Source organism: Orcinus orca, chromosome 7 (assembly GCF_937001465.1).
Source record: "Orcinus orca chromosome 7, mOrcOrc1.1, whole genome shotgun sequence".
Taxonomy (NCBI): domain Eukaryota; kingdom Metazoa; phylum Chordata; class Mammalia; order Artiodactyla; family Delphinidae; genus Orcinus; species Orcinus orca.
The window spans coordinates 115,339,003-116,371,459 of NC_064565.1; the positions used below are offsets into that span (position 1 = coordinate 115,339,003).

Genomic DNA, 1,032,457 nt, shown 5'->3' on the forward strand with positions numbered 1-1,032,457 from the left:
GGCGACAGTGATCATTTTTCAAATATTAGCTTTGTGGAAAATGCATAGAGATGTCCTGATGGCTGGTGCCACGATGCCATGCACAATGTATCTAAAACTGTCAAAACAAAAATAAATTGGTTTTGCATTCCGAAATTCATATCCAAGTAAAAGCGACTCCATTTTCTGTTTGTGACGTGATATATTCCAAAATTCTGCTGGAAGCATGATTGGATACCTTGGATGTATCAGGCCGCACTCTGTCCCTGAAAGAAAGAACTTTGCACAGTACTCATATATTTCACTTCAAACAACGTGGTTTATTAGTATAATTATTCTCAAAATGCCTTCAAAATATATACATTATTCAAAGGTTTATAATATTTACTCTTATTTGGGTATTTTGCAAGTCAATCAGATCAGAACAGAGCTCTAGCTAAAATATCCTTATTATTTGGGATTCCCATAGGTTGGATCCACAACTCTGGGAGGAAGTGAAGTGGGTACCAGCTTGGTAACCTTGAGAAAATGAAATAACTCCACTATTTAAGGACATTTTTAAAAACGTAATTGCTGTGACCACTGACCTGATTTTTTTTTTTTTTTTTTTCCCGCGGTACGCGGGCCTCTCACTGCTGTGGCCTCTCCCGTTGCGGAGCACAGGCTCCGGACGCGCAGGCTCAGCGGCCATGGCTCACGGGCCCAGCCGCTCCGCGGCATGTGGGATCTTCCCGGACCGGGGCACGAACCCGTGTCTCCTGCATCGGCAGGCGGACCTTCAACCACTGCGCCACCAGGGAAGCTCTGGCCTGATTTTTTATGTGTGATCCACGGACCACCTGAATAGGCCTCTCCAGCAGGCATTTTCATCTGTATTAAAAATGCAGATTCCAAGATTTCCCAGGGCTTTTGAGTCAGATGCTGTGGGACCTGTGCAGGAAATCTGTATTTACCAAGCTTTCCATCTGATTCTTGGGTGCTCTGAAGCATGAGGACAAGCTCAGTTTTTCATTTGATGGTAAAACAGTAGACAGAAAAGAAATGTAAATGATATCTGAGTAGGAGGGGATGGGTATGGATTTCGCTTTGTGATTTCTAAATATTTCCCAGCTTTGGCTCCAGACTCCTCTCCTGGGCATCCTGGCTTCTCCTCACTGGCCCACTTTTCAGTCACCTCCTGCTGAACCTTAATTAAAATCCAGGCAGTTATTTTCAGGGAGGCTTCTCTGATATGAACGATGTCTCTAGGGCTTGTTGGACTGTCCCCGATGGGAGGAATAAATGGGGCAGTGCTCAGCTATGGGCCTTCTCAGACCTCCTATTCATCAGGGGTAGTGATGTTTATCCCTGCTGGTCACTGTGCCCCCCAGGCCAGGCCCCGTGTTCTGCATTCAGGGGCTAATGTCCAGGGCTGTAGGGATTTCCCGTCCCCATGGGAGGCACCGTGCAGGCAGACGCACAGTCTCTCATTTGGTTAATGCTGGTCCCCAGGAGGACTTTGCAGAAGTCCCTCCCTCCTGCACACCATCCCTGGCTCAATAGACCTCGGATGGGCCTGGGCGGTGTGTGTGGGGTGTACTTGTGTGTGCACAAGTGTGCAAGCACACATGTGGGCCTCTGCGCCAGAGGTCAAGGAGGCTTCTGAGACAGCCTCCAGGCATTCCTTACCGTGGGCAACACCACCACTGCAGAAGCCACTGACCCCTCAGTTTTATTCCACGGCCACCTAGACAAGTAACAGCCAACACTTAGCGCTTTCTCTGTGTGTCACAGTCCTAAGAACTTCAGAGATTTCAACTCATTTGATCCTCTTGACACCCCTGTGCAACCGGTAAAATTATTATCCACATTTACAGATGAGAAAGTAAGGCACAGAGAGGTTAAGTAACTTTCCCAAGGTCACATAGCTACAAAGTGTGGAGCTGAGATTCAAACCCAGGCAGTCTGGCTCCAAGGTCTTTGCTGAACCCCATTCCTACCAACCCAGGTGATGTTTTCCTATGAGACAAAAACCCCAGCAAGAGGAGGAAACGGGGACTTGCATAACTGGAAGTGGTAAAGAGCAAAAATTGTATTTCTGACTTCAGAATGTTCTACATGGACGTGATGAAAAGTGGGGAGGGGTTTGTAACAGGCTTTTTGTTTTTAATTTCCTTCGGTTAAGCAGATGTAATTAGTTTGTATTCTCTCCACATATTTCAATGGCTGGCATGGAGACAGCACAGAGCCTGCTGAACCAAGAGTGAGTTTAAAATCTGCCTCAACAGAAATGTCCATTAGTACCAAGGTGGTTAAATAGATCACAGTACGCTTACACAATGGAACACTGTTCGACCATTAAAAGGAATAGGCGATCTACAATAGTTGGTGTGAAAGGATCTCCAAGATATACTAAGTGGAAAACAAAATAGAACAGTGACTATAAAATCTCCCATTTATGGAAGTTACACACAAAACATTCCTGGAATGACACCCAAGGAGCTCCGTCATGGGGTTGCTAGGGCCTGCAGTCCTGCCTTTGGGGGAAGAACTCAGTTTTCATTGTATATGTTTTTGTGCCATTTGATTTCCTACGCTGTACCAGTGATTTTTTTTTTTTTTTGCTATAGATAATGATTTATGAAATGAGAATAATTTAGAATTAGTAAATTGCAAGGAATAAAACGAATACCCCAATTTGCAAAATTAAAAATCAGACAAGTACCTAATTAGCATCCTGTTAATTAGCACGGTCAGCCTTTAGAGAGGAATCATCAAAACTGATTGAACAGAACAGAACGCTTGCAGCCAGCACCCCTCGATGGGTTTTAGGAAGTTCTCTGAAACCCTCAAATGGTGCGCTTACTTTTTCTTTACTTTGGTCTGTGTGTCCTCCGAGGAGGATGTCCGGAGGTTTTCTTTTTTAGATTCTCACACAGGTTCATGACCTCCAAAGTTCAACAACCACTAGCCTAGAGGCTGTGAAAAAAAGGCGATGTCCGTTTAAAAGACTCTCGTATGCAGAGCATTAATGAGTAAGAGAGGGACTCATAGGTACTGGCCTTGGTCACATGAAGCCCACCCACGCCCAGGGCACGCCCTTCCCGGATGTTTCTAGCAACTGCGTCTTGTGCATATCACACATATGACATGCATCATTCTGTCAGTCTGCCGGGACCACTTTCGGCTGAATGCAGCTGAAACCTGGCGGAAAGCGGCTATGCCGAAGAAGGGGTTTATTTTTCTAACCTGACCAGTTCCCAGGCTGAGTGCACGGTCCAGGGCTGATGCACAAGCTCAGGGAACTAGACTTTCATCTCCCTTCACAGCCATCCTCAGGCTGTGGCTTCATGCTGCATCTCTGGGTACCAGGTCCATTTTCCAGTCAGCAAGAGGGGGAGAGGGCAAAGGGTATGGGATCTGCCAGTTGTCTTTTTCTCACAAGGGAAACAAGAACCTTCCTGGCACTGCACTCAGTAGAATTCCTTTGTGTTTCATTATCGCACACTCAAACAGCCCCCCGCCCAGCTATAAGGGAGCCTGGTGCGGGGAGCATTCTGTTCAATAATTGGTTGTCGTGTAACCATAAACCAACTAGAAATCCTGTTATAGGATGGAGGAATAGGGACCAGTGCCATTGCACGACCCCAAGTGGAGCCCGTACATATGCACGGGAGCGTGTGTGTCTGGACCTATTCCTGCACCGTGAAGTAGCAAGCATGCATTATTCGGTCAGTTGGGCCTGAAAACTGGCCTAATACTTTCATTGTGAAAGTACAGCCTGGGACTGTAACTTACAGACCTGCGTCCATTAATGCCATTAGAGTCAAAGCTGAATATCATATGATTTTAAACTATTCCAATGTAACTCCAACAAAAGTGCATGACACAGCTTGGGACGTGGTGAAAAATTCCTGATGGAAGCAAACTGCATTTCTTTTTCAGTTTTATTGAGATATAATCGACGTACAGCACCGTCTAAGTTAAAGGTTTATGAGTTTAGCGAATTAAGCTTATAAGTTTAATGGAAAATACATTTTAATAAAAATGACCTACAGGGCTTCCCTGGTGGCGCAGTGGTTGAGAGTCCGCCTGCCGATGCAGGGGACGCGGGTTCGTGCCCCGGTCCGGGAAGATCCCACGTGCCACGGAGCGGCTGGGCCCGTGAGCCATGGCCGCTGAGCCTGCGCGTCCAAAGCCTGTGCTCCACAACGGGAGAGGCCACAACAGTGAGAGGCCCGCGTAGCAAAAAAAAAAAAAAAAGACCTACAAGAATAAATGAAGCAACCACCTGTGCCTGATTCAGCCAAAGTTCCAATTCTGCGCAGACTCTCCAGGGCACCTCTGTTATCCACAAAAAATGCCATGAGCCTCCGAACTAGGACCCTACGCCTGGGGCTGGGCCGGCAATGATGTGGATCACCCGCGAAGAATTTTGATGGAAGAAAAGTGGGTGCCAGAAGTCATGAGAGGTAGGTCTTGGACCAAATGACCAAACGGGTGTATAAATGCACAGAAAGTGACTGTTCAGACAGTGATATAGAATTTGAGTTGAAGGAAATAATACTGACATTATTATTGTGATGATGCCTCGAATTCTAACTAAAAGCATTCTCCGCACAGGATAACAGCCAGCCTCCTGGGATCACACCTACCATTGCCCGTCTCTCTCTCTGTTTTGGGGGACGTTTTGTTAAGAAACTTTTGCAATGTGGTGTTTCTCCAAAGGCCAAGCACCCACTAATTAATGGTAGCATTTCACCAGAAACTAAGTATGAATATAAACTTGAAAGCATTCTCTCCCTTGGGAAACTTCCATTTTCTTTACATTTGAAAACCTTGTATTTTAAAGAGATGCTACTGGAAAATATAGTGTTCAAATTTTCCCTCCTGTTTATGACTATATAATAGTTGTCCTGAACATGGTAGATGTGTCTGGATCAAAATATAATACATGAGGGAAAAAATACCGAGTGTAATATCCTTACAGAAGTACCCACAGCTTAAGAAAAAAGAGTAAGATTTTCTTTGTTTCCAGAAGAGAAAACTCAAAATACATGGATACTTGCTCAGCCTTTTAGAGAGATTATTGGAGAACGAATTCAGATCATAGCTTCTCTTTCATGGTGACACATGCTGGTATGTTTTAAGTCTTCCGAAGTACCTTTGATTTATGTTTTCTCTACACCCAAAGGAATAACTGTAAGGTAATTCAAAAGCTGTAATTTTGGGAAATGTCAGGCCTTTCATTTAGTTTCTGAGGATAAATTTAAATCCCTGTTTCTTTAACATAAATATTCTTTGTTTATCACGGCTCTAAAATATTTTTGTAGAGGTAGATTTCACGTAGTCTGATTCTTTAAGAGTATTTCGAAGCATTCTACGACAGCTTGTGAATCTTTAAAATGTCCGGGTGGGAGCTGCACACAAAACTAAAGAGATACCCGGGAAAAAATGTAGGCGTCGTGAGTGCCTTGGGCGAAGTCAGCCCACGAACATGTGCTGGGTGTCTGGTACAGCTTCTCCTCAAGGTGCTCCGGTCTCTCCGATGAGAGACAGCCAGAATTTCCTTATCTGGACAGACTCAGGAGGACCAAAATAACGCATTGTCAGGCCATAGAGTGCTATACCTTAACAGAGAACTCTTTGGGGACAGGATGAACAGAGGGTCACATTTGAGACCTGAAAAATCACATCTGGGAGCTGCTCTCGGTTCCCTGACGCCTCCTTGGCATGCGTGGGGTCCCCTCCTTGAAGACAGGTCTCTCTCCATCGTCTCCTTCCTGCCCCGCCCCCAGGGAGCTTCTTCCCCAGCGTGTCCTAGAGATGCTCTTCCATCCCTGGCCTTGGTTGCTTCCGTTGTTAGACCCATGACCCTTTCCTCCAGAGAACTGATCTCACTTTGTAATTACACCTTCTCTAATATGATTGTTTCCGTGACGTCTGCACCCCCGTGAGACTCGGGGCTCTGCTCCCCACTGCAGCCCTGGCTGCACAGTAAACACTTGTGGAGGAAGAAAGGAAGGGAAGGGGAGAGGGCTGCTGGGGACGGGACAGGGTGGGGCGGTGGTCGGGGGTGGGGTCACATTGCTGAGCCACCCGAATTCCCGCACGGATGGTCTGGTCTGACAGCCCCTACGGAGCTCAAAATTGGAACTGAACACAGAATTAATTTGGCTGCGTGCTTTGATTATATCCAAAGGCAGACAGCCAGCCGCTGCCAGCCGGAGAGCAAGAATTTCCCTCGTTTGGAGAACTCGGCCAACCTCCTTGCGGCTCCTGCACCATTTTTAATGTCGCTTTCAAGCAGCATCGTCTGTCGTGCCTAGAGTTGCTTAAAGGAACAAAACCGCCATCACGTTTTATAAAAATAACTTTACACCCAGAGATCTGAATGTATGGCACGTTTCTGAAAATTGCCTACAGGCGTCTGGTTTGAATACCATTGCCTGTGACTTTACAGCTCAACTTCACCAAAATAGAGGGGCTGCCATAGACCAACAGGAGCTCAGCTGAAGTTCCTTTTAGTCTTCTGGAAAAACTTAGGAACTTTAACTGCTCTTACCAGCCTTTGGCTGTGCAAAACAAATATTTTCCACTGCTACTTTTTCCTCCTGAGTTATCCATACACATCCAGTGTTAAATGAAGAAAGACAAAATGTTGCCTGAGTGCTGCAAAGTCAACCTGAACCTCACATCAGGGAAAACACTTGATTCTTTGTGTTACAAGTGGAAGTCCATGAGGAGGTCAGCTCAGAATGTTGGAGATACAGCTGCAGCTGCGAACATGGGTGGCTGTGGCTAGCTCGTATCCCCCTGGCTGGCCTGAACCACATTCTAGAAAACCCACTTCCACCCTGGAAGATCAGATGTGATCTCCACCAGGCCAACCACTCTCCCAGCACTTAGAGAAGCCTGCTTTGCCCTGCACCTGAGCGCTTGAGAGAGAGAGAGAGAGAGAGAGAGAGAGAGAGAGAGAGGAGAGTGGGGAGTTTCCTAAAGAGAAAATGAGTGGGCATTTCACTGTTCATCCTCCCTTCTTGTTGACTGCTCTCGAACAGGTTCATTGGTTTTGAATTCACACTCTTAGTAAAAGTGGTTTTGTACCAATGCCTCTCCACTCAAGCACTGTTGTTGGGAATTCAAAGCCCTCTGTGCCTGCCGTGGAGATCAATGCAAGTTTGCAATGTATTGAATCCAGATACTATTATATGTGGGTAGTAGACCGAGTCTTCCGGACTTGCTCTTGGTCAGTGGCTGGGGAGCAAAGGATACGTCTATTTCTATTTTTGGTTTTGTTTTTAACCAGTGAGCTTGTTGATTATTCATTCTAAGGATGGAATTCTTGAAAAGTCTTTCAGGCATATAGGAACTGATTCCCTCTCCTATTCTGGTTGATTGTTGTTTCGTTTCGTCCACTTTTTTTTTTTCTTCCTCTAAAGACAACACATGAAGAAATAATGAGTCATGGTCACTTCTTCCCTTCAGTGTCCCTCATATTGGACATAAAACACTGATTCTATTTTTGACTAGATCTCATTTCTGTCTTGGTTCATTTTGTAGAAGAAGCTTCTAGACTGGTTATATGACTTTTCTAAAAGAAATGATAAAGTTGGACTCTTGTTTCTAGCCAGGAGGTGTAACCAGCTCTGAACTTGCCTACCTACCATAAACAACGAGAAAATTGGACAAAATACAGGAAACGGCAGCTTTCAGACACTGGACCAAAGTCGGTGTGTCAGTGCAGGATATTGAGAGAAGGAAAACAAAGGAGGTGAGTGCCACCATGGCCCCAGATTGCCACCGGGAGGCACTTTCTGGACCACAGCACAGGGAGAGGGAATCCAAGCAGGTCGTAGAGATCTCGCTGACTTGAGCATCAGGGATTGGAGTTCAGAGAGGCCGAGGAGGCCAGAATTTGTGGAGCAGAGTACTGGAGTGGAATGAGCTACACAGAAAAAAACGCTCTTTGCGAAGCCTCCTTCCGTGCCCCTGAGTCTCTGGGTGAAAATCATAATGTGCCTGCATAGGACCAACTCTCCAAGGTCAGGGAAACAACCATTAGGGGGTTGGTAAGGTTAACCATTTCCAGACCTCACACAGTTCCAACCAGTCAAGTGGAGAGAACTCACAGAATGTACAAGGCATTCAGAAAAGAGCTCGGGAAGGTCATGCATTAGTCATAGATAAAACTAGCCCAACAGTAAAGGCTACTCTAAACCTGGCATTAAAAACTTAACAGCAAGACTCAAAAATATCAATCTGATTCAAAAATAACTTAACAGACTGCCGAAAAACCCTGCAATACTATTTAAAGGAAGACCAAAGAAAGCCCCAAAAAACTGGACATTCAATAATGCAATAGTCACAATGTCCAATATCCAGTCAAAATTCACTACATGCAAAGGTGTGAAAAAATGTGACACATCACCGTGATAAAGATCAGTCATGGAGACAGACCCAGAAATGATGTAGATGATGAAGAAATGATGGAATTAGCAGAGAAGGACTTTAAAACAGTTGTTATAAATATGCTTAAGAATTTTAAGGAAAATAATGAAGAGAGAAATAGAAGATAAAACCAAAGGAAACTGATAAGCTGGATAATGCAGATCTGAAATAGGGCTTCCCTGGTGGCGCAGTGGTTGAGAGTCCGCCTGCCGATGCAGGGGACACGGGTTCGTGCCCCGGTCCGGGAAGATCCCACATGCCGCGGAGCGGCTGGGCCCGTGAGCCATGGCCGCTGAGCCTGTGCGTCCGGAGCCTGTGCTCCGCAACGGGAGAGGCCACAACAGTGAGAGGTCCGCGTACCGCAAAAAAAAAGAAAAAAAAAATTCTCCACGCCTTTGCCAATCCAGAGGAACTAATTTCTTTTTATCTTTTAATATGAAAATATCTCAAACATACACAAAAGTATAGAAAAGAGTATGATGAACTCCCTGAGCTCATCACTCACGTCAACGTTTCACCCAAATTCTACTCTTTGTGTTTCATTTGACCTCTTAAAGCTTCTTAAAAAACTCTGGAGTATTGAAAACAAATCTCAGATAGCATATCATTCCACTCATAAATACTCCAGTGTTCATCTCTACCAAATAGTTGATCAAGGCTAAACACACACACATAATACCCAAAAGATTACACACACATTACACCCAAAAGATTAGCAATAATTTCTTTATATTGCCTGATAACCAATCTACCTTTAATTTTCCTGATTGTCTCAGAAGTGCCTTTATGGTTCATTTGCCCTACTCTTTGCTTTCAGATAATATGACTCTTAATTCTTTTGTAATCTTAACAGTTTACATCCTCTTCTGGTTTTTCCATGCCAGTTATTTCTTAGAAACAATCTGATCATTTTCCGGGTCACTTGTCCAACAGAATGTCTCACTTCTGGCTTTGGCTGGCTGACGCATTGGGGCATCATTTAAATCTCTTCTCAACTTCCCATTTGCTGAGAATGGGCAGTTAGGTCTAAAGGCTCGACTGGGTTCAGGTTCAATCTATCAGCAATAGTACTTCTCAGGTGGGTCTGAGACCTTCCTATTGCAGAGCTTCAGGGGGTACACGATGTCTAGCTTCCCCACTTTTGGCAACATTAAGGTAGATGAAAGGCATCAGCTCTTGTCAGCCTGTCAACTCTTCCCCTAATGGTTTTAGCTGCCCCTTGGAATGATCATTTTAAATTATCTTTGCCACTTCGACAGCTGAGAAATGAGAGCCATCTGTTTTAGTTGGTTGATGTTATTTGTTGCTTAGTTTTCAAGTCAAGGGAGTCCTCCATGATTCATCTCCCTGCCTCCTTGCCAGGTCTCCTTGCTGGGCCTTGATCATCTCTGGTCTATTCCTTGGCTTGCCCTTCTCCTCAAGCCCTTTGAACTGCCTGATGCAGAAACCATTCCATGCACAGCTCCTAGGAATGGTCTCCACATTCTGAGCCACAGGTAGGTATGAGATGTCAGCCCCTGATTCCAGCTCACTGATAGACAGGCTACAAAGCCACCCATTCTACATCCTGTCCCTGTCATGGTCCACACTGCAGAATGGGAGAAGTTTAGTGGAACATTAAGTCTGTTCATTCCTAGCTCACTTCTTAATTTCCAGATCCTATTTCTAAGACACAGGCATGAGTCTGTATGGGCTGGGCCATGAGCAGTTTGTGGAATAGACACTGTCCTGGATCACAGTGGCCCTTCCCCTCCCGAGTTGGCTTTGGGTCGCCCTGTGCTCTTCCCCTTTAGATGACTTACCTCCCAGAAGCTCCAAGGCTCTCAACAAACATGACCTTGGTGACATCAGCCCAGAGGCCACAGAGACATGCCCAAATCTGTCTGACTCTTGGGATGAGCACAAGTTAGTCTGCGCCTCGGGAACCCTGTCCCCACTGAACAGTGACATAGAGCAACGTGGTTGGTATTCTCAGAGCTATGAGGCACTGCTACCGAAAGATTTTTTAAAAGGAAAACAATGTAAAAAATCTTCTTAGTAATCCAGGTATCTTTGTGAAAAATGTTGAAAATCCCCCGCGGGACTTTGTAGGAAAGAAAGACTTGAGAAACACTGTTGTGACTGCTGCCACACCCACCCCTCCCCCACGGGGAGCATGTAGAACAACTACAAGGCAGGCATTTCCGTTCCCTGCCACGAGAAACTCTCCTGAGCTACAGGTCCTGATCAAGGACATGTTTTGGAATTTGGTGTATTTTGTTTTTTTACCAGTTTCTGGCATCTACTGGTTTGAGGGGATTCCAATACAGAGTCCCTGTTGGAATGGTGAGGGGCACAGGGATGGACTCCAGCTAGTGACCATGGCAGCAGTAACATTTACACATCCACGGAGCACAGAGGGGGATAACGGTTGAGTTTGGAGTGCTGTGAAGGCAGGGTTTTGTCACTGAGTGGCCCTGTGTCCCAGACCCCTCTCTCAAAAAGGCCCCCAGGGGGAAATTATTCGCACCTTAGAAACAGCGAAATGAAGGACACGGGATTCTCTTACTAATCATTCACATAGATGCTTATTTTATCTTTGGAAAAGTGACGTAGAGGTGTTGGTTCCCATTTTCACAATTAAGAAACTATCAGTTCCCACTCAGCTCCCGACCCCACGGCCCCGTTGAGGCCACTGGCCGCCCCCGTCCTCAGTCTGTTTCCCCTCTGCCAGCTCCAGCCTGCTTCCTTCTCTCCAGCCAAACAGCCAACGGATCCCAAACACTCTTACTGGAGGTGTCCGATTCTCTTCTTTCTCGTTAGAATGGACTTGTTCCAGGTAAACCTCAACTCATTTTATCTTACTCAGGGAGCTGCTGCCCCAGCGACGTGGGGAAGACACTTGAAGAGCACGAGGCGTGGACCCCTCAGCAATTTTGAGTCTGGACAGTCGGTCCTTCTCCCTGTGTGGCTGGATTAAGGGCACTGTGGAGCTGCCCAGCTCTCAGGTTCTGGGAGAATGTGACCAAGGCACCAAGTCTTCAGAGTTTCCCAGCCTGGGCTCCCACCACCCCACCTCCAGCCCACCGTGCTCTCTCCTGGAACTCTCAGCACAGCAGAGATGCCCTTTCTTTCAGACTAAGCTTCCTTCCCTTGCTGTCTGTGGTTTAAAAATGACACCAACCCACCCCTCCCATCCAGATGTGTATTCTCTGCACCCTCCCCTCAAAGCTACAAGAACTGTAACTGCTTCACCCAGCAGAGTGTGGCCAAGTGATGCTGTGTGATGTCTGAAGCGGGACAGAAGGGACCACCTACTTTCTGCCGTTTCTCCGGAACATTTGCTCTTGAAATCCTGACCGCCATGTACGGGGTCCTGTGGGGCTGCCATGCTTGCAGGAAGCCCAAGCCACATGGGGGGCCATGAGAAGAGCTCTGGTCAAGCATCAACCTTCAAATCACCCCAGCCCAAGTACCAGACGTATGCGTGAAGAAGCTTCCAGAAGATCCTAGATTCAAAGATTCTGAGTTCAGAGGAAGTTACGCCATCAGTACGCTCATGGTGGAATCATTTGCATCAACCGTGAGTCATCCCATAAGGAAGGTGGCAGGTAAAGGGCCACATCCTTGCAGTGGACTTTGTGACAACTTTACATGAGGACAGTAGAAACAGGACATGCTGTTGTGTGCATTTCCTGAGGGAGACAGATATGTGCACACTGAAAATAGTTCTGGATAAAGTAATTTAAAAAGAAGAGAGACAAACCCTGGAGACGGTGCTCACATACAACAGGAAGCTTTCACAGGAATGTTCATTGCGGCCCTAGGGCCTTAGCAAAGACGTGGGAATGGGAGCAAAGACCTCTTCATTAGTACCCAGCAAGGTGATAAAACTATACAGAAAGGAAAGCCGGGGAAGGACGCACCCAGGGTCAGGGTGATGATCAGCTTCCGGTGGCAGAAGCCAGGAGGATGGGCAGGTGTAGAAAGACCATGTGGTGACATGTAGGTCATTGTCAGTGTGCCAGCTTTCATTTTGGGTGGTGAGTTCAAAGGTGCTTAACATTAACTAGTAAGTAAATAAACAAATGTGGGGCAGCCACGGATCGACCACGAGGGTAGACCAAGAATCGAGGACTGTGGTGAATCCGATTCTGTGTCCACGAGGCCCAACAGAGCACAGAAGGAGACTATGGATATGGGAGGAGAGAAGGTGTAAAAAGCAGCTCTTTCAAGAGGCTGGGCAGTGAAGGGGAGAAGAAAACAAGGGAGCAGCCAGAGGAGCAGGTAAGGTCCCCAGGTGGTTTTGTGTGTGTTTGTTTTTAGTTTATTTGCTGATGGGAATCACCCAGTAGCTGGAAACACGGAGGATGCAGGATCAAGGGAGATTCAGGACTGACATCCCTGAGGAGGTGAGAGGGAGTGTGACCTGGAGCTAGGGGAGCAGACCCACTCTCCTTCCCAAGCAGCAGAGCCGCCTGCGAAGGAGCCCATCCCCACCTGACAAGGTGTGGTCCTCCATCAGGGGAGCGTGGTGCCAGGTGTGAACTGAGACCTCGCGGCTCCCTTACACACCGGCCTGCGGGCGCACGGCAGGCTTGGCCGCACCTGCAGGGATGTGAAAAGCCCCAGACGCAAGCTATGCCCTCCACCTGCCTGCGGTTCCTCTGAATCCAGCCTGTACCCCCATTCTCCTGGGGAAAGGAAGATCTCCCACTTTTCCAAGGGGGGCACATTCAGCCGCCTTTAAGCCACCGCCAGGCTTGTGGGCTCCCTCAGTTGTCTGCAGACGGACCCCAAGGCTCGCTGTACCTGCTGGGACCCACCTGTATCTCCCCCTTCAGAACCCTGAGCTCCAGACACTGGGCCTTCAACTCTTCCATCACGCTGCTCCGGGGGTGTCTTCCTTCCTTCTCGAGGGTAAGAAACAGTTCATACGACCTCAGGCTTCCTGCAGATGCTGCGTCCCACACGCAGGGTCCCCAGGTCCCCACCCACGTCTCCCAAGGACTCAGTGGTGTCCGGTCACCTTGTGTGCCCGGGGGCAGCCAGGCTCCCAAAACCCTCCTCTGCCCTCCCAGGCACCGGGGGCCTGGTTCTCCCTCCGACAGGGCTGGGCGGCCGGGAATCAGGCCTCACCCTGAGTCAAACTCATCACTCAGAATTGAGCCTGAGGGACTTCCCTGGCGGTCCAGTGGTTGGGACTTCACCTTCCAATGCAGGGGGTGCGGGTTCGATCCCTGGTTGGGGAGCTGAGATCCCACCTGCCTCGTGGTCAAAAAGCCAAGACATAAAACAGAAGCAATACTGCAACAAATTCAGTAAAGACTTTAAAAATGGTCCACATCAAAAAGAAAAAAAAAAAATCTTAAAAAAAACCCAAAAACACAAAAAACAAAATTGAGCCTGAGTGACACAGTTTTACTTTCCTGAAAATCATTGTGCTTTCTCTAAAAAGGGGATTTATGTGTTTGTAAGGAGGCTCTTCACCCTGTGGCTGGAAACTGATGCTTCCAACTCCTTCTGGAACATTCCTTTTGGGCTTCCCCTCCCTCCCCTCCCCCACAGAGCCTCCCACCAGTGGCGGCTGGACTCCTCTCCTTCTGGTCTCAGCCCATCCTGGCCCACTGCCCAGTCACGCCCACTCCTGGACACACACGGCCAGTCAGGTCTCCACACAGTTCCCTCCACTTGCCTCCCTGCCTTCATCCCCACGGGACACTCGCCACACACCCCCCCCAGCCCCCTGGAACCCTGAGGCACCTTCTGATGAGACCAGGGGGAGAGGCTGACCTTGACCTCGGTGCTGCACTCCCTCTGCTCCCTGGGGAGCTGGGAGCATGGACCAGACCTTGGCTGGAAGGGACAGGGAAGGCTCTGATAGACACCCCCCTCCCCCAGACGTTTGCCTACCACCACAGCTTCTGGGCTGGAGGAGAAGGAGAGGGTGGGATGTGCTTTTCCAGGCTTGGTTTCTATGAATTATCTAGGTAACAGCAAGAAACCTAGAAGAGGGACCCACGATACTACACACTGCATCACCTCCATGTTTCCCAAAAGTTGACACCTCCAGCTGTGCGGGAGGATGGTGAGGAATGAGGGCTGTGGCCTTCGGGGCAGAGATCTCCCACAGCCCTGTCATCCTGGACGTGAGGGCCCCTAACAGGAGGGCGGTGGACTAAATCCAGTGGGTGGAGAGATGGAAACATCTGTGGACCCTCATGCTCGGGGCTGACCCTCCTCTCAGGAATTTTCAGAAACCGTCTTGCTCCTGGCATAAGAATTTCCATTCCGTCCACTCCCGAGTCAAAATAAGAGACAGGTTTCCTAGGCAAGCAAGGAAACATCTCAAGAGAAGGGTTATACTGTTTTGAAGTGTTTTGAAATCTTATCAATGGTTTCCAGGGAAACCCGGGATGATGAATCACCGTCTTGCTAGGTAACTTGAAGAGGAGGCACAGGGAAATTTATTTGAATTCACAGTATGCATGTATTCAGTTATTTATTAAGGCAGAAAAGCATATTTCACTCACATCTGACATTTTAATTTTATTGTTGTATGTGCAGTAGCTCCTTGGGGAGGTCGGAGTTATTTGTATCACAAAGTTTAAAAATTATGGAATTTGAATCCCATGAGAATCGAAATCTTAATTAATATTACGTATCACACTTTGGGAAAATAAAGATGTAAGGTAGCCACTGAGCTGCCAAATTTTGGTCAAAACAATTTGTAAATCGAAAGGCAGCAGCGTCTCCAGCAGAAACAATGCAACAGCGTATTACATCAGTGGAAAAATGACCCAAAACATCGATGTTTCATACGGACCGTCCTCACTGTGACCCTATCTTGTCAGTTACTTCTATACCTTATTTACCAGTCCAAAAAAAAAAAAAAAGTCTGGCAAGTCTTAATATCCAGTGCATCCTAGGGTTTATTTTATTTTATTTTATTTTGCATCCATTGAAATTACTAGGCGCTTGTGTATTCCTTCCGCAGACACTATTTTTCCTTTCTTGGTTGGTCCATGATCATCTTTTAGGGTTTACTCCTGCATCTCAAATTCATCTTTGCCCTTGTTTATTGTGTGACTATTTAGGAAGTGTCCCTACACCTCCAAAGATAGCTCAAAAGAACAGTGATGGAAAAATACATCCTCTACGTCTGGTCAACCTTATGTTACCAAATCTCTTGAGAAATATCTTCTGTTTACTTGAAATTAATTTTGAATTCCTGAATAACATCTTTCATTGTCATGGTGCTGTATGCATGTTTCATATAAAGTGACTCTATTTTTCTGGGCTTTTGTTATTGGGATCAAATACAATTGACTACAAGCAGAAATAGATGAGTTTAACTATAGATCAAATTGATATCATAACCACATTAAAAAAAACAGTGAATTCAAGTAACTTTTGAAAAGTTTTCTCTTACTATGGACCCTCCAGTGGGATATATTTTAAGGACAAAAGAACCACAAAAAAGTTGGAATTTACTTAATAAGTTTGTTTTCAGTAGTGATATTGGGGTAGTAATTACAAAACTATTTTGCATGTATTCTAGGACTGGGCAAATGAGTTAATATATAAATGTTGGAAACAAGGATTCTTTTTTTTAAAAATAAATTTATTTATATATTTTTGGCTGCACTGGGTCTTCAGTGCTGTGTGCGGGCTTTCTCTAGTTGCGGCAAGCGGGGGCTACTGTTCGTTATGGTGCACGGGCTTCTCACTGCAGTGGCTTCTCCTGTTGTGGAGCACGGGCTCTAGGCGCGCGGGCTTCAGTAGTTGTGGCACATGGGCTCAGTAGTTGTGGCTCTCGGTCTCCAGAGTGCAGGCTCAGTAGTCGTGGCGCACGGGCTTAGTTGCTCCGCAGCATGTGGGATCTTCCTGGACCAGGGCTCAAACCTGTGTCCCCTGCATTGACAGGCGGATTCTTAACCACTGCACCACCAGGGAAGTCGGGAAACAAGGATTCTTGAAACAAGGATTCTTGCTGTGATGGGAGATAAACTAATATGAGATGTGGGAATGTGAGGACAAACCCTCTGACGTTGCACTGGAGGTAAAGGCACCATCAGTATGAGCTCATGATTTTTAAAAATATATATATTTTGGGGCTTCCCTGGTGGCACAGTGGTTGAGAGTCCGCCTGCCGATGCAGGGGACACGGGTTCGTGCCCCGGTCCGGGATGATGCCACATGCCACGGAACGGCTGCGCCCGTGAGCCATGGCCGCTGAGCCTGCGAGTCCGGAGCCTGTTGCTCCGCAACAGGAGAGGCCACAACAGTGAGAGGCCCGCGTACCACACACACACACACACACACACACACTATATATATATATATATATAGAGAGAGAGAGAGAGAGAGAGAGAGAGAGAGAGTCCTTTTCCATTGAAGAGATAAGGAAACAATGACACCGCTGCAGGGAGCACACCTAGTACCCAGATCTTGGTTTCTAAACACTTTTCTCCACCAAAGGGAAAAATGAGACTCCAGGCCTGGAGCAGGGAAAGTACAAGGTCAGTCCGAAATGTCTTACAATGTCAGAAAGAAGGAAGTGTCCAAAGACGCATGAGGGCACATGAAAATAGCAGACGTGGAGGGCCTCTCACTGTACAAATTTGGAATGATTTGGGTGTAAAAAGATGTTTGATTGTAACACATTGAATTTTTTAGAAAAGTACTCATGAATCCAAAATAATATCTTTAAAAAGTGGTGAAGGGGGCTTCTCTGGTGGCGCAGTGGTTGAGAGTCCGCCTGCCAATGCAGGGGACACGGGTTCGTGCCCCGGTCCGGGAGGATCCCACATGCCGCGGAGTGGCTGGGCCCGTGAGCCATGGCTGCTGAGCCTGCACGTCCGGAGCCTGTGCTCTGCAACGGGAGAGGCCACAGCAGTGAGAGGCCCGCGTACCACAAAAAAAAAAAAAAGAAAAAAAAGCGGTGAAGGGACAGGTCTTCTTTAAGGAATAAAGCCAGCTAATTAATAGAGAAGAAACAATAGAATTAGAAAAAGCGCCGTTTTAGAGCCACTGATGTAATAACCTGTTCAAGTGCGGATCACAATTGATGCTTAAACCATTAGGTAGAAGGCTTTTGAGGAACAGGATATTCACATCATCTCAAAATGTCACTTCACAGATTACTTACTAAAGGATAAGGTATATTTTTAAATGGTAATTTAACATCTCCAACAACGGGACAAACGCATGTCATCGCATGTGTCTCCTGATGGGGTGCACTTGTCCACACACCTCATCCGTGCGGTATTTCTGCCGAAAACGTCCATCCTCAAATCTATCAAGAGAAAACAATGTCCCAAATTATGGGACACTAGGGAAAAAACAGAGCCCAGCCTGGACTCTTTGAAAATATCATTCATGAAAGACAAGAGAACAGTGGGCTGCTTAGGTTAGAGAAGATGAAAGAGCCGTGACAACTGAATATAATTCATGATTCTTGATTGAATCGTGGATTTTAAAACAATCTATAAAGGACATAATTGGGGCAATTTGAATATGGATTGAATACTAGATAGTATTATTATATTAAAGTTAAACTTCTTGCGTGCAACAGTAGTATAAATGGTGATGACAGATAATGTCTTTATTTTTAGTTTGGGTTGGCCAAAAAGTTCATTAGGGTTTTCGTAACATCGTACCAAAAACCCGAACGAACTTTTTGGCCAACCCAATATTTAAGAGTGGAGCATCAGGATACCTGCAACTTCTAAATATCAAATAATTCAAGTTCATACAGATATAGGTACAGACATACGTACGTGTACATATACATACATAAGATATATGCAAAATAATGTCTATATATACACACATACAGGGAGAGAACAAATGAGGCCAAACGTTAAGTGATGAATCAATGTCAAGATTATTCTTTCAACTTTGCCGTAAGTTAGAAAATTTTCAATACAAAAAGTTGGGAAAGTTGAAAGCTATCTTATCTTTCATATCCCTGACGCAGCGTCCTACAGGTCACAGAAGAGGTGCTTTCTCTGTAACTCAGATTTGCGGGAGCTGGTGCCCACCCTCAGGCCGGCCGAGAAAGGACAAGGACGGCAGGGCCCAGGGATAAGAAGCTTCTGAGCATGAACTGAACTGGCCTCCGGCACCTCCTGGTGACACCCTGCTCCCCCCACCCCACCCCCACATACACGGGCAAGTGTGATTCGTCACGTGCACAAGAGCTTTGTGTGTGGGAGGGCTCAGGCATGCGGCTCAGAGGTGGGAGGATCGCATCACTGATTTCCCCATCCTAAGAGTCCTTGAAAATGGGCACAGGGGCAGATGGCAGCCCTCCCCACACAACACCAGGAAAGCCACGCGGCAAAGAAGCCCAGAGCTCAAATGCACAGAAAACTGGGTCTGCGGGTGCCACTGAGGGCTTGGAGTCAACTCTAAACCCTCCACTCAAGGCCCAAGAAGGGTAAGGGAGCGGCCACAGGCCCCTGGCCCATTTGCCCAGAAGGAGGACGTGAAGACTCCACCCTGAGGATCCTCGGCTGACTTTCTCCAGGCCCGTTTAGAATCCCCATTCCCATTTTTTAGGTTTTCTTAGGACCCTGTGTTGGCAGAAGAGGGCCCAATCTCAATATATATCTGCTGGACACTGTGCAAATTTCACAGGTTTAATAACTTTGCAAAGACACAGACTTTTTTTTTTTAATTTATTTGGTTGCACTGGGTCTCAATTGCAGCAGGCGGGCCCCTTAGTTGTGGCATGCGAACTCTTAGTTGCAGCATGATGTGGGATCTAGTTCCCTGACCAGGGATCGAACCCAGGCTCCCTGCATTGGGAGCACAGAGTCTGAACCACTGTCCCACCAGGGAAGTCCCAAGACACAGACTTTTGATGGTGTCCACCAGCACCCTACCCCATCCCCAGCTCCTGTTCACACCCACCAGCAAACACCTTCCAACCAGCAGGAAGGCCATGTAGACAAGGCAAATTACATTGCTTCTGCTGTTGCCCTGCACGTCAGGTCAAGGTCAGGCAGACTGAGAACGTGCAGGGCTTTCCCCGGGTCACCCCGAGGAGAGTGGGCCCCGATGCTCAGGTTCTAGTCCCAGCTGCAGAGTGACCTTGGGCAATCTTTTATTTAGTCACAGTGCCCTACTTTCTCGCATGTGATGGATACTTCTGTCTGCCCTTTGGGGCGCTTATAAACTGAGTGAAATGTTTGTGAAAGAGCATTTGAAAATGCCTCCTTCTCTGCACACACAGCTGCAGCCGGGCTGGAGGGGATGCCTGTCTCTGGCAGAAAGTGATCGTTAATCAGATGTGAGTTTCCTTGCAGTGTGAAGCCTTCCTAGGAGCCATCCTATCCGGATTTGGGGTTAACGGCCGGAATTCTTCAGCTGCCCGGCGCCAGAGTGACTCGACATAAACAAGGAAAAGTGTTCGCCAGGTAACGTATTGGCACCTCCAGAGCGGGCCGGCCCTCCTGTCTGTCTGCACCCCTGTGCTTCTTCCTTCTCAGCCCGTGTACCTCTTCTTGCTGATGAGCTGCTGCTTTGGAACAAGGCATACGGATGAATCCCTAGAGGTCCACACATGGCAGTGAAAAAGAGAAGAGAAAGTGCTGTTATAAAGCTCACAGCTTCTCCAAAGTCTCAATTTTTCAGTTTGAAAAGTCTATCCCAATGTAATAGAAACCCTGTGTGTCAATCTGTAGCTAGAACTCAGGGCTGCGCTGACACGGTTTCCTAAAAACCAGGGGTCGAGCTGGTCAATTCCGTACACTGGACATCACCAGCCACTGAGGCAGCCAACCTGGAGGATCGCCCAAATCGGAAGGAGGATGAGCTGGGAGACACTGGCGGTGATGCTGGGGAAGCGAGGCAGACCAGATTTTAAGTTAAGCAACAAAAACCTGATGAATTGTATCAGGCCGTGTCAGAGGAAGAAAGCTGATCAGGCATAGAAATCTGGTCTCAAACATGGGCAGGGCCACGCCAGCCCCGCCGGGGGTGAGGGGAGCTTGGCAAGCGTTCTCGGTTCACTTCCCAGGAGTCGGTGAGAGACCTTCCACACCCCCAGACCGGCCTGGCTTCAGTTCTATCTGGACAGAGCAGCGTGTGTCATCCAGCTGCCCTGGGACCAGCCTGCAGAAGAATGAGCCTTGTAAGTTGAGACGTGCCACCCCTTCAACAATCCCATCTCCCATGATTGACGGAGAAAGCAGTTTCAGGTTTATACATCAGTCCCTGTGAGTCTAGTTAACTTGTGTCTGTCCTTGCGAGATAGAACCACTCTCAGGGCAGCAACAGAATCAGGTTTCTGGAAACTAGAACTGGAAACCAAGTACAGAGAATTCACCAGAGTCAGAGCCCCCCAGGGGCACCTGCTTGTGTGGCCAACTCTGCAGCCCCGGAGGCTTGCTCACTCGCCCTTGAAACTCAATGTCTGATCACTGAAGAATCATTTTTTTTTAACATTTTCAATTCTCTTTGTAAATATCTGTCCTTTTACTTTGCTTCCTGTGTCTATTTTCCCTCTTATTTCACTGTGAGCACAAATAAAATGTTCAATACATGCTCATTTAATAAATGGATGGGTGAGTAATAGTCTCAATGTTTTTGACTGAAAATGAATAAATATCTATGAGAGCAAAGGCAGATAGTGTATGAAAGCACTTTAGAAGTGTGCTTTATAAATACGGGAGGATTGTAAGTGACCCGGTGGGATTCCATTATAACACTGACTGACCACATACAGGACTCACAACAAAAAGAACTCCAGGTCTGCTAAGGGCTGTATGGTTATAAGTTAGTTTCTCATACATGCCCTCAATTTATCCTCACAGCACCATAAGTGGGCAGGGCAGTGGCAGGCAGGAATTAGGGTTAGAATGTTGTGTCATTTGATTCAAGAATGCCTGAACCATGACCAGAGAGTCACCCCTTTTTTCCGCTCCTCTTTTCCCCTTCCCACCCCTTCATCCCACCTTCCACCCTCCTGACCCTCCACACCACACGCAGAGCAAGGGGTTTTTATGGGAGTGAAATACAAAAGGAACACTAACAGGACAGGGACCAGTTATTAAAAGTTAGCACAGAGCAACTGTGGACATGAAAACCAAAAGCCCAAACAAACCTCTCCCTAAACCTAACATCTTATATAATTAACTCAAAGTGGACCATGGACTTACATGTAAAATTTAAAACATTTTAGCAACATGGATGGACCTAGAGATTATCACATTAAGTGAAGTAAGTCAGTCAGAGAAAGACAAATATACTATGATATTGCTTATATGCAGAATCTAAAATAAATAATACAAATGAACTTATTTACAAAACAGATAGACTCACAGACATAGAAAACAAACTTATGGTTACCAAAGGGGAAGCGGGGAGATAAATTAGGGGTTTGGGATTAACATATACACACTACTATATATAAAATAGATAAGCCACAGGACCTACAGTATAGTACAGGGATCTATACTCAATATCTTATAATAACCTGTAAGGGAAAAGAATCAGAAAAAGAATATATATATGACTGAATCACTTTGCTGTACGCTTGAAACTAACACAACATTGTAAATTAACTATACTTCAATGAAAAAATAATCTAAGGGGCTTCCCTGGTGGCGCAGTGGTTGAGAGTCCGCCTGCCGATGCAGGGGACGCGGGTTCGTGCCCTGGTCCAGGAGGATCCCTCATGCCGCGAAGCGGCTGGGCCCGTGAGCCATGGCCGCTGAGCCTGTGCGTCCGGAGCCTGTGCTCCGCAACGGGAGAGGCCACAACAGTGAGAGGCCCGCGTACTGCAAAAAAAAAAAAAAAAAAAAAAAAAAAATCTAAGAATGAAAGAAAGAAAAATTTTTAGAAAAAACCTAGGTGAAAGTCTTCAGGATCTAGAGATGGGCAGAGATCTTAGCCTTGACATGAACAATCTATAAAAGGAAAAAGTGATAAGTTGGACCTCATCAAAATTTAAAACTTTTGCTTTGCAGAAGACCCTGTTAAGAGATTGAAAAGACAAGCTACGGACTGGGAGAAAAGATTTGCAAACCACATATCTGACAAAGGACTTGCACCTAGAATAAATTAAGAACTCTCAAAACTCATTAGTAACAAGATAAACAATCCAACTGGAAAATGGGCAAAAGACACGAACAGACATTTCACAGTCGAGGACATACAGGTGGCAAATAAACACATAAAAAGACACTCAACACCATTAGTCAGAAAGATGCAGACTGAAACCACAATGAGTTAGGAGACTAAACACCTACCAGAATGGCTAAAACAAAAAATAATGACAGCACCAAATGCTGATGAGGATGAGAGGAAACCAGGTCGCTCACACGTGGCTGGTGGGAATGTAAAATGATACGCGGCCACCCTGGGAAAGAGCGTGGGCAGCTGTTTACAGAACTCAACATGCACTCACCGTATGACCCGGCCGTTGCACTCTTGGGCATTTATCCCAGAGAAACGAAAACTTCTTTCCACACTCATGATTACATAAATGTTCATTGTCGATTTATTCATAATATCCACAAACTGGGAACAACAAGAAGGTCCCTCACAGGTGAATATGGTTAAAAAGCGGAGACACGTCCATACCCTGGAATCCTACCCAGCAATAAAGAGGACCCAACCATTGGTACCCACACAACTGGGAAAGATCCCAAGGGAACCACGTTGAGTGGAAGAAGCCAGTCTCAAAGGTTATATGCTATGTGAGTCCATTTATATTGCATTCCTTACAGCACACAGTTATGGAGATGAGAACAGATGCGTGATTGCCAGGGACCGGGGTGGGTGAAGGGAGGGAAGTGGCTTTGGCTATGACAGGGCAGCACAAGGGATCCTTGGGATGGAATTTTTCTTTGATTTTTCTTTGTCTTGTCGTGGTGGTCACACGAATCTACACACGAAATAAAATTGCACAAAAACAAGCACACACACAGCGCATTTCACAAATGAGGAACCCTGAGTGAGGTTAGCATCAGTTTCCTAGGACTGCTGTGACAAACCAGCACAATCAGGTGGCTTAAGGCAGCAGACACTTGTTCTCTCCTGGTTCTGGTGGGCAGAAGTCTGCAATCGGGGTGTCAGCAGGGCCGTGCTCCTGCTGAAAGGTCTCGGGGAGAACCTTGTCTCTTCCAGCTTCAGGTGGCCACAGCTTCCTTGGCTTCTGGAAGCATCATGCCAACCTCTGCCTGGTCTTCCCATGGTCTTCTCTGTGTCTCTGTATCAGCGCCATATTATATTATAGTTATGCAAGGCGCTACCTTTGGGGAAATGGGTAAAACGTTTACAAGATCTCTCTGTCTTATTTCTTGCAACTGCATATGAGTATGCAATTATCTCAAACTAAAAAAAAAATTTTAAGTCAGCACAGGGAGAGATGGAGAGAGGAGGAATCCATGGGTCCTGGCATCTGATTGGCTCTGGGACAGAGGGAGACGTTGAAGGCAACATCCCAGTTTCATGCCAGGATGGTGGGAGATGGTGGAACCAGAAAACAGAGGACGGGGAAGAGGAGCTAAACCCAGCCCCCCAGGGGACTAGCGGTCAGCATGACGGCCTCAGGGACTGGGTTCTCTTCCTTTGGGATGCTGGTAACATCCGTAACATCAGGTAACAGGAATGAGCTTCAGTGGAAATGGGCAATTTCCTGGAAGGCTAGAAGGGGGGCCATGGAAGGTAGAGGCAGAAATTCAGTTGGGCCTCAGGAAGAGCTGGAGCTGGGACCAGGGTGAACACACTCTCCAACTTTCACCTTTATTTCAATCCTCTTCCCTAACAGACCGGCTTTCTCTGTTCCTTAGCTCACACGGTGGACTTTCTATAGAAAATGGCTGTGTCAGCTCCCAAGTTCACGGGCTATCACTGCTGCTGGGAGAAGCTGACCTCTTGCTATTGGTCCTAGTCCCGAATTCCCAGGGAAAATGTTCTGCCTGGGTCTCCTGGGCAGATGCTTGCTCCGCGCGACCAGTGGCCAAGGTCATTTCCGCAAGCAGGGCCAGAGCTCAGCAGGGTAGGACAGTGTAAAGCGGTCCTTCTGAGCTGGGCAGACATCCTAAAACGTAGCTATCACAAGAGTCCTTAAAGGGCTCCTATTCAGTCCAGTAAACTTGGGAGGCAAGAGAATTAACCACCTTTTCTTTTCCAAAAGGGGAGTGTCTACGTTTTCCAACCGTCACATTTTAGGAACGGTTTCCACATCAGCACTGAAACAAGTATTTAGACTGGCTTTTATGTCACCTGAAAACTAAATTAACCAGAGCATCAAATCAGAAAGCGTTCTGAGAATCAGAGTTTGATTTTATTATCAATCCAGAGCTGCGCAATAAAAATCATTCTTTTTTTTTTTTCTTTTTTTTTTGCGGTACGCAGGCCTCTCACTGTTGTGGCCTCTCCCGTTGCAGAGCACAGGCTCCGGGCGCGCAGGCTCAGCGGCCATGGCTCACGGGCCCAGCCACTCCGCGGCATGTGGGATCCTCCCGGACCGGGGCACGAACCCGTGTCCCCTGCATCGGCAGGCAGACTCTCAACCACTGCGCCACCAGGGAAGCCCTAAAAATCATTCTTTTACGGATTTATAATGGCTTCTCCCCACAATTCCTTAAACTTTCTAAAATCATTGCTTAATACTCTGTTAAAATAATTTTAGCTGGAGATAGTTTATGGTAGAATAACCACTTTCATAGAGAAATACAGTTTCTTCTTAGAGACAAACACAAACAGAAGCCACTGTAGTTGTTTATAAGCTGTGTTATTCTCGGGGGCATTTGCTGTGACAAGCTGGGTCATCAGCTGAAGGTAGGGATCCAGAGCCAGGGAGTTTGCATCAAAGGAACATCTGGGAAGCCAGGAGGGACAGGAGAACAGACTCTTCTTTCCCTCTCTTGTATGAAACCCTCTTGGTGGAGGATTTCCCCCTCTTGTAAGAGCGTTTATGGAGCTCAGTCACAAACAGCACAAAGGCTGAATAAATAAATAGGTTGCCCCGGCATCTGCTCCCTAGATTTGGTATTTGTTGGTTTAATCCCTCAGTTCTGCCCCTTGGTGCTTCTTCATTAATTAAGTGCCCTAGAGACAAAAGAACTTTGTATTCCTTCCTCATGGAATTTCCAAAACATCAAAGCGAACAAAGAAGTTTTCAGAAGCTCTTTCATTCTCCCCATCTTCCTCTCCGGACGAGGCCTCCACCAGGGAAGGAGGCTAGAGGTCAACCTGGGGCGGAGGGGCTCCCAGAAGTGGGCAGGACAGCTCACAGGCTCACAGAGGGGCGAGGGCTCTGGCAAATGTGGTAGAAATGGGTTTTGAAAGTTAAAGCTTTGAGCAGCCCTGAGAGATACCTGTGCTGGTGCAGCAGCTGGGTATATGGATGATATAAAACAAAATCGCATTCCAAACATGCCATTTCTGGTGGGGAGTCAATGTACTGAGGTTCAAAGAGAGGTCAGCATTAACATCCGCATGAAATGTTGTTAAATTGTTACATTCTTACAAAGGTCGACTTGGAGGTTTTCTTCAATTTGCCCCCAGAAGTTTTTCTCAGAAATCAGGTAGGAAATGAACTCAAAAGAATCCTGATGAAATGTCACAGAAGGAGAGCAGTTTCACCAGTTGTGTTATAGCAGGATTTTAGGGTGCCTGCAAGATTCCAGCCCCCTGGGGTACTCCTGGGTGTAACCCCTGTCTACTGAAACAAAATGCACAACATGAAAGCTGAGAATTACGTTTTATTTGGCAGACAAAACTGAGGACTTAAGCCCAGGACACGGCCTCTCATAGCTCTGAGGGACTGCTCCAAAGAGGGAAGGGAGAAGCCAGGAGCTAGAGTTTTTGCAACAAAGACCAGGTGTAGGAACATCAAAAGATTACTGTTAATTAAAGAAAACTAGGGACTTCCCTGGTGGCACAGTGGTTGGGAGTCCACCTGCCAGTGCAGGGGTCACGGGTTCGAGCCCTGGTCCGGGAGGATCCCACATGCTACTGGGCCCGTGCGCCACAGCTACTGGGCCTGTGCTCTGGAGCCGCAAGCCACAGCTACTGAAGCCCGTGTGCCTGGAGCCCGTGCTCCGCAACAAGAGAGGCCACCACAATGAGAGGCCCGCGAAACGCAGGGAAGAGTGGCCCCCACTCGAAGCAACTAGAGAAAAGCCCGCGTGCAGCAACGGAGACCCAACACAGCCAAAAGTTTAAAAATAAATTAAATAAATAAATTTTTAAAAAAAACAAAAAAAACACAGATATCTTAAGTTAAGGAGTTTAGCGCTTTTCTTTGTATGGGAGGATGCAAAACTCTGAGCTCCTGGAAATCATTCCTTTGATATGCAGCTCAGCTCCCTGGGGCCAGTCTCCTGAGCTTTCTCATCCTGAGTCTCCCCAGGGTGCGCTGGATAGGGGTGGCTGCAGTGGCCGATGCCTTGAGAGCAGGCATCCTGTTTCCATCCTGAGCTCCCTTGGGGCTCGCCGTTGGGATGGCTGCAATGTGATGGCTTGACGGCTGCAGCATCCTTTGTTTATTGATATGGCAGGCAACGTTGTTTTTCACTGACACCCCCTCCCGGTGGACGCGTGAGGATGGGGGAGAGGATGGATGCTTGGTTACATTACATGACAAGGTGATTGCGTGACCTTCTCTAAGGCTCCCCACCTCCTGGAAGACGCAAAGCACTGTGAGAAGCAAACAGCTGTGAGCCACATGGCAAGGACCTGGGGGAGGTTCCAGGAGCTGACAGTCAGCGAGAAAACCGGGGCCTCGGGGCTATAGGCGGCTGGTACTGGGCTCTCCCAACACCCAGGAGAGCTTGGAAGAGCACCCTGAGACTTTGTCAGCCCCTGTGGCCATACCCTGAGTTCAGCCTGGTGAGACCTTGAACAGAGAACCCAGCCAACCGTCATCACGGAAACTACGAGATAAGAAAGGGGCTGCTTTGAGTCGCCGAGGGCGGGCCGGTTTCTTACATGACAGTAGAAAAAGAACACAGACCACATCAGAAAGCCAGCACAGTTTATCTCAGTAAGAGTTCTTAAAAAGAGCTATATGCATCTATTATAGGACAGAGGATCGCTGGCGCTCGATTAAAAGCTTGAACAATCTCAATGCATCTATACAACAAACAGCACCGTGTTGAGAGTTTTTAAAAAACCTCGGTTCTGGCCCTTTCTTTACTGGCAGGCTAACTTGGACCAGTAAGTTTATTACTTCTGGTGCCAATTTTACACCTTATTAAATGAGGAAATGAGGCTAATTGCTCCCTAAGTTTTCTTCTTGTTTTAAAACACTGTCAATAATCCCCTAGCCTGTCTCTTTCAATTGTAAAAGTTATTCCTGTGAACATTCACTCAGCTGCTTAAACCCTGGCGGCAGCCAGCTCCTCTGGTTGATTTAAAAGTCCAAATTACGTGGCCTCGTCAGAGTTTCCAGCCTGTCTTTTGTCCGTCCGTTCCCACCATGCGTGTGCCCCTTTCCACACCTGTGCATCCACCGCCTGGCCCTGACAGGTGACCAAGTAGGGGCCTCGGACAAGCTGCATAACCTCTTTGGGTCTCATTTTTCTCGTCTATAAAATGTGCAATAAGGCTGCCTTGTCTTCCTGATAGGACGGTTCATCCACCCAGCGATCGCGTATTAAGCACCTCCACTGGGCAGCTCATGCATGGGATGCTGGGGTTACAGCAGTGAACAAACAACACCCAATCCCCTGACCTCTTAAGCTTGTGTCCTAGAAAGGGTGGTCCAGGAAGGCCTCTCTCATGAGATGGAATTGGGACAAAGCCTGAGAGAAGTGAGGTCGCAGCCACGCAGACCCCTGGGGAGGGCGTCCAGGTACAGGAGCGGCGTGGACCGAGGCCCAGCTGTGCATGTGGCGGTGCAGCAGCAGGAGGCCGGGTGGGGGGGATGGGCGGGAAGCTCCCGTGATTTTGTAGGAACCGAGATCGTTCTGTGCTGAACAGCTTAAAGCAGCTTGGCCTGGGTCCTGGGGACTGTCCCTGGGAGGAGTACTTATCATTGAAAAGGAACGAAGTCCCCGAGTAACCCCCTCTGTTGAGCGATGGTAAGAAGTTGTTACTCTTCAAAGGGGATCAGAGAGCTTTGCCAAATCATGGGATGTAGTTCAGGGGGTGACAGTCCCAACCCATTACTGATAAGCTATCTTCATTGCCACTGGCTTGCTGTGCAACCCCAAGAAAATTGCTGTGCCTCTCTGAGCCTTCTTTCTCCCATTTGTCCAAGGAAGGCATGGGGCTCAAGCAGTGATTTCCAACCTGGGGACGCGGGCTCCACAATCAAAATAGTGTTGGAAAGAGACCAGTTGTCAGTGCTGTGAAGAGCTGTTGGGGTCCCCAAGCATTGACTCAGCCCCATGTAAAGCGAAGCCCATCCTGCCAAAGTTTCCACTGAGGTTTGTGTATTTGAGAGGGTCAGTAGGGAAAAGGGGCTGCTGTTGAAAGGCAATGACGCTCGTGCAAGGTGGGTCTTCCCACGTGGTCAGAGGCTGAGGAAGAGAAAAGGCTGGGCAAGACCGTGTGCGGGGGTGCAGACCACTGCCTCTGTGGGGAGAGACCTGTAGTGCATGCTGCCTCCAGAAACATATTCTCTTCCTTCAAAGAACATTAGACTGTACTATCTCTGAGAGTTACTGTTCTTCTGAGGGGTGTGTGTGTGTGTGTGTGTGTGTGTGTGTGTGTGTACATGTGTGAGTGTGCACATGTATATGTGTACATGGATGTGTACATCTGTGTGGTTATGTGTGTATACATACGTGGGGTGTGTGTATAGTTATGTGTGTGCATATATGTGGGGTATGTATGTAGTTATGTGTGCGTGCTATGTGTGTTGTGTGCATATGTATATGTGGTCTGTGTATGTAGCTGTGTGTGTACACGCGTGGTCTCTGTGTGTAGTTGTGTGTGTACACATGTCAGGTAGCTATGTAGTTATATGTGGGGCATGTATGTAGTTATGTGTGTATATGTGTGTGGTCTGTGTGTGAAGTTGTGTGTGTACATATGTGTGGTCTCTGTGTAGTTGTGTGTGTATATATGTGTGGTGTGTGTAGTTGTGTGTGCACATATGTGTGGTCTGTGTGTAGTTGTGTGTGTATATATGTGTGGTGTGTGTAGTTGTGTGTGTACATATGTCAGCTATGTATGTAGTTATATGTGTGTGCATATGTGGGGTAGGTATGTAGTTATGTGTGTATGTATGTGTGGTACAGGTGGTGATGTGTGTGTACATATGTGTAGTTTCTGTGCGTAACCTATGTGTGGTCTGTGTGTGTAGTTGTGTCCATATGTGGTGTATGTGTACATATGTGAGGAATGCGTGTGGTTATGTGTGTACATACTTGGGGTGTGTAGTTATATGTGTACATATGTAGGATAGGTATACAGTTGTGTGCATACATATGTGTGGTTTGTGTGTATATATGTGTGGTCTGTGTGGGTAGTTGTGTGTGTGTACATGTGTGGTGTGGGTAGTTGTGTGTATACACATGTGGGGCATGTATGTAGTTATGTGCATGTGTATGTGTGGTGCAGGTGGTGATGTGTGTACATATGTGTGGTCTCTGTGCGTAACCTATGTGTGGTCTGTGTGTAGTTGTGTCCATATGTGGTGTATGTGGTTATGTGTGTGTACATACGTGGGGTGTGTGGTTATGTGTGGGTACATATGTAGGGTAGGTATGTAGCTGTGTGTACATATGTGTGGTCTCTGTGTATATACATATGTGGGGAGTGTGTGTGTATTTCTAGCTGCCCACAGAAGACAAGGAAAGCAGAGGGAGATTGAGGGGCTGGTAAACCCCCAGGAGACTAGGGTGGGAGGCCCCCAGCCAGCCGAGGGGCTCCGCAGTGCAAAAATGCCACATGGCTTCCTAGGTCAGGTACTCAAAGACTCTGGAAATGGCCTGTCCTGGGCGATCACGATCGTGTCCAGACGCACAGCCGAAGGGAGGGGAACTGATCTAGGCGGATTCCAGCCCCAGAGGCAGGGGCGATGTGCCCTAGGGAAGGGAAAAGCATTGACGGCCTCGGAAGAGGTGTGTCTTAGAGGCGGAAGAAAGGAGGAGGTTCCTTAGACAACTCCGTCACGGCGAATCTCATTTTTCCTGGACGCTGGGAAGAGTGATCCTTAGAATCACAGGTTGGAGCGTCTCCCCGTAGTAGAGTCATGACCAGCGCCCCGTCTGTTATCAGGCACAGCCCAGGGGCAGTGGTGGGACAGTTAGAGAACAAGGGGTCCGTGGCGAGCCCGGCGCCAGGCTCGCGTTCATCCCAGCCACTCGCTCCTTCCACGCACCGCACGCCGCGCCCTGTCCTTGCCGGGAAGTGTGGGCGTGTCGCCCTCAAGGGGGCCACCCTGGACTTCCGGGCAACGAGCAGGTGTGACACAGGCAGGGTCCAAGGTGGGGCAGGCAGGAAGCTTGAGGGCAGCTGCAAGTGGGAGACGTTTCTTGCCCCTCCTGACCCTCCATACGGAGGTGAGGGGCAGTGGGGCAGCACGTGGGGCTCACATGAGAGAAGCAAAGACATTCCAGTTTAAACCTGACGTTTGTTGTTTGGGGCTGGATCCACAGCAGCTCTGATCTAATGCTGGTTATCTTATTATGCCCTTCATCTGTGTAACTGAGTCATTGAAAACAGACACATAATTATTACTTAATAAGAACGTTTGTCCAGCAGAGGTTCTTTGTAAAAGAAGGACCAAGACCAAAGGATCCTTGGGGACAATGAGCTAAAGAGTTTCCAAGGTCCCTCCAGCATCATCCGGGCCCTTCCTTGTCCAACATGCAGGAATGCTTTGTTCCCTCCCCCTGCAGCACAGCAGACTCACAACTCTTACCCACCTGAGACTGTCTGTCCATAAATGCTATTTATGGGGTAAAGGTACCACTTTTGAATCAATGGACTTAGTTCCCGGCGTCCTGTGAAACATCAGTCCACCATAAAGAGTAACACTGCCCAGAGATGCAGGGCAAGAGCTCCCAGCACGCTACTAAGAAACTGCCCTCCGCCGCGGAGCACAGGCTCCGGACGCGCAGGCTCAGCGGCCACGGCTCACGGGCCCAGCCGCTCCGCGGCATGTGGGATCTTCCCGGACCGGGGTACGAACCCGTGTCCCCTGCATCGGCAGGCAGACTCTCAACCACTGCGCCACCAGGGAAGCCCTGCCCTCCACCTCTTAAATGCTGATTTCTGCATTTAAAGAAATGGAGTCTGCGAAGGAAAAAAGGAGGGAAATTGCTTCTAAAACTCCTACCAATCTGCCCTCCGGCCTCATCTGATGAGAAAGAGACCGAGGGTCCTAGAGAGAAAGGCCAGGATAATCAGGGAAGTGGGAGCTCCCGTCAGAAGGCAGCGCTCTGACAGCAGAGCCTTCTCCGGGTGTGAGGAATTGGGGGACACACATCTGTCCTTGGAGGAATTGACGCCTGGATTCATGTTTTTCCGAGGATGCCAAGGGCTGAGTCCTTCGGCCTGGTAACATGTGTTTCATCTGGCAGTTTTCAGGCAGGCATGTCTCTTGAAGAGGAAATTATTGTGCAGAGAAGTGTCTCAAGCTGGCCTTCTCTTGGGGGTTGTTTTTTTTCCCTTCTTTATTTTGTTTTACACTAGACCGATAAACAGGGAGAAGATCTAATCAGGGCATTTCAAGTTACTTTAAACCGAGTCACATAAATATGGGACCTAGTCCAGCTCTCTCCTTGGCCCTCAGAGACGGGGGATCATGTTTGAGTCAACAGAGCTGAAGTTTGGACTTTGTTGATCAGTGTTTCTATTTAAGGCATGGGACAGGGAGGATGTAAATGCTTATCTATGGAAGAGAAAGATGGCATCCTGGGAAAACTCACTTCAAAGGGAACAGTCTATGTGCGTGGCTTCCAGGGATGCTTCGGGATTCTGGGCATAGGATGTGGCCCCAGAGGAGCGCTCACCAGCTGACCAGCTTCTCCCAGCTCGCTGGCTGATGCCCAACAACACACTGACGCCCAAGGACACTGCACAGAGGAGCAAAGCCCTGGCTCTTACGGTTTCTGTACTTGAATCATCACAATCCAGTGTGGTTGCTTTTCTTTCTCCCTCTCTTCCTTTCTTACTAATTGCTTTTCCAAAGACAGTTTTCTACAATGAACCGCTGCCTGATAATTCTGCTGCTGAACTTGTGAGTCACTTACTAATTTGTTCTTTCTTGAACCTGTGAAGGATCCCTATCCTGGGTGTCTTAGCTCCCCCAGACAGCATATGTTGTGTGGACTAACCACAGACTGGTAGTGCCGGGACCCTGTGCCCTGCATCTGGAGCCCATCCCCCTGTTCACAGGCAGCAACTGTATTTTAACCCCAATATTTCAGGTGAGGCAACAGTCCTGGAGATGCAAAGACATGAAGACTTTGTCCAGTCTCACAGCGAGTTGGGATGAGGGGTGAAAAGCTCATCCAAGTAACATTTCTAAAAGTGGGGTCCAGGGACCACCTGCATCAGAACCTCCAGGGCTCCTAAATGAAGTCTAGGAATTTGCGCTTTCAACGAATTCCCTAAGTGATTTTTTATATAAATGTAAGAGTCAGTATCCTAATAGTTATGAAAGAATTAAACAGTTCCTCCTCCTACACAAGAGGCTGCAATTTTTATGAAAGCCAACAACTTTGGACTCCAAATAGCAGTCACATTTGGGGGGTGTATCCTCTGGGGGAGGGCATCATTGATAATGAGAAATGAATCATAGCCATGCCGAAGGTGGAATTAAAAAAAAGAAAATTCTGGGGTCATTTGTAGTGATGCGCGTGGACCTCGAGTCTGTCATACAGAGTGAAGTAAGCCAGACAGAGAACAACAAATGTCATATATTAATGCATAGATGTGGGACCTAGAAAACTGGTAGAGATGAACCAGTTTGCAGGGCGGGAATAGAGACGCAGACATAGAGAATGGACGTGTGGCCACAGGGCGGGAAGGGGAGGGTGGGACGGACTGGGAGATGAGGATTGACATGTATACACTACCACGCGTAGAGCAGATAGCTAGCGGGAACCTGCTATAAAGCATAGGACACTCACAGCTCGGTGCTCTGTGACGACCCAGATGGGTGGAATGGGAGTGGGTGGGAGGGAGGTCCCCGTGGGAGGGGATATTGGTATACAGACAGCTGATTCACTTACTGTACAGCAGAAACGAATGCAACGTTGTAAAGCAATTATGCTCCAACAAAAAAAATTTAAAAACAAACAATTTTTAAACAGGTGATAAAGTGCTGTGGAATACGTCAAAAAATACAAAAGAGAAAACAGAGAAAGGAGGTCGCCTGCCTTGCTTCTCTCTGACCACCCCATCCTCCCTCCCTGGAGGCAACCACGAATACTAGAATCTGTTTGAAGAAAAGACTTGAGAAGTGGGGGAGTCTTACAGGCCATGTTCAACCTGGAAAAATATTTTTATCATCTCAAATCAGTGCGGTCCATAAAATCTTGCTCCAAACCCACTGGGGGCGGATTCCACTCTCCCCCCAAAGATGTCCACACTCTAACCCCTAGTATCAGTGACTATATTACATGACATGGCAAAGGGGACTTTGCAGAAGTGATTAGAGAGATGCCCGTTAAAATAGGGAGGTTATCCTCGATTATACGGGCAGGTCCAATCTAATCACACGAGTCCTTAAGAGCAGAGAATTTTCTCCGAGGCAGAAGATGCCACAGAAGAGGAAGCAGGGCCAGGTGGAGTGTGATGGGAGGTCCATCCCTGTTACTGGCAGGGAAGCCGCATGGAAAGCATGAGAAGGAATGTAGGCAGCCTCTGAGGGACAGACTGGCGCCTGGCTGACAGCCAGCAAGGAAGCAGGGACCTCCACCCAGCAAGGAACTGCGTTCGTCCAAACCCGGAGCCTCCAGAAAGGCATCTGGCCCTACTGCCACCTGCTTCCGACCTTGGGAGACTCTCACCCGGGCTGGATTCTGATTTCTGGATGATAGAATCAATGGTGGTATCTCAGCCTGTGGGTTTGTGAGAATTTGTTGTCAGTGTTCCTGGAAATTTGCTGTGAGGACGCACGTGTGTGCATCACACGTGAGCGGAGGCTTATACTTATATCCGTGTGGGGTGAGCAGTAGGGAGTGTGACTTTACAGTGTCACACGGCCACCTGTCACTCCAGGGGCAGGTCCAGCCCCACTGCCGCCCAGTGGTGACCGCAGAACTTCCACGAGGTTTCTGGGGGAGGACTGGGGTTCCAGGGGTGGACTTGGTTGGCAGGGTGACTTGCCTGATGCTGGATCTGCAGCCTGTCTCTAGCTATTTCTAGTTGTTTCTAGTTCAGACTGGAATTTATTTGGTGAGAGGAAGCGGGTGGAGACTGATTATGGGTGGCTTCCCATCAGCATTTTCTAGCCCGAGCTGAGTTCTCCTTTTCTTGTTCCTGTGGGCTTGCTGCCGCTATTGGCTTTGCCCGTGTCGTGGTTCTCTCCACATGGAGAACATTGTTAAGAGGATGGGCTTGGATTCCACCCGGGCCATCTAACCAGGTCCTTAAGCTTCTTGAAGCCTGGTGACCTCGCCTGTAAATTGGGGTGATAGTAGCAGGAGGCTGTGGGAGACCCCCCAGGAGACACTCTCTGGGTGCAGCGCGGGGCGTGTAGAGCCGTTGACGCGTGGTGGCTTACCATCACTCCTATGGCCCCCACTGCCTGTCTGCCCGTGGGGGACCCTCTGCAGACCCCAGTCCATGCCCGGGCCCTTTCACATCACTTGAGGGGGCCTTCTGGTGTGACGCTCTCTTGGATCATCTGCCTAGAAAGGGGTACCCTTTGGGTCTAGCCTTGGAACCCCACATCGAACACTAGCCCTAGAGGCAGCCAGCCCTGCCTTCCAATTAAAATGGAGTTCTTTAAAGTTCTGTCTTCTGCAAAGCTTTCAAGGGACCTGGGCAGGGGGCTCCCACTGGTGATCTCTGGCTGATCTCTGTCTCTGGAGCAGCCGATGTTTGGGTGCAGAGGAGAGACAGGTCTGGTGAGGCCCCCGCCTTAAAATATGCTGCTGGGAGTTTCCTGGATGGTTGAGCAGCCTCTTGGGGGGGAAGTGCAGCAAGGATTTTGACAAGTTAATAATGTGGAAGGTGACCCCCTCCCCCGCTTTCTCCCCATTTCACTCATCAATGCTCCCCACTTCCGGGCTGGGAAGGGTTCTCCTGGACCGAGGTGGTCAGCCGCCTGGAAGGAGCCTCTGGCTGGAGAGTGAGCGCCACCTGCCGGCCCTGGAAGCCCACCTTTTTCAGTTGGTCTTTTAAAAGCCCACCTTTTTCAGTTGGTCCCTTTAAAAGTCAAGGGTACAAAGATCCCACCCGTCTCATTCTCGGGTAAAGATGCTGCTTGATTCTGCCTTTGGTCTGGGCAAGTGGTGCTTGGTCCTTGGGCCTCAGGCTTCCTATCCTGGACCAAGAACCTGGTTCCTACCATGAAGGACTCTTGAGGTCTAGCTTTGCAGGGAAACACCCATTTATGAAATACTTTTCGTTCAAAACCACTTGCTAGAAAACAGTATGGCAGTTCCTCAAAAAAATTCAAAATAGAATTACCATACGCTCCCGCAATTCCACGTCCGGGCATATACCCAAAAGAATTGAAAGCAGGGTCTCAAAGAGATAGTTGTACAGCCAGCCATGTTCATCGCAGCGTTACTCACGACAGCCAAAAGGTGGAAACCGTGGAATATCATGCAGCCTTAAAAAGAAAGAAATCCTAACACATGCTACAACGTGGGTGACCCTTGAGGACATGACAAGTGAAATAAGCCTTCCCCAAAGAACAACACTGTATGATCCCACGTCTGTGAAGCCCCTAGAGGGGTCAAATTCATAGAGACAGAAAGTAGAGCAGTGGTTGCAGGGGGTGGAGTTCAGAGCCTCAGTTCTGCAAGACGAAGAGAGCTCTGGAGATGGATGGCGGTGACGGCTGCACAACAGTGGGAATGTGCTTAATCCCACTGAATTGCGCATTTAAAAATGGTTAGGTTGGTAAATTCCACAGTATTTTTCGAATTGAAGTATAGTTACAATGTTGTGTTAGTTTCAAGTATACAGCAAAGTGATTCAGTTTGTATATATATATATACATATTCTTTTTTAGATTCTTTTCTCTTATAGATTATTACAAGATATTGAGTAGAGTTTCTTGCGCTGTACAGTAGGGCCTTATCGTTTACTTATTTTCTATATCGTGTCTATAGTATTTTTAAAACTTACTTGTTGCTAATTCACACATTTGTTCGTTCCTTCATTCATCAAAAGGTATTTTTTTATGAGGCTCAGCAGTGGTGCTGGGCTAGAGCACTGAAGGGAAGAGACCACGGCCCCTGATGCTATGATCCCTCTACTGCTTCTGTAGTTGAGCCCTTTCCAGAATGTCATCGACTTGGAATCACACGGCGTCTGGAGCCTTTCCAGATTGGCTTCCTTCACTTAGTGACGTGCATTTACGTTTCCTCTGTGTCTTTTCATGTCTCGATAGCTCGTAGTAGGTTTTTATATTTTCTTATAAAGCTTTCCTTCCTTCACGGTGGTCAATATACTTTTTTTTTTTTTTGCGGTACGCGGGCCTCTCACCGTTGTGGCCTCTCCCGTTGCGGAGCACAGGCTCCGGACGCGCAGGCTCAGCGGCCATGGCTCACGGGCCCAGCCGCTCCGCGGCATGTGGGATCCTCCCGGACCGGGGCACGAACCCGTGTCCCCTGCATCGGCAGGCGGACTCTCAACCACCGCACCAGCAGGGAAGCCCGGTCAATGTAGTTTTAAGTGGAGAACTAAGTGTCATCCAATGGACTCTCCAGTGAAATGAGGTCCTCAGGTTTCCAGGGAAGAATTCTAGCCAGCAGGAGTGACACAGATGTGAAATGATAACCCAAGCCTTACAGAACATGTGGTTTCTTGGACACAAGAGCCCCAAAGTGAACGCTCAGATGCTGAAACTCTTTGTTAATCACAGGGCAGCCTCTGTCCCAGAAGTCATAGTCCCAGCTTCTTAACAGAAAGGCATTTCAGGGTAAAGCTAACATTTCAGCTTAGGCTGCCAGCATAGATTTGCAATCTTAATAAAACCAAGACCGGCCTTTCATTCCCTGGAAGTGGCAGAGTTTTTATGGTGAGCAGGATAAAAATGCAAATGGATACTGTGCACTCTCTCGAAATAGAAATCTGAGAAACATACCAGGAGGCTGCAGCTGGGAGCAAGCTCACCCCACTACTCTGCCTGGTCATTTCCAAATCCTTGACTCATTTTCCCCCAGATCTGAAAATTGTGAAAACTCAGACACCAGATAGGTGACGTGAAATTTAAAAGTATCAAAAACTGGGCTTCCCTGGTGGCGCAGTGGTTGACAGTCCGCCTGCTGATGCAGGGGACGCGGGTTCGTGCCCCGGTCTGGGAAGATCCCACATGCCGCGGAGCGGCTGGGCCCGTGAGCCATGGCCGCTGAGCCTGCGCGTCCGGAGCCTGTGCTCCGCAACGGGAGAGGCCACAGCAGTGAGAGGCCCGCATACCGCAAAAAAAAAAATAAAAAAAATAAAATAGAAAACTGATACGCTTGGCATGATGGTTGATTTTGTGTGTGTCAGCTTGGCTTGGCCATGGTGCCCAGATGTTTGCTCAAACACTGATCTAGATGTTTCCGTGAAGGTATTTTTTTAGATGTGATTAGTCTTTTAATCGGTGGACTTTGAGTAAAGCAGATCGCCCTCCATAATGTGGACGGGCCTGTCCAATCAGTTGAGGCCTTAAGAGAAAACCCTAAGGTTCCCTGACAAAGAAGGAATTCTGTCTCCAGACTGTCTGGACTCGAGCTGCAACATCTACCCTTGCGAGGGTTTCTAGCCGGCCGGCCTGTCCTGAGGACTGCAGACCTGCCGGCCCTCACAACTGTGTGAGCCAATTCCCTGTATTTTCTCAATGTCTCTCTGTCTTCACGTCAGTGAGCTCTGTTTCCTCCACAGGAAGATGCCTGCCCCCAGCTTGATCCTAGTGACTCTCGAGTCCTCACCTCCCCAGGCACCTCCCCACGGGGGAGGAAGGTAGGCTCCCATGCTACGGGTCCTGTCAGAGCACAGCACAGCGCTCCCTCTCTGGACTCCTGGCTGGTGAGACTGCGCCTGAGCGAAGAGGCTCAGAGCTCTCCAGCGTGCTCGGTTTATTCCCACCCACTCCCTCTGTTGGGGCGGCAGTAATCCTGGCTGGTGTGAATTGCAGACATCCTTGCTGGAGGTCAGCCACCGACAAGGCAATAACCCGTGGTAGAGCCGGGTCCCTCTCGCTGGGCAGGGAGGTGATGGAGAGATGGCCCCCAGCATCCCCCCAGACCATCCACTGGCCCACCTGCCGGCGTGGGACGATGGCAGGAGGCCAGGATGCTGCCTCTGCTCCTCTGCGCCCCCTGCTGGTCTTCTCTGTGTTCCATCACTGCACTACTTGGGCAGAGCCCAAGCCTCCCTGCCCCTACCCGTTGTGGGGCACTGCTGGGACAGGTTTCCGGGCTTCTTTAGGCTTCATGCAGCGCACTCCCACCTGCTTCCACCACCTCCTTCATGCTGCAAAGGAAAAGCCCTTCCATGCGGTGTTGTTTTAGGTGTTTGGATTATGTGAAGCAAAAATCATGGATATAGAAAAGATGTATCAAATCTCACTCCAAATGAGATGGATCCTCCCCAAACTTAAATTTTAAAAAAATCACTGAGAATTGCATACTGTAATGCCAAAACTGGCAAACAGAGTGAATTCTAAATTGTCTCCAGGCAATTATCATATGATGGGGGCATTGTAACTGTCAACAGAAATTTCTATCCATCGTTTTAAAAAAATTACGTGGACCACGTTGCTGTTCATTTGCATCTGAACGTCTGTGAGCCATCACCGTGTCAGAGCTTTAATGCTGTTATTATCTCCTGTTGGAACGTCGTGTGAGCCATCGAGCCGTGGTGGTCCCAGTCTCGTGTGATCTGATAAACACACGAGAAAATGCATGTCCTTGAAACAGAAGTTGGTGGTGATCAAGGGCTATGAAGAAAGCCAAAGCCGTGCTATTGTCTGCTTTGCTGTCGTTTCAGCAGAGGCCACCGCAAAATATGAGGGATGAGGGTGGAAAAAGTAGAGATGGTATTGAGGTAGGTGAAGCCTTATATTTAAAATATCATATCATCAGGCAAAGGCGATGCAAAATATAAATAGCGCTGGCAACATGGCAGGTGATAAACTTGCCTTGAGTCAGATTCAAGATCTTGGCTGTGGGCAATCTGGTAATGGTTATAGAGGAAAGAAACTTGAAAGAAAGTAGAAAGGCTAAGATGACTCATATAATAAGGGGCTGAAAGATGGGGATGGAAGGAGAGATGAAAAGGCAAAGGGGGTGGTATTGGAGACGTTTGGGGCTCTGAAGAGATGGAAAGCAAAGAGAAAGGAAGAAAAGGAATGTTTGCAACCGTTGCTGGAGTGTGTGAAACATTTTCCCTCTAAATTCTTTCCTTAGAGCTACTTTGTATCACCCTGGGAGGTGGGAAGGCCCCTGTGGGTCACTGACACATCTGCCTATTTCACCAGGCAGAGAAAACCAGCTGAAGAATCATTCATGACCTGTTTTTGAGAATTCCTTTATGTGAGATCTTGGTTTGGTTTTGTTTTTCATTGAAGTATCGTTGATTTACAATGTTGTGTTAGTTTCAGGTGAACAGCACAGTGATTCAGTTACATATATATGTACACACACACACACACACATATGTATATTTCAGATTCTTTTCCGTGATAGGTTATTACAACATATTGAGTATAGTTCCCTGTGCTGTACAGTGGTCCTTGTTGGTTATCTATCTTATAGATAGCAGTGTGTGAGATTTTCTTTCTATTTGATCAGAGATGTGAGCTTGAGAAAGTGTTGCCTGAACCTGGCTCTCTTGTATGAGATTCAGAAACACTGTACACAGTCCTCCCACCTGCCCTAATGCCACTGTCCCCAGGCCACATCTGGCCACATCTTCATCCTTGGCCTGGCACTCAGACCCCCCTCTCCAGGCCTCTCAGGCCACGGTCCTGCCTGGAGCTCGCCTTCCCCCAGGCCTGCGGCTCTCGACCCCCCGCCTTCAGCCGTCCTCTGCCCATCCTCCTGGACGACCAGCACAGGCTCTGGCGCCTTCCTGAATCTGTCTCAAACACTCTGCAGTTCTCCCTCTCCCTCCTTTGCTCGCCTGCAGTACTATAGCCTTTAGCTGTTGGGGGCCTCCTGCACAGATACCCTTTTCACAGTTTCCCTCAAGGACCCGTGCTTAATAAATCCTAAATTATTTAAACTCATTTTTAAAATCCACAGTTATTATCATCCAAGTCTTCTACCAGGTCAGTTAGCCTTGATAAAAGTTGAAGTTGCTATTACTTGGAAAAGATGTGTATACATTAGACAGAGGTAATACAAAGGTGAGGTTTATAGCCATACTTTTTTTTTTTTCAAAGTTATAGAACACTATGATTTTTTTCTGAGGAAGCAGGACAAAGTTTATTGAATCTCTCCACGAGAGTTTCTCTAATCCTTCCCGCATGGTACAAGAATTCAGCAAGAAAGGTCCATTCTCTTAGTCTTAGAATTACTGCTTCCCTACCTTCTTTGGGCGCCTTGGGGCATAGCTATCGCATTACCCCACTTGTTAAAATATTTCACTTTATATGCAATACTATACTTCCCCCTGGTGGAAATAAACAGGTTGTAATAATTGTAATCTTTTCCTGAATCCACTGTAGCATAATGGGAAAGGGTTAGGAAGGAAAATCTGGCCTGTTTATTTCCAGAACTTTCACCCCCCCAAAGAATCATTTCATCTCCATTGGTTCCATGTTTAAAATAGGACCTCGGTCTTCATTTTCCTCCCTGCTCATGATGTTGTAGGCGGCTTTGCAATCTAAATGCTTTCGTGATGTTATACAAATAAAAAGACGTCTTTTGAAAGATACTTTATGTCCCCAAATTTCATGTATTAATAAATTATGCTTTTACCTTTAGGAGCCAATTTTACACATATAACCCATCCATCTGAGCTGATCAGCATAAATTAAATAGCGCTTTAGTTTGATGTAATTTCAGCCAAAGCTAAAAAATCTGCTGTTTTAGCCATATTGTAGGTAAATATTTTAATTAGGGAAACAAAATAAATAAACAGAAAATCTAGTGAAACACTATTTTTTACCATTACACTCCTAGTGAATGAATCATTTTGTCTGATGGATTTGTTTTAGAGGGGACAAACTGAAGCCTCATGAAATGTCTCCTGGTAACTGACTACACTGCTGAACTGAATCAATAAGCATTTTCAGAACTCTAACGGAAAAACGATGAATTCATAACAGTGCTAACAAAAGATCAAGATGAAAAAAATAAATGAATCACACGGGACTGAGTGAACTGATGAGGAGGATTATAATTTTTGTGACTTTCTGTTTGAATTAAAAAAAAAATCCCACAAGGATTCAGAGGCAAACAATATACAAATCAATTTTCACTGCAAAGTAAAGGAGCTGTTACAGTGGAGGATTGCTGGACTGAATGTCAATATTATGACCTAGTGTGAGTGTGTTTCGTGTTTGGTAATTGCAGTCATGGTTGCTTTTGTTGTGGTCACCCATTTACAATGCTTGGTGTCAGTTTATTTATCTCTTGTAAAAATAAAATACAGTGTGCGTGTGTGAAAAAAAAAAGAAATGTCTTACCTTTGACGAAAAAGGTAGTTAATGGTGGGGCTGTGGTTAAAATGTGTTAGTTGATTGAAAAGCCCAGAGCTGTCCCTAAACTACCTCTCTCAAAAACGAGAAGGTAACAGCCAGCAGACTGAAAAATAAATCACGTGCCTTGCAAAAGGTTTTAGACGTGCAGATGAATCACAGCTTCCTAGAGCAAGTAGGAGAACAGTAAATACATAGGTTACAAAAAAAGGCATAAAACCTGACAAATAGGGCTTCCCTGGTGGCAGAGCGGTTGAGAGTCCGCCTGCCGATGCAGGGGACGCGGGTTCGTGCCCCGGTCCGGGAGGATCCCACATGCCGCAGGGCAGCTGGGCCCATGAGCCATGGCCACTGAGCCTGTGCGTCCAGAGCCTGTGCTCCGCAACGGGAGAGGCCACAGCAGTGAGAGGCCCGCGTACCGCAAAAAAAAAAAAAAAAAACCCTGACAAATAATGAGTACTATATTATTAAAAGACACAAGCTCTCGCTTTTGATTAAAATGAGGTGGGATGGAGGGTTAATTTACACGAATTATAAATTATGTGGTTTCTTACTACAAATTCAATTCTTTCTTACCGTTTTACTCTATTTGTAAAACGTCTCTAAGTTGCTGTATGAATATCTAGTGCGTTGCTCCTGGAAGCTATTCCTTGGTACACCTCCATCCCGTTTTCTCATCTGTTATGACCCCTTAGATTTCCTCCAATATCCAATTGCCCCCAAATATGGCAAAGCACATCGTTCCACATGTCCCCACAAGGACCTACGTGAGAACCGCTTAGGGATGCACGCTGTGAGTGGGATTGTGAGGCAACAGGACGTGTGTGTGGTCTGGCTGAGTTCTAAATATGCTCTTCAGAAGGGTTGTAGCCATCTACAGCTCCATCACCAGTCCACGCGTGGCCCTCTTTCTACACATCCTCGGCAAATATAGATATTATTCTACAAGGGGCATCTCGTTGTGGTTTTATCTTGATTTCTCTGGTTCATAACAAGTTTGAGGTTATCTTCATATTCTTGTTAACTGTTAGGATTCCCTCTTCTATGAATTGCTTGTTCACATTTATGCCCATTTTTCCATTGGGCTTCTTGTCTTCTTGTTTATTCACAGAATCAGCAAGATTGTAATTTCATGATATTGCTTCCTTATCATTATAGATGTTGCCAATATCCTTAACTAATCTCTCATCTGTCTGTTGACATTTCCTATATGGTATGTTAGTGAACATAGACTTTTAATTCTGATATAATCAAATCTTACTTTTCTTCCTTACAGTTTGGCTTTCTTTAAAAAGTACTTTCATTTGCATTGGTCCAGAGCCCCCCTTGTTTCCTTGCTTTTTTAAAAAATCGGTTGATTAAGGTATGATTGATTATAATAAGCTGTACATATTTAAAGTGTATAATCTGATAAATTTAGAAATATATGCACCTATTTAGTGATCACATTGAAGATAATGAACCTGTTAACTACTCTCAGAAGTTTTCTCACGACCCTGGGTAATACATCCCTTCGCATCCCTCATCCCTTCGCGTCCCTCATCCCTTCGCGTCCCTCATCCCCAGAAATCACTGATTTGTTTTCTGTCACTATAGATTATTTTGAATTTTCCAGAATTTTAAGCATGAACCGTTAGTATGTACTCCTTTTTTTGTCTGGCTTCTTCCATTCAGTGTAATTATGTTGCAGTTCATCCGTGTTGTATGTTAGTTTGTTCCTTTTTCAATTAGTGAGTGGTAGTCCATGCTATAGATATACTACAATTTTGGTTATCTATTTACTTAATATTTGACATTTCGGTTGCTTCAAGTTTCAGATTATTATAATCATAATTTGTAGCATTTGTGTGTGTGTGTGTGTGTGTGTGTGTGTGTGTGTGTGTGTGGTACGCGGGCCTCTCACTGTTGTGGCCTCTCCCGTTGCGGAGCACAGGCTCCGGACGTGCAGGCTCAGCCGCCATGGTTCACGGGCCCGGCCGCTCCGCGGCACGTGAGATCTTCCCGGACCTGGGCATGAACCTGCGTCCCCTGCATCGGCAGGCGGACTCTCAACCACTGCGCCACCAGGGAAGCCCTGTAGCATTTTTATAGTTTAAAATTTATGCTATTATAAATAATACTTATACTTTGTGTAAGTCTTGTACATAAGTGTGTGTGTGGATACGTATGTATTTTTCTTGGGTAAATACCAGGAGTGGGATGGGGGGAGGTGCCGCTCCATCCCCTCAACTTAGGGGTCAAACTCTGGGCCCAGCCTGAGTTTCTCAGCTCTGCTCTGCTGTCTGCACGCTCTCGCCAGGCAGCACGCTGGGGTCATCATAAGGGTCCCTCGTTTTTTCCCTGTTCTCAGGGCTTGTTGTTCTCTGTCGTGTGTGGTCCAGTGTTTGAACCATGGTTTCCTATATTTTGTTCTTTTTTTAGTTCTTTAAAATGGGAAGGTAACTCTGATTCCCATTGTTCTACCTTGGCTGAAATCGTATGTTTTCCCATATACTTCCGCTTGACTTTATAATCTCTCCTACGTTTGGGTCTTTAATCCATCTGGGATGTTTCTTTATCGAGGCTATTATGTAAGATCCAGTGTTGTTTTTCTCTCCATAATAAGCCAGTTCACCCAACACTATCTACTAAACAATCTGTTTTTCCCCTTGATACCATCTTTATCCTGCATCGTGTTCTCAAGTTAAGGGAAACTATGATACCTCCATGTCCCATTAGCCACCATCTGACCAGAAACAGCATCCTATCCCACTGTTGTATTACGTACAATGTCTTTGTGCTAATTTGGTAAGATATGTCTGTCAAGTTTTCCTTAGCTATTGTGAATCTTTATTCTTCCATATATTATGAAATGTATTGTAAATGAATAAGAGGAATCAAATTTTTTAAAATCTATCTGAAAATTTTAATGTAATTGCTTAGAATTTATAGAAGAATTTGGGGAGAATTGATATCTTTATAATGTTAAGTAATCTCATATAAAGAACAGTTTTACATTTTTGGTTTCAATTTTCTTATATATTCTTTCAAAACATTTTTTTCTTTCATAGAGTTTTTATGTACAAGGAAATTCTTTAATATGGTATAGTTTTGTTACTATTGTGACTTGTATTTTATTTTCAATGATATTTTCTAGTTGTATTTTATCCATGTAGGAAAACACCATTGAATTTTTATAATTTGCTCTGGCATCTAGAAATATTTCTAAACTCTCTCATTATTTCTAAATAGTCAGTTATGTTTGGTTGTTTAAATATAGAGAGTCAAATTACTCCCCAGACTCATTAAAAATAGCAAATTAGATTTTACTTAGACTACTGCCCTAGGGGAGAGAGCCTTCAGAACAGGGCTGAGCTCAACTCTGACCTGTGCAGAGGCGACTGGGCATTTTAAAGGGAGAACAAAGGAGAAGGGAGGAGGAATCAGTGGGGGTGTGAGAAGAGAAGGGAAGCAGAAAATTATAAAAAGTGGGCAGGGAAGTTGGTCAGTGAGATTAGGCCATCTCTCTGCTAACTGTTGATTGCCGAAGTTAAGCTCCTGTGCTCCCCTAGAGGCTGGTAGGCAGAGTTAAAATCATTTTGATGAGAGTTTGCCCTTCTTCTAGGCCCAGGGTGAGGTCTAGTCCAGGAGAGGGCTCAGAGGAGCCTGACTAGTGTCTGGTCAAGGAGACCGTCTCTGTCAGAAAAATCACATCATCTGCAGATGATGCAGGTTTGTCCATGGAGTAAGATATTTGCTGTAGGCTGCAGAATTCTCTATATTTCCTGGTTTGCTAAGAAGATTAATTATAGGGCTTCCCTGGTGGCGCAGTGGTTGAGAATCCGCCTGCTGATGCAGGGGACACGGGTTCGTGCCCCGGTCCGGGAGGATCCCACATGCCGCGGAGCAGCTGGGCCCGTGAGCCATGGCCGCTAGGCCTGCGCGTCCGGAGCCTGTGCTCCGCAACAGGAGAGGCCACAACCATGAGAGGCCCGCGTACCACAAAAAAAAAAAAAAAGAAAAAGAAGATTAATCATAAATAAGTGTTGGGTTTTACAAAAAAGAGTTTTCTGACTTTTTTTGAGATAATCCTCAGGATGCTTATATTTAATCCAACTCTTTATTTATTTACAAACGTATTGTTTAGTTTCCGATCACATGGGATTTTTTTTTTTTTTTTTTTTTTTTTTAGGTTTTGTTACTTATTTCAAAATGTATTCCATTATGGAATTTACTAGGACTTTTTTTTTTTTCATTTTCTTTTCTTTTCTTTCTTTTTTTTTTTTTGTCGAAAGCACGATCAATGTTTTTGCAGGTATTTTATAGGCACTTGAAAATAACGTGTTTTCTCTAGCGTTGGGGGTAGATTTCCAGCTTAGTAATTGTGTTGTTTAGGTCTTCTAATTAAATTTGACCAATGCATTTTATTCGTTCCCAAATCTGTTTTTGTCTATTGTACTTGTTACTGTAATTAAGCATTTAAAGGTGCTTAATTACAATAAACAAATGAAATATGACTACTGAAATAATGTTTCTATGAACTTGAAGATGAATCCTTTCGAAAGACAAAAAAAAAATGATTTATTTAAAAATAACAGGCAGGCTTCCCTGGTGGCGCAGTGGTTGAGAGTCCGCCTGCTGATGCAGGGCACACGGGTTCGTGCCCCGGTCTGGGAAGATCCCACATGCCGCGGAGCGGCTGGGCCCGTGAGCCATGGCCGCTGGGCCTGCGTGTCCGGAGCCTGTGCTCCACAATGGAAGAGGCCACAACAGTGAGAGGCCCGCGTACTGCAAAAAATAAATAAATAAATAAATAACAGGCATACCATGGAGATATTGCAGGTTCAGTTCAAGACCACCATGATAAAGCGAATACGGCAATAAAGTAAGTCACACCATTTTTTTTGGTTTTTTAGTTCATATAAAAGTTACATTTTCACTACAGTGTAGTCTATTAAGTGTGCAATAGCATTATGTCTAGAAAATCAATGCACATATCTTAATTTAAAAATTATACTGTTGGAAAAATGGTGCAAATAGACTTGCTTGACACAGGGTTGCCACAAACCTTCAACCTGTAAAAGATTCAGCATCTGTGGAGCACAATAAATTGAAGAGCAATAAAATGAGGTCTGCCTGTACGTGGAATTCAGTGAAGAGGTACTAGTGAGATCATTTTAAAGTCTGGGGAAAAAAGAGTAAAAGTGTTCTGCACTTAGATTTCTTTTTTAAACATCTTTATTGGAGTATAATTGCTTTACAATGGTGTGTTAGTTTCTGCTTTATAACAAAGTGAATCAGCTATACATACACATATATCCCCATATCTCCTCCCTCTTGTGTCTCCCTCCCACCCTCCCTATCCCACCCCTCCAGGTGGTCACAAAGCACCGAGCTGATCTCCCTGTGCTATGTGGCTGCTTCCCACTAGCTATCTATTTTACATTTGGTAGTGTATATAAGTCCATGCCACTGGTTCAATGATAGAATTCTCGTCTCCCATGCACTTAGATTTTTTATGGGCATCCTTAAGGACTTATTTGACTTTACAGGAAACAAAATGAACCATCATAATGAAAGCATCACTGGTATGGTTTATGTAGAAAAGTGACTCAAACTTCCAGTCAGAGCCAAGGCATCACTTTAAAATATTTTCTTTTTTTATTTGTTATAGGTTTTATTTTACTTTTTAAAATTTTTATTTATTTTTGGCTGTGTTGGGTCTTCATTGCTGCGCACGGGCTTTCTCTAGTTGCAGCAAGTGGGGGCTACTCTCCGTTGCAGTGCGCAGGCTTCTCATTGCGGTGGCTTCTCGTTGTGGAGCACGGGGTCTAGGCAAGCGGGCTTCAGTAGTTGTGGCGCACGACTGGCTTTGTTGCTCTGTGGCATGTGGGATCTTCCTGGACCAGGGATCAAACCTGTGTCCCCCGCATTGGCAGGTGGATTCTTAACCACTGTGCCACCAGGGAAGTCCCCATTATAAGTTTTAAATAACAACAAAATAAAGTAATATGTATTTTAAAGTGATTTTCTACTTTTAGCTTTTTGATTAACCAACTAATTAATCATTGTAACTATTAGAACAGAGGGCTTCTATTGCATGGTATTCGTGGGAATATTAGTATACCTATAGAAAAGATTGTTGGTATATTCTAAAATGTCAACAGTAGTTCTAGCTCTGTGAAAGGATCATTGGTAATTATAATATTTTCCTACAGCTTTTGCTTACCTGACCAATTTTTATGGTAAACTTGTATTATTCTTGTAATCAGAGCAGGGATTTTTTAAATAGAAAAATTAAGCAATACGAATAAAATTAAAAGTAATAAGAGGAAGAAGCGATAGAGAGACAGAAGCAGTAAGAAAGTACTTTAAAGATCTTAAAACACGGGGTTTTTTGATCGTCACAAAAGCCTTAAGTATCTGCCAGTCCAGAAGAGCACTTTCTTTCTTTTTTTAACAGATGCAGAAACAAATCTGAAAAGTTGAGGGAGTTGCCCCAAATTGCTATTCCCATTATCTATTCCCCCATAGCAACCCACTTCGAAACGCAGTGGCTTAAAACAAGGGTTTATTATTACTTCTCATGGCTCTGTGAGTTGGCTGAGGTCGCAGTCACATGTCAGGTGGGGCTGCGGCCACCTGAAGGCCCACTGGGCTGGCCGTCAAGATGGTGCACTCCTGCAGCTGTGTCCTGGGAGCGTGTCTGGGCCCTGACCAGAGCGCTGACGTGGCCCCTCCGGCAGCTTGGAGGCTGGGTTCTTAGAGGGAGACTCCAAGAGTGAGCCTGCCTGCAGCTCCTACTCTTCTAGACCTGGCCTCAGAGGTTCCAGAGCATCTTTCCACCACATTCTACTGGCCAACCAGTCACGAAGACCAGCCCAGATTTCAGGAGAGGGGACTTAGCCCTTCTTCTTGCTGGGGTGAGACAAAGTCACACCGCAGACCCCGTGGAATGAGAGACACTGTTGGGGCCATTTTCGAACAACAGAATCTGCCAGGGTCATCCAGCTGAAGATCTAGGAACAAGATGACGTGGGCGTTCTTTTTACTGCAACCCACCCCCCAGTAAGATCCACAGGTACGAATTTTACCACAGTGTGTGAGATGATGTGGGCCTAGTAATGCTTTCCTTAAAATTAAGGATGGGGCTTCCCTGGTGGTGCAGTGGTTGAGAGTCCGCCTGCCGATGCAGGGGACACGGGTTCGTGTCCCGGTCCGGGAAGATCTCACATGCCGTGGAGAAAAAAAAAAAAAAAAAGGATGATTTGAGGACAGGTCCGTTTTTTAATGTAAGACTGGGGTTTTTTTTGTTTTTTTTTTTTGCGGTACGCGGGCCTCTCACTGCTGTGGCTTCTCCCGTTGCGGAGCACAGGCTCCGGACGTGCAGGCTCAGCGGCCATGGCTCACGGGCCCACCCGCTCCGCGGCATGTGGGATCCTCCCGGACCGGGGCACGAACCAGCATCCCCTGCATCGGCAGGCGGACTCTCAACCACTGCGCCACCAGGGAAGCCCAGGACTGGTATTTTTAAAGGTCTAAAGCCAACTGGAGTTTTCTGACTCCTTCCAATATGCCTGTTACTTAACAAGGGCTCAGGTGGGACTATTCGCAGCTCATCTGTTTTCTTAGAGCAGTAGTTATATGTCTGGGGTGCTGATTGGTTATTGGTAATAAAGCAATTTCCCTAGGCATAAAAATAAAATTTAGTGACTGCTTTCCATATTTAAGTCGTGAAATGCTCAAAACAGCTTCCTGCCCCCAGGAAATCTAAAACAAAGCACTGAGTGATTAGAGAGCCTCCTTCATTTCCCCGGAGCCCACATGAGTCATTTTCTTCCCTTCTATCTCTTCTCTTTTCCTCAGACTATAATTTCCCTTGGGAGCGGGGGTGTATCTGGGGAGCCCAGTTCATTGGAGATTCCAGGGCTGGGATGACTAGTGTCCACACAACGTCAGAGATCATTGCAGGCCCTCAGATATTCTGTGCCTTGGGGACAGGGCAATTTTTTCTTTAATGGGTCGTATTTTTTTGGTTTTGTTCCTCCCAGGTCTGAACATGATTAAAGAGCACAGAGAACTATATTCAATACCCTATGATAAACCCTAATGGAAAAGAATATTTTAAAAAAAGAATGTATATATATACACACACACACGTATATGTATAACTGAATCACTTTGCTGTACAGCAGAAACGAACACAACATCGTAAATCAACTGTACTTCAATAAAGAAAATCGATCTGAGAAAAAGAGCGTATTTAGTGAGCAAAACCAGAATCTTTACAGATTATGTCAGTGACAAATATCACTAGTTATTTGTCATATTCGTCAGGACTTTAAATTAGGTTCAGCATTTATTTCCTTCATGACTGATTGTGTTGATTACTGGACACTCGTTTTGCTAATAACTTTCATTAACTGTCCCTGCTGCTGTGGCTTAAATTCAAAGCATGCTCTACAGTTTGTTGGGGACTTCCGTTTCCCTCTGCCAGGACTGCTTTAAAGGTCCCCTCGGCGCCCCTCCAAGGGCAGCCTCCTTCCTACGGCAGATCAGCTCGGTCCCCCTGTTGCCCAGGGACACGTGGACAGGCCAGAGATTAAGGACTGAGCAGGAAGGGTTGGGAAGCCGTTGGCCCTGACCGCCAGAAGATGGATGAAGAGGTTGAACGGAGACAATTTCCTCTTTTGGTGAGGGAGGGGGTCACTGTTGGGAGGACGAGAGGCTGAGACTGCAGCAGGGGCAGTGGGGAACCAGAGAGATCATAGAGGGAGGTCCGGACGCTGCTGGGAACCACTGACACCACAGCAGACAGGGATGCCCTGGGGTCCCAGGGATGCAGCTGTGCCTCCAAAGCCCTGTCCTAACAACCTGGGGTCCAGCCCAGGCTGCGGTCTAGAGGCGCCTTTCAGTGGCTCTTCCCTCTTTCTTTCATCCCCAAACCCTGCAGCCACGTTTCCATGTTTGCTTATTTGATCGTCAGCCTTCTCTCTCCCTGGCTTTGACTCACTCTTTTTTTGTCTCTTCTCCCTCTTGTACCGCCTCTACTTCTGATCTCTCAAAAACCTGTCACCAGAGAGTGATCTTCCTGCTGACATTTTTTGAGGATGCAGCTGTATCTATTGACTCTATTGAAAAAGGAAGCATGTTTACAGCTTCAATATAGCCCAGGGTCTGGACACATAACAATTTCTCTAGAAGTTGAGTGCGAACGGCTGAATTAATTAGTTCCCGTGAGCCGCTGGGCCCCGTGGTGGGGAAGGTTACTGAGATTCCATTGCTTCGTGGGTTTGGCTTCACAATTTGTGACTTGTGGGTTGCTGCAGGCTTTGCCAGCCTGGAATACAAATGAGGTCACATTGACATTTATGCCCAGACTAGAATGGCTCCAACTAGCACTTCTGAAATGGATCCAAACTTTTCTGAATATTTCCCTGCTCAAATATTCCCAAATAAGCCTACAAGTGCACGAATCAGTTCATCTGAGCAGTCCCGTAGCTGCCTGCTCCCCTCACGGTGGAGAAGACCATCCCCTTTGTATCCAGAGCGTGATGGTGCCTCGAAAGGAGAATACGGAATTGGGGTGTCCCACAAAAAAGCTGCCTGGGCCCCAAGTGTAACAACTCCTTCCAGTTCACAGGTGGGCAAAGCCTCTTCCACCAGGCTCCATGGCAGCAGGTGGGTGCTGCCTCAGAGTGGTGGCCCTTATCCACCAGCCAGAGCGCTCAGAACCAGCTTCCGCTCCATCAGCCAAAACCTTCAATGCTCACAGTTCCAGCTCCTCCCCTTTTTTGTGGTGGATTGTCTCCCAGGAACCCTGGGGTCCTTTCCTTCAATCCATCCCGTGAGGGCCAATCCAGCCTCTCAGGCATTCTTCCATATTTTTGAGCCTGAATGAAAGGTGAGTGGGGTCTCAGGCCCCCTTTTCCATGGGAGTAATTCCACCCTTATGAGGATAATTGGAGCAGCCCTGCAGCTCCTGAGCCCCAAGTTCATATATTAGCGGGAGACAGGATGCCTGACTCTATAAAGTAGTAAGGCAACCACACTGAGTCCATCAAATGCTTTGTTACTTGAGAGGACAGCTGATGAGCTAGCGTTTTCAGACCTGTTTCTCTCCCACCCACAGAGGGTGTAAGCGTTCTAACCCCAAAGGTTGTGGACACATGGGGACATTGACGTAGGGCAGTCACATGGTGTACCCACCAGGTCTGACCCCCAGAGTGGCTTGTGTTTCAACACACCCCTTTTTATACAACAAAATTCTTTTTCATAAAATTACAAAATGGAACAAACAATAATAATGGCCAGAAAAGAAACCTAACCAGTGACGATTTTCTCTTATTGAATTTCTTAGATAAAATTGTACCAGTAAAAAATAAAAACAGAGATTTCTCTGGTGGTCCAGTGGTTAAGAATCCGCCTTCCAATGCAGTGGACATGGGTTCGATCCCCGGTAGGGGAGCTAAGATCCCACATGCCGTGGGGCAACTAAGCCCATGCGCCGCAACTACTGAGACCATGTGCTCTGGAGCCCATGCACCACAACTAGAGAGAAGCCCACGTGCTGCAACGAAAGATCCCACATGACGCAACTGAGACCCAGTGCAGCCAAATAAATAAATATTAAAAATAAATAAAACCAAAAGAAATGTTATGGTACAGAAAAGGAAATAAGCATGGCTTTTTTCAACAGTTTTAAATGTATGTGACAGTTTAAACTTTTGATTCTGTAAAAACAAATTAGTAAACAGAAACCTCAATTAAATAGATCCAGGATACCAGTAGGGGGCGCTCACATGCCCTGTGATGACAGCAGAGCCCAACAGGAAGCAGAAAGCCTCCTCTTATTCCCTGGCAAGGGCTCAGCCAATGAAAAGCCAGGACTCTTTGTTTACAACACCCTTCCCCACTTCCTTTTTCCCTCTATAAAAGTGGTCTTCTTCCCTTGCCATATGGGGACTTGCCTGTGGCTTGCAATCCTCAAACCCAAATTGCAATTCTCTGCAGATCCCAAGTAAACCCATCCTTGCTGGAGAAACACCTGGCAGTCTATTTGTTTCAGGTCAACAATCTTTTGGTTACTGTCTCATATAACATTTTATGTAAACCATTGTCCAATAACCAATATGTGGATTTTTTAAACATCTTTATTGGAGTATAATTGCTTTACAATGGTGTGTTAGTTTCTGCTTTACAACAAAATGAATCAGTTATACATATACATATGTTCCCATATCTCTTCCCTCTTGCGTCTCCCTCCCTCCCACACTCCCTATCCCACCCCTCCAGGCGGTCACAAAGCACCAAGCTTGGATTTTTAATATAACTGAAACATCTACAAAAGCAACAATTGGGACAACTACTAAACCACAACGTTTTGGTAAAGTTTATTTTCTTGATGTACTCTAGTTTTGAAACAATTAACAGTGGCAAAAGGATACATTTCATTTTCAGATTCGAGTAAATAGTCAATGGTACGAACTAAAATAAGCAAGAGAGAAGTGAAGGAACTGGAGCCTGGCTCTTCATCGCTGTTTTTCTCTGCTGCCAGGATTTGTTTCAAACTTCCTGGTAAAGACAGAATGTGTAGCCCCAGAGTCGGAGACCCAAATGACACCCAGAGTGAGCTTGTGAAATTCTGTCTGCATAACCAGGATTTCTTTGAATTAACGCCTGACTAATTAACTCCTCCTAGAATACAGTATCTATTAAGGTATGAGTCATCATAAATGTGCTCATTTGGAGGGCTTCCCTGGTGGCACAGTGGTTGAGAGTCCGCCTGCCGATGCAGGGGACACGGGTTCGTGCCCCGGTCCGGGAAGATCCCACATGCCACGGAGCGGCTGGGCCCGTGAGCCATGGCCGCTGAGCCTGCGCGTCCGGAGCCTGTGCTCCGCAACGGGAGAGGCCACAGCAGTGAGAGTCCCGCGTTCCGCAAAAAAAAAAAAAAAAAAAAAAAAGCACTCATTTGAAGCTTACCCAGATGTTATTGAAACAGTGACTGCTGCATTTGTCCAGAACTTGGACCAAAAAAAGATTCACATAGGCGTATTTTTATCACCGACATTGCTCAGAACTGATGGCAAGTGGTGACAATATAAACAAGACTGACTTTTAGTTTTATTATTCTTTTCAACATACTTCAGATGCCCTGTCTTACTGCCTGCTCTCAACCCACCCACTACCTGGGGAATGTGCCACCCACTTGGTAGAAATAAACAAATCAACGAACAGGAGCCCCACCTGCAGGATGAGATCCGGTACCAGAGAAGGAATGCTGGCAAGGAGGCCTGCTTTTTCCAAAAACCAGTCTGGTAAACTCTTCCTGAAGCTTCCAGGCAAGTGCATATCCCTCCCCGGAGACCCCAAGCCAGGCGTCCACACCTACCAAAAGCCCAGCTTTGTTCAAGCCTCCCCAAAGTCCTTCTAACTCCCCGAAAATCCAAATAAACAATTACCCTAATAACTAGTAATTATTTGCATATCGAATTTCTTTGGGATTAAATCTAAATGTACACTGGAATAAATTGTTCTATTTTGGGAGACAGGGAAACAGAACATTTTTTTAAGCAAATCAAAGTTATTCTTCTTCAAAGATGGCACTAGAACCCCGTGACAGACAGATTAAAACTCCCCAAAGATGTCTCGACGGAATCCCCAGAACCTGCGAATGTGCGGAGGGCCAGCAGGCAGAGCTGGGAGCAAAGACCCGTGTGCAGTGGGCAGGGTCAGAGTGGCCTGGCCAGACCACGGACACAGCTGGACGCCCAGGGCCCCAGTCACAGATGGGTGGGTCTCCGTGGGCCCTGGGTCCTGCTGACCGCGCAGCACAGCAAGCGAGCTGGACTGCAGGCCTCCCATTTAAGCCACCATTTGCCTTCACTAAGGCTGTGACCACTTTCAAGAGTCTGGAATATTCTTGTTGGCTTGGAGTCTGGATAAGGCACTAGTAGTGGACCCGAAAGAAAACTCGATCTACCTTAAGTCTGAGTTCAGGATACATTCAGAGACCCTTTACTTTTCGGGTGTAATATTTTGTAATGATACACGGGCCTGTGTCAGTTTCCTATTGCTCTCCTAACACGTGGTCATAAATTTAGTGGCTGAAAACAACTCAGGTGTGTTATCTTATAGCTCAGGGGGCCGGAAGTCTGACGTGGACTTCACTGAGCTAAGATCATGATGTCAGCTGAGCTACGCTCCTTCTGGAAGCTGCAGGGCAAATCCGTTCCTTGCCTTTACCAGCTTCTAGAGGCCGCCTGCTTTCCTTGGCTCACAGCCCTCCCTCTACCTTCAAAGTCCTCTGTCGTCACATCTCTGACACTGACTCCTACCTTCCTCTTATAAAAACTGTCATTGCATTGGACCCACCAGATAATCTAGAAAAAAAATCTCCCTCTCTCGAGATCCTTAAGATCAGAGATTTAGTTTGAGAAATTAAGGTGTGGATATTTTGGGGGGGGGAAGGAGACAAGTTGCTATTCTGCCAGTTACAGGGCCCTCTTTTTTGAAAAACAATTGAAAAAATCAGCTCCGGTTTGATCATTTCTCTGCCTCCTAAATTAAAACAATTTTTTCCAGTTTACGTTTAGTCCCAAAGAAATTCAATACGCAAGTAATAATGACTAGTTATTAAGCTAAACTGAACTGGCTGTACTTATTCATTGAAACTAAAGGGCAGTGATGAATTCGTTTGTTATTTTGATTTAGGCTACGTATAGGTCTTTAAAAAAGACTTGAGGCAGTTTACAAACTTAGAATGAATAAAATCAAAACCAAAATAATACTCAATATGAGAGACAAGCAGATTCCACCAGGCACCTTCAGAGAATGATGATGGACACGGCTTCCGGGTGGTTGGGCAGGTTGTCTGTTGCAGTCTGGGTTAGAGGCTAAGCCCGTGTTTCCTGGTCTTGTGGTCTGACAAATTAAAGTATACACGTGTGCTAGGAAAGGAAACCTACGCCCAGGCCTGGATTCTAGGTGGTGGCTCTGTGAGCGGAAACACTGACTGAAACCGCCCGCCCTGGCCAGGCAAGACAGTAGCCACTGGCATGAGTTATCTTACAACAGGAGGTCCTGGTAAGGAACTAACTATCAAGCTACCACCAACCGGAAGAATTCGGGAAAGGTCAAAAGGAGAGAGGAGACGCCAGCCCACGTGTCCTACCGAGCTTCTGGAACCTTCTCTCTGGAATCCACCTTGGCTGAGCAATGCGTGTGCCACCAGGAAGGACCCTGAGTCAGAATGGTTGGCCAGAGACAACCCAGACACCAGCCCCATCACCCTCAAACCTGAGACTGCGAGCCATGTGACAGAGGAGTCCTCCTGCGGTCCCTTACCCTCCTGTTCTCCACCAGGGCGCCCCTTCCCAACAAAGTCTCTTGCTTTGCCAGCACGTGTGTCTCCTCTGATAATTCATTTCCGAGTGTTAGACAAGAGCCCACTCTCGGGCCCTGGCAGGGGTCCCCCTTCCTGCAACATCTCTGTACCTTCAGGTACAAAGACCCAGGCTCCCTCTGGGGCATCTTCCACACCAGGGTCTGCCTTCTCAAAACCTCCCTCCGGATCATCCCACCGTGCCTGGTCCCATCTTCCTCCCCGCCGTCCCCATCGCAGCCCCCTCTCCTCTCCTGAACACCACCCCCTGCAAGCTGCCCCAGCTGTCTCTTCAGCGCTCAGCCTCCCTCCGCTGCTTGGGGCCACGTCCAGCGCAATGAACACCCCCCCCAGAGGCTCCCCACCTCCCCGCCTGGACTCACACTCCCGGGGTCCAGCACCTCCCTCTGCTCTCTCTAGGAGAGGTGCTCTCTTCTTCCAACGCCCGCCAAGGGCACTAGAGGTGGGGATGTGGGAGATGGGCATCCTCCTGGCTACACGCAGATTCCAGACTCTTGCCCGTGAGCCCGTCCAGCCCCAGGGCTCACCATCCCTCTACCGCAGGGACCCGGCTCTGCAGCCTCCCTGCCCTTGGCCAGCTCACATCACAGGCTGGTGCTCTCTGTCAACCCCGTTTCTCACGTTGATGCTGCGACCCCTGAGTGAGCTGCAGGAATTCACACCAGCACAGCGAGCGATCCGTGTTCTCTGAGCCCTGGGAGCAGTCGGGGCCTCTCGCGGTCACACACTCACATCCGCCCCTCTCCCCCGCTGTCGTGCTGCTCCACACCTTTACAGCTCTCCCCAGATGCCACCCCCCAGCCCCCGCTGTGCCTACTTCCCACTTCTCTCTGAAGTCCCTGCATCCAAAGTCACGGAGAAAACCAGATGGTGAGCTTCACCTCCTGCACCCCTGGAGGCTTGAGGTCTTTTGCACACATCACGTCGAAGCAGGACCTTGGGGGGCCCTCCCAAGTACAAGAGCCTTTCCTTGTCCCGCATTTCTTGCTTGTAGGGAACAAGTTTCAGCCTCCTAGACCTTCCTGAGTTCCAAAGGGCAGATTGAAATAGTTACTGATGAGAGGAGTGAGGGGACGCAGAAACAAAGGGAAGGCAGTCCAGAAACCATAGTGCAGCGATGGGGCAGCGTCCGGGTTCCTCCCGAAGGGATATATGGAACAATCTAGTACAGACCTCTGAGTTCTTCTATGGGAACTAAGGCTCCCGCCCAGGTGGAGGATGCCCGCCAAACGGAGGGGTCGTGCCAGGGCCCCACTGCTCGCGGCTCAGAGAGAATGGGAAATAAAAGGAGACACGTAGGTGGGATGCCCGGTCATCATACAGGGAGGTCCTGCTCTTTCTTATCAAAGCAGGGCCTCACGGGGAGCCCTTGGAGTGCACACACACAGAGGCGCATCTCAAGGCCTTTAGCGTCTGCTAGGAGGCTCAGCCTTCTCACCCTGAGCGATTAGGACTCCCCCGGGCACGGCTCAGAGTTGGTGTGTTGGGGGGTGTGCCTGGAGGTGTGAGCCTGGGCCGTGCCTGCCGCATCCACCCTACGGGGCACACCGAGAGCTCAGCACGCCTGCAAATCACTCTCAACAGCGAAACGCAGAGAAGGTTAACTCATGCTCGGATCTCGAGGAACTGGGGCAAGGGCCTAGGTCACCTGTCATGGGTAATTTTTTTTTTTTTTTTTTTTTGCGGTACGCGGGCCTCTCACTGTTGTGGCCTCTCCCGTTGCGGAGCACAGGCTCCGGACGCGCAGGCTCAGCGGCCATGGCTCACGGGCCCAGCCGCTCCGCGGCATGTGGGATCTTCCCGGACCGGGGCACAAACCCGTGTCCCCTGCATCGGCAGGGGGACTCTCAACCACTGTGCCACCAGGGAAGCCCTCATGGGTAATTTTTTCCATTTAGTTCATTTTCTTTCATTTAACATTTCACTGTTATGTTATCAAAGTCTCTCGCGCCCCCAGTTTGAAAGGTGCACCTGCCCTACGAGGCTCGTTACATACAACGGAGGCCCTCCCCCCTGTTCCCCCCCATTTCCTGTTTCCCAGGGACGGCCACCTTCGCCAGCGTCACCTGATTCTTTCAGTAGCTGCCTCCACATCTGAGATCACTGTGGGCTCGGGATCTACCGCCCGGCGGTTAATAGGGACCCTCCTCCACGGTGGTTGAGGACTCGGGTCCATTCCACACCTTTGACTCCACAGCACACACGTGCCGCGTCCTGCACTCCGCCTTCCCAATTAGGTGATGCAGTAACTTCAGTGAGATCCGGTGGCTGGTGTGTACATCGGTATCAATTTGTAAATGCAGTTCCCAGCTGTGATGGCGAGTTTTGTGTCAACTTGGCCGGGTGGTAGTACCCAGTTATCTCATCAAACACGAACCTAGGCAATGCAGTGAAGGTATTTTGTATTTGGTAACGCAGGTGTTGCTACAGAGGTAAACACCGTCTACAATCAGTTGCCTTTAAGTAAAGGAGATTATGTTCAATGATGTGGGTGGGTCTGGTCTAATCAGGTGAAAGGCCTTAGGAGCAACACCGAGGTTATCCTGCAGAAGAAGACCTTCTACCTCAGGGCTGCAGCATGAGCTCCCAGAGTTTCCAGACTTCTCCTCTGCCCTTCAGAGTTGCCTTCCCAACCCCACAATTACATAAGCAAATTTCTGTAAATAAACAAATAAGATTTGTTTGTTTGTTTATGTACCCATAAAGGACAACTCTTGTCCTACTAGCTCTGCTTCTCTGGAGACCCTTGACCGATGCCCCAGCTAAGTCTGTGGCATGCAAGGCCGGCCTCTCCTTTTCTACGTCTCTCGGATTCTCTTGGAGTCAGTGATGGCTTTGGTTTTTCTTTGCCTGGTTTCTGATGCTGTTGGCACGAATTTACCCCAAACTTCCCAGGCTGCACAGCTGTCCTCTCCCTCCACTCCCTTGCTGGTGCTGGGGAACCTCCACTTGCCTCCATGGGTTTTCCTCTGAACCCCGCAGAGCTGCCCCCAGGACCTCCCTCCATCGTGGCTCACGCTGTCCCACTCTCCCGGGGGACCCCCCTGGATTCTGCACCCCTCTTGCTTTCTCTCCTCCCTCAGGTCCATGGAGCACATCTTAGTCAGTGTCCTGAGAAAAGATGACTAGAAAACAATTTTTCTGAGACCTTCACTATCTGAAAATATCTTTTTCTCTCCTCAGACTGATGGCTATGGAATTCTAGGCTGGAAATCACCTTCCCTCAGTTGCGGGAAGGGCATCGTCCTGTTGTCTGCCAGCTCCCAGTGTGGCCTTGGACGTGTCCGGAAAGTGTTCTGATTCTGGACCCTCTGTCAGAAAACTATCTGCCTTCTGAAAACCGTACGGGGTTGTTTTGGCCCAGGGTGTTCTGAAATTTTGTGACCATCTACCATGGAGGGAGTTTTCCGTTTCCATCACGCTGGGCGCTGGCCCCTCCTCCCATCTAGAAACTCAGACCCTTCCTCTCTGGACCTCGATGATCCCTCCTGCCGTCCTCTGGTCTCTCTGCTGGACTCCCAGTATCTGGGTGTTGCACCTTTGGGGTCAGTTTTCTAATTTTATCTTATTTCCTCTTGACTTCCACCTCTTTTCTTTCTGCTTTGCTTTCTGGGAATTGTTTTCAACTTTAGCTTCAAATTTTTTATGCAGTGTTAAATTTCTACTATCTTTTTTTTTTTTTTTAATTCTAAGAACTCTGTTCTCTTACATTACTTTTCTAAAATTATTTTTGAAACGTCATCTTTTTGCTTCATGGTAGAAATACCTCTTTAATGCTCTTGAAAATTTTGATAGCTTTGTTTTTTTAAACTTTCTTCCTCTCTGCATATTCTAAAAAGCTGGCTGGATCTTCTGCGTAGGTGGACAGAGCTTGGGAAACGTGGATTTGCTATGGGCGTGGAGGGTGTGTCTTTGCGAGCTGTTCAGTTTGGGGAACTGTTTTCTTTGTTGGTTCATATTCTGACTCCAACAATCTTGCTCCTGGAGGCTGAAAGCCGGAGGTTCCGGAAGCCTCGTGGGAGAAGTGGGGTGGGTGTCCACTGAGTCTCCTGGTGCCTTCAGACGGTGCCCCAAACCCGAGAGATGCTGCCTCTCCCGGCATCTGTTCTGCCCTCCAGAGACCCGCCTTCTGCCAGGAGGGAGGAGGGTCACCCAGCTGTGGAGACAAGGGAAGGAGATCGGGGCATCTTTCTACCCACCCCCTCGCCCTTCCCAGAGCCCCGGGTGCCATGGTCCTGAGCGCCCCCGCCCTGCGTTCCAGCCCAGCTCTGCTTGCTTTTCTCAGCTGCCGATTCAGGATCCCCATTCTTTTTTGCCTGGTTCAGTGTGTTTTTTTGCCTGGTTCAGTGTGCTCTCGTCTTCTGTTCTATTTGCCCTTGGAGGCTGATGGTTAAAGAACAAATGAAACAAAAGACAGAAATAAAGAACCTTCCTATCATTTCAGTGAGGTTTCAGTGGGGGACGGGGGGAAGGGGTGAACGCATATGTTCAACTCTTCCACTCTTACTGGACACTTTCCTCCTTCCCTTTCTATACCCTGAGAAGCCCCTGTGACCCCAAACTTCTACCCGGAGTGTGGCTTCTGTGAAGACACTGCCTGGCAGGTTAGAAAGTAACTGTGGGTGTGAGGAGTGCTCATTCCACTGGCATGCTGCTGCTGGGGGCTGGGGTTAGCAACCTGCTTGTGCCCAGTGAGGGGCGGCTCAGAGCAAGGCTCCTGGGAGCGCTTGGTTCCCCGTAATCCTCACAGCTGACATCCGGCACCTTTAGTGCACCCTCAGCTAAGGATGTGCCTTGCAGCAGTCTGGTGCATTCAACCCCATCCCCCAAAGTGAGGTCCTTCCTGTTAATGAAAACCGGTCCTCTCTGACTGTGGGATGCTGGGTGCTGTGAGCATTCCAAGCCAAGCAGGTGCATCCCTGCCCTGGGGAAGCTCTAGCTCATGGGCCGGTCTCTGCCTTGTGGTCCAGCCCAGGGGTGGCAGTTTCCCGGAGGGCGCTTCCTGTGGCCCCGGTGTTGGGTCTACCCTGAGCGTCAAGCGTTCCAATTCAAAGAGTACAAAGGCAGCTGGTGAAGCCGTCGTGCCTGGTGTTAGCCGGACTTCATTGTCACATTCACGTGGCACACTGTGGTTTCCAGTGTGTGCTCGAAAATCATTCATATTCTCTCACATCATGGGCTGGAGACAGCCAGGAGCCTGTAAATTCACCAGTGGGCTTGAAGTAGCCTCTGGTGTGTTCTGCCATCTAAGTAGATAAATAAGCAAGCAACCAGTAGGGAATAAATTTCATAATTTTCCTTTAAAAAGCTACATGGGGTTTTTAAAAACCAGCTTTCTGGGCATATCATTTATGTAAAATACAACACCAATTTTAAGTGCACAGTTCAGTGAGTTTTGTGACAACTGTATAGGGTCATGGTACCACAGCTACTGTCATGACATAGAATGTTTCCATCCCTGGAAGAACCCCTGGTGCCTCCTGGCAGCCCCTCTCACCCCACGTCTCCCAGCCTCCACCTCCAAGCAGCCGCTGACCTGCTCTATGTTACTGAAGTTTTGTAATGTAATGTTGCTGTGTATCAGAAATGTGTTCCTTTTTACCTCTGGCTGGTATCCACTCTGTGGCCAGACCACAATTGATTTTCCACTCATCACTTGATAGATACTGAGTGTTTAGCTATTACGAATAAAGCTGCTACAAACATTTGAATAAAATTCTCCGTGTGTTCATATGCTTTCATTTCTCTGGGATAAATACTTTTGAGTAGAATTGCTGGGTCATATGTTAAGTGTCTGTTAAACTTTATAAGGAGCTGCAGGACTGTAAAACCGTAGAGAGGACACAGGCGGCCATTCACGTTTAAACTAATTAAAATTAAATAAAATTTTCAAGTCAGGTCCTCAGTTGCAGTAGCCACTTTACAACGCTCAATGGCCACACGTGACTAGTGACTACCATATGGGATAGCCCAGACATGGAATGTTTCCATTAGCCCAGAAAATTCTACCAGACAGCATGGGTATAGAATTCAAAACCTGGAGTTTCAGATTCGAAACTTCTTCATCGATTTGGACGAAAGGTGTTTTTTAAAGCCATGGGTAGGTTTTCTCACCGTTGTTGATGGAAACGTTAACATCCTTGCCAGGTCTAGCTAAAAGAGGACCATCCCATCTTGTACGCACTTTGCAGAACTAAGGTTTGAAGCTGCCCAAGGACCAGATTGCCCGACAGCCTGGAGAAGTTACTGTCGGAGCAGCTGGCTGTCCATGTGGGGAAGCCACCCACGGGGACCCACTGCCCTCCCAGCCTTGGCAAATTCCTGTAAACAGCTGCAAGACCCTAGGACCCCGTTGGAATTGAGGGGGAACTCTGCTCATAGCTGGGGAAATGCCAGGGGCTCCATGACAGGTAACATATAATAAGCAGGTTGGAATCACTATCTCAGAAATAAGCTTATACGTTGCTTTTCAGATGGTCTCTTCATTCATCGCTTTTTGAAAACAGAGCATGAAGTCCAGCTGATACGGTGTGGGTTGCGGTCAGCCTTGACCCTCTAAGTTTCAAGTTCCAGCATCCGTAAAGAGCCCTGGATATGACAAATTGAATTTTTTTCTGACCGTGGTCCAAATGGGTTTGTTTCACCTTGGCTTTTCCATATGAGGTTCTGCTTTCCCGGCAGCTGGGGCTAATGGTGAGGCATCTGGACCTGGGACAATCAGGGACATGGCTCAGTGCCCTGTGTGCGGTCTTTCTCAGGGAAGGGAAGTCGCATCACTTAAGAAGGGGCTTTTGTTATCTCTGGGGCAATGTTGCATTTTGTGAAAGAAAGTATTTTAACTGCAGATTTGGACAACGCTGGCAAAACAATAGTCCCTCTTGTGGTTTTAGCCATTAATCTTCTTTTATGTAGGGGGAAAATCAGATGCCTCAATGACGTCATCGTTTGGCTCAGAAAAGAACCAATGGAACCGAAGGGCACCATTGTTTCCCTGACACAGTGGTTGAAGGGGAAGATGCACTTGCCTTTTCTTTTCCAGGAGAAGGAGGCACATCTGCAGCTGACCACCCGTAAACATGGCCAGATTCTTAACACTGGGAGAATTTGCTGGAATGGCTTTGTGGAAGTGGTTCAACCCTTCCAAAGGGGCTCCTCCATCTGTCATCTGCTTTCTTTTCATTCTTAAATAAAAAGAGCTCTTTTTCTTTATGTTCAGTCGGTGCAATGGGTCTCCTCCTCCCCCTTCACGCCACCGTTCCTTTCTCTCCTCACCTTTGGTGGAAAAAGTCATTTACGGCAATAAAGCAATGAAGTTGTCTTATGAGAGGTGAAAGGTGATCGGTGAAACTGAGGGGAAATGTGTGTGTGTCCAGACGCTCTGCAGGAAGAATCAGCATGGCGTGACAAGCCCGTCCTTGGGGAGGACCCTGTGGGCTCACTCTGGGAAACGACGGTCTCCATGGCCTTGTGAGAGGCTCCCCGGGGAGAGGGCTGGAGGAAGAAGACAGATGGGATAGAAAACGGGAGCAACACCAGACGGGACAGAAAGGGGATCTCGGACACCCATCACGATTTAACTCTATTATACCAAAACTACCTGAACGGCAAAATGCAATTCGCAAAAGGCCCAATGGTGTGAGTATGTATGCTCTGTGCTATACCCTTTTGCAGACAGTGTGGGCCACACCAGCAGGGTTACCTAATTGACTTTCATGGATTGAATGCAAAAATGGCGCCAGTTTTCCACCCTTTCCCATAATCATGGGATTTTGCACTCTTTCCATCAAGAGCTGGAGTATATTTTCTGCCTCCCTTGAACGCAGATTGGCCTCTGACTTGCTTTAGCCAGTGAACGTGGTGGAAGCATCTGAACCAAGGCTTCAAGACGTTTTGTGCTCTTGTGCTCTCTCACTTGGACCCCTGCCTCCACCACGAGAACAGGCCAGGCTAACCAGCTAGAGGACGACCCGCCACATGGAACAGAGCTGCATTTTCTTAGCTGAGACCATCCTAGACCACCTAGCCTCCAGCCAGCTCGCAGACGCACGCACAAGCCCAGCTGAGCCTGAGCACGCAGACTATGGGTTTGTAAGCAGTAATGCATGACTGCTTTTCTGAGCCACTAATCTTGGGGGTCGTTTGTGACAAAGCAATGATGTAACTGGTAATTCTTTAGAAACTGAAGGTCATTGAGGGCAAAGAGATTACACATGGCATAAAATCATAATAAAACCCAAGCGATAATCAGCATTGAGCTGTGCATGAGCTGTGGTTATGAGGAAGCAGAGTCCTGCAGGGTGTTCATCTCTCAACTGCCAAGGGCCTCGAGGCATCCCTCTCAAGCTTCCATTAGAGCGCCTTCTCCAGACCCCTTGGCCCAATCAACTCCCAACTCAAAAGCCGGCACAGCATTCACTCGCAAGCCTGTCTTCCAGTTCCTGATGCCATGTGGCCAGTCATCTGTAAACCAGATAATCTTCACTGGATGGGTTTCAGTTTACTGTAAGAATCGTACATATTTATCGAAGCAGACACAAACTATGAAATCCCACCACTTAGAGAAAAGAGCTGTGAATGTTTTGGTGACCATCCTTTAAACATGGTTTTGCGCAAACACACACGTACAACTTTCATAAATGGGTTGCTACAATTCAAATGTATGCTTATTGCTTTTCTGAAAATGCTCACTGTAGACAATTCAAACAACAGGGCGTATCTAAAGTCAAATAGGAAAGTCCTCCTTTGGCCTCTAACTGCAGAGCTGGCAAATTTCTTCCAGAACATTGTTCTCTGTGTAACTGCTTTATGTGCTGAATTCTAAAACACGAATTTGTTTTTCAGCTACATCCATTTCATAATCCAATTCTTCCACTGAGGTTCTTGTTTCCATGTTATTACCTTTTGTTGTTTTATTATTTTTAATTCTTAGGAACTGTCTTTTACGTCTAATTGATCATTTTCATAGCAGCCTGTTCTTGTTTAATGAATGTACGGTTGATTCCCAAAACTCTCTGAGGTTATTAATTAGGCTTTTAAAGGACTTCTTTCTCTTTCTTGTCTTAACCATGTTTCTCGCAAGCCGTAGGCTATGCTTGCCACTTTCAGGCACTTGATTTTCCTCCACAGTCTTATGATCCTTTTATGTGGCTTTGTATTTATCGATGAAGCTCTAGATTTATCAGTATCGATAGCTATCGTGAGCATCTTTCGTAAAAATGAAGTCAGTTTCAATTCTCTAGTAGTGTATGTTCCCGGAGGGCCATGCTTGGCTGCATGATTTGGGGGTGGCTTGTCCATGGCTGTAGGAGGTGAATATTAGCCAGTAGGGGGGGCCTTTCTGTAGTTTGTGTGGATGGGGAATTGGCTAGTGGACTGCAGATTCTCTTTGGTGGAGAAAGAAAGATAGAAGTTAGCCCGGGAGCAGCGTATGTGAGCGTGTATCGGAATCACTTGGAGGATGGGTTGAAGCACAGCTTTTGCTGGGCCTCACCTGCTGAGTCTCTGATTCAGAGGATTTGGGGTGGAGCCTGGGAATTTGCATTTCTAACAGGTTCCCAGAGGCTGTTGATACTGCTGGTACAAGGATGACACTTTAAGAGACAGGGAATGAGGGGGATCTCACTGCTGTGTGAAGACTCTTGGCTTTTTACCCCTACTTGCTGATATGGACTGAAGCTGCCGGAGACAGGGCCTCAGCTGATGCTGTGAGGGGGGCACAGTCTTACAGCAGAGGCCTGGGGCTCCTCTGGAACCTGGCCGCCGAGGCCCAGGCCCAGCCTGCCCCTGACTTTGGGAAGTTTCTGAAAAAGTAGTCCCTTTACTTTTTCTGCACCTCCATTGGGCTGTGAGCTGTTTCAGTTCTGACTAAGCTTCTCTCACTTCCATCCTGTCTACTGTATAAGATTCATAGATTTTCAATCATTTCTCATGTGTTTTCCAGCATTGCTGAGAGCTCCTCCCCCTACTTCTTTTTACCTTTTAGTGTGTAATTTCTCAACATACATGAAAGAAGAGAAAATAATATAGTAAACCCCTTTGTACTCACCACTACATTTTAAATGCTTCTGCTCTTTAAATATCTCTTCTGTCATTAAATGAATTTGGGGAGGAAGATGGGTAAACCAAGTGTTCAATCCACCATCTGGATCTGGAACTCCCTATTGAAACCGTAAATAAAATATTATCCAAATTTTTTGTGAGTTTCCATTCTCAGCAGTCTCACCTTTCTAGTTCTTTTAGATATACTGTGTTTTCCAAAACATTTTGCCCGTGTGACACATTCAACCTCATTTCATGAATTCATCCACAAATAAGCCAAACGTATCATAACAATAGGGAACGGAATGATATTACACAATCTCCATCGTTAAACCCACAAAACTTTAAATCTTGAAGACTGAAGTGAGGCCAATAATGGATAATAATAGCTGCCTCTTGGGAGGATAGGGTTTTGTTCACTTACAGGAGAAGCTTTGTCTTGAGTTTAGTTCACGTCTCCAACCTTAGATCCTTGCTACTTTTCTTGTATCTGCGTCTTCTTCCATCTGTCCCGAGGTGACAAGCCTGGGCCATATTTGGATAAGCTTCTAGATGCAAGGGGTTTGCAGAGGTGGAGATCAGCTATGTTGATTTTCTTGAGTTAATATTCTACTATTTATCTGAGAAATGTATGTGGAAATGGAGAATAGGGATTTAGGACAAATGTTTTTGTACTTCCTAGTATGTGTTCTTGGGCTTAACCTCCCTAATTCTTGATTTCTTCATCTGCTAAAGAGAACAATAACGTCCACCTCACAGAACTATCGGGAGGACCAAATATGATAACATACACGAAATACCGTGGGTTCTGCCTGGCACATAATAGGTGTTCAACAAAAGACAATACAAGGTAATTCCCTTTTGCTTGGTCTTCCCAAGTGCAGTCAGGTGTGATTTTAATTGACATTTCTTTAATTACTAGGGCTGTTGAACATTTTCCATGTGAACACTTCCTGGTGTTTGAATTTTCTATTAATTCCTCTACCCTCTCTGTTCATTTAAGTGTACTGTAATTGTATATATGGGCATATAAATTAATCCATTTGCCTCCACGGTTCTGGAGAATAACGATTCTATTGTTTTTCTCTTTATGCTTGTTTATTTAGCTAGCTGGATGGTTAACTTTGTTGTACTGGATAAATAATATTCAAGGCCGGAATGCTCTTGGTGACCTGTTTTAATTTATAATTGAATTCATAGATAATTTCTAAGTTATAAAATGGCAGTCTGGAAGATCTATAGTCTCTGAGCAGGCCCGAACCAGGTAAAACGATAGGGCAGTGGTTCTCTTTAGTTCTCTCCAGGTTCTACTCTCTCCCTGACTCCTTCCAGTCTGATTGTAAGTGTTTTGGTTTGAAGCCACTGAGAGCTGACCTACAGACTGGGCTTTATTTCCTAGAACCCGGAGCCCTGGTTAAAGAAGCAGCAAGTTAGCTGAACGTTGGTTAGCGAGAGAGGCCATGGGCCGAGCACAGGGTGCAGCCTTGACCCCTCCCAGGCCAGCCCTTGGAAGAAACTATGATGGGTGTGTGAACACCAGGCATCATTTCTCACTCTAATTATTTTTTTTTAAAAAAGCAAAGACAATACACATACCATACAAAAGTGTATGAAACAGACATGAAAATCATCTCCCCAGCCCTACATCCTAAAACTTTCCACTGATACCAGTTGGGTATTTTTCATTCCTGGCATCTTCTATGCATATATACCTGCTCTCTCTCCACTAATTTCTCTTTCTCTAGCTTATTAAATCCACATTGTAGACATTTCTCCAAGCTTAGAGTTACAACTCTAGAATGTTCTTTCCACAATTGCTGAGTTTTCCCTTCCATGGATATATGGGGTCCTGACTGTTGGGCTCTGTCTCACCTTTGCAAACATCCGTGTGAGCGAGCCTGTCTGAGGAGCTGCTGGGTCACAGATGCTAAACTTTAGATCGAGTGGCCATTGCCGAGTGCCCCCAGCTTCTGCTCTTTCTAATCTTGGCACTGTAGGTGTCTCCCTTTCTGACTCAATTCTACACTCACTAGCAGGTCCAAGGGCATATCTCTCCAAGAGCACTTGCTGCTTCCTCCAGTTGGATTCTGTTCTGGGTTTCTGCCTCCCTGTGCTCTTTCCACGTCAGGATTTGAAGTCAAAGCTCCACCCACTTCATTCCAGAACATTGCTTCTGCCGCTGTTTCTTCCCAGCCTCGTGCATCTCTGTTGTCCTCGGCTCAGCATGCAGGTTTATTTCTAGACCCAGGTCTCAGGTGGAGATCCGTTCTCTGGGGCACAGACAGGCAGGCACACACACCGCCTCTTTGGATACTGTTCCCGCCATCCTAGGTCCCCACTACCTGGTGGAGCATCTGCCAGGCAGAGCTCACTGCAGATGGAGGGCTTGGGCTTCTCGGGAGAGAGAACCTGTGATGGCTACTCCCCAGGATGGTGTCATCTGGGCCCCATCATGTGCCCAGTAATGACTTCTCCACTGCAGCCAGGAAGGGCAGGCGCTGAGGTCACCCAGTGAGAACCTGGTGCAAGCCATCTATTTCAAAGGGCTTCCTCCAGCCAGTAGCATGTGTGTGTGCGTGTGTATGTGTGCGTGCGTGTGTGTGCGTGCGTGTGTGCACGTGTGTGTGTGCGCGCGTGTGTGTGCATGTGTGCGCACATGTGTGTGTGTGTGTGCATGTGTGTGTGTGTTTCTCTTCTGCATCTTTCCCCTGCCTGGACTACAGGGATCACGTCATCCCATCCATTTTCTCATGCCCCTCTGTGGAGCAAGGAATACAAGCAGTGGTGTGCTGGTAGATGTTAACCAACCAGCTCCCGGAGGAAAAAAAAGCCCTGATCAGAACCTACTGATTTCCAGGGTGTAAATATTTCCACCTTGGCCAATTTCAAACTACCAACAGGACATCACTAAATTCAGAGCTGGGAAGAAATGCACGGTAACCATGATCGTTCTGTGGGATTTCTGCCGTGTGGCACAGTGGATGTAAATAGCCTCAAAGCCATCGAGAATAGTAAAGTGAGCAGGAAGTGACGAGTTTTGAGTATGTATTACTTCTTTTTAAATATACCTTATTTCTAAGTTTATCTACTTTGATTTTTATTACCAGCTGTGTTTAACAACTGGCTCTCAAATTTCCTCAGACTTTAGCAGTCAGCGCCTGTGACCTGGTAAGCCACTGATGGCTTATTGCACCACTGACTGGCTCTCAGAGGGAAGGAAAGGCTGAGGTTCTGGCATGTTCTTAAACATTTATGCTACAGAGTGCCCCTTTCCCGTACAGTCCTTTGGTCACGTGTCTGACACCCACATCTCCTATCTCACTCTTCTGGTGGAGAAAATCAGGTGGACTCCTGATCTGGGTGGGTCATTTTTTTGGAGTCCTCTGGAATGTTTTGGAAAGAATGATTCTGGGGAAATACTTGTTCTCAGTATCTCCCACAGAGGTTAAGGTGGGCCTTGATTCTAACGTACAGGTCTGCGCATCTTCTGAGTTTCTGCATCTCTTGGGTACCTGAGTAGAGAGCTATTTGTGTGAGTTTTCACAAAGGAAGCTGAGGACACTGGTCTCCCTGACTCCTGGGGATGAGCTTATCTGAGACCAAGATAGAGACACAGGCAGAGAGCAGCTGGTGAAAAGATTCCAAATGCATTTGCAAAAGGTTTCCTTTTCTTACAGAAACTCTCCGTTCTAGCTTTCAATAAAAGAGCTTGAAGATTTTTTCCCACTGATTAGAAATCCAAATCCAGTTTATGGACTAAATCCAATTAACTAACGTAAATCTTTGAATTGATATAATGTGTAAATTCATCAACAATAAAAATAGAAGGGGATGCGGGGGGGTTGGAGGGAGTGGGAGTTTGGGATTAGCAGATGTAAACTATTTTACATAGGATGAATAAACAACAAGGTCCTACTGTATATAGCACAGGGAACTATTAAAGAAAAGATAAAAGTCAATAGTTGCGTGAATAGTGCAAATCCTCCTTGAGCTTGGGGGCTGATGGTCACAGGCGTAGGAGCTTCATTGCCCCCAAACCCACCTCTGTCTTTTGCTCCAGGACGTGGGGCTGGCTCGCTGGCATTTCTCACCCCATGCCCACCACATTCCCTTCTCCTGGGTGCTGTTTCGGGATCCTTTTCAACACAGCGATCTAAGGACAAATTATCTACCAGGTGAGGCACAAGGGAGGAAACAGATGTTTTACCCCGAGATCACTGAAGCACACACACATACACCAATACCTACGCACAAACACACACACACACACACACACCCCATAAACACAAACACGCACACATACACAGAGAGTTCATCAGCTGTCTTGCGGGAAACCTTTCAGCTGCACAATTTCTTGCCTTTCCCTTACCTACTTTTCTTTACTGATGTCAGCCAGTTTAACCAGCAAGGGCTTCCTGTAGCAAGTGACCCTATTCCTTGTGAAGATGTTGACATTTCTTGCATGGTGTCTGGCTTGGGGCATTCATCAAGCCAAGGATTCCACACCCCATTAGCATGTGCGGGTCAGGTTCTACACCACCGGGCAATTCTCAGACCCCAGCAGGGTGTCATACAGGTCAGTTCGATTCTGACCCTCTCATACCTGGAGATGATGTCAGATCCCACAAGGTAAGGGCTCCGTCCCCACCCTCTACTTCAGATGCCAATCGTCCAGGTTGTTACCTGTGCTTTTGACCAACCGGCTACAGATTAGGGGTTCCAAGGACTCTGTCACTGGGTTCATTCAACTTCCTGCAGGGGCTCTGAACTCAGGGAAACATTTCACTTACTAGATTAGCCGTTTATTATAACGGGATACAACTCGGGAACAGCCAGATCGAAGAGCTGCATAGGATGAGGCATGGGAAAGGGACACAGAGCTTCCATGCCCTCTCTGGGTCCCCACTCTCCCCAGATCTCCACGTGTTCACCAACCTGGAAGCTCTCTGAACCCTGTCTCTTTGGGTTTTTACGGAGACTTCACTATACAGGCATGACTAACGAAATCATCCGCTACTGGCAACTGGTTCAACCTCTAGCCTCTCTCCTCTTGCGGGGGATGGGAGCAAACGTTCCAACCCTCTAATCACATGGTTGGTTCCCCTGGCAACCAGCCCCCATTTTAGGTGCCCCCCCAAATCACCTCATCAACATAATAAAAGACACTCATCACTTAGGAAATCCCAAGGGTCTTAGGTGCTCTGCACTAGAAAAGGCTTAGGGACCAAACACATATTTCTTATCATAAATCACAACATCACAGTCCCCTAGCGGAGAGTGGAGGGCAGGTGGGAGGCGATGGGATGTCAGAAGGCTACATGGTGCGTCACCTGCTGGCCCCTACCTCCTTGCGTCTTCGGTGAGGTCACTAAGTTCACACCCTGCGGAGGTGATGGGTCATCACGGAGGGAGGTGGGGAGGGCTTTGCCTGGAGCTTCAGCAGCACATGCCTGCAGGCCGGTATTTTTTTTTAAATTAATTTTTATTGGAGTATAGTTGCTTTACAGTGTCGTGTTAGTTTCTCCTGTACAGCAAAGTGAATCAGCCATGCCTATACCTATATCCCCTCTTATCTGGATTTCCTTCCCATTGAGGTCACCACAGAGCAGTGAGTAGAGTTCCCTGTGCTACACGGTAGGTTCTATTTTACACGTAGTCGTGTATATATGTCAATCCCAACCTCCCAGTTCATCCCACCCACCCGTACCCCCCTTGGTGTCCACACCTTTGTTCTCTACATCTGTGTCTCTATTTCTGCTTTGCAAATAAGTCCATCTGTATCATTTTTCTAGATTCCACATAAAAGTGATATCATGTGATACTTGAGTGAGGGAAAGCTGTGATGTGGCCAAAGGGTCACAAGGACACGCGAACATTCAGGCGAAGTTGCGCTGTTTCACGTCTCTTGGCGGCACTCTATTAATTCTATGAAATTTCATAAAAACAAATAACTACCTTTTCTAATAAAAAACTGGACTGATATTTTCCAGTTATCTCAGAATAAAATCTGCCGTAGAAATGCTTCACATCTCTAGGAAGTTTTCTTATCGTGCCCTTTACCATGTACCAGCCAGTCGCCACCATCCCTCCCCCCACGCTTGGCCGGAGCTGGATTGCTCCCTTCGGCCTCCCTCCCGTCTCCCAGGTCCCCTCCTCCCATCTCCCCCTGCCTTGGGCTCCAGGAGGCTGCCTTATTATTTCCCCACATGGGGTCCAAACCTGTGTAAATAATTCCTCCACTGTATTAGTTTCCTATTGCTGCAGAGACAAATTACCACAAACTTAGGAGCTTAAAACAAGACCTTCACAATTCCAGAGGTCAGAAGTCCAAAGTCAGTATCGCTTCAGGGAAGAATGTGTCCCTTGCCACTTCCAGCTTCTGGTGGCCGCTGGCATTCCCAGGCTTGCGGCCACGCAAATCCAATCTCTCCCTCCGGGATCACGTTCCTTCTCCTTTGTCTGTAGTCAAAGCTCCCTCCACCTCTCTCTTGTAAGGACACTTGTGATTGCATTCAGGGACCACCGGCACAATCTAAGAGAATCTCCCTGTCTCACGACCCCTCATCACATCTGCGAGTCTTTGCCATCTAAGGGAACGTTTACAGGTTCCAGGCATGAGGATCTGATATTTTTAGGGGCCATTATACAGCCCACCACATTCATTAAATCTTTATCAAATTGTCCTAATTTGAGGATGCTGTCTGCCTGCTAGGACCTGATGGACACAACCTGGGTCATAATATTCAAAAGAGTACAAATGCAAGCGACATGAATATGTTAATTTGATAACTTGCACTCAGGCTTTCTAAACCATTTATATGTTAATGACCCCTGAATTTACATCTCCGGTCCACGGCTTCCCTCTGAGTTCCAAGATCATAGATCCAATTGCGTATCTGATACGACTCTCTGGATATTTCCATTTCCGTTTCATTTCAGGGGCACCTCCAGCTTTGTGCGGCAAAACCCACCTCTTCTCTTCCTACTTCCCACCTGCTCCTTCCCTGGCCTTCCCCATCCCAGCAAGTCGCACCACCACCCACTTGTGCACTCCAGCTGTCACCTAGCATCTCAACAACCTCCTGCACACCCACCAGACCATTCAGTGCTGCATCCCTGCAGGTTCTACCTCCAGTTCATTACCGTGGGATGCTGTTCATGCAGTTCACTACCTGGGATGCAGGTTCCACTTCACAGCAGATCTGGAATCTCTTTTGTTCTCCCCGTCTCTGCCGACACTCACCTAGTCCAAGCACCACCTCTCTCGTCTGGACGTCAGCGACGAAGTCCTCTCTCCTCTCTAGTCTGCTCCGTACACGTATCCAGAGGGATATTTTACAAACCTAGGTTGGATCACATCACTCTGCGCATCTAAAGTCTGTCAGCACTTTCAGTGGCATCCTTGCCCTCATCCACCACCTTTTGCTGAGCCCTTTCCCACCTCCATCCTTCTCATCAACGAACATCCCTCGAGTCTGGAATGATCTTTCCCCCAGCTCTTCACATGTCTGAGTTGTTTTGTCTTGTTTACCCAGTGCTCAGCAGTTTTCAACTCAGTGGGAAGTTAGCTGACCCCACCTCTTGATGGGACAAGCAGCAGTCATCCTGCCAAGGGTGAGGATACCAGGAGGTGTGAAGAACTGTGGCCATTGGTGGAACCTCCCACGTGGCAGACAATGGTAGAAACAGGCTGACCCAGGGAAACGGTCTCCCGGAAACAGAAGGACCTTCCAGGTCCTGAGTTCCTTCTGGGCTGGTGACCACGCCTCCTGGGTTCCCATGAGAAATGATTGGGCTGTTCCTCCTGAGATGGGAGGCACCTGGCCTGTGGGAAGATTCTATCGGTGTTGTGTCCCCACATGTCCTTGCTCAAGGTCACTGGCGGGGTCTGACTAATGAAGCGTTGCATTACCATCATCAGTTACATGTCACGTGACCACATATGCCAGCATCCTTTGCTTGATGGTCAGGTCTGTCTGCATCCCTCTAGCAGCAGGTGATTTGACACCTGAAAGAGGTCCTGCTAGACGTAGAAAAAGGCACCCTCAGATCTGGAATAAGTCACAAAATAGAAATACGTGCATGGCCATGCCAAGGTTACCATACACCAGCTAAAGAAGTGAAGAAGTACATTTTAAATGCTATCATGCTGAGAACCCATTGCCTGAAGCAGCTACTGAACTCATGTTGAAATGTCAGATGCGTGTGCCCTTAGGTCTCAGGACAGAGGCTCCCAGGGAGGTGAGGGGCTGGAGGAGCCCCGTGCCGGGCAGGGCGGGGGTGTCAGCGCCTGGAGGGTCACCTGCGCTCTCCTGCTCTATAGCCACCAAGGCCAGGCATAAATCATGGGGGGTTTTCCCTGCCGTCACTAGATGTCACTGCAGGAAAAAACCTGACCAGAAAATAGATGCAAGGGAGAGAGGTATTAATGTTTTGGATCCTAAGGAAGTGGTTGCCTTGGCAACAGGGAGCACGTGAAATAACTTCCTTCTTCATGAACAGCGTGCGGCTCGTGAGTGATGGTCCAGGCAGCTCCCCAGGCGGAAGATGCTGTCCCCAAGCCGAAGCCCATATATGGGGACCGGATGAAACAACATTGCGGCCCAGGGAGGGGGAGGGGGAGGGGAGAGGGAGGGGAGGGCAATGGGGGGAGACACAAAAGCTGGAGAGAGAAGGGGGAGGGGGGAGGGGAGGCAGGAGGGAGGAGGAAGCTGAGGGGGGAGAGGGAGGGAGGGGGGAGGGGAGGGGGAGGAGAGAGAGACGGAGGGAGGGCATCTAGCAGTGGGAGTACTCAGCAACCCTTGCTGATTCTAAGCCTGACTTCCAAAGACGCACAACCAGAATATGATGGTTTTTTCCCTCCAAGTGTTGATTATCCTAAGAAAGGTGTCCTTTCTTGGCAAATTCAACCACCACTACAGAAATACTGAGAGGAGAGCCCAGGACCAAGCCTGCACCCACAGATGACTTCTCCTCTGGCACTGAACCACGAACGAGCAAAGAGGAAGTGGAGGGGGGCACGGAGGCGGGAGGGCCAGAGGCGTCCAGCTCACCTGTGGCCACCTGTCTCTCTGCTTTCCCACTTTCTGTCCACACCTCTTTGTGAGGAGGGGATTCTACCTCAAGACATGGAGATGGGAGAACGGGAGAGAAGATGGGAGGGTGGAGGCTGAATGTTTTCATTTTCCTGAGATTTTAAGCACCAACCAGCTGGCTGATGGGAGGGAGGAAAGATGCAGACAGAAAGGCACTGCCCCGTGGCCTGCACAGCCCTGAGCAAAGTGGTAACGGGGTGAGATCTTTGCCCTGCCCCCCCTCGAGGTGCCAGTGCCCTTGAACTGCCCTCCGGATTTTCAAAACGTCTACTGTACACCAAGCTTCCTGCCTCCATCAGAGCTGGTTTCCGGAGCCCTGCTGAACTTTGGGATTGGAATAAATTCTCTCACCAGAGCCCCGAGGTGTAGCCCCTTTAGGGGATATTACTGGTTTAAAGGGCAGTTTCTCATCCAAATGCACCCTATCTAATGTGCGCAATGAGAGAATGGAGAATTCTAGACTGGATTCCACCCAGAGCTTCAAAACCAAGCATCTTCACTCCGGCAAGGCCCTGGGCAGGGTCTTCCCGGAAGCCCCGAGCGAAGTGGGGTTGGCCAGGCCAGGCGAAGGAGGAAGAGATCCCTGACCTCCGATCTGGGAGGTGACAGAAACAACAGGAGAGGCTGGTGTTTCCTGGATGACACTCAGGGAGGACGGCCAGAAGAATACTAGCCCTGGGATATCAGGACAAATTACAAAAGACAAGAGATATATGTTCTGAAGGCCAAGGTCCACATAAAATCGCAATCCAGACAGTCCAGCCATGCGGGGGGTGCCGTGTCTTGATCACATCACAGCTCCTCGGGAGCAGGAATGATGAACGTAGTGGTCCAGGAGAGGCTGGAGGGGTCAGCATCAGAGAGCGGCTCCTCATGGGGGGAGGGGGCAGAGCAGCTGGGCCAGCCTCCGGAGAGGGGCCTTAGGACAAGCTGCCCGACCCCCGGAGGCCTGAGCCCTTTTTCAGCTTATTTTTATCCTTCTGCAGAAAACATTTGTTACTGGTATTATTTAAAAAGCACAAAAGCATTATCTGAGCATGTTTTGCAGATTGACAAGCTGGTTTGCACAATATTCCGAGTATTTGCTTTATCTCGTGCTTGAATTATTACTAAATGTCTGTTAAGTAAATTGAGCCAATTGTGCACATTTTGTTGTAACACCCAGAGCTTCAAAGACGTTTCAGGCTTTATTTCAGACACACACAGGCACATAGGGTGTGCTCCCAGGAAAGGCCTCCAGCCTGGCCGTCAGGGGATGTAATGGACAGCATGGTGACTACTGTTAACAATACTGTACTGTGTGTTTGAAAACGTAAAGGTTCTCATCACAAGAAAAAAAATCGTAATTATGTGAGGTGATAGATGTTACCTAAATTTATTGTGGTGATCATTTTACAATATATAAATGTATCAAATCATTATATTGTGCACCTTAAACTAATACAAAATTTATATGTCAATTATATCTCAATAAAATTGGGAGGAAAAAAAAGAGAGCCATGTTACAGGGAGAAGACAGCCGTCCATGAACCAGGAGGCAGTGTCTCACCTGTTACAGGGAGAAGACAGCCGTCCATGAACCAGGAAGCAGTGTCTCACCAGACACTGAATCTGCAGGCACCTTGACCTTGGGCTTCCAGCCTCCAGAACTGTGAGAAATAAATTGCTGTTGTCTGTAAGTCTCCCAGTCTATGGTATTCTGTTGTCCCGGCCCAAATGGACTAAAACAGTTGGGGAAAAAAGTCAAAAGAACGATAATATTTCATGACGTGAGAATTATAAGAAAATCAAATCTCAACACCCATCAATAAAGTTTTATTGGAACACATCCACACTCATTCCTCTGTGTATTTCTACAGCTGTTTTCACACCACAACAGCACAGTTGAATCGTTTTGACAGAGACCACGTGTGGCTCACAGAACCTGAAATTTTTACTATCTGGTTCTTACGGGAAAACCTGGCAGATCCTTGATCTATAGGAGTAGACCCCGTACACTGATCTTACTTCCCATGATTTTCCAACACTTGTTTCCAGAAAAATAAACTATGGCCCCACTCTTTGACCTTGTCACCCCATCCCACAGCTGAAACTGTGCCCAACAGGGTTAACAGAAACTGGTGACTAGAAGAAATTCCTAAGCTCTTCTTACAGCTTGTTAAAAACCCCGCCGCTTGTAACCTGCCTTCACTGACCAAGCTCGCCTTATTTATGTTTTTGCAAATTGCATACCTGCCATGTGACTTTATCTGGAAATACGGTCCTTGCCAACGGAATTAGTTAAGATGAGGTCATACTAGAGCAAGGTGGGCCTAAGCCAATATGACTGGTGTCCTTATAAAAAGGGAGGATTTGAACTCAGAGACGGACTTGCACAGAAGGAAGGCGGTGTGAAAATGCACAGGGAGAAGACTGCAGTTCACAAGCCAAGGTGAGGCAGGAACAGTTCCTTCCTCACATCCCCAGGAAGGAACCAACCCTGGTGACCCTGTGATCTTGGACTGGCAGACTGCAGGCTGTGAGATGAGACGTTTCTGTTGTTTCAGCCTCCAGCGTGAGGTACCATGTCAGGGCAGCTCCGGTGGTGAGAGCAGGGACACAGCCCTCCAGTGTCACTTGCTGCCTCCTCCTCCAGGGAGAGACAGTCATGGTTGGTCCACATCCAGGATGCTGTTCTCAGAATCCCTGTCCCGCTGACAGCCTCGATTTGGTTACTGGGTCCTGCTCCCCCACTTCCGAGGGAGTCTCTCCCCACTGGCCCTTCTCGCCTCCTTCTGCCCACAGGTCCCTGAACAGAAGCCTGGCCCTTTGCCCCATCAGTGGACATGAGTCTGACCCCAGCAGAGGGAACAACGTGAGGCTTTCCCAGGATGGCCCTCAGCCCCCATGCAAAGGTCGCCACTACTGACCGGCTGGCCCCCACGTGCCCGGCCTTGGGAACCTGGCAGCAGGGGAGGCTCAGGCCGAGGGGCTCGGGACAGAACCGGCACCAGCTGTGGCCGGGCTCAGGGCAGGGACTGAGGCCGTGCCCCGTGGAGGAGGACACCCAGCAGCAGGCAGGCTAGAGGAAGCAGGAGGTGACATTCACAGAGAGGCCTGCCCGTGCAGGGTTTAGAGCGGCTCAGGGAGCAGGCGTTACAGAGGCTTTAAAGGAGGAGGGGTGCAGGCTGGGTGGGCCCAGACTCTGCCCTGCCTGGAAGCAGGGACTGCAACAGGGCGCGATGAGGATGTGACACTGTCAGATGACACTTCAGAAAGAGCAGCTGGCAGGAACGGAAGTCATCCGGGAGCTTCGCTTCAGGCCTTCCCCTCTTCCCTTTGCTTGGGACACACACACACACACACACACACACTCACACACTTCCACGCACATGCTACGTACACTGAACGCTCTCACGCGCTCATTCTCATACACACACACCACACACACTCACAGACCGTCACACACATACACATCACACACATCACACACCATACACCACACACTCTTTTCCCACCTTCTGCCTGACAAACACTTCCTAATGTCAGCTCAAGAGTCACACCCTGGGTAAGGTTCTTTGAGGTTTAGAGTGAGAAAGACAAATATGTTCATCACTCTGAGTTTTAGCCCCCTCTCCTGGGAAATGCCATAACTGTCTCTGCTGTTTTCACCTACAGGGTGTTACAAAGATGAAATAATTAGATTTTGATATTGGACAACGCTCTCTACATCGGCATGAAAGTAAGGGGTGCCAGTGAGGGCGATGACTGTAACTATGATGGACCACGATGGTGGTGAGGGTGATGGTGATGCTGGTGATAGCGGTGGTCATGATGGTGATGATAACGGTGTTGATGATGTTGATGATGGTGATGTAGAAAGCCAGTGACTCCTACCTTCCAGGCTATTGGACCTCTTGGCTGGGCAACTATCTTATGCTGCCCTTGATACCACAGCCAAGAGAGGACTGGTAGGCAAATGTGGAAAGAGCAGCTCATTCCCAAGATATTCATGTTCATCAGGGCACAGGCCCACTGCTCACGGGCCCTCTGTCTTTCATTCGTAAGCTTATGCCTGGTACTTGAAGGGAGAGTGAGGACTGCCTTGCCACCGCGAGCCTGCTCGGCCCCTGTGTTTCTGCAGGAAGTCCTGGGCTTGGTGGACTCGAGGGCTGAGCACTGCAGGCCGCCTACCCTGGTGGGCCAGGCCAAGCTCTGCTACTTCTTGCAGCCCCATGCAACCAATTCGTGGTGTGCTCCCCAGTGGGAAAACTCAATTTAGCTAAAGGAAGTGGAAATTCGGTGTTCATTTTTATGAATTAAAAAGTGATCCGCAGTCATCTGTCTTAGTCACATCCTTTGCCTCTGTCCTAGAAATCTGAGACTTGAGATGAGAAAAATGCTGTCACTGGATCCCCAAAGGCCTCGGAAGGCAAATTCTCAAGCCTTCAGAGCCTCATTCAGCACCTTCAGTTTCCCAAGGGTATTGGATCTTTTAAAGGTTATCACTTTAGATTTAATACTTTGGTTTATTGGAACAAAAGTGAACTTCTGCAATATTGCACATAATCTGTTTTCTAAAACAGGTTCAATCCGAGGAGGAGAATTAGAAACAAATACCCAGGACCCAAGGTGAGCCATTAGTCAGGGCAAACAAACATTTTGCACATGACAGATGGAAAGGGCAGGTGCTTCTTTCCTTCTGAACTGGCTCTCCCACATGGGGCAGGATATTCAAGCAATTGATCGAAACTGGCCCCCAAGACAAGCCCTCAGGGCTCGGTGTCAGAAATCCCACCAGTCACTTCCCAGTCTCTATGTAGCTGGAGCCTGGTCAACAGCATGGACTGCTAAGGATGTGGTTAAAATTCACATCAAGCGATTCTTGTCAAACCCCAGCGGGAAAGTTACCGTGGATGAATAATTCTAAAAAGATCCTGGAGATCTGTGTGCGTGAACCACAAATGGCCATTGAAGTCAGAGGAGCAAGAGGAGTAGAGGCATCAGAACCAGCTCTCTCCCCGCAGCCTTCTTGGAGGAGCCAATGCCTGGGCCCCCATCCACAATCTCAGCCAGGGGGCTGCCTTCTCCACTTTTTTTTTTTGCTACGCGGGCCTCTCACTGTTGTGGCCTCTCCCGTTGCGGAGCACAGGCTCCGGACGCGCAGGCTCAGCGGCCATGGCTCACGGGCCCAGCCGCTCCGCGGCACGTGGGATCTTCCCGGACCGGGGCACGAACCCGCGTCCCCTGCAGCGGCAGGCAGACTCTCAACCACTGCGCCACCAGGGAAGCCCTGCCTTCTCCACTTTTGATCACTAGAGAGCAACAAGCAAATTCCTCCTCAGCAGCTGTAGCACCAGATGGCCGCTGTCATTGCCGGGGGCTACGCAGAAGGCCCCTCCAACGCCCCCACGAGGCTGTGGTGGGCACTGCAGGCAGGAAGCAGCTTGAGAGGAGAAGCCCCCTTATCAGAGCAGACCTCAGTCCAGCCAGGGTGGTGGGGAGTTCAGGCACTGACCCTCCTGCTGGTCTCGGGTCGGGAATACGATTTACCAAGGAAGTTCAGCAGCCTCTGCTCTACTCTCCCCTTTGTCCTCCCCGCCAGTGGTCACCATTCTGCGTGTTGCTGTCTTCAGGGTGGCAGTCCCCGCTGAACTTTGGAATCAGCCTATGCTTATGACGTTAGGCCCGTCACTCAACCAGCCTGAACATCAGCTTTCTCATCTGTCAAAAGGGAAAGATCTCCTGGTGGCAGAGACTCATTTAGGTTACATCAGAAGAAGTAAGGAAAACCTTGGAAATAAGAATGGCAAGGATCTTGAACATGGGGCCATTTTGCCAAGAGGCTGAACTGTGTTAAGCTCCGAATGAGAGTTTTAAGGGTCCAGCAGCTGAACTGCTAATTGACCAAGAGCTCGGGGGGAGGGTTCCTCACAAGGCCGTATCCGCTCATCCCAACCACACTGCATTAACATGACTCAGCTGATTTCTCTCCTGTGCATTCCTGGAAAAAGGCATTCTGAATGCACAGGGTAACAACCTGTTTTCCCAGTTGGGCCCTTTCTGTGTGAAGCTACGCGGTAGGGTGCTGGACTGATGCAGGTTTCTTGTCCTTTGGCCACATGCCTGTCCATGGTCTAATGGGACTGCAGAGGTCAGGGTCACTAAAAATAGGCAGAGGAAGTATTTCATGCTATGCCTTCAGCAGGGGAACCGTGCTTCCCAAATAGGCCCTGTGTCATAAGGATTGTGACGCAGTGTCCAAACCCCCACCACCCCCATCACTACCACGGAGGTTCTGGTTAGGTCTGAGGTGGTCAGAAAAATCTGAAGGTTGAGAACTAGGTGATGTCTGATGGGAGGATGGAGCATGGGCCAGGGGCTTGGCTTCCACACCTCCCTGGTTGCCTCCAGCCCTCCCCCACCCCCTCCCCACAGAGACCACTGCAGCCTCTGCCTGGGATGGGAAGCGAGGTGCCTCTGTGGAGCGGCCTCCGTTCTGCTGTCACCCTCCAGCCCTGGCCAGGACCTGGGCGTGAGCACAGGGAGGTCAGGGTCGGGCACTGTGTCCAGCAGTGTCTCAGGACAGCGTCTCTGGGAGCAGCGTCTCCTCCCCAGACCACCAGGGCCACATCGTGGCAGGCGAGTGACTTGGTGGGGGCCCCTGTCCCCGGTCCCCACATCTGGATCTCAGCTTTGTGAGCGTCTGAGCCGCGGACCCAGCTACAACATGCTGGACTCCTGACCCCGGGAAGTTGTGAGGTCACGCGTCTGTGTTAAGTCCTTAAGTTTGTGGCAATTTGCTATGCGGCAATGAAAAACACAGAGCCCACGAGAGTGTAAGTCCCAAAGAAATGTGTAGATATCCTAGTGAGGGTTTGGGACATTTATCAGCTGTGCAGCTTGGAGAGTCCAGGCCCCTGTTTGCTAGGTTCTAAGGAGTATAGGGGACCTTCGGACACCTGGTCCCCACCAGACACTGCTATGCCTTCTTCTGCACTTTCCTGCTTCATAACGAGGCAGACTGTGGAGCATCCTCCTGCGTTGTGATGCCAGCCAGCTCGGGGCCCAGGTCCCCCTGAGCAGGTGGGGCAATGGTCAGCTCTCCCTCCAAGTGCCGTGAAGGTCACCCAGGGAGCTTGCTCAAAACCTCACCTTCTCAGGGTGTACATCCCTCTAGGAGAAAACAAAGCAAGACTGAAATCACGAGTGGAGAACCACCAGGTAGGGCTGGAGGTAAAGGTGGTGCTGGGGCAGGAGGAGATTTTATGCACAGAGACCGAGGACCACTGTGCAGTGAATAGGCATCCACGGGGAGGCCCCTAGTGGGAGCTCTGTGCATAGAGTCTGGGGAGGGGACATGCAGCCTGAGACAAGGGCAGGTGCAACGGCCCTGAGGAGGAGGGACATGGAGACCAGGAGCTGGAGAGGAAAGGGCAGGAGCTGGGAAGGGGGAGGGGATGGAAGGGTACGGGGGTGGGGTGGGGGTGGGGGGGTCACCTGTGGCCTTTAGATCCAATGGAAGACTTGGGCTTTTACTCTGAGCAAGGTGGGGCCATATGTCTACACAATGTCTGGTGTAAAACGTGCTCCCTGTTAGCGATTGTTACTAATGTCAGCCCATTTTACTCATTTAAGAGAAAATGTCTTGGCTAATTTAATTTGACAGGCAATTTAAGGAGGGAGTCTGAGAAGAAAACACTTAAAAATCCCCTCTACCAACAAGCACCTACTGTGTAGCATAAGGAACTCTGCTCAGTACTCTGTAATAACCTAGATGGGAAAAGAATTTGAAAAAGAATATATACATGCATATGTATAACTGAATCACTTTGCTGTACACCTGAAACTAACACAGCATTGTTAATGAACTATACTCCAAGATAAAATAAACATTTTTTCTAATTAAAAAAATACTAAAAGTCCCCTCTCCTGTCTGGGAGCAGCCAGAGCTCCCTGAATGGCTCCCTAGTCCTTTCCGATGCTGACCAGGATTTTGTTCCGCACCCTTTGGCTGCTTCTAGGGTATTCCTGGATGCTTGGTTCCTTCCTGGAATTCCTTAAACTCTTAAGAGATTCTAGAGGCCTGGTAATTGTCATGGAGGAAAACATTCCGGCAGGTGGAAAAGAAAGATTGCACACAGTCTTCATGAGTCTATTGAATGCTTCAGCTTCTGAATAAACACAGCCTTAGGAACTCAGCTTGAGCCTGTGTCTTAAGCAAAAACCTTTGAATGTTTCCATGTCTTCAAAATAGTGCAGACAGGTTGCTGTTCTCTGCACCACAGTGGTGACATCCGCTGTCGGAGGGATCCTGTGCAGGTCAGCTTGGGCCCGCTGCAAGGATGGGGCCTTTCCACAGGAGAGAGCATCGTTCTTTCTTAAGAAATGAATCATTCCGCAGAGCAGAAGCTCCAACCAGCCTCCCTGACCACTGCGGCAGCTGTTTCCATGGCATCCGTTGGCACTGGGCACAGTGAAAGAGAGAGCAAGTCTGGAACTGGAGAGATGCTTCAGGCATTGGGGAAGGGAAGCGGAAGGGGAAGAGTCTGTACACAGGGGCAGAGCCTTCCTAGATCTTCTTTTCTGGCCAGCCCTGCGCTGAGAGGGCTCCCTCTTTTCACTGAGAGCAGGCAGGGTCCTTAGCACGGTTCCTTGGCATCATACATACAGAAGCTTTTGCTGCAGGCAAAGCACAGGAACGTGTATTGGGGGGGCGCCTCAGGCTCTGAGATCGAACAGGAAGGCCCTTTGCCGTCTCCGTTCTCAGCAAGTTGAGGCTACAGAGCAAGGCCGGTGAGGGTAGGTCTGTACTTGGTGTTACCGGCATCGTTAGTGAGGAGTGGGGCGCAGAGTGCTGTGTAGATTCTGCAGGGGATGGAAGGCTATGTGGAACAAGGTCTCGTCTCTGGAGTTAGAATCTGAAGGGGAGAAGGGCTAGGTGGACCGTTATAAAAAGAACCAATTTGCATTATAAAAAGAACAAACCAAACCATCTCCTGGACCTCCTTGCTTCAATCAAGCAGGGTGAAAAAAGCCACTAACCCACCACATATTCAGATTCATTTTAGAAACTTCTACTTAAAAGATCATTACAGGGAAACACTTCAACTCAGGAGAGACAGTATGTCTTCCCACTTGAAAATTTTTATTCTCCAAATATATCATATTAGTCATAATTTTTAAAATATTTTGTTATTAAAATAATGCATGCATGTCAGAGAAAATTTAGAACATACAAAAGAGTATAAAAAAAAAGGTTGAAATTGCCCATAATGCACCACTCAGAGACTGTCACTGTTTTTTCTGTTTTTCCCTTTATTTTCACATTTCTTTTTATAAATATATGTTTACAACATAAAATATAATTAGGCTAAACTGTATATAGAGCTATAACCTGATTTTTTTGGTGTAACATTATACCACGCACATTTTCCCATGTCTTTAAAGTTTTTTAAACAGCACTTTAAATGACCACATAATGTTCCACCCTATGGATACACTATCCCTGATTTGACTCTTCCTCGCCTGTTGGGCATTTATGTATTGTTAAATGTGTTACCATGATAAATAATGCTGTAATGAATATCTTTGTACAGAAATGTTTGTCTATTTTATGCATGTATCCAACAAACATGTACTGAGCTTCTGCTAAGCATCCCTCACATTAGGTGCTGATAGTTCAACAGGACAAAATCCTCACCTTCATGGAATTTACATAATAGTAGGGGAGATAAGCCATATATAAGTGAACAAACAAACTGATTTCAAATGATAAGTGCTTTTAAAAAATTAAGCAGAGTAATGGGCAGAAAGTGACCATGGAATAGATGTTATGTCAGGTGAACCCTTCAGAGAAGGCCTTTAAGAAAGTGATGCTTGGACAGAGACCTGCGTGATGCGAAGGAGCCATTCATGGCATTCCAGGCAGAGGAAACAGGCAGGAGAAAGGCACTTAGGTGGAAAGTAGCATGGTGGATTGGAAGAACTTTGGAAAGACCGGTGTGACTGCAGGAAAGGGAGCAAGGGAAAAGGTGGCAGGAGATAAAGGTCAAGGAGCACGCAGGGGTCTAGGCATTGGGGGCCCTGGCAAGTGGTCAGGATGGTAAACAGGATGGGCAGCCATTGGAGGTGGGAGTCAGACATGATGTGACTTGGTTTACATTTAAAACATTACTCTTGCTGCTGAATTAAAATTGGCTGTGGGAGCAAGAGTCAAAGCAGATCTCAACTCAGCCTCTAAGGATGGCATTACCCTGATCTCAAAACCAGAAGAAGACATCACAAGTGGAAAACTACAGGCCAATATTCCTTGTGAATATAGATACAAAAATCCTCAACACAATACTAGCAAACTAAGTTCAGCAACATGTAAAATGGATCATTCGCCATGACCTAGTGAGCTGGATCTCAGGAATGCAAGGTTGGTTTAATATCCAAAAATCAAAGAACAGTCCTAGAGTTCTGGACATACCCACTTCTCCTTGGTTAAAATGAATCGCAAGATGTAGTATTCCTGAATGAAAAGATAGAAAAAACGTCTGCTTTGTAAAGGTTTTAGATTAGTGTTTCATAACTCATTGGGGTCACAGGGTAATTAGAGTGACAAATCACCCCCTAGTCCTGGTATTACTCAGGATATGTGTATGATAGACCCAGGTGGGAGAAAGGGTCTAGGTCTAATTTTAGGGACCTTGTCCTGTAAGCCGTCTACTCTCCTGCCCCCTAAAAATGATCACAGCTAAATTGTCCACACTGTCTGGACAAGCTGTGCCTTCGTTCCCTACAAAGAATTGCAAGCTACTTAACAGAAATGTGGCTTTAAACGTTTAGCTGATGTTTGGAAGGACGGACTGTCATCAGTTCCCAGAGGAGAGCTTACAGTGTTAATAAGTGTAACAAGTAGTAACTTGTGACCTGAAGGAAAAGGAAAGGACAGAATGACCTTTAGGAGGAGGGGTGCTGAGATGAGACCAAGAGCCCTGGGTGGAGGGCGTGGGGAGAGAAGCCAAAGTCCAGTGGGAGCCTACTCTTCCCCCCTGAGCTGAGAGGGTTGACCAGTGGAGCCCGCAGAGAGCCAGGATCAAAGGATTGGAGGCTGCTGGGGGAAGGGCAAGGTGAGTCGGGACCCACCCAGCTGTGCACCATGCAGGATTAGGGGAAAGCAGTTCATGCATAAAGTGAAAGACTTTCTGGACTCCATGGGTGCGTTTGATCGCCTTTAAAAAACATGGACATGGACATATACACACACTACCAAATGTAAAATGGATAGCTAGTGGGAAGCAGCCGCATAGCACAGGGAGATCAGCTCAGTGCTTTGTGACCACCTAGAGGGGTGGGATAGGGAGGGTGGGAGGGAGACATAAGAGGGAGGGGATATGGGGATATATGTATATGTATAGCTGATTCACTTTGTTATACAGCAGCAACTAACCATTGTAAAGCAATTATACTCCAATAAAGATGTTAAGAAAATAAAAAACATGGAAAAACCATAACAAGAAAAGCCAAACACAAATCTTTGCAACGTCTCACCTCTGTCTTTTAAGGGGCCGGCAGTGGCACTCGCCTGCTCAGAGGTGACTTTGGATGAAAAGACTGCAGCTGTTGGTCTTGGAAAAGAAGCTGAAATTGTGAAACAGTCCCTGACATTTGGTGTCAGTGTCTGGTTTTGAAGCCAATGAGCTGAAAACCATGAATTTAAAAGTATCTGTAAACAATAGATTTGAAGTTTCCATGAGTTCACTTTGCTAGTTGAGGTTTCCATTCGGTCAAAGAATTCCAGAATGTTCCAAAGCTCTTTGAGTCAAATCCACATTGCATCATTTCCTTTGTCCACAAGGCAGTGAGGTCACCTCTGACAAGCCTTGCATCCTTCCCTTATCTGTCCTGGCAAAGAAAGAATTATACATCTACTTTTCCATGTGATGGTCATCTGAGGTCAGAAATCATCCAAAGAGCTCTGCAGGGCTTCCAGGTGCCTGCAGATTTCTTCCTGCAGAAGTGAGAATGGGCCTTGTCACCCTGACTCCGGCCCGGGCTGTGCTTACTCCAGGATTGGAAAAGTCATCCACTTCCAATCTTGACCAAAACATCTTGTAGTTTTCTAGCAACATCTGTATCTATTGCAGACTCTTGATGTAAAGATTTATCTTCCTCATATGGTCACACTTCTATATCCACAGGTTCTGCATCTGTGTATTCACCGATGATCAAAAATATTTTTTTAAATTCCAGAAAGTTCCAAAAAGCAACACTTGAATTTGTCGTACACCAGCAGCTATTCACATAGCATGTACATTGTATTAGGTATTATAAGTAATCTAGAGATGATGAAGTATATGGGAGGATGTGCATAGGTTATATGCAAATACTATGCCATTTTATAAAAGGTGTTTGAGCACCCGTGGATTTTGGTATCCAAGGGGATCCTGGAGCCAATCCCCACGGATATCGAGTGAGGGTTGACTATTTGTCCAGAAGTATTCCCCCAGGAATCCCAAAGGTGAATGAATGTCATGTGGTCAAACAGGTTTTCCTGTTCTCTCTCTCGAGAAAGGATAAACTGCCTAAACCTGCACTATGGGTCAGTTAACTCAGTTCTTCTCCGTGTCCTTAGGAGATGATGTAAGTAGATAGAAAAGGCGAGCTTTGAGTAGAAATCATTATTGCTGAAGAGAAGGAGACGAAGGAGGAGGAAAAGGGCAGCAAAACAAAACAAAATCTCAAACTAACAAAAACCAGCTCTGCTAGGACACGGATGAATAATTGGAAGATAACGATATCAAGAGTTGATGCCTTTGGCCACGAGTAAATCAGAAAGGCTCACTCAGGCTGCACCATTCATAGTCTCTGGGAAAAGAGAGGACACAGCTTGAAGAGCTTAAAGTTTTATTGATAGACACTGCTCGGCATGGAAATATTTCTAACCACAGGATAATTTGCAATAGGCATTCTTCCTAGTGGCCCCGTGACTGTCTCCCATGGTTGCTACGGAGACTGAGTGAGGCAAAGCTTGAGAAAGCCCCGTTAAACTGGAGTGTGTTATTCAATTTTAGGGATTATTTGCAGAGTCATGATATAAAATCCGATTGGCATAAAAAGTACCTATCGAGATGCTACTGACATGCCAGACACTTTAAATTCATGATTTCTTTTCATCTTTACAATGACCCTGCAAGGCACGTATTGGTCCCATTGATTTTTTGTTTCTTAAGTGAAGATAACTTACAGCTCGTCTGTGAGCGATGTTTCTAAGTGTTTAGCATTTAGGAGAAATTTTCTGCGCATGCAAAGTTGCTCTAAATGTAATTCCTGAATTCCACGAGAAGAACAAGAACGCAGCATTTGGATTTAGCTGAATTTAGAAGCACTAAATTTAGGAGCTGAGTATTAAACACATTTGAACTTGGATATTTACTGCAGTGGGGGAGTGGCTGGCAGGTAGACGTTTATTCTCTGAGAAGAAAAACGCAGAGATAAGAGTGCACAGTGAAAAGAGAAAAAGGGCATGCTCCTCAGGTTACCTTCGCTGCTGGATTCCACCTTCCTAATTGGTGTTAATGAGAGGAAACTAGCTAGGTCCTCCCGTGGTTTTTCTTTCTGCTGGTCTGGGAGTGAGGACCAGAGTGCAGGTGGAGACAGCGGAAGGTTTTGAGTGAAGATGCCACGCAAACAAAGGTGTGGTATGACTCTTCAAAGGAGCCACAGAGAAAACTGTTTCTTCCAACATCACGGACTCAGAACATCCCCGACTGAAAAGAAGATGCAGGAAGAAGAGACAGAAACCTAGGCTGGAAAGTGACGTGGTATAGAGTCACAGGATAAAGATGCAGAAAACGGAGCTTCTGTCTAATTTGGAAGTCAGGTTGGTAAGCAGAGGGTATGAAGCTGAGGATCAAAACCGCAGGGGCGGGCTTCCCTCGTGGCGCAGTGGTTGAGAGTCCGCCTGCCGATGCAGGGAACACGGGTTCGTGCCCTGGTCCGGGAAGATCCCACGTGCCGCGGAGCGCCTGGGCCCGTGAGTCATGGCCGCTGAGCCTGCGCGTCCGGAGCCTGTGCTCCGCAACGGGAGAGGCCACAACAGTGAGAGGCCCGCGTATCAAAAAAAAAAAAAAAAAAAACCGAAAGCATGGACTTAAAGGGGTATTTGTACCCCCACGTTCACAGCAGCATTATTCACAATGCGCAGAAGTAGAAGGTCCGTTAATGGATGAATGGGTACACAAATTGTGGTATATAGGTACAGCGGACTATTTTTTATCTTTCAAAGGATGGAAATTCTGACGTGCTACAACACGGATGAGCCTGGAGGACATTATGCTAAGTGAAATGGGACGAATACTGTAGGATTTTACATAAGTGAGGTATTTAAAGTAGGCAAATTCCTAGAGACAGAAGCAGAATGGTGGCGGCCAGGAACTGGGGGGAGGAAGGAACGGGGATTTAGTGTTTCATGGGGACAGAGCTTCACTTTTGGAAGATGAAAAGGGCTCTGTGTACGGATGAGGGTGACGCTGGCACAACAACGTGAAGGTACTTAATGACCCTGAACCGTGCCCTTAAAAATGGTTAGGGTGGTAAATTTTATGTTACGTTTATTTCACTACAATTTTTTAAAAGTGGGGGAGACAGGCAGACGCAGGAAACTCAGAAGTGGAGGATGCGGGACACCAGTGTTCCTGCCATGGCCTCACTCCCCATCTCCAAGGAGGAGCCCCCTCACTTGTGGGTCTGGGACCTTCTTGACGTCTGTGGACCACTTTACGGTGACTACTGTTGAGGTTCCCACTAAACTTGTCTTCATGGGGATAAAAATGGTCCCTTAAAGAGAGGCAGGGTGCACAGATGGCTTGTCGGGCCTCAGCCCCCTCAGACTCAATGTATAGCAAAGACAGTTCTATACCAGTAGCTCCTTTCGCTGACTGAGGTGGAAGCTTGGTGATGTCATGGATTAGGGTCTGACAGCGGGCGACCCTTCCCATCACCTCCTCATTCCCGCCCTTCCAAATTACTGGAGAACCGGGGCTTTCATTACTCAGAGGGAGAAATGCACCTGCCATGACTATATTCTGGTCATAACATGCCATACTGCAGAAAAAGCTCTTGCTGGACGCTTCCACATCACACACGCCGTTACTATATGCGAAGAAAGACCATTCCACTTCCCCTGGGAATGGATGTACTCATTAACTTCTGGAGGCCCTTAACATGAACAAATGATCATGGTACCCTCCTCCCACCCTCCAAATGAAATCAAGCCACAAAACTGGAAGAAAAAGGCAAACAAGTATAAGGAAATTCACTAACATTCTCATTTTCCCCATGATCACGACTGAGACGAGATTGAAAATTTTGAAAAATTTTTAAATTAGTGTACTTTACTTTTTAGACAAGTTTTAGGTTGATAGAGAAATTGAGCCAAAAGTATAGAGTTCCCATATAACCCTCACCCCTACACATGTGCACACACACACACACACACACACACACACACTCACAGAGTTTCCCCTATTAGTAACATCTCACATTAGTGAGGTACGTTTGTTACAATTGATGAACCAGTATTAGTACATTATGATTATTAACTAAATAAAGCCCATAGTTTACCGTAGGTTCATTCCTGGTATTGTGCATCTATTTGGGTTTTGCCAAATGGAAAATGTCACGTATCCACCATCACAGTATCATCCGGAATCATTTCACTGCCCTGAAAGTCCTCTGTGCTCCACCTATGTATCCCTCATCCTACTCCAGCCCCTGCAGCCACTGAGCTTTTCACAGTCTCTGCAGTCTTGCCCTTTCCAGAATGTCATATGGAATCACATGGGAATCACACAGTATGGAGACTTTTAAAACTGGCTTATTCCATTTAGCAACGTGCATTTGTCTCCTCCATGTCTTTCCACGGCTTGCTAGCTCATTTACTTTTCACTGAATTTCCACTGTGTTGATGTATTGTGTATCCATTCATCTATTGAAGGACATCAAGGCTGCTTCCACATTGAGGCAATTATGAATAGAGCTACTATAAACATCCATGGGCAGGTTTTCACGGGGGTGTAAAATTTCAGCTCATTTGAGTAAAGATCTTGGGGACCAATTGCTGGATTGTAGGGTGAGACTATGTTTAGCTTTGGGAATACCCCTCCACAAGCTGTCTTCCACAGTGTCTGCTCCGGAGCCCCAGGGGGTGGGGGGTGGTCCCCTCTGCCAGGACATCTGTATAAATTTAAAGTGCGTCTGTGCGAGACTCCTCATTCAGCCCTGAGTGGCGCCCTTTACCGGCATCTGGATCAATCAACCCGGTTGTCACCACGGTTCCCACCCCTTGCCTCTGGGTCTGACCCTCTTCTGGGCCAGGGAGAGCCCAAAGCTGTCAGTGAATTCCCAATCCACTTCTTCCTGCTTCTCTGCCTCTCCCTCGAGTCTGCTACCACCATCCTTGTTCCATCCTGCAGCCTTTGAAGCCAACCGTCGCAGGAACATAGGGAATTCCACTGGGGCTGCAGGTAGACACCTGCAGGGGAGGTGTCCCTTGATGGGCAGGGCAGCATCCTCCCCTCCATCACCCTGCCAGCCCTGTGCTCCTGGATATCATGGGACCCCAGCCCCCTTGAGCCCAGTCTCCCGCCTCTCTCATCTGGACAGTCGGCCCTCCCTGCCCTCCTAATCTGGTCATGGAATTGTTCACCATCTTGTCCTCAAGCATATCGGTAATTAATTTGTGCGTCTTCTTTTGTTAATCATATTCACATCCTGTTATTTTTATTTGCATCTTTTAAGAACTCTGTGAAGTGGGCCAGATGAGAGGGGGGTTCCTGTTTCTCTTTCGGACACGAGCAAAGGAAACACCGAGCCTTCAGTCATTAGGCGAGTGGTTTAGGGAAGTGGCCCAGGGGGACAAGATTCAGGTGTTCTGACACCTGGGCCAACCCCCTTTTCCAGAAGTGCCCAAAGCCTCCTCTCTGCTACCCCAAGATTAGTTTTTTATTCCCTCTTATCTTCCCAGTTTATTACCAATCTCCTAATGTTTGTTATGGGTCTTGTCTTATAATTCTTTCATCAAATTGGCTTGAAACTGGCCTGAAATTGAGAGCTCAGAGCTGGGAATTGAAGTTTTGGAAGGTCCCGACCACTCTCAATAAAGCCTTCCCTTCGAGCCAAGTCTGGCATTAGTTTCTGGGGTGTGAATTCCTGTGCTCCACAGATAGCAGACTTGATGACTTAGCTAGGTTTTCCTAAAATAAAAAATGAAAAAGGATAATGAAGGTGTTAGTTTTCTTTACATTAACATAGAACTTTCACTTTTCCAGCCACTTTCTAACGATTAAGAATCCTTTCTCACACCATGAATGGCAGCCCTAACAGGGAGGCTGCGCCTACAGGGACGCCAGCAAACGAATCCCCCAACCTGCCTGTGAGCCACATCAGAGGGTCTGCTTCCCATGACACTCCCACCTAAACGTCTGCATCAAAGTGCAGAGGACAGAACACGATTCAGAGGCACGGCAAATCATTAAAAAATATAGCATCCTTTCATGCGCATTTTTAATGAGAGGAGAGCTGCGTATCATCACCACTGTGAGAGTCATTGCTGAGACCTCACGAAGGGTTTTGAAAAATATTTCATTAATATTTCAAATAATCCTTTCAAAACTCTCCCCAAGAGCTAAAATCAATTCATAACTGCACATCAACCCATTCCTAAGAAGGGTACCCATCAGAATATGGTGTTTTATTTATTTATTTTTTGCGGTACGCGGGCCTCTCACTGTTGTGGCCTTTCCCGTTGCGGAGCACAGGCTCCAGACGCACAGGTTCAGCGGCCATGGCTCACGGGCCCAGCCGCTCCGCAGCATGTGGGATCTTCCCGGACTGGGGCACGAACCCGTGTCCCCCGCATCGGCAGGCGGACTCTCAACCCCTGCTCCACCAGGGAAGCGCCTGGTGTTTTCTTAAGAGGAGAAGCACAGGAGATGGTGAGGGCCACGTTGTCACACAGGTGTCACATGCTTCGCCTCTGCTGTCTGCCATGGATTCACCCAAGGTACAGCGTACAGGTCGCTTACATGCCCAGGGTCAACTTTGTTTTCGTTGACGGTATGGTGCCCGTGATGAACTGTTCTTCCGGGATATTCATCATCTCCTGGTCTGTGAGGGGCTTTGAACTCACTGCAGGAAATCATAGGCTAACACGGAGTCCTTTTTATCTGAGATCTGGGAATTGAAGTGAGAATCCCTCCTTGAACTCTGCCCAGGGAGAAGGGGGGTGGGCGTGCGTTTGGTGGGGGTGCTTCCTCCTGGATTCCATTCCACCGATTGAGATACAAAGAACAACGGGGGAATCGGGCGGCGTGTTTCAACTCCGTGAATGAAACCGACTGCAGCGCAACGTCGTACCTTCTTCCCATTAGCGGGTCTCATCCTATCAGGATGAAGTGAGATATCATCCTGAGAACGCTCCGCCCTTGTCTGAAGTGAAGCTGGGCTCACGAATCCTCCTGCTTTTTCCGTTTGCCTCCTTCCCCTCCCCTTCGTTTCTTGGAGAATCTGGCAGCCCCCCAGCTGCTCCTGTCCCAACCTTTCCACCCCAGTCACCGATGCCCTAGGCGCCCATCCCTCCATGTCTCTGCCCCCCACGGAGACTGTCCCCCCAGATCTGAGCCCTCCCCCAGCCATGTCCACCGAATGTAGGGCCCCCGCCCCTCAGTGGGGGGCTGCAACCTCTTTCTTCCCCCCTGCCCCATGCCTACAGCAGGATTCCCACAAGCACCATTTTGCTACACAAAGGCTGTACTATTTCCCACCGCACACAGAACAGGACAGACCCCCCGTCATGGCCCCGGGGCCTCTGGACGCCACCCCACCCTCTGCTGCTTCCCTGCTTTGGCCACACGTGCCCATTCTCCGTCCAAACCTCCTCCCGCATCAGGGCTGCCTTTCTGCCCCTCCCCTGAGGGGTGCCCCCCGCAGAGCCACTGCGAGACCCTTTCCTGCTTTTCCCCGATCTGGTCAGCTGTCGCCTTCCCTGATAGCCTGCCTCAAACGGCCCCCAGCAGGTCACTCTGTCCTCCCCTGCAGGGTTTCCCTCTTCACCGCCGGGAATGGTGCTTTACACGTGTCCCTACTGGGTTGCTGTTCCCCACACCAGTGGAGCACGAGCTCCCCCAGGGCTACTGCTGGCCTGGCTCCTGGGCAAGGGGAGAAGGACGCTCTGGGTCAAGTCACCTGAGCTTCCGGCTCGTTCCCAGGACCACGTTCTTCCCTTGTCCTCCAGGTGCATCCGTGACCCTGCTCCCCTGCGCTGAGCTTCCTGACTTGTTTCCCCAGAAGTATTTACCTGTGTGCACTTGTATGAGTCAAGGTTCTCCAGAGGTGTATATAAAGGATGGCTAGAGAGAAACTTATTTTAAGGAATTGGCTACATGATTGTCAGGCTGGCAAGTCTGAAATCCACGGGGCAGGTGGACAGGCGGGAGACTCTAGCAGGGTTTCTATCCTTGAGTTTTCTCTTAAAGATCTTCACTTGATGGGATGAGGCCCACCATCTCGTTTGCTTAAACCTTACTGATTGTAAGTGTTACTCACGTCTACAAAATACCCTCATGGCAACTTCTAGATTAGAGTTTAACCAAACAGCTGGGCCCTCTAGCCAAGTCAAGCTGACACACAGTTAATCACCTCAGGACCTCAATGGCTCCCTTTGTCCAGACGCCTGCTGCCACCTACCCTTGTGCTTGACCGCTTCTGGGCTTTGCAGCAGGACACCTCCTGATCACCCGGTCACCCAGCCCTGGGTGGTGTACCTGACCTTCTCATTTCTGACCCATCAAGTCCATTGATTACAGAGCCCCACCCTCAGATACCCTGAATCTAATGGTCATTTCCAGAACTTCTTGTGCAAGGGCTCTCGGCAACATCCCTCTTTCTTTGTGATAGTATATATGTGTTGAGATCTCGCTCTTATTTTTATTTATTTATTTATTTTTTGGCTGCGTTGGTTGTTTGTTGCTGTGCACGTACTTTCTCTAGTTGCGGTGAGCGGGGGCTACTCTTCGTCGTGGTGCGCGGGCTTCTCATTGCGGTGGCTTCTCTTGTTGCAGAGCACGGGCTCTAGGATCACAGGCTTCAGTAGTTGTGGCTCGTGGGCTCAGTAGTTGTGGCTCACGGCCTCTAGAGCACAGGCTCAGTAGTTGTGACGCACGGGCTTTGTTGCTCTGCAGCACGTGGGATCTTCCTGGACCAGGGCTCACACCCGTGTCCCCTGCATTAGCAGGCAGGTTCTTAACCACTGCGCCACCAGGGAAGTCCTCTCTCTCTTATTTAGTGGGATTACCACTAAATAAATGATCTATGACTAGGCAAACAGGGGGACTGATTTCCTGTCTCTAAAACACAGAAAGATGTGGACAATAGAGTAACCAGGTTCAGCTCATCAAATTCACTGATTAAATCTCGTGATAGTAATCTCTCATAGCATTTTTAAAAACAAATATTTCTTTCATTAACAGATGGACCAATAAGCAAAATGTTGTATATACATACCATGGAATATTATGCATCGATGAAAAGGTGTGAAGTACTGATACGTGCTACAACGTGGATGAACCTTGAAAACATCATGCTAAGTGAAAGAAACCAGCCACAAAGGACCACCTATTGTATGATTCCATTATATGCAGTATCTAGAATAGGCAAATTCAAAGAGACAGAAAGTAGATTAAATGTTGCCAGGGACTGGGGGAGAAGGGAATGGAGAGTTATTGCTTAATGGATATAGAGTTCCTGTTTTGGATGATGAAAAGTTTTAGAACTAGATAGTGATGATAGTCACATAGCATTGTAAGTGTACTTAATACTACCAAACTATACGCTTTAATCAGTTAAAGTGATGAAAATGACAAATTTTATGATATATGTATGATATGATATATGTATAAAAACTTGATAATGCAATATACCCCAAAGCATTGAATTGTATACTTTACATGGGTGGACTATATGGTATGTGAATTATATCTCAATAAAGCTGTTTAAAAAACAAACAAGCATTTGTACTGTATTATCAGCTCCGTGAGAATGTTACTGTAATTGGTTTTAGTCCTTTTAAAGGGAAAAGAAAGGACTTCCCTCGTGGTCCAGTGGGTAAGACTCTGAGCTCCCAATGCAGGGGGCCCAGGTTTGATCCCTGGTCAGGGAGCTAGACTCCGCATGCATGCCGCAACTGAGTCTGTATGCCACAGCAAAGAATCTTAAATAAATAAATAAATATCTTTTTTAAAAAGGGAAAAGAAAACAATGAACTTGAAAAGTGGGCTCTTTGCAGCTCTAGAGGATCTCTGGGTGGCCCGTCTCCACCCCACCAAGCCACAGATCGTGCGGTCAAGCTGCCTAGCTTCTTTGGGCCAGTCCCAACAGTAAGCCCCAGACAACGTACACTGCACATCGAACAAGAGCAGCCCAAGAGGCCAAGGCTCTTTTAGTCATACTATTTCCTTTCCAAGTTAATACTGTGGATTGGGTGCTGCTGTGTTCATTCTTCCTGATTTTTTCAAATCTGCTCCATGCACTTTGATCTAGAAAAGTCCAGTCCATTAGTGTGGAAGTTGTTGGTTTTAATTAACGATTTGCTACTTCATTCTAACTTGTTCTGGGTTTGTTCACATTCAAGATGCCACTTGGGCATCTTGTCTATTTGAGACGGTGATGAAGGAATAATGTGTGTTGCATAGCGTGGCTTCGAGGCTCAGTTGAACAGTTGCTCTCTCAGACTCTCAACTTTTGTTCCTTTTCACCTTTTGTCTCTTTGCAAAGCTACCCAGGAGGTCCATGGAGACATGTGTGCGACGGAAGGGAAGCAGAAGTATGCTCTGAGGACAGGAGAGCAATTTACTGGGTACCCATGCGTTAGTCAAGTCCAATATGGTCTTTGGGAAAAATCGGCTTCCAAAGATCAGGTTTAGAGCAGGAATGACCTTCAACAATTCACTCATCTCCCCCTCCTCCAAAAAGCTACTAAATCAGCTGTCACTTTTTATTGAGATATTTGTACTCGCCCTGAGACACTCATTCCAGGGACAAGCATCCTTTTCTGAAGAACCTACAATTGTTGAGACCTTAATACATTTCTAACACAACACTCATGAAGACACACACACACACAAACTATCTTCCAATTTCCTCTTTAGTTCATCCAACATTGCCCCGATCCATAAACCACCCGTCAATCATGATGAGACCACCAGAAGTGGAAGAGTCTCTACCATCCAACTGAGTATCCAATCCTTAAAACAAACTATAAACTGACGGCATGAGGCCCATTTGCCAGATGAAGATGCTGATACTCAAAGAAGATGAGGAACTTGCTCAGAGCCACCAGGCCACTGGGGCCTGGAGTGTAGATCTATGTACAGGTGTGTCTGGATTGAAAGCTCATGTTCTTTCCATGCAGCCAAATGTTTTTCCAGTGGTCCAACGAGGGATGGGAAACCACACACGACAAAGTGCCTACCTGCATAGGATTTACAGTAGGATCACAAGCATGGAACATCTAACCCCTGTGCATAGAAATTGAAGTTCTGTTACTAGGGACCCGTGTGCCATCTCATGTGTGCAAAGAAAAAACACACACTAGATCACTGGGGAAAATTAGTAATGCTGCGGCATCATACCCTTATCATTATGGAACATTGTTTTATCCTGGGAACAGAGCCACAAACACAAACCCCAGTAATCAGAGAAGAAGCATTGCTTTCTGTGCCCTTGCAGTCAACCTCGGCAACTGGACATGCTGCGTCTGGTTGTCACATAGGTTTTTATACACAGCAGAGTGTGTGTGTACACATGTGTGTGCTATGTTGCTACCTACTGTAACACCTGAATGCCTGTTCCCACCATGCGTCTGGGACTCGGTATGTGCTGATTGTTTGACTATCGAGAACCTATGCCAAGAGATAAACCAGTTATTGAAAGCAAGCACCTGTTGATACCGTTTACATCTCCAGCAGAGGACGCCTTCTCTCATAAAGACATGGATAGTGTGTGAAACCCACCCTCCTCCACACTGAAATGTTGGTTGGGGAACTTGGCAAACGTGAGTCCCCATCTCTGATGGCCACAGAGTGGTGGATAAAGCTCTTGACCATTTGGGTTCGGACTGAGCACCAGGAAAGCTCCCCTCAAGCCTTTCACGGACATTGCGATGTTCTACTGTCTCCTTCACCTGTACCCTTTCATGCTTAACCCAATACAGTCTCCCTCCACACTCTACAACCCAAGTGATCTTTGGGAAACACAGCTACGCTTGCGTGACCTCGGCTTGAATTGCTTCTGAAGCGCTGCACCTTTAGGCTGAAAACGCACACCTTGGACGTTGGCGTCTGGTTCCACGTGGTTTGATCCACGGGCCCAACCGGCCTCACCCACTGGGCTGCTGCACCTCGGCACCCCTACCCACTGCTCCTTCAGTCCCATGTTTCACCTGGTGCTTTCCCACCACAGGGCCTCTGCATAGTCTCTCCCTCCTGCCAGGACCTCCTCCCTTCCCTTGTTCCTCAGGGAACTTCCGCTCACCTCTCAGGTCTCGGGACACCTGTCATCTCCCCAGGAAGTCTCCCCCACCTCCCTAAGTCAACTCCCGTCTCACCCTGGAGTGTGACTCCACGCCGGTCCTATGGGGTAGCGAGACCGCTGCCATGTTCCATCCACTTGTAGATTCGTGGTGGGTGTCTGTCTCCCTCTGGGCTCTACCTGCTCCATGGAGACAGAGCCACGACCACACTTGTCTCACCACGGTGTCCCCAACACCTACCAAGTGCCAGGAAGTGGCAATAATTTGATAGATCCTTGTTGGCTGAAGGAAGGAATCCAGGCTGCGTGTTGATTATCTCAGTGGCTAAAGCAGCAGTGAGAAGTCAGTGGTGCCAGGACACCCTCTGGTGATCAATCTGCTCGTTGACATTTAGAAGTTTGACTTTGCCTGTTTCCAAGCAGCCACACACCTGTCAGGGATGCAGCTGTTAAGTTTCTCTGGAAGGTTTATATTTTCAACCAAGATATACATCAGGCACAAATCTCCTTTCATCTGATAAAGCCTTTCCCAGCTCCAGCCTCAGGTCACCAGGCAGGGCAACCGCTCACATCAGTGAGATGGTAGAGCAGTGGAAGCGACCGCCATTCAAAGCGTAAGGTGCACAACTGGGGAACAAAGGATGCTTCCGGGTGGTCCCAAATGTGTTTATATTAATAGGCATGTATTCATTTGCGTGTGTATTAAAAACATATATGACAGCATATCCAACCTGGGACTTCACAGATATTACTGTTTAGGATGAGGTTAAATAAGTAAGTAAATAAATAAATAAAATTCATTTACAAAGTCTGATTATTTAAAAAATAAGCTACACACCAATGTTCGTAGCAGCACTATTCATAGATGAATGGTCAAAGAAGATATTATACACACACACACACAAACACACACACACACAATGGAATATTACTCAGCCATAAAAAATAATGAAATATTGCCATTTGCAGCAACATGCATAGACCTAGAGATTATCATACTAAGTGAAGTAAGTCAGTCAGAGAAAGACAAATATTATATGATATCACTTACATGTGGAATCTAAAAAAATAATACAAATCAACTTATTTACATAACAGAAACAGACTCACAGACACAGAAAACAAACTTATAGTTACCAAAGGGGAAAGAGGGGGAGGGATAAATTAGGAATATGGGATTAACATATACACACCACTATATATAAAATAGATAAACAACAAGGATTTACTCTATAGCGTGTGGAACTATATTCAATATCTTGTAATAACCTATGATGGAAAAGAATCTGAAGCTGTACAGCTGAAACTGACACAATATTGTAAATCAACTATGCTTAATAAATAAAGATTTAAAAAATAAGCGAAATCAGAGGTTGGCCAACTATGGACCATGGACCAAATCTGGCCCCAACTTGCTTTCGCACAGCCCCAAAGCTACGAATGTTTATTTGTTTTTAAATGTTTTTTTAAGTGTGTTAAAAAAAAAAAAAGGAAGACTAGATGACAGAGACCATACGTGGCCCACAAAACCTAAAATGCTCACTACCCAGCAACAGGAAGATGTGTCACTAATGATGGAGGGGCAGGTGTGATGGACATTCATGGAACATGGAGCTCGGGAAAGTAAGTCAGAAGTCACGCACACAGGCGTCCAAATCTCTACTACTTTCCAGGTCTGTGGCCTTGGATAAGTTATTGAACCTTCCTAAACCTTTGTTTTCCAATCTGTAAAATGGGAATAATAATAGTACCTGCTTCATAAGGATGATGTGAAAATTAAATGGGATAATACGTATGAAGCATCTGGTATAATGCCTGATACATAGTAGAGACTCAATAAATGTTAGCTATTATTATTTAAAAATAAAGTTTACTGGGCTTCCCTGGTGGTGCAGTGGTTGAGAGTCCACCTGCCGATGCAGGGGACATGGGTTCGTGCCCCGGTCCGGGAGGATCCCACATGCCGCGGAGTGGCTAGGCCCTTGAGCCACTGAGCCTGTGCATCTGGAGCCTGTGCTCCACAACAGGAGAGGCCACATCAGTGAGAGGCCCCCATACCGCAAAAAAAAATTTTTTTAAATAATAAATAAAGTTTACTGTTTGTTTTCTCCATGAAAAATTTGACAAATATCTTATTTGCTTCAAAAGAATCTCTCAAAGACAAATACTATTTCTATTTTGGTGGTTGTCTTTGGTTTGCTAATTTATTATTTATTTATTTATTTAGGCTGCGTTGGGTCTTCGTTGCTGTGCACGGGCTTTCTCTAGTTGCAGCGAGCGGGGGCTGCTCTGCGTTGCAGTGTGCAGTCTTCTCATTGCGGTGGCTTCTCTTGTTGCGGAACGTGGGCTTCAGTAGTTGGGCCTGTGGGCTGTACAGCGCAGGCTCTGTAGTGGCGGCGCACGGGCTTAGGTGCTCCGTGGTATGTGGGATCTTCCCAGACCAGGGCTCGAACCTGTGTCCCCTGCATTGGCAGGTGGATTCTTTAACCACTGTGCCACCAGGGAAGTCCTGGTTTGCTAATTTAATTCATGCATCTATTTATTCAAACTTTATTTTATTTAAAGTGTGGGTTAGGTCCGCTAAAGGGCAGTTGCTGACATGGAGTTAGTCATACAAGAGGATTATTGGGAATTAACACCCTTGAAAGATGAAGGAAGGAAGAAGTGGAACTAGGCAGGGAGAGCCTTCAGACCACAAGGCAGCTCTGACAAGGTCTCAGCCGCCAAGCAGGAGACGTCCCCACAGTGGGCAGAAGCATCCCAGTCTCAGTATCTGCTGTGCTCGGTCACTGTCTAGGGCAGCCTAGGAAGAATGTGGCCTCTTCCAGAAGCTAAGGTGGGGTCTGAAGTTGCTTCAGGCTGGAGGGTGGCAGCCCCCTGCACCCTTGCAGTGGTCTGGCAAGTCCTATTTTGCAGGGAGATCCAGCAGTGCTTTTCCAAGACCACCACTATCCACCCCTTACTCCCCGGTCATCCAGCTCTCCATACATCACCAGGAGCTGCATTGCTAGGAGTCCAGTGGGCCTCTCCTTCTCAGGGAGACTGCAAGTGGTCCCTCTGGCCCCTCTTGAAGACTGAAATGGATTACCCCTGCCAAGATGATGACTCCTCTCTTACCTGCTGATGCCTGTGTTCAGAGTTCACAGAGCTCTGGAGGCAGCTGTTGCTGGTACTTTACATCACGGAGCCCCAGCAGCGCAGCATCCCCTGGGGAAACCAGAAACCCTGTAGAGCCCTGACTTGCAGGGAAGGGAAGTAAAAGTCTCCCAGTTGAGTTGTTTGGAAGGATGGTGTGCTCACGCAGGTCCTTTGAGGAGCAGATGCCGAGATGGGGTTGGACATGCAGGAGAGTTCAGAGGAAGCACCATGAGGATGAAGGGGCATGAACAGGAGGTGCAGGGAGAGCCTTCTGCTCCTGAATGTCTGACACCTGAGATGGAGAGAGAAAAGCACGCAGGGCTGGGCAGGAAGGGTCTCAGACACAGTGCAGCTCCACCAGAGATCTGGCCAGCAGATGGAGAGCTGTCAAACCAAAGGTACCCATCAGAAGTGTCCAGTGAAAGACCAAGGGGGAAGAGACAGGATTGAGGACCATGACAGAGGTGTGACAACTATGAAGGAGGGCAGGGACGACGCGGATTGGGCAAGGAGGGACTCCATGAGCAAGGCCGTCCCGAGAAAATCTTGGGCGACTCAGAAGGGACCAGAGGAAAGACTTCCAGGTAGGGGATCTCTGCGTGGGCAGACGTGCCCGGGCCCCAGAGCCTGGGAAGGGCTGGTCTCAGCTCCAAGGCTGGAGCTGACCCTGTGTTTGTGAAGAGCTGGAGGCTGCCCACTCGCTGCATCCTCAAGCCCCAGGGCATGTTCCTTCTTGACAGGAGATTGAAGCAACTCACCTCCATCACTGCCGCACTGAGCGTCATTCTAGAATCAGTTTCCGTTTTATTGCCAGCATTAAGTTGAATGACTGCTTATTTCCTTTAAGATGAATGAAACAATGTTGAATATTGTTAGTGCCTATGTACAAATGTTGATATTGCTTAAGAGAGTTTCCTCAAAATAAAATTCCAGGGTCGAAAGTATAATCATTTTTAAGATTCTTGCTACACAGGGCTCATTTTTTCTGCAACAACGGAATCATTTTGTGCTTCACCCAGCACTATAAGCTTGGCTCCTTGAAAAAGGCCTACTTAGGGCAGTATAGCTAAATGGAAAAAAAATCATCTTGATGTTTATTTATTACAACTTGAATGAGGTCTTTGAATACTATGGAGGCTGGACATATTTTCTAGATGTTGTTAAGTCAGTAATCATTCTTATATATTTGTTAATCTGCATCTTCTGAGAGGTGGAAGCCAACACAGGATTAACCTTGCCAGAGAGTCAGCAAGGCACTGTCCTGTGAGGAGAACTGGGAGGGAGATGGGGAGCTGGAGGACGTGATGGTGACCGTGCGTGGAGGAGAAGGGGGAGGGAGGGAGGAAGGGAGAGAGGGAGGAGGAAGAGACGGAGGGAGGGAGGGAAGGAAGGAAGGAGGGAGGAGAAAAGGAGGGAGAGAGGGAGGGAGGGAGGGAGGAAGGGAGGGAAGGAAGGAAGGAAGGAAGGAAGGGAGGAGAAAAGGAGGGAGAGAGGGAGGGAGGGAGGAATGGAGGGAAGGAAGGAAGGAGGGAGGAGGGAAGGAGGGAGGAGGGAAGGAGGGAGGGAAGGAGGGAAGGAGGGAGGGAGGGAGGGAGGAAGGTAGGTAGGTTTGGGGGAGATGTCCTCCACTGCAGCGTGGTCTGGAGGAGTACGAGGGTCAACATTGCCTTAGAGGAGCCCCACATCCCCCAAGAGTAGCCTGCTGCCCTAGTGCCTGGTTGGGAGCGTCCCTCGGGAAGTGTGGCCTCAGTGCGACTGTAGTGATGGATTTCAGAGCCAGTCCTGGTCAATTACTCTCCCTGCGGTTGGAGATCTGAGAGGTACATTTCTATGATCACCATGAAATTCTTCATGTGTTTTACCCGCAGTAGGTACCTTCATGTTATTTCATTGATTTATATGAAACTTTAATATAATTACTAGCTATTTGCTTGTCAACACTGTCCAAGATATATTCTTCAATTTAGGATTTTCTTTTCAGTTTTTTATACAGATATTTTTATGTAGTCAAGTTTATCTACTTTTCTTCCTTTTTTTTAACACTTTAATCTCAAGAGATAAGGATTTCTTTGAGTTTTCATATTCAACTTTTGAATCATTCTAGAATCTATTTTAACATAGAGTTGGAAGTATAAATTGTTTCAAAATTCCAAATCATTGATTTTCCCCAAGCAGTTTTTGAACAACTCTCCCCTTCTTTATTGATTTAAAATGCCACTTTTATCAAATATTATATTCTTATATGTTTCCTTGATATAAATTGTGTGCCCATGTCTATTATTTTCCCAGCACCACAGTTAATACCTGATGATAATTCAGCAAAAATAGTTACATGAATTGCACGCTTACTATGTGCTGGACACAGTGCTAAGAACTTTATCTGAGTATCTCATTAATTCACACGGCCAACTTTCCCTACAGATATTCTTATAACTTCCATCCTATAGAAGAAGAATCTGAAGATACAGGCATTAAGTGACTTGCAAACACATCAAGCCAACAAGTGAAGCAGCAGGAGGCTCATCTAGCCGCAGCCACTGTCCAGCCTGGGACAGCTGTGACCTCCTTTCACACCCTCAGTGTCTAAATATGCACGTGTGTGTGTGTGTGTGCGTGTGTGTGTGTGTGTGAGAGAGAGAGAGAGAGAGAGAGAGAGAGAGAGAGAGAGAGAGAACTCTCCACCCTGTTCCTAGAGCAATGTAATCTTCTTCTAGTGACTGCTTTGGGGCACATACGAATGTCCCATTGGACAAGTCCCATCTTCCCTCCTCCCCCTCCACTTTCTCCTTCTCCTCTTCATTCTCTTCTTTCCTTTTCAATGTCTTCCTGAATGGGCATGAACTAAACTACAGTTAAATGGGTTTAAACCATTGAAGTATTGAGATACGTGTCTTAGTTTCCCAGGGCTGCTGTAACAACCATCAAAAACCATGTGGTTTAAAACAACAAAACTTTATTCTCTCACAGATCTGGAGACCAGAAGTCTGAAATCAAAATGTTGGCAGGACGGTGCTCCCTGTGAAGGCTCTAGGGGAGAACCGTTCCATGCCTTTCTCTTAGTTTCTGGTGTTGCCCACCATCCTTAGGGTTGTTGGCTTGTAGACTCATCACTCCCATCTCTGCCTCTGTCATCACCAGGTGTTCTCCCTGTGTTCCTCTCTGCCTCTTCTTATGAGGACATAGCCACGTTGGATGAAGGGCCAACCTTACTCCAGGGTGACCTCATCTTAGCTAATTGCATCAAGCAATGCTCTTCCCTCCAGGTGATACGAGAGGAGGGGGTGGCCTGCAGGGGAAGCCCAGCCTTGCCAGGCATTCTCCTCTCCTTGCCTTTTCGGTGCCTGTAAATTCATCTCCCCCTGTGTTCCTGCCTCACCGTGCTCAGCACACTGGTCTCAGGCCCCATCTTGCATTCTGGGGGTCCTGGGTAAGTTGGTCTGCTCAGCAGAGCCAAACCCTTCCTTGCACTGTTATCCTGAGATGCTGATGGAGGGCTGAGGGCGTAGGAAGCTGCACTGTGGCCCCAGATCCCAGCTCAGGTCTCCAGTCCAGCTTTTCCAGCACAAAAGCTGATTTATTACCTTCAGATTCCGAATCCTGTGTCTGACCTTGAAATGGTTTGGGATTTGGGAGTGAGATATATTGGAGAGATGGCTGGCATGGACTGGTCTCTGGGGGTGAGAATTCTCACATGGAGAGAGGGAAGCTCGGGCTGGGGCAGAGCAGGGGCTGTACACCTTTATGCCCTAGGAAGCTCCGGGTGCAGAGGGGCAGAGCTGAGGCTGGTGAGGAATCAGCACGGACTTGAGGATGAGCCCTGCCTGCATCTCTGTAGTCACCTTGACCTGACTCACCCGGGCCCCACAGGGCCGAAGCAGGAACTAGAAAGGGTGCTTGGGGCCCCAGCCAGGCAGAGCTGCCAGCATGGGCTGTGCAGACAGCAGCAGGCAGGTGCTTTTATTGGTTTTCTCCGGTTTCATAGCCAGCCCAGTGTTTATACTCAGAGCAGTTTCGTATTTTCCTCTCCATCTTCTCTGACTTTCACCTGAGGTCAAAGCAGCTTTTTCCAGTAGTTTTGTGACTTCTTCACATCCACTCTGATCCACAAATGTACTAATTATGATTTTGGATTTTGGAAGTCAGATGACTTTTACCCACAAGGCACAGTAGGCCTTTTTAAACAAACAATTGGAACTGCGTAAAGACCCATATGGGAAAAGGAAGAGGAAGTAAAGTTGAATGACATTAACATAAACCTAAAGGGCAAAATCATCCTCCCATGAGATTTTATCTGGAGCGTCTGAGTGTGGGAAGGGATGACACAGACACAGCGAGGCCTAAAGTGGCAGCGAGAGACGTTTCAGCATGCGATGGAACGAAAAGGGAGAGAAGTCCAGACCCCGCCCACTCCCACCCCGGCCTCGGGTCTGCAGAGTTAGTGTTGAGCAAAGCTAGGTTTGGGGGAGAGCAGACAGCAGAAGCGTTGGTCCCACCAGGCCATGAGGGCACTCCAAAAGCAACGACAGCTGCTATTCAGGAATCTGCTGAGGGCAACTCTGCTGCAGAAGTAGATGCTGAGAAGGAGAGAGGATGAACCTCTAGGAGTTAGATTTCACTGGCTGGAGCAATTCCACAGCAAGAGGCAGTGGTAACAGCCAGGGTCTCCAAGACACTATCACTAAACAGCCCACGCATAAGGCAACACCCAAGTGCTAGGAGCTCAGGGCTCAAAGGGAAGTAGATATTGAAAATCTTTCTGTACTTAGAATGTGCAAAAAGGAACCCAAATCTAAGACCTGGCGATTGGAGTGTCATCATTAAACTCCCTAAATTTTGCAAGAAGACAGGATATCTCAAGATATTACTCTTTGACCAAGGAAACACGGGTGCTTGGCTTTTTGCCTTTATATCAGACAGCTATTGCTGGTTAACAAACAAGCCCAGAATCTCAATTTTTATTTCTTGTCCATGGGTTCATGTGCACTGTGGCTCTGCTGGACTTGGCTCAGGTCTGCTCAATGCACCTTCTCATTCTCCTCAGAACAGTGGCTGGCAAGGCACGTCCCTCTTTTGGCAGAAGCACAAGAAGCCAAGCTAAACCACACTGGCACTCTTGAGGCCCCTGTTAGCATCTTGTTTGCTAACATTCCATCGGCCAACAAAAGCAAGTCATGAGGCAAAGCTCTAAATCCACAGGGGACATAGATTATCTTCCATGTGTTCCACCAGTTGGCACTGCAAAGTCACATGGCAAAGTCTGGATGTGGAATCCTTTACAGAGGGCGGTAAAGGACTGAGATCCACAGTCCAACTTACCATATTCATGCTGGGAGGTTTTTCTCAAAGGAGTGCAGAACTGTTAAGTTATGGTTATGGACACGTGACACAAATTCTTCTGGCAAGAGCAAAAACAAGAAGAGCTTTCTTTCACATTCCCTCTATCTGCCTTCTTTCTTTCAGACACACAAATCTCTAGATGGCCTTTGGAGACGTTGCCAGCTCTGCATTTCTGCAGTATCTCGATGCAGTCCTGGTGCTGTCTTCTAATCACATTGCGAAGCCCCTGGTGAGCTGTAGAGTACATCTTGCTGGACATAATTTAAGACAGTTATTGGAATAGAGAGTATATTTTCAGCCTTGGGCACAATATGTCATGAGACAAATTTGATAATGTGCTGTTCTGTACCATATCAGAACCATCCTGGGGAAGAGCTGAAAGGCTCACAGGAACTCCCTGGGTCCCCTGGAGGATACACACAGGAGCAGTGGTTGAAATTAGGGAGGGACCTCCTGAAGATGAAAGGGCCCTGAGAGATTAGGCTCTTCTCCTCTGAAGGGTCCAGCCACAAAGCCCTGGTAGACCATAGCCTGATTGTACAGTCCAATGGCTGAGAGTACAAAATTCAGGGTAAATGTTGTTCCTTCACCCCTCACATCTGCACAGAAGGGAGATGCATTGGTCAGTATGGGTTGGGTTACACTGCAATAACACACAAAATCTCAGGGGCTTGAGACAACAAAGGTTTGTGTCTGGCTTACTCTCCATGACCCTCAAAGGTCACCGGCTGCTCTGTTGTGCCTTGCTCTGTTGTCGGGGCCCATGAGAATGGAGGGGACCCCACTGAGTGAGATATTGTCTGTCACCTGGTGATCCATTCACTCTTTTCTTTTTAAAATTTATTTTATTGAAGTATAGTTGATTTACAATGTGTTAATTTCTGCTGTACAGCAAAGTGATTCAGATATATATATATATATATATATATATATATACTTTTTCATATTCTTTTCCATTATCATTTATCACAGGGTATTGAATATTGTTTCCTGTGCTAAACAGTAGGACCTTGCTGTTTATCCATTCTCTATATAATAGTTTGTATCTGCTAACCCCAAACTCCCAGTTCATCCCTCCCCCACCCCTCCTCCCTTGGCAGCCACAAGTCTGTTCTCTATGTCTGTGAGTCTGTTTCTGCTTCATAGATAAGTTCATTTGTGTCATATTTTAGATTCCGCATATAAGTGATATCATATGATATTTGCCTTTCTCTGACCTACTTCACTTAGTATGATAATCTCCAGGTCCATCCATGTTGCTGCAAATGGCATTATTTCATTAATTTTTATGGCTGAGTAGTATTCCGTTGTATATGTGTACCACATCTTTTTTTTCCATTCATCTGTCGATGGACACTTAGTTTCCTTCCATGTCTTGGCTACTGTAAATAGTGCTGCTAGTGATTCATTCACTCTTAAAGGCATCCCTCGGGATTCATGCCCAAACCACTCATGTCTCCTCGTCCTGAGATAGTCACTTGGCCACACTAACCTTGAACGTGCTGGGGAAGTGCAATCCCACCTCATGCCCACGGGGTAGAATGTTGGGAATAGCGCAGTCAGCCACTGTGGGAAGGAACTCCCAGTTCTGTCCACAGGAAGAGAAAATCTGGGAGAACCTCTACTGTCCTCCTTCCTCATCCCAATTCACTCCCATCTCCCAAGACTTCTCTGTGGTCAGACTGGGGAGAGGCCAAGCCCAGTGGCCAATCAGAGGCTGTTCAGCTCCCCTCTCCTGAAGTAAGCACACTGGGGTCAGGTATAGGTCAGGATGCCCCTCTCTATCCCCAGGCAGGGGACCCAATGTCCATATGGTAGTGTCTTCCTGCTCGGCAGACCCCAAAACTCCTCCGTGTGAGTCAGCCCATGGGCTGGCTTGAGAAAGAAGTGGACAAGAAGCCATAATTTGGGGCCATAAATCCACACTGAACCCTTCAATATAAGTTTACCTCCTAAACAAACAAACATAATCTCTTTTGCTGGTTTTAAAACTCAATCTCCTATGGCTCTTCTGTCTTATTTCTCAGTAAGTTCTTAACTCATAGGGAATTTAGGGCTTGTAACTAGTTAGCACCCTAAATCCCAACAAGCTCTCTGCAATATTCCATTATTTTCATTTTTAGTAAACTTTTCATTAAAGTTTCATTACAGCATAACTCACATACAGAAAGATGCACAAACAGTAAGTGAACAGATGAATGCATTTCATACACACACATATAGCCAACATGTAGGTCATCAACAGAACACCCTTCAGATCAAGAAACAGAAAATCCCCAGCACCTCAAAATTCCCCTTTATGTCCACTTGCATCAACTAGCCCCCTCTGCCTATTCTTCTGACATTGAACATCATAGATTAGCTTTGCTGGTTTTCGAACTTCACATAAATAGAATCATACAGTTTATATCGTTGGTGACCAGGTTCTCCCTTTGTGTTGCTGCTGTGAATAGTTTTCATTTGTCCGTTTCCATTGCTGTAGGAGATTCTCCTGCGTTCATCTCTTCCTCTCCTCATGAGCTTTTGGGTTGATTCTAGTTTGTTACTATCATGAATACTGCTTCTATGAACATTCCAGGGTGTATGTCTTTTGGTGAACATACATGTGCGCTTCTGTTGGGTATCCACCTGAAAGTGAAGTTTCTGGGTAACAGGGTATAACCAGGCGTGTGTATATTTTGCCTCCAAAGTGGTTGTGCCCATTCATGCTCCCATGGGCGGTGTATGAGAGTTTAACATCCTCGCTAACTATTGGTCTTACCTGTCTTTAGTTTCGGCCATTCTGGTGGGAATGTAGTCACATCTTTTGGTGGTTTTATGTTGTGTTTCCCTGACGACTGATGAGGTTGAGCCTCTTGTCATATACGCTTTGGCCATTTGAAGAACCTCTTTTGTGAAATACTTCGTCATGTCTTTTGCCCATTTTCTACTGGGTTTTCTCATCAACATGGGAGAGAGCTTTATATTTTCTACATATGAGTCTTTGGTCAGATATATATCGAAAACACTTCTCCCATTCCATGGTTTATCTTTTCCTTATCATCCTGTGCTTTCCCATTTTAGCTAATAATACCTCAAACAGAGCTCTCTCCTCACTGCATGGGAACGACCACACCCCACAACGATGCATCAGGTAGAGTATGATATTCCGGTCCTAACTTTTCAGGTCATAATCCAGAACCTACAGACGTTTATAGACAGGTGGGTCAGCACAGCATCCTTCCTCCTGTGTAAATTAAGGCCCAAGGTCCACTAAAGTGTGTGACTTCTTAAATGGGACCTTAATGGGAAATAGACTTTACTCAGAGGTATCAGCCATAATTCCTATCCATCTGCCATAAATCCAGCTGTCTTCAAAGATACGTCCACTGAAATGACCTCTATTTCAACCAGGAGGGTCTGTGAATCAATCTGGGTCCAGGGAAAAAAGAAAAAACTTAAAACATTTCGCCCTGTATTGGATCTCCGTTGAGGCTCTCCAAAATAAGACACCATTCTGTCTCTAGGGGGAACGGACAAAGGGACAAAAAAATTTCTCTGGTTTAAACATAAAGGGGGAGTCACATAGACTCTGAATGTCGGGCGGACATTTGGAAGAAGCACATAGTTTACGTTGAGGGTGAGACAGGGACCAATCCTGGTGTCTTTTCAGTGAAGATCTGCCCAGGCGGGACACAGACTGAGAAGGTGGTGATCAGTGGGGACACGCAGCATCTGGTGAGGTCAGAGGGGAAGGTGGCTGGACACACGGCCCTAGGTGGGCACGGCTGGTGACGAGAGCATTCAGGGGGTCATCGGCAGAGACCCCATTAAGCACATTCTGGAGTCTCTTTCCCAAGACAGTTTCAGAAAATCAGAGTCAGCGAACAGGGTCTACAAAACTCTCTTTCCTGGGAATTCCGTTTGAAGGGAATGAATGCCAAACAGATGTGACATCTTGGCTTTGGAAAACTTCTGAGGCTCTTCTTTCCTTCGCAGGAAGCTGGTGATGGCCTGCCTGGGCCGTGGGTGGACAGGCATTCCTCCCCACCAGGGGAGCTCCATGGGGACCAGACGAAGGGTGCATTAAAAACAGGTGGCTATCGACCAAACCCTGCTTGGTATAAAACACAAAACAGATTGAAAATCTTAACGTAGCAATTCTTTAAGTCCGCATATGATTTTCGAGACGAGGGATTTTCACTTCCTGTAAAAACTCAGAGTAAATAAATACACTCATTAAATGGCCAAATGTGAGAACATTTCTTTCCAAGGGTTCTCAAAGCAAGTCAACGAGCCCTGGATGGTAAATGCCTCCTTGGTCCCAGGAAGCTCAGGCCTTTCCCTGCCCCCTGAGCAGGCAGCCCAGGAGTGACGTGAGCTTTCCCTGGGGTGGAAGCAGGAACCGAGCCATGGTTTGGTGGTCCTAAGACCCCGACGTACCTTGAAGAGAGTGGAAATCTAAAACTCTTCCCTGGGTTTGGGACCTGAAGCTACCATGGAAATGAAAGGAGAGAGAAGGAAGTTTCTAGATAATCAGCTAAGGGGCTCCTCAACGGCCCCCCTCAGAAACACAGCGGGGAGACAGATGAACTTCACTGAGTGTTTGCAGCCAGCATTGGTCAACCCACAGACGTGGCCCCAGGGATGCCGGTTCGTGTTCTGAATCCCTCCAGTGGGACCTAGCTGACTGTCGCCCACCCCATGTGCACAGGCCCTACTGTCACCAGCCCGGAGTTGGGTGGGTCTGTGTCCCCCAGAACTGGGAGCCTCTGGAGGGCAGGGAAGCCGAGCTGTCAGTGCCGTGCAAGCTCACACCCTCCTCAGACCCAGCCCCTCTGCACTCCTGACTCCCCAGGCTCCCCACCTGAAACCCTCACCAGAAATCCTTCCAGAACGATCGGCTGTTTAATCCAAATGCAGCTGTAAATGGATACTGGATTGGTTTTTAGATAGCATTTCCAAGCCCCCAATAAAGATTCTACCATGGGGTTACAAATTTACATTTACTAGAGTGAGAAAATAGGGAAACCAGATTTCCTTTGTCGATTTGGAACTCTCTGGCAACTGAGAAGCAGGGAAAAAATGATACTTCTGTCTAATCTAATAAACATCTTTTGATCCAATAATCTAGCCGGTCTCCTGAGACAGCTGAGTCTCTGTCGTGTCACTTGGTCCTCAGATAACCTCTCTCCTGGATCCCCTGCAAGAAGGTCTGCGGAGAAGGGGAGGCAAATGATACTGGGGCCTTGGGGGGAAGGGCAGCCCAGGCCCTGCCGCCCCTTGGTGTGCGTTCGCCGGGATCCTCAGGTGTGCCGGGTCTGCCTTTGTGCCACCTGCTGCTGCCCATGTCTCAGGTGGCACACCCGGTGGTCCTCTCTCACCCTGCTCATGGCCCAGCGGCTCTCTACTGACCCGGGGCCATCTCAGCCCTCCCCGGTGTCTCCCCTGTGGTCTGACGGTGATCCCCACTCAGCCCTCAGCCCAGGTGTTTGGCCCCCTGTCTATCTGCCTACAGGGTCATTTCACCCCACCCCGATCCCTCCTCTGGGAGACCTCCCCAGCAAACTTCAGGGATGGCCAAGTGCCCCCTACAGGTGTGAACAGAAATTTCTAACTGTCCTCACACAAAGGGGGGCGGTCAAGGGTGTCTTGGGAGGGCTGGTCTGGAGTTTATCCCTTCCTGACTGTGAGCTTCCTTCCCAAGTCCTTAATGGGGGGGGGGGTAGCATAAAAACCCCTCTGCTTTTTGCTTTGTCCTCTCTCTCTATTAACACGCATCTCCCATACCCCTGGGACCCCAGCCTCAATCACGGCACGTGTCGGACTCCTGTTTTCTCCCTCTCGGGCCATTCTGTGGGGCTGGCTGCGGCAGAAGGGTGCTGTGCTGGTGCCAAGGGTCTCAGTGCTTTCAAGCTTGTACTGGCTAGAAAGAGTCGATTGTTAAAATTTTAGGGATTCTGGAAGCTGGTTGTTAAACATGGGCATGATTAAAAATTAAATTATATAAACCCACAATTAGGTAAATTTGATTAAACGCAGAGGGAATGAAAACTTAAAGCATATCGCTGGGTTAACTTTCTGAAATGCCATTTAAAAACATATTTTTTCCAGCAATGATGGGTTTGGTTTATTATATGCCTTATTCTCCTTTTCCAGCCTCATATTTTTATTTAAAAGATAACTTATTTTTTCGTCTCTTTAAAAATAGAAAACTACCCCTTTATAAACTTTTCCTTTGTTCAATGAAATTAATGTATTTCAGGGCACAGATTTTCCTCTTGGCTGTTATAGGAACGATCTTTGATGTTTTAAATGTTTATCCTAAGTCCCTATTTCTTGTTACTCTCTGCTCACCTCATTCTTAATGCTGATATATCTTGTCGTTAAAGTTTAGGGGTATTGAAAGCCTGTTTGTACCATGAAAATGATCAAACATCTCCAATTTATGTCCACAAAGGTCCCATATACCCATCACCTGCATTCAAATATTATCAAGAAATTGCCACATCATGTATCCGTCTTCCTTCCTTCCTTTTTTCCTTCCTTCCTTCTTCCTAAGATATTTTTAAGCGAATTCCAGATATCATATCACTTCTCTCTTACCCTCTTCAGTGTGCATTTCTTTAAAAATATGGGCATTTTCTTACATAATCATAAAACTATTAACACCTAAAATAATAAATAATTTCTTGATATCATCCAATACCATTTCATATTCCAATGTCCCGATTGCCTCAAAATGAAAAGTTCTGCTTTTAAAATCAATCCTCCTTGGCCTATTTGAATAGAATGGGGTCTGTGCTAGGCTGAGCCAGGACCAGAGGAGAAACTAGATAGAGGGCCCGCTCTCCCCCTCCCGCCTCCTGAAATTCCAGCTAACTCAGCTGTCCCATCCTTCTTCCTGCTGAGTAAATTGCAGGTCTGGAAGAATACCACTAAGTACTCACGGACGGTCTGGAGGATGAATATCTGATTTCGCAGCCCCATTTATTACCAGACCCATTAAGCCTCGGCTCTCACAGCTGCCCCTCAGCCCCCGTGGAAACCCTGGCGTGCGCAAGCCCAGCCACTTAGGCTGGAGATGAGAAAGGACGGCTTGTTTTTTCAAGTGTATATTATATCCACTTCAAACATTTCTGAAGCTCGGAGAACACTTTCATTTTGTAAAAGGTTAAGAATAAAGAACTTAGGCAGAGTGGCCTATTTCGAAGGAGAGGATAATTCAGAAGATCAAAGGGCACACCATGGAAATTGGAGTCACGGATTTGGTATTTTTCCCCAGGACATCACAGAAGCCTGGGTACAGAGGAAGGTGAATATGCCTCTGAAAATATCCCAGTTAAGGACACCGTGCGCGGAGAAAAGCATTCTCTCTTGGAAGGCGTCCGGGTCCTTTGAAGACGCGACTGCTACCAAAACAGTCTTGTTATGGGAAAGAGTCCAGGGGTTTGGGGCGGTGCCTCGGGATTTTTAGATGCACTGGACAGACTCCAGGTAAGAACTAACTGCTGAAACCAACTCCACTGCAGACCGACCTCCAGATGGAGAGCTGAGAACTCAAGGTCCATTCTAGGCTCTGCCCAGGTCCCCACTGGGTCTGGAGCACGCCATTCTGCTTCTCCCTGCGAGGGCATTCTTTGTGACTCTGCTTCCCATTTGCGCTTCTGTTTGTCATGGAGCAGGTATGACATCATCATACTTGCACAAAATAGAAACTCTTTGACCACGGTTATACATTTTTCTACAGGAAAAAAGTATGTCTTGTCATCTGGGTTATTTCGATGCTTCTCTCTCTTTTCCTGCATCTCTGCCTGATTTGGGCAGACCCAGTGGGAAAGAGGAAGAACAAGGTTTTCTTGGGCGCGTAATAGAATTTCTCCAGCGCCCCTTTTCTGAACAACAGAGATAACAGCGCCTCCCTTTCAGATTGTTCTGGTACTTGATGCCTATAATTCCTGGCTTCTCCACTGATTCATTCTTTCTCATTTCACCAGTAGTGCTGGTAGCTCTTCGTGCTACAAACGATCTCCCGAAGGATGGAACTGCCTCCCAAGTGCCCTGCGGCTCTTCATCTCTGTGTACCTACAGCAATGGGAAGCGGGACCGCCAGGATTCACCGCTGGCTCTGCTGTCCTGGAAGAGACTCTCTCCATACCCCCCTCCCACTTTAGCAGCCTTGAAACACCAGGGCCTTTTCCAACATCCGCTTCCTCTGACTCAGACGTTTCAGAGAACCTCCGCCTCAGATCTGCTCACAGCCTCGTCCTGTTCACGTGGTAAGAACTGTCCCTTCCTGGACCTCTCTCCTCCTGGAGGTTCAGGCAGGGCTGGGCCCACAAGCCAAGCTGGAGGCAGTGAGCAGACATCCCTCGAAGGCTGGAGCGAGGGTGGATCGTGGTGGTGGCTCACAGCTATTTCTCTCCCTCCCTGTCTGGCTCTCCTTGGATGCAGGGTGCCCCCCCACCCCGAGCTGAGTGGGCTTGAGCAAGTGTCCTGCTGTGACTAAGGACACGTGGGCAGAGGCCTGGTTGGCAACGTTTGTCCTCCTGTACCCCTGCAGCACCCCTGTAGGTCATTATCCAAAATTCTCATGTTGCAGAGCTGTTCACCTTCGTTCAGGTGACAGATCCCACTTGCACAATCACTGGACCCAAGGTCACCACCAGCCCTCCGTTTCCTCTGCCCCCTCGGCATGGGTAGACCCCACAACTTCGCTCCGAGTGCCATCCACTGCTCAGATGGAGGACTTGTGCCCAGAGCAGGAGCCAGAGGCCACCTCCCAAATCCCTTTCCCTCCCATCAGCTCTCTGGAGCCACGAGTGACCCACAGGCCTTGGGTACGATGGTTGTTCCAAAGTCCCAGGACATTTCAGCACCCACTGCTTTCCCTTGAAATTTCCTTAGAGTAAGTTTGCAAATCTCCCCACCAAGGAGAGAGGGCTGCTGCTCCTTCTTCTACTTGCTATTGTGAAGCCCTTTAACTATTTTCCACATAGACTCTAAGCTAGGGAATTTTAATTGGGTCTGCGCTTGGAGGTAAGTGGTCAGGAGAGGGATGGATTGCTTGGGGCATGAGAAGGCAGGTGTGAGGGGGGTTGGCGGTTGGGCATCTTGAGTGAACAGAGGGAGCAGGGGATAGGAGACAGGAGGTGAGCAGGTCAAAGGACACACGTGGCCTCTTCCCCAATTTTGTTGGAAATGCCATTGGCAACCAAAGCAATGAAAGAGGAATTGAAAACCACCCAAGTCTGTTCTAGAACATCACTGCTTTTGTGTGTAAAACTTTGGTAATAATTGCCTGGAAGGAGATTGTATCTAAATTAGTACCCAGTCCCCAGCCATGAGGTAGGACTCAACAGATGACGTCCACCTCAGCCCCGCCCACCACGGCCAGCAAGTTCCCCGAGGGACAGCAGAGATGTCCAGGACCACGAAGTGGTTTCATCCTGATGAGCTGACCAAGCATGGGCTTAGGGACTTTGGGAAGTAAAACCCTGTCATTGGGCTGACAATTCAAAGACACAGATGCATCTTTGCTCCCTAAAAGGGTTGGATTCAGTTTAAAGAGAAGCACCAACTCAAGAAGTGGGATTTATGTTCTATTAATAACGTTGTCCACTTGGGTAACACATAATGAAGAGAGAAAACCACTTGATCAGGGTCGAACAAGGGGGTCCAGACTCCTTATTATCAATGACCAACTAATATATTTTTAAATTTTATATTGGAGTATAGTTGATTAACAATGTTGTGTTAGTTTCAGGTGTACAGCAAAGTAATTCAGTTATACATATACATGTATCTATTCTTTTACAAATTCTTTTCCTATTTAGGTTGTTACAGAATATTGAGCAGAGTTCCCTGTGCTACATAATAGGTCCCTCTTGATTATTTATTTTGTATATAATAGTGTGTATACGTCAATCCCAAACTCCCAATTTATCCCTCCCCCCCCTTTCCCTTTTGGTAACCATAAGTTTGTTTTCTGAGTCCGTGAGTCTGTTTCTGTTTTGTAAATAAGTTCATTTGTATCATTTTTTTAAGATTCTGCACATAAGAGATATCATATGATATTTGTCTTTCTCTGTTTGACTTACTTCACTTAATATGATAATCTCCAGGTCAATCCACGTTGCTGCAAATGGCATTATTTCATTCTTTTTAATGGCTGAGTAGTATTCCATTGTATATATGTACCACATCTTCTTTATCCATTCATCTGTTGCTGAACACTTAGGTCATTTCCATGTCTTGGCTATTGTAAACAGTGCTGCAATGAACATTGGGGTGCATGTATCCTTTCAAACCATGGTTTTCTCTGGATATATGCCCAGGAGTAGGATTGCTGGATCATATGGTAGCTCTATTTTTAGTTTTTTAAGGAACCTCCATACTGTTCTCCATAGTGGCTGTACCAGTTTACATTCCCACCAACAGTGCAGGAGGGTTCCCTCTTCTCCACACCCTCTCCAGCATTTATTGTTTGTAGATTTTTTGATGATGGCCATTCTGACTGGTGTGAGGTGATACCTCATTGTAGCTTTGATTAGCATTTCTCTAATGATTGGTGGTGTTGAGCATCCTTTCATGTGCCTTCTTATTTACCAGTTATATTGACAGAGCTCTCGTGGGGGTGTAGCCACAGCCTGAAGGGACAGAGGAGTTTGAATACGTTTCAAAACAATCTGTAGGTAATAACAACAACAACATTATTTTAACCTTTTGATAGAAAGATTAACTGTCATATAAGGATGAGGAAATTGGGGGAATACAAAAGGAAAATGTTACAAAAGTAAAGGGAACAGAAATGTGAAAGTCTGGCTCATCAGCCAACATGTGGCAGAGGCCCTCGATTATTATTCTCTTCTCTCCTAAAATGTTTTCATGTTTGCATTACAATGACAGCAGGATGAGAGCCGGCACCAAAGTGACCTTGAGGTCACCTTTATGTTCCTTAGGAGGAAAGGCACAAGTCCCCAGAGTAGGTGGAGGGCTCTGTCTGCCGGCCCCCAGGGCTGAATCCTAGCCCTGTGGTCGGGCAAATCGGGAAGTTTGACTTCCTGGTTTTGAGCAAACATCAGGAAGATGCCTTGCAGGGGTGTCCTGAAGATGACCCCACAGGGAGCTGAGGCAGAGAGAGGCTCCTAAACGCTTGTCCCCTGGTCTCCCCTGTTTTCTGTGTAGAAAAGAAAATCTACAGGGGAAGGGATAGTCCAAGACCCAGACTCACAGTCTCAATGACTTTCGGGAAAAATCCCCTAAGAATTTCCCGAAACATATTTAGAACAGGAATTTAGAACATACATATTCCAGATACATCTATTGTTGACTATTTATTAAACAATACAAATGTATACTAAGCATTAAAAAAACAGCTGTATCTTTGATTCTAACTCACGGATAACATTTTTCAATATCCAAGAAATCCTCCTTTTTGATTTTTGTATTTCAACATCGTCCATGTAATTGCTTCCTATTCTGATAGACAAGGTCAATGGACATTGATTTTAACATAGCGCTTTGTTGCTGTTCTTCTGACTGCTCTCTATGTGGAATTAAAAATTATCTCTGGTCTTGTCCTTACATGAGACCATGAAGGAAATGTAAACCATAAACATGCCGCTCAGGGCACTGCCAAGTTGTTCCCTGTGGAAAAGACCCTCCTACCTCAGCCCCGGCAGAAATTTTTGCTGCTGCTAATTACGTGACTAATTTGTAGATTTTGTTAAGGAGTGACTTTTTTTTCACACAGAAGAACTGATCACTACAATGACCTTCCAGTTTTCCCTTTGACACCAGCACCCCCACCCCACCCCTAACCCCTGCTTTTCTTGTGTTTATTAAAATAGTCAACATTTCTTGAAGTTGATTTGGGAGCCAGAGCCTGAAAAGCCTTACAACTTGCCCAACAGATGGGGGAAAGGTGTGCGCCTTCCAGGGAGAAGTCCTACATCACAAAGTTATTATATCATGTAGCTTGCTTAATTCAGGTGTAACTATAGCAACTACCTAGAATCGGAGATCAGTGAGGAGTGATTCCCCTGAAAATGAACTTTGCCTTAGGCCATTTTAATTAAAGCATAAATATTTTGAGGAAGGAACAAGTTAGATGTTTTTAAAAGAGAGGGCAGAGGGCTTCCCTGGTGGTGCAGTGGTTGAGAGTCCGCCTACCGATGCAGGGGACACGGGTTCGTGCCCCGGTCCGGGAGGATCCCACATACCGCGGAGCGGCAGAAAGGAGGGCAATCACATACGTGCTTAGGGTATATGGATCTTCTTTACTTCTGTTTTCCTTCCTGGCCCATAAAACTAGTGAAACTATTCATGTAAAAGGAAAATACATTTAGAAAAAGATACATTGAGTAACACTCATTTTTAAAAAATGCATTATTTAGAGACGTAATACGTTTGTTCTTATTTTTATGTGTAAACTCAACTACTGCACAAATGATACCTGTCTGGAAAATGAAATACACTTCCCATAAGTGCTGAGGACTGAGGGTGGTATAGATTCTCCCAGGTAGAAGCCTGATTGGGTAATGGCCACGGACAGCATTCTGGGTGGTACCGCTGGATCCCCATCTTTCATCACTACTTACTAGCTGCATAGGCGTGGGCAAGTTTCCAAACTCTCTGAGCCTAGGTTTCCTCATCTATAAAAGGGTGATAATAGTACCAGCTTCGTAGGGTTGTTGGTGGAATTAATTAGGATAATGAATGGAAAGTGTTTGGCATGGGGTAGTCCGTAAGCACCAGCTATGATAATTATCACTCCAAGTTTCATTGATGAGGCAGAGTGATGGGAGGCTAAGGAATAAATAGAAGTTTGGAGACAGGAGTCCTAAGACTTACTCTTCCAAAAACTAGCTAGGAAATCTCTTCCCCTCTCTGGGCTTCAGTCTCCTCACCTACAGTCTCAGGAGACTGGGCTACCCAATGTTTAATATCCATCCAGTTCTCGAATCTTGTGCGTCTAATCCACCCTTTCCACCTTTAATGCCATTGTCTCATCCATGACTCTCTGAAGAACCCAGGAAAGGGGTGTCAGTGCATCTCCTTGTCCTAGGAGAGAATACTGGCACACGCAGGGGGGACCCCAATAATCTCACACCTTTCTCACCCTCCTTTGAGTCCAGAGGTCTGTGTAAAGAGAGCTGATCAAAGGGAACCCATAAATCACCCAGCTAAAGTCATGCCCCAGAGCTCAGATTGATTTCTGCATTCAGACTTTATCATCTGATCCTCCCTCAGAGGTTCACACTCCGGTGACCCAAGCGTCCTCCCAGCATTTGGCTGTGTTAATCAGCCTGGAAGTGGCAGCCTGGACACAGGTGTGAGGTGAGGATTCCCACCCTTCCCCTTGAGCTGTGTATGATGACTTTGTGAACATAATTACTAAGATTTATACAAGGGAATTAGATGCATTTCAGATTTCTAAAAAATCACAACCCTATGTGAAAATGCACATGGCCCACCTGCCCTAGCACAAGTGAGCGTTTCAGGGACCTGGGGCGTTGCATTTCTTAAGAATCACATGAGTAAATATATTGAGTGTTAAATTTATGATTCTATTCAGTGGATAATTCTATTAAAAGAAGAGGAGAAAAATCTATCTCATGAAACTTCTTATTTATTTAAATTTATTTTATTGAAGTATAGTTGATTTACAATGCTGTGTTTATTTTTGATGTACAGCAAAGTGATTCAGTTATACATATATATAATATATGGTATCTGCTAATCCCAAACTCCCAATCCATCCTTCCCCCATACCCACTTTTTCTTGGCAACCACAAGTCTGTTCTCTATGTCTGTGAGTCTGTTTCTATTTCATAGATAAGTTCATTTGTGTCATATTTTAGATTCCACATATAAGTGATATCATATGGTATCTTTCTTTTTCTTTATGACTTATTTCGCTTAGTAAGATAATCTCTAGGTCCAACCATGTTGCTGCAAATGGCATTATTTCATTCTTTTTCATGACTGAGTAGTATTCCATTGTATAGATGTACCACACCTTTATCCATTCATCTGCTGATGGACACTTAAGTTGCTTCCACGTCTTGGCTGTTGTGAATAGTGTTGCTATGAACGTAGTGGCGCATGTACCTTTTCAAATTATAGTTTTGTCCAGATACCTGCCCAGGAGTGGGATTGCTGGATCATATGGTCACACTCTTTTTAGTTTTTTGAGGAACATCCGTATATGGCCACTCTGCCCAGTGTGAGCTGATACCTCATTCTAGTTTTGATTTGCATATGAAACTTCTAATTTAAAGTCAACAATCCCATCCTTGTTACTGAGGATGTAGACAACACCAGGGAAATTAAGGCAAATTACTGCTGTCGTGTTTACCCCAGAGTGATGGGTTAGGGGTCCCTTTGCCCATGTCAGTTCCAGGTTTTGCCTGTCACCACAGGCGAGCCTACAAAGGATGGGGAGAACTGAGGGCTTGGAGGGGACGTGGCTGTCTGGATACCACAGGGAAGACTTAGTAAGAAATATTTCTCCAGAAGGATGTGTAGAACTTGCAGGACGAAGAAATGAGGGAACAGCCTTTGAGGCACAGAGACCAAAGCTGTGAGTTTGGACTTTATCTTTTAGCTGCAAGGGGTCTGGTAGACTGAACTGACAAGCCTGCAGGTTGGGTTCTTCCAGAAGCAGACGCTGAGGCAGAGTGAGCAGAACAAGGGAAGTATTGGGGAGAGACATCTGTGAAAGGAAAAGAGAGGGCAGGGGAGCTGTCGGGCTGGGGGACAGAACCGACAAAGCCCCTGCCCACCCTCAGGACTGCCCACAAAATGAGGCTTTGCTGGCGGGCACGGCCATGCCCTCGCTGTGCGCAATCACTGTCTGGGACCTCCCTGAGAAGAATGACTTTGACTCGACAGCCGAGGTGAGCACCGAAGGAGCCACAGGTGGAGGCCACTGGGAGAACAAACTCTTCTAGAAGGCAGGGCTGAGCGGTGCAGCTCCGTGCCGGCCATGAGAAGAGTCAAGTGTGTTAACAGGAAGAATTAACATTTATTGGGTGCAGGATACACTCTCTGCGAAGCGCATCACCCTTGTTTTTTCATCTGACCTTCAGAGTAGTCCTGTAATGGAGATGCTCTAATAATTATTCCCAATTTCCAGATGACGAATGGGGGCTCAGGAAGGTAACATAAACTCAGAATCGTGAGGCCTGCTAAGTGACAGAGGCCAGGTGGCAACTCCCCCCCACCCCTTTTCACTGTCTAAGCTGGTGGTCTTAGCAGTTTTGCCAGACAACAACGGGGTGAGCGGCCGAGGCAGGAAGCCCAGAGCTGTGGAAGGAGGTAAAGAAAGATGAAGGGACAGCTTTGAAAAAGTCTTCCAAGAGAGATCTTCCATGACTTTGTCTGTAAGGTGAAGGCAGTGGGTAAGAAAGATGTCACTAGACGAGGTTGAGATGTCCGGCCTGTTTAGGTTTGATATCTTTCTTTGATCAATTTTGGCAACTTAGAATATATTGGAAAAACATTAACCACATCCAGATTCCTAAATTTATTAGTTTAAATTATGTTCACGGTATTATCTTATTTAGTTAATTTGCTGAAAGTGCAGTACAGTCACAAGTTTTGAAGATCAGAAAGTATAAAAGTGTACATGGTAAAAATCTCCATCCTTCCTCTGTTCCCCGTCTGATCAGTTCCTGCCATGTGGGATACCCAAGTGTATATCCAATGTTATCAATGTCTGATACATTCTTCTAGAGATTTATAATGTAGATAGAAGCAAAGACAAAAATTATGCTTCCTTTTTTACACAAATTAACGCATTCTCTATACACAGTTCTGATTTTTCCATGTTAGTACATAAAACCTGTCTCCTTATTTTTCATGGCAGCATAATATTCCATAGGACGGATGTAGCACATTTGCTTTATCCTGTTGATGAACATTTACTTATATGTCAGTATCAAGAACACTTCTTCTATGGAAAAAAATGTTCTTTATCTTAAAAGTTTTAGTTGTTTTATCTCTGTAATTATATTCTCTTTTTAATTCCAAATACTATAGGTCTTAATTTCTTTCTTTTTTTTCCTTTGACTGTACTTCCTGAAAGCTTCTCTGTTTTTTTAAATCTTTTCAAGGAACAGCATCTTGACTTTATTATGTCTACAATTTTACTTCTAATTTATCATGTTTTTATCATGATCAGTACCTGCATTTTTGCTTATTTTTATTGTTAGGTAAGTTCTTGAGTTGAATACTTAGTTAAATCTTTAAAGATCTTTCTTCTCCAATAGTAAAGGTTTGTAAAGTTACGAATTTGAATTGACAACATTCTACAGGTTTGATTGTATTTTATCATTAATACTAATTTCTAAATCATTTGTAAATTACCATGACAATAATTGATTTGCTCTTTTTTTAAAACATCTTTATTGGAGTATAACTGCTTTACAATGGTGTGTTAGTTGCTGCTGTATAACAAAGTGAATCAGCTATACATATACATATATCCCTGTATCTCCTCCCTCTTGCGTCTCCCTCCCACCCTCCCTATCCCACCCCTCTAGGTGGTCACAAAGCACCAAGCTATGCGGCTGATCTCCCTGTGCTATGTGGCTGCTTCCCACCAGCTATCTATTTTACATTTGGTAGTGTATATATGTCCATGCCACTCTCTCACTTCATCCCAGCTTACCCTGCCCCCTCCCTGTGTCCTCAAGTCCATTCTCTACATCTGTGTCTTTATTCCTGTCCTGCCCCTAGGTTCTTCAGAACCACTTTTTAAAAAATATTCCATATATATTTGTTAGCATATGGTATTTGTTTTTCTCTTTCTGACTTACTTCACTCTGTATGACAGACTCTAGGTCCATCCACCTCACTACAAGATTTGCACTTTGACCCAAAACTATTTGAAAGAATGCTTTCAAAATGTCCCAGTACTTAAAATTTATTTTTTCTTATTCATCTGTGGACTGTTTCTGGATTTAAAACATTTTGGTTAAATAGTGTAACCTCTGTAATTTCTACTTTGGAGTATGTAATCAAGTTTTTCTTTAGCCTACGTATAACCAAATTTTGCAGATATTCCATGTTTTTTTTAAAAACCTTGTCTCTCTTTGTAGGGTACACAGTTCAATGTGTGTCTATTAAACATGTTAACTGCATGTTAACTTTCCTTATTTCTTGTTTCCTTCTGGCATGTTCTGAGTTGGTCATTAATGTCTTCCATAATTATTGTTTTGATCATTTCTCCTGGCAATTCCAATGCTTTGCCCTTTTACATATTCCAGCACTATGCTGTTTGGGCATCAAACTCGTCCATGACTTTACACATTCTGAAGCATTTTTATGGAATACGTAGATAAGGACAAGAGAGCTGTGTTACTTTTCTTTATTTACAGAGCATTTTGTGGAGTGAAGTTGCCTCTAGTGGCATCTCTTTAACCACTAAGTTTGACCAAACCACACATAGTGCACAGAAATTCATTGGCTCAGTAATTTCACTGTTGTTCTCAGAAATTCAGCCAATATCTTTTCTCTGAATGTAGTCCAGCCATTTCATGGAGCTCGTGAACTCTTCCAAGGTATTAGTTTACAATTTCTTAAATGATGGGGTCACTATAGCAAAATGAGCAAGGTCTAATTTGTACCCAGACACGAATTTCTACTCTTGGCAAGACTTGCTCTATTTCATCCCCCAAAATTTACTGTAAAGATTAAAAATGCAACCTCAGTTGGGTATTTTCAAAGTGACTTCAAGTGAAGCTATAATTCACATTTTGCCTTGCTGAATAAAGTTTAGCCTATCTCAATAGGGAAGAAATTTCAACACAGTTCCTGGTCCTGAGTTCCTAGGCAACCATATTTGGAGTTTGATATTTCACAGGATTCGGTGAGAGATAATCACAGGGGTTATTTTCCCCTCCTGACATCATCTTTTAAAAATATGCTTATCTATAATTTTAGGCACTTATGCTAGCATTCCTTAACCTTAAATTCCTAGAAGTGAAATTCTCATATCAAAGGATGAGCAACTTAAAATTTTGGTATGTAATTTGAAATTGCTCTTCGAAAATCTTACCCCAATCCACACAATCACACTGGGTGTAGAGCTTCCTGTTTCCCATGCTCTCACTGAACTAGGTGTTATCACTTTCTTACGTGTCCAAATACGGCAGAAAAAAATACTTCATTGCTTTAATTTGCATTTCTTTCATTGCTAGTAAGTTTGAACATTTTCCTAAATTTAATGGCCATTTGTATTTCTCATGTTAATTGCTTGTTCATATTCATAGCCCATTCTTCTATTGGGTTATTTGTATTTTTCTTATTTGTCTTTAAGAGCTATGCGTAGGGGTATAAATCTTTTGTCGTATTGATGAGGTCCTTAAAGCTTTCTGTATTCCAGCCATTTACATATCTGGCCCAGCTGAGTTTTTCTTACCGATCATTTCTCAGTATCAAAATACACTGCAGGGCTTCCCTGGTGGCGCAGTGCTTAAGAATCCACCTGCCAATGCAGGGGACACGGGTTTGAGCCCTGGTCCAGGAAGATCCCACATGTCACAGAGCAACTAAACCCATGTGCCACAATTAATGAGCCTGTGCCCTAGAGCCCGTGAGCCGCAACTACTGAGCCTGTGTGCCACAACTACTGAAGCCTGCGTGCCTAGAGCCCGTGCTCTGCAACAAGAGAAGCCACCGCAATGAGAAGCCTGCGCACCGCAACGAAGAGTAGCCCCTGCTCGCCACAACTAGAGAAAGCCCGCGCGCAGCACCACAGCTAAAAATAAATTAATTTAAAAAAATTTTTAAATACACTGTAAAGTGGGTAGGTATTGTTATTCCCATTTTAGAGATAAGAACAGAATTCAGAGAGGTTAAGTGGACAGAAATTGACAAAAAACCAGGATCAGGTTCTGAAGTTCAATGCATTTTGTCCTCAATCCCTGGAAGTCTTGCACAACTTTGTTACTGGAGCTGCGGTCACTGCCACTTCTACTGATGCTCTTTTGGCTTCAGACAGTGCAGTCAATTTCCATTTGACCCAGAAACATCTACTGCCCCTAAAAGCCTGAATAACCCCTAAAATCTTTACCTAGGACCAACTTGGCTTAAAGTCCTGCCTCCTTAAATTCATGGAGTTTCCGTTTGCAAGAATATCTACGTTCCACCTTAAGGGAAAAATACATTATTCTGTTTGGGTTTGTTTCGTGTTCAAGAAGCCAGAGAACAATTCTGTGGGTTGAGGCAAAGCCATGCTGCGAGGCTGCCTCCCATTTGATGTTTGCCACGAACCCTGGACAGCTCTGATCCCCATCACAGGGCCTTCGCTGCAGATTTCCTTCCAGAGTCTGAGGTTGACTAGATGGACGCACCGTGTTATTAACAACCTTTAGTTGATGCCAGCCTGCTGAACTGCTTCGATGCAGAAACAGGCAAAAGCTAAAACTCACAAGGTATTTTGTTTCACTGTTGCAGCACCAAACCAGCAATCTTTTTTTTAGAAGCACCACATCTCTTTGGTGAGTGGACATGGGTAGACAAGAGGCAAGCTGGCCAGCCCAGTGATAAAAGCCAGTGCCAATAAGCTAGTCAAATGACAGGGTGGCAGAACCGGTCTAACACAGCAGCGTGTCCAGACCATGCAGTCTTTGTTCAAGCGTCTGATCCAGGCCACCCCGGTCTGGTCTCCAGCTGTAGGTGGTTTTGGCTGTTCACCCCCCAGAGCAATTTCTAGACCAGTGACGTTCTCGCTTACGTTGCCTGCAGGGTCTTGTTTGTTTGGTCTCCTCTGGGCTTTAGGGACTCTAGAAAGTGGCCACAGTAAAGGTCAACCTTGGGCAATTTGAAGTTTATATAGTGAATGCCTTGAGTACAGGAGGAATTCTTCCTAAGATGGTGGGTGCCCCAGAAAGTTTTGTTGAGTTCTGGGGACTCTGTATACAGATTTACTTGAATTAACCACTTAAATGCACAAATCGGAGAGGAACCGAGAGGACGGGCAGGGACGGAGAGGTGATGCCTGCGAACGCTAGGGTCAGACCACCGGATGGAAACATTGACTCTGTACTCACCTTGGGCAAGACACCTCGGCTTTCTTGGTGTCTTCCTCATGGGTAATGGTACCTACGCTGCAGGGTTATCTGAGGATTAAATTGGATAACACACTTGCCTAGCAAACATGGGAGCATTAGCTAAAGTCATCAAAGTCATTGCAGTGCCACACCTGCTGCTGCCTTTCCTGACGCTCTGAGGGCCCAGTTCCCTTCAGCACCCATTTTAGGGGTTCTCAGACCCACCTCTGCGTTTTGCTTAAAATTCAATCATAACACTACGTTTTTGAATTTAAATTACACGCACAAATTTGAAATAGTATGGTATGAACATACGCACCTCGTGAAATGATGACCACAAGAAGTTTAGTGGACATCCATCATCTTGTATAAATACAACATTAAAGAAATGGGAAAAAAAGTATTTTCCTTGTGATGAGAACTCTCTTGACAACTTTCATATATAACATACGATACAGTGTTGTTAAATTATTCAATGGAGACTTTTTTTTTTAACATCTTTATTGGAGTATAATTGCTTCACAATGGTGTGCTAGTTTCTGCTTTATAACAAAGTGAATCAGTTATACGTATACATATGTTCCCATCTCTCCTCCCTCTTGCGTCTCCCTCCCTCCCACCCCTCCAGGCGGTCACAAAGCACCGAGCTGATAAATGGAGACTTTTTAAATAGCACTTTGGTGATAAGGAGTATTGAAGACTGTAACAAATAGATCGGACGAAGTCAATTCCATCAACGCAAATAACTCATCACAGCAAAGAACTTCAAAACCAATCATTCTCTTTTCCCTATAGCACAAAAATACAGATACCTAACCCTTAAGAAATGCTAATTATGAAAGAAAAAGTAGGTGCTCAGATGGTACTGCCGTTGCCTTATGCAACTTAGTAAACCAAACTCCCTCCCCCCCGATTTGTGATATGAGTGAAGCAAAGTTTCAATTACACATAACTAAACATACAGCGCTGAGTGTTCTAGAATGATGATTTCAAATACCCTAGGCAGAGACCTGAAGCTGAGCCTGGCTGGAGCCGCAGGTCTGGGGTGGAGGTTGGGGAGTGAGTGTGTGTGAGGCCATCATGGAGGCAATATCTACCCGGGATGTGGAGAACTAGCAGGCCTGCAGGGCTCTCCCTGTTTGCTTCCTTGACTTTTTGTTTGTTTTTCACTTGTACCGAATGCACAACCAGAACACAAGAATGTCAATTCTGTTTGAATGATTATCTAAGTCGTTATTATTGTTGTTTAATTTTCTGGGATGCCACACTTTATTTCAAAACAACGACACCAGACCGTGGAAATACAGTCACTGCGCCCTTACGTGGCTCTTCTTTCAGTCCTCACTCTGGGTCAGGGTCGCAGGTGACAGAGAAGCAAGACCTGACCTCCAGGAGGGCCAGCTTTGCCCAGACACTGGGCAGCATGAGCACACTCAGACTTTGTGTGCCACAGCAGACCCCTTGCTGTCTGCACTGGACAGCAACTTTTCCCAAGATGTCAGCATCACAGGACGCTAATAATGAGAAGCCTTCTGTGTTCCGAGGCATTACTAGGCACCCAGAAACATGAGGCGGCTACCAACTTAGCCCAGCATCTCCCCTGCCCCATCAGGGTTAATAGGAGGCAAAGATGGAAGGAAGGGAGAGATGTACAATAAAGGAAAAAAGGGAGGAGACTGAAGGCTGGAATGGGGAGAGGGGAGGCAGGGAGGACAGGACGGGGGCAAAGAGAGAAGGCGACGTTCCCCCCGCGAGGATCTCAACCTGAGCCTGGAGCCTGCAGAGCCAAGATCTTTCCCTCCTTCCCTCCCTCCTTCCTGCCTCCCTTCCTTCCTTCCTTCTAAGTGCTTTTCTTTCTTCCTAGTTTTTCTTTCTTCAGAGCCTCAAGGGAGAGTTGGTAATTCTTCATCCTTAAGGAACTATGACAAGGTTTAGATCTCTTGGAATGTGCAATGTCTCAGAAGCACTAGGAATTTATTATCTATTTCCAAACAGAGCGATAATTAGATCACTCCAGATAACTAATATCATGTTTTCAGAAGCCCTAAGTAGATGATAAGCTAATATTTGGACAGTTGACCTTAAACATGTGACAGCTCAGAAGCTTCTGGAGTGATGCCCAGAAAGGCACCAATTACGAAAGGGTTCAGCAAGCCGTGTGGAGAGGAACTTTCGGAATTCTTTTAAAAATATGTTTTCCGTTGTGTAAATCACTATGTTAGAAACTGTGGAATTATTCTTTGACAGTATAATTACATTTTAATTGTAGAGCAATTAAGCGTTCACTAGTCATGAAGGGGAAATCCAGTAGCCAGTCAGCTGCCTCCGCTATGAAATCTAGACTGTGGTTCGTACGGTAGAAGACTTCGGTTCCCTGGTGACCATTGGCATCTTTCAGTTGGCTTCAAGCATTTGCAAAGACGGTGAGGACTCTCTCAAAGGCAGCTGGACACTCAAATACCCCCAAAGAAACTGCCAGTGTCTGTCAAAACCCAGCTAGAGGCTATTTTGCAAAATGTTCTGAAGACATATTTAGGAAAATATTCCCTGTTGTGCAATCAGCTCCCATGAGACAATGAAGTCTCCATAGAAAAAAGGAAGCCTTTTGCGGGGGCCCGGGTGGGTACAGGCGCCTCACCCAAGATTCTCGCTGGAGGTCCATTCAGAACGGTCCTCTTTCCTTTCCACTCTAAAAGTGAAGCGATTCAGGCTAGAAACCACAGCTAGCACGAATGAGCAATGAAATGGTCCTTAATCCAAAAGATCCGAGCGGTATTTTCTCCCCCATTTTGACACTTATTCAGTGGAGACTTTTTAAATGGTACTTTGGTGGGACACAGAGAGGACCACCCCTGCAAGGAATTAGCCACGCCCGGACAGGCTCACTGCAACCAGACTTACCTTAAATCTCCCTTCCATCTACATTTTTTGCCTGATGGTTAAAGTGCTTATCATGAGAACGAAGCTCTCAGCCTCCGAAAGGTTACGGGACTTGCAGATTTTAGGCAGCAGAGGAAGAGTTGCTCCTGGACCTTGGGCCTCCCTGGTGTGGACATCTGTGCCATTTCCTCGACGGCAGCAGACAATTAGCAAGATGTTTCAGACACTGTGTGTAGTGGTTGGTGCAGGAGGGGACAATTGAGGGGAAGGTGCTTTCTCGCGCACAGAGCATGCAATTATAAACTGATGTTTTTTTTTTTTTAATGAAAAGTGATTAGGTTAAGATGCTACAAGAGCCTTGAGAATATTCGCCATCTTTGTCTAATTCCGCTTCCAGGAATCTGTCAAGGGAACTCAATCAGAGATGAAGTCGAAGCTTTTTTTTTTGTTTGTTTCCACATAGAATATATTAACACAACTCTGTGAAGTATTGGTATCAAGCATATAAATTTAATCCATGTACAGACAGATTGAATGACACAATGAACACATTTGGTCTAATGTATATTTACAAAATCCCTCATCCAACAATTACAGATCATTTTTCAAACACTCACGAATTCATACAAAAATTGACCACATATCAGGCTACAGAGTCAATCACAACAAATATCAGTGAATCAGTTGCTATAGAGATACGGTCAAAGCTTTGAACTCAAGGTCATTTCAGCTTTATTTATAAAAGCAGAAACCGGCAACAATGGAAATGAAGGGGGAAATGATTGAAAAATGGTAATGCATCCCCTTAAGCAGGCATCAGCAAAGTGCACGTTTTCAATGGCACAAGAAACTGCTCATGAGGTAATGGTAAGTGAAAAAAAGACAACTATATCCAGCATATCAATTTCATATGTAAACCTGAAACAAAAAGTGGTAAGAATGATTCTCCCGAGCCAGAGGGGTCACTGGTGATTCACAGTATTTGCCGAAATCTCTACAATGAGATTTTGTGAAAGAACGAACAGAATCCTCTAGTACACATTTTATTTTGTTTTCTAAATTTATTTTCCCCAGCTTTATTGATATATCTTTGACCTATAAATTGTGTACATTGAAGGTGGACAATGTGATGATTTGATACACATATTTCCAAATGATTACCACAGAAGGTTAGGTAACACGTCCATCACATTACATAACTCCTTTTTTTTTTTTTTTTTTTTTTTTACTTTTCAGGGAAGCATTTATTACACCCATATATAATTCCAGCCTGGACATACTATATATGATATCAGAAGCTTAGAGTCTTTGCAATGAGTAGGTGCATAACAGCAATTTTTTTTTGTACTGAGAATGTTTAAGATCTGTTCTCGTTATCAACTTTCAAGTTTCTAATACAGTATTTTTAACTATAGCCACCATGCTGTACTTTAGATCCCAGAACTTATTCATCTTCCAACTGGAAGTTTATACCCTATGACCAGCATCTCCCCATTTCCCCACCCTAAGACCTCAGCACCACCATCTTACCCTTTGTTTTCATGCACATTAATGTATTAAAATAAAAATGAACATGTATAGCAATGAATCTAGATAATCTGGATCCCAATATAAAAAAGAAAGTGTTCTAATGAGATTATGTTAAAAGAAGCAAAAAAAAACTGATGGCCTCACAACAAAATGACGACACAGGTGATGGAAAAGAGGCAGCATGGAAGCAAAGAGACGGCAGACATTGAAAATTGACACAAGACAAAGTTGAGGTCTATTAAGAAAATGCACTGTGAGAAACCTGTCATTTTGGAGGAATGAATTATAGAATTCATCAGGAAAGGCTGTCCTCAGACTTTCTGCCACTGACCTGTCGGCCAGAGGAGTTGGGGACACTAGTCTCTTTCTATGCCGTTTGCTTCATCCCTAACAGCAGAAATACCATGAGTGACCTGGCAGCGTTGCCGTGGAATTGAACGACCTGTATGTGGAAGCACTCTTGCACAAGAACCTGGATAATAGCTGCTCAATAAATTTCCTTTTCATTTCATGTGTCAAACAACACGGCAACAAAATATGCAAAGGAAAATTTATTAGACGTACAAGGGAAGTGGACAGAAATACAATTGTTATATGAGATTGTAACTCACTGTTGTCCAAATTCACACAATAGCAACCACCTGACATTGTTTGTCACGAGACAAACAAAAGGGTTTTGTAAGCCAGAAAGTAGCATGACAGTGTTAGTTATTTTCATAATGCTAAGTGATATTTATGGGAGTCATTATATTTTTCTCAAGGTCATAAAGAAATTCTCAATAAATTTTAACGCAGTCGAAATCTTGCAATCCATATTTATGAACCCAATATAATATCTAATATTAGTCATTTATATTTAAACCAGAGAAACTCCATCCCCTCCAACATTTTCAAGTGTTCTCCTGAATAACACTTATGTATAACAAATGAAATGATTTAATAGTAATTGATTTGGAAAATAAAACACTATATATTGAAATAAAATTATAATAATCAAAGCATGCCTTAAAAATGTTATTGAATATTAACTTTTCGATGAAGAATTGATTAATAGGCTCTGATTTCACTGAAGGAGTCACAAGAGACATTCGAAAGATTTGGTAATAAAAAATGTTTAAAATATATAAATGAGGACAGGCTGAGATAAAACATTCCAGCAAATGTCCAGATTCCATAAAGAGCTCACAGAAGTTGATTAGAAAAGAGTTAAAGCTCCAACAGATAAGTGGACAAAGGATTTCAACGCACAGAGCATACTTCATTGTTTACTTGTGTATAATAGATGGAAAGGTAAACGAGGATACTTAATTAAATACCCATAAACTCCTCCTATGTGCTGGGCATCATTCTAAGTGTTGACATAGTAACTCCTTCCACCCTCCCAGCATCCCTGTAAGGTAGATAACGTTGTTGTACTCATTTTACAGATGAGGAAAAGAACCCCAGGAAGGAGGAATGACTCACCCACGGTCACCCAACCAGGAAGTGGCAAAGCCGGGATTCAAGCCCAGGGTGTATTGTCTCAGTCACGTGGGGACAGCATCCCCAAAGGATGAAGAAGCAGAAGGTATGTACATGAAGATGTGGCCACAGCATGGTTTATAGAGGTTAAAACACAGCCACAACCAACAACGTGGGAAAGCTGAAATCAGTAACTGACATCAACTGAAGAACTTTGACATTGTCATTAAATCTGCAATGAAGCCAACTTGGAGCAACTTGAAAAATATGATGTTAAGTGAAAAGAACATACATTGCATGCACGCTATGTTTGCAATGATGAAAGCATGCATGCATATAGACTACGATGGGAAGGCTGTGTGGAAAGTGAAAACAGTTGATGTGGCTATAAAACTGTATGTGCATAATATCAAAGAGAGGAGTGGTTGGAGAGGAAATGGAACACAGTGTTTGAGAACTCTCTGCGTTTCCTCCAGTAGAGTACCCTCTCCCACTGAAGGGCTTCCCAAGGCACAGCAGCTCCCTGCCCACCCACCCCATCAAAGCTGCCTGTTCTTCATCCTTCAGTCTCATCACCTCCTTTGGGAGGACTTCCCTGTGCCCCGCCCTTCCCTGGCATCCTCTGTGTTTCCGCAGTAGCCTGCTTCTCCTCATTCTGCAAGTCTGGCTCCTTTTCTTGTCTGCAGCTCCCAGAAGATCCTTGAGGGTACGGCTACATCTTCTCCACCACGTAGCCCTAACTCCCAGACTGGGATGTATTTGTTGAAGCACTCACACATCTAGGTACTGCGGATGAAGTTCTCAAAGCTTCATAACATTTGTCGGAAAATGCACATTTCCCCCTCCCCCGAGAATACCGTAAATTTTAACCCAGAATTTCATATTAAAAGTGAGGCATCCCAGAGTATCGTCAATGAGACGATTGCTAGGTAGTCTTTCTTATGGAAAGGGAATGTAAGACAGTATATACCTATTAAACTGAGATGTCAAATAATTTTAATCTTAATTCCAAGAGCCATTGTAATAACAATACTTTTAGAACTTGCACATTTTTCTAACTAGCATACTTCAACTTACAACACTTTGATGTGAATTGGTGTGGTTCTTAAAATGGCCCCGAAAAGTAAGGTTTTTATTTATCCTGTTTGACCTACGTGGGGTGCATGTGACGTTGCAGGTGGTACAGCTTGCCCGAGGGCATCCAGCTGAGAAAGCCCACCTCTTTAGGAGATACCAAATGACACCTGGGAGAAACATTCAAAAGCGGATAAGTGGGGCTTCCCTGGTGGCGCAGCGGTTGAGAGTCCGCCTGCCGATGCAGGGGACACGGGTTCGTGCCCCGGTCCGGGAAGATCCCACATGCCGCGGAGCGGCTGGGCCCGTGAGCCATGGCCGCTGAGCCTGCGTGTCCGGAGCCTGTGCTCCGCGGCGGGAGGGGCCACAACAGTGAAAGGCCCACGTACCGAAAAAAAAAAAAAAAAAAAAAAGCGGATAAGTGCAATCCTGAGATCGCTCCAGCTCTTTGGTGACAGTAACAAAGTGGCTCACAATTCGTCCTTTTCAAAGCAGTGTCACGTGTCAGTTTGGTTTCCGTACCCGCCCTCCCTCTGAAGTTTCCAGTACTGGGTAACCCTCTCACCTCAGGACAGCACCTTGAGAGGGGTATGAGCATTAAGATGTCAATTTTATAGATTCAGGAACTGAAGAGGAGGGAAGTGAAGTAATATTCCTAAGACCGCACAGCTAGTGAACGGGAAAGCCAGGGATTGAATTCAGCAGTTCTGGGTCTGAACTCACAACCAGCCCACTAGACCCTAACCCAGCAGTTCCCGAAGGGTGGTCTCTGGACCAGCATGATCAGTATCATTTGAAAATTTGTTAAAGGTGCTGACTCTTTGCCCCACCTCTCCCTTCTACATCTTCACCTCTGGGAGTGCAGCCCAGGATTCTGTGTTTCTGCAAACCCTCTGGTGATTTTGATGTCCTCATCCACGTGTGTGTATACATACCCAGGCATATACGTGTATACACGCACATATACAAACATGTACGCACATGTGTACCCCTGCACACATGTACACGTACCTGTGGGCGTGCATGTACACACACATATATATCTACACGGCTGTTAACTGGTGGGATGAGAGCTCAAATCCAGGTGTTCCAAGTCCTAATTCTACTCTTTCAAAGAACTCTACCAGCCGTTCTCCATCCCACCTGAACATTGAATCACTTGGAAATTTTGAAAGCAACCCGTCCACAGCAATAGCAAAAAGCACAAAGAAACGAACAGCAAACGTTGTCTAGACCCCGTCCCAGGACAAGCAAGTTAAACTTTCTGAGGGTGGTGCCAGGCGCTGCCTTTGTTTAAAGTTCCCCAGATGCCAAACAGCTGTTTCCCCGGGCTGTTTGATAATCCCTGGCTATCTGTTTCTATCTGAGAGCCAGGCCCTAAAAACTGGACTGGAAGATGCGGGGCAGAGAGGGTGTCAGCTGTGGTTCACTATAGGGGTCACTGTCAGGGAGCTCACCTGGACCACATCTTTGGGGAACCTTAGCATTTGTTCTCTAAGAGGTTGGACGCGGGCTTCCCTGGTGGCACAGTGGTTGAGAGTCCGCCTGCCGATGCAGGGGACACGGGTTCGTGCCCCGGTCCGGGAAGATCCCACATGCCGCGGAGAGGCTGGGCCCGTGAGCCATGGCCGCTGAGCCTGCGCGTCCGGAGCTCCACAACGGGAGAGGCCACAATAGTGAGAGGCCTGCGTACCACAAAAAAAAAAAAAAAAAAAAGAGGTTGGACGCTAAGATGAAGAGGAAGTGTTCACCGCTGGTGGGCAGTGTCCCTAGAGTAGGTTCTCCCGGTCTCCTTCCACAGGGAGGTGTCAGGATTCAAGTGGGGAAGAAGCCTGGGGTCTGAGCATCCTTATGAAAACCTTGCCCTGAGCCTTTGGGGACCACGGTGTGAGTCAGATTTCTCCCTTGCTTCCTTGGTACAGTTCTCTCTTCTTTCATGCTATCTGTGTAGGCTGATAGCCCCTTTTTTTAAACCCCTTTGTTATTGTTTCAGGGGTATTTCAGGAAGAAGGGCTACTCAATGCATGTGTTAAGCCTGCTGCTTCCAACCAGAGAGCTGTACAAAACTTCCTAACAGGGCCCTCCTTCATCCCAGCTTTGTGTCCAGACACACCCCCTTTACTCTCTAGGAAAACAGCCCCCTCTCATCCTCACATGCTTACTCTGTCCTTCCTTCCACAGGGCCTTTGCACATGCTCCTCCCTCTGCCAGGACCACTCTTCCCTTTGCAGTCTGCCTACCTAACTCCTTCTCACCTGTCATGGTCCAGTCCAAGCATCAGTCCCTGAGTGGGGCCTTCCCTGCAGGACACTGTAGTGTGGTTTGATTACTTTATTAACGTCTGTCTTCCCAACTCAACCGCAAGTTCATGAGGCCAGAAAGCTTGTCTGACTGTGTGCACCATTGCATCTATCTTCTCTACTCAGTAGATAGTTTTTGAATGAACAAATGACTGAATGGGAAGGTGGGGCTTGAAGGCATTTTCATTTCGGCAATTGTGCGGGGTGGTACGAACTGGCTTCCCAGGCTGGAGAAGTTTCCGCGTCTCAAGACTCTTTCAACAATATGAGAACTGTTCAGAGCTTCCCTGGTCTACAGTCAAAAAACCAAAGGTGAACTAAACTGGGCTTTTACTGATAAGATCTCTCAGCCCAAAGTACACAGGTATTGCAAGCTTATTTAACATTTAATATTCAGTTTCTAATACTAGCATCCTAGATTAAGGAGAGAGTTAGGCCACCTGCATTCAGTCCTTTCTTGCACGTCTCACCAAACATCTGTCCATCTGATATGTTAGGATCTCAGTAAAAAGGACGCAAAATCCATGTCGAGTTGAGTTTTGTGGCAAACCTTAGGAGCATTCAATAAAAGCCATAAAGCAAATGAAGCTGAAGATGGTAGATGGAAAAAATGCTGCCACTTGCAGCGATGAGTCTTTGGGTGGTTGAACGCGATTCTCTGAGCTCCATTCCCTTGACCAAGCAGCCTGTCAAGGAAATGTGGATGCAAGTGATGGCCTCATTCTTTGATACGGTTGTTAAGTGTCCCTCCATCGAATAGAACGTTAGGCAAGCAGAGTCCAGGACAAGTTCTCTACTATGAGCCTTGGTCCAGATTGCCACCCCTGCCTAATCCACGCCCCCCCGCCCTGCCCACATAAGGATTCTAAATCTGGCCCTTGCTCTGACAAAGGCTTCTTAGTTTCCTACGTAGCAACTAAAAGCAGACTGGTCGAGAATCCAGAAAGCTGACGCTGTACACCAGCACTGCTCCCGGCTAGCTTGGACATGGGAAAAGTCCATTTTCCCTGTTTTTGTGTCTCTTTACTCAGCGATCAAGTGGGACTAGAGGGGCTTTAATTCCTTCTCGTTCTAATATTTTGTGCTTCTTTTATGAGCTCTGGCCCTCAGTGTCTTTTACTTGCACGGGACGCCACCGTGTCTTGCTTTATTAGGACTGGCAAGGAGGGGAGGTACCCAGGAGTGGAGAGAGAGGTTTGAGATCCAGGCAGGCTCCTAGATGAGAGTGACAGATTGGTGGGAATTAGAGAGCCCTGTAGATTTTAGGGATGGAAAATTGGTCTAAAGCATACTCAGAGGAAAATCAATAAGCTATCAGGATTGCGTATTCAATCTCTATTGCTGTGTAACAAATTACCTCAAAACTTAGTGGTTTAAATACTCCATCTCATGGTTTCTGTAGATCAGAAGTCCGAACACAGCTTTCCTGCAGCCTCTGCTCAGGGTTTCCAACAGGCTGAAATCAAGGTGTCACGGAGGAGTTAGCAGCTGAGAGTGGACAGGGGAGCGATCAGCTCCCAAGCACACGTGGCTGTAGGGAGGATGCAGTTCCTCACTGGTTCTCCAACAGGATGGCAGGTTCCATCCCACTGTGCGAGCAGGAAGGGGGATACTCTGCCGGCAGAACAGAAGTCACCATTTTATGTAACTTAATTATGAAAATGACCTCCATCACCTTCTACATCGTACTGGCCAGAAGCAGGTCCCTACATGCAGCCCACAACAGGGTGGGAAGATCTCACATCTCTCCATCCTCCTGGAAGTGGAATCGGTTGGGAGCATCAGGTCTTGCATGGTGGCCAACATAGGCATTGAGAGAGCACCCGAATGGAATATTACTCAGTCACTAAAAAGAATGAAAAAATGCCATTTGCAGCAACATGGATGGACCTAGAGACTATCATACAAAGCGAAATAAATCAGAAAGAGAAAGACAAATACCACATGATATCATTTATATGTGGAATTTAAAATACGACAAAGAAACATGTCTATGAAACAAAAACAGACTCACAGATATAGAGAACAGACTTGTAGTTGCCAAGAAATAGGGGGTATGGGGGAGGGAGGGATTGGGAGTTTGGGGTTAGCGGATGCAAACTGTTATATATAGGATAGATAAACAACAAGGTCCTACTGTATAGCACAGGGAACTGGATTCAATATCCTGTGATAAACCATAATAGAAAAGAATCTGAAAAAGAATATGTATAACTGAGTCACTTTGTTGTACAGCAGAAACTAAACACAACATTGTAAATCAACTATACTTCAATAAAGTTTTAAAAAAAGACAAGGGGCACCAGTGCTGTGTCAGTGTCCTGGGGCCACCCTGACAAATCACCTCAGCTTGACAACAGAAATGTGTTGTCTCACAGCCCGGAGGCCAGAGTCCAAGTGTCGGCAGGGCTGGCTCCTTCTGAGAGCTGTGGGGAACAGTGTGCTCCAGGCCTCTCTCGTAGCTTCTCGTGACCTCAGGTGTCCTAGGCTTGTAGACGTCTTTTTCCCGTGTCTTCACATCGTCTTCCTTTTGAGTACGTCTCTCCCTGAGTCCCCATGTCCCCATTTTATAAGGACACCAGACATCATTCGGGCCATCTAATGGCCTCAACTTGATCATCCACAAAGACTTTACTTCCACATAAGGTCACATTCACAGGTACTGGGACTTAAGCGTCTTTCGGGAAGACACAATTCAACCATGACAAGTGTTAACACACAAATAGGTTTTTTCTGACATAAACCGTACTTGGCTAGGGTTTTGACTTTTTTAAAGTAGGCCATTGTTTGGTTTTGTTTTTCCTGAAACATTGAATATTTTTTATTTATGTTGGGGTGCAATTCACATAACATACAGCTAACCACTTAGAAGTGAATTATTCAGTGACATTTAGTCCATTCCCAATGTTGTGAAACCACGACCTCTATCTAGTTCCAAAACATTTTCATCACCCCGAAAGGAAACTCTGTACCCATGAAACAATGGCTCCCCAGCCCCTGGCAACCCCCAACCTATGCCTTTGCTTTTTAAGGGATTATTTTGAGTCTAATGAGCTTACTCTGGTCTATCCCCCTACCCTTCACCTGGGCATCCCCAGAGAGAGCTCACAATACCCTAGGGGTGAGTAACACCACCATGTTAGGCAGGGTTCTCCAGATAAACAGAGCCAACAGGATGTGTGTGTGTATATAGAGAGAGATTTATTTTAAGTAATTGGCTCACACGATTGTGGAGGCTTAGTGAGCCTGTACTCTGAGGGGGTAGTCCCAGCAGGCCAACTCAGGGAAGAGCTGCAATTCAAGTCTGAAGGCCGTCTGCTGGCAGAGCTCCCTACTGCTTGGGGGACATCAGTCTTGGAGACCTTCAGCTGATGGAGTGTGGCCCACCCACATGATGGGGGGCATCTGCTTTCCTCAAAGCCCACCAACTGAAACGTAAGCCTCACCAAAAGAAAACACACACCCCCCAGAAACACCTAGAATAACGTTTGACCAAATATCTGGGCACCGTGAACCAGCCAGGTTGACAAACACAGTGAACCGTCATGACCGTGAATCATCGCCCCCTTTCAAGAAGTGAGAAAACTGGGCTCCAGGGAAGTGAGCAGCCCCTGGTGAGATGGAGAAGCTGTTTGGTCCCAGACAGGCTGGCTTCAGTGTCCACACTCTATCCCCCACGCACAGCCTTCTGTCCACACACCAGCCTCAAATAAACTGCATCCGAGACCACGGACCCCTTCTCACGCAGGGGTTTCTCCACCCTCCTGGTCTTGCGCATGTTGAGAGTTTCTTCCAGGCCCTTGGGCAGCAAGGAACTTGCAGCAGCTCCTCTGAAAGCAGCTTGTGTCTCCTATTAGGACACCTTTGGGTTCTACTGTCCTAACCCACCTTCTACAAGAGCACTGGATTTCCCCTCTTCTCCTACCTTCCTGGGTGTCTCCCTCCTCCTCCCTGGTCCCCTTGTCCCCCGGGCTTCACTGCAGTCCCTGTGGCTCACACGCTCCCCTGACTACCCCTGCACTTACTGGCCTCAGAACTTTCCACAGTCTTCACTAAAATAAACATGTGAAAAGTACTTCAGGCTGCTGGAAATTACTGTGGGAGGAATGAATTGCAGGCCGCACATTCAGGTGTGCAGGAAAAAACACTTTTAAGCCAGACAGAGAAAGACAAATATCATATGATATCACTTATATGTGGAATCTAAAAAAAAAAAAAAAGATACAAATGAACTTGTGTATGAAACAGAAGCAGACTCACAGACATAGAAAACAAACTTACGGTTACCGAAGGGGAAAAGCGGGGAGGGATAAATTAGGAGGCTGGAATTTACATATACACACTATTATATATAAAATAGATAAATAAGGACCTACTGTGTAGCACAGGGAACTCTACTCAATACTCTGTAATGACCTATATGGGAAAAGGATCTAAAAAAGAGTGGATACATGTATATGTATAACTGATTCACTTTACTGTACAGCAGAAACTAACACAACATTGTAAATCAACTCTACTTCAATTAAATAAATAAATAAGAAAAAACACTTTTATTTCCTAAAAATAACAGCATAGGGGCCACACAAAGGGGAGGGTGGGAGACGGCAACGGGGGTCAAGGGCAGGTCCTATCCATCATCCTCTGTATGTCCAGTAACTGCCCCAGGCCTGCGGTGCCTTCCCTGCACCCTCGAGCCCAGCATCCCCTACCCACCCTCCCTCTGAAGTCAGCCGCGTGTGGGCCGCTGACGTGGAGCCCAGCCTGCCCCTCCTGGCCGACAGAGCCTAGGGACCTCGGTCCCTCCTCCAGCTCTTAGAATCACCCCCAGACAATCCTGTCTCTGCTTTTCCCTAGAGGTAAACGGTGTCACTTCATGTCCTTTACGACACCTACCCTCAACTTCCATCACTACCAAGGGCATTGGAAACAGGTGTCCGGAAATCCAGCCCAAGCCTGGTCAGAGGCCTGGCCACTCCACAGCTGCCTTCAGCCTGAATGCGCAGAGGGACTAAAGAAAGGCAGGGGAGGAGAAACCACCCTCTATACCTGGAAAAGTTATTCCGCCAAACTGAAGAACGCGCTCAGAGAATTTTCTTGGGACCTCGTCAAAATGGCATCTGGAGAGAAGGGTTTAGATGGGACGCACTGCTGTGACTTGGACTCCACTTCCCAAAGCCCTGGTGTCTCACTTTGGAAATGACACGACGTGCCTGTTTGTCACAGAGACTCAGTAAAGAGAACACGCTTCGTCAACGGTTCAGTGCATCCCCCAAGAAATAAAAGCAATGGTGGTGAGAAGAAATGAAATTAAAAATTGAGAGCTGAGAGCAGCCTTAGAGATCATCTAGTCCAATATCCTGCTATGAATGGAGTCAAGGGCCTGAAAAGTGAAATTATGTGTCCAGGCCTTCAGTGAATTAGGAAGGGAGGCAGCCAGTACCCCACTGTTGTCCCTCGTAGGGGGGTTTCTCAACAGGCCCACAGCCCAGGTCCCGGGCAGGACCCCCTCAGTCAACCGCCGAGGCTGTCTGGACCCCCACGGGTGATGAGAAGCAGCAGAGAAGTCGCGCCAACAGACCAACAGCAACTTTTCCTGGTGTTTGGCAGCAGACGTTACAGAAGGATATTTCCAGATGTGTACATAGACATTTTACAACACAGAATGCTTTTCAGAGGCACATTTTACAAAATGCCAGTCCACAAGGAGATAATAGGGGGCCTTCAGAAGAAGAGGAAACCAGGATGGCCGAACATTTCTGCTCTCTTTGAATAAAGCCACAAAAACCGCAGCAGGAACAAATGTGACAGAAGAAGGCTTCCTGCCAAACGTGGGAACGGGGGAGAGGAGATTCTTTCCTTTATAACTGAGACAGAGACTGATTCCTCACCGGAAGTGGAAGATGTCTCTCCAGAGAACAGGCTGTTCCCACGGTCACAAAACACGCTCATTTCCGAGAGACAAATGGGGTGACCCGTCAGCCCTGAGTTTATGTAATAATGAATCTCAGTATTTATGAGACTTTGCAACAAAGGTAACTAAAAGTGGGAGCAGGGTTCAATATAATGACACCCCGAGAGCTATACACTTGGCTTTGAAAACAGACAAATGACAAAAAGAAATGACATTTATTTACTAAAAACTAAACAGAGAGCTTAAGTGTTTCTTTTTCTTACTATGCCGTAGATTAAATTTAGTCTTGTAGAAGATTTAAAACATCTCAGAAGCCACAAACTTACTTCTAGCTTCTACTGGGATGGTCTCCGGCTACAGCCAAGTTGTCCCAGCCACCATCTCAGCCGTGCTTTGTGCTGCTGTGAAGACAGGATGCCGTGTGATGGTCCTCATGGACGAGTAGTGCCAGCATCTTCCGTCCCTACAGCTGATGAGCTTAATCTATGATCTGATTACAATGCCCAAGGAGACCCAAAGGCCTTTTGGAGAAGTGGCTCATAAAACAGGTTCAGATAAACTAGAAATGAACACAAAAGCTAACTCCAGGGGTTTATCTTTGGAAGCACCAGCATGAGAAAGGAAAGCGGAGCGGACATTTCACGGCACTAATTATGCCTCACATTTTTTTTTCTCTGCACCCCCTTTCTTCCATATCAAGAGCGAGTACAATTGCTAAAATATCCTGGAATATGGAGACATGATGCAGCTTTTCAAAAATGACTAGAGTTAAGAGGATTTCAAGAGCATTTTATCTTTTTTTTTTGAACTTTCATTGACTTTTTTATTTTTTTAATTAATTTTTATGGGAGTATGGTTGCTTTACAGTGCTGTGTTAGCCTCCACTGCACAACGAAATGAATCAGCCATGCACATACAGAGATCCCCTCCTTTTTAGGCTTCCCTCCCATTTAGGTCAAGAGCATTTTACCTTGGTTGGACCTTAATCCTAAAGAACCCACTTCTACACACAAGCTTAATGTTACAATCTTGGAAAAGAATAAAATAAAAACAGTTTGGGCCACTTAATCAAATCACACAGCTACATCTTTATTGAAGAAAAAGGGACTTCCCTGGTGGCACAGTGGTTAAGAATCTGCCTGCCAATGCAGGGGGCACCGGTTCGATCCCTAGTCCAGGAAGATCCCACATGCCACGGAACAGCCAAGACCGTGCGCCACAGCTACAGGACCTGTGCTCTAGAGCCCGCGAGCCACAACTACTGAGCCCCCGCGCCGCAACGACTGAAGCCCTTGCGCCTAGAGCCCGTGCTCCGCAACAAAGAGAAACCACCACAATGAGAAGCCAGCACACCACAAAGAAGAGTGGCCCCTGCTCGCCACAACTAGAGAAAGCCCGCATGCAGCCACAAAGACCCAATGCAGCCAAAAATTAATTAGTTAATTAATTTTTAAAAAGATAGAAAGCTGCCATACTCAGTCATGCAATATAGTCGCAGAATTAGTTTCAGATAGTAACGTAGAACAATAATAGATTAAAGAAGAGAAAAAGCCTGGGATATCTCAACTGATAGAGAAAAAGTATTTAGTAATGCTCGATACCTATTCAATAAAAAAAAGAAGTTCTCAGCAAACTGGAAGAAGAAATGAACTTCCATAACTTGATAACTTGCAGTCAGTCTTTTTTTGCGGTATGCGGGCCTCTCACTGTTGTGGCCTCTCCCGTTGCGGAGCACAGGCTCCGGACGCGCAGGCTCAGCGGCCATGGCTCACGGGCCCAGCCGCTCCGCGGCATGTGGGATCTTCCCGGACCGGGGCACGAACCCGTGTCCCCTGCCTCGGCAGGCGGACTCTCAACCACTGCGCCACCAGGGAAGCCCTGCAGTCAGTCTTATCATCCTGTTGGAGAAACTTTAGACACGTTGCTTTCAAGATTAGTAACAAGACAAGAATGCCCATTATTACAGGTACTGTTGAAGACACTGACAGAGGTCTGACCAATAATGAAGGGGAAAAAACAAAGATAAGAATTAAGGTGAAAGAGATTAAAAAAATCATCATTTACAGACTGAACATTTCCTACCCAGAGAAACTAATGGACTCCACAGACAAAGTATTAAGAGTAAAAAAAAAGATTATTCTCCAAGCTTTTGGGTACAAGATCCACCTTCCATAGCAATTCTCTATATCACATACACAGAACACAGGTGCATAATCATGTGATCATCTCAGTAGGTACAGCAGAAGCATCTGACAAAATTCAACATTCATTCATGTTAGAAGTTGGCATCAACCTGACAGTAAAGGGACCCTCCTTAATTTGATACATTAAGAAAAAAGAAAAGAAAAGAAATACAAGAAACCCTTCTAAACTTGGTGGTTAAATGTGAATTGTTGAATTGTTTTCTCTAGACCAGAAACAAGACAAAGATGCCCACTGGCACCTCTTCTAAACATCACACTGGAGGCTCTAACAGTGGGATAAACCAAGGGGACAAAAAGATGTAAGGGTTGGAAAGGAAGGTATAAAACTATCATTACTTGCTGACAACATGATGTTAATAAGAAAAGCTAGATTAAATATTAGAATTAATAAGCAAATTTATCAAAGTCACTGGATAAAAGGTCAATATTAAAACCCAATTTTATCTCTTCATACCAACAATAATCAACTAGAAAATTAAATTTTAAAACATTTTAGTAACATCAAAAATCATCAAATACCTAGGAATGGATCTTATCAAAGACATGCAAGCCCTTTATAAGGAAAACTACTGAATATTAATGAGAAAATTTAATAAAAAACTAAATAAATGGAGAGATAGACCATGTTCATATATTGAAAGGCTCCATATTATAATGATGTTGGTTTATTTCAAATTATCTATAAATTCAATGCCATCTCACCCACTGCAAAGTCTAACAGAGTGTGTGTGTGTGTGTGTGTGTGTAAATTGGCAAGTGTATTCTTAAATATATATGTAAATATAAAGGGCAAAAAATAGGCAAAGTCATCCTTAGAATTAAGGACAAAGTTGGAGGATAAACTCTGCTTACTCGTATTGGGACAAATAGAGAGAATATAGATGGAACAATGGAACCAAACAGAAGATCCAAAAGCAGACTCCCACATAAAAAGATACTTGATTGATGGCAAAGATAGTACTGCAGGTAAATAGGAAGACTGTGGTCTTTTCACTAAATGTGCTGGATCAGCTAGATATCCATATGGAGCGTAATGAATCTCCATTCCTACACCCTAACTTCAGTCTCAAGGATTGTAACTCTAAATGTGAAAGATAAGAAATAAAACTTCTAGAAGAAAACACAGAATATCTTCATGATCTTGAGATTGCAAAAATTTATTAAACAGAACCTAAAAAGCAATAATCATAAAGGAAAAGACTGATAAATTATACTGTGTTATAATTAGGAACCTCTGTTCAACAAAATACATCATTATGAGATTTAAAAAGCAAACCACAGGGCTTCCCTGGTGGCACAGTGGTTGAGAATCTGCCTGCCAATGCAGGGGACACGGGTTCGAGCCCTGGTCCAGGAAGGTCCTTCATGCCACGGAGCAACTAAGCCCATGCACCACAACTACTGAGCCTGTGCTCTAGAGCCCTAGAGCCACAACTACTGAGCCTGCGAGCCACAAGTACTGAAGCCCACGTGCCTAGAGCCCATGCTCTGCAACAAGGGAAGCCACTGCAATGAGAAGCCCACACACCGCAAAGAAGGGTAGACCCCGCTTGCCACAACTAGAGAAAAGCCCATGCACAGCAAAGAAGACCCAACGCGGCCAAAAATAAATAAATAAATAAATTTAAAAATTAAAAAAAAAAGCAAACCACAGAATGAGATAAAATATTTGCAACATGTATAACTGACAAAGAGCTTAAATCCAGAAAATATACAATATTCTTAAAAATTAATAAGAAATGACAAGAATTTCAACAAGCACTTCACAAAAGAAATTATCCAAGTGACCAATAAACACAAATAGGTTTTCATCCTCATTAGTCAGGGAAGTGTAATTAAAACCACAGTGAGATATCACTGGATACCTACCAGAATGGGTAAAGTTAAAGACACTGGCTAAACTAGACATGGCAAGATGTAAAGTGATAGGAACTTTCATTTGTTGCTGGCAAGAAATATCAATTCTATGACCACTTTGGAAATCTATTTGGCTGTATTAAGAATACTAAACATATCCAGCACTTTTACTTCTAGATATATACCCAACAAAATGCATAAATATGAACACAAACAGACCTGCTCAAGAATCTCCACAGCAGTGTTATCTGTAATTGTCACAGACTGGTAACAACCCAAATTGTAATATAACAATACAATGAACTAGTATACAGCAACAAAAACAAACTAATCTACATGCATCAAGGAGAATGATTCTCAGACACATAATTGTTGACTAAAAGGAGCCAGACACACAAAAAGTCATAGTGTATGATTTCATTTATATGAAATGCAAAAATAGCTACACTAATCAATTGACACTGGAAATCAGGATAGCAGTTACCTTTGGGGAAAAAGAAGAGAATAGCAATTGAGGGGATCCACAGAGGGGGCCAGGAAACCTTCTACTTCCTGAACTGGTGCTTATCATGTGACTGTGTTTACTTCATAAAAATTCATTGGCATGATGTCGCCTGTATGTAGAATCTAATAATAAAAGTTGAACTCATGAGGCAGAGAGTAGCATGGCGGTTGCTTGGGCTTGGGGGTTGGGGAGTGGAGGATGTTGGTCAAGGGGTACAAAGTTTTAGTCACACAAAATAAGCTTCAGAGACCTAATGTGCAGCCTGGTGACCACAGTTAACAATAATGTATTGTATTCTTGAAATTTACCAAGAGAATAGATCTTAAGTGCTCTTACCACAAACACATGCAAAACTGGTAAATATGTGAGGTGATGGATTTGTTAATCAGCTGTATTGTGGTAATCATTTCATCATGTATCTGTATATCAAAACATCAAGTCACACCCTTTGACTGTATACAATTTTTATTTCTCAGTTATACCTCAATAAAGATGGGGAAATTTTCATTCAGCTACACACTTATGATGTTTGCAACAGACTGGAGGAAGATATTTGCAATCAACATGCAGACAATGCAGTACATAGAATACATGTTTAAAATAGCTCCAACAAATCAACAACAGATCGATTTGAAAAAAGATCAACGACTCAAGAGCAGAAGGGAATAAAGGTAGAAAGACATTTCATGGGAGAGAAAATGCAATAAAATACAGGACTATAAAAACATGAACAGATGTTCAACTTTACTTAAAAAAAAAAAAAAGCACCAAAAACAAAAATACAAATTTTCCAGGAATTCATATTGTTATGGCTTAAATTGTGTCCTCCTAGAATCTGTATGTTGAAGCCCTAACCCCTAGTACCTCAAAATCTGATTGTTTATAGAGATAAGGTCTTTAAGGAAGTAATTATGTTAAAAATGAAGTCATTAGTGTGGGCCCTAATTTAACTGACTGTTGTCCTTATAAGAAGAAGAGGTTAGGTCACAGATATACACAGAGGAAAGACCGTGTGACCATAAAGCAAGCAGACAGACATCTCCAAGCCCAGGAGAGGAGGCCTCAGAAGACACCAACTCTGCCAACATCTTGATCTTGGACTTCCAGCCTCAAGAACTGAGAGAAAATAAATTCTATTGCTTAAGCCACCCAATCTGTGGTGCTTTGTCACAGGGGCCCTATCAAACTAATACACATATGAACAAGAAGATAGACATTAAATACATTAAAATAGTTGCTGCAAGGAAGATGGAAATGAGGAATTCAGAATGGGGACAAAAGGGCTTCCCTGGTGGCACAGTGGTTGAGAGTCCGCCTGCCGATGCAGGGGACGCGGGTTCGTGCCCCAGTCCGGTAAGATCCCACATGCCATGGAGCGGCTGGGCCCGTGAGCCATGGCCGCTGAGCCTGCGTGTCCGGAGCCTGTGCTCCGTGACGGGAGAGGTCACAGCAGTGAGAGGCCCGTGTACCGCAAAAAAATAAAACCAGAATGGGGACAAAAGGATAATGGAAGAGGCACCTTGCACGGATCAGTAGCAGAAAAGTGTCCTGAACTGAGAAGTGTGATTAACTTGGCTGTGTTTCCGTGAGGTTAAAAACCAAAAAGAAATGAAGTGAGAAACCAAAGCCCTCACAGTATCAACACAATCTGAGCTTGTAGCTGGATTCCTCAAATGTCAAAAACCATAAGCTTCCACTTCCATCATGTCCCGTGGTCAGGGTCTTTTATTCTTCCTTCACAGTTCCCAACACCATAGTCATATCTTACCTTAGTAGTGCACTTTTTCATTTATTCCCAGTATTCATCTTCCTAAAACTTGAGGCAATTTTTGTTTCCTCTTTGATTTCACCGTTGACTACTTCTGATACAAATGATAAGAATAAATACGCAGGCACAGACATAGAAAACAAACATGGTTACCAAAGGGGATAGCGGGAAGGGGGGGTGATAAATTAGGAGTTTAGGGTTAATGTATACACACTACTATATATAAAATAGGTAAACAACAAGGACCTACTGAATAGCACAAAGAACTATACTCAATATCTTGTAATAACCTACAATGGAAAAGAATCTGAAAGAGAATATATTTATATGTAATAACTGAATCACTTTGCTGTCCACTTGAAACTAACACAACATTGTAAATTAACTATATTTAATTTTTTTAAAATTTAATAAATAAAAAATAAATTTTTTTAAGATTTTTAAATGGAAAAGTACTTATTTAACTATTGAAATCATTGTTTATATCTATTTGTTTGGGGGAAAGAAAAGCACAATTGAATTATTAAGTTTTAGAACAAAAATAAGAGATTTTGATTCTTCTGGGAAAAAAAAGAATAAATAATTGAGGAAGTGAGAGCCATTGGAAAATATGTACAGGAAGATAATACAGATTATTGCATTAAAGAAATACCATCACTTCCTTTGAGTTGGCAAAGGTGGTCACTGATTTGGCTCTGAGATTTTAGCAAAGAAAAGAGGAGAATGTGTCACTGCACATAAAATAAAATTAAAATTTATTCAGGACAAGTCTAGCCAGGTTCTTCAGTGATCAGTTGTAACTCTTTGAGATAGAAATATGGATTTTTTTTCTTTCATCAGCATCTTGAACTGTATATTGTTGGATCTTCCTTTTCATTCCTTAATAATGCATTAAACAGAATCCAGAGCTTTCCAGTTACTTTTGGGTTTTAAAACTTAGTCAAGTCTAAAACCTCAACAAATTTAATAGGATAGGAATTATTTCAAGCATCTTTTCTGACCACAATGGCATGAAACTAGAAGTCAACCACAGAAAGAGAAAGGAGAAAAAACCAATTACGTGGAGACTAAACAGCATGCTACTAAAAAACCAATGGGTCAACGATGAAATCAAAGAGGAAACAAAAAAATACCTCGAGACAAATGACAATGAAAACACAACCTTACAAAAGCTATGGGATGCAGCAAAGGAGTCCTAAGAGGGAAGTTCATAGCGATAGACACTTTCCTCAAAAAACAAGAAAAATCTCAAGTAAACAAACTAATTTACCACCTAAAAGAATTAGAAAAAGAAGAACAAACAAAACCTAAAGCCAGCAGAAGGAAGGAAATAATAAAGATCAGAGAAGAAATAAAGAGATTTTTAAAAAATAGAAAAAAATCAATAAAACCAAAACCTGGTTTTGAAAGATAGACAAAATCAACAAACCTTTGGTCAGGCTCACCAAGAAGAAAAGACAGAGGACCCAAACAAACAAACAAACAAACAAAACTCAGTCCAGTCTAAAGCCTCCATCTCTGGTGTGATTTATATCTCCTCCCTTCCCTTGAGCAAACGTTTGCACCCAGGCACTATGTGTCTGGATCTGAGGAGGGGAACGCAACACCACCTCACTCCCTCCATGGTGCTGGTATGTGGGGGAGGAAGACGGATCCTTACCCAGTTGTTGAGTTGACATCCCCTCTTGGCTGGTTGGCTGTCCCTGCTGCTCCATCACCCATGGTCGTCAGTACCGTCTGGGGCGGGAATGTGAATCCCACTATCTCAGGGGATTCGTGGACTCTTGGCTGCATCATCCTCTCCTGCAGGAGAAGCAGCTCCCGCTCAGCCTCGTCTGCTCTTTCTGGATACCTACGCCGCAGCTCCCTCCTGTGCTCCCCTCACCCATGAGCTGTCCTATGGGAGGGGCAAGACTATGTGGGTGCTGGCAAAGGTTTATCAATGGGCTTCCCACCCTCAAAAAAGAGAATATGTGTATACACACGTATATATGGTTATTATAAGTGTTACTGATATAAAGGATGTGTAACATACAATTTACAAATTCTAACATATACTGTACTCTTTGCTGTAAATTCTGTGTAGCCAGTTGACTCTGACACAATGATTTTTTTGATTTTTGGTAGACTCTTGTATCCACAGCCAACCTATGGTTGCCACTGACAAATAAGTGTAGTGGTGAGACAAATGTTGTTTGATATTTTCCTTGATGTGGTGTGTATATATGTACACACACACACATACATACACACATACATACATACACACACACAGACAATGGAATACTACTCAACCATAAAAAAGAACGACATTTTGCCATTTGCAGCAACAAGGATGGATTTGGAGGGCATTATGCTAAGTGAAATAAGTCACAGAAAGACAACTACTATACGATATCACTTACATACGGAATCTAAAAAATACAACAAACTAGTGAATATACAAAAAAGAAGCAGACTCACAGATGTCGAGAAGAAACTAGTGGTTACCAGTGGGGAGGAGGGGCAATATAGGGGTTGGGGGATGGAAGGTACAAACTAGTGGGTGTAAGGTGGGCTACAAGGATGTACTCTACAACACGGGGAATATAGCCAATATTTTATAATAACTGTAAATGGAGTATAACCTGTAAAAATTGTATAAAAATAAAAAAATAATTTAAAAAGACAAAAATGAAACACTGAAGTTGTGTGTTGAAACTTGTTTATCAATGGTGTGAGTCACTTTTGCTGAATCAGACAATACGTTTAAACACTGGAAGAAATTTCCTCAATTTTTTTGTGCTATTCATAATATGGTGGCTATAGACATTCCCAGTTTCAAATCTAATTTGCGTTATTAACATTTCTCTATCAATTTCTTAAGTCTAGACAATTAACACCACAGTAAATTAAGCCCTAGTATGTCGCACTTGACAATTTCCACGGTGTAAATACTCCTGATGACCAACCTGACATCACTAAATGTGCAGTTGGGTAGAGACGCATCATGGTAACACACCATTAGACAGTACCTATCACTGAGATAGATAATATCTATTATTAGGCATAGATAATAGCAAAATGTAGTAAAGTAATTAGTATTTATATTTTGTTTTATTGAAAATTTGTACAATTTAATTTTTAATCATGACTGTGTTTAACTGGCTCACACAATTCCTGGAAGTTTCAGTCAGTTCTCACCATCCAGTACGAGTTGGCTCCAGCACACTTGGATTAAGCAATTAAAAAAGATTGTGTTGGCAGGTCAGCCCTGCCCATGGCCCTTCTACTGGAACTGGTCCTGTCCACAGCCCCGTCATAATCGAGGCTGGGGAACCATCTTGGTGCCATGGGACTCCCCTGGGCCAGAGATGGCTGTACGAGACTGAACACACATAACCTTAAGAAGACCGGTTCGTGTTTAGACTGAGTCAGATCCTCTATTTCTCAGGATTAGAACCAAGATTCAGAGAAAGTAGCCAGAGGGTAGCTGGGTAGAAGACACACAAAGAGTGGAACTGAGTTGGTCCATATGTTGAAATACGGGCACTAGAGTGAATCGTCGCAAACTCTCTATGTTGAGGTCATAAATTCTGAACCTTCCTGAGCCCTGGTTATTCAGATTTCCCCTTTTTATTTATTTATTTTCATCTTTGCGCTTCCGCCGCCGAACCCACCCATCTCTGAGCTAGAACCAAGCAATTTAAGACAGCTGTCACATCATTCACTGTAACCTGATGTTGCCTGGACACCAACACGGGGGTGGCCAGGTGTTACCTCCGCATCTGAGGAATGCCTTACGGTCACTGTCCTTGTTGAAACAATGATCCGTTTGGCTGATGTCTGAGTCACACAGCCCATTCTAAGGGTCGTACACAGAGCGCAACCGTGTGTTCTCAGGGGAGACTCAGATAGAGCTCAGGGAGAAGGTGAAGGATGAGTCAGCGACAGGACCACAGAGCCTTCCATGAGAAGCTAATGAAATATCAGGAAAAACAGGCTGGCAAAGTTTCATTTAGATGCTGAAACCCTGGCCAGATTGACGCAGCTCGCCCACTTGTTCTTTTGTTCTATGGCAGAAGGCGTACAGCACCCTATGACAAGCCTCTCAACTCCTAGAAAACATTTGATCTTGGCATCTTTTCACTGAAAAGATAAATCTGGAGTAAATTTTGTGCAAACTAAAAATAGGTGAAGGTTTTGTCTATTTGTTTCCTGAAACTTCTTGCTTGGTACTAAATAAGCTAAAAGCAACTATACCATCCCAGATCAAAGAAATTAACTCTGTTGGAAGAGAAGGTAAATGCTGGCAACGTATGCGTTTATAAAACATATGTGTGATGTGTCAACTTGACTGGGCCACAGGGTACCCAGACATTTAGTCAAACATTATGCAGGATGTGTCTGTGAAGATGTGTTTCTGGATGAAATTAATACTTTGCATCAGTAGACTGAGTAAAGCAGATGGCCCTCCCCAATGTGGGTGGGTCTCACCCAACCCACCGATGGCCTGAATGGAACAGAAAGGCAGCCACGTCCAGGAGTAAGAGGAAACGCCTCCTGCCTCACTGCCCTGAGCTGGGACATCAGTTCCTTCCTGCCTTCAGACTGGAATGTACGCCATCACCTCTCCTGGTTCTCAGGCCTTTGGGCTTGGACTGGAGCTATATCATTGGGTGTCCTGGGTTCCTCAGCTTGCCAACGACAGATCTGGGGACTTCTCAGACTCCATAATTGTGGGAGCCATCTACACACACACACGCACACACACACACACACACACACACGCACACACACACACACATACACCCGTTGGTTCTGTTTCTCTGGAGAACCTTGAATAATACAACAAGTATCACAGGGGTTTGTCCAGTCTCACATAGGATAATGCGTTCACTCATTCATTCGTTCATTCATTCAACATTCAGTGGGTACCAGTGTAGCATCCAGAGGCCCTTGTGAGGTACCCAGATCCTGGCTGGAGGATGTGAACAAGCTCTGAAGACTATAAAGCTTGGTGCTCATGCAAGTTGTTGTTTCTTATCTTTGCTCTACACGGGAGTGGGCAGTTTAAAAAGATCGTGATTAGAAAGGGAAGACCATTTAGAATTTAACTGTACAAAATTTCACGAACCCATAAATCAGGGCCTAAAGAAAATATGCTTGGTTGGAAGGCAGCTCAGTCCAAGTTTGAGGGCCTCCTTGAGCCCCACCCTGAAGGACTCCAGTCCTGCCCTGAAGACCTGAGCCGGCTGCCGCTTCCCAGACTCTGAACCTCTGGAACATGGGGAAGTCGCATTTTAGGCAAAAGGTGGATTTTTGGAAGGTTTTGCGTTATTTAAGACTAATTTTCTCGTAAGAATAATTTAAAGAAGGGGTCTTTATACCAAATTTTGTGCATAAGGTGAAGTGAGTTTCAAAATTTTAGATTGTATTATCTCAAAAGCTTCCATAATCAAGTTTTTATAAAATGCAACTGGACTGTGCATTGTCTCGCTGACACTGACCCCTGCAGTGGGCTCCTTAGGTCCCGCGCTCCACCAACCAGAAGGCCCTCTCCTCCGGGGCGCTGGGCTGCCCGATGCCCTACCTCACCCCCCTCCAGCCTCTCCTGGGCTGAGTACTCCTTCCACCAGTGGGATCCAAGCCGGTGATAAGGGAAATCTCCCGGCCTGTCCCCAGGATACGCTTCCTGGCCTCTGATCCCCCTGTACTCTTCCTCACTCTCTCCTGCAGGTGTCTGTGGCTCGGAGTCTGTGTGCTTTGGGCTCTCTGTCCTATCTGTTCAAAAGTGCACCCCCTGGGCAGCCTCTGAGGGTGTTTGACCCCAGTGTTCTTCCCCCTTCCACGTGGCCTGGTCCCCACATCGTGCCCATCGTGAAGCATAGCCTCCTCCCCAGAGGGCCAGGCCAGCAGCATCGTGATACAGTCCGATGGGCAGCGGTGTGACCCGAGGGGAAGACCACCTTTGCCTGAAGCTGCCAGCGTCATGCATGTCTCTTCTGAGGGTGACACACTCTCCCCTCTTTCTTCCAAAGTCCCCTTCCCGCCACCGTGTAAGCCCTGCTTCGTCTCCAAGGGGTCAGCTCAGCCAGGTGATGGGCAGAAATGATGATGTAATTAGAGGTCAGGGATCCGGCCTTTGCAACCCATGGGATTGTTTTCCACTTCTTCCAGGAAGGAGGACAGACACTTTGACCTAAGAGAAGGACTTGCCCTGGGAGAAAACACAGGACACTCCAGACAGTAAGGAGGAGAAATGAAGAACCAGAGATGCCATTTAAATCACTTATTTATAGCTAGGGATTACGTGGTCTTCTATGATAAGCTGTATTTTTCCTGTTTATATTCTGAATCTGTTTTGGGTGATAGTCACTCTCGCTGCCTGAACTAGCAGGAATGTTGTGTGGAGAGCGATTTCTTCACACCCACAGCATGTAACAGCCAATGCCGGGCACCCTTCTCTGTGCTTTGGACCCTACACTTGCACGATGAAGCGGAGATAGCCACCCCGCTTCACAGATGTGGACCCAGACTCTGAAAGTCTGTGATGTGTATGAGGAAACCCAGCCAGGAGCTGGGTGACCCCGGATATGAACTCAAACTGCTGGACTTCAAAGTCAATGCCCTCTTTTCAACATTAAAAGAAAGGCCCAGCTATTTTCCCACGGACTAAAATCATCTTTCAAGTCTGAAGCTGACTTGAAAAGGCACCAGTTCCGGTAAATTGATAGCACTGTATGGGCCCAGTTCTTCACCCACCCTGCCTTTTGCAGGTACCTTTGCCGTGTTCTCACTCCTACCAAGAGGGGGGGTCACCAGCCCTGCCTTCTGACGTCGGTCTTGGGCCTGTGACTTGTCTTCGCCAACAGAATGGGTAGAAGCGGCAGAATCCCAGTTCCAAACTGGACCTCAGGAGGCTGTGCCCAGCCCCCTCGCTCTCTGCCCTTGTGTCATTGTTATGAGAACCTGTCCGGGACATTTTGCTGGAGGATGAAATGTACGTGCATCGCAGCCAAACTGCCTCAACGTCCCGAACCACGGCCACCCCCGCTCATTGGCGGCCAGCCCCACTCACTGGCGGCCGGCCCGCCCCTTTCTGTGAGTGAGCATCACCAGGGTCACCAGGTCCCCCTTGCTGACCCCAAGGTGACCCCGCACACATGGGAAAAAGATGCCACTGAGCCTGCGTGTGTGCTAGGGAGTTGTCACACAGCATTCATGTGGTCTTCAATAACCAAATCAACATTCGTTTTATTTTGTATCGCTAGCAAGTTGGTAATTTTCACTTTTATTTGTTCAATTCTGCCCCCACATTAGTATTCATACCGCAAACTAGATGAGAAACAGCTGGTGGCAGAGGGACCCATTGCCAGTTCGGAAGGTAATCCTCAGGTAATGACTTGGATTCACATCAGTGAACTTTCTTTTCTCCCCAGTTTTTGCAGTGGAATTTCTTCAGTGTTTATTCCTTAATAACTAGCTCATGCTCCTAAGACAGGATCTGAAAGCTGATCATTAATTAGCCTTTGGTTTTCTTTAGAAAGAACCCTGCAAATTGTAGTTTCTGTTAAAACAGCCCCGATAGTGAGGCCAGACAGACACATTGCTGGGACCAACACTGCTGTTTCCCTCACAGGGAATCTTTGGGATTAGACAAGGCTGGTAAGGGAGTGCTGGACACTTACCCTTAGAAACCCCTCCAATGAGGTGATTCAGTGGGGCATCCGGACGGGCCCGCGGGGGCAGATTTCTGAGACGTCCCGCAGGCCAGGCGTGGCACACTGGGACAGCAGAGGTCAAGACGGGACCCTGGGAGCGTCCACAGAGACAGATCCTAAACCGAAAAGCCCATGGTTGACTATTTAAATTGAGTCCAGAAAAACAATGCTGGACACAAAACAAGTTCGGCAAAACGGTGATAATTGTTGAAGCTACGTGACAGGTACGTGGTGATTATTACATTCTTCTCTTTATATTTGCGTATTTTTGAAAATGTCCAGACCAAGATGATTTTTTTTAAAAAAATCAATTAACTAAAGCTGGAGCCAGGGCTCCAGGGCTGCTTCTTCAGGGAAGCCATCCTTGCCATCACAGGAGAGGCCAGGGCCTCCATCAGCAGCTCTCATTTCACACCGTTCTCACCCTTTTGGGCAAAGACCTGAAGAAGGATCAGTTAGGAAGAATAAGGCCAGAGTTCTGAGTGTTCTGGAATGCTCTGAGAGGAGATGGGGCCACTGCAGGGGTGCACCCGTGTGGGCGTGGCATCTGGCTGGGAAGCGAGTGGGTGATGCTCAAAATCAAGGCAGAGCTGCAGCAGCCTTGGGAGAGCTGAGCCTGCTGGTGTCAGGGTGCCGGCCCCAAGGAGAGGGAAAGCCACCAGTAAGACAGGCGGGCCCACCCCTCTCAGGGCTCCACTTATGGTGTGGACAGAAGCCCAAGCAGAAGCCCACGAGAGGGGAAGACAGAGGCCAGAAGAAGAGGCAGGGGTTACTGACAATGCCGAAAAAAAGTAGAGAGGGAAAAACCATCCCCCAAGTCATCAGCAGGCAATGCTGGCAAGAATGCTCCCCCCAGGCTTACACACGCATGCATGGGCTGCCGGTGATGCCAGAAGCAATTCTGTAACCCTGCCCTTAACACTTAAACCAGCAACATAAGCATTTTTCCAAGTGCTCGTCACTCTAAGGCCAACATACAAGAACACCAAGATTTGCTTTGGAAGAGGGGGCTCATGAATTGGACTAGAGGCTATTTCCAGATATAACCCAAAGGCAGGCATGAAATCACCAAAGATGAACCCAACAGCAACCATGGTTAAGATGTGAACAATCTGTGGACGCAAATAGGGAACTGCAAATACATCCAATTACTAGATAATGCTAAGGCTGTAGGACAGTTGTTAAAATCCTAAATTTTTCATTCATACGTGTTCAAATCTTTCAGAGCTGCTTGGGAAAGTGAAATGAATGAAATTTTATCTTTAAAACAAACTTTGTGAAGTTTGAAAATAAAAGCACACAATGTTCTTGGGGTCAAGAAAGAACACTTTCTGGGACTTCCCTGGCGGTCCAGTGGTTAAGACTTAGCCCTCGAATGCAAGGGGTGAGGGTTCAATCCCTGGCGGGGGAGCTAAGATGCCACGTGCCTCGCCGATTAAAAAACAAAACATGAAACAGAAGCAATATTGTAACAAATTCAATAAAGACTTTTAAAAAATGGTCCACATCAAAAATAATCTTTAAAAAAGAAAAAAAGAAAGGACACTTTCTAAGATACTGAAATTCAAACTTTGGAATCAAAGTTTCAAAGAGCAGAGAGTTGGATGAAATATGTGGGAAAGAAAAGTGCCTTGAAAATGTAAATTATATTTCGGTATTAATCTGTTTGTATCACTCACTTGTTTACTTGTCAAAATGACTTTCACAAGGAGGAGGCTTTCCTGCAAGGTTGGATGCATTGGTGGGTTAAATGTGACAGAATCGGGGAAGGTAAAGTCGGTGATTTAATCACGCCACAGCCTGGTGAGTAAATTCACCCTCCTGTGACACATGTAATTTACAACTGGAAGTTACTAGGAGCAGTTTTTCCCATCAAGCATTGTAACAGATGCAGTTTCTATGATATTCCTACACGGCTCAGCTTACTAACCCCCTCTCCCTGGAAGATAAGTATTAATGCAAACCTCAACATCATATAGGAAAATTCCTTGTCCCTTTTGTTAAACAGACTCAGAATTTTTTTTTAAAAGATAGACACCAAGTACCTATTTCGTTAAATTTTGTGTTTTATTATTACCTTTTCTCACCTCCCTTATTTCCTAAACCAGGTGATGTTGCCCACCAAAGTCTTCACATGCTCAAAGCATTTGTGTAAATCATGGGAAGTTTCTCATTAAGTTCAAGCCTCTGTTGAAATTTGTGGCCTGTGTTTATACACTTGTAGACGAGGCTTAGTTACAGTATCTGGAGCTGATGAAAATCTCATCACATACACAAACCCTGTGCTCATGTCCAAAGCCTTTGTACCTGTCTGGTGCGACACACCCAGTGTAGCTGTGGAGAGACTTTGAACCTACAGATGTTCACTTCTCTTCTTTCCCTTCGGTCCTTCTCATGTATTTGCTGTTTTCTCTTCCTTGTCGCCCCATCATGGTTTCTCTGCCTCCTTCCCCTCTGCATCTCTGCCCCCTCATTACATATTGTGGAGCGGGGAAGCGGTGGGCTGGCTTCCTCGGTGGCCCTCTTCCGGCTTAGAGGGATGGTGATGGACTAGAACATCGCCGCGGACACGCAACCAGTGACACTGAACCACTGCTTGTAGGGAAGATACAGAGTTAGGTTCACGCACACTTCTGGTCCACCCATCAATGTATGACCTTGTTTTCTGTGTGTTAAAGACATCTTCTTTAATATACTGCTGATCCATTCATTAACATTAAACTCACGGCCAACAGCTCTATAACTCAGGCCTGAACAAAGCTTACCTAACGCTTGTATTTTCTTCGTAAGGCACATCACAGCATTCTTGAGCTGAGGACACGAGACAGCTCTTCGGCCGTATGCACAGGGGGCCACTTTAAACAGCAAAATCACTAAGGAAAAGCCCCCAGTGGGAACCGCATGACACTAAAGAGAATGTAGAAGGGAACCCTGTTTCCAGTGTGAGCAGGAGACAGAAGGCGGAGCTGCTGGTGCCACCTGGTACGGGAACAGGGCAGCTGGGGGACTCACATTTTCCAAGGCTCTGTGCATGTCTGCAAAGGACCCCGAAAACACCCCGAGCATTGACCTGGGGGTTACAAACAAATGTTAACAAGTAGGCCAATCCCCAAATACGAATCCACAAATAATGATTGGCTGTGTTTTGTATCTCCTTCTTTGGCCTCAGTTCATTATTGCAAAATTTATGGGGGGAGGAGTTAGGAGGGAAGGTGTAGGATGGTTTTTTCCAACTGAACTCGGGGGACCCTAAGGGATTGGGGGAGGGGCATCAGAGCTGCGGGCTGGGAGAGAAGCCCCGCCCCCATCTTCCCTCTCTTTCGGTGGCCGCCCCTCCTTCTCCCTTAGTCCAACCACCGGTTTCCAAGGACGTAGATTTGCCAGCCTGGAGACCGGCGTCTGACCACAGGGGCTCATCAGAGGACCCCCGGCTCCCCTCCTGCCCCAGTCATCAGCCCAGCTGGCAGCAAGGTCACTTAACCCTTAGACTCCCCAGTAAATACATTCAAAAGAATGTTTCTTAATTTATACCCCTTTCCCCTCTGGTAACCATACAAACTACTATATATAAAATAAATAAACAACAAGGTCCTACTGTATAGCACAGGGAACTGTTGGGCTGGCCAAAAAGTTCGATCGGGTTTTTTCTGTGAGATACTACGGAAAAACCCGAACGAGCTTTTTGGCCAACCCAATATACTCGATATCTTGTAATAAACCATAATGAAAAAGAATATGTGTATGTATAACTGAACACTTTGCTGTACGGCAGAAACTAACACAACATTGTAAATTAATTACGCTTCAATAAATTAATTAATGTTAAAAAATATGTCTCTTAAGTCAGTTTCAGCTGGATTTCTGTCACTTGGATTAAAAGCAAGAAAAACACCCTTATTTGCGCCTGAAGGCTGGACAAATTGGAATTCACTGGATTAGATTAGATGGTCTTTGTGATTTTTTCTCTTCATATTTTTACATTTTTCCTCTTTTTTTCCCACAGTCCCCCCTCTCTCCTTTACCCGTTCATAACATCAGGCTGTAAAATTTAGTTCACTATACGTCATGCTTTTCCAACCAAGTTGCATGTCTGCTTTTCTTATTTTGAAAAGCAGGAGGATAAATGGCTTCTTTACCTCTGTCATTAAAATCATATGAAAGAGGTTTCTCCTTATAAGTGATGATTGATTTCCACCCCCAGAGGTGATTGTCCTTTAATTTTTAAACAACAGGCATATGGCATAATCTACCCAAGTGATTAAAAAAGAAAATCGATACCCTGACTCTCCAGTGCAGTCAGGGTGGGCTCAGGAAGGCAGCGGGTGTTTCCTGATTTCAGGGCCCACAAGCCTGAAGAGCAGACGGCGGTCTACCCTGCTTCGCTCTGACTCATATTCCCTGCAACTTTCTCGCCCGGTTTCCGCTGTGACATCCTCAGGGCTTGTCTCTCTGATACAGGAGCCTCTAGATCCGGCACCTCAGAACTTAGCAGCCCCTGTTTCTAACTGCTACCCCACCCCCGAGAGCTGTCATGAGACAGGCCATCTATCAGAGCTGAGAGCCGTCTCTCCCAAATGGCCCCATCACTTTTAAACCGAAGACTTTTTCTCATCTGCAGAGGCCATCTGACATCATTGTTTTGACCTGAAGGATCCGTGCTCCTCAGAAGATGCAAGCAGCGGGTCTAATCTACACGTTTCCTTTTTTATTCTCTACACGCTTCTCAACAATGTAGAGCAATACCCACCCCTTGCTGAGTTCAAACTACGTGGTGGCGTTTTAGATACATTAACTCAGTTAAATATCACAAAACCCATAAAGAATAGGTATGTTTTGTGTACTTTACAGACTAAGACACTGAAACACAGAGAGGTTAAGTGACCTGCCCAGGATCACACAGCTCAGAGATGACAGAACCAGGATTAGAATCCAACCCTGTTGGACTCCAAAAGCATACAAGTTTACAACAGTTTTAATGTGGCTACCAATAAATTTTGAATTACATATGTGGCCCCCATTTGAGGTTCACGTTGCATTTCTTTTTTCTTTTTGCGGTACGCGGGCCTCTCACTGTTGTGGCCTCTCCCGTTGCGGAGCACAGGCTCCGGACATGCAGGCCCAGCGGCCATGGCTCACGGGCCCAGCCGCTCTGCGGCATGTGGGATCTTCCCGGACCGGGGCACGAACCCCATCGGCAGGCGGACTCTCAACCACTGCGCCACCAGGGAAGCCCTCACGTTGCATTTCTATTGAACAGACTGGACAAGACAGGTAACGTACCAAAGCAAGTTAGTGTAACTACCACCAGAACCTTCCAAAGCTCAGAGGGTTACACGCCGTAGGAAGATAAAATTTCAGGAGGAACCCTCAGGATATAATAGGGTGCTTTTATGAAATCCTTAAATATCCAGAAAGAGTATTAAATGTATAATGCTCCTAAGGCTGTGATTAAGAATCTGTAGCAAGTTAGAATGAAATGCATGATTAACTTTGGAACCTAATTAAAGCTATAAAATAACTGGCTGGATGGTGTGGCCTTGGAGCTGGTGCTCTCAGGCCTGCGGGTCCAGCCCCACTGTCTCCAGTGGACCCTGCGCTCCAGCAGGGAGCACGGGCTGGACCTCCACGGGCTGGTGGGTTTGGCCAGTGGGAGGTGCTGGCAGGAGCTCAAAGGGCAGGAGGGGAGGAAGGCCAGGGAGTCAGTCCCCTCGGCTCCGCCTTGCTGGGCTGTGGGATGGTGTGGCTGCCACCCCCTTTCACCACCTGTGACACCAGGTGGTGTCCCCCTTTGCTGATAGACGGTCTCTCCTAACGCCACAGCCAGTTCTCAGGACCAGTCCATGCCCCCAGCCCAGGAAGCTCCCCAGCCTCATGGCTTTCCCGGAACCCTGTCCACTCCTTGTGGACTGAGCCCTTCCAAGTGTACCAACCTGTCTCCAACACCACCCCCAGCCCAGGTGCTGCAGAGCATAGAACAGAAAGACACATTTTAACTGGGGGTGAATTCACCAGCTCTAAGGAGCTGGGATGGACACCAGGTAAAGGAAACCAAGACACCAACAAGCAGAGCTTTGGGACCCCTGTGCAGAGGCAGGAGATGGACACAGAATGGGCTGGCAAAGGAGAGGGCATGGGAAAACACACTGCAGCCCAGCAGACCCCAGTCTCGGCTGCACTCTGTTCTGGCCACCTGTGTGAGTGTTTGCAACTGCCCTGGCCCCCTTTTCCTGACTTGTAAGATGGGCCATGTCCACCTGACAAGCTGTTGGGAGGATTAGCCTAGTGCCTGCCTGGCACGAGGAAGGGAGTGCCAACTTCCAGTTCCTGGATTATCAGTGCCCATAGGCAGGTAAGATAAGCCCAGGGAACATCAGTCCTGACGCCAGCCCTCAGAGTCAGGAGAGGCAGGTAGGACCTCCCTCCACACCCAGCCATCCACTCAGGAGCTGTCGGGAATCTCCTGGGGCCACTGGTGAAAGAGAACCATAGTCTAGAGTATAAACCACGCACATCGACCACCTGAGCAGAGGGAGGCTGCAGCTGCGGGGACAGGGGTCCCACTGGCGCCTTCCCCACCCCAACTGTGGGGCAGGAGACTGGGGGACCAATTCCTCCCACTGCAGCCTCTCAAACACCCTGGAGCTCCCCGTGTCCCGCCCCCATCTGCCTAATTCCACCCTTCATCCTACAATGTCCTGTCATTTCTTTCCCCTCACTCGACACCTATGTCTTTCATCCTCCTAACCTTCCCCTGTACCCTGCTTACCACCATCTGCAAGCTTCCTCTGTCCCCACCTTCCCACCAGCATGTTCCCAGCACCACGTCTCTTCCCTGAGGTCACCATGCCACTCTAGCTATGCCAGCATGTTCCCAGCACCACGTCTCTTCCCTGAGGTCACCATGCCACTCTAGCTATGCCAGGTGGTGGCTTTAATGTCTCAGAAACCCCTTCTCTCCAGGTTGAGATGGGGTTTGTGCCCTCTTGTAATATCCAAAATGGCTCAAGTCCCAGTCCTTCCCAAAGGACCCCATGAAGAGTCACTTGACTGAAGGATATCTGGGCTGAGCAGGAGACTTCCACGTGCCACCTGAGTCCATGTAGACGGTCCTCGTCACATTACTGGTCACCTGACATTCTGTGACTCTTCACCACCCTCACCTCTGTCCCCCCAAAGCACCACCAACACAAGACTTGGGGAGCTAGAAACATTTGAGACGGGCAGAAAGTCTTCAGATGGGAGACTATATCCGACCACACCCCAGATCCTTCCGTCTTCACCAGACCAGGTCCTGCTGTGGTACTGGGGCGACCTCCCCTTCCCGGGTCCTCCTTTTCTCTCCTTCCTGGTACCACTCCTCCTGCCTGTGAACCCCAGTCTCCCCAAATGCAAGAGGTTTCCACCCTTTCCCATCTAAACCTCTCCCAGCGAGGCTAAGCAGGGGAGGCTAAGCAGGGGACCATCACCTTTCACGGCTGTTTTGGTTCTTTGCCTAAACAAAGAGCAGTTTTCTCCCAAAAAAGGAATTCTGTGTTCTCATCCTACTACAAACAGATTTCACAATTGCAAGCGTCCCTTCACATCCCATGTTACTCTCTCCCTTGCTGTCTTGCTCTCTGCTGAAGCCCCAGCATGTACCACAGTGACTCACAGTAAACAATCAATTACCATTTGCTTAACAAGTGAAGGGATGCTTTAGGATGACTCAGGGCAGCCCACCACCCACCATCATTATTGAAACCATATTCCACGCCTATGCCTATGGGGTAACAGACCTTCATCCACATGGGCACCAAGGCAGGGAAACACAGACCTGGCTGGTCGCTGGCTGAATCCTACCAGCATCAATCAGTGTCATCAGCTCACGTTTCTTATGAGACTCAGGAGCTCTACACAGTCTCACTTCATCTCATTTTAAGTCAGGGTACACAGTCTTAGTACAAACAGAGACCTACAATTCATTAAATGCATAATTGTTCTGGGGTCTTGCTGTAAGGCTTCAAAACGGAGGCTAACCTCCAACGCTGACATTCACATCTGCCAGCCCCCATCTTGACTCTCTCTGAGGGGACTCATCCCTCTTCACTGACGGCAAGGAGAGACAGCTGTCAAGATTGCCCAGGTTTCTCTAAACTCCATGTCCTTCGAGGTCTGGGGGTCCTTCCATGCAGCAAAGGCAAGCAGGACAGGTGTGTTCATTCTGGTTCCATCCCGTTGGCAGGAAGGCGTGGTGGCCAGAGCTCTCTCACGCCAGCAGATTGATGCATCCCTCTTACTCCCAGCTGACTCCCTGCTCCCTGCTCCCAGCTACTGTTCTCATAGAAACTCCTCCCTTCCCCACCCCAGGCTCTCCCTCCCTCTCTACATCAAGACTGTGCAGTCTCTTCCCCTTTATCATCTCTGTGTCCAAATAATGACAAAGACACGTGTTTGCTAATCCAGGTAGATTTGTCTTATTCTGTGGAATCCACATTTTTTATTTCAATTTAACATTAAAAATATTCTCAATTATGCAAGAACACATTCCAAATCTCAGAGCTTCAATGTAACCAAACAGTTCAGAGGCTGTTAGTCCAAGCTTAAGGTGTCAGCAGGTTTGGCTTCTGTTGAGGCCTCTCTCCTTGGCTTGCAGATGGCCACCTTCTTGCTGTGTCCTTACATGGCCTTTCCTCTGTGCATGCATCCCTGGCGTCTCTCTGTGTGTCCAAATTTCCTCATCTTATAAAGACACCAGTCAGATTAATCAGCATCTGAAAGACCCTATCTCCAAATACAGTCACATTCTGAGGTCCTGGGGGTTAGAACTTCAACATATGAATTTGTGGGGGGTTGGGGAGGAAGGGCCACTACTCAGCCCATAACAGATATGGTGTCGTTCTCGACCACGCCTTCAAATACTGGTTATGTTGCTTTCTAATTGCATATCCGTAGACAAAGTTAGTCTCCCTGAACCCTAAATCCTACATCTTCCAAATGTAGGTAATAATCACAGTCCCTCAGGGCACAGGGAAGGATTAAATGACATAATGTGGCTGAAGTGTCCAGCACAGTGAGGTACATAGTAGGAGCTCAGGTCATGGAAGTTCCCTTCCCTTTGAGCCTTTCTCTGCATCCGCAGATGGGAGCCTCAGCCTTGAACTTCCACCAAGAGATGCGAGTGCTCATTGCAACAATACCAGGTTGCTATGGCACTGTCTCTCCTCCAGACCTCCTGGTAACCAAGGACCACATCAGCTTCATTGAGGTTTCTAGTCCAGAATTGTGGAGCTCAGAGGGAAGTTGCTATACTTTATTATGGGAGGAAACCTACTTTTATATTCTCAGTCTAAAGAGGAAAATTCAGGCATTATTTGTCTTGTTACAAAACGCTTGATACTAAAATTTCTTGCCTACTCAGAAGGCACTGAAGGGTTACAGTGATATTTCCTGGTGTTTTCCCACATTTCCATTCCTCAGCTACTATTTTTAAGGTGACTTTTCTAGGTTTTCAGCTTTTTCTTCTTCTCTTGGCTAAATATATTCCCATCATTAACATATTTTTACTTAGCAGGTTTATATTTACCATCATTATTTATGTCCATCCACTCGTTTGCTTTTATAAATTGAGAAAAGAGATTTTTTTTTACCAACTGGCTAAAATTGCTTTAAAATTTCATTTCAACTGTAATTATTTTTCACTTTTACCTTATTTTCTCCATCCTCCTGCTTTGTTTTCCATTTATTTAAGTGGACAGAAGACTTTGAGAAAAATCCAATTATCATTTTATAAATAGCACAGTTTCTCCTCTGCCCTTGACCAATGAGATGAACTGTACATGAAGGTTTGCCCACCCTCAGACTCTCATTACTCCTTGTGATGCATTCCACCTTATTGCCACCTTTTAATAGGTCCATTCTGCCTGGATGCATAAGAGCTTCATTACTTCAATGCATTTCTTTTTAAGTGTTCCACCTCGAAGGGCTGCAGCCTTCTTGTTCTCACAAATATGAATTCAATTTTGGTAATTGCTAAATGGAGGTACCAGCTGAATGACCACCTGCTCTTTCCAATGGCATTTACAAAAAACTCACGGCTACGATCTAGTAAAGGGGATGATGATTCATGCATCCAGTGGAATTCTGCTCTAGAGGACAGCAGAGGACCTCTTCAATCCTGGGGTCCTCATAATCTGCAAAGTGTCTCACTCTCCCAATTAAAGTGATGTTTTACTTCACCACAGAGCCCTTCAAAAATCCATGCTGCATTCACGGTCAACTTTCAAAAGAACACATCTTGCTTCTCCTTCAGAAAGAGTGAGAAAAAAATATTAAACTAAAAAAAAGCTCAGCTTGGAAGTGAAAATCTCTTTGTAGGGACAGGTATTGGGAGTTTTGCTTATGATTTGAATAATTCTGTATCTGCTAAAGTAGAATCTGGAGGATGTGGTACCAAGTGCATAGGTAGTTTATCTCATGCTACTGGGCCTGATGGAAGTGCACCTTCACAACATCCAGTATGGGTCTACACAACCATGCCATTGACTTGAAATCCAGTTTTGACTGTCAATATTTATTGAATGAATGAATGAATAGTATGGTAGAATAAAAATGATTATATTCCCCTGTATATGTGAGCCTGGGACCCCATTTGATAGAATCCTAGAATCTGTATCTTCTCCTTCTTTGAAAAATAAAGTGAGGCTTTGTGACAGCCTGGAGGGGTGGGATAGGGAGGGGGGGGGGGGGGAGACTCAAGAGGGAGGACATATGGGAACATATGTTTATGTGTGACTGATTCGCTTTGTTATGAAGCAGAAACTAACACACCATTGTAAAGCAATTATACCCCAATAAAGATGTTAATAAAAAAAAAAAAAGAATGAAATAATGCCTTTTGCAGCAACATGGATGGACCTGGTGATTATCATACTAAGTGAAGTAAGTCAGAGAAAGACAAATATTGCATAATATCGCTTATAAGCAGAATCTTAAAAAATGATATAAATGAACATATTTACAAAACAGAAACAGATTTAGACTTAGAGAACAAACTTATGGTTACCAAGGGGGAAGGGTGAGGAGGAGGGTTAGACTGGGAGTTTGGGATTGACATGTACACACTGCTATATTTAAAACAGATGACCAACAAGGACCTACTGTATAGCACAGGGAACTCAGCTCAATATTCTGTAACAATCTAAATCGGAAAAAAATTTGAAACAGAATAGAAACATGTATATATATAACTGAATCACTTTGCAGTACACCTGAAACACAACACTGTTATTCAACTATATCCAACATAAAATAAAAATTAATAAAATAAAAAAAAATAAAATAAAATAAAGTGAGACCCAAAGAGGTTCTATGGCTTGGCTGACATCCCACTGAGAGAAGACTCTGTGTGTGACCCCTGGTTTTCTTTTGTAACTAAACTCCATCCCCTGCCGAGTTGCCTTGCATGGTATGGTGGAGGAAGGGCTAGGAGAGCATGTCTCCCTGGCTCTCTTGTTGACTGAGTTACCTGGGTCAGAGACTCCTACTCCAGCTGTACCAGCTCTTCCCCAACCATATAGTGGGGAAAATAGTGCCTGCCGTTCCACCTACCTCACTAAAGGTAGACAAAACGATCCTCAGATGAGACTGTGGGCATGATTTGAAAAAGTAAACTGACATTAAATACCAGTGGTAGACATTATTTTATAGCATTTTCTTCTTCTGTGACAACAGTAAGCTAATTAAAATGATATTTCTTTCATGATTTTTATACAATTGGATATGTACTAGGAAAACTTCTTCCTGGTACCTCTGGCTTCTTCGCTTCATGTTAAAAATCCTGGGTGATGGAAAGGATGTGGGTTGACCAGCGAGTACTGAATTCTACAGGGCACTGTACCATAACCTGGCATGCCAGAGAAGTCACAGAACAAAAAGCACGTGTGGCCATGACACCGCCAGAACCTCAGTGGGCAGGCACAGAAACAAAGCATCTTGGAGGAAGTTAGATTTGGGTTACAGGCAACCGCAAGTAACGTGCTATCACAAGTTGCCACATGGTTGTAGTACATTTACTAAGAGGCAGTTTTTCTCTGGGCCTGTGAGTCATTGTTCAAAATCTTTGTTTTCCTTTGTGTACATGCAACATGAGATTATTTATGCATTATTCTTAAAACTTCAGAAGAATGGAACCCATGAGAGGCCTTTTCTGTACCCTATTCCCTAGCCTTTGGGTTCCTTTGTCATAGATCATTGCTGTCAGCTTGTTAGTCTAGAAAGCCTAAATTCTTCCATGGGAATTTAGTGGCCATCAGACTGGCAAAAATTCACAAGTTTGACAATATACTCTGTTGGCAAGGTTGTAGGAAACAGACATTCTCGTACATTGCTGATGGGAACGCAAACATGGTGTGACCCTTATGAAAAGGAATTTGGCAATATTCAAAAAATCTACCTATTCATTTACCCTTAGACCCAGCAATCCCTAGGAATTTATCCTAAAGATATTAGGAAAATTACGCTAATTTACCTCCAACAATATGAAAACACAAATGCACAAGGTTGTTCATTGAAATATTGCTTATAATTGTAAGATATTGGAAACTACCAAAACACCCAAGCAAGGAAATCGACTGAATCAAGGAAGTTGGTTTAATGAACTCTGGCACATCCATACAATGGAATACAATGCAGCTGTGAAAAGGAAGAGGTACATGCATATATTTCCTTGCTTGTCAGCTGAGAGAGCTTAGAAGCATGACACTCCAGTAGAATGATTACAGTTATTCCCCAAATCTTGGCTTCTAATACCATTCTCCAATAAAAGCACCAGCACTCCTTGGAGAAATGGCTGATTCTAGTACTAAAGCAGGAAATATACAAAACAAACCTGGAACATCTTATATTGCCAGAAAGTAATGAAATACTTAAAAAACAAAACATAAAAAACCCACAATGTTTTGGATATATCAAAGAAACATAGGGGGGCTTCCCTGGTGGCGCAGTGGTTGGGAGTCTGCCTGCCGATGCAGGGGACGCGGGTTCGTGCCCTGGTCTGGGAAGATCCCACATGCCGCGGAGCGGCTGGGCCCGTGAGCCATGGCCGCTGAGCCTGCGCGTCCGGAGCCTGTGCTCCGCAACGGGAGAGGCCACAACGGTGAGAGGCCCGCGTACCGCAAAAAAAAAAAAAAGTAAGCCTTAATGCAAACTATGGACATTAATTAATAATTGTGTATCAATAGTGATTCATTAATTGTAACAAAAATACACACTAATGCAAGATGTTACTTAATAGAGGAAACTCCGAGGGGGAGAAGGAGGATGTGGGATCTCTCCACACATCTGTTTGATTTTTATGTAAATCTAAATTTGTTCTAAAGTATGAAATCTATTAATTTTTTAAAGATTTTGAAAATCAGTCAGGCTCACAGTAGGTAATCTGTGCAGTCATAATGTCAATTTATTAATTTACAATGATGGTGAGTTATTAAATTGAACAATATAATGAATCATGTAATAAATATCAGAGCATTTTTTCTCTCTAGGCGGACCTGCATAATAAATGAATGAGAAAGCAGGTTGGCAGGCAGGCAGGGAGGGAGTGTGGGAGGCGGGGTAGTACCTGGGAAAACCTGGGGCCTGTCCTCTCACACTCTTTTTTTTTTTTTAACGTCTTTATTGGAGTATAATTGCTTTACAATGGTGTGTTAGTTTCTGCTTTATAACAAAGTGAATCAGTTATACATATACATATGTTCCCATATCTCTTCCCTCTTGCGTCTCCCTCCCTCCCACCCTCCCTATCCCACCCCTCTAGTTGGTCACAAAGCACCGAGCTGATCTCCCTGTGCTATGCGGCTGCTTCCCACTAGCTATCTATTTCACGTTTGGTAGTGTATATATGTCCATGCCTCTCTCTCACTTTGTCACAGCTTACCATTCCCCCTCCCCGTACCTCTCACACTCTTGACAAACCACGCCCAGGCCAGTCTGTGGTCGTTCAGCCCGGAAGCTACTCCACAAAATAAAACCTAACAAAATGTTCCTGGGGTCTTCATGGACCTCTGTGAAAAGCCCAAGGGCCCTAAAGGACCACCCTAGAAAGTGGGCATGAGCCAGAGGCAAGACTTTCCCTAACTGGGGGTTTTCCTGTCCTTGAGGTCCATAGACCCTGAAGTTCACTGACACCAAGAACACGTTATCAAAATTCATTGCAAAATGTGTGCCTGCGTGGGTGTGCCTTTGTCTGGGAAGAGTGCCTACAGCTCCCTTTAGATTTTCACAGGGGATCTGAAACACTCCACATCTGCCTCTGCTTCACTCTTGGACTTGTAGACAAGGACCCAGTTCCTTACAGACCTCTTGCGTAACGAAGAGCACCCATAGAGCATGTGCGGATAAGCAAGAGCGTTCAATGCAAGCACAGGAAAGGATCACAGTCACTCCTGAGTCTTTCTCTACATGCAAGAAACAAACATGGGGCTACTTAAAAAATTCTTTAGAAAAGAAAGCGTAGTGGGTTTTTCTCCAGATATTTATTTATTTATTCACCTGGCTGCCCCAGGTCCTGGTTGCGGCATGCGGGATCCTCGTTGCAGCATGCGGGATCTTTTTTTTTTTCAGTTGCTGCAGGCGGGATCCAGTTCCCTGACCAGGGATCGAACCCGGGCCCCTGCATTGGGAGCGTGGAGTCTTGACCACTGGACCACCAGGGAAGTCCCGAGAGTGTAGTTTTTTGTGGATGTCTCTGCCGTGAGGTGCCAGGGCATTACACAACACTCATAATTCCACTTGCGTGCAACTTTTACCACATACACATTCAACACTGGCACCTTTTTCTAGAACCAAAATTTGGCGTTCTGAACTCACTTTTTTTTTTTTTTTTGCCCTTTTTTAGCCCTGCTAAGGATGAAAACTTTTGAGATGACAGTTATGATGTTGATATCAAGTTATTTTTAGAAATTGGGTTACAGGTTTTTTTTATCTGGGATGTTTCATGAAAATTGTAGTGTTTTCATCTCTAAAAGATCTTTGGGAAGCCACCTTTTTCTGAGGAATGTATACATTTCAGAAAAGGGATGAATCATTTTCTAGACAGAAATATCCTTGGGATAAAGCCATGGCAAAGAATTGTCTAGACACTGTGAGCCTCTTTGCTTTTGCTCAGAGATCTCTAAGTGTCTAGCTGGCTTTATTCAGCTTTGCTGACAAACATTGCCTTTGCTGCTTCTCTGCACGCTTGCCATGTGGAGGGGGCTCTCTTCCTTAGGTGAACATGTGCCAAGCATGACTGATTAACAGAGTCTTAGCAGGATTTACTCCTGATTGAATTTTGCATTGGTTCCTGGAACTCCAGCATGATAACTGGGGCATGTGTTTTGCATACTTACTTGTACAGCCAATGATTAACCCAATTTTGTAAAATAAAAAACCCTTGTTAGAATCAGGGCTGGGCCTCGCACTTTTAACCTGGAAGGGATCTGATAACTTCCCCCAACATATCCAGGGAATTCAGGGTTTAGATGCTCTTGGTCAAAGATGGGCTAAGCCCCTCTCTTTGTTATCCATACCGTGTAACAAACTGTCATAAATTTAGCAGCTCAAAACAACATATATTTATTATCTCAGAGCATCTCTGGGCCAGGAGTCTGGGCACAGCTCAGCTGGGTCCTCTGATCAGGGTCTTACAAGGCTGCAGTCAAGGTGTTGGCCAAGACTGGGGTCTCGTCTGAAGGCTCAACTGGGGAAGGATCCCCTTCCATGCTCACATAGTTGCTGTCAGGAATTAGTTCCCTGCAGGTTGTTGGACTGAGGGTCTCAGTATCTTGGTGACAGTTGGATAGAGGTAGCCCTGAGATCCTCACCACATAGGTCTCTCCTATGCATCTTCGTCGAAGCCAGCAAGGAAGAGTATAATAGAGTAAGTCTGTTAGCAAGACAGAAGTTACAGTCTCTTGTAAGCTAATCAGCTAATCACAGAAGTGACACCCCATCCTTTTAGCCATATTCTATTGGTTATATGTAAGTCACTAGGTCCAGCCCACACTCAAGGGGATGGAATTAAACAAGGGTGTGAATATGAGGAGGTAGAAATCACCATGGGTCATCTGAATCACAGCCACCAAAATTGTATCTATTTACAAAGAACCTGTAAGTTTCCAAGTTCTTAAAACTTGCCCTTTGGACTAGGATGGTTCTGTCCTAGGATGCAAGACAAGGATGCAAGAAAGAGCAATGAGAGCTGTGGCAGCCATAGAAATAAGCTGCTAAGATCTCCAGTCACAGGGAGAGTGTTTGACTGAAGGCCCCAGATGGATCCATCATCATGTCCCCAAAGAGGCCACACTGGCTGCAGGCTGCTCCCAGTCAAGGCCTGAGCACTGGGGAAAGGTGTTAGCTCAAGCCCATACCTGGGCAGATATTCAACTCTTTACAGCTGGTGACTTTGGGCTCAAAGACTCCCCATCAGCCTGGCCAAACCATTCTTGGAATGGCACTGCAATCTGAGACTCTTCCCACCCTACCCTCCTTCCTTCCTTCTCTCCTTCCAGGGGTCAGATCTTCATAATGGTCCACAGAGTCTCCCTGCTTCCTCCTGACCCCTTCACAAGCGTTTCGCCACGATGAATCCTTTGCACGTCTAATCCTACCTTGGCATTTGCCTCTTGGAGGATCCCATCTACACAAGAATATGAGAGGGAGAGAAAGATGAGTTTTAATATTTAGGGCCAGATCATTTAAGGCTTGATGCAATCTTATCTGGGCATAGTGCTGAGAGAAGACAAATTTGCCTACCCACCTGGTCTAGAAGATTCCCTGCAATCTAAGGAAATCCACAGGGACCCATGACAGCAGAGGCTGGAGCAGTGGTCACAGCCCAGAACATGACTCTGCTGACATCCTGAATTTCTGGAGGAAGTGACTCCTGGACTTTGCCTTCATTGACCACAGCAAGGGGTTCCAGGAAGAGCCGAGGGGCTGACATTCCTCTCTGTGGGGTGATGTGCACATGTTTCCTGGCTAGCCAAGGTGGGAAGGACAAGGACTTTACCCCGGGCTCCAACACTTTTTGGTATCAGAGCCATCTTGCCTCAGGACCCTTTCCAGTCTCTTGAGCTCCCTTGTCCCCCTGTCAACATAGTCTTTTTTTTTTTTTTTTAACATCTTTATTGGGGTATAATTGCTTTACAATGGTGTGTTAGTTTCTGCTTTATAACAAAGTGAATCAGTTATACATATACATATGTTCCCATATCTCTTCCCTCTTGCGTCTCCCTCCCTCCCACCCTCCCTATCCCACCCCTCCAGGCTGTCACAAAGCACCGAGTCAATATCCCTGTGCCATGCGGCTGCTTCCCACTAGCTATCTACCTTACTACGTTTGTTAGTGTGTATATGTCCATGACTCTCTCTCGCCCCGTCACAGCTCACCCTTCCCCCTCCCCATAACCTCAAGTCCGTTCTCTAGGAGGTCTGCGTCTTTATTCCTGCCTTACCCCTAGGTTCTTCATGACATTTTTTTTTCTTAAATTCCATATATATGTGTTAGCATACGGTATTTGTCTTTTTCTTTCTGACTTACTTCACTCTGTATGACAGACTCTAGGTCTATCCACCTCATTACAAATAGCTCCATTTCGTTTCTTTTTATGGCTGAATAATATTCCATTGTATATATGTGCCACATCTTCTTTATCCATTCATCCGATGATGGGCACTTAGGTTGTTTCCATCTCCGGGCTATTGTAAATAGAGCTGCAATGAACATTTTGGTACATGACTCTTTTTGAATTTCGGTTTTCTCAGGGTATATGCCCAGTAGTGGGATTGCTGGGTCATTCAACATAGTCTTGACCAGAGAGCACCCAATGGAGCCCTGTCCTCCTCACTCTGTGGTAACCATGGGTGTCTCTCCGTCCCAGGTGCAATGACTCCATTCCAGGCTCACTCATCTTCAAGTGCATGACCTCCAAGGGACATGAAGAGATATAGGGCCCGTCTGGGATAACTGGCATCCTGGTCAGGAGTCAGGGAGGACTCGAATCCCTGTTCCATTGATGCAGGTCCAGAAGCACTAGACCTGACCTCAGGATGAAAGATCCCTTTCTTAGCCACACCAGGGACAGGAGAGCCTTGGCATGGTATTAGGGGTTTCACTATAAGGAGGACTTTGTACCCCAAGCTTGTGCAAACTGGACATACTGGTTACAGTGGCATTCTTTGCCTTTTGCCTAGTAGATAGACCTCTAGGTTTAACAACAGAGCTCATTCTCTTATTCGTATTTATCTCTGACCACATGGTTGAAGGGCAAAGGGCCAGAGTTCTTCCGTGCTAGCCACTGCCCCAAAGAAGGGCAGTTTGGGCGCTGGAGTAGAGGTACATGGGTTATAGACTCTGGTTCCAACCTCTAGCTCTCAGCTTTAATCCAAACCAGGGCTTTCAGACCAAGTGTCTCAGATGCCTAACTTGACCTCTTTTCATAATTCTACTGCTAAAAGTAATTTTTTCATCCCAATCCAGAATTGAAATAAATAAGAAGTCCTAATAAATTCCATGTTTAAACAGATTGAAAAATAAATTATTTCCATTTATTACAAAACCACAGGGGGAAGAAAAACCCTTTTAAGAATTTTGAATAAATTGACTAAAATCTATTTTGATTTTACTTTTAAGGAACGTAAGTTACCTTATAAAACCTGACTAATAATTCTGAACAAATTTATGCAGTCATTCAACAAATATTTGTCAACACTATGTTCCAGACTCTGTTCCAGGTACTGAGGATACAGTGATAGGAAAAGAAAAATGAAAAACAAAACATCCTAGAATCCTAGAATCACAAGAATCACGGGAACAAAGACTTGTTGTGGACTGAATTAGAAAGCTCAAGTGACATTTGGGGACTTCAAAAAGACTTAATAACATACATTCATATTACCTTAAAAATACTTTTCAGATTGGCAGTAACGCATTTTTGATGATGCAAAAGACTTCCAAATACGGCGTAGAATAGGAAGGGTCAACTCTGCTGATATTCACATTTCCTGTTAAATATTTGAGGCAAAACTACCCTTCAGTTTTATTTCCAAATGAAACACGTAAGCCCGAAAATATCAGGATGACGTTAAGGCATTGCTCGCACTGTCTTTTCAGATGTTGCCCACATGGCTTGGGTCACTAAGGTTTGAGTTAGTACCAGTCACTAACTCAGCAGTTTGCCTGGCTGGTAAAATTTCAGAGAGATGGAGGACACCTCACACATGACGAGGTGGCAGTGACCACGGGTCTGCCCTCCTGCCTTCCATTCCTGTCCCCTTCTCCCCTGCCTGCCTCTACTATAGAGACTACAGCAGTGCTGCCTTCATGGCCATGGAATCACACAGAGACGTGCCCTCGGAAGGGGGCCTCGCCTGGGCTTTAATTCTCTGTGGTCATTGAGTTAAAATTCTTAATAATTTTATCTTTGAATTTGTGTTTTATGAGTGCAGTCCACTGAGACAATGAAGTGAGCGCCACTCACCTCCCTACCTTACCCCCCAAAAGGTTCTCAGCACCTCCTCCTTTCACCCCTGCAGACACTCCTGGAGACGTGGGCATGGGCACGGGAAGGGTAGCTGGTACATCCCAGGCACTGAGTCGGGGGCAGGGCCCAGGCACTGGGGAGTGTCTGCACTTACTTCCTCAGCCTCCCCTTTCCGACATTAAATAGCAAATAAAAAACACCACAGCAGGTAGAGAGAACACAGGAGAAAGGAAAAGCTTTGCCCATGCTTTGTGAGCAACAGGGCCCTGGTTTTTCATTTGCATGAGATCCTGAATATTAGGTAGCGAGCTCTGGCCATTAGCACCCCAAACTCTATTTCCTTGTGCCCTCACCTCTTAGAGGCGCCGGCCCTGGGAAGCAGATCTGACCCGCACAGCCAGCTTACTGAATGGAGCCCCTTGAGAACCAGAAATGTTTGTCTTATTCATTGTTAATTTCCTGGTATAGACCAAAAAGCAGGTGTTCAGTAACATTTGATAGAATTAACATTAAAGTACACATGTATCCGTGTGCTTGGTAACTGTATCATTCAAATGCCCGCATTATTTTTTTTTCTATTCGATCTGTCGAGTCATGAGAGTGATGTGCTATCTTCCAGTATAGTTTGATCAGGTCCTCTTTTGCATTCTCATGCACTTTCTATATTAGGTAGCTGTGTTCGGTACATAAAAGTTTCTACGACAAATGTGTTTGGACTGTATCTTTTCTTAATATAAAAATCCCTTCCTACAGTGGAAAATTAAATATCAGCCTTAAAAAAGAAGGAAATCCTTGGTGAAAGGGCTCAAAGGCGCAGTCGTGAAGGATGAATATATCCAGAGCCCTCGTGTACAGCATAATGACTAGTTAGGAATACGGTCTTGAGTACTGGAAATTTGCTAAGACAGCAGATTTCAGGTGCCCTCATGACACACACTAATGTGATGAGAGGATGTGTTCATTACCTTGACCCTAGTAATTGTCAATACTCTATGTGTACCAATCACCATGTTGTATACTGTAAACATATACAAGTTTTATTAAAAACACAAAATAAAAAGAAGAAAGTCCTGGCATTCGCAACAACATAGATGAACCCATAATTATGCGAAGTAAAATAAGCCAAATCCTTTTCAAACTGCACTCCAGGAGGTCCTGCAAAATTGATTGACGCCGACACTTGAAATAAATCTATCGGACACATTTGCAATATATAGATGGGTATGTTCAACGAATCAGCACCCTCCACTCAGCATGAATTTGCAGATGCCAATTCTCCCTGGAGTCAATTGTAAAAAGATTGACACTAGCAGGAAAGAAGATGGTTATTAAATGGCCCTTGCGGCCGGCACGGTGTCTTCCAGCGTTACGTCTGAGCCTGCTTGATGGTTGCCACCCCAGCTGGGAGCATGTGATTCCCACAGTGCCAGCCGCAGCTGCCCAGCTCCAATGACACCGTTTGACTTCAAGCCTTTAGCGGTTCTGAGACCACAGGTACGTGACATCAAAATAGCCCATCAGCTTCAAAAATAATAAGCAAAACAATTAAGGGGAAAACAGCTGTCGGAAAAACTGGGGTTTGTTTCTTTCCTCCCTTTAACCGGTTGTTTTGTCCATTGACAACTCTAGGAAGAGCCGCCACAAATAAAAGATGCTAGTTAAATAATGGCTTTTTTGTGCTGGGGATGACTTCATAGTTAAGCGTGATTGACACCTCCATGGGTCTTGGATCGGCAAGGGTGTAATTAAGAAGCCAGCTGATGTGGGCTGACAAATCCCCCTCTCACTTCAGAACACTGATGCGTGGAATAAATTTTATTCCTGGCATTTCAACCAGCTTCCGAATTAACCGTCTCCTTCGTTCGCCTCAGTTCTCAGCGCTTGCTTTTTCCTTGCGTCTTTAGACGTCAGCTCCAGCCATGCTACCGCTGAGCCCTTAAGGAGTTAACTATTAAGGGCTTATTGTTTACCTTTTTTTTTTTTTTTTTTTTTTTTTTTTTGCGGTACGCGGGCCTCTCACTGTTGCGGTCTCTCCCGTTGCGGAGCACAGGCTCCGGACGCGCAGGCTCAGTGGCCATGGCTCACGGGCCCAGCCGCTCCGCGGCATGTGGGATCTTCCCGGACCGGGGCATGAACCCGTGTCCCCTGCATCGGCAGGCGGACTCTCAACCACTGCGCCACCAGGGAAGCCCTGTTTACCATTTTTGATCTGTGTAGAAATTTGTATCTTTAACTGGTTTGTTGTTTAACAAGATAAACCCTGCTCATGGTTTAAACAAATCAAAATATTCAAAAAGATTAGAGCAAAAGGCAATGAATTCCTGCTCCACTTTTTCTCTCCAACTCGCGCCAAAGGCAACACCGTTTAACTTTTTGTTCTTTTTTTCTGATTATATCCTGTATGTCTAAATGCTCTCTGTATACCATTCAGTTCTGATTTACCAACTTTTCATTTTCTGTTGGCTGTCTGTGATGACGTATCTCATTCTATCAACACCCCCGCTTCCCTGCACCCAATATACTCATATCACTATTTTTAGTTACTTTCACAAACATTACCGCCCAGTAAACCTCTCCCACTCCTAATTCCGTGGCAGCATCTGCTTCCCAAGGACCCAATGAACACGGTGGCACCCAGAGTACCCGAGGAAGCAGGCGGTAAGATGGGATCCGAATAGGATGATTCAATGTCATTAAGATCTCAGTTCTCCCCACATTAATTTATAAATCAATCGAAATTTCAATAAAATATCAACAAGCAGTTTTATGAAGCTGGAAAAGTTGACTCTGATGTCCATGTGGGAAATTAAACACGTAAGAATAGCTAGGAAAACACAAGGACAAAAATCCACGACAAGGTCTTGCTCTCCAGATGTGGGAACATCCTATGAGGCCTCTGTAAGTAAAACACTGTAGCACTAGGTCACAAATAGAGAGACAACAGGTGGAACTGAATACAAAGTCCAGAAATAGACCCAAGTATGTATGGAAGTTTAGTATAGGGTAAAGTTAATATTTCAAACTGCCTGAGCAGAGGTGAACTTTTTAATAAATGGTGCTAGGACAACTAAGTAACTATTGGGAAACGATCAAATCAGATACAAACCTTACACCACATGCCAGACTAGACTCCAAGTGGATCTAAATGTAAAAACGTGAAGCCATGTACATACTATATGCAAACATAGATTAAGTCTCTTTAACCTTAGCGAAGGAAAAGGCTTTGTAGCTATGACACAAAATGGAAAAGCAATAAAACTAAAGAGTGATAAACTTGACTCCATAATTTTTTTTTTTTTTTTTTTTGCGGTATGTGGGCCTCTCCCTGTTGTGGCCTCTCCCATCGCGGAGCACAGGCTCCAGATGCGCAGGCTCAACGGCCATGGCTCACGGGCCCAGCCGCTCCGCGGCATGCGGGATTCTCCCAGACCGGGGCACGAACCCGTGTCCTCTGCGTCGGCAGGCGGACTCTCAACCACCGCGCCACCAGGGAAGCCCAACTCCATAAATATTTTTGAAAACTTTTGTACAGGACTTCCCTGGTGGCGCAGTAGTTAAGAATCCACCTGCCAATGCAGGGGACACGGTTTTGATCCCTGGTGTGGGAAGATCCCACATGCGGCAGAGCAACTAAGCCCATGCACCACAACTACTGAGCCTGCGCTCTAGAGCCTGCGAGCCACAGCTACTGAAGCCCGCGCACCTAGAGCCTGTGCTCCACAACAAGAGAAGCCACCGCAATGAGAAGTCCACGCACTGCAACGAAGACCCAACTCAGCCAAAAAATGTTTTTAATCTTTTGTATAGAAAAAAATCATCATAAATAAAACTAAAAGACAAATGACAGTTGGGGATAGACTCACAACATACAGCAGGGACAAAGGGTAATATCTCTAATATAAAGAATTCTTAAAAATTGAGAGGAAAGCAATCGAAAACCTGATAGAAAAAGGGACAAAAGAAACGGGCAGACAATTTACACAAAGCTACATAAATGGGCAAAAACACGAAAATGTTTTCAACCTCACTCATCAGAGAAATGTAAATTAAAACTACACTGAGATTTCATTTCTCACCCAGCAGACTGACAAAAATTCAAAAGACTAACAACACATTCAGTTGGTGAAACAATGAGGAAACTACCTCTCTCCTATGTGGCTGGTGAGAATGTAAGTTAATATTGATAGAATCCTTATGGAGGAGAATTTGGCAGCCTCTAACAGAACGACATACAGGTGTTTACCTTGTAATCGAGCAACCTGCTCTGTGAAGACAAGGTTATTCATTGCAGCACTGTTCGTAATTAGAAACAATCCAGACACCCTCACCTAAGAGAGTAGATGTAAACTGTGATACGTCCACATGGTAGCGTACTACACAGCTATACAAAAGAATGACAAAGGTCTCCATAAAACCATGTGGAGGGATTTCCAGGAGACATTAAGTTAAAAAAAGAAAAGAAAAAGTGCAAAAGAGGACTAAAGTATGCTACCTTCCGTGTAGGAAAAAAGGAAGAATCAGAAAATGTACATGTTTCTGCTCATCTGTGGAAAAAGAGACACAAGAAGGAAAACCCAGAAATTAATGGCGTTGGTTACCTCCAAAGAACAGGGTGAAAGGATGAGTGTATACCTATGAGTTAGTTCTGACTTTTGGGACCTCGTTAATGTTCCATATACTTAAAATCAATAAGAATGAGAACAAGAAAAGTAACAGTCAAGTACAGACAGAACTTAAGTTACAAATGAACTCAATTATTTTATGATTTCAGGTGAATAACACAACCATATTGAAGGGTGAAGAAGGGGAACAAACCTGAATAACATTTCAATACTCCACATCCTTGGGCCAGAGACAGAAAGAACAGTCAACAAACATTGAACTCTAGCTGTAAGATGTGTTTTTCTCAGTCGTACGTGGTAGCACTTTTGAAACTACTTTGTATATTCTAGCACTGAAGAAATACGAACACGTATAATGGATCATGGGAGCCAGATTTCTCATTATCTGAGAAGGAAATTAAAAATATGGAAAGAAGGAAAGTTAGAGTAAACCCTGAAGTGACATACTGGAGGTATCAGTGTGAACACTTGATGATAGATAGATAGATACAGATAGATAGATAGATGACAGATGATAGATATAGATGGATGGGTGTGTAGCTGGGTAGGTAGATAGATGATAGATAGATAATACTTAGATATAGATGGATGGGTGTGTAGGTGGGTAGATAGATAGATGATAGATAGATAGACAGATAGATAGATAATAGTTAGATATAGATGGATGGGTGTGTAGGTGGGTAGATGATAGGTAGATAGATAGATAGATAGATAGATGATAGATAGATGATGGCTGGATAAGTAGATAAATACTGATATATTTATTTTGCTTTGTCTGCTAAAGAGGGCCCAAAAGCAAAGATACCAAGTGGTAATGAGCAAACCTATCACTCAGATCTTGGTACAAAGAACCAGTGCTTCTTAGAATAACAGCTGGTTTGGGGTCTGAAGATGGAAAAGACTCAAAACCAGGTCTTGTAAAGATCTTGTAAAACAACCTGGAACATCTTGTTGTGTCTGAAGATAAGGACGGCTTTAAGAAGGATGAAAACAAATCAAAGGATGTGGGACCATCTTGAAGGCACTCCCGTAGCCAAATCTGCAACCGTCTAAGCACCGAAACAAATAGTAATAAAATACTGACAGACACAAACAAAGGGGGGAAGAAAAAAAAATCTCCTCCTTAGAGTAAAATGCCAGCTAATACATGTAAAAGGAATCATGAAATTGGGAAAAATCACCATTTGGTGACCATGATAAAAAATACTTATTTAGGATGTGACCAGTGACTTGATAACAGTTTATCATTGTAGGGATGATACAGGAACACTGGCTAACCTCACGAGAGAGAAGATGACTCACAGAGCAGCTGACAGACCAAGAGGGCTCGTCCGCTGTGAAAACCCAAATTGGGATAGAGCTTAGGTCTCATGGCTGATGGGAGAACAAGAGATTTATTTGATCCCTGGGCAGTCCAATTCCCTTCAGCCTCACCACTGTTAGCCATATCAAATCGGATACCCAGTACACATCTCAGGGAGCTGCAGGGATGTGCTTAGCCAGGAGCTACCACACTAGTAGAACTGCTTTACTGCCTTAAAGGACAACCTGACACAGAGAAAAGCGCCTCTCCTGCAAGTTAGTGGGTCGGTGGTGCTTTAAGCTGTCCCCAGACTATTCCCCTCCTTGGAAATAGCCGCTGGGATTCATTAGCACCAACGGCCTTGCCTCTACAAAAAGCAAGCAATCCTAATTCCCAAAGAGCAGGCTTTGAGTCCCTGCGCACAAGGGGTCTCCTGTGAATTGCAGTATGTTTATTACATTGGATGTTCCTTGTTCCTGTTCAAATGAAACATATCGAGACAGTCCTGGGCTGGGCACCGGATGGAGAGCCTTCCTGCCTCTGAGTGACACTAAGGAGAGCAATAACATTCTTCCAGGTCTGACTCCATCATTTTAATCACGGCAACTGTAAGCACCCCCACTGCTAATCCCAGCGCTGGGCTTCCCGGGTCCTGAAGTCAGCCTAGTAGGGAATTCAATTAATGAGCTGCGTTTGCAGAATGACTTAACTCAGTTGTTACCACTGGGAAAACAGATATATATACAATGGAATATTACTCAGCCATAAAAAGAAACAAAATTGAGCTATTTGTAATGAGGTGGATAGACCTAGAGTCTGTCATACAGAGTGAAGTAAGTCAGAAAGAGAAAGACAAATACCGTATGCTAACACATATATATGGAATTTAAGAAAAAAAATGTCATGAAGAACCTAGGGGTAAGACAGGAATAAAGACACAGACCTACTGGAGAACGGACTTGAGGATATGGGGAGGGGGAAGGGTAAGCTGTGACAAAGCGAGAGAGAGGCATGGACATATATACACTACCAAACGTAAGGGAGATAGCTAGTGGGAAGCAGCCGCATAGCACAGGGAGATCAGCTCGGTGCTTTGTGACCGCCTAGAGGGGTGGGATAGGGAGGGTGGGAGGGAGGGAGACGCAAGAGGGAAGAGATATGGGAACATATGTATATGTATAACTGATTCACTTTGATATAAAACAGAAACTAACACACCATTGTAAAGCAATTATACTCCAATAAAGATGTTAAAAAAAAAAAAAGAGAAATGGAAAGTGTAGGTTCCCTCTCTATCGCTTTGTGTCCCAAAACCAGACGCACCGTCCTTGTGACGAGGAATGGGGGTTTTGTTTTGGTTCAATTGTCAAACCAAAATTCCCACTTTCTTGTCTAGTCACTGGTTACCATCTGTTTAGCTAAAAGGCTATGAGGATTCTAATCCCGTGTTTAGTTTCCTAAAATGTTTGTGTGCCCGCTTCTCCATCCAGAGTTTTCTTCACATGCTTTTCAGAGGGGAAGGGAACCGTACACGTGTTTTCCATCTGCACTGTAGAAAGTAAAGTAATTCAGAACTGGAAATTTGTGTTTTAATTCAGTATTAATATTGTTTGGATGTAGTGTCCAAACAGATTTTTCAATTTAATGTTCTGCAGAGTTTTCTTTACCTCAATACTTACTTAAACTGCCAGTTTGACAGTTCTGTTTGTTTCAGAAAAAGCAAAAACGCTGTGGTTTTCTTCCTCTCTTTTTAAAATGAATATATATACTTCGTGGAAGAGGGGCAGCCGGGGCCAGTCCAGGGTGAGAACAAGCAGAAACCTCACTTCCCATCCCCTGTCCTCCCCTGCATCCCATCACGCTTCCTTTGACACCTTCTCCCCAAGCCCACACCTGCCAGCCTGCTCCAGACAGGACAGGGAGAGAGAGAAGGAGGGAGGGAGGGAGGGAGGGAGAGAGAGAGAGAGAGAGGGAGAGGGAGAGGGAGGGAGAGGGAGAGGGAGAGGGAGGGGGAGGGAGAGGGAGAGGGAGAGGGAGAGGGAGGGAGAGGGAGGGGAAGGGGAGGGGGAGAAGGAGAGGGAGGGAGAGGGAGAGGGAGAGGGAGGGAGAGGGAGAGGGAGAGGGAGGGGGAGGGAGAGGGAGAGGGAGAGGGAGGGAGAGGGAGGGGAAGGGGGGAGGGAGAGGGAGGGGAAGGGGAGGGGGAGGGGGAGAGGGAGGGAGAGGGAGAGGGAGAGGGGGAGAGAGAGAGAGAGGCCAATAAACATTTATTTGAGGGCAAATTGGAGAGCTTTCAAAGAGCAGATTTTAATTGTGTCTAATCATCGCTGGCAGGTGTCATTTGTTAGCGATAATTGACAAAGCGGGATACGTGTGCAAGAGAGACTGTTTTCAAAAGATATTTTATGCATTAAAAATCAACTTTAAAATAGATCAATTTAAGGTAGTTCTCCCAGGCGATATTTACATACAGTATCTTTTATCCATGAGTCATTTGATATCAACAGCATCACTGTCATCACCAGGGATTTTGTAGAAGTGAGGAGGATTTCTTTCCTTCTCTTTAATAGTTTTGTTCCAGCCTGAAGCACTGAGATATTATATCGCAGACAAAAAATGAACAGAACTATGTGCTCATTCCTAGTGTGGAAACCTGCTAATAAAAGAGGAATCTCTGGGACTTCCCTCGTGGCGCAGTGGTTAAGAATCCGCCTGCCAATGCAGGGGACACGGTTTTGATCCCTGGTCCGGGAAGATCTCACATGCCACGGAGCAACTAAGCCTGTGCGCCACAACTACTGAGCCTACGCCCTAGAGCCCATGAGGCGCAACTACTGAAGCCCGCACACCTAGAGCCTGTGCTCCACAGCAAGAGAAGCCACCGCAATGAGAAGCCCGTGCACCGCAACGAAGAGTAGCTCCTGCTTGCTGCAACTAGAGAAAGCCCGCGCGCAGCAACAAAGACCCAACGCAGCCAAAAATTAATTAATTAATTAATTATTTTTAAAAAAGAGGCAGCTCTCAGCTCTGCAGTAGGAAACAACAGAAGGAAACAGCAGATTTGTGAGCCGAGGCCATCTTTCCTCGGTCCAGAACTATGAAGCTTTAAAAGATTTTACATCCAATGGAAACTTCTTTTAGCTTTCAAAAGAAACACGTAATCCTCTGACCTGTCAATTTAGCACGATGGATAAATACTGTCTTGTAGTGCAAGTACTGTATGTTCATTTCATCAAAAACTTAGGCTCAAACAAAATGCCACGCTCTTTAATTACAAAATTTTTCTGGAGACGCTCCAAAAATAATTTCTCAAATTATCCTAAATTTAGGTATTTTTAAAATACTATCTCCTAACCCAGTTTTCCCCCTCACTGCACATTTTCCTGGAGTTCTAGCAAAACACCATTTTAGAAAATTAGTCAACTAATTTAAATATAATTTGCCAACTAAGTTAACTGTAACCCTATAGTAAACTAGGTTGAACTGAAGTTTTCCAGAGTTTGTACTTCCTGTCTTCTTGGGTACAAAAGTCCACTCTCACGTGCAAATGGGCATTTCTCTTTAACTCTGTTAGATGTCCTGCCAAACACTGGGCTCTGTCTATTACTCAAAAATTAACTTTGGGCCTTCCCTGGTGGTGCAGTTGTTGAGAGTCTGCCTGCCGATGCAGGGGGCGCGGGTTCACGCCCCGGTCCTGGAAGATCCCACATGCCGCGGAGTGGCTGGGCCCGTGAGCCATGGCCACTGAGCCTGTGCGTCCGGAGCCTGTGCTCTGCAACGGGAGAGGCCACAACAGTGAGAGGCACGCGTACTGCAAAAAAAAAAAAAAAAAAAAAAATTAACTTTGGCTTCTATTAAAGAAAGCAGAAGGAATTCATGAAGAGTGACTATATGATTACGAAACTCAAGTGAAGTTTATGTTAGCAAAGCAAAGCTCCATCACTTCTGTCAGGGTGTGCTGACCAAGACAGAGACGGCTGGGACTCTGTAAACTCCAAGAGCACATGCAGAGCAATCTCCATGATAACCTCTCCCTTTAGCCTGGGGAAGGCTGTCCCTACAGCTGTGGACTTCTGCATTGTTGCCTTTGCTGGTCAGTAACAGCCATCTTTCCAAGGATCAACATCTATCTTCCCTTGGTTTTCAGAACTGCCAAAGGTCTGTGCAGGACTGCTGTGAGGTCTTGCTACCAAACTCAGGTTCAGCTGCTCACCACTTGAAAGCCAGTATTCGAGAGACAAGTATTAGAAGGAAAGGAAAGATTGCTTTATCCAGGAGGCCAGCAACCTGGGGAGAAGGCAGACACAGGTCCAAAAGCCAATTCCCCACTGCCAATCAGGGGGCAAGAGCTTTTAAAGGGGAGTTTCAGGTGTATATAGGGAGGGGGCTATGCGCAGAACAGCCCAGTTAGCTCAGACAGTCATCTTGAAGTTGGCCATGTGGTGGTCTGATCAGAGTCATCGTGATTGTTTTAAGTACAGTTAAGCGTCAGTTCCAGAGCTGGTTTGAGGCCAGTTTTCAGAACTGTGTGAGATGGAGCAGCTAGGTCATGGCCACAGTCTGGTCATCATGTAGTTAACTTCTACCTGGTGGAGGTTTCAGTATCTGCAAAACAGCTCAAAAGATATGGTTCAGAATATTATCTATAGCCCTTGAGGAGGAAATCAATGCCCTTGGATTTGTTTAATGGCTAAACTATTACTATTTTGTCTTGTTTGACTATTTTACTTTGCCGTTTCATTTTTCATTTCTCTGATTAAATTTATCCTTTGGCTGAAGTTTTCCTACAGACAAGAGGCAGGCTGAGGACATTGCCGGGGGGCGGGGAGGGGTGGTGTCTGTCCTGGGAAGGCCCCATAGGGTCCTGCTCCGTTTCAGTCTGGTTCCCTTAGCAGAGGGGTGTGGGTCAGCCACTTCTTTCCTATTGGTCCCATCAGGGCTGGTACCATTCATGCTGTTGAAGCTGCTGGCAAGGTTCGCCAAGGCTGGCTTGAAGCACAGGGGTCCGGGAGAGGAGTATTCCTCTGTGGCCGTGGTGTGCTGGAGCCAGTCGGTAACAGCTCACAAAAGCCAATTAGTAAACCTTCAGGAATTTTGCAAGCCAGTTGTTAAACCCTTGGTAGCTTGAAATGAGCCACGGTGGGAACATTTACACCACGGAAATGGGCAAATGTTTAAAAACTCAGGCTTCGGGGGTTTTTTCCCATAGAGCTAGTTGTTAAATATTTATCCACATACCACGGGGCTGGGTCATCTCTTGGCTGCCAGGAGAACCAGATACATGGTTCCTAATTGCTTTCTGAGGCTGCTGGAGAGCCCAAGATGATGGAGGTGTGGGAGATCCAATTTCCCAGCAGGTAGTATGGCTGAAGCCAGAGGTTGTATCAGAGACATTCTTCCACTTAGCCTTGAAAACGTGAGTCATTACTGTTGCCTTTCGCTGACTCAAATTGCATAATAAATGTCTGAGACAGCTCAGACAGCTCAGCTCAGAGATGCAGAGAACTGCATCTCAGTTTTCTTTCATTTTCAATATCACTTCTCTGGGAATCTATGGGATGACCTTGAATGAAAAGGTGAGGTTGAATTACGTGGCTAATAAGACGACTCTGTAGTCCATTTCCTGGGAAAGAGGTGGATTTCTGGGTGAATGCTTAAGTGACATCCAAGGTTAATTGCAGGACAGAACAATGGTGAAAGCACATGGAAGGTAAATATACCGTCAGGTAGAAATTTCACTGTGGCAGGTGCCATCACTGCCCACCCCCCTCCACCACCCTGCCCACCATGCCCTTGAGCCTCATCATTGTAGTGAAGGTCTGCCCACCCGACTTTCAACCCCAGCAGCTGCATCTCCTTGTCGGAGGGCTTTATGCTGGAAAATTAAAGATCCCAGGGAGCAACTCTCAACAAAAGGCAGAGCCAGTGTGAAAATTCCCCAGCGCCTAGTTTGGGAGGAGTCTGACGCCTGTTCTGTGTTTTCACCTAAAGTTCCTTAGCAGTTTAAGGTCCAGTGTCACAGGTGGTAATTGGCTTCATAAGGCGTTCTTTGTTGGGTTTCCTCCCTTCCCCATCTCTCTTCTCCATTTTCCACTAGGTTTCCTAGGATTACCACCCAAGTAACTACTGAGGCTGGAAACTTTGCCCCACCCAGAGCCGGCATCCAGGGAAAATGACTAAGACGGTCCCTTTCACTGACGCTTCACTCATCCAGGGCCCAATCATACATGCACCCTGGTCTCCAAAAGAAGCCAGACCGTGCTGATACACAGTGACAGCATATTCTAGCCAAAGATGTTCTTCCTGCATCTGACCTAGAGCTGGACACGTGTTACATCATGTTGCTTGTAATTAAACCCAACTGAGGCTCTATCCCATCCTAGAGCCCTCAACCAACGATCTACAGGGATCTGAGGACTGAGTAAAAATGAGGACTTTTTTTAAAGTTTTATTATGTAAATTTTCAAGCACACACAAGATTAGAGCTGACAATATAATGAACCCTTTTGTTCTCATCACCTAGCGTCAATAATTATCAACATATGTCTATTCCCCTTTAAAAACATTTATACCCTCCATTCTTTTTTTGCTGGATTATTTTATAGTAAATCCAAAGTATCACCTCACTTCATCTGTAAATATTTCAAAGTCTCATAAAAAATAACATAAGAGCATTTTCTAAAATATATTACTAACATCACACTAAATAATGAAGGAAAGAAAACTTCCTCCCTAACATCAGGAACAAGACAAGGATGACCCTCTCACAACTTCTATTCAGCATTGTACTGGAGGTTCTAGCCAGGGCAACTAGGCAAGAAAAAGAAATAAAATTTATACTGATTGAAAAAGAAGAAGTAACATTATCTTTTTTTTGTAGATGACATGATCTTATATACAGAAAATCCTAAGGAACTTTGAGAACTAATAAATGAGCTCACAAAGTTTCAGGATACAAGATTGATATTTAAAAAATCAATTATTTTTCTCTACATTAACAATTCCAAAATGATGTTATGGAAGCAATCCCCTTTACAGCATCAAAAAAATAATAAAATGCTCAGGAAAAGAAGAGCAAGACTTGAGTACTGAAAACTATAAAACATCACTCAAGAAATTAAATAGAAAGACATCTTGTCTTCATGGATTGGAAGACTTAATGCTGTTTAGATGGCAATACGCCCCCAAACGACCTACAGATTCAGTGCAATCCTTATCAAAATCCCAACTTTATTTCTCACAGAAATAAACAAACGGATCCTAAAATTCATAAGGAAATGTAAGGATCCAGAAGAGCCAAAACAATTTTTTAAAATAAGGACAAAGTTGGAGGACTCACACATCCCACTTTCAAAACTTACTGCAAAGTGATAGTAGTCAAGCTAGTATTGGCATATAGATAGACATAAAGATCAATGGATTAGAAATGAGAATCCAGAAAAGTTTCATACATCTATGGTCCATTGATTTTTGACAAGGGTGCCAAGACAACGCAACAGGTAAAGAGTGATCTTTTCTACAAATGGTGCTAGGACCACTGGATATCTACATGCAAAGAATGAATTCAGACTCCTATCTCATAACACATACAAAAATGAACTCAAAATGAATCACAGACTTAAAGATAAGAGCTAAAACTATAAAACTCATAGAAGAAAGTATTAGAGTAAATCTGTGTGACTTTCAGTTAGGCTGAGTCTTCTTAGATAGAACACCAAAAGCAAAAGAAACCAAAGGAAAGTAAAAACAGATAAATTGGACTTCATCAAAATTTAAAATTTGCATGCTTCAAAGGACACTCTCAAGAAAGAGAAAAGACAGCCCACAGACTCGGAGAAAATATCTGCAAATCAAATACCTGATAAGGGTCTAGTATCCAAAACATATAAAGAACTCTTACAGCTCAATAAAAAGAAAACTCAATTTTTTAAGTGGACAAAGAATTTGAATAGACAATTCTCTGCAGAAGATACACAAATGACCAATAAGCACATGAAAAATACCATTAATCATTAAGAAAAAGCATATCAAAAATGAGATACCACTTCACATCCACTAAAGGCTATAATCAAAAAACAGATAATAACAACTGTTGGTAAAGACGTGGAGAAATTGAAACCCTCGTACATTGTTGAAAAGAATATAAAATGGTGCAACTGCCGTGAAAATAGTTGGCAATTTCTCATAAAGTTCAACATAGAGTTATCATTTGATCATCAATTCCATTCCTAAGTGTATACCTAAGAGAAATGCAAACATATGTCCACACAAAAACTTGTACACAGATGTTCATAGCAGCATTACTTATAATAACCACAAAGTAGAAACAACGCAAATGTCCGTCAACTAATGAATGGATTAACAAAATGTGGTATATCCATACAATGGAATATTATTCAGTCACAAAAAGGAATGAAGTACTGACACATGCTACAGTGTGAGTGAACCTTGTTATGCTAACTGAAAGAAACCAATCACAAAAGGCCACATCTTGAATAATTCCATTTGTATGAAAAGTCCAGAATGGGCAAATCTGTAGAAACAGAGAGTTGATTAGTTGGAACTGAGGCGAAATGGGGAGTGACTGATAATGAGGTATGGGGTTTCTTTCATGAGAGAGATTTGTGGCTGGCTTTGAAGATAGAGAGGAGACATCTGAGGAGGGATGGAGGCAGCTTCCAGGAGCAGAAATCGAACATCAAGGAAATGGGAACCTCAGTCCTACAACCACAAGGAGCTAAATTCAGCCAACAACCTGCGTGATCCTAGAGGTGGATTCTTCTCCAGGACGTCCAGAGAGGAACACAGCCCCAGGGGCATCTTGATTCCAGCCTTACAAGACCCTGAGCTGTGGACCCAGCCATGCCTCTCCCAGACCTCTGATCTACAGAACTAGGAGCTGATAACTGAGTGCTGTTTTAAGCTGTTAGGTCTGTGGTAAGTTCATTGCCATGCAGCAAAAGTCAGCACAGCCTGCTGTTTATGGCGTGGCTTTTCTCTCACTCTTCAACACACGTCCCTGCTCTTTTGTAGCAACACACGTGCCTGCAAACTTGTAGACCAGGAATTTTTACAAAGGATGAAGCCGGTCTGCTCAAAAACGTGACATTTTTGAGGGTTATCTACAACATCTAATACTTTGAAAAGATGTAAAAGGACACTAAAAAGAACAAAAATAAAAACTGATTTAAAAAGTAAAAGTATAAAAGAAGATGAAAAGTTTTGTCATTAAGTATTAAAGGGCAAGGGAGTAAAATGCAATGTAAATATTTTACTGGCCAATGTAAAAATAGTAAATCTACCATGTGATAAGAATCAAAAGGAAACCTTCTAAAGGTTAATGTAACAAACTAAAAGGCAATTTTTGTCTTCTAGGTTTCTTGAGATATAATGGGCATGCAACACTGTGTAAGTTTAAGGTGTACAGCATAATGATTTGATTTATGTAGATCATGAAATGATTACTAAAAGGCAAGTTAAAAGTTAAAAATTATTTTTAAACATTTTAGAAATTAATTTTTAAAACAAAAATTGATGTTAAAAATTATAAAACAAAAGAAATTATTAAAAATTAAAAGTAGAACCATTTTACAGAAAAGAACAGAAATTCTAAAACTTTTTTTTAACATCTTTACTGGAGTATAACTGCTTTACAGTGGTGTGTTAGTTTCTGCCGTATAACAAAGTGAATCAGCTCTGCGCATACACATGTCCCCGTATCTCTTCCCTCTTGCGTCTCCCTCCCTCTAAAACTTCTTAATTAAAAACAAATAGAAGTTAAGTGACATAAGCAGGACCATATAATGAAAATCATTAAATTTCAATGAAATAACACAACACACCCCAGAGGCAATTTAAGACTCAGGCCATTGAAACCTGAGATTCCAAGAAAGTAAGGGAAACAGATGAAGCTTCCAGGAAAGGTGGGCGCCTTACAGCGTGCGCCGGCCCTCAGCCTCAGGGGCTAGTGGCTAGTGAGGACCAGAAGGACACTGTCTCCCGAATCGCTGGCCCTTCACTTTCAGGTAGATCACTACCCACAGGTGCAGACTTATGTGTATAACACAAATGTTATAACAAATGAATGATTTAAGAGTGATGAATGAAGAGCTGTGGGCAGGGTAAGCAGACACACAGAGGATGCTGAGGCTCCCAGAGCCCAGCAGGGGTGGGCATTGCCACTGCCATCACCACCCAAGGTCAAAGGTGTGGAAATGACCCAACAAGATCCCAGTAAGGGTGACAGCCATGGAGACGGCTGCCTGCAAGGAAGAGGAATCACGCAGGGATACAGCCGCTGACAGAGAAAGGCAGCCCAGAGTAGGGCAGGAGTGGCAAAGATCTACCCACGTCCCTCTCTCTGCTCCAACTGTCAGCTGCTGCTTCCCAAACGCCAAAGCCAGTGGGAAGCCAGCGGACAAGGGAGACAGACAGTGCAGACTCGAGGAGCAAGCTTCCTGGTCACAGAGCAGAGAAGGTTGTAGAATGGGCAGGGAGGGATGGAGCAGAGAATAACCACGCAGTGATCACTGATATTTAATTAAGAAAGCGCCGTCCCTGTAGGACAGGGGTTCTGCACCACGACGCTGTTAGCATTTGGGGCCAGAGCCCTCTTTGTTATGAGAGCAGTCCTGTGCATCATACGATGTTTAGCAGCATTCCTGGACTCTACTCACTAGATGTCAGGAGTAGCCTCCAGTCATGGTACGAAAAAGGTCTGCAGACATTGCCAATTGTCCCCTGCAGGAGGGGGGCAAAAGAAGCCCCAGCTGAGGATCACTACTGTAGGAAAGAGTATGTGACCACAAGACAAGAAGCTCAAGGCTTCAGACACTACACCAGCATCAACAATAAGAAAAAAGATTCTGTTAAGACCCACACCTCACCTTACCTGGTTTTACTGCGTTCAGAGAGAGAGGTGGTGGTGGGAAGTAAACTAAAGGGATTTTAGTTTCTTGTAAGACTGATGACAAAACGAATGTGAAAAGCCTTCCACTAGAGATGTGAGGAAATATAACTAAAATGAAAAATGATGATGCATAAGCTAGAAGCCATGTAGGCGTGTGGGCTGCCCCACACAGGAGCCAGAGTGTGGGGTAACACAAACCAGGAAGCAAAGGACAAGTTTTGCAGGAGTAAAATCTCAGGAGACTGAGATCCACGTATAAGGTCACAGCTCTTAATGTGACGGCTGGAAAAAAATGTGCCAGGCAGCCCAAGGAAAAGACGAGAAGTAGATGACTCGCTGGACTCTGGGTGGGGAAAAACACCTTCCTTTGCCTCCTGCGGGTTTGCCATTTGATTCCCTAGTTAGAGGAACCTCCAAGCTGAGAAGATAGTGGGAAAAAACGAAAAATATCCTACAGGGGCAATAACGCAGCTGAGGCACTGGTAGAGTTAAACAGAAAATCCCACGGATTCAACTGAGAGGAAAAAAAAAAGAAAAAACACTGGAAGTGAACTTGAAATCAAAAAAATAATAAAGCACTAGACTTTGATGGAAGCTCAGGAGATGAGCATTAAATATCCCACATCAGACAACAAAACCTACAAACAGCAAGAGGAGTCGAAATCATAGGAAAAGAGCAAAAGACTCTAGAAATAAAAAAGGATAGGTTTGAACAGAGAAATCAACTAGTAGAATTTTAAAATATTGTTACTGAAAGTCAAAACTCCACGGAAGAGTTAAGATTAGATCCAGCAGAAGAGTTTCACTTCTGAGCCCATTATAAGAAGTCAAAGTTAGGTGCTGTCTGATTTTATCATTGAAATAATATTACAGTCACTAAAGGATTCTTCCTATGAGAACAATGATAACTCTGTAGAAATGAGCCCTAATGCCAAATTTGAGGAACTATAGATTGCATATTGCCCACGGCACAGTACAAGACCTTCTTTATAAGAAGACGGATCAGTTAATCCATGCAATAGAGTAACTAATTGTACAAAGTTGTGTTTGATGTAATTTCTTAATAAGGGCTCCTCTGCAGATTTATTTCCTTGTATTCCTGTCTCACTTCTTTCTGGGACAAACCACACCTTTATAGGATCAGAAAGGCAGTAAGGGCTTCATTGCCTTTGAATCAATGTCACGTGATGGTTTCTGAGAAACTCACCCACCAACATTTATTCATTCCATAAATATTTACTGAGTATCCGCCATATACCATCTACTCTTCTAAGTGCTTGGGTAAATCCTTGAGGGAAAAATCCCTGGCTTTAGGGAGCTTGCATTTATGATAATAGAAGAAGAAGGAGAGGAAGGGGAAGGGGAAGGGGGGGGAGGGGGAGGGGAGGAGGGGAAGAAGAAAAAGAAGTAGATTACATTGGATGTTGAAAGTGGTAAAGGTTATGAAGAAAAGAAATAGAAATATTGGCCCTTCAACCCGCTGTACTTGGCAAGGCAACCATTACCAACTCTTTGTTATTGTAAATTTTCCATAAACAAGCACATTTTTCTACTGCTTTTCTTGTTGGGCTTCATGTCCTCAAAGCTATCAATGATATATTTTGTCATCTGTGACATAAACTGTAACCTAGGCATATGGTAATCTTTCTTTCTTGTTGCTGTTTAAATCATGCACATAGAGATGGGCAGCTCAGCCTGGGACAGCCCTCCTGAGTTAAGGTAGTGGAGAAGAAGGAACTCCATCAGCCTGGCCAGGTAACCCCACTGCTTAGCCTTCCCCTGGGGTTCCCATTGATCAACAATCCCAGGCAAGTAGCAGCATCAACGAAGCCTGAAAACTGACTGAAAGCCCAGATGGCTGCTCCACTGCTGAGAGGACCCCTGGATCTCTGGAAAGGAAAATCCACAGCTAGCTGGCTTCCAGGGAAAATGTATTTGGCATTGTGGGAAGTCAGCAGAGAATAGTCGCTGGGGACAGCGGGGACTTAATAGAGAGCACTGACATTTCTGCACAATAACCCAGCCTCTCCCCGCTCCCCACAGAAGGAAAAGCCTGATTAGGATGAGAGGTGGGGAAAGAAGTGCAATAGACGTGAAAGAACCATATTGTGGATTTCATGTTAGGGTGACAACAGACGCAGGTCCAGTGATGCCCCTGCTGGAAGCGGGCCATGAGCTGGAAAAGGAGAGGATTCTATCCTTCGGCCCCCAGACGGAACACAACTCTGCCATAAGACCCGTTTTCAGACTTCTGATCTCCAGCGCTATAGAATAATAAATTTATGTTGTTTGAAGCCGCGCCGTTTGCTGTAACTTGTTACAGCAGCGATAGGAAACTAGCATAGGCATCTTTACAGCACCATATTCCACAGCAACTCACCTGTACACATCCATTCACTCCATCAATGCTCATTGCCATGGGAGACAGCCATGAAAAAGACAGACGCATCCCTGCCATTGTGAGCCTACAACCTATTGGAGAAGATGACATAAACAAGATAGTTTCAGATTATTTCCTACATATACTTTATGAGAAGCAGAGTGACCCCACAGGGGCTGTGGAGGGGCTGCTATAGGGGGTAGTCAGGGAGGGCCTCACTGAAGAGGTGACATTTGGGCTGAACCCAGAAAGATGAGAATGAGCTGAGTATGGAAGAACTAGAGAGCCCATTCCAGGCAGAGAAAATAGCGAATGAAAAGGTCATGAGGAGGACTTCCTTGGTGGCACAGTGGTTAAGAATCCGCCTGCCAATGCAGGGGACACAGGTTCGAGCCCTGGTCCAGGAAGATCCCACATGTCATGGAACTGGGCCCATGCGCCACAACTACTGAGCCCGTGTGCCACAACTACTGAAGCCCATACACCCTAGAGCCCATGCTCCACAACAAGAGAAGCCACCGCAATGAGAAGCCCGCACGCTGCAATGAAGAGTAGCCCCCTCTCGTCACAACTAGAGAGAGCCCACACGCAGCAACGAAGACCCTACGCAGCCAAAAAATAAAAAGTAAAACAATTAATTCTTTAAAAAAGGCCATGAGGAGGAGAGATCTCCAGGTAGAGAAAGGAAATCCTTATAGATGGATAAAGAGGCAAGTGCTATTGCTTTAGGTGGGAGGAGATCACGTAAGGGGCCAGACTACTTCCGGGGCCAGATCATGGAAACTGCTCAACAAATGTGAAGTCAAGGAGATCTGTGTGAAATCTTACACACGCTGATTATGTAGGATGTCGTAGGGACTGATTCTGTGAAGAACATGTACTCTTCTCCCATTTATAACTGATACAAACAGCTCTTCTTTCCCATCAGAATGAAAAATTTGTTACATACAAAGACCATTTAAAAATACTAACATTGTATTCGGTTGATCAATCAATTAATTTGGTGTAATTTCAAGGCCAGGCTACGTTGTGGATGAATGGAGTAAAGGGCTGCTTGGAAAAGGAACTGAATACAGAAAAAAAAAAAACTTATTTTGGAAAATAGGAAGTGAGAAAGTCTGATGATTCCCTGCAGAGTTAGAGGGGCCGTGGGTGTCCAGGGCGGATCTGGGTATCACTGGGAATCACAGTACGGTTCTGTTTTGTTGATAGTGATGAATATATTGTTCTGCGAACACTGAGATGCCAATCCTATAGAACTCAAACACCCACTCACTTGACTATTTGAACTTTATTTAGCTGCATTATGCAGTTAAAAAAAAAATGTGTTCCAAAAATTCCACTTCTAGGAATGTTGTCTAAGTGGTAGGCACAAAGATTTACCCATAAAGATATTCATAATGTCATTTTTACAGTGGCAAAGAAACAAACACAAAATTCATAGATGGGTAAAATAATTTATGGAACATTCGTAAAGTGGATTATTATGCAGTCATTAAATTTTGTGATAAAAGAAAAATTCCAATAGTTAGAATTTATTGAGCCCTGCCTTGTAAAGTCTTAAAGGAGAGCCCAGCATGTTGTATCAGCTCATTTAATCCCCACGACGACCCTACGAAGTATACACTAGTATTAGTCTTTTCTTTTCAGATGACAGAATAAGGCACAGAGATGTCAAGTAACTTGCCTAAGGACTCATTGCTAATAATTCTGAGGGGAGGTAAGAAAGCAAGAGAAATTGACCAGCAATTTCTAAAATGGGTCCAATATCTAAAAATGAATCATAAACAGAAGCATTGAAAGCCCATTGTTACACTTTACCAAATCAGTGTCAGTGTTCACACAACGCATCCACACCTCTCTGAGGTATTACAGTCCCCAAGACAGGTGTTGTGTTGCTTAGAGCACTGCTCCTGGCCTCCAGTTCCAGACGCACAGCTCTAGACGAAAGTGCTTAGCTGGTGTGAAGTGAGAAAGGAGGAAGTGAGTAATTCTTAGTGGCAGACCTCAATTTCTTTCCCTCCGTGAAACCCACAACCCTCTGAGGTTTAACTGAATCACGATGACTTCCCCCTGGTCTGTCACTGAGGTCTCCATCCAAGAATGTTGGCACTGGAAAAGGGTCTCGGGGGATATCTCATCCAACCCACACATGCTGCAGAGATTCCAGGACAGGACTCTTTTCTTTCCATGATGGAATTTTCCTTCCCTGGGAAGAGAGATGCCTCAGACTCAGCAAATCGTATCTGCCAGGTCCTGCCATCAGTAGAGATGGAACAGTTTCCCTCATTTGAAGGTCTGTGGTAGATTACAGATGACCACAAAATTTTGGACACTTCTCCCATTGACAAGGGGAATGAAAAGGAGATCTACGTCCCCACCTTTACATCTAAGTGGGCTCCATGACTGTTTGCCCAATAGATTGTGACAAAGTGGCACTGTGTCATTCTCTGGGCTCAGGCCTTAAGAGACTGGCATCTTCCACTTCCCGTCTCTTACAACACTTGCTGATGGATTCCAGCCACCTGGCTGTGAGAAGCCCAAGCCACATGAAGAGGCCATACATGGAGGCTCTGGTCAACAGCCCCCACTGAACTCCCAGCTGACAACCTGCGTCAACCACCAGGCATGCAAGTGCACCATCTTGGACGTCTGATATAAGTTGAGCCTTTAAATAATTCCATCCCCAGCCATGCAGACCACAGCTGCGTGAAAGAGCCCATACAAGAACTGCTCAGGTGGGCTTCCCTGGTGGTGCAGTGGTTGAGAGTCCGCCTGCCGATGCGGAGGACACGGGTTCGTGCCCCAGTCCGGGAAGATTCCACACGCTGCGGAGCGGCTGGGCCCGTGAGCTGTGGCCGCTGAGCCTGTGCGTCCGGAGCATGTGCTCCGCAACGGGAGAGGCCACAGCAGGGAGAGGCCACAGCAGTGAGAGGCCCGTGTACCACACACAAAAAAAGAACTGCCCAGGTAAGCCCAGCCAATCCACAGAACCACGGTAGATAATAAGTTGGTGTTTTAAGCCACTAAGTGTTGAGGTAGTTTGGTTGCAGCAATAGCTAACCAGACAGAACAAAGGCCAGTTCACATGCCCTCCATCCTGGAATGTCAGTACTTGAAAGAGAAAAAGAGAAAGTCTTTGGAGTCATTATTTCATTCGACAAATCTGTATTGAGTATTTTCCGTGGTCCAAGAAATGTTCAAGATGCAATGAACAGAATAAACACGGTCCCTGTTCTCATGGAATTTACAGTCTAGCCTGGAGTAGAGCGGGGAAGAAAATATCAGGTAATGATAAGGGCCATAAAGAGAATTTAAATAGAGAAGTAAATGTAACCTTGAACTGTATATATTTGTTTATATTAATATTGCTACTTTCTAGCTGCAAGCAACTAGCTTTCTTTCCGTTAATTTTATCTGGTGTATCTTTTTCTACCTCTTTAATTTCAAACTTTTTGTGTCAGCTTATGTTGTACTCCTGTAAACAAGATACAGTTTGGATTATACATCTTCTAATGGTTGCACTCACGCATTCATGTTTGCTGTAATTATTGACGTATTTGGATTTATTTTGTCCACATTGTTTTCTATTTTTTAACTATGCCTTTGCTTTTATTCTCAATAATTGAATCTCTTCTACCACATCTCTTCCAAGTTTCTCTCCAAGCCCAGCTTCTGCTTAAACATCTCCAAGCTCTGATGTATCTGTTAGATACTATACTGGTAAATAACAAAATTCCCCATGAATTTCTACCCAGTGGTCTTCATGTTGAATCCACACAGAGTGAGTCCCATCTATCTTGGATCTGGCCGCATTGCAAATACTCTAATCTGCCCAGCATGCTCGTCCTGCCCCAAGTCCTCTCTCCTTAACACCCTCTGTCTCCTCACCTTTTCCCCAGGACTCAGTTTCAAGAACCATCATTCTATTTTGCTGTCACCCCTTTAAAACGTGGTGGCCACATCTGAAAGAATGGACCATGGAGTAATCTGACCTCTTCCAAGAAAGATGAGACTATTTCCTCCCTCATTGCAACAAAACACAATCGTCACAGGGGCTAAGCTCACACTGGCTCTGGGAGCTGAGGCACAGAGCAAGCTCACTGCCAGCCAAAGTCTCTGCATCATGTCCCTGCTGTGATGCTACCTCTCCTCCACCTTACGTGCTCCAGCTGAATTGTCTTAATGCAAGTACCAGACCGCACAATTATCCCAACTGAGACTTCATCTCGTTAGAGTCAGTGCATTGCTCCAGGCTGTCAAGATATGTCTGGATTTCTTCCAACATTGTGTCATCCACAGAAGGAGATGTTTTCTTTGTTCAGACTTCTCTCCCTGTGGTTTCCATGGCCCTAGTCCAATCATTCTTTACATTTTTTGTCTTATTTACTGGTAATACAGTCACACCTGTTAGCAGTGTGTGGCAGGTGGCTACGGGAGGCGACAGAAAGGTACCCCCAGAGAACCTGCGCTTAAAGCCTCTCTCCCAGCTTGAGGAGTAAAGCTCTCACCTAATGGGTGTGAGTAGCCATCTGTGGGAACCAACTGCCAGGTGGCTAATGTGGGACAGCAAAGTCTGAGGACATCCAAAAGACCAACCAAGAGAAACCCCAGGAGGGCAGGGAGGCGTTGTAATTGACATGTCATGAGCAGAAATATGCTCAAGTGTATCATAGCCTGTGACGGTGGGTCGGTCGTGGCCATCAACATTTTTTTAACAATAGAGACTCTTAGAAGCCAACTTTGTTGGTGTCCTAGCTTTGACCATGTCACGGGCTAAATTTTGTCCCCTCAAAATTCTTATGTTGAAGTCCTAACCCCCAGTATCTCAGAATGAGTATATGGAGATGGGGTCTTTAAGGAGGAAATTAAGTTAAAAATGAGGTCATTAGGGTGGGACCTAGTCCAAGATGACTGGCGCCCTTCTAAGAAGAGGAGATTAGGACACAGACACGCACAAAAGAAAGGCCATGTGAAAACGCAGGGAGAAGACGGCCATCTACAAGCCAAGGAGAGAGACCTCAGAAGAAACCAACCCTGCTGATACCTTTACCTTGGACTTCCAGCCTCCAGAATCGTGAGAAAATACATGTTGGTTGTGTGATCCCCTGGATCTGTAGTACATTTTTTTACAGCAGACTGAGCAGAACACTATCACTGCAGAGGCTAAGCTTGCGCTAGCTCAGACCGTAACAACTCATCTGGCAAGGCCACCTCTGAGTGGCAGTGACTCAGGCCACCTTCCTGAGATCAAACAGCTTCCTTTGTACTGACTCTGGGCTCCCAGGAAACTACATTTTCCGGGACTTTTCTTGAGGTCAAGCTGGCTCCAGCATTTACCTCACAGGCACATTTCTCTGAAATCCGGCAGACATGTTCCATGCGTGTGTACATCACATCAGCGAGCACACCTACAAGCATCTGTGCCCAGTGACTACAGCTCCAGGTAGACCTGGGCACCAGCCTTGCGGAGACGGGCAGATCTGCAGCCTAAGGGAAACTTCAGCCTCGGGACACTGACAAAATAGAGTTTGTGACGATGCAAAATTGAAAGCCAGACCCAGGATGTTAGTGAATGAGCCAAGATTGGGCCGTTTATGGGGCCGTCCAGGTGGCCAGACGGCGACGCTCAAGTACTCTGCTATCTTATCGCCTATGTTCTTGGAAAGGCAACAAAACTAATGCAATCTAGAGATGTTGACCGTTTGCTTTTCAAAAGCAGAAACAATTTAAAAATTCTGTCGGGCCTGAAGGAAGCTGATGGGGAGGGGCTATGCCTGTGGACCGGGAGGAATTAGGTCCGTCTGGACACCTGGGCCCCTACTCGAGTCCTGCCTAGCGCTGCACATAACTGGTCCAGCCTGAGAGTCTCCTAGTCAAAGGAGTTCTGGGGATGGGGATGGCGGGGAGGGGCGGGGGTGTGTCTCAGACATTTGGTACTTGTTTGTTTTACCCATTTGGGACCAGAATGGAGGCTCAATACTTTCCCAGCGGCTTCTCTGGCCCTGGGTGCTGGCGAGAAAGGTCACGTGACCAGGGAGGTGCCTCCCCTGCCACACACCTGGTCTCAGGGTCTTCGAGAATCTAAGTGTTCTCTCCGAAACATCGGGGTCCTATCTGGGCTCCTTCCTACCTCTGGCCCTTCCTGGAGAAAGGCAAATTGAATCCTATCATTCTCCCTGCCCACCATCCCCATTGAGACTCACCCCAAGACCATTCAAGGGTTTCCAACTCCCCTCCACGGTCTACAGGGCCCCCCCTCACCTCCTGGGGCTCTCACTGCAGTCCCAGCCATGCGGCCGGCCGCCACGCCCTCTCCCCCTCAGGGCCTCGCAGGTGTCTCCCCAGGTCGACCCCAGCCCCCTCCTCTGGGCACTTCCTCCTTCCCCACGGAAGCCTTCCTGGTGAGGTCAGGCGCCCCAGTCACGTGCTCAGGTAGGACCCGGGCCCCGCTCTGTCAGAGCCTGCTCCGGAGTCTGCAGGCAAACGCTCTTCTGGGGGACAGGTAAGTGACAAGCTCCCCCACTAGACAGTGAGAACAGAGACAAAAGCAGAGTCTCCCTCCATCAATACCGGCCAGTGAGAGAACTGGCAGATCAGCCCTCCCTGGGGACCCCGGAATAAATGAAGTAGAAGCAGCCACTTCCCACTTACTTTGGACACGGTTCCCATAGGCTCATTTTCTTTATTTTTTTCAACCTCTGTGGTCAGAAGCATCAGATTAACCGCCCAACAGAAAGGTTAGGACATTTAGAGGCAGGTGTAAATGACAGCTACGAGAATCAATGCTCATAGCTGACAGTAAGAAAAAAAATATTAAAACAAGGCAAAAAAGGCAAAATCATTCTCTCGTGGGCTTGAGATTATCATTGGAAACAGCACACAATGATATCCTCTGGACTCCAGGTGGGGTGAAGATGCTTCCCTACACTGAATGGCCAGTGGCTGCCATTTTATTGCAAAGTCAAATTATTGTCCTTGTATTCTCATCTTAAAGACAAAGGTAACATATGCAGTGCATTCTGGGTGGACCTCCACCTCAAAGCTTCACCATGTTTTGGCACTTCAGTGACGGAGGACAGGAACTGGCAGACTTTCTCTTTGCAGGCTGTACAGTCTCTATCATGATAACTCAACTCTGCCATCACAGCATGAAAGTAGCCGTAAACAACACTAAGCAAATGGGCATAGCTGTGTTCCAATAAAACTTTATTTATAAAATCTGGTGGTGGGCCAGATTTGGCCCCTGGCTATAGTTTTCCAACCTATACCTAAGACATTCATACTGTGAGCTCCTCACTTACCACTAATGTCAGATGAGGGAGTGAAGGGACATTGCAGTCTGGGGACTTCCAAGTCTTAATTGGCTTAGCTGTCATCTATCAACTCCTCAGGCTGGCTTCTTTCCCTCTGCACCCTGCTAGAGCTGGAGGTGAGATCTGCAGATTCCCCTCTGTGCCCTGGACCGCATCCCAGGTCTAGAACTACCAGGCCATTGTGGGGTCTTCACGAGTCAGCCATTCCAATGAGAATTCTCATACGGCAAAGCCCACCACCACCCTCCGGGAGGAAACCCTAGGATAATGAATGGTGTTATTAATGAGTCTCCCTCCCTGATGAAGAGCTCTGCTTGGCTCTTAAAAAACTGCTAATTAAAGCCGATACCCTTAGTCAAACAAAAGAAGCTTGTTTCGCCACTTTATTCTAACTGTGGGCATTAATCTAAATGAAGCATCCTCACGAAGAAGCCGTGAGACAAAATACACCTGCATCAATTCTTCTTATTTACCTTTGTGAGTTCTCCAGCTCTGTTATTGTTATTGGCCCGAGTTGGCCCTCCTTCTCTCCCTTTCTTTCCCTCTTTAAACTTCAAGCATCGTTGCCAAGACTAAGCTTAACACCAAAGTTAATTAACCATAGATTAATTGCCACCCTAAAGAGTCAGTTCTGGAAATGACTCCTGTGGCCATTCAGCTGAGACTTTATTGAGGCGCATAGAAGGTTCTGTTAATGAGAGGATCAGAGGATGTGAGCCTGCCGTGAGCACACCAGAGCAGCCGGGCACTGTTCCCCTCTTGACAGCCAGCTTGAAGATGCAGTGAAGTAACCTGTGCTGTAACAACAGAGAAAACATCACACAGAGAAAATTGCAAGGAGGAGCAATTTCCTCTTAAAGAACGTGAGCCGTAGCTTTGGAATTCAGGAACAGCTAGGTCGACGAGGCCTCACTGGATGAAGATTTCTGGGCAGTTCATTTTGGTCTAGGTTTCCCTGAATATCTGTATTTCCGGAACATATTTAGAAAAGAAAAGAAGGGCTGTTCTGGATGATAATGGGGAATGGCCCGGAGGAGGACAATTTCAGATGCTTGTTAAACAGACCTCATCACAACGAGGCAATAAAATAGGTCGAGTCGATGGGCTTCAGAGAAATTTAGGATCATTCTAAAGCCTTTAATTACAAGGTTGAATGTGCTATAAATTTAAAAAGTAAAATTAAATCCAATTACTAAGCCTTCTCTTCAGCACAGAGGCTCAGAGGACCTGCAAAACAGAAGCTGCTTCTGGCAGCTCCATAAATGCCAGCATCAAATTTGGGAAGAAATCAAGACTTTTTTTTCTCAGAAATGTTTAGAAGAAAATCCCAAAGGAAGACTAAAGTTGAACCAGGGGGAAAAGTGGTGTTCCGCTTTCATCTGGGATGTAGAAAGCTGGAATAAACATTATTCCTACCGAAATGATGAGAGAAAGTGGATAAATTACAAAATCATAACATATTTTGATCTATCAGCGATCTGAGGTTGCAGGGCAACGAGGTATCCTGAAGTCCAAAGAAATGAAGGTAGCTCCGAGGCAATGTGCAGACATCTGCTCACCTGTAGCACAGCATGAGAGGAGGAGATGCTGAGACCATATAAGTAGGCAAGAAGAATTCAGCTACAATTCTAAGGAACTACAAAATGTTGGAAAATGGGCTTGCACAAGAGCGTAGAACCTCAGCAGACACCAGGGGAGTTTGCACCCACTTGCAGGCTCTTTTCCACAGACTTCTGCAAATGCTTACAAGAATGGTCAAGGGTTGGGGAGGAGACAGAAAATAGCTTCCTCAGTGGTACAGGCCTGGAGGAAGGGAGCAGGTACAGATGCAGGAAAGATGCGTAGCCCCACTTGGACCCTTTGCCACTGGGAACAAAAGTCTTGAATCTCTAGGAGAAGGACAGTAAGCCCTATCTCCTACAGAGCACAAGCGAAGAACCACTGAGAGCTAGAAGAGGGTCAAAATAAAAACCCTCTACTCCTGAGGTACGGAAGTGAATGGTACAAGTGCATAAAACTTTGCATGCTTCTTCCCTTTATTTACCCTGATCCCCCTTTGCCATTATTAACCACAACTACAGCCAACCCAACAATCTCACTCTTAGATAGCTGGCTATTGAGAAGAACAAATATTAAATATGTAAAAATATTGACAGTAAACCCAGTTTCTAGGCAATTTTGCCTCTCTAAACCTATCATTCAATTGGTTTTGCATTTCTTTACTGTTAAATAAAACACATCAACTGACAGTTAATATTTACATCACTGCCACTAAATCATTTGTGAGAATGCACAAGTGCCAGGTAGCTGCCTGTTGAGTAAAACTCATCCAGGCGGTGCCTACAGGATGCCAAGCGAGTAGCTGTACATTGAAAACCTCAGTCTATTTGCTTTGCTGGACTTCACTATGCAAATGCTTTGACTGCTTCCTTAGAATCAATTGTATGTTCTGTCAGGATCAGTTAATCAGAAAACCCACCCAGGCCAGTGGTACCCAGCACCACCTTCATGGCTCCCACAAAACAAGCAGGAAAACGGAGCTCTCCACTTGGAATCACAAATCTAGTTTTTATCTAGATCTGTCATTTACGAGCCATATGTCCTGGGCAAGTTACTTCCCCTCCCTCAGGCTCCAATTCCTCGTCTGTAAAACGAGGAGGTTGGAATAAACATCCTGGTACCTGCCATCTGTCACATCCTACGTTCTTGGTAATTGGCCACCAGTTGTTTTGAAAATATGCATGTTAATTCTGGGTTAGCTCAAGACCAGGTAATGAAACGGGGAGAGCTTGGCTTTGGCTTTGAGCTTTGTCTGTGCTTCTGCAACTCCCCCAGCTTCCACCTCAGAACCTCTTTCTCCATCTTTCCCTCCATAATCTCGCTTAGATTATTTGCACCAAGGTTAAAGCACTGGCAACAAATTAAACATTTACCCAAACTCAGGTTTGAAAATGAAAGAGGAGGAAGAGTCAAGTAGTGTCATGAGTTGGGCACCAGAAGTGCCTATAGTTCATACCCTGCTCCTTCCAGCTGTGTGATTCAGGCAGGTCGCACACACATTGTACGTACCACGTGGGATTTTTATGGGCATTAAATGAGAAAATGTCTACAGAGTCTACAGAACTATGGCTGACATTTAATAAGGATTCAAAACATGTTAAATATTGTTATCCCTCCTTAGCAAGAAATGATCAAAATCTGAAGATAGTAGAATTAAGTTATTTGATAGTTTGAATTGTTGTTCAGAAAATGTTCATTCTTTCCCTTCATGCTGTGGATAGAATATACGGCCCTGCCTCATTGATATTGAGCTTGGTCATGTGATTTCCTTTGGCCAGTGAAATTTTAGTGGATGTGATGCAAGCAGAAGTTGTGAACATCCTTCCATAGTCTGGCTTGGTCTCTGGAATCTTCTGATCTCTGCCAGGAGAAGAACGTGCCCCATGACCTGAGTTCAGCTTGAAAAGAAGCCCAGCCGCATTGCAGTGAACCCTTGAGAGTGAGGGTAAATGGTTATTGCTCTAAGCCTGTGGGTTCTGGATGGTTATTACACAGCATTATTATGGAAATAGCTGACTGATACAGGTTGCAAGGATGCTGTTGTGGGTCAAAGCCTGGAAATGAGGGAAGCCTTTCAGGTGTCAATCATGTTTCCTGTCCTGCCTTGTGTCTATGCATCCACCTCCTTTCTAGTGCTCTGTGTTTGGAAATTTACCCCCCAAGAAAATCTTCATTGAGCACCTCTCTGCCAGGTCTGGGCAAATAATGCAAACAAAACATTATCCTTACCCTCTTATTGTCTGATGAGAGCCATGGACAACTTAACAAGAAATAACAATTCAGAGGGTTAGGAACTATGATAAAAAAAAAAAATGTCAGACTGCCATGGGACCAAACAGAAGGGACACCTGATGCCGGTTGTGGGATGAGAGAAGGTGACAAAGTAAAAACTGAGACCTAAAGAATGGGTAAGAGTGACTAGACAAAGAGTGGAAGGAAGCATCTCACACCAAAAACGATGTAACAAGGCATAAGCAGGCAAAACCCATCTTTCAAGATGGAGTTCCTGCTCCCAAACCCCTGCTTTCCTTTCCTGGTAAGCTGGGTTAGACCACAGAGAACACTCAAGAGAGATTGGTGTTTGTCTCGCTCTCCCTTGGGGAGCTGTTTGGAAATAACCTTGCTGGGGACCACTCTGGAAATTCTGAGTTAGCACATCTTGGAAGTGGCTCAGGCAATGTGCTTTGTAAATAAGCTCTCAGATGATGCTAAAGCTAACCCAGTTTGGGAATCACTGATAAGATGCCTCCTCTATGTTTCTCCTGGGTACCACCCTGCTCCTATGAGCCAGGATGCCTGGAGGAGCCATCTCTTAAGCCCATCACACCAGGGGAAGAAAGAGCCTCCTGGGGGGCCGTGGGGGGGAGTGAAGAGTAACCCCCCTGCTCTTCCCACTGAAAGTTCCCAGCCTCAGTGCCTGGAAGTTTCCAGAGTTGCCAGATACCCGTATCTACCAGACGATTTATAGCTGGGGTTTTGTGGCTCCCACTCGCAGGATACAGCAACGAAGAGTCTGTACAGGAAAGAGCTTGGTTTGGGCTGGAGGGTGCAGGGAGATTCTAAATCTGGAAATTTGATATCACAGTGCTTCTGAGCTTTTAAACCCAGACTGTCAAAGGGAAAGTGGATTGCGGCAATCGACTCAATCATATTCCTGGAAACCAGAGTTTACCTAAATCATTCATGAAGCTGACTGTACTCAGCTGTGTTCCCACACATGATTCCTGTCTCTGCCACCCCCTTCATCCCGCCACACACTCACACAAACACACACGCTCACACAAGCAGGCGTGCACACCCTCTCATGCCCACACATTCACACCCTTTCGCTCACAAACTCACACTCACACGCCGACACACACTCAGCTGCTGAACCCGAGGAAGACGTGAAGGTCAGAGGCACCCCTGAACTTCAGCATATGCAGGACTGATTCATACGTGAGCCGTCAAAACAGAGCGTCTCGTTAGGGCAGCACAAAGCGACTGTGAGTTTATGATCTGTGGCAGCTCAGACGGCGTCCTCTGCCATCATCTTTTCTCTAGAAGAGAAAATCATTCGACTCTCTGTTGAAAATCTAATTTCCTGTCAGGCAGCCTGATTTCAGGGAGAAGAGGGAGGCGGGGGGAGGTGGTGGTTGTACGTGCTATGCTGTGCGCTGTGCGATGTGTGTGTGTGACATGGATGTATGCGTTGTGGGTTGTGTGTGAGGTAGATGGTATGTACGTATGTGGTGTACTGTGGGTGTGTTGTACGTGGAGTGCTAGTGGTGGGGTGTGTGTGTGTGTGGTTGTGTGTTCGTGTTGTGTGTGTTACACACGAAGACAAAAGCATCCAGGGAAGCAGAGCAATGGCTGAGAAGGAAGTGTCTCCCTAACACCACGTCGGCCAGGTTTTCCCATTTTTATCAAGTATTCCTTCTGAATGTCATTTTCACAGCTCAGACCTAACTCAAAGGTGAGTTTTTCTTTTCTGGAAAAAATAGAAATTATCCAATCAATACCCTTCTGAGCGATATCAGCGAATGCGATTAAGGGCAGATTAAAGTTCAAAATTTCCCATCAATTTCTACAAATGCACGAGCTTTTGAAATGTCAGAAGAGCTCTCTTCCCAGTGAGAAGCTCCTCTCCCTTCCAGGAAGGAATCTCCCAACTGGGCCACGTCGAGGCAGCTGAGAACATCAGACCTTCTCTTCCCACGGACCTTCCTGTGGGTCAAAGAGCAGGTGCGGAATTTCTCTTTTCCAAACAAGCTTTGGTTTTCCTGTCGGGTGTGTCTCCTGAGGCCCACGTTCAGAGTACCTTTGTGAGGGAAAGTCCAGGAATGGAGAAATGGATGTGCTCCATATCCTGGGCGCAGCAGGCCCTTTGCTAACTCTACTGACAGCAGAGGGTGGAAGACGGCGCCATGGGACGGGGGGGCGGGCATCACGCTTCACTTTGAGTGTCATGTCACGCCAGCTTCCCCGCCGGGCAGAGCGATGGAGGGGACGCAAGTGTAAGCGGGGTTGATGGCCGCCTGTCTATCTGGGGCTCCTCCAAGAAAGAAAAAGCAGAGCTGTCCCTGGGCAAAATATCCAAGGAAGTGGCCCAGGATGGTCCGTGATGGTCACCCCAAAATAGCCCAGCATCTACTTCCACCACCTCAGCCCCAGTTTGCTCCCCGCGATCCATTCTCCACCTTTCCTTGAGCCACCCTCTGCCCCGGGAGGCTGGCCAGTGTGGACCCCCTCAACCAGGGCCACTGGCTTCTGGACTCTGGTGGGCTGGGCCAGGGGGAGCCCAGGCAGGAAGTGGGAGGAGGAACAGAGTGAGGTTAGGGCATTGCCCCTGCTCCCTTGGATGGAATCACCATTGGCGGGCTGCCTACCTTCAATGACCCAAGACTGGAGCTTAGAGAAGCAGTCCAGGCCCACTGCTGTCCTCTGTCCCTCAGGCGTGGGAGAGAGAACACCCGACTGGCACTAGCGCCAGGATGGTGCACTGCCCCTGGCATTTTCCCTACATCTTCTCTCACCTTTGCAAATAGCCCCTCATCAAAGTCTCCTCGAATGACCCAACCTGCATGCACCATCTCTGTCTTGTCAGGACCAACGGATACACCCAGGTCGTACAACACCGCCTCTTTCATTTCCCCACCTTTAAATTTTCAATTCATCCAAGCTTCAGGAAAAACATGCTCAATGAACCAATTCATGCCTGTACCCTGTTAATCCTCAAGGCAACTTGTCACACAACACCTCTCACATTGGCTGCTCCCATCCCAATGCCAGCATCTCCAGCCGGCTCTGCCCCAGAGGCCCCACTCCCTTTCTTCTCTGCTATCGCTCCCCCAGCCATCCTCCTCCTGCGGGACCTTTCTGCTCTGTCTTCTGGAACCTTCATTCTTTTGAAAACCTATACCCCAACCTCTCCATACCCTCTCAGAATACTCCTCCCACCTCCTGGCTCCCCATCAAGGACATGGTTTTACTGGTAACCCTCTCCAGGGTGTTTGTCATCCCCAGGGCCACCGGCTGGACCAGGAACAGTGATATTTCTGCATCTGCACTGCAGCTTCCCAACCACAGCACTTCCACGCTCACACAGAACTCTTCACAAGTAACCTACAGGACGGTGACCAACATTGAAATGTCCCCTCGGAACTTAAGGCCAGCCCCCAACCTTCTAGCAGTCTCCCTAACCCTAGATTTTGTCGCCAAGTTTCAGTCTCTCTCCAACAAATCCTCACCCTTCCACTGGTTTTTCAAAAACCTGATACACGTTGTGTCCTTGAGGGTAACGAGTCCCCTCTCCTTCCTACCTGACCAGGTTCTGTGGCTCAGAGACCCCAGCCAGGGAGCTCCACGGTGACTGTCATTCAGCTTCCAAAGGACCAGCTAAAACACCGTGTGACATACAAATAAGAAAACAATCGATCTCATCAACGGACTCTGCATGGCTTGCCCAAGAACAAGAAAGGAGATGCGTTAGGGTTTGAGAAAGAGATTGGTCATTTCAGCTAACCGTGTTTTACTGATTCTGAACAGTCATTATGAACTCGATTTAAAGGAACCGCCTCTCTTTTTATTAGGGATGGAGCTGCATTTATGAGCATCTAAAAATAAGATAAAAGAGAGCACGTTTCTTCCTTTAGTGCCATGACTGAAGCCTCCTCTGATTTATTGTGATATTATTGATAAAACAATGCCTCGTCCTAGGAGAGCAATGTTTCTCCTTTTTCTTAGAAGGGTGACACCTACGAAGAGACTGTTGTACGGTAGATAAATGCAGAAGAGAAAGAAGTCTACAGAGCTGGCCTCGGCCCCCAGTGATCTAGTGTAGGTCATCAGAAGACCGCTAAATCAAACAAGTTAGACGTGAGCTTGAGGTCACGTGGCATGTGTTAGCAGCTCCAGCCTGGCAGGGCTCTCAGGGAGGTCAGCGTGGGTGCTAAGAACATGGATGGACCTAGAGATGATCACACTAAGTGAAGTAAGTCAGAAGGAGAAAGACAAATACCATATGATACCACTCATAGGTGGAGTCTAAAATATGAAACAAATGAACCTATCTACAAAAGAGCAATAGACCCACAGACATAGAGAACAGACTTGTGGTTGCCAAGGAGGTGGGGAGGGATGGAGTGGGAGGTTGGGGTTAGCAGATGCAAACTATTATATATAGAATGAATAAACCAGGTGTTACTGTATAGCACAGGGAACTATATCCAATATCCTGGGATAAACCATAATGGAAAAGAATATATATATATATATATATATATATATATATATATATATATATAAAACTGAGTCACTTTGCTATAAGCAGAAATTAACACAAAATTGTCAATCAACTATACTTCAATAAAAGTTTTTTAAAAAAAGAAGAATGGGTGCTGAGTTGGTTTGCTCCCCAGGGAGACACTTCCATTCATGCACAGCCTGGACCTAATTTCTACCCAATTTCAGATACTCCTGTGGGGCTCCAAAAGTCCAGGGCCTGTGAATAATTGGTCATACAGGGGAGGACAGGGACACCCTGAAGAGCATGTGTGGAAACTTGGCCACCTGCCCAGCACTGACCTCTCAACTCCACCTCTTTCTCTGCCCATCACTGGAGGCAGGTCTGAAGGGTCACCTGCCTTTTACTGGTGCTGTGTTTGGATAGAAGCAAAAGACAGTAATATTGACAGTTAGCATTTATGGAGCACTTGTTACATGCCAAATGCTGGGCTGAGGGCCTGCACACCTCATCTCTCAAAAGGTCTTTGTGGGTTTTATTTTTAGGGAGCTGACTCTGAGAGATTAAGTAACTCTTGCAGCATCACAGAGCTAGTGACACAGCTGGTACCTAAACCCAAACCTGTCTCACTATAAACTCCGTGCTCTTAACTACAGCTCTTAACCACTCGAAGGTCTCAAGACACAATCCCCACGCATGTCAAGGGGGACACTCCACAGCAGTTATTTGACCAGTGTTCATCGGATAAATATTTCTTTGCGTCCTGCACTGTGTAATGCACTTTGTACATAAACACAACCAGTGGAGAAGCAGGCTTTGGGGCAGAAAGGCGTGTATATAAATACCTGGAACAAAGGAAGTGTGGGGTAAGTGTTAAGAAGCCGTAGGTGAATTGAGAAGTGGTAGAGACCACTGCAGCTGGGCCACTCGGGTACAGGTATGGGGAGACAGGACGGAGACATGCAAAGTTAGGGCATCAGGCATCCCAGACGGAGGGGATGCTGAGAAGTGTGGGGATGTGCAGAGCACAGCCATGAACCGCTAACTCCCAGTTTGTCAGGAGACAACGTGTATGGAGCAGGACACCCTGAGTGAGCGTGGAAGGACAAACCCTCAGGGGATCCCTACTGAGCTAGGAAACGTGAATTTCATTTTCCCAGCAAGAAATTTTTAAGCAGAGAAAGTGACATGATCTGAGCTGTGATTTAGGGAGATCAAACTGAAGCCTTGGTGTGTAGGTTACAGTGGAGGGTGGCCAGAGCAGGGGCAGTTAGGGGGGTTAAAAGAAGATGCAACTGCCCAGGAGAGAAGCACTGAGAATCTAAACCACAGCCACAGCAGGAGATCAAAAAGGAGGGAAGGATGTACCAGTGGAAAGGGATTTGAGAGGACATGGAACTAAAGGGAAATGGAAGAGAGGTAGAAGGGGGATGAGCTGAGCCCATTAGGTTTTAAAGGTTTGGGGGGGAAGGGCACCACGCAGAGGGAATTGTAGAATAGAAGATAGAACAACCGTTCCCCTCCACACGGAATCCAGTGATGGACGTGGACTCCAGTGATGGTAGAAACACAGAGGTGAACGAAAGGTCCAGGGAAGGGAATAAAGAGAGAACACAGAGGATTAAGGATGGGACTATGGGGACACAAATGCTTAGGAAGCATGCGATAGTCCAAGAAGTTGGAGATGACAAGGCTACACATTGTCACAGGGGCAACGGGAAGGGATGATGTGAAGAAGAGCGGCCAGGAAACTCAGTGAAGTGCTAGGGAAGGAGCTGAGAGGATGGGACCTGACCACGGCTGACAGCTGCAGTGAGACCTACCTTCTGTGCCAACCAGATCGAGGTTTCCGAGCGTAGGACAGTGTCACTCTTCTAGCCACCCTGCAATGCATGTCACGCAACTTACGCGCGGTAGTCACTGAGCAACGTGAGATGCAGGATCAAGAAGTCATCACCCTCTCACTTATATTCTCCCACCACCAGCATAACAGAAGACAAACCAACACACTGCTGGAAATGGAAAGGGCTCGCAAATGCTTCCCTGGAAAGTCGAGAAGATCCTGCGGCTCACAGCACACCTGAGAGTGAATGAGGAAGGGCGAGGGGGGTGGGGGATGGGTGGGGGAGGGGGAGGGCACTCACCTGCCTTTGTGCAAAACGTGGAGTGAGGGAGCCTGCAGGAAATCTCACACACACACACACACACACACACACACACACACACACACACGGTTATCCTAGAAAACCACACAAATCGGGCTTCCCTGGTGGCGCAGTGGTTGAGAGTCCGCCTGCCGATGCAGGGGACGCGGGTTCGTGCCCCGGTCCGGGAAGATCCCACATGCCGCGGAGCGGCTGGGCCCGTGAGCCATGGCCGCTGAGCCTGCGCGTCCGGAGCCTGTGCTCCGCAACGGGAGAGGCCACAGCAGTGAGAGGCCCGCGTACCGCAAAAAAAATAAAACCACACAAATCATTTGGACCTGAGTAGGAAGGAATAAGGATGGATGGACGGTTGAAGGTGAAAAGATGGCAAACGGAGGACACATTGATTCAGCCCCATAGCTAACCCGAGAGCCTGCTCCCCGGGCTGCAGGAGGTAGGGATGACCCTCGGAAGAGAGCAGAGACACGGCAGAGGGGACCCCACCAAGCGCTGCTGGGTGAGGCAAGCCTCAGCCGGCTGGGAGGGCAGACTCCCAGCAGTCGGGCTGCCGTGCTCTGCTGCAGCTCTGCCCTTTCCTTAGAAAAAATGATGGGTTGCTTAAACAGTCAAGGTGAAATACAACTTGGTCTAAAGGTTTCCCTTTCCCTCTTGACAGTGGCTAAAAGAGGAGAGCAGTGACCTGAACAATTTCTGATGGAGCCCGTCTCAGCCAGTAATCCCCAAAAAGTGTCAATAGAGAGAAAACAATCACTGAGCATATTAAGAGACTGGCCAGTTCCAAAGGGACGATCAAGTCAATCAAAGTTAAGTCCAGTAAAAGACTTGCTGCAAGTAGAACAAATTTTTTAAAACTCTACTATATTCTCAGTGTGATTTGAAAAGACTTTACACCCTTAAAATCAAAGCTGTCTTGAAAAATGAGCCACCTCGAATCAAAAGGAGACCTTCACGGTCAGAAGATTTTCACTTACCAGTGACAGTAAACAGTAGATTGTAAATTGCAAAAAGCAAACAGTAGCCCAATAGAGCAGATGGGAGACTGCTTCCAAAACTATAAAGAAAAAGATAACATGGGAACTGAAGAAATGAGAGATTCATTCCATCATGTACACTCATGTAACCAGTACTCTTTGAGAGCCTGTTGGGTACCAGACCCTGTGCCGGGTGCTGTAATATGCATCAGGGAGCAAAAGAGAGAAAGATCACATTCCAGCTGGAGCAGCAGACCGTGAACCGAGGCTACGGCGGGTGAGGAGATGGGGGATGAGTTCTATAGAAAAAGGGAAAGTGAGGCAGGTAAGGGATTGGAGGTCTCGGGATGAGGGGGGAAGGTTCAGGTGTCAATAGGGTGGCCAGAGCGGACCAAACTGAAAAGATGCTATTAGAGCAAAGAATGGCAGGGAGGGTCCTAGCATGAGGTTATTTGGGTGTGAGCATCCCAGGCAGAGGGAACAAGCACAGAGTCCTGGGATGAAAGGACCTGGCATGGCTGAGGAATGGTAAGGCACCCCAGGTGGCCATGAGTGGTCGGGACAATGGTGGCTGATGAGGCCAGGGGGTAATGGAAAGCAGGAGGGGGGCACATATGTTGGTCTTAGAGGCCACTGTGAGAGTTATGGCTTCTATTATAATGAGAAGGGAAAACATCTCTGTGAGATTATTTTTGAGCAGAGGAGTGACCTGATTTAATTTAATTTTAAAAGGATCACTCTGTGTTGAGAAAAGATTGGGGTCAGAGAGGAGGCAGGGCACAGGAATGGGAACAGGGAGGCCAGTTCAGTAACAGGAGAAAGATAACAGTAATGTAAAACAGGGCTGTAGCGAAGGGGTGCTGGTAGGTGATCAGTCTCTGGATAAATTCCAAAGCCAGTCCAGTGCTAATAAGACTTCTTTGTGGTTTTGATGTGGGGAGAGACAGAAAGAGAGGAATGAAGGTTTCCAAATTTTCTGGCAGGAGTTACTGGAAGTCTGAAGTTGCCATCACCAGAGACGGAAGGATGCTGGCAGGCAGGTCAGGGGACTGTATGCATCAGGAAGTCAGTTTTAAACATAATAGGTTGGAAACTCTGTTGGGCATCCAAGTGGGAAAGTCAAGTTGGAAGTCTGGAATTCCAGAGAGAGGTCAGAACTGAAGATGTAAATTCAAGACTCTCAGCTTCAGCATAAACCTCAACACACTCACAGCTGGCCTAGATCAGGAAGCTGCATTCTGAGCCCTGTTATGTGGATATAGTCTATTTAATCACAACATAGTACATTCAAACATGTTGTGCTCTGGGAATTTCATCCTCTTTGAATCGGGTATTGCCACATACGTACAAAAAACAATTATGCACTATGTCAAATGTTTTAAATGCTCAGAGCATCACCTCACTACAGAAGTGGTCGCTACAATCTACTCACCTAAATTTTCATGTCCAATCGATATCCAGAGCTGTGGTACCACGAGGAAAAGTGCCCAGTCTGTACTCAATAAGGCCCTGGGGACGGACAAACAAGTTCTTTGTTTTGTTACAGAATCCAAGCTCGTGCTGCTCACCGCATGACAGGCCAATAAATCCAGAGACGAGTTGCTGGGGCAAGAAATAGCGACTTTATTCAGAAAGCCAGCAAACAGAGAAGATGGTGGACCACTGTCCCAAAGAAACTCTCACCCAAGTTAGAATTCAGGCTTCTTTTATACTAAAAGGGGAGGAGTCTGGTTGGTTATTGCAAACTTCTTGGTGTCGGAATCCTTTGTTCTTACAGCTGTCCACATATGTCAGGTCATGATGTTCCTATAAACCTCCAACAAGACAAGTGTTATTCTCTGTTCTGCTGTTTATCTCTATATGAATGGAAAAGTGTTATACCCTTAAAGGTCAGAGCCTTAAGAATGGACTGTTCTGTATATTTCTGTCTCTAGGCAACATTCTTAACTTGTAGAAAAAGCAATAGAATACGAAGGTTAAAGTAAAAGAAACAGATCCAATATGAAGTCAGATTTGTTCTTTCTTATTACAATTTTAGCCAGCCAGCCAATTATTGACACCACAAAAGATAACTTCAGAAGAAATCTATCGGCCAGTTAGTGATTAATACTAAAAAGAATTACAAAAATGTCAGTAGTGGGAAGGAATGTGGTAAAAATGGAACATACCTATCAAGTTATACAAAAAGACATGATACTCGCTGGGTGGTTTTTGCCCAGGCCTGGAAACTCTTGAGTCTCTCTGCTTGTGAATGAGGATGGACAACACTATGAGCGGTCAGGACAGACACCACTGCTGCTGAGTGTGAAGAGCTCAGGATGGAATTTATGCTCAGGCTCTGTGGATGGACCAATCTCTGTGTACCCACCGAGTGCCAGGCACTGTGTGAGGGCTACAGACATGAGATAAAACACAGCCTCCTTTTTCTTCTTCCCTCCAACTCCCTCTCCACCCCCGGCTTCACTCTGACCTTTTAGCCCAGGAAGATTGAGGACAGCTTCTCCGAGAAGAGTTCCACCAATCCCATATTACCCCTTCCAATGCAGGAGAAAGGGGAATTATGCACACCCTCCTTTTGTCCTTGTTCCTTCTTCCCCGCACTTCTCTGTTGTAAATCCTGCAAAAATGGAACTATTGGGTTGGCCTAATTGACCTCGAAACCTACTCACTCTCAGGGAAAAGTAAGGGAGGGTGTCCTCCAAGAGCACTGCAAGCCTTACAGACAAAGTATGAGGTCTGAATTCCCCTGGCCCCGCTAAGAACATTTGACACATGTGGCAATGTCTGGAGACATTTTCTATTATCTCCACTGGGCCTAGGCAGTGCTACTAGTGGGTGCATCTAGTGGGTGGGTAGTGGCCAGGGATGTCGTTAAACCTCCCACAATGCATGGGACAGCCCTCCAGCAAAGAAGCAAAATGTCAATAGTGCTGAAGGTGAGAAACTTTGGTCCAAAGAGATGAAGCCAGATGTACGGAGAGATCAAGGAAATCTTTCGCTATCCCTGGGGAAAAATTCAAACAAATACTATATTTGCTGAAGGTGTAGTCAGCAGCATTACTTACATGTATTTTCTTCCCTTCTATCCTGATGCTATGACATTGGAAAAGCAGAGGTTACTGTGAGGGAATATGAGAGGCTGGCCAACCTTAGGCAGGTTTTTTTTAACCTAGCCTCACGACTGCACTAAATTTTTATACAGAACTTCTACTTCATCAACTTCCTCATCATCTCATCTAGTGTTGGAACTAGAAATGATCCTGCTACCAGAACACAAACACTTTCTGAGATTGGTACCTGGAGGGTATTAAAAGGAAAAAGGTAATGAAAGCTGGCCAATGAAATTCTTTAAAGGATTCCTAAAAATTTAGACTCACATCTTACACAGACTAATGGGCAAAGAAATTGGTTGGACATTTTAATCAGATGTCAAGCTTCATTTTTGGAGTGTGTTATTTCTTCCTTAATAAATGGAAATCTAAATTAAAACAGATATAAAGTCAGAGTTGATGTTTACATTAAAACTGCCTTATATGGTCAAAGGGTAGCTCTTTGTGAAGGCTCCTGTCTTCCCAAGCTGTAAATAATGTAGTAAAATATTAAAAGAGCCTTTGATTGTGGAAATTACTTCTGCTCTGTTCCTCTTGCTGCCCTTTCAGCAGCTCGGGCCCATGGTTCAGACACTAAGGGTTACACCGCAGGCTGGCGGTTTGAGGACTTTTTTAAAGGTTTGTGGGTTGTGTGTTAGGTTTTTGTCTCTTGCTTTTGCCAGCCATAGAAAATCACATGAGTAGAGACACAAAAGGAAATGATTTCCTTTGGTGTTTTTGGTAGAGTGCCACGTCTCCAGTAAGCTTTATATAATGAATTTGTTACCGAATACAAGTTTGTATGCCCGACTCACAGTGAGGCCAAACAAACAGAAATGCTGGAGTTTGGAGCAGAGAAAGGTTTATTGCAGGGCCATGCAAGGAGAAAGGGTGGCTCATGCCCCAAAATACCCCGAACTCCCCAAAGGGTTTCAGCAAAGTGTTTTTAAATTCAAGGTGAGGGATGGGCGTTGTTGGTTGCTGCGAACCGCTTGGTGTCGGCATCCTTTGTTCTTGCAGCTGTCCACGTAGGTCAGGTCACATTGTTCCTGTAAACCTCCAAGACAAATGTTACTCTCTGTTCTGCAACTTTTATGTCTCTATGAATGGAAGAGTGTTATACCCTTAAAGGTCAGAGCCTTGCAAATGGGCTGTCCTGTATATTTCAGGCTATAGGCAACACAGAACACAAAGGTTAAAGTAAAAGAAACTTATCTTCCATGACAGTTGTTTTCCAAAAGTTAGGATCTCTCTTACAGAGAAGCTGTAGCAAGGTCCTACACGTAGTCCCCTTCAACATCATTCAGGTGTTTGCAACACCACCCGAGATGAAAAGTGGGAGAGTATATGCTGGAGAGATCCAGCCCACTGAGATCATGCAGTCAGCTACCAGAAGCTTCTTCATTCAGACTTGTATCTCTGACTCAGTGAGTCATTGACCCCTTTCCACTTCACCTTATATGAGGCAGGTCTGATGCAGACCCAGGAAAACAGCAGGACATCAAGATGGTAAAAAGATTGACCAGGGCTCTCTCACTGGTCACAGGTGGTACAGAGGGGTGTTTAAAAGACTGAAACTTTGCTAATATGAGTCCTAATTCCAGATACATGGGACACATTTATTTTAATGTAATATTTTTCTGTGGTATTGCCTTAAAGAGCTAATAATATATCAGCAAGGGAAGTGACAAGGGGACTCAACATTTCCTGTTTGGTAGACTGGGGGATTCCTGAGGGAAAAGAAAAAGAATCGCGTTTGTGCCCATATGTGCAGACCTTGTAAGCCTCCCAGATGGTCCCCTCTACCACCCTGTGGGGTGGCACCGTCAGGAAATTACAGTCATGAGACTCAGAGGGGTCAGGCAATCTGCACAGAGTCAAAGCAAGGATGCAGTGGGGAAGGGAGCTGACCCCAGGCTGCCTCAGGCCAAGGCCTTGCCCAAGTTCATTCCGTGTGGTTTGAGGCTTTCCCAAAACAACGCCTGTCCAGGTTGGGGATGAGAAGACAGCGTCTCTACTGACCCCACCTCCCATGGAGGGATTTGCCCGGGGCAGCCCCTCCCCCGCACATCCCGTTGCACACGTGTGGGGTTGAGTGGCCTGTGGCATGGTGCACGTGGCCACAACGCGGGAGAAGGAGAAGAGGCCACTGATGTAGGGAAAAGGCAAGCGCTGTGGAGTCTTACCTGCCAGGGACACGATGGACCGAAACGGCCACCACAGCAGGCCCCTCGGCCAGGCTGGCAGCGACCTCCCCCCAGGACTGCAGCTGGCCCACGCTGCAGGGGCACATCAGCTGACTCCCGGCTGCTTCCCCGAGACCCCTTCTCCTGCCATGACTTTTACTCCACGTCTAGGAACTGGGCGTGAGGTCTGCCGGCTCCAAAGCCCTGGTATACATCAGGGATGGGGAAACAACACCAGGGTGGGCTCGCCATGAGCTCACCCAGATTTGGAAGCTACACAAGGGGCACACTTTTCCTCCGTGGCTGCAGACAGCAGCCTACTGCTCACTGGTTCCGTTTCACATCAGCTCCCAGGTCTGCTGGGACCATCCCCACAAGCCGGGTGGCTCAAAACAACAGAAACGTGTTCTCTCAAAGCTATGAAGTTCAAAATCAAGGTATCAGCGGGGCCACGGTCCCTCCGCAGGCCCTAAGGGAGAGCCCTTCCTGCTTCGGCCCAGCTTCTGGGAGTCGTTGGTGGGCCTTGACCTGTGGCTGCATCCCTCCAACCTCTGGCTCTGCTGTGAGATGGGCTTCTTCTCCGTGAGCATGTCTCCCCTGTGTCTAAATCTCCTCTTCTTATAAGGACACCAGTCATTGCATTTAGGGTCCACCCTGATCTAGTACAGATTCATCTTAACTTGATTATCTGTGCAAAGACCCTATTTCCAAGAAGATCCCTTTCAAAGATGACCACACAGGGATCTCCGCGTAGCTTTCTGGGGGACACATGTCGACCCACAGCTCTTGATCATAGAAATCAAGCAACGCCCTAGTTGGCCGTCCATCTCATTCTCCCCCGAGAAAACCATCATCTGTCTAGTCATCGTCAACAGATCCCCGAGGCTCAGCGCCTCCCACTGACCACAAAAGCCATCACTGAGTTTACCTTCACTCATCTCTGCTGGTTAAGTGCCCAGGCCTCCGTTCCTGCTAGAAGCCAGCTCTGAAGGATTCTCTCTGAGTCACCTCCATGCTCAGATCCTAGGTGGCAAATCCATCCTAATACCCCCAGCTCCGGCAAATTTCTGCCCCATTCCTCGGCTCTAGGCCTTTGCCAGGTCGTGCCGGCCTGGGCATATCTCAAGTCCTGTGGGGTCTTGCACCTCAGTGGCCACAGGAGAGCCCAGGGCTGGGAGGCCAGCAGCGGGTGGCATGGACACAAGGAGAGGAGTGTCAGGTCCTGCCTGCCACAGCACGAGGAACCAGCATGAGTGGTCGCTGCAGGAGCTTCTTATCACCGGGCTCCCAACCGTTAGCCAGTGCGGGCCCCCAGGCCAGAAAGCAAGGCAGGTGTGGACGTGGATGGGACCCAGACCGAGCTGGGAACATGCAGAGTGAGGCACAGACTCTTCCCGACAGCCCTCTGAAGGGGGGATTTTTCGGGATTAGGAGAATGAGGTACTTGCCCAGGAGGCAGTGGACGGGGGTTCTGTCCAGCTCCAGCAGAGGAGGCTTACTGGTTCCATCTGCTGCCGTGGCAGGCTCACTTCTGTGGGATGGGAAGCCCATTAGCGCCCATTAGCACCCACCCACGGAAAAGCAGAGGCGGGCGCCAAGCTTTAACTAACCTAACGTGTAAAAAGGCTACAGCTGGAAAAGCACGCTCCATTGACGTCATGCTTTCTGAAAAGGGGGAGAAGAGTCCCAGGAGTTTCCTTCTGCAGTGCAAGCCCTCAGCTCTGCTCAGGAGCAAAGCTGGGAACCTCCTCCACAGACGTGCCACATCTGCCAGGAGAACTGGGGTAGGCACGAGAGGCCACCGCCCCAGGTGGAGAGGGCACTGGCCTTGGGGGGTCCAGGCTGAGGGCACTTGGGCAAATGACTTAGATGTTCCAAGATTCCCTTTCCTCAAACATAAAGGGATTAAATAAGACATTGTGTGAAAAGCCCCTCTTGTGACAGATCAGGTTATATGATGTGACGGTTGATTCTACGTGTCAACTTGGCTGGGCCGTGGGGTGCCCAGATAGGTGGATGTTTCTATAAGGGGTTTGGGGGTGATATTTACATTTAAACTGGTGGATTTTGAGTAGCACAAATTGCTGTCCCCATGTGGGTGGGCCTCGTCCAATCAGTTGAAGGCCTGAATAGAACACAAAGACCAATCTCTCTGGAGCAAGAGAGAATTCTGCAGCAGACGACCTCTGAACTTGAACGACAGCATCAGCTCTCTGCTGGGTCTTTAGCCTGATGGCCTGCCCTGTAGATTTTGGACTTCGCCTCCATAATCCATGAGTCAGTTCCTTAAAATAATTCTCTCTGTGTGTACACAGCCTATGGGTTCTGCTCTTCTGGAAAACCCTGACTAATACATATGGTTTTGGACAACACAAATATAGAAGACCCTTCAGTATTACAGGCTCAGCTTAGCTGTCCCACTACCAGGCTTAAGTGAGACAAAACCTCAAACCTAAAAGGATCTGACTTACCGTTACTGTTTCAGCCCATCTGCTTTTCCTTTTTATTTTAACATCTTTATTGGAGTATAATTGCTTTACAATGTTGTGTTAGTGTTAGTTGCTCTTCTTTGAAAACATAATATTGCCGTAGGTTTTTTAAAAATGAATTCTAAAAGGGAGCAGTCAAGAGAAAAACAGGCTGTCCCTGGGCTGGGTGGTCTTTAGCATCTCCATTCAGAACTTGGGTGGATGTGTACACCAAGCACGTTCCCGGATATGAAAGGTCTGGATTTTTTCCTTCCAAAGCTTAAAGGGCTTGCTCTTGAAATCTGTGGCTCTGAAAGAGAAAATCAGCTAGAGGTGGAAAGACCACCTCAGTTATGTACTGCTTCCTCCTGCATCAGGATCCCACCCATTTCCTTATTCCCAAATCGTGCCTGACAGTACTTTCTGCCCTTAAGGGTGCATGCACTCAGTTAACCTTCCTTCTCATTCACTTCAAGCAAAACTGCAAAAAAGTTTAAAAGCACAAAACAATAAAAACTTCTTTTAAGCTTTGTAACAGAGAGCTCCTTCCTGTGACCCTCCCGTTCCTACGATCTCAACCTCCTTTGTTGACCACGGACCCTGGAGATGCAGGGACAGCACAAGACCTTCACCACATGCTCTGCCATCAACACAGTCAACCAGGCCGCTCAGCTCTGCCACGGCTTTTCATTTAATAGTCATCCCCTGGCGTGAGCTCAGCTGAAATGACAACCGAATGCCACGAGTCTGCAGCCCGAAAACCTACCAGACCCTTCCTCTCCTACTCATCCTAACTTCTGCTCCCTGAGGAAGCCGTTTTATAAGATCCTGCAATGAAGATGCTCAGGTCTACTGTGCTTGAAAGGAAGGATCAGACCATCCAAAGTTGCCTTGTTTTCATGTAGGGACCAAAGACGTTTATTTTAAGAAATAGGACCAATTTGCGTAGCTGAGCCTGGTATTTGCATCTGCAGGTATGTGTGTCTGTGGAATCTATAGCATCCGCCCTTTGCATCAGCGGTGATAAGTCTAGGTTTCTTTCCCTCCTCCCCGCTTTCAATAAAATACTGCAAATCCCCGTCCCCACATCTCCAATCCTTTGCCTCAATTCTTCTTGGGTTTTTTGTTGACTAGGTTTTGGGGGCATTTTGTTTGTTTGTTTGTCTATTTGGTGTTGAGGAGGTGGGTATTTGTTTAGTTTGGGTTAGTTTTGTTTCGTTTTATAAGAGTATAAAAACAAAAAGCAAATACCAAAGGATATAAAGTCAAAGTTCAGGTTCCCGGGCTTCCCTGGTGGTGCAGTGGTTGAGATTCCGCCTGCCGATGCAGGGGACACGGGTTTGTGCCCTAGTCCGGGAAGATCCCACATGCTGCATAGTGGCTGGGCCCGTGAGCCATGGCCACTGAGCCTGCGCGTCCGGAGCCTGTGCTCCGCAACGGGAGGGGCCACAGCAGTGAGAGGCCTGTGTACGGCAAAAACAAACAAACAAAAAAGTTCAGGTTCTCAACCCATCTACCACTATTCCTAATAGGTAACAGAGTCCATTTCATTTCCCTGGCCTGTGGCACGTGTCTGTCCTCTGCTATGAACGATGTCTGGTATCTCTAAAGTTCCTCTAAGCCCTAAGCTTGAGGATGACCGTTCTCCTACTTCAATGTGCATCAGAGCCACCCACTTAGGTGATTTTAAATTTTTTAGGATGACACTAAAAAAAAGGAAAAGGAAGCAGGTGAGATTAATTTCCATAATGTATTTTAGTTAACTCATATCCAAAATATTATAATTTCAATAAGCCATTAATATAAAAAAATTAATGCAGTATTTGGCATACTGCTTTTCTCATACCAGGTTGCAAAATCAAAGTGCACCTTACCAGCCACATCTGAAGTGTTCGATGGACGCTGTGACACAAGAGGCTGCCACATGGGACAGTGCCATTGTTGAAGGCTCATTCAGACACGGTCACTGGTCCCACCCCCAGGGTTTCTGGTTTGGTGGGTCTGGGGTGGGGCCTGAGAACCTGAATATCTATCCAGTTCCCAGGCGATGCTGATGGTACCGGTCCAGGGACATATTCAGAACTGCTGCTTTAGGGACATGTCAAAGGTAATGATGAGGAAAAATCATTATGTAAAACCAGGTGCATTTGCTACCATTGTTTTAAGTGAGATGAGATTCCTGTTCTCCCAAAGCCTCAGCTGCTTGGACAAAGGGGTCAGAAGGACAGGTCTGCTGACGCAGCTGCCTGACCCAGGACCCCGTGGCTGGGAACACAGGCGACCCCTTCTGCTGCCCTTTGGGAGTTGTTCTTGGCCAGCACAGGAGTTATTTGGAGAACTCTTGACTCTAGCTCCAGTACAAGACTCTTCGTGGAGACAAGATGGCTATTCCCCTGCATCTTGGGTCAAGACATTTGTGCCCTTGAGAGTAATGAGTCCCCAGTCACCTCGATCAGAGAATCAGTGTACAGCGCCAGCCGCTTGCCTGGGCACCTGCTCAAGACCACACACTTCCATCCAGGGGACACCACGGCTGCCTTGGGGCCAGAAGCGAGGGAAGTGCTCACCGCAGCATGGAAAGGAAAGGGCTTCTGTGTAGAACGAGATTCTAGACACTGTGGCTATAGTGGTCAGTTTTAAAGAAATTATGGGCAGGGGAAATCGGTTGTCCACAGTCTGCTCTTTGTGTTACTTTCCTCTCTCCAAATAAAGAGGTGAAAACTACTGTGCAGGAGAGGAAAAGCCTGTTGGTGGGTTTCAAACACTCGAACGCTTGCCTTTTGCAAGAGGCCTGAGCCCCAGCCCATGTGCCCCTGAGGCTGAGATAAGATAAAGAGATGCTGGGAGCAGTTAGAGGGGAGAGTGGATTCAGCCCGGCATCTGGAGTCAGACAACGGGACGGCACCCCTCCCCCACTGCCCAGCTGGCGGCCTGGCCCACGTCCTCGGCCTCCCTCTAAGCCTTAGTGACTTTATCCGCAACTCGAGAAGAGCAGAAGTATTTACCTCCAAACTTTGTGGTGGACTAAATTAACTTAATTCCTGTTGGGCGCTTAGCATGCTATCGGGCACCTGAGACACGGTGAAGAGAGGCAAGGTATCCACCAAGAGGCAACTTGGGTTCAGTAAGCTCTGAAAGGTAGAAGGAGGTGTCCTACAAGTAACACACGGGGACCCCAAGTTCTGTTCCAACCTCCTCAGAGAGGCTCGTCTGGCACTGAGAACATCAAAAGCAGACACGGAAGTGGAAGGTTCAGGTGACGTCAGAGGGAGACACACTTCCAGGATCACAGAACCAGGCTAAGGCCTCCTGGTAGCTGAAGGGCATGGGTCATGACGACCTTACCCTTCTCTCATGATGGACTCAACAGGTGAGGAGGGAGGGGCTGAGACTCTGGGGGCCTTGTCTCTCGAGGGAGATGCAGGGAACGAGCGGCTAAGGGGGAATGTCACCGAGGGTTGGAAGCCCCAGACCCCAATGTCAAGGGGACATTTGTACTGAGGTTTGCTTCTGGCTTATCTGATCGCCCTCCCCAGCTGGGGCAGGAGATCAGACTCTGAGCAGAAACCTGCTCTAAAAAACGAAAAAGAAAAATGTTTCTTCATGGCAGATTTCCCAGATCCTAGTGGGGCATTAGGCAGACGTGTGAGGAACGTGCTGAAAACAACAGAACATAAGCCCCTACTGGCAACGAATCCCCATCCCTGTACCTCTGAAGGGGTCTCACCAAGTCTGCATGGCCTTTGATAGGCTGTTGAATGGGGTGCACAGGGCAAGGGTTGGGCTGGAGATGCTCTGTCCAGTATGGCAGCCACTAACCCTGTGGGTGGCTACTCTGAGCCGTGCTGCAAAAGTCTAATACATACCAGATTTCAATGACTTGGTAGGAAAAAAAGAACGTAAGTATTTATACTCTTATATTGATCACCTTTGAAATAATCATATTTTTGATACAAGTTACATATGTAACATATAATTGTATGTGTATTACATATATTTTATAATACTTAATAGAATATACTACTTAATATAATTTATGTAATACAGTATTAAAATTAATTTCCCCTGTTTAATCTCCCTGAAAAAGAATTCAGATTAATGATAGTCAAGAGGATCCAAGATCTCAGAAAAAGAAATAGAGGCACAGATGGAGAAGATACAAGAAATGTTTAACAAAGACCTAGAAACACTAAAGAACAAACAAACAGAGATGAACAACACCGTAACCGAAATGAAAAATACACTGGAAGGAATCACTAGCAGAATGTCGCCTGTTTACTTTTTTTAAAATATACATTTATTTATTTTATTTTGGCTGCGTTGGGTCTCCGTTGCTGCACGGGGGCTTTCTCTAGTTGTGGCGAGCGGGGGCTACTCTTCATTGAGGTGTGTGGGCTTCTCATTGCGGTGGCTTCTCTTGTTGTGGAGCACGGGCTCTAAGCATGTGGGCTTCAGTAGTTGTGGCGCATGGGCTCAGTAGTTGTGGCACATGGGCTTAGTTGCTCTGCGGCGTGTGGGATCTTCCTGGACCAGGGCTCGAACCCGTGTCCCCTGCATTGGCAGGCGGATTCTTAACTACTGTACCACAAGGGAAGTCCCTGCCTGTTTACTTTTAGTTTTTAATGTGGCTACTGGAAAATTAAAATGACAAACGTGGCTCATATTCCGGGCCATTGGACAACACTGGTCTGGAGGATTAGCTAAGTGTCAATAACTCCTTTTATGGCACAATTTCCCCAAATGTGTTCCTAAGCATATGAGTCCCGGGGGGTGTTCTCCACCAAAAGAGTTCCTTAGTCAAATAAGCGTCCTCCCTCCTTCGAAGACACACATTTACACATAGTTAAGGACCCTGGTCATGTAATGAGAAGACCTATCTAACCCAGCATTTCCCAAATAATAGTATTTTTCCATTCTGTTCATGAACACCTACAGAACCAGTGTTCCACAAGACCTACGTTGAGAAGTGCTTTGCCAACATACAGAGAACACAATCACTTAGCAGCCAAGATGCAGCGTGAAAGCCACGTGCAGAATTTCCAAGGCGTGGGAAGCAGTGGGGGAGAAGGCCGCCTCCCTTTCCGGGTCAGTAACCCTCAAGATCGGAGTTAATGTCTGGGGAAGGGTAGACGAGAGCAGGGCGGGGAGCGATCTCATCAGTCACTGACCGAATCACCTTCGTATCTTAATCACAGACTGTTTTTCACGGGCAAGAAAATTCCCTTGGGAGCGAGAAAGTATGCTAAGCATTGAATACTACACATTGAAAACACCCACCTATGTGGTCACGGAGCTTGCAATTGTATTTCCATTATTTAGTAAAAAACTATTTGTCTTCAGAGGCCAAGGATCTGCCATTTGAATGGTTTGTCTCTGCCACATCGTCAGCCAGCTGCAGGATCTAAGAGTATTCCGCTCTCCACTGTCTTTCTTTTTTGGGGGGTGGGGGGCTGGTTGGGGGAGGGGATGTTACAATGATCGGCAAGTGGTCTGCCGTTAGCACCACCAGCTGCTTCTCTGACTTGGGGACAGCAGCCGCCTGGGCCACCCAGGAGTGACTTCATTGTCTTGGGAAGAATCACTTATACCATGGAAATAATGTCATTAACTAGCCAGGGCCTTGGGCAAGGGGCGGCAGGACCCTCTCTGGTGGTTTGAAAGGTCCTGAGACCTGAGCCTTTTCTCCCTGACACATTGGACAGTCACCTATCACAGCAGCTGCCCAACCAGGAGCTGCCCCCTCTCTGGAGCCCCAGTCACATTGACGGTGCTAATTTCAGTGAAACGGACCTTTTGGACACCACAGACAGAAGCCACGTAAAGGATTTTCTTCGCCCGCCGTCTCCTGTCAAGTGCAACTTCACGCTCTGTCCAGAAGCTGCCACACCACCCCGACCTCTCCCTGAAGATGGAGACCTTCAACGCTGGAGTAGCCTGAGACCCAGAGGATGTCCCAGAGAGACGCAGGGGTCACCACTCAGGGAGGCCTGCGGGGATCACGAGGGTCCCTTCCAGCCCACGGGCGGAGGAGGTTCTGAAGTTCTCTATCCACATCCTGGAACAGGAGTCACAAAACCATAGTAAAAGTCGAGTTTTCGGGGCCTTCCCTGGTGGCGCAGTGGTTGAGAGTCCGCCTGCCGATGCAGGGGACGCGGGTCCGTGCCCCAGTCCGGGAAGATCCCACATGCCTCGGAGCGGCTGGGCCCGTGAGCCATGGCCGCTGAGCCTGCGCGTCCGGAGCCTGTGTTCCGCAATGGGAGAGGCCACAACAGTGAGAGGTCCGCGTACCACAAAAAAAAAAGTCCAGTTTTCACTTCCGTCTTCCCTCTTTGGGATGCAAAAGATAAGTTTCTTCATAACCTGTGCATGGAGACATCCATATAAAAAGAAAAAAAGAAAGGCAGTGGGGGAGGGGAGGCGGAGAGGGAGGAAAGCAGGATGTCTAAATAAATTTAGCACCTAAATAGGTCCTTGAAGCACCTATTTCTGGGATGTACTTATCTGACCTCGGTTAGGATCTACAGCATATAGTCTGAAAAAGCGCAGCAGGCTTGACATTACTTTGCTCAAGAACAGTGTTCCTGATCTGTTAGGCTCGTCTGTCCCACCGGAAGGTGAAATCGTACACTCCAGGGGTCTCCTAAGGGCCTCCGTTAGTACCACCTGAGGCTCACGGGCGGGAAAAGGATCCAAGGGACTGGCAAGGGGGGTGTCACTGTGGGGAAGGGGTCCAGGAGGGAAGGTCGCCTGGCAGGGAAGAGCGATGCTGGGAGATGCCCCACCCCAGCCCGAGTCAGAGACCCGGAGGGTAAAGTAAAGCACGCTGGACCTACGAACTGGGCAGGGGTCTGTGACACCAGGTCCAGCGCCGGCAGCCAAACCCAGGGTCGGCTCGGAGAGCTGAGATTCGCCCACTTCCCTCCCCAAGGAGCTTTCAAAGCAGAGCTGGCTGCTCAGCAAAGGAACCCCAAGACTCTTGAACAACACAAGGAGAGGCAGAGGTCCGTCTTCCCTTGCAACAGGAGGATTTCTCAACTTTATCTTCAAGGCCAGTAGGACTCTAATTATTTAGTGTTAATTCCCTACCTGGGCAGATAATAATAGTGAAGTTCCCTCTAACTCAGGGAAGAGTTCCTGCAGAAGGGTGGGACCATGGCCACTTTCTTCCACAAATGTCCTCTTTTCTTGCTGTCCATCGGCCATCGACCTGTCCGGTGAGAGCAGTAGGGTCTTGACTAAACGGAAGCAGCAGCATTTTCCTCTTAAATCACAGCCCCGTGGGCCGAGCTACCAGGGAGGATGAAGTCGGGTGGGACTTGGTGGTCGGGGAATTGGCCAGGCTGCTCCAGCGGAGGTTGACCCTGAGCACTTGGGGTCACCACCACCTCCCCTCTGGTGTACCCAGCATTCACAGCTGCCCCCTTCCCAGCCCGGTACTGGAGGATCCACCCAAAACGTCCTTCAGAACACCTTGTTTTGGAACAGGATGGAAGAGACACTGAAGGCACGAATGTGGGAGACCGTTTGGTCTCACTGGAGAGTGATGGCTGGCGTGGGGAAGGACCAGGGGCGGGGCTGGGGGAGGCACGCACGCTCCCACGCAGACATCCGCCTGGCCTCCCCCGAGCCGGCCTTCCGCACGCCTCCTCTGCTCCAGCTACACCCTCGCTCCTGTCCGGGCACCTTCTTTCTCCCCCTGTAAGGGCAGCTTCCCGACCACCCAGCCAGGAACAGAACAGGGATAGCAGGTAGGGGGCGGAGGGCTGGACCTGGCTCCGCAGACCCAGGGCTCTGCAGGCCCTGTGCACTTCAGCAGCATCCCAGCGTTTCCTCACCTGGGATCTTGCCTCGCTGAGGGAGGAGATACATAAATCAAACGGTAAGGGGCGCGGATGAGCTCATTAGCCGGCAAAGTGCTGGGTAAGGACTCGCAGCGTTATTTTTAGTCAGGGGTTTTGAATCGTGACACGAGGCATCATTACCGCCGCTGTGTCCGCTTTAACGAGGCACTCATTTAAGTCCAAGGATGCACATTAACACCTGCCCTAGGTCGGGTTTCCGTGGGCCTGCGCCATATGGGTCACCGGAGGAAACGGGCAGCCGGCCAGGCAGGGGCGGAAACCAAGATCTCGAAAATTGTCCAAACGCGCCCAATTACCTCATTGCTCTTGGTAGCAAAGCTCTTGAAAAGACTTGTCCGTACAGGCACCTTCAGGCCCTCATCCTCCATCCACCCCTCACTCCATTCCATCAAATCCACCCAGTCATGGTCGCCACCTCAGACGGAAGCATGCGAGCGGCACTTTTCTTTGGGCTCTGTTCCCACAGAGCCCATTCCCCCATCAGCACAGCCCCGAGCAGTGAGGGGCAAACCCATCCAGCACAGACCAGGCCAAAGCAATGACCTCCTTCTTGACTCGCCTCCCTTCTCTCACTCCTCTCATTCAATCCATCGGCAAATCATGCTGGTTCCACCTTCAGAATACATCCTCGTATTCTGGACGTATCCTCGTCCCTACCGCCAGCATACCAGCCCACAGCTCCGTTACCTCCCCCAGGCCAGCACACGCCCAGCGGAGCTCTCTCTCTGCTCTGTCCCCTGCAGTCTCTTTCCAACCTAAACTAGATCATGTACTTTGATGCTCAAAAGCATCCCATTTGAGTCTCCTCACCTATAAAAAGGCTTTGGCCTATGTTAGCTCTGAAAACGCTGAAGTTTAGCATCCCATGCCTACGTTCTGCTCCTCCCACAGTGTGGGGGGGAAGCGGGCAGAGGAGAAGATTACAGAGGGACCTAAAGACGTCTGCGTCTCAGCTTGAAGTGCTGGTAACAGGACCACAACGAGCGTGGAGGCACGTGGGTGCTGGCTGTTGTCATAAAAGCCACCGAGGTGTCTCAGCAAGGATGTGGTCAGAGAGGAAAGAAGCAGGTCCCCTGGGGACCACTCTCCTCTTTGTACCTCTGCCGGAAAGTGAGGTGGGCCAAGGGGGCTGTTGTGTTGATAATGGGCTGGAGTTCTTATGCATTTACCGTTTATGAAGTGACTTGGAGTAAGGAGAGTCAATGAGGAAATCATGCTTATCGCACGTCAGAGACAACACCTCGGGAAAAAGCTAGCTAGCACCGCGAGGAAGAACATCTGTCAATAGCCACGGGTAAATCGGCAAGTACTGTATCAATTTTCGAAGCTCTGTAGTCGGTTTATTTTTAAGGCTTCATCATCAGCTGTAGGTTTCAGTTTTTGCAAAGAAAAGGAGCAGCAAACTCAATCTGTAAGCATTTGCATTGAAGCAAGAGAAAACGAATTTCACCAACATAAGTCCTTGCTCATTTCCCCAGCAAGGAAGACAGTGTTACCGTGAAGGGCACCAAAATCATGGTTCAAACACACCCCAAGCTCAAAATGTGGGCTCCAAGCAAAACAAATTATCACATTTGCAAGAGTCATCAGCATTGGGAAGCAGAGGGAGGCTGATATAAGTGTGAATCGTTTAAAATGAATTACTTGCCTTTGTACTAAAGTTTAAATTAAAAAGGGAAATAAAATCTAGCTCCTTTCACAAGTAGGCAGTGCTCAAGGGCGGGAGACCTGAAACCAAGTCCATGAGGGCTCGTAATTAGCCTGGTAAAAATAGGAAGCTTTCCCAAACTTTCCTTTAGAGAAGACAGTCTTCCCCAAGGCCACATCTCCTCCTTCCTCTTCATTGCCCTATGCTGGCATCTTGCAATGGCAGTTTGTTTTCCCATCAGGTCTTGGGCAAACACCCACAGGCCCCTACTGTATGCACCAGCCACTGTAGAAGAGGTGCTGCCCCCACAGAGGAAGGTAACGTCCCTATGGCAGGAGAGGTCACCCCAAACCAGGAGTGAAGGCAGGGCAGCCCCACTACTCCTGGCAGAATGGGGTGAGATGTGAAAGAGGAACAGACAGGATGCAATGGGGCTCGGAGGAAGGGAAGCAAAGGTTCCGTTCAGTGACTGGGACGCAGGAAGGTGACTTGAAGGAGATGATGACATCTGGCTTGGGCGGTGAAGGACCGTGAATGTCGGAAATAAGGAGGAGCTGGGTGGGCAGGATAGAGTCAGGGGAGGAAGAGCACGGTCAGGGAGCAGCGGTTGTCCAGCCTGGCTCCTGCGTAGGGCAAGGAGCAGAACAAGGAGGAAAGGAGGGCGTCTAGAGCAAACTCGCACCAGAGCAGAGAAAATCTTAATGGCGCACTGTAGAACTTGAACTTGCTTCAGAGTGAGAAGACCTTGTCCTGCTGGAGACTGCTGTCTGAGTGTCACAGTGCTGGTCTCCCCTGAGAGGGAGACCCCAGAACGCCAGAAAAACCCACCTTCTGGCATGGTGTCCTTGCCACACTCTGGGCTCAGCCTGACGCCAGCTCGGGGCACAGGGCTGTTTCTTTGACATGAGTCAAAATGAACAGAAATGGCCTCTCTTCTCCCAAGACTGTAAACACACCATATTTCAAGAGTTCAACAAATCCCTCAGACTCAGTGAAAGCTACGGGCCCTCACCCTCCCCAGTCACTGCACTTCCGCAAAAGCGGGTGCCCCAGCCACCGATGTCCTGCAAGGCGGCACCGCCCCTGGAACGGGGACCGATACCGCCGTAAGTGACTCACCTTCCACAACAGCAAATTGTTAGATTCTATTCGACGTGCCTGTGGTACTCGATCAACATGATCAAGTAAAGTAAAAATAATTATTCAGAGATTCTGTTGCAACGGCAGTAAGTATGCAATTGCTATCCTTATAATTGGCACTTACGTGAAACCCAGAGGCAAAAAACAGCCTCAGATCATGGCACGGTAGGGACAGCTGGTCTCCGGGAGGTATGAGACGTGGGTGTGATGTCAGTGCCACCAGGCAGGTCCTCCTGGCCCTGCACACCCCGTCTGTGGCCCCGACTCTGTGTCCTGTCGCTTCCAAACTTGTTGACGAAGCAGTTTCCTCTGTCTCACCCACACTTCTCCACCAGGATGGATGGATGCCCCCTCAACTTCTCGGCTCTAGCAGAAATCCAATCTGGCTTCCACACTCCTGCTTCTCTCAAATCCCTCTTCCCAGAGTCACAGGGATCAAGCAGCTCACCTGCACCCCCTCCTGCACCCAACACACCTGCACATCCTTCCTTTGGCCTCCTCCATCTCCAGCCAGCTCCACGCAGCCCCTGCTCCGCCCAGGGCTTCCCAGAGGCAGCTCTGGACCCTGAACTGGTACAGCAGCGGCGTTCTCACCTGCGAAGGAGTTTAAAATGCTGATTTCCAAACTCATACGTTGCACGACTTGAAACCAGGGAATCATTTCTGTTGGAAGCATCCCAGCTGATGCTGACCTCAGTCAAGTCTGAACACTGGCCCTCCTACGGATCCTGGCTTCCCTGCTCTGTGCCCTCTGGCCTTGCTAGAAAACTGCAGTATCACCTCTGTCCTCATTTCTTCAGCATGTCCTGAGTACTTTCCGTGGGCAGGGTGCTGTGCTCGGCGCTGTGGGAGTGAGGGAGGGAATTAATGAGAAATTGCTAAGACCCAATCCTTGCAATGGAAGAGTTCATTGTCAATTACAAATGACAGAAATATGCATAAATCATTGCCGTACACAGTGAACAGGTCTCCATTGAAATGATCATCAAAGTTCCATCAGAGCTCAGCAAAGGAGAGGCTGCCTGCCTGGAAGTCCAAGGGGGCTGCCACACGTCCTGCAGAGCTGCGTCCTGGACAAACTAAACCAATACATAAAGAGCGGGGTCACTTACCAAGCCAAGTGATTTTCTCCTATAGCATCATTTTTCAGGGTTACGGTCTACTCCATAAGTTATAAAATCCACCTCCTATTATTACACATTTCGGTTGTGCCTGAGTTTTTCCTGTTCTAAACATATTGCAATCTTGCAGAATTAAAAATAATATTCTGCTCAGGAAAATTCCACAACATACAACTGCCCAGTGAGAATACTGGGTTTTAACATTTTCTTTTCTTAACCTGTGTCCTTTTGAAAGGTGAAAATTTGATTATTGCTTTCGTTTCTATTCCTAAGAATATTAATGAAGAGGTCCTTTTTAAAATATTTATTGGCAATTTTTCATTCTTCATTTGAAAATTTTTCCTGTCTTTTGATCATTTGTCTATTGCAGTGTTTGTAAAAGAAACTGATTTCAAATAATTTTAATATTACAAAGATACTGACTTTTCATTACATATATGCAATACATATTTTAAATTCTTTTAAGTGTTGTTCAGCTTTTATTTTTCAGGGTGACGTGTTTGGGGATTCTAACGTCTTCTTTTGCAAAGTAAAAGCTACCAATATTTTGCTTTACGATTTCTGCTTTGGATGACAGTATCTCATGACTAAATTATATTTTAAACTGATGTGTATCTAACAGCTTCTGCTATGTTGTCCTATATTTTATGTTCTATCAGTTTATATCGTAATTAAATACTGATTGAATCTACTCTTGAAGAGCCATTCTTAGTGCAGTAAATTTTTTGTCACTATGTAAGAAGCAATAGTTGCGCACAGGAATCATCCTACAAGTATGAGAAACTTTCTCCTACTTGACGGATAGGATCAAATCAAATGTCCCCTGTAACAGCTACAACAATTACCGTTAAAGAACACATGCTTACATCAATCAGCGTGCAGCAGACATCTTTTTTTCCTTCTGTAATGACGTCTTGCAAAAGTTTAGTCACCATTCAGGTCAAAGCAGTAACCAAGAAAATATAACGAAATATAGAAAGAGTTCTCGTTTCATATCTAACCTCATGCCCTCATGCCCCCGGTTATGAGAGCAGCCTCTCCTTCACTTCTTTTTTTTTTTTTTTTTTTTTTGCGGTACGCAGGCCTCTCACTGTTGTGGCCTCTCCCGTTGCGGGCTCCGGACGCGCAGGCTCAGCGGCCATGGCTCACGGGCCCAGGCGCTCCGCGGCATGTAGGATCTTCCCGGACCGGGGCACGAACCCGCGTCCCCTGCATCGGCAGGCGGACTCTCAACCACTGCGCCGCCAGGGAAGCCCAAAACAGCATTTCTTTAGAACTCAAATATTGAACTGTTAGGGTCAGTATCACCACTTGGTGCATACCAGTCACGCATGGATTCCTACCTGTCAGACCCAGATGGAATGTTCAGTTGTTTCCAGGATCTCAGCTGCTTGGCCTTTTTGCCTCCTTGTGGGAACTCTGCACACTCTTGATTTCTGTGGCATCTTCTTCCTTGGTCCTCTTCCTTCATCCCTGGTGTTTCCTCCTTTGCTTCACTCTCCCTCTCCCCGACCTCGCCCTCATCACTGGCCCACTCACCTACAGCTGCCTCAGATTCTAGTTTTCCTGGGTCCTCAACCCATTCCATATGCCCTTCCTGGAAAAGCCCATCCACTCTCTCCAGGGAAAGGCCAGGCGCCCTCCTGGTTTTATCCTACCCATACAGGTCATCGGGGACTTCCGGGCTCAGCCTTGCATATCAAACTCCCAGCTGCACATGTCTACCTGGCTTCTCAAATCCACAGACACTTAAGAAAAAGATCACTAAGATGAAAATAGTCATGCGCAGGGTTTTCTTAACTAGTTTTGCTTGATTGTTCTTCCCAATGAGCTTTATAATCAACTAGTCTAATTCCAGGTGGGAAATGTGCGGATGTTTTTATTAGGATTACATTACATATGTAAATTAATATGTAAAATCTTCGTCTTTAAGTTGTTGAGTTTTCTATCCAAACACATATACGTCTTTCCATGTATTTAAGTTCTACTTCTGTGTTTCTCAAGAGGGTTTCATAGCTTTCTTTAAGCAGGTGTAAGACATTTCTTGAGTTTATTCTAGCTATTTTATTATTTCCCTTTCTTTTATACATTAACTTCATAACTGGAAACTTCTCTAAGTTCTATTTTTTAATAGCTTTTTCATCATTTACTTGGGTTTTCCAGATACATGAGCATATCATTGACAAATTAAGATAGTTTTAGTTTTTCCTTCCAGTACTAATGCCTTTTATTGCGTTCCCTTGTCAAAGGCAGGGGTTCATAATTCCAACACGTTGTTAAATCATAGTGAAAATAGTGGGCATACTTGCTCCATTTAATGGGAAATCCTCAAGTGTTTTCTGATTAAGTAAAGTGCTAGTTTGGAGGCATAAAATATATATGTCTGTATATAGATGTGTATATATATATATAAATTAGCATAATAAGAAAGTATTCATCAAATCTTATTTTATTGAGTGAGTATTGCCTTTTGTTTGTTTGTTTGTTTGTTTGTTTTGCGGTACACGGGCCTCTCACTGTTGTGGCCTCTCCCGTTGCGGAGCACAGGCTCCGGACGTGCAGGCTCAGCAGCCATGGCTCACGGGCTCAGCCACTCCGCGGTATGTGGGATCCTCCCAGACCGGGGCACGAACCCGTGTCCCCTGCATCGGCAGGCGGACTCTCAACCACTGCGCCACCAGGGAAGCCCAGTATTGCCTTTTGACAAATGCTTTCTTTCTGGTTTTTTTGTATCTTTGGAGATGACTTTTTTAGTCTTTATCCTTATCTCTATTCGTATGATGAATTATATTAATGGATCTCCTAATATTGACCCAACATTTCTGTATTTGTTTTCTGTCGCTGCATAACAAATCCTCCGAAGACTGAATGGCTTAGAATAACAACGAACATGTATGTTCTTACATAGTTTCAGAGGGTCAGGAATTTGGGAGCAGGTTGTCTGGGTTAACTAGACATTGATCAGTAACAGCTATTAACATGACACACACACACACACATGCACACTCACACAAAGGCAATTGCGGCATTATATGTCTCCTGATGGAAGACCACACCATCACCTATAAAGTATTCTTGCCAAAAAAATTGAACTCAGATTTGATAAAATCTTGACCCAACTACCAATTAATTTATGGGAAATACAGAGGATAGAAGAACATGTGAAAGATACCATAAGGAAGAGTCAGCACAGTCCAGACCACAGGAGACTATGTGACAAAACCTAAGTTTCCAACATGCAAATTAGAAAGGACAGAGAGAGAATATATAAACAAAAACAGATCTGAGAGACACAGTATTCAATCATAATAATTGGATCTTATGTGGATCCTGATTCTAAGAAACAAGAAGAAAAAATTAGGAGACAATTAGAAATTTGATCACTGGCTGTCTGATCACATTAAGAAATCCTTGTTAATTTTTTTGTTGTACTAATGGTATGTTGAATTTTTTAAATTCTTTATCTTATAGAGAGGCATCCTGAACTACTAATGGATAATGGGATATGATGCCTGGGATTTATTTCAAAATAATATGGGAGTGGGAGGTGGATGGGGTTACAGATGATGCTATATGGGCCATAACTGGTCATTGTTGTAGCTGGGTAATGGGTACATTGGGGTTCATTACCCTACACTGTGACTTTTGTATATATTTGATATTTTACCATATAAATAGCTCTCTAAAAATCTGAACACATCATTTTCTCCCATTCTGAGCTGTTCCTTTCCTTGAAAACCTTATTTCAGTTAAGGGTATCACCTTCCACCCAGGTGCCTGAACCAGAAATCTGAAAGACAGCCAGTTCTCCCTCTTCCCCGCCACTTCACAATGTCCATTGAATCCTGTGTCCTGAAGATTTTTTACCTCCTATTTTTTTTAATTGAGATGAAATTCACATAACATACAGTTAACCATTTTGAGGTGTGCAATTCAGTGGCATTCAGTGCATCCACAACGTTGTGCGACCACCACCTCTCTCTAGCTTCTAAGTTTCTTCATCACACCAGAAAAACTCCCTCTACTGATTTCCCCCTCCTCCCATCCCCTGGTAACCACTAATCAGCTTTCCGTCTCCTTGGAGTTGCCTATTCTGGAGGTATCATATTAAAAGGATCATGCAGGGTATTCCTTGGTTGCCCAGTGGTTAGGGCTCCACGCTTCCATGGCAGGGGACAGGGGTTCCATCCCTGGTCAGGGAACTAAGATCCCACGAGCTGTGTGGTGTGGTCAAAGGAAAAAAATAGAATTATGCAACCTGGGGACTTGAGTGACTGGCTTCTTTCACTGAGGGCAGGGTTTTCAAGGTTCATCCTAGTTGCAGTGTGTGTCAGTACATCTAAAATTAATTGTTCTCTTCCTTTCCATCTGCTTACCAACACTGCTCAACTTCAGGCTTTTCTTCTCTCTTCCTCCGGCTATTTGAACAGACTCTGAAGTTATCACCCTGCCCCTCCAACACATCCTCTCTCTCCTGCAGCCAAAGTGATCTTGTCTTTTACCATCACATCCTGCTCCCTACATGAGCCAAACCATCCTTCCTTCAAGCTTCACACCTAGATTTACTCAAATTAAAACACCGTCCTCTTCTCCACACCCTCTCCGGCATTTATTGTTTCTAGATATTTTAATGATGGCCATTCTGACTGGTGTGAGATGATACCTCATTGTAGTTTTGATTTGCATTTCTCTAATGATTAATGATGTTGAGCATTAAAAAACTACAAATAGAACTACCATATGACCCAGCAATCCCGCTACTGGGCATATATCCTGAGAAAACCATAATTCAAAAAGAGTCATGTACCAAAATGTTTACTGCAGCTCTATTTACAATAGCCAGGAGATGGAAACAACCTAAGTGTCCATCATTGGATGAATGGATAAAGAAGATGTGGCACATATATACAATGGAATATTACTCAGCCATAAAAAGAAACGAAATTGAGCTATTTGTAATGAGGTGGATGGACCTAGAGTCTGTCATAGAGAGTGAAGTAAGTCAGAAAGAGAAAGACAAATACCGTATGCTAACACGTATATATGGAATTTAAGGAAAAAAATGTCATGAAGAACCTGGGGTAAGACAGGAATAAAGACACAGACCTACTAGAGAATGGACTTGAGGATATGGGGAGGGGAAAGGGTAAACTGTGACAAAGTGAGAGAGAGATATGGACATATATACACTACCAAATGTAAGGTAGATAGCTAGTGGGAAGAAGCCGCATAGCACAGGGAGATCAGCTAGGTGCTTTGTGACCGGCTGGAGGGGTGGGATAAGGAGGGTGGGAGGGAGACGCAAAAGGGAGGAGATATGGGAACATATGTATATGTATAACTGATTCACTTTGTTATAAAGCAGAAACTAGCACACCATTGTAGAGCAATTATACTCCAATAAAGATGTAAAAAAAGAAAGAAAAAAAACCACCATCCTCCATTGTTCTTTCTTCTCTCTCTTATCTTCTTGATCACATTCACTCTAATTATTCTAACATTTAAAACACTCCTTGTCACATTCTTTGCAGCATTCCTTTCATTAGCCAAACACCAGAACAAACTAAAAGCTCATCCGTAGAGGCAGGGTTGGAGTAATTACATTCCATCCACAGGATGGAATGTAATTATCGTGCAGTCGTTAAAAGGAATGAGGCTGAAAGAAGCTAACATAAGGAGCTTCCTAGTGGGTTGCACAGAGTAGAACACAGCATCACTTTCCCAGTGTTTCTTCCAAAGTGAATGACCTGACCGTAATAATGAGGGAACGATCAGACAAACTCAAATTGAGGGACATTCTACAAAACAACCGGCCTATATGTTTCATCTCAGTGTCATGAAACACAGAGAAGGATGAGCTACAGTCGCAGGTTTAAAAATTTAGAGACGTGACAAGCAAACGAAATGTGTGACCCTCTGTAGGATCCTGGATCAGAAAAAAATAAACTGCAATTAAGGACATGATGAGGGCAACTGGTGGAATTTGAATATGGACTGTATATTAGACAGTGGTATCATATGGATGCTAAATTCCCTGAGAATGATGTGTACATTACATGGGTAAGGGAATGTCCTTGTTCTCCAGAGATACACCTGAAGAATTTAGTGGTAAAGATGATGATGACCCCTGCTCACTCCCAAATGTCTCTGCAATAATACCAATCATTACATACATAGGGAGAGATACAGAGACAGAGCAACTATGGCAAAATGTTAACAAAATATTGGCAAACTGTGTATTGGGAATATAGAAATGCATTGCCTTATTTTTATCATTTTTCTGTAAGCTTGAAATTTTTCGAAGTATAAAATAATGAAGAAAAAGTGAAGTAAATCATTGTATGCTGGCATGGAAAGATGTCCTTAATACGTTGTTAAGTTTCAGAACACAGTTATGAAATCGACACAGAAGAAGCCTGGGATAATGCACATATCCCACACTCTATTCCCAGCAGCTGCCCCGGGGCAGTGGCTCCTAGCTCTTATCCCGAGATACGATGCTTTCCCTCTCTTGAGTGTCCCTTTATAGATGATAAAACACATGGTCCATGAGCTGTAGGAATGGGTTGAAGAGCATGGAGGTTTTTACTTCATCCCAATCTGTAGAGTTTTAATATTTTTACTGCTGAGGATCCATCACTTTATACCGAAATACTCCCTTAACAAGTCTAAACTATTCATCTTATAAATTGTCTCTAATCTATAGGCATGGGCTTTGAGTTACTCATCAAAAAGTATTATAAAAACCTAAAAGGGCTTCCCTGGTGGCGCAGTGGTTGAGAGTCTGCCTGCCGAGGCAGGGAACATGGGTTCGTGCCCCGGTCCGGGAGGATTCTACATGCCGCGGAGCGGCTGGACCCGTGAGCCATGGCCGCTGAGCCTACGCGTCCGGAGCCTGTGCCCCACAACGGGAGAGGCCCGTGTACCGCAAAAAAAAAAAAAAATCTAAAAGATAGGGACTTCCCTGATGGTGCAGTGGTTAAGAATCCGCCTGCCAATGCAAGGGACACAGGTTTGAGCCCTGGTCCGGGAAGATCCCACATGCTGCAGAGCAACTAGGCCCGGGAGCCTCAACTACTGAGCCCACGTGCCACAACTACTGAAGCCTGCACACCTGGGACCTGTGCTCCACAAGAAGAGAAGCCACCACCATGAGAAGCATGCACACCACAACGAGGACTAGCCCCCGCTCTCTGCAACTGGGAAAGCCCTTGTGCAGCAATGAAGACCCAACACAGCCAAAAATAAATAAATAAATAAAATAAATTTATTTTTTTAAAAAACCTAAAAGATATGCTCAGCCTCAATAATTATTAGTGCAACCTAAAAGTTTAAAGAGCATGGTATCATTTTTATCAATCAGACTGGCTAAAATTAGGTAAATTTATACATAGCATTAGTGAAAATGGGAGAAGCGCGGTTGGCCATCTCACACACTGCTGGTGGGAAAAATAAATGAGCTCAGCCTTTTGGAGAGTATTTTGTAACACCTATTATAATGGAGAATGTGCACTCCCCACAATGCAGCAGTTTAGCTTTTATATCCGTATCCTGGGGAAACTGTACACGAAGAGACACGTCAAAGTGTTCACTGTAGCATTATCTGCAACAGAAGAAACTGGAAGCCAACACCCACCAGTAGGGGAATTGGGCAAATAAAATAAATGTAGCCCTATAAGTTTCAGCTGTTAAAAGAGATGCACTGAACTCATATATGGCAATGTGCATAGATTCAAAAACTTAAAATCGAGTGAAAAAGACAAGATACAGAATGATTAGCTGTACCATTTATGTGTAAAGTGTTTTAAACACACAAACATATACACACATATGTATTTACATTATTTATATGCACATATGTATTTACATTATTCTTAAATGGAACACAGGAATATGTACCAAGCTCATGAGAGGAGTTGGCTTTGGGGAAAATGAGAAGGATATGGAATTAAAGTGGCAAGAGGACCAACCTGACAGGTTCAAGGACACTAGCTACATCTGTAATGGTTTCATTTTTAAATTAAAAATCAGGGGAAAAGTTGTGTCAAAATATTAACAGTTGTCAATTCTAGGTGGTACAAAAATGAGTGAATATTTTTAAATTTTTCAAATTTTTTTCAAAATAAATATGAAGATTTTAAAGTATGTGAAAGAATAAGTATTTTCATAATATTCTTCCATCACCCAGGGGTTGGGGTCCTTGACAACATAAAATAAAGCTTATGCCCCCCAAATACCCACATCAATATCTTGACAGCATCTTGATTCTAAGGAATAAAATATAACCAGAATGTTGAAGAGTCTAAATAGAGCAGCACTCAGACATGTAGTTAATCAAAACTAGCCAGAGATACAACCCACATGTAGGATTGATTCATTCTGGAATTTTACACCTGCCAACATGTTCTTGGGAGAAATCATGGCAGCCACTCAAATGCATCTATTTTTGTCCCAGTTTCCTCTTTGAGTTAGTGAATAATGAAGTGGGAAGGGAGGACTAAGTCTTTTCTTTGTGATATAAAAGTGAATCTACTAATTTCAAAATGTGAAGGTCAAGATCCAAAACAAATCTCCTCATACCTGTAGTACATCAAAGCTCTAGGTATACTCAGCATACACTAGGCAAGAGTTCTCAAGCTAGCATTCATCAGAATCACTTGGGAAACTTACTAAAAATCCAAATTCCTAGGCACCACACTCAGCAATTTTGATTCAACAAGGATGAGGTGGGGCTGAGCATTCTTTGTCTTTAGCAAACTTCCCAAATGCTTGAGATTTATATAGTCTGTAGAACACAATCTGAAAAAGAATTTAAAAAATTACTGATTAGGGGATCAAGCAACAGCTTTGGTTATGCTGGTTTGTTGGTTGGTTGGTTGATTGGTTGGCCAGTGCTTGGTTGATTGGTGGTGGTTGATAGGTGGTATGTTGGTTGGTTGGTGGTTGGTTGGTAGGTGGCTGGTTGATTGGTTAGTGGTTGGTGGGTGGTTGGTTGGTTGGCAGTTGGTTGGTTGGTTGGCCAGTGGTTGGTTGATTGGTGGTGGTTGATATGTGGTAAGTTGGTTGGTTGGTGGTTGGTTGGTAGGTGACTGGTTGATTGGTTAGTGGTTGGTGGTTGGTTGGTTGGTTGGCAGTTGATTGGTTGGTTGGTTGGTTGGCCAGTGTTTGGTTGATTGGTGGTGGTTGATAGGTGGTTAGTTGGTTGGTTGGTGGTTGGTTGGTAGGTGGCTTGTTGATTGGTTAGTGGTTGGCGGGTGGTTGGTTGGTTGGCAGTTGGTTGGTTGGTTGGTTGGCCAGTGGTTGGTTGATTGGTGGTGGTTGATAGGTGGTAAGTTGGTTGGTTGGTGGTTGGTTGGTAGGTGGCTGGTTGATTGGTTAGTGGTTGGTGGATGGTTGGTTGGTTGGCAGTTGGTTGGTTGGTTGGTTGGTTGGCCAGTGGTTGGTTGATCAGTGGTGGTTGATAGGTGGTTAGTTGGTTGGTTGGTGGTTGGTTGGTAGGTGGCTGGTTGATTGGTTAGTGGTTGGTGGGTGGTTGGTTGGTTGGCAGTTGGTTAGTTGGTTGGCCAGTGGTTGGTTGATTGGTGGTGGTTGATATGTGGTAAGTTGGTTGGTTGGTGGTTGGTTGGTAGGTGACTGGTTGATTGGTTAGTGGTTGGTGGGTGGTTGGTTGGTTGGCAGTTGATTGGTTGGTTGGTTGGTTGGTTGGCCAGTGTTTGGTTGATCAGTGGTGGTTGATAGGTGGTTAGTTGGTTGGTTGGTGGTTGGTTGGTAGGTGGCTGGTTGATTGGTTGGTGGTTGGTAGGTGGTTGGTTGGTTGGCATGTTGTTTGGTTGACTACAATGTTTGTTTTCTCATAACTATGGGCAGAATTTCTCCCCATTTTCTCCCATTTGGCTCCTGCTCTCCACAGTAGAAACTTGGAGTTTTCAGTATCCGTCCCACCCTTAACTTTCACATCATAATAAGGTCTTGGATGGTTAACACAGGAGAAGCACTCTGGAGTCAAATATTTTCTCAAATCCATCTCTTCTAGAAACCTGTACTGAGTTACCTTAGGACCAAAAACAAACCTAGTGTTTCAGTCTTTGGCTTCTGTGTGACATTCATCATAACTTGCTAGAAAGCTGATGAGTGTAATTGCAGCATACAGCACATTTCTTAGGTAAAGTCACTGTGATGTGCCAAAGGGCCCAGACATCTGGTCAAGCATTCTGAGTGTGTCTGTGTTTCTGGATGAGATTAACATTTGAATCAGTAAACTGAGTAAAGCAATTGCCGTCTTTAATGTGGGTGAATCCCATGCAATCAGTTACTGGTCTGAACAGAGTGAAAAGTCTGACCCCTCCATGAGTGAGGGGAGATTCCTGCTGCCTGACTGCCTTTGAGATGGGACACTGGGTTTTCTTCCTGCCTTTGAACTCAAACTGAAACACTGGCTTTTCATGGGTCTCAGGAATGCCAGGCTTGGGAGTAGAACCATACTATCGGCTCTGGGTCTCTAGCCTACCCACGGCAGATGTGGGGACTTGTCAGCCTCCTCAATCATGTGAGCCGATTTCTTATGATAAATCTCTTTGCATATGTTTATACATACAATACATGCATGCACACGTGCATACACACACACACGCACGCATACACATACACAACATACACCTCTTGATCTGTGTATCTGGAGAACCCTGACTGATACAAGGAGCAATAGGAAGTAAATACACTCATTCACAAAAAAGAGATCTGTTGTCTAGAGAAACAAAGTGAACTGGACAAAGTTCACACCAGATGTTTCAGGACCAGGATTCACCAGATCTCCTCTGATACATCATGGACTCCACCTCCGTGCTTGGTTACCACGCCATGCTGCTGTCACTCCCTCGTCCCCTGATTTACCTTGCTGTAATGACTGATGTAATGGCCAATGACTGATGTAAGATGATGACTGAAGATGATGGGCTAAAGGTGCCAACAGACCCAGGGAGAGAATGTAAAGTTCTTTAATGGCAAAAGCTACCCCACACGTGGAATTGCTCTGATGTGCTCCAGGTGCCGGTGGCTTCTCACACCTGGCAGAACCCTCACTCCTCGTGGGTGGGGTCAGCCCCGTGCCCAGCCCAGTGCATGCAACTCTGGGCTTCTGGAAAACACATACCAGGTTATCTCCTGTCTTATGTCAATACCTGGCTCCTGTGTCCTCTATTGACTGTGTCTGTGATGTCCTTCTGTCGGTCAATCCCTGTTCCACAGTGACCAACATACACACTCAGCTATTTAGTTAATAAAGAAAAGGTCCCCAACTCTTGATGAGGGGCTGGAACTCTACCAATTGGATCTCTGCAAGACACATCCTGTTAAAGTCAGAAAGAAGGCCAGCAGCCCAGAGTTGCTGTCCCGAAACCCACATCCTGCCACGTGCCAGGGAAAGTCCCTGAGGCGCCCCCAGGGTGAGGACAGGCTAGCATTTGTCCTCTGAGGATGCAGGCTGCACGAAGGCACAGCTGCTGGTTGAATCCCACAGCCAGGGTTGGACACCTGCTGAACATGGGCGGGCTGGCGCTGGGTCTACAGCATAGGACATTCACACCATTTCAAATCAGGCCCTCTGCGGAGTGACAGGTCACAAAGAGGAGCCACAGCCGGGAAGAAAGGTGACTGTCTGCCCCGGAGAGAGGGAGGGAGGAGGAGGCCAGGCCAGGCTGAGGGCTGGGCTGTCACCAGACAGTGATCTGAGAAGGAATTGCTTTCATGTTGGGGCCGGGGCTAGATGGAGTTCTCCGGAAGGGGCAGAATTTCCAGCTGGGTAAACAGGTGGGACATAGAACAGAGGAGGGTCATTGTTGACGCAGGGGAAGAATCATTAAATTTGGAGATAAAGGATCTGCCAAGTAATGCGACTTTGTGAACACGTTACCTGAACTATACAGGTTTCGATTTCTTCATCTGTAAAATGGGCTGATGGTACCCACATCATGGTTGTCAGAATGAAATCTGAACCCTTGCTGTGTAAACTGTTGTGGCACTGTATTCACCGATGTTAGGATCTAATTGTCTGTCCCAGGCATAGAGAAGAGACCTGTGGTTGCCAGGGGAGGGGGAGCGGGCAGGAAAGGAAGCACTGGGAGTTTGGGATTAGCGCATGCAAACTCTTATATACAGGATGGATAAACAACAAAATCCTACTGTAGAGCACAGGGAACTATATTCACTATCCTGTGATAAACCACAATAGAAAAGAATATGAAAAAGGATATATATGCATAACTGAATCACTTTGCTGTACGGCAGAAATTAACACAACATTGTAAATCAACTCTACTTGAATAAAATTTTTTTTTAAAAGATCTAATTGCCTGACCCATGGTAGAGTGTTCTGGAAGAGTTTGCTGACTCCTAGCTTTTACTTTATAATTGGATCCTATAGTCGTCCTAGGAGGTGAACATCGCGGTCTCCAGTTACAGTAGAAGCGTCCCCGGGAGCTTCGGGAACGCATCCAGGTACACCCCAGCCCCCACCAGGGCACACCCAGCGCTGCGGACTCCTGGGCCCCTGCTCTGCTCTCACCCCGCACTACCTGCCCTTTGCTGGCTCCACCCCCTCCCTACGGAGGTGTGAGAGGAAACCAACCCCCGCTCTGCTGATACCCACACACAGAGGGGGTTTTGTGTGGCCATCAGGGCTCTGGACGCGGGCTTACCCTCTCCCACCCGCTCTTCTTGTCTCATCTCAGCCGGAGCCAGCCCCGTGCGCCTTCCCCTGCTTTCCCAGCCTTTGTCCCAGGCCTGGCGGAAGAGAGCCTTCCCGTGCCCCGCGCAGTCCTGGAATGTGTAATGAAGTCACCAGCCTGTGAAAGAAAAGGCCTCTGTTTCTGTGGGTGATGGGGCTGGGTTCCGGGACGTGATGATGCAGCTCTGATCCTTAAAAAGGAAGTGGTGACTGTTAAGGGCACGTCATCTGGCCTGGCAGCTCTGAGAAGGAACATTTCATTTCTGCTCTGTGAGTTCCCTTCTGCCCTCTTAATGGCTCTGTGGCTGTCCGACCACATGATGGTCGTTGCTTTTCTGCCAGGATGGTATGTGCCACCCGGACGGAAGAGCCCCCATCTGTACTTTCCCCCACTGGCCATGCAAACCGCACAGTGTCCGCTGTGGGCAGAGGGGCTCCTGGAGCTGTCTGGGCCCGTGGTGGCTCTCACGCCAGGCCCAGATGACGTGCCCTCACCTGCAGTGGAGACCAGAAGTGTCACCCTGTCTTGGCTCCTGGGGATGGGGCCACAGGAGCTGTGGCTACTAAGCTGGGGTGATAGCCATCATGAAAGTCCAGGAGGCAATCAGTCGGGGGCCAGAACCACATCCACTGGGCAAAGCCAGAGCGAGGGCCAGGCCAGCTGTATGATCAGCACAGAGCAGATGACAGATGCCAGTGGGGCACGGGTGACTGAGAATCCACAGGCCAAACGGAGGCCAAGCCCCACAGCACTTGGCAAGGAGAGGAATCATCGGAGCCAGGGAAGGTGAGATCTATCCTGCTCGGTTCCTCAAGCGGACACAGGCCACCTCTGTCAGAAGCACAGAGTGAGGCTGTTCGTTCAGAATCCTGGTTCCCACCCCAAACCAATCAAAAAAGAAGCCCTGAAGCTCTGGCCCGGGAACCTGCACTGTGAAGAGTTCCAGAGGGGCCGCTTGAGTCCATTAAAATTAGAGTCTCAACAGGGTCGGAACAAGTTCGCAGGCTGCTTCTTCTGGGAAGTGGGGAGAACAGAATCTCATAAATTATTTTTAAGCTTATCTCCCTCCTCTCATTTATTGATTTTGGCGCATTTTACACTCCTGTTTCAACCACCCCCATAAGGCTCCCATGCCAATGGGTAGGTGTAGACATTGTTTAATGTAGATGGATCCTTTAAAAAACAGCCTATTTCTTGGTGTGTGCCTGTATTTTTGACTTCTGTAAATAAGGTTGCCTTGCATAGCTGCTTCTTACATTTTTCACTGTACTTAAGATGCATCCACGCTGCTGAGCGAGCATCTCCTCCATCATTTTTAAGTCCTGCACAGACCTCCATGGCGTGTGTGGGCCACATTCTGCCTCTCCACCCCCAGTGATGCGCACTGCAGTTGGCTTCATCTCCCCCTGCCCCACACGCACTGCCACCGATCTCCTGCTTGTCCATAAGGGCATAGCCAAGGGGTGTGGGGAGTGGTACCCAGAAGCAGTGATTGATGAAGACCGTAGTGTTCATCAGTTGAGCTCTGCCAGATGGCTCCCCCAATGGACGTACCCATCTCCACTCCCTCCACCAGTGCACAAGAGTTCCCACATCCCCTATCCCTCCCAGCACTAGCAATGGCCAGCTTCTAATATTCTGATTGTTGCCTAATAGACTTAAAGCAAGGTCTCGCTGTGGTTTTAATTTGCATTTCTCTCTCTCTTTTTTTTTTTTTTGCGTTACGCAAGCTTCTCACTGTTGTGGCCTCTCCCGTTGCGGAGCACAGGCTCCAGACGCTCAGGCTCAGCGGCCATGGCTCACGGGCCCAGCCACTCCGTGGCATGTGGGATCTTCCCGGACTGGGGCACGAACCCGCGTCCCCTGCATCGGCAGGCGGACTCAACCACTGTGCCACCAGTGAAACCCTGAATTTCTCTTTTTACGAAAGAGTCCGAGTGTCTCTTCATATGATAGTTACTCTTTGAGTTTCCTCTTCTGTAAATTGCCCATTCATATCTTCTTCTTATAGATTTGCAGTATTTCCTCATTTATCCCAAATATCATTTCCTATTCAGTTTTAGTTATTACAGATGTGTCTTCTTTCACATTTATATATTTTTATTAACTTGATGGTATACTTTTAAAACAACTTTATTGAGCTATAAATCATAGACGGTGCAATTCACCAATTAAGGTGTACAGTTCACTGGTTTTCAGGACATTCACACAGTTGAGCACCCATCACCACAGTCTATTTTTTTTTAATAATTTATTTTATTTTTGGCTGCGTTGGGTCTTCATTGCTGCATGTGGGCTTTCTCTAGTTGTGTTGAGCCGGGGCTACTCTTCGTTGTGGTACGTGGGCTTCTCATTGCGGTGGCTTCTCTTGTTGCAGAGCACGGGCTCTAGGTGCGTGGGCTTCAGTAGTTGTGACACTTGGCCCAGTAGTTGTGGCTCATGGGCTCTAGAGAGCAGGCTCAGTAGCTGTGGCTCATGGGCTTAGTTGCTCCGCGGCATGTGGAATCTTCCTGGACCAGGGCTCAAACCCATGTCCCCTGAATTGGCAGGTGGATTTTTAACCACTGCGCCACCGGGGAAGTCCCACCACAGTCAATTTAATAACATTTCTGTTGTCCCCCAAAGAAGCCACATACCCACCTGCAGGCAGTCACTCCTCACTACCTACCCCTCCAAGCACACCAGCTCTAAACAAGAACTGATCTCTTCTGTCTGAGTAGATCTGCTTCTTCTGGACATGTCATGTAAGTGGAGTCATACACTACGTGGTCTTCAGGGACTGGCTTCTTCCACTTGGCCTAATGTTTTCAAGGTTCATTTGTGTTGCAGTACGTATTCGTGATTCACCCTTTACTACAGAGTAGCATTTCGTTTATCCATTCATTGGGTGATGGACATTTGGGTTGTTTTTACTTATTGGCTACTACAAACATTGATGTATACCAATTTTTGAGTGGACGTGTATTTTTATTTCTCTTGGGAATATACCTAAGAGTGGGGTCATATGGTAATTCTATGTTTCACATTTTCAGGAAAACATTTAACTGTTTTCCACAGGGGCTGCACCATTTTGCATTCCCACCAGCAACACATGATGATTCCAGTTTCCCCACATTCTCACCCGCACTTGTTACAACCATCTTGATTACAGCCATCCTCAGGGGGATGGAGTGGTAGCTCATTGTGATTTGATTTGCATTTCCTTAATGGCTAATGATGTTGGGCATCTTTTCATGTGCTTATCAGTCACTTGTATATCTTCTCTGAAGAAATGTCTACTCAGATCCTTTGTCCATTTTTCAATTAGGCTAATTATCTTTTTATTATTGAGTGGTAAGAGCTCAATGTACTTTCTGAACAATGAAAGATAAAATCCTTAGTTTGATATAATCACATCAAGTTTGCTTTGTTTTGTTTTGCCTTATGGTTTGTGATATAGAAGAAGTTTGTTTAAGAAGTCCTTCCCCTCCCTGAGTCACAAGGATGGACACACACACACACACACCACTCAATTAACATCTTAATTTGCCTTTCACATTTAGGTCCAAGTGGTTTCCACCTTTGTGTGTGATGCTGCTGGGTGGTAATCTGATTTCATTTTTCTCCATTTAGTTGGCCAGTTTTCCCAACATCATTTACAAAGCAGCCCGTCCTTCCCCAGTGATTTATGATGCCACCTTTATCATATATTAGGTTTGCACATATACCTACACCTGCCTCTGAGCTCTTTCTTTCTTTCCTTCAGTCCATTCTGTTCCTTTAGTCTATTTGTCTGTTTTCACAGCAATTCCACACTGTTTTAACCAGCCAGGCCTCTTGTGAAGGTCCTAGGGCCCCATCCTCATAGAAGACTCTCTCAACCTTAAAGGTACAATCCCCTGGAAAGCTTCTTCTCTTCTTGACCTGTGCCTCTATCATTACCTGCTTTGGAGCTCCTGTAGGACTTTGACCATTGTGTTGCCCTCCAATTTTCTAGTTACCCCATAAGCCAAGGAAAACTACTGTGATTTATGCTTAATGCTCTCCTAATCAGGGTCCTTTGACTGCACTAATTGTCTTAAAAAGCCAAATCTCCCTTCAGATAGCCAGGTTCCAAAGTCATTTTTTAGGGACTTCTGTAAAGTATGACTTTAAGGATCGGTGTCTAGAGACGGCAGCTCTGGTTTCATCATCACAAACATCCATGCCCTCCATCCACCTGGGGTCCTGGGTGTCCCCATGTTCAGTATAACACACCACCTCTCAAGCCTCTAGCTTATAAAAATATTGCCCTCTACAGCTATCTAACACTGTACAATTTTAAAAGGGTGCTTACTTATTGCATTAGAACCTTAGAACTTTCTGATGAAGTGTTCACGTCTCCATACTGTTGACTCCATTTTAAAGGTGGAGAAGGAATTCCCTGGTGGCCCAGTGGTTAGGACTCCATGCTCTCACTGCCGAGGGTGCAGGTTCAATCCCTGGTCGGGGAACTAAGATCCTGTAAGCCGCACGGTGCGGCCAAAAAAAATTTTTTTTAATTAAAAACACACACGCGCGCACACACACACACACACACACACACCTAAAAGTGAACAAGCTGAGGTGCAGAGGGGACTTGTGCTCACCCATGATCCCACAGCCCATGAGTGACCCACAGAACTTGGGAAAGACCTCAGCTTTTCTGACCTATACTGTATACCTGCATTAGTTTGCTAGGGTTGCTGTAACAAAATACAACAGGTTGGGTGGCTTAAATAACAGAAATATATTTCTTGTAGTTCTAGAGGCTGGAAATCCCAGATTAAGGTCCAGCAGGGTTGGGTTCCTGGTGAGAGCCCTCTTCCTGATTTGCACATGGCCATGTTCTTCAAAAAGCCTTTCTTCTGAGGGTGCAAGGAGAGAGAGAAAGCGTGCACAGTCTGGTGTCTTTTCTCATAATGGCACATCCTACTGGACAAGGGCCCCACCCTTGTGACCTCATTTAACCTAAATTACCTCCCAAAGATTCTGTCTCCAAATACAGTCACACTGGGGGTTAGGGCTTCAAGATGTGAATTTGGGTGGGGATGCCATTTGGTCCACAGCACTGCTGTAACAAGTTACTACAAACTTGGTGGCTTTAGGCAACACACATTTACTATCTCGCAGTTCTGGAGGGCAAAGGCTAAAATCAAGGGCTCAGCGGGGCGGCGATCCTTCTGGAGTCTTTACGAAAGAATCTGCTTCCTTGCGTTTTCCAGTTCTGGGATCTGCCTGAGAAGATCTGTAAAACCCTCATGGACTACCCCCCGCTGTGGCTTATGGGAAGCCCTGCTCAGACAGCAGTTTCTGATCTGCTTCACGTATACACATCACCTGCCGGCCGTGCTTCCCTAACTTAGTGCCCCAATCAGGTTACGTCTCTCTTAAGTCATAGTGTTTTTCCTTGGACGATATTTGTGCTTTCTTGGCTCACGCATGTGTCAACGCTTTTGCTCATCAACATTAGTTTCCAGTTTTAGGGAAACTTCAAAATGAATACATTTTGCTCAAATATTAGACAACATTCCATCTGTCAGAATTTCTAATTTTTTCGCAGGCATTGATTAGAGTGTGTGCGTGCATCTGTTCAGCCATCCCACAGATGTTTGCTAACATTAGTGTGCCAAGCACTGTAATAGGGGTTTATTGCAGAGATGCCCACACAAGTCGACATGGGGAAGTAAGAAAAACCTGGATGGGGGTCCAGGACACTGGTGTGTCCATCAGGGACCTGGCAGGAAACACAGTTCAAATGGAAAGACTCTGGTGTGGGCAGGGCTGGGGGACCACACAAGCGATGCTGGGGAAGCCAGAGACTTGCCACAGAGGACAGTGTGCCATCCCTGGGGCCAAAGGGGTGACTGCACACAGGTGACAGCTGGAACCGTACAGGAGGGAGCTGTCATTGTGATGGGTCAGAGCTACAACCAGAGACAAGATGTCAAACAGGGAGCGGGTGGGAGGAATACCCCAGCTTCTCTCTCTTTCTGTCCCCTCATCTAATGCCAATGCCGCCCAATGGTCAAATCCAAAGAGAAGCCAGCTGGGAAGGGAGCTCAGGAAATGCAACTACGGGGGTTAGTCTCCAGGGACAAAGAGAGAAGAGAAAAGCAGAGAATGGACCCTGCTAGGGTGGGGGCAGGGCAGGGAACCAAGGCTAACCAGCCTTCCTGTTTCTGGCCTGGCTCTGTCACCAAATAGTTCTGCTTCTTTGAGCAAGACATTTACTTTCTCCATGTCTTTGTTTTTCTCACCTTAAAATGAACCGTAGAACTGAAATCTATGAGTTAAAGGATGATCTCTATCATCTATTTCAACTTTAATCAGCTATGGTTTGAGATATAGACATAAAAAAATAGAAATATATATATATATATATATAATTTATATCCAACACACCACCAGGCCACATGTTTGTTTTCTGTAAATATATGAAGTATTGTGAAGATGAGGCTTTCTAGGCACCCCTAAGTATAAATACATCAACTGGGTTTCCCTTGGTACACATAATTCAAAGTGGATATCCACAGAGTTAAGAGGAGAATCAACAGATCAGAGCACACTGTAGCATTTGGTCTGGGCTGATTTCTTTGATGGGTTGGTGATGGGGTACGACTGTTCAAACGTCTTCAGGATTTTCATCTTTCCATGGACAGCTGCCATAAAAATAGCGAAGCTTCGTGAAGTAAACTGTGCCCTCACAAAAGCCTTCTCTCCTTACAATCTACAAATTCACTGATGAGACAGTTACCAGTGTGCACTCGAGGAGGAGGTTTGCAAAGAATAAGGACGGGGTTAGTATTTCCCCCGTGCCTCGCAGGCGGAAGGTTATGAAACGAAGCCTCCCTGGTCGTGTCCCAGAGATGGCAGTGGCAGAATCCGACAGTCCCCAGCATAACACTATTTCAATCTGGAGGATAATCTAATAATACCTTTGAACAGAAAGACACAGCCATCGGCAACAAAGGCAAATACACTGATGTGTTTGGAGAGCGTCACCGAAGCCAGCTTTCCACTGTTGGATGACGTTCTCAGTTGTGAACCCCTGGGCCCTTGGCTCAGAGCTGCCGCCCTGGCTAGTGGTCACTTTCTGGACTCATGCCACTGGGACATTTCCTCCCTTGTCACTGAGCAGGGAGGTCTTCACCCCTCCCCTGGTGCCACGGCCAGGTTCCGAGGTCGAGTCACTGGAGAAAAATAATAATAACTGATTGAAAAATGTTGGCCGTTGAACCTAACCGTCCATCAACAGATGAATGGATAAAGAAGATGTGGCACATATATACGATGGAATATTACTCAGCCATAAAAAGAAACGAAATTGAGTTATTTGTAGCAAGGTGGATGGACCTAGATTATGTCATACAGAGTGAAGTAAGTGAGAAAGAGAAAAACAAATACCATATGCTAACACATATATATGGAATCTAAAAAAAAAAAAAATGGTTCTGAAGAACCTAGGGGCAGGACAGGAATAAAGATGCAGATGTAGAGAATGGACTTGAGGACACGGGGAGGGGGAAGGGTAAGCTGGGACCAAGTCAGAGAGTGGCATGGACTTATATATACTACCAAATGTAAAATAGATAGCTAGTGGGAAGCAGCTGCATTGCACAGGGAGATCAGCTCTGTGCTTTGTGACCACCTAGAGAGGTGGAATAGGGAGGGTGGGAGGGAGACGCAAGAGGGAGGAGATATGGGGCTATATGTATATGTATAACTGATTCACTTTGTTATAAAGCAGAAACTAACACACCATTGCAAAGCAATTATACTCCAATAAAGATGTTAAAAAAAACAGTTGGCCATTGATTCAAAAGTGGGTACATGCATGGAAATTTCTGGAATGCAATGGTGTATCCCCCTGGGAAATGACAGGAGCCCTGCTGGGAAGGAAAATTTAACTCCTGGGGTAGGATGAAGAATTTTATCTTTGTTATCTATCCTTTAGCGCTGTCTACATTTGTGATGTGTGTGTATTACTTTTTTAATTAAAAAACACTCTTGTGGGCTTCCCTGGTGGCTCAGTGGTTAAGAATCTGCCTGCCAATGCAGGGTACATGGGTTCAAGCCCTGGTCCGGGAAGATCCCACACGCCACAGAGCAACTAAGCCTGCGTGCCACAACTATTGAGCCCATGTGCCACAACTACTGAAGCTCATGTGCCTAGAGCCCGTGCTCCACAACAAGAGAAGCCACCGCAATGAGAAGCCCATGCACCACAACGAAGAGTAGCCACCGCTCACCGCGACTAGAGAAAGCCCGCATGCAGCAACAAAGACCCAACACAGCCAAAAAAAAAAAAAAAAAACACTCTTGTGAGACATTCAACTATTCTACAAGCTCTGGTCCTCAGGTTTCAATGAGAAGGTATTTGCAGAGGATCTGTGATGTGCTTGCACAGATCACAAAACCCAGGGAAGGTGTGATGAATGAGTTTACTTAGAATTCATAGAATCATATTAAATAAAATCAAAAGGCTATAAAACAGCTGAAGAAGGGCCGTCTCCAAGTGCGCCGACAGGCTCTCAGTGGCTTAGGCTATAGCAGTAGCTGACCTCCAGAGTGGAAGGTCCTGCAAGCCGTTAGTTAAGCAGGAGGATGGATGTTTCTCTTGCAGGAGAGGATGTCATTATGGGCAGCGTGGCCACTGCCAGCTCCTCCTATCTGCATGACATTTCTGCTGGTAGATTCCCTTTGGTTTAAGGCCTCCCATCAGCCCCTGACTTTCTTCCAAGAAGTGGAAAGAGGGCAGACGCCACCTCTGGGAGCCTGCACCAGCCCAGGATTTAGATATTGTCAGGCACTCTCTCCACCATCTTATTACTCAGGGACACCCCCGTGGGAAGGAATTTATGGCCTCCAAAAGCCATGGTTTTGGAAATATTCCACCATGACCCTATAACCTTTGGACCAAGTCTGTGATGGCCTCTGCTCTGAGGTTTCCCTTGGTTATTAGTTTCAGGTTCTGATGACCCCCTCTGTGTCTACTCCGTTCCAACATCCTCACTCCATCCTCTTTTTCTAGCTCTCAGACTCCAACTCCTGTCCTAACTCTGGAATTTGACCACATCCTCTCCCTGGTTTCAGAAGCGACCACTCCTTGGAGCAAAAGGTCTAGGGTACCTGTGTTCCTCAACTCCAGTTAACCTGGTTAAGAAAAATCTTCTGGAAGTAAATTCGAAATGTTAAGTCAACAGAATGGTGAAAGAAATCTGGGGAAAAAATTGACCAAAAACCTGCAAAACCATCTTTGTGGTGCCCCAAAACTACCAACACTCAAACTATTGTGGACTTGCATTTGACAAAACTGTTGTCTCAACCCAGTGGTCATGTTGATCGATTTGTTCTCTGCCAGACTGCTTTCAGGCAAGTTGTTTGTGGCTATATGGTTTGCTACCCTGTCCCTCAGCCAGATCTTCACACCACTTTGTCCTGTCACACTGTCACCTAGAACACTGCCTCACCCACCAACCCAACCTCCACTCCCACCCCTTCCCACCACAAAGCACCCTTGTGAGGTCAGACACTAACCAGTAATTAGGGAAAGTCCATTCTTTGCAGGGGAACAGGAAGGCCACTTGATAAGGTGTTGAAGACTTCCACAAAGTCTTGGCCAATGAACTCCACTAGCTAGAGGACCAAGTGAATGCAAAACCTGGAAGGGATCCCCTCCTACCCCATCTCTACCAGCCCTGCTTCAAGCTGGGGTAAAACACCTGAGTCCATCCTTCCTGTGGTCACCAGCCTCCTCTCCTCTCTTCCAGCCCCTGTAATAAAAACTCTGAGCCTCCACTGAGCTCGCCTACACCCAACCCCCATCTTACCCTGCTGTTCAATGAATCACTTGATTTCTCTCCTTTGGGGACTTCAACTCTCTCCTCTCCAGCTGTACGATTCTGAAGACGGCCGTTGAGATACCAAAACTCTTGGTATCTACTCTCACATGAGACAGCTTCATCTTCCAAAAACCTTTCTCAATTTGGGGGACAGGTCCCAGAATAAGGATTTTCTGAAGTCATCTAGGTTTGGAATCCATCTAACATAAATTGCAAGCTGGAGGGTGAAAGTCGCAGTAGAGACAGAAAACTACATTATTGGAGTATCTTTGTCAGAATCTCAGATACACAAATGACCTGAAACATCATACTCCCACTTTGCCAGGGGTACAAATGGTCTCTCCCTGAGCCTCTGCTCAAAGACCAGGAAAGGCAGGCACTCACTTCCCCATCAAGCACTGCCTCTGCTTGGATTCTTCATGTCTTCCTTATTCTTTTGTTTTTTCACACACGAAAAATGTCTTTTCCATTGCAGTTTTCTTCCTCCTCCCTTTAACAGACATCTTATTTATCAACTATAGTTCTTTTTACACACTTAGTCTTTATTTTTACATATAAATGGTATTACTGAAGATTATTTTACTTGTTAGCTACAAAAACCTACTAGCTTAGGCAAAAGGGAGAAATACAGGAAGACTGATAGCTCGTGTAATGGCAGGAGGGGTTGGCCAACCCAAGCCTGGAAAAGTCGGGGTGCAGCTGAAACCACGGAAACAGGACTCAGACGCTGCCTGTCTTTCCCACTCTTCTCTCATCTCAGCCCCTCTCTGCCTCCCAGCCTCATTCCCACCCCTCAGGCTGCTTTCCCCACATGGTTGGAAAGGTGGTGGCCAGCACCTATCGGGTTTGACATCTTGGGTCTCCCACTATCAGAGACAGATTTCCTTGGGTGTGGAGAGAAGAGTCTAGGGAGGGATGCTGAATGACCTGGCTTGGGTCAGGCTCTTATACGAGACTCAGCCTTCAGGTCAGTGCTCATTAGCTCTTGGCCCTGACCTCTGGCTCTAGAGACTGAGCCCCACCCAACGCTGGAAGGGAAGTGCTGTCACCCGGAGAGAGGTAGATGGACAAAGTGATAGGTGTCCCCTACAAGCGCACATGTTATGTAATAATAGCAGGAACAGCTATGACCATAACAGGGAACATTGGCTGAGTAAGGGGAGACCAAATTCCTAGTGTAGACAATAGGGCATTCCACCTGAATTACTTGCATCTAGACTTGTGCAGAATAACAGCTCCCTAGGAATCTGGGAATACTGTGTGCTACCTGGCAAAGGTGAGTTAAGATTGTTCTTCAGCTGACCTTCGAGTAGGGAGATTATCCTGGGTTGTCTGAGTAGGTCCAATGTAATCACGAGGACCCTTAACTGTGAAAGAGGGAGGCCGGAGAGTCAGGGTCAGAGTGATGTGATGTGAAGTGATGCGAAGTGAGAAGTATGCAATTGGACGTCACTGGCTTTGAGTATGGAAGAGGACACAAGGCAAGAAAACAGATTTCCCCCTAGAACCTTCAGAAGGAACGCAGTCCTGCCAACACTTTGATTTTAGCCCGTGAGACCCATTTTGAGAGTTTGGGGGGTTTTCTGGGTTTTGTTTTTGGATGTGGACCCTTTTTAAAGTCTTTATTGAATTTGTTACAATATTGCTTCTGTTTTGTGTTTTGGTTTTTTAGCTACAAGGCATGTGGGATCTTAGCTCCCTGACCAGGTATGGAAGCCACACCCCCTGCATTGGAAGGCAAAGTCTTAACCAATGGACCACCAGGGAAGTCCCCCAGTGAAACCCACTCTGGACCTCTGACCTCTAGAACTGTAAGATAAAAAATTGTATGTTGCTTTAAGGCACTGAGTTTGTGATCATTTGTTACAGCAGCAATAGGAAACTAATCCACAGCGTTATCTCTATATGGTAATTGGGAAGACATTGGTTTGGGGAGAAGGGTCAACAGAGCGGATAAAAGAGAAGGAAGAATAACAGTGCTCTGTTCCCTTCTGCAACCCCTGTGCCTTGAACTAGGTTGGAGGCTCTATATTTAGAGAGCTTGGGCTGGGAGCTAGTGGAATTGCTTTTATAAAAGAAACACATGAGCCTCTGGACACAATAGAGCATTGAGGGACCACGTGACAAAGTGTGGCACTGAACTGGGGGAAAGGCCCTTCTTCTCACCTTTGTCTTGAACGCAGTTCCACTCTTGACACACGAAGAAACTTAGCTTTGAGGCATCTGGAGGCTACTGCCTTGGCATGTACAAGATCTCATGGGAGTAGCAGCCAGGACGTGGAGGCCAGAGGAGAACAGGAAAAAAATACGATGGATACATACACAAAATATTGCAAACAATTTTAGGAGGTTCCCATGGAGTCTTTCCATGAAGCCAGTCGAAGAGTCCAGATTAAGAACAACTGGAAGCATGTCCTGCTTGTACTTTCCCATTAAATCTGCTCATCTCAACAGGCAGTAGGCACCAGTCAAAAGAGAAAAGCTGTGGGCACGCTAAGATGACCGTGGCACTCACCCTGACTTTCTTATGACCCTGATCTCATGCTGAAGTCTACACTCTTGATGTCACTATCCTGATTTCAGTGCTGTCCCTCACCATTTACGCCTGGAGTTTAAGTCCTTGACCACCCAATCCCGTGAATCTCGGCTTTCCCCAGAGTTGCCTCGAGTGAGAATCTTCCCCCTACCCAATACAATACCCTGTCCTCAGACACTTGATGGGTACCCCCAGTCATGCAAGCCCAGCTCTCCCATAAAACGGGCATTTGGATTCACCAGTGGGCTTTGACCCAGGTACTAGCCACTACCTCATTTCCTGAGCCATCAGAAGTAAAGGAGAAAAATTTCCCCAAATTCCAAACAGTCCACTCCTTTTCTCCTTCTCCAGTAATGGTTACAATTATAAAAATGTCTGATTATAATTTGGTCCATTCATCAGTATTTCTAAGCTGCTGTGAACCAATTCCAACTGTATCATGCAGAGACATGGATCACAATCTATCTCTGTAGTTTACAACAGTTAATCCTTTCTTGAATTCGATGCTCCAAGGCTAAACCTGGCTTTGTGACATCAGAACTGATTAACGACAATAAGCTAGTTCTTGCTGAGTATGAAAATTTCAGTTCATTTCTGCAACTGTTCTCCTTTGCCAATTTTTTTTTTCGGTACGCGGGCCTCTCACTGCTGTGGTCCCTCCCGTTGCGGAGCACAGGCTCCGGACGCGCAGGCTCAGCGGCCATGGCTCACAGGCCCAGCCACTCCGTGGTACGTGGGATCTTCCCAGACCGGGGCACGAACCCGTGTCCCCTGCATCGGCAGGCGGACTCTTAACCACTGCACCACCAGGGAAGCCCTCCTTTGCCATTTTTATCAAAAGTCATTGCCCAACAGTTTTTCCATTTTGGTGGTGAGACTTAATACCTGAGTGTCTGTATCGGGCCAAGTTCTGCGTCACAGGTGTCCCCATGTGGCTCCTGGCTTACTTCCCATCTCCATCAGCACTAACCCCTCTCACTGGCTCTCCAGAAGGCAAAGTAGACATTCTCTCCTGGTACGGTGACAATGAACCGAGCCTGGATCTCTTCTAATCAGCAGAAAAGAATGCTCTCCTACCCATCAGAGGAATATGGCATTTCCTTTCTCCCATTCATCACTGCTAGTAGATTTCCATTAGAGTCTTGACGTTCCTTAGCAACTCCCTAGCAACAGAAGCTTACCTGAAATTGTATAAGGCTTTCCAGAAATTGTTTTTTAAAGGCCTCATTCCTTCCCAACATTTCTACCCTCAAGGAAATAATTTCTCTTTATTGCTTTTTCTGATCACAAAAGTAATACAAACTTGCTTTAGAAAACTCAAGCAATATACAGATATGAAAATAAAAATTCCCAGCTGGTACGACTCCCCAGGCCCCAACCCACCCCCTCCCAGGAAAATCTCCCAACAAACGTTATTAAACAAGGTTGGCCTGTTGTTGTTGTTCTTGCTGGGGTTTTTTGTTTTGGGGTTTTTTTTTGCGGTACGCGGGCCTCTCACGGTTGTGGCCTCTCCTGTTATGGAGCACAGGCTCCGGACGCGCAGGCTCAGTGGCCATGGCTCACGGGCCCAGCCGCTTCGCGGCATGTGGGATCTTCCCGGACCGGGGCACGAACCCGTGTCCCCTGCATTGGCAGGCGGACTCTCAACCACTGCGCCACCAGGGAAGCCCCCTGCTGTTTTTAAATGGAGTTTAAGTTACTTTCAGAAACTATAAGTAACAAAAGTATTTTTCGGTGTCAAAACTAGAAAATGACTTCCCTTATTTTTAAGTAAGGTACTTACTAACAGAATGCCTGCACTCTAGGTTGGTTTGTAGCTGTTCTCCTTTCTTTCCTATGCAATAAACATTCCCTTTCCCCTGAATTTCAACTTTCTATCCACTAGAAATTTTATTCAGTGAGAATAGGTCAGAATGAGACTCAGGAAAGCATAGACTAGGTTGAAAGAATCTGAAGAAGTTTGCCCGATCCAGTGTGACAGTGTGTGTGACACTGTGACACTGTGTGACAGTGTCAGGGATAAAGGCTGAAATGAATTAATGTAAAGGACAAAGATAATGTGGTTACTCTCACAAAAGAAGATGAGCTGGAATCTTCTATACCTGAACACAGCAAAGCTGCTTTTCAAACCTGAGTGAGGGTCTAACCATACGTAATTAAAGTTGGAAAGAAAAATAAGTTATATCGACCCCATGTACACCCTAAAACACTCCAGAGCTGTTCTCTTTCTAACTGGGAGAGGTCTGAGCTGGCAGAATCTCATATTAATTAGCTCTGGGGAAGTGTATATGTTTTGGGGTCTGGCCTCTATCTTTAGAAAAGCTAAGCGTCCTAACTGCCATTCTCCATATCTGAAGTTAGTCAATATTAGAGGTTATTTATCCTATATTGATATAGACATGATTGACATAATGCATAAATTATCAGAGATTTCTCACAAGAAAGAAAAAGGCTGCATTCCTATATTCATTCATTCATTCACTCATTCAAGAAATGTTATTAAGAATGAATTCTTGTCAAACTTGTCACCCAGACGTGTGAGAGTAATGTGTTCATAACGCATGGATCTTGCTAAAAGAAAAAAAAAGAAAAAAGAAAAAATTCTTGATCAGACTCTTTGCTAGACTTTGAAGATTCCAAGATTAAGAAGAAGGGACAAGTAAGCAAATAATATTACACAAAATGAAATGCATGCTGTGGTCCCTGAGAGCATTGGCAAGGGTGGTGGGTATATATATAAATATAAAATATTTATATATATAAATATATATAAATATTTATATATATAAATATAAAATATTTATATATAAATATAATATATAAATATGAAATATATATAATATATATAAGTATATACATTATATATATAAGTATATATAAATATAATATATATATAAATATAAAATATACTAAATATATATAAATATTAAAATATATATATATAAATATATAAATATAAAATATACTAAAAGAATGTACCAATCTCAAAAACATCAAGGAGCATTTTGTCATTAGGAACAGCTACAAGTCCCACTTCAAATTACCCACTTAGCAATTTTTCATTAAAAGAAAAAAGACAGTTTGTAAATTAGTTTCCTGTGCCTGCTGTAACAAATTACCACAAACCAAGTGACTTAACAACAACAGAAATGTATTCACTCGCAGCTCTGGAGGATGGAAGTCCAAGATCAAGGTGCCAGCAGGGCCGGGCTCTCTCCAAAGGCTCTTGGGGAGAATCCTTCCTTGCCTCTTCTGCTTGTTGGCCTGCAGCTGTGTCACTCCAGTCTCTGTCTTTACGTGGCTTTCTCTCCTATTTGTCTCTGTGTCCAAATTTTCCTCTTCTTATAAGGATAACAGTCATAGTGGATTTGGGGTCTGCCCTGATCCAAGATAACCTCATTTTAGCTTGATCACATCTACAAGACCCTACTTCCAAGTAAGGTCACATTCACAGGTTCCAGTGGACATTAATTGTGGGGGAGGGGACACTATTATTATTAGTGTTATTCGTTATTATTAGACACTTAGCATAAGATCTACCCCCTTAGACAATTTTAAATATACGATAGGGTATATTATTAACTATATCGAAACTCTCCTCAGTGCAAATGCCCTGCGGGAGAGGCAGTCCTGTGATTGTAAACTGCACATTCGGGCTTCCCTGGTGACGTAGTGGTTAGCAACCCACCTGCCAATGCAGGAGACACAGGTTCGAGCCCTGGTCCGGGAAGATCCCACATGCCGCAGAGCAACTAAGCCCGTGCGCCACAACTACTGAGCCCACGTGCCACAACTACTGAAGCCCACATGCCTAGAGCCCGTGCTCCACAATGAGAAACCCGTGCACCGGAACAAAGAGTAGCCCCTGCTCACTGCAACTAGAGAAAGCCTGTGCGCAGCAACAAAGACCCAATGCAGCCTAAAATAAAATAAAATAAAAAAAACTTTGCCTTTAAAATAAAAATAAACTGCACACTTAGGGTACCATTTGCCCAGAGTTCAATACTATGAAGGGCCCCAAGGGAAGAGCAGAGGCAAAGAAGCGGCCTGAGAAACAAAATGTTTAGACAAAGTACAGATTCTAATATACAAAGTTAATAAAAGTAGGCCTGCTCTTGCTGGAGCAGGTGGAAGAGTTTGCCAATCCCTGGAATGGAAGGGGATAAATAGCATTTTTAAATCCCAGCTCCTGACTCTGGCATCCACTTTATATCTTGGGGCTCGCAAGTCACTCGATCTCTTTGGACCTCAGTTTCCTCACCTATAAAATGAGGGGAAGAAATCTGTTCCTCCCGAAGTCACAGGGTTCGTTTGAAATATATTAAGTCCGGTGAGTCTCGAAAGCACAGTTTAAATATAATGTATTATTATGAGAAGAGCAGAGAGGAAACAGTATTTACTCTGCAGCCTGCCCCCAGCACAGCCAGAACGGGTTATCAACTCATGACTTAAGACATTCAATTTCACTGCTTCCAACGTGCATTACAGTCCTGAAATTGTAGATTCCTTCTCTAGATGAAAATAATCTTTCTAATACCTGTATCTTGTTTAAGCTTTTATTCACACGCGGTTTCATATTAAAAAAGAAATACGCTGTATATGCTTATTATAAAAATTTCAGGTAGTAAAGAATACAGATAGATATTAACCAAAAATAGAAATCTTTTCCAGTTCTCACCTTTACCCGCCCCCAAATTGTCTTATGACTCTTAATAACCAGATGTTTATTACCAACTCTAAAACTTTTTAAGTAATATGCAGAATTCCTTATCTGAGGGGCCTGCTAAAAGGTCTCTTCTAACTGCCCTCATGTTCGAGGGGGCTGACGTGTGGATATGAAATCACACACAACTTCGCACAAACTCTCTGGGTTTTGTTGCCTTTTATGCAAGTCATGGAAGCGTGAGACGGAGCCACGGTCCGCCATGCACATGGGGGGGTTCATGTGACCAGTAGCAGGATGGGCTGGTGACTCATTACTCTCTGGGGGGGCAGAGCTGGGGCGGCTAGTGTATCCTCCCTGGGCCCTAAACGCAACAGTGTGTTTCTGCTGAAACTCTGTGGACACCAGTGTTGGACTCCTAAACACGCAGAGCTCATCACTCCCAAGAAGGAAGAGCCTAGATGAGAGACTTGAAACCTTGCACAAATAATTTATCCCAGTCTCCAGAAGGAAAAAACAGTGCTCCCAAATGCAGCAAGCACTAGCCCCCCCCCCCACAAGTGCTCCTGAGTCACCACTCTCCTAGGGGGACCCCTGATACTGACCTAGAGGGATGGTTTTCAAACATCACTTCTTATTGTGTCTGTCCTTCCCTCCCTTTCTTCCTCTTTCGCTCTCTTTCTTTCTATTCCTTCCTTCCTTTTTGAAACCAGTGGAGCTCTTCCTTTAAATGAAATCTTATGTGGGAGGTCCTATGCCTTCTTCCGTCCCAACCCGCCTTCCTGGTATGAAAGAGAAAAAGCACAGGCTTAAAATGGCATCCCTTGTGCTAAAGCCCATGATATCAAACATAGATTTAATACCTAATCTATTCCAGTGATTAAAAAAAAAATGTCCAACCAAGTAAATTGGAAGGTCATCAGAAATGGGATCTTAATCAACCAGCCTGGAGTTTTCTGCTCAGCACCAAAGAAGCCACCTGTCACTTGGGCCCTCTCTTTCGCTCTCCACACCCCACCCCAACCCCGCCCTCACCCCCAGGAAGAAGAGGCAATCTGCATGATAAAACCCTTGCGTTCCTTTCCCCTCAAAAAGAAGACATCCTGGCCTAAAACCAGTCCTTTCTTTTCTTTGCTAATGCTCCCTTGTCCCATCCTTCTTCCTAGAAAAACCTTCCATTTTATACCACCCCTGGAAGTGCCCTTCTACAACAGTTGCTAGATGGGAGGCTGGCTGATTCATGAATCGCCCAATAAGGCCGATTAGACCTTCAAAGTTACTCAGCTGGATTTGGCTTTTTAACACTGCAAAGACCACTTTCTTAACAACAGAAACCTTGTTGGCCTCTAACTCACTGACTTGAAGTTATGCTCTGACAGTCGACCAACATCTATATGAAGAAGGGTTGTCTGCCTTGCAAATATTTCAGTCTATAGGATCTGAAGGACCTGAAGTCTCCTCCAAGGACCCACGAGGACAAAACACAGCTGTGGAGGGACGGAGGGGAAGAAAAACAGGAAAGGGAATGTGGAGAAGAGTAGGTGCAGGTCAAGGTCCATCAGAGGCCGCCAGGTGACCTGGGAGCCAGGTTGTGAGGGGCTCTGTTGAGACCCAAGATTGGAGAGCATTTTGTCAGGAGTCCCCTCCCCACCAGGAAGAGACAGCGCAGGATGTACCATCCATATAGTTCTTGGAGAAACACGATGCCCTTTTGGCCTAAGGCCAGTGCTCTGCAAACAACTCTGTGGGCGTTGAACTCCTGGAACTTTGAAGAGAAGAAATGGCTGTTGTTAGTTTGAGAATGTTGCCCGGGGCCAGGAGTTGAGACTATCATTTCAGAATAAAAGCTTCAAAGGCATCTTTCAAAAGTCACCTTACTCGGGCTTCCCTGGTGGCACAGTGGTTGAGAGTCCGCCTGGCGATGCAGGGGACACGGGTTCGCGCCCCGGTCCGGGAAGGTCCCACATGCTGCCGAGTGGATGGGCCCGTGAGCCATGGCCGCTGAGCCTGCGTGTCCGGAGCAACGGGAGAGGCCACAACAGTGAGAGGCCCACATACTGAAAAAACAAAACAAAAACAAAAACAAAAACAAAAAAAAAGTCACCTTACTCACTTTTGCATGTTCTTATGTACGTAAAATGGAAGAAAAACAAAAGACAACCCAGTTTCTTAAATGGATAAAAGTCTTGAATAGACCTTTCTCCAAAGAAGGTATACTAATGGCCAAGAAACACGTGAAAAGAGGCCGAACATCACCAGTCAGTAGGGAAATGCAAATCAAAGCCACAGTGAGCTACCGGCTCACACCCATTAGGATGGCTACTATCAAAGAAAAACAGAAAAGAGCAATTGCTGGTGAGGTTGTGGTGAAATTGGAACCCTTGTGCTCTGTTGGTGGGAATGTAAAATGGTGCAGCCACTGTGGAAAAGAGTATGGTGTTTCCTCAAAAAATTAACAGAATTTACTGTATGATCCAGCAAACCCAATTCTGGGTATACACCCAAAAGAACTGAAAGCAGGGTCTCTGAGTGATATTTGTACACCCATGTTCACAACAGCATTATTCACAATAGCCAGAAGGTAGAAACAACCAGGGTCCACTAACAATGAATAGGTAAACAAGATGTAGTATATCAATACAACGGAATATTATGCAGCCTTGAAGAGTACGGAAACCCTGTCACAGGCTACAACATGGATGAACCTTGAGTACCTTATGCTAAGTGGTATAAGACAGTCACAAAAATCAAATACTGTATGATTCCACTTACATGAGGCACATAGAGGAGTTAAATTCAAAGACAGAACGTAGAACGGCCCGTGCCAGGGGCTGGGGGAAAGGGAGTGGAATGTTGTTGTTTAACGGGTACAGAGTTTCAGTTTGGGAAGATGAAAGGGTTCTGGAAATCTATGTGAGTATATTTAACGTTACTGAACTGTATACTTAAAAATGTTTCAGATGGTACATTTAATATTCTGTACGTTTTACTACTATTAAAATCTGTTAAATCTTTTGAAAAAAAGCCAAAGTCTAAACATTACACAAAGATAAAGGCACAATGATTTACAACAAAAGGGAATACAATTTATCAACAGTTAGGCCTATTTAATAAAAGATATATAGAAAAATGGAAGGCTGAATTTTGCCTAGTGATACAGAACAGAGGGAAATAATACGAACCACAGCAAAAAAGGAAGAAACACAGACCACAGAGAGGTTTTTCGTTAGCTTTTGAGAGGTTTAAATATCACACGCCAGATGGTCATTCTTGCAAGCAGTGGAGGTTGACGCCCACAAAATAGAGGTTACCAGCTTCTCTGTGCTTTCACAGTCCCCACACCTTATTCTTATCACATTTATCAAAGCAAATAAAATAATTTACTTCTATCTCCCCATGACACTGTCACCCCCATTAGAGCAGGGGTCGCCTCTGTTTCCCTCAACATGGTACCCACAGACCACCTGACACGTAAAAGACAACTCAATAAATATTTTGTTGACTGAGTGATTGATTAATTGGTTGATTCATTGAGTGCATGCAGGCATGAATGAATACAAAAATTGCATTGATGTACCCTTCTTGGGAGTGTAAATTGGTGTTGCATTGGAGAAGCACAATTCAGCAAAATCTCTTAGCATTTCTAAAGCACATACCCTTTGACTCAGAAATTCTCCTTCCAGAAATTTATCCTGCAGAGAAACTCCCACAAACGTGCAAGAATGTAAACATGGATGCATGATTTGTAACTGAAATATTCTGGAAACCATATCAATGTTCAAATAAATTACAGTATATTCACATGATGGAATATTATGTTGTCATTTATTAAAATAGAGCTTCATGTAAAGATGTTCAAAATCTACTTTCAAACTTAAAAGGCAAATTGTTGAAGAATATATATAGGAGAATTCTGATTGTGATTGTTTTTAAGTGCTTATACTTAAAGAGAAGTCCTGTGAGAAAAACTAGCTCCGGGACAGGACTGTGTTTAAGAGGGGAAAGTAACTTCTACTTTTCAGGTGATGCCTGTCTGTGCTCTGAATTTCTTTTTTTACTATAAGCAGGTATTAATTTTATAATATAAAGAGTAGTATAAAGCAACTCTCTAGCCTGGAACATTAAATTGTAGAAAACATACCCACTGAAAGTTAAGATGCTGCACAGGTGTACATGACATGTTTACTCTGAAAGCAAGAAGCCACTTCAGCATTGTCTGAAGGCCAAGCTGACCGTACAATGAAAACTGACCCTTTTGATATTGGCCACCAGCCCTTCAAGGTCATGTCAATGAAATGTTATATGAAGGGTTTAAAGTCTTCATTTTTTTGTAGATCATGTCTTATTTGGGGGGAAGGGGGTTGGGTGGGGGGTAGCGGTAGATAAAACTTGAGGAATTCCACAGTGCCTGAATTTGTCAGGATAATCTCAGCTATGCTGCAAGAACAAAGAAGCCCTCCATCAAGGTTGATTTCTCACAGTGTAGATTGGGGAGCCCACTTACTTCTCTGGCTTCCAAGGTCATTGTGGCAGGGGAAGAGAGAACTGGAGAATCTGGAAGGATATTCTTACAGTCAGGCTTGGAAGCGGCTTACACAACTTCCATCCACGTGCTGTGAGCTGGAACCCAGTCACAACCTAACTTCAAGGGGGACCGGGAATGGTAGAGAAGAGGAATGTTGGATAATCACTAACAGTCACAGCCCGGGGACCCGAATGTGTACCGGCTACTGTCCCGGTGAAGCAAAAGGGAAGACGTTGTCATCCCCTTTTATGAGACAAGGAGATGGGTAGTTTGCTCAGCATCACAAAGAAGCCAAAGGGCAGGGCATCCATGCTGATTAAGCTTGTACCACATGCCAAGTGCTATGTGCCAGGGGCTCGAGGTATGTGACCTTATGGAAGTCTCACAGGGAGTTGCCATTCTTCCCATTTTAAAGGCGAGGACGCCTGCTCAGAGGCAGGTAACTCCTCGAGATCAGCGGCTGCTGAGGAAAGAGCTCTCGTGAGACCCCAGGTCTTCAGACCCTGGATCTGAGTGTTCCTGCCACTCCAAGTGGGACCCCGTCCCCCAATCACCTTGTCACTGCCAGCCCAGCCCCACCGCACACCCCCAGCTCCGAGCCAATCCTGGTAGGGAAAAAAAGAGCCTCAGCTCTACCAGTGCGAAGGGACCAGGGCTGTTCTTTACTCTCTCAGGGTACCCCTGCCCACCCGCTTCAGCCATGACTAAGCAGAAACTCACCCAGCTGTCCTGATTCAGAGGCAAGTTCTCTGCTCAGTCCCAGGCCGATCTCGGGATCCCATTGGCTTCGGGGCCTAAAAGGCTGTAAAGATTTGTCAGTCGGCTCCTCTCCTGCAACCCCCACCATCCAGCCCCCCCATCCCGCCATGACTGTCATTTCTGGACCGGCTGAAGGCCGGGGCGCTGGAGTCCCTGGCCCATCAGTCTTCCATCCTCAATCTCTAGGTAGCAAAGTCTTACCTCCCTCAGGCTCAGCCCAGCAGGATAGCAGGGCTCGTGATCCCTCACGGATGTGGTCTGTGTCTCATCACCGCTTAAGCCCCAGGTTGCAGGGAACCAGCCCTAGACACGCATGGAAGCAGTCAAAGCTCTTCCGTCTCCTCCTGTCTTGTTGACCAGATATCCCACCAGACTTCGGATTCCAACCTCAATCCACCGCGCGGAATGCAGGCCGACTTTGGATGCTGTCAGGAGGTCTGAGGTCTAACACCCCTGCCTCATTCCCTGAGCCTGCCCACTGTTTCCCACCACTAGGAAGAGCCCCGTGCCTCCAAATTACCTTCATGGAAACAACTTTTCCAAGGGTTGCCTATAAAATAATCCATATTGCAATGCAAAAGATTTAAAGTGCTAGGGAAACTAAATGGCATTTTTAAGGAAACAGAACTGAGTGGAAAAGGGCAAAATTTAGGCAAATTCCAGTGTGGTTGTGGGCTGTGCTGAGGACCCTACTGTTTGCTCAGCAGCCCCTTCCTCTGCTGGGACCAGCTTCCCCCGACTTTGCCCACCTGCATGGCCCCCCGGGAGCATCCAGGTTCATACCTCAGGACGCTGGGAAGCTGACCCGAGCCAAGAAAGAGCTCTTTGTGTGGGGAGAAGACTCCGAGAGCCCATTAGCGTACTGTGGGGAGAAGACTCTGAGAACCCCTTAGCGTACTGTGGGGAGAAGACTCTGAGAACCCATTAGCGTACTGAACTCCTGGTATGAAAGGGGATGCTTTTAATCTGAAATTTACCGAGATTACATCTAATGTATATGTAATTTGGAAAGGGAGACTTTCCAGGTCAGCCTGACTCTTGTCTTGAGGGGAGTCAAGGCCAACATGGGGCTGTTGGGGGCGTCATTTCGACCTGTGTTGAATAGGACGCTGAGATGACCCTTCAAAGAAACCAAGGGACAAAGAAAACAGAGCCCCTGGGAGTGGTCTCCCTGAGGGTCCCAACGAGCTCTCAGGCCTGGTTCCATTCCATCCTGAAACTCAGTAGCCTCCAGGCTTTGGGTTCACAGAGGCTCCCTGTGCCTTTAAGATGAATTTCCCTTCTTATTTAAGCAGCTCACATGACTTTCTGGGCTTTGCAACCAAAATTCCTAAGTAATACAAGCTGTGATTGAGGAAGACCAGCATTGATCAGTTAGGAATCAGAGCTTCCCATCAATATTGTCAAGAACCTATAAAGAATTCATCTAAATTTTGAACAGATTCATCTGACAGCTAAGCGGCAATTATTCACCTTCCTTGAAATTATTTACTATTCTGACCAAGCTTTCTCAGAATTGGCAAACACATTATTAGATTAAATCAATTTGGTTTCTTGTATACACGGCAAAATATGTTGGTAGCACAAAGTAAGTTGCTATTTTTAAGGTAATTGCCTTTGACTTTTTGGCCTTTGACTCTGAAATTCTAGAGAATCTGCCGACCTTTCTCAGCCCTAAGTAGCCTAGCCTCCAGTTTCCTAAATTTCAAACCTGGCTTGTTGTTTTTTTAACCACAGTGAGAACGGGGTATACCTGATCACTTGCCTGAAATTTAACAGGAAGGAGGAAATTGGCTGAAGAGAAATTCAGTGAACTTTGCCTTGGCTTTTCCCCAGGGATGCGTGTTTCTGGAAGGTGTTTGTGTGGGCATGTGCCCTTCACTCTGCAAGCAGCCACCTCACCCCTGCTGTCTGCCAGGCCCTGTGCCATCTGCTGGGTACTCATAGAGGGATAGGACAGTGTCTTGGCCCCCCAGGAGGGTCATCAGGGTCACCAGGAAGATGGATGGGTAGCCAGGAACCACGATACCACGTGACATGCCCAAAAGGAGCACAGTCTTTGGGCACAGAGAAAAGGGTAAGGCAAGCTGCCAGCTGATCTGCAAAAACCCCAGGGAAGAGTGCGTGTGGGGAAGAGGGCCCTGATGGTGGAATAGTAGCTCTGCCCAGCAGACAGGAGAGGAAGGGGCATTCCAGGAAGGGGAGAAGGAGGAATAAAGGCATGCTGTTAGGAAGGCCCTTGAAGGACTCAAAACACTTCGAGGAGGCAGGGTCCCTGAACAAACCAGACCCCACGTCCTATAAGGACAGGAAGTAAATACCTTTCTCTCTCTCTCTTTCTTTCTTTCTTTCTTTCTCTTTCTTTCTTTCTTCCTTCCTTCCATCCTTCTTGTTTGTTTAATAACATATTTATTGAAATATAATCCACATACCATATAATTCACCTATTTAAGTGTACAATTCAATGGTTTTTAGTACATTCACAATGTTGACAACCATCTCCATTATGTAATTTTTAAATATTCCGTCACCTCAAGAAGAAATTCTGTATTCACTAGCAGTCTCTCCCTCTCCTCCCCAGTCCCTAAAACCACTAATCTACTGCCTGCCTGTTTGCAGTCCCTGGAAACCACTAATCTACTGCCTGCCTGTTTGCCTATGTTGGACTTTTCGTATAAATAATATTATACAATATGTGGTCTCTTATGACTAGCTTGTTCCACTTAGCATAATGTTTTCCAAGTTCACCCATGTTGTAGCCTGAAGCTGTACTTCATTCCTCCTTATGTTAAATGATATTCCACTGTATGAATAAACCACACTTGTTTATCCATTCATCCATTGATGGACATTTAGGTTATTTTCACTTTGGGGCTATTATGAATAGTATTTCTATGAACACTCACATACAAGTGTTGCTGTGGACATACGTTTTTATTTCTCTTGGGTATATAGCTATGAATTGCTGGGTCATACAGTTCCTCTTGTTTAACATTTTCAGAAACTGCCTGACTACTTTCCAGAGTGGATGCACTATTTGACATTCCCACCAGCCATAGAATATATGGTTCTAATTTCTCCATGTATTTGCCCGCACTATTTCCTGTCTTTGATTATAGCTATTCTACCGAGTATGAAGTGCTATCTCATTGTGGGGTTTTTTTACTTCCCTGATGGTTTATGACAGTGAGCATCGTTTCATGTGCTCTTTCTTTCTTTTTTAAAATTCCTCCTCACAGCTCAATAAATGCCTGACTTCCTGACCTAAGAAGGGACATGAAGGAGGTGAGGGACATCACTTCAGATTCAGGTAAACAGATAAAATATTGCCAGACTCAGAAAGGACATAGGTGTTGGTCACAGCTGTCGAGCTGGGCAAAGACCCCCCACATTGTCAAAGGGAGAAGCTCTGAGGACCCATGAATGTATTTAACCCCTGATTTTTTTTTTTTTTTTTTTTTTTTTTGGCCGCACAGTGCAGCATGCAGGGAACTAAGGTTCCCCTACCAGGGATAGAACCCATGACCCCTGCAGTGGAAGCACGGAGTCATAACCACTGGACTGCCAGGGAAGTCCCTAATCCCTGATATTAAAGAGCATATTTTCATCTGAAATTTACCATGACCAATATACTTATATATGCACAATGCTTTGGAAGGTTCCTTGATATAGGAAAAAGCATAGACTTAGCAATCAGACAAACCCAAATTTTATTCCCTATGCTATCACTTGTTAATTGTGTGGCTTTGGGCAGATTACATAATCTCCACAAGGCTCAGCTTCCTCATCTGTACTACTGGAACACAAATACCTAATTCATAGGCTCATTGTGAAAATTAAATTAAATAATGTGAAAAGAATCTGGGACTTCCCTGGTGGTGCAGTGGATAAGCGTCTACCCGCCAATGCAGGGGACACAGGTTCAATCCCTGGTCCAGGAAGATCCCACACGCCACAGAGCAACTGGGCCCGTGTGCCACAACTACTGAGCCCGCTAGCCACAGCTATTGAAGCCCGCACGCCTAGAGCCCATGCTCCACAACAAGAGAAGCCACTGCAATGAGAGGCCCGTGTACCACAATGCAGAGTAGCCCCCACTCGCCACAACTAGAGAAAGCCTGCGCACAGCAGCAGAGACCCAATGCAGCCAAAAAAAAAAAAAAAGAATCTGCTGTCACTCAGTGGTCACTTAATAAATTTTGGTTCCTTTCTCTTTCTCCTGATACTTAACTGGGGACAGTTTCGCAGTTGCACATCGTCATGAATTTCATAACTGATAATGTTTCATAACAATGACAGAATGCCCCCTAGGTCTAGGGAAGAACTTTCCAACTGCCTTTGCTCTGTCTTTTGGCAAGAGCTAAGATCTGAGGGCCTGATGCAATCAGCAAACATTCCTGCACCTCCTCCTAGCCTGGTTCTCAGCAGCTGGGCAAGTTCAAAGAAGGATCTGATTGTATTTTCCCCTGACCTTAGTGACCTCAAAATCTCTGTGTTGATACCCGAGGAATCTGCAAGATGTTTCAGACGGTACAGAGACTGTGTGCTGTGTGGTCATGGAGAAGTTGGTCCCTGAGCCAAGGATGGAGGTTCGGATGGTTAAAGGTGGGGATGGGGTGGGGATCACTTTCCCCCAAAGAGGAATTGACACGTGAGCCGGGCCTAAGCTTGCCAAGTATCTGGGGGCTGGGAGGCGAGTAAAACTCAGCAAATGCATCATGGAAAGGAACAGGATATCCAGTGGTGAGAAACGGCCTCTCGGAATTCCTGCTACTCCACCATCTGTGGCTTTGTTTGGTTAAATGTGATTGTCAGAGACCTCCTAGACGGCTGCACCAGCCTTCCCCATGACTCTCTCACGGTTTGTGTGACTTTTCTCACCTGCAGTCAACTCATGGACACACGGAAAGAGCACTTTCTGACCAATACCACCGACCCCCCCCCACCCCAGGTGTGCTGCAGGGCTGGGGGGTAAGGCTGAGTCCCTGCAGAGCTGGTCACGAAGCAGTGCCACAAATACCCACTCCCGAGCCAGGGCAGGCTCCCTGCCGGGCTCTGTGTCCCTTTGGTGCCACTCACCTCCTCTTGGGCAGCCCCGGCGCTGGCTGGGTATCCCTGACTTTCCCAGCTGCTGGCCCTCAGGGCAACAGTCTAAAAGGAGTATATCTTTTGAGTAAATAAGTATACAAGAGTACATATATATAATAAGTGTTATAAACTGAATGCTTGGGTCCCCCTCCCGAATTCATATGTTGAAGCCCTAACCCCCTCCCTGCAACGGGATGGTATTTGGAAACTTACCTTGTTGGCGCCTTGACCTTGGACTTCCAGCCTCCAGAACTGTAAGAAAATACATTTCTGTTGTTTAAAACCACTCAGTCTATGGTATTCTGTGATGGTAGCCCAGGCTAAGACAATAAATACACAAAAATATTTGCTTCTTGGCATTACTCTGAAGAAAGTCATTGCAGTTGTGTAAAAAAAAAAAAAACCTATTTCTCTTTATAAATAGTTTATCAGCTTTTATCAGTTGTTTTCGAAGAAACCCACGTACCGTATGGTAGAGACTTCTGCGACCGCAGTCCTCAGTGAATTAATTTCACATTTTCACGATTAACTCCTTGCTTCTGGAGCCTCCCAGGTCCTCTAACTTTCTAGAGAAAACACATGCCTTCTAACACGTTCTCAAGCTCTTATTCTGTGTGAAACACTGTGCTTGTCCTTATTTACATGGAAGAATACTGCAACATTCAGTAGTTTTCCTTTTGTTGTTTTTCAACTTCAAACTAACATCCAAAATACTAGATTGATTTTGGGGACTTCCCTAGTGGCGCAGTGGTTAAGAATCCACCTGCCAATGCAGGGGACATGGGTTCGATCCCTGGTCCGGGAAGATCCCACATGCTGCAGAGCAACCAAGCCCAACACCTACTGAGCCTGTGCTCTACAGCTGGGAAGCCACAACTACTGAGCCCACATGCCACAACAACTGAAGCCCGCTGGCCTACAGCCCGTGCTCTGCAATGAGACAAGCCACCACAGTGAGAAGCCCGTGCACCACAACGAAGAGTAGCCCCAGCTCGCTGCAACTGGAGAAAGTCCGTGCACAGCAACGAAGACACAACACAGCCAAAAATAAATAAATTAAATAAATAAATTTATTTTTTAAAATATTATATGATTTTCTAATTGGGGACGTGTATTTTTCCAAGCAGTATAATTTTTTGAGTGTCTTAAAGAAATGTTTCCCTGGTGAGTCTGTTTGCTGCCCAGCAAATCCAAGAAATGTTGAGCTGAACACCAGCTTAGACCACTCCTTGTAGAGAAAATTTGAACATCAGGTGGGAAAGAGGATGGTGGATCTAAGCGTCCTCTTTGAAGCTATAGATGCAAAATCTTTTCCCACGGGCCCTACGTATTGTCTGACTGTGAATGACATTATTTGCCTACATTGAACCTACATTATTGTTCGGCTCCACTTTGATAGCAAGCAACTTCACCAGGCCACACAGAGTTTACATGTGACTTTTCCAAGGCGCAGTTGCTTTTAGGAGAGGTGCTTGTATGTGAGATGTGCAATACTGAACCTCAATAGAAAAGTATTTGGCCTAATTACTCGCACAGGAGGAGATTTTCATAAACGTCCTCAATAGCTACGTTAGTGGAAAACTGGAAAAATTATGTAATTAAGCACCCTGATGGCTTGAGAATTTTAGAGCACTGGGGGACCGGCCAGACCTGCACTTGCACGTACGTGCTGTGTCAAGACAGTGTCACTAATGCCCGCTGACCTCAGTCACGCCCAAGCCTCCACCAACCGTGCCTAACTTCAGAGTCTGCCTTGTTCCTTCGCTACTCTGCCCTCTCAACCAGAGAAAGCTAGAGCCCAAAGGAAATCACAGACCCAAAATGTCAGCGAGGAAGTGAACCTCTGGGGTCACTCATTCAACCCATTTATAGGTTAGGATGTTGAATTGCAAAGATGTGACATGACCTGCGAGGTCATTGAGCAAGTTAGAGGCTGAGCTGGGGCGAGGGGTACCACCTGGTGTCCTGAATTCCAGGCTACTGCCCTTCCCCCACCCCCAGTGGCCTCCTGGCCACTTGCACCATCCCCTGCATTTCAGGGCACAGGAGAGTGGCAGTGGTCAGGCACAGCCAAGCTGCCCTCAGCGTTCCAGCGCTCATGCTTCTTGTACTTTCGACTGTAGCTTGCCCAGCTGGGGCATCCACTGCATGAAGCTGTGTTTAGCCAATAAGTGTCCTAGTCACTTAATTAAATGGGAAGACACAGCTGCCACCCTTGCCCTTCAATTATTTCAATACATCCTGTTTCTATGGTGTTTTGTGTTTTTTTAAATTTAATTTTATTTATTTTTTTTATACAGCAGGTTCTTGTTAGCTATCTATTTTATTTATGTTAGTGTGTATATGTCAATCCCAATCTCCCAATTCGTCCCACCACCACTACCCCCGCACTTCCCCCCCTTGGTGTCCATACGTTTGTTCTCTACGTCTGTGTCTCTATTTCTGCCCTGTAAACCGGTTCCTCTGTACCATTTTTCTCGACCACGTGGTGTTTGAACACCTCATCCCTCCCCCTGCTCCACCCAATACCCACACCCACCTCTCCAGCAAGGAATACATGTACACATGGGAGCTATTTCCCATTAAGAAGGCAAGTATCAGAACAGGAGGTGCAGTTATTTAAAAAAAAAAAGAGAGAGAGAGAGAATGCTTTTGCTGCATCAGAAGATCCAGAGCTGACACAGACTCGTGCTTCGTGGGGAAGAGTATGGTGTAGCTCCTGATGGAGATTTATAAAGAGAAAGGAACAGTCAGTCCTTTGTGGGAAGGGAAAACATTTTACTTGGGCTTTCCAACTCCAGTGAACAAGTACTCAACCAGCACCTACTGTGTGCAAGTCCCCGGCTGTGATGAGCAATAAAAGATGAAGATATGTTATCTCTAACCTCAAAAGGGCGTATGGTTTTGAAGAGGAAGAAAGCATGTATCCAAATAAAGTGCATTTATTAATGGAAGGCAGGAAGGATTCTCCTGCAGACCCGTGGCACAGCCCATGTTTCATCTGCAGGATGGAGTTCCAGGTCTGCAGAGCAGGATGGGGCCCTGAACCCCTGGAACACAAAATCGGTGCACCAGTGCTGGCCTGTGTGCAGGGTCTCCCACTGAGTGCTCAGTCATGGCTTGGGTAAAAGTTGGGGCTCTCCTTTGGGGTCCGATTTGGGGGCTCTGGGATGTCCTGAAGCCACATTTGCATAGGGAGCCCTAAATTGCATGCAAAGGGTCTTCAAGAAGGATTTGGAGCTCCAGTTAAATTTAACGTCTGCATTAATCTGATTTAACACCTGCAATTAGGTTAAGATACTCCGAGTCTGAAAGGGGAACCCTCCTACGCTGTTGGTGGGAATGTAAACTGGTGCAGCCACTCTGGAAGACAGTATGGAAGTTCCTCAAAAACTAAAAACAGAGTTGCCATATGATCCAGCAGTCCCACTCCTGGGCATGTATCCGGACAAAACTATAATTGAAAAAGATACAGCCAGACACAAAAGACCACATGTTGTTTGATTTCATTAATATGAAATATCCAGAAAAGGCAACTTCAGAAAGACACAAAGCAGATTAGTGTTTGCCAAGACCTGGGGAGTAGGGGGATAGGAGTGACTGCTTAATGGGTAAGGGCTTCCTTTTGGGGTGATGAAATGTTCTGGAACTTTTTAGTGGTGATGGTTGCACAACTTTTTGAATGTATTAAATGCCTCTCTGAATTCTACACTTTAAAATGTTTAAAATAGTAAATTTGATGTTATGTGAATTTTACCACAATAAAGAAGAAAGAGAAAAAGAAAAAAATATGGAGGAGGATCCTACAGATTAAAAGGGACTTAAGAGACATGTCTACCAATCACAAAAGAAAGAAAGAAGAAAGAAAGAAAGAAAGAAAGAAAGAAAGAAAGAAGAAGGAAAGAAAAGGAAAGAAGGAAAGAAGGAAAGGAAGGAAGGAAGAAAGGAAGGAAGGAAGAAAGAAAGAAAGAAAGAAAGAAAGAAAGAAAGAAAGAAAGAAAGAAAGAAAAAAGATACATGCATTCCTATTTTCATTGCAGCAATATTCACAATAGCCAAGACATGGAAACAACCTAAATGTCCATTGACAGATGAATGGATAAAGATGTGGTACATATATACAATGGAATATTACTCAGCCATAAAAAAGAATGAAATAATGCCAGTTGCAGCAGCATGGATGGACCTAGAGATTACCATACTAAGTGAAGTTAGAAAAAGACAAATATTATATGATATCACTTATATGTGGAATCTAAAATATGACACAAATGAACCTATCTACAAAAGAGAAACAGACTCACAGACATAGAGAACAGACTTGTGGTTGCCAAGGGGGAGGGGGGCAGGGGAGGGATGGATTGGGAGTTTGGGGTCAGCAGATGCAAACTATTATATACAGGCTGGATAAACAACAAGGTCCTACTGTATAGCACAGGGAAATATATGCAGTATTCCATGATAAACCATAATGGAAAAGAAAAAAAATACTCCAAGTCTGAACAACCAGCAGGAGACTGGCACCTCCCAGCAAGGCCTGGGTAGGACACTTGGAGAAACAAACAGACTGACTTTGAGTGGAGGATTCGAGGCAGCGGCCAGCTTACCTGGTCCCTGGGGCTGTCCCCTGACACCCCCCGCCCATTCACAGACTCCATCTTTGTCAGTCCTGAGCTGACTTGCTGTCACACCAAACTTACACTAAACCCTCCCAACGCCAACCTGGTGACTCGCCCGTCTGAGCTTTGCCCCCTCCCTGCCTAATCCCACACCTGGTGCCTTCCCTCCTCAGTCAGTGTTCCCTGCAGGGGCACCACCTGGGCCACCACTGCGTAGCTCTCACCCAATCTGGTCCAGGCCCCAGGGTCCCCAACCTCTAAAAACGCTCAGCTGGACTGAGCTCACCAGAATCGGCAGCAACACAGAGTGGCCAGCTGGAGCCGAACGAGAGGAGCTGTGGCAGCCGCCAACCAGGAGTGGAGACCACAGCGTCTTGGAAGAAGAGCTGTGGCTGTATCCTTGGGGGAAGGGCAGTGGTGATGGGGTCTGGGTCAAAGTGGGTGCAGCAGGCTTAAAACGGACTGGACCCACCAGAGCAGGATAGGTGGCAACCAGCCTGCCTGCCACTGTCCTGAGGAGCGGGGAGGGGCAGCCAGAACATCCCAAAGGAGGGGCAGGGTGACCTCAGGGGGCTCTCCTGCAGACACATGGACACCCACCTCTGCAGCCACAGTCACCTCAGCACAGGAGGAAGACAGAGATTCTGGGTCTCTTCCAGACAAGAGCTTCTCAAACATCATTTTTGTCCATGCAATAAAAAATACGTTTTCCATGGCGACCCATTATGTACACACATTCACACACACACACACACACACACTCACACACCTATGTACACGCAAACACACACACGAAAATACACAAATGAAACAAGAGTTTCATAAAATGTTACTCTTACTTAGTACAATGCACTATGTAATTTTCTCTATTCTATCTCATTTTTTTAAATGCAGATTATAACCCCACAAATTCATCGCATGACTCCCAGAGGGTCATGACCCTTAATATGAAAACCACACCTCTAGGTATCAGGTGCCTTCTGAGGTAAGAGAACAAATGATTAGAGGCCAGGGGGAGGGGAAGGTTGGGGGGACGTTGGTGTGATGGGGGCTCAGGCCACACTCAGCTCTCACCATGTGTAGGCTTTTGATGACTCCGAAAGGGTACAGTTCTCAAACCAAGAGTGACAGCTATTCCTCCAGGGTTTCCACCTACATAGGAAAAGTGAAAGAGTAGAGTGAGTCACTATTGTTAACAAACAAGAGAAGAATACGTGCTTCTACGCATGACTCCATTATAAAATAAACGTCTAGGAACGAAAACCAACCGAGAGATTTTAGCGCACACACCTTGTGAGTAAGTTGCAAAGTATTGAAACATCACAAATTCGTGACTACTCGCCGTATATTACCACATCCAGCTTAGCAATGGGGGTAGGGGTAATTCCCATGTATTAGAATGCATGCCTGTTTAAAATTACTGAAACGCTTCCAGGCTGAAAAAGAATTCCTGAGGAAATATATACCACTACACAGAAGCAATACCCAAACAGCCGAACAGCCCACCACTTTCTAAACGTATTAGGAGAAAGGTCAAATAGCTGGAATGTATAATTAGAAAGTGAGAAGAGTTATAACTGCAATGAGAAAGGATAAAATTCTAACAAGCAACACAAATCATGTCACAGGTATGCTGAGAGAAAGTCGGATACCTCGGAATACATACTGGCTGGTTCCATGTGTCTGAAATCTAGAGCAGCTAAAACTAATCGGTGGTGATGGACATCAGATGAGCAGTTACCTGGAGGGGTGAGGGTGCATAATGAATGCAAAGGATATAATGGAACTTTCTGGAGTGCTGGAAATAGTCTATATGTCGGTTGGGATGGTGGTTTTATGGGTCACACATGTCAAAATTCATCAACTTGCACGCTGAAAATGGATGCATTTTGTTGTATGTAAATTACACCTTAATAAAGTCGACTTTTAATCGCTAAGATTAATCACTACACTAAATTGAGGATAACATGAGAAACGTACTGATAAAAAGGAAAAAAAATGAAACAACCTGCCCCCCAAAAAGAATCTTGATAATGCACATGTACGCAGGCTTGGTAGAAATGTCTAACTCCCCACAGCAGGCAGTTTTCCCAGAAGCCAACTACATGAATCTTGGACATGCTAGTAACACATCCATTGTGGTTTATGAAGTACTCCATTTTAGAAGCTGTTGATAACCATTAGTAACAGCCCTGGGTCAGAAGTAACTCATCAATTGTGGTTTATGAAGTACTCCATTTTAGAAGCTGTTGATAACTATTAGTAACAGCCCTGGGTCAGAAGTAACATGCAAGTCCTTGGTTATGGTGCACCTCAGTCCACAAGATAGAAAAAGTAACCTGCCTCTGGGCACCCATGTGAGGCCCAGTAGGGGACCTCAGCAGCCAGGGTTCACAAAGCATCCTCTGAGAATCACTGTGGTACCCACGCTTCCTTCCACATCAGGACCACACAGAGGACTCGCATCTGGTCCGCCTCCGCGATGGTGGCAAACCTTGATCTCTCCCTGTGCCTCGCCTGTCTCCCACACAGCAGAGCAAGCAAATGGTTTTCTGTGAGGTCTCTTCAGGCATCTCAAGTCCATTCTAGATACGCATCACCCAGCTCGTGACCTGACCTTAGGTAACCTGGTGGGCGCCCATTTTCTGTCTCACCTGAAGGCCATCTTGTCTGCACCAAGGAGGAGGATGGACCAGGTCTCCAGCGGGTGCTCTCCCCCAGGCAGCTCTGCCCTCCTGTTTCTCCACCAGGAAGTTACAGTCCGGGCCCTCAGACACCCACAGGGCTGGCCCCTGCCCATGTTTTCTCTCTTTGCACGTGATAACCTACAGATCACAATGAAGGCTGGAGCTGGTGTCCCAAGTCTGTTCAGTCAGACAGAGACAGGGGATTAGGGGGGACGTGGAAAATCAGGCATCTCTTGAACCTAGGAGTGAATGCACATGTGGAAATGGAGGGCCCCAAACCACAGGCCTAAATACTTACAAGTGATTCATCAAGCTACGTTTACAGTCTGGCCCCCCTCCTTTGCCCCCAGAACCTTCAGCTTACTCCCCCAGAATTGGCCGTATGACCCGGCAGCTAAACCAACCCTAAGTCACAGCACAGATCAGCAGGGCTGAGCCCAGAGCTCCTGGGTGATGACTGGTCCTGTCCAGCTCCCCCAGGACCCTGGGTGGAGGCGCCCTCCTCCACCATGTCTGGATTTCTGTTAGTTCCAAGGGATTCCTGAGCAAAGAGGGCTGGACCGGGGGAGAGCACCGTGGTCTGGGGAGCCCGGCTGCCTAGACACCACCTTAGGTGATTGGGGGCAGCCGACTTGGCACAAAAGCAGCCCCCCTTTCTCTGTGTGACGCAGAGGGGCAGGGTGTGTGGAAGGGAGAAGCTGCCGGTGCAAGAAAGAGCAGCCACCACTGTGAATCTCCTGCAAAGACAGGAGAGATGGACCTCCCCCGATGGACCCTGATGCCCAGGGAGACTGACCCAGACAAATGGAGGGAGCCGGGAGGATACGTGCAGTTGCCTGAGGCTGAGGGGACTCTGCGGTGGGGCCGGCTTATCTGCTGGGCGAAGCAGCAACCACTCTGGAATCAGTACTATCAAAATATAAAAATTAAAAATATGAACACATGTTTAGCTGTCCAGCAGGTCCTTTTCTGGGAAACCACTATTCTTCTCTGGGGGACTTTCATGGGACTTCAAATCAAAGAGTCATTTCTCCTCACTCCCAAGGATGGTATGAGACTCAAGCCACAGTGCAAAGCCTCCCTCAGGACTTTTCCCAGGGCTATCAGGGAAGACACAATTGCGATCTCTATGGACATTATTAGCCAAGAGTGGACACTATTCCTTTTTGACACCACATTGGGAATTCTCACTTGAAAATCAAGCCCAGACAGGGCAAAGCAGGGCAACAATAAAAAGAGCCAAAGTCAGTGCCCTGATTATATTATTTGAACCCCTGGATCCAGCTGTTCCTGAAACCACCCCCACAACTTTGACTTCTCAGTTAAATGAGCCAATTTATTTCCTTTTTTTTTTTTTTTTTTGCATTGTGCTGATTTGAGCTAAATTTCTTTCACTTATAACCAAAGAGGTTTGATGTACACTCATTATCCCAAAAATACCATTTCTAAATAATATACCCTAAGGAAATAGTTAATTAAGAAGGGGTGAGAAATGATTTCTTTGTTATGTTGAGGTAAGAAATGATTTCTTACATGAGATTCTGAAAGATAAAGCCATGAAATGGAAAATTAATGGTTTAAAGCCAATTGAAAGGCAAAGATTTCAATTCAGAGATAAAGTTAATAGGCAAATAACTGACTGGAAGATGATATTTCAGCATATATAATCCAAAAAAACTCTTAAGTTTTTATATATAAGGAAATATATATATGGAAATATATATATATATACGGAAAAATAGAAAATAGGAAAATGCTATGAATAGTTTATTCTCATATTGGGGAAAAAAATCAAATAGCTAAAAAACATAGACTGAAATAGCCTTGTTAATAATCATGATTCAATCAATAAAAATTGTCATTTGCATCTACCAGATTGGCCCAAATTTCAAAAGGAAATAATACTGGGAGAGATGAGAATCCTCACACACCATTAGTAGAAGTATAAACTGACAAAGCTCTTTGGCAGAATAAGTTGAAAATATTTAGTGAAAATTACTCTGCATATGATATCACCCCAGAAATCCCACTGCAGGACATATACTTGAGAGAAACTTTCACTAAAAGACACACATGAGGGCTTCCCTGGTGGTGCAGTGGTTGGGAGTCTGCCTGCTGATGAGGGGACACGGGTTCGTGCCCTGGTCCGGGAAGATCCCACATGCCACGGAGCAGCTAGGCCCGTGAGCCATGGCCGCTGAGCCTGCGCGTCCGGAGCCTGCGCCCCGCAACAGGAGAGGCCACAACAGTGAGAGGCCCGAGTACCACAAAAAAAAAGAAAAAAAAGACACACATGAGGATGTTCCATGCAGTGTTGTTTATAACAGCATAGAGTTGGGAATAACCTAAAAGTCCAGCATCAGGGATGAACAGATACATAACAGTGGATGCCCATGACTGAGTGCTCTCTACCTGGGAAAGGGAGGAACAGAAGCTACATACATCAAAGAAAGAAAAGCTCAATATGTAATATGCTGAATGAAGATTAAGAAGTACCAACTTTAAAGCACATAAAGCAATAAATGCTTCAACAAATTACATATATGTATAAATCGAAGTCTAGAAAATAGATCAGAAGGACACACATAAAATATTCAAAAGTAAAATCTATAAGGGAAAAAAATGGAGTGAGATTTGGGTGAAGAAGAAAATAAAATAATGTGAAATATTTTTGTGGATGAATGAAGATAAAGTGTCCTGAGCTGGAGGTAATGCACAATCCAGTTCTGTGCACCAAGATACAAAACAAACTAAAAACGATGAACGTACACAGCTTTTGTTACAGGAATAGTTGTGAGAGACTAGAAGCTACTTAGCTATTAAAGAATTAAGGGACCAATCAAAAAATTATGGTATATTCATTTGCTAAAGTAATATGCAACCATTAAAAATTATACTGTAGTGTGATATTGTGATTTATAATAAGAAATATATATATCTGGACTTGGGTCCTTTTCCTGGCACAGAGCACCTGAAACTCTTGGAATTTCCTGTAAGGAGAGTATTAAAGGTGCTTTTTGTGTTATGTTAATGAGTGACTTTGAGAAAACCCCTAAGTCTCCTAAGGATGGGGACTGGTTGCCAGGGTAGCTAACCATGTGATTAGAGGGTTGGAACTTTCAGCTCCACTTCCTAACCTCCAGGACAGGGAGAGAGGGCTTTGAGATTGAGTTCAATCACCAATAGCCAATGATTTAATCCATCATGCCTGTGTAATGGAAGCTCTCACAAAAAACCAACAGACAGCGTTCAGAGAACTTCCGTGTTGGTAAACACATGGGTTCTGGGGGAGAGTGGCTTATACAGAAAGCACAGAAGCTCTGTGTCCTTTCCCCATACATTGTCCTATGCATCTCTTCCATCTGGCTGTTCCTGAGTTATATCCTTTTGTAATAAGCCAGTCATCTAGTAAGTAGAATGTTACCCTGAATTCTGCGAGCTGCTCCTGCAAATTAATTGAACCTCTGAGCTACAGCCAGCAGGTCAGAAGCACAGGTAACTATCAACCTGGACTTATGATTGGCATCTGAAGTAGGGGGAGGGGAGCAGGCTTGTGGGATGGAGCCCTCAACCTATGGGATCTGACATTATCTCAAGGTAAATAGTCAGAATTGAGTTAAACTGTAGGACCCTCCACCCCGTATCCCAGAATTGCTTGGATGTATGGGGGGAGGGGGGGGACCCACACACTGGAACTGAAACCAGAACTGTAGTTGCAGAAATTAATTCATCGACATGGAAAGTTATTCATGTTGTATAATAAGCAAAAAAGCAGGTTATAAAATAGTATGTATGATTGATTCATACTAAACGTAGAGAACGTTCTGAAAGGGTGCACAGCAAATCCTTAAGTGTGGTTACCTCTGGGGTTACAAGTATTTTTCTCACTTTCTCTCCTGGTGTATCTGTATCTTCTGATAGCTCAGCAATGAACATATATTACTTATATGATAAATACAAAATTTTCAAAGCAAGCTTTTATTCAGTAAGAAATAATGTGCTCACCTGGCAACTCCCAAGCACGACTCCTCCAGGGTCCTTTAACATATTTCAGTGGTTGCAAGCGTTGGACTATTTTTGTGTCATTGTAGCATATCAACTCCTAGACATGTTGATTTTTGGAGGAAAAACGATCAGCACCTTGAGATAGAGTGTGGGTGACCTGCAGGTGTTTCCCTCAATGAAGGAAAAGCCTAAATATAGACAATGCAAGTGTGAGAATGAACCCACCCTGTTCCGTGATGGGAATGTGAGCAGGTTTTCTTCCTGTGCGCTGCTCAGGCCCACTGCGCGGAGTGCAGTGGTCTGGTAGATGTCAGGATGTAAGGTAGTTTTCCACTCTGCACTCAGCTTGCCGCCTGTTTCTGGGTCTTTTGGCACCGTGTGCCCACTCCATCCTGTTGGAGGGGGCCCAAGGGAAAGACCATGTGGTTAGGGGCACAGAAGCTGGTCTTTGCTAAGAAAAACACTCCGACTTCACAGGATGGGGCTGGACCCAAAGAGGCAGGCTCTCTCCCCTGGTAGAGAACACAATTGAGAAAAGTACAACCTGCCTACCACTCCCAAAGACTTTCCTAAGACATATAAAAATAACTTCCAAAGTTAAAAGGGACATTACTTCAACTGTGTATCCTACTCCTAATTAAAATCCAAATCATGAGACTTCCCTGGTGGTGGGTGCTGTAGTTAAGAATCCGCCTGCCAATGCAAGGGACACGGGTTGGAGCCCTGGTCTGGGAAGATCCCACATGCCGTGGAGCAACTAAACCCGAGCACCACAACTACTGAGCCTGGGCTCTAGAGCCTGTGAGCCACAACTACTGAAGCCCATGTGCCACAACAACTGAGCCCACGTGCCACAGTTACTGAAGCCTGTATGCCTAGAGCCCATGTTCCGCAACAAGAGAAGCCACCGCAATGAGAAGCCCGCGCACCGCAAGGAGGAGGAGCCCCCGCTGGCCGCAACTAGAGAAAGCCCGCATGCAGCAACGAAGACCCAACGCAGCCAGAAATAAACAAATAAATAAATTTATTTTTAAAAGAAAATCTAAATCATGGCTCAGAACATAATCTCCAATGTGACTTTAAAATGCTTCCTTGTACATTCATGAACTTTTTGCAGGTTTAAATGTTCCAGGGGAAATAATTTTGGAATTGTCAAAAAAGGTTGAGGTTCAGACCTCAATATTCCAAGATTTAATTAAGAATTCTTGTTTTCCATCCCAAGGGGAGCTGAGCCTTCATTAAACCCTGTTGGCTAAATTAGGCAGAATTGAGACCCCTTAGATGTACCGATAGAGGAGGGGAAACTAATCTGGGGAAGGAAGGAGTGAAGGAGAAGAAGACTGACCCAGGCAGCAGAAACACCCCCAGGAACCATCCTAATTGAGAGGAAGTGTAGCCTTTCAGAGGAGGTATGTGATTCCACCCTACACCTAAATCATCCCACATCAAAGAATCTGTTATGAAAGCAAACTGTGGTGTGAAACATATGGAAGACTTTGGTGTCCACTGGATGGCTAAAAGCAGAGTCTCCGAAAACATCTTAGCTATTTTTAAATTTATTTTATTGAAGTATGGTTGATTTACAAAGTTGTGTTAATTTCTGCTGTACAGCAAAGTGATTCAGTTATACATATACATATATAAATTCTTTTTCAGATTCTTTTCCATTATAGGTTATTACAAGGTATTGAATATAGTTCCCTGTGCTACCCAGTAGGTCCTTGTTGTTTATCCATTCTAGATATAATAATTTGCATCTGCTAACCCCAAGCTCCCAGTCTATCCCTCCCCAACTCCCTCTCCCCCCTGGCAACCACAAGTCTGTTCTCTATGTCTGTGAGTCTGTTTCTGCTTCATAGATAAGTTCATTTGTGTCATATTTTAGACTCCACATGTAAGTGATATCATATGGTATTTGTCTTTCTCTTTCTGACTTACTTCACTTAGTACGTTGATCTCTAGATCCATCCATGTTGCTGCAAATGACATTATTTCATCCTTTTTTATGGCTGAGTAATATTCCATTGTGTGCACATATGCATGCGTGTCTGTGTGTGTGTGTATGTAGATACATATATATATATATAGATATTTATTGTGTCTTCTTTATTGATTAATCTGTCGATGGACGTTTAGGTTCTTTCCACGTCTTGGCTATTGTGAATAGTGCTGCTATGAACGTAGGGGTGCATATATCTTTTCGAATTATAGATTTGTCTGGATATATGCCCAGAGTGGGATTGGAAAACACCTTAGCTAGCTTTAATAACAAGTTCATTACTAAGAAGGCAGCCAAGGTTATGAGAAGAACTGGCTAATAACAGGCTGAGCAACAAGGAAGAGCCCATGAGTGCTGTGGACATGATGCAACTTGGGAGACAGGCCACCTTGGCATTCATGATGGCCAAGAAGCGAACAGTATGCAAAGCCAGTTCCATGGCTAATCTGAGCTAAGGACTGTGTCTAGGACAAAAGTCCCCAAAGAGGAGTAGATCGCTGCAAATGAGTAAGGGGCTACGGGCTTTTTAACTGTTGACCCGGACGAGATGAAGCACTTATAGGAAACCATTCTTTATGTTGACATTGGTCAATTCATCAACATTCTGTGGGTATAGTTTTTCAGCAGCTATATGTATGAACCATAATCCAGAACACATCGTGAGCTTCTCACCCCGTGATATTATGAAGATTTTAGGAACCTCCCGGGGATGACCCTGGATTCCATGACCCACTCATCTGCTCCTCCAATCCCCCTACCAGCAAAAGGCTTGTTGTGAGAACACCATGACCTGTGAAGTGGATGCCTGCTGGTTGCTAATGACTGCCTCACAAATAACCCTTTAATACGATCTTACATTTTTCAGGAAGCACACTACATTTTCTATAATCATATATCGCTTCTCTTTCCATTTCAAATGTTATTTTGTACCCTCTTGGGTCCTCAGGCACACACCTGATTTTCATCATCACTGCCAGGGTTTGTCAGAGCAGTTCACCTTTGCCAGTTATTTCAATACTCTGCAATGCAAGTCAACTTTATTCTGTATAATTCACTTCCATAAACATTTTATTGAGTACAAACTACACGTCTGGTGCTAAGCTGAAACTTGGAGATACAGAAGTGTATAGAGCACGGGTCCCTGTTCTCAGTAAGTTTATAGGAGAGAGATTCTCCATATACTTGGGTGGGCTGTTTCAGAGACATGAGTTTCTCAACATCCTGTGCAAGCTGGCCTCCGGGGGATATGCCCTGTAGTGGACTGACCCTAAGAGGACCTCCATGACCTCAGCTTCCTGGTGTGGCACCTTCATGTAGCTTCTTCTGATTGACTGTGGGTAGGACCCGTGACCTACTTCTAACCAACAGGATGTGGTAAAGGTGATGGGATATTACCCCATGATTATATTACATTATATAAGACTCCATAAGCAAACCAGAGCTAGAGGCTCTGATTAGGGGTTGGCCACACTGCAAAAACCCACATTGTAGGGAACTTCATGTGGTCTCTAGGAGTTGAGCACAGCCTCAAGCTGACAGCAAAAAGCCAGGGCCCTCAGTCCTACAACCACAAGAAATGAATTATGCTAGCAACTCGAATGAACTTGGAAGTGGGTTCTTCACCAGTCAAACCTTCAGATGTAAACACAGCCCAGCTGACATGTTGATTGCAGCCTGTGAGAACCTAAACAGAGAACCCCCTTCCCAAGTCATGCCAGATTCCTGACCCACAGAAACTGTGAGTTAATAAAGGTGGGTTGTTTTAAGCCACTCAGTTTGTGATACTTGGTTATGAAGCAGTTGATAACTAATATGCACTCCTGGCCAACATGAGGCACTGACAGCTGGAATCTGGTGAAGTTACTGTCCTTCTGTTGAGTCTTTCCATTGGAACATTAGGAATGGAAAAGCCCTGATAAAAGACGCCTTAGTCTACACACACACACACACACACAAATACATGTGCAAAGCCCACTGTCAATCACTATTTTTGCCATGGTAGGAAGGGAAACAATCCTTAACCAAAGACCTCGTGCTATGGCATTTTCTTTAGGCTGCATGTGCAATTAGAACAGAAGATTCAAGACGCCCAAGTAGAATAAATCGACTCATTGAACACAGTGTTTTAATCAGGAACCAGAAGATCTGCTTTGACCTTAACATGGGATTTTAATCTCTCTTAGATTTACCTCTGTTAGTTTCACCCATTATTCTAGCTTATTGGGATAATGTTGAATCTCTAATCACTCAACCAAATTATCCTTCTCGGATCTGTGTCATCAGCTATGTCCAGCTGTGAATTTTAAAGTCATCTTCATGGGTAGAAGATGGATGAATGCGATTTAGCAACTCATGTTGGAGAAGTTGACCACAAACTCAAGGACATGGCTGCCTTGTATCCAAGTATCATCTTGGGCTGTAAAGACTGGAGTACTGTGTCATATCAAGGCAGGTAACGGTGTTTGGTGTGGTCAGACCACATCCGTCCCAGTTCTAGGAAAGAGGTTTGAAAGGAGACATTGAAAGAAACCAGGAGTGTTTCTTAGGGAAGTATAATCTGGGATGGGTGAAGCCTCATTCGAATGGAAAATGACTGTGAGAACTTGTAAGGAACCAGGAAAGGACAGAATAACTCTCTTTAAACACTTGCAGGACTATTCTTAAAAACAGAATTCTAACCAATGAAAAGAAATTGTCTACCCAGGTCTTCGCCTGCCCCACCATTGCACCAGCTCTTTCCTTTGCCTGCATGTTCTTCCCCAGGGAAACAAAACACTCCTTCCTCACCTCCTTTTGCATCTTTGATCAAAATGTCACCACTCAGTGAAGCCTTTTCTGACCACCGCAAGCCTCACACCCTCCCCACCTGGGACTCCCTGTCCCTTGCCTACCTTACTTTTCTCTGCAACACCTGTCACCATCTGACACACCAGCGTTTGTTTACTGTGTGTCTCCCCAAAGAGAGTACTAGTTCCCCGAGCAGGGATTTCATTTGTTCACAGATGTTTCTCCAGTGCCTCCATCTGTGTGTTGAGTGTCCATCGTAGGCACTCAGTAAATATCTATTTAACTATTAGGTTAATTAATTGATTAATCAATATTATTCATATTACTCTGCCCTTCAGTGGAGCCATTGGTCATGTCCTTCATCTCTAGATTATAGGTTCATAAAAGCAGAGACCCTAAGGGAAAACATTTTGGATTCCCTAAGTACAAACACATTGATGAATGAATGAATGAATGGATAGATGAACAAAGAAACAAGCTATCTAGGGTCCAAAGGACAAATGGCACATTAGAAGAGGGAAGCCATTAGGAAGATTTTGAATAGAAGTTCGGAATTTCTTCTTGCAGCAAGAACTCAAGTTTACGTTTATGCTGCTTGTGAAGCAGGAGGCCCCGTTAAAAACAATATTATTTCTATTTATTTATTTATTTATTTTTGGCTGCATTGGGTCTTCGTTGTTGCACAGGTGCTTTTTTCCCGTTGCAGCAAGCGGGGGCTACTCTTCGTTGCAGTGCACGGGCTTCTCATTGCAGTGACTTCTCTTGTTGCAGAGCACGGGCTCTAGGCACACGGGCTTCAGTAGTTGTGGCTCATGGGCTCTAGAGCGCAGGCTCAGTAGTTGTGGCTCACACGCTTAGTTGCTCCGCGGCATGTGGGATCTTCCCGGACCAGGGCTCGAACCTGTGTCCCCTGCATTGGCAGGCAGCTTCTTAACCAATGCGCCACCAAGGAAGTCCAGTATTATTTTTATTTATTCAGTACAATTCAGATTTTTTCAAATTGATCGAGAATTCTTAAAGAAAATTTTTCCAGAGTCAAATAAGCTTAAAAAACTCTAGGTTTAGCAATTTTAAACAGACTTCTTTATGGCAAAACTTAAAGAAGACTTTAAAATGCTAATATCTATTCTACGTGAATCACCAATATTCATAAATCCTTTTAGCAAATATTTTAAATCACAGGATGCTCTGACCATGGAATAGTCATGAACACCTGCCAGTGTTCCATAGAACAGAATTTGGGAAATGTTTCAATGTATAGGTTAGAAATTAGCACTGACACCTATTTCCTTGTAGCCCTATTACCTTGAAAACTCTATGTTAACTTTTCTTTTTGAAAAGAACTGACGTGTAAAAGTAAAGAAAAAACAATAAGAGCTGGTCATGACCTCTGTTAGGTGGTCAGGAAGGATCCAGTGTTATTTAAATAATAATAACAGTAAACTTTTTAAAGTAGGTTTCAAGGTAAGGGGAAAATGAAGAGAGGAAAGAAAGTCTGATGCCCCAGGTACAAACAAGCAGGAGGGAGAAAAAAAACCTGTCTCCTTTGAAGGTAGAGCATGTCTGGGCTGTTGGGAAATCTCATTCTCTTTTTTTCAGGCTCATGCAGCAGCTAAGGTGGAGAACGAGCTTCGTGCCCAGTAGCCTGGACTGTGCTTCAAACCCATCTGTGCCCATCCTCAGAGCCCACTAGAGTCACCTTTCATACCATGTGGCCCCCTTGGCACAGGTGGCCAAGCCCTGAGTGACATAATGATGGCAGAAGGTAAAAAAGAGGAAAGAAGCCTAGCAAAGGTCTTTTCCCTTCCAACTTGTCATTTAAAAAAAAAAAGGGGGACTTCCCTGGTGGTCCAGTGGGTAGGATTCCTCGCTCCCAATGCAAGGGCCCCAGGTCGATCCCTGGTCAGGGAATTAGATCTCCCATGCCGCAACTAAAAAAAGATCCCACATGCCACAAGGAAGATCTCTTGTGCCACTACTAAGACCCGGTGCAGCCAAAATAAATACATAAATAAATATTGGAAGAATGGAAGGAAGGAAGAAAGAAAGAAAGAAACTAAGGTTCAAAGTCATTGGACCCCGGTCTAATTTCCACAGAGAAATTCTGTTTGCAGGAAGCTGTTTCACTTCCGGCGTGCGGTTTGATGCTGGTACCGCCATCCTGTTTCTTCCCAGAGGGATTTGAAATATCAAAGTCTGTCGCCTCTGTTCCTGTTGGGAAAGGGTTGCCTGGCTGAGCTTTTCTATCAAAAGCTTTAGTCAAAATAGTACATTCGAGTTACATAAGCATATATATGTAGAAAGAGACAGACGTTGGAGTTTGAAGAAAGTGTAAACCAGAATGCTTGCTGTATCTTAGTGGCAAGTTTAAAGCCCTTTGGTAGGGAGGGCTTAGCCTCAGCACGGGCACAGAGGTGTGTTTGACGCAGAAGGCAGCCCCTGGCTGGTTGCAGAGGCAGCAACAGAAAGTGGAAGTGCAGACTGAAGCCAAAACGCTAGACATTAGCTCTTAGGCTAAGAAGTTTGGGTCTGAAATTTCCCCTTCTCTCCTTTCCAGACTTTCCACATTTCTGACAATGTACATAGATTGCTTTCACATCTAGGGAGAAAAGCAAATCGGTTTTATGAAAAATTGGGAGACACAAACATTCCTGTAAGAATAAAGTAATATTCTAAAAATACTTAAAAGTTCACACACCATTGTAAAGCAATTATACCCCAGTAAAGATGTTAAAAAAAAAAAAAAGTTCAGTTAAATTATTTCTATTCATCCTGTCTGGCAGCAAGGGTCCCCCTGGAGAGGGCTGCCCGTCTGGAGAGGAGGCCCCACAGAGGAGGCTGTGAGCGTGTGGCCCGGGGCAGAACTGGGGCTGGAAGAGGGCAAGCAGGAGCCTTGAGAACTGAGCAGCAAGTGGCCTCCAGCCAAACACCCACCTGTGCCTGGGAGAGCCGGCAGGAGGATGCACATGGACGCCCAGGATGGACCACAGCAGCACCAGATAAGCAAAGACCCAGGTTGCTTTCCTCCACCCCTCCTCCCAGACCCCAAACCCTGGGTCGCCAGAGTGTCTTTCTGGGTTCCTGTTCTAATCTCAACATTGAGCTTTTCCTGCCAACCGAGAGGGTTTTGGTTTGTTTGTTTGTTTTTGCACCTAATGATGAAACACTTTATTCTGCATCAAGGTCTCTGGAAAAGGAAGCTGCATTTGGAGCACGTTACAGATGAGGAATGATTTCCTACTAGGACCAGATACTCCATTACCAATGCTTCATTAAAAGGAAACCACGATTTACTGCACCAGAATTCTAGAAGCGAAAGAGGACAGAATTTAAACGGGCAGATATAAACGTAGCACCTACACCTGTATTTTAAAAACGAGTTGGAAAGATCTCTGCTTTTTCCAGTGCCCCGAGCCCCACCCGCCAGTGGAGACCCTGTTCTTTGTTCATCATGCTTTCGAGCCTGGGAGCGAGAGGCGTTGTCCTCGGGTGTCCCGGTTCATCCTCAGTCTTGGCCAGGTCTAGCTCCCTGCGTTCTCATCCTCCCTGTCTCTCCCTGGAGAAGATCTCTTATGTTCTGGGTCCAGGATGGTTTCTTTTCTGTTCCCTTCCTCCAACAAAATAGGTGTTGGGCTTCCTTGGTGGCGCAGTGGTTGAGAGTCCGCCTGCCGATGCAGGGGACACGGGTTCGTGCCCCGGTCTGGGAAGATCCCACATGCCGCGGAGCGGCTGGGCCCGTGAGCCATGGCCGCTGAGCCTGCGCGTCCGGAGCCTGTGCTCCGCAACGGGAGAGGCCACAACAGTGAGAGGCCCGCGTACTGCAAAAAAAAAAAAAAAAAAAAAAAGGTGTTGACCTGAGCCCTGCAGGGCAACGGGGTTTGTTTCCCCAAAAAGTTTGGGCTCCGGCTTCCTGTGTGAGAAGGTCCTGGAGGGCTGCCCCTCCCCGACACCTGCGGAGGTTTCTCCTCCCTCCCGCCCCCTCCCATCTTTCCCATCAGCTAGGTCCATGCAGAAAGACCATGAACAGGTGTGGTTCCCCTTGTGTCCGCAGCTCCCGGATTCCACGCTCAGAAGAGCCCACGTTGAGTCTTTGACAATGAGGTGAAACTAGGCTGCCGTCTTCCCACCTGCTGTGTGTCGGCCCATCCTCTCCCTGCTCGGACCAGAACAGGTGCTCTTGTCCCGTGCCTTCCTGGAGCCCCGTGTCTTTCCCTAGACTTCAGGCTGAATGTTCTTCTTTCTTGCTGCGGGGAGCACGGCTCTTCCCACCTTTCTACATCGTAAACAGAACCTGGACCTCCCCTCACCTTTATTCCTTTTTTGAAAAGAATAAAGAGGTGTTTTTTTGTTTGTTTTTTTTTTTAAGTAGAAGGAAGGATTATTTATTTATTTATTTATTTATTTTTGCTGTGTTGGGTCTTCGTTTCGTGTGAGGGCTTTCTGTAGTTGCGGCGAGCGGGGGCCACTCTTCATCGCGGTACGCGGGCCTCTCACTATCGCGGCCTCTCCCGTTGCGGAGCACAGGCTCCGGACGCGCAGGCTCAGCGGCCATGGCTCACGGGCAGAGTTGCTCCGCGGCATGTGGGATCCTCCCGGACCAGGGCACGAACCCGTGTCCCCTGCATCGGCAGGCGGACTCTCAACCACTGCGCCACCAGGGAAGCCCTAAAGAGGTTTTTTTTAAAGGATTAAATTGAATACATTCTGTGGGCTCCCTCTGAATTTATTTCATTTTGTTTTGTTCTTGATGACTGACATTTGGGGGTTGAAGGGTTTGTTTCTCACACTACTTTTTCATCCATGAAACAAAGTGTATGAATAGTGTTTTGCAATTTATAAAAGCCTTTCCCTTGATGCCTAATCTAATTGATCTTCACGGCAACCCGAGACTCCCACAGTCTGCACAGGCTCACACCTGTGAGGGGCAGAGCTAAGATCCTCACCCAGCTCTCGTGGTTCCCGTGGTTATTTTCTCTGTAACACGCTTATCCTTGTAACAGTCCTGACTTCTACCAGCCAGATGTTACTCTTCTCATGTTATTGTCACTAAGAAGAAACAGGTTTCAAGCAATCCGCGTCCTTGCTCAAAGCACAGCACTGAGCCTTTCCATTCAAGGCTGGCTGTGACCCCCACTCTCCAAGCAAGAATGACGTCCCATGTGCCCTGTGCCCCGTGTTGGATTAGATTCAGAATTAACGTTCACCGAGCCCCACCTTTAAGCTGGCGCAGCTAGGCTCTTCCACTGTCATCCTATTTCATTCTTAAAACAGCACTGTGAGAGAAAGCCCACTATATCCATTGAAAACATAATTCTATTGTTTTTTTAAATTTCTAAAGTAATGCACACTCATGGTTTTTGCTTTTTTAAATCAAACTCTATAGAAATGTATAAAGTTAAAAATAAGGCTTCCCTTCCACCCTCCCTCCCAGCACTTAGGCTCCATAAGAAACCATAAGTAGGTTATTTATCTTGTAGAGGTTTCTTACATATCCTTCCAGATACGTCTGTACGTAGAGAAGCAGACCCATACGTGGATACATTTATAATAGATACTTTTTTTCTATCTAAGTGGGCTGATACTATTTTCCACTTGAGTTTTTACCATATATATAGATAGATGTAGATATAGACATAGATCTTAGACATCTTCCCTTATCAGTAAAGAAGTAAGCATCTATGGTATTCTTCCAAGCAGCTGTTCAGTATTCCATTGAATGGCTCTTCTACAATTTATGTAGCTGGGTCCCAAACTGATAGCTATATAAGTTATTTCTAGACGTTACAATTACATACAGTGTTGTGAAAAGTTAGCTTTGTGAGCCTTTTCTCACCTTCTGAGACGGCCCACACTCTGTCTGTGGAGTGTGTTTCTCTCTGAATAAATCCACTTCTTCCCTATCACTGTGTCTCTCACTGAGTTCTCTCTGCAGTAAGACATCAAGAGCCTGAGCTTCATTAGGTCCGGACACCAGAACTAAAACCCCACCGAATGGAAGACGTTAACTACTTGATGAAGCACTCTTCATTCCAGAGAAGGTCACAGTTCGCCCATCATCACCTGATGCCAGATGATCTCTGGACTGAAGTGATGCGGGCCCTGCAGGGCACCCTGATCCTTATCAGCAATCCACCCCTGGACGACAAGACTCCTCACAGGCAACCCCACCCCGCTGGGTTGTGACATACAGTTCTGAGGGCATTAGTCCGCTCTGGTTCCCTTTGGCCGGCAAAGCAATAAAGCTACTCTTTTCTACTTCACCCAAAAAAATAAATAAATAAATAACTTTGTGTCTTGTGGGCAGGTTCATTCAACTCTATCTCAATCTTTTCATTTGTATAATGGGAATAAAAATTCTACCTCCCAAGAGGTTGTTGTGATGGTGAAAAGAGATAATAATGGAAAGCAGTTAGAACAGTGCCCGGCATATTATAAACACACATTGAATATTATTGAATATTATTATTAGAAACCTTTGCAACAATAAACACTACATTTCTGTAAGTAAAATTTATGTGTAAAAGAGTACAGACATTTAGAGTTTTGATAAACAAATTGTCTTCCTATTTACTCTAAAAGTGTTCCACCTCACTCACAAACAAATGCAACTCAAAACAACATTGCAGGAAAAAACAACAACAGCGCGGTTCCATCTCCCACTGCCCTGATTGCCAGAGACTGAATGGCTAGAAGATCACCAGTGTTGATGAGGCTTTGGGGGAAGACGTTCTCATACTAAGTGGCAGCATGTGTAAGAGGCTCCCTTGCTAATTTTGTCAGGCTGTTCTTGACATATCTACAGTATGTTTCTTGTTTTTGTTTTTTTTTTTTTAATAAATAAATTTATTTATTTACTGGCTGTGTTGGGTCTTTGTTGCTGCGTGCGGGCTTTCTCTAGTTGCGGCGAGCAGGGGCTACACTTCATTGCAGTGCGTGGGCTTCTTGTTCCTGTGGCTTCTCTTGTAGCGGAGCACAGGCTCTACGCGCGCGGGCTTCAGTAGCTGCGGCATGTGGGCTCAGTAGTTGTGGCTCGTGGGCTCTAGAGCACAGGCTCAGTAGTTGTGGCGCACGGGCTTAGTTGTTCCGCGGCATGTGGGATCTTCCCGGACCAGGGCTCGAACCCCACGTCCCCTGCATTTGCAGGCAGATTCTTAACCACTGCGCCATGAGGGAAGCCCTGTTTCTTGTTATTTTGTTGTTTTTTTTTTTTAACAATTTTGCAGAGTCCAGTTTGGGCTTCAGTGACCCAGAGGTTGAGGGGCTGTGGGTAGCATCCCTCCGGTGAGAAAGGCCCTCCCAGGTGCCACAGGCTGGCTCCTGGGCCCAGGTGGTTCCCAGTGGGAGACTCTCAGTGTCTTTCAGCTCCTTTAAGATGTGGACTTACCATTCCGGCTGCACATAGGTCCACATACAGCAACATGAAGCGATAGACTAAACGACAGTGACCAGAGGATGGAGACCCTTCATTTAGAGGCTCTGAAGCCATTGGTTAAGAGACCAGGTATGGACTCCTTCCTCCACCAGCTACCACTGTGTGAGCAGGTTACTCGACCTCTCTCAGCCTCTTTCTCTCCTCAGCAAAATAAGGACAATATCCTTTCCTACCTCCAGGGCTGGTATTCAGCTACTGGCACCAGGAGGACCATAAAATGCTGACCTAGTCCTGTACCAGCTGGTGAATAGCCACTGTCCTCATCTCTTTGCCTGAACCCTCTCCATGTCAACTCTTCCCACCCCTCCCCCAGGACTCTCCCCCAATTCCCCCTCAACTAAAGGGTTTATGCCTCTGGGACCCTGCCTTATCACTGTGGCCAAGTCCACTTTTGATGATCATTGTTCGTGCCCTACCACAGCTGAATAATTGGAGTATCATGTTCCTCTCTGCACATACGTGTGATGCTGGGAACCGAGGGATACCTTCATGTCACAGAGGGGCCAGCAACACATCAGAGAGTCCTGGAGCGGGTGATAGCGTTATCCCTGGCTGCCATTCCTATGCTGAGTTGGCTGGAAATACCGTAAACTCTGTACAGATAAATATATCCATTAAGCCCCCACTGAATGTTATCACCAAGGCAACTTCCTCTCCATCAGATCCCCAAACTACCCAGTCCACCCCAGTGGACTCTTGCCCATCTCCTGGAGTCACGGAGTCTTGTGAGATAATGCACAGGAATCAGCTGGTACTGCATACAACCCAGCCGCCATTAATAAATGACGGTTATAATAGAAACCCAACTATCAGTGCGAAACAGAGACAAGTGATCATAGCGCAGGATCGTGCCCATCTTCCCCATCTCTCCAGCTTCCTCCAGGAAGGGATTCCTGTTTGTGGCATCTTAAAGAGAAGAACAGGAAGTGAAAAAGTCAAAGGCGACCCCATTACGTGGGACTAGAAAGGAGGAACATGGGAAACAGAGACAGGAAAGGACTACTGGACAAATGTCTGAAAGGGGCTAGTTTGGAAATCCGTAACAGAAAGTGGGAGAAAGCCGTAGCTTCAGGAAATGTTCTGTTTCCCCCTGAGAGGGGTAGCCAGAGGCTGACTCAGTGTGAAGCCAGTGAGCTCTACACTTTGGGGCCATTTGCTCACAAGGACCCTTCCAAGATGCGGGGAGGGGCCGCGTAATGCGTTGACACAGTCATATATGTTTTTGAAAACTGCAAAAGTAAGATGTTTTAACAGCAGTTTCTTAGGATCTCTCTCTCTTTCTCCACTCTTGTTCCTCTCTGTCAGCTTCTCACATCCGTGGCACTGGGGTGGACTGGGCAGTTTGGGGATCTGACTGAGAGGAAGTTGCCTTGGTGATAACATTCAGTGGGGGCTTAATGGATATATTTATCTGTACATAGTTCACGGTATTTCCAGCCAACTCAGCATAGGAATGGCTGCCAGTGATAATGCTATCACCCGCTCCAGGACTCTCTGATGTGTTGCTGGCCCCTCTGTGACATGAAGGTATCCCTCGGTTCCCAGCATCACACGTATGTGAAGAGAGGAGCAAAAATAAGTTTAAAGTAAGAAGCCAGTATCTAGACTGTGGGAAATCCTTCCAATCACTACATATACAAAATGATAAGCTGAGGATTCAGTTCTTATCGATGCCCAGCTAAAGCAGAAGTTCTCTCCCAACAGGAATATACCTATAACCCTGCACATACAGCTATAAATGGACCATATTTTTCCCTTTATCCATGGGAATTGTGTAAATAGAACTTAGAATTTCTATGAAAGTTGTCTTAACCTGCAGCAGTAATACAAACGGTAAGCATTTCTGTGTATAAGAATACATATTTCACCCACCCCAAATTTTGGATCGTGTGTTCCCATATCTGACACCTTTTGTCCTTACAAAGTCTGATGGTTCTAGATGAAACAACATGCAAAATTGCCATGTATCAGTAAAGTGGCCTGAGCCAACCAGGTTCTCATCAAAAACAATATTTTTCTGTAATTTGTAGCATGAGAGCAACTCCATTACCAAATTATGTGTAATCAAAAAACCTACTGCACTTTCTTTACTCTTTATAAATAAATACTAATTTTGTGCCTAATTTTATATTCATAATTTTGTATTCTTCCTCGTGAGGCCCTCCAAAATTGTACAAGCTTCAGGCACAAATTGTACAAGCTTCAGATCCGCAAAATCTGGATCTGTCCCTGCGTAAAATCATGGGGCAAGAAAACGTTTCTCTTTAAACTCTGTATTTTGAATTAACGTTAGCCATAAAAAATGTTGTAAAAGTAGTATACCCTGCTTCCAGCTTATGGTAACACAACCACAGTTTAATCAAGAACAGGAAATTAACATTGCCATGATATTATTAACTGAACTGCAGACCTTATCAGAATCTGACGATTTTTCCTCGAATGTCCTTTTTCTGTTCCCAACTCTTGTCCAGGATCCCACATTGCATTTCGTTGTTGGGTCTCACTAGTTTCTTCCAGTCTATGACAGATCCTTAGTCTTTCCCCATCTTTCATGACCTTGACGCTTGGGAGAACACTGATGGGTTATTTTGTAGGATGTTCCTCAGTTAAGGTCTGGCCAATGTTTCTTCATGATTGGAACAAGAATATGGCAAAACAAAATATGGCAAAAATGATGTCATATCCTTTCTTATCGAGGGGTTCGTGATGCCAAGATGTGTTGTTAACTGTGACACTTACCTCAATAATTTGGTTAAGTTGGTGTCTGCTGGGTTTCTCCATTGTAAAGTCATGCTTTCTTTTCTCAGTAGTGGATAAGAATCTTGAGACAGATACTTTGAGACTATGCAAACCCTACTTCTCAAACTCTCTCCCACTAATTTTAGCATTGGTGGATCTAGTCTGCAACAATTATTACTGAGGTGTTTGCTTAATGGTTATTCTCTATTTCCCTCTTTTTGTGTTTACTTAGCAATTGAAATTCTATTTTGAGAAGGAGCTGTCTCTTCTCCCCTATTACTTACTTGTTTATTCAGTTATTTATTTAGACCAGTAGGAACTCATGATGGCTTTTAATTTTATGCTATATGTTAAAATTCAACACTATCATCATCTATTTTGTTGATCAAATGTTTCAGCTTTGGCCACGTGTGCTTCCTTCATGTTGACTCTTGTGTTGCTTTGATAAGCTGCCATCTTTACTTGAGCATTTCCTTATTTTTTATTTTGTCACCACAAGTTTCATCTTGTATTTTTCCTGCCCCAGCACTGGATCAACGAGTTTTCCCTGATTCCTATTTCTGGAGAATGCTGTTTAGAGACCAGGATCTGGGCAGCAGGTGTGCTCGTTGTTACTGGGGTATCATTGCTTCTAGGCTCTCTCAGAGACAGAGCTAAGACATGTATGTATATGTAAATGTCTAGTAACCCATCTGATACACACATCGGTATTTCTCTGTCTCTATAAAATCATGAGTTTATACTGATACCTCTGATCCCAATTCAACACCACAGGGTTCATTTTAGCCTTTTCTAGGTAAAAACATGGGCAAGGCTACCTGTGTCATGGAAATGAAAGCAAAACCAATCCTCCAGAAACCTCTGGTCCATCCTGTAGCCCTGGGGTCTCATGGACACCCCTCAGGGGTTCATATCATTTAAGCTTCTCCTCTAGTGCCATAACTTAAAATAGATGTAGGGCCTCAGGGTCCAATGGGAATAAGAAAATCACCTTTGTCATGTGTTTTGATCATAAAGCCAAGGGTACGAAAGAGAATTAAAGTGATCGAATTACAATTGTCAGTCCTCCAAATGTTACGACTGGCCAAGATTCAGATAAATTAAGATGCGTGTATTATGCTGAATTTTATTTCTAAAATTACACTTATTGACTTTGGAGCTGTACTAGTCCACAGCAACTAATTGCATTTCAGATGGAAGAGTCCCATATAATTTGAGAAAACACTTCAATAAGAGTGACTGAAATCCCAGGGTTTACATGGTCGTGTGATGTGAGGCCTACTGTATTATGCAAGCTAACCAAAGACTTCTTGGTGATAACACCCAAATAGTGCTAATACTCCAAAAGGTAGGGAGCTCCTCCTACTTAATAATAGAATAATGATAGCATTTACGCTGGTTTCCACGAGAGGAATTTTCCATAAACACTCTGGTTCCTTGTCCAACCTCTTACTTTTCCCGAGGGAGCTGGGGTCAGTGACCTGATTGGACAGTCAGGGAAAGAGAGCAGGCGTGTTCGGCCAGCCCATACTCCTCGTGCCATCCAAGAGCAGACGTTCTGGTTTATTCCTCCCGGCCCCAAGCTTTCCCAGTCCAGAATCACACCTGAGGAGGTTTTCCAAGACACAGGGTAGATGAAGCTTTTGTGAAGACAGGACTCGAGTATTTTTTGGATATTGACAATTTCAAGCAGATTTAAGACTGTTTCAAGTGAGATTTGACCTTGCTGAGCCACTGCAGCTTTGGACAGTTTTGTTTTTCAAAAGGAAGGGCAGCAGCCCTGACCTTGACCCAGCCCAGGCCACCCACACCTTAGCAGATGCTCCCAGCCTGTGACAGCCATAGCAATCCTGGGCAGTAAATGGAGGACACAGAGCCCAGGCCTTAGCGAAGGCGTGTGCTGCTGGGAACCAAGCAGATACTTTAGCCAGATATGAGCTGCGTGGGTGGCCGTGGCGCGCCAGCTGCCACGGCTTGACCTGGACCTGTGCAGACACAGCTGACATTTAAATATGCGCACCAGTACCCCAGGTGAGGCTGAGGCTGGAGGAGACCCTGCTTGACCTTGACCTTGACCTTGGTGGGCAGAACATGGTCTGCTTTTAAACTGGAAGGCAGCTGAGTTCTGCATTTTCTGCAGAGAGTTAGTTGTACCTCTAGAATGTGGGTGCTAAACCTGGGGAGACAGACAGCAATAGATTGGCCACCAGATTTCGCTCTGCACACACGGCCAAGGAAAAGGCTGGAGGAGCTAAGCTTTAATCACAGGGTTCCCCATAGGCTCTCGAGCTGGCTCTAGACACGTTCATTATGTAAGTTCTGACCCTGGCTTTTGACTTCAGAGAACCAAACTGACTCACCTTCAGGAGGTGGTAGATTTTTCAGTAGTAAATAAAAAGAAACAAGGGTCTCTTCTGAAACAAATGCTGTCATTTTTGGTGAAGGCAGAGAATCAACTCAGTGAAATCGTTGCAAATCCAAAAGCTAGAAAGACCCATGCCTCTAAGAATCACATTTGCTCAGAAAATTGAGGCGAAATCAGAGTGACGTTAAACAAACAAACAACAATGTTTTAGGCTTAGAGTCAGCACAGGAAAAGTGAAAATAAAATAAGGCAGACTGGGAGAATTCAACTGGAGAGAGAGAGATTTCTTTAAGAGACAGGAGAAAGGGTGGGATTTTAGCAACACCCAAAACAGTACGGGAGGAATAACTGAGATCTCAGGGCCAGGAAAGACATTATAAACAGGAAAGGAGATGCACCCCAGGTCTAACAGGGAAATAGGGGGATGTTGTTAATGTGATCTTGGTTGTTAACAGGTCAGAAACAGTGGAGTCCAATAAAATCTGACAACTCTGCCATCTCAGGACTTCTGCTGGGAGGACCTCCTTCTGCGAGGAGAAGGCGTCCAGAGCGTCAGTGTCTGTGGTGAGAGCAACTGCAAACTACCATTAATGTTGGATGGATATTCCAAGTGGTTACAGAAAATCTGAACAGATTCTAGGGAAGGTCACCCAGACCACCATGAAACACTCGAAGAAGCCTCCTTAGATGCATTTCAAGGTGACACAGTCGAGGTGGGACCAGTACTTCCTGCCCTGTGAGAACAAGCTCAGGAACAAGAGTGCTCTATGAAAAGGTACAGCCAAGATGCCCTGAGCCAGGACAGTAATTAGAGCAAGTCCAGCCTGGCTGAAATACTCGTCCTCAGGGAGGGGTGCCCTCCTGGTGGAATGACCCACTCAGGAACGGAGTCGTAAGGAGATGAGAACTCCTTGAACAGTGGATAGTTGTCGCAGACCTAGAACCTTCTTATTTCCTTTGGCTCACTCGGTAGTCTCACAAGGCAGAGGGTGGAGAAATATCTTAGAACAAAAGCCACGAGGAATTAGGAGAGAAGGCACTCAGATGGGGATATGGTTCTAACCAAAGGTGTGTGGGACAGGAGAGGGAGCCGTTCAGGAAGTAGCTTCAGCTGCTGGAAACTCAAGGGGGCCTCAGAAGGAAGAGGACCGCGGAGGGAAACCCACTGGGGGGCCGGCCCGCAAAGGCAGCGTTCTCAGCGGACCAGCAGAGCAAGTGCTCGAGGTACCAAAGTACCAGAACCAGAGGTTTCCTCATGCAGAATGGGGAAGAGACTGCAAACAAGACCCAGGAATGAGCCTTAAACTGTAAATGGCAAAGCTCTGCAAGAAGGCAGCCCTGTCTCACGTATACAGGGGGTTGTCCCCAGATGAGATGAACACACACCGTCACAGTGTCTCGATGCGTACAGATGGTTAACGGGGTGCATGAAAGATGCTCAGCAACGCTAATCATTAGAGAAATGCAAATCAAAACTACAGGGAGGGGGGCTTCCCTGGTGGCGCAGTGGTTGAGAGTCTGCCTGCCGATGCAGGGGACACGGGTTCATGCCCCGGTCTGGGAAGATCCCACATGCCGCGGAGCGGATGGGCCCGTGAGCCATGGCTGCTGGGCCTGCACGTCCAGAGGCTGTGCTCCGCAAAGGGAGAGGCCACCATGGTGAGAGGCCCACGTACCGCAAAAAAAAAAAAAAAAAAAAAAACTACAATGAGGTATCACCTCACACCTGTCAGAATGGCCATCATCAAAAAGTCTGCAGATAATATATATATGTATAATCGAATCACTTTGCTGCACGCCAGAAACTAACACAACACTGTAAATCAACTGGACTTCAAATAAATAATAAATAAATAATGTCTCGACGGCAGATTTCTTTTGGTTGAGTGTAACTCAGAGGCCAGGGACTTGAACCGATCCTCACAGACCGACGGGCAGCCTGGGTGAGGGGTGCAGTGAGAGCAAGGCTCTCTCCATCCCCGCCCTTTGTTCATGTGCCCCAGGTCCCTGCAAGGCTAAGCACTGGCCTGCCTCGCTAAGGTGGTGAGTGTGACATGCGTGCTCTCTTATTCCTTCCCCTTAACACTTGGCCTCTTTAAAAGAGACTCCCTCCACCTCTTTAGACCTCAGTGAGTTTCTCAGCCCTGGCTACACATCAGAATGACCTGGGGAGCCTTGACGAACGACTGGCGCCTGGCTCCACCCCAGAGCCCCTGAGTTAACAGCTGTGGGATTCGGCCTGGGCGCTGTGGGTTGTACACACTCTACAGGTCTAGCCAGAACCTCAGCATTGGCCTCATCTGGAACTAGGCTCTTTGCAGATGTAATTAGTTTGCAGTCAAGATGGGAGCACACCGGATTGCACGGGATCGGGGGCCGTTACATCCAATGAGAGTGTCTTTGTATAAGAGACAGAAAGGGCACATAGGAACACAGAGAAGTCGCTGTGAAGACAGAAGGAGAGGTTGGAGGGATGAACCCACAGCAGAGGAATGACAAGGATTTCCAGCAACCACCAGAAGCCGGCAGAAAGCATGGGATGGTTTCTCCCTCAGAGCCTCCGGAATGAACCAACCCTGACAGCATCTTGATTTCGAGCTTCCAGCCACCAAAGCTGTGAGGGAATAAAGGCCTGCTGTTTTAAGCCCCTCAATTTGTGGCACTTGGTTACAGCAGGCCCAGGAAGTGAATGCACCAGCTGACCATCCTATGTGGCCAGGCTGGCAACACCGGCCTTTCCAATGGAAGAGACCCCCAGCTGCCCGTCTGGGGGTCTGCCCATCATCCCGGCAAGAATGTCCCTGGCTGAGAAGAGAGGAATTAGAAGCTGGGAGCTTGATTTTTGGTCTTTAATGTCTTTGACTTTTAACTCACAAGGGCAAATTATTTAATTCCAACTTTGATTCCATTGGACTTCTACTTCTTTGAAGTTTAGCTTGTAAGAGGATTTAATCTTCTGGCTTTATTTTATACCCAGGAACTTCTTAATGAAGAGAGGGCCTATATTTACATAGGGGGTAACTTATTACCACCTGTTAACTTTTGGAGTATCTTTTTTTTTTTTTTTTTTTTTTTGCGGTACGCGGGCCTCTCACTGTTGCGGCCTCTCCCGTTGCAGAGCACAGGCTCCAGAGGCGCAGACTCAGCGGCCATGGCTCACGGGCCCAGCCGCTCCGCAGCATGTGGGATCTTCCCAGACCAGGGCACGAACCCGTGTCCCCTGCATTGGCAGGCGGGCTCTCAACCACTGGCCACCAGTGAAGCCCCTGGAGTATCTTTAGGTCCCAGTGCAGGACCTCTGATAGGCGTGTTGAACACAAGGCTAGATCTGAGTGTGTGGCCTTGGGAGAAAAGTGACCTTGAGTTGATCTAACTCAGCTGATTTCTGAGCTATTCGGGGGCGGAGTCTGTACTGCCATCTAAGCTCCTAAGAGAATCCATAAAAGACCAGTGCCTGGTGTAGGCGGAGCGTCCTGCGAGGGTGGGAGCTGACCTGCCCTGACGGACTGCTGGTCCCCTCCCCTGAGATGGGGCTTGGCCTCGGTCATCCATTGGCCCACCAGGTGAGCTGGGCAGCTGAAGAACACAGTCACCTGGGAGAACCCCTCTGGCTCTCTAGGGGAGGGGCTTTCCCAGAACCCTCCAGCCCTCCCACCGCCCCACACACCCAGCAGGGGAGCAAGGCCTGCCAGCGATGCACCAGCCCTCAGCGCCAGGAGCCACCCTGAAGCAACTTGCCTGACGTCATCTATGCCCCTGAGAGTCTGTCTTCCCATCCCCCCACCCAGCCCAGCCCAAGGCGGGACAGGGCGAGGCCTGTCAGCTGCATATTTGCTTCCTGCAGGCAAGGAGCCAGCAGACCATTCCTGAACCTGGTCTCGTCAGTGACAAAGGTGCTATCGAGGTCTCTATCTGCTGATTGTTTTGTCTTAGTTTATTATTATTCCGAAATCGGGTGGGAGGGGAGTGCCACTTGTTGACCCTGAAAGCAAACATTGCTGACCCTTCCTGAGGGCTGGCTGGGCACCGGGCTCTGCGCCAGGACATTACAGGAATGTTCAGTATTGTTGTACTGAGTGTTCACTACAGCCTCAGGGAGGAGACGCTCTATCTCCACACACAGAGGCACAGAGAGGCTGACCAGCAACGGGAGAGATGAGACTTGAGCCCAAGCAATTTGACCCCAAAACTCTCAAGTCAATGAAAGAAAAGCAAATGTGACTTATTGTTACCAAAGGAGAAAGGTCGGGGGAGGGATAAAATAGGAGTATGAGATTAACAGATACATATTACTGCATATAAAATAGATAAACAACAAGGACTTACTGTACAGCACAGGGAACTGTATTCAGTATTTTATAATATCCTGTAGTGGAAGAGAATCTGAAAAGAATCACTTTGCTGTACACCTGAAACTAACACCGCATCGTGAATCAACTATACTTCAATCAAAAATAAAATAAATACATATATATATAAATGAAAAGCACACGTGGACAATACCAGAACCATGTTGACAATATATTATACATATAAAATACATATGAACATGAAATACTCACTAGGTATGCATGAGTATATACAAACATACATTCGCAGATAAGTTCATGAGTGTATATATGGGTGTGAGTATATACATGTGAGTATGATGTATATGAGTATATATACTCACAAGTCTTGATACATATGTGTCATATATAGTAAATGTGTGTGTATGTGTGTATGTACCCAGCAATTTCTCTTATAAGAATTTATTATAAGTGCTGTGTAAACAGATATGGACAAGGCTGTTCAACGCAGCTTCTTTATAATAACAGAAAATGGAAACGATATGAATTTCCAAAACAATCGTTGACTAATTAGGTATATTACAATAGAGTCATATAACAGTAAATGGCTTTTTTGAAAGACATACAAATAAGAAAAATGGAAGCGTAAACAACAGCGGTAAGGTCTGAAATTTGGGAAGCAGAGCAATGAGTAAAAGTAACCTGACAGCTAAGAACCTTAAGCAGACAATGAGATGCTGAGAACCAAGGAGCAGAGTCCCCCAAAAGTCTAGGAATTGGGGTGAGTGAGGGGTGACGTAGAGGTAAACCAGGCGGGGCTGAGTGAGCATTCAGGTAACCCCTCCTCTCAGCAGAGGAAATGCCCCTTCCCACCCCCTGCCGAGCCTGGAAGTAGACCCTCTGGAGAGAGGGAAGGCCATGGCCTCTGGACAGGGTGCCCAGGCTCCATCGAGGGCAGGGCCCTCCACCAAAGACAGGGAGGTTGAACGTGCGTTTGCCTCATGAATGCTGAGACCCCTTTCTTCCAACAGCTCCAGGCAGGATGCTGGCAGCAGCATCTCCTGTGGAAAAGGCCAACGAGAATATCAACATCAGGAATTCCCAGCTATATACACAGCCCAGCCAGCGGAGGAAATTGACAAGGTCAGTAGAGTGGGATCCAGTTTCGCAAAAGGAGTGAAGAAGTGACCGTGGAGGACAAGCTATTGGCCTTTGTGTGGCTCTCGGGTCACATCTGCCGCCCTGACCACAAACAGTGGCCAATCTGAAGTTCCCAAAACTGAACACGATGAAAGCCAGACAGAGGAGACAGGATAGACGGAATGTTCCATAAACACTGGTGAAAATTACACCGTATCTAGGGACACAGCCCAGAGAGGGACGCGCTGCCGGGGAGCAAAGATAAGAGCAAAACCGTTGGCCTGTTAGCACCGGAAACAGCAGGTGTTGGTGACAAAGCCCTAGAATGAAAGGGGCGAGAACGCAGAAGAAACCTGGCAAGCGTGTGCTTTCAGGGAAATTCACCGCAGATGTCAGAAGGAAAGAAACGCGTCAAGGGAACAAGTACCATAACTCCACTGGACCGGAGGGCAGCGGCGGGAAAGAATTTGGGATTTGTGGAGAAGAGATTAAAAAAAGATGTTACTAGTTTCAGTTACTAATTGGGACATTCTGCATTTGTTTTGTGTGCATCAGCTTGGGGTTTTTGCAACCAAGTGAATAGCCCTGATCACAATCCCTGGGGGGGCCCAGGAATGCCCTTCAGGAGCCCTGGGGAAGACGCAGTTGGGTACAGCCTAGCTGTTTGTGACCAGGAAAGATGGCCGAGCCACACCTAGCACCAGTGATCTGCCTCATGGCAGAAGAAGCAAATATTCAAACAGTGGAAGCCGGGGTTAGAGGGTGCTGTGGGTTTAATTGTGCCCTCTCAAAAAATAGGCTGAAGTTCTAACCCCAGGTACCCATGAATGTGACTTTATTTGGAAATAGGGTCTTTGCAGATGTAATTAAGTTGGAAGCTTAGTTGAGGTTATCCTAGAGTAGGGTAGACCCTTAATCCGATATGACTGGAGTCCTCATAAGAAGCGGGCAAGAGACACAGACACACACACAAGGAGAAGGCCACGTGTCGACTGAGGCAGAGATGGAGTGACACCTTCACAAAACAAGCAATGCCACGGATGCTGGCGGAGCTAAGAAAGAGGCACAGAGCTGACCTCTGAGCCTCCAGGAGGGACCAACGCGGCTGAAACCTTTGATTTGGGACTTCTACCTCCAGAGCTATGAGAGAATGAATTTCTGTTGCCTCAAGCCACCCAGCGTGCGGTGCCGTGTTCCAGAGCCCCAGGAAACTAACACGAAGGGGCTCCGAGGTGCACCCAGAGCCAGGATTAGAATCCACGCCTCCTGACCTGCTTCCCTTCTCCTGCCTCTGCTCATCTGGGAGATTGTTATCAATACAAAACAATTGCTCCACTTGAGAGAAAATCCTGAAACACATGGATTTAGAGAATTGAATACAAATGCAGCCACGCTCTGGTGTTCCAGCATTGACAAAGCCATCAGTCCTTGGCTATAGATGACTGGTACTTAAACCCAAGATCAAAAGCCCTCCAACCTGATTTCCAAACTTCATTATTGGCACAGAGGAAAATAAGCCTTTGCTTTTCATTGGTGAGGAAAATCTCTCTGCTCAGAAGCAACTGAAGAAGATGAATGTGGAACCAGATGATACCTATTTCCCAAAGCCCCTTTTCTGCCTCTTAACTGTGCTCTGCTGTTCTTCAATAAAGGACAATTAGGCCCATTATGGCTGTGTGGTCCCTAAACAGCCACGGGTCTGCAGAATCTGTGCACCGTGGAGCCCAAATTGGTCTTCTTTAAATTTCTTATTAATTGGAGTCCTCTTATCTGAACACAGCATAATTTCTGCCTGTTCCCATGAGGAGCCCCTGTAGCTGTGCTAAGTGCTGCTGGGCACCTCTGCTGTACCTGATTCCCTGGGTTGGCCCCCACCCAGCTGCAGCTCCAGCCTGGTAGGATGCCTGCTGTCATGTGCTCGCTAGGGAACTGGAATGGAGGATAATTCTGCCAGAGAGGGAGAAAGGCTCCCCAGTAGCACCAAAAAATGAAAGAACTTCATTTATTTATTTTTTAAGTGAAGTATAGTTGATTTACAATGTTGTGTTAATTTCTGCTGTACAGCAAAGTGTTGGTGGGAATGTAAGTTGGTATAGCCACTATGGAAAACAGTATGGGAGGGTTCTTAGAAAACTAAAAATGGAATTACCATATGATCCAGCAATCCCACTCCTGGGTATATATCCAGACAAAACTCTAATTCAAAAAGATACACGTACCCCTATGTTCACAGCAGCACTATTCACAATAGCCAAGACGTGGAAACAACCTAAATGTCCATCAACCGATGAATGGATAAAGAAGATGTGGTACATATATACAATGGACTACTACTCAGCCGTAAAAAAAAACAAAATAATGCCATTTGCAGCAACATGGATGCAGCTAGAGATTATCATACTAAGCAAAAGGACTTTATAATGGATATTAGTGCCTGCCAACTCTTTTTATTTTTTTAATATGTATGTATGTATTTCTGCCTGCATTGGGTCTTTGTTGCTTCATGCGGGCTTTCTCTAGTTGCAGAGAGCGGTGGCTACTCTTCGTTGTGGTGCGCGGGCTTCTTGTTGCAGTGGCTTCTCTTGTTGTGGAGCACGGGCTCTAGGCACGCAGGCTTCAGTAGTTGTGGCACTCAGGCTCAGTAGCTGTGGCTCGCAGGCTTATTTGCTCCGTAGCATGTGGGACCTTCCCAGACCAGGGCTCAAACCCATGTCCCCTGCATTAGCAGGCAGATTCCTAACCACTGGGTCACCAGGAAAGTCCCCAACCCTTTTTAATTTCTCTTTTTATTTTACCATTGTCCTGGTACTTTGCTCTAAAATAATCTTAAGACAAATACTGTATGATATCACTTATATGTGGAATCTAAAAGCCACAACAAACTAGTGAATGCAACAAAAAAGAAACAGACTCACCAATATAGAGAACAATCTACTGGTTACCATTTGGGGGGGGAATATAGGGATGGGGGAGTGGGAGGTACAAACTATTGGGTGTAAGTTGGGCTCAAGGATGTATTGTACAACGTGGGGAATATAGCCAATGTTTTGTAATAACTGAAAATGGAAAGCAACCTTTAAAAATTGTATTAACATTTTTTAAATTAAAAATAAAATAATCTTAGGAGCTCTGAGAAAAGAACGAGGGTGTGTTAAAAGGTTGAGAGGGAGAGGGGAAAGGAAATTAGAGAAGGTTCAAAGCAGTGGCAAGAGGGGCTACGAGCCATACATATGATGTTTCTTTCTGCGCTGTCTTAGAATTTCAGGGAAGGTCCCATTCCTGAGGGCGGTAGGCAGTAAATAACTTCAGGTTCTAATATAGACCCTCAAGAAACATCCGCACGGGACTTATCCTGAGTTGACCAAGCAGGCCCGTAATCCTCAAACCTACTGGCAGGCTATCTCAGCACAGACTCGAGCTTATCGGAGATCATGGGTGTCAACAGAGCAGAACCAGCCCGTGGGGTGGGGGAGGGGCTAAGGTGTTTCCCATGACTCCCCTCCAACCCCCAAAGGCTCCAAGAGACCCCTCCTTAGAGACTGTTGGTGCCCGTGTCTTTCTCCCACCTGAATGGCAGCTGAGATGCAGCAACTCACTGCCATCCTGCTGCCTGAGCTGAAGCTTAGAGGGAGGGGGGCGCTTGGGAATACTGGAGCCTGCTCCCCACTGGAGGCTCCAAGGGTGGAGACTTGACTGGACCCCCTGGGAGAGAGGGCAGTCATACAATAGCACAGACCCCAACACGGATGTGGTACAAATGCATGAGTTTCCTCTGGGCCAAGGGGATGCTGAAAAGATAGCCTGCTAGAACTGACTTTATGGGAACCCACCCAAGAGGGTGACCTTCAAGGCCAAGGGAACCTTGACTGTAAGAGGCTGTGGGGTGGACCCCTGGGGAAGGAGCTAAGGAAACTTGCAATAAGTCAGTCAGGGAACAGTCCGTCCAAAGAGCTGATACCTCGAGTGCGACAAAAGAGCCGATGTTTGGACAACTGTCATGAGCAAGAGCTTTGTGAGAGACTCAGGATGGACAAGGGATAACTGCTGTTTGGGATGAGAGGGCCCAGAAATGTATAGCTGAAGGTGCTGAAGCCAACGCTCACCTACATCCTCATTTGCCTTGAGCTGGCTCCCCAAAAATCTTTGGAAAATCTGTGTGTGTGTGAGTGTGTGTGTGTGTGTGTGTGTGAGTGTGCATGTGCATTTTAGTTTTTAAAATCTCAAATGTCAATCCTTTAACTATTTTTCCCCTGTTCTCCGCCATCACTGTTAGTTTAGACATTAAATGTTAAGTATTATCGTCAAAAATAGAATGGGACAGAAAAATGTGGGAGTGAATTGCCATCCTCTATGCAAAGGCTAACGAAGAGATGTTTCTGTTAAGTAATCCTGATGCTCTGAGATACGGTAACTAGAGAAGCTTTCTAAAAGCTCTTTGCAGATATAAAGGTTCTGTGTAATCAATGGAGCCAAGCAGAGTGTCCAAAAATAGATGCAAGTGCACACAGGAGTTGAGCATATGGTAATGGTGACATTTTAAATCAAGGGGAAAAGATAGGTTCAGCAGATGACATTGGGACACCTGGTTAGGCATTCAGGAGGAGAGGGGAAGCGATCCTTCCTGCAATCTTAACACCAAAATAAATTCTGGGTATGTGGTTTGCAATACAGTAGCCACTGGCCATGTGTGGCTATTTAACAAGATTTTTTTTTTTTTTTTTGCTGTACGCGGGCCTCTCACCGTTGTGGCCTCTCCCGTTGCGGAGCACAGGCTCCGGACGCGCAGGCCCAGCGGCCATGGCTCATGGGCCCAGCCGCTCCGCGGCACGTGGGATCCTCCCAGACCGGGGCACGAACCCGCGTCCCCTGCACCGGCAGGCGGACTCTCAACCACTGCGCCACCAGGGAAGCCCCTGGCTATTTAAATATAAGTTAATTAAAATTAAATAAGAGTAAATACTCATTTATTCGATCATATTAGCCACATTCCAAGTGCTCAAGAACCCTATGTGGTTAGTGACTACCATTGGACAACACAGACCATATTCATCATCTAGAAAGTTCTGTTGAACAAGGCTGCTCTAAATGGTTCAAGTGTTTAAATGTAAACCTACTAAGCACTAGAAGAAAAATAAACACAAGTTTTATAATCTTGAAATCAGGAAATTCCCTGGCAGTCCAGTGGTTAAGTCTCTGCGTTTCCAATGCAGGGGGCAAGGGTTCAATCCCCAGTCAGGGAACTAAGATCTCACATGCTGCACAGTGCAGCCAAAAAAAAAAAAAAAAATGGAAGAAGAAGAGTTATCTGAAAACAACCCCAAAACCTGGAGACCAGAGAAAAGTGGCTCCAGTAGCTAAGAAAAAATTTTAAATGTTTTCTGTATGAAAAATAATCTCATAACCAACATTAGCAAAAAATTAGGGAAAGATTTATAACCCATAAGCAGATAAAGAGCTCATTTGCTTAATAAAATAATAAGAGAACGACAAATACCCAACAGCAAAATATGCCAGGGGCCAGGCATCTTATAGAACCGAAGATATAAATGGCCAATAAATATATGAAAATATGTTTAACCTCACTCATAATGAAGGAAATGCAAATTAAATCATGATGGAAGAGGCCACTTTTCAACTATTAATTGGCAAAAATTTAAAAGTTTGTGTTCACATCATGAGCTAGAGTGTGGAAAATCCTAGTGGGTTTATACATTGTCGGTAGAAGAATAAACGAGAGCAACCTCTTTGGAAGCAGTTTGTCAGTAGAAATCTAAATTTAAAATGCACATTACCTTTGACCCAGGATTTCCATCATTAAGAATGTACCCTACAAATAAACTTGCAAATGTGCACGAAATGGTTACTTGCAGCGTTATTTATTACAGCAAAACAAACAACCTCAATATCTATCAAATGGCCTATTAAATGTGCTGATAAAGATCCCAAGATATGTCAATATAATTAAGTGAAAATGTAACACTAGGACAGCGCATGGTACCATCCTGATGTTGTTTTGTTTTGTTTTAAGATGTGCAGAATATACGTATAGATGCTGCATAGATGCAGATATGCATAGACGTAAGGGTACACAAGAATCTGCTAATAATTACTCCCAATGAGTGGAGCTAGTGGATGCGGCATAGTTTCATTTTTCTCTTTTGACCTTTTTGTGGATGTTTGTTTTGTTTTATCATTTGCATTCATTTGTTTTGTTTTACCATTTGCATCCATTTGTTTACATTAGAAAGGAAATAGTTTCAAAAATTGATAAAGGTTCTGTATAAGTGGAAAATACTCATCACTTCCTACCTAAATTCAATTCCAAAAGGACCGTATTTGCCCAAGTCATGTAGACAAAGGGACTCGGGCGAGGTTGGGGGCTGCGAGATGAAACTCAGCCCCAGCGCACATTGAAAGCAGGAGTACCCGGTCCTGAGGGCTCAGTGGCAAAACGCCAGGCTAGGTATCGCCTGACTCAAGCTACCAGATACTCAGCAAGAGGATCAGCTCTGACTCAGAGAAGGATCTGGTTCCAGGGGATTTTGTCATCAAGAGCAAATCATGTGACATCCCAGTGAGAGAAACGGCCGGCCATTGTAAACCTGTGGAAAAGTGAAGCTGGTCTTGGCTTCTGGCTTCACGGACGTTTTTCTATTAACCAGAGGTGAGCCCAGGTGTGAGGTTAATGGCAAGATGCAAAGGAGGCTGTTGGGGACTGCGGTGACAGTTTACACAGAGAGGAGGACACAGTTCCTGTGACAAGTGGGTGTTCTATTATAAAACAGAGCCCTGGGGATGGCATGGAAGGCCTCCTGTGGTTCTGAAAACTCAGCCCCGAGGGGACAAGCAGGCTGGGGGGAGGCACTGCTGAGGATGGAAGCTGACAAGTATAAGCCTTGTTTTGTTCTCTGTAGCAAAAATGAAACGTCAATAAAGGAAAATGTCTACATTTTTCAAATTCCCTAACATCCCACTGCCCTAAATTAACTCATTGGATGTTGACATATTCCCTTTCTCTCTTCCTTCACATAGACACATATGTTTCACATTTCTAATTAAAACCTACACAAAATGTATCATTTTTCCTTTTTAAACCATATAATATAAAATGTATCTATGTTGCCCAAGTTGACATCCTGTTCTACTGTTGCCTAGTCCACATTGTGGGATACTTTTGATTTGATAAAACCTGAAAGACACTACTCCAATGAACCTCTTCAAGGTATACAGTTTTCTCCTCCTGTTAAATTACTTCCTAAAAATACTCAGGACTGAAATTATAAGACCAAAGACATAACATTTTGCAACGTGTTGCCACATTGCTTTCCAGATGGGATATAACAGTATTCAGTGCCTATAAGTTGCTAGACAGGGATGGAGCCACAAAGCCAGGAACACAGTAGCTGTCTTAGTCAGCTGGGGCCCCTATAACAAAATACCATAGTCTGAGTGGCCTAAAAAATAGAAACTCATTTCTCACAGTTTTAGAGGCTGGAAGTCCAAGATCAGAGCGGCAGCACAATTGAGTTCCAGCGAGAGCTCTTTTCTTGGTTTGTTGATGGCCACCTTTTTTCTGTCCTCACATAGTGGAGATACAGAGCTCCCTCCCTCTTCTTATAAGGCCACCAATCCCATCCTTATGACTTCATTTAACCTTAAGCCTCTAAAAATCCTATCTACAAATACAGTCACACTGGGGGTTAGGGCTTCAACACAGGAATTTTGGGTGACACGATTCGGTCTGTAGCATCAGCCTTGCCCACTAGGGAAATTCCTGGACCATTTGAGCCCAGCTCCACCCGAGGATACCTGACCACACCAACCCTCTCTCTGGAGAAAATCCTGAATGTCATGTGTGACAAGGAAACAAGAGCTCTGCACCTTTAACAGAATTTTGGGGACAGTCAACAAAACAGAGGGACAGGGAAGGCTAGATTTCCATACTGAAACCTGGAAACTGATTCCAACCTGCTTTGTTTGTGATAGATGAGCATTGGATATGAGCTCAGCTGAAGCGAATTGGGAATGAGGTTTCTACATTCCAGACTGAACCTGACACTCAGCAATCCGCTCTCAGGTTCTCCCATCTCCAATCTTTTCGGACTTTAGGTTGATCTGATACCACCACCAGGACCTTCCCGGCTTCCATGGGATCCTGGGATAGCATCATGAAGACAGGTTTTTTGGTTAGAGGATCTCTAAAAGCATTTTTGGCCCCCAGACAGCTCCAGCATCTTGGAGACAGGTGATACAAGAGCTCAGGCTGAACTCAAAGGAGTCAGCTTCACAAAGATTAGTTCATGTTGCATCAGCTTTTCCAGACTCCGCCCAGTTCAGTCCCCATCCCCTCCCCTCCATCACCACGATAAAACATATCACACAAGCTGGGCTCTTCCTTTCCAGGCAAGATGGAAAAGTGTGTTGCAAACGTGCCCTTTGCCTCATATTGTCCTCTGCAGGACCCTCCATACATCCTGGCCAGTCAGCCCTGGACAACCCCTTGGGGATCAACATTTTGGCCATAGGGGTTCTTCTGTCCCCCAACGCAGAACTGCTGCATGAAGCTGTATGAGCTAATTTCAGTGCAACACTAGGACCCTTGCTCCTACCCCCTCACACACACCTGTACCTGTGGGAGAACCCTGAGTGATGCTGCATGCTCCCCCACCCAGTCTCAACACCCCCTCCATCCAAAAAGAAATCCACATCTGGATCCAACACATGTGCAAGTAATGCAGAATTTACTGATTTCCATGGAAAGGAAAGGATGCCATATAGGGTAAGAAAATGCATGTCATATAGTAAAAGTTAATGCAGTTTCCGCATTAGCCATGTTAATTTTCTCTCTAGGTTTTAGACCAGAGTACCTATTGCTGAGCCTCCACTCTCCCCATCTCTTCCCACAGAGCCTTGAAATCACCTTCTATTGTCCAAGGCTTTTCAACTCTATTCTTCTGCAAACATTTACTTCCTTTCTTCAAAACAAACAGCCCAGTCATTCACCAAAACTGGAGCAGATTCTGCTCCTCAAGACTAGATCTTCAGGTCATCGTTCCCATGAAGGTCAAGGTCAAAGGGAAGTTCAGGTGCTACAGGGTAATCAACACATAAACCTGAGGCAAAAGAAAACGGAAATCTGGCCTAGATACTTGGGCTGAAGAAGGCACTGAAGCTGATGTAAAGAGCAGCTCACCTCAAGTCCGCTGGAGCACACACTTGGAATTAGTTAATTAGTGATGAGAAAGTATTTGCTTACCTCCATCTACACTGACAGCTCTGAGAAGGAAGTGAGTCTCTTTTATTTACCATCGTGTCCCAAATCTCCATTACGCTGACCGCCTTGCACAGAGTAGGTGCTCTGTAAACATTTATTGGCTGGTCGACTGGTCCCATTTTATGCTAACCCCAATATAGCCTATGCATGCATATATTTTAAAAAATAAAATAAGATTTTAGAGGGCGCATTTAACCTAACTCAGGTAGACATACTTTGAGTTTGAGAAGAAATGTAAAAGGGCATTAAACATTATAATTGCATGTGTGTAAATTAAATTAGTAACTGATGTTACTAATAAGGTTGCGGGTGTTACTAATAAGATTCCCAGAAACATAATCATAATACCGTATGCAGTAGGTGTTTTAGTGGCTCCATTTTACAGATGAGAAAACCAAGGCCCAAAGATGGTAATGAATTCATCTAAGTCATTTAGTTAACAGTAGCCAGAATTTGAATTAAGTGGACTGGTGTATGCGCGTTCTATCTGTGGTTAGATTGAGTGGTTCCGAGAGAGGGCTCTGGACCAGATATTTTCTCCTACTGCTACATCTGCCATTGTTTTCTGGGTGACCTGAGACTAGCTTTAAGCCGCTGTTTTCTCATCCATAATGAAGAGCCATCTGGAGGTGCTGTGCACGGTTCTGGCATGGTGACATCACAAGCACAAGGCTGACCATCACTGCCAGGAAGAGTGGTTTGACAGAGAGTGAGCCCGCACGTGGTCCAGACTGCTGGCGAGGCACAGGTGGGTGAATTGCCCAGGGCCAGAATTGCTGCCAGAAGCCAAGGACTGTGAGATTCTACTCCAGGTCTGGGGGGAAGAATTGGATAGAACACCTACCTCACCCCACTTAGGAAATTTCATCCTATAAACCTGGCGGTGACTTTGTGCTTCTAGTAACCAAGCGGGTGATAAGTGGGATAACGGCACGAGCAGGCCCTTTGGAGTCCCAGAGAAATTAGCTTTTTGAGGGAAATACAAAGGGATAGCATTCATTTCTAAGAAACTTCTAGAAACTGCTCGGTTTTTACAAATAGTATGGGCTTCCTTAAACAGGTCTGTGATCTAAAATATTTTAGAGAGAAGTTTAATAGCCAGGATCAGAAGAGCAACCACAAAAAATGTTTCCATTAACAGCTATGAAGTTGTAAGACCCCATTCCCATACCATCCTGGTTAACCAGAGATTTTTGATGGACCAGGTATACGACATCCTGACTATACCTTATGAGACCAGCAGATGAGACCAAAGGCTCCACCTGGAACTTGTAAGTGCAGAATCTCAGGCCTTACCTAAGATCTGCTGAATCAGGACCTGCAGTGTTAATAAGACCCCAGGTGATTTGTGCGTATATTAAAGTCTGAGAAGTGCTGGCCTACAGGTCCTCTGGTCCATGTGATATTTTTCAAGCAAAGAAGTGGAAGCCCAGGAGAGGAAGTCTTTTACTCCAGGTGACAGGAAGGTGGGGGGCTGTGACAGGGAAGCCCCACAGCCCCCATGCCCAGTGGAGGCTCGTCCCTACTCCTTCCTCTGCCCCAGCACCCCCTGCCCCCCCGCCCCCCCCAGTTATGAGATTCTCTTCTCCAACCCCTTGCCCCAGAGATGGGTGGAGGATGGGCCAGCTGTGTGGCCCCTTAGAGCAGCAGACAGCCAGGGACACAAAGCACGCCTGCAAGAGAAAGGAGCTGGAGGATGCACGCCTCCCAGAATGCTGTCAGGGAGTGCACGGTGTGTGGAGAAGGTTGTGGGGACCACGGCTGGTACCTTTCCCTATGCCCGAGGCTTGCCTCCCAAACCCACACGTGGATTTTCCCTGTGGGAACCTGAGATCTCTTTGACCACAGAATGTGCTAGGTTTGAAATGTCAGGGAACTGATGCCTCAGAAGACAGCCCTTCATGAATGAATCGGTGGGTAAATACCTTGGCTTCCTCACCTGTGGGGCACAAGGACCACTTTGGGGTGACCCCATGCAGTCTTCTAGAGGACCTGGGAAAAGGAGCCCCCATTGCCCTACAGCAACACCCTTCTCAGGAGCACACCCTAAGCTGGCTTCCTCCCTTTCCTTATCTTACTTCCCAGCACCCCTTCTGGGGATTCCTGGGATCACCTCCCAGATCAGCTCCTTGCCCTTGAATCCTCTCAGAGTCTGCTTCTGAAGCAATCCAACGGGACTGAGATGAGAAGCCCAAAGATGATCACCACGCTGCACTGTAGGGAGGGTGGTTTCCTCCAGAACTTTGGTTCTGTGAATGAGTGATGCAGGTTTGGGGCAGAGCTGAACTGCCGTGGAGAACGGGGACCAGGGCTGACTTGAGCTACCCCAAGACACCTTTCTCTTTACATTCCTGGAACAGCCTAGCTTCACATCTATGTACATTAGATACTCAGTGAATATTGGTTTGATAGGCACCAAATTATTCTCCTTCCAGGCCACCCACCAAGCTCTGTCCAGCTTTGTGTGATACTCAGTAAGGTGTGTCTTGGTTTCATAACTGCTTCAAAGACTTGGTTGGTAAAACATAACCAGTGAAATTGAGAAAAGAGTTTCCAAAGCTTGGTGTGTACTGTTTGCATATTCATAAAGTTCCTATGCACTCAGTCCCATGGGCGTCAAAATAAAGGCTCTGTATTCACTGTGCTACTCCTTCATTATGTATTCAGAGGTCGCCCACAGAATAGCTGTAGCTACAAGGGAGTCCAGATTAAGGACTCTCTGACTTTTCCCCAGGATTTCCCCTGCTCTGTTACGACTAGAGGTCTGCTGTTGACTCATTTGCGTAGGTTAGAAGGTAGTTGTGCAAACAACATTTTTTCAGATTTTCTTCAAGCATGAGAAAGGTCAATGAGATAAGATGATTAAAATGCTTTTTTGATTAAGAAAAATAAAATGTCTGCTGTTAAGGCAACACCTTTCAGAAGCCCCTCTAAAACCAGGCTGGACCCCCTAAAACTTGCGCAGCAGTCAGCACACTCTGCAACGGGCCCAACAGTAAGTGTTTTAGGCTTTGCAGGCCTTGGGTCTCTGTCCTAACTACTCAGCTCTGTGGTGTGAAAGCAGCCAGTCACAATGTGCAAACGTATGGGCATGCATGTGTTCTAATAAAACTTTATTTAGACACCCAAATTTGAATTTTATTTACTTCCAAATGTTATAAAAATAGTCTCCCTTTGACTTTTTAAATAGAATGTGACAATGATTCTTACCTCATAGGCCATCTGGCCTGCTGGCTCTCTTTTGCCAAGCCCTAACCTGGTGTTCTGTCACCCGCTCTCCACTCGGTGGAGGGGAGGAGGGAAGGAGAATATAATAGAACCGGAGGGAGGTGTTGGGAAGGAAAGCAAATTTCCCCTCTGCCCACATCATCCCTGTGCCCCATCTTCCATGTCCTGTAGAACAAAACCACCCCAAGTAGATGAGGCCTACAGATGATCATGCAGAAATGTCATGGGTCTAGGAAGTATTTAAGTACCTAGAAAGTTTTTTGACATCTTGTACTGATGTGTCTTGCTTCTTAAATAACACCCCTGCCCCAAAGTGAATCTAATGGGGGAACTTGCATGTTAACAAGATAAAAGTGAAGCTTTATGTAAAGGGAGCCAGTGTTGGGGGTGAGGGAGAACCCCATGCGCTCACATCCCAACCCCACAGCCAGCCGGCTTCCTTAGGGGGCTCCAAGGAGCACAATCGGATGACCACTGTCCTAAGAAGAGGAGGCAAGTCCTAACACCGCTGCTGTTCCTTTTCCAAAGCAGTCTTACGTTCCTGGGATACACACAGAAAGCTGGCCAGCATGCTGGAAGCCAAGTGTGCCGTGGATCCCAGCCGGGCACATGCCAGGGCCTCCTCTACAGGGCAGACTCACACCCCGGGCAGAGTGTGACACACAGGAAGGGATTATTGTCAGGCAACATGTGGGTCACAGCTTAGCAGAGCATCGAATGACAGTCAAAACACAGAGCCTGGTGAGAACGGGAGAGGCTGGAGTTAAGGCAGGGAAAATGCTCTTCCATTCCACAGAAACCATGCACACTGATCTAGATCTGTTTGGTTATAGGCTTATCTTCCACATCACAGAAAATGTCTCTGTGATCACACATTCCCGTGTGGGTTTTGTTTGTTTGTTTTTGTTTTTTAATTTGGCCGCACCGCACGGCTTGTGGGATCTTAGTTCCCCGATCAGGGATCGAACACAGGCCCTCGGCAGTGAAAGCGTGGAGTCCTAACCACTGGACCGCCAGGGAATTCCTCCCTTGTGTTTTTAAAATTAGAGATTCACTGTGGTTAGAAGGGGAACAGGTGTGCTCACACTCAGAAAACCAGGCTTTACCCTCCGGGTGTGTCGAGTCTGGCTGTAGCCTTGGGCCCGTCACCTCCTCCCTGACCCTCGGGCCTCTTAGGTGCACAGCATTAGCTGCCCTGTGATGTCATAGAGGGTTAAATAAGATGATGTCAACAGGTGCCCGGCCCAGGACTTAGCGACCTTTCGATAAATATTTAAATTGAATCTGTATTTGGACACCAAATGAAAATTGAAGAACAGAAAAGCAGTCCTTTTGGGGGGCTGTTGTTTAGTGTACTTTCAGAGGGTGCAGCAAAAGGATGTTTACCAAAGGTATTAAATCCTAAAGTTTAACAACCCGCCCCCCGAAAGTTTTGTAACAAATAATCTATGAAACAAACAGATACAAAGCACAAGTGCAAAGATGTTTGCAAAAATATATGGCAGGGCTTCCCTGGTGGCGCAGTGGTTGAGAGTCCGCCTGCCGATGCAGGGGACATGGGTTCGTGCCCTGCTCCGGGAAGATCCCACATGGTGCGGAACGGCTGGGCCCGTGAGCCATGGCTGCTGAGCCTGCGCGTCCGGAGCCTGTGCTCCGCAACAGGAGAGGCCACAGCAGTGAGAGGCCCGCATACCGCAAAAAAAAAAAAAAAAAAAAAAAAAAAAATATATATATATATATATACATATGGCAATTGTGATTAGAAAAAAATAGTTGGTAAACATCACAGAAACCCTCCTTTCAGACACCTCAACAGATCCTTTCTAACTCAGTTACTTGGTTTTCATATGATCTGCGAGAAGATTACATAATTTCAAAAGTGTCTGTAAACTCCTCATTTGCATCTGATTTCTCAGTGTCTAATTTGTTCATCAGCCAAAACTATATGTATAAAACCAGCTTTTTAATCAGCTCACAGAATGTGTAGAAGAAAATTAATCTTCCATTATATGAGAGAAGAATTCTTACATTCAGAATTATTATGCATTTTGCACTTGATACAAGGAGGAATGATTTACAGAATTGTGTTAGCTTGTGTCTCTATAAACATCCACTTTAAAAACTGCTGCAAATCCAAGGTTGGTGTGCTGCATTTTCACACCCCCAGGAGCTGATGTGAATTCGGAACAGAGTTTTCATGGCACACGCAGAAGAGGGCTTGAGCGGGTTGCTAGGAGAATAAGGCATCTTTGCCTTTTGTCCTCATTTGGAAAAGAGAAAAAGAAACAGTGGCTGGCTTCATGGGAAAATTCTAGGGAAACTGTTCTTGTGTGGCTGTATTCCTATCAGGCAAGGGGAAGGGCATTTCCACTAAAGCAGCGGAATTTCTGCACCGGAGCCAGCACCTCCCTCTGCTCTGGCTGCCTGGGTCTTAGCCATGCTGATACCCACCCTGTGTGGGCTCAGGAATTGGTAACTTTCACAGGGCCAGTTCCACTCCTGAGTTCGTTTTTAACAAGTAGTTCAGGAAGTAACTTTACCCCCAGGGGCCTCAGTTTTTTCGCTGGTACATGAAAGGGACTCTGAGGTCTCTTCCGTAGTGTTGATTCTGTGACAATCTGAGACCAGATTTCTAACTACTTTTCTCCAGCACAAATCTTAGGAGCGGGAACCCTGGTCTGGAAGAAGACTGATCCTAGTAGCGTTGTTTCCCTCTGACAGCCATCAAGGGGACTTGCTCTGTCCAACAATCCCACGTCTGGGTATATACCCCGAAGAATGGAAAGCAGGGTCTGCAAGAGATATTTGCACACCCATGTTCATAGCAACACTATCCACAATAACCAAAAGATGGAAGCAACCCAAATGTCAGTCAGTGGATGAATGGATAAAGAAAATGTGATATACATTCATATATATATATATATATATATATACACACATACACATATATACACACATACACACATACATGCATATCATTCTGCCTTAAAAAGGAAATTCTGACACATGTTGCAACCTGGATAAACTTTGAAAACATTATGCTAAGGGCAATAAGCCAGTCTCAAAAAGATAAAAAACTACACCATCCCACTTATAGGAGACACACCTACAATAGTCAGATTCACAGAGACAAAGGGTAGAATGGTAGCTGTCAGAGGCTGGGGGGAAGGGGGGAGGGGAAGTTGTTGTTAAATGGGTATATTGTTTCAGTTTAGCAATTCAAAAAGGGTTCTGGAGAGTGAATACATAACAATGTGAATATGCTTAGCACTACTGAACTGTGTACTTAAAATTGGTACTAAGGTACATTTTATGTTATATGTATTTTACCACAATGAAAAAAAAAAAGACTTGCCTTAGGAGACCCCCAGCCTCCGCCTGGGCTGGGGACCTTGTCTTGCCTACTTTGTCCTGGCCTTAAACAGAGGGGTCTGTGAACTTGGATGAGGAAGCATTTACATCTTTAATTTCACTAAGCTTTAATTAAAATGTGGTATTTCCTTCCACTATAGATGTAAATAATAGATCACAGAAGTATCAGCAGTGTCTGAGACTTTGTCACTGAGAGAAATCAGATTCTTTCCTATCACAGATGTTACAAATTCCTTAAAATATTGTTTAGGCTTATCAGCAGTTCAAAGTTCTATTAGTAGACCGGCTGCTACATCTTGTTAATTGATATGTTAATAAAGAAGCAGATATATTCCTATATCATAAACTGTTAGATATCTTGATAATTCTAATTCAGTATAACTGGTTTCCTTCAAAGTCCTATGTATTTCATTGAATGACTTTTAGAATATTAAATTAAATTTTAGATAAAAATGAGAAGAGCTCACAGTGCTTTAATTTTCCACAGGGAGGCTGGGTTCTTTGTTTTTGTTTTTTTGGGAGGCTGGTCACTAAGCATGTGTTGATGTGGATATATCTGAGGGACAGCCCATGATACATTTCACTGAAATATGCAAAGCCCGGGTCTGTTTCCACTGTACTGTCAGCATCAGTGGAAGGCAGAATCAAGGCCCCCAAAGATGTCTGTGTCCTAAAGCTGGAATCTGTGAAAACGCTACCTTACATGGCAAAAGGGATTTTGCAGATGTGATTAAAATAAAGATCTTGAGATGGGGAGATTGTCCCGGATCATCAGTGGACTCAAAGTAATCACAAGGTCCTTTAAAGAGGGAGGCGGGAGGGTGGGAGAGAAATGTGAAGATGCTATGATGCTGGCTTTGAAGATGGAAGAGGTGGCCACGCACCGAGGATTGTAGGCAGCCTCCAAATGCTAGAAAAGCCACGCAAACAGATTCTCCCCTGGAGCCTCCAAAAGGAGTGCAGGCCTACGGACACCTTGATTTTAGCCGCAAGAGACCCATTTCAGGCTTCTGTCTTCCAGAACTGAGATAATAAATAGGTGTTGTTTTCAGCCAGTAAGTTTGTGGTAATTTGTTGCAGGAGCCATGGGAATCAGATACAACATGGAAACTGTGGAAGAGTTATGCTTAGCAAAGACACCCAGAGAGAAGGCGGGGGTGGGGGTGGGGTGAGAGGTTTGCTTATATGTTTGTCCTTTGAGAAGTAGTACTTCCTTGCTCTCTTCACAAAACAACAAAAGTTTCACAGAACAACTGCTACCTTTAGACAGCACTCACCCCCACTACCTATGATGCACTGATATTCTATTCTATTTGTTCTATTCTGTTCTATTCTATTCTATTTGCTGATAAGATTGGTTTTGCAACCTCTTAAAGAATCATGGCCCATAGAATGCATCTCTGAATAACAATTTCTCCTTAATTTAGGAAAATATGGTGATTGTGTGTGTGTGTGTGTGTCCCCAGACCTTTATCCAAAGGAGTAAAGTCAGTCTCATAGAGTGTCGTGGTTTGGGGTGAATTCCTTCCTGGTGATTCAGGACAACTGGGACTGTGAAGAGAGGAGCAACTGGCTTCCAGAGAAAGCGGGGTTCGAGGAGAAAGGTCAGGAGTGAGAGCTCCACATGGCAGAACAAAGACACTTTCCAGAAAAGTAACATTCAGGGTTCAGCTGCAATTTGCTCCCATCTACCCTAAACTCTGACTTACCCCATCCCACTTTCTGCTGCTCCAAGCTTTGTAAGAGTCCTCAAGAACCGTACGCCCATTTTAGTGACAGTTGGAGAAATAAAACTTGGATTTCATACAGGAAACATTCTGCATTTTCAGTGGGATTTTGAAAATCTTGATAAAATCATATAGCATCCATTATTAATTTTAAGGATAGCCCATAAACATGGAAATCTTTTTTTAAAATAAATTTATTTATCTATTTTTGGCTACGTTGGGTCTTCGTTACTGCGTGCAGGCTTTCTCTAGTTGTGGCGAGCGGGGGCTACTCTTCCTTGCGGTGCGCGGGTTTCTCATTGTGGTGGCTTTTCTTGTTGTGGAGCACGGGCTCTAGGCGTGTGGGCTTCAGTAGTTGCAGCACGTGGGCTCAGTAGTTGTGGCTCGAGGGCTCTAGAGCGCAGGCTCAGTAGTTGTGGTGCACAGGCTTAGTTGCTCCACGGCATGTGGGATCTTCCCGGACCAGGGCTCAAACCCGTGTCCCCTGCATTGGCAGGTGGATTCTTAACCACTGCGCCACCAGGGAAGTCCCATGAAAATCTTTTTTAAATGACCTTGAGCTAAATAGTGCTACTGCTCATTTTGTTTACTCTGCATATTAGGAAGATATTCTTTTAACCCTGCAAATAAGCACTGACTGACCTAAAAATGTAAGTGCAAAAGAAATGAAGCCTTTAAAGACTGTGTTCATCTGTGTTTCTGCTTTCCATCCCTTTGCCTCAGGAGCTGTGGGGGCCTATGGGGGGATTCTGAGCCTGTTAGTAGTAGGTGACTTATCAGGTTACACAAATCTCATGAGTTTCAAAGGCTACCTTGTACTGAGGGGTATGAGTGTGGGTGGGTCCAAGGCTGATTCTGGGAACCCAACATTTCTTTCGAAAACCCTTCTAGTTACGCATAGGTAGGTTCAAATGCAACTACTATGACACTTGACACCCCGAAATAGTAAACAACAAGTGCATACTGAACACTGGCAGCATCTGTTAATGCGTTATAGGCAGAATAATGCCCCCCCTCCACACCCGAAAGATGTCTAGGTCCTAATGCCTGGAACCTGTGGTTATGTTACCTTATGTGGCAAAGGGGAATTAAGGTTGCAGATGGAATTAAAGTTAGTAATCATATGATCTTGAAATGGGGAAATGAGCCTGGATTATCAGGTGGGATCAATATAATCGCAAAGGTTCTGACAAGCGGGAGGAGGCAAAGGAGGGGGTCAGAGTGATGTGACGTGAGAACAACTCAACTCACCTTTGCTGGCCGTGACATTGATGGAGGAGGGGGCCACAGGCCAGGGAGTGCAGGCAGCCTCAAGAAGCTGGAAAAGACAAGGAGACAGATGCTATGCAGAGCTTACAGAAAGGACCGTGATGTTGGTGCCTCGATTTTAGCCTGATGAGACCCGTGTCAGACTTCTGACCTATAGAACTACGGGATAACACATTTGTGTTGGTGGCAGCAATAGAAAACCAATGACTCTGTTTCAGAAAGTGAGCCATGGGCACCAGAGAAGGGCTGCCTGGAGAGGACAAGCAGAGCTGATGTGGGAACTGGATTCTCTCTCAAGGGGGCCCTTATTCAGGGCAAATGTCAACAAATGATGAACCAAGAAACAAAAATGTCATATATTCTCACATGTCATATATTCTCACATACATATCATGATTCTCTCATACATTTTCACACGTTCAAGGATCCCCTCTCCATTAGCATCTATTCCTGTAGAACAAGTCACTCTCAAATTTAGAGGCTGAAAATGATAATCGTTTATTATCTCTCAGAGTTTCGATGAGTCCAGAATTCAGACAAGGCACGGAGAGAACAGGTTGTCTCACGCTACCTTACATGGGCCTCAGCTGGAAGACTTGAAGCTTGGGAGCTGGAATCATCTGAAGGATCTTGTATTCACACGATCTTGTAGCCTCTCCCTGTGGCTTGGGCTTCCTCACAACATGGTGGCCAAGGGCCAGTGAAAAGAGTGGAGGAGGGGTGAGAAAGATAAGACCAGTAGGAGGTATACTGCTTTATATGAACCATCCTCAGAAGTCCTGCATCACTGCTTCTGCTGCACTCGATGGCTGGGAAAGTTGCACGTACAGAAAAGGCGGAAGCTGCCCCTCTATTTCTTCCCTTAGAGAAGTGGAGTAAATCAGATCTGGATTATTTGCTTACTACAGCCTTGTGAACTTGGGAAAGTTGACTATAGCTCTGATAGCAATAATAACCCAATGTTTTAGGTGTTATAATCTATCTTTTACAGAAAAGTAAACCGAGGCTTATAGAACTCCTGTTCCATTGCTGGGATAATACCTGCAGGTGACAAAGCGTTTGCCCACATACCTTATTCAGATGTTCACAACTGCCCTGTGAGATGTCGCTGCTTTCTTCCCTGGGCCAAACAACTGAATGAAGGACACAATTTCAGCTAAAGGGCTCGATTACCTGGCCAAGGATGGCATGCCCCACTGGACTGATAACCAGCTCTGCACTACCTTCCAACAGTAGGATTATACAGCCACACCTTTGCCACATAACTCTGCAGGGTCCTCTCATGGAGGGTGGGGTGTTCTTCCCTCCCCTGCTTCTGGGCACAGTCCTGTGACCTGCTTTGGCCATGGGGATGTCAGCAAATGTGAAGAGTGCAGAGGTTTGAAATGAGCTTGCCCAATGGGGCTTGTTCTCCTGAACTTTCCCAATCACTGAGAGACGCACATGGCTCCTGAAGTCCTGCAGTGCCAGGAGGAGAATGAGAGCTACATGGAGTAGAGAGGCGGGGCCCCACAGAGCCCAGTCTGGATCAGCCTAGAGCTCAAACTGCAAAAATGCCAACACAATTTGTGTGTGTTCTCGTCCTCACCCCAGAGTCATTGCCTCAGAGAGCAAAATGCAAGATAAGGAAATTTTATCTTGGCCCTTTTCTGAATTATGCCTCTTTCTGGTCTCTGCTCTCCTCTCCTGCCCTACGTGGCCCCTCCCCACCTCCATCTGGAGCCCAAAGCCTTTGTGAGATGCTAGTTCCCCACAACGACCCTCTGCTCTCTGCAGATGACCCCATGAGATGAAGCAACCTCTGTCGTATTACAGTCTACACACGTCAAATAAAAATCTCAGAGCTCCCCAATCAAGCGTGCAAAGTAACCTAATGAAATCAATTCAAGCTCAGGTAAATTACCTAAGAATCCAGAGACACAGAATGTTTTATAAATTTTCTAAATCACTTCTTAGAGATAATTTAGGTGGAATAGCTATGTAGCTATGTGTAAGGGCACCTGTGCACGTTTGGGGGATGGGGAGAATTTTGATGTTTAAAGTTATGACAATAAAGTTTTTCCTCTGGAGGACACAACTCACACTGCTTCATTTCAGGAGAACGTAGAGGTATATGGCTAGGCACTAGCAGAAGTGCCCTAGATTTACACGTTTACTTAGACATGACCAGAATCATTCATCCAACTGTAACTCAGTCACTGAATGTTGAGTGTGTAAACCCTGTGTTCATATGCGTGTGTGTGTTGGGCAGGGGGGGTTCACGGCCACCTTCATTTATAACTATTCTCACTCTCTGTTCACAATCTCTGTGTTGGATTCAGAAATTGAACCCCAAAAGCAATGCCTCTTCTACAGATAGTCCCCTGGAATGGAGGTTCTCTAAGGGCAGGCATCATCTTTTCTGTCTTTCTATTTCTAGAATGTAGCACCCTGTCTAGGACAGAGTCGGTGATCAAAGAAGATCTGTTGAATGAATAAATGAGAGAATGAACAAATGAATGAATGGGATGGTTATCAGGCTTTTTCTTGATACTTCTGGTGACAGGAGAAATTCACTACTTTGAGAGTCAGCTTGCTTTCATAGTAAAGTTTTCACTCACAAATTAAAGTCCTTGGAAGGACTATCATATCAAAATAGGCCTGAATTCTTGGCTGTATTCACAAAAGATGAATCTCCAGTAATCTCCTTGTAAATGCCACTGGGTCTCATGTCACTAGAAAAACTAACTTTCATTTCAATTCAGCTAATATTTATTGAACACCTACTATGTGCCTGGTGTGATGGGAGGGGAGCCCTTACCTTAGGAGAGATATTTACTATTTTTCATCAGTTAACTTGTTGAATATTCATTGCCCCTACAGTGACCAAGGACTGTGCAGAAGAGAGATGGTCCTTGTCTTCATGGAAATTACAATTTAATGGGAGAAGCCATTAATTTGATAAGCATTTATTGGGCACCTACTACGTGTCAGGCACTTATAGGTGCTGGAGCTAGAACAAGGAATAAAGCAGACGGAAATCCTGGCTCTCATAGAGTTTATATTCTGGTTGGGACACAGAACACACCCAAGATAACTAAGTAAAGTACGTACTGTATCAGATGGGGATGAGTGCTAAGAAAACATTTAAGCAAGTGTATTAAGTTCCTATTGTTGTTGTAACAAATTAGCACAAACATAGTGGTGTAAACAACACAAATTTATTATCTTATAGTTCTGGAGGTCACAAGTCAGAAATGAGTTGATAGGACTGGATTCCTTCTGTAACCTTTAAGAGAGAATCCATTTTCTTGCCTTTTCCATCTTCTAAAGGCCACCTATTCTCTTTGGCTCATCATCCCATCCTTCTATCTTCAAAGCCAGCAGTGTAGCATCTTCCAACTTCTCTCTCCCCCTCTCATCCCTGCATCTATCCTCATAGCTCCTTCTCTGACTCTGACCCTGATGCCTCCCCTCTTATAAGACCCCTTGTGATTACATTGGACCCACCCAGAGAGTCGAGGATAATCATCTCAACATCATTGACTTCATTGCATCTGCAAAGCCCCTTTGCCATGTAAGATAACATAGTTATAGGTTTCAGGGATTAGGATGTGGGCATGTTTGGGGGCAAAGAAGGAAGACGTGAAGTGTTGGTGAAGAGGGATGCCATTTTAGACAGGATGTCGGAAGAGGGCTCACGGAGAAGGTGGCTTTGGAGTAATGTGTGAAGGAAATGATGGAGCTGCTGAAATTGCTGGGGGAAAAGCATTCCTGATGGAGGAAACACCATGTGCAAATACATGAGTCGGGTGTGTGCCTGGTATATTTAAAGAACAACAAGAAGGCCAGGCAGCGTGGCTAAAGAGGGGAGAATGGGGAAGAAGGACAGATGCTGTGGTGGGAGGTGTACAAAGGAGCTGGGGGAGATAATCCTCCCTAGGTCTCTTGCACTTCTGCATGTCTGAGTGAAGAGGCATGGACTGCCTTTGTTCTTTTTAAAAACTTTTTTTGGCTGCGTTGGGTCTTCGTTGCTGCGCGCGGGCTTCTCTAGTTGCAGCGAGCAGGGGCTACTCTTTGTTGCAGTGCACGGGCTTCTCATTGCGGTGCCTTCTCTTGTTGTGGAGCATGGGCTCTAGGCATGCGGGCTTCAGTAGTTGCAGTATGCGGGCTCAGTAGTTGCGGCACGCAGCCCCTAGAGTGCACGGGCTTCAGTAGTTGTGGCACACGGGTTCAGTAGTTATGGCTTTGACCGCCTTTCTTCTGAACTATCTTTTCAAGAACTTTTGTAGAGCAAAGAGCCTTGGGAGAAGATAGGGTTTCCTGTCACAGTTATAGGGCAGAATGTTTACTGCCCATATAAAAGATTGGGGTTCTCTAAGCTCAGGGTTTCCCTCCTATAGGTCAATCCACTATATGTGCATCTGGACCTCTTGGCCCTCTGGGAACTGGGGCTCCGTTAACTACCAGCTCATGAAAATGCTGATCCTCTAGCTACTGCGATTGCTATGAATAATGAAGTCCTTTGTTTCTGACCCAGGGGTCTCGTGTCTTTGGCAGGCTACCTTGTTAGCTTACAAGTAGGGGGAACCATCACACCCCGCACAGCTCTTGATAGGCTCTAGTGTGTGTATGGCTTTGGAGACCACCATAAAGAGCTGAATTTTACTCTGAATGGGACAGGAGTCACGGGAGGGTTTTGAGCAGAGGCTTAACATGACCTAACTTGGGTTTTATAAGGGTCACCAGGGCTGCCTTCTTGAGAACAGACTGTAAGGGCACAAGATAAGAAGCAAGGAGATCAATTGCTAGATCAATTTCCTAGCAATAACCCAGAGGCAAGATGATCACGACTTTAGGAGGTTGGTGGCAGCGGGGTTGGTGAGAAGCTGTGAGATTCCGGATCTTGTGGAGGTAGAGCTGACACTATTTGGGGTATGGGGAAGAGAGGCATCAAGGATGGTTGTTGGCCTGAGCAAAAGGAGGCCTGAAGTTGCCCATAACTGGAACAGAGAAGATTTCAGGAGGAGCAGAAAAGAGGGCATAACAAGAGTTCAGTCTGAGACATGTTAGATTTCAGCTGTCAGCGGGCATCCAAGGAATGCTGAGGAAGCGGTTGGATATGAATTTGTGATTTAGGGTTGAGGTCTGGGCTAGAGATATGAATTTGAGGTTCATTAACCTGTATATGATATTCACACTCAAAAGACAGAGATTCCCCGCTTACAGAAAAGAGACCCGGAGATGAGCCCCGGGGGCTCTCCATATTTAAAGGTTACAGGAGTAGGAGGGGATCACAAACCGGACTGAGAAGCCTGGAAGGTCGTGGGAAAGCCTGGTGATCATGTTATCCCGGCAGCCAGGAGAAGGGTTCAAGGAGGGGAGCAACCAATGACTGCTGAGACGTTAAGTAAGATGAGGGCACATTGTCGGCATCTCAGTTACTACAGTTAGGTAGGATGAGAGCAAAGCCAGAGGCATATCACAGAGGGAGCCTGGAACTCTGCCTCAGGCATCAGGGACCCTGCTGGGATTGGGGATAGGGAGGAAGGCATGAGCAAGGGCTCAGAGTGCTGAAGGTGGTCGGCACATTTGTCTGGGGGAACTGTGAACCCGAAGTGTAACCCAAGGATGCTGGATACCAGGGTGAGTAAGCCACACGCAGGCTGCACATGAACCAGGTGAAGACTCAGCTGGCTTTGATCAGGGATGCCAGGGCAGCAGACTCGCGTTTCCAAAAGGTCACTTGGATGGGCGTGGTTAGGGACCAGGCCAGTGCGCACAAACCTGGCGCCGGTGCTCAGCACATCTGCAACTATGCGGTTTGCCTCGAACCTGCGGGATTAGCCTCCTGCGCGCGCTGGGCCCACTGCTGCAGTGCAGTCAGGCTCCGCGGGGTCCCGGGCGCTGAGCTTACGCGGGGATTGGGGTGGGTGAACAGGCTGGGGACCCACATCTCAGTTTGCTTGGTTTTTTGTTTTTTTTGTTTTTGTTTTTAATTTTAAAGGAAAAGGATGCCTAGGGAGCCTCCGTGGTATTTCACAGCACCTCGTGTCCTCGTCTTAACTTCACTCCTGGAGTGTGAATATCCACGCCGCCACGGCTAAGGAGGCTCTTCGCCTTCGGGAAGAAATTAAGTTTATTTAGAGGAAGCACTCGTGTCACTTTCGCAAAAGGAGACAGCAAGTGAAAACTGGGGCTGGGGGGAGGGGAAGCAACAAAGTGCGGTCGGGGGACACGGTGAGTCGCAGAAGCTCCTCTAACCAACCGCCCAGAAACAAACAAAAACGCGGGCGGGGTCGTGCACGGCCTCCCGGGTCCCGAGACGGCGGGACAGCCGCGGGGCAGCGCAGAGACTCGTGGAGAGGCTGGGGCAGGGGCCCGGCCGCGTCGCGGGTCTGCTAGCCTGTCAGCCCGGCCCCTCGCCCCCGGGGCCCCGGCCGCACGGGAGCCCCGGGCGTCGTGCGCACCTCCTCCCCGCAGTCCCGGCGGGGCGCCGACGCGGCGCGGCGCGGACTACAAGTCCCAGGAAGCCTAGGGGCAGGCGCGGGGCGGAGCCTGGCGCAATTCCCCGGGATCCGGCGCGCTGGGAAGCGCCGGGGAGGAAGCAGCGGCGGCGGGCGGCGGGCCGCGAGCGGCGAGCGGCAAGCGCGCGGGCGGGCGGGGCGCAGGCGGAGGCGGGGCCGACGTGGGCCGGAGCCCTGCGTGCCAGGGAGGGGGCCGGTCGGGCAGGCGGCGAGTGGCGCTCCGCGCGGGCTCCGGGGCTTGCAAGGCGCCTGCGGCTCGGTCCCGGCTCGGCGGGCGGCGCACGGCGGGCTCGGCGCAGGGGCCCCGGCGCGCCGGGCGGCGCAGCACGCAGCGCGCGGACCCACGCCGCGGCCGGGCGCCCCGAGCGGCGCGGCCGCTGCCCGGGGGCCGGCCTTCGGCCCCGGCGCTCAGAGCGCGGCGGCTGCCTGGGCTTTAATGGCTGCTCGGCGGGGCAGCGCCTAGGGGTGGAAGGCGGCTGCGGCGCAGGAAGGCGCCCGAGCGAGCCTCCTCCGGGGCCGGCCGCGCCCGCCGCGGCGCTCCATGGGGGCCCGCTGACCCGGGGCGCCGGGGCCCGCTCGCTCGCCAGCCCGCCCGCCGGCCGCGCGTCCCGGCCATGAACTGAGTCGGCGGGCCGGCCCCGCGCCTGCTCCGCCCGCTCCTTTCTTCTCGCGCCTCCTCCGCCCGCCGCCGGCGGGCCCGGCTCCCCGGGGGCTGCGGCGCCCCGGGCTTGGCGGCCCGCGGGCCCCGGGGCGCGGGGCGGCGGCGGCGGCGGGGGGCGCGCGGCTCCGGGCGCGGTGCCTGCACCATGAACTACCAGCAGCAGCTGGCCAACTCGGCTGCCATCCGGGCCGAGATCCAGCGCTTCGAGTCGGTCCACCCCAACATCTACTCCATCTACGAGCTGCTGGAGCGCGTGGAGGAGCCGGTGCTGCAGAACCAGATCCGGGAGCACGTCATCGCCATCGAAGGTGAGGGCCGGGCCTCCGCGGGGCTTCTGGAAGGCGCGGGGGAGCGGGCGCGCGCGTGTGTGTGCGTGCGTGTGTACACACGCGCCGGGCCGTGGCACGCGGCTGCCCCGCCGAGTGGGCACTGCGGTGCGTCTCACCCCGCAAGGCCGGGCGAGAGCGGAGGGGGAGGCCGAGGGCTGGGCGAGCGCGCCGCCAGCTCTGCCAGCGAAGATGGATCGCCGGCGATAATGTGCTAATGGGCAGTAGAGTCTCCGGTCAGAAAGTGGCTCCGTGTGGCCGCGTCCTGGGCCACCCGAGTGACCCAGCCCAAGCCCTGGGGCAGCCGGAGGAGTTGGCGCCACCGGACCGCGACAGGTTACCAGGCTGGGGCCGAGCGTCTTGCTGGACGTTGAAGAGGTCTTTTGAGAAGTGTTGCTTCTGGGGGCGAGGCTCTGGCTGGCGTGCTTAGGCGGGCAGGGCCAACCCCTTTGGTGTCTTTGGCCATTTCGGGGGCACAGTGGAGAGAGCTGACCTTAGCCGGAGCGGAGAGCCAGCCCCCGCTGCAGGCTGCATCGTGTCCCGATGCTGGTCTACCTGCCCCTGTGCAGAAGCTGGCTTCCTCTATGGCGTGTTTTCTACCAAAAGTCCTGGGTCACATCAGAAGAACCCTCCCTGGGGGGTCTCACTTTCACACACCTGGCACTGGGAGGCCACCCACCCTTCCTGCGAGTCAGGCGAGGCAGTGATCCTCCGGAGCCGTTCAGGCGAGTTCTGCCTCTCCTGGGCCTGTGTTTTCTCGGGTTTGCCATGGCTCTTATGTCTCTGCTATTCGGCTTCCGGTTTGTTCCCTTGCTTCCCTTCTCACTGCCATTGGTCAATGATGGTAAAAGAACTGAAGGGTGGGTTGTCCATAATATAGAACTGTCCTAACCAAAAGCCACTCTGGCCACAGTTGAGGAACACTGAGAAGGTTCTAAGGCCTGGCAGGAGTGTGTCGGGAGCCCAGCCGCAGGCATCGCCCAGCTCCCCTCCGTCTGCAGGTGAGGGGGCACTGGCCTCAGGAGAGCGTTGCTGTGGCGCCGTGCTGCCTGAACTGCTCACCCCAGAGTGTCTTGGTTTGACGCTTGACCAGTTAGGTGGAGAAGGTGGATGTGGTGGGGCTGATCCTCTTGGCATTTGGCAGCCCTATGGACTTGAACAGCATCCCAGCCAGGCTGCTGATTGGCTGCCTGTATCCATAGGGGACTTGCTAATTCCGGGGAGGATCTGAACAGTGCTCCAGCCTTATGCTCCAGCCTGGCTCTCAGAGCACCTGGCCGCCCTGTTGGCAGTTTAAGATGCTTCCAGGTTCCTCGAGAGGCAGAGGCTGCAGTGTGGCTCTGACAAGACTTCCGGGAGGCCGCGGGGCCGGCACACGGCTGCTGATGCTGGGTGAGGTTGCAGAAACGTTCCTCCAGAGCCGGGGCTCTGGCTCCGCGGCCACCCAAGTGAAGGGCTCCTGTGCCTGTTTCCGCTGTCTCTGCGCAGCTCTCTGGCAGCATCCACAGGAGTCTGATGAAACACTTTGAAAGCTGGTGACTAGCACTGAAAGCACCTGGCTGAGAGCGCCTAGTCTCTGTGCAGAGACCTCTAGCTGAGTGTGAGTCATGCTGCCTCGTTTTCATTTCCCATCGCGAAGCCCAGTTCTGGGGTCTCGGGCACCCCTCGCAAAGCATTTTGACTTTCTAGCAAGAGAATGTGGTTTCATTTTTCTTTTCTTTTCCTTCTTTTCTAAAAAAACCAAAACATTGTGTGGTTCCTAGATGGTGGTTTCTGGTAGCTTGCTGTCTACCTGTACTATGTCAGACTTTGGGCCCCTTCTTGGCTGGAAACCTTGTTATCATTAATAAGACGCAGAATCAGTGATGAATCCTGCGTGGGACTTTGGCAATGCTATTATTTTTTTGTTAGAAAAAGGAATGTTTATATTGTGTCAGGGCTGTGGTTAATTTAATGAGGCTTAAGAACCATTCAAATATGATTCTGTTCTTTGCATTATTATTAACAACTATACCACTTTTTACTTGTATAGAACTTTAGCAAGCATGCTCTTGCATTCATAAGCTCGATGTGGGGCTGTACCAACCCTGTGAGAGAATGTGGGCCAGCTTCATTCGGGGAAGGATAATGACCTCCTGAACGTTTGACTGAGGTCAAAGTCGGGTCTGAACCAAAGGATCCTTTGAACCTAGGTCTGCAGCCCCCCAAAGCACCTTCCACTGCCCCTCCTAATGAAATATAAGTTCATTTGTTATAATGAAATGTTCTCACTACCAATTTTAAGATACGGTTGTGATTTATATCTACATCATTGATATTTTGGAAATTGAGAAGATTGCTCAGCTGTGGCAGGATGACATTTTTCCTGTGAGGAGAGAAGCATGCAAGAAACAGTTTTGTGCAACTGTGTAGGATATGGGTTCTTCACTCACACCGAGCAGGAGAGCATTGCCGCGGGGTACGGAGACTGCAGACGCATTTAACTCCGCGCTGTAACTGAGTGTGCGCTCAGAGGATCACAGTACCTCTAAGAAATGCACGCAGATCTGCCCCTGCCTGTGAACCTTGCAGGTGAGGATGGTACAGTAGCAAAACGTAAACCTCTCTGAATTTTAAAATATAAGACCGTTTCCAATCAGGAAAGTATATGCACGTCATAACAAATGGTTTAAACATCGCTCGTCTCAACAAACAGAAAATTGCCTGCATTTTAGAGGAGATGCAGCTAGGCATTTTTCCTGCCTCTGTGTGGACCTAAGCAAAGTTGGAGTCATACTTACAAAACTACCTGATTAGCATAAAGTGAGCACTTTTCAACGTTAGGAAGCAATTTCAGAGATACGATGTATCACATCGGTGTGAGGTTCCAGCATTTGTGCCATAATTTACGTACAATTTCCCCGTTTTCCCGAGTCTTTCAGGAATCGTTGGCTGTTGCAGTGAGGAGCGAGCTTGTCAAAGGGGAGGATGTTTCAGCTAATGCTTATTTCAAAGTGATTCTAAGAGGGTCTGGACTGGAAAATCTCTTAATGATGGGCTGAACTGTATATATTTTAGTCGAAAGAGCTCACCAAGATCCCCAAATCTGAATGGGTCTGTGACCCTGTTTGAAGGCATGGGGAATGTGATTTAGTTCTCAGTCCTGTTTTAAAACATCACCTTGCCAAAAAAAAAAAAGAAAAAAGAAAAAAGATAAGTGTTTTTTCAAATCTTTACTTCGGACTTTGAGAGGTTTATTTTTTCCCTCCAATCTCTGGAGTTTAAGGAAGCATTGCCTGTTGTTTTCAGATTGACCTGGTCAGATTTCTGGGCTGTCCCCTGGGGGTGTGGCCAGCACCCTGGATGTTCTCCGTGCCTGGAAATGAACGGGAACCACCCTGCCTCCTGGGTGAGCAAGCATCTCGCCTAGCGTCCCCCCTCCAGTTCTCCTTTAAAAAGCCCACCTGGGGTTGATGGAGTTGAGGTGAATGAGTCAGCTGTCTTTCTTGTTAAATGAAGCTTGTTCTTCTAGTACGGGTAAAGCCTCTGTTAGCCATTGCACCTTGTAATTCAGCTTGCCTGCCGCAGAACCGTGATGCAAATGATACGCAGGGCCGTGGTGGAGCCCCTAACCGGCATTCATGCCTCCACACTCACCAAGCAGCTGCTCGGGGAGGGGGGAACCGAGTTCCCCACTGGCCCCGCCGGTGGTTTGCGTGGCTTCCTGGGAGGGCTTGGAGAGGTCACAGTGGCCCAGTCCTCGGCAAGAGAACTCTGCCTGCCACCCCTGGCCAGGGCACTTACACAGGGGCATTGAAGGGCCGAGCCCCAGCATTTGGGGAACCTGGGAAGATGGGGCAGGGAGCGCCTTTCATCCCACGGTGCAGCAGCTCTGTTGAGCACCTGTGGGCAGCAGAGTGCCCAGTGCTTGACCTCCATCATCTCAGTCCATCTTGTGATGATCCAGTGACACAGATGCCACCTTGGAGGCCCAGAAAGGGTAGGGAACTTGCTGGAAAGAGATGGGCTGGGCTGGTCAGCCTCATCGCTGGCTGTCTAGCCCTTTCTGAGCTAGGAACGAAGCTCCTGGTTATTCATAGTTCCCACAGCCTGAACGTACAAACCACCCCAAGCACGTGTCCCCTTTACCCAAGACAGGAAGGGGTTGCGGACGCCGCCACTAACGGAAAGTCTTACGTTCTCTGCGTGGTGGCTTACCTCGGCAAAACTTCTGTAAGAGTTTGTTTGCCTAGAAGAATTTATTTCATCTGGTTGGGGCAGGTGTGTGTGTTTAAGGAACAAATCCCTTCTTCCTGCCGTGAATGAGCATAACCCTTCCTGGACACGCTTGACTATGTTCGTAATCTTGCAGGCTTAATACAAGTTGTAAATATGGGGCCTTTTCGTTATTGATATGAGTGTCACAGTCTCCTCCTTCAAGGTAATTCTCGGGTGGCGGTCCGTCACTTCCAGGTTAAATTTCATACCTTCACGGTCTCCGACCCTTCCGGATTCTGGGCGTCCCTTCAGCCTGGCTGAAGTCCGCATCTTCCCTGTCTGTCCCAGGCCCCAGCTCCCAGCAGGGACTGGGGGCCCTCTGAGGAAAATCAGGTCGTGCTTGTGTTCCATCTCCGCGGTGATGCAGAGCGTCGTGTCTGGCCCTTGGAGGACGCCCGGGAATTGTTTGTTGAGCGGGTGACTTGTTGGCGGGGCGTGGGGGGGGGGCTTGCGTTTTCTCTGGCGTTTGGGTCCTCTTGCTTCTTGCTGGTGATCTGAACAATGTTGAGCCTCTAGCAGAAGTGACGGTGTTTTGCTAGTTGTCACCAGAGCACAGGTGTCAGGGCCGGGGTGTTTTGGGGTCTGGTGGATTAGCCCGGGTGGCAACTAAATGCCGTGTGTGTTTGGGTGGAAATGAAGTTTTCTCTAGTGCATGTAGGGGAAGAAAAAGACGTGCTTGCTTAATCCTGGCAACTTTTTCAACCTGGCTCTCGGCAAAAGGGTGGTGTTTCTTCCTCCTGGGTGGAAGTGAATTTCAGACCCAGAATCGATACCATTGGTAGGGATGGATGAGTGACAGGCTGGGTGGCTGACGTAATGTAGTATCCTCAGTGGAACGTAGAGAGCCTTGGTCCTCGAAGTTGAGCGCGCATTCGAATCACATGGAGGGCTTGGGAAGACAGGTTGCTGGCCCTGCCCCCAGAGTTTCTCGTTCCGTAGGTTTGGAGCAGGCCTGAGAATGTGCTTTCGACAAGTTTCCAGAGGATGCTGGTGTTGTCAGTCCAGGGACGGCACTTTGAGAAGCATGGCCGGGGAGGGGGCGGAGCTCCGGTGGCGGACCGGGCATCTTCCCTGGGCCAGGGCTCTGCGCAGTGCTTTCAGTCAGCGGAGGGGCGTCCTCTTGTCCTTCCCTGTGGGTGACAGGCGGGGGCCAAGAGCCCAGGGCGTTGCTTCTGGTGACACAGCTTAAACACAGTGGAGGAGGCCCTGAAGCCCAGGTTCGAATGCGTTCAAGTCCAGGTTCACTCTGCTTCCACGGTGCTGATGCTGAGTACCCTGCGAGGAGCATGGCTGGTGGGTGGTGGACATTGCCAAGGGCATCCCTTAGGGAGGGAGACTGTAAATGCCGGTCCTGGGTCCTGTGGGCTTCCCTTCCTGTGTCTCCAGGTCGGTTGTTGATCCTTAGCGTAGTCTCCTGTGTGTTTAAGTGGGCTTCTTCCGTATTCACTTGTTATGATAATTTGGCAGGTGATACGTTTTGTTTTTGTTGTGCAGCTAAAAGAGCATTTCTAAACAGGAGAGCTGTATGTTATGAGCAGCTTAAGAAGGCTGTGTGGGGAGCCTGGTGGAAGTGACTCAGAAGGGAGAAGCAGCCCTGGCAGCTGCAGGAACCTTCACAGCAGAACCTGGAGCCCTGTTACTACCCCCTCTGTTGTTGTTGTTGGTTTTTTTGGCCTCAAACTGACTTTTTATTTTGTTCAGACTAAAATCTCTTATTTTGCCTCCTTTTTTCCTGTGTACCCTGCAGGTGTTTACAGTTGGTGCGTCTAGCTCTGGCTTGTTTGAACTACCGATTTGTTCCTGTCTCTTGTTTCTCCACGTTCCAGCAAACCCGTGTCCCCCACCCCTCCCCCCGCCCAACACTCCAGATTCTTTGAGGCCTTCGCCCAAGTGATTGAGTTTGGCAAAGCGGATCAGGCTTAGTTATTTTTAAAATCCAGGGTTGGGGGTTCTGATCTGTGCTTAGCCACATAATTCCTACCCTTTGTTAAGTACCTTTCTCCGAGAAGGAAAATGAACTCTGCAGATGTTCGTCTCTAATCTCTGCAGCATCTGTGATTTTCCTCAGGTTCTGAGCACCAGGCCCGGTGTGTGCTGCCCTGAGCCCCGTCCTTCCGGGAGCTGCGGGGCTCTGAGGCTGAGTCCCGTTGGCTCCCATCTTGTGGTGTGGAAGCCTGCACAGCGGGTCGCGGTGATGACCCATCCTGGGGCAGGGCTGGCGTCGCGGTGGGCCCCATCCCTTCGCCTCCCTGTGCTCTCTGCTCACGACTGACCCGGCGGGAGGGGCTGCCTTGGTTGCATGTGGCGGCCAGGGAGGGAAGGAGAGAAGGTACCTGCCCCAGCAGAAGAGATTTGTTACTGGACCCTTTGAGCAGCCAGCCAGAGAGCTTGTCTGTGTGCGAGGTTGGGACATTTCCACAAGGAGCAGACTAAATATAAGCTGGAGGATTGGGCCCAGGGCCCGAGCGGGGGCTGTCATCGCTCTGATACTGTTTCTCCCACTGCTAATCAGAACGCGCCACCGGCCCTGAACAGGTGGCCTCCCTGAGCTCTCTGCGAACAGACTGGTGTTTTTGTTTAACCAGGGCTCCTTTGCAGATTTCACACTTCTCCCGCTGTTTGGTGCGGACTGTCTTTTTTTGGGCTGCAGTGTTGGGAGTATTTGTGCAGTGTTTCTACACAAGCGACTGTGTGATCTTCAAAAACTGCCTATGCCGTCTGGTTGTCATTAGCATCCTGGTTAGAAGATGCTTTTTTTTTTTTTTTTTTTTTTTTAAAAGGGTGGGAAACACTTTTCATGGTTCTGGGAGAAGAATTCCAAATAATTACCGGCCATGTTCACAAACGATTTATGTTTGGTCTTAGAAATGTCAACATCCAGCAGGCTCTTGCAGAGAGAACCATGTCCCTTTCCAGCTTAGCACACAAAGCTACTGTTACCGGATCCTCAGATGATAGTCTTAAAGGGGGAGCGGTATCTTCAGGCTGTGAATTTAGTTTTCATTCGGTGAGTTTTAGGTGATATGGACATAGTCTACCAGCAGTACTGAGCATACGACAGAAAAAAATTTTTTCGTGAGGACCTACAACAAAACAAGACCCACCTTAGTTTCCTGAAAGAGTTTTTATTCCTTCACATTCTCTGTGTCAGGGCAGATGGTGGCCGTCAGCAAGATTTGGTCTCACAGATGTGGTAGCTGCTGGCTCCCTTTTGTAATGAAATAGAAGTGGATTCGGAGAGAGCGGGTTGCCCTGAGAGCCTTCTGTTTGTGTTTCCAGTTGACCTTGTCTGAGAGGGGAGAACCGGCGTATTTTCCAGGGAGGGGACTTCCGTGGGCCTGCCTGCCTACCCTCTGCTGTGGTTTCCAAAGATCTGGGTGCTGCTGGGAGCAGTGACGCAGTCTTCTCCTGTCCCGACACCGCTCCTGTCAGGTCAGGCTGGTGAACCTGATTTCAGACAGACAAACAGTTGTTTCAGTTTTCGCTTCGACGATCAAGCCTGGATTTCTGATTTTTCCGTATGTTACTATTAGGAGTTTGGGATTGGAGGGATTGAGACCACTTCAAACGCCCTAGTTTTTTTGAGCTCTTTTTTTTTTTTGGCATAAAACATAGATCCAGAAGGATGCCCAGGTCATCAGGGAGGGCGTTTTCACAAACTGACCACGTCGGTACATCCAGCCTCCAGATCAAAAAACCTGAGTTGGCCGTAGCGCAGGGCGAGACTCACCTGTATTGCATGTGGTTGGAGGTGGTTGCCTCCGCTTACTTACCTGTTCTCCCGACGATGGGCATCTGGGTGGTTTCGTGTTCGGGGCTGCTGGGAATAGGGCTGCCGTGCCTTTGGTGCCCACGTGTCCCCGTTCCTGTTGGGGGCTGCACGCCGGGGAGCCGAGCGCTGCGTCCTGTTAGCCCTTCTCGCAGGTCAGCGCAGCTGCTCTGGAACCCGCTCCGTTGGTGGCCCCTGTCTGGAGACCTTTCCTTGCTGTTCAGGGTTCATTGCAGACACTCAGGATGGTGGCTGCCTGCTGCCTCCGTCCTTTGCTTCTCCTTCTTTCCAGCTGTTCGTCCAGAAACAAATAGTCAAGTGCTTTATACGTTTCCGGCACTGTCTTAGACATTAGGTTTTTAGCTTTGGATATTCTATAGGCTCTTCATTCCCTGTTAGTGGAATAAGTATAGCTTTGTAAGTGGAGCTGTGAGAATGAAATCCTTCACCAGGAAGTGTTTTCCTCGAAACTGCGGATGGCGCGATTCTCCCGGGACTGGAACGGGATCCCCTCGGCTCTCCCTGGCTCCTGCCCGACATCAGTGGTCAGTGGGGGTCCTACTGGCTGAGCCCACACCAGCCCCGAGTCTATCTCACACCTCGGCGCCGGGTTTCAGGTGACCTGTGCGTCTCTGTTGGCATCGGAAGGGAAACTCCTTCTGTACTCCCCGTCCAAACTGATCCGTGGTCTTAATGGTTACATATTAGTGCTCTTCAGTCTCTGTTGTTTGTAGCAATTATGCGGAGACACAAAAGGGAAAAAGATCAGCGAAGTGTTGCCAACTGTCTGTTACTCTCAAGGGGCTATTTTCTTTGTTCCTCTGCTGTGTCCTGGGAGCTGCCCATCCCCCTCCACAAAGGCCACACTCACGAGGCCAAACCCGGGAAGCTGGTAAGGACCCGAGGGCCTGAGAGAGAGAGAGAGGGGTGTGTGCCTGTGTGAACGTCTCCAGTGGCTGTACAAACGCAAATGTTTATTTCGAGGGATGGGGGTTGGGAGGGCCGGGTTTACCCTCACTTTGTTTAGTATGGGAAGTGGCCAATATGATTGCATCTGGGGGTACAGGCAGACGTGTGGGCTTGGAGCCCCTCTCCCAGCACAGTCGGACCTAGCCCAGGAGGCCACACTGGTCCAGACTGGGATAAGCAGGTGGTGTGATGCAGGGGAGGGGAGTGGGATTAACTGGACTTGGAAGCTGGGTGGGAATCAGGCAGTGGAGGCTTTCCGGGCGGGCGGGTAATAGGAGTGGAACATCCAGTATCCATTCTCTGCAGCCTGTGGGGACCTGGGGAGGAGAGACCAGAGGATGGAGAAGAGCCCGGTGAGCCCCAGAGAGCATGCTGGGAGTGCTTTTATTTATTGGGCCGTGGAAATTACAGATTATGGATTTCCATTTGGAAAAGGTTGTGCCATGATGCTCAGCTGTTACCAGGCAGGATAGAAACGGTGGTGGCGGCCGGTGGTGGTGGGGAGTGGCAGGGAGGGTTCATAAGTGGGCTGTCGGGCTTCCCTGGTGGCGCAGTGGTTAAGAATCCACCTGCCAGTGCAGGGGACACGGGTTCGAGCCCTGGTCAGGGAAGATCCCGCGTGCCACAGAGCAACTGAGCCCGTGCACCACAACTACTGAGCCTGCACTCTAGAGCCTGTGTGCCACAACTACTGAAGCCCACGTGCCTAGAGCCCACGAGCCACAACTACTGAGCCTGCGCTCTAGTGCCCATGAGCCACAACCACTGAGCTCGCGTGCCACAACTACTGAGCCTGTGCTCTAGAACCCGTGAGCCACAACTCCTGAGCCCACGAGCCACAGCTACTGAGCCTGTGCTCTAGAGCCTGTGTGCCACAACTGCTGAGCTCGCGTGCCACAACTACTGAGCCCGTGCTCTAGAGTCTGCGAGCCACAACTACAGAGCCCACGAGCCACAACTCCTGAGCCCATATGCCACAACTACTGAGCCAGTGCTCTAGAGCCCGTGAGCCACAACTCCTGAGCCCGCGTGCCACAACTACTGAGCCTGTGCTCTAGAGCCCGTGAGCCACAACTGTGGAGCCCACGAGCCACAACTCCTGAGCCTGCATGCCGCAACTACTGAGCCTGTACTCTAGAGCCTGCGAGCCACAACTACGGAGCCCATGTACCGCAACTACTGAAGCCCGCATGCCTAGAGCCAGTGCTCTGCAACAAGAGAAGCTACCGCAATGAGAAGCCCGTGCCCCATGACGATGAAGAGTAGCCCCTGCTTGCTGCAACTAGAGAAAGCCCGCGTGCAGCAACGAAGACCAACGCAGTCATAAATAAATAAATAAATAAAAAAAATTTTAAAAACCCACAAAACTGGGCTGTTGCAAGGGGAGGTGGGGGCCTGGGCAAGGGAGCAGGGGAACAGAGATGGGCACCCAAGGATGCAGGTGCAGGCCTGAGGTTGCCTGTGAGTCTCGGGTGGAGGGGGCAGGAGGAAGGAGCGAAGTTTGACCCACGGGACGCAGGAGTGGGGCCGTGTGGGGGGATTCCACCTCTAGGTGCCCTGGAAGCCCTCAGGTTTGGGCCGGAGGGGTGCTCAGCCGCAGCAGGGTGGTTACCCGGTTACCTGGGATTTGTGGTGGGAGGACGCTACCCCTGCAGGGTGGGCTCAGATGTATAGATTCACGAGTCACCCCCGTCTGTCATCCAGGCTGAGGGGCAGGCATCTGGGATGTACGGCAGCCACTTCCTCCCCTGCAGAAACTTAACTGGGTGTCTGAGGGGCACGGCAGCCTCTTAGGAGTGCAGCTAGCGTGCATTGCTCTCCAGGAGCTGAATCAGTCCCCGCAGGGGGACGTGTATGATTGAGCCTGGGCTGTGGTGGCCCTGCGGTCCTGCTCATCCAGCCAGGTCGTCTCCTGGCCACCTGTGCCTGCCTCAGAGCATGTGTCCCATGGTGCTGGACTGGTGCCTAAATCTCTTCTGTGTCTGTGTCTCCCTCTCTGTCTCTGTCGCTATACCGTATCTGTCTATTAGGTGTGTATTTATTTTTTCACTTTACGACTTTAATCCGTAGACTTGTAGAGCCACGTGCTGGGAGCGCAGAGGTGAACAGGCTGCTTGCTGCGTAGGTCAGCGCAGGCCCAGGCTTCGGGCCAGGGGTGCAGTGGGCTAGGAGGGCTGGAGGGGGTGCCCTGGGGAGCCCAGGAGCTCCTTTAGGAAGCGCTGTTTGAGCCCCAGAAGATGGGGAGCTAATGCCATTTGGGGCGGGGGGTCGCTGACTGGGCATCTTGGCATCTCGCTTCCGAAGGAGGCCTTTGAAAACTCTCATCTCTGCCCAAAGAAATCTCACTGTCTTCACACAAAAAAGTGTGTTTTTATTTATCTATTTTTTCACTTGAATAAGTTTAGTTTTACCCAGGTTTCTCAATTTGGACTTGCTCTTCTGGTCATCTTATGCTGGGGCATAAAAAGATTATATATCTATCTCTTCCTGCCTGTTCTCTAAATCTAGAGTCCCCCCCCCAAAAAAAAAACCTCTGAAGCCCCAAACTCTTTCCCTCAACTCCTTGCTTGGCAGGAGAGTTGTGGGGTGGGGGGAGTGGTGGGCGCTCAGATCATGGGCAGTTGGCTCTTGTGTTTCTGTCTGTGCGTCTTGGGGACCCTGCCCGGATGGCGAGCTGGGTGTGGACTTTGTGGCACTGCTGCTTTTTCTGAAGTGGCTCAGAATTCCAGGCTCAGACGCGAGAGCCTGTGTTTCTTCTAGAATCCCAGCGTCAACTTCTGAGGGGATGCGGGTTGAAGGGGTGCACTTCTGGGGTTTTCAGTTTCCAGGTCACCTGCTCGGATATAAAAGAATCTCAGCGCGGTGCAGTCTCCCTCATCCGGGAAGATGGGACCCTGCTCCACTCTTTGGTATAGACACCTGGGCGCTTTGTGTAGCGCGGGGCGTGGCAAGAGAGCCCCCTCACCTGAGTCCACGGAGCCCTCACCCCCTGGGTGGACTGCAGGCACCCCCTCTGGGTCTCCGTGTCCCACAGCCTAGGGTCTGGGATTTGTGTGAGCAAGACATTTTGCAATGAAAAGAGATGAACATTGTTTACAAGTTGAGGAGGATCTCTTTTCCTCAACATACTGTGATGAAAAATTTCAAACATGGAAGAGCTGAAAGAACATTCAGAGTGAACTCTTACATACCCACTGCTTTGCTTCTCCGCTAGTTAATGTTTTGTATATCTCTCCATCCAGAGGGTGATAGTTCAGCAGGCTTTTTTTTTTTTTTTTTTTTTTGCGGTACGCGGGCCTCTCACTGTTGTGGCCTCTCCCGTTGCGGAGCACAGGCTCCGGACGCGCAGGCTCAGCGGCCATGGCTCACGGGCCCAGCCGCTCCGCGGCATGTGGGATCTTCCCGGACCGGGGCACGAACCCGTGTCCCCTGCATCGGCAGGCGGACTCTCAACCACTGCGCCACCAGGGAAGCCCAGCAGCAGGCATTTTTAATAGAATGCAGGGTTTTCCTAGGCTGGCTCCATGTTGGCATGGAATCCAAAGGATTTCTGGAAACGGTACCACCTGGGTGTCATGGTGTCAGATTCCAGGTGCAGTGCAGGCACAGCAGGGACAAGGTGCTTGTTAAGTGTGGATTGAATGTGAAGTGTCTCCTTCTGCAGGGGAAGTTGGTTTAACGTGTGCTTCGGAAGGACAGTTTTTGTTGTTAATCTTTTTTTTTAAATTTATTTTTAAAATCAACTATGCTTCAATAAAATTTAGAAAAATTAAAAATTTATTTTTGTATTTTATTTTATTGAAGCATGGTTGATTTACAATGTGGCGTTAGTTTCAGGTGGACAGCAAAGTGATTCAGTTATATATATATGTATTATATATAACTGAATATATATATTCTTTATCAGATTCTTTTCCCTCATAGGTTATTACAAAATATTGAGTAGAGTTCTCTGTGCTACACAGTAGGTCCTTGTTGATTATCTGTTTTATATATAGTAGCGTGTGTTGTTAATTTCGATACAGTTCAACCTTGAACCCACAGGGACACTTTGAATTGAGCTCTGACTTGAATTCTGTGGCTGAGCGTGTGTGTGCGGGAGGGCAGCCCCACTTTGGGCCTTGGGGGTTTTGGTTGTTGGGGTGGCACGCCATCCTCTCTGTCCAGGACTTTGGTTTTAGGAATAGTCTGTGTGTTGATACGGAGCACAGGCATTTCCTTGTTGGATCATGTTACACCATGATCACTTCCTGGAAGCAGAATGATGTGGAGGATCTGATGCCTCTTTGTGACTTGTAGGGGGACAGGCAACCCTAGCTGGGGGAACCAAGACAGGCTCCTGCCTCAGTGACTTGCTATGGAACCCTTGGGAAACACACGTGTCCCTTTCGGCCTCAGTTTCAGAGTCTAGAATCCATGGTGTTGAACTTTGAGCTCAAGCTTCCTCCAGTCTCCAGAGTGACTGCCACTGTCCCATCCATTGCTCCTCAGTCCCTGAACCGACCTGGTCTGGTAGAGGTGGAGGAGGGGATGGGGAGGGTGGGGAGGAGAAGACTTGGTCAGAGGAAGCCAGATTGTCCCAGGGCATTGTGTTCACTTGTTCCACCCACAGTCTTCTTTGCCTCAACAAACCCAAGAGTGAAATTTCACTCAGTAGAGTAATAGCCAAAAGGGGAAGAAAACATATTGTATGTGTGTATGTAATCCATGTAGTACGTGGATGATCTAGCCCTTGTGTGCCTTGTGTAACAGGTGCACACACGTTGAAGGCCTTGTTATGACATCTGAGAGTGTGCAGGGGTCTGCAGAAGGAACCCTGTCCGTGATAATAATCTCCAACATCTCCACTGTACCCTGGTTCCCCAGACTTAGCCAGAGATAGGAAAAGCAGATGTGGAACTCTCCGTAATCCTGGCAGTGCTGGGTCATTGTCACCGCGGTGAGCACATGGTAAATGCTGCAGGTGTGGTTGTCGAGCCTGTGTGTGTGTATGGCCTGTATGCTAGGTGTCTAGTTCAGCTCTCATTCACCTCTCCAGTTTATGAGTTTAGGGAGCATCCTGGGCTGAACTGGAAGCCAAATTATAGTGTGATTCCTGTCTCAGCAGCGTTAATTACAGAACCTGATTAGGCCCAAATTCCTGTTCCCCAGACTGGGCCCACGTGGGGCGTGTCTTCTGAGCTGTCCTTGAGCCAGCGATGACTTCACAAAGGGCTATCGACCCCCTGCAGCTCCCTCCACATCCTGCCCAGAGCTCGCCTTTGACCACGCAGCCTTTCAGGGGCACTGAATCAGCGGATTCCTTCCCCTGTATAGTCTCTCGGTGTCTTCTCCACGGCTCTGAGCTGTTGTCTGCACGTCACAGGGTGCGTCTCCGGGCTGCACCAAGGTTATGCTGGCAGGTCAGACTTTTTTCTCCCTGGACTCGAGCCTTCAAGCCATCTTAGCTCACAGCCCTGCCTTTGCTTCCAAACCAAATTTCCATTTGGTGAGCCTGTGGGTCTAAAATATCCAGCCAGAGCCCTGGGTTTTAACTTCCACTTCGTCATGATTATCTCTTCAAAGTCCAGGCTGGCTTTTAGCTGAGGGGCACTTATGGCAAAATACATTTCAGTTGTCGCCTCTTGTCACTCGACTAGGGATTGAGCTTCTGGGCGGCTCTGAGTGTCCATCCCTTCCTCCCATGCTCTCCTCTGACTTGCTTTCAATGACCACCTCTCCCCACAAAGTGGGGGAAGCTTAAGTTTCGAACATGTCACCTGCTGATGGGACAGGGATTCTCTTGTTCTAACAGTTTAGTTAAAAAAGAATGCTCCCGGAAAAGGGACCCTCCTCCACTGTTGGTGGGAATGTAAATTGGTGCAGCCACTATGGAGAACAGTATGGGGGTTCCTCAGAAAACTAAAAATAGAGTTGCCATGTGATCCAGCAGTCCCACTCTTGGGCACATAGCTGGACAGAACTATAATTTGAAAAGATACCCGATGTTCACAGCAGCACTGTTTACAGTAGCCAAGACGTGGGAACAAACCCAAATGTACATCAACAGGTGAATGGTTAAAGAAGATGTGGTACATATACACAATGGAATACTACTCAGCCATTAAAAAGGAACGAAATAATGCCATTTGCAGCAACATGGATGGACTTAGAGATAATCATACTAAGTGAAGTAAGTCAAACAGAGAAAGACAAATACCATAATGCTATCACTTACACGCATGAACTTATCTACGAAACAGACTCACGGACATAGGGAACAGACTTGTGGTTGCCTGGCGGGGGCAGGGGAGGGATGGATTGGGAGTTTGGGGTTAGCAGATGCAAACTGTTATATATAGGATGGATAAACAACAAGGTCCTAGTGTATAGCACAAAGAATTATACTCAATATCCTATGATAAACCATTATGGAAAAGAATATGAAAAGAACGTATATATGTATAACTGAATCACTTTGCTGTGCAGTAGAAATTAACACAACATTGTAAATCAACTATACTTTAATAAAATAAATTAAAAAATAAAACAAGGAATGCCCCAGCCTCCGTGTGTTTTCATGGTGGAAGGATTTCAGATGTCTTGCTTGTCTATTTCAACAACAGGCAACCAAAGTTCTCCTTAAGGCTTGACTCTCTCTTTTTTTTTTTAATGGCCGCAAGGCATGTGGGATCTTAATTCCCCAGCCAGGGATTGAACCCGTGCCCCCTGAAGTGGAAGCTCGGAGTCCTAACCACTGGACCGCCAGAGAAGTCCCCCTTGACTCTCTTAAGTATCAAAAAACCACTTGTTCTTGGGGCCTTACCTTAAACCCCAGGGACCTAGGGAAGTCACCTCGGTCACCCCTGTAGCCGGGCTCCCTGTTGGTGTCCGCCCTGCCCGCCATCTCTCTCATGGAAACGTAATGCGATTTATAATGACATCTGTGAGTGTGGATGTTTGCGTGGATGTGTTAAGGGTGTCTTTTCCCAAGAGGGTGGGAGCACAGAGTCCTGTTCTGTTTTATCCCTAGAGCTGTCCCGTCAGCCTTGACAATGCTCCTTAGCAGGTGAGGGATGGAGAGATGCATGGACCGTCTTGGTTGGGGTTCAAGGCTTGTAGCCATAGGGGACAGGACCCTCCATCCTGCTGCAACCGTGTGTTGATTCTTAAACAAGCCCTGTCTGAGAATTCTGTAGGAAGATACTGTGCAAAGCTAATTGCAGTGAACTTTTCCGGTAACTTGTGTGTGGAATAGCCATTTTCCATGGCTACTGTTACCTTGGCTGTTGTTACATAACTCCGGTTAGATTCAGCTACTGGCGTTTGTTAAGCCTGGGTTCCAGTGTTGAAAAAAAACATGACCTGAAGAGTGATGACTTTGAGATTGTCTTTTTGGGGCTTTCTGGACACAAAACCAAAATTTTTAATCAGAAACTTGAGTTGATTTGACCAAGAGTTTCTCTCGGTTTCAAAATGTGATGTCACCGAGACCATTCTTGGTAAGGAGCTGTGAGAAGCCGTGTCCACATGAGCAGGACCACCGAGACTTGAAGCCACCAGTGAAGGCCCAGCACTTATTCCTCCACCCAGATCCACGCTGCCTTGTCCTCTACCGACACTGCAAAGGGGGGAGACATGGGGCCTGGTGGTGGACAAGGAGCCGAGTGGACAGGGCACAGTGGACAGAGACCCCAGCCATCTGCCCAGTCTGTTTTCTTGCTCTTTTCTCTGTGCGTTACAATCTCTACTATTTAGGTTCCAGTCTTTTTTTATGAGCTTGAAGGGGGCTGGAGCTGCAGCAGCATCTTGCTGGTTCTTCTCCCTGAAGCCCCCCAGCAGCCAGGCCACACTTGCTCTGGGCCGACCCTGTGGAGCCGAGCCCTTCTTCAGAACTTCCTGCTCTTTCATCGGGAGATTATTTTGCCATCACGTGTGGACCTTTCTCTGTGCCGAGCTTCTGTACCTGGAAAGCCCCGAGCGAGGCAGCTGTTCAGGACCTGTCACGTGGGAGCTGCTGGCTGGTGACGGCTGGTCCCGTGGGCCAGGCTCGCTCCCACGCCAGCTGGCTAAGGAGTCCCAGCCCCTGCCTCCGCCTCCCCCCGTGGTTCCCTTTCAGACTGCAGTTATGAATTAGTTTTGGGGAACAGAGGACATGAGTAGCTACTTAAAAATGCCCTGCACCGCGAGGACAGTGGGGAGAGGCCAGCACGAGGCAGTGGGTGAGTGGCCTGGTGCCCTGGCGGAGGAGTCTGGCTCGGCCTGTGGACCTGGGGTGCAGCTCTGCCCCAGCGGCTGCCGGGCGCGGGTTTGCCTTGTAAATGACACCGTCGCTTGGAGGCATCCCTGACAGCTGCCCCTGCTCCAGATTCCAGAAATTTCTATTAAACATTTCATGAACACACTCGTGGTTTCTTCCCTTCTCCTCCCTTAATAAAATCCGTAATAGCACCGACTGTTTATTGTGTGGGGGACCCCGCCCTGTGTTAAGTGCTTAGCGTGCTTTGTGCCATTTTACCTGGTCACCCCAGCACAGAGGTGGGAGAACCCTCCTTTTGCGGGCCGGGAGCTTGAGGCCTAGCGTCGAGAGCTTTGCCCAAATCCACCCACACCTGGAGGTGGCTGAGTCTGGATTCGAACTCAGGACTCACACACTAACCCGCCCCCCCCCCCCCGCTCCCCGTCCCACCTACCTCTCTGCGTGTTTCTTTTAAATTTTTATTTATTTATTTATTTTACATCTTTATTGGAGTATAATTGCTTTACAATGGTGTGTTAGTTTCTGCTGTATAACAAAGTGAATCAGCTATATGTATACATATGTTCCCATATCTCTTCCCTCTTGCGTCTCCCTCCCTCCCACCCTCCCTATCCCACCCCTCTAGGTGGTCACAAAGCACCAAGCTGATCTCCCTGTGCTATGCGGCTGCTTCCCACTAGCTGTCTCTTCTACATTTGGTAGTGTATATATGTCCATGCCACTCTCTCACTTCGTCCCAGCTTACCCTTCCCCCTCCCCATATCCTCAAGTCCATTCTCTAGTAGGTCTGTGTCTTTATTCCCTTCTTACCCCTAGGTTCTTCATGACATTTTTTTTTTTTTTTTTTTTTGCGGTACGCGGGCCTCTCACTGATGTGGCCCCTCCCGTTGTGGAGCACAGGCTCCGGACGCGCAGACTCAGCGGCCATGGCTCTCGGGCCCAGCCGCTCCGTGGCACGTGGGATCTTCCCGGACTGGGGCATGAACCTGTGTCCCCTGCATTGGCAGGTGGACTCTCAACCACTGCGCCACCAGGGAAGCCCCTTCATGACATTTTTAATGATGCAGAAAGGAGACCTCTCAGATCCGCCCAAGGTCTGCAGAGGGCATGAGGAGTTCTCTGTGCTCTGTGCTCCTGTAGGTGTCTTTTACTCACCGTGGTCACCAGGAAAATCACAGCTGCTAGCTTGCTTTTCCTCCGTTGCTGTGATTGGTGGCGTCGGGATGCTGGCTGGCGGTTTTGACTGCACGGCAAGGACACCCGGCACAAGCTGGTGGCCTGTGGTGACAGTTTCCCAGTCTGGGAGGAGGGAGAGATTCCAGACAGCGTGGCTTTGAAAATTCACCTGAGTTCGGAACATCTGTGACACCTTTATTCTGGGCTGGTTGAAACTATAGCTATTAAATTTAAGGCACCCGAATTATATGACATCTTTTTTTAAAAAATTTTATTTATTGATTGATTGATTGCTGTGTTGGGTCTTCGTTTCTGAGTGAGGGCTTTCTCCAGTTGCGGCGAGAGGGGGCCACTCTTCATCGCGGTGCGCGGGCCTCTCTTGTTGCGGAGCACAGGCTCCGGACGCGCAGGCTCAGCGGCCACGGCTCACGGGCCCAGCCGCGCCGCGGCATGTGGGATCTTCCCGGACCGAGGCACGAACCCGTGTCCCCTGCATCGGCAGGCGGACTCTCAACCACTGCGCCACCAGGGAAGCCCCTATGTGACATCTTAATAATAAAGATGCTGGCAAGCAGTTCATTTTAAACACGTATAAATAGACGTTGCTTTTCCTCTGAGCTATAATTAGCACATTATAGAGAAATTGCTACCCTGAAAGTCACCGTGATTGACCTGAGGTCATGCAGAGCCGGGTGGCAGGGCCGGAGGTGGCCAAGTCCTGTGCTCGGCTCTGATGCTGGTTTCATGGGGCAGCAGAGCCAGACTCTGCGTGGGCTCCGCGCAGGATTTGCTTTCCATCGCAGGTGTGGTCGGGCGGCTCAGACGGCGCCGTCCCTGTTTCAGAGAGTGGCTCTGGGGACGGAGAGCGGTGAGGCTCACCCAGGCTTGTCCCGTAGTTGACTTTGTCAGGCTGGCAGTTCTCTGATGCCCGTCTAGTGCTCTGTCCACAACATTCCTTCCAAGGGCATTTGGTGACGGTCTGCATTCTTGTTCTGTACCAGACCAGACTCGCCTTTCAGGCGGGGCTTCGTCCCCATCTGTGCAGGGGCCAGACCGCTGTATCTGCCCCAGGCCGGGGAGGGGCGATGGGCCCCTGGGTGATGGGGAAGGAGTGGGAAGTGTAGGTGGTGGCTGTGTGCCCATCCCCTGGCATCGTAGCAGTGTCGGGGGAGGGGGTGCAGCGCTGCTGGCCGAGAGTTCCCACCTGAGCAGTCCCCACCTGCTTAGGCAGGACTTACCTGTAAGGTTGTGTGACCCTCCCCCACTATGGGATGGAACAGTTATTCTCGGTGAATTTTACAGCTGCCTTGCCTTTTCTGCACTTACTTTATTTTATTCTAACCACTTTATAGACTTACAATTTCTGCAAGAGAAACTGCACACATTGAAAGTTTACACTTTGATGAGTTTTGACGGGCCACCCCGAAACCACAGTCACGCTCTCGGACGTGTTCATCTCCTCAGGCGTTGCCCCCTGTGACCCATCCCCTCACCCCCATCCTCTCGCACTGATCTCCTGTCCCTGTGGATTAGTTTGCATTTACTAGAATTTAACAGAAGCGGAATCACACAGTAATGGAAGCTTTCTTCATCTGGCTTCATTCGCTCAGTGTCAGGATTTTGAGATTCATACAAGTCGTTGTGTGTATCAGTCACTTGCTCTTTTTTTACCGCTGAGTCGTATTCCATTGTGTGTGCTCCCCACAGCTTATCCTGTTGTTGGATGTTGATTGACTCACTTCCAGGGTTTGGCTTTTACGAGTCATCTGCTGTGAACACTCAGTACTGTTCTTCCTATCGGCACGCGCTTTTGTTTCTCTTGAGTAAATATCCAGCAGGGAGTGGCTGGGAGATGTGGTGGGTGTAGCGTCAACTTCTAAACTGCCAGACGGTTTTCCAGATTGGTTGTTGGACTTTACCCTCCCTCCAGGAGTCTGAGCGTCTTTGCTCTGCCTGTAAGTTCAGCAGGCTGTTAGGACAGCACCTGTCCTTGAGAGCGAGGAGTTGCCATCCTTGTCTCATGGGTTGGCAGGTATCTTGCACTTTGTGACCCCCCTGAGGTCACTTTCGCCTTGTCAATCCAAGTGTTTGGCTAAGATCTGCGGCTCTTAACAAAGAGAAGGAGCACATTTTGCCCCCAGAGGACATTCGGCAGCGTCTAGAGAAATTTCTGGTTGTCCCAGCTTTGGGGAGGCAGGTGTTAGTGGCATCTGGTGAGTGGGGACCAGGGACGTTGCACAGGGTGGCCCAGAATCTCAACAGTGCTGGGCTGAAGACCGCCAGCCGGACTTCCGTGGACCCTGCCGGCCTCTGATATGCAGTGCAGAGCTCTGCGCTGACCAAGGGTCAGCCTGGCACTCGTTGCTTTTTCAGGTGGGAACCAGTGGCATTATCTGTGGGGTAATGGACCCACGTGTTCCCAGGGCTCAAGCACTTCTCAGTGAGGGAGGCTGGCCTTGTCGCCTGGGTCTGACTGAGCCTCTCAAGGTGGGCAGGGGCTGTGTGAGACTCAGCCAGCACCTTCTCCTCTAAGGCTTCTAGGAAGCTGGCTCCTGGGTGAGGATGTGACTTTCCTCCAGTTGCTTGAGTCGGCAAATTCCACCCAGCGCTGTACGACTAACCGCGTGAGCTCAGGGCTGTCTTAACGAACTTCGTTGATTATTAACCTTCGCTTGGCTCAGGGAAATTACTCACTTGTTCTCTGGCCAAGAGGAAACCTCCTGGAAGCTTTCATACTTAAATCTTTTTGACAGCTCCACATTCTGGAGCATTCCCTTGGCAGTTCTTTTACTTATAGGGTGGGGAGAAAACTCTTGTGTACTTGCCTCAAATCACAGATTTTGCTCCTACAAAGCTTTTCACAGACGTGTTCACAGTGGGGCTCAGTGTGTGTCGGGCAGATGACAGCCCTTGTCCACGTCAGCCGTCACTTCTTGCCGCATCAGCAAAGTACTGCAGAGCTGACTTTTATCTGCTTGGGAGTTCGCTTATTTATTCTTTTTTTTTTTTTTTGCTTTTGGGGGCTAATAGCAAGAATGGGAAACACTGGTTTTTTTTGACACAGGAATAAAAAAATAACCCCTGTACTTCCTTCCCCATTCCTGCCTCACTTTCTCTGTTAGGAAGGATGTGCCGTGTGCCCACTGCTGGTTGGAGACCTCTGAACTAGAAGTAGACCCTGACCTCTGAACTGAAAGCAGACCTTGACCTCTGAACTGGAAGTAGACCCTGACCTCTGAACTGAAAGCTGACCTTGACCTCTGAACTGGAAGTAGACCCTGACCTCTCTGGGGTCCTGCCACTGCTCAGCAGCCCCGGTGTCCCCTCGAGGGCCAGCTAAATTCTGCACCAGTCAGAGAACCTGCCCTTTGTCTCCCTTGCCAGGACATTAACATTCATGAATGTATTATTTGTGAAATATTAAGTGCTTGGGATGTTATAAAAAGTGCACTGTGTGTTCATAAGAGCGAGGGGTTCCTGGCTGGTCTGGTCCCCTCTGCAGAGTTGGGGTTCTTGTCCACAGTGGTGCTTGGAGTCAGGCCCTCCCGGTCCACTCAGGGTCATTCCTCTAGGTCATTCCTCAGGTCAGGCCCTGTCAGGTTAGGTCACTTCCCTTCAAGTCTGTTTTGCAGTTTTCTTGGGCCTGTTTATGCTTTTCTAGTTCAAACGTAGCTTTCCTAGCTTCTCTTTGATACCAAACTGTCTTAAAGGGTTGAGATCATGAAATTTGATGACATAGCATGTGTTGTTTTCTTCCGCCTGTGTCCCCATCACTCCATTCAAGAGCTGCTGTGTCGCCACCGTGGGTTTGTAAGGCATGGCTTCCCTTCCCGTATACCTGTCCAGGCTGGCGGGCCCACCCGCGGGCCTGGCTGTAGAGCTGGTGGCCTTTAGAGCAGAGATTCTCAGAGTCACCCGGACAGCGTGTGAGCACCGGATGCGCCCCAGAGGCTCTGAGCCAGGAGGTCCGGGGCAGGGCCTGGATGCCGCCTCCCTGACAGGTTCCCAGGGGCTGCCCCTGCTGCTGCTGGGTGGGGCACTGGACTTTGGGGACCACTGCTCCAGGTCTCCCAATCCTGGTGTCACGACGTGAGGAGCGGTGAGTGACCTGAATCTGGAATGTGGACAGGCCCTGTGGGCACGTGCCTCGTTGGTGGGTGGAGGACCCGGCGTCCTAGCCAGTGGGCTCAGGAAGCATCGGTGGTGTGGTTTGCTGTCACGGGATGCCCGTGAGCTTGCCCCCTTGCACAGGCCTTTCTTAGTTAAAAAGCCAGAAGGCCCAACAACATGCGATCCCCCACATCAAGCCTGCTTGAGAATTGCTGAGCTCTTCATATAAATGAAGATTTGATAGCTTTTCAAGTTTTCACAGCGTGATAACCCGTGGGATGCCGCTGACGTGTTTTATGATCAGCTTCACAGGTTGTGTGCTGCCCCCGCATCTTTGATTGTGTAGTAAACATGAATTTATATTTATGTGATCAGGCACTGGCGGTCCTCACCAGCCTCCCTCGGTGTGTGCAGGCATGTCTCTGCTTCTGCGCTCAGATGTCCGAGGACGCTGATGTGGTAATTCGTGTTTGACAGCTTAGCTAACCCATAAATAGATTCCAAAATAAATCTGGCCAGGCCTTGCCCTGCTTAAAAGCCTTTAATGGCTCACCAGGGCTTTCAGAGTGAAGTCGAAATTCCTGGCCTCACCCCCTTAGCCTTTTTAGAACAAGTCATGGGGTAAATAAAGAAATGCAAATGGAATTGCTTCTCTTAGCATCCAGGGCCCTTGGTGACCGGCCTGCGTGGTCTTGCCCCTCCCTGCTGGCACCTCCTCTGCAGACAGCTCCCTGGGGGCCACCTGTCATCTCGGGCTCCACCAAGGCCTCTGGTGGTCCAGCTCCTGCCCCCAGGCAGGCGTGCCCCTCTTTTCTTAACCCAGCTGATGTCCTCACTACTCAGCTCAAGTGTCACTGCTCCCTGGAGGCCGTACAGACGTCTCCTGGCTGAGACGCCAGGCGGGCAGCCTGTGCCCCCAGCTCTGATTGTGTCCCCACCCCCAGCCCCCCAGTCTCTCCGCAGCGCAGGCTCCAGGTGCTCAGGGACTGTGGTCGTGGGACCAGACCCCAGGATCCCACGCAGGACCCACCGTGTGGTGAGAGCTCCATGGAGCTTGACCGCGTGAGAGGGGAGGACCAAGCTCCTGAAGGCGTCCTCCCTGGAATGAGGCCGTATGTATGTAGCAACAGGGAACACACCTGATGAACACGGACCCAAGGACTGAAATACCCAGAGAAGAGGCCCGAGGCTATAGTAACCAGTCCGTGAGGCCGGGTACCCAGGACTTGGAGGTTACTGTGGCTACCATTTTGGGAATGGCCTTCAGAACTTAGGGCAATAAAAAAAGTTCCTAAATTCAGGCAGTCTTTGCCCTCAGCAAGTGGCCTTTGCCTTTTAGGGTGGCCAGAACTTGCTTACCTTTTAAGCTGGGGAGCGTGATAAATCGGTCTGTTTGGGTCCATGGTTGAAAACATCGGAATCCCATTCTAGCAAATTCCAGCGGATGAATTTACCAGCAGGATGTGGGGGGCAGTCCTGAGCATGGGAGGCCGGTCTGAGAGCCAGGCCTGGTGGTGGGCTGAACCAGGGCCGCTGAGGGGTCCAAGACCCCTGTGTCTTTGGGGTACTGCACTTCTTTCTTGGGCCACCACTTGGGCTTCCTGTTGCCAGAGGGAATCAGCCACCTCTTGGCCACCTTGATTGATGGTGCCAGGAGGGTGGTAGAGAAGAAGAGGGGCAGGTCCTCAAAGGCTAGTTGGAGGAGCTGCCTCCGAAAGCTGGGGGCACGGATGCCCAGCTGGCAGGAGCAGTGCCAGTGCATCACGGTGGGGAAGACACGCGGGCTGTCCCGTCAGCAGTGAGATGCTCATCGAGTCTGGAGCGTGATTTCCTGCATCCGCCCAAGTCCACTGCGTCCTCATAATTCTTCACGAACAAGTCTGGTTATGGTTGGAGATTTTGCAGTGTTTCAAAGAGAATGGGATGGATTCATTGGTGACTTTTCTTTAAGATGCGCAAACACCATGTGTCAACTGGTAAGCAGCTTCAGACATTCTGAATTCCTCCTTGCAGATGTAAAGGCTGGAAATTAAACATCCAGGGAGCTGGGAAAATGCCAGAGGACAGCGCTGCCTTTTAAGTGTTCACTGAAGTGAGATAGTTTTCAGAGGAGTGATGCGGCTCGAGGGCCTGCTAGGTGCAGGGAGAAGTCGCTGGGCTGCCTGTGGGCTTCGGATGGTGACAGATGGCTGGGCTGCCTCAGCGCTCGGGCTCCAGCTCCCCGCCTCCCACTTGCCCCGGGACTTTGCCACTCCTCCCTCAGACCAGGTGGTTCCCGGAGGCACACACTCGCCTGGCCTGGGCTTCCTTCCTCTCTCGGCCTTCGTCCCTCAGGGCACAGGCACCCCAGCTGCACGCATGCCTGGCAGCAATAAACACCCCAGAACGCTCTGCTCACGAGAGGAATGCCTTTCCTGACTGTTCTACTCTGCTCCCCGAGCCTGGGAATAAAACAGAAATGCTGTGCCCTTGCCTTCTCTCATACCCGGGCACATTTTATTTGAACCTCCCTCCTGGCATTTTCTGCTTTTACTCCGTCATAGAGCTATTGATTGTGGGGCATATAGTGTGTAGTGTCTAAGGAGAGTGTCTGAATGATGTCTGGTCTTGCTCTTCCTGGCTGTGTACTTTTGGGGAAGCCGTTTGGATTCTGACCCTCAGTTTCCTCCTACTTTACTTGGAGGAAGTGAGTGTCAGCACCTGGTACCCTTAGCTGCTCTTCCCGCTGACTCTCCCCTCCCCACCCTCTGCTCAGCCCGAGGTCTGTCGAGTGGATGGACGTTCATTCGCCCCTCTCGGGAGACTTCAGATCTTCTCCGTGTCCTGGGGTCAGCGGGGGGATGCTCAGCTTGGGAGGGCACACTGTGTGGAGGGTGGTCCCCCCCAAGCTGGGTCTCCGCAGTGGGATTCACCCTCTCTAACATGGTTGGCCCGAAAGCCAGCCGTGCAAATGCTGCTGATGGACAGTTGCCGGCAGAAGCATCCTTGGTCCTGCAGGGTAAGATCTGACTGGCTGGGGACACGGTGGCTTACTGGAAGGGCTTGGTGTCTGTGTCCGTCTGCAGGGTAACAGACTGTCCCAGACCGGGGAGCTTAAGAAACAGACATTTATTGTCTCACCGTTGTGAGGCTGGAGTGCGAGATCGAGGTGTGGCCAGGGTTGGTTGTCTCCTGTGGCCTCTCTCCTTGGCTTGTGATGGACACCTTTTCCCTGTGTCCTCATGTGGCCTTTTCTGTGTGCACATCTCTGGGGTCTCTTTTCTTATAAGGACACCAGTCCTATTGGATTAGGGCCCCACCCTTAGGACCTCATTTGACCTTATTTACCTCCTTAAAGGCCCTGTTTACAGCCGCATTGGAGGTTAGGGCTTCAACATAGGAACTTGGGGGGTGGGGGGATGTGATTCAGTCCGTAAGAGTGTCCTTCCCTTCCCTGGCCTCCCTGATATCACCCGTATGTGGTACCTGAGCATTTCTTCATCACCCACTCAGATGAGGGCTCCGACTGCACAGCCGTCTCCGCTACTGCAGGTATGGGGGGCAGCCCGCCCTTGACTTCCAAAGTGAATGGAACCAGGAAACAGTGACTTTCTGAACCTGAGATGAGCTATTTATTTTTTGTCTTTATTATAGCGTATAATATCTTTACTTCTTTATTAATATTTTTATTTACATTATGTTTAATTATATTTAGCATATCTGTATTTTGTATGTTTATTATAATTTTATCTTAATTGAGGTTGCAGAGACTCATTTGTACTGGGAAAAAAATAATAGCCATGAGGTTACTGTTTTATAAAAAATGTAGAAGAGTATGTTTAGATTCAAGCAGTTTTTTAAAAATATAAAACAGATGATAAAAAAATAAAAATTTGTTTAAAGAAAGAAGCGTAATGAAAAGCAGAAGTGATTGTTCGCAGTGAGACTTAAGTGCAGGGATGCCTCCCGGGGTCCCCCCCACCCCCTTAGGGTTATTGCCCCAGGGGCAGGTGAGAGGATCCGAGCTCAGCCAGGCCTGGGCCCCCGGGGCACGGAGCGGGAATGAGCCCAGCAGCCCATCCCGTGAGCTTGGCCCAGAAACATTGTCCAGAAGAGAGCGAAGGGCCGACTCTCTCCCCTTTGCCTGAAGACCACGGCTCTGCCACATCCCTGCTGCCACGTTCAGTCTTTCTGTAGCTCTGGCACTCGGTCCGAGCAAGAACAACGGTGCATCGAGTCATACCATGCAGCTCCAAACCCAGCTTTGGACAGTCTCGCGACTTCGATTATTCTTTCATCTATTGTCTTTGAATGCTTTTAAAAAAGGGTTTTGGTAAAGAATTTAAAGGTGACAGAAATAAAATCAGCTGTCAGCCCAAACCCCATACCCCCTAAATGGTGTCTTTCAAGATGTTTTGTGTGACGCCCCTCCCCGCCGTTGGCTTGCTGGAATTGACTTTGATCCCCGGTGTCCTGACACGGGAGCCAGGCTGGCAGTTGCAGGTCAGTGCTTGTCAGCTGTGCGCAGTAGCCTTTGGGAGTGGTGCGGAGCGGAGCTTCAGCTGGTGTCCCCTGCTGTAGTCCAGAGAGACGAGGGAAAGAAGAATGGTTATTCACTTTTAAATCCTCAAGGTAGGATGATTTTTTGCGTCTTAAACCAGAGGGACGGCATAGCCATCAGTAACGGGATCCTTAGGTCACCTCATTTCCAGGCCGGTGACGCTGACATCGCTCCTTTAGTGCATCTTGCCCCTCTGCCCTTGATCCTCCTTGAATCCATAGCGACAGAAGGCCCCCGCCAGGAGAATTGTCAGAGCAAACCACCTTGGCACGCTTGAAACCGGTACTGTTAGCGATAGCAGTTTGCAGGTTATGCGACATGAATTATGTTAATCAGCTTATATTTATTAATTGGTTTAATCCTCAAGTGACTCTAAGACGTAGATGTAATTCTCGACTTAGAGATGTAGGAGCTCGAGACTCGGAGTGGAATGATCATTCATTTCCCTCCCTAAGGAGAAGGTCTAGTGTATGCATAGAAAATAGAGAATTGTGTGTACGTGTGTGTGTTTTCATGTGTATATACGTTGGGTGTGCATAGTGGGTGAAGGTAGAAGAAAAGTCTAGGCTTGAACTTTTTGAGTTAAGTATTGCTTTCTCAAACTTACAGAGCAATTCAAACACGTCAAATGTATATAGAATAGCATAATCACCTCCCAGGTACCCGTCAGCCAGCTTCAATAACTACCAACCCGTGGCCAATCTTACTTCCTTTAGACACCCTGCCACCCACCAATATTATTTTGAAGCAAGTCCAAGACATCCTGTCATTTCATCCATAAGTATTTCAGTGTCCATCTCCAAAAGAGGAGAACTCTTAAAAACAAACAAAAAGTGCACGTGACCACGTCACCATTATCACACTTAAAAAATGAACCATTTCTTAATATCATCACATACACAGTTGGTGTCCAAATTTCCAGTTGTCTCAGGAGTATCGTAATTTTTTTTTTTTTTTCAGTTTGTTTGAACGGGGATCCGAATAAGGTCCGCGCTGTGCGGGTGGTTGATGCTTCCCCTGAGTCCCTTCCAACGTGTGGGTTCCACAGCCGTCTTCCTTCTCTTCCTGTGGAATAGATTTGTTAACAGAGCTGGTGCGCCCTGCGGCACTTGTTGGTCTGGAGTTTTTGGGACCGCATCCCCTTAGAATTATGTAACATGCCGCCTCTGTGTTTCCCTGTAAATTAGTGGTTGTGGAGGCTTGTGTTGACTCCAGTTCTGGTTTTGTTTGGCCAGACGACTTCCTGGGTGGAGGCCGGGCTTCATCATGGGATGGACCTTTGAGTTGTCTTTCTTTGATGTGAGCAGTACCTAATCGTCATCTTCCGGATCTGTTCATGCTAAGAGGTTGCAAACTGGAGGTCTTGTGATTTTGTCATTCATTCTTTCCAGGTTGTTGCAAAGTGCTTGGGAAGGAAGTGTTTCTTTCCCGGTGCAGATCTAGTCTCTGCCTGCCTCTGGGGCATATGGCGATTGCTGGTACATTTCAGGGGGATCTAGTCTCTGCCTGCCTCTGGGGCCTGGCGATTGCTGGTACATTTTGGGGGGGATCTAGTCTCTGCCTGCCTCTGGGGCGTGGGGATTGCTGGTACATTTCAGGGGAAGGCAGCGGTTTCCCCCGCGCCGGGTTTGTCAGTACCTAGACGAGACCCAGGCTGGTGTGGATGGCGCCTCGCTGGGCGCTGGCTCCTGGGAGCGGGGTCCCGGTTTTCCACTCAAGGGTGGGAGCCATCTGCCGAGCACCTGCCCCAGCCCTGGTCACCTTCACCAAGATGAGCTGTGAGAAGTGTTTTATGGCGTCCAGGGATGAAACAGGAAGTGTGTACCCAGGGGCAGAGCTGGCCGGACTGGATGCCCATGGGGGAGGCACCGTGTGGGTGGACGGGGAGGGGGTGGCCGGTGGCCAGACAGCCTTGGTTTGAGTGCCGCTTGGACCTCCCTGTGACCTCGGCGGCTGGCGGCATTGAGCTCCACGCCCCCGGCGTCCAGCGGGGACGATGCCGCCCATTTCCTCTGAGTTCTGGGCTGAGTGTCCAGAGGGGTGATTCACGTCAGTGCTGAGCACAGTGCCTGGGACGGTGTAGGTGCTGCTTAATCTGTGTTCCTAGTTCCGAGCGTAAAATGGTTGTGACAGTGGGTGGGGCGGGGGGGGAGCACCACTGTCACGTGACAGCTGGCTGAACTTGGCTCCCCGTGGCTAGGGCGGCCGACCCTGATCCCAACGACACCCACGGATGTTGGTTCCGATTAGAAGTCCTGCTCAGAGGGAGTGAGTGTGTCACGCCAGGGTGAGGCGGGGGATGGCTCAGGCCCAAGATGTAACCTTAACGGTACAGGGTGGCTTAGCAACTCCCGGTATACTTTGTATGCAGGCTCCAGGGGTGGTGCAAAGGGGTGGAGGCAGGTCTGGAGGCTTTGAGCTGAGGATCTGGAGAGGAGAGGCCTCTCCTGTTGCGGAGCACAGGCTCCAGATGCGCAGGCTCAGCAGCTATGGCTCACGGGCCCAGCCACTCCGCGGCACGTGGGATCTTCCCGGACCTGGGCACGAACCCGCGTCCCCTGCATCGGCAGGCGGACTCTCAACCACTGCGCCACCAGGGAAGCCCCATCCAGTTATTTTTAAACAGACTATTAAACAGACTGCTTAAACATTTGTAATTTGTGTTCATTGTAGGATTATTCAAAGTAGATGGGGGAAAAAAAGCCCATAACCGAGCATTTCAAGATGTCGTGTTGAGGTTTTTTTCGCGTGAGTTTCAGATGGTCTTTGCTTGCTTCCTCTCACATCTTACAACAGAGGCTCTTACGGTGCTCAGGTCCTCAACCCCTGTTTTTAATATCCGGTGATATAACTGGAGCGTCGCTACCAAATTGCATGTGTGTTATCCTTTCAAGTGAATGGATGTTTCAGAATTAGCCACACTCTGTTGGGCATTTAAGGTGCTTGAGTTTTTGCTCTTCTAAACAATGCAGTAAAGGATGTTTTCATAATAACAGCACTGAGCATTATTTCTTTGTGATGTCATCCTAGATGGGTAATTGTTCTATCAAAGTTTTTTTTTTCTCCCCCAATAAAAGTAATGTATTATTGCACTGATGCCAGAAAGTTTGTACCCATTTATCCTCCCATGGGGAGAATGGACCCTCCCTTCCCCACCCCACACTTGGGCATCGCACTCCAGAGGGAAGGGGTGGAATGGGGTGGCCTTTACTAGCCCGGCTGCTGGACCAAGTCTGTCTTTTCTCCCAGCAGGCCCCTGGGACAGACTGCCACCTGCACACACGGGTCATCCCCACCTTCCGCCGCTATTTGTGATTTCTTAGGCTTCATAAGCGTATTGATTATGGACTTTTCATTTCAGGTCTGGAACTAGAGAGTGGGATGGAGAAGTTCCCAGAACTCTGGGGAAAGTACAAGCATAGTGTGTGGGAGTTGCCTGGGGAGAGACGGCTGAGACTGTAGTCGGTGAAAGATTGGCTTCTCAACAGAGTGTCTGCCCAGCTTACTTCTTGCAGGAACTTTGGAAGAACACATGTTTCCATCCTTTGTGAGCTTCGGCGTGTGCAGGCAGCCTTGTGTGTGATGAATAGTTTTGATCACAGTTTGGCTGTCGGTTACTTGATTGTTCGACTGTATTTTTCTCGTTCCTTCCCTGTCTGCAGTGCCGATGGTTTCCAGGTCCCCCCTCTTGGGACTCTAACTCTGTGTGGGGAGTGGCTCCAGGCCCTGGCTCTGCTGCCTGGTCAGATTTCTGCTGCACTGTGAGAAGGCCCCTTTGCTGCCTCGTCATAGTTAGAGCCCTGGTCCTTTTATGTTATGGGGAGCAATTGTCGTAAGTCCTCTCCAGGGAACTCGGACTTCTGTACCGTGTGCTGGAGCTTGCCCCGGGCTGGTGGTTGTAATGCCTACAGTTTAGTGGGCATCAGCTGCATGTGAAGAATTTTCTGTGTATTGGCTCCCTGTTATGATAATCTACAGAATCCCTATTATCGTGGCAGGTAGGGATTGAGAGACTCAGAGAATACGAATGTCGTGTAAGGTCCTACAGGTGGTGAGTGGAGAAATCAGGCTTGGTATCCAGGTGTGCCTGACCCCAGAGCCCATGGTGTCCATTGCACATGGTATCCAGGGGACACGGGACAGACACGCACAGCCAGCATCAGACTGGGCAGCTCCAGGGAGCTGGGACAAAATGCTTGAGAGCTCGGGCCAAAAGACTTCAGCTCGCCATGTCTGAGAGCTGGAAGGGAACAATGAACCTCCGCATTCAGGTTATTCTCATTATTGTACTAACCTGTCCCCACCTGGCCCATCCCCTGTGTGAGGTGCACACGTTGGCGTGTGAACCTTCTTCGGGACCGTCATGCATTTCATCCCCTCGGCCTGGCCTGTGTGAGTCAGGACTGTCGGCAGTATCGGTAGTAGAGGTTGAGCAGTGGGGGAGAGAAGGGAAGCTGGGCAGGCAGATCTCTGGCCCCTGGCTGCCCAGCGGAGCAGTTGGAGGAGGGCTCGGAGCTGCGATGGGGCAGTGATTGGGCTGGGCGGAGGCTGTGTGTGCCTCATTGGGTAATGGGATGGGTTTCAAGAATCCCTGTTCTCTAGGACTTGGAAGGTTAGGGTAAGGTGTGTTGCATCCTTACTCTAAGGTGTGTGGTGTTGGAGGCAAGTAGGGCTGGGGAGGCGAGAATCAGCCCCGCAAGGCCGGGCAGCCTGCCGTCTCATGCATCTTGTCTTTGTCAAGAGGTTCACCATTTATCTCTGAAGTGGACAGAGCTGGAAGCCTTGAAGATTGTGTCAAAGAAAGGATGTGAGTTATAAAGTGCCTGTGATACCCCACTGTCGTGCTACCAGGGGGGTCCAGAAGATGCAGTTACATCTAGAAGATGCAGTTGCATCCAGAAGATGCAATTAGGGGTCAAATTGTTGCCAGGTTACTAAGCTGTCCGGAGTGAGTGCGGCCAGATCTGTGTCGGTGTCTCAGACTTCATTACTGAGGTCTTCCACACACTACTGGTTTGCTGTAAGACAAATGTAATATCCCCGTAGATTGTGCTTTACTCCATGTAGCAAGTAGTTTCAGGGACTTTCACAGGGTCCCTTGTGACCTTGGTCCGGTATCAGTTTCCTGTCGCTGCTGTAACAAGTCACCCCAAACTTAGTGGCTTAAATCGACATAGATTTATTCTCTTACCGTTCCAGAGGTCAGAGGTCCTAAAATTAAGGTGTTGGCAGGGCCGTGCTCCTTCTGGAGGCTCTAGGGAAGAATTCATCCCCTGGCCTTCTCCAGCTCCTGCGGGCTCCGCGCACTCTTTGGCTGGTGGTCCATTCCTCCATCCTCGAAGCCAGCCGTGTAAAATCTTCAGATCTCTCTCTGATCGCTCCGTCCATCCTCACGTCATGTTCTCTCTTTCTTCTGCTTCCCTCTTCCGAATTCTCAGGACCCTCATGATGACATTGGTCTCATCTGGATAATCCAAAATGTTCCCTTATTTTAAGAACCTTCATGTAGTCACACCTGCCCAGTCCCTTTTGCCATGTAAGGTGACGTAGTCTCAGGACTTGGGGGTTAGGACGGGGGCATCTTTGGGCGGGGGCACGTTTCTGCCCACCGCAGTCCCCGGGTCTGTTTCTCATCAGGGCCAACGTTCCTGCAGGCAATTCTTCTCCTGCCGTGCGGACAGGCCACACCTGTCATCACTGGGCTCTGCTGTTCACACGGGGTGGCGGGGGGCGGGAGGGCACTGCGGAACGTCAGGCTTTCTGGCTCTCTCTGCCGACTTCCACTTCAGTTTAGGAAGTACAGTTAGCAAACGAGTACCGATTCTGGGCAACCATCGCGACCTGTGAACGCACGTGTACCATGAACCTAGACTCCGCACGAAGAGGCTGATTTTGGAATCCCAGCTGACCCTCCTTGTCCAGACTGAAGCCTGTGGCTGTACTGCACCGACTGGGGTTCCCCCTTTTTGCTGGGGAGGCAGAGCTCCTCTTGCAGGTGGCCTCGCCCCCCGCTCGTCGACGTGAAGAGGCCGCCTTGCTCGCCTCGCCACAGTGTCCTCGTGGCTGGACCTGCTCCTGTCCCCTCCTCCGCTCCTGCAGGAACACCAGTTATCCTTGTAGCCTCGCCCAGGGTTGTGTGTCCTCATCTCCTGGACGGTCTTCTCTTCTCAAGTCCCATAGCTTGTGACCGACCCTCTTCACGTCACCTGCCACTTTCTGCCTTGAGATGCATAATGAATTGTGCATGGGTCCTTGTGGTGGGACAAGGTTACTGGGAGGCCCTGGTTCTCTGCCCACCTTTACCTCTAGGTAAGCAGGAGCCCCGACCCTGAGAAGTGGTACCTTCATTAGATTGTTCACCCGGCGGATGCTTGTCCAGGTTTTAGACTTTTCAGCAGGAAAAAGAGAAAACAGAAAAGGTAGAGTTGATCACAAAGAGGAGAATTTGCAGGGAGTGAATCAACCGTTTTTCTGATTATTAACAGGTTATATGCTCAATATAGAGAATGTGGAAACTATAAAGAAGAAGAAAAGTTGCCTGTGATCCTTCCGTCTGGAGGCAACTACTGACTCCGGGGAGGTTTTCTCCTTTTCCCACCTTGGTGTTTTATGAGGGTTGGTAAGTGTCACGTAAGCAATGGTGTGTCCAGTGTTTTCCTACTGAGTCTTTGTTACAATGACATTTTTCCTGTGTCCTCGCCTTCTCATCAGCGATCTTTTTCATGGCTGCATGATATTTAAGTATGTGGATGTATTGGAATCGACTCATCCCAAAGTAGATTTAAAAAAAAAAAAAAACACCTTTTTGAGTGCATCAAATAAAAAATGACAAAAATTAATATTTTAAAACAGATGAAGAGAAAACCCAGAGACCCTGCGCAGTTTACCCCCGTCCCCTGCCTGTCTGTGGCTGGCAGGGTGTGTGCCGGCCTGCTCCCTCCTGGTCCTGGTGAGTGGACGGGGGGCCGTGATCCTCCGCATGAGCTGTGGACACTGGGGTCTCCCTTCGTTCAGAGCCGCTTCTGTAAGTTGGCAGACACGGGTGTTGCTTTCTTTGGTGCAGTTGTGTCATCAGTGCTTCAGATCTGTCATGGCGGTGATGGAAGGAAAAAAAAAAAGAAGGGAGCCATCTATGGCTACTGATGGTGGAAAGGAAAACAAAATCAGACAGAAACTATTTGTGAGGCGCCAGTGTAATGAGAGTGAAGGGAGATAGAACACACCGTGAGCAGTGAATGAGCATCCGAAGCAGGGAGTTACAGCCCTACTTTGGACGTCTTTGCTTTGAAAGAATTATTTTTCAATCTAGTAATAGTCCATTAAATATCAGAAATGATCAGGTTCATTCAAAACCACAGTCAGTTGCATTCTGATGAGAGAGGTTTTGACTTTCTTCCTTGTAGAGCTAATGAAGATGCAAATGTTTGTGGCAGGCAGGAAATTATGTAAGAAATCGTAACGGCCAAGTTTTCTGGACCAGACAAGTGGAGAACGGTCCTAGGGAGGTGTGTGCATCCGTTGCTCGTTGTTATCACCATCGCGTGGAAGCATGTCAGATAATTAGAAACTAGGCGGCATTTTGGTGCTAAGCATCACAGCAAAGATTTTGCTTGGAATGTTGACCGGAATTACGCTCTGGCTGAGACTGAACACGTGGCAGGCATCCTACTCCAGTTCTTAAAATCATCAGGCAGAGGTTTTATTATATTTTTTAGGTCTTTGTTCTTCTGTCTTTTGCTTTAATGCAAAGGAATGCTCGGAGAATGGCACTGGGAGGCTGGTACCAAGTCAGCTTTGGGATTTTTCTCTAGTGTGGGGACCGATCTGCCCCGCTGCCCTCTCCCATTGGCTCTTTTTTTTTTGTCTCCATAACCCATGTCAGCTTCAGGGCCATTTATTTACCTTTTTTGATGAACGTTCGAAACGTAATCAAACTAGAAGCTTATTGATATACACACATTCATGTGTGAGTTATGTTATTCCGTTTAATCCTAACACATGTCCTCTGCACATTGTCTCCTTAAACCTCAGGGATGCCCTGTGCCTCGGTTTCCTCATCTCGAAACACCAGGGGTAGCGGTGGTACCTCCTTAGAGCAGCGTCTGGAAATTCAAGTACGGTAATTCGTGGAAGTGTTCACAGCAGCCCCCCGCACACATCAATGCCCAGGAATGGCGGCAGGCTGCTGTCTCTGTCTCTTTCTCTCTCAAATTGTCAAGGCATCTTGTTTTAACCTCATTCTGCCCTGTCTGGGGTTCCTTAGATGAGTTCTCAGTTGTAGTATTGACCTTTTCTACAAAAAAAGCGCAGCGAAGCCCAGGAAAGTGACAGCAGGAAGCCAACGCCAGCCTGCAGCTGTAGCCCAGGGGTGCTTTCCCCCTGCAAATGCCTTTGGCCCATTTCCTGGTTCCGCTGTGCTGGAATTCGGGCTTGAACGTCAAGAGACCAGCTGTTGACATGAACGGCTTTCTGCAGCCAAGGGTATTCCAGGACAGCCGGGCTGGCGCTGGCAGGAGTGTGGGGAGGGTCCGGTGCCCCCAGTGCTGCCCGGATGGTCCGTGCGCACACGCGTGTGCCAGCCTCTGAAAGGAAGGGCTGTGTGTGCCGAGCAAGTTCATTGAAGAGGGTGTGGAGGTCGCCACTGTCGACCCTCATTATGTCCTCACTGCAAATGAAATGAGAACTTGACCGCCCCTCCCCTGCGGGATGAATGGATCTCAGAATAGCATCTTGGATGGAAACAGCGCCTTGAACTCTTGAAATGCCGCCTCTTCTCTTTATCCTCCCCTCTCTGTGTTCTCCGCGGCGGGCGGGTAGGAAGTCGCGGTGACTTCACTTCGTGGTGAAAGTGTCCTCAAAGACCCCGGGCCGGGCTGTGCGTCCTCGCTGGCTCGGAGCTGCGGCCCTTTCACGTGCCCGGCTCTTCCGGGCTGGCACTCTCATTCCAGAAGAAAAGGTTCTTGGCAGCCTTGAACAAGCTTGCATGTTCACGCCTAAGTGTGTAAGTGAGCCAGTGTGCCCCTGATGAGCTCAGAGGGTTGGATCCGGAGGCAGGTTTGCTGGGAGGACATGCCGGTGCCTGGCTCTGCACATCCCTGCCGGCCAGAGGTCGGCTTTCTGGAACCTCCTCCACGGGGGGAGCACGCGTTTGGAGCCCAGGACCCCGGCTGCGCTACCTTGAGCTCTCCAGGGTTTGGCTGCAGAGGTCTTTCTGGCTTGTCCTGTAGGACTCAGACCTTTGCTTCTTCCCTGTTACTCACTTGTCTTCCAGTGAGCCCCACCTTTTAATTTTAACTCTTGTAATGCTAAAAGCGCCTTGCGTTTCTCCTGGCTTTGACTTTTTTTTTCCATCAAGAATAATCTCTATTTCCCTTAGTGGAAAGCTTAATAACACATCAAGGACAGATCAACTGTTCAGTTTCCCTTGAAAACTATCTCCCTTTCCTCCCTATGGGGAGGGGGTGTCTGCCTTCTCTGGGGCCCTTTCTTGTTTGCTTACAGCACAGACACACGGAGCCTGGTGTATGTGCACGCACATGTGTGCACGTGAGAGTGTGTACGGGTGTGGGCGCACATCCCTCAGACAGGACACTGTGTCCAGTCCTGCCTGTCCCCACCCTGGGTACCTTGGTGCTTACTGCGTACGGGGTCCAGCACCCCGTGTGTGGGAACCAGGTCCCCCGGAGAGGAGGGCTCCCGCTGGAGTCTCACACCGCATTGTTTAAACTGTGTCCAGTTGCAGGCGTTGGGGGATCAACAGTGAACAAACAGGTGCGAACTCACCTTCCTGGAGCTAATATTTTTGGGGTGGGTGGAGCGTACAAACAAAGCCAGTAAAGTACTACTTAAACGTGCAGCCAGTAAGAAGGACAAGGAAAAGCACACAGCAGGGAAGGGGTGTGAGTGTGTGCGTGTGGGATGGGGGGTGTTGAAAGTGTAGTGGCCTCGTGGAAGGCCTGGCCGAGAGGGGCAGCTGCCCGCAGCCCTGGATCAGGGTGCACGTGTGGATGGAGAGGTCTGGGTGGGACGGACTGAGCTTCTGGGCGGAGCCCTGAGCTGGGAGGGGCCCCTGAGGCTTTAGGAACAGAGGGAGGCAGGGGAGAGGGCTGACGCGAGCTCAGAGAAGCAACGCGGACCAGACGAAGCGGGCCCTGTGTGGGCCGAGTGGTAGCAGGGAGAGGACGGACTCTGGCGGCCGTTGGGCCCCAGGGAGAGGGTAGCACTGCAGTGACAGCACAGCCTGCGTTCGAGTGTCTGCTCCCCCACTGCCGGCCGCGGGTGAAGTAGGAGAAACCCGAGGAGCCTGCAGCTCCCCATGCGAACACTGTCACTTTGAGTGTAATTATCACTTCTAGTATTAACAGTGCTGGCCTGTAGGAGCTTTCAAGTCCATATTATTGAATTCTGAATCCAGTCCAATAATTCTCTCAGCAACTGAGATACCATTGACTGCGGGTCATGGATGTTTTAAGGCCAAAGTCACCGAGTGATCCGGGGACTTGCTGCTGGAAATCACTTGCTTTTTTTTTGTTGTTTTTCTCTTGCCCTCCTTTTTTTCCTGCGTGGCATTAAGTCAGCCACATTAAAAATTTTGTGCATCTGTCATCGGAAAAACCAGCATGCTTTCCCCTGCAGAGCAGGCTTGAAGACTTTTTCTAATATATTACACCCGCCACACGAAGTGGCTTCAGGTTAGCTCTTAATTCATATTTTCTGCAGCTGCTAATACGCCTGATAGTCAGAATTGTTGCCCATTCGAGATAAAAACTAAATCTCAGCTTCTGCCCTGCCTCCCAGGAGAAACTCAGAGAACAACTGTAACGCCTAATCCATATTTTGATGTTGAAAAGAATAGGGTTATAGGCTTATTTCGAGCCTTTGGGTGTTTATGGTTGTGCAGGCTGGGTGTCCCGACTTACAGTGTAAAATCTGAATGTCCAGCGCAGGGACCAGATTGGTTTCTGGTTGATGCATATTGTGCCTGTGATGGGGCATCATCCTATCTTTATGTGCTGAGCGTTATTCAGTCCCAGAATGCATTGGATTGTACGCAGACTGTCTGTCCGGGGATGTGCTGACCGACTTCTCTCCCAGGCTTTGGAGGAAAAGCCCCAGCCGGCGTGTGTGTGTGCGTGTACGTATGTACACTTGCTCACCGCTGCACAGAGGATGGCGCATTGCTCCTGAGCCCAGGGGTCCCGTTCTCTGGAAAGTTCTCTCTGCACAGGTTTCTGTGCCCCTTGCTGGGTCCCTGTGGAGTGCCTGGAGCAGATGATCACCTGGTGGTCCCTCCTTCAGTGGGAGCTACCCTCTGCCTCCTTGGTCCAGACCGAAGCATCTCAGGCCATCAGCCCTCCGCGTAGGGCCTCCTTTCCCACCTTCTCATCAGCGTTCCCTCCTTTGGATGAGTTTGCCTTGTGGAGGACACTTTTGAAGTGTGTTTTCCAAGGTAGGATTTAGTATTCCAGAGCAGAACAAGGAATACCAGTCGGGGGGAGTCAGATTACCATAAGGAAAAGATAAGAGGAAAGATGTTTTTCAACGTACTTTATTATAGCATTTTAACGCCATTTAAAGTCACTGGAAACTGATGTTTGAACCTGCTATTATTTTATTATAGCGTTTTAAACCTTTTTTTTTTTCCTGGTGGGAGGCAGAAAGGAAAATTTGGTTGGGTCTCATCAACCACTTTCTGAAGTGTGAGTTTTATTTTTTTTAATTTTTTCAAAGAGCCTTACCCTTTTTTAAATTAGTTTAATTAAAAAAAAATTTTGGCTGCATTGGGTCTTCGTTGCTGCGTGTGGGCTTTCTCTAGTTGTGGCGAGCGGGGGCTACTCTTCATTACGGTGCGCGGGCTTCTCATGGCAGTGGCTTCTCTTGTTGCAGAGCACGGTCCCTAGGTGCACAGGCTCAGTAGTTGTGGCACACGGGCTTAGTTGCTCTGCGGCATGTGGGATCTTCCCGGACCGGGGCTCGAACCCCTGTCCCCTGCATTGGCAGGCGGATTCTTAACCACTGCGCCACCAGGGAAGTCCCGACGTGTGAGTTTTAAATTGTTTATTTATTGTTCACAGAGAAGCAGCAGCTACTTTCTTACGTGCAAACTTTCAGATATTATGAAAAAGCACAGTGAACCGGCACGTATGCTTGCCTTTTTCTGATCGAAAGTCCTGGTCTCCCTTGGTGTGGAAGACCCCGTGCAGCATTGCAACAGTTGGTGTGCAAACTTCCAACCGCATTTAATAACTTAGGCTTTGCACAGCTTCTCCTTGGAGAAAGTGTTAGGGGTGTTTCTTCTGGGGCTGAAATTTTATGGTGTGTTGTGTTGTTTTTGCTTAAAGAGGCTAGCATGGAGAATGCAGAGCACAGACAGTGCTTTGGAATCTTAAAATGTGCCAGGTAGCTGATCTCTTAGGGACTTTTTCTAAATTAACCCCACACTCTTGAGATATGAGGATGGATCTTGTCCCTGCCCGGGGCTACCTGGGGAGGGGTTTCTGGCTCAATTAAATTGAAGGACGCTGGTCTCCTGCCTCCAGCTCTCGGTCCTTTTCAGGATGCCATGCTTGGTCCTTCACGATGAGTGGCCTTTTTTTAAAAAAAATTATTTATTTTATTTATTTATTTTTGGCTGTGTTGGGTCTTCGTTGCTGTGTGCCGGCTTTCGCTAGTTGTGGTGAGCACGGGCTACTCTTTGCTGCGGTGCACGGGCATTGCGGTGGCTTCTCTTGTTGCGGAGCACGGGCTCTAGGCGCATGGGCTTCAGTAGTTGCGGCACGCAGGCTCAGCAGTTGTGGCACACGGGCTTAGTTGCTCTGCGGCATGTGGGATCTTCCTGGACCAGGGATCGAACCCGTGTCCCCTGCATCGGCAGGTGGATTCTTAACCACTGCACCACCAGGGAAGCCCGAGTGGTTATTTTTTGTGTAGAACCTACTTTTGTAATTTTCCTGTCCGCCATCCGTCCCGTTTTCCCCATCAGGTGGGAGGGAGGAGACGGAGGTGTACCACACTGTGGGGCAGAGGTCACTGAGGTCTGTCTCACGGCGAGTCCTCCTCCCCCTGGTCATCTGTCTCTGAGAAGAGAAGCTTCGATGAAAGGTGTTGCAGCGCATGATTGCAGCGGCGTCCGCGTGGGGAGCGTGTTAGTGCTGGGTGCCCATGGTGGGTGTATGGGAGCACATATGAACGAAGACTGCCGGGCACCCAGGGAAATGTAGATTTCTGACCCACTAGGGTTTTGGGCGTAAGAAGTCTGGGCCTTTCAGTCTGGGTCAAGGAAGCACCTCGTGCCTGCACTGGAGATCCACTTTGGTCCTCCTGGTCCTGAGTCAGGCCCAGGGAACTGTGGACACCAGTCCTGCCCAGAGAGCCATCCGCATCCTGCTTCCTCCCCAAGGGTCCCTGGAGAGAGGAGCAGGCAGCAGACGAATGGACGCAGGTGAGGACACTTCCCGTTGGCCTCCTTTTCAACCCTTTTCTCTATCCTTGTTGAGGAGAGAATGTCGTTTTCATTGAATAAGATCAGAAAGGAAAAAGAGCCTGGTTATCAGAAAAGCACAAGAAACGATGCTTTTAAGGACTGGGGAAACCTACTTACTCTCCTGGGTGTGCTTTCTTTGGAGGGGAAGAGACTGGAGGAAATCTCTGCAGAACCTCACAGTGTCTGAGAATGAGAGTGAACAGATCTTTGAAGAGGAGACCATGATGAAGGGAAGAAAGCACAGGAGGATATGGCGTTACCTACAAAGGTCGCGTGTTTATCCAGTTCGTGCCTCACGGCGTAAAAGACAGGAGGAGGCACTCAGGGCTGGTGCACAGTGTTAGGAGAAAAAGGGCTTCCGGTACTTGGGGCACAGAATACACAAGTTGTGGATTTGGAGGGATGTCTGTAGCTAATTTCTACCCAGCATGGTTCTCTGTGTGGTCGCTCAGTTGCTTGAGCAAGGTCTAGATAGACCTAGACTCGAGGAGAATTTATTTCTTAAATAAAGTAGTACTCGCGGGACTTCCCTGGTGGCGCAGTGGTTAAGAATCCGCCTGCCAATGCAGGGGACACGGGTTCGGGCCCTGGTCTGGGAAGATCCCACATGCTGCGGAGCAACTAAGCCCATGCGCCACAACTACTGAGCCTGCGCTCTAGAGCCCGTGAGCGACAACTGCTGAGGCCTGTGCATCAAAACTACTGAAGCCTGTGTGCCTAGAAGTCCGTGCTCCGCAACAAGAGAAGCCACTGCAGTGAGAAGCCCACGCACCGCAATGAAGAGTAGCCCCTGCTTGCCGCAACTAGAGAAAGCCCGCACACAGCAACGAAGACCCAAGGCAGCCAAAAATAAACAAACAAATAAATAAATAAATAAAAATAAAGTAATACTCGCAGTGGGGGGAAAAAGGAGTATAAATATCAAAAGTAATTGTGGCTAATTTCTTTGCGCTATTCAAGAAGTTTTCTCGTCTTACGTAAGCATGGATCTCTTGCTCTGTAACGGTGAAGCACATTTATTTTATCTGACAAATGACTGTTGGACACAGTCTTGCAGCAGGTCACGTGGATTTGCCTCACGCAAACGACAGTGAACACAAGCAGTAGGTACAGATTAGGGAACAATAAGATGAATGCCTGCATTCTCCATCCAGCTGAAGAACCATTTTACAAAAACCTTTGCAGACCCCCGTGTTCCCCTCCCCCCCCAGGTAACCACTATCCTAAATGTTCTTTTTGTTGTTCCATTTCTTTCATTTATGGTTTTGTCATTTAATATGTCTCTCCCTAAAATATGTATCGCTTGGTTTTGCCTGTTTTTGTCAACCTTATGTAAATGTAATCCACCTGTACGTGATTCTCTGCCTGGCTTTTCTTGGCTACACATGATTTTGGTTACCGAGGTGCGCTAACTCACATAGCTCTGGTGCTTTCATTTTCACTGCTGTATAGAATTCCTGTGAAGAATTGCAAGGCATGGCCACCATTGTGGTTCTGTCTTATTCTTTCTAATGGCTGCATCATTTTGTCCCTGCTGACGCTGAATGTCATGTGACATTTTTTTAAATGGATAAGGGCCCAGATGGTGAATGGTCACTGTTCCAGGAGTGAAGTTGATACTCTTTGTGGAAGCAGGGGTGTTGCTCTTCAGGCTGGAACTGTTTGTGTATCTTTCACTTTGATTTATTGCACAAATCTTTAGAGCAAGGACCCAGGGAGCAAAGTGCAGTTCAAAGAGTGGGTTCCCGTAGGCTGGTTGCCAAAAGCCAGAGGTCAGGTGTTAGAAGCCCAAGAGCAGGGACCCATCCTGAGCACAAGCGCCAGGGCCAGGGTTGGGGTCTCGACCTTGGCCTCAGGGAGCCTCTCCTTGTCTGCACACGTGGGAGTGGAAGTGACTCCTGAGATGAAAAGGAAGCAATCAGTGGAGTTTGTTTCCTCCTGTGGTTTCAGGCAGCGCTTTCTCTATCAGATCAAAAGAGCCCATCAACTCCCAGCCTCCATCACCGAAAAATAAAATCTCATTTTCTTTCTGATAATACCTGTTCACTGTTTTAAAAAAAAATGAAACAAAACACTACTAGGAAAAAAATCCATAAATTCTCATCACCCATCTGATACTAATACATGAATTTGATGTGTCCACTCGTGTTTTAAAAAGCGCTTATGAAACTATATATATTTTGCATGTAAATGATCTTAAAAAGAAAGTTGAATTCCTCTGAGACTCTTTAAAAAGTTTGCCACATTTGCTTTACTTATGTATACATAAATTTTTGTGTTTTTTTGTTTGTTTTGTTTTGTGTTTTGTTTTGTTTTCCTGCACCTGCATTGCAGGCATCCTGACACTTCAGCACCAGATACTGCCGCTTGTACCTCCTCAGTATCCACTGACCATAGGACATTAACCCAGTGCCAGTCTCCCGTGCTGGCCTTATTCACAACCCTCACTTGCCCACTCATCTCCCAGGGGCTTTTAAGAAAATTGTCAGCATTTTACTTTCACCTGCATGAACTGAACTGCCAGGAGGACCAAATTGCAGCTGGGATTTTGTCGCTCATTTTCAGGACTTGGGCGTGTTCTGATCAGGTGCTCCCGTTACACCCACGTGCTGGCTTTTCTTCAGGACCCGTTGGGCAAGTCAAGGCACTGTCCTTCCCTGGGCAATGTGGCTCCCACCCAGTGTGATGGGCTGGATCAGTCCCCTTCCCCAGGCAGCTCTCGGGGACAGGCTGGGCCCCGAGGAGGAGGGCTGGCTGTGGCTCCACCTAAAGGAGCTCAGGGTCACCGGGAGGCTCTGACTGAGGATGGGACCGAGCAGGGGCAAGTGCTGAAGCATCAGGAAGAAGTACCTCTGGTTAGGATGTAGCCAGTCTTCAGGACACAAGGTATCGGCTTCATTGCTATTAAGTTTCCAGTCCTGCGGAGCATGCTCAGTGGGAGATGGTTAAATTCGAGCCTGGGATTTTGGTAGATGTTCCATCATTGCGTATGGTGAGAATTACTAGCTTTGCCTCTTCACTGGGAGACTGTCAGAGCATCCAGGTGAGAGGTTGGAGGAAGGATGCTGCTGGACTGAGCTCCAGGGCAGGGGCTGTCTGGCCTGCAACTGTGTCCTGCAGGCTGGGGGGCTGGGATGAAACTATACTCTGCAGCAGGAAGCCTTCTCCAGGGCTGGCCTGACCGTGGGCTGCCCTGTTGCTCCCTTTGAAGTTTAACCTCTCCCGCAAAGATCTCTTCAACCTTCAGGTCTGCAGTGCCCCCCAGCTTTGCCTTGCCTGGAGCATTGGTGCTTGGAAAGGTCATTTTCCCTGGTCTAGAAACAAAGTATGTCTGTTAACTGTGACCACCTCCAGAGGGTGCAGACCCTGTCACGACAGGGAAGAACCCGGACATGGTCACCCTGAAGGAAGGCAGGGCCAGCCTCTGACGGGGTGTTGGGGTTGGAGCGCCAGCACCTTCTTCTACGGCAGGTACCCTGACTCCCTCAGGGGTGTGGCTTTCTCCTTGGTGGGGTTAGATGATAAAATTTTTTTTTTTTTTTTGGCGGACCTCTCACTGTTGCGGCCTCTCCCGCTGCGGAGCACAGGCTCCGGACGCGCAGGCTCAGCGGCCGTGGCTCTCGGGCCCAGCCGCTCCGCGGCATGTGGGATCTTCCCAGACCAGGGCACGAACCCGTGTCCCCTGCATCGGCAGGCGGACTCTCAACCACTGCGCCACCAGGGAAGCCCTAGATGGTAAATTTGACATGCTGTTTCCGAAAGGATTGAGCAAAAGGTAGTGATTCCGTTTCTGCACCTTTTTCCAGCAGCTTCTTGGGCACTCTTCAGCAGGGTAGACGCTCCTGGGAAGAGCAGGAGCTCTCTTCGTGGAAGCATCATGGCTCTGCCCTTGAGAGCGGAGAGTGGTCCTATGACAAGAGCCTCCTGGGCTCCTCCAGTCCCTCGTGCAGCTACAGAGTAATCGCGGCCGTGACCACAGCCGAGAGCCCTGCGGTGAGCTCGGCCTTACATGTGTGCAGGAGCCTCGGCCACTCGGAGCCCTGCCTGGCCCAGCAGGTGTTCTCTGGGGCGTCCAGTGGTAGCACGTGCCCTGAATGCATGACCTCGGGGGCGATCACAGGCCGCATCTGAGACGACGTCCGCCGGGGGCTTGGCAGCCTTTTTCACAGCGGAGCCTGCGTGTGCCGCCCTCCCCCTGGCACTGCTGTGACCCGAATTCGGCTGGCTCAGGCCATGCCCTGGTCCTCGGGTGCTGGCTCTTCCGTCACCTCTCTCTCCCTCCCTTCAAGGAAGCATGTTTGAATACAGAGTGACCCAGGGGGGAGACAGTTTCATAAGGCTAACCTTGAAGGTGCACAGATGCTTCACAAAACGTGTGAGTGGCCATCTTGATGAGTGATGACTGATCGCTCAGATGTGAGTTTCACTGGTTTCAGGAGCTTGATGGGAGTGAGTGGCAAGAGATCTCCCATCTAGTGGTCCAAGCAGTGGTCCGTCAGGCGTCGGGGCAGGAGAGAGCAAAGCCGACAGAGACACAGAGGATGCTGCAGTTTGCCTTTGTGAAAGCTGTGCAGGAACAGTGGGAGATTTGTGCCCCCTGGAACCGCTCACGAGGGCCCCGAGTCTGCAGGGATTGGCTTTCCCCCTCTAGAAGGGTGTGTGTTCAGTTTCTGTTACGTAAGTTTTAGAAAGAAGAATGCTCTCTGGGGCGTGACCAGCCTTTCTGAGGTAGAAATAGGATCCTTCTCACAGTCAGTGGGGCTGGAAACAGGCTTCGTTCACCCCAAGTCAGGCTCTCAAAGCATATGGGGGCCGAGCACCTGAGCCTCTTCCCCTGTTAGTTACAGCGAAGTAACCCAGATGTGCGAGGGGCTGTTGCCTGACACCCTCAGGGTGGGACAGTGTGTGCCTGGCCGGTTGGAAGTGCAGAAGCCTGCTGGACACCCGTCCCCATAGCTGTCAAACTCGAATTTCTGGTTGATTAACCAGGAAAAGCCTTCCTGCTGGAATGTCGACTCTAGGGAACCTTTTGTGTCAGGTTTCAGAGTTCCTTTGTTTCCTCCTGGTTAAGACTGGTCCAGGGTCACGTTACCTTCTTCTCAGTGGTCCTGTAGTCTGTGGGTGGGGGTTTTTGATAGTTTTAAAATTTAGGCTTGAGTTAAACCAACATTCTAGTGAGATGAGCAGTCATTCCAGCGCACGGATGTGTCTTCCACAGCCTCTTTTCTGTCTCCTCTCCCTGACCCTGGTTTTCGCCATTTTGTTGTTTAGATCATCCTCTGCTTGGGAAAAGGAGACGCTGTGTTCTCAGCGACCGTGGACACTCCCAAAGCTGATCCGAATGACCTGCCTAGGTTCAAAGGGCTTGTTAATAATAGGGCTGTTGGTGGAAATTGTCTTGATTCGGACTTCCTTGTCCTGTTGAAGGTAGTGTAGTGTAAGTGAAAGGAAGGGATGATTATTCAGAGGCTGTGCGTTTCAAGGAAACCATGCATCCGTCTCAGCTGCAGTTCCGGAGGGCCAGTGAAGGAAACCTTAGTTTGAGGTTTACTTGGAGGAAATCTGATGCTGAGCTGAAACCTACCTGGTGTCTTGCAACTGCCGCTGGTAAAGCCGGGGAAATAGTAGATGGCATTTTCTGCTTCTAACACATGGTCAGATTTAGGCGACCTCAGTAACTGCCTCCTGAAGCCATTTACTTCCTGCAGACGTCGGGCTCCTTGGCTGTGGGGAGGCCGTGTCACTGTGGTTAGCTGGAGTTGTCTGCAGATTCTGCTTGTGGGACCCAGCACATTAGCAGCTCCAGTGCCCCTCTAGGGAGCTGCCCCGGCGGCTCCAGCTCTTCTGTCTTCAGCAGTGACACCCTTTTATTCTGGCCCCGTTGGATGTTGCTTTGTGATGGGTAGACTGGACCCTGTGTGCCTCTACTGGTCCTCACGGCGCCAGGGACCAGAACCACCTTTTACGCACCCTGTTATCTGCCGAAGCACCAAGTGTTGGTTGGTGCTTACTGAGTACTTGCTGGATACAGAGCATGAGAGAGGTCGAGGCTCCAGTACAGGTGGGGCGGGCAGGACCCAGAAGGGGACACCCCGACCCTGGGGGACAGGGTGGGGGCCACGCCCGCTGGCAGAGCGGGATCCGTGCTTGTTTCTTCAGCAGTCCAAGCTGCTTGTAATCCCTTTATACAGTGCATTCTCAGTGGTGGTGAAAATTGGTTCTTGAGAGGAGAAAAAACAAATCCTAGAGATGACGGTGGTTTTGGTGGGCCACAGGATGTAAACAGGTGTATGGTATACCTCTGCTATTAAAGTTTCATGGGGGAGAGCGATTAGGGAAAAAAAAAAATCTAAAAAGGTGTTTTAGGACAGGTAATACTGAAAACTGAATTAAGAAGCTCTCTGTACCACATGAGATTCTCACCTGCAGGCCCTTGTGCACGGGGTCCTCTCTGCTGGACTGTCTTACCTCCCCACCCCCAAGGCCTTGGCTGGGACCTCCTCATTCTGCAAGATTTGGCCCAGGCTTTGCCTTACATGGGGAGCAGTTTTCCACACTGGACTGTAATGGTCTGTCTGTGATGGAGGGGGTCAGAGGGCAGAATTTCAGGGACATGGGAACAGCCGTCACCACAGCGGGCCAGACCAATCCGGGCTGTCCCCCGAGAGCTCAGGTGGTTTTTTGCCTCGTATGTGAAGGTCACCCATCTGAGCCGAGAGTGGAGCTGCAGGGAATCCCACGGCTGAGTGCCCAGCAGGCCCTCCACCCCCAGTGGGGTCATCCTGCTTCTTCAGGGTCTTGATTTTCAGGGGCAGAGGGGACAAGAAAAGTGGAGGTTGCAGTCTAGAAGGAGCCTGGTTGTAAATTAGCCAGGTTTGAACTCCTGGTGGTTCCTGGCAGCCTAGCAAGAGAAGGAATTCTGGTTCCAGAACCATGCCTGGGATCAGCACATCTGTCCTGGATCTCTGTTGAGAAACAGGGCTGGGGTCCTTCCAAGATGACTCTGGTTCCCAGCCAGGAATCAGGTTATTTCCCAGCTGATGGTGATGATGCCAAAGATGGGGTGGGAGCTTAGGGGTAGGTATTGGGGGTGATGAGGGGGTCTTTGGGGATGCCAGCGATGGCTTGTCTGATTTCACCACCAGTCCTTCAGTCCAGCACACGTGGGTGCCCTTGTGTGGACCCGGACAAGGAACTGCTGGTCCGAGACCTCATGTGCTCCTCCGTGCCTGGAATGCTGCTTTGCCTCTCTGGTCTTCAGTTTCTTCTGTGACAGAGTGAAAAGATTTTATTTATATGCTGCTGTGAATCTTGAATCAGATTAAAGAAGGTTAACGAGAAGCAAGCGGTTTGCAGAAGCAGGGCGAGGAAGCAGGCCGTCTGCGGTACTCGACGCATGGTCCATGTGGATCTGCTTTGTTACCCAGAGAGCTGTGCAGAGGTGAACCGCGTCAGCAAAAAAGACACCTTTGACCGTGTAACAGAAGACACAGGTTTGAGGATGGTGGTGTAAGATGCACCTCAGAGAGATGCTCCGCTTCTCATCAGAGAGCATCGGTGATGGCAGTGGTGCACTTGGAGACTGGGCCCCCAGGACGTGGCTTAGCCACGTGGTACCCCCGCTGCCAAAGTTACACGCTCCTCTTGTGATTCAGAAGGCTTTGAGAAATCTTTTAGCAAACCTTTGCTCTCATATCTTAGGTATCTTTTGCTTCCCAACGCCTGAACAAAGCTCCAGGCAGTAGTAACATGTTGCCGTATTGATTCTTCTAGTGGCTTTCCAAACTCCCATAGCGTGACAGAGCGACCTCGAGCTCCCTTGCCCCTCCTGGTCGTGGGTATATGAACACTGCTTTACTGCTCAGAACATCTATAACATAATAAGAGACACAAGTCACATTCTTGCAACATTTTCCATCTGCCACTCTAGGAAAACTACACGGAGATGAATGAGGCCACAGGGTGTTAGAGGCCATACTTGCAGCCTGGCACGGGCCAAGCCCGTGGGTGCCATGAAGTCCATTAACACAGAGATTAGCGAGCCCTAGGAGAGCACGTCTGATGGGAGGGGGAGTGGGCCTTCAGTGTTCCTGTTTGCTGGCGTCCCTGTGGCCTGCCTTCATGTGATTCAGGCCTCTCCCCTGTTCCCCACCAGCCTCCCAGATTCAGCCTGGGGCTTGTGTGGAGTGATGTCATGATGAACATGCATCTCGCGTGTTCCATGTGGAAAGGAGTACGTTTCCTCCAGGAAACACTCAAGTCCCCATGATGTCCACCTCCCAGATAACCGCATCCTAGCTTGTGTGAGTCCTTTAGACTGTGGGGTGGCCTTATTTCACCTTGTCCCTGTGAGAGGCTGGACTTGCGGGCGTGGCGGTGAACTTGGGAGTGGAGGCAGCAGGCAGGTGCTCAGTGTCTGTGCGTCGGAAAGAAAAGAGCCCAGTGAAATTCCGGCGGGCGGTGGTTTTGTGAAAATGCGTGTGCAGTAGTAACAGGTGCAGTGAATATTTGTGATCCAAGCCTTGGGAGGTTAGCTTCTGGCTGCCACAAATATTGAATATTTCTCATGAACATTGAAATACAGAATATTTATGTCTGTTTTAGAGCAAGAAGACAATCGGAGCGATTGCTATAAGGTTCCTGTTCTAGAGCGAAGTCCAGCGCCTCGGGCATTAATACAGTACTCAGCCGGTGGACTGCGGTTTGCCTTCGAGGGAAGGTGACACGCTAACCTGGTGTGCCTGGGGTCCTGGGATGCGCAGTCTTCCCCACATCCGGGAGGATGTTCCAGTGGTGGGATCCGTGTGCTGAGATGCGCTGAAAGATGGCGTGTCGTGGGCTCATTTTCTCCTTTTTGTTTCCTCCTCTCTCACCTCCCCACAACTTACTTCCAGAAACACTGGGGTCCATAAAGGCCCACAGCCCCTTCCCTGGAATTGGGAAATCCAGGAGCTCCTAGGTCTGCGCTGCTCATGTGGCAGCAAAGCCTGAGCTGTCCAGCGGGGACGCTGCTTTTGTTCTTTATGTATACGTCCGTGCACGTGAAGGTGCTCGCACTTCACTATGGAATTATCCACGTGTTTGATGAAAGGTGGGTGGGGTCAGAAAACTGTAGCCCGCGGGCCAAATCCGGGCCACCGCCCCCTGTTTTTGTTCAGAAAGTTTTATTGGAACAGCCACAGTCTTCTGTTTGTGCCTTGCCTCTGGCTGCTTTTGCATCTGACCTTTTACAGACGTGCCTCCACCCCGCCCTGGCGAGAAATGGCCTGCTGGGGTGGTGGTCCAGGGTCCAGGCGCTGGGGCTTGTGCAGGAACGGTGACCTGCTCGCTCTGGAGAAGCAGCCCCTAGTCCTGGGAGCTCACGCAGGTGACTGAATAGCTTCAGGCTGCCTCTTCCTCTGGTATCGTGTCCCTCACGGTTTTGGAGGAAGGTGTGCTAGATCAGTGGGGTTCTCCAGACCCTTCGAACGTGAGGAATGCGGACTGGAAGAGGCTCCCATAGGTAATCGAGCTGGGAGGACCAGGGAGAGTCAGTGAGTGCAGCCCCCGGGATGTCCCAGGGGTTGACATCGCATTGCCTCCCTCTGGAAGGACGGAGTCCTGGTTTGCAGACTGCGCCAGCCTGCCGCTCTCGGAGGACTCCTGTGTTTGGAGAGCTGCGTGGGCGTTTGGAGGAGATGCAGGACCCTCACCAGCAGTGAGCACCGCTCTGCAAACAGCTGCTGGTTTTAGCTCGGCCCACCTGTCCTAGCTTTCCTCTTTCGAGTTGTACTTGCCCGTTAATCTTCCGCGGGCGTCATGGTCCGCTTTCGTTCCCTTGGATTAGTGTTTTTTTTTTTTTTTAAGCCCTTTTCCACAATCTAATTTTTTAAAACGAGGGTAATACTGTTTGCATTTTAACACCTGGTGAGTAACATGAAGAGTATTGATATTTCTGAGCACCCATGTATTTTATGAGTGCCCATGGCGGTTTCGGTCTATAGAGGAGAACCATTTAAGCCACTATGAATTGTTAATTCGAGACGCAAGGCAGGAAGTATGGGCGGCACATTGCTGAGTGATTGGAAGACAGCGTCGCCTGCGAGCACGTCAGAAGTGCAGGCGTGTGCCCCAGTCGTACCTGCATTTGGATCCCCACGTGACGGGGACACATTACAGTTTGGGAGGCTCTGGTCAGCCCCGCTAATCGGTCATCCTTCTGTTTTATGGATGTGGAAGGAGACAGGAGGGTGGGCCGTGCAGCCCTGCTGTGCCCTCTGGTTCTTGGTGCCGTCACCCCGCGGGTGTGGTGTCACCTGTACCGGCAGGCACCGCCCCAGGGAGGCCGTTGTGGGCGCAGGAGCCGGTAGCTCCTTCTGCACGGCCTGGGGCCTCCTCCCAGGGATTCCTGGCCGCTGGGAGCCGCCACCAGCAAGAGGGACGGTCACCCTCCCAGGGTCCCTCCTGGGCTTGTCCTGGAGCCACTCCGGCAGCCTCCGTGCAGAGTGACCTGCCAGACACCTGATGTTACAGGTCTGTGATGGGTTCGGTTGCCAGAAGGTCACCCTGATCTGGTGGTGACGGCACCCCTGCCTCTCGTTACCCAGCTCTCAGGCTCGCCCGCTGCAGGCAGGGCTCGCCTGGGATGTTCCCGTGGCCGCTCGGTGGCGCCCAGCTGTCACGGAGGAAAGAGGAAGAGCTGCTGGAGAGAGTGGGGGACAGGTGCGTCCCAGGGGGAGGGCAAGGAGAGGCCCTGGGTCCTCTGGTGGCCGCAGGTCGGGTGTCTGGGCCTCCGCGAGGGTTGGTGCTCGGCTCTGTGGACTCGGCTCGCTCTTTGGTGGTCGCCGCTGTTTAAAATGGTGCACGTCCTTGTATTTGTCCTTATGAGGCTGGGTGGATTTTAGGGAGGGCTGGTGGGGTTGGTGCTTTAGAGGTGTGGCGCATGTCCCTGTTCGGGGTAGAGTGCTGGGCGGGGGGACCGCAGGCTCTGAACCCACAGGTGGCCTGAGGCTTTACTGCCCCGCAGCTGGCCTCTCCTCTGGGATCCTTTCCCTGCCTTCGCCTGAGGAGCTCTTTATAATATTGAAACCCTTTGCTGCTTGGGGAGGGGGTGGGGGGGCTTCTCCCGGCCATTCCTCCCACAGAGATAAGGTCTGCGGGCAGGGGGGCTCCTCAGTTCATGGTCCAGCCCTTCCTTCTTCGCCCCAAATGCCGATCCTTGACAGCAGTGACGCCACCAGCAGCTGTCAGGAATGCCAGTTCTCGGAGCCCCCGACCTGCTGACCCAGGAAGTGCCACGGGCTCCCGTCTGGCCGCTGTGGGCAGATGTTTGCCTTGGTGGTGTTGACGGTCGGCGGGGACTCGGGTCGGAGCCTCTTACGTCCTCAACGCAAGAAGCGGGCCCTGCAGGTGCCATGCCCAGGGTGGTGGGAGCCTCCGTCCTTCCTGCGGCTGAAGAGTGAGCTCGTGGTCTGCTGATAAAACAGCATTTCTCAAGAGAGAACTGACCTCAGAGGAGAGGTGGGAGGCTCAGCGGGACGGGATGCGGCAGCTGATGCTCGGTCTGTGGGGAAGGGAGGGAGCAAGGAAGCATCATGTGAGACCCACCTCCGCACAGGTGAGACCACCTGGGGAAGGTCGGCCCTGTCTTTGTGTCTCACTCTCAGGCTATGGTCGATTCCCTTTCGCCTGCTTGTCTGTCTTCTGGGAATGGGATTTCCAGGCCTCTGGATCTTCCGAGTTGAAGATTCTCAGGCCCCTTTAGGAGACCGGTTGAATCGTTTTCTTTCCCAGGCGTGTACTCGGCCGGCGTGTGCTGAGGGTTTGTGAGTGGGGCACCTTTAAAGAAAGAGGGACAAGCCGGAAGTTTCTCTGGGATGTGCAGAGGGGCTCACTTCTGTCCTTCCCTGGACTGGCAGATCTGGGAGGTGAAGCGGGGTATGCTCGGTGCGGAAGAGCAGAGAGCGGTGTGCCGCCACACTTCCGGCCGTGCCCACCGCTGCCGCCCTTCGGCTCAGAGTGAAGGGGGAGGAGCCTGACGGGGGAGGCGGCTGGGGGCGGGGCTTCCGTCACGTCTCTCCAAACTCTGTAAAGAAGATAGAGGAAGTTCGCAGTCCCTTGAAGACCTCTGGTGTGGAGTTAAGGTACAGATGGTTTCAGTCTGGTCCCCGCCAGCCCCTTGAGCAGGACTTGGGAGAAGCGTTAATCGGATGAGTTTGAGCATCGTCTCGATGCTGTTCGGTCTCCCCTCTGCCACGCTCATCTGGAGGGGTCTCCTCAGACGCACTTTCACTTCTGCACATTGCTGGCATCGAGAAACACAGTTACTGCAGGGAGGAGAGGGAAGTTGGCGCCAAGAAGTTCTATCAAGGGACATTTTATAAATGAAAATAGTGAAGGAAACCAGGTTTGGATCGCTTGCCTGGTGTGCCTACAGTGCACGTGGGATTTCAGCGCAGGTTTAACTCCTGCCTTGGTGGAGGCCAGGAAGACCAGCTGAGGTGCTTGGTCAAGGAGAAGCATTGGCTGTTTGGAGAAAGTCCAGAACCCCGGGGACTGGACTTTCCGGAAAGGGTGGAATTCTTCCATCTCTCCTTCACTCCCTGAAAATGTCAGAGGAGCGGCTCCCACTTGCTGGGCAGTGGGGACGCTGTGGTGGGCGTAGCTCCTCCACCTGCGGGGGGTGGTGGGCAGGTGCACGCACCTGTCAGAGGTCTGCAGACAGGTGTGGCCGAAGTATGCAGGGCTGCTGTGGATGCAGAGAGGGTCAGACTCAGAGAACGGAGGGTTCATAGAGGTGTGGAAGAACCAGGTGAGAGCAGTGTCTGCCATCCAGAGAGCTGGGTTTCAGGAACCCAGCTGTAGACTCTAGTGTCTGCGGGTGAGTGTGATAGGCTGTGTCCTCTTACCTGAGCAGTGGGGGCCTTGGCTATGGGCCCAGCTAGTGCAGAGAGGCCGTGCCTACCTTGGTCCTAACCTCTGATGCACACATGTGCGCGCACGCACACACACACACACACAGGCACACAGCGTGTATCTGGATGTGAGTCTGATGACCTCCTAGTTGTGCCTTCGTTCTATTTTCTCCGCAGGTAGCATTAATGCCTGTCTTGTGTTGTTGTTAGGATTAGTTAAGAAAACAGATTCCAGGACACCGGCACATGGTGAGTACTTAGTGAGGGGTCGCTGCTACTCCAGTCATTGTCACCGTCATCTTCATCTGTATGAAGAGGGCTTTCAGCACATCTCCCTGCCCTGTTGGTTGGCATTTGGTGGCAGTGAGTCTGTGTGTGAATTGGTGCCTGGTCCCCGAAGACGCCAGTTACCATCTGGAGCCACAGCAGGGCGGCTGGGCAGCCACCTCGCGGGGCCTTGGGTTTGGACTGAGCCAGGAAAGGGCAGGGCCTCTGGCAGGTGTGGGTGGGAGCCACTCAGGGCGCCCGTAAGCACGTGTGACATTCCTGAGTGGCACTGTCTGTCCTCTGCAGTGGAAGTAGTAGTTCCCCTTGAAAGTGGCTTAACTGAGCTTTGATTGGCGTGTGGAAGAACCTCAGCTTAGGGGTCCGGGAGCCGCTGTGTCCTCCACTCCCCACCCCAGCTGGTGGGGCCCTGAGCTGCGGTCACAGCTCCAGGGCTTGGTACTGGGTGGACAAAGTTTTCTCCCCAAGTCACCTCTGCCCAGAAGTGCAGGGAAGCTTATTTGTAACGAAGGTGGAGTCGGGGTCTCTGCAGGAGACTCGTGGAAGGGCTCCGGGGAGTCTTCAGAAATAGAAAGGTTTATTGAAGGTAGGCCTTGGGGACGAGGGGCAGGGAGTCTGTAAGGCAGTGCGTTAATTGGCAGGTAATTGGGAGCTCTGATCTTGAGCGTCTTGTTTTAATTAGCCTGGCTCTGCCCGGTGGAGGCTGTGCTGTAGCAGAGCTCCCTGTTCACTTGTGCCCGTCCTGTTGTTCTCCATTTCCAGTCTCTGAGTGAAGCCCGTCCCCAGCGCAGTGTCTGACGCCCGGCCGCGGGCACAGGGAGATGCTCATCTGTAGCCGTCCTGCACCTGTCAGGAGGGTGCACGCGTGTTAGGGCAGCATCCAGGGCTGGCGGGGGCCGGGACCTCGCTGCTGCAAGCAGAGGAAGCTTGTGCAGGGAGCAACCCCTCACGCCCACCAAGCTGTGCACAGCAGGAGGAGGCAGCCGTGTTCACCGTCGGTTCAGCCCTCGTGTCCTGTCGTCAGGTTGCTTTTGCTAAGGTAGGAGGACGTTGCCCCAGGGCACACGTGTGAACTTGGGCTTTGCTGTAAGCGGCCTCGCTGTGTGATTCACACCTGAGTGAAGGCCGTGCTTGGCTGGGTGCTCAGCAGAAGAGGCCTGGGGGTCGCTGCCCGTATCCGAGTCACTGAGGTTAAAAGCTTCGTGGTGGGTGGCGTGCTGTTGGTCTGAGGCCGGCCAGTGGCCGCTGCGGGTTTGGCCAGGAGGTTGCTTGGGGTTTTGGGGCACCTCCTCTGGGCCGTGTCCGGCCAGGCTGGGCTACTCAGACTGGAAAGCAGGCCTCCCAGACCTGCCTGCCGCTGTCCTTGAGTTGTTCTGCGGGCTGTGAGCGGGAGCTGCTCCTCGGAGGGGAGAGCGGGGTTCGGCTGCAGCCTCGCTCAGGGAGGAGGGATGGGGCATTGAGCCGGGAGGGGTGTGTACACGGTGGGCGCCAGCCTGGCCGTGCCTGTCGCCTGAGCAGCAGCGGAGGTGGCCCCGGTTTCTTGGAGCTGCGTCCTGGGGAGCTTGGTGTCGTGGCTTCTGCTGCCCACTGGCCTCATTTCAGGAATAGACCTGTGACCCCCCAAGTCCCTTTGTCCTTGGCCTGCACCTGCCTTCTAGGACTCGGCCACTGCTCCAGTGGCCACAGACAAGATAGGAGGACCTTGTCCCAGCTGCCCACGCCAAGGCCTTCCAGGATGGAACGATGCCCGGGGGCAGCCCCCGGCCCTCCCCGTCCCGTAGGTGAACCACGTGGGAATCTGGGGTGCACAGCCCCAAGAAGGGCGTCAGTGGAGATGCCACGAATGCCTGACCCTTCACCCTTACGGTGCTCAGAGTGGCCTGGGTGTCAGGGCCCGTGAGTGACCCGCAGCTGGGCAGGGAGGGCGTCTGGAGCCTCCTGCAGACTGCAGTGGGGACTCTGTTCTCTGTGTGTGTCCCCTGCCTCCGCGTGTGCACATGGGGATAAAGTGATATGTGTACATCCATCCAAACCAACGTGTGTTCATGTACCCAGCTGCCTTAGAAAGTGCCGTAAGTTGCATTTAACTTTTTCTCTACCAAGGTGTGAGGTCAGGAGGGCAGAAATGCTTTTGGTTGTGTATTGAGCGGTGGCCTCGTCGTGAGCGGGAGACCAGTGTCCGTCTGCACTTACCCCATGGCACTGTGCGTGTGGACGTTTGTTTTGGACACAGGCGGTCTTTTGCTTTTTGCGGGGAACGTAGAAGTCAGGTTTGAGCTAGGCTGTATTATTTTGGAGCCGGGCTTGATTGTTTTCCGAGGACCCAAGTATTTAGCAGGTACCGTTGTGGCCCCAGGGCTTTCTGGAGATTGGAGGTGGAAGCCCAAAGGGCCGTCCCAGGTTTCCCAACCGGCAGGGACCCGGGGTCTGTGGTGTGTTCTGGGAAGGATGCTGGAGACTGTGGGTCTGTTGCCTTGCCAACCAGGTCTGCGTCCTGCAGGCTTTCACAGTGGGTCCCGGAGAGAGACCGGGGATGGGAGGGAAGAGTGGGCAACTGAGCCAGCCACCACGGGTTTGCCCAAACCCTCCCAGGCCCTCCTTCCCTGTGATTCACACACGTCTCTGCTCTTCAGAGCTGTTCCTTGCAGTGTGTTGATGTTATTTTAGGGCTGGAAAGCCTTGCTCGGTCCCTCCCCTCGGGAGGATCAGTGCTATGGGTGCTGGCAAACAACGCAGCAAGACAGCGGCGCTGGGCAGAGGCTTGGCGTTATTTTGATTTGGTGAAAGGAATGGAGTCTGAACTCATTCCAAAGAGCTGGCTTTTCGTTGTGGTGCGCGGGCTTCTCATTGCAGTGGCTTCTCTTGTGTGGAGCACGGCCTCTAGGCGCGTGGGTTTCAGTTGTGGCTCGCGGGCTCTAGAGCGCAGCCTAAGTAGTTGTGGCACACGGGCTTAGTTGCTCTGTGGCATGTGGGATCTTCCTGGCTCAGGGCTGGAACCCGTGTCCCCTGCATTGGCAGGCGGATTCTTAACCACTGCGCCACCAGGGAAGCCCCAAAGATGCTGGCTTTGAGAATTAATAAGACATGGAAAACGAGAGTTGATGATGATGGTGGCAGTGACGTGGATGAACTTTCGTTGGCTTTTTCTCTGTGCCAAGAGCTCCTGAATGCATGACCCGAAGGAACCCACTTAATCCTTCCGCCATCCTGTAACTAGGACTTGCTTTGCTGTTCAGACAAGAAGGGGAAGCACAGAGGTTTCCTGAACTTGTCCTGGGCCACAGTGCAGTTGGTGGGACCAGAGCCCACCCAGACCACCTGAGCCCGGAGCGGCTCCTGCCTGTGTGTCTGGTCCCATGTGTGAAAGTGACCACTTAGCTCTGTTGCAGAGGCGTTTTTGATTTGCACTTAACTATTGCACTGAGTGACATTTGAGGTCCACGTCGGTGCTTCCTCCAGCCCTGCCTCATGTGAGTGACGTTTTGGTTCTGGACAGGTTCACTCACCTGTTTGTAAAGTGGTAGATTTGGACTGAGAGCAGGGGCTGTAGGGGGTGTAGAGGAGGATGTGCCCGGGCCTGAGTCCCAGCTTCGCCTCTTTTTCTGGCCGGGGCCCTGGTATTCAGCCCACCTGAGCCTCAGGCCCCGTCTGTAAGTGGGAGGAGTACCATTCACCAGGGCTGCCTTGTGGAGGGGTGAGGTCCCCCTGCATGACAAAGGGTATCGCTCTGTGCTCGGGGTGGGGTGGGGGACAAGGTAAATATGCACGTTCATGGAGATTGTTCAGATCCTCACGGGCCTGTGCGTGTGTGAGCCTGTGTGTGCCTGAGAGCCTATGTGTCTCTGTGTGTCTCTGTGTCTGTGTGTGCAAGTGCACGTCTGTGTGCGCACGTGCCTGTGTCTGTGTCTGTTGTGTGTGCGCGCCTGTGTCTAAGTATGTGTGTCTCTGTGTTGTGTGTCTGTCTCTTTGTGTGCATGCATGCTTGTCTGTGTCTGTGTGTCTTTGTGTGAGCCTGTGTCTGTGTCTTTGTGTGCAAGTTCACACCTGTGTGTGTGTGAGCCTGTGTGTGTTGCATGCCTCTGTGTATGTGTCTGTTGTGTGTGTCTGTGTCTGTTGTGTGTGTGCATGCATGTCTGTGTTCTCTGTCTCCCTCTGTGCGTGTGTCTCTGTGTGTGAGTGTGTGTGTGCACTGATGCCGTAGGACTGCCCACATTCTCCTCCTCTGGGTGAGGAGCCCCGAGCGTTTGGCTCTTTTGGACGCAGGTTGCCTTGTCTCCCCCATTTCATGATTTCTTTCTTTTTTTTTTTTGTGGTACACGGGCCTCTCACCGTTGTGGCCTCTCCCGTTGTGGAGCACAGGCTCTGGACGCACAGGCTCAGCGAACATGGCTCATGGGCCCAGCCGCTCTGCGGCATGTGGGATCTTCCCGGACCGGGGCACGAACCTGTGTCCCCTGCATCGGCAGGCAGACTCTCAACCACTGCACCACCAGGGAAGCCCTCGTGATTTATTTCTTATTTAACTCTCTGTTGTACTCGTCGCGTATTTCCCTCAGATGACGTTAGCCACCTGTTTCCCCTGTATTTTGAGCCACTTCCCTCCCCTGAAAACCCTTTCTGGCACCTCCTCCTCACGTCTGCCGTTGTCCACGTCTGACTGGCCTTTGCCCCTTGGGGGCCTCTCTGTGTGTCTGCATCTCGGTGGCCCTGTCTCCTGGTACCTCTGATTCTAAGAATAGCATGTGACCAGGAAAACCAGAAGTGTTGAAATCTGACCTCTCAAGTCCTAGAAAATACTCAGAGCCCTTCCAGAATGTTCTCCCATCTCCATCCACTTCCTTTCTCTCTACTTGATCCCAGCTACCCTCCAGTCCTAGCCGTCAGAAGCAGAAGGGCCCCAGAGAGTCCAGTCCACTTTCCCTCACCCTGAGTTCCAGGAAGCCTTGTCTGCGTTTCCCAGAGGAGCAATGTTATGATGGGATCAGGGCCCCATTCCTCACAAAGGACGCAGCCTCGGAAGGTTTGATTAGAAAGATGCAGCAGCTGTCAAGTGCTGTAGTTTATAATAGTATGATTACACTCTCAGCCAGAAAGATAACTTTCCAGATTGATTTCACGAGGAGCCCCAAGGTACAGCGTACACAGAATTGAGCTCTGTGAACGCATTACCATAGCCTCAGACAGGTCTGTTTGTAATTAGGGGGAAAGAGTTCATTACACATTTCATAGAAGGCTTTAAAAAAAAATAAAGTATTCGCCAGCTTAGAATTTCTGAGGATACGATGATGGGGGTGATACGAGTGTCCTGAGAGTGTTTGGAAATCGTCCAGGGAGCTGAGCGCTCATGGTCGTGGGTCTTGGTGGCCATCTCTCTGGCAGGTGGTGAGGCGTTGCAGAGAGCACGCCTCGTGCGGGGCAAGCGAGGGTGACGGTGGTGTTAGTGGAAGTGTCTGTCACTGTAAGGCGTGTTCTCAAAGATTAGTCAGTTTTTCATTATGGCTCTGCGGCATGTGGAATCTTCCTGGATGAGGGCTCGAACTCGTGTCCCCTGCATTGGCAGGCGGGTTCTTAACCACTGCACCACCAGGGAAGTCCTTTAATGTTTGTGACAGTTGCTTGCGGTAGCAACAGGAAATGAATAAACTTACCTTTTCAGAGGTTGTCAACTTCAGGTGTTACATTCTCTACTGCGATGGTCCCCAACCTTTCTGGTACCAGGGACTGGTTTCGTGGAAGGCACTTTTTCCATGGACTGGGGAAGGGGGGATGGTTTCGGGATGATTCAAGTGCATTGCATTTATTGTGCACTTTATTTCTGTTATTATTACATTGTAATATATAATGAAATAATTATACAACTCATAATGCTGACATGAGGCGGAGCTCAGGAGGTAATGCGAGCGATGGGGAGCGGCTGCAAATACAGACGAAGCTTCGCTCACTCACCTGCCGCTCACCTGCTGCTGTGTGAGCCAGTTCCTAACAGACCACGGCCTGGTATCGGTCCATGGCCTGGGGGTTGGGGACCCCCTGCCCTACTGGACAAAGTGATGTTCCAGGAAGCTCAGGTCACTGCTGGATGCGTGCCCCCCCACCCCCACCCCGCAACGCCCTGTCAGAGTTCCTCCTGTTTTGTTGGAAAAGTCATAAAAAATATTGATCAGACTCAGCACAAAGGACTTGAGTGCTTCCTCCAAGTGTGATGTCTGGACTGTGTGGAGAAGCCGCTGGAGGGGAGAGGCGACCAAGGTGGGCTGTCCCGGGACTGGACACTGCAGGACGACCTGTCTGCATGTGGAGCCCTTGTGTTGTCAGGTCATCGTCTTACCCTGGCTCTGCTTTCCGGTCAGTTTTCTTTGCGTGGACACAGTATTTCAGCTTCCTTTCTAGCCAGAGAGGCCTCGAAAGCTGGCTGGGGACCGAGCCACCATTTCCAGTGTTACTTCTTTGTGTCTTGAATTCAAAACTATCAACAAACAAGTGACTTTGAGAAACCCTGGAGGTTGGGAGGCTGCCGGGGTATGGGGGGGAAGAATGGGAGGGCTTACAGATGTCTTCTGCTGATTTGGGGTGGGGGGATAGCTAGAGGGTTTCCCTGACATGTTAGGGTTGTTCTCAACTCCCCACAATTGATCCAGGTGTGCAGCCGGGTACCCCCTTATCGGGTGTTTACTCTGGCGGCTGCCCTGGGGGTGCGAGCGGAGGGCCTGGTCCCTCCTGGGCCGACCTCGACCCTTGTCCCGCCCCCCGGGCAGTGTTCCTGAGGCTCTTGCCATCTGCCTGTCTGGTGAGGATATAAGAGGATTAAATTGCTAATTCATTATTTGGGGAAAATATCTGTGAACTCAAATAAAGGCCCATTAAATACCTTTTTCAGGTTAGAACTGTAATTGACTTAGTGATGAGGCAGAAACCAAGGCCTTTGATTTAAAAACTGTTGACAAGTTTGAACCTAAGCTGCTTCTGTTTGCAGAGGAAGGGGCTGCCTGCCAGTCCAGGCTGAAATGCAACTTCTTTTATGTCCTCTGAGCTTGACTTTTATCCTATTTCATAAAACACAAGGCTTTAAACTTTTTTTTTTTTTAATTTATTTTTGGCTGCATTGGGTCTTCGTTGCTGCACGTGGACTTTCTCTAGTTGTGGCGAGCGGGGACTACTCTTCGTTGCGGTGTGTGGGCTTCTCGTTGCGGTGTGTGGGCTTCTCGTTGCGGTGCGCGGGCTTCTCATTGAGGTGTCGTCTCTTGTTGCGGAGCACGGGCTGTAGGCGCGTGGGCTTGAGTAGTTGTGCTGCGCGGGCTCAGTAGTTGTGGCGCACGGGCTTAGTTACCCTGCGACATGTGGGACCTTCCTGGACCAGAGATCGAAGGCGTGTCGCCTGCATTGGCAGGCAGATTCTTAACCACTGCTCCACCAAGGCTTTAAATTTTCACACATATGGCTCTTCCATGGACGAGCTTGAGGTTTTTGTCCAAACAAACTAGCTAATTCTGTGACATTATTGAGACGAGCAGACATACAAAACTCCCAACAAATGGTGACAAAATCTGGGAGCTTCGAGAGTGGTTTGTGTTAGTTTTAAAGTTTTTGCACATCAGAGACGATCTCAAACAATCTTAAAGGAAATCAGCGTTTGAGGCCGTTCACCATGATTGAAAGCAATCCCTTTATTCATCTGTTACATTAGGCGTAATGGAAGCAGTTCCTGTATTTTCTCACACTGTAATAATCCGGCAATGTAGTCAAATCATAACATATTATGTCTGTAATCAAGTGATTAGGGTGTGGGTACATATGTGCCACTGTGGGGTTGAGGAATGAGGAAGAGATGCAGGTCTTTTAGGACAGTGCCGAGCCCTGACCACGGGGACGGCCGGGGACGTGGCCTCTCCTGTGCGTTTTGGAGTGTGTGTTCTTGAATGGCATTGGCCGCATGACCCCTCCACCCCCTGAGCCCCCAAGTCCCCAATTCCCTCCTCAATCCCTGACCGTGGACTTCTCTCCCTGTTCCTGGAGCTTTCCAGTGGCCTTCTAATTGCCAAGACCCAGGGGTTCTCTTTTGGTCTTTTTCTGGAAACCCTCCTGCCCTGTAGCTTCTGTTGTAAAACTAACAGTCAGCTCCGGCTCCAGTCCTGGCTCTGCCCCTTTGAAATGGGTGACCTTGGGCAAGTCAGCTGCCCTGCTTTATCTGTAAAGTGGGGGGCTGCGGTGCACGTCTTTACGTCCTGGGGTGCCGTGCAGGTTACAGAAGGCGTCTGTGCCCCGTGCCTGGTGTGGGACTGGATATGCTGTAGGGTTTCCTCCCCGCCCTCAGCTATGCCCCCAGCCCTCAGCTGTGCCCCCAGACCACACTTCTGAGCTCTAGGCCCGTTCCGTGTCCCCAGCCCCTAGGGATGGCGAGTCTTTCTGTCCGGCCTGCCCCTTCTCTTCTGGTTCTGGGGGTGCCTTGCCCCACCCCTCCTCTGGACTCTGCCTTGGGACCCTCATCCTTGGGGCTGTGGCTTCAGTCACCCTGCTTTCACTCTTACCCAGACAAGGGCAGTGGCCCCGAGAAGCTTCCCGGGCCCCCTCGTCGCTCCCAGTTTCCTCCGCATGGGTACAGACTGAGAGGCTTTGATTCCTTCTCTGGAGAAAATGAATGCATTAATTGGATCCAGGATCTTCGACAAACACTGTTCTATTTTTACAATCAGACAGGAAGTTGTAGTTTTAGAACTCTCTCTTTATAGATTACAACCCTGGGGGACTTGGATTGTTATAATAAATTATCATCCTTTTCTTGGTAGGGTGATTTTCTTTGATTTCTGGGTAAATTCTAGGAACTTGCCGTATTTTCTTGATCCTAATTAACTTTGCTGGGGCTTGGGAAGGGGCCCCTGCAAGAGAGAGAGAAGGAAACTAGCATTTCTTGAGTGTCTCAGAGGTGGTAAGCTCTGTGCCAGCTCCTCAAGAGTGTTATTTAATTCTTGTCGAAATCCCTATGAAGTGGGTGGTATCATCCGTTTGTTACAGATAAGGAAACTGAGGCTGGGCAGGTGGGGAAGCTTGCTACAGGTCACGTGACCGTAATGAGAAGGTGGTCCGTATGGGTCTCTGGTTCCCATGCCCAGGCTCTGTGTGGCCCCAGGACCCTCTCCACAGACAGAAGGTGGTGCTCCTGCTGCTTCTGCTGGTCTGTGCGTCTCCGCCGGGGGAAGTGGTCTCCGGAGAAGTCAGAAGGGCCTCCTCTTGGCACTTACCTTTCATCCTGCACATTTTCTCAGGCCACGTAACCTTTTTTTTTTTTAATTTTATTTTTATTTTATTTATTTATTTTTGGCTGTGTTGGGTCTTCGTTGCTGCGCGCGGGCTTTCTCTAGTTGCGGCGAGTGGGGGCTACTCTTCGTTGCGGTGCAGGGGCTTCTCATTGTGGTGGCTTCTCTTGTTGTGGAGCACGGGCTCTAGGCGCGCGGGCTTCAGTAGTTGTGGCGCGCGGGCTCAGTAGTTGTGGCTCACGGGCTTAGCTGCTCCGCGGCATGTGGAATCTTCCCAGACCAGGGCTCGAACCCGTGTCCCCTGCACTGACAGGCGGATTCTCAACCACTGCGCCACCAGGGAAGTCCCCACATAACCTTTTAAAACCTTTTTATGATCATGACCCTGGCCTCTATCCATCGAATCTTAAGGTGGTCAAGCTACTAAGGACCAAGACGTGACATCATAGGATGCTTTCCTTGGACTGGGGAACCAGGTGTAAATTGCAGGCTCGAGCCTTGCTTTCGAGCAGTCAGACTCTGAGGGGGCGGGGGAGTGGGGGCGCTGCAACTGTGGCTGAGCGTGACCTTCCACAGACATCGGTCTCGTCTGCCGTGCAGTGGGCCAAGGAAGCCTCCCGGTGTCCTCACATGGGGGAAGGATTTTAATCCAGTTTCTCAGGCCAAATACCCGAGACCAGCTTTCTGCACGTTCTGTGGAAGTATCGGTGCCTGTGAGGATGCCTTCAGGTGCTTCTCCTAAACATTGGGTTTTGGCATCACTCATCCATTTAACACATCGAGGGCCTGCTGGCTGTGAGCCAGACCTGGGGCCAGGTGTCAGTCTGGATCCCCATCACCCGGGTCCTGGCACTAGCTCCCTCCCCGTGGAGCTCTGGGCCCCTTGCCGGCGTCGTAAACCAAGGTGGAGGAGCCCCGCTTAGCTTGGCGGTATCTGTTTTAAGGGCATTAAGGGGGTGCTTTTAAAAGGTTCATCTTTTTAGTGCCCTCTTTCACAGTGTAGCAGCTGCCTGACTGACCATGTGACGTGTGGGAGGGGATTCTTGGGAGGAACCCACCAGGCGTTCATGTATTCCAGTGCTGTTAGGAAGATGCACTTTGCTTTGTTATTTGTGATGAAAAGGTTCCTAAAAGGCCATTGTGAAGTGTATCTACGCAAAGCTTCTCATGTCACTGATTTCCAGAAAGTTTCAAAGGATGTCTTGCCACTGTACTCTTTTTTACAATATTTTATTATGAAAAATTTCAAACATATAGAAGAACGGAAAGGATTTTACAGTGAATAGTTGTATCCCCACGACTTGGATTCTGCAGTTAGCATGTGGCTGTGCCGGCTTGAGCACATTTGTCCGTCCCTCCATTGTTTCGTTTTTCGGATGCGTTTCAGAGTCAATTGCAGACTTCAGTACATCTCCCTCTAAGCGCTGCCATGTGCATATCATCTGTTATTAACTCAAGTCTGAGATTGGTTTCCAGTTGTTTTTTCTTTTGAGATAAACATTTATAAACAAGGAAATGCACATTCGCGAGGGTGCCATTCGATGACTTTGGGCAACCTCTTCGCTGTATGAAGTGGAGGGCAGGTTCTAAGTGTGAGAGAAGGTGCTTCGTCTCCGTGTCTCATATCTATGTGGTCCAACTGGACCCAGCTGGCACGCGGGAGAATCTGTTGGAGGGAGACACGAGTGGGCGCAGATGAGGCAGGAAGCGTTTTGGGTCCAGCGTGTGTGGACCTAGAAGTCCCTGCCTGACAGGCCCTGTGTTAGCTTCCTGTGGCTTCCAGAACGAAGGACCACAACCTGGGTGGCTTAAAGCCACAGAAATCTGTTCTCATAATTCTGAGAGCCAGAGTCTAAAATCAGGTGTCAGAGGACCGTGCTCCCTCCAGGGACCCTGGGGGAGGGTCCTTCCTGCCTCTTCCAGCTTCTGGGTCTGCTGGCAGTCCTTAGCATCCCCTGGCTTGTAACTGCATCACTCCGGTCTCTGCCTCTGTCGTCACATGACCTACCTCCCTGTGTGTGTCTTCCGGGTGGATGTGAGTTGGAGGGACGTTCTTCAGCCCAGTACAGGCCCGAGCCTGGCTTCAGGGGCCATGTGGGCCTCTTGCCCTGGTCCATGCCCCTAAGGAGGGGCCCACTCCCACCCCAGGCCAGCGGGCAGCTGTAGGCAGAACTTGGTGTGTGGGCTGGTGTCTTGGCCTCTTTTCTTTCTTTCTTCTTTTTTTTAAAGTCTTTATTGAATTTGTTACAATATTGCTTCTGTTTTTCTTTTTTTATATTTTGGTTTTCTGGCGGGGAGGCATGTGGGAAACAGGGAACCAACACTAGGGAACGAACTCACACCCCCTGCATTGGAAGAGCAGAGTCTTAACCACTGGACCGTCAGGGAAGTCCCCGGAAGCTCTTCTTTCTTTCTTTCTTTTTTTTTTTTTTTTTTTTTTTGCGGTACGCAGGCCTATCACTGTTGTGGCCTCTCCCGTTGCGGAGCACAGGCTCCAGACACGCAGGCTCAGCGGCCATCACTCACAGGCCCAGCCGCTCCGCGGCATGTGGGATCCTCCCGGACCGGGGCACGAAGCCGTGTCCCCTGCATTGGCCGGCGGACTCTCAACCACTGCGCCACCAGGGAAGCCCCCCTCTTTTCTTTCTTGTCACAGTTGAGCTGGAAGGATGTTTGGAAGTGGAGATCCTGGGAAAAGGCGGGGACACACTCTGTTTTCTGGGAGAGAACCTGTCTGTCCCGAGAGAAGCCCGAGCCATGGCCTCTCTCCCCAGTGATCCCTTCTCAAGCCCAAAGACCCTCTCCCCAGCTGGGAGGCCAGCACTGGGCACTGCTGGGGCTGACCATCTGCCTGTTGGCATTTTCGTCTTTATCTCCAAGCCCTGCCCTCCTCCTGCCCTCCCTCCAGCCGCCTGACCCTGTGAGGGGTCTCATCCTCTCACCACATCTGCACCTTTGCTGGGACTGTGCTCTCCTCCTGTGTCTCTTCTCCGCCTGGGCCTCTCCGCTGGCGGGGACCGTGCTCGCTCTACCTGAGCCGTGTGTCTGCAGGTCAGGGGTCTGCCGGGCAACGGCTGGGAGCTCTCAATGCCATGTTTGCAGGGGTACCTCAGCAACCTGCTTCCCAGCCGGTACCATTTGGTGGGGCTGCTACCTGTCTAAATGCTCACCTAGAGATCAGGGGTGGGGATAGGAAGCTGTGGGTCACAGCTGAGAAATTTCCAGAAGGTAGCTGTGGAGCCAGCCACTTGCTGGGTGGATGCCCTCAGGGAGGTTGTCCCAGAGCGTGTTGGGTGGGTGACATTGCCAGTGCCCTTCCACCTCTGGTGCCCTCCGTGGGGATTGCCTGTTGACTGCGATGGCTCTGGCGCCATCAGGACCCCTGTGTGGCATCCTGAAAGGGGTTACCCGCAGGCAGAAGCTGTCAGACTGAGGCCAGTGTGGGATTCGTCCCTGACTGGGTCTTGAGCAGCCCTGCCAGCTAGTCTGAGGGCAGCAGGGTGCTTACAGATGGAAGCACAGTTCCTTGTTTATGAATCCAGAGCCGCTGTTGGCTTGCTGTGCGCACTGCCCCGGGCTCTGCTAAGCGTTTACGCTTGTTCTCTTGTTGAGTAGACGCACAGCCCATTGGAACAGAGTCCGCCTTGTTTTTTCTGAGGCGGAAGCTGAGGTTTATCGGAAGGGCAAGACCCGTCCTAAAGCGCCCAGCCCTGAGATGTCGTGGCACCAGGAGGTCTGTGTGGGGTGGATGCTGGCCCGCTTCCCTTGACTCCTGGCCCCTTCCTCTGACATCAGAGCCAGCCGGGCATCTTCCAGTCTCTTTCTTTGTCCCTCTGCTCCGTCGTCCCATTGCCCCGTCTGACTCTCCTCTCTTGCTTCCCTCGTATAAGGACCCTGTGACGGCACTGAGCCCAGTGCCTAATCCGGGCTACGCTCAAGATACTTCATCACAGCTGCAAAGTCCCCTTTGCCCTGTGAGGTGACGTATCCACAGATTCAGGGCACTAGGAAGTCGTCTTTGTGGGCCTGCTAACTGAGTCCACCGCACACCGTCAGAAGGGATCTTAGCGCAGTGACATGACCACTTGTGGATGCCTGTCTGGGGCCAAGCAGCCCTTTACGTGTATTTTCATTCAACCCTCATAGCGACCGTCCAGAGTGGGCTTTGTTATTCGGTTTGACAGGTGGGGGAACAGGCTTAAATGTTGAGGGACCCCATGCAGTAAAGGGCAAAATGGAAAGAGACCCTGATGCTTCTGAGCCCAGGGTTCTACCCGCACCCAGGTGAGAACAGTCTGTGAGCAAACCCGGTGCTCAGATTCAGGTAATTCAGGAAATGGGGGGCACCGCAGGGCTTGGGCCCACGTAGCGGGAAGGTCTGTGGTCTCACCTTGGTTCGGCCCTTCTCGGCCTCACTGGACCTGGGAAGTGGGGTCTTATCTTGGAGCCTGTTGGTTCAGAGACTGACCCATGTGTAGTATTTATTCCTCACACCACCTGGGCCTGAAATTCCCATTGCTAATCAGTACCCAGAAGTGGACGCTGTCATTTCTCAGATTGGTGCTCTCTTTACGTCCTTAATAAAAAACAAGGTATAAATTTAGAATGTTTATGGAATTAAACATTATAACCAGCACTGAAAATCTAAGGCAAGCAATGGGGTGAGTGGCCCACGATTAAAAATATTAGAGAACCTGTCTCTTTTTTTCTTACTTTTTTTTTTTTTTTGCGGTACGAGGGCCTCTCACTGTTGCGGCCTCTCCCGTTGCGGAGCACAGGCTCCGGACGCGCAGGCTCAGTGGCCACGGCTCACGGGCCCAGCCACTCCGCGGCATGGGGGATCTTCCCGGACCGGGGCATGAACCCGCGTCCCCTGCATCGGCAGGCGTCCTCTCAACCACTGCACCACTAGGTAAGCCCTGAACTTCACTGCATTTTGCTGGACAACTGCAATGAAAAGGCATTAACAACCTCCTAGCATCGCTGAGAGCTCCTCCGCGTTCCGCCTTGTCCTCTCTGGGTCAGCTGGTCCTTCAGCTGCCTGCTCCTGAGTGTGTGCGGTGTGACCCAGCTTCTTACACGTGCACAATTCCAGGACGTTCACTGGAATTGCACTGAGCGCCTGCCCCCGAAGGCTGCTGCCCTGGAGCTCCTACGGGGACCGTGACTCGAGGCCTCCCCTGCAGGTGTCTGGCCACCGTCGCAGTACCTGCTGTAAGGAAGTGTGATCAGACCCCAGGGCCTGAGTCCCTGGTTCCTGCAGGCCGGGCTGGTTCTCTGGGCAGTTGGGGTCCCGCCCCTGGGCGGGTGCCCCAGCTGGGGCTCCCCCGCCCTCTGGACTCCCCACATCCTCCCGCCTTGCTCTGCTCACAGCGTGAGGCCCTGCATAGCCTCGGGATGGGGTGGTCACCAGACAGACCAAGTAAATAGAGGTGGAGCTTTCATTCCCCCCCCCCCGCCCCCCGACCTCCGGGAAGGGAAGAGAAGCTGGAGATTAATCTCTGGAAAAACTCCTGAACAGTGAACACCTCCAGGTACTGGGAGGGTGGCGCCCTTGGAGAGGGCACGGAAGCCCCTGCACCCTTCCCCATGACTTGTGGACACATGTCTTCTGTCTGGCTGTTTATAATAAACTGGTAAGTAAACTGTTCCGAAGTTCTGTGAGCCGTTTTAGCAAATGATCAAACCTAAGGAGGGGAGGTGGGAATCCCCAGTTTACAGCTGGTCGTTCAGAAGGATGGGAGGCATCTGATTGGTTCTCATCGGCACCTGGGGGGGGGGCAACCTTGTGGGACCAGCCCCTTAACCTGTGGGGTCTGACACTAATTCTGGGTGGCGTCAGAACTCACTTGAATCTCGGACGCCAAGTTGCTGTCCGAGGAATTGGAGAATCGGTGTTGGTGTGGAAAAACCCTGCACGTTTGGGGTCAGAAGTGTTGTGTGGATGGCAGACGTCTCAGTTAGTGATACCAAAGGTCCCGGAGCAGAACGAGCCACAGACTCAGAATCAGCACATCAGGTTTGTGCCTCCGTCTGACCCCTGGGTCTGGTGAAACCCTCCTGTTAGAGTCACAGGACCCTGGGGAGACTCACCCCCATGCTTGGCAGCAGAGAGGCTGACCCGCAGCAGCTGGATGACTGGTCCAGGCCACACAGCCCGCCCCTGCTCCCAGCCAGCTCCAGTGTCCCTGCTGGCTCCCATGCCATCTTAGTGGTGGCAGCAAACTCATTTCCTGGCATCCTGCATGTAACGTAGGAAAGAAACAGGGCACGTGAGTGAGGCCAACAGGGTCAGATGGTGTTCACGTGGCAGTTTGAATTTTAGAAGGTTTTACATACATTTTACATATGTGTGTTTTTATTATTTAATAGCATCAATAAATTAAGGGATGCCTTCCTGTAAATTCCTTGACACCTTGACCAGTCCAGGAGAACACAGTATATGTAGATCTGTCCTCCTTTCTAGATTTGGGGATGCCATTTAACCCTGCATCTTAGGTGACTGTCCACTTTGTTCCTGTTGGTACCGGACGGGTGTTCTCTAAAGCGTCTCAGAAAGCTGAAGCCACATCATTTTCCTTCTTGATTTCCAGTCTTGTAAAACAATGTTCCCTGAAAAGAATATTTTTCTTTTTTTCATTCACAGATTTTTTTAAAAAATAAATTTATTTATTTTTGGCTGCGTTGGGTCTTCATTGCTGTGCACGGCATTTCTCTAGTTGCGGCGAGCAGGGGCTACTCTTTGTTGTGGTGTGCGGGCTCCTCATTGCGGTGGCTTCTTTGTTGCGGAGCACGGGCTCTAGGCATGCGGGCTCAGTAGTTGTGGCACACAGGCTCAGTAGTTGTGGTGCACGGGCTCTAGAGCACAGGCTCAGTAGTTGTGGAGCAAGGGCCCAGTTGCTCCGCGGCATGTGGGATCTTCCTGGACCAGGGCTCGAACCCGTGTCCCCTGCAATGGCAGGCAGATTCTTAACCACTGCGCCACCAGGGAAGTCCCCACAGATTTTTTTTGTACATTGTTGTGATCACACTGAATATATAGGGTTTTTTTTCTTTTTTTTTAATTGAAGTGCAGTTGCTTTACGATGTTGTGTTAGTTTCTGGCGTTTAGCAGAGTGATTCAGTTATATATTCTTGTTTAGATTCTTCTCCCGTATAGGTTATTACAAAATATTGAGTGTAATTCCCTGTGCTGTACGGTAGGGCCTTGTTGGTTGTCTGTTTTATATATAGTCGTGTGTATCTGTTAACCCCAAGCTCATTGTCCAGCAGAGGTAGAAGTTCCAACCAAGCACCCAGGGAAACAGGCGCAGATGGGCCAGGCTGCGGCATGTGACCAGGGGCTGGCCGTGCTCAGCAATCTGCAGGCAGAGGGACCTGCGGGGCTGAAGGTGCAGAGTGGTGGAGGCGGTCCACTTGGCCCTCAGTGAGGATGTAGCTTGAGGAGGCAGACAGATGGATGTGCATGTCCATGGCCAGTTTCCTGACACTCACCTGCCACTTTCAGCTGACAGATCCTGGCTAGAAGAACCAAACATGATTTTGAGCCAGGTAGAGGAAATTTGAGGATTTAGCAGAAGAGAAGTTTCTCATCTTCTGTAGCCGTGAAGGTCAACTTATGACAAAGTTTTGGTGTACCCTGCTATGGACTGTGTCCTCCCCAAATCTACATGTTGAAGCCCCAAACCCCAGTGTGATGGCATTAGGAGGTGGGGTCTTGGGAGGTGATTAGGTTTAGATGTGGTCATGAGGGTGGGGGCCCCATGATGGGATTAGTGCCCTTATAAGAAGAGATACCAGAGAGACCTCTCTCTCCATCTTTTGAGGACACAGCATGAAAGTATCCTTCCACAAGCTAGGAAGCAGCTCTCATCAGAAACCAAACTGCCTGGTGCCTTGATCTAGGGCTTCCCAGCCTCAAGAACTGTGAAAATAGGGGACTTCCCTGGCTGTCCAGTGGTTAAGACTTTGCCTTCCAAGGCAGGGGGTGTGGGATCAATCCCTGGTTGGGGAGCTAAGATCCCACAAGACCAAAACGTAAAACAGAAGCAGTATTGTAACAAATTCAGCAAAGACTTTAAAAATGGTCCACATCAAAAAAAAAAAAAAAAAAAAAAGAACTGTGAAAATAAGCATCTCTTGTTTAAGCCACCCAGTCTGTGGCGTGTTGTTACAGCAGCCAGAACTGACCAAGACCCATCTTATCTGGAAATACTGGGTTCTTCCTGCAGCAGCTCCGTCCCAAGAGTCTGACGTGGAATTGGGGGGTGCAGCATGATCTTGCCTCTGGGGCACTTGTGGAGGAACAGTGACCTGAGACCTTCAAGTGACAAGCTTGCCACCCAGGGGTTGAGCTGGAAAGCTGCTTTGGGAATAGCAGTTGGCATCAGGTGGCTGAGCTCTTGGCAAGAACGAAACATCTGGGGACCTGCAGGCAGAGCACCAGGCTGGGGACCCAGAGGCCAGGGTCACGGTGCTGCCGACGCTCGGTATATTGCGTGACATCGGGCTTCAGGTTCCTCGTGGACAAAGGGCAGAAGTAGGGTTTGGGCTTTGTTCATTCACCTCTGTGCCGTGAGTCTGTCCAGTCCATCAAGCACCATACTCATTTCATTCTCCAGGCTTTTTTTTATTAAGCTGCTGTTTGGGAGCTGGGAGGTGGTACCCTGAGTGCTCAGTGAGCATTTGGTCTCTGCGTGACCTGGAAGCATTGCCTAATATTAATGAGCTGACCCAGCATCTGCTTTGAAGAACTTTGTGGTGTGTATCTTTGCCATGTTCACCGGTGGTCATGTTGTGTGGTGGCGGCTGGCGTGAGTACTGCAGATGGGCAGGTGGAGGACAGGGGAGATGGATGCTGGGTGCTGGGAGCCCCTCCTGGGGAGGATGCTGCCCAGATGCAGGGAGCATCCCTGGCTGTAGCCCCTGCAGAAAGAAATGCCCACGTAAGGGCGCATCCCTCTGGGCCCTCTTCCAGTGGTCTGCCTGGCATGATGGTCTGGCCGTTTGAGCCCATCCTGATGGTACCGACAGGCTGCACATGCTGCGGGGCTCCCCGCGGGCCCTTGTTCTCCCCTCCTTCCACAGACCTGCATCTCCCACCCGTACCCTGCGTGCCAAACTCCACCTCTGCATCTTCCCCAAGGGAAGAATTTATATTGTCATGAAATCTGGGTCTTTCTTGAGGCCCCTTAGCAGCTCTGTCCAGTAGAAACAGAATGTGAGCCACATGAGTCCTTAAACATTCTCAAGTAGCCACGTAAAAAAAAGTAAAAAGGAGCAGGTGGAATTCACTTTACTGAGACATTAATACCTCGTGTCTAATCCAGCACATGCAAAGTCCCATCCTTCCCATCTGCAACATATCGGGTTTATTAGGGGGGCGGATATCATCCTTCTTGGTTGTAAGCCTTTGGATTGCGGTGCGTTCTTCACCCATGGCGCATCTGAGTCGGACCAGCCTCATATCAAGTGCTCGGTAGCTGCGTGTGTCTGGTGGCCTCCCCTGGACAGTTTTGACTTAATCCGGCATCTTGACCCTCTGCCCAGAGCCTTGACTGGAATGGACGCTGCCTCTCGCCGAGTGCCTGCTTGGAACTGAGTCCTTCGTGTGTTTGGAAGTCATCGGGTGCTCTCGTGTCACTTGCTGGGGTCAGTGGTGGCCCAGAGTCCCTGCGGCCCAGAGCACTGCTGTGTGGCCCCGGTCCTGGTTATTTATGTGACCATTCTCTCCGAACATCCTGAGCGTCCCCCGAGCAGGGAGTGTGTGTCGTCACCCTACGATGGCTCGGCTAATTGAGCCATAAACAAAAAGTCCCTTCAGCACGGGCTCATCTGCCTCCTCGGGGGGGAGGGCAGGCTGGCCCCTCCTCGGGGGGGAGGGCAGGCTGGCCCCTCCTCGGGGGGGAGGGCAGGCTGGCCCCTCCTGAAATGTCGCCTCTGTCAGCGCTGCACAAAAGCCTCACGTCTGTGGGCTCCGACCTGATAGATTGCCTTCTGTGCTGATTGAAAAAACCCAAGCCGGGCCTGGTGTGAACAGGGCTGTTGCCTAGGCGGGGCGGTGTTCACAGGGACCGTCCCAGGGGCCGGCTGTGGTGGTGACTCCATGCCCCTGCTGAGAGGCAGGTCACCTGCGTCTGGACTGGGCTCCGAGGGCTTGAGTGTGATGGGGATGGAGTCTGGAGCTGGGCCTGGGGCCCAGGGACCTGCTTGCCTTACTACTCCCGGTATCTTTGAGAGAAGCCAGTGACGTGATGGAGACCTTTAAAATGATAGTGAATGTTCCTAATGCCACTGAATTCCGTGGTTAAACATGTGTAGAATGGTGAATTTTATGTTATGTGTATATTTTCACCAGAATTTTAAAAAAATCAGTGCACTATTTAAATATTTGTGTTAAAGCTTGATAGTTTTTCAGTTTTTAGGGTCAAAATTATGCATCTATAGTGTATTCCTGTCTACCTGTCTATCATATAAATCACGCATATTAGGCCTCTGTGTCTATCTAGATATACAAACCTGTATCTTAAAATTGTTTCCTTTTCTTTGATAGTCTAAGTCTTAGAAGAATTGAGGGTTTCATTATCACTGGCTAAAGTTGAAAGGTACCCAGTTTAGTAATCTTGGAGAGAAAATCAGGAAACAAAATGATCGTTTCCTCAACTCTTGTTACAGAGGGTGCCCATTTTCACGGCTTATTGGCCAAATTACAACTTTTAGGTAAGGGTGCACTGGGGCAGAGTCTGTCCAGCTAGGAGATCAGAAGCGAAAGGTTTCCTCTGCTATGACCAGCCGGCTTCTGGGAGCCGGGCCCCTTTTCTCCTTGTGGGAGGCATCTTGGGAGCCCCTGACAGTCTCACCGTGAGGTCAGACAGGGAGCATTTGGGGGCCATCAGGCTGCTGTCCTGAAGGAGCCCTGGTCAGTACTTGAAGGTTTCCAGGCGATGCCTTTGCTTCCTGGTCAGATGACCTTCATCTCCCCGTGCTCTGTGGTCTCAGACCTTTTCCTTTTACAGGCATCTTCCTCGGGCACAAGAGTCTTCTTGGGACTCAGTACAGCCTTGGGTCAGGCTCCCAGCGGGTGAACCGGCCCGGCCCTTTTGTTGTTGCCATTTTTGTGGTCCTTGCTTTTAGTGATTGAGGGATGTAACACACCCGTAATGAAAAATTAACCATTTTAACGTAAACACTTCAGTGGCATTCAGTACATTCTCAGTGTTGTGCGACCACCACCTCGGTCTAGTTCCAAAACAGTTGCATTGCCCCAGGAGGGGACCCTGTACCCTTAGCAGTCACTCCCCATCTGCCCCCCTGCCCCCCACCAGGTCCTTGGCAACCACCGGTCGGCTTCTGTCTCTGTGGATTTACCTATTCTGTGGACATTTCAAATAAACGGAATTGGACACTGCGGACTTTCATGTCTGCCTTCTTGCGCTCAGATGTTCTTGAGGTGCATCCCTGAGGTACCGTGTCAGTAGTTTTTTTTTAAAGCTGGGTAATGGTATTGCTTTGTTGGACTCTAACCACAGATTGTCCACCTATCAGTTGTCGGGCATTTGGGCTGTCTCCACCTTTGGCTGTTGTGAAGGGCACTGCTGCTAGTACATGTGTGTATATGTATTTAATCGAGTTTCATTTCTTTGGGAGATGTACTTAGAAACTGCCTTGTTGGGTCATATGGTAATTCTGTGTTTAACTTTTTGAGGAACCACTAAACTTTCCCCCATTGTTTTTCTTATTACTGTTGAGAACGTGGAAATGCTGGCCGCTTGCCTGTTTCCTCCTTTTTTTTTTTTTAAACAGAGATAGAGATTTATGTTAGGGAATTGACTTCCATAATTATGGAGGTATAAGCCCAAAATATGAAGGGGACAGTTGACATTCCATCTCAAGTGCAAAGGCCATCTGTTGGCAGAATTCCTTCTTATTTGGAGGATGTCCGTCTTTTTTTCTTAAGGTCTTCAACTGATTGAATGAGGCCCATCCCCACTATAGTGGGCAACCTGTTCTACTCAGTGTCTACCGATTTAAATGTTTCTCATCCAGAAAGCACCTTCATAGAAATATCCAGGATAATGTCTGATCAGATAGCTGAGCGCTGTGGCTCAGAGAAGGCGACACATAAAATTAACCATCCTAGGGTGCTTCCTTGTTTTCTTTCATCTCCCTCTAGGTGGCAGTGACTTCTCTGTCGGTTCTGGGCAGAGAGGGGGGTTGGGGTGTACTTTCCCACTTTCTGGGAGTCCCCTCGAGGCAGCACCAAATGATCCCAAGGGTCCCTTCACTCCTGGAATAAATGACACTTGGCTGTAAAGAAGAGGTTCTTGTGTGCCTGAGTTCAGGGCATCCTCAAGTACAGGAATCGTTCCAGAGAGTTGTTACCTAGGATCAGTTAATTAATTGATGTTAGCCATCATTTTGTGTTTACTTTGTTCTCGCTCCTTTGGCCCCTCGTATTTTAACTGCGGCACTTCGATAAATACCCAACAAGTGACAGCTCAGCTACAGCGTGGAAGAAAAAAACAATCAAGTGAGAACCTCTGAATCAGGCTCTGTGTGAGAGGTGCTTTCTCTGCTTCTGAGCAGTGGGTATAAGATGCTCTAGATTTTATCCAGTAACGATGCAGCCCCACCGTGATGATGGTGAATAACAAGTACTAACCGCTGCCCTTGCGTTATGACTTCCCAGCACTTTTGCAGAGCTTGTTACATTATCTGGTCCTTATTATAACCGCGTGAGGTATGGAGTGAGGTTTTCTTATCAAGAAACTGATGCTTATAATGAAATTCTCACCTTCCATCCTAATGGTTCTTTATTTTTTTCAATTTTTTCTTTTTAGTTTTGTGAGCAGGGTTATTGTTATTTCTTTTTTTAAAAATTTTTATTGGAGGATAGTTGATTTACAGCGTTGTGACATTTTCTTCAAGGTATTCTATACATACTTATTGTCTATTTTGTGCCTATATTCCAGGCATCATTTCATTAAATCAATGTATATATTTGGAGGATGGTAGTTATATATCATGATAGTCCTTGGTTATCTTTTTTCCCTTCATATATTATTAACTTTTGACGAGATTATACATGTACTTGGCATGCTTTTCTGTAGGTATAAAATAATTGACAGGGGCTTCCCTGGTGGCGCAGTGGTTGGGGGTCCGCCTGCCAATGCAGGGGACGTGGGTTCGTGCCCCGGTCCGGGAAGATCCCACATGCCGCGGAGCGGCTGGGCCCGTGAGCCATGGCTGCTGAGCCTGCACGTCCGGAGCCTGTGCTCCGCCAGGGGAGAGGCCACGGCGGTGAGAGGCCCGCGTATCGCAAAAAAAAAAAAAATTGACAAATGAGAAACAAAAAAACAAACAAACAAAAGAAACTGATGCTCAAAGAGTTTGGCACTTGGAAGTTATACACTGTGTGTCAAGATGCTGAGTCTTAAAGCTTGTTTTGTGACCCCTGATTTATACAGAATTTGATCATAAAGTAGGATGATTGTCTATATTCTGTTTTTAATGGACTGAGTGTGAAACTGATGGAAATATTAATGGAAGCTATTTAAAAGGAAAAATGAAAACTTAGTGATGTTACCATGGATATCCTACAAACACAGGGACATCCTGAAAAATGACAACGGTTGGTGGCAAAGCTTGAAACGTGTAAGAAGAAAACTGTGGAATGTGGTTATTTGAATAGCAAGCAGGAAGGTTTTATTGTTGCGTGTTTACCCAGGGAGATCTTTAAGGCCTTCAAGAAAGAACCTGACGGACTACAGCAGCCTCTAAGGGATGTGAGCTGTTTGTCCCATCCAGGGAAGGTGTTACTGCAACAGACAGCACACGATCGTGATGGGAGTGATGCTGGAGAGAGGCTTGGGGACTCAAGAGGGGATGCCATGGGGCTGCCAGCCCCGTAGGAGAAGAGACATCTGGCCCCCAGATGTGGCCCTGGGGTTCCTATTTGTGGTTTCAGCCCATTCTGGCCCCAGGTTGGGCCTGACCTTGGCAGACCTCTGAATATGCTGCCCTTTCCACTCTCAGCTGGGCGGTGCTGCTCTCAGGGGCAGTGTGACAGTGTGTGGTGGCAGTTTTGGTCATCACACCATGGCCTTTAGTGCCCTAAGGCCAGGACTGCTACTCATTCCCAATGTGCTGGACAGGCCTGCCCTGTGTAGAACTGTCTCGCCCCCAAATGCCAGTGGCGGCCCATTGAGAACCACGCGGTGTCTCCTTAGAAGTGGCGGCCCCTCATTGCACTGTGACAGAGCCCTCTGCTGTTGGGTCACCAGGTCGTGCGCATAATCATGGGGTCAGGTTTCAGTGGCAACCTTGAGATCAAAGGGACGCCAAAATCTGGGCTTCTCACATCGAAGAGCAGTACCCTTTTTAGAAGGATGTGTAAATGTTTCTCAACTGTGATTTATAACGAAAGCATGGAGCGGGCTTCAAGGATTTTGCAGCTGGGGTGATGGCCCAAGGGAGCCCAGGATCTGTCAGAACTTGGGAGCCTGGGGCCTCAGCCTGTCTCGCCATCACCAGAGCTTGGGGTCAGCGCCCTTGCTCCCAGCTTCCCGGGAATTACAGCATACCGTGCCGTGTCCTGACTTTCCTTTCTAACACTAATGACCCCGGGCAGCAGCTTTGGCGAGAATTGACAGAACTTTTTTGATGAAATGTGTTTCTGGAATTGGGGGAAAATGTTTAAAAGAGCTTTCCATTCATTTAAAACTGTTGGTAGGATTTGACCTTGAACCTGCCGGGTGCCCCTGTGTTTTAAAGTTGAAATGATTCCCTAGTTAACTGGCCATCTCCAGCCCCACATGTGCATTTTCCAGAATAATCCTCATTTCTCCCTGATTCGTAGAGGTGAAAGGCCAAAGCCAAGGTCCTGGGGCAGCTTTGAAGGGGACAAGTTCAGGCAGGCCACCCCAGACTGGGCATCACTGTTAGAAGACCACAGCCATGGCCATCTTGCCAAAGGAATGTCTTTGGACCTGTGACTTTATCTCAGGCCAGGAAAAGGGCAGAGCAGGGTCATGCTGACGTCCAGTCTGTGGAAGGAGGGAGGTGGCACCAGCCATTCCATGGAGGCTCGGGGTGAATGGTAGGTTTGGAGGACAGACTTAAAAAGATCCATCCCACAGGGACTTCCAGTGGTTAAAACTGTGTGCTTCCACTGCTGGGGGCACGGGTTCCATCCCACGTCGGGGAACTAAGAGATCCCACATGCCTCACAGTGCGGCCAAAAAAAAAAGAATCCCACAGAAGTGTGAGTCCATTTTGACTAAATATATTTTTTCCTTCCTAAAAACTAGAAGTTAAAAGCAACAGGTACATTCAGATCTGTCGCACACCAGGTTTTCACCCATTGGCATCCACCGTCGTCTTAATTTCTGCCGTGGGGTCAGCTCCTTGTTTTGTGCAGACCCCCAAACAAAGCCAGTCTGGTCATTTCTGTTTAGTTGGAGTGTATCTTGAGACGGCGGGGGGAGTGGTTAAGAGCTGCGGCCGCATGCAGCCCGGATTTGTGCAAACCAGAACCAGCTGGAGGAATCCTTTAAACTTAAGGTTACGGATTGCAGCTGGTACCAAGGGGCGTGTTGAGACAGGTTCTGACTGTGGATTAGATGTGGGCAGGGGCAAGGAAGAGGTGCAGGAGTTTGGCTGGTCAGCTAGTCAGGTACAGGTGGGGGAAGCGTGGCTGAAAAGAAACGCCTCCTGGATAAACAGTAGGTGTAAGAACTTTAGTCGACTCAGTATGACTCAGCACTACGGTGTGGGTTCTCTCTCACACACACACACACACACACACACACACACACACACACGAGAGTTGGGGTGGCTGAGCCCTCAGGCTGCCTGCAGGGGTACATAATCTGGGAGAGACAGGAACCATTGCACTCACCACTGGCGGACCACCCAGGCTTACCTCTTGTGAACTCACTTCGGAAGGGTGTTTTGGGTGCGGTAGGATACGCTGGGTGCCGGACTCTGGGTGCTGGACAGTGGGTCAGGGGATGGTGCACACGTGGTGGCTTTCTTGGGCACGTTTCACTAGAGTGTAATGGAGCTTGAGAATTTCCACCAGGAGAGCTCTCGCGTGTAAGTGGCAACCCAGGCAAGACGCAAAAAATTACCAGGGTGGCGGTTTCCAGTCCCACGCAGACAGACAGTTTCACTAACTCTGTTGTTAGTTCATCCTTTTGCAGGTTAATGAGGGAACTGCTCGCTAAATCCTTATTTGAACGGACGAGTCAGTGCCTTCAATTGAATAATTTTTGAACCGTTTATAGGGAGGAGGTCTTACCCAAATATAAACATGGCTGCAATAATAGAATCACTTGTATCTCACTTGTTAATTACACAAATACCTCTTATCTCCTCATTACCTGGAGAGCTTTCTACTAGGGGCCAGCAGGTGGAAAAGTAGAAAAGAGTTTCTGATCAAAGGAGGACTGAGTCTTGTCTTTTAAAGCAGATGGAGCTACAGACAGCTGGAGAATGAAAGAAAATTGGAGAAGACAGCTTTCTTTGAGTCCTGCATCTTCCCTGTAATAATCGTAGGTGTGACTTGACTTCTGAGCTCACTGGGAGCCTGACGCAATTGGAAGGGTTGGAAAGATACTGTTTCCTTTGTTGCCCAAGCATCTGTTTTACTGGAGGGATGCTTGAGGCAGGGCTGGTGGTGAGTGGAGCTGCCACCCTGGAGGTGGGGAGCCAGGGGTAAACAGCAAGCCCTGCCGCTCTCCCACAGCTTCCCAGGAACTGAAGCGCAGTCATTTGCTGGGTATAGGAACTTTCACTTTACTTGGAGGAGTTTGTTCAACCACTGCTAAATGAAAATCGTCACAGGGAAGGGTAGTTCTCAGAATTTGTTACGGATAAAGTACCTTAGAATGAAGGGAAAACTATGCTTCCTTCTCCTTCTTCCATGACTCTACAATCAACCTCCCACCCACTCGCCCTATTCTATATTTAAAGTCAGTTCCACCCCTCACCCTGGCGCTTGTCCTCGGTGCTGAGATGGGCAAACCTCTTTAGAACCCCTGACTCACTACTGCTGACACACCTGATCAGGTGTGGCCTCCGACACTTAACCCCTCCACATGGTAATAAAATCCTGATTTAAAGTAATACTTGGCTTTTAGTAGAGCTATTAACAGTCTCCCAGAGCCGGTTGTTAAGAAGTTATACTCTATTCATGCACATTCCTGAGTGTCTTTTTGGGAAGATTTTTGGATTTCCTTAAGTTCACAGAGAGACACAAGTGATTACTTTCTCTGTTCCTTTTAAATCCTTCTTTACTTGGAGATTATTAGTGTAAATTACAGATCGAGAATGCCGTAAATGTCATGACTAAAATTTACCCCTAGGCTCTGTGACTACAGGTGGGCTCCCTTTATAGAATATACTGGAGATTGTTGTTACTGATGGGACTCTTTTAAAGACTCTTCCAGCAGAGGAGGGTCTCAAGTGGCTTGTCTTCCGAGCTTACTTCGGAATTTTAACTGGCCCCTAAGGTTATCAGCAGTTTGGATTTCTGCTGTTCTTCATGCTTGTGCTTACTTATTTGTTTCCATATTGAAATACACCTGTGTTTCCTTTACTTGGAATATATCTGCATTAGTCAGTCAAGACCGCTGTAACAAAAGGGCCATACACTGGGGTGGGGGTGGGGCTTAAGCAGCAAACAACCATTTCTCACACTCCTGGAGGCTGAAAGTCCAAGATCAAGGCACCAGCAGATTTGGTGTCGATTTGGTGTCGGTGAGGGTCTGCTTCCTTGTTCATAGATGGCTGTGTGCTCACTGTGTCCTCATGTGGCAGAAGGGGTCAGGGAGCCTCTGGGGTCCCTTTTATAAGGGCACTAATCCCTTTCATGAGGGCTCCACCCTCATGACCTAATGGCCTCCCAAAGGTCCTGTCTCCAAATACTATCACCTTGGGGGTTAGGTTTCAACATATGAATTTTGGGGGGACACAAACCTTCAGTCTGTAGTCATAGCTCTGCCACAGTTTCCAAGCACTCCTCTCTCCAGGAGTTCTGGAAATGCCCTTCCCTGGTCCTGCTTGGGCCCTCAAGAAAGGTTGCCAGGTACCCTTATGCTTTGAGAGATATCTTTGTTTCGGTGTCTGGTTTTTGAATTTTCCCTCCACCTGAACTTTTCACACGTGACTCCTGGTTCTTCAGCGGGGAAGTGGGCCTTGCCATCTACAGGTGTCACTTTCTCTTTGGGATGACTGTCTTTATATTTTAAATTATTCTGGAGTGAAGATGATCGGAGGACGTGATGGTCATCTTAGGGTTTGTGTCGTCACGTGTTGCCAGGAGGGAGAAGGAGGGCACAGGTGGGGACGGTCCAGGTAAAGGGACACGGAATTCCAGAGAGTTCAGAGAGAGGAAGAGGAGAGATCCCTTAGGAGAAGGTTTGGGAAGGATTAGGAAGTATCTTTCCTTTTCTGTCACTGTTACCATCTATCCCAATTTTTACTCAATGGGAACTTTTTTAAGGTTTGGATTTTTAAAATAGTTCTAATTTTTCTTATTATAAAAACATGAATAGAAAGCAACCATAATTTCTCCCCACAAAGATGACTATTGTTAACCCTTTGGTGCACATCCTTCCTGCTCTGTCAGATGCCGCGTCTCCCAGGGGTACGGGTGTTTGCACATAATGATGGGCAAGGAGGCCAAGCTGCCTGGTGTCCAGCTTGGGTGTGAAGATGGGCACGAGGTTGGTGGTGGATAAGCACTAGTGATGAGCTGGGAGAGGAGTGTCAGAAAAGCTGAGCCCAGCCAAGAATACAAAAGGATCTTAGAAGAAGGACCTTATCTGTTCTTTTGTGAATGCCATGCAAAGAAAGGGACAGGCCCTCTGCAAGGGGCCGCCAGTGGATGGGAGCGTGGCAGAGCGCTCCCCTCCCCGCACGGCCTCCTGGCTCACTGGGAGGCGATGCTGGGACAGGGATCCAGCAGAGGTGGGCTTCCCCGAAGGTCACACCCAGCAGAGCCCCCGATTGCACCCTCAGCCACAGCCAGTCCATCGAATCCAAGGGTAAAGAAACCTGCCCATCGAATCTCATGGGATCAGACACATTTAAAGGGCCAGTGTATGTCCCTATACACAGCGATAGGAATGAATTGATTCGATGTGATGGAATTGAGCAGGAAATAACGTGACATCTTGGTTTTGGGTCTGGAACCCGGCAGTCCTTAGTGGGAGGTGTCCCAAAGGCCGATGGGTTTGGGTTCAGAGAGTCAGTCGCTCTTTTTCTTAGTGGGATGTGGTCCCCAAAGAGCTAGTGTGCCCCATTAGCTGTGTGTGTATGTTTCCCTCAAGTCTGAGATGGGAGTAAATTGAGGCAGCTCTGATTCTGAGAGGTCCAGGCCCAGCTGGATGGGGAGCTATGTCCAGTGGGGTCGGTGAGGCGGCCGGGATCTGTGCCTGTCATCCCCGCCCCAGATGGAGGAGGTGTTTGTCCCCGACAACTCAGACCGCTGAGATGTGGGCTTTGCTCTGGACATCACGCTCTTGAGGACCAGCAGACAAACCAGGGCGCATAGAAGGAGCCCGGTGATGATGGAGTTGGGGGACCTTTCCTTTGGACGAGACCCCGTCTTGCAGTGTTCTGGGGGGCTGGGCTCCAGAAGAGGCTGGTTCCAGGCTGGCAGTTTTGGAACTAGGACCATGGGGGGATTTGTGGCTGGTGGCACAGACTGGCAGAGGGTGCTCCAGGGAACGTCTCAGGCCCTCCTCCCTGCAGGTGTGATCAGTAATTCCAGGCAGGCCTCCTTGTTCACAGGTGGGACATGCCTGGGAGGGACTTGACACCAGTAATCGTAGCAGAGTTGAGACAGAGGGAAGCCAGAGCTTCCACTGTGGGCCACACGTGCATGGAACATGGAATCTGGCTGAGGTTGTTCAGGGTGGTAATGGCGGGAAAGCCATGCCATCTCAGGGTTGAAGCTACTCTTTTCCTGGAGACGAGAGGAGGCATTGGGAGATAGAAGGTGGGGTGGGTGTAACTTCTCCTTGCAAGGCTCCCACGAATGTCGGGATCCCAGGAGTACACGTTTTGGCTCCACGTAAAGAGGGGGTGTCTGAGCGCTGCGGTCGGTGATGATCAGACGGTGGGTGTTGGGACTGTGGCCAGGAGGGTGGCCTCGAGGGCCGGCTGAGCTTCTAGAACAAGCCTGAGGTGACGCCATCCTGCTTAAGGCCCTCCTTACCTGGCCACGTGTGAGATGGCGGGAAATGATGCCGTAAAGGTTGTGGGTCCGTAGTTCTGTACTGATTATTGAGGTCAGCCACCCTGATTGCAGGGTACATCGGGATTACCTGTGGCTGTGAGATTTTCAAAAAGTGTGTATTCATGTAATGTAAGAGAGCACCACAGCTATGAAAGGAAAAGGATGAACCAATATCTGCATTAATTTATAATATATCATAACTATGTTAATTAAAATTTTAATTGTAGGTTCACATGTAATAATTTTTTTTTTTAGTGATATAAAGGAAGTGGAGAGTGAGATATTTAAACGGAAACCTGGTGTATTTTTAGTCTCGTGGGCTTTCAGTGTTTGAGCTGACTTGAGGCAGGGTAAGAACTTACGTAGTCTTGAAGACACTGCCCCCTTCTGGTGATGAAACGCATTCTAATACTGTCTGTTCTTTGTAGCAAAATTGCATTTTGATTTGTTTTCTATTTAAATATTATTTTTATTATTAAACCTGAAAAAGAAAACTGGAATCAGCAGTGGTCTCTCTCGCCTGTCCTTCTCCTTCATAAACACAGGAATAGCTTTCTGGTCTCTCTGCTGTTCCAACTTTTAAAATGATTATATGGTCCTGTCCAGTTTACTTTGTCCTTCTGTCCTTCCTTCATGCGGAGCACGACTGTGTGCTGGGCACCACGGTCGGCATTTCATGAGCAGTCTTGTTATTTTAAAGGACTGGGCATAGGATGCGTAGTTTTCCAGACTTTTTTTTTTTTTAATGATATCAACACAGTTACAAAGACATTGAAATAAATTTTAAGGAAATTTAACCTCAGCCTATCCAGAGGAGGTGGCTGGAGTCGGGACCCCCCAGTTGGCATTGATGAGGAGGAAGAGGGCCGTCTGTTTGTCTGAGAGCCTGGGGTGTGGGGATGGGCCAGATGGGCCAGGTGTGGAGCCCAGAGGAGTCTATTTCACGCCTAAAGAACTCGCTCACATTTCCCCAGAAAAGGGGTCTCAGAGAGTATGCGGGCAGCCTTGCATAAGTGCCCCGGTCAAGGAGTGAAAAGTGAAGCCCAGCATCTAGGGGAAGTGGCTGGAAAGCCAAGGATCTGTTGGGGAGCCAGCCAGCACGGTTAGGACGCCTTAAAAAACAGCTGCTGGAGCCCATCACTGCTTCTTAGAGCTGACCCTTAGAAAAGCAGGCTTCCCGGGGAAGCGTGGCCTCTGGATGGCCAGAAACGGTGATAGCAACCCCGGGCACCCCAAATCCAACCTAAACACTGAGGTGTAGTCTCATCATGTCCGTGTCACTGAAGTCTAGAATTCACCTTACTTAGTTACATACTGGTCCACGCTTGCCGTAATTCGCCTGCTCACATGGTTTCAATTTTGTTAACTAAGCAGAGCCCCTGACATCGTGCTGTTCTTTATAAGTCACGTGGAGCAAGGCTCTATAGAGTTGTGAGTGTCCATTATTGAAACATTTAAGCCTGGACCTTTTTAGGACTCATTTTCAGCGGCCACCGGTAGATGGAGGGAGTGAGACGTGTAAACAGAGGGGCGTGACCATCCTGCCACTTCCTGTTGGTGTAAATCCCTTGCTCAACCGAGCTCACTAATAAATCCCCTGCAGAGACAGCTGAGGTATTTATTGTTGATGGTTTACATGAAATGAACAAGAGCTAGCTGTTGACAGCAGCCTGAAGTGGCGAAGTCTATTTTAGAACGTCTCTGTCTTTGGAGAGTAAGAAAAATGTATGCATTAACTTACCTTACTAAGAGCTGCTTAAGAATAAATCAGCATAAACTAGGGTGGGTTATTATAACGTTATAGAGAGTCACAAGGTCAAAATGTTCTCTCTTCAGAAGGAAGCAAGGGCATGCTGCTTTGCATACGTCATGCACTGCGTGTCAGGCGTTGCTCATGCCTAGCAGGTTATGTTCTTGGATGTGCTTGTGTAAATGCAGTGGTTGCCCTGATAGCTTGCAGTGCTCTCGACAGGAGAGTGATGCCGTGATTCCATGGAAACTACCCAGAAACACAGCCTTTCCTCTCATTTCGACAGCACCTCTGCTGGTCTCGGGGAGGCAAGTGAGGCTGGGAAGACACTGGGGTTCCTGGCTGTCAGGGGCGCTGTGTCTTGTGGGGCTGTGTTTGATGGGACTGTGTAAGTGGATATTGATTGTTAAATCAATTTTGAGAATCGGCAGAATTTTAGATCTCCAGGACGCCTTGGAGATCAACCCTAACCCTCCTTATCCAGCCCAGCCCTGGAGACCAGAAAACTAATGTTATCTAAGGTCAGTGCTCGGGACAGAATTGTGCTCCCCCCGTGTGGAGGCCCTAATCTCCACTGTGCTGGGCTTTGAGATGATGGGATTTGTTTCCTTATTAAGAGGAGACACCAGGGGCGCACCTCGACCACGCAGCCGGCACCCGTGGGTTTGCTGCTGTTCCCTCTTCCTTTCCTCTTGTGGGATGGTTACTGTGTCTCCTGGGACCAGAGCCCCGAACCCTGAGCAGTGTCTCAGCTCTGAGTCATGCACGACAGCAAAGGAAATATTCCCGTGCTTCACGGCCCACAGCTGGCTCGTGCTGTTTCTTTGTGGTTACTTATCAATGTACGCAAAACGAATAGTTTTTACCTTCTTGTGTTCGTCACTCCTGGATAATCCAGCCGTAAGTTCAAAATTCCTACATCAAATGCAGTGACATGAGAAGGAACCACTTAATGAATCAGATGGGGTGCTTTTCTGTATGAACATACTTAATGTTTTATTTTTTTATTGAGGTATAGTTGACTTAGTTTCAGGTGTACAACATAGTGAATCAACAGATAGATTATACTCCATTTAAAGTTACTATACAATAATGGCTGTATTTTCCTGTGCTGTACAATATATCCTCGTGGCTTATTTATTTTATCACCTAGTGGTCTGTACCTCTTAATCGCCCACTCCCATCCTGCCCCTCCCCCTCCCTCCCCCCACTGGTAAAGCCACCAGTTGGTTCTATCTGTGAGTCTGTTACAGACGGGGCACTTCTGCTGTAAGTCAGCCGCCCCCCTGGTGTGACTTTTGCAATCGCTGGGGTGGCACAGGTTCGGTGCATTTGCTGTGTGGCCCTCCTTAGGCTGGTGGACAGACATCCTGGTTCCCCAGCTACCTCTGTTGGACTCACGGCAAAGTCTTTAGCTTTTTAAGATCATTTTAAAATACTTGAATCAAAACATATAACCCCTGCAAGTTGCCGGGACCAAGCCTGCTGATGACCTTTTGGGAAACCCTGTCCAGGTGCTGTCCACTGTTGATAAAATCAGCCTCCACTCTGTGCATCACCTGTTAAGGTCAAGCAAGGCATCGGGAGGGCGTTGCGTCTTAAAGTTATAGGAACTGTGGAGTTGGCACAGAGGCCTTGCGTGTGAACACGTAGTACCTGGCACAGGTGAAACCCTGACTAATGACGTCAGAAGCCCAGGCAGGATGGTGGGGGCCTTGGGAGGGGGTCACCATGGCAGTTGTGACATCGGAGCCCTCTGCCTCACGTCAGGGAGCAGAGAGCTGTGGAATTGTGGGATGCTTAAGGCAGGCAGGTCTGGTGGTCCAGGGAGAGACTCGTCGGAGGACCCTCAAGTCCCCAGGGAGGCGGGGGGCAGGTTGCTTATTTCTCATTTGTGGGCAGAGCAGTGAGCTGGCGCCCCATTTCCTTCTTTAGTTGCTGTGGGCGCTGGAGTAATACCTTTATTTAAAAAGCCTGTGAAAAACGAAGTCTTCAGTCAGTGATGTAAGTGCTCAGGGCTGTGGAGGAGCTCAGCTGCTTTAAGTATTTGGTTGGTGCAGAGAGCAGCGGGTCTCCTTTGGTCGATCCTTCCCCGCCTGGTGGTGCACACAGATGAGCCCTTTGTTTTCCTCACAGCAGGTGAAATGCGTTTCCCCGGAGGCCTTTGGGTGCTCTACCGAGTCAGTTTGACAGGCTTCCCGTTTTTCCTCCTGGAGGACTTCTTGAAGCCAGAATGGGGACTTTTGGCTGCTCCCAGAGGGCCCTCCAAGTTACTGCAGCTGGTCCCTGCCTTGTGTGCCGAGAGAGCCTGTGCAGGTGTGTGTTTCTAGCCACCAGGGGAGTGCGAGCTGGAGTGAGTCACACTGTGTGTGTCGGGCTGTGTGTTTTCTTTCTTCCTGCCCCAGTTTTGCCCAGGAGGAATCAGATGACAGAGAAGGTGGGGCTGGGGGCGAGGACACGGGGGAGGCGGTCTCTGCCTTTTTCCTGGTGCCCGGTACTGGGGGAGGGCAGGGAAGCGGGCAGTGCAGAGTGAACTGTAGAGGACCTTGGGGGGGGTGTGCTGTAATTAATCAGCCAGGCGTGAAGGGTGGTAATTGGTGACGCCTTTTCCACGTGTGGGAAATGACAGGGTCATGTGAGGCTTTATTCCGTGGCTACAAAAATAAATTTAAAAAGAAATTCCCCACCAAGTCAGGATTTGCACAAAGTGGTCGCTCAGCTTTGGAAAACTGCACATGACTTCAGGGCTTCCGCCACTGCTCACGTGCCCACGGAGCCCTCTGGAAATGGTTCTGAGAGCCCCTTCACCAGTCCTAAAACAGAAACCTGCAAAAACCCAAGCAATCTGATTAAAAAATGGGCGAAGGACCTGAATAGACTTTTTCCAAAGAAGACATACCAGTGGCCAAGAGGTACATGAAAAGATGCTCAACGTCACTGATCATCAGGGAAACCACAATGAGATGGTATCTCCACCTGCTCGAATGGCTTTTTACCAAAATGAGGTTGGAGAGGATGTGGAGAAAAGGGCAGTCTCGTGCTGCACTGTTGGTGGGGGTGAGAATTGGTACAGCAACTATGGAAAACAATATAGAGACTCCTCAAAAAATAGAAACATCATGTGATCTGACAATCCCATTTCTGGGCATATATCCAAAGGAAATGAAAACAGTGTCTAGAAGAGATAGCTACAGCCCGACATTCATTGCAGCATTATTCACAAGAGCCGGGACGTGGAAACAACGTAAGTGTCCATGGATGGATGAATGGATAAAGAAGATGTGGTATATACACAATAGAATATATTATTCAGCCATAAAAAGAAGGAAATCCTGCCTTTTGTGAAAACATGGATGAACTTTGAGGGCATCGTGCTAATTGAAATAAATCAAAGACAAATACTGTATGATCTCACTTATATGTGGAATCAAAAAAAGGCAAACTCGTGGAAACAGAACGGATTGGTGGTTGCCAGGGGCGGGATGGGGAGATGTCGGTGAAAGGGTACAGACTGCTAGTGATTAGCTGAGTAAGTTCTGGGGTCTAATGTGTGGCATGGTGACTTAACAGTACTGTATTACGTGCTTGAAAGTTGTTGAGAGTAGATCTTAAATGTTCCCACCGCACAAAAAAGGTAATTATGTGATGGGGGGTGTTAGCACCTCCTGTGGTAATGGTTTTACAATATATATGTGTATCAGATCACCCTATTGTAAACAGTAAACTTACGTATGTTATCTGTCAATTATATCTCAATAAAGCTGGGCGGAAAAAGAGAGAAACTAGAGGGCCACTTGCAAGCATCACTCGCATGGGATCCTTTTTGGACGTCACTTGTTCCACTTGGCCACCCACTGGCTAGGCAGGCTTGGCCCAGACCGGTGAGGGGCTTTTCCCCCCAGATGAGAATGGTCTGCTCTGCTCTCTAGGATATTCCGGGGGGTGGGGGTGGGGTGGGGCGGGCAGTGCCGGGATCCAGGACACGGAAGCAGCAGAGGTCACGATGGGGCACGGGCATGAGGAATTCAGTCTGTGTAACTGATTCAGGCCAGTTGCTGTTTCTAGCGGAGGTTTGAAAATTCTTCCAGACTTTAAGGACAAATGGGGACAAATTGCAGGCACGGTAAACCCCAGGTTGCCAAGTTCAGAGGCACATAAATAGCCTTCAGGAGCCCCCGCACCCGCCTTTGTAGTCATTTAGGTATTTATTCAGCAAAAAGGTTCAAGTCCTTTGTCTCCTATCAGAAAGCCACGAGAATGGAAACGCTCTGTAACTCATTTGGCAGCAAAGCCAGACTTGGGGACCTAACATGAGGCGACTCACAGCCTCTCTTTACCCCCGGTTGTGAATACTGACGTCTCCCTGCGCTGGACCATGGACTGCTCCTAATAGGGAAGGTGCGTTGGCTTCCTCTCCCCCGGGTCTGAAGCTCCCCCTCCCTGGCCCCTTGTCCTGTGTCCCGTCTGCAGCCTGGCCCATCTCAGCTGGCGGTCAGTGAGCTGTTCAGGCCCCAAACCCAGGATGATCCACAATGCCTCTCTTTTTCTCACCATTCCCCATTTCCATTCAAGCTGGGACCCCCGGTTGCACCCTGGACACGGGAGGAGTCCTGCCACCCCCTCACTCCAGGGTTGTCACACTGTCCATGCGCTGGTCCCCTCGCTTTCACCCCTCCTGCAGGGGCCTGTTCGCAAGAGCTTCTAGGTGATTGTTAAAACCCAAGTCGGTCATGTCACTGCAGAGCTTTGCACTTGCAGTGGCCCTTTACCAAGTCCCAGGAGCCATTCCTTCCTGCGCCTGCTCTTAAGCTAAGAATGGTTTTGATGGTTATAAAGTGCTTGGGGGGAAAATCAAAAGGTAAATACTTTGCGACCTGTGAAAGGCCTACGAAATTGACATTTCTGCGTCTACGTCGCAGCCACGTCAGTGTGCTTACACACCTTCCACGGCTGCCTTCAGATGTCGGCAAAGTTGAGTCCCCGAGACACAGACCTTTGTGACACCCTTGATAGTCTCCTGGCCAGAAAAACCTAAACGGTTTACTCTCTGGTGCCTGGCAGGAGAGGTTTGCCAGCCCTGCTCTGGCCTCTGCTCCTCCCCGATCTCCCGGCTACCTCGGCTCCAGCCAGGCCACCCTCTTCCTCCCATGGGCTGCCCTCGGGGCTGTGGCCGTGCCTCTGCCGGGAGGGCCCTTCCTCGTGGGGTTTTCACTTCCTTCAAGCCCTTGCTCAGACGTCAGCCTCCCAGGGGTTCAGCGCTGGGCTTCCCTCCTGCCCGCAGCCCCTCCTCTTCTGTTTTCCTGCCCCGTCACTGTCCGGTGCTCTCATTATGCTTGTTTCTCGTGGGTCCCACTGCCACTGGACTCGAGTTCCCGACGACTGGGGTCTTCGTCTCTTTGGGCCCAAACACTAAGATCAGAAAGGAGTCCTCGTAGTGTTCGGTCCGTATTGGTCGAAAGACTTGATGTAGAATAAGTATTCGCAATTTAGGTGCTCCGGGGGAGGTACGTAAGTTTCTGTTAGATACCCCTTCTCTCGTGTATAAAAAAACATGTTGGGCTTCCCTGGTGGTGCAGTGGTTGAGAGTCTGCCTGCCGATGCAGGGGACGCGGGTTCGTGCCCCGGTCCGGGAGGATCCCATGTGCCGCGGAGCGGCTGGGCCCGTGAGCCATGGCCGCTGAGCCTGCGTGTCCGGAGCCTCTGCTCCGCAACGGGAGAGGCCACAACAGTGAGAGGCCCACGTACAGCAAAAAACAAAACAAAACAAAACAAAACGAAACAAAATGTGTTAGGTTCTGTGAGTATGAAACTTTCAGCGATTTCTTTTTTTTTTTAAGAAGAAGTAAAAAATATCTGTCTTACCACGTGTGTGAAGTATTTTCCCCTATCTGCAAAGCCCTGCTTGTAAATGTTTTGGAGGTGAAATATTTCGTGGGGAAATATTTCACTAGAAATCGCAATAGTTAGTGAATTAGTTTACTTTTATCCCACTGCATCAGAAAGGGGCACATCGAGCGGGTTTCCCACTGTGGGTCAGAGGTGGCTTTGTGTAGCCCCACGCATGCCTGCACACACGCTCTGGTCCTCCTGTGTCCTGGCACTCAGGAGGTGAAGGCCCTGTGTCAGTGCTTGTTCCCCATGTTGAACTTTCTGTGGCTTTTGGAAAGCTTACTATGAATAGATCCCTTACCTCAGAATTCAGGTGAAGAAAACTGTTGCATAACAGGGGGATCTTGTTAAGAGCTCTCTGGCCATGCAATTCGTTTTTTCATTTTGTTTTTCTTTTAAGATAAATACGATCATTGCCCTCAGAATTCAGGCAACCTCCAGCTATAACTTGGCATCAGGAATAGAATTAAAAACATGTTTTTAGTTCACATTTATCATTCCTTCTCATCGGGCACATATGAAAGGAATATTGCTTGTCACTTTACACTTTATGCCATCTTCTTTTTGGTTTCAGCTTGCACATGCATATTTCTTTCCTGGCCAATAATATTTAATAATAGTCATAATAAAAGTGAATAAGTGAGGCTAACATTGAGTGCTTTCTGTGTTCTGTGCTGTGCATTTCATGTCCATCATCTTCATTAATATCATTACTATTTTCCTCATTTTACAGACGGGCAAAGTCCCAGGGCTGTACAGCTAATACCTGATGGTATTTGCCGCTTGTGATCTAATTCTAGCATCTGGTTGGAACCTTTTTATGCTTATCACTTAGCACTACATCTTTGGCATCATAATTGTTTTTATCACTGTTAGTTATTTTCTCTTTGCTGTGTTGCCAAGTGCAGTGTGGATGTGTAACAGGTGAAATACTAGAAATGAAGACACCCTAAGGGAAGACATAAGAAAGGCAGCATTTAAGAAATGTAAGCACATTTACAAAAATTTAAAATTCTTAGACTTATCCTGCATCAGAAATTGGGAGCCTCCGAAGATACTGCTTTCTAAAAATTGCCGGCTGTGCGCAGTCAGCACATTTTTGTTGTGTAACATTTCTTCTCAACCAGCAATTAGTCAATGACTCTAGAGTTGCAGCCACAGACCTGAGGAGTGCACAGGAAGCCACACCCACCATCCACGGCCTTGTGTCACCATGGTAACGGCGGCCTCCCCGACCTCCTGAAGCTTCAGTCTGGTGGTTTATGGAGCTCCACCAAAACACTGCAGGCACGAAGAGGTACTTGCCTGCTGGAACTCCGATTTTTTTTCTTCCCACTTTTAAGGATTTTCTAGACTTCCTCTCATAAGCATGCATTTTATAATGAAAACAGTAAAGCAGCTATGCTTGTATGTCTGCAGAGAAGTCGTTTTTGGACACTAGTTAATACTGATCATTGATTACCAAGATCGGCTGTTTTCCAGACCTCTCGTAGGTGTGAAGCGCCAGTCGCTTACTTGGCGTCTGTCACGCTTGGCGTTACTGTCCAGATGCGTGTGCAGCTGCCCCACGAATGGCCTTTATCAACCTCTTGGTGAATCTGCTGCAGGGGGCAGGGGAGAGAGAGCTGTGTTCTCTGTCACAGTCTGAGCTAGATTGCTGAGAACTGATGTGTTAGTTTATTTATTTATTAAAAAGAAATTTTTTTTTTTGACCGCACCCCACTCAGTATGCGGGACCTTAGTTCCCCAAACAGGGATCGAACCCCTGCCCCCTGCAGTAGGAGTGCGGAGTCTTAACCGTTGGACCACCGGGGAAGTCCCCCGATGTGTCAGTTTTTAATGAAAGCAAAACTGGTTTGCACAAGATGAACTTTAATTCACCCTTGGGCCATCCATCCTCTAGTGGATTTGGGGAGGGGTGGTAAGACAGCATGACTGATGGGGAGATAGCTGTCCGCAATTCAGAGACCAAGTCCTGCTTCGATGAAACCGTCAGCAGGGCTTGTGTTCTGAATGTCCAGTATCACACCCAGAATGAGCCTTTTCCTGGAAAAGATAATTGGGCATCACGGTGAATCTCGCATGTGGCTGAAGGAATCACAAACCAATCCTAGGAGAATAAAGGCGGAGGCACTGACTGATGCCGTGGAGTTTCAAAGCGAGCAGCCCTTCTTATAAATTACCATTGTTGATAAACCCATTTCACACACATTGTCTCATTTGCCCAGCGAGGCAGGGAGATGGCAAGGTTAGGGTATTTAGTTCTTGTTTATATCCTCTGGATGGGAAAACAAGGTCAGGTGGATAAGGGACTTTTCCCAGGTTCCCAAGTAACAGAGTTGGGACCAAAGTGAGTTCCCATGTCTCTAAGGCCAGAGCCATCTCTCCCCGACCCCAGACTGTCCCCAAACCATGCAGGGGAGGGTCCTAGGTGGGAAACGGGAGGTTTTATAGAAGGACCAAAGAATGGTTTATACTAATGAAATCTAGCTAATTATTTGGAAATTTAGCTACTGTTAAATGGAATTCTGTTGGTCTCCCTTCAGTGCTCTCTGCAGGAATAAGAGGACACATGGAGCCCAGGGCAGGAGGAGGGCATTCTGGGCCTTGGGGGGACTGGCTGGCAGCCCGCAAGCCTGGCTTTTCCCTGTCGGGTGGATCGAGTGTGACGAGTGTGTGATTGAGTGTGCCCCTCTCTTAGCCTTTGCTTTGCCGTCACCTGAAGGGGCTGGACCCTGAACCTTGTGAGGCCCCCTCCCCACCGCAGGGGACAGACTGGCATCTCCCTGGAGGTCTGTGGAGCTCCAGCTCCGGTCATCTTCCTGGCGACCGGGTGGCAGAGAGGAGGCTACTGGCCGCTGGAGGCTTGGATTCCCAGCCCTGACACTGTGGTGGGAACATTCTTCGAGGTTTTGTGAGTGTTTTAGAATTTTTAAAGGAGAGATAATATCTAGATGTTGGGTTCCACCAAAACAAATATTGTTCTTTTGAAAATATGTTAGACAAAAAAATGCAGCCAGATCTGCTGAGCCCGACTTAGAAACGCATCTGCGAACGCCCGCTGTGTCCCAGCTGCAGGGCAGCCGATGACCTGTGGACCCTGTACTTCGCGGGATGCCCCGTTTAGAGGGTGGGCGGGGGGAGTGGAGGGTTAGTCTCCTGAGTGAAGACTGTGGAGCTCTTAGTTTTGCTCGCTGGGATTTTTGGCTTCACAGCTGACTTCCCTGGAACGGCCCCTCGTTGAGTCTCGGGGTTACTCCTCTGCCTGGTCGCCGTCGTGGTCCCTTCTTATTCTCACAGAGGAGCTCTGGCCCGCAGCACTGCAGACTGCTGGAATCAGAGCTGGCTGGCTGTCTTCTGTAAAATTCCAAGGCGTGTGTTTTTTTCCCCCTTGTAATCTGGCTCTGGAAAGAGCCCTGCTGGTCAGAGTTCCCAGCTGAGAGGCGTTGGCAAGGATCCTGTGGGGTGTGGTCCTTGGAAGGTGGAGCCGTCTCAGGCTGGGGCACTGGGGATGCTCAGAGTGGGGGGCGGCCAGGCCCTGGGCCCCCTGGAGGCAGCAGGTGGTAATAATAATAGTAATAAAGATGGAATAATAGAACTAAAAGAGCAAACTTAAGAGACCATAGAAAAGGGAAGCAGTGGTTAAGTTCTGCGTAGAAGTAATTTTGCACAGAGCTTTGTCATTTTGAAGGATGCTTATTACCAGGGGCTTTGTGGTTTCCTTTCCTCCTGTTTTTGGTCTTATTTTTGGTGGTTTTCTGTCTTGCTGTGTGGGGAGAGTTTGCGGCCAGGTGCTATGATGCAGCTGTCTGAGCACTTTTTCTTGAGCCCTGATTTTAATAAGACAAGCTGTGGGAACATAGGAGAGAAAAAGAAAAGGTGGAGTTGGAGTGACCAGTGGTGCTTGGGAGAAAGCAGTGGAGTTGTGTCCCCAGTGGGAGAAGGTAACCTAGAGGTGCTGGGGGCGGGGGAATGAAGACAGCGAGGGAGGGAGCTCTGGGGAGGGAGCCCAAAGCCCTAGGGGGCTGGCTGGGATAACATTATTTGAGATTTAGAGAAATAAGAATAAATAGAGGCTAGGGACTGGCAAGGGCAGTGGAGGGAAAGCGTGTGGTAAGGGTGTCGGTAGGGTGGGGCTGGGCTGTGCGGTGGTACCGCGCAGCCTCAGCTGAGCTTCGGGCAGCCCAGGGCTGTTTCCCGCTCTCACCCCGGATCTGCGTGCGCGCCGAGGCCAGCCAGAGGGGCTTCTGTGCATCTGGTCCCTCGGGGTCCCAGGCTGATGGAGCGGTTCACGTTTGGAACATTCCTCGTTCTGTGCCGGGGAAGAGAGCTCTGGCGGAGGGTCTCGTGTTTGCAGTTAGATGCTCAGAAGTTGCACAGGTCACTTTTGCTCCCAGCTCACTGGCCAGGATTGGTAGGTGGTCCCACGACCGCAAGGGGGCCGGGAAGTGCATTGGGAGGGATGCAAGTGTTTGCTGCAGCAGGATTGGAGGTGCGGCTCCAGGCTTCTCGCCTCAAAGGTGGGTAAGTGGAGACCCGCCGGCTAGTTGCTTGAGGTCCAGTCATTGGGCCGGAACAGGAGGTGATTGGCTGACCACCTTAGGATAACTGAGCATCTCCTTCCTGCGGGCCAGTGTGAGCACCGTTAACAGGAGGGTGAGCGCTTTTGAACCGTGAATCTAGGGCTTTCTAGGCATGTAGACGCTCCGTCAGCTCTTCAGGTTTGCCGCAGTGCTGACCTCAGCAAGAGGAAGGGTTTCAGCTTGACGCCAGCTGGCAGTGTCACACCCCACCGTTACCTGACACTGCTTGAGAGTCGGAGGCATGCCTTCCCCCGACGTGATATTCTTCCAGGTTATGAAAACCAATCATGGACATGCTTCGCCTGCGTGCTGAGAGCGCCTTCCTTTTTGTTTGCCAGGAGCTGCACACCTGGGTGATAACACCGTGTAGGTAACTGGGATGCTCAGCCCTCCATACGGACTCAGGTGTAATCAGAGAATCCCTCTCTTGTGTGTCTTTGAACAGGAGTCCGAGTCTGTTGGGTTGGGTCTCCTCGTTGATAAGCAGGGGATTGAGCTAGTTGTAAAGAACAGCTGTGTATGTGCATTACAGGTAGAGTAAAAAGTACAGTCTTGAGTTTCTGCTACAATTTAGGTTTGCCGTATAGGTCTTCATTTCTTTAGAGTATTCGTCAATTGTAAATATGGCCTGAATTTCATACCTTTGTAGGAGTTTCCACATAAATATGTTTACATTTCAGACAAAGAAGTGCTTCCATCTTCTGTCCCAGTTTCAGACCACGTGGTCACTGGGAACGTCGTTCCGGGACTGAAACCACATCTCAGGCCACTGGTCAGGGACCCAGGCACAGCGTGACTCCTTCTGGAGAGTCCTCTGTCAATGGTGATGTGGATAATTATGTAAAATTATTCTGGTCTGCAGCCTGCGGTCTCACTGGAGAACAATCAGACATGCTTTATTTTCTAATTGCAATCATAATTCCAGCGCTGTTTCAGGATTTTGTTTTCCCAATTGCTTATTGTTTGAGACGTTTGCTTTTCTCAGTGAAGCCCGTCGTCCGCTGCTTGAAGCCTGTGGGGCGGATTTGTTGCTGGCAGGGAGGGCTCTCCAGCTTTAATCCCGGCGTTTATCTCCTCTCATCTGGTGAGGCTTCAGAGAGCTTGTTCATTGATTGCACCCTTCACTCGCCTCGAGCCGGTGCCTCTGGACAGAGCCTGTTTAAAGCGGGGCCCAGATGCACCTTCGCCGCATATAACTCACGGGCATAATCAAAGGGCCAGGGCTGCAGTAAATAATTCAAGGCAGCCGGGGCGCCTGCCCTCGGTAATGAGATCTCAGGGGCAATGCCATGAGTGCCCAGACCCCTCAGATGATTTATGGATTGGTCTTTGCCTTTGCACTTATTCACACTGACAAATGCACCCTTAATAGCCTGTCGTACTCAGGTACCGAGGGGAAGGAGCAAGGCCTTGTGGGGGTTTCGCTCTGACCCTTGAGAACCTACGAATCCACGAAGTTAGTGTAAGAAGGGTCGTGTTCAGGTGGGACAGAGTTCGGGCGTCTCGGCAGCGCGTCCAGGGTCGTTGGGGGGTGTGGTGGCCGTTCTCTGTGCGATGGCCAGAGAGCCAGGCTGGGTGATTCTCCCCCAGGTATGCCTGTGGCCGCCCGTCCTGCCGGCCAGCGCTGTGCTCCTGTGGGCGTGGATGCCAGCCTCTCGAGATTCTAGCTTCTGCCTCCATGCGAGACTCTCAGCTTGGGTTGTCTTGGTGCCCTTTCGTCTCTCAGGTGTCCTCCTCTCTCCTCGTGGCTGGGGGCGTTCTTACTGATGGGCAGGTACATGGACACTCTGTTGCCCAAGGGGAGCAAATAAATATAAGTTGTACTGAAATAGTTTTACATTTAATACTCTTCACGTGAGGTTTTGAGGCAGATGCCTTAGGGATATAAGTACCTTAATCTGGCAACTTATTTTACAATAAAACGGGTTCTGTCTTGTCATCTAAACGGGTTTACATGTAATGCATATGTCAGAAGCCCTGTCCCCCAAACCTTTCAGCTTCTGTTAGTGACAAGTATTACGTCTATTTGAATAGAAACCATGGATTCAGGAACTAACAGAACACTCTATTCCCTTGAAAACGATCAAGGCTAGGGAAAGAATTTTTAGCTCAACACTATTCTTGCCCATGGGTGTTCCCTTTGGCAGGGGAAAAAAGCTGCTAGAAATTGTAAGGAAAAGGAAAAAAGAGGAAACTATATCACAGGTAAATAGAACCACTTTATTGCTTTTTACTCCAGGTGATCTGATAAATTAAAGGAAGCCTTTAAACTAAACTGGTAATTATTTTTAAATATTCCTTTGTGAGTGTGCCTAATTGGTGCAGCCCTCCCCGTAGAACCTGCCACTCCACCTACAGTTCCTAGCAGAGGCTGTAATTAACAGCAAATTAGCATATTGCAACACAGCGTGGGCCGCGGGGCGTCCTCACCCATCTGCTGTGTAGGGAACGGGGGTGACACCTGGCCAGCAGTGGCCTGGAAGACTTCTCTGTCATTTCAGAATGTAGGGATGTGTCAGAATCTTTGACACATACACGGACACACATGTACGTTCTGCTAAATGATCATGAAAGCCCCTAAATTTTCTGCATTTGTGTCTGTTCATTTTATTCATTCGTCAATATTTATCGAGCATCTGTGAGTGTGCTTGGCCTCCTGTTGGTGCTGGCGAGCCAAGGCAAGCAAGGTCTTTGGCCTCCGGCACTTGGAGTCTCGAAGGGAAGGCAAGGTTGGCCAGGGTCACCCCCATAACCATACAGTTCAGTGAGGTCAGCAGCGGGGTCAGAGGAGGGCCTCTGAGGAGGGCGGTGACCCAGCTTAACGAGCTGCCACTCCTCTTCAGTCTCGGTGGGGACGGGAGTGCACTTCTTTCAGGAGGGGGGACAGCATGTGCAAAGGCCCTGTGCGGGAGAGACGTATTTGAGGAATACGTGGAAGAAGCCTCTTGCAGCTCAGCGGTGAGGGAGTGCAGGATGCGTGGGGCAGGGTTAGGGGGCTGTTCTTTATAAAGGCTGTGAAGTCGTCAGAGGTTTCTGGTGTAAAATCTTTGGCAGTTCCACTTACATTGGGAGCATTGAGGGTCCCTAGCAATGTCCTCCCCAGACCCCACCCTCCACCCCCCTGCAACCTGGTGTGGGGTGTGGGATGTGCCAGGCACAGGGCCAGACACCCATGGCCACATGGTTTGGGAAGAGGCTGGAACAGCTCCCGCGGTACGTATGTAGCGTGAGGACTTCGTGTGAAATAGAACCAGGCGTTGGGTGCTGTCTTTTCCCATTTTCTTTGCCTCTTGGGAATACTGTTAATTGTTTAGCTCAGACGTGCTCTCTGCTTGGAGCACGTGCCATATGTGATGTTCTTACAAGGCTTTCAGTTCTTCCAAACACCCGCAGCCAACGAACCTCTGCCTGTGGTCGTGTGCCCACAGAAGGTTCTATGCCAGCCGAGTGCTTTCTCTGTTGGATCGTTTTTCTGCTCATAAAGTGAAAGTGAGGGTAGCTCTTAGGTGAAGAGTGCGGAGAGGGTGACGCCCTCTGCCTCCTCACGTGGTCAGAGGTGGGCGTTGTCACCTCCAGGGTCCGGGACGTGGAGAGCCGTGTCCCTGGCTTTGCTTCGTCACCCAGAGTCAAGTGACTGGGAGTCAGAGAACCAGACTTCGTAGGACATCTGAGCACAGCATCCATCTTTCCACTGTGCCTCATACTCTCCTAACTGGCCCCACTGAGGAGTTTGCCAGTATTGTTAAAGTTGGAATGATCTGAAATGACCTAAAATTGGAACGATCCCATTCTTTACTCACAGCCCGAGATATTTTTTCAAAGCATTATCTCTCTTGTTTCTAGGCAGAGAATTTATTACATTTTTCCTGAATTTATCTGTAAGCATGGGTCAGAGGTATGTTTGGCATTACTCTCCTCTCCATTGTAGCCTACTTTTTATGCCAAGAGCAAGTATTTTAAGGCAGTGGGGTCAGCTCTCTTCTGGTCTCCTGACTTCACAGTATAACTATGCATTCTGTCCCTCTTGGGGAGCTGGGTTATTATGAAACTAGGTCAAATTACTGTTTTTCTCTTTTTGCCTATAGCCATTCCAAAGACAGAATCCTTTCCTCCAAAACAAATCTTGAAAGTCATTTATTCTTAGGATGGCCATCAAAGGCAGAAAATAAAAAAAAAGAGATTTGCCTTGACAACATCTGAACAACAAGTGAACAACTTCTGAACATCACAAACACTTTAAGCAAATATGAAGGCAAATAAAAAACTGGGAAAATATTCACAATGTATGGCAAAGGGTTATCTTCCATATGTAAAGAATATTATAAAACAAAAAGAACAGGAAATTCCCCAACAAAAGCAGCAGACACAGGTTCATAAAAAGAAATGAAGGAGCAAATGATATGTAAATACGTTTCGCTTTGTTAATTAAAGAACAGTTAAAATGATGAGTTGACTTTTTCACCTAGTTAAGTAGAGTATTGAAAACAAAGACCCCATATTGGCAAAGGTGTATGGAAATCGGTTCCTGCCTTAGTCCGTTCCAGCTGCTGTAACAAACTACCCCACACTGGGTGGCTTATAAACGAGAAATTTATCGCTCATACTTCTGGAGGGTGGAAGTCTGAGATCAGGGTGCCAGCACGGTCAGGTGAAGGCCTTCTGCTGGGTCCCTGAATTCCCACTATATGCTCATGTGGCTGGAGGGGACAGGGTACCTAATCCCATTCATGAGGCCTCCACCCTCATGACCGATCACCTCCCAAAGGCCCCACCTCCTGATGCCATCACCTTGGTGGTGGGTAGACTTCAACCTATGAATTTTGAGGGGGACTTCAGACCATAGTATTTCCATTGGACATGAGAGGAAGGAATGTAAATTGGGATAGCCCTTTGGGAAAAAAAAATTGACGAAATGTAATAAAAGTCTTAAAAAGGTATGTCGCCTTTGACCTAGCAATTCCACTCTGCCTAACAACCCGTAACCCTTCTGCCAGTTTGGCCCAATAAATGAAGCGCTCATGTGAGTGTATGGAAAACCTCACAGGTTTATGGCTTCTGGCCGCACTTGGGGTCTCACCCTGCCCAGCTGTGGTTAACTTGACATCACTGGGTGCCTTGCATGGAGTGGACCTTTCATAAATGTTTTTGCCCTGAAAAAATTTATAAAAATGAATAGTTAAAAAAAACATAATAATTAAAAAACATAATAATTAAAAAAACCACTTTTCAGCTTAATAAAAGCTTGGGAAAGATGCCTTTTTTGTTGCATCTTTGAAGTGAGGGGGATATATTGTGTAATTTTTAAATGCCATTATTAACTTCCCTAGAGATGGTTGTAAAACGAACGAATGTGAATCTTTAATTTTTATTATTTTTTTTTAACTTCAGATGAGTTAAAAAGTCAAAGTCATACCAGTTCCCCAGGGATTGGGCAGGGCTCACATTTTATGAATTTGCAGTAAAGAAGGGAAACATTTGCTTTCATTTTTGGCATGCTGCAGTGGCCTTACCAGGGGACTGTAACTTTATAATTTTAAGGATTAATTGTAATATAGGAGAAAAACATTCTTGAAACACAGACCAAATATATGTAAAGAGATGAAGAGATATCAAAATAATTTTTAAAAACTAGGTTAAAATGTCCAGAGAATTAGACTTCGCTCTCTCCAAAACACAGAAAGTTACTCTTTACGTGCAAACAGTTTTGAAAGGCTGGGGTTTAAGAGGAAGGTAGGATAGTGGTTAAAATAATTAAACCCCAACTTAGGAGTGTGGCTTCTGCTGCTACTACTTTTGTTGTTGTGCAGAACGTTTGCTTTTAAGTTATAATCTCTAATCTGGGACCTGGGTAAAGGATTGGGTGGAAACATATTTTACCTTCGAGCTGCTTTTTGTTTTAAACTCTGAAGTCAGATTTCTTTTACTAAGTAAGTGAATACAGTGACTAATTTTAGGCTGTGCATAAACTTACTTTTAAATTTAAACACTAAGACAGTGATTTGGGAACCAGAGTCTTTGTGGTGATGTGGGTTGGGAGCAGGGAGAGTTAAATGAGTTAAGTAACCAACATTTCATGAAGAATTACCCAAGTGCACGTGACTCCTCTAATTTTGAGAAAATCAACATTGGGAAAATTCACGTCTCTAAACACACGTACACTTTTTGTAGGGTTGCAAAATTCAGTTTTTGATGCACGCAATTTTTACTCCCTTTTTACCATTACTGTGGTTGTGATTTGTAACCCGTTATGTCCATTAGTAACTGTGACTTTTCTTTCTTTGATTTTTTAAAAACACCTTTATTGGAGTATAATTGCTTTACAATGGTGTATTAGTTTCCGCTGTACAACAAAGTAAATCAGCTATACATATACATATATCCCCACATCCCCTCCCTCTTGCATATCCCTCCCACTCTCCCTAACCCACCCCTCTAGGTGGTCACAAAGCACCGAGCTGATCTCCCTGTGCTACGCAGCTGCTTCCCACTAGCTATCTGTTTTACATTTGGTAGTGTATATATGTCCATGCCACTCTCTCACTTCGTCCCAGTTTACCCATCTCCTTCCCTGTGTCCTCAAGTCCATTCTCTATGTCTGCGTCTTTATTCCTGTCCTGCCCCTAGGTTTTTCAGAACCATATATATATATATTTTAGATTCCATATATATGTGTTAGCATACAGTATTTGTTTTTCTCTTTCTGACTTACTTCACTCTGTATGACACACTCTAGGCCCACCCACCTCACTACAAATAACTCAATTTCATTTCTTTTTATGGCTGAGTAATATTCCATTGTATATATGTGCCACATTTTCTTTACCCATTCATCTGTCAATGGACACTTAGGTTGCTTCCACGTCCTGGCTATTGTAAATAGAGCTGCAGTGAACATTGTGGTACATGACTCCTTTTGAATTATGGTTTTCTCAGGGTATATGCCCAGTAGTTGGATTGCTGGGTCGTATGGTAGTTCTATTTTTAGGTGTTTTTTTTTTTTTTTTTCAGTACGCGGGCCTCTCACCCTTGTGGCCTCTCCCGTTGCAGAGCACGGCTCCGGACGCGCAGGCTCAGCGGCCATGGCTCACGGGCCAAGCCGCTCCGTGGCATGTGGGATCTTCCCGGACCGGGGCACGAACCTGTGTCCCCTGCATAGCAGGCGGACTCTCAACCACTGCGCCACCAGGGAAGCCCTATTTTTAGTTTTTTAAGGAACCTCCATACTGTTCTCCATAGTGGCTGTATCAATTGATATTCCCACCAACAGTGCAAAAGCGTTCCCTTTTCTCCAGACCCTCTCCAGCATTTATTGTTTGTAGATTTTTTGATGATGGCCACTCTGAAGAGTGTGAGGTGATACCTCATTGTAGTTTTGATTTGCATTTCTCTAATGATTAGTGATGTTGAGCATCCTTTCATGTGTTTGTTGGCAATCTGTGTATCTTTTTTGGAGAAATGTCTATTTAGGTCTTCTGCCCATTTTTGGATTGGGTTGTTTGTTTTTTTTGATATTGAGCTGCTTGTATAGTCTAGAGATTAATCCTTTGTCAGTTGCTTCATTTGCAAAAATTTTCTCCCATTCTGAGGGTTATCTTTTCGTCTTTGTTTATGGTTTCCTTTGCGGTGCAAAAGCTGTTAAGTTTCATTAGGTCCTATTTGTTTATTTTTGTTTTTATTTCCATTTCTCTAGGAGGTGGGTCAAAAGGGATCTTGCTGTGATTTATGTCATGGAGTGTTCTGCCTATATTTTCCTCTAAGAATTTTATAGTGTCTGGCCTTACATTTAGGTCTTTAATCCATTTTGAGTTTATTTTTGTGTATGGTGTTAGGAAGTGTTCTAATTTCATTCTTTTACATGTAGCTGTCCAGTTTTCCTAGCACCACTTATTGAAGAGGCTGTGTTTTCTCCATTGTATAGTCTTGTCTTCTTTATCAAAGATAAGGTGACCATATGTGCATGGGTTTATCTCTGGGCTTTCTATCCTGTTCCATTGATCTGTATTTCTGCTTTTGTGCCAGTACCATACTGTCTTGATTACTGTAGCTTTGTAGTATAGTCTGAAGTCAGGGAGCCTGATTCCTCCAGCTCCGTTTTTCTTTCTCAAGATTGCTTTGGCTATTCGGGGTCTTTTGTGTTTCCATACAAATTGTGAAATTTTTTGTTCTAGTTCTGTGAAAAATGCCATTGGTAGTTTGATAAGGATTGCACTGAATCTGTAGATTGCTTTGGGTAGTATAGTCATTTTCACAATAGTGATTCTTCCAATCCAAGAACATGGTTTATCTCTCCAACTGTTCGTATCATCTTTAATTTCTTTCATCAGTGTCTTATAGTTTTCTGCATACAGGTCTTTTGTCTCCTTAGGTAGGTTTATTCCTAGGTATTTTATTCGTTTTGTTGCAGTGGAAAATGGGAGTGTTTCCTTAATTTCTCTTTCAGATTTTTCATCATTAGTGTATAGGAATGCAAGAGATTTCTGTGTATTAATTTTGTATCCTGCTACTTTACCAGATTCATTGATTAGCTCTAGTAGTTTTCTGGTGACATCTTTAGGAGTCTCTATGTATAGTATTATGTCATCTGCAAACAGTGACAGCCTTACTTCTTCTTTTCCGATTTGGATTCCTTTTATTTCTTTTTCTTCTCTGATTCTGTGGCTAAAACTTCCGAAACTATGTTGAATAATAGTAGTGAGAGTGGACAACTTTGTCTTGTTCCTAATCTTAGTGGAAATGGTTTCAGTTTTTCACCACTGAGAACAATGTTGGCTGTGGGTTTGTCATATATGGCCTTTATTATGTTGAGGTAAGTCCTCTCTATGTCTACTTTCTGGAGAGTTTTTATCATAAATGGGTGTTGAATTTTGTCAAAAGCTTTTTGTGCATCTATTGAGATGATCATATTGTTTTTATCCTTCAGTGTGTTAATGTGGTTTATCACATTGATTTGCGTGTATTGAAGAATCCTTGCATTCCTGGGCTAAACTCCACTTGATCGTGGTGTATGATCCTTTTAATGTGCTGTTGGATTCTGTTTGCTAGTGTTTTGTTGAGGATTTTTGCATCTATGTTCACCAGTGATATTGGCCTGTAGTTTTCTTTTTTTGTGACATCTTTGTCTGGTTTTGGTATCAGGGTGATGCTGGCCTCATAGAATGAGTTTGGGAGCGTTCCTCCTTCTGTATATTTTGGAAGAGTTTGAGAAGGAAAGGTGTTAGCTCTTCTCTAAATGTTTGATAGAATTCACCTGTGAAGCCATCTGGTCCTGGGCTTTTGTTTGTTGGAAGATTTTAAATTACAGTTTCAATTTCAGTGCTTGTGATTGGTCTGTTTATATTTTCTATTTCTTCCTGGTTCAGTCTCAGAAGGTTGTGCTTTTCTAAGAATTTGTCGATTTTTTCCAGGTTGTCCATTTTATTAGCATATAGTTGCTTGCAGTAATCTCTCATGATCCACTGTATTTCTGCAGTGTCAGTTGTTACTTCTCCTTTTTCATTTCTAATTCTATTGATTTGAGTCTTCTCCCTTTTTTTCTTGATGAGTCTGGCTAATGGTTTATCAATTTTGTTTATCTTCTCAAAGAACCAGCTTTTAGTTTTATTGACCTTTGTTATCATTTCCTTCATTTCTTTTTCATTTATTTCTGATCTGATATTATGATTTCTTTCCTTCTGCTAACTTTGGGGTTTTTTTGTACTACTTTCTCTATTTGCTTTAGGTGTAAGGTTAGGTTGTTTACTTGAGATGTTTCTTGAGGCAGGATTATATTGCTATAAAATTCCCTCTTAGAACTGCTTTTGCTGCATCCCATAGGTTTTGGGTTGTCGTGTTTTCATTGTCATTCGTTTCTAGGTATTTTTTTGATTTCGTCTTTGAAATCATCAGTGATCTTTTGGTTATTTAGTCATGTATTGTTCAGCCTACATGTGTTTGTATTTTTTACAGATTTTTCCCTATAATTGACATGTAGCCTCATAGCATTGTGGTTGGAAAAGATACTTGATACAATTTCAATTTTCTTAAATTTACCAAGGCTTGATTTGTGACCCAAGATATGATCTTTCTTGGAGAACGTTCCATGAGCACTTGAGAAGAACGTGTATTCTGTTGTTTTTGGATGGAATGTCCTATAAATATCAATTAAGTCCATCTTGTTTAATGTATCATTTAAAGCTTGTGTTTCCTTATTTATTTTCATTTTGGATGATCTGTCCATTGGTGAAAGAGGGGTGTTAAACTCCCCTACTATTATTGTGTTACTGTTGATTTCCCCTTTTATGGCTGTTAGCATTTGCCTTATGTACTGAGGTGCTCCTGTGTTGGGTGCATAAATATTTACAATTGTTATATCTTCTTCTTGGATTGATCCCTTGATCATTATGTAGTGTCCTTTTTGTCTCTTGTAATAGTCTGTATTTTAAAGTCTATTTTGTCTGATATGGGAATTGCTACTCCAGCTTTCTTTTGATTTCCATTAGCATGGAATATCTTTTTCTATCCCCTCACTTTCAGTCTGTATGTGTCCCTAGGTCTGAAGTGGGTCTCTTGTAGACGGTGTATATGCCGTCTACAAGAGACCCACTTGTAGGGCCTTGTTTTTGTATCCATTCATCCAGTCTGTGTCTTTTGGTTCGAGCATTTAATCCATTTACATTTAAGGTAATTATCGATATGTATGTTTCTATTACCATTTTCTTAATTGTTTTGGGTTTGTTATTGTAGGTCTTTTCATTCTCTTGTGTTTCCTGCCTAGAGAAGTTCCTTTAGCATTTGTTGTAAAGCTGGTTTGGCGGTGCTGAATTCTCTAGCTTTTGCTTGTCTGTAAAGGTTTTAATTTCTCCATCGTATCTAAATGAGATCCTTGCTGGGTAGAGTAATCTTGGTTGTTGGTTTTTCCCTTTCATCACTTTCAATATGTCCTGCCGCTCCCTTCTGGCTTGCAGAGTTTCTGCTGAAAGATCAGCTATTAACCTTATGGGGATTCCCTTGTATGTTATTTGTTGCTTTTCCCTTGCTGCTTTCAATGTGTTTTCTTTGTATTTAATTTTTGATAGTTTGATTTATATGAGTCTTGGCATGTTTCTCTTTGGATTTATCCTGTATTGGACACTGTGCGCTTCCTGGACTTGATTGACTATTTCCATTCCCATATTAGTGTAGTTTTCAACTATAATCTGCCCAAATATTTTCTCAGTCCCTTTCTTTTTCTCTTCTTCTTCTGGGGCCCCTATAATTTGAATGTTGGTCCATTTAATGTTGTCCCAGAGGTCTCTTGAGACTGTCCTCTATTCTTTTTTCTTTATTCTGCTCTGTGGTAGTTATTTCCACTATTTTATCTTCCAGGTCACTTATCAGTTCTTCTGCCTCAATTATTCTGCTATTGATTCCTTCTAGACAATTTTTTTTTAAACTTTATTTATTTATTTTTGGCTGCGTTGGGTCTTCGTTGCTGCACATGGGCTTTCTCTAGTTGCGGCGAGCGGGGTCTACTCTTCGTTGTGGTGCACGGGCTTCTCACTGCGGTGGCTTCTCTTGCTGTGCAGCAGGGCTCTAGTTGCACGGGCTTCAGTAGTTGTGGCACATGGGCTCAGTTGTTGTGGCTCGCGGTTCTAGAGTGCAGGCTTATTAGTTGTGGTGCACGGGCTTAGTTGCTCCGCAGCATGTGGGATCTTCCCAGACCAGGGCTTGAACCCATGTCCCCTGCATTGGCGGGCGGATTCTTAAGCATTGTGCCACCAGGGAAGCCCCTAGAGAATTTTTAATATCATTCTTGTGTTGTTCATCATTGTTTGTTTGCTCTTTAGTTCTTCTAGGTCCTTGTTAAACATTTCTTGTATTTTCTCCATTCTATTTCCGAGATTTTGGATCACCTTTACTATCATTACTCTGAATTCTTTTTCAGGTAGACTGCCTATTTCCTCTTCATTTGTTTGGTCTGGTGGGTTTTTCCCTTGCACCTTCATCTGCTGCGTATTTCTCTGTCTTCTCATTTTCCTTAAGTTACTGTGTCTCCTTTTCATCGGTTGCAGGTTCGTAATTCCCGTTGTTTTTGGTGTCTGCTCCCAGTGGCTAGGGTTGGTTCAGTGGGTTGTGTAGCCTTCCTGGTGGATGGGACTGGTGCCTGTGTTCTGGTGGATGAGGCTGGATCTTGTCTTTCTGGTGGGCAGGACCACATCCGGTGGTGTGTTTTGGGATGTCTATGACCTTATGATTTTAGGCAGCCTCTCTGCTAATGGGTGGTGTTGTGTTCCTGTCTTGCTAGTTGTTTGGCATGGGGTGTCCCGCACTGCAGCTTGCTGGTCGTCGAGTGGAGCTGGGTCTTAGCGTTGAGATGGAGATCTCTGGGAGAGCCTTCTCCATTCGATATTATGTGGGGATGGGAGGTCTCTGGTGGGCCAGTGTCCTGAACTCAGGTCTCCCACGTCAGAGACTCAATGCCTGACACCTGGCCAGAGCACCAAGACCCTGTCAGCCTCACAGCTCAGAAGAAAAGGGAGGGAAAAAAAAAGAATGAAGAAAGAAAAATAAGTAAGTAAAGAAATAAAGTTATTAAAATAAAAAAAATATTAAAAATAAAAATGTAATAAAAAAAGAGAGAGAGAAAGAAGAAAGCAGCTGAACCAAAGAACAAATCCACCAATGATAACAGATGCTAAAAACTATACTAAAAAAACCCAAAGAGTGGACAGACAGAACCCTAGGACAAATGGCAAAAGCAAAGCTATACAGACAAAATCACACGAAGAAGCATACACATACACACTCACAAAAAGAGAAAAAGGAAAAAAATATATGTATATATAGATTAAAAAAAAGGAAGAGAGCAACCAAATCAATAAACAAATCTACCAATGATAATAAGCTCTAAATACTAAACTAAGATATACATAAAATCAGAAGTAAATTAGTTGCAGAAAGCAAACCCCAAGTCTACAGTTGCTCCCAAAGTCCACTGCCTCAATTTTGGACTGATTCATCGTCTCTTCAGGTATTCCACAGATGTAGGGCACATCACGTTGATTGTGGAGATTTAATCCGCTGCCCCTGAGGCTGCTGGGAGGGTTTTCCCTTTCTCTTCTTTGTTTGCACAGCTCCTGGGGCTCAGCTTTGGATTTGGCCCCGCGTCTGTTCCGGCCTAGACAGGACAGGGTTAAAGGAGAAGCTGCTTCGGGGGCTCTGGCTCACTCAGGCCAGGGGGAGGGAGGGGCACGGAGTGCGGGGCGGGCCTGCGGCGGCAGAGGCCGGCGTGATGTTGCACCAGCCTGGGACATGACGTCCGTTCTCCCGGGGAAGTTGTCCCTGGTTCCCGGGACCCTGGCAGTGGCGGGCTGCACAGGCTCCCCGGAAGGGGGTGTGGATAGTGACCTGTGCTCACACACAGGCTTCTTGGTGGCGGCAGCAGCGGCCTTAGCGTCTCATGCCCGTCTCTGGGGTCCGCGCTGTTAGCTGCGGCTTGCGCCCGTCTCTGGAGCTCATTTAGGCGGTGCTCTGAATCCCCTCTCCTCGCGCACCCCGAAACAATGGTCTCTTGCCTCTTCGCAGCTCCAGACTTTTCCCCGGACTCCCTCCCGGCTAGCCGTGGTGCACTAGCCCCTTGCAGGCTGTGTTCACGTCACCAACCCCAGTCCTCTCCCTGCGCTCCGACCGAAGCCCGAGCCTCAGCTCCCAGCCCCGCCCGCCCCAGCGGGGGAGCAGACAAGACTCTCGGGCTGGTGAGTGCCGGTCGGCACCGATCCTCTGTGCGGGAATCTCTCCGCTTTGTCCTCAGCACCCCTGTTGCTGTGCTCTCCTCTGCGGCCCCGAAGCTTCCCCCCTCCACCACCCGCAATCTCCGCCTGCAGAGGGGCTTCCTAGTGTGTGGAAACCTTTCCTCCTTCACAGCTCCCTCCCCGAGGTGCAGGTCCCATCCCTATCCTTTTGTCTCTGTTTTTCCTTTTTTTTTTTTTGCCCTACCCAGGTTCGTGGGGAGTATCTTGCCTTTTGCAAAGTCTGAGGTCTTCTGCCAGCATTCAGTGGGTGTTCTTTAGGAGTTGTTCCACGTGTAGATGTATTTCTGATGTATCTGTGGGGAGGAAGGTGATCTCCACGTCTCACTCCTCCGACATCTTGAAGGCACCTCCATCACTGTGACTTTTGACTGTGTTCTGGTTGGGACCCAGAGCTCCAAGTTCATGAGATGCTAATAATTTCTCCCTCATCATTACTGAACCACAGGGGATTCCAGTAGGTTTTTGTGGGTGATTTTCAGGAGCATTTGGCTTTTGTGGGCTCCACACTTACCCTGCGCAGCCAGTGCAATCTGTAATTGGGCGCCTGGTTTCTCTTCTTGCGGTTTCAGCCCTGATCTGTCTGGTTTAATTGGCTTCCTGCAGTTTGTTTCTTTTCTAGCTTCTCCTTTTCTACAGACCCATTTTACATTAATACAGAAGTTTTCAGACACAATTCAAGCACAAATTAACAAGCTTCAAAGTAGGGATTTACAGACTAACAAGGCCTTATCTTTTTTTCATTAGTAAGATCCATCATTAAGCTTGTATTTAGACAATGTACAATCAAAGCTTAAAATTAGAAGGTTTTTAATTTTAATAGTGTTAATCACTATTATTAATAAGCTTTTGATAGTAATATTTAAGTTTTTATCAAGCTTCGGTTAACTAGCGTATGTAATCTCATCTAATCCTCGCCTGAAAAACAAAAACAAAAAACAACAGAAAATGTGGGAGAATAAATCCGGGAGACAGAATAATGGCCCCCAAAGGTGTTTACCTCCTAATCCCTGAATCCTGTGGATATGTGACCCTCCATGGTAAAAGGGCTTTTGCAGGAGTGATTAAATTAAGGTCCAGTCAATGGGAGATTATGTTGGATTATCCAGGTGGACCCAATGTAATTACAAAGGTTTTTGCAAGAGGGGGCAGGAGGGTCAGAGTCACAGAAGAAGAGGTGAAGACGAGGTGAAGACAGATACAGGAGTTGGACCCATGGAGACATGATCCAAAAAATAAGGGCCGTCTCTAGAAGTGGGAAAGGGCAAAGGGCCTCCAGAAAGAGCCCAGCTCTGCCGACACCTTGATTTTGATTTTGGCTGTGAGATACAGAATAGGTATTGTTTTAAGCCACTAAGTTGTGGTGAATTCATTACAGAGGCAATAAGAAACAAGACACTGAGTGTAGGGACTTACTACTGGGGCTTTGCTCACTGCGCCCTTGGCTCACATGTCCCCTGCTTGCAGCGCTCCGACACGCGGGTGATTCCTGCTGCATCGTGCGGAGGGCCCCCGTCTGCCTTGCTGTGCACTTTGTCCAGGATGTGCAGCCTACGTCTGTGTGGGACTCGGTTTTCCTGAGCCTCGGCATCCGCTGGGCTGGTAGCCTGGCTACACGTCTGGAGGAGAACCGTGTTGTTCTCGCCGTAGTGGCTTATCCTCCGGCGGGCCTCTGCAGCACCTGCCCTGGGCTCCCTGGAGACCTTACTGGGCACACCTGAAGCCCTCCCGTGCCCCGTACTGAGATTCCTCGCCTTCTGGGCGTCAGCTGCTGGCACCCTTGTCCCTCCTGGGCAGCAGCGTCACTCGGTGGGTCACTGCTGCGGCCTTCTAGTTAGTGCTGGAATGTTCTTTCTTATAGCAGCCTGAGGGAGCCCTCAAACCCAAGTCAGATGTGACCCTCTCTGGCCAAAACCTCCCCCTGGCTTTCAAGGCATCTCGCAGCCTCGGACCCACCTGCACCCTGGAGGGAGCGGGGAGGGGAATAGAATAGGGGGTCAACTGCAGCGCTTCTCAGTTTGCATCCAGGTATATTCTCGGGTTGAGCTCATTTTCCTGTTGATTGCCTGATGTTCTCCAGGATGCCGCAGCTATGAAATTTTTACATAAATGGGCCTCTCCTTTCCTTTGGAACTTTAAATGCAGCTGCAGAAACAGTGCATCTGAATCGATTGACTGTTTTGGGGATTTATCTGTGTTCTGTAGGCTGACCTCCGCTTGTTGATGCAGAATGCCGTGCACAGCACAGAAATCTATGGGCGGCAGCCTACACAGCCACATTGGCGTTGCTTCATGCCAACTCGGGTAAACATTAGCAAAACATGTTTTGGGAACAGAAAATTAGTTCATTTGGAAATAGCGGGTTATCAGACTTCACTTGTTCTGCACATGGTGGCTTTGAGAGTTGCTGCTTCAAGGTTTCAGGGTGACCTGAGCCGTTCTGGGTCAGGACCTGGTCTCAGTATCTTTCCTGTTCCCTTCCCTGTGCTGGTGCGTCCCCAGCCTTGTGCTCCAGGCCAGCTGCAGGTTCTGTGGTCCTTCCAGCAAGGCTGGGCGTGAGTGGAAGGTTAGGGTGCTGGAGGCCCGTGCCAAACACGCACTTCTGGAAGCCTCCCAGTGACACATTGGGGTGTATTTCTTGACTTTTGGCCCTTCACCCCTCCCCTCACTTTAGCCATTTTTCTCTGCATGAATGACACGCTTCTGCTCTCTGCCACCCCAGGTTGTTACTTTCTACCTCAGATTTTTCTTGGGTATTGTAGTGTTTTCAGTTTTTATGAAGCACTTAGTATTTGTAATATGAAAAAAGGTCAGATTTAATAACGTGTAGTACCCAAGAGGAATATTTCCGTTTTAAAGATAATTCCGGTATAAGCTTGCCTCATGGATGAGTTAGATCACACCAATGTGTCCAGAAGCGGGGCCTCAAGGGGAATCTGTCATTGCTAATTACAGAAGAACACGGAACCGTGGCCAACTGCTCTGGAGCTGGTGGCCAGATACCAGCTCTGCAGCCGCCGTCCCAAGTGACTCTTTGCTGAAAAGAAACTTCATAACGGTTGAGAGAACCTTGTATCCTAATCATTGAAAGTATTAAATGGTTCAAATTCTGAAATCCACAGGGAAGACCGTGGTGGATGTGATTATGCACCTCCTTGATTTAAAAATTTAACGTTTGCTTTTTCTATGTGGGGTGTGGTTGTGTGTTTGTGAAACAAAACATAGTTGGGAGGCCCACCAGCACCAGTACCACCTCCTCGACTGTGTTGACATGGTTTGTGTCTTTGCATCCACATCTCTTTATTTAATTTTTAAAATATTTTTCGGCCGCGCCACTCGGCTTGTGGGATCTTAGTTCCACGACCAGAGATTGAACCCGGGCCCTTGGCAGTGAAGGCACGGAGTCCTAACCGCTGGACCGCCAGGGAATTCCCATTTACATCTCTTTAGACTGTAACTTGAGCATGTGTCCTTAGTAAGTGGTGTGCTGTGTGTGTAAGAACCCACAGGGTAACACACGCTGAAGATATCCTTCTGCCTTGTGAATGAAAAAAAAGTGTGTTAACACATGTCGTTCTGGTTCTTTCATTTTACCTGCTGTAGAATATTCCATTTAGAACTTACTGTTTCATAGTTAAATATTTGCATATTTTTTAAACTATTAAACATTTTTAAATACTAAAAATTTTTTTCTGTGTGTGAGCTACAAAGTGAGTTGCATGCACGCGCGCGTGCGTGTGTGTGTGTGTGGAAGGCTGAGGGGGATTCAGATCCTGCCGGGGAATTCAGCCACAGCCTCTCAGATTGTGGTGGGGGTGAGTGTTTCATGGGAGGGCTCTCCAGACTGGCTCCAGGTGCTGGGATGGGACTTGGGGTGCGGCTCTCTTTTGCTCCATAACCTTGACATCTGCATCTGTAGCAGTAAACTCTTCCCAGACCTGAACTGCTTCAGGATGCCGTACAGAGAGTCACATCTCGGGCTCTGAGATGATGCCTCTGTAGCGGCAGTGAGTGTGGGGTGAGCTGTGCCACGGCTCCTTGGACAAGGTATGATGCACGGCAAGCCTCGGGCACTGGAGAGCCCAGCTGAGGCAGCGGGAGGGGATCACAGGAGTCTGTATGGCTGGGGTCAGGGCCGGCTCTATATTCTGGAGAAAGGTGTGTTACCGGTGGGGAGAATGGTGGGTCTGATTGTCTGAAAGGGGGCGATTTTTCTCAGCGGTTTGAATGTTATTTTTGCGCTCTGGCCAAAGGGTGATGAAGATGGGGTCGGAACTAGAAAATATGTCCTGGAATGTTCTTGACTGGGGGAGGAAAGGTGAACTTAGGAAAGGAAGGCCATGTTTGCTGGAAAAGAAGGGGGGGATGACCCGAGTGGGCACCGTGTCCTTGACCCACAGGGGAAGACGGCCAAGGTCCCACTCACTTGCTGGGCGAGCGTCCTCCAGGGCAAGTCTGGTGGGAGGAGAGGGGAGTGTAAGACCCTCGGTGAGTCAGGGGCTCGGACTGCTCTGGGGAAGGTCATTCAGAGCAGACGGAGGAAAGCACCCACTGGGCATTGCCGAGGTGTCACTTCTGAGCCTTTCACTGTAGTAGAGTTGCTTTTGGAGCAGAGGACATGAAGCCAGACCATGGCTGTGACCTTGTGCCTGGTGTCCCCGTGGAGGAGCCCGGGGACTGGGCAGGGACGCCGGGCAGGAAGCCCCCGGGGATGGGGTGGGGCTGGAAAGGAGGAGCTCTTTGCTGGGTTTCTGGGGATGGGCTTGGCAGAAGGGAAGCCTGGAGAGGTGTGGTCTGGGCAGAGGGGTGGGTGAGCCAGGTACATGTGCTCAGAGGCCTGGAAGAGCCGGGAAGGTGGAGATCAGGTGTGCAGGGAAGGTGGGCAGGCCCTGGAGGGCTTTTTCAGTGAGATGTGGCCTCATCAGGCTCCGGGAGCGGGATGAAGGCAGGCCGGTTAGGATGCTGCGGCCATAGCCAGATGCTCGAGACCAGGAGAAGGAGAACAGGACAGACACATGGGAGGAGCAACTCCAGGATGGGGACCAAACGTCCAGCGTAGGGACCACCACTGGTAACCTGATGTGAATAGACTTCATTGAAGGCAGGAAATGACTGTTACTCGGGATTTTTATGAAGCCTTGTTAGTCAAAAGTACTTCTGAAGCAGATATTAACCATTTCATCACTGTATAGGGAATATTGCCTTGCATTGGTTTCTATTAGAATAGTAATACATGAATACAAAACTTCAGAGCAGAGCAATGTAGGAAGATTTTATGCCAAACAGAACACATATTGAAAGGCAAGTTATTGTTTTGAAAACCTGTTATACGTCATTGTTAATATTTTGGTGGAATTTCTGCTAAACATTTTTCTGTACGTCCTTTTTCATGAGATGTTTGAGATGGGATTCTGGAGTCTTACAGCCTAAGCATCTCCCACGTCGTGTCATATAGCACAGCACATCCGTGTTCTGTGTACACTGTACCTGTCAAAGAATTAGGTGCAGGTTTGGGGGGAGCAGTGGGCTGCATTAGGCTTCAGTTTTCAATGTTAAGTGATTCTGCTTCTTCACTGCACTGATGCTGTTTGGCAACCCAGCAGCTCTGGTGCAGGCATCTGTGCTTCATCAGAACATGGCTGCGGTCCCTGCTGTCGCCATGGCAACACTCAGCCCTGCCTCCTCCACGCTTGGTCCTCCTGCTAATTATTTGAACCCAGGCCGGTGTGCTGCCCCAGCTTGCTGCCGGGCTTGCATAATGTATGAACCTGAGTGACAGCCCGCGCGCAGCCCGATCAAAACAAAGAGCCCGCCTCTGAGAGCCAGCAGATTGTGGAGACATGTTGTGAACACATTCCCCGGTAACTGCGCATCCTGTCATCAAACTCGTCTCTGGGCCGTCACGAAATATTTTGACAGGGCCCACCGTCTAGCTCCTTCTTATGCAAATGTGTTGGCAACGCCTGGATCCCAGGGCAACTCCCCAGGGGGAATCCGCAGAGGGGGCGCTGTCGATGTCATCAGGGTTTGTCGCTGAAAAGGCCCTGTTTTTGTTCTAATGTGTAAATAGCCAACTTGATTCTTTTTTTTAAATAAATAAATTTGTTTATTTATTTATTTTTGGCTGCGTCGGGTCTTCGTTGCTGCGCGCGGGCTTTCTCTAGTTGTGGCGAGTGGGGGCTACTCTTCGTCGAGGTGCGCGGGCTTCTCACCGCGGTGGCTTCTCTTGTTGCGGAGAACGGGCTCTAGGCACGCGGGTTTAGTAGTTGTGGCACGTGGGCTTTAGAGCGCAGGCTCAGTAGTTGTGGTGCACGGGCTTAGTTGCTCCACGGCACGTGGGATCTTCCCGGACCAGGGCTCGAACCCGTGTCTTCTGCATTGGCAGGCGGATTCTTAACCCCTGCGCCACCAGGGAAGTCCTAGCCAACTTGATTCTGATGCTGTCAGGTCCTGGAAGGCAATGAGAGGGTGTCCCCGGACGCTTGGAAAGGGTGCTTTAGGAGGACTGAACTGAAAAAGCCGCGCGTGGAGCCTGGGGTTGGCGCAGGGGAGGGTGACGGATTGGCCACCTGTGACCGGCCAGGCTCGGGCAGTCGCCAGGGAGGTGCCGGGTAAGGAGGGTGGGGCAGGCTGCCCTGGCTTCGAGAGGGGCCTTGTGCTCAAGGACCAAACCATGTTGTACCTGCTGTGACTGGCCTGCCTTCCTGCCAGAGTTCCCTGGGCTCACGGACCACCCCTCCTAAAGGACTTTTCTTGCCCATTCTGCTTCTTCCCAGGGTGCACCCTAAGCCTTCCAGAGCCAGCTTCCATGGGCTGGACTTCCGTGTAAGAGGTTAGAGCCCCCGTGTGCCTTGAAAAAGGGGGGTAGTGATATCTATGCAACATGGTTGCCAGTGAAAATTCAATGAGGGATGCATGGAAAAATGCTTAGAAAGAGCTGCGGCAGGTGGGAAATGCTAATTCCGTGCAGCTGGTCGTCGGTAGGGTCCTCATCTGGCTGCCCGGAATGAAGCCCCGTGCAGCCCCTCTCGCTGTTGGGGATGGCTGCTCCCCTGAGATGCAGCTGGGGGCATTATGTGGCAGCTTCTGGACGCCCTCCTTACGAGGGTAGGTCCTTGTTGCCCCTTCCTCTCTGATCATCTCAAGGAGGAGGGATGACGGCCACGTTGGAATTGGAAGGGGTCCAGGTTTATGGGGCCCCCAGCCTCACCTGGGACAGCCCACCTGGACACCTCATTAATATGCGAGGGGACTGCCCTTCTGTCTGATTTAAGCCGCTGTTATTGGGGTTTTCGGTCATATGTGGCCACGTGATCCTAATTAATGCACAAGGTGAGAATGTGTTGTCTGCGAGACCCGAGAGGTTACCTGCTCCAGCAGTTCAGTGTCTCAGGGTGAATTAACAAGCGGTCTTTACGACTTCAGCGCTCCCCTCCTGAGTAGAGGTCCCAGGAGACTGCCTGGCTGTGGCCGAGTCCCCACAGGCCGCTGCATGGCTGGGCGAATTGCCCTGTGCTCTCCTCCAGAGGCCCTTTGCTTCGCCATCTCCATGCCGATTGCAGCCACGGCACAGGCTTTGGTGAGCTGGCAGATCCGAGGTACACCTGGGGCTGTCCGGTGACCATCTGTTGATGGTTGAGTTCTACACGGCTGGTTTTCTGAGCCGCGATCAGCAGGCCTGCGCAGGTCCCGGCTGCGGACGGGAACCTCGGGATGCTTCTGTTTCTCCGGTTCCACCTGGCTTGTCCGGGAATCGAGGCTCTGTCTTTCCTGCTGTTTAGGTGGTCACGTGTCTGCTGCAGAACAGCGCCCACCGCTTTAATCAGGAGGCACGATCGCCAGCTGTTGCCTGTTCATCTGCTCAGCCTTCCTGTTGGGGTGCCCGATGGCATGTCACTGGAGGTTTATAACATGTGCTGTCGCTTTGTTTTCCTGTTTGGACAGGCATCACTGTTTTAGAGTAAGGTGCAGGAGTTTAGTTGCCGGAAAACACAGACAGCTGCGTTGGCAGACCTGCCTGGCCCTGACTCATGTGTAGGAGGGTATCTCTGTTTCCTTAAAGGTCAGAAGCCCAGTGGGCGTCTTACCCCTCCCTTTGGGTGGGTTTGGTGGGCTTCTGAGTGCTGCTTTGCTTGAGCCCCTCCCTCAAAAGCTGCAGCTGGGTGCCCCGATTTTCTCCAGGCCTTGGATGGGGGACCCGTGCACAGGGGCTGAACACTACTGGGGTTGAAAAAAGCAGCTGCGGCTTTAAGACAAATGCTGGGGCTTTTCACTTGATTTTCCCACAGTTGTGTCTCTCTCTTGAATTTCTCCTTGGGGTCCTGGGAGGAACTTATGGTATGAGTTCGCACTGGCACATCGCTAGATGGAAGCTGTGCTTTTGAGAGCTCTGTGTGTAAACACGGTAGCGCTGATGTATGTTTACATTTCATCTGCACACCCTTAGGAGTCTTCCATGCAAGCAGCAACAGTGTCATTGTAATAATTACAGCCCCTGTGTGTGGCACTGTGTAAAACGGTGGAGAGCCCTGGCTTTGGAAGGTCCCCTCGGGCGTCCCTCAGACAGGACTCATCCCACCAGAAGACGCTTGTTTACAGCTTCTCATGGTAACTGGAGCCGAGAAACTGTCCATCAGAAAGTTATTTCTTGGGTCAAAACCGAGTCGCTCAAGCCGTGAATTAAACCCGTCTCTAATCAGTTCCACCACTGGTGCTGTGGGCCAGCTGTGTGTCCAAGACACGGAGGACGGTTAAGGAAAGGCTGAGCCTTCCAGGGGCTTCGCGGAACCTTCTCTGCTGCATTTGCAGTTGTCAGCATCCCAGTGCCAGCGAGGCTTCATCCTGTGTTTTTGTGGCTGCTTCTTCATCAGATTTCTCCCTGTTCTCACTTTAATTGTGCTGTTGAACCTGAGAACACTGGTTTTTATTTTGGTCAAAATAAAATCTTTTCAGAGTGTTGAAAAGAGCATTGAATTTTCAGAGGGAGGCTCTCTTTTGGCTCTTGGTTGGGGGCACCGTACCTTTCGTGGGATGAATGAGTGGATGGAGAAGTGGTCCCCTGTCCGCCCCATCCCCTCCCCTGAATCCCTCTGAAGTGTCGACACGGTGGCCGGCTGTATGTTGTCAGGTCTGCGTGGATTTTCTGGGACCTCAAGTCCAGGACCAGCTTCCCCTCAGACAGTGTGAACGTTTCTTCCCCGATGAGGAATCTTGCACAGCCTTCTGCCCCGGGACCTGTGGTGTAAGCAGCAGGTGTCCTGAGTTTGAATCCTAACCCTATAGCCTGGCTGCATGGCGGTGGGTAAGGCCTCCAACCTTTCTGAGCCTCCGCTGCCCCCTCTGGAAATGGGAATGAGAAACCCACCCAAGGTCATATGGGGAAGGAGGTGAGCTCCGTATACGTACGCTGTGCTCACTGCCAGGCTCCGTGAGATGCAGGTGTTTCTTCCGTTTCCCCTTTTCTCTGGCGGATAGGTTTTGCCCTTCATCTTCCGGGTATTCAGCTTACTCTGAAAGCTTGGTAGAGTCTCTAGGTGTGGAAAATGGATGAATTCTCTCACCCATCATTCAGAAACTTCCAGTTCCTGAGATTATTTTAAATGGTTTGGCAACAGTGGGTTCAGTCTCTGAGACACAAGAACACAGAAGCAGGGATGCGCTTTGCTTTCATTTTAGGAAGAATCAGACGAGTGACTTTTCTAGAGTCAGTGTCAGAGTTATCCGCGAGGCCTCGTCCAGAGCTTTCCCACTGCCCTCGCCAAAGCCACGCCCCAGGGAGCAGCGTCCCAGGAGGTGTGGGGCGAACAGCATTGTCCTGTGTAGGACTGGTGTTCTCCTTTCAGTGCTTTGAAATCCCATCTAATCGAGAAAAGGGTTCTGGAGGATGCGGGTGACCCTGAATTTTCATCCAGCTCAGTTGTCCTTTTCTTCAAGCAAGTTCTTTGGGTCTTTTTACCTTGGGGCGCCTTTCCAGGGCTGTGGCCACGTGCAGAGAGACAGCGGGGCATCCTGTGCACTGTGCTTTTTGGGGGTGACTGTTCTAAAGAATAAACACACCCCTGCTGAGTTTCTGTGGTTGCTGGACTCAGAGAAGGAACGTGAGGGTAAAGCTCTCCAATTTGGGGAATAGTCATGACTTTGCGAAGGGATGCAGGTGTCCAGCCCTCTGGGTCAGTGCTGGCGGTGGAAGAGGCTTGTCCAGAGCCAAGCCTTCCCCTTCCAGAGTCTGGAGTGCCCACCCCTAGATGGCCCGTTCTCTGGGACCCTCCACACCAGCTTTCCCAGGACCCCACTGGCTTGGAGGTGAGTCAGCCTGACGGAATCCTTGTATCGCCACTTGTTAGGGGTTGAATTGTGTCCCCTCCAGAATCCATGTGTTGAAGTCCCAACCCCCCCATCGCCTCAGAATATGGTCTTATTTGGAAATGAGATCATTGCAGATGTAATTGGTAACGATGAGGTCAGAGCGGGATAGGGTGGGTCCTAATCCAATATGCCTAGTGTCCTTCTAAAAAACGGGGAATTGGGAGATAAATGTGTATCATACCCTGGCAAGAGGAAGGCAGAGATCCACAAGCCAAGGAGTACCAGCGATGGCCAGCAGCCCCCAGACACAGGGGAGAGGCCTGGGTCATCTTCTCCCTCACGGCCTCAGAAGAAAACTTCCCTGCGGATACTTTGTTGGACTTCTAGCCCCCAGGACTGTGCGACCATACATTGCTGTTGCCTGAGGCACCCAGCCTAATAGCTTCAACACAGCAGCCCTAGGAAATGAAAATACCACCAGCTCACTGTGTGATTCAGCACGTGGTGTGGGGCATTTGCTCTTGATCTTGGTGTCTTTATCTGTACAGTGAAGGTAAGTCCTGCCTTGTAGGCTCGTAAGTTTCCCAGCATCTCACGGGATCTCAAACTGTAATTATCTTTGGGAGGAACGTGGCGACGGACGCTCCAGGCCAGAGACCAGTGTGTTTCAGCCCTTGCCAGACGGAAGAGGAAGTGCCCCGGATGGGCAGCCAGGATGCTGGTTGGTGTGTCACAGACCAGCTCCATGGCCTGGGTACCGACCCCCCGCCTCACTGGGCTACAGCGTCCTTGGCGGTCAAATAGGAAGTTAGACCTGATGATGATGTTTGGCCCCAAGATGTTATGACCGTGAAAGTTGAGCGTGGCACTGTCACGGCTGCAGCTCTGGGAGTGGGAGCCCCTGGAGGCGCCATGTCTTAGTCTTACCCCTTGGGCTGCACGTGAGGGGTCCCATGACATTTGACTCAAAGAGTGAAGAAAGCTGGAGTGTGCTCCACGACAAAGTTGTGAATGGTCAAATTAAAGGTAAACATCAAAATGACGTGGGGAAATGTTATTACGTTAAACCCTGTTACAAAATAGTAGGTTGAATGCTATCTCAGTTTTGTAAAACAAAAAAATATATAGTCTTTTGATTTAAAAAAATCTATATAATATGCCCAGATAAATGACCAGAAAGAAAAACACCATGGTGTTAATGGCAGCTGTCTGTGAGTGGGGAGATTCCAAGTCATTGGCTTTGCTTTCCAGGATTGGGGGAGAATAAGGCTGTGATCATGTGTGTCCTGGAGAGGGAGATTGCCCTGGCTTCCCTGTCGCGCATGGGTCAGGAAAGCGGGGACTGGAAGAGGGGAGTCCAGTGGGGAAGCTGGTAGAATCCAGGAGAGGGGTGGTGTGGACCTACGACACGGACTCTCACCTTCGGCCGTACTGACGCCTTGAGCGGGGCCTGTCCTGTGCATTGTGGGATGGTCAGCAGCGTCCCTGGGCTCTCCACCCATTAGAGGCCAGTGGCCCCCCCTTTCCAGCTGTGACAACCAGAACCATCTCCAGACAGTCCTGAGCAGATGCTCCTTGTAGAGCAAACTGCCCCGCTGAGAACCGCTGGCCCAGAGATGGCGGTAGGGACGGAGGGAGGGGGGAGATTCGGGAGAGATCCCAGAGGAGCCTGTACAGGACTGGATGCTTGATTGAATTTGGCAGAGGCAGGGCTGAGGGTGGGCGTGGGGCTTGGGGGCTTGGGTGGATCACGGTGGGTCTCAGTTTGGGGGAGGGACGGGGATGAGGTCCGTGGTGGCCGCGCCGTTGGTGCGTGTGAAGCTTCTGTGGGACAGTTGAGTGGGCCTGTAGGAAAGGCTGTAGGGCCAACGGCCCTCAGACTCTGAGCTGAGCAGGAGACATCCATCTGAAGGTCATCCAGAGATGGAGAGCAGGCCACGGGGGCGGATGAACTCATCCAGGGTGACTGTGTGGCCTGGGAGAGAAGCCTGGGGAATCCCAGGGTTTCCAGGGTGGGCAGAAGAGGATGCTGAGAGGCGAGTTTATTTCTCCAGCTGGAGCCGTTGCTCAGCAGCTGCTGGGGGGTGAAGGGGAAGCTCAGGGCAGATGCAGAAACCTCAGGGATGACCCCGGGGGGGCGGGGCTTCCCCAGCATCCTCTCCGTACTCCCGCGGCCTTTACTGGTGGGGCCGTCTGCTGTGTTTCTGGGCGCACAGGAGGTGCGTTTGTTTGCTGAAGGCTGACGGGGACCTGTGGCTTGCTGCACCTTCGTCTGTCGAACCAAAAGCAGCGTGTTGCACCCCGTGTGTCTGTGCCATCCATTTCTGCTTCTCAGAGCTGTGAAAAACACTTTAAGGGCCAGTGACACTGTTCTGGAACTTCCTTTTAGGATTATTTTTGAGGTTTTAAGGACCCAGTTTCCCTTTGGGGAAATTGGCATCTTTCTAGTTGTGATTTGTCCGTCACAGGGTTCAGAGATGCACAGTTGCTCAAAAAGACTTCTAGTTTTCCTTGATGTGAGGATCTCCACTGGGTTTTTGGTGTCCCCTTGGGAGGTGGTTGTCAGCGCCCAGGGCAGCCTAATGCACAGGCACTTAACCTCTTCCCTCCTGCGGGACACTCACAGCATCATTCATTGCAGAGATCATCCCCCGGCCCGGAGGTGACTGGGTGTGGAGAGCCTCGTCAGTCAGGGACTGGATTCCCAGGTGGACAGAGACTAGTGCTCTGAGAGCCTAAGATGCTGTAACATTTCCTGCCTCTGTTTAAGATTCAAGCTGGCCCATCTCCCAAGATTCTGGCTGGTTTACCGTGCGGTTAAGAATGATCCCTAGTGGGCTTACCTGGGGGCGCAGTGGTTGAGGGTCCTTCTGCCGATGCAGGGGACACGGGTTCGTGCCCCGGTCCGGGAAGATCCCACATGCCGCGGAGCGGCTGGGCCTGTGAGCCATGGCCGCTGAGCCTGCGCGTCCGGAGCCTGTGCTCCGCAACGGGAGAGGCCACAACAGTGAGAGGCCCGCGTGCCGCAAAAAAAAAAATCCCTAGTGGCCATTTTGGCCCCAGGCCAGGAGGGAAGGTGCTGTCCCTCCCCTCAAGAGATCAAGGGTCAAGAGAGGCCAGCCTGACACAGGGCAGAAGCATTATCTTCCAGAAAAGGAATGAACTGTGCATTACCTCCCAAATCACATGCTCCCATCTCAGGACTCAGAAGCAAAGAAATCCTAAAACCCCAAAGAACTATTTCCCCCGCTGGTAGACAGACAGGCTCAGCTTAATGAGAGAGCAGTGCAGAGCTGCATTTCCTTGGTTGTTTCCTGACACTTCTGGTCCATAAACAGCTAAGGTCTGTAACTAAACTGTCTGCTTGGGAATGCATGCAGCAGAAGCCATGAGTGGGACAGGCCAGCATCTTTAACTCATTTGTATGTTCTCTTACCTGCCACCATTTTTACTCCCCTGTCATCTTTTAAGAATGTCTTGGGGGCAAATTCTAAAGAACAGTGGCGGCCAAAACCCTTTGAACGGCACCTTGGGAAGCCTGCCTGACAGGGCAGGGAGGCACGTTTGTTCTTTCCCCTTGAAGGAGAGCTGTCAGATGTTTGGTGGACTGGAAAAGATGGGAGAGAAGAGTCCTGATCTGTTGAGCTGGATTGAGGTGGGTTAGGAATAGGCTGTACTTCTCAGTGTTTTCTTGCCCCAGAACGATGTCTCCACCTCGGCCTTTTTGTAATGACCAGCCTGACGCCTGAGCTGACAATGGATGCCCCCAGAAAAAATCAGGTTATGACTGGAGGGTGTTTCCCATCAATCACGCAAACTGTGTCCTTGCTCACCAGCCAGTTACACACGTGCAGGCCTACACCATCCCAGAAACAATGTGTAATGGGAGTTTTGAACTTAAAAAAAAACTCTTTAATCTTACAGATACAGTTCAGGCAAATACAACTCTACAGAAATATGTGAATGTCCCCAGAATTTGGAATTCTTTTTTTTTTTAAATAGGTCTTGGTTGTGTTTTAGGGAAACTTGTAATTAGAAAAGAAATGCCTTTTGTGTTGTGTGCACGTCGAAGGCCTGCCCGTGCATTCCAGGGCTGCGATTCAAGCAGCACTTTGGTAAACGTCAAGGAGCTGGAGCCGCAGAGCCGGTCACACCCTGTTCCTCTGGGCGCCGTGGGTTCCTTTCTTGCCCACGTGGCTGCCGGCTGGTCCTGCTCAAAACCTGCTACTCCGTCTCCGTCCGGAGTGTTGCTTCTGTCCCCCGACTTTCAGTGACATTGTCCTCTAAGTGGAAAGGACACGCGAGCGATGTTACTGCTATGTGGTGTTACTGCGGGGTAGGAGATGATCATTAAAGAATGATTGCCCCAGTCTGGGTTCACCAACCCGACAGATGCCCTGCGTTCGTTTTCCCACGTCCTCCTCCAGCCTTGGTCTTCTGTGTGCAGAGATGACCTTAGGGTGACGCTGCGGAGAAGTGGTCACCGGCTCTTCTACAGCGCTGCTCGGCCTTGACCCTTACCCTTTCGACAGTGGCGCAGGGTTCTCTCAAACATGCCTTCCTCTGTCTGTCTGTGTATCTGTTTGTGTTGATCCCTTTTCGGTGACCATTAGGTTGTTCTCTATTGATCAGCCATTTCTTCCGTCATCTCCTTGCACCCTGAGTCTCTGCTCAGCCTGAAGTCCCCGCGTGGCTTCCTGGGGCTCAGGTGACACATGGCCCTGTGGTTTTCTGATAATTCCCAGGGGTCGTCCCAAAGTGTCCCCATCCTCAGTTTGTGTGCCCCTCCCCCGCTCAGCTCAGCCTTCCTCCTACCAGGGGTTCCTCTCCTAAGTCCCACTGGCTCGTTGCATGTACGATGGGATTGATGCTCAAGTGTGCATTTCTTTCGTCACTGAGGTCTGGGGCGTTTAACGGGGAGCATTTCCGAAGAAACGTGAGGCTGGAGTCTTCGCACACTCCCCCACCCCCCAACCTTCCTGGGCCCTCCGGGCTATGGCCGCAGGCAGTGATGGCCTGGGTCAGAGGTGGCAAGGGGCCTTCTGCAGTTCTCTGCAGGGACGGTCCCCGCAGGCCCTCTCCCCGCTCCCTCCCTGTGTCCTAACAGCTGTCAGCAGAGACGTCCACAGGGCCCAGCTGTCCAAAGACAGACCCACCCGCGAAGGTGGTATGCTGGGAGGTGAAGGGCCTCTGGCCACAGGCTCCTTTGGGCTCAGGAAGTCACGTGGCAGCAGAAGGCTCTGTTCACGAGGAAGTGCAGACTCATTCTCGCTTTTAGATGGAGAAAAAGTGACTTGGGATCAGTTTTCCCAGCAGATTGCCTCAGGAGGATTGGGAAAGACACAGAGTTGGACTGGACCGTAGCAACAACCATCTTCCCCCTGCTGCCGCCCTGCTGGGGAAGGGGAGGCCGGTGAATACGTGCTTTCTTGGAAGGGCTTTCCCCTTTCATGACCTTTAACGTTTCTTTTAATTGTGTTTGTTGGGGGGGAGTGATCGTAGTGAACGGGGGAATGGAAGGAACTGGAAACCCTCTCTGTGTGACACAGATGGATGTCTCCTTGTTCAGCGTTGCCCAGTAAGACCCACAGCATCTCCGCTGGGGAGCCCTTAGCAATTTACCTTATCCATCTGCAGGGCCCTGGAGATCAGATTATCTTGCGTATTGGTCTGAGCACAATTCTCTTTCCTTTTCTTTGGATAGGAAGCCAGCAATTGACAAGTTCACTGTTGAAACATAACTCAGAAATAGACTTTGTCAAGAACGGCTTGTCCCCCGCCCCCCCAGTCATGCTGTCTCTATGGGGTCCCCAGTATCTGAGCCAGCACGTGCATTTGGGTCTTCCACATCCTGGGATCTTTCTCGGAGAGAAACAGATGATCTAATCAAAGGAAGCAGGTGACAGAGCCCCTTGTCTGGTGCCCCCGTGGTGGAGGAGGCCTGGGACCAGCGGGACGGGGGCTCCCCGAGCCACAAAGCGGGGTGCCAGATTTCAGGGCAGCCTTCCCATTCTGGAGACGGGCGGCTTTCTGACCATGCAGAGTCAGCCCTGCAGACGTCTTGGGATTCTCCGCGTTGCTTCCGCTGCAGGTGGTCGAGAAGCCCTGGATGACCTCCTTGGAAGCGGGATGGGAGGCTGGGAGAAGGAAGTCTGGAAGAGCAGTCAGATTTCTTCCCCATTAGATAATCTGGAGGGGGAACTGGAGGGGAGCAGAGCCCGTTGCTGTCACATGGCGTGTTCACCGTGTGTGTGTGTGTGTGTGTGTGTGTGTGTGTGTGTGTGTGTGTGTGTGTCCCTGTCCCTGGGGACTTCCTGGGAGCGTTCTTGTTGATGTTTCTCTCTTGTACTCGCTGGTGCTCACACAGGCGTTTCCAGGGAGTCGACCACAGGGGAGGCCCCCCTTTTTTTATTTTGGCTGCGTTGGGTCTTCATTGCTGCGCGCGGGCTTTCTCTAGTTGCGGCGAGCGGGGGCTACTTGTCGTTGTGGTGCGCGGGCTCCTCACTGTGGTGGCTTCTCTTGTTGCGGAGCACGGGCTCTAGGCACGTGGGCTTCAGTAGTTATGGCACGCGGGCTCAGTAGTTGTGGCTCGCAGGCTCTAGGCACACAGGCTGCAGTAGTTGTGGCACGCGGGCTCAGTAGTTGTGGCTCGCGGGCTCTAGAGTGCAGGCTCAGTATTTGTAGCGCATGGGCTTAGTTGCTCCGCGGCATGTGGGATCTTCCCGGACCAGGGATCTAACCTGTGTCCCCTGCATTGGCAGGCGGATTCTTAACCACTGCGCCACCAGGGAAGTCTGAGGCCCCGTTTATCTGAGAGTAGCTCGTCCTCATTCTCTGCCCTGGGATAAACAGTTCACTTGCAGACTCTTAATCCCCTGGGCGGGAGATCAACAATAGCCTCTCCATGTGGAGGGAATCATTCAAACGTCCACATCGAATAAGCACGAGGCGAAGCGGAGTCAGGCACTCAGACCAGGAGACAATCTCTGAGAAGCTGGCTAAACAGGCTCTGGGATTTGAGACGTGACCGAAATACAGCACAGTGGACTGTGGCCGTGAGGCCCGCTGGCTGGAGTCCTGTCCCCTGGTACGCCGTGAGCTCTGGTTGGAGAGAGCCCAGCGCTTGATGTCCTGACTTATACACAAAAATAGTTCTGGTAGTGCAGCAGCTTTGCTCTCTTTTAAGAATGGCTTTCGTAGAACACATTTAAGTGTAAAGGGGGCAACACCGTCCAGATAGGGGGCTCCTGATCTTACAGCTGTGTGCTGCCCTAGGACAAGAAGGTAGCATTAAAGCAGAAAAATAATTAACTGTACATAAAAGAAAAGGTGGGCTGGAGTTGCTCACGCAGATAGATGTAGCCAGCGTGAAGGAGGTCAGGGCAGCAAGGTCATCCTTGTTCTGGAAAGTCGACTCGGGGGTCTGTGTCCTGACAGTGAAGAGTGCCCGGTGACACAGAGGGTGGCTTTCTGTTTGCTTTTTAAGATGCTAGTTAAATGTTTGGTCACAACTGCATGCAGATGAGTTTATCATCTTGACAACTGATCACGGGTCTACCCTTATTGTATTTCAGTGATTTGCTGAGCAGGAGGGAGAAAAATGTTTACCTGAGGGCACCTGAGTAACCTGAATATTTCAGATCAGACAGAGGCCTGTGAACTTCATCGAGGTTTTCAGTTGAGGAATCACTTGTAGTGGCCTACGAGAGAAATTCTGATGTTAACATGGTAGAATTTGGGCGAGGGAAAGATTGGGAGTTTGGGATTAGCAGATGCAAACTATTATATATAGAATAGATAAAAACAAGGACCTACTGTATAGCACAGGGAACTGTGATAAACCATAATGGAAAAGAATATTAACAAGGAATGTGTATATATGTATAACTGAATCACTTTACTGTACAGCAGAAATTAACACAACACTGTAAATCAACTCTACTTCAATAAAGTTTTTAAAAAATGGTAGAATTTGAGGTCTGGAATGAACTTCCGTGAACGTTTTAGTCTCATCATCACTTTGTGGTCCAGGCTCATGGCTGACCAGTTCATGGGGGCCCAGGTGGCACCTGGTGGTTCCCCCTCCTTGTCTGCATCATGGACCACACAGCCACCGCTTCCCCATCAGTCTGGATTAGAGCACATGGTTGCCATTCAGAAAAATTAAATCTTTTAGTTAATGCAGCCTCCCCACCCCCAAACACAACCATACACGAAGGTCGAGTGTACTGGGGTGACTGAGATTAGCACAAGTGCCTTCTTCTCTTGACCCTCACCCTCCTCTGTTCTTAGAAAGCCCTGCACGATTGTGGGCCAGTGTTGAGAAGCTTTGGCCGTGGGTGTGTCCATCCGGTGGGCACGGTGCCACTCCCATCTCTTCTTTCTGTCTTCCCCCAACTGCTTGGTTGCCCCCAGCCTCCTGCCCCTCTGCTTCCTGTGCCCCCCAGGGCAGTGAGCTTTGGTTTCTTTTTTGACCTTCAGCCCTTAGGTTAAGGGTGGGTCATGAAATTGTGACGACGCAGTGGCCCTGCATCTGGGCCTCTGATGGGCCACGGACGGGCCAGCTCCATCCCACTTCATATGGAGAACTGTGTAATGAGAACTCTTGAGGAGTCTGCAGGCGACAATGTCAAACTTGTCTCAGTTAAAGTGCCTGAAGTCGGAGGTTCCAGGAGGCCAGCAGCAAGGGTACTTCGCCTGAGTGGTTATCTCCCTGGAGAGAGGGTTTCCATGTCCGTGGTGAATCCAGCCACAGCCTGAAAAACGGTTCCTCCTCTTCAGGGTGATGCCATCTTGTAGTTGCTGTTGCCATAAAGTTAAAGCCATACGAAGACAGGAGCAGAGGCCACCGCAGAACCGCAGCTGTGGGGCTCGGTTCCCAGGATATGAGAAGCAGGGCACCCCTCCCGCACCCCACGCTAGAGCCATAGTGGGGAAGGATGGGTTGGTCCCGGCAGCTCCCTGCAGAACACCCTCCGCCCCTCCTAGTGTTTCTCCATCTCTTAAATCAGGACCAAGCGTTTTGGAATCAGGCTGAACTGGGTTCAGATTTCTGCGCCTTCCCTTCCTGCACACTGCTTGCTGTGTGACTGAGTGATTCCCCTCCAAGTCTCTAGCCCTTTATTTAGAAAAAGGAGAGGGATAATGGTGTCCACCTCCAGAAGTTGATGGGGGCAGTGATCAGATCTAAAATGCGCATGCCCAGGTGTCCGTGGTGCTTTGAGCACCTGCACATTAACTTTCATCAGGATTATCGTTGGTCCAACTGTGGTCACCCTGCTGATGCTGTCAGTACAGTGGCTCCTCTGATTGCATCTTGGAGGACTCAGAATGGTGTGACTTCGTGAGGGTCCCAAAGGAGGGTGGTTAGACATTTCCAGAAAGCTTATTTAAAAACCGTTGACATGTACCGGAATTTAGTTGTGTTGCTGTTTAGGGATGGGCAGGGGGCTCCTTGGAGGAGGCGGGCCCCAGGAGGGAGGTGGGTGTGGTCACTGGGCAGAGAGCTCCAGGACCCAGAGGACTTTGTGGGGCGGAGGGGAAGGGCAGTTTCCTCTAAAATAGGGAGTGAGGCTACAGGAGACGTTTATTTTCCTATTACAGAATAAGTCCTAGAGACATTTTGGGTGCAGTTCTGCCTCTACTTCCAGGAGATTTTTAATTTTTCCATTATTCCATCATTGACTTTGTCATGCTTTAAAAGCCTTTCACACTTGTTATATGTCTTTTAAAAATGTGTGACTTTAATGATCCTTCAATGCCGTACCATTCTTTCAGAATTCAGGGGAAATAAGAAAGGGTGGGGAAATAGAACATCTGGTGTTTTACTAAATCAGTCGTTTTAAGACATTTGCTAAAGTGTTTATCTAAAATGGGCTGTTACATCAGAAATGTCAGAAAGGACATCAGCCCTCTGTGTCCTGGAGCAGCGCTTTGCACATTTGAATAGAGATGCTTAAGAAGCAATCTTCTTGAGACAGATTCCCGGGCCCCACCCCCAGAGATTCTGATTTAGAAGGTCTCGGGTGAGGCCTGAGAGTCTGCATTTCTAACACTCGTGCCACATTCTCTGTCGATGCTGCTGGTCCGGGGACCACACGCCAAGCAGGGAGCATTGGATTTTAAAGGGCGCGATGGCGTATGCAGTGTATCAGGTGTCACTATCTTAAGGGTCTGGGCTGTGCCTGGGTGTCATGAGGTTGATGGAGATGAAATCAGTTAGAAGCACTTCAGCTCTTCATTTAGATCGGGAGCTGGCTTCTCTTATCATTTACGCTGGAGTGCCTTTTACATCAAAGTAGTGGCTTTTTAATTTCTAGCTCGAGTTAATATGTGGAGTTGCCGAGGCAACAGAATTCAGTAAATCAAACTCCATGACCATGTTGGTGGACAGTCAGAAAAATGTGTTTGTTTTTTGTTTTGTTTTGTTTTGTTTTTGCGGTACGCGGGCCTCTCACTGCTGTGGCCTCTCCCGTTGTGGAGCACAGGCTCCGGACGCGCAGGCTCAGCGGCCATGGCTCACGGGCCCAGCCGCTCCGCGGCATGTGGGATCTTCCCGGACCGGGGCACGAACCAGCATCCCCTGCATCGGCAGGCGGACTCTCGACCACTGCGCCACCAGGGAAGCCCAGAAAAATGTGTTTTTGATTGGAGAGTGAGCTTTGGGTGGAAAAGATGAAAGTAAGCATTGATCAGACCTAGGAGGAGTGAAGAGAGTGTGAGGGAGCTCCTTGCTGCTCTGGGGGCTGGGTGGGTTTATTCTTTCACTCCCCTCCCCCACTCCCTCCATCCGTTATTGTTAGTTGTTCTCCATGGCAGTTCTAGGCACTGGGGACACAGCAGAGAAGAAAGGATATAAAACTGGACACTTGTGCTACGGCTTGCATAACTTCTGAGGTCCGGGGGATTCTTGTAAATGAGATTACCCTCCCCCTCCCACCCTGCTGTTCTGAAGAACACCTGGCAAATAGGGCACAGAAAATTCAACGTGAAAAAAGTACCCATTTTCAGAGTAGAAAACAAAAATGTGGTTTCTGCAAATTACAGACCTGTGAGTTTAGCTTTCAACTGCGGCTAAAAGTCTAGAAAGACTTATCAAGGAACGTTTTGTGGGAAGAGCTAGCATGCTCCTCAGAAGAACCCCAGCCTCTGTGACTGTTGGCAGCCTTAATTAAGAGCAGCCAATATAGAGACAAGATGGACTGCCGCTCTGTGGGCAGTGCCAACCGGGAGGGAGATCTGGTACCATCGAGAAAACTATGCTCTGATGTCTGCATAGCAGTATTCTTGAAAATCTTTTTTGATGTCCTCTGATCTCCATTTTGACACGTTACGGAAAACATACTTGCGCTGAATGTTACAGACAAGTGGCTGTTCCTGATGTTTAAAGAGCTCATACAAATGAACATGAAGATTCCCGTAGGTAAATGAACGAAACCCAGTTAAGCTGAGATGCCATTGTTTGAGCAAACAAGCGAAGATTAAAACCAGCGGTGACAGTGGCACAGAGGTATCCATTCCTGTGGCCGTGTTGTGGGGATGGGCTGGACGGTGGCCCAAAGAAGCCTGTCTGTCGGGTGGGTAGGGAGAGGGCAACACTGAGGCCCCCAAATAATGACGGGGCAGTCGAAATAATTTACCCTTTCTAGAAAGCAGTTTGGAAATGTGAATGGATAAATGGTTTGTACACTTTGACCCAAGAATTACGCTTCTAGGAATCTAAGCTAAAGAAATTAAAGAGATTTTCACAACAGTTGATGGAGTAATATGTATTTCTACCCTGTCGTGTTCCAAAAAGGATATAAGGTAGCCTATAGTGATGGAAGGGGTAAGGCAAGTACCATCGATGAAAATGTCTTCTCTTGATGCAAATTAGCCTTACATTACACAAAGTGTCTTCTAGTAGGAAATGCTTAGGGTTTGGGGCACCTTTCTGGTTTTTGAGCTCAGCTTTGTAATGGTTATTTAACCGAGGGAGAAATACAGGATGACGCCAACCGTGGATCATACCAGGAGGGTCGGCCTGCGTTCATTTGAAGACACACATGGACTGGGCAGGAGACCAGCTGACAGCCTTTCCAAAGGCATAGGGAGGGATGCTGCAAGTGTGTCCCTCTGGAGCAGGCGACCCGACCCCGGGTGGCTGGGCCTGGCTTCCAGGTTTATCAGGGGACCCCACCGAGGCCACCTGGTCGCGCTCCAGCCTCTGTCCACCACCCACTGAGGTTCTGCCCACCCACCTGCTGGGTTCCTACGTCTTGAGACTCTTCTCCCACCCTCTCCCTGTTGGTTCACTCACCCTTGAGGAACTGCCCTAAGCAAATTCCCTGGTCACATGTCTGTGGGGTGACGACATTGATTACACCTTAAGGGGACAGCTGGAGGAGGGCTGTGCATGTGAACACAGGAGATTTCAAAACTTTATTGCACAGACATTGCTGAAACCTTGGGGAAGAGGGCTCAGCGCTAGAGATAAACAAAAGTGTGAAAGATAGCAATACCTGTGCTTCCAGTGATCAGCAAGGGTGGGAAGGCAGCACAGCACCTGGAAGGAAAAGGGCCTGGCTTTGTAGTCAGCTGACCTCTCCAGGAATCCCTTAACTGTCATCCCTCCTTAGCTGTCTGGCCTGGGGCAAGTCCTTGACCTCCCAAAGCCTGTTTCCTCCTCTTGAAGGGAGGAAATGGTACCCAGCCATTGTGCGGGGGGGCCCCCTCTTGCTTTGCTACATACAGAATAGGGGCGTAGGTTCACTGCTCTCTTCTGCCTGACTTGTCCCAACTTTGTTTATTATCGGATGGATTAAGTAGTAAAGGGGAAACATTCAGGATTTAAAGGTGGTCGGCTTGAGGAGAGAGATGTAAAGATGGGTTTTAAAGTCATTGTCTCGCTGAGAGCATAAACAAAATTATTGAAAGCCAGCCTCAGCCCAAGTTTAAACATTAAAAATAGCCTTTCTTATGAAAAGCAGTACATGTCAAGTTTAGAAAATACAGATAAAGAACCAGAAGAAACATCTTACCGGTACTGAGAGGAGATTATAATCAGTGTCCTCCAGCTGCTTATTTCAGTCTGGCCTGCGAGGAGGTGATAAAAGGCAGGGGAGGGATTTTATTCATAACTGTGTATTTCATGTAACGCGGGCGCTTTTTTCCCTGGCCTCTTTGTAGCCGGGGGAATGGTTGTCAGCAACCTCCATTCATTCTTCTTTGCCCAATAATGTGTTCATTGCGGTGGTATTTCCTGGACAGCTGGGACTGCTTAACTATGTAACAACAATAGCAAGATGAAGGAAACAGACTTTCCAATTGAATATTTTGATATATGACAGATTGAAAAAGGGCACAATATTCTGCATCACGGATACTGCTGATTGAATGATGACCAGAGAAAATCTAATGGGCACGGCATCACTGTCCGAAGGTAGAGACCAGAGTAAAGCGTGGTTCACCCAGTCCAAGGTCATCCACAGACGTCCGCGTATGGGTTTAGTGGAGATGAAGTGATCCCAGGACAGTGACACATTTCAAGTGACAGGAACTATATATTGGTGGTCAGTGGTCCCCTTTGGCCAGTCCTAAAGTTGACGTGCTCCAGTCCTAACCCGCAGGACTTTTTAGACTGTCTCTTCTCGTCCCATGTGACAGCGCTTGACGATAATTTCATCTGAAAAGGCTCCATCATGGGTCTCTGCTTTATTTTCATGAAGGCAGATCGTCTCAAGAAAATGAGAATAAGAATATCCAACGTATTCTATCAGATTCTCTGAGTTGCTTCTCATGGCTCTATCTGGACCAAATTTAAACATTATAAGGAGTAAGCAGTGCAGTTTTCGGTCTTTATGTTGTGTCTTTGTCACTATGATTTGCATTCATATAGGAGACCCAGCAAACTTGGAAAGAAAATGACTTTCTGATTGAATCATATATTTTCAAACAAAGCTCTTTCATGAATAAGGAATATTAATTACTGTACCCAGAGGGATCCGCAGGTTGTTTTTGTTTGTTTGTTTGTTTCCTGAGTTGCGTGATAACAGAAACCTTTGTGCATTCCACCCAAGGTCAGCATAGATTTAAAGGCAGACATACATATGCTTGGAAAATTAATTCATGCTGGAATTGAGGACATGGAATTAATTAGGCGTCCAGAAGCCTCCCAGGCTCACCTCACTTTCCTCTTGATCGTCATCCCTTTATTTCACCAGTGTTACACTCCCTGCCCTCGACCTCCAGAGTGAAAGCGGATGGAGAGAGCAGACCCTGCTGAGTGCTTTTATCTGACCAACTAATAACAAGGTGTTTCTCAAGCCAGGCTGTGTGTGAGCCACACCCTGAGTGGAGCAGTTACCTTGGAGAGAAGCAGGTGGCTCCCCTGTTGCTCTGTGGGTCGCCTTGGAGCAGAATCCCTTACTTTGTGGGAAGTAATCTAACTTAACCATATATATTTTATTTTCCAGAAAGTATGATTTATTCATGTTTAAATTTGTTCAGTGGAGATTTCCAGCCTCCTTTTTATCCCCCCAGTGAGACTCTGTCCTGCGTGCTGTGGGCGAACCTCTGTTGGATCAGAGGGGGCAGTGCAGAGGAAGGCAAGGCGGTTGGGGCTTTGAACCTTCCAGTAAGTAACTAGCAGGGCTGCACAGGCTCAGTCAGACAAGGGAAGAAAGCGTCTTGTCTGGGAAGGCCGTCCACTGCATGTCCCCTTCCCCGTGAGGACACAGGAGTCGTCCTTTACCGCCAGACCACAGCCCATTCCCACTGGCCTGGGGGGTAGGTCATGCCTGCTGCTGGCTGATGGGGACACCAGGCGGGAGAGAATATTGCTTTCATTTATCCTGGCGCCTTACTACCACTGCGGAGGCTCGGGTTTGAACGTGACACACCTCTTTGGCCGGACAGTCCTCACGCACTTGTTCTTAGGGCTACTTTGAAAAAAGAAAGAAGAAAGATTTTAAGCCTAAAATCTTGCTTTATGCCTAGCGAACAACGCAGTCTGAACATAAGAGCTACAAAGGAAATGGAGAAGCATTGCATTCCGCTGTGTGCCAGGGGTCTTTAGTTGAAACTGCTGACCATACACATGGGTTTTGGTTTAATATTTGAGCAAGACACGCCTGGTTTTCAAGGAATCCAGTAACGTCCATGACAAGGTAGAAATGAGAGTCAAGACTGATCCCAGCCCACACATGTGCTGTGAATTTTCCAGGTTTCCCCAAGAGGATGGCAGTGAGCCTGGCGGGGGTGAGACTCGGCTTCCCCCAGAAAAAGCTGAGTTTCTCTCTGTCCTGAGTTTCACCAACTAGTGACTGTTACTCCCGTTGGGGCCTGGGGAGCTCGGGAGCTGAGCTGAGCATGGCAGCACCTTGTTGATGTCGGGCTTGCTTTGAGTTTTTACTGCAAAAAATGCCTTTTGTAAATCCAAATGGGACTATTAGATATTGAATGCACCCCTTCCTTTAAGAAGTTTTGTTGTTATTGGTTAAACCATGATGCCATCTGGAAGATGCCATGAGCTGTGAAGCCCTAACCCCCAGTACCTCAAACTATGACTGTATTTGGAGACAGGGCCTTTAAAGAGGTTATTAAGTTAAAATAAGGGCACTAAGATGGACCCTAATCTAATAAGACTGGCGTCCTATATTACAAGAGGAGATTAGGACACAGGCACAGAGGGAAGCCGATGTGGAGACACAGGGAGAAAACACCACCTACAAGCCATGGAGGGGGAACTCACCCCTGCCGACACCTTGACTTCAGACTTTTAACCTCCAGAGCTGCGAGAAAACACGATTTCTGTGGTTTAAACTCCTGAGTCTGTGATACTTTGTGACAGCAGCCCAAGCAGACAAGTGCAGTGATGTTTCAAACGCCATTAACTGTTGGTCTTGGTCAGCAAGGTCATTAAAACCTTGGTAGCCAATTAATCATTTATGGACATTTTCCTTTACCCTTTTTAATCCTTTTGGAAATCATTTCTGCTTCTCTGTGCACACCGTTTTCTGTTAGCAAAATAAATCTCTTCTGTTACTAGAAATGACGAGATTTTGCTTTAGAAATAACGCTGCTAATATAACCCTTGGAGGAGCTGAGTTGACAAAACCGCGAAAGGTCTGGATCCCCTGGGGGATGGGCAGTTTTCCTGATGCCCATGCCGTGGTCCTGATCTAATTGTATGCGGAGTATGTCTGATGCTAAGAATTTATGGCTTCGTAAGTGAGTACTTCCTCTTTAGGGAAGGGAGGACTGCAATTGACAGACTTGCTTGCTGCCTTCCAGGGTTGAGGTCAGGGGCTGGGACCAGGGGTGACAGGGCCCTGGGGGCACACAGGGTGGGGGGCAGGGGGCAGGTTTCAGGGGGGCCGGAGGGGGCTCTCCTGGAGGGGGCGGGCTCAGCAGGTGGACTGGGCAGTGGGTTGGTGATTTGGGGCCGTTAGGTTTTCCTGGGAGGGTTGCCCTGGAATCTGGCTGGAGGCTGAGGCCCTCTCAAAGCCTGTACGGGGAAGGGGAGGGAGCCTAGGGCTTTGCTCAGCCCTGAGGGAGGGATTTGGGGATAATCTTGACCCCTGGACTGGTACCTTGTCCCTAGAGGTTCAAGTGAAATGGGAGCCTGTTTTACCCCAGGCTGCCTTGAACTCTCAGTTTCCCATCGCATGGAGCCGGGTGAGGGGCGTGTGTGTGTGTGTGTGTGTGTGCGCGCGCGCGCGCGTGTGCGCGTGTGTCACTTCCTCTGCCTACCTGCTTCCGAAGTCTGTTACCTCTTTACCCAGCACCACCTGCAACAGCAAAATGAAGTTCCCTGACTCTCTTCCACAAAGCACTCTCACCCTGTCTCCCCACCCTGACTTCCAGTCCAGCCTTCCTCTGTGGGCTCGGCCTCACCCCTTGGGTGCAGTCGGTGCTTTGGGGAGGGTGTCGGGGCAGGGCACACCGGGAATGAGATCCAGGGCACCTTTTCAACCCCTCTGTGAGTTACTTTCCAAGTCTGTAAAATTAGGGATAATAGCAGTGCCCACCTCATCGGGGCATTGGGGGAATAAAATGGATGAACTGTGTCAAAGCGTCTGTGAAGGGCCTCTGGCTGAGCCTGGCCGTGGCCTGCCCTCCTCCAGCCTTGGCCTTGGCCATGGCCACTTCGGCAAGAGGAGCCCAGGGCTGCTCTGGCTGAGCCTGCGGGCCCCCTGAGGGGAGGCCTGGGCTGCAGGCGGGTGGGGAGCGGGCCCCTTGGGGGTCTGGGTGGAAGTGCTAGAAGGGCTGGCTTGGGGGTGGGCCTGCCTGCCCTGCTGGTGGCCTGGTGTCTTCGAAGCCTCAAAGGTTAAGCCTCTGGGAGGACGGAGCCACACACAGTAGGCTTTGGAACTGCGAATCTTCGATCGATGTAAAATACCTTTTTACATCTTGTCTGGAAGGGAGTGGGTAAACTGAAAGCGTGTTGCATGTGTGGCTTACAGAGAATGGCCACACTGCGGCCCTTCATTCTTGGCCACGAGTGAGACCCGCCCCTGGCCTGGCCGCGGGAAGTGGGCCAGGCCCCTGCACGACAGCCTAGGGGAGGTGGCGTGAGCAGGCTGCAGGCCCCGGTTCATCCCTTCGCTTGATGACAGCCTGTGAACGCTGGCAAGTTCCAGGGGAGTGGTGTGTGCCGGTGGTTTTTGTGGATGGCCGTCTCAAGTATTGAATTTCCTTGGGTGTGAACTTGTAATTCCATAGAGCAGTCTTCCTGGGAAAAAGGTCTTTTGCATGAACATTCTGCTGCCTAGGTCACCGTATTTTGCACCCAGAGATGTCCAGTGACAGCTGTCGCTTCTCTGGAGATTCTCAGACGGCTTGGGTGCAGCGATGAGGTATTTGCAGAGTGGCCATCCCTGTGGGTCCTCCACAGCTCCCGGCGGCTTCCCTGAATGTGCCATCTGAAAAATGAGGAAAACCATTATTATTTTTTTCTTTTTTTGGTACGCGGGCCTCTCACTGCCGCGGCCTCTCCCGTTGCAGAGCACAGGCTCCGGACGTGCAGGCTCAGCGGCCATGGCTCAGGGGCCCCGCCGCTCCGCGGCACGCGGGATCTTCCCGGACTGGGGCACGAACCCGTGTCCCCTGCATCGGCAGGCGGACTCTCAACCACTGCGCCACCAGGGAAGTCCGAAAACCATTATTTTGAGAACTTCTGAAGTGCCCGGTGCCCAGAGCCTTTGGATCCTTGCATTAACTCCGGGGGAGGTCCCATTAGTGGCCTCCCTTTAAAGAGTTCTAAGTTATTTTGGGCGTTATATTTCTTCGAGGGTGTTCTAAGCACCTGGCTCAGTAGCCTGCATTTCCTTCTATCTCAGGAAACGCCCAGTGCTGGGCGGGGAGCCCCTGTATGTGGAATCCCCGCTGACCACCCCCATCCCGCGATGGCTGGGGACCCCTGGGCGAATCCTCTCCCGCCTCCTTTTGCATAGTAGGTGTGGCCCAGGCCCGAGGGGTGGGCGGGGAAGGAGGCGCCCTACCAGGGGATCCCTCCAAGGAAGGCCTTCTCCAGGCTCCAGACTGTCTGCCCTCTGGCCAGCACTCCCCTCCCTAAAATGCAGCTTCTGCTGGGGGGGGGAACTCCCCGCAGGCAGTCAGGCTCTGGGAACTCACCCCCCCCATCACGTTTGCCTGTTTTCCACCAAGGGAGGGGCACCTTTGCTCGGGGGGCAGCCACCCAAGATCAGCTGCAGCTGTGGCGTTCTGTGGCCAGGGGAAGAAATGAATCACCGTGTTCGCCGTGTCTTTCCCTAACTGCTGGAGACTTTGTAGATAAACTCTGAGGGGGTTGGGTGGCCCTGCGGTGTAGCTGTATAAACTGGGGCACCCCAGAGTGGGGCGGGGCCAGCAACTCAGCTGACGTCTGCCGTTATCTGTAACACGACCGACCAAGGCACTGCTGCTCCCCTCCGGGACTCAGCTTGGATCAGCCACCTGGGTTGATCAAGTGAACCGTCAGGCAGCGTTTCTTAAGCAGAACGCTGATAAGGGCTGGGGTTTAGCGGTGAAGTTGGTGGCCCCATGTCAAGAACCCTGATCTTCTGGGGGAGGTGGTTACGTAAATGGCGAATGTCAGGTCAGAGCAGGGTGATCGATACCCAGAAGGGGTGTGCACAGGTGTGTGTGGCGGGGAAGCCACACCCAGACACCTGAGCCCGGGCCCCAGTGATGAGAGGAGGTAGCTGACCCTGCAGCCCCAGCAGGAGGCAGTGGTGAGACTGGGTGGGGGGGTGAATCTGGACTAGGAAGCAGTTTGATGGGTTACAGGGAAGACTCTGGGGATGCAGACGACACACGCTTGCTCTAGGCACTGGGGCCGGTGCTTCACAGACATCATCACATTTGGCCGTCACATCTGCCCTGTGGTTTCATCACATTTGGTCGTCACATCTGCCCTGTGATTATATCACCTTACTGCATAAGTGAGACTGGGTGCAGAGACTCTAGGTCACTTTCCCGAAGTCACACGGGGTCTGCATCATTCTGGCCTTGGAGTCTGGCACCCCGGTGGCTGTATACTGCAGGGGCGAGTGGGGGCCGTCTGGGGCCTGGGGCACCAGTGCAGGAGTGGGCATTTTCCTCTGCAGGTGACACGAGTCTCTGGGGGTCAGAGCGGAACTGTGCCCTAAAAGTCTGATCACAGCAGAAAGGATGGTTGCCCGAGAGTGGGCTAAGCCGGGGCGTGGGGCAGCCAGGCCCGCCTGCTCTGGGAATCCGGGGGAGGATGAAGAGGATGGGGAAATGGAGGGAGGAAGGAGAGTTGGGAGGACGTTGGCAGAGGCCAAGGGCACGCAGATGGAGGAGAGGCTCTTGTTCCTGTTTCTTATTAAATGGGAGATAATTGAGCATTTTCATGGGCTGGCCTGGCCGAAGGAGAGGACACGATTGTGATGGATGGTACAGGGTCCGTTTGCCAACTCTGAGCGGGAGACGTGGGTGTGGTTGTGAGGGTCAAGAGTGAGGCCGCCCTGAACGCTGGCCCGAAGTCTTCGTAAGAGGGCCTGGTGCCCTGGCGTTCTCAGGGAAGGCGGTCGGCCCGGAAAGTTGGAATGGGGAGGGTGGGTGGGAGCCCAGGGCTGCAGGATGCTGGCATCTAGCCCTTCCTGCTGTGCGAGCATCTGCAGTGGGCCCGGTGCCTCCACGCTTGAGCTTGCACGAGAGCCTCCTGGAGATGCAGAGGGTCGGGTGGGCGCCACGTGCTGCCGGGCCGTGGACACCTTGTGAGCAGCGTCGGTCCAGTGGGGTGGAGTTTGGATGGACGCAGCTTTGTGGGGAGCGCAGGAGCAGGGTTCTCCGAGGCACCAGGGGCTGGGAGGGTCGTGGCTGGTGTAGACAATGAGAGGTCTTGGCCTTTGCCGGATACAGAAGGATCTGAAGGATTGGGAAGGAGAGGCTCCATTAAAATAACCGCTTTGGTGCAGTTCTGGAAGGAGAGGCTGGCCGGCATGGAGGGCTGTGGGCAGAGGAACAGCTGTTGGAGACGAGGATGGTAGGACAGCGCTAGCTCTGGGTGTGGCCGTGGGAGGAGCCTCTGGAAGCCAGTGAAGGACAAGGCCACTGGGGCTGAGGAGGCAGGTGTGTGTGACCTGGTTCTCCCGGCCGCCCCCCTTGGGGTGGCGTGGCTGTGACAGAGTGACAGGAGAAGAGGGACCCGGGGATGGCACCTGAGCCCCAGCTCCGCCATCACTTGTTGCGGAGCCAACTAGTCATGTCTTAGGTGGTTATATGACTTTGTAGATTAGAGGCTTTTCAGGCTGCCCTAGATCCGCCCACAGTGGTGCCCAGAGCTGGCAGGTTAGGCGTCATGCACCTCCTTTTCCAAATTTGGAAAGTCTTGTGCTGGTTCATTGCCAGGCAGATCACAGAAGTGTTAGCAGCACTCCTGGGGGAACAGCGATGACGCTGGAGGGGAGAGTCAGTAAAGATTTTGAGTCCTGTGGGTTGCTTGGCCGTGGCCGCTTTATTTATCATTCCCCCCTCGGTCCATCCTTTTTCATGCCTGGGGGTGGTGGTGATTTTTGAAAGGAGGCAAGCGTAGGACACCACCGTAACTAGGTGAAGAAGCTCAGAGCTGCCCTAGTTGTCTGGGCTAGAGACCCAGCCTTGCCTTCCCCCTGCGCCCCCTGTCCTCCCACCTTCCTGCTCCAGGAACCCCTCACCCCTCGCCCCAGCTCCTTGTGCACTGACTGCTGATGACCAGTGTGTGGCAAGCAGATGAGGAGAAGACGTAGATGTTCTATTCCATCTTACTGCGTCAGAACTCATCCCGGCGACCCACTTGTCTCCTGTCCCCAGAGCTCTAATGCAAACTGTAACTACCAAGGGGCTGGCTGCTGCCATCAGCCGCTGTGGAGCATTTATCCTCCGAGCCTGGGGACCACAGAGCTGGTGACAAACGTTGGCTAACGAAGGCAGGAGGCTGGTCACATGTCTCCGGCTGCGGATTTGGGGCAGAGGGGGGATTTGGGCTTCGAACAGGCATCTTCACATGCTGTTTTCAGCCCTTAGAGAAAAATATATCAAACCTTCAAGTCCCCGGGGCACAGATGAAAGATTTCCAGATATCTCTGCAGTCAGATCCCACACAGGATGCAGTAGTGATAACTCGTGTTCAAACAGGCTCTTCCTGACGGTGAGCTCTGTTAACAGTGCAGATAATAATTCCCACGGCATTATTTGTGTACTCGATCGTCAGTTCCACAGAAGTTCTGGATTTTACGCATCTTGGGGGTCGTGGATCTAAAGACCAGCCTGGAAAACGTCCGGATGTCGTCACACACACTTAGGTGGCTGCTCTTCGACAGCTCCTGGTATTTTGTTTTTACTCCACAGGCTGTTAGGAGGGTCCGTATCAGACTCTTCCCTGTGTTTTTTGTTTGTTTGTTTTTTTTACAGTCCAGATCTTTTATTTTCTTTACACCCATCATGCCATGAATTCATAGGGAATGGGCTCCAACAGTTCAGGCTCCTTTCCGTTGGTTCTCATGAAGTGTGCTTCTCTGGGTGGAGCAGGCTGGCGCTTCAGCTGAACCCAAGTCCCTTTCTCTTTAGCTTCCTTCTTTTTCTCATCATTTTCCTTCACCCGTTTCAGGAAGCTGTCTCGGCTCTTAGAGCGCTTAATAGGCTCGATATGCACATGAATTCTCTTGGCAAGAATCTTGCCCTTAACTTGTTTGTTTACAGTGATGCCAGCAGCATGCTGGGTAACATTGCAGACTCTCCCAGTTTTGCCGCGGTAACATTTGTGGGGCATTCCTTTTTGAACAGTGCCCATTCCCGTGATATCTACATTATCACCTTTCTTGTAGATTCGCATGTATGTGGCCAAAGGAACAACTCCATGTTTTCTAAAAGGCCTAGAGAACGTGTAGCCGGTGCCCCTCCTCTTTCCCTTTGTGTTGCTCATTTTGGCGAATTCCTGGAAGATGGCAGTTCCGGCCGAAAAGCTCTTCCCTGGGTTTTGATTGTCGACGATCGGGCAGATTTTATTCTTAGGGGAATCGCTTCTGGTGGATCCTGCAGAGGAAAATGTTACCAGATCAGCCCAGCCCCTTGGCCCCTCATGCACTCGAAGGCTGGGAGGATTAGGTAATCTGTAGGAGTTCCTTGGGTTTTCTCCACACAAATTCCAGAGCCTCTTTGCAGCTGTTCAGGGGACAGGTGCAAAGTTGTGTGTTGCCCTTGATTAAATCCTTCTGACTCATCAGCTGAACTGCCACAGAGAGCTGGAGGCCGGAAAAGGGGAGCATCCTTGCGGGGAGCCCCGGCTGCAGCGCGGCGTCTGGCATCGCAGGGGTGACCGTAGGTGGGAGCTGCTCTGGTTGTCACTCCATGGGGTGTTGGCATTTGTTTCCATAAAGTGACAGGGAGGAGGCTTGGCTTCCATTCTATCAGCATCTTAAGTCACTTTTGCCTGACACTTAGCAAGGAAGCCCAGGAAGATGTTTCTGACACATTCCTGTATTGGGGAGTGAGAATCTATTCGTAACTGAAATCAGGACTGCTCCTCACTGGGCTGCTGAAGTGGCTCTGAGGTTTCCTAGGGGCTCCTGTTCCAGCTGTGTGGACGGCCCTCTCCTCTGCTCTTCCCCTTTGGCCTCGGGCAGGTGGCTTCCCGTGGAGTCAGCTGCTGTATCTGTGAAATGGGTCAAATTAAAATCTCTTCCAGCTGTAGCTTGCTCTAATTTAAACAGCGGTTCCCATTTGCAAAGGATGGAGTGATATCACCCTGAGCTAGGGCAGGAGCGGACCCTGTGACAAAGTACCTCCAGCCCTTGGTCTGTGGCCCGTCAGGCCTGCGCACAAGTCCCTGCAGGGGCTCGTGGCGGGAGCTGAGATCCCACGTGCCCTCAGGTGCTCTGTCCACACCTGGGCAGTGCTGGAAGGCAGTCCTGGGTCCAAGTCTCCAAGCATCTTGCTTCGGACATTTTCTGATTTAAAATAATACAACATTGCTTTGGATTTTAAATAAGATAGGGCAGAACTTCAGTTTTTTCCTTTCCAGCGTTTTAATCACATCCATGATACTTATTCATTTTAACTAATTGTAACTGATGACGTGTCTGTCACAGAATGAGGACCAGTCGTGGCCTCCTCTGTAACTCCTGCTGTTCTTCGGATCTGGGGAAGGACTACAGGAAATCATTGCTTCTCTTTTTTTTAGAGAGAGTGTCTGGAACTTTCCATTACTACAACCAGAGGCAGGCAGGACTGGCTGAATTATTAAAATGGTAAAATGAAAAGCTGAGAAGACGGGAACCCCTAGTCCCCTTTTCACGTGGGTGTGTCTCGCCAGTGCCTTTGGACCCGCCCGAGGCATTTTGCCTCCAGGAGACATTTGCCAGTATCTGCCGAACCGGGGAGGGGGGGGTGGTACTCCTAGCATCTAGTGGGCAGAGGCCAGCGATGCTGCTAACTGAACACCCTACGATGCCCAGAAGGCGCCCCACCAAGAATGGCCCAGCCCAGAAAGCCCAGAGCACTGCGGTGGACACACCCTGCTCTGGATGAAGCCCAGATACCACTTCCCTTTCGGAAACCTTTTGTTTTTGAGTGTCTCAGGTAGAAATAATCATCTTCTGCCTTCCTCTTCCCCACCTTCTTCTTATCACATGTAACACTTTCTTCTGGTTGGTGGTTATTTGTGACACTTGTCAACCCTCGCTGTCAGAGGTCCACCGACTGTCAGGGTGTTTGTTCCTGATTCACCTTCGACATGAAATCGTCTGCAAGTCAAGTGTGAGCGCCCACGCTGCTGCCCCGCACAGGTGTGGTGCCGACCGCCGGCATCTGGTAGCGATCACCTGTCACCTGGAATCCGCAGGAGGGCCCCCCAGAGAAACCTTTGCTGGCAGGATCCTGAGCTGGACCTGAGCTACTGCTGAGGGTGGGTGCGTGGGTCTCTGGCCCCTCCTCTGCCCCGGCCCACCTGTAGGGGCACCCAGCTGTCTGGCTTCCATGGGGACAAAACTGCCTGATTCTCAGATCTGAGGATGCCTTCGGACGGGCAGTGGATTGAGAAAACCCTTTCTTCTAAGGTCACACCAAGTTCAGTTGTGATCAGTAGTCGCTGACCTGGTTTCCTCACTCTCATGCCTGGAGTGTGGCTGTGCTGCCTGTTGAGGCCGCACCTTGGGGCTTCCTGTTAAAACTGAAGCGCGTGGAGCACAGGCACTGCCTTGTGATGTCTGTGCTTCCGTACCCATCCCACGGTCCCGTCGTTCGGCTGGCAGTGACCGCATTGCTGTCGGTCCTTGAGGAAGAATGCCGCTAAGATGTAGGTGCTCAGAGGCGCCCTGTGGTCTTTCTTCTGCTGAATGCCCTCGCCCCAGGGACTGAGCACGTGCCTTGTCCTTCTGTGACTCAAGGGCCTCTCACTTGAGTTCCACTTGAACCTGCAGTTTATAAAATGAGGGAAAATGGGGCCCCTGATGAGTTCAGCCCAGGCAGGGTGATTGCAGAAGCTGAGCATCACAGTTAGATCTTAGATCAGAAACCCTTCCTCCTGCAAGGGTCTGACTCGAGTCTTCTGCCAAAAGGTAAAACATGAAATTGTTAGGAAAACATACATGTCTTTCTTTGCTTCCTGTTTGTATCTGTCGGTCAACCTGATGCCAGAAAAGAGGCTGTTCCGTGTCCCGTGACAGGGGCAGAGATCCTTCGATGGCTCCTGGGGCGGGCGTGCAGAGGCCGGGGCACGGCCAGCGGGTTGCAGGTTTCTGTTGCCCACAGATGTGGTTCTGCCAGGATCCTGTAAATGTGATGACTGGCTGGCACATTCTGCTGCTTGGAAAGTCAGCTTGTGGAACAGATGGCTCTGCTGACTACCAGGGGTTTCCTTTAAACAAGGCTGATCAGCTCTAGGAAAGCTTGCAAAGTAGTATTTTCACGCAGGATGTTTAATTTACGGGCAGCTAGAAATGGCCCGGGACAGGGAAGTCGTGGGAGGGTGGCCAAAGGATCTCATAAACTTGGGGCTGGGGGAGGGAAGCCAGCTGCCGAGGTGATGAGTGGGGGCGTAGGTAGGGCCGGCCCCCTCTCCTGGACCCCCCATGTGGTCCTTCCCTTTCTGACATTGGCATCTGTGCAGTGCCAACACTTTGCCTGCTTGCCTGCCGGCTGCGCGGTTTTGATGTGGCAGTGAGATCCACTACAGTCTTCCGTTCTTTTTTTTTTTTTTAAAGCCAAAATGGTGATACAGATATACTCCATGGCATGGAAAAATTCAAGAGGTAATGGTCTAGCAGGGCTGCTTTCCAAAGCAACAGGAAGATAAAGCAGTCCTACCCACCTGAACACATATAGTATGATTATTTTTTATTTTTCAAAGGCAGGTCTGGCTGTGAGAAAGGATTTCTATTTTGGAGGGGCAGGTTCTGGCCGAGCCTCTCTCTGTCTTCTTTGCATCGGAAGAGCCCATGTATCCAGGGCAGTAGGGAGAGGCCATTCTCCCAGGTTTTTCAGTGCAGACGATCGGGCCTCACACGGAATCGTTACGATTGGTATGGAAAATGGGTGCTCCTTGTGAGGCAGAAAGCACTGGAAGATAGTGAACAACACCGGCTGTAGCAGAAAGAGGTCTCCTCGTTCAGTGTCATCGAAGATTCCAAGTTATCTAAGGTGGATAGAATGGAATCTTCTACTCTGCAGCCTGCATCTTCGGGCGGCAAAGTGCAAAACCCGGGCTGGATTCCAGACAGCCGCGGAGTGATTGGAAGGACCCTCACAGTTCAGTATTTGAGTCCTGAAGAAATGCTGTTTTGGGCTTCCCTGGTGGCGCAGTGGTTGAGAGTCCGCCTCCCGATGCAGGGGACACGGGTTCGTGCCCTGGTCCGGGAAGATCCCACATGCCTCGGAGCGGCTGGGCCCGTGAGCCATGGCCGCTGAACCTGTGCTGTGCTCCGCAACGGGAGAGGCCACAACAGTGAGAGGCCCGCGTACTGCAAAAAAAAAAAAAAAAAAAAACAGAAATGCTGTTTCCCCTCCTTGGGCTCTGTGAATGCCCACGATAACAAGATGTATTTTATATCTTATGGGGCAGCTGATTTCATATTAAAATTCACCTCAATGTTTGGAAGTTGCCATGGTCTCAAATACTAGTGAGAATGGATGCCAGGCTAAGTTAGGGCCTTGGATTCTGGTCCTAACAGAGATCCTGGTCTCTCTGCATTGCTGAATTTCAGTTTCTCTGCTTATAGACCCTGGTGGACCTTTAAGTCTCGACAGCTGTAAAATTGGAGGCTTTTACTGTCTCTTTGGGTGCTCGTCCATCAGACCATGCTGGGCCCTGCCCTGTACCACCCTTTCATCCTCCTGTCTGGCTTTGTGTGTTACGTCACTTGGCCTTGAGAACTGCAGCGTCTTTCACAGGTTTGTGACTTCTCGGAGGACAGAGAGACTCTGCCTTCTCACTGCGGAGTGCCACAGTAGATGCTCAATATATATATTTGATGAATAAATGAACAAAAGGAAAAATGAATAAGTGAAAACTTGCTGAGATGTTGAGATATCATTTGTGTTCAATTAGTGTCAAATGCAGTAATAGTCACACATTTGTTTCTCTCTCTGATGTCCACAAAGCAGAACGCTGACAAAAGAAATGACGTTGAAGCATGGAAATGGGCACAGGCAGTGTGACCCCAGGTTTAGCTCTCAGCCATGAGCTGTGTAGCCTTGGGGAAAGCACACACCCTCTCTGAGCCTTTACACTCCCCTAACCTGTGGGTTCTAGAAACCTCATTCTGATAGATGATGATTCCTGCCTGGCTCTAGCTCTAGAAGTTGGTGATCTGTGTGTCTTATCAAAGGGGGCTTTTTATTGAAACTCAAAAGGTAAGACTGATCTGTCCTGGGGTCCCCATCTTTGCAGTGAGGACATGTGAGAGACACATTCCTGAATCCTTTAGTGCCAAGAGCAGGTGGATGGAGCTTGTGAGCCTGTGACAGTGGCAATTTTGTGTCCAGGTAGAGCCACCGAGGGTGGTCAAATGTGTTTTAAAGTACTTAAAAAAAAATAATCCTTATTTTTTAGTTGTTGGTTCATAGCAATATTGAAAAGAAGGTACAGAGAATTCCCACATCCTCCCCCCCACCCCACCCCCCAGTACATGCAGCGCATCCTGGACCATCAACATACCCCGCCAGAGTGGTACATTCGTTACACCTGATGAACCTACACTGACACGCCATCCTCAGCCGAAGTCCGTCGTGTGCATTAGGGTTCACTTTTAGTGCTGCACATTCTGTAGGTTTGGACAAATGTGTAACGACACGTATCCATCATTATGATATCATACAGGGTATTTTCACTGCCCTAAAAATCCTCTATGTCACAAAGTATCTTTTAAAAAATAAACTCAACCACCTTTTGGTTTATTTCATCAAATCCAAATATTTCATTTCACTCTGAGGTCAAATCCAGATCTCCTAGGTTATAACCTCCTTTGTAAGAGACCTCACGATTCATCTTCGTATCCTTTTCAGTGCCGCAAACACAATAGTTGCCCCATAATTACTTGTTAAGAGATTAAAGAAGGGAAATCAGCACTTGCGAACAGCTGTCTAATCCCAGAGTCACACCTGGCCTGGCCTCGAGCACTTTTCTTAGAAACAGCCTCTCAGTCTTTGGCATTTCCAGGCCTAGAGAAGGCTGTAAAAGCATCCGGTTTGGTGAGTGGACGTTGTCTTTACCACATTTTCCTTCTGAAGCTTTTAAACAGAGATCTATGTTCAGGACATCATGAAGAACTAATGTGTTGATCAAGTACGTGTGAATATAGTGCTGCATCAGATAATATGAAGAACCAGTATCTACAGCGCCAAGATGTAGCTGGTGGGAAAATGATGGGAGAAAAATCAACACTAAATATTAGTGGTAAAGGGACTTCCCTGGTGGTCCAGCGGCCAAGACGCTGCGCTCCCAATGCAGGGGGCCCAGCTTCAATCCCTGGTTGGGGAACTAGATCCCACATGCCGCATCTAAAAGATCCTGCATGCTGCAACTAAGACCCAGTGCAGCCAAAATAAATAAATAAATATTTAAAAACAAAAACAACCTGTTGATTAAAAAAAATTACTAATGGTAAATATTTAGCACTTAACACAGAATGCCTGCACACAGTCTCAGCTAATTCAGTCCCACAAGAATGCTCAGCGTTTAGGTACTGGGTTTTTGTTTTTGTATTTCTTTTCCATCCCCACTTGACAGGTGTAAAAACTGAGCCCTCTAGGAAGGAAATGGACAAGCAGGGCTGGGACAGGCAGCCTTCTTTCTTCTGCTCTTAGCCACTGTATTCTCTGGCCTGTTATCCAAGACAGCAAATGCCTGCCTGTCAGGAGTTTTTCCCCACCCGTTGGAAAAATACTCCAAAATATTATTCTAGGAGTGAAACTGCGCCGTCCTTCACTTGGAGGGCCCTGGTGTGAACCGCACCCCCATCGCCGTATGGTGCCTTCCTGGGCCCTTCTTTGTTCTCTCCTTCCTGGGGGTGCACTTGCTCCTCTGTAGTTAGGGCAACAAGTACCTAAGATACCTTGCTTTTGAAAACCTTTTGTGTCGCTCCTTCAAAGCTCCTTGATGAGGAGAGGTTCTTCCTATAAGCCCTCCGCAGGTGAGAGATGCTCCATGTTCTGTTTGCTTTTGCAAGCTAAGCCCCGGAGTGTCGGTTCAGGCGGGCGCAAGCCCCCCCCCCCCGCTCCTGCCCCCCGCCACCCCGCCAATCCCCCGGAGGCTCCGGTCCGCGCGGCGGCGGCTATCCATCCCGGCGCTTAGGCCTGGCCGCCGAGCCGCGCGCCCGCCGCCGCCGCCGCCGCCGCCGCCGCCGCGCTCCCGGGACTCGGCAGCCGGGCTGGGCGCGCGGCCCGCGGTCCCTGCCCGTCTGCCCCTGCCCGCCCCGCCCCGCTCCGGCGCGCATTTCCATTTTAAACCTCCGCCCGCCAGACCCTCGCCCGCGGCCGGCGCAGCTGCCCGCGCGTCCCGAACCCACGGAGTGGCGGAGGCTGCGGAGCCGCCGAACTGTGCAGAAAAGGCCCGAGGATGAGAGCGGGCCCCGCGCCGTAGACAATGAAGCCGCGGGCGCCGTCGCCCGCCCTGGGTCTTGCGCGCCGCGACCGCACCTGCCGGCGAGACAGTCCCCACGCCTGACCGCCCGCCCGCCCGGCCCCGCCGGCCCATGGCTCGGCGCCCCGGGCCCGGACCCCCGCACTCGGGCCGCGCGGCGCACGGGCCGGCGGGCGCCAGGGGCGCCGTTCCCGCAGCCTGAGCGCGGCCCTCGCGGCGAGCCGGGGGCGTGGACCCTGTCCGGGCGCGCCCGCCCTCCCCGCCGCCGCGCGCGGCGACCGCCCCGACCGTGCGGCCCGGCCCGCGGCGCGCTGGATGCGGCGGAGCCCCGGCGGGCGGCGCAGCGGCCGCGGTCCCGGGAGACATGTACCTGCTGGACGACAGCGGCGAACCCGCGTCTCCGCCCGCGGACGCGATGCCGCGCGGGACACCCCCCAAGAAGACCGTCTACCGCATCTCCGTGACCATGGTCAGGAAGGAGCATCTAGGCGCGCCGGGCCCCGGCGGCCCCGACCCGCGCCCGGCCCGGAGGCCCCGGCCCGCGCGCTCCCCGGAAGCGCCCGGGCGGCTAGTGGAGGAGGCGGAGGAGGTGGCGTGCGCTGAGGACCCCGAGGGACGCCGGCCTCGCGCCTGGGACTTCCGCACCTTCCGCACCCGCAGCACTGGGCAGCTGGAGCTCGGGCGGCTCCGGCCGTGCGCACGCGGCCCGGAGCACGCGGCCCTGGCCGGCAGCCCCCCGGCAGTGGAGGAGGGGACCGGCTCGCCCGCTCCCGGCAGTCCCGACGTGGAGGGGGCTCGAGCCGCGCCCTTGCGGCGCAGCCTCAGCTTCAGGCACTGGAGCGGGCCCGAGGCGCCGCGGGGCCGGGCCCTGGGACGCGGGAGGCGCCACAGCAGCTCCGGGAGCCTGGCCTGGGCTCCGGGCGGCGAGGCCGTGGCCGACCCCGGGGCCGCCCTGGAGCCCGCGGCCTCCGGGCAGCCCGCCTCGGAGAAGCGCAACACCCTGGACGTGGGCGAGGTGCTCAGCAAGAACGACGCGCTCTCGGACCTGGAGCGCTGGGAGCGCAGCAAGAGCAAGAACCGCACGCTGGACAACAGCGACCTGCAGCGGCTGGAGCGCGCGCGGGCGGCGGCCGCGGGCTCCGGCGCGGCGTTGGAGCACAGGCTGCTGCGCTTCTTCAGTGGTATCTTCGCGCGCAGGGACGGCGCGACCGGCGGCGGTCCCTCCCCGCGGAGCGGCGCCTCGCGGCCGCGCGGCTACTTCAGCAGCCTGCGGCGGACCCCGGCCGACGCGCACTCGTCCAGCGCCGAGAGCATCGACGGGTCCCCGCGCAGAGGTGGGCAGCGCGGCCGGGCAGGGGAGGGCAGTGGTGGGAACCGGCCGGGGGCCCCGCAGCGGCCTGCCTGGCAGAACACGCCGGGACTTGGGAACGGCTAAAGGACCTGCCCTCAGCAGCCGGCGAGTGGCCGTGCTGGAAGAGAACTCCGGTACTGCGGTTTTTCCCCAGTCATACCGCAGCTCTGGAAGTTCTTGACTGCCCCTGCTCCCAACTGCGTGTGTTGGTGCCTTTCAGGGTCTGTCACTTTAGCCACTGTGAGCCCGTCTAGGGAGACATCACCTTGCCAAGCGGTGCCTTTCTCCCGCAGATGCTGGCGCAGCCAGTTCTCCATAAGCGGGCCCGTGAGCTCGTGCTGCACCGTGCTCTTGCCGGCTGGGATACCTGTGGGCTGCAGCAGGGAGCTGGGGCTTGGTCCCGGAAGCCGCCACGCAGGTGGTGCTGCGTGGCCAGGAGAGGAGGTGTTCATCTTGGTTAATTTCTATCTCACTGTAGGCACTACCATCTGTGAGTGGTGTGATGTGTCCTCGCTGCTTTGGCAGCTCTCACCCTTTGGTAGAGAGGGTTCACTCCAGTGGTCAGAGACGGGTCTCTGCCCACAGCCTTCCTGCCAAGTGGCATCATATGGTGAGAGCTCGTCTGGGCCAGGACTCTTGTTTCCTAGGAATGTATTAGAGCACACGGGCAGGGAAAACCACAGCCCCACGCTGATCCTGAAATCTCCGTTCTCTACTCTGCTCAGTTCTCTGGACCTCCAACAGGGAAGGTTCTGGAGGCAGATGTGGTAACCCTCTCTTGCAAGTATCAGCTGACCTTCTGGTAGTTGTTTGGGGGTCAGAATCCTCCAGAAACAGCACAACTCTCTACGTGCTGCCTGGGCATCGCCCTAAAGAGGCTGGGGGCAGGGTGTTAGGCTAGGTTGTTGCGTCCTTCTCATGGGGAGGGGTGTGAGGGGGATGCCTAAGAATATTGTCCCCTGGGCATTTCATCACAGAAAAATCACTAGTAACGATCCTTCTGCTAATTACCAGAACCCTGCTTCTGATAGGGATGGAGATAGTTGAAGCACTGCAATGTGGGCTTTTCATCAGAGCTTTTCAGCGGCTGACCCACCAGCCCCGGAGAGCGTATTCCTCCTTAGCGGACTTCACAGGTTAGCTGACTGCCGAGGGCGTATATTAAAACCAGCCAATACAAAGAAACCACTGCCCTCACTGAAGTTACTTTTAAGGTAAACTGAAGACAGATGATGTCATGTTCTAATACACTCCCTTTGAGCCTCAGGATATGATAGAAAATATCTGAAACCAAGCAGTCAGATGTGCAAGTAGTGTTAAAGTCTGAAGTTTTTCATCAGGGAGGCTCTATAGCATCAAGTTACCTGTTGTCGGGCTTGCACTAGTTTAACTTGCGGCACACGTCTTTTGTTTTAACCTGCCTTGGAATACTGTAGAAAGCACCGTGTTTGACTCCAACCATGATCTCAACCCCTTCCCGCGTGCCCTTAAAATATTAAAAAATGATGTGAGTTGTTTTGTTGAGACACTTGGTTTGTACGGAGCTACCACTGCCATCACCTGTGTTCGGTGGAAGTTCAGACGCGCAGGCAGCTGGTTCTTCCTCTAATGGCAGGCTTGCATCTTTGTTCTCAGGGGCTTTGTAGAAAATAGTCATTAGCTGCCTGGGTTGGGGGGGGGAGGGGGACCTCAGCAGGAGGAAGAGGGGGACCTCAGCAGGAGGGGGAGGGGGACCTCAGCATGACGGGGAGGGAACCGGCCCAGACAGCACTTAGAATGTGTTTCATTGTGGTGACTGTTGATACAAGTTAAAAGCTTTGGAGTTTGGGTGTTTCCTTTCCTGTCAAACGGATTGATAGTAGATTTGGAGTAGTAAAGGTGTGAAGTGTATGGGAATTTTTCCCTCTAGGGCTGTACAAGATAATAACAAGAGTAATAATTAAAATAATGCTCGGTTGCTTTGTCCCTGTGGCCATTCCTTTTCAGGGTGGAATTACTTTCATCTGAGAATAACAGCATTGTGGGTTGTGTAGAAAAACCAAATGTTTGTGAACTAGGTTACAGAACACACAGTTGGAACTCTAGGGCCTTACTTCGAAGTTCTAGGTACTCACAAAACTACCTCCTTCACCTGCCTTTGGCTAAAATACCTGAAATGTAAGCGTTCTCAGGATTTTTGTAAGGCCTGTATCTATTACAAGTAAAAGGTGCACCCCACAGCTTTTGGGTCTTCTCATTTTTATCATACTTCTCTACTTTTTGTATATTTGACACAGATTATGCAAATTTTAGCTGCTATTTAAATGAAGTTTTGAATTTAGGGTAGAATTCTCTCGGGTAACATTCAGATGCAGTGGAACCCAGGCTCAATCTCCCTGTGAATGTCCACAGAGCGAAGGTCCCCAGAGCCTTAAACCGTGGGGCCAGGTGGATTTGCAGGACTTAGAAAATTTGGATTTTAGGAAGGTAACGTGGTGTGTGTGACAGAACACTGGCCGTGAGGTCGGGCAGCACCCTGTAATCAGACACTAGCAAAATGCAGCAAAGCCGGAGATATTCACACTCGGTATGATAAATGTGCTTTGCCACCACGAGGCTGCTAAACATTTGCGAACAAAGCTTCCATTTTCAGACCTGTTTGGATTTCAGAGTTACGGGTAAGCCGCTGCAGACCTGTAATGTGAGATATATATATATATATATATATATTAGGAGGAGCGGTCGCTAGTTTTAAATCTCAGCCACTTTGTATCAAAATTTGACATCCTTCAAGTATAAAGGACCTTAGAGAAGATTTGTCATCAGGCAAATTTTCCTTTTGTTACACTCTTTCAGCTGTTAAAAGTTTGAATTGACTATAGGAAAATAACTTTAAAAGACTACCGAATGAATTATCATTATTTACTTGGCCTCTCAGAGTTAATTTGCTTAGGCAAGGTACCTTTGCAAGACGGTTAGAGTCTTATTTTAAGAACGCACACAGGCTCACACATCCCATAGCTGTGGTTTTCTTATAATCTGAATTCAAGGCATTAGGATGAAAGAATTAAAAGCTCCTGGATGACTCTCTCGTACCTTTTAATCCCTATTGGTCTGTTGAGGCTCTTCCTCTTTCTCCCGCCACCGTGACATGTAACAGTCGCCTCCCAGGTTCCAGGGTGGCTCCTCCCTGTCAGCTTTGGAACTATCAATATCAGGGAGCCCTAGAGCATTTCAGAGAGTCCTTATGTCAGATCAAGGGCAGTTTCCTGTTATCTGATATGCGTGTATTAGGGCAGAGTCTGTTGACACAACTATCATGTAATACAGCGAAAGATCGCGTCATAAATGATTTATTCCACTGTAGGGTGTCGCTCTCTGGCGAGGGCCCTCTGCATCCCGGCCAGCCTGCTGATGGATGAAACCAGCTGCCGACATCCTTGGAACCAGCTGCCGGCAGTGCCAGTCTAGGGCCGCACGTGTGTTCAGGGTGTTCTATTGCTGTCTGGGAGGATTGATTACAGCAATAAATTCATTGATAGCCCAGACTGAGGTTAGCTCTTTAAATGACTAATTTACAGCTGATTTTTGACAGCACATTTTGATGAGTGGCTTTGTTCTTTAATTTTTGATTCCGTTGATTTGTATCACTCAATTTGTGTAGGGTGATAGACTGTTTTATAGTAAAAATAAAAACTTTCAGGAAGAGGAGAAGCAACAGTGAAATGAAATGACTGAAATAACTTGATGGATTTTTATCTTTGAACTTGATTTGTTGCTAAGACAGGGTTTTAAAGAAAGGATGTAACTGAAAGTTTTTCATTTGAGACAGTTTGAACCAATTACATACTCAGTGTTTTGAAATTCACTTGTGTGTGTTGGGTTTTTTTGTTTGTTTTGTCTTGTTTTTATTTTTGAATAAATGACTCTAGGTAGCAATTTAGGAAAATCCGCATCGTTTTAGTCGTAAGGTTGAATAGTTTTCCTGGAGTTGGAGCAGCCCATTGGGGTACGGACAGAGCTGCACTGCTCAGCCAGAGACCCTCGAAGTAGGCACTGGAGGCTTAGGCTGTGTCTTGCCACATGTATTTTCTTGAGCTGGAGCCCACATTACAGCATAGTCACCTATTAGCATCTTTCGTGATCTGGGCTTGGCTGGGCTTGGAATATCCTGCCCCCAAAGGGATGTTCAAAAGTGCATCCGCTAAAGAAATCCTCCAGTTTTAACATGGATCCACTGCAGCCATCTGGTCGGTTATACAATCAAGTACTTCTGTTTGGAAGAATAAGACCCAACTGTAAAGCACTGGTACCACTTTTTGTATTTTCAGTCTTTTTGTTGTTCTCTTGCATTAACAAACATTTGAGTTTCTGTGGTGTAATCTGCAGTGGAGCAGAGAGCTAGGGCTTACTAGGGCACAGTTCCCGACTTCCAAGGTCGGTAGCCTGTTGGGGGAGATGGAGAGTTTCCTGTGAGTCACACTTTCATGGGATACTTAGGGGAAGGTATGACTGTTTCTCCATCTGAGCACTAATCCTAATGTGTAACAGTAACCTTGTTTGCACGTCTGCCAATTCTAATAGTCAATGAGTCCCTCCTGGGCGTCCTATTCCTCTTTCTTTTGTAGAATTAAGAGCACTGTGCTTGGCACGTAGACTTGTAATAGGTGTTTATGGGAGGAACTGAGAGGACTGTGGGGGGGGACACAAAAAGGGGAGCAAATGTCCTTGAAGAGGGGAAGGAGTGAATGAAGGCCTCACAGAGAGGTAAAATGATTTGGGTCTTGCAGGATCAGTAGGAGTTTACCAGGTAGAAAAGAGGAGATTCTCCACCAGCAAGTTGGTTGGGATTTCTATAGTTAACTCCTAAAAAAATTATTCGTGTTCACCAGATCTATATGACTGATGCCACTGTCAGCCATTAAAAAGGATGTTATGGTTTTCAGGAGGTTTGTTTTTTTTTTTAACGTTTTTTGGCATGAGGTTTTTGTTTATCATGGGAAATTGCCTTTAGGCTATTGTTATTTTCTGTAATTTGAAAAATTATATTTATTTAAAATGCTGACAGTGAGTAAAAGAAAACGTTTTTATTAGGGCAACGATTGAGATAAAGTATGTACAGCTGCAAGCTGCAGTTATATCCCAGGTGATGAACAGAATTGGTATTAAGGTCAACAGATTAGCAAAAGGAAGGGAGGTTATTGTCTTTGCATCATTTTGAGAGAAAGTACCATCTGCCCACCATCGTTTTCGGTCTAGGTTTTGTTCAGCTCAGATTAGAGTCCAGTGTGGTGTGGTGATGATATTTACTTGTTTGTAGGTTACAGCCTCAGGCATTCTGTTTCTCATACATTTCCACTGAGGTGGGCATTCACATTTGTTAGTTTTCTTTTCTCCTGTTCATTTACTTAAGACAAACCTGTAGATGCTCCGGTAATTTAAAAAATCTTAGCACACATCTATTCATTTGGCTGGTTTTAATTCAAAGATGCATCTTGACCCTTTGTTTTCTCATAGTCTCGTTAATTTCATTTTCACGTTGGTTTTCAATTCCAACATCACTCATGGATCTGAAGATTCAGAAAGCTTACAAAGAAATCAGCTTCATAGATTGGAGGATGGGAATCTCTGTTCCCTCCTTCATTACCAGGGTGTACCAGCCAGAGGCTTGGGAAAGGATCATTTGGCTTCTCCTTATCTAACAAATGAAGATAATTTGAAGAGGTACACTTCATTTGGTGGGAGTGAAAGGGAAAAAGAGGGTTACTTTCTTTTCTTTTTTTTTTTTTTTTTTGTGGTACGCGGGCCTCTCACTGCTGTGGCCTCTCCCGTTGTGGAGCACAGGCTCCGGACGCGCAGGCTCAGCGGCCATGGCTCACGGGCCCAGCCGCTCCGCGGCATGTGGGATCTTCCCGGACCGGGGCACGAACCCGTGTCCCCTGCATCGGCAGGCGGACTCTCAACCACTGCGCCACCAGGGAAGCCCGGGTTACTTTCTTATATTGTCCTTTGTTGAGAATAGTTACGAAGCACTGGGTCTGTGTCAGGTGTGTTCGTCAGGTGCAAGGTTTCGCCTGACTTAGCGTGTGCCCTTCCTTTGGTCGACACTTAGGACCACTCCCTTTATTTCGAGGGCTGCCTTTGGGTACCAGTGGAATACAAATGCATGTGTGCGTGGATACTCATCTGTTTGAGATGCTTGTCAAAGGGCAGCTGTGTTCCCTCTGGCCCCTGTGCCTGTCATCGCAAGGAGTTCTTTCAGCTGTGCTGCTGACCGTCAGACACTTGAGAATTGACCTGGTGAACAATGCCCCCAGGCTCTCTGACGCAGCTCCTGCCCTCCCTCGTTCTCACACAGACCAGAGTTACTCACATGCCACTTCTTCAGCTGATGGGGGTGGGGTCGGGATGTCGCGTGTTGATCCATCTTGTACCTTCCTGCTCCGATTAGCAAGGGCTCTAAAACAATGGAAAAACCAGTTGGCCTGTGCACTGTGTGTAACAAGACTTGGGACTTAGGGATGCACACCTGTAACTTGCTTTCCTGCAACTTAAGTCCCGCTCCCTTAGGCCCTGGCCCGGTCACTGGTGGAGGGGTGGACCCAGCAAGGCAGGCTGTCTCCGTGGTGCCCACCGCTCATCCACAGCTCCCAGATACCTGAATATCTTATTTTTCAGGTTATTTTACTTGCCAGACTAGAATGCCAACCTTCTGAGAATCTGGCCTCTCTTGCATTTAACAGAAGATGCCTAATCTACTTGCCGGATCTGGCTCCTGGAAGACTCTGGAAGCCAAGTTCATTTGAAGACACTTGGGGAATTTTAATTTGCAAGGGAAGCCTGGGAGCACGGAGACTTGTCTCCCGGTTTTTGAGGAGCAGCCATAAGAAGGACGCAGTAGTCAGCACTGAGAGTGCAATGCCTTAGGACCAGGTTGACTCAGAACTAGGTAGGCAGGCATTTCCCACAAGCCAGCTCTCACCTGAGGGGTGGGCCGCTTCCCTGTGTGAAGTGTTCCCGGTCACAGGAGGCTTCCAAGCACAGGCTAGTCAGGGAATGTTGGAAGGGGTCCCGTGTTCGTTGTCTGGGGCTTAGAATTGGTGGTCTTCAAGTCCCATATTAGTTTTTAAGGTCAAGAGTCCTTTCAGGATCTAGGATTTTGATGATTTTTGTACCTGGTCTCTCAGGAAGCAGCTTTCTCCCAAACGTACAGGAAGAGAGGTAGATTTGTCTGTAATTTCCTTGTACTGATCTCCTGCCTGCTCCCCGGTCCCCCCTGGCCCCCCAGACCTGGCTGTACCTGTGCCTGCTGCTTTATTCTGCTGGCTAACCTGGGACTTAGGGGAAATGATCTGTCCCATCCCGCCTGCCCCATGGCCACTCCGCAGCTGCCACAGCACAGCTTGTGCTTCGTGGGCTCACGTCGGGCCATCAAGCCCCTCGTGGTACTGAAGCCTTTTGTCCTTCTGCCTTCAAGGTGGTGGGTGATGTCCCGGCGTGATCTTAATCTGATTCTCTCAAAGCCTGTACTTCTTTCTTTTTTGCTTTCTCTTAGTGTTCTTGCCTTGAAAACTGATTTCAGGTATGTGAGTAAGTCGATGATGGTGGCAGGAAGGAATGTTCTGTTTATCGTGGGAGACTTTTTTTAAGTTGCCACGTGGAGAAGGCGCGGCGTCCAGAGTCAGTGGAATAGGTTTGGTCTTGGCCGCAAACTTGGGCTCAAGGTGCCCAGAGAAGTCATTTCATTGCCCTGAGCCCCATCTGCCTCATTATTTAAGAAGGTGTTTAGAATCCCGGGGGCTGATTCTCAGGAAGGCCAGAATGAATAGCTTTGCTTTAGAATGATTGCCTGTAGTGTGTTTTACAAAAGACCCAAAGACAGAACATATGAACTACGTGGATATGCTAGGATTTACGGTTGCTCTCACATGTAAGCTGGCCCAGGTGGGGCAAATGCGTTTCCAAAGCCACAAGTATGAATTAACCTTGTGTTTTGTTTTCACTACTTCACCCTGTATTTTCTAATTATTTCCCGGTTAACTCCTTCTTTTTAAATTGTTGACCATCATACCTTCAGTTTATAAGTGGGAGAGCACAGTGGTCTCCCCCCCCCCCCCCGGGCTTAATCTTTTTTCCCCTCTTGATTCCTGTAACCAGAAGAGTTAACTCCATTAGTAGTATGTGGATTCATTTCATTCCTGATCCGAGCCAAATATGTGTTTATTTCCACGAGCTATTCCGAGCGCTGCGTCCTCAACCTGCCTTTCGTGATCCCTGCTTGTGCTTTCCTCCTGGCAAGTGTGTTGCCTGAAAACCAGAGTTGTCTGCATCCCTAGAGGAAGCCGTCTTCCTATTTTACTGAACAGTGATTGATCCTCCTCTTGGCAGTGACTTACAGCCTTCAGAGTGACAGGCACTGATGCCGCATGTTGTTTGTTCAGTGGGGTGGAGTGTAACCAAGATCGTTTGGAGCATTCCATATTATCTTCAGATACTCACGTTTTCCAACACCGTGATAGAGATGGTGTCTTTGGACCCGTGTTGCTGTCAAGCTGATATTTCCACTCTTGTACATCGAGTACTGCTGCTTTGGATGAGAGCACTGTGGCTCGGCAGTGTAAGATCGTGTCATAAAACCTGTTCATCATTCGTGCCAGCAGGTAACCCTGGTGAGAGGCACTTGGTGTTCACATGGGAGAGGTCAGAATGCAGGGAGCTGGGCCCGTGATGGGGCTTCCTCTTGGGACGCACCCCCCCGACCCCCACCCCGCCCCGAGACTGAAGAGTGCTAATTCAGTGTACACTCATGGAAGATTGAGAAAATCTGCCTTGTTGTTGGAAAGAGGCTCAGATGTGAAGACACGGGGCAGCTTGGGGCAGGCTGTGAGGCTCTGATCTAGCAGTGGGAGGCGTGTTGGGCCTGAACCCAGTGAAGGTGGGATGGAGTGAGGGTCTGCATGTGTACAGGTGTCTCGAGGGTCAAAGGCATGGTAGCCCTTTCTGGAAGCTGCGACCTGGGATGTACCCTCCGGGATGTCCATGTGGCCCTTGATGTGTGACGCCCCCAGGCCTGTCCTCTGGCTCTCTGCGTGCCGGTGAAAGGGGACCCAGGTGGCCTCCTGAGGTGGGAAGCCTGGCCTTTCCTGGGGCCTTGTCTCTGCCCGGGAGCAGGTGACATCCATTTGGCCTGCTTCCGATGTGTGCAACGCATCTTCAAGTAGCATCCCAGCCCGAGTCTCCGTGGCTGGAGCTTCACCCTGTCTGGAGTGTTTGCTCTGACAGTTCTTCTGCAGATTGTCCTGTTCAGGCCGCATCAGGAAAAGCTCGTGGCCTGGTGGGAAGAGCGACTGTGGGCCCCCAGAAGCTCTGCTCGGAATTACCCTCCTAGCACCTGCTGGACCACCCCGGGCGGGCTTTCCCATCTGTGCGCCTGGGGCTGGCTCCGGGCCGCGGGCACCAGATGAGATGACCCGTGTCCGGGGGCTACTGTCCCGTTCCGTTTTACCTGGTCAAGATGCTCACCTCTTTGAGAATTTTCGTCCCTTTTTCACCCACCACGACTCTCCTGTGTTCCTCCCCGGGAGTAGAATGCGTGCACGGCAGCGGAAGGGAGTTATTTCAAGCCTGGTGCTTTTGTCCTCAGCTCAGTTCCGCCCCACTTGAGTTAACTGCCTTGTGCCTCCACTTTTCGCAAGACAGCCAGACACATGCAGAGCCACTTGGGAGGGAGCTTGTCTCTGTACAGAGCTTTTAGCTTTGCCCCCGTCCATCCTTAAACTGAGATCTCAGGTTTATGAGTAAATGTTGAATTCTGTATAGCACCTAGAAATGTAACACAGTTATCGTAATTTTTACATTTGCCATTAACATCGACCAGCGCCTAGAGAATACCACGCCCTACAGCTCTGGTGGGTTATTGACTTTTAGGAGTAGATCGTTAACAGAGGAATCGGTTCAGAATTAGAGTATCGGGGAAATGTATTGTTTTCCACCGACGTATACATCACGTCGCGTCTGGCAGAGGATCTGAGAGCCTGCGTATTTTATACCGTGATGCTACTCAGCTATTTTTTGTTTGCTTGTGTTTTCGTACCGGGATAGTAATAGGTGTGTTGTGAAGCCCTTTCAAGCTGGTCACGGGGCACGTGCGGCTTGTTGGCTGAGAACGAGGCCTCTGGAGCCAGACGCCTGGTTTTGCCGTTTTGTGGCTGTGTGTCCTTGAGCGTCTTCTCTAAGCTCTCTGTGCCTCGGTTTCCTCGTCTGGAAAATAGGGATTGATAACAGCACTGGACCTGGGCTGGTGGTGAGGGGCGAGGGTGAGTGTGTGCCACCCTGCGGGCTCAGGGCAGCAGGGGCACCACGTGTGGCCTGCTTGGGGATGCCCCGCCCCGCCAATGACAGGAACTGTTCCGGAAGGAGGTGCTGCCACCCTGGCCAGCGGGGAGAGCTGGGTGCTGTGTATGTGAGAAATCTTACTCTCCTTTAAAATGAAAAATACTTTCTTCTGTTTAAGGTGGCATGGGTAAAAAATAATGACCCCTTGGGAAGAGGATACGATTTGGGGTTCCATTGATTTTTTTTGTTTCGTTTTGTTTTGTTTGAAATGTACTTGCCTCTTTCATCTCTCCGAAATACATATTTTTAAAATGTTGCTTAAAATTTCTTATTTACTTTGTTTAATATTCATACATTATCCAAATATACGTTTTATAAATTACAAAATAATAAATTTAGTATTTAATATTTAAATTAGTTAAAAAATTTTGAAATTAGCAAGTAATTTATTAGGTAGGCCAAGAAGCTGGGATTGAGAGATGCCCATGCTGAGGCCTGCACTCCACTTATACCCCTTTGCGGAGGATGCCTGCATACGTACAACACCTACAGGAGGTTTGGACACAGCCCCTGACCGACAGATTCAAATGCCACTTCTAAATTATGACTCAGAAGAAAGCTTTCCACATGACCTCCTTCCCCAGTTCCCCGTCCCGTCCGTCCTGATGAATCCCACGACATTATTATTTATGGGGTTGTCCCTGAGACCTGCTGGTTAAAGGTCAGGTAGATAGGGGCTGTAACAGCCTCTGTCCAGGGAAGCAGGGAAGGGATGAACCCCAGCTCTGAACGTGCGCACTGTTCTCGGCAGAAGAATCCAGGTATTTGCTGTCAAACAAGTGTGCATTTCGGAGGCAGTTAGTTTTCCACACGGCAGGAGATTTTCGTGGCATTTTCCCTTTTCTTTAAAGTCTTTAGAGAGAGATCCATCCCTGGGAAGGAGATTGAGTCCTCAGGTTCCATCAGGACAGGTCGCCCTTTCAGTCTGGGCTTCCTGGGTGGCAGGTGTTAACCAGCACCTTTTATGCCCAGGAATTTCGTCCCCGTGGCCCCTGAAGCCTGACTTTTATTTGTAGCAGGCGTGCCTTTGGGGTGATGATATGATTTGTGCGTCTAACGCCAAGCAAATCCTAGAAAGGCCCTTCACCTTAGATACCAGCTGACGCTCCATTTCAGGTGAGTTTCCAAAGTTAGATGTACTTGGTGCATGTCAGTTACAATTTGATAAAACTTGAAGATAAAATCCCTGTATACGTGGCAACCAGCCTTTGAAACTCAAATTGTTTGTTTAGATGACCTATCAGCTCTTCAGTTCTTCTGTTTCCAAAATAAACAGGAATGGTCCCTTCCTTCACAGAGCATGGCCAGAGATTCATCTGGGATATTAACAGATTTGAGGGAGGGCAGGAGTTCAGCATTCAGCATCTCTTGAGGGGAAGCTCACGTGCCCAGGAGTTTAGGCTCTCTGTGGTAGAAGGTTGTCCCCTGGATCTCTCCTCTGACCTCTGTCCTGGGACAGTCAGGTGTGGGCTGTGTCCCGTCCTCCGGGTCTGTGGTCGGTCGCGGTGTCTGTAGGAGGTTTCAGGTGTCGGGTCGCAGAGTGCCTGTTGCGGTGTGAGGTCCTGGGTGTGCGGCGGGCGGGGCGGGGGGGGGAGCGCTTTGCCCGTCCCAGAGGCGTCCCTTCATTCTCCAGCTCTAGGGGTCAGCGAGGCCCCAACAGCTCAGTTGCCGTTCGCATCGCCGGCCCCTCTGCTTCAAACACAAGTCTGGACTCTTCTGCCGCTCCCGGGGCCCTCGGCGTGCCCTGCAGATGCAGGCTGCTCTCAGGAGGATCAGCTCGCAGCACCTCACGCCCCGGGCCCTGCGAGGGTCTGTTGTGTCGTTTCTGGTTTCGGGTGAATTGGAATCTCTCCTTATGTTGAGGTTTCTGTCCTGCCTGTGTGTGATGGCCCGTGCCCGTTTTATGGCCAGGACAGGGGTCGCTGCGGCTGAAATAGAAACTGTGATTTATTTCACAGGTCGGGGCCGTCCAGTGGTGCCTGGCCTCTGGCAGTGGAGGGACCGAGCTTTGGGGTCTCGGGAGCAGCGAGGGGGACAGCGGGTCCATCCTAGATCCCCTCCCTGCCCCGCAGTCTGGAGCTCCTGCCACCAGACTGTGCTCTTTGAGGAACAGACCAATTATGCTTATTTTTAGACTGTTTTGTTGTCGTGTCACAATAAGGCAATTGAGAGTGACAGCCACACCTACGTAATGTTTTCCAGGCTGGGCCCTTTTGGGAGCGCTCGGCTTGTTCCAGAAACCGCACATCAGTAGGGCTGATGGATTATCTGTGGAGAGACCTCTGCGGAGCTGCCTGCGGAGATGGACGGGGAGGTTGAGGAGGAAGGAGCCCGTACCACCCGTCAGTCGGGGGCTCCCAGGCTCCAGCTGTTAGTTGGTCCACTTACGACCTGCGCTCAACTCTAACATCCCTGCCGCCCGGAGATGGCCCGGGGGCTGTGGGAGCTGGAATGGGAGTGGTGGGAGAAGTGAGGCTGCCTGTCCTCGCTGTCACTGCGCGCCCCGTGGGTGGCAGGGCCGGAGCTTGTTCCATTCGTAGGCTCTTAGAGACGCTGACACAGTACCGGGCGACTTCGTTAACGGGCGGGGTTCAGCGACTGCAGTGGGTCTCTGTGCAGCCCCAGAGCTTACGTTTGGGGACCACGCAGAGAGGGGCAGGCAGAGCACGTGCGCAGGTCTGTCAGCCATGGGGCAGGGATGGCGTGGGGCTGCGGTCTTGGCTTCTGCAGGTTCCCATGGTCTCAGGGCTGTTGTTCTCCTGGCCTCCCCGCTTCCATTGTCATTTATTTCCAAGGTGTGATTCCTGATGGGCCTCCATCTGGCAGGCCTGGAATGGGGATCTTCCCTACCTTGCCTCCTGCATCTCAACCCAAGTCATGAAAGGTCGGGAATGTTTCCCTGGATTCCCCTGCGGTTTCTGCCTTTCAGAGCTGAGATGGTGGTAGATTCGCGTGCAAGTGTGTGTACGTGTGTGTTCACACACCTGTGAAGCCTTGGCTGGCCGGGCTGAGGCTGATTGTGTCCAAGCAGGTGGGCAGGGAGCTCGTGGCTTGCACCCCAGGCTGGGAGTGCACTCAGGCTGGAGAGTTGGCTTTCCAGGCTGTGTTAAGCCCTTGAGGATGTTTAGTGGTGCTGACAGTGTGTTTTTTTTTGTTTTTTGCGGTACGTGGGCCTCTCACTGCTGTGGCCTCTACCGTTGCAGAGCACAGGCTCCGGACGCGCAGGCTCAGCGGCCATGGCTCACGGGCCCAGCTGCTCCGCGGCATGTGGGATCTTCCCGGACCGGGGCACGAACCTGTGTCCCCTGCATCAGCAGGCGGACTCTCAACCACTGCGCCACCAGGGAAGCACCTGACAGTGTTTTAAACAATATTTCCTCTATTTACTGTTTTCCCTGGACCGATTGTGTCTGATGGTAGAGGTATCTAACAGCTGCATACACATGTCTGATGAAGTGAGACTGTAGTTAACGCACAGGTGACTGCGAGCCCCGGGTCTCACTCCTCGCTGGTTTTCACGCAGTAGTGTCCCTCTTTTCCAGTCGCCGATGGGTCCGAAGGTGCGCCTCTTATCTCTTCCTTGGACAAGGAGGGGGACTTACTTCCTGCCCCTTGCTTGGGGCCAGTGCAGTGGCTTCCCGTTTACTGCTCAGAGGACTTCAGTACGCATTTCTGAAACAAAGGGCCCTGGAAAGTTAGAGCTGAGGGACTGTGACCCCGGCTCCACCCCACCCTTCTAGAGGTGAAAGCCCTGGCTGTTGAAAGGACAGGCCCAGGTGGGCTCCTGAGGCTTCAGACGCCCCAGCTTCCCTCCCCCTCTGCCCCGAGGCCTGGCGCTCTAGGTGACATCTAGCTGCAGAGAGGCAGAGCTCCAACTGGAGCATTTGATGTTTGCATTTGAAACTTTTTGGCACAGGTTTTAGTTTAGAAGGAAAGTAATAACCAGGAAGGGACGCGGTTTGTTCTTACTCTCTTTCTTTCTTTTTTTTTTTTTTTTGCGGTACGCGGGCCTCTCACTGCTGTGGCCTCTCCCGCTGCGGAGCACAGGCTCCGGACGCGCAGGCTCAGCGGCCATGGCTCATGGGCCCAGCCGCTCCGCGGCATGTGGAATCTTCCCGGACCAGGGCACGAACCCGCATCCCCTGCATCGGCAGGCGGGCTCTCAACCACTGCGCCACCAGGGAAGCCCTTACTTTCGTATTTTTTATTTTGTTGGCCACGCCACACAGCTTGTGGGATCTTAGTTCCCTGACCAGGGATTGAACCCACGCCCCCTGCAGTGGAAGCGCGGAGTCCTAACCACTGGACCGCCAGGGAGGTAAGTCCCCAGGCACAGTCCCTCAGCCTTTGCAGGCAGATTGTGAGACTGACACGGCCCTGCTGCCCCAGGGGCCGTGCTTGGTGGCAACCAGATGCTGGGGCTCCTCTGGCAGAGACACGGCCTCCCCATGAGGTGGACCCAAGTCAGCTTGGGTGGGTGCGCTGGTCTTGGATTTTGCTAGCTCTTGCTGTATCTTTGGATGAAGTCATTGTGTTTTTTCTTTGCTCATGATTTTTTTCCCCCTCCCGTCCAGTTTGAGGATTGGTTTTGAGAAGTCCAAATCAATGGTTTTATTTTCAGAGTTCTAAATCCAGCCATGTAAACACTTGGAGTCTGGGCCTAGGGTTTAGCGTGGATTTGTGGCTATTTCAAAAATGCCAGGAGCCTTCTTGGAAGCCGCCCACTGCTGGGTTTTCTCTGATTAAGCGGTGAGCTGGGGATCTCAGAGCTGTCCAGTGAGAGTACCAGAGCACTGGGGTGGGAGCTGTTTACTGGAAGTTTCTACCCCTCCCTCCAGATTCTGTTCCCTAGGTCAGGCAGGGCCCAGGGAAGTCTGCCCCCTTGTGAGGGACCGGGGCTCTGGGTGCTAGGTGCTGGGTGTCTTCTTTTTTGTGGGCAAGGCCAGTGTCTCTGCGGGTGGCCACTGCTCATCAAGGGAGGGTAGAGGTTGGCCCTTTTGAAAGCCTGTGCTTGCCAGTGACGTACTCCCAGAGGTGGGAAACTGTACACGTTTCCACTGCAATAAGCAAAAGTACATTTGACACGTCTTCGGAGTCTGCTTACGGCCTCGAGGTTAATGATTTGAGACGCGCCAGCATCCAGGTGGGGCTCCAGTGAGTCTGCGACTGGCTCTGATTCACCTCCTTCCGTGCCTTCCCTCACCACAGAGCAGCGCTGGGTCGAAGATGATCAGATACCCACTGTTACGGTGCATGTGACCACGGTGAGGTCTCGTGTTGGCGAGTACCGCCAAGCGGATGCCAGGAGAACCCTTGGTGAAATGTACCTCTTGCTGTGGGTTCACATCTGCAGGGGCCCCAGGGGCAGAGAGCCTGGGGGGGCTTCATGCTCTGGGGACCTGCCTCTGCCTTCCTACTCAGTGTGGCCTCCATCATGAGGGCCCCTCCACCACTGGGATGCAATGCTGGCCAAGCTTGGGAATAGCGGCTGATGATGTCCAAGGCGCTGGAAGGCAAGGCAGGGATGCAAAAGTAAATTTCCTAGGAGCAAACTACGCAGTGCATCGTGAAGCCTTCCGAAGAAATGAGTACATCACGATAGCTAGTTGGTTAGCTACTTGCAAGGTAGATCACTTTGCAAAAATTATACAGCTGTCTTGAGAGGATGTAACTAACAGTAAGTTCAGACCCCCAGCACGCACCGTGAGTGGACCTTGAATATCTGTAGAAGATGTTTTACGTAGCCAGAGCCACACACACGGGGCTTCCCGGCAGGCACCCACCTGGGCTGGGCCCCTCGTGCGCAGTACGTGTGGACGTCTCCACGGAGGTGCCCCCTGCCCCAACCCCGCCTGGGCCTCTGGCCCCTCTCCCATATCAGCACGCGGCACCCACCTTCCCTCTGCCCCTCCAGCCAGGCACCTGGCCTTCCCCTCCTGCATCTGGTCCCTCAGCGGTCCTGGGAGCGCTACCTCTCCCTCCCTTCCCTCTGCCTTCTCCCAGACCTCCACCGCCTGGGCCTGCAGAGAGCAGGAGGGAGGGGCCTCGCCGCCAGCCCTTCCCAGCGGGTCTCTCACCAGCCAGAAAGTATGACTCCTGTATCATCTTCTCACCCTTAGAGGCCAGGCGACTTCACTCCCATGAGGAGAAGACCCGCACTCTGTCCTCCACCCCAGGATCGAGCCACACTCCGTCCTGCTCCCGCCCCCGCCCTTTCCTCAGTTGCCCGCCCCCGGCCGCCTGCTCTTCCCCTGGCTGTACCCCGTCCTCCAGGCCCCAGGCTTAAATGCCAGCGCCTCCGAGCCCCCTTCCTGACTGCCTGCCCCGGACCTCCTCCCCCGTCCCTTTCCTGGGTCCCTGTACATCCTGCTGGCATCACGGGCTGGCCTTCCAGACCTGTCTGTGGACTCATTGGTCTTCTGCCCTAGACAGAGGCTTTCTGAGGGCGGGGTCAGGTTGGAGTTGGCCGAGGGCGCGCCCTGGTCCTTGGTGCTGCCCGGCTCCCGAGATGAGTGCACGGTATGCCCCGGAGTTGGCGGCTGGGTTGGGACTGGCGGGGTGCCACGAGCAGAGAGGCACCTGTGACCCAGCATGGTCGGCGGAGCGTGAGAAAATGCTCCCCAGGTCTGGCTCCGTGATCTGGGGGCCTTCCTGGTGGGCACCCCGTCACGCCCTGCGGCCGTTGCTGTTGCGTAAGGCCCTTGCTGGAGGCCAGCTCCTCAAGGAAGCAGCCTCCAGGAGGCGGGCAGCATCAGTATCCCCTGAGGCCTGTGTGCTCTTGGCGCCCACCGTGGGGGAGGTCAGGCTGCCCGGCTGCAGAGCAGTCCCCCCACGGGGTTCGGGCACCCTGAGGAGGTGGGCAGGGCAGGGACTTTGGAGCTGGGACAGTTCCCAGAGTTGTCCAGGTCAGGTAAGCGGGCCAGGCCTTTATGCCTGGTACCCGTCCGTGGTCAGCCGTCCAGGGGCTGGGTGCTTGGGTTACGATGCTCTCTTCGGCCACTGTATCAGAATCAGGAGGCAGTCAGCCACCAACACTCCCCACGGCCAGACCCCGGGGCTGCCGCCCTCCATGGTCACGTGAAGGTTTTGTCAGAAACGCTTGTTAAAAGGGCATCAGAGGACTTCCCTGGTGGTGCAGTGGTTAAGAATCCTCCTGCCAATGCAGGGGAAACGGGTTCGAGCCCTGGTCCGGGAAGATCCCACATGCCGCGGAGCAACTAAGCCCGTGCACCACAACTAGTGAGCCTGTGCTCTCGAGTCCGTGAGCCACAACTAGTGAGCCTGTGCTCTAGAGCCCTTGAGCCACAACTACTGAGCCCGTGCACCACAACTGCTGAGCCTGCACCCTAGAGCCGGCGAGCCACAACTACTGAGCCCGCGTGCCACAACTACTGAAGCCTGCGCGCCTAGAGCCTGTGCTCCGCAAGAGAAGCCACCGCAATGAGAAGCCCGCGCACCGCAACGAAGAGCAGCCCCCGCCCGCCGCAACTAGAGAAAGCCTGCGTGCAGCAACAAAGACCCAACGCAGCCAAAAATTAAAAAAAAAAAAAAGACATCAGAAGCAGTTGTACTTGCTTCTTATAGGAGGATGTAGAAATTAAATAGAAGAGTTAACTGAGAACTGATCTTACTTAGCTTTTCTTCACACGCAGAAAATTCTGTCTCTGCCGGAAATGATCCAGGTTCCTATGAAGTAGTAGCAGATCCTGTGAGTTGCTCCCCAGCAGTTGGGAAGTAATGGCTTTTCTGTTTGGGAAACGAGACAGTTTGGATGCCTACTGATTTTGCAGAACGTATCATGAATGTTTCATAGAAAGTAACAGAAATCATGCCTGATTCTAGAAGGCGACCATGTGCTTAGCTTTAAGTGTAGTGACGTAAAGAATAAGGAATAAAGGTATCTGGAAGCTCCTTTCTGTGCATCTTCTGGCTTCACAGGGGCATTTGTTCCTTTCACCTTGCTCAGCATCTTCTCCAGCCCTCTGGCGAGGTGTCCTGCTGTTACTGCACACCTGCCTTGTTTGTGTCCACATGGGACTCCTTCCCTCCCGAGAGGCCGTGTGTAATTAGAAAGCAAACACAGCTCAGATGTAGAGGATGAACGGCCAGGATGCGTGGGGACTCAGGTTTCTTCCTCCCCGTTTAACCTGTGTGGCGTTGACACAGGCCTCCCTGTGCAGGATGAGTTTCCGCCGTGGCTTTGCGCGGTGTGATGGGCGGGGATGACGGGCAGCCCCCCCCAGAGTTGGGGAATGAATATACATACATACACGTAGAATTTCACGTCCATTCTTTTGTTTGTTTGTTTGTTTGTTTGTTTTTTGCGGTAGGCGGGCCTCTCACTGCTGTGGCCTCTCCCGTTGCGGAGCACAGGCTCTGGACATGCAGGCTCAGCGGCCATGGCTCACGGGCCCAGCTGCACCGCGGCATGTGGGATCTTCCCAGACCGGGGCACGAACCCGTGTCCCCTGCATCGGCAGGCGGACTCTCAACCACTGCGCCACCAGGGAAGCCCATGTCCATTCTTTTACTACTGAATGGACCTCGTAACTTCAGAACCACCTAAGGATCTCTGACAGTCACAGTCTGAGGACTGAGAAGTCTGGAAGTAAGGGGGACCGTCTCCTTGTGTTTCTCCCTAGTTCGATGCTTAGATAGTGAGGCTGACATTGAAAGCCTTCCTCCTGTGCTACCTTGATGACCACGTGGGTGACTCACCTCACGCTCCTCTGGTTGTTAGAAGCGTAAAGAGGAACCAGCCCTTTATGAAGAAAGTATCTCTACACCTTTTCTCATTACAAAGATAATACCTGCCCATGGTAAGGAATTAAAACAGGACCAAAATCAGTAAAAGCGAAAAGATCCCCCTGCCTCTTCCTCCTAGAGATAATAACCCAACTAACCTCACAGCAGCGGCTGTCATTCCAGACAGCCTTCCTTGAGGTGGTTTATGTGCTGTCGAGCTCACTCATTAATTACCTGGTGCCCAACTGTGGGCTGAGGTGACACGTCCTGTGACCCTGTCTCTGTGCTCAGCATATCGCACGTCATCTGCCCTGGGGCTTTTCCACGCAAAGGCAGATTTTGTATTTTGTGCAGTCTGCACCCGAGCCTACATACCGTTACAGCCATGCCTGTTCCGTGTGAATTGGAGCTGATCAGGGCACAGGGTGAGGTGCAGCGGGGCGCCTTGCTGGGGAGAGAGATAAGAGTGGGTGGCGAGTCCCGCAGGTGCATGTGTGTGACGGGACCGCTGGGCACCCAGCCCGGGGAGCAGAGGAGAGGAGCAGGGTGGTGGTGGCTGTCTTCCCCAGGAGCTTCTCAAGCAGGGGACCGAGGTGGGTCTTGCGCAGATGCTGGGCAGCATCGTCAGGCCGGATGCAGATGGCGGGTTTGACCGTCGCCAGCCCCTCTGTTGTGGACTTCAGGTTTTGATCCCTTTCTGTGTATAACCACTGGAAATTCTTCTGTGCTGAGAACAGGGGAGGGCTGAGATGGTGCGTGCGTGTGGGGCGGGGTTGCCAGGGTCAGCAGTACAGCGACGGCCACTGCCCTGACCAGTGCAGAGAGAGTTGGCACAGTTGCTGTTTTCCAATTTTTCATCCACTGCTCGTGACCAGTACTGACCCTGAATGTCAGTGACAGAGGGGCCCAGAAGCCGTGCAGCTCCTGAAGTGCACGGTGGACACACAGGTGTGACGATGGAGGTGGGCCTTCATCTCTGCACTCGGCAGTCCGCATCCTTGTCTCTCAGACAGGAGGCCCTGGACCGGGCCCACAGGGAGGAGACATCGATCCGTGTTTTTCAGCTGACTCAACGGACCTTCTACCAAGATCGTGATTAGATTTGCTGGACATTACAACCTAATGTGCAGTATTTATTTTAATCTTGTAATGCAGCCGCAGAATTGGTAGCGGCACCGTGAAATCACCACCCATTTCCTGTGCAAGGTCTGCAGACCTATTTGTGGGAAAAATCATTCATGCTAACTCAAGATGAGCCCTGTTTCCACCTTATAAAGAGAAATATCCCAGCTCTTTTTGTTTTGATTTGCTTTTATCGACGTTAAGTCAAGGGTTATATTAGCCAAAGGCCATTATGAGGCTGTGTCGAGAAACCAGGGTCTCTGAAACCTCCCTTTTGGTCAGCGCAGGCCCATTAAATGGAGAGGGGCTGGGCCTGCCCTTAGCACCAGCTCGCCGTGGGTCTGCGTGGAAGGAGGTCCTGGAAGAGAAGATTCTAGGCCGTGAGGGCCAAAGGGACCAGATGCAGCCCTCGTGTCTTACAGGGGAAGGGATGGGGGCCCGAAGCGGCTAACTGACTTGCTTCCTGGAAGCAGGCGTTCCCACCTCCAGCTGGAGAAGTGCTGGCTACTGTCTCCTGTCTCGTGCGGTTAGTCCTTGTGAAGCAGCTCGGAAGTGGCTGAGCACATCCATGCCACACACCCCTGTGATGCCTGCCGTCCCGCATGGAATGCTGATTCTCCGACGGCGATGGGCAGGCCGTGGTAACCGACGCAGAGCGGGCTCTGTGCCTTTTGCCCCTGCGGCGGGGCTTGTGTGGTCCTGGGCCCCGCTGGCCATGTGGCTTCTGCTTGTCCACCAACCTTACAGTTTTTTTAGACAAAATTCAGGGGCAGCAGGGAAAGAGTTAATTCTGCCTGCTCATTCTGTAGTCATCTTCCGGATTCATTGTCATCTGTTACCAAGCCATCCCTTATTATAAACATTGATTGCACCAAGAAGTAAAAAGTATTACTGACTGTTTGCAATTCTTTATGAAATTAAAACTGTCGGGCTCAGTTATATCCAGCACAGGACTGACAGAAGTGCAGCCTATGAATTGTAAATATCTAAGCCATCTCTGTTTTTTTCCAGGATTTATTTTAACCAGGGAAATTTTCTTCTTTCAGCTTTGTCTTAACTTTCACAAATAAAGTGGTTGTTGCCCACCAGCAACATCTAAGCTGCATAGTAGTGATTACCTTTTGGGGCGTCCCTGGCGGCCTAGTGGGTAAGACTGTGCGCTCCCAATGCAGGGGCCCCGGGTTCGATCCCTGGTCAGGGAGCTAGATGCCGCATGCCGCAACTAAGACGCAGTGCGGCCAAAATAAATAATAAGTATTTTTTTAAAAATTACCTTTTAATTCATGTGTTGACTCAGACTTCAATAAGAAAAACAGCTGTAACCTATCTCAGAAAAACGGCTGTGAATTTAACCTGCCGATTTTATTTTGTCTGGCAATTTCTGGCTCACACCTTTTCGTAAAACGTCCTCATTTAAACATTTTCATTTTCAAAGACTCGGCAATTTCATTGTAGGTGTTAAAATGTTTTAAAGACTCCTTAAAGTCTGTTTACCATTTAAAATCTTTTCAAAATGTAGGATTCTGACTTTGGTCTGAGATGACAACATTTTGCCACTGCTTAGATGCGCCAGGAGGCTGTGTGTCCTTGGCCATGAGGTGGCCTTTTAGTGGTGGGGCTCCGTATGTTCTGAGGGTCCTTGTCTCAGGACCCTAGTGTGGCAGCCAGTGTTACTGTCTCACAATTATTAATCACACCAGCCATCACTTCGAACTTCTTGTTAATCTTCCCACTTACAGAAGCTCTTACCCAGGGCTCAGCTGTAAGTCCTCATAAAGTCCAGGTTGAACATTTCCTATGTGGTATATATATTCTTTTTCATATTCTTTTCCATACGGCTTGTCACAGAATATTGAATAGAGTTTCCCGTGCTCTACAGGAGGACCTTGTTGTTTACCCATCCTACACGTATGTATAATAGTTTGTGTCTGCTAATCCCAAACTCCCATTCCTTCCGCCTGCAACCATCCCCCCTGCCCATCAACCACAGTCTGTTCTCTATGTCTATGAGTCTGTTTCTGTTTCATAGATATGTTCATTTGTGTCATATTTTAGATTCCACTTATAAATGATATCATATGGTATTTGTCTTTCTCTTTCTGACTTACTGGTACTTTGCTTAGTATGATAATCTCTAGGCCCATCCACGTGGCTGCAAATGGCATTATTTCATTCTTTTTGATGGCTGCGTAATATTCCATTGTGTGTGTGTGTGTGTGTGTGTGTGTGTGTGTGTGTGTGTATGTGTGTGTGTAACATACATACATACACACCACATCTTTATCCATTCATCTGTTGATGGACATTTAGATTGTTTTCCTGTCTTGGCTATTGTAAATATTAGTGCTGCTATGATCATAGGGGCGCGTGTATCTTTCTGAATTATAGTTTTGTCTGGGCATATGCCCAGGAATGGGACCGCTGGGTCATATGGTAATGCTGTTTTTAGTTTTCTGAGGAACCTCCGTACTGTTCTCCACAGTGGCTGCACCAATTCACATTCCCCCGAGAGTGGTTCTTTTAGGAACTTTGGTGTTGATAGAAGGCCCCTAACTTCAGCTTGGAGACCGGCCTGTTGTCTGTTTGCGTGGAAATGCTTACATGATGTCTGTTGGGTTAACCAGAGCGAGGACCATAGGGTTATCCTGTTTGGGGATGCAAAGCCTGCTCTAGAAAGACATCTGCAGCAGAACCACCGTCGCCCTGGGTTTATGACCGTGGAACAGAAATCGGATGGAGTCAGGTTGCACAGCTTTTTGGATTGCTGTGTTGTTTGTGAATAAACTACTCTGGAGCGGCGTCAGCTAATGAAGTGCTCGTCCTTCTGAAGGAAATACGAAACACAGAGCTGTCAGGGCCGCACAGAAGGGTCCTCTATAGGCGGCCCTGCTCCCCCTCTGGGCTGCAGAGGCATCAGTTTTCATACTTGAAGGAGGAAAGGAACGTTTTCTTCCTCTCCATTCTCAAATCCTCACACCCTCTACTCTCCTTATCCTCAGACACGAGTCTTTCAAGCCGTTTTTCACACACCCAGCGTAGCAGTGGTGTTCTCAGAGAGCTCTGCAGCAAGGTGCTCTAGGCAGCATGCAGGAACGCCATCGGGGGAAAGGCAGGGAAGGGAGTCAGCCATGCTCTGAGGAGTTAGAAGCTCGCACGTCCCCTGGACCTCATCTGGGCAGGCATCGTTTGCCTTGGGCGCTCCTTAGGCAGAAGAGAAAGGATCCCCTTAGAGGCTGGTCTCGTGGAGAAGGATTCCGAGTCACGTCAGGGCTCGGGGGAAGGAAGATGCTTGGGATCGCCAGCCCTTGGTCGTGTCTGCGGTGGTGGGATTGGGGGCGTCTTGGTGGCCTGGCGTGCGTCACCTTGCCCTGGGAGCATCTTAGGAGTAGGGGTTGGATGCTGTCAGGGAACGTGTGGGTGGGAGACTGGTTTCTGGGTCTTTGAGGTCACTGGAAAGCAACTTGAACTTCCAGGCAAGCCTGGAATGAATCTTGTATCCCAAGGGTTTATGGTTTATTCCATTTCTTAGAGAGACTCAGGGATTTTCAAATAAGAAATTAAATCACCCTACGGAAAACTGTGCCAGTGAGCTTCTGGTAAACCCTCCAGTTGAGAGTCATCAGTGTATTAATGTATTAACCAGTTTGCAGTGTGGCTCTTCCCTGCTGCATTGAAATGGATTTCTTATTTTATTAGGGACATGCGTTTCCTGTCTCAGCACAGAAACGAGGCCCAACGGGAGCCCTGGTCTCCTCCAGTGCTTCTGTTCTCGGGGGCTGTGCTTCCTTTTTCCCATTGTTGTTTCCCTTTATATTTTGGGATTCTGAATGCTTTAAACTAAAAATAAATGCTATTTCACTTTTCTGTTGCTAAAAAGAATATTAAAAAAAAACTTCTTGTGAAATTTAAGGTTTCAAACAAACATCTCAATCCCGGAGATAATATGTAGTTTTTAAAAAGTCACCTGCGATTTCAGGGTCCCTTTTTTTAACCCTTAAATATAATTTCGGGAGGTTTGTTTGGAACCTGTATTAGTGGCCACTGGATCCAAACGGGATTGCGGGGGAAGGAGAGACCGTAACGGTCTAATCGTGGCCACGTGCTGTGCTTCTGCGTGAGAATTTGGAGGAAGAAATGAGCCCGTAGCTCTGCTGGGGAGTGAGCCCAGGAGCCAGAGGGGGGCTGGGTTAGTGTGCTTGAAGACGAGCGCCCTTGTCTAGCGAGGGGTGCTGGGAGCCGATCGCGAAAGACCCCGAGGAAGGACACAGCTGTGGAGACGGGGGCCTCAGCAGGAGCGACGCTGGCCCTTCCCTGGTCCTTAGCCAGGTTCTCCTGCTGCCAAGATGGGGGCCCAGGACGTGGGGCTTTATGGTCTCAGTTCACGTCCATTGAGAGATCTCTTGGTTTACGATAGCCCCCTGGTTGTGTTCCTTTGATTCTTTTGTTTTTTGCTGAGAGACAGTGAATTCAGGATTCTTTTAGAGCCCTGCAGAGTTTTTGCTATATATGAGTCATCGTGCCACATGGATACATTTCTTTCCTCTTGCATTCTCACGTGCTATAGCGTGAACCACATGAAATTGCTACTCAGCCACTTCTGACCGACAAAATGACAATTCCAGGAGGTTCAATGTAATATAAATTGGCCTGGGATCGAAACTAACCGGCAGTACCTTTTAGCGGGTCTTACTCACTTTAGAGTTAATGGCTTGCTTTGAATGCCGATAGCTAATAACTTGTGGCTCGATGGCTTGATGAGGCCTTTTCGGGCCCCGTGCTATTTCGGGCTCACCTGTGGTCCCAACACAGGCAGTGCACTCAGGTGGCCTGTGTCCACCCCAGAGGCTGCGGGACCCAGGCAATGGGGTACCAGCAGCTTTGCTCCTTGATCACACCCACAAAGGCCGTAGGAGGGCTTCCACTGTGGGGATTGGGCCCTTTGCTAGCAGAGGGGATTACATCATCTCTTCGAGTGGAGGGGAAGGACTTCCACTCTACCGGTGCGGAAACACAGTGTCAGAGAGACTCGGAAAGTCACCCAAGAAGGTGGAGGCCACTGTCAGCCCGTGGCTTCTGGCTCCCCGTGCCGAGTTCCCTGTGCTCCTCTGGGGTCCTGGACATTAGGACAGCTGGGGCCAGGTGGGAGAAGCAGGGCTCCCACAGTCCGTGGTGTGAATCCCTGACATTGGAATTTTACATTGGTCGCATCTGCTTAGCAAAGTTTGGAAAGCGGAGAGAGCTGGTTAGCGATGCGGACTTTGAAGTTCGGATAGGATGGGTCCCGGCTGACGTTCACCTGTTGCCAGCTTTGCCAGGTGTCCCAGGTGAGTCTGGGGCAGGGTGGGGCGAGGAGCACACCTGGGGGAACACAGCAGGTGAAGAGGGAGGCATTTGCTGGCCTGACCTTTCACAAGGGACCGCCCCTCTCCAGCAGCACCGGGCAGCCCGGAGCAGTGAGAGCCTGTCCCCATGCTGCCGTGGCATCAGGTGAGCCTGGGTCACAGCAGTGCTCAGGGGACGGTCATCAGTATCACAGGCTCAGTTGTAAACGTCGCTGAGACTCTCTGCTGTTTTCTCTCTGCGCTTCGTTCATCCGGGCCTGTGCAGGGTTGATCCTCGTTGCATAGACAGTGGTGAAGTCATGCGCACTGAGGGCAGTTTTCCTTCTGAGGTGTTTGTTTGTTTGTAATCACTGAAACCATTTGTCTCCAGACCAGATTCATTGTGATGGAAGAATGGCCTCGTTTGCCTGTATTGCAAAAGAGATTTGATTTGATTTTGTAAAGAAGACTTATGCTTTTTATTCATTCTGATTTCTATGCTCCTGAAAAGTCTTTCACTCTCTTGTTCAGGGCAGGAATACAAGGAGAAAATAAAACACATCCCTTTTTATTAGGATTTTAGTCCCCCTACCAGATAGGCTGCTAAGATTGTCCTTCATAATCAATCATTTTCATCGAGGTGTACTCTTACGCCAGTAGATTGCTGTGTTTATTCTCAAGTTCCTCTTTTTTTTTTTTTTTTTTTTTTTTTGCGGTACGCGGGCGTCGCACTGTTGTGGCCTCTCCCGTTGCGGAGCACAGGCTTCGGACGCGCAGGCTCAGCGGCCATGGTTCACGGGCCCAGCCGCTCCGTGGCATGTGGGATCTTCCCGGACTGGGGCACGAACCTGTGTCCCCTGCGTCGGCAGGCGGACTCTTAACCACTGCGCCACCAGGGAAGCCCCATGTTGCTCATTTTTGACATGAAGTGCACAAGAAGGAAGTCCAACCACAGCTTTGATGCTTTTCTGAATGTCAGAGTGTAACTGCTTGGTCCAGGCTCAGCGGAAATGGAGTAATGAATGGGTAATCTCCCTGGTAGATCTTAACGCAGGGTTCCTGGTTATTGCTGGAACCCAGAGGTTAATGTAGTCTGTGGCCATCTGCATGCCCTGCAATTAAATAAACTCCGAGGTATTGGAGGAAAATGCTGAAGGACAAGAAGTACTCTTTTTTTTCTTTTTTTTTGGGCTACTTTGCAAAATCCTATCAGTTTTAAGACTTGAATTTTTGGCTTTTGATATATCAAATCAAGAGAGTGGAAGAGTTGGTGCTGTAATAATACAAAATAATACAGTAGCACCAAGGGGAAAACGGGGGGCTTTCTACGCAGTGTAAAGTGCACTATGATTTTGTCTATTCGCTGGACCATTTCTTCACCTGTGTTCCTAGCATTTAGGAATTAGGTGATTTGTCCGTGATCCCCCATGGGCAGCAAGTTGCTAGTTAAGCAGCTGGGAGTCAGGTCCCTGCCCTCCACCCCCACCCCATCTGTTCTGTCTCTGGTCTGAGGGGTCGTTAAAAAAGGGAGCGATTACGGCTTTCAAGGGCTTTCGAGTCAGAGCGCCTATTGTGTGTGTAGTAAAATGAGGGCCTTACATTTCCTGGTTAAATGTGCGGTTCTGCATATGAATAATTTTGGAAACAGACCAGAGCTGAGTCCCTCAGTGTTCTTAGCAGGCGGAGACTGAAGGGAGTTTGTAGTCAGGATGCATTTTGAGAAAGTCCAGGCGAGGGAAAGGAGACAGTCCTCCTGGGAGTGAAAATAAAAATAACAGCCGAGTAGCTTTGTCGCTGGATTTGTGTTTTGTTTGTTTCTGCGGCTCCTGCCCCGACGGTCTTAGGCCTGTTCTCCCATCTGTCGGTGTCAGGAGCTGTTTGCATTCTTCGGGGTCCAGGGTCTTGTCCTGTCACCGAGAGCAGCCAGGGCGTGGCTGAAGGTGGTCCTGGAAAGGGAGGTTCCAGAAAGAAGGCCTCGCTGCATCTTTGCTCTTCTCCAGGGGCTCAGAGAAGCAGCTCTGCTGCTGGGGAGAGAGGCTGTTCTCTGAAATAAGCCCACATCCTTTGTATAACTGTGTCTCCTTCAAAAGAACCGGGAAGGGACTTTGCGATTCTTTGGGATTCACTTACGATGCTTTCCGGAGCCCCGTCAAGGGTTGATCTGTGCGTGTCCTCTGGAAGAGGGTTCAGGCTGTTTCAGGGACAGCAGGGTGCACGCCAGTGTGTTGGGGCGTAGGGGGTGCGGTGAGGGGCCCCTAGGCCGGCCAGGATCGGGGGCCGCTGCAGGGTCCAGGCTCCTTCCTCTGCTGTGTGGCTTTTATTTCCAGCTCCAGGATGTCTGCGCCCCTCCGTGGAAGGCCGTCTGCTTGCCCTCACCCTGCAGGTCAGCAGGCCCAGCTGGGCCAACCCTGCTCCTCAGTAGGACGAAACCAGATGGATGCGGGGGCAGGGGTGCCCGTGGGCATGGGAAGCAAGCAGCGGCCAGTGGGGACGAGGAAGGAGGTCTACTTGGAGGAGGTGGAACTGGCCCAGAGTAGGGTTTCTCCTGGTGTTTGTATAATCCCTGCTTTCCTCCTGCATCACGCTTTCAGGTTTCCTAAGAAAGCCCGAGTCACACCCTCCGCTTGGAGTAAGAGGGGGTCTCCGGGATGCTAAGGAGAGCTGACCACACCCTGGTGGTCCAGGTGCACGGTGTGTGGTTCCATTTGTCAAGACTGCCTCTGGGTGGAGGCTGGTTGGAATCTGCAGGAGCCCGGTCCTCTGCCCAGGCTGCCCGCTGCTCTCAGGGCTCCCCCGGGCCGGGCGGCACCAGGAGCTGGCTCTCCAGCAGCGCTGTGTGTGTAAACACGTTTATCACTCAGTGACCCGCGTGGTCAGCAGTGTTAGGACCAAGACAGGAATAAATACAGTGTGGTGTTGTAAATACATTCTGTCTCGGCCGTCTTCCGCGACCTGCACTTTACTCATCACTGCAGGGTAGGGTCCGGGCTCGGCACTTTATTTCATTGTGTGTCTGTGTGTATGTGCATGTATATTATATATATGCGTGTATTTGTATATATACATATATGTTTGTTTACATTTTTTGAGACCTTATTTTTTCAGAATAGTTTAGGTTTATAACAAAATTGAGAGGGAGGTACAGAGATTCCCCTTATGCCCGCCCCCCACGTGCACAGCCTGCTCCGTCATCAGTCACCAGAATCGTAAAGACAAAGAAACTGCTGAGGACGCCGTAAAGGGATGACCCAGGTGGTTTGAATTTCATTTTTCTTGGGGCTTAGCACGAATTGTCCAAACCCCAAGCACCTTTGCCTTTGAAAGTGTAGGTCTGGCAGCTTCCTCTTTGCTCAGCATCATAAGAGTGTGCATTGTGGGCTTCCCTGGTGGCGCAGTGGTTAAGAATCCGCCTGCCAATGCAGGGGTCACGGGTTCGAGCCCTGGTCTGGGAAGATCCCACATGCTGCGGAGCAACTAAGCCCGTGTGCCACAATTAATGAGCCTGTGCTCTAGAGACGGCGAGCCACAACTACTGAGCCCACGTGCCGCAACTACTGAAGCCTGTGCGCCTAGAGCCTGTGCTCCACAACAAGAGAAGCCACCGCAGCGAGAAGCCTGCGTGCCACAACTAGAGAAAGACTGTGCACAACAACAAAGACCCAACGCAGCCAAAAATAAAAATAAATAAAATAAACAAATGTATTTAAAAAAAGTGTGCATCGTGTGGATACAGTGCATTTTCATGTCTGAGCTTCGCTGGACTTTATCTTAATATAGGGCTAAGCTAGGAAGGAATTCTATTGGCATCCACATTTAACTGTTTAGAATTCCCTTTCTTAAGTCCTAAAATAATATGCCATGCGTGTGACCTGTGGGCACACCAGTGAGACAGCAGGGAGTTGGTGTCTTTTCCTTTAATTTCACGTTTTGGTCGTCAACTCAGAATAACTAGGCTGAGAATTTCTGCTTAAAATTCCTAACAGTTCCCCCCGAGTGCTGAGCAGTTTTGGTTTCCTGCTCCATCCTGATAACTTCCCCTTATGTCCTTAGGCCCTGTCCCTGAGTCTGCTTTGGAGGTGGGGGGGTGGGGGAGATGGGGGGGTCGGGGGGTGGAGGTGGGGGCGGAGGTCACTTTCTTTCTCCAACTGCCTTCAGATTTCTGTTGAAGAAGCTAATAGTTTGGGTTCTTCACTCCTGATAGAAGTTCCCTGTTACTTCAGGTTCCCTAATCTTGGTGTTCTTTGAGAATTTCTTTTCACTATTATGATTTAAATTGAAAAGATAAAATGTAACCTGAAGTGGAGCCATGTTAATGATCAGGAATGACTAACCGGCTTCTTTTCCTAAACCCTATTGGGTCATTACAGAGGACGCGCAGCATGCTGGCCCCCAGTGACGACAGCTAAAGGGGCTTCAGTGTCCCCGACAGGCTAAAAGCAGTCAGTCAGCACTTACTGGGTGTGTTTTATTCTAAATTCAAGTCCAGTAGCATTTCAAAAGCACATGGGGATGTGTTTTCTTAAGATTATTCTACTCCAAGTGGGGGAATTGAGTGGAGCGCAGAATGGCCTCTTCTGAAATGAGACACATCTTCCGTGACTTTTGGTTCTAGCTGCTCTGAGAACACACGTGCACGTGCACACGCTTTCCCATACACGCGTTGCCATACACGCACACACGCACAGGCTGCTGGGTGTGTGCCCCCGACGCGTGTGTGTTTATCCTTTAAGGATTGCTGCACCGTGGGACTTAAATAGAGCAGCCGGCTGGTCTGGTCGCCATGGTCCCCACCCTGCTCACCCCGTGATGAACTCTTCCAGAGGGGCTGCACTGTCATCCCTGTAACTCCCACTTAGGGAGTCCAGCCCACAGAAAGGTCCCGATCCATAGAGGACTAGAGTGAAGGAGTATCTGGTGTGTACGTCTTCTGCTGCATCTTTGTTGTGTTTCATTTAGCCTCTTGGGAGGCAGCATTCAGTCCTGCCCGGGCAATGATGGAGGCGATGAACATTTTTAAAGTAAATCTTTAAAAACTGAAGATGTGTTTTTCTGGTTAAGTCAAGCATTAATTTTATTAATCTGGTCAGGTAGATCAGGCATTAATTTTATTAAGCTAATTGCCACAAACAAATATATTCCATTCGAGGGAAGATATGTTTGCAAGTAAAAAGGCACCACACACATTGTTGCAGTGTTTATATAATACGCGTCTTTCTTTAATGGAGCCCTGCTTAATTTATAATGAATATGTAATACTTGTGATAAGCATAATCTTTGGTGGTATGTGCTTAAATATCGGCCGTGCATTAGTGAATGGAGCTCATTTTAATTCCCACTTTGCTCTCTTTGTTTTCCTATTGAGGTTATTAAAAACTATATTATTGAATTTTTTTTTTCATGCCAGATGGTAGAAAATGTGGAAGGTACCAAAAGGTGACAATGAAAAGAAAATCTCTTCATTACCTTGTCCCCAGGCCACCTGGTTCCCTAACCCTAGATCAGCAACTGTGAAGTTTTTTTTAATCCTTCCAGAAGTGTTCTCAGCATGGACAAGCTTGTGTGGGTATTTCTCTCTCTCTCTCTCTCTCTCACACACACACACACACACACACACACACACACACACACACACACACACACACACACACACCCCTATAGCTTGGGGATGGCTGCACTTTGGTACGTTGGGGTTTTAAACATTTTGTTGGCGACTTAGCCTTCATTACGTGGATGTATCCAAATGTACGTAACCAGCCTTGGGTTGTTACAAGCACAGCAACAGCGCGCTCTCTCTCTTTTTTAATAACTTTATTTATTTAGTATTTATTTATTTAGTATTTATTTATTTATTGGCTGTGTTGGGTCTTCGTTGCTGTGCGCGGGCTTTCTCTAGTTGCGGCAAGTGGGGGCTACTCTTCGTTGCGGTGCGGTGGCATCTCTTGTTGCGGAGCACGGGTTCTAGGTGCGTGGGCTTCAGTAGTTGTAGCTCGCGGCTCTAGAGCACAGGCTCAGTAGTTGTGACGCACAGGCTCAGTAGTTGTGGCTCACAGGCTCTAGAGTGCAGGCTCGGTAGTTGTGATGCACAGGCTTAGTTGCTCCGCAGCATGTGGGATCTTCCCGGACCAGGGGTTGAACCCGTGTCCCCTGCATTGGCAGGCGGATTCTTAACCACTGCGCCACCAGGGAAGTCCTCCCCCTTGACTTTCTGACACATCCCAAGTGTCTGACACATCTTCAGTGTCTAATATGTTTCTGAGTATCAAAACTCCAGCTTGAAAGTCTTCTAAACCATAGTGTCGTATTGTAAACACTTGGATTTTCCAACCACCACCTACCATAACTTTATTGGGGGGATTTCAGGCAAGTGAGTATTTTAGTGAAAACCCAAAAGGCCCAAAGTTCACTGGCTACAGGGTCATTTCCAGGAAAGCCAGGAGCTTCCTTCGTCCTCACACTTGCCCACATTCGCGATAGGAAGGGTCTTAACACCCCTGGGCAGGGTGGGCCCTACAGGGCTGGGGCAGGACTTCGGAGTTGTTGGAGCGTGTGTTACGTTTTAAGAGGCAGGACACGGATTGGAATCGGAACAGCCGGGTGAACCAGGCACATCTCAGCTTCTCTGGGTGGAAGTGATGCTAGGGGTGGGCTGGACCGTCTTTGGTGTCCTTCCCGTTTGAAAACTGGCACCTTGGGGGTATCTCGACCTTGCACTTCGGTAAGTTCAGCATCTCACTTCCTTTTACCCTCCTGTTTTACAGATGCCTTTGTGAACAGCCAGGAATGGACGTTAAGTCGATCCGTCCCGGAGCTCAAAGTGGTGAGTGTTTGCTCTGGCCTTGGGCGTGGTCATTCCTCACCTGCAGGAGGGGGGCTTGGAGGGGGGCTCAGGAAGAGGTGAGGTGTGACCTGTGAGTGCCCCAAGCCCGCATCCCGGTGGGCGTGAGGGTTCTCATTCCCTGGGGCCCAGAGGTGGGCCGTGTTCTGCTGTGTCCTGGGGAGGGGCCAGGTGAGGCTGAGGTTAGGGCTAGAGTCCCGAGGGCGCCCGTGACGGTCATGACAGATGGCAGGTGGCCTTGTGTGCAGGGCTGGGTCCACCCACCACTGTCTCTTGTATTCTGAGTGTGTGAGAGAGAGATTCTGTCTCACACACACACGCGCGCGCACACACGCACACAGCTCATTAGTCCTTTGCAGGATGTCATGGACAGTCTCTGTAGCGAGGTATCAAGATGTAATTATAATTCATCGCTGAGAAAATGTGACTGTATACTGTGTTACAAAGGAGTAGCATAAAATTTAAAGTTTTGTTTTTATTATGAACTTTAAGTACTCTTTCAGTGACGCTATTTAAACTGACTTAAATAAAAAATGACTGGATCTGTTAACAGCCACACCTCTGAGCCTCTCCCCACTTCACCTGCCCCCCGCACTTGGGGATGGAAGAAAGGACAGCTAGAACTGTTAAATAATCACATTGTTATGAAATACGCGGCGTCTGGAGGACGTGTGTGTGTGTGTGTGTGTGTGTGTGTGTGTGTATCTTAAACTTCTCACGTGACAGACTGACCGTGGTGACAGCAGGTCAGCTCATCCTGTCCAGGCCCTGGGCCTGCTCTGCTCGGCCCACCTGGGCCCTCAGCCTCGGCATGTTGTCCCCCCACGTGCCCTTTCTCTGAGGCCCCAGGGTTTGTTAGCAGTTCCAGCCTGTCTGCCCGGTGACCCCAGAGGCCCTCAGATGCCCTTCCCGGGGCCCCAGCCACCTGCGGTGCTTCACGGGTGGACCCGGCGGGGCGGGGGACAGGCCCCTTCTGGCCTCTCCCTCCGAGACAAGGAGGTGGAGCAAGGACAAGTGTGTCTGTGACTTCCAGTGTCACCGGGAAGAACAGGTTTTGAAACTTAAGGCCTGAAGGGAGGGCTCGTGGGCAGGCCCCCTGACATCCCCCCGGCCCGAGGGCGTCTGATGTGTGTCCCCGCGGCCACTGCCAGGCGTCCAGGCCAGGCCCCCTGCCCTCCCCGCTCGTCCCCGCTCCTTCCTCCCAGCAGGTCTGACCTTTCTCGGCGGCTCCTTCCTTGGGGGGAGGCAAAGGGGCCCACGGTTCCAGGGCCGTTCCAGAAGCTCGAGTTCCACAAGCCCAGACCTGGGACAGTGCCGCTCTGTCCCCTGTGCTCTGTGACGCCGTCCCCGGAACAGAGCGAATCCCGCGGGACACTGTCAGGAAGCGACGTCAGCAGTCGCGGCTGCGCGGCCAGGGGTGCTGCTTGGAGGTTCCCAGGGAGCTTTCCCAGTTTCAGAGGCGGCCTCTTGAGCCAGCCAAAGGTTGGGGTCCTGCCGTCGGAGTAAAGCAAGGGGAACAGCGTTCTGGTGACGACACTTACTCTGTGCGGGACGTGGGGTACCTCCTGGGTGGAGCTGTCACCTTGAGTCCTGAGCCGGTCGTGCTGTTGTCCCCACTCCCCAGGCAGCGGGGGCGGAGCCTCACGTGTTAAGAGTGGGCCCAAGGAAGCCCTGGTTAGCGAGACGCGGAGCCGGTATCTGAACCTGGAGTTGGTGCTTCCGCATCAGCTCTGCCGGCAGAACTTTCTGCAACGTGGAAATGTTTTCTGTCTTCAGGGTGGCACCCATGGGCCCCGTGCGGCTGTAGAGCATCTGAAGTGTGGCCAGTGTAAGGGAGGAGCTGAAGTTTAAAGTTGAAGGGTGTCAAGGCCCATGGTTTAGACCCAGTTTGGGGAGTTAAAGGTGGTGAGGGTTCTACCAGAGCCCGCATAGCAGCCCGTGACTGAGGACGCCTCCTACCAAAACCTGTTCTCTGCTGGTATTTCAAAAGCATGAGTTTTCTGGAATCAGTGCTTGGAGGTGTAGGGGCGCTTGTGTTAACCGGTGGTGTGGATTTATGGTCCTAAAACAGAACTCTCACAAAGTTGGCTTGAATTCACAGGAGCAGTGGACTCCATCTCACGGAGAAGTAAATGGGGAGGATTCTGCAGTTCTGGGGGAGGCGCCCTGCCCCCGACCCGTGCGGGGACGGCCAGCTCCGCTCTGGGCCGGGCATCCTCCTGCCTGGGGGGTGCAGCGGGCAGCTTGGCCTCCTCAGCAGCTCCCTTCTGTGCTGAGGCGTTCCCAGCGTCTACAGAAATGCTCCTTTGTCCGGGGCAGCCTCTGTGTGTCCACAGGGCTGCGATTGTGTCCTGCCTGGGTACAGTACCCGGGACAGGTGGTCCCTTAGGTCAGCACCCTCGGAACCCCTGACTCTTTGAGAAACGCAGCAATTCAGTGACAAGATAGCAAGCCTCAGATGGACTCTTTATGTAATGTTGGGCCATAAACCATCTGGAATCTGTCAGAGAAAAAATGTCAATGTTTGCTTTCTTTTTCTTTTTTTTTTGGCCCACCACATGGCTTGTGGGATCTTAGTTCCCTGACCAGGGATTGAACCCGGCCCCTCGGCAGTGAAAGCAAGGAGTCCTAACCACTGGACCTCCAGGGAATTCCCCAATGTTTGCATTCTTTTCAAGAGTGGTAGTGCCATGCTATATGCTTCCTGAGGTTGTGTGATGGGGGCCAGTTGCTTTGGGTCCACACTCGGGTCCCTGCAGACGTGTGCCAGGCAGCACGTGCTGACCACTTACCTCTGGGCGGAAAGGAAACCACTCCATAGGTCCCTGGCCTGTAGAGGTGGGCGTCTGTCAGCAACCCGTCATATCCTATTTGCGCGTTTTCATTGAATTCTCAACCGGGATTTTTACCAAAAGCCTCGATTTTATTTTCAGCAAACCACGTGTATAAGCTGGTACGTGGTGAAGTGTGGGACAGTAGAGAACTCAGTTTAGAAAGACACCTCGTGTGATGTGACTGTTCACAGCCCTGCCCAGAGGATGCCGGGCCTGTGTGATGACGTGTCGCCACCAGAATACACAGTTCTGTGATTTTCAGGACACCTTTTCCCGTGTTACCTTGCTTCTCCCCGAGCCTGTAGCCCCAGACTGGCCTGATTCCGTTCTCTCTGGTTCGTATCCAGTAGCAGTTCATGGATCCCAGTGCAGCTTTACAGCTTAAAGAGCATTTTCATCCCTCACTTTATTTCCTCCTCACAGCTGGCTGGCTGTTTCTGCCAGTGTTTCAAATTAAAATAATGCCCACGGTGAGCAGACATAAGGAGGTATATGAGATGGCCATTCAGTCCAAATAAAACACCTCCCCCCCCCGCCGCTGGGATTGAGTGATTTGATCCCTAGAAGGGGTGAGTAAATTCTTAGCAAATCATTGACATGTAAGAAGGAGGGAATATTGCCACACACAGAAAGCACAGACTGAACAGTGATTTTGAACATTTTCCTCCTCGGGAAAGAAAAAGCCTAATCTTAATTAAAAATTCAATTCTGCGGCATACTGTTTCGGATTTTCTCAGCGTGCAGCTGACTAAGCAGCAGGTACCCTTGAGCAAGAGAATAATTAACAGGTAGAAATTCTCAGATTATAGAGGCCCAAAGCAAAGGGAAGACATCAGTCAAATCAGGAAGGGATCCGTCCACGTAGTCTGGGGCTTGGAGCTGTAGTAATAAAGCATCTCGTTTCTACTCACTGGCGTTAGTGTCATTCATTCATTCATTCATTCACCCAGTGTTGCTAGGAGTCCGCCGTGGGCAATGCTGGGGGGTAGAGAACCAGACACAAACGAGACCCAGTCCCTTGTCAGCACTGGAGAGAGTCAGACCCACATACCGATGTTGGGGAAACAAAGAGGTAAGTGGCAAGGTAGCGTTAGGAGGAGGGCACTAAGGGAGCTTTGGGGAGAGGCACCGGTTGAGGCTGTGGCATTAGGAAGGCTTCTCAGAGGAGGTGACATCTGAACCGATTGCTGACCCACGAGTAGGAGTATTATTTTGGGCAGCGATTGATGTGGACCCATCTAGGCGTCTGGAGTCTGCAAGGCCTGTTAGGATGGTGTTTGGTCACTGGCATATCGAGGACGAAGCAGGGAGTGGGAAGCTGAGGACGAAAGGACCATGACGGTGGGAGGGACAGGATGGTTCAGGGTTTTAGATCAGGTTTTAACTTACTTTCCACAATCTCGTGGCAAATTTGTTCGCTTTTATGTTTGTTCTTCTCATTAGTGGCACGGTCACCCATTTATCCAGCCAACCAGGCACATCCCCCACCCCCCGTTCCATCCATCCATCCAACCATCCCATGTTTACCGGCACTTCACTGGGGCTGGAGACAGTGCTGAGTGTAGGCGTTCAGAGAGGTGTCCTTGCCAGCATCAGAGACATAGTTCTTGGTCTTCGGGGACCGGAGCGTACTGGGGGGTGGCGTCAAGAGCGTCAGCAGTCAGTGTAAAGTGTTCTGGGTGTGTAGAGAAGCAGGGAAGCCACCCAAAACTCTCTTCGGGTGAAGGGAGGGGTGCCCAGGTGAGTGGTATGTTCGTGTGGTCCCTGCCGGACCTGGGTGCCTGCAGCAGAATTGATCGTGAGCATTTCGAGGGAGACGATTTGTGGTCTGTTCATGAAATACTTGGACTCTGGCCTGCAGGCAGTGGGAGGCTTCCCGAGAGTTGTGAAATGAGGGAGTCGCATCTTTGCAGTGTCAATTTTAAAGAATCTCTGGTATTCTCTGGGCGAAGAGGGGGAGCTTCGAGGCAGGGAGATAAGCTAAAGGCTCTCCCAGGATCCAGTGGACGGACGCACAGCCTGCCCCGTGGTGGGGGTGGGGGTGGGGGTGTGGAGACCCTCAAAAGCACATCTGGGTGGGGTGGGAATTGGAGACGGCGTCCAGGTGTCTGGCTTGGGAGTCTGAGTGGTGATGTGATCACAGGATGATGAGCAGACTGGGGAGAGAACGGTAAGGTCTGGACATGCTGAGGTTTCAGTACCAGTGTAGGTGTGTTTGGGTTTACCTGAGAGGGGGTAGGGCTGGAGAATGAGAGTGGGTATCCATAGCTTACTGGGAGTAGGTGGGATGTAGCCTGGCTCCCTTGGTTGGAGGGGGGTACTTAGAATCCAGGATCTAGGGAATCTAGGAGGTCTAGGGAAGGAGCCAGCGTGGGCTGGGGGTAATTTGAAGAGGAAGCCCAGAGCGGGAAGTTTGAAGAAAGAGACTCTCCTCTACAGCTTCCGGTGTTGCAGCAAGGGGAGGGCCAGGGGATTTAGAAACAGAAGTCCTCGGTGACCTCAAGCAGTGTCCTTGTAGCCATAGGGTCAAAACAGCAGGCTGGGGGTGGGTAGGGTCAGAGAGTGGGCGAGAGGGAGGCAGGCTCTTCGTAGGCGGGGGACCTGTGTCCAGGGCAGGTCTCTCGTCCTGCTTTTCCTCAAGAGAGAATTGGTTGGATCATGCTTAAATGCAGAGGGGAAAGTTCTAGCCGGGGAGGAAAAGATTAAAATGCAGGAGAATCTTTGCACAGAAGATAGAGGGGGAGTGAGATCCTGAGCAGGGACAGCCACCTGAGTCCAGGTGTGTCAGCTGTGTTAACACGGGAGCTTTCTCTGAAGAAGGCAGGGTGAAGCCAGCCTTGCCTGCCGGTGACTGTGAGTTCCCGCTTGCTGGTACAGTGGCCCTCACGTCATGCTGACCTGGTTTCCATCCAGCACGAACACCTTTGCCGCCTTGACCGTGGGTCCCTGCTCTGTCCTGCCGTGTGGACCCCGTGTCCAGAGATGCAGGCCGGCTCTCCTCCTCTCCCCGCCTCGGTCCAGTTTTCTCCCCTCCGGTCCCTCCCCGGCACTGTGCTTTTTTGGTGTGGCTCTTTATCAGCTAGTCTCACCCGGCTGCAAATCCTACCCCAGAGTTGTGACGGAATGCACGTCCTCCTAATCCCCTTGTGGCTCTGTACTGCCACTGCGCCCCATTGAACCTCCTACCTTGTTGAGTGTTGTGAGGGTCCACAATACGTGTTGGTGGGCTGACTCACTGTACACCTTCCTGATGTAACCAGCACTCATGGATTCAGTGTGTGTTCTAACCATGTTGATTCTTCAGGCTGTAGAGGCTGATAAAACGTGAGAGGTTAATTGAAGGTGTTGGAATCCCTTCTTCTCCAGCAGAAGGATTTAGCCCATTTTTGGCCATCCCGCTGATGCTTGGTCGTGGTGGTGTTCAGGATTGCTGTCCATTTTAACCTCTCTATTGCAGGTTGCTGAATCGCATGATATACTGACTACTCCTCAGTGACTGCCCATTTCTGTGTTTCAGGGCATTGTGGGTAATTTAGCCAGTGGCAAGTCGGCCCTGGTGCATCGCTATCTGACCGGCACGTACGTCCAGGAGGAATCTCCCGAAGGTATGCTGCGTGTGTCACACAGTCTCCACCTCCAGAGAGTTTAGTTTTCTGAATTTTTTGTTAGCGTATTCTAAATCATTACTGTGACGTATCCCATGTCGAGAAAAGTAATAATAACATAACCAAGCAGTAAAAATCCGTAGGCATGTTGCTTCTTCTGTAGTATTTTTCGCTAACCATCTCGGCATTTGGAGCAGATAGAGTCAAACCATGAACGCTGTTGAATGTATTTCGTACCGAATAGCTCTGTCCCTTCAGATGTGAATCCAGTGTCGCTCCTTTAACTATTACTGCTTGGACGTTTCTCTGATCTAGATCTTGAGTTTATACCTAATTTGTGTGTACTGTTCCTTAGTCATAGATCCGAGCCTTCCAGATGACCCACCACCATGTGTTTGAGTATGTTTTCCCCCTTATATTGTATTGTAAACATTTAATAATCACTTTGCATGAGAAGAAGCTATTTCTTTTGCCATGAGGTTTTTACTTCTTCAGTTAACATATCCATATTTTGTTTTTTTGCTTTAAATAAAATGATGGTAGTAATGCTAGGAAACCACTTAGCTCCCGTGTCCCCAAATCCAGGTAGAGTGTCCACACACAGTTTTCTAAATTATATTTTCTCTCCATGTAACCTTTTAAAATCCAACTCTGAGACACTGAATTTCTGGTTCCTTCTTTTTCTTACTGGCTGTTCCATTCTTTGCAGATATGGACGCAGGTAACTATACATTTTCTTCATGGCAGCGCTTGTCTTGTTTGAAGAGCGAGGAGAGACACAACTCTGTGCTGTAGTCTTCCCTTCCCTCCTTGTTCTGTGTACATCATCCTATTTTGTTTCATTTGATCCTTTCCTTTTTTTTTAAGTTCAACATTTCACCCTGTTTTGTCCCTTAGATGTCTTTTTAGCAGTAGTGCTGAGTAGCTTCACATGTTTCCTGTAACACCTGTTCTAGTATTTAACTCCTGTCTTGGATGCTGTGTAACCGTTCAGAAAAGTGTGGCAGATGGAATTCTGTGGCAGTCGTTGCGTGGGGCTCTGCCATGACTTTGCAGCATTTTGCAATCCCACCATAAAAGTCTCGTGGTGGTCACATGAGGGAAAGGCCTACGTTTTTCGTTATCCGTATTGAAATGATGGTTTAAGGGAGATTGGAAGTGAAGGCTCAGATGTGGGAATCAATGAGGAAAAGCATAGCTAGACACTGAGAAATGGATACAGATGCTAGAAAATTACGTGCTTCAGAGAGATGAGAAAGTCGGCCATCTTCTTTCCTGGAATCCGTACCTGCGTTGTACTTGTGTATTTGTGCCTTTGTGTCTGACTGTGGGTTTTAGCCATAGTCATTTTGATTATACCCGAGAGTTTTTTAGAGCCTTTTTCTTGGGGGTTCTACTTATTCCTCGGGTCTAGCAATTGTGTAGATTGATGACACCAGCTGCTGCTGGACTAATTAGCTGGACTGCAGGTGAGAGGATCACCTCTTCAAGTAAAGCTGCCTGTGTGCCCCTGGAATGCTCAGGATTTCAGTTGAGGGGACCCCTTGGTCGGGGGTCCCTGGAGGTGTCGTGGTCTGGGCCCTGGTTTTGCTGCCACGAGCCGGATTCTCCTGTGCTCCGTTCGGCGTCTGGCGTGGTTGGCGCGGGTCCCGGTTCTCCCGCCTGTGGCCGCCTTCCCCTTCCCCGCGTGGTGCTGTTACGTCCTTACTGTGGCTTTTGTCATCTCCCTTTGGGCGTTCAGCTTGTGCCATTGCATTTGGCCCTGACTGTGATTTCTTTGTGGCGGGCCCTTATATTTTGATGAACACAAAAGCCTTTCTCTCGAACGTTCGCACATCAAAAGTAAAAACTGTACCCAGTGGGGAGACCTAAATGTGCTCTGTAACAGCCCTACTTCTTCGACTTTCCAGGTAACACATTTTACTCCGGGAATTTCATGGTATCATACGATTTTCAGAGTACATTATTTTACAGGGTGGATGCATTCTCGAGTTCGGTAACGGGACGTCCCTTCTTTCATCTACAAAGTGGAAACATCTCACCCCTCAGTGGGGTCTGTGCCCAAGGGCTCCTGGGTCAGGGAAAAGATTGTCCGAGATCTTTGCTCACGCCCTTCAGGAGCTGGCCCTGCCACCTGGCCACCTGTCCTCTCACCGTTTGAGAGGTCAGAGGATTGTTCCTTGACGTTGCCAGGAGCGTAGAGAGGTCCCCCCAGGGGACGTGCGTCAGGTCCTCCGGGACCCGGAAGAATTGTGAGCAGGCGCCGCCTGGTGCCTGGAAGCCTTTAGTCCCCACGACTCCCTGTTTCCCAGAGGCCAGCCGCCCTGGAACCAGGCAGGTGGGCATGTCTTTGCTTCCCATGTTCTGTCCACGTACTGGGGCGAGTCCCACGTGGCAGCAGGAGGGAACCGTAATTTGTTGTTTCCAAAAGGAAATGAATGAGAAAAGCCTTGCTTTCTCATCGTCTTGGCACACAGAAGTCCCTGCCCCCGGTCACAGAGCCTGTGGCTGCAAAGTGATTTCAGTCCTTGCCGGATACATTAACATCCATCGATTACCCTTGCTCGCTTCAGTGAGAAGCTTTCCACAGAGAATGTTCTGGAGCTGCAGTGTTCTGTGTCATCACCCAGGTTTATGGAGAACAGCAGAGCAAAGGGAATCCTCTCTGGCGTGTGCGGGAGGTTGATGAAGCCGATTACAGCTCAGCACCACCTGCAGCTTCTTTCGTAGCAAAGGGTCAGGTTAGGACGCAGCTGAAGGTGTGTGTCACAGTCGCCAGGCCGAGAGGTTTGGCCTCTGGCTGAGCTGTGAGACCTCTCCGTTTTCTTGCTGTTATTATTACCTGCAGCTTCATCCCCCTTTCCTCTTAAAATGGCTGGAGTGATCCACTGCCTGCCCCGTACAGCGCAGCGGCTTTCCATGGGAGGCGTGTTCCTGAGGGCTCTGCCTGTGCACACAGCCCACTGGCGCTTCCTGCCCTTCTCCCGTCTGCACAGGCTCTTCTTTTGCTTTAATTAATGTGTAAATGTCCTTTAGTGTTACTCTGACCTGTGGTGGGCATCTTTAGATTGCTGGGAGGGTGAAGGTGGTCAGGGCCTTCTGTTTCCGGACCCCCAGCCGTCGCCAGAGTGCAGGTTCCATCACCTCTCAGAGGACGACACCTGTTGTGCTTCGTGTGATGCATTTGGGTTGGTACTTTATCCCTGTGGCAAAGGCAGCTGACTTTGCCCTGTGGCAAAGGCAGCTGACAGTTTAGATTATTTTAAAGATACAACTGAAATGAGGGAATGGATTTAAATACTATGTGTGGGTTTTTTTGTTTTTGTTTGTTTTTGTTTCTGTTTTTTGCGGTACACGGGCCTCTCACCACCGTGGCCTCTCCCGTCACGGAGCACAGGCCCCGGACGCGCAGGCTCAGCGGCCATGGCTCACGGGCCCAGCCGCTCCGCGGCATGTGGGATCCTCCCGGACCAGGGCACGAACCTGCGTCCCCCGCATCGGCAGGCGGACTCCCAATCACTGCGCCACCAGGGAAGCCCTTATGTGTGTTTTTTAATTAGTGGATTAACAATGCAAAAGTGGGTAACCCAGTAGGGAGCCTGTAAGTCCACAAAAATAATCCAAAGAGTAAAATTTTTGTGCAGGTAAATACGCTTTTAATCGTGCGTGTGTGTGAGATACACGTGTGTATCCGAGTCCTAGGGCTGCATGACATATTACCACAAACTGTGTGGCTTGAAACAGTGGAGATGTATTCTCACGGCTCCGGAGGCCAGGAGTCTGAGATCGAGTTGCTGACAGGTTGGCTCCTTCTGGAGGGAATGTGGGAGAATCCACGTTCCGGGTGACTGGCAGCCCTTGGCGTTCCTGGGCTTGTGGACGCATCATTCCAGTCTGTTCCGTGTCGTCACGGGGCCTTCTCCCTGGGTCTGTGTCCAGGTTTCCCTCATCTCATGAAGACACTCGTGTCTGGATTTAGGCCCACAGGTACTGGGGGTTCAGACTGGAACACATTTTTAGGGGACAGAATTTAACCCGTAATAGTATGTGCATATTACACATCTGGTGTTGAAACAGAAGCTGCACTCGGACCTGTTGAAGTTGCCCCGTTACTTCTTGGTGACAAGAAGGGCGATTAGCTGCCCCAGACCTCACTGGCCATGCTCATGGCTGCTCTCCTAGAACGTCACAAACATTAGGTTAGTGTACATGTGACCTTCACACCTCTGATGGAATTTCACAGCTGTCACTCACTTCTGATGGAAAGAATCGGGTGGAAATTATTCCTCTGCCATTCAGTGCCCTATTAGTGGCTGCTAATTAGGACAGTGAATGAGGATCTGGGCGTGTAATTCGAGTTCCATCTCATGTGCTTGTGCGCTTGCTGTCTGCTCTGCACCCTGCCTTCCCCCGCCACAGACTCCACGGGCCTACCGCAGTTTTTTTCTCTCTTCCTTCAAAATAAGAAAGAAAAGGAAAGAAAACCAAGGCTGCCCAGTATTATGTAGGAATTTGATGGAAACGTGGGCCACCTGAGACACTTTCCCTTGCAGACCGGGACACGGTGGTGTCCCCGAGAGCTCTGAGCTTCAGAGCTGAGCCCTTGCTGAGACCTTGTCCCGCTACAGCTCCCTCTGTGTGCCCCTCCCTTTGTGCTTCCCATGGTGGGCCACACAGGGGACCTGGGGCCCAGAAAGGCTGCTGCCCAGTAGCGGCTCTCATGGCGGTGGAGGAGGGGAAGGGGCCTCTAGCTCTAAGATGCACTACAGTGCCCAGCAGACTGAGTAGCTGGTGTTAAGGTTGGTGGAAACAACTTTAAGGACGTCCAGAGACCGACCTTCCTGTGACGATAAAGTTAACTGCTCTTGGCTAATTTTTCAAGGACTTAGGGCCACCAAATGGGTGGGAAGTGCTAGGATGATGTCACGCTGTCTGAGAGCTCCCCTTCGTTGGAATCTGGAGTAAGCCCTCATCCAGGTGTGACACAGGTGGGTTCGCCACCTGCTGCGGAGCGGGGCCTCGGCCTGGTTTGACTTGGGGGCGGCTGACCCTGTCGTTCCCAGGTCCTCAGGAGCTGAATCCATCAGAGGTTCATTCCTTCAGTGAATGACTCCAGCTTCCTGTAGGCTCTTCACCAATTCACATTTTTGGGTAAAAAAGCTCCGAGGCCATGGCAGCCCCGAATCTAGGCCGGCAGCCAGCAGGTTCCGTCCACGAGCCCGGTAATGGGGGACGTGCCAGCACGAGGGCTGCGACGGCACCGCCTCTCACCCGCATGTCAGGCCCGCACTTGCCTGTGGTTGAAACCCGGGTTCCCAGCCTGTCGTAGCCACTTACTCTCGTTGTGGCCTTGGGGGAGTTACCCATCCTCCTGAACTTCAGCTTACTCCTCCCTGCTCCCCGGTCCTTGTAGGGACTGAATATGAGTGTAAGCGTGCAGGAGACTGCATTAGCCCTGGCATGGAGAGAGGGCTCAGGGACGCGTACCTCGTAAATAAGGGTCCTACCCCTTCGCTCCTCCATCTTCTGCTTCAGGTGGGCAGCCCTGCCTCCTGGGCTGTTCTGACACGTGTGGCTTCAGGACTTCGTGTCCACCAGGCGCGAGGTCACGATCCCCGCTGCTCGTGCCCCAGGCGTCCTGGTCCTCGACCAGCTCAGGCCTGGCTCGAATATGCCTGAGGCACTGTCTCTCCTCACCAGTGCGGTTATTCTAACAGCTTTAAGCACAGCTCAGGTCATGACCGTAGAGAGCTGTACGAGATGCCTGGGACCTAATCGGGCCATTTGGAAACTAGAAAGAAGGATGGAATTTAAACTGGCCCCCCATCCCCACAGGGCTTCTAGAATGGGGCTGAGTTCTCTGAGGTCTTTCTTGCACCCGGGCGGTGGGGACTCTGTCTGGGCTGCTTGCAGGGTCACGAGCTTCTCTGGTTGGATGTGGCCTCAGAGCACGGTGGCCACTGTGATGGATGAGACAGCCCCATCTTAGCCTTCTCTCCGGTGTTTCCAATCCGAGGGTGCCCCCCCGAGGGTGACTGGCCCTGGGGTTTCCACTGTGCCCTGCCCGTGCCTAGCCGGGACGTCATACACCGGCTGCAGTTCTAATGGTCACTTCCTCCGGGGTCAGCAGCTGCTGGCCATCAGGTCACTGTGAGCTGGACGTCCCTCTGTTAATCTTGCCACTTCCCTTGAGGACTCTGCCTGGAATTGTTTCCCAACAGATGTGTCTATCGTCAGGGCAGCAAAAGCCTTCTCAGGAGCATGGGTATCTGAAGTCATTTTTTAAAAATGAATGTTTACTTAGTTTCTTAGAAACAAGCCATGTGGTAAATACCAGCCTTATTTTCTGGGACATGTGAAATGCATTTAAACTGTCAGCTCCAGAAACCCTTTCCAAATCAAATAAACTTAAAAAACATTTTTGTGAGCTACCACTGCTCAGCAGATGTTCGGTTTATTTCTAAACACGTTCTTGGTGCTGTTTAGTGTTCCAATGAACAAAATATGTAAACACTAATAAAATTCGAGTAGTTTTGAAATCTAGCCAGTTAAACGTTTCAGCGTAACTTTACCATCTTTCTTGCAACCAGGTGATTATAAGTACATGATAAGTTTTTAATGAGGATTATCTGAAGCCTTAAAACTAAGAGCCCACCGGTAGGTTGGCTTAATAGATAAAGCAGAAACCAGTTCAGCCATCTTCTTGAATTATTTCAGACGCTGACTCAGTCCCTAACTATAGGAATATCATTGATTCTTGTCATGGTTCTGATCTGTGTAACCGTCTGCTGACTCTGTCCCCTCACACGTAAGCCATACTGAGGATCAGGTGATAGTGCCTTTAAAATAGGCAAAGATACTGAAATAATCACTAGAACTTCAAAGAAATCATCAGAGAGAAGGGTGTTCTCCTTCATTTTAAACAAGAAAAAGCTGTAAAATTAGAATAAGGAGATTATGGTTTTGGCATTGACAAAATTGGCAGGACAAAGTGTATTTTTGAATTGGTTGTTTGGGACTCAGAACACATTGTCCCATATTGTTATAATTAATTCACCGGGAAACTGAGGGCCTACTGAGAGCTGGGCATGGCACCTGTGGCCAGTGTGTGTGTTCCAGAGGGGAGAAGAAGCTTCTGGATGAATAACTGTAATTCACAGTGGTGATTTACACCTGGTCAGCTGAGCAGCCTTGCATGCTGGCTTCAGCCGGGAAGTGTCCCTGGGCTCCCAGGGTAGCCCACACATCCTCCTTCATGTCATTTGATTGACAGAGACCCCAGAATAGTAGCGTGCATGCTGGGAACACAACCGTGTCTTTCCTAAGACACCTCAGGACAAAACCATTTCTTTAATAGGAAAAAGGAGACTGGGGTCTAGAAAGTTCCACCTTTGAAATTAGAAATTATTTTTTCTAGAGAAATTTTAAGTCCCAAGATGGTTTTTTAGACCTTTAAGTGCACGACTTAATTGCAAATTAGAAAACAGTCCTTGGATCTGTCAAAGCTGAATTGCCACCAGGTGTTTTCTCCTTGGTCCGTTGCTACATCTGCCCATGACCTTGGGCCCTGACTTTGTCGTCTTGCTGGCAGCGGCTCTGGATCCAGGGAACCACGTGGCCGCCGACCAGTCCATTATTCACCCAGGCAGCTGCCTGCTCTGGTCTGGTTCATGTTCATTGTCGTAGTGTAGAATCCCTTGGTTGCAAGGGACAGATGACCAGCTTCACTGAGCTTCAGTAGAAAGGGGGAATTCATTCACTTATGTACCTGGAGCAGCTCCGGGGATGGGTGTATAGCTTGAGAAAGCCCCTAATCACCTGATGCACGTGAGCTAGTGAGGAACCTGCCTCTCCCATTGCTTGGGTCTCCCCACTTGGCGGCAGGCAGTTTTGGTGGCCTCGTGACTGCATGGTCTGCAAAACTCACATCTCATGGGAGGAGGAGTTGCATGTTTTTCTCAGTAGCTCCGAGGGAAGACTTAGAGATACCTCTGGATGGCATTGCTTGAGGCGCAGACTCTAAGTTTTAACCGGTGGGAAGCTTTGTAATGCAGATCTCTTCCCTGATGAACAGACCTGATCCACTCAGTTTACCCAGTGGGAACAGGGTGCCGCGGAGACCAGAAGGGCCAGGTCCTGTTTGCTCTCACCTCTGTGCTTCCTTTCGCAAATCTCTGCCTTTCACAGGCTCACTTCTCTCCCACCCTCCCACCCCATTTTATTGGTCCCAGGGAAGGGCAAGATCTGAGACTCATAACCAGTCCTTGACCGAGGCAGTCTGACCACAGGTTGAGAGGTTCTCTGTGCAAGTTTGTACAGAAAGCAAGAAATGCCGGCTGAGGCCAGCCTCGGGGCGGGCAGAGGAGAAAGAAAGGGGGGCAGGCAGCACCGTCAGATGCGGGGCAGTGGGTCAGGGGGCCAGGCTTACGTTCCAGACGGGGACGGGGATGGATGTGCCAGCGTGGAGCCCACCTTCCGGCCACGGCTGGTGCGAGACGGGATTGCCGCGTGAAGAAGACGCACCGCCTGTAGGATGACGCTGGGAGGTCACGCCTGCCGGATGTTCGAACTCTAAGGGCAGACTTTCACTGGGGCCATGGTCAACTCCCAGGGCCAGGACGTGGAGATAAGGCAGCAGAAGGGAAAATACCAGTAGCAAGATAGGCCAAGTGCCAAAAAAAAAGAATTACACGAGGAGGGTGTGTAGTGTGATGAAGGTGCCCGCAGACTCTCCCCTCCACGCCACCTCCTCATGCAGGACTCAGGGACCCCCAAGGTGCCCCCTGAGAGCTGGGGCATCGTGGGCACAAGACCTGAGGGGCTGGGACAGGCCCCCGTGTGCGTACGTGCGCACCTGCGTGCACGCCACGTACAGCTGCTGATTATCTACAAAAGGTGACAGTTCGACATGACTGAAATGGTTTGACCGAATCAATTCTTTGATGATTGACCCAGGCCAGAAGTGGAAACCACATGCGACTCACAGCGTAGTCTTTTACCCATCGTAGTGGCTTCCTGGATGTCCGTGTTGGGAGGGATTGTGAGGCAGGATCTTGGCTCGGGAAGAGTTCTGAATGTAGCAGATGGTCCCCCCTGACTTGCGTCTGGAAGCTGCTTGGTTCCGTCCATGTGGCCCAAGGGGCACCATGTGTGGCCAGCACGCCATCCTTTTCTGAGCCCCATTTCTTACCGTTTTGCTTCTTTTACAAAATGGCAACACCACGAACAAAAGAGAGCAGCAGTGTTCTTTGAGGGCCACTTGGGTGGGACAAGCATGTTGAAAGTGTGGAGGGGGTGGGGCTTGGTGACAGAAACCAGGTGGCAGTGTGTCCTCGACTCCTTCCATGCAGCGGAGGGGAGCGGGTGAGGCTGAACCAAGGGGGAGGTTGTGTGCAGGGACTGTCAGTTACGCGGGGTGTGACTGCGTGATCTCCAGGTGGACCGGGCTGCCAGCACGTGCATCTCCCATTGCCCTCGTGCGTAGAAGGATTCTGAAGGGAGTTGGGGGCCGGACCCCTGGGCTCCCAGCAGTCATTACACGGGCGCTGGCTTTGGCGAGGGACACAGCAGGGCAGTTGGGAGGAGTCTTCAGACAACCTCTGGACCTTGGAGCTAACACAGAACGGTGGGAATGAGCCGCGGGGACCATTTACCACTGGACCCACTGCTGCCCCATCAGGAGGGGCGGCAGCTTATTAGTCCCACGAAGTACTGGCTGTAGGATGTGCCCTGGCCCGCCTTCCGGTTTGGGCAGGAGCCTGGCAGTACAGGTGCAAGCTAAGTGTGTTCCAACATGCAGATGCAGGGGCTTCCTGGGCTGGGCAGGTTCCGAATCTGCCTGAGAGGGAGACACACACACACACACACACACACACACACACACACACACTCTCACACTCACACTCACACTCACACACACTCACACTCACACACACTCACACTCACACCCCACCCCAGGGCAGTCTGTCTCCTGCCAGCCCTGGGTGGTGGGCTTTGCTCCAGGTCTTGGTGGTGTCCAGCTCACAGGGTGCTGGCCTTCTCAGAGACCAGATCACCCTCTGGGATGGGCACAGTGACCTGGACACAGAGCCCCCTGGAATCCTGCTGTTAAAGTCCTGACAGTGTTTCCATGGGAATGAGACAGTTACAGAGAGTGAGCCTCCACCTCTCCCCCCGCCCCCGGAAATGGAAGAGGACAGTCCAGACAATAAGTGATGTGTCCCCAACTTCCCTGGTGGCGCAGTGGTTGAGAATCCTCCTGCCAATGCAGGGGACACGGGTTCGAGCCCTGGTCCAGGAAGATCCCACATGCCACGGAGCAACTAAGCCCATGCGCCACAACTACCGAGCCTGCGCTCAGAGCCCGCGAGCCACAAGTACTGAAGCCCACGTGCCTAGAGCCCGTGCTCCACAACAAGAGAAGCCACCGCAATGAGAAGCCCGCGCACCGCGACAAAGAGTAGCCCCACGCTCGCCATAACTAGAGAAAGCCCGCGTGCAGCAACGAAGACCCAACGCAGCCAAAAATAAAATAAATTAAAAAAAAAAAAGTGACATGTTCCCAGAAGAAATATCAAAGGGGAGACGGCTCTCCCACAGCCGTCACCCCCTCCCTGTACTGTTGCTGCTCCTGAGCTGAGAAGGATTGTTGCATTTTTAAAGATCTGTAAAAATAAATAAACAAAAACAACCCCGACCCCGCCCCCGACCCCGAAGCAAGGCTACTGCCCGCAAGGCCACTGTCTGGTGGCCGTTCGCCGTGATGGCTTGTGACCCTGCTCTGCAGTGTCAACATATCAGGTATTAAAATGCAGAGGATTTCTGGGTTTCTCCATAGGGTCTAATCTCACAACTACCATCCTGTTTTAGTTTCTTGAAACAAGCACCTGATTTATATTCAGAGAAATGTGTGTGAACAGACAGTTTTAAAGCCAGTACTTTTACATGTCCAAGTCAACAATTGCATTTTCAAAAACAAAGTTGACACGACAGTTTTTTTTAATGACAAGTTATTTTCACGTGGGAAACACTAGTTGAGAGCAGTAAAATCTGAGGGACTAAGGGACCATCTGCCCGTGTGCTGGTAGCTGAGCAACCCGCCAAGGTGCTGTTGGGCGCTGGCCAGCTCACCTCCTCACCCACTTTTCTGAGGCTGCTGCCCCTGGACTCGTCCCAGGCCACGGCTGGCGGGATTTGGCCTCATTTAAAGGCACCAGGTGAGCAGCTGGGCTCTTTTCTCCTGAATCTGCAGTACTTTTTGTAATTCATCCCTTTTTATGCTTAAAATAAATGTGCAGAATACTAAAAATAAAACAAACAAATAACCTTAAGTACATTTCCCCCCAGGGAAACAAGTATGTGCACGACTAATATTCCCCTCACCACCAGACTATTTCAGAGACTGGAGTAGATGCTGGAATGTTCACGTACAGCCACCACAGTGGGTATCGGAACATTTCCAACAAACAGCTTCCTTCTTTGGTCACACAGGCATATTGGCACTTCCCAGATATTGCAGTTTTGTTATTTTTTAAACAAATGGCAGGTTTGTGGCAGCCCCGTATCGAGTGAGTCTGTCGGCGCCATTTTTCCCAACAGCCCTTGCTCACTTCACGTCTCTGTGTTACATTTGGATAATTCTTGAAATATTTCAGACTCTCTATCAGCAGAAAGGTTATGACTTGATAAAGGCTCAGATGATGGTCAGCATTTTTTAGCCGTATTTTGAAATTAAGGTATGTATGTTGTTTTTTAGACATAATGCTGCCTAATAGACTACTACAGCATAGTATAAACGTAACTTATATGCACTGGGAACCCCCAGCGTTCCCGTGACTCGTCTTATTGCGATACCCGCTTTATTGCGTGGTCTGGAACTGAAGCCACAGGAGCTCCGAGGTGTGCCCGTGTATTAGATTTTATAGGGAGGGGCCCATCATTACGTGGCTGTTTCCTCCTTCAGGGGGCTGGCTGAAAACCATGCCCCCCCACCCCGTCCGCTCGGTGGGTTCCCAGCGGGTTCCAGGGGGCACAGGCTGTGTCTGTTCCTGGTGCCCGGTCCCCTCCCATACCCCACCCAGCTGGCTCTCCTGGTCAGTTCCCGTGTCCTCCCGCTGCCCTTGACAGTCAGAGATTCTGTCCTGTTCACTCTGTTCACCAGCGCTGTGCTTATTATTGGCCCACGAAGGGCTTTGCTAAATGCTTGCTGAGTGGTGCTTCTGAAGACCAAGGTTTTATTGCCCCAGTGTAGGGAGCTAACAGAGAAATGGGGAGCGGCGAGCACAGGGGGAGAACCCTTGCCAAATACTACTAAGAGCCAAACTGTGTCACAGGTGGAGTGTCAATCAGACCCATTCCCCTGTGTTCCTCTATTGCTGGCTTGCATGGAAGTCCCCGTCTGAGATTAGGGACACACCGTACACGGGGATAAATATTGAGACGGTTACTCAGACTCACAAAATCTTCTCCCTGGGGCAGTATGAGTAGCACCGTCCAGAACTTGGTATCTTGTGAGCTCTTCAGACTTGGGAAAAATGATTACTACCCTGGATCTCCCAGAGTACCTGGAGATGTGACAGAGTGTTAAGGGGAATCCTGGTTTTCATATGGGAATTTGAGCGAACTGAGGGAATCTCTTTCATTCTCTGCTTACTGTGGTCTTGGTTCTTCCTTGTCGTTGAATTTCACTTTGAGACTCTCCCTCAATGTGCAAGTCCCCAGACAGAGTCGCCGGTGTAACTCAGCAGAGCTTGGTTGGTGTTCAGGGGACACAGGTAGTGTTCCGGGAGCCTGACGGCTGCCGCAGATCAGCTCCCGCTCACCTTCGCTGTGGCTGCAGAGGCAGGTGGTGGTGCCCGTTGAGTTTTCACACAAGGGAGCTGAGGCACCGGCCGCTACTGAAGCCGCACAGGGTCGCCCAGCTCAGAGGCAGACCTTGGCGGGCGGCTTCGAGCCCGTTCCTCTGCACTGCGCTCCCCCTGCCTGGATACACACACTCTGCTGTCCTGAAATGGCCACAGCCCACCTGACAGCTCAGCACCCACGTTCAGGGGCCTCAGCGGGACCTCAGGTCACCCGGTCTCCTGCGTGCTGGGCCGTGCCGGCCCCTGCAGGCTGCCTGTCCCTTGGAACAGCTGCTGAGTTATTGGGGAAAGTACTGAGGTCAGTGGAGGATAGTATGTGAACTTTGGGGGTGGGTCCTAACTTCCAAAGACAGCTTTGCAGGGAAGTCTGAGTGTGTGGAGCCAAGGCAGCCTGAATGGGCCTGGGGCTCTGAGCCCAAGGGAACAGGCTGCGGGCCCAGGCGCCAGCATCACACCTGGAGTGTGAGCTGAGGACAGCAAAGTCCAGGCTTCCCTTTCCAGAGAGCGTCCCGTGTCCACCACAGGGCCCGTGGACATCTTCACAAGAAGAAGGATGATTTGGCCTCCAGGACCTGCCGGCCTCTTCTGGGGCTGCTGGTATCGCAGGGCATGTTTTATTCTTTGCAGTACCTGAGGTTCTGCCGTTGTGATTACAGAGAACATTTTGTTGGGTTAATCCTATCTTACAGCCATTTTAGTGTTTTTTTGCAGGGGAAAAGCTAATGAAACTTATGAAAGTGGAATTGGGCCTGTCCCTGGACGTTGATGATTGGAGATTGGTCCAGGCCAGCCAGCCTGCACCTTCCCAGGGTTTCTGTGTTTATTTTAGTCGTGAGAAGATAGCACTTGGAAGAGAAAACTCTTAATGGGTTTCATGTGTTAAGCTGCTAATTTACCTTTTTCTCAAAGTTCTTGGAAGATGTAAAGAAATTGAATTTAACTCTTGGGCAACAAACCACTTCCCCAAACATTAATTTTCCGGCTTCTTTTTTGAGCAGCAATACCGTTTTTACAAAATGTTTTAAGTAGATCTCTGATGCATCATGGTGTTCTGTTAATAAAACTTGTACAAGTTCTAGTTTATAAGTTTCTGACTCATTGCTTATCAGAGACAGCAATAAAGCTGTTTTATGAACACAGAATAGGGCTTAAGGGGCTCCTGTTTCAGTTTTGTATCTGCCTTTTCATCCAGTTAATTTTTGATTTTATTTACTTGATGTCAAGAAAACCTGAGCTACACAGGTGACACTTAAATATATATATATATGTATAAATGTATATATACATATTCACCTTATTCGCCATTTCAAGGTACTCTTCCATTAAATACATCCAGAAGTGTTGAAGTAGTAGGAATAGTAGCACTCTTGAAATTCCAGGTTGAATCAATGAAGGCAGTGACTCTCATTCCATAGAAGTGTTCAGGTAGGAGCCCCGCCCCCTGGACCACGGTCAGCACTGAGTGCACTGTGACATCGCCAAGAGCCAGCTGGTTAACTATCTCCTTGTTGTTGCTTAAATTACTTGCATCACACAAAAAACTGTCACCGCACGTGTGCCCGGCTTGTCCCTCACGGAAGGTGGGACGTGTCCCAAGCAGGTTGCTTGCTTGTGCAATCTTCATGATTTTCAGGCGCAAACAAATGCAGGATGAGATTTTTAAAAGGCCAGGGCGAGGCCGCAACTTTCCCCGTATCCCAGCAGGTGGGTTCTGCCTCTGCCCAGGTTCCCTGATGCAGCAAGAGCCGCCATCTTGGTCTCTGGGTTAGTGTGTAACATACCTGCCATGTGACAGCCGTTTCAACACCAGTTGTACATATGTAAAAAATGCGTATTCCATTGGCCATTTTCCACCCCCCTGAAGTGGCCCTGGAGTGTGCTCCTGGGGCTGCACCTTGAGGCCAGCTGTGGGATGAGAGCCCCGTCTTGTCTGGCCTGGCAGCTTTTCACCAGGGCCTTGGTTTTGCTCCGTCCTTAAAGTGACGTTGAGAGTCTGTCTTTTTCTCTTGGAAGATCATGGGCTGTTTTGATCTGCAGGTTCCTATCTTCTTGCATTTCAAGAAAATGCCTCTGTATTTTATCTCTGAACAGTCTTTGAGCTCTTTCGTTGGGGAGTTGTTGTCAGAGGTGCCGTTTATCCTTTTGTTAGTTTCATTTGTCTTCCTGTCAGTTAACTTCTGTGTTTTTCATCTTGACCGCAGTTTGACCGGAGTTTATTTCAAGCCATTCCTCCATGTCAGAATTTCAGCTTTGAGCGCTGTTCCTTCTCTCCCTTACTTTTTCACATTGTATTCGTCCGTTCCAAAATGTTGGTTTGGTCCTCAGTTCTAGAGGTTCCCATTTCTTCCCTCATTGTTTCGGTTTCTTCTCCCTGGAGTTCTTGTCTTGTTCAGTGTCTGTTCATAAGTGGCATTAGGGAGGGAAGTGATCAGAAGGGATTTCCTTCTGCTTTTTGAGTTTTGCTTCCTCCTCCATTGGCTCTTTGGGTTTTGCGGGCTCCCTTGCAACCCGCCTCCCCTTTTATTTTGGCTGCGCTGCACGGCTTTCAGGATTTCATTTCTCCGACCGGGGATTGAACCCCGGGCCGTGGCAGTGAAAGCCTGGAGTCCTAACCAGTAGGCCACCAGGGAGCTCCCGCAATCCCTCCGTGTCTTTTTCCCCTTGCCCTATCTTTGCATGATAGTCTCACCATCTCTTTAGCTTTTTCCTCCCCTTTGCTGAGATTGGCGCTGTCTCGACTGTAGTCAAGTGCGGGGATACACGCACTGCCCAGGCCGTTCACATAGGCTGGCCACTCGTCCTGGGTCAGGTACGGGACGTGGGGAGCCCCCTGCCATCTAGTTTCCTGGGGCAGGACACAGGCTAGAGGAGACATCCCTGGCCCAGAGGGATGGCGCAGTCTGCCCGAGTTCCCATTTCCCAGACCTCCGTCACACCCCCGGCCCCTGCAGGGAAGCACGGAAGGCTGAGGCTGGATGTTACTTTCCCTGAGAATCGCAGTGTATCATGAGTCCCTTTGTCCTCTGAGGGCATCTCCTCCAGACAAAGGTGAGCTGCCCTGACACACAGGGCGCTTGCAGTCCGTAGGAATTTGCTGGATGCCCTGCGCCAGGTCCCCTGCCTCCGCGCGGGCTGGGCGGGGGTTGTGTTATACGTCACTCCCTGCGGGGGCCCCTCCTTGCAGTCTGGGTATCGCAGGCACTTTGCCTGCAGAGTCCTGGCGGCTGCTCATTTGGGAACCTCCTAACCGTCAGGGGACAGGGCACAAAGGCCATGCTGCCCCTTCCTGAGCACCCCCTCCCTGGGGGATCTGCAGCCACTCTCCACCCAGGGCTGGAGTCCTCCTGTTCATTCTTAAGGTCAGTGTTTTCGAGGCTGGTTATGTAAAGCTTGGCTTCTTTTCTTGGTGGATGGTGAACTTTTTATCTGGCTTTTACTTCCCCCCCTCATTTTATTAGATATGGAAGAAAGGAAATTTGGTTATAGCAAAGTTCAAATCTTTCGTCTTACCCTGGAACTTTGACTTCTGTCTCCGTCTTCCTTCTTTATTTTACTCAGGTCTGGGTGAAAAGAAGTTGTTAAAGACCGTGGCCTGTGTGTTAAACCCCATTTCACCTGAAGTCATAAGCGTGAGCATTTCACCCGTGAACTTACCAATCACCACGCATTAATTAGATCCTTAGTGTTAGTACATTTTTATAGTAGTCCCTGCCCTCCCTTTTTTTTTTTTTTTTTTTTTTTTTTTTTGCGGTACGCGGGCCTCTCACTGTTGTGGCCTCTCCCGTTGCGGAGCAAAGGCTCCGGACGCGCAGGCTCGGCAGCCATGGCTCACGGGCCCAGCCGCTCCGCGGCACATGGTCATCTTCCCGGACCGGGGCACGAACCCGTGTCCCCTGCATCGGCAGGCGGACTCTCAACCACTGCGCCACCAGGGAAGCCCTGCCCTCCCCTTTTTTAAACAGTGTAAGTTTTTTAAAACTTGGCAGGGGAAATGAAGTCTGATTTGGTTAAATTTTGTAAACGGACGTGTAACCAGTAAAACTTTTCTTCCCCAGTGTAAAAATAATAATGGGATCCAAAATCCCTTTTAAATGTCATGATATGAAACTTCTCCAAAACCTCAGTAACAGGTACCTGACTTCAGTATTTTGATCAAAGTTAAAAGAGCAAAATCAATTTTAAAGCCTTTCTGGCACATGCATGATCAGACTTTTCATATTCTCCCGGGGAGAAATGAAAATATTCATAGTTGTCTCCAGTGTAGTCCTCTCATCCCGCCAGTCCTAAATAATTAGGGAACAACAACATTTACAGATATTTGTTCTGGGGCTAAGTAAGAAGAAAATTTTAGGCAAATGTTACAAATGACAAGAATCTCTAAACCATTCCTCCGGGAAAATCAGGTGCTCCTGAGCTGGGGCCTCGTGAGGGTGACAAGATGTGAGGCCAGCTTGCAGCTATGGGGAGGGTCTTAGCGGCTTGACTTTGTCTGATCAGATGCTGGAATAATGCCCCCCCTCCTCTTTCTTATGGAAAAGGGAAATAGCGTGCTCCACAAATGCACTTTTAAACTCAAGAATGATATTCATCCTCTGCTTATGCGTGGAAGAGTGAAGATGGAAATCAGCAGGAAAAAAATATGAAACATGTTACTGAGTCCAAGCTCGTACGGCTCACCACACAACAGGCCAATAATCGAGAGATGAGTTGCTGGGGCAAGGAAGAGCGACTTTATTCAGAAAGCCCGCAAACCGAGAAGATGCTGGACTCGTGTCCCAAAGAACCATCCTGCCTGAGTTAGAATTCAGGCTCCTTTTATACTAGAAGGGGAGGGAGTAAAGTCAAACACTTACTGGTTCCCATCAGCTTCCGGAGGGGATGTGTTCATTTCTTCCTTCCTGCGGTCATTCACAGGTGGGCCTGGTCAGGATGTTTCCTGTGAACTAAACAAAAGTATTTTAGCTTAATGCTCATCACCTGGGAGGCAGGGTTCCCAGAGATGGGCCATTATGTATCATTTAAGCTTATAGGCAACATCCCTTTAATGATTAACTTGTAATAGAATACAAAAGGTTCTTTCCTGTGACAAAAAGTGATAGGCAGGTCTATCTCTTTTTAGTTTCCTAAGCACAGGGATGATTACCGTTTGGGGCTGAAGGCAGTTCCCTTCCGGAGCTGTGAGTGGAGCGAGGAAAAGACATCCTCAGCCCCACTGCCCTGCATTCTCGGTGTTGCCCTGTGGGTGCTAGGAAATTACACGAAAGATTCCAAGCTCGTCTGTGGACACTGTGTGCCGTGAACTGTTTCAGCAGAAATCCACAGGGAAGAGGGCAGAGGTGAGAATCAGTCAGCACTTCTGGGTTTGGGTCTCATGCCTGCTGGCTGTGGGGGTTTGGTCAGTGTCTGAAGTTCTTTTCCAGCCAAGTTAGATGTGGAGGTTGATGGTGATATTTGCATCACAAGATGCTGTGAGGAACAACGGACACGATGTGGGAAGAGAAGTGCTTTGTAAAGTATTACAAGGCTTGCTGTTGCCTGGAGAGCTGTTAATGATATGATAATATCTTTTAGTCCAATTAGCCAAAAAGACAGAAATGTCAAACATCTGTTGCAGTGTTTGCTCCCAACAAGATTTTTTTTTTTTTTTTTGAGACTAGGAAAATTTGATTTTCTTTTCTTCCCCCTTAAAGCAGAAATGCCAACCCAGGTGAGATGGTTATACCTCCTTCAGTGTAGACAGCCCTTATATTTAATAGGGCTCCATTGTAGGTCCATCCTACCTAGCTTGAGTTTAAAGAGTAGAGGGAACCCAGTTGTTTTTACCTACGCCAGCATCCCAGATTCAAAACTGGTTCCCCCAGCATGAGATCAGGACTCAGGGTAGTAACCTTGAAACCTTGATTCTGATTGGTTACCAGTGGATTATAAGGGGCCCCCTTGAGTCTTTTTTTCAAGATATTAAAGCAACAAAACAACTGACCTTTGCTTCCTGGTGTGCTATTCACAACACATCCAGCATCCCTGTTCTTGGTAGGTATATTCAGGTCCATCTTTTACTCATTTTTGGAAGAAATGAAGACCTTGACTTGCTTAAGAAGGCAAGCTGAAGGGCAAACAAAGTTTCCCAGGGCAGTTTTCTGGAAACTCTGAAAACTAGACTTTGGGTGAACCAGAAATTTAATAAATTGCATGTGAGGTTGAATTCAGACAAGAAGAACGACCCCCTGTGTGCTCTAACGAGATGCAAACACTTCTGTCCAGCGAGACTCAGTTATGAACATCAAAGCCCAGAGATGAACTTGGTTCTGCTCACTTATCTCTACCTGTTTGCTGCATACTTAATGTGGTGCTCTCTACCTCTGCTGACCTCACGGCATCTCTGGAAGGAACAGACTTAAGTGCGGGAGGGATCTCCGTTTTCCCTTCTCATGGAGATGTCGGCACAGGTACAGAGCCCTTGTACCCCTGTGTACTCGGTGGGCGGGCAGCTGTGTGGGGGACACTGCACACATATGCACGGGTGGGCCGAGCCAAGGGCATGTTGATCGTTCCCAATACAGGGGTCAGATTTGGGTACACTTTCCAAAAGTAAAACTACCCCCCAGGTACTTTAATGTCATGTAATAGTATTTGGCAGTCAGAGACGGTTGATGATTATTCGTGTAACAAGTTTATAGCATGGGCCGCAGGCCAGGCTGTGCGTTAAATGCTGGGAATACAGAGCTCGGTGCAACAGAGCTGCTAGCCCTCTGTATCCACAGATTTGTTCAGCCACGGATCTGAAACACTCAAAAAAAAAAAAAAAATTACAGGAAGTTTCAAAAAGCAAAACTTGAATTTGTCTCATGCTGGCAGCCAGTTACGTAACATTTATGCTGAACTTAGAGCTATTTACGCGGTATTTATACCGTACGAGATATTATAGGTAATCTGGAGATGATTTAAAGTATACGGGAGGATGTGTGTAGGTTATATGAAAATACTGCACCATTTTGTATAAGGGATTTTGGAACTAGTCTCCTGTGGAGTCTGAGGGATGACTGTAATTGGAAATAGGATTGTAAAATAGGCATTTAAAAATCTGCATTAGAAATGAAGTTGGATGTAAGTTTGGTAGTGTGCTCTAATATTTCGGTAGGGAAAGATCTAATGGCTGGGATGGATGGCGGGTTTGAATTTCAGATAATGAGAGAGGTGGCCCCTGGGGAGTGTAGACCAGCTTGGTACCCCCCCCCGCTTCATCCCAAGGTTTTTTCCCTTTGTGTCTCCAAAGTGAACTGTAGAAAACGGATTTTAAAGTCTAATTTTATTTACCTGCTGGGCTGTGTTTCTCCAGTACCCAGTTGTCTATGTTCCCGTTGAGCCTGCTGACAATCTATCCGCAGTAGGAGTTTATTTTTTATATATAATTTTATTAATCATAGTCTTACTTTTTCACAATCTGGGTGCTTAAACACCTGGCTGAATTTTATCTAACCAAACCTTTGGGTTCATGGCAAATGCATTTGAGTGTTTCATTTTTGTTTCCTGATGTATAATACCAGAGAAAACACAGAAGTCCATTGCAAGTGTCTAATATTTGCAATTGTAAAATATGGAAGAGACATACTAATTACATATCTTAGGGGGGAAATGAAAAGTGATTTTAGAATTGGAAGGGGCCTTAAGGATGGAGGAGAGAATCACCCCTCCTTTTAGAGCTGATGAAAATTAGGTCCAGAGGCCTCTGCTTGAGGTTACAAAGCAGAGGGGCAGAAAGAACTCTGTGCAAAGCTTTCTTAACTTTAGTATTGTTATTCAGCTGTCTGGACACATAACTTGGGGTCGTGACTCTACAAAAATATGTGAAAGAAAGTGAATGAACGAATAGGTGTGAAATTCATCCAACAAGCCCTTACCCTGTAAGACACACGAGGGCATAGAGACCGGGGGAGGAGCAGGGCCATCAGCGGGCGTCATTCCGGGAGAGCTGCATGGTGACGCCCACCGGGTGCCTGCTCCCCAGGGAGATGGGGGGAGGCGGCTGGCAGCGGAGGGGTGCTGGTACTGCGGGAGCTCCCCCCTCCTGCTCTGGAGACCACGCGGACTAGTGAGGAATTGGCCGTGTGAGACCAGCGTGCCCAGGGCAGCTGTGAAGGCTCGTGGAGGTCGAACCTGAGTTCATCAGACCAGGGCTGGCCTCCGTGCGCTCAGATGCTGGGAGTCAGGGCTCGTTTGGGGGAGCTGCGGGGCACAGGGACCGTGAATCACTGTGGATCCTCCTACAGCCAGATGCGCAGGTGCAGAGCGGGCCTCAGCCCGTCTGGTCCAGCGCGCATGCGCTCTGTACCCCGCCCCCCGGCCCTCAGATGTGTTTCCCTCCGTCCGTTCTCCACGGAGTCTGCCCTCCTTTTTCGGTGTCGGCGGTGAGGGGGATCAAAATGAGAGTTTCTCCATTTTAAAGTTGGAAAGTTTCTTCGGTTTTTGAAGTTTTGCTCTTTAAGCACGTGCATCTTGCCTGTGACGGGGTGCCCGGGGCGGAGGGTGGGGGGGAATGCGGGGCGGGAGCGGCCGTGCGCATGCGTGCTCGCTTGTGGAGGCGACCTCCCCGCGGGCCTCCCCAGCCTCACGTGGCAGAGGCCCACCTGCGGACACTTCTTAGGGGTGCGGTGAGGTGAGGTGAGGTGGTTTGGGACGGGGAGTCTAGTTTCTGCTTCTCGGGCGCTGGGATGGCCCAAACCCCAGACTCTCGGAGGGAAGGTCCGCGTCGTCGAGGGGCCACTGTGGCGGAGAGCCAGGTGTGACTCCGGGGGGCAGGGGGCCGACACCCAGCCTCTGGGGCCGATGGGGGAGCTCCACCAGCGAGGTTCGCGGGCTTCCAGTTATTCGGGGTTAGCTGGTGATTCTGGAAGGCCTCTGTGCCGAGGAGCTGAAGTGAGCGCCGGTGCTGGCGTGTTCCCCTCGAGACCACGAGTTCCGAAGCCCAGTGAGGGGTGACTGCCGCAGGCTCGGAGCCCAGAGCGTGGGAAGGTCGTTTGTCTCTGGAGGTGGCAGAGGGCGTGGCAGAGGGACCCAGAAGTGGACGTATTTCCCGCTGCCCAGGGGAGGCCTAGCAGTCCGAACCGGGGCGCTGAGGGGAGATGTTTGAGGCACCTGGGCGTGGGCGGGGTCAGCCCCTGCCGCCTTCACGTGGCCACCCCCGTACCCCCAGTGTTCCGGCGGGGCCCCTGGTGGTCTCTCGCTAACCCAGCGTGGTCTCTAACGCTCTCCGTCCGCCAGCTGCGCTGCTGTGTCTCCACCTGTGCGGAGCTGCCATCCAGTAGTTTGTGTCTAACCCGTGTGTGGTAGTTGAGCACCCTCCCCTTACCTGTGAACTGTGAACACGGAAACACCATCCCCATGCTGTTCTATGTTTTCCTTCCAAGAACTGGGTTTCTCTTGAGGAGAATACAGATTCTCAGCCCTTGAATTTGTCAACGTGCTGGAGAGCAGGCCCCTGATCAGCAGATACAATTCGTTTCGGTTTTGTGAACCCAACGAGAGAACAATTTCCGGGCTCTCTGTTTCTGGACTCGGTATCAGCGTGTTCCCAGGGAGAGAGAATTCCTGAATTTACACACAAAGCCTGCATTAAAATCCCACGCTTCTGAGCCACGAGTGATCCTGGCGTTGCATGGAGGCTGTGTATTCTAACTAGAAAGGAACACGGGTTCTTAAGGATGGATATTTGAATCTGAGTTCAGTAGTTCTTTTAAAGTCCAGGGGTCCCTGGAGGCAGAGCCGCAGCCCACTGCTACTAAACACTCAGGGCTGCCCCCAGGGCCACAGCCTAGGGTGTATTTTTCCACAAGCGAAGCCCACGTCTGTTTGCCCTCCCCTCGCTCTGTCTTTCCCGCGTAACGAGATTCTTTGTGTGTGTATGGCAGGTGGCAGATTCAAGAAAGAGATTGTTGTTGACGGACAGAGCTACCTGCTGCTGATCAGGGATGAAGGGGGCCCTCCAGAGGCACAGGTGAGTACTGCGCGCACGCTGGTGACCCGCTTTCACCTGGGCCTGCTTGGGAAGGGTCTGACTCCACAGGTGCTTCTAAGAAGTCGGTCAGGTGCATACAAGAAAAGGTGAGAGAGAGGCCCCAGGAAAATGCTTTCTGCGACTGAGGTTTTTCTCATCCCTGAGAGACTAATTCCGTTGTTCCTTCAGACAGAAACCTGGAGGGAAGTTTGGGCTGTGTGGCTGATTTTCACTTTGCGTTTTTTTTTTTTTTTTTTTTTTTTTTTGCGGTACGCGGGCCTCTCACTGCTGTGGCCTCTCGCGTTGTGGATCACAGGCTCCGGACGCGCAGGCTCAGCAGCCATGGCTCACGGGTCTAGCCACTCCGCGGCATGTGGGATCTTCCCGGACCGGGGCATGAACCCGTGTCCCCTGCATTGGCAGGCGGACTCCCAACCACTGCACCACCAGGGAAGCCCCACTTTGCGTTTTTTAAGAAGGAAGGAAGAGCAGAATCTGCACTGATTTGTCAACTCAGCTGAATTGACATCTGGAAGTGTCTATAGCCCTTTTTTTCTCCTTTTGTCCTGTGTTTGATCTCTAGAGCAGTACGGTCATTTAGAAAGTTGGATGGGATTTGGAAATCTGAGCACTACTGCCAGGCTGCCCACCAGGCTTCTCAGCCCGGATCATTCTCCGCCGCAAACCAGGATGCAGCACAGTGTGATTTCTTTGAAAGTTCCTTGAAAAATGGGTGTTGCGGAGGAAAAAAAAAACAGCATGAGTGTGGAAAACCTTTTTCTTTGGTTTACTTACTGTCCAGTTTATTACTGTACTTACATAATTTACTAGCTGAACACTTTGAAGGGACCGAGGGCTAGTAATAGTCAAGACCCATTAATGTGAACTTAATATTAAAAATTTTCTCTGGCGTTCTCTCTTGAACTTACCCTTTGGTGAAAGTGCGACACAGGATTATTGGTGATTTAAGTGAACGATGTTGAATATGGAGGTTGTTAAAAGTTCTAGAACTCCATACACTGAGGTGTATGCAGCGCTACAGAAATATGGCGTGGATTTACCATGTTTTAGTGAGTCTAAAATGCCACTGATTATAAGCTATACCAGTATTTAAAAGAAAAATGCTGTCAAACTGTGAAACAAAGCAGTCCGTAAGGTATGTTCTGATAGCAAAGACGTTAGTTAAAGCGTGGAAAAGATTTGTTTTCGCTTTGCTGAAACAGCATAGTCGATGAGAGTAAGGAAACACTGAAGACATGTTAAACATGAAAAAAAGTAGGTTACGGAGCTGTGAGAGCTCGGGTTCAGCGCACGTCTGTTACTTTATACTTACGCAGGACAGGGGTGATGTCTGACACCGTCCTAGAAGGTTCATGATGGTGCTAAAAGCTCAATCACTTTTTCTGAGTGGTCCTTCGCCCGTGGGACGTCTGTCCTGCTATCACAAGGGTTCCCTCCGAGGCAGGTGGTAATAGGAGAATGACGTAGGTAAAGTGTGGGTGTCACCTGGGGTGATTTTCTGCTTTTCTAGCTTGTAAATGTTTTGGAGTGACCAGGGGCAATCTCACATGTAAAGAGCACACCTTAGCTCTGACATAAAGAATCTAAGAAGAAAGTTGAGAGACGTACAGAAGCGCATGTTGGAGCTGGTGTAGTGGCTTCAGAGGCACTGCTGTCCCGGGATGCTGCCAGGGATGGGATGCTGGGGGGCCCAGGGCTGCAGAGACATGGCGCTTCCCCTGACGCCAGTCGTGGAGCAGTGAGCAGGCTGCCCTGGGCCAGAGTTTAACCGCAGTGAGACCAGTCTCCAGGCCCACACTGGAGAGGGAACTCCAGCCCGAGGAATTAGGGGCTCGGAGCACTGCCCCACCCTGACGTTTTCATCAGCTATGATTGCTGTTGGGGTTGCCTTTTTAATGAAAGTATTTTTTGGGGGTGGTTCTCTTATTACGAAGCTGAGGCCCAGCGTTCCCCACATCCCCAGACGGTGACATTAAAAATCCCAGGGGTTTTTCTCTCCAGTGGTATGTACCCTCTGAGAAGCATCTTTCCTCTAGGAAGCACGTATTCCTATGGAACACATCTTTTCCGTAGCCTCAGCTGCTTAGGACATGTGATGTCATTCGACACAGAATCATTTTCCTTCCTTTTAGTCCCTGATTAATTAAAGAATTGGCTTTTAAGAATAAAACAAAAAAACTTCTTCTTGTAAGTTTCTTCTCGTGTCTGGAAAGCACACATATTGTGAATCGGTGACACTGGTTGAGCCCCCTGCCCCGCCACCTTCCCTGAGTGGTGCAGCTCACTTAATCCTCGAGATGACCCTGGGGGACGATGCTCTGAGCGTTCCCGTCACCAAGGACGCCGACGCCCTGAGATCTCATGGCATCAGGGCACAGGCCGAGGTGGCCGGCCCACACCCCCGCCCCGCCGGGGGTAGAACTAGGGCCCCCAGGAGGTCTCTGTCTTGGCCCCTGGCCGTGAGTTTCCCTGAGGACCAGTCCCTTATTCTAGCACATACTTCCCACAGAAGCATCATTAGGCTAGAAGCTTACCCTGGTTAAAGTGCAGATTTCTGCTTTGAGGGGATGTCAGATGGAGCCTTTCAAAACTAGGCCGAGTGTACTCGGACATTCAAGGAAAAGAACTGTTTTCAAGTCACCACTCCTAGGCACATGTGAGCATGGTGTTTGTTTCCACTGTTGCAGATCATGTCATGTAGTCTGCGAAGGTAATGACGGCTTCATGAGTGAAGTTGCAGGATTTTGTGGATACTGGTGTCCTATTAGGTGGTGTGAAAACTCTGCCAGTTAACTGGGTTTTTTGGGGTATTTTTTGCAGTTGGTGGAGAAGCCGCTGGGGTGGATGGGGGACATCTATGGAGTGCCCACTGCTCACTAGGCCCTGGGGCTCTCAGGATGCACCCTTGAGAGGATGTGGCCTGGTTTGCATTTCCTCTGCACGGAGGGTCAGGTGGTTGTCAGTTTTGGGAGGTGCGGGCTGGTCCCAGGGACCACAGGCATTCATAAGGTGCTCGTGGGCGTGGGGAAGCTGACTTCTCCCCGATTCTTGGGAAGAGAAAGGAAAACACATCTCAAGGTAGAGAAGGGGAGAAGGAGATGCCGTGTCAGCCTGAGTCCTGGGCCCTCAGGAGGCATCAGCCAGTCCCAAGGCTACTGGCCCCAAGTTCTCTTTCTCATTTAATTTCATATTTATCATTTGAACTTCAGGTGTATTTACGTTTTGTTGCATAAAATCTCCATTTGTAACTGAATACGCTTTTCATTTATATGTGGAAGTCAGAGCTTAACCCACTAAAAATTTCACCAAACAATAGAGCTGATGCCTTGACCTGCAGAACTTAAGTGGGAGCTGCAGGTTCTTTTAGAGAAAGCATGTGGGGCACTTTTTTTTTTTTTTTCACTTGGGTCTTTCATCAAACAGAAGGGTCTCTGGTGCTAAGTCGCTTCCTCAGCGCCACCTCTGTGACCCTGGGAGCCCTGGGAAGCTGCTGAGCTTCCAGGACCCTCTCCTCTCTTGGCTCCAGCTTTACAAGACGGTTCTGGGTGTTCCACGAGATAACGTGTGCTTGAGGGTGTGGTTATTTGCCAGAGAGAGGATCTGATGTGAGTTCAGCTGGATGCAAGAAAAGTGAGAATAAAATGACAGGAGTCGGGCGGTTGTGGGGTTTCCATTGTTTTCCCCTGAGTTTTGTGCATTGCTTTTGTTAATTTCTCCGGCAGTGAGTCATGATTTCCTTGAAGGGTGCTGGAATTAATCAGGGACGGCTGATCTTTACAATACGAAGGCCTCGCATGTTGAGGGAGTAGTTGGCCCTGGAGGTGGAGGATTTCTGAGCCGTGGGCACCCAGAGGAAGAGCCCCATCTCAGGGGTCCAGCACGGCTTCCTGGGCGGCCTTCATGGGGAGTTTGGGGTGAAACAGGAAGCTGCAAGGCCGCCCTCCGTGCCTATCTCCAGGTCGGCTCTGCTGTGCGCGGGGTTTGCCTTCCATTGGCCAAGTCGGGCCAGAGGGTAGACACTCCCTTGGGGAAGGATGTCAGGTTTTACTCTGGAGATAGCGTGGCCTGGGTGGGAAGGGGCTGAGGGCCATCACAGGCGTGTTGTGCGAGGATGAGAAGGGCGTTCGTGACGCCCCAGCGATACGCTATAAGACGTCGGACGTGGCCCGGCTGGAGGCGTGTCTGCCGGCCTTTCGTCCTGTGTTCATGAAAGTGACCCCATGCTGCTCCTTTGCCTTTCTCTCGTGAGCTCCTCATTCAATATCTCCTGCTCACCTGCCTTTCTTTTCTCCCCAGTTTGCCATGTGGGTGGACGCTGTTATATTTGTCTTCAGCTTGGAGGATGAGATAAGTTTCCAGACGGTCTACCACTACTACAGCCGGATGGCCAACTACCGGAACACGAGTGAGATTCCGCTGGTCCTGGTGGGAACCCAGGGTGAGTGGTGCCCGAGGGCAGGTTGTGCTTCTATGGCTCCAGCAGCTGAGCAGTAAGTGATTCCTGGCCTGTGTTTTCAGAGTGGAGGGGTTTGGAAACGGTTTAAAGAAGCAGTAATTTCCTACTGAAGGCTCCCTTTCTACAGTGAGCATCCGTGAAACTGAAACTGTCACACTTCCTGATTTGATTCCGTGGAGAAGTCACTTGGCAACTTCAAAACAAAACACCCCCCTACACTCCCAAGTGCTCTGATTTCTATATTAGGATATTTTAATTCTCTCTGTTACAAAATAATATATAAGTGCCCTAAAAGGTTATTTATGTTAACCTTTGTACCTTTAATACTGATTTCTGATATAATGCAGAGTTTTGTTTTATTCTGCTCTATTTCTTAATGTCTTATGAGCTGTATCTCATTTTTAGCAGATCCCTTAGAAAGCATAGAATCTTACCATGTGGGTACGTTTTGTGTTTTTTTCTAGGACACTTAAAACTTGGTCTTTTAGTAAAGTGACATCACTTACTATGCCCTTGATCATATTCATTGATGTGCTGGTACCTGCCACTGGGGACTTAACTAAGGGGTCATACGGAATGTTTTTAAAAGTCAGATGAAGGTTAACTTTAAAACTGCTTTGTCAGAAAAATGGGGAACTTAAAAAATATAATCATGTCAAGAAACACTGGACTTTCCTTTCATTTTTTGGTGCAGGTTCTGCTTTTGTTAATTCCTTTAGAACGAGCACATCTGGTCTGCCCTTGCATGCCCTGATGTAAGACTTTTCCAAATAAGAAACCAGCTGCGTCGAACAAGCAAGAACAATTGGCTGCGTGCGTGGCACCAGATCTAACATAACGGAGAGCTCTGGCGGGGCAATCCGCTGCCTTGGCAGGATAAGCCTGAATCGTGGAGTGGGTGTGTGTGTTGGGAGAAAAGAGTGTGGAATAAACTAAAGTCATCTGCTCAGGGTGCTAGATGTAAAACGTGAGGGTTGGGTTTTCATGGAGAGAACTTCATTGCCAATCCCCACCCCACCCCCTTTTTTTTGGCTGCATCGGGTCTTTGTTGCTGTGCGCGGGCTTTCTCTGGTTGCAGTGAGCTGGGGCTACTCTTCGTTGCGGTGCGGTGGCTTCTCTTGTTGTGGGGCACAGGCTCTAGGCACACGGGCTCAGTAGTTGTGTCTCGTGGGCTCTAGAGCGCAGGCTCAGTAGTTACGATGCATAGGCTTCGTTGCTCCACGGCATGTGGGATCTTCCCGGCCCAGGGCTCGAACCCGTGTCCCCTGCATTGGCAGGCGGATTCTTAACCACTGCACCACCAGGGAAGTCCCCCCTCTTTTTTTTTTTTTTTTTTTTTTTTTAAATAGCATATATATCGTGGCCAGCGGTCTCACACCTGAAACCTTCAGAGCAGAGATGGATTTAGACCAACATGGGACATGAGAGGTTTTTTATGCCCAATGCGCCCTCTAGTGGTCACTGGGAGACAAGGCACGCCAGTAAAAAGCCCTTGGTTCTTGTTCGGATGTGCAGAATTGGCATATTTGAGTTGGCCTCCTGAAAATTCTTAATACGTAATATTTTATAGTGGGCAGCTCATCTAAAGAAGACCTTGCTTCAAGCTGCCTTGAAATCGACATCGAGGCAGTTAATTTCCAGTAAGCGCCTCTTCCTGCAGGCCTACCGAGGGCATTTCTGAGCCAAAGCAGGGTCTGTATGGGCGGCTCCTTACCAGCCGCCTGGGTTCAGGGGATCTGTGTTCAGGATGCAGAATGCCTTTCTGCGGTGGACTCACCGGGATAAAGGGCAGGTAGGTTTTCAATCCAGGCCAGAAAGGTAATTTTGATCAGTTTGTTGTCTTTCTACACAGCAGTGTTTTGGGTAGTAGGGGTGGCGAGTCTGGGGTCCCTGCACGGGGCCGTGCAAACCCCGCATCACTCGCTCCAGGCCGCTGTTGACCTTGACGCTACCAGGCCTTGAAGGGAGGAAATCCGTAAGGCAGTGGGGGCATCCGTGGGCACACCAGTGTCGAGTGCGTGGTTGCTTTTGTTCCTGATGTTTCCACGTGTGGCCAGTTTTCCTGAGGTCCTGCTGGGATTGCAGATGCATATCTCTCCCTGCTGCGGACCTCGGAGATAAGTGCAGCCTCTGTGTCTCCTGCCCCAGCTGAAGGAAGGCACATCTTCACCTCCCACCAGGATGGTGGATGGTCTGTGTCTCAGGGAGGCCTGGGGATGCCTCCACAGAGGCTCTGGGGAAGCCCTGATGTGGAGGAACCGGCCCCCTTTTATTCCCTCTAGTTTTATAAGCATCTGTCGATTGAGGGCCATGTACCTGCAAGGTACACCTGTGAGCTTGCACCCAGCGAGCACCTGGGAGCATTGCTGGAGGGCTTGTTCCCTGTCCCCTCATATTCATTTGTGAGACCTGTTTGGACTTCAGCAAAGCCATGTCCCAAAGGAGCAGGACGGGAATGTTATCAATTAGGGACAGTCCTCACCTGAGGGCTCCTCGTGGTCATCAGCCAGACCTCTAATTCCCAGAGCACCCTGGAAGCCCCCGTGGCAGGAAGGTGGAGTGAGTGTGGGCTTCTGGAAGGTTCCATTAGCTCGTTTCGCTTTCTGTGAAGCCACGCTTGTCCTGATGCTGTACAGGCTGTGTGGGGTGCCAGAGACAACAGCTGAGGGGATCTCAGGTTTCCCTCCCAGCTGGTCGGGGCTGGTGGCCTCGAGATGGGAGATTATGGGATGGAGAAGATGGAGAAGAATTAAGATAATTCCTGAAGGGTACGTGGGGTGTGGGGCCTTACCCAGAGGTGGGGGGACGTGTTCTCTCCCGGGTACCATCGGGGAGCTGGAGGATGCTCCTAAGAGGACGAGGTGATGGTGTGATGTCTCTTAAACATCTGTTTTAAAGACTTGAAGATCACCTTGATTGGAGGGCGAAGCCCGAGCTGTAAAAAGATGCAGAGTCACAAGAGGAATGAAAAACAAGACCAGAAGAGCATTCAAGTGTAGGGTCTGCTTCTGACACATGACAATGTATCTTGGAAGGAAGCTGAGATGGGACAGAAATGAGTGGGCACCCACCGGGGAAGGAGGGCCTGGGGGATTACGGGGTCAGGATAAATCTGAAGCGGGATTCATGCTCTGTGGCGTGTATTTTCTAGTTTATACCAAAGCACTGGAAAATTCTGGGTTTCTAACTTTTTTTCTACTGTTTTCTTAAAAGATGTTTACACCTTAAAAAAAAAAACAACTTCTTTTCCTTAAGTGTTATGAAATCCAAGTCAAATTTCTTATTCTGTAAGGTAAGAAGACAGGACGAGATAGTGTTTGAAGAAATCCCTCTAACAGGCCCTGCCAGGGAATGTTCTGGAACATCTGTTTGAGGTGGCTCCGGTCATTGTCAGGAGAAGGGTCCTGAATCATAGTTTCTCTAGGAGTAATTCAGAACTATCAGTTAAACCTATTCCATGGGACTAGGAAAAAAAGAAAAAATAGGGAGTAAGGAGAAGAGAAAGAGGGGGAAAAATGAATACATTATTCCCTCAAGATGTCCCTTTTGTCTACTGCTTCCAGGAATTTGAGTGCCTCAGGCACTTCCTGTGCAACAGCAGACATTTAAAAGGTTGTCACTGTCTTGTGTGACTTACACTGCTTTTCCCTGGACTAGTACAGAAAATGCCGGTGGCGGGTTTTTGGTTAAAGAGATGTTGAGTGTTTCCCGTAACTCAGGAGCTTTCGTGCCCTCGGGGAAAATGCCACGTCAGGGGCAGCCCTGTGAAGTGTGTGTCCTCGCAGGGTAGCACGCCGGCCAGAACGCCTCAGCCCGTCCTCTGGTCCTGTGTGCGGGGCGTGTGGCTGCCCCCCAGTTACTCAGTAGTAACAGAATGAACGGGGAGAGGGCCTCGTGGATGCCGAGCTGAAAGAAAAGAAGGGCTGCATTTCTTTTTATTAGGAGACTAGTGGCCGGTGCCTGACATGTGTTTCGCGGCTCAGACGCCCCCATCTGTACACAGGTCCTGAAGGAGGTGAGGGGTGTCTCCCAGCCGAGCCATCTTTTTTTTTTTCTTTTTGATGACGACCACTTTTAAAGTCTTTATTGAATTTGTTACAATATTGCTTCTATTTTATGTTGTTTTTTTTTTTTTGGCCGCGAGGCATGTGGGATCTCAGCTCCCCGACGGGGGATCAGACCCGCACCCCGTGCCTTGGAAGGCGAGGTCTTAACCACTGGACTGCCAGGGAAGTCCCCCACCCGAGCCACCTGTTAAGAGCCAACGTGGTTCGCACACTAGTCTGCGACACCCCCTCCAGTGCCCCAGGCCCCCTCCCACTCCTGCCTCGCCCTTGGGTCCCCCTTAAATGCTCGGCGCTCTGCCGCCCCCTGCCCCAGGCACCCTCCCCCACCCGCCACCTGCTGCAGGTGTGGCTTCTCTGACCCCTGCCCTGTGACCCAGCTCCTACCCTACGTCCCATCCTACACCCATCGTCCTTCCTCGTTTGTGTCTTACTTATTTTCTGCCTCCCTCCCCAGCTGACCTAATGTCCCCTCTGTGAGAGCACAGAGTTTTGTTCCCTGGGGGGCATCCCCGTGCCTAGAACTGGGCCAGGCACCCAATAGGGCTCCATGAGCGCGTGTCCAGCGGGCAGATGGAGGGCGTGCGTTTCCCGGGTGCCGTGTGCCGAGGTCGCCACACGTAGTGACCGTGTGGTTTTCCTTGTTAAAGCATTTTCCTCTGGAGCCACGTTGAACTCGTACCCTTTCCTTCTGGTCTTCAGGGACATTCTTTTATTTCATATTCAGAAGCAGGATCCTCTGAAACACCTGATCGTTGTGGTGTCTGGGATGATTATTTCGGGGATAAACGGTGTTTTGAAAACTCCAGGTCCTGAGAAGAATCCCAGCAGTGCTGAGCGTGGGGCAGGTTTTGAGCTCCTGGGGGCCGTGAGTGGTGGGACGTCCCCAGGCCGCTCGTGGTCACCATGTCGCCGCTTCTTGTCGGTCTGTTGCAGATGCCATCAGCTCCACCAACCCGCGGGTCATCGACGACGCCAGGGCGCGGAAGCTCTCCAGCGACCTCAAGAGGTGCACGTACTACGAGACGTGCGCCACGTACGGGCTGAACGTGGAGAGGGTCTTCCAGGACGGTAAATACTCGTGCTGTGCCTGCAGCATCCATTCACCTCACACCGGTCACTGGTCCACGCGGATGACGCGACCCCGAGCGCTCCCTACAGGGAGGGGGACCCTCAGCCCCGGGTCGTGTTCAGGGGGTGCGCTGAGCGTCCACCCTGAAACAGTCCCGTGTGTACCACTGGTGACCTCTTTCTGCACAGGATGAAACAGTCCTGTGTGTACCATTGGTGACCTCTTTCTGCACAGGATGAAGCATTTCTCAAATGGTTATTTGCGCACAGGACGTGTCAGACATACACACGCATCATTTCTGCTTCACTGCAGATGCTCACTCTTTATTCAGCCCCATTTAAAAAAAAAAGGTTTAAATAGTTCATGCTGGGTTTGGAGGAGAGTAAGCAGAAAAGAGAGAGAGTCAAGTTTGGCCAGAAGTAAGTACGCCTTAGGGCCGCCGGCTGGGAGTGAGCGCCAGCATTTGGGAACTGTGTCTTTGCCTCCTTCTTGATCCCTCACCTCCAGGACAGCCGCCCCTCAGGTGGGAAATTCTCCTGCCGGAGCAGAGGTCCCCCCCGTACACAACTGTGATGGCAGACGTCAGGCCTGGAGGGCGGGGGAGAGAGCAGGTGGGGATGAGAGGGAAGCGGGGGGGTGGGGTCTGTAGCGCGGAAGGTGGTCTCTGGCCTAGTGGGGTCGGGGAGGGTCTGGGATAGGTTAGCATCAAAGACCCGGGAGAAGGATGCTCCCGGCAGAGGGTTCTGTTTCTGATGGGCCTCATGGGGCTCCTAGGCCCCCTCCTCTTCTGGGTTAATCTGGTTTAGACCTACCTCTGCATCCCCAGCTCTGTGCCGGGGCTCGTTGGGGGCTGAGCAGGGCAGCCAGGCTCGGTCTCCTTGGAGGCCGCCCTTGCTCCTGGGGTCGTGGAGGCCTTGCCCTGGGGAGACTGTTAATGCCAGGAAGAGTAGTAATGATGGGGTGCTCCCAGCACTTCCCCAAACCGGGCAGGTTATGCTTTTTTTTTAAATGTCCAAATGAGCTTTCAGAGAAAATTATAGGAATTGCACACTCTCGCCATTTTATTAAATTTCAAAGATTGTGTCCATTTTTTAACTTTGCATTTTCTTCCACTTTCCTTAGCAGCCAGTTCCTTTTCTAAGCTTGCCATCTCTTTCCTCTTATCCGCCTCCCGGATAATTATCAGCCTTTTCTATCTTTCAGTACATTTATCCTATTTAGTCCCTATACGTCACATTCCCCTCCCAGCTCAGGAGTCTACCAAGAACAGCCCCCAGTCCCCGGGGCTCTGCGTCCCCTTTGTCCTTTACTGCACATTTACGTGGGCCTCCTCGGGCCCTGCCCACCCGTGCTCGGGAGCAGACCCCACTTAAAAGCCGTTCAGGGCCAGTATCTGCAGCCCTTGAACGTTAGTGACACCGTGAAGGATGACTCAAGGAAGCCTGTGGGGCTCTCCCGAGCGGTGGGCTCCAGTGGGCGAGGTCGCCGTTTGCCCCAATAGTGGAAACCCTTGTGATGTTTAAAGTGGAGTATTAACAGATGAAAGGTCTGCAAACTAGGGCCCAGGGGCCAAACCTGGCCAACAGCCTGTTTCTATAAACAGACTTTTCTGTTTACAGGCTGCGGGAGGGGTGGGCTGGGCTGCTCTTGGGTGTTGCCGCAGAGTTGAGTGGTTCCAGCGGGACCTTTTGGCCAAGAAAGCCTGAGATACTCTGTGGCCTTTTACAGAAAGTCTGCCCATCCCTGACGTAGAGGATCGGCATGTAGTCGCGTGGATGAGTTTCTTCTCCACAGTGATTGCTTTCCTTGTACGTTGATGGAGGTTTGCAAATGTGAGCTTCCCATAAATAAATGAACTCCTCTTACACATAGTAAACTAACTAGTGCTCGGGGATGACAAGGTATGGAGCTTCCCTGCCCAGCACCCAGGGGATCCGAGGCAGTGGGCAGGGGCCAGTGTGCAGGGGCCGCTTCCCTGTCATCCTCAAGCTGGAAGCTGGCAAGGGGAGCATGAGGAGGGACCTTTCCAAAAGTCGTTGGTTAAAATACCAGTGTTTCCTTGCTGTGATGGCTCCTCAGTGATTCCACTGGTGAACCATATTACACTCGAAGTGTGAGTTTTCACAGGCTTGCGAGATTTCCAGAACATTTTGTTATTACTTTAGAAACGATACCTTCCCGTTGAGTATTTGGATTGTACAAAGTCTGCATGATACTGCACCTTCTGTGACTGTTGTGATTTTATTCTTAAAATATTTCTATTTACGTGAAGGTTAAGTTTCTAAAATAAGATTGCGGTTACTCTGCATGTTTTCTGTGGTAATTAGATGGTAAACCTTTTTATTTGTTAATCGTAAACTCTTGAATTGTTAGTGGTGAAAGTAGTGGCTAACCGAATGGGGAATATACTCAGTACTTGGAAATCATTAGCGATAACCATCCATTTTAATCTTCAAGGGAAGAAAAGAAAAAAAAAAACCAGCTTGGAAGGTTTATGGCTAAAGAACTCAGGGCTCAGAAAGGTCAGGTACCTTGACCACAGGTACTCGCGTGGATTGGACCCCAGTCTTGGGAGCCGGGAGCCTAGAGCCTTAAGCATTTTGTCATTAAAACAGAGCATCTGGGTCCTGCCCACATACCCGGATATCTGGATTTCTTTTTTTGACTTCAGGGCTTTCTCTATGCCCTAGGGCTTACTTTTATTTGTGTACTTTTTATATCTTTGCATGGTAGAAAAATTTTTTAAAAAGCATGTGACTTTTGTGTAACCATTAGCTTATCGATCAGAGAAGCATCCAGACCCGGTGTGTTACCCCAGCTCCGACCTCCACCTGCTCTTGCAGGCCGAGCTCCCGATCAACTGCCCAGCTCTGCTTTGTAAGAGACCAGGGGCCTTAGTCTTTGCTTCTCTAAGTGTCCTAACACAGAAGACAGAATGTGAAAATAGTGGAGAAACAGGATGGTTTTGCTGGTGTAGTCACGTATCTCCTGGAAGGTGATTCAGGAGGGAGGTTCTCTGTTCGCTTCTCGGTATCAGGAGGAAGCGAAGAAAGTTGGTTGTTGCGTTCGTTCATTCATTCCCTTAGTTGAGCCCCAGCCTTCCTCATGCCTGGAAGCACAGTCAGGGCCCCCGTCTTGGTGAAGTAAAAGTCCAGCAGGGAAGATAAACTTAGAACAGTCACCCAGAAATGCAGGCGACATCTTGCCTGGGGGCGGAGAAGAGGTAGTGCCGGACTGGGGTGCTTTCCGTCGCCCCTGCTTGACAGCCTGGGGTCACCCTCTGCTTCTTAGTTTGTGTAGCTTGTGGAGAAGAATGATCTGGCCTGCACAGGGGGTTCCTGTAAGTCAGATTCGCCTTTTGAGAATTAATACACTCATTGCTTTTTACTTAGTCTGGGCAGCTGAATCTGGCTTGGGGCCTGGTTGCCCATCTGTTTGTCTGGGTTCCCAGAAGGGCCTTCGGGGCGTTCTGGGCCCCTGTGGGCTGCCCGGGGCCCACCCCATGTCTCTCAGTCCCGTTCTGTGCTGTTTTGTTTGCCCCTGGCATGTCTGGGAGAGGAACTGCAGGCTGTTGTATTTTTAATATTACAGTGATTTCTGTGTTTGGCATTCAATTTTTTGAAAGTCCCTGGTCATTTGTCCAGATTAGGGCCTGGATACATGCGGAAACAGGATTGCAGCAAATAAAGTTCATTCTCGGCAGGTATCGTTTCTCTGGTGCTGTAATTTTTTTTTTCTTCCTTTCTATAAAGGAACGAGGTCTGAGTGGCCAGAGCCCTTGCAGTGAGCACGGCTTTCATGGCGTTCTAGTTCAGCCTCTGGGCAGGTAAAGGAAGGTGGTGTTGCTGGTGGGAGTTTTCAGGCGAGACGTTCAGTGATGAGCTAAAATAAACACCGCTTAACGACAAAAGTAAATTCTTCCCTCAGAAGACCAAGCAGAGCTTAAAGGTAGTGAAAAGTCATTGGTGTGGGTGGTGAAAGTGCCCCTTGGAGGGTTACATGCGCCGTCTTGGGGGCAAGAAAGTCTTCACGATAGAGCCGCCATGATTTTAGTTTCCTGGGGTTGGGTTTTGGAAATTGTGGATTTTAGTCACTCTTTGAACACTTTTAAATATCTCACCTTCTATCGGGTGTCCGTGTTTGTAGCTTGTCTTGCCGAGAGTGGCAGTGGTGTGTCATGGACGTGTGATGAGCATAGTGATTTGTGTCACAGAACAGTTATCTTAGCCTAGGGATGAGGGAGGATCCGTTTGTTTGTTTTGGCGTTTCGTGGAAGAGAGCTGATGGACCTCTAAGGTTTTGGCGGTATATTTTATAATCTTTAAATTATGGCATCTGGCTTGCATATTTTAAAGATCTCTGATACCTAAAGAAGAGTGGCTTCCCTTTATACGGAATGCGACGTAGAACCAGCTGGTGGTACAGAACACCATCTTGTCTTTCCCTTATCTAAGCTGCTTTATGCCCTTCCCCTCCCTCCTTCCCTCCCCCGCCCCCAGAATGAGTTGATGCAGATTTACATGAATTGTAAACAGTATTGTTTTATGTATAGGATGTTGTGTTATCCCTCCCAGCATCAGTTGTACGCAGAATTTAATGTTCTTGCACATACATTCTAAAGTTGTAGTCATTTGTTAAATCCTGATTCAGAGCATCCTATTGTACACACTAAGGCATACTCCCCACTGAAGGTTTAACTTCTTAAGCTTCTATTCATTGAACAGTAGGAAACCTACCTGCAGGATTCTGCTCTGACAGTAATTGGTGGACCAGCTCAAGATCCGTATAGACCAAGATGTAGATGCATTGCAGATTGCCATCCTGCTTCATTCTGCCCAGGGCTGCTGGATTTTGTCGCTGGGTTGTTTGTCAAGGGTGGTTCCGTCATCTCACGTGGGAGACCTTCTGTTCTAGGACGGGTCTGCTTTATTTATATTAACAGAAACGATTTAGTTTTAGGTACGTGTGGTTGGCAAAGCTGGGCAGTAGCATTTGAAGGTCGCTGTCTACCTCTTGCTAGACCTTCTGCTTTACTGAGGGTTCCCTCCAGCTGTCCTGGGGGTGGACGTTTATCTATAGCAGCCCCCCTCCTAGGAAGACTCATGGCAGTCTTGCGACACCATCACCCAGCTCTTTCTTTCTTTCTTTCTTTCTTTCTTTCTTTCTTTTATTTTTATTGGGGTATAGTTGCTTTACAGTGTTACGTTAGTTTCTGCTGTACAACGAAGTGAATCAGCTCTGTGTATACATACATCCCTATATCCCCTCCCTCTTGGACCTCCCTCCCACCCCGCCTCCCGGTCCCACCCATCCGGGTCACCACAGAGCACCTAGCTGAGCTCCCTGCGCTATACAGCAGGTTCCCCTCAGCTATCTGTTCTATACACGGTGGTGTATGTATGTCAATCCCAATCTCCCAGTTCATCCCACCCCAGCTCTTCAGATGTGTGCTGCAGTCAACATTCTGGAAAATGCTTTCGCAGAAGCTGTTCTACTTGGGTTTCACGCCTGCTGGGGGTCGGCTCCCTCATGCCGAGGCCCGAGCCCCGAGAGATCGCACACCTGCCCGGGTCCTGTGGTGCCGCACGCGGCCTCAGTGTGCTTTCCAGCCTTTGCTTCCAAAGACTGAAACCCTGATGTACAGAGAATCCCCTTTCAGAAACGTCTGCAGCTGCTTGGCCCTAATTACAGGAGTGTCCAGTACAGGGGTAGCTGTGTTAATGAGCCCAGTTGGTGGAACCTAATTGCATGTGTTAGGGCATCATTAAGTGTAAGCAGTCTTCTGGGCTTTTCTCCCCAGTGTGGCATCATCTGGCACCGTTTTGGTTTTTTTTTTTTTTTTTTTTGCGGTACGCGGGCCTCTCACTGCTGTGGCTTCTCCCGTTGCGGAGCACAGGCTCCGGACGCGCAGGCTCAGCGGCCATGGCTCACGGGCCCAGCCGCTCCGCGGCATATGGGATCTTCCTGGACCGGGGCACGAACCCGCGTCCCCTGCATCGGCAGGCGGACTCTCAACCACTGCGCCGCCAGGGAGGCCCCATCTGGCACCGTCTTGTCTTGCTTACATCACAGTCTTCTGTTCCTCCTGCTGAGGGATGTGTCACGCCTATTCCATTCTTTCCTGGAACCAGCTTACTTTTCACCGGCGGGGTGGCCTATGTTGTTATCTGTAGTGTTGCTGTTGTTTTTCTCCTATTTTTATTATGTTAGAGATCAGATTGGAGCCAATTTATTGTTATTTATATATATGTTTTCTTTTCCAAAAGAGTACTTTCAAAGATAAGATTTTTCATGTTCAAAAGCAAGCCATGTGTGTCCATTTGGCATTTAATATATACTGAAAAGGTGAACTAAGTCATTAAGTGTCATTGAGTATCTGTTAATATGTATTTTTTATCATTTATGATGATGACTAATGTTTATGTCGCAGTTTAAGCTAAGGGCTTACGGTGTAAGGTAGTAGATCTTACGAGGCCTGACTTGTAGTGGGGAGCCACGTTTTCTGAGGGGTTGGCTTCCTGAAGTCACATCGTTCGGCTGGTGTCGGGCCCGCGTGTCCGTTTCCTGTTTTCACTGCACCTCTGTGCCCATCACTGTCACTGTGCCCACACCCACCCCGCCCACTCTCACTGCCCTCTTTGCAGTGGAAAGTTGTATGCGCAGGACTTCCTGGGACAGATGGTTGGTTAGTGTGTATTAGGACGGGGCAAAAAAGGTTCAGCTGCTTAAATTACACTTTTTAAAGGTTTTTACTAGTTTAGAACTTCCCAAGAACAGGGATGACGTGAAAAAAGTTACCTACCTAAGTCTTACGTAGCACTCACGTGGTGATGCTAAGGTGGGGGACAAAAGAAAAGGAAAACAGTCATCAGGTTCCTCTCAAGTTAACTGGTTAAGTCTTACAAGGCGGGCTTCACCCTGGTTTTGCAGCTGCCCTGATGTCATCATTAACCACAGGTGTCTTTGGCTGTCACTGCCTGGTAGCTTTTAACATGGTCTCATTCCCTGGAAATTAGAATCTGCAAGTTGTTTCCAAAAAAGCCATACCTGGCCCATCGCAGATCATCTCTCACCAAACTGAAAATATCCCGAGCGCTAAGTAGACTTTTGATGAGCCTGTGAGTGGAGGGGGCGTGGAGTGATTAGGGATGTGTAGGCTTGGGGAGGTGGTTCTCCTTGTGCTGTAACCCTCGTGTATGTTTGGGTGAGGAAGTGTGTAAATGATTTATAGTAACTATTTTTATGAAACATGACATTGTCAGTACCGCTTATATATGCATTTTCAAATGCAGTGAATTTCTTAACCAGGGAAGCTTTCTCTGTAACAGAGTTAAATCACACATCGGAGTAATGAATGAATGCCAGAAGTAACATAGCAACACTTGGTGTAGTAAACTGTATTCTCAGAGGTAACAAAAACAAAAGAAAAACAGAATAACTTTTGAGTTACTTTACTGTTCTTAGAAAAAAATCTTTGAGCTCAAAAGTTCTTAGGGGTGGGGAGCCCGGTGCGTCTGGCACGTGATCTGCAACCAGGTCTTCCAAACACGGTGAACAGGTAGGGAATGTATCAAGGTGAGACCAGTGACTGGGCTGCACTGAGCAATCCGGGGCTGAGAGGTGATGAACCTTGAATAACTCAAGTGTTTTAAAACATGATTATTGTCACCAGTATGAAATCAGCTCGTTCCTCATTTGGAGTCTCTTTGCTTAGAAGTTGCCCTTTTTAAGAATTTATCTCCCATCATGTTCAGTGGACCCAGAGGTCCACCGATAATTCCTTTCAAAGAGGAATTATCTCCTTGGAATATTGACTGATTTGCTTAAAATCACTTACCCAAAATGACAATTTTTAGGTAGGGGGGAATTTCTAAATTATCAGTGTGGTTCATACTCCACAGACTGCAGGTACTGGCCTTAACATAACAATACGGAATCAGGTGTGAAATGATAATTCTTAAACTGGTTTCTGATGTGAGTAGAAGGAACCATTACAAGGAGAGGCATTTTAATTCTTTTAAAAAATAACATAGAAGTCATCTGAAAATCTTTATCAAGACTGATGATATTATAAACAGCGAGAGACAGTGAGCCACCTTCTGTCTCATGGTGTCGTGGGATGTTGTGTTGATAGAGGCTTGGATCTTCCCTGGCATTTTCTTACCCTGAGTCTGGACTTGTCATGCTGTGCTTCCCCTGGGAGCATTGAGTGGGTCCCAGTGTTCGTGTAAGTGCACAGAAATGCCTGAGTTAACTCTCACACTACCAACACGAGGCCATTAAACACACTATTAGTAAATGTGCTGTGTTTTGATTTTCACGTTAAGAGCCTATCTTTTGCTCAGAGAATTAATTGTATCAGTGCCATAGAAAATGGTTCTTTTAATACTTTGCCGCACTGTGGCATCAGAGCTGTGTTTTGCCCCAGGATTCCTCTTAATGACTTCAGCCAGCTTGAATTAGCTTGATGTATCATTAATGCATACAAATGGCTTTTATTTTTGTTCCTAATCAGTTCTTAATGCCACGGCATTCTGCTCTTTCTAATGTTTTTAAGATGATTAAACGGTGATGTATTTTTTGACCTATTTAACCCTCCACAGAGTCTCTGATCAAAAGAATATGAAGATAGTGAGAAATTGTTACGATCTGTAGCTGATGTTTCCAAGTTATTTTGGAGTCTTCTATTTATTTTATAACATTTTTGTCCCTTATAGGACATAGCCAGATTTTTTTTTATTGAAGTGTAGCTGATTTACAATGTTGTTTAATTTCTGCAAAGTGATTCAGTTATATATGTATTCAGTTATATATATATATATGTTCGGTTATATGTATACACACACACACTTTTCTTTATGTTCTTTTCCATTATGGTTTATCATAGGATATTGAATATAGTTCCCTGTGCTATACAGAAGGACCTTGTTGTTTATCGATTCTGTATATAATAGCTCACATCTGCTAATCCCAACCTCCCACTCCATCCCTCCCCCCACTGCCCTCCCCCTTGGCAACCACAAGTCTGTTTTCTGACATAGCCAGATTTTGAGTAACCTATACTCATTGAGGAACTACCCACTACCCACTAGGTTAGCAGCACCAAATTGGTTCCGTTCGTGAAAGACAAAAGTAATCCTCAAAGGAGGTTGACTTTTAGTTAGTTGTGAGATGCTCTGATACGAGAAAGCATAGCTTCTCTCCGTGGACTTGGGTGTTTTTTACATGCCGCTCGCCAGGTGAACCTGGCCGGACACTGGCTCCAAGAGTGAGTGGGGGAGCCAGGCTTGGAGCAGATGGTGGGTCCCCCAAAGACCAGGCTCTGGAGTCTGGGGCTGGTTTGTGCATTTAGTGCAGAGCCATTGGACATTTTGTGAGGAGGGGGATGATGCGTTAGCACCTCTGTCAGCGACCATCCCTGATCTGGGGAAGAGTAAACTGTGAAAAGTGGACTGTGGATTTGTCTACAAGAGACACGGATGTAAAAACTTCGATGAGCAAGTTGGGTTTTGTGGGACTTGCCGAAGCAAAGAGAGAGATGGTTTTTAGAGGTTATGAAATATGGAAATAAATGCCACCCGGAAGAGCCCCGCCCACTGGCTGTTATCGTTAAGGCCTGGGAGGGGCTGTACACGGGCGCCCATGCGTTTGCAGAATGGGCTCTCGGGCTCCTGACGCTTCCCAGCCGTTTTCTCAGAAACACTTTTTCTACAGGACAGTTTCTGATTTTTGCGCTGCCTCCGCTGAGCGGCTGTGACAACGTTTTGGCCCAGTCCTCTGTTAGACGCTCTGCGACCCGCCCCCTCCATTTATTTGTTGTTGTAGAATTAATGCTTCAGCGGTTGGCTCTTTGCCTAAAGCTGCATCTCCACCCGTTATCATTTCTTTTCCTCTTGTTTGCGGTACGCGGGCCTCTCACTGTTGTGGCCTCTCCCGTTGCGGAGCAGAGGCTCCGGACGCGCATGCTCAGCGGCCATGGCTCACGGGCCCAGCCGCTCCGCGGCATGTGGGATCCTCCCGCACCGGGGCACGAACCCGCGTCCCCTGCAGCGGCAGGCGGACTCTCAACCACTGCGCCACCAGGGAAGCCCCCCATTATCATTTCTTTAGGACACACCTCCAGACTTGAGACTGCTGGTCAGCGACTTGCATAGCTTTAAAGCTTTTGGTCCTTGTGGTTTGATAGCCTTAACCTTCTGGGGAGTCTGTATCGACTCAGGTTTCCTCCGTCAGGTGTCCTTTTTCTGCACTCTGGCCACTGTGGATATTTTCATTTTAAAAGTGCTTATTGTTTATAGACAAAATAATCATAACTTCTAGTTTTTTCCAAATATTACTTTCAGTAGGTCTGTCCCTTAATTTTAAAAAAAGCTTATTTGTTAGGAGGTAGCAGCCAGTCTCTTGGCTGGGACGATACGTGGGGAGCAGGGGGTCCTTGCTGCTCTCACAGACACGCCCTCTCGGGTGTACCAGGTGGGTTCCCTGAGCACCCAGCTCCCCAGAGGGCAGCCGGGCCCAGAGCCTGGTCCCCAGAGCCGTGCAGAGCTGTGACTTCGGCAGCTGGGTGTCAGAGGTGCAGTGTTCCCTCAGACTTTCTCACCAGCGCTGCCTTTGTCACCGTGGGAGACAGACCCCCGGTGTGAAGTGACCTCTGAGGGAAGCAGAGGGAACACCCAGGTCCTTGGATTTGGTCCTGCCCCTCATTTCCTTGCAGGGACGGGGCTGCAGAGCAGGGCAGCCGCGGGGCAGGTCCCTGGGCTGCCATTCTGGGTCCTCCTCCTGGGGTTGGGCTTGGAACTTCATCTCGACCCATGTTTCCCAGATGCTCAAAGCACATCCTCCCTTTGGGGGAACATAAAACTCTTATTTCATCATCAAGTGTCTGAAATGTCAAAATTTGCGAACCCACAGGAGTCACTGCTGTGAACACGGAAGAAAGCAGACGTAAGCATGTGCTCTTTTCACACCGTGTCCTGGGCACCTGTGTCAGCCGCCGGGAGCACAGGTGGTGCTGCCTGATTTTCTGTCTCTGCAGGTCTCCCAAGTGCTGCCGTGTTCAGTCACATGCCCTTCAGTGGGTGCACATGGGACCTGCAAGCCTGTACTTAACTATGTGATTAACAAACAGCAGTCAGCCCTAAAAGAAAAGAGAACCTGAGGCATGTTCGTCGGGAGTGGTCTGGCCAGCCAGCCTGTCATCCGGCCCCAGGTGCCACCCCCTTAGAGGGCTGTGCGGCTCTTTCGCTTGTGCGTGTCTCTGTCTGCAGGGGGCGCTGCGACCCGACCCTGGCCAGCTGTGCTCCACGTGCAGCCACAGTTCAAGGAGGAATGTTTTGTCTGTGGACTTTGGCATTTCGGGAAACTCCCTCATAATTAACTTGGTGTGTAAACCAAACGAAAAAATACTGAGCGCCAGTGCAGTCGCCTAGATGTTAGGGAGCACTCCCATCCACGCACCAGGATTTCAATATTAAATGAAATACCCCGGCGTCTCCTGCATTTAAATTCATTTCTTGCCTGACCTGCGGGCTTGTAGAATTTCACGTCCGGAAGGACCTGAGACGCTGTCCCGCTCAACCGCTCGCTTTACCGACGAGCAGGCGGGGCCCCTGGGGCCGCTTCCGCCAGGGAGGAAGCTTAGTAGCAAAGCAGAAGCTAGAAATTTGATCTGCGTCTCTTGCCTGCACAGTCCTACCTTTGTCCTGAAAATGTTATACTCAAAAGCCGCTGGTTACATTTTAAACCTGGTAGTGAACGAAAATGCCCTTTAAGCGATCATTATTTTTGATACAGTGTGTAAGGCCATTTCACCAGTGAGGGATGTTGGCTTAGATGCAGTGCTGTAGTTATAAAGTATAATATTTCGGATAAACTGTCTAATGAAAACACATTCACACAGACTGTTTTCTTTATGTGGTAGAATATGTGCGTCATAGAAGGAGACCTGTGACAGGGTCTCTGAGATTCAATGAAAGTATAGCAAAAGGGAAGTGCTCAATTTTGTAATTTAGTAAGATGCCACTAGGGGGCATCAGAAGAGCTCGTAAGGATGATTCTCACATATTTTTAACTTTTGCTGTCACTGTGCGGAATACAGACGTAATAAAACTAACACTCTGGTTTAAGAGGCCATTTAGACCTGTAGTAAGATACACTCCATAAAGTGTGTGAAGTTACTGGATCAGCAGGGCACGAACGCAGAAGTAACGTTTCATTCACTCATTGGAATGGGGAGGAGAATAAAATAAAAAGAGATGAAATGATGTAGTCTGTGATTAAAGAGACCCAGATCCCCTTTTCCTAATTTTCCCTCTCGTGTAACTTTAGAGAAGAATCAGTGAAAGTTTGGCAAACGGTAGGCTTATTTTGTAATACAGTATAATAAATGGATTTATTTAGTCCGCCATTCTCTTTGAACAGAAGCCACCAAGAGTTCCGTCAGCCTGAGTGACAGCCCAGGCTCCCCACTTTAGGGTCTGCACCCGTGATGGGAAGGCAGGCGGTGGAGCACAGGCCGCGCTCTCACCAGCACCCGGGCCAAGCAGGTGTCTGGGGTGGAGCCTTGGCCATCAGCTTCCCTGCCCAGCTGTTGCCTCTCCCTGTTTTGGGGAGACTGTGGGCTCTTCATGCTGCCTGGTACTTAGTGATGAGACAAACAACAGTCAGACTGACATCCCCGGGCAGGAGGGACAGAGTGGATCAGTTTGGGGAAACACGGATGTCCTTTTCTGCACAGGAGAGCACCATTACTGAGAGTGGTCAGGTGCCGAGTGGTTGGCTTCTAGGCGCCTGAAGTGTTGAGGACCCTTCCGGAGAGCTGGCACTTGTGGCCTCTTCTGTGGACCAGCAGTGGGCTGGGGGCGCGCAGGAGAGGAGGGAGTCTCTGATAGAGACTGCACTTGCCTTGGGCGCATCTTTTAGTTTCTCGAGACGGTGGTGTTTTGTTTTCTTTTTTGTTTTGTTCTGTTAGTTCTTTTCCCCCTAAGGTGGATAGCTTCTCCCTGTTACTTTCCATTTATTTGTATTTTGCTCTCACCCTTTATTTTCTCCCACTGCATAGTTTCCATTAGACACTGTAGCATCTCAGCTCAGAAAAATTTCGATTTCTTTATTTGGAAAAGGGGACTAATTACACGTTTGGTACTTCCAGTGAGAAGTATATCAAGTCACAGCCTCTTCTATATAGACTTTTTTTATAGGTTATTTACAAATGGAGTGTTTAGAATTTATAAGAAAATATAATTTGGAGAGTTCTGCAGTTTTCAGTCCTTGGAATAGTGGGAACAGGACAGAGTATTTTGAGCAAGAAGTTAGGTAGAAGTGGGGTAAATAAGAGCCCCTCTGGGAGGGCAGCTTTCACGGACTTCCTTTTAGAGCCAGAGACTGTTTTACCAGCCCCTGCAAATGAGAGCATTAGAGGGAGGGCGTGTGGAGGTGGGGCAGTGGCCCCAGGTGCAGGTGTTTCCACTGAATTCAGTACACACTTTGTGCATTAAACCTCTCACAGGGCACCAGGGTGGGTCCACAGGCCCTGCAGAAAGTGAGCCTGGCTCAGGAGCGAGCTGGGGATGCGCACACGCTGGCTCGAGGGTCGGCGGGCGGTGGACAGTGTCCTGGGAACCCTCGTATTCTGAGCGGGGGCTGCAGGGGGCCAGGCTCCAGCTCAGCCAGAGGAGCTGGCTGAATCTTTCCTTGTTGGCGTTGCCTGATGAAGTTCTTCTGGAAGAAGGAAGGCCGCTGCTAGAGGACAGTTTGAAGAACAGTGATCTCGTAAATACATCCCTGATGACGGAAATCCTCAACGAATACCCTGATGAATCGAGTAATTCAAGATAAATGTGGGTGAAAATGCCCATAAAATCAGATCCGACACTGAGCAGAGCAGGGGCTCCTTTCCTGGACACCTTGCTTTCCCGGGCGTCTCCCTCCTCGGGGCCCTTTGGGAGTGCCCGTCCTTTGTCTCCTGCCCTTTCTCCCTAAATGGTCCTTGGAGAAATGCAGTTAGTTGGGCAGGTCACACTATTGTGTGCTACAGGGACAGTTAGGAGGCCGTTGAAGAAATGAGATGATAGCCAGAGGAAATCACTCAGCGTGATATGTCATTAACTTACTTGCTATAAATATGATGGCTAAAATAAGGAGGGAGAGTGGAAAAGAGCCAATCCCATGAGTAAGCCTCAGGTGCGGCTGACCCCGCCCACCTGGCCAGGTAACAGTGGGGAAGCGGAGCTCATTGTTCTTAGTTTTGCTGCTGGTCAGGGTGCGCGAAGCCCAGGCTCCCTGAGTGAGTCTTGCACTGGGGGTGGGCGTGTGTCCCTTGGCCGCACCCTTTCCCTGGAGTTTTGCTTTTCAGAGTCCGGGTTCACATCCATTTCCTCGAAAATACACATGTATATTTCATGTGTTACCTATTTCTGTGTATTTACACGTTCGTGTTGTTCCGGTTAGGATAACACTTGTTTGTAAAAACACAGAAAACTGTTAACGAAGCCAATTAAAATCACCTGTGATCCCACCGCCTCCTGAGCAACATTTTATTGTTATGTCCATCTAGTCAGTCTAGTCGTTCAATACTTTTAAAACAAAATTGGCATTTTATTCTATATCCTTGTTAATAACCTGCTTTAAAAAGACCCGGGAGTAGTTTCTGCGTTAATTTCCACTGTGTCTTTATGGCTTCACAGCATTCCTTTCTATGCTGGCATCTGCCAGCCTGGATTCAGCAACCCTGGAGACAGAAGGCTCGTCTGGAGACTCACCTTCTCTAGACCCTTTCCCTAAATATCTCGAGTGCCCCGCTCCTGCTCACAGCATCTGAGGTTCTGACCATTAAATCAGGCACCATCAGCTGTGACGTTCCCAGCCCTGCCTGGGAGAGGTGCTTGCGGGGGGCGGGAGGGAGGTCCGGGTGGGCAGCTGCATCTCACGCTGCCTGTGTGCATGAGACATTAGCCTGTCGGGGCCCCCCTCCTGCATCTCTGGTCACCAGTGAACTGTGGTTACAAATGGGCCTCCAGGTAGGTAGACTGGAAGAAGAGAGTCTGTCTCTTTGGTGTGTAGATTCCTCTTGGGAAATAAAGGAATCGATACCATTAAATACATCGGACAAAAATTATACAGGACCAGATAGGCTCATTTTATGGACCCCTTTCTTTCTGGCAAATGACCCAAACTAAGCCACATTTTATAAAGATTCATTCCTAAATCTCATGTATTCATTTGTCCAAATACAAATCCTTCTAAAAAAAAGTTAAAAGCTTAAATTGAAGGACAAGTGGTCATTTCAGAATTTTATTAAAACTAATTAGAAAAGCTGGTGGATGTGGGGAAAAAGTGTGCCTTAGGTGGACTTCCCTCATCAGTGTTAGGAAAATGGCGCTTGAAGTGACAGGTTCCAAAGCTGAGGAATGTCTGAGCCACAGCCTGAGATGGTGTGGTTGGCGGAAGAATGGTCCCCCCGAAGATGTGCACGTACTAATCCCTGGAACCTGTGGGTATACCTTAAGAGGCAGAAAGGGTTTTACAGGTATGGTTAAGTATCTTCAGATGGGGCTTGTGGGTGTTCTGGTTGGGCCCTGAAAGCAGTTGCATTTACCTCGTAAGGGGGAGGCACGGATTTGAGTGCATGCGCAGGGGAGGCGACACGTGAGGACGGAGCGGAGGGGGTCGAAGGCGGAGTGATGCAGCCACAAGCCAAGGAACGCCAGCGGCCACCTGGGGAAGCAAGAAACAGGTTCTCCCTGGAGCCTCTGGAGAGAGCACAGCCCTGCCAGCACCTTGATTTCAGCCAAGCAGTACAGATGTTGGACTCTCGGCCTCCAGAGCTGTGAGAGAACATGTTTCTGCCGATTCCAAGCCGTCTGTTCTGCGGGGATGTGCTAGGGCAGCCCTCGGAAGCTCCTGCAGGCAGAAAGGGGCCGGGTGACTCGAGAAGGCAGGAGGAAAGTCCGTGTCTCAGCTGTGCCTGCCGTGGTGATGCAGGAGCCTGGGAAAGGGGCCTGAGGGAGCTGCCCGGGGCTCAGACGCCCACCGGGCACGTGCACACCCGGAAGCAGAGGCACCACCAGAAGCCGGTGCACGCGACACGGCTTTCTGCAGCCAGGAGGACGTGGGGCTCGTGAAGAGTGTGACAAGGACAGGAGTGGCTCTAAGTGGGGTTGAGGGCGAGAAGGCAGGACTCTGATGGGTGGAGCGGGTGACCGCGTGCTCGCCGGTGACCAGAGGCAGCAGAGAGCTCTGGTCTGCTGTCTGGTCTTCCCAGGGGAGTGATCCCAGTGGGCAGGGGCCCGAGCAGGCTCAGGCCGGGGCCAGGTGGTCAGACTGCTGGCGTTTTCCAGCAGTTCTGAAGGCCCCCGAGATCAGGGCTGCTTTACCTTAATTCTTGCTTCCCACTCCTTATCCCACTCCACCCTTCCGTCTCTCACCGGCTCGCCAGTGACCTTCTTGCCTAAGTCCAGTGGCCACTTTCAGTGCTCATCCCTCCCTCACCCGTCGACCTTTCCTTCTGTGACACCTGCCACCCCTCCTGGAGCAGCGACCCTCCCTCCACCTCTCCCCAGCCTCTTTCGTCCATGGAATGTACTGAGACCCCATCCTCGGCCACTGCATCTTCTCTCTCTTCGGTCCACAGCCCAAATCCATTCCATTGATTCAACTGATACAGTTTATGCACAAGAAGCTGCATTGGTACTTCTGCCAGGCACCTGTGAGAAATGGTGCCGAGACCCACCATTGGCATTGGCCCCTGTTGACCTCCATCAGCGTTTACTGAGTGCAGTGTGTGCACATGAGCACGCTCACTGCGTGACGCTGGATTCCTGTCCGTCGCCTGGAGGTGCCACAGTAACCCCAGGTCCACGTGACGCTGACCAGCCACGGTGGATCCTAGCCAGAAGCTACATGTTCAGCCTTAGCAGTGCCTAGCAGTTGGTATGTCCCAACTAGCCTTTTCAGAACCGGGAAAGGCATGCTTAAAACCGTGCAGCTGATTTGGGAGTTTGTAGACGACTAGAAAAGTATTTGAATGTGAGTGAGTCCAGGGTTCGGAATATTTTCCTTTCTTAGTTTTATTACATTTTGCATTTTATTGTTCAGCAGCTCTTCTACCTGTTTCAAAATAACAGGGAATTAGAGCGATTCATCCAGCGTTTAGAAAACAAACCACAGAACTCCGGTGGAATTATTGAACTAGTCTATTTAGAAGGTGGCTGAAGTAAATGGAACATCTAAAAGCCCAGATGTTTCTTATAACTTTGCTCATGATGAGACAGGCTGAGCCATCACTAATGACATGAGACACCGAGAAACTCCGATTTCTCTCGACGAGAAATTCCTGCTTAATCCCGTAAAGACAGCTGTATTGAATCGCTACCCGCCGATAGGCTTGGGAATTCAACAGGTAGTGAATTATAATCTCAGATGTTCCTGAGTCAGTTACCAAGAAACCATCGCCCCTGGGTGGCCCGGGGATGGATGCTGGGCTGGACCACAGAACACTGGGCTCCATCTTCATCTTCCCGCCGTACGTGACAGTTCAGCATCTCACTTCCTCAGCTTACCCACCTGTGGAGTGGGGACATTGTTCCCATTATTGCTTCCCTGTAGGGGGCGACCAGAATAACTGAAATGTGTCTGTGGCTAGCTCGGGAGGATTTTGAAAAAGAATACCTAGCGAAGAAGTAGCAGAAGGCCTCCCAGAGATGCGAGCTGGTCCCTCTCTGCCCTCAGGGAGGTCTCGGAGCCCTTCCGGGGTTGGCGCTTGTGCCTCACCCGTCCAGGAAAGGTGTTGAGACGGCTCTGTCCAGTTCCACCTGGATGTAGGCCAAAATGCACTGAGTCTCCTGTAACAACCTCTCCCCCTCTGTGTTCTGGACGCAGATTAACTCACCATAAATTTTAGTTCTTTTAAATAACACCGACTCATTCATTAAAGAACGGTTCTTGAGGACCTGTTAAGTGAATTGCTCGGTTAGTCACATTCTCCCCTATTAAAGGGGTGCGGTGGCAGGGGGAGGGGCGTCTCTCTGGGTAACCACAGTGTATCTACTAATTAACTGAGTCCCCCTGGTTGCCTTTCTTGTCCTCACACCTAAAAAAATGAATTCCTTCTTGAAAATATTGCCAAAATTCACTGAAGAGTTTTTTTCTTTCTGCTTAAGATGACCACCCCTTTATCCCACCTGCTGGTCATTTCCACCAATCGCTTCTTTTCTAGGATCCTTAGCAAAAATGGCATCAAGAGATAGTACGTAGTCACTAGTTACTACTTGAACAAAAGCTAAATTTCTTAGTCTTGCCCGTTCTGATATATTCTGCAATTAAACATCCAGACCTTTGAGCTTCTTTGTATTAAGTTTTGAAAAGAAAATTCAATTAATAGATACCTTTTGTCAGGATGTTACAGACATCCCCCGCCCCTGAATGTGGCATATGTCTAATTAAGAACCCATGGCTGGAAAATCCACAAAACAGCACTACATCCACCCCTGTTTTTAAGGGTCCTTAGTACTGTTACCTCCTTCTTTGGGTGAGGAGACAGGTGTCTGCGGACGGAGGGCCTGTAACTAAAGTGTAAATGGTACGGCTGAGACGTGGACGCACGTCTCTCCTGTTTTCAGAAACGACAGTGTCTGGAGGACCTCGTGCTCCCCTCAAAACATCGCCTCAGAACTCTCCCACATCAGCGTGGATTTGGGCATGACGAGTAGGCGATGGGAAAATGCGAGTAAAAAATCACAGCCTTCGTGTGTACAGCCTAAAAAATTCCTGATCGTAAAGCGAGCAGCGATTGAGAAATGTAGCGTTTAAGATGGAAATAACGCCAGGGCTGGAAGTGGAGCCCGGTGTAAATGCAGTAATTAAGATAGTTGTCAGGTGACTCCCAATTACCTTTGCTCCAGCAAGCTGCCTTTATCTTTATGGCGGTGCTCGGGTTCCAATCAGAGCTTTCAAATGAACTTATTTTGGTATTTTCGGTGAAGTCTCAGAAAACAGATGGTTCTAAAGTAATTACCGTTTTTCATCTTGGGAAAGAGAAGATGAGAGAGATGCGTGGGCAGCGGGAGGGAAACCCTAATGAGATGCTCTGAATCGTGGGCTGAGCCATTCATTCCCTCCATTCGCTCAGGTGCCCTGGGCTTGTCCCTGGGCCACAAAAACAAGGCCACCTGCACCTTGATAAGGGTACAGTTCAAATGTACGCGTCAGTAGGGAAGATTTAGAACTTCCTTCTGAGATTCGAATTTTCCTGGAAAGGATTCCCTTCCTGTCAATTCTGGGAACAGTCGAGGGGAAGTTCAAGTAGTTGTGATAAGAATAAGACGGCGGGTAGAATGCAGTGCTGGACAGAGCCGTGTGGTGGGCCAGCAGCCTCGTGGGGCAAAGGAAGAGGGTCAGAGCGCGGTGTGGGAGCCCCAGGCCATGCCCGGTGTCCGCGCACGGACCATTGATGACAGAGTTGGACCAGCTCCCAAACTGTAATCGGCCACCGTTGGGCACCAGGTAGTGGGGAGGGTCGCCCTCAGTGGGAGAAGATTTGCATTGATGTCGTCTTCATTTGAGCCCCGATGGCTGAAATAAGTTCCTTGAGCGCATTTTAAACCAGGAGAGATCAGATTTTACCAGGAGAAAAATCAGAGCTGCTCCCCACAGTCATGGATGTAATGGCATTCTTCCCATTGAAACAAGAGCAGCATCTTCGGGGCGAGTGTCCATGGAAGCGTAATGGACCTGTGTTTTCCTCCGTCAGCAGCCTGGGTTCTCCATCAGCCGGGAGGTCAGTGCTTACTGGTTTGTGAGGCTGAGAAGTGTCACAGTCCTTCCCCCGAGACAAGGGTTCGCCCAGCGTGTTCCTACTCACGCTCTAACTTGCTGCCCGTACTTTGCTGTTCTCAGTTTGCTCTGGGCTCTTGGGGCGGCGGGGAGAGCCCTTACTTTGTCTTAAGTTCTAAGTCCATGAAATTCATCAAGCAGTTAGTCTCCTGGAAGTATTTCAGAGACAGAAAAATGTTGGAAACGAGTTTTAGGAATTTGTGACGCGTTTTTCAAGGAACCAGGTAACGTGAAGGCAGCCTGCTGGCTCCTTTAAGCTTGTACGTTTCCCCGCGCCTGGGACCACCCTGTGCATCTGCTGACTTCTATCCGTGAATGGTTCTACGGTGTTTTCTGTTTCATAGGAAAGCGTAGACACAGGGCATCGTACAGCTGAGGAGACTGTGCTTTGTTTTGTTTTGTTCTGAACACATGCTAGATGTGAGACCCTCTTTGGAAATGATTTTACCTTAAGTTCTACGAGGGCAGGAAGTGGATCTGAGTCAACACGGTGGTCACGGTGTCCAGCGTACGGTAACTTCCCGTAATTGTGGTTGAATGACTAAGGGGGGCTGGCTGTGCACGCCAGGCGGGCATGGCCTTGCGTCCAGCCCTCCGGCCTCTCCCCCCGCCCTCTCGGAGGTCCCGCCGCCACCCACGCCGCTGGTCAGCAGACAGTGAGCCTGCTCTCAGCCTCTGCGTTGCGCTGTCTTCCATGCCCTTGCCTAGAATGGAGCTCAGACACGATTCTTTTCTGCTCAGGAGCCTTTGATGGCTCCCTGGCGACCTCGTTGGAGGTTTCCAAACTTGGTTGTGGCTGTGAGCCCCTCTTGGGAGGCGTTTCCCAACCTGAAGGGCAGCGGGCAGGGTGGATGGCGGCCCGGATCCCCGACTGCTTGCCCAGCACCTCCTGCCGCTAACCTGCATTCACTCAGGCAGCAGCTCCTTGTGGGTTATGAAGGGCCCCCCGTGTGCCTCCCCCTAGCCGCCCCCCCAGGTGGGAGTTCGGCAGGAGTGAGAAGCAGAGGACCCTCCCTCGGGGCTGACAGACACCTGCCTCCTGTCCCGTCCCTCCCTTTGCACACCTGTGGCCCAGGTACGCTGAGCTGCCACGCCCTTGCCCTGGCCTGGAATGCCCTCCACTGAGCAGAGTCCTCTGGTCCCCCAGACGTGGGCACCCAGCTCGCAGCCCCTCTCCTCGCCCCCCTCTCTGCCTTCTGCCCCGAGCGGGGAGCAGCGTCAGAGCAGGAGGGGGTGCGCCTCTGCTTGCCTCTGCGCCCATGTGCCGAGCCCGGGCCCCAGCCTAGGTGAGCTCTCGGCTCACCTGTGTGAGGGTGTCACATATCCTATGGGTGTCTGCTCGCTGGGGAGGACGGGCTGGATCCTGCAGAGAAACGAGGAAGTCAAGACAGAAGTGATTTCACTGGGCTCTTCTGAGCTGGAGGGATGAAATGAGCATAAGCGGGACAAACGTGAGAAAACTACGGTGCTGAAGAGTTCTATCCCTCTGTCCCGTTGTCTGTTTTTCTCTTTGTCTTAGAGACAAATGGGAGCTCCCTCTGTCCACCTGCAGCCTCCGCGGTGCCCCGGTTGGTTGAGCTCTTTGCCCTCTGTTAGTGCAAAGGATGATGCCCCTGCCCCCGCCCCTGCCCCTGCACCTGCACCTGCACCTGCCCCTGCACCCACCTCCAGGCGCGTCTCATCCCCCGATCCTGGGGACTGGTGTCCTTCAGCAAGTCATCTGAGCGTCCCCAAGCCCCCTGCACACGGGCAGACTCACACTCTCCTGTGGGTCTCCGATGGCTGTGTGGGAAAATGTCCTTGTTTCAAGAAGGAACGTGTTCTAAGTATTTAGAGCTGAAGGGAAATGATAACCTGCTACTTAATTGGTTCAGCTAATAAACACAGAAATAAGACAAATAGAGTAAAATGTTTGCATTTGTTGCATGTAGGCAGTGGGTTTACAAGGTGTTTATTGTATACTTTTCAGTATGCTTCCGCATGAACATGTTCTTAATAAAATGGATTTTTTTTTTGCTGTGGGCTGGGGGCTCGTTCTGTGATGCTCCTGGCTCTGTCCTGGCCTTGCTTTTCCTCCTCGCCCTGTCCCCTCTGACCTAAGATCTCTGCTTGCTTAAGCAGAGTTCAGCTCTCTGCCAGTGTCCCCGTCAGCTGTCTACGGGACTGCTCCTCTTGGGTACGGAGGGGCACGCAGGCTCCGCACCTGCCCCTTTGATCCTGGAGTCCCAACACATCTATCCTGTTACTGGGACTGGACAGCTGGGGCCATTCTGATCCCCCTCTCTGCTTTCCTTCCTGCGTGCGCTTCACCACGTTCTGTTGGTGTAACTGGCTGGCTCTCTGGTCACTTAACCTTGTGTGGTCACCACCAGCAGTGCCCTGGCCCAAGCCACTGCCCTTCCCACTGGGCCCCTCTCTGCACTTTTCCACTTTGTAGGCGTCCCCCCTTTCCCCCTCCAGTCCTTCTGCCAGGGCTTTTTAAATTCAGCTCTTATCAGACAGCACCTCCTAATGCCTTTCCGAGACTCCCCCAGTCTGTGAGTCCTGTGTCCCCCTTGCCCCCTGCACCCTCCTCCTACCTGCCCCATGCTCCTGTCTCTTCCACCAGATGCCCTCCTTGCTTCTTTGTCCTCAGAGTCCCTCTCTCCTCCCAAGTTCAGTCTTCAGATCGGAGCCCTGAAGTCAGGAGGCTGCCTCTCTGCTGTCCCCGTACCTGGGGCAGGGTGCCAGGTCTCTCAGTTAGCAGATGACAGTAGTCTGCTGTGAGTCAGTCATGGTCCAATGATCAGGTCAGGTCCTGACAAAGAATAAGGGCTCCACAGGCTCAGAGGTGATGGTCTGTCTGACGGCCGTTCTCCTCACCTGGACTGTGAACTCCCAAGAGAGCAGAGGCGGCGCCCAGACCAGTCAGCGTCCCAGCTGCTCTTCAACGTCACCCACACCCTGTGGTCCCTCTGCACGAGGCTGGCACGTTTCCTGTGCTTCCTGTTCATCAGATGACCTATTCCTCAAACCCCCCTCCCATGAGGCATATACAGAGACGGAAGCAGGCACAGGATGGCCAGGTCACCTGCCGGGGATCTGGGTCATCAGTTGCAGAGCTGAGATGGGAGCCCAGGCAGTCTAGCTCCGTCACCCACACTCCTCCCTGTTGCACGTACTGCCTTTGTAATTTGATCGATAAATATGTACCAGAAACCTCCATGGAGTCATCAGCTAAAGGAGCAAAGAACCCTCAGGAACTTGAGAAATCCTCATCAGAGGACTTGAAAAAGGAACTCCTGATAGAAGCATTGACGAGTTGTTTTCTCTTTTAAATAACAGCTTTACTGAGATACCTTTCAAAACCGTCAACGTTACCTGTTTATTTTTGATTTTGAGGTTTGGGCTTTTTGCTTCAAGTCTTAGATGTTCGTCACCTGAGAGCAGTTTGTGACTAATGGCGTCTACTTGCCGTACCCTATGAAGTATTTCTCATCACAGTTTATTCTCCGGAAGCTCTTTAAATAGCGTATGTGGGTGCCCTAGAATATGTCAGAACCCAGCCGTTCCTGAGATGCTCAGAAATATTTTCAGCCCCAGAGCCCAAGCCGCTCTGGAAGGTCGGGTCAATGACAGCAGGGGCCGCTAGATGGCAGTACTGCCACGGCCAGAGCCGCCTGTCCGTGGTTTCCTTCAGGGGAGATATCAACCTCTGCGCTTTGCAGACTGAAGGTGGTGAGTTAATGCGCCCCATCCATTTTAATTTGAAAGATACAATTAATTAACTTAGGTCTAAAGTGGATGTGATGGGACACTGGAAGCTCACGGCCGAAGCACGGTCAGCTCCTGAAACAGCGCGGCCCAAGGTTCCGAGTCCTTGCACAGCTTTGTGATGCCAGTGGGTGAAATCGCCACCAGGTCCACCGAGCGGACACAGTTTATAAAGTTTGCACCTGGTGGAAAAATACTTAGGTAGCCTGAATTTTTGTTAAGGGACTGGACCGCATAGTTTCACTGGAGAACATCTGATAGAACTATTCACATGAGGCTCAGAATATTGGTATCAACATGTCCACCCCAAAGGTTACCTGAAAAAGAAGGTGGCGGGTCCTCCGGAGCGGCTGCCCCACCCCGGGCCTGCCACCTCTCTCGATATAGTTGCGCCCACTTTTATTTCAAGAAGAGGGTTGATTTTTTTTTTTTTTCTTTTTTTTTTTTTACAGCTTTAAAAATAAGTTGAAGAATTTAGGTCTGGAAAAATGAATAGCTACAGGTAACCACGCAAGATGTTATTGGCAGATGCAGCAAAAAATATATTTCCACAGAAAATTGGATTTTGCGTATAAAGCTTAGTGATACTAATAAAGACACGTCATGACCAGTTTTAAGCCAAACAGACTCAAAGAGAGGTGGTGTCCGTGTGAATCTCGGTAGTTTTCTGTTTTTTTTGGAGAAGTGTCAATCAGCTTCGTTGTAGCGGGCGCACGACGGATCTGCTGCAGTCACTGCTGCCCCTTCTGACCGTGGGTAGAGTCGCTGGTGCCGAGTGATTTACAGTCTGGTGGCAAGGTGTGTTTATATTTAAGCTGTGCCAAGGTGTAGCTAATGAGAAAGATAAGAAATTTATAGTCCTCGGTGATTGATAGGATTACTGCCTTGGCATTAATTGAAAGCTGAGGGATCACAGCTGTGGGTTTCAATGCGGGGTGGGGGGGAAATCACTTCAAGTAAAGGGAAACGTTCTGATTTGCTTCTGAACATTTTAAAGATAATTTTCCCGCTGACAGTCTGGTCGGTGATAGACGCAGTTGCTCCTTACCGGGGCTTTTGGGTAATTACAGGGAGATAATTATGGTATTTGTTCTGTAACCTCCCTATGGTTAGTGGTTGTAAGTGTGGGGAAAATATTAAATACCGTGGAGTTTTTAAAATGGCTTTAGAAGTTTATGTGTAGAATAATAAAATTCTCTATGGTTACTCTTGGCTAAATATTCCCTGGACTATTTAAGATGTTGATGAGGGGAACCAAACCAATAATGTCAGAGGCAAGCCTGTGACATTAGATGCTGCCTTAAAATTCCCACCGACTGTGTTTCATCTGGGTATGTCTAAAGTAATCTCATAGACCTTCCCCAGCCTGTCACTTTTTAAATGTACCATTCTTGTGGAAGCTCGGTCTTGTGAAAATGTCTAAATTTTCCCATTAAGTGCTTAAAAAGTAATAAAACTACAGTCATTAGACTTCACTCATCAGAGCCGTATCAGTAGAAATATTCTTTGGTGCAGTAAATCTGAGCTAGGGTTCGACATTCATATCCCTTGGATTCATTCCCTGGAAATGGACGTTTGAAGGTAAATGGCTTAAGTAGGGCAGTTTAAATTTTTAATACAATCTTATTGTAACTGTTAGCAAATGATTAAAGTGCAAAGGGGCCTTATATGTTTTGCAAGATTTATAATAAACGCCCTATGATGCCTTTTCTGTGCTGAACTATAGACGTTATGACAGTTAAATGCTTGTAAAGGCCAGAAAGTCACAAATGAAGAGTCGAGTCTTTACTGGAGGCTAAATCAGGCTTTCCGAGCGCAGACGTCTTTTCAGGGGACACTTGTGAATTCCTGTCTTGTTAACGGTCTTCAGGTGCCAGGAAGCTGTCGTAGCCAGGTAGGACCCAGTGCGCCTCTGAGCCACTGCACAGCCAGCGGAAGCTGTTTGGGAAGATACACGCGGGAGTCTTCCCGTTACCGGTTTGCTTTGGGGGATGTAGATGAGTCTTCTCATCAGATGTCTTCTTCTCTGGTGGAATGCCTCTAGTCTGTAAGGAGTTCCTGAATTCCTTTTGTGGGATCCAGAGGCTTAAAGCCGTGACTCCTGGCAGCTGTGACCCTCTTCTTACCCTGTAGACCCAGTGACACAGTGGGATTCCTCTGACTGTCCACTGTTTGCCCGCTGGTGTTTGTGGACTTGGTTTAAGGCCTCTGACCGGACAGCAGGACTAGCTCTTCACTGAGGGGCCAGCCTCAGCCAGGGAGAGGCAAGGACGGAGATGGGCAGGGTGCCCCACCCCACCCGGGGCAGAGGCTGCAGTTCAAGGTGTAGAGCATGGAAGGCATCGTCTTCTCCTTCATGGGCCTGAAGTTCCAGCCATTGTTGGGTGGATTGGTAATACATTTGAAGGAGAGCTTTAGCTCCGATACATTTTATCTCCCTCATGTTTGTATATTTGCCCATCAAAAGAGAAATCTGTTTTAAAGACAGATATCTTTATCATCTTTTAGCATTTATATAATTTTTGTTTGGAGGAAGAAAATAAATCCCTGGATTTTCTTTTTTTTTTTTTTTAATAAATTTATTTATTTATTTATTTTTGGCTGCTTTGGTTGGGTCTTCGTTGCCGCGCACAGGCGTTCTCTAGTTGTGGCGAGTGGGAGCTACTCTTCGTGGCAGTGAGCGGGCTTCTCATTGTCGTGGCTTCTCTTGTTGCGGAGCACGGGCTCCAGGCGCGCAGGCTTCAGGAGTTGTGGCACGTGAGCTCAATAGTTGTGGCTGGCAGGCTCTAGAGCTCAGGCTCAGTAGTTGGGGCGCACGGGCTTAGTTGCTCCGCAGCATGTGGGATCTTCCCGGGCCAGGGCTCAAACCCGTGTCCTTTGCATTGGTAGGCAGATTCTTAACCACTGCGTCACCAGGGAAACCCCCTGTGTTTTCTGAACTTTCTTTGACAACGTCCTTAGTTAGTATGTTAAATTTCCGGGGCTGTCATTTGCCTTTTACTTCTGTGTCTCAGCCACAGATGGATTTGGGGTGTCAGCCGTGAAGAGGGAGCGTTCCTTTCCAATTACTTTCTCTAATTCTTATGATAGATAATGATTTGGGTTATTAACTAGCACACATTTGAGTCCTTTTCATCTATTCACGTTGGATTTCTTTTTCTCAAAATGAATTCCCAAAAGCTTTATTAGAAAAGCTTATATTGATATATAAACATACATGTCGTTAGTAGATAAAATGTCACATGTAGCAGTATCAGTGGAAGAATAACCTTCTTTCTCTGAATAACTTCATAAAACTTGCAGTCAGTTCCTTCTTTCTTTGTAGGTGTCACCCTGGACGGGTGCTGAAGTAGCGGGATTGTGTGTTTAATTTTTACAGTTTTCGACATTAAGATAACGTGTTAAGATAACGTGTTGAAGTTGCACTGTGACTTTTGCCCATGTTCTTAAGAGTCGCTGGGCATCCTGCAGCAATGGAATAGGCATCGGGTAAGAGGCCACTGTCTTCAGCTGTAAGTGCTGTGAATTGATGTTTTTATGTCATTGTTGAGTTTTTAACCTTTTAAACTGTTGGAATACAGATGATAACTTTTTGTGACCTGCTGCTGTGTGTAGGTGGAGGTGTGAGAATCTAGTCTGAGATTCTGTGACTTGTTTTCAAAGTGTCCACTGTGGACTTTTTGTTTTTTAATGCCATTTTTCTCAGTGAGTTTGAACCATGATGTCACCAAGGATAACATTGCTCAGTTTTTGTTAATGAGGGATATTTTCTTAGGGTGGATTAAAGGAAGCCTCCCATGTGTAGAAAGGGTTTTGAACTTACGGTCTGAAGAGTCATTATGACTTCTTACCTACAGCTGACACATATACCCGAGGTCAGATAAATTTAGAAGTAGGTTCAAAAAATATGGACAGTTTGTTCCTTTTTCATTCTTGGCAGGACCAGAGAAGTTCATGGTAATTAGGTGTTACTTTCCTTACGGTAGAAGATCGCCATCTTCTCGTAGGGACCTGTTGTGTTTCACTGGGAAGAGATGAAGACTCTGTAATGAGGATTCTGGTATTCAGTGTGGCAGTGCTGAAGTTAGTTTGAAAACTTGTTATTACGGATGTATCCACAAAACATGATGTCGAGTGAACAGAGGCATTCGTAGTAAATGAATGATTTCATTTATATGAAGGTCTACAACAGGCAAAACTAATCTGCACGTAAAAAAGTCAGAAGAGTGGTTTTGAGAGTGAGAGGGGCTGGTCGGAGTGGGTTTGGGGAAGGGGCACCAACCTTCTGAAGCTTCACAGTGATTTGAGTTACGTGACATTTGTCAGTTCATGGAATGGTACAGCTAAGATGTTTGCATTTCACAGTATGTACCTTCAATCTCAAAAGAAGGAACCTTAGATGGTTAATGCATGACAGTTAATTATGCACATGCTGAAGAGTGTAGCGGTGAAGAGCGCTGATGTCTGCCCCATATTTGAAATGCATCAGAAAATAAGATGGATGGATGGTGGGTATGCAGTAAGCCAAGTAGAGCAACATCTACAATTACAAAATCTAGGTGGTATGGACATGGGTGTGCAAGCTACATTTCTTTCCATTTTTTGTCCACGGTTATAAATTTGCGTTATAAAATATAGGGGGAAAGAAAAGCAATTGTCATTCCATTTAAAATACTGTTGTTGGGCTTCCCTGGTGGCGCAGTGGTTGAGAGTCCACCTGCCGATGCAGGGGACACGGGTTCGTGCCCCGGTCTGGGAAGATCCCACATGCCGCGGAGCGGCTGGGCCCATGAGCCATGGCCGCTGAGCCTGCGCGTCCGGAGCCTGTGCTCCGCAACGGGAGAGGCCACAACAGTGAGAGGCCCGCGTACCGCAAAAAAAAAATAATAATAATAAAATAAAATACTGTTGTCGGTATTTTGCGGTAAGGTGGGTCCAGATGCGCTGAATTTAATGTGAAGTACTTTCTCACAGGGGGAATGTGCAGTATTACTCTGAGCTCTTTTTTTCTTTTTTTTTTTTTTAAATGAGGCTTTCCAGAATTAAAATGCATGCATGATTCTTGCAAGAATTTCAATAATTCGTAGAAACCGGCAGTACCAGGTAGGGATAGTTTGACTTCCTCACAGTTTCTGAATCACAGCAGATTACAGATTCAGAAATCAATCGATATCCTCCGCCGGACTCTAATTAATACTTAAACATGATTAGTCACAAAAGTGAAATCTTGATGGCGTGACCTCAGGTCTTCTAAATGTAAATAAAATTAGACTTAGAGCCCTTTAATCACCTGGGGTGCTGTGAGTAACTCCAGTGGGAATTGATACACTTATTTTTTGTTGAAGAAAAGAAACTTGCAAAAAGTGTCTCCACACTGTGTACGTAACTCTTCAGTAACCGTGATCGATGGAAAAGAATGATCTACGATGCTCTTTTTAAAATTTCTTAAATTTAAAAAAAATTTTATTGCAGTCTAGTTGATTTACAACATTGTATTAGTTTCAGGGGTACAGCAAAGTGAATCAGTTATACGTATCTCCACTCTTCTTTAGATTCTTTTCCCATAAAGGCCGTTACAGAGTATTGAGTAGAGTTCACTGTGCTGTACAGTAGGGCCTTATTAGTTATCTATTTAGGGTGCTATATTAATTCTATGGAATCATATATCATTTCTTTACTTGGGCCCTCGAATTCATATAACTTAAATGCCTAATATCGCTGAAGTATCACAAAAGGCCAGACTTAGCCACAGGAATTGTGTGTATTGGAGAGGGTAGGGTTCTGGGTGGTGGTGCTGGGTAAATGATAGTAATTGATGGTTGGTGGGCAGAGCCTCACGGTGACTCAGTGCACACAGCCCTGTTGAAGACCAAGTGGAAATCTGTTTTGTCGTCTCATCCTTCTTCCTAATTGCATCACAATACATTGTATAATTCAACCTGTGTGTCACTGTCACTTCTTCCAAGGCATTTCACGCAAGGAGCACGGCGGCTGGCTTGTTATTAACAGAGCCGGGGAGAGAGGAATAATTTTCTCAGGTTCCAACCAAGACATCTTCTCCCCCACTTTAAGAAGAAAATGTCTTTTTTAATGGAGATTGTTGTAAGGATAATTATTCCCGGAAATAGGAAAACAGCTTCAGTTGTGATAGATAAGTCCATTTTTCTTGAAAGTTAAAAGGTATCTGTAGGAGAATGTGTTTGTGACAAATGGGGAGATTAAAGAAGTTTCTAAAACTCCCTTTTTTTTCTGTGAGCATGTGTCTCAACATAGGAAGCAAAGTAGACCTTCCAAATTTGGTTAAGGCAATATTAACCAAACTTTATTAATTTATTAAAGAGAAAACCAATGATTGTACTTAACTATTTGTCTCAAGGTTCCCGATTTAAAAATCCACTTGTGGCCTTTCTGTCTCACATATTTTCTTATTTTGGACGCTTTTCGTCTCCTGTTCCTCATTTATCTTCATCTCCTCATCTTAAATTTTCATGCAATTTCTTTAGCTTGAATAATCATTTTTGTGATTTTTCTTCGTTTGTTTTTTTGCGGTACGTGGGCCTCTCACTGCTGTGGCCTCTCCCGATGCGGAGCACAGGCTCCGGACGCGCAGGCTCAGCGGCCGTGGCTCACGGGCCCAGCCGCTCCGCGGCATGTGGGATCTTCCCGGACTGAGGCATGAACCCGTGTCCCCTGCATCGGCAGGCGGACTCTCAACCACTTTTTGTGATTTCATCATTTCTTTTGGTATCTCCTCTTTTATCGTGTTTTAAAATCCTTATCGCAGTCACCTTTTTCCTGTGTCACTTCTGTCTTTGTCATGGATTGTGTTCTTCCGGTATCACTACATTTATTTGCATTTATCCCGGGTGTTTCTTTCACTTGACTCATATAACTGTGTTAGTCTATTTTGTGACCAGTAATTTGGCCTTTTAAAAAAAATAGGGGATCTAAAAGGTGAGTCCTGTAGCCTTCCTGGTGCAGAAAAAATGGTGAGGAACTTCAGATGAAAGCATCCAGGGTACGCCGCCACCTTCAGTGGGTGTCAGAAACATCTCTGCTCCGGAATCATCAGCTTTCTCCGCGAGACAGCTTGATGAGTTGAGAAGAAGTGACAGGTTCATTTTTCCCCCTCTTTGTTTAAGCCATTTATCTTTTAGATCCTTGTCTGCCATCTAAATTGTATTGCCAATTTATTGGGATCTTCACTTGCCTTGTCTTGAAAGACACTGATTTGCATCCAACTTGAGAATAAGGGAGAGAGGAAGTTAATCATCTCGCGGCCTCTCGAACAGATTTGCACTGGGTTTAACTGTAGCATTTGGAATGTTTTCTAGTCCGAGTCTAGGTGCAGCTCTGTGTTCACCTGGGTCTTGGTGAGAATATCACAGTGCCCCAGTCCGGAAAGCTTCGCTCTTTGAAAGATCTTTAATTTATGCATTGGGCACATCTTTCTACATTTGCGATTAACCTAAGCTGCGTCCCCTGCTTTTAAACCCTGCTGGCTTGTATTAATTGATTATTCATTAAGCGGAGTCATAGTAATGAGTGTCCAGTGAGCATTGAGTAGGTGGTACTCACTCTTGTAATCTTATGCAGCACATCAGAGTAAAGCTCTAGGGTCAGGGTGACCAGTGGCGTTCCAGCCCCTGCCCAGGTCTCCGCACCTGTCAGGGGTGCCAGCTCCCGCCTCCTGGAATCTCCCTTCGCTGATGCTCAGAGCCCACGGCCAGCAGCAGCCCCCTCACTGCTCCTGGCTCGTACGTTCTCAGACTCCTTATCTTGTCCTGGCTCAGGACTGCGCCAACGGGCACACATGCACCCTTTGCTGCTGTTCTGCGGCCGAACGCACACCACGGTTTTCTGTTTCATCAGGGCCTGCCCTCATCCAGTTCTGATCACTGCCGGTTCCTCAGGCAGGACACTTCGATGTGCTTTGTGCTCCTGGTCACGCTTCCAAATTTTTCCTACTTTTTTAAAATTAAAATAAAAATTGAAATATAGTTGATTTACAATATTGTGTTAGTTTCAGGTATACAGCACAGCAGTTCAGTTATGCATATATATTCTTCTTCAGATTCTCTTTCCTCATGTGTTACTACAAAATATCAAGTAGAGTTCCCTGTGCTATATATATAGGTCCTTGTTGGTTATCTATTATAATGGAGTGTGTATCTGTTAATCCCAAACTCCTCATTTATCCCTCCCCAACCCCCCTTCCCCCCAATTTTTCTTGCTTTTTATGATTCCTCAGTGTCTATGTAGTATAGTCACAATTCATCAATGTTTCCCTCTTGAAAATTATCCCCACTTTGATGTCACAGATACACAGCTCTCTTCAGGGCGCTGTTAAAGCCCCGCAGCTGGTCCTGTGCCTGACACACTTGTTGAGGAAGGAGGCAGGTGCTGAACCTGAAACACTGGTGCGGAGTGAGAGGTTTGCAGCTTCTCCGCTAAGATTGCCAAGTGCTGCTTCTTGAGACCTTAGTGAAGGAAGTCATGGAGGCTGTGTGACCATCTCTTCTGAAGGGCGCTCTCACCGCAAGCGTGTAAGGCCTCCTGGTCCCTGGTTCCTCAGTGGTGTGGCCGGCAGGCCGGTGTGGACCCCACCGTCTCCCGCATCTGACAGGTTTCCCGGCACATACTAGCTGCTCCAAGATGTGATGAAGGAATAGATCGTGAGTGAGGGATGCCAGAGAGCAGAGGGAAGACGCCGCCCCGACCCATGGAAGGGAAAAGCCGACTCCACGTATTAAACTTAAGAGGGCAGACTCGTGGCCGGACCGAGAGTGTCCTAGGACCAGCCTGGGTCGCTGGCATCGATGCTGCACCCTCTGGCTCATGCACGCCTGGTCTCACCTGTGCCCAAGGGGAGGCAGGGGAAGGAAGGGCGGAGCCCAGATGTCTCTTTCCCCCCATTAGCCCTTCTGAGAGTCACCGCTCAGGTCTGTGGTGCTCATTTCCGTTTTGAGACCCCGGAGGCCCCCCTGGATCCAAGCAGCACAGGCACAAGTGTGCGCTGGGGGCCTCGGACTTGTCCGGAGCGTGAACCCATCCCTGAGTGGGGCCCTGATTCTCCAGGCGTCCACCAGGCATTGGATTTGTCCCAGATGCTGGGTAGTATCATGTTCTTTCCTCTGCACTCGGAGACGAAAACCTGGAGTCTGCACAGTGATGCAGAGGTGATGTGGTCTTAGATGAGGGTGCTGGTGGGGTCAGCAGGCTGGAGAAGGCACAGCAATGTGGGCGGTGCTGAGGGAGGACCCGGCGGCACGAGAGGAGGGAGGGCAGAGGGACTGGAGGATCCCTCAGTGTCTGCAGGTAGCGTCAGGAGTCTGGATCTGACCATCTGCTGGGCGTCCTGGCGGTGCACAGGGCCTCTGGGGCCTGCGATGCCGTCCCTGAGGGGACTCCAGGCAGGGCTGAATGGAATGCCTTCCTTCCTTCTCACGGAAAAAGGCTGACTGAAGCCGAGTCCAGCCCTGGAAGTGCCGCAGGCAAGACCAGCTGAAGGACGTTTGACAATACGGTGCTGGGAAATGTTGAAACTTAGTTGTTTGGAGAGCAGTGAATGTTCAAAATCCTCTGCGTGTGGACGCAGGAACCCTGTGTCCTTCGGAGGCCTAGAACCCCAGCAGGTGGTGAGCGTCCTGGCGCCTGCTGCCCACCAGCCCAACATCTGGGGCCGCTGGGACCCAGAGCTTCCCGCTGGCAACTCCACTTGGGGACTTGGTTTTAAGAGAAAATTGTGCTGTGAAGAAACGCATGAAAAAGGGATGTGGGTTTCTGGCAGGATGATTTGATGTTCCCCTGCCACAAAGAATAACTTTACATCAGAATTAGGTACACGTATAAAACACGTTGAATAGACCGTGTTTATTTCAGCATGAGTTTTTAAACATTTTATGTTTAAAAACTCTTGCACTTTCTCCGGGAGGAAAAGGGAAATCCAGCTGCCTGGGACATGGGAGAAACTTCCGCTCGTTGTGAAATTGTGAAATTAATGTCAGCAGCCATGACTTTGCTCCATCCTGAAGGTAACTGTTTATTACAGTCGGCATTTAAATCCCCCGATTAATAGGAGCAATTAAACAATAGCTTCATTTCCAGCAAATTAACAACCCTAATAGGTAATTGCGACATAAATGAAGATAAATTTGTTTTAATGCAATGAGATAAAAAGAACACAGGCAAGAACGGAATCTCCGATTAAGAATTCAGATGTCATTACTTCACGGAAAACTTGAAAGCTTCGCTAGAAGAAATTAAAGAGAATTTGGCTTTTTGACCATGGCCTGTCTTGGCCTAGAGGGTTTTTTTAATATAATAGAAATGCCATATGTTGTGCTCAGGGACACAAGGTAAGGGCAGAGCTTCTCGTTAGGTTTTCACTGACGAGGAACCAATAAACAAATGCATGGTGAGTGTTTCCTTTTCATGCACCCCTAAATTCATTTTATGGCCTGTTCAGTTCCAGGGTGTGTTTCCTTCCTTAATAATATTTGTTATAATTAGGAAACTATTCTGATGGTTTATAGTTTGTCCTGATGAAACGTGGAAGTGGTCAAGCCAGGCCTGTTTTTAGAATGATAAACGTGTCCATACGAAGGATGGTTTGGAAGGGGACAAGTCGGCTTCGGAGAGAGCAGTTGGGTGATTTTAAAGGTAGTGGCAAAAAAAGATGAAAGCTTTGCTAGAACGAAGATAATGAGCTTCTCCTTGCGGGTCGCCGTGCCGACAGGAAGATCTAACACACGTTAAAGAACAGGGGCAGCCTGTCTTTCTAAGGAAGATGGGCGTATACTCCGATTTAGGAACTGTAACTTAGAATAGGTTAAATGTCCAGATCTGCTTTGAAAGTTTTTAAACTATGGGGGTTTAGCTAACACTACATCAGTGAGCTCATTATACCCTTAGAATAACTCCTTTTGGTAGCTTTGAATCATCAAATGGCGTGTAATCAGCCTAGAATTCCATACCCCTTGAAAATATTAATCATGTGTAAGGGTAGAGTAACAGCAGTCTGAGACACGAGAGTCTCAAAACAGAATATCAGAAAGCCGGGGTCCTGCGTATAGACCACGGCCTCTCGGTCACAGTCCCCCCAAATCCCCCCCACCCTGCGCCCACCCCCCCACCCCCCCATGCTTGCTGTCTCCACTGTCCAGGTAGAGATCACTTGCATCTTGCAAACCACACAGACCAGGTGTCCCTCCAACTCCTGGATCTCGTCACTGGCCCATTAATAGCTTTGACGGCTCCCTGTTGCCTTAAGGATACGATCCACACTTTGCATACGGGATCCTTAAACGTGTTTCCAGCTGCTTCTCCACCCCTACTTCTCCTCATGTCCTCACCCCGTCCCCATTGTTGATCCATCTGTTCGTTCATTGACCCAGTTGGTGAGTGCTGATTGAATGTCAAGTCCATGTGGACCCTAGGGAGGTAAATGAGGCATCCCGTCTAGCATCTCGAGTCACGTGGAGGTCCGTGGAATTGGCCCATCGTCTTGGAACGTGAGCTGACTGTATTTTCCAATTGGCGGCTCAGTTTGGCAGGATCTCCGCAGGTGTGTGGGCCAGGCAGGGCTGTGGGTCCCTGTGGTTCACTGATTGTCACTCATCATCACACAACCCAAGGGGCCTTCGAGAGACCCCCTCCCCACTCCCCACCTCCCTCGCTCTTTTTCATGTTAATGGTTTTTCTGGCATAGCTTCCTCTATTCCCAAAACGTCATATGAAAACAAATCTAGGAGATGGGTATAGGATTACCAGCAACACAGGCCACACCTCCTTTAACGTTCATTAACTTTGAGAAAAGTTCCACTTCAAACTTTTTTTCATTCCTAAGTCACAAGTTCAGAACTACCTAGATAATGTGGTAATTAATTTCTACTTAATTAACAAGATAGTTTAACGATCACTCAACTGTAATTTAAAACTGAGTTGCGACATTAGGGGACCTTTTATTTGTTACTGGAAAATTTACAGTCCCTGGTGGTTTTCATTTTTTATGGGGATTTGCCTGGTTAGCCCTCCAAGGTTCTGATGGAAGAGCCTTTCGATGCGAAGACAGTTAATGTTACATTTGGGTGGTAGCACCAAAAATAGAACGATGGCGTGAACCCCAGCCTCAAACTGTGCTTTTCAAATATGTTTGTGGAGCAAAATGAGTCTCATGCTAGTTGATTTTCATTAAGTGTGTTTATTATAAACATTTAAAATATGACTGTAATAGATGTATCATTCATACTTAAATTCTATCTAACGTTGTCTACGCAGAACTGCCACCCCATGTTGGCCCCAATGGGCTACATAGAGCTTTTCCTAGTAGCTGAAGGATCGTCCTCTTCCTCAGAGTTGGCTTGATTCACACCAAGTTTCTGTTTGGCATCTACCTGGGACTCTGCGTCATCAGTCAGGTGTACATGCTTCCACAGTGCCATCCTGAGCTGCAGACCCCACTTCTCCCCAGGCCCCAGAGTCACCCGCTCCCCAGTGCAGCCCGAGGACGTGGGGCTCAGCTCTGCTCATTCCAGAAGGGGCTGTGTTGCTCATACAGCAGGGCTCACGTAGCGGAAGCTGATGCTGTATGGGGCGTCACGATGGGGAATGTTCAAAAGCAGATCATTACAAAGCTGGTTGATGAGTTAAGTCTCCTCTGCCTCAGTGAACTGGGGCAAAAGGGACGTGAAAGGGCAGCCAGTTTGCTGCCTGATGGAGAAGCCTCTGCTCCTTCAGGACCTGCACAGGGAGAAGGTTGGGTCGTAGGAGCCGAGTAAATAAGGAGTGAAGAAAGGATGGGGCAACAGGGACCACCCAGCAGAGCACTTGAGCAGTTCTCAGTGGTCCTGTCTCTGGTGAAACCTTGGAGCTATTGATGTGAGATGCAGAGGGCCTTGCTCCTGGCTTGGGAGCTGCATGAGGCTAGAGACCAGGTCACATGCCTCTTCCCGTCTTCCCTTCCTTCTCTGGGCCCATAGGTGGCTCTTCAGACGTTTCTGTTAATTGACTTAATTCAAGTAAATCATTTAAACCAGAGAAGATATCTTGCTGATTAAATTACTAACACTCATTGGACTTTACCAAGAATGTCATAATCGTTAATGAAATTTTAAAAAGCTTAATTTAAGTGCTTAATTGTGGACGTTACCGATGCCAGGTGGTACCATGCAAGAGGAGTGTCCAAGACACCCCCGTCCTGGGGCCTCGCCCTGTGAGTAGAGATCAGGAGGCCAGGACCTGATGTGAACGATGACGTGTCTGGTTGGGATTATTGCATAATCGCTTACTGCACAGTACCTATGCACCAGGCACTAGGGATTCGGGGCTGAAAAGTAGAATTGCAGCTCTTCAGCCTGGCCCTGACTGTATGTGCGTGTGGGCGTGTGTGCGCGTAACTGTGCAGTGGTTCTCAGTCAAGGCCTGGGTGAAATACGGAGCTGGTTGTGTCCGCACCTTTGGTATTTGGGATGCGGGGTCTCCATAGAGGAAACTGATGGTTAGAGAGGAAGGCTTGCCTAGGAGACGTGATGCTCGAGATACGGATTCTGAGAAGGAATTGGCCATGAAGAGAAGGAGAAGCATGTCTGGGCCGTGGTGGCAACTTGTGTAGCGGGATTCAGAGAGCACACGTTGTGGCATCTGCAGTGGGTTCTGTCCGGCTCGGAAGTGGGCAGTGAGCCTGGGGGCCGGCAGCGAGGCTGGAGGGAGGCCGTGTCCGGTTGGGCGGGGACCCTTGTCCTCCCTGGGGTTCGGAACCCATTAAGGAATAAGACCCTGGAAGATCGGATGACTACTTTTTATTGGTAAAGCTGTCCTGGGAAATGAAGCTTATCTGGGCTTCCTTCTCTGGGAACCAGAATCAGACAGACTTGCCCATATGGTTCCAGGCAGCGTGGGAGCCCCAGACCGAAGGGATGGAGAAGGGACAGCTTGTCCCAAGCCGGCCATCACCTAAGTCACTTGTCAGTGGGTCGGACCTTCACTGGAGGGCTTGGGAAGAGGCCAGGAGTGTCTGGGTCGTGGGAGCCGGGATGCATGGGAAGTGATAACAGGAGGGGAGAATCCACCCCTCCCAAGCGTGAAAGGGCCCCATTTTGCTGAGAAATTTCGGTTCTGACGTCTGTCTGGTGACGGGAGCGTTTGCAGAACTTTGAGCGGGACAAGGCCCGTGAGAGCCACCTTGGCGGAGGTCGCCGTGCAGTGTGTCCCTTGAGTGGCAGTGAGGAGAGGACAGCTTTGGAAGCTGCTTCAGAAACCAGCCACAGGCAGACGAGGTTTGGGTCAAGACATTGGCAGTGAGGGTGAACTGAAGAGAAATTCCGGTGGCAGAATCGATCTATTCCGTCTCCTCTGTCCCTGCCCTGGGGTTGCTCGGGGGGTGCGGAGTTAGAGGCGAGGCCCAGGTTGGGACACGGAGGTGCCTCCAAGGGCAGGTGTGGCGCTGGTTATAGGATACACGGTTCTAGCAGTAGGAAGGGCACAAAGCAAGGCTACATACAGATTGGGGAGCCACAGGCATGGAGAGAAAAGGGCCAAAGAAGGAAGCCTAGAAGCGCCCACGTTCAAAGGACCGGTGAAGGAGGCTGAGAAGAGGTTCCAGCCAGGGGAGGAAACACAGGAAGGTCAGCGTCACGGGAGGAGGGACCATCAGCAGTGCCTAGGGCGGCCCAGAGGCCAAGGAGGATGCGCCTGGCCTCCAGTTGGTCACCAGCGACCTTGGCAATGGCAGGTCCAGCCAGGGGGATGGAGGCGGAAGCCGGGTTGCAGTGGTCAGCAGAGCAAGGGAGAGTCTGTGAGGGGACAGGGCCAAAGGGTACACCGTCCCTGTCCTGGGAGCCGTAGAGTCTTGGGGGGGGGGGGGTGCTTCCTTGCAGGTGGCAGTGTTTGGTGCCGTCATGGGGGCCGACAGAGTGTCTGAACCCCTGTTCTGCTGTCGGTGCCCCCTCTGCCTTGTTTTCCCAACTGCGAGGATTAAATGACTCAGTAGACGGGAAGTGCAGACCGCTGGCCCATCGTTCAGATGTAAGGGACAAAGAAGGGGGGGGGGAGGGGGGCGCCCCTAGTTACCTGGTGAGAGGTGGGCCTGACTCCCTTGGTGTGACCAGATTCGTTCTTTCTGCTCCTCCTTTAGTGCAAATGATCTGAGAAACAAAGCGGAAGCAGAAATCGGGCATTAGGCCAGGATTTAATGAGGTCTTATTTGCGAGCTATCTGAGAGTCTTATCTTTACACACTAATTAAAAGATGCCATTTATCATCTATCCAATAGAGAATTTAAAATTTGTGGGGAAAGTAAACGTATAACTCGCTTTTCTTGTTGCTTAAGTTTGTAAATAGACTTCTTTCTAGTTGAAGAATGGAAATATGTTTATGAAAGTATACTTAAGGGTACGGCTGAAAAAGAATGATCTCAGAGTCATCACCCAGGTCAGGAAGGGGCCACTGCCAGCCCCCAGGAGCCCCTCATGCCTCTCCCAGGCACCAGCAGTTTGCTTGCTTGGTTTTGAAGTTTCTACAGTGTAATTACAGATATGGTTGAAGGGGCTCGTTAAAGGGTATGTTTTATCTGTTACCCAAATAAAATTTCAAAATCGTGGAGGGAGTCATACACATTATCCATTCATTCATTCATTTATACTTGAAGGTATTTGAACATTTTTTGCCTTCCAGTTTTACTGAGATATAATAAAATATCTATGTAAAATAGATACAAAAGTGAAGAAATAGAAGTTTTTTACCTTTGATGAGAACTCCTAGGGTTCACGCCCCTAACAACTTCCATGTATAACCTACAGCTGTGCTAACTGTTGTGCGTTTATCATGCACATCACATCCCTAGGAAGTGACTTTTAAAATGACACCAGGTACTAGCATTGCCATATCAGGTTAATGGAATTGGCGGGGTGTCTGGTAAAGGAGCACATTTTCCGTATCTGCCAACGACAGCATTTCAGACCTAGGCTTAGCGCCTCAGGCAACTTTAGAGGAAAGCAAGTCACCAACATAGGAAAAACATCACACCTCGATGACAGAGTCCAGATTCTTTTAAGGAATCTCAAGGGATTGTGTTTCTGTTTTCTCATTCGTGCATTGCATGTATTTATATAAAATACGTGACGTATTCATTTGTGGAATGATCCAATGCAGACAGAAACTCAGTGATGATAAAAATTTCCCAGCCAGTGTAATCTGGGGTGTAAGTAATATTCATGTTCTAAGTCTCCTGACATTTAAATGTTCCAAATCTCAGGAAAAGTTGATGATTATAGTTACAAGAGAACAGCGCCTCCCTGCCCCTGGCATCCCGTTTCCCTTGAGTTCTTATTGGGGCGCGGGGCCCTTCCACTCACACAGCCCAGCCCAGCCCTGTGGCCCTCAGTGGGCCAGGGGCTTTTCACTGTGGAGGAGAAGGTGGCCCAGCCTTACAAAACAGTCCCCTTACCTCCTTTTCCTTCTTAAGTCAGATACTACCCCCACTTTTATGGGTGATCCTGTAACTCCTAAAGCAGTCTATGTATTTTAGAACAAAATATTTGTAACTCATTTCCTTTCTTCCATGTGTGTGTAGACATAAAAATTATGGGGAAATACAACAAGTAGGGTTGAAGGTTCTAGTTAAATTTGAAAGAATGCTACCAGTTATTAGCAGTTGTGACTTCGGGTTTTTTTTAATAAATGTGGCCAAGCAATAATTCAGTGGACAGAAGAACCGTAGTACTTGACGTGTGGTTCACGCTTTACACAGCCCTGTTCTGTGAGAGGGTTTAATGGGAAAAGGTTCTCTCTGCCCATGAACTTGCTCTTTCTAGCCTCCACGTGGGAAGGAGGGAACATTGATTTGCATTTGGAGTTTCATAAAATGAGGATTTTAATAACATATTTGACTTGTCTTAGAAAGTTTCTCAAATCTCCCCTTAGAGTAGAAAACACTTATAGAAAATGTCTATGAAGTTCTCCCAACAGCTTAGCCCTGTTTAATTCTGACCTTTGTGTTTTTTCTATGAGATTTAAGGTGAAAGTCAGTATGGTCATCCGACTGAATAGTGACTCTGAGGCCAGGAGTAGTTGAACACAAGAAAACACCTTTTGCTCTTTTTCAGAAAAAAGAAAAAAAAATAGAAGTAATTTGGCATTCACCCAAACAATCATGATTTTAAGTTAATTTACTTTTGGTTTGGGGATTTCAGTTCACCTATAAGACACGTTTTGCGGCTGTTGGAATCTGATCTTAGGTTTTAGTTTTGAGTTCACATAATGATTTTTAAAATATTCTAATGTGCGTCTTCAAAGACCCCAGATCGATACGCCAATGGTTTTGAAATGACAGAGTGTTGCGATATTCCTCTGTAATTTAAACGTGATTAGCTGATGAAGGTTATGATCAATACACTACGGGAGGATAAATTAATTGATATCGTCCTTTCAGGATGATAAGGGGCCTATCGGAGGTGGGATGTAACTAATGAAGCTGCTTCTTCATCTCTGTGAGCCATTTTTTATATATTGTATTTTCACTTAATCATATTTATACTATCATTCATTTACATGAAAGCCATAAGCTGTGGACAGACCAGTTCCTTCTTAAAATTATGTTCTTTTGGAGAAGAAATCATCGGCGGACACTGTGTGTGCTCCTTCTGTAACATAAGCTATTGCTGGGGACAGTGGTGTGTTTTCCTTTGCGTGGGTGTTTTTTAAATGAGCAACCTCTCTGGACAAAGATAAGGATTGAATATCATTGAACTTAATTACAGCTATTCCCCAAAGACACACATCTATTCACATAAAAGCTGTAGTTATTCTCCTGTAGTGACACCTATTGGTGTAGGAAGAGTTTTCTAATCGTTGGCTTCCTTTCCAGTTAAATCCAATGTGCTGTATCAGCCAGCCTATTTGCCAATGGTTGAATTTAGATTTGTATTGATTAAGATAAACTCCCAATGTGTAGAACCGTATATTTAAATAAAAAAAGTCTTTGACATAATTACATGTCCTTGAATATAATTCTATGCAGTAGCCTGTAGAGTTAAGAGTAATTCTTTAGGCTATGCAAAAAAAATAGATTTTTGATTTTCCAAAGGGTTTGGTATAAATTACCCTGTCTTATTTAGGATTATTTTTGCTGCAAGTAACTGGGGGGAAAGTCCTATTATTAGAATAATTTGAACAAGATAGGTGTGTGTTTTTGTGTTTTACATACAAAGCGTCTGAGGTTTGCGCGAGGCTGCCGAGCCAGAGGCCAAGCCCCTGGAAGGGGCTTGTGTCCCACCAAGTGTGGCTTCCTTCTGCAAGATCGCTTCCGGAGCTACAGCCAACATACGTGCTTTTTACATAGCAAGAAGGAAAGAGACATAAGGAAGAAATGGGCCGGGGGCAGCTCTCTCAAGGATGGTTCCTGGGTACCGCCATGTGGCCCTCCTGCTGCCGCCCCATTGGCCAGAGCTCGCTTGCATGGCCATGTTTAGCTGGGGTGCAAGGGGATGGGGGATGGGCCGGGGGAAGCTCCGGGAAATGTCATATCTATTCTGGTAGTCCTGCGCCCAACTAAAAATCAGGAATTCTGTTACCACGGATGAAAGGAATAGTGGACAACGGAGACAGCCCTCGGTCTCTGCCACATTCCCTCTGTTTGGAAACCAGCCTCACGTAGACTTCTTCTGTCTTCCTGTCCACTAGTTGCCCAGAAGATTGTTGCCACGAGGAAGAAGCAGCAGCTGTCCATCGGGCCCTGCAAGTCCCTACCCAACTCTCCGAGCCACTCATCTGTCTGTTCCGCACAGGTGTCTGCCGTGCACATCAGCCAGGTATGTTGGTCCCTTGAGAGGTTGGACTGAAAAGCAGGTCAGAACCCAGGAGGACACACCTGCCAAATAGTGTTCTCAGCCAGCTCCAAGGTGATTTTTTTTTTTCTTTTCAACTTTATAAATAACAGCATGTCGGTAATTGACGTAACATCTCCTTCAGAAACTGCTGTGGCCAAGTGGTTTTGATGGGAATCATTCTTTAATATTCCCTGTCTTCACGCTGCCTGTGTTATGAGGCATGCTGGCTGGAGTGGAGGTGCAGGGTGTGCACTGCCGTCTCTGCTGTTGATTTTTGTTTTTTGTTTTTTTTTTGCGGTACGCGGGCCTCTCACTGTTGTGGTCTCTCCCGTTGCGGAGCACAGGCTCCGGACGCGCAGGCTCAGCGGCCATGGCTCACGGGCCCAGCCGCTCCGTGGCACGTGGGATCTTCCCGGACCGGGGCACGAAGCCGTGTCCCCTGCATCGGCAGGCGGACTCTCAACCACTGCGCCACCAGGGAAGCCCTCTGCTGTTGATTTAAATGACCCCACGTTGGTCCTCATTCTCGTCTGCTTGTAGGTTGGGCAGTTGTGGGTGAATCTCAGTGGCTAATCCTACAATATGCTTCAATATGGTAGCAGCCCTCAGTTATAATTCCCGTCTCCCGTAGGCCCTATGGAAACTAGTATCTTTCCATTGCAACATTTTGCTGTTTACTTGGGAACAAACAATATAATTGTCACTTTGAAGAACCTAGCCAAAAACCCACTAAGGAACTGTTGGCTTATTTTTGCCTGCCCGTGTGTCTTCGGTTAACATTTCTTAGGCGGGTGTTATATTCTTTAAAGAGATGTAGCGAGAAGGTTTGGTATCGTGCTTTTCGTAGCTTTAAGAGTCAGGAAGTGCGTTTACAGCGGGGTCCTGTGAAGGCACGCTCAAGGATGTTAAATCCCACTCTAGGCATCTGTAATTCTCTCTGGATCTTGAAGAATCTTCCAGAAGCTTTCACATTTCCAAAAGGTCATTTTCTTCTTTTTTTTTTTAATGAATTTTTATTGGAGTCTAGTTGATTTACAATGTTGTGTTAGTTTCAGGTGTACAGGAAAGTGAATCAGTTACACATACACATATATCCACTCTTTTTTAGATTCTTTTCCCATATAGGCCATTACAGAGTATTGAGCAGAGTTCTCTGTGCTCTACAGTAGGTCCGTGTTAGTTATCTATTTTTATATATAGTAGTGTGTATATGTCAGTCCCAATCTCCCAATGTATCCCTTCAAGAGGTCATTTTCAAAATGTGAGTTTTGGTTCTACTGGGCAAAATTGCACTCTTTCTCCTTCTAATCTGGAGCAGTGAAGGGACTGTAGAAACCACTTAGTTCAACCAACCCCTTCCCTTTTCAGAGGAAATAGAAAATAATGACATTTTAACTCTCAGATTTTTTAACGTCTTTATTGGAGTATAATTTCTTTACAATGGTGTGTTAGTTTCTGCTGTATAACAAAGTGAATCAGCTATACGTATACATATATCCCCATATCCCCTCCCTCTTGCGTCTCCCTCCCACCCTCCCTATCCCACCCCTCTAGGTGGTCACAAAGCACCGAGCTGATCTCCCTGTGCTATGCGGCTGCTTCCCCCTAGCATCTGTTTTACACTTGGTCGTGTATAAGATCAGACGAAAGAGACTTCTCTGTCTTAAGTCACTTTTCTTGGACAGAACGCTGCCGAGCTGATGGGTCTGTTCTGGGATGAAACGGTGCCTGCTTGATGCTGATGCCACCGGCCGGGCCGCGTCTCCATGCACCTTGCTGGCTTGTGGGTCATGACCCCACGCACGTGGCGGGTTAGGCTCCTGGAGCGTGTCCTAACAAAACCTTGGCTTTCAATCATTACAGACAAGTAACGGAGGCGGGAGTCTGAGCGACTATTCCTCCTCTGTCCCGTCCACGCCCAGCACCAGCCAAAAGGAGCTGCGTATCGACGTACCGCCCGCGGCCAACACGCCCACGCCCGTCCGCAAGCAGTCCAAGCGCCGGTCCAACCTCTTCACCGTGAGTGTCCCCCCGGGGGGCGGGGTGGAGGGGAATCGGAGCGTGGTTCCTGCTCACCTAGCGGTCCTCTGGCCGCCAGGTGGCTCAACGACAGGTGTAGCATCCAAACCAAGTTAATGAGGAGAGTGCTGAGTTCTGTGGAAGTCTCAGAAAATGATAGGATGCCACGACGCAGGTGTAGAGCCCCGTGGGACTTCCTCGGTTGCAGGGAGTCCTGACGTGTCAGAAATGAAGAGCAAGGGGTTTGTATAAAGGTCTCTGTTATCCTGTGACTTTCTTGGTCTCTAGCTAAAGACTTGTCACATTAGATACATGGAGGTGACAGACTCCGCCAGAATTCCCCAAACGTGTGCATCAAGCCTTTCAGATGAGGTGTATAAAGCCGTATCAATGCACAGACCCCCTTCTCCTCGGGCTGGAGCTCTGAGGACTTAGCTCAGGGTCTTTAGCAGCTCACAGACAGAAGCCAGTCTGCTTGGACTTTTCTTCAGAACCATCTGCGGAGCATTTTAAAACTCTACATCAGCTCTCAGGGCTCAGGTTTACGAACTGAGGATCTGTGCGTGGGGCCCAGGCGTGTGTAGTTTTTAAAAGTTCCCTGGGCAGTTGGGACGCAGAGAACCCCTGAACTACAGAGGACACACAGCAGACATTACCAATCAGTCATGGAAGGCTTTGCAGTGGAGCCCAGAACTCGGGGCCACAGAACTCCAGGCAGAGCTGCTACTGCCGTGTGACTAGAGTCATTTGATTTGAGAAGAACACTTTCCCTCCCGGGACTAGGTCTGTGCATTACAAGTGTATGCTTTCAAAGCAGGGGTTCTCAACCAGGCAGATTTGCACTCCCAGAAATTCGGCCATTTCTGGAGAAAGTGTGAATTGTCTCAGCTCGGGGGTGGGAGTGGGTGTGGTCCTGCAGGCGTCTAGTCTGCGTAGCAACCATGGAGCCGCTAAACATCCTGCGACGCACGGGCCAGCCCCACAACAAAGAGGTCTCCGACCGCCAGTGTCAGGGTGCCCTGTTGTAAACCACTTGACTTCTCCTCTTGGTTGAGTATCGCTGACTTAGATGCAAAGAAGTTCAGTATTTCCTGGCTTAAACTGAAGGAAGATTCTGCAGGGGTGGCCGCAAGTCTCTTATCTGACCCACTGCCCTTACTTGGAGATGGCGTTCTTTCTTCCTTTTTTTTTTTTTTCCTTTGGCGACACTGCGAGGCTTGTGGGATCTTAGTTCTCCCACCAGGGATTGAACCCGGGCCCTTGGCAGTGAAAGCGTGGAGTCCTAACCACTGGACCGCCAGGGAATTCCCTGAAGATGGCGTTCTTGATGGTGAACGAGGCTACCAAGTATGATAGATGCCCCATCCCTTTCCCACCACGTTCATAACAGGTTTCCCATCAGATAAGTCTTTAGTGCCAAGGTCTATTGCCAACAGCGAACACCCCCTCCTCACAACTCTCCCCTTCCCTTTACTCTCTGCCCTGTGCCACGTGAGGTCTGCCAGATGCTACTGTTGGAGGGCCAGAGTGAGGATCAGACGGGCTCAGACCCTGTCCTGCACTGCCAGCAGCTGCTTGACCTTGAGCAACTTACTTAACCTCTCTGAGCTGGAAACAACGGTAGTTGTGGTGAGGCTGCTAAGAAGATTCCCTGTAGGGGCGAAGAGTCTTTGTGGCCTTGCTTTCATTTTTATCTCACCACCACTAATGTTATGGAACGATTTCTCTTAATGCATAAGCAAAAGTAGTTGTAGAGGGCTTCCCTGGTGGCGCAGTGGTTAAGAACCCGCCTGCCAGTGCAGGGAACACGGGTTCGAGCCCTGGTCCGGGAAGATCCCACATGCTGTGGAGCAGCTAAGCCCATGCACCACAGCTGCTGAGCCTGTGCTCTAGAGCCTGTGAGCCACAACTGCTGAAGACTGCGCACCTGGAGCCCGTGCTCCGCAACAAGAGAAGCCACCGCAGTGAGAAGCCCGCGCACCGCAACAAAGGGTAGCCCCCGCTCGCCGCAACTAGAGAAAGCCCGCGCTTGGCAACGAAGACCCAATGCAGCCAAAAATAAATTAATTTAAAAAAAAAAAAGAAAGTAGTTGTAGGGCTGTGTAATAGATTGGGAGGGAGGTAATTAGGTGTCTGCAAAATACAGGTGAATATCTGATACGCGTAAATCTGTACGTGAATAAGATGTTTACTGTGGAATTTCTTCAGACGTACCGAGAATAACAGCAGTTGCCTAAGCAGCACGTCTGGCTTATCCAACACCTGTAACACTTCTGTCCGCCCAGGTGGGGTCTTCCAGGTGAGAAGGTGTCACCTCGCAGAACAGGCTGTGCACTGACTCATGGCTTAGTGGACCTGAGAAGCCCATTGCCGAAGATGCAGAGAGACTGGGCCCTGAGCAGGGCACCAGCGTAGCGGGGAGGGGCCTTCTAGGGTGTGGCGGGAAGAGGGAACACCCAGGCTCACGACACCTTCTAAGGGTCACCTTTCCTGGTCCCTGGCTTTGGTTTCTGTTCAAGGTGAGAGGTGAGAACCAGGAAGTCTCTTTAAAATGGGGCTGCTCTGGGCTTTCCTGGTGGTGCGGTGGTTGAGAGTCCGCCTGCCGATGCAGGGGACGCGGGTTCGTGCCCCGGTCCGGGAAGATCCCACATGCCGCGGAGCAGCTGGGCCCATGAGCCATGGCCGCTGAGCCTGCGCGTCCGGAGCCTGTGCTCCGCAACGGGAGAGGCCACAACAGTGAGAGGCCCGCGTACCATTAAAAAAAAAAAAAATTGGGGCTGCTCTGACACGTGCCCACCCCCACCCCTTATAAGGGCAGTCCTGGGGTTGGGATGTGCCGGAAAATAGTGTCCCAGACCCCGCTCACTGGGTAACTGACAAAGGAGACAAGTTTAAGGCAGGAAGAAGCAAAGGAACGGTAACTCGGGTAATAAACGTTCCCTTCCCCTCTGCTGTCTGCGCAGCTGGGTTCTGTTTTCTATCAGGGATAGTGTTATGGGAGCTAACCCACGTTCAAGAGGAAGCGGATTAGAGACCGGGGGATCTGCCTGGTAGGAGGAGAGCGGAGACTGGAGCGAGGGGGCAGTCTCCCCGCTGCTGGAGCGGCGCACACGTATGCACCGCCGCCGCGTCCAGGCACCCGGGCAGAGGCCAGGGGCGCAGCTGTCCAGGCCGGGTGGGGCAGTGCCGGAGCCAATAAGAACTCGCCCTCATTTATTGTGTCATAATTAGCGTAGCTAGTGATGCGGGGGCCTGCCTGTGACCCTGTGCGGGATCAGTGCTTGATCTCTTTAAGTGCTGGAAAATGGTCTGAGAGTAGATACACCCTTTTAGAAATCGAATCCGGCTGCTCGGCCGTCATTAGCGGGAACAGGAATCAGGTCATGGAAGAAGCTAACCTCACGGCGGGTTTGCATCACGGCGTTCAAGGAAAAGACGGCTGAGATCCTGTGTCTTCGTCATTACTGGATTTGACATTGAACAAGATGGTGATGGTGGTGGTGCCGGGTGGGTGTTGTAGGTTGAAGATCTTCGAAGTGTCAACTCCACTAGATGTCAGTGTCATCCAAGGAATGACAAGAAGCAAATTAATTTTGAAATTGTAGCCACTTAGGAAACTAAATTCTCCTTGTTACCGGTTTGCATCTATTCTTAAATATGTAAAATTTCGTAGACTCTTCATCCCTGGCGATTATTGGTAGTTACTGGCTTAAATTGGCAAAAGTGTATTTATTGAAAAGCGTGTATTAGGAGGACAGAAGTACCATATGCCGAACAATCCTAGTGAATAAAAGTCCACGCAGGCTGGGACAGTAATGCCCAGATGAGGGAGCATTGTCCTCGTTTATTGGACCCTCATAAACAGGCCAGAGGTAATTAAGTAGTACACACACCATTTTTCAAATAACGTGCTTATGAATTGTGTAAATTTCGGATCTGATGACCTGTAAATGTACCACTCTGGGCTAACATTCTTCAGTCCCAGATGTTTCTGTTGGCACATACACATGTGCAGAAATAAGCAAAAATCTTAAGCAAAAATAAATCACACGCACCTTTTACAAAATAGTACAAACTTTAAAAAGTCTCTCCTGTAGTAGCAAATTATGTGTTATATTGGCGGTAAGAACGGTACTTCACTGATAAAAAAGCTAAATTATATCCTATCTTGCTTATTTCTTTGAGAAAAAATCATTGTTTTGAGAAAAGAAATATTCAAAGGCTATCTCCGTTCACTTCCTGGTTCTGTAATATTGGCACTTAGGATGATTAGTTTAGTAGCCCTATTTACGTGTGGTTCAGATGTTTTATTAGGAAATATTTTCAAACATGTAGGAATTTAAAAAAACACATGCATGTACTCACCGTGCAACTCAGCAAATACAAGCATTTTTCTGCCACTGCAGCGGTTACTTCTTCTAGAAATAACCCCGTCACGGATAAACTGTGCCCCTCCAGAATACGTCCCCCTGACCCCTGGTCCAGGGATCGGCATTCCCTTGGATTTGGTGTCTGTTATCTGTATCCATGTCTTAAACTCATTCTAGTACGTGTCCACAATTGTACGTTGCTTTGCCTGTTTTCAAGCCTTACAATCGTGGTGTCACTTACATGGTATTTTTTAAAGCTTACCATATAATGCCGACACCCCGACACAGAGCCAAGCATACCCAGTAACCTAAGATTGTGAAAAAGGCATAGCCCAGCTCATAGAGACGCTCTGTAAAAATAAGGCAGCAAAATTGATAGTCTAAATAGACCTGTTTGAATGGTATTTTGTCTTCTGTAGAGAAGGGGAGCGTGGATCCTATTATATGTGTTCCAGCAGCCTTCGACTTACTCATCAGTTAGAAAGGGGAAAGCAGGTTTCTGTTTAATAGTGAGGGCTCCTGTCGGCGATGCTGCCTGTCCTTGGAAGCAGGCAGCTGACGGGGTGCCCCTTCACGGCTTCTTTTATCGCCTGGGGGAAAGTTAAACATTCCTCTAAAGAAGGAGATGGTAATGAGAGTTATCCTAGCCTTTCTTTCCTCTGCGTTCGCTGTTTGCGGAGGCTACACGGTCCCACTTCCGGCTCCCCCCGACCTTCTGTGATGGGTGTGATAAACTCCCGTTAGGTTTCTGGTTGTGTGTCAGGCTGGATGCCTTGCACACTCACTCCTGCCCCAGGCAGCGGTACCCAGAGAGACTTCGGATCTGATGATTTCACGGAGCCATTCCAGCTGGAACGTAAGGACGTGGCTGATGTAGTCTCAGAGTTGGCAGAAACATCAGGAACCTTACTGGGAATTTGTACGTGCTGCGGTGTCTTATGTCCAATGGGTTTGTTTTAGTTTCGTTGGTGGATTTCAGTTTTATGATGTATATCACAGCCCGTTGTACCAAAAGTCACTGTAAGACAGCGATACGGCAAACCCTTTTGCCTAACAAATAACCACTGGTCTGTCTTGAAATTTTAGTTTTATGACTCTCTCCACCAACGTGTTGGAGCCGTAGGGAATTTCTGTTGCATTTTGTCAGTGAAGTCTTACATCAGTTTCGACCTCCTTCATCTCAGGGAGTGTGATCAAACATGGAGCTTAGTTCATAATCCTGCTTCGTGTGGAATCTGGAAATTCTGCTCTGACGACAGAGTGGCTGTGAGGACAGATGTGCTGCCTTGAGGAAGACGTTGATTTTTTTTAATGTTTGTTTTGTTAATTATTCTGGTTAATAGAGAGTAATGAAGATAGATTTCCAGATTTAGAAATTTAGAATTCATAGAATTCTGAAAGTACCATTAATGGTCTCTGTTGATTTAAAACAATTTTAAAAGTCATCGCCGTGAGCTTTGAATCTCACTTTACAACTAGTAACCTGAAATTCCAGCTTTCTTATGAACTGAGACGTAGGGAAAAGAGAATTTAAGGCTGTCACGTAGCTCTTACCACAGATTATTAATTAAAGAGTTAATTAAAGAGAAAAGTGAGCCCGCAACTCTTAACTAAAATTCACGACAAGGAATTGATAAATCTCTATTTCTTTCCTAGCCCAAAGGTTAAACGTCATGTTTTATGTTCTTCTGAAACTTCCTATTGGTCGCTTGTTTCGTTTCCTGGTACTTCATTCCAGGCTTCTAGCATCCTAAAGAAAAAAGCACACGGGGCCTGGCACTTAGTAGGTGTTCAATAAATAAATGTCGGCTTCTTAGCATCATCCAGGAAGCCTGTCTTCTGAGGAGTCCTTGTGCCCCTTGCAGTCCCAGATCCGGGTTTACATCATGGGGACTTTTCTCCCTTATGCCCTACGACATCGCCCCCTTTAATATTTAAAAAAAAAAAAAAAAAATCAGCGGCCCCATCTCACGCCCTTTAAAACTGGATTTCATTAGCTTCTCACTGCTGCCCTGGACACCACAAAGTCTGTTCGTTTCATATATCATCCCAGATTTGTAAAGCACATGAAAATGTTTCTCCATTTTCAATATTGCGTGAGTAATGTTCCCATTGAAAAGTAATGGAGTGGAGTTGTCACTTGTCAGCACAGTTATTAAGGAGGACGAATCTCAGATCTTTCTCTCATAATAAAATAAATCTGTCAGAAAATCATTGTGCTCACACTTTCTCATGCCACCAAGAGATGGAGACTTAGCTGTGGTGCTCCTTCAGTGTCCCCAGGTCACCGTGTGCTGGAGTTGTGGCTTCCAAACTGGGGCGACCACTGCCGCCCTCCCCGCCGATTGCCCGCTCCTGGGCAGCGCACGTACATCGGCAGTACGGCCAGGGAAACTGTTCAGGAACTTGGCAAACAAAGCCACTCATTTTTCCCCAGAGTACTGTTTTGCCCCAAAAGGTATTTTCAACCTTTTCCCTTTGTTATTTTTTGTGGTATCTTAAACTAGTTTTAACTTTGAATTTGCTCTTTTCTAGCTATCCAGAAGCAATCAAAAGGAACATTAATGGCACCTTGATACAAATTAAGGGTGTCCCTTTGAATTGCACAGCCGAAACGTTAATAGAAGTTTTTAAATCCTTCAGATAGATGTTAATTAAATATATGCGTTTATGTCATAGGTTTCCCAAACAAGCAGCGAGGAGTCCTCTCCTCCTCGGCTGGACTAACTGCGGCTTTAGAGTGTGTTTTCCCGTTGGGCGTTACTTTCCTGTATGGTCCACTGGTTTCTAGTAATTGAATTTTGAACTCTTTACAAAAGAATTAAAAGATAATTTTGCAGTGGAAAAGTAGGAAGAAAAGTTTAGAAAACTCCCTGTAACGTCGCGGCTCGGTGGAGATGGACGCCCCAGCAGTCTGCTCCTGGGTTGTGTGTGCGCACGTGGGTACACGCATAGCTCATCCAGGGCTTCTGGGCGTGTGTTTTGCAGAAACCATGCAGATGGGGGCTCACCTCCACGATCTGTGAACCGCAGCCCTTCCCCAAATGCTAACTTTATTTTTACTTTGCAGTCTCGGAAAGGGAGTGACCCAGACAAAGAGAAAAAAGGCCTGGAGAGCCGGGCGGACAGCATCGGGAGCGGTCGAGCCATCCCAATTAAACAGGTATGCTGCTTCCCCCTTCCTGTCCCTGTAGCTGGAGACACACCCCGGCTCTCTGCTCACTGTGATGCCGGCTCGTGCGCCAAGGTTTGTTTGATGTGCTCTGTTGATGAATGTAGAAGTCACTCACTTGACATCGATTAGAAGAGGTTCCTGTGTGTATTAAAATAGGATCATTAGAATAAGAAGAGGGAAATGTGACAACAGATCTAATGAAGTGCAGTCTGCCCGCCTGCATATGGAGTGTGTTTGGAGGCTGCACTGGCTTCAAAGGCTGCCTTTGTAGCTCGGCTTTGATTGGGCCGCTGGCCGCCAGTCGACAGGGGTAAATCAGATCGCCATACAAGAGCCCCTTGTGATCACAGGAGTAGCCCGACGTGGCCCTAATTTGCTCGCGCAGACGGACATCTGAACACTGTTTCAGGCTGGTTTGTAACAACGAGGCAATTAGTTGTGATAATCATAGCCGGTGTGTCAGCTGTGCGCTCTTGTTTGTAATTTGCTAATGAAGGAATTGTAACTTTGATTAGGTTCAGTTTCATTTAGACCTTATTATATAAGGGAACATTTACAGCTGTAATGCGGGGCCTTAATTAAACTTCCTCATTACACAACAGGACTCGAATGCAGGCATTTGTTTTGGCCTATGTTGCTAGCCTGGAATCGTTTTTCATTAGCCCAGAAGCCGGGTACCAAATTACTTTATGTCTCAAGTAAAACGGGAATTCATCGGACCTATTTGGCTGCGGTAGTTCCCAGGAAAATAAAAATAAGTGTTCAGCCCGGCACCATGGCTTCTGGAAATGCCACCTTTTAGTTTGTTGAAGAAGGCCAGTTGATCTAGAGTGCATTCTGCTTCAGAGGAAGGGAATCTGTGGGCAGGATAACAGCTTTGCCTCTTCTCCGGGTACTTAGACAGTTTCACCAATCCTGTAGGAACTCGTGTTGGTACTGACCACGCTTGAAAAGGGCTGGAGTCTTTCCACAGTTTAGTGTAATCTGTTTGAAACAGTAGGAATACAGCTTTAGCTGGGGGCCGGGCAATTTCTGCACAGAGGTGTGGGGAGGGACGGGATAGATCGGGCCCCAGCGTCACAGGTGAGACCAGAGCAGGAAGTGCACGAGGTTTTCGTAAGATGTGTTCAGATGCTGAGCGGCCAGTGTGTGGGCTGGCGTGGAGAACCACTGAGGAAAGTCCTCTTTCCTCCTCTTTGCTGTTCTCCCTTTTTTTTTTTTTTAGACTTCTGCATTTTTTTTTTTTTTTTAGATGTTGGGGGTAGGAGTTTATTGATTTACTTATTTATCTTTGCTGTGTTGGGTCTTCGTTTCTGTGCGAGGGCTTTCTCTAGTTGTGACAAGTGGGGGCCACTCTTCACCGCGGTGCGCGGGCCTCTCGCTCTCGCGGCCTCTCGTTGCGGAGCACAGGCTCCAGACGCGCAGGCTCAGTAGTTGTGGCTCACGGGCCTAGTTGCTCCGCATCATGTGAGATCCTCCCAGACCAGGGCTCGAACCCATGTCTCCTGCATTAGCAGGCAGGTTCTCAACCACTGTGCCACCAGGGAAGCCCTGACTTTTGCATTTTTAAAAAAAAATTTTATTGAAGTATAGTTGACTTACAATGCTGTGTTTAATTTCTGCTGTACAGCAAAGTGATTCAGTTATACATATATATATATGCTCTTTCATATTCTTTTCCATTATGGTTTATCACAGGATTTTGAATATTGTTCCCTGTGCTATACAGTAGGACCTGTTGTTGTTGTTTATCCATCCTATATATAATAGTTTGCATCTGCTAATCCCAAACTCCCAATCCATCCCTGCCCCATCCCCGCCCCCCTTGGCAACCACAAGTCTGTTCTCTACGTCTGTGAGTGTGTTTTTGAAGGCTCTTAAACAACTTCTTTGCTGTAGAGATGCAAGCACACAGTGGTTTATTCTTTGTGCATTTATTTGTAAACCTAACTCTCCACATAAGGTAATTTTAATGTGTAATTTTCATTCTGTTGATGCTGTTTCAACTAGAATTAGAAAAAGCATTCAACTCTTTTCCTCTCACTTAAAATATTGGTCCCGGGACATTTCCTTTTGGGAATATTAGAACTCAATACTAGACTGTTGCCTTAAGTCACGTGTCCTGTGGGCTCGGGTGGGAGCGTTGGCCTCCACACCAGCCAGGCAGACCCCCAGCCTCCTCTGTGGAGGCGCTCGCCTTACAGGCCAGGCTTTCAGTATGGGTGCCGATGGGGCTTGACCGTGCGGCGTAAAGTTTGTATTATCCACTCCTTGGAAGCTTTCAGTCGTGTATGTTCCAGATAATCCAGTCGAACTCTAAATCACGGTCTGGTTTTCTGGAGAATCGTGACACAGGCAGTGCACGTAGCTCGTGTCTCTCATAGCTGCCCCCCGCGTGTGGCCACAGACCAGACGCCTCCCAGAGACCTCACCTGGCCCGTCCGAGTCCCGTGGACTCTGTGCCCGGCCTCAGAATCCTCATCTGTGAAATGGGCTCCGGACGATACCGACTCGCTTGGGACGCTGGATGTGGAGATGCCAGCGAGAATTTTTAGATTCCAGCAAAACCGGACTTTCACATCGGTCTTGCTCAGGACACTGTCGTCGGAGCCTTGCTGCGGGTCACAGGGACTGACGTGGGTTTGCACGCTGCCATGCAGATTTATCTGTAGTTTTATAAAGGAACCGAGACCATTAGAGGTAGTCTAAATTCCTAACCCTCCCAGTGATGACTTCAACCGGTAGAATTGAAGCAAGAGGATTACAGAGGACGGAGCCCAGTGGGGCAGTACCTGCCGGAATGTTCTAGACACTACAGAACTGGAACAACTAAGTGACGGCTTCGTATTCGTTACGCTGTTTTCATCTAGCATGTCACCGAACCCTCAACATTGCGCGGTTCGGGTAGCCGTGTTATCCTTATTTTTAAATTAAACCCGCATAGGGCAAGCTTTCCAGACTAGGCATCTTCGGAAGCTGAGGGGCCAGGATTCGGACCCCGGCCCCCATATCCCCACGGCCGTGTGCTGTACACTGCCTGTTGGCAAAAAGCCTTCAGAAAGCTTAAGAAGCAAAGTTACGTGTTTTAAATTAAACACGCGACCCCTGACCTCAGACAGAAATACCTCCTGCTTGTGGAGAGGAACCTTCTGAGATGGGCCTGCGGCAACGCGCTTCTCCAGGGACACGGGTCCTCGCGCATCTGTCCGGGGCTGCACGGGGTCCCTTCATCCTGTCCCGATAGCCTGCCCTTCCCACCAGCATCCGAGCACTTGTCTCCATACTCAGCCCGCATTCAGGGCTTGGTCTGTATGTTGGGTCCCTGAACCCCAGCTCATGGGCCCTTTGCCTAACAACAGAGAAGTCGTCCTGAACCTCAGGGACCTCCCGGTGGGGCGGGGCTGGGCTGGGGGTGGCTTTGGGACGGGCCAGGATTTGTGATCATCATGGGGTCTGTCTTCCCCTCCGCGCAGGCGTCTTGTCCAGGGCGGTTTAGGGCACGGGTGAGGCCACTTGCAACACGCTCTGCAGCCTGACTCGTGTTTTTACAGATCAAACATGTTCCGGTCGGTTATTTTAACCTTGTTTGGCTCACGCTTTACAGCTCGTCCGTTCGTTGTGAGACAGAGGCTTCTTCCCCCAGCGTGGGAGCTGCCCGTGCACGGCAGGCAGTGGTCCTCTCTTCCCTCCTTCCCCAGTGAAAGCTTTCTCGTCAAGGATATGACTTATTTTCTGCAAAGTAACTTCATTTCCTGAGGTGGACCTGGGCCCACCTTGCCTTTTCGTCCTTTCTGAGGTCTTAGTGGAGGTTTGGTTCAAAGAGTTCTGCTTCTGCCGCTGCTTCTCCGTCTCCTTCCTTCTCCTCCTCAAAAAGGTCTATTCGAACAAAAATTAAAAAGCAAAGCAAGAAAAAGAAAAGGCCAGAGGCCCGGCCCGGCAGCGCGTGGGCTCGTCACGTGTTAATTTTTCACTGCTGTGGAGAGTTGCACATGCATAATCGCTTGATGGCGGTGGGAGTTGGGGAGCTCCTATAGTGTCATTTGCATAAATCTTGTTAAGTCACTGGCAGTAAATGAAGTACAAATGAGCCCGGAGAAGGTGACATGCAAATCGTGGGTGGCAGATGGGAGGTCTGTTTGGGGGATGGCAGCTGTGTGCTCTTTCTTCTTTCTTTCCCTTCCGCATTTTTTCATCTCTATATTATGGTCCAGATACTCAGCCTCAGCGTGGCCTCCCCCTTCCCGGGGCTCGTCCTGCCCCCCGGTGTTCACGCGGGGAAAACAGACCTCAGGGCCTCGTCGCCTCACACCTAGTAACTGACGCTAGAGTGTGAACGTTGGAATTTTTAAAATCTTGGTCAGTTTATCTTGTCTCGCTTACACAGTTGAAAATACCTGTATGTGTGTTTTATTTGTGAGGACAAACAAGAAACAAGCGCACGCCTCCCTAAATGTTGTCTCCTGGGATTTCCAAGGATGAAAAAGAGTGGAAACTACTGTCTGCTTTATTATGCTTCTGTCTGGGGGTCTTCCCCCCTTCAGACAGACTGATGGTGTTTATCCGGCTGTTGACACCCGTCCCCCGTTCACGGCTGGGCCCTAAGGGGTGGGCATTCCCGGTGAGGCAGCAGGGGAGATTGCAGAAGAGCCCGGGGCCTGCCTGTAAATCCGGCCGCAACGAAGACCCCTCGCTGTCCCCGTGGACCCCCCCGGCAGGGCCCGCACGGGCCTGTGAGGCCCGGCTGGGGTGCCGCTTGCCTGGTGGCTTGTCTCTTAAAGATGTAAGTGCCGGCGGGACTCAGCTTTTAGAGATTCGTGGGCGAAGCCCCGCGCCTGCTTGCTTCCTGCGCTCAGAAGTCTTCTCTGTGTTTCGTCCACTGGTTGCTATTTTGAGAGAAACAAGTCTCCGTTGACCTTGAAGAAGCGCAGGCAGAGAGGTGTGTGCGGGGACCCGAGCTGTGACAGGCACTCAGGGGCCACCTGTTCCGCTTGGCTCTTCCTCTGCCTGGTCCAACCCAGGCACCTTCTCGGAACTCGGGCCTGAGGTGCTGCTGGAGACCCGGCTCAGCTGTTGAACCCTGGGATGCCCCAGGGAGACACCAAACACCAAGTGTCTTCGTGTGACTTTTTAATTTTTTCCCCTGAGTGGTTGGAAGCATTTTATTTTATTTATTTTATTTTTTAAATTTTATTGGAGTATAGCTGATCTGCAGTGTTGTGTTAGTGTCAGGTGTACAGCAAAGTGATTCGGTTATACATATATTCATTCTTTTTTAGATTCTTTTCTCCTGTAGGTCATCACAGAATATTGAGTAGAATTCCCTGTGCTATACAGTAGGGCCTTGTTGGTTTCATGTGACTTTTTTTAAGGTCTTAACTTTGACCTTGAACCCTGATGGACTTTGGCCACCTCTGGGGCAGACAGACAGCCAGTGACAGCAGGGCCTTTTCTGCAGCCACTGAAGCCACAGGAAAGCCCTTCCCAGGGCATCAGAGGCAGAGCGGCCTGGGTAGCACTGTCCCCGGCGCTCAGCCGTCACCCGTGAGCCGTTTTGAAGCCATACATGTGTTTGATTCTCGGCTGAGTAGAAAGCAGCAATTGTCCATTAAGTGAAAGGATCCTCTGGAGTGAACCCCCTCGGCCAGCCCGCTGCAGGCGCTGACCTGCGTGGCCTGGTACCTGGGGTCTACCCGGGCGTGGGGAGGTGGGTGGAGGGTGTGGCATCCGCAGGAAGAAAGCCGCCCGACGCTGCTCACTCGTAGCGTCTCCGGAAGGTTTGACGCCGTTCACAGCCGGGTGGGCGGCCACCCAGCCATCGTCTGCTTTCCTGGAGGAAACAAGATGGGTGACCGGGCCGAAACTGTAGAGAGACTGGCAGGGAGAGAAAGGGGCCGGCTGTGCCCTCGTCCCGGGATGCGGGGAGAGCTCACCCCATGGCGCCGTGTCCACAAGGGATCCTGTTTACTCCGTGAGCACCAGCGTCCTGAGAAGACTCTGCTCACCCGTGTGGCAAATCGGCTCTGCGCGGCACCCACGGGGGCCCAGCCAGCTCCCCAGAAGCAGGTAATTTACTGACACAGACCCGGTGCTCTGAAAGCTAATTTACCTCACTTGGGTGCACAGGGCCCTGTGAGGATTGCATCCGACCTGGTTCACGACAGACTCAGCCAATTACGATTATTAATTTAATAGGTCAGGTGGGGGCATACACGCTTTTCATTTGACTCCTCAGATATCATAGTGTCATTGGCACTCTTGGCACACTTTGGAATATCTGGTTGCCTGCGTTGGAATTTACCGTCATCCGTCTTTGATGAGTAAGGCAGACCCCCTGACGCTTTGGCCAATGTAGGTGGGTGGCAGTATGGTGTGTACAAAATGCTCAAAATGCTGAAATAAATGACATGACTGAAATGCAAAATCCATAATTTAAATATAAATCTGCAGAGCAATGTAACCTAGTCCTTCCCTTGGTCAGGAGGGCTGCAGGACGGTGATACAAAGTAATATACAATGAAGCGCTTTATACGCTGTAAACTAGCCTGCAAACATAACGTTATTTCCAAGAGTGGAAGTTCGTGTTACGACTGTGTCCTCTGTGTATCCATAATCCAGGAGCTGGGGTGATACCTGATTTAGTGATTCATTTCACCTAAAGGTTGTTTATTTTCTTTAAAAGTTCAACAGTGGTGATGAAAACCCAATTCCCTGTGGGCTCAGAAAGATAAACTCTCACACAAATAGAGGGAAGTTGCTCAAAGCTAAGTTTCTCCAAGCTTGTGGATGAATCAATAAGATACTTGGTTTTGGCATTATTTCTTACCAGACTCAGCTGGCTTGTAACTGTCATACACTCATCCTGTGTGGACACGCCCTGGGGACTCTGTCAGGGGCTTGGAGAGACAGAAGATAGATGCCTGCCACCCAGGCTGGCCTCAGACTTTGAGGGAGGCCCCTACCCCTGCCCTCCAGTACTGGTGGGTGGGCGTTGCAGTGGAGGTGTGTTGAAAGGGCCCTGTACCCCTGGAGGAACGGTGGATTCCACTGGGCTGGGAACGGTGGATTCCACTGGGCTGGTCAGTCCCTCTGGACTTGGAGGTATGAGCAGGCAGTCATCAGAGGCAGCGGGGGCAGGATTTGAACAGGGCAGAGAGAAGGAGGGGGTGTGAGGCAGGGAAGCTGGAGCAGCCGGGGCGTCCCGTTGCCGAGGGCTCTGACTGCCCTGCGGAGGGGTGTTGGTGTCAGTTTCTCTGCCTCGGCTGTGGGGAGTCATGACTCGTCCCCACTGAGTGGCGGCATGAGGGTGGGAGACTTCTGAGTGCGTGGAGCTCAGGGCTCCAGGCTCCCCCGGGGCAGAGCGCCTGCGGGCTGTGTCCCCGAGGGCCGGCCAGAGCAGCCTTTACTTCTCAGAGGGCCTGTCGCTGCTGTTCTTCCTGGTCAGAGGGTGTCCTCCCCCTTGCAGCTTTATCCCCGTAGTGTTTATGACACGGGGCGATTATAACCTGTCACAGTCCTAGTGGTGAACGACGTTTACTGGCTGTTTCCTGAGTGCCAGACACTGTGCTAGAGCTTCAGTGTCATCCCTTTGAACCACGAAGTAGGAAATACGATGGTGCCCATTTCACAGATGAGAAAGGTGGGGCTGAGTAACCTGCCTGGCATCACACTGTGTACGTCTGCTAGGGCTGCCGTCACAAAGTGCCACAGCCTGGGAGGCTTAAACAACAGAAGCTTTGGAGACCAGAAGTCCAAGTTCAAGATGCCAGCAGGATTGATTTCTGGTGAGGACTCTCTTCCTGGCCTGCTGAGTCTTCCTCTTATAAGGACGCCAGTCGTATTGGATTTGGGGCCCACCCTTATGACTGCAGTTAACCTTAATAACCTCTTTAAAGTCCCTGTCTTTAAATAAGGTCACATTGGGGGTTATAGCTTCACCCTGTGAATTTTGCGGAGACACAGTTCAGCCCGTAGCACACGGTTAGTTGGTGCTGGGACAGGAGCTCCAGGCTGTGTGACCCTAGGAGCCATCTGAAACAATCTCTCCATCGACACGTTCTTCTGCCTTAGGCCTTCCTAGGATTACAAGGTGTGGCCACTTTATTCCTGTTCGTATGTTTGGGAATCGGAAGAACCTTTTTTAGGAGGCTCCATGTACTAGTTAGGAAACACGTGGTATTTGAAATATTCTGATTTAAGCATCTGATTTAAATTCTCCTAAGTTGCAGTAAACTTATCATTTGAAGTAAGACTGTTGTAGGAATGCTTCCTTCTACGAAGCCTGTGGCTCCCTCTCTAGGCAGTGCATTTCGTGACTGTTAAGGCTAGCTTGGATTTTGTTCTTCGTGAACATAAAGTTTGAAACAAGTGAGCACCTCACTTTCTGGCAGGAAGCATCATACGGGCTGTCAGAATGTCATGTTTTGCATCCATCAACTGATGAATGGATAAAGAAGACGTGGTATGTATATACGATAGAATACTATTCAGCCTTAAAAAAAGAATGAAATAATACCATTTGCAGCAACGTGGATGGACCTACAGATTATCATACTAAGCGAAGTAAGTCAGAAAGAGAGAGACAAATATCATGATATCACCTATATGTGGAATCTAAAAAAAATGATACAAATGAACTTACTTACAAAACAGAAATAGACTCACAGACATAGAAAGCAAACTTATGGTTACCAAAGGGGATGGGGGGGGAAGGGATAAATTAGGAGTTTGGGATTAACGTATACACACTACTATATATAAAACAGATAACCAAAAAGGACCTACTGTACAGCACAGGGAAGTATATTCAATATCTTGTAATAATGTAAAAGAATGTGAAAATGAAAAAAAAATATGTATATATATAAAACTGAATCACTTTGCTATATACCTGAAACACTGTAAATCAACTATACTTCAGTTTTTTTTAAATGTCATGTTTTGTGTAAAAACAGCAACAGTGGAACCCTCTGAGACATTTGGCTGCTTGACTGGACACTTCTCCAAAAACCGGAGAACGTGGCTTCTCACCCAGGCTCCCTTCTCATGACTTTGCTCCACCGGTTGCTCCCTCCAGAGCCTTTGGCCCCAGAAATTGTGAAGGATACGTCCTCAGACGTCCTCACCATCCCCTTCTCAGGAAGGTCATCAGACAGCGACATTTTATCTGCTAGATGTGAGCAGCAAAAACATATTTGCCTTCCTGCATCTCACTCAGGGAATTTATTTATTTTTATTATTTTTGTGGGAGCCTCTTACCGTCATGGCCTCTCCCGCTGTGGAGCACAGGCTCCGGACGCACAGGGTCAGCAGCCGTGGTCCACGGGCCCAGCCGCTCTGCGGCATGTGGGATCTTCCCGGACCGGGGCACGAACCCGCGTCCCCTGCATCGGCAGGCGGATTCCCAACCACTGTGCCACCAGGGAAGCCCCAGGCAATTTATTTTTTAACGGAGGTACCGATGGCCACGTTTTCAAACCCTTGGTACCAAAGCTGACAGCCGTAATGAAATATCTCGAAATTTGCTGAAATATTATAAAACAGACGTGGAAGGATTTGTAGGTTTGAGAAATCTGTTTGCAGTTAAACATTTTCTATAAAGCACTTAAGATTATAGTTATGTTTATAGACTGGTGAAATAGAAACATTTTAAAATATCACTTATATATGGAATCTGACCCCCCAAAAACCAAAAAAAGATACAAATGAACTTATTCACAAAACAGAAGTAGACCCCCAGACAAAAAAAACAAACTCTTGGTTACAAAAGGGGAAAGCAGGGGGAGGGATAAATTAGGAGGTTAGTATTAACATATACACACTACTATATATAAAAGAGATAACCGACAAGGACCTACTTATAACACAGGGAATTATACTCAATATTTTGGAATAACGCCGTAAGAGAAAAGAATCTGAACAAGAATATCTATATATGTTATGTATTCTGTGTGTGTGTGTGTGTGTGTATAACTGAATCACTGCTGTACTCCTGAAACTAACACGACATTGTAAAGCAACTATGCTTCGATTTTAAAAAATACTATTAACAACTTAGCGCCTTCCCAAGTTCATCAGACCCACACCCCACTGTATTTGCTCGTGACATTTCCATCTACTTAGAAAGTCATCACAATTGACCAGATTGCTGTGTGTTCAATTTATTAAAAGAATGCTGGCGATCCCCCTGGGTGCTCATTGTGCATCAGTTACTATATTAGATGCTTTAATCACATGACCTCACTTAATTCTCCACCAGCCTCAGACACAACTTACTGCCAGCGACAGATAAGGAGCCCAAGGCTTAGGAAGGTCAGGTCACACAGCCCAGGTTACAGAGCTGTAAGTGGCAGCGCTGGAATTCACACCCGGGAGTCCTCTAGGACAGCGGTCCCCGACCTTTTCGGCACCAGGGAGCGGTTTCGTGGAAGACAGTTTTCCCACGGATGGGAATGAGGGAGATGGTACAGGCGGTCATGCGAGCGATGGGAGCGGCAGACGAAGCCTCACCTGCTCGCCTGTCGCTCGCCTCCTGCTTTGCGGCCCGGTTCCTAACAGGCTGTCCGTGGCCCGGGGGTCAGGGACCCCTGCCTCAGGGCTGCTTCCCTTCCTTCCTTGCACACATAGGGCTCCCAGCTTCGGTTGGTCCCTGTAGTCTCTGTCACAGTCTTCCTGTCTTCAGGGCCCATGTCACATGCCTTCTGTTCCAGGAAAACGTACCTTGTCCCCAAGGAGATGTGCTGTCTTCTCTCTGCCCTTCCCTGACACCTCGTCAGGCCTTGGGATCTTGCCTCGGTCTTCCCAGATGCATGGACACGTGCATACTTCATGCCCTCCACTCCCACGTGCTTTGGGGGGAGGGGTGGGAGGGGAGGGGCGTTGCCTCTTTTGACAGTGTTTCTCTCCCGAGTGTCCGCAGGGCAGGGCGAGTAGGTAGGCAAGTATATGTGGTAGATGGAATAGGTCAGTAGTGTGAAATGTTTTTCTTTCCCCCAAAACAATGTTATGTTTCTTTTAAAGAATATGTTACATTGGAGAAGTCATACTCTACGTTGTTATATTTTAAGATACAGAATAATTTTTTTTTTTTTTTTTTTTGCGGTACGCGGGCCTCTCATTCTTGTGGCCTCTCCCATTGCGGAGCACAGGCTCCGGACGCGCAGGCTCAGCGGCCATGGCTCACGGGCCCAGCCGCTCCGCGGCATGTAGGATCATCCCAGACCCGGGCACGAACCCGCGTCCCCTGCATCGGCAGGCGGACTCTCAACCACCACGCCACCAAGGAAGCCCCAGAATAATTTTTATTTTTTAATTAATTTATTTAAATTTTTTTTTACATCTTTATTGGAGTATAATTGCTTTACAGTGGTGTGTTAGTTTCTGCTTTATAGCAAAGTGAATCAGTTGTACATATACATAGGTTCCCATATCTCTTCCCTCTTGCGTCTCCCTCCCTCCCACCCTCCCTATCCCACCCCTCTAGGTGGTCACAGAGCACCGAGCTGATCTCCCTGTGCTATGCGGCTGCTTCCCACTAGCTAGCTACCTTACGTTTGGTAGTGTATATATGTCCATGCCTCTCTCTCGCCCCAGAATAATTTTTAATCCAACATTCTCTGAACTCTGATTCATATATACATAGAATACTCTATTTAGGTGAAACACAAGAGGTACATCTTTTAATCCTCAAAGAGTAAAACCTTTGTCAGTGACCTAAATGATTTTAGAAATGTAGTTTCTTCTAAAACTTCTTTACTACAGAAGAAATTGCGTCTAAATAGTTGTCTTTTTTTAAATTAATTCATTTTATTTTATTTTTGGCTGTGTTGGGTCTTTGTTGCTGTGCACGGGCTTTCGGTGAGGGGGGGCTGCTCTTCGTTGCGGTGCGCGGGCTTCTCATTGTCGTGGCTTCTCTTGTTGTGGAGCACGGGCTTTAGGCATGCGAGCTTCAGTAGTTGTGGCACGTGGGCTCTGTAGTTGTGGCTCCCGGGCTCTAGAGCGCAGGCTCAGTAGTTGTGGCGCACGGGCTCAGTTGCTCCGCGGCATGTGGAATCTTCCCAGACCAGGGCTTGAACCCGTGTCCGCTGCACTGGCAGGTGGATTCTTAACCACTGTGCCACCAGGGAAGTCCGTAAATAGATGTCTTCATTATGTAATTTTGTTTATAAAAATTGTTTCACGTCAAACCAGCAAATTTTAGTAACACTTGACTGTTTTCATAATTCCCAGATTTTTACCCCATTATTCAGCCTACATCAACCATAGCCTTTGTGATTGTAATTTGTCCCCCAAAGAAGAATATGTTTATCATCAAGAAGTTCTTCTGCAGAAAAATGATTTATATTGTTTTTAATATGCATAAAAACGAATTTTATGGAAATAGATAAATATGCCAACTACACTAACAAACTACTGGGGATATGAGTAACATACAAGGGATGATTTGGAAATGAAGAAACACAAGAAGGAAATAAACATGGATGGACGTTTGGGTTTTCTTTGCTCATACCTAAACTGTTAGAAATTTAAAACAATGAGAAATAATTTTACACTTAGGTTTATAATTATTAATAACAACACATGATAAAATCCTACTCTTAGCAAAAATTAGGGAAAAACAGAGTTTTAGAAATGCATTGCTGTGTTACTAAAAATTGGCCCGGCCCTCTTGGAGGATAATCTAGCAGTATATAAAGGACATAAAAAAATGTATTCACTTTGTCCCAGTAATCTTTCTCCCTTTCTCCTAGAAATTCATCCCAACGGGATAATTTACTCGGAGAAAGGGACAATATCTTAAGTGTACAAAAATGTTCATAGCAAGTTTATTTATAATACTAAAATTCCAGGAACTACACATGTCCAAGAAGTTAAATTAGTGACTGTCAACTAACCAGTAGTAGGATATAAAGCCTCTAAAATGGTCAATTTGAAGGCTCTTTAGAGCTGTGAGAAGTGTTAGAAAATGCTAAGTGAAAGCATGAAACTGTATTTATAATAAGCACATGAAAATATATGTACATTCGGTATAAAAGTGGATGAATAGGAACACAAACAAGTAAATTGGTGTGGGATTAAAGGAGAACTTAAAAATTTTTTTTTTGCGGTACGCGGGCCTCTCACTGTTGCGGCCTCTCCCGTTGCGGAGCACAGGCTCCAGACGCGCAGGCCCAGAGGCCATGGCTCACGGGCGCAGCCGCTCTGCGGCACGTGGGATCTTCCCGGACCGGGGCACGAACCCGTGTCCCCTGCATCGGCAGGCGGACTCTCAACCACTGCGCCACCAGGGAAGCCCGAGAACTTTAAAAATTTTAACTTTTTATTGGGAAATAATTTTAGACTTGTACAAAACTTGTAAAAATTGTACAGTGAGTTCCCATATACCTTGCACTTGGCTTCCCTAATGTGAACAGTTTACATGGCCCTAAACAGGTATCAAAGCAGGAGACGACTCGGATAACACGCTGCTCTGTCTGCAGACTCATCTTGGATTCCATCCCGGTATGCAGGCCAGGCTCCCTCCTTGCATTTGGTTGCTGTGTCGACTTCCTCACCTCCACACTGACACAATTCCTCAGTCTCTCTTACCTTCCATGACCTTGACACCATCTAGGAATACTCATCAGCTGTATTGTAGAACGTCTCTCTATCTGCACTGGGACGTTTTTGTCTGGAATAGATTGAGGTTATGCATTTATGGCAGGAACACAAGAAGCGTTGTGCCCTTCCCAGTGCCCTCAACAGGGAGCACATGCTTTCCAAATATCTAATTACTGGTAGTGTCATTTGGTCATTTGGTTAAGGTGGGGTCTGCGGGTTTCTCAATTGGCAGTTACCATTCTTCCTTTAGAGGAAGTTACTGATAAGTATCTTAGGGGGATACTTCAACACTGTGCTGATATTCTGTAAAAACATGTTTAAGGGTATAAATTGCATTCAATAATAAGTAGGTTTTTAAAAAATGAAGAGTTTCCTTCTGGTAAACGTATGTAGTCTTGAGCAAAGTGCCCCGGGTGCCATGAGTACATAAGTGGAACAAAGCTTATTTCCCCTCTTCTATAACAGGTGAATTAGAAGTCTGAATTCCATGAAAGGCCTCTCCTGATCAAAGGAATTTCAAGAGTAGTTGTTATACATAAACTAGTGCTTTCAGGTACTTATCAGCCTTTTAACATAGTAGTATCTGTAACTCAGGAATATTTCATCGTCTGAAAGAAAGGACAACTAATATTTTCCCGGTGTGATTTTTTTTTTTTTCTCCTTTTAGTCTTCCATTGATTTAGCATCTGAGAACCAATTAAGTACTTGTTTAGCCCCCTCCTTTGTTGGGGGAAAGGGGCAAAGGGGGCACTTGTGAAATTTGCTGGGCCTTTGAGGAGGACCTCGGGTGAGGAGGGGTCCAGGAGAGGAGGGGGGCCACCAGGTTGGGAGGGTGAGTGGACCTGGCGAGACAGATCTGAGGATGGACGGGCAGCTCCCAAACTCAAGGCTGACCGGAGGCTGTGGGCCTTGGAATGTGGGCCCATGGTGGATTCTCAGCAAATCCTAAGGAATCACCAACAGCTGCCAGCTTCTTTCATTTAAAAACTGGTCAGTCTTGTTTATCAAACAGCAGCTATGCTTTGAGTGCTGCTGGGGTCCGGGGTTGTACCAGGTTGGTGTAAAGTGGGAAGCTTTCCCAACGTACTTCTCCAAACCAAGATCTGTTTCAGTTTGGTCCCCAATCATTTTTTTGCTTGAAAATTGAAATTCTACTCAAAATTTTACATATTTCTCTTAAGTAATTTATCTCAGAGAATGAAGAATATATATGTGTGTGTTTATATATATAGATATGTATATATTTTTATAATATATTAACATATATTAATTTTAAATAATAACCATAAGAGTTATTTTTCCCTGTGGTCATGCCATTTTTGCCCAAATAACCAAATTCTCTCCTTGAGTCCATCCTGAAATTACAGTGTCTTAGGACAACAAACATACTGGTTTTTAAAGCTGGAAAGGATTTTCATTTTACAGATAGGGAAACTGAGTCCCAGGAAGGTTAAATGACTTACCCAACGTTACACTTCGTTACGTGCAGGATCCAGGATCCGTCATTCAGCTGCTCACCCCAATGCCCTTTCCACTATTAACACCAAACATCTTGGGCATTTTCTTCTTCCTTGGACCTTTTTTTAAAAGAATAGAAATAACAAATGATGTCTGCAGATATTCTGATTTTCTTGTGACTGGCCATGTTTCCCTAAGTTGGATCCTTCAGCTTCATACTGTTGGATCTATTTTAAAAAGGAGGAAGAGAAGAAATAGAAATCATTGTATTTGAAAGGATCTGATTTCCAATATGAACCTTTTTCTGTGAAAAAAAAAGTAGCTTATTTATTTATTTACATCTTTATTGGAGTATAATTGCTTTACAATGGTGTGTTAGTTTCTGCTTTATAACAAAGTGAATCAGTTATACATATACATATGTCCCCGTATTTCTTCCCTCTTGCGTCTCCCTCCCTCCCACCCTCTCTATCCCACCCCTCCAGGCGGTCACAAAGCACCGAGCTGATCTCCCTGTGCTATGCGGCTGCTTCCCACTAGCTATCTACCTTACGTTTGTTAGTGTATATATGTCCATGCCTCTCTCTCACTTTGTCACAGCTTACCCTTCCCCCTCCCCATATCCTCAAGTCCATTCTCTAGTAGCTCTGTGTCTTTATTCCTGTCTTACCCCTAGGTTCTTCATGACATTTTTTTTTTCTTGAATTCCATATATATGTGTTAGTATATGGTATTTGTCTTTCTCTTTCTGACTTACTTCACTCTGTAGGACAGACTCTAGGTCTATCCACCTCATTACAGATAGCTCAATTTCGTTTCTCTTTATGGCTGAGTAATATTCCTTTGTATACATGTGCCACATCTTCTTTATCCATTCATCCGATGATGGACACTTAGGTTGTTTCCATCTCCGGGCTATTGTAAATAGAGCTGCAATGAACATTTTGGTACATGACTCTTTTTGAATTATGGTTTTCTCAGGGTATATGCCCAGTAGTGGGATTGCTGGGTCATATGGTAGTTCTATTTGTAGTTTTTTAAGGAACCTCCATACTGTTCTCCACAGTGGCTGTTTCAATTTACATTCCCACAAACAGTGCAAGAGGGTTCCCTTTTCTCCACATCCTCTCCAGCATTTATTGTTTCTGTATTTTTTGATGATGGCCATTCTGACTGGTGTGAGATGATATCTCATTGTAGTTTTGATTTGCATTTCTCTAATGATTAATGAAGTTGAGCATTCTATCATGTGTTAGTTGCCAATCTGTATATCTGCTTTGGAGAAATGTCTGTTTAGTTCTTCTGCCCATTTTTGGATTGGGTTGTTTGCTTTTTTGTTATTGAGCTGCATGAGCTGCTTGTAAATTTTGGAGATTAATCCTTTGTCAGTTGCTTCATTTGCAAATATTTTCTCCCATTCTGAGGGTTGTCTTTTGGTCTTGTTTATGGTTTCCTTTGCTGTGCAAAATCTTTGAAGTTTTATTAGGTCCCATTTGTTGATTTTTGTTTTTATTTCCGTTTCTCTAGGAGGTGGGTCAAAAAGGATCTTGCTGTGATTTATGTCATAGAGTGTTCTGCCTATGTTTTCCTCTAAGAGTTTGATAGTTTCTGGCCTTACATTTAGGTCTTTAATCCATTTTGAGCTTATTTTTGTGTATGGTGTTAGGGAGTGATCTAATCTCATACTTTTACATGTACCTGTCCAGTTTTCCCAGCACCACTTATTGAAGAGGCTGTCCTTTCGCCACTGTACATTCCTGCCTCCTTTATGAAAGATAAGGTGACCATATGTGTGTGGGTTTATCTCTGGGCTTTCTATCCTGTTCCATTGATCTATATTTCTGTTTTTGTGCCAGTACCATACTGTCTTGATTACTGTAGCTTTGTAGTATAGTCTGAAGACAGGGAGCCTGATTCCTCCAGCTCTGTTTTTCGTTCTCAAGATTGCTTTGGCTATTCGGGGTCTTTTGTGTTTCCATACAAATTGTGAAATTTTTTGTTCTAGTTCTGTGGAAAATGCCAGTGGTAATTTGATAGGGATTGCATTGAATCTGTAGATTGCTTTGGGTAGTAGAGTCATTTTCACAATGTTGATTCTTCCAATCCAAGAACATGGTATATCTCTCCATCTATTTGTATCATCTTTAATTTCTTTCATCAGTGTCTTATCATTTTCTGCATACAGGTCTTTTGTCTCCTTAGGTAGGTTTATTCCTAGATATTTTATTCTTTTTGTTTCAGTGGTAAATGGGAGTGTTTTCTTAATTTCACTTTGAGATTTTTCATCATTAGTGTATAGGAATGCCAGAGATTTCTGTGCATTAATTTTGTATCCTGCTACTTTACCAGATTCATTGATTGGCTCTAGTAGTTTTCTGGTAGCATCTTTAGGATTCTCTATGTAGAGTATCATGTCATCTGCAAACAGTGACAGCTTTACTTCTTCTTTTCCAATTTGGATTCCTTTTATTTCCTTTTCTTCTCTGATTGCTGTGGCTAAAACTTCCAAAACTACGTTGAATAAGAGTGGTGAGAGTGGGCCACCTTGTCTTTTTCCTGATCTTAGTGGAAATGGTTTCAGTTTTTCACCATTGAGGATGATGTTGGCTGTGGGTTTGTCATATATGGCCTTTATTATGTTGAAAAAAGTTCCCTCTATGCCTACTTTCTGGAGGGTTTTTATCATAAATGGGTGTTGAATTTTGTTGAAAGCTTTCTCTGCATCTATTGAGATGACCATATGGTTTTTCTCCTTCAATTTGTTAATACGGTGTATCACATTGATTGATTTGTGTATATTGAAGAATCCTTGCATTCCTAGAATAAACCCCACTTGATCATGGTGTATGATCCTTTTAATGTGCTGTTGGATTCTGTATGCTAGTATTTTGTTGAGGATTTTTGCATCTATGTTCATCAGTGTTATTGGCCTGTAGTTTTCTTTCTTTGTGACATCCTTGTCTGGTATTGGTATCAGGGTGATGGTGGCCTCGTAGAATGAGTTTGGGAGTGTTCCTCCCTCTGGTATATTTTGGAAGAGTTTGAGAAGGATAGGTGTTAGCTCTTCTCTAAATGTTTGATAGAATTCGCCTGTGAAGCCATCTGGTCCTGGGCTTTTGTTTGTTGGAAGATTTTTAATCAGTTTCAATTTCAGTGCTTGTTATGGGTCTGTTCATATTTTCTATTTCTTCCTGATTCAGTCTTGGCACGTTGTGCATTTCTAAGAATTTGTCCATTTCTTCCAGGTTGTCCATTTTATGGGCATAGAGTTGCCTGTAGTAATCTCTCATGATCCTCTTCATTTCTGCAGTGTCAGTTGTTACTTCTTTTTCATTTCTCATTCTGTTGATTTGAATCTTCTCCCTTTTTTTCTTGATGAGTCTGGCTAATGGTTTATCAATTTTGTTTATCTTCTCAAAGCACCGGCTTTTAGTTTTACTGATCTTTGCTATTGTTTCCTTCATTTCTTTTTCATTTATTTCTGATCTGATCTTTATGATTTCTTTCCTTCTGCTAACTTTGGGGGTTTTTTGTTCTTCTTTCTCTAATTGCTTTAGGTGCAAGGTTAGGTTGTTTATTCGAGATGTTTCCTGTTTCTTAAGGTAGGATTGTATTGCTATAACCTTCCTTCTTAGAACTGCTTTTGCTGCATCCCATAGGTTTTAGGTCATCGTGTCTCCATTGTCATTTGTTTCTAGGTACTTTTTGATTTCCTCTTTGATTTCTTCAGTGATCACTTCGTTATTAAGTAGTGTATTGTTTAGCCTTCATGTGTTTGTATTTTTTACAGATCTTTTCCTGTAACTGATATCTAGTCTCATAGCATTGTGGTTGGAAAAGATACTTGATACAATTTCAATTTTCTTAAATTTACCAAGGCTTGATTTGTGACCCAAGATATGATGTATCCTGGAGAATGTTCCATGAGCACTTGAGAAAAATGTGTATTCTGTTGTTTTTGGATGGAATGTCCTATAAATATCAATTAAGTCCATTTTGTTTAGTGTATCCTTTAAAGCTTGTGTTTCCTTATTTATTTTCATTTTGGATGATCTGTCCATTGGTGAAAGTGGGGTGTTAAAGTCCCGTACTATGAATGTGTTACTGTCGATTTCCCCTTTTATGGCTATTAGTATTTGCTTTATGTATTGAGGTGCTCCTATGTTGGGTGCATAAATATTTACAATTGTTATATCTTCTTCTAGGATCGATCCCTTGATCATTATGTAGTGTCCTTGTTTGTCTCTTCTAATAGTCTTTATTTTAAAGTCTATTTTGTCTGATATGAGAATTGCTACTCCAGCTTTCTTTTGGTTTCCATTTGCATGGAATATCTTTTTCCATCCCCTCACTTTCAGTCTGTATGTGTCTCTAGGTCTGAAGTGGGTCTCTTGTAGACAGCATATATATGGATCTTGTTTTTGTATCATTCAGCCAGTCTTGTGTCTTTTAGTTGGGGCATTTAATCCATTTACATTCAAAGTTATTAATGATAGGTATGTTCCTATTCCCATTTTCTTAAATGTTTGGGGTTTGTTATTGTAGGTCTTTTCCTTCTCTTGTGTTTCTTGCCTAGAGAAGATCCTTTAGCATTTGTTGTAAAGCTGGTTTGGTGGTGCTGAATTCTCTCAGCTTTTGCTTGCCTGTAAAGGTTTTAATTTCTCCATCAAATCTGAATGAGATCCTTGCTGGGTAGAGTAATCTTGGTTGCAGGTTTTTCTCCTTCAACACTTTCAATATGTCCTGCCACTCCCTTCTGGCTTGCAGAGTTTCTGCTGAAAGATCAGTTGTTAACCTTATGGGGATTCCCTTGTGTGTTATTTGTTGTTTTTCCCTTGCTCTTTTAATATGTTTTCTTTGTATTTAATTTTTGATAGTTTGGTTAATATGTGTCTTGGCATGTTTCTCCTTGGATTTATCCTGTAGGGGACTCTCTGTGCTTCCTGGACTTGATTAACTATTTCCTTTCCCATATTAGGGAAGTTTTCAACTATAATCTCTTCAAAAATTTTCTCAGTCCCTTTCTGTTTCTCTTCTTCTTCTGGACCCCTATAATTCGAATGTTGGTGTGTTTAATGTTGTCCTAGAGGTCTCTGAGACTGTCCTCAGTTCTTTTCATTCTTTTTTCTTTATTCTGCTCTGCAGTAGTTATTTCCACTATTTTATCTTCCAGGTCACTTATCCGTTCTTCTGCCTCAGTTATTCTGCTATTGATCCCTTCTAGAGTATTTTAAATTTCATTTATTGTGTTGGTCATCGTTGCTTGTTTCATCTTTAGTTCTTTTAGGTCTTTGTTAAATGTTTCTTGCATTTTGTCTATTCTGTTTCCAAGATTGTGGATCATCTTTACTATCATTATTCTGAACTCCTTTTCAGGTAGACTGCCTATTTCCTCTTCATTTGTTAGGTCTGGTGGGTTTTTATCTTGCTCCTTCATCTGTGGTGTGTTTTTCTGTCTTCTCATTTTGCTTATCTTACTGTGTTTGGGGTCTCCTTTTTGCAGGCTGCAGGTTCGTAGTTCCCATTGTTTTTGGTGTCTGTCCTGCAGTGGCTAAGGTTGGTTCAGTGGATTGTGTAGGCTTCCTGGTGGAGGGGACTAGTGCCTGTGTTCTGGTGGATGAGGCTGGATCTTGTCTTTCTGGTGGGCAGGTCCACGTCTCGTGGTGTGTTTTGGGGTGTCTGTGGACTTATTATGATTTTACGCAGCCTCTCTGCTAATGGGTGGGGTTGTGTTCCTGTCTTGCTAGTTGTTTGGCATAGGATGACCAGCACTGTAGCTTGCTGGTCGTTGAGTGAAGCTGGGTGGTGGTGTTGAGATGGAGATCTCTGGGAGATTTTTGCCGTTTGATATTACGTGGAGCTGGGAGGTCTCTTGTGGACCAGTGTCCTAAAGTTTGCTCTCCTACCTCAGAGGCACAGCACTGACTCCTGGCTGCAGCACCAAGAGCCTTCCATCCACACTGCTCAGAATAAAATGGAGAAAAAGTAGAAGGAAAGAAAGAAAGAGGATAAAAAAATAAAGGTAAAATAAAATAAAGTTATTAAAATAAAAAAATAATTATTAAGAAATTTTTTTTTTTTTTTTTTCTGTACGCGGTCCTCTCACTGTTGTGGCCTCTCCCGTTGTGGAGCACAGGCTCCGGACGCGCAGGCTCAGCGGCCATGGCTCACGGGCCCAGCCGCCCCACGGCACGTGGGATCTTCCCGGACCGGGGCATGAAGCCATGTCACCTGCATCGGCAGGCGGACTCTCAACCACTGCGCCACCAGGGAAGTCCAAGAAAAAAATTTTTTTTAAAAAGTAAAAAAAAAAAAAAAAAAAAAAACGGACAGATAGAACTCTAGGACAAATGGTGAAAGCAAAGCTATACAGACAAAATCTCACACAGAAGCATACACACTCACAAAAAGAAGAGGAGGGGAAAAAATAATAAATCTTGCTCTCAAAGTCCACCTCCTCAATTTGGGATGACTCGTTGTCTATTCATTAATTCCACAGGTGCAGGTACATCAAGTTGATTGTGGAGCTTTAATCCGCTGCCCCTGAGGCTGCTGGGAGGGTTTTCCCTTTCTCTTCTTTGTTCGCACAGCTCCCGGGGTTCAGCTTTGGGTTTGGCCCCGCCTCTGCGTGTGGGTCGCCGGAGGGCGTCTGTTCTTCGCTCAGACAGGACGGGGTTAAAGGAGCCGCTGATTTGGGGGCTCTGGCTCACTCAGGCTGGGGGGGGGAGGGAGGGGCACGGAGTGCGGGGCGGGGCTGCGGCGGCAGAGGCCGGCGTGACGTTGCACCAGCCTGAGGCGCGCCGTGCGTTCTCCCGGGGGAGTTGTCCCTGGATCCCGGGACCCTGGCGGTGGCGGGCTGCACAGGCTCCTCGGAAGGGGGGTGTGGAGAGTGACCTGTGCTTGCACACAGGCTTGTTGGTGGCGGCAGCAGCAGCCTTAGCGACTCATGCCGTCTCTGGGGTCGGCGCTGTTAGCTGCGGCTCGCGCCCGTCTCTGGAGCTCCTTTAAGCAGCGCTCTTAATCCCCTCTCCTCGCGCACCAGGAAACAAAGAGGGAAGAAGAAGTCTCTTGCCTCTTCGGCAGTTCCACACTTTTCCCCGGACTCCCTCCCGGCTAGCCGTGGTGCACTAACCCCTGCAGGCTGTGTTCACGCCGCCAACCCCAGTCCTCTCCCTGCGCTCCGACCGAAGCCCGAGCCTCAGCTCCCAGCCCCGCCCGGCCCGGCGGGTGAGCAGACAAGCCTCTCGGGCTGGTGAGTGCCGGTCGGCCCTGATCCTCTGTGCGGGAATCTCTCCGCTTTGCCCGCCGCACCCCTGTTGCTGCGCTCTCCGCCGCAGCTCCGAAGCTTCCCCCCTCCGCCACCCGCAGTCTCCGCCCGCGAAGCATTTTTTTAATGCATTTATTCAGCAGGCTCGCTGATCTCCCAGCAGCCCTAGGAGGCCGTGTACTGTTACTCTTTACATTTTAGAGATGAGAAAGCCGAGGCTCAGCGTACATAGGTTCATTAAGCCAGGAAGAGGCAGAGACAAGGTTCAAACCCAAATCAGCCTCTTTCCAAAACCTGTGGTCTTCACACTGCATGCCCTCATCTACCACTGGGCTTCCCATGTGATATGAAAAATCCAGGCCCAGAGCAACACCCAGGGACTAGTGCAGATGTGTTTTCCTAATAGCACCAGTGCTGCTGGGTCTTCGGTGGGTGGCATCCGCGCTCCACGGTACAGCCAGACCTTCTGCAAGATCTCCTTCCCCTTCATCCTCTAAGTGTATTCCACAGCAGTTGTTTGCAATTCAAGTATCTGGAGTTCACTGTGGTTTTCATTAGTTGATTACTAGTTCTTTAAAATGTACTGTACTCACTGTGGGTCTTGTAAATTGGTAACTGGTAGCTACCAGTATAATTAAATATTTCAGAGCACTTGGCTACAGTAGCATTGAACTGTGAAGAAATAATGTAGAGCCAATCAAAAAGAGATCCTTGGAAACTCATTTACAGCAGCAGTATATGTTAGAATCATCGTAGAGATGCTTATTGCAGGAGAAATTAAAGATACAATTTTGTGCTAAGAGGCAATATAGAAATTAGTTCCTGAATTACTTGTTAATTGATTTGGTAATTCCCTCGGGTCTGCATGCTCTTTTTTCCCCCCTCTTTTTGTTGTTGTATTCAGTTAATAGTGAGCAGTAAAAATAGTTTTCTCACTTAGATCAGATATGTCCTTACATCAGACTGCCCACGTTCATATTCGCAGAACAACAACAAAAAAAGGAACTGCCTTCAACACAACAGGCATATTGTTGTGTGATGTGTGCTCATCACAGTAACCCGGGCGTTCATGGGACTGGATCATCTCGGCAAAAGGGAAGCATGTTTTTGTGTCCCGTGTTGGAGGGAGGCTTCCCTGATTTTTTTTTTTTCTCCTAATGGAAACCCTCTTTTTATTATCAAGAGAGGAAGAGAGTCAGCAGACTTGATTTATGAAAGTCTTTCCTTGTTGTTCACAATTCAGCAAGAATAACCATACAAAACACCATTTGTAGACAAGTGCAAGTTGCTCCTAGAAATGATATTGGAAGAAAATGAGACCTGTTTCTCTGCGTTGAAATTGAGCGTGGATCTGAGAAGAGAACCGTGAACCCTAGGGTGGCAGAGGGAGCCTCTCTGGGGTCTGGCTTCCCTTGCTGTGGCCGCCTTCTCCCTGCCTTCTTGTTGACAGACTGGGAACGACATTGGGATTGATGCATGTATTTGTGCTGCTTCTGTGAAGGGGGCAAGAACTGCCGTCCTTTTGGATTTTTGAAAGAAGCACTGACTGCCCTTTGGACAGCTGCCAGCACGGAAGCCTCAGCTTCATTGCAAAGAATACTTTTTTTATATATATATACATTTATTTATTTTATTTTTGGCTGTGTTGGGTCTTTGTCACTGCGCACAGGCTTTCTCTTGGTGTGGCGAGCGGGGCTGCTCTTCATTGCGGTGCGCGGGCTTCTCATTGCAATGGCTTCTCTTGTTGTGGAGCATGGGCTCTAGGCGCGCGGGCTTCAGTAGTTGTGGCTCGTGGGCTCTAGAGCGCAGGCTCAGTAGTTGTGGCCCACAGGCTTAGTTACTCCGCGTCATGTGGGATCTTCCTGGACCAGGGCTCGAACCTGTGTCCCCAGCATTGTCAGGTGGATTCTTAACCACTGCGCCACCAGGGAAGCCCAAGAATACGTTTTTTACATCTTGTTGGCTGTGCTTATGGCGTGAAAAGTAACATAAAAGACTTTTTAAAAAATATATATCATTACATTAATTTTAGGTCAGTCTGTTATTTTCTTCTTTTGCCCTCCCCTACGATCACCTACACGTATAAATGTCATTATGCTTTGCTCAGTTTAGGGAAGTTGGTGTTTATTTCAATGCCTACTCTTAAAAATATATGGTAATATCTTATTTTCAGTTAGGAAAAGCAGAAGCTGTTTGCACTTAGCATTGCATCTATTAAAAAGTATAAAGTTCTGGCTAGAACAAATCCTTTACAAGTTTGGCACAATTACTCACTTACCAAGCTAACTATGTTTGCATGTTGGTCAGTATATACAGTAAAAAGTAACGTTTAATCGGGCTTTTCGAAGCCGTCCCGACTTTGGGTGCACAGGAGCAGAAGAGGCACGCGAGCTAACTTAGGCTCCCGTGGTACCCAGCCCCTGGGTGAAACAGCTGCTTGGCTAGTTTGGGCTGCAGTATGCAGAGAAGGGACACTCTGTGCTCTTCACGCCGATAGATTCCTTCTCGCTACCCCCAGGTGGGATTGCTGGCATCTTCCTCATTAATATGGTTTAGCAGGGATCCGTTAAGACCCAGCCTCTGGCCTGCTGAGAGATGCTGCCTGGGCAGATGTGGAATCTGACCGAGGATACAGGAAAGCTTGGGTTCACGCCTCATCGTCATGCCCTTGGGCTGTATCATTTCTGATTCCATCTCCATTTCTCCACTCCTCATACCTTAAGTGTTTTCTCACAGAACTAGCTCTCCTGAAAGGTACTTCACAAAAGTTCTTTTGGAGGGGACCCATCACTTTTCTCTATGGATTGATTCAGAAACACCAACATTTAGCTTAACAACCCCAGAAGCAATGGTTTTATAGCCCCCTCCATTATTACTGCTAACGTTGATTGAGTTAGATCAATCTGCCTTCAGTTTTCAGATGACCTGCACGGTGGTTTCCCTGCTGGAGAATTTAGAACCAAATCCCATCACCGACCCTGAGGCGGTTTTGGGAGGAGGGGAAGTTTACAGCCCTGGGCAGGTCTGCAGTCTGGGCTTGTGTTTCTCCCCACAATGTGGAGAAGAGAAAACACCGTCCCCCTGAGGGATTAGAAGGACACAGCTGTAAACATTTTATTTGAAAAATGTATGTGACTTTTCCCTTCTGCTCCATAAACATATCTTGTCTTTGAATGTTTTCTATTATTTATCAGTTAAGTTGTTGATTTTGTGTCTCCCACGTGTTTGAATGAAATTGGTTTTCCACCAAGGGCTGACCTTCCTCGTGCTGTGGTTTCAAATGTACGTCAGGACTTTGCAAACCCAGGGGTTTACCAGGGCTCTGATCCGAGGGTCTTGGGTTGAGAGCATAGGGTGCATCCCCTGCCCTACCAGGCTCAGGGCTCTGGAGCAGGAAGTCAGTGCTGGCACTGAAGCTGCAAGGTGATGAATGTTCCTCCATGATGTTTCTGCACTTTCATGACTATTTCTACTAATACTCGTGTTCATACTTTTTAATGTTTCACATTGAGTAGGTGACATTTTGATACAGTAATGAGCCTTATCAATGACTTTTAAAAGTTCTTTGGTCTGCCAGGACTTTGCAGTGGCCCCCGAAGGAAGGGGGAGCGTGGTGTGGCTGGAGTGCTGAGCCCCTCCCTGACCCGCCCCCCTGCCGCCTGTGAGCTGCGGCTCTGAGAACAAGATTCATCACTAAATCACGCGAGAGGGGTCGGATTGCACTTCCAACGTTTGCCATGGAGGATTTCCCTTAAAAATGGTTTGCATTCAAAGATCTGTCAGGGTAAGCCTCGCAGATGGCAGGGGGGCTGTATCCCACGCCAAATGCAGAGGCCCAGCCGGGGGGGTTGCTAGTATCTACGGGGGTTGAGGTCCCCCCATAGAAGCTTCCAGAAATTGAAAATGCCAGAGGCAATCTATATATCTTCTTTGGAGAAATGTCTGCAGAAAGGTCTTCTACCCATTTTTGGATTGGGTTGTTTGTTTTTTTGATACTGAGCTGCATGAGCTGCTTGTAAATTTTGGAGATTACACATGAAAGAATGCTCAACATCATTAATCATTAGAGAAATGCAAATCAAAACTACAATGAGATATCATCTCACGCAGGTCGGAATGGCCATGATCAAAAAAATCTACAAACAATAAATGCTGGAGAGGGTGTGGAGAAAAGGGAACCCTTCTTGCACTGTTGGTGGGGATGTAAATTGATACAGCCACTATGGAAAACAGTATGGAGGTTCCTTAAAAAACTAAAAATAGAGCTACCATACGACCCAGCAATCCCACTACTGGGCATATACCCTGAGAAAACCATAATTCAAAAAGAGTCATGTACCAAAATGTTTACTGCAGCTCTATTTACAATAGCCAGGACACGGAAGCAACCTAAGTGTCCATCATCGGATGAATGAATAAAAAAGATGTGTCACATATATACAATGGAATATTACTCAGCCATAAAAAGAAATGAAATTGAGGTATTTGTAGTGAGGTGGATGGACCTAGAGTCTGTCATTCAGAGTGAAGTAAGTCAGAAAGAGAAAAACAAATACCGTATGCTAACACATATATATGGAATCTAAGGGAAAAAAGAAAAGGGTCATGAAGAACCTAGGGGCAAGACGGTAATAAAGACGCAGACCTGCTAGAGAATGGACTTGATGATATGGGGAGGGGGAACGGTAAAGCTGGGACGAAGTGAGAGAGAGGCATGGACATATATACACTAACAAACGTAAGGTAGATAGCTAGTGGGAAGCAGCCCTTTAGCACAGGGAGATCAGCTCGGTGCTCTGTGACCACCTAGAGGGGTGGGATAGGGAGGGTGGGAGGGTGGGAGGGAGGGAGATGCAAGAGGGAAGAGATATGGGAACATATGTATATGTATAACTGATTCACTTTGTTATAAAGCAGAAACTAACACACCATTGTAAAGCAATTATACTCCAATAAAGATGTTAAAAAAAAAAGAAAGAAAGAAAGAAAAAAAATGCCAGAGTTTTGGAGCAAGTAGGCTTGGCAGGATTCCTGCTCCGTGCAGGAGACCTCCCAGCGCCCGAGGCTTACCCAGGCCACCTTGGGTACCGATCACCCAAGGCCGTATTTACACAGGAAGATGGTGTGTTTTGACAGGATTAGGATAAGTATCCCAAAGAAAGGTGAGTATGGATAGCAAATTTTACATTTCTGGGAACAAATGTTTTCTCGTTTGTTGTCAGATTTCTAGGAAATAATGGGCAGGGATCTTCCTGGCACAAGATTTGCCAGAAGAGGAAATATTTTGAGATCAGTGAAATAAGAGCTAGCCCAGGCTGGGTGTCACTGTGTGCCAGACTTACCCCCACCCCCACCCCGGCTGTCAGCCCATAGAAGTAAATGCCTTGAGGTTAGGACATTTTTTAAAAAAATAATCTCTTTGGCCACTGGTCTGTCCCAAGCCCCTAGAGCAAGTAAGCTCTCAATAAATATTTGTTGAATGAAAAAGTTAAATTCTTACAGCCTTATTGTGGGGGTAACAGAGTAATCCCCATTTTAGACAGAATAAATGCTCAGAGAAGTTAAGGCCCATGTTCAGTGTCACACAGCTTGGGAATGCTGAGACTGAAGCTGTCTGTGGGGCTTCCCTAGGGTCACGTTTGTTCTGGAAGCACCTGGGAGAGCCAGTGAGGAGTTGCCCCATGGGGTGGAGTGTGTATAACCTTAGAATATAAGCTTTTGGGGTCGGAAGTCTAGAGGACAGTCTGGGGTAGAATTCGGGCACATGTTCACTTTGAGAGCCTGCATTCCTTGGAGGTCACTGGGTGACCATTTGAGGACATGCTGGGCCATGCAATTTTTTTCTTAATGTTGATGATAAATGCTTTTTCATTTTTCACGCTATTATATTTCTGCATCTTTTTCGTTGCGGGAAATCCTTCCAACTGCACGAGGGTTTGGTCTGCCTCTGTCGTGATGGCGACATCCGTCCTGGAGTTGGTGGGTACACTCTGCACTGGGCTGTGCAGGTGGACAGAGGCTCCCTTGGGGCCCTGAGGCGTTTGCAGGGTGGTGGGCAGAAAGCTTGAGTGTGTGGCAAGTGCTGACAGAGCCAGACACGCTCTCCCAGGAGGAGCGAGGTGACACATCCGTCTGCAGGAACTGGCGAGGGCAGCGGGAGCACAGAGAATGGTTGGGGTGGGGTCGGGGGGAGCAGGGGGTTCAGGAAACGACCAGCAGTCTGTGGCGACAGGTACCTGGATACTTCCTCTGGAAACAGTAGGAAGAAGCTTGGGGTCAGGACCATGGACAGCAGAGCCGGAGGGCAGCTGCGCTGCTTTCCATCTTTTTTTTTTTTTCATTTAATCCAAAGCTTTATTGAGGCGTAATTGACATACAAAAACTGCATATATGTAAAGTGCACAATTTGATTAGTTATGACATATGTATACACTCCTAAAACATCACTCCATCTAGATTTAGAATTTATTAGTATCTATAACATCCTCTTAAATATATATATTTTTTACATCTTTATTGGAGTATAATTGCTTTACAATGGTGTGTTAGTTTCTGCTTTATAACAAAGTGAATCAGTTATACATATACATATATCCCCATATCTCCTCCCTCTTGCGTCTCCCTCCCTCCCACCCTCCCTATCCCACCCCTCCAGGCGGTCACAAAGCACCGAGCTGATCTCCCTGTGCTATGCGGCTGCTTTCCATCTTGACAGACAGAGGCAGGGGGCCTGAGGAGTAGTTCCCAGTGCAAGGCCGTTGTGATGCGACCCAGGAAAGAGGGTGAGGACAGAGCAGGGGGCCCACGGGAGGAAGGTGTGGACGAGGAGGGACTGGGCTCCGGGGAATTTCTCCCTGACACCGGGAGATGGGCCTGCAGTCGGCCGTCTTGGTGGCCAGGGAGGATCCGTGTGCTTAACGAGGCTACTTAATTATTTAGTAGATTGCATTTTTCTTTGCACTTTGGAAATTTCTGTGAGGAAAGCCGTGCTGTTCATCACCAGCGAGCATTGCAGTTGCCTTCCCTCCAGTGCAGGGAAGCCCAGGGAGTGTTCTAATTGTAAGGGCATCGAAGTGGTCACATCCACTCAATGTTTCTCCCTCAAGGTGTTCATTTCAATGAACACTGGAGAATTCAGAAAGCCGCTGGTAAAGATTAACATATATACACGCTACAAAGTATAAAATAGATAACTAACAAGGACCTGCTGTATAGCGCAGGGAACTATATTCACTATCTTGTAATGATCTATAAGGGAAAGGAAGCTGAAAAAGAGTATATATACAGCTGAATTGCTTTGCTGTACAGCTGAAACTAACACAACATTGTAAAGCAACTATACTTCAGTTTTAAAGAAGGGGATTCCCTGGTGGCCCAGTGGTGAAGACTTGGCACTTTCACTGCCACGGGCCTGGGTTCAATCCCTGGTCGGAGAACTAAGATCCCACAAGCCGTGAGGTGTGGCCAAAAAATAAATAAAAATTTTTTAAAAGAAGGAAGAATGTAACTCCCTCAGGGTAGCCGTTGCATGCTGGATGTTCTTTGTCAGATACCTTGGGAGTCACAGGGAGTCAGGGTTCATTTTGGGGAGAAGCTGTGCTGTAAGGGGGCAGAGGTGCCCCGGCCAGCCCGGGAAGGTCTGCCGGCCCCAAGCGTGCGAAGCCGCAGCGTTAACGAGCCGCTCCCAGACGACTTACCTGGCAGCAGTTTGGAGAAGGTGTTTACAACACGTTTCTTCCTTGGAATTTTAAAAATCATTTATCTTACACCGGATGCTATTCACAGTCACAGTCGTCTCAGATACACCCTTCGGTGAGTCCAGTGGTTAACCAGTGAAAGCTCAGTTGTCAGTTGTCCACAACTAAGTAGACATGGGGACTCTTGATGGGATGCCCATGGGAGATGCATCCCCATGGGTGAGTTCGGAGCAGTTCTGGGAGGCTGGCATTTCGTGCATTTACAGGATGCCCCATGGAAGGGGCATGGCCTGTGGGACTCTGGGCTGTGCTGGTACCTCCTGGGTGCTCTCCCTGGAGGTTAGAGCTGTCGGTGATTCACACCCGGGACTTTCATTTGATTGGTCATGAGCATCTCACTCTTCTCCTCTTCCTCTTCTTTTTCATTAGTAGATGTAATTTTTTAGGGCAGTTTTTGGTTCCCAGCAAAATTAAGCAGAAAGTTCCACCGTAACCTCTGCCCACACGTGCACAGCCTCCTTCACGACAGCCCGAACCACAGCGGAGTCTTGGCTATACCCAGTACACCTGCACCGGCACACCACTGCCACCCAGAGTCCATGGTTTACATTACCCTTCACTCTGGATGTTGCACATCCCCTGGGTTTGGGCAGATGTTCACTGACATGTATCCATTATTACAGCGTCACGGCATGTAGGTTCACTGCCCTAAAAATCCTCTGTGCTCTGCCTGTTCATCCCTCCTTCCCCCCACCACTGGCAACCATTGAATTTTTTATTGTCTCTATACTTCTGCCTTTTCCAGAACGTCGTATAGTTGGAATCATGCAGTATCTGGTCTTTTTAGATTTGCTACTTTCACTTAGTAATATGCATCTAAGGTTTCTCCATGTCTTTTCATTGTTTGTTAGTGCATTTCTTTTTAGTACTGAATAATACTGCATTGTCTGGATGTAACACAGTTTGTCCTTTCATCAATTGAAGGATGTCTTGGTTACTTTCAAGTTTGGGCTTTTTTTTTTTTTTGCTGTATGCGGGCCTCTCACTGCTGTGGCCTCTCCCGCTGAGGAGCACAGGCTCCGGACGCACAGGCTCAGTGGCCATGGCTCACGGGCCCAGCCACTCCGCGGCATGTGGAATCTTCCCGGACCGGGGCACGAACCCGTGTCCCCTGCATCGGCAGGCGGACTCTCAACCACTGCGCCACCAGGGAAGCCCAAGTTTTGGCATTTTGAATAAAGCTGCTGTAAACATTTTGTGTGCAGATTTTGGTATGGACACAAGTTTTCTACTCACTTGTGTAAATGCCAAGGAGTGGGATTGCTAGATTGTATGGTAAGAATATTTTTAGTTTCGTGAGAAAATGACAGACTGTCTTCCAAAGCAGAAGTATCATTTTGCATTGCCACCAGCAGTGAATGTGAGTTCCCGTTGCTTCACATCCTTGTCAGCTTTTGATGATGTCAGTGTTTCTGATTTTGGCTGTTCTAGTAGGTGTGTTAATGGTATGTCATTGTTTTAATTTGCCATTCCTCAATGACCTGTGATGCCGAGCACCTTTTCACGTGCTTATTGGCCATTTGTACATCTTCTTTGGTGAAGTGTCTGTTCAGATATTCTCATATTTCAGTTGGGTCGTTTGTTTATCATCGTTGATTTTTAAGAGTTCTTTGTACGTTTTGGATAACATTCCTTTATCAGATATGTCTTTCAATATTAAATTCTCCCAGTGTATGTCTTGCCTTCTCATTCTCTTGATCATTCCTCTTCCACTTCTAACAATTATTCTTGAGTCTCTTCCCGGCCGTCGTTAGTGATGTGCCCTTCATTTCAGTCTTGGGCTTGTTTGGTTTGCCTACAGTGTGTGATTAGCATTTTCTTTGCAGTTGAGTAGAATTATTGCTTACTTTTCAACCATTATACACTGAATGTAACGGGTCCTCAAAATCATCAACTCTTGATTACATAATTGCTCAGGAGCATATAGAATTTTTCCAAGTACTTGATACACCGTATTAAATTTAGAATGGCTGAAACATTTTTTAAGTTATACAGTGTAGACATTCTAAACCTTGATTCCAATTAATAAGAATAATAAGCATTCAGGACGGTGTAATAATTCTCCCTGTCCTGTGTCAGTGTCAACGTCTGTAATTAACAGCTGGGGGAGTAGTCAATTGCCGGTTGGCTTCTGTGTTTATTGCCTGGAGTAACCGGGTGGAGACCCACTGAGCCTTGAGGGAGGATATCTACCCGCTGGATAAAGGGGTAGGGGGGCGGCCAGCTCATGGTGTTGATCAGTTGCCAGGAAGAAGCTGGCTCTCCCACCTCCTCTGTGGGCATAGGACGGGAACCTCCTCCTCCCCACAAGGCAGGGTTTCCTTTGCTCTGAGACCACGTCACATCTGACTCCTGAGGCACAGACTCACAAGGAAGTGAGGCTGGAAGGGCTGATGGGCCGGGGGATGCAGCAGAAGAAAACAAGGAAGCCAGACAGCAGGTGTCCTTGGAGGGAGGTAGAAGGCTTGCTCCAGGACCCAGGGCTTGTCAGCAAGCAGGCTGTTGGGTGGAGGGATTGTGGACTGGAGCAGTGCTGCAGGAGGACCCTCAACCTGCAGCCCAGGCCAGGGGGTGGGCAGGAGTAGAGCGTGAGGCTTGAAGGGGAAGGGGAAGCCAGGAAGGAGGCGCTGGGACATGGGTGGTTGCCTGGCAGAACTGCAGCTAAAGGGAAGCCCAGGATGCCTGGGGACGGGGAGAAGCCACAGGCGGCCAGAAAGGGGTGGGGGCAGGATGGGGCCTGGGTGGAATTGTTTTGTAAACTACAGAACAAAAGTAAAGTAACACATGCTCATTGTAGTAAAATTAGAAAATATACGAGGACAAGAAGAAAAGTCACCCATGGTGCCGTGAGCCATGTGGTAACCCACGTTTTTTCAGACTCCTGTTCAGGTTCACTGTGTGTGGAACCCTCTTCTAACCTGCCCACCCACTCCCTGAGAGGTCCCCCTTGCTTCCATCCCTGTCACCCTGGTCGTCCCTGGAGCACTTATGTCACCTGGTTGGCCTCACCTGCCTTGGGTTCCAGGACAGAAGAAATCTTGACTCTTGGTTACAGTTAATATCATAATAGGTGCTCAATAAATGTTTCTTGAATGAATGAAAGAAACAGTAACAGTGTGTCTTTGAGTATACATCACACTGTATAGGGAAGGCATTTGGAACCTGCTTCTGGGTGCCAGCCGTTGAGCCTCGAAGGCATCTTTGAGGCAGTCTGAGTAGATCCGTTTGAACCCCTGGTTCCTATTATTGGAGGACAGAAGGGTTGCAGTGACAGCCAGGGAGCCAGATCTTTTTGATGCTGATTCTTCCTGATTTCCCTAGTGTATGTTTCTAACAGTAGATTTGCTTAGTCAAAGGGCATAGGAATTTTAAGGCTTTAGATAGATATTTCCAAATTTTTCTGTAGAGAAAATACATGAATTCACTCCTTTACAAGTGATATTTCTACATACTTTCATCTGCATTTGGGTATTTGTGTGTGTGTGTGTACACATACATATACATATGTGTTTCTTAATCTTAATGAGTTTTCTGCGTTAGAATTGCACCCTACTGTTTTAAAAAGTCTTTATTTATTACCAGTTTTTAAAAACACTTTTATTGGCTACCTGTGTTGTTTTGTGTGAAGGACCTGTTTAAGTGGTGGCTCGTTTTTCTATTGGTATCTTCAGCATTGGCCTGTTAATCCTCATTATTTATTAAGCATGTTAGCCCTTTGCTTTTTTTTTTTTTTTGCGGTACGCGGGCCTCTCACTGCTGTGGCCTCTCGCGTTGCGGAGCACAGGCTCCGGACACGCAGGCTCAGCGGCCATGGCTCACGGGCCCAGCCGCTCCGCGGCATGTGGGATCCTCCCGGACCGGGGCACGAACCCGTGTCCCCTGCATCGGCAGGCGGACTCTCAACCACTGTGCCACCAGGGAAGCCCAAGCCCTTTGCTTTTATATACGTTATGTTATACACGTGTGTTCTGTATTTATCTTTTGACTTCAGCTTTATTTGCAGTAATTTTTGACCTTGAGAAGATTTCTAAAAATTCTGGTGTAAAGTCTTATTCATCTTGTGTTGCCTCCTTTGTTAATTATGCTTTGAAGGTCTTCTGTCCTCCCAAGTCCTCCTACAACTTCATCCTTTCACTGTTTTGCTATTTGATTCTTCCAGGTAGTTAAGCTCTTTCGTCAATTGAGCTTATCTGTTCTCTACTGATCTGAATGCCACCGTTACCAAATTAGGCAGACTTCAGTGTCTCAGGACAGGATCTGTCCGTGCTGCACCCCATCAGGTCCCTTTCTGCAGGTTTAGAACTAAGCTTTAGGATCAGGCAGGAGAGCTCCTTCAGGAAGGGCTCTTACAGACGGTGGAGAGGAATGGTTTGCACATGGCTCTGGGGAGTAAAGCTTGGGCTGCCCCATCCTTCATTCTGTCGCTCAGGAACGGGTGGGAGGCGCCAGCTATCAGGGAAGGCTGTTGGCTTTCCATGGGGTGAGAACGTTCCGTGGAGAATGTAAGACACTATTAGCTTTAATAGCCGATGGTTGTGGAGAGCTTGCTATGGGCTGGGCGCTGTTGCCAATTTACTTAGATTGTTGTGTGGTCCTTGCAGAGTCCTGAGTTGGGGAGAAACTCGAGGGGTCTGCACAGAGGTGATGTCACTTGCCACAAGGGTGGCCAGGGGCCATCCCTGCCAGCTCCCACTGTGGGAGTGGCCAGGAGGACAGGGCTGTGTGAAGCTGGGGCATGATCTGACCACAGGGTCTTCTGGTCACCGGCCACTCTGGGTCATGGCCGGGACCTAGTCCCTATGACTGTGGCCTTCTGGGGTCTCTGAAGCTCAGCTGAAATGATCGTGTTTGGGTAGAGGCCCTGGAAAACCTGGTCTCCAGAGGCTGGTGGCTGAGCTCTCAGGGGTGTCCAGGCAGAGGAGAGAGCGGCCTTATCTAGGAAGGCAGCAGCCTGTACCCTGCAGGTCCCAGGGGCCAGGGGAGCAAGACCCTGCTGATGCCTGCAGGTTAAGGCTTTGGAGGGGCTGGTTTTTAAACTCTTCCCTTTGCTTTTTGAAGCGAGTTCCTGTCCGAGGCCTCAGCGGCATGCGCTCCTCACGTTACACATTCATGTGCATTTAACTCTCCGGAATATACTTAGCGCAATTGACTACATAAGCTCACTTCGGCCACATCTATATGTTGTGATTGCTGCAAAAGTCACCACAGACCTTTTACCAGCTGTTGCGACATGTTTCAGAATTCACAGAGTAGGAAATGTATCTCACCCTGGGATGCAGTGTGTGTGTGTATGTGCATATATGTGCCCAACTGAAATCTGAGTTCTGTGAAGTAATGCTTATTAAGTGCATTGCGCTCCAGCCTGCTCTCTTCTGTCCTGTTTTTTTGACAAGTGCGGTTACAACCCATTACAGTGATTTCCTGACCAGCTACTTGGCGTGACACACGTTTCTTCAAGACACCATCCGGGTAGCATCGGCCCCTTGGCCAGTGTTGGCCTGTCAGTGTGAAGGGCCCCGGCCAGTCCAGGGAGGTATTTGCGTGTCAAGGCCAGTCCTGCCCTGACTTCTACCTCGGCCCCGTCGGAACAGCTGCAGACTAGCCGTGGAGGGGTGTGACCTTGCTGGGTGCGGCCACATCCACGAGCACCAGGAGAGCAGAGTTCCCACGTGTCTCCGAGGCCGAGCCCATCGTTCCAGCTCTTAGTTCACACATTCTGTGTCTGCCTTGAGAAAATGTTTTATCTGGAATGTCAAGCGGGGGGCGGCAGGGGCGGCCTGTCTGCTGGAGTTCTCATTTGTGCTGGCCAGTTATTCATTTAGCAGAGACTATTATGAAGGAGGTCCCCACGAGAGGACGGGAAAATGCCATTTAAATAAAAGGTCACCCAAGAAGGAACAGCTCTGAAGCAGATGGGCAGCTGGCGAGAAGGCTGGTGGGAGGGAAGGCTCCATCCCGGGAACCTGGGCAGGATGCGGAGGGTTGGCTTGCAGGGACCACCGTGCGGGAGCCCGTCGGGATTGCTCCAGGCAAGCGGGGCAGAGTCACAGCCCTTCCAGCATCATGTGTGTAATATCACGGGAACGTTTGATTCGTTAATTACGGTGAATGGTAATGACTTTCAGAAACTAGATGGGGAAGAGACTAACTTAAAAGCTGGTGTCACCCCTGCCTGCCTCTCACGCCCACCCCACCTCCTTGCCCCACCCTCCCCTGCTCTCCTGGATCGCATGCCAGTGCCCACCCCAGCCCGTTCCCCCTCCATCCCTGACCTACACTGAGGCCAAAGGTTGCTTTCAGAAAATGCCAATTAGATTCTGTCACCACTTAGCTTACAGTCTTCCATGGCTCCCCACGGCCTGTACCAAGATGGCCAAAGCCCGTGGCAGGGCAGGAGCCCTCCACCACCCGGCGCCGATCTGGTTTCCTACAGCCTCCCTGGAGCTCCCACCACCCCATAAACTTTTGCAGGTTTCCAAATATAGCGTGTCTGGCATCTCGCCACATCCCACAGGGAGGTTCTTCAGCCGGTAGCCTGTTTGCTCTTTACCAACCTTATCTGGTTTTTAAACTTCTCATCCTTAAGATGCTGCCCAGGCAGCCCCTCTCTTTTGAAACCTTCCATATTTATCCCAGGCCCACCTCTGCCCACCCCCATGGCCCTTTATTAAGTGCCTGGCACATTACATCAGCTTTTTCTTGTGGGAGTGGGGAGTAGTGCACATGTGTCCCTCCCGATGGTCGTTGAGTTCTGAGTCCGTTGACTTGTAGCCCTGCTGGAGCGTCCAAACCAGGCCACAGTTGTAGAAAGTTTGCATCACATTAAACGTTGTTACTAACCAGTATGTACGGAAGATTAAGGTAAGAAGGAATGACTAAGCCACCGCATCTCAGGAAGACAAAGGAGGTGGCTGAGAACAGCCAGCCGGTGGCTGGAAAGGCCCTGGCTGTCACCGTGATTATTAATACATTGCAAAGACATTTTGGGGATTCCGCCATATTTTGTATGGTTGCCAACAAAATGTTGACAGTTGTATTGTGGTTAATAAATTCATTTAGATTTATAAGCATTGTTTACAGAACCTGTTCGCCTGCTGAAGCTCTAACAGCATCTGTTCCTTCTTACTAATTAACCGCTAATTACGAATGAGCTTTGTGTGTTTGTCAGTATAACTGGCTCATGCATTTTGTAAGGAACATTAACAAATTGATTTACATAGTAGCAAAGCAATCAGAAGAGTAAACTGAACAGCAAGCAGCTCGAGCCCTTCAGCTGGTTCTGAATGAAGCAAACTTCGGATGCTGTAAATATTGTCGTACATTTCCTGTTACCTTAATTCTTTAGTAAAGGTACAGCGATCAAACGCCATATCCAAAGAGTAATAGTCAAATTAGAGCCCTGCAGCAGGCGGCCCCGAGTGCTGTGATGGTGACCCGAGGAAGTGGTTAGGGACCTGACTCGGGAGAAGAGCCAGAGAAGTGGTCCTGTGGGGACCACGTCCAGTCCCTGTGGGAATACCGGGGCTGCCGCAAAACTCTGGCCCTTAGGTAATAAGACTTCAGTTCCAGCCAGCGTGCGGCAGGGCCTTGGCCAGAGAGATGAAACCTGTTGTCCATCACACGTGTTCTCCTCTGGGAGTCTCAGATCTCAAACCATGGTGATGTGCATCCCGTTTTGAAGAGCACGCATTTAAAATTAACGGGTTAAGATGGGTGATTCCAGAAGCTCAGGGCTCATTGCCTTTGCAGGGAGATGGAGAAGGCAGCCCCCTGCCTCGCTGATAAGACGGGCCTGTTTGCATCCTAGCAGCGCCCTTGCCGTTTTCTGTAACGCGGCCTCCGTGGTTAGCGCTAACGGGCAGAGAAATGGAACCAAGCCGAGAGCAACGTGAGCACAGAAAGAAGGGAAAAGAGAAGCGTTGCAGCAGCAAACGCTGGTCTTCATGGCTTCCTCTGCCCAGACCTCAGATGCCGGTATAAACTGGAGGTCGTGGATCGGGCAGGCAGAGGGGTAATGTGTTCAAGGGTTTTGAGAATAGCTCAGGTTAAAGATGATAACAGCCTTACATTAAAGTAAAACTGTACTAGTGGGCTTCCCTGGTGGCGCAGCGGTTGAGAGTCCGCCTGCCGGTGCAGGGGACACGGGTTCGTGCCCCGGTCCGGGAAGATCCCACATGCTGCGGAGCGGCTGGGCCCGTGAGCCATGGCCGCTGAGCCTGCGCGTCCGGAGCCTGTGCTCCGCAACGGGAGAGGCCACAGCAGTGAGAGGCCCGTGTACCGCAAAAAAAAAAAAAATATATATATATATATATATATATATATATACTAGTAAGTGTTAGATACTGAGATGGAACATTTAATATCAAGTATCACAATGCACAACGTTGGCACGAGCTTTGACACAGATGTTCAGGGACAGGACCTTCTGGAAGGTGCAAAGATCCCAGCTTTGGAATGAAACCCTACTTACCAGCTGTGCACCTCAGGCAAACGCCCAACCCTCTCTCCGAACCTCAGGTACCTCACCTGTAGAATAGGGTTGGTAGAACAGCCCTCTTCCAGAGTTGGTGGGTGGATGAAGAGGATGCTAGATGGCCTCCGTAAAGCAGGCAGCACCTAATCAACAGCTCAGGAAGTACGGTGACTGCCATTGCCATGTCTGCATTCACGTAAAAGTAAATATATATGGAGACACCATCTATTCAACTTTATTAGATCATGGTAATTACATATGGGAGGAGATTCTCCTTTCTCATCAATAAGTTTATTGCTCTTAATTTCAGATAAAGGGAAAAAGTTGAACATAAACGTGGTAGGTGGAGGGTCCAAGCGTAAGTGTCAGGATGGAGTGACAGTTATCTCACAAACCTGTAATGTTTGCTTAGCGCGTTTAATCGACAGCTGAGCCGTCCGACAGCCTGCCATCATGAGCAGCCTGCCACTGGTGAATATTTGCCCTTCAAAGTAATTGTATTAAAAATGAAAAAGATATTATTTGCATTAAAAAATGACGTTCTTTGCTCTAACCCTTCGTATAATAGGAGGAAGAATAGGAACTGTGCTTCCTGAAGTATTCATTCTTTCTTGCAATTTTGCCCATGGATAAGTGTTTAGAAAACGTAATGAATTCAAGACAGTTTGCTCCAGAATATTAGGAAATGATCACATTGACTACAGATCGTCTCAGGTGGCCTTTGCTGACCCATGTACGTGTTGGCCACCATCATTAGTTATAAAAAGGAAAGTGATTTGAACGAGAGACAGGCTATATTCCCAGCAGGAAAGCCAGGATTATCTCAGGAGGTCCCGGATGTACCAGACTCTGCTGGCTGCTGCGGCACAAAGGGCCAGGGGACCAGAAGGGAACATTTTATCTACTGCATCCTCATCTTGTGAGTGTTTCCCATAGATGATATTTAGTGAACAGGAAGCCTTTTCTTTTGGAATCTAACTGATTGAAGACTTTTTTTTTTTAAGCACAAATTAGAAGTGAACACAATTTTTGTGGACTTAAAGTGAACATTTCTAAGACTTGCGGTTAAATTTTGCCAATCAGGAATTTAAGATATAAAGCCATTCTTTAAGCTGCCCTCGATGAACAAGGGATGTATTTGAGACACATTGTTGGTGTCTCCGTATTTAGCAAATTAACCATGTTGGGTGTTTAATGTGACCAAGGTCTAGACATCAGAAGACAGGAACATGGTTTTTCTCTCCCCAGGGACTTGTCTGCATTTAGTATGAAGCAATCTTCTGTGGAAAAAGCTTACAAACAAAAGGAGGGGTTTGGAATAAAGTGTCGAATGAGAACACAAGGCAGTTCTTTTCCACTTACATATTGCATGAGGGACTCCCCAAAAGCCTCTGCACCAGTGGTTTTCGATCTCGGAGGCACATCTGTTCACGTCTCTGCACACACATAGATGCTCACGTACATCCTTCCACGGAGATCCAGATTCATTTGGTCTGGGTTGGGTCTGGTGATATTCTCTAGGTGATTCTCAAAGATTGTTCATCAGCGTCACCTGGAAGGCTTTTACACAAACCCAGCAGAACAGTGTCGGAGGAGCCAGACCCTAGGCCTTGTGACTGGGCTCCCGGGGAGGGGAGGTTTGTTTCAAACCAGTTTTCCCAGTTTTCCCAGCGATTCCACCTCCACCCCATTAAGAACCACTACTCTAAAAAAAAAAAAAAAAAAAAAAAAAAAGAACCACTACTCTAGGGAAACCCAAGGCAAAGATGAAGGAGGCTGCTGCTGCCTCCTGTCCCGGAGTCCTAGGAAAGGGGTTGTTTGTGCTTTTCACACATGAAATGGTTCCTTATTTGCAGATGATTGTCATTTGAAAGACATTTTTGTAGCTTGATTTCCACTCAGAAATAGATGTCACCAGCACAGGACGAGAGAAACTTAGAAAGAATTATGAACTTCTTTTTAAAATGAGAAAGTCAGTGAAGGGAGGCAGCATAACCAGAAAAGGGGAAAATTAAAATCTGAAATAATTTATGAGCAAAATAATTTTCCAGCTAAGAGTATATTAGCTGTTGACTCGAAACGTTTGAGAGGAATGTTCCTAATCAGATCACACTGCGGTCTTCGGGGGACTCACCATCTCCTTGCAGCCCAAGGCTAGAGTTTTTCTGCTCCTGGGCCTACCGTGGGGTAAGCACCGAGCGGACTCCTCAGAGGCCACACACCTGTTGACGGTCAGTCTTTCAGGACGATCAGCCAGTGTCCAGTGGCGCCGATTCTGATGGCTTCAACCACTGTGATGCTGTTTAAGGAAAGCAGCGGCTTTGAGACACAGCACAGTGACGTGTGTAGAGAGAGGAAACACTGCGTTCCCTGCCGTGTTGTCACCTGTGCCCAGAAAGAGTTGGAACCATCCTGTCTTTAGGCCTCTTCCTCCGTCTTCCTTTCTAACTACCCCCTTTGGAAGCTTTGCCGTGGGACGGGTTAAAACTCCACATCCGTTGGTCCAGGTTTTACTAGTGGCATTCAAGTATGTACGACAGCATTGTCATTGTAGCTATCAGAGGCACCAGGGGCTCTGACAGAAGGTGGGTAGAGCAGTGATCCGGGCGAGAGCCGGGTGGGCTCAGGCAGGTTGTGACTACCGGAATGGGGAGAAACAGATGTGTCTGGGAGATTTTATGGAAGTAGGATGGGCAGTACTGATTGGTTGGTTAGATGTAGAGGATGAGAGAGACAGAGGAAGAAGGGATGATGCTGAGATTTCTGGCTTGGTCAGCTTCATACAAGTTGGTCCAGTCACAAGATGAGAAGCAGAACGGGAGGACGGACCACAGCAGACAGTGAGTGTCGTTTTAGGCGCCCTGGGTTTGCGGAGCCTGTGGACCATCCGCAGCAAGCCAACTGGTGGATGCTTTTCTAGATCAGGGAAACCTGGGCTGAAGATGTATATTTGGGGATCATTAATACTATCAGAAATGTCAATTGAAGACATAAGAGCGCGTGAGATCAATGAATTGCACAGAATGGGATCGAGGGGCTGGGGTGGCATCTGAGGAACATGAATGTTACAGGAATGGGCACATGAAGACAAGCCCATGGAGAAAACTGAGAAACAGGACCAGAGCAACAGGAGAAGGACTAGGAGACTGCGCCATCAGAGGGAAGAGAGGGTGTGGCTTTTAAAAGGAGATCAAATAGGAAACGGACCAAAAGTTATCCTTTGGTTCAGGGGACAGCGAGTGTAGACAACACTTCAGCAAGCCTGACCGCGATGGAAAGGAGGAAACTAGGTCTAAGTTACTGATTAATGTGTAACAGCAAAGGATGGAATAACGTACTGCTGTGAGTTCCTGTTCAGAAGTTGCCAGCAGTCTCACTCCTTAGGAAACTTTTGACTAGACATACATTTATTTTAAAAATAGTTACTTGCTTATCATTTCGCAACTTATAAACAATTCCCAGTGTTCGTCCAGCACTTGCCACGTGCCAGACACGGTGATCTGGCTTTGCGTTACGAACGCATTGACTTTCCTGACGGCCAGTTCCTTCCAGGTGGTTCTGAGATGCTGTTCCCTTCTGCTTTCGCTGAGAGAAGAAATTATTTCAAGCATGCATCCCTCCTCACAGCCTCATCCTGGTGTCGTTTTCCCACGATTTCCTGTTTCCTCACCCATATGCCCGCCACTCTCTCCCTCAAAAGCTCCGGGTGCCACTTCCATTATTACTTGTGGAGTCTTAACCTCTACTCATCAGGGAGTTAAAGAACTTCAGGCACTGAATTAGCAGACGTCCGCATATTTAAAAGAAATCTGTGGTCGCCACTCCACGATGACAGTCCTGCCTTCCCGCCTTGTACGAGGTGCTGCCGTGTGGCGTGCGCTCCCCCCGAGGTGCCCCCCTCCATGTTCTCCTGGTGTGGGCCTCCCTCCCATCCTCCATGTCTTAGACCAAGAACAAGGACCACACGTCCCAGATCAAGGAGGTCATGCCAACGCACGAGCCACTGCAGCTGGCAAGTGGCTTGGTCCAGAGAGACGGCTTAGTTCCCGAGCCCAGAGTAGACGCTCTCCAGCAACAGTTCTTAACGGGCTCTGCAGATAGAATTCGAGGACCCAAGAATGCGGGTGGGGGAAATTCATCTTCATTTCTACTAACGTCCACCGAGATTTGGCATTTCCCGGAAACGTGAATCTAGACACCAACCCGCAGTAGCGGTAGCGGATCCTGGACTCTGTCACCCACAGACATCGTGGCTGTTACACCTCACGTGGCAGTTGTCACAGATAATTTGATGAGTGGCTTACACTCCCACTCTTTGGAAGTATGGTGGGTACCAGCTCTCCTGCTAGATCTTAAAGTGTTAGCGAAGAGTCATGTTGTTTACTTTATCTACCGTAGACGCTTTACAAATATTTTGATGGCCGCCTTTCAGTTTAGTTGGCAGCGATCAAAATATTTTGTATTCTACCATCTTTTGTATTCCAGTGAATTGAAAGACATTTTTCTTAGAAAGGATCCTCCAGGAAATGCCCAGAGGGACGCACCCCCCCAGCAAGCCTCCCTGGGGATTCATGTTTTCCTACCCAGTCAATTCTGTAAATGGAATGTGTTTTTATCTCGTGTAAAATTTTATATAAAATCAAGGACATGGGTCTTCAAAACTGAGTGAAAAGGCTTGTTGTCCAGCTCTCCCTTCAAGGCCGCGTGAACCTGTCTGGTCTCTGGTGATGCCCCAGGCCCCTCCCCCCCCAACCCCCCCCACTCCCCGCCCCTTGTTGGGATCAGTCCTGGATCCACGCTTCCCCACCCCCGCTGGGCGCTCTCCCTTCCTCTGCTGAGGGACATTGCAGGGTTGCCCCTGTGCCCGCCAGCGCTGCAGCCGCCTCTGCTTACCTGCTCGGTGCCTCTGGATCGGGCCCCTCTCCTAGTGGGACTGTATTTCCCGGGGCCAATGAGTGACATTCCCATTTCCACAGAAGCAATGCCCTGACTTCTCTCCAGGGAGTGATGCGGTCAGAGCTCCTTCCCACGTGACACTCTCTCCTCTGGGGTTTCCATGCCTCGCTTCCACTCTCCTCCCGGAACCCCTGGGTGTCCTGTCTCTGTGGCATCTCCTCCCGCTTTGTCTTACCCCGTAAATAGCATCATCTTGGGCTTCCAGCTCTTGGCACTCTGCCCTGAATCAGAGATCTCTACTTTTAGAGATCTCCCCCCTCTCCCAGGATCCGTACCCCTTGGGGTCTTTTTGGTCTCATAAATCCAGCTCCTGGTGGGACCTTTCCGCCTGACGCCAGGATGTCAGTGGTTGGTGTGGACTTGTGTTGCCTGTGGCCAAATGAATAAAAATGCTTAGTGCAGGAATTACAAACACCAGTGCATGACAGCGGCCAAGCAGGCACGTGTGATGAGTGCGTCCTGGGATGGGAAGCTGGCTAAGAGTTTGATTCACACGAGAGCAGCTCCCACCACGGGGCAGCCGGCACTCACATCCACATCCCTCTTACTCTGTGGCCCCCGTGTTCCCAGATGGTCCTGGTTTTTAAAGGAAGCCAGGAATCTGGGTTTGCGTATCAAATCCTGTCATTTTTAAATGCTGGCAACCGATTTTGGAAAACATTAAGCGCTCATAGGGGCTGATGTGAAGGTATCTGTAGGCTGGAAACGGCCCCCCAAGCCGCCAGGGTGGGTCTCTGCTTCAGACCCTCTCGCAGGCCTCCCCAGAAGCTCGGCAGTGTTACAGGTCCGGCTCGGCCCGTCTCCGGCCTCCCGTTCCAGCTTCTGTCCGTCTCGGCCATGCCCACCACCCGTGTCCCCAGGCATAGGTGCCACCTGACTGCTGTGCCCTTGCACACAGCGTTTATCGACCGTCGCGCCTCCACATAGCTCGTCCTGCTGGCCCAAGTCTGGTGTCAGCACCGCCACCCCTCAGAAGCCTTCCTGGCTTTCTTCCTACAGCCTTCTGCACAGGAACACGGTGGTGCTTGTCACACTGGGTACTGAGGATGGATGATATCTTTTCCACGCCCCCCCACAGACAGTGATTCAGCAGTTACAACTTATTGTCAGAGGGGTCCCCAGGACCTAGCAGGACGCAGCCTGCCCACTGGGCTCTGTTTTTGAAAAGCTGAAAAGGCAGCCTCCAGGCCACGGGCCTTGCGTTAGGCCAGGCGGGCCACCTGAACGGGAACAAAAACATGCCCTGGACCAAAGCTCAGTCCCAAGAGCCTCAGGGGTGACCGACAGCTGGGATGCCCCGGCATCTCAGAAGGGGTCAAGGGAGCGCAGGGCGACCTCCAGACCCCTAGCCGCCTCCTGAGTCAGACCCCCTTTATGATGACTTCAGGGGCATCAGAGCCAAGTCAGATGCTGTGCCGCTTCCGTGAATGCAGGTGGTTACAGATGACGATGCAGAAACGCCTGCCGTGCCCGACGCTCCTTAACAGAAGAACGGCACGTGGGGCCAGCTCGGGGGCTGGGCAGCCCTGGGCCTGGGCTTCCTCGGGACCCTTGTCAGGCCCCTGCTGGCTACCTCCAGCCCTGCTCATCTACAAGGGATCTTCCTCTGTTTCCTCCTTTCCTGAGCACCTGTGTGTGCATGTCTATCTTGGTGACATTTGCAGAGTCCCCCGAGTCAGGAACCGGGGACTCTGCCTGGTCTTGTCACATGTCCACTCTGTGCCCCTCGGGAGCCTGCACCTTGGCTCGGCCCTGGTGCTCCTGTACCCAGGCCTCGCGCCACCAGAATGCCCTCGCCCGCCCACCCGCCCTTCTCCCCGCCGGCTGTGCAGGAGAGAGATCCCACGCAGGCCTGACTGCTGACGGGGTGGCCCTTGGCTGGTCTGGGAACTGGGATGTCGGGGGGCGGGTGCCCGCATTCCCTGGACCGATTAGAGCAGCTCTGTGCACCTGCGCTCTTTGTGCAACCAGGTTAGTTTGTGCCGAGCACCTGCTCTCCTCCGGGGAGTTTGGAACCGGGGTCCGTGCCAGGCAGAGGGTGCCTTTGGGACCAGCCCTGAGTGCTGAGTCTCTGATGAGCGTCCCTGGTGGACAGCACTTCACACGTGTTGTCACAGCTCACGGGGGCGGGAACTGAGTGCGTCCTGTGTGGCTCCGCTGGGAGGGGCCCCTTGCAGGCCTGGTCTCCCCTGGACGTCACCGCAGGGGCCTTTTCCCTTTGCTGATTGTGGTTTGTGTCCTTTCGCTGTATGAGTCATAAGCCAGGAGGTGGCCTGGGGGGGCCCCGGGCATACTGAGTCTGCCAAGCTACATTCCACCTCCTCTTTTCTAGAAATTTTCATTTCACCGTTCACTCAGAGCTACTTTCCATTGCCGTGTTTTATTGAGATGATGTGTTTAGGTGTGTTTCTTTGCAGAAGTTGGTGCGTTTAACAGGCATCCTGTTAAACGGTGTACTGGAGAGTTGGGAATTTAGATCTAGGACTCAGAGGAGAAAGAGATTTTGAAGAAAGCCGTTGGTAAATGCATAGACCCCTGGAAACAGAGTGGGGTGGAAGAGTTTGTAAGAGCGCCTTCTCAGAAGAGGGGCCGCGGTTCTCAGAAGGGCTGTGGCCTTCCCCTCTCCTCATCCCACGAAGTTAAAAACTGCAGAGGGGTTGACACGTCCCAGGTTGAACATGTTGAACAAGAAGGTTGGAGGCTGATGCAAAGGCAGGGGGTGCTGGAGGGTGGGGGACACACAGGCTGACCAGCGCCCAGGGCCCAGTGGGGTCTCCAGTCTAGTGTGGAAGGGAGTGTCCCGTGAGACTTTAGGTTTTGAGAATAGGAGCCTGTAAGGACGATGGTTTGTTACCAGCATCGGAAACTGAGGAAGAAAAGATAATTCCATTTAAAAAAAAAAAGCATTGCTTTAGAAAGGAAACTGGCACTGAAAAACCCCGGACCATCTTCTTTTCCTCTGGAGTGTGGCCGTTCTGGCCTTTTACACGCTCCTCAGATTCAGAATCCTGTTTCCATTCACATCACTCTTGCTTTTGATTTTGTCCAAAAGAAGAACGATTCCCAGTGAAAATGATGTTGTTGCACAATATACATACTCCGGATTAAATTCGTAAGTGAAGTGAACCTCTTCATAGATTATTTAGCTTGACGTTTATTCTGCAGAGAAACTTACATCTTTGAAAAGGTAGAACAGGGTTGAAGTGAGTCAGCCTGTTCTAACTGAACTCATTTAATCTGTCCTTTTATCAAACAAAAACTCACACTAGTTTTGAGTAGTCATAACTTAAGCAGTGTGTTCGGCATCCCTGAAGAGATGATTCCTACCCTTCCAGTGATGTTCCTAGATCCTGACACGTGCCTTTCCGGGTTCGTTTGCTGAGACAGGGACCCTCACACACCGCTGCACCTGACCTCTGTGTCTCGTCTGAAGCTGCAGCCTGAGCCGTGCCTCCCCAGGGCTCTACTTTCTGTTTCTTCTCCCGAGGAGGGCAGACTCCCCATGAAGTTATCTCGTTCCCAACATACATTTTACATCATCAAAATGAGAAATTGGACTTTACCGGATGGCCTTTCAAGTTACTTTCCACTCCAGGATTATAAGGTCCTAGAGATTCATAGCCTGGTCAGTACATCGGGGCGGGGGCTTTAAAACCTTTAACATCAATTTCTGGTCCTTCCTCTAAGACCTGCATGTGTCTGCTCACCTATCAGAATTGCCCAGCGGCATTGAGCTCTTCCGGGAACCGCCCTGTCACCATATTGCTTGCCCCGCCCTCCTCTCAGAACAGCACCTGAGACAGAGTCTGCACTTGGTACCTGAATTGTGGATACAGCCATACTCTTAGGCAGACAGCTTCCTTCTAATACTGGGAGCTGGTATACTGCCTTTGCCATATCAGATGTTGGTTTTTCTTTAAAAAAAAAAAAGGAAAAAAGTTATTAACAAATTTTTGGACCTAGCAAAAAGGGGAAATCATTCATGATGAAAATAATAATCCATTAGTTGTGATGTTCACGGTGAGATCATTACTCATGAGACGAATACTGATCATGTAATTCATGTGTCAGGTACTATTGCTAGTTTCAAAGTTCTTAGGTATTTCCCAAATCTCCTATTTGGCGTGTCCAGACGTAGCCATTCAACACAGCACACAGATGAAGTTTTCCTGATCCTTTTAACAAGTAGAGTGAGTGAGAAGCACTCAGTTTCACCTTGATAATCTTTTTCTTTAACTTTTTCCCCAGCTTGTGAATATTTGGGAGAGTTTCTCTCATTTGGGCTCTGAATGCTTTTTCCCTGTTTGAGAGTCACATCCATGGCTCCTTTCTCTTTGCCCCTCACTGCCCTCTCAGTGTTTGGGGTCCGGATGGGCAGGCTCCCGTTCATACGTGTGCTTCAGAGGTGTCCTGGCCATGTTACTTTTTTTTTTTTTTTTTTTTTTTGCGGTACGCGGGCCTCTCACCGCTGCAGCCTCTCCCACTGCGGAGCACGGGCTCCGGACGCACAGGCCCAGCGACCACAGCCCACGGGCCCAGCCGCGCCGCGGCACGCGGGATCCTCCCGGACCGGGGCACGAACCCGCATCCCCTGCATCGGCAGGCGGACCCCCAACCACTGCGCCACCAGGGAAGCCCATGTTACTTCTTAAGGCTCTGAGTAAAATGACTTTGCTCTGTGGCGCTATGTTAAATTGGCTGGTTAATTCTGGTGTTATTTACCCTGTAATTCATTAGTTTCACCCCACCATTGGCAGCTGACAGGCTGTAATTTCACGCCTTGCAATAAAAGATGTCTCATAATCTGCTTCATTTAGCAGCAAGAGAATTTAATGAAATTAACTGCAGTCCTAATTATGCCAGTGAATACTAAAGACCGCCATCAAGTTTTCTCAGAAAAAAAGGACGAGGTCCACCTCGTGAAGGATTTAGAATATAATTTCCTGGGAAAAGTTGCAAATGTCTTCTTTCTGTTGGCCAGCAAGGCCCAATTATGACTACACATATGACAATTTAATTAACTGGTTTTTCTGAACGTCTCTCCAAGTAGTCATCATTTCCAGTCACATTTCAAAGTGATTCCTCTGTGGGCGTGGTGGTGGTGATGTAAACATGCAGACACTGAGTTTTCGATCAGTGGTCTTTGCTCTCATGCTGGTCCATGGTGTGGGTTTGCATCACGTCCCAGGTGGGTAGCAGCTTCACAGCGTGTGGCTGGGAGAGGTTCCCCGAGTGCATCCCGATGACGTTCTCCTGCTCTGAGGATGCCGGGGTGGGGTAACCGCCCCATGCAGGTTGTTACCTGTCGGGCTTGGAGTTTCCGGCCCCACCTGGCCCCTCGCCTCACCCTTCCCCAGGACGCAGGATTTTTCCATACTTCTTGGTCCACGCCCCACACCCTCTGCTCCTGGGTGGGAAGATGTGTTCTTGGCACCCCATGTGCCCGTATTCCTCTTGCCCGTGGCACACAGGCCGTCTCTCTCCTTGAGATGCAACCTCTACCTCTCCAGGCTCACCTGTCTTGCCCCGCCCCCTTGGCTTCTCCACCTCGGTCTCCTTTGCTGCTGTTCCCCGTTAGCATGCAGGGAGGATGCTAACGGAAAGGAAGGATCCCCAAGGATGCGGACTGGAAAGGAAGTAAGACGTGTGAATGCTCTGAGAAGACCCAGGCTTCCCCGCCTCCCGGCCCTCGCCCGCAGGGCCCGTACACCTGCCTCCGCTCCTGTCCACCTCCCCATCCCGGCCCCTGGGCCACTGCCGGCAGCAGCAGCTCTTTACAGTGCAGAGATGGCAGCAAGCCTGGGCGGGCGAATAGTGTGACCAAGAAGAAAACACAGATGCTGCACAGGAGCCAGAGGAGTGGAGACTCATGGAGAAAGAACCACACATCCTGCGCTGTAGAGACAGAATTCAAACACAGCCGTGGGAAGTTCTGCCTTATTTAAATACGACGGAACTGTCAATAGCCACAGTTATTAACCGCCGTCCCTCTTCCTAATCTTACTTTAAAAGTTGATGACGTTTCTCAAGCTCTAAAAATAATCACCTGGCTTCCTTGGACGCCGGCACCTGTGACCTCGAGGTCTCAGATCAACACTCGCTCACTGCAGTGACATTATTCTAGCAGCTTTCGTTCAGAGCCCACGTTGGAAAGTGATGGTGAGGCGTTCCTTTACCTGAGGCTGCTGGCAGGGAGGCCTTTGACGAGAAACACTTTGGGGCGACTTGGAATAGCTGCTGTGTATTCCTGAAAAAAATATCTGCTTTGCAAAGAGTATTCGCGTTCACCGTCACCCTTTGTGTTCTCACTGTCTCTGCGCGATGGGTGTTGTACCATCGTGGACTTGGAGAGGTGACAGCTGTACAGCGAGGTCGGGGAGCTCCATGGCTGCCCCACAGCCCACTCCCACCAAGTCTATCCCAGGGGATCTGTGAGCTTGCAGGTCTGTGTCCGTCTGCGGGGACCATCGCCTGCTGTGGGCAGGGGCCCTGCCCGGGACGTCCCTGACTCTGGGTCTCTCCCCTCGGTACAGCCTCCGTCACCGTGCACCGTGCTCCCTCCCCGCCACACCCGATGGGGGTCTCCCAGGCAGAGTGTGTGCTGCGTCGGCATTCGCAGGGCCCTCCCACGTCCAGGAGACCTGGCCTCTACGTGTCCTCCCGGCTGGTCAGCCTTGGGCCCACCAGCCGGCCTCCCTGGGATCTCTGAGCTCCAGCCCAGCCTGGAATGCTGGCGCCAGCGGTGCTCAGCGCCCATCAGCCCGTCGGTCCTGACCGTGTGTGAGCCTCCACCGGGGCCCCCCTGCTCTCATGGCGAGAGGAGGAGAGGCTCCATGAACTTGCGGTTTGGGCTTGGAGGACACGTAGAGGTGAACACGCGAGCCAGGGCCTGCTCGAGGGGAAGGCAGAGGAAGCTCCACGCCCTCCCGTAAACTGCCTCGCCCCGTGCACCAGGAGGGGCCGTGGGGGTGTGTGAGGGGACCACGCTGGCTGGGGGACTTTTCAGGCGGGGTGCGCTGTCTGCACGTGGCGTTGCCCTGCCAGCAGCATCCCTCGGTCTCCCCACCTCGGGGCACTTGCAGCCGAGGCCAGGCTGCCCAGGGCGGGGCGTGGGGCTCTGCAGCCACATGTCACCCGTGGGCACCGTGAACACCCAGGAGGCCGCCGGGAGGTCCAAGTGCAGGAGCATGTGAACGAGGAATGGGGGGGAAGCGCGTCCTGACCGCTCGCCAACCTGAAAGCTGGGGGTTCCGGTCGCCTCCTGTGAAGAAAAGAAAGAGATCCTGGTGTTTGGATGCGCAACCCGCTCATCTCGTCCGCGGAACACCAGAGGTAATTTTGGCGACAAGCAGTAAGGAAACCTGAAGTATTTCTCTCCCAGACCCTCCCAGCTTATTAAAAGAACTTATAGACATGAAAATACATTAAAGTGGGCAAAGCGGAGAGGGTGAAAGAGATTAACAACCTTCGCTGAATAGAGCCTATTGATGAAGTGGGCCTGTGAGCCGCTGCGGGCTCTGAAATGAGGTGTGAGCTGCTGAAAAGAAGGTCAGGCCTGTCCAGAATTTTTGGAGCAGGGGGGAGTGGAAATTGACATGTAAAAATATGAAGCGCCTGCCTGGCCCTCGCTTCCCTTTTCCTGGTTGGGGAGATTTACTCGGAAGGAGGAAAAACCGCTGCAGCCGATTCCCCAGTTTTACACCCAAATTACAGGACCCCGTAAAATGCAGCAGAGACAGGGGCGCGTGCCCATAATGTCTGTTGTCTGGGGCCTGGGTGTTTCCGCACAGAGCTGGGCCCAGCATGGGAAAGGAGAGCGGCAGAGGGAGCCGGGGCTGGAAGGGGGGTACCCGACCCGGGCCAGCTTGTGACAGGCACCTGACGGGTATGGCTGCCTTCGGACATCTTTCTAGGAAATGGGGTGTTAGCGAATATAAACGCAAGCAAGCCTGCTGTGTGGGTATGCGTGCGAGGGAAAGTTAGCCGTCAGTCATGTTTTATCTCTTAATGAATAGAGACTGCTGAAGTAAGGGTTAGGTAATTGAGTTTATAATTAATTAGCCATAACCCTCATCAGATAAAGCAGTTGTGAGGAATTTTTTTTTATCTCCTTTCTCTCCCCAGGGCCTGCCCTTCTTTGTCCTTGCACTGACAGCCAGCACTTATCTAGGGCCGCCTGTGCCGGGCCGGCAGCCCTCCCCCTGCCCGGCCAGGGCCCAGGGGTGGTCAGCCGGCCCTGCTTTGTGCTAGGAGGCCGGCAATCAGCCCAGCTGTCCAGGCCATGATGAATTAGCGGTGGGAGTGAACACAGAGGTGGACTCCAGATCGGCCTGATAGCTCCCAGGCTGCTTCTGTGGGTCCCGACTTCAGCGCATCTCTGATAGACCTTTGACGTCTTCCAACAAAGAGGTTACAGAAGGTAGAGATGGATCGCTCCTCCGGAAAGTTGGGCAACTTACACAATACCCCTTAATTTCTATAGCCGGGCGATTGGCTCCGCAAAGGAGGGGAGTCAATGAGCGTTTCCACTCTTTCCTTGAGCACCCTTGCTGCTTCTTCATTTCTCCCTCCATTTATTGGCGCTTTACACGTTCGGAGGACAAGCAATAAACAGTGCAAATGTAAGGCATTAAAATCAAAGATTGTGTCAGGTCTGCATTTTACAGACTGTATGGGGGGGGAACCTTCCCCCTTCTCTGTTTAAAGATTAAAAATCCTGTGATAGCGCGAGTTCAGGGAGGAGTTTTTTAAGGAACAAGGTTGTGCCTTTCTTAAGGCTTCCGATACTGAATTAGAAAAATCCTGGACTTGTAATGTCAACTTCCTTGTGATGTTAGTTGTTTTTTTTTTTCTAATTAAGCCCCAGGCAGGTACACATAAATCTCTCAATACCCCAGGGATATGGTGAATAAGAGGATGTGATCTTTCTTTCCATCTGCAGTTGCTATCTATTTTAGGTAGTCTAGGAGACGATTTTGTTTTCCTTTGTTAACAAGACTAGGTTTCACTTTCCAAGACCCTCTGGTCGTTATTTGGGGGCTCAAAAGCCAGAGTGTTTTACCAGACAATATGACTGAATAATGATTTTGAATGTTAATGAAAATTTAATCAGACCAGATATATTATTCAACCTCATTTAGGGAGTAAAGTATGATAAGTGCATTTACAAGTGCTGAAATTTGTAGAACAAACGAGTTCATATTTGGGGGGAGTAAAATGAGAAACCCCCAGTCTGGTGTATTGTGATGGGGGAGAGAATGGTTGTTTGTTTTGGGTTCGGTTAGAAACAAACATCGACTGCTCTCAGAATCAATTTGGGAAATGACGTTATTAACAAAAATTCCTAGTAAATGCAGATCATCTTCATCCCCTTCCAGTATAGAAATACTAGATGCTGTAACTGAGCCGGACCTAACGACTCCAGTTTTTTCATGAAGCAAGTACGTATGGTAAATATGCCAGTTCTGGGCTTTCTTTGGGGGAAGAAAAAAGGAATCACATGCATAGATTCATAGGATGATTGAGACCCAGATGTGAAGTCCAGATTACTCACTCAGCTGGAGGAAGTGGAACTGCCCTGTGGAGCAGACACTCCACCCAACCAGCCTTCCCTTCCCTTCCAGAATTCCTGGGGTGACGTCCAACAAACCGAGTATGAAGCCCACAAAAATCCGTATGATCCTATGATCAAGCCTCTGTCACAGCTGAGACAGTTCAGGCCCAGTTCTTGATCAAGGTCAACAGATAGAAAACATTGCGTGGAGGAGACAACGTTCCTTCTCTGCTTCCAGCTGAATCGTGCATCACGGCCCTGTCGGCAAACCACGTGGCCAGAGGCAGAGAGGGTGGGTGCGTCCTCCCCCTTTTCTCCCATCCCCCTTATCCTGCCCTTCTTCAGAGAGGCAGAACCAGCCGTTTCCTCAGCCCGCCCTGAACTGCTATTGTAGCTGCAAACCATCAGCTGACTCTCCAACAGCTGATTGAGATGCGGTCCGTCGTAGCCACAGACAGACTCCCCAGGGGGGGAGTTAGCTCAGGGCCTAGAGAGATGGAGGGCACAAGGGGCTTTGAGTCCAGGCCAACCCAGCACCTAGTGCCTACACTTCCACCTGTTAGCCATGCTTTGAGGAAGTTTCTTAACCAGCCTAATTAAGCTTTACTTGCGTCATCTGTTAAGCTGTGGGTTGTCCCCCTGAGTGGGTGAATGGCAGGTAGTCTCGATGTAGGGTTTCAGAAACGGCTAATACCCCTCTCCCCCGCTTTACTTTATTATTTTTTTTTGCATAGAAGTTGATAGAGCAAATTACGAGAAACAGTTCTTTAGTCTTCCTTGGTTTTGGAGCCGGTGTACCGGGAAGTTTCGATCCCTTTAAGTTTAGCTCACTGCCGCAGCCAGGGCCCAGGACGTCGGTCAGCTCTCATGGTGTGACCTGTTCATCCCGAGAGGATGCTCCAGCGAGAAAGCTTTCAGTTCTTCTCTCTCTGTTACTTCTGAAATTTCAACATCATTTATTTTAAACTACGATGACTAATGGATCCTTACCTAGTTTTGTGAAAGAAAAGAAAAGCAGAAAAAGTTGAAAGGAAGAAAAGGTGAAGTCCTTCCTTTGTGATGTTCTCAGGTGTATCACGTAGCCCCTGGCCTTGCTGATGTGTGAGCTGCTGTGTGTTGGGCCCGGAATGGAAAGGAAAGTCTGGCCAGAGGGGCGACTGTCAGCAAAAGTCTATGGAAAATGGTGATGCGGCTGGATCAGGGGCTTGTGGTAGTGTGGCAGGCATTTCCGAATCACTAGTGTATTTATTCAAAAGGAAATGCCACCTGGAATCTTAAGTTCTCTTTGCTCACCTTTATTTAAACATCATCAAAATTTCTAGATCTAGTTATTAAGTCAGTTACAGGTTTATCATTGTTCAGGTTTATCAAAACCTAACTCTAGGGCTTCCCTGGTAGCGCAGTGGTTGAGAGTCCGCCTGCCGATGCAGGGGACACGGGTTCGTGCTCCGGTCCGGGAGGATCCCACGTGCCGCGGAGCGGCTGGGCCCGTGAGCCATGGCCGCTGAGCCTGCGCGTCCGGAGCCTATGCTCCGCAACGGGAGAGGCCACAACACTGAGAGGACCGCGTACCGCAAAAAAAAAAAAAAAAAAACCTAACTCTAAGCTTATTTTATCTTGGATATATTTTTGAAGTTTTAAAAGTTGACTTACACTAAATTCAAAATGGAGTGATTCCAGGTTTAAATAGCAATAGAGTATCTGTCTTCCTGTCCTTTAGACTCATTCCCTGAACTTTTGGGTTTTTATATTGTCTGGACACATCAACCCAGACCTCCTTCTCTTGCCTCCACGATGCTGGAAACTGGGAGGCCTGTTGGTATGTGGAGGACCAGGCATCTGGGTAGGGAGGAGGGACCCTTTGGGGGTCTCTGGAGGCACAGAGGCTGCTGCATTCCCAGAAGGCCAGTCTTGTCTCAGAAGTACTGAAGATATTTAAAATTTGCATCTTAATCTAGCATTGCTGAGGCCGTGGCTCTTTCCCTGAGGTTCGTCCCCATCCTTGGTGGCTCACCCACAATGATTTGGGGTGTGTGTGTGAGAGAAAAGTCACCTCACCTGGTGGCAGCCAGGAAGCAGAGGGGCAACCCCAAACTGTGGCACCAGGGAGCATCTCCCAGCTCTGACCTCTCTGGGTTCAGGCCCTGCGCGTTCTCGTGCTCCGTGTGCTGAAGCCCGGGCCCTCCTGTGGTTACCACGTCTAAGCCAGCAGTAGCCTCAAACAGAAGACCCCCCAAGTGCTGTTCACGTGGACCAAATGCCAGTCCAGTTCTGACCCAGCCCCCATGAGTCAGGGACACAGTGTGCACCGGCAAGGCAGTGACCTTGACCAAGGGCACCCCGCGTACACCGGCCGAAATGAGAAGAGGGGTGAGTGCGGGAGGGTCACCAATAAGTGTCCCTGCCGGGGTTGCCATTAAATTCCAACACTTCTCTTATATGTGGAACGTAAAGAACACAAAACCAGACTCATACAAAAGGAGATCAGATTTGTGGTTACCAAAGGGGAACAGTAGGGGCTCGGGGAGCTGGAGGGAGGTGGTCAAAAGGTACAAACTTCCAGTTAATAAGTTAACAGGATAAACAAGTACTAGGGATGTAAGGAACAGCATGATGGCTGCAGTCACCACTGCTCTGTGGTGTATAGGAAGGTGAAGAGAGTAACCCTAAGAGAGCTCATCACAAAGAAAAGCTTCCCCCCCCTTCCTTCTTTTTGTCCTTCTTTTCTTTTTATTGTATGTATATGAGAAGACGGATGTTAGCCGAACCTACTGTGGGAGTCATTTCACAATATATACAAATTAAACCACAGTGCTTTATGCCTTAAACTTACACAGTGACCTATGTCAATTGTTTCTCAATGAAACCAGAAGATAACCTACTTCAGACAGTGCTGCCGGTTTGAGGCTAAACCCCAGGGACGTCTCCTCAGTAAGGGTCGGCTCATGCCGTGTGGTATCTGGGAAGCCGCTTGGTCCCGACAGTGTAGCCTGGATGGCCATCTTCGGTGTTCGAGGGCAGTCTGCTGTAGACGCAGAGAGACACACAGACTCAAATCACACCCCATGTAATGGGCCCAGAGTTGCTTGCATGGGAACAAGCCCTCCGGGGGGCGCCCTCATTGGAGCCCACCCAGATGCTGCATCAGCAGTCAGCAGCTCAGTGCAGAGGCACCGCATCCCTGGGGCGCTGCTCTTCGGAGCCTTCCCTGAGCATCACACGGGGACCTCGGATGTGGTCCCTCCCCTCTCCCGTCCCCGACCCTCCTGGGTTGCTCATAGCACGTCCATTGAGGAGACCAGGGCACACCACCCTGGTCGCAGACATTACTTTTTTCATATATATATATTTACTTACTTATTTATTTATGGCTATGTTGGATCTTTGCTGCCGCGTGCGGGCTTTCTCTAGCTGTGGCGAGCGGGGGCTCCTCTTTCATTGCAGTGCGCGGGCTTCTCGTTGCAGTGGCTTCTCTGGCAGAGCACGGGCTCTAGGTGCACGGGAGGCAGTAGTTGTGGCTCGCGGGCTCTAGAGCACAGGCTCAGTACTTGTGGCACACAGGTTGCTTCGCAGCATGTGGGATCTTCATGGGCCAGGGCTGGAACCCATGTCCCCTGCACTGGCAGTCCCACAGCCGTTACTTTCAAACCAGAAACTACAAAAGTGGATGCGCACAAAAACATGGCTTGCGTGTCACACACATGTCGTCCCTCTTTGCGTGTGTGCACCGTACCTGAGTTGACAGATGAGCTCCCCTCTGCCCGCCGGTCAGCTTTGGGATGGCAGCAAATACAGTCAGTTACTGATAAGGAAAGACCGATACAAGCATTTTCTATGGATGCCTGTAACTGATTTCTGAGAATTCAGCACAGAAGTCACTTGGGAATCGATTGGGTACAAAGAAAGGTTTTCCAGTTAGAAGCACTGAAGGATGCAGAAGTTTACTGAAGTTCATCCTGAAATATCTCTTTTGATCTGTGCCATGTTTTTTGTTTAAGTGTTTGAATGTTTTAGGTGAGCATAGCTACCCTCCGCGCGGCTGCCTGGGTGATCCCAGGGAATTCTCGTTTTTCTGGCAGAGGACTGGGTAATTGGCAAGACGCCATGTACGTCATTTAATTTAGTATTGCCGTTTGGGGAGAATGCTTATCTTAATTGCTAAAACCTTTAACTTTGTATAAATTCAAATGGAACATAATTCAGGCAATATAGCAATCTTTAACAAATTCCACCATCAACATTACTACAGAAAGGAAACTTAAGTTGGGCACATAAAATTATAACTCATTTAACTTTTCTTTAGTTGGTAAGCAAATTACTGTTCACTGCTTCAACACATTGTATCCAAGGTTTTGGAAACATTAGTTAAAACATGAAAAGATAATACTGTAGCATATGAACATAACATCTTCAGAGATACATATTTATCAAACATTTTAGCTGCAAGGTTCTGGAGGGGTTTGGACTGAGTAAAAGCAGTTTTCCTTATAAAGGATAAGGCTTAGTGTTTTTTGGAAAAAAAAGACATTTGAGCCTTCAAGTTGGAAAATCGACAGGCAGAACATATACATCTACTTGGATTTGTTTGAAATATAGTAACTTAGGGGAAATTACTTTAAAATGTATAAAATTAAGAAAGCAGACTGTTTAAGTAGTTATGATGACTCTTATCCAGAGATGATAAAAGTAGTGAATATAAATTATTTCGCAGTGAATTACATTCTGTGTGCACAATTATCTGTTCTCATTACTTGCTGTGTACTTCCCCTTTGTCAAAAGTTATAACATATCCATCTACCATGAAAGGTCCCTATAACGTGAAGGTGGTTTCCCTCCGTGCCTGTGAAATTGATGAGCTGATGAGCTGGGAGAGACTCACTCATATTTTAATGCCAGCCATACCAGTCCTCACACCCAGGGAGCTGGGGCATCAAACTCGGTGGTAGCAAGGAGTATTTGCCGCTGTAATTGACAAATAATACCCCTCATAAATACTGCCAGTCTTTTCAATTAGTTTTCATCTAAAATTCGGGCTACAAAATGATGGCCTGTCAACTGACAATAAATGGCAAAAATTAATAAATTGTCTTCTAAATAGAATGGACACTTAAGAAAAATTGGGCAGCCAATTTAGCACAGCATGGAGCGAGGGGAACCTTTTGTACTGGTGCCGGGCACTAATGTCGTCTCCGTCTTTATTAATGGTCCTCAGCGGCTGCTGACAGTTTTGTTGCTACTGGCAACTTTCTTCATTAAAATTAAAGCCAGCATCAAATTCTATTAGCCGTATGCTGGGCACCTTGCACTTTCTTATACATATTGTTTCTTTTATTAACTCCCTCTCCACCCATGAGAAGTTTTAAAAGAAGTTAAATAGGAGGAAATACTTGCCAAGGCTAGAGAACCATTCTCTGTCCTCGAGGAAGAATAGCTCGCTCTTGTCCTATTAGAGCCCGCATCCTAAAATCTACAAACATCTCTTTTTTCTGTTCCCTCCCCTTTCAACATGGGAGCTGTTACCTCTATAAACGTGTATGTTCTTGGGGCTGCCAGCTTTCAGATAGAAACGACCAAGTAGCATCAGGCCTTCTACTTGCTAGTTTTTCCTGGGCAGTTTTTTTTTTTTTTTTTTTTTTAAGTTCTGGCTTTCCTTTTCTAACTGTATTTCGTAGCTGACTGTACCTTAGCACAATAGTAGCTTGATGCTCGGAGGGACTTGAATTTGTCAGGAATGCCTTAGAGTTATTTTCCCTGAAGGCATTACTTTTATCTGTAGAACAAATTTCAACCTCTGAAGGCAAAAAAATCAAGCTTTGCTGAACAAGTTCTGAACTATTGTCTGGAGAGCCGTTGGCCTGCCCCTCACAGCACTGAAAGCAGTTCAAAGACCGAAATGCCTCAGCCCTGGCTCCGAGCCTCTTTTCGGCAGCAAGAAGTAACAAACAGCTCAGGTTCGAGGGCAGCTCGGGTCCTGCCTGGGAGCCCAGGCGGACACCACCGAGCAGAGGTTGTGTGACTGCCCCTGGGTGCCTCTTGAAGGGGAATTAGGCTGCGATCACCAGCCACACGGGCTCCCTTTCCCTCCCAAACCAGTCTCTTAACTGCTTTCTTATGGCCTGAGTTTGGGGGCTAAACCTTCCTCTCAAGTGTTTTTCTTCTTCTCTTTCTTTCAACTTTATCTTACACTAAAAGAAACGCAGACACTTGTGAAAACTATAAAAAGTAAAGTGCCGGGCACCGAAGGAAAAGGCACTTACCAGAAAACCTACTCAGAAAAATGTAACATCTCTGAGCATCCTGGCAGTCAAGGTGAAAAGGAAAATACAGATCTGTGCTCTGTTGAGAGTCATTATGTGAGTGCCCGGCATTTCCTGTAAACCTCTTAACCAACCGTTTGAAACCGTGGTTGCTGTTCTTTTTTTTTCCCCCCAAGGAAATAGTTTATGGATTCAGTATACGAGTGAGCTTTTCTAATCACATAGGTTTCCAATCACCACTGTCTCCCCATACCTTCTACTGTCACATCACAGATCAATAGGAATAGTATCTAGGATAGTGTTAAACCAAAGAGAATCCAATTTGTGAAATATCCTGTCTTAGTCTCAGTTTTGGAATTTTTTTAATATAAGAAGTGACTGGAGTTTGCAAACAGTTCATATTTAAAGACTGTACAGCTTTTTGCTTTGCAGAGAGTTCTTGCAGTCTGTTTTATTCTTTCTGACATTTTCATAGTGAAGTGAATCAGTCACATCATTGCAGGAAGGCTCTGCTGTCTAGTCTTCTTTCTGTGTGATCTTAAATAATTCAATGAAGAACAACATGTCTAATAGTGTTTCAGTTAGTTGGCGTTTAAAAAACAAGCATTCACTAAGACTGTATTATTTGCTAAAATCTAGATGTGCAATTATTTACTATTGTCGAAGGGCCCATAAAATGAACAGGACCAAATCTCTGTACGTGCCTGCGGCCCTCTGAGCCTACAGGGGCTCTTCTCCCACTGCAGAGCCCCCCCCTCCCCAATATCTGAACCTGGCAAGGAAACAGTTGTTACTTGATGATTGAACCCACTAATGTGTTACAGTAAATGGGGCATGAAATACAATACTTCATATATAGTATATACCGAGTGATTCTTGTATTGAAACAAGGCCATTTTTAACTTGCTGACACAATACTTGCAGTGTTTCATCATTAAATTGCCCTGATTAACAATCACCTTCTAGAGTGAGACCCTTGGAGTCATTGTTTTTCTAATGTGATGCATCAGAGGATTGGTTGAACATGACTTCACCCTCTTTTATGTTTTAAATTTTGTTATTTGAGGACTTTGGCGTGAAATAAGGTATAGTCTTTTTTATGTGGACATTTCCTTAAGCACATTTTTGATGACTGCCGAGAATTTTATCCAGAATTTTGATGTCAGTAAGGTGTGATGGACGCCACTTGATTTTACTCCGTAATTAGGGAGCACATTTCTCGTTGATGGCAACAGCCTCTAAGCTGGAGCACAGAAGACGTTGGTAGAGGATGTTTGGTAGAAAAGAAGCACATCCGACCTGCCCCACAGTCACCATCGCCTCTGTCACCCACATGCATTGTGTGTATTCAGCAGCGTAGCCCCTGCCTGCAATTCGGGGCTCTGCACGCTGACGGCTATCTTCCCTCTCCTTCCAGGTATGTTCAGACACGTGAGCTGACTGCTGTCTGTGAAACGACCCACTAGTGACCCTGGTGGGCAGCTGGTGGATGGGTGGGCATGCTCGTTCCCGCTCACCAAGGGATGAGGGATGGCCCTTTACCTTCTTCATGCGTATTTACACTTGTAAGCACATATATCCGTTTGATGACAGTTTTCAGCAATCTGACATTTCCTCAAATGAAACTGCTGGGGAAGACACTGGAATCTGTAGACAAGTTCCACCTGACGTCTTAGATGTAAGACAGCAAGACCATTTGGGAGGAAGAGAATCATTTTGCACCCTGTCCTGGGTGTCTTGGGTATCTTTGTTTGAACTCACGCCTTTAGGCAAAGACTGAGAGCAGGGGTGCCCCCTTCAGCCAGACTAACCTAGTAACTGAGCACCTGGCAGGTAATGGTCTGAAATGAAAACTCACCCACTAGCTTATAGAGACCCTGCCGTCCTGGGCCTTCAGTGATAGCTCTGAGTATACACACAGCCCCAGGACGTGGCGCTGACTAGATTCACTTTGGTTTTCCAGAAACGCAGTCTCTCTCTGTCTCTATCTCTCTGTCTCTGTCTCTGTCTCTGTCATTTTCTAATCAGTTCACAACAGTATTCAGTTTCCAAGAAATTAAGTAGTAGTAATAGTGGTCGTAGTAATCATCGGCATCGCTGGGATAGAAGATAGTCGTGGAAGGAAATATTTGTGCTGCTCATAAAAAGATCGCATGTGTTGGGCTTCCCTGGTGGCGCAGTGGTTGAGAGTCCGCCTGCCAACGCGGGGGACACAGGTTCATGCCCCGTTACGGGAAGATCCCACATGCCGCGGAGTGGCTGGGCCCGTGAGACATGGCTACTGAGCCTGTGCGTCCAGAGCCTGTGCTCCGCAACGGGAGAGACCACAACAGTGAGAGGCCTGCGTAACGCAAAAAAAAAACAAAAACAAAAAATGATCTCATGTGGGGCTTCCCTAGTGGTGCAGTGGTTGAGAATCTGCCTGCCAATGCAGGGGACACGGGTTTGAGCCCTGGTCTGGGAGGATCGCACATGCCGTGGAGCAGCTGGGCCCGTGAGCCACAACTACTGAGCCTGCGCGTCTGGAGCCTGTGCTCTGCAACAAGAGAGGCCGCGACGGTGAGAGGCCTGCGCACGGCGATGAAGAGTGGCCCCCGCTCACCGCAACTAGAGAAAGCCCTCGCACAGAAACGAACACCCAACACAGCCAAAAATAAAAATAAATGAATTAAAAGAAGGTTCAACATTTAAAAAAAGAAAAAAAGATGGCATGTGGAATGTTTCTGGAGACCAGGGCTTAGCAGTGTCAGGGGCGGGACGGCTGTGGATTCCTGTTCTGTGCCGGTTCTCATCCACAGTAGAGCCTGCCTGGAGGGCTGTGTTGAGAAAGCTCGATGCTCGCCCTCGCAAGTGCCTAGAGTGTGGCGAAGTGGGAGCCTGCCCGCCAAGCGGGTACCACCCCTGGTTTAACTCTTGGCTTAAAAGCGAAACATGGCTGTTGGCACCAACTTTCTTCTTTTCTTAACCAGGAGCAAAGTGAGTAATCCTTCCCTCCTGTTCTTCTTTATGCCTCCCTGTATCCAAAGCAGCACTTTACACTTACCATGCGTACAGGAAGACGATTTGTACTGATTCGGTGTCTGATGCGATCTCCTTACGAGCGTGCGATTTCTAATCACCTTTGCTGTGTGGTGCAAGGCATGTGGTTACCGTAAGAGGATTGGAGCCCTACAGACAACGTGGGTGCAGATGTGGGGTTTACTCCTCACTGGCCATATTACGTCGCACGATTATTTAATCTCCATGAAACCTTTTACCGTTCACGGCGATGGTTATGTCATACAGTTATGTGTTCGTTGGTCCAACAGCCTTTTCTTGAGCACTTGTCGTGTGCCAGGTTGTAGGAAACAAAAATGAGCTAGACGAGAATGGCCTCTTCCCTGGTTAAGCTGCTGCTACAGAAGCCCAGGAGCCCGACAGGGGGGAGCAGATGTGATCTGGGTAGGCAGCAGTGTCAGATGGAAACAGAATGTGAACCACAGATACAATCGCACCCCTCTTTTGGTATTCATATTAGAAAGAGTAAATAAGAACAAGTGAAATGAAATTTAATAATGTTTTGTTTAACTGAGTCTATCCCAAATTAAATCATGTCAGCATGTAACCAATTTAAAAAGTTGCCCATTTTTCCTGCTAAGCCTTCAGAATCTGGTGTGTGGTTTTGGTTTACACCTACAGCAAGCCTCAGAGCTGAGGACAGGTGGAGTCCTCACTTGTCACCCGGGGCTCGTGGTGACTCCGCTGGGCAGAGCAGGCCCAGAGCTGGGGGGACTTAAGCTGACTAGGAGACGCCTGCTGAGGAGGTGGGAGAGGCAGGGGGAGGGGCGCCACAGTTGGTGACAACTCTCACCAGTTTGGCAGTGCTGCCCAGTCTGGGAGTGATGGGGAGCCTGAACACGGTGGGAAGGAACTACCTGGGGTGCCCTGGGAGAGCTCCCCACAGCTGCTGGTGACTTTCTAGGGGCAGAGTGTAACCTGGAAAGAAACCAGGTCTCAGCAGCGGCAGCATCTGAGGCAGGTGGGTGAGCAGTTGGCAGACAGGTAGGAGAGAAACGAGAAGGAAGTGAGAACAGAGCATATCCCAAGGAGAACACGTTTAGAAGTGTTGGTTAGGGGAGAAAAGACAGATCTCCCCTGCAGAAGACTAACACTTAGCTGATGGAGATGTGAAATCTCCTCACAGCTCACCTGATGTCTCACACCAGGTAACGTCCATGTCCCACGCACACCTTGCTCACACGCACGCTAACAGTCGCCCTGGTGGGTGTCCTATGGGGGCTGATGACTGGGTTTAGGGATCATTTGCTTGAATAAAGAAGCAGCCACAGGTTCTTTATTGTTGCTTGTCCAGGAATTCCTCTCTGCTACGTTTGCACACACACGTTCGCGTGTGTCGCCCCACAGTTTGTACTTGGGGCAATGCCCCCCCATCGCACAAAGGGGCCCCTCCATCCTTGGCCTCACGCTGTCACCTGGCTGGACACTGGGGTGTCCTGGCTTCCGAGGCGGGGGATTGAATTCAGTTTGATTTTCTTTGGTAAAAGAAGTCTCACCGGCTCCGAGCGAGTGGAGTCCATCTCCAGCCTGCAGTTTTTGTTTGTGGTTCTCGCCTCCAGGGGTGGTCTGGCTGGGAGGACAGGTCAGGGCCGGTATGATGACGGAGCAGCCCTGCTCCGCCGCGCGCCCGCTGGGCCCCCGGACGGCAGTCAGTGTTGCGGGGTGACTGCAGCGGTGTCACCAGGCTGCCGTCAAGGCAGAGCTCTCATCCCAGCTGCCGCAACCCTGGTGGCAGAAAGAGGCAGGGTAAGAGGGAAGACAGACGAAGTGATCAAGAGGTGATATTAACTAGAAAAGTCAAGAAGGACTGTCCATCCTGGTGGCAACGGTTTCTTCTTCGTTTCCTTTCTTTCCGTTCGATGAGGGGAGTGTTTTTGGTGGTTGTTTTAAATTATCCCAGTATATAGCAGCCTCGTTGTTTTGTTTTTCCGCCCCTGTTTAGAATTCATTTGGTCCTCGTGGGGACTTCATAATTCAGCCAGACCTAACGTGAAGCCCACATCTCTTCAGCGTTCCTCAGGGTTAACGTGCTTTTCTAAAAAGGGGGGAAAAAAACCAACAAACTTTTTTTCCCTTCCCCATCATTGTTCTCCGTCTCGTTATTCAGTTGACACGGAATTAAATTGGATTCTGTGTCCATCATTATTAAAATGTGAAGTGTGTCGGTCACAAAGCATCCATTCCGGGGCAGTTGGCTGAATAATTCTTTTCTTTATTATCCCAAATTACTGCTGAGCTCTGGAGAGGGGAGCAGTTTAGCCAATTATTGCCATTTGAGCTGGATTTGTGGGTGATTAGCTCCTGGTCGAATCCAGTCCCGGCCGGCGCTTTGAAGCCGCGCCGTGTGATTTTCTCAGCGGTGAGGTAGAAATCGACGCGGCTAATGACAGGAAGGTCGCGCGGGTGAGCTGACCCGCGCGTGGTGCAGGCTTGGGTTTCGCAAATAGGGCATCCACAATAACAAGTGTGTCACTAACCCCGCCGTGCATAATCGAGGCTTTATAGGATTGTCGGAGATGCTGACAGCTCAATTAAAGTGGAACCCTTTGTACCCTACAACCTGGCAGAATGACAGAAATATTACTAACCAGAAAGAGGAGGGCATCGCGAGGGAGCTGCTTAGAGATCCAGAATCCTCACTGGTGCCTTGGCCTCGTCCCCCAACTCCCTCCACCGGCTGGAGCAGAGCTTCCATTTGTGGGATAATAGATCCTCTGGATGGGGGTCTAGGGATGCAGATATTACTATTCCAAAAAACGAGCTCAGCTAAGAGGGGCTTCCCGCTGTTTCTATGGAAACACTCTAAACTAGGTGGAAAGTTAAAATGGTGGAGTCCTGGCAGAGCTTGCAGGTCCTGGTCGAACTGGTCCGTCTCCTTTTACCAACACTGACATCCAAGCCTCACGTGTATGAATTTGCTAGAATTGTTCTGTTTGAGGAGCATCTGGGGAAACCATTTAATAGGAATTATCTTCTTGCATATAATGAACGGTTGTTACTGACTTTCTTCTTTGACTTGAGTATTTTTCTACGTCTAGAACCGCAAGCTGCTTTGATCCACGGTGTACAGTCTTGTCATTTTTGTCCCACTTGCTTTTTCCTGTTAAACCTGTAGCAGGTGGGTCCCTCATCCCGATGTGCTTCAGCGGCGTTGTAATTGAGTGGCGGGTTGCTACACCCTCCCTGCGTTTTGGTTTTTGGTTTTAGGTTTGCGATGGATTGCTCTGCTATCTGGAGACGTTCCGGATTTGGGGAGATAGTTTAGAACCAGGCACGTCTGTAAATGGGCGTGATTACTTAGGACTCACCGCATGCCAGCCCCGGCAGGCAGACCTGGCGCCCCAGAGTTCCCAGTCTGTTGGGGTGTGCTGTATTTGAGGTGCCTGATGGATACTCAGGGAACGCGTCCTACTGGGGAGGAAAAGTGAGACTCGAGCGAGCAGGGAGCTGAGAGCTGAAGATGCTGTGTGACGTGGGGACCTGCAGGGCATTCGTGGTGAGGTCCGGGCTGTACTACCTGCTGTGCTGGGTGCTGGTGGATGAGACCATTTCTCTGTCCTACAGCAGCTTACAACCTGTTTGTACACCGTTGTACTAGTCTTTCAGGGCTGCCGTAACAAAGTACTGTTACGGAACCAAACCCAGGTCCCCTTGCCCGCACTAAAGCCAGGCTCCTGGCGCCGGGTTGTGGCGAAGGGGGAAGCGCAGCGTTTATTGCAGGGCACCAAGCACGGAGCCTAGGCAGCTGGTGCTCTAACGGCCTGAATTCCCCGTTGGCTTTCAGGGACAGGTTTTTAAAGACGGGGTGAGGGAGGGGGGTTGGAGGGTGTGTGATCAGCTCACAGACACTCTTCTGATTGGTTGGTGGTGAGGTCATCGGGAGTCAGCATCACCAGCCTTCTGGTTCCAGCCCATCTGGGGTCTGTGTGCTGGTGGGCAGCATGCAGTTAACTTCTCCCACCTGGTGTGGGTTTCCGTATCTGCAAAACAGCTCAAAGGATAAGACTTAGAATATTATCTGTAGCCCTTGAGGAGGAATTAAAGGTCCTTGACTTTGTTTAATGGCTAAACTATTACTTGGTCTTGCTTGACCGTTTTCTTCCTGCGTTTCCTCACTTCTCTGATTAAATTTATTCAAAACTTTTATTAAAGTTTTTCTACAGACAAGGAGCAGGTGGAGGACATGTGGGCCGGGAGGGCATCCGTCCCGGGAAGGCCCCATAGGGTCCTGCTCGGTTACAGTTCCACAGACTGGGAGCCTTAAAAGCAGGCATTTAGGGCTTCCCTGGTGGCGCATTGGTTGGGAGTCCGCCTGCCGATGCGGGGGACATGGGTTCGTGCCCTGGTCCGGGAAGATCCCACGTGCCGCGGAGCCGCTGGGCCCGTGAGCCATGGCCGCTGAGCCTGCGCGTCCGGAGCCTGTGCTCCGTGACGGGAGAGGCCACAACAGTGAGAGGCCCACACACCGCAAAAAAAAAAAAAAAAACAGGCATTTATTTTCTCACAGTCCTGAAGCCTGGAAGTCTGAGATCAAGGTGATGTCCTCCCTTGGAGTCCTCTTGCCTTGGTTTGTGGTTGGCCATCTTCTCCCTGTGTCTTCACATCATCTTCCCTCCATGTGTGTCTGTGTCTGAATCTCTTCCTATAAGGACATCAGTCCTTCTGGGTTAGGGCCCATCCTACAGGCCTCGTTAGCCATAGGTTCTTTAAAGGCCCTGTGTCTCCAAATGCAGTCACATTCTGAGGTCCTGGGGGTTAGGACTTCACAATAAAAATTTAGGGGGGATATAATTCAGCCCAGAGCAACCATTATTCTAAGGGTCCAGGTGATGCTTGTTTCAGCAGAGGTTATGGAAGCCCAGAGCCCAGCTTCCATACAGTGCTAGAGTGTAAGGGGGTCTTCAGCAGGAGTAAGGGGAGGATGCAAGATGGGCACTTGGGGGAAAAGAACAGAATTTGCCAACTTTAAATTAAGTCAGTTGGGACTTCCCTGGTGGTGCAGTGGTTAAGAATCTGCCTGCCAGTGCAGGGGACACAGGTTTGAGCCCTGGTCCAGGAAGATCCCACGTGCCGTGGAGCAGCTGAGCCCACGCGCCACAGCTACTGAGCCTGCGCTCTAGAGCCTGCAAGCCACAGCTACTGAGCCTGCGTGCCTAGAGCCCGTGCTCCACAACGAAAGAAGCCACCACAGTGAGAAGCCTGCGCACCGCGACCAAGAGTAGCCCCCGCTCACCGCAACTAGAGAAAGCCTGTGCGCAGCAATGAAGACCCAATGCAGCCAAAAATAAATTAATTAAATAAATAAATTTATTTTAAAAAAATAAAGTAAATTAAGTCAGTGGCTGCCAATTGCTTCTTCATGGTCCCAGATCCTGTAGCAGGGCTCAGCAACCTTCTTCTGTGAAGGGCCAGATAGCTAGTATTTTATGCTTTGCAAGTCACGCGGTCTTCCCTGCAACTCCGGAGCTGTACTGGGTGAAAGCAGCCCTGTGTAAGAATGGACACGGCTGCGTTCCGATGAAACTGCATTTACAGAAAGAGGCAGACGATTCGATTTGGCCCACAGGCCAGACTTTGCCAGCCCCAGTGCTGCAGAATTCCCAGCGCTAGCAGTCTCTGCAGGGTGCACTGGCGTTGAGATTCCTGTTAAAATGGGGATGAGCCCAACGCTCAGGATTATACATCCAACGCTCCTAACAGGGAGTTTGCTGATGTCGTCTCGGTCCCATGTGTAAGTGATGGAAGGATGTGAGGGGAGGCAGGCACAGACTTCACCCCCTGCAACAGACACTTCTGTGCGTGAATTTCCACTCCTTTGGGTCCAGGCACACTCTTGGTAAAGTGTGTATTTGTTATCTGCAAGGGACAGCTTAGCGTAATGAGAGAGCAGGAACAGGATGGAGGGAGAAGTTTCATGCTGGAAGAGTGGGCTGTTGGCGGAGACACAGCGGGGAGTGACACGCAGCCGGAGGGGCTTCTGCAGGAGCCCCTGACAGGGGAGGAGAATGTCCCTGTCCCTTGTATGGTCGTCCGACTCCTGTGCTTCCCCAGTTTCTAATGATGAAATGGACCACTCACCCAGATGCCCTTTCCTAGTTGTTTTTTTCTTTCTTTAAGTCAACAAAGCATAAGTAAACCACAAGTATAATACATGTTACAGGAAAAATCTTGATGGGAATAAAAGTACTAAATGCAAATGTGAAAATCGAATGATTGGTGATCTTACTCTTTGGATCTCAGGTAAAGATGCCAGCTTTTCTCTGCGACATTTTAGAAATTCCATAGAAAACCTTTAACTGCTATCATGAGAATCTACTCAAAAGTACTAAGAACGCGAATCATGAAGTCACCGAGGCGCCCTTAACAAGTGTTCATTGTAGAACCAAAGAAGGACGCAAACCGCACTTCCTTTTTGGAAGCAGAAATACTAAACATTTCTGAACCTGTGTGGAACGTTTCAAACCCTGGAAAAACTATCGTCATTTTGAACTTGGTAATTAGGAAGCTGTTGGCACCCCCTCAAGTGCAGCAGGATAATTCAATTTATATCACTGCTGAATCACACATGGCCTCTCCTTTGCTTTCAGTCAGATGCATGCATGGCCTCCAGTGGCTGTTAAAGCAGATGAGAAATGCTGCCTCAGAGCAAAGATCAGTGCTTCGTGTCTGTCGATGGTCTGATCTTGCCGTGCCGCAGCCTGCAGCTGGCTGGTCCTCCGTTGCCTCGTAGGACCCTGGCTGGCTGTTAAATGTTCCCCCGGTGTCGCGATGATCTCTGTGCTCGCAGACGCCAACGCCACTGGTCCCTGCAACTCAAAACAAAGACTGATTTGCCTGCTTTAGTCCCCCAGTCTCTAATGCAATCAGTAAATCTTTGTTGGTAAATAATTGCTATCGAACAGGGTTTTAATATAAATTTATGAGTGGTGTTTTATCACAGCTTGGGGCTGCAGCGGGCACTGAGTGATGGATTTCAGGTAGCACTTACATTCATTACGTTAACTTTGTAAGTTATTTAAAGCTTGTACCCTTAATAACATTGCTTTTGGCTTTCAATGACCGCTTGGGACTACACAGAGAATACACATGACTAATAAAGAGATTGCATCCAAAAGACAATTCTACTCTTTGCTCCACCATAGAAAAAGTTCCCTGAGCCAAAAAAGCAAGAAATGACTGCCTAGAATCTGATGTTTTGGTTGTAGATCATTAAAAATCAGTCTTTCTGATGCATCAGTAAATGAATGAGGTGGTAGGAATTAGGTCAACGTTTGCCATTTCTAAGTAAGAGAAGAGGAATATTTGAGATGTCACAAAGCCCTTAAATTTCTTACTATGCAAACTAGTATAAGATGTTAAAGCTTTGAAATTGGTCTGGAGGGTGAAATGACTCACTGGGAGGTGGTGTACCTTCCGGTTATGAGTATAGACTATCGCTCCCGGCTCGCCCCACTGCACTGGTTTTCTGTTGCTGGTAATTAACCCAAATCATAGTGGTTTAAAACAGTAACCATTTTATTATTGCTCGTGACTCTGTGGGTCAGGAATTTGGAGCAGGGATGTTGGGGACAGCTCGTTTCTGCTCCACAAAATGCCTTCTAGGGCTGAGGCATACAAGATGATTTCTTCAGTCACATCTGGTGCCTCAGCAGACGTGGCTCCTACGGCTGGGGGTTGACACCAGCAGGTCGACGACCATCGTGTATCCAAGACCCCGATTCTCCTCCATGTAGTCTCAGGGTCTCTCCCTTCTCACTGTCTCCCTAGAAAAGTGGTCCAGTTTCTTCCAAGGATGCGAGGGCTCCCAAGGGCACAAAAGCAGGAGCTTCCAGGCCTTCTCGAGGCTTCAGCCAGAACCGTAGCATCATTCCCACCATATTCTACTAGTTGAGTTGAGTCTGAGGGCCTGGGGTGACAGAGTGAGCTGAGTTTTTGAGGGTCATCTTTGGGGACTAGCTACTTCGATCTGCCCTCCCACATGCAAAATACCCTCACCCTGTCCCCAGATTCACCAGGTCTCATTCCATCATGGCATCTGGCTCAGGCTTGAATCCAAGATTGTCATCTACATCAGGTGCACATGTAGATGGGGCTCCTGGGATATGGCCTTTCCATCTGAAGACCAGGTACTCGAGGGACAAGTTATCATACGCATAAACACACACGCACGCACGCACACACGGTGCTGACACCGGCGCAGGAGAACCACAGCAGGTACCTTATTCCAAAAAGGAGGAGAGGGACAGAACACCTGTAGATATCAGTGGTCCACAGCACAGGGTATGTTCTGCTTCTAGGGCCATCCTCCTTGGCCCTGGGCTCTGCTATCTGAGTCATCCTTCCTTCTCCATAAGAAATGGCCTGTGTACAGCTATGTAGTTTTCTCAGCCTGTACTTGGGTTGAAAGCCCAGGGCCTCTTTTCTCTGGCTTTTTATTTTATTTTATTTTTAATAAATTTGTTTGTTTATTTATTTTGGCTGCATTGGGTCTTTGTTGCAGTGCGCGGGCTTTCTCTAGTTGTGGCGAGCAGGGGCTACTCTTCGTTGCAGTGCGCGGGCTTCTCATGGCGGTGGCTTCTCTTTGTTGCGGAGCACAGGCTCTAGGTGCACGGGCTTCAGCAGTTGTGGCACGCAGGCCCAGTAGTTGTGGCGCACGGGCTTAGTTGCTCTGTGGCATGTGGGATCTTCCCGGACCAGGGTTTGAACCCGAGTCGCCTGCATTGGCAGGCAGATTCTTAACCACTGTGCCACCAGGGAAGTCCCCTCTGTGCTTTTTAATCCAAAGTGGTGTAATTCCTTTAAAAGCTTTGTGGGTGTCCTTTGTATCAAATTACAAATTTGGTCCATTAGGCAAAAGCCAATCCACAGGTTCCTGTCTCTAATCCATAGGTCTTCTGGTAATGGGAAAGGTCTACCTGAAATCTTTCTGAGTTCTCAAGAAGGGGGTCTGACTGCCACACTCTTGGTGGGGTCTTTATTCTGAGATCATATCCCCTGCCATTCCCTGGATTCGATCTTTGTTCTGAGGCCAGTTCTTACTCTCAGAGTTTTCTACTGCAGGAGAAGCTGGGATTGAGAAACAGTTTTTCTCGTGGTCTGGTCCAGTGAGGTTTTTAAATCAGAAATATTTTTTCTAATTCTGCTTGTAAACTACCTTGATCTCCTCTCCCTCCTCCCAGACTCATCAGAGCTCATCAGAGCAGTTAGCGTGTTTGGCATTCTGCTCGGAAATCTTAGCCAGGTCCGTGCAGGGGTTCACTGCGCATCCTGGCTGTGCTGCACGTTCCCACAGGGAGCAGGTCTGCTAACTGTCCGTCCTGCCAGCACACAAGGTGGACCCCTTTCTCCAACCTCAGGGAGCACTTTCCTCACGGTCCTTCCAGCTGTTCAGTCCCTGCCAGCCTCAGCCAGCTGCCTGGTTCCAAGCCAGTGACATGTGTTTTTGATTTTTGTTACAGCAATGCAGGACGCTAGTTCTGTTTTTCTAGTCTATTTTTGCCTAACACTCTACCCCAATCCCTAATGATTCGAAAAAACTATTATTATTTCTCATAATTCTGTGGTTCAGAACTATGGACAGAGCACAGCATGGCTTCTTGGTCAGAGCTCCCCAAAGCAGAAGCTGCCAGGATTTCTTAAGGTTTAAACCCAGTGTGGGTAGCATCACTGCAGCTGCTACTGTTGGTTAGAGTGAGTCTCAGGCACCCCTGAGTCAGTGTGGGCTGATTTACACAGGGACACGAAGCCTGGAGCACTGGAAGCTGTCTTGAAATCAGCTACCAAGCTGGCTGTGTGAGTTGGGCAAGTTGCATAGCCTCTCTGTGCCTCAGTGGCCTCATCTGTAAAGTGGGGATAGTCAGAGTAATTACCGTCAGGTCGTCATAAGCTTTCAGTGAGTTAATACTTACCTCTAAGGCTCTTAGAGCAGCATCCGGCTCACAATGAGCCCAATATTGTTTTGAAATAAAACATTTTAAAAACATGCATAAGCCATACGAAATTCAAATAAAGCATTAACTGTAATTGACGTCTACACTGGGATAGCTGGTCCACAAGAAACGATCTTAAACAGGAAATCGTTTCTACATGTACAAAAGTGGCATCTGAAAGATAGACCAAGTATACATTTTGACATTCCGCCGTGTGGTTTTGCCCTGGGTCACACAGAATCAAAGAGACTTAGAATCAGAAGGGCCATTTACACTCGCTGATGGGAGCTGCCCACCCGTGTGTCTCTGGCAGAGCGCCTTCCGGCCTCTGTCATCTTCTAGCTTGTGGGATCAGGGCTTCGTGTCCTTCAAAAGTTTAAAATGAACTATTTTTAGGGTTTTCCATTTTCCTGGTAGTTAGAGTAGAAATTGTGTAAGTCTGGGATGGCAGAAGCATGGGGGATCCAGTCTAGGGGCTCAGCCTGCAGTGAGGGGCTGCTAGCATGTTAGAGCATCCTGCTTCATCGGTAGAAGTTTGTCCTAAAGGGAGGTGATAGGTTCTCTCCCTTTAGCACTTCGGGGGGTGCTACCTGTGCTCAAGAGGAGAGTCTCACCATGTCAGAGCGCTGGAACCTTTTGCTTTGGGAGGAGTCTGGGGCTAAGAACGGGCTTGGCTGTGTAGCTGTGTGACATCTCATTGGGTCTTTGTGGCAACTGTCCTTGGTCCCTGAAAAGAAGGGCATGCTGGGGGCAGGCTGCACTCCAGAGTTACAGACCAGGCTCGGCCCCCGGAGGGCAGCGGAGCCCTGCTCAGGCAGCTCTAGGGGTCCAGGCCCATGGGTTCACTGTCCCCAGGGATTCTTGAGCAGGGTGACCCCGGGCAGGGATCAAGCACAAATGTTGGTCTAGCAGATTCAGGATGGAATGGTTTGACTTCCAGAGTCTCCTGTGATTCTGAAATTCTGTGATTCCCACTTGATACAAATACTTTCTAAAAATCAGGGTTCAGAATTAATTTAAGAAAAAAAATGGAAAGAAAGCAAAAGGAAACACATCTTTAATCCACAGAAGCTGTTTCCTGAGTCTCCTCGTTTGAACTTCAGGTAAACCTCTGATTACAGAAGTTCATCCTGCTTTGCTGCCTCCCACGCCCTCGACTCATCAGAGACCTCGCGTCTCATCGTGTTTTTCAGGATGGGGCTCTTCTTATTATTTATGGAGAGACCACACAGTTTGCTGGTTTCTCCTAGTGTTTTGCATGACCTTTTCTAAAGGTTCACACATGTAAGTGCAGAAGTGGACCCCGACGTCCAGAGCTGTGGGCATTAATCCACAGCCCTGGGCTTTCCCGGGACTCCCCTTCCAGGAAGTGCAAGCCTGTGGATGGCTGTCATCTGGGTGATAGGATGGGGGTCCCACGTGGCCCAGCCGTGGGAGGGCCAGCACCTTGGTCCAGACCCCACTACCGCCTTCTGCTAACTCTTGGCCGGAGGTCGCAGACACAGAGGTGCCTGCGTCTGGCCTGCAGATGTGTCGGGTTTGGCCTGAATTACACGCAGATGGTGTATAATCCGTTGCTGACATTCTAAAGTAAGGAGCCGTCACTTAAAGCTCCAGTTTTTCTTCTTCTCTTGGGTCATCAGGAAATCTGGAAACGCAGATGCGGACCCTGCGTTCCCTGCTCAGTCCAGGGCGCCGTTCCTGGACCGTTGGCTCCGCTATGCGTCGTCGACCTTCTCCACCCCATCGAGAGGTCTGGCCTTCTCCACTTGCAACAGCCTGACCACCCGCTTCCTGGGATCTTTTAGTAAAGCTGGAGATTTGCTTCCATAAATCCTCGTCCCGGTCTCCCCTCTCTCCAGGACACTCAGAGTTTAGGGCATTTTCAGGGTACTCTTAAGGTTTAGCAAACAGAAACCCCTTCCTCTGGATCCATATACAGTGTATTTTCAGGAACAGATTTGAATTTGTTCACGTTAGAATGGTGCTTGTCTGTTCTTTCACTGCGTGGATGTAAAGTACCAGCCCGAGTGCTACTGGTATTTTATATTCCCTTGCAATCCTGGATTCTCAGTGCCCTCTCCAGAGAGGAACCGGACCGGAGGTGCCTGCCAGGATCCTGGGTGACCCGCCGCTCTCAGGTTTGGGTTTTGTGCCCTGGGAGGACGAGCTGGTGCTTCGAGACTGAAGGCTGTAGGCCAGGCAGTGGTGGGGACACTGGTCAGTTTGACCATTGTGGTCATTGCCCACAGGCCGGAACTTAGCAGCCCCGTGTAATGGCAGGAATGAAGAGAGCACGGAGGCTGGTCCTGTCGCTTCCCATCACTAACGAGCTCCCTTACCTCTGTGGTCAGAGTACACGTCTGTAACGAGGGAGCCGTCATAACTGCTACCCCTGCCCTGCTTCTTATGGGGAGCGAGTGAGAGAGAGAAAAATGACGGCACTTAGAAACGCATCAGCACCTGCTAGCGCTCAAGCCACTGAAAGAAAAGTGTGCCTTCCCTGGTCCAGCTCTGCCCAGACCAGCAGCTGGGCGACCCCATCTTGCGTGCAGCATGACGTGGGGAGCCAGGCGGCCAATCGGTTCAGTCTCTACTGCAGTCTTGGGGTGGGCTGTGAGGGGTGGGATAATAAACCCAGCTGGGGCCAGGACTTAAGGGCAGAAATATGGTTCCTAGGCCACCAGGGTGTTCAGGTCTGCTGAATGGTGCAGCATTTGAATAATCAAGATTTGGATTTGAATTTTCTTTTTTCAACAAGATTTGTCAAGACTTGGATTTTTTTTTTTCAACAAGACATTAAGTTTTCCTAGGACCAAACAAATTGGCCTAATTTAATTTCCCAGAAAACTATGACGTCGTCTCTTCACATGGCCTCCTGATAAATTTCCCCTTTATTCCCTTAAGAAATAAGTCTTTATACCTTTCACCGGGGAGCGTAGGATTTGCTCTTGAAAGTGCCCACGTGCTAGCCGAAAGACTTCCGTCCGGAGCCCCGGGGCGTGACCTGAGGCCTGCATTTCGTTCGAGGCCGAGGCCGGAGGAAAAGCTTTCTGAGGCCCAGGGGGGCTCTCGGCCACCAGTGACACGTAGTAATCCCAGCGCCTGGTATTGTTGGGATTCCAGCTACAATGGATGGTGGTGGGAGAATGTGAGCCTGCAGGAGAACTTGTGTCACGTTTTATTATGCTAAGTTTTAATATCTTAGAAATCCCACCAGGGAGGGACATTTGATGATTTTAAGTGTTGCTTTTTCATCGTCACTAATTCATCGTCACCAGTGGTGACCATCCCTCTCCCACTGGTTCTTACTATGTCCTGGAACTTGCGTCGCCTTGGTTTGTAAGTAAAATTTTCCTCTGGGCCTGCTTCCCTTTGTTGGTCTCAGTGCCATGTTTGGTGTATATTGGTTGAGATTCCAAGAAATCAAGGTCTGCAGCTTTATGTCACATGCTCTCTTTAAGTAAGAACTTGGAAAGAAATGCTCTTCCAAAGGTTTACTTGTGGGTTGCCTCAAACTTTGAAATATTTTCTTTCAGCGACAATAAACGTTTGTGGTCGGAGTCCCGAGTTGGTTCATAATCCATTATATTTGTAAACTTTGGTGTAAAACTAATGTCACAATACTGGTAATTAATTGGAACTTAATTCTATTGCATAAAAAAATGCTTACTTGATTTTTTTCTTGTATTTTGGTTCCGATCAAGAGAGTCAGGAGGTGGATGGAGGCTGGTAAAAATTCCCAAGGGGACTCAGGATGCCTCTGCTTCTTTGAGGTGTCGGATTCTATCTCAAACTTACAACATTCTTTCTGCCTCCATCTGGGTGAATTCACTAGCATTAGTCTTATGCGTTCTCAGTCATAATCATCATTATGTAGGTTTACAAATGGGCAGCAAGAGGAAGGGCAAGGAAGGAGGTTCTTCTGTTTTCCTTCTTTTCCGTGAACAGGAGTTAGACGAACCCACATGTGAAAGCTCAAGTTGAAATTGACTGAGTACGGAAGGCGCGAAGCCCCAAAAGGGAAAGAGGAAGTGCAGAGTCGAGGTGCTGGGCCTGGCAGAGCTCGGCTGCCTTCGGTTTTCTTAACTCAGGAAAACCTACAAACAAGGCAGAAGGTTTGCTGGGAATTGGTAGTTAAAACAAGCATAAATTCTCATCAGTCATCTAAGGAAGACTGGATCAAATATACTTCAGAAGTGTGTTGGTTTCCAGTTTTGAATGGTTTTCAAGAAGCCCTAATGTGATTTCATTAAAAATGCGTTAAAGGAAATTATACACAGTTCATCTATTGAATGCCGTTGCTAAGTTTGCAAATGGAATTTCATTTTTAATAAATTCAGATCTGAAATGAAAAACTATAAAAAAATGTCATTTGTAAATATCATAAGGTAAGAATATGGTTACTGTCTTATTTTTAGAAAAGGAAATGCAGGTTCCTTTTTAATACCTTTAGGGGCTCCATGTGCTTATAACTTAGTTATAAGAAAAGGTATGATGTAGCATAGGACGGTTTGTATCGTATTTGTTGAACCAATGGCGTATCTTAGCACTCATTAATGGCAGAAAGTTAAGTTCTACACACACATACACAAAAGGAAATTGGTTGACTAAATATATTGTATGAAAAAGAAAGGAGAAAATCAAATTACCAAGCTAAAAATGTGTCATTTCCATTTTAAGATGGCATAGAGAAAATGAAAGTTTAATAATTTAAAAATTACCTATGTGCCTGCTCTTTTTTTTAAAAAATGGACCCAGGACTTTATAACTTACATTTATTAATTTCTGTCTGCCTCCTTTTTCCTTACAGGGCATGCTGCTGAAGCGAAGTGGCAAATCACTGAACAAAGAATGGAAAAAGAAATACGTCACCCTGTGTGACAATGGTGTGCTGACCTATCATCCAAGTTTACATGTGAGTACTGCTCCTTCGGAGAAAGTAGCAGGTGTTGGGCTGGAGGGGCAGAGGGGGTCCCAGCACAGTCACCGTCAAGCCTTTCAGCTCTGTTGGAGGTTGAAGTAGTATTTAAATGAGAGTAAAAATGTTAAGTGAGAGTAAAAAGACAGGAGCAAGTAGTAAAAGAGAAAGGAGAAAAAAAAGAGATCTGTCTGAACATCTAGACTAGGGAACCCAGGGTCCGCTTGAGCAGCTGAGAACCAAAACAAGAATTACATGCAATTCATGAGTCAGTTTTTATTGTCCGGTAAGGACACATTCCAGTTTGTGAGGCAAGTTCGTTTTCTCTGTAATAGAATCTCTTATACTGGTGATTTTTATAAGATAGATTAAAAGACAATTAATTTCATCATTGGGGGGAAGGTAGACATTCCACCCACGGTGAGCTCTTTTAGAAAGTGGTAAAACCTGAAGACGGGGTGTAATGCCTATTCCAGAACGACACATTCCCTGAATCCTGCGTGATGTTTACCTGCCTTGATGTAGACAAATGCGTAGATTAGAATATATAGTATTAGCTGGTTGTTTGATTATATCACAGTGTTAAGCTTTTCATTTTAAATACTTTAAAAAAAATTGCACGGTGACTGGCAAGAAGTTAGAGATAAACGTACTGCGGAAGATGAAAATCCCCAAATACCCACTGGAAAACGTGACTGCTCGCGTTTTGGGGTGTATGTCCCCAGCCATTTCTACACTCTGTGCGTCTTCCTTCCACAAGCATGCAGCCCCCCTGTGCACATGGCATGTGGCCTGCTCTCCTAGACGATGCAAGATCATAGGCACCTTCCCATGTCAGCAGATGTATGCCACCATTTTAAATAGTTATATAGCATTCATTCTGCACGTGTGCCCTCCCTAATTGACTCAACAGCGTCTCCAGAACAGACATCTGGCAGGAAATTTACATTCTGAATGATTTTTGCTGTTGTAAGTAACTCTAATCAGTGTCTTCTTTTGACACTTCTGTGTCCTCATCCATTTTCCGCAGATTCGTAGCCATAGCCTTCCTGAGTTGAACAGTGTATGCTTTTATGGGCTTTGGGTATGTAGTGCCAAATTCCTGGAAAGACGGTATCAGTTCATCTCCTCTGGCTTTTTCCCCTGCACTCTCAGGAGCATTTCCCTTTTTCAGAAACCTTTCCAGAGGGAGACGCAAGAGGGAGGAGATATGGGAACATATGTATATGTATAACTGATTCACTTTGTTATAAAGCAGAAACTAACACACCATTGTAAAGTAATTATACCCCAATAAAGATGTTTAAAAAAAAAAAAAGAAACCTTTCCAATAGGATGGGTAACAGACGGTACCCTCGCTGTGTAATTTGCTTGCTGGGGTGAATTGCCCTTTTCCCTCTTGTCTTACAGCAGTGGCTTCACCTTTCTGAACCGTGTTCAAAAGCATGTTTCTTTAGGTGTCTCTGGTGTGTTTCTCCTGTCGATGGAGTGCTTCCCATGCTTCACCATTAAGTAGACTTTTGAGATATATACTCCTTCTTTTGCAGAGGAAATTCCTTTGTGCTTGATTTATTTGGGGTTATTTGGGGAGTAGAGTCCGCCTGCTTCTCCAGTGACCTCCAAATCAGAGACTTAATACCATCCCATGAGGCCTGCCTGTGGCAGTCCTGTCCCTCTCCAGGTCTTTGGGCTTCTCTCCGCAGAGCTGCCCCATCAGCAAGGAGGCGGCCCTTTTTCACTGGCGTAGTTCTTCCAAAGACCCCGTCAGAGAGCGAAGCCTAATTATTGACCCATTTGCTTTATGTTACTTAGAGGGAGACGTGCAATCACCATCTTCTTGCTGGGAAGTAAAAATAAAGTGAGATCTGATTGACGATGCATCTTAAGTCACCTTACGCTCACCTGCTAAGCTCACGTGCCATCAGAGGGGCATTTGCTCCTACTTGCCAAGGGGAAAGATGATAACAACAAAAGACGGTACTGGAACATTCCTGTAGGAGAGCTGATGCCCACTTACTTTTCATCTCAACCGCTTGGTGATGTAATCAGCATCGGTTCTTCAAACATTCTCCCACACAGTCTGCTGCTTCTCACGGCCCTCAGTGCCGTCTTTTTTTTTTTTTTCCTGTGTATGCATGGATATTATTGGAATCCGGCAAAGGAGCACAGTGGGGCTTTGTTATGTAATTGTAGGGCAAGCAAGAGCCAGTGTCATTTTAAAGTGCATTTCAGTTAACGCCAGTCTCTTGGGAACTGGAATTATTGATGCAGGGACACAGTTCCCTAAGGGAGTGGCTTAATCTAGAAGTGGATTTGAATTACTGGAGCATGACGGGGTGGCATGACCTTCATTGTAATCCTTCACCGATTTTGTCTATACAGCTAAGCTTTGGGTGAAGATATATTTTGAGTTTTGAGTTTCAGGTATATTCTCTGGCAGGTACCTGGAACGGATCTGTTCTAGTCGAAGTTGTTGGGAGCTACAGATCCCCAGCAGCTGAGTTAGACTGGCATTCTTTGGTTCCAGATGGGAGGAGTTATTCAAGGGGATGTCCAAGGGCAGAATCCTGACTTTCCTTAATAAGAAATTTGGGAGCATGCAGATGTGTGGCTAACTCAAGTCCCAGAGTTCTGCATCATGGAGAACGGGTCTGGAAAATTTCAAAGGTGATAGAACCAGATGGTCTCCAACACTGATCACACTGTATCACTCCCTCCCTGGGTTATCTCCGAGATGTATTATGGCAGGAGGACCGCTAAGCTTACTGGCTACTTGTGCTGAGGACCTAAGTGGTTAAATGTTGGGGAAATCTTGCCCAGGTTGGTGGCTTTGGGTTTCAGTACTGTCGGTCATCACCCTCGTACTGGCCATGGAGCAGGGGACCTGCATTGATCTCAAGTAGCAGAACCTACAGCCTGTTCCTCTCCAGGGAGCCAAGGAAAAGAACTTGGCTAAACAGCCTGACATTTTCAGATACTTTTCTACAAAGATTGTGTTTGTCCTTTTGGTGGAATAGCTGCGCCAGCTCCCGTGTATCCTCGTAACTTTTGACGATGAGGTAATTTATTTACCAAAAAGGAAACTGGCATGCTTTCTGGAGCGTGGGATTCCAATAAGGTAATGCGCCTGTAATGGGGTGGGGTTGGGCGTCTGAGAGCAATAGGCTTGAGATACACAAAACGTGTATCATTCAAACAGATGTTAGGTGGGGCCTGTAGCAGCCCCAGCGGCCCCTTCAAAACCAGCATTTACCTGTGGCCGTGTGGCTCTCCTCTTGGTGGACAGGCGTTCATTTCCTGTGCGCACAGGCACTGCACACGGACTGCATCAGGCTGGACCCCGACTCTATCACGAGTCACCTTCGACGTGGTGTCCTGCTGAACCCAAGGATCTCGGCGGGGTCTTGCACACCAGGAGGACTGGAGCAAGAGTAAACGACTGAATCAAGCTTGTGGGGAAACAGGCCAGCGTGGTGAGGGCCCTGAATTGTTCTACTGCAGTCAAAGTGCGTCACCTGCAGAGTGTTGCCTGCCTCAGAGAGCGTGGTCTGTAAGGCTGGACCCCCTCTGCAGGGGCTGATCTAGACGGCTCCTTCGTTAGCTAGCCGATTTAAAATCCCAGGTGACCACCCTGACCAGTGTCCCTGGACCGGCAGGCAGGCAAGGCCAAGAGTTTATGACAGGGTACGGAGTTTGCTGCTGGCCCGAGCTGCCTGCCCCACAAGCCTCTCCTTCCCCAGCCTTGCCGCATCACCCCCTCAGCTCCCCTGGGCTGCCAGCAATGATGGTTTTCTCAGATGTTTCCTTGGACAGGATGCTCCAGCAGCACTGGGCTCTACCTTTAACTTACTTCGGGCGCTGTGGAAGCGGGAGACTGACCACTTCCTTTAAAAAAAAAAGGGGAGCTTCCCTGGTGGCGCAGTGGTTGAGAGTCCGCCTGCCGATGCAAGGGACACGGGTTCGTGCCCCGGTCTAGGAAGATCCCACATGCCGCGGAGCGGCTGGGCCCGTGAGCCATGGCCGCTGAGCCTGCGCGTCTGGAGCCTGTGCTCCACAACGGGAGAGGCTGTGACAGTGAGAGGCCCGCATACCGAAAAAAAAAAAGATCTCCCAGAAGAGGTCATTTCTATTGAGGGAAACAGATACGGTTTCCTCATTACACAGGTGTCTGTGGAAGTGTTTATGTAAAGATCATCCTTTGGACCCGAACCACAAGTTTCAATCCCAGCAGATGTCTCGCACGCGTTGGTGGGGTAGAAAACAGACCCAGCCTTTGGACGAAATAAACAGTCAGTGTGTGGCCCCAGCTGTGTGCCCAGCTTGTGGAATCCTAGCAGGATGACATGCTCTGGCTTGTCAGAAACTGGGGCTTAAGAAACAGGCTGGCAGTCATGAAACTGGGGGGCCTCAGCTTTGCAGCCGGCAGTGGGGTTGGTGTGAGACCAAGTTCACCGAGTGCTTGGAATGGGTCAGCTGCCAGGGAGTCTGACGCTGGTGCCCCTGGATGGCCTGTCCCCTTCAGAGCTCACATGCACAAGATTAATAGAAAGGGACCTCAGGTGGTGTCCCCAGGACATCACTTCCCACTGGTCACCGCAGCTTCAGAGTTCCCTTCTGGCACACCCTTTCCCAGCCACATCTTCTTCCCAAGCCCTCAAAGTCGGCCCAGTTCGATGGCATCATCCCGGACGTGTCTTTCTGGTTTTCACCCCAAGCCTCATCTCAGCTCCTACACAGATTATTTAGGGGCCCCAAATCCTTGGTCCCTCTGACACACAGCTTGGCCTCATTCTGCCATTTCTGTAGCACAGGTGTCCCTAAGCCTTCCCTGTACCACAGATAGACATCATTGAAGGAAGCTTTTTCACCCCAGGCATGTTTCCTGTTGTTGAAAACCTTAAACACTTCTCTTAGGGAGGAGAGACCCTCTCCGGGCAGTGGAGTAGAATCGCCTGTGTGTGGCCAGATCATACGAAGTGATCATCTGGAAATGAGAGGGAAAGTGGGCCAAACATTGATCCCACCCAGACGGAGAAAGTTCCCTACAAGTTGATATCAGCGATGCCTCTGGACCCCAGATTTACTCACTCTGTGGTCCGTGAAGTCTCAATCCCACCCTTCGCCCACTGCCACCCCTCCTGGCCTGCTTCCGCTCTTCCCCAGGGGCTCGGGGGCCGTCAGCAGTGGCTGGCTTGGGCTCATGGGGTCCCCCTTCCTCCTGCATTGTAGGTAGAGAGGAGGAGATGCAGGCATAGGAGGAAGAAGTGATGGTGGATTTCAACCTAGGTGTTCCTAAAGATCGGTGGTTCCCGCGCTGGGGAAGGATAGCCGTGCGGTCTGATGGCAGGGGCAGAATAGCTGAGCAGAGCAGCCGGTGGGGGAGGACTGAAGGAACCCACAGGTCCGTGGCGTTGTCTCTGTAACTGAGTGTATCAGCGCCTGGTCTGTGGTGGACCTGGGCTGCCGCCTTTTCAGAAGGTGGAACTTGCCTGCGAAGCTTCAGCTCACACATCCTGCCCTTCTGCATACAGTCAGGCTTCATTTCTTCTCAGTGTGCGTTTTAAGGTAGACATCGAGAAACTGGCTGCACAGCGTCTGCTCTGGAAATCCAGAGAAAGAATCCTTTAACTGCAAGGGCATGCTTGCTGTTACTGTCTTCTCAAGATCACTTCAGACTCTTAAGGGTGTGTGCGTCTGAAATTGTCACCAGGAACCCCTAGCGAATGGAGGCTCGCAAAGTCAGTTGGACTTCTAAGGACAACCCCATTCCAAGTTTGGAGTTGCTGGGTGGGATCAGTTTCATGGTAAGACGAAGACCCGGGCTCAGAAAACAAGCCAGTTGATTTGATTCGTCTTTCTTTCTCAAGATGCTGTTATTAAATTAAATAAAACCTAGAGCGCAGTTTAGATAACACATAGAAAACTCAACCAAGATAACGAAGCTGCTTTGGCGTTGTAGAGTATCGACTGCCCTGGTTTTCCTAGGATGCAGGATGTCCAGTGCTAAAACCTGGGAAGTCCCAGGCAACTGGGAGAAGTTGGTCACCCGAGCTTCAGGACTGACCAGCTTAACTGCTCTTTCATCTCCACGTGGCATTTTGCAAAGACAGCCCTAAATATATAAATAAGACTGAAATAGTAAAAAGCAAGCTGTTGGGCTTCCCTGGTGGCGCAGTGGTTAAGAACTCGCCTGCCGATGCAGGGGACACGGGTTCGAGCCCTGGTCCGGGATGATCCCACCTGCTGCGGAGCAACTGAGCCCGGGCGCCACAACTACTGAGCCTGTGCCCTAGAGCCCGTGCCCCGCAACAAGAGAAGCCACCGCCATGAGGAGCACACGCACTGCAACGAAGAGTAGCCCCCGCTCGCCGCAACTATAGAAAAGCCTGCGTGCAGCAACGAAGACCCAACACAGCCAAAAATAGACAAATAAACACACTTTAAAAGTAAATAAATAAATAAAAAGCAAGCTGTTGACTTCTGCTGCTGCTCCGTGGTCTGTATTTTTTTGATCCTCGGAGAAAATTGTACAACTACAAGACCTTTAAAAAGCCCTACCTGCTTAACTTTTTGCGGGGGAGACCCGTCTTAGTGTCCCGAGGTTTTGTGACACTTTGCTGGTTTCTAGTCTGGGTGGGTGAAAGGCAGCCTGTTCTGAGATCCTTGAATTCCCTTTCTATGGACTTGAATGTGAGCCTTAGGGAGCACCTTGATAGAGAAATGGAGAGGATAATGAGAAGGAACTTGGACCTCGGGGCTGCACAGTTCAGCATCGCCACCCATTCATCTTCCGTGTCGAAGGAGCTGCCGTCGAGGGCACAGCTGAAATTCCTGCTGGCAAAGGTGTGTGTGGGGGGGATTCCTAAATGGACTTGTAAGAGTTCTCTCTTGGCCGCAGGTCAAGCCAAGGACTTTATGGTGCCCAGACCAGGGGGGTTCTCCCAGCTTCCTCCTGAGCACAAGTGGCAGGTGTGGACAGCCCACCTGGCTGACATGTGCTTGAGTTGCTCACACTTTTGAAATCCTCCCTCCTGGATTTCTTTCCCATTCTGTATGTTGCCTGAGTTATAGCAGCAGCTGGGGTGCTGTCATTTCTCCCTGCCCTGCAGAACTGGGCTTTTCCTTCTTACAGGACATTCATTCCTAATCAAGTGCCTTAGACTCTCCGGCTCCACAAAGCCTTGGATTCTGCAGGTTGCTGACATTTCCTTGTTTTTTCCCCCATGGACTTGAACTCTGAATTGTCATCGGAATGCTGATTGCAGTATGTTTCTAGTTTCAAAGTCAGGCAGAAAAATCCACTTGTTTACTGATACTGATGCCAAAATAACAAAAAGATGTGAGATGCTTTCCAAGTAGGTATGCTTCTCAAAAGAAATAGTTAAAGGTGAAAAGGAAGATACCATTTGTTGTAAGAACAACTCTTGCCTGTACCCACTGCTGGTAAGTGTCGTTTAAAATAACAATCCTGGGAATTCCCTGGCAGTCCAATTGTTAGGACTCTTCCGCTTTCACTGCCGAGGGCCCGTGTTCAATCCCTGGTCAGGGAACTAGGATCCCACAAGCTGCAAGGTGCGGCCAAAAGTAAAAAAAGTAAAAAATAAAATAACACAATCCTCACATAAAATGGGGACGTTTTACTTGAGGATTGAGGATTCACTAAGAATCTGTCCCTTCAGCCCGCTGCACACCCATGAAGGGAGACCCCTATCTCTTGAGGCGGTGAATTGAGTTACACTCGGAAAACCTCTCCCTTGTTTTCCCCAGAACATTGCAGAAGCCAGGCTACAGGGCTAGACAGACAGATTCCAAGCCCAGATTTCCGGATGTAGAAGCTTTGAGTCATGGAATGACTGATAACCCTGAGAGAGAAGTCAGGCCTCCCTTTCTTTCTGAGAAGATGCTGTCTGGCGTGTCCTGGCTGTGTCACACCGCGGCAGTCGACCTGCATCATTCTGTGATGAATGATTACGGGATCTTGCTACCCCTGTAGGAGCCGCAGTGCCGGAAGCCGTCCTCGGTCTGAACGTTCCTCTCCAGTCTGGCTTCTTGTGTTTCTGGTCTGATGCTCGTCATGCAGGTGGACCTTCATGCCCTTTGTCCGCTGGAGGTACACCTGGTTCCCAGGCTGCCCACCTGTCCTGGCGCCTCTCACGTCTGTACCGCTTCGCTAGTGTAGCCTCACCGAGGGCAAGGACTGTGCCCAGTCCCCCGTCTGCCCAGGGCTAGCGTGGGCTCAGCACACAGTCCCGTACGTAGGGGCCACGTGGCAGGGAGCATGGCTGCTCAGTAGCTTCATGTCAAGTCTGTGCTCCTAGGGCCCTGGGCTCCAAACCTGTCCTTGGTGATCCTGGCTCTGCTTTAAAAATTCTGGTGAGACTGAGACGGAGAAAGCCACCCACATTGCACAGCTAGACCTCCCTAAGAATAGATTAGCTTACGTCGGGGTCGGAAGAGAACACACACACAAATGGCATGATACGGATGCCATAAAATCTTAGAAGAGTGTTGGAACCCAGAACAATCCAGGTAAAGGAGGTTAGGAAAATACGTAGGTATCAGGGAGCAAAGGTCTGGAGCTGTATGGCAACAGATGAGCACTTCTGTTCTCTCGTCTCACTGCCTGTTTAGACAAGTGGGAAAGGGTTTGTAAGCGGTACATCGGGCCGCGACAAGTACATTGGACCGCAACAGGTGTTTCTGCAAGAGTTTCTCAGATGGCAGGAGACAGCTCTGAGAAGTACCGAAGATCCCAAGTGTGTCTCCTGCTTCTGGGCCTGAAGGGATAAGCCCTGTGTGCGGGGCTTTGTCGAGGATGGGACAGAGGCTCACGTCCTTCAGTCTCCAGCGTTCTCTGCTTCCCCAGAAGCAACCACAGGCCCTTTATCCAAACGGATCCGTTTCAGGGCAGACCTGGCCTTTCAAGCCAGTGTTGTGGGAATCACCTCAAGGATCTGGAGGTGTTGATTTGTCCACCTCCAGGCGTACTGAATGCTCTGCCTTTTCCAGGGCAGGAACCGAGGCAGCTTATAGCAGGCGCTTGATGGGAGAGTGTGTTCTTAAATACACCCCTCTCTAGTCAACGTAGGAGCATAGGCTCTTATGTTTATACACACATGGCTCTGGGCGGAACTTCATGCAGTGTGTTTTATCTACAGAATGCGATCAAGGTGTGTTGCATCTCTGGCCTCCCAAACTTCATTACCTCCTTCCGTCTTATAGTTCCTTCCTTCCTTGATTTCCAAGGCGTTTCGTCAGCTTCCCCCTCCCCCGCCCCGAGTCGCTACCTTCTGGTTGCAGGTGGACAGAAGCAGCCATGGACCGGGCCCCCTTATTTGTGGTTTCAGCTCCTGGCATGGCCCCATCCCCGCCGTGGCGGCCTGGAGGTGCCCCTGTGGAGCCCTGGGACTGGGCGGCTCCCTGGAATCAGGAGGCCCCTTTCAAGGTGATTGCTCTGCTGGCCTCTCTTTCTCCACCGTAGTCCCTGGGAATTCATCAGGAAGACCTCAGAGGTCACAGCTAGAGAGACGACTTCCCAACCCCTACCTGTCCTGAACTTTCAGAACTGCACGTCTGCTCGGTTCTCCTAGAGTGGTACCTGCCCATCGCGTTTCCCAAAACCTGTCTGCACAGTGCGGAGAAGAGCAGGTCTTCCCATGATCCCTCACTTGTAATTCACGTCACACGTTGATTTCCGTCCCTGCATTTGTTTCTTTTAGACGTTCCGTGCCGAGAGGATTCCCGCTTCACTTCAGACGGCGTCCTTGCTCCCTAGCAGGCCCCTCCGGGCCTCACCTGCTTCCTCAGTCTCCCGCCATCCCTCCTCCACAGCTCTGGTTTTCTTTTAGTTCCTGGCACTGGCCGTGTTCTGGGGGCTCCAGGTCCTAACAGATGCCGTCGCTGCCACCAGCAATGTTCTTTCCTGCCCCCTCCTGGTGGTGTCTTACATGTCACTTCCTCCCGGAAGCCTCCTCCCCTGCTAGGCAGGCCTGTGTGGGCACCGCTGCTGTGTGCCCGCACCTTACCCTCTGGCTCATTTCCCTGTTCTCTTGCCTTATTTCATGGCCCCGATTCTCCCCCAAAACTGGGCGCTCCTCGGAGCCGGAGACATTCTGGATCCTGTTGCCAGCGTTGCCTTCACATTGAGCCAGTGCTGTTTTGTCGAAGGAGTGAAAGAATGATGGCACGATTAGCCGAACGCGTGGCCTGTCCTCACACCTGTAGGCCTGCAGTTCTGAAACTGTAGGAAGGGAAGCCGCCATGTGATGTTTTTAAGCCACAGGAAAGTGTCACAGTCCCTTCCAGGCTCCATTTCTGCAGAATGAAGAGCAGGTCACCAAGGTTGGACAGGAGTTTGAGATGTTTTTTGGTTTTGTTTTGCTCTCTTTGTAGTAAAACACACATCACATAAAATTTGCCATCTTCACCATTTTTAAGCAGATAGTTGAGGAGTAATGAGGCCATTCACAGTGTTGTGCAACCATCACCACCGTCCGTTTCCGATACTTTTTCATTTTGCAAAACTGAGGTTCTGTCCCCATTAAACACTGACTCTGAATTGCCCCTCCTCCAGCCACCCTTCTACCTTCTGTTTCTATGAATTTGACTCCTGAGTACCTCACAGGAGTGGAACCGTGTAGTGTTTATCTTTTTGTGATTGGCTTATTTCACTTAGCTTCCTGTCTTGAAGGTTCATCTGTGTTGTAGCATTTCCTCCCTTTTTAAGGCTGAATAATATTCCATTGTATATACATACAATACCATTGGATGTATACAGTCCAGGGATTCAACCAACTGCAGATCGAAAACATTCGGGAAAAAAATTCCAGAGAGTTCCAGAAAACAAAATTGGAATTTCTCGCATGCCAGCAGCTGTTTATATAGCACTTACATCGTATTGGGCATTATGAGCAATCTAGAGCTGATTCAAAGTGCACAGGAGGATATGTGTAGGTTATATGCACGTACTGTGCCACCCTATGTAAGGGACTTGAGCATCTGCGGATTTTGGTGTCCGTCGGGGTCCTGGCACTAGTTCCAGGTATACATACCGCATTCTGTGTATCCATTTGTTGGATGGACACTTGGGCTGTTTCCTCCTCTTAACCATTGTGAATGATGCTGCTGTGAGCATAGGTGTACAAACACCTCTCTGGAGCTTGAGGTTTTAACGTAAAAACTACAGTGTGGGAGAACTACTGAGAATGGCTGAACTTAAAGATGCCCAGCATTAATGAGGGCCCTGGATGAGAAATAGCACAGAGAAATTCGCTAGGCTCAGTCATGAACATGCAAACGCCCACCCAGCCCTGCCCACATGGGCCATGGGCTCTCTCTGTGTTTGCCAAGTGCCCTCCGAAGGTGAGGGAGGCTGTCCCTCTCTGCTCTTTAGGTGACCTGGGAAATATTTTTGGCATTCATCCAGCAAGTTTCAGATAGTATGATAAATTATTTCTCCCGTATATCAATGATTTCAAACCCATGGAATGATACTGCCACAGTAGTATAAATATTTTCAGGGAATAGCTACAAGGTTTTTTTGTTTGTTTGTTTTTTGTTGGGTTTTTTTTTGTTTTGTTTTTTTTTTGCAGTACGCGGGCCTCTTACTGCTGTGGCCTCTCCCGTTGCGGAGCACAGGCTCCAGACGCGCAGGCTCAGCGGCCATGGCTCACGGGCCCAGCCGCTCCGTGGCATGTGGGATCTTCCCGGACCAGGGCACAAACCCGTGTCCCCTGCATCGGCAGGCGGACTCTCAACCACTGCACCACCAGGGAAGCCCCTAGCTACAAATTTTGTTAGAAAAAGATGACTACTGAAAAACTCATACCTATTACACATACACAAAAATGTTAGAATCTTTATCAAACTCTTATTTCTGCCCTGAGGAATTCCTTGTTTATTTTATGTAGCCCTTGGGCTTTGAAAGTGTTTAGATTGATGGTTAAAATGGCCAAAATGCAGGCTCACCGTAGTACACGTCTTGATGTTGAGAACAGAGTGACCATAAGTAGGGTGAGATCAGACAAATAAAGTCTTCCTATCTGTATAGAAATTAAACCACCAGGTAGCCTAGACCCTACCTAACTTAAAAATTTTTCTACATTGAAAAATTCTTCTGCAAAAAGTATATATATGTTTTTATAACTGTACAGAGTTAACCGTGTAGCTTGTGGATCTGAGTAAAGCTTCCAGAGGAGTCCTTGGAATATCGTCTTATCAGTACGCAGCATGATGCTTCATCCTTGTACCCAAGCTGTATCACTTGGTTTTCCATTTCGGGCCTTTGGAGGGTTACTAATTATGGCCGGAAATTCTTGCGAAAGGTAAATAAATCAAACCCGTCCATTTTCTTCACTGACGGCAAGTCGCTCCGGAGAACTCTCAGTGGGAGAGATCGGACGTGGGGGACAGTGCGGGAATATTCTTTTTCCCTGCTGCCAAGAAATGGAATTTCATTATTCGACTTTGTAAGTATGTGCTTCTCCGGTTCTAACCTGGTTGCCGGCTGGTTGCTACAGTGTTGGGAAGGAAGGAGAGGCGGAGACGGAGAGACCTGCTTCTTCTCAGGTGTGCCTGTGGCCCCAGATGGAAACCAGTCAAGGTGCGATTGATGTTCATTAAGTGCTTGTCAAAACTGAAAAATCTTCTAATCAACAGCCGTCTAGCCACGGCCCCGCCGATGGCTGGGAGTACCGCCTCTGCCGCAGCGGCTGTTTGCCTGTTACAACTCTAGGCTAAAACTCCGCTGATGATTACATTAGGCTAAGCTGCGAAGTAAATGAACCATATCTTATTTAGGTGCCACGAGCTTCAGTGTAGTCCTGCCCCGCAGGGAACTTGATAGCGTTTTATGGCTTTAAAATTAGTGTAGCTTCCCATTTGCTGCAGGGTGCTTGCCTGTTATGCCTTTGAACTCAATAAGCAAAGGGAAGGGGGCCTTTTGTTTTTCTCCCTTATTTTTCTCCCTTGCATGTTAGCAATTTTGTTTTGCATCTTTTCCAGACGGCATTTTGCAATAAAAATGTCTGACTACCCTGTACATGCCTCCCCCACCAAAAAAAAAAGAAAAGAAAAGAAAAAGGAGGGAGAAAAAGAAGAAGGAAAATGTAGAAAACGTCACGCGTTTGCAGAGGACAGTTTTTTCTATGCTGTGAAGTGAAAACTAGCGTTGCAGGTCACCCCCGTGGCTCATCCTGTCGGAATGGCCACCCCCAGTGGGGATGCTGCCCGCACTTCGGGAAATGCCCACATAAAATCAGAGGGCAAGTATTTCAGTATTTTTATTGGACAAGAGCAGTAGAGCCAGCATTTCTAAAGGGCTTTGGCATTCTTTCAAGCTCTTTGTATATTGTCTCAGTGAATCGGGACAACAATCTCGTGAGGCAAGAACTATTAACACCCTTATTTTTCAAGATGTGGAAATCGGGACCCAGACTGGTTAAATAGCGTGGCCCAAGCCCACAACTCCTGACAGGCAGAGGCTCCCAGGCACTCTCGCTCTGAGGCCATCCTCTGGCCCGGAGGAGGCTAACTTTGTTTTCTGTGGACATCCGTCCTTGGTTTAGGAAACCAGAAAACTATGTTAATCAGTGACCTGACTGCTATTCATTTGAAATGAATCTGATCATACTACTGTGAACCGCCTTGGCGGGCAGTAAGTAGCGTTAGGAAAACAGAATCTCTCCTAAAAAAGCAATGCATCAGGAAAAAAATAAATAATGAGACTTCCAGACAGGCCTAGTGAAAGTTTTGAAATTAGAAGAAGTACTTAAATTTTGTGATGGGCAAAAACTGAAGTGGGAATCTTCCTGTCCTGCGTTGGGCCAAATGGTAGAAGAAAAGGCTTAGCGATCATTAGTGTCCTCTGAAGACAGACGTGTGTGCTCTTCTTCTGTCTTAAAAATCTGTTTCTTCCCGCTAGGAAATCTCTTGTCGCCATCCCTTCCTTCAGGCACTCCTTTAAGTGGTGTCCCTATGCTTTTACTCCTTCCCGTTCCTTTGCAGTGTCTGAGTTGCTTTCCCGAGTGTGTAAATCCTACTTCTTCATTTCTTCAGTAAGAAGTCACTGTGTGTCTGTCTTGCGTCAGACACTTGCTTGGTGCTGGGGATACTGTCCCTGCCCTCACAGAGCTCACAGATACTAAATAAATATACAAATAAACGTTTTTTTAAAATGTTTTAAAAATCGCCACAACAGTGAGAGACCCGCGTACCACAAAAAAAAAAAAAATCTGTTTCTTTAAGTGCTTCATGTTCTAGCAAATTCATCCCAAGAAATCTGAAGTTTTAAAGTGGTTCAGATAGAGCTAATTATCATTATGGTGAACATTCCTACATAACTCAGAATTTCCAGGATCCAACTACTGGTCCAGTTGTTTCAAGCCATATTTAATTATTAAAAGAGTCGTGGAGCCAGGGAATGGGGCTGGCTCCTTGTCATTTATTGCTGTGAACTCTCACTCATGCTTGCCTCTGGGAGAGACCTGCCTGCATATCCAACACACTGCTGTTGTATAGGCTAGGTCTGAGCACGCATGGGCTACAACTGGGTAATGTTCAATTTAACCTAAAATGAGAAAAATCTTTCTTGCAGTGTGAAGCTCAATATACTGGGTCAGTCAAGGCAGATGCAGTCAAGAAGCAAAGGTATATTCATAATTCAACGTAGAATTCCCTGCTATTTTGATATATATTATATTAACCTGTTCCCCCTGGGCTAATGTTGGGCTTGAGCCCACATGTGTTGGATGCCAGCGCTTTGAGCACATGCACCGGAGAGGTTTGCCCTGCTTCAGTGGTGTTGAGCTCCCTGTGGAAGCGAAGGGTGCCACCACGGATCCCTCACGACGCTTCACCAACCTTTTCCGTTACCACCTCTTAGGTAGTTACCCAGGCCCAGTAAAGCCTTGGTTCAGAATCAGGTGTCCTAAGCGTTGCCTTTGCCTCAGACGCCATTTGACATCCAATTTGCCAGGTATCTTCTTCCTGCGGTGGTCAAGTGGTCTTTCCGAAGCAGCTCCAGAAGTGAAACAGTGGAATTCTGTTGGCTGTCTTTGGGAAAGCAGACTGATTCTCATAAGTGGGATTCTGTTGGCTGTCTTTGGGAAAGCAGACTGATTCTCATAAGGTTTTTCTCTTTGAAGCTGCCTGCTCCCTTTGCTATTGTAACTGTGATCCTTTGGAGAGAAGGAGAAATTGTCTTCTTTGAGGGATGTGATCTGAAAGGATGTGGCCGGGAGATTTCGCATAGTTTTACGATACTATTTTCATAGTGTTTTTAGGGTATTAACTTTCCTCTGTGCCTGTGACTATATATGAGGCTATTGTTTATTATTCATCCATGTCGGACTTAAGCGTTTGCTTGGTCTCTTTGAAGGGATGGTACTATGTATGTCTTTATAGATGAGTTTCCTTTGAAAATAGTATTAAGTGGAGTTTGGGAATAGCAGTGCATCTGACAATGGCTTCTCTTACATCTTTTTTTTGATCCCAGAAGTAAGGGTTTTAAAAAACAGAATTTATATAAACTACTGTTCCTCTTGAACCTGGACACATTCATGAAGTGGAGTGAAAATAGGGAAGACTGAGTTCTTCCTCTCCTCCAGGAGAAGACAGACATATCTGCAGACCATTTGTAATATCTGCACAGCTCAGGCTGCAATGCTCCTCCCCCAGCTGTGTGCATAAAATCACACACACAGAGCCCTTGGCTGTTTTGTGAACATCAAGCTAGACTAGTGGGTGTCAAACCTTTTGGCCTTAGGGCCCTTTTACCTTCCTAAAAACTGAAGAATCTGAAAGAGCTTTTGTTTCTGTGGATTATGTCTATTGATGTTTATCATGGGAGAAATGACTGAGAAATGACTGAGAAAGCGTTTAATATTCATATAGTTCATTTAAAATAATAACCTGTCCATTACATATTATTCCATAAATAACATTTTTTTAATGAAAAAGATACTTTCCAAAACAAAAGGAAATCATAAGCAGGGTAGCATTGTTCTCCATTTTTTCAAAGCTCTTTGATTTCAGTTCAGAAAGTTAGACCATCATTTCTGCTTCTGCCTTCAGTCTGTTGAGACATGTCATTTTGGTTAAAGTATGTGAAGGGGCTCTCACAGAGATATTTAGTTGGAAGAGGAAGGAGTATTTTTTATTTTAAGTGTGCTTTTCTGAAAATTTATTTTTTTGAGGTATAGCTGATTTGCAATGTTATGTTACTTTCTGCTGTGCAGCAAAGTGATTCAGTTATACATACATATACATTCTTTTTCATATTCTTTTCCCTTATGGTTTATTATAGGATATTGAATATAGTTCCCTTTGCTGTACAGTATGACCTTGCTGTTTATCCATCCTATATATAATGGTTTGCATCTGCTAACCCCAAACTCCCAATCCATCCCTCCCCCTTGGCAGCCACAAGTCTGTTCTCTATGTCTGTGAGTCTGTTTCTGTTTTGTAGATAAGTTCATTTGTGTCATAGTTTAGATTCCACATATAAGTGATATCATATGGTATTTGTCTTTCTCTGTCTGACTTACTTCACTTAGCATGATAATCTCTCGGTCCATCCGTGTGGCTACAAATGGCATTATTTCATTCTTTTTAATGGCTGAGTAGTATTCCATTGTATACATGTACCACATCTTCTTTATCCATTCACCTGTCGATGGACATTTAGGTTGCTTCTGTGTCTTGGCTATTGTAAACAGTGCTGCAGTGAACATTGGGGTGCATGTATCTTTTTGGATTAGAGTTTTTGTCTTTTCTGGATATATGCCCAGGAGTGGGATTGTTGGATCATGTGGCAACTCTATTTTTAGTTTTTGGAGGAAGCTCCGAACTGTTTACCATAGTGGTAGCACCAGGTTACATTTCCACCAACAGTGGAGGAGGGTTGAGGAGTATTTTAATAGCCATTTCAGATCATTCAGGTCATGCATGTTCTCCTTGGATACTACACTAAAACTTGACATGTGACAGTTCATTAAAGCTTAGGAATTCAGTGAAATTTTCCTTCTCTGCTACATTACATCCAATGACCTGTCTTGCACTTTGAATGATCTTGTATCCATGCATGTGACACACCATGTGTCAGTCATTTCAAAAAGCTTGTTTAACTGAGGTATGCAGATTTCCAAATGGTGATACTTTTCATCAAGTAATACCCCAAAATCACATTCATTAATATCACCACCAGTCTTGTCAGAAAAGTCTCCAGGTATTTGGAAGGTGTCATGGTGAGAGACACAAGTTTTCGAAATTCTCATTGTTGCTGGAAAGCTCAGATTCTCTCACTGGCCACAAATACTGTCAGCCGCTTTCCTTGCAGTACCAACACGAGAAAAGTACTTGTTCTTTTTCAAGAAAATATCTACCACATACCCAAGACCGAGTAACCATAGTTAATGTCTGACATAGTCATTCTTTCAAGTTGAAGTGTTGTCCCAGCAAACAAGGGACGAATTCAGCTTGTGAATGAAACACTCAGGGAAGAGCTTTCCTGTGTAGGGTGGTCAGCCCTCGCGGCGCAGCACAAACACTTAAGTACACTTGCCGCGGCATCACCTGGGAAATTTAAAAGCTCAAAGGTTAGAATTCTTTTAATCAGTAGGTTTTTTGTGTTTTTTTTTTTCTTGGTTTATTAAGAACATACTTTGTTATCTAAAGTTAGCCAGTATTCTTCAAAATATGATTTTGAATGGCTGTAAATTATCACATAATTCAGGGCTTCCCTGGTGGCGCAGTGGTTGAGAGTCCGCCTGCCGATGCAGGGGATGCTGGTTCGTGCCCCGGTCCGGGAAGATCCCACATGCCGCGGAGCGGCTGGGCCCGTGAGCCATGGCCGCTGAGCCTGCACGTCCAGAGCCTGTGCTCCGCAAAGGGAGAGGCCACAACAGTGAGAGGCCCGCGTACCAGAAAAAATAATAATAATAAAAATAAATAAATTATCACGTAATTCAAAATATTTGCAATGGGCATTTAGGTGCTTGCTTATCCTTACCATTATCTAACTTCAGTGAAAATTCTTGAACTCAATTTTGTCGTATCTTTGAACCTTAGAATTATTACCTAGAAGGGAAATTCCTGGGGGAAAAATGTGGCCATTTTTTCAGGCTCTTGATTTAACAGTGAATATCCTTCTGTTAGCAAGATATGTGAGTGTTCTTATAACACCAACTCTGGTTCGGTATTCTCTTAAGTTCCTCTATTTTCTTCTTTACAGTTACGGGAAATTAAAATGTTGAAGTGTTAATGTAAAATGAGTTCAGACCAATAAAATCAAAGGAAATACAAAAAAAAAAAGAAAACATCCTTAGGTGAAACTTTTTTGTTTTTTTTGGTTTGTATTTAGAGAGCGTGACAATCAGTAAAATACTGACAGGGTACAAAGTACAACGTGGTTACCATTGCCTTATTCGTGCTGAGGAGTCAGTGATATTTATTACCCACATCGCTTTTGCACCATCGAAGCAAATTTCAACAGAGGGAAAAAGCAAACTATGTCTTGGGGTTGTTTTGAAAATAGTGTCGAACTCATGAAGCCCCTGATAGGGGGTTGAGGGCCACACTTTGAGGACTGCTGAACTTAGGTTATGCAAAGAGAAAACACGTGACTAGATTAGCCGTGGCAAAAAGACCAAGGCAAGCATCAGTATGTCCTAAGAGTTACCTCACTTAGACAAAATATTAGATAGTAATAGCAAATAATGAATTTCTCAACATTTATGTACAGTTAGAAACCAGAGCTTATTGAGAAAACCTAATTGGAACAAAGATTTCTGTAACTTTTCCATCATTTAATTATGGGAATGAAGGATCTTTATACCTTTAAAAAGTATATGTTAAAACTGGAGCAATGTTGATTGCATTTCAAAGCTGTGTGTTTTATGCTGATGATCTAATCTTGAGATGCCAGTCACATCATTGATGCGTTTGGGTTTAGCTTTAAGATCTCGTTAACTGCTTTTTGGTACCCTGTGAACACACGAAGCAAACCATCTTTCACCAGACAGCCAAAGGTAACAAAGGGATGGGAGGCAGTGAGAATCAATATAGTAAGAGTATTTTTAGGGACTATTGATGGATTGCTGTATTTTGAGCTTAACTTCAAGTGCCAATGCCCCAGAGCTGACTAAGATGAACTCACCATTTACTGAGAACTGTAGGCCGTCACGCACACAGAGGGCTCTGGGATGGGCAAGACGAGCCCCACACGTCGTTCCCTTGGCCGTCTGGGGAGAACTCGGGTGGGGTGTTTTTAGGAGCTTCGTGTGGTATCTTGATGAGGACTTGGTACCACTCTAATTGCCGGAGCTGAGTGCCTTCCAGTGATGACCTCCCAGTCCTGGTAATGGGTAACTGTGAGATTTTAGGACAACAGCGTGACAGCAGCCAACCCGTTAATTCTCGAATCCGGAGAGATCTGGTTACACCCACCGAGGCACTCAGGACCCCACGCCCTCTCCCAAGGCAGCCCCGCCGAAGGTGGGAGCCACACTGAGCTGTGCTTCTGTCAGCAAGCTGAAAGCTGTGGGTCCCTGACACGGCTCTCCATTGCTAGCAGGTTCCTCTCACTGCACCTCATTTGCATCTGGGACATCAATTAGCATGTTTGTTGAGGCTAATTGAATGAAACTCAATCATAGCTCTTAATTGCTTGACTATGTGAAAAGAAATCACATTAATGCAGCTAATTAAGTGTACGGCAATAGATGCAACATAATTAGGAGGAAAATGTAAAAAACAAGGGATGGCAAAGGTGCCGGAGCGGGGTGGCAGGGGGACGCTGTGCTGGGTCCTGGAGCTTCATCCACGCGGTCGGGGACGGGTCCCTCTGCTCCGGCGCCTGCCTGCAAAAAATAATCCACGAGGTGAGCATGGACAACTTGAGAAGAAAAATGCAAATAGGTTTGCAATTACTACTTTTTCAAGCTGTTGAGGGGCAGGAGATAGCACCTCTGGGGGGCCTGGCTCTTGAGTGGGCCCCGGGGACTTGTTAAGTGCTGTTTAAAAGTACTTGGCTTTGAATTACCCTCATGCCTTGTTAAAGGGTTTTTTCCCCTTTTATCCTCGATCAGCATTTTCTGCAAGGAACACGGAGAGGGGTTGTATCTGTAACGTTTGCATATCAAAATCAAGCTCGCTGGCTTTATTTCCCCCTGCACGGTCCCTACCTCGGACCATCAGGCTGCGCGTCCCACTTCTGAGGAGGCGACATTGTTTGGTGGTTGTAGCTTTAATTCCTCAAGTACCAAGCTGGGGAGAGATGAAAAGGGTAGTTCTTTCAAAAACGGAAAACTCAGTGTTGTTTCTCTTGGGAGAAGCTAGAAGCCTCAGGCTCACATATCCACCTGTTTCTGAAAGACTTTTATGGATTAGGAAATGGGTCTTGTCACATTTTTATAAATTTTAGTGAATTGCCAGACTTCTATTCTGATTTTCTTAAGAACTGGTTCTTCTGCACGTTCAATGCCTAACTCAGGCAGGAAAACAGATCCCCCAGCCCATGCTGAGCCAAAGATAAATGGGTTCTGTCGCCGCGTTCAAATCCAGAGCGCCAACACTTGGTACATTTCTATAATAATTTTAAATAAAATATCCTGGTTATTGTATGTTAAAACATGCCTATTAAAAAAGAGACCACGCTGAGGCTTAGTCACTCTCTGATTAGCCTCATTTTAGAGCCCATAAGCCATAAATGCTCAATTACACTCCTGTTATTGTATTTTAATTTGTTAAGAATTGGCATTAAAGAAAAAAGTTGTAGCAAGTTGATATTTTTAAAGGAGTAACTATGCAAGAAGGAATTCATTATTTACAAGCATTAACTTTGGTTTTGGGACTTGGGTTTGCCTGTTTGGAGTAAATGTTAATGGAAGTAAATGAAAGATGCTTAAGAACAACCTTTTTTTTTAAATAACCTTGACCCTTGGCCCTGTACTGACCAAAGGCCACTTCCTTCTTCCGTGTGCTTTTTGTCGGCCATCCTCGTGGTGAGCTTGGTCATGAGGCTTCTACATTTCTTTCAGTCCGCTTTATCCTTTAGCCTAATTTAATGATAATAACTTTCTTTCCATCCTTTGTCCTCATCCTTTCAAAACCACAACTTTTTTCATAGTAGATTATATTTGCGGCAGGGGGCGGGGGGGAGGGGTAGTCGAAGCATCTTGCCTTTCAAGTGGAGTCTTTAGTCTGTTCCCAGCTAGACACAGCCCACCCCTTCTCCAAACCTGTGATGACCCTCCTCCTAGATGCCCGTGGCCGACCCCGGCAGATGTCCCTCCCTAAGCTGCCCTGGGAGATTAAATGCACAGCTGGGCAGCCCAGGGTGCATCAGCACCTCTGCTCCTGGCTTCCCCGGCTGACAGCATACGTGCCGGTGCAGATGCTTCTCTCCGGATGGTTTGTCATTGCTGAGGAAGGCCCAGCCTCGCCCCTCCCTGGAGGAGCTGATCTGAATTTGCCCCTACTTGGTGCAGCTTCTGATCCTTTGTTTGTCTTCAGTCCCATGTTCCTCCTGATTCTAGCCTCAGCTTTTTGACCTTGAGCTCTGCACTAAGAATTGGCCATTTGAGGTCTGTCCTTAGGAAGTCACCCTGGATGCTGCGTCATCATCTCCTGGGCTGGTGCTTGGTGAACCTTCCAGGGTTCTGTAATCTCCATCACAAGGCCCCCGTTCACGTTATGGAGTTTCTCTTCCAGCCCTTCCTCCTGTGTTGAGAATTCGCCCACTCCCTTTCCTGAGTCTGGGGTGGCTCCCATGCGGCCACGAGTCCAACTGCTTGGGTTTCAGGTGAGGTCTGACACTCAGAGCTGGCCCTCCCTCCTACAGATGTTCTCTCTGTCTCGTACGGTCCCAGCGACCCATATGCGGGTTCTTCCCCCTGTGTTGGAATCTAGTACTTTGAGTTCCTTTTTGTGCCATAACTTCTGTCAGCAAACTTCCTACTTGTGGTTAAACCAGTGACTGCTTCTCAACCCCTTCACCTTATGGAGTATGGACATTGCCTTGCAATTAAAAGAAGCCACTGGAGTCCTTCTCTTGGCTTCCCTAGCACCTTCTGTGCCCTCTGAAGCTTCTGCCGTTCACCTGGACTGACTTTCCTCGTCCTGCAGGCTGAGGCCTCTGACCCGTGCACTTTGCCGGTAGACCTTCATCTAGTTCTCTCTCTGTATCTGTTGACTCTGTTGATCGGCAATTATAAGGAAACAGCTCGCTTCTCCAAACTCCCTGGGTCGCTTGCAGTCGCACACCGGATTGTTTGGCAGTTCTTCTAAAATTAGATTGACGTGAACCTTATTGTTTATAATCAATACAAATTTATTGGTCTTTTCCCTTTATATCCTAAAAGGAATCCACCAAGATTCTGCCAAGGAAGGAATCTGTTTATTTCATTTCCTGGTTAGTCTTAAAACACTTGAAATACTATTTACCCAAGAGTGATTTAGATTGTATCCTTTCTTCATGTGTGATGTTGGTTTAATGATATATCTGCAGAGACAGGGGGGTTCATTGCCCCCCCAAAATGTATGAAAGGGTCAATAACTCCTCTAATTTGTCAAGAGGCCCCTCACTCTGGCTCTCAGTTGTCTTCTCTTTCCCCACCCAACAGCCGATTCTTAAGTATTGTTTTCCTCCGTATTGAATTAGGTGACGGCACAAAGAATTCCCTGTGTACCTAGACTTCCCTGTAGTTCCGTGATAACTGCTAGTCATTGACCTCCAAAGTGTAGACAAAAGCAAGATACTTTTTCTGAGTACAGTGAATCACTTGGAGAAACATAATGCTTGAGTAAAAATAATGTGCCGCCTTTTTTAGCATCCAGCTCTTGTGACCTCCGTGTGTTTTCAGCACCGTACCACTGACCCCCTCAGACATCTTCCTGAGCAAAGTGCTTGACCTCTTACTTAGAGTTTTCACCTGAGTTCCCACCAGACAACTTCAGTCTTACCTAGATGTCTAATGGTATTGCTCTCGGAGACAAAAAGGTTATTACAAAATAGTTCCTACTCCATGGAATTTTACCCAAAACTTACAGGAAGAGCCCAGGTTCCTAATGTACCATCTAATGTGCAGCAGCTCACAAAATAGGATTTCATATCCGTACTGGTGTCTCATCCTCCTGGGTAGAAGGCATCGACTGTGTCTCCTGTATTTCCAGGGGTTAGTTCAGGACACAGAGGCAGAGCTGGTATCAGTGTAATGATGATGCCACCAGTACCAGACAGATCAAAACCGTATCTTTCAGTGCTTGCCAGCGTGGAAGGGTCATAGGATTACAGCTCGGGATGTCTGACGGGGCCTCTTGTCCTAGATGTAAAGGTCTTTCTTTGAATCTCTCTTGGATGTTTAACGTTTTGAACAGGACTACATGCAGAATGTTCACGGCAAAGAGATTGATCTCCTGAGAACCACTGTGAAGGTCCCAGGGAAGAGGCCGCCCCGAGCCACATCGGCCTGCGCGCCCATCTCCAGCCCGAAAACCAACGGCCTGTCCAAGGACATGAGCAGCTTGCACATCTCACCAAATTCAGGTAAGCTCACAGCCGACATGCTGAAGAAATCCAGCGCAATGGCAGCAATGGGTGGTCCTGGCTGGAGGACAGTGCCGAGGTTTTTGGATTAAGTGGAGATGTTGACCATTAAGGCTGTAGACTAAGGTTTACAAGTCTCATCTCTTCTGTGGATGATTGTTTCCGCTACACCCTTGGGTTCCTGGACTGCCAACAAGCAAACTGTGGCCCTTTGAGTCACAGCTGCACAAACCACTAGGCTTTCCCAGGGCTGGGCGGTTGAAAGTCACGTTTTACAAATGATGGAGGTTTAAGGGCCTTCTAAAAAACATGAATTCATTGTTAAGGTGTCAAGGATTAGTATTAACTAATTTGTAGTGACTGTGTGTAGAAAAATGGAAAAGCCATTTGGAGCAAGATTTAAAGGAAACCCCTGGGCCTGTATAAAAGTTCAGATTCTCTCAGTTTTCTCTTGTAACTGTTATGTGATTCTTTCACACAATTTTGGTTTTCTTTATCCTCTTTTAAGGGAGAATTTGGTTTTCGCTCAGGATCAGAGAAAGTTAGTGTTTTCTCGGAATAGATGTGTTGAGAAATTCCTGGCTTCGGTGTGCAATGCAAACCATTCAGAGTGTCGTGGTTTGTTTTTGTTTAAGAGTCTTGGCAAACTGTGCTGTGGCTTTTACCTTCCCATGATCGCTTATCAGAGAAAAGGTGGTAAGAACCGCTTTAAGTCTTCCACCAACAAACTCAGACTCCTCCAACATATGAAATCCCTTCACAGATTTCAGTTGTTTCCTTTCCTGTCTCCAACCTACATCTGATCTTCTCAAAATAGATTTCTGTTCTGCAGTCATTCCTAGCATATGTCTCTGCTTCTGAAAGATGCTGCCTTTTTTCCTTTCTGAAATGTTAAATGTTTTTAAAGAGGAATAATGCTGACCCCACAGTTCCATGGCATGAATGACATTGTTTGGCAAAAGGAGGGTAAGAAAAAGGGGACAGAATTCGGGGTCCAGCAGCCTGGGTTCTACTGCCCGGTGCTGCATGGTGTTGAGCAGGTAACTGAACCATGTTTTGCATTAGGCTGATCTTGCCTGGCCCTGCCCCCATCACAGAGGTGTGACGGCAGGTGCTGTGGAAACTCGTGAAGCACAATACAACCATCAGCTGTTGTGACTAATCAAAATAAAACTGGCCTTTCTGATAACAGAGACATTAGTTCATTCTAGAAAGGTGATACGGTTACTTTATGTGGTCTCATGACCTGCTGACCTTCCTTCCAAGTGGTACATGAGTTCTCCTTTTCTAGATGGTGTGCTAACTCCATGGGATGGGAAGAGAGAAAAGCGCCCAAGAAAACTATGTTTCTATACTGAATGAAAAGCTAATGTCTTCATTAATTTATTTATTTGTTCAGAAAGTCCTTGCTGAGCACCTGTTCTGTGCCAGGAATTGTGCATTCTGTGGATCCAGAACCTCTGACCTCCGGAACTCCTGTGCGAGGCAGTCACCCTATAACCAACTGTCCACTTCCCCTTCTGACCATTGGACACATCTGTCCATTTATTTGTTCAAGTCAGCAAGCATGTATGAAGTTTCTAATGTGTGCCAGTCACTGTCCTGAGCTCTGGGGGTACAGAAAAATGAGGCATAATCCCTATCCTCTGGAATCTCACCCTCTGGGAGGTGGGAAAGGTGAGCAGATGAGCCAGTGCAGTGCAGCAGCTCATAGGAGGTGTGAAGGCCCAGGGGTGATGTGCTCGGCTTCACCCCAGGAGGTGGGGCAAGGCTTCAGGGCTTGAGGGATGCCTGTGTGGGGTGTGAAGAAAGGATGGGAACTTGCCGGGCACATAGGATGAGGGAAGAGTCCTGATGATTTGAAGACGTGTCGGCTATGTAAGATTTGGAGTTTGAAATGTCATCTTGAGACATCTTTGGGGCTTAACTGCCACTTACTGTCCTAGGGAAAATGTAATGTTTGATTAAAAATAGAAAATACAAAATGTCACATGAACTTTATCATATCCCCAGAGGAGGTTATGTCATGGGCCTCAGCTAGGGATTGAGTTTTCAATGCCCAGTTGCTTTCTCTTTAAGATTCTTGCTATTGGGTGAATGGGAAGATTTGGGTCACGATTGAAATCCCTTTTCCATGGTCACACCCATGGTCGGTTTATTACAGCACATCCTGTCAACCCTAAGCTGGGGAAATCCCCATTCAAGGAGCCTGGTAGATGTTTCATCTTCTTTGGGTCACAAGTAGGGACTCGGAAGTGGGAATATGATGTCCGCAGGAGCACAGCACCACTGTGCTGTGGAAAGTCCGTCATGGTCACAGCAGTGCCCAGGGATGGTGTCCTCAGCTAAGCCTGTGGGCAACGTCCTTGGGTGGCATCACCCAGAGCTCTACCCTGTTGTTCATAGAACTCTCTCACGTGGAGAATTCCAACCCAGCAAATTTAATTTCAAGTAAATGGATGCTACTTTTAAGTGATGGACTTTTAGCTAAAGATAGGTATTAGTTATTTTAGAGCTAACTTGCCGAAGAACTTAACACACTACTTAACCTCATCTTTCATTCTCAACTCATTTGAATTCTGCCATTTTGTTTTAGACCTCTGGAGTAACTGGGCGTCTTTTGTTTCTTTTTAGCTTTTTTCTTTTTTATTCGTTTTCTGTCTCCATGTTATGAATTAGATCAATGTTATGTGCCTTCCCTTCACATAGACCTGATACACACTTGTACTGAAATCTTTGTGTGTAACTTACTAATGTCTTAGCATAAAAGTCCATAGGCAAAGTGACTCAGCCAATGGATATAAACACTTACAAGATTCTCCGTACATATTTCCAAATTCATTTCTAGAAAGGTTTTATATAAAATACCCTTCCGTCCATAAAGTGAGTGCTCATTTCACCTCTACACATTTTTAGAATCTATGCTAATATTATAAGCAATAAAAATACCTCGTGTTTTGTTTATTTGGATTTCTTCAGTTAGTAGTGAGGTTGAACAGCTCATATATTTATGGGGTTTATGTGGTTCTTGTGTTGTAAGTGTGTAGATGTATCCTTTGTCCCTTGTTGCACTAGGTGCTTCTCTTTTGCTTATTGACGTGTAAGAACTCTTCGTATATTAAGGATAACAACACTTTGTAATATATTTTGCAGCTATTTCCCCAGTTTACTATTTGCTTTTTGAATTTTGTAGTCTTATTTACATACAGTTTCCCCCTCTTTAGTATGTAATCAAATCATAAGACTTGTACTTCTGTAGTTTCTACTTTAGATATTTAGAAAGCCTTTAATAATCCTGAAATAAGATCATAATTCATATATATGTATTTCAGAGTTATAATTTTATTGTTGTTCCTTTTCCCCTTTTTTATAATTAACCTCTAATCCACCTTTAATTTGTTTGGGTCTATTATGTATAATAGGAAATCTAGTTAAACTTCTTATTCAAATATATAGCTAATTGTTCTTTCTCTCTTTGTTATTTCCTTTTCCTGTTGATTCTGTTTGTCACCTTTCTTGCACAACTAACTCATTTAATCAAATTAGCTATGTTTCTGGGCTTGAAAACTTATTCCATTGACCTACTTTCTCCACGTTGTGTAGATTTACCTCATTGTCTTAGATTCATGGCTCAATTTATATCTGGTAATGTAACATATAACATGGTTTCATATTACTCTTTTATTTTATAGTGTTTCTTGGTTATTGCCACCATTTATTTTTTCCAGTAAACTTCAGAATAACTGGAAACCTTTCTCTTCCCCCCTAAAAATAATCTCATTGTGACTCTAACTGGCATTGCTGTTAATCTATGAATTAATTGTGGAGGAACTGACATCTTAACTATGTTGAGTTTATCATAGAACACAATTCTTTCCCAGTTTATTCAGACTTATTATATACCCCTCAGTAAACTTTTAACACTTTTTTCCATTTAGATCCTGTGTGTGTCCTGTAATCCATTCTATTACTTTATAATTTTTGGTGAAGTGTGAAGCTGATACTTGGTGGGGCGAGGGGTTGTCTATTCTATCATCTAATTGGTAAGAAATAAGAAAGATCCTAATTTTTGTATTTTTTATATCCATCCATCTTGCTGAACTCTTCCTGAGTTGGAATAATTATCCAGATGTTTCTCTTAGTTTTCTAGTGTGCAGTCATAATGCATTCCATGTTTCAAACATTATGATGCCTAACTGTGTGTCAATGTTGACTTTAGGTTTCTCCCAACCAGTTTAATGATTTGGACACCTTATTGCTTTGCCTCCTGTACCATTCACTTACCATCATCATTGAGTCTGCTGCACGCCCAGCCCTGAGGAGTGCTCTGGAGATTCAGGGGGCCCTCCCTCCAAGAGCTTACACTCCGATGGGGGGTGGAAGAATCAGAAGATAAACACACAAGCAAGACCACTGAAGCTGGTGATCATTGCTAAAGGGTCTAAAAGGGGCAACTGGATAGAAAACTACTTGCAGGAGATGGTGGTCTTACATTATTCCTAGTATCAGGGAGTGGTTGGCCAGTATTGGAATGCTGACTACCTTTCAAACATTAAAATGCTAGAAATGTGGTGCTCTTAATAACGAGTTTCGCCAGGGACTTGGGGAAGAGGAGGAGAAACACATTGTCATGCCTGACACTGCATACCTGCATACTGATAACCCAGCCTGGGTCTCATCTGGGGGCTCGCGAGTTAACCAGAGCAGAAGAGCTGCCGTGAAGATGGGGTGGCTGCCAGCTCCATTGGGCACCTGTGGGATGCAGGCACTGCAGGCTGAGGGACACGTTCAGGAAGAGTTGCCCAGTGGCATCCCCACCACCAGCCCCACTGGGAAAGTGAGCGGCGTGCCTGGGGAGGATACCCTGATGTGGGTGCCCATGCTTGCAAGAGAAGGAAGCAGGTTGGAAAACTCAGACCTCTGCATAGACCCGGGGAAACATAAATGAATGGCAAGGAAGGGCAGCTCTGACCATGAGGGACGTAATGCAGGTGTGCCAGCCCGCCCATGAACTTGTATTGTTGGTCAAAGACAAACCCACCAGTTAGCATGTGCCACACACGTGCCCCAGGGCTGCCGAGTCTGTTCAGCCCTGATCTTACTCATAAACATGAGTGGGCAGCCAAGACATTTGTGGACACCAACAGTCAAAATGTGAAAGACCAACATAAGCAAAAGGACAACTGATCTTGGAAGAAAGAGAGTGATAATTTGGGGAAAGAGAACTTAAGAGGAAATTACAACTAGGATCATCAGAAAGATTTAAGAGGTTGGCTTTTGTATTCCAAAATGAAACAAACAGACAAAAGATGACATGAAAAACCTGGGGAGAAAGAGTTCTTGGAAGTTAAGGAGAAAGTTTGCAAAACTAAAAATTTCAGTAGATGGATTACATACTATAAAGAACTTGGCTTAAAGATACTGTTGGCAGTATAACAGAAGAAAATATGCTGGAGGTGACAAAGGAAATGCCAGTGTCTTCCCATCTGAAGAGTCAAGTAACAAACTGGATGGGAGAGGAAGCTCTGTAAACACGGCCAAATCCCCAAAAGCATCCAAGATAACGGGAAGACTGAGGTTACCTATCAAGGAAGAAAATGCTGATAGTCCTTGACCTTCTCAAGAGTAACACCTTATATTTGTTACAAGAACAAATAGTTTTGATTCTAGAAGCTTATGTAGAGCCAAACTATTATCAATCAAGTGTGAAGACATTTTTAGGTCACATACAGGGATATAGAACACTTCCCTCTCAATGGATTTCTGAAAAAATTACTTAAGCATCTACTGCAAGAAGAAGGAGAAGGAGGAGAAGAATCGAGAAGATATTTCTTTATTCAGACCTGGTTAAATTCCACCTTCCCCATCACATCTTCCCCTTCCTCCAAGGTCACTTGCTGAGGATGCCCAGGGCAGTATCCACCATTTGCGTTCCTTCGGCATGGAACCTACATTGCCATTCTAGTGGGAACCCATCGGAAACCACATTTTAGAGTCTGCCCAACTGTCATTTCAGGGACGCTTCCAGGGAAGGGGGTCAAATGTCCAAAAATATTTTCTGACACGAGTTTTTGGCTGGGTTGGTAGAATAATATTCATATATGACAGAATATAGGATTGTTTCGGCTCTGACAGGTATTTTGACATTTCAGTAGACAGCAGGAAAACATAATGGCCAACAGTAGGGGCTTTGGAGCCAGAAACACCAAACTGAATCCCATCTTCCCCATCTTAGGACCTAAACCCCAGCTTCCTCATCTTGAAAATGGGAAAACAGTGCCTACCCCCATCCTTGTAAGGATAACACACTGCATGCCTCTCCAGAGCCTGACCCGGGGTGACTCTTCAGAACTGTATCAGGAATCCATCATCATAGTCGTGCTCATCACTAGTGAAGAAAAGAAAGGAAGAGGGTTGAGAAATTATGTTTTTGAATTAATTTTGGTAAATGCCGTGAAGTGTTTATTTAGCTTTTGAGTAGACATAGTGGGTCAGAATCAACTAAACCCACGCCCCGCAACCCACAGCTGCCCCCATGATGGCAGAGAGCTGGGCAGCCAGAGAAATGCCCTTCAGGACTTCCCTGGATCTGCATGGGGGGCTCTGCTCCAGTTGTGTGTGTCCATCCTCTCTTTATTCCTGTGTTCGCCATAACTCCTGGTTGCGACATTTGCTTCCCAGATGACAGCTATCTTCTCATCCCTATAGTGTGTCTTTGTTGGGTATTTGCAACTGTGGGTGTGTTTTTATCCTAACCAGATTGATGCTGAGACCTGCGTGACGGGGAGACCTTTCTGCCTCGTCTTCTACCCCCCCACCCCCCCGCACTCAGGCCCCCAGCGGTTTCAAAATATGAAAGCCGTCTGGAGGGTTGAGGCTGATTTTCCAGGGGTGGGGGCAGGGATCTCAATGTGTTTTGAGTATTGAACCGCTGTGGACATCGAAAGTCTCAACCATGCTGTGTCCCTCCACACTTCAGTAATCAGGGCATCCAGCAAACCCATAAAAAACCCAACTAATAGCATGAATATTCAGTGACCTAGAATAGTAATTAGTGTCATGAATATTAATGTGATCGGACTTGCTTTTTTCTCTCCCATCCTCTCTCTCCCTCTCTCCCTCTCTCTTTTTTTTTTTCCACTTAGCCGGCTCTAAAGATGGGTCATAATGAGAGCATTTAAGAGGGAGCGCGCTCTCCGCCGTGACAGGGACTGGGGTAATAAGGAGAGCTTGATTAACGCGGAACACTTGGGGGAGAGATGAGAGGCTTCACGTGGGCCTGGTCGGGGGAGGCAATGAGACCCCGGCAGCTCTGTTGCTGCTCCCGGAGATTAATGAGGCCTAAGAGTGCATTAGGAACAGTGACAAAGGTTTGATCTAATGGGCTCAGTCATTTTTCCTTTGAGTGACAGACGCACAGAAGTAATTGGCTGTGCAGAATGGCAGCTCATTGGCGGTACTTAAGGACACATTATCCCCGTTGTGTGGCCCGCAGAGGCTGTTTATCAAAACCGCTCACACTGCAGACGCTGAGTCGCTAAGCTGCTGCTACAGTGGTAATAGCTATTTAAAAAAATAATAATAATAACGCAACATGCAACATCAAAACTAGATCCGTGCTTGTCTTGTAGAGACAAAGTTTCTCTTTGTTTAGTTTCAAATGGGCTAGAAGACATTTTCATAACTCCGGAGTCTGTGGAATCTGTTCTGTGCACCGGATGAGCAGTCTCCTCCCCGTGGGTCGAGTCGCAGGCTCGTTAGGACATCAGAGCCCTTGGTCACCCGATGATTTCCCACACTTTGGATTCTGTTTGCAGCATGAATCCGCCGGTAACATAAATTGGATGCTTTGACCAAACAGCCTTCTAGCAGCTTCGGTGGAGCACTTGCAGACGATCGCCTTCTTGGTTGAGAATTAATTTGCTGGAGAATACTCCCCAAAACCAGTACCACGTGGTGATGTCTGCTTCCATAAACCAGGTTTTATTGGAGTAGGTTTTGACGGCTAATTAATAATTCATTATTTTTCGGTTAAAAACGTTTCGTGGGGTTTCTCTAAGACTAAAATTTGAAGAAGCTGGTGACATCTGAAACGAAATGGCTCTAAAGTTGTTCTTTGATTCTTTATAAGAGTTTTGGCATCTGCTTTCAGGAGAAATGCCTTCTTACTGTTAGCGGTTTCTATGTTTAGACGACTCTCCCACTGAGATTTAGGCAAATGTGTGCTACATTGTTTCCATCATTAAATTGTAAACTCTCTGAGGCGTAGACCATTATTTCTCTTCCTTTGTTGTCCTCTCCTAGCTTCGTGACCTAGCAATTATTTTTGCATTAAGTAAATATTCCTGAGTATCGCCCATCATGTGAGATGTAAGTGATAAATATTGAGAGTAAGTATTGTTTGCTTTCAGATAACGGTTCCTCCATTGCAACATTCCGTGATCAAGATTACTGGGGTACAGTTCACATATAAATCAAAGCCATGCCTTCCAGTTTAAGGAGACTGTCTTCAATCATTTGAACTCTAAATGGAGTGTTCTTTTGTGTAAGAACTCACAAAAGCAAGTTAATCCTTGATGATTTCCGTTAAAAACGTAGAAGGATGAGGGAGATAGTGAGCCATACATCTCTATGGGAACAGATATCCCGATAAGTAAATAAAAGTTGCTTTAGAAACTTTTCCCCCATCTCAAAAATGTGTGTGTTCAGTGAAGAATAGTGTTTCAGCTGTTGACATGATGCTTTCAAGATTGGGAAAATGGTCAGCCCTGGGAGAGCTCTAGGAAAGAGGGCGGCTTTCACTGACCCAACGGCCTTCAGCAAGGTAGCTGGCCGGGGCCTCGGCTGGGACCAGGGCCTTGGGTTAGAGCCTTTCTGTGCTAGGGTCAAGTCTGTGGTTGGCCCACTTGCTCCATAATCATTCCCACATTGGCAGAGGAGAACTTTTCCAAGTCATGGATGATGTTTTAGTCATGATGTTGTACCAGCTCCAAACCTTGTGGCCTGGCATTTTGAGAAACCATGCATACAGAGACCGCGCTTCTCTCTCTGGAATATTCCTAGTGAGTGGCTAAACCCCAAAACATCCTGGCCCACAGACAAGCAGCTCCCCTTCACATCATCAGAGTTGCAAGCATGGAGTTCCTCAGTGCCCTCAGCCCCTACAGGCTCTCTCTGTTCCGTCCTAAGAGATGGTTCTATGAAGCCTGGATGGGAGAGGAAGAAATCCAAGTGAGCACTTCTGGGGGTGGGGCTGTGTGGCCACCTCCCTGAAACGGCTTATAAAATTCGGTGAGAGCCAGGGAAGACTTCCCTCAAAGCAGTGCTGTCAAGTCACACTGAATTTTGTGCGAAACACACCTATTGTAGGTATCAGATGGAGGAGAAAGAATATTTTAAAGACAGGACTATTATTCATGGCAAAGGAGGAAACTGAACTATTGAATTAAGTTGTTGCGGGCATAGAACCAAATAAGAAGCTAGGAGAGAAGATGATATGAGCATCTTGGACTTTCTGTTTTAGAAAACATTATTACTTGAGTGCTATATTCATATTTTATTGCTTAAAAAAATCCTTAGTTTTAGCCTCCTTTTGTGTAATGTCACAACACCTCATTATAACTGTATTGCATATAAACTTGTTCATGTAACCCGTACCAAGAAATGGCTTGTAGGTAAGTAAGCATTGTGGAAGCATCACGTGCATAAGTAAGCATTATGGTGACAGTCTCCATAGACACCTTCAGAATCTGTAGGAGCAAGTGTTCCTCAGGCAGATAGATATAAATGGGCAGGATGAGAAGTGCAGGTGTCGTTCTGCAGTGATGAATGCTGGGACACCCAACTGGAAAAAGCAGATTTTGTCATAGCAATAAATATTTAAACTCTTTCCAAATATCAGAACTTACCTTCTGATTGTGCTTAATATTTTCTTCTTAATTTATACCAAGCACCAAATCCTATCCATCCCCAAGGTGGAGCAGCATCCCAGGGATGGGATGTAAGCAGGACCATGGATACTGTAGCTCACCTGTCCTTGCCCGTCAGGTAATCTCATTCATCCATTGCTTGCGTTATGTCCCAAGCACATGATTTCTTTCCTTTCTGTCTTTCCTTTTATGAACTCTACTTCTGATGACTTTGGCATTACCTTTGGAATTTGGGGAGACTAAGAGTGGGAAGAGTGTTGCCGAGTTGTCCCAATGCTAAATGCTGTACTGGTCCATATACAGGAGTAGGTGTTCAAGAAACACCATCGGTGAATGAGTGTGTGGGCTCATGTGAAGTGATGAATGACTAGGACACCAAAACACAGATAGGAGGCAAACAGTCCGAGCAGTTTACACACGAAGAGACACCGCCATGAGAGAAACAGGAGTGAAATATCCAGACTTCTTAGATTTTAAAGTCAAACAAAATTAGCAATATCACCATTTTTGCTAAAAAATTAAACTGTAGAGAAAAGGACAACTCACTGTTGGCAAAATTGGTAACAACTACTATCTTCAGAGGCTTTGCAGTATGCGAAGTGCTTTATGTAATTTGGTCCTTGTATTAACCACAGGGGGCATATTATGATCATCATCATTATCTCCATTTTGTCATCATTGTTACTGTTCTATCCATCTTACAGATTCTGAACTGACTTGTTTTCAGGATGCCCAGCTTCCATCTTCTTTTAGCCCACGGGTCATTAAGAAAATTAATTAATAACATATATCACGAGTCAGAAAGATGTTAATGCTGTTTAACCCAATAATAACTCTTCTGGGATGTCAGCCTAAGGAAAAGTCTAAAAGTAGAAGATGTCCTTTGCAGTGTTGTTTATAATGATGAGAAATTGCAAGCAATCAAAACTATCCAGATGTAGGAAAATGGCAGTGCAAGTTATCTACATTAAATCTGTAAGATGTTATATGTCTGAAATTATTTGAAGGTTTTGGAACAACATGGGGAAATGGCTGGGAAGTCATAATACAGAAGTGTTGTAGAATATTACATCTTTTCTGTTGTCACAATTAAGAAAAATATATGCGTATGTTCAATAATGAGTTGATCTATTAGGTGGGATTTTGGTAGACTTCTGTTTTACATGATTTGTGTATCTGCATAACCTTGCAAAGTAAGTTTCAGTAACTTAGAGAACAAAACATGCTCCCATTTTTTCCCCATGACATCATCATTAGAGCAGGGAGAAATCAGAATAGAATGAGCTATCTCTACAGTTTAGGAAAAATAACCATGAACTGTCTAGTTCCAGGAGTTTCAGTTCTGGGCGTGGCCACAGTGTTGCATTTAGTGTAATCACCTGTGTCATTACCACTGGGTCTGGACTCTGTACATTCTTTTTTTCTCTGGTAAGCATACTGCAGAAAACATATAACCAAAAAAAAAAAAAATGCATAGCATTCTGAGAAACACAAGATTCCTATCTCAATAGCAGATATGTTGAATTGCACGCGTTTACAAAACAAGTATTACATAATGTTACATCTTTAAGAAAAGCTACTGAAGATGTCCTTGGGAAAAAAATCCTCTTAGCCTGAAATCCTGGTTGCCAAAAGGAGGGCAGATTTCCAATGCAAATAGTGAGGCGAATGGGCCCTCCTCACAGGCACTTAAATCATTCGTATCTCACTTTTTATGGTAGTGTTGTGAATTATATTATTTTTGGCTTTATAATTAGAGGACGGAACAGATGGCGAAGGCCTAGTTTGAAGTGATGTGGCCATTAGAAGAGCCTCGGTCGTCCAGTCCTGCTTCCAGCAGACCTGGTTTTCCCACCCGCGCTCGGAATGGGGCATGGTGTGGCTGTAGGTTTGCACAGTAGCCTTGAACTCTGAGTTTTTATAACATTTGAAGCCACATAGGAATGAAAAAGGGCCTATAAGAGCAATCGCTGTTTCAGAGGGTGAGGCCTTCGAGGGGAAGAGTGAGTTCCTATCAATCCTATTTCTGTAATTATGATTTTTTTAAAAAATTACGAAGTCCCACAATGGACGTAAATGTCTCTTTCACACTCACGTGCTCATAGAATCTTCTTTGGGTTTTTCTCCTCCACTCTCAGTGTACGAAGAACTTCATTATCACCATCACCAAGCGATTCTGCCCTTTTCCAGGCTGTTTCACCAGTAAGTCAAATGCCAAGTATTGTTTTCCTAGTTGAAGCCTTGGTAGGGTCAAGTCTCATTATTGAAGGCAGACCAAAGTCAGGATGTGCAGTGAGCAGAATTCTGTATTAAGAAAAAAAACAAAAATTGTTGATGAATCTCTATTTAAATGCTATGAAAAGCCTTATTTTAGGGTATATTTTTAAAAATCAGAATAGGCTGTTTTTAATGTAATAAGCCTATAGCTTAAAAGAGGAATTCTCCCTTCGATGTCATTTGGAGGATGAAAACATTCCTGTTCAATAGAAAACCAGCATCTTTTTCATGCTCGTGTGAGATCAGGCAGCTATAAATGCCATATTCGCTTTGAAATGCAAATGGTTTAAAGAAAAATAGCATATGGTGGAGGTAAGTACCTTTTCAAATCAACTCTTACACTTTAGGGATGTAAAAGCAAAGCTAAAATTATTCTTTGGGAAGAATCTGGCGCTTTGGACGCCTGGAAGCTTGCGCTAATCAGCCGGCCCAGTGGGCACACGCATCTCCATATCAAGGCACTGGCGTGGGGCTCCCTGGATTAGCATCCTAATGCGGCGGCCCCTGCTCGGCAAGGCCGGCAGCCGGCTGATAGTAGAGGGGGTCTTTGAGGACACACTCTCCTGTGTTCAGAATGGGCCAGGAAGTCGGCCACGTATGTCATCATAACGCAGATACTGTTTGGGACAAAAAAATACTGAGACAATAGCAAATGGGTCCTTTTGTGCCTCGCTCCCTCTGGGTGCCAGCATGCCGCACTTCGTAGGGCCGGGCCGCTCGCTCTTTGGGATGTAACACCGGGGAAACCGTCTCCTCGCTCCTTGGTGACTTGTTCTCATACTTCCTGATCTGACCTCTGCATTCACAAACCATTCAAATGAGTTTTGGGGGGGTTGGGGGGTAAATTTTATTGATTAACATACACTTACAAAATCCTAAGTTCTAGCTAAGTGTATGGGTGACCAGCACATAAGTCAAGTCGCAGCACGTGGCCGGCAGCCCAGGAAGCCCCCGGCCCCATCGCATCACTGTTCGCATCTGCCCCTACACACACGCGAGAGTGAGCATCGTCTCATTTCCCGCTCCGTAGATGGGCTTTGCCTGTTGCGTCTGACCCCTCGTACGGTTGTGTGGGACCAGGACAGGCGGAGCCCTCGTGTGTGTCTCCTTCGGATCCACGTGCTGTCTGTGGTGTCTGTCCTGTTGTGGCCCACGTCAGAGGCCATTCATTCTTACCGGTGTGGCTCTACTGTGAGGTACCCATGGTGGGTGGATGGACGTTTCAGCCATTCTCAATAATTCTGCCATGAACATTCTTGTACATGTGTTCTGGTGGCTTGTTTCTGCATGTCTGTATGATTTTTTTGTCCTTTTTTTATTTTTACTTTTTTTATTACAGTATAGTTGCTGTACAATATTATATAAGTTACAGGTGTACAATATAGTCACAATTCCTAAAGGTTATACTCCATTTAGAGTTGCTATAAAATATTGGCTGTATTCCCTGTGTTGTGCAGTATATCCTTGTAGCTTATTTATACCTAATAGTTTGTACCACTTACTCCCCTCTCCCCTCTCCACAGGCAGGCACAGCCCTGTAACAGCTACTTCGTTCTCTGTATCTGTGTGTCTGCTTCTTTTGTTGTTGTGTTCACTAGTTTGTTGTGTATCTTAGATCCCACATTAAGTGATCTCATGCAGCATTTGTCTCTCTCTGTCTGACTTAGTTCACTTAGCATAGTGATCTCCAAGTCCATCCATGTTGCTGCAAATGGCAAAATGTGATTCTTTTGTATGGCTGAGTAATATTCCTCTGTCTGTGTGTGTGTGTGTGTGTGTGTGTGTGTGTGTGTGTGTGTGTACACCACATCTTCTTTATCCATTCATCTGTTTATGTTGGTGTGATTTTAATCCAGAGGGATAGTGTTAGGTAGTGTCGCCTCTTTCCATATTATTATTTACAGAGATGGGCCCATTCCGAAGTCTAAAATAAATCTGCAGAGTTCCATGAAGTTTCTCCTGAAGCTTCCAGCAGGCATGCTATCCTGCCTCTTTGACCTTCTCACGGCTCTTGTGTTCCTTGCCCTGCGTTTTGGCCACTTGTGGGCTTGTCTGAGACCTTCTCCTGGACCAGACGGTGGCTGGTCCAGGGACTGTCTTCTTCATTGTGCCCAGCACAGCAGGGGTTCCATGCAGTGAGACAAGGAAAGGTAGTAGTAGGTCGGTGTTAGAACTGGTGGCCGGGACCGTGCAGGGTCCGATTTTACCCTCCCTGCAAGTTCAGCCAGCCTGCCTGTTTCCTGGATGGTGAGACCCCTGGGTCAGGACAGATGACGGCTCGTTACTCACAGCAGTAGCAGTGGCTAGAGTCTCAGCAGTGTCGTGCACCAGTTCTCTCGGGGCCAGGTGACACCAGCATACACAGTGCATCATATTGCAGGAGAGGAACCCCAAGCTTAGGAAACCCCAGTCTTGTATAATGGGGTACAGGCACGCCTGCCCAGCCTTTGCCCTGGAACATGACGTTATCATCCCGACAGCACACAAATCCGCCCTCCTCTGGAGGAAGACGGTCTCTCCATCAGCCAAGTCTGTTCACTGCACAGACATTCCTGAAAAGACCATCAGAACAAGAAGTTGCCACCCCCTTGTGCCATGCCATGAGGGACCCGTGGACCTGTCTACCAGCGGGAGGGGGTCTCCTGGGAGAGCTCAGGCCCAGGGAGGGTGGAAGACGGGGATATGAGGGGAGAGAAGGGAAGGAAAGATGAAAAGTGCCCTTCCCACCCACAGGCAGGCACAGCCCTGGTGCGCATCTCGGGGAGGTGAGCATCCCCCCCGCCTCCTGTTAAGGCCTTGTGTCTGCTCGGAGCTCGGTGAGCTAGAACCAGTTGTTAGACCTGCCCCCTGTGCTCCAGGGGAGGGGACGTCCCAGTCTGGCTTGTGGAATCTCCTCTCTCTGGAGAAACACAGACGTGCCTGAAAGACAGCAAGTTCCAGCCCTCTTCTGAGTCCCCCCTGTTGGAGAGACCCCAGCCTCTTGTCTTGTTTTCTTGAAATTCTGTAGCAAACAGATACGGTTTAGGTGGTCAGCTGCCTGGGAGAGGAAGCAGTCTTTCTCCCCTGGGCATCACCAGGGCCCTGGTCGGGCAGGGCTCCTCTCAGACCGTGTGCCCCTGCGGTGATTAGCTAATCAACACGGCAGCCGCCCCGCCCAGAGCAAGGTGTTTCTGTGGATCGTTGTGGGCCATTTGGGCTTTAGATCCCCAGCTCTTCTCTTGATCACCGGGCGCCGAGGCCTCTGCCTCACTTCAGGCTGACCCTGACGCCCTTAGAACAGTGTTTAGGCATCACTTGATCGCAGGTGGTCTTGATTTTAAGACCCTTCGCTCTCAGGGAATCAGATAAGTCACAAGTGAGAACTCCAGATCCACAGCCTTAATTAATAACTTATTAATGTGAAATGAGTCGCCATTCGATGAGAGAGGTCACCCTTGAGTACTCTGAGAGGAGAGAAGGTGATTTGAAACTTAGCATCTCCTCATATGCTTAGAGGTGTTTTCAAAAGTGGTGAACACTCCCTGAGTGCTAACACGTAGGGCAGAAGCAGGGACAGGTCAGTATTACTTGACCAGTTAGTTAGGTTCATTCGGGAACAGAAATGAACTTATGCACTAGCCTCTGTTGGGTGTGTGTGTGCGTGCATGCATTTGAAAATAAGCATCAGAAATTATGACATAAAATACTATCATTAGATTTTAACTCTGTACAGTTACTAAAGATATTCATGAAACAGTTGGAGGGTAGTTGGTTGCTTTGACTGAAGGATTTACTCAAAGTAGAAAGGCCTCAAAATATGACCACTGGCCCGAGACTGCTCATGCTTGGGCCAAGATGTGTCATGAGCCACGCTAAGCCAGCAAGGCTACTTTCACAGTGTCGTGACCAAGCCTACGGACCCCTGGTTTGCTTCAGAGTTGGAACGTGTGTCTTTATGCATTCACATTTACAGGCAAGCACCTGTTTGTGGAACTCCAAAGTATATATATTTAGGGCAGAAACGATATTTCTTACCCTTCACAATTTTTTTTGTTTCCTTACGTCACAATTAGTTGATCTTTTATTATTTGATTTTCAGAAACGTTTTAACTGAAATTAAAGCGAATGGGCATGTATAAAAAAGAGATTTACTCTCTTGAGAGAAAATGAGACATGTTTTCCTTCTGAAATGAGAATCGGCCTCTGTATATTTTTGGAAGATTTTGTAACTCGTGGTCACCAAAGATCAGGAACTAGGCAGGCAGGTAATTGAGTGAATTTGGGGGGGGTAGGAGAGCTGGTGTGGGCCCTGGCTTCTTGCCGTGTAGATTCAGACACAACCCAGACAGATTCGAGGCATGGAGTCAGCTGACTGTTTCTGAGCATAAACATAGGCCCATGGCTGCCACATATTCTTATTTTTCCAACAATGCCAGAAACCACAGATTTTTAGATGCACACTCCCAAATTTAATTCCACTTAAAAAAGAAATCATTTCCCCCTCAGCAAAAACACATCTATGAGCTCAACCCAGACGCCAGGCCCCAAGATTATGGATCTGTTTTAAAGTTTTACTTCCATAACCACGTGTCCATGTACACACATTCATTTGGTCAAAATTCAGTCATGGCGTTGTGGTGTCTCTGTTTAGTCTGACAATTGGGAATTGGGTGTGGTTGGGATAAGAAGACCCTCGCCAGCTGGAAGGCCCTCAGGGTGGGCTTTCGGAATGATTCCATGCAGCTGTTTTGGGTTTCGTACGGATTCTGCAATCAGACACCAGGACCACACAGCCTTGACAGGAGTTCCTTTACCCCAGAGATCTCAGTTTGGTTCCTTGGGGGCCCCCTCAGGAGCTACACCCCAGAGTGGATCCACCAGCAGCTTAATGTGCTGAAAATTCCATTCGACAAACAGCTGGAAGTTTAAAAACCAGATTGTATGGTCAGCATCACATAGTTTTTCATTAGCTTGTACATTTTAAGGAATCTACTCCTTCCCTGGTAGACGTTTAGCCTTCAGATGAAGAACTTGTCATCCTAAGACTACCTCTTTATCCAATGTCTCTGTTGGAATGTTTCCTGCGTCCCTGACCCAGAGCTCAGATGGACTTGGCTGTCCTGAGTGCCTGTGGCTACTTATTCCTGGACTTTGGCACCAAGTGGTCAGTGCTGGACGCACTAAGATAATCCTCTCCACCTTTTGACTGGAGTATGGCAGGAGGGTCTGGGGCTGGTCGTCCTCGGAGCCACACCCCAGACAGAGCGAACAAGGGAAGGGGCACTGCTGGACTCATCTGCCCAAAGGCGGATGGATGGTGAATTTATTTTTGGTTTTTCAGGTGTTTTGCCTTGTGTGCCTACAGGTGGTAATGAAATGAGGTTTTGTGGACAAATCCCACCCTTGATAACGACTTGTCAGGGGTACAGATGAGCGCTGAAGGGAGGAAGGAATGATCCCCCTGACGTGCGCACCAAACAGTAGGTGTCCCCGTGGGAGCACGGGCTCAGGGGGCCCGGCTCAGAGTGGGGTCGCAGCCCACATGCAGCTCCTCATTGTACTTTTTCTCCTATTCTCTTTCCATCACTTCCTTTTCCTTCCACCCACCCTAAAAATGTTAGCTTTTTTTTTAAAATAAAGCTCTTTTTTTATACAATTAGTTTTTATCTATTTATTTATTTATTTACTTATTTTTGGCTGCATTGGGTCTCTGTTGCTGCGCGTGGGCTTTCTCTAGTTGTGGCGAGCAGGGGCTACTCTTCGTTGCAGTACGTGTGCTTCTCATTGCGGTGGCTTCTCTTGTTGCAGAGCACGGGCTCTAGACGCACAGGCTCAGTAGTTGTGGCACGTGGGCTCAGTAGTTGTGGCACGCGGGCTCAGTAGTTGTGGCACGTGGGCTCAGCAGTTGTGGCACGCGGGCTCAGCAGTTGTGGCACGTGGGCTCAGTAGTTGTGGTACGCGGGCTCAGTAGTTGTGGCACGTGGGCTCAGTAGTTGTGGCTCACGGGCTTTAGGCGCACAGGCTCAGTAGTTGTGGTGCACAGGCTTAGTCTCTCTGCGGCATGTGGGATCTTCGCGGGCCAGGGCTTGAACCCCTGTCCCCTGCATTGGCAGGTGGATTCTTAACCCCTGTGCCACCAGGGAAGTCCCTTAATGTTAGCGTTTTTATGAATTCACATGGTGAAAGTGGAAGGGGCCTCAGAGCCTCAGGAGGAGTTGTGAACCCCTCTTAAATGGTGGGCGTGTGGGACCAGAGTCCACAGGGAAGGGAAGGCAGAGGCCCACACCCTCCTGCTTGGAAGGGTTTCTTTGCAAAGGGACAGAGGTGTGGGCAGAGAGAAGCCGGGAGGTAGTACAGGCACCAGGGCTGGCAGAGTGGCACCAGGACCACCACGGACCCGAAGGGAAAGGAGGGTGGGGGTGGCCCAGGCGAGCCTCCAGTGAAGGGACAGCTAGCCCAGGGCGCTCGCTCAGGGAGGGGGGCCAGGGGTGCACATCCCCACTTCACACTCCTGTGCCTCCCCCTCGTTCAGCCCAGCTGGGAGCCGGAGGTAACCCAACAGGTGCCCTCCTCAGAAGGGAGCAGGGCATAGAAGGTGTGGGGAGAAGGTGGTGGCAGGCGCGGGTGTCAGCACAGGGTCAGGAGGAGACCCGGCCATGCTACCCGACAGGTACGCCTGGTCAGCTGCTGGGCATATGCCGTCCGGCTGTTCCAGTGTCCTATTGTACAGGGATCTGGCCGAGGAGAAGCGCACCCCGAAGACAGCTCCAGGGCGCCCTAAATGATGGATGACACGTGGAGAAAACCCGGACGAGCGTGTGGTGTGTCCCTTAGCGCTGCCTCTCTGAGGCTTGGCTACTCTGTACCTGTGAGATGCTACGCACCTGGCCCTGCTACCCAGGCTGCTGAGGACCGGTGCTGGAGCGGGCGCCAGCTCTGGCTGACGCTGCCATTCAGGATGCATGAGTTTCCACGTTTTTAGGGCTCGGACAGGTCCTAAAATCAGAACATCAGAGTTGGGAGGGAGACGGGAAACTGGCTCAAGACCCTCTGCAGCTCAGCTGAGGAGCCAGGGCGGGTGCCCTTCCCGGGAGCATCTTCGATCTCAGGGGTCCGCGGCAGGGAAGAGCTTTCGTTGTAGTTTTTGTTTCGTGTCCATGGTTATTTTCTGGTTTAAGTGTTTGGTTTTTAAATCAATCAGAGCTCTCCTGCAGGCCCACTCATATTTTTACGTGTGCACATGTCACCTGGGGCTCTCATTAAAAAGCAGGGGCGGGCTTCCCTGGTGGCGCAGTGGTTGAGAGTCTGCCTGCCGATGCAGGGGACACGGATTCGTGCCCCGGTTCAGGAAGATCCCACATGCCGCGGAGCGGCTGGGCCCGTGAGCCGTGGCCGCTGAGCCTGCGCGTCCGGAGCCTGTGCTCCGCAGCGGGAGAGGCCACAACAGTGAGAGGCCCGCGTACCGCCAAAAAAATAAATAAATAAAAGCAGGGGCGGGGGGTGAGGCCAGGGAGCCTGCCTCTCGAAGACGCTCCCAGGCGGTGCAGCTGCTTCTGCTGTGAGGCCCGCACTTGGGAAGATACATGGGCTCCCATTCTTCCTCTCTTAGGTGGTACTTTTGGCTTTTTTTCTGGAATCCGGTAAACCTGCCTAGGAATACTTACTTTTACGACATTCAAAATGTACCCAGTTCCCACAACAGCGTAAAATCGGCATCATTTTTTAAGGTAGAAATATATTTTTCAAAGCAAAATCCTTCCTGTTCGTTAACCGCTTGTTTGTCCTATTTGCTCACGTTTGTGTTTCATTGATGATTTTGTCACTTCCGGATGCTCTGTGCGATTACAGTGAGGACCTTGTTCGTGGTGGAGCCCTGGTTCCTACCTCTGGCTGCTCACCAGAATCACCGAAGTCCCTTTGAAAATGCGTATCCCCTCAAGCTCTATCCCCCGACCTCCTGAATCGAAATTTGAATTTCTTGAAGCCTCTATTTTTAAAAAGCTCCACGGGTAGTTCTGGTAATTGGTCTGTGTATTTAAAATCTTGTGCTATGAAACCTTCTATGAAAACAATTTTGAACTTAATTGGTTCCAAACTAAAACAATGGGAGGAACGTTTAAGAAAAGAAACCTAATACCTTTGAAGATCTGCCTACAGATCTAACAAACGAACTGACTGGCAGCAAGGTGTGATTGGCTGAGCTTTGGAGAAAGGCACTTAATTATGTTTTTGAGTCTAAAATTGGGGTGACCATATAGATGATAATTCATTTTGATGTTGAGCAACTGACTCAAATCATTAAGTGTACGACGGAACCATTTTCCACCGCAGTCTGTGTGCGTGCTGTGAAGTTGCTAAGGTTATTTTTGCTCTGCGTGGTCTTCTCAAGGTTAAGAGTAAACTTACCTGGTTTAAGAGTCTGCGTTTCCAGCGATGTCGCATCTGGCAACTTCCATTTGTGTTGATCATAAAGTATAGCTTCCCCGCGAAAGTAATCCTCTGGCATCAGACAGTTGACCCCCGACTGGTGATCATTTCATTTCCATTGATGTGTGGATGCAGCAGGGCTCCTCAGTGCCCGGCTCGCTGGCCTGCCAGGAATATCGCTTTTCCCAAAAGTGGGTCTTTTGTCTTCACCGCTACTCCGTCTAGAGATGGCGGCGGTGGTGGTGTGCATCTTTGTCTTGGACTGTGGTGGGTGTAGCCATCGGAAGCATCGGGTTCCTCTGTCAAGCACCATAAGACCTGCTTCACCCTATTTTCCTCTGGAACATGGTTTCATGTGATGCTTCCACTTGCCCTGTATCGGGACGCCGGCTGCTCTCGGTGTCAGGTCCACGGTGTGCAGGCGTGTAAGCCCCTAGACTAACTCGTGCCGGTTCGGGTGTGCAGTGCGCGCTGGTGTTCACCTGACTTGTTTATTCCTAGGGAATGTCACTAGTGCGCCTGGGTCTCAGATGGCGAGCGGCGTCAGCCTGGGCTCCTTCAACAGCCGACCGGACGGCATGCAGCAACGGTCCTACTCTGTCTCCAGTGCCGACCAGTGGAGCGAGGCTACGGTCATTGCAAACTCAGCCATCAGCAGTGGTAAGAGAGGGCACAGCCCCACGGACCTGCGGCCACCTCGCGGTCCTCGGTTGTAAGCCAGGGGCTGGACGTGACGCCCCGAGCTCTCCGAGCTCCGCTCTGAGGGCGGCCACCCTGTCGACGATGCCTGGCCCGCCTTCCGCCCGTGGAGCACTTTATCCTCGATCGGCTGTCTCACCCACAGCATCTCGTGACCTTCTTTGGTGCAGGGAGCAGTAGATGTTCGTCCCCACTTGACAGATTTGGAAACTGAGACCGCAGGCAGGGCTGAGACCCGACTGCAGGTGGTATGCCCCTGACCACACTTCCCTACATGAGGTGGCCTACACTTTCCATCATTAGTGTGCCTTTTATGTGGTTAGGCTTTGCGGTGTTTTTGCATCAAAGGAAAACACATAATTCATTCTCCTTATCCGTTTTCCAAGATTCCTGGTATATCATCTAAGTTTTGGAGAGTCTTCCCTCTTGCCTTTTTTTTTTTTTTTTAAAAGCGTGGGCAGCTTCTAGGGAAACAGATGTGCACGCTGGAAACTATCTTGACAAATGTGTGAGTGCGTGAACTATGCAGCGTTGAGGCTGCACTTTACCACAACATGCTTTGCCTGTGGCATTTTGTCTATGACCTGTTCACCGGTATTTAAAGGAATTCCCACTCGTAGTGTGTCATCTCTCAGACGGGGTTTTAGAGTAATAGTAGCATAATTTGTCCTAATTAAAAGATTCAGCATCAGGTCTTCCCTGTAGACCCAGAGCTGCTGCAGCAGGACGTGTGCTTTGGATAAACATCATCTTATTTCTAGTTACTCCATGCTCCTCCATCAGACACCGCCGAGCAGAGGCCTTAAAGAAAAGGCATCTCCAAACCAAGGAGGAGGAGTGAGGTCCCGAAAGGCAGCTCCAGCGGGTGCCACAGCGGCGCGGGCCTGGGGCGCACGGACGGCATTGCCCTGTGCCCAGCACGCTCCCGGCTCCTTCCTCAGACAAAACAGGATGCTTCGGTAGAGAACGAACGTCTGTCTCCAGCCTCTTCAGGGACTGGGCTTTCCACCTTTCGTCTGAAATCATGACAGCACCTTAAGACGCTCAATGAAGAGGCTAAAGTCATTATAAATGAACTGCGTACAGTTTATTCCCTTGTAACGCGACAGCTGTGCGTTCATAGTCGTCAGGTGCCCCGGCAGGCCTGGTGCGGGCCTCCTCAGCAGACACGTCCGTGCTCCAGGCAGAGGCCCCCGACCTGCCGAGCAGGTGGCCTTGACAGGCGGCCTTACCTCTGCAAGCCTCTGTGTTCTAATCTTAAATGGGTGTGTCCTTCTCTCCCTTGCGTGGTCAGTAGGTATGTAGGGCAGTGTCCATCTGTGGCTTCTGTCACTGAGCATCTGCTGTGGTTGCCATGGTTACTTTTTTTAGGGGGGCAAGCAGTTCACATGCTTAATTGCATTATCAAATACTTGGAAATGCAGCCGTTTTTCGACGAGCATTACCCTTACTGTCTGAGTGGGTTCATTCCGGCACCCTCTGAGAAGGTGCGCTCCCACGTTTGAGGGGGGCAGGAGTCATCAGCTGGCTCTTCCCGGCCTGGTGCACACGCTGCTTTGCCCGGCAGCACCCTTTCTAAAGCTTTCCTCTTGTGAGTGAGAACTGCTGAGTCACCACCACACCTGATGAGGGCGGCGGTCTCTAGGTTCTGTTCCTTATGCGCCGTAGGAGTTATATTTGGGGAGGGGATAGAAGAACAAGTTCCTAAGCAAGATCCTCACCCCAAGTCTTTGCCTCCCCCCACACTCAGAATATTCCTCCAGAAAAAGCATTGGAAGCAGCCTATTAACCTAAAACCCACACTTGACAGATATTCCATTCGCATAATTATCTCTTTGATAAAGACTCCCTAGCTAACTTCCCCTCTACCTGAGAGCTCTTTGCATCTGGTCATGTGTGTATGCCAGGGCACCTCCACACCGTCACATCAGGGACTCCGTGAGTGCCAGACCCTTGACTTGCTGAGAAGCCTCTTCCCACGGAAGGTGATCGTATTGGTCCGTACGGGCATATTTATAAAGCACCTGTATGACTGAGGTTGCCTACGGGTGAACGCTGTTTTTAACTTTACAAATCGATTTCTCACATGCCAACGCCCCGGGTGTCCGTTGTTCTATCACATTGTGTGTTTGTGAAAGACTAGACTAGCTAGGCTTCCTGATGCCCCAGAGCTTGAACCGTGAACACAGGAGATGAGAAACCAGTCTGGGCCCTGGTACGAGCCTACTGCGGGATGTGGATGGAGAAAGCCCGGGGTGAAATTGTGCAGGTAGTTTAAGGATGGAGAGAGTTAATCAAGGAAAGCTTCCCAAAGAGACTGAAACTTGAGCAGCGTTTCAAGAACCAGATGAATTGTGTGTGTGCAAAACCACAGGAGGAAGTTGTTCTCAACATGAAGGCAGTTTGGACAGAGACTTGAAGAGGAGGAAAGGGCAACATGGAACAGTCGAGGGGCCACAAGGAAGTGCAAGGTATTAGTTGGGATACAGGAAAATGAGGACAGAGAGGAAGAAGAGAGATGAGTATTAACGGGTCAGAATCGCACAATTAATTAGCATCTTATTTTAAGGCTTACAGCTGACATTTTAAATAGCAAAGATCCAGAGAGAAAACGGAATGTTGTACAGAAGTAAGATTCCTATAGTTTCTCAGGCATCTTCCTTGACGCCTGTATTTTCGAAGGATGGCTGGTATGTCACACCCAAGATATGATTGAAAAGAGAAACAGTAGTAATGATAACGAGAGCTAATATTTATTGAGGGCATTTGATCCCCGTGGAGTGGATACTGCTCTTAGCTCCATTTTCCAGGTGGGGAGACTCTGGTACAGGAGGGTTCAATACTGCTTGTCCAGAGTCACGTCCTGGTAAGGCTGGGATGTGAACCCAGGTGGCCTGATTCTAGGCCTTAGAGTCTATGTCAGCACTTCTCAAGATATGCTTCCCAGACCTGTGGCGGCAGCATCCCCTGGGAACTGGTTAGAAATGCAGATTCGTAAGTCCCATCCCAGACCCACTGAATCTGAAACTCAGGGGTGGGGCCCAGCAACCTTTGTGCCAGCAAACCCTCCACGGAATGATGCTGCATGCTGAAGTTTGAGAACCATTGCTCGAAATCCTTGCTTCTGAGTGTGGTCCACAGACTGACTGGTATCTGACAGCCCCTGGGAGTTGCCTAGAAATGCAGAGTCCCAGGCTCCAGCAAGACTTCCTGGGTCAGAGTGCACGTCGTCAAGAATCCTGGGCCATTCGGGTCCACCTGCATGTGGAGTAGCCCTGTCTGCCTGCGGCCAGAGTAACGTCCTGGCTTCCCTCCCGTTAGTACCATCCTTCCAGACGCCGAGCAGTTGTTAGTAAAATCAGGGCACAGGATCTGACAGCTGACTTCAAGAAAACACATTTATGAATGGATTTCAAGACCTCAACTTGGGCATCCACGTTCCCTGCCATGCTTGGAAAATAATCACAAAAGAAACAAACAATGATTAAGAGCTCTCTGTCATGCTTTTTCTCTTTACGTCGCAGTGAAATACAAACTCCACCCTCTTTTTTTTTTTTTTTAATCATTTTCTCTCCCTCACCCCAGTCTCTGGTTTGGATGTCAGGGTCATAAAAAAGCTTACACTGCGCTAGCAGCAGGGACAGGGAGAAGTAAGCAGCTTTTGAATCCAAATGACCATGTGTTGGTGAATATGCCTTCCCATTGTCCCACATTTTTATTGTACATGATAATACATGACGTTGGGGTTCCATTTTTCCCTGCCCCCTTGTCCACACTAAATTAAGACTTTGGCTCCAGAGAACTCCGTAAAGTCTTCCCCTTTAGACGCACAGGTACCCCGGGGGTTTCTGTCTTTTAAGCAGCTGTGAGCAACTCCTAATTAGATAGATGACTTTGTGGTGTGTGAAACTACAAAACAGGAGGTTCTGGTTAAATTAAGGGGGGAAGAAAGAAGACTCCATTCTGTGAAATGCAATGCCCCACTGCTTTATGACTATTACTGCTGTAAGGTTTTACATTTAAGTACCTGAGCTTTAAAATTAGATGTCTAATATAATTTGGCGTTGCTAACGTGAGACCCGCATCTGCCCTTAGAGGAAAGGCAGACAGCTCAGCTCAGGGTTTCAGATTGCTGTCTGCCGGCTTGCAGCACAGAGGCTTGGGTCCCACTCCAGCTAAGCACCACAGGCTGCTCAGCGTAATTTTTTAAATGCAGAAACACATTCATCTTGAGCTTCTGCGTTGAAAAAGGCTGTTCCAGTAGTACATGAAAAATTAATTTTTTTACATTTTTCCTCACTCTCCTAAGTGTTTGACAGAAGTAATTTTTGCAGCAAGAGAGAATAAAAACTGGTGGCTGTAAATTCCTGTCCTGGAACCTCTTGTGTAGATTCTTTATGGACCCAGAATTGATCTACATGTCAGACCCTGTTGTGGTTTCAACTGTTTATCACGGTAATGGCAGGAGTGAGCCTGTGAACACCAACTTATAATCCTGGGTGAAAGAAATTGGTGTTTGCAGTCAATGAAGGGGCAGCTCAGCTTTATTGATAGATTCAGAACAATTATCTCTGCAACAACTATTGGCTGAGAATTCTCTGCAATTTCATTGGGAGCCTGTGATTTTTTTTTTTTTTTTTTTTTTGATTAAGCATTTCTCTATAGGTAATTTTCTCTAGAAGTGCTAGCCAAGAGTTAGTATGACTGTGGGTGGCAGGGGACCCCCGGGGGGGTCATTTGTAGTATACTTAGTTGTCATATCTTGCTCCGAGGCAAAATGCATTTTCAGGTGCATCCCACCTGTGCTGAGGGCCCGAGCCAATGCCGTGAACCCTGTGCATCCATCTGCGAGGGGTCCTGCGTGTCTCGGCAAGCCTGGCAGCCTGCCACACCATCTCCTGCCACTGCCAGCTGTGGGCCGAGGGTCTCAGTGGTGGCCGTTGCCGTGGCAGCCAAACTCCCCGCCCCTCTTGACTGTCAGGTTGTTCTGATGGCTCCACCCCATCTCTGATTGCTTCATTCCAAGAGTTAATCTTCTGCCACCCTGGCTGCCCATCACCGGCAGTACTGCACTGCTTCAGATGACTCTTGAACATTTCACTTCCACCTGCCTCCACCAGGCCACCGTCCAGCCTTGTCAGCCCCAAGTATAAAAACCATACCCATCTTTCACTCCTCCACATGGAAGGTGTGTGTGTGCCCATTTCCTTCTAACCATCTAACCACACATCTTCCCACCAGAATCTATGGTTATTAGACAGCCAATCTTGAATCTGAAGCGCTTGCATTTTTGCTAACTTTTAAATATTTTTTGTCATCATGGACATTTTTTACAAGGCTTGTTTTAATGGTAGAAGTTAGAAACACAGGTTTCAGCTCTTGTCGTTGTGTCCTGCACTTCCTTTGGTTTCTCCTTTCTCATAGAGCCAGCCCCAGGAGGGGCAGGCAGCCCTGCATTTGAGATTACAGAGAGCATGCCGTAACTTTGCGTTCTGGGAAGGTTTACTGTCAGTTCATTAATTTTAATTTTTACAGCTTGAGCACTTTTTTTTCCTCTTCTTGGATTCTATGCTAACAATTTTATCATGTGACCAGCAGGTGGCGGTAGTGTGACACTACAGCTCACTTTTTTTTTTTCCTTTTTAATTCAAGTATAGTTGATTTACAATATTGTGTTAGTTTCAGGTGTACAGCAGAGTGATTCAGTTATACATATGTATCTATTCTTTTTTGGATTGTTTTCCATTATAGGTTATTACGAGATACTGAATGTAGTTTCCTGTGCTATACAGTAGGTCCTTGTTGGCTACCTATTTTATGTACAGTAGTATGTATCTATTAATCCCAAATTCCTAATTTATACCCCCTGTTTCCCCTTTGGTAACCATAAGTTTGTTTCCTATGTCTGTGAGTCCGTCTGTTTTCTAAATAAATTAAGCCATAGCATTTTTGTGGATTCCACCTGTAAGTTATAGCATACGATATTTGTCTTTATCTGACTTACTTCACTTAGTATGATATTTTCTAGGTCCATCCACGTTTTTGCAAATGGTATTATTTCATTCTTTTTGTAACTGAGGAATATTCCATTTATATGTATACCACATCTTTATCCATTCATCTGTCAATGGACATTTTAGGTTGCTTCCATGTCTTGGCTATTGTAAATAGTGCTGCTATGAACATTGGGGGTGCATTTATCTTTTCAAATTAGAGTTTTCTCTGGATATATGCCCAGGAGTGGGATTGCAGGATCATACGGTAGCTGTATTTTTCGTTTTTTTAAGGAATCTCCATACTGTTCCCCATAGTGGCTGCACCAATTTACATTCCCACCATCAGTGGAGGAGGGTTCCCTTTTCTCCACACCCTCTCCAGCATTTATTGTTTGTAGATTTTTTGATGATGGGCGTTCTGACTGGTGTGGGTTAATACCTCGTTGTAGTTTTGATTTGCATTTCTCTAGTAATTAGCGATGTTGAGCATCTTTTCATGTGCCTGTTTGGCCATCTTACGTAGCGTCTGAATTTGTACAGCTGCGTCTCTGTGTCAGGAGCTTGACATCTAATGCCCATTTCCTGAGAATCATTATCCCTGTTTCATAAGTGAGGTTCCAAAAGGTCGAGAATCTTAAGACCACACTCTTAATAGCCAGAATTCAAACCCAGGTCTTTCTGATTCCAAAGCTTATAGTTTTCCTCTCTGTTATTTTTTTTAAAGGAGAAATGAATTCTTAGTATTAAAACAACGTATCATAAAAATTGTTTATCTTTTCATAGAGCTTGCTTTTTAAGGGAAGGTAGACATTTTCCCTTCTCTCACTTCTGCTGCACTTTGCCTTTCTCATCTGTTTCTCCCAAATCTTGGCTGGCATTCAGAAACCATTCCCTGGGGGTTGTCATCAACCTTCAGCTAAGCTCAGTATTAAAGGACCTGTGGGCTCTCATCTCAAAGCTGGGCACGCCCGGTCTCGGCCGCTGCGGTCTGTTCCCCCCACCAGGCTCGTCGGCCTAATTAAAGGGATGACCCCAGTTCCCTTCTGCAGGCAGAACCTGCTTCCCTTTCTCTGCATGGGACCGAGGAGAAAGCAGAAGCTTCCTAGGGTATCTGGCCGCAGGGGGTAAAAGGTGTATTTTTTTCCTCCCAATCAGAACGTTGTTACTTTGTACTTTGCCTCCTCAGTTCCTTCCTAACAGCTATTTCTAGCAGCAGGTGCTGACTAGGGGAAACGCTGCCCCCATATCAGACCGGGAGCCGGAGATTGCATACCTGCAGGCCAGCAATTCTCTTGCTGCCTGGCAAATGTCTAGAAATCATTTTAAACAGATGTTAGAGCAGGATACCGTTGCCAGTTGCTACGGTACCTGGACCATATCTTTTGGTCTCTCTGGCCCTCGGTATCTTCATCTAGACCAGTGGTTCTCATCCAGGGGTGATTTTGTGTGTCCTTCCCCTGGGGACATTTGGCAGTGTCTGGAGATAGTTTAGGTTGTCACAGTTGAGGGGGTTGGAGGGGTTTCCTACTGGAATCGAGTGGGTGAAGCCAGAGAAGCTTGTGAACGCCCTGCAGTGCACAGGGCAGCTCCGCACGACAGAGGACCATCTGGTCCAAAGTCAGTAGCGCCGAGGTCCAGAAACCCTGGTCTGAACAATGAAGACTTGGGTTTTATGGACCCTAGCAGCCACCGTCACTGTGCTTCACCGTGAATTAAATGATAATCCTTCCCAAAGAAAGGGGAGGCTGTTTCCTTTCTTGAGAGAATGACTACAGCCAACCCAAGCAGTGCCTTGCCCGCAGCGAGACTTTCAACTCAGCTTCCCAGACCGTCCCCCAAGGCAGAAGGCGGGGGTTGTACCAGCCCCATGGCAGTTCTGCTGCTACTACCAGTGATGATGTCACATGACATCCATCCAGCACTCCCTGCCTGTCAGGCACGAGGACCCGGAAGAGGCGGGCTAGTGCCATCCCCATTTGAAATGAGGAAACAGAGGTAGCAGCAGGCCGGTGGCCAAGGCTGGATTCCGTCTCAGGCTGTGTCTCAGCCTCCACTGTGCTGTACTTTGAACCACCACGCTCAGCTGCCCCAAGAACTCTGCCTGAGGGAGACCCGGGGTGGCCTTGACCGTCGGCCCGTGCTGAGGACGCGCGGACGACACATGGGCGGGCGTCATCTCAGCATCCTCCCTATTCAGAGGCCACAGAATGGGTCGGGGCTAACAAAGTGAAACTAAGATGAATATCCTGCATTCAGATCCAGCCAACCAACCGTGCACACGTGGAATGGGGACCCCTGCCTCGACGAGGCTGACCTCGTGTAGCTCACCTGCCGAAATGCCGTCGAGACTTCCTCCGCCCTGAGAGAAGGAGGCGTCTCTTGTGGGACCACATTTCCAGAAGGACACTGGCAAATGGGGATTGTTCACAGCAGTGGATGCGGATGTAGAGAAGGCTCTGGAACCCACGTCAGAGATAGGGACGGAGGAACTGGGAGGTGGGAGGGGCCTCTGGGGCAGGGGCGTCCCTGGTCCTGCTCTGGAGGGTGCTTTTCAAAAGTACTAGCTCCTGGGGCCGAGGGCTGGAGATGGGCTTCTTTGGCCCTGGGGTGGAGCCTGCGCACCAGATGTTCCCAGGGGGCTTGTAAGGTGCAGCTGGGATTGAGATCCACTCTTCTGGAGCTGGGGTCGGGGTTGAACACTGCGTGCGAATGGCGGTCAAGGTAACAGATAGGAGCCTTACCCTGTGTACGCCCAGGGAATTGAACGCGGAACAGTGGGTCAAAGTTACAGGAAAGAATTGTGACCATTTTTTTTTTTTTTTTTTTTGCGGTACGCGGGCCTCTCACTGCTGTGGCCTCTCCCGTTGCGGAGCACAGGCTCCGGACGCGCAGGCTCCGTAGTTGTGGCTCACGGGCCCAGCCGCTCCGCGGCATGTGGGATCTTCCCGGACCGGGGCACGAACCCGTGTCCCCTGCATCGGCAGGCGGACTCTCAACCGCTGCGCCACCAGGGAAGCCCGACAATTTTTTTAACCTTTATTGAAGTCTAGTTGATGTGCAATGTTGTGTTACTTTCTGCTGTGCAGCAAAGTGAATCAGTTCTACATATACGCATATCCACTCTTTTTTAGATTGTTTTCCCATGTAGGTCATTGCAGAGTATTGGGTAGTATACACACTACTATATATAGAATGGATAACTAATAAGGACCTACCGTAGAGCACAGGAATTGGGACAATTTTGGCACAAGGTAGCGTAAAGTAATATGATAGAGCATAACTTTTCAAAACGACTCTTTCAAAACTTTTCCTCTTGAGTCTTTCACTTTCTCCCTCACCTGATGACCCTCTTGAAGTCTCACCAGTGAGACAGGGGAAGGCGCATACTCACCTTCCCAACCCCACGCCCCAGCTGCACCTGGAGCTGCAGCCTCTGTGCTGCTTCCTGCTGGCCAGGGGACTGGGGGGCATGGTCCCTGCCCTTGTGAAGTGTTGCTCCTTCCACCTCTGGACCCATCACCTCTCACTTCCAAAGGACTCTGCCTCTGCAGTTACCCTGTCTGCTTCCTGTACCGTCAGATTCTCCCTGACGTTGGGTCCCTCTGTTCAGCAGACAGGCCTGCTCCAGGATCTCCCATCCTGGCTCCGTGGCCCTCTGCCCTTCCAGCCCCTTCTCAGCCTTCTTCTCCATACACCCTCCTGGGACTCCTGTCTACACTCAGTGTCTCCAGCTACTCACCAGGTGCCTTCTCTTTGATCCGTCCCGATCTGTCCTCCCTCCCTGCACTGCCCGGACACTGCTCTCATCCAGTGCCTGGCCACCCACGCTGTCCACCCCAGGTACAGCATGGTTCCCGTCGCCATCTGCTTCTTAGCGATGGGGAACCCAGTGACCGCTCCATCGTGCTGGAAACTCTCTCTTCTCTTGGCTTCTCTGATGACAGAGAAGGGAAGAGTGTGTGTGAAGGCTGGGAAGGGCATGTGTCTGGGGAGCTTTGTGGCGTGGGTAATGAAGGAACTTAGCTGGAGACAAGGCATGAAGGTAGGAAGGGTGATTAGAAAAAGGATCCACAAAAGGTCTGGACTTGAGTCTGGGCAGTCAAGTACGCCCCTCGTGACTTTCAGGGAGCAGTGATTGTGACTTTTACAAGCCAACTCCTGAGTCAGCATGGGTTATCATCTGGTGTAGAAAGACGAGGCAGAGGTGGGTTAGGAGAGAAGGAGGTAATCCAAGCCCAGCAACCCCTGATTCTCCTGGAAGTCTAGAAGTCTCCAGTAGAGCTGTCGCTGAAACTTGCATTTCCCATCCCACTGGTATTTTTAGTAACATCATTTCTCATTGGTCTCAGTGCAACAACGTGTTATTAACGTAAATTGTTAAAGCTTCCTAAAATATAGAAGTCTAAAATTTTACAGTTACTTAGTTTTTTTGTTTGGTGGTTTTTTGGTCCCAGCAGTTTTAGTTGCAAACTTTCAATTTTAGGGTAATTTTTTTAACAGATAGAAAGCATCATTTACTGCCCCGCATCCAATGACTTCGAGGTGGAGTAGCATAAAAAGATTTGTCAAATGTATATACCGCCATTTCCCAACTGGAAAGAAAACCTTCTGAGCTTTTGTATTTGCAACATTAAACCATCTGATTTTATAACACTGTATATTTTTAAGCAATATAGGACTTTTTCTCGTGATTTCATACCACTTTGGGGCCAGGAAAATATTCATTTTTTATTCCTCTGCTTTGCTCAAGTCCTCAACCTAGGAATCAAATAGCTCAAGAAACTTCAGTGATGCTGTCTCCCTGGTGACTTTTTCAGTTATTAGAATAAAGTTTGGTCAGATCTCTTTCCATCCTTCCCTTGCTTCCTGTTATTCACACATGCATACAAAGAGGGAAAGACCTAAAGGGCTTAAAATTTTTTAGATACTGATAAGGAAGAAAGGAGTGGAAGTAAATGTAGCAGAGGAGTGGTTATAAAAATACAATTGGTTGTAATATGGTTAGAAGGAGATAGGTAGGTGGATAGATGATAGATAGATAGATGGTTAATAGACATAGATAGATAAAGATAGATAGGGATAGAGAGAGATTGTGGGTGGATGGTTGGATGGATGGACCAATGGACAGATAAGATTAGGTAGGTAGATAGGGTAATAGATGATAGATAGATAGATAGAGATAAAAATAGGGAGATAGATGGGGGGGGTGGGTGGCTGGATGGATGGATGGATAAGATAGGTAGGTAGGTAGGTAGGTAAGCAGGTAGGTAGGTAGGGTGAGAGATGATTGATAGATACGGCTGACAGGTAGCTTTGTACAGATCAGGGTCATCATCAAACCCTCTGTGTATTTACTCCTTTAGTACTTGTACATTACTTTGGTTTTGCATTCTTAAACTTCTTTCAATGAGTATATCTTTCCTTACATCTTTGCTTTATTATCTGACAGATAAGGTTATTAACAGAAAGTGATATTAATATTAATTACATGATACTAAAAATTTTATGTCATGAGGAAACAGATGGTTATTTTAAATGACTTAAAATTTTACTCTTTTATAGGAAGAAACATTTTAAACATATTTTGTTATAAATGCTATTTTAATTGCTACATTATTTCTGCAGTGGGATTTTTAAAATCTTACTACATTTGCAGGGAAATGTTTGTCTGCGTCAGAATCTCTTAAAATGTGTACTTATTTACAAGGAAATAATTATAATTGAATTTAAAATATAGTATTGGGGAGCTTGATATTATTGATAAATACATTACGCAGTTCCCACACCTGATCTCTCCATCTCGGTTGCAGTTCAGGATCTCAGCTCTGACGTGCGAGTTGCTCTCTGCAGCATTTAGCCAAGATTGCAACCATATACCAGTTACCTTTCCACACGGGCATTCTATATTTCAGAGTGTTTATAAGCACATAGTCCCTAGCTGAACTCTGAAATTATAAAGCATTGCTACTTTGGAAATGTTTTCTGTGTATCATGTAATTAGAAAACAGAAAAATGTACTGTGGGATTTTAAGCTTAATTTTACAAGATTGGGAAACTCGCCTTGCAACCAGCTGTTGGCTCTTGGTTCATTTCATAGCAAGCTTTGCACTGATGCAGAAAGTGAAATAAGCATGTCCACTCCCCGAAACAGCCCTCAGAGATCCTCTGTCTGAGGGCTGTTTTCCTTCTATGTCAAAATGTCCCAGAAGCACCACCTCACCGTCTCCCTTCGAAGACGCCTTTATGGTGAGGGCGCAGAGGGAAATGGAAGTCTGGGGGCCCGTAAGGCCCCCATCGATCAGAAGGCAGGGGTAGCGCCAGCAAGACATGCAGTTCAGGCCCCCAGAGTACGCGGGCCTCTCACTGCTGCGGCCTCTCCCATTGCGGAGCACAGGCTCCGGACGCACAGGCCCAGCGGCCATGGCTCATGGGCCCAGCCGCTCCGCGGCGTGTGGGATCTTCCCGGACCGGGGCACCAACCCGTGTCCCCTGCATCGGCCGGCGGACTCTCAACCACTGCGCCACCAGGGAAGCCCCAGCACCCGGTTTTTATTCACGTCTGTCTTCCCAGGGCGCTGGCAAAACTGTAAACCAAAGTGTTAGCCATCAAATCACGTGAATACAAGTTCCTGGACAGTTAATTTTTTTTTTAAGAAATTATTTGTCCTTTCAAACAATATTCATTTTTTCCCCTTAGCACTGTGTTCATTATGCTCTGTTTTTCACTTTTAAAATTCTTTGATTTCTAGAAGCCTGGATGATAGACGTACTTATGTAAAAAGTTTCACCAGTCAATGAATGTGACATCCGTCCGTCATGGGGCTAAAACACAGAGGATCCCATTGGTGTCAGTTATGCATACTTCAGCCTACTCTAGGAAGCCTTTCTTCCTCCTTCTAGCAAGTGGGTTAACTACCTTATCCCTTCTTTCATTTTTTGCAATAATAACTTTGCATTTTCCCTAATTATAAAACGTTACATTTTAGAAAAATTAAAAAAGCAGAGAAGCTTTTTGCTGTTAAAACAAAAAAAACTCCTACCCTAAGCTTTTAGTTTGGGGGATATGTCCCCTTCCAGTGCATATGTCTGTGTTCTTACTTATTTCCAAAAGTTGGATTACATCGTAACTGGCTTTAATTATAGATGTGTTAAGTTTCTCTACTCTATCTGAAAATAGTTCAGGCATAGGAAACCATCTCTGTGACGAGCAGCAGAGGACTGGTTAAATGAATTACAGTAAAGCCCCACAAAGGGATGCCACGTAGCCCTGAAAATGTTGCCTTCCGTGTAATAACTTGGAAGGATGTTCATGTAAACAATAGGTGTCACCGTGCTGTGAACCGGCTTCAGCGTCACCCTCGTGTGGTCCCACCCACTCTGGGGCCTGGTCCCGTGCCGAGCTGGGGAACCTCTCCCCAGGCGCACATGGCCTCCCTGCCCTCATGTCCCATCAGATACCACCTTGTCCGTGAGGCCTCTGTGTCTCCCAGCTTAAAATTGCCCACAGCCCTCTTCCCCGCTTTACTGCCTCCATACCACTCTCCCCTTCCACCTTTGTAATTCACGCGTTGATTTTATCATCTGTCATCTTCCCCACTAGAATGTACGCTTCTTAAGGGCGAGGACTCCATCTAGTTCACCTCTCTGTTCCTGGGGCTGAGAACGGGGTGCCCAGTGAGCTTTCCCTCGGGCTTATGTAATGTACTGATGCTCTCCGCCCTGCAGTAGCCCCGGATCAGTGCTTTAGACACATTGCTCATTAAACCTGTTACAGTTCTGTGTGGCAGTGCCCTTATCCTCATTTTAAATGAGAAAACTGAGTCTTAGAGAGTCTGAATAACTGGCCCCAGGTCACACAGCTGGCAGGATCACGTGTTTTATGCGTCGATGAGCCGGCTGGGCAGGGTGTGTGTAAAGGGCTCCTGGGTGGAAAGAGTGCGGGGTGAGGGAGTTATACGAGATCTTAACTGTTTTTCCCTTGTTCTCTTTTGAGCTTTCAGAAATGAATACCTATTATTTATGTAAAAATTTTTTAAAGTTATTTCAAATATGAATTCTGTAGTTAGAAAAAACACAAATGAAGCCATGAACATTTGCGAATTTCCACTTGCACTTCGTTAGTAGCAAACTTAATTCAGTTTGCAACTTTAATTGATCAGAAAAGCGTGGTCCTTGACTGGCATTGGCAAGGCCATGAAGAGGAGAGCAGGTGGCGGGGGGACATTTGAGGCTTTGGGGGCAGGGAGCAGAAGGGGAGCTTGGTGGGGCAAACAGAGACCAAAGTCAGGATGCCTGAGTCCCTGCCCCCATTCTGCCACTTGCCACACAGGGGAGACAGTTACAGAGATACCAGGAGACCCAATTCAATTCAGAGCAACTGGGTAGAGTCATGGGGAAGCTGCGTGGGGCCTGTCCTGTGTCCTGGAAAGCAGACGTTGTACCGGCAGTAAGTGGAATTATTCACATGCGTGAAGCGTCCATGGTAGAGGATGAATCACAGTTTCATTGCATTTCATTTCGTTGCATTGAGCAAATTGCAATGTTTAATAGTCAGTGAATGTTCTCATCTGCGTGGACCTAGAACAAGGCTCTGAATCCCGGTCCTGCCCGGCCCCGTCTCCTGCCCACACAAGCACGGCTTGAACAAATAGGCTTCTTCCTGAGACTTTCCAGATGTGAAGTCAGATACAGTCATACTTAAGTATGTAATTTTGTTACTGATTTTCTTTCATGTATTAAAGTTGAATTTGTGGGAATTCCCTGGTAGTCCAGTGGTTAGGACTCCGCACTTCCGTTGGCAGGGGGCATGGGTTCGATCGCCGGTCAGGGAACTAAGATCCTGCGAGCCGCCACGGCATGGCCAAAAAAAAGTTGAATTTGTAAGAACAATGGCTGTAACACTTCGGAAGAGAGTGGTGGCAGGGCTGTGCTTTTCGAAAGAGCTAGAAGATACTGTGCAATTCCTAATTATGCCTCATCCCAGCCTAGTTTTCTGCACCGTGTCTCCATGTCATCATTGTGTTCTCTTTCTTCACAATAGAACAGATCTGCTCAAACCCCCTGAGTATCCAAGGCTATATAGATTTGCCACTTGGAGTGTGCCTCCTGAATCCATTCTTGTGCCCATCTTGCATATAAAGCTTATAAGTGCCGAGCTCTTTTCACGAATATCAGCATCTTCTTTTCTCCATTTTCCACTGACCCTCATGAAATAAGGGCAGAAACACGTTGAGCTGTCCTAGCTACCTAAACACCCTGGCAGAACCGAGCGAGCCCAGCCATGCTGCACCCCACCCCCTAGATGCACCCCGCGGCCTGCGGGATGTTCTGGGAACTCGGACAACTGTAGTTCTAAAGGTCAGACTCGGTTCCTCTGGAAAAGACAGAAGAGATGCCTTCACCTGTGAAAAAGTGTCCTGAGATCCAGGATTAGAAAACGAACTTGAATTTCATGGAAGAAAATACGTAACGCCTATTTTTTCCTTTTCTGAGCCAGAGCCAGGAAATCAGAGAAGATACTAAAAACAGCAAGGAAACTGCTCCTTCGCTGCTGGGATATGGAGGGTGAGGTGACGGCTAGTTAAAGCCGCTCAGGGTCGGGACGCATCTGCGCTGCAGTCTGAGGCTGCGGGAAACGGGGTGACCGGGGGGTTATAGCCCCAGTGGACCTAGATGGCCTTTCCAGTCTTGTGCTCAGGGGACCCTAAAATCCCTCCCTCCTCGGCTTCCCGGAGTTTCCTCCACCCTCGCAAGTGACGGAATCCCAGTGAAGAGCTGGAGCAGCCGCCCGGTCCCAGCCTCGGCTGTGCTGTAGCACGTCACCGGCGGTGTGGGCGGGGACAGTTGGCGAGAGTGCGCTCGAGAGAAAATTATGGACGGACGGAAACCTTCTGCAGGGGCGGAGGGGAGAAGAGGCAAAGACATGTATTCCTGAGGAACGGGGGCAGGGGCACCGTGGAGGCAGCAAGGAGGCCTCGTCCTGGTTGGGGAGGCTGGTGGGGCGTCGCTGCCTCTAACCTCACCCCAGGGGACAAGAGGCAGCAGTGGGAAGAATGGGGATGAGCGGTCCTTGGATGGATAGCAGGCGGCAGGTTCCACTCCTCGGCCGGGGCGCCGCATCCTTCCCCGACCCTGGTGCCGGCCGCAGGGGGGCTGGGCTTCTGCTTAAGGAAGAAGAGGAAAATGTCAGTTATTATGTTTGGGAACACAATCTTATCTCTCATTTTACTTTACAGCAATTTCCCCAAAGATCCACCCCAGTATCTGATTGAACTATATTGACAAAATTTTTAGCCACGATAAGGAAAATGCTTTGAAATCAAAGCAGATCCAACGCGGGATCTCCAGACACTTTCTTTTTTATTGTATTTTACTGCGTTTTATTTCACTTTTGCCAGGACAAAGCCCAAATTCCGAGACAGCGCTAGAAGTTAAAAGGACAAAATTAGAGGAGTACAAATGAAGTCAGTTCTTTTTTAAAAAGAATGTTCTGGAGTGAAGGCTAAATTATTCATCGCTTTTTGTCAGAAGTAATTTAATCTTAGTTTTCAAACACCGTCGTTAATTTTAGAGGTTACACTCCGATTTCTCATTTTTGTGGAAAAGACAAAATAAGAGTCACTCATTTGGCCACAATATTATTAAACCATTGAAAAATGGCCAGGATTATTAAACTGCTGAAAAAGGCTGTACTTTGAACACCACTTCAGAAATGAAATGATTTTTGGTCTGTGGTTTTGAATGGAGATATTATTCATGGTATCTTCATCCATGGGGTTATTGGTAGGGACAACTATCCCAAGTATAATATTCGACAGATTTTCTGGCGAGTTAAGATGATTATCTGTCACATAACAAACTTCTCCAGCATTTACAAGTCCCAGGCGTGTTTTTTGTTTGTTTGTTGTTTTGGTTTTTTGAGATTGACATGAAATCATCATGAGATTCAATAGCAAAGAACACAAAAATGGAGGGTAGGTTTTTGTTTTGTTTTGTTTTGTTTTGTTTGCGGTACGTGGGCCTCTCACTGCTGTGGCCTCTCCCGTTGCGGAGCACAGGCTCCGGACGCGCAGGCTCAGCGGCCATGGCTCACGGGCCCAGCCGCTCCACGGCATGTGGGATCTTCCCGGACCGGGGCACGGACCCGCGTCCCCTGCATCGGCAGGCAGACTCTCAACCACTGTGCCACCAGGGAAGTCCTAGGGTAGGATTTTAGAGGGGCTTTTCGACTTTCAGGAAACCTTACTTGCCCAAAGCTTAATAACCATAATTATCAGATTTCCTTTGAACTTTTTTCTTTTTGTCATTTTCAGAAATGATGGCAGAGTGGGATTAAGGTTGGGTGACCATATGTTACTAATTATGCTGGGAAACAGGCGTAGCCTGGGATTGTACCAGGCAAAGCAGGGTGACTGTCACCCTAGTCAGGGTGGCTCATCTGAGTACCATGTGTGCAGCCTTTGTTCCTCATGGGTACTGTCCATGAGAGTTACTCATTTTCTTCCAGTACAGAGTCAGCAGTATCCTTGTATCCTAGGTGATCAGAATGTTGGGCTTCAGCTGCATGGCACCGTGCCAGCCTGCCACTCCCTGTGTGGACTGGGCAGTTTTGGCACCATCAGAATGTAGAACTTGCCAAATGTAGGAAGCTCTCTCACTCAGGCTCCTTCGAAAGAAGGAGAAATCTTAACTACAGGTTTGGCGTGGAAACAAAACAGCCCACTCTGATCTACTCAGTTGCCCTCTGGCTTGGGGAACCTTTTATCATCCTACCTAATATGTATTTGTGACCTGGTCAGTATTTTAAATACAGTTGTTTTAACAGTGTAATCAGAAGTGAAAGGTCATTGGCCTCATCTTCTTAATACCACAGGAGACTGATTCCAGAATTCAAAGTACAGACGACCTGAGTGTCTCAAGTTCTTTATTCAAATGAATTCAGCCCCAGCCCTCAACTGCCGCTAGTTGGAGACATGAGTGAGTTGAATACATCTCGTGTTCAGGCAGAGGAAGTTAGAGGTTAACCCCAGCCTTGGAATCTACATAAAATATGTAGCACAGTCATTAGTCATCAGCAGCACGTTAGCAAAATTCTGAAACAGCAGGAAAGAGAAATATTCTCTTTTCGGTGGCAGTTAAAGAAATCATCTCACACTTTTCCAAAAAAAAATTTCATAGGACAAATCCTTGCATTTACCTATGGAGTTGTTGTCCCATATTTTTATGAAAAATGTTTATTCTGTTAGAAGGGTGTATAGGTATGAAACAGGTGACCAAGGCAGCTCACGATGCAAATTTAGGTAAATGTATTCTGAGTGTCTCTTGCATCCACACATGCAGTATAGAATTACAATTGGATGTGTTTGGTTTTTGCAGTGTTAATTGGATCTGTTTTTTTAAACACATAGTATCTTCCGGCTATTTTCCCAGGACCTCAAACAGTGCTTCCCACAGAGCGGGCGCTGGGTAGTTATTTGTGGGCTGGTGTCTGTGTGCACACGTGCAAACGCTCTCTGAATATGTCGTCAAGGTCATGCTCGTCCAAGTGGGGAGCTTTGTCACCTTTGGTCCCCAGTGGTTGCCAGTTGCCCTGCTCCAGCTCCAGGGCTTTCTGTGCAAGACCGCTGAGGGGGGATTACCAATGGAACCCAACCCTTCAACGCTCCGCCGTGGGCTTAGTGGCTCAAGGTGGGAGGGAGTCCCGCACAGGAGCCTCCAATCCACTGACTGGGGCGATTGTTAGGGCCCAGGTGTGACGGAAAGGAATAGAGTTTCTGAGACTTGTGGGGCCTCTCTTTCAAGCGGCCCGACGTTTGAGGCACCTGATACCATCTCTCACTGGCGTGCCACCCAGCATCAACAAAGGCTTGGGAACCACAATCAAACCTCCTGTCCCACGGTTTAGGAGACAGTAGTGAGATGACATAGAACAAGAAGTTTTTCAAGTATCATTTTAAATGTTGAGAAGATATTATTTCTATGACTTTGCAAATTACCATTTGATTTCATCCAAAATAAAAAAGCCATCTGTTGAGTTGAAACATAACATAACGTGACATGTGATGATGCCCAAGGGAAATCTAGATCTTTTTTAAAAGAAGATACAATTTATCGTCTTCATAGGGTAATCATTTATTCTACAAAGGGCTCAAAACTGTGAGGGTATTTAATGCAGATTTTTTCAGCTGGCATTTAAATAATATCTAAAACCTCTAGGTCACAGATATACAATGATAGATAGACGGATTTTTGTTTCTTCCAGCATTCAAAGACTTTCCTTAAATGTATGGGTTTTTTGTTTGTTTGTCTGTTGTGGATTTTTTTGTTTGTGTGTGTGTGTGCGCGCACGCGCTGCAGTTTGCGTTTTGGCGTTTCTTTTTTTTTGAAAGACTTTTTACTGAGCATCTATTTTGGGTGTTTGGTGCCTACTGGCTGCTAAGCATACGTAAAGAAGTTAAAACTCAGAGGGACACCACCAAATAAGGGAAGCATCCCCAGAGCCAAATCACAGCACTCAGAAGGCAATGAAAGGGGTGCAGTGTTGTGTGGGAGCTGGGAAGAGGGGCCAGGAGGACTTCACGATGAGGGTCGTCTGGCCCTGGGCTCCCACCCCGGCAGGAATCCGTGAGCTGTCTGCTGTCGGCACTGTACTTCGTCCAGCTTTAATCTCGGGATGTCTAAGCGTGAACGTCCCAGATCCTCTCTAATAGTTATCAGAACTTGCCCCCTAAATTTATAATCTTCTTTTGGTATCAGTAATATATGTTTTTTGTGTTGCAGTTCTGTGTTCAGATTCCTTAGTTTCAACTTATTGGATGGTTATTCTTTTTTCTTTTTTTTTAATTGAGGCATAGTTGATGTCCAGTATTAGGTAAGGTTCAGGTATACAACATAGTGATTCACAATTTTTAACGGTTATATTTCATTTATAATTATTACAAACTATTGGCAGCGTTCCCTGTGCTGTACAATCTACCCTTGTAGTTTATTTTATACATAGTAATTTGTTCCTCTTAATCCCCTACCCGTCTTGCCCTCCCCCTTGCCTCTCCCCACTGGTAACCACTAGTTTGTTCTCTATATCTGCGAGTCTGTTTCTTTTACCATCTTCAGTAGTTAGTTTTTTTAGACTCCACATATAAGTGATACCAGTATTTGTTTTTCTCTGTCTGACTTACTTCACTAATATCCTCCAAGGCCATCCATGTTGTTGCAGATGGCAAATTTTCATTCTTTTTTATGGCTGAGTAGTAGTCCACTGTGTGGGTATCTAGATGTATAGATAGAGGTAGATAGATTTCTCACACCTTCTTTATCCATTCATCTGTCGACGGACACTTAGGTTGCTTCCATATCTTGGCAGTTGTAAATAATGCTGCTGGAAACATTGGGATGCACGTATCTTTTTGAATTAGTGGTTTTTGTTTGTTTATTTTTTTAAATAAATTCTACCCAGGATTAGAATTGCTGGCTCCCATGGTAGTTCTATTTTTAGTTTCTAGAGAAACCTCCACAGTGGCTGCACCAATTTACATGCCCACCAACAGTGCAGAAGGGTTCCCTTTTCTCCACACCCTCACCAGCAGTTGTTATTTGTGGATGACTCTTGTTTTAAAAAACTTGATTGCCCTTTGTGGCCATGTTTACATGGTCTTCAGGATTAAAGGAGGCTAAGAGCATGTCAGTGACCCTCCAGGACCACCTAGATTACCCGTCCACTCAGCATCTATCATCATCCCTCTAATGTGTGAGTCTGTGTCTAGTGTGTGTTTATTGATGATGTCCCCTCACCAGGACATCAGCTCTCTAGGACAGGAGATTTGTTTTATTTACTTCCGTTGTTACAGCTCTAGAAGAGAGCCTGACGGGGTGAGTGGGTCTGTCTGTCCACCCATTTGTCTGGCAGTTGGTCAGTACCACAGTGAGCACAGGGCCCAAGCCCTGTGTGGTGGTGTGTCCTCTTGGACTGGTGTGGGACGTGAGAGGAGGAGAAGAGTCAGGATGGCCCGGGGCTGTTGGCCTGCACACCTGGAGGGTGGAGTCGGTGTTGGGCAGGATGGAGAAGGAGAGGCCGGGCTGCGGCAGGCCGAGGGCAGGTGTTCAGGGGTGCTGTCCTGCCCATTTTACATGTGGAGATACTGAGGCCAAAAGAGATGAGCTACCCAGTCACATAGCCAGGTGGGATTCTGAACCGCTTTTCTGATTCCACAGCTGTGCTAGTTCCTTCTGAGGAACTCGTCCTGTGCTTCTCTTCCTGCCCCCCATCTGCATCCCTCTTGCACCCCTTGATGTTGTCCATCTTGAGGACCATGGACTTCTTCATCGGGAAATGGTCAGGGTAGGAGCTGGAATGTGCATCAGCTCCTGGGCTTCAGGGACGTGATGCTTTGGATGCCTTCGCACACTGCCGTGGGGGGAGTACAAAGCTTCTGGGAGCAGTTTAGCATGAGGTATCCCGAGCCCCACAAATACTCATTTTCTTGGGCCCACATCCCTTGAAAACTGCCCTCATGCAATAATTCCGAATATGGAAAATATATGAAAAGTATTGATTTATGGTCAGAATTTTTCAGTCCATCTAAGCATTAGGGAAATAGTTAAGCACACTGAAGCACACTCTACTCTTTAGATTATTGACCTTTTTGACATTTGACCCTGGAGCAATGGGATGGTGTATCACAACCAAATGACCTCCTGTTTTAGTCTGGGCTTCTGTATATCAGGTTTTCTTAAAGCTGGGGACACCATCGCTCTACTTTTTCAAACCACGTGATATCAGTAGAGTAAGAGCAGGGATGGGTCATGAAGAAACAGCCTTGTTTTGATGCATTTCTGTACCTTGAGAAGAAGAAACCAAGTGAACATATTCAGGACCCTGGACAGAGCCCGCCGGGGACTTGCAGAACTGAAGCTGGCCTTTCCTGCCTCAGACAGGACCATTTCGTGTGCAGGAGTTGGGAATTTGATTCCAAGTGACTTTTAATAGAAACAGCTAAGTTTCTAAAGATGGGAAATTTACGTTATCGAAGAGGGATCATGCATTTAATTAACTTCTCCATCTAATTGAGTTTTCTTCTAGACATCTCAGCCGTTCCCCAACCTGCTCAGCCAGTGGAGCCTCCCACGTGAAAGAGAATCTCGTCATTGAGCAGCCGTAAGCGCCCCACTTGAGAAATGGTTGTGGCTGATTATGTAAAACGAGGTGCAGGCATCTCTTGAAGTGATTTCATTTCCACCGAACGGTACTACTCAGAGTGCCTTTACACGTTTTCGGAGTACACTGGATTAATTTAAACTTTGTGCGCTTGATTCAGCTAAAATTCCGCCAGAGAACAATTGAATTTTTGACCCTGAAATATACAATCCTGACCTGCATTCCCCAGATCGGGTGATGGTATGAGTACAGGCTGACCATCCAGCATGAGGCTCAAGGATGCACTTGCAGAGCCTGCTGTAGCGGGCAAGAAGGGACAGGGGACAAGGTGATTCTGGGTGCAAGGAAACGGCGTGCACCAGGAGGCCAGAGGGGAGGCGGATGTAGCTCAGGGAAGGGGGGAGGATGTGAGGAAACGAGAGGAGTGAGGCTGCTCCGCCCTTGGACATGTGCTCGCTGCACAGGACACGCGGGAGGCCGGGACGGCTCCCTCAGAGAAGGACAGAACATCCCAGGGTCCACCTCTTCTCTGAGACCCGGAACCAGGTCCTGGTGGCTGTCTGGAGGCCCAGGGAGCCACATCCAGTCCCCACACTCAACTTTGTGACCTAAGTCTTGTGAACGGCCTTAGCTTAAGTTTCTGAGTGTCGTCTGACCCCCCCACCCGGACCCCCTGCTCTGACACCGAACCTGCATTTGCTGGTCCCTCCCATTACCTTCTTTTGTCTTCCCTGTTCGGTTGCGTTGTAGCATTTAACACAATGGACCCCCGCCCTTTTCTTTTGTTTTAAAATAGCTTTAGTGAGCTAAAACTCACAGCACATAAACTTCATCCATTTAAAGTCTACAATTCAGTACTTTTAGTGTATTCACAGAAATGTGCAACCTTCGCCACAGTCAGTCATAGAACATTTTTCATTGCCTCAAAATGAAACTCCGAACCCTAATTAGCGATCAGAGTTTGTGGGTTTTTTTTTTTTTTTTTTTTTAAGGCTGTCATAGAAACATGTTTCAGTAAGTAAGCGCTTCATGTAAATGAAGACCAATTCCAACGTATTCAGCTTCGTTTACAGAGACCTCTGGGTGTAACTGAACACAGCCCGGGTAGGAAATACTTCTCCCTATGTTTCCTCTCCATTCTAGCCCCTCCTATTGTATTCCTTTCCTCCCACTTTTGTAACTCAGTCTAACACTGTGTTGTCTCTCCCTTTTCCCCAACACCTGTCATCTTCCTGGGCCCCCCGCAGTGTCCCCGCTGCCCCTTCTTCTGACACCGTGTACCTCTGTGTGAGCGCCGCTAGCTGCAAAGGGAACCGGACAATATGCCGGGCTCTGAAACATCTTCAGAGATTGGGATTCAAGTAAACGTCCTCCTGTTGAAAGCTCCCGTCAAAAGGACTGTGAGAAGGGGTGAGGTTTTGAACTTCACTTCACACTCACCTTTTAACAGCAGCCGGGATGTTGTGATTTCCTTGGATGGCAGAGGTGGCCTGTTCTTTATTTACCAGCCCACACATCTCTCTGAGCTTCAGAAAGAACAGAGCCCTTAGTGAAGATCCAAATTAGCTTTAGATTGCCGGCTTTGTCTTGAAGGGAATAGGTTTTAATTAACTAGCTCCTACAGTGACTCCATCTTGAGTTTTTGGAAGGTTTTAACCCTCAGCTGATTCCCTCCACCCCAGCCTGGCACCGACAAATAGCCCTGTCTTTGATCATTTTGAATTCTTGTAATACCAAAAAACAAAGATTTTTAGTAATATATTGTTCCTGATCCTGCCAGATGAGTAAGTTAGGGACTATGTGAAAGTGAGAGAGAGGAGAGCTAATACGCATTCACGGTCGGTCCTTTTCCTTTTTTCCTTTTTTTTTTTTTTAATAGAGATCCAGGCTTCTTGTGAAAATGCATTTTAAAGCAATTCCTATCTTTCATCAGCACACAGGAAGTAACAATCAGCCTGCCCTCAGAACTCCTGGCAGCTCCCCCAGATAGCGTGGCGGGCTCCCTGCAGCACATTCTGGGTGTCCACTCTCCAAGTCAAGCCCAGTACGGAAGAGTGGAGGGAGACATCCCTCCAGAGGGTCCACAGCTCCCTGAAATGAACTCCAGAGTGGGGATCGGGGAAGGGCGTTGGACGTGCAATGGCGGTAGGAACGCCAGTAGTTGTTGCGGTCATGACAGTCGCAGGGATGCCCCGCTCCTTCCCAGCGAGGTGCAGGAGGACACCTCCCCCGGCATACACGTTTGGAGACCCTTGGGAGAAGCAGGGCCATGGGAATCACAGGCGTGGAGCCCGGTCTATTTGAATATCAGCCGGGATAGCAGAAAACCCATCCGCACACCTGGCGCTGACGGCCATCACCGAGGCATGCTCTCTGCAGCAGTTCATCAAAGATGGCCCCGCTAATGATCGGCTGGGCAGATAATCGGACGAGAGTTAATTGTAAGGTTTGATATGGCATCTTGTCAGCAGAGATAAGTTGTCACGTTTTCCACTTGAGCTGAAACTAAATGATTGTAAAATAAGTTATGAGTGTCCTTGGGCCTGTCTGCCGGAGTGACGGCTGAGAATACGTTCCTGGCGCAGCAGTCACAAGCAGGCTACTTGATATTTATGCGAACGGAATGTTATTTTATTCCCCCTCCAGTCATGCTTGTCAGCTCTCCGAGTGAAAAGTGAAACGGCTTCTTTGACTCATACGTCACGTGCTGAAGCTCGGAGACACTGCAGATAGTTATCATTATTGCTCGTATTATATATTTTTTGGAGTGTGCGTTGAACATTGACGCCCGATTGGGAAGAACTAATGGCCGGCACTGAGCGCTCGGGACGGCGGTGGACCGGCCTGTCCCGGCTCGGCGCGTCGTCTCGGGGGCTCCGGTCCCTCATCAGAGCCGGTTTAGAGGGGGCGTAATGAGGCGCTTGCCTCTTTCAATTTGGCATGGCTTTCTCCTTTCGGCGTCCCCCCCGCTCCCCTGCTCTCTGCACGCGCCCTCCCGTATTTAAGGCTGTCGACGGTACTGTCTGCCCCGACGCCCAGTAGTTGATACAGAATAAGATGCGTTATTTGTACTGCGTTCTGTGGGCTCGTGTTCAGTGTCTGGGGCTGGGCTTTGGGGGCCTCTTCAGTTTGAAGGATACCTTGTCAGGCAAGCGGAGTCTGTTGGAAATGGAAAAGCACAGCACAGACGCCTGGTGCGTTTTGATTGCTCATATTTTAAACCAGGGGAATTTTTTTTTTTTTTTTGCGGCACGCGGGCCTCTCACTGTTGTGGCCTCTCCCGTTGCGGAGCACAGACTCCGGACGCGCAGGCTCAGCGGCCATGGCTCACGGGCCCAGCCGCTCCGCGGCACGTGGGGTCTTCCCGGACCGGGGCACGAACCCGCGTCCCCTGCATCGGCAGGCGGACTCTCAACCACTGCGCCACCAGGGAAGCCCTAAACCAGGGGAATTTTAAATGACTCCTCTTGGAAGGGAGTTCTCCAAATCTAGAAGCCGGGCATTCATATACCGGCAGTGGGACTCGGGACCCAGTTAGCTAGAAACCAGAGCTTCCTCAACGTGACCCCCATCCTCGAGAACGGTCAGGGCTGCCAGGGCCCCCCCTCTCTCCTCCAGGCCTCCCTGACCACGCGTGGCCCCGCCCCTCCCTGGCCTCTGTCATGACTCACACTCCGACCTCCTCCTCTGTGCCCTGGTGCAGGTCCCCTCGCATAGTGGGCGCTCCTGGTTCGTGGGCAGCTGCCTTTCCTCGCCCAGCTGACCAGCCCTGAACTGTGCCTGCTCCCACTGTCCCCACGCCAGAGCATCTGGTTTTTCCCACCCCCTTAGCCCGGCCACCGGGACGCCTGACCTCATAGTGGCTACCTCCAGCAAAAACGTTAGGAGCACGTGTCCAGGGCCTGGACCACAGTGGTGGAGTACTGACACAGGAAGGGAGGCGCTCGGGGCTCCAGCCTCACCTGCAGGAGGGCCTGGAAAGTCTCTGCATCAGGGCAGTGATGGTTTTCTTGGCGGTACCTTGATCCTGTGAGCAGCAAACCAGGCCATGGATGGGAAATGCTTCTTGGTCTCCAGGGGACTGGTGCATATCCCTTGCTTTATTCATGCTCCTCCTTGCCTGCGGAAGAACTTGTGGGGCTTACCAGGGCTGGACCTGCTTCCTGGTTTCATCATTATCATTATTGCTCTTATTACGAGATGGCAACCCGTGTCATCCTGAAAGCTCACCTCCCTCCTCCCTCCCTTCCTCCAGGCGCCAGGGCAGGACTCATGTTCTTCTGTTCTCCCTCCCCTTCTCCCTCCCCCGCCCCGCTCCTGGGCCTTCCCCTGACCTTGGCTCTCTGTCACTCTCACTCTGAGTCCTAGTGGCCCGAGCAGCCGTCCCAGGGTCATATTCCTGTTTCTCAAGGGAGGCCATGGGGCCGGCTTGCCTGTGCTCGCCTTGGTGACAGTGGACGTGAGGACGGTTCCTCACCTCACTTCTCTCTGCGCGCAGGTGGCGCTTCTGTGTACGTATGTTTAAATCCAGGCAGCTGGTGTGCTCGCCGTACATCTGATTCCCCTTTTCCTCCTCTGATCAGATAGGCATCCTCTCAGTCATCGGAATCAACTCGGGGACAGGGATTTTCACCCTCTAGTCTCTGACGTGACCCAGGTGCCTAGGCAGAGCTGGCCCCCAGAGCACAGAGGACCCACGAGGTGGGCGTGGTCGATGGAGGGGTCTATTAAGGGAGATACTTTGGCAACGTAAATAGACTTTATCCACCGTCTTAGTTGCTCACCAAAAAATAGGTTCCAGACTGCTGGAAACTTACCCGACTGACTGCAGTTTGACACAGAAGCATGCTTGTGGTTACTTTTTTTTTTTTTTATAAATCTATTTATTTTTTATTTATTTTTACTTTTGGCTGTATTGGATCTTCGTTGCTGCTCCTGGGCTTTCTGTAGTTGCGGCGAGTGGGGGCTACTCATTGCAGTGGCTTCTCTTGCTGCAGAGCACGGGCTCTAGGCGTGCGGGCTTCAGTAGCTGTGGATCGCGGGCTCTAGACTGCAGGCTCAGTAGTTGTGGCGCACAGGCTTAGTTGCTCCGCGGCATGTGGGATTTTCCCAGACCAGGGCTTGAACCCGTGTCCCCTGCATTGGCAGGCGGATTCTTAACAACTGCACCACCAGGGAAGCCCGCTTGTGGTTACTTTTAAAACTAAGTTGCAAAGGTGATTCTCTGTTACACACCCAAAGCAGTGTCATCCACCTGTGTTAAAGCCTCTGCAAGAGAGAATCAACCCTTTATAAAACTCAGTTCCACAGACATGCCTGGAACCCCGATCATTTATCCCCAGGACGTTTCAGGCTCTGTCTTGGTGAAGAGGTTTGAAGGACGTTCCTGCCTTCAGAAGGTGTCCAGTTAACGAAGAGACAAAGGCACGGCTGATGGGGTGTACTGTGTGGTGAGGGTGGCCTCACCAGGGAGGCAAGGAGGACTGGACAGGAGGTGACGGAGGGCGAGGGCCAGAATGGGGGCCTCTCCCGGCCATCATCCTTTCGATCCCAGGACCCACAGCTTCCTAGTTTTCCTCCCACCCAACTAGTGTAAGGCCTCGCCGCGTCTTCCCAGCCAGGGAGGGAGCCAGGAACCATGTGGGGCGCTGCTGAGACGGGCGCCATCCCGCTGGGACCTGCCCACGGACGAGGCTGTGGGGATTCCCGGGCCTCAGCAGGGGCGTGTCGGGCTGGCGGGTCAGACGCGGGCAGGTGACACCTGACACAGGCAGCCAGGAGGAGGACAGCTCTGAGGGGCTTTGCTTTAAGGAGGAGCAGAAACCAGGTGGTGGCCGGGTGAGGGCCTGGAGTCACGGCAGGGTTTCGTCAGGAGCGGAGATGATACAGCAATGCAGCACGTTTAATGCAGGCAGGAGCGGGTACGAACTGCCGGGTGGAAGCCAGTTCACGGGGGAGGGGCTGCTTTGGCAACAGGGCGGGGCGAGGAGGCCCCGAGTCCGTGGGGACCCGGGACGGGAAGGGGGTGCCCTCTTTTGGTTGCTGCTTTTATTGTTTCTTTTTGTGTCTGCAGTGAAATGAAAATGGGGGTCCTCGAGGGGGGTGGGATGCAGGGCAGGGTGTCTGAGGGGAGTGGAGAAGGGGTGACAGAGCCTCTTGGAGGGGGAGGGATGGAGTTACTTCCAGAATGCAGTGGATCGAAGCACAGGCCCGAGGTTGGGCCCCTGTCCCACCCCAGCACCATAAAGGGGCCACACAGTAGAGGAAGCAGTTGGCACGGTGCTGTTCTCTTCCATCCCGGGCCTGAGTCCTGGTGCGGCACAGGTAGGGGTGGAAATCATCAGTCATGCTGGGGGCTGTGGTCAGGAGAGCTGGAGGCAGGGGGCGTGGAGGCTGAAATCTGCAGGAGCAGTGCCTGTGATGTCGTCCCGCGGGGTAGGGAGAGAAATGGAACATGAGGTGGATGTTAGTCTGTGAAGACCGATGGGGCCGGTAGATGGGACCTGAGGCCCCGGTGTAGGTGAGCTGGGCAGACTGGGCATGGGGTGGGGGGGGGGAATAGAACCCAGAGGGGCCGGTTCCTGCAGCAGGCGGGCCCGGGTCCGGACCAGGAGAGCAGCGGGTGCGGTGGCAGAGGGGAGGAAAGAGCTTCACGAGGTCACCTGGGAGGGGCCCGGAGGCCAGGATGCTGGAGGGAGTGCCCAGGAGGCGCCGGACGTGATCACAGGTCAGGGTGGGTGATCTGCTTCTGAAACGGGCAGTGAAGGGGTGGGACCTGGGGTCTTGGGGAGCGAGCGCGATCCCAGGGCACTGGCTTCAGAGGGGCCAGGACTTGGGGGGAGAAAGAGTGGTCTGCAAGCAGCAGCGCGGGGCTGGGAGGACGCCCCGCCCACCTGCGTGCTTTGTGGTGCAGGGGGAGACGTGTCCTGGGGGAGAGCCAGGGTAGCTCCAGGGAAAGGGAGCCTTCGGGAGGGTCTCTGGTGTGAGGAACATTGCCCCCAGCCCTCACAGAACAGGATTCTGGAGGAGGAGTCTGAGAGGTTGAAGAAGAATAGAAGAGCCCTTCCGAGTCCACAGGTTTCTCACTACTGACGTTTCGGGCAGGACGGTTTTCCGCGGCAGGGCTGTGCTGTGTGTTGCTGTGTGTTGTTCAGCATCTCAGGCTTGTGCCCACTTGATGCCTGTGGCACCCCGACCCTGCTCGGTCTGATAACCAAGAATGTCTCCAGACGTTTCCAGATGTCGCTGGGTGAGGATTCCCAGTGGTGAGCCAGCGGGTTACTGGAAACATGGAGCCACGTGGGGATAGAGCCACTGGTGTTGAGGATGGGCTCCCAGAAAGGAAGGCTGTAAAGGATGCAGATGAGCTTGGCTCTGATGGCCCCTTAGGGGAAGGTGGGTGTCACCACTTGCAAGTAGTTCCTTCTCGAGATTGGCACTTAGCTACTTTCTTCGAGCGAGTCAGGAATCTCCGCCTCAATTACACGTATTGTAAGATACTCAGAAACCTTGGAAATGAGATTGTCGTGTCCCTGTCAGTTACTTTGCGGAAAGTTTCCTGCAGTCGGAAGGGGTGAGGGGAGATGCCTAGAAACAGGCGCCTGTCATTTTGGTTTCCAAAATGCTGAATTCTGAGCCCTAAACCAGTGAGTTTAAAATCCAGCCCAGGTCGGATTCTGAATTAGACTGGTGATACTCTGTGCTTCGTGTGCTTATAGAAAAGGAAACAGTGATTTAATTGAACAGAGGTAGTTCATTAAGGAGAAGAAGTATTAACTGGATTTCCCTTTCTTGTTTTTACATTGGCAGACATATCTGTAAGTTGGGTACCCGTCTAGCTTTCAACAGAGTGTTTGACGAGGCTGTACCATAGTTTCTTTATAGGCAAGTTCACAGGTGTCTGAGCTGGATGCACAGACAATATGATGTCCCCAGGTCCTACTCAGTGATCACTCAACAAAGCTTCTGGTTGTGGATTGGTGAGTGCAGATTCAAGGCTCTGTCTTGACCTCACCTTGTTGAATATCTTTTCCATCGATTTGGATGAATACACAAAGTTGTGTGCTCAGAACAGCCAACAAGACCTAAGGCAATTGTGAAGAATAACGAAGTGTGGGGACTTGCCCTACCTTATGAGCTACCGAGGTGACTAAAGTGCCGTAGCGTTCAGGACCGTGTGCTAATAGAACACATATAGGTGAAAAGATTATTGGAGAAGAATAGAGAACCCAGAAATAGAGCCACCTCACATATATGGAAGCCTGTTATATGACCGTATAGCTTATGTATATATTCTGAGCATCTTAAAAAGAGATATTGGTACCCACCTTAAAGAACTGCTGGATGATGGAAGGGACCCAGGTGTCCCTATTATAATGCTGCATCCACCGCGTGCCCAGCATCGGGCGGCTCAGGACGGGGGTGAGCACCTTCAGCTGCCCTGGGAAACAACCATGCCAGCTACATCCAGGTAACGGACAGACGGCCAAGGGCAGGAAGCGCCAGCTCTAGGATCAGTAGGGGTTCAGAGATGAGAAATGTTAGCTTGGGAGAGATTGTGACATAAGGATTAAGAGGCGTAGTTGGGAATGAACATTGTGCATTGAATTGAGGGGACACCTGAGGGACAGAGTGAAATAATGAAACGCCAGCCGTGCTGCAGCAGAGGGCAGCTGTCTCTGCCTGCGCCCCTCATCTGCCTCCGCGATTGGAGGGTCATTGGGACCATTGTTTCCCCATGGCCTGTCACCACACCCGGCACAGGATGGGTTCTTAACACTTCAGAGTCAGAGAGGATGCAGTCAGAGGGTGAAGACTTTTGAAACCTGGGCAGCAAATACTTGAAATGTACAAAAATATTCATTGTAAGGTTTGAGCATTGACTAACATGTGAAAGGGTTGCTTTACGATCAGCCAGTGGTCTTGGGGTCCCTGGACCTCTTAGCAACATCAGGCAGCTTCTGAACCCTCTGAAATTGCGCACAAGTATTAACTAGACTAGCCTTTTTTTTTTTTCTTTTTCTGGGATGCCTACAGCTTTCATCTGATATTCAGTAGGATCTAGCATTTTTTAAAAAAATGTATGTAAGAATTGCCACTTTTAGAAGATTCGTATTGCGGAAGACTGGGACAACGTAAAAGGTGGCAAGCCAGCAGGAGAGAGCCCTCCTGCAGTTAGCTGTACCGTCCAGGCCTGGGGGGTAAGGATCGGACCCAGGGTGAGTGTGGCTTCGGTGGAGAGCAGGTGGGAAGTTGGAAAGAGAATGCAGAATAAATGGCCACTTTGTGGATAAAGATGCAACCTGGAGCCCCAGACTCCGTGAGGCAGGTTCTCCTGCAGGAGCCGTGGGTTGACTCTTCACACCCCTCCCAGGACAGGCTCCCAGAGGCCTTTGCTCCACAGGTGACGGGGATATGGAAAGAAGGTTGATCCTTCTGACCGTGCAGAGATGGGATGGGATCACTGGTCTTAGGATATCAGGAATTTGCATCCTAGGGCATTCCTGGAACCATATTTGTAGCTAAAAAGATACTGTGTTCTTTGACAGTTCTCAGTACATGATAAAATGTCCTAGAACATCAGAAAATGAAAAGATTTTAAATTCATTTTGATTTCGAGTATCTTTATATTTGAAATCATGTCATCCTTCTGTTCAAAATCCTGCCAGGCTCCTCATTTCCCCCAGAGTAAAAGCCAGGGCTCTAGATAGTGGCCAAGCCCCTTCCTCTCTCCAGTGCCACTTGCTGTGAGTCTCCCATCCTCAACTGGCCCCGGCCACTGGCACCCCCCTCTGCTTCTGGAACACACCAGGCGCGCACACCTGGTCTTCGGGCCAGGTTCTGACAACTTCCTCCTCCCCGAGGTGCACATTCACCTTCTCATGCCTTTACCATCTTCAACTATTGCCTCACGCGTCACTTTCTCAGTGAGACCCACCCTGTCATTTAAAATGGCAACTCCCCCTCACCGTGCTGCCGCCTCCCCAGTGTCCACCCTTCGCACCCTCCTTTTCCCTCTCCAGCTCTCACCACCTCGTAATGAGCTGTGGGTTGTGGCCCCACTACTGTGTCAGTGCCACCCAGACGGGAGCCTTTATCTGTCTTTCTCAGTGATGGATCCCAAACATCTGGAAAAGTGGTGGCCCACAGTAGGCCTCAAAAAATATTTGTTGAATGAATGAAATATATCGCACAGAACTTTCTGTCTTTTGAGTTACAAAGATGCTGAATCATGAAATACAGAATTCTTAGAACTTTGGAGGTGTTTAGATGGTGTTCCCCCATCACTTTCTCTGGGTACTTTTCCGTTCTGTTGAATTTCATGTTCATTTCAGGTGTTTTCATGGCATTCTGTTCTTCTCTCTGATAAAGTAAAAACAGACATAATAAATTGAGAGTTTCACTTCCAGTGAATGATCACATTTGTGCACTGGTTTTAAAATTTTGTAAGTAGCTTCTGTGAATCAAAAATTGGCAGGTCTACTATGGACTTCCAACCCTATTGCTGGACATCAGTGAGAGAGGGAGGTGGCATGCCGATTTTCACTACTAATAAACTAACGTACAGCCATACATAATGTTGGGGGTAGAGGACAGAGAATCAGGAATGCCTTTATCTTGTGTGTACACACACGGAATCAACCCCATTTAAGATGACACTTCATGTGTATTCCTAAGAGTCTTTACTTCATTCCTAATATATCACAGTAATTATGGGAAGAGAAAAATAAGGAAAAAGCTTCCCACCTCCCGCTTTCCTTTTCCAGAACTCCAATTATGCAAAATAGAGAACTTTATAAGTAAGACAGAGAAAGAAGTATCATAGGATACTGCTTATATGTGGAATCAAAAAAAAAAAAGGTACGAATGAGCTTATTTACAAAACAGAAATAGGGTCACAGATGTAGAAAACAAACTGTGGTTATCGGGGGGGAAGGGAGGAGGGATAAATTGGGAGATTGAGATTGACATATACACACTACTATATATAAAATAGATAACTAATAAGGACCTACTGTAGAGCACAGGGAACTCTACTCAGTACTCTGTAATGACCTGTATGGGAAAAGAATCTAAAAAAGAGTGGATATATGTGTATGTATAACTGACTCACTTTGCTGTGCAGCGGAAACTAACAACATTTTAAATCAACTAGACTCCAATAAAAATTAAAAAAAAAAAAAAGTTGGAGAAGCACAGGCCTAAAAAATAAAAAAGAGAGAGAGAGAGAACTTTAAATTCTCCAGAGCGTAAGGATGACGCCAAGAGGAGAGCCTGCCTTTGAACTGCAGGGGCGCTGTGACCTCTAGCACGGGATGCTCTGGGCCTCCGGCCCGGGTGTTATTTGCGGAGCATGATGTGGCACTGGAGGAACGTTGCTGTAGTACTTGTGCGAAGTCTACTTTGTAAGTGTTGACCTTTGCGTTCTTTTGCCTTTTCCGGTCCGGTGGCAGACACGGGGCTCGGTGACTCCGTGTGCTCCAGCCCAAGCATCTCCAGCACCACCAGCCCCAAGCTCGACCCGCCCCCCTCCCCTCACGCCAACAGAAAGAAGCATCGGAGGAAGAAAAGTACCAGCAACTTCAAAGCCGATGGCCTCTCAGGCACTGCTGACGGTAAGGCCTCCCGGGACCTCAGGGCCAGAGTCCGCGTTCCTGAAAATCGATTTTTACTTTTTCTCATTTGTGGAATCATTGATCCTCAGAACCACACATGCACAATAACGCAGGTCAGTGCGTGTGCTTTTTGCTAACAAGGCGGTGCTAGGGGACCCTCTCTTCACTCACTGATTCTCGAGACTGTTCAACCACAGCAGCTGTCTTACCTCCTGGCGGTTGTGGCCTGGTCGATGGTGCCGCTGGTGTCCCCTTCGTAACATCTGGTCAAGTTGTTTGGTCTTCCCCGACCCCGGCAACCTGGGGTCGAGGTGTCTGCTCCAGCCGAGCTGTGCCATGTTGTCTTCCTCCAAAAAAGATCGGTGCCTCCTAATTTAGGAATCTTCCCTGACACCGGTAGACTTAACTCTAGTACGACAGCCACTCCGATGCTGACTTTCAGCGACGTGTGATGATAAACGCCCCTTCTGTTAGCGTCCGTCACTCTTTTTGTTTTGTGAGCTGCATTAGTATTCCCGCTGACACAGTTTGTCTTGCTTCTCCTTTGACTTGTTGAAGTCGGGTTTTATTCTCAGCGATGGCCCGATGTGATCTTTCAGAAGCGGCCCCTTCTGATGGACTTGTGTTCTTTTATTCCACGGATGCAAGTGGAGATACACACGCATGCACACGTACACACACATTGTGGGAGGTGAAATTAATGTAGTTTCAATAAACAAGTTAAACAGATACTTCAAAGGAAAATTAAAATTCCCAAACATGGTTGTATAACATGAATAATCATTGGTGAGACCAATAGTAGTAAAAGAATCTGGTTTCAACAAGGATTCCATATACGCTGGAAATACCCTCATAACTGATATCCTTTTTCTCTATTTCTGCCACACTTTTTCTGAATACTCTTTTGTTCAAACTGTAAGTTTCAGTGTTAAAGAAAGTGCCTGTTCCCTCCTAACATCCAAAGATGAGCCCGTAGACCCACAACGTGTATGTTAGCGGGGAAGGAGCAGGGTTTACAGTACACGCTCTGTGTCACTTACCGTAATCCTGTGAGTTGGTTGGTGGCGTTTTCATTTATAACGAGGAGACTGGGGTTCAGAGTGTCAGGGAGCTTGCTGGGGCTCCCACGGTGGCAGGGAGGAGTCTGAAAGCCCTTCTTCACCACATTTCTTACCATTTTGCTTCCCATCGCTTCCTGCTAACAAGTTTAGCCAATAAAAACCAATTCTCTCCTGTTACGATAAATGAGGATGATTCTATTATATCAGCAGTGGTGAAAAATAATGATTATGGATCAAAGCACCCACCCAGACACCACTGACCTTCCCCTTTGGAAAAGAAATCGGCCACAGATGCCGAGCATTGATGAGACACCTTCCAACAACTTCAGCAAAAAGCCCCCAGCCATGCACAGATGGCCACACCCCACCAACAAAAGGACTGAGGTAAAGCCAGGAAGATGCATGGCCTCTCAGCAGGGTGGGGAACCTGTGCCCCCCATACCCAGGGGAAGAGCAAGATTTGCTCTATGGAAAGGCCTCATGCCCATTTCACGGATAAATATCGTACCGTGTCTGTCATGTGTTTCCAACCAATGACTTTTTTCAAAAGTGTCTGCCACTTGGTAGAAACTGGGGATCAAGTCCACCCTTCACTACATTACACACATTTTACACATTCTAATCATCCCACCCACCTACTGACATAGTGAAAGCTGTGAGTAAGATACAGACTGAAAGTAAATCAGTAGCGGTTGCGTGTTTAATCGGGCTGCGGGTTCAAATCAGCATCCCGGTCATCCCGTGAGTTTGCAGAAAACTTGCCAAGTGACTGTAAGCTTGTCGGACGCCTGAGATGTTTCCATCTTCCACGCCTGAGGTACTGAGGTTGTACTGTGTGCTCCAAGCAATAGCCTGTGACGAGGCTGAGTCATATCCTCAACCCCAAACCAACCACAGACCCTTTCATTAAAGGGCCTTACTGCTGAGGCAGTGATGCCGACAGAAAGACAGACTCCCGGCCACCAAAGAAACACCCAATTTAGACACCACAACAGCATCTCAGGCATGAACGATGAGTGATGGTTGTGTGTGTTCAGAAGTTCAACACTAATGATTAGAGAGGAAGCCGGGCCTCACTTTGTAGTTCAGAGGACTGTCTCTGTGATGCCACAATGTGACGTCTTTCCAACAGAAAATAAGACAAGTTCTCGGTAAAAAGAAAACGTATCATTTTTCCCGAGGAAAGGTTACCTGCCGACCTATAAGTGAGTCGTTTTTCGGAGACAGGCTGTATTGCATGGTATCCAAGGCACACTGTTTTTCTTTTCTTCACATTTTCGCATCCCTGAAGTCAGAAGGCATCGTTCATTTGAGATCATTTTCGATTCAATGATATACAATATTGTTTAGTACTCTCAGCAACTCTTATTAATCAAAGTGTATTGTGGGAACCATCAAAACTAAGCCTTCTCTTCTTGAAATGAAAGCTAGTTGTATATTTTTAGAGGGCTGTTTCATTTTAATGGGAAAAAAATATTTCCCTTTCCTGCAAAGCACTATGACTTGTTATTACCAGTATATTCTCTTTTGTTTGACCTCGTGCTGGAAAGTCGCAATTGCAGATGCAAAATGTTCTCTAGATGGTGTCCATAAAGTAGGTGAATTGTGTAGTTTTTGACATACCCCATTGGAACAGATGACTAGACTCAAATCTCTTTAGAGTATAAGAAAAATAAAATTCAGCTATTTCAGTCAGGGTCCCGGGAAAAACATGGCACCCTCAACTGGGTCGTTGATAGGAATTTTCCACAGGGACTATCTACAGAGGTGTGGGCAGGGTGTGGGAAGAGCTATAGGGATGGTGCAGACTCCCAGTGGGGTGACGGGGAAAGGAGGGGCCGGTTATGAACACCCAGAGAGGGCGGTGTCTGGGGGAGGTCTCCGTCAGGAGCTGTGTCCTTCAACAGAGGGACATGTGCCACCCCAGTGACCCAAAGGGTGAGGGGGCGCAGGGGAGGCGCCTAACCTCACTCTCCTCCCTGCCTCTGGTCTCATGCCGCCACCTCCTTGACCAGACCCAACCAGAAGCCAAAGGGTGTGGGAACTACTGCTGCCGCCACCCAGGCCTGCCTCTGAGGGCGTTGGAGGGCAGGTGGAGGTGAGCCAGCGGAAGCCGTGTGCTGCCCACACCTTTCACGGTGCCTCTTACAAGCCCCTGGGCACGTCTGTCCGCTGATCTTTCATCAGCACGGTAGACCGGAAGCCTCTGTCCACCGTGGCCCCTGAGGGCCTGGCCTGAACCTCGCCGAGGGAGGGGTCAGAGCTCCCCAGATGCACTTCTGAGCCGTCGTCCAGCCAAGTCCAAAAGGGAGCCCCCACGCCCTTCCCAGGCTCTTAGCTGAGCACAGAGGTTCTAGCGCTGGATATTCCTTACCTTTGTGGCATCTTTGTTCAGAAAGTAAAGGCTAAAGTGTATCATCAGTATTTATGCTGCCTGAAAAGCCAGAAACTCTCTGTCCACCTGGGGATCCTTAGTGCTCCTGATGGAAATAAAGATCTTCCTTCCATGAATTTCTCGCTGCCCTGGCCCTCATCGGACTCGATTTTAGTAGTTCTTTTCTGCAGAAGAACAGTAGTTCTACACAGAATGGGAGAAAATGCTGTCACCTTGGGACTTCCCTGGTGGCGCAGAGGTTAAGAATCCACCTGCCAATGCAAGGGACACAGGTCGATCCCTGGTCCGGGAAGATCCCACATGCGGCGGAGCAACTAAGCCTGTACGCTACAACTACCGAGCCTGCGCTCTAGAGCCTGCGAGCCACAACTACTGAAGCCCGTGCGCCTAGAGCCCGTGCTCCACAACAAGAGAAGCCACCACAATGAGAAGCCCGTGCACAACAAGGAGTAGCCTCCACAACTAGAGAAAGCCCGCGTGCAGCAACAAAGACCCAATGCAGCCAAAAATAAATGAAAAAATAAATTTTTAAAAAAAGAAAATGCTGTCACCTAAATTAAGAACAATCATTTTCTTATACTTACAATTTAAAATGAACGGACAAAAGACCTGTATGCAGAAAACTATGACACTGATGAAAGAAATTAAAGATGATACAAACACATGGAGAGATATACCATGTTCTTGGATTGGAAGAATCAATATTGTGAAAATGACTATACTACCCAAAGCAATCTACAGATTCAATGCAATCCCTATCAAATTACCAATGGCATTTTTTATGGAACTAGAACGAAAAATCTTAAAATTTGTATGGAGACACAAAAGACCCCAAATAGCCAAAGCAGTCTTGAGGGAAAAAAACAGAGCTGGAGGAATCAGACTCCCTGATTTCAGACTATACCACAAAGCTACAGTAATCAAGACAGTATGGTACTGGCACAAAAACAGAACCATAGATCAATGGAACAAGGTAGAAAGCCCAGAGATAAACCCACACACTTATGGTCAACTAATCTATGACAGAGGAGGCAAGGATATACAATGGAGAAAAGACAGTCTCTTCAATAAGTGGTGCTGGGAAAACTGGACAGCTACATGTAAAAGTATGAAATTAGAACACTCCCTAACACCATACACAAAAATAAACTCAAAATGGATTAGAGCCCTAAATGTAAGACTGGACACTATAAAACTCTTAGAGGAAAACATAGGAAGAACACTCTGACATAAATCACAGCAAGATCTTTTTTGATCCACCTCCTAGAGTAATGGAAATAAAAACAAAAATAAACAAATGGGACCTAATGAAACTTCAAAGCTTTTGCACAGCAAAGGAAATCATAAACAAGACGAAAAGACAACTCTCAGAATGGGAGAAACTATTTGCAAACGAATCAACGGACAAAGGATTAATCTCCAAAATGTATAAACAGCTCATGCAGCTCAATATTAAAAAAACAAACAACCCAATCCAAAAATGGGCAGAAGACCTAAATAGACATTTCTCCATAGAAGACCTACAGATGGCCAAGAAGCACATGAAAAGCTGCTCAACATCACTAATTATTAGAGAAATGCAAATCAAAACTACAATGAGGTATCACCTCACACCAGTAAGAATGGGCATCATCAGAAAATCTACAAACGACAAATGCTGGAGAGGGTGTGGAGAAAAGGGAACCCTCTTGCACTGTTGGTGGGAATGTAAATTGATACAGCCACTATGGAGGTTCCTTAAAAATCTAAAACTAGAATTACTATATGACCCAGCAATCCCACTACTGGGCATATACCCAGAGAAAACCATAATTCAAAAAGACACATGCACCCCAACGTTCATGGCAGCACTATTTACAATAGCCAGCTCATGGAAGCAACCTAAATGCCCATCGACAGACGAATGGATAAAGAAGATGTGGTACATATATACGATGGAATATTATTAAGCCATAAAAGGGAATGAAATTGGGTCATTTGTTGAGACATGGATGGATCTAGAGACTGTCATACAGAGTGAAGTAAGTCAGAAAGAGAAAAACAAATATCCTATATTAACGTATATATGTGGAACCTAGAAAAATGGTACAAATGAACTGGTTTGCAGGGCAGAAACTGAGACACAGATGTAGAGAACAAACGTATGGACACCAAGGGGGGAAAGCCACAGGGCGGGGGTGGGGGGGGCGGTGTGGTGGTGGTGGGATGAATTGGGAGATTGGGATTGACATGTATACACTGATGGGTATAAAATGGATGACTAATAAGAACCTGTTATATAAAAAAATAAATAAAATTAAAATTTAAAAATTTAAATAAAATGAATGGAATGAGTCTGGTGAATTATAGGAGTAGAATCTATGACTGAAGAATTCCTTTATGAGTATTTTGAGTTCCAACATGGTCACTGGGCTCACGTATAATTATTACTCTCCTTAAAAGAGTCAGTATTGTAAAGTATTCCAGCCCCTTCCTTGGGTAAGTGTGGAAGAATGGAGAGATACAAGCTAGTGTGGGTGACGTATGTCATTTAAAGCAGAAGTGCGTCAGACAGGTGGGTGTGTGCCTAGGTGTTCCCAGGACTGAGACCTGAGGTGTGTCTTTGGGCAGGTGAAGGGCTGCCATGCTAACTGCTGGAGGATCCTCTGTACTTCTCCAGCACATTCTGCATCACCGGGCATCTGGCCCCCTATCTACCTACTTGGAGGCTCCCCCAGGTTTAGATCTGTTCTTTCCATACATATAGTCTCTAAAAATATGTGAGAGTTTTTCAAATTCTGTGGCCCTGTTTGTAATGATATGCACCTTTGTGATGTTTTTATCTGGGAAACGACTGTTCATTAAGAACGTCAGAAATAGGGACTTCACCGTTGAGTTTAACTTTGAGGTAAGCTTCTTGGAAACCAGCATCCTCCAGCCTTACCATTAAAAATGTGAAGGTGGTATTATTAACCTTTTTCAACAAAACTTCTGAATCCCGAATACTACTTATATTCTTATTTAATAGACCATTGGGAACAACAGATATTAAAATATCAGTGACAGTCTTGATTTTAAATTGGATTTGATTCGCTCAGGATTATTAGTTATATTTAAGAAAATGGGTATGTTCAGATCTGGGTGCTGATCTCAGTGATGATCGTAGATCAACAGAATTCAGTCCACGTGTCGGTAAGCAAGATGGTGACACAGCACAAGAGGCGTGGGGGCGTCCTAATTGTGTTCAAACCATGGAAAGAGAGTCCCGAATCATCCTGGGTGGCCCTGATGGGTTTCATTGGGACCAACGGGTGGAAGTTTCAAGGAGGTGGATTTTGGTTCAGATACTAAAAGGAAAACTTTGTAAGAGCTGGGGCTGTCCTGAGAGGCAAGGTTCCTGGTCCCCTGTAGCAAGTCCAGCACTGGTTGGGCCACTGTAGCGGAATCCGGGTTCTAGAAGGATGCTAGCCCCAGGGGTCCTGGGTTCATGGCCAGAACCAAGTTGAAGGGTGTGTGCCTGGAAAGCTCTTGGGTAGTGGGGATTTTGCAGATCTCTAATGACTTGCTGTCTTTTGGCATTGCCTTTGAATCACCCTCCTTTCTGGGTACCTTCTTATCCAGGGTTCAGGAGTGAGGTTATTGCGGCTGAAATGTACCCGTGGTCTCTGCGGTCCCAGTTCTGTGGTTCCCCAATCTGGTGGTTCTCGTTAGTTTTATAACATTCATGCAAGTTTGCATCCGGTGTTAATTTTCCTGTTTCCCCAGTGAAAAGGCAGAAGTAGAGAGAGGTTAAGTGGCTTTCTTGTCCAGGGTCAGGTTGCTGGTAGGTGACAGAACTGTCTCTTGATTCTCTGCCTCAAACTCTTTCCACCAGGCAAAAAGCAAGTCTTTGAGGTGTGTGGAGCGGCTTTTGAATCTAGGAGTGGGGCAGGCAGAGTGGCTTCCTTGATATTTCTCAGATTCCATGTAAAGACACTGACTTTTATACGGATCATCACATCTAGAAGTTGTGTAGCAAAGATCTTTCTTTAAAAATGCAGGGCCAGTCTGGATTTACCCAGTCTGATTATACAGGAGGGTATGCAGAAATCCTGTTGTTGGTGGTGGTGGGGTTTTTTTGTTTCTTTTTTGTGAGGTTTTTTGTTTTTTTGTTTTTTGGGTTTTTTGGTCCCCTTGGGTTCATGGTGCTTTTTACTAAAGGTCAGAAGGAAATTTATTTTATCCTTCTCATCTCCACGCCCTGGTTGTTCATTCTGGGTCTTTATAGACTCATTGTATGGTTGATCCTGGATAGATATTGAAATACTATCCTGTAGAGAAAAAGTCACAACTGGCCTCTGTCCATTACAGTAGAAAAATTGCCCATCACAGCTGTACCCACTAAGCCATCAGAGGTGAGGTCTCCAACATGTTTACAAATTACATTAACTTCAAGTTGCAGAGGCCAGACAGGACTTAGTTTTCCTGCATTCTTTCAGAGAAGAACCTGACATTGTGAATCATTTTATTCTTTCATCAAATATTAAGCAACAAGCACAGAGGAAGCACTGTGTGTTTGGCTCCATGGGAGACGAGAGAATTAAAACTCAGTTTCTCTCTCACCCCAAGGCATTCATAGCCTTAATATGGGAAGAAGACTTGCACCAGAGACTGTACCTAAGATTTCAGGCAGAATATTTAAGAGAGGCATGGGTGGTCCAGAAGAAAGACAGCACAGCATTGAGTTGTAAAGGTTGGGGGAAGCTAACATGTTGTAGAACTTCATTGTAGATTCTGCAGGTTTAATACGTAATGGTTATCTTATTTAGTAAAATGCCACAAAAAGCATCACTCTTTCATTAAATGTCTTCTATTTACAGCAACCTGAAACACCAGTGGTAGTGATTGAATAAGTCACAAAACAAACTTTTGTTTTCACTTAGTTGCTAAGAAAACAGATGTTGCTGTAATTGATCAGTTACCATTTATCTTCTGAAAAAATTTTTATTAGTTGATATTTTGGAAGACTTTGGAGAGGAAATGAAGAATGATTACACAGGAGCATTGTACAACATTTTCCCTGCATACTCATTTTTTTTATATATACATAAATTTATTTATTTTTGGCTGTGTTGGGTCTTCATTGCTGCACATCGGCTTTCTCTGATTGCAGCGAGCTGGGGCTACTCTTCCTTGTGGTTCGCGAGCTTCTCATTGTGGTGGCTTCTCTTGTTGCAGAGCACGGGCTCTAGGCGCGCGGGCTTCAGTAGTTGCAGCATGCGGGCTCAGTAGTTGTGGCTCGTGGGCTCTGGAGCACAGGCTCAGTAGTTGTGGCGCACGGGCTTAGTTGCTCCACGGCATGTGGGATCTTCCCGGACCAGGGCTCGAACCCGTGTCCCCTGCATTGGCAGGTGGATTCTCAACCACTGTGCCACCAGGGAAGCGCCCTGCATACTCATTTTTACAAGAAGGCAGTCCACAGGTGTATCACAGCTCGGGTTCATCGTGACCATTGGGTCATGTGGAGGGTTGGGCAGTTTGGGGCATCAGTGGTAATTTGGGGATTTTGCACAGCACGATTAGGAGAGCTGTTTTGTTGTTTAAGTGTCTTATCACCAGGATGTTCTCACCCTTCCTCTCTCCTTGGGCACAGTTAACATGCTGGTTACTCCATGTTAGATGCGATGGTGCACACATGACTGGCAAGAAACCCATGATGGCCAAGGAGCTACCACCATGGCTTGCTTCTTGTCCACAGGGGCTTTCTCGTGTGATTCGTGTGATTTTGTATTTTTTGGAGGTGTCTAGAGGGGAAAGCTAGGGGAGATTATGAAAGCTGTCCAGTGTGACTCTTGTGGGTCACTCTTGGCTCTCCTATTTGTGACCATTTCAGCAGCACTCCTCATCTACCCCTTGTTACAAGTTTGGCAGCTCCCTTCAGTGAAAGGAAAGAAAATCAGAAGTCTCCATCATCCATTCCATCAAAATTCCATAATCAACAGTAATTCCTTCTAACAGGAAGGACTTCTTAATTGAACTTCCTTGTTCGTAAACTAGTTGGTACGTGCCTCTGAATCAGTAAGCTGAGCAGTTAATTAGAGCAAATGGGAAAAGCCAAGAACTGGACCATCTTCCTGGATGATATTCCTAAAATGCAGCAACTTTGATGAGGGAGCCAGGTTGGCTGGGTTTCTTCGCCCTTGAGGCGGAAGTGATAGGAGACACTGGATATTCTGATGGACTTGCCTACTTCCCACAAACCAGATCATTTTTCCAAAGAGAGTTCTCAGGTTGTAACTCCAGCTTCCACAAGAATGAACTTGCTAAAATTGAGTAGACCTGGGTTTACTCTAGACATTGACATCCTAGACGGGGCACAGTTGACTCAAAAGCCATCCTGCAGGGTACAGTCCTTCTGACACAAACACACACAAGCTGTCAGTGCTCACAGATCCTTTGTGGAAGTCTGTGGGTCGGAAATAAACAAAGATGAGTTGATCACAGTAGGAGAAGCCAGAACAGAGGATTCCCATCATGATGAGCTGACAACAAGAGAAGGATTTTTGGTCCTTTTTTTTTTTTAAGTACACGCAAACTAAAGAGTTAGATTCAGTTCCATGAAAGTGCATTAATCACCTACTGCAGGCCAAGAGCTATGCCTGGGACTAGATGGAAAAGTGACTGAGGGCCCCTGCCTTCAGCATGCCCACTGTCTGGTGGAGAAAGCAGATCTCTAAATAAGCCGTGGCCACCTGAGCAGCCTGTGCAGGGAGCCCAAGGGACCTCGACCCAGAACCCTGGGTGTTGGAGGCTCCAGAATGAAATACCTGCTGTTCCAAAAAAGGGAAAAAATATGCAAAGTGAACACACGATAAATCTTGGTATAAGGTGGCTTGGAGCTCCAAGGGCCCTGCAGACACTCCTGATGCAGCAAGACATACTCAGCCTCCTGCTGTACGTAAGAGTGGACGCGCCTTTGAAAGATGCAAACTGCTCTCAAGCTTGCTGTCTACAAGGACAGATCTGCGGCCGACCCCAGTTCCTTTTATTGGCCCTAAACTTAGAGCTGCTTTTTCTGCATGAACGACCCACAGCCTCCAATGTCCGTCAGGAGGACTCAGGACAGGCATTTCTCCCCAGGCATCCTGGGGTTGGAATTCTGCCGGGGGGGGAGACCCCGAGTCAGCCGACTTTTAGGGGATTCCAAGATAATCTCTCAGTCATTTTCTTGATGTTCTCAAAATGGTGGAGCTGTCAGAGTCTTTGGATGTCACTTCATTCAGCTATGAAACTGAGACCCAGGGTGTGATGCGATCTACTCAGACCAAGGTCCAAGAGGGGCCTCAGTGCACAGAAAGCCCTCTCTCTCTCTCTCTCTCTCTCTCTCTCTCTCTCTCTCTCTCTCTCTCTCTCTCTCTCTGTCTTATAAGGCCACTAACCACATCCCATGGGCCCCACCCTCACGACTTCTTCCAACCCTAATTATCTCCCACAGTCCTCATCTCCAGGTGTCATCACATGGGGATTAGGGCTTCAACAGATGAACTTTGGGAGGACACAAACATTCGGTCCACGAAGCCTTGTAACTTTCTATTCCTATCTGTGGGCTTCATGGACACGGTCACTGCAGATCACGCCTGTTCTGTTCACTGCTCCCTCCCTCCCCGGGGTCTTGCCTCCGTTGTTAGAATAGGTCTTTAAGCATCAAAGAAGGAAGCCAAGATTCAGTGCCTGCTCTTAGACAGGTGTTACCTCATTGCATCCTTCATACAACCCATAGTGTCCGGCAGGGAGGTGGTGTTATCTCTGTTTTCACAATGAGGACAAAGGTTCGGTGACGTTAAGTAATTTGCCAGAGATGGGCAGGTGAGTGCGAACTTGGGGTCTACATCAGGCCTCTAGGACTTGGAAGTCAGTGTGGCTTGCCTTGTACCTGTGCTGTCCACCTGGAAAGGCCTTCAGCAGCTTGGGTGTGAAGAGGAGCCTTTTCTGCAGATCGTGGTTCAGCCCTGTGTCTCCTGGCACTGCTTTTCCCCATCACAGCTGGTCGGGGGCTGCGTGCCCATCACCCCCCACCATTGCTCTTAAGAACTTGGAAGCAGTGATTCCTTTACTAATTTTGATCTCAGCCTCTTTTCTCAGGACGCTTGTTGTGACATGGCTTCTTTACAAGCAATATTGCTTTTCTCATTGTCTGTGTGTGTGTGTGTTGTACATTCCACGAAGGATGCAGATCACTGCTTCAGCTACTCTGCAGACAATTAGAACATGCAGGATTAGAGAACAGGCAGGGAACATCACGTAACTTTTTTGAACTTAGGGATGTTTAACTCAGATGCAGTGAGCCCAGCTTTTAAGTTCGTTGTGAGGATGATATCCTTTGTGGGTTTTTGGACAAGGGGAGTGAGCATTTTTCAGGACAGTTGGAGGGAGAAGGGGAGCTCTTGATTAAGCTCTCCCCATCATTCACTGGAATCCTGCTTTGCTGATTTAAGTATGATCAGATGTCTGCCGCACCTTGTTGCCGGGTGTGATCACCGCGCTCTCATTTTATTGCGACGGATGATTGACGCTCTAGAGTGGGTGTGGCTGGAGATCAACTTGGTGCGTTTATTTAGGAATCTTTGGTAATGCGGCCCTGCCTTTCAACTCCACCCCTTTCTCGTCTCAGACATATAACAGGCCCCAGGTATTAAACCCAGGGTGTCATCACCAACGAAAGAAGCAGGTACGGTGCAAACTTCAGGCATCGCCACTGAGATACACACACAACCTAACAAGGCTTCTTTTGTACTTGGGACATGGAGAAAATTGGCCATTTGTCTGTGGGGTAATGGGCTTTGCTGCCATATGAAAATCTCTCAAATGGTTAAATTCAATGACATTATCTCAGAGTGCATGAAAGCGACTACCGCACACAGTTTAATTCTATTTAATTTTTTTAAGGGGGAAAAAAAGCAAAGGGAAAATGTTTTAGTTTCTCTTAAGCTGATGTCTCTCTGCTTTTTCTTAAAAGTGCCTTTCTAGTTGCCACACAGCGATGTGATCATTATCCGCCGCCTCGTTGCCTTGCTGCCTCTGCGTGCAGTAAAATACAAAAAAAAAAAAAGAGAGAGAGAGAGAGACCAGGGGAGCTTGTGAAGTATGACTTCCTATCCCAAGACTCATTGCCTGCGATTCGTACCGCTTGACAGTAATGATCTTATTACAGTACTCTGGACCTTGAAGAGATTTCATGAGGAGAGTGAGAGGACGAGCCTCCATGTAATCAAGTGGTGCTGAATATTCCACGCGTTTTTGATCACACACTGATTGGCCACAGTTCTAGCCCATCTTCTAGTCAATTATGCATGGCCCCTGTGCTCTTCGCCTAGTCAGAAACATAGATGGCTGTTGTCTGGATTTTGGCAGGCAGCCAGGGATTTGAAGCGCCGTGCACACCATCCTCCCAGGATAAGTGCTTTTTAGTGGGAATTGATTACCTTTCTTTGGGTTTTGCCTAATAGCAAAACTGCATTTGGAGAGGGTTTCGGGCGAAAAATGGACGTATTAGCCATTTAGAGCATCCGAACTCCTAGTCAGTTTTTAGGCTTCCCTTGTTTCCGTCTAATTTCTGTTTAATGATAGCATGTTTGAGAATACTGAAGGTATTTCATGGCATTGGCTGCCGAGCACACGTGTTGCGCATGGAGGACAGATTCAGTTACGGGACCACTGTGTTCAGGTTCCCGGATTCATCTAGGGAGGCTTCGAGCTTTGGGGAAATAAGATCTCTGTCGGTTAGCTTCCGTCTCGGCAAAAAGCGTTAAAAGAGGTAATGAGGGCTTCCCTGGTGGCGCAGTGGTTGAGAGTCCGCCTGCCGATGCGGGGGACACGGGTTCGTGCCCCGGTCCGGGAAGATCCCACATGCCACGGAGCGGCTGGGCCCGTGAGCCATGGCCGCTGAGCCTGCGCGTCCGGAGCCTGTGCTCCGCAGCGGGAGAGGCCACAACAGTGAGAGGCCCGCGTACCGCAAAAAAAAAAAAAAAAAAGAGGTAATGAATTCTTCCCTCAGGCGACTGGCTTGTCTTCAGTAATTGTGGTGAGTGCACTTCGACATGGCTGGGTTTTGTGAACTCTGCTGTCTCTGCCCAAAGGGTTGTCACCACATCGTCTCCCCGGTTGTGTACCTCCCCTTATTGGTCTCGAAGACGAGTGCTATTTGAAAGGGTGGGATTTTTTCCTGCCAGCATGATCGCTGACGTTGCCCATTATGAAGCTAACTCAGTTAGGCACGTGATAATATGCAGAAAACTGTTGTAAACCAAGATTTTTCTTCCTCATATGTCATGCTCTTAATCCAGATTCTTGGTGTGTAGATTGTCTCAGAGTCATCAGCTAGGAGAATGTGAACGTGCTTTCTACTGTTTTGTGTACGAGGTGAGGAACTGGCCACGCCCAAGCAAGCGATCGGTGTGGGATGTTTTGAGAAATCTATCTTGAATCCACCAAGGGTTTGGTGCTCCCTGTGGCCTCAGTCATTGGGGGGACGTAGAGGATGGAACCCTCGCATTGCACACTGGGCACCTCGATAGCCTGATTTGACTCTTCTGAATTGAATAAGTAGGTAGCTTTGTTCTTTGACTTGGTTTCCATGTGGATTGGCCTTGCTTTCCGCAGGAGGGAATGATTTTCCACGTCACTTGACTTTCTGCAAAATCGAGGTGTACTGTAGGCATGGTTGCTAAACAGCCCTAGGAGAACCTACCAGAATCCTTAACTTCATGTTCTGCACGTGTACGCACGCACGCACAGAGGATTTCTTTGTTCTCGATGTCATGAAAATAAAATATCTTCTATCAAAATTTAGATTTCGTGATGTTTCTTTAAAAGAGAAAATCACAAAGCAGAAAGCCACGGTTGACCATCTATTAGCAACAATCATTGCGCCCAGTTATTGACCCCTTGCTACACATCAGCACTGCGATGAAACGCTCCCTGTGTGTCCTCTCGTGACCCTCACAGGAAACTCCTGCTTGAGTCTCCACGGCGACCACCCCTCCCTTGGAAAGTTCACGCGTGTCTTTTCAGTGGTCTCCCTCACTCCAAATCTTGGCTTATCTAGGACTTTCCCTAAGGATTAAATTTATATAAAACAAAGAATTGTACAATAGGCTGTCAAAAAGGATATTTCTTAATTATAATAAGTTAATATTCAAGCCATTAAAAATTTTTGTCCTTTTACCCCTGGCAATGTTTCAGTAGATTGACAAAATGTATTTTTATGGCAGTTGGAAAATATCAAATTCACAGTTAGCAAATGGTTCAAGTTTTAAGGTAGGAACTTTAGAAAGCTGGCATGCACTATGACGACCTGATTACAGCCTGGTGTTTTCACCTGAGCAGATGAGTCCAGTGCTCACGTTTAAAGAGAGAGAGTCAGTACCTCGAAAATACAGTTTCATCATGAGTGCAGAATACGTGCTGTCATTACCATGTAATTACCCTGAAAAGGCCGATTAATTAAAGAATGTAAACAATTTAAGTCAGCTACTTTCTTGAATCCCTCCACCGCTTCCCCAAATGTTAGTTTTTGCCTCACTGTGGGATCAGACTCCTGCAGCAGGAGTGAGAAGCGGGGAGGGAGCTCACCTGCCCGCCGTGACCTGATGGAGGGAGAGAACTCACCTGCCCGTGGTCACCTGTTGATGTGCCTGCGTTAAGAGCCACCATGGTGGCGGGTGGCCTGGGACCTTTCCTTGAGCAGCTTGTGAACGGTGAATGAAGCCTGTATCATCGTTGTCTCTCCACCAGCACGGAGACGGGTGTGCGCAGCCTCCCTCCTGTTCTACTCGCCGGGAAGGGATGCAGACACGGTTTGGCCCCGTTTGTCTTTGAACGGCATAGAAACACCCCCATCACGGGCCCTCATGGAGGAGAACAGAGCCACCCCTGCCGGGGCCACATGTCCTCCAAACCAGGAGTGGTTCCCGAATGTCCGTGGAGGGTCTTTGGTTTTCTTTTGGAGATGAATATGTTGTTATCATCAGTAACTTGCTACCTTCTATTTCTGATCACAACAAATCAGCTTAGTTCGCCCAGGAGAGCTATGTTTTTCCAAGTTTCTTTGCTTGAAGAATTCTAAGGTAGGATCTGAAAGCCATTAATTTATGGGCCAAGTCTAGATCTTGGTGTCACTTTTTTTCTAACCCCTAAAGTCTTTCGAATTACTGCTCCACACAGTAAAGGTGGACAAGCCCACTGTGACATGTGAGAGCACATCCCGTACTGCTGGAGTCCGTGTGGAGGCGCTGGCCACTGCAGGGCCATCAGGTGGTCTGCACGGAGGAAGCTGGGAAGGGAAGGCCGCCCCGGGAGAGGCTCGGGTCTCCTGGGACGCCGGGGCCGGGTGTGACCCCAGGGGACAGGCAGGTGGGAGCTGAGCAGAGGCTCAGGTGTCGAGGAAGGACCGGGGCTACTGCAGGGGACCCTGGACTGGTATCAGGAGGGGCCGTCGGGCAGGGCTGCTCCAGGACCTTTCCCTGGGGCCCATCCTCTGCTTCCAGCCCTTCCTCCAGGGCTGCCCTCCCCTCTCATTTCCCTCATTCTTGCTTCTCTTTCCTCAGTTCACTCTTTCTCTTTCTTTCTCCTTCCTCCGTCCAAGAGTTTTCTCGCTTTTTGTCCCTTCTCTTATTCCCTCTCTTCCCATCCACGCCGTCGTCGTCTTTTTTCCTCCCTTACTTTCTTATTCTCTTCCCTTACTTTTTTTTATTTTGGAACTTTTTTGTGGGGGGGGAATATATGACATAAAGCTTGCCATTTCTGAGCATACAGGGCATTGACATTGATTACCTTCACAGTACTCTGCAACCATTGCCACTAGCTATTTCCAAAATTTTGTCATCACCCCACATAGAAACCCCACAACCATGAAGCAATAACTCCCCGTCTCCTCCCGCAGGCCCTGATAACCACTCGTCTGCTTTCTGTCTCTGTGGACTTGCCTGTTCTGGACATTTTTTCATATAAATGGAATCATATGATATTTGTCCTTTTGCATCTCGTTTCGTTCACTTAGCGTCACGGTTTCAAGGTTCATCCATGTTGTAGCCTGTGCCAGCCCGTCATTCCTTTGTGCTGCCAAGTAGTACTCCAGTGTGTGGATAGAGACCACATTTTGTGTGTCCCTTCAGGTACTGATGGACCCCTTTCAGCTGTTGTGTGATGCTGCAGTGAACACGGGCATGCAAATATCTGTTTGAGTCTCTTTTCAGGTTTTTTTCTACCTGTACCTAGGAGTATGCGTAGCTTTTTGAAGAACTGCCAGGTTTCCTCTTTTCTTACGCTGCTGTCTGACTTCCCTTTTTCCCTCCTCTAAAATACGAAACGGAAGAATCTCTTACAATTGAGTGAATCCACTTTTTGGCTCCCTCTTAATTACAGAAATCTATGACTTTAATGTATTTTTAAATCATTCCTGTTTTTCTTTTTGAAAAATCCTAAGTACCCCGAGTTAAGACTTCCTTTCATTGGCACGTGAGTGACGGTTGGTCCCCTTCCCTGCCCCCGTGGATCAGTCGCAGACGCCCTAAGGTACTCTGGAATTTCCCATCATCTCGTGCTCTTCCCCACTGGGAGCTGGTCTCTAATCTCGAGGGTCAGTGTTCTCTGGACAGCCCGGCTTCTCTACCGAGCAGCAGTAGTTACGTAGTCAAGGCACACGGGCATCTCTCCCGTTTCAGTTTGCCTGCAGAGGTCAGCTTTTCCATCATCTCTGGGACACTTGCATTTTTTCTATAACTTCCCAGTAATGAGCGGCCCAGTGGGCGAATGGAATCTTAAAGACCAGAGACTATTGTTTCTTTTTCCGCCAACCTCCCTTGGGCCGTGATTAGCTTCTCTGTTTCACTGCAGAATTAGTGACTTAGCATTCACTCCCCTTCGGTCGCCCCTCATTTCTCTGTGGTCATTGCGTGTTTATTTCCTAGATCGGGTGTCACTGTCACCACTGTGATGCTCACCATTCAGGGGATTTTCCAGCAGACGATTTCAGATACCTGGTACTAATCTCAGTTTTTTTAAGACCACTTCGGGCTGAGTGGTGATGATTCTCTAGTTCTTGTGCCTTTTTGATTTTATGTTGTTATAAACTTTGGTTTCGGTCTGTTAAGGAAAGCATCAGATCACTTCAAATGCCGTGTTTTCGTGTTTCTCTCGACGGTTGTAGTTTTTTGGTTTTTCTGTCCTTCAGAATTTAATCCCCTCAGGCCTCCTCTCCTTTATCCGTCAGATAAAGTTGTGAGATTATCATCATTATATTTAATAGTAAAAACTGGCCTCAAGACTTAGGCAATACCAGATCTTCATAATGTGTTACCTCTAGTAGCCTCCTTTGATCTTGGAATTTAAGGATCTTTAAATCAGATTAATAACAGACACTTACTGGCCATTTACTACCCAGAGGACACTGTTACATGCTGCTTCTGAGACCCAGAGACCAGCTAGGGGCAGCCCTGCCGACTGAGAGCTTGTGGTCCAGAAGGAGGGGGAATGATGTGTATGCGGTCCTCCCCGAGGCCAGCGTCCCCAGCTCCTTGGCCCCCCGGGGACTTTCTAAGGCCCCGATTTCTGAAACGACATCCCAGCTGCTGTGGCGGGAGGGGGAAGACGAGAAGAGGGGGTGATGACAGCAGGAGGGTCACCGGTAGCTCGGCAGTGACACATGTAACAGAGAGGTGGGCTGTCGAGGGAGGATGTGCTCGGCTGGGGGAGCGTTGTTCAGGGAAGAAGGCCTGGAAAAGGGTCCTGTGCACAGCGGTGCATGGGCGAGGAGGCCCCGCGTGGACTGTGCCGAAGCTGCAGGCTGTGGGGGTCAGGAACTGAAGCAGGACAGTTAGGGGTGTGCCTGCCTGAGGGTCACAGCTGGAGAAAGGAGGGAGTGCAGGAGACCAAGAGGACAGGGGCACTGGAGGACCCTGTCGTGGGGAGAAGGAATGAAGATGCTGGCAGGCCAGGTAGCCCCTGCGGGAAAGGCCTGCAGGAGTGAAAGGCTCCGGAGGCAACACCCGGGGTGGCGGAGCCGCAGGATCGCTGTGGTCCAGGGGAAGGAGGAAAGCGCGTGGAGAGGCCGGCCGGCCAGCCAGCTCCCTGGACGATGTTTACATCACTGATTGGAAACCAAGATTTGGGTTCAGCTGGCCTGCGGGGAGCCTGGGCGCCAGGTGATTGCAACTGAGCCAGGAGTGAGAACCGGAGGTCCAGGTGAAGGTCAACTAGGACTGTGTCACGGATGAACACGCGCAAGGTTCAGACCCAGCAGAGTGCAGGTCGCACGCCAGGACCTGGCAGCCCCCAGAAGACGTTCTTACGACTTGACATCATTATCCTGCCCCGGGTGCTCTACCATTAGAATCCCTCATCTGTTATATTGGTTTTATATTTTTCCTAATTTCATTGGTTTAAACCAAATTTCAAACATACACAAGCTCAAATATCATTATCTGTTTTCTTAAACAACATACCAGAATTAGTATCTGAGCTGCTGTTTTCAAGGCAAGTCCTGCCCCTTGAAAAGCACCTGCCCCTCCCTCTCTACGTGACCTACTGCTGTGGCCGGCCACATAGACAGACAGGTGGAATGTCCACCCTCTGGAGCAGAGCACCCCGTAAGAAGCTTCTCTGCCATCTGTGGCTCAGGAATTAGGACAGAAACAGCCGGGAAGGCTTGTCTCTGCTCTGCGGTGTCTGGGACCTCCCCTAGAAGACTCTAAATCCAGGGGCTGGAAACGTCTGGGGGGCCGGTCACCACGTGTCTGACTGTTGGTGCTGCCTCTTGGGACCTTGGCCGTTGGCCGAGACACCTCCACGGGACCCCTCCACGTGGCCAGGCCTCCTCCCAGCACGGTGGGCCAGCATTGCGGGAGCCACGTTTCCTCCTGTGTCCTCGCCTCGGAGGACGCACGCTGTCCATCTCTAGGAAACACGAAGTCCTGGTTCCAGGCACACTCCTGCCGGAATGTGGCAAGATTCTAGAAAAGCCTGTGAACGCCCATACTGCTGTTGCCGTTGTGGAAAATGTGTCCCAGGTAGTAAATAAATCTATGCTACGTCCGGTTGCGATCAAGCAGTGGAATGAGATGAGCCAGAGGAAGAAGAGTCAGGTGCACCAGGTTGTTTTCTCGGGGACAGGGGCCCGGAAGGCTCCCGAGGAGACTCGGAGCAGAGAGCCCGCAGAGGCGAGGCTGGCGGCAGGTGGCCCTGTGGGGTCCGCGTGTTCCCGGCGAAGGAATCATGATCTCGCTCTAGTTATGGGGGCCTCATTAAACTCAGCACTTGTCTCTAGTCAATACAGTGATCTGTATGCATGTTTACGTGCTACCGTATCATTTTAAACAAGCTGACTTTCACTTCAATCTCAGCGTTGGAATTGCTGGTAAAATAACTGGGGAAATATGTTATTTCTTTTAAGAATTGTTGGGAGTTCCCTGGCGGTCCAGTGGTTGGGACTCGGCTGTTTCAACCGCCAGGGCCCTGGTTCAATCCCTCGTAGGGGAATTAAGATCCCACAAGCCACACAGCATGGCCAAAAAAAAAGAAGAAGAATTGTTATACGTTCCTTATTTCTCCAGTCTTTAATTTCAATATCTGCTAGCTTGTTCCCCACATCCAATTATATTCCCATAGTTACAGGATTGATTCTTTGCAAGCAGCACTATGAATCAGAAAATCGTACTGTTTTTAAAAGTGGTCCAGAGAACCACCACATACAGAGGGATGCCCAAGGAAAATGGGTCCCTTTTTACGTACGTCACTTTAACAGTTTAAGATAAAGTAGATTAAATATTTTAAAGTTTTTAAATAGTCTTATTCTGCATAGGATTACTTTCAGAGGTTGGCGAATGGCATTGGGAGTTCTCCAACAGTTGGAAAAAGACACAAGCATCTAACACTGGGTATTCTTTCTAGTGCTTTCAAAGCGAAGGCAATCACATAAGGCTATCTTGCTTCATGGGTAATTAAGGCATTTCACTCTGCAATTCCTTACTCTAATGAAGAAGAAGAAATTTCTCTTTTGCTGAAATATTTCTTGCAAGGGTTTTATTTCTACTCATTGCTCCGACTTCGGAAAATGTTCCTTTTACCTCTGATGGTCTCCTCTAATATCTTCTTGAATTTTGAGTCACGGGGAACAGAAGTAGAAAGATTCTCTACAGATTCAAACTTTTAAAAACTGCTTAGAATCTCGCTGTCCATGAAAGCGAAACAGCCGGCATTGCAAGTGCCCAGATGCCTATTCTTCCTCAATTATCAGTGAGACTCCGCTCTCCTGGCATGTTTCTTCCCACAGTGTGTGGCCAATCCAGGCAGGCGGCCAAGCACCAAAAGGGGTTGTGCTGGTGAAGGTAAGGATGCCCGGCCGCTGGGGGGATGGTCAGGAACTCAGTCCATCTTGGGTTGAATTCCAGCTCCACCTCTTACTGGGGCGATGGCCTGGGCTGGTTCCCCGTGCTTTCCTGCCCCGGAGCTCTCAGCCCTAAAAGCTGGGACAGTGAGCCACCTAGGACTGTTGTCAGGGCTCCGTGAGCGCATGTGTAGGACAGAGCCTGCCCCGAGTTCCTGTCTTGGGATCCAGTTCATACATATTAAAATATTACTCTTGGGAACCCAGTTACTCGCAGTAAATTTGGAGATTATACTGGCCCACCTCACAAAGGCCCAGGGACGCTGGGTTCTGACTTAAGGGATCACTTGTTAAATTGTGCTTTTCTTCTTTTTTTGTTTGTTTGGTTTTTGTCTTTAAGCATATAAATCAAAGTTTCGGTTTTTTATTTTCTATTTTTTTAATTTTATTGGAGTATAGTTAATTTACAATGTGTTAGTTTCAGGTGTACAGCACAGTGATGGTTTTCTTTTTAATTAATTTTTATTGGAGTCTAGTTGATTTACATTGTTGTGTTAGTTTCTGCTGTACAGCAAAGTGAATCAGTTATACAGCTACATATATCTGCTCTTTTTTAGATCCTTTTCCCGTATAGGTCATTACAGAGCACTGAGTACAGTTCCCTGTGCTGTACAGTAGGTCCTTGTGGATTGTCTATTTTATATACGGTAGTGTGTATATGTTAATCCCAATCTCCCAATTTATCCTCCCCTTTCCCCCTTGGTACCATAAGTTTGTTTTCTACATCTGTGACTCTATTTCTGTTTTGTAAATAGGTTCGTTTGCGCCATTTTTTTGGATTCCACATATAGGTGATAGCATATGATATTTGTCTTTCTTTCAAAGGTTGTAGACAGTAACCCCTAGAGGTTATTGCATTAAGTAGCATATGGATGAAATTTTTAAGCTGATCGTTCTACTCACCCAGAGTACCCCGCCCGCTAATGTCCTACCCACCTGTGGGTCCGTGAGCACAGGTGGGCACCAGGGAGAGTGCACACTCCCGGTGCGCACTGGGGTGGGTAAGAGCTGTTGCCACGCAGAAGTGGGTCCCGCTCATTGGGCTCTTCCAGCTCCTTCTGGTAGATCTCCAGGGTGAACCATGCTCCGTCTGCCTCTAGTTCGTCCAGGGCTGGGGAGCCTGTCTGGCCACAGAGGCAAACCTAGAAATGTCTGCACTGTCATGACCACCATCATGACAAGGTCATGGAAGGTCCCTGGTAAAGTAGTGGCAAAAGTTACCGTTGAAGGTGAAGAAAAACTTCCTAATTTTAAGACATGGATTTTCACGTGTATGGCCTGAAAATGAAACTCTACCAAAGACTCTGCATCTTAGACACTCTAGTTCCTACGTGGAGTTTTTTTCCCTCGGCACTGACAGCAAGATGTATAAAATGCCCACAGTTCACGGTTGTACAGCTAAAAAGGCTGACCCTTGGTGGGGGAGGGGAGGGGGAGGGCAGGGGGCACAATGATCTTTCCCTCAACTCATGTCGCTCTACGCAGTTCGGTTGACAATTACTTTCTGCCACAGGGCAGCCTTGTATTGTGTCCGTGACATGTTTGGTTTGAAACATTTCACATGGGCTAGTCTTACCCGTTCCACTAGACGGAAAGCCCGAGAAGGCAGGAGACACACCCTCCTATGTGCTCGTGTCCCCAAAAAGCCCAGCACCTTGCCCGCCCGTGGTGTGTACCTCGTGGATGCTGGTCCACCAGGGAGAAAAAGAAGAGTGCCTCGAAGGGCCCGCTTGGAGGTACTGATTGGCTTCCAAAGTGCTTCTTTTGGATGAGGATGGTTTTATGTGATATGAACCAGTGTTTTCCAAAAGTTTGTGTTATCGAACATGAATCCAACGAGATGCTCTGAAAGACAAAAGTTTGCAGAGTGTTGTTCAGTCTGGCTCCGGCTTGGAGTTTTAGATGCACGTTAGCAACTTGAGGGCTCTGAGAAGCCCTCCATTTAAAGAAAGGAAAAGAACCGCCCCTCCTTTAGCTTATTCAGCCTCTGAAGGAAGGTTACGATGGCTCCCTCGAGGCGGTGCTTCTAGGACAGACACCTTCCCCAGCGCCTCCATCTAGACGTCGATCCACAGCCTCTGATTCCTCCAGGCCTCGGTGCTTGGGTTAAAGTACCCTTCATCTATCACCTGACGTTCGGTAACACACTTTCCATATGTGTCCTAATTAAATCTCATCTCAGCAAACACGGTTATCTTAGAGAATGCCTATCTTTGAAATTCACTGCATTTAGCATTTTTTCCCTGCCTGTGTTTCTATGCATTCCTGAAATTCCTGGTTACATTTAGAAGTCTTTCCCAACTTCTTCACGCTGTAGACTAGCCGATAGAGATGATGTAATTTATAACATGGACCTCACATTCATTTCTGTTCCTGTAACTGAAATCTCGTTGTGCTTGCGCTTATGTACATCTTAAATTTACCGATTGATATGACAATAGTATAGTAGAGGCTGTTCCTTTCTGGTTTGAAAGTTGAGACGTAGATCATCATCATCACCATCATAGCTAACATGTACTGTTTATCCTCTGCCAACTCTATACTAATTACACTGTGCATTATCTTATTTAATTACTTACCCCCCTGTCTGATGACACAGGCACCAAGCAGCAGCAGAGGGCTCAAAACGCCGAGCTGTTCTGGTTTTCCCGTTATGTCAGTTTCTCGGGGGAAGAGCCTGTTGAATTGATTCGATTCTTACCAAAATTAGAATAAGACTCAACGTGTAACGCCATAGAAATAAGTGTGTTTTTTTGAGTGTTGTACATAAATAAAATCTTTAATGTCCTTAAAGCCACACTGCCCCCCACCTGCAACCCACCCATAGGAAAACAGAAAAAAATATACCTAAAGGATAAACATCCTCTGTTCCTCATGGGTGGAAGGAACATTCTGTGCACAGCAGCCCTGCACTCTCAGGTGACAAACAACCTCGATAGGGCGCTTTGATCCCGCAGATCAGACTTTGCCATGGAGAAAATCTATCTGCCATCCAGAGACGATCCGAAGTCATTCATGCTTTGATCCTACTGACAATTCCATTTCTCCGTGTTAGGACCGTGCTCTCTCTAGCTGTGCCTTATCTTTCTTTCTTGTTGTACCTCTTTCTTTTCTCTGTCTCTTCTCTCCCTCACCCATCGCCAAAAAAAAAAAAAAAAAAATCCATTGTGCAAATTGATGCGGAGATCAGCCTTGATAAAACACCAGTATTTAGCCCTGGCTGCCTCGGCGCAGCCGGGGTATTAGCTGTTCCTGATTTACCTGAACGCGCAGGCTGGAGCTGCCTTTTCAGGCTGGAGGTGTGCGGAGATTAACTGGGGGCTTTGCAACCGTTTGTCACACAAATGGCAGTGCCAGTAAACTGAAAAACAATAAATCATTTTTCTCAAGATTGAACCCTTTTATCAGTTGTGTCAGTTTCATCACTCAGTAAACGATTAGTAGCAGCCATTGTCATTCACTCATCCGTATTTAACCACTCAGAGCTTCTGCTGGCTGAGCGGGCACCCGGCATCTGCACGGGAGGTGAGGACACCTCTGACGCCCAGCTCTCCCCGGGAGGGTTGCCAGACTCGCCAGTCATGGCAGCTCGACGAAGGGAGAGAAGTCAAGTGTCTGGTGTATGTCTTCTAATTTTTAAAGTTACGCTTTGACATGGTTTCTAGTCATTGGGTGGGCATTTTTCTTTGACCTCCCACCCTGCCTTTTATTTAAATTTTTTTGCCCTTTAAATGCCACCTGTCTTGATTAGAGAGGTGATGTTGCTTCTGCGTGCCCCTGAGTCAGGGGTGGAAGCATGAGCTGGAGAGCCAAGCCTGGCGACTCTCAGGCTGCCCCTTTGGGACTTTCTGTTGGTCATCAAACCCAGTTTATCTGGAGGGAGGAAAGAGGATGGAGCCATAGCTCCCAGCCTGCGGATGAAGGACCTCTGGAGATGCCAAGGGTCTTGAGTCCGGGTGTCCTCTGTATAGACAGAAGTGTATGTGTACTGACGTTGTGATCGACAGGAAGCAAAGTCATTTTAGAATGTTGCCGAATCATTGTCGTCCAGAAGGCAGTGCATATTTTTAAAAACTTGGGGACCGCTGGGAGAGATTGATGTCTGCCAATTTGTTGTTACCTTTTCACCCAAGTTGAGTTTATCAGAAAATATAGTTCTACCACTAGTTAAAAGCAGAAGAGAAACCTCACTGAATTTATATATCACTGGGGCCTTATCTGATGATTCTAGTAGAGCGTTACGTGGCCAGCAGTGGAGAAGTGTGTGTGTGTGTGTGTGTGTGTGTGTGTGTGTGTGTGTGTGTGTGTGTACATAGCAACATGCATAGTGCCCTTAATGAAGGACTTATAAAATATTATAATTCCAGAAATCATTCTGAACTGTATTTCTACAACTTTCAGAAATATCTCCGTACTATCTTAAGATTAGTCATCTGTATGTTTTCTTCTCTGTCGTACATTTTTTTGAGAGCTGTGGCTATATCTTGCACCTTCAATTCCCATAGCACCTGTGTCCAGATACTATATGGTTAGTGGTTGATTATATATTGATCCCTGCTAAAATGTTTGGTTTATTGTTTAAGAAGATGTCATTTTGCGACCTTCTAAGCCGCTCCAGCTACTCCAGTGCCATCTCCAGGATACGTAATAAAAAAAACCTGTCTTCTTGATATCTGAAAAATTCTAAGTCCATTCAAATGAAAGGTTCTGGTCTTTTAATTCTAGTAGTGTCTTCTGTTGAAATCCCTCTCTCCAACCCTCCTGTGTGTGTGAGAGAGCTACTGTATGTTTCATAAACTGCTTCAAATTCTAGTTTTATGGCAAAAGAGATGTGAAAGGAATATGTTCACAAATAGCGTCACCACCACCCCCTATGGCGGGGTCATCAGCTGTTGTTACAGAGTTTTTTTGGTAAGAAAGCCTTTCATCTGTTTCTCTTCGTTGGAGGTTCTTGGCCTTTGAGGATGGAGCTCATTGCATCCTTCTGTACCTCTTGGATGGGGCATGTAAACATTAAAAGGAGGGAGATACCATAGGAGCCATGACGTCATAAAATTATTGAACTTTACCAAAAGTTAGGAAAGCTATTTCATTCCATTTATACTATTTCTTGCCTTGAGTTCAGCATGTCCTCAGATTGTTTTTTTTTTTTTTTTTTGCGGTACGCGGGTCTCTCACTGTTGTGGCCTCTCCCGTTGCGGAGCACAGGCTCCGGACGCTCAGGCTCAGCGGCCATGGCTCACGGGCCTAGCTGCTCCGCGGCGTGTGGGATCTTCCCGGACCGCGGCACGAACCCATGTCCCCTGCATCGGCAGGCGGACTCTCACCAACTGCGCCACCAGGGAAGCCCCCTCAGATTGTTTTTTTAATGACTGTGCTTCCTAAGAACGAAATCTGTATGAGTAGGAGGGGCAGAGTGGCTGGATTTGAAGCACACCCTCAAGACACCTGCTCTATTTCCAGCACTTCTTTTACTTTGCTCACTGAAAAAAGAAGGAGAGTTGGGAGTGTCCACAGAACTAATGCAGAAGTTCATTAGAAAATCATTCAAATTACAGGTTCAACCGGAGTTGCCTTCACTCGTGTCCTTCATGCGGTCTGAGACTTTCTGTCCCTGCGTCTGTGTACGTAGAGTGGTCCTGAGCCCACAGACTTCCTGCCCTTCCTGGTGTGTTGTCTGCTTTACTCCTCGTGGCAGCTCTGGGATGGAGCTGATGCCAAGGGCACCTGTCACAGAGCCCCAGTCCCCCCACGGCCACCCTGCGCTGCTGCCGGCTAGGGCGGCGAGAGTCCTGAGCGCCAGCTTTTTCTACCCCACTGTCCAGCTGTTCTTCATCGTACCTCACACCTGGCACTTCTGGGAGCAAGCAGTGTAGACGCCACACTGATCAAATTCAGTCATTAACCCGCTGAGACCAGACACACGCCCTGCAGCCAGTTCTCCTCCCTGAAGGGAGCAGTGCATTGTCGTCCTGATGCTTTCTTCTTGGCCGTTTACCTGCCCTGCCCACTCTGTAAAACATCACTGTCTCCCCCAAAGACTTAGAGAAGTTTAAACAATACGGGGTTTTTTTAACCTAAATAATGCATATATGGTACAGATTTATATGTTCCCTATCCATTCATGAAAGTGATGGTTGAAAACCTTAAAACCATCAGGCCTTGAACTCAGTACTTCTGTGACATAGTCAGTTTAGTTTTTCTTTTTTTTTTTTTTTTTGCGGTACACGGGCCTCTCACTGTTGTGGCCTCTCCCGCTGCGGAGCACAGGCTCAGCGAACATGGCTCATGGGCCCAGCCGCTCCGCGGCATGTGGGATCTTCCCGGACCGGGGCACAAACCCGTGTCCCCCGCATCGGCAGGCAGATTCTCAACCACTGCGCCACCAGGGAAGCCCAGTATTTCTTTTTCTTGCAATTTATTTGGGGTTTTTATATACGAAATGGTCATTGGTGAGAATAGCACCTCATATCGTGTGTCCTAGTAAAACATATGTATTTTGGACCGTATTTTCTGGATGCACTAGTGATTAGAAACTTGTTTTTCGTATATAACTATCACTGTTCATCCCCATTTAAAAGATGCTAATTTTGTCCCCTGACAAAAGTCTTAAGGCCGTTCTTAAGTTCAGACCTTCCCGGAATAGATAAGTCACCACAGATGAATCTCAGGAAGCCAGCTGAGCATGACTCTCCTCTTTAATTTTATTAAACCCTGCCACATTTATTTAAAAGACGATTTTATGTGCTGATTAGAAGCTGAGATCTAAATTCAACATGAGCACAAACACTTTTTTCTCAGTGGATCAAAGCTCATTTTTTAATTGTTAAAAGCTAATCCTGGAAGTTAGCTGGAAACTTGTTCAAACATGGTACATTTTTATTAAATATACATTGTAATCCACTAAAGGGGAAAAAAATTTAAAGGTCAGCAATTCTAAGTGAAATACAAGCAGACAGCACAGTAACCCAAAGAACCAGCATTGGTATATTATTGCTTCTAAAGAATATTAGTTAGCAAACATACTCTGAAGCCTACCTTCACAATCATAAATAGCACATCTTTTCACACAACTGCCAGTTGGGGTAGGCGTTCAAGTTATTAAGAACTTCAGTGGCACATGTGACAGGTAATATTGATGCCACACTAAGATTTCAAATTGTCTTTAGCTTGTAAAAGTGGGTTTAGTGAGTAGAATAAATGATATATTGTGATGAGATGGTTCTCTCCGTATATATTCCACGTTACAGAATATTCCCTTCATTTGGTAATATTACTCCTGCCATTTTATTCCAAGGAAACAATTAAAATAATTGGGAGGCAAAAACATATTCCTGCCCAAAGATGCTGATTGTAGTATTTTCAATAGACTTTATTTTCTAGAAAAATGTAAGAGGTACAGAAAATTTGAGGAGATAGTACAGATATGCCACACACACACACACGTACAATTTTCCCTATTTACATCTTTTATTAGTATGGAATATTTCGTATAATTAATGAACCAATAGTGATATATAAATGTTAACTAAAGTCTGTACTTTATTCAGATTTCCTTAGTTTTTACCTAATGCCTCTCTCTGTCCCATCCTGGATGCCTCGTGACGTGTAATCCTCACATCTCCTTAGGCTGCCCTTGGCTGGGACGTTTTCTCAGGCTTCCCTTGTCTTTGATGACTTTGACGGTTTTGAGGAGCACTGGTCAGGCATGTTGTAGCCTCTCTGTTGGGATCTGTCTGATATTTTTCTCAGGGTCAGTCTGGAGTTACAGGTTTGGTGAAGGAAGACCACAGAGATAAAGTGCCCTTTTCATCACGTCATATTGAGGGTACACACTATCAACATGGCGTGACTCTCAGTGTTGACCGTGATCACCTAGCTTGACGCTGTGTTTGTCAGTTTCCTCCACTGTGGGTTTCTCCCTTCCGCATCCCCACTTCCACACTCTCCGCTTCGCGGGGAGTCTCTCTGCACAGCCCTCAGTTAAGCAGTGGAGAGTTACGCACCGCCTGCTTTAGGTGGGACACCTGTGTAAACTCTTTGAAATTCTTTCTGCATGGAAGCTTGGCCTCTTCTCCCCATTTATTAATTTATTCAGTCATTTATATCCGCATGGACTCTTGGATATTTCTTTTATACTTGAGGTTATCATCCAGTACTACTTTGTTTTTCTTCATGCTCATATTGTTCCAGCTTCGGCCATCGGGGGCTCTTTCACTTAGCTCCCGTGCCCTTTTGTCCTTACCCCCATCAAGGTGGGTTTTGTTTACCTGTTTGTCTTAGCACTTCTTTACTCTCTAGAACTACAAGATGCTTCAGGCGCATGTTGCATTTTTCCTGTCTCAGTCCTAGAATTAGCCATTTCTCCAAAGGACCCCTGGTTCTGTTTATTGGAGATGGTATAAGAAACCAAGATCTGGGGTCTAGGTATGCTTGTTGCTACTGGGATGTCATTTCTTCTTGGTCTTCTCAGCAGACTTAGCAAAGAGAAGAAATACATGTGTGTATTCTAGCATGTATATACACATATATATAAATATTTCTATATGTAATTATCTGTACCTATATTAAGTGAAACAGATTATAGTATCTTTAATAGCATAAAACTGGAAATCACTAAATGTTTAACAGTAAGGATTGGCTACAACTATGATATATTTTAACTCCACAATGCAACTGTTAAAAGGGATAGTTTTGAAAACTCTGGTAACTGTAACACCTGACATACAAAAGTAGTACACATCTGTCAGAGCTATACTTATAAGTGTGATAATTACATATGTATATGGATGAGAACTTTAAAAGGAAAATGGAAGGGGTAGTTAGGTTAGTCCTGGTTTATTCTTAATATTATATACTGCTATGAAATTAATTTTGCTTCTGCAATAATATTCAAGTAACCTAACGTGTTCTTGCTGGAAGCTGAATAAAGTTAATGTATTTAAATTATTTTTAAATGAAAGAAATGAGACATTTGTTATTTTGTTGTGTCAGCACTGCGGTACTTTTCCAGGCCCTCCTTGGATAATAACGACATTGTTTAATCATTCACAATAACCAAGGAGCATGCTGAGAAGTTGTGAAGTTATAGTCAAGCAGTTTTAGGGGGAAGAAATCTGTTAGCGCTTAAAGGAATGTATTTCCATAATAGCTAGAAGAATCAAAAGTTTCTGAATCTTCTTTTGTTTTCCTCCTCTGATCTTTGTACTTGATTGACTCAGTAAGTACCAAGGATCTTATGGCTTCCAGGATTTCTCAAGCCACAAATCAGAATGCTATTGAGAATTTCCGGTGAAGTCCTTCTTTAAATGCAAAATGTTAAAAACATTTTCTAGAAGATATTTTCACCAGTCTTCTCAGATTCAGATGGCCACAGGGGGAATATGATGGACTGAATAACCCCAAAGGGTATCATTTCACTTGGTGGTTGTAGGAAGTCAGCTACAAAGATGGCAGATCAAATGCAGTGTCTGCCATTGTTGAAGCTGGTGGTCCAGTGATCACAGCCCCTCAATTACAGCCCTTCCAGGGAGCACAAGCCACAGTCATTAAATCATTTTGCCTTTGATTAGGTGCTCTCACTGCTCATTGCCTTTGAAATGTGATAGCGCAATTTGAAGTTTTATTAAAAAACTTTTTTCCTAGAATTGCTGAGAAAGATGTTGTGTTTTAAAAAAAAAAAATCGGAAAAAGGCCTGCCATGTATTCTATTGGAGGAGATTGAGAAGAAGAAAAAGAAAAAGGAAGGAAAGAGGAAAAAAGGAAAGACGAATGTTTCCCATTATCACTCATTTCAGTCTCAGAAAGCCTAAGGTGGTCCCCGCATGCCGGCCTTCCCCTCCCAGCACTGGCAGCCTTGGGCCTGCCTACCACTTCTCAGAGCAGCCGGCCCTCGGAGAGGGGGCACGAGACGGGGACAGGTCGGGAGACCCTCCACCTCGCCCAGACGCTGCCCCTGCTTGCCTGGGTGAGCACAGTTGCTCACGGATCTCACAAAAGATGACCTTCACACACATCATCCAGCTTGAACAAACTGATTTGAACCTCACTCTTCTTGCTTACGTGAGAATTTGATTTACTTTTTGTTTCTGTTTGGAATGCCACGTGTCCAGTCCTACACTACGGAAGGATTAGGGTATACGTTACCCTATTCGCTAAGAAACCAGGCCTAAAAAAAAAAAGCAGTGTCCCTCGTGATGCTGGGGACCCAACAGTCACGAGTGGCCTCTGTTCTCACACCCTTATCACATCCCAAAAGAGAGTGAAGCCGAGAGGCCAGGGAGCCCCGATTTCAACATCCTAACAAGCCACCCCCACCCGCCACCCCGCAAAAGCCTCCCCTTCTCAAAATGAGTAGCTACTCCCTGAAGACATGGAAAGAAGTTTCCATCATGTACTGATGTATTTCTCATCTCCACCTGAGAATATGCCAAAGCTAAAACGGGGGTATTCTACGTGAAGTCACTATTTTATTTCAGTCCCTATCGAAAGTTATACTCGCGTTGTCAAACTGAAATACCCTATTAATTTTGGGTACCCTTGAACCCTCGCTCTGCAACTCAGTGTGTTTCTAGGCCGAAAGGGAAACTAACGCTCCACCTAATTGGAACTTCTGGTTTTATGGCGTATCCTGGAGTTTTTGTTTCGTTTTTATTTTCCATGTTTTCCGGGGTTAATGGTGTTTTCTGCGCGCGTCTACATTAGCCCACTATGTGGAAGCCCTCGGCAGTTTTCAAATCCTAAGAGCTGTAAAGAAGCCCCCGATACCGAAATTGTATTGGCTGTTAAGAAAGCAGTTACGAGTTATTGGAAATGGAATTAAAATTGTCTAATTAAGGGTCGATTCCTTATTTCGGAGTTCTGTTTGGTTTGGTATTTTGTCTTGTGTCCCGTGACTTCAAATTACGAAAAGAACACTCGTCTTGCTGGAAACGGGGAAGGATGAAGTTATTTTGCTTCCTGCACATTTGTCCTATTTTGCTTGGCCTCAGGTTTTGTTTAATCCTCTCAAAGGCCCTTTTAATGGACGTTTCAACATGACTACCTCTCTGTGTGGTAGCCTCTAGGAAACGACCATTATGTCAAGCCCCTTCACAGCTAAAGTAGTGAGTTCACATAGTGGAAGAATCTTCGGGGTTGCATCTTATGGGAAAAAAAGAAAAAAAACCCACTGCCTTTCTATAAAAGAACAGAACATTTACCCAGTCTTGTTGAGCACATGAATGTTCAGATGGCCGGCACAAAAGAAATCTCCAATCTCTAACCTCACAATGAAATTGCACCGACAAAAGATCGCGGGACACCGGGCGCACTAAAGTGGAAGGGACACAAAACCACAGCAGAATCCGACCCTGCCTGCAGAGGTTCCTGGGGGACTGCCTTTATCCAGCATCCTGGTGCCACGGTCCGGCTGTAATGCTCCAGGGAGCCCATGCAGTCCCCCCTGCACATGTGGCATTTATACTGATGGCATCTCTACAAATAAATAAATACACATCCGTTGTGGACGGGGAACAGTGCTATCAAACGAGGTTATCACGTGGCTCCTCCAAGAGGTAGAAGTTTACGCTCCCTGGAAGGAATGGAGACGGTTATTTGTTTCGTGCTGAGACAAGACAGTCTTAGAAATGAGTGGCACACCCTCGTCAAGCCAGCCCCTTCTTCCGCCTAGGTAGAAAGGTCCGATTAGTTCTCGTAATTGATTCTGAGGGCCGCAGCGTGCATTTCGCCAGCCCCGCTCGGTGCTCACCAGGGATGTAATTCATGCGCACTTGAGCGTCCAACATGGCTGACAAGGCTCGGACACACAGCTCCTGGCCGCATCATTTTTTAATCAGCTATCTGAGGAATATTTATCTAATCAACAGAGAGCGCTGTCAGAAGGAGACCAGAGGGGGCGCTAATACAGGTCTGTGACCTCCTGGTACTAGGATGGAGGAAGAGTTTAGGATAAAACCCTGCTCGTCTGAGCATGCCAGCAGACTGCAGAATATTTTTATTCCACTTGTAAAGAGCTAGTCAGAGGATTCTCGTGTTGGAGTTCTGCTGTGTGATTCGTTCTCAGACATTCATTCGCCGTAGTTAAAATTTTGTTGTTGCTGTTTTTAGAGAAACAGAATGACTTTTCCTTTAAAATAAAATTTTAAATGCCTCCTGATCATGACAGGAACTTGTATGAAAAGCTGTAGCTTCCAGAAATAAATCGGTGTGTAATAATTGGGGGTCGTTAACTCCAAATGATTCCAGCTACTCTTGGTAGAAAGCCGTAATTTGCACGTTTTCCCTTTCTCTCTGTTTCCTTTGAAAAGATGGTGACTGTCTGTTAGTAATTTCGAGGAGTTGAGTGTATGGTGGTATACCTCATACGGTCATCCGAGCACAAAAATCATCATTTATAACTCCCAGACACCTTAGAGAAATGTTCTGTGAATTCAGCTTCATATCAGCTTTTCTTCTTTAGATGTACGACTCAGGACGGGCAGCAGTTGGGAGCTGCGTGAGCTGGGTCACAGCCACCCACCTGCCAATCTGGTAGCGCACTGCCCCAGAAAATTAATCAGTGCAGAATGTGGACCTCAGGGCTGCGCTCAGGAGGGGACAGTGTCAAGAGACATGCCCCAGTGCGCACGCTCCTACACTGGTCACCGTTAGTACCAAAGTCACCTCTCTTTTTCCTCCCTTTGTAATTCAAAGATCACCTTAAAAATTCGGTTTTACTAACACCTTCAGTGTTCATACGCAAGAGGGCTCTTTATTAATTTTAAGGGGAAGTGACAATACCACTGTTACTATAGGGCGGTAAACTTTGTGTTTTCTTATCATGTGGGGCATGAGTACTGTCTTCACCTGCCTTTTGCAAAATTTTAATCCCCAGAAAATATCTTCCAACCAACCTAATGACGAGTTTCACCTCCTCCTCTGTTTTTAATTCTCAACCATCAGCTGTGTGTCCCGTGTGCCGCCTCTTGCTGTGATATTCACGTAGTAGTCTGGTGTTTAACCCAAGTTCACGGTTCACGTTTTGGCGCCATTATGGGGAGAATGCTACACTGTCCTGCTGAAGGCTCCCTTTCCTGGGTCTGCTGACGTTTCTGCCAACCCAGACTGGGGTTCAGAAAGTTCCATTTAACTTGCAGGCTGCAAGGAGAAGTGGCCCATCTCACCGTCTGCATTGGGGATGACAGTTGGTTTGCACTAGATCTGGGATTACGTGCTGTGGGGTTCTGTGTCCATTGAGAGGTTATGCATGTTCTCAAACACCGGACAAGATGCTGAGACATGTGCCATTTAAATAGTTATATAAGGCATCGTGGCAACTTGCTCACAGAAGAGACTCTTGTTTATCCAGTCAGCAGAACAGCAGAATGGAAAACACTGATGGAAAAGCCCACAGTCTGCTGCCTTTTTGTCCAAAACCAGGGGAGATCTTGTATTGAAGTAATAGTTTCATGAGAAATAACATGAGTGAGAAAAGCAAAGTAAGTTCATCTTTGTTTAAAAGAAAGAAACTATATTCCTGAAATATTTTTTAAAACAAAATTTTTTAATTAAAATAAAAATCATCCAGAAAATTTAGTCATTTGAGCTAGTCCACACGACGTCCTCAAGAAACACCGTCTAGATTACCGCAGTTTATTTATCCATTCACTTACTGAAGGACGTCTTGGGTGCTTCCAAGTTGGGGCAGTATTATACAGCACCTAGAAGAAATGAGCTATCGGGCTTCCCCGGTGGCGCAGTGGTTGAGAGTCCGCCTGCCGATGCAGAGGACACGGGTTCGTGCCCCGGTCCGGGAAGATCCCACGTGCCGCAGAGCGGCTGGGCCCGTGAGCCATGGCCGCTGAGCCTGCGTGTCCGGAGCCTGTGCTCCGCAACGGGAGAGGCCACAGCAGTGAGAGGCCCGCGTACCACAAAACAAAACAAAAAAAAGAAATGAGCTATCAATCAAGCCATTAAAAAGACACGGAGGAAAGTTAGATGCATATGACTAAGCGAAGGAAACCAGTCTGAAAAGGCTGCCTATTGTATGATTCCAGCCATATGACATTCTGGAAAAGGCAAAACTGATGAAAAGATCAGTGGTTGCCAGACCACGGAAGATTTTTAGGGCAGTGAAACTCTTCTGTCTGATACTATAAGGGTGGATGCATGTCACTATACATTTGTTCAAATCCACAGAAAGTATAACACCAACAGCGAACCCTCACGTAAACTATGGACTTGGGGAAATAATGATGCGTCAGTGTGGGTTCATTTATTCTAAGAAATGTACCACTCTGGTGTGGGATGTTGATATTGGGAGAGGTTGTGTGTGGGGTGAGTAGGGGGTGGACAGCAGCTACGTGGCAACTCTCAATATTTTGCATCCAATTTTGCTGTGAACCTAAAACTTCTCTAAACAGTAAAGTTTATTTTAAAAAAAAGAATCACCGTCTATTCCAAAGGCCTGCGGTCACGGGGTGCTGCCAGCATGACGGCCGTGCGTGTGCTGGTCAGTGGAGCTCGGCATCCAGCCCGCGGCAGCAGGTTGGATAATTCCTGGGTCCGTTTGCTGCGGTGTCCTCGTTTCCTTTAGCGGTGAATCCAGGCAGCAGCATTGCACATAACCAGAGATTTTATTGATGATAATATGATTGTATTTTCCCGTTGAGAAGCTTCTAAACAAGTGGACTTAGAGCAATCAATGCCCCAGGAGACAAATGCACGTCTCAGGACCTTGGTATCAGCCAGAAAAAGTCCATTCGTTTAAGAGGAAGAAAAAGGCATGACATTTTACACATTAAAATTGATTATTTCATCAATAGGTTAATAGAAAACCAGGCTGCAAGTTCACGTCCTGCTTATATATCCATATGGTAATGGGAGACTGGGGTATGAAAAATGCAAGGCGGAAAGCAGGCAGGAAAGAGGTTTTCTGCACCAGAGCTCCCCTCCCTTGCACAGAGGTGCCCAGCCCAGATTCTGCCTATTTATATGTAAATGCTTTAGAAAGAGGTAACTTTTTCCACTGAGGAGTGCAGCCTCTGTGGCCACGACTTTCTGGAACTTGTGAAACATGGGCCAAGACGCCAGAGCTCGGGCTATTGAAATAATTAAGCACACGCTTAATTCTGTGAATGTCTCAGTTATACGAGGAACTCGGTAAATATCCACTGAACATTTCCAAAGTAAACACTCGAAAACCGTGACCGGTTTCCTTTGTCTCGAATGACATTTGTAATAGTGGGTGTACCTGAGACTCCCGTTGCCGTGTGTGGTGTTACCTGGGACAGGTAACCTTATAGATAAGATACCTTAAGGATGTAGAGATAAGGGAAACTTCTCCACTGATGGAAAACTAAATTTAGACGCATATACTATAGAAGGGTCTCAGTCACCAACCTTACTAGGTTAGAGATGACATTTCTTTTTTTGTTTTTTTAAATTTATTTTATTGAAATATAGTTGACTTACAATGTTGCGTTAATTTCTGCTGTACAGCAAAGTGATTCAGTTAACACATATATATACATTCTTTTTCATATTCTTTTCCATTATGGTTTATCACAGGTTATTGAATATAGTTCCCTGTGCTATACAGTAGGACCTTGTTGTTTATCTATGCTATATATAATAGTTTGCATCTGCTAACCCCAAATTCCCAAGACATTTTTTATTAAATTATTTGGGTTTTCAAGCCACAAGGTCATTGTTAGTTGTTTAGTTATAGCTTCACTTTTTCTCATTTCGAATCAGGTGACAGCTAACTCACAGCTAGTTTGTACTCTCATTAACATAAAATTTGCCTCCTGATTATACAGTACCGTTTTGGAATTGCGTTGGTTCCCTTCCGTGTTCCTGTTTCTCGCGTGTATCTTATATTGTCACCCCAGAGCAATCCAATGTGCACCAAAGTGCTTGAGGTTCGCTCCAGCAGCAGAACCCCTTGTGAAGACCGGGGGTCTGGGGTTCTGGGAAGACCTGAAGCCTCCACCGTACTAGTTGAGGTTGAGTCTTTTGGCCTTAATGCTACCAAAGGCAAGAACAGCCAATCTGTCCTAAGCCAGGAATGCTTTGGGGTGAGAGAGCTGGCCACTGGCCAGCGCATGCCTCGCTTTTTGGTCAGCCTGTGACCGAGTGGGTTAGCCTAGCTTTCTGCGGTGAGCTTCAGACACACCTGCGGAAATGCACACACCTGCCTCGCCAGGTGAGCGCTTCTTACCTGCATTAAACAAGTGGTTATCCAATGAAAGCCGCGTGCAAGGTTTGACGAGTTTCTCTTCCCGGCTGTGGAAGTCAGAAGAGACAGATGGTCCGATTATGCCCCTTCTTCAGGAGCGTGGGTGACTGTGGCCGTCACCGACCACGCTGTCCGTGCAGCCCTTGGATCTGTGGCCGGATGTGTAGTCACATTAGCCTGAAGACTTGCTCCTCAAAACCCTGTTTAACTCTGCTTTTTACAACGTGTCTCCTCTGAAGGGCTGGCAGGAGGCAGCCTCTTGGCCACAGGTGTCTGCATTCCCGAGTGGGGGGTTGGGAGGGCGGAGGAGGTGAGGAGGTGTCAGTGGAGAAGAGGGTCCGCGGAGGTGGGAGGGGGACATCTCACCCCTGTTAGTCACAGCACGCCGTGTCAGCCGTGGGCATGTCATGCCTGTGTTAAACTTGTCCCGCACTTCACTTCTGAACCCAGGGCTGCTCTGTGGGTAACTTGGTATTTGTCTTTTTCTCTCGGACGCTTTCTTCAGTGAGCTGAGAGCTTAAGGAGGCACGTGCTCTGTGGGTTCCTCCATTCAGAGCCTCCAGCCTCCTCCCCATAGGAAGGAGAATGGACCACCCTTCAACCACAGCAAGATGGTAGTCGAGTTTTGCTAGTGTAGGTTCCTGTCCAGATCAAAATACGTCTGGGGAGAAAGTACTTCATTTTTTAACAGCTCTGGGCGTTGCACACTTCCCATCTGTAGCATACACAGGAACGGCTAATCACTAGAGTCCCTTCTGATTTGACATGCTCCCAGCGTTTTGCCAAATCAGAGGGCTTATGGCGACCGGCCTCGTAGCTCCTTCAAAAGATGCTACCGGCCCCCAGGGAAAAGACCAGCTTTGCCCTGTCTTGAGTAGCCGCGTGTGGAACCCAGCAGGGCGAAAGGGGTGCATGGGCTTCCTTGCCTGGGCGTTTGTTGGATTCTGTGCAAAGCTAAGGATGCTTTTTTGGCCTTCCTCTGCCCTTCCTGAGTTTTCTCTGCGCTTTGGGGTGGTGAGGCCCGGCCGGGAGGCCGGAGGTGACGTCACGTGCTACTTGGACATTTCTTTTCTCCCCTTTTCATCTGTTTCTTTTCCTTTTTGTTTTCTCTCTTGTTCCCCCTCTCCCCTATCTGCTCTCGGGATGCAGCCAAACGCAAAGCATGGAAACTAAACCGTGTTGGTAGCCTGCGAAATATCCACAACAGCAGCACCAACACCGAAGGTAACGCCGCCCCTCCCCCCCTCCCCCTCCACGCCGCGTCCTCCCAGCCTTCCTGCCTCCCTGCCTCTCCAGCGCACAACTGGAAATGCGATTCGCCCAAAGCCGCATGCACCCTGATTGTGTTTGCACAGTCATTCCCGTGGTCTTTCCATCTTTTTGTTTGTGTGTTTTATTTTCCCATTCATGTTCCTTTCAGCTTACTTAAATTTTGACCTTTCCCTTGCAGTCGTAGTGATGTTTAAATTACTTCACAAACCTATTTTCTTCTCTTTTTTCTTTTCCTTTATACATGTGAGCACTCAATGTAATATTTCCCAAGTTATTACAGTTTTTAAAAGTGTTAGTATCAGGTGTAATGATCTGTAGCCAAATACAGTAGTGTGCTGTGACATTTAAGTAACAGTCTTAATTTGTTTTGTGGAAACATTCTCCATAATGCTCTCTGCAGCTCTAATACAGAGGCAGCCAGGCCCGGGTCATTTGCATGGCCCGCTCTTGCTTGTAAATTCAGTACATTGTTGTGTCTCTAAAGGTCGTCTGGTGCCAAAGTTCACAAATTGACTTGCGTTGCTTTTTCACCGAAGACAGCCGTCATTGCTTTTGTATAATAGCAGATTGAATTTCCCCCCACCCCAGCCTTCATTTGAAACAACACAATTATAAATTGCCCTTTTTTTTATGATTACAAATGTCAAGGGTCAGAATTATTTTGATGCCAAGCAAAGGAAAACCACCCCCATCAGCCCGAGCCCTTGTAAGGGAGGCTGGCGTACGATACGTGTGATGCAAAATAGGTCACAATCCAGTGATCTCGGGATAATAGGGGGACTTTTTTTTTCACTTAAATGCAAGCCAAATGGGTCAAGTAATCGCAAGCTCGTGCCCTAACACTAATTGACTTATTTGGGGGTGATTATAACTGTAATATTTTTCTTAATGTCACTGTGTTCTGGGCTGTTGGTTTTAGCAATTGGCCAGCAGTGGCATTACATCTCTTGTAAATTTTAAATTGCACACTATTTCTGTAAACAAGTCCCCCTCTTCACATCCCAGTCATTAACCTTTGCTGATTTATATCACCATCCTTTTTTCCTTCCTTTCACAATTACTCCTGTCTCGCCACTGAAAGCCCTGCTCTCAGCCAGAAGGAAAAAAAAAATGAATCCGGAAAACAAAACTACATTTTCACGATGGCTTGTTAAAGACCTGTTTTTAATCATAATTTGTTTTTTCATTCCTCAAGGGGAAACGGTCGTCTGTTAAGGTACCAATGGAACTTGACCCCCCGGTATCTTCTTTCAAAGCACTCGTTTAAGAGAGACAAAATGAGAGAGGAAAAGAACAGAATTTTAGAAACAGTCACATGCAGTATTATGTCTTGTTGTCTTTTAAAGGGTATTAAGTATTCTCATTCACTATTTTTTAATGTTGGTGTTTCAACTTAGAGTGCGTAATCATTTCTCTCCCCTGTGTCCGTATCAGATATGCTTTTCTTTTGTATGTGTGTGCATTTATCACAACAAATGTGTTTACTGACTTACGGCCTTTAAAAAATATTTGTGAGGTCTGGTTTTACCTGTGGTTATTTACAAAGCTGGGGGGCAGGAGGAGGCAGGCAGACAGCCCCCCCGAGACTTGCTGTTGGGGATCTTCCTGGAGACGCTGGCAGGGAGGTGTCTCACGACAGGTGTGACAGTTTGCAGAAGTGGGAACTTCTCAGCCTTGACCAACCAGGTAACCTGCAACACTGCCCTGCCCAGCCCTCCTGGGTGGGGAGGGACCATGATGCTCTCTGCTGTCTGAAATCTGTAAATACGGTTAACACTACCCACTCAGGGTCCCTCGTCAATGGCCAATGCTACGCAAGGCAGTCCTGAAGATACTGGAGTAAATAATGACTAGTCTCCTTCACATTTTCTTTCATTTCTCTTCGGCATTCGATTACATTTATGAATCTTCAGTTAAGCGACATGACCATTCTTCATTTACTTTAGGTTTCTTTCGAGATTAATGTCTGTCTGCATCCAGTCTCATTTCATACAGCTTTCAGTATGATAGTACTGAATTCATATAATTATATAACATAAATTATCAGAATGCCTTTCTGATTTCCGGTCTTTTGCTATATGATGTCATCACAACTTCTCTGTCTATAAAATCATCCTTTCGGAAAATTCATATCCCGAACATTCTAACTTTTCTCGTAACCTGAGACCTTGAGTGTTCCACTAAGTACACCCATCCCCAAATGGACTGGTTTTTAAACTGGTCCACTTGAGTAATCTGTTCAGAGGTACCCACAAAATATTGTTGACACCAGAGTTTCTTATAGAGGAAGTTAGGACTTGAGGGGGGAGAGGGGAGAGTGCCCGCTGTGCGCCAGGCCCTGTCCTAGAAGCATGTCCACGCCCCTCAGTCCAGATCTAGAGAGAACAGCCCAGACGTTACAGGACTCACCCGAGGATTCAGGCTGGTGAAAGACAGGTAGGACCAAGACATGAACCTGATGGTCTTTCTCCAAAGCCCTTTTATTCTTACGTTCATCGTTCTGGCCTCTGTGCTACATTATCTCATCGAATCTTCACTGGCAGGTAGGTGCTTCGTTACAGATGAGAAGTTGGAGTTTCAACAAGTCAAGTGATATTCTGCAGGACGAGTAGCTGGCATCTTCTGGAGATAGGACATATGCCCAGATCTCTCAGCTCCAGGACCCACTCCTGGGTGCTCATGGAAATGGTCAAAGATGGACGTCAGGAGTGATAAAAACGAATTAAACCAAACTAATTAGGGAAGCACATAGACAGGATTAGAAAACAAACAAAAATATGTTTCTCTTCCCCTTTTTTTTTTGTCCATTGGGCTAATTATCTCTGAAACCAAGCTGGAAACCTCATTGGTGTGTATTGTATTGCCCTAATTTTAAAATCTTTGTTACTTTGTAACAATTCAGCTCTTTCCCAGGGTTGGTGAAATTTAAGTTCCTTCCACAAGAATGCAACTTTAACTTTTCCATCTCGGAAGCCTGCGGACTGCGATGGAAAGTTTATTTATGCTGTGATTCTCCAATTCGTAGCTGCCTCCTAAGCCACGAGGAAAATGTATATCAAATCGGGTGGATGAGGCTGGACTTGGGAATGTTCGACTCCACTGGAAACATTTTTCTCAGACCCGAGCAGAAGGTGGACGTTGTGTAGAAGGACACGTGGCAGGGCGGCCGGCTGGCGGTCTGTGAGCAGTGTCGCCCAGGAGGGATCACACAGACTCTGTGCGGGTGTCCTCAGGCCTCTCCTTCCCTGCGCTGCTGGGGACAGGGCGGACCATCACCCACCGTGAGTTGGGCCAACAGCAGACTCTTCCGGGGTGTTTCAGCTCTCCTTGCTCCTGCAGAGGAAGGCACGTGATGAAGCGTAAATGGGTAAAGAAGAGATGTATTGGGGAATGAGGGGCGTTTCCTGGGGTGTCAGGCCCACCCACGTTGTATGCATCCAACAGGCCGCGCCACGCAAGTACCAGCCGGGTTCAGTATAGCCCAGAGTCCCGACTCAGCCCTGCTCGTAGAGTCCGTGTCCCTGGATCTGGAACTTGCCCCAGAGACAGGCCTGTGAAGCCTGTTTGGGGTCCCCTGCCACAGCGTGGTGGCCCAGATGGATGAACTCAGAGGTGCCGGACACTGTTGCCAAACAGGCCGCACCGTGGAGAAACACGAGTCTCCTTTTGGAGAACACACGTGGTGGGCATCGTTCGTCCCTCGGGCCCAGGTCAGGACTGGCACCCCCTTCCTCCATCAGATGGCCAAGACCATCCCTTCTGTATGAGCAAATGAGAACGGGCCTTTCCCATGGCCGGCCTAGCTCCGTGATGCTCTCTCCACCCCCCGGTGTCCACAGTCACAGATCTGAGACGTCCACCTCATTCCAGTCTAGTTAAATTACAGATGATGATCACACTGTCCCTCCTGAGCCGGTGACGGGCCTGCCCAGGTCTTGGGTTCCTGCTACAGTGTGGGTACCCAATGCTGGGCCCAGGCAGATGGAGGGGACGGGCTGACGGTCAGCCCAGGCGGGTCAGGCAGGGTGAGGGAGGAGTTGCAGCGAGGCCCTGGGTGCCCTGCGGGTTTAGTGGAGTGCGAGACTACGCTGGATTCAGGGGTCTCGGAGTCATGATGGCCTGCAGGGCTGAGTACTCAGACTTCCTGGCGTCCTGTCGTGTGGCTCCCCAGTAACCCCTAAGAGTGCTCGTGTCCTTGATCTTTTACAAAAGGAGAAACCAAGGCACAGAGGGGGCAGTCAGGAGCCCCAGGAAGGCACGCTGGCACGTGGAGACCGTGGCATGTGGGCTAGGTGTTCGGGTCAGAGCTGCAGCTGAAGCCCGGATGAGGGCTCAGCAATGGACGTGGAGCACACATCCCCGTCGGGACCGTGACGCCCAGCAGACGCCTGTCACCGCAGTGGAGGAAAAAGGCCTGAGCTGGTGTGACGAGTCATGCTGTCCTTCTGAAGGACTGCAGTGTCCGAATGCAGTGCCCACCCCAGACCCCAGCAGCTTTCCCCGAGCCCCGTGTGCCTGCAGGCCTGTGCGGGGCCACCGTCTGAGGCCACCTTCCACGCTCGGGCTGGGCTCTTCTTCACCCTAAGTCATTCACATACTTGCAGTCCAACCCTGGTTCCTGATCAGAAGCCGCGCGACCTTGGGTTCGTGAGCGGCGGTGTGCACGGTGGTTTCAAGCCCAGACTCTTGAGCAGATGGTACTGGTCTGGTTCTCACGTCCCCACTGCTTAGCTCTAACCTTGGGGTCATTCCTGTGCCCGCTCTCTACCTCAGTCTCCCCATCTGTAAACTGGGGACAGTCAGTGAGGTCATCTATCCAGAGGCCGGTAACACGGTGCCCACGGTCGCCACTGCCACTGCTGCTAGCGTCAGGAGCGCCAGGGAGTCTCTACGGCAAAGAGGATTCAGATGCTTGAGCGCCATTTACGTAGTGAGGAGCAGAGATTCGGCAGGAAACGTTGCCCCTGAAAATGTAAGATGGGATTTAAAAGTCAAACTTCTTTTTTCCCAGACTTTTTTCACTACCCTTCCCCAGTTGCATTTTACTCTCATCCTCCAAAGAACCGTCAGATGTAGAAATTGGGTTTTTGAGTCCAGTATGCCTGTATCCGATCCCAGCTCCGCCACTTCCGAGCTGTGTGAATTACTGGGGTTGCTGGGTGTCTCCTCCCCTGCTTAGTTTTCTTTCTCCAAAACAGAGACCGTAAAACCTACCTCGAATGACAATTGAAGAAGAAATTGAGAGAGGCGGACGAAGCCCTTACCAGGGAGCTGGGCACACGGCGAGGGTGACCGCGGTGGTTGCTGTGAAACTCACAAATGCTTACGTCATGGAAAACCATCTCCAGGAACACAGTGCGTGGAGCACACGGGTTTTAGGCCTGTGGAATGTGTCCGTGCAGGCAGGGCAAGATGGGCCAAAGCCAGCACTCGTCAAGCATGAATGGCACAGGTTAAGATCTCATGCAGATAAATTCAGATTTAGGAAAGAAACCCTTTGAGCACTAGCTCCAGGACTGACTCTCTGGGGAGAGATGCAAGACTGCGGGTATTTCCAGCCCTCAACTTTTAAAAGAATGATGAGGTTGACAGTCGTCCACGCGCTGAGCCGCAACCGGGAGAGAAGAGCTGGGGGCGGAGGCAGCGTGGAAGGTTCTGGAGCCTGCCAGTCCAAGTCTCCCCATCCCCACCCCAGGCTCTGAGCAGAGGAAGGGCCCTGGGCCCCATGTCCCTGTGATTAGGAGAGCAGGGGACCTCTGAAAAGTGCTGAATGTAAGTTAGAATGAGTAACAAACGGTAAGCGTGTAGAGCAACCCGGTAAATGACAACAGGGGCCTCCAGGTTTGCTCTTTCTAAACCGAAAGCTTGGGCCTCGAGCTTTCCCGGGGTGCCTGGGCCTGAGCAGGTGCCAGAAAACATGTTAACACATCCGTCTTCTGCCTCCTGAGAGGTTTTCAGTTTGGGATCCAATCGTTTATTTTTTTCAGGAGTTTTATTTTAGACACTCTCCTTAATTTCAGGGAACACGTGGCCCCCTATGGTTCCGGAAGCACCAGCTTTGGTGCTGCCTGGTTCTCCGGCTGCCCTCCCGCCTCTGTCTAATGTGTTTGGAAAATCAGAACTTCCTTTGTGTTTCCTGAGGATCTCCCTGTGATAACATTTAGCAGTAAACAGTCCTCACTCGGTGCCCTCCTCTGGGGTCTCACTTCTTCACAAAATCAATCCTACTCTTGTCCTACATTAAACCACAGTACACCACCTCCGTTGGACTCTGGGCTAAACAAAGATATTTACCAAGTTGAGAGCTTGCAAAAATATTTACCCAAGAACCATGACCTGTGTGTGTTTGTAAAGACCAAAAAACGATGTTTTCTTTTTGTTGAAAATGAACAGCTCAAGTGGAAGAGGGCATTTTTTTTAACTTGTCACTTTTTTGCCATAGGTCTTGGCTCTGCACGGTCCTGGAGCAAATCCTTCACATTTATCTTTTCTTACAAAAATGGGAGGAAAAATCGAAAATGGATAAAATCTGACTTTCAGTATTGTGGTGGGTTTGGGGCTGAAATCTTAAACGTGTGTCGTTTTCATCATAATTGGGCAAAATATCTAAACCACATGCTTATTTAATATATGCTTTGAAAGCAGAAATATTGAAGTGTTTTACAAATTGTGGGACTCTTCAGAATTAGCATAAAAGCCTGGGGCTGTGTTTGACCAAGCCTGGCGTAATCTCGAAGGGTGTATGTAGATAGTGGGGGACCTGGGGAGGGGGCAGAATAGCAAACACATTCCATCTCGGTTTCCAACTTAGATGAATTGATAGTGGCTACCTGGAGGACTGGGCTAGGAAAGATTCTGAGGCTCCCTCAGGCCCTTTGGGGTCAGTGATGAAGGTCCTCCCTGGCAAAAGAAAGGGAGGGACAGCCTTTGTCATCCCAGTCAGTCCCTGCTGGCGCCTCCTTGGACCACAGAGCTGAGACCAGCAGGGTGAAGTGGGCAGCTCAGCCCCAATTAGTAGATGGCAGAGTGGGAAAGGCCCCAAAAGCGGGAGTGAGGACCCCAAAAATGGGAGCCCAAGACCCCAAGGACACGAAGGAAAGAGAATGTGGAGATTCAGGCAGAAACGGAGAGAAACCCATTGCAAATACTCGTTAAGGAGGAAAAGCCCCTTGACCGGTGGTTTGAGTTGCTGTATCATCAGGGTGCTGTGCTGTACCCTAAAACAAAAGTCCCAGTTCTGCGACAACAGAAGTCACAGGTGGAGACGACAGCGATTTCCCTGCGAGCCTTGGCTATTTGATGGTCAGATCATTTTTAAATGGTGACCATCTAGAAGCCTCTGGGCTTGGTGGACCCTTTGGCCACCTCTGCCAGTGGGCACATGGCCCCTCCGTGCTGGACACTGTCATCTCTGCACCATTTAAATAACAGGTTTTCATCATGTTTGTCATTAAATGTGTCGGGAAGGACACTTAGCCTCGTGGACAGAAATAGGCATCCGGGTCTGGGTTCCAGGTTTGCAGGGGAGCCCGGGAACGCGGACCCAGATTCCTCATCCCGCCAACGAAGAAAGTGGGATGAGTGACCTCTGCAGACACTTTGGGTTCTTGTAAATTCAGAAGAGAAACAAATCTCAGCCTCCCCGTACACAGTACACCTGCATCTCGCAGGCATTTTTGAGCCGTTGTGCATCAAATGGGCACAAGGGTCCGGATCCTTGGCCTTTGCAGAAGTACAGCGCAATGGTTCTGGTCCCAGATCTCCTGCCCCTCAAGACAGAGGTATGCATCTGTCCGTCTTCCTACCCTTCCACCCGCTCCCCCAAAAGGCATCCTTGTCAGATGTCTGCTGTTGAAAGCAACCTCAAATGTAAATGAGTTACAGCTGTGTTTAGCCCTTTAACCCTTTGCCTGCTAGGATTCCGCAAAAATAATTGATGACTGATTGGCCCATTAACCTTTAAAAAAAAAAAAGTTTGGCAGCCCGGACTTGTGTAATGAGGAGGGATTCCTTGTGAAATCAGTCTGGTGGCTGAGTTGCTTGCCCCTAAGGAGGCGAAATTAGCCCCACGGGGCCTCGTCTGCATAGAAACTGGACGCAATTAGTGTAATATCCGGTGTTATTAATGTCGTTTGGAATAATTGGGCAGGTTGATTTCGACAGGTTCATGGTGCTAAAATACTATTATAGTGGACCTTTCCACAGCTAAACCGTTAAACGGAAAATTGTTTAAATCCCTATGAGCCCAATCACAGAACTTTATTAAACCACTAAGCCCTGGAATGCCAAACTGGGAAACAACATGGTTTCTTTTCTTTTCGGGCTCTGGGTGTGGCAGGCTTTGATTTTTTTATGATGGCGGGAATCTGGGGGATTGAATGTTGATGATCACCTGTGTATCTAAAACTAAGAAACCTCCTGTAACATAGATGTCATCAGGAATTTCTACAGCCTGAATTCTATTTTTACAGAATGAATTACATATAAGCTGCTGTAATTGTCACAAAGAGTCGGTTTGTGTCAGTGAACCGAAACCACTTGAAACGTAGCCACTGTTCGTCCTCACCTTCTGAGCTCTCATTCTTCACATTTTAAGTGAGGGTAACATTGGAGAGTAATGCTCCGTCTGTCTTTCTGACTGATTGGCCCCCCACTGCCAATTATTATTTTTATCATTTTTTTATCTAGTTGCTGATACTAAAATAGCATCACAGTGTCACTTCAGAATGTGATGGGATCCTTCTGGTCCACTGGTGGTTTGAATAGGGCTGTATCGTCTGATAGAAATTCTTGTTTGAACGTGAGGAGGAGCTTATGTTGTGACTGTTCTGTCCACACAGAGGAAGGGGTGATATTTAGGTCCCCAGATGTACTGTTTACTTAATGAGTGTTCATGGTCAGTGCCATGATACAGAAATATAAGCCAGGATTAAATCTAGAGATTTGCCAGGTGTTGATTCAAGAAGATGACCAGGCAGCAGCTTGGAGGCTCCCATCAGGGCTAGATCTTTTCTCCACCGGATTAGTTAGAACTGGATTTGGAAGTGACAGAAATATAAAGGGATTTAGGTAAAAAAGAATGGATTCATTTATCCAGTCCAACTGTAGGACAGGCAGCTGGGCTGGCTGCAGGGACCCAGGAACCTGGCAGGTATCGGGTCCATCCCATCCCTGCTTCTCTCTGCTGGTCAGCAGTGTTCTCACCTGTCCACAGATAGTGGCCTAGATAGCAGAGGCTTTCCTTTCCGTGGATAACTTGTGAGCTGTGTCTTGTTCAGTCCAAGATAAGAGGAAGGAGGCTCTGTGACCCCAGCTCAGATAAGAAAACCTGGAGTAGGACATTTGGGTGATGTGCCCCCCACTAGGACAGATCAGTGGCCAAGAGCCTCCCATGCTCTGATTGTCCTGGTGTAGCTGGGACCGTTCTTCCTTCCCGTGCAGACCAATCACTGGCCACAGAGCCAGATACGCAGGAAGATGGAAGCTGGAATGTCCCCAGCTTAGACTGCTACATCCATGGCATCATGTCCCCTAGCATTCTCCAGACGTGACCAGTTAAAAAGAAATATGACACTAGCGACAAGCTGGTTAGGGGTTTCTGGGGAAATTACCTTTAAAAGACCCTGGCAGCTTGCTCTTCTGACATCAGGAGTGAGGGAAAATAACAGAAAAGGTCACTGGGAAGTGGGGAGACCCATCCATCTCCTGCTGGACACCCTAGGAGAACTTTTTTTTTTTACTGTTTTATTTTTGAGAAACAAAGCACTGCTGGCCACCTCGAGAGAGGAAAATAATCAGACTGAATGAGACGATGCCTGTGACGGCCTTAGCATTTTTCCTGACACGAACTTGGTATTATTCTTTTTTATATTTATTATTCCAGGCAGTAGATTCATTACAAAGAAACAAGTAGTCCTTCATGGAAGTCATATGTAACATGATTAAAAATGCAACTTCTCTATAATCCTTGGTTTTTTGTTTTTTTCTTTTTTGATCTTAGGAGGCAGAGGAAAGTCATAAGGCAGGTATAATTTCGTTCTGAAACTCTAACTGTATCTGTAAGTGTTAACACATTACCCTCCCTCAAAAAGAAAAAAAAAAAGCCACGTACAGACAGTACCCTGGGAAACACACGAAAACTTAAGCATCAGCTGGATTTCATTGATGCTGGTGGTATAGAGTGATTACAACTAAACTCCATGCCCAGATTTTAATCCCTTACTCAGGAAACGGGGAATCCTAGCTAACCGGCTTCTTATAAAGACATCTTCACCGGGGCCTGAAATCCAAAGGAAGGCTTGGAGTAGCACCCCTGTGGGGCTGCCTCTGTACTGAAACGGTGTTAGGGGGCGGTTCCATCCCCTCCTCCCTGCCTTCTCCATGGTGAGCTGGGCCCCCGTCCTCCAGGTAGCCCTGATGTTCGCATCCACAGTTCAGCAAGGAGCCCCTCAGTGTGGCGCACCTGGGAGAGGCCAGCCCAGGAACAGAGGCACCATCAGAGGCCTTTCTGTTTGAGAGCTGTTGCCAGACCCTGTGTGGACAAGACTGGAGAGGAGTGTCCCCTGCCTCTCCAGGGCTAGGCCAAGCCCTTCGGTTAAAACAATAAATATTTCGCAAAAGAACGCTTGGTCAGTGTTTCACTGCATAGTGAGCTGCTACAGCGTGAAGAGCCTTGACCACAAGTCCTGACACGTACCTGAGTACATGTGCACGCTTCAGAGCCCTCAGAAGCAGACAACTCGTACACAGACGGTCACGGCCATCACCGCTTATTGATGCAGCTGACTTGGTCACCGAAGTATTGGGACCGTAGGTTCTGATTCCCCTCTTCATTATTCGTATAATTGTGTGCCTTTCCAGACTGACAGTCACCCCACTGGCCTACCCCCTCCAAAAGGAAACTGTCTCAGATGAAGCACGTGTGGAGCGCTTGCACCATTGGTTCTTAATCAGGATGTGAAACGTGGCTGTGCTTTCCAGGGTCATCCAGTTGTGTTCACGGGGCTCACCGTTCCAATCCCAACCTTTTCTCATGAGCTGCTCTCCACCAGGCTGGGGGCATGGGATGTCCTGCATCTTTTTGATCTTTTGAGCCTTCCTGGTGTTTCGTTATTGTTAGTGAATCAGCCAGGGTTTCGTCTTCCAGAGACAAGCATGAAACCTCTCTGGCCACTCCCAAGCTTGGGTTAATCTATCACGTCGAATGCAGTGTGGAGTCTTCTCTTTACCACCTGTTACCAGAGACTGCAGGTTCCGAGTCATCCTCTGTGTTGCTACTTTTAGGGAATTATTTGGCTTACTCACATTTCTTTGCATCTCTCTTTCCCTACCTCACAGATGGAGAGAAATGAATTTATAAACCTATATTTTAAACGTGATTTCTGTTAGATCCTCATGTACAGAAATGCAATTAACGTTTCATTATACTGGTCTTAAATCTTGCCCATTTACTAACTGCTACCCTTATTTCTTGACATTTGTATATTCCTTGGGGTTTCCTGTGTAAGCAATCTTGTAATCTGTGAATGACAGTTTGGTGTCTTTTATCTTTCCAGTCTCCGGATCTGTCACTTCCCTGTTTTGTTTCACTGCACCGGCCAGCAGGGCTGAACAGGGGCTGGTACCGTGAACATTTTGGCCTTGAGAGCCCTTGACCTGGTGTGAAATGATTGCTTCTAACATTTCATCCTTAAGAATAATGGTTGGGCTTCCCTGGTGGCGCAGTGGTTGAGGGTCCGCCTGCCGATGCAGGGGAACCCCGGTCCGGGAAGCTCCCACATGCCGCGGAGCGGCTGGGCCCGTGAGCCATGGCCGCTGAGCCTGCGCGTCCGGAGCCTGTGCTCCGCAACGGGAGAGGCCACAGCAGTGAGAGGCCCGCGTACCGCAAAAAAAAAAAAAAAGAATAACGGTTCTGTGGGTTCGGATACGTACTCTTCCACGGAAAGAGGATTCCCTTCTATTCCTAGTTTGATAAAAGATTTTAATCATATTTTTAATTAAATTTTCCTTCTTCTTTGTCAGGGAGTTGTACATTCTACTTCTTTTCTCATAGAGGTTAACCCTGGTATTTTCTCATGTGTACCTAGTTTACCAAAGTCTAAAGTTAGTTCTTAACTCCCCTGTGGAACAATGCAAAGTCCTAGGGCATTTTAACTCCAGGGTCCCCATGTCCACTTTCATTTCTCTAGTATTTTGCACCTTCCCCAAATTAGACGTGATAAGAAAAGTAGTATTTGATGTAATTTTTATTTAGGTGTATTTCCATACTTATCCATTTGCCCCCTGACCCATCTGGTTCAGACCTTTGTAGAACCCTCTGAAGCGTGTCTTTTACCAGTTCCTCTAGGGAAGGGCTCTTGATCCTTTCAGTTTTTTATATGAAAATATCCTTATTCCACTCTGGTTCTTGAAAGAGAGATTTCCCGTCTCCGTGTGTCGGTTGCATCCCAGCTGCTCTTCTCCTCTCCCCCTTCAGGGACCGAGACCATCTCGTTCGGCCCCTTCCCTGAGCTGTCCCGGGTCCGCTCCAGGTGACGCCCTGCTTGGCCCCTTACGCGGGGTGGGCCTGCGCTCCACGCCTGCTTTTCCACAGCCCCACGATGCACCCCTGTCCCAGGAGCTTTTAACAGCTTTGAGAAGCTGTTTTTTAAGAGCTGTTTTTTAAGAGCTGTTTTTTAAGCTGTTTTTTAAGAGCTTTGAGAAGCTGACGGGGGCCGTGGACCCTCTTGTTGGAGAAACGTTACCCCCCGTGAGGCTGGGCGCGCCGATAGGAGAGTCCCTGACCTTCCTTCACGTGCTGTTGAGAACAGGTTCCACAGATTGAGGCCCAGCCCGCCAGCAGGTTGAATTCTAAAAGAGCAGCGATGCTGATGTCACCGAGAACACGGTACTGTTGTTATCAGGGTACATAAAGATTTCATGAAAAGGTGGCATAGCCCTGTGTCTGTGGCAGTCTGTGTTGGAGCAGCTCCCCAGACCTGGGTGTGCTCGACAAAGACACAAGCATCCTGTTCCCACCTGCCCAGATCAGTGGGGTCAGGTGGGAGGGGCTCTCAGCCACAGTAGTGGGAGCTGCTTCTCTTCTGAGACGAAAGGGGAGGAGGAGAGGGCGTCTGGAGGTGACTGCAGTTGCTTCGGAGACTGAGGGAGCATCCTTGTCTCGGAGGCCGAGGGCTCCAGTGAGGCAGGGCCTTGAGAAGGGGCGGGGCCCACCCGGCAGCACGGAGCCTTGCAGAGGTCAGGGGCCATGAGGAGTGCTGGGGACACAGGCTAGAGGACCCGAGAGTGTGGAAGGGGGAGGTTTGTGCAGATGCGAGCAAGCCGAGTGTGGGTGACAGAGGTAATTGACGAACGCGGAGGTCAGCTGGGTGGGCAGCAGGTTATTCACATTATTAGTAACGCTTGCTCGCCAGGGGCTCGTGATGCAGCTGGCTCTGCAACAAGTGATGGGAAACTGCCGATCACGTGAGACATGCTGGTGCCTGAAAGTCCAGCTCCACACGTCTTCATGGTTACCTGTGGCTGGTTACGCTGTCTGCACGTGGCCCCTGCTCTGCCTTTCATTCCGTGGCAGAGGCCGGAGGTTAGATCAGAACAGGGGACGCACACCAGCGCTCACGGAGGGGTGTTGGGCGTGGGCCTGAGCTAGTGCACGTCATTTAGCCAGTGGAAAACACAGCAAAGGAGGCAGCTTTCCCCTCCCATTTTAAGGGTGAGGAAGTGAACCCAGCACGGGTTGAGAACTTGTCCAGACTCCAGCATGCCAAGTGGCGGAGCAGGATTTAAACGTAAGGACCCCCCTTCCTGGGACACAGTGGCCCCTTCAAATCGCCTGGAATTTCACTCGCTCCTCCAGACTAAAACCTTCCCCGCTGTAGCTGGTCTTCTGCCCTAAAAGGACAGACGTCCTCAGGCCTCCCTCTTTGCCGGGGTGTATCTGTGGATTGGCGCACAGGTGCTTATGAAGAAATTAAATTGTATCCTGAGATGAGCAGCGTTCACTTGATTTTCATCCCCCTGTCAATTTCAGCAGCCGGCCACGAGTTACAATATTACGTCCCTGAGTTGCTTCATCTGTGCCCAGCACAGAGACACTGACATCACACGCTGATTTTCATTTTTCCTCATCCCCTGAGCATTGATTGAAACCTAGCTAAGCCACGCTGGCTTTAGGAACCAAATCTGGAGTGTTGGGAGGTCTGCAGATTCAGATCTCCGCTGCGGGGCGGCCGGTCCTGTGTGTGCCGCGGCCCCATGCAGGCGCGATTGAACCCAAAGGCACTTTCATGACCGAGGGCTGGCGGAGGGGCCATGATCTCATGAAAGCTAAACTCTTCATCCCCACCACTCTGTGTTTCAGAACAAGAAGAAAACTTTGAGTTTATCATTGTGTCCCTCACTGGCCAGACGTGGCACTTTGAAGCCACCACCTACGAGGAGCGAGACGCGTGGGTCCAGGCCATCGAGAGTCAGATCCTCGCCAGCTTACAGTCGTGCGAGAGCAGCAAGAATAAGGTAAAACCCGGAGCAGCCTGCCGCGCCCCCCCCCCAAGGCCCCACCACCAAAATCAAGAGCGCTGATCCTGAAACGGAAATGGGTGGGGGAGGGGAGAGCATCGGGTGAGACGCGCAACTGGCAAGACTCTTAAATGTTTCTGAGCAGAATGCAAAATAATTGCAAAGATAAAAAAGAATTGTGTCGATATGTGTCCTGTGTCATAGATTAGTAGCCTAGCTTAACCACGTTCGGATGGCAGAATATCCCAGTTTAAATCTTTGCTCTCTCGACTCATCCCAAATGTAAAGTATTGACCTTTTATTGGAGATCGTAGAATCTTTTGGACCCTTGTGGCTTCTTTGTTCACACTGATTTTTGCTTTAGGCTGAATACCCTCAGGAAAAGAAGTGCAGACTTAAGAGGAGGCACTGTTCCGTTCTCATAAATGTCTCAAATTCAAATCCACGTCGAGTTAGAAAACTGACCCTTAGTACAGGCTTCGATGAAAAGCGCGTGCACATATATGAGCATATGCAAAGAGCTTAGGGAAGAGAAAATGTCCATTTTCTAAATTCTGTTGATAAAGCCTGGTATGGGGTTTATTCAGTTAGAGTTCATTCTTTTGCATTTGTTTAGCCAGGAAAAGCAGACTTTAACCTGCATTTTCTGAATTACTGCCCAGTGATATTCCTTATACAAAGGTCATTTTTCTCATTTCCCTTTTCCCAGCAGAGATTCCTTCACAAATCATTATGTTAATGCTTGGATATTTTTAACCCCTTCTCTGGGACACTTTAAAGTCTCGGAGAGCATTTTGAGTTTTCAAACTGTGAACAACCAGAAGCCAGGAGAAAGAACATTGCCTCCCAACCTGCAATTTCGTTTGTAACCATTTAAAGACATTTCTGCCAATGATTTATGTTCCGCTTTGTCATTAAGAAGGGAGTCTGTCTTTCAAAAAGATGGAGTGTCTTATTTTATTACCCTCTTTAACCAGGGTAAACCAGACCACAGTCATTATTATTATAATGTAATTTGCCTCTCCTTTTTAAAGATGTTTTATACCCACAGTGAGGAGAATCAGGGCCTCTCATTTCTGAGCACCTTGGCTTTATTGAGTCACGGCTGCAGATGCGGCTTCTGAAGCAAACTCGGGATGCTTCCGCATCTCCTGTCGATGGGGACTGAGGACACCTGTCACCCACAAAGCTCAGGAACTCGGCTTCAGAACAGGCGTTGGGAGGGCACGTGTGGCTGAACAGACAAACGCATCTCCAAATTTTGCCTAAAATCACAGTGTCTCAAGTCAGACCCTGAATGTATGCCGGGTCATCGGATTCGGGAGGGTGGGGCACGGCACGCGCCTTTTCTGTTTCACACCCTTGCCAGATGCCTCCCCGCTCTCTGTGAAAACAGACAGCGTCACCTCGGCCTGATGCGAGCAGCAGCCTTACAGGGCTGCCCCTTTTCTCTCGATAGACGTGTGCCATCAGGGGCCAGCGTTCCCCGTGAGAGAAGGACTCACTGAGCACTTTGGGCGCTTGGTGAACAGGTGTGACGGTGCACAGCATGGAAATAATAGCCACAAGGAACAGCTGCGGGGGAAAATACAGCCTCCGCTGAGAATGGGCTGTAAGGTGTTCTAGCTGTCCATGGATAATTCAGAATTGGGAGCAATTGTAGATATACGTACATATGCCCTAGAGATTATAGAGGTAGACAGAAGACACATCTCTGTACGTGCACACACACACTCCAGATGCCAATAGAAATTGTTAAACACACTTCGAATACTTGGGCATCTAACCAAAGGGAATAAAACCCCAATGAGGCATTATGCTAATCAGACAGTGGCAATTAATAAATTACAGTTTTTGATTAAGTAGTAAGCAATTGTTTCACAGCAAACAATCTGACATAAGATGGTTCCATTTGTGAATAATTTTTACACGAAAATCAAGCTTATTCTAAGTGCCCTCTGGGATTTATTTGGCGTTAGCCATTAGATTAAATGGATGCGTCATAAGCCTTAAGACCATGTACGTCTTTTTACCTGGTCCTCCTATTGTGAAGAATTCATCCTTAGTCAATAATCACGAATTTGTGCAAAGAGTTAGCAGTAAGCCATTCACAGCACTGCTGATGGCAGACAGAAGTTGGAAACAGTCTAAATGTCCATCAGGGAAAACCATGTAACTAAGTCTTCATAAGTGGAATATTATGCAGCCATTTAAAATGACGCCAGAGTTGCTCTGACCCTTTTCCTAAGGAGTCTTGGTGCTGAAACACTGAAAATCAGTAACATAGGTAATAGCTACCTTCCAAAATCAAATTTAAACATATAGAAAAACAAAACTTCTGAATATCTATCACATCAGAAATAAATAAAATTAAATAATGCCGGGGACTATGTGATGGCAGTGAGAGGTGACACTATGTCATTAGGCTAAAAAGGCAGATTCCAAAGCAACGTACAGCACACTGGCTTTTTTTTTTTAAAGCACGTCTATCTGTATACATGTGCTTTTTTTAAAAAGGCCAGAAGAATAGATATCACAATGTTAATAAAACTTAACCATGATAGTTTATAATTTTTATGTTCCTCTTTTCCCCTCTTTGTGTTTTTCTAACTTGCTTAGAGAAGACAAGTAAGTGTACGTTGAAGCATGAACACCCCCAGCCACACACACGTGTGGGCTCCTGACGAGGAATCACGAGATGTGTCTTAGGGCATGAGTCTCTCATCTGACGCATCTTAATAGGTAGTGCCGGTCCGTTCTCCGTCCGCTAGGCTCCATCTTAAAGACGTCTAACGAGGAGTCCCTTGTTGACATTGCCCTCGTGTTATGTTCGCTCGCCATCTGTTTGGTGTTTCCCAGGCTTTATTAGCAGGTATATACCTTTTTCTCGGAGTTCTCATATCTTGGGTTTGTATGTCTCCCTGTATGCCAGTCCCGACTGACCAGCCAGAGTGAGGCCATGGCCTTGCAGTCGATACGGAACATCCGAGGGAACTCCCACTGCGTGGACTGCGAGACCCAAAGTAAGTGTGAGCCAGGACGGGGTGGGGCTTGGCCCTCGGCAGAGGGAGATGGGGTGGTCCGACGCAGCATGCATTGCAGCAAACCCACATCTGTCATCTGGCGTGTAAGGTTTATAACATGATTTAATGGCTTTTAAGGAACTGAAATATTTTTGTTTGGACTTCTATTTTAACACAGTGCCCTTCACACAAATGCCTCTCTGATGGCACTGTAATTCTTTTTTGTTTGTTTGATTTTTTTTAAATTGTATTAAAGTGTAGTTGATTTACAATGTTGTGTTAATTTCTGCTGTACAGAAAAGTGATTCAGCTGGACCCGTGTATATTCTTCTTCGTGTTCTTTTCCATTCTGGTTCATCACAAGTCTTGTTTCTGCCTCAGGCATTCCCATGAGCCACAGTCACACCACAGATGCTGTAGGGATTAGGCCACCTGCCCGGATTCTGTGCCGCATCCAGAAACCAACCTTTGGCCTAATCAACGATCATACGTTTGTTTGCTTTTTCCATAAACATAGAGTACAGGTGGTTAAATCCTGCCCGGAGACTTCTGGGCTTTGTTTTCTTTACTTCAAAATCGTATGTTCTAGATTTTGCTATCAAATGGTCTCTTTTTATTTTATCTTGAATTCACCACACACTAAAAGCGTTTGATTGAACTGACAGACTTCATAATTATGCTTTGTGCCTTAGAGCAACCCAGTTTTCCTCCATGCTTTCCGTTGTCCAGGGAATAATGCCACGTTCCCTTTGAGAAAGTCCTTTTGTAGTTCGTATCCTTGAAGTTAAGGACTGACTTCTCATTCTTCACCTTCCAGCCCTGGCACAGTGCTGGGCCCATTCAGTAAAGTTTTCCCAATCATATATTTTTGCTGTTGTTAGAGTCCAGTTGAAACAAAATAAAAGGTGGCAGCACCAGGCCAGGGTGTAAGGTGGCCCTGGCATCCCGAGCCTGAAGCCCAGTGGGCGAGGCCTGGACCCAGTGGCCACGAGGCCCGGGGCCACGGAGCAAGGCCGTTAGGGGCACACAGCAACTCAGAGCAGACCTTGTGCAGGAAATGGGCAGGACTGGAGCAGGTGGGGAGGGGGTCATTGTGAGTCAGGGAAGCAGCAGGACGCACAGCTGAATGGCTCTGGTTTGTTCAGGGAAAGAGCAGCTGCTGCTCAGGTAGGAAGCTGGCCAGGTAGGATTTGTGCGACCTAACAGGAAGAACTCAGGATTGTCGCAGATTAAAGGGGAGACCCACCTGGGAGAGACCACTGGTTGGCAGGTCAGGTAAGGGCAGGACGGCAAGGCCACGTCTGAGGCCTCCGGGTGAAAGAAGGGGTCTCCTCTTCAGGTATCTTAAGGGACTTCTTTTTTTTTTTAGTTTTTTTTTTAATTTATTTATTGTTGGTTGTGTTGGGTCTTCATTGCGCACGGGCTTTCTCTGGTTGCAGCGAGCCGGGGCTACTCTTCGTTGCGGTGCGCGGGCTTCTCATTACGTTGGCTTCTCTTGTTGGGGAGCACGAGCTCTAGGCGCGTGGGCTTCAGTAGTTGTGGCTCTTGGGCTCTAGAGCGCAGGCTCAGTAGTTGTGGCTCAGAGGCTTAGTTGCTCCGCGGCATGTGGGATCTTCCCAGACCAGGGATGGAACCTGTGTCCCCTGCATCGGCAGGCGGATTCTTAACCATTACGCCACCAGGGAAGCTCTTGAGGGACTTTAAAGCATCTTCTTTTGTTTGAATTTTTAAATGTTACTTTCAATATGTGTCATGACATGAAGTTAGAAGAGAGAAGTCGTTATTTGAAGTGTGTTTTTATCAGGAAGTTTCAAAGTAACATCTTTAAAAGCACAAAATTGGAGACATATCGGAACCTCCATTAGGAGAAACGTCTGCAGTGGTTTCCACCATCATCTACAGGATTGTTTTAACGGGAAGATTCCGTGGCTCCTGAGCTTCGCGGTGTGTGGCCAATTGGAGGTCGAGAGAACATTCTGAGAGCCAGGTTGGGCGGGCGAGTGCCCAGGTGGGGAGGGCAGGTGGAAGAGGGAGGTTGGGGGAGGCTCTGGGGCCAGTTTGTTTAGAATGAGGCCACCTGAGTAGGAATCCAGGGACAAAGTGTGACAAATCTGGAGAGAAAAGAGGTCTTAAACTCCCATTCCTTAAACACATTATCTGTCAGGTCTGTGCCCAGTCCCACCATGTACTGTCTCTTTCCATTCTTGTGACTGTAATAGTTGTTGCTACAGTGTGTCCCACTTACAGGGTGACATGAAGAGTCTGAAGGGTCAGGTTATATACCCCAGGTCATCATAAGAGCCAGCTGTGTAGCAGGATTCAAATCAAGCCTTTGGCTGCCCTGCTGTGTTTTCTCAGAGGACAAGGGGAAGGTCGAGGGGCTGAGGTCAAGGACATGAGAGATGACACACTGGCAAAGGTGTTTTGTTTTTTATGTGTTATTATTATTATTATTAGGGGCATCTGTTTCCTCTTCCCAACCAGACGGTCTCTGAGGTCACAGACCCCTCTTCTCGTGTGCCCCCCACCATGGTCTCTATCACCACCTTCCTGCCTTTGTATTAGATATTAAGTGAATCACTGGCTGATTTCTGCTGAATGAGCGTAAGGCCACTCCTGGTCATTTGCCATTTCCAGAGTGATTCCAAATAAATACGATGTCAGCTACCTGGTTTTTTGTTGACTCTTCAAGTGCACCTGCGGTAAATGTTGATTATTCTTGGATGATGTAAGCCTTGTTTGCTTCTGTCGGTGGTGAAAGCCATTGACTGTCAAGGTCAGCCCCGTCTTTGCAAATCAGCTGGTGATTCTAGCATGAAGCCAGCCCTGGGTCCAAATCCACAGTCTTCTGACTGTGTCAGCCAGTTTCACACAGGGACTGATCCCACTCAGGGGTCCCAGTGCTGTTCTCTGGACTCATTCAGTGCCCTGGGTGCAGTGTCACAGCCCAAAGCCCATCACCGTTTATTCCGAGAATCAGGGTCGATCATCCTGGGTAGTAACCTAACCAAAGGACCATGTCCGCCATCTTGCCAGCAGTGAAGGATGGAGAAACGGGAGTTGCTTTGGTGGTTGCCCTTAAATAAGATCCCTGAAAGGCACACTTTTTCATTGTGGTGTGCCTTTCTGTCATCTTTGAAATTTGCAAATGTGCACATCATGTCACTAAAAACTTTGCTGTGCCCGTGGTTGCAGAGGTGGTCACGTGGGACCTGGTAGCTTTGGGAATGGCCCAGCTGTCCCTCAACACACCTTCTCTTTCCCGCTCTCAGCTGCCGTCCACAGTAGGCGGCAAGTCATGCCTGATTTCGTTTCCACGTGTGTCCGCCTGCTCGAGGGGAGTGCTGCTGCGGAAGTATCCAAAAGTGCGTCTTTCTATCCAAACCCATGCTTTCCGTTGTTTCCAAGGCTTTGGTTAAAGCCAGTTGTTTGAAAGTTGCCGCCAACATGTCAGATCTTTTGAGATGCCGGAGACAGTTCCAAGTACCGGCCAGGGAGCATTTTCAAGCCATGTGATTCTAGGGAGGGACTGTTGCATGGGAAGGCCGATTGGCCGTTTTGTTCCTGAGACCTAAGGACAGTTGGGATGAGTGATGACGGTCTGATTGCATATGGCGCCCTTTTCCTCTTCCCACAGATCCCAACTGGGCCAGTTTGAACTTGGGAGCCCTCATGTGCATTGAGTGCTCAGGGATCCACCGGAATCTTGGCACCCACCTTTCTCGAGTCCGATCTCTGGACCTTGATGACTGGCCCATTGAGCTTATCAAGGTGATGTCGTCCATTGGGAATGAGCTGGCCAACAGCATCTGGGAGGAGAGCACCCAGGGGCGGACAAAGCCCTCGCTGGACTCCACAAGGTAGGGACGTGGGAAGGCATGTGGTTATGGGGCATTCTGCAGGCAGTTCAACAACCAGAAATGACCTTAATGACAGCCACCACTGGAACTGCCCCAGCAACCAGTGGGAAGCTGATTACCCCGGACAGAAACATCTGTATTAAAAATTGCTCTTCCGCAGACACGGGTAATTCAAACTCCTTAATTTTTTACTCTTGTTTTTATACTTTGGGGATTCCTCTTCCTCTCTTAGAAATGTATTAAGCTTCTAACCTTATGAATATATCACTTTAATTAATATACTTCTAATAGGCATAAGCTAGGCTGTTAACACTAATTATGAATTTTGGATTCTTTAATTTTGTTATTCTTATGTCTTTGATAAGCATCTACTCCATTGGTTCCCCTCTCCCCCCGACCCCCACTAAGTGGGTTTATAGTAACCAAATATATTTTATTTTCTGAAATATGTTTCTAACACATTTAATCAACCAAGTGTGGCATAACTTAATGGTGGCCCCTCATTAATGTTAATTGTTACCCAGTGTAAAAAACGCATTTATTTTGAGTCCATTCCGTTTCTCATTTTTCATTGACAGCAATTATAAGCCATTTCTTAGTACACATGCATATTTAATGTACCTAAGGGTGGTAAAATGGCGCGTTTTCTGAGAAAGCCTCTTTCACGGAGGCAGGATGGACCGTCCTGTCTCCACGGCTGTTCGGGGAGCTGGGGGGCATCCCAGCGTCTGAAGCAGGGGCACGGGATGGGCTCAGCCTTCACTTCTCAGGTGTGTGCAGAGGTGAGGGGGGAGAAGAGGTCTCCCAGCATCAGCACGGATCTGTTTTGCTGGTGGTCAGACAACAAGGAAACCCAGGTGTCCGTCTGTGGTCGGGCCACATGCGAGGGGTAAGAAGTTGGTTTCTACCGCCAATAACGTGGAAAACCTGTGGGCTTCATTTCATCAACACTAAAAAATGAATTTGTGGTGCCCCCTTCGGTTCACTTGAGAGAATGAAGCTGGTGTCATTAACCCTGCCCTTCCTAGTAGGTGCTCTGTGGGGAGGGGACGGGGGTGGGCAAGAAATGTGCACGAAGTACATCTGTTTAAAATCGAGCAGGTTGGCGCTATGAGCTCTTTATATGTAAGTTATGCTGTGTAGTATACACGCAGGCAGCTGTCTCACAGACTGAAGAAATGATACACTTCTACAGTTTTTTAATTTTGATTTAACACTAATATAGAAATCCGCAGGGTTGTCCACTAGGAGCATTCTTAAAAGATTAATTCATGTTTTAATGTCTATTTTTTCATACATATAGTTTCCTTGGAGGGTATTTAGATCTGAAAAAGAAAAATGATTGGAAATCGGATTGAGTTTAACGTGTGAATGCAGAAAACATTAAAATAAGTTGGGAAAAAATTAACTTTATACATTTTACTGTTTGTGTGTAAAAGGAGCAGTTATACTATTTTTAATACATGGATTAGAAAAGTTTGGTTGTTTTTCCATCTATCACAATTAGAAACCATTTAGAATGATTACAAACAAAGACGTAGGTTAATTTTTTAACTGGGAAATATTATATAATAATTTCATCCTCATAAGTGAAGATGGTGTATGTAAGGGCATTTTATCCTTCTAACTTGTACATTTGAATTAACCTCTTGAGTATGTAACTTCCTCTTCTGTGTAGTGTTATACACGTCATATCTTTACATTTTAGAGACATTTGAGTCTTTCTTTCTCACAAGTGGAGTCACTGCTGTGAAATCCCTACAGTGAGGTGATGTGGTTACGTCGTATTTCCAGTGGTTAACTTGGGGGTTTTAAGTTCTGTCCATCTTTAAGAAGATAAACATGTTTGAGAATTGAATATACCTTTGTGCTTTAGTAATTCTCCCAGGGAGTTTTATTTTTAATTAAATTCAGCAAATATTCATTGAGTGCTTCCTCATAGAAAAGAAGTGATTGCTAGGTGACGACCGTAAGTGTGCAGTGATTGGTGAATGTTCTCAGGGCCAGCCGAGGATGCCAGGACTCGGTGGCGTTCACAGACTGGAGGGGTTTGCGTTGCTCCAGGAGGTCCAGGAGAAATGTCCTCTGAGCTGACTTTAAACTGTGCTGTGATCTCCAGGCCTAGGGGCGTGGGGAGTGTGTGTGCTGGAGGATGGGAGGGACCTACACACAAACAGGAACGTGGAAGCCTCAGGGCCCATGGGGAGCTGGACCCTTGAGCACAGTGAGAAGTGGGGAAGGGAAGGCCATAATAGAGCAAAGGCCTGGTGAGCCGGGCTAGTGTTTTAACAGCGACTCTCGCGGTTGGGCAGAGGGTGGGTTGTTGGATCTCTTTCTGTGTTCATATATGTTCCGCCTGTTCTCAGGAACACTAGAGGCAGCCAGCAGCATCCTAGGAAAGGATGGAGACAGGCAAGGAGGTCAGTTGGAAGACTGTGGTCCTGGTGGAACGTGGGCAAAGCCTCAGATACACTCAAAGACCACTCAGTGTAATTGTAAAACAGTCCAGATCCCCAGCTCCTTCACTACCTCCTGCAGTTTCCTCAGACAGAATCAAAATCCCAAAGTTTGGGCTGGAATGTCCACATGGAATTCAGTCTGCGGTGTGAGAATGGATATCTAGTCTGGTTCCTGCCTCTCCAAGACAAGGAAAGACACGCCCTCTCACCCACCCTGCCTCGCTCTCTCTGCAGGACCTGTGATCACTAGCACAAAAAAAGCTGGACGGTTCTCTAATGTGGCCCTCAGGTAATACTAAAAAGAAATATTTTAATAAAATTTTATCTCTGTCTGAGGAAAAGCCAAGTGCAATATATCCAGTCTGATTCTTTGAAAAAGGGCCCAGCTGTTTTCCCGAGAAGCTCCATCCATTCTGTCTTGTTCAGAAGATTCATTCTGACAGTGGAATATAATTAGAAATGTGCCATGCCTCCCCCAGTGCGCGCACACACACACACACACACACACACTCACACACACACACAGACTCAGACACACACACACACACACTCTCACACAGACACACACACACACACAGACACACACACAGACTCAGACACACACACACACACAGACACACACACACAGACTCAGACACACAGGCACACACACACAGACACACACACACACACAGACTCAGACACACAGACACACACACACACACACACACACACAGACTCAGGACCATGGAGAAGTAGAACACGACAGACCCTTCTCCAAAGAAACAACCGAAGCCATCTCGCATTGGTGTCACCCAGACGGGCTCCTCTGACCAGCCGTCTGCCCTACTGCTTGCTGGGCCTTCACCCCTGATTAGGGCAGCTTTGGACGGCACGTAATTGGTTCCAGCGATTCTCAGCTGCCCTGAGAACTGCCGTTCAAACTTGAACAGCTTTGAGATCAATCGAAGCTGACGGCGGCAAAGCAGTATTGACTGCCCATTCCTAAACCGGGGAATCATTAGTCAAGAAAAGCATCTTTTAATTACTCCCAGGAAGAAAAAAAAAAATCTTTTTGGATGGATTCTGCAACAACTGCTATTTTTTTTCCAGTGCCTTCGATATGAAATTTATTGTCTCAGGAGGGGAGAGGATGCCCTTCATCCCCCTCTGTAATGGAGGTTTAATTTGGAGAAAGGAGCAGGTAGAGAAGATCGATGCTGTAACAATTAACTACCTCTGGGGTGGAATCAGAATCCCCCTCTAATTGCTATTGATACCATTTAAGCACACACTTAAAATATTGATTGTAAATGGGGCTGCTGGAGTAGGGGAGAAGTGGTAACAGAATGAACTAGGTGTTAGGGCCTTAAGGAGGGGCAGTTTGCTGTCGGCAGGACGGTCAGCATGTGAGTTGGTGTGTTGCATCTTAGAGTACGTTGTCCTGTGGAGTTGGACGCGGGGCCTGGAGCCACCAGGCAGGGCTCTGGTTGCGGTGTCAGGACACAGCTCGGAGGTAGAGATGTTAAAACAGTCACGTGCATATTTCCGGAGTGCGTGAACGAATGGGTGAAGGAGAGAAAGAGGAAACTGGTCAGCTTGGAATACATGTGTCGGGGGGGCTTTGCATCCTCAGGGCCTCAGAACTCCCCATGTGTTTGTGAGTGAAATTCCCAGCACACGGTGAAGCCGTCTCAAACAAACCTCTCTGTGCATCCTCTCACACTCGGCCACGCACTGGTGTTTTCGGGGCCGGTCTGCATCACTTAAGGCAGGTCCTTCTTGATTCTCATCCCCCTTTTCACTTAGAAGCTTTTTCGATTGACTGCGGGGAAAATAATTTCCCACCAGGACCGATCGGAGCTCTCTGGAACCGCATTTCTCCTGGCAGAAGCCGAACTCAGCGGGGCTGTGCGGCTTTCTCTCTTCGTCTTCCACCTTTGTGTCTCCGAGTCGAGGGCTTTGGCCCGGGAGGGACCAGGGACCAGTTGCTATTTGCATTTCAGGGCAGGTGTCCTGTTTACAAGGTGGTTTGGGGCCTGCCGGTTTGGTCTAGGAAATCAAAGGAACCTGGAAGTAGAGAGCTGTGTTCTCAATTCCATGAAAGAGCCCTCGGGAGAAGCTCTAGGCCCAACTGAAATCACCCCGTCACCTCTTTGATCCCACATGGAAGGGGACCGAGTTTGCTGATTTAGCGTACGTTCCCTTCCCTCTCTTAGCATCCTTTCTCTGGGTTTCGTTATTTGTCAGTTCACCTGCGCCCCTAAACTCCCCTCTTGTGTTTAACCTCTAAAAAGATGTCACTTCAGGAGGAAGATTGGGGGCCGGACGTCAGAAATCCGCGTGGGAGAGACGGGCTGCTCACTTCCAGGCGGAGCGAGTCTGCCCAGTGATCCAAGTTCCGTGTCCTTTTCATTTCCGAACGCCACTTTCATCTTATTTATGCACATGGAGATATTGATAAAGGGGAAATGTATCCAAACTGAAAATAATTGGATCCCCACCGCTAACTCTGAGATATTAAAAGCAGCACCACTTGGCCACGTCTCTGTCTCGTTAGGTTTGATCATAAGATCACAATATAGTAATCTCAGGCTCAAATTTCTGGCATAAAGATGCACTGATCCAAATGCGGCCTCGGGGAACATGAGGGCCCACGCGGTCCCAGGATTGTCTCATCTTATTATTTTTCAACAGTTCTTGGCCCTGCTGAGGTCAGTGTTTTGTCTCTTTTGAGTGTTCCTCTATGCTTGACACCTTTTCCTATTTTCTTTCCTTAAAAAAAAAGAAAAATGGGCAGGGGGAGAAATGGAGGGGGGGGGAAGGACTTTGCAGTGATGACCAGAACCCATCTGCAGTTGGGTGGCATCTGCTCCCCACATGTCACTTCCCTCATTAACAAGCAATTGAATTAATTAAATGCTACTCAGAACACGCATAACAAGCTACCGGCAGTGTCCAAATTAGCACTGATAATCAAGGATGATTTCCTTTATTATCCTGCTAAGTGGTGTGCAGACTCTGATCTCCCTGTCTGCCCTCATCTATTTACATACCCCCAGCTTCTGCCTTTGGAAGCGGAGGTTATCTTACCTAGTTAATTTGCCAGGATCACCGAGCATGGCGAATTGATGCCCTGCCGCCGCTGCCACTGCCACCGCTCGGCCCCCTCCCTTCCGGCCCTCCCCCAGCCCCAGCCTTTGTATCTCAAGCTCACTGATAAATTAAAGGCCACCCCTGTGGTCTCAAGTGAGTAATAGAGGCAGAAATTTCATTTTGCAACTGGCTGATTTAATGATCCGAAGGGTAATTAATGGCCTGATTATCTTAATGTTAAATATGTCCGGCAGCAATTACCGTGACCTCCCGCTTGTCAAGGTCCGGGCTGTGCTCTTCTTTCAATTAAGTTCTCTGGGGCTTAATGGTATGAATAAACTCCTGATTCTATCATCCCGGACGGACACAGAGGGTTCAGGGAGCTGGGGGCTCGTTTGGAGTTTTAATCAGCCTGTCTTCGACTCTGGCGATCAGAGGTAACAGTTATAACAAGGACAGCACTTTCTTCTTCCCCGTGCAGGACCCCATCTCCACCTCCCCTCCATCCACCCTTTTGTGTTGTTGTTTTATTTTATTTATTTTCTCTTATGTATTTCCATGCTCGGAGGGAGAATTCTGTTTGCAGAGGGAGCCGCTGTGCTCCATGAGGCTCGTCTCTTCCAATATAAATTATCATGTGAGCGCTGTGGTTTTTCTGTTTGACAGGCTTAATTAATTGGCAGGAGCCCCCGAAAATGACAGTGCCACTAATTGCAACTCAGAGTGCATTTCTGTCATCGTGGCGCGCCTGTCAGCGGGCATGCCCTGGCCCCAGCCGCCGGAGCGGGGCCCACCCTCCCGGCCTCGGGTCCGGGCGGGGACAGTGTCCTGAGTGAGTGGGGACAGTGTCCTGAGTGAGTGGGGACAGTGGCAGGCTCCGAGGAGCCCTGGGTTTGCAGGCACGCCATCCGCGTGCAGGAGCGACGTTTATTGCCAATAAAGTTCACACGTCCGCGGCTCCGCAAACCCAACAGCGGCTCGGGGACCTCGGATTTGACTTAAGATATTTTAGGGACTTCTCAGAGTAGGCCGACATGGAATCAGACCCCGAGAGCCGTAACTCAGCCACCCTCCTTGACGGGATGGTCCTCATTAGCACGTTGCTAAATATGCTTGGGTTTACCTGAGCTCTGCACCCAGATGGGAAATATTGCACTATCAATGTTAAGTCAGTTAGGGAAACGTACAAATGAGACGCGCATTAACACTGCCTCAGAAATAATACCTGTAGCTTACGGTTGACGAGAGATAGAGCAGTTCCCCTGGTACGCTGCAGGCAGGGAGCGTGGAGGGAATCTGTGCGTCGGCAGTGCTCTCCGATTAAGCTCTCAGGACAGACTAGCCCTAATTATAAGAAAGGCGGATCTAACAAGATTCTCCGTAAGGTTAAGTAAAACGCGCTCCGCGTTTTACAGCATAACTGTTCCTTCCAGTTGCCTTTGAAGAAGATGGATGAAATAGTGCTGTTGGTTTATTACGTCCTCCTGCCACACACAAGCCCGTCTTTTATTTGATCCTGTAGGAAACCAAATGTGGGAGCCAGCTTTGCGACCGGAGAGCTGTCTTGGGTTGAAAACCCCTCTCATTTACTCTCTGAAATGTAGCCATGGAGACAATCAAGGAATTTTTTATGGTTGAGAATTTTTATTATCATTGGTAGCTGCAAATGCGAGTCACCTGCCAGCATCAGTTTCTTGTAGGTGCCCTGACCACTTCCGAGCCCGCGTCCGTAGATGAAGCAATGTAATGTGGAGGCGAACTGGTAGACTTGAATTCTAGATTGTGGAGCCCTTCTAAACGGGGGCCTAGAAATACTCTAAAACAACTGCCTCTGTTTTGATTCCTCCAAAAGTAGAGCATTTTCCAGAAGGTCATTTCTCTCAGTGGTGCTTTGATCATTCTGCACCAGAAACCTCCTCTCTTCTGAGGAGGGTCCTGCTTTCTTCTTCCTAACAATGAAGAAGAGGCAGAAGCAGACAAGCCTGGGTCCAGGGTTCACAGTGTACTGGGTGCTTTTTCTTAGGACGGAGCCGTCCTGCGACACGGGATGACCCCCGTTTCCCATGTGAGAAGGTTGTGAGGTCAGGGTCCTGGAGTCACTTGTCGAGGTTCGCCCGGGACTAAGGGGCAGAGATCACTTGAACGCAGGACCTGACTCCTGACACTCTGCCCTGGTCCTTCTGCTGCTCCCATCCTTTTTCTGCTCAGCGTCATATGGCCACATCCCACGGTCAGTTGTGGCATCTAGAGGTACCACTGTGTTTACCAGTGTACATTCCCTCTCCTCCCCTTGACCCCAGCTCATACTCCTACCAGCCATTAGTGTGTCGGTGTTTATATGTTATTAGTGTAAATTTATTATGTATAATAGCATAACTACGATGTCTTTCCACTTATAAAATCTAATAGCCTCATTCATGGTAACTTAAAGATGATAAAGCATCATTCATTTTAGTTTGCATTCATACAGCAAACCTGGTCAAGTCACTCAGTCGTGATTCTCAAGTCTTAATTTTCTGCAGTCAGTGCTAATCCTTAGAGCTTCTCTGGAAAACAGTGCCGAGACCTAAATGTACAGATCAGCCAACGTAGTCACACGGTTCGAGCCCCAGCTTTTCACGTGACCACATCCTTCTCCTGCCTGAACCTCCCTCCGTTCATGTCCCTGACCCAGCACTGTCTGTTGAAAACATTTAGCTTGTATTTCCAAAAGCTTCACAATCGTAGTTATTATCTGCATGATGAAATAGGGAGCCAGGCCAGAGGATTTCTAGTCCTGGTTTCATAGCCAGCATCTTCTGTGATTTTGATTTTTAAAAACCAGGGAATGTTCTCATTTGTAAGATGAAACTAGTCATTAGCCCACCCACTTAATCATGTAGATTTAATGCTAAAAGAAAATACTGTTTATGAAGTTTCCTGGGCTCTTTATCTGGAAAACTCAATCAGCTTTGTGCCTGGGTCCCTGCATGCTGGCGGTGAGAGAGGCAAGTGGCCTGTGTGCTCTCAGGGGCTGGGGAGGGTCTGCTGACGTGGCATATGCGGTCCGGGTTTGTTTTTGCTTTGTAGAGTGGTTTATTGCAGCATCAGCAAGGCACATTCTTGGACCCCATTCCAAGTGTATCCCTGTGGTGGAGCCCAACGATGTGTGTTAACTCTCTAGGTGATTCTTATGCATATTAAAGTTTGAGAAGCAGTGGTCTACACCAAGCAGTATCCACGAACGCCCACAACCTGCCTGGAGTCCCTCTCCCTGTCTTAGCCCAAGTCCCTGGACTTTATTCCTCATTTCTTAAGACCCAGGTATCTGTCCTCTTTCTTTACCGTACTCTATATCCAATATGCCATCTCAAAGGTGCTACAACCCACAGAGAACATCTCTGTGTCTGCCCCCATTACAAGAAGATTATATACTGTGTTCAAATGTCATTTTCCCCAGGAATGCAAGGTTGGTTCAACACACAAAAATCTGTCAAAGTAATATACCACATTAATGGAATAAAGGACAAATGCTACACACTCATTTCAAGAGATGGAGAAAATACATTTGACGGAATGCAGTACCCCTTCATGATACAAACACACAGCAAAGTAGGAATAAAAAGCAACTTCCTCAACCTAATAAAGGGTGTCTATGAAAAACCCACAGCTAACATCAAACTTAATGGTAAAGTACTGAAAGCTCCCCGCTTAAGATCAGGAACGAGACAAGGACATCCACTGTCACCACTTCTCTTCATCATTGAAGTTTGAGCCAGAAAATTAGGCAAGAGAAAGAAACCAAAGGCATTCAGATTAGAAAAGAAGAAGGTGAAATTATATTTGCAGATGATGTGATCTTATATATAGAAAATCTAAAGGAATTCAAAATAAACTATTAGAGCTAATAAAGGACCTCAGGAATATACAAAATTCAGTTGTACTTCTATACGTGAGAAATGGACGATTGCATTTACAATATTAATATACTCAAGAATAAAGTTAACCTATATACTGAAAACTACAAAGCATCTTTGAGAGAAATTAAAGAAGACCTAAATAATTGGCAAGACATCATGTTCATGGATTAGAAGCCTTAACATTGCTAAGATAGCACTCCCCAAATGATGTGTAGATTCAACACGATCCCTTTCAGAATTACAGATGCTTTTTTTTTGCATAAATGGACAAGCTGATCCTACAGTTTATGTGGACATTCACAAGACCTTCAGACAGGCAGAACAATCTTGAGAAGGAATAACAAAGTTGGAACGCTCGTATATCCTGATTTCAGAACATACTACAAAACTACAATAATCCAAGATTGTGATATTGGCATAAGAATAGACATATAGATTGATGGTATAGAATTGAAAGTCTTGAAATAAGCTCGTCCCTCTATGGTTAATTGATTTTCAACAATTCATTGGGGAAAGAATAGTCTTTCAACAGGTGACGCTGAGACAACTAGATATCCACATACAAAAGAATGAAGCTTAGACCCCATCTCCTGCCGTAGACAAAAACTAACTCCAAATGAGTCAAAGACCTAAGTGTAAAAACTGAAACTGTAAAACTTTTAGAAGAAAATAGAGAGATAAAATAGATAAATTGGACTTCATCAAAATTAAAAATTTTAGTGCTTCAAAGGACAATATCAAGAAATTGAAAACAGAGAATGAGTGAAAATATTTGAAAACCATATATCGAATAAGAGTCTAATGTGCAGAATGTATAAAGAATGTGTACCGTTCAGCAACAGAAGACAAGTAACTCAGTTTTAAAACGTGCAAAGCGTTGGAATAGACATTTCTCTAAAGAAGATATACAAATACCCAATAAGCACATGAAAAAAATGCCAGACATCATTACTGATTAGGGAACTGCAAGTCAGTCCACACTGAGATACTACCCACACTCACTAAGATGTGGCCGTAATAAAAAAGAAGGTCAGTGGCAGGTGTTGGTGGAATGTACAGAAATATGAACCCTCATGTACTGCTGGTGGGAATGTTAAATGACAGCCACTTTGGAAAGCAGTCTGGCAGCTCCTCCAAAAGTTAAACATAGACTTACCGTATGACCAAGCAATTCCTCTTCTACATATACACCTAAGAGGAATGAAAACACATGTCCAGGCAAACACTTGTGCACGAGTGTTCATAGCAGCATTATTCATAATAGCCAAAGAGTGAAAACAAACCAAACGTCCATCAAATGATGGATATACACCAACTATGCTTCAATAAAATAAAATAAAAAATTTTAATGATGAATTAAAATAAAAAATTTTAGTGATGAAACAGAAGATGGTACATCCATACAGTGGAATGTTATTCAGACACAAAAAAACAATAAAACACCACATGTGCTGCAACTTGGATGAACCTTGCAAACATACTAAGCGAAAGGAGCCAGACACAGAAGACCACGTATTGTATTATTCCGTTTATGTGGAGTGGCCACGGTAGGCAGATCCGGAGAGATGGAAGGTAGATCAGTGATTGCCAGGGGCTGGGGGATGAGGGGCAGTGGTGTCCAGGGAGTGACTGCTTAAAGGGTACAAGTTTTTTGGGGGGGAGATAGTGAAAATTGTCTGCATTTCCATGATGGCGATGGCTCTGCAATCTTGTAACTAAACTAAAAGTCCACCAAAGCATATACATTTACAGCATGAATTGTAGGAAATGTGAAAAAGTATATGAATTGTGTCAATTTTTTTTAAAAAAGAAGGAATTTCCAAGGAGCACAGATGGGGCAGGGCATTCCACAAAGAGGGAACATTCTGGGCAAAGAGGCAGAAACACACGAGGGTGGCTGAAGCCCGGATGGTGGGGGAAGGCCGGCCTGGCCAGCATGTCTGCCCCTCATCTGGCTGGGGGAGCTGTGGGAGGGGGTCGTCCAGCATAGAGCTCTGAGCAGGATTTGCACTGCTACCAAAACCCCCTGCACTTGGGGGGGCAGACCAAAGGAGGGTGAGGCCAGGGAGAAAGAGGCGCCTCATGTCCAGGTGAATTGGTGGGTTGGAATCAGTGATAATCAGTGATATGAGGGCCTTCCAGAGCCTTGAGAGGCCAGGCACGTCACAGCCATTGGCTCCTGGAATCCACAGGACAAACCGATGTCTTTCCCCCTTTAATAGACAAGGAAACTGGCCTGAGAAGCTCAGCCTGTGAATGCAGGAACCAGAATCCAACCCGGGTCCTGCCGGCTGCACAGCCCTTCCTCAAGAGGCATTTGGACCAAAGGGATCTCGGGGACATAACATCATCAGGGCTCACCCCAGCTGGGGGCTTGGGGAAGGACAGACATCCAAGGTGATACTTAGTTTTCTTTCTTGAGCCATTGGGTGGATGGCGAGGCCTTTAAATGACAGGCAGAACAAATAAAAGGTAATTTCAGCCGTGAAATCCTGGCAGTTTGATTTCGTGTTAATAAAGGTGGACATTGCACCCGTTTATGCCCCGTGGTTTTGAGGAGGTGGTCAAGCGTGGCCGAGGCCCAGCCTTGCCTGTCCAGTCCTGGCTTTGGAGCAGGGTCTCTGGGCTTTAGGGCGTACCGTCCCAAGCCAGCAGGACAAAGCAAGCTTCTCCCAGCTTCAGAGTCCCGATTTCTCCAAGAAACTGCTTGAGGCCCTGGAGAGTGGGAACAGCAGTGACAGCAGCACTAAAGCTTCAAATAGTTAAATGTCATTTGTAACTGATACAAAATTTCATCAACCTGGAGTCCGGAAGATAAACATTACCTGGAGTACACATCCCTCAATCTTAGGGACTCACATGAAAAGCATCTCTAATGTGCGTGATCTTATGACCCTTGAGGATGAATACGTAACCATGGTGACTTAGCTGTGACTTTCTCCTCAAGGACCTCCACGTGCTGCCCCTTGTGTTTTCACACTGGTCCTCACGATCTTAGTGAAATTAGGAGATGTCTGTGTTTACGATCAGAGAAGAGGACCCCAGACAGGGAAGGTGACTCCTGTAATCTCACACAGTGCCTGGGAGCAGGCTGAACGTAGCTCACACGGGTCACCTGGAGGCACCGAAGAGAAGTCGACTGCATGGCTTGTGAGCGTGGAATTCTGTCTGCAAATGGCCACGGTCCTTGTGCCAGCCTTTCTCAACCCTCTGGTGGTTTTCAGCCCAGGAAGCATTTGGAAATGACCATGGGGCGGGGTGGGGGTGGTATGACTGTCATTTAGTCCTAGGGGCCTGAGACCCTGAAGCCCCAGACAGTCCTACAAAAGGGAGAATTGCTTTGCCCAGAATGCCAGTAGCACCCCTGCTACGGAGCAAGGAAGAGACAACCCCAAACAGCCCTCACCTCCTGAGCTCATCAGCGTCTTTTAAAGAACGCGTGCGAAGGCCTCTAAGAATCCAGTCACTTTCCCCGGAGGTTTCTCCTGGGGGTGTGGAATGGATACATCAAGGAAGACGAATACGCTCGCATTCTAGAATGTCAGACCCTACCTTTCCAGACGCGTTAAATGAAAATAAGAATAATGACCTATTCCGTAGAGTTTCCGAGGAACCATAATAGAGGCTCAATAAATACTTGAGAGCTTGTATTTTTAATTATTTGTTTCCCGAAACTAATGTTGGGGCTATGCCGCATGGCAGATAAAAGGGAAGTGAAAGTAAGTGGCCAGCCAAACGTTCCGTGGAGTGTCCACCCAGTGGACAACTCCACACACAAAACAGGGCTGACCTCAATACTTAGAGATTATGACATGGCATCACAGTTAAAGGATGGACGCACAGCTCCGTACAGCTGTGTGCAACCCAGACTCACTTAACAGTCGGAAGACAGTCTGGAGAACTGTATGGCGTAGAGCATCCTAGCGCTGTTTAAAGAAGCGGTGTCCCTGGGACAGAGGAGGTAAAGGTAGGATTCCGATCCCATCGAGGCTGCTCTAATCCAGTGGGAACAGCAGAAAATTATCTGTGATTTTAACATTCTCAGTCCTTCTGTTACAGTTGTGTCTGTGGACAGTTTTGGTTTCTAACGACCAGCTTTCTTCTTGACAAAGCGTGTGTGAGATTTTTTTTAATCCCCTGGGATCAACCCCGTTCTCCACAGTGGATCAAGAACCAGTGTCTGTGCCATGCGAGGGGGGGCACCTGCATGTAATTTCATCAGCAGTCCTGACAGAGGAGACCTCCACCCTATCAGGAGAGGACGCGTTTATCCCTAGACTCTGATGTCACAAAGCGGGGTACCCTTTCCGCGTGAAGTCAGTGTCGAGGGGAGGAGAGTCTCTGTGATTGGGAGGTAGTGGTGAGGGATTAGAATGCAATCCTTGTCATGTTTAGGAACCTACTTCCAAGATGGCAAAGCACCAGCAGCCAAGAAGCGGTGAGGAGAGACGCGTCCGAGGCAGGGAGCTCCCGGGATGCTCTGTGACACCTGTGAGGTCCTGCGGTCAGAAGAGTTAAAACGCCCCGAGTTGGGCCCACATGTTCAGTGATGACCATGAATGTGTGGTGATCCACGCAGGCCGCTGTCTCTTACGTGGTCATGGGGCTTCTGAGAGGCCTTTCCAGCTAGAGATCTTATGGTCCAAAGCAAAGTGACCTTGGCCTCTCACACCCATCACACTAAAGCCATCAAGGCCAGAGACAAGCTGAGCCCCCAAGGCCCGGGGTGGCAGGAGCGCATCCTTAGCAGATGGAAAAGGCTGGTGTTCTCCATGCTCCCTGCAAAGCACAACCTCCAGGATGGACGTGGCCCCTCGGTGCTGCAGAGACCAAATGTGCCAGCTCGTCCACTGCCTGCCCACTTGTGGCAGCACTGGGGGCGGGCCGGCCGACCCCTGCAGCGCTGGCCCACGCATGAGTTATAGCAGCCCCTGGCATCGTAACGGCCCCGAGCACAGCCGCTGGGTTCTTACACGGCATCCGGATCTAAGTCTCCAGGAACCCCTTGGAAAGCTGCAGTTGTTGTCCCATGTTATAGCTGAGGACACGGAGGTCACACAGCAGGTACTTGGTAACAGGGAGTTTGTCCCCAAAGCCCACACTCTGAGCCTCGGTGCTTTGCTGCTGGGCAGTTGTGGGGTCGGTGACCAAAGGGAACTGCATGTGACACTGGACAGCAGTGAGACACAGTACAGCTGCCATCGGGCTCAGCAGGACGCAGGATGACCAGGGGGCAGTGTGTCTGTGCCTGTCCCCCCCCCCCCGCCTCCCATCCATGTCACCTTGGGGCAGGGCCTCACCCTCTCCCACGCCCACCCCTGCCATGTGGCACGTTGTCATCTTTCAGCTGCTTGGGGACCGTGATGCCCTCTGAACATGGTGGAGAATGGTGGCCAGAAACACGACAGCCAACATTTTTAGTTTATTGTTCAGGTTCAGCAAACACCGAGGGACCACTGGTCAGTCTCCTTAATCTCCATCTTGATACACTGAGCTCTGATTTCCCCAGACGCGTGTTGGTCATACCCACCTTCCTCCTCCAGGTGAGGAATCACTAGTCGGCTTTGTCGAGTTTGCAGCCTGCCTGTGCCTTGGACTCCATGTCTGTTTTGGGAGAGGAGAGTCCTCTGAGCACTTTGTATGAAGAAAGAGCAGGAAAGGGAGGCATTTTGTGGTGCTTACTGGAAATACTGATCTCGCTTAGACTTGTAACCCAGGCGTGGAAGGTTTTCTTCCTGACAGCAGCCTCCTTACTTGGAAAAAATCTCCTGGTGAGCAGGTGAAGTTGGGAGCGAGCCCGCTGGACAGAGGCAGGGAGATAGGCAGAGAGAAAGCCGGAGGCCGGTTCATGACCCTGGAGAGGCTCCTGGAAGGTGGTGAGCAAACTCCCAGGCCCCAAGCAGTATTGTTGCTGTCACTTAAGGAACATCCATTCCTAATCAGGTTAGTCTCCTAAAGTATCTGGAGGTCAGGAAAGGTGCTTTCGGAAGTTTATTTTAAAGATAAACCAAGATAAGCATAATGGCTTTTCTCGTCCATCTGTGGTGGAAGCTTCAGACAGCAGCTCTCAGGAGAGGACAAAGACAGTAGCTATGGAAATGGCCCAAGCTGGGTTCTGGTCCCCAGCAGCAAGTTAGCAGACCATGGCCAGGCCTCAGTCTTTTCATCTGTAAAATGGGAGCAGTGGTGCCTGCTTCCTGAGATGCTTGTGCGTTCATGAGAAGATGCGCGGGAAGCCCACAGAGGCGCTGACTCATCTTCCTGCTGCAGCAGGGGCAGAGGCCGAGATGAGGGCCGACCAGGCGCCTTCCTCCGTCCTTCCAGCCCCGCTGCTCTGCGTGCCCTGCTCCTGACTCCAGCCTCTGACCTGGTCACTTGAAAGGTGGAAGGTGTGTCCTGCTTTCCCCCGGGTGTGAGTCTAGTCCACCTCATTATCCGAGCACTCTTGGACCCTGTCTCCCCACACCCCGGGCAGGGTGGAGGCATTGGGAGGTGGGACCTGGGGAAGGTGGGCCCCTCCGGTGGCCCAGCAGCACCTCTCACCTGCCCCGCAGCACCCGACGGGGGCAGAGCGGGACCGGGAGGGGTGGCGGCTCCCAGGTCATCGTCTGAGCTCCAGGGCAGGCACAAGGGCCCAGGTGCGAATGGAGCAGGTAGAGGAGGGTTGTTCTAGGACAAGGTGAAGGCCAAGCCTCGCTCCAGAGTCATTTTCAGCCCTCTTTAACCTGCAGCCACGTTGTCAAATGAGCCACATCTGCTAAGAGATGAGTCTCGAGGTCTGATGGTCACCCAGGATTAACTCCCTGCCTTTCTCCCCAGACTCTCCCGGGAGGTAGCCTGGGGCCGTGCAGAGCCGTGGGAGGGGCACATGCAGGTGCGGAGGCTGCTGGCTGGGGGGCTGCCAGGATGCTCTCCCCAGGGCACTGGGGAACTGGAGCAGGTGGTGCTGCACCGGGTGCTAAGGGATGTGGTCTGCAGCCACCGGACGGCACAGCTGTCCTTGCCACTGTGCTGGCATATATGGAACCTGACCTCTGCGCCTCGCCTGCCCTCCTCTATAAATGCTAATATGCAGCTTCCCAGACCTACCAACGGCCCTCCAGACACTGACTGGTACCCTCACCTAAAACCTACTAAGCCAGATAAAGCCAGCCGTGTTCATCCAGTGCCTCCCTCTAAGTGGGCAAAGAACGTGATGCGGGAAACAAGGACTGTGGGCGGAGAGTCAGGCCCCAGGGAGGCGGCAAGGGACTTAGATCCTCGCCTGGCCACAGCGCAGGTGGAGGGAGGAAAGGGAACCCAGCAGGCGACCTTGCCTCTGCAGCAGCTTCTCAAGTCTGATTTTCTACAGACAGAAATCAGGCGGTTCATCTCCTGGAGGTGGAGGCACTCCGGTGAGACGGACGTGAACATCCGACCTTAGCATGGCTTCCTGAAATCTCCCTGGTTTCAACACAAGTTTGAAAAGGACTCTGTCCCTGATGTTTGCACACGTGGTTTGGAAATTGTGGTGCAGGGGGAGGCTGAATGACTTATTCAAGGGCAAGGAACACAGCCACTGGCTTTGAGCTAGGGGCCTGCGGTTCCCTGTGTGTCGCTCACCCCATTGTCGCGCCTGCTCGGTCCCCTGCACCCACCGGGTCGCGCCTTATTTCTGAAACATGCTCCCCCCTGCTGCTGGGTTTCATCTGGCTGTGAAGCAGTCATCAAAGGACGCTCCCCTAAACGATCTGTTCGCAGGCAGCCTGGAGGGCTTTGCTGATACGTTGCTAACACTCTGTCGGGCTCTCTGCAGAACAGAGATGGTGTTTGGCCAGCCCGCCGGCACTTGGGCCCCACGGGGGCCAGAGCACGTAGAAACAGGAGCAACGCTTTTCATGTGCATGTTTACAGTGAAATCCTGTTTCCCAAGGCGAGGGAGTGGGGTCCAGTTGTTGCCGGAACAGCCCATGTCCCTGGTCCTTTTAAAAAGGGGGATCTTTTGACAGTTGCCACACGCTGAGCCCCAGAGTCCTGTGATGGCCAGCTGGGCGGTTGTTTAATGAGGGACCGAGGACCAACGTTCCAGCACTGGCTTAGTGTGGCCTTCCCCAGCCCTAGTGCTGTCCATCAAACTCCTCATCTGCTGGGACACTCCTTTGGTCACTGAAGACAGACTTGCAGGTCACCGTGGCTTTTCCCCATGGTGCTTCTGCTGAGATTTGATGGAGTAGGTATCTCGTGGTCAGGATGACCCCACGTCAGCGTGTGTCCGGTGATGTCAGCGTCACCGCTTGTGACCCTGGTGACTGTGCTTCCCAGTGTGACTTGCCCGTGCTTCCTGCAAAACCCCGCTCCCCTGGCCGGACTCCTGGTCCACAGTGTCTTTCCCTGTCATCACAGGGCCACCCTTCCCAAGCTCAGGAAAGACCACTCACTTCGCGGATCCATTTACTGAAGCACGGACTGCGGGATGCTTTGTCCTGCAGGACGCCCTGAATGTGCAAGGCCCATACCAGTCACTTGAATATCTTATTCTCAGTCCAAGGATGGACAAAAGACTCATTCAAAGTGTCCTTCTGAGATTGTTGAGATAAAGCATGAAATCTCACAATTACTGGATGATTTAGTGAGGCAGGAGGGGTCATTTTAAAATATTTATATCCAGGTGTATTCTGCATACAGTGCATTGCACATCTGAGGGAGCCAGGAGTTCCAGCAGTTTTGACAACCACATGCACGTGTGTAACCCACACCCCTGTTGGTATATTTCTCTTACCCCAGGAAGTGGCCTCGTACCCCTTCCAGTTAATGTCTCTGTTAAGCAATGGTCATGGATTTGCTCTCTATCAGGACAAGATTAGTTTTGCCTTTTCTAAAAATTTATATAAATAGCATTATGGGGTATGTACTGTTTTTGTGGCTGACATCTATCCCTCAAAAAATGCATTGAACAGGATTGGGCTTCTATCAGTGGTATTTTTTTTTTGCACGCTTATTCTTTCAAAGGCATATCTGAAATATAGTTTCTCATCAATGGTGGTTTTTGATTTCTTTTTAATTTTTTAATCACTAAGACCTAAGAGCTCAGTACCATGTCAGAGCCATGTACCAAGCTTCGTACGTGTCCAGGTGGGTCTGGTTCCAAAGCTGAGGTTCAAGTTCAGGCTCAGGTTCAACTGACCAGGGTCAAATCTTAGTTTGCCACTGACTTGCTGTGTATCCTGGGCTGTTTGACCTCTGTGTTGGACCTCAGTTACCCCATCTGCGAAGTAGGGGTAATTGTAGTACCTGCCTCGTAGCATGATTTTGAGGATTGAATGAGCAGTATGTGTGGCACCGTGCTGAATACCTAATCTTCTAAATGAAGGTCTGAGTTCTAGATAAATGTCATCTATAGTTTTTCTAAGGAAAAGTCACCGAGCGTTTAAAGGGGGAAAATTTCTACAAGTTCACGTACTTTAGGGTCAGGTTCAACAAGCTCATACAAAAATTACAGCGTCCACACATCACATTGGCTACAAGGTCCTAAATCAAATGAGTGATCAGAGAATGTCATCAGTATCTGTAGTAATGCTTGTACTGTGCCAACCCCTTTGGGACCAACAGGAAGGATGTTTCTGGAAAGACAATTCAATTATTTTCTTACGATGTAGTGTAAAATAATATACGTTACCATCGGCTAAATTCTGTGGCCAAGACTGACTGGCACATATCTGAAGAAGAGAATGAAGTGATCTTTCTCCTTTGATTCTGGGCAAGCAGGCTTATCTCTTAGACATCTTTTGCATCCTTTACAACCTTCATGTTTTGTACATATAAGGCGAGACTCAGGAATCCCAAGTGATTTTCATGTGTGGTCACAGGAGCCAAAGAGCAGTGACCATCCCTGGGGTATTTTACACCGTGTTCCGAGTCACAGCCACTGGACTTTCAAGGTCAGCCATCGGTCTTCTGCTAGCTGGTCTGGCAAAGAGAAGGGCATGTCGTGTACGTTCCTATAAAATGGAGTGACTCTTCCTGGCGTCAAATAATTAGCTGCCAGTCAGTGTGCAACATCTGATGGGTAAAAAAAAAGATAGTTATGTTTCCGAAAATAGAGATGCTTCGTGTTGGCCAGGGTTTCGTGGAAATGTGCCCTCAGCCCCTCCCTCCCCCTGCCAACACTGCTGGTAAGAGTAAAAATTGGGAAACCTTCCTGGAAAGAACGTGGCATGAAAAAGGACATCTTTAAAAGGACAGCTTTTTTTTTTTTTCATTGAGGTACCATTGGCTTATAACATTATATAAGTTTCATGTATACCACATTGTATTTCATTTTTCTTAGCCATTTTTTTATTGAAATATAGTTAATTTACAGTGTTGTGCTAGTTTCAGGTGTACAGCAGAGTGATTCCGTTTTTTTAATATATATATTCTTTTTCAGATTCTTTTCCATTGTAGGTTATTACAAGATATTGTAATATACAGTAGGTTATAAATTAAATGACCTACCTATACAGTAGGTCATTTGTTTATTTTGTATATAGTAATATGTATCTGTTAATCCTAAACTCCTAATTTATCTGACGTTATATTTTGAATTCTGTGTACACTACAGTGTGTTGGACACTGAAAGTTTCCATCCATCACCGTACAGTTGAATCCCTTTACCCGTTTCACCTCCTCCCCCTTCTTCCCCTCTGGTAACCATGACTCTGTTCTCCGTAGCTACGTGTCTGGCTTGGTTCGTTTTCTTCTTTTCCTTTATATATTCCACGTGTGAGTGAAATCACATAGTATTTGTCTTCCTCGATCTGATTTATTTCACTTAGCATAGTACCCTCAAGGTCCATTCATGTTGTTTCAGGTGTGGCAAGATTTCATCTTTTTTATGGCTAAGTCACAGTCCAGTGTGTGTGTGTGTGTGTGTGTGTGTGTGTGTATTTATAACATCTTCTTTATCCATTTATTCATCAGTGGGCACTTAGGTTGCTTCCATACCTTGGCTATGGTAAATAATGCTGCAGTGAACATAGGGGTACATACATCTTTTCGAATTGGTATTTTTGTATTCTTCATGTAAACACCCGGAAGTATTCAGTAGAATAGCTGAATCACATGGTAGTTCTATTCTGAACTTTTTGAGGAACCTCCATACTGCTTTCCAGAGTGGCTCTACCAGTTTACATTCCCACCAGCTGTGTATGAGGGTTCCCTTTTCTCCACATCCCTGCCAACACTTGTTATTTCTTGCCTGTTTCATGATAGCCATTCTAACAGGTGTGAGGTGGTAGCTTACTATGGTTTTGATTTGCATTTCCGTAGTAATTAGTGATGTTGAACATTTTTTTCATATACCTGTTGGCCAACGGTGTGTCTTCTTTGGAAAAATGTCTATTCAGCTCCTGTGCCCTTTTTTTAAATCAGGTTGTTTGGTTTTGTTGCTGTTGTTGAGTTGTATGATTTCTTTATATGTTTGGGGTATTAACCCCTTATCAGCTATATGATTTGCAGATATCTTCTCCTATTTGGTAAGTTGTCTTCTTGTTTTGTTAATGGTTTCCTTTGCTGAGCAGGTTTTTATTTTTTATTTATTTATTTTTTTAAATTTTATTTATTTATTTATTTATTTATGGCTGTGTTGGGTCTTCGTTTCTGTGCAAGGGCTTTCTCTAGTTGCGGCGAGCGGGGGCCGCTCTTCATCACGGTGTGCGGGCCTCTCACTGTCATGGCCTCGGAGCACGAGCTCCGGACGCACAGGCTCAGTAGTTGTGGCTCACGGGCCCAGTTGCTCCGCGGCATGTGGGCTCTTCCCGGACCGGGGCACGAACCCGTGTCCCCTGCATTGGAAGGCAGATTCCTGACCACTACGCCACCACGGAAGCCCCTGAGCAGGTTTTTAGTTTGATGTGGGCCCATTTGTTTATTTTTGCTTTTGTTTCCCTTGCCTGGGGAGACATATCCAGAAAGATATCGCTAAGACTGATGTCAAAGAATATACTACCCATGTTTTCTTCCAGGAATTTTATGGTTTCAGGTCTTACATTCAAGTCTTCAATCCATTTTGCACTGATTTTTGTATATGGTGTGAGATAGTGGGTCTAGTTTAATTCTCTTGCATCTGGCTGTCCAGTTTTCTCAACACCATTTATTGAAGAGAACATCCTTCCTCCACCGTATGTTCTTTGCTCCTTTTCGTAAATTAATTGTCCATATAAGTGTAGGTTTATTCCTGGGCTCTCAATTCTTTTCCATTGATCTGTGTGTCTATTTTCTGCCAATACCATGCTATTGATTACTATGGCTGTGTGATATAATTTGAAATCAGGGAGTGTGGTACCTCCAGTTTTGTTCTCTTTTCTCAGTATTGCTTTGGCTATTTGGGGTCTTTTGTGGTTCCATGTAAGTTTTAGGATTCTTTTTTCTACTTCTGTGAAAAACGTCATTGGGATTTTGATAGAGATTGCATTGTCTTTAGATGGCCTTAAGTAATATGGACACTTTAACGATATTAATTCTTCCAATTCATGAGCATGGAATATGTTTCCATTTCTTTGTGTTTTCTTCAGTTTCTTTCAACAGTGTCTTACAGTTTTCAGTGTACATGTTTTCACCTCCTTGGTTAAATTTATTCCTAGGTATTTTATTATTTTTGTTACCATTGTAAATAGGATTGTTTTCTCAATTTCTCCTTCTGCTAGTTCATTGTTAGTGTATAGAAATGCAGATTTTTTTATATATTGATTTTGTACCCTGCAACTTACTGTATTCATTTATTATTTCTCATAGTTTTTGGGGGGCTTTCTATATATAAAATCATGTCATCCCCAACTAGTGACAGTTTTATTTCTTCCTTTCTGTTTTGAATGCCTTTTATTTCTTTTTCTTGCCTAATTGCTCTGGCTAGGACTGCCAATATTATCTTGAATAAGAATGGTGAGAATGGACATCCTTGTCTTTTTCCTGATCTTAGAGGGATAGCTTTGAGTTTTTCACCATTGAGTATGATGTTAGCTGTGGGTTTGTCACGCATGGCCTTTCTGATGTTGCAGTACATTCCTTCTATATTTATTTTATCATAAAACGGTGTTGAGTTTTGTCACACGCTTCTTCTGCATCTGTTGAGAGGACCATATGATTTTTGTCCTTCACTTTGTTAATGTGCTGCATCACACTGACTGTTGAGGATTTTACACCTATGCTTATCAGAGATATTGGCCTGTAACTTTCTTTCTGTGTATGGTTTTTGTCTGGTTTTGGTATCAGGTAATATTGGCCTCCTAAAATGACTTAGGAAGCATTCTCTTCAATATTTTGGAAGAGTTTGAAAAGAATAGGCGTTAAATCTTCTTTGAATGTTTGGTAGAATTCACATGTGAAGCTGAGAGGACCTGCTTTTTGACCCAGCAGTTCTTCTCCTAACATTTATCCTTAAAAAAAATGAAGGCTGTAAAGATTTCATTGCAAAAGTACTCACTGAATTGTTGTTCATAATAGTCAAAAATTTTTAAATAAAGCATCAATCCAAAATAGATGATCAAATAAATCGTATTTCTTTTAGTATATAAATAATGTATCTATTTACAAATATTAAATGTGTAGGTGATTACAGTAAATAGTATATACAGTGAAATATTTTGAAGCCTCTAAAAATGGTGCAGCTGAAAATGTAGTAACCCAGAGAGGGGGGTCACAGTATATTAAGTTAAAAGCATCTTATAAATTAGAATGTACCCCAAATTGTTATTTTTTATTTTCTGGGGGATGGGGTTTTGACTTATTTATTGCTTGTCTTTACTTTCTGATTTTCTGCCATTTTAAAATTGTGGTTAGATTTTGTATACAGTGTCTACGAGATTGAAACCTTTGAAGGCGCAGGGTGCGTTCTTGGTGCGAATGGCGTGACCGTGACCGTGCTTTTCACGCAGAGCGAGACTGGCGGGTGCCACCCGAAGGGCACCCTTGTCTGCACCCTGGTACCCGCTGGCTGTGGCCCTGTGCTAAAAGCACTGAAGCTGGAGGAGGCATCGTACTCGGACTTGAGCCGCACAGCCTTAAAACAAGCCCTCCCCGGGCCTCAGTTTCCTCTTTTGTAAGAGGACCTGGTGGTTCTCTTTTTCTTCCCTGAGGCTGGATTGCCAGGGGAGTGGGTGGGGCTGCTAGTTAGGACCAGCATCCTATATTGGAGTATAATTGCTTTACGGTGTAGTGCTAGCTTCTGCTGTATAACAAAGTGAATCAGCCCCATATCCCCTCCCTCTTGCGCGGTCGCAAAGCACCGAGCTGATCTCCCTGTGCTATGCTAAGCTCATTGACTTTTAACAGCCTAGGGAGGCCGATTGGGCTTATTTCTCTGGAAGAGCTTAATTAAAGGTGAGAGTTCTAATAAAAGAAGAAAAAGGTGACAAGGACTGCAGGGGGAGGGGTTGTTTCCTAACTTTGCCTTGGAGTCTCTGCGCTGCCCCTCCTTTTCCAGAGCCCCCTCAAAACCCTCGGCAGCCTCCTCAGTGAAGCAGGTTGGGGTGCTCCAGCTGTGTACGGCTGCCGCACCAAGGGGGAGTTTCTCTCAGCTTTAAAAGCCAAGCCGGATTTTGGAAGTATCGGCGGTTGAGAACTGTCCACAGGTGCCAGTGCTCACGGTGACTCTCCTTCACACGGCTGTCCCTGCCCACCTCCAGGAGCAAATGGAACCCAGGCCCGCAGGAGAGAGGAACCTCACCTAACCTGGCCTTCTCTTTTGCATTGTTCAGAAAACAGTTTCTTCTCTTGGAGAACAGTCTTACATTTTCTCCTCACATTTCCCACCCATCCTCACCGCTGTCTACACCAGCACTGTCCAGAAGTATGATGTGGTCCACGTATATCATTTTAAACTTTCTAGGGAATCCCCTGGCGATCCAGTGGTTAGGACTCCATGCTTTCACTGCCAAGGGCCCGGGTTCAATCCCTGGTGGGGGAACAGATCGCACAAGCTGTGCGCCGCAGCCAATAAAACAACAAAATAATTTAAAAGTTCCCAAGATGTTTAAAAAAAAAAAGTTCTATTAGCTGCATCTTAAAGAGTCAAAAGAACCTGGGAAGTAATTTTAAAGATATGATGAATTCACCCATTATCTGTAAATTGTTGTTTCAACATAGTAATCAATATCTAAAAGTATTAATGAGATAGAGACATTCTTCTTTGATACTAAGACTTTGAAACCCGGTCTCGTTTCACACAGCCCACCTTCGTTCAGACTTGCCCAATTCAGGCGTCCTGTGGTCCTATGTGGCCAGTGGCCACCATTTTCAAACTTCTGGGTCTAGACAGCTCGTCAGAACAGAGGTGGTGTTTGCCCTCTCGACTTGTAAAACAGTGATGGGGTGGGATGTCCGATTATGACGCTCTTGGTTTCATAAGTTAGTCTCCTGCAAAGACCTTACAGGGATACTCACATATAAATGTCTTACAGAATAACCTGGGAATGGTTATTAAGTAACCCGGTCTCAATTTCAGGGTCCGTCACAGCAAGGAAGGCACTTAGTCTTTTGGAACTTGTCTTTCTTCATCAGCAGGTGGAGCAGATGATGCTTTTTTATCTGGGCCACAAACGTGGCTTTCCCTCACAATCACCTGTGGGCCTTTTCATGGCCCCGAGTACACGTGAGATCCGCTGGGGGTCTGCGGCCTCTCTCCAGGCCCCCGGAACCAGACTCTGCCAGTCGAGCCTGGACACTGGCATTTTATAAAGCCCCACCCCCTCCTCCCAGGTGGTACACTGTGTGTCGCAGGTCAGGAACCCCTGCTCTGTGTGCTGGGGCCTTACCTAGAGCGAGGCTCTCACCTGGCGCTGATTCTGCCCCTCAGGAGGACATTTATTTAGTTAGTTGTTTGTTTATATCTTTTTTTTTTGCGGTACGCGGGCTTCTCACTGTTGTGGCCTCTCCTGTTGCGGAGCACAGGCTCCGGACGCGCAGGCTCAGCGGCCATGGCTCACGGGCCCAGCCGCTCCACGGTATGTGGGATCTTCCTGGACCGGGGCACGAACCCGCGTCCCCTGCATCGGCAGGCGGACTCTCAACCACTGCGCCACCAGGGAAGCCCTAGCCCCTGACTTTTGACTTCAGACAGTCCTTCAGAGTAGCCGACTCTCCTTCTCGTTAAAGGTCCAATGACAGTTTTCATTAGACGTCTGTCCCAACATCCTTTGTACCACGTTAGTCCTTTCCAAACTGGTGTTTGCGCACCAGCCGACTGTGAGAGTCAGCAGCTCAACGTAGTAGAAACTGCAGGTTCATGACCCGTTTGAGCCCCATGTCAGGGCAGGTCACTTATCCTAACATCCGTGTCCCCTGCAAAGAGATGAGGTCGAGCAGAGGTCCGCCAGGGAGCCCCGTCTGCGACTCCTCTCCCTCCGCACTTACGATCCACACGAAAGGTCTCGACATTTCTTTGGTGTGAGTTAGACTGAGTGTAGATAAAGACGTCTTACAAAGAGACTTCTCCCATCCTCCGTTTAATCACCCTAACCGTCTCTTCAGAATGGGCAACTTCATCATCGGGTTAATGTAAAGATACTGAGGGCGAATTCACATCGTGGACTCTGGGAAGTTCATGATCAGTTTTTATCTGGCACGGCGTAGGCTGTTCTTCGTTTTCAGGGTTTAAACTCAGAAATTTCATCTTAAACATCAGAAGAGTCCGTTTGTACTTCCTAGTAGTCTGCATAAAGCCCAGCACCTAAATACAGTAGGTTTTTCCAAACCAAGACAGATGTGTAGAAATGGTACGAAACGTGCATTGAATTAGTTGAACAGTGACCAGACACTTCTTCAACACAAAGCCCTCTCTCAGATGTGTCTTTTATTTGCAATTCCTGTTTTCGTGGACTTAACAGTCGTCTATGGAATGGACATAAGGACTGGAGTCCTCAGTGAAAAGAGCCAGACAGAAAAGTCAGATCTGTAGAGAAAGAAAGCAGATTCGTGGTGGCCTGGATGTGGAATTGGGGATTCACTGTAAATGGGTGTGAGGGAGCTTTGGTGGGTGATAAAAATGTTCTAAAACCGAATTGTGGCGATGGCTGCGAAGCTCTGTAGATTTACTAAAAATTGTTGAAATGTATGCTTAAATAGGTGAATTCTATGGTATGTAAATTATACCACAATAAAGCCGTTAGGGGAAAAAAAAGATTTAGTACTGCCCCCCCCCACCCCAGGGGGCTCCTAGTTTATTAAGAAAGCTAAAGAAAGCATAGGACAAAAAGAGGCGACATCAGTGGGGCCCACACAGCCACCAGGGGTCTCCTGATCCAGTTGTCGGAGGGAATGGTATTCCAGCCTGGGATGAGGGCCAGGGAATCTGGGCTGTCTCTAGTCCTTGGTTTCCAAAGCCTTTCTGGTAAATAGGGAACCTGCTGGGGCTTCCAGGTACCAGAAGTGGCCTGAGGTCCCCCTGTGGGCCCCGGAGGAACCTCATCACTCCTCCCGAGGCTCCAAGACGGTCCAACATGTCACAGGTCCCAAGAGGGGCCTCTGACAGTGAGGACACCGTGCCAATGGCCCGGCGTGTCATGAAGATGCCGCTAGTGGTTTTAGATTTGAAATCCTGTGCCAGGGCAAGCGGCTCAGAATCCGAAATGTATTTGGAGAAGAAACCCATTCAGAGGAAGCCTCAGTGAGAACAGGTCGACAGCAGCCATGGGGCCAAGGAGGCCTAGTAGGGGCGGGTTGGTCACAGGCGGTGCTGGGACATCGCATACGGACCTCCGGGAGCCGTGGGGCAACTCGGATCTCCACTGGGACCCTCCCACCCCGTCACGGGCTCCTTCACACGTACTTCTCAATAAGGTCTGGAGATGAACAGAAGATTGTTTTCAGCAACCGGAGACTGTTATGTGGTTTTTTTTAAGTCTTGAGAACATCTCTTTCCTGAATATCTTAAACATGGGCTGTAAGCCAGCCAGACCTTCTCAGCGTAGGAACCAGGATGCTGTGTCAAAGCCAGAGCGTACTCCTGTGAGTTTTAATTCCAGCAAGTGGTGACAGGTGTTTCTGGAAACAGAGGTGTGTTTGAGAACCAAAGTAAACAAACAGTGGCTTCTTCCAGTAAGGGGTGCAGGCTCTGTGCTGTGGGCATCCGAGCAAGGGCAGTGCTTGCCAGGCTTACTTAACAGAACCTTCCCAAAGAAATACCTTCTAAAGGTCAAGGGCCACATTTTTAGAAGCTCTCCCACGGAGAACTGAAAATATGTACATATGCGTGTATATATACATGTATACATGTATACACTATACATGCATCTACGTGTACACATCTGGGATTTCACCCCCAGTTAGAGTTTGATGTATTACATACAGTCTTCCCATACACAATTTTTGAAAAGAAACAATGCTTTAAAAAACAATTTTAAAGCCTTTTTTAGGCTAGCACTAGCATATCATGATCCTTTCTGTTGTTACATATTTTATTTTCTTTTTAGCTTATTTATTTATTTATTTTAAATTTTATTTTATATTGGGGTATAGCTGATTTACAATGTTGTGTTAGTTTCAGGTGTACAGCAAAATGGTTCAGTTATACATATACATATATCCATTCTTTTTCAGATTTTTTTCTCATATAGGTTATTAGGGAATATTGAGTAGAGTTCCCTTTGTTATATAGTAGGTCCTTGTTGGTTATCTCTTTTATGTATAGTAGTGTGTATATGTTAATCCCAGACTCCTAATTTATCCCTACCCGTCCCGCTTTCCCCTTTTGTAACCGTAAGTTTCTTTTCAAAGTCTGTGCGTCCATTTCTGTTTTGTAAATAAGTTCATTTGTATCATCTTTTTAGATTCCACATATAAGCTATATCATATGATAATTGTCTTTCTGTGTCTGACTTACTTCACTTAGTATGATAATCTCTACGTCCATCCATGTTGCTGCAAATGGCATTTCATTCTTTTTTATGGCTGAGTAATATTCCATTGTAGATCTGTACCATATATACCTTGGTATATATCCAAATGTATACCATTCCTTCATCCATTCCTCTTGTCGATGGAAATTTAGGTTGCTTCCATGTCCTGGCTATTGTAAATAGTGCTGCAGTGAACATCGGGGTGCATGTATCTTTTCAAATTATGGTTTTCTCCGGATCTATGCCCAGGAGTGGGATTTGCTGGATCATACGGTAGTTTTATTTTTAGTTTTTTAAGGACCCGCCATACTAGCAGTATACCATGATCCTCTATCCATCGTTACATATTTCTTTTAGAGCATTATTCTTAACGGAGTCGTAGTAATTCATCTGACAGTTGAGCCATCATTTGGTCCTTCACCTTTGGACTTAGGGAACATTCATAATGAAATAGTGAAAGACGGCTGGAGTGAGCACCTTTGTGTGTACATATTTGAGGGACTTATGACTCATGCTTTTCTAAGGCTGGGTCCCCAGAAGGAGCCTAACTAGATCAAACGTTATAGACTTTTTGAGGAATTTAATTCGTGTCAATTCAGTGCTCTCCAGAAGAATGGTGCCCTCTGCCCACCCCTCCCCCCACGCATCCCGCCTTTCTCTCCATCCTTCACTGCGTCGTCCTTACTCCCTTAAAGCCGGTCCTTGAGTCCAGGCTCATGAATCTATGGCACTGCTTCGATCAGGTCACTTTTCTCCTCAGAAACCTGCTCTATCAGCCAAGTTTCTCCCGAGAAACAGAACCAACTGTGTGTGTGTGTGTGTGTGTGTGTGTGTGTGTGTGTGTGTGTGCGCGCGCGTGCGCACACACAGACACATGTACAGGGAGAAAGATTTATTGTAAGGAACTGGCTCATGTGATAGTGAGGGCTGGCAACTCTGAAATCTGTAGGGCAGGCCGGAGGCTGGAAACTCAGATGGAAGTCAGCACCGCAGTCTTGAGGCAGAATACCTCCCGGAAACCTCGGGTTTCTCTTCCTAAGACATTCAGCTGATTGGGTGTGGTCCACCCACATCGTGGAGTGCCATCGTCACTTAAAAGCAACGGATTGTAGATGGTGTTAACCATTCACAGCAACACCTAGACACGTGTTGGATTAAATCACTGGGCTTCACAGCCTGGACAGGTGGACACATGATACTGGCCATCATACCTGCCTTGGCTCCAATTGCCAGGAGAATTCATCCCAGCAGAAGCCACCAGCTGTCTGTCCTTGCAGGCGGGGGCAGGGGGAGGAGACTGCATTTTATTGGGTCCCTTTGCCTTTTAAGGGATAGTCTCCCTGGATAAGTATTACTACCAAGTGGCATCTTGAACGACTTCAGTATTTCCTGACATCACACGGGCCTCACATTTTCGGTCCCCTACCTGCCCCCTGTGACTTGGTACTTTCACACACCGGACCCAGTCCACCCTCCAGCCCCCTTCTCTCTGTAGGAATCCTATGCTTGAGCCAGACTGATCACTCCACAAAGGCTCCTGCCCTGTACCATGTCGTTGACCTCGCTTATGCCTTTCTCTCCGCCCGGAGCGGCCCTCATCCCATGTGGTTAAATGAGTGACCGCACCCACTGCCTGCCTTTCCTCGCCACCCACTGTGCCTCCGTCCCAGCAGCAGGGCTGGCCAAATACGGTGAGCCCAGGGCTGGAGCAGTGAGGTTCCAGTCCTGTCCTCATGAGGGATGACACCAGACAGAGCACCAACCCATACCCTGGCCTGGGGACACCATGCCTGCCCTCCGGAGTCTCACTGCCTAGAGGGGAGACAGACAGTGCTGAAAACTGCTGGATAATGTCATACATGCCAAACGGCAGCAAGAAGAGGGGAACAGAGAAACCAAGGGAGGCTTCCACGCAGGAAGTTGGCGGGCCTGGGAGAGGGATGCCATGGAGAGAGGGGCAGTCTGTGCAGAGCTGTGGAAGAGGGACCCACCACGACACGCTACCATGTGTTTCACTGCTGCTGAAGACCAGCATTTGAGGCTGGAGTTAGCAGGGAGTGAGAAACTGATGGGTCTGAAATTTTCCCCAATGGGCAAGTTAGCCCGCCACAGTTCCATGGAGCTGTTTCATGATGTGATTCCTGGGTCAGAAACAAAGAAAAGCTCTTACCTGCAGCAGTAGCAGTGCCCTCAGTTTCCAGGGTGATGCGGCTGAGGCCAGGTGACATCCGCACACACAGCGGGCTACAAGACTGGAGGAGCCCCGCGCTCAGGGAACCCGAAACTTCAGGGACGGGCAGAAAGCACTTTATCTCGGCCGCCTCTCTGGTCCAAGGCTGCTCGCCCTGCAGGCACTCCTGGAAAGATAATCGAACACAAAGGCAGTTGAGCCTCTGCTGGAAAGCCGTGCAGATGCAAGAGACCAATGAAGAATCGTTTCTCAGCAAGAGGAAGGAAGACAGGACAGACGGCCCCTTCCCTCCAGTCTCCAGCCTCAATTCTGGAAGAGTCCAGAACCTTCCTGACTCAGGCTCAGAGGGGCAGCTGGGGAGGAAATAGGAGAGCAGTTTGTGAAGGCAGAGAAGATTTCCCGGAGACCCTGTGGCCACGAGGGGCTGAGGTTGCCGGGCGCCCAGGGTGATGGGCCCTCTGTCTGCCAGGCCCCCGCCAGCTCAGCCGGGACACCAGCCAGCAGCCCCTCGTGCATCTTCCACCCAGTCCTCTTCCTGACAGTGTGGATGTTAGATTTCTACCACCTCTGTAACAAACGACCACACATTCAGTGGCTTCAAGTCATACAAATTCCTTATCTTACAGTTCTGGGGGTCAGAAGTCCAAAGTGGGTGGACACGTCTGCATTCCTTCTAGAGGCTCCACGGGAGCCCATCTGCTTGCCTTTTCCGGCTTCTGGAAGCTGCCCTCTTCCCCTGGCTCGTGGCTCTGCGTCACTCTGACCTCTGCATCTGCCATCACATCTTCTCTGACTCCAGCCCCGCAGTGATACGGCCACAGTGGGGTCCCAGAGTCACCGGTTCCAGGTATTAGAACATGGACAGCTCTGGGGAGCTTTTATCTGTCTTCCTCATTATCCTTTTGTCTTTAGAGACTGTGGCCCCATCATCGACCCCCGACCCGAATCGTGGCCCTGCCTACATGTTTTTCTCCATCCAGGTGTGGTGCTTGTGGGCACATCCCAACCTGGGGTGAGGATGGAGCCCTCTCTTGGCAGGAAGATCGTGTATAGTCAGGAGGTGGAGGGGGGATCCTAGGCTGGAATGAGGGCTGTGGGCAGGAAGGCTGGGTCAAACTCTGCCATAACCGTGACCACCCAGAGCCTCAACTTTCTCACTTAAATAAAAAACTGAGAGTAACAATACTTGCCCTGTCTACCCACTAGATTGTTGTGCAGCTCAAATGAGAAATTCCTAGGGACACGTTTCTGAACCATATACGACGTTTAAGAGGTTGCCACTCTGTCACGTTTTTAAAATTTATTTTATTGGAGTAGAGTTGATTTACAATGTTGTGTTAGTTTCAGGTGTACAGCAAAGTGATTCAGATATATATATATACACACACATATATATTCTTTTCCATACTCTTTCCATTATGGTTTATTACAGGATATTGAATATATTTCCCTGTGCTATACAGTAGCAACCTTGTTGCTTATCCATCCTATATATAATAGTTTGCATCCGCTAATCCCAAACTCCCTGTAATGTCACATTTTTACAGCTCTAGTGTCCCCTCCATTTGACTGAGAGCGTCTCTGTGTGTCAAGATTGGGGTAAAATGTTGACCACTTGCCAGGCAGATGCCACACCTCCTAGTCCAAAGCCACCAAGTCATTAGCGAGAGCTTTTCCTGTAGAAATGCATGACTTCTGCTTTGAAACGACTTGCTGGTGAAAATATGTGGATGGTGGAAGATGTAATGTTTCCATCTGCTTAAAGTTCTGCAGTTTTTTGCAGGGCAATTATCTGTATAAAATACTTTTTTTTTTCTTTTAAGTAGAATCCTATCGCTAATGAAACCATATTTTGAACATGAAATTGTTACATAGAAGAAAAAAATGTCATTATCCAGAAAAGCAGCAATAGCTCACACATCTGATGGTCTAAATAGAGGATTCCTTCTCTAGGGGAGATGAAAGTGATCCCCTCTTATCAGTCTATGAAATTGTTTGAGAATTGCGTTTTAATCCCTGGAACGAGGAAGGGAGATGGAACCCTAACGTAGGTTCCAGGCATGGGAAGTCAAATCTGAAATGTAGAGACAGGGTATATAGGCTATCACGCCTAGTCACTAATCCAAAAGAAATATGAAAAAAGAAGAGTTGTTTTAATGTTGGAAAAAGGCAGCTTGAAAGGTAAGGCTTCCTTCCTGCAGTTTCCCCTGGTGCCCTTTTCCCCGATCACATTTGCTAGATGTCCATTTCTGTAAGTTTTCCCTCTAGAACAAACCTATCATTTTTCACCACAGGATATTTCCAGCCTCAATCACTGCCAAATTCAATTGGCTTCTGATCTCATCGCTGGAAGTTATAGATGCAGATATTATTTGCACTGCGGTTAATTATGGAGCAATCAAACTTTGGCTTTTCCACTGTAATTTCCTCTGCCAGCTAATTTAATTAATCACCCCCAGCTCAGCTCTTCCAGCTGCGACCAGCAGGGTCATTAATTAAGCACGCGGCTGCAGTAGCTCACAGACCAGGTCCTGCTTCGAGGCTGCTGCCCACGTGATCTCTCAGGGAGGGAGAGCTTTTCCCAAGCACCCAGGCGGATGAGGGCTGGGGGGAGCATTGCTCCGTCCCCTCCAGAAAGGAAGATGATTCCCCCCAGGCCCATCAGGGGCAAACAACTTTACCTGCAGTGGTGATTGGGTTAGGAGACTTAACCAAGTTTAAAGAAGCAAGAATGGGTGGACCTAGAAATTATCATACTACGTGAAGTAAGTCAGACAGAGAAAGACAAATACCCTATGACATCGCTTGGGGGATCTAAAATAAGTGATACAAATGAACTTATTTACAAAACAGAAACAGACTCACAGAGAAGAACTTACGGTAAAGTTCAGGTGCGGGGGGAGGGATAGGTTGGGAGTTTGGGATTGACATGCACACACGGCTGTATTTAAAATAGATAACGAACAAGGACCTACTGTATAGCACAGGGAACTCTGCTCGATATTCTGTAGTAATAACCTAAACGGGAAAGGAACTTGAAAAAGAATAGATACACGTATACGTGTAACTGAATCACTTTGCTGTACACCTGAAACTAACCCAACATTGTTAATCAACTATACTCCAATATAAAATAAAAATTGTTTAAATAAGTAAATAAAGAAGCAAGGAGGTCTCACCTTCTAGACTGGCCAATTCGGTGAATTTACGGGAAGTGGTGACTGACAGGGAGCCTTCCGCCTTGGGGTTTCAGTCAGCCTGTGTGTTCCCCATAACGTGTGCGGAGCTGAGTTTTTGTCACGTGTAAGTGTTGTTTCCCGTGCAGGCCTGTCACGTTGATAATGTGACGTTGGAGGCTGACTTTTGTCCTAAGGGAAAGGTTAAAGGATTGTTTTCGTTTGGCCGTAAGGAAGTGACTTTTTTGGTCTGCACCCATCAAAGGATGCATGAGTGCTTCAAGTGATTCTCCTTTGAAGAGAAGAAGACACACACGCTTTGCCTTGAAGAAACTGTTTTCAGCAATTACCAGCTTACCTTTGCTGAGCAGAGAATACCCACGACTAAGAAATCACCGGAATTCCGTATAATCGTGTGTGTGCGTGGATACATAGAGATATGATCACCCCAATTTGGGAAGCTTTCATACGATTACTCTTAAACAGAGAAATAGAGTTTCTTTTCTTATAATTTTGTGGGGTCTTTTTTAACTTAATGTATTACATAGGAAGATTTTTATAAGTACTTTAAAGAAACTGGATATTGTCTGATCTTGTACAAAAGGATAAACTGACGAACAGGTGTTTTCAAGAGCTGTGATAAATCATCCTAGAACAAGGGAGGCCTCTTCTGAGGCCTGAGATCCTATCCAATGCCCTGCCCTCAATTAAATGAATCAAAGAGATAAATGTGTGTGTGCGTGTGTGTGTGTGCATGCACACACACACATGCGCGCACACAAAGGTTCTAGTTGAGAGGGAGCAGGGCGGTCCAGCTCAGTAATTCAAGGGACAATAAGGACGCATTGTATGCCAGGTGGGAGAGACTGTGCAGGACTCACAGAGTCTGTAGGTTGGACCCGTCTGTCTGTTGAGCCGGGCAGGAAGCACCCCCGTCATAAAAGCCCGTGGCCTGTAAACACCAAACTCCCCTCCCGTCGGGGGTGTACGACTGGGAGGTCCCAGCAGGTAATGGCTGTAACTCGCTTTAGTTATGTCTTCCTGAAGAGGAGGTGTCTGCCCAGCTGCCATAAACCTACACAAGTGTATTCAGTCTGGATGGCCAGCCCCGTGACCTGCTGGCATATTAAAATTTAAATGCACGGCCCGTTCGTTCATTCCACACTGTAAGGATCATTCCGGAATGCATTCTAAGTGGAGGGTTTTTTCCCTAACATTCCCGCTCTGTCATGAGACTATGGGAGATTCTTGAGCGTTGCAAAACAGCCATGATGAAAAGGGCTCCTGCACATTTCTGTCCTAAAAAAAAAAAAAGTAACAGGCAAAAGAAAAAAAAAAATATATTTTTCAGTCATTTTCCTCTAGAGAAACCTCTGTTTGGATCTAAGTAATTAAAAACTCTGAATTTAAAAAAACAACTCTGAACTCTGAGACAAATCTATTCATCACTCCGATATCAATTGTAAGAATTTTGTTTACTCATTTCCATTGCAGCTGCTCTAGTGCTGACCTCACAGCCGAGCCTCAGTTTCCGCCCATCCCCTGTTTCCCCACACCTGGAACCACAGACCCTGTCCCAGGTGGTGGTACCAGCTCACGTAGATCCCAGAGCTCACTGGAGCTGCTTCCTTTTCCTCATTTGTCTCTGCCTCATTCCCTGACCATCCATAAAAAGAAACCCAGCTCTAAAGAGAGCCGGGGGTGGGGGGATGCTGCTGGAAGAGGGGTAGGCAGGCCTGGGCGTGGCCAGGCCCCTGCAGTGGCCCCCGAGGGCACCCTGTGGTTTTCCAGGCCTGGAGAGCGGTCTGCGGTCCTGCTCCATGGGCCACCCCAGGATGTGGCCCGGCCAGCTTCCTTTGTGAAAGCGTGCCAGCCTGGGAGGAGGGCTCCTGGCAGGGACAATGGCTGTCCGTCAGGGATAACAATCCCGAATCCTGGCCTTGGGTTCACTGGGCTCGGTGGGGCGGGGTGATGGCCAAAACCCTGATCACAGTTGTCATGTCTCTGCTCTTCTGGCAGCCTGGGAGCAGGAGAGGGTCCATCCCAGTCACTGCATCTTTAAAACCTGCCCTCATCTCCCCCCGCTTTTTTTTCTTCCCCCTGCTTAGAAACAGGCTCTGACAGTCCAAATGTTGGAAATAATTGGATTCTAAATTCTAATTCATCTGTAAAATATTCAGTGATTACATTAGCCTAATAGATATTATTTCTTACGTGGCTGCGTAATTCTACCCTGATCGGATCTCAGTGGCACTCAACGTGCCCCCCGATTTACTATTGACGTGCAATTCTCAGAGGCAAGACATAACTGCTTCCTTCAGCCTATTTTCCCAGGTTAAAAGTGAAAGTGATTTATGCTTCAAGGATAGGGCCTCCCGGCTCAAGTGCAGTTGCTAGGTGTATATTATTCTTGAAGAAGAGCAGTAGAAGAAAAATATTATTGTATGTAATTTTGAATCCTCTCTTTCTCCTCATAACGGGGAGAGACACTGACCTTTGAAATCCTTTGGGCAGCACTTTTCTTGTAGGTCATGTAGGTTTTTTAAACAGTTGGAAATTCTATCACAGTAAGACTGTGTCACTCGTAACATAGAGCTTGTAAGCGTGAACATGGTCCAAAAATTGTAAATCTTCTTAAGGTACAATTTCAGCCCAGGCATCTTTATTCTTTATAGAATTCTTCGTCGGAAGGGAGGGAGGGAGGGAGGGCCGGGACCCCAGAGTTCTAGCTTAGGCGCATCGTCTGCCTTCCATTCTTTAGCCTCGTTTCTTTATTTCTTTGCCCGAGTTTAATTTCTTCAAGTATGTGCCTCCCCTCTCCCCTCCCCCACGCCCTGCCCTGCCCCCTCCCAAAATCTGCAAATAAAATTCACGGCTCCCTCCCTGGTTCAGTAGCTGGAAACAGCTGGTGGGTTTTGTGTAGCCACTGAACCAGTGGGGGGAAAAGTTTTGGCAAATACTCGGGAAACCCAGGACAGAGGAGGTAGGTAGACTCAGGAAACTGTCTTCATGAGTAAATGAAGGAAACAAAGGCCGCCCAGCGGGAACAGAAGGGACACACACTCCCTCTGAATAGCTCCCTAAAAACAGAGCTGAAAAGGAAGAAGGCCGTTTGCTTCTGGGAATCCAATAAATTGTTTCAGGAAGTGAAAGTCTGTCCCGGCTAATGGAGCTGTGATTGACAGCGCTTCTCATTATGGAGCCCATCAGGGGATGGGGCGTTCGTTGCTGTTTAGGGTCGAAGTGGGAGTGTGAGGGAGCCCAGGTGGGAGTGTCAGTCTGCACCCCGACACCCCCTCCAAGGAAGACCACCCGGAGAGCGAAGGGCAGCCTTCGGGAGCTCCGCCCATTCACCTGGTGACACATCCATCTCGGCGTTGCTCAGGAATCCACCCACGTCATCCCCAGAGCCTGCCCTGCCCCCCACGGTTCCTGCGGAAATGGGGGTCGGGGGTGGGCAGTAGGGACAGGACCAGTTTGAGGCTCTGGACAGGGATCCTCCCAGGCGTGATGGCATGATCACCTGGCATCTGTAAAGGCTTTCTCCTGTGGACCTGTGGTGCAGTGGGGAGTCTGTTAAGGCAGTTACGGGGCATCTTCTGTTAGGTGACAACAGAGACATAGCCGTCCCCTTTGTCCAGGAAGGACCAAATCGGGGGGGGGGGGGGAGGTGGGCTTCAGTGAACCCAGACTGATTAATCATTATCCAGGACCCCAGAATGGGCTGTGGCCGGAGGTGGGAGGCCAGCCGTCTTTGTGGGGAGGGGGTATTTGTGTGGTTGAGCTCCCCCTTCTAGAAGCTTGAAGGTGTGCAGAGACCTTGAGGGCTGGTCAGCCTTCACAGAAGGCACGTGACTGTACCTGGCAAGTCAGCACCAAGCCCCGGCCAGGGTTATCCACGTCCCCTGGCCTGAGGGACGGGTCAGAAAGGCCTGGTTGTCCAGTTCGTTGATGTGCTGATTGGGCAGGATTCCCCGCTGGAGCAAGAGAGACCCTCAGCCTCCGTAACTGTCATTTCCAGAAAGGTGGGGAGCTACTCCAGTGTCCTTTCATTTTGGACTTCACCCATGCTGGTCACCCTCTCCTGGGTCCCAGCCTTGCCAGGTCTCAGAGAGTTATCCCCTCCACAAGCAGTTGGGGGCGGGGGGTGGGGCGGGGTGTTGTCAGGGGAGAGAACACATTTCCTCTACCCTCTTAGGTTCAGTACCTGGGGGCCTGTGAATTAAATTGACAGCAGACAGAATGACAAGAGAAAAGGCATACAAATTTATTAATTTTTAATTTTACATGCATGGGGGCATCCAAGAAAGAAGTGAATCCCAAAAGGATGGTGAGATTTGAGAGCTTATGTACTAACCGTCTTCATAACGGAAAGGGAAGAGGAGAAAGACCACTTACGGGAAAACAAACAACTTTTAGGAAAGATCACTGGGCCCTTAGGAGGTGACAAAGTTTATATGGGTGTGATGCCAACTTCTCATCGCTCCTGGGGTAAGAGTCCCTCCTCCCTGGTCGATGAAACTCCCAGGGAGGGGATTTACAGCCATTGAGCTCTTCTTTATGGAGGATCTGTTTGTAGGCAGATACAGGTAGCTCAGAGAAAGCCTTTTCCTGCATTTGTTGACTCTCAAATATCTTCAGTTCAAAATAATCCTTCTGCCTGAGTGGCATATCTTGATCTTCCTGACAGTGTGGATGTTAGATTTCTACCACCTCTGTAACAAACGACCACAAATTCAGTGGCTTCAAGTCATACAAATTCCTTATCTTACAGTTCTGGGGTCAGAAGTCCAAAGTGGGTGGACACGTCTGCATTCCTTCTAGAGGCTCCACGGGAGCCCATCTGCTTGCCTTTTCTGGCTTCTGGAAGCTGCCCTCTTCCCCTGGCTCGTGGCTCTGCGTCACTCTGACCTCTGCATCTGCCATCACATCTTCTCTGACTCCAGCCCCGCAGTGATACGGCCACAGTGGGGTCCCAGAGTCACCGGTTCCAGGTATTAGAACATGGACAGCTCTGGGGAGCTTTTATCTGTCTTCCTCATTATCCTTTTCTCTTTAGAGATTGTGGCCCCATCATCGACCCCCGACCCGAATCGTGGCCCTGCCTACATGTTTTTCTCCATCCAGATATCTTGATCTCCTTTGCAGGGAATTAGGTCTCTTTGGACAGTGCTGTGAAGGAGTCTCTGACTCCAGCTCTGCTGGAAAACCAAAAGGCCCATTAAGCAAGGACGCATGTGGAGTCTGGGCCTGGTGTCGCCACTGTCTGTGACACCATCCTGAAACACCAGCCGCTTCTGATACACATGTCAGTGGGCTGGCGTGTCCCAAGAGGCTGCCTGTACTCTTGGGTTAGTGGATGGTAGGTATATCGTGAGGTTGGTGCCTCTGTGAACTTAAGTATTTGTTTAAGTGATTCACAGGCTGCCCGCCAATTGTAGATGCTCTGATATTTACTGATGCATTTTGTGTTCTTAAGCTGCAGGAAATAGGGTTCCTTTTTCATCTGGGTTTAGCTGCACTTTAAATTTAGTAAACTAAATCCAGGGCCGTCCACGTAGTTGCAAACGAAGAGCACAGATTCTCTCTCTTATGCAGTGTGTTGGCTCCTGTGAATCCCATTACCACAGCCTCTACTACAAAGGTAGTTCTTTTCCCACTGTGATGTATTTATTTATCCGTCTGCCTCTGTTCACCTGTAGCCCAGAACCTGACACAGTGCGGTACCTCACTCCCAGTGAGTGTTCGATTGACATTCCTTGAAAGAACGAATGCTTCATAGGGCGTTAGATGTTGGTGGTAATCAAATCAGATTCAAAGAACTCACTTCAGGTAAGGGGAAGAAGGAGTCTATATTTCAAAGTATAGAGGTAGAAGGGAGCTGACATTCATCACTTCAGGGAATGGAAAAAGAAGGGGTGGAGACCGTACTTGGGGTGCTGTGCAGAGCAGGAAATGTCCAGGAGGAGAGGGTGCAAGCCAGACCAGTGATGTGGGCAGCAGCAGCTAAGTCCATTTTGTACATTTCCACACAGCTGGCTTTTTCTCAGAGAGCGTGCACTTCTGTGAATTTTTTTTTCCTTCAAAGAAAACATACAAAATTAAAGTCAGTCCAGTCAGCTGCTTTAATGCAACGAGCAAACTTCCATGCTGTTTCCCCGGGCAGGTCTATATGTTTCCTCACTGTTCCGGAAAGAGCGTATTTACCTCTGTGCCTCTTGGTCCCCCAGTTGCCAGGACTGCGTTCCAGCAGATGTACTGTCCAGTGACCACGAGGTGGAGATGAATGCCCACTAGGCCTTGGGTGTGCTAGCATATGACTAGGTGGTGCCTGACTAAATAATAACATAGTGATACCAGTAAACCCTGAGGTTCCCCTGAGGGCCGGTGTCTGGTGGGGAAACCCAGAGTCTGGAATGAATCTTGTCCCATGTAGATTTCATGCTCATGTCAGGTCCTTGTTTCCCGCTGGAGAACAAAGACGAGTTTGCATAGAAGAAAAGGGAGGTGGTTTAACCAGAAAGGCCGTCTGAAAATTAGATTCCTGTACAGTCAGCATTAATATGCTGCTTTTCAAACATATAAAGGGGGATTGAATTGCAAGAGTGTCGGTGATAAAGGGTGCATTTGTGGAATGGTAACCTGATTGGCGTCCCTGCCTTTTGAATGGCTGACGAGGTCTAATTGGCATATAACGCTCTATAAATTTATTAGCAGGCCTCGCCTCTCATTGGTGGACCTTCTGCTGTTAACCACCAAGAAATTACCAATTTTCAGGAGTTAGTCACTCAAGTCGCACTATAACTGGATTTAAAAAAAAAAAAAAAATCCACGCGACTCATGTTATAAATCAGGCTGATGCCTCATACTTCAGGTCTCCAGCAGCAAATTAGTCACTTGGGTAGGGGAGTTTGGGGCAAGTGGGTTGCAGGGAAGAGCCCGTATTTACCGGGAAGCCCCACTACCCCCCACGTCTCCACTCAGCCGTTGCCTGGCCCAGGGCCCCAGCTGCTCAGGCCACCGCCGGGCTGGGTAGAAATTGCAGTTTTGTGGCCATTCTTGTCCAGCGCTTTGATGTTCTCAGGGATACTTTCAACCCCCGGGCATATCACGCAAAGAGGACACATCCACCCTCTTATTTCGGGAGCATAATAGAAAGATGCAGGATCAGACATAATTATTTCAATTACTTCTCTCTGGTGTTTGAGACACACACTGGAGAGTCACAAATTAGAAAATAATATTCACGTGTTTCTTCTAATGGGTAACAGATTAGAGGCATTTTATCTTTTAAAATAATTTCCAAATGTGCCCCGGAGAGACTGGGGAGGGGCGGGAGAGAGGTGTGGGAATGTAGACACGGCCTTTCCAGGCGAGCCAGAGGCCCCCGTTGGAACCAAGAACTGGGGACGGCGGTGTGCAGGAGGCGCGTCTGCAGTGTGCTCTCGGGTGTTCAGACTTGTGTTATTTTCATCCCTTTTTTTCTACTGGAAACTAGCAGAGACGGGGCTGCCATTTTCTCACTGACCACCATGTAAACTCAGTCCTCGCTTGTCGATGTACATGTGAACCCCCTTTTTGATCCCCGCGTGCCACCTCTTCAGCCGTGCTTTCTACCCACACACCCCACACACACACATTGGCGTGTCTGTACTCATTTTTCTGTCCCATCAAATTCCTGAAGCTAATCTGTGCCCCTCAGTCTGCCCAGGAGTGTCGGAGGGGATGAAGACAGAGGCTGCAGTGGCCCCGGGCCCCCAGGGTACCATGTTCTGATGCGGGGATATCACGTCCCTCTAAATCATAAGGGCCCTCACAGTGCCTTTTTTTTTTTTTTTTTTTTTTTTTGTGGTACACGGGCCTCTCACTGTTGTGGCCTCTCCCGTTGCGGACGGAGCAACAGGCTCCGGACGCGCAGGCTCAGCGGCCATGGCTCACGGGCCCAGCCGCTCCGCAGCATGTGGGATCTTCCCGGACCGGGGCACGAACCCGTGTCCCCTGCATCGGCAGGTGGACTCTCAACCACTGTGCCACCAGGGAAGCCCCACAGTGCCTTTTTCATAAAGGAATTGCTTTTTATCAATTCTTGTTTTGAAAAATTGATTTCTTCTCCTCTGGAAAACAGGTGGGCAGTTTCTTCTAGAACGAAACACACAAGTCCCACATGACCCGGCAGCAGCTGTACCCCATGGCATTCATCCCAGAGAAAGAAGGCTTACGTTCACACAAAGACCTTTTAACGAATGTTCACGCAGTTTTATTTGTAACAGCCCAGAATAGGAGACGTCCTTCAGTGGGTGATCCGGTTAAGCAAGCTGGGACACATCCGTGCCATGGAATAGTACTCAGCAGTGCAAAGGAGTGAGCAGTGATACACACAGCAGCTTGGGTGGGTCATCAGAGAATTACACTAAGTGAATGAAGCCCATCCCCAAAGACTACAGGCCACATGATTCCATTTACAAAACACTCTCGAAACGGCAAAATTATAGAAACGGAACAGACGAGTGGTTGCCAGGGGGTTAGAGATGCAGAGAATGGGCAGGAGGGAGGTGGGTGTGGTTATAAAAGGGCAACCAGAGGGACCCTTGTAAGGGAGATGCTCCTTATCTTGACTGTGGAGGTAGATACGGAAACTTACCTTTAATGAGATTGCGTAGAACTAAATCCATACACACGAATACAAACCGCAAGTAAAATGGGAAATCTGAACACGATGGCTGGATTGTATCGACAGCAAGATACCTTGACTGTTATGTTGTGCTGTAGTTTTTCAAGATGCTACCTAATCTTGACCGTGGAGGAAGATACAGAAACTTAACCTGTAGTGAGATTGCATAGAACTAAATCCATACACACAAATTTGAACAACTGCAAGTAAAATGGGAAATCTGAACACGATGGCTGGATTGTATCGATAGCAAGATACCTTGACTGTTATATTGTGCTGTAGTTTTTCAAGATGCTACCATTGGGGGACGCTAGGTAAGGGGTGCATGGGATCTCTCGGTATTTCTTCTAACTACATGTGATCTACAATTATCTCAAATTTTAAGTTATAAAAACAAAGCAAAATCAATGGTGGCTTCCATAAAAAAGAATCAGGACTCCTTAAGGAAATGGCTTATTCCAGATCTGAGAAAGTAAGATGGACCTAGGACATCCTGCTGTACCAGAAAGCAAGAGACCGACAGGGAGGAAGGGAGACATGTCAGAGTAGCAGGCAGCGCACAGGGCCTCCCACTGGCCAAACCGGAGCAATTTAAGGATCAAAAAGCATCATGTTGATAATAGTTTATATGACACACTTAGTTTTCTAAAGTCTAAGAATCTACAGTGATACTCCAGAAAGGGGCAGGGGGGGACCTCTTCTTTACAGAAGATGCCAACTAATAAACAGAAAGAATGAGAGAATCGGAAAAGCTGTGTCTTGTAACTGAGAATGTAATAATTGATCGGCGATCATAAGTGATGCCACAGCACTTGTGGGGGAAGGTCTTAGAGGAACAGGAGATTCACCAGCTCGAGGTATCCGCCCCCAGAGGGAAAGGTCTTAGAGGAACAGGAGATTCACCGGCTCGAGGTATCCGCCCCCAGATCACTTGTTAGTTTTAAGAGGAAGAAGGTTCCAGAGAGAGGACAGGGCCAGGGGCCCTGCTTTAACCCTGTGCTCAGGTTTGGCCTTGGGACCACCCCCCAGTCTGTACCTCCTGATGTGACAGAGGAGAACGTGCCACCTGTGTAGTGTTCGCAACAGAAATATGTGACCTGAATCAAATCAGACAAAACAGGGTGGGGGACCTTCTACCGTAGAACTAGCTTTTGGAGTCCTTGAAACAGTCAATATAATGAAAGACCAAAAAGGGGAGGGAACTGTTTGTTAGATTAGAGGAGATGAAAGAAGTGGGGTGACCAGGTGCATCGCATCCTCATTGACTGACTTCTGAATTGGAAGGAAAATTCAACTCTAGAGGACATTTTGGGATCATTTGGGGGAAACCGAACATAGACCACATATTAGCAATAATAATGTTATATTATTTTTGAGGTCCTGGAGTATAATAGTATATGAGCCGTCAAAAGGCAGGCATGAAATGTCAGAGACTCACACAGTGGTATCTGTATGAGGGAACAAGAGAGCATTCAGATTCTGGATTTTATCTTTAATTGTGGTAAAATACATAGAACATCAAATTGACCGTTTTAGTCAATGTTAAGTGTACAGTCCAGTGGCAGGAAGTGCGTTCACATTGTCATGCAGCCGTCACCACCATTCTCTCCAAAACTTTTTCATCTTCCCAAACTGAAACTCTGTCCCAATTAAACAGTAACTCCCATCCCCTCTCCCCGAGTCCTTGAAAGCCACCCTTCTACCTTCTGCCGCTATGAATTTGACTACCCTCGGGACCTCATGTAAGAGGAATCATACAATATTTTTTGCGTGCAACTCACTTAGCATCATGTCCTCAAGGTCCACAAATGTTGCAGCCAATATCAGAATTCCCTTCATTTTTAAGGCTGACTAATATTCCACTGCATAGCTAGACTACATTTTGTTCATCTGTCGATGAACCTTTGAGTTGCACCTCTTGGCCATTGTGGGTAATGTCGTGAACACAGGTGTACAAGTACCCCTTTCAGTTCTTCTGGCTATAAACCCAGAATTGGAGTTGCTGGGCCCTGCAGTAATTCTGTTTCGTTTCTTGAGGCACCTCCATACTGTTTTCCCAGGGTCTGGATTTTTGACACATTAAAAATGGAGTGTCGGCTGTCTCGATGAGATGCTTTTTTTCTAAAAGCCTTTTTAAAGTCTCTCAAACATCCTCATGCACAAGGACAGATTGGAAAGCCCAGAGCATGGGCTTGAGAGCAGAGACTTGCCCTGGTCTCCTGGCTGCCCCAGCGAGCGGTCCCGCCTTGGACAAAACCATCCGCAGAAAGGGACTGGGCTGATGGAGCTTCCCAGTTACGTCAGGTTGTAAAATATATTTAGGGGGTAGATGTGGTAGTAGCTGGTTCTTAACGTTGCCAAGTTAGGAAATTAAATAAATCGTTTACTATCACCATGATTTCGTGAAAGGACGTGTTAGCATCCAGAAAAGCAGAAAGAATGTAGCATCAGAAAAAGGCCTGCCTTAAAAATTTAAAAATCTAGCTTTATGGAAAGCTCACTACAGTGGATTGGCGACAGCTTTGCCACCAACTGATACTTGAAAGCGACTGGCCTGTCCTGGGCCAGCTAGAGAAGTTATGGGGCTCAGTAGAGAATGCAACTGTGCAGCCCTTGTCCAGTAGTTAGCAGGAATTTCAAGACAGCACCCTTAGACCATTACACCAAGCCCAGGCCCCTTGTGAGCTCAGGGTGCAGCTGCAGAGCTTGCGCCCGCCCAGATGAAGCTGGCCTCGGGCTGGTGAGCCCCCGAGGTCTTCTTCATGCCACTGTGCTAAGATTCCCGCTCCAGGAGAAAGCTGAGCAGATAGACTCGAGTGTCGCCATTAATGTTTTAATGTCTTAATATCAAAGACAATGCCATTGGGCAAGTTAAACTCTGTGTCGATTGTGGAAAATAAAACATCTGACCAGTTTCTGCCTTCCGATCCCATTAGATAGAAGTTTGGTGATTTTAAGGAAAAAATTTATCTTTAGCTTCTTTCATAGTAAATGCTTTCCTTACTCCAGAGAATTCACGAATACACTCCTGATGAAACATTCTTGGGCTCAGCCCCACCCCTTCACAACCAAATCTAGAAAAAAACACTGCCTAGTGGATGTGTCGATGTGGGTCTAATATTTTTAACATTTAAGATTAGTTGAGAATGAAAAACTAGCATTCTTCATTTGTTGGGTTTTCTCTAAGAGGGTCTCTAATAAATTTTCAGTTGTCATTACATTGGAATGGAATTCATCTTGGCCCGTGTGAGTGGCTGCTGGCAAGTCATCCCCACTGTAAGGAATGTGTCAGTCCAGCTGACCCCAATCATATTAGTGTCTTTCTGCATGTTTCTGTGGTTTCATATTTTGAGAAAAGATAACAGGCAAATTTGTTTTAAATGCCCTTATCCATTTGCAGACCCTCTGGAATGCTTTTCCTCTTTTAAAATCCATTTTGTTGTTGTTGTTATTGTTTTGTTTGTTTTGCCATTGAGGAACCATGTGATTCTTCCAATCCCCTCTGTGCACCCACCCCCAGAAAAAAATTAAAAGGAAATCTACATTAAGATGATTCTTTATTGTTTAAAATCAATCATCTTTTGTCTTAAAAATAATAATATTACCAAAGACTGTAGTTCTTAAAGCCACTTGGCAGTTTTTACTAGAAACCTACTCAAAACTCTCCATTGCTTTCCAAATGTGTCACCTCCATGACCTAGAGCCTCCCTCCCCCCCCCTCTCTCTCTCTCTCTCCTCCCTCTCCCCCCCCCCCCCTCTGTGTTTAATGACCACTTAGCCAGCAGCCACCGGGTCACGCTTGGCCCTCTGCCCCACTCCATCCTGTCGCTCAATTTTTCTTTTAAGAAGAGCTGTGGAGTCCTCGCTCCCTGGTGTTTAAAGGGCGCTGGTGCACACCCAGCAAAGGCTTATATCCATTTTACAGTATTCCGAGTGGAGGAAAAGGGCCATTTCTCTTCCCTTATCTGTTTATGATGTGATATGTTCCAAAGCCGATCCCATCAGCCACTGTTATGGTGAACTTAATTCGCTGTGATGGGGGTCCTGCCAACAGGGCTGCCGCGAGTGCCGCCGAGGTGCGTCCCGTTTCATGCCACATTACGCAGAATCTAGGACCGCCTCACCTGACTGCCTCAGGCTCCCTCTCACTTGGCACAGATTTATCGGGATTTATGCTTTAAAACAGTTGTCCGCCTTTTTTCTGATGTTGAACTACAGAAGCATCCAGTGTGTGTGTGGCTCCCGCAGCTTAGCTAGGGTTACTGTGTAAAAACCACACTCAATTTGCAAACTGACTCACAAACTTAGTTTATCAGACCAGCTTTGCACATAACAATAAAGGCGTCTGTGCTAAAAGTCCAACGAGATGAGCTGTGTCTGTGAGTGGAAATGACAAGGAGGAAGCACAGAGACAAGAAGAGAGTCTGTGAGTGGAGGGAGGAGTGCCACGGCCATGTTTCCCCTTAACTTCCTATGTCTTGTTGTCTTATTTTACGATAGATGAGAAAATAGGGGGAAATAGCGAAAACTTAAAAATAAAAAATATTTTCAATAAAAATATTGAAAATAAAAAACATTGAAAATTTTAAAAATTGAAAAAAATGTTGAAAATATTTCAGCTGCTTCTGGAACAATCTGATGTTCTGCCTTTTTCTACTGGCATAACCTGCTTCTGAAAATGATTCACTTAAGAGTTAGACTTTCTCGAAATTGCTCTCAGCGTCCCCACTCTGCTTCCTCCCCACTCCACCTGCCGCCTACGCCGGCCTCTGGGCTCCCTGCGCACTGCCCCCAGCTCTGTGCATTGCACCCGGAAGACAGCCCTCCACCCCTGTCCTGCCTTCCCTTGACCCATACCCACCTTTTCTAACCTGGTGGCCTCCTGAGCGGACAGTTGCAGGGTTGACACAGGTGGGCTCTGGGGGCAGCGATTCCAGGGACCAGCAAATGAATGCAGCAGGTTCTTTCATTCTGGAATGAATTTCTCACGAGTGGAGCCTGAGAACGCAGTGCAGGTGGCTCGCAGCAGGGCAGCGGGGGAGGGAGACTCTCTGGGCCGCTTGCCGGGGTCACAGTGCTGGTGGCAGCAGGACAGCATCCACTGGAGAGGCCCCTCGGCTGCATCTCTGCCTCGTCTGGGAGTGGCCCGAGGTTGAGCTGGTCCCAAACAAGGTGGTTGAAAGCTATGAGTGGGTGGCTGCCCTGGGTGCTGCGCGAGGTACAGATTTATTTGTCCAAACAGAAGGCTCAGCGGAGGCATTCCGTCGCACAGACCCGGGAAGCGGGGGGATGTCTGGCCCGACCGTGCAGGGCTCACCCAGTCCCAGGGGGGCACCTTCCATCCATCATTTACCTCCCAAGCGGATGCTCGCGGGGGCCTTGAACTTCAGAACCAGCCTCTCCAGAGGGGAAACCGAGGTTGCGGAGAGGATGAGTGCAGCCACGCTCCCCGAAAGGCCCAGGTCTCTTTTTCCCTGCAGGCACCAGCACATTGCAGACAACCAACAGGTTGTGGAACTTGAGCCAGGTTTTGTGCATTCATTCATCTAATGCCTGCTCACTTCCAGGCCAGCGCGAGCCGGTGGCCCAGCCTGACGTCTCCTTTATTCCGGCTTTGAGGTTCCGAAGCAAAATCCTCCTAGGTTGCCTCAAACCTTTAGAGGGATGATGTTGCATTTGCGTCACTGCTTGTATCCTGGGATATATTCCCACTCAGCCCGGTCAGGTTCCAAACAGGCAGGTGCTGGGAGATGCCCAGTGCTCATGACAACAAAGCCACGAGGGCCCCAGGCCTCCACCTGGACCTCGGACTAAGGTGTGGGGGGAGACGAGTGCCCTTACCCGCACCTTCTGGGACGGCGCAGGGCTGAGCCTGTCGCACGGGGCCTGCACCTGAGCACAGACTCTCACTCCTGGGCTGCCGGGGCCGCGATCTGCCCACCCGCCCCCAACCCCTGCCGCCTGGCACACTTAACTGTGACTCGCCGAAATAATAAGCCTAATGCAGTTGACTTTATTTAATTAATAATGATCCTGTTCTGTTCCTCCGAGCTCATAAAGCACCCTGCAGGTTGGCAAAAACACTCATAATATTGATCCGAAGTCAGGCAGGATATTTATTTTGTCTTTGCCCCGTGAGCATAAATCCTTGTCCATTGCCTTCTGCTCTCTGCATGTGGGATTTACAGTGGCCAGTTTCTTAAAAGCTTTTGGTAATTAAGGAATAAATAGCCATCAGTCTTTGTTGGCTGCCCTCCCCCATCCCGAGGCCGGCCCCCTTGGCAACGCGGCCGGGGGAGAAAGCATGCGTGCCGGGGCTCGCAGTGGGCCAGGGTCTTCCCCTGCAGAGAGAGGAAGCCCCTCTGTTTTCCTAACATATTGTTCCAGCCCCCTCTACCATGCCTCCTCTTCCAGTTCCTGTTTTGCTTGAGGCCGAAAGACACTTGGGAAATTCCTTGCTGCTAGCTAGCGCTTTCTTTCCTCTTCCTGGCCTCTTGGGTCACCATTTAAAGCCGTGCAGGTCTCCTCCAGTTTCTCCACCTCACCCCAAAGGACATTCCTCCACTCCGGTACACTTTGCTACAAAATCTCCTTTAAAATTACTGTTGAGAGACTTCCCTAGAGGTCCAGTGGTTAAGGCTCCACACGCTTCCAGTGCAGGGGGCGCGGGTTTGATCCCTGGTCAGGGAAGTAAGATCCCACATGCCGCGTGGGGCGCCCAAATAAATAAATAAAGTCACTATTGAGAAATCCTTTCCCACCCCCTGAGGGGGAAAGAAAAAAGATGTTTCTGGAAGAAGCAGTGTGATAAGCCCCCAAAAAGTTCTTGGCCTTCAAACATTTGGGAGGAGGGTCTCCCATCAAAATGAACACGTTCGGCTCGACACTGAGGGGGCTTCTGGGAAAGGCCATGCCTGCCCAGGGTCCGAGCCAGAGAAAGCCTCGTTTGTGGAGATGGGAAGGCTGACCGCTCCGCATGTCACCCCAAAACATCGTCCATCCTGCCTCCACGGTGGGCCCCTTGAGGACCCAGGGAACGTCTGGCCGCGGCTCCCGTGTCTGCTCCTGGGGACCATAAAACGGTGCTGGAAGTCAATCAGAAGCTTTGTGGTTATTTGCTAAAATGGTCTTTGCTGGGAAGCCAGCGCATTAACCCTGTTACCCCGGGCCCTCCCTGCCAGACGCCAAGCACAGCTGGTGGCGGCTGAGTGTGGCCGCATCCCTGTAGCCCTCCACTGGACAGAGGAGGGGCCACCGACCGCATCAAGATGGCGTTTCTCTGAGGGGCGTGGCGCGGGTCTCGTGCGGCTCCAACTCAGCCTCAGCTTTCCCGAAGGGTCTTTGAGACCCGCCCTGCCCTTAGCTCCTCACTGACAGCACGCGTTTGCGGTGCTCCAGTGACGTCATGGCCACCAGCAGTGACAGGTGCCCGCCCCCCGGGACCCGGCTGCCTAGAGAAGCTGCTGTCCTGAGTGCTGGCCTCTGCATTGGCTTCCGTTCCACTCCGTCTCCCACACACACATTGGTGATTTCCTTTCTCTTCATTCTGCATTTATGGTTATTCCCAAATAATTTGGGTGAGAAAACAATGGGAGAGAAAAACCCTCCCTAGTGCTGATCTAGACAGGCTGTCTGGATGAGCACGATCCCTGCCAGGATGGAGAAGCTCTAGATCGTCTGCACTGCCCGAGACAGCAGCCGCCAGCCCTGGCGCCACTGAGCACTTGACCCGTGTGGCGCGTCTAGAGGAGCGGGACTTGCTGTTTCATCTGGATTAATTTAAACACCTGTGCGTGGCTCATGCTGCCGCCGGGTGGTACAGCTCTAGATTCTCCAAAGCGACTCACACTTGACCCATCACCACGTGGTGAGGTGATTGAAGAGAACGGGCGGGCGGAGTGCTGGGAACTCGGCTGGAATCCCACAACGCAGGCGATGCCCTTCCAGATGGGATCAAGTTTCCTTATTTGGGAGGTGGCAGAGCCCGGAGGAAGAGCTCAGGCAGTGACCACCGGGGACAGCTGCTTGGACCGTCACAGGTCGGGGACCCAGCAAGACCGTCTTCGCCTTCTAAACTGTGGGGGAATGATAGCAGGACCTACCCCACCAGGTGTTGTCAGAATGAAACCAGATAATTAGCCCAGCGGCTAACACATCAGAAGTACTTAATAAACATTAGCTCTGATGCTCTTGGGGATTTTCCTAGTGTGTGTAACAGAGTCCAGCTATTTTAACAGTGACCTGTCCATGGTTGATCACTGCATGCCCATTGCTTGGTAAATAAAGGTCAAGGAAGGATGAGAAAGGCTTAAAGTTTACTATAAAACTGCAAACAAAGATTAACATATACACAGTACTATATATAAAACAGGTAACTTGGGCTTCCCTGGTGGCGCAGTGGTTGAGAGTCCGCCTGCCAATGCAGGGGACGCGGGTTCGTGCCCTGGTCCGGGAAGATCCCACATGCCGCGGAGCGGCTGGGTCCGTGAGCCATGGCCGCTGAGCCTGTGCATCCGGAGCCTGTGCTCCGCAACGGGAGAGGCCACAACAGTGAGAGGCCCGCGTACGGCAAAAAAAAAAAAAAAGGAAAAGCCGTGTCTGTCAATTCCAGACTCCACCCTTTTCCCCATCTTCTGAAGCTTGCCACAAAAATGACCCATCTCTTTTCCTGAAGCCTTTCCTTTATGTCATGATTTCCCAAAATATGGCCACAATTCTGCCGTCGCACATGCATGGTGTTCAGCATTCGACATGTAGGTCACTCGTAAGAACACGGCGGGTGTTCCAGGGTCAGGAATCGTCAACAAAGCCGGTCACTGTTGTCACCATCGTCACCGTCACCAGCAGTACCATCACAGGAAGCGCTCCTGCGGCTTGGAGACGGCCCCTCCTCAGTGGGGTCTCGCGGGATTTACTGGTGCTGGTAGTTGATTCCATTCGGCAGGCACTAAATCTGCGGGTTGCAGGTGAGGTGCGCCCCCGGGATCACCTTTGGTGGAGCCTTGGCCGAGTCAACACCCTTCAAGGTCAAGTGCGGCAAAGCCTCATCTGTCAGGCTGCAGGCCTAGCAGACCAGCTGAGCCCTGCAGACCCCACAGGACCCTGGAGTCACGGCTTCTGAGACCTGGGCCCCAGGCTCACACACGAGGCAGTTTCCTGGGCCCAGAGGGCATGGAAGGCTACCTGGAAAGGGTTTCATCTTAGGCAAGAAGGAGAGAAAATAGTTACTCCTGTGCCTTCGACTGTATCTTGTCTTTCTCTTTGGGGGGATTGGGTTGGTGTCTCGTGATGAGTGGCCCGTTCTCTCATTTTCCCTGGTCCCATGCAGCTGATTTATTTAAAGGTGTGTCACCGCAGGGCTCAAATGAGGAGCGGGGCCTCCTCCTCTCTGCTGATGGCCAGCCGTGCCAATAATTCATTTTTTAGCTCATTAGCTAACGGAGGCTGTGAGCAGTGAGCCTCCAGGGGACTGGAATGAGGTGAGGTGATGTACTGCCAGCTACACTGCTCTTGAACTGGCCTTCCTTGGGGAAAAAGAAAGGCTGGGCCGAGACAAGCCGGGAATCCCAGAAGCAAGATTGGGACGTCAGAGTCACCATTAGGGTATCTGTGCTTTGGCATCATGGTTTCTTGGGGCGAATGGTTTTAGACAGAATATTCTCGCAGAAAAGGAATCATTGTCAGAGTATCTGTCTTTCCCATGGTGACTGTTGGCACAGAAGCCAAGTGGAAACAATGGACCATGTGGCTGTCCAGTGTATTAGTCAGACCAGCTGCCATAACAAAATACCATAGACGGGGGTAGAGGAGGCAGAGGGGTTAAATAATACAAGTTCAATTTCTCACAGCTCCGGAGGCTGGAAATCCAAGGTCAGGGTGTCGGCAGGGTTGGTTTCTGTTGAGGCCTCTTCCTGGCCTGCAGACCCACCTACCGGCTGTGTCCTCTCCTCTGTGCACAGGGAGAAAGACCCCCAGCTGTCTCTTCCCCTTCTTATACGGACCAGGACCGTGACCTCAGTCCACCTCGATTACTTCCTAAATGCTCTGTCTTCAAATACAGTCACGTTGGGTGGGGTAGGGCTTCAGTCCACGAATCGGGGGGGGGGACACAGTTCAGTCCATAACATCCAGGAAGGCCTTAGATGCCTCAAGGCCACGGGCAGAGGCCAACCAGACTTGGCCCCAGAGGTCCTGACAGCTATGGGGTCGTTTGGATTTGCTGAGCACTCCTCACCCCAGTGTCTCAGGTCCTTCTGCACCCTGGAGGGGGAGCCCCACAGGACATCCATGGGTTTGTCAAGGCCTCTGGCCAGGGTCCCCTCGCCCACCCAGCGGGAGTGTCAGGCCCCACCCCCCTGCCCCCAACGCCGCCTCATCACCCGCGACGCCCCCACGGGGAGCGCTTGTGTGCACGACAGCAGTGCGAATCCTGAGAGATGTTATTCTCTTCAAGCATCACGACAGCCACGGCTGCCATGTGTCGGGGAACCACTGTGTACGGCCAGCACTTCATCCGAACACGTGACTTCAAATTCCAAAACCACCTTGCCTGCTGTAGACGTCACTGTGCCCGTTTTACAGATGAGGAAACGAGGGCCCAGGAAGTGACTGAAGTTGCAAAGATCTGCACCACAAAGAAGAACAAAGCAAGCACATGAACGCCAGCCTCTCCAAGGCCGAAACCCGCAGCCTTTTAGCTCAGTGTGGACTCTCTTTTCCCTCCCTCTGGCCGCTGCAGGGAGCATGCAGAATTAAGCTTTCCTCCCGGTTTGTCAGCGTGGACAGTGACCGCAGGACATAGGCTGTAACTAATACTAAGTGCTGATGCACGCATGGGGGTTGCCGAATTAGCTCCCACAAAACGGAAACGTTCCTGAATGCCCTGTTCCTTCCAGTTGGATTTCAGCTGTGGAGAAGCAGCACGCCTGACACAGACTCAAGGCCCAGTGGTCTGCCTTCCTTTGCTCTCCGGCCTCCTGGTGTCTGAAAAAAAAAAAAACAAACACTGAAACATCACCGTCCTGCAGGACCCAGAAGCCGGCATCAAATGCTTATTTTTAAATAACACAAGAAGTTTTGGTGAAGAGCCGTGGTCCTGTCAGATAATAAAAACCATGCATTGAACAGATCTGGGGATGCCCTTGGTGGAGGTGAGGGGCCGTGTGGACGGGGGGCTGGGAAAGGTGGACCCCAGCGAGAAGGCTGCCTAGAGGCTTTCGCTGCTTTTGTCTCCTGGCAGCATCACTTGGGGACGGTTCCCAGTATCAAGCCTGTTTTCTGTATTTGAGTTGTTGGAGGTTCTGAAACCCTTACAAATAATCATCACCCCGCTCCAAGCTAAGGAAGCCCAAGCCCCAGGCCCTCCTCCCTGTTCCTCGTTTCACGTACATAATCTCAGAGTCTTCCTCTTACAGAAGGCTCCCCAAATGGTACGTGTTTTCAGCCCCACGAAACCTGGACCTGCCTTTATTACGTATTGCGAACGACACTGATTTTTAAAAGCAAAGAACAGCTTAAATGCACTCATCATTCAGACACGTGTCGAGTTCAGTGAATTCAGGTGAGCTTGGGGTGGGGCGTTCCCCAAGAGACCACATGGACCACGGCAGAGGAGCTAGAAGCTGGGGGGTCTGACCTCGTTCTTTGGCTGGGGTCTTCCAATATTAAAAAGAAAATGGAATAATTGCAGTTAGGACTGTAGCTACCGTGTTCCATCCTCTGGTTTGTCCCTGAATGACTTGGCAATGAGTATTAAAATCAACTGGAGCAGAGGAAAAGAGGTCTGATTTTAATGCCTACCAAGAAATGAGAATTAGCAGATTGGAACTTGAAAATCTGGCTGTATCTCGCCCACTACTGTCCCTTTTCATTTAATTCGCGTTTTGCTCTTCGGCGATTTACGAAATGCATCAACATATGTTTAATACATTTGAAATAAGGTTTTTAAGTAACACGAAAAGCACGGCCCGGCCTGGGGTTTTTTCGCCTTTCACCTATTCCGGTATTTCCAAGGTGTTGCCGGCGCTTTTGTGCTTGTATTTTGGCCCAAGTGAGGGAGGCTGTGCAGCCGGCCTCCGGGTGCTGGTGTGAGCTCTCAGCTGCAGCCACGTGCTCGTCCTGGAAATGGCCTAATGAAAAGGGTCGGGGGGTCGCTCGGGGGTCCCTCGTATGGACCAGGAAGCGAAGCAAAACTAATCCAGATTTACTCCTGGAAGAAAATGTTTGCCTAAGTATTTAGAAACAGATTAGGGCTAACCCGACACTACATCACTAGGAGCAATGTCAACACGGGTAAAAGGTGTAAACAGGGCCTTTATTCTGTACTTGGAAAGGAAAAATGTCACGGGTAACGAGTTTTCTTTCTCCAGTCCAGCGGAGGCCCCAGGTGATGCCCCTGTGTGGTTTGTAGCTATGTACCCTCCTGACTCCCCCGGAGAAAATGCTGAGTTTTAGGACAGGGCAATTGTGGATCCGTGTATATGTACGTCTCTGTGGGTAATTACAGTCACTTCTTATCTCTAGGGCTTCTGTTGCTTCTTTCATCAGCCTCATCAAAGAGCATCCGTCCGGGGACTTCCCTGGCGGTCCAGTGGTTAAGACTTTGCCTTCCACGGCAGGGGGTGCAGGTTCAATCCCTGGTCACGGAGCTAGGATCCCACATGCCTCGCAGCCATAAAACAGAAGCAATATTGTAACAAATTCAATAAAGACTTTTAAAAAATTGTCCACATCAAAAAAAAAAAAAAGCATCTGTCCAGCCTCAGGTCCCCCACCCCACTCCCCCTACCCCCCCTCCCAACCCCGGCCCCATTCTGTTCCCAGACTCCCTCATTTCAAGAGCTACTTGTGAAATCTCACTTCTGTCTTCTGCATTTCCCCCCCAGTTTTTTTCCCCCTAGCAGTGCTGCAGTCTTGAGGATTACTGAGTTGTTTTCAGTGGTCTTCACCTCTATTAGAAGAGGCAACACCCAAATCCACCATTAGCGGCCCAAGTGCACGAGTAGACGGCCCGGGGTCTTCTCCTTCCGGTCAATATAAACACACCTTGCTGTTGGTTTCTTCTCTCTTTCTTCAGCTCCTCTCTTCCCATCCTGCCCCCTCCTCCCTTCCCCAGCCCTCCTTCCAGATGTCTCAGGCAACATCCTGTCCTCTTTGGGCCCCAGAGAGTGGGCCTGTTATTGCTCCCACCCCGCTGGGGTTATGCTCCTGGGGGAGGGGCACCAGGTGCCATGCCCGTCGTGCCTCACGCCTTCCCTCCCCGTGTCCTCCTGCCCTCTGCACCCTGACTCAGCTCTGGCCTCAGGGGGCCCCCTGCCTGGCCTCCTAGGCTGGGCCTCAGCCCACTTGCCCTGGAAAACCCCCCCGGCTGCTCTTCGTCTTGAAGGGGTTGTTGACGCCCTCCCCGAGGCTCCCCCAGGTGTCCCGAGAGCTAAGAAAGCCAAGCAGAGTCACGAGCTCCGCTTGCATCTCTTTCCCCCATTGGATTCGCTGCCTTTTCATGTGTCGTCTGTAGCAACATTTTCTTCCACGGGAGTGTCTGTAAGACCCCCGAGCGCACACACACCCCCTCCCCGGCCGATGAGGTTGAGAACTAAGCCCTCGAGGTCACACCAGGTGGGAGAGCCCACCGGCCACCCTGCCCCCTGGACTCCAGCCAAGTGGTCTGTAATCCTGGCTCTGACTGTGGCCGCTTAAAGTGGATGGGGCCTCCGAGCCTGTGGCATCCATCCTGCGTTGGGCGGGACCCCGGGCAGCGGGGTGATTCTTCTGGGGCCACAAAAAGCAGAAGAAATCACATGAGAGGGCTTCCCTGGTGGCGCAGTGGTTGAGAGTCCGCCTGCCGATGCAGGGGACGCGGGTTCGTGCCCCGGTCCGGGAAGAGCCCACATGCCGCGGAGCCTGCGCGTCCGGAGCCTGTGCTCCGCAACGGGAGAGGCCACAACAGTGAGAGGCCCGCGCACCGCAAAAAAAAAAAAAAAATCACATGATAGCTCGAGGCCGATCCCTGGTTCTCACACCTTAGGACGTCAGAATCCCCTGCAGGGCTGGTTAAAACACATCCCAGGGGTTCTGATTCTGGGGGCTGGGATGGGGCCTGAGAACCTGCATCCCTAACAGGTGCCCAGGTGGTGCTCCTGGTGGGGACCCACTTTGTACACTGTAGGGAAGCCTTTCCCCCGAGGGGGGCTTCCTGGTGCCGGGTGAAGGCACTTGTCACCGCCCCCTGGACGCCTCCGGACCACACACCACACACATGGTGGTGGCTGGGCAGAGGGGTGCAGCCTCGGTTCTGCCTCGCGGTCGTGACCTCGCCTGTCTGGTGACTCTTGCAGGGAAGAGAAGGAGAGGTGGATCCGGGCCAAGTACGAGCAGAAGCTCTTCCTGGCCCCGCTGGCGTGCACGGAGCTGTCCCCGGGCCAGCACCTGCTGCGGGCCACCGCCGACGAGGACCTGCGGACGGTCATCTTGCTGCTGGCGCACGGCTCCCGGGACGAAGTGAACGAGACCTGCGGGGAGGGGGACGGCCGCACGGCGCTGCATCTGGCCTGCCGGAAGGGCAATGTGGTCCTGGCCCAGCTTCTCATCTGGGTAGGTCGCCCACGTGCCCTCGGCACTGCTCCGCGGGCATCATTCTGGGAGAAGGCTATCGTTGCCCGCCTGGAAGTGGGAAGCATTAGTAATAGGGAATTCAGGATTTGGGGGGGGGGCTCCCTTTCAGCCCACCTGTGTGAGGGCACACACAGAGCACCAGTTTAAAAGGGAGGACCGAAGTCTCCTTACGCGGGCACAGTGGTCCACTTTGCACGGCATTTGCTAGCGTTTCTGCCGGGTTCATCTTTGGGATGACCCCCGCCTTGGGTCAAGTGTAGTTGGTGATGTTCCTCTTGTTGCTTTTACAAAAGACTCCCATCATCGTTTTGTGGGGAAGGGGTGGAGAGAGAGGCTATAAACTGAACGGTTTATGTGGTTTTCCCATTGCCACACCTTTGGATTTTTCGTTCACGTAACACAAAAATGCTGGACCCTAGACTTTGAGCTTTGATGTGGTCGGAGTTTGTCAAAGGGCTTCTTCTGGACTCTTCCGATTAATTTCCGCTGGGGAGAGTTATCTTTTTAATCTCTATTGAAGCATTTGCCATGCAGCTTGAATGGGGAGAAGAAAGGGAGAAAATGACTGTGCCACCAGGAGCTGCTTCGGAGAAGCCCGCACCCCCTGCCTGGCCGCTGCCTGCCTGCCTTTGGGGTCCTTGGCCACAGCAGGTCCCCATTCGAAGGGTGGCGGAAAGCTGCCCGTTGAGAGGGTCCTGGGTAGGGAGGAGGGGTGTGTGCTCACCAGTAGTGGGACACTGTCCAGAGGTGGGTCACCTGCTGGGGGCTCTTCTGTTCCCAACCCCAGGGGCAGGCGATGGGTCTGTCCAGCACAGCTGAGAACAATGCCAGTTTCTACATATTTTTACCTGACTCTTGGGATGGCTGTGATGGGAGAATTAGATACACAGATATCAGAAACACTCAGTGTTCAGCTTCATGTTAGCAGTTGCATATGAGTCTGCTGGGGCTGCCCTGACAAAACACTACAGACTCGGGGGGTTAAACAACAGAAATTTATTTTCTCACAGTTCTGGAGGCCGGAAGTCCAAGTCCAAGGTCAAGGTGAGGGCAGGGTCTTTTTTCCCTGAGGCCTCTCTCCTTGGCTTGCAGACTTCTCTCTGTGTCCTCACAGGGCCTTTCCTCTGTGTGCACATGCATCCCTGCTGTCTTTTTCTCTAAGTATAAGGACACAGGTCATATTCGATTAGGGCCCCACCCATATGACCTCAGTTAACCTTAATCACCTCTTTAAAGGCCCTATGTCCAAATACAGTTCCTATGTTGGGACTTTAGCATATAAAGTTTGGGGGAACACAGTTCCATTAACAGATTGCATGCCATCTTTCCCCCTCAAATTGGCCAAGAGTTCCTTTAATGCTCATGCTTCCTGAAGACGAGAGATGAGACTCCCATCCATGGTGGTGGAAGTGGACATCCGTCCACCCTTTCTCAAGATCCGGAAGCTTAAAACTATTTGTGTAATTTAATCCCGTGTTACCCCTTCTCGTCATCACTCTGACGATCAGAGATCCTGAGAAAGGTTCGATGTGAGGCTGTACATCACAGCACTATTTAGACCAACGACAACGTTAAAACACTATGTGTAGGGACTTCCTGGTGGTCCAGTGGGTGAGACTCCGTGCTCCCAATGCAGGGGGCCTGGGCTCAATCCCTGGTCAGGATTCGATCCCCACATTCATGCCACAACCAAAAAAAAAAAAAAAAAAGATCCTGCATGCCACAACGAAGACCCGGCACAGCCAAAATAAATAAATTTTTTAAAATAATTAAAAAAAAATAAAACACAATGTGTAGCTACCGAGGACAGAGTAACTGAGTTATGTTCATACGGAGGAATATTATATGGCTGTTATATGTCATGCTTTTGAATAACTTTTAATGATCTGAGAAAATGAGCAGAGCACCAAGTTCAGTAAAAAAAAAAAAAGATAAAAATTATTTGTGCAAGTTTTATCTCAGTTATTCATATATGCATTTAGATTCAAAGAAGAACCATTAGAAGGAAATCCGCTGAAAGATTAACCAAGATTATCTCTGAATAGCGAGATTATACGTGATTTTTTCTTCTTATGCTCTTATGTATTACCTATGTATTTCCTTCAATGAAAATGAATCGCCTCTGAGATCAAAAGAGTGATCGTTTTCTGTGTTTATAATTGGAAAGTCAAAAATAGAAATAGCAAAACTAGAGTTATCCTTGGTCCGTTCCTATTGCACAGGGGAAGGGCTTTTCGATGCAAAAAACACACTCTTTTCTGAAAAGAATACACCTGGCGGGGGTAGGGGGGACGGGGGCAGGGACACTGGACGCTGGTCTCCCCCGCGGGTTCCCGGTAGCGCGTCCCGGGGTCCGCATCTGCCCCAGCTGCCTGCGGGGTTGAACAAGGCGCCCTGTCCCCTCCCTCCCGTGACCCTAATGCGGTTCTGTTACCTCTGCAGTACGGGGTGGACGTGATGGCCCGCGACGCGCACGGGAACACGGCGCTGGCCTACGCGCGGCAGGCCTCCAGCCAGGAGTGCACCGACGTCCTGCTGCAGTATGGCTGCCCCGACGAGCGCTTCGTGCTCATGGCCACCCCCAACCTGTCCAGGAAGAACAATAACCGGAACAACAGCGGCGGGAGGGTGCCCACCATCATCTGAGGACCGGCGGTGCCCGCAGCCTCCCGCGCGCCCTCAGGGATCACGCCACGTGAGTCCCGTCGCGTCCCCTCACTCCTCCTGGTGGTCCCCAGCCAACCCCCCACGCCTCCACCCCACCCCCCTCACGCCAAGTGAAATCACAAAACCCGGATGGTCCTCAAGGGGCGAAGAGGAGGCCCGGAGGCTGCAGCATTGATTCCTTTGCATAAATTCCCCCGATCAACACACAGGAGCGACCGGCGGGCCTGGGTTCGTTGATGGTAGCACACGGCGCCGGACCCCGGTCCCTCCGGTGGCCGGGAGACAGAGCGTGGCACAAGGGACGGGACATGGGGGAGGGGAGGCGCGCAGCCAGGAGAAGGGGCAACACTCCTTAACTGGCGGTTCAGCACATCAGTACATTTCACCTCTACCAGACGGAACGCTTGGGTTTCATCTCTTCTCCGAGGAGCTTGACGGCATAAATCAGAAGCAAGAAGAGTTTGTCAGGTTTGAAGCCCCTATGATGGTATGTGTCAAATCAGTAGTAGCTAATCTGTCCAGGGAGAGTACCGGCTTCATTACACTCGTACAGCTGAGTTCTTCCAGCATTACCGCTGTTTAATAGAACATGATTAGTCATCACCGAGAAGGAAGCGGATTAGCCGAGGAGGTAGTTACACAGCACGCTCTGGCGATTGCCGCGATGTGACTGTAATACTCTTAGAAGCATCGTATTATCCCAGACATGTTCTTTCAAGCCCTTGGAGCCCTCCTTTCTAAATTCACTGTCATAATTTAGTATCTGTTTAATTTTTCAGTCCAAAGAGAGGAAACCAGTTGCCGAGTGTTATTTGACTGCAGTCTCCTTGGCGCAAAAACATAACGGAAAAATAAATAAGGGTGACTTGGAAGTTCAAAAGGAAATCACGAATTCAGCTAACGACAGCATTTTGAGCACATGTAGTGAACTAAGTAAATGCGTAAAAGGCTGTTTTTTTGCCCAAACCTGAGAGGTAGTCTGTGTCCTTTTGCCGAGGTGGGTGTCTTGGGTCTCAGTCACTCGGGGGCCACGTTGCCCAAGTCACACAGGCTTCTGTATTCTGTCTTTAGATGAGATGTGTTGAAAATCTATTTGAATAAAAGAAGTTCATAAATATGCATTGATTTCTATACAGACAAATGGCACCTCTGTTAATTTATAAATTGAACTGGATGTGAACTAATAATATGCAACTAGTTGAGATAAGAGGGTTGCAGATCATTGTACACGGGAAATATTCCCAGCAGTAAACACTTCCATTAATGTGATATACAGCTTCAAAAAAGGAGCATATCAGAGTAAGATGGTGGTACAATTTGCTTATTAAAATCAAGAAAGGGGGGGATAAAAGCATATTAGCGGGGGAAAGAGGCATGTCATTCCTTGTTACTGGAAAGCACGATTGAGATCTGACCCTACTTTTGCCCACCCAGAGGAACAGGCTGTGGCAACGCGGGGGGGTGACTTTCCAAATCCCAGACCCGGGCGCTTTGCAGAGGTCCATCCTGACCACCGCTGCCAATTTGGGAGCACAGACTGACTCATGAAACGCCCTGAGACTTTCTTTTTGCCTGGTGGCCAGGCCCATCATTTTAGTACATCACCCGATTTGCCGTCGTCACGGTTTCTGGCTGCTTCAGACTTCGGCCACCTTCAACGTGGTGGCCAAACATAGTAAACCAGATCGTGACACCTTAGGTGAAAAAGAAAAGGGGGCAACTGTGCCTTGAGCCCTTTGGCAGTCTGAGGGGGAGAGGGCGTCACCTTGAAGGACGGCATGGGACTGGTGCCGCACAGAAACATAGGGCCACGTTCACCCTGCCGCCGCCGGGGAGGTTCCTTGCTCTCATATATTACACCTTCTATTTTGTAAGAGTGTTTTCCCTTCTTTCACTTTTTTAAAAAAAAATTAAAGTAGGTGGGGAAAAGATAAAGCTTTACACAGTCTCTACCTGGGTCGGGGTTTCACGGGCGTTTCTAACCTTGATGCAGCTCTGTGGAACTCGGCGTTTTCCCAGGATAACAGGTGCGGAAGCCTCCAGCCTGGAAGCCTTGACAACAGGTCCGTAATCCCTCCACCCGATTTTTAATTCTGTTTCATCGCTGTGTGGTTATTTTGAATGTGAATAGAGGAAAGAAGAAAGTCCTTCCTGTTTTTGAAGAACGCATCACTGTTCTAATCCAGCCACGCGCATTCGCCTCCCCGTTAGCATAGACGTTATGTAGTGAACACAGATAGAGTAAAAACGAAATTCTTAAATTATTTCATTGTAGTTAATTCCCACTGTAGGAATGCTTTATCACAGTGAAGCCTTCTTTTGAAAAGAAACGGAATTCCTTGTAAGGCTTCTCTTTGGGATGTATATGGGTGTGTACAGATTATTATATGTGTTTATAATATAATATTTTCCCAGATGACTTCTTTTTTCACTTAGCCTTTCACGACCTGAATGCTAGACTGGTTTCTTCCCTTCCCTCCCTCCAGCGCTGGGACTTCATTGATTCCTCCTTAGAAAACTCGACCCCTCTCCTGCTATTTTTAGCGATATTGATCTGCTGCAGGGGGCAGCCTGCTTTCTCGAGCCCGAGTTTTGGCAACAGAGAAAAGGCGGTAGTGGGTTTCAAGGGTTTTCTTTTAAAATAAAGGTGACCGGCGGCTCGTCTGTTTGTATGTCAGTGTCAAACTAGAAGTCCTTTCTTTGCTGACAACGCTCTCATTCCCATCTTAAAGCCTTACTAACACCAAGGCCAGAGAAGCAAGGACCCAGGGCCAGTGTTAGAAATAACCAGTTGAGGAAGGGGGTCCAGTTTTCATAGTTTATTTCCATGTAAGTTCAGGGACATGACAAGGACACAGGAAGCCACCACTGCAGAATCCACGTAACCTTTTCTATTCAGAATTCAAATTTTTCCTTGACGAGAAACCCACTGGCTGGGGAAGGCATATGATAAGGCGGCCACGTGTGAGGGCACCTGCACAGGTGAGCTGGGTGTATTGCAGACCTCTCTGGATTTCTCTTGTGGCCAAGAGAACCCTGCGGAGAAAGGAGCCTTGATTCTGACGGTGCGTGGGTGGACCTCGAGTACTGGGGTGGACAGACAGATGGTTTACCAAGCCAGGGTCCCAGGTTCCTTCTGTCTCCGGTCTTCCCAGTAGATGAGCAGTCGAGGGTGAGTGGGTGACGTTACTGCCATGAGTCTTTGGTCCCATAAGCAGGTACAGTTTCCTGTCCCCCAGGAAGCCCGCCCTATGTGGAATTATCCCAGAAAGCAGGTGCTTGCTGACCGCTGGGCTGTCGGGTGCAAGAGAGAGCAGCTTTTCCTGAATTACTCTGGCCTGGAATCCTTAAAGCAGCACCTTTCCTGCAGGGCCACGAGTCCAGGCTGCGGCCCTTGTAGCGCCGGTGCAGGGCCGTGCACTTCTGCCCCCTCCTCTGAGGTTTTGTGCCGCCTGATGCGGTCCACTTGGACCCAGCCTCGGCCTCCAGCATCAGCTCCGGGCCTCCCAGTTTGGTGCCACCTGAACACGTTCAGGCTCATTCCCCACATTTGCAAAGGAGCTGTCACTACTTCATTAGGGAACAATAGTCCAACAAGAAAGGCAGCCCTGGGGCCGAGCAGACCTGAGTTCACCTGGCCTTGCCGTCCCATCCAGCTGCCCAGGGTCCTTCCTCAGCTGTGAAACCCTGTGGCCTTGCAGGGTGTGGTGACGTTTGGACCAGGGTGGTAAATGCCGGCCCGATGCCCAGCCGGGGGCGGGAGGCTCAGGAGAGCAGAACGTGGATAGGACGGGGCCAAGAGCGCCAGCCAGGAAACCGGCCCCAGCCAGTGCCCTGGGGGGGCGGGGGCGGCCAGGCCCTCCCGTCGAGGCTCTGACCCTCCTCTGTCTCTGCTGAGCCCGCCGTCGCCGTTGTCGTCGTCGTCCTCCTCCTCGTCGTCGGTGGGAGCGAGGCTCTCCGAGGACCCCTGCTTCCGGGCAGCCCCTCCCCCAGGGGTGAGCCCACACTGCCCCCTCCCCGTCACTCACCGCCATGCGCCCACCAGCCTGAGTCTGAGTTTGATTTTCTAGGGGACGGAAGGGTGAGTGTCCCCTTCAGGCCCTTCACCCCCGCTGCTTCTGGCCGAGACCACCCTTCTCTCTCCTGCACCCTCTGCTGTGTCGTCGATCCCAAGGCCTCTGTCCTTCAGACGCCTCCTCCGGCACTGAGAGGCCGCTGGGCACACTCGTGTTTGGGGCCCGTTCAGTGTCCTTATCCTGCTTCCGCTTTAAAACCAGAGCTTCTTGCAGGCACTCTGGGCTGGCAGGGTGTGGCCTGAGGCTCCAGGGCCGCCTTCTCTCTCCCTCTGTCCCTCATTGAGCTGCTGTGGCTGGCCAGTGACCTTGTCCTGGGCCTGCCCTTGGTGGTACCATCCTCCCCCTTGGGAGTGGCCATTGGCTCCTGCCCAACCCCCAGCCTGAGCTGTGCTCACGGGTGACATGGGCCCCGGTGGCTCCAACCCCGCCAGTCCTTTCTCTTTGCATTTAGAATGTTCTGGAAGCGGGGTAGGGGGGGAGCTCCGAAGCCTTGCCACAATGTAGGTCCTCAGTGAGTAAAGTAGGGTCAGGTCTCAAAGACTGCTCAGAAGACACAGATGATTGGAAAGCAAATCCGTCACCTCTGGACGGGCTGCTTCCACTCGCTCACATCCTCTGTCAGGTGCCCCGCAAGGTCATCGCGACTTTTCTGCAGCTCCCCTGGACCGTATTTATGTCCTTCAAGCAAACAAACTGAAGAGCCGTCAGGAAGGAGCTCTGATAGAAACGTGCTGAAGATACGCATCTTTCTTTCCCAGGAAATATAATTCATTTCTAACGGCCTCTTTACACGTGGGCTTCACACGCTGTGAAGTCGTGTCCTGGAGTGATTTTCAGCCCCATCCTTCCCCAAAAAGCTAAATAAGGGCCTTTGGCATCGAGACTTGCATCTTTCTCTTATTAGCCGTGGTTTAGACATGTTTCTTTTTGGATTCCCCAAGCAGCTGTCCTCAGGAAGCCCCGTGGTCAGTGGGTCTTTGGGGGGTCTTTAGCCGTGGTTTAGACATGTTTCTTTTTGGATTCCCCAAGTGGCTGGGGCAGGGTTTGCTTCTGCCCTGCTCTGTGCCCTACGCTGACAGGTCCTTTTTCATTGAAGTTTCTAAATCAGCTTTGCCTTTCAGTCAAGACATCAGATTCCTTCCAGTTATGCAGACGGGAGAAGCCGGGTGGGCTAATCCCTTGGGGTAGATGAAACACTGCTCAGACTTTCAGTTCCATCACTGCCAGGAAGTAGTCACTGGAACCCAAGGTGCTGTGACATCTGAGAGAGAAATGTTGCCACACAGGGTCAGCACCTCCACGTTGGACGTTCAACCACCTAAGACGTGATCATCCCCAAACCACAGATTTTCTCCCCCTTAGAAAAGTAATGCTGTCCTAAAACAGATGTTTTTTAAAAATATGAATAAGTACCCCGTCTCATTTTGGATGTCTGCTGCTTTTTAAACATAGATCAACACTTTTTTCCAGTTGGCTTTTTCGGTCTGGGTCTGAGTTGAAATTAGAGGACATTTCATCAGCAGGGGATTCTGTAAAACGAAAAAGTCTGTTTTTAATCTGTGATTCTTTTTTTTAAAGCCCAGATTTTAGAAGTATTTGTTTCACCAGTGTAGCAAGCACCCTCTGCAAAGCAAGGGTGCAGTGACCATGAACTTGAAATCCTCTCCTTAAGGCATTTCACTTATGAGGTGGTGTTTTTGTTGTCAGCATTTGGGGGTTTGCGCCTTTTTGGTGAAAGTGTCCTTATCTGAGGCCCTCAAGCCATCCAGAAGAAGGCCTTCGGTGCCGGGGAGAGGGCAGGGTTGGGGCAGACGTGCCCAGCAGAGACCCAAGGTGGCTCTAAAGGCTGCAGGTGTACGAGCATGAGCCTGCCCCGTTAAAAGGACGGGATCGCGGGCTTCCAGCCACCGCGGGACACCCGGCTCCCAGCAGGCGCCGGCTGTGCGCAAGGAGAGGCAAGGTGGCTGCATGAGTGAGAGGTGGGCTTGAGGCTTGTCTTGTGTTGGGCCTGTCTGTGGCATCTGTAGAGAAGGACTCCCGAGGGTCGTGATCAAGGCGTAAGAGAGGTCCTCACCTGTCCGAGTGCAATTAGGACTCATCTAGATTTCAGTGTCGGTGAGCGTTCCATGACCTTCAGCTTTTGAGATGCAGATGAAAGAGAGGAACCAAACAAGATGTGAGAGGGCTGGGGAGGCTTTGGAATGGAGCAGACCCCCGTAACACACCCGCGGTCGGGAACAGTCACCCCTCAATCAGATTATGCCCCTGTCTCCCTAGTGCCGGACGGCATCCACACCGGCCCGGAAGCTAATGTCTGAGCTGGTTCAAATACTCTTGTCATAAGGAGACTCTGCCCATCCCCTAGATGCTCATACTCAGAGCTGGCTCGTGGAAATTAAAGGTGTGTCAGGGGCTGGGTGAAGGACGTCCCGGGTCTCCCCGCCCCTGTAACGACGCCTGTGTTAGAAATCCACAGAGCCTGGCTTCGTGCAAAGACCTTGGTGAGCAGCCCAGCTGGGGACACTGCACTCAGCTCTGCACCTGACTGAGCCGCCTGGGGAAAAGGTACATCCCGCTTGGGAGGACAGAGGCTGGACCCAGGGTGCCGTGAGCTGGGGACAAGCCAGGGAGTTAGCGCTTACTGCTCATGGGAGCCCAACACGCACCTCTCAGCCCCTCAGTCCCACCCACGGGGTCCCGGCAGTTTTCTCACCAGGACTATTACGAGTGCACTGGTGGGCTTGAGTGAGGGTCAGAGCTGTTCCGTGGTGGATAGGCGGGGGGTAGGTACCCTTACAAACTGCTCTGTGGCTGTTCACGCATCTTGGTCTTAGAAATAATGCCTTCTCCAAGCCTTCAAACGCAGCACGGTTTCTCTCCTCCGACTGAGTTTTTGTGTCTAAAATATATCAGATTCTTGGGGCTGCTGCCCCTGCCCTGGCTTGAGTGCCCTGTGCTGGGGATGCCGTGTGCACTTGACCAGAGGCCGAGCCCCGGAAGGACCAGGCTGGCAGCCCAGGGAAGGGCTGGAATTCGGCCGCACCAGCCACAGGCATCGCCACGTGGGTCCGAGGGTGTGGCTTCCTGCCCCAGACAAGCCCCGCTCTCCTGTCCCTGACTCGGAACTGGGTTCTCATCTTGCCACTGGGTGTGTTTCTGAAAGGGAAGCCTGAGCAGGTCAAAGGCGATGACGGAGGCATTTCTAGGAGGGACTAGGGAAGGCCGTGCCTCGCCACACTTTAGCACATTTCTCTGTTCTGTAAATAGCCATGTATAGAAGACGGAAGAGGAGCCTGGGGTTTATCCAGAGATGGGTTTTTTCCTTTTCTTTTTTTGGTTGTTTTTATATTACCTCATTCAGCAAGTTTGTTTCACAATGACTCAATGATGCTTTATTTATATTGTTTGTACTGTAATTAAAACCATTGACAGACATTTCACTTGGCTTGTTATTTCCTACGATCTTGTTTTGATTAAATATGCCAGTTTGTATTTTCCTGCCTTGGGATTTTTTTGTGTCAGCTGTACAGTATTCTAAGGGGACAAAAAAAAGAAAAAAATGTGTAAAGTAATGGAGAGAGGTGGCTATAGCGTAGAGGCCTCTTTCTAATAAAGAAATGGAAATACGTCTACGCCGCTTCCGTGGAGGTTTTTCTTGGGTTTTTTTTTTTTGGTGGGGAGGGGAGGGGAGGGCATTTTTTGTCATGATGAATTGGGTTTCTATTCCCAGGTCAGTGCTTACGGAAGGGATTCTGCTACTAGGCCCGGGCAGCCCCGTGCACGAGCACACTGGCCCAAGGTGCTACAGTCATGGCAAGAAGGAAAAAAACAAGGAGCAGCTCTTCTGACCTATTTACAAGAAATTCCAAGAGGCCCTGGTTCCTCCAGCCAGGGATCACCTGGGCCCGGAAGTTCTGATACATCAGATGTTTCAGATGTATCTTTGCACTGGACCCACAGTGCCCCAGATATGTGATAAGGACTCAGCGGTGGCTAGAAAATAAACCCATTCCAGGATGGTGTTATTACTAATATTATTAAAATGTTCTCATGCAAAATAACATTCTATCTTTATCCCCCAATTCAGAAAAGTATAAAGAAGGTAAGACTCACCCAAAATGCCACCACCCAGACGTCACCACAGTTAGTGATTGGAGCACCTTCCAGACTCTTCTCTCTACAGACAGACGGATGGCTTTCCAACCCCCCAGGCTTCCATGTCAGTAAAGATAGAGCCGCGTGATCACAGGACAGGTAGTATTTACAGTTTCTGTTGGGATTTCCCCGTGGCGTGGGGAGCCTACAGCGCCACAGAGTGTCTGGTGAATTGCGCAACACAGAAGGGAGCGTGCCACCCAGCCACGCAGTCACATGACCCCCAGCAGGCCAAATTCAAACCATGACAAAGGTGGCCTGTCTTCTAGTAAATAAGCCAAAAAAGGACCAAGAAAATTGCTTTTTGGAGGAATCAGCTGCATTCACGTGCATATTGGTTATTTATTTGGTAAGAGATTTACAAAACAGTTCTTTTAAGTAAGGGATGACACCTAGAGGTAGGCAGGCCAGGGCTGCATGGACAGTTCCAGAAGGCCATCTGGGCCCAGCCTCCTCCCGGCCACCTGGTCAACCATCACCTCCTGGCCCCCACAGAGGGCTGTTCCACATCCAGCGTCTGCCTTCCAGGTGGGGAGAAGGGGAGGTGCAGCTGACACGGCCCTTTTATTTGGCGTCCTCGAAGCCCTGCTCGTGACCACTGCCACACAGCTGGCCAGACCAGGTGGCGTCATTCAGGGCTGCATGGGGGGCTCAGTCGGGCAGGGTCTGGTGGTAAGGAAGAGCGGGGAGCAGGTGTTGAGTGGGCAGCCGTCGGTCTCTGCCCCTCCGCCCGTAAGTTTCTCAAACACACCCTTCTGTCAACACCCAGACTCCCCAGAGAGCTGCCCGGTAGGCGGGTTGGCCCGGCCTCACCACTGCTCAGCGGCTCCTGGCCTGGCCTGGCCTCTACCCCGTCCTGACCGCTCCCACCTTCCCTCCAGTGCTCTTGAGTCAGCCTCGGAGCGTCCATCTCCCTCCTGGGAGATCACAGCTTCTCCGCCTCCGGGGTGGGGAACTGAATCACTCACCTTTCCAGGCCACGGAAAGTTCTGCGGCCTCAGTGAGGTAACAAGTGAGACTGAGTGCCTAGATTTTACAACCAAGATTTTTTAAGTGATCGTATGCAGTGCTGGCCAGGCTACAGTGGGACTGTCCCTAACACGCTGTTGGTGGAAACGAAGTCAAACAGCATTTCTGCACAGCGATACGGAATTGTGTTGAAAGACACTGAAAATGTTCCCTCTGGCCCAGGAATCCAGGGCCTAGACGAGGCTTCATCACAGTGGGGGGCTCCATAAATGTGTTAATTACATGAATAAATTCAATGTCTAGGAATCTGGCCAAGGAGTAATGTGAGCACTTCGACATTTGTGTGAAAGATGTTCGTGGCTACAGTTTCTATAATAACAAAACACGGGGAACAAACACAAAGTCTAAGGGTTTTTATTGAAGTATAGTTGATTTACGATATTGCGTTAGTTTTAGGTGTACAGCAAAGTCTACATACATTCTTTCTGATAGTTCTTCTCCATTATAGTTTATTACAAGATATTGAATACTGTTGCCATGCTGTACCATAGGACCGTGTTGATTACCTATTTTGTATATGGTAGTGTGCGTTCTGTTAACCCCATACTCCCAGTTCATCCCTCTCCCCTGCACCATTTTCTTTGGGGGGTTCTGCTTTTCGGGAAACCAAGCCTGGTTGTCACTCCAAGCGGGCTGAAGAGGGAAGGGTCCAGAGGGAGGCCCGCAGCTGGGCGCTCAGCGCCTCGCCCCTTCCGCCAGGCAGTCGGGTCCCCCCAGAGGTCCCCAGGCACTTCGGTGGAGCCTCAGCCTGGCCCGTGGCCCCGGGCCAGGGTCGGTCATTGATGTGCGGAGCTTTCTGGCACCCCGCCCCGCAGGTCCCAGCGCGCTCGTGCAGGGACAACCAGAAGCCCGCGTGGAGCGCCACCGCCCCACCAGCCCTAGCACATTCCCGAAGCTGCTAAGCCACGATTTATCACCATCGTCCCGTAAGGAGCCTAATTGGCCCATAAACGCAGTCCGATAACCGCACCTGACACCCAGAGACACTGCAGGCAATTAGCACTTATTTATTTGCATGTGGTATTGACCAAGCTCTGCTCTGGCCTCAAGGTCTGTCTGTGCTCCAAGCTGGAGAGAAAGAACCTGGTTTACTGCACTGTGGAGGGTACATGACCCACACATACACACAACACACACATAGCGTGACACACAACACACACAACACATATACATCACACACCACACACACCACACGTGCACACACACCACACTACACACATACACACACCACACACATATGCATGACACACGCACAAATACATAACACACCACACACATACCACACGTGCACACACACACTACACACACATATGCATGACACACAACACACACAACACATACACATAACACCACACACACACCACACACACACCACACGCGCGCACACACCACACTACACACATACACCACACACATATGCATGACACAACACACACAACACATATACATCACACACCACACACATACCACACGTGCACACACACCACACTACACGCATACACACACCACACATATGCATGACACACAACACACACATATACGTAACACACACACACATACCACATGTGCACACACCCCACACACACTACACACATACACCACACACATACATGACACAACACACACCCCCCACACACAATACACATACTACACATGCACCACACACAGCACACGTGCGCGCACACACACACACACACACACACACACACACACACACACACCACATGAACAGGAATGGTGAGAACTTTGGCATTGCACTGCTCCTGGCTGAGGATCCAGTGATCATTTGTGTGCAGCGTCCTCTCTTGCTAAATGCTCAACAGATCAGGCACCCCAGTGGCTGCCCACTCCTGTGCCATCTGTCCAGGTGACTCTGCACCAGGCAGGCTGGGGAGGGGCTGGGAGGACAGAGTAGCCCAGGCCCTGTGCCCTGGTTGTGTGGACTTGCGAAATGCACGGCAGTTTGGTCACTGTGGCTCCATCGCATTCATCTTGGCTTTGCCAAACCACACTCGGGGAAATGACTTCCTTGAGCAGAAGGTGCTGGCCTGGATGCCAAGTTCCCAGAGAGCTTGGCCGCAGCTTCTCCCAGTGCCTGAGCTGTTTGGTATGAAAATGAAATATTGCCTTTTAGCAACAAACTGTCATGCTCATTGCCAAAGCAGTGTATTGGATTAAGACGTGGGCTGTACACTCAGACAGCCTGGGCTTCCTAGATCCTCTTGTTACCAAGTCCAAGCTCTTGCTGCTCGCCACACGACAGGCCAGTAAATCGAGAGATGAGTTGCTGGGGCAAGAAATGGCGACTTTATTCAGAAAGCCGGCAGACCGAGAAGACGGTGGACTCGTGTCCCAAAGAACCGTCTTTCCTGAGTTAGAATTCAGGCTGCTTTTACACTGAAGGGGAGGGAGTAAAGTCAAACATCTCCTGGTTCCAGTCAGACTCTGGAGGGGATGTGTTCATTTCCTCCTTCCTGCGGTCATTCACAGGTGGGCCTGGTCAGGATGTTTCCTGTGAGCTAAACAAAGGCATTTTAGCTTAATGCTCATTACCTGGGAGGCAGGGTTCCCAGAGATGGGCCATTATGTATCATTCAAGCTTCTAGGCAACATCCCTGTAGTGATGAACTTGTAATAGAAGGAATTCCCTGGTGGTCCAGTGGTTAGGACTCAGCACTTTCACTGCGGGGGCCCAGGTTCGATCTCTGGTTGGGGAGCTAAGATCCCGCTAGCTGTGCGGCGTGGCCGGAAAAAAAAAAAAAAAAAAACCTTGTAATAGAATACAAAAGTTCTTCCCTATGACAGTCTGAATGCTCATCTGTATAAGGGGTGTAATGGTAATACTCACATTGGAGGGTTGTGAAGGCTAAAGTTAGTACATTTCTTAGAACAGTGTTTAGTGAGTGCACAGTAAGGATTAAAAATCATCACCATCATTAAGGTCACAGAAAATCTGGAACATCAAATTAAGCAACACCATACAAATATTAAAATCCCCCCTAATCCACATGCAAGCAGGAAACATTTTGCAGGAGATGAGAAGACGTTTATAACGCAGGGTGAGAGTTTGCAAAAAGCAAGTAATCAGTGTGTATACCGTGAGTTCTATTTTGGCTGGGAAAAAGTACATAGAATTACATATATGTATATATGTATAGAAACGCTCCAAAAGATGGTGCAGCGGATCTTAACAAGAGTTCTCTCTCAGATTATTCATGATTTTAACTTGTTCTCTGCTTATTTGAATTTTCTGATTCATCTGAACATTTATTACTACTATAACTTTTTAAAATAAGGAAAGAAAGTGAAATAACTACCAACACCTCAGAGGTGGGCACTCTTCGCATTTGAATGCGTGTCCTTTCAGCCTTCTAAAAAATACAGATGTACTTTTCTTTTAAAAAATAAAATAACATCCTTCAAACCTTTGTAGCCGCTCTTCCCTGCAGATGTTTGTTTAGAAATTTTTCAAGCCTACAGAAAAGTTGAGGAAATATTTCATTGAACATCAGAGATACCTCATCTGTATTCGCCAATTGTTAACATTTTAACACATTGGTGATTTCTATATAGATGATAGATAGATAATAGGTTAGATAGATAGATATAAGATAGATGATTAGAGATTAGAAAGATGATAGATGATAGATGGTAGATAGATAGATGATAGATAAATAGACAGGTAATAGAAAGATGGTAATGTACACACACACGATGCTGAACCACTTGAAAGTAAATTACCAACATCATGATTTTTCACCCTTAAATAAATAAGCACAAGGACTTTCTCTGTCGTAACTACAAGACCATTATCACTCCCAAGATAGTTACCATTGATATGATATAATATGCAGCCCATATTCAAATCTCCTCAATTGTCCCAATAATGTCTATAGCTGATTCTCCTCTCATCCAAGATCCAATCAATAATCACTCGGCGCCCTGAGCATGAACAACTTTTCATGTCAAAAAAAAAAAAAATAGCTCATATGATTTAAACATTCACTCAGGAATGTGGCCGCCTGGTCCCCAGCACTCTACCGATATGGTGCTAACATTTTCTTTTCCAATGCGAAAGGCAAAAAACTAGGATCTCTTAGTCTACCTGCATTTTAACACTATTGGGGTGGAAATGTTTTGCTTAATAACAATCTGTATTTTGTTGCTGTTACCCTTGCATATACTTTGCTCCCTTTTCTTTCTGAGCATTTGCATTTTTCTTAATGATGTGTAAACTTAGAGGATATTAACCCTTTATATAGCACATTTATAAAATTTTTTCTCATTGTTTCATTTCCTTTCCAATTTTATGATTTTTTTAATGTACAGAATTTTAAGATTTATATCCTCAAATAGCCTTTACTTTTATGATTCTTGCCCGTCGTGTGACGCTTAGAAAGTCCTTCCTCACCCAAATTACACAAAACTCAATTTCTCTTCTAGTACACTTCTATTATTTTACGGTACTTTATTTAAACCTTTCATCCATCTTCCATTTGTGAAAATTTTATTTCTTCCAAATGGCTAGCTAATTGTACCAATTCCATGTATTAAACAATAGGATGGAAGTCCTTTTTAACATATGATGCATAAATTATGGAATATCCATATAATAGAATAATAGTAGCCATTAAAAAGAATAGAGTAGACCTGTATGTACTGATGGGGGAAGATGTCCATGATATACTGTTAACAAAAAGTCAAGTTGCAGATCAGTGCATAGACACGTAGCAAGTGACCCCAAACCAAAGATCCCATGTGTGTATGTGTTTGTATGTACACACACACACAGACACACACACACACACACACACACACACACACACACACAGAGCATACTCTGTTGTCCCTCTTGGTCTCTGCTGGCCGCTCCTCCTTTTTTGACTCCCAAATGCTAGATGTCCCAGGACTTAGTCTTTAGACTATTCTTTATCATGAGACCTTCCTGAATGATCTCATCAAGGCCCAGAGCTTTCAATATTTGCCCTTGAGTTCCAAATGTATATCTCTAGCCTTGTCTCTGCCCTGAGTTCTAGACTCCTATATCCACCACGAAGTAGGTATTTGGATGTTGTATAGTTACAAATTATTTTGGCTATAGATAATGGAATACTCAAGTAACAGAGGCTTAAGCATTAAAGATGCTTAATTGTATCACATAACAAAATATTTAGAGGCAGACGGTCCAGGTCTGGTACTGTGGCTCAGCAGTGTTAATTTGTGTAATTCAGGTTCTTTGATGCTGCTCCACTTCGTTAGCAAGCCACCTCACAGTCAAAAGATGGCTGCCATAGCTCCAGACATTGCATGCATGTCCATGGGCTAAAGGGGTGGCACTGGCCACATCTATCTTTTTTATCAAGAAAGCAAAGTTATTCCAAGATTTTCCACCATTTTCCAGCAATTTTTCCCTTTGTGACTAACTCATTGGCCAGAACTTGGTCATATGAAGCAAGTATCTATCCTTTCCAGCCTCTGTCCTGTGGGTGGAAAAGAACAAAAGGAGGCTGGGAATAGGTGTTGGGGTAGCCAATCAATAGTTCCTCTGATATCTAATAGTCATCTCAAGCGCATCGTTTCCAAAACAGAAATTAATGTTTCCCTCCCAATACAACCCTCCCAAAGAAGCCCCATCTTCGTAAATACCAGCTCGCCCTTGCCAGGTGCTTGCCCAGATGTGCAGGAGTCATCCAGGACTTCTCTCCCTTCCGATCACCCATCATCTCCAAAGATACCTCCCAGAGCTGACCACGTGTCACTCCCTGCAGCACAGCCACCCAGATCCAGGCGCCGGATGCCTCCAATACCAGGCTGTTTCCCTGCTTCTTCTGCTGCCCCATTTGTTTAACGTCCACCTGGAAGCCAGAGTGACCCTTTTAAAGTGTAAGTCAGCTCCTGAAACACCTGTGCTCTCCACACTGATGGCTTCCCAGCATCCCTAGAATAAATTCAAGATGCTTACCTTGTCTTGCAAAGGTCCCATGAGATCTTGCCCACCACCACCCTGACGGCTCCTCCACGAGCTCCCCGTCCCACAGGTACACGGGCCTTGCTCGTTCTTGAGCTTTGCCAATAGATCCATTCCCATGTTTGCACTTGCCGTTCCCTCACCCACTCTGTTCCTCATCCTGCCTTTCACGTGCCTCCTCTCTCCTTCCTTAGGTCTCTGCTCGGAGCTCAGGTCCACTGACCACCCCACCTGAAACAGCCCCACCACTCTCTCCCCACTTATCCTACTTTATTGGTTTTCATGGCATGTACCCCGATTGAAATTACACCACATCTTCATTGTTACCTGCTGAAGTGTGCACCGCCCACAGGAACACAGGTCCCCGGAGGGGCAGGCCCTATGCGTGTCTCATCGACCACTTTTCCCAGCACCTAAAACAATGCCTCGCGTACAGTAAGTGCTTATAAATGTATCGAATAAATGCATTGGACCTCTCTGCATTGCTCAGGGAGTTCATTAACTGTTAACTAGTCTACCCCACCCAGCCTGGAGCTCACGACACTGAGTTGTCCGGATGAGCAGCTAGACAGGCCCCCAGTGCCTGACTTCAGCATGGCTGGGGGAGGGACAAATACACTCCATTTTCCTTTATTTATGTCCATCACTCGCTCCCACCTACAGCTCCCGCTGGATTCACGGGGAGCTTGTGAAGACTACAATGCTGACCTCATCTCCAAAGATTCCAATTTCATGGTTGGCAGCGGGTCCCAGGCACCACCCACGGTTCACAGCTAATACGGTGTGTCAGCGAGAGCCAGGTTGGGGTCCGGTAGCCCTCGTGGGCGTACCGTGTTGGGTAGATTTCAGACGGCGCCAGAAAGGGAAAACCACAAAATGGCAGTGGTGGTTCCAACAAGACAGAAGTTTAGACTCACGTTCCGTTATGGATCATATAAAATTTGGGAGTCCTGCCATGGAGGGTCGAGTCTTCAGGGACCCAAGTCCTCTGAGCCCAGCACTTGACCACCACTAGGTGAGACCCTCCTTCGTGTGGCCCCAGGCGGCGTCTGCATGCAGACTGGAGAAGAGAGGCAGAGGCAAGAAAGGGCACTGGCCCGGAAGGTTTCCATTTCATTCTCCAGCCAGAAGTCCATCACGTGGCCACGTCCAACTGCAAGGGAGGCCGGGTGTGCAGTCTCACTCTGGATGGCGTTGTCCCAGCAGAATACATGTTCTTGAAGGGCAGACACCGGGCGGCAGTTCCAGTCTCCCTCACAGAGATGTCCTTCCCCTGGACTCAGGCAGCTTATCTGGTACCACCAGGCTCTGAGCGAGCCACATCCCAGAGCCCAGGTCCGGAGCAGAACACGGCCCATCTGTCCCTCATTCATTCAGTGAAACACAGAGGCGTCATGGCATGCCAAGAAGGAAAACCCTAGACCCTTCCTTGCTCCCACCTACCCCGACCCCATCACCCGTCCCCCCGACTTTCCTCCCCTGCATGACAGCTGTGCATGCACGTGAAGTCCTCCTCATTGGACCCCCAGCTCTGCTGAAGGCAGCCGCCGTGCCCTCCCCCCTAATCTCCCGCTCTGCCCAGCAGCCCCCGGGCATTGGTCCTTGGCATCCTAAGGGGGCGGGGGGCGGGCTCCTTGGCTTTCAGATTTATTCCCTGCTGAGCCCCATGGAGCTGGCTCCTGGCATGTGGCCTTGGCTGGCACCCTCAGAAGACCCGGGCCTGTCTAGCCCACATGTCTGCCCTGGGCTTCCAGAGTTGACAGGGACAGCCATGCAGGAGTGCCGATGTCAGGCCTGGGCCCCCTGGTGACAGAGGCATACTAGTTCAGCCCTGAGGTTGGGGCCTCTGCCCACCACTCCAGCCACCCTTTCAGCTCAGTCCAAACAAAAAGCACCGAGAGGCACTGTCTGCCCCTACAGAGGGGGCACTGGGGATGCCCGCCCTCCTGTGCCTGGTCTCCTGGTCAAAGGAGATGGGGACGGATTCCACAACGCTGCTGGCAGCCCCTGAGATCCCTCCTGCTCCAAGATGCCGAGCGTCCACGTCTTCCTCCATCTCAGTCGCACCAGGTGGTTGTCTTTGCTGAATGCGTTTGCAAGTCTGTAGCTCTGGGCAAGAGGGAAGGTACCCAGTGCTCAGGGAAGGAGCTGATTGGTTTATTATTAGGCATTAATACCAAAAGAGGGTTAGTTCTCAACCACTCAGCAGGTGTCTGCAGTGGAAGAGCAGGCAGGGCTGGGCCAGGCTGCCCAAGGGCCTCTGAGGGAGGCTTGGGAAATGTGTGCTTGCAGAGAACAACATTGTTCCAGGAGAGGCCTGCAAACCCCTGGAATGTCCAGCAGTGGGGAGCTGGTTCAAGAGACTGTGGAGCAGCTGACCACAAGATCCAGACCCTTCCATGTGTTCTGATTATGGAAAACTGGCCACAATACATTAAGTGGAAAAATACAAGGTGCAGAACGATGTGATTCTGCATATGATTCCATCCTGTTTATCCATTTATATACACTGATGCACACATAAAAACAACTTCTGGAAGGGAACACAAAAAACTGGGACCCCTGTTGGGCATAGGGAAGTGCATCACCATTCCCCCCACTTAAGGATCAGAGAACCTGTTAGATTTCCTCTCCCTGAGCAGTAATGAGCTGGAAGCAGCTTTTCCCAGCTCCGGAGAGCTGACTGTGAGCCTCCCTTCCCAGCTCCGTGCTCAGTGACATCCCATAGGTAGCTTGAAACTGGCCGTGGTTGGAGTGTTTACACCAAGGAAATTGGCAAACACTATACAGCAGAGGTTTTTTTCCCCCGACTGTTAAGTATTTACCGCACACCTGAAAGAAAGCATCTGCTCTGTGGTCACATACGCATGGGAAATGCTGAATAAGGGACCCTGCACCGCTCTGGAGCCTAGGCCTCCCATGGGCAGAGTGAAGGCTTCCAGAAGAGGTTGAGTAAGGAATTTAACAAATTAATTTTCATGTGATGCACCCTTCGTTACTGCTATTCTCAGGGACACACCAGGGGAAATATACCTTCTTGAGTTACCAACTTTAATGATATATTTAGTCACATTTTTTATCATGAACAATGATGGTGGATTCAGCTGCCAATGTGTTTGCCCAGGACACTTCTGAATCTGAGGGGCGAGAAAGAGGAGCTGGTTGTCAAGGAAAAGTGGAGCCAGAAAAACCTGGCCTGTCTGACAGCATTGCAACCCGCATTATGATTATTTTTTGTAAATGTTTCTTTTCCAAGTAGGCCTCCCTCCACAGGGCGCAAGGAGCTTCCTGCCCCTTCTAAGGCCATGATCTCAAGTGCAGTCCTTGCCCCACGGGAGCGCAGCCATGAAGGGGAGTGGGTGCTGGCATGGGATAAGCGTTCCCCTCAGTGGGAGCTTTGTAATTGTCCTCCTAGAGAGAGGCATCAGTGTCTCCCTCTTACAGAAGAGCAGAATAGGTCCCAGAGAGGTTGGGAACCTGCCAGAGGCCATACAACTGTGTGAAAAGGCAAAGCTGGAGTTTGACCCAAGGCCTGAGCACCCTCGAAATGTGATCGACTACAGCCCAAAGTGAGTAATCTAAGCTCTGCTTTTGGGGGTGTGCACAGGCACACAGGCTAAATTGGAACCTGACACAGAGATAGAGAAAAAAACAAAGGGAAGCATTTCCATTAAAATCAGGGAGAAATGGAATATGCGCATCATTGCCACTACTATTCATTATTATATTGGAGTGGAGGGTGGAGCCAGTGCAATAAGACAAGAAAAAAAGGGTGTCTAAGTATTGAAAAGGAGAGGCAAAACCCACATAAAAATTCAATTGCATTCTAATACCATCACCATTAACAAACTAGCAATTTTTCATGTAAAAAGAAAAAGAGGTTCCCATTTATAATAGCAACTAATATTTCCAAATAGCTAGGAATAAACCTATATAAGGTATACATGAAGCCTATACGAAGAAAATTCTAAATCTTTACGAAAGGACAGCAGAGATCTGAATAACAAGAGAAGCAGGTCATGATCCTACATGATAAGACTCAATACTGTAAAGATGCTACCCTTTATCCTATAAATTTAGTGCATTTGCCATCTAAATTCCAAATGAATTTTTCAAAATAACTTGGAGAGATGATTCTGAAATTCTTTTGGAAAAGAAAATGTGACACACTGGCTAAGAAAAAATTGAAAATGAAGCACAATGAGGAAGAACTTACCATAAAAGATATCAAAATAACTACAGAAATTAAAGTGATACAGTGTTGGAACAGAAAGTAACAAATAGATCAGAGTTGTTGCTAACTTCTAGAAAATGGATTATAGATATATGGAATTTAGAATATGATAAAAGTAGCACTTCACATCAATGGTAAAAGTCTATTTAATAAACAGGGGAGACAACAGGCCATATATTTGGGGGCAAGTATACTTTGACTCTTACCCTACCGTATGCAAAAATAAATTCCAAATAGATTAAAGCAAGATGTAGGGACTTCCCTGGTGGTCCAGTTGTAAAGAATCCACCTTCCAATGCAGGGGACGCGGGTTCAATCCCTGGTTGGGGAACTAAGATCCCACATGCCGCAAGGCAACTAAGCCTCTGTGCCACAACTACTGAGCCCACGTGCCACAACGAGAGAGAGAAAAACCCGCATGCCACAACTAGAGAGAAGCCCACATGCTGCCACAAGTAGAGAGAAGCCCGTGCTGCAACCAAGAGCCTGCGTGCCGCAACTAAGACACAACGCAGCCAAATAAAATAAAATAAAATTAAATTAAATTAAGCAAAATGTAAAAACAAAACTACTAGAAAAATATGGAATAGTTTTATAATCTTGGGCTAGAAAAAGGTTGCCTCATTAAGATAAAAAACGCAAAGTTTAAAAAAATGGACAGATTTGACTACATAAAAATGTGACACCATTATATAATAAAATGCACTGTTTTTCTTTTCTTAGAAGTACCCCCCAACCCCCAGCAGGTTAATCACCAAGAGGAATTAAGAGAATAGGAAAAAATACTCTGACAAAACTAGACAGGAGGACAGTCTATAAGAGTGTTCGCCTGAAGCCTTCAAAAAGTCAATGTCATAAAAAGAGAGTGAATTATTCTAGAATAAGAGAGACTAAAATTAATAATAATCAAATGCAATTTATGAATCTTGACTGGATGTTGGTCTTTTAAAAACTATCAAATATGAAAAATTGAGGAAATCCAAATATGGACTGCATATTGGACGCTGTTTTCCATATGTTTGAAAATTTTCAAAATAAAAATTGAAAATTTTTAATTGGTTAAGATGTGACAGTAGAATGGCATATATGTAAGCTATAAAAGTGAATAATAAAGTAACTCACTATCCCATTTTAAGAACTAGAAAATCACCAATGCCCCCTGGGTAATTCTGCCCCCTGGATGTTTCTACCCCCAGAGGTAACCATTATGTTGAATTGTGTGCCAATTTTTCCCTTGCTTTTCAAAAAATAGTTTAGTTACAAACCACATTAGTTTTGTTTCTGAGCTTTATAAAACTGGAGATTTGTCCAGGTTGTATGTCACCAAAGTTCCTGCATTTGTACTGCTCCAGAATGTGAATAGACCACAATGCATTTATTCATTCTCCTCTTGATTTGAGTTTCCAGTTTTCACCATCACCAACCAGGCTGCCAAGAATATTTTTGTACATTTTTCCAGCACATACGTTCAAGAGTTTCTCTGAACTTCCAACTTTCCCCTCATGCACTCTCTAACAGAATTTGAAAAACTGTGCATCCTCTTGCACCTTTTAAAGTTGAAATCTCAATTTTTTATCATAAGTTTTTGAAAATGGTATAATTTGGGCACATTATAAATATTAACACTTAAAAATAAAGTATTTTTTGAGACAAAATATTACTTCATTGTATTCCAAATATACTATACTTAACATCATTCCTATTATATAAGAAACATAGAAGAAATAAGGAATTTTGCCAAAGATATAAAGCTGGAAGGAGCCTACTCTGACAGTTAATGGCCAATAAATAGATTACTATTTGCCTCACTTCACAGTTTGCTCTTATAGCTAGCTAGCTCTTATTGCTAGCTCTTCAGCACTCTTTTAAAAAATGTGTCCAGTGGAATCCAAGCACCATGGCAATTTATTATCCATCATCATCCTATTTAAAGCTACATGAACAAACTCTTCAACACTCAGAAATCTTACATTTTTCCTTTTTTTTATTGAAATTGTGCTTTCATTCTTTTCCTTCCTGAAAACTTTATCCTGACTTGTATCCTTAAATGTCATTTATTGATCACCCTGTTATACTTCTCGGCAATGCAAATATGTATATAACATGAATTTTAAAAATTTATTTTAACTTCCTGTGACCTTATTTCTTTAATTGTTAAACATAATTTTTAACGATGTACCAGCTGGTAACTGGATTGGTTTCTGTTCCATGTCATTGGAAACAATGAATTGGAAACTACCTGACTTGCAAAAGGTTTATTAGATGATCATTAGTCATTCACTTTTTCAATACCTAAAAGTAACATTGCCATGTGGCTATGCATGTGTTTGACTTCACAGTGTAACAGGCAAATTGTTTTCCAACGTAGTTGTACAAATTTACATTCCCCCCAACTATGTATGAGAGTTCTAGGTACTCTACAACTTTGCTACCACTTGGTATTGTCAGATTTTTAAGTTTTTGCCAATTTGATGGATGTAGAATAGTATTTCATTTAGGCCTTAATTAAATTTCGTTGATTACCAGTGAGACTGAGCATCTACTCCTAAATTTACTTGTTAATAATGTTGCTCGTCTAAAAAATGCCTGTTCATATTTTTTTCCTATTATTATTATTATTTTTTTAATTTTTATTTTTTTGCGGTATGCGGGCCTCTCACTGTTGTGGCCTCTCCCGTTGTGGAGCACAGGCTCCGGACGCGCAGGCTCAGCGGCCATGGCTCACGGGCCCAGCCGCTCCGCGGCATGTGGGATCTTCCCGGACCAGGGCACAAACCCATGTACCCTGCATCGGCAGGTGGACTCTCAACCACTGAGCCACCAGGGAAGCCCCTTTCCTATTATTTTTTTTACTGATTAATCTGTTTCTTTTTCACTCATAACAGTTTTTTTTTTATTGTTCTTTATACAAATTCCTTGCAAAGATTTTCTTCTAGTTTGTGACTTTTCAAAAATGCTCTCATTTGATGAACAGTGCATTTTGCAACTTGTTGAAGAAATCCTTTCCCTTAGAAAGAATACTCGAATATTTGCTTATAAGAATTTTAAAATTTTGTCTTTTCCATCAACATCTTTAATCTATTTATAATTAACTTGTGTGTGTGTGTGTGTAATGTGAGAGAAGCATCCAGTTTCTTTTTTTACTGGAGATCATTAATTGCTTCAACACTCTTTACTGAAAGCTCTGTGATATATATGCATGGGGTATATGTACTAGGCTTTCAATTCTGTTTCACTGTTCAATTTATCTATTCCCATGGAAACACTATACTTCCCTCATAACCGGAACCTTAAAAGGCTTGATATCTTGTAGGATATGTCCTCTCACCATATCTCCTTCTTCATGTATGTCATCATTATTCTTTTTTTAAATTTTTATTTATTTATTTATGGCTGTGTTGGGTCTTCGTTTCTGTGTGTGGACTTTCTCTAGTTGTGGCAAGCGGGGGCCACTCTTCATCGCAGTGCAAGGGGCTCTCACTATAGCGGCCTCTGTTGTTGTGGAGCACAGGCTCCAGACGTGCAGGCTCAGTAATTGTGGCTCACGGGCCCAGTTGCTCCGCGGCATGTGGGATCTTCCCAGACCGGGGCTCAAACCCGTGTCCCCTGCATTGGCAGGCAGATTCTCAACCACTGCACCACCAGGGAAGCCCCATTATTATTCTTAACTCAAGCTCTTCAAAAGCCCTCCTGGTTTTTTATTAGAATCACATTGAAACTTCTTGTTTTTAAATTGAAGTACAGTTGATTTACAGTGTTATGTTAGTTTATGGTTTATAGCAAAGTGATTCAAATATATATATATATTCTTTATGTGTATATATTTTTCATATTCTTTTCCATTATGGTTTACAACAAGATATTGAATATAATTCCCTGTGCTATACTGTAGGACCTTGTCGGTTATCGACTTTATATATAGTAGTTTGTATCTGCTAATCCCAAACTCCTAATCTATCCCTCCCCCACCCCCTTTCCCCTTTGATAACCATAAGCTTGTTTTCTATATACACTGAATCTTCTAACCCAATTTGGGAATAACTGACGTATTTATGACATTGAACCTTTTCATCCATAGCCGTGGTTTCTCTCTCTGTTTATTCTGATGTTCTTTAATGTCTCTCAAGAAAATGTTATAATTTTTCCTGAGTACCTTATATTTTGTTTTTTTTAAATGTGTCTCTCATAAATTTGATTTTAGTTTCCCCCTCTCATCCTTATGGCTTTTATTTGTTTTTCTCATTTCACTGCTTTGGTTAGGACCACTAGTTACAATGCTGAATAAAAGTAGTAATAATGGTTTTCCTATTTGTTTTTTATAATGAAGGTTATTGCTTATTGTTTAACAAGTTTAAAATAGGCTGAGAGAAAATTTTTACCCTACTTCCTGAGCATGGATCCCTTGTTTCTCTTGTTTGCTACCCCTCTGCAGCCCCTCAAAGACTATCTGGCTCGTGGTTTCCTTTTCTTTTGTTATTAATTGAAGTAGAGTTGATTTACAATGTTGTATTAGTTTCAGGTGTACAGCAAAGTGATTCAGTTATACATATACATATATATCTATTCTTTTCCCCACTCTTTTCCATTATAGGTTATTATAAAATATTGAGTATAGTTCCCTGTGCCATACAGTAGGTCCTTGATGTTTATCTATTTTATATATAGGAGTGTGTATCTGTTAATCCCAGCCTCCTAATTTATCCCTCCCCCTGCTTTCCCCTTTGGTAACCATAAGTTTGTTTTCTATGTCTGTGGGTCTATTTCTGATTCATAGATAAGCTCATTTGTATCATATTTTAGATTCCACAGGTAAGTGATATCATATGATATTTGTCTTTGTCTGGCTTACTTCACTTAGTATGATAATCTCTAGGTCCATCCATGTTGCTGCAAATGGCATGATTTCATTCTTTTTAATGGCTGAGTAGTATTCCATATTGTGTGTGTGTGTGTGTGTGTGTGTGTGTGTGTGTGTGTGTATAGATAAAACATCTTCTTTACCATTCATCTGCTGATGGACATTTAGGTTGTTTCCATGTCTTGGCTATTGTAAATAGTGCCGCTATGAACACTGGGGTGCATGTATCTTTTTTTTAGTATTTATTTATTTTGCCTGTGCCAGGTCTTAGTTGTGGCATTCAAACTCTTAGTTGAGGCATGCATGTGGGATCTAGCTCCCTGATCAGGAATCAAACCCAGGGCCCCTGCATTGGGAGCGCAGAGGCTTACCCACTGGACCACCAGGGAAGTCCCTGCATGTATCTTTTTGAATTAGTTTTCTCCAAATATATGCCCAGGAGTGGGATGCCTGGATCACAGGGCAACTCTATTTTTAGTTTTTTAAGAAACTTCCACACTGTTTTCCATAGCGGCTCCACCAATTTACATTCCTACCAAAAGTGTAGGAGGGTCCCCTTTTCTCCACACCCTCTCTAGCATTTATTATTTGCAGACTTTTTGATGATGGCCATTCTGACCGGAGTGAGGTGATACCTCATTGTAGTTTTGATTTGCATTTCTCCAATAATTAGTGATGTTGAGCATTTTTTCATGTGCCTGTTGGCTGTCTGTATGTCTTCTTTGGAGACGTGTCTTTTTAGATCTTCTGCATTTTTTTTTGATTCAGTTGTTTGGGTTTTTTTTTTACATTCAGCTATATGAGCTGCTTTTGGAAATTAACCCCTTGTTGGTTACATTGCTTGCAAATATTTTCTCCCATCCTGCAGGTTGTCTTTTCATTTTGGAATCATGGCGCCTTTTCAATCACTATTGATTGAACAGATGCTCTTCCTCAAGCCACGGATGAGTGTCCACCTCCCTGAACCATATCCCTGTCCGGTTTTACAAATTTTTTAATATTATAAATTCTTATATTATTTTTATATTATAAACTTTGCTAATTTGAAGAATTACCTTGGTACTTCATTTTGGTTTTAATTTGTATCTCTTTGAACAGTTTTATATGTTTATTAGCAATTAAAGAAAAATGTATTAGCAGTTTTATATATTTATTAGTATTAGCAGTTTTATTTATTTATTAGCAATTAAAGAAAAAAGTATGCACTCCTGTACTCTGACACCTTCAGTGGCTTCCTGTATCAGTTAAAATAAAATCCAAGTTCTTCCCAGAGCCTCCAAAGCTTTCCATGGTCAAGTGCCTGACTGCCTCTGTGGCCCCATCATCCCATCACTCTCCCCCTTGCCAGTTTGCTTCAGTGACATTAGTCTCATTGCTGTCCCTCTGCCTGGGATACTCTGCCCCCAGACCTGTGCATTTCTTGCCCCTTTACTTCTTTCGGGGAGCTACCCAGCTCTCACCTTAGCAGCAAGCTTGTCCCCAACCCTCCATCTAAAACAGCACCTCCCACTCCCCGTGTTCTTACTCTGCTATTCTCCTTCCTATCACTTACCTGTCTTCATAACACCTGGCATTATTGGTTTGTTTCATGCCCGTCTCACCGCATAGAAGGTAAGCTCCTTCTCAAGCCCAGAACAGTGTCTGGCAAGTAATAAGTGCCCCATAAATGTTTGTGGAATCAATGAGTTTGCTTTTCACTTTCCATGAATTGTCCATCTATGCGCTTTCTCAGTTTCCTTTCCCTTTTATTCTAGTTCTTTATATGGAAATGTATTAATCCATCTTGTCATGTTTCTGACAAGTGTTTTTCCCAGTTGTTCCTTGTATTTTTAATTGTTTTATGATCTTTTGAATGAACAAGAGCTCCAGTTTTCTTTATGTAGACAGCTTTGCTATTCTCTCCTTGTGTCCTCTCCACTCGGCAGATAATTATTCAGCTAATCCTCTTTTCTAGGTTTTAGAGGTTTCCTTTTATGCATTGAACTCCTTAATCCATCTGTAATTGATCTGCGGTAAAGGTGGCAGGTGAAGATCTGTTGTCTCTTCCCCTAATTAGCCAGTTTTTCCAAATACCATGTATGCAACTATTCTTCCTTTTCCACAAATTTGTGGAGCTTTCTTTATCATAGATTATATTTTCATATATTCTAGAGTCTAATTCTGAGTAATCTGTCAGTCACATCATATCATTTTATGAGCACTATCCCTGCAGCCAGTCTGTCTGGGTATAAATCCTGGATCTACCAGTTGCTAGCTGTGTGACCTTGGGACAGTACTTAACCTCTCTGTGCCCTGGTTTTCTCATCTGCAAAATGTGGCTGGCCATAATACAAAATTGCCACTTTGTAGGTAAAATAATGCTAGCAAGTACCAACAGTTTCGTATGGTAAAATGCAATACCTAGCTCTTAGGGCTGTTGTGAGGATTCAACTAATTAATGACTATAGGGCTCAGAAGAGGGCCCGTCACCCACGGACATTAGATGTGCGTTCTTATCAAAGAAGTGCGCCTCATCATTACGCTTCTCTTTAAAAGTTCCCCAGCTACAGAAGACCTAAATAGACATTTCTCCAAAGATGACACACGTGTGCCAAGAGGCACAGGAAAAGATGCTCAACATCTCTAATTATTAGAGAAATGCAAACCAAGGCTACAATGAGGGGATTTCCCTGGGGCGCAGTGGTTAAGAATATGCCTGACAATGCAGGGGACGCAGGTTCGAGCCCTGGTCCGGGAAGATCCCACATGCCGTGGAGCAACTAAGCCCGTGCGCCACAACTACAGAGCCCGCGTGTCACAACTACTGAAGCCCGCACACCTAGAGCCTGTGCTCCACAGCAAGAGAAGCCACCACAATGAGAAGCCCACGCACGGCAACAAGAGTAGGCCCCGCTCGCCGCAACTAGAGAAAGCCTGTGCGCAGCAACGAAGACCCAGTGCAGCCGAAAATAAATAAATAAAGTGGAAACTCTTTAAAAAAATATAAAATAAAGAAAAAAAAAAGACTACAATGAGGTATCACCTCACTCCAGTCAGAATGGCTATCAGTATGGATGTTCCTTATAAAACTAAAAGTAGAGTTACCAAGTGATCCAGCAATCCCACTCCTGGGCATATATCTGGAAAAGATGAAAACTCTAATTTGAAAAGATACATGTACCCCAGTGTTCAATTCAGCACTATTTACAATAGCCAAGACATGAAAGCAACCTAAATGTCCATTGACAGATAAATGGATAAAGAAGATGTGGGGTGTGTGTTTGTGTGTGTGTGTGTGTGTGTGTGTGTGTCTGTAATGGAATATTACTCAGCCATAGAAAAGGAATGAAATAATGCCATTTGCAGTAACATGGATAGACCTAGAGACTATCATACTGAATGAAGTAAGTCGGATGGAGAAAGACAAATATCATATGATATCATTTATATGTGGAACCTAAAAAATAACACAAATGAATTTATTTACAAAACAGAAACAGACTCACAGACATAGAAAACAAACTTATGGTTACCAAAGAGGAAAGGGGGGGATAAATTAGGAGTATGGGATTAACAGATACACTTTCCTCTATATAAAAACAAATAAACAACAAGGACCTACCGTATAGGACAGGGAACCATATTCAATATCTGGTAATAACCTAGAAAGGAAAAGGATCTGAAAAAATATATATAACTAAATCACTTTGCTGTACATCTGAAACTAACACAATATTGTAAATACATTATACTTCAATAAATAAATGAATAAAATTACAAAACAAAAATTCCCCAGTTACGTCCATCTGTTCATGCATCTTCCAGATGTACTCTAGGATCGTTTGGTCAAATTTCAGACGATTCTTCTGGGATTCTGATTGAGATTACCTTGATGTTAGCAGTTAATTTGGGGAGCATGGATGTCCTTACTACCCTTGTCCTCTCCCCCTGCCGCATGCTGCTCTCCCATGGACTCCAGTCCCCTCTGACATGTCTGAGCAGAGCTAAAGGGAGAAGAGGAGAGAAAGGGGGGAGCAGGAACTCTCTTAGTCTGGGCTGGAGGGACTGGAGGGGCTGGAGGGGCTGGAGGGGACATGAGCTCATATTACTAAATCATTATTTCAAGACCAAGGTGGACTTGCCAAGAAGTAATGTCACTGAGAACATTTCCTGAAAGTATCATCGAATTCCTCCAGCTGAAGCAATGGAAGCTCTGGAATGTTGGCAGGCTGTAGGCTTAATGGACTGAATTACTTGAAAATTGTGATCTCCGGTCTCATCAGGGACTTGGCTACATATCTCCAAATTCGTCTATAAACCCCTCGATTTCTTTGGCAGTCCAGTGGCTGGGGCTGGGTAGTAAGGGGGGGAAGAACTATTATTATTATTATTTGTTGTTATCATTCATTCATTTTGAGAAAGCATTCGAAAGGCCCAGGCGGAGAGTGAGGTCAGCAGAGCCCCCTCAGGAGCTCCAGGCTGCCAGTGTGGACCCCCGTGAAGGCCTTCGTGCCCCCTGAGACACACTGGAGGCCATTTCGGTCCTGAGCCCAAGGGATGGGATGTTGAACCACGTAAGTGCTGGGCAACTTCTGCAGAAGGGAAGTGCCCTGGGAAGGGAGAACTCCCGCGGGGTGGACCTGCCCATGTTCATTGTCAGCTCTCAGCCAGGGTGCCCGGAGTGCTGAGATCCCATGCAGCTGCGCCAGCTGTGATTGGCTGTGACTACTGAGCTCGAATGGGCAGGATCGCTCCCACAGCTTCAGAAGCAGGACGAGGCTTAGAGGGGAGCAGGAAGCCTAGAGCCCGGGGAGCGACTGAACGGAGGAGCCAGGTGAGCCCTCCGGGCGCTGAGCTGTAGGCAGTTGGTCATACAAACACTGCTGTGTTGACTGGTGGCCCTGGGTGCCCGGAGCAGCCCCACTGTGGTCACTGGGGTGCGGGGAGAGGTCCTGGTAAAGGCCTGTTCACCCGTAGCCTCCCCGCAGGAGCCTCTGCCCTGTGCGCCTTTCTTGCCCAAACTGGCTGGGGACGAGGGTCTTGCCATGAGCTTCAGGGCACACTGGTCTCCCCACATTGGAACAAGCTGTCTTCCCCTTTGGCACCGAGTGCCCAAAGGTGTGCGTTGCACCCAGGTGCCCATCGGGTCCCCATGCCTAGCAGGAGTGCTCTCAGCTGGGGACAGCTGCATTCTCCTTGAGGGCACTGTTGGCTGTCATTTAACTGGGTCATATCTCTGACATTCATGGGACAGTCCCATACCAAAGAATTGTCCTGCCGGCGATGCCAAAAACACCAAGTAGAGATGCCCTGCCTATAGGTGGCGCTGTAAGGAGACGGCAGCCTCCAGAGATGAGGCAGGAAGACAAATTTGTCTTCACTTATTATTCATGAAGGAAAGTCCTTTGTAAATCCCAAATTAACAATTTCTTATTTAAAGATGGGCAATTATCATTCTTTTCTCGCAATTTATAGCTTTCAAAATCCTGAAATAGGAAAATTATTGTGGGCAAAAATTCCAGCCGTAGTCATGGAAAATGGAAATGCACTTCAAAACCATTGATAAAGGTTTTTCAATGATCAATAGTTTAAAGGCCCGAAGTAATCACATACATGTATGTTAAATAATTGCTTTGGTGACACAAATATTCTGAATGATCGCATGAAGGTCTGTGGTCATTCTGCACGTGGGTGGCACCGTGCCCCCCGTTACTGGAAAACCAAATGACGAGTCTGGCGAGATTTCAGCCAGCTCAGAGATTCTTTGCTTAAGCACAGCGACAACAATGCTTTTAAAATGCTTATCTTAGTTTTCACAGTGCTCGGGCTCTTGCCAGTTTTCTAAATAATCCCACCAGGCTCCTCTGGAGGGAGATGGGTGTCTGTACCAAGAAGGAACTGTGAGAATATGAGGAATGATTCAGGCCCTTCTGAAAAGAGACTTCACGTCGTTATCCGTAATTTACACCTTCACTGAGACCTCCTCTGTCGGGTTTTGTGCAGAAGAACAAGTTAGACCTGGAGTCCTGCCTCCACCCCAGGCCAGCCTCCGGGACCCCCCGGCTCCAGGGCTAAGATATCACAGCAGATCCGATCAGATAGCACATGTGGGTCACTGAAGTCATTTGGTGTCATGGAGAAGAATCGAGTTGCGATAGCCTTCCTGGGCTGAAGAGTTGTCTCCTGCTGCAGTGGTCCCCAGCCCATTCAGCTGTCTCCTCCCCACAGACTCCGGGGCCCTCGAGGACAGAAGGTGCCGGTGCAGGACTTGAAGCCCGTTTACCAAGTGAGCGAAGACGGTGCTGCGGACTCCAGGCCATCTCCACAAAGGACAGGGTTGAACGATGGCCTCAGCTGCGACAGGACAAACCTGGGTTGGGCCGGTGGACGGGCAGTCACCGAGGAGCTTGAGGTCACACAGCAGACCCCAACCCAGAGGAGGAGCTGCAGAGGCAGAAGGGCAGCCCTTGGTTCCGTCCAGCCTTCAGCTGGGGAACCTGCCTCTGTTCGGATACAAATGGAAACAGTGGCTAATACTGGCTCCCTGTGTGCCCCAGCTCTGCCCAGTGCCCTTTGCCCACATCAGCTTTGGTTGGAGAGTTAAACCCCCAAGCGTGGGAACCCAGGTGGTCTGCATTCAAAACTGTGCACCGAGGCCCCAAATGGGCTGGTGCCGAGGCCCTGATGTTACCGTGCACTTCATCTGTGTTTCATCATAACCCCCCCCAGAAACCAAGACAACTTGGAGTTTGGAACCTTGTCCCAGGTCATCACGTGAAGGAGCAACGGTTCAGATGGGGGAAGTGGTTTGGTCAAGGTTAGCGAAGGGAAGCTCCTATTAGGGTGTGACTTCCCTCCAGTGTTCTCTGCACTGCTCTGCGCCCCGTCTCTGGAAGATCTACCCAATTTCATCTAAAGATGATGGACTCTTTATTTGAAGAAAAAGGGAAACTTGAAACAGGGCCAGGCATCTCCAGCCCCATCCTACCATCCCATATGCAGCAACAAGGGTGCTCGAAGCTCTGACTCACCAGCCCTTCCCCACCACCAGCCTTGCCTCAAAAGGCCAATACCTGAGCCCTGGCTCCCAATGCTGGGGGCTGCTGTGTGTGCCAATGGCCTTGGCCTCAGCAGCCAAAGCTTTCGGATGGAGCGATCAGATTTTGGGGTGACCCAGGACCCACTGCAAGCGACACCCTGACTGGAGCCTCTTCCCTCAGTCTGGCTGCTACATCTGCAGATAGGGAGCCTCCCCTGTGTTCCCAGTAACTGTGAGACGAGTGGGCAGGTAAAGCACTGGGTACGGCGTGGTGGTGTCTTTCCTGTTCCCACGTGCACCTTAGGTTCCAGCTACCTGTCTGGCCCTATGGGCGAGGTGCCCCAGAAACTTCCATACAGAACCAGCTGGCCTGGGTTCTGACCGCCTGGGCTGCACCCCGCCTCTGCCTGCAGGGACGCCCAGTCCAAGCTGGGCTGGGGGCAGCCCCTCTCGGTTTCCTTCTGCGCTGTGGCCGGGCTGGGCTTTTGTCATTCAGAGCCCGGGCCGCGCTCCCTCCCTGGGGTCAGGCGGCCACTTGCAAACCCCCAAGGCGCTCAGCTTGCTGCAGGGTCCCCGCCGCCGAGCCAGGTGCGTCTGCGGAAGTCGGGCTGGGGGCGCGGAGAGGGGGGACGGGTGGGCTGAGGGATCTGAGTCGGCCCGAGCGCGGGCCGGGGGGCCGACTTAATGGGATCTGGTCGGTGTAATCTCATTTCAGCTTTTGTCATTCGGGCGGCCGAGGAGCCCGAGCTGGGGGGCCGAGCCCTTTAAGAGGACGCGCGGCCACACCAGAGCGGGACAGGCATGACAAAGGCGCGGGATGCAGTGGCGGGAAATAAAGAGATGAGGCTGGGGGTGGAGCGCCCAGCGTGACGTCTGCCCCCCAGGCCGGGCTCTGCCCCCGGCTTCTTCCCGGGCCCTAGGCAGCTCTCCGGCTGCGGGCGCGCCTTTGCATGGGCCCCCAGCTTGGGACTCCGGGCCCGGGAGCCTGTCCCCGGCAAGGTCGCGCGGGGCCGGGAACCGCACGCGGGCCGACGGCCTCCTTGCCTCCTCGGAACCGCGGGGTCCGATCGCGACCTCCTTCCTCTCTCCCTCGAGGCCTAGGGGACGCTGACGATTCGGGCAGAACTAGGGTCTCCCCGCGCTTTGGCCGGGGCTGCGCCGGCCTCATTTTCCTCTCCCTGGTCCGGTGTGTGGCCCGGCTCCGGGCCGGGTCTGCTCGGCGGGAGGCGGTAGATCCGGCCCCCCAGCTGTGTGTTTTGGGGGAGCTCCTAGAGGAGGAGGCGGGGTGGACTTCGGGGGCGGGTAGGGGCGCAGCCCAGAGTCCAGACCCGGGAGAGCTCCAAAGCCTGGGTGGGGTGGGGGGAGGACGTCATCCCAGAGATCAGAAAGGTTAGGGGTGTGTGCGGAGAGGTCAAAGGGGACGGAGTGCGCTAGAGGTTGGGAGGTGGAGGCCAGAGACCAGACCCGGGGGCCTCCACGCGGTGGGACAGGAGTGGAGGTAGAGCTCCGAGGCGCAGGCCCGGCTCCCCGCGGGGGAAGGTGCAGTGCGCGCCCCCGAACGGCTCCTCCAGCGGGGTCTCGGCTTCTCCAGCGGGGTCGGACTCTTGGCTCTCCGCGATCCAGGAATTCCGAGAAACTCGGCAAAGAGGCTTAGACGTTGAGAGGGGAATCGCACAACTACACACATGCTAGCACTCTCCGCGCGCTCACACACCCGCCCACACTCACACCCTTGCTCATCACACAGCCGACTCCGCGCGGAGGGACACCCTCGCAGGGAACTTTGGCTCAGAGCTAGACATCTGAGCGCCGGCTGGAAGGGTTGGGGTGGAGGGGCGGCATTCCTTGGTCTGGTGGGGCGGGTTTTGGAATCCAGACCCGGCCCTGATGCGCAGCAGCCCCGGTGCCTGTGGCGCCTCTCGCCCCACCTGCACGGAACTTCGTAGGGCTTCCAGAGTTTCGGGCCTCTCCTCTCCTCTCCGGGCAGAGCCGGCGGTGCGCGCCCCACCTCCGACGCAAGCGGATCGGTCCAGAGTGCTGGCAGGAGACCCTGGGCCCAGTTACCCTGGTCCGATGCCCATCGAAGGGAATGTGCTCCCAGAACTTTCCCCAAAGCCAGGGAGTGTGGACGTCAGCTTAGGTCCCTCACTTCTGAACTGTTCAAGTCGGCAATCAATTTTTATGATGTAATTTATAATTTATGCAGGTTGTCTTCATACATATGGTGTTGCTTTTGTGTGTCGGGGTTTCAGGTGCTTTATTACTCTGACGGTGTGATTTGCATTCATGTTCGGTTACCAAGATCGTATTTCTCCTGTTTACACCATAAGGGGCCGAAATGAAGATTAATGCCACCTCCCTTTGCCCGGCAACCCCTTCCCGGCAGACCCCAGACCTCGGCTCCCCTCTAGACCTCAGGGCCCGGCATCCAGCTTTGGCAGAAAGAGGCCCCGCTGTGCCCTGGCTGTGTGGGAAGCCCTGGCACATCAGAGGGTGCAAGCGGACCACCTGTTCCTGCTGTGCGTGCCTGGGCAGAGGCCTGGGGTCTCCCGGGACAGAAATAGGGGCACATACACAAAAGTGTCCTCGCCAGGGAGGCTGAGCGCGGACACGCCACTAGGCCGTGTGGTCACCCAAGCCTCCTGCAGGTGACAAGAGAAGGCAACCGACTCTGTGGCCAAGGCTGCGGAATGCGCGGCGCTCCAACCACGAGAGACCCCTACTCGGGACCGCCACAGGGAGCTGAGAAGGCCCCGAGGCGAGAATCAGGCGGTGGTCAGATCCTGAGGCCGCCAGAGTGTCCCTCCCAGCTTCCAGCACCCAGCAGAGCCCTCTGCCAGGGAGGACAGAGCGCCGCTCTGCTTGGGACAGGCCCGGGGCCGGAGGGAGCGGCCCGGAGGCCCTGTTCGAGGCTTGCCAGACACAGCTGAAATGATTAAGCCAATTAAGCTCGAACAAACAGACGCAAGACCGAGCGGGCACTGACCCTGAGAGAAAGGGTGGAATGCAGGTGCTCCGGCCAGCTACACGCCTCGTGCGGACTGGCCGGCGCGCAGACAGCCGTAGAATCGGGATGGTTCCGCCAGGCAAACCTGGTCTTGAGAGGCCTAGAAGGCCACCCCGCCTCCCCCCCTCCCCCTCACCCCACCCCCTTTAGCTGAAAAGTCCCTGCGAAATACCACCCTGGGGCTGAGGACTGGGTGGCAAAAACTGGGCACAGAAGCATGTGCTGAGTCTCAACAATCCCAGCACAGCGCTGGGGGGGGAGGGGGAAGTCCAAGCCCTGGTGCTCCGAGGGGTTCTCCCAGCCCCAGCGGGGAGCAGGGGCAGGAGGGTGTTTAAGGCCCAAGACCCATCTAAGAGGGCCCTGCCCCCAGAACGTGGAGACGTAGCTGCAGGTTTTCAAAGTACCCTCAGTTCTGCAAAGGCCAGGGGCACCCAGCTCCCCGAGGCTAGGGGCTAGGGCTGGGCTGGGTGACTATTCCTCCGCGCCCCCCACCCCCGGCCCCCAGGATCCCTACCCTGGTTGGTGGATGCAGGGTGCAGACGGGCTCCAAGAGCCCTAGCGCAGGGAGGGGGTGGGTGCAGGTCCGCAGCGCTCCCAAGAGTAATTATTTGATCTGCAGATGTAAGTGGGATTTATTGTAACAACAAATATAGTGATGTCAAAACCCAACCTTGGATTAAAGCCGGCAGCCAAAGGGGAAGTGTATTAATTTCCAACAGCATCTCAGGCCAGAGCCTATTAGAACAAGCTATTCTTCAGGCCCCCCCATCAGAATTAATCATCGGGAGTTAATTTGAAGCGCAGACAAGTTGCTGTTAATTTAGTGCAGAGAGGACGGGATGGAATAAAAAGCTGAGGTGCTGGCCGAGCCTCGTGGGTCTCATTAATCAGCCAGCTGAGACGGCCTGGCTTGATTACAATTTGCAAAAAAATTCATTAGGGCCCGGGCGATTGACAATTTTTCTCTCTGCCTGTGATGTGACTCATTAGGCAGCCAAATGAAAGCCATGATGACGGCCATGATGACAGCGGCCATCAAGCGCCGCTTGTTTATCTTCCTCCCCTCGGCCTGTCTCTCGGGCCTGGGCCTCCGCGCTGGGCTCTCAGGGCCGCCCGGCGTTCGGAGGTTGGGGAGGAGGGAGACGGAGCCCAGAGAGGGCAGGGGGGCCCAGCGGTGGCCGGTGCCGCGGTGTCCACCAGGCTAGGGTAGCCCCAGGCCCTCTACTCCTCCTGCTTCCAAAGGCCAAGGACCAGCGCAGCTGGGGTGGGCCTGGGAGCTTGAGTCCCACCATGAGGTTCCCTGAAGGCACCCCCCTCCCTGCTAGGGAGCTTCACTTTCCCCCCAAGGTTTCTGAAGCCAAGGCTTTGGGCCCCTCCACTCTGTGCCTTCCATCCCTACCATGGGCTTTTGGAGAATGTGGGTAGGGGTTACACCTGTTATGGTGCAAGGGTACATGGGATGGGGGGGCACGCCAGGATCTGCGGGGAGTGCCCTGCTCTCAACACCCGGGGTTCCTTCCCCAGACCCGGAGCGCCAGGTGGGGGCGTCCCCGCCGCGGAGGCCGCAGCCCCCCCAGATCCTCAGGCCCGGACTCTGCGCCACCGGCCGCGGTTCTGCCAGGGGCACATATCCGGCCTGGGGATGGAGAGGCCCGGGTATGGGGGGCGGGGACGGCGTCTCCACGGGCCTCCATTGCTGCTGCGGCGGCGGCGGCGGCCAGTGGCCAGTGCGGACCTGCCGCGAGCAGATGACGCCAACTGGCGACCCGGGCGCGATCACTGGCGGGCTACCGGCGGCATCGGCGGGAGCGGCTGGGCCTTGGGGACCGTGCGCCGGGCAGGGAGCGGCCCGGGCGCACCTCCCAGCTCAGGCCCCAGGGCGCTGGGTGGGGGGCAGCAAGGAGCCTCCCCAGCTCTCCGCTCCCCGCAGAGCGGACTGAGGCCCTCGGAGGAACGGCCACTCAGTATCACTGTGCTCAAAAACCAAGCCCGGGCCATCTTCTGTCCCTGGAAATCTTGGGAACGCGGCGGAAATCAGTGTCTCGGTCGCGCCCGGCCCTCACTTTGCGCCTGAAGTTCGGGCTGAAACCTCGGTCCCCAATGCCCCTCCTCCGCGCAGAGGTGACGGGTCGTAAGCCGTATAAATTAAGTCAATATTAGTATTGACCCACGGCGACAGATTTCGCCTTCTTGGACCGAGAACCGCGGTGAGTGAGGCGCGCGGCTGCTTCGCAATCCGTTCCCCGGCCTCCATTCTGAAGGCTGAGGCTGGCGAAGCCGCCGGCTTCTCTTCGCTCTTCGGGCTGCTGGTTTGGTGGCCGCGAGGGCTCTGGCACCGCGCCCCTGGGTCACCCGCGGCCTGTCCGCGGCAATCTCCGGAAGGCCTGGCCGCTCGCGTCCGGCTGGGCGCTTCGGGTCGGGAAAGGAGCAGCGCGCGGAACTGGCCGGGCTCGGGGGGCGCGGTCTGCGGTGGTCGGGGAGCGGGATTGGGAATCCTGACACGCCCCTCCCGCGCCCTGCTGGCCGCGCCCCCCACCCCGAGGAGGGGGAGGTGCCCAGCTCTCACCCCCAGCCCCGCGGACCAGTCCCCCCAGGTGGCCGGCGTTCCTCGGGGTGGGGCGGTGGTCGGGTCCCGCCCCGCTCCGACCCCGCCCGGAGAGGGAGGTGCCCGGCCCGCGGGCGTTCACAGCCCGCCTCCGCCTCCGAGCTGAGCGCTGCTGTGAAGCCCAGCTCGGCTAGTTGGGTTTCTGCTCCCGTCGGAAGATCACGCCCGGAGGCTGATTTATGAGCGCTCGGCCCTGCCCCGCGAGCGAGCACCGCTTCTTTTCGCGTCCGGGATGTTTGTAAGGAAACGCATTCCCTCCCCGGCTGTCGTCGATTTAGAGAATCAGGAGTTTGTGCAAAGCCACCCATACCCGCATTCACTTTCCCTCCTCCGGCGCCCACCTCCTCCGGCCAAAGTTTGCCAGCCTCCTAGGTACTGGTTAGGCTGAGCAGAGGGGAAGATGTTAGATTTCTAAAGTGAAAATTAGCTTTGCTCAAATTGATAACCCAGTTGGAGCTCTTGCTGGCCTATTTCAAACCTGGTGAGGTGCTGTGCGGCTCACGTCCGGCCGGCTTGAGGAGGCCCTGCACACAGGGTGTTCATCCAGTACTGGTCTCAGACCAGCTGCCTGGCCACACGCCGGCAGGCGGTTCCCTCTAAGCAGTCAAATCTGGACAAACTTATGAGACCCAAGAATTGGTCTTTCCCTCTCTCTCTCCTTTTTATTATTCACAAGACTGAGATTGTTTTAATGTCATAACTTATACGAAAATAAGCTACATTGAAATAAATTAAACACAACGGAGACGTGCTTCAGACATGGCTCATAGGATATGCAACCCCAGGAAAGAAAGCCAGGCAAAACCAAAGCAAAGCGAATTTCCAGGCTGCCCCAAAACGTCTGCTTTTCAGTCAACTAAAAACGCCAGAATAGAAACAAAAAGAAATGGAGACCCCAGTGTTCGTTCCTGCATGTGATGTTTACCTTTGGAAAAGTATGGAAAAGTGGCTGCTGTGCGTGGCAGGTTACAGCAGAGGTTTTGTTCTCTTCTGGAATGTGGCTGGAGGACATTACTGGGTAGTTGGGTCCTATAACTTTCAAAATACAGCAGCTGAGATCCAGTCTATATAGACATCTAATGTACAAAGTAGGGTAGTATAATAAATATTTAGTGTGTCTTCAGGTGTAGCTGTGGCCCCTTCAAAAGCAGTCTTTCAAGCCTGTTTCATGAATATACTCTCAATTTGCTGGGGATGTCCAAAGTTGGGGGGTGACTTTGAGTTTTGCCTCAGACACGGTGGAGTCCACCATGGGTTCCCTCGGGCACTGTGGCTTCTCCACGGTGGTCCAGGCCCTAGCCCTCCCTGGGCCCTCAGGGGCGGGCCTGCTCCAGCTGCTGATGCTGACTTCTAATGGCGAACCTGCTGACGTGGACGGGGATGGGGACAACGATCTTGGGGTTCCTGGAGGGCTCCCCTGTCTTGGAATTGGCATTGCCAGCTTTCACCCGTTTCCACTTGGCCCGGCGGTTCTGGAACCAGATTTTCACCTGCACCTCGCTGAGTTTGAGGGCGTGAGCGATCTGTGAGCGCTCGGTCAGCGAGAGGTACTTTTTGCAGTGGAACTCCTTCTCTAGCTCGAGGAGCTGCTCGCTGGTGAAGGCAGTCCGCCGCCGCCGGTTCTTGCCCGTGGACGTGGTGCTGCCCGCGCCGCCGCCGCTCGGCGGGGTCTCCTCCAGCGCGTGGCCGGGGTCTTCCTCCTTGTGAGCCGCCTGGCCAGTCAGATTGTCATCCGAGCTGTAGTCCAGATCGCTCTCCAGCGAGAAACTCTCCTCCTTGCCCTTCGGGTCGTCTTCCACCTTTGACTCGTCTTTCCCTTGCCCTCTGACAGCCCCGACTGAAAGCAAAACCAAACGGCGTTTTATTACATTTCGCACACTGGCCTTCCTTTCCCTTTCCCACCGTCCCTCGGGCATTTTCCCCCCTTAGCGGATTGTCTTTCTGTGACATTAACACATTGTGACTTCCTGGCCTTTGAGGGGTAGAGAAGGGGGGGGGGCGTGAGAAAGCTCAAGGGAGAGGAGGAGACAGTACAGGCGACGGCCCTTTGCCCAGAACCATCACTCAAGGGGCCACCAGGCCTTCTCTGCACCCTCCCAGCCTCCCGCAGCTTAAGGCAGAAGTAACAGGAGGCGTGAGGCCCAAGAGAGCGTCCTCTTTGTCCCCGGGGTGGGGGCTGGGTGAGGACTGAGGGGGAGTTCACGATTCATCCTGCCCGCCCACCTCCCTCCCCGCCGCCGCCGCCGCCAAAATTCTGTGAACTTCAATTTCATCACAGCCAGCGTGAGTGCACAGGGAGGTGCAGATCCCAGACCATGTCGGGTTTTGAGACAGATGATGTTGGTCAAAGGGAAGTTTTGTAGTCTTAGAAGAAGTTCCCACCGGACACCCCAGCACACACATGCGGACGCACAGCCTCCTAGGAATCCGATTCTCCCAGGCAAGCAGCAAGCCTGGTAAAGGGGTTTAATAGGTCTGGACGCCCTTCGGCACCCTCCCTGCGAAGTCGCGCAGCCCAACCCCCCTCCCCAAAGGCCGAAACCTACCCGGGATCCCAGGTCACAGCGCTGGAGATGGGGGAGTGCAAGACTCGGCCAAAGGGGCCGGCAGATAAATTCGCCGCTCAGAGCAGCAGCTGGCCTGGGGCTCTGAATGCGCACTCCGCGCCCCCCGCGCTTGCTGCGTGGCTCTAAATGCCCTCCGGAGGCCCCGCCGCGCAGCTCCGCTGCATCCTCCGGCTCCTCAGGCCGGTGGATCCGGGGCGAGGGGCGGGCGGGGGCTCGGCCTCATCCCCTCGGTCCCCGCGGGAACACGGAGCTGGCGCGCCCCCGCGCCCTCCCGCCCGGGTCGCGCGCGCCGCCGACTCACCGAGCGACGCCTGCACAGCCTCGGCCGCGGAGAAGGCAAGCAGCGAGCCCTCCTTGGCCAAGAAGCCTTTGCCATCCTCCGCGTCGGCTTGCAGCGCCTCTGCCTTGTCGAAGTTGCCACCGCCAGGCAGCGGCTGCGGCGCGAACTTCCGGGCAGCCGCCGCCTCCTGGTGCTGGGGAGACGCGGAGAAGCCGCCGGGCAGCGTGGCCATGAGCGTGGAGGTGAGCGCCATGCCCTGCGCCAAGCTGGAGCAGAAGCTGGTGGGCAGGCTGGGGATCTGGTGGTGAGGGTGCGCGGGCGGCAGCGCCGGTTGCAGCGCGGCCTGGGGCAGCGCGGGCGGCGGCGGCGGCGGCGGCGGCAGCACCACCGGCCGGTAGGGCATGAACATAGGGTAGCCAGTGTAGACGAAATGGCCGGGGCTGGGCTGCGGCGGGCTGCCGATCAGCGAGTCTATGCTGAAGGCGGTACTACTCCCCAGCGGGCGCTGCATCATCATCAGCGACGGCGGGAACGCTGCGCTCATAGACGCGCTCGGGAGAGGCCCGCGAGAGGCGAAAAGTCCCCGCGCCGCGCCGCCACCGGGAAGCCCGCCAGGCGCCGGGAGCACAACTTGGTGCACCGGGCTGGGGCCGAGCGGGACCCGGAGAGCAGATACCCCTCAGTCCTGGGCCCGCTGCATGCCTGGCGGGAGCTGGTGCGGGCGGTGGGCGAGTGAGGCCGTGCGCCCCGGAGTGGAGCGGGCGCCCGGGCCCCGCGGGCTCTCTGGAGCTGCCGCCCGCCGTTTGCCCGTCGGAGCCCGCGCGCGTCGCTTTCGCGGCCCTCGGCCCGGGCTCGCAGCCGTCTGCGCGTCCGTCTGTCTGTCTGGCTGTCGGTCGCCTCCTGCGGGCCGCAGGGGAGCGCGCGAAGCTGGCGCACTTGTCTTCGGCGGGCGCCGCCAGCACCTTTAAATCGCGCTCCTCTTTCTCATTCACATTTTGCCTGCTGCCCGGCCGGGCTCCCCTCACGTGGGGCCGGGAGCCGCCGCCTATTGGCTGCGCCAGGAGTGGGCGGGGCGAAAGTGGGGGCTCCGCCCCTTCCACCAGGGCTGGCCGAGAGCAGGCTGTGGACGCCGCGAGCGCAGCGCGCGGCCCAGAGAGCCGGAGCTTGTGCGCCTGGCCCGCGCCGCGCAAACTTGAAAGGGGCCATTGGCACCTCCTAGGCTCGAAACTCGGGGCTCGGCAGCCTCAACGAGGCCGCCTCCAAGGGCGGCTTTCGGGTCTAGCGACGGCCGCGTCTAAACCGCGGGCGTTTTATTTCTTTGGTGCATGCTTTGGAGCAAACCTGCTGCGTGCTGCTGCTGCTGCTCCCGGGGTCCGGGCGAGGTTCCCGGAGTTGGGGGCAAGGTTCTGCCCCTCCAGGTCCGCCCCTAGGGCGCCGGCCGGGAGCTAGCAGCCCCTGCCCGCCGCAGGGAACCCGCCGGGTTGCTCGAGGCGCCCCCGCGTTCCCGGCGCCGTGGGGAGGCTGCTGATGCCCCCATCCCGAGCTGGGCCCTCCAGTGAGCGATCCCTTCTCATTTTTCATGACATTCTTAATCATCGCACCTATTTACACACTTTGCCTGCGCACCAAAATAACAGCCACGATAATTATGATAATAAAGCGAGTCCTTTATCTGCTCCATCCTCGGGGAGGAAGGGGGGAGTTGCTGTGCTTCCAGTTTGTATAACGTGAGATTATCCTGATGAAAGCTTTATGATGTTTGCGCAAATAAATGCTGCGTTTTGTAAATAGGCGCTAATTAAGCACGTTGGGAACGGAGGGAGCGCTCACCCCGGCGCCGCCGCCAGGTTTCCAGCGCGAGGACTCCAGGGTGCGCGGTTCCCCTTTGCCTACTGCAGGATGGAGCCGATTCCCTCAAGATGTTTCCCCCGTCTCGACAGTGGTAAAAACCCAGAACTTGGGAGTAAGGGAATTGGCGGGGATGGGGTGAGTGTTAGGAATGTTCTTATCCCCTTCACCGTGATAAAAACAAAACTTTCAGCTCTTGTATTCCCTTTTAAAATGGAATCCTTTCGTGGCAAGGGCAGACCGTGCAAAGCGCGCCAGCGCGCGCGGGGCTTCCACGCGCCTCCAGGGCCTCGGCTCCAACTTCCCGGGTCTAGACGTTCGCCCGGAACGGCCGACAAGCACCGGACTCGGGAGGAGAGGAGAGAAGAGCACTGTTACGCCGGTCATTAAAAATCAGCTCAAGCCAAGGAGCTAGTGGTTGGGGAGTTGGCCCGTGTTGGACGTGTGCTGTGTATCACTTACAAGCACATTTAATTGGGAGATAAAGATAAATCGATCTTTATGAATTTATCGACCTGATTCTTTGAAGCTCTTCTTTCTCGCTCTTCTTCTTTCTCTGGCTTTAACCCGAAGGCCCCCTGGGGGACGTCTTAATCCTGGACCACCTCCTCAGCCGGGAGTCTGGCCGGGGACCCACTGCCCACCCAACGGGCCCTGGAGGAGCGAGGGGAGTGTGCATCCTCGGCGCCCCGGAGGGCTGAGAAAACTCGCTGTCCCTGCCGCCAGCCGCCCTCCCTCTCCTCGCCTCCTCCCCCAGCCCCCCCACCAGGACAAAGGCGTCTCCAGCGTTTTTCCCCACTCCAGGCCGCAGTAATAGATGACTCCGGCCGCAGGCGGTTTGAAAGGAATTCATTAGGACGCTGCCTGTATTGCCTCCACTCCCTTCACGCCCAGACCCCGAGGTGGCTTAGGCGGCGTGAGGGGAAATGAATTCCCGTTGGGATCCATGGGGAAGGAGACGTCTGTGGGCTCTGTAAGCGCTATCCCTCTTTCTCCACTCCTGCAAAGGAAGCACAAGAAGAAAAGGAAAAGAAAAAAAAAAATCGAAGCCCAGGGCAAAAGTCTGGTTTCTTTATGAGCATAATAAATACTCCCTCTCATTATGAGATAGTTACAGTCACACCGTCTTGGGCAGGGTTACCTTGTTTTTTGAATACTAAAGAAAAAAAAAAAAAAACGCTCGACTACTTGATTTACGTTGATGCAGCCGGGTCCCTTCGCTGCTTGACACTGGCATGTCTGTGTAAGCTGTTACTCATTTTACCTAAGCAGATTTGCCATCCACTTTGCTATTTTGGCGTAAAAATGTTGTTCTAGGGACTTCCATCCCCTGATTACCCTCCAAGGGACAGAGGTTCCTTTGATTATTTCGGTGATAATTCCACATTTAAAGTTCAGCAAGGAGATTGAGGTCCACTGAATTATAGGTACACTTGAAATAATTTAATGGCATATTATTTGCACCCGTAAACTGCCGTGGAAAGTATTGACTACAGGGGTTATAGTCCTAATGTCCTTTATTAGTTAAGGAGTGAAGGGAATTCTCCTCAATATGAATTTTATTTACTAGTGTGCTTTTTCTCGAATGCAGTGCAGTCATATTTTCTCATCTAATGCTTAACTGCTTAGAAAACGACTGTTCGCGTCATAAAAGGATCCTTGTGTTTCGCCGTGGTTAACGAGATTCATTCGGGGCACCTGAGCTACCTACAAAGCGTTCAGAGCGAGGGGACAGTAGATAATAAAAGCCTTTAGAGTTTTTCCACTGCTCCTCGGAGAGATTTCTGGGCAGCGAGAGACAGGTACACCGCTTATCCATCCTTCGGATTCCGACCTGCCTAGCTCGGAACTCCCTCCAACTGTAGAGCTCCCGGTGGTTCAGCTCGGCCCAGGCAGCGCGGGAAAACCGGCCGGCACAGACCTTTGCAACTTTGCCTTAGGTGTCCCCTGTCCCCTCCCTCCGAGGAGGAAGAGCGAAGGATGCACCCGAAGGGAGATCTTGCATCCTCCAACTCCAGTTAACTTCTGCGAACTTTTTTTTTCCCGGGGAAACTCCAGTCGGGATGAAGTTGGCCCAGCCCCTGGACACTTTCCTCGGCCGGTGCCAAGCTGGTGTCAAGACAGTATTAGGCCACTTAAAACATCAGACGTCAGTAAATGTGATGGTAATTAAGTTGTCGCCACGCTTCGGGGCTGTCCCAGTCAGCTTTTGCACGCAGGTGTATGGAGGCTGAGTGTAAAATGCTCAATGCACAAGGAAATGAATATTCATGCAGCAAACTTGCGTTGGCCTGTGGAGTCCAGCCCGGAGAAGGAAGCACCGCGAACCGCGCGCTTCCACGATGCCGCTAGGGTCGAGGTCCCGGGTGGTCGTGGAGAGAAGGCAGCGTGGGAGCCCCAGGTCTCCGTGGGTGCGGAGAAACCCGCGGGCTTAGCGGGCCGGGTGTTCCGGCCCGCCGCCCAGTCCCAGGCTACGGGCCGGTTTCTCGGGCAACCATGTTGTTTTTATTTATAGGGACTTTGAGTGGCCTGATCATTAGGTCATTGCCGCAGCTCTTGCTCCTGGCAATAGTTGGGAAATAGCTTGGGATGGGTTTTATTTATGGAAGGGCAATTGGGATTCACACCCAGCTAACCCAGAACAGTCCCTCCCAAGCCCAAGATGCACTTACAAAGGGGTGCTTGTGTAAAATTCCCCATCAGACACACCAATTTGCAAGTAGTAGAAAGCATTGAAGCCTCATCTTTTTTAACTATTTTATTCAGCCATTTTTTTTTTTTTTTTAAATCTGAAAGCCCAAAATAGACTCCATGTGGTTCTAAGTGAAGGCAGCCCTTGGCTGGCTTTGAAATAGCTCCTGCAATTATGTAAAAGAGCCATTCACCAACAGAACGGAATTAAAAGGGATCTCGCCCGCTTCCCTTTCATTGCCAACCTCTCATGTTTGGCTTTTCAAAGCACTTCCAACACGATGTCTTTCTCCAGGACAAAAGGCAGAACAAAAAAAGTCCCCAAACTTGTAAATTGAACGTCAAGGGAACTTTAAACAATTTAAAGCCCATAAATAATGATAAAGGGGACTGGCAAAAAAGGCAAACCCATTCAATTAATAGAGTTTCCCAAGCAAAGATCAAGTGGTTTATAAAATAAAAGTCTTTGGTTTCATTATTCTGCTCCTTGGCCGTGCAGAAAGCAGGACCGGGGGGTTTTCTAAAGCGCCCTGAAGAAGAAACACTTTGCAGCACCGTGTGTGCTGCGACATTCTTCTGTAGAAAGTTTTGCTTTTTGTCCCCCACCCTCAAAATAGCGGAAACAAAACCGCAAACCAGAAACGTGAAGAGATTTTTTTTTTTTTTTTTGCATTTCCTTGGAGGAGTTGGAAATTGTTCCCCGCAGGACTGCAGTCGGGGAAACGTGACCCTCACACCTGCGCTGCCCTCCCCACCCCAGCGCGGAGGAACGGGCGGAGCCACGGCCGCGTGGCCCGCGAGCCGAGCCCTGGTGGGATCTGGGGACCAGGGCGGGGAGGTCCTACACCTCCCGGGAGCCGCGAGACTGCGGGCGCGGACGCGCCGACGGCGCACCCAGACGCCAGCTGCGAGCGCGTGGAGCTCGAGGTTCCCCCGCACCCCACGCGGGCCTCGGCTCCAGAGCCGGGGTCCAGGCGTCCAAGGGCGCAGGCAGGGGTCCTAGTTCCTTTTAAGAATAGCCCCGGAGCTTGGAGTGGGGAGTTCGTGACCACTGGGGGTATTGGATCGCCTGACACCTTCGTCCTGGAAGCCCCGCGCCCGCGCTCACCACGCATCTCCCCGGGAGCACCCAGCCCCGGCAAAGCGGATTCTCAGCGGGGACTGAGCCCGTCCACCCCGGAGCTCCCAAGCTGGCAGGAAGAAGCACCGGGCGGAGGCCAGGCCGGGAGCCGGCCCGAGGGCCGTAGTTGCGGGGCCGAGGCCTCGGGCGAGGGCCTGGCTGCCGGGGGAGTAGCGCCCGCATCCTTCCCGCGGGCCTGGCTCGGGCCGCGCGTCTGGGAGGCCGCGCGAGTTCACTAACCCCAGGCCCGGGAGCGCCGGGGAGGGAGGCGCAGGCCGCGCGGCACTTCTCACCTGCCTTTATCTCTACGCATCTGCCCCCTCGGATTCCCGCGGCCCCACCTTTCGGGGACTTCAAACGCGCCCCGCTACCCGGCGCCCGACTTTCATCTCCCCGCACAGCGGGCATTGTTTGCGGGACTTCACAGAGATGCTAATCCCGGGGCCGCGTAAACGGCGGCCCGGGAGGCGGGCAGAGGGCACCGAGGGGTGACGGGGTGCGCCAGCCTGAGCCGGGGGGCCTTGGGAACCGCCGTACCGGCAACCCTCCTGGAACGCCCGGGTCAGCTACTGTCCCCCTCCCGTCCCATCCCGCCCGCCTTATCCGGAAGGCGCCGGACACACTGTGACGGTCCTGGGCCGGACACAGCCGGCGTCCAGGGGATGCGGAAGTAGGAAGCGACCGATGGCCGGGGCTCAGCAGTGCGCCCTCCCAGCTTCCAGCTCTCGGGAGGAGACCGCGTGGCCCGGGAGAGCCCGCCAAGGGACTCAGACTGGAGCCTCTGGGGACTCCTGGGCCCTCGCGAACCACGGCCGAGCAGCCACCCCTTGATGGCCCCGACCCCCTGCAGGGGTGTTGTCTGTTAAAGAGGACGAGGTTTACCTAGAGTTCATCCATTTAACCCTTTGGAAACCACACTGGAGGGAGCAAGAGGGTGTTTGGATCAACTGCCACCACAATCAAGGGCGCTGCTCCGACTTCAACTTCTGCAGGGACCGAATAAAACGCAGAGATGCTCCCAGGCGGCACTGCGTTTCTCCTTTCTCCAGAGATGCCTGCGAAGCAGAGCCTGGATGTCCTCTGGTTCCTGCCCCCTCCGATTAAGAAACTGTGACCCAGAAAGGATGTCACCGGACGGGGCAGGGCACTGGGTGTAAACAGAGGGGAGAGATGTTGGCTAAATGTGGAGGGAGAATTGGGATGGCCTCTGTGCCTCCTAACGAATCCCTCCCATGGATTTCTGGGGGAAAGGTCATTGTAAAAAGTTCGCTTATCAATAAGCCTATCTGGGAACCTCAAGGGTAGGTATGTCTGTAACTGACCAACCCAGCCCCACGAGGTTTTCCCAGAGGACAGATCTGACTCTCGGGGGAGGATTGACTTAAATGACAGATGTTTCCCATGGGAGGACAGGAGCCAGTGTGGGCTGATGGAGGTGGGGAGAGAGCCATTCTATTATAATCAACCATTAAATGGAACTAACTGTAGATGTGGAAGCCACTTGAAAAGGTAACCAGGAACACTTCACTTATAATAGGGCCCCCAACTTTCAGAAGCATGGAAGAGAAGAGTGCTTACCCCCAAACCACTGGGGTGGACCCATTCCACATTGGAGGAAAATTCCAGTGTAGGTCTTTGACCCTTGTTTGAGGGGCTTGAAAGCCACCAAGAACCAGAGCCCATGAAAAGGACAGTCAGTAGAGGCTGGCCACAGGACTCAACTCCCCCTTCCTCGACACTCAGACTCTTTGAGCCCTCACCTCCCCAGGCTCCTTTGCTCACTGACCTGAGGGTGGGTGTAAGTCATGGGTAAGTCATGGGCCGCAAGGGGGTGAGCCAGCTTTCTGGGCATCTGTTTTTGCCAAGCTGGGACAATATACACTGTTCCCTGGTTCGATCGTACACACCCACTGTCCTCATTGCTCCTTGTCACTGCCTGAGAAGGTTGGAATCTACTAGGAGGAGGGAATCCTTGTTTTCAGGTCTCTAAACAAACCTCTAAAACCTTCCGCCTCATGTCCCCCAATATACAACCCCTCCTTGGTGGTGATTGCAGAAATAATTGGAAATGCTGATCTCCTAGGCCTCCGAAACAAAAGAATTTCTTTGAATTTCCTCCATTTATCATCTGAAAATATACAGAAGACTCAATTTGCGTAAGTTTGCTACCAACAATTGTATCTCCCTTGTGGGTGCAGCCTGAAGTCCCCAAACTTTAGAGAAAGAAGGAACCAAGAACCAGGATAGAGAGCAGACCTTAATACTGCCCCTCCCCATGTGTTTTCATTTGGGGACCAACTTGCTTCAGCATACGCACCCAGACAGGAAAATGAGGGAATGAGGAGTGCAGTTCTTTGAGACACAGTGGGAAAAACCCAGAAAACTTTAGAATGCTGTCCCCACACCTCCCTAGGGGACATTTCTGGGTTTTGTAGGACATGAAAATATTTTGCACGGGCCATGTTGCCCCTTGTGTGTGTGGGTTTGTTGAAAGAGTGTTTTGTTTTGTTTCTGAACGATGAGCAGAGCATTAAAGAAAGGCTGCTCACATCTCGCTATGTAGTATTTATTCTGCATGATGACACCCCTGGGAGGGGAGGTTATTCTCGTAGCTCCTTCACACTCATGTACGGAGGTGAGCCGTACTGAGGTGACTTCCGCCTGCAGGGGACATTGCCACTGACACCAGCAGAGGGGCTCCGAGGCTGCTTCTGAAGGCTCCCTTGGGTGTCCCTTGCCTGCTCTGACCAGGCCACAGCAGAGCAGCCCTTGAGGACAGTCACAGACCCCATAGCAGGGCAGAGGCGAAGGCTCGGTGAGTGGGCTCCTTCAGGCCGTCTGCCCCTCAGCTCTCCCCCTGAGCATATGAGGCTACTTCATCTCTTGGTTGTTATAATTTTCCCTCTTTCCTCAAGTTTCTCTCAGACCCACTTAAACTGCAAAGAAGACCCCAGAAGACTTAAGAGATGAGAGACTTCTTAAAGTTCAACTTCATTCTTACCCCAAAACCCTTAAAATTCAGTTCGTTCAGTATATTGTAAGTTATTCGGAAACTTATACTTTAAAATGTAAAGAAATGGATCATTTATTGTGGAAGCAAATGTTACATTGACATTTTAATTTTAATCATCTAACAAGGTTATTTAAAGTCTGTAAACAGAAGTCAAAAAGTGTTATATATTAATAAATTAATGAGAGAATGGCAGGAAACAGTTATTTCAGACTTTGAAATTTCAAAAATATTAGTGTGGAAAGCACCTTGGGTGTGTGGAGCGCGCGGCGATCTAGAGTGCCGCCTACGTGTCATGTGGGTAATGGCATCGGCTTTAGGGCCTCTTTCGGCTCTGCGGGTCCAAGGGGACGGAAGCGGGCTCCCCTTCTGCGGAATTAGAAGGGTCGGGGAGTCTACCTTTTTCATGTCTACAACTGCACAGAAAAAGTCCCAATTTCTTTTCATTTTAAACGTCTAGGCTACAAGAGAAGGCTTTGTCACAAATGAGGGGGTAAAAATCAGACTTGCGTGATTGCGCAAGGCCTTAAGATATATGATCAGATTTTGGACGTGATCACAGAAAAACCACATTGTCTCTCTTTAAAAATCCATGTAAAGTTCTCCTAGTTCTTTGATTCCTCCTGAGCAGGGCCTAGAAGCGGAAAGGATAAGAAACCCTCTGACACCTGGGCCTGAGGGGCCTGGGTGCACCGCTGAGTTCACCCCGGCCTCAGTTTTTCCATCCGCGTAATGGGCGGGAATGCCGGCTCTGTCTCACCAGCGGCCTGACTGCTTCCCTAAAAGGCAGATAATTAACAGATTGCTTATGTCACGGGTGGTCTGAACTAGATCGCGTAGCACTAAGTGGCAGGGCGCCTAGCCCGGAGCGAATGCTCGGGAGGGTCTCTAAATTGCAAGCAAGCCCGCCGCCCTGGAGCGCTGCAGGTGCTGGGTGGACGCGGGGCAGCCAGGGCGGCAAGCCTGTGCGCTCAGAGCGAGAGTATCAATTTGAGGCAGCCTCTGATCTCAAGACTCTTTAGCACTGAAAACAAAGCACAGGCCACCAGTGGATCAGGATGCGGTACAGTATTTAACGACACACGAGGCCTTCCCCGGGAGGAGAGAGGTCCCGAAGCGCCACCCCTGCGTCGGCACAGCTTCATCCTCTTTGCACAAACGGAGGCCGAGGCGCCGACAGTCACCGGCCCCGGAGCGTCCCTCTGCAGTCGGCCCTCATCACTAAGTTTAGCATTAGAAGGGCGCTAGGCACTGCCTGCCCAGGGAGATGACTTCTCTGTCATTTCAGATTATTTTACTTTAAATAAAATATCTGTAAACTGTGTTCATGTGCTAAACGAACAAAGCTCAAATACATTCCTCTTTGGGGAGGGGTGGGCAACCTGAACACTTTGGCGTCTTGCTTCCCCCCAAACTCCATCTCCCCAGGGCCCCCATCCCCATCCCACCGCTGGAGTTTCGAACCCCGTGGGGACGCTGCGGGCGGACGAAGCTGGGAGGTGGGATGCCAGCCAGGGACCAAGGGCTGACCCGCCCTTTCCGCTCGGCAGCACTCCGCTCTCGCTGCAGGACCCTGGCTCGCCGGCGCCCCCTGCGGGCCTCTGTCGGGATCGGCCCCTTGGAGCCGGGGAGCCGGGCTGGAGGGTCGCCGCGTCAAGGTCCCCGCCGGGACTATTCCCTCGCACTCCCAGACTTCCGTTCTCTGAGCAGCCGGGCCTGATCTCGTTTCGGGTGTGGGGGGCGATTTTTACCGCACCCCCGGCTTGCTTTTTTTATGGAAAGGGGCAAAATCTCCAGTTTTAAGGTGGCCCAATTATCTCGTTGGCACGACTTAAAATGTCTCTCTTTAATTCATTTCAGTGTAGTAAATATGCTTCGGCAAGTAGCTAATTTCTTAGGGATGTCTTCGCCTCGTCGTTTGCGTATAAAGCGCGTCGGAAGTCGGTCCCATCTTCCCGTGCACGGGTCGCAGGCAGCTGGGCCGCCTCCTGGGGGGCGGGGATGCCTGAGTTTGGCCCGGGAAGTCGCAGGCAGTGGTCAGCGATAGGGCCTGGAGCCGGCGGGGCGGGGGCGGGGGCGGGGCACCGGGGCGGGGAAGGGGACAGGCCCCCTCCCCTGGATCGCCACTGCACCGCCCCGAGCCTCCTCCACTCTTATCTCCGGGAGGGGGCGCCCCTTGGTTGCCACGTGGGCGCGAGGGTCGGGGGCGCATTTATCCCCAAGTGCGTTTATTAAATCGCGTCTGGAGATAGATGAACGTGGATACAGGGGCGGATATCGCAGCGCTCAGTTGAGCAATCTTCTGGCTTTAAATTCCGAGTGAAAGTCTCAAATATTCCCGGGTCAGGGGGTCACTGTCTCATTAAAACCACTCTCGTCCTGAAACTGCAATGCAGACATTAAAGTGCAGTATTTTTCAATTAGAGCTGACGAATTCAATCAAAATTCCATAGATTAGGATGAAATGAGGCATGGGTCATTTACAGGGGAATTTAATTGCCGAGCCATTAGACAAATAGTATATTTGCCATTCCCGCGTTATCCATCATTTTCGACATCAATACCGGGGCCGCATCACCCCGTCCCGCAGCCGCCCGGCGTCGGCTGTAAACACTCCCTTCCCTGTATCTTCTGATTATATCTGATTTCATTTAGGGCCATGGGGGATTATAAATGTTCACGCAATCAAGTTCATTAGGACTTCAAATCGCATTTCTGATTGGGATCGCTCTGCCGCTGTCCTCGGTGCGCCTTTCAAACCCCAGGACGAGGCTTTCAAAAACATCTTTTTGAATTTAAAGCTTCACATCCTTTTGTCTTCCGACGCCCCCTCCCGCCTCCCCCCGGGCGGTCTTGCGCTCCTCTGGCCTCCTTTGCGGGGGAGCAGCCCTGAGCCCAGTCGTCCTGGGAGCGGGGCTGGACCCTCACGCCCGCAGGCTCGCCCGGAGGGGGGGCACGGCGGGCTGGCCTAGCAGGTCTTCCCCCCCATTAGATCCCCCTCCCGGCCCACCCGGAGAACCTCCCCTGCGCGGCCGCGGGGCACTCAGGATCCGGAGACCTGGGCCGGGCGCTGGAGGACCCGCCCCGCGTGTTAGCGGATCGCGGGTGGGTGCGGACCCCCAATCCCTTACCCCCGGCCCCGCGCCGCAGTTTGTAAGTGGAGCTCCGGGCGTATTTGAGTCACGCGGCCGTAGGCCTGTGGGCAGCTACTGGGCCCGACCCTGGGACCCTGAGGACTGACACCCGGAACCCCTTTCAGGCTGGCTCTTTCACTCCAGAGACCCGGGTTGGGGCTGTAGCCTGCGGAGCAATTCTCCCTTATTAGTAAACGCAGGAAACAAAGGAGCAGACTCTTCCGGGGAGAGCTCTCGACAAGAAAGACTCAAGATATCCCTTCCAGCGCAGTTGAAAAATAATAGCGTAATATTAACTGCTTCTCATAAAAATATACTTTCACAGAGATACAGTTACAAGAAGAAAACCCTCATTTTACCCCCGTACTTTGTGCTCCTCGCTGTTAGCTGCCTCAGTAATTTAATTGGAATGAAACGTGAGAAATGTGTCATTTTTGAAGAATTTATGCATCACTTCCTAGAAATCTCATTGTTAGCTAGGAGCCCACTGCGTTGTGTTTAGAACCCATAATCACATTTTTATGTGTCTGTACTGGGAGTTAATATGACCTCCTGTTTTTAGCAGATAAAAAAAGGTTCTTTTTCCATGACATCTGCATCAAACTCCGGCTTGCACAAAGTACTAGAAAATCCTGTTTCCCCAATGTCTTCCCAACTTACCAACTTTTTTCAGAGCAGGGAAAAGATACGTGAATGGGAAAAGTGCCTACCAAATGAATAATTACACACCGAATTAAAACCCTGCGTTAAACATAGTCGACAGCAAACACTGCATTCTCAATCATGTTTATTGCTTACAAATTGCATTACAAAGAAATCTACTCTTTTTATTGGAGTGATTAAGCAGAGTGTTAGGACTGCAGAAATACCTTTCCAGAAGATTAGATGAAGGCTGAAAACCCAGCTAGTTACATTGCAATGGTGAATGTATAATTTTGTTAAAGAACACGTTGAACACATAAATGAGGATTGGGCTGTCATTATGGCATCGTGAAAGAGTCAACTTAAAATTATATTTATTTATAAACACATTGCCTATAAAACGTGCATACTTAATACAAAGGAAGTAGGCAAACCCATAATCAATATTTTAATTACGGATTTTTAAAATTATAGCAACATAATTCTATATGATATGTCACGATTCTATAGTTTTCCTATACTCTCCGCCCCTTTAGCATGTGAGCTAAAATCTTGTCTTCTGATTCCGGGGAGAGCCGGTTGGTGGGCCGGTTAAGACCGTTTGCTTATGGCGCCACCTGCAGGACCCCATGAAAATAAGTTTCAACGCTGGAATCCTCCCGCTGGGCTGTAGGAATTGACCTCACTCAGGCTTATTTTTTAGCAATTTAACGAGATTAATTTTTGTTTTAAATCAGAACAATACTGACAATTTCAAGACAAACCCTAGAGTTTGAAAAGCCGACTGAAAGCCAAAAATAAGACGCGACCTTGATCCTAGTTGAAACTTTGGGACTCCTGAATATCCCAAGTGCACGTAGAAAATTTGACTAAGGAATAATTTATTCTTGAAATAATGGAATAAAAGATGCAATATTCCTGGTTTATCACTTGGTCCTTGGGCAGCCCTTAAAAGATGAAAAGCACTTGGCAAGCTAATAACGTCCGCAATTGCAGTGATTAAGCTCTCTCTCAGATGTCCGTGTCAGGACCCGTCACTGGAGCAGACCCACTCATTCTCCAAGCCTGTATTTTATACCGTTTTTGTAGAGGGTTAAGTGTTCTTTGCAAAAGTTCAACAGCCTGCCCCATCAACGTGAAAACGTAAGGGTTATTTCGGAGACTGAAACTGTGGTGATCATATACAGTTACTGGGATTAGCAAATGCTTCCTAAAGAGTCAGTGGTTTTGATTTTCTTCAAAACATGCGCAATGGATGACTGTCATGGAACTTAAACTTAAATGGATTTTAAGTTCACTAATAAGAGAAGCCCAATGCCGCCTTCAGAATTTTAAACATGACACATCCCACCGTGCCATGTCCGTGCCCTGCCTGCCTGTGGGCTGTGGGTTGTGTCTGGCCATCTAGCTGTGCTGTGGACATCTCATCCTGTCCAGGGTATGGTCGGGATGGAAAGGGGTGAAACTTCTCAGGACCATTGTAGGCAGAGAACCTCATGTGTGTATTTTTGAATTCTCTGCGGTCAGATGACAGTTGTATAGTCAAAGATACTCAAAGTTTGAGGGAAAATATTCCTCTGCTCTCTTTCCTTTTTAGTAGAAACATCATCTACTCTTTTATTACCCTCTGACTTTTGAACCATGTGAATGCATCATTAAACACTAAATTTAAAATTTAAAAAGTTTAGGTCTTATGGAATTGAGTTTATGTAATATACTCAGAGAGAAAAATAATGATGTTTAATATGAACTGTTTAAGAATGGAAAACACTTTTACCCTTTAATAAAAGAAATACCAGGGGGCGTCCCTGGTGGCGCAGTGGTTGAGAGTCCGCCTGCCGATGCAGGGGACACGGGTTCGTGCCCCGGTCCGGGAAGATCCCACATGCCGCGGAGCGGCTGGGCCCGTGAGCCAAGGCCGCTGAGCCTGCGCGTCCGGAGCCTGTGATCCACAACGGGAGAGGCCACAGCAGTGAGAGGCCCGCGTACCGCAAAAAAAAAAAAAAAAAAAAAAAAAGAAATACCAGGGTATGTTTTCTTCACTGGAAAAGAAGACAGACAAGATAACTCTAGCTGCAAAGATTTCGGATGTTTTACTCAGCTAAGTTACTTCGCTCCCTCCTTCCCACCTTTTCTCTCTCCCTCCTTCTCTTAGTCTCGTCCTTCCCCTCCCCCCCTTATCTGTGTGGAATTATGCAAGTCCCCTTCATTTTAGAACCTCCTGCCACATGACCCATAGGGCAAAGCTAGACAGTCATCAATACTACAAATTTTTTCAGTTATTTTATTTTTTGCTTAACAAAGCAAGTTGCTAGCAGTAATTAAATTCTGAAAAACTAGGAATGAATTCCATCCCATTTGATGGTTAAGATAACCCCCAGACCACCACACTTGCCATTTTTGTCCCATGCACTCATGACCATACATCAGGAATCGTTTTCAGCACATCTGGAGCCACTAGAACGCGGCTGATTCAGAACTAATTTCTAGCGCCGGTTTATTTCCTATTTTTCTGTGCAGCAGTCACGTACCTGAGTTGGGGGCAGGGTAAAGGACTTCCTGACATCTTTCATTGCTCTGTTTCTGTTGCACATGGGTCCAGGTTGACCAAGAGCGCTACTATACTGGAGGTACTGGACCCACCGCATATGGTACTGGCTGGTGGGGGAGGGCGGAGTGGGTGCTCATCGGGGATGTCACGTGACTGCCTGATGAGTGTGTTGGTGAGGGAAGCTGCAAAGCGCCCGCACTGCCACCTGCCTTGGGAACAGGGGCCCTCATTCGATGCAGAGGTGAAGCCAGAGAGAAAGTGGAGAAAGTGGCCCTTTCTCTCCACACCTCCCCCGATGTGCCCAGGTCTCTCCAACAGCCTTGCTGACAAGTTGGCCTTCCTGGCTTGGCTGTGAGCTCCACTAGGAGCCTGTCTTGTTGGTGGTGGGTCCTGAGCCCTAAGCCCTGGGCTCCACCCCCAGCAGGCTCAGACAGGGTTGGTTAAAGGAATGAACAAATGACTGAATGGATGAGTGAATGGTTTATCCCCAAGGAACTTCATGGATTAGCTCTACCTGGGAGCATCTGCTTTTTAAAAGAAAATTCTTGGGGGGTGGGGGTGAAATAATGAATAAGAATTCCACAGGGGTGGAATTTCGGCATCTATGGGGAGATGTCTGGGGCTCACTCTGAGAATCATGTTGTTGTTTTTAAGCTGTAATTTGGGGAAAAACATGTTTTTGAAAATGTAATAATTGGTCATTATTCATCAGATTTTTAGAAATTTAAAGTCAATGTGTTTTAAAAGAGTTCTACTTTGTTCCGGGACTCCAAAACATATTTAAAATTTAGTGCATTCAGAAATACCACCTGTTTTCTAAGGAGGAGGGGGGTGGAGAGGGCAGGCTGAAGAACAGGCTGTGTCAGGCAGCAGAGGCTCACTCAGATTCTCAGTTGCAAAATCCCACGAGGACAGGGCTCCTTAGTAGCTGCTGGGGCTGTATTTCTTACTGTTTCCGCCTTTCTCATTTTTCTCATAAATAACGTTGCTTTGCTTTTCCATTTTTGCAGTCTTTATCCCAATATTAGGCTATTTTCTTCTCCTAATAATCAAACAATCATAATAAGAGAAGGAACCATTTATTGCTTTCCTTCTCTGGGCCGCCTCTGGGCCTAGGGCTTTGCACTCTGCTCTCAGTAGGACCAACCAGGGGCAGGGGCGTCACCCAAGCTCGTCAGCAACGTTAAAGTTGGCCGACCCACAGAATCTGGGGCCCCGCCCCAGATGCCAGTGTCAGGATCTGCATTTCAACAAGACCCCTTCAGATTGGAGAAGCCTGCTGCCCTCACGAATTATCTCACCGAGTCCCAGCCCGGTGAGAGAGGTACCCACGCTTTCACTTCCCAGCTGAGCAAACTGCAGCGATCGTTAGATACCTGTAACTGTTCTCCTTGCTCAGTGCAGCAGCCTGGATCTGAAGCCCCACCTCTGGGGTGTCACCATGGGTTCCTACCCGCCCTCTGGTGTGCTGCATCCCCTTCCAGGATGCAGGAACTTCCTAGAGTCTCACTGGGGTCACACCTGCTCACCTGCTCTGTGGCTCCCCATGGCCTGTGCAATGAAGTTCAGAATCCTTGATCCGGAAGCCAAGACCCTCCCGACTGGCCTCCTTCCAGTGGCCGAAGCATAGGGACCCTCCCCTCCAGGCGGACGAATCACTGTTCCTCCACGGTGTGCGCACTTTCCTGCACCCCTGCCTTTGTTCAAGTTTTCCTTTTGATCCAGGGGCAGCTCCAGAATGTCTACGTGGGAGGGGCTCGGGGAGAGCCATCTGCCTGGGGTGAGGGTGTGTGGGATCTTGAACCGTGCTTACATAGTCGTTTGGGTGAGATGTCCGTCTCAAAGGGCAGCATGTGGGTGGGTCAGCTGAAGGGGGATGCTGTCCTATCCCTCCCTTGGCCTGACCCGCTGTGTTGAGATCTGGCCATCCACCAAGGCGCAGCCGGTCTACTCCTTTCGTGACGCCCACCCTCATTCTTTTCACCTCCACAGTGGGCTTAACTCACAGACAGAGCATCCCACCTTAGACCGCAGTTATCTACTGGGGTGTGGAACCCCCACTTCCGCAGTGCAAACAGTGGGATGGCGTGCCCGCCCTCCTGAGGTTCGTCCCAGCCGCACCTTGCACGGGCTCAAACTGGAAAATGTGCAGCACTGCTTATCCTCAGAGGATGAAAACAAAGAGTCCTTGTTTTAAGAGATGGTTTTTAATAGAAAATGTGAGGTCTAGTAGGGCCAACAGATTGGGAGACAGTTATCAATGAAGAGATAGTTTATTAGTCACCATTCCCAAGAGAAGGGTCACACCACACGGGGAAGCACCAGGGTTGATCAGGAAGTGGGGGGAGGGGACATGGGCAAGAGACTTTATTGTGGTTTCCATGGAAAGGATAGGCGAGGCAGGACACACAGGCGTAGGACTGGCTAGTCTGAATAACTGCAGTGGGCTCCAGGGCAGAGGGGCTGGCCTTGGTTGTCGGGACTGGCTCTGGAGGGGCAGTGGCTGGAGCTCCAGGGAGGTGGTAGGTAGTGAACTCTGGGTTGGTCGAGTTGTATTTGAAAAGGATGCCTGGGGGCATGTTGTTTACAATCTCTAGGAGTTGGCTAACCCTGGGAGGAGCAGTCCCTCCAGGGTCCGAAAGGCCCCAGATGTCGAAGCACCAGAATACAGAAAATAAAAGACAGTTAACACAGCCCTCGACCTTTAAGGATGCTCTCCGATCCCGGATGGTCGGGCTGAGCTGACGGCAACCTCCAGGAACCCGTGTCTGTCCCTGGCATCTGGCTTCCTGGACTGTTCCCCACAGCTGGATCCGCTGGCGTTTGGTAAGGCTGTTGCACAGAAGACCCATATCGGATCAGAACGTCTGGCTCACCACCCCTCTGACGTCCTTCTAGGGACTCTGGACTGTGATACGCTGGGAAGCACCAGTGGGCTCCCGGGCAGGGGTTCTCAATACAGAAGTGTCCTCTCTCAGTGTGTACGTCTGTCATGTTTGGGGGACAAAGTCTTTCCAAGGGTCTGAGCACTAGGAAGGGTGGCGTGTTCCCCTTGAGGCAGAGGGTCTGAACGCTGGGGGGGGTGGGGTGCAGCTCGAATGCTGCCAACGCATTGTGGGCAGGAGACAGACCTTGGAACAATATGTATACCTTTTAGTTCAACCTCCGTTGAAAGGTACTTTCTGATACAAGTACTATGATATTCACAGTTCCAGTCCTTACAAGCAACCCTGAGAGGCAGAAAGGGCCTTTATTGCCAATTCCATGCCCAGGTGGACCTGAAGCTGGGTGAGGTCCGTGCACAGGGTGGGTGCCAAGTCCCATCCAGGGCCCCTCGTAACCCTGGAGCCTCCACAGAAGAGCACAAGTGTCTTGGTCCAAATCTCTGGGTTTCAGTGCAAAACCCCCTCTGGCTCCAGAAGAAGGTAATTTTGCAGGGACTTCGGCAAGGGCAACTGGGGCACGAGATAAAAGCACTTTCTGCTAAACAGCTTCCGAATGGCACAGCGGCAGAGATGCTGCAGACAGCGCGGGCTGTGGGCCAAGGCAAAGAGGGACTGGTAGAAAGGCTGGTGCATCTGAAAGGAAGGCGGGGGAACGTCAGTCTGGGCACACGGAACCGACACACGTCTCTCTCCCAGACAGAAGAGCCCTGGCGGCACAGGTGATCCTTTCCCGGCTACTGATGCGGGACAACCCTCCCCGAGAGGGTCCGGATACTTTTCTCAAGTGCAGCTCCTGCCCAGTCAGACGGAAGTCTGCTTTGGGTGATTTCAGATACTATGGGTAGAACCTCCTAGAATTCCCCTCTGCCCACCCGCTCTGCAGAGCACACTTTGTTGTTCAGTAATCTGAACAGGACTCAAGTCAGTGAAACACGAGGGGACATCTTCTAGAGGCTTCTAGAAAAAAAAGTTCTCTCTTTCTTAATTGACAGTCACCTGTGGACTTCGTTGTGTGTGGACGCAGTGCCAGCAGCTGCCTCGGTCATATCTTAAGCTGTCAGAGAAAGAAACTGACACCCAGGAGCCAGGACCTCCACGGCCCACCCTCCTCTGGACACTGGTTACTGCAGCCCTGAGCTTCTTAAGCCTGTGTGGGTCGGTTTTCTGTTCCTTGCAGCCCACAGGACCCCAATCAGAACCACAGGTTGTGTGATTACTGAGCCTCCAGAAGAAAAGCAGACACGCTCAGATATGCCCCCAATTTGCCTTTCTCGTCCCTTCTCCAGATGTTTTCTACTTACCTGAGTATTAGTGCAAAACACCCGTGGGTGAACAGAAACAGACGACAGTCTTGTACTAACGGGGGAAGAAGGGGCAGCTTCCTCACCTGAAACACTTCTTCAGGGATCACCTCCCTCCAGGACTCTGACACACGGAGCTGAGGGTAGGAGTTGAAAAGAACCTCGAGGACAGCGGGGGCTGGCGCGCAGGTCTTCAGCACCTGGTTGGAAATGGTGAGAGGCACAGTTTGGGTGGGCTGGGTTTTGGGTCCAGGTGGGAAAGGGTGGGGAGACAGGAGGGTGTGCTTGGGTCCCACTGCTGCCACTTCCTGGCTGTGCGACGTCACTGTCCTCCCAGGAAACAGTAGCAATCCCAGTAACAGTACAATAGGGCCGTTGTAGGGCCCCAGGAGCTAGTGCACAGGTAAGCACAGGGCAGAGCTCTGTAAGGGGCTGTCTTATCAACACGAAACGTCTGGGCCAAGCGGTAGGCATTCAAGTTCCCAGGAGGAATATACTGATGGCCGGGCAGGCTCCTTTGGCTCCGGGGAGCTGCTCAGAGAAAAAGAAGTATGCTCTGCTGGGAGGGAATCTGGCCCAAGGATGGTGTTCCCAGTTTCTTACTTTGATTTTCTAATGTGTTGGGAAACTGGGGGAGAAGAATTGCTTCGCTGTTGCATTTCTTCTCCACTTGGCCTTTCCGTTTTATTTTCAGAGTCCCCACTGGCAAAGAATGTTTATTTTCTAATTTGCAAAGTCTACAGTTCAAGTCCATCAGCTTCATCATAGAGATGGAAACAGTACTTGCTTTTTAAAAAATAAACTTCTTTTTGGTGTTGTTGTTATGAAGAAGTTCGAAAGTACACAAAGTAGACTGAATAGTAGGGGAAACCCTCACGTACCCACATCAGTTCATGGCCAATCCTGCCCTATCCATACCTCCAGATCCCCTCCTTAATGTTATTTTAAAGCAAATTCAGTGTATCATCATTTCATCCGTAAATATTTGTGTGTCTCTTAAAGGAAGTTTAGAAGAAATGCAAACACAGTTGTCACTGTAACAGCTGAGAAGTTAACAATAGTTTCTTAGTATCACCTAATATATAGTCAATGGTTAAATTCACAAATTTCTCTTAAATGCTATTATATCAAAAACAGTCATTTGTTTGTTTGAATAAGAATTCAAATAAGACCAACACCTTTACATTGGTTGATATATTTTCAGGTCTTTCTTTTTTGTTTCATGTTGACATATTTGTGGAAGAAACTAGGTTATTTGTCCTGTAGAGTTTCTCACCGTTGGGATTTTGCTGATTGTATCCCTGGGGCATGCCGCTCTTTCTCGGCTTTCTGTAAATTAGTAGTTGGGTTCAGAAGCTTGACCAAATTCAGATTTGATTTTGGGGAGGGGCAGGGCGACTTCATTATTCTCTGTTTGTGAGGTTTAGGACTTACCAAGTGTTGCAGAATTGTTCTTTTTATTTCTTGGTTGAGAAAACTGAGGTGAAGCAATTTTTCTAAGGTCAGGCACCAAATACCTACAGTAGACAACAGTCAGAGCCAATGGCAAGCCTGGCCTGCAGCACGCTCACCGGTGCTCCTTGAACACACCCAATACGGTTGCTCCCTTTACAGCGTACCTAGCTTCTTTCAGATCTAACATCCCTTTAAGACCCAGGAAAGCAAAATTTTTAAATTTCACATTTCTTTGTTCAGAGATAACCACTGTCAACATTTTGTATATACTAAGGTTATATGCATTTAGACAAGGAATTAATATATATACCAAAATGAGCTAGTGCTTTGCACATCATTTTGAAAATTTATTTTTTATCAAAATAGATTCTGAACAATTCAAAAATTATAAATGAGCATTTAAACATCATTTTTAGTGGCCATAAAATATTGTATGAACATATCATAATGAATTCAATGAATGAACTACTATAAGTTGCCTCAGTATTTTTTGATATTATAAACAGTGAACATCTGTGAACACAATTCTCTCTCTCTCTGCCCCCAGCTGTAGTTATTTAGATTGCTTATTCTGCATTGCTGGAAGTAGAACTGCAGGGTCGAAGGCTGTGTATGTTTTAAGGCTTTTAAAACATACTGTCAAATTATAAGTAAGTTATTACACTTTTTAAAGAACTGAGTATGAGAGTGCCTCTTTCTTCCTACCCAGACCATCTCATTAATTATTTAAATCTGATAGGTACAATATGGCATGTTTACTTTTGGCTGACCATTTGCCTTTCTTCTTTTGTGAATTGCTAAATTATGTCTTTTGCTCATTTTTTCTACAGTGTATTCATTTTTTTCTATTGATTTATAAGTACACTTTATTTATTAAGGTCATTTTTCAGGTAGGGAATCATTTTCGCAAATAATGGTATTTTCTCCTCCTCAGTATTAATATTTATTTTTATTGTCCTATTACATTGGCTAGAGCGTTAAAATTCAATGTTAAATAGCAACATTGAAAGCAGGCATCAGCATCTTAGTCCTAATTTTAATAGGATTGTCTCTAACATTTCACCATAATCTTGGGTATTGGTTTCACATAAATACTCTGAGGAAATATCTTTGTATTCCTAGGTTACTACAAATTTTAGGATTTATTTTTTTTGCCTTTTTCTAACCAAGTTGATACCAAAAGGCTTTCCAATATTAACCCATTTTTGCCTTCACAAAACAGACTCTGGCTATTCTTCTAAATAGAATGGCAGATTCAACTTGCTAAGATTTTTGCAGCTCTCTTGATAACTAAATGTGGTTTACAGTTTCAGCTTTTTGAGCTATTATTGTCAGGTTTTAATATCACTTTATGTTAACTTAGTAAAACCATCTGAGAAAACTATCTTTTTAATACTCTGGTAGATTTTGAAAAGTAGATAATTATTGGAAATAAGAAAGCATGACGGACCTTTCATTTGAAGCTTTTAAGCCTAGCCTTTAGTTGTAGGTGATAATTTAATATTTTCCATTTCTTTCATGGTTACTGGCATATTTTGTTTTGATTTCTTCTTGGCTCAATTTTGTTCACCTATCTTTTCCTGGAAAAAGAAAAGAAATTTAGCATTTCATACGTATCAGTCAGGGTTCTAACAGGGAATAGATGGCACACTCGATACAGGATCATTCCAGGAGGGTTTATTGATACGGGGCTTATTTATAGCCAGGGGAAGCACAGGGAACAGTGCATTGATATAGAGCCGGCAGCAGAGCTACTTCCACTTCTGGGTCTGCAGGGTGAGAGAATGGGGTGGGTGATCCTGGGCGGGGGACACACAAGCAGCCTGAAGCTGAGAGGGCGCCAAGTGGCTACATCCTCTGACCTCACTCTCCTTCCTCCCCTACTTCTGGGACACTGCACTGGTGAAACCCAGGAAGCAAGGGCCAGGAGCCTTGCAGACGTGTCCACGCAGGTGGAGAACAAATCTGGGCAGGGGCGTATCTCCACCGTATATAGGAATAAGCACCCTGTCTCATTTGAGATTCACTATGATTGTATTTGCAATTGTTTTTCATGTTTAGTCTTGCTGGAATTTTGTCTATTTTAATTTTTTCCTCAGGAAACCAGCTATCGGATTACATTGATCAGTTCTCTTTAAAATATTCCAAACTATTACTTTTTGCCTTTATCGTTATTAATCCCTTTCTCCATTTCTCTTTCCACCTCCTTGGACTGACTGCTCAGTTAACTTGACAATATGTTTTCCCTTGTGTCACAATAAAGCAACTTTTCAAGCGCTCTGGATCTTCCTTTGAACAGAGGTGTGGTCCGAGCCATAAGTTCTGACGCACAATGTTGTCACTGTCTTTCTTTCTTAAACAGTCTGCAATTAAATAACTACTGACGCAGTATTCATTTGGGAGCGTGTGATGAAATTTTCAAAAAGTTAATTTTTTAAAATTTTTGGCCACACTGCGCCTTGCGGCTTGCGGGATCTCAGTTTCCCAACCAAGGATTGAACTCGGGTCACGGCAGTGAAAGCCTAGAATCCTAACCACTAGGCCACCAAGGAACTCCACAAATTATTTTTAAAAGTTAACTTTTGCTATTAATTTTCTGGAGTATTGTATTCCGGCTTTAAATAATGTCTGATTTTGAAGTACTAGAAGTTGTATTCTGTTTGACGGTTCAAAGTTCAACATGTATATGTCACATTTATGATTGGAAGCTTCTAAATTTTTTTCCCTACTTTATCTATGGGAAAGACTGAGATATGAATTAAAAATCATCTAGAATTATTATTTTTCAGTTACTTTCTCCATTGTAACATAATCTCTTTTTGGCATGTAAGGTTCTTAATGGTTATCTCTTCACTATGGACTGTATCCTTTATCAGTGTCGAGCGAATCTTTTCTTCTCATTTTGCGTATTTCCCTGGGATTCTTCTACATTGCATATTGATATCAGTACCTCATTTTATTTTCAGTTTGTTTTTGCTAGAATTACCTCTGCCCACTCTTTAATTCTAACCTTTTGTTTCACGTTGTTTTAAAGTGTTTGAGAGTCTCTACTGGTAATAGGGTAACTTAAGAAATCTGTATTTATTGTTATAGATAATCTGTCTGGTTTTACTTCTATCATTTTATTCCTTACGATTTTTTATGCTTCTTGTTTCCTTTGTTGTCTGATTTCTGTTACACAGGTTTGTATTTTCTTTGTATTTATCTTTTATATATTTAAAAAAGATTTTTTTTTTTGGCTGCATTGGGTCTTTGTCACCTTGTGTGGGCTTCTCATTGCGGTGGCTTCTCTTGTTGCAGAGCACAGGCTCTAGGCGCTCGGGCTTCAGTAGTTGTGGCTCGTGGGCTCTAGAGTGCAGGCTCAGTAGTTGTGGTGCACGGGCTTAGCTGTTCCGCAGCATGTGGGATCTTCCCGGACCAGGGATCGAACCCATGTCCCCTGCACTGGCAGGTGGATTCTTAACCACTGTGCCACCAGGGAAGTCCCTATCTTTTATATTTTGGAAGTCTATATCTCATTTAAAATTGTACTAGTGGTTACCTTCAGAATAAAAAAATATTAACCTATATTTCTCTAAACATCAAAGTAGTATCTTTTGCGCTCTAGATGTACCATTATCCCTTCTCTCACCTCTCTTAACCAATTCTTCTCCCTCCTTCGTAACATCTGAAGTTTGTGTTCCGGATTATAATTAGTACAAGATCTTATTTTATGCTATAGATCTCCTTGGGAAATAACTTTTGGTAGTTGCATTTAGTTTCACCACCTGCCTGACAATTATTTAAGTTGTCTCTATTTTAACTGGTTTGTTTAAGCCATTCATTCCACAGATATTTAATCAATTTCCTACTAGAAGTTAAAGATTGTGTTACGTTTGTGTGATAACAAAGGCAAGCCTTGGCTTCACAGAATTTTACGGTCCCAAATGATACAGTCTCAAATAATAGTCGTAGAAGTAGTAGTAATAAAAATAAATGTATAGGTGCCGTAGTACTATGGTGAGAGAATCACCAGGTGCTAGAAATGACACCTAACTCAGACCTAGATTTGCAATGGGGTGGTGAGTTGATCAAGGAAAGATTTCTGGAGGAAGTGACATTCAAGCTAAGACATGGAGTAGGAGTTACGGAAGGTGTGGAGAGTTCTGAGGACCAAAATGTTCTAGGTGGAGAAAACATTTACCAAACTTGGGAGGTGAAAAGGAACAAAAAATATTGGCTGTGGCATGGAGTTTGACACGGGGAGTAGTGAAAACTGGGACTGGAGAGGAAAGCAGGGTCGGATCTAGAAGACCACTGTCTGCCATGATAGGGAGGCTGGACTTATCCCGAGGGCACCCAAGAGGCCTTGAAGGATGAGTGGAGGAGTGACAGGGTCAGGTTTTAATTTTAGAAATGTCACCATGGCTACAGTGTCGAGAAGAGTTTCATGGGGCCATATTGGGGGCAGACATCCCAGTTACGAGGGTATTTTTGCAATCTAGCGGAGAGATGGTGGTGGCCTAACCTCAGCTGGTGGCAGGCAGGATGGAAAGAGAAGAAAGATTTTGAGAGATATTTAAGAGGTCGACCTGAGACAATGTGCAGATTGAGTTTCCCAATCCTGAGACAGTCTTTCCCATCACATCTTGGTCAACTGGGTACTCCCATCCCATCTGGCCTTTTGTCTCCACTACTCCACCCAACCCGCCCTTGCCAAGAGCGCCCATGAGCAGGCTGCATCTGGTGGTCACGGCTCTGCCTCGCCTCGTGCTGTGTATCAGCACTTCTGACACAGTTGATCACGTCCTCCACTTGATGTGTTCTTCTCTTGGCTTCCAGGAAGCCACACTTCTACTCCTTCACCTCCCTCACTGCTGCTCCTTCTGTTTCCTCTGCTACTTTCTCATCTCTGCATCTTCTCCCTGCTGGAACGGCCTTGGATTTAGTCCTCATTCCTCTTCTCTATTTACTCTCCCTTCCTGGTGATCTCATTCAGCTTCCTGGCTTTAAATACCATCCATATGCCACCGGCCCTCGAAAGCATATCTCCAGGTCAGTCAAACCTCCCTCCCAAGCTCCAGGCTTGAATATCCAACTGCTTACTTGATATCTCCTTGTGGCTGGCTCTGTCTCACACTTAATGTATTGGAAACATAAATCCCAAGTCTCTCCCTCAGCCCCGGACTTACTTTCCCCATAAGCTTCCCCATAACAGTTGATGGTGCGTCTCACCTTTCAGTCTCTCAGGCTAAAAGTCTTGGAGTCATCTTTGACTCCTCTTCTCTCATGTCCCACAGCCAATCTGTCAAGAAATCCTGTTGGTTCCACCTTCAGAATACATCCAGAATCAGACCACCTCCCTCGTCCATGCCACCGTTATCCCTCAGGTGGATTAAGGTCACAACCTCCTAAGTCATCTCCCCACTTCCCTTCTGTTCCTCCTAAAGTATGTTCTCAACATGGAGACCACAAGAAGCCTCATAAGATGTCAGTCAGGCCATACCCCTCCTCTGCTCAAACCACTCCAATGGCCAAAGTCATTGCAATGTCCTACGAGACCCCACACGGTCTGTGCCCCTCCCCCACCTCTCCCATCTTATCTCCTGCTACTGTCCCACTGGTTCTCTCCACCTTCAGCCACACTGCTTCCTCTGTTGTTCCCCACGTGGATCAGGCTCACTCCAGCCTCGGGGCCACAGACTCTTGGCCTGTCTGCTGGGCTGCTCTTTGCCTAGACATCTGCTTAGCTGATTCCCTCCCCTCTCTGAAGTCTACTCAAAAACCACCCATCCTAACTACCCTCTTTAAAACGCACTGGCTCCCATCTTGCTTCTTCTCCCCTAGCCCTTATCATTTTATTGGCCCATTTACTATGCTTGTTGTTTAATGTCTGTCTTCCCCCTTAGCATGTGAGCTCCATGAGGGAAGCAATACTTTTTCCCCTGATTTATCCACTCATTAGGTATCCTAAGCGTCTAGTATGTTGTTGGCAAATGGCTGGCGCTCAATAAATATTTGTTGAATAAATAACGCAGTAAACAGAAATATTTTTTCTTTTAAAAAAATGCATTAGGGAGGCATGTCTTATGAGCCCTTGATATCTAAAAGGGTCTTTCTTTTGCCTCAAAATGAAAGCTATCTTGGCTGAAACTAGAATTCTAGCGTCCGAACCTTTGCTTTAAAAGTCTGTAGATGATATTTCATTGTCTTACAGTAACACTGCAGCAGAGAACTCTGAGTCCAGCCTGATTTTTATTCCCTCATGAATAACCTGTTTGGTGCTTGGATACTCTGCAAGCCTTTTTAGAACATTTTTTTTAGAATGTATATAGGTATGTGTCTCCCATCACTGATTTGCAGAGAATGTCCATTCAACTTCTCTACGTTAAGATATTTTAGTGCAGCTAAGTCTTCTTCTATTATGTCTTTGATTATTGTTTCTGATCCATTGTTGTATGTTCTTCAATAATATCACTTATCTGTGAATTGGCTCTCTGCTCTTTGTCCTTTACGACCATCACTTTGTTTTTTAGTTTCTTGGCTTTGTTTTTTCTTTTGCACTTAAGAAGTTCTTTTTTTTTCTTTTTTTCTTTTTTTGTGGTACGCGGGCCTCTCACTGCTGCGGCCTCTCCCATCGCGGAGTACAGGCTCTGGACGCGCAGGCCCAGTGGCCATGGCTCATGGGCCCAGCTGCTCTGCGGCACGCGGGATCTTCCTGGACCTGGGCACGAACCTGTGTCCCCTGCATCAGCAGGTGGACTCTCCACCACTGCGCCACCAGGGAAGCCCTCTTTTTTTTTAAAAATAAATTTATTTTATTTTATTTATTTTTGGCTGCGTTGGGTCTTCGTTGCTGCATGTGGGCTTTCTCTAGTTGCCGCAAGTGGGGGCTACTCTTCGTCGCAGTGTGCAGGCTTCTCATTGTGGTGGCTTCTCTTGTTGGGAGCACGGGCTCTAGGCACACAGGCTTCAGTCGTTGTGGCACACAGGCTCAGTCGTTGTGGCTTGGGGGCTCTAGAGCGCAGTCTCAGTAGTTGTGGTGCATGGGCTTAGTTGCTCTGTGGCATGTGGGATCTTCCTGGACCAGGGCTTGAACCCGTGTCTCCTGCACTGGCAGGCGTATTCTTAACCACTCTGCCACCAGGGAAGCCCCAGAAGATCTTTTAATATTAGTGCTTTGTAGTGAATATTGTGGTTGACTTCCCAACACTCCAAATGATTAGATTAATTCAATCATGATAATTATATTCCACTCATCATTTAATGGTTTGGGGAAGGGCAGGTTTAAGCCAACTGAGGCCAATAAAACACAAAGAAAGACTTCCTCAGAGCTTCTAGAGGAAACAGCTGGATCTGAATAGGAGGCTGGTTGGCCCAGTTGCTGGAAGCCATTTAGGGACCAAGAGAAGGACCATTTTGAGGGCAAGGCTGACTTACTGAGCTTGAAAGGCATCTGGTTCTTTGATGATGACACTGAGACTCAGAAACCACCAATCCTGAAGCCTGTGCTTCTTGTTAGGAGAGATAAAAGGGAGGCTGGAACCAAGGGGCTGCCTGGTGGGGCTGTGACTATGAGAAGGAGCCGCCTGGGGGTACTGGAGCCATGGAGATGCACGTGCTGCAGTAGAAGCTACCTGAGGTGGAGGAAGAGGGGGAGAAATACCTTGGCTTTTCCCCCTCCGCCTCCAATTCCCCATGGTGTCTCCGTTGGCTGAACCCAGCCAGAAGCCAGCTGATATGGGGCTCTGTGTTAGCTTGAAGGGGCCCTGTACCCTATCAGGACGCAGAGCAGAACACAGAGGCAGCAGGGACTGGATCTGGGGGCACACATGCAAACAGCACAGCACCCTCACTTACATCATTGATTTGATGTTTTTAATGAATCAGTTCTGCCTTCTACTTCCTTTAATGTGTAATCTGACCTACCACTGTGCTCTTGCTTTCTTGGTATAAATTTATCTCCATCTTCCTTTTCATGCCATTCTATTGACTCCTCAGCTTAACCTGTCTGGTTTTATGGATTTAAAGACGAGATCTTCTTGCATTCCATAAAGGATGGCACACAGGGCACACAATTTTTCAGATCTTCTTCTGGATCTTTTGATGAGAGGTACAGATTTCGTCTCTACTCTCAGGATGCTATCTCATTTTTCTTCTTCTGCCCTTCCCCACAATGAATCCATTAATTTTTTTCTGTATTCATCTCTGATTAAGGTGAGATCCAGACACGAGGTCTGTCAACATGCAGGGGAAGTCCATGGTCCCGTTCTCTGTTCACCTGTGAGATGGTGGAGGGGCAAAGTGGAGGAAGGCTGGCGAGGGCGATGCCCAACCTGGTGACCTGTGCTCCACCAGGAGGCCTCTTCCTCCCACCCTCCCCCCAGCAAAGTAGCAGGTTGCTATGGAACTCAGGTTCCTCAGTTTCCACCTCTGCACTTTACTGCATCTCCCATGATGCACTGCACCTCCACAAGCATCCCCTACTGCCTGGTGGACTTGAACTATTTGTCTGTAATGTCTGCCTGATTGCCTGAAAACTCAGGGCCGTGGAGCAGAGCCGCGTCAGCCCTTCCTGACTCAGACATGAGATCTTCCTGTTGGTGCCGTGGGTTTGCTTTCTCCCCCTCCCCCTCTTCCTTCTATCCTTCCTTCCTCCTGTCTACGTCTTCACAGATATTTTAACATGAAGACAGGAGCAGCTGCCCATTTAAATTGGTAATCCTATTACTATTATCATCTCTGGTCCCCTCCCTACCCCAATTTTGTTTTTTCCCTAATCCATTACTGTCACAAGCTCCGGCTTAAGTGGGCTTTAGAGAAGGAGAGAATGAACACGGTAGGCTGAGCTGCAGAGGGAGAGCCAGGCAGGCGTGCATCTTCCCAGCCCAGCCTCGCACCCCACCGTGTGCTCTTGACATGCTGGTATTTCTGGCTTACACGAGCCACCACTAACATGCCATTTCCGGGAGCACAGTGAATTCCATCGGCCCCTTTTCTGTGTTGGGAGGAAACCATGCCATTGAAAAGAGCAGTTCACACTGGATCCCTCCAGATCTAGTCTGTCTGTCTTTACATGGTATCCTAGGCAATTCCTGCATCTTCAGACTTTCCTCAGGCCAATCTGGACCCTCCAGCTACCCTCCCATTGGCCCTCTCACTTCTCTGCAAAATATTCAATGGTTCCCAGTGACTGCATGCTACCTGGACATCCCCATCCCTCCCCTCAAGCCCCAGCCCCCAGGAACAGCTGCCCTCCCTCAGTAAGAGCTCCCCTCCTCCAGGCCCCTCCTCCCTGGGTCACGGACTGTGACAAAGTCTTATTGCCTGTCTCTGGGAATTCATTTCCTGTCTCTCCTCTGTTCCACCTCTCTGGGGCTCCCGGGCCCTTCCCAACCCCTCCGTGCTGTGCCCCCCTCACGTTTGCCAGGCAGCTGGCTGCCTTCATTATTTTTACGCCAACACAGTTAAAAAATCTCCGCTGCCTCCTTGCTGTCTGTGGAGAAGCGGCTGCCACGTTACTCTGACACGCTGATGGCATTAGGGTCCGCGCACACTCTCTTCAGCTAATGAGGCGGCAGAAAGAAAATTAAGGGGAAAAATCACACGGGCACACTGCTTTCTATGTAGATGGAGAAATAAAACAAAAGCAAGGAAAACAGAGGCGCGCTACTGCTGATAGCTCATCTCCCCGCTCCCACGGGGGCAGCGTGCAGGCACTGCTGTGTAAAGGCAGGGAAGGGAGCCCTGGGTTTTGACTACTGCGACCCCAGGCTCCCCCCACGGAAAACTCTAGGAAATTGGAGTGTGAAGTCACGTTACCTAATTCCGTAATTCGGTAAAAAGAAAACAAAAACTTCAGGTCCATATGTGCAGCGTGGTCAATGCCCAGAAGGAGAGGCAAGACCAGAGGTTTGCAGATATTTCTAGAATCTGTCATTCTCGCCCTCCACCTCCCATTTCCCCTTGCTCCAGCTGCCTGCATCCCTCACCTGGACCGCACGGCAGCCAGGGGTTTCCCAGCAGCCCCCAAGAGAGCATGTTCTCTACCCCTGAGCAGAGAAATCACCCTCCAATTCTCACTGGATTATGTCACCTGTCCTGCTTAAGATGACGTAATAGATTCCTATTTTTCTTAAGACAAAGGAGCAAACCCTTAACGGGGGCCCTGCCTAGGGTCCCGGCTCTTGCTGTTTCCCCTCCAGCTACTGGGTCATCCCCCCACCCCCCACCCCTGCACATATTGCAGAGTTCCTTCTGCCCCAAGACCTTTGCACCTGCTGTTTCTTCTGCCTGGAATGATTTCCCCTCCCCTCTTCACACAGCTAAGTCTCCCGTCTTCAGATCCAGAATCACTCTATAGGCCCTCGAGGGAACCCCGGACTCGCTGCTCAGCCAGGTCTGGCCCCTCGTTTGGCACCTTCGAGGTCTGGAGGGCCTTGGCTTTGCAGCTTTTCACGTCACAGCAATTTCCTAGTGGTGTGTGTGGTTGTCTGAGTCAAGGCCATCTCACCCACCTGACTTGCGCTCCATGAGGGCAGGAAATACCCATGCTCCGGTTCAACACTGTACCACCAGCACGGGAGCACAGCCGCTCCCTAGAAATGTTTGTTGAATGAGTAAGTACTTAAGGGACGCCTGTGGGGGAGAGCTTTCATCACCGGTGTTGGCCTGGCACTTCCCCAGCTCCTGGGCAAATCTAAGTGTGAGTTATTTATGACTGCCCAGGTGAGGGGCAGGAGGAGAGAGGCACGTGAGCAAAGGCCTTTATCCCAGACCAAGCATCGAACCCACGAAGTCAACCAGCGGCAGCTAGTCTGGATCCACCCTCGTGGGCGTTTCTCTGCCCTCCTGCCCGCTCTCCTCCAGGCCGGGCCCCCTGCGTCCCGGCAACTTCCAGAATTCAAACCTGGCTGCATCCTGACATCGCACCTGCACCTGCCCTCGCGTCCCCACCTGACTCTGGTGTTAAGTAGCGGTCAGCCAGGCAGAAAGGCCTGGCATTGTCCACATGCTTTGCTTTCCCAGCCGTGACACCGCTTTGATGTTTGCGGCAGCGCAGTGCGCGCGGCTCCGACGGATGCTTCGAGTCCGCCTGCTGCGGCGCTGGTGCCTTTGTCTGGGCACCGGGGAACTGTGATTTATGTCATAAGCTCGCTGTGAAACCTTTTGCCTCAGTAATTCTGAGCTCCGTGGGTGTCTCTTTACATCTATTTAAAGCGCGGCTGCTGCCCACGGCCGGCGTGCTCTGTGACATTCCCCGGTGCCTCTGTGTACGCCTCGCCATGGCGCTGAGTCCTGCCTGCAGAGCATCTTTGTGGCTCGTTTCAGCGTGTTTGCTGCGCGCTCCACGGGGCTGCTGAGCGAGTCGGGTCTGCGCTTTGATGTCCCGCGTGCTGATTAGACCCCTTTCCCGGTGGAGCACATGCAGGGGGTCTGGATGCTGATGCCACATTTCCAGAGCGTTCGCCCTGGTTGTCCTGGGGCGAGGCCAGAGCCTCACAGGCACTTGTACGTTGGCTTGGAGGATGTCCAGGTTGGTAGTAAACGCGCTCTTGCCCGCAACCTGCTCCTAGCCGGGGGCGCCGGGGGTGGGGTGCTGGGGGCAGGGGGCTGCGGACCTCCTCCGCACCGCCCCCTGCCCCCCCCCCCCACCCCGAGGTGTGGGCGGGTCTCAGCGCAAAGACATCGGAGGCCCGTTTCCAAAGATTTTAACTGCAGCGCCGTGCCCCGGAGTTGCTGGAATCCCCTTCTCTCATTCAACAAACTGACTGAAGGTTCCCTGCACTGTGCTCTGTGAAAGCCTCAAAGTATTAAGATTTCTCAAAGAAACTCCGGTTCTTTCCGCAATGGTGTGGAACTGCTGGGAGATTCATCATCATCTCCAGAAGCCAAGCACCTCTCGTGGCCTCTGGGTCCCCGTCGTAACTAACTGTCCCCAGACCCAAACCCACAGCCACCCCGCACCCCACCCACTGACCTGCTCCATTCCTGTGTGGCTGACAAAGGATGTCATGAGGGGATCCCAGGACAGGGCCCCTGGAGGCCCAAAGGGGAGGCACTGGGTTTGCTCTGCATCTCTAGGTCAGGGTGGGGTGACTCCCACAGCCTTGGAGACAGAGTTCAGGTGCTAGAAGTCCTGTCCCCCGGGATGATGCCTGTGGGGCTGCACCTCGGACATTGAAACCTGGACAGCGGTCTCTAACAATCGAATGCCTTCGAGGCTAACAAAGGATTATTACTGGTCACCACTGAAATATACTGATTTTCTTTTTTCTTTAAAAGAATTTGTCCCAGGTGTTTTTCACTGTTGGGCATCATGTGAAGTCTTGTTTCTTCTTTGTTGTTTCTTGTTCATTCCTTATGTCGTTCACACCATAAGGGCTGAAGGGTGCATCTTGGTTTAAGGTACACACGGTGTGAACTGGAGGGGTGGTAGGTTTCCGTTTCATCGGTAGATGAACTAAGCCTGCTAATATTGGGAAACGTCTACATGTAAATCATGAATATAAAAGGGAAGTGTTACAGAATACAGAAAGGCTGGCGTTTCTTCCCTTTCAAGAGTCCATGCACGGCATGGAAGTCACTGCATTAGTAGAATGCCTCAAGAGGACGACTCGAAGACGGTGCAAGACGCGGCATAAGAAACTTGTCATCAAGTTTGTCAAGTAAGGAAACACCCAGGGAATTGTCTGGGTGGATTTTCCATTTCTCACCTGTGTTTTGAGAGACAAGAGTTTTACTCCGTATGCATCTGGGATGCAAAGTTAGCATCTGAAAGAAATGTGTGAATCTCACTATTTCAGACCATCTAGACCATCTAGCTGTTGTCCTTTTAGGATAACAGCTTTTAGGCTATTTGTGTAAAGCTTATCAGGCCAGACACGTCTCTGGCATATGACCGGTGAGTCTGGGGTAATTTTTAAATTTAGCACAGCCAATTTTACATCGAATGGAATGACCTCCCTTCAATGAAGTCTTTCGGGGGAGGACAATCGCTTATTTTAACTAGTATCTTGGGAACTTTCCTTTTAGAAACATTTTGTCTTTATTTTCTCTGATAAGAAATGTTTATTCTTCATCTTTATCATTTCAGTGCAGATCTGACACGTGGAAAGGCGACAGGCAGCTCAGAGCCAAGTCTGCAAAGTGGGGTTGAGGTCCCAACACAACCTTGACCCTGAACAGGGCATTTCACCTGATTGAAATCCAAGTAAGGGAATGTCAGGAACCTGGTGTATTTCACAGGCGTGTGGTGAGGACTGAATGAGAGAAATCTGTGAAGTGCTATCATTAATCCTATTAATAAGGTGGATGGTCACGTTGCGTATTTCATTTCAAGCCAAATACCAGATGCGACAAGAGACTGATTTCATTGTTCATCAGTTACACCAAAAGATAATCTGCTAAAATATTTTCAGCCATGACGGCATCATAGAAACAGGGGCCTGGCGTCCCCAGGTGACAACTCTGCAAGGTCTCACTCGAGTATGCTTGTTGACCCCCCAACCTTTTCATTTTCTAGTGACTCTAGAAAGGGTTGCCCAGCCCTGGCTCCTCAAAGTGTGGTTCCAAGACCTCACCCTCATCTCTAGTCTTGCTAGAAATGCAGACTCTGCCATCCCCTCCTGCGGGATCAGAATCTGCATCTGGACCAGTCTCCAGGGGGCGTTCCGGGCCCCTGAAAGTCTGAGAAGCGCTGAATGCCCCCCGGCGGCAGGCCGGGTCCCTGCGCTGCCAAGTCCTCGTGGCCTGTCCCCGACCCCTTCTTACCTTGGGGAAGGCGTCGGGCCACACGGTGGGGGAGCCGTGGTTGAGCAGCTCCTGCAGCGTGCGCTGCGGCGCGGCCTCGGGGGCGCAGGCGGCCGTGTGCAGCACTCGGGCCAGCGGCGACGCACCCCCGTAGTCGAGCGCGCCCGCGTCGGCGCCGTGCCGCAGGAGGAGGCGCGCCAGGCCGTGGCGCGCGTGGCCGCAGGCCTTGTGCAGCGGGCTGCGCTCGTCCTCGTCGCGCGCGTCCGCCGCCGCGCCGCACCGCAGCAGCAGCGCGCACAGGCGCAGGCAGCGGGCTTGCTCGTCGGGCCGCCGCGCCGTGCCGCACGCCGCGCTCAGGGCCGTCTCGCCGCGGGCGTTCCTCGCGTCCACGAGCGCCCCGCGGCCCAGGTAGAGGCGCGCGTGCTCGTCCAGGCCGTGCTGAGCCGCCACGTGCAGGGGCGTGTCCAGGCCCGCGCCGCCCACGCGCTGCACCGAGGCACCGTGCTCCAGCAGCGATTGCGCGCACCTGCGGGGAGGCCAAGGTCAGTCATCCGGGCTGGGCCCGACGGACGCCCTGTCTCCCCCAGCCCAGCACGCCCTGCCTGCGGGTTCCGGCGCTTCGGACCCCCTCCCTCCCCACAGGGGAGTGTTGGCTCCTAAAACAACCAGGACAGGAATCCAGGTCTCCCGTGCCCAGGCTATAGGAGTTCAAACTGAGCTGGAAAAAAAAAAAAAAAAAAAGATTAAGGCAAACTTGGGGGTACAGGTTACCAAATGGTGGCAACAGCTAGGAACTTGTCCTAAGAACCCACGCGCCGCGTTAATATTTGCCTTGTAATTTGTAACTACTTGGTGCTACCCTGGAAGGTAATGTGGTTCAGGTGACGGTGCTGGAAACACGAGTTACCCGGGCTCTTTGTCACAGGTGGCACTTGCAGGGTCTGGGAGTCAGGGTTCTAAGGAGGGCCCCTTCGGCCGTCGGGCTCTTTATCAGCCGGCAGGTACCTGCGCTTTGGCAACGGTGTGAGGCAAGGCTTGCCTTACTCCCTGGGAGGGAATCTATCCATCCCTCAAGACACGGACACAGAATGGCACTGGGGTGTCCTCAGACAGCACTGGATGCATGGGCGAAACCCGCAACCATGCCCAGCTGTGGGGCTATCTTGGTTTCAACCAAGCTCTCCTTGAACAGACTGTGGATTTTGGCTGCTGCTAAATCCCACGATGGTGTCCTGGGGTTTGTAGGCTCCCGTGGGACACTGTGGTCTCCCCCAGAGGTGGGTGTCTCCTGCTGCTTCCAGGTCCATCAGGTGGATCCCAAGACTGTCCTCTCCCAGGAGAGCAGCTTCCACCTGGGAGAACTCCAGGCCCCTCACTCCAAGCCCAGGTGGCATTTGCTGACTGGGCAGACCCATGCTGGACGTGGGGCCTCAGACACTGGTGGGGAACTCAGCCTGGACCAGCCTGAAAGTAGGACAGTCTCAGAGGCCCTCCCACCACCCTCCTCCATCTGCTGGCCCTTGTCCTTCACGGGCACTGCCAGAACACCAGCCCCACTTCAGTCCCCCACTCCCGGGTCACCTCCTGGACGTTGCCATCAGTGTGTTTACTCCACTTCTGGCGTCTGACGCGCCAGCATGCTGACTTCACGGCGTAAGGCTCTGGTCCGTCTCGCTAGCCCTCCTGTTGGTACTCTACTCATCTCTGCTCTGTTGAGACTTGGGTCATCGGCCCCTGGCTTTCTCAGCCCTTCCTGGCTTCACTTCCTTCCCTGGGCAGCCCTCCACTCTCTCTTCTCGGCATCCTCAGGTCCCTTGAGTTGAGGGGACGTGGCCGTCCCCTGCGTCAGTTGGCCACATTTTCAGCTGGGAACCCAACCATCACCCACCCTCTCTTCCCCGCCTCGGCTGCAGGGTGCTGCTGGAGGGAACACCATGCATGGAGACTGGCCTCTGGGCTCAGCTGGTCCTCAGGGCCCTTTGGTTCTACTTCCCAGGACTGAGCACCAGCTTCTCCTTCCTTGCCTTTACTGGCTGTTCCAAATGTTGACCGCTGTCCCCAAGAGGTCCTATTTCTACTCTCTTCCTTCTCAGCAATCTACCCCTGCTTCACTCAGAGTGCACGTTCTCCCAGGAACTGCCGTCCTTCCCGCCTTGTGCCGTCTGGTCGGCCCCCATACCTGTTAGCGTCTGCGTCTACACGATTGCCCTCTCCTACTTCCATAGGTCTGAGGAAGGGGCTCCCTCCGGATCCTCTTGCCCCAGGTGTAGTCCTCTTCTGCTTCCTTGGGGGTCTCGCTCTGGGCAGTACTTGCTCTTCGCTTTCCCCCTGTCCCCCACCCCCTCTTCAGTGGGCCACTCAGCCCCGTCGATTCCATCTCTTGAATAATCACCTGAACTGCTTCCTCCCTCCATCCCCGTTGTCACCATCCTTTGTTGAGGCCCCCAGTCATTTTTTGCCTGAAGCTAACGACAGTCTCTTAATTTGTTCCCTGCGCCAGTCTAACAAGCTCCGTACTACCCAGAAAGAGCCTTTCCAGTGTGAATCATAAGACCTGTGCCCGCTGAAAACCCAGAGGCTCCTCCCGGCGGCTGAAGAAAGCCCAGGCTCCTTTCCGCGGGACACAGGACACCGCGTGCTCCAGCTTCCGTGGGCTTCACCAGTTTCATTTCCTGATGCTCCATCCCGTGTTTCGATCCTACCTGACCAGGTGTGGTTCTTAGGACACGTCCTGTCCTTCCTTCCTCTTCCTCTGGGTCACACCTCTGTGTTGTCGTGTTCCTCGTGCCTAAGTGTCTGGGCGCAGCCTTTGTCACACTGTGTTTCAAATGTTCGCCGGCACGTTTGATTCCTCTCTTAGACGGTTGGCTCCTTGGGTGTAGAAATGGGGGGTTATTTATCTCTGCTTCTCCGCGCCGAGGGCAGGGCTAGCCCACTGTTGGTGTTCCCTGAGAGCACGTTGCACACACGCATTTCGTAAATGAACTTCCTCCGGTTTTCCTTCGTGTGGTGGCTGTCTGTCCTGTTCTTTACCTGACTGGGGCTCTGAACGGGATCCTCTGGGGGTTTCCAGGCCGGAAGCTGCTGCCCTTAAATCTGTTTACATTTCTACCCAGGGACTCTCAATGTTTTAAATCCTCTCTCTGTATTTCTCTAGCCTCCATATCAGCAGTATCTTGGGAAGTGGTCTGTCTTGGGTGGAAGATCTTTACAGACAAGTACAATTTGATGTGAAATGTCCTTTGGGACGATAACCAGCTAAGAGAAGATGCAAATTTGACAATCAGAGTGCTTCAGATCTGCTTCCTCCTTGCCTCTCTGGGAGGAATTTTGAACAGTGCAGCAGGAGGTTAGAAATCAAGGGTTCCGTCTCATTTTGCCACTGAGCCTGTGTGCACTCACAAACAATTACAAAACATTTTCTTCTGCTCTTTTTTTTTTTTTTTTTAAAAGCAGCCCAACCTCTCTGAAGAAGCCCACCAGGGAATATAAGTGGGTCTCTTTTCCACGTCCACAGCCTAACAGGCTGACGGCCAGGTTGCTCTTTGCAACAAAGATACCTTTCAGAAGAATGAGGTTGCTGGCCCACCCTCTGGAGGGCTGCAGATGCCCTTTTCGTTTTTAATGGAGAGCTTCTAATTGGCTAAACGTTGGTACTTCCTTAGAGCAGATAATGATGTAAGTTGCAGACCACAGGCAGGAGAAAAAAACAACACAACAAATTGACTGGGGCACATAGCTGCTGGCACACACTGGGCAGTCCTTAAAAATGAAGTTGTGGGAACCTGTTTAATGACATGGAAAACTATTTGCAGTGGTCATGTGAAAAGATCGGGTTACAAAACCGCATGGAGCACTCGCATTTAAAAAAAAAGAGCAGGTGTGTATGTGCATATGAAGAAAGCCTAGAAATACACAAGCCAGCGAATTTACCTCTGGATAATGGGGTGATGGTGCTTTTGTTTCCTTTCTGCCTGCCTGTATTTTCAAATTCATTTTCCAAAATGAATCAGAGTTGCAATTTGACAGAGGGACCAAAACAGAGGTTACTTACTAATAACAAAACCATCCCCCACTGCTACAGCAGCATCTCTTGGATTCTAAGAATGTCAGCTCAGCTTTCCAGGTTCCCAGAATGCTCTCAAATTTTCCATTGATCTGTCCAGGCGTAAGCAACGATCTGGGAAAGCACGTATGGCAGTGCCTCCGAGAAGGTGAGTCGAGAGGAGCGGGTGGGGGTGGGTGGAAGGTCCTCAGGGCTAAGCAGAGCAGTGATAACAGTCTTGGGGACCTGCAAGACCTGACCTTGTGTGGGTCAGTGTCTCCAGTCAAGGAAGAAGTGGTCCAGCGGGGAAAGTACCACCCAAGCCTTTGCAGGACTGTGTGGGAAACCCAGCTTTGGCCAAGCGCTTTCCTCCCAGGGGAGATTTTGTGAGCAGGTTTCCTGCTATCCTGATAGACACAAGAAGGAGGGCCTGGAGCCAGTGTAGGACAGTCGCTGTCGGGAACCAAGGGTAAGTTCCCATCTGACGATGTCAGAATGACTTGTCTCTGTCTTACGAGATTAAGGAGCTGCTGTGTTGTCTGAACAACCTCAGATATGAAGCAACTTGGGCAAACACTCCCCACCCCACCACCATCCCTCATCCCCATCTTTGATAATGATCGAGGTGACAAGCTGTTATGGGGCCCAAGGTTGACAGCACACAGAAAAAGTGGCTTGAGCCAAAAGGCAGGAGTTAATAGAGATGAACCCATCAAGGGCTGTTGAATGAATGTCATTTTAACTTATTTCTAAAGAGGGAAGTGGGACTCTGAGCCTACATCCCACACACCGCTCCCAGCCACCTCCAGCATCTTCCCGAAGCGCTGGCTTTCCCACTCGCCTCGCAGGTGCAGAAAGGTGCCGAGTGCCTCAGCCCGGGCTTCCTCACTGCTCACCTCTTCCTTACCCTTTCACACCACCTGCCAAGCCGCCCTGCGCCCCATGAGACAGAGCCAGCTCCAGGCTTTCGTTCTCCCGCGTTCCTCCTCACCATCCGTCTAGTTGCACAAAGCCCTCAAAAGTGGTATTTCACAGCCTCTGGTTCTGAGCTGGGTGGTCAGTGCATTCCCCAGCACATGGTCTTTTTATTTATTTTTAGAAGAATGTTATCTTTAGTCCTTGCAACAAATCTGTGTTGTAGGTGGAGTTTGCAGGGGGGGGAATTGAGGCTTAGAAGAAGACCAGTGATTTGTATAGGGCCAACCAGCCCAGAGGTGGCAGGGCAGAGACCCTGGCTGCTGTGTCTGGCTTACTTCTCAGTCACCCTACCCGCCCGGCTGCTCTTCCCGTTGGTACTATTTGTTAAGCACCTTTTATGAGCCGGGCATGGTCCTAGGCATTTCCCGTAAGTTCTCTCTAAACTTCTCATTCATTGGCTCATTCAATAAGTAGAGAATTTCCCCCATGCTCTGTACGCCAGCAGCTTGTCAAGGCGAGGGGGAGCGTCTCTTCTCTGAGCACTCCATGGGATTCCTGCACAGACTCACTGACAGAACACTGAAGGCAGCAGAAGGCCAAGGAGGTCTCCTGGCGCGTGGACCTCGTGCTATACAACAACACACAACAGGAACCTGCTGCTCGTCCAGTCCTGTGGGCACCTCTGCGCCATAGATTTCATTCTCCCTGGTTTTCAGTGAAGATGTGTTTGAGGGGTCAGCAGTGATCTCAAGGGCGGGGACCTGGGATGTGATGGTGACGCCACAGAACATGCTGCTTGAGATGTGAACCCCAGCTACCGCTGGCTAAGAGAGTGAGTCAACGACCTAACGATGGTACTGAAAGACAACAGTGACAAAGAACTATTAAACGTAAGGCGAAATTCACCAAGATCACTTAAAGTTTTTCGAGGGGAAACAGGCATTGCTTCTAAGCCCTTTGTCAGTGTGTTCAGCTTCTGTCTCCTGAGCAACGGTTTCAGTGGCTGGACGTCGCCAGAGTCCTTGGGCAATCCTTCACTGTCCTCCTCCCATGGTTGCTGCCCGAATTCCTTCTGACAGACGGGAGGGGCTTCGCGCCAGGCAGTGTGCTCAGCGAGAGTCATGGGTGTCATGAACCAGTCTTGTTGAATCATCATTATGCTGCTTTTCCTACTCGGAGTTGACGCAGAGGCAGATGGGCTGGAGACGTGTCCCCGGGGCAGGGTGGCTGCAGCCCGAAGCCTGGGTCCGCTGGTGGGGGCAGGCAGATCGGCTGGATGCTGGGCAAGGCAGGAATGGGGGGAGGCAGGGGACAGAGGGGAGAGACCTGGGAGGAAAACACAGCCGTGCTTTCCATTGAAAGGAGGCTCCCTCTGTGGATCGACTCCCCAGCTGGCTCCAAACGAAGGGTGGGGAAGCCGCTGCCCTGACTTTGATGGAGGAGTGACTCCACTTGGTTTCCCAGGACCTTCTGCTGAGCCTCTCCTTGGGGGACCTGCCACCCGCCCCTTTCTGCTCTGTATTTTCTTCTCCCTCCCTTAGCATCTCCCGGGATGCTAAGCTGTGAGACGATCAAGCATAAAGGTTTACAATTGAAAGGGCTGATGTGAATGGACAAATGCTTAAGGGTAGCGGGGAGATGGAGAGGGAACCTGCCGGCCATTTCCATCCTTGCGTTTCCCCTTAGAGCAACAGCTGCCGTTTAATTTGCTTCGGAAGTGTTGGATGGTTGTGGCCGCAGCGGGTATTTTTGGCAAATTCTCCCCGGACAGCGAGTGAAATTCTGCCTTTTGGGGGACTGAGGACTGATTTAGGGAGCAAACTTAGAGAAGTTATAGCTCCACTGTTTGCTTCACTTGCCCTTGAAGGAGTATCTGACTTTCTGGAAGCTTCACCAGTGTCCCCTCCTCAACAAGAAATGGGCAGCCTTTCTCTCCTCCCCCGGCCCCAGCACGCTGGATGAAGAGGGAGACCCAGAGGCATCAGAGTGAGGTGAAGAGAAGGAGGAAAAGTGAAATAAAAGACTCTACTCTCTTTTTAGGCAGGGATGAGGGTGAGGTGGGGGGGAGCTGGGACTTGTATGAGAGAACAGTTTTATATGCATATATTTTTTAAGTCAGGTAAATTTGCATACAGAGAAACGCATAGGTGCAGAAATCGGCAAAGGAATACAAGTTTGTAACCAACATCCCAGTCAAGACGTAGTATATTTTCATCTCTCCAAGAATTTCCTTTGTGTTTGCTACCAGCCAGTCATCACCCCCACAGGCAACCATGCTTCTGAGTTCTCTCACCATGTTTTGCCTTTTCTAGAATTTTCTACCTTTTTGTGTCTGGCTTCTTTAGCTCCACAGAATGTCTTTGACGCTCATCCACATAGTTGCATGCGTGAGTAACTCATTCTGGTTTATTTCTGAGTCATATTTAATTGTATGGACTCACCATAATGAAAAAATTCATTCTCCTTTTGATTCTGATGGGCATTTGGGTATTTCCATTTTTTGGCTATTATGAATAAAGCTGCTATGAACATTTTAATGTAAGTCTTCTTGTGGACATACGTTCTCATTTCTTTTGGATAAATATCTAGAAGTGGAATTGCTGGTAGGTGTATATTCAACTTTAAAAGAAACTGCTGAACAGTTTTCCAAGGTGATTACATCATTATACACTCCTAACAGCAGTGTGTGACGTTTCCGTTGCTCCACATTCCTGCCAGTGTTTGGTGTTGTCTGTCTTTTTGACTTTAGCCACCCTCACGGGTGTAACGTAAAGCATATTTCCTCATGGTTTTAATTTGCATTTCCCTGATGACGAGTGATGTTGAGCACCTTTCTGTTTGCTTATTGGCCATTTGTATATCTTTCCTGAGGTGTCTGATCAAGGATTTTGCCCAGAGGGTGAAGGTTTGATTTGGCCTGGATTACCTCTTTTAATTCCTGACAGCGAGTTGTCTGTATTCAAATAGAACTTGGCAAGTGACCAGAAAACTGAGGAATCTGCCTGAGATGCCAGAAGTGGCAAGGAAGGAGGCTAAACCTACGATGGAACATGTTTGAAAGGTCGTGATTAGAGATGAGCAGAGCTACTTTCTGACTATCGGCAGTTTTTGAAAAAATTAGGTTAACAAGGGAGACGCTACCTCTCAACATCCGTCTCCCTTACGGCGCTTGGCTTTCAAACCTGGCTCTGACAGTTTACACTGTGCCACTTAACGGCAAAACATGGGCTGTTGGTGAGCCTCAGGTTTCTAACCTGTAAACTGGGGATAACCATGCCTTGCAGGCCTGCGGGGAGGATCATAGCATGTAAGACACTTGCAAGTGCTCAGAATGTGAAGTTCTGGACTTCCCTGGTGGTCCAGTGGTTAAGACTCCGTGCTTCCACTGCAGGGACGCGAGTTCGATCCCTGGTCAGGGAACTAGGATCCCACTTGCCGCATGGCAGAAAAGGAAAAAAAAAAAAAAAGTGAAGTTCTTCTACAAATATCAAATCATCCAGTGGGAGTAGCCCCTAACTGACACCTTGTTCTTTAATATTCCTTGAGATGCCTCAAAGTCCTGTTGAAGCAGACCATGTTTTCTCCCCTCCACTTGAACAACGATCCGTCACTCATCTGGGATGTGGAGAGTGGACCGTTTAGTGGAATATACATCGATGCTCATGAGCTGGAACCTCATGCAAGCAAACCTCCTGTTATTAGGCAAAGGCTTTGGGGGTTGGGGCGAGGACTCAGAATAGTTGTCCCTGTTCAAATCCTGACCAGAGAGTGCCTTTCTTTCCTCAGGAAGAGTCATACTTCCTTTCTCTCTGCCCAGATTTCAACGTGCCAGGTCTGAGTTAGAAAAGAATTGTCCAATGATTTTCTTCAATAATTTTTTCCTCCCAAGATAATTAGCTGCTTCCACAAGTCCAATTCTGGCTTACGAATGAATTTTTATTTAGTTGAATTGACACAACTGGGACCAAGAAGTAAACTTCCATGCTTTTTAACTAATACGTTTGTGAAGGAAGCAAACCCTCCTCACTTTTGTTTAAATCAAGACAGCTTTAGATGAGAAAAAGAATCAGGACTCTGTTCATTCTTTTCTCATTTTAATTATCTCAGAATTTTAAAAAGGTCAAGGAGAGGAGTCTGATAATAAATAGGGCGAGGCTGGCATGCAGGCTACTAATGTGAAGAGAGTAACTTTACTGGAACTTTTCTTTTTGGGAAAATCTCTTCAAAAGGCTCCTAGATTAAAGCTCCGATATCCCTTTTTGTGTGTTGAATTCTGAATTCTGAAGCTTGCTGGTTGGAAGGAAGCACAGATAATTTTTTTTTAAATCCCAGGAACTCAGAGACTCAAAGGTTTTAAAGTCCTGCACCCATGGAGAATTGCTGACTAAAAGGGGAGGCAGCAGAACTGGGTCCCTAGGTGTGGAGACCATTGTCATCAAGAGTAAGAAAATGAAGTGGCTCTGTATGTAGGTCAACGACCCCCTCTCTACTGTAAGGTAAAAAAATTAAGGATGACCTAAAATCTACTATGTATAAAAAGGTTCTGGAGAAAGTAGCTCTTTCCTGTCAAAGTGATAATGTTTATACTACTTGAAGCCAGACCTCCTCGGAGTCTAACTTTAGGGGGACTCTTCAGAGCTGAAAAGCCGTAGTCTAAACCTCAGGCCCTCTCTGACATCTGTTAACTTTTATCCTTCAAGGTAGTTGGCTATGTTATTGTAGAGGTGTTCAAGGGGACCCGCCAGCATCTTCCATCAAATCATTGATATTCTAAGTCAGCTGTTGCATAGTTCTGCCTGAACTTCTGGTGTGTTCATCGCATATCTTAAACTTTCCCCCAATAGCGTGGATTTAACGAAGTCAAGACTGTCAAATGAAATCACCAGGGAGAAAGAGTCATGTAGAGAGACATAAGGAGACAGAAGAGAAAATGAGAAGAAAAAGAACAAAGAGGAAGAGAAAGACAAAAGAAAAGAGATTTTAAAAGCCCCATGTTAATATAAAGACATTTTAAAAGTCTTTCTTTATTAAACAATGTACTAGATCTGAATGATTTCTGAAAAACCAGCTGAAACCAGGAAATGAGTTTCTATCACACAGTGTGTAAGCCGAGTAGCTTGAACGGTCTGCATGTGCCTCGGCTCCGAATGTAAGCTTGTTGGTTTGTCTTAAGGGCTGTTGTCAGGATTCACAATATTTTGTGTTCTGAGTAGGTGATACATCCTCATTTCTTAGTAAAGAGCAATATTTTTCTAATACTGTAAGGTGGAAGTTTGGAGCCCAAGGTATGAAGAAAACTTGGTTTTTAAAACTCCTTCTATTTTAAAATTATTTTAGATTTACAGAAGAGTTGCAAAGATAGTGCAGAGTTCCCAAATGCTCTTCATCCAGCTCCCTCTAAAGTTCACATCTTATATTATTATGGTACCTTTGCCCACATTAAGAAATTAACATCAGTCCAAAACTATTAACTGACTTTGTTTGACTTTCACCACTTTTCCCACTAATGTTCACGTTCTGTTCCAGGATCCAATCCAGGATACCATGCTGCATTTAGAGAAGTTAATTTTGAACAACAGAAAAGTAAATATAGACATGCATTCTTGGGGGGTGGGGTGGGAAGCATGGTGTGTTCCTAGACATGCAATATCATCAAATGGGTTATATTTTCCATAGGAATATGTTATAATTGGGAGTATGTTCTTGACTAGAGATATTAGTGGGAATAAATGATAGATGACCAACAAATATGGAGATAAAAGAAACCACAAACCCCATATTCATTAAAAACAGTGAAATGTTTTTTCAATTCTTGTAAGATAGACACAATGATTATACAAGAGGCCTCAGGAATTGCAGTCAGCACCTACGTAATTCTTAACTATATGCAAGGTGCTCTTCTAAACATTTTTCCTACATTAGCTAATTTAATTCTCATAATAACCACCCTACATAGTAGGCTCAAATATTACAGTGAGACACAGAAAAATGAAATAACTTACCCAAGCTTGCACAGCTAGTAAGTGTTGGGATTGGGATTCAACCCAGACCTCAGATGTAGCAAACTATGTACTTGTAACATAAAATTGTAGGGTATAAAAATATGATGAAAACTGAGTGCAATCAATGTAAAACTGCCTAATAATTTTGCCCGTTTTCTTAGTATATAGAAAGACATTTGTTTTGATTTGATTGGCTTATGTCCTTGAATAGAGCTGGTGCCTCTTTCTCTCCTAGAAAATTTCCAGTAGAGATTTACCAGCTCACACTCTCAACTTCCGTGCACATAGTGGATTCTACATATGCTTGGCTCAGTGTCTAGCACCTGCTGTAAATTACCTTCCTTTCCTTTGAAACCAAAAGCGTCTTGCGGGAATAGACTGTGTATAACACAGCGCAGCCCCAGCACCTTGTAGAGTTCAACAACTTGCGACTGAATGCTTGTAGGGAAGGAATCATTATTGGATGAACTTAGAGCTGTGCTTTTCAAAAATAGATGGGGTTTCTATAATTTTGTCACCAGATGGCAACTTTGTACACCAGCAAATCATCTACCAAATGACTCAAGGATAGAAATTGTAAGTTAAAATGAGGTAGAAGTTAATCTTTATTTAGTATCCATGCAGAATAGCTATCTACTTAGAGCTTCAAAAAAATCATGGAGAAATATATTCATAAGCATTTCTACTTTGAATCTTATATCTACATATCTTATCTCTCACAACTATGCCTTATGTGAATCTGAAATTTACAAAATGAACAAAGTTAAAATAAAGAAAATGTTATTCATACCCAGATGATAGAATTGATAGAAACATTAAAATAGTTATTAGAACTGTATTCCATATATCTGAGAAGCTAGAGGAAAGATTGAACATGTTAAGTAAAGACATGAAAGATATTTTAAAAAGACCTAAGATTGGGCTTCTAAAGTTGAAAATTATAATGTCTGAGACGAAAAATACACTGGATGGGATTAACGGCAGATCAGGGATTTCAGAACAAAATGTAAATCAATTACATAAGAAAAAAATGCAAAAAAACAGAGCATTAGTGAACTGTGGAACAACTTCAAGTGGTGTAACATATATGCAATTGGAGTCCCTGAGGCAGAGGAGGGGATCATATAGAAAATATGTGAAGGGATAATTGCCAACAATTTTCCAAATTTGATGAAAAGTATAAACCCACAGATCCAAGAAATCAGTAAATCTCAAGGACAAGAAACATGAAGAAAACTACATCAAAGCACATCATGATCAAATTGCTTAAAACCAGTGAAACGGAGAAGATATTAAAGCCAGAAAAAAAGGACACTATATACAAAAGAACAAAGATCAGATAGATAGAAGATTTAAAGATTAAAAGTTCAAGTTAGGGCTTCCCTGGTGGCGCAGTGGTTAAGAATCTGCCTGCCGATGCAGGGGACACGGGTTCGAGCCCTGGTCTGGGAATATCCCACATGCCGTGGAACAACTAAGCCCGTGAGCCACAACTACTGAGCCTGCGCGTCTGGAGCCTGTGCTCTGCAACGGGACAGGCTGTGACAGTGAGAGGCCTGTGCACCGCGATGAAGAGTGGCCCCCGCTCGCCGCAACTGGAGAAAGCCCTCGCACAGAAACGAAGACCCAACACAGCTAAAAATAAAAATAAATAAATAAATAAATTTATTTAAAAAAAAGAAATAAATAAAAATTCAAGTTAGATGACAGTGGAGCCACGAGTGTAAAACACTGAAAGAAGAAAAGAACCTGTCAACCTAGAATTCTCTACCCAACAAAAGTACCTTTCAAACACTCAGATGAAATAAAGACTTTTTCAAACATACAAACCCCAAAAGGATTCATCCCCAGCAGACCTTCACTATAAGAAATATTAAAGAAAGTCCTCCAAGCAGAAGGAAGATGATCCCAGATGGAATCTTCAGTCTATACAAAGGAATGAAGGGAACTGGAAATAGGAACTACATGGGTAAACATAAAAACTTTTTTTCTTATTATTTCAATATATTTAAAAGATAATTGACTTTGAACAAAAATAATAACAATGCATTGTGGGACTTATATACAGAAGTAAAATCTATGATACCAATAGTGCAAAGGTCAGGAGGAGAGAGATGGAAGTATAGTGTCATATGGTTTTTATATTATACATGAAGTAGTATAATACAACTTGAGGGTAGACTGTGGTAAAGATGTATACTATAAACCCTAAAGCAACTACTAAAATAACAGAACCAAAAGTTATATATAATAAGTCAAAAAGGGAGATAAAGTGGAATCATGAAAAATACTCAGTATAGAAGAAAGTAGAAAAAGAAGAAAAGGGAACAAAGAATGGATGAGATGAATAGAAAGAAATAACAGGATTTGAACATAATCATATCAAAATCCCATTAAATGTAAATGATCTAAACACCCAACTAAAAGGCAAATACTACCAGATTGGATTAAAAAAGATTCAATTATAACCTGCCTACAAGAAATCCACTTTAAAAATAAAGACACAAACTGAGCATGGCCTTCAATCAACAGTCAGCAAGGAACTGAGACCTTCAGTTCAACAGTCCCAAAGAACTGAATTCTGCCTATAACTATATGAATTTTATAGCAGATTCTTCCCCAGTTGACCCTTCAGGTGAGACCCTAGCCCTTGTTGACACCTTGATGGCAGTCATATGAGAGACTCTGCAGTAGAGGACCCAGTGAAGCCACACCCAAACTCTACCCACAGAAACCATGAGACAATAAATGGGTGTTGTAGTAAGTCTCTAAGTTTGTGGTAATTTGTTACATAGCAACAGATAACTAATGCAAATGGAAAAGGGTATACTATGCTAACACTAATCAAAGGAAATCTATATTAATGTCAGACTGGATATTTTAAAGCAGACAAAGGAGACTTCAGAGCAAAGAATATTACCAGAGATAAAGAATATCTTTTAATAATGATGTCAGTTCTTCAAGAGGCAATAAAAATGCTAAACATCTATGTAACTAATAATAGAGCTTCAAAATATTTGAAACAAAACTGATAGAACTGCAAAGAGAAATAGACAAATCCATGATTATAGTCAAGGATTTCAACACTCCTCTTTCAATAACCTGTAAAACTAGTAGGCAGAAAATCAGTAAGGATATAGGAGTTTTATACAACATTATTAAGCAACTTGACTTAATTGACATTTATACAACACACCACCCAACAACTGCAGAATATGCATTCTTTTCTGGTGCACATGGAAATTTTACCAAGATAGAATATATTTTGGATCATAAAACTAGACTCAATAAATTTCAAAGGAGTAAAGTGATACAAAGTAAGTTCTCTCACTATAATGGAATTAAATTAGAAATAAATAATAGAAAGATATCTGGAAAATACCCAAATACTTGGAAACTAAATAACATGTTTTTATACAACCTATGTTTCAAAGAAAAAAAAATCAAAAGGAAAAAATTTAAAGGGAAATTAGAAAATATTTAAAACTGATTGAAAGTGAAATTTTAACATATTAAAACTTGTGGGATTCAGCTAAAGTAGTACATAGAGGGTACATGTATAACACTGAAAGCCTATATTAGAAAATAAAAATCATCAAAGACATCAGCTTCCATCTTAAGAAATAGAAGAACAAGAACAAATAAAACTCAATGTAAGTAAAGAAAGGAGGACAATAAAGATCCTATCAAGAATGAATGAAAAAATAAAACAGTAAAACAAGAAAGAAAATCAGTAAAACCCAAAACAACACTGAACAGGGAAGAAAGAATAAAAGTCACAAATTCCAGTATCATGAATGAGAGTGATGATTCTACAGATTCTGCAGCTATTAAATGGATAATAGGGAACAACTTTATGACAATAAATTTAACAATTGAAAGAGATAAATGTCTTGAAAGATACAAGCTATCAAAGCTCACTCAAAAAGAGAGAAATATCCTGAATAGCACTATAGCCATTAAAGAAATTGAATTCATAGCCAAAAACCTTCTCATAAAGAAAACTCCAGGCCAAGATAGCTTCACGGATGAATTCTACCAAACATTTAAGGAAGAAATAATAACAATTTTGCACAAGCTTTTCCAGAAAATAGACAAGAAGGGGACACTTCTCAACTATTTTTGAGGCCAGCATTACTCAGATATCAAAACCAGACAAAAACATTACAAGAAAAAACTACAGATCAATACCTTTCATGAACATAGATGCAGATTGAAAAAACTTCAACAAATCAAACCTAGCAATTTATAAACTGTGGTCTGAAGAATGCAAGGTTGGTTTAACATTTGAAAATCAATCAGTGTAAATAATTATATTAACAGACTAAAAAATACACCATATGATCAACTCAATATATGCAGAGAAAATTCAATATCCATTCATAGTAGAAACTCTCAGCAGAGTAGGGATAGAAAGGCACTCTTTCAATCCGAAAAATGTCATCTACATCTAATATCATACTTAACGGTGAAAGATTTAATTCCTCTAAGATTACAAATAAGGAAAGTTGTCTGCTCTCGTTACTTCTATTCAACATTGCACTGGGGGTTTTATCTAGTGCAATAAAGCAAGAAAAAGTACTACAAGGCATCCAGATTGGAAAAGAAGTAAAACTCTCTTTATTTGCAGATGACATGATTGTCTACATAGAAATCTTATGGAATCTATGATAGGCTACTAGAACAGTTAGTAAGCTTAGCAAGGTTGCAGGTTTCAAATTAACATACAAAACTAACTTCTTATCAATTTATATAGTAGCTACCACAACAGAGATTTGAATAAAGATATCACTTTCAGGGCTTCCCTGGTGGTGCAGTGGTTGAGAGTCCAGTGGTTGAGAGTCCATTTAAAAAAAAATGTTAAAAAAAAATCACTTTCAAAAGCATCAAAAATATGAAATACTTAGGGATATATCTGACAAAATAGGTTTAAGCCCTGCACACTAAAAACTATAAAACAAAGCTGAAAGAAACTAAAGATCTAAATTATTGGAGAGATTTACCAGGTTCATGGGTTGAAAGATTCAATATTTTTAAGTCAAGTCTCCCCAAACTGATCTATAGATTCACATTAACCTCAGTCAAAACCCAGCAGCTTTTTTTGTAGAAATTGACAAACTGATTTTAAAATTTATGTGGAAATGCGAAGAGGCTAGAACAGCCAAATCAACTTCGAAAATGAAGAATGATGCTGGAGAACTTATACTACCTGACTTGAAGATTTCTTACAGAGTTACAATATTCAATACAATGTGGTACTGGGGTCAAAAAGGACCAATAGAGCAATGTAATGGAGTAGAGACACAGAACCACAGCTCTGCCGTGGAGCCCCAGCGACTTGCACGTATCCACACAGGCCATGCAAACAAAAGTTTGAACCACTGCTGACCTATGTGATCCTCCAGAATGAAAGTCTTGTAAGGAGTTGCTACAAGACCATCGTCCACTCACCTCCCTACGGCTCCTGGGAGGCCGTCCTGAGACGTTTCTCATCACCTCCTGGGTTCTGATGAGGTTTGGGACTTCCTGCCTTGCCCCCCTCAGAGTAGAGCTGCAGACTGTAAAACTGCTCACCTGAGGTCTAGATTTGGGTGTTCTGTATCAGGGTCTCCTGCAACTCACATTGCCATTGTCTGGCCCCTTTCGTTTGGGTGTTGTCCTTTGTGGTGTGTGGGACAGGGACCGTGCAGAATTGGTACTTCTGGCTATTACTCTTTTCACTGTTTATGTAAGCGTTAAAAGTCCGAATCTACAAGTGGCTCTGTGGATCTTTACCAGTTGAATCGGTCAGGCCTTGCCCTGTGTGTGTACTTGACAAGAGAGCCAGAAATAAACCCATACATATGTAGTCAGTTGATTTTCAACAGAAGTGCAAAGGCAAATCCATGGAGAAAGGAAAGGCTTTTTGACAGATGGATATCCACATGCAGAGAAAAAGAAGCTTCAATCCATACCTCACACCATATTCAGATATTAACTCAAAATGGGCCACAGACTTAAATGTAACATATAAAATTATTTTAAAAATTTTAGAGGAAAACATAGGAGGAAATGTTTGTGGCCATGGTTGGGCAAAGATTTTTTTTTTTTAAAGATAAAATAACCCAACACAATCCCTAAAAGAAAAAAAATGATCAGCTGGATGCCACCAAAAGCAAGAACTTCTGTTCTCCAAAAGACACTTTTTTTTTTTTTTTTTTTTTGCGGTACACGGGCCTCTCACTGTTGTGGCCTCTCCCGTTGTGCAGCACAGGCTCCGGACACGCAGGCTCAGCGGCCATGGCTCACGGGCCCAGTCGCTCCACGGCATGTGGGATCTTCCCGGACCAGGGCACGAACCCATATCCCCAGAATCGGCAGGCGGACTCTCAACAACTGCGCCACCAGGGAAGCCCCAAAAGACACTTTTAAGGAAAGAAAATATAACCCAGAAACTGGGAGATAATATTTATAAATCGCATGCCTGACAAGGGACTTGTATCCAGAATATATAAAGAAATCTCAAAATTTAAGAAGAAAACAAACAACCCAATATTTTCAAAGGGCACAAGATTTGAACAGGCACTTCACCAAAGAAGATAAATGGATGGCAAATAAGTACATGAGAAGATGCCCAACATCACTTGTCATCAGGGGGATGCAAATCAAAACTACAATGGAATATTCCTAAGTACCTAAAGAATGTCTACAGCTAAAGAGTGACCATACCAAGTATTGGAGAGGATGGGAAGCATCTAGAACATTCATATATTGCTGGTGGGAATGTAAAATGGTAGATCCAATTTGGAAGGTCATTTCCTAAAAGATTATCTTTTAGTCATATCATGTGACACAGCTCTGCCTAGGTATTTATCCAGGAGAAACGAAAGCAGATACCCAGAAAAAGGCTGGTACACAAATGTTCATAGCGACTTTATTTGTAACAGCCCCAAGCCTGAAACAGTCAAGTGTCTTTCAACATATGAGTGGATAGATACATTGTGTTATCCTCTACCCTGGAATATCACTCAGCAATGAAGAGGAGTGAATTATGGATACACACAACAGTATGACAGCTCTCAAAGTATTGGGATTGACATGTACACACTGTTCTATTTAAAATAGATAACCAACAAGGACCTACTGCATAGCACAGGGAACTCTGCTCAATATTCTGTAATAACCTAAATGGGAAAAGAATTTGAAGAAAGAATAGATACATGTATATGTTGAACTGAATCACTTTGCTGTACCCCTGAAAGTAACACAACGCAGTTAATCGACTACGCTCCAATATAAAATGAAAATAAAAAATATAATATATGCTTCAAAGCAAATCTTAAAGTAATATTGCTGCATGAAAGAAGCCAGACAAAAGAGACTACATTCCATTCACATAAAATTCTAGTAAATTCAGACTAAACTATAGTGACCAAAAGCAGATCAGTGGGAAACTGGAGGAGCAGGAGGGAGAGATTACAATGGGGCAAGGGAACCTTTTGCTGGTGATGGCTGGGTTCACTATCTTGATTATAGGGATGGTTTCATGAGTGCATGCCTGTGTCCAAATTTATCAGATTGTATACTTTAAGCATGCGCAGTTTACTAGATGCAATTACAACGCAGTAAAGCTGCTTTTGAAAAATATATTGTTTTCAGTCACTTTCCTTCAAGACTCCTGGTCGTCCACGTGCCTTTCTGAGTCCCTGCTCCACGTGACATTGGTAGGCGGTGCCCCTCCGCCTTGGTCCCTGAGAGCCCAGTAGTCCTGCCTGCCTGCGCTTGACATGGTGATTTTATTTAATCGTCATCACAGAGACAGAGGCCAAGAAATTTTAATCCCAAGAACAGGGACTAAAAGAAATGTCAAGATGACACAACGCAAGCTGGGACCCCGGAACAGAAATCCTATGCAATGACGCGGTGGGCCCCCGCCGTCTCTCCCAGGACCTACTGGACCCCGAGGGGACAGACCCTCCGCAAGGACAGCCGCGAGGCTGGACCCGGCACCATCAGAACTTCCAGAACCCCGGCACCTGGGAGGGGGTGGGCCCCGAAAATGCGGGCGCAGCTCGGCTGGCTTGTGGGACGCCGAAGCCCCGCCCGAGGAGCTAACCATTTATGTCACACTGTGACAATTATTCTGCATAAAATTATCATTAAAAACCCTAATTTTTCAGCCTCCAACCCCGCCAGTGGCCTTTTAGCATTCTCCAGCGCCGGCGTCTGCGGGCCGGTGATCACCGGCTCATTACCTCCGTGTGGCGCCTGCCCCCCCCGCGCTCGCAATCAAGCGCTAATTAAGCCGGCGCGGGGCCCGGGCTGGGGCCGAGGCCCGGGCGGGGGGCCCGGTGGCCTCCAAGGGGCTCTGACGGACGTGGCCGAGAGCTCCCGGGTCTGGGTCCCGGTCCGGGCGGGGTCAGGCGGCGGGCGGGGCCGAGGCCGAGGGTCTGGGGGCGGGGCCTGCGGGGGTGGACTTGGGGGCGGGGCCTGGAGCGGTGACGCAGGCCTGGTCCGGGGTCTGAGTGGGGTCGGGGCGCTGAGGGCGTCCGGGGGCAGGGTCAGGGGTCGGGGGTCGAGGGTCGGGTGGGTGGCCGGGGCCACCCGGCTCCTTACCCCAGCGAGGCGGCCGTGCGGCAGAGGTGCAGGGGCGCCAGGCCGTCGGCGCTGAGCAGGTCGGGGTCGGCGCGATGCTGCAGCAGCAGCTGGGCGCAGGCCGTGTGGCCCCCCAGGCAGGCCTCGTGCAGGGCGCCGCGGCCGCCGGGGCTGGCGTCGGGGTCCGCGCCGCGGCTGAGCAGGTGGCGCACGCAGGCCGTGTGGCCCCGGGCCGCGGCGATGCACAGGGGCGTGGTGAGCTCGCGCTTGTACTCCAGCGTCCAGAGGCCTGGGGGTGGAGGGGAGGTGGGGAGAGGTCAGGTGAGTCGGGGGACGCTGGTGGGGAGCGGTGTCCATTAAGACTGAAATAGGGTGAAACTATCTCTTAGAAGTAGGTACCCGGTGGGCACGTAGGGAGATACACAAGGATGCTCAGGGTTCGGGACAGAGAGACCCAGTGAGGTGCAACTGGATCAGGGATGAGGGATGGAGGGAGGCCTGGGGGTAGAGGTGAAAGGGCCCTGACAGAGAGGGGCAGAGAGGTAGCAAGGGAAAGAAGTGTAGGAAGAGGGGAGAAAGAGAGTAACAGCACACAGGGCAGAGACACACTGGAAAGACAGAGATGGAGAAGCAGGGAGAGAAGAAATACAAAGGAGAGATTGGGGTGGGCGGTTGTTGAGAAGCACGAGGGTTTTGCGACATATGAGGGTAACTTGGGTAAGATTTGAGGAGTTGAAAGCTGAACAAGCAGGGTGGACAGCGGGAGAATTCACAGTTTCCAGACTCTGAATTAGGGGCAGCTTGAGGGAGGAAAGTGAGCTGTGGATTTTTCTGGAATCCAAGCCCTCTCTTTTCGAGCCCCAAATTTACCCCTTTATCATTAAGAGGAGAAGACAACAGACAAAACAAACTGACCCCCATCACCAAGGTTGCTCGAGAAAAGGACTCGGAAAGTTTAGTTGTCTTGGAAGTGGCCGGGTTTCAGAAGCACCCTTTGATGTGGTGGTCTGCATTGAGCACAATTCTGGTTTGTTCCTTTGCGCTCTTTAGGGTTTTGTGTGTGTGTGTGTGTGTGTGTGTGTGTGTGTGTGTGTGTGTGTAGGGTTGCTCTTTCTTGAGGGATGAATGGAGCAGGAACTATACATTTCACTTCTCTGAAAACTTTGGGCTTTCAAAAGGCCTGTGGAAGGTTGTTAGCAGCTATGGGCACTCCTGGAAATGGGGGAGAGCTGTCCCTGGTGAATACACTTCAAGGGACAGGATTTCACATGGCAGGGATGCCTTCTGATAATGATGGAAGAATCGATACTGTGGCTGTAATGAGCTGTGGAGGAGACCCTTTTCACAGGCCACCTCCTTCCCGGGATCCATGCTGAGCAGTTTGAAAGACCACTCGTAATTACGTACCTCCATGCAGCGCACGGTTCCAGCCCGCCCCGCGTCCCCAAGGCCCAGCCTGGAGGTTGTGCACGCTCGGTGGGGGAAAAGGGGGCCTGTCGTCCTGGTGGTGGGTGATGGTGGCTGGAGGCCCTGCGGACGTGGGCCTGCATGGGTTTGAGCTGCCCTGCCCAGTGAAGACTGGGTCTGATTTGAGGGGCATGATGGATATGACCGTAACAGTGACCTACATTCTTGTAGGAGCAGCTCCTGGTTGTTGATTCTACTCATTTTCCTGAGATAGGAAGTTTACTTACTGCGGGTCAAGGAAGGGGGTACTCCATTTTCTAGGGCATGCTAAATTCCCACCATCAGCAGCTCTGTTCACCCACCCAAGGTTCCCAAGTCTTCCCCTGGACTGATGGGAAGGGGCCTTGGCTGGGCATTTAGCTCAGCCATAGCTTAGGGCCAGCCCCCTTCTCCAGGTCCCTGGAGATGGTGATGAGCTTCTACCAGGCCTTCCAGAGAATCCCGTTCAAAGGCAGCTCTCTCATTCAGTAAACCTGAATCATCAATCAGCTTCCTGTAAATCGCACCCTTGGTCCAGGTTCTGCCACCAGGAAGAGCACAGGAGCAGGCTTCTCCCCATGTGATACCTCCCTCTAAACGTCCACTCCTCCATGCTAATGCTTTCCTGGCACCGCGAGCTTGATGGGCCAGCATTCCATCGTGGGTGTGGTACCCAGGAGCCAGCCACTGTGAACCTGTGTATCCCCTTCCCCATGCCTCCCTTCAGGAGGAGCTGAATTGGCCTCCAGGAAGTCCTCGTATGAGCGAGGGCAGTGTCGGGGCCACTGTTCTCAGCCTGGGTTTGGTCATTTCTGCTACTGGACCAGCTGGGAGAATTCAGGTGGCTGAGCTGAAAGAGCCCAGAGTCCAGAAGTGTCCATCCTCTCTTCCCAGCCTGCACTGAGGCCTCAGGCCAGCACTAACTCCCAGGGCTGCCCTTTTGCTCGGTAATATCTCAGGTCCCCTCACTGCCACAATGCTCTAATCTCCTGTGGTACAGTGGTGCCATGGAAAAACAGCAAACTTAGGGGTGGAAAGGTTGAGGGGGAAAACAGGAAGGAGGCTTTGGTTCAGACCATGAACTGACAGTAATATCTATCAATGCAACATCTGAGTGTGTGTGTGTCCAGGGCTGCGAGGCATGTGATTAAAAAAGACATGAATCGAACATTCAAGCAGTTGGCGTTCTTGGTCGAATGGTCACACAGCCCTCTGGAGGAAGATGTGGGCCCCATGTGGCACAGGTGAGGGAGAGGAGGCCCAAAAAGGCTCCGGGGTGCCTTTGGCTGGGAGGGGTTTTGGCCCAGACTAGACCTGCGTGTGCCTTCCCCGCAGCCTCTGCCGCCTCGCTGGTGGCTCTGAGCTGCTTAGCTCTTTGGCAGGGTTTGGGTTTATTCCCTTCTCCCTGTGTGAGGTGTACACAGACTGGATCAGTGCTCTGGCAACCGCCCTTCTTCATTCTTGGCCTGCCAGAGATCACGAGTCAGGGCCACGGGGCACTGGCCATTGGCCCACTGACCACAGAGTCTGAAATCCTCACAGGTTCCAACACATGAACCCTCTCGGTATCGGGATGCCCGGGAGGAAGGGTGCCCAAGGCAGAGTGCCAGCCAAGGGGGTCACACTGCAGCCTGATGGCCAGAAGGTCTGTTCATCCCAGATGGGGTGAGGGGACTTCTCTCTACCTGGGGGTATGTTTGCCTGCCCGGCACATAGCGACAGTGTCCAGGCGACAAGAATGCAGACATATACAACTTAAGGACCTCTGGTTTCTCCCCCTCCTTCCCCTTCCCAGGCTCCCCTGGGTTCCAGGAGGAGCGTCTCCCGAGAGCTGTTCCTCCACGACGCTGGCTGTGTCCCAGCTTCCCCGCTGGAGCCGTGGTGCTCACGGATTCACAGGGGAAACTAGCCCACGGCTGCTCGCCAGGGGCCCGCTCCGGGCGCACTCAAAGGAGAGGCTGTACTTTATCTCTGCCTCCCTGGCTGCTGGATCCAGGCTCTGGCAGATCAGCATTCAAACCAAAGCTCTTTTTAAAGACAAGAGGCACCTCCAGCGTGGGAGGGGCCCTTCTCACCAACAGCTTGGCCTTTCCAGTTTGATCTCTCTCATCTCTCACCTAAAAGCTACATCTTAGGGCTTCCCTGGTGGCGCAGTGGTTGAGAGTCCACCTGCCGATGCAGGGGACGCGGGTTCGTGCCCCGGTCCGGGAAGATCCCACATGCCGCGGAGCGGCTGGGCCCGTGAGCCACGGCCGCTGAGCCTGCGCGTCCGGAGCCTGTGCTCCGCAACGGGAGAGGCCACAGCAGTGAGAGGCCCGCGTATCGCAAAAAACAAAACAAAACAAAAACTACTTCTTAAAAATCATGCACTCAGAGTTTGGCTTCTAGATGTCTTGCTCGAGTATGTTAAAGGCAGCACCCGTGTGAGCAGTCTACACACAGAGGTGTGTTAGTAGCTCCTTAAAAAAATAAATAACCGGGCTTTAAAGGAGGAAAGGTACCTGATGGTCCAAACGTGGCCGGGGATTTCACCTGCCACTCCATCTCATCCTTCTTGATCTCAAACACCACGTTGGCGTCCTGGAAGAACTGGTCCATGAGGAGCTTAAGACGGTCCAGGTCTCCTGTGACCAAGGCAGCATGGTACTCGAGCACCGGCCACCCAGCTCTTGTTTGAGGCTCTTTTCCCATCTTCTGAAAGATCTGAAGTTTCCCTGTAACTGGCTCTGGCTGTCTCTTCATTGCAATGCCGATGATCTCAGAAAAGTTCTCCAGGAAGGGGAAAGATGGTCTTATGGAGTGTGAGCTATTTCTATTGTTATTACTCAATTGTCATCCAGTTGGGGCTCGGGTGGTGGTGTATTTTTAACTCCTGTGGGCTCTGATGTGATAATGGTTACTTGATATGGCCAGCATCACGTGACCACTAATACGCCAAAGAGCTCAGCCACCCCCTTGTGATTGTATAGATGTAAACTCTAGAGACAGGCACATCTGTATATCTTCCAAACAACTCTCCGCACGACAAGGGCAGACACAGCCTGAAATAGGCAGGGCTTCTCTTTCCTGCTCTGTAGTGTGTCTTCTTGCTTTCATCCCGTCCACTTCCTTAGCTGCTGTGGCCAGTGGTGAACGGATGTGTATTCTGAGGGCTGTGTCAGTCCCAAGGCTGTGTGAGGGAGGCCCAGCTGGACACTGCAAATGACCGGGCTGTGCACAAGTGTCCCCGGGTGGGAGGCTCCGTAGTAGGACACACCAGTGATTTCCAAAGGCATCATCTGGGGCCCCAGGTGGCCTGTGAGTTTCTTCCAGTTGTTGAGAACTGATCCCAAAATGCGCATCCCTTGCTGAAGATGAGAGATGCCACAATTTTTTTTTTAATGGATGGTAACAGTTCTTTATTAGTAACTTACTAGCTACTTGCTACACTGTAGTTCAGGGCTTTATTTTATTGTCTAAAAATTAATAAAGTCTAAAAATAGAGTTACCATATGATCCAGCAATCCCACTCCTGGGCATATATCCAGAAAAGATGAAAACTCTAATTCGAAAAGATACATGCACCCCTATGTTCATAGCAGCACTATTTACAATAGCCAAGACATGGAAACAACCTAAACGTCCATCGACAGATGAATGGATAAAGAAGGTGTGATCTATCTATCATCTATCTATCTATCTGTCTATCTATCTATCTATCTATCTATCTGCCTATTTATCTATCTATCTATCTATCATGGAATATCACTCAGCCATAAAAAAGAAGGAAATAATGCCATTTGCAGCAACATAGATGGAGATTATCATACTAAGGGAAGTAAGTCAGACAGAGAAAGACAAATATGATATCACTTACATGTAGAATCTAAAAAAATGATAAAGATGAACTTATTTACAAAACAGAAATAGACTCACACACATAGAAAATAAACTTATGGTTACCAAAAGGGAAAGCGGGGGAGGGAGGGATAAATTGCGAATTTGGGATTAATAGATACACACTACTATATATAAAATAGATAAACAACAAGGACCTACTATAGTACAGGGAACTATGTTCAATATCTTGTAATAACCTATAATGGAAAAGAATCTGAAAAATAATATATATATATTCATATATATATATAAAACTGAGTCAATTTGCTGTACACCTGAATCATTGTAAATCAACTATACTTCAATGGAAAGTTTTTTAAAAAATTAATAAGATCACTGTTTTCTTATAACATAGATAAAACACAATTCTCATATATGTTTTCCAATTCTTGTTTTTCCCCTGCTAGGAAGCTGGGATGGGCCAGTGCAGTTGGCTGACAGGATCCTGTGCCACGTCTATGTGACTTACAATAAAAAATGTGACCAGAGGCTAGAGGGAGGAAGGAGAGTCAGGAAGGCACTGCCTGGACCAGCAAAGGGGGTGGAGCATGTGCCCAGGAGAGTTAGGCACAGAGGCTCCGGGGGAGGGAGGTGTGCGTATCAGTAGCCACCATCCTCTCAGTGCCAGCGGTAGCCCAGGGATCGTGGGACCCATTGCTATGTGGTGTTGCAGTCAAACAGCATAGAGACAGCAGGAGAAAAGACCTGATGTCAAGGATTAGGGCTCACGAGGCAGCACCTCTTTAGTCAGAGCTGGACTTCGTAAGCACCCTCTTTTCCCATGTCCCTCTCTCTCACTCTCATTCACTCCCCAAAGCTGCCCCCTGACCACCCCCTGCCTCTCTCTAAGTCCCTCTAAAGCCTGAGCAGGATCTCTCAGAGTAATCTGGCCCCTGGGGTGCCCCTTTCATTGAGATTTTCCACAAAGGGGGGGACTCAGCCGAATACCCTTGACCTTTCTTAGCAAGGCTTGCAGTAAAGAGTGGAGGGGAGATTGGATGCCCTTATAATTTAATAAAGATGTTTTACTCTCATCATAGACCTGATTTGCAGGCATAACTGTATTACACGGGCTGACCCAAGGCCTGGAGCTTCCCCCAAATGGTAAAGCCCACATCTTCTCTACAGAAGGGGGTTGCAGGGTGCTGGGATGGGAGAGGTGTAGCCTCTGCTCCTCTGTGATGCTTTGTGCAGGCGGATAAGTGGTGTTGACAGTGCCTCAAAGGCTGAAGGGCTCACGTTGGTGAAGATAGTGTAGGGGCTGGGGGTGTCCCAGAGCACTGCTGAGGAGTGCTATGGAAAATGCAGTGGTAAAGATTATGCAGACCATGTTTGCAAGCAGCATGCAGCCTTTATCAGACGCAAGCGACAAGAGCTTACGGAGAATGACAAACAGCAACACTACGGAGACCATTTCCTTTCTGGAACGTCCACTAGAATAAAGTCATCTACTCTTCCTTCTTCATTTCCATATTATGTCATTGCTCTATTCATTTCAGAAGCAATATTAATTCTTTAGGTATTTCGTTTCTTTAAACATAGCCTTTCTGCCCTGTTATTTTCTCAGACCGATAGCTTGTAATTAGATACATTTCTGAAAGACTTTTCATATGCAACTATAATCCAGGATCCAACTGGAGCCTGTACTTTAAACTGGAGCATTCTTTTGTACCTGATACATGTTGTCATGGGCTATTTTTAAAAGGGGTGGGACCCTGGAGGTGAGTCCAGGGGTAAGAGCCATTCCACCCTGTGTTCTATGCTAAATTTAGCTTTCCAAGTGTTATATTTGTCAACAGCACCCTGAATACTCAAGCTTGATTTCAGTGGATATGGGGTAGTAGTCCAGAAACAGACTTGGTTCTTTGTGAGAGCTTTAAAAATAGCTTACGGTAGACAGAATTGGTTTCACGAGTAGGACATAGAGATTAGTTCTACACGGCAGCATGACAGAGTTGTTGTTTTAAAGAACAAGAAGACCTGTATGTGTGACTCTTACATTAAATAAAAGCCAAGTAAAATAAAAACAAAACCAAGAAAACCCCCACAAATGGCTGAAAATCAACCCATTCATTCACCTATTTATTCAATAACCATTTGTGTAATATTATGTTGTAGGGTGTGCTATTAGGTTTGGGGGATTCAGAGACAAAAAATATACACATTTACTCTCAGGGAACACATAGAGTCCTGGCCGCAGCAATTAGTCAAGAAAAAGAAATAAAAGGCATTCAAATTGGAAAGGAAGAAGTAGAACTGTCACTATTTGCAAATGACATGATACTATATACAGGAAAGCCCAAAGACTCTTCCGAAAATTGCTAGAACTAATAAAAGAATTCACTAAAGTTGCAGGATACAAAATTAATATATAGAAACCTGTTGCATCTCTATTCACTGATAATGAGCTATCAGAAAGAGAAATGAAGAAAACAATCCCATTTACATTTGTATCAGAAAGAATAAACTTACCTCAGGAGGTAAAAGACCTGTACTCAGAAAACTGTAAGGCATTGAGGAAAGAAATTGAAGGTTACACAAACAAATGGAGAGACATTTGGTGCTCATGGATTAGAAGAATCAATATCATTGAAATGTTCTACTACCCAAAGCAATCTATAGATTCAATGCAAACCACATGAAAATACCAATGGCATTTTCCACAGAACTAGAAAAAATAATCTTAAAATTTGTATGGAACCACAAAAGACCTCAAACAGCCAAAGGAATCTTGAGGAAGAAGAACAAAGCTGGAGATATCACACTCTCAGACTTGAAGCTATACTACAAAACTATAGTAATTAAAACAGTATGGTACTGGCACAAAAATAGACACATAGATCAGTGGAACAGAATAGAGACCCCAGAAATAAACACATATGGTCAATGAATCTACAACAAGGGATGCAAGAATATATGATGGAAAAACGTCTCTTCAATAAATGATGTTGGGAAAACTGGACAGCTACATGGAGAAGAATGAAACTGGACCACTCTCTTACACCATACACAAAAATAAACTCAAAATTGATTAAAGACTTAAATATGACTTGAAGCCATAAAACTTCTAAAAGAAAACATAGGCAGTAACCTCTTTGACATCAGTCTTAGCAATATGTTTTTTGGATATGTCTCCTAAGGCAAGGGTAACAAAAGCAAAAAAAACCAAATGGGACCAATTCAAGCTACAAAACTTTTGCACAGTGAAGAAAACCATCAACAAAACAAAAAGGCAACCTACTAAATGGAAGAAGATATTTGCCAATGATATGTCTGGCAAGAAGTTAACATCCAAAATATATTAAAAATGCATACAACTCAATATCAAGAAAACAAACAATCCAATTAAAATATGGGCAGGGGACCTGAACAGACATTTTTCCAAAGAAGACATACTGATGGCCAACAGACACATGAAAAGATGCTCAACATCATTAATCATCAGGGAAATTCAAATCAAAACCACCATGAGATACCACCTCACACTTGTCAGAATGGCTATCACCAAAAAAGATCACAAATAACAAATATTAATGAGTGCATGGAGAAAAGGGAACCCTTGTGCACTGTTGGTAGGAATGTAAACTGGTGCAGCCACTATGGAAAACTGTATGGAGCTAAAGATAGAACTACCATATGATCCAGCAATTCCACTTCTAGGTATTTATCTGAAGGAAAAAAACCCCACATTAATTAGAAAAGATATATGTACCTCTATGTTCGTTGCTGCACTATTTGCAACAGTCAAGATACGGAAGGAACTTAAGTGTTCATCCAGAGATGAATGGATAAAGAAGATGTGGTATGTTTATACAATGGAATATTAGTCAGCCATAAAAAGAATGAAATCTTGCTCTTTGTGGCAACTTGGATGGCCTGGAGGCTATTATGCTAAGTGAGATAAGTTAGACAGAGAAAGGCACATATTGTAATATCTCACTTACATGTAGAAGCCAAAAACAAAACAAAACAAAACAGAAACAGACTCGTAGATACAGAGAATAAGCTGGTGGTTGCCAAAGGGGAGAGGGGTGGAGGGGACAGGTAAAATAGCTAAGGGAGACTAAGAGGTACAAACTTCCAGCTATAAGATAAATAAGTCAAGGGAATGTAATAATACAACAGGGAATATAGTCAATAATATTGTAACAACTTTTTATAGTGACACATGGTAACTGGTCTTATTGTGGTGAACATTTCATAATGTATAAAGATACCGAATCACTATGTTATACACCTGAAACTAATGTAATATTGTGTGTTAATCATAACTCAATAAAGAAGATCACATGGAAAAAAGCAGTGACCATCGGACCCCAACACACAGGAGTTCTTTATCTTCCTTCCCACCAGCTGAACGATGTCCTTTAGTTATGTGAGTAACACTGTTTCCTCACCCAGCTCTCTTGGTTGGGCTCCTCCTTTCCTGCTGCACACCAATTCTGCCCACCAAAACCTTGCTTGGATCAAGCCATTCGTATCTCATTTTTATCATCCTCATCCTTCTCAGCTTGTTTAAAAGGCAACGCATAGCCTTCAAGATGTAACTCAAGTCTTATCTTCTCTGCCTACTTCAGTCCATACGAAAACTCAGTTTCTTCCAAGGGTGAATTTGTGTACGAAGTTTCTCCGCAATTGTCAAAATCTTTGAGAAACTGAGATAAAACAGAAGAAGGACCAGAAGACTAGAGTTTTCATTTTCAAATAGGAAAAGAACTTGATTCTTCAAGTCTGAATTGACGTCAGTTCTGGGCAAGATCCCTAAATGGATCATGAAAAGGATTGGTTGGGAGTATTTAGAAAAGGAAGTGGGGGTACTTGGAGCTCTGTGGGTCACTAGGAAGAAGTGAGGGTGGACTCAAAGAATTTTCTTTTGTGTCATGGTTGTCTCATTAATATGCAAGGAGATGTAGGCATAGGTATGAATATTTCAACCTGTAATCGAAGGTTGAAAACCTTTTAGAGAAGATGGAAAAATATGGGTCTTTGTTTAAGAAAATATTGCTAAAAAACTTGAACTGGAGAAATAATATACATGGTGCCTAAAAAGCAGCAGCTGTAGAGTGGAATCACTGAGGAGCTTTAAAAACATTGATGCCTGGATCCCAGCCTGAGAGATTCTGATGTAATGGGCTGGAGCGGGCAGCGTGGGCATCAGGGAGGGTTAGAAACTTTCCAGGTGCTTCTAACATACAGCCAAGGTTGAGAACCATTGCTCACAAGGGAAGACCAGAATCTGTTTCCAGCCTGATCCTGTATAATTTGCTTACTGATGATTTGAGTGAACACGTGGACGAGTGGGTATCAAATTGGTGGGTGAAACCAACATCCCAGGTCCATAGGATCCTGTTGTCCTCGTGAATCACTTGGTTGAAATTGCCACTCACTGCCGGGGGTCCCCTCGTTTCTGGCACTAGAGGTTTCTCTTTCTTTTTTAAAAATTTTATTTATTTATTTATCTATTTATTTATCTATGGCAGCGCTGGGTCTTTGTTGCTGCGTGCGGGCCTTTCTCTAGTTGCGGCAAGAGGGGTCTACTATTCGTTGTGGTGCACAGGCTTCTCGTGGTGGCTTCTCTTGTTGCGGAGCATGGGCTCTAGGCGCGTGGGCTCAGTAGTTGTGGCTCGAGAGCTCTAGAGCGCAGGCTCAGTAGTTGTGGTGCACAGGCTTCGTTGCTCTGAGGCACATGGGATCTTCCCGGACCAGGGATCGAACCTGTGTCCCCTGCATTGACAGGCGGACTCCCAACCACTGCGCCACCAGGAAAGCCCCGAGTTTTCTCTTTCTTGTTTTTAAGCTCAGAGGTAGCCGTGCTATGGATGTGGTGATGTTTATACCCAACTTTAGGTGGCCTAAGTGCAGCAAATTATTTGACTTTATTTTAAAACCCTCAAAGCATGCCTGTATAGAGTAACTTGTGTCAGTTTGAGTTCCCTTACTCACTGGGACCCTTGGTTTTGTGCAACCCAGAGTCCTCCCTAGAACCCTGAACACCCCTGTGCTTTGCCTCCTCGTGTTTCCCCACTTCTGTGTCTGCTCGAATGTGTGTGCTCTGTCCTGCCTGTGGCACAAAGTTAGCTCACTGAATTTTTTTTCTGGTTGGTTTGTTTGCTTTCAAGTTAGCCAACAAACAATATTACTTAGTGAGTTTGGTAACTGTACTGAGGATGTGAAGGGGTCTATCACAGTTTGTACAGGCTTGTCCCACGAGTCTCCTCCATCTCTGCTTCCCTGCTCTCTGGCGCAAACACTGCAATCTTCCTCCCTGATCTCCCTTTCAGTGTGGTTCCACACATTCTCAGGCCTTGCTAGTTTCAGCTTCACAGAGCTGGTCAAGAACAAATACAGTGCCCTTCGTGAAAGGGAGGGGTTCTGATGAATACAATTTTCTCCACATCAATATGTTTAATACTTTTAGTGTTTCAGATGAAGTTTCTGATGGTACCTATTTGATGGAGGAAACCCATTTGTAAAGAAATTTAATTGCTGAGGCCTTTTATTGCAGAGTGTGGAGTGAACTTAGGAGAAGACAAAAATGCAAGCAGAAGAGGATACCCAACTTTTATCTGGATGATTCAATGAACTGACTAAATCTCTCTACCTAGCTTGCCAGGTAGTCCACTGGATGTGAATATACTTTTTTTTTTTTAACGTCTTTATTGGAGTATAATTTCTTTACAATGGTGTGTTAGTTGCTGCTGTATAACAAAGTGAATCAGCTATACATATACATATATCCCCACATCCCCTCCCTCTTGCGTCTCCCTCCCACCCTCCCTATCCCACTCCTCTAGGTGGTCACAAAGCACTGAGCTGATCTCCCTGTGCTATGCGGCTGCTTCCCACTAGCTATCTATTTTACGTTTGGTAGTGTGTATATGTCCATGCCACTCTCTCACTTCGTCTCAGCTTACCCTTCCCCCTTCCCGTGTCCTCAAGTCCTGAATATACTTTTGTAAACAATATTTTGGGGACTTATAAGCATAATGTTTTGCCCATGGGAGACACAAAAACTGGTTCTCCATACCAAGTCTCGTAGCATCGGTAGCTAACAAGAGGGAATTTTTGCTTCTCCATCAAATGAGACAAAAAAAAAATCCACCTTAAAATGATAATGAGATAAAAATGGTAGCGTTCAAATGGTAATTATTATTTTCACGCGATATCAGGATCTTTGCATCTTGCCACTGAATTGATGAATGATTTCCTTTTCCTCAGAAGCGTCTGAAGATGAGCTCTGGTGATGTTCTGTGGAACAACCCAGCAGAGCCTGAAATGTGGGGCTGGTGTGTTTGTTACAGGGTCAGGCTGGTTATCCAGGGCCATGACTGCCCACGTGTTTGGGCCACGAGGTAGAGTTTCCTTGTGCTCCTGGGAAAGGGCAACTGTGCGGATTCTTTCCTAGGCCATTGGGCAAATATCTAGCTTCCTTCTGGGGTCAAGTGTCCAAGTAAATGGGCGCACTAGGCCAGGAAGTCATTCCCCTTGGGGACATAATGAGATTCTGATTACTTTCTCAAACAAACGAATGCATCCTGTTATCCTGATCAATATTCTGCTTCCTACCCAAATTGTTTCTGTAAATGGCCATGGACTAAATCCGACAGACTAAATTCAATGTTCCTACCGCCTGGCACTGGCCCCAGGTCTTACCGTGGATTTACTTTCACACCTTTTTTGACCCTCACTCTCCTTATTTAATTTCTAAAGCCCACTCCTCCTTCATCCCTACTCCCTTAGCTTTTTAAAATTACAACATTTTTTCAAACTTACGGTTACCAAAGGGGAAAGGTGGGGTGAGGGCTAAATGAGGGATTTAACCTTAACATATACACACTACTATATATAAAATTGATAAACAATAAGGACCTACTGTATAGCACAGGGAACTATGTATACTCAATATTTTGTAATAACCTATATGGGAAAAGAATCTGAAAAAGAATATATATATACATGTATAACTGAATCACTGTGCTGTACACCTGACACTAACACAACATTGTAAATCAACTCTACTTCAATAAAAAAAAGAAAATACTATGTAAGTGACAGAAGCAATTCATCCAAAAATATTAAAACATTTTTTAAAAATAAGAAGCTGAGCCGGCATGTGAGGCTCTGCTTTTAAGAGCCCAGGACACACCCACCCACCCATTCACCAGAGTTAGTCACACAGACATTCACATCCAAAAATATTAACGTATCCTAACCTTCTCTCCAAATAACAATGTTAGCACAGCACACCTCATTTAACAAAACATTAAAACATTTTACTTCCTCAGATCAGGTGTATCTATTAATAATGAATTAAGTTGTCTGTACTCATTTCACATTATTGAGAAATCTCATTCCCGTCATGTGGAAAAGTACGATACTGGGGGACGACACCTCGCTCACTTATTTTCCCGACAGCGCTACCCAGCCTGGTGCAGCTCCTGCAAAGCAGCGTGGTCACTTCTCATCACGAATGCCATCTCATCCAAAGGTCAAGTGCTGCTTTCAGCAGGGCCCAGGAGGGCTTTTCCGGGAGCTCAGAAGCAAAGGTGCCCTTGAGCACTGCCCACCTCTGTGGCTGAGCGGGAGGTGGGGCAGCCCGGACCTCGGCAGGCACAGCCACGAGTAAACAGCCCTGCAAGGACACTTACGGACTCTGGTGATGGAGCCGGAAAGCATCTCATTGAAGTTCTCCCTGATAAAGGTGACGAAGTTTCTTCACGACTGTCATGGGGATTTAATTACATGATAAAATTGCAGCTCCTGCCTCTTGAGACAAATTGCTTGTTCAGACTGATTGTTTTTTATGAATCTCACACGGGGAGCAAAATACTTCTCTCCTGAAGTTGGTTCGGTCCGATGGTTATGCCCTATCATCCTTTACTTCCCTTCGAGAAATGAGAAGTTTACTGGTCCTGTAGTTGAGGAGGGGGGTTGCTTCTGGTGGAGTCCTTTGGTTACTTTGCAAGTGTGCACAGACCAAAGCGAGCCCAGTGGTGTCTGATGCACTTAAAGTTCATTGTCCTTATGTTTCGGTTTGCAAAGAATGCGAACTTTGAATTTCCAACAGAAAAATAGGAAAAGGGCATGATAAGAAATAGAAATGACCACTAAACATGTACACAATGTCCATTTTTACTAATTAGAAACACAAGTTAAAAGAAGACATCTTTTTTGCCTATCCAGTTGTGAAAGGTTTTTAAAAAGTCAAGTTTTGGAAGTGTTTAGTGAAACTGGCATTTTCAGAGTTTGCAGGTGGAAGGGTACATTTCTATACCATTTGGAATTATTCTGTAGTGAGTGTACACATAAGGGGCATTTTTCAGGTACTAGAGGCCTGTGGAGATTCAGAGTAGAAATCCTTGCCTTTGAGGAGGGTTACACTTTGTGGGAGAGACAGACAAGGCGGCGGTTAGCCGACAGGTGGAGTGAGATCACTGATCGATAGGGGTACAGGTGTGAAGATGAGAACGCATCAGGTAAGGTATCAGAGTGACAGGAAGTAGGGGTAGGACAGGCTTTCTCCGAAGGTGGCATCTGAGCTAAGCACAGAGGGAACTGAAGGAAAAGATGGCTCACGACCCCTGAGGGTGTCTGTCTCCTCCTCTTGGTCTGTGGTGGGGGATGAGTGTCCCTTTATTCTGGGCTGAGCAAGAGGCAGACAGGTGTCCCTGGCCTCAGGGCTGTGTTGGTGGGGCCCAGGGTGCAGTCTGGAAGGTGGGCGCTCGGGAGAGCAGAGTGGGGATCTGGGGAAGATGCAAGCCGCAGAGAGTAGTTCTGAGGGATCAGAGCCAAGGTGCACGGCAGGGCCAAGACCTTTGGTGGACAAGGAGGTGTGCTGCCCAGACCCCACTGTTAGGGAGGACTCGTTGCCCCGGCTGTGTGCTCCTTCTGGGTAGAGAGGCGTCTCACTCCAGAATATGCTTCTCAACGTGGCAGATCCAGTGACTGATGGGTACCGGTAGACAGGTCCTGCCACTGTGACCCCATGTGGGAAAACCGTGATACGTGGATCAGCTCCAAAGCTCCCCTTGGGGCTGGCCGAGGCATGGCAGGGCCTGGGTCACCGGCTAATCCCTCTTTCTCCCCTCCCCCTCGAAGGTGTGGATCCCCAGCAAATACCCTGCAAGGCAAACAGCACCCAACTGTGAACCCCTGGGCCACCTGGAAGGACGGGTGGGCATGTTGTCAGAGCACGTGAAGACAGGAGATCAGAGATGGCCTGCCCCAAGGCCAAGAGGGGAGAGAGGGCCTGGGGGTGTCACTGAGGCCTGGTTCGGACCAGGGTTTCTCAACCACATCAGGTGAAGGACCAAGGATTTTTTTTTTTTTTTTTGGTCCCAGTTTGTCACAGAGTGATTCTCTTTCAAAATACAATTAAAATTAATTACAAGAAAGAATAAAATGGAAAAAGGGCATAATTACAAGTCCGGTAATCACACACGTGGGTGTTATATTAATTGTCAAATTGCTGTCAGCGTTTCTAAATGTTCACTGTCAATTTTCATGGCAAACACTTTGCAGAGCAACCCCTACTCCCCACTGAGCTATGAGTAGTGTCTTTATTGATCAGAGTCCCAGGAGTACAGGGTGGGTGAAGGACGTGGGAGAGATGGTGGGGTTGGTTAGTTCACAGCACATCTTTTGGACTCTTGGACGCCTGCTATAAAATTGCAACTGTACATTGTTGGACAGGGGTTGCCAAGCCTTTTTGTAAAGTGCCAGATAGATATTTTAGGTTTTGTACGTTATATGGTCTTTGTGGCAACTACTCAGCTCTGCCATTGTAGTATGACAGCAGCTATGGACACTGTGTAAATGAATGAGCAGGGCCGTGTTCCAGTAAAACTTTATTTATAAAAACAGGTAGACGGCCCTAGGGTCATAGTTTGCCGACCTTTGCTGTAGGCAGTAGGGAACGACTGCAGGCTTGTGAAAAGGAGAGTTACATGCACCCCCAAATAAGAAGCTGTTATTGCGTCTTTTTCTCTGCATACCTTTTCCCTCCCTTCACTGCAATGAAATGTGCTCTTTATTTTCAAGGCAAGTTTGACTGAACAGCAGCCAACAGACCATCCAGATACCAGGCACACATTTGTCTCCTGTGATGCCTATCCTGCTTTGGGTTTGCTAAACTTCTTGAATCTGTAAGTTTATATCTTTCATCCAATTTGGGAAATGTTTGGTAATTATTTCTTTAAATATTTTTTCTGCTCCATCCTCTTTCTTGGACTTTGGTTGAATGTGTCAGACCTTCTATATTGTCCCACAGTCCCTGTTCATTTTATTTTCAATCGTTTTACTTTCTGTTCTTCAGACTGGATACTCTCTATTGATCTGTTTTCAAATTCACTGACTCTTCCTCCCGTCATCTTTGATCTGCTGTTCAGTCCATTATTGACTTGAACAAGGCCAGCCCTGGCTTCAGGGGAGGTGGGGAAATGTTGTTTTTTCTCCAGCTGGGCACATGGTGTTGTCATAGGGACTTTATTGGTAAAGGAGGAGGGGGAGAGGGTGTGTGCAGCTAGCCATGACTCCCGGCACCAGTCTCTCCACCTCTATCCTTCCTACATATGTAGGAGTTTTTCATTTTTTTCCAAATTAGATGATCTCATTCCATTGCTGAGTGGCTTCTCACTGCCTTTGCATTTAAGTGTAAATGCCTATGTCTAGGATTTGTGGCCTCACACAATACAATGCAGTCTCAAAGTGCTTGCCCAGATATTCCTCCCTCTCCCCTGACTAACACACCCTATTTCCAGCCAGCTCCTACTTCCCTGAGTGCAGACTGTGTGCTCCACATCTGCTCCCTTTGCTCCCTCAGTTTGGAATAACTTCCTTTCCATCCCAGCCTGTCAAGAACACGTTCATCTTTCCAGGGCCAACCCAGGAGATTTTGTGTCCTCCATATGTTTTTTGGTCTGTTAATATGTATTACACACCTACTATGTGCCAGAATGTGGTGATTAGGACAAGCCCAGACCCTGTTCAATATCCAGCTGTTGAATTTGGTATTTGGTACCAGGCTATAGGTAGTGCATTTGCCATTTCCAATTCGTTTCTTTGGAATGTTTATCCTCAGCAGAGTGCACCATTGCAGGAACCACCATCATCCTGGAAAAAGGTAGAAAAGCCTCTTCCCTCTTATCCTCGTTTCTTTTTGTTCTTTCAAAACTCTCCAGTGTGCTGGGGAGTGATGCTAATAGAAGTATGTCATCAGCATACATTATGTCTTTATTAGCCTGTTTCTCAATTTTGATTCTGAAAATATCCTGATTTAGCCTAATTGCAATTTCACTGTGTTCCACAGGCAGTGACGGTTCATACTGGGGGGATCTGAGACTTGACCCTGTCGGATATTTCTTCCTGCCTATATGCTTTGAAGCTGGACCATTAGCTCAAAGGCATATATCTCATCTCACCACAGCAATTCAACCTGCTCCTGGGAAAATAGAGCCTAGGGTGTGTGTCTGGCAGAAAGCAAAGGAATATCTTCATTCTAGGTGGTGGGAGATATTTTTTCTGAAGCTAAAACAAGGGATGCTGCTGGAGCCATTTTATTCCTAAATAATTTAACTATATTCAAAGATAATCTGATGTTATTGTAGGAAAGTGTATTTCTAATAAACTCCACTTGATCTGGGTGAATCAATTCAGGCAGCGCATAATTGAGTCTGTTAGCAAGGACTTTAGCAAGAATTTTGCAATCAGCGTTAATTAAGAAGATGGGACAATAATTTGTGCATAATTCCGGATCTTTTCCTGGCTTGTGAATCAAAGTAATAAGAGCAATGCTCCGGCTGGTGGTGGGATGGTGTCATTAGGTGCTGATTTATAAGTACTTAGAAAGGTTTAATTTCATTTTGCTTCGAGCAGGGTCTCCCTGCCCCCACACGCTCTGATCAGGGCTGCAGCCGAGACGGCAGAGCTCTTGCCTCTCCATCCTTTCCTGTCATCACTGACCTCCTGCTTCCCATTTTTGTTTTTATTCTGCAGCCGAGCGCCCTGTTCATTCATCCATGTTTTTTCTTAATACTCTTATTTGAATGATTTGAAGCGATGGACTCCATGCTATTGACGTTGTGTGCATGTGCGTGTGCGTGTGCGTGTGCGTGTGTGTGTGTGTGTGTGTGTGTGTGTCTGACGTAAAGTCGAACGGTTGTCACAGCCTCAGTGGGGACGTTTTTCATGGATCTTCCTGCCACACATCTCTGGGTGGGTATGTGTCAAGAACCCTTGACTACAACTCAGAAAACATACCCGGTTTGTGTGCTGTTCCTACCTGGCTGTTGCCCAGTAAGGGAACACATGTGAGCCTTGGTGTCCCCATCTGTATAATGCAGCCACAGGACAATTACAGGCATTAAGGAGTGCCAGGAAGAGCTCTGGATTTCCACCTCCTCCGGCTGTGGCATCTGAGGTGTGGAACTCACCCTCTCTGAGCCTCATTTTTCTCAGCCGGGAAAGTGGGAAAGATAATAGTCCTTGGGAAACGCGTACCTAAGAGAAGTGCTCACTGCATGTGATTCCTCCATCTTTGCCCCCACTTGCGGTTGGCTCCAGTGCTAACAAGCTCTGGTCTGCGGACAACAAGAACAAGACTGGCCCTGTGCAAGGCTGCTGGTCTTCGGTGATTCGAGCTCGTAAACCAGCCTCCCACCAGGCGATACCTTCTCTGCCCATCTGGCCTGGAGCCAGCCGTTCCTTTGAAGTTGGGACCCAGTCTACACAGGCCTCTGCCAGGGTGCACGACACCTGAAGGTGTTGTGAAGGCAGCGGGGTTTTGTTAATCTCCATAAATACAAGTCGTTGTTCTTAGAACCCTAGTTCGTCCCTTTTGGAAACACCCTGAGAGATGACCCCACTGATCCCATATTTTTAAATGAGGAAATTAGGGTTCAGAGAGATGGACTGACCACACAGGTTCAAGGTTCAAGACCACTCAGTCCGTGGGAGAGCGAGGGTCACCTCACCATTAATCTCTTGCTGTATCCATGACACCAGCAACCTACACACACTTGTCATTGGTTCAACTGTGAGTCCTCCAAGGTAGGGGTTGTGCTTACTTAACTGACGTTCAGCTGTTGGGTTTTCTGTGGGCAATGTTCCCCTCCGCACACAGGGACAAAGGGAGTGGGTGTACCTTGCATGGTACAGCGCGCTCAGCGTCAAGCTGGTTGAATGAACGGTTAAATTCTGCCAACGGACCCACTGGGTCTATGTCCATCCCACGTTCACCCACACTCATTCCCCACCTATACTTGCTGCTGGGTGAGATCTCTTAATAAAAACCCAATTAGTATTTCTTTAACTTGCCTCCAGATGCTTAAATACCATTACCCCAAACACACCATAATGCCTCTAGTTTTCTATTTCAATCAAGAATTCAAGTAGCATCTTGACTTGTACATAAGATATCAGCAGCAAAATCATGGAATGCTGACATCCTTAATAATAGCAATTAGTAATCAGTTGTTTCTTAAGTAGTTTGATTACGCCAGTTACCAAATTGTACAGTTGATGCATTTGGGGGGCAAGCAGGGTCTCGCCACCCCTCCCCCGCCACCCTTTCTCCCTTGCTGCGTGCTCGCTGGTTAGTGAGCTGATAGGCACTGCAAAGGGGCGAGGATGAGTAATGCCGTTGTTGCTAATATTCAACAGTAGAGACTTGCCTTTAGCAGAAAGTAGAATCGAATCTTTCTTTGCAGAAAGACTCATCCCAGTCATGTCTGTGGAAACGCAGTCTGTGTCCACCCGGGTGAATGTTAGCAAAATAGCTTGGCCAGCCCATGCAGCCAGGGCACCCAGAGTTTGAACACTTATCAGGGCGAAGACCCTGAGCCAGGCTCCGGATACCAGGCAAGGGTCTTGACCTCGACGAGGCCATATTTGAGAATGAAATATTCAGTGGGTATAAAAATTAGCCCAGCGAGGGGGCTTCCCTGGTGGCGCAGTGTTTGGGAGTCCGCCTGCCGATGCCAGGGACGCGGGTTCGTGCCCCGGTCCGGGAAGATCCCACGTGCCGCGGAGCGGCTGGGCCCGTGAGCCATGGCCGCTGAGCCTGCGCGTCCGGAGCCTGTGCTCCGCAACGGGAGAGGCCACAGCAGTGAGAGGCCCGCGTACCGCAAAAAAAATATATAAATAAAAAAATTAGCCCAGCGAGGTTGCGTGTTTCGGAAACTGATGGAGACTGAGGGCTTTGTGCTCTTGTGGAGGGAAGTGGTGGGTCTGTGGGTCGGGTGTGCAGGGGGGCCCTCGTGTGTGGGGTCTGGACGGAGGGCATAGCCTAGGTGAACCGAGGAGGCAGGGGAGGTCCTGACAAGCCCTGGGATTTGGGCGTCGTCCTGGCAGGAAGGTTCTTGTTGGGAGGGGGTAGGTGGGAAAGATGGGGGAGCAGATTGTGGATGAGCTGGGGCCTCAGCTCTGTTCCTCTCATTACACACACACACACACACACACACACACACACACACACACACACACACACAAGGAGAGAATGAGAGAGATTGCTGTGCCCCAGTCCCAGGCCTCCTTCCCTGGTCCCTCACAGCAGGCCAGTCTCAGTCTGACTAGCAGGGAGAGGGCTGATCATCTGTTAGAGACCTCCATGCCCTTCCCAGCATCCCACAGGGCATCCGAAGTACATCTTTGCAGGAGAGCAGGTGGCTTCACAAGGGCACAGGTGAGTTGCGTCTTTAGGGGAATCCTGATTGAGGACCACTCTTCTGCCTCGTGGCCAGGCAGGGAGGGTACATTCCGTACTTTGACCCACTACCTGCTGGGGCTGAATTTTTAAGTTCCTTTGCCCTCTGCCCTCCTTAAGGGGACCCATGTATACCTGAGGGGTTCTCCAGAACAAGTCGTTCCTGCCATTTTTTTGGCTGGTACCTCTTTTCTCTATGGTTTTATTGTGATGTGACATGGCTGCAGATAAATAAATAATAATTATTTTTTCTGCTCTATTTGGTGGGAGTAATAAGCTCACACACAAGCATGGAGATCTCACTGAGAAAAGCAAGGTCCTTGTATATTTATGTTGACAAGCAGAAAGAATTGTTACTTTTCTTTTTTTTTTTTTTTGCGGCACGCGGGCCCCTCACTGTTGTGGCCTCTCCCGTTGCGGAGCACAGGCTCCGGACGTGCAGGCTCAGCGGCCACGGCTCACGGGCCCAGCCGCTCTGCGGCATGTGGGATCTTCCCAGACCGGGGCACAAACCCGCGTCCCCTGCATCGGCAGACGGGCTCTCAACCACTGTGCCACCAGGGAAGCCCACTTTTCTTCTTCTTATTTTTGCAAATTGTCATCTTGTGAACAATACTCAGAGTTCTTTGAACAAGCGTTGTCCTTGGGATGGACAACTCTTCCTCCCCTTTCCCCGAAAAGCCTTTTCAGCCTGAACTTCGGCCCTGCCTTCTCCTGGCCGGGGTGGGCACCTGCAGCCCCTGCCCCTCGCCGGGCCCGGCCAGGTCTTCTTGGTCATCATCATCCTTTCATCTTCACCTTCCTCCTCAGGAGGACTGAAATTCCAGTATCCATTCCCAATGTGGGCTGCCCTTCAAGGTGCTGCTACAAGTTCTGACCCCTCTTCACACATTCTAAAGACCCCACGTGTATGTCTGAATGCAAACAGCTCTTGCTTCTCTCAGGGCTGTTCCCCCATGACTCACAATTACCCCCCGAGAACGAGCCCATTCACTCCCATACTCAGGAGAAAGGAGGCCTCGCTCCATTTTGGGCTGAGACAGGGAGACTTTGGGATCACGGCCTCAGAGAAGCCTGGAGATGGAAGGGGCCTCAACAGTGATCTGAGCCAGCATTGCCCAAGGCGCATCTGCAAACCACCCGTCCCCCTGGTGGTGGTGAAGCCACAGCCAGCCTTTAACCTGCCCTTGCGTATTCTCTGACAGCGTGGTTCTCCGGGGACCTCTCCCGTGGAGCTTTGCTCAGGGACCTCTGCTTGGGAATCACTAATGGAATCTCATGAACTAGTTAATAAGTAAAGGCACTGGCTCAGAGAGGGAAAGTGACTTCCCTGAGGTCACACAGCTCGTTGGTGGCAGAGCCCAAGCTTCCCTCTGGAGCGTCTCACTCCAAGGCTATTTGAGGCACCTGATAGCCTACCTGTGATGACACAGGCTGGATCCTGAACTCCTGGGAGGCGGTCCTGTGTGTTATTCCTGTTTCTATTCTCCCCTCGTTACTGCCAGGCTCACAGCAAAGGCTCAAACTTTGTCGCAGTCACAGAGCCCCCTGATTTCTGTCTGGATCGGTGGCACTATCCTCTCCTCACCCCCAACCCCTTCCCATCATTTCTCAGCTTTGTCATTTCTCGCCTTTATCTCTGTGTGTACCCCACTCTCTTGTTTAGACCCTGTCATCTCTCACCTGGGTGACTGCCTTCAACCACCTCCTAACTAGATCTTGTTTCCTAACCTTTCTTGTTTCCTTCAAATCCTACTCTCACATGTTAGCCAGAGAGGCGGCCCCCCAATGCAGGTGTGAGCGGGCTGCATCTCTACCCCAGTTTCAAGCCCAGCCTGCTTCCCCCGCAATAAAATCATTGGCAACAGTATGTGTCCTGAGGTCACAGGCTTAATCATTCAGTTACCATCATCCCGAAACAAAAACAACCCAGAACAAGCCCAAGTCCTGACAAGATGTCAGCAGCATCGACCTGTTCTCGTCCTGAATTGCGCCGTTCGGCAGGGAGAAGTAGACACGATACGATTTAGAACATACAGGTTCTTCGTGGGAGGGAACGGGAAACTCTTAACACAGATTTCATTGGTTTCAAGTGTTTAGTAAAGTGGTGGGGACAGTAAAGACGGTGCAGGGCAATTTGTAATGTGAAAAGAAATGATATTTTATTTTAGTTTTTGTTGGAAAGACTAGATTTTTATCTTGGATTAATAAAAAATATGTTATTAATACTGAAAGAAAAATATTATCACATCATTAGCTTTTCACGTAGTTCATTTAAAATAGTAAGATGTTACCTGTAATTTATATTAATGTGTAGCACTGATGACGTGTCCTTCTGTGAAAACACTTATGCTATTTAATAAATGAATCTAAAGAACAGATTAAGGCTGTTGTTAAAGGACAAGAAATGATATTTTAACTCAGGGGCTCCAAATACACAAATCCCCAACCTGCTGGGATGGGCTTGTAAAAGGGGCTGTGATGAGTGGGCACTTGCTCCAGTCAGAATCCCAGCAGAAAGCAGACGGCGCAACTCCAGGGCGTAGCAAAGGCGGGCAGGGCCAGGGAAGCCAGCTGGGGTCCCCAGGGCCACCGTGGGAGCCCCCCTCCCTGTGTCTGAAGGGGCAAGGAGCGAGGTAGGAGGTGCCACGCAGGAGCTGAGCCTTCAGCCCAATGGTGAAGCCAAATCGCAGCGATGATCTGGCAGGGAGGGGTCCCCAGAGCAAATACCCTCCCCTCCCCGCTCCTTGCAGCACCTTGCGTTAGCTACACCCAATGGGGGTCAGAGAGCGTGGGCCAGGATGATGTGACTCATAAGAGCACCTCATGGGCAGGCACTGGGCAGGAGGCAGGGTGGGTCTGGAGTGCACATGCAAAATGCAGAGCTCAACACTCCTGGCCAAAGCGCAGTTTAGGATTTCAAAGTCCCCTCCGCACCCCAGGGCAGGCTCCTGGATTGTTGCGTGTACCAGGTGCTGTCTCGGTGAGGACCCCTGCCCATCCAGGCAGAACTAAGGTCTGAAGAGAAGTGTGGTGCTCTCTGAGCTCATGCCTCCTGGGGCCTCACCCTGATCGGCGTCCCAGATATTAGGAAAACCAAGGAAAAGAAGAAGAAGGAGCCGGTTTCTCCCTAAAGCCTTCGGCAGCTTGTTTGCACCACCAGTGAGAGACAGCACCTGGGGTGCACCCACATCACAGGGGAATAGAGGGATGGTCACCCCCCTAGAAGTTCCAGGCTCTGATCTGTCCCTTCATCACATTAAAGCTCCACTCGCCAGCACCAACGTCCCAGGCACGTTCCCTTTTGGTGTCCTTCCTGGATGTGTGAGCATGTGTTTGTGCATGTGTGTGTTTGTGCCTTGTGTGTGCAGTGGTACACGTGTGTGCATGCACTCACATGTGTTGGGAAGGAGTCTGTCTAGTGGGGGGAGGGGAGCCCTGAACATTCCTTAGGAGTCAAGACTAACGTTGTGGAGGGCACATCTGACAAGCTAGAATTAGCACGATGCAGTGAACAGTTAAGCTGTGGTCAGGGATATCATTTTCAGCAAATATGACAACGGGATTATACACATGTTATGTGAAGGAGACCTACAAAATGACCAAAAAGGTATAAAGAAATGAGGAGATATTGCCCAAGGACCTGACTAGACAAGGGCCCACATGTAAAAAGGTCTACAAAGAAAACCCAAACCCTACAGATAAGACTTGGTTCTGAGCAGTAAAGAAAGGTTGGGGGGAAGGGGAAGCTGGGACGAAGTGAGAGAGTGGCATGGTCATATATACACTACCAAATGTAAAATGGATGGCTAGTGGGAAGCAGCTGCATAGCACAGGGAGGTCAGCTCGGTGCTTTGTGACCACCTAGAGGGGTAGGATAGGGAGGGTGGGAGGGAGACACAAGAGGGAAGGGATAGGGGGATATGTGTATACGTATAGCTGATTCATCTTGTTATACAGCAGAAACTAACACAACATTGTAAAGCAATTATATTCCAATAAAGATGTTAAAAAACAAACATAAAAGGATGGACGAGCAGGCAGTGGAGAATGACCAGGGTGCACTTACTAAATTGGAGATTTAAATATGAATATTAACTGCCCATAATGTTCAGGGTGTGATGTGACACACACTCGCTATCAGGAGGAATAGAAATCATTTCAGAAAACAATTTGGAACATTTGTTATCCTTGTCCCAGTAACACAGCTCCTAAGAATTTATCCTAAGGACAGAACCCTGAATAAGAAAAAAGCATATGAATGCTAATATAGATGCTAATTATAGCATTACTGATAGTAGTAAAGATGTAAACACACAGCCCCCTCTTGTAGGCATTTGGTTTAAGTATTTTGTCATTAATCACCTCAATAGGTGATTGAAATTAAGAAGACATGTAGCAATATGGAAAGTACTTTAGGTGTATTAACTCAACAGAACAGGACACAAACTTATTATCTACCACACGGTTATAAGGAGAGGAAATTTACACATGCAAATAGACTAGCTTGGAGAAAAGTGGAGAAACGAAAAGAGGGGCTGGGTCGGGATGGCGGTGCCACGGTTTAATTTTTCTCTTTTTAACTTTTTTGTATTGCACTTTAGTTGTTGCCTATGTAACATACTGTGTGTATATATATGTGTGTGTATGTGTATATATATAGACACATAGTGTATATCATAGTATAGATCTATATATCATAGTATATATATACATATTTACTGTGTATATATTTACATAGTATATGTATATTTACTATGTACTGTATAGTAAATACAGTAAATATGTGTATACTATGATATATATATATACTATGACATATACTATGTATATATATACAGATGTATACTAGGTACATGTATATATACAGTATACATATATACACACAGTGCGTATGTATATAAATAAGAATCATACAGCTGGGCACGTATCATTCGCCTTTTTCAACCATTTGCCCTTCCACCCCCGAATGTTCCCCACCCCAACCCTGTGCACACGATGGGGAAGCAGCGGATTCATCGCAGTTACCTAGGAGGACCCCGGGGGGCAGCTGGGCCGAGGGGTCCTTCATCCAGTCGTCGTTGGCCAGTTCTATCACGGCGTCCACGTGCCGAACTTCAGTACAGATCAAATCCCTCACTGTCGCCTCATTCCTGGCTTCCAGGGCTGACTTCAGTCTATTTACGAAATCCGACTTGACCGGGTAATCGGGAAGGCAATCAGAGATGGACATTGTGATGTCGTTTGTGTGTTGACCAAACTGCTCTGCTTCCCAACTGAGTCCAAAGTCAGCAGCTGGGCGGAGAGGGCTGCGGGCATGTCTATAAATAGAAGAAACGTGGCTCCAGTTACAGCCCTGGGAACGGCCACCCGCCAGCAGTCCTCCCCACCCCGTTCCTCAGAGGGAGATGGGAATTAATCTCCCCAAGGCCTCACTTAAGGATCATTCTAGACAGGGGGGCAGTAGACCTGTCTGTGAGTGGGAGAAGCCGAGGGGACAGCGTTTTTTTAAAAAAATCTCTTGTCGGTACTGCCGATCAACATCTTCTTTTATCAAAGTGAGACTCTGTCCTGAAACCTTAAAATCCTTTTCCCGAGCCTGGGCTTGCAACCTTTTTTCTGTTGAAAGGAACATACTGTAACGTTCTACACCACGTATTCCTTCACTTCATCTAAAAAGAGAGTCTGGTTGACTATAAATTGGACATGCCTTGAAATTGAGAATGCAGGGAAATCTTTGGTTTCCAAATTCAGGATGGACTGGCTGGTCTCGAGAAGACGAAAGCATCACATAAGTGAACCCAGAAAGTAACCGAAGTATCAGCAGCAGCCTCTGTACTTCTTAAGGCTGCTAACTTTGGCTTAAAGCACCCAATTCCGTGCCCCGTGGAAGTGCAAAGCACTCATGTTGGTTTCTACGCATTCCTGCGGGGTAGTGGACTTTTTTTCCATAACCTCTGTCTCTAGTGGTCCTGTATCTCCCCACCTGAACCTGGGCACAAAACACAGCTGCTCCAGCAGCGCCTGTATGCTGTAATGACCTGAGGGGCCCAGGCTATGCCATTTAGCTTAAAAATTAATTTTTGGATATATTAAAATTGAAATACATTGAACATATAACATATACATGTAAGTTTGAGGTGTACATCATGTTGATTTGATGCATTTATATATTGTAACATGACTGCCATTGTTAGCTAACACCTCTCTCATGTTGCAGAATTATGACTTCTTTTTTTGTGGTGGGGATAATGAAGTTTTCTTCATGTCTTAGAAAGTTTGATGTTCATAATACAATATTGTTGTCTATAGACACTATACTGTGCATTAGATCTCCAGGACTTATTTACCTGCTGGTTGCAAGTTTGTGCCCTTCAATGACATCTCTCCTCTTTCCTCACATAGATTTATTTTTTTAAAGTTTAAAATTTGAAAAATTAAAAATAAGTTTTAAATTGAAGCATAGTTGATTTATAGTGTTGTGTTATATTCTGGTGTACAGCAAAGTGATTCAGTTATACATATATATGTATATATATCACATAGCTTTTATAGAGCCCTCTTCACCTTGTGTCCCAGTCTTGCTACCTCTTCCCTTTCTTACCTTGTCTTGTCTCCCTGTGTGATGGTTAATTTTATGTGTGAATCTGGCTGGGCCACACTGCCCGGATACCTGGTCAAACATATACTGGATGCTCCTGTGAAGTTCTTTTTTTTTTTTTTTTATGAGATGATGATATTTAATTTGGTGGACTTTGAGGAAAGTCGATGACCCTCCATAATGTGGGTGGGCCTCATCCAATCAGTTGACGGCCTTCATAGAACAAAGACTGATGTCCCCCAAGCAAGATGGAATACTGCCAGCAGACGGCCTTTGAATTAGAGCTGCAATTCTTCCTGGGTCTTCAGCCTGCTGGCCTACATGCAGGTTTTGGACTTGCTGGTTGTGACAATTGCGTGAGTTGATTTCTTAAAATAAATCATATATACCTTTATTTTAAGAATATATATATATGCACACACATCCTCTTGGTTCTGTTTCTCTGGAGAACCCTGAATAATACACCCCTCTCCTCTCAGCTCCTCTGCATGATTTTGCAGCTTCTGTTCCATACACTGATGCTTTTCCCGACATGTCTGCATCTGCATTTGAGGAGCCAGCCCTGAAGTTACTACTTAATATTTGTTCTCCTTCCTCCTACCTAAGAGACCCTGGGTTTTCTTTGTTGTGACCGTGTGCCTGGTCCCTGGTGATGAATCATGCTTAGCTAAGTCAGTAACTTCTGCCCTAGTCTCCTTGTTAGCCACTCTAGACTTAGCCTCCCTTGCAACCCCGTTCTGGCCAGTGAGGGCAGGCATGGTCTGCTCTGGTGCATCTGGGAAGTTCTTTGCTCTCCTGATTGAAAGGGGAAGTAGCGGTTGGCACATTTTTCCTTTCCCTTTCTTCTTTCCTTGAACACGGACATAATGTGTGGAGCTGTGGCAGCCAACTTACAGCCATGAGGTGATGGACATGAAATGAAGGCTCGACATACTCAGGTGAGTGGGACAGAAAGAGGGGACGAGACGGATGGTTCCTTGATGACATTTCTGAACCTTTGCCCCAGCTCCAGGCCGCCAACTGCCAGACTTCTTGTCTTTATTCCTTAAGTACTATTCATGTGTTTTCTGTGACTTGCAGCTAAAAGTATTCCTGGTTGATGCAGGTGTGTTCACTCTGCCTTTAAAACCATGGACACGTTCTGGTTTCAGTCTAAAGAGATGCAGCAGCTCTGCCTGTGAAAAGAATGTGAGTCAGCCCCCAAGCTTTCTGTTCTTTGGTAGTTGAACTCTTGTCTTCCATGACAAAATCTCACTGTGTGTTGCAAGGGCAGCAGCTGACCCCAGACTCCCCGAGTACGGAGCAGTGGCATCACGGGCTAGGGTCATCAGTGAGCAAGCAGCCAGGGCCACTTGAGGGGCTGCTGTTGGACCCTGGTGGACACATTCTTGGAATTGCTGGCAATGGGGCTCTGCCTAGAAAGGAGGTATGAACTCTGTAGATCTGTATTCAGACGTTTGACTAACTTGCAGAGCGTGTGGTTGGCCTCTGGTTCTTTCAGCCAAAGAATGATGGGTTTTGAAAGAGATTTTGAACCTGAATTTCCAAGCACAAATGCCTTGTAGCATCAGATGCCTTTACGTTTAGAAGGAAATCTGACACCAGCACGTTTGTGTCAATACAAAGAGAGGGAGGGTAGTGACCGCAGGAAAATGATCGGAATTTGGGTAAGGTAATTTAAAGAAATAAACTGAGAATTATTAGAGATTGCTATCAAACTTCAAATCAGAAGGGAGCTAAAGAGGAAGCACTTGTTAGGCAGATAATAAGATGACAAAGCCTCAAAATACGGCACTCACTGATCTTAATTACCAAGCTATCTGCTGGGTGTTTAATCAGTAGCACATATACTATGCTAATTATTCTGGCTAATTTTGTTATAATGTAATTCTTTATCAACCCCGCTATGTATAAATTAGGAATTGAAATGTAACTAACACCAATTATATTTAAGGCACCACGAATTTCTTTATTTCAATGTGAAATCTTCTGATCTCTATTTCTTTGTCTTTCCTTTTTTGATTAGTTCATGGGACCCCCTACTGCCCACCCTGCCTCAGTCCCCCACTGGCTGAACAATCATTTGAGGAGGGAGGGACGCAGTATCAATATTTCCCCCTTAACTTCTTGGAAGTCTTGTATTTGACTTTCTCCTTCGCTGACTGTCCTTGAAGGGGCAGAATGTATTTAAGCAATCAATAGCAGAGGGATCCTGGCTTTCTCTGAATCAGATAAAGGTCGCTTCATTGTTCTGCTTGGATGTTTAAATGCTCATCAGAGGGTACCATAATTCACAGATTTTCAGTGATATATTGTATGTGATTTACATCAAGTTATGTTTACAGATGTGTTTAGATGAGGACTCTGGTAACAGATCCTCACAGAGAAGCATAAACATTAGCTAGAATTCTGCTGCGTCATGAAGTTTGCATCCAGTGAGGTTGGTATAGCTGTGCAGAGCCCGGTAGCACGCCTTCAGAGACCACCAGCCTTGGAACTTTTTCTCTGTCAATACTCTTGGTATTGAACTATTTTGCAGCAAGATAACAATGCCTGATGAATACATGAATACAGTGTGGGTCTAATTTAGTCTCAGCTCCGTGTTAGGATGAAAATCAGTGAGTCGGTTGCCAATGGAGGGTCATGGTCTGGGAGAAATGGTCAGTCCCAGATACACAGACCCCATTGTGACCTCAGGTCAGGGACAAACACCGGGCATATCCAGGTTCACTCAAAGTGACTGTGGCATCATTCCGCTGTGAGTGGGTCCAATTCTGAGCCTGGCTGCTTCTTCAAGCCTGAAAGGCCCCTCTTAGATCCTCAGGTCCTGGAGAGTTGCTCCTTCAACACACGGGTTCCCCGTAGGTCAGCCCCCAAGTGCTCTTGGCTCAAACCTCACCGTGCAATTCAGCTGTGGACCCTCTCAGCTCGGGGCTGGTCTGGGGCTCCCTTCCTGGCCGTGGTGTTTCCATCCACCTCAGGCTGTTCTCTCCTCTCTCCCGTCCCCGCAGTCCGGCTCTCCCAGTTCCCAGCTTCAGCAACACAGAGATGTCTCCCTGGGATCAGAAGCTTTTCAACTCGGTGGAAGATTTTTCTAAATTCCTTTTTAAGGGGTTCCTCATAGCTTTTCAGGCTTGTCAGTTTCAGCCAAGACTTATGTGTGGCGGGAAGGGCTCACCCACCAACCTGCTAGGCTGTGGGGACTGCTTTGTGAAGGGGCATTGTTACGTGGTCTTTATGGGCAGCAAGTCATGCACCCAGAAAACACGGGCCACTTTCATTTCCTTTGTGTCCTTGAAACAACGTGATGGCACGTGGGCACTAGCTAGATGTGATGAAAGCCCTTTACAACTCTTGCCTGTTTTTTTTTTTTCTTCCTGTTAGGGGCATGATTTATGCTGACACAAGGATGAAGTTATGCAGCTGGAGATGTGGACATTTTCCATTAGTATAACCATCAAAGACAAAATAACAGACAAATGAGTTTCACTCAATAAACACATTTTTGAAGCAGAATTATTTAATTATTTATTTTTATTACTTTTTTATTGAAGTATAGTTGATTTACAATGTTTCAGGTGTACAGCACAGTGATTCAGTTACACATATCTCTATCTGCATCTGTATCTATTCTTTTTCAGATTCTTTGTCATTATAGGTTATTACAAGACATTGAATATAGTTTCCTGTGCTATACATTAGGTCCCTGTTGTTTATTTTGTATATAGTGGAATGTATCTGCGGATCCCAAATTCCTAATTTACTCCTCCCCCCCTCCAATAAATACTTTTTGAGCCCTCATATATGCCAGGTACTCTTGATGTACTGAGAATATAGTATACTACATACTGTATACTATATATACTATATACTATATACTATATACTGGGTACTTATTGCATAGGTCCTCTTTTAAAGATATTGCACATGTAAACTCTCTTTCTCTCAGCAATCCTGCGAGGCAGGGGCTATCGTTATTACTATCTGGCAGATGGGGAACCTGACTAGTGAAGCAATCTCCTGGCGGCCTCACAGCTGCTAAGCGGCAGAGCTAAGACGCAAAGGCGGGCAGTTTAACTGCGCTCATTAGAACTGTGTGGCCATGCTTCTCGTTCAAACCCCCACTGGGTCCAATTCCTCACCCTCTTCATCCGTTTCTTCCTCTTCCTTCTTTTCTAGTTTGCTCTTTTTTCCAGATGCAGTCTTGTGAAAAGAGATGGGGAAGGCATGGGAGGGAAGAAAAGAGGTACAAGGGCTAAGGCAGGGACCAGGAATATTTGGAGGACTTTGGGAGAAAAGGCCTGGGAGCAGCTATGACGTATGTGGGAATTGGATAAAGAAAGAAAGACAACTGCTTTGAAGTCATCTGTGGTTGCTGGAGGGTGTTCCCCTAATCAAGACACCGTGCTGAGCCCAGACCACCAGGGTCACGGCTTTTTAAGAGTAATCCAGCTAATTATGGATATCTCGGCCATTGACTGGGGGAGACAGTGCAGCACTCATCAGGCAAAATATTGTAAGGTGGAAAGTTTGCCTTCTGAGAGTTAAAAGTTAAAACCAACCTGATAGAGCAAAGCAGACTGTATACCCCTTGTCTGACCTTGACAACTTCAAGGATATAGAAGCACAGTTTGTAATCTGCTTTCAAATTTTAACTCCTCCCATCTTAGATAATCTTGGAAATATAGGAAAGGGAGAAAAATGGAGAGCTGTGTGTCTGGTTGAACTTAAGGACAGAGTGCACCATGACAGAAGTGTTGGGGAATTCCTGGGAGAAGTAGGGCAGGCAAGACTGAGGAAGGGCTGACCAGCTCCCCGTGGGTTCACCATGGGTAAGTAGGAGAGGAGCCCTGCGGTGGGTGTGGGGTGGATCTTGCCTCTTCAGCAGTTTGGGGGAGAGCCCTGAGCCCCGCGGTACTCCCAGAACATCAGCGCCTCAGGTCACACTCTGCACCTTATGACCTCTAGTTTCAGTCATGCACGTTTCAGAAAGGAGCATCGCACCAGCCATTCCAGAGGCTTATACATTAAAAGACGACAAGACAAACAAAAACCTGGAAAGAAACACTCTGCCCAGTGGTGAAGCTCCTGGCCATGTCTGTGGCTAATTCTCTCCAAATCTACACAAACCTGTTATAGAAAAGTACCATGTCTGTAAGGTTAAACTCTGTCTCTTAGTCTGGGTCTGAAAATGTCTGACCTCAGACACACGCAATCTATGATCTACCCAGCTGTGGTGGGCAGCCTCGGAGATGGCCCTACTGACCTGCCCATGATCTTCACACCCTGTGTCATCCCCTCCCCTTGAGTGTGGACTTGGTGATTTGCGTCTAATGGATATCATACAGCGGAGGGGATGGATTGTCACTTCGGAGATTAGGTTATAAAAAGCCTGCAGCTTCTGTTCTGCATGCTCTCTTTCTCTCCCTTTTGAATTGCTCATCCTGGGGGCAGCCAGCTTCCATGTGATGAGGCGGCACCGTGGAGGGACCCAGGTGAGTGAACCTGAAAGTGGACATTCTGAGGCTGCCAACAGTCAGTGAAGGGGCCTGGCAGTGGAACTGCCAGCCTAGCTGAGTCTTGACATGACTGCAACCTCATGAGAGGCTTTGAGTTAGAACAACCCACCTGAGCCATGCCTGCATTCCTGATCCACAGAAACTGAACAATTGTCAGTGCTTGTTGCTTTAAGCCATTACGTTTTGGGGGTAATTTGTTATGAAGTAATACATAATTAATCCATCACCTGAACGACCTTTTTAAGAAAGCCATGGACCTCATTCTTCCCTCTCTCATTCTCTCCTTCCTCACTCAAGGATAAACTGACATGAACTCTGATTCAGAACCACAGAAGGATGGATTATTTTGAGTCATCAGAGCAAATGTCTCTTTATGAACCAGAGTTGCTGCAAGAAACAAGAGAAAATTTGAGAAAATCTCTGATTTATGTCGCCACTGAGAATCTAGGTGAACATTATGTCCACGGAAAAGGAGTGACAAGAGATCAAGGAAGATTGCTCTGAGATGAAAACCATTACTTCAAGTTTTAAAATGCAGTTGACACAGTGATTGGAGATTGCGGAAAATCAAATCAGTGATTTAAGACCGGACAGAGAAAATTTCTCATACTCAGAGTATAAAAGGGACAAAAAGATGCACGTAAAGAAAAGGAACATTGAGGACAGATTCAGAAACTTCTTTATATCTTAGGAGAAAAAGGAGCAGAGAGAATATAACATGTAAACAAGGAAATAATAAAGGTAAGTTCTTCTGTGGAATGAATTGTGTCCCCCACTAAATTTATATGTTGAAGCCCTCACCCCCTATGTGACTCTGGTGGGGATGGAGCCTTTAAGCAGGTGGCTTAGGTTAAATGAGGTCATGAGTGGGGAGAGGGTTGATCTGATAAAGCTGGTGTCCTTATAGAAGAGCCACCAGAGACCCCTCTCCCTGGGCACACAGAGGGAAGGCCATGTGAGCACATGGCAAGGTGGTGGCTGCCTATAAGCTAAGAGCAGAAGCCTCAGAATGAAACCTACTTTGTCAGCACCTTGATCTTGGACTTCCCAGTCCCCAAAATGGTGAGAAATACATTTTTTTTAAGCCACCTTGTCTATGCTATTTTATTATGGTAGCCCATAACAAAAATGGGCTATGATAAGTTTCCTGAGCTGAAGAATGTCTTCTCTCCATATCAAAACTCCTTTTAAGCACCCTTAAAATTAAAAATTGTCTTTAAAGTATCCTTCAAGAGATTCTTTGAAAAGATAGAAACATACCTGAACATATACTGATGACATTTTGGTATTTCAAGGATAAAGGAACAGCTCTCATAAGTTTACTGTAGGAAAGCCACATTACCTAATTGATAGCAGTTTTCTTTATATAATAAGGTGGCACAAAGCAACAGAGTAACGCCCACAAAGTTTTTTGCAGGGGGAGAAATATACTATAACCCAAGAACTCCATTCTCAACCAATCTAATGTTCACGTGTGGGGAATCAGAACGAGATCTTCAGTCGTGAAAGGACTTGGAAAATATTTCACAGACATCATCTCTTGAGAAAAAATGGGGAAAGATATTTGCAAAATGTAAATCAGACAAAGTGTTCACCTTCAGATAAAGAATTCTTACAAATCCATTAGAAAAAGGGAGACAACCAAGTAGAAAAATGGACAAGAGACTTGAGTGGATACTTCACAAAATAGGATATGCAAATAACAATACATAAATGTAAGGGGCCTATTCTCATTAGCCAACCGAGAAATACAAATTAAAGCCCCACTAAAATACAACTACACTGCCACCAGAATGCCTACAATTTCATTTTGATGATTTGGGGCAATGCAGATTTCCAAAACCTACTAGGGCATAAACCGGTACAACCACTTTAGAAAACTGAGATTATTTACTCAGGTTGAAGGCAAAGACATCTAGTTACAAAAATATCTCCCTCCCAGGTAAATGCTCAACAGAAATGTGTACACATTTCCACTAAAAGTCATGTTCAGGAATGTTCATAACAGCATTGTTCCTAATGCCTCAAACTAGAAACAATCCGATTGTCTATTAACAGTAGGATGGATAAATAAATGGTGTTCCTACAATGGAAAAGATACAATGATGAAGGGGAACGTACTACAGTTGCCTGCAATAGTGCTTGACTCTCACAAACATAGTGTTGAATAAATGAAAGTTGCCTGACACAAAAGAGTGAATTCCGTATGACATTATTTATGTAAAGATTAAAAAATGGGTGAGGGACTTCCCTGGTGGCACAGTAGTTAAGAATCTGCCTGCCAATGCAGGAGACACAGGTTCAAGTCCTGGTCCAGGAAGATCCTACATGCCGTGGAGCAACTAAGCCCAGGAACCACAACTACTGAGCCTGTGCTCTAGAGCCCACGTGCTCCAACTACTGAAGCCGGCATGCCTAGAGCCTGTGCTCCACAGCAAGAGAAGCCACTGCAGTGAGAAGCCCGCGCACCACAACGAAGAGTAGCCCCCACTCGCCGCAACTAGAGAAAGCCTGCGAGCAGCAACGAAGACTCAAAGCAGCCAAAAATAAATTAATTAAAAAAATTAAAAAAAAAAAGATCAGTAAAAAGCCAAGAGAATAGGCACAAATACATAACCTTAAGGGAAAAGAGGCTATAACTAGATAAGGAATAGAACTTTAAAGCTTTAAGAAAATATGTTTTAATTTGTCTGAAAGTCTTAATGGGATGGGTGATTTTTCAGGAAAATAAAAAGAAACAAAAACGAAATAAGGAAGGAGTAGAAAACCACAGTACCTCAATTTTGTCGACAAAAGTAAAAAAAAAAAAGTCAAAGAAATATTCACAAAAAGCCAAAATATAACAAACATAATAGCAATCATAGCAATAATAACAAACAAAGCTAGATCAATATCAATTACAAATATAATTGCAAAAATTCTATGTAAAACATCAACAAATCAAATCCAGCAATGTGTTAAAAGAATAATACATATGACCAAGTAGAGTTTGTTGTAGGATTGCCAAATATTTTTAGTTTTTTTAAAAAAAATCTACTAATATATTTTATCTCATAATATGTCAAAGGAGAAAACAATATGATCATCTCAACTGATACTAAAATAATATTTTATAACATCTAACATATTGCATATTAAAACTTCTAGTAAACTAGATCAAAAAAATACTTTGTTACGTGATAGAGATTATCTTTCTAAAATTAACAACCAACCTCATATTTAATGCTGAAACAGAGATTATTTTGACAAGAACAACAGGCAAGCCAACCCTGTATTATTATGTCCTCCATGTATCAGTTTGGAATCAACTGAGAGGAGGCATCAGACAGGTGGGGCTCAAAGTGTCAGCTTCACTACTGATAAAGCCAACTGAAGTAGGTGGCTTTAGATCTGAAGCTAGAGGAGCTTACTAGGAATCCCTGACTTAGGCAACGTACACAGTCCCTGGCAGCTCTGATCCTCCTTTCCCCACCCACACCCAACAAGGACTGACACTTCCCAAGAAGCAAAGAGACCCAGAGTACCCTCTCCTCAGATACACAGATCCCAGATGAATCTAGAAGTGGCTAAGTCATGCAAGCAAATTCTTTCTCCCAGAGATACCAATGAAGTACTCCCAGAGTGAACGGTATGAGATCAGAAGGCCAGAAGCATCACACAAGTCCAAGTTTTGGTGTATGGAAGCATGAGGCCAAGGTGAGCTCTAACAATGTTCTACACCCTTTGAGAAGTTCGTCAATGTGTGATAAGTCAGGGAAAGAAATAAGAACAACAAGTATTAAAAAACATCAAAATGAGCAACCATTATCTTCAGATGATACAGTTATTTGGAAAATCCAAGTGAATCAACTGAAAAAATATTAGAACTTATAAAAATGTTCAGTAAGCTAGCCTATGTCCCTCCCCAAATAAAAAAAATTAATGGCTTTTCTATATACCAGCAAAGTTAGAAAATTGGGCAAGGTGTAGAGGAGAGAATCCTGGAAAAATAAATTCACATCAATGTTCAGGAAATTCAATAAAAGAAGAATGTTGAGAGAAAATCTGCCTCACCAGATAGCAAAATACAGGGTAGAACACCAATAATTCTTCCAGGTGCGTTAGCAGCAAAAGCTTCCATGGAAGATCAATGGAAGACAGTAGGAAGCTTGGAAACAGAAACAATAAATAGGTTTAGATCATGAAATATTGGCATTTAATTCACCAGGAGGGGAAGGATTTTCAATAAATGGAGTTGGGGTAGCTGAAAAAATAAAAAGTGAAATCTGTCGTATTATGCACCAAAAGAAGACCCAGAGGATTAAAAAAATAAAATACTGAAAATAAAATCATATCACCACTAAAGAAGAATATAGATACATGTTTTTATTATCTTGGGCTGAAGAAGAGCTCCCTAAATATTAAAACAAAGACAGAATCTAGAATCTAGATTTGCTCAAATAAGCAATTTGAAACTTCTAAATATAAAAAAGGCCTAAAAACAAATGGTAAGAGCACTTGTGAGAAATCTTTCAGAGGATTGAGCCTTCACATGTAAAGGGCTTCCTACAGTTCAATAAGCACATCTCCAAGTCTCCAATGGCAACAGGGGCCAAGGACATTCATAGCCATCTCACAAAAAAGAATAAAAATGCCAATAAATCTCTTAAAGTGATGTTACACTTCACTAGTATTCAGAGAAATGCAAATTAAAACCAGATGTTAAATTGACAAATCTTTAAAAATGTGCATGCTTGTGTGCTGAGGTGACTTTAGGAAAGGGGTATTTACATGCATTTCTGGCAGATGTACAATTACCAGAGGGCAGCATGCTATGGCATGATTTTATTTTTGGTAAAGCATATATGAAATTAAGCTTGGAGAAAGATTAGAAGGACGGATTCCAAACGTTAACAGTGGTTATCTCTAAACGAGTATTTTAAAAAATCTGTATTTTCTCAGTTTTCTGCAATAAAATGATACTTTTGTAAGTATGCTGAGAGAGTACCCGTCCCCCTAAAAAAATAAAGAATACATATATGAGAATAGTTTAGAAAACTTTGAGGAATGTGTAAAAGATGGAATTTCCCTAGAAGGTAGAAAGCAACGATGATCAGTGGTGTGGTACGGGTGTAGGGAATAGCAGACCCATGGAGCAGAGGAGAAGGTCAGAACTAGTTCTCAGTGGATGCTGGATCTAAAAATCGTTGAAGCTGAAAACTATCATTTGGAGGATTGCAAGCCATTTCTGTGGTGGGGTTTTTCTTTGGGAGGGACTACCTGATGAACCCCGGCAAGTTGGCAAAAACCCAAATATCCAATTAACAGGGAATTGGCTGAATAAATTATGGTACATTGATTCAATGGAGGTCTACAGAGCCACGGAAATCTGTGACGATAGAATATTTAACGGTATGGAAATTTGTTTACAGCTTATTTTAAGTGAAAATCTGGTTTCAAAGCTGAAGGTATGTTGTGATCCAATATTTCTAAACAACAACAACAAAATAAGCAAAAAACCAACCCTGTATTTATTTATTTAAAGATTTGAAGGATGTATTTTATTTTACTCTGGTCACTTACCTACATTATATTTTTTCTATAACGAGCATCTACATCTTTTATAAGAAAACACATAATAGATATAGTTTCCATAAAAATGTAAAAAAGGAGAGAATGGTTTTCAGGTCAGCAAGACTCAGTTATAAAATGACTAAATGAACCAATATATCCGAGACAAAGTCAATTAGGCAAAATGCTTACAGGGGTCTCCTGTTAAAGCGAAAAGACCTCTGGGCTCTGGACTCCAAATGGTAAAGACCCACAGGAAAAACCATCTATTTTGTGAGAAGGAAGCTTGAGACCGCCCTGGCCGGTGCCACGACGTACTTGAGTCATTTTACTAGCTGTCTAGATTTATCATAAGGAATCGGCTTGCATGATTATGGAGGCTGAGAAGTCCCATCATCTCTGTAAGCTGCAGACCCAGGCAAGCCAGTGGGGGAGCTCCAGCCTGAGTCCAAAGGCCCAAGAACTGGGAGAACCAGGGATATAAGTTCTAGTCCAAGGGAAGGAAAAGACCAATGTCCCAGCCCAGACAGGCAGAGAGAACAAATTGTCCCTTCCTCTGCCTTCTTGTTCTATTTGGGTCCTCAGTGGATTGGATGAGCCCCACCCACATTGGGAGGGCGTTGACTTTACTCAGTCTTCCAATTCAAATGCCAGTCTTATCTGGAATCACCCTCACAGACACACCTACACATAATCTTTAACCAGATACCTGAACACTCTGTGGCCCAGTCAAACGGACACATAAAATTGACCATTCCAGTGATAGGCCTGTAATTGTGTGAGGGGGCAGAGGTTCGAACATGTTTATATTCTACGAGGTATAAAGCTTATAGAGACAGAACTATTGTAAGTACTGCAGAAAGTGGAATAAATGATGGAGCACACGGGCTGTCACCAGGTTGAGTTGGGGGCCCTGGCCTCTAGTGGAAGCAGGAGCACACCTGATGCTGGAGGGAAGCAGAAAGGCACAGATGCCCCAAAGACAGAGGTAAGGTTGTCTCCAGGTCCAGAAGAGGAAGGGAGGAGAGCTAATGGTGTCTTTTCTTTGAAATGAGGGTCAAAGTCATTTGCTGAGGGGTGGGAGAGATGATTGGGGTAAAGAGCTTGAACACAACAGTGAAAACTAGAAATACCTGGTGTGGCTGGTGGGCGAGGGAGCTGACTAAGAGCAAAGAGAAAATCTGTGTATGGCATTGAGAGCTTGTGAATTCTAGTGGCATCTGCAGTAGGGGAAGCTTCGTGCTTTGAGCATATCACACGTCTTACTGTTTTCTGAGCTATCACAAAGGGCTAAGGAGAAACAGGGCCTGTCTTTCATTTACCCTTAATCCAAAAGAATCGTCTTAGTGAGCCCCTATTGTAGGCTACAAAGGCCTGTAGAACAAGGTGTCTGGTTCCAGGACCAACTGGACAAGAAGATATAATAAGGAACTCGATCAGCTTGGGCATCCGCGGTGGTGCTGGGGAGAAGACTTCTTGTTGCAGTCACCAGAGAATTCATGGGCAGGTGATTTTTGAATTGAGTCTTAAGGAACGGGCAGAATTTTGTTAGGTAAAAAGGTTTCCTCCCAGGTGTAGAGAAGAGACTGAGCAAAGGGATATGGAGGGACCACCAGCTGTGTGGACCCGGCCAGCAGGCATGGAAGTGATGCCGTGGGAAGGGGACATGGTGAGCATGCAAGGTCTTAAACGCCATCGATGCCCAACTCTTCGAGTTTTTTGGAGGCAGCTTATGAAATGACCAGGGTGGCATTTTAGGAAGATGAATTTGCCATAGTTTATAGAGAAGAAAGGGGGTGCCTAGGAATAGGGAGAAGGCTCCAGGGTCACAGACATCTGAGAAGAGTGGCTAATGAGTGGCAAACCAATGCGATTAAACAATCCATGTGCTTCTGCATCGAAACTTCTAATTTAAATCCAGCACCCTAATTAAGCATAAATTATTTTGCCATTCAAATGTATTCTGGCTTGAAGCGCCCTCTCCGTTGGTGGTGAGAGGGGAGGAGGGAGGAGGGGAAGTAACCACAAGTCAACAATCAGAATTATCTGTAGTTTCTACTCAACGGTTCCGAGGGCTTGCAGCCGTTCCCCACGTATCTTATCTCTCTGCCTTATCTGGGAGCTTGCCGTTCCTGGATGTGGACTGTGTTCTCAGGCAGTGATGGGTTCTTAGTCTGGCTCCCTCAGCCCTCCCCAGGTCTTTAGCCTGCAGGGTCCAGCTGGAGTAGAGTCTGGAATGGCTCACTGGTCTCCATGTATAGCATAAATGAGAAGTCCAGTGTCACCAAGAAGAATTTCCAGGCACCACCCAAGGTCATCTAGGACACTCAAGGAGGTGGACGTCCACATCCATCTGGGCAGGGAAATGAGCCCCACCACTGAACCTCTGTGGGTGGTTCACACTGTCCCCAGGGGAAAGTTGGGAGGAATCAAAAGAAGGAACACAGAAAGGAGGGGATGCTGTTTTCAAGCAGACATGTAAGAGCAGCCCGGGTGTTTGAGAAGGTGTGGGTCTGCAGAGGTGTCATGTTCCCTCAGACCGATGGGCCATGGGGCTAATCCGTCGTGCACAGGTCATCCCATCACCTCTCCTAGCAGCCAGACGACACTATCACTGGGGGGGAGGAACGCGTGCCTGGGAAGAGGAGAGGGCTCACTCTTATGGTACCTTGCCAGATGGCCTGGAGTGGCAGGGACCCAGGCCAGGGTAACCCTCCTTGAGTGGGAGTCTGTCACCGCTGAGTGTGGGACCCCCCATACGTGGAGGTCAGGATGAAATAGAGAGTCATCACGTTTAACAAGTCTGCGTTCAACGCCTTCTCTGTTCCCTGACACTGTAAGACGTTGGAGAGTCGAGACAGAAAAACCACATAATCCCTCCTCTCTAGGCTTTATATGACGGTTGACAAGACAACTACACAACTAGTTCCAAATCTAGAAATTTTTTTTTTTTTTTTTGCGGTACGCGGGCCTCTCACTGTTGTGGTCTCTCCCGTTGCGGAGCACAGGCTCCGGACGCGCAGGCTCAGTGGCCATGGCTCACGGGCCCCGCCGCTCCTCAACATGTGGGATCCTCCTGGACTGGGGCACAAACACACGTCCCCTGCATCGGCAGGCGGACTCTCAACCACTGCGCCACCAGGGAAGCCCTTGGCTCTGTTTTTGAATAACCTCGGCCCCTCCCCACTCGAGGTATAGTTGGAAATCCTCCCCTGGCTGGAGGAGAGGCTCATGTCCAGGGCTCCCGGACCAGCACATGCCACCCTGGTGAAGCTGTTTTAGGGATGCTGAGAAATCGACTCACAGTTCCTCCATCCACTCCCCCCCGGGAGGAGGACCAGTGGCGGGGAGAGGAGTGGGAGAGGTAACCTCCCAGCAGTGGCCACTCACAGCACTGCCCACAGGGGATTTCTCTCCAGGGTGGGCCCCCCAGCAAATGGCTGCTGAACCCAGGCCCTCCAGCAGGGGGCAGCAGCAGCCAGATGCCCGTCCTGCTAACCTACCACCTGGTCCACTCACACCCCGGCTCAGAACTATAGATAACCCCTGGTAGGAGTGACCTTCATGATGGTGACAGGGCACAGTCCTCAGGATGCTGTACGTCCACTTGTGAAGGAGGACCAGGGCTATAGCAGCGAGAGCTGGGACCACAGGGACCTGGGATTCAGTCACCTTGAGGTTGGGCAACACCCCTTGCCATCTCAGTCTTCGGAGCTGGTCTGGGTCAGCATCTTCCAGCCACGTGCCTTGTGGGTTAATTGATTTTTCTGAGCCTTAGTTGTCTCATCCGCAAGATGGGAGGGACACAGCACTTTCTTGTGCATTGATATATGAACGGTGTGGCCCCAAGGCAGGGGCGCAGTCAATGTTCCTATTTTGATTATCTGAACGTCGTTCAGTGAGGCATCAACGTGGCACCGAGTGTACAGTATCAGGACCCCGTGACCGTGGACGTGACCTTTGTGAGGGCAGGACTTTCTCCCTCTTCCCTGCAGAGGACGGTGGATCTATTTGCTGACAGCTCACGTGCCTGACACAGGTAAGAAGTCAGGCATTTTTCTCCCAGGGCTCTTTGATCGTAATAACGACCTCGCCGGGGGTCTAGACGGTATGATAAACGAAGCACAAAATGTCCAAAGCTGGATGGAGGACAGAGGGCAGTGGCCTGGGTCTGTCCCTTCCTGTTGTCATGTGGGGTCTCCTTGTCCATTTGGGCTTGGAGTAAACCATCTTTAGGGTCCATTCTAGCTCGGAAGACTCTGATATCTGAACACAGTTAATGCTTAGAATCCCCCAAGGCACAGTCCACCAAGTATGGTGAAGATAAGAAAAAACCAGCAAATCTCTCCTCTGCCAACAAGACCTGGATTTTCATTAAATTTCTGCTCCAAAGCCGGTTTCTCCTGCTGTTCCGAAGGGGACAGGAGTGTTGCCAGTGGACCTAATCAAGCTGGACTCAGCTGCTGGCTGATAGGAGAAGAGTCTTTGCCTCCTAAGGTAATGAGAACCAGTTGCCGGGTTGTTCCGCTTTGTTCTTTCCTGGAGGTTTGGGGAATCAAAACAAGGCTGCTTCTGAACAGACCTGGATAGTCACTGGGAGGGTGAGATCAAAGTGTGTCTGAAAGTAAAGAACCCATCGTTTCTTTTCCTTTTTAAAAAAAGCGTGGGAAAATATACATAACATGAAATTTGCCCTTTTAACCATTTCTAAGTGTGTAGTTCAGTGGCTTCAAGTACATACACATCATCTGGTCAATCATCACCACCATCCTCTCCAGAACTTTTTTCATCTTCCAAAACTGAAACTCTGTCCCCATTAAACACCAGCTTCCCATTCTCCTTCCCCCAGCCCTTGGCAACCGCCCTTACACCTGCTGTCCCTATGACTTTGACTCCTCTAGGGACCTCATAGAAGTGGGATCATACACGATTTGTCCTTTGGTGACTTGCTTGTTTCATTTAGCTTAATGTCTTCAAAGTTCATGCATGTTGTAGCCTGTGTCAGAATCCCCTTCCTTTTATTTTTTATTTTATTTTATTTTTTTTTTGCGTTACGCGGGCCTCTCACTGTTGTGTCCTCTCCCGTTGCGGAGCGCAGGCTCCGGACGCGCAGGCTCAGCGGCCATGGCTCACGGGCCCAGCCGCTCCGCGGCATGTGGGATCTTCCCGGACCGGGACACGAACCCGTTTCCCCTGCATCGGCAGGCGGACTCTCAACCACTGCGCCACCAGGGAAGCCCTCCTTTTAAAAACTGAGTTCTGCTGTATATATAGACCACATTTTGTTTATCCCTTCATCCATCAGTGGGCACTTGGGTTGCTTCCATCTCTGTGGCTACTGTGAGTAATGCTGCTGTGAATACGGGTGCCCATGCAACGAGGCCGCCCTGTGCCTTGCTTTCACTGTGGACCCCCTACCCCTGCTCAGAGGGGCTGCAGGAGTTCCTGTTCCCAGCCCTGGGATTTCTCTCAAACAAAAGCAACTCTGATCTATTTACTTTCTGGAATGCCCAGGTATCTTCCAGAATGCTGCAACACAGAGCAGAGAAGAAATGATTGTGGTCTGCAATATTGGAAGCCAGGGGCTCCCTAATGTCTATTTTCCACCAAAATAGAATCTTAATGCGCCTCTTACAGCTCCATGTATTAGAATCAGCGCTGGGTATTGATTCAGACCACCCAGTGGTCTGAATCCTAATGGATCCTCTAAGACCCATTAGCCCAAGTATGAAGACGCCACCCCCCTTCAAATAAGAACAGACATTAACTTGTGGAAGCGCATTGTACAGAAATGTTCTTCTGGAGACTTCTGAGATCCGGCAGAAACTAGTGGGGCTTTGGCGTCTGTGTTTGAATGCTCTTCCCGACAATGACTGTTTAATAAATTCAGCTGATTTTTATGGCTGTTTCTGCCGGTCTTCCCGTGAATGTTTGAGGATGCACATCCCCCCACTTTTTTTGGTCAGGGATGCATGCTTCCTATTCCTCTAAAAGCAGCACTGAGTTGTGTTTTTTTTTTGTTTTGTTTTGTTTGTGGTACGCGGGCCTCTCACTGTTGTGGCCTCTCCTGTTGCAGAGCACGGGCTCCGGACGCGCAGGCTCAGCGGCCATGGCTCACAGGCCCAGCCGCTGCGCGGCACGTGGGATCTTCCCGGTCCGGGGCACGAACCCGTTTCCCCTGCATCGGCAGGCGGACTCTCAACCACTGCGCCACCAGGGAAGCCCTGAGTTTTTTAGTTAATCAAATTTAGTTAAAAGGAGGGGAAATGGGCAAAAGACATGAAGAGATATTTCACCGAAGAGGAGATCCAGATGGCGCATAAGCACACACAAAAAATGCTCGGCGTGAGTAGCCATCGGGGAAATGCACGTTTAAAAAAAAATGACAGTCAGATGTCTCTGCACACCTATCAGAATGGCTAAAATATAAAAGAGTGACAGCACCAAATGCTGACCGGGATGCGGAGAAACTGGATCCCTCATCCATCGCTGCTGAGAATGTAACGTGGTACCGCCACTCCGGAGAGCAGCTCGACCATTTCTTATGAAACCAAACACGTGATCTTCATAGACCCAGAAATTTCACTCCTGGGAATGTATTCCAGAGAAATGAAAACTTGTGTTCACACAAAAACCTGTACAAAAATATTCATAGCAGCTTTTTTGGATAATAAACCCCAACTGAAAAGACCCCAATACGAATATTTCCTTCCATTCTGTGGGTTGTCTTTTCAGTTCCTTATTTTTAAAAAGATATTTTAAATGCATTTGTATGTCTACTTTGAAAGCCACAGAAAAAGCAGCAAAATGTAAAGTCATAACTTCTGACAATTTTGATTCTTAAGACCTGAGAATGAGCTGTGGACTAGTCAGGTGACCAGTTTTAGGGACCAAGAAACTGAGGTTTGGGCAGATTGAGTTTTGCCAAAGGTCTGTACACACCCATTGGTGACAAAACTGAGCTTGTGCCGGGGTCTTCTTCCCTGTTCTGTGTTCTTTATTCTCACTTTTTTTTTCTTGTTTCTTTGGATAAAGCATAGATTATTTTTCATTTCTTACTAATTTAAGGAAGCTCTTTTTGCTGATAATACTTAGGGTTTTTCTATCAGTGGGAAGACTCTTGAAATGCTTTTCTATGTCTATTCCTTTATGCCAACAATGCTTTGCTTCCTGCCAGGCCTAAAATCAAAGGCTCCCAAAGTATTTTCCACTTGTGTTTCAGTGACTTCATTGAATTTTCACACAAGCACACATGACTTTGACCCATAAGGACTAATTCCTGGAACTTTGTGTTAACATGTTTTGGTACATCTACATTTTCACAAAAACCATTGGTTTCTTACCTTTGGAAAATCAGAGAAAATTGTGGGCATTATTGCCATGACACAAATGGCCAAATGGCCACGTGAATGGATGACATGTAGGGGCCCCTGGGACAAAGTGTACAACGTGAGTCCTGCCTAATGAACTGCCCATCCTTGTCTGGCATGTTCAGTCTGGTGGCGTCTGCAGGTGTGACGGATTTGCTCCCTGACGGCAGACACTCAAAGGTGATGGCTCTGTACGGTCCCTTGGTTGGCTCAAGTGTACCAAACATGGGTGCTCAGGACAATTTCCTCTGACTTGCCTTCTTCCTGATTTTCAGCGTGTAAGTAGTGTCTAGAAGAAAACTGCTGAAAATTTATGTACATTTGAGTCGCCTGGGGTTGTGATAAACTGCAGATTCTGATTCCCTAGGTCTGCGGTGGAGCCCAAGATGCTCTATTCCTAATGAAGTTTTCAGGCACCAGCTGCATCTGTATCATCTGAGAGCTTGTCAGAAATGCAGCATCTTGGACCCCAATCCTGACCCACGGGTGAGGAAACTGCATGTTAACAAGCTCCTTGGGAGATTCAAATGCACATCCAACATGAAGAGGGGCTGTTCAGGGATGCAGCAGTGCAGCCACTGCAGGACCCCTGAGCTGCTGGAGACAGTCCACAGACAGCACCTGCACTGAGATCCTGCCAGGAGCCTGCCTGGTACCCAGGCGGGTTCTGTGAGATCAATCTGGATCTTTCATGCTTTTTCCTTTCAGGCCAACTTGATGACCCACCATCGCTCCCTCCTTCTTCCCTTCCTCCCCCGGTGGTCTTCTTAGTTAATAGGCATCTGTTTTGTACAGCGGACCTTCTCCCCATCTTACAAGCTGTATTCTCACTAAAATCCCAGGGACTCAGGCACAGATGGGGTCTGGCAGGCAGGGTCCGAGGACATTTTATTGACCTGCAGATGCCCTAAGGCATCCTAGAGGTGGCCACGTGACAGCAGCATCCCTCCCCTTCCCGGAGGTCGGGGCCTGGGCTGGGGGTAATGTGCAGGGAGAGAGGCCATTTGGCTCATAGAAACGTAGGAGAGTTTATTGACCTAATAATGCCAGCGGGACAGCTGGGTGAAACCACCGTGGTGTCCCCAACTTGTCTCCAAGAAACCATCTTTCAAGGAGGTTTTATTGGCCCCAATATACCATCTCCTCCATTCTCCTGGTTTGGCTTCCTCTTATCACCAAGACAATCTCCATTCCACTGGGATTCACCAAGGCAACAGGGAGGAAGGCTTTGAAAAATGCATTCTGTTCAAAGGACCTTAGCTCTTCTCTCCACCGTCAATGGAAGTCATTAGGATTTAACATTTCCCAATTATATACGTCAGCTGAGATGGGTGTGCGTGTGTGTGTGTGTGTGTGTGCGCGCGCGCGCATCTGGGTATGGCAGCGATGGTGGTTTGTCGTCGTATTCTAATGTAATTGGCCAAGGCAAACAGAAAATAATGGGCAAACACGGATTTATGTAGCTTTGGGCACGGCTTGTCGAATCTGCAATTCTGATAAGGAGAGAAGAGAGAGCAGATGGCAAGTTTTCCACTCTTCTGCATTTCGTCCAAATCCATTTGACTATTAAGCCTGTCTGGTTAATATCACACTTCTTTGCAGCTTTGACTCACTACTATTATTCTGCGTGTAAATTATCAGAGAAGTGAAGACAAGTTACGTCCCCTTCCTCACTGCATGACCCCTCCCATCCTGCACCCCATTTTCTCCACCATTAAAACTCATACCCCTGTGACAAAGTGGGGGCATCTTTAAGGGGGATGGGGGAGTGAGCTTGCAGTGGAGTCTGCACTTGACCGTCAGAGCTGTTTGTCCTCAAAGGTGGGTCTTGTCCTCTCCTCACCTTGCGCATGCAGGGCTGCCCACTTGAAGCAGGACCGTCCCTTAGTGTGCTTGGACTCTAGGGGCGACATTTAGATGGATTCATCCATTCCTGGATTCTCTGTGCTAAAGATTTGTTTCTCCTGTGTCTAGTGTGGACATAGCCCCTATAGAGCTCCCGTCTCAAGCATCTCCTCTGCATCCTGAGGTCACCAGTCATAAGAGCACGTGGGAGGGTAGAGCACCTCCCAGGAGGTAGGAGGGGGCACAGGTAGAGGCTGGTTAATGCAGGTCTCTGACCCTCGAGCCAGCTGCCCTGTACAGCACGCTCCATTTCTTTTTGAGGGACTCTTGCTAAAATGCTCTTTTAGAGCATATATATATATATATTTTTTGTGGTACACGGGCCTCTCACTGCTGTGGCCTCTCCCATTGCGGAGCACAGGCTCCGGACGTGCAGGCCCAGCAGCCATGGCTCACGGGCCCAGCCACTCCGCGGCATGTGGGATCCTCCCTGCATCGGCAGGCGGACTCTCAACCTGTATTCTCACTAAAATCCCAGGGACACAGGCACAGATGGGGTCTGGCAGGCAGGGTCCGAGGACATTTTATTGACCTGCAGATGCCCTAAGGCATCCTAGAGGTGGCCACGTGACAGCATCATCCCTCCCCTTCCCGGAGGTCGGGGCACGAACCTGGGTCCCCTGCATCGGCAGGGGCACGAACCCGGGTCCCCTGCATCGGCAGGCGGACTCTCAACCACTGCGCCACCAGGGAAGCCCTTAGAGCATATTTTTAAGTGCAGTGTCAAGACAGTGACTTTCTATCCCTCGTAGTCTGAAGCTCCTCTCCCCGTCACTTCATTTTTGAAAAAAATTTGTTTCATTTTTGAAAGAACACTTAACATGAGATCTACCTTTTTAAAGCACACAATATAGCCTTGTTGACTATAGTTACAGTGCTGTGCACCACATCTCTAGAGCTTATCCATGTTGCTTCACTGAAATTTACATCCATTGATTAGCAGCTCCCCATTTCCCATGTTCCCCACCCATTGCCTCATTTTGATGCAAATTCAGATGTTTGCCAGCAATCCCACGTAGCATCGACAGCAGTGCTATCCTCTGCGACCATCACAAGCAGGGTTAAGGTGTGCACACACATCCAGCTCCCGGCAGCAATCTTCTAGGGAGCCGCTTTCCAGAGATGTCTATCCGCCAGTGAGTGCAGAAATGGGAATCTGACTGAGGCACTTTTCCTGCTCTGCTCTCAAGGTATTTGGAGTTTATTTCAACCCTTTCCTGACAGTGGCTTCCTTGCCCCTTTCTCTTTCCTTTTGTGTCTGGTGTGGCAGGAGGCGCTGGATCTTTTCAACACACGGCAGCACAGGTGTCATGGCCCGCCTGCTTTCCCGTTGGCAAGTGACCCCAGAGAGGGTGGAACCGTGGCATTGCTGGGGCCCCTCTGAAGGCATCTACAGATGCGAATGATTCAGGGAATGTGTCCATTGAGGGCTGGCTCTCCCAACCTTACTCACATCTGCCTTTGGCCAGTTTCTATGATGACAGAAATGGTTGACAGGCATCCTCTGCTGGGGGTGTCCATGACCCAGGCTGGGACCTCACCCCTGGAGGGCTGGCAGGAGGCCACGGCCCTGTAGTCTATGATTTTTCACTCCCCTCTACTTTCTGCTTTTTGTGTAGATGAAACTTTGACCGAGCTGGGCCACTTTTGAGAATCTATCAAGCAGAAATAGATGAGGCACTGAGCAAAGCTCTGTGTGAGATGACATTTGTTGTGGCACGACTGTTATGGCCCAGATGGTCAGCTGTGGTCAGCTGATGCTAATACTGCTGAGATTAAGAATATGTTATTCGGCTGCAGGGTGGACGGCCGGCAGCCGTCTTCAGGAGCCATCTTTTTTTTTTTTTTTTTTGCGGTACGCGGGCCTCTCACTGTTGTGGCCTCTCCCGTTGCGGAGCACAGGCTCCGGACGCGCAGGCTCAGCGGCCATGGCTCACGGGCCCAGCCGCTCCGCTGCATGTGGGATCTTCCCGGACGGGGGCACGAACCCGTATCCCCTGCATTGGCAGGCGGACTCTCAACCACTGCGCCACCAGGGAAGCCCTTCAGGATCCATCCTTTAAGGCAAAGTCATGGTCTTCCCCGGCAGACCCTAGCCAGTGATAATGATCCAGTAGAAGAAGTTAGTGACTGATGACCAGGGGAAACACACGAGGAGGACTCCAGAATCTTACTTGTACTGTTTCCTATCAGACAGGCGAGGGCTTGGCTGGGACCACAGGACCAGGCACAGTCAGCTGAGGCCACAGCAACTCTGTGCTCCAAGTTTCCCCCGGTGGCAAGGATCCACCTCGAGTCCAAGTCCATGCAGTGCTCAGTCAGCTCACACTTGAGAACCACCTTCATCACGAGGTTGATAGATGCCTGTGTCTTGTACAAAATAGGACTAAAGGAATTGCCTGTTCACTAAGTGTCTCTTCTCACTCACGGTCACTCTTTCTTCCCTTTTCGACATGTACTTGTCCATCCCCCAAATGTTCCATGGTCCCAAGGAAGGGACAACCCTGTGATGGACATTGCCTGTGAGCATATGCAGAATGGGTGAGATGTCAGGGACAAGCAGAGGTGTGGAGACACCCCAAGCAGACAAAAAATGGGCATTCTTTAAATATTTGTACATTTACTTACTGGAGATGGTAGAATAGCTTATATTCTATGAGTAAACAAAGATACTTATTCATAAAATGACTTATCGCCATCTTTACATTTAGAATAAGATTCCCGATGTCACAGAGCAGGCTCCCAACCTGGAACTGACCAAGAGCGGTGCTTGCGAATATCCACTTGAGGGCACTGTGGTCCCAGGGTTGTTCTGGTGTCCCTTTCAACTGGAACCCTGGGCAAGTGCCTGATGGGTCCAGCTCTTCATCAAACTCTCAACGTGCTCCTTGAGGAACAGGAGAATTTCCATTCTCGTCAAGGACAAAGGCCTTGAGTCAACTGACTGGCTAGTCTGTGCTGGCTTTGCACAGAGAGCATTGGATGTCCTTGGCCACTGGAGAAGCGATGCCAACTCTCTGCAGGGGCAGTGAGCTCCCTGCTGCCATCCATGCATGGGTGACTGTCCCAGTTTGATTCCCTATTGGTGGGAGAGAGGCTGGGTCCACCTTCCTCACAGAGCCGAGGATCTGGGCTGGAGAGCCCCTTGGTGCCCAGCCTTGGAAACCAAGCTCACAAAGCATCAGTAGAATCTGGTGTGGTCAGGTTGTCATCTTAGTGTTAGCTGACCTATCACTCTTCCCCTTCCCAGGACCAGGAGAGAAGGCAGGAATGGGTTTCACCAAGGTCAAATGTAGCCCCAATCCAGATCTGGAGCATTTGAAGGATGGCGCAGGCCAGTCTGTAGGTACAGACTGAGCCTAGACAGCCCTGCAGCTCTTCCCTCACTGGACACAGCACCACCATGCTCCAGGGACAAACACAAAAGCTCTGTCACTCCAGATCTTATCAGCTCATTATCATAAGCATGATTTAATCCTGGCAACACAATAATCCCTTCCTCGTGTATGTGTGAGTACGTATTATGCGAGATTCAAAGTCACTTGATGCCATGAGGAAAGTAAAAAGACTCTCTGCATAGGGCAGAAATAATTTGCAAGACCAACTTGGGGTAGAGGGTTCTCAAATGAACTCCAGTGGTCCGACAGCTTTCAGAGGGCCAGGCAGGCACCCCCTTTGAAGAGCTGTGTAACAAAAGGCCCTGGCTAGGGGCATTATAATTTGCTCCAACCAGTTCCAAAGGACTCCTATTTTCAATGATGTTAAGAGAAATACTAATGTCACAGGACGTGGGCATTGTGCTTGGTATAAGTCCACGCACAAAAGCTAAGCGAGGGTATTTTGGATGTCTTGTTGGGGAGGATGTAATTAAATTTACCTTCGAGAACCCTTTGAAGTCTGTGGCTCACTGTTTTATATAAAGGTAACGTTCCCCATCAGCTCATCTGTCAGTTGTAGAATTCTCGCAAATTGGGAAATTTGCTGAGGCAGAATCAGTGTTTCCGCTTGGAGTAAAATGATCTTTCAGGAGGGAGGATGTCGTCCCTGCTCTGGCTGTTTGAGTCAAGCACGATGGTCACGGGGGGTGACGTGCTGTGTTCAGTGAGCTGTGGGAGCCCCCAGGACTGGGTGTAAGTCTGGGCTCCGAGCGTGGCAGCCCCGCGTGTGCCACGGGGAGACTGAGGTTTCTGGGTGGCATCAGCTTCCGTTCAGGCCCAGCCCCGCTAGGGTACCACCCAGTGAGACCTCCCCACTGCTGAGGCCCATAAACATGGGGGCCTGGCTGGTGGGGAAGCACACATCTCACTGGGTGGATGGCATTGGAAGTGGCCCGTGTGCACCACAGCCAGTGCAGAAGCGCTACAAGTGGGCTTCTTTGTTTAAAATATTTATTGATTTATTTTTTATTGAAGCATAGTTGATCTGCAGTGTCGTGTTAGTTTCAGGTGTACAGTACAGTGATTCAGTTATTTATATACATATATATATATAATTGAGTTATTTTTATATATATTCTTTTTCAGATTCTTTTCCCTTATAGGTTATTACAAAATATCGAGTAGAATTCCCTGTGCTATACAGCAGGTCCTTGCTGTTTATCTATTTTATATACAGTTGTGTGTATATGTTAATCCCAAACTCCTAATTTATCCCTCTCCACTCCTTTCCCCTTTGGTGACCATAAGTTTGTTTTCTATGTCTGAGTCTCTTTCTGTTTTGTAAAGAAGTTCATCTGTCTTTTTTTTTTTTTTTTTAAGATTCCACATGTAAGCGGTATCATATGATATTTGTCTTTCTCTGTCTGGCTTACTTCACTTAGTATGACAATCTCTAGGTCCATCCATGTTGCTGCAAATGGCATGATTTCCTTCTTTTTTTTTTTAAATTTATTTATTTATTTATGGCTGCATTGGGTCTTCGTTGCTGTGCACGGGCTTCTTATTGCAGTGGCTTCTGTTGTTGCAGAGCACGGGCTTTAGGTGCGCGGGCTTCAGTAGCTGTGGCTTGAAGGCTCTAGGGCACAGGCTCAGTAGTTGTGGGGCACGGGCTTAGTTGCTCCGCGGCACGTGGGATCTTCCTGGACCAGGGCTCGAACCCGTGTCTCCTGCATTGGCAGGCGGATTCTTAACCGCTGCGCCACCAGGGAAGCCCTATTTCCTTCTTTTTATAACTGAGTAATATTCCATTGTATATAATACCACATCTTTATCCATTCATCTGTCAACGTACATCTATGCATGTGGGCTTCTAAGGGGCTGACAACACCTCCCCTTCATATCCTGGACTGTGCCTTTGTCCTACTTGCGTCATAACTCAACAAAAACACAAATGCACATTCCCTCTTATGGATGTTCACATTTTGATAAAAGACTATTGGAAAGTTTTCTTTCAAAAGAACGACTCTCTAAATGAAATTTCAGGTAGTCAGAGAGCAATTAATGGGATTGTCCAGAAGGGAATACTCATTTATCTTTAGTGTTTTTGCTTGGACGTAGCAAACGTTCTTGAATTCATACACTTGAGTCCACAATTTAAAAACTGGAGGTAATTTTTCATGTTTCCATTTGTGGTAGAGGCTGGGCATACAGCTTTCCTATATTTCTCCCCCTCTCCTGCTCTTGAGCGTGGCCGTGTGATTGCATAGTGACCAAGGAAATAGACCTGATGTGTACACTGTTGCAGGCCTGGCTCCTAAAACCTTTCCACTGGTCCTCTCTGCTCTCCTCCACCCCGATAAGCTCTCGGGGGCTTCGCACAATAGAAGCTTCTCGGCTGTCCGGAGTCCACTTGAAGGTGAGGGAGGACTTCTCCCTGGATTCATCCAGCCTCTCACTTTGCTCCTCTGGTGGACTGTATGTTCTAGTGCAGCTTGGGGGAGGATGGAAAACAGACGGATGTCTACCATGTCGGGTGGTGGTAAATAAAGTGTGGTCAATACAACATGAAACAAGATAGGAGGACAGAGGGGCAGGGTGGGCGCTACTGTTGGAGATGGAGTTGACCCCGAAGCGGGGCCAGCAAGATGCTCGGCTGGTGCCTGGAGGATGCAGAAGCAGCCGAACTCCCCACGGGGCCACCTGAGCGGTGCTGACGCAGCCTGAGTAAGACATCGTCAGACGCCAATGGTCAAAGATGAAAGTTGCCCCTGCTCTCCAAGATGAGGGCCACCTCTGACCAGATAGGGCCCCAGCCCTAAAGCTGTAGCTCTGGGATATAAAATAAGCCAGGATGCTCGGAGAATCACGTGCGGAGCGAGAGCACGCCAGCTCTGACCTCTAGCTGTTTACTTTCTTCATCAGCACGGGGTCTGCTTCTCTCGGGATAAAAGCCTCGGCGCTTTGCTCCATTTGCTGTGTGGTGTTGAACATTCAGCTGCAGGTAGAGGACTCTGCCCTGTGATATTTGGGGTGCTTTCTCAAGAATGTGTCTGGATCCCAATTGTTTAGGAGGCGGGGTGAACCTGGTCACGGTCCTCTTATCACAAATGACCCTGATGACTGTCGTGGATTAAGCTTACAGATCCCTCATCTCTGGAATATTTCTGTCCTACGGGCAATAGGAACTCAGAGCTAGAAGGATTCTTATGGGGTTCACCCCAGGTCTTTTATAGATGAGGAAACAAACATGGCTCCCTGGGGGCCCCCAGGATGGGCCCCACATCACCCTGCGTTCAGCTTCCCTCCTCCGAGTTGAGTGTGTGATCTGGTGGTGTCGGCGAGCAGCGCTTTGTGACGCTGGGAAGACTGCTGACCTCTCTGACCCCACCTGGGGAGTAGGGAGTCTGCTTTTGGTTTGCCGTGGATGCACTTGCAGCCTCTCCTGGGCCACCCTCCTGCCCTACCTGCTCCACGTGCAGCCGGGAGCCGTGGGCGTCCACGTCAGCCTTTCCTGCCGCAGCTGGGGTCTCCGCGACTCCCTCCCTCGAGGAGCAGGAAGCGGATGTTTTCACGAAACACTCGCTCAGTGTAGATGGTAAACACAGAGCTCCGAGCCCAGTAGCACCGGTGGGGACATCTCCCCAATTTGCTGCTCCCCAGTGCCCACTCCTTTCCTGGGGGGAGGCCTGAGGCTCAGGGATGCGAGGGTCACGGGCATCTGCCATCAGCCCTGCTGAGGAAATGGGGGCTGCGGGAGGGGGATGTGCACATAGCACATGTGTACATGCATGTATGCATGTGTATAGCATGTGTGTATGCATGTTAACATGCATGTATAGCATTGTGTACGTGCGTGTATGCATGTGAACAGTGCATGTGTATGTGTTTATAAGTGTGGGGTGTTTATGTGCGTATCTGTGCATGTGTGTTTATATGTCTCTTGGTGTGTTTATGTGTGCGGGCATGTGTGTTTGTGGGGCATGTGTGTTTCTGTGTGCAGTGTGAATATGTGGTGTGTGTGTGTGTATGTGTGGCTG

At 48.0% G+C, this 1,032,457-nt stretch overlaps 4 protein-coding genes across 18 annotated transcripts; 1 reads left to right on the top strand and 3 right to left on the bottom strand.

Moving 5' to 3' along the window:
* The first annotated feature begins 333,606 nt into the window (after positions 1 to 333,606).
* AGAP1 (ArfGAP with GTPase domain, ankyrin repeat and PH domain 1) lies at positions 333,607 to 884,434 on the top strand. 14 transcript variants are annotated; one of them, XM_033424652.2, is made up of 20 exons: positions 333,607 to 334,414; positions 517,174 to 517,232; positions 523,602 to 523,689; positions 524,399 to 524,410; positions 546,458 to 546,543; positions 550,861 to 551,002; positions 556,021 to 556,155; positions 598,418 to 598,545; positions 600,427 to 600,582; positions 608,023 to 608,115; positions 685,244 to 685,348; positions 708,725 to 708,893; positions 730,007 to 730,165; positions 763,807 to 763,968; positions 802,191 to 802,265; positions 816,673 to 816,827; positions 819,763 to 819,853; positions 823,491 to 823,713; positions 880,366 to 880,621; positions 883,085 to 884,434. In XM_033424652.2, the coding sequence occupies exons 1-20, from the start codon at positions 334,252 to 334,254 to the stop codon at positions 883,286 to 883,288; spliced, it is 2,661 nt and encodes an 886-aa protein (XP_033280543.1). In that variant the 5' UTR covers positions 333,607 to 334,251; the 3' UTR covers positions 883,289 to 884,434. The 14 variants fall into 14 exon arrangements, with proteins under 14 accessions (XP_033280543.1, XP_033280552.1, XP_012388649.2 ...); XM_033424619.2 differs by lacking the exon at positions 333,607 to 334,414 and adding an exon at positions 483,852 to 484,836; XM_033424661.2 differs by lacking the exon at positions 524,399 to 524,410 and having other exon boundaries at positions 333,608 to 334,414.
* On the bottom strand, positions 475,823 to 476,733 carry LOC101275886 (60S ribosomal protein L21-like). The gene has a single exon (XM_033424697.2). It carries the CDS (start codon positions 476,348 to 476,350, stop codon positions 475,868 to 475,870), a length of 483 nt encoding a protein of 160 aa, XP_033280588.1. The 5' UTR covers positions 476,351 to 476,733; the 3' UTR covers positions 475,823 to 475,867.
* Positions 884,435 to 920,895: 36,461 nt separating the features above from the next.
* On the bottom strand, positions 920,896 to 924,072 carry GBX2 (gastrulation brain homeobox 2). 2 transcript variants are annotated; one of them, XM_012532883.3, is made up of 3 exons: positions 923,124 to 924,072; positions 922,806 to 922,826; positions 921,988 to 922,096 (listed from the first exon to the last, which is right to left on the bottom strand). In XM_012532883.3, the coding sequence occupies exons 1-3, from the start codon at positions 923,648 to 923,650 to the stop codon at positions 921,988 to 921,990; spliced, it is 657 nt and encodes a 218-aa protein (XP_012388337.1). In that variant the 5' UTR covers positions 923,651 to 924,072. The 2 variants fall into 2 exon arrangements, with proteins under 2 accessions (XP_004262608.1, XP_012388337.1); XM_004262560.3 differs by lacking the exon at positions 922,806 to 922,826 and having other exon boundaries at positions 920,896 to 922,096; positions 923,128 to 924,072.
* A 16,239-nt stretch (positions 924,073 to 940,311) lies between these two features.
* ASB18 (ankyrin repeat and SOCS box containing 18) lies at positions 940,312 to 1,003,390 on the bottom strand. Its single transcript, XM_004262559.4, has 6 exons — positions 1,003,127 to 1,003,390; positions 981,021 to 981,143; positions 977,095 to 977,362; positions 957,556 to 958,060; positions 942,435 to 942,548; positions 940,312 to 941,680 (listed from the first exon to the last, which is right to left on the bottom strand). Exons 1-6 carry the CDS (start codon positions 1,003,329 to 1,003,331, stop codon positions 941,495 to 941,497), a joined length of 1,401 nt encoding a protein of 466 aa, XP_004262607.1. The 5' UTR covers positions 1,003,332 to 1,003,390; the 3' UTR covers positions 940,312 to 941,494.
* Between the last annotated feature and the right edge of the window lie 29,067 nt (positions 1,003,391 to 1,032,457).

Coding starts and splice junctions, on each gene's coding strand:
- ASB18 (XM_004262559.4), bottom strand. CDS start 1,003,331: ATGTCCATCTCTGATTGCCTTCCCGATTACCCGGTCAAGTCGGATTTC. Junction 977,363..981,020: donor GGCCACGTTTGGACCATCAG/GTACCTTTCCTC, acceptor CTCCACCCCCAG/GCCTCTGGACGCTGGAGTAC. Junction 941,681..942,434: donor TCCCTGAAGAAGTGTTTCAG/GTGAGGAAGCTG, acceptor CCTTCCTTTCAG/ATGCACCAGCCTTTCTACCA.
- AGAP1 (XM_033424619.2), top strand. CDS start 483,867: ATGTACCTGCTGGACGACAGCGGCGAACCCGCGTCTCCGCCCGCGGAC. Junction 484,837..517,173: donor CGACGGGTCCCCGCGCAGAG/GTGGGCAGCGCG, acceptor CCTGTTTTACAG/ATGCCTTTGTGAACAGCCAG. Junction 600,583..608,022: donor GCCGGTCCAACCTCTTCACC/GTGAGTGTCCCC, acceptor TTTACTTTGCAG/TCTCGGAAAGGGAGTGACCC.
- LOC101275886 (XM_033424697.2), bottom strand. CDS start 476,350: ATGAGCAACACAAAGGGAAAGAGGAGGGGCACCGGCTACACGTTCTCT.
- GBX2 (XM_004262560.3), bottom strand. CDS start 923,650: ATGAGCGCAGCGTTCCCGCCGTCGCTGATGATGATGCAGCGCCCGCTG. Junction 922,097..923,127: donor GGCTGTGCAGGCGTCGCTCG/GTGAGTCGGCGG, acceptor TTTTGCTTTCAG/TCGGGGCTGTCAGAGGGCAA.